A 1,007,362-nucleotide genomic window follows, 5' to 3' on the forward strand; every position below is an offset into this window, starting at 1 on the left:
GTATATATGTATATAAGAACAAGGAGTATATACAGGGTATTTTAGACAACTAAAATTATATACAGGGTATTTTAGACAACTAAATTAATAAAAAATATCTTAAAGAGAAAAATTATGATGGAGGGGTCATAATGCTAGCACAACAATAACCTTAAACTATACAACATTGTCGTGCGAGAGAGAGTAAACAGCCGTATGGAGCTGAGAAAGTCAGAGATCCTAAAGAGGATGGGTCGGCGAAGATAACGGTATAACGAAAGGTATAAGAGGGTGTGGGAGAGAGAAACCAAGGAGGGCATACAAGGGGATGTTACACGGAAAACTTGCAGGACCCCTCTAGAGTTCATGGAGAAATGATGCCTCGCTCTCACACACCTTGGTGCTTCAAGCTACAGCTGGTAACATGGGCAAACTAGATTCCCTGGCGTCTCCCAAACCTCTCACCCATCACAAAATAAGACAGACAATAGCAGAAATGGAGTTAAATATGGCCACAGTTTATTGATAATCAGGCCGATACAGTACAGTGTGCTCCGGCAGAACGCACTGTTAACCCACATTTGGATGCGCATTTTCAACACGCAATAGCGTGAGGGGTAAAGCTAGCGTGAGGGGTAAAGGGTAAGGGGTAAAGCTAGCGTGATGGGTAATAGCTAGTGTAAGGGGTAATAATAGCGTAAGGGGTAATAATAGCTTGAGGGGTAATAGTGTAAGGGGTAAAGCTAGCGTGAGGGGTAATAGCTAGCATAAGGGGTAATAGCGTGACAAAAGCGCGCTTCCAACCCCCCCGAACCTAATAGCACCCGCAACATGCAAATGCATGTTGATGGCCCTATTAGTTATTCCCATGTGATTCAGTAAGTAAAATGTGCAGCCAAGCCACACATTTTACTTTCAGAAATTAGCGCCTACCCAAAGGTAGGTGTTAATTTTTGCCGGCACCAGGAAAGTGTACAGAAAAGCAGTAAAAACTTCTTTTCTATACACCCTCCGACTTAATATCATGGCGATATTAATATCATGGCGATATTAAGTCGGAGGTCCCAAAAGTAAAAAATAATCCAAAATTAAAAAAAAAAAAATTTAAAATCAGCCCGCGGCTCGCAGGTTGAAAACCGGACGCTCAATTTTGCCGGCGTCCGGTTTCCGAACCCGTGGCTGTCAGCGGGTTTGAGAACCGATGCCGGCAAAATTGAGCGTCAGCTGTCAAACCCGCTGACAGACGCCGCTCCTGTCAAAAATGAGGCGCTAGGGGCGCGCTAGTGTCCCTAGCGCCTCTTTATACCGTGGGCCCTCATTTAAATACTGAATCGCGCGCGCGCACAGGAGAGTGGCCTGTTCTCGCGCCGGGAGAGCGGGCACTCGCCTGCTCTCCCGCGACTTTTACTGTTTCAGCCTGAATGTGCATATAAACCCCGGAGCCCAATCCAATTATCAGAACATTAACACCTCTTCAGTCATAACGATTGCCCCACCAGGCCAAGCTTTGGGGTGATCCACCAACAGCCTAAACTGGCTTCTAAAGTGGCCCATGCTTTTCAAAATTCCCCTCTGCCTTCTCGGTCCCTCCCAGCCATGACCTAGCAGGGAAATACCTCTGACATGGCCGGAGAGCCTGCCAACATGTTAGATCCAGGGTTTTATTAACCCCGCCCCCATTTCCAAAAATACTCAGGACAAACCAACACAACAGAAAATTATAATCAGAACCCAACACAGAACCAGCAACTGGGTGGGAGGGAGGGTAAAGAGAAAAAAAATGTGAACACCAGCAAAAGCTTAAAAAATATAATGGGGGAGGGGGGATGAAGGCGTCCTAGATATATACATCCCCCAGAACTTAGCAGGAAGGGATCCACGTGCAGGCCCTGCCAATCAGAGCCAGAGGTGCCCCTGGATTGATACAAAAATAGCATGTGGACCTTAAAAAAAAACAACAAAAAACCCCACACAGGAAGTTCATCCCGTAATGCCACCCTGCAAATGTATCTATGCTCCCATGATCCCGAGCGACAGGTAGGACGAGGGTTTAATTTGAAAAATGCCCACAGGAATATTACCACCAAAGAAGGGGGTGGCCAGGACCTCTATCTACCATGTTACCCTCGGCAGGCATAGCCTGCCTTCCAAATGTCGGAGGACCCGCACCCAGGAAGTCCTGATGCACGGCCACAGCACTGCTGGTTCCAGAGAAGAAGCAAGTGACTTTCCTCCTTGTTTCCTTCTATCCCCAAGACATTTGGAATGAGCATCTCCAATTCCATTGTTAATTCGCTGCAGCAGCCCACAAATATGCCCCAAAATATCGGCATGCCTGTTTTTTGACTCCTTTATAAACTGTTGTTAGGCTTATTCCAAATTCTTCTTGCTTTTATTGCCAAAAGTTGTGCATTTGTTTAAAATAAAAAGGTGGAGTAACCATAACCATTTGGATACTCCATGCTTCACAAAATCTCTTCCCATCGGGTTACTTTTTCTGTTTTTGGTATATTCGGGTGGATGGATGCCTTGGTAAATTGCTAACCTAGGTTTCTGAAGATGACTAATACTGTACCACCTTCACCTCCACTTCTAAAGGACAGAGAGGCTAAATAAAAATACATAAAATGGCCTTCAGAAAGTGCCAGCCCATCTTGTGCTTTCAACACTGAATTCAAAATTAGAAAAAAAAGGAATGAAATAACTTCCCTAGAACTATGAGACCATACTGCTGCTTTCAGGGGACCTCTGCCTCTACTGAATTATTTTATTTATCATTTATGAACAGAAGATTTATTCATCAGAGGCTGGTCCACATCCAATCCAGTCCTCGGGCTGTCCTCTGGGTTTTTCCTGCATCCCCAGTCTGCCACTGCCAGTCGCTTTGAAGTGCACTATTTATAATCTGGGTGGATCTATAGCCGCTGATCACTTTACTATGCTTTTGCAGGTATAAATTATTTCTTTTAACTCATGTAAATAAATAGAAGTGGTGTTTATCTTTGACATTGTACTTGAAACAAAGAAAAACGTGTAAACAAGCTTTAAAAGCAGAACTCATCCGTGTTCTGTAGTAATAACAGGCCTGCACTGCCTGGTAAGTTTTTTATGTTAGGCAGATGTGTTCCTTCTGTAGAAGAGAGAGCATTGCTAGGTTCAGCGAGCCTTCCACCAATAGAAAATAAGAGTCATTCCAGGGAGAGTTGGGTCAGTGCTGGTAACTATGGCATTTGGAGTTCAATCCTAAGTGAGAAGTTCACCTTAGTTTCTCCAGGTTGTTTGAGTCACGACTTGGAATACAACCAGGGATTGGTAAGACTATTAGTGACATTATGGAGCAATGGGGATATATATGACTTTAAAAAGCCATGTGACTAAGACAACACTTTGACACAGGAACCCAAGAGATTATATAAGGATATGCAATTGATAGTCACAGATTGCCTAAGCAGCGGCAGATGGTAACTTCAAACGACCCAGGAGGAAATCTGGTTTGATGGACGGTGATACTATGAAAACAGTAATCTTGTGATTCTGTTGGTTAGATTCAGGCCTAGATTTCTCAATAGGCACATTAGGCCTGTGCCTAGGGTGGCAAAAGTCTGGAGGCAGCGGCCTGGCTGAAGATTTGTTGCCTTCCAGCTGTGCTGAATCTCACTCAGTACAGAACAGCCCTCTGCTTCCTGATCCAGCATCGGAGAACAGGAGAGGAGGTGTGAACCCGGAAGAGTCGGAGCAAAGAGGACAGGATGGGGAAGGTGAGCTCCAGGCTGGCCGATCTCCCCCAGGCCCTGCACCCCCTGGAGAGTCAGTTCTGCTGCCTTTTCAGCCCCATTTAACCCCAAGAAATCCAGTTTCCGGGAAGGAGGGGCCTCTGCTCATGTAAGCCACAGTCTCTCTTCGAATTTCCACGCCTGGCTTTATATTAACATCAACTTTGTGACAAGCCAGGACCCCACCCAGCTCACATCACAATGGATTCTCTGGGGACGGCTTTTATTCAGCCAGCAGGCTTCCTGAATTCTGTTTGACCTGGTATTTCTCTTAGCAAGCTTTTAACAGAAAAAAAATATCTCAAAATAAAAGCGAGCTCTAACCAATCACTAACTGGTTTCCAAGGAGCCTACAGCCAGGAATAGAAACATATTTAGAAAACTTAGGCACCAGTTACATTTTTAGGACCTGGAGAACATATTTTCTTTACTTTGTTCTTGCTTTTTTTCTCTCTCTCTTTAATTTATTTATTTATTTATTTAACAATTTTATATACCGACCTTCATAGTAGATTACCATATCGGATCGGTTTACAGTTTAACAGAGGGAAAAAACTAGAGTAACAAATTCACGTAAACGAAAGATAACCAAAGCAGGAATAAGTCAAAGTTACAATCAACAGGGGGCGGGAACTTGGAAGCTTGCAACAAGCTGGAAAGAAGAAAAGGCCAGTAAAGTAATTTTACCGTAGAGTACAAGTTACAAACTTAAGAACGGTGCTTTAATCTGAAGTCGTTCTTCTATTTTTCTCATTCAGGGCCTCATTTATTAAACATTTTTCCCATAGCAACGCAATGGAAGAAAAGCCTCATTAACGCAGACCCTTAGTTTGACCTTTTTCTTACTTTGCTCTTTTTTTTTTAGGTTTTTTTTTTTTTTTCTTTCTTTTCCTGTATTTTCCTTTTTTGCTTTTCTGAATATTAGGCACTAGATGCTGAATTTTGGGTGCCCAGATGATTTGGCTGCCAGGATTTTTCTATCCTTGCCCGTAGCCAGCCTCAAACCCTTCCTGCCTGTAGGTTTCAGGACAGTCCATGTGTCCTGGAAGGGCCTAGCCCTTCTCGAAGAGCCTTCCCCGGGATCCAGACTCCCAGCTTTCTGCACAGCTTATCCATCTTGGGTTTAAAACACTACGGCCCACACAGCTCATTTTTCTGATCTGCCATCCTCTGCCTTCTCGCTGCAGGATCCAGCCCACAGAGGACCTTCTTGTGGTTTGTTTGTTTGTTTTCTTCACACACACGGTGTAGGTGGCAGCAGAAAGGCTGGTGGGGTCTCCAGATCAGTATACGTGGGGACACCGAAGGCAGGCGGAGCTTCCCAGGCCAGCCAGTGGAAGAGGAGCCAAGTAACCTGCACCGCTAAACTGAGTCATTGACGGGGGGGGGGGGGGAAGACAGACCCCCATCACCTGAAGATTGAGAAGATGCATTCAGCAAGTGGGAACTGAGGGAGGTGGAAAGGAGGGAGAGGAAGGGGGAGTGAGGGATGGGAGCAGAGTGAATGAGAGAGTAGGAAGGGAGCATGAATGAGTGAGAGGAAATGGAGGAGAAGGTGGTGAGAGAGGGGAGGGAAGCAGATGACAGAGGTATGGGAGGGAAGGGACGGGTGAGAGAGGGAGTAGGGGAGGGGTGAAAATGAGAAAGGAAGGGGTAAGAGGGGGAGGAAGGAGTGTGCCATACAAATGCACACATGCACAACCCCCCCCCCCCCCCCCCCACACACACACACATCTTGGAAAGGGAGAACAGGAGGCAGGATTCTCAGAATTGGCAACTTGTGAGAAGTCTACATACGAGTTTATTGACATTCTTACTGTCTGCAACACCTGTCGCTCCCCTTTCCCAGAATGTCCTTTGTGTCCCTTCCCATGAAAAGTTTGGGGACATTTCCAGCTACTCCAAATCCCCTCTTCCTTCCTTCCTTCCTTCCTTCCTCCTTTGTCTGAAAAGATTTTTTCTACAAAAACAAAAAGGTGTGGTTGGTGACTCAGCAGGGATCTCTGCTGTCTGTCTGTCTGGCTGTTAACTCTTTCCTGCAGGCACGTTCCTGCGGGTGCTGGCTCCTTTTCTGTTCTTAGGGATATTCACTCCCTCAAATACCCTCCCTTTAGCTCAAAGCTCTCTCATCATTAACGTCGCGACCGCCGGTGCTCCGTTCGCTCGCGCAATCAGTAATTCAGAGAGACACTACAGACAATACGAGACAAACGCTTCTTGTGTGGTAATAAAGGCCGCAGCTTTCTTATATAGTTAATAATAACCTTGAGATGCACGAGTCTCCCATCATCTCACGTCTGTAGCAAACTTGCAATCCAGGGCGCCACCGCCGTGTCTCCTAGCAAGGCGGCCCCTTCCACCGGCCCCCCCCCCCCCCCCCCCCCCCGCCGTGCTCCTCCTAGCAAGGGGAGCCCCTCTCTGGCCTACTAAATTTGGCCATGACTCGTGCACCCGCATAAAGCTGCAACATATGTTCGTACACTTGTACACTGTAATAATTAACAGAGAACTAAACAACATTGAAAGGCAAACTAACAGCCATTTTAAATATTACAATATAAATAATCACTCTAGAAACTCTTTAACTATCATTTGTTATTCGTGTTATATGCATATAAACAATTGAGATGGGGTGGGTGGGTGGAGTTTCGCCTGGCCTCGCCACCGCAGGAAAAAGGACGATGCCGACGAGGCAGGCTTATATCGGTGCTGCGATGCACCGCCGGAGCACGTCGCAGCCCAGTGACGTCGCCCCGCCCCCAACGTGCCCAGAAAGACCGACGCTGCGCTGGAGGACGGCAAGTTTACAGTCCCGGAGGCGCACCGTTAAGGGCGGGCACGTTCAGGTACGCTAGCCCTTCTATTTCTCTTGAAAAGAAGGTTTGCATTGAGGTTTTCCGTTCCAGGCCTGTGTTCTATTGTATAAGCAAATAGTTGGAAGGTTAAGAATCACCTCATTAATCTTGAATTGGATTCTTTGAGGCCAAATTCAAAAGGTTTGTCTGGCTAAGTTTGGGATTTAGCCAGAAAAACCATGGGATTCAAAATCCCACTGGGCTGACTGCTTCTGATTTATCCGAGTAAGTGTTCAGAAAGTTACAAATTACCTGGGTGAATCAGAGGCATTTCAGGATGGGGCTAAGTTACCCCAGTATTCAGTGCTATCCAGCTTATCAGTTATCAGACAACTTTAGTCATACTGAAGGGCTGTCCTAAAGGTAGCTGGATAAACTTACCTTGCTAGCTTTGGATTTTGCTGGGTATATTCATTGGCATGGCTTTGCCACTGTATATCCATTTTAAGTTAACTGAATAAGTTTATCTGGTTTACCTATCCAGACAGCCTGCAGCTCTTTGGTTTTATAAATTAATTTTAAGGATTTGTAATCAGTTATAAGGATAAGCCATTGCTCCAACAGATAATATTTTAAGAATTCTAAGGCTTGCTTGATCACTAGTGCCTTCTTCTCAGTTGCTGAGCATCTGGACTCTTGTGGAAAGAATTTCCTACCACTTTATATGATGGGTATTCTACCTCTTCTCGTGAAAGTACAGCTTCTGTTCCCACATTTATTTTCACCTTTACAATGGAAGCTCAAGGCAAAGTACAATAATAGTAATAATTAACATTAAAATATTGGAAGCATCTGTTTGAACAATAATATGTTTTTAAATCAAGGATAGTGAGGATGAATTTGGAGCAGATCATTGTATGGAGATTTTGGAGTGCTTGCTTGGCTTTGGTTGTCCACTTTAGGTTCCTCAGAAATCGAGTTAATGGTTCAGCTCAAGTAGAAATGTTAGGAATGAACCATCAGTAATAGCCAACTAGCTCTAAAAAGAATTGTGTATATTTCTTTGTCTGTGGATAGGATATTTTTAGGATGGCATCCACTTTTCCTATTTGACTTTTAACTTGCTTTTGACTCAGTGAAAAGCTTAGATAAGGGTTGGCCAACTTTGTTCCTCATGAGTCACAAACAGACCTGTTTGTTGGGATATCCAAAATGAATATGCATGAGATAGCTTTACATACAATTGAAGCAGGGCATATAAATATATCTCATACATATTCATTATGGATATCCTGAAAACAGATCTGTTTTGGGCTCTTAAGGACCGGAGTTGGCCACCCATGGCCTAGATATTGGATCTCCATTTTCTCTCCAGAACAGTTTTTTTGGGTTTGTGATGAGGCCTGTTTTATTGAGGGTGTCTAAAACACCCTGAAGAACTTTCAGATGGGTATTCCAGTCAAGACTATATATAACTATATTGTCCAAATAGGTAGCTGCATGCCCCTGATGTGGCCATAGTGGGTGGTCCATTAACCACAAGAAAATAGCAGGCTCTCCAAGGAAGCCAAATGGCAGCAGTGACCTGAAAGATCCCGTCTGGATTATTGAGCTTGACCTTTTCTTTTACTTTTTGGGACAGGGGTTACCTGCTAATACTCCTCGATCAAGTCTAAGGTAGACATAAATTGAATGCTATCCAATCAATCAGCTCCTCTACCCAGGGTATGGGAAAGGCATTGGATATCTTTTTTTTATTTACCTGAAATCAATACAAAATCTTTCTGGGCCATCAGAATTAGGTACCGTGAAAACTGGTGAACACCAACTGCTTTTGAATTCTTCAATGATTTTCATTTGAAGCATTTTATGTACCTCCAGAATTATGGCCTCTTTGACAGCTTTGGAAATCTGGTATGGCTTCTGCTTTATAATGACCTGAGTTGGTGTGGATTTCATGTTGGGCCAATTCAGATACATCAATTCCATCCCTGGAGCTGCTATAGATCCTTCTTTTGTTGGGCAGAAAACCCAGCTCCAATTTCAAAGGGCATGTTTTCCTCCGTGAATATGGGTTCTGATCCAACGTCATCCTTGCTTGAGAATTAACCCACAACTGGATAGGAATCTACTTTTTCAGAACATTTATGTGGAGGATTTGTATCCTCTTTTGTCTATTAGGCCAAACAATGTTATTTCACCAGGTTTCTTTTCTTTATAACCTCATGCCACTGGACCTATAATTTATTCTCTAGAGAGGGGAGCAGCTCAAGGACCTGGTCCCGTATTTCAAAGGATCGATCTATAATGGCCCAATTATGGTGGGTGGCCTGTTCAGCTTGAGCTTTTAGAAATTGTTCCTTTATTACTCTGTTTACTCTCTCTAGCCGCTGCTGCATGTTAAGGACATAGACTAGGTATTCTCCTTCTCCTTCTGGGGGTTGCTTCTCCCAGATCTCTTGGGCCACATTTAAAAAATCTTTGGGCTCATTGCTTGTACTGGAGTTTGAATGGAGTGAAGTTGATAGAATATTGGGTACCTTGCAGATTGCCATGAGGAGGTGCAAAAGCAAACTATCCCAGTCTATTCGAGTTTCAGCTACAAATGTGCATAACATCTGCTTTACGATTTTGTTAAAATACTCTATAAACCTATTGGTAAACAAAGTGCAGCCCTCTGTCAGCGTACAGAAAATGATGGAGGGGGTTTCCCCATTGTTTAAGGGTCATCCCTTCCTAATTTGTTTGGTTGGTTCTAAAGTTTGGTCATGTAGATGGTGAAGTGGACACTAATGGTAACAGCAAGAGTAGTAGATGACTCCATTCTCTTCTTTGACTGACTGGACAGGGAGGATACCCCTCAAGTCCCCTCCATGAATTCTGAGCCCATGCTGCACCCCAGTGATGGCTAAATAAATGTAGCAACACCAAGTTTCAAACTTCCAAACCATTAACTTTATTTTCTGGATGAACCAACCAACAACTATTTACATGGATGTGATGCAGGTTACAAGGTTACTCACTGAATACATCAGAAATTCATGGGCTTCCAACAGTCATAATCACATATAACATAACTGACTTCTGGGAAACGTAATAGTACATTCCTTCCTCTTAGCTCTTTTCTCTCATAACTGCTTTTACCATGTACCAACCTTAAGGGTCAGTCTGAACTCTACATTTACTCTTACATCAAACCCCATTCCCAACCTGTTTAAGGAATGAGGTTCACTTTGTAGCATACCCATAATCAACATTCACATCCAATGGGGACCAAATGCAAACTTCTCATTTACATGATCTACTCACATTCCTACAGTCTTTGACTTTCCCTCCAGATTTCACATCGTTTTTCTCCCAGTGCATGTTCCCAGACTACTGCATGCCAGGAACACTCTTCACTTCTTCGGCATTATTCCCTCAGAAAGAGGGATGGCCTCTTCTGCATTTCACCCCCTAGTCTATTCTTACTTTCACCTCCTGGTTAGTTCCTTGGGAGGAGTAAAAAATCCCACTTCCTCAGGGCCTCAGGCCTAAACCCTTGAGGGGAAGAGCCCCTACAGGGTTCCACTCCCACTAGGAGGGTCCCTGGGCCTACCAGCCTGCAGGCTACTCCAGCTTGTTACATCTCTGGAGGTTCCTACTTCCCACCCTACTCTGGAAAGGGTAAAAACCCACCAAAAGTTCCAACTACTTTGATCACCCAATCATAAAGCCCAAATCTTTAAGGGAACATAGCCACTGTCTTCACAACATCACATTAGATTGCAATGCTCACTCATATATAAAATGCCATTGAGTGTTCTTTTAGTAGTGCCCCAACTACTGATCTATACAACATTTTCCAGACTTGGTTAACATGGTTCTCCCTCACCCAGAGCCTCTTGTACGGTTACTCAAAAAGAGTGTACGATACTTGGAGGTCTCCCTACATTCTCCCCACCCATACGTAGTTCTGATCTCCCAGATCACCAAGTCAGGGCCATCAAGATCAGCTTTTTCTCAGCCATTTCTCTCTTCTCTCCAGGAACTCAAAAGAACTTGAAAGCACCATAAACACTTCCTCCTTTGCTTCCTCATTATTAGCAGCAAGTTTAAGAGCACAAATACTCTCCCACATTAGGAAGGAATATTACCCTCCATTCTGGTAAACTTTAAAGAGCAAAAGTTTCTGACTAAATGCAGTGGCAAAAGGGATGTCTCCACACTGGTTATAGCTCAGTTCAAGTCATACTGCAGCAGATCAGATAATCTTGGCCTACAGTGTCCTTGTTCTTCCTTCTGCAAGTACAAAGGAATGGGGCAATCTTCAAAACCATGTACTCAAGTAAATACTGAGTTATCTGAGTAAATTGGCATTCTGAAAACTGCCCATCCATTCGTGTGGCTAAAAACTTCCGCAGGGCATCCACAATGTATGTGCCTTTAACTGTACTACCAAAGAGTGTTTCTGTGGGCATGTTTAGATCAGGGGAGCAGGCAACACCCATTAGTCGTCCCCCCCACACACACACACACACAAACGGCAGGTGCAAAGTGCACGCCTTTGATGCATGTAGATTATGCCTTAAACTATTGAAAATGTACTCTGAAATTTAAGTCACTGCCTCCTTGACTGTGCTTTGGAAAGGTGCAGTGCAGTAGTCAGGAACTCTCTGCCAATGGTCTAAAGTTTGGGTTAAGTGTGGGCTGGATCACCGAGCTAGTAATAAGTATTACTCTGTATAGATTTGGAAGAAAAAAAAAACACTTTGCTAGGAGAAAAGGCAAACACACTAAAATTAGAAAGAGGTGTTGAGTGGAGGAGTATCTGTGTATTAACATTTTTTTTTAATGAATTTACCAGTAGGTTTGCTTATTCAGTGAGTGTGCAAGCACAGAGTGCTTGTTTGGGGACAGCGTATCATTAAGCAAAAATCACCCAGCTTGTCCCACGTAAGCTGAGTTATGTCTCTTTGTGTGGATCTGCTTGCGCTAAGCTGCAAGTTCAGGTTTCCTGGGGTACGTCTCAAGATTTTGCGGTCACAATAGCTGTGTTACTGGATCCCTTTCAGCTGCACAGCCTTTGTAATTGCATGGAAAAAGTGCATGAACCCCCCTTACATTAATTTGTCAAAATGTAAAGTAATGACAGCTAGGAACAAACAGATAAGGCATTAGTAATATATCTGAACATTTAAATAAGGCTCTTGAAAGATTGTTCCAGGCAAATGAGCTGCTGATTCTGCAGTGTTATAATCGTATGTACGTGTCCCCTGAGCTGACCTACTCTGTAGCCACTGCTGCTCTCGGCTCCTGCTGCAGAGAAGGTGTAATTAATGTCTGTGACGGCTTGAGCTCCTTCCTATTCAGTTTATTCAGACCAGGGGGTTCCCAACTTTTCAGGGAGCATGAACCCCTTTTCAATGTCGAAAAGATCAATGTACCCCCAACACACTTCTCTCTGATGTTTACATACCACAGCAAACGAAATAACAAGAAACACTTCAGCATCATTCATAGAGCCTGAAATTAAAAAGTATTTACTCGCTTAAAACCGGGTTTTACAAGTGTAAATGCATTTTACCTGTGTAAGCGGGCTTTTGAAAATCCCTACAATATATGCCACTGAATTGTTTATAGGATATTCACATGTAAGTGTACTTTACACATGTAGATTGCTATGATAGTGTCTTACATTTACATGCGTAACTCCTTTTAAAATTACCTTCATAACGTATAAAACTTTGATCTAAACTGAAGGCTTAGAGAGGATAATTTCTAAGCTATTAAAAAAAAATTACCCTCATAATTGAAGGTTGAGACCTTTCCGCCTTCCAGTCTAGCTGCAATGGGGAGAAGGAAGCTCAGGTTGGCAACTTGGTAGAGCCCGGCAGAAAATCAGCCCTGGGACCCGCAGACCTGCAATCTCATTTTCAAAGGGAAACTGCCCTTTTGTAAACGGGCCGGGGGGGACGGACGGACGGGACCAGTACTTTTGTTCCTGCGTACTTTTCATCTGCTTTGAAGCAGCTGCAAAATACACGCATGAAAGTCTACACGAGGATTTCAAAAGCAAATCCCCAACCTCGTCCTGCTCCTTTCTTGTTCCCGCAGGTGGCAGTAAATTTCAAACGGCCTTTCCACAAGGCCAGACAGGGGTTTACCCACATAAAAAGTTTTGAAACTTACTCTCACTGGAAATTGACTCCCCTTTTAGCCTGCTTGTCTTTTATGCTTTATTTTATGATTCTTGCAAGTACATGCAGAAATTGATAGTCACAACACAAGTCAGATTTTGGAAAAAGCAAAACTATAGTCTGCTTTTCAGAGGGAAGAAGGCTTATGAGATCTCCATGTCTGTCTGTGTGTCCCCCTACATAACGTATGTATTTAAACTCACATCCACACCTGGCTGTTGCCTTTTCCTCCCTCCTTGTTCTCTAGTGGTCACCTCTCCCTTCTTCCTTCTCGGACCATGGCGGTCCTCTATCCCACACTCTTGATCCTTTTCTTCCTGCCTCTGGTCCAGCGTGATTCCTGGGGTCCTCGTCTTCTTTCCTTCAGTCTCTGATGGTCCTCTTTCCCCCGATATGCTGCCCTCTACTCTTTCTCCCCTTAACCAGATCAATCAAGGATTCCTTTCTCCCGCTTCATTCTTTTCTTCCTTCATTCCTGTCTCATTCCTGCTCCCCTCTCTTTCCCCTCGTACTCTCAACACCAATTCCATTTCCTCCTTTCTTCCTTTGAACCATTCTACTCCCTTTTTTGGTGCAGCTCTCTCCTCTCCTCTCCTCTCTCTCTCTCAAGCCAGTGGTAGGATGTGGCAGTAGTGGGAAATGCTTCTCACCGTTGTACTCGCCCAGTTTTCTCCTGCTTTCCTCGGGGTGCCTCAGAGGCTGCAAAGCTTCTGACAGTTGCAATTCAGCCCTCTCTTCGCCACATCCTCATGAAGTGCAGCAGTGGGGTGTCTGATTCTTGAGGGCTGCAATGGGTCCATCTCTTCCCCACCAGCGCTGGACACGTGGCAGTGGGGTTTGAGGCTTCCAAGAAATGCGAACGTCCCCTTTCTGTCCCTCCTCCTCCTCCTGCTCTGCAGCAAAGTGGGGCTGAGGTTTTCAGGGTAATCAATAGGCCACGCTCTCACTATCCTGGCCTGAGGCAAACAGCTCAATGTATCGTAAGTGGCAGCAGCCCACTCTTTTTCTCCCTAGCTAAACTTTCTTGCATCCCTTCTGGAGGACCCCCTGAGATGGTCTCATGGACCCCACGTTGGGAACCACTGATTTAGACAAATTCAGGGGATTGTAAAGTTGATGGGATGACTATGTCATGCAAAAACTCTGAGACTTTCCAATCGAGGCAGCTGTAAGTTTGCTTTGAAAATGACCCCACCAAAAGTACCCACCCGCCATTATACCCGCTAATTTGTAAATAGATTCTTTTTTTCTGGGAACCTTTGTACGGATACTTTTGAAAATGCAAAAGCGTACACATGAGTGCAGAGCCCTCTCCAGCTCCATCCCTGGGCACGCCTCTACTTACCGTAGGTAAAGACAGACACATAACGGGCATGTGTGCATTAGTTTCCCCGCATAGCGGGTGGACGGCATTGTAACAGGTTGTGCCTGTGGGTAATGTGCTGATCTTTGCACTGAATGGCTTTGACCTTGACCCTCCTTAAGTGTAATTAGGTGATAAACTGCTAATAAAAGTGATCATAACTTTTACTCAGAAACCCTGAGCCTCAGTTTTAAAAACTTCCCTACATGGGGTTTGAAACTGAATTTGGTTAAGTCGGAGGCTCTTTCAATTGGGACCTTCAACCCTTCCAAATGGAGAGGGGTCTTTCTGCTCAACTGGGAGGATGACTCCTTCACATACTTGGGGTTTCTGATTGGCAAAACTACCCCAAGCTATTGCTGATCTTAACCTTTCCTGGCTCTTGGAGATTACTAAAAACACCTTACGTAATTGGGTTTCTTTTCCTTTATCAATCTTGGGGAACATTCATCAGTTTAAAATGCTTTTACTTCCCAAGTGGACTTGTGGGTTTTTTTTATGCTGCCAATTTATTTCTCCCGTGCTTTTGGGGAATCTACAGATAAATGATGGCAGAAATTTCTATGGCATGGAAAGAGACCTCGCCAGTCTTTACAATTAATGATGCAACCTTGGTCGCAAGGAGGTCTGGTTTTACCTAACGTACTTCTTTATAATCGTGCAGCTAACGGGCCCCACATTGGTGATTGGCTGATGAGAACTGGCCACTACACTCCTGTATCTGTGGAAGTCTCTTCAATGCAACCCGTCAGTTTACGTTTTTGCCCTGCACTCTCCTTCTTTCTACTAGACTCCCAAGCGCTTTTAGAGCTAGCATATTAGTTCAGCCTTTATTAAAATCCTGGAGATGGTTCAGTGCGCATCTACATCTCTCTTAGAAATACTCACCCTTTTTGCCAGTGCTGGGGAGTCCCTCCTTTTCACTGGGTTTACCTCAGAAAGAATTTCGGGACCGGTATCAGAAAGGATTGCTGGTAACCTCACAGTTTGTAGGTTCCCAAAGGGGTTAATTGTTACTTTACAAGAATTACACAACACTTTTTTTTGCTTTGACCCAGAAACGTTTCTTTGGTTATTTTCAAATGCGTCGTCTTATTCAGAGTTGGACGTTTCCCGGTTCCCAAAGGGGTTAATTGTTACTTTACAAGAATTACACAACACTTTTTTTTGCTTTGACCCAGAAACGTTTCTTTGGTTATTTGCAAATGCGTCGTCTTATTCAGAGTTGGACGTTTCCCGGTTCCCAGTTCCCAAAGGGGTTAATTGTTACTTTACAAGAATTATACAACACTTTTTTTTGCTTTGACCCAGAAACGTTTCTTTGGTTATTTGCAAATGCGTCGTCTTATTCAGAGTTGGACGTTTCCTGGTTCCCAAAGGGGTTAATTGTTACTTTACAAGAATTACACAACACTTTTTTTTGCTTTGACCCAGAAACGTTTCTTTGGTTATTTGCAAATGCGTCTTCTTATTCAGTGTTGGATGTTTCCCTTTTGTATTCTCAGAAAAGGTCAGTAGTTTCAGAAATTATTGATGTATTGGAACCAAAGCACCCCTCTTTATCAGTTGTACCTAAATTATTGAAACAAAAGGGGACACTGGCAAAGTTTCAAACTTTATTCAATAAACAGCAGCAGGACTTACATTTTTTCATTAACATGTAGCAATGTATTTATTCTTTTCCAGTAATTAATAAAATTTCCAGTACTATGTTAAGGGATATGAAGTACAAAATTTTAACTTGTTTCATACTTCTCAGCATAGAGCCTTTCTGGCTAATCTGAGATTTGCTTGAAATGTCAAGACACAGTGGGCACTCTAGATCATGCATTTTGATCTTGCAATGTTGTTCAAAGATTTTGGCAATTTCTGCCTGTTATATACAGAAGGTAATGGGTGTTGCTGTTCTATGTATCCCTGAGCTTATTCTTTCTGATGATTTCTCTCTCTTCTTGTGGATGACAAATATCTTAAATTATGGTTAAGTAAAGGTTTCTTTTCTGATAAGAAAGCCATCTTGCACACTGAGAGAATCTTCCCCTCCCGCTGTACCTATTGGAGGAATGGGCTTCACAATCTACCTCATAATGGAGAAGAGGAGTATCAACCAATCGACGTTTTTATGCAGAAGGCCATTTTTTTAAAGATTCACTTCCTGTTAGAGCTTACAGTTTAATTCTAAATGATCTTGCCTGATTAATTTTGGAATGAATGGTCGTTTATTGTTTATAGACAGATTTTGTGTTTCTCTATGAGTCTATATGATGGGACAGTAAGGATAGGTTTGGGAGGGAAATCTACAGAACTGTTTGTATTTTTCTTACGTGGGCATGGCATAATAAGAATCCGCTTGGCTACGTGAAATTGTTATATTTTGTTTATGACTATAATAATAAACAAATTATTTACTAAAACTTCCTTTCAGATATGATAGCAGGTCTGTGCTAATAACCAATGTAAAGTCTTAAAAAAAAAAGAGACAGAAATTTACTGAAATACGTTTTGGTTGAAATGTGCCTTTGTGGGTAGATGGCACTATAACCTCCAAAAGAAAATAACATATAAGTTAAAAATTAAAATATAATTCAATTCTTTCTTGCACTTGTGAAGAAATCTGCTCCCCTCTAACCTCTTTCCTAAACTTATTGGGGTGCTGCAGCAGATACCTGGAGTTCCCAGGTAGACTCAGTAGAAGAATGAATAACCCAGAGAGAGAGAGAGAGAGAGAACCAGAACTGTACAGGCATGCACTGAGAGATAATTCTTGGATTTTATTATTCAAAGGTTTGTGTCCTGAAGCTGGCATATAGCGCTACCCAAGAACAGGGAGTATTACAGCATATTCAGCTGCTGAGTCATTGATTAATGCAGTGCTATGCACTCAGTCAACCATTACAAGTTCAGTACATCACAGTGCCTTCTAGATGTTGAAGTTGTTGATTTCAGATTGCCATCAGTTTCAGAACCCTCAGCAAGTTTCGTTGTACAGCTTGTCCTGACCTTTTCATCCACAACAGGTTTTGTGGCTAGGAATTTCGAACATGCTAATGTAGGAGTTTGGCTTCATTGCAAGTAATTATTTATCCAAGCCGGTTACTCTTGCTGTTTAGCCAAATGATGCAGGGCCTGCAAGAGGTCCTCGTGGTATGCTGAAGATGCTCTGATACTATGTGGTTTGTCAGACTTGTTTCAGAGAAGGTTTTCTGTGGTGAATTGCATGGAGGTGGAAAACATTACAAAGTTAAGCCATTCAGCCTCTAATCACTTTTAGCACTGGCAAATCTAGCCTTCAAGAATTACAGTGAATGATTAAACACTGGTGGTGAGAAGTGAGAAAAATTCTATCATATCTGATAAAGCCAAGGACACAAATTGCAGTACAAAAAAGATGCAAAGGAATATAGAATAATAAACATTGTGATTTCACCGCACTTTCTGCACTGTGCATCTACACTATCTAGTTCAAAGTGAAGAAGTTGTCAAAAAAGCTTCCCATTTAGATATGAAACAGAAATACATTAGTGGCTGATGTAGAATTAGGCAGATTCCTTCAGCACTAACTGAGGGGTAGTTGTGCACTCCAAATAAACACAACTATTAAAGTTTGGATTTTGTGGAGAACACTCATGCAGAACCTAACAATGGCTGCAAACACACATATGCACGAGGGGGCATTACCCCCAGGCAGGAAAATGCTCGCAGCTGGTATAGAATTGGACTCCTTGGCCCTGCGGCCACGCAAATTCTATATTCCAAAAGCCCACCTGGAGAAAGAGGTGGTAAAACTGTCTTATCCCGGTCCGTTTCTATGACAAGCCAAATTTTCTCTCCATGCCTTTAATTTTAAAACAAATGAAAGGAGAATAAAAGGACGCCTTGTATCCTCGGTGTATCTGGGACTCTCCACCTCTCCAGCAGATTCACCAGTGTGCTGAAGCCCACAGAGCTTTCAGGCTTGGGGCCTGAGCCTTTTGTCCCCATAGGACAAAAGAACAGAAAGAAAGTTGATGAATTTGTCACCTTGCTCTTTAGTATGAAAACTTCGTCCTGATGATCATCACCTGGCTCTGGAGTAATAATAATAGCTTCTGGAGCAACAGGAAGGAGGAGGAACAAGAACACAGAACACAGCAGTAACATAAGGTTAACAATGGGTTGGCTGTTTCCTGGCCAGCAGCAATGGGTTTGTACTAATGGCAGAGCTGAGCATCAGCTGACTGTACCTCACCGATGCACATTTGTCACAAATGGCCATCACGGAAAATCCCACTGACTTGTTCAACTGGCTTTGGAGCATATAGCCCAGATTGCATGACTTGTCCTCACGCTGTGTGTCTAGTTCTGATGAGTTCAGATCCTCAAAAACCACTTCAGGTTACAAGGGTTGCATATAGAAGTGTGCATTGAAAACAGTCTTGATTCATTTTGTTTTCTATGTATTTTATTTGTTTTTGTTTCATTTGTCAATTTACTGCAGGCTAAAATGACAGAAACAAAGCAAATGAAATGCAGTTTTTTGTGTGTCATTTCAGTTGAGAAATGATGGAAAACAAAACAACAAATGTCATTATTTCCTTGCCATTTTAAAAAGACTCAGAACATCTCTAGTGGCTATAGAGCTGCATCTGAGCTATGCAAATAAAGAAAACATCCAACAAAATTTAAAAAAGAGAAATAAAGAAAGGCCTGAATTACTAAGGTTTTTCTTCCACTCTGCATCTAGGGGGAAAAAAAACCTTACTGAAAGGGTTCCTAAATGTCACAATACCTGAATAGCATGGATAGCAGAGAAAAGTGGCTGATAAAATGTAGTGATTCTTATTTAATATCAGACCATGGTCTTGCTTTGATTTTTTTTTTTTTTGCCTAACCAATAAAAAAACCACAGTTTCATATCATATGTTTTGTCAGTGACCTGGGTAAAAATAGGAGGCGCGGATAGAAAGGAAAAGAAAAAAAAAACAAACAAACGCCCAGCTGTCGAGGTTATTGAACTATGGATGGAGAGTGAGACCTCATCAGTGAAGTGAGGAAAAGCAATAGGGGCCTTGTTCAAAAAGACCTTTTTCCCACTCTGTGCTTATGGAAAAAGTGCTCTTGTTGAATAAGCCTCAAAGAGGGGTGTGGTGCGCGGCAAACAATGCCTGCAAGGGGAGGTACCTGCAGTGAATGGGCTAACCCTATTGACATGCAGGAGTCCTCCCCACTGAAAGGCAGCTCTGCTTACAAAGCTCACTGTCCCCCCTCTGTTTGCCTGTCAAACATCTCCCGCTCACTTCCAAGCAGAGCAAATGCAGCTGGCTCCCCAAACATCAGCTCTGTATCCCTTTATTGTTTAACCTGTACCTTGCTCTCTGGAAACCAGGTAGTTTACATTTATTCTTCTTTTTGATCCAGCATAATTTGCATTTATTTTTGAGGATTTCAATAGGTGTGAAATACATGAGACTGAAAGAAAAAAAATGAAATTTAAAGGATTGTAAAACATTAAATATCACTAGCTAGATTTAGAGCATTTAACATGCGCTAATGACTTTTTAAGCATTTGTGCGCACTACCAGTGGTTTTAATGTGTGCTATCTAGTGTACATTCATCCCTACATGGGGAGAAACCCTTGGTAAATAGGTCCCCAAGTTTGTACCTGAGGTAAGAACTGACTTGCTCAAGGCTACAAGGAACATTAGTGGGATATGAACCCTGGCTTGCAACCTACAACTCTAAGCTCTAGGCTACTCCTCTGCTATGAGCAAAATTGTTTTAGAAAGACAAGTAACAAAAATGTATAAATAAATTTAAAAAACCCCAATATAAATAGTTCATCACCCATTAGTATATTGAAAAATAACATGCATTAAAATAACATGCATTAAAGTGTACAAATGAGAACACAGACACGTTATACAGTAAGGGGTAATAGCACGTCAAAAACGCATGTCCAACCCCCCCGAAACTAACAACGCCCGCAACATGCAAATGCATGTTATTCCCGCACGATACAGAAAGTAAAATGTGCAGCCAAGCCACACATTTTACTTTCAGAAATTAACGCCTGCCCAAAGGTAGGCGTTAATTTCTGCTGGCGCCGGGGAAGTGCCCAGAAAAGCAGTAAAAACTGCTTTTCTGTGCACCCACTGACTTAATATCATAGCGATATTAAGTCGGAGGCCCCAAAAGTAAAAAAAAAAATTAAAAATCGGGCTGCGGTTCCGAAGACGGACGCTCAATTATGCCGGCGTCCGTTTTCCGAGCCCGTGGCTGTCAGCAGGCTCGAGAGCCGACGCCGGCAAAATTGAGCGTTGGCTGTCAAACCCACTGACAGCCACCGCCCCTGTCAAAAAGGAGGCGCTAGGAACGCGCTACTGTCCCTAGCACCTCCTTTTACCGCAGGCCCTAATTTGCATAGGCCACCCTCCTGAATCGCGCGCCCAGGAGAGTGGCCTATGCGCTCGCCCGCTCTCCTGTACATTTTTCTGAATCGGCCTGATAGTAATGACGGCAGAAAGCTTCTGATAGTAACGTAGAAGTGATGGCAGCAAGCTTCTGATGGTAGAATCTGCCGCACTGTGCAGATTACCCCCAAGTTTCTCTTAAGGGTAGCAACTGCTGCTCCGTGTAGTTATCCCCAAGCCTTAATGATAACCCATAAAAAATGTACTGCTAGCAACATTTTTACTGGGCGATGAGCCACAGGGTCAGCATACATATTATGCTCATGGCTTCTGATCCTCAGGGTTTATAAGTTGCATATTTAAAGATTTATTTTTCAGACAATTAGGGATTTTTGGTGCGTACCAAAAACAGGTGTGTGTGTGTTGGTGTTTTCATGGCAAGTTTTTATTTTTGGCACAGTTTTAGGTGGATTCCATTTAATAAGGCATAAATCAATTTCTTGCAAAAATGTACTTCACAAATGGTTTATACCAAATCATTTACATAACATACATTAATTTGTGTTTCCTTTCTTAAAACAGTTAAAATGAGATAGTAAGGAATTATGGGGTGGCTGTACAAAGCTGGGGGTAGCAGGGTGTGTGTGGCTGGAGGGTACTGGCAGTGGAGTGTGTGTGACTGAGGGAGGTGGCTATAAGGCTGTAGCGGCTCCCTCCCCCTCCTCACTCTTCCCCATTGCACACTCCATCTCCCCTTCCCCTCTTTACTATCCCTCCTTCCCATTGCACTCTCCCTTCCTTCTTACACTTTCTCTCTCGCATTGTGCACTCTCTTCCCTCCCCTTCACTTCTTCAAACAGATGTTCCTGGGCTGGCAGGGCTTCGGCTCCTGGACCTCTTCTTGGGCCGAAAGGGCTTGGGTTTCCTGCCGATTCGCTGCCTTACATGGTACCTCTCTCTCTCTTTTTTTTTTTTTTATTGCATCAGCAGGGCTTAGACTCCCTGCCGGCCTGTTTCTACATTTTCCTGTAACCTGCCTAGCACAGTGTATAGAGTGGGATATAAATAAATAAATGTCATCCAGCTCCTGCTTGCATGCACCTTGACTCGTAGCAGCTGGACGGTATTATCAGAGCTCTTCGAGGTTAGGCCTAGTTTTCTTTTTGTTTTTTTGCTTAAAACTGAAAAAAAATTCTGCATCAGGGGTGTTTTATCTAGGTTTTTCTTGTTTTTTTTCATCTAAAACTAGAAACCCTAGTTATATTCTAGCGCAGTGGCTCTCAACCTTTTTTCTGTTGGGACACCCTTGATAGACGGTTCTCACATTCGTGACACACTAAATACATGATCGTCACGGGGCTATATGTAAAAGTACACTTTGCATCCACAGGAACTCCCTGCCCTGCCCCTCAGCAATGGGTATAAAGCAAAACTAGAACATTCCCCGTACAACTCACCATATAAAAAAAGATATTCTGGTGTTATCTCAATAGCAGCAACACAAACTCCCTTTACTACCAGGCGCAACAGCCCTACTTATAAAAAGACATCAGTTCACCACCAATGCATGCCCTATTGAGAAAACGCAACAAATAAAGGGGGGGTCATTCATGTAATCGCGTTAGAACTTTATTGCGGGCGTTTTAAATATTGCAAATCCCATTTCGGGCAGGGAGAGGGGAGGAGAAGGAGAGGGAAAGAGAGGGAGAGAGCACCTCTGGGGAGGCATACATATTAGGCAACTTTTTATACCGCTGTAAGAGGGGACATTCTGAACTTGGGGTGAGGTTTTGGTGGTGGCCTAGGTTTTGAGGGGCAGTTTTACATGCACAGTCAGAGGTACGAACAGCACAGTAGACAGTGAAGATTTTATGTGATTTGGAATGATGAAAGGTATAAAAAGATGAGATTTGTACAATGTACCCTCGACCTAGCATGATGCACTCTCTACCTAGCTGCTATCAAGCTAGGTTGAGAGTACAATGTACAAGTCTCATCTTTGTGTACCTTTTATCTCTCCAAATCACATCAAATCTTCACTGATGTCTACTGTGCTGTTCGTACCCCTGACTGTGCATGTAAAACTGCCCCCCAAAACCTAGGTCACCACCAAAACCTCACCCCAAGTTACTAGTTGCCCCTCTTATAGCAGCCTGAAACAGAAAAGATCACGGGAGGTCGGGTGCTCTGTGTTGAGCGCCTGCTCTCCCAACGCGCGCCCAGCCACCTCTCCTGGGCGTGCAATCCTATATTTAAATGAGGGATCGTGCTAAAAGGAGGTAGTAGGGATGATTATGCACTTCTAGCGCCTCCTTGGCCCAGGAGAGGTGGCTCTGTGAGCGGGTTCAGGAAACCGACGCTCAATTTTACGAGCATCGGTTTTCCGAACCTGATGGCGATCGGTTAGGAAAACGGACACCGGTAAAAAAACGTTCTCCTAACCGGACCAGCTTATACGTTTTTCTTTTCTTTTTTTACATTTTTGGTTCCTCTGACTTAAATTAATGCCTGCCCAAGGCAGAGATATTATAAACATAAAATGTGTGGATTGGCTCATATTTTACTTTCTGAATCCCAGGTGACTGACTAATAGCCTCATCAGCATGCATTTGCATGTGATGAGCGCTATTAGTTTTCAGGGGGATAAGGCACTAAACCCTTTATACTGTAAGGGGTAATAGATGCCCGTTGAAATCACGCAGCCAAACCCGTGTTGAACAGTGTGCAAGGCTGAGCGCACTTTACAGAATTGGCCCGTTCCAATGGTATAAATAGTTTACTTATATGAGAGCCTTATAAAGAGTCTCTCTCTCTCTCTCAGACCACCTTCTGTCTCTCTCACACACCAATCACCTCCTCAACCAGTCTCTCTTACTTACACACAGGCTTTCAGTCGTACACATGTTCTCTCTATCTCACTTCACACAAGCTCTCAAACAATAACTGCTGCTGCAGCAGCCTCCTCCAAGCCCCCACAGCCCAAGAAAGAGGAATCCCATTGACTGTGGGGGCTAACACTGCTGTCTTCCTTGCTGATCACCAGCTGCTTCTGATTTTGCTCTAGGCCTGGGCGGCAAACTGCTGTTTTGTTTTGTTTTTTCAATGCAGCATGGCCTTTTCTTCCCACGCACCCCGCTACACATCACTTCCTCCTTCAGGCCGTGGGGGTGGGAAGAAGAAAAGGCCATGCTGCAGTTGCCGGCTTCAACGAACACTGCTGCCGTTCCCGGCTGGCCGGGTTTGAACATTCTGATAGCCCAGGCGGCAATGGCAGCAGTGGAAGAATGTCTGTCTGCCTTTTGCTCGGTGGAGGAAGGGGAGAGAAGAGCAATGAGAGACTGGGTAGCACGCGACACACCTGCCGGTGCTTGGTGACACACTGGTTGAGAATTGCTAGCGCTCTTCCCCCACAGTTACTCAGGCAGCTGCTTGGCTCTGCTCAGTTGGTGCTTCTATCATTGGATTGATATAGTCCACTTTGAAAAACACTTTTATTTATTTTCTGCAGTATATTGCTATTAAACAAGAAATGCAATTATTTCTTTTTCATTTGAATATGACCCAAAAAAAAAGGAGGAGGAATGAAAAGTTGAAACATGATGTCAGAAAAAGGCCATACAGCAGGGCTTCCCAAACTGTGGCCCCCAAATGGGAGTCGGAAAGCCTTCAGCTGGGGTCGGAAGTGCCTCAAACAGCAGTGCTCTTCAGGTGCTAGCAGCAGTAGCAGTATAGGTAGAGGAAGCCAGCGTGTAGCCTCTGAGCCAGCACACCCGGGCCCTGCAGTGGCACTGACCTTGCACGAGCTTCTGTCAAACCCTGTACGAGGAGAGAATGGGGCTTCTGCGGGGCCTGCCCACATGCACTAGTTCACTTGTCCAGTGTTGACATTCACTACTGATGCTGTTGCCACTTGCAGATCACTGTCAGGCTCACGAGTCTGCCTGTGAGGGAACGGAGGCCTGAAGGTGCACAGGCTGGTGGAGTTTGCCGCTGCTCCTTCCTTCTCACCACCACTGAACCTGCCCAAAAGAAAAATGGGCCCCTGTCTTCTGTTTGCCTTCCCTTCCTATCCATTGTCATCCACATTTGGCCCAGGGCCCAAAGAAAAATGTTGCCACTGACCCTGGCCATGGGAATGCTTGGAGGAGGGGCTGTCTGAAGGGAGGGATGAGATGAGGGCTGGATCAAGTGGAGAGGAAATGGCTGTGAAGGGAGAGAGAAGGGGAATGACAGAAGATCACATAAGGGATGTAAGAGAAGAGCTGAGGGATTAGTTGAGATGGGAGATGACAATAAAGAGGGAATGGGGGATGGGGTGAGAGGGAGGGAGGGAATACCATAGGATCAGTTAGGGGTTAAAAGAAGGGCTTGGGAGTGGGAGAGGATCAGCTGGGTAGACGTGGGAAGGGCTGGAGGGGGTAGAAATTGAGAGAAAGGAAAAGATAGACTTAAGAGGGTGGAAGTTGAGAGAGGGGATCAGCTGGAGTGCAGGGAAGTTGCCCGTAGAATGATTGTTGGAGGGGGACTGGAATCATGAATTTTCAAGTGCTAAAATGGGATCCCATTGGCTAAAAATTAGGGTGCCCTGCCATACGGTCCTGTCTAGTCTGCTCATCCACACAACTGCTCAGCTCTACAATCCCCACCACTCCCAGAGAGGTCGCCTGGGCTTGTCCCAGGTTTTCTTGAATTCAGAGTTTGTCCTGAGCTCCACCACTTCCACTGGGAGGCTGTTTCATGAATCCTCCACCCTTTCTGTAAAGAAATATTTGCTTAAATTATTCCTGAGTCTACCCCCTTTCACCCGCATCCCATGACCTCCTTGTTGCAGAGCCTCCTTTCCATAGAGACCCACCTCCCGTGCATTGATACATCTGAGGTATTTATGAGTTTTGTCAACATTAAAATTCAAAATGGTGTAGAAAAATGGAGCCATGTGACTGGCTCCATTCAACAAATGGTTCTGAACCCAATTTCCCTTATAAAACTCAGCAGAACATTTCAGAAAAATGACAGAAGGTTTCAGAATGTGCAGTAAACAGTTACAAAACGTCATATCTGCTAATATCTGGCAGCCAAGCAGTAATAATATGCAGTGACATATTTTACTAAATCTCAATGTTATACTGCATACTTTGGATTCAGAAAGTGGATGTATGGGTAGAAACGATGTAAGATAATATTTCATACCACCAGTGAAAGAGACATCACTTGCAGAAGCTATTTCATGAATATATCACATGTATGAGTATTCTGTAAAAAGCTGTAAATAAAGTGTCAGCTTCAGTACAGTGAAACTGTCTGATGCTCTTGAGATGCAAATCCAATGTGCAGAGCATAAGAGGGCGTGGAGTGTCCAACCAGTCTGAGAAGCTAAGTAGCTGAACACCTTTTATAAAGGGCTTTCTAGATCAAAGCTGCAAGGATAGTATTATATTCAGCAGCGCCCTGTAAACTGCTTGTAGTGGTGTGAAGTAATGTGTGCCCACAGGTTGTGTTTTTGTCTATCAGGAAGGGCTGTGCAAGTCTAGCCTTGCAAACACCAAGCTTCATCTGTCTGCGGCTTTTAAGATTAAGAAATAGTGCTGCTAGTCCAGCCAGTCTAACGTGATTAACACAGACAATAATTGATTGCATTGGGTATTAGCCTGAACCTAATTGTCAGACTCAAGCTTTGTTCAGGATCTGTGAATGAATGTTTGTTGCTTTCTGAGAATAGGTTGGACAAAGCAGTGTAGTTGCCACTTGAAAATGTGGCAATAAAGGTGATTAAAGAGAAAACTAGAAGGCGATACTTTTTTATTGGATTGGCTAAATATATTTTTTTATGAGACACAATGAGAAGATTATGTTCCAAGCAAGGAACAGTACAAAGAAGACCAGCAGTGATACCTGATCACCCAAAAATATAACGAGTGCTGGTATCATAAAAAGTACTTATCTGCCATTAGATTGGCTTACTAGCCAAATAATTTAAACCAATGGCAACTTGAGTAGTCTGTGTTAACACAATTTTTTAAAATATTTTTCGTGTAAATAGAAACACTAAAACTTTTTTTAACGTACAAAATTATCTTATATCCTTCAAGATGTAAGAGCCTGTTGGAAGGCCTACAGATGCAATGGAAAAAATCCGGCTGACTTCTTACAGTCTGCAAGGTGTTTGGATCCTGTTATAGTCAAGGGAAGTCTGGTGAATGAATTTTTACCATTACATCTGTAGGCCTTCCAACAGGCTCTTACATCTTGAAGGCTATAAGATATGTTTTTTTGACTTGTACAAAGTTGTGTTTTTATTTGCACAAAAAATATTTTAAAAATTGTTTGTTAACATAGACTATTCAAGATGTCATTGGTTTAAGTTAATTGGCTGGTAGGTGGTTATAATCCATTGCTAGTAAGCTAGTCTAATGGCAGATAACCACTTTTATAAGCACTTTTATACCTTAAATTTTTGGATGATCAGGTACTACTGCTAGTCCCTTTTACATTGCTGTTAATATATTTCTTGACGAGCTTTCCCTTCCTCAGGCCAAAACAACAAAAAAAAGTATACGTTGGAAATATTCGTAAGTGGTATGTGCAATGCAGTGGCCCTGTACCTGTGAGGCCTTGACGCATAATCCCTCAGCTTCTCTCCTGCTAACTTGCTCTGCGATTCCCATATGGTAATGGGGGCAATTAGTCCTGTGTAAAATCCTGTTAAATATTTATGGTAATGAAAGAGCTTTGTACTTAAAAGCAGTAACATATGCACTACGCCCTGATAGAGGAGGGCTGTTATTTGTCATTGTAGTCATTTGGGTAATGCCTTCAGCACTGTTCAAGTGCCTCAGGAGTCCTAGAAAGGTTAAGCCCTGCTCGCTTCTTTTCTGCGAAAGTGGTTATAGCTCTTTGTAGACTAGAGCATCGAGTATGTCTTTTGTTGGTCAGCATCTAGAGCAGACATTTTAGGCTCACATTGAAATAATCTGTGCTTTGGTATGAAGTGACATTTTAAAATGGAAGCACATTCCAGTTTTGTTTGAAAAGCAGAACATATACGTAGGTGCCATTGCGATCTTGGTCTCGCATGAAGTAACTGTTTCTTATGGTGCCAGGAATATTGATTGTTTTTGTAGCCTAAACTGGGAGTGGCCTATGCAGCATTCTCAATTGGACTCAGTTTGGATTGAACAATCTTTTTATCTAACTTGAGCATGTTCTGCCATGACATAATTGAGTACAATCAGAGCACGTGTGGTGGCTTGAACTATTATTATTGCCATTATTATTCCCTGGGTACTTGTGAACATCCTTGGACAACAGTTGCAGCCTTTGCTTTCAAATGCAGTCATTGTGTAGCGTGTTTAAAAAGAGACACACACAACCATGACGCTTTAACATAATGCACTGTACTGTGGTTTTGTCCTGCAAAGGTGACGTGACGAGCATCCTCCCTATACCATGAAGCATCTATCAATTTCCAGCTGGCTGACCAAGTTGGGTCTCTCAGAATACACCAGACTCTTTGATGAGAAATATGATGGCGTAGAGGTAAGAGGTAGAAAAGTTTTTAGGAAAGTCTCATGAACCCTCTCCATCACCCCTTCCTCGACACAAATTCTAATGATTCAGTTGTTCAACTACACTGCCTCCATACTAACAAAAATATGTGGCCATATCTGTTAACTGCACCTTTAGAACATTAGCTGTGAAAATATTTCTGGCTTCACTGTTCTATTACACTAACAGTGCTGGCAGCACAGATTCTGTAGCATGAAAAGCACTGAAATGCGTTTGTCTTTAAAATTTGTCTGGCGACTTTTATAGGCTAGCTCATGTTTAGGTTACGGCTGTAGAACAGCAACGTCTTGTTAAGAGGCTGACATATTTCAGTGGGTATTTTTAGGAAATGATATATCCACATATCGTAGGTTTCACCATACAGTGCCAAGGCAGTTTAGTGCTTTAGGAATTTTCCTGTACATCTTGGAGAAAATTCTCCAAGTCATTTACGCACATAACACATATGCGCGTAAACGGCTTGTTATAAAATTTCCCAGAGTTTACGTGTATAAAAGTTTGGATGTAACTGGATTTCGATCCTTTGTATGTGTAGAAAAGACAAGCGTTCCAGTGGGCCAAGTTTGGATTTGCACGCTCGCACATTTGATTTTTAAAAATCATGCATGTAAATTAACCCACCCAAGTTTGGCCCTGCAAAGAACAGGAGTAACTTTGTGCGGCTAAGCTTTTGATCTTCACAATAGTTTCACCTATTTTTCCCGGCACTAAAATCAGGCTCACTGGTCTATAGTTACCCGGATTGCCCCTGGAGTTTTTTTTAAATATTGGGGTTACATTGGCCACCCTCCAATCTTCAGGTACAATGGATGATTTTAATGATAGGTTACAAATTTTAACTAATAGATCAGAAATTTCATTTTTCAGTTCCTTCAGTACCCTGGGATGCATACCATCCGGTCCAGGTGATTTGCTACTCTTTAGTTTGTCAATCTGGCCTTCTACATCTTCCAGGTTCACAGTGATTTCGTTCAGTTCGTCTGACTCATCACCCCTGAAAACCATCTCTGGAACTGGTATCTGCCCAATATCCTCATTAGCAAACACGGAAGCAAAGAATTCATTTAGTCTTTCTGCAACGGCCTTATCTTCCCTAAGAGCCCCTTTAACCCCTCGGTCATCTAATGGTCCAACCGACTCCCTCACAGGTTTCTTGCTTTGGATATATTTTTTAAAAATTTTATTATGAGTTTTTGCCTCTACGGCCAACTTCATTTCAAATTCTCTCGTAGCCCGTCTTATCAATGTTTTACACTTCACAATGCTTATGCCTTTTCCTATTTTCTTCAGATGGATCCTTCTTCAAATTTTTGAAGGATTTTTTTTGGCTAAAATAGCCTCTTTTTATGAGCATTATTAATAAACTTTGCTGTGTTCATGCCATTGTCACTTAACTTTATGCTTTATTTAATGTGTCATCATCTATAGTTTCTAGGTCAGCTAATGTGTGAAGGATACTATCTTCCATATTTTCATGCTATACAATTGTGGTTGGCAAATCCACGAATGGTTATTATGCTTTCATACATGGTGTTTCTTTTCTGCCGTGTAAGGGCTGATTCACACTGACGGCTGTCTCCTGATATTTGCCCTCTTCCTGGTTTCTGGAAAACAAAGGCCTGCAACTCTCAGAATAATGAAGAATTAATGTCAAATTTCAGGTTGTTAGAAAAATTCTATCTGCCCAGTTTCTTTGTACTCCAGATCAAGTGAATTGAAAACTTTCCAATCAGATGCTGCGCTGACTGGATTAAAAGCCCATACAAAATTCATGAATCCAAGCCCAAGCCTGAAAGAATGAAATGTGAGGACATTTACTAGCAGCTCTTAGACATATTATTCACCAGACAAAAAAAACATAATGACACCATGTGTGATCCTATACTGGTAGTTTGCTTGGATTGAGAGCCCTCTTCATATAACACTTCCATGATGTGAGCTATGTTTTACGGCACTGGAAAATATGAGGGTTGAGAGGACTTCCATCAACAAAGCAGTGCAAGGTATGCCGATGCATCACAGACAAGTAAACGCAATCAGTGTATTGTGTGTAGGTTGCAACTACTTGGAAAGATATGTTAACATCAAAGCTTTTTCGATTTGGCAGTCAGATAACATCATAGTATAACATAGTAATGACAGCTGAGACAGACAAGTGGCCCATCCAGTCTGCCCAGCAAGTTGCTCATGGTAATAACTGCTGCTCCATGCAGGTTACGCCCATGCACCCCTTTCTTCATTTCCAACCTCTAGGGAACCGCAGCGTTTATCCTATGCCCTTTTGAATTTTTTATTGTTTCTATCCTCACCACCTCTTCCAGGAGGGCATTTTAGGCATCCATCACTCTTTCTGTGAAGAAATATTTCCTAAAGTTGGGTCTGAGTCATCCCCCCTTGAGTTTTCTTTCTAACAGAAAAGGTTCGAGGATCTTGCATCATTAAAACCTTTCAGGTATATGAAGGTCTGTATCATATCTCCCCCACACCTACTCTCTTCCAGGGTGTACATATCCTATCTCTATCCTTTTTGAGATACAGTCTCCAGAACTGAACACAGTACTCCAGGTGAGGCCCCACCAAGCACCTGTACAAGGGCATTATCACCACCTTTTTCTTACTGATTATTTCTCTCGCAATCCTTTTGGCTTTAGCTATTGTCTTGTCACATTGCTTTGCCGTCTTCAGATCTCCAGACACTATCACCCCAAGATCTCTTTCCCAGTCCATGTACATTAGTCTTTCACACCTACCCGTTCTTTTGGATTATTGCACTCCAGATGCTTGATTCTGCACTCCTTGGCATTGAATCTCAGGTTCCAAACCTTCGACCATTCTTCAAGCTTTCAAACATTAGATTTACATTAGTTTAATACCCAAAGTAATCTAGCAAAATATGGGCAAGGTTGTGAGATTTTTGCTGGAAATGTGCATGCCACTGAGGCATAAGTATTATAAGTGGCTAGCACAGATTGTTACACTTCCATAAAGGGTCCTCCTCAACTTTCTGGGGTAAGACTGACGTGGTGCTATGGCCCATGACTATCTAGTTAAAAATGAGACATAGGCCCTAAACACATCCCAACTGTTTTGGTACAAAAAAGTCTTGGTTAGTTGGTGTGTGTACATATACACTATGGGGTCAATTTTCAAAGGATGTAGGCTTCAAACTTTTTCAGTTAGGCTCCTAATTTGGCCAGTTTGAAAATTTACTAGGGCTAATTCCCTAAATTTAGGGTCCTATAAAGTAGGTGGCTACAAGGGTGGAGTTAGGGCAAGGGAAATAAAGTTAAGAGCTTAGCACTGATTTTCAGAACTAGGCACCTAACTTAGGAGTCTAAATATAGGCAAATGAATAGCAGGCTTACATTTATATTTCTGTGAATTTCCAGCTGACAACTTCGGATCCTAAGTTTGGCTGAAAATAGGCACCTAACAAGCAACTATAATAACAGTACACCATGCACGAGAGAGAGAGAAAGAGAGAGAGACTATTTATATCTCATTTGGAGTGAAGAAAGTCTCACAAAGATGAGATTTATACAATGTTCTCTCGCCCTAGCTTGAAGGACTCTAACAAGGTACTAGCAAACTAGGATGAGAGAATATTGTAGAAATCTCAACTTTGTGAGACTTTTCCTCATTCCAAATGACATCAAATCTTCATCGAGGTGTACTGTGCTGTTCGTACGTCTCACTCTGCATGTAAAATTGTTCCTAATCCCTAAACCACCACCAAGTCCTCACCTCAAACTATTAGCTGGCCCTCCTATAGAGGTATAAATAGTTGAGTGCTATGAAGGCCTTATAAGTAGCGTCTCCTCCCTATCTCTCTCACACTCTCTCTCTCTCTCTCCATTTGATGAATGATCCTATTAGGATCCTAAGCTTAAGAGTTCAGCCTTTTTAAAATATCAGCCTCTATATTGTCAGCTGAAATGCAAATATATGTATTTCTTTTCTTGTTGCTCCAATTTATTGCATTATACAGTGTACTCAATTTTAATATTTTTCTTGCAACTGACAAGGTCCTCTGTCTATTCCAAGTACTGTTGTAGCTGCAGTATGAGGTCATGGCTGTGATACTAGATCATGTATGTAACAATCAGGCTTTTTAACCTGTTAAAAAAAATCAAATGTCATAAGCATTTAATTAATTAAAAAAGCACTCAGTATAAATAGCATTTATGTGAGAGTGAAAACTGAAGCATGGGCATGATTTGTAAAGTGCATTCTCCCATTTTAATGGATATATGGGGAAAATGTTTGCATATTGCATAAGGCCTACATTAGTAACATTTATTTTAAACAAAACTTTATTCTCAATGTAAATACATAATTTTGCTTGAATGAGGAGAAAAATGTGACACACAATGAAATCTTCGTGCGTCTTGTTTCATTATTGGCCCAATCTGCTTGTCTGGATAAGTAAATTACTAGTGCTGTAAAATCAGCAGTGATTCACTAATTGATTGGCCTTTTCTCTCTGTCTCAGGACCTGCAGCACCTAACCGAACCTGATCTGAGGCAACTGGGAATTCAGAACCAGGTTCACCGAACATATCTCATCTCTCATATCCTACTTCTTCAGAAGACTGAGAAGAAACGAGGTAACGTCTAGTCTGACCCTTTACAAGCTAATTCGTAAGACAGAGTCAAGCAGCAAATACCTTCATGGAAGGGATATGTGCTGAACAGTCTTGGGGCAGTAACTCCAGATGGGCATTAAGAGATTCCAGTCCTGGGACCATAATAAGAAATTGGTACATTGTTATAATGGGTTAGATTTCCAAAGGGATCTAGGCTCCTAACTATGGAGCTAGGTGGCTAGAAACCTCAAGATAAAAACTAACCTTACCCTCTACCTCTTAATGAACAGCTAAATATTTTTAGCTATTGAATTTGTGGACATTCTAGGGGTTGGAGCAAGATCGGGTGGGGGGGTGCAAACCTGGCCAACTGGCCCTCATTTTCAACTCTAGCCAGGAAACATAGGGGGCTGTCCTTCTGTACAGAGAGACCTGACTTAAAATCTATCCCTCTGTATTTCTGCCGGCTAGATTTTAGATGAATTTGCAGCTGCAAATTAGCCAGCTAAAACGTAGCCAGCTATGTTGGGTACTCCTGACCAATTTTCAAAATTGTATTTATTTATTTATTTAACAGTTTAAAATGGTCCCAATATGGCCTCCTTGCTGATCTGAAGTGTTGTAACATAGTACTAAGTGTTGCTGCCTTCAAAATGAGCCTCTCTGTTCTGGTATCTGAAGCATTCCTGTTCTTAATATAGGTCCCCCGGTCGATTTTAGCATAAGCAGCAAAGGGAGCCAGACCGTGCCCATGAAGTGCAATTGAAAGCATTTCTAACTCCAACTCTGCTGGAAGGCGAGAGCTGTGGGGCACAGGGTTGACCCTGTTGCATGCTGGGCTGATCTGCTACAGTAGCACCAGAGGCGGACCTAGAGTATTTGGCACCTGGGGCGGATACTTCTTTGTCACCCTCCCCCCCCCCCCCCCAATATATAAATTTTAAAATTTCCTAAACATCGATAAAATATTTCAAAACAGCAGACACATCAAATAACACCCAATAATTAAAAGTAATAAGGATTTAAAAAATCTCCTGCTCTCCATATCTGTCATCCTAAAATTGTTGTATACTGGGGACACACACACACACACAATCACAGAATGCTCCCTGTCTCTCATACATACACATACATGCTTGGTGAGAGACAGAGGGAGCATGTGTGTGTGTGAGAGAGATGCACACATACTTCCTCTGTATCTCTCGTTCTCTCACACACACTTCCTGTATCTCTTTCTCTATTTCTCACACACACACATGAAGACAAAAACTGAACTGAAAACCACAAGCCAGATTCTGTATACAGTACAACAATGGAAAAGCAGAAAATCACTATTCCTCAAAGCAATAAAATCAAGAAATATAAATCAATCAGAATAGTAAAGCCATACTAAAAAATATACATTTCAAAACAGCTGATGAACAGAATAATATTCAATAATTAGAAGCTCCTATACAAATTTTTACAAATTTCCTAAACTTCAATAAAATATTTCAAAACAGCCGACATCAAATATCATCCAGTAATTAAAACTAATGAGGATTTTAAAAATCCCCTACTCGCCATACCTGTTACACTGAGATTGTTGTGAACTAGGGGTACACACACAGAGACACAAAATATACTCCCTCTGTCTCTCACACACATACATGCTTGGTGAGAGACAGAGGGAGCTTGAGTGTGTGTGTGTGTGTGTGTGTGTGTGTGTGTGTGAAAGAGATAGGCACACACGTTTCTCTGTCTCTCACACATAATTCCTGTCTCACCCCCTCACACACACACATACACATGCTTCCTCTCTCTCATCCCCACCCCCACACACAAGCACCCTTTCATACACTCCTACAGGCACCCTCTCATACACACACACATAGGCACCCTCTCATATATATATACACAGGCGCACATACACACTCACCGTCTCATATACACACGCATCTCATATACACAGGCATCCCCTGTCAAAACGGGGCCTCCTTTAGTTGGGCTGCTGGGCAGGACGCGATCCCCCGGCAGCCATGGTACCTCCTGGCTGGGAATGTTTCTTCTTTTCTTCGGCAGGGCTTGGGCTCCCTGCCGGCCCACTACTCCTGACTGGAACGTTTCTTCTTCCCGGGTGACATCAAGAAGTTGATTGGTCGCACAGTCGCTAGCACCCCCACACCTTAGCACTCCTCTAGGTAGCACATGGATTGTGAGCAGGAAGTGTTATAGACTCCCAGGGAGGGTAATTTAATAACAGCCCACACATGGGTTGAGTTCACTCTCTGAAAATCCTCAGATAACTTGGCTGACTATATGCGCACAAAGGGCCGGCTCTAGGTAGCACATGGATTGTGAGCGGGAAGTGTTATAGACTCCCAGGGTTTTAGGGAGAAGTCATTTTGAATCCAAAGTTTTGGTTAAGTCTTTTTTTTTTTTTAAAATTAATAAATGAGTGCATCTCACTTCCCATGTTTTTCTTATCTGCATGTGCTCATCATATGTAAACTCCATGTAGATGAGGCTATTAGCTATTACCCCCTGATGCAGTAAACCCCCAGGCATCCAACGCATGCTTTTTAATGCGGCAAATTAAATGCCAGCCCCAGAGCTGGCGTTAACGTTGTCATTCCATAAGTCATGGGTATATGAAAAAGTCTAGAATACTCTTCTCTGTGGATCCTCGACCGAGGAGTAACCACAGAGAACAGCAGATCTACTGCTTTTGGTGATTAACAATAAAGAATTAATGAAATGGTGAGACCGCAACTTGAATACTGTGTACAATTCTGGTCGCCGCATCTCAAAAAAGATATAATTGAGATGGAGAAGGTACAGAGAAGGGCAACCAAAATGATAAGGGGAATGGAACAACTCCCCTATGAGGAAAGACTAAAGAGGTTAGGACTTTTCAGCTTGGAGAAGAGACGACTGAGGGGGGATATGATAGAGGTCTTTAAAATCATGAGAGGTCTAGAACGGGTAGATGTGAATCGGTTATTTACTCTTTCGGATAATATAAGAACATAAGAACATAAGAAAATGCCATACTGGGTCAGACCAAGGGTCCATCAAGCCCAGCATCCTGTTTCCAACAGTGGCCAATCCAGGCCATAAGAACCTGGCAAGTACCCAAAAACTAAGTCTATTCTATGTAACCATTGCTAATAATAGAAAGACTAGGGGGCACTCCATGAAGTTAGCATGGGGCACATTTAAAACTAATCGGAGAAAGTTCTTTTTTACTCAACGCACAATTAAACTCTGGAATTTGTTGCCAGAGGATGTGGTTAGTGCAGTTAGTATAGCTGTGTTTAAAAAAGGATTGGAGAAGTTCTTGGAGGAGAAGTCCATTACCTGCTATTAAGTTCACTTAGAGAAAAGCCACTGCCATTAGCAATGGTAACATGGAATAGACTTAGTTTTTGGGTACTTGCCAGGTTCTTGTGGCCTGGTTTGACCTCTGTTGGAAACAGGATGCTGGGCTTGATGGACCCTTGGTCTGACCCAGTATGGCATGTTCTTATGTTCTTATGTACAAAAAAACCCTTTTCTGGACTACAATATACACGCACAATCGCAAGGGACAAAATCAGTCTGGAGCGTGTATATTGTGCGTTTAGAAAAGTGTTTTTTTTTTAATCTATTCCATTACATTAATTCTTTCTTGAGCGCCTGTAGCAATTGTATTGAGCGCCTGTAAGCACACAGCCATGTCCCCCTGGGCACTCAATGCATTTGAGCGCTAGGGGCACACAATTTCACACTAGCAGATCCTTTTTAATACACCAGCTTATTTAAATATAGCATTGGGCACCCAAGAGAGGTGGCTGGCTGCGCATGAAAATGGATGCCCATTTTGGACGCACGTTTTTACGTGCATCTTATTTCATCAGCCTGCTAGTTAGGTTAGAAATGTATTTAGGAACTGCCTTCTGCCAGAGATACAGGGCCTTCTAATCCCAGCTGGGCTCTGACTTATATCGCCCACAGGCATCTAGCCTGGTCCCGCACAAATTAAGGGGAGGGGTGGTAAGCCAACTTCTTCACATACCCTCCACCTCAGCTCAACCCCTCACCCTCTATTCCATCCAGGAAATTGACTCAACTCCCCAATACCCTCCTTCTGGCCTCTTGCCAGATGACTTCAGGGTAACGGCTACAGGGTCATAATCTCCCCCTCTCTTTCGGGTTAACTTTAACCACTCTCTATTTACCACAACCACTCACTGGGCCCTTTGCCCAGTGTCCACCCACAGTCTATCACATGAGTCCGTTTTCAGCTCCGAGTTCCAATCCTCCTCCGGCAGGACTCTCTGGACTTCACTTGGGCTTTCCTGTGGTGGCTTCTCTTCCACTCACTCTTTAACTTGTCCGCTTTCAGACTTCTTTTCTCCTCCAACTGTTTCCATGGCTTCTTCCGACTCCTCTGTGCCATCTCCACCTGCAGCACCTCCCTCTAGTCCTTTGTGGCCTGATCCACTGAACCATGCAGTGAACATCCAAACCCAGTGCCACTATGGTTTTCCGCTCCCATGCCTAGTTCTGGCAGTGCTGCCCGCTTACATTAACCATCAGGGGCTTCAGAAGGATCTTTGGGGATCCCAAGGAGAAAAAAACTAAGCGGCTAAAGCAAGGGCAGCCATTGGAAGGGGCCCCAAAAGCCAATTCCCGAGGCTTGGGAGAGAGAGCCAGGGTGGTCCTGCCAAACTAAGTACAGCAGGGCAAAGTCACGTTGATGGTTAATGTAAGCGGGCAGCACTGCCAGAACTAGGTATGGGGGTGGAAAACCGTAGTGGCACTGGGTTTGAGTGTTCACTGCGTGGTTCAGTGGATCAGGCCACATAGGCCTGCCCATATGCAAGTGCGGAGGCAGGAACATGGCGGTTTGGTTGTCTCCCCTGTCTGATCTGTGGTAAGAGGGCCTCGTCCTAAGGACCCACGGGAAGCTCTGTACAGGAAGTGGGGAAAAGGAAGTGGCGGAGGTATCTGCCCCAGTAAGTGGCGAGGCCACAGAAAAGAGTGTGGGGCTATGGGAGGAAACCAGGGGGCACCTGACAGAATTAGGCCTCATAGTTACTGAACCTAGGGATAGCAACAGAGGAGAGACACTAGAAAGTGAAGAGAGTGGGGGAAGAGAAAAAAGGAGGGCCTGGATTTAAAGAGGTAGAAGAAAAAGAAGTCCGAGCTTGCTGAAGGGACAGAGGAAAGGGAATATCCTCAGCTGTAAGGCAGGACCTAAGGGATTTCTGCAGGTTTCTTTGTACCATGGAGTCTTCTACCAGGCACCCTGGTGTAGGCTGCACTGTATGGTTTTACTCAGGGTCTTTGCTCCAAATGTTTCTCCATCTGCTGTACTGGGCTCCATAGTCTTCCCTCTGGGCATTGAGCTAGGGGAAGAGAAGAAACACTCCGTGTCCTGACTGATAGGAAAAACCTGCCATGCAACAGAGCAATTCCTCTACTTCCAGCTCTTAGGAGTTAGGTACCCTATCCAAAAGTAAGGCATATTAGTGCCTTTCAGGGTTCCGCTTGTCATTATTACACAACGGCCAACTACCTGCCCCAGGTACGCTTACCAGAGCAAAGAAAAACTTGGGCTTTTTGAGCTTTCCACAGCTCATACGATTTGGACTGCCCTCGCTGCTTTCCAGGCCTCCCTCCAGCTCTCCCTGGTCTGGTCTGGTTGCTGGCTTCCTTACATCTTGCTCCTGCAAGGTATTCATTGGCTCCACTCCAGGTTTTCTATACCCCTGCCGCAGGCTTCAGGCCTTCTAGCTTTTCTTCAGTCACCTGTTCCTGCAGAGCACTCACTGGCTCCACTCCAGATTTTCTGTACCACTACCCAGGCTTTCCCTGGTAGCTGCACTCCTCAAGCCCTGGTAGAGAGCAACTTATTTGTTGCTGGAGGGCCATGCCTGCTCAAGACAGTCTTTCTGCACAACTATTTCTCCATCTCTTTTTTTTGTCTTTGAAAAGGTAAAAAAAAAAAAGAACAAAAAACCTCCTTCACCAGCAATAATTCACTTATAGCTCTGCCTAGGCAAGTGGAGCTGACCCCCTTACTTGCAATGGTACATTTAAATCTACTTTTGCTTTCAAGCCCAGGTCACTCTTCCCTGCATTAAAACACAGGCTTTCAGTGGTTAAATTATGTTTCCCCTGAGCTACAGTCTTTTAGTGCTCTCTATATGGCTAGTAGCACTGCTTCTCTGGGGCAGGAAACACATCTTCAGAGTTTGGCTTCTGTGTTCCCCTGAGCCACAGGCTTTTAGTCTTAAGTGCTCTGTGCACGCCTGTGCTCTGTACCCTGTTTACAGCTACAGGTCCTCTTGCTCAATTCTCAATTCTCTGTGTTCCAACAGAAAAATTTCCAACAGCTTTACAACTATGTGCTCCCTGAATCACACCCTTTTAAAACTATTCACAGTGCTCTGTATACAAGCTTAGCAGCACTGCTTGTAACACCAAAACTGCTTCTTTGGCAGGCCACGTACACAACAAGCTTTCTTTTCTTCGATCTGTTCCTCCCAATGGATACATTAATTTCTCTCTGTGCTCAATGTAGAAGGAAATCCCCCTCTGACACTATATATGGGGAGACAGAGCAATTTTCTTAGGCTGGAGGCAGAAACCCTGCTGACTCCAGCCTTTTCTTAACAGATTATAGCTTTATTCACACTTCTCAGCATTCAATCAAAGTAGAGTGCCTACCTTCTAGCAGCAACACTCACAGGTTTAGTCAGGACAGAAATGTATATAGGAGCTGCCTTCTTCTAGAGACACTGCTTACCTCCAGTAGGATTACTTACACTCTTAGACAGGTCAGAAATGTATTTAGTTGCTGCCTTCACCTATAGACACATGGCCTGCAGATCACAGCTGGGCTCTGACTCTTATTGTCCCCAGCAGGGTCCTGCCCTCAGAACTCTTCCTGCCGAGCTGGGTCCCGTCCACAGAGTTCTCTCCCTCAGTGGGGATTTAAGGTGTACCTGGTCTCACACAGGTTAAGGAAGGGTAGTAAGGCCACGCCTTCACTCCCGGCTTGATGGGCCTCTTTGGCTTCTTTACATAAGAACACAAAAAGTTGCCACACTGACAGGCCGATACAGTACAGTGCGCTCCGTGAGTAAGGGACGGAAAACGCGCATCCAACCCGCGTTTTCCCTTACCCCTTATTCAGTAAGGAGCGGAAAACGCTCGTCCAACCCGCCGAACCTAATAGCGCCCTCAACATGCAAATGCATGTTGATGGCCCTATTAGGTATGCCCACGCGATTCAGTAAGTAAAATGTGCAGCCAAGCCGCACATTTTACTTTCAGAAATTAGCGCCTACCCAAAGGTAGGCGTTAATTTCTTCGGGCACCGGGAAAGTGCACAGAAAAGCAGTAAAAACTGCTTTTCTGAGCACCCTCCGACTTAATATCATGGCAATATTAAGTCGGAGGTCTTGAAGGGTAAAAAAAGTAAAAAAAAAAAAAAAAGAAAAAAATTTGAAGTCGGCTGGCGGCTGTCAGGTTGAAAACTGGATACTCAATTTTGCCGGCGTCCGGTTTCCGAGCCCGTAGCTGTCAGCGGGCTCGAGAACCGACACCGGCAAAATTGAGCGTCGGCTGTCAAACCCGCTGACAGCCGCCCCTCTGGGGCAAAAGGAGGCGCTAGGGACGCGCTAGAGTCCCTAGTGCCTCCTTTTGCCCGTTTCTACCGCCGGACCTAATTTAAATACTGCATCGCGCACACAGGCGAGTGGCCTATGCGCGTGCCGGGAGAGCGGGCATTTGCCCGCTCTCCTGCAGACTTTACTGAATCGGCCTGTGAGTTAGATTGAGGGGCCATCAAGCCCAGCATCCTATTTTCAACAGTGACCAATCCATGATACAAGTACCTGGCAAGTACCCAAACATTAAATATATAATGCCGGTAATAAGCAGTGGCTATTCCCTAAGCCAACTTGACTCATAGCAATTTATGGACTTTTCTTCCAGGAACTTATCCAAACCTTTTTTAAAATCAGCAAAGCTAACTGACTTAACCACATCCTTTGGCAACAAATTCCAGAGTTTGTATGTTGAGTAAAAAAGAATTTTCTCTGATTTGTTTTAAATGTTCTACTTGCTAACTTCTATTATCTGAAAGAGTAATCAACTGATTCACATTTACCTGTTCTAGTTATCTCATAATTTTGTAGACCTCCATCATATCCTCCCTCAGCCATCTCTTCTTCAAGCTGAACAGCCCTAACCTCTTGGCGTTCCATCCCCTCTATCATTTTTTAGTCACCCTTCTCTGTACCTTATCCACTGCATCTATATCTTTTTTGCGATATGGCAACCAGACCTGAACACAGTATTCAAGGTGCGGTCTCACCAGGAAATGCAGAGACATTATGACATTCTCCGTTTTACTCCCTATTTCCTTCCTAATAATTCCTAACATTCAGGCTGATACAATACAGTGCGCTCTGGCAGAGTGCACAGTTAACCCGCGATTGGACGCACGTTTTTGACACGCTAGCGTTACCCCTTATTCAGTAAGGGGTCGAAAACGCGCATCCAACCTCCCCGAACCTAATAGCGCCCGCAACATGCAAATGCATGTTGATGGCCCTATTAGGAATTCCCTCGCGATTCAGAAAGGAAAATGTGCAGCCAAGCCGCACATTTTACTTTCAGAAATTAGCGCCTACCCAAAGGTAGGCGCTAATTTCTCCAGGCACCAGGAAAGTGCCCAGAAAAGCAGTAAAGACTGCTTTTCTGTACACCCTCCGATTTAATATCATGGCGATATTAAGTCAGAGGTCCCGAAAGTTACAAAAAGTTAAAAAAAAAAATGTTGAAGTCGGCCCGCAGCTCGCAGGTTGAAAACTGGACGCCCAATTTTGCCAGCATCCGGTTTCCGAACCTGTGGCTGTCAGTGGGTTTGAGAACCGACGCCGGCAAAATTGAGCGTCGGCTGTCAAACCCGCTGACAAAAAGAGGCGCTAGGGACACGCTAGTGTCCCTAGCTCCTCTTTTTACCTGTTTTTACCGCCAGGCCTAATTTGAATACTGAATCGCGTGCACAGGAGGAGCGTTTGCCCACTCTCCCTCGGACTTTACTGTATTGGCCCGATTGTTTGCTTTTTTGACTGCCGCACACACTGAGCCAACTAGTTCAATGTACTATCCACTATGTACTATCCACTATAATGCCTAGATCTTTTTCCTGGGTGGTAATTCCTAACATGAAACCTAATATCATGTAACTACAGTGTGGGTTAACTTTCCTTATATGCATCACTTTACACTTGTCCAGATTAAATTTAATCTGCCATGTGGATGCCCAGTCTTCCAGCCTCACAAAATCCTCCTGCAATATCACTATTCACGTGTGATTTAACTACTCCGAATAATTTTGTGTCATCTGCAAATTGATCATCTCATTCAATATTCCCCTTTCCAGATCATTTATAAATATATTAAAAAGCACCTATCCAAATACAGATCCCTGAGGCACTCCACTGTTTACCTCTCTCCATTGAGAAAACTGACCATTTAATCCTACTCTCTGTTTCTGTCTTTTAACCAGTTTGCAATCCACAAAAAGACATCACCTGCTATCCTATGACTTTTTACTTTCCTTAGGCCTTTCATGAGGGCTTTGTCAAAAGCCTTCTGAAAATTCAAATATACTTCATCCAACTCTTTCAAAAAAAATGTAGTTTTGTGAGGCAAGACTTCTCTTGGGTAAATCCATGCTGGCTGTCTCCCATTAAACCATGTCTATCAATATGTTCTGTGATTTTGTTCTTTAGAATAGTTTTCATGATTTTTCCCAGCACTGAAGTCAGGCTCACCAGTCTATAGTTTCCTGGATCATCCCTGGAGCCTGTTTTATCAGAGTTACATTGGCCACCTTCCAGTCTTCAGATACAATGAACGATTTTAATGATAGGTTACAAATTACTAGTAATAGATCTGAAATTTTATTTTTTGGTTCTTTCAGAATCCTGGGGTGTATATTATCTGGTCTGGATGACTTGCTACTCTTCACTTTGTCAATCAGGTCTACTATATCTTCCAGGTTCACAGTGATTTGGTTCAGTTCATCTGAATCATCACCTTTGAAAACCATCTCTGGAGTGGTATCTCCCCAACATCTTCATTTGTAAACACCAAAGCAAAGAATTAATTTAGGCTTTCTGCTATGGCCTTATTTTCCCTAAGTGCTCCTTTAACCCCTCAGTCATCTAATGGTCCACATGACTCCCTCACAGGCTTCCTACTTTGCATATATTGTTAAAAGTTTTTATTAGGAGTTTTTGCCTTTACTGTCAGCTTCTTTTCAAATTCTCTCTTAGCCTGTCTTATCATTGTTATACATTAAACTTGCCAATGCTTATGCGTTTTCCTATTTTCTTCAGATGGATCCTTCATCCAATTTTTAAAGGAAGTTTTTTTTGTTAAAATAGCCTCTTTCTCTTTGCCTTTTAACAAAGCTGGCAGTCATTTGGCCTTCCTTCCAGCTTTTTTAATGCATGGAATACATCTGGACAGCACTTCTAAGATGGCCCATAACGTTTACCTCTCTCACCAAATCTTGCATTCCACTAAGAATTAGATCGAAAAAGGTTCCCTCCCTTGTTGGTTCCTGAACCAATTGCTCCATGAGTATGTCTTACACTGGCTTTGTTATACAACATTGATAGTTTTGCAGGTAAACAAACAAGTAATTTTATGGATATGGGTAAAAAATAAAATCACATCTCTTTAAATTTGCTTTACCTGATGTTTAAATTCCTTCCGTTGCATTTTTTTCTATCTGGCTAATGATTGATTTTGTACTTTTATTTTCCTAGATATATATGGTAAAACCTCCTGAAGTAGGACTAAATTATGACCAACTTTCCTGGAGCCACTCTCCCTGGTTAAGTCACATCTCTGGGGAGGTGTCTTCCGCATACTCAAGCTACCTCGGAGAGCCCTTGGCACAATTCTGCCACTGTATATCCCCATTCCCATCTGCATTATACTGGCACTGTGAGTGAGCATTGTCGAAGTTGGCGAGCTGGTCATGTTGGTTTGGTTGCATTATATGAGCAGCGCAGCGAGCCTGCAGAGTTTGAAAATGCTGGCTTCCAGTGCCAGTATTGAAGCCCATGTAATGAGGTGGGCTCAGCAGAATGCACTATTTTACCTGCAGTTGTGTGCACATTTTTGTATACAAACTCTACTGTCCATGCAGTAAGGAGTTTTGTGCTCAAAAAAAGGTGCATGTAAAACTGTCTGCTTTTGGTTAGTGCCCTTGAAGGTAAATCCCATGCTAATGAAGCCATTAGCTAGTAGTAATCCTCCCCTCCCACCCCCAACATACAGAGAGGTGCATAGGCTGAATGCATGTTTTCAGAGGTGATGTTTCCAGGGCTATTGTTAGTCTATGGACAGAAGTTGGAGCTTTGGTGCTGGGATGTGTAGTTTTATTTATTTATTTAAAAGTATTTAAATACTGTTTTTAAAAATAGAATTTTGTCAAAACGGTTTACAAAGGAGGTAAAACCAACAAAATTAAAATAAATTGGAGAAAAAATACATAAAATGGTATAAAGCTGCCTAGGTAGCTCAATTAAACAAAAGTGCTTTTATCTTATAACAAGAAAGGAAATTTATGCCTTGAGGGAAAAGCAGGGGAGGGGGAAGGAAAAAATGGGCCAGGGGTATGCAATATGGGTGAAAAGATATCACTTAGTGGAGCAAGTTGGAATAAATTGAACTTAAATATCATGAAGATATAGAAGGGATAAGTGGAGGGTGAGTAGTGGAAGTTGAATGAGTTGGTGGCATGTTAAAGGCAAGTTGAAATAGATATGTTTTGAGAGATTTTTTTGAAATGAAGTGGATTTGATATTAGGCAGAAAATATGCTTTGCATACACAGAGTACTTATTTTGTGCATAAAATATGATTCATGTTCACAAAGCATGCTTTCTGCACATAAACCCAGGAGGGGAAGGTGGTTTTTCCTCTGCCCTTGTGCTTTTCTTTTCCTGTGGTGCTGGAGGCCAGATCTTGTTTGCGTGCACATAAACTCCTTCCCTATCCCCTACCCCCACTCCCCAACCTCGAGTTAAAATGTGCACTCAACCTGTGCAAAAGGCTGAGTGCACATTTTTGCTGGAGTCTGTGCACTTTTTAATTTTCTGATGCATTAGCATACCATTTGCTTACTGCATCAAGAATTCATTTTATTTTTTACTGTGTGGATTAAAAAAGCTGTGCTCTGAATTTCAATGCAGTTTTTCCATGCGTCTTCTTACGTCAGGCCCACTGTTAATGAAAATATTTACGGAAGCCAAGCCCCAAACAGCGCCAGCTGAATTTAAGCCCTTAATTAAAATAATAATAATAGCAATTATAATCTCCCAAAGGTTCAGGAAAAAAATGCTTCTTGGGTGCCTTGTTCAAATGAAGATTTTTCTCTGCGTGCTGCCCAGGCTAGTGCAGACAAGGCCTGACAGTAAATCATTTAAATGCTTTAATTCTGAGAAGACCAGAAAACTAATAAGTTCTGTTTGGATAAAGCCATATTTTCACACTAATGGTTGCTGTTTTGTCTGCTAGGTTGTTTTGCTTGCCTGTCCGTCTCTGACATAGCGCTGCGTCTAAAGTCAGGAATACCTAATCAGTAAACGGGAACATCTGTTTTTTAGCACTGAGCCATGTCAGCATGAAATTGGGAGCTCTGCAGAGTTCATCTGATTCTGTTTCAGGTTAATCTTCCTTTAACACAGCAAATTGCGCCACTGTACTTTGCAGTCAAGTGGCCTGGCTCTTGGTTCATACATGAAAACAATAATTAAAATTCTTTTGTTCTAGCTAAGAATTTTTTTTTCTAGAAGGAGGCTCTGTAAATCTAAAAACTCAAGAGCTGCTTCACTTTAAGGTTGATGACAATATTCTTTATTTTTTTGGCAGCCGTTTTTTATTATTGAGATCAGAATTTAAAACCTCCCAATAATAACCACATCTTGCCGACTTCCTCATACACCTCAGGGTTTTTTCGCGAGCAAGTTATATATTTTTTTCACTCGTATAATATACATGCAGATGTTTATAACAGCACGCAGACTTTCAGGTAAGGAATTCCAAAACTTTGGCCCCCCCCCCCCCCCCCTCATTAAAAATGTTCTTGTCTGTGTTTCATTCAGTCTTACTGCCTTTTCTGTTGGAATTGCCAGCAAATTCTTGTTACTGGAGCACATCGAGATTGGCCACTCCGTCGCTAGAGAAATCTTGCACAAGTCCATACGTGGGCTTTCTGGTAATATTAAGCAGCTTAGGAATTCTGTGGGGTTTTTTGAACTTGCACTTATCTAGCTTTGTGACTACTTATGTCTTCTAAGCCAGTCTACAATCTGACACACCTGTTGGTCATGATCTGCTGGATTGTCTGAGAATATCAGAATACCATCTAAATAGACAATTGCGTACTCATCTAAAATATCTCAGAACAACTGATTTGCAGAGTTTTGGAATAAGCTGGCGCATTCCTTAATCCCAATGACATTACTGGATGCTCCAAGTGTCCATATCAGGTATGGAGTGATGTTTCCCATTCATCCTCTCCTCGAATGCAAAATAGGTCATAGGCAAGATCTAATTCAGAGAAGATCTGACCAGACTGGAGATGCTACAGGAGCTCATTAATGAGAGGGAGAAGGGTACCTGTCAGGGGCAGTTCTGTCATGAGGCAAGGTGAGGCGGCCGCTTCAGGTGGCAGAATTTTGAAGTGGCAAAAAGTGCCCCTTCAAAGCACCTGTACCGCAGCCGCCGCCTCACCCTGCCTCCAGAGTCAAACCCCTGCCTGATCCGCTCAGTAGCCACACTCGTCCCTAACCCCAGGCAGCAGGAGATGCATTTATCCCCAACGTCATCTCCTGCTGCCGAGAGCCAGTCTAGGATAAACGCGACTCCTACTGCTGCCATGAGGCCAAAGAAGGGAGCCGAGGGCCGCCACCGGAGCCGAAGAAAGAATCAGGCCATCGCTGAAGAAGGGAGCCGCGGGCCGCTGCCAGAGCTCAGGCCGGCGGAACTGAAGAAGGGAGCCTTGGGTTGCCGCCAGAGCTCAGGCTAGCAGTGCCAAAGAAGAATTAGGCCATCGCAGGAGCCAATGAAGAGAACTGCAAGCCGCCACTGCAGCTTAGCCTGGTGGGGCCAAAGAAAAAGGAGGGGGACAATTATGCATGTGAGCTCTGCTTCTGTGTGTGTGACAGAGAAGGAGGGTGCTTCTGTCTGTGGGTATGCATGTGTGTGAGAGAAGGAGGGTGCTTCTGTCTGTGGGTATGCATGTGTGTGAGAGAAGGAGAGTGATTCTCTCTGTGGGTATGTGTGTGTGTGTGTGAGAGAGAAGGAGGGTGCTTCTGTCTGTGGGTATGCATGTGTGTGAGAGAAGGAGAGTGATTCTCTCTGTGGGTATGTGTGTGTGTGTGTGTGTGTGTGAGAGAGAGAAGGAGGGTGCTTCTGTCTGTGGGTATGCATGTGTGTGAGAGAAGGAGAGTGATTCTCTCTGTGGGTATGTGTGTGTGTGTGTGAGAGAGAAGGAGGGTGCTTCTGTCTGTGGGTATGCATGTGTGTGAGAGAAGGAGAGTGATTCTCTCTGTGGGTATGTGTGTGTGTGTGTGTGAGAGAGAAGGAGGGTGCTTCTGTCTGTGGGTATGCATGTGTGTGAGAGAAGGAGAGTGATTCTCTCTGTGGGTATGTGTGTGTGTGTGTGAGAGAGAAGGAGGGTGCTTCTGTCTGTGGGTATGCATGTGTGTGAGAGAAGGAGAGTGATTCTCTCTGTGGGTATGTGTGTGTGTGTGTGAGAAAAGGAGGGTGGTTCTGTGTATGTGTTACGCCTGCTTCCAGCAGGCGTAACACATACACAGAAAGTTACACCTGCTTCCAGCAGGCGTAACTTTCTGTGTATGCAGGCGTAACTTTCGGGATAGAGGTAGGGGGGAGGTTTAGATAGGGCCGGGGGGGTGGGTTACGTAGGGAAGGGAGGGGAAGGTGGGGGGAGGGCGAAGGAAAGTTCCCTCCGAGGCCGCTCCGATTTCGGAGGTGCCTCGGAGGGAACGGAGGCAGGCTGCATGGCTCGGCGCACGCAGGCTGCCGATTTTGGGCAGCCTTGCGCGCGCCGACCCCAGATTTTAATGGATACGCGCGTATCTATTGAAATCCTGCGTACTCTTGTTCGCGCCTGGTGCGCGAACAAAAGTACACGTGTGCGCAGATTTATAAAATCTGCCTCCCCAAGCTTTTACCTCTCATTTGGTCAAGAAGTAAATTCTTCTGAACGGAAACTCTGCTGCTGATTGCAGGTCTTTTGGGTGATCATAAAGTCTGTGAGGGGTAGTATGTCTACAGTCACTTTATCAAACACATCCTAAATTCTGAGTGTTTCTCATGTAACTCTTCTACCTCTGCATTGATTTCCATATAACACATGATTACCTGCATGCTCTGTTCTGGCTCATTCTCCTTCTGGGAAAATGATTCTGTTGGCAGAAAGTGGAGGTGAAGGTTAGCTGGGGCATCTTCCATTGAACATGCGGATCATAATTTTCCAGCCATGGTAATCCCAGTATAATTGCAAAATGTAGGGTATGGATGAGATCAAAACGTATTACCTGCTGGTAGTCATGAATAATTGTCATTATCAATAGCTCAGGTTCTTAAATCACTGGATGTGATGATAAGAAGGAGCCATCAATAATCTCCATTGCTATGCTCATTTCATTGCCTTGTAATGGAACCTTGTGTTGCTTGGAATATATGTGGTTCATGAAACACACTGACCATGACAAGAGTTTGTAGTTACTCCTCCTAAGACAACCAGATTGGAAGTGACATGTAGGAAGTCTGATTTTTCAATAATGAGTTTGATCCATGAGGACTTATCAAAGCTTTTCCACCTTCCTACCCTCTACTGGCATTAGGACTGCCATTTCCCCCCTCAGGTGCTCTGACGAGTTTCTGGCCTACTGGGACAACTGAGATCCATGTCCCACAAGCCCGCAATAGAGGAGAAGCCTTCTGAAAGGGGTATCTTCTTTTCCACTACTGATAGCCAATGCCTTGTGCCATCAGTGATCATGGGCTCAACCAGATGTCATTGCCTACCAGAGGATAATACACTTCTCTTGGAATCAAGGTTTTCTTCTCCTGGTTCCATTCTGTCAGGTATCTATCAATTCAGGTACAAAGAGTGATCACTGCCTCCAAACTCCCTTTAGGGTCCAGCTGTGCCAGCCCATCTTAAGACCCCTCTAAAATGAGCCCAAAGCATTGGTTTCTTCCACTCCAGATCAGCGGCCCAGCAACAAAACTCTATGCCATACTTTACCACCATCCATTCATCTTAGAGAAGAACCATAAGACTATTTTCTACTAGCTGCCCCCAAAGAACAACTATGAATTGGTCTACAAGGTCAAGGATCAAACTATCTCACTCTAGCAGTGGAGTGGCCCAGGCCTTTTTTGAAAGTAGGTTGATAATTAAGCCCATTTTAAGAGAGTCCATCTTATAATTATGTAGATGTAGTCAGAACCAGAATTTACACTGATTGAGGAATCCAAGGAACTCCTTATTTGTTCCATCAAAGTTTCCTGTAGGTGACATTTGAAGCTTTGCAAGTAGGTGGAAGGATGGGGGATGATTATATGTTTTGGACTGGGTATTAACCTTCTGCTGGACGCTGTGGAGCTGGGACTACATCATTTGAATGGCATTGATTAAGTCCTTCAAAGAGTCAGGCTTCCCAGCCAAGTGTTCCATCCCAGCTTAGTCTCAGGGTACGCAACTAGCAAACGGTACCTGAAGAAGTTGGATGAAGGATGAGCCCCAGCCAGTAAAACCAGGCCTAGCTCGGGAGGCATCTACACATGCAGCTGTGACACTGGGAGAGGCTCAGGATCAGAAGCACAGGTGAAAGTCATGGAGGAGAATTGCAGAGCTGGATATAGAAGAGGAACAAGACCAATTGAGCAGAGGTTCTGGAGGATGTATTCTAGAAGTATAGACTGTTCTTCTTTCTGTTTCTTATTTCAACATGTTCCTTTTCTTATATATGTAGCCCCCTGTACACCCTCCGACTTAATATCACAGCGATATAAAGTCGGAGGCCCCAAAAATAAAAAATAAATTGTAATTAAAAAAAAAATGTAAAATCTGCCCACGACCCGTGGGTTGGAAGACGGACACTCAATTTTGCCGGTGTCCATTTTCTGAACCTGTGGCTGTCAGCGGGCTCGAGAACTGACGCCTGCGAACCAAAGCGGCGGCTGTCAAACCCGCTGACAGCCGCCGCTTCTGTCAAAAAGGAGGCATTAAGGATGCGCTAGTGTCCCTAGCACCTCCTTTTACCATGGACCCTCATTTGCATATTTTTTCTTTTTGAATCGCTTGCCAGGAGAGTGGCCTGGGGGCTCGCTGGCTCTCCCGCAGGTTTTTCTGTATCGGCCCGTAAGTTAGACCACCTCAATAGCAGGGCTAACGTTATCCAAATATAACTTATCCGGTTAACTAGCACTTATCCGCTTATGTTCAGCAGCATGGCCATGAATGTAAGAATGATGTTTTAAGAGGAAACTTAGATGCAGTGGCGAACCAAGGGGGCGGTGCCAAGACCCTCATGCGCCATGCTGTAGAGGACGCCTGGGGGCAGGGGATCCCATCCCGCCCAGCCAAGAAAAGGTCCCACCACCATCGGGGGATCCCTTCCTGCCTGGCGGCAGAGGTGGAAGAGGCCCATGGCCAGCCCTGGCGCTATCGAGTGTGCACACCCAGAGGGGGTGACAGCAGCTGAGGAAGAGGGCCATGAGGCCGCTGATAGAGCCCATCCCACTGGTGGGTGAGAAGTAGAGAATACTCGTGAGGAAGGAGCCCATTCTGCTCCTCTGTACCGGCATTTGTTATCCAAACCACATGCAGCTAGCACTGCTCTGTTGATCTCGTGATGCAATAGATCCGCATAGAACATGTACTAGCCCCGTGAAATTTGACTAGTGCGGAGGCCAGCAAACAAGGAGCTGCAGCAGAATGGGGTTTCCTATCTGCTCCCGATTGTGTGTGTGTGTGTCTGTGTGTATTGAATGGGAGCCTGACTCTGTGTGTGTGTCTGAATGGGAACCTGTCTGAAGTGTGTGTGTGTATGTGAGTCTTTCTGTCTGTGTGAAGAAAGTTTGTGCTTCCCCACTAATCCACGACATGCTCAGGGTAACTGGAAATTACATTTTCAGGTAAGTAGTGGAGTGAATTTTCCATCCTTATTAGTATTAATTATTGAGTGTCTGTGTCTGCCATTTTGAAATATTTTATTGCTGTTTGGAAATGTTTTTCTAATTTTGTATGAGCTCTTATTTATCAGATGTTATTCTATTCCTTAGCTCATTGGAAATATTCTTTTTGATTACTATGGTTTTACTAATAGGATTGCTTTATATTCCCTGCTTTTATTGTTTGATGAATAATTTCATTTGAGGACTGGTGATGTTTCTTTTTCTCCATTGCTGCATTGCATGCAGAGTCTGGCTTGTTGCGGTTTCCAATTCAGTTTCTGTTTATAGTTTATAGTCTCTCTATTCTGTATTTGGTGAGGGTAAGTCAGTGTTCTGCATGTTTAACCTAGGTGGGGTATTCTGTGTTTAAAAAAAAAAAGAGGAGGGGACAGAACAGTAACAGTTTGCGCAGGGCAGCAAAAATGCTAGCACTACCATGCCCGTGGCACTGGGGGATCCCATCCTGACCAGCAACAGAGGTGGGTGAGTGACTGAAAGGGAAGAGAAGGGATGAGAGGAAGGAAAGAGGGAGTGGAGGGTGAGTGACTGAGGGAAGGTGAGTGGGAGGGAGAGGGTGAGTGACTGGGAGGGAAGGGAAGAGGGCTTAGTGAGTGAGCCTGAAGGGGAAGGGAGAGCAAGAAGAAAGGGTAGAAAGGTTTTGTGTGTATGACAGAGAGAGGAGAAGGTTTGTGTATTGCCCCCTCCCCCCCCCCCCCAACTTCCTTTCCACTATTCCATGACAATCTCAGGATGTTTGAAATTCAAAAGCTCCCAGGTATGGAGAGGGTGAAAGTTTTTATCTTTATTAGTTTTATTGTATTGAAATATTATATAGATTTTTTAGAAATGTTTAACATTTTTTTATTTTATCTCTAGTCTTATTTATTAGAAACTCTGACATTTGGTTTTGTTTTGTATGATTTAGTATTATGATTGATTTATATTTCTTGACTTTGTTTTATGAGGAATGGTGATGTTTCTATTTTTTCATTATTGCACTGCATATGAGTCTGGCTGGGAGGTGGGAGGGAAGAGGAGGCTTGGAAGCAAGACTGCTGGGGACTGAGAGAGGAGAGGGAGCAAGACTGTGGTGGACTGAAAGGGTAGAGAGAGGAAGACTGCTGGGGACTGAGAGGGAGACGGAGCAAGACTGCTGGGGTCTGAGAGGGAGAGGGAGTAAGACTGCTGGGGACTGAGAGGGAGAGGGAGTAAGACTGCTGGGGACAGAGGGAGAGGGAGCAAGACTGCTGGGGACTGAGAGGGAGAGGGAGCAAGACTGCTGGGGACTGAGAGGGAGACAGCAAGACTGCTGGGGACTGAGAGGGAGAGGGAGTAAGACTGCTGGGGATTGAGAGGGAGACGGAGCAAGACTGATGGGGACTGAGAGGGGAGAGGGAGCAAGACTGCTGGGGACTGAGAGGGAGACAGAGCAAGACTGCAGGGGACTGAGAGGGGAGAGGGAGAAAGACTGCTGGGGATTGAGAGGGAGACAGAGCAAGACTGCAGGGGACTGAGAGGGGAGAGGGAGAAAGACTGCTGGGGATTGAGAGGGAGACAGAGCAAGACTGCAGGGGACTGAGAGGGGAGAGGGAGAAAGACTGCTGGGGATTGAGAGGGAGACAGAGCAAGACTGATGGGGACTGAGAGGGGAGAGGGAGCAGGACTGCAGGGGACTGAGAGTGAGAGGGAGTAAGACTGATGGGGACTAAGAGGGGAGAGGGAGCAGGACTGTGGGGGACTGAGAGGGGAGAGGGAGCAGGACTGTGGGGGACTGAGAGGGAGACAGAGCAAGACTGCTGGGGACTGGGAGAGGTGAGGGAGTAAGAATGTCCTGTGCCTTATAATTGCTGTCCGTGTAGATAATGAGTGCCCGGGTCGTAAAAACCAAAACAGTTCTTCATTTACACCCGGCTCAGCTTGCACATACACTATTTTATGAGGGCTTGCCCCCTCAGATATGGGTATAGAAGGCACTTAGAAGTTTACTGTTGCGCCCTTTCCAGCCTGCTCGAACTTAAACAGTTGGTCCAGGGACACAAATTTTCTGCAGTTCAGAACGATGCCCGCTCTTGTTGGCCTTCCCCGTGTATCCGTCTTCTTGAATCTCTGCACAGGCAAGCCTGCCGCCACTGCTAAATAACGACGCCTTTTAGTAAAGCCATTAAGAGCTGTTACTGATGTTCAGCAATGTTCAAGAACACTCTTGATGAATCACAGCTGTTAAATCTGGTAATTAATTTATATCCAGCAAATCTATGTGCACAGAAAAAGCAAATTGTATGAGCCTCCTGCAGCTATGTACTGAGGCAGGAGGGTATGCGGGGAATATTCTCCCATCTTGAATTTGTTGAGAGCCGGAAGACACAAGAAGGCCAAGGGTACTAAAGTGCGCTAATGCTTTCGTAAGCGTGAACACACGTTCATAGTGCTGATACCCTGTGCAATTTCATTTGCGCACGTTAACAGTGCTTTTAACATATGTTAATTAGTTAATGAGGCGATGACATACATCAACGTGCAAAACAGCTTATTACCGAAAAAATATGCATTAAACCGCGCAAAAGTGAACGCCGACCTGTTAACGCAAAAGAAACGAACTACAGCTTGGAGATACAGTTATGCTTTGTGGTAACATCTGTGTTAATGTGCTAACTTTAACATTAGTAAATTAATAGAAAACTCATTGGCATGTCGTTATGGGCTGGTAACCCAAGCTAATTAATGCGTGTTAACTGTTGACTTGAACTCACTTTAATACTCTGGCCAAAGGCTGACTTCGGCCGTTTGAGATTTTGGAGTATTCATATCAAAGCCTTACTGTAAGGGCTTCTTAATAAGAAATATTCATACCATTTATAAATACTCTTAATAGTTACAGGAACTAGATTATAATTATAGAGTAAGATGCATTGCAGAAGCAGTAAGTACAGCTACAGGAGGTAATTTTCAAAGACCTTATGCGTGCACATGTAACATACTATCGGAGCAATTTTCAAAAGCCATCTACTCGTAAAGTGCACGTACACGAGTAAATCCTACGGACAATGCAATGGCATACGTTGTAGCAATTTTCAAAAGCCCGCTTACACGGGTAAAGTGCATTTACTCAAGTAAAACCCAGTTTTTCTCGAGTAAATGCCTTTCAAAATCAGGCCCAAAGTAGTTATCACAGAAAAATGGATAACTAATGTAGTTATTTTTGTATTTAATAGAGTAAAAGAAGAATTCATCTTAGCTGACTCTACACATAGTTTCTCAAATGTCGTGCCCTAAAAAGAACTATTTACTTTGTAATTTTAGGTTTAGCATTTACTTATTTCCCCCCGGTTACTTTGTCATTTAGTCCCTGATTTCCTTGGTTCTTATTATCCAGGTTGATGACAGTGACCAATGAGCCCTGCCACAGGTGCGCAGATGATAGTGACCTGCCACAGGTGCGCAGATGACAGTGACCAATGAGCCCTGCCACAGGTGCGCAGATGACAGTGACCTGCCACAGGTGCGCAGATGACAGTGACCAATGAGCCCTGCCACAGGTGCGCAGAATTCTCTTCTTGGGCACTTCACTCAGGCTGAGAGCGGGAGAGGGCCCAGTCTATAAGAAGGTGCAAAAGCAGTGACTGACCCAGCCCTGGAGCTGACGGGGAGCCCCATGCAGTCCTACAGATGGCCCTGCATCATGGGTCCACAGCAGGAGAAGGGAAGTGTCAAATGCACAGGCCCCACCCAGGGCTGGTGCATGCTTATTAAGCACCTTAGATGAACCCAAGCTCAACCCCCCCCCCCCCCCCCCCAGACCTTCCCTACACATTAAAAATTATGCATTTATATTAGCTGATTTTACACAACAAAAAGGACATTCTGAGATAAACAAAAAATTACTTACAACATGTATATAGTATTTTCATGCACTGTTATGGTGCCAACCAGAAAACCCAGCAAAAAGACACATGGAACCCATATGGTTATAAGCCTATATAAGACACGTTAGGTATGGACTTCACCTGAGGAAGCTATGAGTAAACTGAATTACAATTACAGTATAGTAAACCACCCCATGCCAAAACAGCACTTACTGCCAGCACTCAAACAGTAACAATCCCACCTATGAAAACAAAACACTGCAAATATTACACCAGGCCCTTAAACACCAGTGCAACTCCTATTAGGAAAACAGAAGACGCTGAACTGCTATAGATCCCTATACAAATACTATACACTAGCACAAGGGTGGACAACTCTGGTCCTCAAGAGCCACTAACAGGCTTGGTTTTCAGCACAGCCATAATGAGTATGCATAAGATTTGCATGCAAATGTATCCATTGCATTGCAGATCTATTTCCTGCATATTCATTATGGAAATCCTGGTTATCAGACCTGTTTATGGCTCTTGAGGACTAGAGTTGGTTACCCCTGTACTAGCAGAGTACCTCACCTCAGTCACACATGCAGAATACAGACAGACCTTCACCAAATACAGAATAGAGAACATAAAGGATAAATAGAAACAAGCAGACAAAAACTAAACTGGAAATTGCAGCAAGCCAGACACTATGTGCAGTGTAACAAAGGAAAAACAATAGCATTACCATTCCTCATAAAACATCAAGCATTACCATTCCTCATAAAACATCAATTAAATCAAGAAATATACATCAATTATGGTAAAACTAACTAAAAAATACATATTTCAAAAGAGCTGACAAATATAACAACATCCAATAATTAAAAACTCAGAGAAAGTTTAATCTTTTACAAACAATAATAAAATATTTCAAAACAGCAGACACATCAAATAGCACTCAATAATTAAAACTAACAGGGATAAAAAAAAAATTCCTTGCTCTCTATACCTGAAAACTTTTGATTTCCAGATGCTCTGAGATTGTCATGGATTAGCAGGGGAAAGGAGGGCTGGTGCACACAAATTTCCTATCCTCTCTCTCTCTCATATGTACACTCACACATACACACTCACGCATACACCCTCCCTTATTCACACACATTCTCATAGACTGCCTCTTACTAATCCACAAACTGTCTCACTCATACAGACCCTCCCTCACGTATTACATACTCCCTCTCAACGTCTGTCTGTCTATCTCTCTCTCTCTCTCTCTCATACATACACACATAGACACAGACACTCACACACATTCTCTCTCTTACTCACACATATTAAGTCACATACGCATACCCACACACGGACTCACGTACACATGCATACATACTCTCTCACATAGTCACTCGCTATCTCTCTCTCCCTCTCTTATACATATACTCACACATACACACTCATGCTCAATCACACACTCTCTCTTACTCACATATGTTCAGTCACATGCGCATACTCACACACGGACTCATGTACACATGCATACATGCTCTCTCACTTATAGTCACTCGCTATCTCTCTCTCCCTCTCTTATACATACACTCACACATACACACACTCATGCTCAATCACACACTCTCTCTTACTCACACATGTTCAGTCACATGCACATACTCTCACACGGACTCATGTACACATGCATTCATGCTCTCTCACTTATAGTCACTCGCTATCTCTCTCTCCCTCTCTTATACATACACTCACACATACACACACTCATGCTCAATCACACACTCTCTCTTACTCACACATGTTCAGTCACATGTGCATACTCACACACTGACTCACGTACACATACATACATGCTCTCTCACTTATAGTCACTCGCTGTCTCACTCTCCCTCTCTTATACATACACTCACACATACACACACTCATGCTCAATCACACACTCTCTCTTACTCACACATGTTCAGTCACATGCACATACTCACACACGGACTCACGTACACATGCATACATGCTCTCTCACTTATAGTCACTCGCTGTCTCACTCTCTCTCTCTTATACATACACTCACACATACACACACTCATGCTCAATCACACACTCTCTCTTACTCACACATGTTCAGTCACATGCGCATACTCACACACGGACTCACGTACACATGCATACATGCTCTCTCACTGTCGCTCTCACTCTTCTCTTCCACTGGAAGCATAAACGGGAGCCTCCTCCTTTTAAGCTACACAGCCGACGGGACTTTTCCTCTTTCTTCAGGCCATGCTGACAGATGGCGCTCCTTCTCTTCTCTCTCCGAGGCTGCTCCACCTCTTGTTCCTTCTTTGTTCAGCCATGTCGGCCGACCCTTCTGCACACCACCTGCTTTTTCAGACTATGCAGGCTGATGCTACAGCCTGCAACTGCTGCGGCGATTGCATCTCCCTCATCCCGTCTATGTGGGTTCGCAGACAATACTTCCTCTTCCACGCAGGCAGGCAGGAAGAAGACACAATTGCTCTGCCACTCCCAAAACCGTGGCACTTGAGGCAGCCATCTAGACCACCTGGACTTGGCCCCCATCTCTACACCAGCTCTCTCCTGAAGTGGGGGAAACTGGTGGGGCCATTCATGTGGCCTGACTTTAAGAAGAGCTCAGTGATGGCATGCTATCAGGCCGATGCAATTTGGATGTGCTAAAACCGCGTGTCCAAACTGAGCGCAGGTTTTTTTTAATGTGCGCACAATCACATGTCCTGGGCGCCCGCTGCAAAAAGCAAATGAGCTGCCGTGCTAAAAAGGACAAGCTAGGGATAAATTGAACGTCCCTAACGCATGCATGGCATCTGCCACCCACCCAGGAGACGTGGCTGTGTGTGAGTTAGGAAAATGTTTTGTTCTGTGGCAGCTGATTTACCGGCACAATACACACACACACAATATGCATGGCCCGGAGCGTGTATACTGTGCGCCCTGAATTTTTTTTTTTTTTTTTTTACGTCAAGACTTTTTTTTTTTTTTTGCATGGTGGTGATTTCTGTGGTTCTTCCTACTTAGTATTACGATGATTCTAAGGAGGAGCAACCACAGAAAAACTGTTGTTTTTTTTTTGTTTTTAAGTTGAGCTCTTGATGTGTGGGAAGACTTTACGCCTGCACCAGGTTAGTGTTAAATTTTATGGGTTAAAAATTGCGCCTCGGGCCCAGGGGGATTTTTTTGCATCGCGGGCTAATAGCTGATAGCCTCATCTAGACGGTATTTACAAATGACGCGCGCTATTAGCTACGCGAGCGTTTGGACGCGCTGATCCCCCTTATCGCAGCGGGGGTTATGGACGCGCGTCCAAAAACGCACATTAACCTGTGCGCTGGGCTGGGCGCACATTATTGCATCGGCCCAGTGAGGGCAGTGCCTATGAAGAGCCCCACATTTCATTACTGCTCCAGGCCCCTCTCCTGCCGAAAGATGACACTGAACCTAGGCATGGTTTACTAGGCCAATTTTTGTACAGTTTGTTCATGCCCCTAGGTTTTCAGTGCATTACAGGAGATACCGCAGTTTGCTGTAGCTGTAATGGTAGCACAGGGTGAAGCGAGAGGCAGCATCATGAGATGGAGGACAGCAGGGTAGGAAAGGGAGAGATCATTGTAGGGAGGGGAGGGATATTAGCGTGTGGCGAGAGGTAGGGAATAAAATGCATGATTATTTTTACAGGAAGAGAGTTGGGTGGAATGAGGGCAGCCCAAAGCAAAGGATTCCTCCCATGTGAGAGATTTCTGATGTCACTCGGTGGCCAATCACAATGCAGCGATTCTTCCTACTGTTTTACAACATACAGAGTACAAAGCCTCAGGGTCTTAGTGCTAGCCAGGCTTCAGGACGTCCGGATCTAAACAGGCAAAGAGAGAGAGAGTCGGGGAGGGAGAGGTTTGAAACATTCAAATAGGTATAATAATAGTAACAAGAAGCAAGCATTTATTCAGTGAAAAGGATCTTCTAGAGCAGAAGGTCATGGTCCATGGTTCAGAGAGGAAAGGCTGGAGAGCAACATTAGAAAATATTCACAGAGAGGGTGGTGAATGTATGGAACAATCAAAAAAACAAAGCCCAGATCTATTCGAAATCTGAGGACTATTATATAAACAATCACACAAAAATCTATCCTCAGTAGAACATAATTTTTCTTTTTAACAGGTAAAGGGCCCTTTATGACTTCAGTTTGCAATCATCACAAACTGTACAGACCTCTGGTCCACTTTATTCTTTAATATTTTCCAGACCCACTTCAAAATAATTTTTTATGCAAGATTTTTTGATTTTTTCTAAAAAGTCATAAAAGTCCTCGGGGGCAAATAGATCTTTTCCTATTTAATTCATACAGGAAGAAAGCTTTCACTATCAAACACTTAGCTTCAATGTCCGATCTGTACATGATTGTAAGCAATTCTAATTTGGATGTGAAGACCCCCTGAGGCAGAGAACCATCCAAACATGGCCATGTCGGGGTGATGTACAGATCGGACATTGAAGCTAAGTGTTTGATAGTGAAAGCTTTCTTCCTGTATGAATTAAATAGGAAAAGATCTATTTGCCCCCGAGGACTTTTATGACTTTTTAGAAAAAATCAAAAAATCTTGCATAAAAAATTATTTTGAAGTGGGTCTGGAAAATATTAAAGAATAAAGTGGACCAGAGGTCTGTACAGTTTGTGATGATTGCAAACTGAAGTCATAAAGGGCCCTTTACCTGTTTAAAAGAAAAATTATGTTCTACTGAAGATAGATTTTTGTGTGATTGAATGTATGGAACAGCCAGACCAGGCTGAGGTGGTGCGGGCAAAAACAGGAACAGAAATTTTAGAAAACTTGCGATGAGCGCAGAGGATCCTTGGCCATGATGAAGACGTGAAGAGGGCCTGTGAGATCTATAGCTCTGAGCAGAATAAGTGGGCCTTGCACTCCTTATCTTGCATGATATTCTGCAGTATATTCTGCGGCAGGGCATATGGAATTCTGCGGTCAAAATGTCAACTGTGAATAGTAATTCCACCCCATGTCTGGAATGTATGTCGTCATAGCTATTTAACTGTAGGTATGTGCTGATGCTGGCTGGGGGAAAAATGTGTAACATACTATTTAAATGCAAATTCCCGAGAAGATCAAACTGATTTGACTTGTCTGCTTTCATTCCGTGTTTAATTGTTCAGTACTCTGGTGGAATACACATATTAAACACTGCTTAACTGTAATTCCTGCTTTCCCTTTGCCTACTTCCTTTCAGGCATGTATATGTCCTAGTATTGTTAGAAGCCAATGTAATAAAGTGTTCTATGCTATGCGCACATGTTAGCAAGTGGCTGTGTGAGCAGTTTTTTTTTGCATGAATTTTACTCCCAATGTAACAAATAGTTTTGTGCACAGAAAACGTGTGCACAGCTACGTGTGTGCAGGTTAGCACCCTGGCACACAGGTTTAATGCTACTGAAGTGACTAGGCACTAGCTGTTAGCTTCCAGATGCAGGGAGGTGCGTAAAAGCCCTGAAGGCTTAAGGCAAGTTTTTTTACCCTGGAAATTTCTCTCCTGGTCTTTAGAGGTGGAGTAAAATTAGCTCACTCCATTTCTAACCCAGGAGTTAATTTCCAAACTGTGAACTGTAATTTGCAAATGATGTCCTGTGTGCATAAAACATCTCTCTTTCTTTTTTTTTAAGCACAAAACATGATTTGTGCACACATTCCTGCTCTTAATGAACTCGGACAATCTCAGCCCATCTCACCGGTATTTTAAGTTTGAATTCTGCATGCCTGGTCCTCTTGGATGGCACCGCTTTCCCATAGTCCATTAAGGCTGCACCTGTAAGACACAGAGTCCCAGTCGTGCAAAGCTAAGCCTGTTCAGGGCTTTCCCCCAGCCTCAGCGATGGGGTGGGAGCTGTCAGTATGCACCCTTAGCCGGTTCCTCCCCCCATCCCACCCTGCCTCTTTCAGCCTCTTTCCCTAATTCTCACCCACAGCCAGCCCGAGAGTACAGGGGGCTGGGGGTCGACCATTGCCCCCTGAAAACTAACATGGAATCAGAAGAAGCAAGAAAACTCGCCTTTCCCTGAGTTAAAAGATGCACTCAGCCTATCCAAAAGGCTAATAGCACATTTTAACTCTGTTTTGTGCCTATATTTTGAAATCAACACAGATTTTTAAACTCTGGATTTGTTAACAAGCCATTAGCTCTGTTGGAAAATTTGCCTGCTTGGAAGTGATAAAGAAGTGTTATGTATTTATTTATTTATTTAGACATTTTGTCGTTCCATGTAAATGATCACAATGGTTTACAATAATGACATTCATACGTATAAATCAGCAAATAATGACAGATTACATAGGAAGAATTCATTATTAGGCATTAACATCTATCAATTGAATTGTTCAAATACATATTAATTAAAGATCAAAGACGTAAGACGTGAAGACAAAATAAAATAACAAAATAACAAATTTCACATATAATTCTGTATTTTGCATTGCGATTCTTACAATCTCTCGTTAATTTGTTTCTCAATCATCAGTTAGTATCTTTTGTCCTTCTTTTTATTGAAGATGTTTTAAGTTAGGTTGTATACGTTTTTGAATAGCCATGCTTTTAGTTCACATGTAAATCTCTTTCTATCTGGTATCAAACGCAGCATTTCAGGTAAAGAGTTCCAAAGTTGTGGGTCTGCTATGGAAGCACACGTTCTCTTACCTGCAGCAGGTGTGTTGGAACAGTCAGTAGTCCTTTATCTTGGGATCTTACTGTTCTCTGCAGTGTGTATGGTTGTAATGTCACACCTATCATACCGGTGTTACTAGACTGAATTATTTTGAATATTAGCATTAATACCAGTCCAGATTTGGACATTTCAATTACCAACAATCATATTTTTGGGCAAAAGTCAAATCTGTTGCTTTTGCTTAACTTTCTGCTGTTGACCTTTCTGGCCTGTTTTTGTTCTTAATGTGTTGTCTTGAATGAGTGTGAGTGTTGGTGTAAGTGGTATGTGTGTGTGTCAGGCTCTGTTTCTGGGGAGGAAATCTAATGGAAAACGATGGTCGTTTTGTTTTCTGTGGTTTCATTCTTTTCTGAATATTGTTTTTTTAATTTTCTTTAAAAGCTGTTACTTTATTTGTACTTGCTCATATTGTTCTGACCAAATAAGCAATTTTTTTTAAAGGATTAAACATAGCAGTTTTTATTTGAAAGGTAAAAAAAACCCCAAAAAACATATTGTTGGCTCATTGAATCGCATGTTGAAAATTTTTCAGCACAAGCATGAAAAAACTGTGTGCTGACTTAAGAACATCAAGCCCAGCAACCCGTTTCCAACAATGGCCAGTCCAGGTTACAAGTGCCTGGCAAGTACCCAAACATTAAGTAGATCCCATGCTACTAATGCCAGTAATAGCAGTGGATATTCCCTAAGTCAACTTGGTTAATAACAGTTTATGGATTTCTCCAGGAACTTGTCCAAACCATTTTTAAACCCAGCTATGCTAACTGCCTTAACCACATCCTCTGGCAATGAATTCCAGAGCTTAATTGTGCATTGAGTGAAAAGCATTTTGTCCGATTTTTTTTTTTCAAATCTCTTTATTTACCAAAAACTCAGGCACACTTTTTATACATAAGGGGGGATGTCAAGACAGTACATAAGAACAAATACATCAAACACGTCACCCACCAATAGCTAAAGCAAGAGGAAGTCCAACACATCTCATCATTCTCGTAAACAGTTACTACCCAGATAGAGTTCCCATATCCAACCACCCATCCTTTGTCTAGACAACCCATTCAGGCCACAGTACTCCCAATAGCACTTCCAAACTTGCTGATACAGAAAACTTTTCCCTATGAGTGCATAATGCAGCTTTTCAATGTCTGCAATGTCCCTGACCTGCCTTCGCCAATAATCCAAATTAGGATTCATTTTCCAGAATTTTGCTTTGGTGAATCTTGCAGCTGACCTACTATTTGTCGGTGTTTAACAGAGACCAGAGAATCCTGCCATAACCCAATAAGCCTAACTTTGTCAGTAGGCATATTGGCATACCAATAACATTTGATATTTCTTGAGCAACCTCATTCCAAAACCAGGACACGGCAGGACAGTACCACCACTGATTTGTTTTAAACGTGCTACTTGCTAACTTCATGGAGTGCCCTCTAGTCCTTGTATTATCTGAAAGAGTGAATAACCAATTCACATTTACCTGTTCTAGACCTCACATGATTTTATAGACTTCTATCATATCCCCCCATAGCAGTTTCTTCTCCAAACTGAACAGTCCTAACCTCTTTATGGGAGCCGTTCCATCTTCTTTATCATTTTGGTTGCCCTTCTCTGTACCTTTTCCAGTGCAATTAGAGCTTTTTGAGATGCAGCAATCAGAATTGCACACAGTACTCAAGGTGTGGTCTCACCATATGCCACAGAGATTGAGCCCTTGGCTGTGGCATAGTTGATGCAGCCTAGCAGGTGAACTTGCTAGGCCCATGCCAACAGCAGGTGGACACACTTGAACTGGGACAAGGTCTGGCCTTCACCTATACCATCCGGGGCCAGCAGGACTTAGGGAAAGGTTCCACAGAGAACAGACTTCACCCAAAAATCAGGCCATGGTCTGGGCAGGCAGCAGACAGGTTCAGTCAAGGTCCAGGCTAGGGTCAAGGCACAAGAGATCAGTCCAAGGAGAAGCAAGGGTCAAGACAAGGAAAAGAGGCAGGCAGGAGCAGGAGACAGACAGAATCAGGAACACCAGAGTAGCAACAGACACTGTAGAGAAGGAAACCTGTTGCTGAGGCACTGACTGGTTGCAAGAGACTTCTTATATACTCATGCAGGATGTGATGTCATCAACTAGCACCACAGGAAGTCCAGGCTGGACAACTTATAAAAGAAGTCCAGGGCTACAGGAAGTCAGCCATGTTTTTTGGATGCAGCATGGTACCAGAGTCGCTTCAGGTTAGAGGTGAGGGGTGTTATACCATGGAGCAGTATAAAGATATTATGACATTCTCCATTTATTCACCATTCCTTTTCTAATAATTCCTATCATTCTGTTTGATTTGTTGACCATCACCACACACTGAGCTGAGGATTTCAATGTATTGTCCACTAAGATGCCTAGATCTCTTTCCTGTGAGGTAACTCCTAACATGGTGCTTAACATTGTGTAACTAGAGCATGGGTTACTTTTCCCTATATGCATCACCTTGCGCTTATCCACATTAAATTTCATCTGTCATTTGGATACCCACTCTTCCGGTCTCACAAGATTCTCTGGTTATTTATCACAAGCCGCTTGTGATTTAATAATTCTGCATAATTTTGTGTCATCTGCAAATTTGATCACCTCACTCGTCGTACCCCTTTCCAGATCATTTATAAATATGTTAAAAAGCCCAGGTCCTGAGGCTATTCCAACTTGCCTTCACTGCGGTGAGTTCGGAGCTGTTCCTGACCTGCGGGCTGAGGGAGGAAAGGACGCCGGCTTGACCGACGTCAGAGGGCAGCGCCGGAAGACCTGTGAAAAGGCGCCTCCCGAGAGAGTTCCCCTGAGGCTATTCCAACTTGCCTTCACTGCGGTGAGTTCGGAGCTGTTCCTGACCTGCGGGCTGAGGGAGGAAAGGACGCCGGCTTGACTGACGTCAGAGGGCGGCGCCGGAAGACCTGTGAAAAGGCGCCTCCCGAGAGAGTTTCCCTGAGGCTATTCCAACTTGCCTTCACTGCGGTGAGTTCGGAGCTGTTCCTGACCTGCGGGCTGAGGGAGGAAAGGACGCCGGCTTGACCGACGTCAGAGGGCGGCGCCGGAAGACCTGTGAAAAGGCGCCTCCCGAGAGAGTTCCCCTGAGGCTATTCCAACTTGCCTTCACTGCGGTGAGTTCGGAGCTGTTCCTGACCTGCGGGCTGAGGGAGGAAAGGACGCCGGCTTGACCGACGTCAGAGGGCGGCGCCGGAAGACCTGTGAAAAGGCACCTCCCTCTCGGCGCGTCGTCGAATCGGCGCGTCGTCGAAGCCGCGCGCGTCCAAGGGGCGCGCGCGACTTTGCCCGACAAAGCCCGACAAAGCCCGGGCCATACCTTTTTGGGGTTTAACTTTGTTACATTGGATAGAGGAAAGTGCTACATAAGCAAGAATTGATTTTTGCAGTTGAATTAATTTAAACCTATGCCGGCGAAGAGGAAGGGTAGGGTGCGGATCTTCCCTCCGGAACCAACCGTATCCACCTCCACGCAGCTAGAAATACAACAATTCTTGACCCAGCTGAGTAAGCAAGGAGCTGATGAAGCCGTTGGAAATCCCCAAGGAGGAGAAATGGGGATTTCCCGTGAAGAGGCGTCCTTAAGTCCGGATGCCAGAACACCACCGGTACAACGTGCATACGAGGATCAGGCTGCTCATCTGCCTACCCCAACTGGGGAAAGAACAAATGAGCAAGAGGGAGCCTCGTCTTCAATTTTGATGCAAGAAATTGTCAGGCCAGAAAAGGTGACTCTTGAGGCGATTTGGGATGCTGTAAAAAGTTTAAATGGAGCTGTAAACAGATTGGAAACAAAGATGGACTCATTGACTCTTGAAAATCAGGGTAAGATACAACAAATGAATATTAATATATCAGAGGTATCTAAAAAAGTTAACAAAAATGAGGAAGAATTAAAAATGATACATAAGTTGAATGTCATGGTAGTAAAAGAACAAACTGGTATTTCACATCGTTTAGAAATGATAGAGAATAAGGCTAGGCATTTAAACATACGTATCACTAACTTTCCTCAGGTATTAGGGGAATTGCCTTATATTTCGTTAAAGAAGTATTTAAAGGAAGTTTTATTATTTTCTGAGAATGATTTGCCATCCATTAACACATGTTACTTTGTGTCCTCAAGATCCCCAGTACCTTCAAATTTATCAAACTTTTTGGAGGATTCTTCCTTAGAAGTAATGCATAGAAATACCCTGATAGTTTCTTTTGTTCTAAAGAAAGATATCAGTACCCTAATGAAAAAATATTTCCAAAAATTTCCAACCAGTTTTCACGGCCAAATAGTAAAAATATACCCTGACTTGGCTCCTATCACGAGGTTGAAACGGAAAGAATTTTTGAAATTGCGTCAGAAAGCTATTACCTTGGGTTTTTCCTTCTTTCTAAGATACCCGTGTAAATGTGAGTTAAAGAAAGGGGAAGCTGAATATGTGTTTTTCCAGTTAGAACAATTACATAGTTTTCTTGAAGCTCAACAACAGCCTATAGCATCTACACCATTGCCCAATGAGACACCAAATCTGGGGGTACAATTAAGTGTGTGAAATGGCATGAGTAATAACTAAATCAGCTGGTAAATATGAATAGCTATCGATAATGTCTTTTTGTTTCTTATTAATCTCCTCAATTATTTTAGATTCCTCATATAGCCTCAATGTTTTTTCCTCTAACAGAGAAAGATTAGAGGATACTTTTTTTGTCCCTTTTCCTTTCTATATTTGAATATGCAAAAATTTTAAGTTTAAATATGTCAGCTATGACAATTTATGGATCAGTTATTTCCGTATAGAAATTGTATATCGAATGTGATTTCAGAAATTGTAAATGTAAATTGGAAGTTAATATTTTTGATTGTGTATCTAATATTGGAAAATTGAAAATAAAGATTTAAAAAAAAAAAAAAAAAAAAAAAGCCCAGGTTCCAGTACAGATTCCTGTGGCCCTCCACTGTTTACCTTTCTCCACTGAGAAAAAAGACCATTTAATCCTACTTTGTTTTCTATCCTTTAACCAGTTTGCAGTCCAGAAAAGGACATTGACTCCTATCCCTTGGCTTTTTAATTTTTTTTAGGAGTCTCTCATAGGGGACTTTGTCAAATGCCGTCTGAAAATCCAACTACACAAAATCTACTGGCTCACCTTTGCTACAGGTTTTTTGAAGGAGTTAATTAACATGTGAGGCAAGACTTCCCTTGTATAAATCCATGCTGGTTATTGCCCATTAAACCATCTATCTATTAAGTTCTGGGATTTTGTTCTTCAGAATACCGTAGTTTACATGATTTTTCCTAGCACTGAAGTCAGGCTCACTAGTTTATATGGTAGTTTCCTAGATCACCCCTGGAGCCCTTTCTAAACATCTAGATTATATTGGCCACCCTGCAGTTTTCAGTACAATGGATGATTTTAACGATAGGTTACAAATTACTAGTAATTGATCTGAAATTTCATTTTTCAGGGTACAGTTTTAACATAATGGCTTATTACATTGGACCCTTAGGTTGTAATCCTTATAAAGAAGACAAACTTAATTTGTATCTTGTTAAGATGTTTATGGTTGGTTTGTCTTTGTATAAATGCTAAACTTGTTTGTCACCCTGTAAAATTGTGGAATTACTTTCTCAGGGAGAATGCTCTTGATTTTTATTTGTTTCAATTATATTCTTTCTCTGTACTGAATTGATAATGTAAACATTGGCTTGGAGCAGACATTGCTCTCATTTCTCCGAACAATAAGCTCCCGGCATGGAGGGCATGTGATGGGAAAGCTCTATCAGCTGCAGCACAGGCTGAAAGTTTGAGTGCCGACCATATTGAGCGAGGCTTTAGCTCCTGTCTGGCAATTCCTGGAATCATAGTGGAAGAGGGAATGGAGGTTCATGGAAGTCTAGAGGAAAAGGAGAGGGCTTTGGAGTTTGGCATTGTCTAGCTTCCTCCCACCACTGACAAAATTGCTGGGTGGTGACCCTAGACTCCATCTGGGAAGTCTTGGTAAGATTGGATTCCTCAAATCAGAAATCTTCTGTGGGCATTAATTCATTGACAAAAAGAGTGGACAGTTTAACCCTAGGTAGAATCTTGAACTTAAGGGGAGAACAGAAGTTCTGGAAAAAGAGATTAAAGAACCAAAATTGGTGATTGCCAAGTTGATTCAGGATAAGTTAATCCTTCTTCAGAACACGGAACAGTTTTTTGAATTTTTCAAGGCATTTAAACTTGGCTCATTAAATTTTCCTAAAGTTTATTGCTCTTCTAAGGATCTTTTCAAGAAATATTTGCTGGAAAATTGGGGCCTATCTCTTGAAACAGTTCTTCCTGTGGCTAAAATATGTTCTTCTCCAGAAGCAAATGGAGCTAGTGAAAGAGAACATCTCCTGGGACCTGGCTTGGCCACTGTCGGAAAGATGATCCTGGCCTTAATGGACCTTTGATCTGACCCAGTTTGGCAAGTCTTATGTTCTTTCTGTAGGAAATGATCTATCCTTTTTGTACTATGCCTTTTCTAGCTTTTTGTATCATTTTCTTAAGTTGTTAGAGCAGAGGGCTGTGAACCAGGGAAACCAGGGTTCAAATCCCACTGCTGCTCCTTGTGACCTTGGGCAAGTCACTTTACCTCTAGTACCTGAATGTAATCTGCCTTGAAGCGTCAAAAAGCAAAATATAAATTTTTAAAAAAACTTGTTTCCTTTTATTGTATCTTCCTTGTATTTTCCTCTATCTTGGCTACCCTATGTTTAAGACAAGTTGTACTTGTTTGATATTATTTAAAGATTATAAATAATTAGAAAGAATGTAAAAATTGTGTTTTGAAAATGCTAAGAAAATGCCCAAGGTGTTGAGTATAAGCACAGCCTTCAGTTTCCTGAGATGGCTCAGGGGCTGATTCTGCATCAAAGCTGCTGAACTTCTGTGGCAATTCTAATGCCCATTTGTATAAATTGTAATTGTTTTGCATACTAATGCAAATCTGTTTTTGTGTAATTAAAATGAAATAGTTTTCCAACTATCCTTTGCGTCTGAAAAAATGTAGTTTTGCTCTCATGGGAGTTTTCTGGGTGGAAATGCTGGAGTAGAGAACATTCAGAGCAGCAGTCAGGCCCTGTGCAGCGCAGGAGAAAGACATGTTCTGAGCTGCCGGCACGTTCCTTCTCCTCCTCCTGCTGGCCTGATCAGTGCAGGAGCAGGGAATCAGCCTGCCGCTGGTCAGATTTTAGCTCCCGACTCAGGCCAGCCCCCCACTCTCCAGTGGCTATACGGTGGGCATGGGCACATCGTGTGAGAAGGGTTTGGAGTCTGCGGCTCTTCCCGTGGTTATGGAATTGTGGGAGACTAGAAGGCCCTGCCTATAAAGCATATTCTGCATCACATTCCACTTATGAGAACCACAAAAGGACTTGGCAGCTTGACAATATATGTTCTGCTGTACTAGAACAAGCCTGAAGAATTCAGTTTAATTTGAAATAGAACCCCAATAAGAACAATTAGAAACAGAGAAGATGTTGGCAGATAATGGCTGCTGGATTTTACCCAGTCTGTCTATCGGTACCCGCCGTCTGTGCTAGCGCAAACTCTCCTTGATCACTAGTCTCCTTCCTCCCTTGCCCTGCCACCAAGATCCCAATCTTGCTTGAGTTCTGCCGCTCTTTTGGATCCTGCCACCTGCTCTCCCCGTTGATTAAAATGATTTTTCTCACTCCTTTTGGGCTTCCCTCTAGCTTCGTATGATGACCTCCTTGCCCTTGTGTGTCCCATTTTATGGAAGATGCCTTCTGGTACCTAATTGAAGCCTGCTAGGTACTTGAATATCTCTGTCATATCTCCTTTTCCCCTTCACTCATCTAGAGATTGCCCACCGCTAAGCTCGTGTGCACAATTATTGCAAGCTGCCGCTAACTTCATATCACGCTGCCAACACAATCCTAATGCCATTCCTTGACCTTACTCATAACTATGTGACCAGAAAAAAGGGTCACGTGGTGAGACGATGCCATAGCTTGTGTGCGCTGGAAATTCTTAGGGCACTCAACTTGAAAGCTGGCAAACTGCACCTTCTGAACCTTTACTGGAATTTGTGACACAATTTCAGCTTTTCCGTGAGAGAATGAACGGAGACAGAATGGCGAGAAATTCCCCGCAGAGCTGTGGGAAATGATGGCTAAGGTCTACTGTACCAGTTTCTCCCTGCTCACTGCTGACTTTGGAGCCAGAACCAATTGCAGGAGAATATTTATCTTTCCTCGCTGATGAATTTACTGTTCTAAGCTATTTAGATTTTAGTTTTAAGTGTATCAGGGTTCTGTTTGCATGGCTGTGTGCATCAAGGGTGTCCCAGGAACACGCGGCTAATTCAGCCATGTGTTGAGTGTCTCGTATGGACAGCAGACCAGGCAGTACCACAGAGTGGTACTGCCTGGTCTGTGGTCGTTCTGTGTTCTGCCACAGTATATTTGGGCTTAGAATCTCTCAGAGCTGAAGAGAGCAGGTGGTAGCTGAGAAAAAAAAGTCAGTTATTGAATTTGTTTTTTAACATGCTTTTAAAATTGTGCTTTCAGGGGGGTACATTTTTAACAGCCCGGGCCACTGCAAGGGTATTAAGTGTCCTAAATGAATCTTACAGCTTTGCCACCCCTACCCTCTCACTCCCCTCTCCACTGGGTCACACCCTCCCCATACACAATTTAAAATTATGCATTTATAATGAGATTCTACTTTTTTTTTTTAATATTCTGATTTTTAGCACTTCATAGTGGATTGCATTCAGTTACTGTAGGTATTTCCCTATCTCTTTCCCTATCTATTTTTACTGTTACTGTATTTTATAGTTACTATTTTATATGTTATCTATTTTATAGTTACTGTAGGTATTTCCCTATCTATTTTTTCAATCAGAAATTTACACATGCTGACTTCAATGTAAAAACTTGTTACTTAGTTTTTGTTCAATGTAAAACTTCTTTTATTCTGTTCTATGTAAACCGCTATTTGTAGCGATAGTTACTGTTCTTTGTGAACCGGGGTGATATGTATATTATACAGGAACCTCCGGTATATAAATTATTTTAAATAAATAAATCTCCACAGGGCTTGCAATCTAAGGGGGGAAATGCTTAGTAAATAGAGCCTTAACAGGCCGATGCAATACCATGCGCACAGGCTAGCGCGCAGCTTAACCTGCGGTTGGATAAACGTCCATAACCCCTTATGCAATAAGGGGATTAGTGCATCAAACGCGCGTCCAAACCAGCATGTAGCTAATAGCGCTCCTCACATGTAAATGCCATGCTGATGAGGCTGTTAGCTATCAGCCGCTTAGGTAAAAAATAAATGTGCACCCAATGCCCACATTTTTACCCTCAAAATTTAACACCAGTCCCGGAACTGACGTCAAGTCTTGAGGAGCCCCAAAAGTTAACAGAAAAGCAGAAAATACTGCTTTTCTGTAGTTCCTCCGACTTAATATCGTGGCAGTATTAAGTCAGAGGAACCAAAAAAAGGAGTAACGTAAAAAAAAAAAAAAAGGTCTTGCCGGCAGTCGGGTTAGGAAAACAGACGCTCAGTTAACAGGTGTCCATTTTCCTGACCCATGGCTGTGCACAGGTTAGGAAAATGGATGGACGTAAAAGTGAGCGTCCTTTTCCAAAATATGCAGCCACTTCACCTGGGTGCCCGATGCCATGGGCACACTAGGGACGCGATTTATCCCTAGCATTTCCTTCTTAGTGTGGTGGCTCATTTGCCTATTGCATCGAGTGCCCAGGAGAGGTGATTGTGCATGTGTTAAAAAAAAAAAAATGCTTCCATTTTGGACACATGTTTTTAGTGTGTCTGTAGCACATTGGCCTGTAAGTTTGTACCTGAGGTAATGTGACTTGTCTAAGGTTGCATGTTGCATGTTATAAAATCCGTGGTCGGCGCGCACAAGGGGGCGCACAATTGTGCACATTGCGCGTGCCGAGCCCGCTCTGAGATGCACTGCCTTCTCCCGTTCCCATTTCGGACCGGTCTCGGAGGGAACTTCCCTACCCCCCGCCCCCCACCTTCACTTCCCCTACCTCCCCTGCCCTCTTCCCCTACCTGTTTTTTCTTCTTTTTTTTTGTTTCTAAACTTACTTAAGCCCTGGGGCACAAGTAAGTTGCGCACGCCGGCTGACTGCCAGCGCGTGATCCCAAGCATAGCAGCAAATGGCCGCTGTGCTTGGAGCCTCTGGCCCCGCCCCGCCCTCGCATAACCTTTTCAAAATCCAGCCCTATGTGTGCAGTGTAATAAAAGAAAAACAGAAACATTACCATTCCTCATAAAACATCAAATAATACAATCAAGACATATAAATCATCAATAGCAGTAAAACTATATTTATAAAAAGAATGAATGTTTCAAAACAACTGACAAATAGAATAACATCCAATAATTAGAAACTTGTATAGAAATGTGTCAAACACCTATAAAATATTTCAAAACATCAGATATATCAAGCACCCAATAATTAAAGCTAATAAGGATTTGTAAAAAAATCCCCAGCTCTTTAAACCTAGGAACGTTTGATTTCAAGATGCCTTGAGATTGTCATCTATTAGCAGGAGAGAGAGGGGGGGATTGTTGCTCACAAACTTTCTTTTTCTGATACACACACACATGTTCTCTCATTCACATTCCCTAATACACACACATACACACTCTGATTCTCACAAACACCCACACATGCCCTCTCATACACATACTCTCAAACACACACACACATATACATGCTCTCTTAAACATACACACATGCTATCTCTCGATCACTCCCCCCTCCCCCAGAGTACAAGTTGCAACAGCAGCCTCCTCCTTTAGGCCCCCACAGCTATCCAGACTCTTCCTCTTTCTTTGGGCTTCAGTGGCTGTTGTTGGTCTGCCTCTTGCTTCTGAGGGCCTGTGTCTGATAGGGCTTCTCCTGCTCCTGCCCTCCTCATGGCTCGCTCCTTCTCCTCCTACTTTTTGCCTGAAGCCAATACGCCTCATTTTCTTCTGGCCCCACGCCGCTCCTATTCCTTTTTCTGAGCACTGTGCAGGCCGAGGCCCAGGGCTGATGCTGCTTCTCTTGCTTCTTCTGGCCCCAAACCATACTGCTGCTCCTGCGCACCCTGGCTCCTGAGGCCAAGGCTGCTTCTTATTGTGGTTCGGGCCGTGCTGCTGCTGCTCCTGCTCCTCAGCGCCCTGGCTCCTGAGGCCAAGGCTGCTTCTTAGTGTGCCTCGGACCGTGCTGCTGCTCCTCTTGCTTATGACGGCAGCAGCATGGCCTCTCCTTCTCCCCAGTCATGCAGACCCCACATCTCACCATTTCCTCTTCTGGGCCCTGTGGGTGGGAAGAAGGAAGAGGCCATGCTGCTCCCAGACCAGGTGGCAGCCTAGTCTGCCTAGTTGCTTCTACCAGCCCTGTATCAGCCCACATGAGAAAGTCGTCAAAACGCGCATAAATGACACCGATTTTCTAAGTGAAGTTACTCGTGTATGTTCACATTGAAAACTACCCCTTCCAAAACTACCCGCACACAATTGCACCTGTTAAAATGCATGGAGAAAATGTATGTGCATTATTTTCAAAATCCAACAGTGTGCGTACAAGACCAAACCCCCCAGGGACGCCACTCCGCCTGGATAAGCTTGCATGTGTACGGAGTATCCACGTGTAAGTTTACCTGCATATCCGGTGGCCAAAGCCATTTCCATGGGTAAGGCACTGTTCTGCCTGCAGAACCAACTCTGAGTATCAAAGGTAACGGGTTTCTAATCTAGCAAATATCGCCATCTGCTTCTGTCTGTAAAATAAGTTCCCTTCCCCTAGTATAGGTAATGGTTGCAGACGAGTTCTTGCTTTTATCAGTTTTAAAAGGGAACCAGGCACCGTGTGCGTCAATGCAACAATAAAGTGCTCAGTTTGATTACCTTAGAGTGGTGTGGCAACCGTGTTAGTCCACTTGAATGCATGGAAATAGAGGTTAACAAACAACACCAAAAAAAATGGTTTAAAGTGACACCTGCTTATTGGACTAATGTATTTAGTCCAATAAAAGGGCATTGCCTTATTTATTTTATTCTTTTGCTTGTTAACTTTTATTTCCCTTCATTGTCTTAGGAAAGTATTTGGTTAATTATTTTATAATCTTAGATGCAGGGCTGTCGTAAAGGATGGGAAACAAGAGCGACCACCCTGAGTGCCAAGCTGGGGTGTGAGGGGGGGAGGCACCAGTCCAGTCTGTGAGCTCAGGAGCCTGAAAGGGGAGGGGAGTACCAAACGCAACCTTTGCCCGGGATACCGTTATGTCCAGCAGCCGCCCTGCGTGGATGATTAGCATGGGGGCTACCAAAGCCCGTTCAGAGGACCCCCACAGCCGGGCGGGATTTCAAGATGGCCTCAAGGAATATTCTAGATTTCTTTCTCCAGTCTAGTTTGTTATTTCAGGGTGCAAAAAAGATCTTGACCGCTTATCCGTTCATAGATTTAGGAGTTATTCTTGACTCAACTTTGTCTTTTCGTCTACAGGTAAAAGAACTGTTGACGTTATCTTTTATAAACTATGCATGCTATGACAATTGAAGCCTGCGTTATCGGAATTTGATTTGAAGAGCGTGATGCATGCTTTGATAATGACTTTGCTAGACTATTGCAATGTTTTGCTTGTTGGCTTAACTTACTCCACCATACGGGCTTTACCAATCTTGCAAAATTCTTCCACACAGATCATCATAAGTGGCACTCGGTTAAGAGATCACATTACTCCTAGCTTGTTTTAAGTTACTTTGGCTTCCTATCCCCCTGGAGAATAAAGTTTTTAAAGTTATTTATGTTCGTTTAAAAGGCTTTGCATGGATTGGCGCCAAACTGCTTTAATGCTGTTTTGAAAATCCTACTAGCCAGTATGTACTTTATGATCTGCTAACATCTTTTAGAAATTCCAATAAGACATCCATTTGGCAGAGTCACGTGATAGGCTATTTTGCGTGGTCGGTCCTTCTATGTGGAATACCTTATTTGATGATTTAAAATCTTAAAGTGACATTTGCAGGTTTCATAAGCTGTAAAATCTTACTTAGTTGCTCAGGCCTTTGATGAGCTAAGCTGATGAGTTATTTTGTGGCATCTGATATTGCAGATTTTATTTTATGTTCTGTTTATGATTTTCTTTTTATTTTTATCATATGTTTTGTTTTCTGTTGTATTTTGTAAGATTTTTATCTTTGAGTATCAGCCATGTAGATTTGTAGACAGGTGGGCTATACATTTTTAAATAAACAAAGTTATCTGGCTACCTTTAGCCAGATTACTTTATACTTAACCAGCAATATTCAAAAGAAGGCAGGTTAGGTTTAGCGTTCTCGCTAAGGTAAGCTGGATAACTTTATTCCAGGATATTCAGTGGGATGTTTATCCAGCTAAATACCCAGAATAATGTTTCTAGTTAAATTTAACCAGATAAGTTAGCTGATCAATATTTTTTTGAATATTGGCCTCCTCATTATTAAAACACAAATCCCCAGTAAGGGCAGCCTACATTCATTCCTTATTTAAATGCTTAATTTGAAATCCTATTTTATCTTCATCTCTGTCCTTCCTGGCACTTAAGTATGCTAATGTTCTCAGACTTTAGCTCTTTCAGAGACAACAAAGGGATTGTTTTACATCTCATTAGGCTGATTGTGACTGGTCTGTCAGCAAAGTGTGATTATATCCCTCCTAACCTTGGTGGAAGCAGTCTCTAAGAATACTGAGTTTGTTTGATTCTGTATCATTCTTTATCACTTTTTCTAATCATTTAGGGGGGTAATTTTAAAACTGCAAAGTCATGTACCCATGGAATTTATGCCAGCTTTCAAAGGTAACTTCACTGAAAATTACCTCAGGAAAACTACCCACACACTGCTAATTTGTGTAGGGAAGGGGTGAGGGGAAATACATGTGCACTTCTGAAAATTTAAACAACACCATAGGTGCTTAAGTAAAAATCCCTCCTCGGCCCTGTCCTGGGAATGCCTCTGCTCACTGCAGGTAAACCCCTGCCCTTAAAGGCCCTAGGAATGCAAGTTTACCTGTATATATTGGGGCAAATTGAAAAGGCCACTTCCATGAATAAAGCCCTGTTTCTCCCCCGAAAATGACCCTTCCCGTTCTCAGGGAACAATTTTCACACTGCCCGCTTTGGTACCAGGTCCATAGGTGCTTTTTACCCGCGGACTTTGTGCCAAATTAAAAATGAAATAAATAAATACCTGCGCGCTTTCTCTTAGTATATTACATGCCCGGAGACTCTGCAACATGGCTTTCCGTATGGGTAGACCTTTTACAGAAAATAACGTGTGTACATTTGAAAATCCAATCTATGCACATTATTCTCCGATTCCGCCCAAAACCAGCCCCCAGAAAGCCTCGTGCAACTTTAGCTGGATTTTCAGACCATTTACCCCGAGTAACTTGCCACTCCCTCAAGTCAATGGCTTTGAAATTTGTCCTTAATGTATAAACCGTGCTTTTCTTAGGGCCCGAAGGAATTGGACCAGAGTGAAAAGTGTCCACTGTTTCAATGCAAATCTCCATATTATCCTCACCCAAAACAAAGTTAACACCTGATGCAGTGTGCAAATACATTAGGAGTTAAAAATCTAAAAATGTGCGTATAAAATCAAGGTAAATGTACACAAACCTTGGTTTATGAGAATAAATAGGGAAACCTTCACTTTCAATTTTCTTTTTCCTGGGAACTTCAGTGTCACAGCAACAATCCCACAGATATTTCTCCTGTATGTTTACAACAAAGTCATATTTTCACTGGGTTTTTTTTTTGTTGTTATAACATTGAAATTTACAGGAAAAATAAAATAAAAAATGAAAATGAAGGTGTTCTGCTGATAAACCATGATTTAGGGGCACAAATCATGCTTTATAAGCATAACCATGGCAATGTGCACATTGTGTGCGGGAAAACATGATAAAACATGTTAAGAGCATAAAATCTGCACTCATAGGTTGTGTGTGCAAAACCCGCACAAATTGTGTTTTATGCACAAAAAATCCCAAGTACAGGACCCCCTGCAACACTAACTCCAGGTTCAGCCCCTTAGACTAACGCTAGCCCTAGAAACTCTACTCCACCTTTAACCAGAAGTGAAATTTCCAGCATTAAGGAAAGAGGAGTTAGCCTACACACCCCTCTGCACTGGGGCGCAATTGTTAATGCCTTGTGTAATGTGAGATTTGCTTGGAGGAGCGCTAAGCTGCACATAAAGGGACCGATGCAATACCATGCACTGCGACTAGTGCACGGCTTAACATGTGATTGAACGTGCGTTTTGGACATGTCCATAACCCCCGATGCAATACGGGGATTAGCACGTCCAAACCACCGCCAAGCTAATAGCGCTCATCACATGTAAATTCCATATAGATGAGGCTATTAGCTATTACCCGTGATGCAAAAAATTTCCCGTGCAGCCAACGCGCCCATCGCAATGAAACAAATTTTACACCAGCCTGGGGCTGACATAAAGGTATCCCACAGTCAAGGGCTCATTAAAACAAAAAAATCCTGCTTTCTTTGAGGAGGAACCACAGAAAGCAGATTCAGGTTAAAAAAAAAAGTCTCAGGTAAAAAAGAAATAATTTTGGGCGCTCAATATAAACGCACAAGATACACGGTCCGGTCCCGATGCCGAGGAGGCACTAGGGACGCACAGTATTCCCTAGCGCCTCCTTTTTAGCGTGACCCCTCATTTAAATATTGCATCACGTGCCCAGGAGAGGTGGCTGGGCGCACGTTAAGAAAACAGGCGCGCAACATTGAACACCTGTTTTCCACGCACAAATATTGCACCGGCCCCAAAATTTTGCTCAGGTTTTTGTGCGCAGTTTTTGTATGTAAAACCCCTTGCTACATCGGGAGTAGAATTCTGCGCACTAAAATGTGCAGACAACCACGCGCCGACTCGCATGCACGGTCTGCTGCACGTTAATCCGTCGAGCTCTTAAGCTAGGGGAGACTCTGTGATGTTTGCAGAATTGCAGAAAACTGGGGAACCTCGGCACAAACAGAAAGTCCAACTAAAAAGCCTTTTCAAAGCTGTGTAATTGTGCTTCAGTGGTTTGGGACGCGGTGGAGGCACTGATGATTGCAAGCCTGGCTTAACCAGCGCAGAAAGGGCAGATGTAATAGAGGAGAGTAGATCTGCAACACCAGTCGCCCGGTTCCCTAAGCTTGTGCCCCACCCCCCATAGACACAGAGAGGAAGAAAAGCCTTTCTGAATCAGGCTCCTAGTACTAATTGTAGATGGAGTAATGATAGGAGGGCCTGAAAGCCCCTGCAGAAGGGCAGTGAGAGGTCATCAGATGTAAATGTCTGGTGCACACACAAGGGTCCAGTCACTTGCAGTTTCGCTCTGCTCAGGGGTGTGGCTGGGAAGCAGTAAATCAGCTCCTGGGAGCTGCCAGTGCGCGGGGCTGCCTGCAGCAGCTCAGAGCAAGGCTGAGGGGATTCCGATGAAGAAGCCCGGCACAGCCCCCGGGCGCACCTTTCCCGTACGGAGCCCGCCGGGTGCAAGCTGCGCTGAGGTAGGTGGGACCTTCCTTTCTTCTTCCACGGGCGTGATTCCCCCCCACGTAACTGTACAAGGAGTGGATCGGGATGCTCTCTGCCTGCAACCTCTCGCTTGTAGGACAGAGAGGTTTGCTTTTGTCCTTTATACGCAGTGCAATGACCGCTGAATGCGTCTGAAAGTTTGCTAGGGTGGGGAGGACCGCCAAGCAGTCGGCTCGAAGCCACTTTCTTCAAGGCGCTGCCACTTGCTCCTTAATATGCAAATTCATGCCCAGAAGGCTTTGTGGAAGATACGCTCAAGGACTCTTTTGTGCTGGGAAAGATTCCGTCCTTATAATTATCTGCTCTGCTCTTCCCTGTTTACTAAGCTGTGCCCTGATTATCTTGTCAAATGTGGCTCAGCAGCTTTGGGGAGCCAGTCTGAAAAGGACTCAGCTGGACGCGGGGGGGGGGGGGACCTTTCAGGCAGAAAACTTTTAACCAACTTTTTCTGCAACCCCCCCACAAGGTTAGAGAAAGAAACCCCAGGCTGCCATGTGATAGCAGAGACAACATTGTTCCTTTTCATTGTAGAAGGAAGAATGAATAGCTGGTTGTGTTGTGTGTGGGTTGGAAAACTTGAGGTTTCTCACGAAAGTGTGTGTGGGGAGGGGGGATGCAGCTTGTGTCTGTGGTCTTCCTGTCTTTGGCCAAGGGAGGGGATGTGCGGCTTCCTGCATTTAGGTGTAACTAAACAATTGAACTGAAGTGCATTGTGCTGCAAGTCCTTAAAGGCCAAAGTTGGATTCAGGATACCACCATCAAGCAGGTTGTGGGGGTGGAAGGCCAGGAGAGAACATGCCGGGTGACTCAGGGATTTCATCTGGGCTCTGATCCGACCCTTGCTCTGATGGGATCAGAGAGGGGGAGATAAGGCGTGAAGCAGGCTGAGCAGCTCCTTACTGAACCTAGAGGAAATTTGTCAGAAACTAAGAGCCACCCCTCCAAAAAAAAAAAATCAACCCTTAGAAGGGTTTTGTGAATGTCTCTTTTACATATCAAAACCTGAGTATTTTAAAGTTGAGAGATCTTGTCAAGGAGGTGCATGATAAGGAGAGATATAAAAGGGAGGGGAAAGAGAGAGAGAGAGAGGAAGAAAGTGATTTTTAATAAAAGCTGAGAGTGAGAAATGCTCCCAGGTGGAGGATATACTACAGCATAAGCAGACCCCAACCAGAACTACTTTGCCTGCATGCTGGGCCCATCTAAGCTTCTGATCAGGAGTATGAAGTTGGATTTAAAAGGATGGCGCCCATAGGCAGAGAGTAGTGGGGGAGTCCACGTTTTCGGGCACCTTCAGCGTTTGGTGCCCGTGTATGCCTGTGCCTAAATCCAGCCCTTCTATTTACTTTCACCACACAGACAATACTGATTTTTTTTTTTCTATTTATACAACTTGGAGTGTTCTAACATAAAAATGGAATACCTGTCTTATCCAGCAAATACTTTTGTGCTCAGGCAACTGTTATGTTCCTAAATAGTGCGGTAAATGATACAATCCTCACAACAAATACAGAGTATGTACCCAGCAGAGAGTCAGGAATTGGGTATCTTCCTTGTGGGGATCCAAACATCCAGCTGTGACCAGCAGCAGAATTTTATGTTTGAACCTGTTCTCGAGTATATGATTTGGTACACAGAGGTGGGTTTTTTGGGGGGGGGGGTTTGCTGTTGGTTTTTCTTCTCCCAGTGTGAGCTGCTGAAGTGAATGCCTCTTGAAGAAAGATGTAACACATCACCTGGAGGTCAATATTCAGCGCTGGCCATTTAAGTAACTTACAGGCTGATACAGTACAGTGAGGAGCGCACAGTTAACCCACGATTGGACGCGCGTTTTTGACGCGCTAGCTTTACCCCTTATACAGTAAGGGGCAATAGCGTGTCGAAAACGCGCGTCCAACCTCCCCCCCCAAACCTAATAGCGCCCACAACATGCAAATGCATGTTGTGGGCGCTATTAGGTATTCCCGCGCGATTCAGAAAGCAAAATGTGCAGCCAAGCCGCACATTTTACTTTCAGAAATTAGCGCCTATCCAAAGGTAGGCGTTAATTTCTCCGGGCACCGGGAAAGTACATAGAAAAGCAGTAAAAACTGCTTTTCTGTGCACCCTACGACTTAATATCATGGCGATATTAAGTCGGAGATCCCGAAAGTTAAAAAAAAGTTTTAAAAGAAAATTGGAAATCGTCCTGCGGCTCGCGGGTTGAAAAGTGGACGCTTAATTTTGCCGGCGTCCGGTTTCCGGAACCCATGGCTGTCAGCGGGTTTGAGAACCGATGCCGGCGAAATTGAGCGTCGGCTGTCAAACCTGCTGACAGCCACCGCTCCTGTCCAAAAAGAGGCGCTAGGGATGCGCTAGTGTCCCTAGCGCCTCTTTTTGCCGCGGGCCCTCATTTGAATACAGAATCGCGCGCACAGGAGAGCGGGCGTTCGCCCGCTTTCCTGCAACTTTTACTGTATCGGCCCGTTAGCAGGATGTAATTTATCTGACCAAGTTACAATGCATATTCGGGCAAAGCTGCTGAATATACACATATATGTGCATGCTTCATCAGTTAAGCCTACCCAGCTAAGCTTAGACCCGCTCTATGGGGGCGTCTAAACTTAGATATACACTTATATGCCTAACTTCCAGTATCAGTAGTTAGGCATCTAAGTTATATGTCTAACTCGCTCCGCCCCCCCAATCCATCCAAGCACATCCACCCCCTCAGTTTTATAAGGGACATATTCAGCAGCCACTGCTTAGCCACATAAGTCCTGTTTATCAGGCTAAAGAGCGCTGAACGTGCTTTGAATATTGACCTCCTGGAGCTTTTTGTTGTGCTCCTCACAGATGCACTGGTTTTCTATGGCTTGTGAGACTAATCTAACGCTCTGGAGTTAGGTTTAATGTGAGTTGAGGCATCAATAGACAGTGTATACTGACCCATAGCATAGAAAGTAGTTCAAAACAGCAGAGATAAAGGTGTCACCTTGTACTTTTTTTTTTTTTTTGTTTACTGACCTTTGTTTCCGTGCACTCAGGTGGACTAACATGGTAACCACACCACATTTATTTATTTATCCTCTTCACAGCAAATAATAATTATAACTGCTGAGAGTAGGAGGTCAGGCCTTACCTATAAAATGGGTCCATTTAAGAAAGAAAAGTTATCCACAGTCTTCCTCTTCCTTCTCTTTTTATCATGTCCCAGACCACTAAGGAGGTGCCACTTGAAAACCAGTCAGTCTGTCGTCCAGGGCATGACAAAAGGTTGAGAAAAGGCAGGGCCATAGCTCGCTGATCATTTTCTTGGTTCTTCGTTAATTCAATATGAGCTGGGGGGGGGGGGGGGGTTTCCCCCAGAATGGGACCTTTTCAGTCAAAGCCACCCTACTAGTTCTGCCATGGTTTTCCAGTAAAGGCCACAAGCAAGTGTCGTTGTTGCTTTAAAGACACACTTGAAATACACTGTCATCTTCCCAAAGCACAGGACTGGGATTCCTTGCTACAGCTCTATTGACTATATCCTTAACGGGGAAATGCATTTTATAGTCGGATTTTGTAAGCATGTAAAATGAGTAAGCAATGTTAATTTCGGTGTTTTCCTTGTTGCTTTTTTTTGCGTGTGGGGGGGAATACCATGAAATTAGGCTTGTTTTGAGAAATTGCCGAGAAATATGCTTTTCATCACAGGATGCGCTTGTTTACCACAGATTGCATCTTTTTATCACCAAATGTACTCTCTTAACATGGAATGCAGTCTTTTCACCACAGAATCTTTCTCCCCATGGAATATATCTTTCACTATGGAATATTTTTCTCACCATGGCTTGTGTCCTTCTTCCATAGAAAGTAATAGGAAAGCATGCTCTTTTCTCGTTGAGGTATTTGTGTTCCTAAGGATTTGGAACTTGTTTCCAAGCTGCATAAAAGTACATTGATTAGTTTATAGCTTAGCTTACTGCAGATATTTTGACAGTGCAACCTATGCTACTTATTAGATTGATATTAAAACTGTTTTCTTTATACATGTCTATTTATACCAGTCTAATACAGTGTAGTTAAGCCCTAATTATCATTAACTATCAGATCATTTTACAGTAAATTCTAATGTGTGTTACAGTGACAATTGTATACATTTTGGCATGAGTGGCTACAAATAGCCTGTGAGCAATAGTAATTTTACCTGTTACTAGCCTATTATTTTTTTTTCTATAATCTAAATTTCCTTTGTCGCCTTTCCTCCCACCCAGATGGTATGCCCAGTGCCCATGTGAAAAACGTACCCTTGCTGGTCTTGAGTGCTGGAAAGAACTCTCTTTTGACACTCATCCTAAGTTAATGCAATAGTAACATCCATCTTGCCTCCCTTCCTAGGCTCCTGTGTGTCACCTCCATGCTGCTGCTGAGCCCTGCTGGCCCCAGTGGAGAGGAGACTCATAAGAATATAAGAAGTGCCATGTTGGGTCAAACCAACAGGACCATTGAGCCCAGCCCTTCCATCTCCAAGAGTTACCATTCCAGGTCTCTAGGAAGTACCTGGCAGGTCTCAAAGGGTGGGAAAAGCAGTGTCTCTCCCAAGTCTTCCTGGCTAATAATTCTATATGGATTTTTCCTCTGGAAATTTCTCCAAAATCCTTTTAAACTCAGCTAAACTAGCTACCTTGACCACATTCTTTAAGAACAGATTCCAAAGCTTGAGTATGCATTAAGTAAAAAAAGACTTCCTCCGTTTTTGTTTAAAATCTGCTACCTGTTAGTTTCATGGAGTGCTCCCTAGTCTTAGTAGTATTTGAAATGGCAATTAACCGATCCCTATTTACCTTTTCCACCCAACTCATGATTTTGTAAACATCTATCTCGTTCATCTCTTCTTGAAGCTGAGGAGCTCTCTAACCAGTTTAACCTTCCCTCATAGAGGATCCATTTCATCTGCTTAATAATTTGTTGTTGTCCTTCTCTGTACCTCTTCTAGTTCTACTATATCTTAAGAAGGGGACGACCAGAGCCCCACACAATACTCAAGGTGCGGTTGCACCATAGCTTGATACGGACGCAGGGTTGATGTTCCACACCGCAGCTCCAGGGCCAATCTACAAGATGGCTTACCAGCCAAGCAATTTATCATCACTCTGTGTTTTCATGTGTTATATTTTGTGGCTTAAGTTGTCAATACATAGGTTTAGACTCTCTGAAATCCTTGCAGTCCTCTCTAGAATCCTGGCAGGCATAAAATGTCCAGTTTCCAGCTCACCACTGGGGACCAGAAATTCAAAGCAGGTGAGTGGGCCAAGGAGGTCAGGAAGCAGGGAGCGCTTCGCTCTAGTGCTGCTCGCCCTGCCTCGTCCCACAGCCCATTGGTTATCAACACCGAGAAAGTCCTTGCGAGTGAAATACACATTGAGCTTTGTTTACACTTCATTGTGTACGCGGAGCAGTGTGCTCTTTGCACTGCTGAAGACAACTGAAAAAGAAAGATGGGGACTTGTGGGATTCACTGTAGGCCTGGATGGTGATTGGAGGTTGCATGTGGGAAGCTGAGCCTGTTTTTTCTCAGCAGGTGCTCCCATTCTTTTTTGTTTGCATCCCGTGTGCTGATAATGTTGGCCATGTCAAGGAGTTTATGTGTTGACTTCTGTTCTTATCTCAGGTAGTAATTGTGCTTGTGCTATTTTTGCCATCCAGACTTATTCTAGATAACTCTTTAAATCAACAGCGGGAACATCAAATGGTCATGACCACATCCTTGAAACTAGATTCAGGATTCTTCTGGTGACAGCTATTTTGACACCTGCATTTTAGTCATTTTTTTGTGTTCCCCCTAAAAAGCTTATGTCATTATCATCCATCAGGCACTGCTCGGGATAAGTTATTTCAAGATCCACAAAGCCTGATTACAAATAATAGCTTCTCATTAATTAGGGGAACTATGGGAGGTTATAGAACATATCCCAACAGAAATAAAATGACCTCAGAATATGCAGTTTTCCAGTATAGACCATCCATTTAAATATAGATTCCACTTAAACGCATTCAGCTGACACTGTTCATATAAGAGACATTGATAGGGCAAAAGAAAAAGCCACTGCATTTGATAGCGAGTCCCTAAGGGCCAACAGAGACAGCAAGAAGACTCTGAATGGCAAGTAATCCAGGAGAGTTCTAGTCCATGGCAGCTGGTGGGCACTGCCCTCCCCCATCAATCTGCACTCCTCCCTATCCTTTCCTCTCCAGTATCCTTTTCCATTTTTGCATCTCTGCATCTCTGCTCTCTGAATTTATTTTTGGTGTTTAAATTGCTCTACCACAACTACACATGATGTGCCCCTGCTTCCAGTGTGGAGAGGCGTGCGGGAGTTCAGCTTTAGCTAGCAGAAAAGTGCAGGTCCTTCACTTTTGTTTCTTATTGAAATGAAGGCTTGATTGTTAGATTTTGGGGTTTTTTTTCCCTACTGACTGTCCTCAGTTCCTGAGCCAAATCTGGTCAGTCTTCTGTCAGGTAGGACATGAGGGGGTGGGAGGAGAACAGGGACAGGACTCTTCAGTTACAGAGTGACTGGGGTGGACTTTTATTCAAGCTGCTCATGGTAAATTCATTTCAGTGTGCGTTTTAGAAAGTCGTACAACAAAATGTTGGCAGTGGATTACAGGACTGTGCACACAGGTCCTGTAATCCTTTTTTTCCTTCTCCCAGTTAAGGCATCCTTGTTATAATGTAACTTTATGCTCCTCTAAATTGGCACTTGTTAATCGGTTGGTTATAGTTATGCTTAGTTCGATGTAAACTGAGTTGATTTGATTTGTATCAAGAAAGTCGGTATATAAAAGCCTTAAATAAATAAATAAATAAACAGGTCAAAACAAAACCCTGCACTGTTCCTCCAAAACACAGGTTCACATGCTTGCTTGCATTCTCTCTTCCCACCATGCCTCTGAACCTCTGGGCAGTCTCATCTTAGTTTCAGAGGCTCTTGGAAACATTGACCCAGTATTTTATACTTGGTTGCATGCTTTTCCATGTCATTCGGCAGTAACTGGTCGTGGTTCTTATCTGGTACATTCTGGAGGCAATCCTCCCAGCAGTGCTGCTATAACAGGGCAAGTCTTTGTTAAGCACACCTGGAAATTGGTAAATTGCTGCTATATTGCTTATATATACCCAAAGCCATTAACAGGTATTTGTTTAATGTGGACAAATGCAAGGTGATGCACATAGGGAAAAATAACCCTTGATTATAGTTACACGATGTTAGGCTCCATATTAGGAATTATCACCCAGGAAAGAGATCTAGGCATCACAGTGGATAATACATTGAAATCGTCGGCTCAGTGTGCTGCAGCAGTCAAAAAAGCAAACAGAATGTTAGGAATTATTAGGAAGGGAATGGTGAATAACATGGTGGATGGCATAATGCCTCTGTATCACTCCATAGTGAGACTGCACCTTGAATACTGTGTGCAGTTCTGGTCGCCACATCGCAAAAAAAGATATAGTTGCACTGGAGAAAGTACAGAGAAGGGCGACCAAAATGACAAGGGGCATGGAACAGCTCCTCTATGAGGAAAGGCTAAAGAGGTTTGAGCTGTTCAGTTTGGAGATGAGATGACTGAGGGGGACTTGAATAGGTTAAAGTAAATTGGTTATTTACTCTCTCAGATAATAGAAGAACTAGAGGGCACTCCATGAAGTTAGCAAGTAGCTCATTTAAAACAAGTTGAGTGAAAATTCTTTTTCACTCAACACATTAGTAAGCTCTGGAATTCATTTCCAGAGGATGTGGTTACGGCAGTTAGTGTAACTGGGTTTAAAAAAGGTTTGTATAAGTTCCTAGAGGAGAAGACCATATACTGCTATTAATCAATAAGGAATAATAGCTTGGGATCTATTTAATGTTTGGGAACTTGCCAAGTACTTATGACTTGGATTGGCCACTGTTGGAAACAGGATGCTAGGCTTGGTCTGACCCAGTGTGGCATGTCTCATGTTCTTCTGTTCAGTGTATTGACATTCGTTTTCAGCTTTTATTTTATTTTCCGTAAGAATTTGTCACTGTTTATTATAACCAACAAAAACAAGAGAGAATCATTGGAGTCCTTTTTGTTTTTTCACTGATTTTCTGCCATTTGGTTAGTTATAATAAACACTGAAAAATTCCCAGGGAAAATAAAATAAAAACTGAAAACAAAAGTTGTATGTATTGAACATAACTATTAAGGGCCATATTTTAAGTTCCCATGGAGCATATAGGCCCTCATTTACTAAGCATTTTTCCCATAGACTCAGAATGGGAGACAAGCCTTAATAAATCAGGCCCATAGAGAGCAGATGCTAGCTAATAGCAGGCACATATACTGCATAATAATTCCTATAATCTCCTCCCTTATCTTTTGGGTGGTATCCCCTTGCCCACCAGGTCTTCTACAAGAGATAAAATAGCATCACTTGTCAAAAGTGTTTATAGAGATTTCACAATGCTTTCTCATTCAATGGGTTTGTGTTTTCAACAATGTCCATCACTGAGGTTAGCTGAGCAGTCCTTTTTAACAGAGGGTCCATCTGCACAAGTTCCCTGTGACAGCTTGACCTTCCTTAATGCCTCCAGACTGCTGCTTTTCATTCACATGCAGAGCCCACCCGGCCATTAGGAGAAATCAAAGTGAAACAGAAAAACAGATACAGTGGATAATAAGCAACCACTTTATTGAATCCACTTAGCTGCTTTTTAAACTAATGAATTATCTGAGTTCTTCAGAGGGGCTTTTTCTTCTTCTGTTCCTTTGGAGAAAAGCTTGACACAAAAATGTAATTAAAATCTATTCAAGGGTAGTTGTTCTTTCATATATTATACAAGGCATGACTTATACAGTGTGACCTCTAGAATGAAGTTATTCATGATGTCTTACTGGGATGATTTACAGGTGGTGGGTTTTTTTTCTTGTCTTTATTTTAGAGCTGAGAATGATTGCTGCTGGGAAATTTACCGCTCTCCCTGGAAATATGCAAATGAGCCATCAGTTCCCACTGGCATCGTCCATGGACCTTCTGAGCACCAAAGCCCCTCTTCCCGCGCATCATTCAGATGCCTATCAAGATGTCTCCATCCACGGCACTCTTCCAAGAAAAAAGAAGGGGCCTGTGCCCATCAGCCACATGGGAACCCTTCCTTATTCCAAAACACACAGGCTACCCGCACCGCTAATTCGAGACGTGATTGAAGAGTGTCCACCACATGGCGGGACAAGTGAAAAGCTCTCCTTCAGGTACTCTAGAAACAGACCTTATACCAAGTATTGTTGTGTATGTGTCTAGTACTCAGACCGTGCTACACCACGGCCTTTTTTATCCCATAATTTCCAAGGGCCTGACGTGCAAATGCACTTTTCCCCCTTTTTTTATAAAGTTAGTTTCATCAGCATTGAGTTACTTGTACATTTGTTTTTTAATGAATCAACCAAAAGAGCCCAAGAGTTCCACGGATATCAGTAAACACCATGCAAAGGAAATCTACAACAAACTTAAAAACATAGTTTTTAAGTTTGTTGTAGATTTCCTTTGCATTACCTTTTTTTTTTTTAATGACAGTGAATACATTTCTGCATCCCATATTTGGGTGAATCAAACCCAGGGCTGTCATATTTATGCCCCAGGACACTGCTCTGTGTAAGTTAAGTCACATGGATACATTGTCTCTGGCCATAAAATTAATTTACTGGATTGACAGTTCCACTTATTTTATTTATCATAAAGGGATAGGCAAGATACAGTGATATTTTCTATTTATAAAATGAAGTCAGGGTCCCCAGGACTATAGATCATTGAACATATGGACAAACTGATCAAATCAAGTCACTTGACCCAAAATGCTTATAACTGTGTGGTATTTCTTACATAAAGCACCAAAAGATATAGAAAATTGATCAGACTCACACAGGGGCTGGGATAGTGCTGGGAGTAGAATCCGTGGCGTCTCCCAGGGTCTGGGATGGCATTGGGAGTAGAATCTGTGGCATTTCCCAGGGTCTGGGATGGCATTGGGAGTAGAATCCATGGCGTCTCCCAGGGTCTGTGATAGCACTGTGAGTACATAAGAACATAAGTTATGCCATGCTGGGTCAGACCAAGGGTCCATCAAGCCCAGTATCCCGTTTCCAACAGTGGCCAATCCAAGTCACAAGTACCTGGCAAGTACCCAAACATTAAAAAAAATCTCAAGCTACTATTGCTTATTAATTAATAGCAATTTATGGATTTTTCCTCTAGGAACTTATCCAAACCTTTTTTTAAACCCAGTTACACTAACTGCTGTAACCACATCCTCTGGCAATGAATTCCAGAGCTGAACTTTGCGCTGAGTGAAAAAGAATTTTCTTTGATTAATTTTAAATGAACGATTTACTAACTTCATGGAGTGCCCCCTAGTCCTTCTATTATTTGAGAGAGTAAATAATCGATTTACATTAACTTGTTCAAGTCCTTTCATGATTTTGTAGACTTCTATCGTATCCCCCCTCAGTCGTCTCTTCTCCAAATTGAACCACCCTAACCTCTTCAGCCTTTCCTCATAGGGGAGCTGTTCCATGTCCCTTATCATTTTGGTTCCCCTTCTCTGCACTTACTCCAGTGCAACTATATCTTTTTTGAGATGCGGCAACCAGAATTACACACAGTATTCAAGGTGCGGTCTCACCATGGAGCGATACAGAAGCATTATGACATCCATTGTTTTATTTGCCATTCCCTTCCTAATAATTCCTAACATTCTGTTTGCTTTATTGATTGCCATAGCACACTGAGCCAATTTCAATGTATTATCCACTATGATGCCTAGATCTCTTTCCTGGATGGTAACCCCTAAGATACAACCTAACATTGTGTAACTAGAGCAAGGGTTATTTTTCCCTATATGCATCACTTTGCACTTGTCCACATTAAATTTCATCTCCCATTTGGAAGCCCAATCTTTCAGTTTTGCAAGGTCCTCCTGCAATTTTCACAGTCCGCTTGAGATTTAACTATGCATAATTTTGTGTCATCTGCAAATTTGATCACCTCACTCATCATACCCCTTTCCAGATCATTTATAAATATATTAAAAAGCACCGGTCCAAGTACAGATCCCTGAGGCACTCTACTGTTTACTTTTTTCCATTCTGAAAACAGACCATTTAATCCTACTATCTGTTTCCTGACTTTTAACCAACTTGCAATCCACAAAAGGACATCGCCTCCTATCCCATGACTTTTTAGTTTTTTTAGCAGCCTCTCATGTGGGACTTTGTTGAAAACCTTCTGAAAATCCAAATATACCACATCTACCAGTTCACCTTTGTCCACATGTTTATTCATCCCTTCAAAAAAAAATGTAGGAGATTTGTGAGGCAAGACTTCCCTTGGGTAAATTCATGCTGGCTGTGTCCCATTAAATCATGTCTATCTGAATGTTTTGTGATTTTATTCTTTATAACAGTTTCCACAATTTTTCCTGGCATTGAAGTCAGGCTCACCAGTCTATAGTTTCCTAGATCACCCCTGGAGCCTTTTTAAATAACGGGGTTACATTGGCCATCTTCCAATCTTCAGATAGAATGGATGGTTTTAATGTTAGGTTATGCAGAGTCTGGGATAGCGCTGGGAGCAGAATCTGTGGAATCAGACAGGATCTGTGATAGCACTGGGAGTAGACTTTGCGGAGACACACAGGGTCTGGGATAGTGCTGGGAGTAGAATCCTCGGAGACATAAAGGGGCTGGGATAGCACTGGGAGTAGAATCCGTGGAGTCATACAGGGGCTGGGATAGTGCTGGGAGTACAGCCTGTGGAGTCACACAAGGTCTTCAATAGCGCTGGGAGTAGAAATTGTGGAGTCATACAGGGGCTGGGATAGTGCTGGGAGTACAGCCTGTGGAGTCACACAGGGTCTTCAATAGCGCTGGGAGTAGAATCCGTGGAGTCAGGGCTGGGAGTAGTATCCGTGGAATCACACAGGGGCTGGGATACCGCTGGGAGTAGAATCCATGGAGTCACACAGGGGCTGAGATAGCGCTGGGAGTAGAATCCATGGATTCACACAGGGTCTGCGATAGCGCTGGGAGTAAATCCATGGAGTCACATAGGGGCTGAGATAGCGCCGGGTGTAGAATCCGTGGAGTCACACAGGGGCTGGGATACCGCTGGGAGTAGAATCCATGGAGTCACACAGGGGCTGAGATAGCGCTGGGAGTAGAATCCATGGAGTCACACAGGGGCTGGGATAGTGCTGGGAGTAAAATCCATGGATTCACACAGGGTCTGCGATAGCGCTGGGAGTAGAATCCATGGAGTCACACAGGGGCTGGGATAGTGCTGGGAGTAAATCCATGGAGTCACATAGGGGCTGAGATAGCGCCGGGTGTAGAATCCGTGGAGTCACACAGGGGCTGGGATAGCGCTGGGAGTAGAATCCATGGAGTCACACAGGGGCTGGGATAGTGCTGGGAGTAAAATCCATGGATTCACACAGGGTCTGCGATAGCGCTGGGAGTAAATCCATGGAGTCACATAGGGGCTGAGATAGCGCTGGGAGTAGAATCCGTGGAGTCACACGGGGGCTGGGATAGCGCTGGGAGTAGAATCCGTGGAGTCACACGGGGGCTGGGATAGCGCTGGGAGTAGAATCCGTGGAGTCACACGGGGGCTGGGATAGCGCTGGGAGTAGAATCCGTGGAGTCACACGGGGGCTGGGATAGCACTGGGAGTAGAATCCGTGGAGTCACATCGGGGCTGGGATAGCACTGGGAGTAGAATCCTTGGAGTCACACGGGGGCTGGGATAGCGCTGGGAGTAGAATCCGTGGAGTCACATAGGGGCTGGGATAGTACTGGGAGTAGAATCCGTGGAATCAACGGGCTGGGATAGTGCTGGGAGTAGAATCCGTGGAGTCACACAGGGGCTGGGATAGTGTTGGGAGTAGAATCCGTGGAGTCACATAGGGGTTGGGATAGCACTGGGAGTAGAATCTTTGGAGACACACAGGGGCTGGGTTAGTGCTGGGAGTAGAATCCGTGGAGTCACACAGGGGCTGGGTTAGTGCTGGGAGTAGAATCCATGTAAGCTGTCCCAGTTCCTTTGCTCTTGCCACCATGTGTTCTCCAACATGTGCTTAATGAGAGTAATTTTATCCTTGTTCAGGGACAAGTCTGTATGTCTCTTTTACATGCAGACTTTACTCTAAATTTTCAAAGTGAATTTATGCAGATATATTGTCTTTGAAAATTTGCGTGTATTTGGCCCGGTACATGCACAGATTAACTCGTTGAAAGGTACATGTTTCCTTCATAGGGCATAACTTGTTTGGATTAATTTATGGGCGTGCTTTTTAAAATCAAAACGTTTGCATGCAAATTCCACCCCCGCCCTCCAGAACGCCTCTGCTCAGTTTGTGTAAATGTTGGTGCATATGACTAGGTCACATGCGTGCTTTTACGCTCACTGAGCCCCCTCGTGCTATTTTCTATCAGCATTTACACACGCGAAATTGTGTTCAGCCCGAACTACATAGAAGACGAATTTCAGTCCTTAGAACTGTGACTTTAGTTTAGCTCTAATTACTTGCATATCACCGTTAGTATAAAGTGCAATTACTGAACCGGAACAATATAGAAACGTTAGGGTGGGAAGCCAAAGATGTGTTAGAATCTGAAAATGCAGCTCTGGGGAGAGTCGGATGAAGCACAATGAGCTCCAAGGGCAATTTTTCATGGGGAAAATGTGTTTGTCTGAAAACTGCAACACCTTCGCTATGGGCACAAGTACCCGTCTGGATGACAGAGCAGGAACGTTTACCCATGGCAAAAATCAAAGGAGAGCGCGCAGGGAGATTCCCTTTTGAAAGGCCGGCATGAGCTTTCCGGTGTGGAAGTGTAAAAGTGCTTTCCCACAGCTGCCCGAATTATCAAGGGGAAACTCTGGGGGAGAGGGGGGGTGTTGTCCTTTCACTATTGCCCTCCATTCAGGCAGCAGGAATCTGAATTTTGACAGGGCAGAAGGGGAAAAGTGTGGCGTGTGTCTGGGCGGCAGGAGCTGAGCTCTCACTCCAGAACTATTTTACTTCTCAAGTTACAGAAACGTATTTGAAATCCAAGGAAAAATACAGGCACCTTGTCATAAAAGAGAGACTGTTTTGATATAGCATGTGAAAGCAGGGGTGGGATAAGTCTTACACGGTCATAAAGCATCTGTTTATTCAGAAACCCTGAGCTTTACAGACCCAGAGTAAATTAAAAAAATAAATAAATAAATATATATATATATATATATATATAACCAGGGATAGATTAATGGTAAAAGGTGACTAGGTCTCTGCCAGGAAACAGCAGGCTCTGGTCCTTCTTTGGAAAATGCTCTGCAGGATGTTGGCACACTGGGGGATGCTTTAGTTTTTGGAGAGCTATAAGGAAAGCATAATTAATCAGTGATGAGAGAGATCATCGTAAGCCATGGTGTCTGTGAGATGTGGTGTTTTTCTGGCCGCCCAAACTGCACAGATCGACTTTATTATACAATACGAGACGTCTCTCGATAGTACCTGCAGCACTAATATATCAAAAGAAACCCAGCGGGCCTAAGAAGATAAAGCCTTAAGAAGAGATTGAGTTAGGTTTAAACAGCTCCCTCTGCCTACGTTTTAAAAGCCAGATAATTTACAACAGTCCAAAGACTGTAGAGATGAAGAATGCGGGGGAGAGCGTTTTATGCTCAAGATGGCAGGTTCTCAAAAGACAAGACGAATTAGAAAAACTGCAGTGACTGGCTGATTTCTTGAACGTGATTTACAGTGATTCACTACTGTTTCTGTTTAGCAGAAGTTAATCAGCTGGGGTAAATGATTGCATGGAGTATAAAGCTCTTATTCCCTCCCTCCCACATATCCCTGTTGCATAAAGTGGTCAGTGGGGTGCAATTGGTTCCTGCTTGTCTGAACTGGTTTGTGGATTTATTACGGTGCAGTTTCCCTGGCGTGTCCTTCACTGAGTGCCAGTAGCTGGCGATCCTATCAGCTGTTATCAGAAAAAAAGAATGTGGGAGCTGGTAAGGGTATGCACCAGTGCTCTTCCTGACAGATTACCCTGCAGGCATGCAAGGGATGTGCCTGTCTGCCCTCCCTTAGGGCATACGAAACTTCAAAACACTGCAGCCCACACCACTGAAAGCTGTCAGCCTTTCAGAGATGCACAGTGTACCATGCAGCTGGACAGCAGCTTGTGCTTATCAGGGAGCATTAGCCACCCACAAGCACTGCGACGTTCTGTAATACTCTGTTGGATGAGAGGCTTGGGACAAAAAGCAGCGAGCCTTTAATGAAATCCAGCGATTTCGGGTTTGCACCTTTTGTTCCACGTGGCTGTAAAAAGTTACCGATTCATACCTAGTCCACTGCAACAAGCAAATAGCAATGAGATCCAAACACAGGTTTCCTTTCAAGTACACTTTTAAATGTTCTCCATTTATCTCATTATCTGGCATGAGCCATACTCATTTGCAAAGAATCTCACACATTTCAAAATAATTTTTGCAAAATTAGTAATTTTCACATTCCTTTGTTGGCATAAACCTCCCCTCTCTTCTCCCTTACACTAAGTTATTTTGACTGTTGAACCATGATGATTATCTGCAGTCTTTAACTCTTTCACTGGTGGGTGTCGTGATCTCTCTGTGGGTTCCCCTAAATTGTTTCCAAATTGGCCGAGGTCTCTGCGCAGCCGTTCACCATCGGTACGGGTCAGGCAGATCACCCAGATTGCAACCTGTATCTCCTCCCTGATTTTTCTTTTTCTCTGAGCATGCTGTAATAACTAACACACAATCGCTAAAACTGCCAACCGTTGTGATAGAAATCTTTTGTGATGATGTGTAGCTAGCTCTCTTTTCTAATTACTGTAAACCGTTCTGATGGCGCAACCGAATGACGGTATACAAAACCACAATAAATAAATACAAATTGCAGCTCTTACTGTGATCCACCCTATCTAAACTGGAGGGAGGCCTTCGGGAGCTCTCCTTAGCTGCCGATAAGGCTGTTGTTTGGCTTGCTGATGATGCACATGCTAAGCAAATACAGAAAATCTGTGATTAAGGTAGCAAGACTACTGATCGGTTGGCATGTCCTGTGCCCTCAGAGTCTGCTTTCTGCCAGCATGCCCCCCAGTGGAGGACTAGCCGAGTGGTTAGAAAATCGGGGAGACTAGGGTTCAGGTCCCACTGTCGCTCATTGTGATGTTGGGGCAAGTCACTTTACTCTCCATTGCCGCGGGTACAAACTTAGATTAAAACCCTCTGGGGACAGGGAGATGCCTACAGTACCAGAATTGAATCTGCTGAAAAGTGGAATATAAAAATCCAAATTAAAGAAACACTTTAAATTCAGTAAGACATTGAAACTGAAAAAGAAGCTGATGTAGAATATTCTATAACTGCCGCAGAGATAAACGGTGAGATAGTGACCTTGGCGATGGTGTGTACCCTGCTCGTGTATCTCACCAGTGGTCATTATCTCTTCAGACCATGTCTGCCAAGTGGCGTGTTTATTGTTCGTTTTTATTGGGTTTAGTTATTTACAGTACAGTATATCAGTGCATGCAAAAAGGAAACTGAAGGTAGTTTTGTTCCATAAACCTATTAAAAAAAAAAAAAAAAGCTATGACAAACATCATAGGGGGTTTCCATTCTATTGTTTGCTGTTCCTTATGCAGGAAAAGTCTCATCCCATCCTGTGACATGAACAGGCTCCAGAATGATTCACAGTCCACAGTCTGTTGCTTGGTGCTCACAGTGGTGATGTCAACCTCCATAACTCAACCAAGTTTCAGATTAACACGTTATGTCCCAAATATAAGAAGCTGGCCTCTTAATTGGAGACTGGGACATAATGGGTTAAGGGCCTATGGGGAAAAAAAGTAAATCACTCTCTAAGATTCATTGTTCGAGGTATCTGACATATTTCAAACTTCTGTACGGTTTCTATTGGGATTTTCTGTTGAACCCTTAACAGGTGCAACTGCAGAGAGCAAACTACAGAAGGATGACAAGGACCTCTGTATAACTGTTTCCTAGCTCCCTCTAGTGGCCGGGCATGTTTAATTTACATCTTTATGCTAATGGTGGAAGACCTGCTGCACATTTATTGTCTTGCCTCAAGTTCACACGCTGCTTTCTGCTGTGCCGGGAACTAAATTTCACGCACTATTTTGGTACCCAGCACATTTGCATGGGTAGCAAAACTGTATGCATACAGGGCCCCTATCCCATGGGAATTCCTGCTGATCAGTACATTGGCCTCAAGCTTTTCTATTAGAACTATCACCGCAGGCCCTTAAATGTGTGGATGCGTGTGTTTTAACAGAAAAAAACTATATAGAATCAAAAATTAAAATCAAGCAAAATCTTGTATGTTCTGTCTCACCCCCCCACTCCCTCCACTCCTCGCCTGACCTGCTCTTTCCTACCCCTCCAAATATGACGTTAACCCAGGAGAGCACAGAAGAGTGGGTGTTAATCGGCTGAGATACACCAAAGTAAGAGATTCTGAGGGAGAGAGAATACGGGGGAAATGGTGCAGAGAAGAAGCGATGCTCTAAAGGGGGACTTGGGAACTCCATGAGCTGGAAATAGGTAACCCTGCCTTAGGTATTCCGGAAAACTGCCCTTCTTAGGATTCAACAGGGTTTTCCGCAGTTCGCTTATAAAGGGGCTCTGGTGTGGTTTCCGTGTTCATTTGGGTACACCCCAGGTGGGCGGGCTGTCACCCTGGAGCTAACCAAACAGTTGGAGACAGGCAGACTCTCCTCGGGTGTGCCCAAGCAGGGCAGGGCAAAGAACGGCAGAGCAGCAGGTGGCAGGAGGAGGTGCCACAGCCTGAGCAGGCACAAATCCTAAGGGGATGAAATAAGATTTGCAGAACACTCTGAAAGCAGCCTTCAGACTTCTGTGCAGTTATTTTAAAATATTTCAGTTTCTTTAAAGAAGCATTTCAACATAATTCAGTCAAGGTAATGCATGCTCACTCTTGTACAGTCAGGCAAATATTCTAAGGGAAAATGTTGGGTTACATTTTCCATTCTTTCCTTGGAGCAATGTGTGATACCAGTGAGGTTTTGTGGCTCCAGAATGAATCTTTGCCCCCTGAAGAAGAGACCCAGAATGCTGTAGGAATCTAAACAACTCCACAGATATTCCATAAAAACCACACTACTTTTTTTTTTCTGCAAGGATTAAGAAAAGTTTCCACAGATTTCCAGTGTTCCAGGAGACAAGGCAGGAATTTGACAGGGCATGTAACCAATAAGGAAAAATAGAGCTAAAATGTGGATACACATGGCAGATAGGCTAAAACTCCCCAAGTAAGGCAGCAATGCAAAGACAGAATTGTAAAGCTCAGCGTTTCCTCAGTAAAAGGAAAACATGTTATATATGTACAGTCCATAAGCAGTGTTTCGTTTTGTAAAATAATTTGCAGCAAGGAATAACTGATTACCCTCGTCTTACTTGCTGCCTGGGGTTTTCTTATAGAATCCCAAGCAAGCTCCGCCCCCCCCCCTCTGATGTCACACAATGACCCATGAGTTCCTTAAAAGCTGCATCCTGATTGGTCCTTTGCCTTGTTCTGCCACCTTGGAGATAGCTAAGGGTGGGGAAGTGAGTTGCTGTCTCCTCTAGTATAATCAGCAATGACTCTGCCTCCTTTGAAAGCAGAATTCTGAGACAGTTTTTCTGCTCCGCAGTATGCAATACAATTGTTCAAGGTGGATAACAAATGTAAAATATTAAACAATAAAATGACCCTAGCAAAACTGCAAAACAGTGAGAACAGAAGTCCAACAAGGAGAAGCGATATATCTAAAGGAAAGCAAAACGCTTCTCTCTGTGTTTTAACGCCACAATTTTAATATCAACAGAATACATTAGGACTTGAATGTTATCAATCAGACACCGTAATCCAGAATTTAATAGATGTTAAGGGCCTTCATAAAAACAGGCTGGTCACATGGCTGCGAGCTCTGAGTGTAACTAAGCTGCTGGCCCTTGTGTGTAACTATTGGTCCCACCACAAGGCACATTCTTTAACTGTTGCAATTTTTTTTGTATTTTTTTTTTTTACTACACACACTGCCAGTTAGCTTCTCAGCAAGCCTCCATCCTGTACGCTGACCATGTGCAGGCAGGCTGGTTAAACCTTTGCCCCCCTGAGGCAGGCTCCTGGCGGGGACACTTACGAAGAACAAACATGAGAGGACATTTAAATTACGATTGACTCTGCTACAAGTTGTTCAGTATCCTCACTGCGGCTTTATGTTTATGGACATTTTTCATTGTGCATTTGCAACATTTATGAGGCACGCATATGGTTTCAGAGTTTGAGCCTCATGAATATGCTGACTTTATTTTTTAATTGCATAGTGAAAAGTACAAAAAAAATGGGACAGTTAAAGAATGCCCATTGTAGTGGGACAGGGATTACACACAAGGGCCAGTAACTATCAAGTGCACTCAGAGCTCGCAGCCACGTGACCAGCCCATTTTTGCAAAGGCCCCTTAACAACTATTAAGTTCTGGATCACGGTGCGTGACTGATATCATTCAAGTCTTAACATATATTGTTGTTATTAAAGAGAGGAGTGGGTTTTTTTTGTGTTTTTTTTTCCTTTTGATACTAACAATAAATATTCTAAACTAAAACTAGATAATAAATACATCAGAATAAAAACAAATGTAACACGAAGTTCAGGTACCAGTGGCAGGAAGGTCCATGAAAAGAAACGTTTCCAGCTTCTTTCGGAACCACAGGTGTCAGAATGGGGTGAGCCACCCGGTTTTGCGGTCCAAGCAAACTTCAGGCCCCCACTGTCCTGAAAGTACTCCTGCAGGCCGCGGCAGGTCACAGCTCTCTGTACGTTTAAGCCATGTGGGTTGCCTGTAACCTCACGCTGGGTCTTGCCAGAACAGTGTGAGAAATCAGGCATCATCCGCATGGCTCAGACTTGCAGAGAGCCATGTGGGGCCTGCAGAAAAGTGCAAAGTGACTGCCTTGCTAGGGTGGGGGTGGGTTAGAGGCTTGAGGTTGGCTGGAGGCTGAGGGGATGTGAGGATGGCTGAGAGGGGGGCGGGTGGCCGGATGGCTGGGGAGGAGACGGGTTGAAGCTCCTGTGGGGGAGGTTTAGCATGGGTTGAGGCTTGCTTTGGGGGAAATTGAGACTGGCTGGCTGACTGGAGGGGGAGGTTTGAAGGGTGGTCAAAGCTGACCAACGGAAGGTCAAAGCTGGTTGGCTGACAGGGATTGAGGCTGGCTGGGGGGGCGGGGGAGGGGTTGGCGGGACTTGAGGCTGGCCAGAGGTGGGGTTGAGGCTGTCTAGGGGGGAGGTCAAAGCTGGCTGGCTGACTGTGTGTGTGTTGGGGGGGGGGGAGGTTTGAGGCTGGTAGCGGGGTTGCATTGGAGTTTAGTTAATTTGCTTGGCCCCAACCAAAATGTTTCACTACCACTGTTCAGAACTGCAGTTATGTCAGGTTTTTCCCATAATGCTATTGCTAAAGTGCTCCGCATTTCTTTGACCTGTACTGGAGATTACATAGCTTTGAGTTTCCGGAAATTGATAATTTTTGAATGAGTGAATGGTTTTTGTGAGCAGAGCACAAAGCTCGGGTTGAGACAAAGTGAAAATCATGATTTCAAGTAACTGGGCCCCCTTCTTGTGTGCTAGGGTGAGAAATTTCTATTTACCACATGAAGCAGTTGGTAGCCAATGCAGGTCCTGCAATTTAGAGGTCATACTTTGGCTCTTTCCCAGTAATAAAATGTGCTGCAGAATTCGGAATGACTTGTAGAACTTTCAGTTGTTTTCTTTGGTAAATAATATCACAATAATCAAAAGTGGATAAAATGAGAGCTTGGCAACCGTTCTATAGTCATCAGCATGAAACATAGTCGCCTGACTAAATCCAGCCAGTGTAGCTTCTCTGCATAGTTTCTCTGAATGCTTCTGTACCTACAGTACATCTTGTCAGCATGCAGAATATTTGTACTTTCTGTTAAAAACACATCTAATGCCACCACCCAGTATCAGCTCCATGTTGTTCACAAGTTGAAACATGGTCACAGAAGCTGTCTGAAAATCCAGCATACAAAGACTGATATCCGGTCTGCATAAGCTTGTAAAGAAATCCATTTTGCAAACCTCTTAGTTATTTAAATATCAACAACCATCTCTCTCTCTCTGAAATAGAGATAGATATCTGTGTATATCTATATATATATATCTATATATCTATATCTCTATATCTATCTATATCTATATCTATCTATATCTATATTAATTAATTAATTATTGGTTTTTATATACCGTTGTTCGGCATAGCCATCACAATGGTTGACAAAGCAGTGCGTCAGAATACATTCATAAATTAAGTAAATAATAAAGAAGTAAAACAATAAAATATTAAAAATTGCACTTTAGAATGAAAAATACAGTATAAATTTAAAATACAAGTACACATGTTATTTGTAATAAGATCACATTAAACTCTGGAATTTGTTGCCAGAGGATGAGGTTAGTGCAGTTAGTATACGGTGTTTAAAAAAGGATTGGATAAGTTCTTGGAGGAGAAGTCCATTACCGGCTATTAATTAAGTTGACTTAGAAAATAGCCACTGCCATTAGCAATGGTAACATGGAATAGACTTAGTTTTTGGGTACTTGCCAGGTTCTTATGGCCTGGATTGACCACTGTTGGAAACAGGATGCTGGGCTTGATGGACCCTTGGTCTGACCCAGTATGGCATTTTCTTATGTTCTTATGTTTAAAATTACTAGAGCATAAATATTAGATAAAAGGCAGGATTAAAAGTAACGATAGTAGGGGCATCTAGGGCATATTTAAAAGTAGAGAGAGTATTATGTTAGGTATCTGGATAAGCTTTTGAGAAGAGCCAGGTCTTCAAGTCCTTTTTAAAAGTTTTGAGATTCATTTGTAATCTAAAATAAGAGGGGAGTGCGTTCCATCTCTCTCTCTCTCTCTCTCTCTCTCTATATATATATATAAACAAGAGGAGTAGTGTGGCTGTCCTGGCTTGGCTCCTGGCCTGATATCATAAAGTCTCCCTCTGAACAACCAACTTTTGAACCGGTTGCCAAGCAGCCAGGCAACCACACTGCCAACCAGTGGCTAAAAGTCCAGTTCTGTTTGGCTTTGAGTTCCTGAAAGAAGCTTTCCCTCTTCACTCTCACACAGGCAAACACAGACATAAAAATGCACACACATACATATAAGCATACGTACCAAATACCACACACACACATACAAACACCACACACACGCACACACATACATATAAGCATACGTACCAAATACCACACACACACATACAAACACCACACACACGCACACACATACATATAAGCATACGTACCAAATACCACACACACACATACAAACACCACACACACATACATATAAACATACGTACCAAATACCACACACACACATACAATCACCACACACCCATACATATATATGTACCAAATATAATACACACATACATACATACGTACCAAATACCATACACACGTACCAAACACCACACACATGCATACATACATAGATACGTACCAAATTCCACACACATACATTCAAACACTACTCATACATACATATGTACCAAATACCACATATACATACATACATATGTACCAAATACCATGCACACGTACCAAACCACACACATGCATACATACATACCAAATACCACTCACCCGCATACATACACATTCGTACCAAATTCCACACACACATATACATACATACAAACACCACAGATACATACATATGTACCAAATACCACACATACATACATGCGTACCAAACACCACACACATACATACATATGCACCAAATAGCATACACACACGTACCAACCACACACATACATACGTACCAAACACCACACACATACACACACACATACCAACCACACACACGCATACATACATACATTCCAAACACCACACACACACATACATACCAAATAGCATACACACACAAATGTACCAAACACCACACACACATACATACTAAATCCCATACACATACACACACATACACCAAACACCACACACATGCATGCATGCATATATACATACCAAATACCACACACAAGTATTCATGTATATATACGTACCAAACACAACACACATGCATACATATATATACGTACCAAACTCCATACACACACCAAACACAGCACACATATACATACATACCAACCACACACGCACATACATACCAAACACCACACGCATATACATAACAAATATACACACACAATGTACCAAACACCACACACACGCACATACATACATACATACGTAACAAACACCACACACATAACATACATACTTACCAAACACCACACATGTGCACATACATACATTCATACGTACCCAAACACAACTCATGCACATACAAACATACATACATACGTACATATGGAAACACCACATACAGGTAATTCTGCTAGTAAGAAACTAAAATAATAAGGCATTCAGATATAAATTCCTAGTGTTTATTACCATAAATAAACAGGCATAATTTTAGAGATGGTTCCTATCCATGGTGCAGTATAAACTCTAAGAAAGGAAATGAGAATATTGCAAAACCAAAACTGAAAAAAATCACATGCAGCAGAAGGGAGGGGGATGCAGATAACAAGTTAAAAAAAAAAAAAGGAAAAATAAAATTATACAAGAAACTGATAAAGATGATTAATGATGGAATACTCAGACAGTCCATCCAATTAAGAGTAGAGAAGGAATAAGGAAGATATAAAATAGCAGGCAACCAGAGAATGCCCTAGATGAATTGTCTCTTAAAAATAAGAAGTCCAATTCACTTTCTGCCAGCATCTTCACAAATATGATTCAGCTTTTAAAATGAGTATAAACATGAATGAACTTATACTTGTTTATAAATTCTACTTTACTTTATCTTGATTAATAGAATATCACTTCTGTTGGTGACACATGCAAGGCTGTTCAAGGAACCTAAGTGGTCTTGAATGCTCATGTACACCATCTTTTTTTGGATAATTCTTATTTTGAACCAAAAACATCCTACAAAGACACCAGTTTTTCCTGGATCAATATAGTAAGTGCTATTTGATGCCTAAGAAATGCAGGTGCAGAACCAAGATGACCTTGACAAATGGATGCCATTAAGCTAGGTTTTGACCTGTGTCCGAATAATACTACATTTCTTCCTGGCTGTCAGTCTCTTTTAACAACCATCTCTATGGGGAAATGGATAGACAGAGTAAGAACGTATTCTCCCATTTCCCCATTGCCTGTTTCAGATACAGTGGAGGCTTTTGTTCAACAGGCAGTGAGTGTTGCTGGCTCCAGGTCATTCTTGGAGGTAAAGATAAATTAGATCTTAAGAACATAAGAAATTGCCATGCTGGGTCAGACCAAGGGTCCATCAAGCCCAGCATCCTGTGTCCAACAGAGGCCAAACCAGGCCACAAGAACCTGGCAATTACCAAAACACCAAGAAGATCCCATGCTATTGATGCCAGTAATAGCAGTGGCTATTCCCTAAGTAAACTTGATTAATAGCTGTTAATGGACTTCTCCTCCAAGAACTTATCCAAACCTTTTTGAACCCAGCTACACTAACTGCACCAACCACATCCTCTGGCAACACATTCCAGAGCTCTACTGTGTGTTGAGTGAAAAATAATTTTCTCCGATTAGTCTTAAATGTGCTACTTGCTAACTTCATGGAATGCCCCCTAGTCCTTCTATTATTCGAAAGTGTAAATAACCGAGTCACACCTACTCGTTCAAGACCTCTCATGATCTTAAAGACCTCTATGATATCCCCCCTCAGCCGTCTCTTCTCCAAGCTAAACAGCCCTAACCTCTTCAGCCTTTCCTCATAGGGGAGCTGTTCCAGCCCCTTTATCATTTTGGTTGCCCTTCTCTGTACCTTCTCCATCGCAACTATATCTTTTTTGAGATGCGGCGACCAGAATTGTACACAGTATTCAAGGTGTGGTCTCACCATGGAGTGATATAGAGGCATTATGACATTTTCCGTTCTATTAACCATTCCCTTCCTAATAATTCCTAACATTCTATTTGCTTTTTTGACTGCTGCAGCACACTGAGCCGATGATTTTAAAGTATTATCCACTATGATGCCTAGATCTTTTTCCTGGGTGGTAGCTCCTAATATGGAACCTAACATTGTGTAATTATAGCATGGGTTATTTTTCCCTATGTGCAACACCTTGCACTTGTCCACATTAAATTTCATCTGCCATTTGGATGCCCAATCTTCCAGTCTTGCAAGGTCCTCCTGTAATGTATCACAGTCTGCTTGTGATTTAACTACTCTGAATAATTTTGTATCATCCGCAAATTCGATAACCTCACTCGTCGTATTACTTTCCAGATCATTTATAAATATATTGAAAAGCACCGGTCCAAGTACAGATTCCTTGTTAATTGTCTTTCCTCAAGGCCTGCCAGACGAGTCTTCACAGTCTGTTTTGTCCCCCTACCAGCAGATGGAGGCAGAGTTTCAGACCTCTGCCCTGAGGCCCTCTTCCATATAGGCTGGTTCAGCAGGGAAGGAGGCAGTAGGTTCTTTACCCAAGCTGGTGCCATCTATCATGAATCTCGTAATCCTTGCCGCTTCCCATACCCCCTAGGAAACGTCTTTAAACCATACCTAGAAAATAAAGTGAAGAAAAAAAATTATATGCCGGGCACTACTACTCAAAGGGGTCTTGTCTGGGGAGGCTGAATCTCCTGGTTGCCACCCCCCCCCTTCCCCCCAACTTCTCTTTTTATATTATATTATATAATCTTTTTTCCTTTTTTTTACCCCATCTACCTGGAGGAGCCTTAACCCAATTGGAAACTTAAAACATGGCCTGTCCATGGCCAAAGACTAGTTCGCCACAATAAGGTCCACAATAGGGCTTGTCTCTCTGATATTCTTCGTGCCGAGCATATGGCCACCAGGAAAGCTATCTTCCAGGTGAAGTCCTTTACCTGGACATTTTTGAGTGGCTCGTAAGGAGCTTTAGCCTTCACTCTCAGCACCAAGTTCAGATCCCATGCTGGCACTATGAGTTTGTAGAAAGGCTGTATGTGGTTGCCCCCCCCCCCCCCCCCCAGGAAGCAGGCCATGTCCAGCAGAGATGCCACTTTGATCCGCCCTCTGTAGTAGGTGATAGCCGCCACCTGGACTGTAAGAGAGCTTTCCGCCAGCCCCTTATCCAGGCCATCCTGTAGAAACTGCAATATTGCTGCTATGTTCATCTTGTGATCGGCAATGTTTCTCCGAGAGCACCACCACTCACAAAGCCTCCAGGTCCTCGCATATGCCACCGAAGTTGATTTTTTTTCCATGTTGTCAAGAGCGTGGCTATTACCTCCAATTCTGAAGAGAACTCCTCCCCCTCCCTCGGAAAATTCCTCTTCTGAGGCTTCCGGGGAGGGAGCAGGGAGCCATTCAGCAGTGACCTCCGATAGCAGCACAGAAACCGGGACTGCCTCCCTGCCCTCTGCTGTGCCGCTGCCTCCCCCCCCCCCCCCCCCCCCCGACTACTTCCGAGCCAGTGGCTGCTGCGCCATCGCAATTGTGGCAGAAAGAGCCAGTGATAGTCAGAAGATGCTGTGCCCCGCATGCTAGGAACTTCCTGCCCCTCTCCATACCTTGTCACTGCGAGGGGTTCGGGGGACTTCGGGCCGGATCCCGTAGATCTTTAAGTGCTGGGCTTACTGCCACCACTGCTTGAGCTTCCTGTGTGTGGAAAATGCTAGGCCACAAGGCCTTATTGCCCAACCTAGGGGAGAGAAAAGCGACCCTAGGAGGGCTGTTGTCCCAAGGAGGGCCCCTGACCCAGCCCAGGCACTTCCCCAGGGAAAGCGACCTCAGGGATGCCGCCGCCCCTGCCTATTCCTCCTACCAAACCAGCTCCACCTACCATCTGCTGGAGGTGGAGAACCACTGACTCCTTCCCTGCTGAACCAGCCTATATAGAAGTGGGCCTCAGGGAAGAGGTCTGGAACTCTGCCTCCGGGGGGGGAGTAGGGGACAAAACCCACTGTAAAGGTTGGTCTGGCAGGACAAAGAGGAAGAGGTCTATGTTTTCCTACTTCTTCCTTCCTGGACTGCAGCAATTAGGTATGCTGGATCTCTGAATACGCCCTAGATCACTGGGAGTGGTGGCATCCAATGATGTGACTGGTGAATTGATCACTGAAGTGCACAGGACTGGTCTGGAGATAGGAAAAACACTTGCCTCAGTGCTGTTGGTGAATCTCTTTCGCCCTCCCCTACTCAACCTCTTGGAAAATAGTTGTGGGCCTTGCATGAAGCTCAGGTATGAAGAGTATGGATGAAGCTCCTGCGGTAGGGTCCAGTGGCTGGAATAGCTAAGATGATCCACAGAAGTCTAGACCTGAGGCATTTGAAACTGTTGGTGTGAAGAAGGCTTTGTCTGTACCTCAGCCAAAGCATACCACCTTGCAGGAGACTTGGAAAATGCCAACAAGACCGGAGTTATTCATGGCAGACCTTATTTACTCTGTTGATAAATCTATGATAGAATTTAAAGCTCAAGAATGTACTCTAAATTATACATATTGTTACATGACTATCTTGGAAAATTAAGTTTAGGCAATTCAGGACTTAAATTGAAGTGTTCATTAAAAACTATGTAGCCCATGTTGGGTACATAACATTACAGAGGATCTGATGCCTGCCTGTGAGCTGAGCTGAGCTGTGGGTTTAAAAAGAAACATGGTCTAGCAGAGGATGTAGCGGATCTGGCTCAGAGGCAAGGCTTGTATTAAACTGTGCTGGACAGAGAAGGCTCCATCAAACCCTTCTCCTTTCTATGACCCCCTTTGATTGCTCTCCAACTTTCTTCTACAGCTGATAACAGCCTCTGTCAAACTCTCACCTTGGGATAAAAGAGTGACTACATCAAATAAAAATCACTGATTTCTCAGGGTTCACAGGTTTCTTACAGCATTAACAGCAGCAACAGCAAGAAAACACACTTCCTCCAAGAATCTACTTTATCATAACATCATCTCCTATTTCTTCTTCACCTTTAACATAAGGACTGACCCTTCAGTTCATCCTTTTCAGACAAAAGTAGCTTTCATTACGTCTTCTTCCCTGGCACAGGAATGCCGTTCTCCTCTTGAAAATCCACGATTCCTCCCAGGTGATTCAGTATCACTGCCCAGGAATATATTCTGCATCTCTGGAACTATGGCCCTGCTGGAAACCAGCCACTACCTGTACGGAAGGAGAGAGAAACTCCCCACCCTAGCTTCCTACCAAACTCTCCTGTACTGTCTCAAATTCCAGTGAGCACCAACTTTCACATTAAGCTTGAGTACAGTCCCCCTAGTGGTTTTCTCTCAAACTCCCTTAAAGAGCTATACAAATCCCCATGATAAACCTCTGCAATAGTGCACACCACTAAAACCCAAAGGTAAAGTCTAGGTGCATTCCTCCCTCAAACTCCCCTCCCCCCCAAAAAAAAAATTCTCCAAGGTCCCATCTAGTGACCAGGCCTTGTTTTAGGGGCCCCATCACAATAACATTTATTTTTTATATTAAAAAAAAAAAAGTGGAAAATGTATGGAAAAACCTGAGACTAATTAATTTTCTTTATGTGTCCATTATTGCAATTTTGATGATGCTTAAGTGATATTTATGTGAGGTTTTGAGAATTCCAGATGAAATTGTCTTCTATGGTTAAAGCATTTTACCTTTCCACTTTTAGATGGGTGGACAGGCAGCATGAGCAAGTAGGAGATAAGCCACGCTGCCTCGATTGTTTGCCACGTAGCCTTTGTGAGCTCAAAACGGCTTACAAATATAAAAAAGAAAAAAAAACAACAAACACAAAAATGCAAAAGAGATCAAGATTACGTAGACAATCTTCCAAGAACAACAATCCACCTGGAAACAGCCAGTGACACTGTCAAAACTGTTCTATCATACGCTGATTTGAAATGCAGAAAAAAAATAGAAGTCCCATGCTAACTATGCAAACGCTTGTTGAAACAAGTAGGGCTTCCAAAATGTCTTTGTGATTGTAATGAGATGGAGATGCTCAGATAGAAAATTCCACAGGCTTGGCCCTACAACCAAAAATGCTCTTTCACGGGTGAGTCTCTGCTAGGCGAGCCTGATGGAGAGAGGGAACATCCAATAGACCTCTAATTGAGGACCTGAGTGTACGTGAGGGGTTATAAATGTGTAACATTACATGGGAAGACATTTTTGCTGAACATTTACAAGGAGATGTGGTTATTCTAGCTACTTTAATGGGAACTGTTAGCGATTTGTAGCACAAAGGAGTTTGTTTAGATCAGAGAATACATGTTATGTTTCTTGGCTCATGGGGTGCCCCGCAAGCCAGTTCACTCACCCCAAATGCTGGGCCCAGCAAGATGCAGGATACCGCTGCTCCTGCTCATCAGTGCTGTGCCTCTAGGTGCATGTGTGCTAAACGTGGGCCCATTTAAAGGGCCCACAGCAGGAAAAGGCCCTTGGTGCCTCGATGGCATTACAAGTCTAGTCCTATAAAGGGCCTTCTTTGCCTCTTCCTCACTGCCTCAGCAACAGGTCGATTTCCATCCAGGTAGTGTGAGTTGCTGCTTCGGAGCCTTGCCTTGCCTCTTCATCTTCAGCCTCGTGCAGCCTCGCCTTGCCCAGCCTTGCCTTGCCTTCTCATCTCCAGTCTTACCCTGCCGACTGCAGCTCCAGTCTTGCCGTGCCCTCTTGGACTGAGCCTCAGTATTGAGCATTGCTTCAGACCCGGCAATCCTTGTGTGCCGCCTGCCTGGACCACTCTCTGACTATAGAACCTCTCTTCACCCTTAACAGAGACATTCACCTAAGACCTGCCGGCCCCCAGAACAAAAGGGCCCAACCCGCGGGGAAAGGGGCTGTATAGGCAAAGCTCCAGTCCAGTCTCTGCAACGCCTTCTGCCTGTTGGTAGTGAGGACCTACTGGGCCTTCTCAATAGGTGGTGTCAACCTCACTTCAACACAAGAGTCCTCAACTCTGACAATCCCTTCTAAAGGAAAACAAACAAGCCAGGGAGGTTTCTTATTTACAAGAGCTGTAAAACAGTATTGCATTGATTAATAAAGTAAAATGGAGCTGTTAGCATCCAGGAAGTCAACTTGCACAGAAACAGGAAGCAAGTAAAAAAGCATACAAAGTGGTATGGAAGTCTTAGTACAAAACAGTTCAGTCATAACTAACTCAATATGTTTCAGCATGGTGATACGCATCTGAATTTGACAAAGAGGCTATTCTGTGATGTTTCTTTAGAAATAAAGATGTGGGCCAGCTCAATGGTAACTACTTTCCTCTTCCATGCAGACGTTGGCTGGGGCTTGGCCTGCTGTGAAGGCGGCGTTCACATCCTCTGGAAGGGGCGGTGGGAGGTTGTGATCATCATTGTTACAGGTGACACCTGGTAGCTGGATGTAGAGTCCATGATGCAGGGTTCCGGAAAAAACCCTTAGTGCAGGGGTGGGCAAACTTTTTAGTGCTGGGGCCACATTACAAGCTATCAACTGCAACAAGGGCCAGACTGAGGTTGGGGGAGATCTGGAGCTTCTCAGCACCAGAATTAAATCCCCAGCACTTGCTGCAGGCATTTCAGTACCCAGAACCCCTTTAGTCATGGATCCCAGCCTCCACCAAAATCAGCAAAACCTTCAACCCAAGAGGTACAAGGCATTTTTCTAGCTAGGGTTTATAAGATGGTACGGGAGCGAGTAGTCCCCCCCTTGCTTCTTCTTTATGAACATCTACTGGAACAGCAGTCCTTCCTGCCTCACTATAATAAAACTCTCATTACATTAATTCCTAAAAAAGATAAGGATCCTCTGGACCCCAGTTCCTACAGGCCAATCTCATTGCTGAATTTTGATATTAATTTACTGGCTAAGATTTTTGCCGATCTGCTGGCAGGTGTTCAGCGAACATCAGGTGGGGTGTGTGCGAGGGCGGCATCCTGTTTTTAACGTGTGACGAGCTTTGGCTTCTTTGGCGTGGATCACTTCACATGGAATACCGTCATTGTTGGTCAGATTTGATGCCGAAAAGGCTTTTGATCGTGAGGTCTGGGATTACCTTTTTTTTGTTCTGGAGCGGTTTGGGTTTCGTGGTGCCTGGCTGCGGGTGGATCATCTGGTTTATTTGCTACCTAGTGCTCAAATTTTGATAAATGGCTCTCTTGCTGCTGAGTTTTCTTTGCAGTGTGGTACCAGGCAAGGGGGCCCCCCTGTCACTGCTATTATTTATTTTTTTCGCTCGAACCATTATTGGTGGCCATTCAACAAAATGCAAATATTTCTGGTGTTACGGTTGGTGCCAGAGTGTTCAAAGTTGCAGCCTTTGCGGACGACCTACTGGTTCATCTTAGCAAACCGGAGGAGCCTCTGGCTGCTTTACAAGAGGAATTTGCCCTTTGGGACTTTAAATTAAATATGAGCAAGTCTGAGGCAATTGCTGTCAGGTGGAATGGGAGAAAAAATTTCCCTTGCACTGGGCAGTGGACTCTTTTCGTTATCTAGGCATTCAGCTGTCCGCCTCTCTAGCCAGAATCTATGATTTAAACATACTCCCACTATTAAGGTCCCTAAATAATACATTTTTGAAATGGAAGGATTTACCTCTGTCGGCAACAGGGAGAGTGAACCTATTTAAAATGCTTATTTGGCCCAAATGGTTATATTTCTTGCAAACTGTACCCCTGTTAATTCAGAAGAGAGACATTAAATTAGTTTATGCAATGCTTTCTTGTTTTCTTTGGCGTGGAAACGGGCCAGGGTTTCTCTCACATCTCTGGTGGGCCCCTGGGGTCAGGGAGGGCTGGGGGTTCCTGACTTAGAGGAGTATAACATGGCCTCTTTATTGTGATATGTGAAAGACTGGCCTTTCGATTCTTTGTACTTCACACCTTTGAACCTGGAAAAGGAATCGATCAAGCCTTTGCAGACCTCTTATGTGCTTCGTGCTTGGACAGCCCGTTTACCTGCCACTATTCATAGCAACTTTCCTTTGGTTTCATTATGTAAGGCATGGGCATTTCTCTGCACTGATGGGCCGATTCAGTAAAATGCGCGGGAGAGCCGGCGCTCTGAGGCGAGCGCCCGCTCTCCCGACGCGCGCCCAGGCCACTCTCCTGGGCGCGTGATTCTGTATGCAAATGAGGGCCCACACTAATAAGGAGGCGCTAGGGACACTAGCGCGTCCCTAGCGCCTCCTTATTGGCAGAAGTGGCGGCTGTCAGTGGGTTTGACAGCCGACGCTCAATTTTATTGGTGTTGGTTGTCGAAACCGCTGACAGCCACGGGTTCAGAAAACGGATGCCAGCAAAATTGAGCGTCCGTTTTCCAACCTGTGGGTCGCAGGCAGATTTTTTTTTTTATTTGTGGGGCCTCCGACTTAATATCGCTATGATATTTAGTCGGAGGGTGTACAGAAAAGCAGTTTTAAAAATTTATTTATTTATTTAAAAACTTTTCTATACCATCGCTAATTTATATACCATCGCAACGGTTTACAAATAGGCACATAGACTAAGGTAAGTAAATGTAGGATATCGTACATTCTAACAGGTGCCAATAAAGTTCGGTTACAATTTCATAAATAAAATCATTATTTGAGTAATGTTGGTCAAGCCCAGTTATGTTATTGAGTTACTATCTCTTTGCGATATTACTTCTTAAATGTAGGATTGAGTAAATTCATTCTCATCTGCATTACCCTGTACTTTCATTCTCTACCCTCCACACTCTTTAGTGAAGGCTTTTTTAAAGAGCCATGTTTTTAAATTTTTCTTAAAAGTTTTGAGATTATTCTGTAATCTGAGTTCAGGGGTCATCGTGTTCCATAGTATGGACCCAGCCAATGATAAAGCCTTTTCTGTACACTTTCCTGGTGCCGGCCAAAATTAATGCCTGCCTTTGGGCAGGCGTTAATTTCTAAGAGTAAAATGTGCGACTTGGCTGCACATTTTACTTTCTGTATCGCGCGGGAATAACTAATAGGCTCATCAACATGCATTTGCATGTTGAGGGCGCTATTAGGTTTGGGGGGGTTGGACGCGCGTTTTCCACACGCTACTACCCCTTACTGTATAAGGGGTAATAATAGCGCATGGAAAACATGCGTCCAAACGGGGGCTAACGGTGCGCACGCTAAACGGAAGGTAGAAATTCGACCTTTATCTGATTTTTCTCTCTCCTCCATGTCATCAAGCGCATACCTGAGTTGACGGAGGATGCAACTTTACATTGGATGCAATATACATTTTTACGCAGGGCATATTTACCTCCCGCCTGGCTGCATAGAGCTAGAGAGTGCACCGTACAAAGCAACTCCTCTTGTACCTTTCATCGATTCAAGCAGCAGCCAAACCCCACACCAAGTTAAAAGTGCCCCCTCTTACAGTCTTTCTTTCAGCTCTCCTGGAGAAACTCATGAAGTGGCATTCTGGAGGAGAGGTCAAGGTCGATCCAGTGTAAAACTTAATCTAGTGACCATAGAACTGAAGGGAGAAATAACAGCCCTGCATTCTGCATACATTTGAAGTGTGAGAAATATTCAGTCTATCAGTACACTTGGCACCCAGATTTGACGTTAAACAAAGTAAGAAAGCCACAGTGAAAACTCACAATTTCCCTAGAAGCTGAACTAAGATGACCTTGAACCTGGAATGTCTTTCAGCTTCTGCTCCATTGTCCCTCTTCGCACAGAGGACAGTTGTGTTCCAGCAGCTTAGAAAGCTTGGCAACAGCGAGAAGTACACAGACAGAGTGCCTTTCTCTGATCCTTTTATCACAGCCACTTTATTGTACGCTATTCTCTGTGGACCCAAGAAAAACCGTACGAACCTACAGGAAAAGAGACTGAAAACTCTGTTACTTTAGGCGTAGGCATACATGGATAGGAGCCGGCTTGAGAGGTTGAAGTATTGCAAACAACCCCTCCCGTTATGCCTGCAAAAGCAGAGGTGATAAGGAAAAAACCCAAGATGCGGAGAAAGGAAATACGATCTAGCGACACTGCAGGCCCCAGGGGGGTGGGAGGAACCAGTACTGTGACAGAATTCAAGCAAATGTGGAGACCCCTTGCATTCTCCACTAAGTGGCCTAGCTCAAGCCCTGGAGTGTAGGCCCTAGGGTTTTGGGTTTAGGCAGAGGAGGGAGGGGCCCCACCAATCCTGATCATCACCTCCAGTGAGGCTGCTGGTTTGGTCAAGCCCTGCCTGTATAAAAGCAGACAGAGGGGGAGAGGTTTTGCCTTGGTCTTCAGTGGAGTAAGCATTTTTTATTTTCTCTGTTACAGGAACCAGGCCATAAGGCTTTTCTTTCCCAGGGTAGGTGAGAGACTTACTCCCATCCCAGTACACACAGCTGTCTGGCTAGGCTGCCTGCGGTTTTGGTTCTCCCAGCGAATTTTATCTTTGGGAGGTCTTTCTTGTGAGATTCCTAGGCCTGTTTTGGGTTGGGGGACATTGAGGAAATCCCTTTCCCGAGAGGGCCGGGAGTAGACACGACCCTCCTGCTCCATCTCATGACTTGTGATTGGGTACCTTGTGGTGACTTGCTGCAAGAGATTTCTCGTTTTCCCAAGTCTGATATTTTATTTATTTTTTTTGAAGCTGGGAGGAAGTTTTCACACTCTTCCTACCCAGAGTGTGGGGGAATGTGAAGATCTGACAGTCCTGCTGCTGCCTGCAGCAAATGGGAGTAAGATCTGAAGCTACAGCCAAAGAGGAGAATAAGGAATAAGAATGGGGTGGTCGGATGCCAGGCATTGCCACGAGGTGGTGGCTTCCCCCTGTATAAATTTTGACCTTGGTACTGCACTGCACAAATTGTGGAGTCCCGGCTTCTGTGAAAGAATTTTAACTTTTTTTGGAGCATACAGCAGGTATGAGCCAGGCAAACTGTTTGACACGCATGGGAGGTCTTGTTGTATCTCTGGGGTGGTGAACTGTAGGACGACGGAGACTGGATTTATTAGTAGTAGTCTTGCTTTTTTTCAGTATTACTATTTCTATTTTTATCCAAAGCAGTTCTTCGTGCTCCTTCGCTAGCACCCGTGGCATCACCAGACTTCATTCACAGCCACCTGGAGATTTTTCCCTGATTTGTTGTTTTTCATGCTCCTCCTTCAAACAGTCCTCAGTAGAGGGCCACAGATTGCTACTCCCTGGTACCCAAGCATCATGCAGTCCACCTGTAGGTCTCACTGTTGTGTGTATTCACTCCCTTCTCTCCTTCCCTCCCTTCACTCTCCACAGCATCCCAAGCCTCTTCCAGTCCAATGAGCAGAAATCAGGTCTGGGGACTGAATGATTGAATGTTGTGGACAAAGGGCCTGTGCTATATAGAGATTATTTCATCACCTCTTTCTGCGTCATGTCAGCATATTGCTGCCTGTTGTATGGACTGGCAGTATACTGTAGTAGTGGAAACTTAAAGACCCCTGTTGGATTCTCATACCCACCACATGCTGTGTGACCTTGAGCTCATCACTTAACCTCCCTGTGATCAAGCTAACATTATGACCACTGAATTATCTTGTACAGCACTGTGTATATTGATGTCTCAGGAATAACAAGTAGCTCTATCCAGAACTAAAGGAGCCTAGTTTTTGGGTGGCATACTGGCCACGGATATGCATAGATCTGGGAAAAAAAAAACCCACTGTCAGTCTTCACCCCCCCCCTAACAAATCCTGAAAATCTGGTGTGGACAGGACACCAGACCAAAATGTTATTACTGACAAACACATACACAATGATCTCATAAGGTTTTTTCCCCCTTTCAGAATGGCTAATGACAATATCATCCCAACAGTAACACCATCTGGCTAGAGCAATAAATAAATAAAACACAGTCTTGTTTGTTTGATTACCAAAAAAACCCTCTTAAGGTTTAAAAACATGCTCTAAATATATACAGTCAGCATATCTTCAAATATAATTGTAGGCTTCAGAATTAGAGCTAGTGCAACACATTTTCTTTGTAATGAATGTTTCCTATAATTTCACTTTCTCCTTACATAATGTATGCGCTTCCTACTTTGGATAGTCTGCCATTTCCTTTTCGTATTAAGAACCCATGCATTCATTCTGTGCACGCGCAATAAAATGTGTTAGCGTTAAAATGCGTAAAGCTTAAGGTGTTTACCGCAATGCCAAGGAAAAGACGGGGACAGGAAGTGCTCGGGTGTGATGTCAACATTGCAGGAATCATTTTTCTTGATAACCACTGCTACTACTGGCATCAGTAGCCTGGGATCTACTTAGTGTTTGGACACTTGCCGGGTACCTGTAGCTTGGATTGGTCACTGTTGGAGACAGGATGCTGGGCTTGATGGACCCGCAGTCTGACCCAGTATGGCAACTTCCTATGTTCTTATGAAGAATAAAGTTCTCCCTGCTTTTGAAAAAGGCGATCTGAGGCTGTTTCTAATATAGAAACGAGAAGATCTATTTCTATGATCCAATTATAAAAATAAGAAAAAAAGAGCAAGCTCTGGAAAGCTGAGTACACTAATGCTCATAGTATGCTAAATAAAGTCCTGGATCTAGAGGCACTCGTGGCTGTCTTGGAGACGTGGTGCAGCAGACAGAAGAAATGGACAGAGATTCAGTGAAGGATATTTACGGAAGTGCTACTGGTAGGGGATTTCAGTCTGCCAGATGTTGATTGGGACATCCCAGATGCAGTGTCTTCTAGAAGCAGGGAGAACTGTTCCATCAAATGGTAACAGAGCCCACACGGGTAGGGAGATACTGGACCTGTTGCTTACTGATGGGGACAGTGTTCCTGATGCAGTGGATGATTATCTGGGATCCAGTGATCACCGGATAGTGTGATTCTTAGAAACATATAGAAACATAGAAATGACGGCAGAAGAAGACCAAACGGCCCATCCAGTCTGCCCAGCAAGCTTCACACATTTTTTCTCTCATACTTATCTGTTTCTTTTAGCTCTTGGTTCTATTTCCCTTCCTCCCCCACCATTAATGTAGAGAGCAGTGATGGAGCTGCATCCAAGTGAAATATCTAGCTTGATTAGTTAGGGGGTAGTAGGGGTAGTAACCGCCGCAATAAGCAAGCTACACCCATGCTTATTTGTTTTAACCCAGACTATGTTATACAGCCCTTATTGGTTGTTTTTCTTCTCCCCTGCCGTTGAAGCAGAGAGCTATGCTGGATATGCATCTAAAGTGAAGTATCAGGCACATTTGGTTTGGGGTAGTAACCGCCGTAACAAGCCAGCTACTCCCCGCTTTGTGAGTGTGAATCCTTTTTTCTTCTCCCCTGCCGTTGAAGCTATGCTGGGTATGCGTGAAGTATCAGTTTTTCTTCTCCCCTGCCGTTGGAGCAGAGAGCTATGCTGGATGTGCATCGAAAGTGAAGTATCAGGCACATTTGGTTTGGGGTAGTAACCGCCGTAACAAGCCAGCTACTCCCGGCTTTGTGAGTGCAAATCCTTTTTTCCACATTTCCTCTTGCTGTTGAAGCTTAGAGTGATGTTGGAGTCACAGTAACCATGTGTATGTTTATTGAATAAGGGTATTGTGTCCAGGCAGTAGCCATCATTCTGGCGAGTCACCCACTCTTCATTGGCGGCCTCTTGACTTTATGGATCCACAGTGTTTATCCCACGCCCCTTTGAAGTCCTTCACAGTTCTGGTCTTCACCACTTCCTCCGGAAGGGCATTCCAGGCATCCACCACCCTCTCCGTGAAGAAATACTTCCTGACATTGGTTCTGAATCTTCCTCCCTGGAGCTTCAAATCGTGACCCCTGGTTCTGCTGATTTTTTTCTTATGGTAAAGGTTGTCGTTGCCTTTGGATCATTAAAACCTTTCAAGTATCTGAAAGTCTGTATCATATCTCCTCTGCTCCTCCTTTCCTCCAGGGTGTACATATTTAGATTCTTCAATCTCTCCTCGTACGTCATCCGATGAAGATCCTCCACCTTCCTGGTCGCCCTTCTCTGTACCGCTTCCATCTTGTCTTTGTCTTTTTGTAGATACGGTCTCCAGAACTGAACACAGTACTCCAGGTGAGGCCTCACCAAGGACCTGTACAAGGGAATAATCACTTCCCTTTTCTTACTCGATATTCCTCTCTCTATGCAGCCCAGCATTCTTCTGGCTTTTGCTATCGCCTTGTCGCATTGTTTCGCAGACTTCATATCATTAGACACTATCACCCCAAGGTCCCTCTCCTGCTCCGTGCACATCAGCCTTTCCCCCCCCATCGAATACAGTTCATTCGGATTTCCACTCCCCATATGCATGACTTTGCACTTCTTGGCATTGAATCTCAGCTGCCATATCTTCGACCACTCTTCCAGTTTCCTTAGATCCCGTCTCATTCTCTCCACTCCTTCCGGCGTGTCCACTCTGTTGCAGATCTTAGTGTCATCCGCAAAAAGACAAACCTTACCTTTCTATCCCGTCCGCAATGTCGCTCACAAAGATATTGAACAGGACCGGTCCCAACACCGATCCTTGCGGTACACCACTTAAAACCGCTCTCTCTTCAGAGAAGGTTCCATTTACCATCACACATTGTCTTCTGTCCGTCAACCAATTTGCAATCCAGGTCACCACCTCGGCACTCACTCCCAAGCTTCTCGTTTTATTGACCAGTCTCCTGTGCGGAACCGTATCAAAAGCTTTGCTGAAATCTAAGTATATGATATCGAGTGCTCTTCCTCGATCCAATTCCTTGGTTACCCAGTCAAAAAAGTCAATCAGATTTGTTTGACAGGATCTTCCCCTGGTGAATCCATGTTGCCTCTGGTCCATCAATTCTCCAGACTGTAGATAGTTCACTATTCTCTCTTTCAGCAGTGACTCCATTACTTTTCCCACCACCGAAGTGAGGCTAACCGGTCTGTAGTTGCCAGCCTCCTCCCTGTTCCCACTCTTGTGAAGCGGGACCACCACCGCTCTTCTCCAATCACTCGGCACCACTCCCGTTTCAAGGGATCTATTGAACAGGTCACACAGCGGACCTGCCAGAACATCTCTGAGCTCCCTCAATATCCTTGGATGAATCCCATCAGGCCCCATGGCTTTGTCCACTTTCAGGTTCTTTAGCTCTTCCCACACATTTTCTACTGTAAAAGGATTTTCATCTATTCCATTTCCTTCCAGTTTCTTGTTGTGTAGAGATGGTCCTTCTCCAGGGTCTTCTTTAGTGAACACAGAGCTGAAGTATTCGTTTAATATTTCTGCCATTTCTTCGTCTCTCTCCACACATTGATCATTATCACCTTTCAATTTCACTATACCACTTTGGACCTTTCTCTTTTCGCTGATGTATCTGAAAAATGTTTTGTCACCATTTTTATCTCCTTGGCAATCCTCTCTCTCCGCTTGACTTTTTGCCAACTTGATTAATTTCTTTGTCTCCCTCAGTTGAATCAAATATTCTTCTTTGTGTTCCTCCCTTTGGGATCTTTTATATTTCTTGAATGCTGTTCTTTTAGCTTTAATTTTGTCAGCCACCTCCTTTGAGAACCAGATAGGTTTCAATTTTCTTTTGCTTTTCTTTACATTTCTAACATATAGAGTAGTTGCCTTGGTGATTGCTCGTTTTAGATTGGTCCACTGCTGCTCCACATCTCTCTCATTCTCCCATCCTTTTAGTTCTTCCTCCAGGTACTTACCCATTTCCTCAAAGTCCGTGTTTTTGAACTGTAAAACTCGGGTCTTTGTGGTTCTTTTCCCTATTCTTTTAGTGATATTAAACCATACCGTTTGATGATCACTGGTGCTGAGGTGGGTGCCCACCTGGACATCGGAGACATTATCTCCATTAGTGAGCACTAAGTCGAGTATAGTTCCTTCTCTCGTGGGTTCCAACACCATTTGTTTGAACAAAGATACTTGCATGGCATCCACTATTGCTCTACTATTTTTAGTTTCTGCAGATGGGATTTTCCAGTCTACATCTGGCATATTAAAGTCACCCACGATCACCACTTCTCCCTTCTTACCTATCTTATGGATGTCTTCAACCAGATCTCTGTCCAGCTCTTCCTTTTGGTTTGGAGGCCTGTAAACCACTCCAATATAAATGGATGCTCCGTCATCTTTTTTTAGGTCGACCCATATTGCTTCTTCCTTGCCCCAACTTCCTTGCAGCTCAGATGCTTGGATGTTGTTTCTGATATAAAGAGCCACACCTCCCCCTTTTCTATCCTCTCTGTCCTTCCTTAACAAGTTATAGCCTGGTATTGTTGTATCCCAATCATGAGATTCTGTGAACCATGTCTCTGTGATAGCAACAATGTCCAATTCTGCCTCAGCCATTAGGGCCTGCAGATCTGGGATTTTATTTCCCAAACTATGAGCATTTGTGGTCATAGCCTTCCAGGTACTCTCTTTAAGGTTATTGCTTTTCCTGGACTCCTTATGAGATTTTATTTGAGATTTGTTATTCACTTCACTCTTTCCTTTTGCAGTTGTGCCACTGTTGACAGAGTTATCCATCTCAATTAGATTTTTCTTTTGGTTATGGATCTTGAAATTCTGCATGCATTGTGTTTGTTTTCTCTTTTCTGGTAACACTTCAATGTTTTTCTCAAGAACTTCTTCAGTTTCTAATATAGAGAAGGCTTTTTGTTCTTTTTGCATTTGGTACATTGTGTGTCTCATCACAGGTCTAATTCTACCAGAGCCCACTGTATTCCTGGATTTTAAATAATTTCTTAATGACCTGTTTGAGTGGGAGGGTGTACCTGTTGGCTGTCCATCTGTCAAGAATGGTTGACTGTGGGTCCTACCTGAGCCTAATGAATCTCTTTTTCTTGACTTCTGGTTTCTCTGTGATGTTGGGGAATTATTTTCTGAGTAATGCAATGTGGGTGTAATTCTTGTAATTGAAGCTAATTGAGCTTTAACCTCAGTCAGCTCCTTTTTCAAGGAAGATAGTTGTGCACAAATTGGGCAAGCTCTAAGTTTCCAGATGCTTTCCCTCAGAATAAAGGCTCCACAGCAGTTACATTGGATAATCCTCATTTTGGTAAGTTTTGACATTTGATGAATAGCAATTATGGAAATACTAATTTACCTTGTTGCCATTTATGAATCTAGGCAGGTTATATAAGAAACACAAACCTAGGGGTGGGTGGGTAGGTGTTAAACAGGTAAAGCAGACTAACAGCCCTCCCAAATATCTATTTCAGTTGTGCTTTTTTTTTTTTTTTTTTTAAAGACAGTGCACAGACAACAACAGATAACAACCAAAATGGACTTAACTTTAGCAGGAAAGGTTCTGGTTCGTTTGAGATCCCAGCTCCAAAGTGTAAATGGTGATGGTTCATTTTAAGGCAAGGGTCCTAGACTTCAGGAAAACTAACTTTGTTAAAATGGGGGAGTACCTCAAAAAGTCGTTAGTTGGATGGTAAAATCTAAAGGAAGTTGACGCGTAGTGGGCAAAATGTGCACATGTAATAAAATAGCCTAGGTGCATGTATATGTGAGCTTAATTTTAAGCATGTGCCCAGCCAGCAGCATAAGTCAGCTTATGGATGCGCAAGTGAGAGTATTTTATAACACAAATGTGTCCTGTCAATGATCAGTTTCACCAGTTAGACCACTGTTCAGCTAGGCCCTCCAAACCCCCCTGGTTCATTAGCCTGCACTCTCCCCGTTAACCCAGAACCCTCAAACTCTTGCTAGATGCCTCAGACACCTCCATAGCAGAAGTAAAGTAATGCGGCACTGAACCTGGACACACGCCCAGGCACGTAGCTACTTGGGCGCACATCTCTTGGCCGTGCCCCGAAATCTCCACACCCTGCCCCTTTTTTGGCTGATGGGAGATATTTGCGCATTGGCACTTGGGCGCACATCTGGCCGCCTTATAAAATCAGGTGGACAGGTGGAAGTGCCAGATGGGTGCGCATCTCCTGATTTCGGCACGCGACTAGCTTTTAAAATTCACCTTATGCTTTTCGATTTTTAGAAGTATGCTTGTGAGTTTTCATGTCGAAGTTCCACCATTCAAAGAGGGAGCGTGTGTGGGCATGTGTGTTTTGTGTTTCCATGCACTGATGAGATTGGTAGAGTCTGCATGCCCAGTGCATATCCAGACTTTATCCCACTGTGCGGGCTGTTTAAAAATTACCCTCCTCATGTTGATAAGAAATGGATAAATGGCCTTGTTCTTTTTTTTTCATTCACAGAGATCAGAGCTTCCTGAGTCCCACTATGGAATATGTTAAGGTAGGATATGACTTTGTAACTCATATATATATATGATCAATAATGAATCTGGAGCTGTTACATTTTCCAACATCCAGGCTTTGATTTTACTTGTAAGTCTACATGTTAAGGATTCATCCGAAGCAGCTGCCTGCTTTGAACATTAGTATTCTGTTCTGAATAAATGGGACCTGTAGGCCCTAGATTCCTAAGTATGACACTCATTTAAGTTGCTAGATAGTATATGTAGAGTATTCATGGTACATGCAGCTTGAGTCCTGTAAAGGCCTGTTAGACTGACTCTGAATTTACTGCCAGTGGTTGTGCCCTCCAATCAACCTGCCTGCAGGGAAAAGTATTTTTAGCCATTGTGCAAGGCCTACATCCATAGATACATAGGGAGAATTATTTTATAACAACCCACACATAGAAAGCAAATGCAGACTTAAGCCTGAATTTTCAAACTGGAATGACGTGTGTAAGTCCCCTTTGAAAATGAGCAGATATGTGCACAGATCTATGCCTGCTTGGGTGGAGATGTACATGTGTATGCATGCGTTTACGCATATACTTTGAAAAAAATTGGAAGCATGCACGTAAATGGTTTCACCACCGCGACTCTGCACCCTGGCAAAATCACTTCCATGTGCACTTTTCATGCACGGCCCCCAGGGCAATTTTCTAAGAGACCATTTAGGTGCCGAAAATCACGTTTTGTGTGTGGAGATGCTTTTGAAAATCAGGCCCATCGTGATTATTTGTTTGCCTGCAGGGCCTTCAGCAGGGAGCGAAGGAAAGAAAAGCCGTTTACCGCCAAATTCTAGCATGCGATGTGACTCAGGAAAGGTTTGTTCCTGCTGTGATGAAGAGATCTGGAGTCTCTCTCCAGTCTGTTTGTCTGAAGTGTTCCTTTAATGCCAGACTAAATTAAGAAACAAAATCAGAGAGATGACCCTGTGTATTATTCGGAGCGCGCCTTTCTTAGCTCATCATATTCTTGAACTTTTCCCTTCCAAATTGTCTTCATTTTCTTGCCAAGAAAATATGAAACTGAACGGAAAATCTTTTCTCCTTACCAAAGATCATTTTAGGGTAAGTTCAGCAGCATGACTAGACATTAAACCAAATCCGTGTTGAACCATCAATCCTTTTGCTCGATGCGTAAGTGAAAAGATTGATTAATGCAACATGGATAATTTAAAACAGTTGTTTTGCTACAGGGTATGGGCATATTAGTTTGGATAAAAATCTACACTAAACCTCCAAACTGTTTGATGCACCTTTAAGAGTGATGTATTAGGTCATGGAGTGCCCTGCCCTGCTGGGTGTTAAAAGGCTGCAGCCACATGGCCTGAGCCTGTCCTTTGTGCCCAGGCTACAGATGAAACCACAGGCGCAGTAAAATGGCCCTTTCAGAATCCGCCTTCATTACCGACGCGGAAAGCAGTTCAGCCGGCTTTGAATCGGGGCTGCTAGGAAGTCATGAAAGAGATTTACAAAAAACAATGGCACGTTGTCCAGTCTTTGGGCTTTCTGCAAGCAGTGTGGGGGCGAATAATGGAGCTATTGCTTGGCTGCAGAGGGTTTTGCCCGAGTCTGCACATCTTTAGAAGAAGCTCCACTCCTCCCTCCCCCCGTGGGACCAGGGAGATCAAACTCTGCCAGCTGGGAATGCTTTTCGGCTGACCAAGATACCTTAGCATTAGACGTTATATTATCTGACTACAGAAAACAGATGAGCAATAAAGAACAGCAGAACAGTTCAAACACAACCACTAGATACTTTATAGATGCTCTAATGTTCATGAGAGTATGGGAAACAGAAGGAAAGAGAAACAAAGTGAAGATGTAGTTGGCCCTGCAGTGTGTCGTAAATGAAAATATACATGCATTTGATGTGGCCGGGTATTTTGTTCTAGCTTTTTATTCTGGGATGGCAGGATTGCACAATGGTTGATGAGAAAAAGCCTGTAGTGAGGAGCAAAGATCACATTCACAAATGGTATCCTTCACCGTGCTCACCAGCGTCATTCTCACTGTTATCTATGTTACAGTTTCATAAAGTTTTTGGAAACCTACACCAAGACTGAGCTTGCATATATCCCTGAAAGAAGGTCAGCATTAAAAAAAACCCCGCATTTCCAGCTCCATGAAGTGTCGCCATGATGCTTACTTGTTGCTAGGAAGTAGGTTTTTTCATTGAGGTTTCTAAATGGCAAGCTCCTGGCAGACTTTTCTGGTAAGATCACGAGCTGGGCTCTTCCGATGAGCTCTTGGACTCCTCTGCAAGAACATAAATTAAAGCAGCTGAAAACCTGGTGGCAAGCCAGCAAAATACACTTTAAAGCTGAGAGGGCTGCAAAGGTGAACAAGGAACAAAACTACCGTGAAGGAAAAGGGAAAATACCCAGGAAATGCACGAGGGTTGGCAGGGAGCAGATGCGCAGGCATTTTGTACTTTGGAGGGTGGCGCAGGTAGAGTAGAGGGATACGCATAATTTCACCATGTATACTTACATTTGTTAAACCTGCAGCTTTTAATCACAGGCATAGGAGCCAATTCTTCAAAACAATCGAGGGGTGCTAAACTCAACACAAATTCCCCTTTCCCGGCCATAATGAAGGAATTGGCTCAATACTGGAGCAGGGTGGGGTGGGCAGTGCTCAGGCACTACTCATCCACAGAGACTTCACCTTTGATCATAAGTCTCCAGATTGAAAATCTTTTGCATAAATTACCTGGAAATGTAAATAATGAGGGAGGTGATCAAATCTGCCAATGACCCAAAATTATTCAAAGTTGTTAAATCACAAGAGGATTGTGAGAAATTTGCAAGAAGACCTTGCAAAACTGGGAGACTCTACATGCAAACGGCAAATGAAATTTAATGTGGACAAGTGCAAAGTGATGCACTTGGAGAAGAGTAACCCAAACTGTAGCTACATAATGCTATATGGTTATATGGTTATGTTCAGTTAACCCCTAAGTTTGATGTAAACCAGCCTGATATAAAGCTTGTCATGAAGTTCGGTATAGAAAAATGTTAAATAAAATAAATAAATAATGCAAGGCTCCACATTAGGAGTCACCACTCAGGAAAAGGATCTAGGTGTCATTGTTGAAAATACATTGAAATCCTCTGCTCAGTGTGCAGCAGCAGCCAAGAAAGCAAATGGAATGCTAGGGATTATTAGGAAAGGAATGGAGAATAAAACAGAGAATATCATAATGCCTCTGATTTGCTCCATGGTGCGACCTCATCTTGAATATTGTGTGCAGTTCTGGTCACCACATCTCAAAAAAGATAAAGCAGAAATAGAAAAGGCACAGAGAAGGACAAACTAAATGATAAAGGGGATGGAACAATTCCCCAATGAAGAAAGGCTGAAGAGGTTAGGAGACTCAACTTGGAGAAGACTGAGAGGAGATATGATAGAAGTCTATAAAGCAATGAGTGGAAATGGAATGAATAAATGTGAATCAGTTGTTTGCTGTTTAAAAAAGTACAAAGATTAGGGGGACACACAATTAAGTTACTAAGTTGTATATTTAAAACGAATAAGAGAAAAACATTTTTTTACTGGACGAATAATTAAGCTCTGGAATTTGTTGCCACAGGATGTGGTGAAAGCTGTTAGTGTAGCTGCTTTTAAAAAAAGGTTTGGACAGGTTCCTGGAAGAAAAGTCCATAAACCATTATTAAGGTGATGTTGCAGAAATCTACTTCTTATCCCTAGGATAAGCAGCATGGAATCTATTTTGCCCTTTGGGATCCTGCCAGATATTTGTGACTTGGATTGGCCACTGTTAGAAACAGGATACTGGGCTTGATGGACCTTTGGTCTGACCCAATCTTATGTTCTTAAAGTTTTTTAGGTTGCATACATGTGGTTAAAATCAACCACAATTATCAAATATTTAAAATATGCAAAAAGATACCAGTTTACAGTCTGAAAGTAGAAGAGGGATTTCACCCAGTAGAGATCCTCAAAAAGGTACAAGTCAAGAGGTCAAATTTATAGATGATCTAGCCCAAGTCCACTAGATAAAAATCTGCAGAGCAGCCTCAGAGGGTCTGAAGAACCAATGAAGACCTGTGAATGGTCTGACCCGACATGGCCCATATTTCAATTGCTCGTCTACAGTAGGGGAGAGATGTCCTTCTATAGAAAAATCATGCAAACATTTAGTGGCCTGAACATCCTATACCAACTCAAATGTAATATACAACACAGGATTATTCAAAAGTCATGATGACTAAGCATTGTCGAGCTCTTACTCCACATCATCAGGAGGTGGACTTCTTTAATGTTCACTTCTATTTAGAATCAACTACTGATTATTCCTCCTAAATACAACAACTCATTCACAAAATAATGAATTGGAAGTTCTTATAGATGTAAGATGTTCAAGGCTGTAATTCAGTTAAATGCCAATTATTCCGCATCCCATGCTCTGATGATAGCTAGCAATTTTAAGCATATTATTACAAACATGAAAAAGCATTTTAACATAGACCAACAGAGAAAAGCACATAAGCACATAAGCCGAATCTGTATTTATACTTCAAAAAACTATCCAATGGAGGAGATTTCCACAGATATATTCCTGATTATGAAAATGAAGGAAAGGTCATTGCTTCCATTATAGATATAGAAAAATAGAAGCGTGTCACTATGGATCTGCAACAATACAGCAGAAAGCCTCGCCATTCCATTTGATAGTCAAAAGATCCATTACTGCTGAAGAAGGGTAAACTGTCTACTCCTGCCACCTCCCCTCCAGTCCAAGCAAGCCTAGTCCATCACAAAAAGTGTAAGATCTTCAAAGATGTGGCCTAGTGACAAACCAGATCCACCAAGGGAGCTGTGAAGACAGCTCTGATGGGTCTTAACCATTCTTTGAGTTTTTCCCATATATATATTATGTATGCAATGATTTGTCCTTGTCAGCTAACATATGAAGATTCACAGTTTGTCATATATCATAAGTGTTAGCTTTTGCCTGAAAGTGGATGTTGAAAACTTTTTATTTGCTCACTGAGTGGATGAACTGAACAATAGCCACTGTTGATGTGGCCATGAGGTTCTTGATGTGTGGAATGGTCCGAAGGCACAGGATACCATCTTTCTTTGATATTCTGACCATATGAAAAGGCAATGAATCTCAAGCAGTGTTTTCTAATGCTTGTAGTGCTATGTGAGAAAGTGGGGATCTCTCAGAGTGCAAGTCAGATGGTGATCCAGCATCTGTCACGTTTGCAAATGACACCCATTTATATGTAGTGTGCAGGGGCGGCTCAAGGCAATCTGCAGCCTGAGGTGAAGGATGAAATGGTGTCGCCCCCCCCTCAAATTCCCGGTGCAGGTGAAATCACCAAGGGCAAGGGAAGGCAATGGAGGGTGAAGTGACTTGCCCAGGGTCACAAGGAATGGCAATAGGATTTGAATCTTGGCTTCCCTTGTTTGTAGCTCACTGCTCTAAACATTCAGTTTTTGGGCCTGTTATTTTTTTGTTCAGTCTTCAGCATCCGCAATAGGGGGCACCGGAGAAGTGTTTAATGGGGTGGGGTGACCAAAGGCCGCCCCAGCTCCTGGGACTGAAATAGGATTCCTCCATTCCCTGCCTCCCACCCTTCTCCAGGATCTGCCCCCTGGGGGTGGGAGAGGTTGATGAATGGTGGGAGTCTGTGTGTGTGTGTGTGACACTCTCTCTCTTAGGGCTGATACAAGGGTATTAGATGCCCTAGACAAACCTTACAGCCTTTCATTCCCCCTTCCCTCGCCTCCCTACATAATTAAAACTTGTGTATTCTTTTCCATTTTTTAATTTATTAGCTTCCCCAACCTAAAAAAGGCAGACTGCATATGGAAAATAGACATTCAAAGTACAATCTTCTGAAGTAAAAATATCACTTACAACACATATTATATTGGCATACACTGCAAAAATCACATGTTCAAAATAGTTTAATAGACTTAATAAAATATCTTTCTTATAGTAATCAAGGCGGTTTACTAGATCCCATATGGTATTAGACTTATGGTAAAGTGCACTGGGAGTGGACTTGGCCCACAGAAAGCCAGGAATAAACTGAACTACATCCCACTATAGTAAGCCTTCCAATTCATAACTGCCAGCACTCGACCGATGAAAAATCCATACTGCAAATATTACATCAGGCCCTAAACACCAATACACCTCCTATTAGGAAAACAGATTAAAGCCAGGTGTTGTAAATCTGTTATGTTTGAGGCATTGTGGACCCTTTGTCACAATGGAGATGACTCCGCCCACAGGGAGGAGCCCCATGGGGAACCACTGCGATTGGCTGACATAGTTAACAGACACAGTATGGATAGAGTCTTTATTGTACTGCTGTAGATAGATGGTGAAAGCAGGAAGGTAAGGCACTGATCCACGAGGTGCCGGTACGTTCAACAGGCTCAGTAGTGTAGTCTCACCCAGATGTTCATGATAGGCAGGAGCCCACAGTGCGGGTAATGCCGCAGCTGGTGGGTGGAGTTGGAGCGCTGGATCGTAGAGGTACTCACAGAGTGAAGGCGTCTTCCTGGTGGTAGAATGGTGGTGTAATCAGATCAGGTGGGACCGAAGGTCCATGGTGCAGGATATAAATGTAGATAGGTCCTCGAGGAGCAGTACCCAATGGTCCAATATCCTGAAATGAGAATAGAGAGGAGTGGTAGTCTTAGTTAGTGAGGAACCCTGAAGGGAAGTTGGAAGCGAGAGACCCCGAGGAGCAGGTGTCTAGAGCTTCTTACTGGAGCGAGGCCCTTAGAGTGAAAGCGGCATCTAAGCGTACAGCTTAGAGCAGTCAGAGTAGCGAAGCGAAGTCTTTGCTAACTCAAGGTGGTAGCGGAGGCGGAGGCTAGATATACCTAGGAGCTCTAGGAGACCACGGGAGGTGAGCATGGCGGCATGGGCCACGCTTATGCTGGTCTGGAAACACCGAGGCACTCGGCACCCGGCACCGGAGGCAGCCATCTTGCCCAAAGAGAGCGACTGACGGACGCAATAAAATCCCTACACAGAAACTACATGCTAGCAGAATACCTAAAGCCTCAGACTCACAAGCAGAACACAGATACTCTCACCAAATACAGACTAAAGAGATCATAAAATATAATTTGAAACGTGCAGACAAAAACTGACCTGGAAATCACAAGAAGGCAAACTCTGTAAGCAATGCAAACACAATCAAGAAACATAAAACATTAAACATACAAAAAAGAGAATGTCACATCTGCGGATAAATTCAGCTAATTAAAAACATGTATAAAATGTTTAAAATATTACGAAACAATAAAATATTTCAAAACAGCAGATACATCACATCCAATAATTAAAATTAACAAGGATAAAAAAACCCCTCCCACTCTCCATAGATTATTGTAGATTGAAGGAGGATGCATAAACGTTAACCTCTCTCACACACATATACAGGTATTCTCTCATACACACACACCTCAAAACCCTCTCATACACACACACATCACCGTCACCACCCTCTCATACACACACACCCCCCCCCCCCCACCAATCTCTCATAAATTCACCACCCCCACCACCCTCTTACACAAACCACCCCCTCCATCCTCTCATACACACATTCACACACCACCCTCTCATATACATACACACACCCACTACCCTCTCATATACATACCATCCCCACTACCCTCTCATACATGCACACACACCACCTCCACCACCCTCTTATACACACGCACACACACCACCTACACCCACCCTCTTATACACACATACATACACCACCTACACCACCCTCTTATACACACACCATCTCCACCACCCTCTCATACACACACCACCCCACCACCCTCTCATACACACACCACCTCCACCACCCTCTTATACACACCCACAAAGATCACACACACATACACCACCCCCACCACCCTCTCACACACACACATCCCACCCCCACCACTCTCTCTCACACACACACATCCCACCCCACCACCCTCACACACACACACACAACCCACCCCACTGTCTCATAAACACACACACACATCACACACACCATCCTCTCATACACACACACCACCCCCACCACCCCTCACACACACACACACATGCACACCACCCTATCACCTCTCATAATCACACATACACACACCACGCTCTCATACCTACACACACCATCCCCACCACTCTCTCATACACATTCCGCCCCCACTACCCTCTCATACACGCACACACACGCACACACACACACACACACACAGACCCCACCTCGATCCCGGGACTCTGGGCTGCAGCCACCGCACTGCTCTGCTCTCTCTCTCTGCCATTTTGCACTCTTTCACCTGTGCTGGCACTGCCACATGACCTTTCTTAGCAGGGTTTCTCCATGCCATGCAATCATGTCACAATGCTGTGCCACCGCTGGATGCCGAGACCTATCTTTTGCTGGCAGGGAGTGGAAACCATGCCAGCAAATCCAAATGCTGCACCACCGTGGGATGTAGGGGGGGGGGGGGGTGGAGTTGCAGCTGAGAGATAAGGCCATTAATGTTGGAAAACTGATTGCAGCCGACATCCAGAAGAAACTGAGCTCCTAAATTTAGACCCCTAAATTTGGTGCCTATTTTCATCCAAACTTAGGGGCCTAAGTTTTCAGCTGAAAAGTCATGTAAATTTAGAAGTCTAAAAATAGTGAGGTCCACATTCAAAAGCATTTAGCTGGATCACTCAAAAGTCATCCGGCTAAATGAAGATTTGGGAACTTGTTCAGCTAAATTCTAGCTAACTCTGGTCATCCCGTAGACTTGTCCTAAAGGTAGCCGGAGAAGCGTATTCAACTAACTTTGAGATATCTGGCTAACTTAGTCCATGTATACAGCTAAGTTTATCTGGCTAACTAGCCAAGCCACACAGTGGCTAAATATGGACCTCTAGGCTGCTAAATGTAGGTCTGTTATTTCTTTGTCCAGATTTAGGCTCCTGTTAGGTGTCTAGTACTGAAAATCAGTGCTAAACTCTTAAGTTTTTTGCCCCATCCTAACTCCACCCCTATAGCCACCCACTTTTTAGGACCCTAAATTTAAAGGCCTAGCAGTACTAGGAGCTGAAACTTAGGGACTGAGCCTTAGTAAATTTTCAGAAGGGTCAATTGAGGACCCTAAACCCTTTAAGAATTTGCCCATTTGTGGTTAATTTAGTTTAAAACCATTTGAGAGGTGTCTGAGGAAAAAGAAGTGAATAATCTTTTGTGGTGAATTTATTGAGTGCAGCATTAGTTATTAGAGAAGATAAAACTTTTTAACAAAGACAGGAATGTCGCCATGGGCAATAGTTCTCAGAAGTTTGGACTATTAGGACAAAGAGCTTGCACAGGAAGCCCTCTTGGTTCGAGGGTCTTCCAGATAGTAATTATGAGTACTCAGTAGATCGTCAAGCTGCAGAAACATTTCAGCATGGTAAGGAAGCAACTAAAGGAGAGTGGAATCTATTTGTCAACCCTACATGCTGCACAATTAAAATTGCCATGTTGCCATGGGGGGAGAGGGAGCGAGAACCTATATTTTATATATATATATATATATATATATATATAATATTTTATTTTACCTCAGTTTTTTACAGATTATTTTATATTTTATAATTTTATATTTTATTGATTTATTAACTGTATTTATGATTATGAATTTTGTATTCTATTTTATGTTTCTTTATCTTGTTTTATGATTACATTTCATTTTATGTTTAGATATATTTTATTGGATGTTATTTATTTTTGAAACGTTGTAAACCATTGTGACGGCTAGTCAAAACGACGGTATATAAAAATCTAATAAATAAATAAATATAGATAGATACTTGACCGAGGCTCTTCCCATTTTGTCGAAAATGGGAATAGAAATCTAGAAAGAGAAAGAGCTACAATTATAGAGACATGTGAAGTCTGGACTAAAGGAAGAGAAAAGGGAGAGGTGGCAGAAGTTAGTGTAGCTCACAGACTGGGACATTTTAGAGGAAAAACGAAATATTAAGGAGTAGTGGAAACTGTCCTAAATCATAATCCCAGAAAAGTATCAAAGGAAACTGTTCTAGATAAAACAGAAGTGGGTGCTTCAGCAATGGCACATCCTAGAACTTGAGCAAGAATGGCATCAAGAATGGACCTGTGGAGACAGCCTGTGCACAGCCATGTGGATGGTCAGAGAGCCCAGTGTCTGTTTCTTGGGCTGACCAGGACTGGAGATACTTAAGAGGAGAGAGTTTTTGTTGCCCAGCAGCAGCATCTCATGGCCAAGGTCAGCATGCAGGCATATTGGTTTTGATCTATGGTCTATGGCCAAGCACAATCGCTGTGCTTGGCCATGGACATAACTAACTATTAGGACCTTGAACTAACTATTAGGGAGACGCATCAAGCTGCGGTAGTGCTCTAACATGTCTTATACCGTGTATATCATGCAATATACTTGATATTTTGCATCTCCCTGCCCAGGTTCCCTCCACTACTATAATGACCTTTTTTTGCATGTGATTTACATGCATAAATAATGCAAATGTATGCAAATTAGATCATGCATAGGCAACCCTATGCAAATATTTTATTGCGGCCAACTGAGAAGGTGGTCAGCCCCGTTAAAATAGCTACACCTCTTGGAAAAACGGTAAATGTGAGTCAGGAGGCCTGGGACATTAAGGAGGGTCCTGAGGCTCCTGCCTCACATTTAAAGCAGTAGTAAACAAAACCAAAAAAAAAATGCAGCAAAGAGGGGAGGTTGATTGGGGTCAGGACTGATCCCCTGCTCAACCCTGGTATTACGATTTGTGGACCCTTGGGCTGGCCAGCGGATGATGAGGAAGTGCTAAGGAGAAGTCCGCCGAAGATGTAATGGCTGGGAGGTGGAACGGAGCCAGGAGACCAAGCGGGGCTTCACCACTGGAAGCTCGAGGTCCCCCTGGGAGGAGCCCTTAGGGACCAGAGTCGCTTGGACTTAGGAGTGGTCTCCCGGAGAGGAAGTCCAAAGAGGAATCCGGAAGTCAAAGTAGAGGCAGAGAAGTAGAATGTAAGGATGGTCTGAGAGTCGGAGCTGGAAGCAGACAGGAAAACCAAGGACGTACCGGAGTCAGGAATCAGGAAGACAAGCTGAGAGGATCAGGAACAAGGCTGGATCAGGAACAGCAAGTAGACGACTCCTGGGAGTGAACCTCGTTGCAAGTCAATGATCTGAAGCAGCAGCTGGGTTTAAATACCCTGCTGGTGTCTGACATCATCCAGGGGGCCGGCCAAAGTTTCCAAGAGACACAGATTTAAAGGGCCAAGGTCCCTTTAAATCTGTGTCTCTTGCGTGCGTGCGCGCCTAAGGGGCGGGGCAAGCGAGAGGAGCTCGGCGGCATCTCCCTCATGGGGACGCCGCCGCGGAGAAGGCCTGCCAAGGCCCGGGGACGTCAGGGAACGCCGCAGCCTGCCGAGAGGCCTGGAGACGGTAAGGGCCCGCGACCGGATTCGCAACACCTGGGCCACCACTTGAGGGAGCCCCAACTCCCCAGAAAGTGTAAAAATGAAAAAAAGAGCCTAAGCAGTGATGCTCCCCCTCCAAAATTCACAAAATAACCAAGTCCTGGCCCTGGAGCCCCCCCCCCCCCCCCACAAGTTCACAAAATAACCAAGTCCCAGCCCGCCAATCCTCACCCCCGCCCCCCCCCCCCCCCACCAGTCCATGCAAAAGAAATCTATGGCAGGCCTTGCCCTCCCTTCCCACACCCACCCCCTCCCCAAAAGATTAAACTGAAAAACAGGGTCCTGGGCCCTGCCACCCCCTCTTCAGCTTCCCAGTTCTGGCACTAGGATTTCAGCCCTTCATTTCCCAGCTGTTGCCAGTTCACATCCCTGACAAAACTATGAAAGTTTATGACCATGAGGAGAGTTTTGAATCTAAAAGCTTATCCAAGAGAGTTGAGAGCATTTTCAGTATCTGAAATAATTGATCTTTTGTCCCTAGATTAAGATTGGAAATAAGAAATAATGTCGCACTTTATAGAAGTAATAGTGCAACACACATAGTAAAAACATCTAAAAATAAAATAAGATGTCTAGATTTAAATCAGTTCTTTATAACTCACAATTCAATCCATAGTTTGAAAGAGAATTATTGAAGAGATGGTAACAAAGAAATTGTAATGAGTTGGCACTAGACTAAGAAATATTGATAGCCTTTGGCAGATCATTCTAGGGATCAGTCTAGATCTATGACAGCTCATAGAAACATGATGGGAGAAAAAGACCATATGGCTCATCTAGCCTGCCCATCCATCCAATGTATGTAGCCCTTACAATTCCATCGCTCCCTCAGAGATTCCCTGTATTTATCCCTTATTTTCTTGAATTCAGACACTATTTTTGTCTCCACCACCTCCACTGGGAGGCCATTCTATACATCTACTACTCTCTCTGTAAAAAAATATTTCCTAAGATTACTCCTGAGCCCACCCCCTTTCATCTTCACCTTGTGATTACTAGAGCTGCCATTAGACGCTGTCCCATGGTAGCGCACGGCGGCAGTCAGCTAGCGCGCGGAGTTTACTTCTGCTCCAGAGGAGCAGTAAGTATAAAAACAAAAAAATTGGGGATAGCTAGGGTAGGTTTAAGGGTCGGGGAGGAGAGGGGAAGAGGGAGGAAGGATAGGGTTAAGGTTAGGGAAGTTCCCTCCCAGTTTGCTCCTTTATTGGAGTGGACTGGGAGGGAACTGGGCAAAGGCCCGATTGCGGCACATGTGCACATGGGAATCATATTTTATAACATGCACATGCTAACACGCGCATGTCATAAAATACCTGCGTCTGTGTGCTTGTGTCGGGAACCGTGCGCACATGGACGCGCGTGCGTGCCTTTTAAAATCAACCCCTAAGTGTAGGAAATGGAGCACTGGTGGAGCAGAGACTTGCTAACCGATCTGCAGTGTCTGGCACCCTTTGCAGAAACGTATTCCTGACCGTTGCACAATGCAGTTAACCAACGTGCCCAAATGATGAAAAAGCATGCATAGGGGTAAAACCTAGCTCTAACAGGAAGCAGACCATGCAGATCATCAGTTACCAATTACTGGGTTAATTTTGTAACATTTTACAGAAGTCAGCTGGCAGATTTGCACACAAGTTACAGTAATTTTCAAAGTGGGCTTACATGCAGAAATCTGCTTTGAAAATTGTTCCGGTGAAACTACATGCACATCTGCTATCTGATGCACGCAGTTTTGCTGACTGAACTTATTCGCGTATTTTTAAAATCAAAAAGTACGTGTGTAAGTCCCAGCCCCACCGAGACTCCACACCCTGGAACATCTCTTCCTTATATGTATAACAGCATTCTCATACAGTGCTTGCACGTCTAAGTTTGCACGCATAGCAGTCGCGCAGTTTTCTGAGGGGCCATTTCCGTGAGTGAAGCACTATTTTACTTGCAGAAATTCTTTTCAACATTACCCTTCCTGTGAAACAAATTTAGCATAAGATTGACAGCATTATATTGATTGACAGCATTATATTAGGGAACAGAATGATTCATATAATAATATAATAATGTTCAATTACTTAATTCTGTCCTATCTTCCGACATCCATGTTTTTACTCTCCCTGTTTTAATGTAACTTCTCTTTTCCACTTATACGTTAATTGATTTTTCCCCTTGTTCTAATGTAAACCGGTACGATAAGACCTGGTCTTGAGTGTCGGTATAGTAAAAGAAGTTAAATAAATAAATAAATAAAATAACCCTGAACAAATTTAAAACATTTTATCAGCTTGACTGTTTGCCAGAAATTCCTACTATGAAATGAATGAGATTTTCTGTTCACAAGGGACATTTGAATTGTAGCCTACAATTCTAAATCTGGCTCCATAGAACATTTCCTGTCTCATAAGTTTGCCAAACACAGAAAGTAGTTATCAAATAAAACTAGCTTCATGATAAATGATTAATATATGTCTGTTCTTTGTTCAGATTTCATTTCGCATTAGAACCTCAGTACAGTCTTCTGAGATAAAATATTACTTACCACAACATGCATATTATATTTACATGCACTCCTGTGATGCCAATCAGAAAACCGGCAAAAAAGATACCTGTCCCCATATGATAGGGGTGGCCAACTTTGGTCCTCAAGCACCACAAATAGGGCAGGTTTTGTGGATATTTACAATGAATATGCATGAGATAGATTTGCATTCAGTGGAGGCAGTGCGTGCAAATCTATTTCACGCATATTCATTATGGATATTCTGAAAACCTGGCCTGTTTGTGGCTCTTGAGGACTGGAGTTGGCCACCCCTGCCATATGTTATTAGATCTATTGTGATGTGTTTGATGAAGGCATGGCCCTTAGAAAGCCACGAGTAAACTAAATTACAATTACAATATAGTAAATCTCTCAGATCAAAGCAGCACTAACTGCCAGCATTCAGACAGTACTAATAACCCTACCTATGAAAAGGCAAAACTGCAAAAATTACACCAGGCCCTAAAACACTAATACACCTCCTATTAGGAAAATAAAACAAGCCAAGCTGCTACAGATCCCTACACAAAAACTGCATGCTAGCAGAAAAATTCACGTCAATCACACATGCACAGGCAGACCCTCAACAAAAACAGAATAAAGAGACCATAAAGTGTAAATAGAAATGTGCAGACAAAAACCGAACTGGAAGTTGCAGCAAACCAGATTTTGTATGTAGTGCAAAAATGGAAGACCAAAAACATCAGCATTCCTCATAAAACATCAAAGATGAAAGCTTTTCCTGAACTAAACTGAACTTATTACATTATCAACCAGTCGCCCAGACTTTGCCTTAATCATGGTAATTAACATCCCTACCTCATAAGGGCAATTCATCAATGCTATAAGCACATTGACTGGCATATATATTCTGTTAATTTAAACCCCTGCATTCTTTTCTCAGATCCAAGTTATTTTATTCCCTTGTTTTATTGTAACTGCATTCCTTAGCCTTCTCTTGATCTATGTTTTTTACTACTATTATTATTATTATTATTTATTACTAAATGTTATTTTTTGATTTTGTTCCTATCCACTTGTTAATTGTGAACCGACATGATGCGATATTTATCGCGAATGCCGGTATAGAAAAACTTAAAATAAATAAATAAATAAGAAATATGAAACAATCATAATAGCAAAACCATATTAATAAAAATAAGAAATATTTCAAAATAGCTGATGAATAGAATAACATCCAATAATTGAAAACTCATAACAATTTTTATTTGTTTGCCAAACACCAATAAAATATTTCAAAATAGAAAACATATCAAATAACATTCAATAATTAAAACTAATAAGAATAAAAAATACGCTGCTCTCTTGAAATTGTTGTGGATTAGCAAGGAGAGAGGAGGGATTGCTGCAGACAAACTTTCTTCTCTTCACATAAGAACTGCCATACTGAGTAAGACTGAGGGTCCTTCAAGCCCGGCATCCTGTTTCTAACAGTGGCCAATCCAGGTTACAAGTACCTGGCAGCACCTCATATAGTAGATACAGCAGATGCTATGTTGTTTACACACAAGAATAAGCAGTGGCTTTCCTCAAGTCTACCTGGTTAATGGTTTATGGTCTTTTTATTTCAGGAACTTATTCCAAACCTTTTTTAAACCCAGCTATGTTAACTGCCTTTACACATCCTCCAGCAATGAATGCGAGAGCTTAATAGTGTGTTGAGTGAAAAAGTATTTTCTTTGATTTGCTTTAATTGTGCTATCGTAACTTCAGGGAGTGTTCCCTAGTCTTTTTGAAGTCCATATTCACTATCCAGATAGCAAAGTTAGCCAGATAAACTGTTGATTATAGCCAGCTATCTTAAATTTAGCTGGCTAACTTTAGCCAGTTAACTTTAGGACACGTCTTTGGCCAGACCAGACTTAGCTGGATAAGTTATATGGCCAACTCTAAATATCGGAGTTAGCCATCTAACCTATCTGGCTAACTCATCCCCACCTAGTTATTCTGCCAGAACACCCCTAATTTATAGAGCTAAATTCTACCGGATAACTTATTAGCCAGATAAGTGCCCAAATCTTCATTGAGCCAAATAACTTCTGAGTAGCCTGGCTAAAGGCTTTTGAATTTGGGCTTCCATATTTTTTCATAGAGTAAGCAACTGATTCGCAATTACCTGTTCCATTCCACTCATTATTTTATAGCCTTGAAGCCACTTTCACACCCTAATGATTTTAGAACAATTTTACAGTCATTCATTTTTATAGGAACTGACCACTGCTACTCTCTCCTGTTAGGCTTACCCAAATCTACTATCTGACCTTTACAGATTCTCCAGAACTCTGCTGCTAGAATATTAACAGGTTGCAAAAAAAAAAAAAAGGAACACATCACCCCCATATTAAAATCGCTACACTGGCTTCCTGTCGAAAAACGTATTGATTATAAGCCACTTTGTATTTTGCACAAAGCAGTCTATGGCAATTGAGTAGAATGGTTAAGTGCAGTGGTCCGGCTTCATACACCTCAGCGGTCATCCAACAAAGGTCTATTATCAATACCGTCAGTCTCTACAGCATGACTCACTACAGCTAGAGAGAGCCATTTCGTTAGCAGGACCCAGATTATGGAATTCTCTTCCAGTGGACCTGAGGTTACAGAGCGATCTAAAGTTTTATAGAAAACATCTCAAAACTTGGCTTTTCGAGCAAGCATATAAGGATGGCATTGGCTAATTCATTTCCACCTACATTGTATAATTTAGAATGTTTTTATTTTGATTATTTTAGACCACCTTTTATTTAATAATAGTTTTAGCCACTTAGTCAAGTATTTAGAAATTCTAATTTTATCCTAGTAGTTATTTATAGTTTTTACGATTACTGAAGGCTTGTATTTAATTAATTCTCAACATTTTATTAACGATTATTATATTAGAAATGTTTTATCTTGTTGTTTTTTATGTACATTTTAATTAACCTTTTAGATTTAATCTTGTTTTGTTGAGTTCATGGACCCTTGGGCCGGCTAGAGTGAGAGATGTAACTACTCTAATTCTTTATTTTCTGACTGCCACTGCGACCCTCTCTCTCTTCTAGCCTGCTCCCCTGCCCCCCTCCCTGTTCATTGTAATTTTCCATTCTTTATAGTTGCTTGTAAACCGGCGTGATGTTCCTAAGAATGTCGGTATATAAAAGTTTATAAATAAATAAATAAAATAAAATACTGTAGGAAGGCCTGCAATGATGCTCATAACACGGAGGTGGATCAAGACCAGGATACCTGACAGGGCCTTCACCTATACCAGGCCTTGTTCCCCGCAGGTTGAGCCCTTAGGTACTGAGAGGGCTGGCAGGACTTAGGAGATCTCTTGGAGACGAGAGAAGTAGTGAGCAGTCCAAGTCGTGACAGGCGGAAGACAGGAAGAGTCAATGACAGTCCAGAGGTTCAAGGCAGGCGGCAGACAAGAAGGAAGTTGGGAGATGAAGCTGAGGTCAAACAGAGGAATCAAGCCAAGGATCGGATACAGGATCAGGAGCAGGAACAAGGCACGGAGCAGGAACAAGGCACAGAGCAGGAACAGCAATTGAACCTTCAGGAGAGGCAACCTGTTAAGGCAGCTCTCCACAGCAGCTACCAGGTCTAAATACTCCCTCCTTTATGAGATCATCCTCTTGTTGCATCACTGCCCCGTAAAGGGGCGGAGTTTCCCCGCGCGTGTCAAGGAGGAGCCCTTGCTGAGGGAAGCAGGACAGTGTCGGCGGCCATGCGGCAGGCTCTGGGAGGCCTGCCGCAGTGCGGAGCATGAAGAGGAGCGTCGGAGCCAGTAGGGGGGGGGTCCCATCGGGGTCTGCCGCCACGGGTGTGGTTCGTGAGCGCTGTGCCCACGAACTATAACAGTACACCCCCCCTCTTAGCCCCCTCCGAGAAGGGCCAGGCTTGCCAGGGTGTGTCTGGTGAAAGTGCTGGAGCAATGCCTTGTCAAGAATGTTGGAGGATGGTTCCCATGAGTTCTCTTCAGCACCAAAGCCTTCCCACGCAATCAGATATTCCCAGCATCTATGGTGCCGGCGGACATCAAGAATTTCCCGAACCTGATAAGCAGAGTCATCATCAGACACCACGGCAGACAGTTCAGATGGGGCTGCATGGAAGGGAGAGAGTGCTAACGGTTTTAAAAGGGATACATGGAAGGAATTATGTATCCGGAGGCTTGTGGGAACAGCAATTGAACCTTCAGGAGAGGCAACCTGTTGCTAAGGCAGCTCTCCACAGCAGCTACCAGGTCTAAATACTCCCTCCTTTATGAGATCATCCTCTGTCGCGTCACTGCCCCTTAAAGGGGCGGAGTTTCCCACGCGTGTCGAGGAGGAGCCCTTGCTGAGGGAAGTAGGACAGTGTCGGCGGCCATACAGCAGGCTCTGGGAGGCCTGCCGCGGTGCGGAGCATGAAGAGGAGCATCAGAGTCGGTAGGGGGGTCCCATCGGGGTCTGCCGCCACGGGCATGTTTATTATTTTACAGTTCACTAATTTCCTTGCTTTTTTGTTTTTGTTTGTAGACCTTGTTCCAAACATCGGTATATAAAAGTTTTATAAATAAATACATAAATAGATCTATTTCATATCCCCTCAGCTGTCTCTTCTCCAAGCTGAAGACCCTTTACTTCTATAGTCTTTCCTCATAGGGGAGCCGTTCCATCCTCTCTCTCATTTTGGTTGCCCTTCTCTTTACCTTTTCTAGTTTGGCTATATCTTTGAGATGTGGCAAACAGAATTTTACACAGTACTCAAGGTGTAGTCACACCATGGAGTGATAAAGAGGCATTATGACATTCTCCATTTTATTCTCCATACCTTTCCTAATAATTCTCTTTCTCATATATACACTCACACTTACTCTCCCACTCACTCACATCCTCCCTCACTCATACCCTCATGCATGCTGTTACTCTCACACACCCTCCCTCCACTCATACTTGATGTCTTTCATTCACACACATTCTTTCGCTCTCCATCACCGTTCATCATAGAACATCAAACAATAAAATCAAGAAATATAAATCATCATAATAGTAAAAATCATACTAATAAATATTTTAAAACAGCTGACAAATGGAACATCCAATAATTTAAAACAGATAAATATTTTTTTAATTTCCTAAACACCAATAAAATATACAATATACATCAAATAACATCCCCAATAATGAAAACAAATAAGGATTAAAAAATCCTTCACCCTCCACGCCTGGGAATGTTTGATTTCCAGTCACGATGAGATTGTGAATTAGAGGTGGCGAGACACACAAACTTTCCCCTTCTCTCTCTCATGTACATACACATGTTCATTCCCTCAAAGCTATACCTGCTCACACACTCCCTCTCTCTCACTCACACATATGCACAGCTTTTCTTCTCTCACACATGCCCTCACTGTGGGCCTCTTCCCTATGGTTACTGACGTGATGGGCTTCCCTAGCAGCCCCACCAGTCTCTTTCCTCTTTTCTTCGGCTGTCAGCAGGATGAGCTCTGCCCACAGCCCACAAGACCTCTCCCCTCTCTTCTTGAGCCACTGATGGAATGGGCCAGAGGACGGATACTCAAACTGACAATTTTGCTGCCCCCAAGAGTTGATGCTGTAGGCAACTGCCTCGTTCACCTAATAGAAGCACCATACTTGAAAAGGAAACCGATGTACAGAGTATTACAGTAGACCAGATGAGACACCAGTACAAAGTGAACTACCATCTTAAATGATTTGAGATCTAACAAGGATTGTATTCGATGGACCAATGGTAGCTTACAAAATGCCGTGTACACTACCTGAGCCACATGTACTTCTAAATCCAAGTTCGAGTCCAGCAGAACTCCCAAAGATTTCACCATATCTATAGGCAAGGCAGGTTGAGCCAGTTCTGGTTTTACCCCATTGCATGCAGGGCCTTAGAATTCTGATTTCCTTAAGGAGGAAAACAGGACTGGAATAATCTGTCCAGAAAAAAAAATGGAGCAAGTTGCTCATCCTAACCTTTTAACATGAGTTGTCATCAGACACCACCTTTGTAACCACTCATTGTTTCTTTGTTGAGTTATAACTATGAATGTTATTTTGTGATGGTGCTTGCTGTCTGCTGAATAAATTTAATTCCATTTGTAAACATTTAAAATGTATTTCTTCCTGTTATCAAGATTCAGGTAAGTGAATGAATGAAAAGAAATTTAGACAAACTGGGGACAAATTCCCTGAAGGTTTAACCCTGATACCTATTCCAGGGTTGTGAGTAGACAGGAGGGGCTAAACAACTTTATAAACTGTTGTGATCCTTATATGGAAAGATGGTATATAAAATGTTTAAATAAATAAAATAAATACATTATTATGCACATCGCATGGGAAGCTGCTGTAGTGCCCATTTCCTCTATCACTCAGCACACGGGCAGTAAAGTGACAAGTATTAATTCACATAGGAACAAGAAATGCTACGTGCCATTGTGTGTCCTATCAAAATTAACTTGAGTTAAGGGGTCACTATTGCACTTTTAGCCACATTAAATCATCTTATACTATATCAGCAACCTTGTGGCAAAACATCACAGCAAACCTGGGGTCATATGGCTGCCATATGGAATTTTCTGTGACACAGTGCATGACTAATTCATACTGAGTCATATCAAGTCAACATGAAAACCCTGACACTGGTTTCCATTGCATACAGAATTAATGTTTAAAGACCATATTTTGTGTGTCAATACATGACTTTTTATCAACTACAATTGAATTTGGGTTCATATTTCTGTAACTCAATGCCTAAATGTACATGATGGTAGGTGTGGTAGTTCCCCCTTGTGATTTACATTCAGCTTGTACAAGACAGAGTTTCTGGCTTTTGGAGGAAACCAACTAGGCCCATCGCTGAGCCACTAGAGAGTCTAGGCTGCCCAGGCAGTTTGGCCAGCCAGAGGAGGTAGTTCCTCTTTGCCAGGAAAGGATTCTCTTCAATGATAAAACTGCAAGTGCTCAGAAGAGCTCCTGCCACTGATGTAAACATGAAGATAAGGCACATTAGTGCCGCCTAGGCCTGGTGTCTCAAGTGGCCATCCTGCCCCTTCTGATGATCCTGTAATCAATATAAAGAGCATGCAAGATGTGAAGAGGTGTAGATAGTGAGATGGCAGCTTACCTAGCAATATGCCTCCACACCCTGTAAACTCTGTCAAATATGGTGACTTTGACTATTCCCAGCACCAGTGCAATATTTACTGTTTATTTAAAGGTGAATTTTCAAAGCTGGATGTGCACTAAAATCAGGAGATGGGCATGCATGTGACACTTGTGCATGTCCACCCAATTTTATAAGGCAGCTAGATGTGCGCTTAAGTGCCGATGTGCGAATATCTCCCATAGGAGAAAAAAGGGGCAGGGCATGGGTGTTTTGGGGCATGGCCAAGAGATGTGCACCCAAGTAGCTTCGTGCCTGGACACACCTCCAGGGATAGTGCTGCTTAACTTTACTTCTGCTGTGTATGAGGTGTTTGAGGGGTATGGAGTAACTGGGGGAAGTGTAGGCTAAAGAAACAGGAGGGGTTTGGCGGACCTAGCTGAATAATGGGCAAACTGGGACAAACTGGTGAAACTGTTCAACAGTTGGACATGTATCTGTTATAAAATACCCTCACTTGCGTGACCGTAAGCTGACTTATGCTGCTGAGCGTGCAAAAGCTTAAAATTAGGCGCATATACATGCCGCATGTTATAAAATTGCACTGTATCTGGTGGGGGCACACACACATATGTATATGTGTGCCCATGTGCCCATTTGAAAGTTACTGTCTTATATTTTAGTACCAACACTACAATTTCCAAATGGTTCCACCACAGTATGCATCTTTGGTTTTCCAGTTTTTGTGAGCACTGAGTAGCATCATGGTGTGTCGTCATGAATTGTTAATGATGCCTTGCTATTGGTTAAATCTGGTACATACTGTTGTCTAAGCCACCAGATATCGTGTTTTGGGAAATTATGCAAACTGCAGGTATTTACACTATGATGATCAATACTACCCCTCTTTACCCTGAACGTTTAGCACCAATCGGGTCTTCTTAGTTTAGGGAAATAATTTCATTTGTTGGTATTAGTGCAAGTGGTTATGATCTCCAAATTATCAAATCACTGGATGGAGTTCAGTCAATACAATTTCAGAATTAGCCGAGACTGTGATTTTAGCTGTGATTTTGTTCTTTACAATAGTTCCTACCATTTTTCCTGGCACTGAAGTCAGACTCACCAGTCTATGGTTTCTTGATCACCTCTGGTGCCCTTTTTAAATATCGGTATTACATAGGCAACCCTCCATTCTTCCTACACAGAAGTCAATTTTAATGGGTTACAAATTACTAGTAATAAATCTGCAATTTCATTTGTTAGTTCTTTCAGAACTCTGAGGTGATTTGCTGCTCTTTAGTTCACCGTAATTTGTTTCAGTTTCTCTGAATCATCAATATTAAATATCATGTCCGGCACAGGTATCTCCCCACATCCTCCTCAATAAACACCAAAGCAAAGATTCATTTTGTTTTTATGCTATGGTCTTGTTTTCCGTAAGAGCCCCTACAATCCCTTGATCATCTAACGGACCAACCGACTACTCATAGGCTTCCTGCTTCAGATGTATTTGAAAAAGTTTATATTTTGAGTTTTTTTGCCTATACGGCAAACTTATTTTCAAATTCTCTTTTTGTCCATCTTATCAATGTTTTGCATCTAACTTGCCAGTGCTTGTGTTTCATCCTGTTTTCATCAGTTGGATCCTCATTCCAGTTTTTCAAAGAACGTTCATTTGGCTAAAATAGTCTCTTTTACCTCACACTTTAACTATGCTGGCAGTTGTTTCGTCTTTCTTCCGCCTTTTTTAATGCATGGAATACATCTGCTCTGGGCCTCTGAGATGGTAGCATTTGACCTTTGTCTGAAAGGTGCTACAGGGTGTGCAAATATGCTGGAGTTTGTGCATTATGGACTGGAGTACCAAGCGTGTTTTAAAGAAACTGTTGAAATATGATGTACTCTATCTATGAATTTCTAAACAACATCATATGAAGCCAACTAACTTTGCCAGTGCCAAAGTAGTATTGTACATTAATGAGACCTCATATGTGTGGCGGGCTATTCAAACACAAGCCCTGCTGCCACTGTTAGAAATAAATGCGGTGATCGGGATAACTTGTGCACCGTCTTAGTGTTATAATCATTGGTCTCACAATAGAAAGAATATGTAACCGTGAACTTGTAACAGTTTACAAAGCAGTGGGTTATTGGTAGTAAGTTATTTTTGCACTTATCGTAGCGCGGTGTTGCAGGTGGGGCCAGTGTTTTACCCCACCTGCAACACCGCGCTACGATAAGTGCAAAAATAACTTACTACCAATAACCCACTGCTTTGTAAACTGTTACAAGTTCACGGTTACATATTCTTTCTATTGTGAGACCAATGATTATAACACTAAGACGGTGCACAAGTTATCCCGATCACCGCATTTATTTCTAACAGTGGCAGCAGGGCTTGTGTTTGAATAGCCCGCCACACATATGAGGTCTCATTAATGTACAATACTACTTTGGCACTGGCAAAGTTAGTTGGCTTCATATGATGTTGTTTAGAAATTCTGGAGTACCAAGCGACATCCTTCAAGAAGTGAAAAGCAAATGTTAATGCTACTATATTTCAGTCTAACAAGTTATAATTAAAATAGAAACTGATCTAATCAACCAGAGTCAGCTATGTTTAAATGCACATTTTACTAGCGTGCAGCTGCTGGTGCAAACAAACAAAAATAATCTTAGTAGCCCCATCAGTTCTTAGCAGATATTCAATTACCATTCATCTCTATTAAAAGGAAGAGATCTGTTAGGACAGTGTTTCGGTCTAAAGCATATGGGGATAGACTTAAAGATTTATGGGGATAGAGGAAAGGCAAGATAGGGGAGATATTGTTAGAGACATTCAAATATCGTAAAGGTCTCCATGCACAGGAGGTGAGCCTTTTTCAATGGAAAGGAGGCTCTAGAATGAGGGGTCATGAGATGAGGTTGAAAGGAGGTAGACTATGCAGTAATCTTAGGAAATATTTCTTTATAGAGAGGGTGGTGGATGTGTGGAAAAGTCTCCCAGTGGAAGTGATGGAGACAAAAATAGTATGTGAATTCAAGAAAGCATGGGATAAATTCAGGGGATCTCTAAGGAAGTGTTGAGAATTATAATGCTAATTAATTGGACAGATGGACAGACTGGATGGGCCATACAGTCTTTTTCTGCTGTTATGTTTCTATGTTAATGCCCTTGTGCAGGTCCTTGGTATGGCCTTACCTGGAGTACTGTGTTCAGATCCGGAGTCTGTATCTCAAAAAGGATAGAATCAGGATGAAGGCGGGCCAGAGAAGGGCGACCAAAATGGTGTGGGATCTGTATTGGAAGACTTATGAGGAGAGGCTGAAGGTCCTGAATATCTCTACCTTGGAAGAGAGGAAGTGCAGGGGACATGACCTTCACATACCTAAATGGTTTTAATGATGCATGTCCTCAAACATTTTCTGGAGGAAAGCAAACAGTAGAACTAGGGGTCACAATATGAAACTTCAGGGTGGGGGGGAACTCAGAACCAACATCAGAAAATATTTCTTCATGGAGAGGGTGGTGGATGCCTGGAATGCCCTTTCGGAAGAGGTGGTGAAGACGAAAATAGTAAATGAATTCTAAAAGGTATGGGATAAATACTATGGATCCCTAAAGGCTAGCGTTGGATATTTATGAAAAGGGTGCATGGGAGGTAACCAGCATGGAGTGGCAACTGCCATCCCTAACAGAAGGCATAGGGATTACAACCCTTAACCAATTAGCTTACATGATTTTCACACAACTACAGCATCGCTCTCTGCTTTGGGGGGGGGGGGGGGGGGGGGAGGGGAATTGGATTCAGAGACAACCAATGCTGGGCTCTGACTTTTACGGTCCGGGGTGCTGATATGCAGACATTAGGGAAAAAGCACAGGACTGCTTCTATGGCCAAGTCCAAAAGCAAAGGACGTTCAAGCAGCAGCATTGTATGGATTATCAGGAAGGCCGCTCACCCTGTAAAAATGTTGCCAGCAGTAATTTTGTTATGGGTTTGACTGTTGCTTGGTTTTGATTTTTAATATCACTGCCCTTAACATAAGGCTTGGGGGTAACCTGCACAGAGCAGAAGTTACTACCATAAGAAGCTTGCCGGGCAGACTGGATGGAGCATTTGGTTTTTTTCTGCTGTCATTACTATGTTACTATGTTCTGCTGGGAAACACTGTGTTAGAAAAGTCCCTTCTGCAGCAGGAAGGCAATACCCCACACAGCATGAGAATGCTGTACTTGCACAGCTTTGATCTAACTGTTTACTTTTATCACTAACAGAAGAGCAGCAAAGAGCATCAATTTTCTGTAACTCCATCCGGGATATTTATCTAATTACCCAAGTTTCAAATCAATGGTTCCTAAAAATTAACAGCAGAAAGGGGACTACAGAGCAGTTTTCATGAAATTGGTCATTTTGTGGGTTTTAATGGTTTTAAGAGATGAGCAAAGAGAACTTAAGACTCTCACAGGCTCTATTATAGGCCACTCCCAGACTCAGCAGAGCCTCTGAAGAGCCATGCTAAATCTCTCTCTCCTTTTTTATCCAAGAATTTTACCATTTTCATGAGCAGGACCCCAGAGACAGGCCAAGCTCCAGAGTCTCAATGCATCAATGAGACGATGGTGCAGGAAAGAGGGGGTTAGGTTTGCTTAGGAACTGGGGCACGTTCTGAGGAAGGGAGAGCCTGTTCCAATGGGAAGGGCTCCACTTTACCAGAATGGAAGCAGGCTGCTGGCACTAACCCTGAAAAAGGAAAGAGAGCAGCTTTAAAACTAGATGATGGGGGGGAAAGCTGTGTAAGGAACGGTGTGAGCGTGAGCCCTTCTCGCTGCAGCACAGTTGACGCCGCCTCACGGGCAGACCCATGAGGCCTGTACCAACAGCTGGACAATGCTCTTTGGTATCAGCCAGGCTAAGGCTTCAGGGAACTATCAGAGACAGTCCAGGAGTCAGGGAAGCGGATAAAGCATGGTCAAAGTTCAAGACTACGGTTAGGTCCAGGCTTCAGGCAAGGGATATGTCAAAGTCCAAGGCTGAGGTCAGAACCGAAGAGGCTGGCCAGGACAGACAAGATATAGAGGAACAAAGAGGACAAAGACCAAGAGACAAAGCATTGCAAGACTCTGAGGACAAGGGTAAGACGGACAGACAGGGTAAGGCAGAAAGGCAAGCTAGGCGAGGCAAGGCTGATGCAGGCCGGGCAAGGCTAAAGCGAGGAGACCCGCTGCTGAGATGTTGGTCAGTAGCATGTTGGTGATTTAAATACCCATCCGTATGATGTCATCTGCCGATGTCTGCTCCAGGGATTCCTGCCATGGGGCCTACAAAGGTGGGCGCATACCAGGGTGGGGAGCCCCAGAAGAGGATGTGCCCCCAGCAGGTCTGGGCATTGGCGGCGTCAGGTGAGTGAGGCTGCTTGCAGAGCCATCTCATGTGCATCGAAAGTTACAAGCTTATGTCACTCAGAAGCACATGGTTTGGATGATGTATCTTAGAAGGAAACTAACAAAACAGGGAAGTTAAGGCATCCTGATAAAGAGGTTGCAATGAATCCTAAAGTAGCCCAGGTGACTTTAAGTAAAGAGCTGACAGAGCAGAAAGATTCCAAATTACCCTTGTCACCTGTTAAGCATGTTATTAATATAAACAAAAAACATACTTTCAAATGTCTGCATACAAATGCTAGAAGTCTAAAAAATAAGATGAGAGTTGGAATGTATAGCATTAATGAAGAGGTAGATATACTTGGTATCTCAGAAACCTATTGGAAGGAAATATATTTTTCACCCCGGACCAGTTAAATAATTTCTTAGAACCATTGAGAGTACCTTCATCAACCCCAGTGTCAACTTAGAAATGGAAATGGCATATATGCATGCTAGATATTTCTTGAAAAATATTGTTTCTCTTTTTTATAATACTCTGCCAGTATCTGATGAAACTAAAATATTCCTCCATGTTGATTGATGTTTAAAATAGTAGTAGTTTAATTTAAAGAATATGGAAATATATTGCTTAATTGGAAATCTCAAACTAAACTATTGTATTTCATATGCAATATTTGATTTATTGTATTGATTTGAAAATTGAGAAATAAAGAATTAAAAAAAAAAAAAGAAACCTATTGGAAGGAGGATAATGGTACACTATGATAGCAGGGTACAAATTATATCGCAAAAATAGGATGGATCAAATTGGTAGACGGGTGGCTCAATATGTTAAATAGGGCATAGAGTTAAACAGAATAACATTTTCTGCAGGAAGCAAAATGCAATGTAGAATCTTAATGAATAGAATAGCAGTGGGGGTATACTTCCATCTTTGTGGCCAGAATGAACAGACAGACAATGAAGTGCTAACATTAATTAGGGAAGCTAACAAAATAATGAGTGCTTTCAATTATCCTAATATTGACTAGGTAAATGTCACATCTGGACATGCTAAGGAGGTAAAGTTTTTAGATGAACTAAAAGACTGCTTCATGGAGCAGCTGGTACAAGAACTGCTTGTACCAGCTATTTTAGACGTAATCCTTAGTGAAAAACATGGTTTGGCGTGAAAGGTAAAAATGTTGGGGCCACCTGGCAATAGTGATCATAACATGATCAAATTTGATTTGATAGCTGGAAGGAAGACATTAAGGAAATCTATTGAGATAGCATTTAACTTTCAAAAGGAAGACTATGATAAAATGAGGAAAATGGTTAGAAAAAACCGGATAGGAGAAACTGCAAAGGTAATGAGTTTACATTCAGCATAGACGTTGTTTAATAATACATCCTGGAAGCCCAGACTAGATGTATTCCAAGCATTAAAAAAGGTGGAAGGAAGGCCAAATGACTGCTGGCATGGTTAAAAGGTGAGGTGAGAGAGGTTATTCTGGCCAAAAGAACATCTTTGAAAAAATGGAAAAGGGATATGAATGAAAAAAACAGGAAAAGCATAAGCACTGACATGTTAGATGCAAAGCACTGATAAGAAAAGCAAAGACAGAATTTGAACAGAAACTTTCTGTGAAAGCAAAAACTCATAATAAAAACTTTTTCAGATACATTGGAAGCAAAAAGTCTGTGAGGGAATCAGTTGGACCATTAGATGATCAAGTTTTGAACCAGTTTTGAACCAGTTCTACCCAAACTGTCCAAATTCACTAATGTAATGCCCCGACAGCACCGTGGAGCAACCTGCCTGGCACTTATCAGATTTATTAGGGGGTGGGGGGAGTTGTCCTCACTTTGCTACTTAGTGAAGCATTTCGGCCAGGTCAACGTTAGTCAGCTAGACCAAATTGTTCTTTAAGACATTGGCATTGGTCTGCAGAGGGATAGACATTCGGTTAGGTGTGAGTCCTTTTCCACGACAGGGGATAATTCCTCGATATTCTGTCGTGGTAACTCCTTTCTCCTCCTCTCATCCATTGCTTCTGAATTCTTTCCAGCGCTTGCCTCCTTTCAAATTCTCTGACCCGCCATGCACTCCCGTGCCCTGCTGTCCCCACGCTTCATCTCTGAAACCCCTCCAGTAAATTAATTTATGAGGAATGCCTGGGTGAAAAATCAGCAGACGCTCCTTTTGTTGATATCTAATGACGAATAAAGTGAGATGGAAATGATAGAAGGGGCTGAATTGATTCTTTATCCCAGACACACTGCATCTGGTATGCTTTCCTCATCTTGTAGATGAGGATCACTGATGGAAGTGCTCTCTTCTTTCCTGCTACAAGGACCTTTTTTTGACCTTTTTTTCTTGGAAAAGAGGAGTCTGATGTGAGAGGCTTTCCACTGTATTTAGAAATACCTTCTGGAATCACTGCAGTAAGAAGATGCCAATAAATTCAAAACCTTTTCTTCTGCCTGAATGAAAAGATTAACGTTCCTTTAACTTCTGTGGCGAGGATTCTTAAAAGCAGGACGCGAGAGCAGCCAAATCCTCCTTGCTATACTAACTATAATACAACTGTAGCTCTACACCTGTATGCAAAGCTAATACAGAGGTCCATATTCAAAAGCCATTTAGATGGTTAACTGTTACATTATCCGTCTAAATGGCTTACCCGGCTATAGATGTGTCGCTTCTTTTGACAAAGGGGGTCATTTCCCAAGCGGATCGCATGCGATAAGGGATGTAAATCCAGCCCAAAGTACCTCATGAAAGACTCTGAGGAAATTAGAATATTGCCTCCTATCCCATTACTTTTTAATCTGGATTGAAAACTGGTTAAAAGAGAGAAAGCAGAGTAGGGTGGAATGGTCAGTTTTCTCAGTGGAAGTGCCCAGGGATCTGTACTGGGACCGCTGCTTTTTAACATATTTATACATTACCTAGAGATGGGAACAGTGAGTGAAGTGATCAGATTTGCTGATGACACAAAATTATTCAAAGTTTTTAAATCACAAGAGGATCTCGTGAGACTGGGAGACTGAGCATTGAAATAGCAGATGGCATTTAATGCGGACAAGTGCAAAGTGGAGAGCAACCCAAATTAAAGCTGCACAAAGCAAGGTTCCACAATGGGAGTCGCCACCCCGGAAAAGGATCTAGGAGTTATTGTGGTTAATATGTTGAAATCCTCTGCTCAGTGTGAGGCAGTGGATAAGAAAGCAAATAGAATGCCAGGAATTATTAGGAAAGGAATGGAGAATAAAACAGAGACTGTCATAATGCTTCTGTATTGCTCGATGGTGAAACCACACCTTAAGTTTTGAGTGCAGTTCTGGTTACTACATCTCAAAAAAGATAATGCAGAATTAGAAAAGATACAGAGAAGGGCGACCAAAACGATAAAGGGGATGGAATGATTCTTCTATGAGGAAATACTAAAGAGGTTAGGGCTCTTCAACTTGGAGAATAGATAGCTTAAAGGTGATAAGATAGAGGTCTATAAAAAGTGAGTGGGACAGGTAAACACAAATTGGTTGTTACTTTCTCAAAAAGTACAAAGACTAGGAGATACACGATGAAGTTACTATATAACACATTTAAGACAAAAAGAGGGAAAATGCTACAACTTTCTACTCGTTTATGTATACTCTGGTATGCTGGATTTCTAAATAAAGATATTTTTAAAAAAAGACAAATAGGAGAAAATAGTTTTCGCTCTGTACCAAGAGGTTCTCATTTTCAGAGAAGGCTCTGCAATGTGCAGTTTCCTGGAAGTTTCCAAATTAACACAAGCTTCCCTCATCCCCTGCGAGCGTGGCAGCATTTTCTGGTCACTATTTGCAGACTCTACTGCTGATTGCACACTGACACAGCTTCATTCAGCTTTGCAAATAATGATAATATGTAAACAATATTGAATGCTCTTTATCTGTTGCCGTGATTGCCTTTTTCTTCCCTGTTTTCTGGGAGACTTGCTGTCAGAAGCTTTCTAATTAAAAACAAACACGCTTGAGGTTTCTTCTTGGTTCTGCAAACTTTAGAAATCCACCGTCTGCTCTGTTTGAGAATATCAACACAACCATGCCAGGTCTACACAGAGTTCCCCTCTCTCAGATATAAATGAGGCAGAGATGCTGGCACAAGGTGCACTGTGAGTGCCTAATCTCAAAGTGTAACCACTCTGGAGGAAGAAGCGGCTCCAGTTACTGTCGATCGATAAAAGGGGAAAGTTCTAGGAAGGCCCATAGTGCATTTCAGGTATGTGGTTAAAGGGGGCCGAACTTCCTCTGACTGCCGCCTAATGATTTGTATGTGGAAGCTCAAATCCTTGGAGAGATCAAACCCTGAGCCTTCTCAGAGGATAGAATTTCATTGGATCACATGAGGATTCTAGCACTCTATACATGGTCGGCTGTGAGCAAAGCATGCCAGAGCGCGAGGAGTCCATAGCATTAGCTCCTTCTGAGCAAACAGTCCCAGACCCCGACAGATGTGTGAGTGCAGAGGGGACTGCCGCAGCCCCCAGTGAAGGGCAAGGAATTGGCGCTGTGCTAATTAGTAGTGTCACCAAAAAAAAGAATATTGCAGTGGGTGATAATTTCTCTTCTAAAGGCACTTCTTGTCCACGGAGGGGCAGAGGGCTGAAAATGGCTAAGGACTGTAATGTCTTTAAAACTCTCACTGCAGCTCTTTGCTGTTTCTACCATCGGAAGTCTGTTATCCGGGTTAAGGTAGGTGCTCTTTTGAAATCTATGTCAGCAAATGTGCATTGCTTAATTTTAGAATTTCTTTTAGTACGTTTGTTCATCAAACCACTTCTTTTGCATGGATTTCTCTGAGAGTGGTCAGAATCTTAGTAAACAGACACTGGAAATGTATTATGTGAATTTACAAATATCAGCATAAAGGGACATGTAGAACTATGTTTACTGTTGTGTTTTTTTTGTTTTTTTCAAAATTTGCGGTAGCAAGATCAGTACTTTCACTATTGTCACACTGTTTTAATGCTTTTCTTTTTACTGGATAGATGTATCTGTAGGACTGCTGTGGACTCTTATTGCCCAGTAACTTTTATTAGCTTCATCTGAGGACATTTCAGCTTCGGTTAACTTTGCCAGGTGCTTATAGAATTACAAGTTGAGTCTCATTGTCTGATGGTCAATTAGTTGATGTGATAGCACAAGGATAATTCCAGACTGTACACATTGCTTGACTTGGCATGGATATTTAAGACCTAAAATAGCTCTCCAGTTGTCATGGCAACTTTCCATTTGGCCTAATCCATCAATTCTCTGAAGAAAAGGAGAGTACTGCTGATGTACACTGCATGGGAAAAGAGCTACAAAAAAATGCCTCTTACATACCATAGAAAGTCTGAGAACAGAGTCTTAAGGATCCAATTATAATTGAATTTGGAGTCTGTTGTAGCTCTCACTGCACTGGGAGATTTGGTTCCTGGGAAAGGAGTTGTGGTCCTCCTCATTTGCTGTCTGTGTATGTTATTTACATCAGTGCTACATACAGATTTCAAAAGGAACAAACAGGAGTCAGACGAAATAGCCAAAGCTGTCTAAAAGTGCTTTCTTTTTGATGGATGCTCTTCTGAGCTGGGAGTAGCATCTGAACACGAGTACATGTTGCCTACTGAATACACATTTTTTTTGTAGAAAGACTTTTTGATAGTAAAATATTGAGTGGAGCAAAATCAATCCCTTCCTTTATTGGAAGGAATATGCCCTGTTATCGTCTGTGGCGTGCCTCTGGTTACCCGCTTTCTGTGGGCTGCAGCAGGATCAAGGGGGCATTTCAGGAATTCATTCAGTAAACTTCAGAGCAATTGGAAATTACAAGTCTGATAAATGAGATTATTACTTTTAATCACTGTGTCAAATGGAAAACTGGGCAACATTAGGAAATGCAACATCACGATATAGCATGACAAGAATATTGGCATTTTGATGGTCTATATTTTAAACATCCAAAGGAAATGGAGCCCATCCTTTTGACATTTGCCCCAGGCAATGTTAAACTGAAGGATTTTTTTTTGTTTTGTTTCTGCTCACTAACTGGTCGGTGCCTATAAATGTGAATGAGTTTAGCCTAAGCCACTTACTGGAGCGGCAGACTTTTCACCAGTTTCATAATGAAATTCATGATTGCCTTTCCCAAAAACGCTGATAGACAGGTGCAGAAATAAACAGCTGGGCCGCATCGCGGGCCTCCAATTGGCCAGTTGCAAAAGCGGGTGAAAGCCGGGACATCGATTCTGAAATTAGCTGAGATTGTGGAAACGTCAAACCATGTCACATTATAAATACTTGCAAGTTATTAAAGCTTCCAGTCTGTAGACATAGCCTGCTACTTCTCCTGCACTTCAAATGCAAGTTTAAATCATGAGCAAGGCAGACTCAGTGCTTGCTATTCAATTTCTGAATACAGGAGTTACGGGGAAAAGCTGTTTACAGTGGTAGGTCATCTCTAGTTAATAAGAGATAAGTCTGTGCTGATCTAAATATGCTTCACTGACATCACTGGGCTTTAGAGATGCAGTTAGAGCATGCATGGGAAGGACACGCTGACAGATAGCGTGCACAGGCAGTAAACAGCTAGGCCAATGCAGTTCACTTCCTGACCTTCCTGTTGTTTTAGTTGGAGAGGCACAGCTGGGATGGATTGACCTGCCAGACTGCTGGGAAGATTCTGAATACTTTCTCAGAATCTCATCCCCCCCCCCCCCCCCCACACTAAAAAGATTCTGTAATAATTATCCTTTCCCAGGGCTGGGGCACAGCTTTCAGGGATTTTTGGGTTTTGTTTTTTTTTTAATGTCTTATACAACAATGCACAGACCATCAGCACAAACTCAAGAGGTGAAATGAGGCGACGTTCCCCGGGCCGTCTCTAGACATGGGCCATCGGGACCCCAACAAGATTTCTTTCCCTGTCCTCACCTTGCTTCTGCTGCCGCATACTTGTAGGCCTCAAAACAGAACCCCTGATTGCTTCCATGTCTCTTCTCAGAGAGCCGCGTGATGCGCGAACCCCCGTGTTGTCCGGCGGCGGCGCACCGGTCTCTCCACGCTTCAGCCGGCGGCGGCGCATGCAGCGTCTCTCCATTCTTCGGCCCCACCCCTGGGGAGAAGGGAAGCACAAGCGGGGCAGTGGGGCACCGGGAGCCACCACACACCAGCCGGTGCTTGGCGAATCACTGGTGTGTCGCGACACACCGGTTGAGAACCGCTGCTTTATATTATTAAGTTCTCCTCGGAGAGCCATTGTAAGCTTCTTGTATTTCTCCAATACTTCCCTCTCATATCAAGCATTAGGTTTGCAAAAAACTGCAATTGCGAGGTAGTTAAAAGATTCTTCCTCCTCTTTTCCCTCCCCTATACAGTCTTCTCCCTTGTGCATGATCCTGTCTCTAAAAATCCCCCGATTGTTGGCACGATTCTCTCCCACAGGATGATGTCTCCAAATGGGTTAATTTTGCGCTTACCTTGAGAGGAATGAACCTCACTCATTAAACCAGGATGTGATCTCAGTCTCTCAAATTCACTACCAATACCCTTCTTAATACTTGTGTTGCGCCAAGGAGAGCTTCTTTCTGTAGCTCATGTAAGATGTTATATGCACAGGCAATATGTTAGAAGATGTGCCTGGAAATTCTTTTTATTCACCCAATACAATCCCTTCCCTCTAGGAGCTGTAAACAAGAAGAGCTTTCTACCTGAAGACTATAGAGATGAGCCAGACTCTGGCAGTAGTCCAATGGGCTAGTCTGTTCCTTTTGTTACTTATTTCTCTATCCCCATCTCTTCTTACTACCTCTGCAGGCCAACTCCTCAAAATACTGAGCAAAGGAATCTATTGAGATTGATGTCCAGTATTATCATCGCTTCAAAGTTGTGAGCCCTCCACCTAGTATTTCAACAGCCTCCTAGTTACTTGTCTATACTTGAATGGACCCTAATCTTAATCTGTTCTGAAATTATTTATCTTCTTCTTTTAAATGCTCCTTTATTTTTTTTAAATGTTCCTTGTATATCGCTCCCATGCGACTGTTTTACTATGTTCCTTGTATCGCACCCAAGCAACTGTTCGGTTTCAGTGTAAACTGGTGTGATCTGTATTTCTATACAGGAATGTCGGTATATAAGAATTTAAAAAAAAGTAAATAAATATTAAACTTTCTTATTCAGAAAGTGCAGGATAGCTACAAATTGTACATCAGAACATAAGAATTGCCATACTGGGTCAGACCAAGAGTCCATCAAGCCCAGCATCCTGTTTCCAACAGTGGCCAATCCAGGCCATAAGAACCTGGCAAGTATCCAAACATTAAATACATCTCAAGCTACTATTGCTTTATTAATTAATAGCAGTTTATAGATTTTCCTCTAGAAACTTTTACTACTGTAACCACATCCTCTGGCAATGAATTCCAGAGCTTAATTATGCACTGAGTGAAAAAGAATTGTCTTTTTTTTTTTTTTTTTTTTTTTAATGAGCTACTTGCTAACTTCAAGGAATGCCGCCTAGACCTTCTATTATCTGAAAGAGTAAATAACAGATTTACATTAACTTTTTCAAGTCCTTTCATGATTTTGTAGACCTCCATCATTACCCCCCTTAGTCCTCTCTTCTCCAAACTGAACAGCACTAACTTCCTTAGCCTTTCCTCATAGGGCAGCGATTTAGTTGCTAAAGTTTTAAAAGCTGATTAAGTATGTCCTTCTCTCAATTTAAGGGTTTTTAAATTATTTACTTGGTGTCAAAGTTTTTTTAAAAATAACTAGGTGACTTTTTTTTAAAGATTTTCCTCCTACCTGGGGAGGGGGTAGTTAACTTTTATTAAAAATAAAATGACTGGGGTGGGTGGGAGATGTGAAGGGGAGGTGGATGGGAATCAAACTAGTGACTAATTGCCCAGGAACCATTAATCTCACATTTTCAGATCAAGTAAGTGACCTTTGCAAACTCACAAAATTAACCCAAAGGCTATTCTCCCTATTCTTAAAACTTGCAAAACAAATACTCGCCTTAAAAAAACTTGCAAAGAAAGATATCACTCTCCATTAATATATACATATCCTGCAATTGACTTAGGAAAAACTACTATAGTCCATAAAAGTTTTAAGTTCTGAATTTTTCTATTTCTAACCAGACATGCCCATTCTTGTCAGGCACACTGACATCAACATCTGCCCAGTGCTCCCTTTAGTAATATAAACTAAGATAAATGGAGTCTTGTTAGATATTGAGATTGGCCAAGTACAAACATCCTTGATTGCTCTTCCCTCCTTAATACTAAAGGTTTTGGCCAAGAAAACAAAATGCAAAACAATTGAGTTGGGCCTTTAGTAGAATTTGTTTTAAAATGAACTCCTTAACCTAGGGGGTCCAACCCACTCAAAAATTTGTTTTAATTTAACTTATTCATTTTTATATCATATGTGGGTTAAAAGTGGCTGACATCACAACCAGTTGCCAATGCTAATAGTTGTGATCCAAGTGTTCCTCTCTCTTCTATCTATGCAAACATTCTTCATAAAAGCTGCCCTTTTCCTCCTCGTAGAATTTTTCATAAAATCCAAATATAGGATCTCTTTGATGTTAATATAATTTATTTTCCTTTCTTTGTACAAACTCTTTCTTTAGTATAACTAATTTTAACTCTACACTCCATGACTCGATCCATAGCGAATGACAACACTTCTCACCAAACTGATGCTCTTTAATATGACCAATGCAAGATCCACAGCTTTCTGATGTGTTGCACTAATGAGAATGTTGTATATTAATGATTAAATAAAATATTCTAGAATTATAAAAGTCACGTTATGTGGTCATCTGGGGTAGATGCTCTGCTGCTGGATCCAGGTGTCATCCCCCGAATTCGGTTAATACTATTGGCATCTGCATCAATATTACTAAGGCAAACATCAATTTGGAAAACTCACATGAACATCGACCGCCACACGCAGAAATCTCCCTCGGGCATACCTACTAAACCGGTAAGAAAAGAGAAAGAAAAACCCAAAGTGGGAGACGAGAAAATGGCCGTCATAGCAGAAAAAAATGATTCACTGCGCCATAGATGAATCTGCGATGCTTGTAGTAACAGAAGCAGTAAAAGCAGCGATCGCTGGAAAGTTAGACACAATTGCAGAGCAAATTGCGGATATAAAATACGCTCTAGCTGAATTTAGCCCACGGGTTGATGCCCTGGAAAGGCCACATGACAGTTGTAGAAGACAATACTTCGAACACCGCGCAAAAGCTGGAAAAATTGGTTAACAAGCATGAGGAAAAAATCAGCACGCTGGAAAACCGGTCATGGAGAAATAATTAACATTTTGTGGGCTTTGTGGAGTCCATAGAAGAACATAAATTAGCCAGCATTCTTGCAGAATGGCTGCCTGCAGCACTGGATGTTTCAGATCAAGTGGAGCCCTTGATTGTGGAACACGCTCACAGATTAAGGAATAGAAGAGAAGGTGACCAAAACAAGCGATATGGCAAGCGTACCTCAAGACATCAGTGCTACAATATAATAATGGTTCTATAAAGAGTTTTCAAGATTTGTCCTATAAGGTAGCCACAAAGCACAAGGAATTTGGACCCTTGTGTCTACAACTTGCAGCCAAGCAAATCAAGTTCACCTTGCAATTCCCAGCCAGGCTGAAGGTGTGGCGAGACAGTAACCTACACATATTTGATTCCATGCCTGAAGCCAAGCAGTTTGTGGAGAGTTTGATTGTTGGGAGCCCCTCATGTTTGAATTGCAGCTTACTATATTTTCTGAGTTCTGTAGGGTGTGGCACCACTATTCAAGGGGAACAGCCAGGCTGTGTAGACCTTCTACACTGTTTTCTTTTTTGTGTTTCGCAAGCAGTTAAGACATTTCATGCAGTTACATGTACAAGGTTGTTCAAGTGGATTTACCTGATCGCAACCGTTTTCCACTGTTTTGCACCGCTTCCTTTGCTTTGCTGAGAATACATTTGAGGACCCACCTGACAGTGAGGAACTCATAAATGCCCTGCAATTGTCCTACTCCTGGAACATATTCAGGAGGAAATATTAATATGAAGGATCTTTCCATGAGGGACTCCCGTTTCTCTGGTTCTGAAGGCATCGAACAGCAATGGCAGGGCTTTCCCGTAGCCATTACAGCTTTCTGTGCTGCGGCACTCTGGGAAAAGCTGAAGTATAATCCCTAAACAAAGGGATTAATTTCATTTCTTGATAATTACATTCTGGTTTGAATTTTTTCGAGAATGTTTTACCTACGTTGCCTATTCAAATGCTTCAGATGATTGCCTTATATAAAGTTTTCTTTTGGGTTCATTGGGGGGATAGCACCTGAACACTCACAGTATTGTTTCTAGCTCTCTGGGAAGAGAGTTTACTGTTGGTAATGGTTGCTACCAAAATGATAAAGGGAATGGAACAGTTCCCCTATGAGGAAAGACTAAAGCGATTAGGAATTTTCAGCTTGGAGAAGAGACGGCTGTCGGGGGATATGATAGAGGTCTTTAAAATCATGAGAGGTCTAGAATGGGTTAATGTGAATGAGTTATTTACTCTTTCGGATAATAGAAAGACTAGGGGGCACTCCATGAAGTTAGCATGTGGCACATTTAAAACTAATCGGAGAAAGTTCTTTTTCACTCAGCTCACAATTAAACTCTGGAATTTGTTGCCAGGGGATGTGGTTAGTGCAGTTAGTATAGCTGAGTTTAAAAAAGGATTGAATAAATTCTTGGAGGAGAAGTCCATTATCTGCTATTAATTAAGTTGACTTAGAGAATAGCCACTGCTATTACTAGCAACTGTAACATGGAATAGACTTAGTTTTTGGGTACTTGCCAGGTTCTTATGGCCTGGATTGGCCACTGTTGGAAACAGGATGCTGGGCTTGATGGACCCTTGGTCTGACCCAGTGTGGCATGTTCTTATGTTCTTACTAGGGGTGGAGGGGAGGGGAGGGGGAAGGGAAGAAATTGGGGGGTATTCAGGGGGGAGAATTAGGAGAGGACGGCAGGAAAGAAATATCTATGTGAGTCATGAGAGAGGCTATTGATATGATTTATGCCCTAATTGAGGCTAAGGTTGCAGGTAATCTACTGGAATTACATAAAGTTAGCAACATTCAGCGGGGCAGCGATGGTTATGAGTACATATCTGGGTTTTTCCATAGGGGAACTCAGAGTAGCTTACAACAGTGGAACAGATATGATTAATACCTATATGATGATTAACAGAGCAGGGTTCAAGCAGATTACACAGACAGAATAATGGGACCACAAGTGACATATTTAACATGGAATGTAGCAGGTATGGGTTCACCCATAAAAACAGAAAAAGTGTTATCTCATATTCACAGGTTGAAAGGAGAGATTGTCTTCCTACAAGAATCCCATATGACCGACAAGGAGCATAACAAACTAACGGGCCGATACAGTAAAGTGCGCTCCAGCGGAGCGCACAGTTAGCCCGCATTTGGCCTCGCGTTTTCAATGTGCTATTTTTACCCCTTATACAGTAAGGGGTAATAGCGCGTTGAAAACACACGGCCAACCCCCCCAAAACTAATAGCACAGGCAACATGCAAATGCATGTTGATGGGCTTATTAGTCATTCCTGCGCGATACAGAAAGCAAAATGTGCAGCCAAGCCGCACATTTTACTTTCAGAAATTAACTCCTGCCCAAAGGCTGGCGTTTATTTCAGCCAGCACCAGGAAAGTGTATAGAAAAGCAGAAAAAACTGCTTTTCTGTACACCCTCCGACATAATATCATAGCGATATTAAGTTGGAGGCCCCCAAAATAAAAAAAAAAAATCAAAAATTAAAAAAAAAATGTTTAAATCAATTTAGCCGACATCCGTTTTCCAAACCCGTGGCTGTCAGCGGGTTTGAGAACCGACGCCGATAAAGTTGAATGTCGGCTGTCAAACCCACTGACAGCCGCCGCTTCTGTCAAAAAGGAGGCGCTAGGGACGCGCTCGTGTCCCTAGCGCCTCCTTTTACCGTGGGCCCTAATTTGCATATGGGCCGATACTGAATCGCACGCTCAGGACACTGGCCTGTGCGCGCGTCGGGAGAGCGGGTGCTCGCCGGCTCTCCCACGCTTCTTTCTGTATCTGCCCTTAAGGAATAAAAGGGGTTTTAACCAACTTTATTTCTCCTCAGGAACCCCCAAAAATGTAATGGTATGGCAATTTTAATTCACAAAAGGGTATTCTTTGTGTTAGAATTCTATTGGTCCAAGGTATATTTGGCAAAACTGTAATCCTGGCTTCTGTGTATGCTCCAAACAGGTATGAGCACCACTTCTTTTACCAAACTGATTACCCATATCTCAGCATTAGGAAATGCCCCCATTATTGTTGGGGGGATTTCATTTGCGTGAATGACCCTTTGCTGGACAAATGCTCAGCTTCCAATATTGCTAAATTGGGGAATGGGAAAGGCATTAAGTTCCTTTGTAAAACTCTCTCTCTTATGGGCATGTGGAGAACACTCCATCCAGAGGAACGAGACTTCACCCATTATGCAAGGGCCCATCCTACCAAATCTAGGAGGTAGACAAAGTGGAAATGAGGAACCTGGTGATCTCAGACCATTCTCCTGTGATCTGCATTACTGGGGGAAATATTGGTTTTGACTCTTTTTTTTTTTTTTTAAATGGAAAACGCCAGAATGGTTATGTAAGGAACAGGAATTTAAAAAGTTTTTGTTGCAAAAGTGGCAGTTCTTTATAGAGGCTAACCAACAACGTAGAGATAACTCGATCCTGCTCTGGAAAACAGCAAAAGCTGTAATGAGGGGAGAGATCATGCAATTTGCAATTTACAAGAGAAAGCAAAGAAATAAATGCTGGAGCTGGGAAAAAGAATGGCGTACTACAAAAATCAATGGAATAAAGATAATTTGGCTTAGAAATGCTCAAGCTATTATCAAAGATCTACTACACCAAAAGGCTTCAGGTGCTAACTTTATATACAAACACAAACTGTTTCAGCATGGGAACAAACCGGAGCGATTGATAGCCAATCTGACGAAATCTCTTTTTCACTTTAAATTTATTAGTAATATTAAGAAACCAGAAGGCTCTTTTGCCAACTCCACACTCGAGATAGAAAGTTTTAAACAATTCCCCTATCAAACTTTATACAGTAAGGAGGATCCCAACTTAGATCATCAACGGGAATTTTTTGCAGATTTAAAACTACCAAATTTATTGGCTGCACATTTAGCTGCTTTAAACAACCCAATATCCATACAGGAAATTTTACCAGTTATCAAAGAGCTAAAATTGCATAAATCACCAGGGCCAGATGGCTTGAACTTTTTACTTTATAAATTGCTTCAAGATCCAGTAGCCCCGGTCCTAAGTGAATTATTTAATTATATGATACAGAATCAAGAGATGCCAGAATCCATGAAAATAGCAGCTATTATGATCTTACCTAAACCTAGTAGATATTTAACTGATCCCAGTACATACAGACCAATGTCTTTATTGAGCCAGGACATTAAAATAAATGCAAACGTTTTGGCTAACAGACTAAAATATATCATGCCAGACTTGATCTCCCCAGAACAGACAGGTTTCGTCTTGGGCAGAAAGCCCACAGCTAACATAAGTTGTCTCTTAACCGCATTGGAAATGTGTTATTCACAGGGGATAGTAGACCCTTTAATGGTCAGTTTTGACACAGAAAAAGCCTTTGAAAGGGTGGCAAGGGATCTTTTATTTACCTCTCTAAAGAAGTTTGGATTTTTATCTGCCATCCAAATTCTGTACAAAGACGCTAAACCATTTAATTACGTCAATGGGACTATATCACAGTTGTTTGGCTTAGGGAGAGGTACCAGGCAGGGTTGCCCGCTATCCCCGCTCCTATTTATTTTGTCCCTGGAGCCTTTAGTATGTAAAATCATGCAAGATATAAACATTAAAGGAGTACCAGTAGGGAGTCGGGAATTTAAATTAATGTTACTCACAGATGAAACGTTGATGGGGTTGACTAATGCTCACATAACTCTCCCTCTTATTTTGAGCCATGTCTATGATTTCTGATCCTTTTCAGGGTTATAGCTAAATCTGTCCAAATCCGAAGCTGGTCACTTGCAGGGAGAATGACAAAACTTCCCACCTTCATGGGCAAAAGATACTATTATATATTTGGGGATTAAGGTGCATCGGGACCCCAGTAGGTGGTACCCGTATAATATTTTACTTCTTATCCAAGAATTTAAAAAAAAATTACTCAGCTGGAAACATTTCCCCCTATCTTTACATGATCGCATAGTGTTAGTTAAGATGATACTAATCCCTAAGTTATTATAACTGCTTCGGATGGTACCATTTTTCTTATTGAAAAAAGATATATGTCACATTCAACCAGCTTGCTCTCAATTTTTTGGAATTTTAAACGAGCCAGGCTTAAATTTACTACATTAGCAGCCCCGAAAGAGGAAGGAGGCTTGGGTTTCATAAACATTAGGTTTTATAATATAGGATGCCTTTTACAAATTCTCAAGGAGTGGTTGGGGAGTCCATTTAATAACCTTATGGTGAAACTAGAATGGGAATTTGTGAAACCTTACAGTTTAGCGTACTTTTTTACACTCCCTTAATGAAACTTTGCCGTCTCATGTCACAAAGTCCCTATTAATTGGTTCAGTGGGGAAATGTTGGCGTGCTATCAGACAACACTTGAGTCTGACATGGCAAATGTCCTACTGTGTACCATTGCGGGGAAACCCTAGATTTTTACTAGGTTTGGACAATGAAAAATTTGAAATACTTTGTAAACAAGGAATTGATCGTTAATTTCCTTTTATTAATTTACAGGAGAACAAAATGCATATCGTGCATTACTGTTGTCAGTATTTACATTTCAATAGTACATGCACAACATTCCAACAGTCGGGCTGCAGGCGCACTCATATACAGCTGTGCAAACATTCAAAAACCCTATTACATTCGTTGCTTGGCTAACAGTTGACCTCTGGAAATTGCAGAACACCCTAGGATCTGCAACTCTGTTTCAGATAAGGAGCAAAGTGTTAGTAGCTTCCTTATTGTCCTGAAAAATAAAAAAAGTGAAAGCATGTCACTTTACCTACAAGCACAATTTATGCATACTTAGCTCACATTACCCCTGCACCTCTAGGTCTACATAATCAATGCTAAGTTGCACAGTATGGGACACATTGGTCATATGCACATCCCCCACCGCTAGGAATTTCAAAGTCCAAAGCCAGTATAAATGTACAAAGTACTCAGTGTGAAAGGAAGGAATGGAAGATTTGCTATGGTACTTCCTGGATGTCTCAGCATATACACAGCGTAGACAGCATCTGCACAGTGCATGAATCGTGTCTTGCCTTGTGGCTGCCCATTTCTTCTGTCATTCGTGCAGTGAGGGGGAATCGTGACAGCAGCATCTTGAGATCCTTGTATGCAACAACAGTGGCACAGCAGAGAAATTTAAAGGACTGCTTAATACAATAAGGACAATAATGGGCCTAGCTCAAACATCCATTAGCCCACTACACAGCAGCCCCAGGAAGTGAGAGAAATCCCATCACGAGACCCGCAGACACCAGGGAATTACTGGAATACGATCAGTTGATGGTGGATCGCAGGGAATTCTCAGCAGGGCTTCAGTTTACGTCTGTCAGAAAGGATGAGGATCCTGGTTCCATGTGTCCAGAAAAAAACGTTAATCATTGTCAAGGGAATGAGTTTCTAGAGACAGAGCGGCTCTTCCTAAAGCATGCTAGCTCCCGAGTGAAAATTCTATGCTCTGCTAAAGAGAGTGAGCAGTGTTTAGATTTCTCCTTCTCTGTTAGGTAAGCTATTGTTTTTCCATTCTACATTTCTTGAAATTGCAAGGAGAAGGCTTGACCAGAAGTTGGCGTTCCGGCATAGCTGTGGAACTTTCCTCAATTCAGTGAAGACCCAGTGTTCCCGGTGCTCGTCTGTAGAGCCAGCATGGGTAGAGGTAGAAAGGAGAATCGGGACATGTTGAGGAACATCCATTTTTTTTTTTAAATTTAAAATATTTATAGGCCACCCTTGGCAAAATTCTATGTGGCTTCCAAAGTTACATTCATCAAAATCAGATATATCAGACATACGAAATTCTCAGTGGAAACATTATAAAATAACGTATTAGGGATAAGGAAATAAATTAACAAAACATGACTAATTGCAGATGTCATACAAGCTCGTTACTAAAAAGCAATCCTGAATAGATGAGTTTTTAGTTACGAGGTTCATATTCAGCCACTAAGCAGCTCGGTTAGTTGGCTAGATCAACCTATCCAGCTAGCTAGCAGCGCCACTGAATATACCCGGCAACCTTAAAGTTAGCCGGATAAGTATATACGGTCAGCCCTATGATGCGACCAGAGTTAAGTTAAGCAGCTAACTCTGCTCCTCACTGGAACTCCTACTTCCCGCAGCAGGAATGCTCCCATCTTATGCAGCTAAATATAGCCGTGTAAGCCATTTAGACGGATACTGTAACAGTTAACCATCTAAATGGCTTTTGAATATGGACCTCTGTATTAGTTTTGCATACAGGTGTAGAGCTACAGTTGTATTATAGTTAGTATAGCAAGGAGGATTTGGCTGCTCTCGCATCCTGCTTTTAAGAATCCTCGCCACAGAAGTTAAAGGAGCGTTAATCTTTTCATTCAGGCAGAGGAAAATGTTTTTAATTTATTGGCATCTTCTTACTGCAGTGATTCCAGAAGGTATTTGTAAATACAGTGGAAAGCCTCTCATATCAGACTCCTCTTTTCCATGAAAAAAAGGTCAAAAAAAGGTCCTTGTAGCAGGAAAGAAGAGAGCACTTTCATCAGTGATCCTCATCTACAAGATGAGGAAAGCATACCAGATGCAGTGTGTCTGGGATAAAGAATCAATTCAGCCCCTTCTATCATTTCCATCTCACTTTATTCGTCATTAGATATCAACAAAAGGAGCGTCTGCTGATTTTTCACCCAGGCATTCCTCGTAAATTAATTTACTGGAGGGGTTTCAGAGATGAAGCGTGGGGACAGCAGGGCACGGGAGTGCATGGCGGGTCAGAGAATTTGAAAGGAGGCAAGCGCTGGAAAGAATTCAGAAGCAATGGAGGAGAGGAGGAGAAAGGAGTTACCACGACAGAATATCGAGGAATTATCCCTGTCGTGGAAAAGGACTCACACCTAACCGAATGCCTATCCCTCTGCAGACCAATGCCAATGTCTTAAAGAACAATTTGGTGTAGCTGACTAACGTTGACCTGGCCGAAATGCTTCTCTAAGTAGCAAAGTGAGGACAACTCCCCCCACCCCCTAATAAATCTGATAAGTGCCAGGCAGGTTGCTCCATGGTGCTGTCGGGGCATTACATTAGTGAATTTGGACAGTTTGGGTAGAACTGGTTCAAAACTGAGAAGCAAAGCATAGTTCCCTGTCTCCTCCTCAGTTTGTGCACAGGGGATAGTGTTCCTGTGTCTCGTGTGACCGTTTATTGCTGCGGTGCATGAAATAGTCACTGCTAGGCAAATATTGAGACCAGCTTGGGAAAATAATCATTTTCCCAGTGGCGTGTAATTCCCTTCAGTAACTACGTTAAAGAAAGAGAAGCAAACAGTATTTTCTAGTTTTCAGCTACAGCCTACAAGCTTCAATCCAACTCTTGAGGCTGGAATGAAAGTAAAATCTGAAACTTTCCCATGCTTACTGACAAATCTAAATACAATTAAACAGTTCTTTCCATGAATGCCTCTGGGCTGTGCTGCTGAAACATAACGATCTGATCTAATAAATCCTGAGCCTTTTCTGATTAATGGACATGGCCTTTCTCTTATCAGTGAGGGGCCCGTGTGTTTGGAAGCAAAGGTTGTGAACCTGAGCTAGACAAACCCGTAATATTTATTATTTATAGACATCCGGTATACCACCTTTTACAAAGAATGGCCTCACGGCACAGTACAACCAAGTTAAATCAACAGCTGCAATTGAAATAAACTTACAGCAGGGTAGATAACTTCAAGATCGGGGGAATGGGGACTGTCAGGGAAGATGTACCTGAAAAGCCGTGCCTTAGCTTTTTTTCCCTGAAGGGAAGGTAGCAAGGTTCAAGTTGTTGGGGGAGTGTTAATTTGTTCCAGATGTTTGGTGCACAACAGCTGAAAGCATGAAGTCTAGTGCAGGACAATCTGGCAGTGCTCAGAGGAGGAGATGAGAGAAGGGCCATTTGGAGGGACCAGAGATCTCGGGTGGTTGCGTAGGAGGAGAGAAGCTCGAGAGATACTCCAGAGCTTGCCTATTTGTCCACTTGCAAGTGAAGCAGAGGTATTTTTTTTAGCGTTATCCTACTTTTGACTGGGAGCCACTGCAGCTGATGGAGGATTGGTTTTATGTGGTCAGAACCAATCAAAGTCCTAGCAGCATTACTTTGAAGGAGCTGGAGATATTTCATACTATATTGCATGAATCCATTAAACAGGGAGTTGCACTGCTCAGTTCAGCTGATGATTATTGCATGGATTACAATGGCAAGGTTGTGTTTGTCTAGGTAGTTGCATAGCTGGCAAATCTGGCACAGGTACCTAAAGGAAATTCCTACCACCTTTGTCATGGTGAGATGTTAGTTGATCTAAACCCCTAGGCTTCAAACTGACTCCTTGGGCTGTAAAAGGGTACCTGACAGGAAAGGTGATTTAGTGCAGGGGGTGATCCTGACACTCAGGCCGATGCAGTATCAGTGCGCGTTAAACGGGCATTCATTATTATTGAGCGCCCGCTCCCTTAACGCACGCTGATCTACCTCTCCCGGGCACCTGATTTAATATTTAAATCGGGTGCCGAGGTAAAAAGGAGGCACTAGGGGGAAATTGCGCGCCCCTAGCGCCGCCTTGACAGCGGGCGCCCGGGAGAGGTGGCTGTCAGCCGGTTAGGAAAACAGAGGCTCAGTTTTAGAGCGTCCATTTTCCTGACCTTTGCACAGCTACCAGGTTAGGAAAACAAACACTCGTTAATTGAGCATCCCTTTTCCTAAACTGACCGCCAGCACCTTTTTTTTTTTTTCCCCTGGACATTCTAATTTTTTTTAGTTCCTCTGATTTAATATCGCTACGATATTAAGTCAGAGGAAGTACAGAAAAGCAATATTTTCTGCTTTGCCTCAGAGGTTATGGACACGAGTCCAATCACGGGTTGAGCTATGCGCTGCAACCAGCACTCAGTATTGCATCGGCCTGACTAAGCCAGAGGAGCTCCTATTTAGAAGGGTCAGCATGAGTTTGTGGTTGCTAAGCCCATTGGGCTACTGCTGTAAGAGAATCATGGAGGTTTGCAATGCTTGCAGTTTGGTCAGACCCCATTTTGATGACATCTAGCTGTGCATCAGCAAATAGATTGCAATCAATGTTGAGCAACTAAATGAGGTCACAGATAGGACAGATGTAAATATTGAGAAGGATCGGGGATCCCCAATCCCCAGGTGAGATCTCTGGGTTTCGATGCTTTATTGGCCCATCTGACAGATTGTGTTCTGTTAGATAGGAATTATTCAAACCATTTCAGTGCCCATGTCCCTTAAGCATCATATCAGGAGTTGGTGATCGGTATCAAAGGCAGCCAAAATATCTAGGAGGACAAGGAGGGTATTGCCACCTTGGTCTACATGTAGGCGAATACTGTTAGTGATGGCAAGGAGAACAGATTCCGTACCATGGCCTTTTCTGAAGCCAGATTGGTGGAGATATAGGGTGTTGTATTTTTCTAGGAAGTCTAGGAGTTGGAGGTAAACCACTTTTACCACTGTAATGGACAAGAAATGAAGGTTAGAGACTGGATGATAATTGCTGATTATTTTTGGATTGGAGTCAGGCTTCTTTAGGATAGGTTTGATATTGCTTTTTTAAGTGAGGAAGGTAGAGAATCTTGGGATAAGATGGCGTTTATTATGTTGGTTAGCCAAGGGGTCATATCTTGCTTGAAGGTACAGATGAATCTGGGGAGCATAGGATCTAATGGGCTCACATATTGGTTGATTCTCTGTAGAATCTTCTCTATATCCTAGAAGGAGACTGTCCTGAGGTCAGATAGAGAGATATAGTTTGGAGGGAGCAGGAATGAATTTGCCAAGGTAGGCAGTGTGATGATTGTATTCTTGGGGTGGTTTGTGACCAGGATATGTGAAGCGGAGGTGGAAGTGGAGGTGCAGAAGAAGAAACAAATAGATTGAACTTTTTCCATGAAAAAGTGAGCAGAGTCTTTGGCTATGTGATCTCCTGGTTAAGGGGTAAGAGTTGTGAGGGGCTCAGGCTTGGAGAGTTTTGTACCAGTTCAAAGAGTTTGCCTGGGTGATTCATGGATAGATTTAGTTGTTTAGTGATGTAGTCTTTCTTTGCTTGTTGATTGGCTGCTTAGAGGGAACATTGACCCTAAATCTAGCCAGTAGGTGTCACCATTATGCAATGACTGAGATTCTCCTCCTCTCCAATGCATCTGCAGCATCCCCAGCCCGTCAGCCTGCAGAGTAAAGGCCAGGACCAGAAATCAATCAAACCTTGGTCTTCCACATGGTGGTGCATACCATTGCCATTGAGCCATCAAGCTGGCCCTAATATTTTTTCATTCTTAAGGTTGAGGTCAGTTTTAAGCCCCATACACTGTCTGTCTATGAGTAATGATTCCTCTTTATCAATTATAGCTCCTTAGAATGTCAACTATTTATGATTCTCCCAAATTAACTCCTCTAGAAACTGTAGGCAGGTTTACTCTGAATCTGAATATAATGTATTAGAGCTAACATGCACATGGGGCTAATGGTTCAAGCTGTTTGTCAGACTTGAAGATCGCCAAGGTGTTTGCAGACAGTATAAATCAGTTGCATGATGACATAAAGCTCATTCGTCAGAGGAGTCTCAGTTAATGAGGGCCTCTTCAGACAGAGCATATTGGAAAGAGTCTGCAACATATGATTGCAAGCAGTATTTGGATAAAGTTCAAGTGAAAGCAAATAGATTCTGACACCAGAGAAATACATCTATTGTACAGTAAGGGGAGCTGAAGGCTTCTGCAGCAGGGACTATGAGCAAAGGCTGAAAGTTAGTGTTTGCTTTCTAACACCAAAGTCCGTGCTCAGGAAGATTTGAATGCCAGGTACTCATTTTTAATTTTACCAGATTTTATATGTTATTAACTAACTAAGCAACAAAAGTCTTGTTGCTAGTGCATAAGAGAATAAATTACCCATAGAGCAGAGGGCCGGGTAACCGCACTCCAAGGTATAGAGATGCTTCAAAGATTGCTGTGTGTTTTACATTTAGCAGTTCATGTCATGACCAGGATGTTGCATATATATATATATATATATATATATATATATATATATTTACATGCATTCATCTGTGTTGTGACGTAAGAGAAAATCAGTTTACAAATAGCTCAGTGGTCTAGGCTGTAGCGCTATGTGCAGTGATTCAGCAGATCCAGGTAAAGACTTTCCTATCCACACACTCAGGCCCAAAAGTGCTGCGAAAAGGTGTGGCCTTGGAGGAGGTGCCCCTTCAGCCCTCGGATTGGCAAAGGTGCCCACCCCACAGCTTTCTGAGCATGCTGCCTGGAGAAACATAATAATAAGGAGGATAATAATCACAGAATTCAGTATCAAACCTCTGAAGTGTTTCACGACAAGGACTCAAGTCTTATTTGCCTACACCTTGCAGCCCAAAGCTGCCCACGTGTTGATCTTCAGTAAAGGCAATTCATTCATTCTGACTTGCTGTAAGTTTTTTGGGAGTTTCTCAGTGAGTTTTATAGCTGGGCAGACCGGTCTTTATTTGTTGCTGGGTTTGATGTTACTATGGGGTGTATTTTTAAAAGAAAACTTTGCCCTCCTATTAGTGGCTAAATGTAGCCACTCGAAACATGGGCAACCCCGGGGGGAATGGGTCGGGGAGAGGAGGTTAGGCAGCCAAGCCTAGGCCCAGCTGTTTCAGGCTCACATCTAGCTGGCTACATTTAGCTATTTGAATTTAAACCTCTTTTCAAGCGCAGCCTAGCCAACTAGGTTGTGACTATCAGCTGTGTTTTAGTACGACGGTTTTCTACACTCTCCTCCGAGCTGAATGTTGGTCTCTCTCTCTAATCCCGAAACCTTACCAGTAGAAAATCGAGACATTTCCTTCTATAATTTAAGAGAACATTTTTATTGTCCCTTTTTATTAAAAAGAAAAAGAAAAAAGGTTTAAGCAGCTTCTTTGCAATTTCCCCGATGCTCCAAGGAGCAGCCATTTTCATAAGAAAGTCACACTCCCTGAATCTGATTGGTCCACCCTTGGCCATGACAGGAACCAATTGTATTCCATGCCAGGTGGGGTGCGGCTGTTCCCAGGTGCTTGGGTTAAAGAATTTCAGGAATGGTGGTTTAGCAGGACTGCTGGCTCTGCTGTTATTCCAAGCTGACCATGTTCAAGACATCAGCTGTGGCTCCTCTGTCACTGGTAACATGTGTGCATGACTGATGGAGGAACCCTGCAAGGACTCACACTGCTCTGATGGCCTCACAGTCAATGCTCGTACTTTCCCTTGCATTTATACCATCAGGGCAGTGTAACGCAGCTGTAAAAACCCTGCGCGATTCTCCATAGCTTGCTCATCCTTTCCCTTGCATTTATACTATCTTGCATGGACCGAATGGTGCCTGTTAGAAATGTTCTTGCTCCTTCAAAGTGTGTTCTGTGCTTAGATTACCAGGGAACAGGAGAACATAGGAAAACAGTAGGCAGTCAGTAGATGAGGACCATTTCTGGCTCTCTGCCTGTCTAGTTGCCCCTGCCTACCTTTGCAGTAGCTAAAGATATCTCCCAGCTGTGAGCTTTTCAAGCTTTACTACCCAGGAAATTGCTGTCTCACCTTTTTTGCCCTTAGGTGAGAAGTGCAGCCAAATTGGCCTGTAGGAAACTCCCTCTAATTATGATGTACTGAATCCAATTATGATGTACTGAATCCAGCCGCTGCTGCTTGTTGAGTGGTGTTTGACACAGCTGCTCTGTGCAAATCGGCTTTGTCATCTCCCCTCTATTATTCTGAGCAGATAAGCATAGAAGTTTTCATACCTAGTCCAACACGCAGCCTCCTCTCCCAGTTTGTTCATCCTGCCACTCCCCACCAGCGGAAAAATTATCTAGAATCTGATGATGCATTTGCTACATTGCAAACAGATAGTAACCCGCACCCACTCTTCCCCACACATGCATTATGTGTTTTAGGTCTGTTACAGGAAGCTACATGAAAGAGTGCCCAGTCCAAACATCTGGGCACGTAATAATACTATGGATTATTGTTACAGCATTACAAGGCATAGGCAGCACTCTGTTCAAATAGGATGAGTCCCTGCCCCAAAGAGCTTACAATCTGAGTACCTAAGGCAACAAGAGATAAAGTGACCAGAACAAGGATTTGGTTTCCCACCCATTACTCTAACCACTAGCTCAAATATTCCAAGGACCATTTTTATAGTGACTCTCTCTTTTTTTTTGCCCCAGAAATGGAAGTCACCCGGTTTTCATCTTCAGGTTAAAAAAAATATTTTTGCATTGATCATGAACAGACTGAAAATAAAAGCCGATGCTCCACTGCAGTTTTTGATTGCCCATCGCCAAGGTCGAACCAGTCCTGCTCTGGCTCTGATGACTTTGAACATTATCTGTCCTTTACTGCTTCGCAGGCCGATGCAATAATCTGAGCGTCAAGAAACTGCGTGCTGGTTTTCAGGGCAGTTTTAATGCTCAGATTAAACATTTCTTTTTAACTCCTGATGCAATCACTGCCAAAATGTGCGTTCAGCAGAGGCCGAATCCATATTTTAACTTGGGAAGGAGGGGGGGAGGGGCGTGCACCTCTGACAGGCCCATGGAAATCACGGCTACTGACTTCGGTCATGATTAGCCACCGCAGCCAGCTAAGTCAGTACTTATCTGGCAAGTGATCCTGACATCTTTTTTCCCCCTTCCCCCTCCCCCCCCTATTTTCAGGTTTTAAGTAGCAGTGCAGTAGTGCTGGAAAGTTAACTCCACCTCTGACCTGGAGTCAAGCTTCCAGCATTAAAAAAAAAATCCGGGCTGGACCAACGCATCTCTCTCTGCTTCAGAGAATACTACTTAATGCCTTCATTTGCATGGGATTTCCATGCGAGGGCGCTATGCAGTACTCCCATTTAAAAGCGCACATTTTCTGCACGCAAAACTCCTTGCTGTGTAGGCATTAAGTCTTGCGCACAGCAAATGTATGTTGAAGTGCAGGCAGAAAGGTGCATTTTGCTGAAGGGCAGCCTGTCAGGGATAAATGAAAAACCACAGCTTGAACGAATGCCGCTCAGAGCCTCGCCAAAAGCAGTGCGGTACATGCAGTCTGCTCCTTGCAGTCACCTGTTGTCCCAGTTCCCTTGTCAGTTCGAGTCTATTTGTATACACACTAATTATCTTGAAAAACCTAAATGGCAGTGGTAACCCTGCCATGCATGCAACCATGAACCTCGTGCCGGGAGCAGAGGAGAGGAGCTGGTTGTAAGGCACTTTCTGTGTGCGTCTGGGTGTAATGGTAACCTGCCTCCCCGCCTGGCACCGTATCAGGCCCTTTACAGGCATTGGTTAGAGATCAAAGAGGGAGGTCAGTGAGTGAAATGCAACTCCCACACCCAAATGATTAATGCAGAGCATGTGACAAGAAAATGAAAGTTTCTCTTGGCAGGTAGAGCCCTTGGACACTGATCCAGGTGAGGTTACTGCTTTTCATCTAGGGGAGGTGGAGAAAAGTCATCCTCCTGTTTTTCTTCCAGTTTTCTAAGGGCAAGTATACCATGGAGACCGGGACACCAGAAAAGCTCAGGAAGGAGTTGGAAGACGAGCTGAAGTTAAGCAGTGAGGATCTGCGAAGTCATGCCTGGTATCATGGCTGCATTCCTCGACAGGTACAGCTGCTGCTTCTGCAACCTCCGCCCTTTTCCCCAGAGGAGTTGGGCTCGTGGGAATGGCAGACAGCACTGCGGGCTGGGCTACAGACTGTGCGGGGGCAGCCTGGGAGCCACACTGCATCCACACTGCTGCGTGCTAACTTAAAAACACAGCTTTTGGTTGTTTTGTACAACTTTCTAAGGCTGAGAAAAGGAGAGAGATTTCCAGATCGTAAAAAAAAAAAAAAGATGCTGGCCAAGCATTTCTGCACAATTGGGTATAGCAGTTGAAGCCAGTGTGCTTGGAGAGGGCAGGGAAACCCGTGTGATGTTACGGTTCAGCTCCAGAAAAGCCAGGGTCTCTGTGAGCACTAAGAAGGTGCATGTGACAGTCTGCACATTTATAATAAGCTACAGCAAACCTGAGAGTGAGGAGGCACCGGGCGGCTTGCAATGTCCAAGGTGAAGGTAATAAACGGGAAGGGAGAGCTTGCACCTTGAAGGTGCCCTTCTAGTTATCCTACTATGGGGTTTCATTGCTATGTCCGTGAATGTTACTGGTGCTGAATGTATCATTTCTCAATATAAATTTCAAAATACCTGGGATTGGAGAATTTTGCAGGAAAGTTTTTGAAATTCTGCTACATGTTTGCATATACTTCCATATTAAATAATGTACATATTAGTTTGCTTTATAAAAATAAAGTTGAAAAAAGGAAAAGGAAAAAAGGTGAATCTATAAGAGGCAGCCTCATGACACTGCAGCGCCCACCCCGCCAAGCACAGTTCAGTTCAGATCAACTGCAGTCTGGTAGCCAGAAAGCACTGTCCTTTTTCTCTTTATGTAAGCAGGCTGAACTACTTCTTATACAGGTGCCCTCAGTGTGCAAAGTGCTGGTAATAATAATTCGTGTTGGTTACATTAATCCCCCTCCAAAGAGCATGAGGGCCCAGACTGAGCACAGGGAGGGAACCAAGCCAGGGGCCTCTAGATTTGAAGCTCTAAGCTCACCTCACTATCCCATGCTGCCGGCCCAGTCATTTGGGGGCAGCCTGCAGCCTTGAGCAGCAAGTAATGCCAACACAAAATCTGTTTGTAATCACATAACATATACTTTAAATTAAATATTGGTGGTAACTAAAGTGAAGAGCAAGCAAACAGGAAATGTAACTAATGCTTATTAAACAGAATTATGCTTAGCAGCAAAACACAACATTAGAAGGTGAAACCCACTTTTACTGTGGTATTTCTTAGGCAAGAGCAATAGAGATTTTCATAAATGCCCCCTCCCCAACCCTAAAATCTTGGCTTACTGGAAAAGGTTAACCAGAGATTTTTTTTTTTTTTTTTTTAAAGAAGTTTTATTTGACGGTAACCAAGAATGTAAAGTGTTCAGGTTAAAAAGTTCAGCAAGATTATGCCAAGTTAGTTTTCAAATAATTAGTGAAATTAAAATTAAATCATACTGTATCGGCCCGAGGGCTTCTGATCCGTGCTGTGTGTTTTCTCTTGAAGGTCTCTGAGAGCCTGCTACAGAGAGATGGAGATTTCCTGATCAGGGATTCGCTCTCGAGCCCGGGAAACTTTGTCCTCACCTGCCAGTGGAAGAACACACCTCATCATTTCAGAATCCATAAAGTCGCCGTCAGACTCAACGAGGCCTGCTGCCGGGTCCAGTATCAGTTTGAACGGGAGAGTTTTGACACCGTCCCTGCCCTGGTGAGGTACTATGTGGGGAACCGAAAGCCGGTGTCAGAGCAGAGCGGAGCTGTGGTTTTCCAGCCAATCAACCGAAGCGTCCCCCTGAGGTGCACAGAGGAGCGCTACATAACCTCCCCTATGGGACACAAGGAAGGCAGCGATGGGAAAATGGACACCCTGAAAAGGCACAGCCTCGGTATCTGCAAGGGGCAGGCTCAGGAGCAGAGTTTGAGCAGAGGCAATCTTTTAAGGTGAATGCGGACACACTTTTCAGAAACCCTGCCCTGTAACAGGGGTTTTGATTGGTTCCTGGAAGTTGGCATGGCTAAGATCAGGGCAGGCTAATTCCCTCCAAGAGCGCAGTGGGCCACCCAGCAGACAGTAATCCTGTACTTTTAAAGACCTTCTCATAAAATAAGTGTATATTGCACTCCTGCAGGAGGGCACAGGCCTGCAGTGTCAGTAGTGTCCAAGGTTGAAATGATGAGGTTTGTCACTGTTGTGCTGTAACCCAGAGTGAGCAGAGCCTAAGGTTGGACAGCTTTAAGTGGGAGCTCCCGGCCAGCGAATGCTGCTGACAGACACACATCCCAGAAGAGCCTGCGGCAGATGCTGGTACAGACAGATACCGTATGTTCTCAATTATAGCACATTGGGCTGCCACCTAGCGAATGGAGCTAAGATTTAAATGCAAGAATGAACACAACAGCCCCAATGCCATCCTTTGATCATTGATTAGTATCAGTGTTCTCTTGGATTGACCGAACATATTTATTTATGGTAACAAGTTCTTATGTAGCCCCTTTTCTGGATAGTCCGAGAAGGCAGGGGTTCACACTCGATCCCAGGGCTAAGTCCTCTTGCAGTCCCAGCAGCTGCGGGATGAGACCTCCAGAGCCAAAGGTGTAAGGGGTGATTCTTTTTGTAGGTGTTGTCTCAGTAGGTTTAACCTGGATGAGCACAGGTACCAGAATAAACAGGCTGCATGCTCTGGATGGGTGTTCCAAAATTAAACTTTATTACACATCTTCTAAGATAATTAACTGGATTCTGGTTATATCCATGTTCCAAAGATATTCTCAGACTTCTCCTCTATCTGTGAAAGTGTCCCTTGGTTTTGTGGTTGTGAAATGGTCTCACCCTCCAGGGCATGGAATGGTAAATCTCTCAGGTAAGCCAGGGGTCTCCTAGACGAAGGGAAACCCCTTACCTGAGGTTCAGATGTACTTCATATTCTTTACACACCCAAATCTTCTCCGAGGCCAGAAACTACAGATGAAAAAAAACAGCTCTTACTCTCACTTCTCCTCTCCAAATTGTAACTTGGGATCTTTCAGAAGGAAAGGTTGAGGCAGCAGGGAAAAACAGCATTTCTTTTCTCTCCACTCTTGGGCAGGAAGGGTGACCACAAACTTCCTCTCAAAACAAAAGACAAAATTCTCCACAAAAATGTGACTCTGGGAGAGAGGACAGAAAATGGTAAGGTAGGGGGGCTTATTCCAGAGTGAGGACTTTAAGTTTCAGTAGGGGTTATTTCATTCCCTCTGGTCTATAAAGAGAGCATCTTTAGTGGATGTAAAAAATACGCTCTGTTCTACAAAAATAAAAAGCAGACATGTCTGAACTGAACAGAGGGTAGCAGAGGGGGAAAATGGCTGAATCAGCATGAGTTGGACCCTTGCGAGCAGCGGCGCCATTTGTCCAGGATTCTGCGCTAGCGTTTATGCTAGGACTGGTGCCGCTGCTCACAACATCTTCTGATTCAGCCATGTTCCCCCGTCTGCTGTCCTCTGGCTGCTTTTCAAAATTACAAAAAACAGGACCGTGGACCTCCCCACACACATCCAGTAACTCCCCGGCATAGGCGCTGTTGGGTAGGTTTTCATTGGGATGCCTAACTGGCAAGGTCCGCGCTTCTCTCCCGTCCCGAGGTAACCGTGTGCGGTGTGCCAGAATTATCCACTTGTTATGCAGCTACACGGACGTGCGTGCCTTGCTCGGATTTGAATGATGCTGTGCAAAGTGTGCGCGTTGGCGACATGCTGACTGTTCATGTCCAGTTTGAAGAAGGACATTTATGCCCACAGTTTCCAGCCAACCCTCCGAAATGCCCACCACCCCCCTCCCCCATTCCTCGCTTGTCCCAAAAGGGCTTCTTTTCTATGTGGCCAGAAGTGCGAGCCTTATAAAAACCCACTTCTTTATTTAATTAGACGCATTGCTCTCCAGTACAAATAGTCACTCCCAGCGAGTATCAATGGAGAAAAAAATGGCAATTACGATACAATTGCTCAGATACGATACCCAGGACGTGACAGATTTAGGCAGGTGAATTCTATTTTAAACCTTTGAAAATGTACTCCTGCAGTTGATAGTCGAAAATGTTGGCCAAACGAGATAGCAATCAAAGGATTATTTTTGAGAAAAGGGAGCATGTCGGGGCAGGGATCATGATGCTCCCAACTTATCCGGTGAGGTCTGATCAGAAGCTTAAAATACATCTGAAATGGAAACTGCCCTGCACTGTACCGATGGTGCTCACTGACGCCGCTGATGAACTTTGAGAGAAAATTGCTTATTAGTTCAAGACATCGTTTGCCCCGGGTCTGTGAGGGGTCTTGGTCTATGTTAAAAATGATTTTAACTGAACAGTTTTTCCATATGCAAAAGGAAAAAAAAACATAAGAAAAAGCATAGCTGGAGTAGGAAAATGCTTGCCCGGTGCAGTCAAATACGAATCTGATGCGCTACCAGTGCAGTGGTTTTCAGAAAGAAGCTGCCTTTCAAAACTGAGAACTAGATGAATTGAAACATGACCTTTTTTTTCAGTGAGTAGGAGGGTAAGGAGGACGTGAAGAGCGTCTGTTCGGTATTTCTGTGTGTTAGTGGATAATCTCGGCTCCAGAAGCTGCGTCTCCTACTGCCGCTCCTCTTCCTCCTCTGGAGCAACTCATGCTCCGTACTGCCAGCCGGGTGCTTCTGGAGCACTGGCCAGGGAGCAGCGGGCCAGAGTTAGGCTTGCCAGCTGGCTCCAGGTTTTCAGGACATGTAGATTCAGTCCTGTTTTTACCCCACTGCATGCAGGGACTTGTAGTCTTACCTTTCTTAGGGATCTATTTGAAGGCAAAAAATAACTTGAGCATGGGAGGCTGCTGAAGGTGGCCTTACCTTTCTTAAAGAATGCAGTAGGGAAATCGAAACGCCAAGTCCCTGCATGCCATGGGGTAAAACCAGGACTGGATCAACCTGCCCTGAAAATCTGCAGCCAGTTGGCAACTCCAGCCACAGTCCCTCGAGCTCAGACAGATCTGGAACCGAAGCTTTTTCTTCAGGCTTTGTGGCATTGCATACTAAAGGCTACCACGGCAAAGCCCTGTCTGTATGACCCCTCACGGCACATGTACTTATTAATAATGACACTTAGCATTATTATGGCTCTGCAGCTCATATGTGGTGCTGAATGATAAGTCCTTGCCCAAAGCAGCTTGTAATCTAAGTTAGAGGTAGGCGATTCCGGTCCTTGACTGCAACAAACAGGTCTGGTTTTCAGGATACCCACAACGAATAGGCATGAGATATATTTGCATATAATGGAGGCAGTTCATGCAAATCTCTCTCATGCCTATTCGTTGTGGGTATCCTGAAAATACGACCTGTTTCTGGCACTTGAGGACCAGAGTTGCCTAAGTGGTTAATGGAGGTAAAGTGACTCGGCCAGAGTCACTGGGGGACGTGGGATTTTGAACCCTTGTTTCCAGCCCACTTCTTCTCCCTGCTGGTTTACGCTTTTATAATAATCTGTTTCTCTCTTCTCTTGCCTGTCTCCAGAAACAAAGAAAAAAGTGGCAGCCAGCCGGCTAGCCTGGATCACGTGCAGGACAGGAGACGTCCTTTAAAGGCTCATCAGTCGGAGAGTTATCTTCCCATCGGTATGTCTGAAAGGCGTTTTAGGACTGTGTGTTATATCATTACGCAGGCTGGGATTAACTAGAGTTATTTATGCATGTTCTCACACAGCGGACATCACAAGACAAATTCAAGTCATATTCTCATCTCTCCCTCCCCCTCCCCACCCCACAGTGCCATAAAGGTAGAGTAAAATGGTCTTTCGCCTGTGCGTAGCAGCGACTGCCCATCTGGGAGAGGCATCGTGGTGACGCTAACCACCATCCAGCCCACCAAGGCTTTAGCTGAGGCTGGTGTACCTCCTGCTGGCCCCTGAGGGCCACGCTATCATGCAGTCCCTTAAGATTATAAAAATACCAGGAGTGAATCAGTATGTAGTCATTCGTTTCCTACACTGACAGTTTAATTTAAAAATGCTAAAGATATTTTGCAGGACTCATCCTGACACTGTAGTTGATGCATGACTCATCCTGGCCCAAGGGAGGGGTGAATTTAAGAATAGCTTAAAAATAGCATGCACCATTAATGACTTCACATTTAACTGTGGCACTGAAATGTTTCTGATTAAGAATCATTTTTTTCTTCTGTAAAGTTGCAGTTGATGACATCCATGGTTTCCCCATCGCATTCTTCCCGCTTCTTAGTAATCATACATATCTTGTGTACATGCGTGTTCTGCTTAGGCTACAAGAACTAGCATGTCATGCTTAGAAAGGGTCCCTGAAGCCCCTAGAACTTTCCGAGGCGTGCCCAGGCGTTTCCCAAGCTGGCCAGTAGTGGCCCTGCTTACCCCAGCATGGAAAGTCAGGCCGCACGCCAAGAAAAAGGAAGCCACCCGCAGGCCTACCTGAGCCTGTCCCCGGCTCCCCATAGTCGTGGTGGCACATGTTAGACTGGTAAAGGATTAAACGGTAAGACTTTACTTTCCACGTCCTCCTCGCCATCTTCCAACGCCCCCCAATACCTGGTGATCCTGGTTCCAGTTTGATTCTCATGCCACTAGCTGCAGTCACGGCTCTCTTCTTTTTCTACCGCTCTTATTGGATGGGTACTTTTGAAAGTTTGTCATAGATTTCCTAGCGTGTAGCAGATGGACTCAGGACCACTGGGTATAGTGTACTCGTGCCAGCAGTTGGAGACGGATCAGATTTCAATCTGACGGCAGCACCTAGTACATATAGCCCTGCAGGAAGTGCAGCAGATCAGTATTTTCCGTCTCCAAAGCAGTTAGGAGCTATCTCACGCTCGCTGAGCGTTCTACCAAACAAATTAAGAAATATCCTACCTGAAGACGAGTCCCGCACTCCTGCGGTGATACCCTCGGGTCCCTCCCCCAGTCGAGTTTCCCGAGGTGATTTCCGTGGTCCCTCGGAGGTAAGAGCCTCGGTCCGGTGGCCGATTCGCGGCAGGGACTTAGCCCCCGAGTGAGAAGGGCTCGATAGATTAATCAAGCTCTCCTGTCCCCCTTCTCCTTGTTGTACGCAGCGAGCTGCTGCATGGGATCCCAGACAGCGTGCTGAGGCCCTCTCTCTCCCCATTCCTCCTGTGAAAACGGAAGATTTCTGTTTCTCTGGGAGGGGAGCTCCTGCTGTCCCCTCCTCACTGGAGATCTTTCTGCTGGAGCTGCCTCAGAGTCTAATTCTTCTTCTGGAATTCTCTAGAAACTCACTAAGGATCGTTATATCCCCTGGTTAAGAGCACTCCGCAGTAATCTCAGAACAAAGAGTGGCTTTAAAGATGGGAGCAACTTTCATAGTTTCTGCATTAAGGACACAGATTTAGTGGGGAACACAATGGAGTCCTTAGAAAAATAAGAACAAGGACTAATTCAAAAAGAGCATGTACTGAGCTTTTCTGTACCATAAAAGCAGGGACCGATGTCGCCATACTGTGGCAAGAGGGACCGAGCTCCTTACATGATGAGCGTAGCTGGCTTTTGGGGCGTGTGACCCATGCAGTCGCACAGGGCACCATGATTGAGGGGGCACCGTGGACCTGTGGTACTAATGCATGATGCCGTCCCCTTTCCATTGAGTGCCTTTTCTGATCTCTCGCTACCAACGCTTTGGCTCCGACCTGATAATTAGGCTGTAACCGGCCGCCTATCAAGTACTGCCCCTGCATAAGTCAGGCCTGCCTCTGAACCTCACGCTGCAGCTTCTCCCTCCCTCCTGCCAAGGCAGCAAAGGAACGAGTGCATTGGAGTCTGGAGACCACCGATTCAGAATCATCCTGGTATTAGAACATAAGAACATGCCATACTGGGTCAGACCAAGGGTCCATCAAGCCCAGCATCCTGTTTCCAACAGTGGCCAATCCAGGCCACAAGAACCTGGCAAGTACCCCAAAACTAAGTCTATTCCATGTTACCATTGCTAATGGCAGTGGCTATTCTCTAAGTGAACTTAATAGCAGGTAATGGACTTCTCCTCCAAGAACTTATCCAATCCTTTTTTAAACACAGCTATACTAACTGCACTAACCACATCCTCTGGCAACAAATTCCAGAGTTTAATTGTGCATTGAGTAAAAAAAGAACTTTCTCCGATTAGTTTTAAATGTGCCCCATGCTAACTTCATGGAGTGCCCCCTAGTCTTTCTACTATCCGAAAGAGTAAATAACCGATTCACATTTACCCGTTCTAGACCTCTCATGATTTTAAACACCTCTATCATATCCCCCCTCAGTCGTCTCTTCTCCAAGCTGAAAAGTCCTAACCTCTTTAGTCTTTCCTCATAGGGGAGCTGTTCCATTCCCCTTATCATTTTGGTAGCCCTTCTCTGTACCTTCTCCATCGCAATTATATCTTTTTTGAGATGCGGCAACCAGAATTGTACACAGTATTTAAGTTGCGGTCTCACCATGGAGCGATACAGAGGCATTATGACATTTTCCATTTTATTCATCATTCCCTTCCTAATAATTCCCAACATTCTGTTTGCTTTTTTGACTGCTGCAGCACACTGAGCCGACGATTTCAATGTGTTATCCACTATGATGCCTAGATCTCTTTCTTGGGTTGTAGCACCTAATATGGAACCCAACATTGTGTAATTATAGCATGGGTTATTTTTCCCTATATGCATCACCTTGCACTTATCCACATTAAATTTCACCTGCCATTTGATGCCCAATTTTCCAGTCTCACAAGATCTTCCTGCAATTTATCACAATCTGCTTGTGATTTAACTACTCTGAACAATTTTGTGTCATCCGCAAATTTGATTATCTCACTCGTCGTATTTCTTTCCAGATCATTTATAAATATATTGAAAAGTAAGGGTCCCAATACAGATCCCTGAGGCACTCCACTGTCCACTCCCTTCCACTGAGAAAATTGTCCATTTAATCCTACTCTCTGTTAATTTGAGGTAATTTGTCTGTGTCCTGCTGACCCCGCTACTCCACCCCTCAATAGAAAAATGGGCCCGTGGAGTCGGTGTTGGTCGCAGCAGCCCCGTGACTGCAGAGTTACTGCACCCAACACCAGGCCCCTCAGCAGCTTATTCCTTGCTCCCCCCGAGGCTCTCCTTCCTAATGCTTCAGCCTTTATTTTTCCCATGCAGCGACGGCAGTGGTAGCAGCGGCTCCATGGATCTTTTCCACATCTCTCCTCCCGTCGCTGCTGCGTCAGTGGGAAGTACTCCCGCTGCCTCTCCTCACACCAGCCCTGCCTCTGCCTGGGCTGATGGGAGGCAGTACAGGGACCTTTTGCCTCTGCCTCGCCGCCGCTCTCAGCTGCTGGCTGGAGCCGTGGCAAAATGTAATAATAAAAACCAGCATCAGGGCCTTCCAGCCCCTCCCCCTTTCACACACGAAGGGACACAGACCACTTTGGGTCAGGAGCAGCAGCAGGGAGGTGACCCAGATCTATTTCTTTGGGACCATGCTGAATCCCCCCTGACCACTAATGTAAGTAAAAATGTTTTTTGTTTTACTTATACAGAGATGGAGCGGGAGAAGAGTAAGAGAGCACATGTGTGACTCAGGAAGCATGTGAAACAGCATCTGAGAACATGTGTATTAATGTATGCATGCAAGAGTGAGTCAGTGAGCGTCTGTGACAGACCATGTGTGTGAGTGAGCAAGTATGCATGTGTGTTACTGAGAGTGTGTGTGTGTGTGTGTGTGTGTGTGTGAAAGTGCATGTGTGTGAGCATATGAGAGTGTAAGTATGCACTTGTGAATGAGCATATGAGAGTGGGTATTTGAGAGAGAATGTGTGCGTGAGAGTGTATATATAAGAGAGAGGAGAAAGTTTGTGCACACCCCACTCCCTTCACCCCACCCCTGACTAATCCACGACAATCTTAGGGTCAAATATTCCCAGGAATGGAGAATGGGGGAGGCCCTGAGAGTGTGTGTGTGTGAGAGCCTGTATGCATGTGTGTGTTAAAGAGAAAGCCTGTATATATATCTGTGTCTGTGTGAGCGAGGGACAGAGATGGAATGTGTGTGTGAGAGCATGGATGTATATATGAGAGAGGAACTCTGTGAGAGAATGAACCTGGGTGTGAGAGAAAGCTCTCTCATATTCACACAGACTTACACAAACAGTTGTATGTGAGAACCTGTGTGTGTATGAGGGCTAGATAGAGCCTGTGTATGTGAAAGAGATGGAGTGTGTGTGAGAGCATGGGTATGTGTATGAGAGAGGGATTGTGTGAGAGAATGATCGTGAAAGTTTGCGTGTGTGACAGGGAAGATAAAGTTTGTGTGGCACCACCTCCCCCAGTCCAAGACAATCTCAGGGTGACTGAAAATCAAAATAGCCCAGGTATAGAGAACAGGAGATTATTTAATCCTTATTAGTTTTAATTATTGGGTGTTATTTGATGATCCTGCTATTTTGAAATATGTTATTGTTTTGTGAAATTTATAAAAAAAAATTTAAATTACTGGATGTTTTATTCATCAGATATTTTGAAATATTTATTATTTTTATTATTATGGTTTTACTATTATGATTCATGAATTATATTTCTTAATTTTATTTGATGTTTTATGAAAAATGGTAATATTGCATTGCATACAGCAGCTGGCTTGTTGCATATTTGTATTTATGCTTTAAGGTCTCTTTATTCTGTATTTATTCTTTATTCTATATTTATTCTGTATTTATCTCCAACAACTGACATCTATTGGTATATTTTGTGTACTCAATGAGGTGTTAAATATCATCTGAATAAGATCTTGTATTCATTTTCTAAAATTATTGATGCAACGCTGTGAAATTATTTAAAAAAATAGTTTTGCTGGGTGGCTAGAAGTGGCCAGGGTTTTTGGTTTTTTTATTGCATAGAGGGCCCTTAGGAGTTTTTCTTGTAATGACTTGTAGCCAAATTGCCAGATACAATTATTGCAAGCCAATTAATGGTATGCATAGTCTAGGGGTGTGCTAGTGATGTGTGATTCAGGATCCATGATTAGGGATGTGAATCGTATTTCTGATGATTGAAAATATTGTACGATATTTTCAAAATCGTCAGAAATCGGGGGCTCCCCAAAACCGATAGGAAAACCCCACAAAATTGTTCGTGGGGTTCTCTTATCGTTTTGGGAGGAGGGCGGGAAACATGGCACATTAAAACCACCCCTAAACCCACCCTGACCCTTTAAAACCGCCCCTTAGCTTCCCCCATCCTCCCGATCCCCCTCAAAACGTTTTAAAATTACTTGGTGGTCCTTACCATGTGACAGGGTATCCGTGCCATTGGCCGGCCCCTGTCACATGGTAGGAGCACTGGATGGCCGGCGCCATCGGGCACAGCCGATAAAAAAAAAATCCAGTGCTCCTACCATGTGACAGGGGCCGGCCAATGGCACGGATACCCTGTCACATGGTAAGGGCAAAGGGCCATCGGCGCCATTTTTATTAGTGGCAGCCGACAGCGGGAGATTGCTCCCGGGACCACCACTGGACCACCAAGTAATTTTAAAACGTTTTGGGGGGGATCGGGAGGGTGGGGGAAGCTAAGGGGCGGTTTTAAAGGGTCGGGGTGGGTTTTTTGTTTATCGGCTCGGGCGCAGCCGATAAAAAAAAACAAAAAACCGATGGGATCGAATGAAAAAAAATCCACGATGTGAGTCGGAACCGGAATCAGAACAGATTCCGGTTCCAATTCACATCTCTATACATGATTGATAGAAAATGAAAAATCTGCCTTTTTATTCTGTAGCTGCAACATTTCTGTATCTAGAGAATGTGCATTTCTATATCTCTGCCCCTGGCCTCAGCACTCACCCCATTCCCCCCACCCCCCACCCCCCACTCCAGTGCTGGCCTTAGAAATAGTGTGCCCATCCCCCGCTAATCCATATCAATCTGAAGGGGGAGGGGTTTCCTCCTGCCTCCTCCCAGTCTGACTTCCTTAACCCATGCTCGGAGGAGCAGGGATCAGTTAGGGGGGTGGAGGGGGTCACCATTTGCCCTAGAGCGGGCCCTGCGGGAAGTGAACTGCCCTGTACCATCAAAGCAGGTGCTGATTCCTCAGCATAAGGAAAGAACTGTGCTCCAACGTAAATAATACTGAAGTCAGACCATCTTCAATATACTGTCTGGTACTTCATCACTAAAAGGTGTATTAATAAAATAAATATAAACTCATAGAAAATATGCCTTTGATTTCAAAAGGAATTAAGAAAATAAAAGGATTTTCCAGAATAGGTTTCACATTCCATAAAAGCCCTCTCACGTTTTGTACATTTTACAAGCAAATTTCAAGGTATGACTGTTGAAAAGTATAAAAAAGAAACGACAGTCCTTAAATTGTGAAAGAGCCTGTAAGGTGAAGCTGAAAAGGAAACATTTCGGCAGAGCACCTCTCAGTGACGCTAAGGGGCGAGGAGGCGCTGTGCCTTTAATGCGTCTTTTATCTGCCATGCTCAGCACCGCGGTTTCCTCTCCGTCTAGAGCAGCAGCGCAGCCGAGAATGCACCCAGAGCATGGTTGCCCCAAACAGGAGGGGGACCTGCTCGGAGGACTCTGACGCATGGGAGCATTCATTTGTTTGCAGTTTGTTGATCTCTGACCAGCCACAGAAAGAATGAGCTTTATTAAGAGCACCAGATGGTGAGGGATAACGGGACAGGGCTGCTCTATTTATAAAACTTGTTCTCTGGAAAGTTAATTAAAGAGTGATATATATATATATATATATATATATATATATATATATATATATATAAAGAAATCCAGAATAGAAGTCATGGTTACCAGATTTAATGATTTTATTCTTCACCTACAGGCTCTAGACACTCATCTCAGATATCGGGAACAGAAGCAAAGTTGTGCCCAAGGTCCCCAGTGTTTAGAACAGGCAGCGAACCAACTCTAAGCCCGACCACGGGCCGGAGATTCACCTACGAGGCTCCTGTCGGGGAAGCTCTGCGCGGATCAGACAGCCAGCTGTGCCCTAAGCCACCGCCCAAACCTAGCAAAGTGCCCTCGATGAAGACGACGCCACCATCTCCCGCAAGCTGGCACAGCCCAGAAACAAACTACTGTGAACTGAACCCTGCCGACCCGATAGACTGGGAAGGAACGAGGCCGTCCTTCTGTCTGCAGGGCAGCCCGGTGGAGCACCAGACGGCGAGTGAAAAGACGGGGCGGGCCTCACTCAGAAACTCCGACATGAGCTACTTAAACCTGGACTCGGAGGACAGTGCTTCCCAGAGCTCGGGGGACGCGTCCTCGGAGCAGGATGAGCACGTGTTTGCCAAGCCGGTGTACGAGACGGAGTCTTCCTTTAGACCCAATGAATTTGAATCCCCTCTCCTCCTCCCTGAAAACAAACCTCTAGAAATGCTGATGTTAAGAAGAGCGAAGGAGCTTTTCACCAACAACCATCCAAGGATTATTGCCAAACACATACTTAAAGTGGACTGTAAGGTAAATTGGTTTGCGTTTTATCAGAATGTGTAAAAAGAGGTGACATGGCTTTGCTACACACAGTAAGGAAGGATGGGAGGAGAAATCCATTATTGGTGCAAGCGTTAAAAGGCAGGGGGTGTTTTGAGGCCAGAATCGTTTAAAATGACCAGCAGAAGGAGAGTAATTGGACTGACACATTCAGCTCATTTTAGCATCAACTTTATTCGTGGGCAGAGATAATGAAGAAATTGATGCTGGGTGTGCTCAGCATAAGCAAACTGCTCCCTCTAGTGGTGCTATAGGAGTAATGCTTTACTAAAACAAATTCTGAACCGCAGCTCTGGCATTGAACGTAAATAGTGTAAGGAGGTTTCATGCTAGCTGCAGGACTCCGTAGTTCAGAACAGGCCCTAGATGGGTGCAGGGCAAGGGGCAAGTCAGCACGGAGCATCTAATCAGGGTGGCCGGAGTTGCTGGAGTGAATTGCTGACGAGGGTTGGCGGTGCATAACAGCTGATCCCTTCGTGCACAGGGCCAGGGGCAGTCACCCTATTAACCAGCGATTCCCAAACCTGTCCTTGTGACCTAGGGTTATCAGCTGGCTCTGTATTTTCAGGACAGGCTGATTCAAATCCTGGTTTTATCCTGATGCTTGCATAGTCTAATACTACTGCTGTTCCTACTGATTTCCCTAAGTAAAGCAGGACAGCTAGGTCCAAGCAGGCAGTGGGGTAAAACCAGGACTGGATCAGCTTGTCCTGAATAGATGAAGCTAGTTGGCAAGCCTATCCTGACCCCACAAGCAGCTGGGTTTACAGGATATCCACACTCAATAGGCATGAGAGAGATTTGCCTACATTGCAGACCCAGTATATGCAAATCTCTCAAACGCATACTCACTGCGGATATCCTGAAAAACCCAACTGGCTGCGAGGTCACAAGGACAACAGCCTATTTTTTAAAGGTTCGAACCTGCACAGAGGTTCAGCGTCAGCACTGCGTCCTGCCGGCAGAGGACACAGATTCTGTCCCCAGGCTGGTGATGCTGCAGAGGCGGGGGGGAGGGGGGGGCTCGGCTACCATTCAGAGGTGTCACCTACCAGTTGGACTTAGTGTACACGTGTGTCAGGTTCAGGAAGGTGGGGGGGGGGGGGGGGGGAAGCATGGCCCCCGGCCAAGGACTGGCACTGCAGTGACTGGGCTCGTGTTTTCACCGACCCAAGATTATCACTTTTTTTTTAGAGGGCCCAGTTTTCGGAGCATGGCTGCAAAATCCGTGGCTACTTTTACCTGCGGACGTGGCAGCCGTTCTCCAATGACAGTTGCCCAAGGAGAAAGGACCGGTACAGATTTGGGCCTGCAGCTGCAGCAGTTACTTGTTTTCCTCCAAAACAACAGGTGGAGTTTGGAAAATGCCCAGCCATGTGCTTTATTGCTTCCCCTGACCTAACCTCACCTTCGAGCCTACCTGCTTTTTCCATGGGCAGTTTGGAGACGGGCCGGACTGCCTAGGGAAATCACTTCTGAAAACGGCCCTCTTAAAAAAAAATATATATATATATATATATATATTTAAAGCTTTGCCTTGTTAAAAGGTAGATTGTAAAAAAACGCACGTGTGCGTCCGTGTGCACATGGTTATCGGCGCACACGTGTTATAAAATCCGACGGCCGTGCGCACATGCGCGCCAGGTTTTAAAACCTGCACACGCACGTGCGGGTGACTCGCGACTCACATGTGGGAGAGGGGGGGGAGTTACGGCGACGCGATTGGCCAGTCCCCAGTTCCCTCCCAGTCCGATCCAATTAAGGAGCGGACTGGGAGGGAATTTCCCTTACCCTAATCCTATCCTTCCTCCCTCTTCCCCTCTCCTCCCCACCCCCTAAACCTACCCTAACTATCCCCAAATTTTTTATTTTCGTACTTACTGATCCTCTGAAGCAGAAGTAATCTCCGTGTGCCGGCCGGCTGCCGGCGGGCGCTTCCCCGGGACAGCGTCGAATGGCGTTGTCCCGGCTCGACCCCGCCCCACTCCTCCCCACCCCCCCGGCCCATCCCTTTCTTTGGGCCTGGCACTTTGGCGCGTAACAGGGTTAAGCACGTGGGTAGGCCCTTTGTAAAATGCACGCGGCGCACACAAGGCCCTGGCCACGCGTGTAAACCCCCAATCTTACGCACGCAGGTCTTTTAAAATGTCCTTGTTAGGTTTTAAACAAGACGTGATGAGACGCTGCTGTTTCCTTTGATCTTTTATTTATTTATTTATTTATTTATTTCGAGTTTTTCTATACCGGCATTCGTGATTAAAAATCACATCATGCCGGTTTACATATAACAAGGGGGGTGTGAACACAGAAACGGAACATTAACAAGTGCAAAGAGTTCGTAAAGTTACATTACAACAAGGTTCATATAACTGGGGAGAGAATTAGAGTAAGATGTCTCACTCGTCTCAGTCACTCATTGGCGCTGCTTGGGCAAAATCACAATTTCATTTTGCAATATTAGGCAGACAGTCTACTTATGTTTTTGCTAAACAGTCCACATTTCAAACAGTGGGAATGATAATATGGCCAGTGAACCCTCGACTCCCTCTTCTGCCACTGACCGCCACTTGGAAGTAGAAAATAAATAGATTTCAGAAGCGTGCAGCTGCTGATGAAGAAAAGGAGAGAGAGACTTTTTTTTTTCATTTGTTTGGCTTTTCTTGAATTTATTAGATGTGAACTGCAGTTTAGATAAAAATGAGCCCGAGACAAATTCTCTTTCTTAACTGCAGTAAGAATTCCTCTTCCTGTTTTGGCCTAGGAGGCTGTATTGCTTTAGGTAATTCATTTCTAAGTGATAATTACAAGATTTTTCACTTGGAGTAGTAATCCAGCCAGTCAGCAGCTGGAAATGCCAGTTGATACATTCATAATAAATGTCACATTGCTAGAATAACCATAGGGTTGCCAAATCAGCTCTTTCTTCCCTCCCCCTCTCCCCCTGCCCCCCCAAAAAATGAAGGCACTGAAGGCCTACCCCCTTCCAGTCCTGCACTACTCTCCTCCTCCCTCCGCTGGATCTCCCCTCTACCCACTGTTGGATTTCCACTCCTCTACTGCTGGCCCTCTGCTCCACTGCTGGGCCTCCCACTTCCATCTCATCTCATCCTCAGCTAGGGGCCGGCTGGCTGGCTGCTAGGAGAGCGTTGGCAGCAGGTATTAGGCCAGAAGAAGCAGGACACTGCCCTTCCATGATGATGTGAAGGTTTTGGCACTTGGAGTAAAATCATTGCCGCCTCTGGCTCTGCAGAATTTCCCAGCAGGAGTTAATAAAAAGTGGTCACACTTGCCCCGTGTGGCCTGTTACCCTTTATAGCATTTTGACTTGGCCAATATGTTGAGTCCACTAAGGTGGAAAAGTTCATTGAACTGATGGTTTATACTTCAGTGGCAGAACTTTGTGTATGCAAAATGTATAAATCAGCTTTCTACACCTAGCAGAATTATTTAGTTTTTGCCTCTAAGGAAGACAATGCCTCACACTGTCCAGAGAAGCTTAACTAAATTGTCTTCCCATTTTTAACTTCATGCCAATATAATAATGTTTTATAAGCTTTATCGAACTGCGTATACAACTTTTTTTTTCTTTTACAACTTCTCATGCATACACATAAAAAGAAAATCCTGGGATTCATTCCAGCCCCTTGTCGGCTTCTATTTCATTTATTTGTTGTGGGGTAAAAGGTTTTCCCATCTCGCATGGCCGAAGTCAGTCGGATCCAACTTCCTGAATGTGTGCCTGTGAACTTTTGTGCTCTGTGCAGGTTGCCAGGATACTGGAGGTCTCTGCGGAGATGAGGAAGCGCATGGGAGTCAGCTCGGGGCTGGAACTTATCACTTTGCCTTACGGACACCAACTGCGCCTGGACATTATCGAAAGGTAAAAGGGGCCCAGCCCCACGCATGCTGGGGTCCGATCTATTGAGAGAAAGTATTTGCCAATGCAGAATTTTGTGGGAAAACATCATCTGTGTGTATTAAATCGTGCTTAGCTGTGACTGGGGCTTCATTTACTAAGCATTTTTCCCATAGACTCAGAATGGGAGAAAAGCCTCAGTAAATCAGGCCCATGGCTTCCAATCTGTGCAACCAGCAGAGGATAAGCAGGAGCCGGCCGCCATGAGATAAAGAGTGTCGACTCGCTCGCGTAAGAGGGGGAAATTTTACAAGATGCGCGCAACAACGCGATAGACCCTTTCCCCAGTTTTCTGGGAGCGGATCGGGAGGGAACTTCCTAAACCCCCTAGCTAACCTGCCTCTCTTTTCCGCTATCCGCCCCGGCCCCTAAAACCCCGCTAACTAAATTTTTTTTTTGTTTGTTTTCAAACTTTCCTGCTCTCCTGAGCAGCAGCAGGTTGCACGCGCCAGTCGGCTGTCGTGCGCTTCAGCGGGACAGTGCCTAATGGCGCTCTCCTGGCCTACCCCAGCTCGCCCCTTTTTTTCGAACCCGTTCTTTTGCGCATATGGGCAGATACGAGTGTGACCATGGGATTTTAAAATCCCCATGGGGTGCGCGCAGCCCGGCCCAGCCATGCACATAGCTGCCCATTTCAGTTCGCACCAGGCTTTTAAAATCGGGCCTTAAGAGCATAAGAAATGTCATCCTGGATGAGACCAAAGCTTCAGCAAGCCCAGCATCCCATCTCTGACAATGATCAATCCAGATCACAAGTACCTGGCAGGATCCCAAAGAATAGATCCAATGTTTCTTCCTCATATCCAAGAATAAGCCATGACTTTCCCAAGTCTACATGGCTCACAAGAATGTTAATACAAAAATGCAAATTGGTTCAACCAGTTTCACTTTTATATCATTTCATCGCCACACATTCAATCACTTAAACTTTTATAGTTTGATTTGTAGGACCCATACGCAAGGAGTTTGTATATCAGTCAAACTCACAATTGGTCATAGGTCACATTACTTTATTTATAACTCCAATATTTTTTGGTATTTACTTGCAATTAAAGTACTGCCAAGTCTTAGGGAACTTCACTGTTAACAATACATCTCTCATGGAAAGGTCCAGAATGATCCAAAGTATCAATGTCACACAATCCTTTCTTCCATATATTTTCCAGGTGTAATGATACTTATCTTATTGAAAACAATGTTCAACTTTAAAGGCCCGACGCGATCGCGTTTCGAACCCGAAGGTCCTGCTTAAGGGGAATTGTCTACTCCAAGCTTTGTATCACCAAATCAAATCTTCCCTTCATGGCACGAACATGGCTTCTGTAAATCTTATTTTCTCGGTCTGAACTCAGACTGGAACATTGGTTCCAGTACAGATTCCCGGGCAGTCCACTCTTCATGTATCTCCACTGCAAAAACTAACAATTTAGACCTATTCTTTGTTTCCTATCGTTTAACCAGTTACCAGTCTACCAGTCTCCTATCCAATGACTTTTTTGGAATTAAAATATCACAATCAATAATATATACTAACTTGATACAAAACAATGCTACTATACACACACACACATATATGTATATATATGTGTGGGGTTTTTTCTTCTACCTAATTGTCATACAAGGCAAATTGTTTCATTTCATTTATTTAAAACAAAAAATATTAAACAAAATAAAAAAAAAAAAAGAAGAAAAAACAAAAGGAAACAAAACGTTGGCTCCATTCTGATCCTTCTACCTCTCCTAACCTTTTTATTTTTTTTATTTTTCTTCATGGGGCATGTCCGATCGCTGGTGGCGCTCGCCTCGCTGCTGGTATACATGGAAATGACACCAGAAGACCAAGGTTGGTGCCACTGTTAATTTCTTTTGTACAACATTGGCATCAGCCAGGCCCAGATTGGCACCATTTTGTGTGGAAGAAACGAAACCACGTCTCAGGCCTCAGTCTGCCGGTGCCATTTCTAAGCAATACCACAGGTTGCTCCTGCCCCCACGAAGAAAAAGAAAACTGTGGTAAGAGTTTAGTAGGCGAGGGAGGTTGGAGGGGGGAGGGCCTGGGAGGTTGTTGGCAGTGGCAGCAGTGACCATGTGTTTGAAAAGGAAGTAAAGGTAAATAAACAAAATTTTGTTTTTCTTTGATTTTGCTTTAAAACCAAAGGGAAACAAAATGGGAAATTCTATTGAAATTTCCTGCTTCGTTTCAAAAGAATACACATGCCTAATAAATAGTAGTGGTCCTTTGCTAGACTTTTTCTGCCTACATCAGATAATTTATTTATTTAATAAATAAATTAATTAATTTATTCAAAAAAATTTATTTAATAAAAAAATAAATTTATTTAGTGAATAAATAAATAAATAAATACATCAGATAAAAATACATGAAAACTAAGCTGCTCGTCCATACATTTTCCGAGAGGATATCAAATCAAATGTCAGTTCTTGCTGAGTGATATATTTATGTTGGGTTTCTACTTGCTGTAACTCAGGGCTAGAAAAACCTCAGGTGCCGGGTCACCTGGGTACCTAAAACTCAGCACCTGGAGCCTGATGCCAGCCTGGACAGAAGAGTTAATGCAGCCAGACTAACGTAAGATTAGAAAGAGACTGGAGGGAAAAGCGAATGAGGCTGGGTAGAGCAGCGGAAGGAAAGGAAGGAAAGAAAAAGAGGACCAACAGGAAAGCAAAGCATTCAAAGTCAGAAAAAGGTCAAATAAGCCAATGCCAAACCCAAAATAGACCCAAATAAGTTTTTAACAGGACGAGGACAAAAGCATAATTTTTCCCACCTCTGCTGTAACTTTCGAGTTCCCAGGTTATCATTCACTCTCCACTGTGTGCATTTTCCCCCAGACACAGTACCATGGCAATAGGTATAGCCGTGGATATTCTGGGCTGCACTGGAAATCTGGAGGAGAGGGTTGCGACATTAAATAAAATCATTCAGGTGGCGGTGGAATTGAAAGACTCGATGGGAGACCTGTATGCATTTTCTGCTATCATGAAAGCACTGGATATGCACCAGGTAAGTGTGTTGTTTGTTTTTTTAGAATGCTACAATAAATGATCTGTTAACAAAATAAGTGGATTTATATTTATTTGTGGCTTCCAGGTACTTGAGTCATAGAAACAATTTGATATTTTGAGGTAGATATTAAAAAATGAGTGTCTAAGTAAGTTAGCTGAATAAGACTTTACTGGCTAACTTACAAGAGAGATTCAGCAGCACAGCTATGCTGAAAAAAATCACCAGTTAGTCAGATAAATCTTATTCAACTAACTTTAGACCTGCTATTGAGCAGATGTAGTTTATTCAGTTAACTTAATTGGATAAATAATACTGGCATTTATCCAGCCAAGTTAACTAAATAAGTAGCTCCTCCTCAAAACACCCATTTTCTGCTCAGCACTTAGATAATTACTTATCTGGATAAGCAACAGCCACTAAATGCAGCCAGATATTCAGCCGCTGCCACTTAACTAGATTTTTATGATTTGTGCTCGTAGTGGGAGATATGCGCGTACTCACGTGGGTTTTAAAATCCATGCGGCATGCACCATACCGAGTCATGCATTTATCTCCCGGCTTTGGCACGCGTAGGGATTTTTAAATCAACCAAATAACGAATAAGGCAATCCTTTGACTCTAGATATGGATGGACTGTATCTAAAGCGCGGGAGGAAATAAAGTCTGAATTTTTTCTTGGGCCATGCTTCTGCCGTCTAAGGGGTAGATTTTTAAAAAGAACAGGAGTTACGCACGCAAGGCCCAGCCGCACGCATCACCCCTGTGTTTTATGCACGCAGGCCAATAAAAATCCGGCCTTAAGTGTGCTGCATTCTTCTTCCATCAGTGCTTGTCCAGTAAGATTGTTTTGGTATCTGAGTTCTTTCGTTTCTTTTCAAGTAGACCAAAATGGACACCCACGCAAGAGATCAAATGCAACTGCTCCAGAGACAATCTCATTGATATTCAAAGCCATTTTATACTGTAAATCCAAAAACAATTTTAAAGGGGTCTGAATTTGTTCAGAAGCTGACTTGAAGTATGTGAAATATCATATTTGATCAAATATCATGGCAGATAAGTTGAATCCACTATTCAGATTGGGTGATTTCACTTTTTTTGGTGAATAAATATCTATTTCATGCTTTGCTGCTTGCATATTAGCTGCATAAATAATTTGCATTGGATCCCGATGCTCTTAAAACAGGGAAAGGTGTGATTCAGCTCTCGGAGCCTGGAATGGGAGTTAATGTCCTTAGCATGTGTGTCTCTGTCTGCCTGTGTAGGGCTTGTTGCAGACAGTCTGGCTGTAAGGTTCAGAAGTGTGAGCAGTTCTGAGGGTGCAAGAGTTGGGGGCCACCAGGGTGTTTTAACTTTTGCATTTTTCATGAATTCTATCCTGTAGATGTCACTTCTTCTAGCATGTGCTCCTTAATATCCTGCTTAAAACCAAGCAATCGCAGTTGTGTGCAGGCTGAATCTTTTGTACAGTAAGTCCAGAAGTACTAAAGAGTTTTGTGCCTATGGCAGATATGCTTAGCCCATCAGAGAACAATATCATTAAGATATCTAACATGCATCTTCAGTTTAAGAAGAGCAAAAATTAGCACCTGGCTTTATTTCTAGAAACATGGAAATAATGGTCACTCTTCTTCTGGCCGGTCTTTGATGTCACAGTTTTACAAGTGAAACTTTTTCAAAGAAATAAAAGATGCTCTCATGCAGTTGAGTCCAATTATCTCACTGACTTGAAACAAGCATGTCTTACAATACTCTGTACATAGAGAGCTCGAAAACTACTCAATTGTTAAGCTAATCATAAAACAATAGCCCAGCTTTCAGCTCTTTAAATAAATTAGCTGCCATGTACTTAAAATTGTGTCTTGGTACAATTATACATTGTTTATTTGGCAAAGCAGTGAAAGCACTTTTTTTTTTTTTTTTTAAATTAGTAGCATTCAAAATCCAACAAACCTCCTCCACCCAGGGGCATAGCTAGGCACTGGCACCTAGGGCCCCTGCCACAATTAAGTGCCACCCTAGTGCAGGGCGAATAAGAGTGATTCTCCTGGGACTCATGCATCCACATCACATGGGCAAGTGCTTTCTGCCCAGTCCCCTTCTCCCTGCCTCCGGCCAGAGAAAGGACAGCAGCACTTCTTACGTGTGTCGCCTGCCTCCTCTGCCAGCTCAGGCTGACGTTTGGTGCCAGCAGGTCCTGCAAGAGTATGGGGGGCCCTGCACAGAGGAGGTGCTCGTGCAGGTGCTGCTCTCCTTCTCTCAGCAGGAGGGAGGGAGAAGAGGGATGGGGATTCGGTGGAGGAGGGAGAGGAGCACTACTTTTTTTTTTTAAAGTACCTAGTGATGCCTCTGGTTATTAAACAGGTTTCTTACCAGATACCCAGTACAAAAACACAGATGGACTTATTTTCAAAAGAGCCTTGCAAGCGTGGCACAGAATTGCAGAAACTTTGCTGCGGGAACTGGAGCACGTGGCTATAGTATATCCATAGAGGGAGAGATGGAGAGGAGGTAAAAGCTGAAGGTGATCAGTAGTCGTGTTTTCGGGAGAGACTGTTCCTGAAGTAAGGAGCAGTGAAAGAAAACCTCCAGAATCAAGCCGAGGGAGAAATGGGGGCAAAGGGCAATGCATCAGAGGGAGATAAAAGCAGAAAGGATGAATGGGAGTAGACGTGGAAATAATTAATTGCTAACCTGGGCATACCAAGACGCACTTTTGTAAAAATTTGATTAAACAATTGGGTGGCGTGAGCAAATATTGGAGCCTGGCAGACTAATTGAGCAGCTGAGTTTTGGATGAATTGGAAGACAAGTGGGAGATAGCCAAGTTGGTGTGAGTAGAAAGTAAAATTATCAATGTGTTGATTTTAGAGATCGTGAACGGGTAAGTTTGGTGGAAAACATGCAAATGCAGTAAATATTTTTTAACAGGGGAGAACAACATGAAATAGTTACGGAGGAGCTCATGCATGGTTTGAAGGAGGAATTACTCAAATGACTCTTTCCTCATTGCACTGAGGAATTGTAGGAGCAAATTGCACAACGCCGTTTATGATGGTTTAATAGCGCAGGTGCCGCTCATCCATGACACAGCCCTTTGCCTCTCTGAAGCAAAGTCTGCAGCGCGGAGTCTAGAAATCTTTTCTGTATTGCAGATCACGAGGTTAGAGCAAACCTGGACCAGTCTGAGGCATCAGTACACCCAGACGGCAATTATATATGAAAAGCAGTTAAAACCATTTAGCAAAGCTTTACATGAAGGAAGGGGTAAGTGCAAAGGGAACCAGCTGCAGTCATTTCTGTTCTTCTTTCATTCATAAGCTTGCAATGAAATTTGGAGCTCTTCTCTCTCGCTTTCCAAAGGGGATGGAGGAAATGACTGTAATTTAATACACACACGGCAGGTGAGGCATTAAATTCAGTCCTAGTGTGTAAATAGATTTGGAGAAGAGTAATTATCTAGGATTTCTCCAGGTGTCTGGATTCCGTGGGGGGGGGGGGGGCATGCAATCAAACATTCTTACGTCTGAGAACGCCAGGAGAAATGTATACCAAAGAGTTCACTTTAGGATTCTGTGAGATGAATTTCTGCTGAGGCTCTGTGGAAAATTAAAAGAGCCTCAAATCTATAGGTCCACTGGGACCTTCGTGTGTATAAAACAAGCATTAACTGCCCTGACGGCAGCTTGCAAAGCTTCACGAGAAGCTGCTATTTAAAATGATGCTTTCCAGGGAACCGAGGCATCGGTGTGCAGACGTCTCTCTGCAGAATTGTTTAAGATGTGTGGTTACTGACAGGCGAACTACGGCAGCTAGCTAATGTGAGGAAGCGCGCTATAATAAACGTGAGCCGGGGTAATAAATTCTTGCTTATGTATCAGCTGCAGAAGGAATATGTGCTCCCCAGACTAACGTAACGGTGCCACTGCTCATGCCTCTGGTAACCCTCCTGGAGCGCCAGACAGTCATCTTTGAAGGACTGGACATGTGGGAAAACAATGACCGGGGCTGTGAAATCATGTTAAATCACCTGGAGGCCTCCCGTCTCATAGCCCAGAACGCTGACAGATACAGAACGAATGCAGAGAGGATCCTGGAAGGTACGTGGAGACTGGACAAGCAAACATTCTGTGCAGGGTAGTAAACATGGAAAAGATGTGAAAACAACATTTACATCTTTGTTCTTGCACTTTTAAACATCTTTGTAATATTCAGAATGAAATCTGTCCTTCATATCATTTGGTTGTAACAACATCAAGAACATGTCGCAGTAAAGTACTGTTATTTTAGCTGCTTTGTGAACTTGCAGCCCCTGTGAATTCTGGATTAAGAGCAGGAACCACTGAATCGAACCTGATCCTGGTTTATGTCATTTGACTTGCAAAAAAGTTGATCTGCTTTCCCATCTCAGTGGTAGGTGCCTCCATTGGATAAGAACTGAATCTAAACTCAGTATAACAAAACATTAGTAAAAAAAAAAAAAAAAAAAAAAGTGTCAACATTTAATGCAGAATTTTTTTCTCAGATTGCTAAAAAAAAAAAAAAATTACATTAATGTCTGCTGTAGTAAGCAAATTGTATGCAAATACAGTTTAATAAAAAAAAAAAAGCATGCTAAGCTTAGCCAAGTGCGCTAAAAATAGCAGTACAGTAGTAAGTAGACTGACCTTATTACCGTTTTTCACTTAAAAAACTGAGACTTTGTGGTCCAGTCTGGGACCCCCGACTCAGCGAGAGGCTGCCCAGGGACTCTCACGCGGGCATCTCTGGCTGTGGGGCCCTGGCCATAGTTACCCCTCACTGCTTAGCCTGGTTTTTTCAGGCTTGGTAATGTAGCTCCTATTTCCAAGATTGAGTAAAGTTAACTCGTGTTTCTGGCGCTAGAGTTAGCCTATGATGCGGTGCCAGCAAGGTCCCAGACCTAGGGATCCTGGGTGCAGGAGTCCGCTCCAGACCAGGGAGACCTGAATCCAGGACCCCTGCGTGCCCAGGAACTCCAGGTCTTGGACCATGCTTGCATAGCACCATGGACTAACACTAGCCCCTGAAATGTAAGTAGACTTTGCACCATCTCTGACCCAGGAGTTACATTTGCAGCGTTAAAAACACCTGTTTTTTAAGCCTTCAGGGCTTTCACGCACCTCCCTGCCTTTGGGAATAATGGCTAATGCCTCCATTTAATCAGCACTGGCATACAGGTGTGCTAGATTTAGTGCACATTTTGACTTGTTAGTGCACATTTTTTGAGTGCTAGAAACTTTATTAAATCTTGAGCAAAGGTTTAGTGCACAAAAATGTGTGCTAAAACACAACAAGGTGCGGTAAGTTTAGCACACTTCATTGCATCAGCCTCCCTGCTCCTTCTTGCGTTAATTGACCCGCTACTTAAGACAATGGAAGTGAGATCAACTGGAAATATAGAACACGCTGGCAAATAAGGAGCATGCGGCCCGCCCAGTAGTTTCTGGCTGCCGTGCAGCTGCAGACCACCAGCCTCCCTCCCTCTCTTGCCCCCTCCGCTAAGGTCTCAAGCATGCTGGAACTGAATCGCTGCCCCACTCAAAACTGTCACTGGAACGTGCTGGAACGTCTCTTCTCCAAAGCAGCCTCATGGTTTTTTCTACATTTCTGTTTCCCTCTCTACTACATGTATTACCAAATTTTTTTGTTAAATTGTAGTTTTGGCCTGGCAGTTGTATTTTTCTCTTACTCCTTTGGGCTTCCAGATCAATCAGAACCAGCTTTTGTTGGGCTGCAGGGCTTTAAGCCTTCATTCACACATACCCAGGGCGCTCTTGTCAAGGCCCAGCCCCTGTGGTAAGTGTGCTTGGCTGAGTGCCATAGACCAAGATTCCCCCAGAACCTGCTACACATGCATCCTAGTGCCAACTGGTAGATGACACTACTCCTTCTGGCCCCTCCCCCCCAGGTAAGGTTACTGAGCCCAGCTTTTCCAGACAGGCTGATCAGGTTCTGGTTATGCTCCACTGCATGCAGGGATTTGTAGTCTTTCCTTTCTTAGGGAATGCAATAGGGAATTGAAAACCTCAAGTGGCTGGAAAACGCTCACCTCAGTAGTCAGGTCTGGTTTTATACTTTCAGGTATAAAGTACATGCATGATGGCAACTAAGGGGAAAAGACGGAAGGCTATAAGGGCCTGTGCAACTCACAATAGCAAAGCAAATGTGTGATAGCTTGCAGTAGCTGCTCTTCCTCAGAATCATGCCAGCTCTTCCAAAACAGTGGCTCGTTCACAAATCAGGGCTTGCATTTGGTGCCACGGCATGCTGAGATAAATTCCCCCAGCATGACAAGGATAGCCTCTAATTCTCAGGTGTTTAGCCTTTACAAGTGGTTCCTGGAGCTCTTTCTGATGATAGGAACTTCTCTTGAGCAGAGAGGGATTCTGTCCGATAGCCCATGCTATAATCCTTCCCCAGACCATTCACTATCATTACTCCAGAGGGGGAAACTAGGGAAAGAATCATTGTACACAAACTTTTATTTCCAAAAAAACCCAAATATAATTGTTTCAGGTCTGAGAAATCATAAAACAAGTAAACAAAATCACTTTTTCTTCAGCCTGGCAGTTTTCCTATGCTCCATTTTGGTTTCCAGTTCAGTCAGAACCAGCCTCTGTTGACGGATGGAGCCATAAACCTTCATTTTGCAACGATGCAGAATTTTTCCTTAGTTTTGTAACGCCAGTCCAGCCCAGCCCTTGCCGCGATAGTCCTCGAGTAAGGGCCACAAGCCGCACCGCACGTTGGCACTCGGTAGCGGTACAACTTAAGTTCAGCCAGGTGTCACGAGGGTACAAGTGGCTGGTTCTCCCCTGCAAACGCGGCCTCCGCAGCATCCCCCTCCCTAGCCGAGCTGGGGAACAGAAGGCCTGAGAATGGTCCTCCGCTGGGCAGTACACAGCAATGTCACTGAGGCACCAGGCCCAGCAAAAACTCACTTTCATCTCTAGAGAAAGGAACACAATTTAACTTGGATTTTTTGTTGTTGTTGTTGTTTTTCTCTATTAGGTTTCAGCCCAGATGATGAGATGAGTGATGTTTTTAAGACAGAATTTCAGATGAGATTGCTGTGGGGGAGTAAAGGAGCCCAAGTCAATCAACCTGAGAGATATCAGAAATTCAACCAGATTTTAACAGCTTTGTCACGAAAATTAGAACCACCTCAAACTTAAACATACAGACTTGCTAACAGCTTAAAAGTAATTAAGCAAAATGACTGTGTTTGTCCCGTAATGAATGCAGATACATACAAATTACATAGAAAATGTCGCATTGTTAATTATGTCAGCCTTCAGCGATGAATTTCTAAACCTGTAAGATGCTGTAAATTTTTAGCACAGTGTATATTTATTAAAGGATGATGATGTTTTTTAAAATTGTACTAAAAGATTACTTATTTTGTTAGTCATTACAGTACTGGGCCATATTTCATCACATTCAAGACAACCCTACCATGTAAAATCTCCTTAGCCTTTTTTTTCGTTTGGGCAGATTTGTTTAGTGCGCGTGTCCAGGAGAGAAGGTGCTTATTTTGAAAGAGAGGGTCGCAGGCAGAATCACAGTTAAACTGACCATGAACATAAGAGGTGGGATTGGTTACATGACATCTGTCCAAGGAATAGGGACGAGGTTCTAAATGCAGCTGCTGGGGAACACTTTCAGTATAGCGCCTGAGGGCAAAGGTACGTCTGGGTGCAAAAGCCTGCAGAAGGCACCTGGGGTCAGGGAGTTTAAAATCAGGGTGTCAGATGAGTAAATGGACAAGCACACGCCCAAATAAAGGAAAATGGGGCCACAGCACGAAGCCCGTTGGCGTCCACGTGCATCAGACCTTTTCAACATGGAAGATGGCTATGTCGTCTATGGAGCCTCCAGACTGCCTTTTTTTTTTTTTTAATGCAGACATGTTTGTGTAGATCAGGAAAGTATTTTAGGCAACTGGAAATCCACTTAACCTGCATAATTCAGCTGTACACGGGTAACTATTTTTTTTTTTTGTCTAAACAAACACAGCTACTGGAAAACACAAGTAAAACCAGCATTCAAAAATGGGGACTAATATCTAAAGAGTTTATTTGTTGTACGTTTTTTTGCCCTGGTAGAAGACGGAACATAGAAACATGACAGCAGAAAAAGACTGTCTTCCCATCCATCCAATTTAGCATTATAATTCTCCCCACTTCCTTAGAGATCCCCTGTATTTAATCCTACGCTTTCCTGAATTCAGAAACTGTTTTTGTCTCCACCACATCCATCATCCTCTCGGTAAAGAAATATTTCCTAAGATTACTCCTGAGTCTACTCCCTTTCAGCCTCATCTCATGACCTCTTGTTCTAGAGCCTCCTTTCCTATGCATGGAAAACTTGTGTTACTGAATGTCTCTATCTCCTCAGCTTGCCTCTCCTCTCGAGTCTACATGTTTAGATCTTAAGTCTGTCTCCATATGCTTTAGAACAAAGACCTCTGACTATTTTAGTAGCCACCCTCTGGGCTGATTCTATCCTGTTCATATCTTTTGAAGGTGCAGGGTCTAGAGTTGTTCACAGTATCCCACGTGAGCTATACAGGGGCAATATCACCACCCTTTTTCTGCTGATCATTACCCAACAATTGTTTTTGCATTTCTGCTTCCTTAAAAGGAATCCAACAAATCCAGTGGTCAGGCTCACTACCACATATTTATGGAAATCTACTGGGTCTCATCATCCTTTATTCATCTGGTACAGAACAAATAAATGTGCAAGATTTAACCAAAATATACATCTGTACTGGAAAATATCTAAAGAAATGTTTCTGACAACTAAGCCAGCACCACTTTCTCTCATATTATATCAGTTACAGTATGCCAGGCAATGTAGCAGAAGTCTAGTGGCCAGAGAGCTAACCATGACTAAAATAAAGAACATAAGAACATAAGAAAATGCCATACTGGGTCAGACCAAGGGTCCATCAAGCCCAGCATCCTGTTTCCAACAGTGGCCAATCCAGGCCATAAGAACCTGGCAAGTACCCAAAAACTAAGTCTATTCCATGTAACCACTGCTAATGGCAGTGGCTATTCTCTAAGTGAACTTAATAGCAGGTAATGGACTTCTCCTCCAAGAACTTATCCAATCCTTTTTTAAACACAGCTATACTAACTGCACTAACCACATCCTCTGGCAACAAATTCCAGAGTTTAATTGTGCGTTGAGTAAAAAAGAACTTTCTCCGATTAGTTTTAAATGTGCCCCATGCTAACTTCATGGAGTGCCCCCTAGTCTTTCTATTATCCAAAAGAGTAAATAACTGATTCACATCTACCCGTTCTAGACCTCTCATGATTTTAAACACCTCTATCATATCCCCCCTCAGTCGTCTCTTCTCCAAGCTGAAAAGTCCTAACCTCTTTAGTCTTTCCTCATAGGGGAGTTGTTCCATTCCCCTTATCATTTTGGTAGCCCTTCTCTGTACCTTCTCCATCGCAATTATATCTTTTTTGAGATGCGGCGACCAGAATTGTACACAGTATTCAAGGTGCGGTCTCACCATGGAGCGCTACAAAGGCATTATAACATTTTCCGTTTTATTCATCATTCCTTTTCTAATAATTCCCAACATTCTGTTGTTACCATTCTCCAGCAGTAGAGGCCAAACAACCCCCATGCTAAAAAGGGATTTCTGTTACTGTGGTACCATAGTGATACCCTACCAGGACCCTACTTTTTCAGCGCCCCCTAGACACAGGAGCAGGGAAGGGAGGAGAATCCTCCAGCAGGAGGGGGAGAGGAGGCCGCTCCAGCCCAGTGGGTGGCAGCACTTTCTTACATGCAGTGAGCAGCAGCACCCCATCAAACCTGCCCCCTCAAAAGGTGCAGCGGGAGGGCCAGCAACGATCCTGCTTTACAGAGCTCCAAATCCTGTGCCTTTAAGGGGGTGGATTTGTCGGTACTAGTGAGAGAGTGCTGCTGGGACAGAGGAGACAGAGCCCCTTTCAGCCAGGATTACCAATTGGCTCTGTATTTTCAGGACTGCCCCCCCCACTTGTATTCTGGCTTTTCTTAGGGAAATCAGTGGGCCCAACAAGGACTGGATCAGCCAGATGACAACCATATTTACATTTATTAATATCTGTTAATCGCTTAATACTACAATAGGTCTAAGCGATATACAATAAAACATAGATAGTAAAATAAACTAAAAACATACAAAATGAAAATTAATAGCATAATACATTAAATAATTAAAATGAACAAACAGGCGCTAAAAAAAATATTAGATACACAAAATTAAAATGTCACATGTATGCCAGCTTAAATAAAAAGGTTTTAAAAGTTCTCTGAATGTTTTTGAGTGCATAATCGTAGTTCTGTTGAAAAAGAGTGCCAAAGAACTGGGCCTGTGACAGAAAAGGTACATTCTCGGGTAATATAGACACTTGCTGATTTTGATGAAGGGATGTCTAAAAGGCCTCTTTGGAAGGAGCACAAATGTCTGGATGTTTGGTATATTTTTAAGACGGCATTGGACCATGGGGATGAGTTATTGTTAATCAATTTGAATACTATCATGCCTATTTTATATTTGATCTGCTCATTAATTGAAAGCCAGTGTAAGTCAATCAGAACTGGGGTGATATGGTCATGGCATTTTATGCCTGCGATTAAACGGGCCAGTTCATTTATAAGCATTTGTAGTGGTTGTAATGTAGAGCTGAGAAGCCTATGTATAGGCTATTACAGTAATCGATGATTGGAAAAATGGAAGCTTGTACAACAGTATGAAATTCTGAGGCATGCAGCAACTTTGAGACCAAATAGGACACATAATTTGAAAAACCTTGTCTGATTACCATTGTGATATGTGGATGAAAGGATAATGTACTGTCTAGTAAAACTCCAAGACTTTTGACTTGATTTTGAATTGGAAAAGACAAAATTTCTAAGTGAATGGTATTGCCTGAAAAGGTGATATATGGACTATGAACAGAAAGGAACTCTTTTAGACATGTTCAATTAAAGTTTATTGTGTTGTTCAACAGTATTTTGCCAAATGGAATGTAGGCGCAGCACAAACTGAATATCATCTGTGTAGACTTTATACAATCAGAAAGATTTGAAAGAATTTTGCAAATCGGAGCCAGATGTTAAATAGAACAGATGAAAGGGAAGATCCTTGTGGTATGCCTGTTCTAGTAGATGAAGCGAAAGAATCTTCACGTTTTGTTTTGATGTATTGTGAACTATTTGTGAGATAAGAAAGGAACCACTTAAGGACACCTCCTGCCAAGCCAATTTCCTGAAGACGAAAGAGAAGAATGTCATGATCAACCATATCAAAGCTGATGAAATGTCAAGAGAGATGAGTAAATATCAATGGCTGCTGTCTATTCCTCGCCTCAATTTGTCAGTTAGAGATAACAGAGAAGATTCGATGTTCATGGCATGTCTAAAGCCATATTGATGTGGATCAAGCAACTCATGCTTTTCTAGATGATCAGTCAGTTATTTTAAGACTGCAATCTCAAGGACTTTTGCTAAAAAAAAGCAGTGAAGAGATGGATGTAAAATTGTTTGGATTAGAATTATCTAAGTTGCACTTTTTTAATCAGGAACAGAACTTTCTTCCAGAGAAATATTAATAATATAAGTAAGAGTGGGAGATAGTCTCTGGAAACTTTAAAGCAGCTGGACGTCTGCTGGAAGGACACATGACATCATTCAAGTTAGCAATAATTTGGCTAACCTCATTAATGGAGACCTGAGTGAAGGAATCCCATAGATGTAGAGTAGTAGTAGGATTAGTGTACCAAACAGGAGCCTTTACATTAAAAAGAATAAGAAATGACTTGGCAGAGGATAAGCCAGCTGAAGAAGAGTTGAGAAATGTGCAATTTGTTAACTTTTTAGCTAACGAAAAAAGAGCCTTAGGATTGTAACCAATGTCACGTATCTGTTTTGAAAACAAATCCTTTTTAGCTTCGGCGGTTTGGGATTGGTAAGAATTTAATAAAGGTCTGAATGAAGATGCTGATTCAGGAATGCGGTATTTCCGCCATTTGCATTTTCTCAAAGATTGTTGCATCAATTTGAGTATAGGTGCTCTGGTTTTCCTGATTCCGATGAGTTCTAATGGGGCTAATTTGTCTAAAATTGAACCTAGAGTGGAATCCCATTTAGATACAGATGCTGAGATGTTAGCCATTAAAATGTTGGGTAATAGGGGTGAAATGCAGGAAGAGAAAAGTGTAGCATCAATACTAAAATGTCAAAGAGAATTAATCCATGGATTGGAAACAAGTGTTGGAGCTGTGTTGATGTGAAATTGAAAATTGATCAGGGAATGATCAGACCACGGAACCTCAGTAATAGAGATTTAAAGCAGACATTAAAAAGGGACTAACAAAAACTAGATCTAAAGTATGACCTAATTTGTGGGACTCAGTTTGGACTAGTTGATGCCAACCAAGAGATTTCAGGATATCAAGAAATGTGTGGAGAGAGGAATAGCATCAACATGTATATTGAAATCACCTAAAAATATCATGTTTAAATTAAATTTAGATAACAATAGTTGTTCAAAAAATGGAGAGGAATTGGCTTGTAGAAGTTTTGGAGGACAATAAACTAGACATTTTGAGAAACAATGCATAGATACTGCAAGCATTTTGTAGAGGGAGTCACCATTAAGGTTTTCAATTTTTAGTTTCCAAATATCTTTATAAATAATTAAGTAAACCACCACCTTGCCCTTTTCTGCAGGGTTGGGAAACACAGGAAAAGCCTGCTGGACAGATCTGAATTAAAATAATAAATTCAGAGTCTAAAAGCCAAGATTCAGTGAAACAACAAAAGCCTATTTGTTTCTCAAGGATTAAATCATGAATCAGCTGATATTGTCTCCTGATAGTATGTTGATAAGAATAAAAGGAATGACGGTAGCTGATGACTCAGGAAAATTTGCTTGAATTGGAATTCATGTGAGGTAAGATGGCCGACGAAACACTGAACAGGACTTGATAAAGAAAGGGTCACCATACCTTCCTTCTTTGGTAATTGTTGAAATTGGTAAGGGTGAGTATAGTGTTGCAAACATCCTTTCCTGCCTTGACGGCCCTTGGTGCACAGGAAGGAGGGCACTTCATTAGATGCATCTGACTTTTGCCCTTGAAAGTTCATGCCTCAAGAAATCTGTTATAGGCTAGTGGCACCTTATAGACGATGTCATTTTTGATATTTCACACTAACATGGCTATCTCTGTGGAAGTTGTAGCACTAATAAAAGCATACTTCAATGAATGACAAAGCCCCAAGTGATTGTCCTAGCTTTAAGGAGGAATAGACTGTAATGGAGATGAAAAGAAATAGCTTTTTTTTATCTTAGAGCAGAAATAAAATTCAAAGGCATGTTGGACGTGTTAAGCAGGATGGTTGAGGGGCAACAGGCAGATTACAAAACAAGTTTTAACCAACAGTTACAGTACATTGATCAAAGGTAATTTACAATCACAGCTGAATCAAATCTACAGTGGTCAGCATTGAGAGGCCAAGGTGTACAACTATAGAGTCCTTACTTGACGGTTCAGGTAGATGGGTCAGAAAGACTGTATGTCTTTGCTGAGAGGGCTGTAAGGGAAGGTGTGGCCAAAGAGCCATTCTTTAGCTTTATTCCTGAAAGTGAGGTAACACAACTAGAGCCATAAGGGTAGGTGTACCTTGGTTCCAGATTTTTGGAGCATAACAAGTGAAGGCACAAAGTCTCAAACAAGACAGTGTAGCTGAAACTATAAGTGGGGGAGTGAGAAGAGCCATTTGAGAGGATCAGATTTCTCTATTGGGAGAGCGGGTGAAAAGAAATTGAGAGAGATGCTCACAGGCATTTTTTTGTCACACACTTGTAGACAAAGCAGAGGGTTTTGAATTGTATCCTGCTTTAGACTGGGAACCAGATCAGCTAGTGTAGTGTGGATGCTGTGGTCAGTTGTTTTGACTGCTATCAAGATTCTAGTGGCTGTATTCTTTGTGTATCTGTCTGCCCCCAGGATGGAAGCTTCTGAAATTCAGGCTAATCAAGCTGGATAGAATTCAGGGATTTCCTCAACCTGATGCCTTCAAGGACTCTAACAACAAGGTGCATATGTAGTACACTGAGGTTGGGAAGGATGGGAGTTGAGTCACAGGTGCACTGCTCCGCGTAAGGTTCTACTGCAAAACTCTAACATGGCCTCATTACCAAGAGAATATCCAAGAAAGCATAGGGGAAATAATGTAGAAAGGGAGAGAGACCTCAATGATGATTTTAAAGCAGGAAGAAACTATGTATGGTTGGAGATTGAACTAGTGTATATGAAAATGACGAGGAGGATAAGAACATGGGCACAAAGATATAGAGAAAAGTGTCAACAGGGAAGAAGCAAGTTCTTTAAGACCATTTACCCAAATGCTTACAGATCCAAGATCTGGAGGCCCTAATGGCAGAGCTGACCTTGTCATTGTTGCTATTGGAGAGATAGTACATGGACAGAGTAGACAAAGAAAGATGAGTGTCATTTCATATGAACAATAACATAAAAGCAGCAGAAATGCAGGAATGGAAGCAAGCAAGATGGGTTACCTTGCTGTGGGAAATTATTTTTAGCAGCTAGTTAGATTACGTGAAGAATTTTGTACAGCGATAGAAAGTAATGAAGCAGAGAATCACTGATATCATTAGTGTAATTATTTGATATAAGGTCTATAAGTTCTGAGAATAAAAATGCCATTTTTCTTAACCTGCTTGTAACAAAAAACAAGTCATGAGATCAGATATATTAAAGAGCAATTACTCAGGAGGCTAACTGTGCAGATATCAGAAGAAAACAGGACAGTAGCCACTTGGCCACACCTGTTTGTTGATATGATAAGAACAGTCATTTGGGGCCTCAAGAACATATGGGAGTAGCCCAGAGAAGAAACTAGAACAAAGGTCAGAAGAATTAACTTAAAAAGAGCAACATGAGACAAACTGTTTGAAATCAGAGAAAGAATAGCTCAGAAGAAAAGCTTTTGGACATTACCAGTGGTTAATGAAGTGCCTGATGAGCTGTTGCTAGTTTCCCGGCGCTGTATTCCCATCCTTACAAAGATATATCAGACTCACATTGGGAACTGTGAGGGGAAGTATTTTTGAGTATATATTCTTTAATGCAAACTCTAATCTTGTATGCTTTTATTGCTTATTCTCAGATTTATAAGTAAACTTCTATACTTGTAAATAAATGTGTTGAATATTCTGTGACATATAACCTACAAGTCAGCCACCTTTTACACTTGCAGACAGAAAATGACCTGCTATTCACAGTGGTGTGATGTACAGAACTCCAGTTCAGTGAGACGTTAGATAGAAATTTAGTGAAGGTATCCGTAGAATAGCAACTAAAGGGGAGGTGCACTTGGTGAAATGTTTCAATCTACCATGATCAATTAGGATCATCCTAGCTGTAACTATAGCATCGAAATTCAGGACCCCTTTCAAGGGCACTTGTAGGCAACTACAAACAAACCCCACGACTCCACAAAAAAGGGAAAGTAGTTAATGTCATAGTGAAGAGCTTCCTAAACTTGTTCTGGTGACCTTAGAGCTAGTTGATTTTCAAGATATCCATGAACATGCATGAGATAAACAGAGTAGAACTGAATAGTCATTTCTCTCAATGAAGAAAGGTAACTAGAGGAGTGCCCCAGGGATCTGTACTGGTACCGGTGCTTTTTAATATATTTATAAATGAGATGGAATATCACTCACTCCTTTAGAAATCATCCAAGGACTCTGCTGTTTGTCAGATCTGAAACCCTTTTTGAATACTTTGCCTGAAGAGAATCAAAAACTGATGAAGCGATAAAGAATTCCTCACGTTTGAACATGGTCACTGCATTGAATTTTTTTTCTTGATTGTAACTAACTTATTGTTTTGTTATGTTTTTAATTTTTGTTAAACAGGTGCTTGTTTTGGAGCTAAAAAGGGGGAACTCTGATTGTACATGTCTTTAGGTCAACAAATAATAAAGTTGAACAGTAATTATATGTTTTCTGGAAAAGGTAGTGATGAGTAAGGTGTTCAGATTTGCAGGTACTATAAAATTAAAGTTCATAAGCTAATTGTGAAACAAGCAAGAGGACCGTGAGATACTAGGGGACTGGGTATCTAAATGTCAGATTAAATTTAATATGGACAAGGGCATAATGATATATATAGAGAAGAATAAACTATAGACACACGGTGCTGGATTCCCTATTAGGAATCACCACCCAGGAAAAGGATCTTGGAATCATTGTGGACAACACTTTGAAATCCTCAATGCAGAGCACAGTGGCAATCAAAAAAGCAAATAAAATGTTAAGTATTATGAGGAAAGGAAATAAAAACAGATGATATTGTAATGATTTTGTATCAATCTATAGTACTAACTTACCTTGAATATTGTGTGCAATTCTAGTCATCCCATCTCAAAAAGATAAAGTGGAACTAGAAAACGTGCAGAGAAGGGTAACCAAAATGATGAAGGGGGTGGCATGAGTCCTCTATGAGGAAAAGCTAAACAAGTTAAGGCTCTTATCTGGAGAAGAGATGGCTGAGAGATATAATAGAGGTCTATAAAATCTTGAAGGGTGGGGAATGAGCAAACACAGAATAGTTATGTATTCTTTCAAATAGTATTAGGACTAGAGGACAGTCCATGAAGCAAAGAGGTAGCACATTTAAAACATCTGAGAAAGTATTTTATTTTAGTGTACTTTTTTTGCCAGAGGATATGGTGAAAGAGTTAACATAGTTGGGTTTAAAACGGTTGACACATTTTTGGAGAAAAGTTCATAAACCACTATTAGCCACACAGACTTGGGAAAGTTACTGTTTTATCCCTGGTTATGAGCATGGCCTGGATCTATTCTTTGTGATGCTACTAGGTACTTCTGCCAGATAAATACTGTGGATCCATCAAGTCTAGAGGACGTGAATGAAGAGGGGGTGGCTCGCGGGAATGAAGGCTACTACCTGGAGATAATACCCTTATTCAATATACATACACACGGTTAATGTGACTCCAACATTGCTCTAAGCTTCAACGGTAAGAGGAAATGTGGAAAAAAAAAAGGATTTGCATTCACAAAAAAGCGGGGTGTAGCTTGCTTATTACGGCGGTTAATACCCCCAAACCAAATAAGCCTGATACTTTACTTTCAATGCATATCTAGCATAGCTCTCTGCTTCAACGGCAGGGGAGAAAGTCTGACACTTCACTTTCAACTCACATCCAGCATAGCTCTGCTTCAACGGCAGGGGAGAAAGTCTGTTACTTCACTTTCAACTCACATCCAGCATAGCTCTGCTTCAATGGCAGGGGAGAAAGTCTGTTACTTCACGTTCAACGCATATCCAGCATAGCTCTCTGCTTCAACAGCAGGGGAGAAAGTCTGACACTTATTTATTTATTTATTTTATTATTTTCTATACCGGCTTTCACGACCAGAGGTTGCATCAAGTCGGTTTACATTTAACAAGTTGTGCATTGAACATAGAACTAGAGGTATTGAACTGGTGCGGAAAATAATAGTTACAATGAACGGGGAAGTTCACAACTGGGATAGGAGGAAAAAGAGAGAGGGACAGGAATATTTACATAGTAAAAACGCATTTACAGTTAATATTTACATAGTATGCTATAATGGATCTGTGTCTCGAGGACGTCGCATATCCAGCATAGCTCTCTGCTTCAACGGCAGGGGCAATGTAGAAAAGAGGATCTATATATAGACAACAACCAACGAGGACTGAATTACATAGTCGAGTAAACAAAAGCATGGGTGTAGCTTGCTTATTGAGGCGGTTACTACCCCTAACTAAGCTACATATTCAGTTAGATGCAGTTCCAACACTGCTCTCTACATGAATGGTGGGGTGGAAGGGAAATAGAACTAAAAGGTACTAAGAGCCAAGCGTAACAAGTAAGAGGAAACAAAAAAGTGCATAGCTTGCTGGGCAGACTGGATGGGCCATTTGGTCTTCTTCTGCCATCATTTCTATGTTTCTATGATCTGCCACGGGAATTCATGGAACTTTGGTTGGACACAGGTTGGCATTTCTTATGTTTCTTAAATTTATATATACAGTGTCTCTAGTTTAGAAAGCCCTATCACAGTGGGTAGTCACTTAAAGCCCAGTGATTACTGGACAGTGTGGATCAATATAAGCAAGGTCCCCAGCTAGTGGTGATTCTGAGCTAACTACCACAAAATTTGCCTCAGCCCGTGGAATTGAGCAAACTCTACTCACTGCAATTGCTCATGCTGTCCAGGGAGAGGTGCTATCTTTGCACAGCTGCTGCTCAGGAATTTCTGAGAACTGCTCATCTTCTCCTAAGCCATTCCATCTTTTTTTTTTCCTGTTGCTGACATGCAACGGGGAGTTCTCATGACCTGCTTTTTGACTATTGCCACTACTGCACAGTTCACGACAGAATGGTGGGGTGCTGGAGATAGGCATGTGCTAGAGCAGCAGGAACGAATAAGGGGGGTGGAAGGGTGTTAGTAATGGTGATTCTGATGGTGGAGGGAGAAATGGGAAGTTGGAGTGAACTGAAAGCTATGAGAATCTAGAGGGAGTGAAGACTGTAGGAGGGATCAAACAGAGGAGATGTGGGGGAAGGCTATAACACTGTCTTTTTGAAGGTCTCACAGATATGCAACACAAGTGCTATTTCATAAAGTGTGGATAAAATGAGGTGTTCAAGAAAACTTTTGCAGAAGTATAGAGTGTGTCAGTTACGATTTAAAAGAAAGCCAGAGCCATGTTTTTGGAATACAGAGGTGCACTATAGAATGGCAGGCACAATACCAACTACTACTAAACAGGGTAAGAAGCTGTGGCCTGATCATTTTTCATGTTTTTGGGGTTGCTAATATTTTATTTGAAATATCTTATATTCCGCCCTTCTACACCATATACAGGGCAGATTACAGCAAAACATCCATAAATATGACGGGGAGGGGTTGGCAGTCAAATGCTAGAATGCACTGGGAGACACAAACAGAACAAGGAGGGAGTGATAGCTGTACAAATCACTGGCGAGACCAAATCTGGACTGTATTCAGTTCTGGAGGGTCAATCTTAAGAGCATAAGACAGTGAAAGGCTACCAACATGCTGCATACATCCAGAGTCTGCACCATCAGCACTACGAGGTAAGACTTAAGGACTTCATTACCTATCTTCTCTCTCTACACCTTTCCTCGTGAACTCTGTTCATAGGGCAAGTTGCTCATATCTGTGCCCTTCTCCTCCACTGCCAACTCCTAACGTCATGCTTTCCAGTTTGCTGTGCGTAGGGGAAGTAATTTTCAAAAGGTCTTACGCATAAAAAACTGGGTTTGCACACATAAGTGGGCTTCTGAAAATTGCTACGATAATATGTTATATTCACACATGCAACTCCTTTGAAAACTACCTCCTATGCCTGGAACAGACTTCCAGACTTGGTGGGTCATGCTTCCTCTCTGACCCTATTGAAATCCAGTTTAAAAACTCACCGTTTTGAAATGGCTTTTAGATTTCCCAGTACTTCTCTACAATAAATACGCTCACCCCAGGTTCTTCATTGTCACGTATGTCTTGACTACATTGTAAGCTTCGTTCGGCAGGGACTGTCCTGTGTGTGTCTGGACAGCGTTGTGCGTGCCTATAGAGCTTTAGAAGTGATAAATAGCAGTAGTAGTAGCACCTAAGTATATTTTAGAGAAGAAGACATTAAGTTAGCTAAAAGAATAAACAGAAGATGGCAAGCACTGTTCAGTGGAAAGACAGTTCTAGAAGAAAGGGCGGCACTAAGTGACTGGAAAGACGAGACTTAGGGGTAATGTCAGAGGTTTTTGTTTTGTTTTTTTACAGTCAGTTTTATTCTGCCTTTGCCAGGGTGCGGGTAGAGGCAGGGGAAATCACAGCCACAATGTCCCACAATTGGCAATGGGGCGTAGCTTAGTGGTTAGAACAGGCTGCGAACTGGGGAAGCCAGGGTACAATTCCCACCGATGCTCCTTGTGACCTTGGCCAGGTCACTTCAACCTCCATTGCGTCAGCCATGAAGGCCCTCTGGAGACAGGGAAATAGCTATGGGACCTAAATGCAATGCGCCTTAGCTACCAAGGAAAGTCATGAACTAAATCTAAATAAAATTTGTAAGCAGTATGCTTAAGGAGTGGTATGAACTATGATGTTACAACCGACAGCAAAGAGGGACAGACTAGAAGGGCCTGGTAAGCTTCGTATGATGGCAGTTTCTATGTTTCAATAGCTAAGGATGGTTTGAATCAAAACCGAACACAATTTGCTTAACAGCTGCAAATTAACCATTTGTTATTTCTTTTAATCATCAGCTGTTAATGACAGAAATCCAGATGTTGTGAAATATTTGAATGGAACAAAACAAAAGAATTTGACCATGAAGCTTTTTTTTTTTTTTTTTTTAATATCATGAAAATATTCTCAACAGAACAAGATTTTAGACAAAGCATTAACTGTTAAGAAAATCGACGTGTGCACAAAAAGATTAAAAATGTACTGAAATTTTTAAGATTAACACAACCCACATGTTCAAATTTCCAAAACAATGATTTCTTACTAACTGTGCAAGTACAAATGAGGTTTTTTTTTCTCTCTCCTATGGTTAATTCCGCTCCTACAGACTGCTCTGTTCCTTCACAGGAAAGCACCTCGCCTCCAGAGGAAGCAAAGCTCTGCGCCTTGACACAAAACGACAGCTTGAAAGAACAGTTAGTCCTGTACAAGGAGGTCTTCTCTGACCTAGATGGCCGGTAGCCCAGAAACAAGACAGCCTGGATCGCTTTTCATCCTCACCGTGAAATTTAAAATTAAACAGCATTAGATTTAAAAAACTACACTCTGTTTGTCAGTAATGAGTAAAGTCACATTATATAAATAACCCTCGTATACACTACTCAAAAGTCTAAACTGGATAGCTCTTATTATTCCCCCGTCCCAAATGTAACACACCAACATCAGTCTAATAGTGGTACACTTTTATTTCTAAATGAGGAACAAACTTCCACAAGGTATTACTCTTGGTTTTAGTTTAACTTGCAGTACAATTTCAATAACACTGAAAAATTACTTTGAAGAATATTGTTTCGAGATATTGCTCCATTTCCAGTGAAAAGAGGTGGTGCTCTGGGTATCCACATGAAAGCAGGAAATGGTGGCGCCAACGACACCCTAATGAAAACATTTCCCTCGCTCATTACACATCGTCTATTTTCTTTGATAAAAATCACAAATAGGCAACATGGGCACTGCAGACACCTATATTTACATGTATAAAACACATCCCAGTTTCAACTGTTTTACAAAGAAAAGTGCACAAAGATACTTACACTCAGCGTTCAACAAGTTCATAGAATAAAACCTGGCCGGGCGACAGACAGTCATCGGAGTAAACAGGCTGCAGCTTTGTAGCCCAAGTGGGAAAGACCGTCAAGAGTGCATTCTCCATAAAATGTCCATTAAAAACATTCAGCATTCCATCCAGAAACGTACAATGCGTCACGCGTGACACAAGGCACTCCCCCTCGGCAGCTGCAGCACTGTTTGATGCGTTCCAGGAGCTCCTACTGAGCTGACACTACAGCAAGCCCTCGTGGGATACTGTACTGGTAGTATTGGCAATCGACAGTTTAGGCACACTAGTTTAAGGCAGTGTCTCATGGCAAGTCCGGGACTTGAAACTAGTCTTTTCTTCTGAAGACGATGGAGATCTTCGGGGTTATTCCATGCATTCGGTGCTTGCTGCTGCACTCAGGTGGCTGAAGGTGAACCATAGCTCTAATAGGTCCAGGTCAGAGCAGAAATGTATCATGTAATGTCAATAGGAACAGCCTTGGTTTTCATCATCTTATTGATAACGTCAAAAATGGAATGTAAGCAGCTGTTACCACAGATAGAACAGATATAGCAGCAAAAAAAAAAAAAATGACAGGCACGGACACAGGAGTGAAAACAGTGCTAAAAAGTAAAGTGGTTTTGCTACAAATGCAAAATAAAGACAAAAGACCATGAAAAGTAGAAGAGGTTATGTAGACATGCCTGACACAATCTAGGGTGATCATGCTAGACATGCAACAGGATGTTAGGGCGAGCATGTAGGTGGCACAGGCAGAGACATTCACAGGTCACAAACTTCTGAATTGAGAGCCAATTAAAAGAGTTTGGATGAACAGAGTTCACTGGACACTTGAGAAATGTTGAATAGTTTTCAATTTTAGGAACACCTTTTAGTGTCCTTTTTCGGCATGGTTGCCGTTTTTCCATTTTTTTTGTTACTGTATAGCGCGCGTACGTACGCTACAGAAACTGCAGCACTGGCAAGAGTGTCCATGTTAGGAATATGGAGATGTTAATGACAGCGTGAACAATGGATACCTGCATGCATTCATGCAACTTGCTGCTCTCTTTCTCTGGGCCTCCCACGCTAAATCCCCCTCCCCTAAAAAGCAGCTGCGTGTAACCTCCTTCAACAGCTCGCCCATTTCCTCAGAAACCCTCTTCAGGAACCTGCAGTCCGAGAGGAAAGAGAAAAGAGGGACATCATCAGAGAGCTTTGGCACAACAGAGACTCTTCAGATTTGTCTCCATTGGTGTTACTCAGACTGAAGAGCGGCGCTTGACTCTTCATTAACATGGACTCTTCTGCACCACCACATGTTTCAAATCATGCTGCTATTATGTTAATGCTGTCAATTTTAATCCTAAACTACAACGTGTGGCTGGGGTTCTGGGAGACCTAGCACATAGCTACAGTGATTTTCTGAGCGACTACCATTGAGTATCACTGCTCTAGATTAGCTTAAAATCTCACTAGTGGTGCAGCTATTAAAAAAATAATAATAATAAAAAAGAGAGTAATGTTGGTAGCATGGAAGGATCCCTTGGTCTGGTCACCAAGTAGCTGCTGCAACCTATCCACTAGTAATTTGAAAAACTGTCATGTTCATGGCCTTGCGAGGTCATGAAATAAGGGAACTGCACGTTCCCATATCCAAAATCTTGATCACTCTTAAAACAAGTAGTAGCAAGTCTAAATTATAGTTACTGTAATTTTAGATTCATTTTTATAGGAACAAGGAGTAATTCTCTCTCTTAATCTCACTTGTCATGTACTTCCCAGCGACACTGTGCTTCCTCATCTTATTGAGAAATCAGGACATGCTCTTTCCTTTCGGTAAAAGTCAGGCTGCCTACGTATTTCCATAGCACATAAAAATTCCCATGCCAATCTTTTTCTGCAAAAGACCTCCTCGATGAGCTGTCGGGAACTGCCCTTGCACTGGGAGTAATAAAGCTAGAGTAGGATGCACTTAATGCTTTCAGTCTGAAGGCTGACAGATGCTTTGTTTTTGGAACTGGGAAGCTTAACTGTGAATATTAGGTATATGCAGATGCTGTAAATGTTTACTTAAAAAAAAAAAAGTTCAAAACCAAACAGGAAAACTTATAAAAGTCACTATGGAAATATATGGAACTCTTACCAAAAGATCCGATTCAATGATTTGTAAAATAAAACTCCCCCACCCAAGTCCCTAATATAGAAAACAAGCTGAATATCTGAGCCAACTGCAATTGGTCGACATTACGAACAATTCCCTAAGATTCTCCAATGTGCTCATGAGGGTTTTTCTTCTAGTGATAAAATTCACATCTGTAAAAAATGAACCCTTTAGCTGCGCTCACACGGTGAACAAGAAACGCCATCTAAACAAGACCTCTGCACCCTTAGAGTTCTTAGCACATGTTCACATTGTTAATCTGCTGATCCTTTTCTGTGGAATGCACTCTACTGCCAGCTGAATGTTAGATATAAGTCACTGCACCTTTACTGTTTTTCTCTAGCGTTATTTCTATGTACGACGTTGGGACGTAGCCTTCCTCTCCGCTCTGTCTTCGTGCTCGGGTCCAGCCGTCTCCTTTGTCCTCTTCAATAATGTACAGAACCTCAGCTTCCTGCATGGCAAGAGTGCCCTCGTTATGGCCTGCGGGAAAACGGAAGACAAATTTATGTCACGTTTAAGTTCAAAAACGAATTTTGTATACACGTTCCACGAAAGGGGGAAAAGGCAAGAAGCAGCTAAACAAAATGCTTAAAACCACAGAAAACAGAAAAATCATTTATATACTTCTATTCAGGCTGCAGGTCTGGCTTTCTAATCTAGGCATAATCTCTGCCTCCTGATTATTACCTAAAACTGTCATTTAACTGCATCTGTAAACCACGGCATTCATCAAGGATATTGATATTCACACTAGTAAGTCAATGTCAGGAGTGAGGGATGCTTTTGAAATTTGCCTGTTAAATATATCTCTACATCCTCATGTGCAGATAAGATAAAATTACATGGTTACAGTGCAAAAAGCTGTGAGTGGGACAGAAAGCTCAAACATACGGAGGAGCACTGTGCATCTAGCAGAGGATATGCACCCGAGCGTGCAAGCTTTAAAACCCTCCGCAGTAAGGGGGAGAGGCAACAGAGAATGTGTGGTCAGGAACATCTTTTCTGCTAACAGACATCTATCCAGGCAGCTCTGCAAGCTAAAGAAGCATCTGGTTCAAGGCCATGAAGGTTCAAGTGCACGAATTTCCATATAGCATTGAAAAATGGATACATATGGTAAAAACAGTGAACTAAAAAAGCAGCTTCAGCTAAACTAAGGGATCATTTATCCACAGTAGCTATAATCTAATTTACTTGTATTGCTGCTTGGTCAACAGAAGTCTATTGACGCTGTTGGAGTGGACACCCAACACAGCAAAGCCATGCAATCTTACAATAACACTATCCAATATGAAAAGGTTTAGTAATATCCCTAATTGAATCGGGGGATCGTGTCACTTGCAGTCGCTTCAGTGCAATCAATCATCCTATTCCAGAAATGAAGTAGAATTGAAGAGGACAGTGTAAATTTTCATAAATTAGACATTCATGCAGTTCCTTACATTGCTGAATTCTATGGAGTTTGGCAAGAGTCAACTTTTCAATAGCAGCTAAGTTCAAGTGCTCCCTAGGAGTGTATAGCATCACAACAGAGCACGATTTAATTTTGAGTGATGTTCTTCATGATTCAGGACTGCAATCAGAAAACTGCACACTCCTGTACTGGCTCCAAGAGCCTCTGCAGGGGTTCAGAGGATAACTGGATACACTCCACCCAGAAGTCTCAAATTTGTATAAAATAACTTTCAAATGTTCTGCTTTTCAGCAAGCATACCACTGTCAGGATGCACTACAATCTTATTGGCTTTTGGAGTCAGCCAGGCTGGAATGTGCACTTTCATGATCATATTCTGCATCTACACGAGCAACACTAGCTAGATTCAATCTGTCAGTAAAATGACCGGTCACCAAAATCCAGGCCGACCAATCCACAAGCACTGCACCCAAGTTCTGAAATTAGATGACAAAAGCAATTTCTGAGATGCAACCAGTTGCTAAGGCATTCACCACACCAGAGCGTTATGATGAGTAACGAAATTTTAATTGTACCATCAAATGGATAAATGGCTTTGCAATGTCCAATGACCGGAAGAGGATCGTCATCTTCAAAGTCATCCTCAAACTCATGGTGGCCATGTGACTGTGGCTGGACTCGACCTTCCTGATTTGCATCTTCCGTGTAGCTTCCCTCGGGACTGAAACACAAGAAATACAGGAACGAGTCCATAAACACACATTAAACAGAAGTCAAGAGTCATTTTCAAAAACTCCATGCAGAATGTATTTGTTCTTTGTGTTCAAGAACTGCCATGCATAAAGACAGATTCTTACTTCAAAGACTGCGCATCTAGTCCTTAACCTTGCATTCTGAACATATTTTGCTGTTAATGCCAACGGATACATCTAAGTCCATTTCTAAGATTTTTCAAGTACAAAATTAACAGTTTTGCTCTAGAAACAAGTAAGTTCACTGAGAGGCCTACATGTAGATTGCTTTTCATATAAACTAGTACAGAAGATTTCTTACAAATGGTCTGGGCCATGGCAAACATGTAAGAACAAAAGATCATTTCATTCCTGGGCTAGTCTGATCTATTCGGACCAAGAATTATATATGAGCAAACTTTTAAAAAGGATTCACAAAATAGCTTACTCAACCTGTATAAAATCAGCGGGTTCATCAAATTGTTTCAAACACCTTATTTACAGGCCGATACAGTACAGTGCGCTCCGATGGAGTGCACTGCTAGCCGGCATTTGGATGCGCGTTTTCATCGCGCTAGCTTATTCAGTAAGGGGTAATAGCGCGTCCAAAACGCGCTTCCAACCCTCCCAAACCTAATAGCACCCGCAAATGCATGTTGATGGCCCTATTAGGTATGCCCGGACAAATTAGCGCCTACCCAAAGGTAGGCGCTAATTTGTCCGGGCACTGGGAAAGTGCACAGAAAAGCAGTAAAACCTGCTTTTCTGTGCACCCTCCGACTTAATATCATGGCGATATAAAGTCGGAGGTCCCGAAAGCTTAAAAAAGTAAAAAAAAAATAATTTTGAAATAGATCCGCGGCTTGAAAACCGGACGCTCAATTTTGCCGGCGTCCGGTTTCCGAACCCGTGGCTGTGTCCCTAGCGCCTCTTTTTACCGCCGGGCCTAATTTAAATACATTTTTTTACTGTATCGCGCGCACAGAAAAGTGTCCTGGGCGCTCGCCCGCTCTCCCGCGTTTTTTACTGTATCGGCCCGACAATAAATGGGGAGTTACCAGCAAGAATCTTCTTTGGATCTGTACAAAACCCACCAAGGACTTTTATGCACCTGCAGTGGATTTTCAAAGATTGTGCCAAAGTTCTCCTGGGAAAACCCCCCAATTCTTTGCCCAGACCAGATTTTACGGAGATCAAACCAGGCTGACACCCACTGATTCAAGTTTGACTCAGACTAGTTTTGCATATCCTGACCACAATCTCAGCTCTATCCCCTCCTAGATAGGGCTGAATTGGTGAAGCAGAAAATGGCTTGGAAGATGGAAGGAGCAGATTCAAACTGTGTATCTTGGAAAATGCTAAACCAATCAATCAAATTCAATTTGGTCTTTTCCAGCAAATAAAACTGATGCACACAAAACCAGCCTAAGTCGGCAAATAAGGACAGCATGACTCATCTAGTCAGCCCGGCTTGCTTTTCAGTCCCATTTGATTTCCGGCTTTACCTTCACTTTCTCACAAGGATCCTTTGTGCTTATCCATGCTTTCTTATGTTCTAGTACTTTTCTGTCTCCACTACCTGCACTGGGAGGCCATTCCATGAATCCATCGTCATTTCTGGAAGGAACTATCTCCTATCTACTCCCTTCAAGTCTCACATCATGACTCTTTGTTCTAGAAAATCCTTTCTACTGAATGATGCTCACTTCTTGTGCATTCATACCATTGAGGTATCTGAGTGTAGGTTTATATATATATATATTTTTATTTTTTTTTTCTTCCTCTCTCTCTCTCTCTTGGGTATCCATAATTAGGTCTTTAAGCTTATGGTGTAGGACAGGGGTAGGCAACCCTGGTTCTCGAGTGCGGCAAGCTGGTTGGGTTTTCAAGCTATCCACACTGAAAATGTTACATTTGCATGCCCTGTCTCCATGGGCATGCAAATGCGTCTCTTGCATATTCATTGTGAATATCCTGAAAACCCAACTGGCTTACGGCACTCAAGGACTGGAGTTGCCTACCCCCGGTGTGGAATCTGCACCATTTTGGTGGCCATTCCCTGGGCTGCTTCTACTCTTGTCTATACTATGTTGGAAGCAAGGTTTCGCCAATGATTTATACAGAGACCTTATCTCTTTTTTTCCTACTGGTGATACCTCTCCCCATGCACTTTGGTTTTTCTGTGGCTCTGGCCACTGTCTTTTCACAAAGTTTCGCTAACTTGAGATCACCAGATATAACCAGCAGGAGATTTCTCTCTCACTCTTCCAACCCTTCCCCCAGTCCTAATCCACAAATTGTGTTCTCATCCTCTAGCTTTCTGTACCTCAAATACACGACTCTACGTTTTCCTTTTGCAGTAATTGTCACTTGCAGTGATACTGAGGGGGGGGGCACAAGAGGGCGACCTGTCCCAGGTGACAGCCAGGAAAGGGCCCGACCTGAGGCCACCGGCAAAGCCCAACATGAGTTGGCCAAAAAGTGAAGAGCCCCCTGATCAGGTGGAAAAGAAATTGCGAGGACATTCAGTGGGCTGTGAGCGGAGCCCATCCTGCTTGCAGCCGAAGGGCAGCGAGAGAAGGAGCCGGGCTGCACGCATGCAAGAACAGGAAGCAGAGCAACGGAGGCCCATGAGACTCCTCTTTTTTTCCAGGCTACGGGGGGCTAAAGGAGGAGGTTGTTAATGCCTTAATGAGCTTCCCGGGAAACGGGGGGGGGGGGGGGGGTTTGAGTGAGTGAAAAAATGTGTTTGTGATTGAGAGCATGTGTGCGAAACCATATGTGGAGAGGCTCTATATGTGTGTGTGTGTGTGTGTGTGTGTGTGACAAGAGGATATGTGTGGTGCGTGTGACCGCATCTATCTGTGAGTGTGTGATTGAGAGCATGTGCGTGCTTGAGTGTGTGACAGAGCATGTGTGTGCATGCAACCGAGAGGGAACCTGTGTGTCTGAGACAGACGGCATGCGAGTGTGAGAACGAGCCAGTGTGTGTATGCGTGCGTGTGAGAGAGAACGTCTGTGTGCAACACCGCACAACCTCCCCCCAATCCCTCCTCCCCACTAATCTATGCCAATCTCAGGGCATCTGGAAATCAAAAGTTCCCAGGTATGGAGACTGGGTGATTTTTTAATCCTTATTCATTTTAATTATTAGGTGTTATTTGATGTGCCTGCTGTTTTGAAATATTCTATTGGTGTTTGGGAAATTTTAACATTTTTATATGTTTTTTCATTATTGGATGTTCTATTTGTCATCTGTTTTAAAATATTTATTCTTTTTATTAGTATGGCTTTACTATTATGATTGATGCTTTATATTTCTTAAATTTGTTTGATGTTTTATGAGGGATGATGTTTCAGGTTTTTTTTTTAATGTTGCACTGGATAGTCTCTGGCTTGTAGCAGTTTCCAGTTCAATTTTTCTCTGCATGTTTCTATTTATACTTTGTGATATTTTTATTCTGTATTTGGTAAAGGTCTGTGTGTGTGAACAAAGTGAGATAATATGCTAGCATGTAGTTTCTTTATAGGGATCTATAGCAGTCTGGTTTATTCTGTTTTCCTACTAGGAGGTGTACTGGTGTTTTAGGGCCCAGTGTAATATCTGCAGCATTGCATTTTCATAAGTAGGGTTGTTGCTGTATGAGTGCTGGCAATTAGTGCACACCAGCATCCCTCCTCTCTCCCCCTGGGTTGTGTGTGTGTGTCTGTGTGTGAAGAAAGTTTGTGCTGCCCCACTAATCCACAAGCAGCTCGGCAAGACTGGAAATCAAATGTTCCCAGATATGGAGCGAGGAATGTTTCCCTCCTTATTGGTTTTAATTATTTGGTGTCTGATTTGTTTGTCATTTTGAAATATTTTCTTTCTGTTTGGAAAAATTGTTAAATTTTGTATGAGCTCTTAATTATTAGATGTCATTGTATTCGTCAGCTTGTTGGAAATATTCTTATTATTTGAATGGTTTTACTAGTTTTGAAGTGAGAGGAGCAGTGAATGAGAGGATGTAGAGCAGGCAGGGAGGGAGTGAACCGGAGATCGCTGGGGGGGGTGCCAAAGGAAATATCCACCCCCAGGTACCAAACACTTTAAGGTACGCCACTACTTACTTGCCCAACTCTTCACCAGTTAGACAAACCTTTTCTTCTAATCCTTCTTCATGATTACTTGTGGCTCTAGGCACTAGTAGTATGAACCAGACAGAAACCCATGTTCTTTCATACAATCAAGGAGCAGCTGCACGCTGTTTTCTCTCTGTCCTTTGGTTTTTGGAATAGTACAGTAGTTAAGCTGTTCCTGAACTGCTAACATAGCTTCAAGGAACAAATCAGCAGAAACTCCCTAAATGTCATGCTAGATTAAGATCTACACCATGAGCCCAATTTTTTAAAAGTCCACGCAGGGCTGAAGTCTATGCGTACGAAGTGCCCTAATTTTAAAGCGAAGTTACACATTTAAGTCTGCTTTGAAAATTCGCACAGCACCACACGCACCTCGGTGCGGAAGAGGAGGCAGGTAATTTCCCCATCTCACCCCCACCCTCTGGTAATGCTTCCGAGTATGCATAACGCATGTGCCGCTACGCGTACAGCCCCCAGGATAAATTTCAAGAAGCCATTTTACGCACGTAAATGCGTTTGAAAATTACCCCCTATGTGTACTGCCCTGGCAAGGTGTCGCCTGTGCCGAGGATTCCCCACTGCTGACTCGGCAATCTGCCACTGCAAAGGGTTTCTGATTTCCCAGACTCAATGATTCCTAGTACAATTCAGTAGAACTGAACTGCTATGCTAGGAAACAAGGGAGAAACAGCGAAATAAGATTAGTGGGGCAGCCTGGTGATGCAGTGAGCGTTACGCTGGCAGGGACTGAAAAATAAGACGTTTACCAGCAGCAAGTTTATTTTCACTGCCAAGGAGAAATGGCAAACACCAACAGAAAGTGGCAAAGCGGGGAACATCTCCCTGGCAAGTCGGTTCACGAGGAACACCTCCATCTCCAAAGGGGACCAGGAGGAGTGCCAGGGAGCCAAGCTGCGGCACCCCCAACATCCCTGCTGTCAAACAGCAGGAGGTGCGGGGCCAGGAAACACCTTCCCCCTCCCACCAGAGTAGAGGAGCAGCAGGAAGTGTCTTGGGGCCTGGGAGGACAGAGATGGGGAGGGGGAGAATAGAGAGAGTGGGAGGTAGGCCTGTACCTTGATGAGGTGGGAAGAGAAAGAGAGAGAGCTGTATGGGGCTGGTTTGGTGGGGGTGGAAGGAGGAAGGATGCAGTCTCCAAGAAAGGAATGCACTCACCTTCCCACGCCTGCCACATCTCCGGCCTCCCCAAAAAATATGTTGGCTGGGGAGGGTGGCGGAGCAAAGTAGATGGAGAGTAAACCTTCAAACCTTATGCATTAGGAAGGGCAGAAGGTAAGCTGCCCTTGATCAAGCCGGCATGCTTCCACTTCTAGCGCTCTCATGTGCTTCACTCTTTGTCAGACTTTGATCTAACTCTATTTTGATTTGCTGTATCTCAGATCAGAGGATGTATCCCTCCATACAACAGCTTTCTTGGTTCTGATTTCTACTGAAGCAGAGGGGGGGAAATGCAACATCCCAGCCAACAAACATCAAACTTTGTAAAATTCCATACGATTTCATGAACTCCGATAATGTCGTTTGGTCGTGGCATGGCAAATTTTGACCGTTTACACTTGTACACGTCATCACGAATTCCTCTGTGGAGAAATATGAATCCAAAAAAGGCAGGCTTAAAGTGGAGGTGGCAGCTGTTGGATTTAACCTGCCCTGGGGTGCTCGTGCCTGGCATGCCATGGTTTTTGTACTTTCTAGAAAACATTGCTGAATGATGAAATCAAGTGATCAGAAGCCCACATTTTGAGGACTGGAAATTAAGCTGAAATAAAGAGCACTAAGGCTATTAAAAGTAATGACCTCTCTCTTCCTTGTGCTACAAGATGATTCACATCAGAGCTGTGCCTTCTCTCTCCTCTCAAACTTCCTTTTCCCTCTACTTCAGACAGCCAGGCCTGTGTAAAAGAAAAACAAACCAATGTATGTTGGTTATTGCACATCTGCACCACATTAAGGGGGATATATATGTGCATGAGAGGAGCATTTGTCATAGCAATTTTCAAAAGCCTATTTACGTGCTTAAAGTGCACTTCTGCAGGTAAACGTATTGACAATTCAATACCATATATTGTAGAAGTTTTCAAAAGCCCACTTACACGCTTACAGTGCATTTATGTGAGTAAAAACCCAGTTTTAAGTGTGTAAATCCTTTTGAAAATTAACCTCTAAGTAAGCAAGGTCATGTTACATATTAAAAATCCTCAGATCATCTTGCATGTTCCCTAAATGGCATTGTACCTTTGATGAATGAGATAATCTTTCATGCCACATTAATGAAGACAGCACTCACACTTAGAGAAATTCTGTAGTGTTCTCTCTTAAACATGAACAGACACTATGAGGTCCATATTCAGCAGCGCAGCGATTGGACAGTTTATCTGGCTAAAGTTAGATATTCAGGGGTGCGCTGTCGATTAGGGGCTCCACTGAATATAGCCGGATAAACTTACTTCAGGACTGCTCTCAGACTTAGCCAGATAAGTTATCTGGATAACTCTGAAGATCCAGCTAACTAACTCGACCCCAGAACTCCCCTGGAATGTTTCCAAGTTAACTGGATACGTTTTATCTGGCGAACAACTTAGAAAGATAAATTGAAAGTGGTCAGAGTATGGGAATTTAAAAAACCTGTAGTTTATCAGGCTAAGTCCCAAGCGTAGCCGGACAAACCATTTCAATATTGAACCTTGAGTATTTTGCTGAAGACGGAGGGCTAAGGGATGGACTAATTTCACAACATGCTTGTTGGCTATGTGTTAAATCCATGCAGTTTCTCAAAGATTTAGCACGTAGCTGGCTAAACAAGTCCATGTTTCGCCTGTTTCTAGATACATTTTTATATTATCACAGTGATGACATATTTCTTAGGGAGAAAGACAAATCTTTCTAAAAGTTAACATACAGTCATAACTTTTTGTTTTATCCCAGCTTTGAATAATTTTGTCTAATGAACCTAAACATCTAGAAGGGAATTCTCAGCAGCCCGCGTATGGCTAGTCCGCGGGGTACAAAGCGGCCACACATTTTAAGCCAGCATTTCAAAGCGGACTAAGGCGCATACATCCGGGTTGTGTTAGTGCGCATGCTCACACGCACGTGTTCAAAAATCAAAACAGTATGCACGGAGATCCTTTCCCCGCCCCCTCCTCAGAAACCCTACTGCCAGTGCTGGAAAAAGTACACAGAAAACTGCGTTTCATGCAGACGCTTCCCCACCCCCTCCCTCCACCATCACTTGATTTTCAGAAAGGCGATTTAGGTGCATAAACCAGAGTTTATGCACAGAAATCCTTAAAAAAAAAAAAAAAAAAAAAGTACCCCCTTAATGTCAGATTCAACCATCTGCCCTAAGCACATCTGCAGAAAGGAAGTCTGTATGTTGGCAATCCGCAAGGTAAATCCTTTTATGCAGGTAGGGATGGAGATGCCTCGTGTGTGTGTGTGGGGAGGGCCTAAAAATTGTGACTTGGGCCATTGCTACTCCTCGTTATGGCTTTATTAAACCAATCATGAGGTATTTAATAAGGAGCAACCACAACATTTAGGGAAAGCAATACATCTTACAATAAGATAGCACTCCCAGACCTGCAGTATTAAGTTAGTAACAAATCCCAATCGCAATAATCCTAATATTATTTGTTCATTCAGTTCCTTGTTCCCCGTAAAGCCTGTTGCTAATTTTGTTCTTTGTAAACCGATGAGATGTTCCCAACGTACGTCGGTATATAAAAGCTAGTAAATAAATAATAGTTAAAGCGTTTCCAAGGAACAATCTGATATTTTAACCTCGTTCTTGTGAATTTCCATTCGGAGGCGATCAATGTTGCCCATAGTCTCAGCTAATTTGGGCTGCAAACTGCCTGGATCTCCCATCTGTGGATTTTTCTCATACACATCTTTCATTTTATTCAGTGCATCTCTGTAATAAAGATAAAGCTGTGAATATTTAGAACTAGAAATAGGAAACAAACTGTCACATCAACATAATTATATTAATTTCCCTTCTGCATCATTCTAGGGCATTTATGAAATGTAAAGCTCAGCAGCACTGAATATTAGTGCACAAGTAGCATTTTGCAGCTTTCATACCTCTCTCAAAGGTTTACAAGCAACTGTAAGGAAGCAAAAAAAAAAATAGACAGCCTTCTCCAGTCTCTCACAGAGAGACTCAAATGTATTTAGAGGATTAAAGAGAAAACCTTGAATTCTTATAATGTGCAGAACGGGTTCACCCAGCTAAAACAAACTGTCACGACCCCTGCGTTCAGTTTCCACCAGTAATGTTCCAACCCCATGCGCCAACCTAGTGCTGTGGCTCCAGCGGAAGGTGCCCCGTGCGACTTTCCTGCATGGCCCAGTGATGCGCAATCTAACCCAGGGCGCACAAGCTGGTAGACCTTTCTTACCAGCACCATACGAGATATTCAACTGCTCGGATTTCCTGAAGAGATTATAGTTTATCTCAGGTAACACTTTTTAGGGGGACAATTTGCAAAGGGAATTCTCATGGGTGAACTCTAGAAGGCAATGTCTAGGATTCAGAAGAACTACAATGGATTCTCCTCAGACTAGGAGGTAGCTCTGCAACGTCACTCCTGAACTAAACAGGGTCATTTTCAAAGGGAACTCTAAATGTAACATACCATTGCAGCAATTTTCAAAAGCCCATTAAGCCTACTGACAATTCAATAGCATATATTGTAGCAATTTTCAAAGGCCACAGCTTTTGCGAGAGAGAGGGGGGGGGGGGAAGTTGTACACTGCATCTGCCAAGAACCTTGTCAACATACCCATGGCTAATAGGGATAGGGGTAGGTTGGCTATATCCATTCCAGGTTTACTAATGGTCTCCATTCTGAGAACAGGGCCCTAGACACACACATCTTCCAAATACAGAGCAGACTGCATTAAAAGTTCAGAAATTTTACAGATCCTTTTCAGGACAGTCTTCATTCCCTTTTCAGTGAAATCCTTTAGAACAGGGGTGCTCAAACCGGTCCTACAGGTCCCGTCCCGTTCCACCCCCCCCCCCCCCCCAAGCCAGTCAGATTTTCAGGATATCCCTAATGAATATGCATGAGATTTATTTGCAAGCACTACCTCCCCCTGTGTATGCAAAATATTTCTCATGCATATTCATTAGGGATATTCTGAAAACCTGACTGGTTAGGGGAGCCTGTAGGACCAGTTTGAGCACCCCTGCTTTAGAAACTCCTCCAGGAACAGAGACATGATGGCAGAAAAAGCTCATATGGCTATCTAGTCTGCCCATCTGTCCAATTAATATAGCATTATAATTCCCATCACATCCTTAGAGATCCCCTGTATCTATCCCATGCTTTCTTGAATTCAGATACTGTTTTTGTCTCCACCACCTCTACTGGGAAGCTGTTCCATGTATCCACCACCTTCTCTGTAAAGAAATATTTCCTAACATTACTCCTGGGTCTACCCCTTTCAACCTCATCACATGACCTCTTGTTCTAGTCTCCTTTAGATAGAGGCCTTTTAAGATATTTGAATGTCTCTTTCATATCTCCCCTATCTTGCCTTTTCTTCAGGATCTACATGGTTAAATCTTTAAGTCTATACCATATGCTTTAGAACAAAGACTGGACCGAATCCATCCTGTTTATATCCTTTTGAAGGTGCGGTCTCCAGAATTGTACACAGTATTCCAAGTGAGGTCTAACCAAGGGCCTAGACAGGGGCAATATCACCTCCCTTTTTCTGCTGGCCATTCCTCTCCCTATATAGCCAAGCATCTTTCTATCTTTTACCATCGCTTTATCCACCTGTTTGGCCACCTTATCATCATCAGATACAAATCATTCCCAGATCCCGTGCTTCCTTGTGCTTAGAAGAATTTCACCTCCAATACTGTAACTTTCCCTTGGGATTTTGCATCCTAAATGCATTACTCTGCATTTTTTTGAGTACTATTCCAACAATAGCATGTGTCATATTTGGGGCTTTGATCCACAATTCCACCTTATCCTTGAGTAAGTGTCCAGCATTGACTGCGTGGGGGAAGGTCAGCAGAATTCTATTCAAATGACCACACAGGGCCTGACTTTTACGGTCTGGGGAACTGATAAGCAGACATAAGGGAAAAAACACAGGACTGCTTCTACGGCCAAGTCCATAAGCAAAGCACTTCAAGCAGCATTGTCTGAATTTTGAGGAAGGTTCATCACCCAGTAAAAATGTTGCTAGCAGTTCATTTTTTATGGGTTATCATAAGGCTTGGGGATAATGGCATGGAGCAGCAGTTGCTACCCTTAAGAGAAACATGGGGGTAACCTGCACGGCATAGCAGATACTACTATAAGAAGCTTGAGGGGTAGACTGGATGGACCATTTGGTCCTTTTCTGCCATCATTACTATCTTCTGAGAATAGCAGCAATCCTAGCTGGCCTTCTATAGCTGGGTGTATTAGCAAGATCTTATCACTATTATCCTCTGTGCTAGGCAGAAGATCTTTTGGCTTGTCTCCAGGCTGTACAGTCTCGATGACGAGAGTCACAGCAATTTTCTTGGAAAGAGAATTCATGTGGGACTTGCTTAAGAGGACAGACCTCTCTTTAGATGACTGCATTGTTTACTCAGACAGATGATTCAAGGAAAATAAGGAATGCTTCAGACCTCTAAGTGCCTCTGATGTCGCAACTAAAGGAAGACCTACTAGAATTTCTCATTCTCTTCGGATGTTTGTCTGCTTTGCTACAGAAAGCCTTGAAAATCTTAAGCTAGTTCTTTTTGTTTTTTTATATTTGTTGCTGATCCAGCTGAATTGAAACTGATCTTTACTAAGGCAATGGCGCCATCAGCTTTCATTTGCAACTACTCCATTTTTTTTTCCAGTTTTAACCCTCTCTCCATTCATCTGGTCCACCCATCACAGTGAGAATCTTCGAGCTGGGGCCCAAAGACCATAGCTCCCTCCACAACTTGGTATACAGTTATCCTACGGCTGGCCAATAGATGCTGCTCTTATGCAAAGTCTGGGTCTCCGGTTGCTTCTGCAGCAGACCTAGTCTTATCCAGCCCAGGACAGAAGCTGGGCTTATGAATCAAACCTAAATCTCCCACACAACAGTGCACAGCATTTACCATCAAGATGACCCAGAATGTTATGATCGTTCTGATACATCAGATTAAGCCAATACCCCATTCTCCTGGTTCAGATCCCAAAATTACAGGCTTGGTTTATTCCTCAAGTTTCAGAAGCTGTCTAGAATCCTCACAGTCAACAAGAAGCAATCTGTAAGGTCATTACTACTGCGTCAAAGGTCTGTTTAAAGATGGACTCCAACTGTCTAGTGTGCACATCCTTTAAGGCCGCTCCTCCCTCCACTAGGATAGTTGTTCGCTAAGAGACCAGCGCATCCACTTTAGGGAAAGCAAATGCTCTCTCACTGCCGGATCCACTGGGTACAGAGCTTCTAACACTCGTCCACCTTTAAAAGTTGCTTCTGGGGCATCCCATTCCAGGTCAATCAACTCCTGGGTGGCTTCCAGTACTGGAAAGTAGCAAGAAGTTTTCTGTAGTGAAATCAGAATGGGATTCTTCTTTGGTTCCATCATAGAGTCCGCCCCAGGAACTCCCAGCATCTTCAGGGTCTAGAAAACCATGGCCGGCAATTTGCATCTATGGAAAAACCCTAACATGGTGCGATATGGTTCTAATTTCCCCATCTTCCAAGGAATCTATATCCTCCTCTTTGTCTGTGCCATCCAAGTCCCTGCCAGGGATAGCCTTGGTGAGGTGAGGCATGCCTCGAGGTCTGTTGATAGGAGGGAGGGCTTACCGGCTGAGGTTCTGTCCGGACAGGGGCAAGTGAGGTAGCAGACTGTGCCCGTTAGAAGGCTTGAAGGCCTTGGAAAAATTCCACCCAAGAGAAAGCAGCCGGGTCCATGCCTAGCCCAGGAGGTTCTGGGATAGGTGTCGCTGAATTTCCCTCTCCCATGGACAACCCAGTCCCGGGGGTACTCAGATCCAGGATACTTCCAGTTAAGGCTGTGACTAACCCAACCTCAGAATGAAAGGCGCTGGGCTTAGCAAAATCTGGGGAGGCAAACTCTCCCAGGGCTTTCTCACATTGCTGACATAAATTGGAATCCTGGTCAGACTGTGAAGCCCTAATATGACAAGAAGCGCAGAGAGAAAGGCACTTCTGTTTCTTGGCTGTCGGAGCCACTGGAAACGATAACCGTGTATTCTGTCGACTCGCACTTAAAATTTTATGTGCACAGATTTTGGGCACCTAGGCGGGACACAGCGAGGCGCACCCACAGCCTGGTGCACCCAACTTTACCTGTATTCTGCACTTAGTAGGTTGTACGCATATGTACGTGCGCGACATTATCACACAGCGCCGTCCGACTTTCTATGGAGGGCAATACGGCATACACAAAGACGCGCACAAGATGGCGCCGCCACGGCCTACCACACAGTGTGCCGACCAAGCCTAAAGCGAGGCCTAGTCCACTGGGGGGAGCCGCTCAACCCACTCAGAAGCCCAATGGGATCAGGAACGACATTGGTACGGCGCACCAAGCAAGGAGACGGAGGAAGTCTTACCGAAACGCCTCCAAATGTCTCTGAGTCTGGAGGTAAATCTTCTTCTCTCTCTTTTTTTTTTTTTCTTACCTGGGCTCAGCGCTTATCGACTGAGTACAGATATGGTCCCTGGCTGCGGGAGGGAGAGGGCTTTGGCTGTCACCGCCACGCTCGGCTTCCTGCACCTGCTGCCTTTCAGCTGCTTAAGCAGCAATGTCCATGCTGGGACTGAAGAATCTCGGAAATCGCCTCAGGAATTCTCAACTGGGGGAGGGACCTTTAGTATCACCACATGAGAGAAGGGCTCAATTTTTTTCTCCAATTTAAATGTAGAATTTCTCCTTCCAAAAAGTACAGCAATCCCCATAGGGAGAGGTACATCCACTATCTGCTGGAGACTGAGAAATACTGAAGGGCTGAGGTCACTGCAGGGGTGTATCTAGGGTGACATCAGCTTTGAAACCTGACTCCATCTCCATCTGGCTACACAGTAGGAAAATGTGAAATAAAAATAACTCAAATGTTGGCACTGTGGACTGATAGCAACTGGCCAACAGGAAAGCTGCACCTGGGAACTGCAGACAATTTACTATGTAGATTTGGAGGCTTTCACATGCACTTAAGTCAGTACCACTGCCTTGCACATTGGCATAGAATGTGACATACAAGAAGGGAGTCAAAAATATGAATGCACTTAATGAAAATAAAACAATATTGAGCATTCAAAAAATATATATGAATTTCTTGTTAGACAGACATCATAAGGCATAATAACAAAGGCTGTTTTTCATTGAAATGGCGCAACTCTAGCACTCATCTCCAAGGGAAGTGACGGTTTTATTTGCATTTTAAAATTAAAAAAAAAAATGATCTGGACTATAATTGTTTTGCAGACTGACCTATCTCATACGTCGAAGCTGAAATACTCGCTCCACTACTTCGGGTGTTATGATGGTCTTTGTTTTCATGCCTTATGATGTCTCTTTAACAAGAAATTCATATATATTTTTTGAATGCTCAATATACAATGTGACACGGCAGGCAGGCAGGCAAAGAATTTTTCTCAAGGACAGAGCCCAGAAAAACAAACAAATATGGAGGAAAAAGCAGATAAACATTTGGCACGTTGAAAGTGGACAATTAAGTACGTACCTTTGGTCCATCTCCTTTTGTAGTTCTCTGTTAAGTTCATCAATTCTCTGCTGCAATTTCTTCCGTCTCTGTTCTGGTGGCAGGTGGCTGAAGTCTTCCAGTGCAGGACCCTACAATAGGGACACGAGCAAAGTGAACGTCCGTCCCTTGCTGATGCTTCACCAGTCTCATGTCACAATGCATTGTGTTACACGCCAGCTAATGTGAAAAGCAAAGCCGATGGTGGTAGACAGAGCATACACAGCACTCTTGGAAGGCGAGGGTTTAATCACAAAAACAAAAAAAAGAAGCTGCTGCCAAAGTATCTGAATATCTATGGCAAATGTGAAAACTCAGCATCAGTAATGGATACATCCTATTAGATGGGAATAAAGGCGACACATGAATGATGCCGAAACTATTACAAATGGAAGGTAAATGAGAACTGCGGCCACTGACATCACGGTGTGTAGAAACAGGACAGCTAATAGCGATACGAAGCACAACGTGTACTGAGAGGGTAACCTGAATCGGGGTGGAAAAATATTTAGCAGACGTGGGTGCCAGTCAAAATTTTTAGGAGCCCATATGTTCTTGCATATAATTAGTTTTTGCTTTCGGTTTTTTTTTGCTCTGCTTTTTTTGAGGTAATTTTTGCTTATTTTGCTCTTTTTTGGGGGGGTGGAGGGGGGTGCAGGGGAGGTTGGTCTTTTGCTTTCATTTCCTCACCAGCCTTTTCCTCCTCTTCCTCAGCCTGACCCTATCTCCTAACTTCTACAGGCCGCATGACAGATGGCCCGCAGGCCACAGTGGCCTCGCCTGCTCTGTATGGACCAATGGGGCTGTGGATGCCAGTAAGTGAATCTGGGCTGCCCAGATTCTCCATATTCTTCCATCTCTGACCTGTATGGCATGCCAGACTTCCAAACCCGACTAGTGTTTCTGTCCAGATACAATGTTGGTATTGCAAACCTGCTTTGTTAAACTGTTAAATAGTTGCCAGAAGTAAATAGCCAACTGGAAAGACATATATATATTTTTTAATATGAATCTTAAAACTAAATTTTAAAAGGCGCTCACACATGGGCGCGCTGATTTTATAACAGCACACATCGCTGTGCACATGTTATAAAATACAATACCTGCATGCACATGCGTGCCCGATTTTGTATTGGCGTACACAGGGGAGGTGATTTAAAAAAAAAAAAAAAATACGCACTGCGACACGATCGGCCTATTCCCAGTTCCCTATCACCCTACCTACTCCGCCTCCCTTGTCCCTCTCCTCCCCGACCCCTAAACCTATCCTACCTATCCTTTTTTTTTTTGTTGTTGCAGTACTTAATTCCTCTTCGGAGAAGTAAGTTCTGCACACCAGCTGGCGCGCTGTCCCAGCCCGCCCCCTTTTGGCTCCACTGGCACTTCTGCGCGTACCGGCAGATACGCGCGTGGCCGGGCCATTTCTAGAATGCGCTCGGCAAGCGCACGGCCTGGCCACACGCGTATCTGCCTGGATTTTGCGTGCGCCGGCGATTAAAAATTTATCCATAAGCGTTTTAAATATCAAAAGCGTTGTCGATTAGCAACTGGGGCTCAGAGATGACTTGTACGACCTTGACTGAGTTGAGCAAATTGTAGGTCTATGGGGAATACATCATCAGCGTAAGGGAAAGCCTGGAAGATGGATGTCCACGCGTGACTTCCACCGGTTGGGGCAGGAACGGCAGTTTTGCAGATGGAAGACGGCAGAAATCTCTCCCAGCAGCAGGATCAGATCTTGCTGGATGGAAGACGACGGCTGGGAGAATAGCTAAGAAAGCCCACAGTAAGGCTCTGCTCCTCCATACAGTCCCCAACTTCCAACTTGGCCCCACCAAAAAGGGCAAGTCATGGTCAACCACGTGACAACGGGGGTTAGGGAGGCCACTGCGTCGCTGAATATAGTAATAAACTACATTGGGGTTTGCTTTGGTTTTTTTTAGTGCTTTACTATTATTCAGTTATTTACCTTACAGAGGCAACTAGCCTAACCAACAGAAACAGGTAAAAAGCTGAAGACACTGCAGTCCAACGAATTCCATGAATTACCGTAATTAGTAAAAGAACAGGCTGGCAATGAAATACTAAACCCAGAAGGAAACCTCTATGTATAGTTAGTTTCCCCGCTGAGTAGGTGCTCATTCACTCCGCTATTGTTGCGGTTCTGGCAGCGGGCACCGCGGCCAGGCCCTTACCTCTGGGCTCCCGGACCTGCTCCCGCTTCCAGAGGGCTGGTTTGCGGCCTGTTTGGCAGCTGCGCGGTGTCTCATGGACGCCCGGCTCCTAGGCGCATGCGCGCGCCACTTGGGCGCTTTTCTAGGCCGTTTCCCGCCAGTGGTGACTCCGCCCAACTCCTGACATCAGACGCCGCGGCCTTGATAAGCCGGCCGCGGCCATCCAGTCTTTGCCTTGCAACAGGTTAGCCTCCCGGTTTCCTGTTGCGCTGTGCCCCGGAGTGACTCACTTTGCTTCGTTGCTCCGTTCCTGCTACAGTACCTGCCTGGTTCCTGCCTGCCTGCTACAGTTCCTGCCTGGTTCCAGTACCCGAGCCCACTTACAGTATTTCTACTGTCCTAGTCTGGTTCCAGTTACCTGTCCTGATCCACAACCCGCCTAAGTCCCAGCGGCCGGGCCCCTACGGGCTCCTCCCGGGGGGGCTTCGGCTTCCAAGGGTGAAGCCACCTAAGTCCCAGCGGCTGGGCTCCTATGGGCTTCTCCCGGGGGAGTACCAGCTTCCAGGGTGAAGAGCACCTCTACATCTTGCCTGAACATCTGCCTCCCGGCCTGCTATTCATTAGGGACAGTGACCACCTTTCCCAGTCTCTAGCAGGTCGGCCTAAGGGTCCACTAAACAGAGACTCACATAACAGCTATAGCAGCAGTAAAAAAAATAAAAAGCAATATACGGGCAGCTATTCACTGGTAGCAACTATTTATTTAGTTTAAAAATATTTGTAGTAGTTGTGCTGACAACAGGAACGTAGTAAATTAGATATTCTAGGCTGGAGACCCAGGTCCAAGCTTAGGTGGTCGCAAATGAAATAAGCCGGTTAAATTAATGCTCGTACCCTCTGAGAACATAAGAAACGCCAGACTGGGTCAAACCAAAATGTCCATGAAGCCCAGCATCTTCTCTCCGACAGTGGCCAATCCAGGTCACAAGTATCTGGCAGGATCCTTAAGAACAGGTCCAAACCTTCTTGCTCGTAACTGAGGATAAGCAGAGACTTTTCCCAAATCTACCTGGTTAGTAATGGCTTAGGAACTTTTCTTCCAGGAACTTGTCTAAACCCTTTTTAAACGCAGCTACGCTAACTGCTTTCAACATGTCCTTTGATATCAACTTCCAGAGCTTTATTGTGCGCCAAATGAAAAATCACAACACTTCCCACAAATTGTTTTAAAAGCTATTAGCTTCACGGAGTTCCCCTAGTCCTAGTATTATTTGAAAGGGTAAATAATCACTCCCTGTTTGCTCGTTCTATCCCATTCAAGATTTTTTAGACATCACAATTCCTCTCAGCCATCTCTTCCCCAGATTGAAGAGCCCTAATCTCTTTAGCCTTTCCTCATAGAGGCGCCATTCCCTCCCCTTCATCAGGTTGGTCACCCTTCTCTCTACTTTTTCTAGTTCCGCTATATCTTTTTAATATGGGGCAACCAGAACCGCACACAATACTCAACATGCGGTCACACCATGGATCCATACAGAGGTATTATGATATCCTCCGTTTTATTCTCCATTCCTTTTCTAATACCACCTAACATTTTATTTGCTTTTTTGATCGCCACCGTACACTTGGCAGAGGATTTCAAAGTATTGTCTACAATGACTCCAAGATCCTCTTCCTGGGTGGTGATGGCTAATGTAGAACCCCGCATCGTGTTCCTATAGATTTGATTATACTTCTCTACATGCAACTCTTTGCACTTGTCCACATTAAGTTTCATCTATCATTTAGACATCCAATCACCCAATCTTGGAAGGTCCTCTTGCAATTTGTCATAACAGACTCATGATCGAACATCTGAATAATTCTGTGTCATCAACAAATTTGATTATCTCATTCCTCAATCCCTTTACCAGATTATTTATAAAGATATGTAGAGTACACATCCCTGTGGCACTCCACTATTTACAGCATTGATAGAAAAGACCATTTAGTCCTACTCTCAGTTTCCTACCTTTTAGTCAATTACCAATCTGTAATAGGACATTGCCTCCTATCCCATGACTTAAATTTTCTGATGAGTCTCTCATAAGGGACTTTATCAAATATCTTCTGAAAATCTACATACATTATATTAACTGATTCACCCTTGTCAGCATGCTTGTTAACCCCGCCGAAAAAAACAGATTTATAAGGCAAGATTTCCCTTTGCTAAATCCATGTTGACTCTTCCTGATGGTCATTAATTTTGTTCTCCAGAATAGCTTCTACCATTTTGCTCGGCACCAACGTCAGGCTCACTAGTCTGTAGTTTCCTGGATCACCCCTGTAGCCCTTTTAAAAAATGGCCATTACGTTGGCCACTCTCCAGTCTTTGCATGAGAAAAGTCTGCAATTTCCACCACAGAGTCTGGCAGTCTGGGACAGCACTTGGTGTCACTGGCCAACACAGAAGGTGGGGAAGTTGTAATAGCACCTACCCACTCAACCAGCCCAGGTGGAACCAGTGCTACCCGTCCCTCACTTTTATGAGCACTGAAATTCACACACAAGTCACCAAACGTTGATAACATGAAAGACAAACAGATTTCAAGCAAATGTTTCCATGCTGTTTTTTTTTTTTTCGTTTTTAAACATAAGTAGACTGATTAGCACACAGTGCTTACCATCTTCAAAGACCACTGAACAGTTTATTTGAAACAGAAAGAAATGATAAATTACTCAGAAGTAACCATAGTGGAAGGGAAAGCATTTTCCTCAACAGAAATACTTCTGGTATACTATATTATTTTTTTTAATAGCATTCCAGTTAGCAGAAAAGGGCATTAAACAAAATATATTTTGTGAATAAGCAATGTGGCTACAATTGTGGACAAATATCCATTTAGTGCAAGTGGAAAACTCATTGGTGGTCGGCACATTCACATCTCCTCCACAGGCACAATGTCATTGGTAATTTATGGATCTCATAATTAATGAAAAAAACAACAAATCTATATTCCTACTAATTTTAGCTCAGATATTGCTGACAAGTAATTTATTCAGATAAACTCAAGCGTACAGCAACTGGAATTTATCATCTGCTGTGCTTTTAGTTTGAGACATCTGTGATCTGTAATGAAGAGCAAAGCAGAGAAAGAAAAACAATGTGATCTTAACAACTCTTGATCCAAATAAAAATTTCAAGATTTCCTAAAGAGTATTAAACCAAATGGCAACCTCAGCTTTGCTCCCACTTAAGTGTCATTTTCTTTCTTACAAAATCAATTAAATAACCCAAAATTTTGTTTATCTTATGTTAAAAACTTACAATTAAAAAATTGTTAAAAACATACAAATTAAAAAAAGAATAGAGACCGGAGCAGTCCAGTAGCAAGTTCTGTGCACTGCCCTATGGAGGACCTGGGTTTGATTTCTAGGCCCAGCATCTGTTTCCAGAACCGGGCAGAGATGCTGCAGAGGCAGCGTTCACAGTCCCTGGAGACAGGGAATCTCAGCCACTGCTCAACAGCGCCACTTAGTGGCCAGACTTAGAGAGCACAGGCCCCAGGTCCTGGAGGGAGCTGCGGTGTGTGGCCCCTAACTGAAGACTGACCACAATGGCTGGGCTGGGTGAGCCGGGAAGGGATATAAAAAGAGAGAGAGCGAGAGAGCACAAAGGCTCATGGCACCAGAGGCCAACAGAGGCCAGAGCCAACTGAACTGGAAGGAGAAAACTGCTGGGCTAAAAAAGTAAGACAGGCAAACTGTCGTACATGGGACAATACAAGATTTCAAAGAACTTTATAATGTGACCTGTTTTCATACAGAGGGTAATTTTCAGCACATACACGTTTAACTATGTGCAAACAAAGTTTGCCTGTATTTTATAAACTGTGAGGCAGAAGGTGCACAGTTTGTAAAATACAGGATCTCTCTGGCCCCATATTATGCAGGTACGTGTCATTGTGCGCACATTTTATTTTAATGGAGAGCGCATAATACTTGCAATTCGTATTTTACAAAAGTACATGCACATATTTTGCGCAAAAAATAATTGCACCATGTGCATTTGCACCATGTGTATTTACTGCAGTTTCCGTGCAAAGGCAGCTATTTTATAAAATACGCATATACTCCACCAATTCACCTAGATCCTCAACCCCCTACTCCCACCCTAAAAATTCAGAAATTAATATTTATTACTCGCATTGTCCTACATTCAAAGCGACTTACAAAGAGAACATCCATAACTAAAATCAACATCACAAGATATCAGCCATAGCAGCAACCAAGATCATACCAACAGTGACAACTTTCATTTTTATCCTAAAGAATTTCTGTACAGCTATCTCATGAGAGCCTCTTTGAAAAAATATGTTTTTAGATACTTCTTAAAAAGCTTGTAGCATGATGTATAACAAAACTGTGTGGGTGGTGTATGCCATAAACTGAGACCAGCCAGCGAGGATGCCTTCTCTCTTGCCTCTAATAGTTTCTATTTGCTATTTGATCGAAGAGTACGTACTACAGGTTGATAACATCTTGAAGACTGAATTAAGGCACAACGGTGCTTTATGTACAATCATCACAACCTTAAATTTTATCCTCAACAAAACCGGGCCGGAAGGCAAGCACAAAAGACCAATTTTTGTTTTATTTTTATTTTATTTATTTTTTATTTCTTTGGTTTTTGGTTATTTTAATTATACTCTTATGTTATGTCATTATTGTAAACCGCTTTGAACAGTAATATGGCTAATAAAACGGTATAGAAATGTCTTAAATAAATAAATAAATAAGTGTGATTCCACCTCTGCAACTTAATTTGTAATTTATAATGCCTCAATATAAAGACAGTATGACCTGTAATCACACCATCTCACTAAATTTCTTGTAAACCGATGTGATACTCTCGGGTGAATGTCGGTATATAAAAACAAACAAACAAATAAATAAATAAATAAATAAATAAATAAAAAATAAGTCTGAAAGCGTGCGTATACGTTCAGTAATGAATGTGAATCTACCGCTTAAAAAAATACGAACTTGGACACTAAATATTAAACCCTGCCTCTAAACTGCCCCTTTTAGGTTTACATTTACACACAGCACTGCCAGTACGCGCACACTTCAGGCTTTTAGAAAATACTACTTGTGGACATACGTGCTACTTACATGTGTAACTTCCAACTACACGCGGAAACCTTCTGAACAGTCCCCCCATAAAGTAACTCAGTTGCTATTGCTTGATTAGAAGTGCGCATCAATGCTGTCAGATAAGGCAGAACTAAGAATTATAAACATTTTAAAGTAATAATGAAATAGGGATGTGCAGGGTCTAAAAAATCATTTTGGTTTGTTAATTTGTTTTGTAAGTCAACGTCATTTATCAATTTCATCTGAAATGAAAAGATGTTTTTTTCATTGCATTCACTTTTTCATTTTACATTAAAGTCAATAGGGGAAGGCCCCATTGACTTTAATGTCTTTTACTCCTTTAATCACTCCATAACTAGAAATATGTGTAGTGTGTGTCATGCATGAATTTATGTGTATATATTTTTTATTTTATATGTGTGTATATGTATATATATATATATATATATGTATATATATATATATATATACATATATATATATTTATGTGTTATCATATATTACATTACTAAGTAATTCAAACTGTTTTTATGGGTCAGTTAAACCTATAAATAAGTTGACCAGTTTATTATACTGTATGTTCTTGGTTCCATGTATCGCCCTACAGGCAGTTTATTTGTTCCATGTAAACCGGTTTGATTTGTATCTAATGCAGGAAGATCGGTATATAAAAACTAAAAATAAATAAATAAATGTAAAAGAAAAAAAGGGGCCACGGCCTAGGCCAGACAGCAGGACATAGCCTGAGGGTACATCGCTAAGGCTTTGCCAAGGCCCAGTCCAATGCCTACGCATAAGGCCAGGTCCCAGCCACCTAGGCCCAGGTCCTAGACCCGATGCTATGGCCGGGTCCCATTAGTCAAGGACCAGGCCTTCCGGCGTCTTCTTTCTTGATCCGGTGACTGACAATGACACTTTCTACATGGAGAATGTCATTTTTAGTTGCTGAATCAAGAAAGAAGACACCAGAAGGCCTGCTCCTGGGCCTAGCCTAAGCCTGGGTTCTGGCAACAGGACCCAGCATTGGGCCTGGGCATTGGTGACGAGACCCTGGCCTAGGCCCTGGCCTCCACAACAAGACTCAGCCTCAGCCAGACCCCCTGCATTGGACCTGGCCCAGGGGACGAAACTAAGCTGAGGCCAGGTCCTGCCAGAGGCCCCCTAAGAACATAAGAAATTGCCATGCTGGGTCAGACCAAGGGTCCATCAAGCCCAGCATCCTGTTTCCAACAGAGGCCAAACCAGGCCACAAGAACCTAGCAAGTACCCAAACACCGAGAAGATCCCATGCTACTGATGCAATTAATAGCAGTGGCCATTCCCTAAGTAAACTTGAGTAATAGCAGCTAATGGACTTCTCCTCCAAGAACTTATCCAAACCTTTTTTGAACCCAGCTACACTAACTGCACTAACCACATCCTCTGGCAACAAATTCCAGAGCTTTATTGTGCGTTTAGTGAAAAATAATTTTTCCGATTAGTCTTAAATGTGCTACTTGCTAACTTCATGGAATGCCCCCTAGTCCTTCTATTTTTCGAAAGTGTAAATAACCAAGTCACATCTACTCGTTCAAGACCTCTCATGATCTTAAAGATCTCTATCATATCCTCCCTCAGCCGTCTCTTCTCCAAGCAGAACAGCCCTAACCTCTTCAGCCTTTCCTCATAGAGGAGCTGTTCCATTCTCTTTATCATTTTGATTGCCCTTCTCTATACCTTCTCCATCGCAACTATATCTTTTTTGAGATGCGAGAGTTGTACACAGTATTCAAGGTGCTGTCTCACCATGGAGCGATACAGAGGCATTATGACATTTTCTGTTTTATTAACCATTCCCTTCCTAATAATTCCTAACATTTTGTTTGCTTTTTTGACTGCTGCAGCACACTGAGCCGATGATTTTAAAGTATTATCCACTATGATGCCTAGATCTTTTCCTGGGGTGGTAGGCTCCTAATATGGAACCTAACATCGTGTAACTACAGCAAGGGTTATTTTTCCCTATGTGCAACACCTTGCACTTGTCCAAGTGCAAGGTGTTGTTATTTATTTATTTTTTAAATATGAAAATACCCTAATATTTTTTTTTAAATATGAAAATACCCTAATATTTTCAGGTATGTTCATCTGAGGCTAATTTTCAATTTGGATCATTCGTACAAACCGAAAATGGACTCATTTGTTCTATTTGGCACATCTGTTTAAAATGAATGCACATCCCTATAATGCAACAAAGCAAAAGAGAAAGAGTCTGCACAATAACACCGCACAGCAGTTATAACTACCAAAGATGAATGTTTGTGTTTTACCTAACACATCTGGAAAAACAGCAAGAACGCCAATGATTTAAATTAAATTTTGCTGATCAAATGCCATGTTTGACCAAGTTTAATAACTGCAAGTGACAGAAAACAACTGGTTTACAAGCTGGGGTTTAATTTAAAAATATATTAAAGTGTTAACTCTGTGTAAAGTACCAACTTTCATCCTTACCAATGGTTGGGACAATGAAGAAATGGGAGCAGAGAGAAAGCAAAGGATGGAAACTTAACCAGCCCTCCATCTTACGGTGGTTGAGGATTCTCAGGACATGACCTTGATCCAATTCTGATGATTCTCACACAAAGATACTAGATGCAACGAGAGGGGGGGCCTGTGTGCTAGCCCTTTTTCCAATAGACCCAAGATGGAAGAGAATTCTTTAGTACACAGCCCCTAAGTTTGAATAAGGAGGCGTGGTCTAGTGATTGGAGCAATGGGCCGAGAGCCGGGAAAACCAGGGTTCAGATCCCCCTTCCCTCACCGATGACTCTTTGCGATCCCAGGCAAGAGACTATCTCCTGCGGCCTGAAGGACCCACTCAGATTGTGCTGGATAACTTGTGAGACAGCAGTGACGGCTGCATAATTCTAGTAGTGCCACAAAAATGATAAGTGCTGTCGTTGTGTTACACAAAATCCCTGCTGAAGCCCCTTGACGACATGCTTCAAAGTGTTCTTTGAAACAATGGCAGAAAGGGACTGCATTTTCTTGAAAAATTGTTTGGCGCTTAAAATAAACTTTGCTTTTCGAAGATTTAATTACTTCTACTTAAGATTATTTGGAGCAGCTTAAAGTTTTGGTTTCACACCTTACTATCCGGAGTGACCCTGTTTACTCCACACTAACTGTTTGGCAGAAAGCGTATTTGCCCATTATTATAAATCATATTGCTGAATAGTTTAAACTGACTGTCCTACAAACAACTTGCAGTTACACAGACCGTGGCACAATGAACACATATCTGATGAATACAGGAAGAAAACAGCATGTATTCCCTAACGTTTAATTATTGTAAAGGCCACAGTTCCCAAAAACTCCCCACAGGGGAGACGAAACTGAAGTGATATATTGTCCACTTCCATTACGAAAATTAAAATAATTTACAGGAAATCAATAATGGCATGAAACATCTGTGAACAGAGCTTATTACAGGAGCAGGTCCATTTTTCCCTTTTTAAATTAAAAAGAAAAATGTCAGTACTGCCAAAGCAAGGTCCTTTGCTACAATGCTATGAAGAGGCATCGTTTCCAGTTTAAGGGGGAGCCAGGAACTATGCTCGCTCTGTCCTGCCACAGCATTCCCGAAACCATTAAAAAAAAAAAAAAGGACATAATATTGCACTCTCTGTACCACCACACAGCAGCAATCAGGTCATTTATCTTATTTATTCATTTAAAATACTTCTGGCCCGCCTATATTATTAGCATTCTCATGCTAGGCGGGTCACAGAGAATACATCTAAACCTTATATGAAACAACAACTTACATACAGACATAATGTAAACATTACAGAGAGGGCAGGGGCTGCCTGGTAAGGCAGCTGGACATCACGGCTGAGAAACCTCAAGCACGACTCGAAAGAAAGTAGTATAACTATAGACTTCACAAACAAGAACGGACTGCACCAAGCAAATCCACAGCCCCTGCAGGCGCGGGATTCACCCAGCATGCATTTCTCCAACCTGCGTTTAGAAACTCACCCCCTCTTTTGCTGGCTCTAACGAGGGGGATCCGGGGGCGTCCCACACTTTCCCCTCACTCGGGAGAGAATGCAGCAACTCGCTGCAGGGTGCGGGTGACTGGGACCCACAGGGAATACTGCATGCACAGGAGGAAGAAGAGGAGAGGGGCGGGGAACGGCGGCTAATATTGAAATAAAGTGAAAAGGATGCATGTGAGCCAGAAGCTGGGAATGGGGTTGTTTTTTTTTTAACAGCATCAGTCTGAGCTCTCAGAAAGCCCAGCATAAAGCTCCGTGCGAGAAGTCGGGGCAATAAGCAAGCCAGAGAACGGTTTCACGGCAAGAGTGGCACAGAAGTCACAACTGAGGATTACTGATTTTAAGACATTGCTATTGTTTTTTGCCTCTTAGATGCACATACAGGCCGATTCAGTAAAAGTCGCGGGAGAGCACACAGGCCACTCTCCTGTGTGCGCGATTCAGGGGGGAAAAAGATGCAAATGAGGGCCCATGGTAAAAAGAGGCGCTAGGGACACTAGCGCGTCCCTAGCGCCTTCATTTTGACAGGAGCGGCGGCTGTCAGCGGGTTTGACAGCCGATGCTCAATTTTTCCGGCGGCGGTTCTCGAGCCCGCTGACAGCCACGGGTTCGGAAGACGGACGCCTGCATAATTAAGCGTCCGTCTTCCGACCCGCGGGCCGCAGGCACATTTACAACTTTTTTTTTTTTTATTTTACATTTTTTTTTAATTTTTGGGTGAACAGAAAAGCATTTTTTTCTGCTTTCCAATGGCAAAAGTTCAAAGTTCATGCATCATTAAAACATTTCAGGTTATTTGAAGGTCTGTATCTTTTCTGCACCTCCTTTCTTCCAGGGTGTACATATTCAGATCCTTCAGCTTATCCTCATAAGTCTTCCCGAACAGACCCCACACCATTTTGGTGGCCCTTCTCTGGACCGCCTCCAACCTGTCTCTATCCCTTTTGAGATACGGGCTCCAGTACTGAACACAGTACTCCAGGTGAGGCCTCACCAAGGACCTGTACAAAGGCATCACCACCTCCATTTTCTTATTGGTTATTCCTCTCTCAGTGCAGCCCAGCATTCTTCTGCTTTAGCTATCGTTCGTCACATTGCTTCACCACCTTCAGATTGCCAGACACGATCAACCCTAGGTCCCTCTCCCAGTCCCTGCATATTCAACTTTCACCCCCCATCACATACAGCTCTTTTGAATTACTGCACCCCAGATGCATGCTCTGCACTTCTTGGCGTTAAATCCCAGCTGCCAAGTCTTCGACCAGTGTTCAAGCTTTCTTAAATCACTTTTCATTCTCTCTACTCCTTCAGGCAAATACCAAGATCTGCAACAGAGTGGATGTCATCCAAAAATAGATAAACTTTACCTTCTATCCCTTCCGCAATGTCACTCACAAAGATATCGAACAGAACCAGTCCCAAAACCGATCCCAGTGGCACGCCACTTAACACGGCTCTCTCTTCAGAGTAGGCTCCATTTACCATTACACACGGTCTCCTGCACGTAACGTGCAGAGTTCAGTTTGAAAAAAGGCCTGTGTCATCCAGATCTTCGCATCACTCTTTTTTAATCTCTCAAGTTCTGTCTCATGCCTCTATAATACACTTAGATATTTATCCACATTAGTTTTACAGGTTGACTTATATCAATGGATAGATCAGCTTTTTTTCCCCCTATATATTAATCACCTTTCATTATGACCAACACTCACTGTTCGTAAGATGTCCATTCTTCACACAGTCATGCTGTAAGCATGCTTTGTATGTACCAACTGATCCAAAGCCTTCCTGGACATTTGATACAGATCAACACAGCAGTGCCCCAGTTTCCTTACACTCAGAATGGTGAGAACGACTCCGAAAAATAGTATCTGGCCAAGAATTTAAAAAATATCCCCAACAAAAGGATAGCAGTCAGTCTCTTTGCTAGTGGTGCTGCTTTGTTTCACTTTGGTCCAAAACAAAAATGAAAAGTTAGAGAAAGTCATTAAAAAACTAAAAACTGTCTGCAGTATTGAAAAAGTAATAGGGGCTCCCAGCCACCAAGAGCCACAGCTGCAGGCCTGCCTGGCTCCGCCTCACTTCTCTGCCAGAAGACAAAGGAGCAGACGCACTGCACTGCACAGGCCTGGCTGGCTCGCTGGCGTGGGTGCAGTGTTATGTATTTTATTCTTAGCAGGCAAAACTAAAGTTCTGTATTTGCCTATATGTTTTGCACTGCTGTTCTCATCTCTATTTGATCTACTGTTTGTAAGCTTTACAATCTACTGGATAATAAAAAATTTTAAATAAAAGGAAAAAAAAACAAAAAACCCTGCTGTTTCCACATCTTTCATTATTTTAAGGACAAGACAAAGAAACAGTTGCTTAAATTTCAGGAGCTTTAATAAGACAACCAAAGCAATTTTCTACATGGTGTGCCTCTTTAAGGAGAGCTAAAGCCATCTTTACGTGCAGTCTCTCTCTCACATTTCATCTCATCGTCCTCCATTTTTTTTAAAATTTCATTATCAAGACACTGGTGGTGTTTGCAGTATTCGTGGGCACTTCTGGCCCCGTCTGCACCATCTGCGTTGTTTCCCTTTGGGAAATGGGGCAGCCGTAAGCCACATGCATGCTCACAGCGCTCGTGTGCGATGCATCTGCTGTTAGCGGGCACAGGAGAGCACGTGTACTTCTGAAAATCAAAATGCATGCGGACTGTTTGACTTCCCCCGAGCTAAAAGCATGTGTGCCGTGCAAGCCCACGTGGACCATCAGCCAAGCAGAGGAGAGCACCCTTCAGACAGCCCCGAGTAAATTGTGCTGAAGGCTGCCCACCCCCCCCCCTAAATTATGGAAACTCTGGTGCTGCTGTGCTGAAGGTCATCCAAACCCCCAAGCAGGAAACCTGTTGATCTGAGTAAAACAGGAATACGTCAAAAGCCACTGAAGATCTTTCCTTAGCAGGTGGTGCAGCTATCATGAAACGCATATCCCTCCCACCCCCCGAAAAAACATGTGCACATAAAATAAAATACTGGATAGAAGACAAAGATAAGGAAAAGCAGCAGCACAGCTAGGAATCAAGCAAGACGACGACAAGCAAAATCTAGAAATTGCTGCTGCAGTAAAACCCCCCTCGGACGTCATTGTGGTCGATGCACTTTGCGAGCTGCTCTCTCTGCTGAGTCTTAGCATGGGGTAGCAGGGTAAAAGCAGCCGAGAGATGCACGGAAAAGAAAGGGACAAAGGGTGGGTAACCGCCAAGGGAACACAGCGCTGTATAACAGTGCCACCAACCGTCTGGATTAATCCCAGGCTAGAGGACTCTACTGCAGCACTGCTTTAATCCACTTCCTCTAAATCAATTTTTCAGTCACCTGCTTCTTAATTCCAACCCCTCCCTCCACATCAACCTCATAAGGTGCTGGTTCTTCTCAAGGAGTATTTAAAGTTCCTTTCATATTTCCCAAAAAGAATTTGGTAAAGAGATGTGAAAGCAAAGGGAAAAGAGAACAGGAGCCTGGCCTGACACATTAATACTCGCACAGACTCTGCACGTGCAAAGCCAATGTCTAACCTTTGAAAATAATGCTTAACATTTTTATAGGAACTGTTGGCTGCAAGGTCTACTAGCACAACCAGTAAGAAGACTAGGGAACGGTTTCCCGAAAGGCTGTGAGGTAATTTTAATAAGAAATAGAAAACAGTTCCTTCAGCTTCACTTCAGATGACTCAGTATAAAAGCCTCAGGTTCTTAAGACCAGATTCCTGATCTATGACCTGTTCTCCGGTTGCTAAAAAGGCAAATTAATCCCAAACAGCAAATGTTACTTACAAGGAACGGAGAGTAAATGTAACCTGACCTATACTACGTATATAATACAAGCACATAATTAGTAAATTAAAATAGAAGGTACCTAGGGATTTACCAAGTCCCTTAGCAATAACCCATTGCTCCTCCCTGTCCTCCCCTCCCCCAGTTACTACAGTACAAACAGGGTCCTTTCTTTTCAGTTTAAACTGATTTTTACCCATCAATTTCCAGATTTCTCCAAAGGTGACAACCAGTTTAAATCAACGTTCACCCTGATTTTAGGCTGATTCAAAAGCCGCTCCAGAGCTGCAAATGCGGTGATTTAGGGTCTCCAGCCACTGCTGGAAGCCAGTGCGGGCCAATGCGCATGCCGTGTTTCAAGGCCCACCTCCTCACCCCCTGATCCGCCAAAGCGCCTGCCGTGTAGTGCCATGAAATGCATTTGAAGCAGGCCCTGTCCTGGAAAACTCCCTGGGCTGTGGACAAAAGCAGAGGGGCAGAGCTGCAGAGCGCAGGAGTCTCAGGAAGCTGCTGCCGTGGGAGAGAGGACACGCCTGGAGCCACCACCAGTAAGGACAGAAGCTGGTGCAGTGCGGAGGGTGGGGGGGAGGAGAGGGAGATTCTCAGCAGGGAGGGAGGGACATGCTAGGCAGGGAAGGGGAAAAGAAATGGGGATGCTGCTTCATATTTTATTGTCCTGGCTTTTGTCCAACAAAATGAACTCAGATATTTACCCGGAAAAAGGAGTCATTTTTTTTCCCCAACTGATTTTCTCCAGTTTTTGTTCTTATTATAATAAACCCTGATAAATTCCCGGGAAAAGTAATGAACAATAAAAAATGAAAATGAAGGTCTCTACAGTACAAAGCTCTCTTGGCATTGTTTCTTCAAACCATTTTATGGAAGTTTATCATTGGTTTCATCAAGTCAAGTCTCTTTTTAAAATACTAGATATTGTGTTTAATGTTTCCAGTCTTAATGATTTAATTATTCATCCTAGTGGTCAGTAATAACATTAGTAACCTCTTCAAAAAAATGATTGTGCACAAAATGTCTGGAAAAAGAATGCCAATTAGAGTGAAAAGTCTAGGACAGGACAGAATGCGATCACTCGCAGGGAAATCGACAGCAATTCTGAAACCATCTGTCCGTGCTGTATTCAGACAAATGGATTTCCTCATATTTCATTATGTCGTTTTACTATTTACTCAAATCAAAGTCAGAACAATTTAAATGTAATATCAATTAATCCTGCAGAACTTAATGATTTCTGAAAGCATCTGTTATCAGCTGGCACTGTACAGGAACAATGTCTGTTAAACGAGTTTCTGACAGAGTGCATCACTTAAGAGCCTTAAGTACGCTGTAAGTGGTAGGGCAGAGACGTCAATAAGCTTTACCTTTGGTTTCTTCCCAAAAAGCCAGAGCTTGCCTTTGGCCTTGCCCACAGTGGTTTTGGGGTCGCCTCTCACGCCTTCCTGTTTTGGGGTACTGATGGTTCCATCCGATACCGCTCGGTAGATGTGCTGGCTGTAATCTTCAAAGGGAAAGTCTCCAGGGGGCTCGAAGCCGGATTTAAACGAGTCCACCACTATTTGGGAGTCCTGGTTACAGAAGAGAAAGTCATACGCTTAAAAGGAGGGTGTGTTCCCAGAAGAGTTTTCTAGGCTTCCCCAGTGAGCTGTGAAAACGCGCTGCGGCAACGTTGTCGAATGACTTCACCCCCTTGTGTTGCTCATCATCCCTGCCTGTCCCTTGGAATGTGCTCCCTCGCCACCCCCCGGGATAAAAGCAGGTACCCTGTGAAACTGCCTGTGCACTTTCATCAGCACGGAGGCAAGGTCATTTTCAGACGCTATGAGAATTTCCCTCCAAATCTTTTCCACAGCTCAGAATGTGCACAGGATGTCCCCACGAGCTGTAGCAAGGGTCCAGGGATCCTGAAAGGTGGCCGACACAAGCTGCAGCTCCCCAGGGAAGCCAACAAGAGTACGTTTAAAATGAAGACAAGCCTCCTTTCAATTCATGTGTTGTCTTTCGTGAGAACACAAGATTTGCCATACTGGCTCAGACCAAAGGTCCATCAAGCCCAGTATCCTTTACCCAACAGTGGCCAATCCAGGACACAAGTACGTGGTAGGATCCCAAAAGGTAAATAGATTCCATACTGCTTATCCCTGGGATAATCCGTGGAATTTCCCCAAGTCCACCTTAGTAATCGTTTATGGACTTTTCCTCCAGAACGTGTCCTTTTCAGGAACTGGGACTATCCACTTCCTGACATCCAATTGAGATGATGAGCAGGGATGACAAATAGATCCACACCATAGATGGTAAAGAATCCCATATCCCTCCCCCCAGACTAACCAACAAGAAAAACACAGCATGGATTGTGCAGGGCATCTTCTTCCATGTGTCATTACTGCTTTGTATCATTTCAAATAAGGATGTATTCTTAAGATCTGTTCATGTTCCTGCTCACCTTTGTGCATTGTGATGTGCTGTAGAGGAACCCTGGCAGAAAACATACAAAGCACTCCTAGACAGAGCAGTCTGTTAGACTGCAAATACAGTAACAACTAGAAGTCCTAGCAGAAATCCAGGTGTTCATGTAGTCAGGCAGGCTACACACAGAGAAATTACTACTTACCTGATAATTTCCTTTCCTTTAATGAAAACAGGTTAATCCACACCAGTGGGTTATGCACCTCTACCAGCAGATTGAGACAGAACAAAGCTGACATCACGGTATATATATACCCCTGCACGGACATCAGCCTGACAGTATTCTCAGCACCCAGCACCCCTAGCATCTTCAGTGCCTGGGAGATCCGAGCCGGCAACTCATCTCTATGAAAGAAACACAACATTGTTCTATACGGCTCCAACCCCGGAGAAATTTCCCATCCTCCAGGGAGTATGGGTCGCCTTCATCATCCGTGCCATCTGTGTCCCCAACAGCATGACCCACAGCAGGTGTAGAAATACTCCGATGCTTACTTGCAGCACCAGGCTTGCGGGGATCTGCAGTTTGCGATCCTGACCTCTTAGGCCTACCACGCGGCAACTGAGTAAAACCTGTGAGCAGTTTTGAGGCTGCTCAACCTACCAAGCTGTTTCGTGGCAGACTTGCTCGTAGAAAAGCATGCGAACGCCGCAGCAGTCCATACCAAAACCAGGGGGCATCAGTCCTGTGCCCACTGAAAAGCTTTCCCCTGTTGACGAACCAATCAAAGGAGCCCCAAAACCAGGCGAAACCTCTGACAGGTCCCCCCTCCAGTCCCATTCCCGCATCATGCTGGGAAGGGTAGGAGCAGTAAAAGCAGCCGGATCTAACTCTCCCTGAGCCTCCAAGCAGCGCTGACACAAGTTAGGGGGAATGGCAAGCTGAGATGCCCGAATATGGCAAGCTGCCCAAGGGCAAACACCCGCTAGCAGCACACTCCCAAAGCGCCTGACAATTGTGCGCCCAGCAGCACTGCTGCACAAGTGAGCGCCCAAAAACAAGGTCTATCCAATATGACACTACGGATGCCAAACAATATAGGTGCCCAATGCACGGTCCAAAAAGGCACCCACCTGATCGCCCAGCTAAGCACACACCTGGGTGAGCAAGTGTGAACTGATGTCAGAGACTGTTTCATGGCAGACTTGGGCGCAGAAAAGTGTGCAAACGCCATGGCGGCCTACCACACAGCGTCTAAGCAAAGCCTGAGAGGGGGCCTAGCTGCGCTTGGCTTCCTGCACCCACTAGCCTCCCAGCTGATTCTCTTCTGGCAGCTAAGTCCATGCCAGAAAACAGACTACCGGACCAAGATATTCGACCGAGGGACCATAAGGTATCACCACAGGAGAGTGGGGCAAATTAATTTCCTCCTTTTCTCCTTTTATTCTTTTCCTTTTCTTTAAAGCATTCCCCAATAGGTAGATGCACGTCCACCATCTGCTGGAAACAGAGAATACTGGCGGGCTGATGTAGGTGCAGGGGTATATATATATTATATATATATATATATATATATATATATATATATATATATATATATGGTGACGTCAACTTTGCTCCATCTCCATCTGCTGGTAGACATGCATAACCCACTGGTGTAGATTAATCCGCACGTCAACTGGGTTGGTGCAGCAGATCGATAGTGGTGGTGGGATATGGTTTGAAAAGGCCACAGGGACCTAGAAGGCTGCATGTTTGGGCAAAAGTCATGCTAGCATTGGTGACTATTTAGATTATTACTAGGATTTGCAGTTTGACGTGAAGGGAAGGATGCTGGGCATGAACTAGTAAGGGATCTTGAACACTTATCTACCCAAAAAGATAGAGAACAAAGGAGGAAGACCACAAAAACAGCCTTGGATAAGGAATGATATCCTGCAAGTGATCCTGTTCTCTGGCTGGCAGCTGGGATATATCCTTGGCAGGGTGGAAAGAAATAACTGCAGAACGGATGGGTTATAGTTGGACTTTTTCTACCATCATCTATTAAGTTACTATGTTAGATTATAAAAGATTTATCAAGTCAGTTGGCTGAGCTTATCACCATTCCAAAGAATTAAGTGAGAGCGTGGGCAACAACAAAACAAATTGGTGTGTTTATAGTTTCCTCGTTTATTTTAATTTATAAATGATTTCGTTTTGTAAACATAGCACTGGACAAAATATACAGGAAGCTTAAATAGAACAAACAAAAGTCCCCGCTATATCAGCTGCACTTACTCTGCGTTCATCAACTGATTTTGCTGCGTGTACCATGCCTTCTAAACATTTGGAAACTATTGGAATAACTTTGCGCTCTGCATCTGCAAACCCTTTATAGCATTCACTAAGCTTGATGGTCCTTCGTTCATCCATTTCTTGTAGATGCTGTAAACAAGAAAAGAATTACATAAGAGAAAATAAGTAAACTTGCGATATGCATGCATAATGGCTCTTCTTCAGACTAACAATTGCCCATCTGTTCTTTTAACTGTATGACTGCATTAGCCATGATCACATGAAACCAGGCATCATGCTGTAAAACTGCCCAAGGTACATGTTTGCTGGACTAGGAGAAAGACTCCATCAGTTTCTTTGGTGTAGCTTCCCTAAACCAGTGCTCAGCGTGGGGAGTTATGTCTGGGGATGAGTCTCAAGTGCCTCTGGCTGGCTAAGACTGTGTGTTGCATTGAGAGAGGACTAGGATTCCCCCAGGCCTCAAACTCAAGGATTCAGGGGTGCGCCTGCACTAAAAAGGATGATCAACAGACTTTATTTATTACATGCTATCATGCCAAAACATTCTAAGCATTCAGGGCCATTTTGGTCTTTGTCATCCATCATTTACCATTGTACTATGTTGCAACTCAGTCAGAGCAGGCCGTTTCTATTTGTTTTATAGTTTTTCTTGCAATTTTTAAAACATTTTGAAATAAGCAGCATTACAGCTAGCTTACAGGTAGCAGATTTTCAGTGTAACCAAAGTATCCTTTTTGAACATGTCACAAAGAACCACTTTACATTTCTCCTCTCCCAAGTTCCCTCAACGGTTGTTTGCATTAGGGATGTCAATTGGCTGCACTTTTCAGGACAGATGATCCAATTCTGGCCTTACCCCATAGCAGGTAAACACTATGGGTGGAATTATCTACCACTCTCATACATTATTACTACAATCATGCAATTGAATGAGTACACACAATCTTTATTATCAAATATTACACGGCATTAACAACAAATAACATTAAATCGCTCACACTCATCCACATTCATTCACCTATTAAAATACTGTAACAGAATGACAAAACACCTATAATTAAGCAATGGCTTACAGTACAGCAAATAAATTGACCTGATGTATGTTATATAACAGCAAATAAAATGATTATATTACTTCAGTACACACTTATGACAATTGTACCATTCACAAATCTCAATGAAATAAACTCATGGTCACAATAATCTCTTCAACAGCTTCATCCATCAATTAGCTGCCATATTCACTGTGAATGTTGATCTTCTTTTTAATGATTTAGGCCAATACTCGCGTTGTGCTGCCTTTACCAGTGCTGAAACCTCCCTTACTTTTCCAAACGGCCGATGTTTCACGAAATCACCCTGTCGAATATTCACAAATCACCCTACAAGAGGCCCTTGTTTCTCCAATGTGGCTTCTTCAGGGGAAATACAACTTCCTGCTGTAACCATCACTAGCAATATCACCTATAAGCATTTATCAATTGGTCCGAACATTATTCCATGATCTGTTACCCAACCGGGTCGATAGCCGCAATCTTATTAACTTTCCACCTTATCCACTCGGGACTAAATTCTTCTCCACCATAAATGAAAATCTGTTAGACAGGGTGATTCGTGAAACATCGGCCGTTTGGAAAACTAAGGGAAGTTTCAGCACTGGTAAAGGCAGCACAACGCGAGTATTGGCCTAAATCATTAAAAAGAAGATCAACATTCACAGTGAATATGGCAGCTAATTGATGGATGAAGCTGTTGAAGAGATTATTGTGACCATGAATTTATTTCATTGGGATTTGTGAATGGTACAATTGTCATAAGTGTGTGCTGAAGTAATATAATCATTTTATTTGCTGTTATATAACATACATCAGGTCAATTTATTTGCTGTACTGTAAACCATTGCTTAATTATAGGTGTTTCGTCATTCTGTTACAGTATTTTAATAGGTGAATGAATGAGGATGAGTGTGAGCGATTTAATGTTATTTGTTGTTAATGCTGTGGAATATTTGATAATAAAAATTGTGCACTCTCATTCAATTGCATGATTACCCCATAGCATCCATGAACTTGTAGTCCCTGCTTTTCTTAGAGAAATCAGAACCCATGCATACAATGGGACAGAACCAGGATTGATCAAGCTGTTCTGAAAACATGAAGCCTGCTGATAACTCATTTTGCCCTGTGCACATTTTATCCTGTTTTGATTTATGATGTAAAATATATGGATTCCTGTAGATTGGATGCCTTTTACATGATGGAGAGCACATCTATGGTGATGTGAGAGTTAAATGCTCATAATGCCATTCCTTCCCTTTAATGGAGTCTCTCCCAGCTGTACTGCCTGCTCTTGCTTCTTTTGCATACCACCAGGACAAAATAATACTTTTCAACAGGCGATGCAGCAGAGGACAACTAATGGGGAAACAAAGAGTTAATCAGGACTCTGCTGATGATCAACTGGTGGCCAATATCCAGGTTTCATGTCACACTGTATTACTGATCACCACGCCCTAGTACTGTGTATGAGATTTATGCATTAGCCAACTCTTTGTCAAAATATAAATTGATCAGCAAGGAACTTATTTTTATTGTGTTTTAAGTAATCCTGTACTAATCAGCTTGGCAGAGGAAAAAATGTCTGCAAACTGTGGCTTGGTGATCATTAGTGGAACTCCATTAGCTGTATGGAAAATGAATGTACTCAAAATGGATCCATGGTTGAGATACTAAAACCCAAAACTCAATTACTGACCTACTCACAAAAATGAATACAATCCCATTAAGGCCCAGCTTAGGAAAGCTAACAAATACCTTATAATCGAGTGTGTGCTTTTCAGAGGCCAGAATTTAGAGAAACATATCCAGAAAGAGAGACTCACACAAAACAGAGCTAATGTACTACTCCAGGGTATTAATCTTGCTGTAATACAAGAAAAGCAGAAGACGACTGGATTTGTTTCCTCCATGAGATGGGTAAGGGAGAAGAGCTCTTAGGAAGTCATTAAAAACAATGCTGGTGTGTATGGATGACTGCTTCGTGCTGTTCTGGGTGGGAGGGTACAGGAAGCAGGGAGAGTGTTGGGAGAAGGTGGTAGGCAGTTAAAACTGTTTGCTCTCAGAGCTCGGAGGTGTTTATTAGAAAAAAAAAAAAAAGACATGAGGTGTAACATTTGTTCTTTAACTTTAAGCTGATACGGATATCTTATGTATTGCTTTCTTTAGTGTAATTAATCTGCTGAGTTCTTTCTAATTATGGGTGTATGGGTTTTCTTGCATTATGCTATTTTCTTTGATTCCGTTGTATTCACCATTATACAAAAAAAGTATTTAAATAAAAAAAAAAACCCCAAAACTTAGGGCCGCACCTGAGCAACGTGGATTTTAAAAGCTAATTATCTGTGTATGTGCGCACGTGCGAGCTAAAAACGGGACCGGAAAAGGGGCGGAGCATGGGCATTCCGGGGCGGGGCCCAACAGTTATGCGAGTAACTCGTATTTTAAAACCGGGGTCCGCAGCACGTGGAGGCTTGTTGGCCACCTAACTTTACTGCTGCTCCTGAGGAGGAGTAAGTCTGCAGAAATCGCTTAGTAAGCCTAACACGACAGGGTGAGGGGTCCGGGTCAACTGGGAGGGAGTGCAGGCTGAAGAACCAGAGGGGTCTGGATGACCTTGAAATAGACTGGACAAATGGTGGGCTACTTGGTAAAACTGGGAACGAACTTCGTGCAAGAATGTTTTAAAACCCTTAATCTGCACGCGTTAAAGCTAAGTCTAAAGGAAGATATGCGAAGTACACTTACTCGAGTAATGGGTTAAAATAAGGGGCACATATATGCGCAGTAGGCGTATTTTAAATCATACGTGTGCACCTGCAGCGCATGTATGGGCACCCGTGAGCTTCTATTAATGATCGAAGACAAGATTTTAATTAACATTACCTCCCGTACATTAATCATTTGAAAAGACAGACAGTTTTGGAGTTAGCATAGGAGTTTAATGTTTAAACTTATTCTGAGCTGCTTTTCTAATATGAATCAAACCAAAGAGACAGAAAGTGCATGAAGGATTAGGCTCTAAGCCAGCGAGCCTGAAATAGTACAACGTTTGAACATTCCTGGCTGAAATTTCTTGAATGCTCCTCAAAGAATCTGGTATCTTCATTATAATAAGTGTGTGCTCACTCTGCAATGTCAGCTGTTAAAAACTGTGGTAAGCAGTCTTGCATCTTTTATGCAGGGAAACAAATTGGTGCAGCATGTTTTCAGATATTGGAATCAGTGACTCGTATAGTTATCAATTAAACTTCTTGTTATTTCTTACAGAAATTCAAATCACAACAGGGGGGGAGGGGAGCAAGATGGCAGCAGGTGCAGATCATTGGGAAGCCGCTAAGCGTTTCTTCCCTTGGATAATGCTTCTAGCACAAAAGGAAAAGTCCTGGCTTTCCCCTCCAAGCCCACCTCATTTCAGCAGACCTGTGATCCTATTTCTGAGGGGGATGACCCAGCAGAGAACGCATCTGGCGGTTCTGGGGAAACCTCTCTCCCACTCCGAGACAGCCGCTGGTGTTCAGAGGAAGTGGCGTTATGTGTGGAGTCAGTGACGTCGCCGGCTGATGAGCTTGGCCCTGGTTTTGCTGTGAAGGGGGCTGCTGCACACACTGAGACACCGGAAGCGGCACCAGGGGTGAAGGTGATGAAAGCAGTCTCAGTGGAGGGGAGTCGTTAAAGATGGAGGAAAAGCTGTCGATCCCCAGAACGGAGAGAATGCCTGGAGAAACAGCTGCTTCTCCCCCTCAGTGCTGAAGAAGCCACCCAGTGGTGACCCTGGGAACTATTTGACAGGTGCTGGTAAGATTAGAGACCTCTATTACCAAATCTATGTCAGAAATAAACTTCTTGCATGTAAAGGTTGAGGCCATAACTCAGGAACACAAGACTAGCTCAAATGAATTTAGGGAACATATTGAGGCCTTGGAACAGGAGACTAAAAACCTTAAGGAAGTTAATGCTACGTTGATTCAAGACAAGATCATGATGTATAGAAAAATGGAACAATTTGAATATTGTTCAAGACGGCTGGATCTTTGTTTATTGAACTTCCCTAAGGTGCTTGGATCGTCAACTAGAGACTTAGTCAAGATATATAAGATGGAGGTATTGGGTATACCTGCAGAGTCAGTCTCCCAATGAATAAGGCCTTCTAAATACCATCTAGGAGTCAGTGGGAGGCCTTGGGGGAAACTGAGTTGAAGCTCAGATTATGGAAGATAATTTGGATATCTCAGCTATTTTGGAGAATACAATATCAGCTGAGCAGAAGAGGGCTTTGCTCCCAGTCTCCTTTGTTTTTGAGCAAGATTTGAGCTCAGCTATGCGCTTCTAAGGTCAAAAGCTATCGCTCTTCCTTGATGTGGCTCAGTCCACACAGGAAAGAAGAAAATTATTTCTAGGGATGCGACAAGAGACTCATTCTCTTGGGAGCCTCCTATTGTTTACATTATCCCTGTAAATGTGTAGTGCGGTATTTCTAATGTGAAATGTGTCTATTTTTTATAGCTGAGCAACTTAGATTCGTTTTGCAAAGAGGATCCAGGAGTTCTTTCTGGCTAGGCCTATTGCATTAGTCCAGCAAAGTCTCTTAAATATTTATGGTAGGATATTCAGTATTGCGTTACTTTTAATTATTTCCTTAATATTCTCTCTATATTCTGATCCCCTTCCTCCAAAACAGATTGGGATTTAATTAGACACATTTTATGTAAAAGTTTAATATTGATCTAATAATTTTATTTGCATTTTCTCTTCCCACCTCCTTCTGGCCTTTCAGCCCCTTTTGTTCTTTCCCCAACCCCACCCCCCTCCTCTTTCTCTCTCTTCTGACCTCATTCTCCTCCCGCTCCCACCCCCTACTCCCCAGGTCTCCTCATTATTCTCTACACAACATCCAGCTCATCTCAATGTCTGCTGTCTGGAGCAGGGGAAGAGCGGAGTGGCAGCATTAGCAGCAAAACCGGTCAGGTCCCACAGCAGCAAACATCTGCACAATCCCACGACAGCCGCAGCAAGTCTCAGCAGGTCCCAGAGAGGCGACAGCAGCAGCAGCAAAGCTGAAGATGACCTGCACGTGACAAACCTCCCCTTTCTGTGCAGCTTGCTCACGATGGAAGTTACTCTGCACAGAAAGGGGAGGATCATAGTGAGGCACAGAGCACATGGACCGGGAGCAGCGAGAAGCCCATGCGGCTGCCAGTGGATCCCATCTCATTAACGGCGAAAAAGAGAGGTCCACACTCCAGCTGAAGAAGAGGGAGCTCATTTTGCGGCTCCTCCTTGTATGCTGGATGGCCCCATGATAAAGATTTGCAGTGCTAGCACTTCCTGAATGCTCATCTTGTGCATCGTGAGATAGGCATACAGGAAGTGCTAAAACCGCCAGTGTAGAGTACCATGGGGCCAGCCGGCACACGAGGAGCCGCCGCAGGAAGAACTTCTGTGGCACTGCAAGGAATCCTGTCTTCGCCCAAGAAGCAAGGCACTGGGTGCTGGCAGCAGCAGCAGAAGAGGAATAAGAGACCCATGAACCCTGCCTAGGTAGAGGTTGCTTGTGTGTGCATGGGAGCCTGCCTGGGATGGATGAATAAATGGGAGTCTGCCTTGGGAGGGGATGTGTGTGTGTGTGTGTGTGTGTGTGTGTGTGTGTGTGTATGCATGAGTGAATGGGAGCCTGCCATGGGAGGGGATCAGGGTGTGTGTGTGAGTGAATGGGAGCCTGTCTTGGAAGGGGATGGGTGTGTGTATATGTGTGAATGAATGGGAGCCTGCCTTGAAATAGGATGGCTGTGTGTATGTGTGTGAAAGTGAATAGGAGCCTGCCTTGGGAGGGGATGGTGTGTGTGTGTTGTGTGTGCATATGTGTGTATGAGAGAGAGTGAATGAGAGTCTGCCTTGGGAGGCAATGGGTGTGTATTAGTGAATGGGAGCCTGCCTTGGGAGGGGATGTGTGTGAGTGTGTGTATGTGTATGTGTGTGTGTATGTGTGTGAGTGAATGGGAGCCTGCCTTGGGAGGGTGTGTGTGTGTGTGTGTGTGTGTGTGTGTGCATGTGTGAATGGGAGTCTGCCATGGGAGGGGATCGGGGTGAGTGTGTGAGTGAATGGGAGCCTGCCTTGGAAGGGGATGGGTATGTGATTATGTGTGAATGAATGGGAGCCTGCCTTGGGAGGGATGGGGGTTTGTGTGAGTGAATGGGAGCCTGCCTTGAGATGGGATGGCTGTGTGTATGTGTATGTATGTGAGAGTGAATAGGAGCCTGCCTTGGGAAAGGATGGGGGGGTGTGTGTGAGTGAGTGAGCGAGTGAATGGGAGCCTGCCTTAGAAGGGGATGGGTTTGTCTGTGTGTGTGTGTGTGTGTGTGTGTGTGTGTGTGTTTGTGTGAGTGAATGGAAGCCTCTCTTGGAAGGGAATGGGTGTGTGTGAGTGAATGGGAGCCTGCCTTGAGATGGGATGGCTGTGTGCATGAGAGAGAGTTAATGAGAGCCTGCCTTGGGAGGGGATGGGTGTGTGAGAGAGAGAAAAAGAACAGCTGTCTGGGGAGGGATAGATGTGTGGATATGTGAGAGAATGTGTGGGGGTGTGTGTGTGTGAGGGCAGTGAACACTGGATCTCTGTTATGTTTCTATGTTAGCACAAAGAACAATATTTACTTCAAATTTAGGGAAACTCTGAAGACCTGGCTCTTTGCCCATACCATCTGCTGAGCGGAGGGCTGTTTTAGTACTGAGCTTTGAGCTGGGGTTTATGGTTATTAGAATACTTTATGCTGTGATGATACTGAGGTTTATTATTGAATTTTACTGTACTGAAGCATTGCTGAGGTGAGATGAGGGAGAAAAGGCTTTAGAAATTTGAGGCTCAATTTTAAAAGCATTGCTCATGCTAAAAGGCCCATACACGTGAGTATCTGGGCTGTGTGTGAGCAATGCATATTTTAAAAGCCGCAAATTACACACATAACTAATGCATGCTCAAGCAAAACTAAAGGGGTGGAGTTGAGGGCAGGGCAAGGGAACTGCAGGGAAAGGCGAACAGTTACGCGCGGAGCTCTGTATTTTAAATCTGGCGGCCTGTTGGCCACTTCTGTTTACTTCTGATGAGGTGTAAGTCTTTATACATCTCTATTGAGGCCTAAATTGACTGGATGAGGGATGTGGGTCAACGGGGGGGGGGTGTAGGATGAAGAACCAGACTAATGGCCTCCAGACGGACTGGCCAAACTGGTGGACTAACTGGTAAAACTGAGAATGGCCTTCACGTGAGCATGTTTTTAAAATCACCTTCCCTATGTGCGTTAAAGCCGACAAATTCTTAAGGAAGGTACGCGCTATGGGGCGGATTTTCAGAGCCCTGCTCGCCGGGAAGCCTATTTTACATAGGCCTCCCGGCGCGCGCAGAGCCCCGGGACTCGCGTACGTCCCGGGGTTCTCGGAGGGGGGCGTGTCGGGGGGCGGGGCCGGAGCGCGCGGCGTTGCGGGGGCGTGTCGGCAGCGTTTTGGGGGCGGGTACGGGGCGTGGCTACGGCCCGGGGGCGTGGCCGCGCCCTCCGTACCCGCCCCCAGGTCGCGGCCCGGCGCGCAGCAGGCCCGCTGGCGCGCGGGGATTTACGTCTCCCTCCGGGAGGCGTAAATCCCCCGACAAAGGTAAGGGGGGGGTGTAGACAGGGCCGGGTGGGTGGGTTAGGTAGGGGAAGGGAGGGTAAGGTGAGGGGAGGGCAAAGGAAAGTTCCCTCCGAGGCCGCTCCGATTTCGGAGCGGCCTTGGAGGGAACGGGGGGAGGCAGCGCGGCTCGGCGCGCGCAGGCTATACAAAATCGATAGCCTTGCGCGCGCCGATCCAGGATTTTAGTGGATACGCGCGGCTCCGCGCGTATCTACTAAAATCCAGCGTACTTTTGCTTGAGTCTGATGCGCAAGCAAAAGTAGGCTGATCGCGCTTCTTTTAAAATCTACCCCTTTATGTTTGCTCGAGTAACCGCTTAAAATTAAGCACACACACAGGCACGGTAAGCGTACTTTAAATCATACATGCGAAATGCGCGCACGATTTAAAATTCCAGCGTATGTTTGTTCATGCACTTCTTTTAAAGCTGCCGTCCCTCTATATTAGGTGTGGGGATGGCGATGCAGTTGGGGAGGGAATGTTTAGTTTGCACTGTACCACGCTTCGTTGTCTGATCAATCAATTGCAGACACTGCATATGGATCAATATGAAGAAAACCCAGCAAGGAAGGGATACACTGAGGTATGCGCCGACACAAAAAAGGCAACCTGTATTATTTTAAAATGTCTCCAGTGCCTATGACTATCGTTTTCAGAAAGGGGTGCAGTGTATTTATCTTGAGGTCACAGACAGGCACGAGTCCCTAGATGACTTTAGTTTCTCCCTAGAATTTACTGAAATCCTCTGCCACTGTCATGCTGTCCTTAGCTGACAAAGCGTGACTGCAGATGAACCCTGCGGCTTGAAATTCAGTTTTCTTTTCCATTCGGAAGTGTCCCGTTTTCCACCTGGTACCCCGTCTGAAAATAAATGACCTACACTTCAACCTCGGCTGTCTACCAGATGAGCCACTCCCCTTTCAATGGTGGGATGCAGCAGACTGAAAGTCATGGCAGCATCCTCCAAAGGGGAGCAGACTGGATGAATTAGCCATGAAAAGCAATGTCAGAGCACTGTAACAGCAATGAGACAGCTTGGGCCACACAGGAGGGAAGCCTTTGATAGCCAGGCTTCATCAAACTTGAAAAGCAATGTTATCTCAGCATGCCACTCTCAAGTGCCTTTCTGGTATCACATAAGACTACATTCTAAAACCAACAGATACATTATAAAGGCATCTGATTCTAATACTATAATATGAAATTATAAGGTGTTTAACAGTTAATTATTGAATTTACTTTAACAGACACCAAACTAAAGGGCCAACGTACTAACCAGTTTATTTAAATAATATTGGGATTTTTGTTACAATATATATATAAATACCACCTACCAAAAAATGTTAAACATATCAATCATACACATTCCAAGAACAGACAATACAAAAATGCTTTTCAAAAAGATACAATATAAATATCAAAGCTTATGTATAAAGAGCACACACATTCAATTCAACTGACAACAATATAAATGCAAGAGATCATGTCACATCAAAGAATCAGTTATATATCAGTCTATATGGTTCATTAATATTGTGACATTCATTGCTCATATTAATTCAAATTGAATTGTCAGCTGAATTGAATTTAGTGTGTGCACTTTATATATAAAATTCTGATACTTAAATTGTTATATGCACTTTGTAGACTTCCCTGTATTTGCTGAAGGAAAGTAAGCGTTGCCCTGTGAGAAGTCTATTTCCACTTTTTATATGCAATTAATATAAAAAATCTACAAAAAAGAATAACTTGGACAATTATGGACCAATGATTAAACAGGACCCATTTGCGCTGAAAGCTGAAAAATGTATTAAGTAATCTCGACATGAGTGTTATGAAGGTCCTTATATAAAAAGCAATGAGTTTTTGCTTGATTATGGTACAGTAAGGATTTAAAACATAATAGATTTTCAGGTGATAAACACTTGAAATTTTTTTTTTTTTAAATATATGGGTATTCTCCTATTTTTGTTTTCCATATTTATACAAATTGAGGGTTCTCTCTTTTGAGATCATTTTTTTCCATGCACAATTTTGCTACTGTGAAATCACTAAAGGGGATGATTTGCATGATTATTCAACACATTAGCTATTTTGCAAACTTTTTGCAAATAGCTTTGCAAACACAAAACTACACACAGAAAAATAGCAATGAGCACGTGTAAAAATTTGCAAATGCAATTATGCACACTCTACTATTTTTTCACGTGTTTTCTTGTTCAAGGCCATTTGCATTCTAGTACATTGGGTCCCAAGGAACTTGTTTAACAAATGTATATTAAAGCAACAGTGCTAGTATGTTTTAGGTTACACTGAGCAGTTATTGTCATTAAGATACCCTCCTTTTATTTCCAGTGACAAAGAAATGCTTCAAGTTTCTGAGAGCTCCTCAGTCTCTCCCATCACTATGTACCTACAAACTGAGGTTCTGTTGTGTTGATTCGGACACCTGTCGGCTGCACAGTGATCTGCGCTCCATTTATGCTAGACTCAGGAAAAGGAATTAAACGCAAAATAAAACAGGGCTGAAGCAATAATAAAAGCAGGGCATCTTTTATGGAAAAAAATGAGGGAAAACACAGATTCAGACCTTGGCCAGCTAGGAAAGTTAGCCAGAGAAGTTATCAAGCTAACTTAGTGTGGACATTCAGTGATGAGGGTGCGCTATCTTAACATTAGCCAGATTAAGTATCCTGTTACTCTAGTTACACAGCTACTTAGCCAGATAATGCTGAAAACTGGCTTTTGTCCAGAAAACTGAGTCAGATAACCAGCTCCGCCCTGTCTCGAGCTAGCTGGAGGATGATATGCAGCTATCTTGGGGCGGGGGGGGGGGGGGGGGGGGGGCGGCTGGTTGATCTGGCAAGATTTTCAAATACTCCCATTTACCCAGCTAAGTTCCCATTCAGCTGGACAAACAGTGCTGAATATCGACTTCATGAGAAATACACAGCCCAGGGAGTGGATAAATCCGGCTACAACACTTTTCTGAGATATTCAACAGAGCACAACCAATTACGCTCCGTTGAATATAGGCAGACAAAGTCCTACTTAGCTAACTAAATGTATCCGGCTAACTTCAGCACTGCTCTCACAAGAGGGGTCCCACTATCGATCCCCGGACCTTACCCCAGTCACATGGCTGGGGCAAGGTCAGGTCGGTGCCATTTTGGCAGGATGCTAGGGGCACCCCAGCCTCGACACGGGAGCTTCATCTTAAGGTTCGGGGGGGGGGGGGGGTGAAAGGTGGGGCCGGGACCCTATATTATTTATTTTTATTTGGAGGGTGGGGATGGATATGGAAAGGGGGCCAGGACACTATTGCTGTCTTGCGGGGGAGGGGGTGGGTATCAGAAAGAGGCTGAGACCCTATTTTATTTTTGTTTTAAGCTCTCGGGGGGGAGGAGGGGGGGCAGGGTCATGATGGTCTAGAGATGAGGGAAGGGGAGGCCATCGCTGCATGCCTACATTTTTACATTTTTTTACATTTTGGGTGTATCGGGGCCGCTTCAACTGGCAGCCCCGGGCTGAGAAGGGGTTCAGCACTGTCCCCTGCTCAACCTCACCGTTTGCTGTGATTTTTTTTTTTCCCTGCCGCTTTAAATGTGCAGCGGGAGCCTCAGGACCTGCGTTAAGGTCCCGGGCCTCTTGCCGTTCATTTAACACATTTCAAATAGACATAGTTATTTTATTACGTCTGATCACCTTCTCTCGGTCAGCTACAATAAAATATTTACATGGAATTGACTAGTAATGACCTTTTTTTGCATTTATTTGCATTATTCATGCATGCACATCGCTTGCAAAGAAGGTCATTGTAATAGGGGAGGCAATCTGGGTGGGAAAGAGGCCAAATAATGCGGCAATGTCACGCGATATAACATCCATTATAGCTCTACTGCAGCTTGATGCATCACCTAGTTAGTCGGGTAAATTATTCAGCTAATTCCAAATATTGGAATTATCTGGCTAACTTAACTCTACCCCAGAACACCTCCAAGTTATCCACATGTTTTATCCAGCTAACTGCATAGCCAGATTACTCGGAAGCGATCGATGTGTGAGAATTTTAAAAGCCCTCTGTTGATCCAGCTAAGTCCTGAACTTCGCTGGTCAGACTATTTGAATATTGAGCCCACAATATGGGGTAGATTTTAAAAGGGTTACGTGCATATGTTATACGTGTAACCCTTTCAAAACCCCCCTGCACGCGCCGAGCCTATTTTGCATAGACTCAGCGGTGTGCGCAAGCCCCGGGACGCACGTAAGTCCCGGGGCTTTCCTGGGGGCGTTTCTCGGCGGCGCATCATTCGGGGGCATGGCTCCGGCCCGGGGGCGTGGCCGAGGCCTCCAAAATCGCTCCCGGGCCGGGGAATCGCACGGTGGCGACCGGCCAGGGCAGGCGTAACTTTCGCGATAAAAGTAGGGGGGCAGTGTAGATAGGGCTGGGGGGGGGGGTTTAGGTAGGGGAAGGGAGGGGAAGGTGGGGGGAAGGAGAAGGAAAGTAACGGGTAACGGGCAGCGCGCGCAGGGCTCAGTGCACGCAAGGTGCACAAATGTGCATCCCCTTGCGCACGCCGACCCCGGATTTTATAAGATACGCGCGGCTACTAGCGTATCTTATAAAATCTGGCGTACTTTTGTTTGCGCCTGGTGCGCGAACAAAAGTACGCACGGGCGTAGTTTTATAAAATCTACCCCTATGTTAGGAAAAAGAAAAAAGCAGGGATAAGTAAAGGAGAAGCAATAGAACCAAGAAACAGGCAAGATGGTCTTGTAAAGAACCTGCATAAAGTCAGTAATCCTGTCAAATGAAGAAATATTTAGAAAAAAAAGAATTACTTTCTTTTTTTTTTATGGTGGCTCTTACAAGAAGTCAGCCAAGCCTAAAAATAAGGCCTCTTAAAATGCAGCAGAAAAATCTGTATTTAAGCAGAAACTACCACGGAACTTGGAATCTAGCATTTGTAAGATGTCGTCTCAGTTCAGCACCCAAAATAACTGGAAACCTCTCAGAAGAAATAGCTCAGTGCAGAAATGAATGCAAAACACACCCGCATCTTCTGGAGCTCCATGATGAATATTTATGTGATGTATTTGCATACATTGAATCCACTTCATGGCAAATTCCATATTGTGCTTGCTTATTCAAAAAATGAGGCCCGTGTGCAGAGCTTGAGGACTGGAACTAACTACCCCGTCCCTCCACGGGATATTGACTCGTCAATCCACAGCTCGCTCTCTTCTATTTCAACAATTTATTTATAGTGAAGACGGTTGTTTAAAGCAAGCCTTTTGGTTCACTTTTTAACCTTTTAAACATAGCTGCTGAGTTACCTTGGGTGCAATATTTTAATTACTTATTTTAAATAATGCTTTTTTTTTTTTTTTTTAATTCTTCACCTCACAAATGAATGTCGGTTGCCACTGACCAGCTAAAAGTCAGTGTTTCTCAAAGGTCCCTGAACATGGGCCTCAAGAGGCATCATGGTTTCGACCCTGTTAACATTTATTTTCTTCCAGAGACTTCATGGTTAAAGGGATTCAGTTTCTCAGTCTTTTGGTTAAGCTCAAAGACCCGGTTAGAGCCATAGGCTGGAGAGGGTCCCCTTCTTGGCTTTTTAGTCGAGACTGAGAACCAGTATAATATGGGGGAGTAGCACTCTCCCCCTCAACCCCTTTTAGAGGCATGGAACCCGTCTGGATCCTGGCCAAACCGGGAGAATGAAATCTCTCGTTACAAAAAGAAAAAAAAAAAACAAAAACGTATAGGCTGGAGGGGAGAGGGGAGTGGGTATCAGCACAATGTCCTGGCTTGAATGACATGCACACTTTTCTTCTCCAATACAAAAACAAACCACAGCAAAACTGTGGAACATAAAACCCAGCAGAACAGTCTTCCGTGCTGAAAAGACGTTTCACTCTTCCCAGCCCCGGAGGAGTTGACAGCCTCCTCTGAAGAGCACAGATAGGCGAGCTTGGGGCCGGTTTGGGTGACAAGCCATTGGCAAGAGCAGGCCGAAGCTCTGAATGCATTCATCCCCGGACAACTCAGATTTACCTTGTACACCTGAGGGATGACTATGTAGTAATGTTTCTGCTGCTCTCCGTTGAAGCTCTGAAGCTGCGCGGCATATTCATTCTTGCTGTCATCGGCCATGTGGGTTCGCAAATTTAACTGCTGCTTAGCCTGAAAACACAAATCACCATGCCATTATTCGGTAGATTCATGGTTTTTTCCTCTTATAAAACTACCTCCCTGCAACATATAATAACTCAGAATAACTGCCCTCCCCCTTTCCCCAACCAACTATCGAGAATCTTGCTTTTTATACTGATTGTGCAAAACAATTATTTTAAACGACTGCCCACCCGGCCTCTCCCCCCCATCTCTCGAATGCCAGGAAGTAAACATGGCTAGAGGCGTGTCCTGAACGTTCAAAGAGATCTGCCCAGTCCCTGACAGCGTGTGGGGTGCTTCCCCGTCGATTAAGAAAGCGAAATCTGCAGCTTTTGCAGATATGGCCACTCCCAGAAGTTCAGAATTGTGGAAGGGCAGGGTAAACCATTTCAAAAATGGTAGCCAGTCTGTACATTAAGTTGGAACTCATAAAGAGCAGAGCGTTATTACTTTTCACGTGCAGCCACAGCATTCAGAGTACAGCCATCTTTTTGGCTCCTTTGGATTCACGTCCCGGAGTAAAGCAACAGGTTGGGCTCTGAACCCGGGCTGGCCCAAAGCTCACACTCAGCAGTTACTCCAGAAAGCAATTTCATATTTTTGTCCATGAAACACGAGGAGGACTGGTAGGATGTTTATCTGGTTGGCAGAACGCCGCTCTCACTGACTCCAGAGGATTGTGGAACGTTTAGGAAGAGGAAGTGAGACGGAGGTGTTCTGTACTCCAGGAGCCCCTGGAGAGAAGCACTCTGCCAAGAGGCCTCCTAATGACCATATGCACTTATTATTATCCAATAACAAAAAGGATATCAACACAGCACTCGTAAAAACTCAAAGGAGAAATCCAAAGTTCTTTGGAAGCTTTGCTTTAACACAAGGGTCCCCGAATTATTTATTTACGATTTTTTTTTTAATATTCTGCTTTTCACACTTTTTTCGGCGCTTCAAAGCAGATTACATTCAGGTACTGTAGGTATTTCCCTATTCCCAGAGGGCTTACAATCTAAGGGGTAGATTTTATAAATCTGCGCCCGTGCGTACTTTTGTTCGCGCACCAGGCGTAGCCGCGCGTATCCATTAAAATCCAGGGTCGGCGCACGCAAGGCTGCCCAAAATCGGCAGCCCCTTCTGCCCAGGACCTGATCAAGGATCTCTGCTTGTAACTTTCTCTTACAAATAAAATTGAAATCTATGCCTTACCTTCTCCACATCGGACTTGGTTGCGTTGGTGTCGTTGTCCAGTCGTTCATAGGTTTGTTGAGCCTTTTCTGCCTCCCTGCATTCTCTTTCAAATTTCTTTTTACTCTGCAGATATCATGAAGGCAGGCAGTATTAACACCAGCAATGTATACGAGATATTCGTTCAGTGTCAGAGAGAAAAATGTCCTTTACTCAGGGTGTCCTGGTAATCCAGGCTGAGGTAAGTAGCATTGCCTCCTTTTAGCCAGCGGAAATCTTTTTGCTAAGCAGGTGGTTTTTCTCTTTGGCTATATGTTGGATGGTTTTCTTTTAATTACCTACTGCTTGAAATATCTGAACGCTTATGCATCTTTCTTCTTCCAGCCGCATAATGGCTGCAGATTTGCTTGCATGTCTCTCTTGAAAGCAGTGCTTCTCAAAGACCGTCCTTGAGAAGCCCCAGCAGGTCTGGTGTACAGCAAATTATGCATACTAAACTGGTTCTTAGATCAAATTACACAAACGCAGCTCAGAAAACCAGACCTGTTGGGGGCTTCTTCAAGGCCCAGACCTGAGCTCTACTGCAATGGAAGCTTTTGCCACCTCTCGTCTGAGCCATCAAGCAGCCCTTAGTGACAGATTTCGGTGAAGTGAATGTCCTTTATTCTGTCCCTCTACAGCAGCTGCAACTTCCAAACCACATCCCATCACATGCACTTTCACATCCCTGCAACCAATGCAAACATACTTCACTGTTCAAATCCAATGTGAAACAGAGACTATTAGTGAATCATCTTTCTTCAAACTGACCTCAAGAAACCAGGTGAAAGGTGTGCCAGGAGCTCTCAGAAAAGGCTACATTTACATTTCTGTAAAAGCTACATATAGTCATCTACCTTTTATTGGTGCCTGCCTTTGCCTTTGCTGTTTAAGGGGTTGGAGTAGAAATGTGGGGGGATCTGATCTGAATAAAAAGATGCTTTAGTGCAGTACTTCCCACACTCAGCCTTGGGGACTCTTTTAGGGGGTAAGCAAAGCAGCCAAGTTAAATGAAATCCATGCAATTATAGCCCTTGATCATTCACGTTTCAGTTGGAAAGGAAACTGCATAACTAGGGAGTCACGAAATGAAACTCCAGGGGTGACAACTCAGAACCAACATCAGGAAATATTTCTTCATAGAGAGGGTGGTGGATGCCTGGAATGCCCTTCCAGAAGAGGGGCACAAAAACAGTCAAAGAATTCAAAGGGGCACGGGATTAACATCGTGGATGCCTAAAGGCTGGAAATAAAGAAAAGGGGGCATGGAGTAACCTGCTCCGTGGCAGTTACCTCCCTTAACAGTATGCAGAGGGATTACTAACCTTAACCAATAAGCCTTGATGCTTAACTTTGACAGCACGGTTGGGGGAATTTGGATTCACACACAAGCAACACAGGCCCCGACTTTTAGAGTCTGTGGTACTGATACGCAGACATAAGGGAGAAAGCACAGGACTGCTTCTACAGCTAAGTCCAAAAGCAAAGCACATCAAGCAGCTTTGTCTGACTTTTCAAGGCGGCTCTTTACCCAGTAGAAATGGTGCTTTGTTAATATATAAGGCTTGAGGGGTAACTTGCACAGAGCAGCAGTTGCTGCCATGGGAGACTTGCTGGGCAGACTGGATGGACCATTTGGTCTTTTTCTGCCGTCAACACTTATGTTACTATGTTATGTATAAAATAGGAAAGAGCGCACGGCAACACAAACACGAAACAGATTCAGAGGCCAAAGGGCAAAACAAGAAATCCCCGTGTGGCCGCAGAAGCCTACAGAACTCACGCTATCCATCTGCTTCCAGCACATGTCCAGATACTGCTGGGCTTTTCTCCCTTCCTGAAGATGCTGTGATACAGGAAAAACAAAAACACTTTATTATGTTATATTTTCATCCAACCAAAGTATGACTTCATCAAGTTCCATAACAAAAATCCAGATTTTATCTGTTCACATGGGGTCAAGTTTCAAAAAAAACTGCTCAGTACTCAAATTAGGTGTCTAAGTTTTAGGTCCCTAAATTTAAAGATTTTCAGCCAAATTTAGAGCTCTAAGTTTTCAGTTGAAAAGTCACCTAAATGTAGACATCTAAATCCTAGGCCTTCATTTCCTTAGATTTAGGTGCCAAAGGGTCCTATTTACTAATCATTACATAAGAACATGCCATACTGGGTCAGGTCCATCAAGCCCAGCATCCTGTTTCCAACAGAGGCCAAACCAGGGTACAAGAACCTGGCAAGTACCGAAACACTATGTCTATTCCATGTTACCGTTGCTTGTCATAGCAATGGCTATTTTCTAAGTCAACTTGATTAAGAGCAGGTAATGGACTTCTCCTCCAAGAACTTATCCAATCCTTTTTTAAACACAGCTATTCTAACTGCACTAACCACATCCTCTGGCAAAAAATTCCAGAGCTTTATTGTGCGTTGAGTGAAAAAGAACTTTCTATGATTAGTTTTAAATGTGCCCCATGCTAACTTCATGGAGTGCCCCCTAGTCTTTCTATTATCTAAAAGAGTAAATAACCGATTCACATCTACCCATTCGCCCCCTAGTCTTTCTATTATCTGAAAGAGTAAATAACAGATTCACATCTACCCATTCTAGACCTCTCATGAATTTAAACACCTCTATCATATCCCCCCTCAGCAATCTCTTCTCTAAGCTGAACAGCCCTAACCTCTTCAGCCTTTCCTCATAGGGGAGCTGTTCCATTCCCTTTATCATTTTGGTCGCCCTTCTCTGTACCTTCTCCATCGCAACTATATCTTTTTTGAGATGCAGCGACCAGAATTGTACACAGTATTCAAGGTGTGGTCTCACCATTGAGCGATATAGAGGCATTATGACATTTTCCATTTTATTTACCATTCCCTTTCTAATAATTCCCAACATTGTTTGCTTTTTGGACTGCTGCAGCACATTTTCCCAGATACACAAAATGGGAAAAAACCTTTCTAGTAAATTAGTACTTAAATTAGGTGCTTAGCGTGGAAAATCACCTAAAGGTGCTAATTTTTGTTCCTGGAATACCACGGATCAGTCCAGATTCCTGGGATTATGCCTCCCTTCCAGCAGATGGAGACAGAGAAAGTTTCACTGATACTGATATATAACCTGGAGTGCCACCTGCAGTCCCTCAGAATTGACCTGTACCCAAGCCAAGATTGTACCTATAACAACCTTAATGCAAATAACTTTCCACAAACAAGCAAGGGCAAAAAAGTTAAAAACCCCAAAAGAAAACTGTTTGCTTTAACACTCCAAACCAGGAGAACAAACTTGAATTTTAAGCAGCTCTGCAGCTTATATACAACAGAACCATGTCAGACATGAGTGGACTCTCCCCCCACTCCAGGGTGGGACTCTGGACTGAACGGTGGTATTCCAGGAATGAAAATAATAGGTAAGAACCAATTTTCCTTTCCTGTTCATACCCAGATCAGTCCAGACTCCTGGGATGTACCCAAGTTTCCCTAATTAGGGTGGGGCTGCGAGAGTCCCACTCGAAGAACACTCTCACCAAAACCCCTGGTCTCAGCAGCTTGGACATCCAAACGATAATGTCTGGCAAAAGTGTGCAACAACTTCCAAGGAGCCGCCCGACAAATTTCTTGTGGCAACACCAGCTGGTACTCAGCCCAAGAAGGCGCCTGAGACCGAACTGAGTGAGCCTTCAATCCCTCCGGAACCGGATGCCCCTTACAGATATAAGCCGAGATTATTGCCTCTTTCAACCATCTTGCTTTCGTGGACTTTGAAGCCTTCTGCCTTTTCCTAGGACCACTCCAAAGCACAAAGAAATGGTCAGAAACCCTGAAGCTATTGTTGACCTTGAGGTAACGCAATAAAGCCTGCTTCACATCCAAACAACGTAATTCTCTACCATGTGCGGCTGCTGCATCCAAATCCGAAAAGGCCGGCAGTTCCATTGTCTGGTTCAAATGGAACGCTGATACAATCTTCAGGAGAAAAGAGGGCACCATCCTCAAGGAAATCCCGGTATCCGAGATATTCAGAAAAGGTTTCAACACTTGAAATTTACAAAATCCTTCAGGCAAAACAAATGACTACCAGAAACACCATTTTCAAAGTGAGATTTTTTTAACCTTGCCCTTTTTAAAGGTTCAAAAGGCACCACACACATGCCCTCTAAAGACTAGATTAAGGTTCCATGAAGGACATATTTTCCGCAAGGAGGCTGCAGATGTTTTGCCCCTCCGAAGGAAGCGAACCACATCTGGATGGATAGCTAATGACCCTCCATGCATCTTACCTCGAAGACAGCCCAAGGCCACCACCTGAACCTTCAGAGAGTTAAATGCCAAGCCTTTCACCAATCCTTTCTGCAAAAAAGCCAAGATGTAAGGTATCGAGGCCTGAGTCGAGACTATTCCTTGACCCGTGCACCAGGACTCAAACACTTTCCAGACCCTTACATATGACAAAGAAGTGAAAGTCTTTCTAGCCTGCAAAAAAGTAGTAATGACATCCTCCGGATATCCTTTTGCTCTCAAACGCCTCCTCTCAAAAGCCAAGCCGTGAGCCAAAAGCGATCTGCCCAATCTGAAAATACTGGACCCTGACGAAGCAGCTTTGGCAAATGGGTGAGCCGTAGTGGACTGTCTTCTGTCATGTTGACCAGATCCGCGAAACACGGGCAACCTGGCCACTCTGGTGCCACCAGAATCACTTCTCCAGGGTAATTTTCTATTCGTCATATCAGTTTTCCTCCCAGAGGCCACGGAGGAAACACAAAGTAAGATCCCTCGGGGCCAAAACAGAACTAGAGCATCCATGCCTTCCACTCCGTGCTCTCTTCTGCGACTGAAGAACTGGGGAGCTTAGCATTCTTTCATGACACCATCAAGTACAGGTGGAGAGTACCCCACTAGAGACATATCTAAGTCATCGCTTCATCTAACAGCTCCCAACTCCCCAGGATCCAGTCTCTGGCGACTGAGAAAATACACTTGCACATTGTCCACCCCAGCAATATGAGATACCACTAAACACCACCAGATTCTGCTCTGCCCAGAGAAACAAGTCCTGAGCTTCCTGGTCTACGGCCCAACTCCAGGTACCCCCTTGTCAGTTGATATAAGCCGTGGTTGCATTGTCCAACAAGATGCACACCGCACGGCAGCTTAACAGAGGCAGAAATGCCAGCAATGCGTACCACACTGTCCTCGTCTCCAAACGATTGATAGACAAGGATTTCTCTTCCTCAGACCATTGCCCCTGGGCAGACTGACTCTGGCATACTGCTCCCCAGCTGGAGAGATTGGCATCCATGGTAACCACCACCCAGTTTGGCACTTCCAAGTCCACTCTGCGCCTTAAATACTCAATACTTAAAACAGAAGAAGCATAAAAATACTTCCCTGAATGAAAAGCTGCTGTAGATCAACTGTTTTCCAGGGGGAGGAGGAAACTGGCCCCACTGGTTTTAAGCCCCCACAGCGAACATCCAAGACAGACAAGGGTCCCCAACTCCCTGTTCGTTTCCTTCAACACCTGGATGGATAGCCCCAACAGGGCCTAGCAACCTCCTGGGAGGATAAATTAAAAGAATGTTGTATCTCTCTCTCCTCTTTTTTCTTTTTTTTAGACTGCAGGAATTGCACCTCTATCCATCTGCAGAAGACAGAAAAATACTGAAGGACTGCAGGTGGCACCCCTGGTTATATACCAGTATTAGTGAAACTTTGTCTCCATCTGCTGGAAGGGAGGCATAATCCCAGGAGTCTGGACTGATCCGGGTATGAACAGGAACTCTATTCTTCATCCTAACTTTGCCCCCATGCCTTTTGCCTACTTTTGAGGGACCTAAACTTAGGTATCCAGTGAAATTAGGGGCGTACATGTAGACACTCAACCCTAGTCCATTTTCAAAGGGGCTGATTTAGGCTTCTAACTTCCAAAATTAAAGCATCTATTATCTCTTTGAAAAGTCACTCCATGGTGTTTAAATCCTTAGATTGTGAGCCCGCTGGGGCAGGGAAATACCCACAGTACCTGAATGTTATCCACTTTCAAGAGGCTGAAAAGTGGAATGTAAGTAAATAAGAGAGTTTTACTCTTGAAATCATGTGGGTCCACTTTTCAAAGACCATGGTCCTTAGAGAACAGGGCAGCTGCATAAAATCTACACTGCTTGGATTTATTAGTGGCCGTGAAGACCAAGATGACCTACAAAGCACACTTGACTTTCACTCATAGAAATGCACTGAATCTCTGCAGCTTTTTCAGCTTGTTTCATAGACACAGCCACTGAATTTTATTTTTTTTTAAGATAAGTTGCAAGTGTTGTTAATTAAGTTTATAGAGACTTTGTATGCACACACTTTCATCCCCATCCCCACTCCCTACAACACCTTTATCCACCCAGAACATCCGTTTCAGCTTATTCTAACAACAAACAGCAGAGGAACTGTGGAAAACGGCTGGAAAATTAGCAAACTAAAATCAGCACCTACTTCTTGCCTGTGATAATTTTAATTTCAGAAATGAACATTTCTTATTCCAAATCCCTTAATAAGTAGAACATTTTTAAACAGGCTTCGTGATTTTGTTGATGAAGGAAGAGATGGTATTAACTGGAATACAGCACTCAAGAAAAAAACAAACTTAATTATACTGAAAGCATTCAGATACAGTCACTGATACATAACTATTCCATTTCAGAGAGAAAATAAAAAGCAAGACAATGAGAGCAGAGCAATTACCACTTTTCTTTCTGTTTTTAATTCATGGGAATATCTCATCAATTCTCCATAAACTCTGTGTCCCACTTCTTCTGCCACAACTTCACGTTGTCCGGCATAGTCATTTAACTCGTTAAGGATGCTATAAAAGGCTAGACATGACGTAAACCTGACAAAACAAAGATTAAGAGACATAACAGGTGATTACTGGGTTTCTGGTTTGCACGTGCGGTTGATGTTTTCCTTAAAAGGCCTCGGAATATTAGTAGGTTAAACATTGACAATCCTGCCCGCTTGCCCATCATACACAACCTTGGTTGAACTAAAACGTAAATTGGGTTTTAGAGGTAGAAGGGTTATAAACAAGTTAAGATCTATGCAAAAGCCTTTTAGTGACAAGGAGGGATTGGGAAGGAGCAAAACAAAAAGAATAGCAACAACCTTTGTTGGAAAGGTGTTGAGGTACAGTAGTCTCCTAAACTGATGGCTTGACCCTGGGAATAAACCAGGGTTACTAGGGTGAGGCTAAATCCACTGCAGAGATGAGATGCTAAGTCTTGAAGGTAGACAATGCCCAGCACACCTCTAAGGAGCCCAATGACAGATTTATAGAGCAGGTTTAATAGTGGACCTGGAGACTGCTGCTTACTTGCTTCTGGTCAGAGGTAAAGTACTGCTATGGATGACAGGGGCATATCAAAAGTAAGACTACTCGGGGGCAGGGTGGGAACAAACACCACCACAAAAACATGCATCCGCTGTTTTACAGCAATCTGTGACTGTGGACCACTGCCAACTGCCTGAATCCCTTTCCAGCACGCCTCTAGAACTGCACTGTGCAGAGCGACGTAGTGCCGAAGGAAATCCCGGTTCCCAATGCCAACAATAATTGGCCCCCTCGCTTGAAAATTATAAGGTCTGATATATTTCATAAACAGTGCGAGATAAATAAATGGATTAGTTATACTACCTTCTACCACTTGGAAAACAGTGAAACTTCACCATACTATGTGCTAATGAAAGCTAAGGGGTCAATATTCAAAGGCATTTAGCCGGATAGCCTGAGAGCATCTTTGGTTGCCCACATTTGGTTCCCACTTTTGAATACTGGAGGCACTTACCCGGCTAATTTTTGACCAGATAATCTTATTATCCAGCTACAATTTAACCGGATAAAAAGGCGTTCTGGGGTAGATTAAAGCTACCCAGCTACCCTAGCAGATTTTCAGCTGTATCTGGCTAAGTTAGCTGGATAAAGTTAGACCTGTCTCAGAGTAGTCCTAAAATTATCCAGTCTCATGTGAGAACATAACTTTGACTTAAACAGCTATATTCAAAAGAATATAGTTGGTTAAGTGGGCATACTGTGAGAAAAAAAATATATACTGCGTGCGGCCGTCAGCCCAAATCACAGCTCCTCCAGTCCGGTAGCACTTTCAGACCAGCCCTGCTCCCAAGCTCCCCAATCTCCTTCATGTACTCAATTTAAAAAATAAAATCCAGGACCATATACATACAAACATATAAATGATGACAGAAAAGGACCTAATGGTCCATCCAGTCTGCCCAGCAAGCTTATGGTAGCATCTGCTGTGCCATACAAGTCTCCCTCCTACTTCTCAGTTTCCCAGACCATCAAAGTCAGGGCCCTTGTTGGTTGCTGTTTGAGTCCAATTCTCTGTCACTTCTTGCCGCTGAAGAAGAGAGCCATGCTGGAGTTGAATCAAAAGTTTCAGGCTTATTGGTTAAGAATAGTAACAGCCACTTTAGCAAGTTACCCCCATGCTTGTTTTCCCAGACTGTAAAATTTAATGTCCTTGTTGGTTGCTGTCTGAATCTAATTCCCCTTTTCCCCCTGCCATTAAAGCAGAGAGCAATAATGAGTTGCATCAACAATATGAAGGCTTGTTGGTTAAGGATAGTAACTGCCATACCAGCAAGTTATCTCCATGTGCTCTTTTCTTCATTTCTGTCCGCTAGCCTTTAGGGGTCCTCAGTGTTTATCCCATGCTCTTTAAATTCTTCCACTGTTTGTCTTCACCGCCTCCTCTGGAAGGGCATTCCAGGCATCCACCACTCTCTCCATGAAGAAATATTTCCTGACATTGATTCTGAGTCTTTCTCCCTGGAGTTTCATTTCGTGACCCCTAGTTCTACTGATTTCTTTCCAACAGAAAGAGTTTTGTTGTTGATCTCCCCTGCACCTCCTTTCCTCCAGGGTATACATATTTAGGTCCCTCAACCTCTCCTCATAAGTCATTTGATGGAGTCCACCCACCCACTTCCATCCTGTCTCTGTCCTTTCTGAGATACGGTCTCCAGAACTGAACATAGTATTCCACATGAGGCCTCAGCAAGGACCTGTACAAGGGGATTATCATCTCCTCCTTCTTACTGGTAATTTCTCTCTCTTATGCAGCCCAGTATTCTTCTGGCTTTAGCTATCGCTTTGTCACATTGCTTCGCCATCTTCAGATCATTAGACACTACTACCCCAAGGTCCCTCTCATGCTCCGTGCACATCAGCCCTTCACCCCCCATCACATACAGCTCTTTTGGATTACCGCACCCCAGATGCATGACTCTGCACTTCTTGGTATTGAATCCCAGCTGCCATGTCTTTGACCACTGTTCAAGCTTCCTTAAATCATGTCTCATTCTCTCTACTCTTTCTGACATGTCCAATCTGTTGCAGATCTTAGTATTATCCACAAATAGACAAATATCTATCCCTTATGCAATGTTGCTCACAAAAATATTGAACAGAACAGGTCCCAACACCAATCCTTGGGACACTCCGCTTAGCACCGTTCTCGCTTCAGAGATGGTTCCATTTACCATCACACATTGTCTTCTATCAGTCAACCAGTTTGTGATCCACGTCATCACCTTGGCACTCACTCCCAAGCTTCTTATTTTATTCACAAGCCTCCAATGCGGGACTGTATCAAAAGCTTTGCTGAAATCCAAGTAGATCACATCGAGCACTCTTCCTCGTTTCAATTCTTTATTTATTTATTTTATTTATCAGGTTTTATACCCCGACATTCGTGTGGGACATCATGCCGGTTTACAATTAACAATAAAGATGGAGAAATTACAATGAACAGGGAGGGGGGAAGGGGAGAGGCTAGAAAGAGAGAGGGAGAGTAACAGAGGGAAAAAGAGCTAGCGATGGAGTTTCAGAGGAACAATAATATGTTAAGGAGAGGAGAACATAGCTTCTATAAGTGATTACAAAAAAACAGAAATGAGTATAAGCAAATAAAAACTTACAATTTATACAATCTTATGATTACAGAATAGAAAGGATAAGTAAAAGCAATCTTACATTATATACTGTCTTAAGTGGACGTTGTGTTGGAATACTTGCGGGAAGGAAAGCAGAGGGGGCTGGGGAGGGATAACGGGGGTAAGGGGAGAAAATGGCTGGCTGGGGGTGAGAAAGGGGGGGTTGAGCTAGGTTTGGTTCGAATCAGGGTAGGCTTGCTTGAACAGCCATGTTTTGATTCCTTTTTTGAAGTTACAAAGGGAAGGCTCTAGTTTAAAAATCTGGCCGCACATGGTGGAAAGGCAAGTACAAGCGTTATCAGTGCAAATTTCCTCGCTGATGGATTGGATAGATGATCAAGAGAATAGGAACCGGCACAACAATCTTAAAATAATAGGCCTTCCTGAACCTGTACCAGAACAAGAACTGGCTGCCCAGTCATTTGGGTCTGAATTTAACCTCTGGTTGCTTGCGCTGAGAAAGGATGCACAGAATGGGGCCGCCCAAGGAAGATGCTAGTAGCAGACCACGGCCTGTGATGGCCAGAATTTTAAACTGGTCACACAAAATTCAGCTTATGCGAGCCTTTCGGCAGCACTCTGGTGTGGAGTACCAGGGGCACAAGATCATGCTGTTCCACAATTTCTCCACAGCAGTTTCAGCACAACGTAAAGCCCTGTCTCCTGCCTGTATGGAGTTACACAAAAGGGGGATACCGTGTGCGCTACTTTTGCCTGCTAAGCTGCGAGTTCAACATAACGGTACTGTCCTCTTCTTCTGCAAAAAGGAGGAAGCCAATTCCTTCATATCCTCGCTGGAGCCAGGAAATGTTACTTGAAGGGCAATGGCATGCTGGATTTGAATTCGCCAGAGCTTCAGTTTTCATTCCAACAACACTACTAAATGACTGATCTCTGTCCCCTACAGAGGGGTGAACCCGCGTCTCTTCATCGCTTTTATTACCTTAGTTATTCTTGTTGACAGAGGGATGGTTCAGCTGTTCATTAAGTTTCCCGAGTTCTGTTTAGTTTACTATCAACAACAGCAGATATATGCCTATGGAGGGGAGGTGGATAGGGGAGAGGCTACCTGGGAGGGGGGGGGGGGGCAGAGGGAAGCCCATGGACCTGTGGGGAAGATGGGTACTTCGTGCAAGGAGTTCTGGGTTTGGATGTATTCAGTATGTGTGGGGTATGGATGCAGCTTGTGTGTGTATGTGAGAAGCAGGTTGGGGGGGCGGGGGGGGGGGGGAAATCAGGAAAATGCCCAGGAGCCCTTATATTTTCCAAACATGCATGTAATGATTCTGAAATGTGTTCTGGGGCGGGGGACGGAAGGCTCAGGCTGGGAGGTGTTTGGCCTGACCACTGTCAATGCTTTTTCTCTGACACAATCTGTACTTTTTGTTCCTTTAGCCAGCTGTCATGGTATCGGTTAAGATAACATCCCTGAACGTGGATGGTATTCATTCTCCGATTAAACGCAAAAAACTGCTATCTTTATTCCAGCGTTTAAAAGCACAGGTGGCCTTTTTACAGGTGGCTCACTTGGCGGAGGTGGAACATACCAAATTGAAGCGGGAGTGGGTGGAGAGCTGTTACTCATCGTCTTATTCTTCGCGGCAGAGAAGTGGAGCAATACTTATACATAAACAGGTACCATTTCAGCTGGATAGAGTTCTGCAGGACGTGGAAGGTCACTATGTTGTGATGGTGGGGACACTCTACCAACAGCGAATAGCTTTCTGCAATGGATATGCTCCAAATGTCTATTCTCATGACTATTTTGTCAACCTGGTGGGTATTCTAGCTAAATTACCAGATTGTGACCTCATCATGGGAGGCGACTTTAATAGTGTTATGAACAAGCAAACTGATTGTAAACCCCCGAGGCCCGTGAGCAGTAATGACCTGCATTTAGTTGTCAATTTCCTTTGCCATGAGTTAAATTTAATAGATGTTTGGAGACTCTTACACCCAGGGGACCAAGATTTCACCTTTTTCTCTCACCCTCGGCTGGACTATATTTTGGTACCAGAAAACTTTTTCCCCCGCGTCACTGAAGCCACTATAGGGACTATTTCAATTTCCGATCACGCTCCTGTATCTGTCACTTTACAAATGGGTAAGTCCCCTCCTTCAGCTTTTTCCTGGCAAATGCCTCCAGATCTGGATTCTGATGTTTGCTTTCAGGAGTACATTAAAGAGGGCTGGGAAGAATATATCAAATTTAATAATACGCCCGATATTGCCCCACATACGCTCTGGCTAGTTGGAAAAGCAGTAATGAGAGGTAAAATTATAGCTTACGTTGCCATACGAAATAAACAGCGGAATGCAGAAATTCTGAGTCTAACCGCAGAGTTAAAAAAAGCGCAGGTTAAATTTGTAAGGGACTCCACCGCAGCGAACAAGCAGGAGGCAGACCGCATAAGTCAAGTCCTAAATACTGTTTTGCATCAAAATCATTAAGATATTTTAAATATAAGTTGTTCAAACAAGGGAATGTACCGGGTAAACTCCTTGTAAATTTAGTTCGACCTAGAAGAACAAAATCCTTTATCACCGGGGTTAAGGGTAGCAATGGCGTTTATCATACTCATCAGAATGATATCGAAGCCAGTTTTGTAGCTTATTATAAGAAATTATATGATTCCAAACCTCACCTTCGGTCAATGTTGGAGGAGTTTTTTCAAAACTTTAATCGGCCTCAACTGCTTGGCGACAAGCTCCAAGTACTAAACGCCCGCATCGTGGACTCTGAAATTTTTGCCATCATATAGAAATTGAAAAAGGGTAAGGCGGCTGGTCCTGAAGGGCTTAGCAATGAGTTTTATAAAGCCCTAAAATTTCCCTTATTGCCTAGTCTCGTATCTTATTATAATTCTTTAATCCAAAATAAACACCTCCCGCCGGAAGAAAATTGCTCGACTATCATTCTGTTGCCAAAGAAGGGGAGGGATCCACCAGATGTGGGATCTTACAGGTCCATCTCCCTCATTAATGTTGACATAAAAATCCTTGCAGCAGTCCTGGCGGCCCGGCTCAACAATATCCTGCCTGCTTTGGACACTCAGATCAGACCGGCTTTGTCCCACATCGACAGAGGGTACAAAATGTGAGACGTTTCATTGCAGCCCTTAGTTACCACTCGTAGGAGGCGGCCCTAATTCTCAGTTTAGATGCTGAAAAGGCTTTTGATTCCGTCCTGGGATTATATGTTTTGGATACTCCAACAATATGGGATAGCAGGGGATTTTGTCTCATGGTTACAAGTTTTATACAAAAACCCTAGAGCTTGAATTGTTATTAACGGGGGCCTGTCGGTCCCATTCCCCCTACAATGTGGAGTACGTCATTGATGTCTGCTTTCCCCTCTGCTATTTGTATTGGCAATTGAACCCCTAGCTGAAAAGCTCCGGCGCGAAAAATGATTTTGGGGGCTTAGTCTGGAAGGGCACCCCATTAAACTCGCTATGTTCGCAGACGACATCCTGTTATTCGTAGGCCGGCCTCGGCAGAGTATGCCGGTTATACTCATGATCTTCACACAGTTCCGGGACATAGCGGGCCTTTGCATACATTTTTCCAAGTCAGAGGCATTGGCCTTAAATTCCCAACTCCCTACGTCGTGGCCTGGTTCCTTCCCTTTTATGTGGGCACCTGGGAAGCTGAAATATTTAGGGGTTTGGGTCCCTAGAGAGTTGGATAAGCTCTATGAGTTAAATATACGTGAAACCTTGGCTAATCTGGGGCAGCAGTTACAGGTTTGGCAGTCTCTTCCCCTCACTTTCTCTGGGCGCTGTGCTTTAATAAAAATGATGATTGTTCCCAAACTGTATGTAAACTACATATGCTCCCCCTTTGGCTCAAAATTCTTGATCTTAAAAAATTACAGGGGGGCTGATCAAATTTTTATGGGCAGGTAAGCGAGCCAGGATTAAATACGAAACTTTGGTGTACCCTAAAACACAGGGAGGGCTGGGACTGCCTGACTTCCAAGCCTACAACGTCGCCTGTCAGCTGCGCTTTATTGGGGAATGGATTATTGATGCCTGTACTTACTGCGAGGAAGGGATGTTAACACGTATGACTTTTCCCTGGTCTCCTTTATATTTAGTTCAGGCCCCAGCAGCTACAGTACAAACATTGGACATCCCTCAATGTTTATTCCACCCATGTCGAAAGGCCTGGAAATGGCTACGTCATCTTTACCGTCTGCAAGGTCCTTTCTCGCTGTTAACTCCATTAGTGGGCAACTGTGATTTTCAGCCTGGTGTAAGTGCAAGTGGGGTATTCAAGACTTGGGCTCGTCATGGCCTCATGTATGCCTTTCATTATTTCGAAGAAGACACCCCTCAAGTGTTACAATACGCGACTATGGTTGAAAATTATCAGCTACCACCTAAGTTTTTCTTTGCTTACTTTCAAGCGCGACACTACCTGCAGGCCTTTCACTGGCAGCCACAGGAGTTTTTAAGAGAAACCACTTTCGCTAAAACTCTGTTTGAATTTGCATACTCACACAATTCCATAAAAGGATGGAGTGGATTGATTAAAAGCGTGTTGCCAGCTTCTCACCTTGATCTTCTGGCCAACTATTGGATGCCGTTTTGTGCAAAGGACATACCTATTACCTTCATAACTTCTTGCTTCACCTCTCTCCATAAACGACTGAAAGATAGTGGTTTGCGAGACTTACACTTTCAGATTATACATCATACAATCTGTGACGATGTGCGACGTTTTCATATGGGCTGCCTTCCTTCTTCCTTATGCATTAAATGCTCCAAAGTAGAAGGCACCATGCTACACTGGTTAATTCTCTGTCCGTCCTTAGAGACTTTCTGGACCCAGATAATGGCTTGTGTTACTAAATGAATTCAGATCCCTCTCCAAATGTCCACTGCACTCCTTCTGGCTGGACCGCGGGTGATGTCTGAAAAGTGCACCGGGGCCCAGGATCGCTTCGGCAGGATTGCGGTTTTGTTAGCATGCCGTACTATACTTGCTGACTGGACCGATCCCTTAACTACGCCGTCACTTACGGCCTGGCATTATCGTATGATGGACATGGTACTGCTGGAGCGAATGGATTATACAAAATCACCTAAGACAACGGACAAGAAATATGCAGATTGCTGGACTCAATACTACTCTCTCCCCAGATTTTCAAGGTCATTTGATCACAGCAGGCTACCGCATCAATGGGTATTCCACTGCTTCCTCTGCAACTAAACCTTGAGTGGGACTATAATGCACATCTTTTCTCTTTTTTTTTTTCTGTTTTTCTCTTCCATCCAGAATCCTATTTCTGTATATGGGACTTGGGGCTTCTGGGTAGGTGGTTTTGTTTTTTTTTGGGAGGGAGGGGCTGCGTTTGTTAGTTGGAGAGGTTGGTTGTATGGGTGGGACACGTGTGGTGTGACTGGTATGCATGGTTGAATGAGAGTGTTGATTAGTTTGGGATGTTCAGTTTGAATATAGGGGTGGAAGATGTTCTTTAAATGAAGATTTGCGCAACCACTGTATTGATTGTTACCTTGTTGGTATCGCTTTCTGTATACCTTTCTGTGATTGTGGAATTGCATGTCTTCACAATAAAAATGATTTTGCAAAAAAAAAATTGTCTGACAAGACCTTCCCCATGTGAATCCATGCTGCCTCGGAGTCCAGCAATCCTCTCGACTGTAGATAGTTCACTATCCTTTCCTTTAGCAGAGTCTCCATTACTTTTCCCACCACCGAGGTGAGGCTAACCGGCCTGTAGTTTCCAGCCTCCTCTCTGCTCCCGCTCTTGTGAAGCGGGACCACCGTCGCTCTTCTCCAATCACTCGGCACCACTCCCTTTTCCAGGGAGCTATTGAACAGGTCGCGCAGCGGAGCCGCCAGCACATCTCTGAGCTCTCTCAGTATCCTGGGATGAACACAATCTGGCCCCATGGCCTTTTCCACTTTCAGTTTTTCTAGCTCTGCCCATATATTCTCTTCTGTAAACGGAGTTGTGTCTAGCCCATTCCCTTCTACGGCCCTTCTCCAGGGTTTTTAGTGAAGAATTTGTTTAATATTTCTGCCACTTCCCTGTCAGTCTTGGCACATTGCTCCTCGTCACCTTTCAACCTCACTACACCACTTCAGGCTTTCCTTCTTTCTCTTATATATCTGAAAAATGTTTTGTCACCTCTCTGTCTCCTGGGCAATCTTTTCTTCCGCTTGACCTTTTGCTTCATCTCCCTCACTTCTACCAGTTATTGATCCCTGTGTTCCTCTTTTTGGGATCCTTTATACTTTCTGAACACTGATCTTTTTGCCTTTATTTTTGCAGCTACCTCCTTTGAGAACCAAATAGGTTTCTTTTTCCTTGAACTTTTTTTTTATTTTCTAACATAGATTTGTAGCCTTTGTAATAGTTCCTTTTAATTTACCCCACTGTTGTCCCATTTTCTCCCAGTCCTGTAGTTTATTCTCAAGGTACATCCCCATTTTGTCAAAGTCCATATATTTGAAATTCAAAACTTGGATCTTCGGGTGACTTCTTGGTATCTTATTTGCAATGTCAAACCATAAGGTCTGATGACCACTTGTACTCAAGGTGGGCACCTTTCTGGACATTATAGGTCCAGGATTACACTGTCCCTCGTGGGATCCATTACCATTTGTTTGAGCATTGCCCCTTGGAGAGCATCCAGTATCTCTCTACTTCTCGCACATTCTGCCGAAGGGATTCTCCAGTCTACATCCGGCAGGTTAAAATCTCCAACGAGCAGCACTTCTCCCTTCTTTCCAATCTTTTTGATGTCTTTGATCAGAGCTCTCTCCAGCTCTTCTGTCTGAATTGGAGGCCTACTGGCCACACCGATGTAAATGGAATCCTCATCTTTTTTCCCCATGTCTCCTGCATTTCAATTGCTTGGATATTGCTTCTGACATAAAGCGCTACTCCTCTCTCTTTCATGCCCTCTCTGTCCTTCCTTACAGCCGATACAGAACGGTGCACTCGGCCACGCGTTTTAGACACACTATTATTACCCCTTATACTGTAAGGGGTAATAGCGCGTGGAAAACGCGCGGCCAACCACCCCGAAACTAATAACACTCATCACATGAAAATGCATGTTGATGAGCCTATTAGTTATTACCCCGGAATACTGAAAGTAAAGCCTGCCTGGAAAGTGTACAGAAAAGCAGAAAAAACTGCTTTTCTGTACACCCTCTGACTTAATATCATAGCGATATTAAGTCAGAGGCACCAAAAATTTAAAAAAAAATCCAAAAAATAAAAATCTGCCCGTCAATTTAAATAGAGAATCGCGCACCCAGGAGAAGAACCTGGGCGTGCGTCGGGAGAGCGGGTGCTCAACTCGGAGCACCGGCTCTCCCGCATGTCTTACTGAATCATCCTGTTAGTAAGTTATAGCCAGGGGTGGCTATATTCCAGTCATGTGACTCTGTAAACCATGTTTCTGTAAAGGCAATGATGTCTAGACCTGCTTCCTCCATTAGAGCCTGCTGGTCTGGGATTTTATTGTCCAGACTAAGAGCATTTGTGCTCATAGCTTTCCAGCTTCTCTCCTTCAGGTTACTGCTCTTCTTGGACTTCGTTTGTGCCTTATTCAGCTGACTTTTGTTATCTCCTCCACTCATTTCTTTGAGATTTCTGCCATCCCCATCCTCTAGTTGAAATGCCGTCTGGCATAGGATTTGAATTTATCACTTAGGATCTTTTTTCCTGCCACTGGGCAAACCCCGTCTTCCTCGGTTAGCTAAATATTGCACAATAGCCCCGACCTCTCTTCCTCCCTCCACAACTCTTACCCTCCCATCCAGCTGATACCTTACCCAAGGCCCTTCTGGCCCCATAATCGCTGTACATTTTGTAAGATATCCTGGCAGCTTTCAGCATAGCTATGACAGTAATACTGGAAACGGTCAGGATCGCCGTACAAGCATATAACAATCCTGGAGACAGAAGGGCCTTAGCTTAGGTACCCAGTGGGTGGGTAGGGAAGAGTTGGTGTGAGGAGGGGAAAGGAAAGGAGAGGAAGGGAGGAGACATTGGGAGACATTTTCCTAACTGGGCAGGGGGTGGGGCAATCCAACTCTAGGGGGGTTTTTTTGAGTACATGGACGGATCAGCTGGGCCCATTTGTGGCACTTTGGTTAAGGGGCTGTGATTTGGGTTGCAAAGCCCGCGCAGGACTTTTTTCTCTCTCATATCATGACCACTTAACCAGCTATATTCTGGAATGCCGCTAATTAAGACTAAAGTTATCCAGCTTCACAAGGCCAGATAACTTTAAACCTAACTGGCGATATTCAAAGCTAGCTGGTTAGTTTAATAATTATCTGGCTAAAGTTAGCCGGATAACTTTAATCCTCAATATTCAGCGGGATGTTTATCCCACTGAATACCTCAGATTACTGATTCAGCTAACGTTAACTGTATAAGTTGTCCGTTTTACCATTTTTTGATGATTGGCCTCTTAAGTAAATATAATGGACATAAAACAGGGACCCTGTAGATTTACACAGGAAAAGCTGCATCCATGATTCATGGGTCATGTGCAAACTATCAAAGATAACAAAAATTATAGGAAAAATAATATTTGGGCTGGCCCAGTGGATCAGTGGTAGCACTGCACACTGCCACATGGAAGGTCTGGTCTTGACTCCCAATGCTGGCTGGGGATGCTGCAGAAGCAACATTCACCGTCTCCGAGGGAGGGAGTCCCAGCGTCATTTAGAGCCCATGGCTGCCGGGTTCCAGAGGAAGTTCTGACGTACGGCCTCCAGCAAAGGTCTGCCATTGAAACCATTAGACTTCATGTGCTGGGAGGGAAAAAGCCCTGGGTAGTTGGTGAATGAAGGTTCAAGGCATCATAGACCAGTACAGGCCATTTCCAACTGAGGAAACTGCTAGGCAAAAAAAAATAAATAAATACCCCCCACCCCCCAAACGAAATACAACCACCACCACACCATCACCAAAAACAAAGATGCTTGTGATTTAGAACATACAAAGTACATCTTACCTGGGTTCATCATCTTTGGACGAACGCTTGGGGCAGTACTTCTTAACCAGATTTCTAGGGGGAAAACACATAAATCATGGTGAAACAGGTTTCAAGCCTTTTATTAACACAACTTATATCAAAAAGATTCTCAAATGTAAGATTAAAACATTCCACTTAAAAGCATATGCTTTAAAATATCATCTGAGAAGAAACAGGAAATTGCAACAAATGTATTTGCTCTTCCATCTTTTCATGTAAGGGGAAGGTTGTACATTTGCTGAGAAAAGAGGCACAAAAACCATGATTCACCAATGGAGGAATTACCCAAAAACGATGCTGTATACAAACTTTCAAAATCATCTAAGTCCCTTTGTCAGGAATGGCAAATAAAACGAAAGATGTCATAATGCCTCTATCGCTCCATGGTGAGACCGCACCTTGAATACTGTGTGTAATTCTGGTTGCCACATCTCAAAAAAGATATAATTGTGATAGAGAAGGTACAGAGAAGGGCGAACAAAAGGATAAAGGGCATGGAGTGACTCCTCTATGAAGAAAGGCTAAAGAGGTCCGGGCTGTTCAGTTTGGAGAAGAGACGGCTGAGGAGGGATATGATAGAGGTCTACAAAATCATGAAAGGACTTGAATGGGGTAATGTGAAACGGTTATTTACTCTTAGATAATACAAGAACTAGGGGGGCACTCCATGAAGTTAAGTAGTAGTACATTTAAAATGAATCGGAGAAATTCCTTTTTCACTCAACGCACAATTAAGCTCTGAAATTTGTTGCCAGGGGATGTAGTGCAGTTAGTGTAGCTGGGTTTAAAAATGGTTTGGATAAGTTCCTGGAGGAGAAGTCCATAAACTGCTTTTAATCAATAGAGAATAGCCACTTTTTGTTGTAGGCATTAGTAGCATATTTATTGTTTGGGTGCTTACCAGATACTTGCGACTTGGATTGGCCACTGTTGGAGACAGGATTATTGGGCTTGATGGACCCTTGGTTTGACCAAGTATGGCAACTTTTTATGTTATGTTCTTATGAACATGCTTTTTTTCATCTAGTCACATTTCTGAGCTACTATAATGGTCCAGACAGCGTACATCTGTATTTCAGAATTTAGTGCAAAAGATGAAGTTTGGCACTATATGCATTAAACAGCCTTTTAAAAGCACCTTCTCCCAATGGTTTGCATCTGATAATCTTGCGTTAGATGGCAAGCAGGATAATGATAGAAATTAGCTAATTTGTTAGACATTAATTGCACATAGCAGTTGTCAAGATGAAAAACACACACTTAGTAATGGTTCCTATAAATATAACACACATCATTAGTAAGAAAAGTCTTTGTGGAGGGATTTGGTAACGTGAACAGAAATCAGTATTGAAACCATTCATAAAGTATGAGGTTTAAACACACTGTCATCTTTGGCAATCTATGCTGGCAAAGAGCAAACGAGCTTTGCATCATGGATGCGTCCAATATTCAAGGCAGTCCTTTGCATTTTGCTGCCAAATCATTGGCTCGTAGGGAGGCTAATAATTTTCAATACCTAGCTCTCCTAACACTTTTGTAACCCGCACATCATCCACTGCTGTAATGTACATTAAAACAGTCATATAGGGGGAGCCTGAGTTGGAGGTGAGACAGGCCTCCAGGGTAATACCGCTACCTCGTTAAGACCCAGGTCATCAAGGGTCGTATTCCCCGGAACACCTGAAAGGATTTCGATCCAGGGAGCGAGAGCGAGGCTGAGTGACGTCACCGGAGCGTCCGCTCCTATAAAGTGGGCAGTGGACGCTGTTCTTACCTGGGGAGCCTGAGTTGGAGGTGAGACAGGCCTCCAGGGTAATACCGCTACCTCGTTAAGACCCAGGTCATCAAGGGTCGTATTCCCCGGAACACCTGAAAGGATTTCGATCCACGGAGCGAGAGCGAGGCTGAGTGACGTCACCGGAGCGTCCGCTCCTATAAAGTGGGCAGTGGACGCTGTTCTTACCTGGGGAGCCTGAGTTGGAGGTGAGACAGGCCTCCAGGGTAATACCGCTACCTCGTTAAGACCCAGGTCATCAAGGGTCGTATTCCCCGGAACACCTGAAAGGATTTCGATCCACGGAGCGAGAGCGAGGCTGAGTGACGTCACCGGAGCGTCCGCTCCTATAAAGTGGGCAGTGGACGCTGTTCTTACCTGGGGAGCCTGAGTTGGAGGTGAGACAGGCCTCCAGGGTAATACCGCTACCTCGTTAAGACCCAGGTCATCAAGGGTCGTATTCCCCGGAACACCTGAAAGGATTTCGATCCACGGAGCGAGAGCGAGGCTGAGTGACGTCACCGGAGCGTCCGCTCCTATAAAGTGGGCAGTGGTCGGCGCACCGCCGCCGTCGGCGCGCTGCCGAAGCCGCGCGCTCCAAAGGGGCGCGCGGCTTGGTCCGGCTTAGGCCGGCGAAGGCTGGAAGGCTGCCACCAAACTTGGTAGCGGAACTGGATTCCTAAAACGCCTCCTATACCTTGATGTTAAATACAGAAGTGTGAGTAGAACTCTTTAAACTGTTATCTTGCTTATGTTACAAACTATGCCGCATACTAAAAGAAAAGGCAGAGTCAGGCAGGATGCCTCTACCCCTGCCAGGCCGGGCCCTATTCAAACAACTTTAACGGGTTTTTACACACCTGCAGCAGTAAATACCCCGGAGAGTCCCATTACAATGGTGGTTAGTGAGCAATTATCACCATTGTTGGGAGAAATAAGTCTCAGTCCCGGGGTACCAACAACTCCCTTACAACCAGCATGCATAGCAGACACTATTGGTCTAGGTTTGCCACTATTGCGGACAGGGCATATTGTGGTAAACCCGTCGGAGGAAGACCAAGAAGGGAAATCTGCGGTGCCTAAGGAAATGGAGGGTACACCTCCACTTTCTCAATTGTTGGATCAGAGAACTGGAATGCCCAATGGAAGATCTTTGGCAATTGGAGGAGCCAGTCCTGCCCCCATGTTGGGGAATGCTTTAGACCAGGAATCACTACATCTCTCAATGAAACCGCCCACTTCTGGTACTAGGCCTGGAGAGGTTAAACAAATATCTTTAGAAATGTTATGGTCTGCAATAATGTCTCTGCAAAAGAATATTGAAATTATGAATGTGAATATTAAGGATGTACAAAATACATTGTTGAATCTGAGTCCAATGGTAGTAAATAATGGGATGACTCTCAAGAAGGTGGAAACAGAAATTGTTAATATAAAGGATGTGCAGACATCTTTAATAAAAAGTGAAAATATTTTATCGAGAAAGATTGAAAATTTGGAGAACGTAGTTCGTTATCCGAATCTTCGATTTGTAAACTTTCCTAAGTGCAAAATGATGTCTCCAGTAGAACAGTTAAAAAATTATTTTATGGAAGTTTTGTCAATTACTTCTGACAATCTTCCAATGATAAAAAGCGCATACTTTTTGAATGAAAGAAATTCAAATCCTAATCCACCTTCACAAGAGTCAACATTAAACATTACCGATCTGATAGAGACATCATTCAGTGCACAAATAGAGAAAAGGGGAACTTTAATAGTTAAATTTGTCCTATCTTCGGATAGGGATAAAGTATTGAATCATTTTATGCAAAAAAGAACCCTTCCCTATCTTGGCCAGAAATTGTGGGTCTATCCAGATGTGGCAAAAGATACCCAAGCCAGAAGGAAAAGATTCATTGCTTTGGCTAGTACAGCCAGAACATATGGGATACAGATAATTATTCGCTTTCCTTGCAAATGTACTATGAAAGTGGATGGGTTAAAATATGTTTATTATGAACCTACAGATTTAGAAAGATTTCTGGAAGAACGCAGAACTCACAGGGGGGAGGCAAGCTCCGCAAGTTCATAGAATTGAATTTGATTATTGTTGGTAATTAATGAAAATGTCTGCATCACTTTTGTTAAATTTTAGTAAAATTTTTGTTTTTCTTTCTTAGAATATAGGATTGCTCGTCAAGCTCCCCATTATATATAGTAACTGGAAACTAGGTGAATTATGAATAATTTCATTTCTTTATAAATATATATGGAACCTAATGGTTTCCCAAAAAAATTCAATGTAACAATTGAATACAAACCAATGTTATTTACTTTGTAAATTGAAACAAGAAATAAAGAATTAAAAAAAAAAACAGTCATGTAATTCAGAAACAAAAACAATAAATCAATTTTACATACCTTAACTGCTTGAACACAGAGATATTACATTATTTGCTTCTTGTGAGACTGTCATTCACATCTTTCACAAGCTAGCCAATTAGCTAAAGAAGAAAGCTGCGAGCACTTTAATTGTTAAATATGCTGGCTCCAGGAAATGCACATGAAAATGTGTTTTTAGGCTCTTGCGAAAGGTCTTAGTAACATGTGTGGGATTATATATACTCAACATGGCATTAATCCATAGGAATGTGTTATTACACAAAAGTCTGTGAGGTAACATGGCCATTTTATATTTGATTCACCCTTCAACTGGCAACCAATGGAGATCATACAAAATCTGTATGTGGAAGCATATTTAGGTGGTAATGTGAGATCCTGGCAAAACATCCAAAGGTAAAAGCATTATGAGTTCTCTTTCCATGTCTACACATCATTCTTCAAGACCAAGAGAATGAGGACACTAGACTTCAGAGACAGATAACGGCCTGATTAAGACCTCAATAGAAACATCTTCTCTTATCAGATGAAGAGTTTTGTCAAGGATGGTGACGAGAGTGTGCTAACATGTTAGCCGCCTTACTAGCCTTCCCATCTCTATCTACCAGTGCTTTGTGGCTATGACCTTGTACAACATAATGAGCAGCAAGTGAGTAGGTGCCTGAGTAACTCAGCTGATCAGTATAGATTCTGTCAACATACTTTTGTATCTTCAAACCCAGCAATAACTCCTACTTATTTCAAAAGCAACAAAAGTAAAGGAAGGCCATAAGCCATCAAGAAATCAAGATGCACATGCAGTCCTCCAGCAATCAATCAAAATGTTTAACGCACACCGCTAACAACTGGGCAATCTGATAACTTTACTAAAGACTTATCCAGACTGGGAAACAACTCTGCATGTTTGGCACCTAAACAAAGGTCAGATTATTATTAAATCAGCCCGACAGACATCAGGAATGTGCCTTCCTCGCAAAGAAATTGTTGCCAGCCCCATAGCTCAGTAGCACAGACATGCGCTGCTAGGCGCAAGGTCTGCATTCAGTTTCTGGGCCTGGCTTTTCCTCCTTGGACCAGCTGAGGCGGCAGTGCTTCCAGCCCCAAAGGGAAGGAGTCCCAGCTACTGCACACATCTAGTGGGCAGACACTGGCTCTGGAGGACGGCTAAGCATGTCCTGGCTGAGGACTGTCGCTGCAATGGCTGGGCTGGATGGAAGCCCGGAAAGGTTTTTAAAGCAATGGGGAAAAGACCTAGGTAGCTACCAGTGAAAGCTCCTGGTGCTGTAGCTCAGTAGGGCCACTTCTGATTCAGCTGCAAGCCCAAAGGAGCAAAAGACACCTTGATCAAATCGGCCCCTTAGCCAGTGCCAGCACTGCTGCTATTGCTGCACAATCAGTTTTAAAGACAGCTGAACTATCAGTTTGTTCGCCACAAGAATAGACTAATTTAATACTAATTTAAGTTTCTGAGGACAACTTTGTATTAACCTAACATTAATTTAAGAGACAGCCAGTAAATTGTTAGTGTGACCTGTCCACAGTAAATTACTTTCTTGTAGTATTGTTAATATCTCATTTCATAAGCTCAAAAGCAAACAGGAATGTGCCACATCTACAAGAGTTACAACAAACTTGCTAGAAAATGCATGAAAGGGCTGGGAAGTAAGAGAAACCATTAAGGGGAACAGTTTGAGTAGCAAGACTAGTTTGCTAGATTCATCTTTTATATCATCATCAGGAAATACCAGGAGGAGGCTGACGCTAAGGGCCAGATGCACTATATGAAGCTTTATCTCCTCGTATACACAATGAGCCCAGTTTTCAACAGTCTGCACAAGTCAAAATCTGCATGCGTGAAGCTGCCAAGTGTAAAGTTACAGCAGTATTTTATAAACTGTGCATCAGGAGCCTAAAGTGCATGCATTCATTTCAATATGTGTGCACGTCCGTAATGCAGGGAAACACATATGTGCACATATTTCATGCATGTAATATCTGTAACGTATGTGTGTAATAACCATCGCATACACGCGGAAGCAGATACTTTAGAAAGTGTGCACGAAGTCCATTTCAGAAAAAAAATAACTTGCAATCACCAGTTTGCCCGTTATCACCAGTTCATTCAGACCCTTCCCATCCAAAATACTACAGGCAAGACAAGTGCGATTTCACTTGTTTGAGTCCCTTCAGCAGGTACACAAGCACACGGACAAGCTCAGTAGTCTGCGCATATACAGCTTACAAAACAGCAATTTGGGTGCCTACTTCTGAACCCCACCCCTGGAACACCCATAAACCACGCCCCCTTTTCTATTTTTTATTTTTTTTTGCTTTTAACGCATAAAGCAGGACACTGCTAGCATGTGAATACTTCAGGCTTTTGCAAAATACTATTTACACGTATACATACATCTTACACACGGAACTTCCAATTTTACACAAAGTAAACCTTTTCAAAATTCATCCCAATAAATGGGGAAAACCCTTTCGTACACCTGGTCCTACATCCTGCTTAGAATTCTATAGAAATAACACTGGAAAGCACATTTATCAGACTACAGCCAAAATCTCCTAGAAACAGATGTCAACCCGATGTGTGGCTTCACCAAGAGAGGGCAACCAAGGCAGGTGAGAGAACATGAGGTAGGCTCATGAAGACAACCTGTTCAGTTTGCCTAATGGCTCAGGAAGTTCACACAGTATGTCACGTTCTCATTTAAACAACCGGAAACAGCAATTTTACCATTATCAAGAACTGCAAAGACCCTCATGAGAGGCTCCTCAGGAAAGTGGGAGGTCATGGGATCACAGGCTGTGTTCTGTAGTGCATTAGTAACTGGATACCTGTCAGCAAACAGAGGGGAGGACTAAATGGTCAGTTTTGTTAGTGGAGTTCCCCAGGGACCTGTGCCACTTAGCATATTCTTTAAAGATCTGGAGAAGGGACAAGATGGCCATGAGTCAGTAGATGCGGCTCTGCTGAACTCTGTTTCCTCTTCAATTGTTTTGCTATCTAGGGGTAACAATGAAAATAAGTTACCCATATTTACATTTGGATATAACAGTCTACATATCTGGATATGATATTTTTGTTTCTCTTGTATTTAATCTTTATTTCTTCTTTACCAACCTGTTACTGTAACAAAGTTGTATTGCTTTGTTAATTTAAAATTGCATAAATAAAAAGTGGAAAAAAATGATCTGGAGAAAGGAAGACGTGAAGTGACCAAATCTGCAGAAGACACAAAATTGTTTTGCATCATTCAAACAGCAGCAGATTGTGAGAAAAAGTAGGACAACATTGGTGAGACTAGAAGAATGAGCATCTAAATAGCAGATGCAATTTAACGTGGAGACGTGCAAATTAATGCACGAGAAAATAATCCTAACAGGAGGTGCCCAATGCTACATTCTGTGTTAGGAATGACCACCCAGGTAAAGGACCTCCGAGTCTCTGCAGACAATACCTTGAAATCTTTGGCTCAATATTCAACAACAGTCAAAAAGGCAAACAGAATGTGAGGAATTATTTGGAAAGGAATATTATATTTATGTATGTAATACTATGCAAGCCGCTGTGAAATGCTACATGGAACAAGCGGGTTACAAGAATTTTAAATAAACTGAGAATATCATAATGCCGTTATACAGATCTATGGTGCAACCACATCTTGAGTATTGCGTGCAGTTCTGGTCGCCCCATGTCAAAAAAGGCATAGGGGACATAGAAAAGTATGGATGAAGGCTTGACAGATCAGGACCTCTTTTGCTTGGAGAAGAAACAACTAACGGCTCGATCCAGTAAGGCCGCGGTAAAAACAGTGAGGTAGTGTCAGGCGCACCCTTCCTCCCCGCACGCACAGTTCTCTTCACTAACTCCCCGATACTCTCCTCTAATCGCATGCAAATGCATGCCGCGGCTGTGAAGCGTTCGGGAAGGGTTATGCCCGCGCAACCCATTTTACTGTATAGGCGCTGTAACAGCGCCTATACAGTAACCTGGGTGCGCTGGTACCTGTCATTTCAAATGACATTTGAAATGACAGGCACCAGGAAGTGTAAAAAAGTTTAAAAAGTGTAAAAAACAAAAAACCTGTGTGTTATATAAAAAAATAAAACAATTTTAAATACCTGTCGGAGGGCCGTGGGTCCAGGCGGCCGGTGGGCGGCGGGCAGCCATCAGCGGCATCCGGTAGTCCCTTCTCCCTTCCTCCCTCCCTCCCCTGCCTGGATGAGCGCCAAAATCGCACGGGCGGGTCGGCAGCGGGGGGGGGGGGCGGGGCGGCAGCAGGATCCGGGAGCGGCGGGTAGGCAGCAGCGGGGTCCGGGGGGGCAGGGGCAGCGGCAGCGGGGGGGGGGGGGCGGCAGCAGGATCCGGGAGCGGCGGGTAGGCAGCAGCGGGGTCCGGGGGTGGCAGCGAGATCCGGGGAGCCAGCAGCGGCAGCATGTTCGATCGCGCAGGCAGGTAGGTGGCAAAGTAAAGATGGCCGCCAGCACGGGAAAATCTGTGCAATTGGCCGCTGAAGACGTGACGTCACACCCCGTGACGCCAAACGTCGTGACGTCACGTCTTCAGCGGCCAATTGCACGATTTTCCCGTGCTGGCGGCCATCTTTACTTTGCCACCTACCTGCCTGCGCGATCGAACATGCTGCCGCTGCTGGCTCCCCGGATCTCGCTGCCACCCCCGGACCCCGCTGCTGCCTACCCGCCGCTCCCGGATCCTGCTGCCGCCCCCCCGCTGCCGCTGCCGCTGCCCCGGACCCCCCGGACCCCGCTGCTGCCTACCCGCCGCTCCCGGATCCTGCTGCCGCCCCCCCCCCCCCCCCCCGCTGCCGACCCGCCCGTGCGATTTTGGCGCTCATCCAGGCAGGGGAGGAAGGAGGAAGGGAGAAGGGACTACCGGATGCCGCTGATGGCTGCCCGCCGCCCACCGGCCGCCTGGACCCACGGCCCTCCGACAGGTATTTAAAATTGTTTTATTTTTTTATATAACACACAGGTTTTTTGTTTTTTACACTTTTTACACTTACCATAGCAGGCCCGAGCCTTGCTACTTTTTCGTTTGTTTTTTTTTGCCCTGGTCCCGTCCGGTCTCCTGCAGCCCCGTCCGGTCCGGACGGGGCTGCAGGAGACCGGACGGGACCAGGGCGGGTAAGCAATGTTTTTACCCTACACTATACTACACTAACTCCTACTAGGGGGAGGCGGTAAACTAGCAGGTTAAGGCCGCGGCAGAACAGCGGGTTACGGAGGAGATAATATCAGCGCCCGTTACAGTATCGCAGGGGAATAGCTAATTCCTTCATTATACAGCTTTTTCGTTCATTTACATGCCGGGTGCGGAAAGGGTTATGCGTCTGTTTTCAGAAGCGATACGGACGCGTGAAACTGGACACTGTATCGCCGAACTGCCTTGCGCGCCCGAATTGTGCGCTACGAGCACGTTACAGACGGGCAATCCTCGAGCGGACGATACTGGATCGAGCTGTAAGAGGGGATATGATTGAGATTCATAAATCATGAGTGGGGTGGAACAGATAAACAGGGAATGGTTATTTACTCTTTCAAACAAGACTAGGACTAGTGGACACGCCATGAAATTAGCAACTGGCAAATGTAAAACAAATCGTGGCAGTATTTTTTCATTCAGTGCAGAATGAAGCTATGGATTCGGTTGTCAGAGGACGTGACATAGTGGGGTTCAGAAGAGAATTGTACAGGTTCCTGAAGGAAAAGTCCATAAAGGGTTTTAGCCAGGAAGACATGGGAAAGTTAGTGCTTATCTGGGAGTGAGATACAAGAAATAGATCAACTACTGACAGGAAGGAGGTTTGGGCTCTGACTTGAGAGAGTTTAAAAAAAAAAAAAGAGTCAGTATTTCTCAGTTTTTCTATAAGGTCCTGGTACAACCCAAGAAGTCGCCAGGAGGTCCGGCACACATGGCCTTTCTTGCATTTTGTTGATATAAGATCCAACGCAGTCTTGATTAAAAATTGGAGTCCCTAATGAAATTAGACAGTAGGAAGTCAATAGTTCATAAATATTACTACTCTGCTCTGAAAATAATTTTTCCACTCATGTTTCTCCTGTGTGTTATAACAAAGTCATTTTTCCACTGATTGTTTTTTTGTTATAACATTGACATTCACAGGAAAAGTAAAATAAAAACTGAAAACGAAGGTCTCTCACTATTGGGGAATCTGCTGGGTACTGGAGCCAGGATGCTGGGCTCGATGGTCTGAATCAGCAGGGCACTTCTTATGTTCTTGCACTGCTATCTTCTAAAAGCCGTATACAGAACTCCCTTCGGTCGCCAACTCTTCAAACGTGTGCATTTCTCCTAAAGTCCTACTGCCAAGGGATACAGGAGAAATGCACTAAAAAGCGGGTTCCCTCATGCTCCCATGTGTGCTCACCTCAGGAATCTTGCTGTTGACCTTGTAAAGCAACCCACTAAAGTCATTTCTATGATGTGCTCTGCGTCATGAATTTCTGCTAGAATAGCCATTTACAGCATTGTAACAAAAAGATGTGGTGTCTCCCAAAGCCATTTTGGACAGTTATTTGCAACTGCAATCAAATTCTGCTCTAAGCAAAGGTCCCCATTTCCTGCGGCAGTTCAGAGATTGATTCTGCAGCAACAGCTAGAAAATTTGGCAGAAATTCTGCGGCCCAGTTGCATGAAAACACACGCCGCCTGTATTTAACAAGGTAAAACATTTCCTTCTGAAAAAAGTAAACTAGTTTTTCGATCTTTCGTGCATGTCTGAATAGTTCATTTTGTTCTTTTTTCTCTTTCCTTTTCCGCTTATTCTCCTTCCCCCATTTCCTAAGGCTCCTCTCTCATTTGACCCTTTTTCTCCCCAAATTGCCTTTTAATCACCCTCCTCCGCATCCCCAGTCTTTTTTCTCCCTCCCTGGCTCCCTCTTTCCCTCCTGTTTGATCCCTTCTGCCCTCTTACCTCCCCCCTCCAGCTTCTTCCTCCTGCCTCTACCCTGGCCCAGTCATCATCCTCCCAAATCCTTACAGCGCTCTCCATCACCACCCTCTGCTGCCACTGCTCTAATCCACTACCGCCTGCCCTCCTGTCTCCGACACTGCAGGACTCAATTTACTGCTAACCAAGCAGTGGAGAGAGGGATGCAGGGGCAGAATCAGAGGGCTGGCAAGGCATAGCTATAGCAATGGAAGGGGAAAAATAGCATTGGAGGCCACCGAAAGAGAATAGTAGCCCACACCGCGGGCCTCAGCAGCAGGGGTGGAAGAGGAGGGTAGCGAAAAGAAGAGACAGACCAGCAGCAGGCTGATGGGGCTTTAGCAGGGATCGGTGGTAGCAACGGCGGGACGGAAGGAGCAGTAGGCCGGACGGAGGTTAGCGGCAATTGTGTGACGATTGCCAAGATTGCAGCCTCACAGAAAAGGATGGGACCTGGCCATAACAAACACGTACTGGCGGCTCCCAATCTCTTTGATATAAGGGATCACTATTTCCAGGTCCATCAGACTTTTTGCTCTGTCCTCTTTTGCCTCTTTCTGGCAAGATCTTTCTGCCCCAAGACTGGAAAACAATGCACTCAGCTTTTCAAGCTTAGTACTGAGCGATTCCCCTTCATTGCATGGCTATGAAGATTAAATACTTTCACCACTAAGATCTAAACAAATGATCTCAACGGCTCCACATTAGGAAAGTTACAGAACTCCACACTGGAAACGCGACATGCACAACTTCAAATTATACAGCCAGTTTTGCAAGAAGCTGAGTACCTATTTTTAAACAAAAGTGGATACTGAGCTCTGAATACTAAGCTGGATTTTATTTTCAAAAAAAAGTATCTTTTTCTTGAACTGTCTACTTGTACTTTAACTGTGAAACTGTTTAAAAAAAAAAACAAAACCTCTCATTATTATTCATAAGGTGGAAGACATAACAGTACGGTAACTAAGCAACAGGGTGAGGGTCTTTCCAACAAAGGAGTTTCTGGCGTTTGCAGATAACGGAAAGGAAACCACTGTATAAAGAATATCAGATTTGATAAAAGGTGATCCCTTCTCAGGGCCCTTTGATAATAATTGGCAAGGCACAGATACCTGCTTGTGCATGGTTTCCATTTTATGCCCACAGCAAAATTAAAATGAAGCATTTCTGAAGTGCAAAAAGCTGAGATTCTACTCTTTTTGGTAGCTCAGCCTCTGGATTACCACTAAAACAGGTTGACTTCTGCAAAACAGGGCTCTCAGCCTCCCGCACCAGCGCATGCAATCCTCCCGATCAGAATACAGACACGGCCACGAGCTGCCACTTCTCTTGGAAGCAAAGACCTCAAGACATCGTCAACTCCCTTAACACGGCCCTTCCAACAAGAGGACAATGCGCCAAGTCTACATTCTGAATATTCATCATCAGCCAAACATGGAGAGTCTAATTAAAGCAAAAACAGACATGAGAAATGAAATAAAACACATGTGGTGATTGTGCTTCCAAGATCCCGGCTCCAATTTAAAAAAACAAACAAACAAACAAAGAAAAAGAAAACCCCAACCAACTCATTTTGAAAAGCGTAAAACCAAAACAAAACAAATCTTTACTATTTGGGCACCCGTTTCTTGGTCTGAACGTTTACGTCACAGTGTCCCACGTTTTAAAGCAGGCAAAGATTCAACAATGTACCAAATGTTTATGCACAATGCACAGGACTGAAAAAAAATAATTTAAAAACCTGGAAGGTTGTCGGCCACTCCAATTATTTTTTATTTGATAGAGAAGAAATAAACCAAATCAACCTCTTCTCTTTCAACCTGCAATAACTCTCACAAGGTCCACAGAAGAGAATTCAATTACCAAGCATCCAAGGGAGCCCTCTCGACTGGGGAGGGAAATTAATTTTCTTTAGGAAAGAAGGACAAAAGCTAACATAAGTCTAATGGCGCAGGCCTTAAATAAAAACACTGATATGAATCACTGCTGCTTGAGGCTTGCTTCATGCTTTCACCACACTGCATTCGTTACTGGTTTTTATTAGAGATTCCGCTATCAATCATCAGACTAAATGGTCAGTTTTCTCACTGGAGAAGGGTTAATAGTAGAGTGCCTCAGGGATCTGTACTGGGGTCGGTGCTTTTTAATATATATACATAAATGATCTGTAAAGAGGAAAAACAAATGAGATGATGACATTTGCAGACGACACAAAATTATTCCAAGTTGTTAAATCACAATCACCTCTTGCAAGCGGATATTTTTGTATTGCAGGCCTGCTCTCTAGAATTGCCTTCCTGCAGCTATTAGAGCAGAGAGTGATCTTTCTCAGTTTAGGAAGAACTTAAAGATATATCTTTTCTCTAGCCTTCCCAGACTATTACTTGATCTTGTTAAGCTATGGGTTTTTTTCTCAAGAGATGTATAGCAATGTTGCTTTTTAGTTGTTTTGGCATGTTTATGTTTTTGTGTTGCGTAAAGTTTTGTTATGCTTTACTGTATATGATGACTGTAATCCGCAGAGATTTGTGGATCAGAAGAATATAAATTGTGGAAATAAATAAACAACAAGCAGATTATGAAAAACTACAGGAGGACCCTGCAAGACTAAGACTGGGCATTCAAATGACAGATGAAATTTAATGTGGTTAAGTGCAGTGATGAACATACAGAAAGGTAACCCACACTGTAATTACACAATGTTAGGTTTCATATTAGGAGTTATCACCCAGGAAAAGGATCTGGGCATCATAGTGGCAGCGGTTAAAAAAGCAAACAAAATGTTAGGAATGATTAAGAAAGGAATGGAGAATAAAACACCAAATGTCATAATGTCCCTGTATTGGTCCATGGTGAAGCTGCACCTGGAGTACTGTGTGCAAATTCTGGTCGCTGCATCTCAAAAAATATATAGTTACATTGGAAAAGGTACATAGAAGGGCAATCAAAATGATAAAGGGGATGAAATGGCTCCCCTCTGAGAAAAGACTAAAGTGGTTAGGGCTGTTCAGCTTGCAGAAGGTATGACTGAGGGGGGGGATATGATAAAAGTTTATAAAATCATGAGTGGATCAGAACAGGTAAATGTGAATCTTATTTACTCTTTCAAAAAAAAAGTACAAAGACTAGGAGATACTGCATGAAGTTACTAAGTAGCACATTCAAAACAAATTGGCAAAAATTATTTTTCACTTAAAGCACAATTAAGCTCTGGAATTCATTACCGGAGGATGTGGTTAAGGCAGTTAGCATAGCTGAGTTTAAAAACGGTTTGGACAATTTCCTGGAGAAGTCCATAAACTGTTCTTAACCAAGTAGATAGGGAACAGATACTACTTATCACTGCAAAACAGCAACATGGGATCTATTTACTGTTTGGGATCTTGCCAAGTATTTGTGACCTGGATTGGCCACTGTTGGAAACAGGATACTGGGCTTGATGGACCCTTGGTCTGACCCAGGATGGCGGTTCTTATGATCCACATGCTGTCCTCCCATGAAATGCTATAGGAGAGGAATTGGTTTCTGATACTACTTTCCTATTGTAGTCTCTGCAGTATAGCTTAGGTCAGTTCTTCCTTGGGACTCACCCAGCCAGTTTAATTTTCAGGATACCTACAGTGAATATGCATGACCTAGATATGCATACGATGGAGGTGGTACATACAAATTTCTTTTAAGCATATTCATTGTGATATCCTAAAAACTCAACTGGCTAGATGTATCGCAAGGAACCATGAGACTGTGTATATTTTGAGACCCCTAGGGGTATAACCCAGAATGGGTCTGGGTACAGTCTGGATAATAAAAGCAGAGGACAAAGGAGGAGGAGCTGCAAAACAGAAGTTGAGAAGGAAATACAACCAGCAAGGGGTAGGACAATAGAGTCAAGCTACCAGGCAGGGCCGATTATAGCTCCTATGAGAGACATGTAGCTAAATTCTGTGAACCTTCCACGCTAAAGGATCCATCTGAATCCTAGACTCAGATATGTGAGTGCCATAGGATTTCTTTCAGTAAAGTCAAGGCATGAGACAAGATACCATCTAAGCAGCAATGCTAGTACAAGGCCACATAAATGTAGAAGATACTGGCATAGAGTTGGCCATAGTGCATGGATGATATAATCCAACAGCACTGACACAGACGTAGCTCTCAGAGAACAGTACAGACTTTGCTGTGCAGTGTGGGCACTGCCTCAAGAGCCCCTCATTCTCTTCCAGAACTTAAGCTATAGCAAGGTAGCTGACTATCAAGGGAGATGGGTGGGCATTAAGTATGGCTAATTCATCCTGCTGTCTATGGCAGGCAAGCAAACTTGCTATCTCCGCATCAAACTGTGCTAGCATCTTCTACATTTAAGCAAACTTGCTTTCTCTGTCAAGAAGCGCGCGTGAATTAGCCATCATGCGTGGAGAGTCCCAGGCTGAAGGCTGCATTGTGGAGCAACTAATAAAAATAGCAACCTGGACCCTACCAATGGAAAGAGTGTACCACTAGGTGGATTGAGCTGCGCAAACTGCTTTTCCCAAGTTACTGTCCCTCTGAGAAAATATTTTGCTACATATGGAATTTCAGGCCAGCAAGGGTGGCACGGGCTGCTCGTTTTCAGAACTAACAAAATATTTGGGGGCTTAGGGGTTCCTTATTTGGCCTGTCAGCTTTGTGTATTATTAGACTGGCAAGCAGTACCATGTGTTAAACAATGAGTTTTAAATTGAGCACGAAGTATCAGGAGATGTCCCTCTGTGACATTATATTTGGCTGCCTAAGCAGAGCAGGCTGCCCAGAAATGAAATGAATTCATTTCTGGATCTTACTATTCAATTATAGGCTTTCTCTGGGAGGGAAATTTTCACCTCTCACACCCATACAATAAGGACTTCCAGGAGGTGGGAGGAAAAGGAACTTAGTGATTTTGGCCCAGATGACGGATCAAGCGAAAGTTAATAGTTATGAGATTTTATAGGAGAAATTATCAATTAAGGGAGAGTGAGAGGTTTAATTATTTACAGCTTAGGTCTTTTCTAGAGAATGAGGAAGTCGAGCAAGAGCCGCTCAGAGAGAAAACCCTATTAGAAATAAGGAGCTCTAAAAGGCAGTACAAGAGGGTCTTATCGCAAGGCTTTCTGAATCCTCCCGAATCAAGACAAGTCATGTTGTATCTTGGGATTAGGATCTAGGAGTGGTTATTGATGAAAAACAATGGTTAACGAGCTTTGAGAGATCTGCTAGGTCTTCGGTTTCATTCAGTATTTCTGAGAATGGTTACAAGCTTTTATATAGGGGGTACCTCATCCCTAATTACATAAGATCTATCCAAGTTGTTGGAGGGGGATGTGGACAGATGAAGATCCCCCATTCTATATCTGGCAATGTCCAATGTCTGTTGGAAGTGATCCAATTAGTTTACAAAAAAAAAAAAGTAAAAATAAATAAGGATCTTGTGTTATTCATTTTGAGTACCACAATAGATGCTATCCCAGCTAAGATAGATAAAACTAGTACTTCAATGTATGTTGGCAGCTTGGTGTGGCATAGCAGCAGCTTGGAAAAGTCTGAACTTCCTTCCAAAGGATCCTTGGCTGAGCATATCTGGAATGGCTACTTCTGGGAGAAAGTAACAGAATACAAAATGAAAGGTTAAGCTCTTTTCTCTTGATCTGGAAACCTTATGAGGAGGGGTGTGGAGCAAATGTTTAATATGATACTAGGGATTATGCATAATGGTTAACAGAGAGTTGCCCTGCTGTTCCAGATAAAAGTGTATATGGCGGTGGGGGGATATAGGGCAGCTGAGAAAAGAGACTGTGTTGAATTGGGGGACCTGATATTAATAGGACAATTTTGAACCAAGGCATTGATATGTGTACTTGTTGTTTGTGTGCTATCAGCCTGCTGTTTGTACTTTCATGCCTTTGTATTTTTATTGTATTGGCCCAATAACATTTAAATAAAAAAGAAATGGAACAGGAGTTTGAAATTTAGGAAGAGGGATTGCTGCTGTTTTCCACACGAAGTAAATGAACTGAATATTACAAGGCCTGAAACTGCAAGGACTATGAAGCAGTGGTGCCAGCTACTAGATCAGGGGTGGCCAACGCCGGCCCTCGAGAGCCACAAGCAGGCCAGGTTTTCAGGATATCCACAATGAATATGCATGAGATACATTTCCATATAATAGAGGCAGTGCATGAAAATCTACCTCATACATACTCATACCCTGAAAACCTGGCCTGTTGGTAGCTCTCGAAGACGGGAATTGGCCGCCCCGTGCTAGAGCCTCAGAGTATGAATGTGTGCATTTCCTGCCACCATTGCTTCCTGTGTTGATTTCACTCTTAGGATAGTCTCTCTTTTCTGCCTACTTTATTCTTTTCGTTTGATACTCCTTTTCATTACATTAAAAGAAATGTATGCATCTTTTATTTTGGCCATGCCCCAATCTTTAAAGCTCTCCTTCCCTAGATCTGTTCTTGAGTTAATTACATGTATTTGTGCGCTACAGAGACGGAAGCACCCGGAAGTGCACAGCATCTCCCCAATTTCTCTCAGAATGCAGGGAATAGCTAAGTAGGACGAGGCGTCAAAAGATTTCAACCTTCCTGTCTCTTCGACATAGACATAAAAATCAGAACAAATAGGATCGTAAAGATTTTTTGTACCTGCTAATTGAGTTATCTAGAAAGATTCTTTGCCAGCATTGTCGCTTCCCACCTGCATGGGAGAAGGCGATGCTCAGCTTCTCTTCAAACATCTGGAACCTCATTTTCTTCATAATTTAACAGCAAGAGGCACATGCAGTATATTTGGGGACCTTCAATTTCAGTCATTTTACTTTATTTTTCTGGGTATTTGTCAGTGTTTATGGCAACAAACAAAATTGGGAGGAAATCACTGAATAAAAAACGGAGTCTTTTTTCCACTGATTTTCTCCCACTTTTGTTCAGTCTTTTGCATCCTTGCTTCAAACATACCGGCCAATGCGTCCACTGCGGTCAGCAGCTAGAAAGCTTCTTGAGAAACCACCCCCTAAGTTTCTAAAACTTGTCATGTCCAGGAATAGGATGTTTAGCAGGGCCACAGTGCTACTGTGCAATGTACTGAACGATGAGGTTAGAGCAGAGAGCGAGCTGCTCCGTTCTCGGAGACCAATAAAACACCACCTGCTCTCACTGGCATTCAATAGTTAGGGGCCCCTAGGCGGCAGGGAATTGTCCCAAAAGGGTGGGTATAAATCTCATTTGTTAGATTATTCTTTAGACATATGTATGAAATTGCTCTTACGTGATGGCTCCTGTTTTATTTTTGGATTATTTTTCTATATTAACTGTATGCATGTTTATCTTCAAATCCTGATTTCCTACTATGATATAATCCGCTGAGATTTGTGGATCGGTGGAAAACAAATGTTTTAAATAAATAATCAAGCCCAGGATGCTGGGCTTGATTAGATTCTGAGCCCTCTGGGGATCAAGAAATACTTAAAGTACCTGAATGTAATCCACTTTGAAGGGCCTGAAAGAGAGCAATATAAATCAAATAAATAAAGATTACTATAATCACTGATAAATTCCCAGAAAAATAAAATTAAATCAGAAATTGAAGGTCCATAAGTGTTTTGCGTACTAGGTGGAAAAGTGTTTGCATAGGTGGAAAAATTAGACGAAGAGAGCAGCATAGAATTATTTTTCACATTAACATCTGCATTTTCTCTACTTCAAATGGAGTAGTGCCAGGCGTCCTCAACTCTCCGCCTCCCACGTACAGCCCAACAGTCCTACACAGTCATCCAATTAGTTATAAAGAACAGTTTTCTTTACATCGGGGTCAAAAGCATTTTTAAACACATTCTCCAAGATACTTTAAAGCTGCAGCATATTCTGGCTGTGGTTAAAATGATGAGATAGTTTCTTCACTTTACTTTCTCTCATTATTTTTAAAAGTTTTCATTAAAAAAAAACCCACTCTACAGACATCACAACTTACTCTACAAACAAGAAGATATGTGGCTCATCTTACGGTATAATCTTTCTCTCCACGTTATTACATACGCATGATCCTCTGCTCCAAATGTCATGCTCAGGGGCTCCTTGCCAAGGCCAAGAGCTATCAAAGTCTTCTTGGAGAACACCCTTCAGCACTGCTGAAGGGCAGATAGAGGTCGCCACAGTAAACAGCCACTGCCTTTCCTGCATCCCTCCATGGCTCACCCAACCCCAAACCAGACTCAGCTGCACCACAGGGTCCAGTCCACGAGAGACTGGTTTATAGCCACTTTGTAAGTGACTTTCCTTTTTAGAACAAGAATGACACCTTAGCAGAATCTGTGCCTTATTAAAAATGAATTACAATAGCCTTCTTGTCACTAAAGTAGCTGTCCCAGATATTTGTGGCAAAATTCAAGACTGCAACAATTAGGACAGTGCATTAAGGCAGCACTAACTCCTGCTTGGCATAAAAATGTAAATCTCCACCAGCAAGCAAGGGGCTGAGAAAGCAGAGGAGATTAAAATATTTTCCCCTGGATATCATTATGAAAAAAAACAGATAGGACAGTTAAAAACATGATTCTTGTCAATAAATGAGTGGACTCTGAGAAAACAACGGCTGATCAGTCTCGCACCAAGCCACTAACCCAGAGGCCCATGACGAAACCCAGAGGAGAAGGAAAGCGTGTGTGTGTGTGCATGCGTGGCAGCTAACATGTCCTCAGAAATTAGGTGGACTCATTGGGGGGAGGGGGGTGTTTACATTTTTTTAAACTCTTTATTTATTCAAACTTTCAGACAAGCAATAAAGCAATTATAAGCAAAGTAATAAACTTCCAGCAATCTCAGAGAGTGCAGGTACACAAACAGGTATCTGTAAAGAAGTACAGGCCAGAACAGCCAGCAGCATAGGATCAGGTCCACCCTAATGGTCGTATGCTACATTGACCTCAGGCGGACATCAGCGAGCCACATACTCCCAATATCCGTTCCACAATTTTTCATACATGGACATTATTTTGCAAAGTAAAAATTAGCTTTTCAAATAATGCAATTTCATGGATTTTCCATTTCCAATGAAACATTAAAGGTATAGATTTCCAATGGGTGGCGAAAGTAAATCGAGCAGCATAGATTAAATGACAGCCCAGTTTTCTCTGATACAACTGAAAAGCAGGTTGTTAAAAAGAACAAAAACCACACTTTGAAATGTCTGTATGCCAATGCCAGAAGTCTAAGAAGTAAGATGGGAGAGTTCGAGTGTATAGCAGCAAATGATGAGATAAGACATAATTGGCATCACAGAGACTTAGTGGAAGGAGGATAACCAATGGGACAGTGCTATATCAGGGTACAAATTATATCGCAATGATAGGGAGGATCAACTTGGTGGGGGTGTGGCACTTTATGTCTGGGAGGGTATAGAGTCTAACAGGATAAAGATCATACAAGAGACTAAATGCTCAGTAGAATCTATATGAGTAGAACATAAGAACATGCCAAACTGGGTCAGACCAAGGGTCCATCAAGCCCAACATCCTGTTTACAACAGTGGCCAATCCAGGCCATAAGAACCTGGCAAGTACCCAAAAACTAAGCCTATTCCATGTTACCGTTGCTAGTAATAGCGGTGGTTATTAAGTTACCGTTGCTAGTAATAGCGGTGGTTATTAAGTTGACTTAGATATCTAAGTCAACTTAATTAATAGCAGGTAATGGACTTCTCCTCCAAGAACTTATCCAATCCTTTTTTAAACACAGCTATACTAACTGCACTAACCACATCTTCTGGCAACAAATTCCGGAGTTTAATTGTGCATTGAGTGAAAAAGAACTTTCTCCAATTAGTTTTAAATGTGCCACATGCTAACTTCACGGAGTGCCCCCTAGTCTTTCTATTATCTGAAAAGGTAAATAACCGATTCACATCTACCCGTTCTAGACCTCTCATAATTTTAAACACCTCTATCATATCCCCCTCAGCCGTCTCTTCTCCAAGCTGAAAAGTCCTAACTTCTTTAGTCTTTCCTCATAGGGGAGCTGTTCCACCCCCTTTATCATTTTGGTTGCCCTTCTCTGTACCTTCTCCATCGCAACTATATCTTTTTTGAGATGCGGCGATCAGAATTGTACACAGTATTCAAGGTGCATTCTCACCATGGAGTGATACAGAGGCATTATGACATTTTCTGTTTTATTAACCATTCCCTTCCTAATAATTCCTAATATTCTGTTTGCTTTTTTGACTGCTGCAGCACACTGAGCCGATGATTTTAAAGTATTATCCACTATGATGCCTAGATCTTTTTCCTGGGTGGTAGCTCCTAATATGGAAGCTAACATCGTGAAACTACAGCATGGGTTATTTTTCCCTATATGCACCACCTTGCACTTATCCACATTAAATTTCATCTGCCATTTCGATGCCCAATCTTCCAGTCTTGCAAGGTCCTCCTGTAATGTATCACAGTCTGCTTGTGATTTAACTACTCTGAATAATTTTGTATCATCCGCAAATTTGATAACCTCACTCGTCGTCTTCCTTTCCAGATCATTTCTATATATATTGAAAAGCACCGGTCCAAGTACAGATCCCTGAGGCACTCCACTGTTTACCCTTTTCCACTGAGAATATTGACCATTTAATCCTACTCTCTGTTTCCTATCTTTTAACCAGTTTATAATCCTGCGCCGACATCAGTGCCCGTTCAACCTGAGTAACAGGCCTCCTAATCACCATACCTCCCTCCGCCCTACACAATTTAGCATGTATAGTATTAAAGTTAGCCCCATCCAGCTCAATCTCCCATTTAAGATCTTCAAAGGAAATCCACCCTTTGTTATCCCATAGTGGACCCAAAAAACATAACCTGTATTCCCACCATACACCCACTGTTTCATGAAGGGTCACAATAGCAGTGTTGGGATTATCTTTGTTATGTGATAACACCAAGAGTGAGGTCTCAAGAATCCCCATTTTCTTTTTAAATATTTTCTAGGTTTTAACTGTGTGTGCTAGGATGGGATTAGACCTCAACACTCGTCTCTCTAGAGCAGAAGTCAATAGCATAAACAACAGGTTGACCCCTTCAGCCAATCCCTCCTCCAAGGACACCCAAGCAATAGAGTATTCGCTGTTAAGCCAATGTTTCAGACAAGCCAGACATGAAGCCCAACAGATGGGGAATGGCCATTCCCTCCCCCCCCCCCCAACTTCATCCTCCAACGGGGCCCCTTAACATCAATCGGGTAGTACACCCATTGCCAATAAACCGGGACAATGACCCATTGAGATTAGCAAAAATTTTATCGGCAAGGTGACTAGAAGGTGTTGAAACAAAGAATTAAGTTTAGGAAGAACATTCATTTTTAGCACCCCAATTCTTCCTTGTCCACAATAACAGAATGGCATCCCATCTAGCCAAGTCTTCCAATATTTTAATGGCTACAGGAACATAACGCATAGCGCATATCTCCCCCACCCTAAAGGACCTCCACTGGCTCCCAGTAAATTTCAGGATCCTTCATAAATCACTGACAATTATCCACAAAAATATTCACCATCAGACTCCTGTAGATCTTTTACACCCTCTCAAACTACACTCGACGACCAGACCCTTAAGAGATGCATACAAGGGATCCTTACATGTTCCCCCAATCAAATTTGTACAACACGCTAACATCAGAGACAGGACATTCTCTACCGCAGGACCCTCCATCTGGAACGCTATACCCCCGGACCTCAGACAGGAAACCTGTCTACTAACTTTTAAAAAGAAACTGAAGACATGGCTATTCTGCCAAGCCTTCCCTGCCAATAGCCCAACAGCCTGATTTAGAATTATCATGCCTCCCTCCCATTCCCCATTGTAAATAGTATTTTATTTATTGTATATAGTAATCTATCTTCGTTCTCCCCCTCTTTTTTTCCTTCTCCCAGTTAAGGCAACCTTGTTAGAATGTAACTTTTATGCTCCTTCAAATTGTCACTTGTTATATGGTTGGTTATAGTTCTGCTTTGTTCGATGTAAACCGAGTTGATTTGATCTGTATCAAGAAAGTCGATATATAAAAGCCTTAAATAAATAAATAAATAACTGGTCTTATACAGGTTTGCCCAGTCTTTGGAGAAGTAGATTCCTAAATATTTAAATCCTGCCATAGCCTGCTGAAACTGGGTCAGATAGAGTGGGACATACCCACCTATCCCCCCCCATACAGAACAATTCGGACTTCTGATAATCTTATATCCTGACATGCTGCTATATTGTTCCAAGACCTGTAGAAGCCTAGGAGCTGACCTCTTCAAACTTGTAAGGAATAAGAGAATGTTGTCAACATAAAGAGATATCTTATGGGCTACACCGTTGTATCTAAAACTGACAACATCCTCATCTGAATGCACAGCCTCTGCCAGGATCTCAACAGATAGATCAAACAATAGAGGCGACAGAGGATACCCCTGCCTTGCATCCTGTCGTATGTCTATTAACTTTGATAAAAACCCATTTGTCAATACAAAAGCCGTCAAGTGAGAGTACAAGACAAGAATACAATCCAAAAACCCATTATTCATATTATATACCCGAAGTGCCACAAACATAAAAGGCCATTGTCTATTGAATGTCTTTTCTGCATTGAGCGCCACCACAGCCCCCGAGATTTTATGTCGTGCAAGGGAAATAATATTAAGCACTCTCCTAGTGTTCTTCGTTGAAAGATGACCCTTGATAAACCCCTTCTGATCACTCTGCACCAATGATTCCATCACTGAGCTAGGCAAAGCTGCAGGACCTTTGCAAAGATCTTCACATCCATGTTCAACAACGAAATGGGATGATACAAGCCAGAAACCAGCACAACCCTATCCTTTTACATATCAGAACTATAGTAGCCTCTGTAGGCCTGTAAGGAAAGGACAAGTTCATCCTCAAGAACTCGAAAGTAGCCACAAGTGGCCCACCCAGCTCCATCAAGAATTTCTTGTAGAAGTCTAAATGGTAACCATCAGGCCCTGGGCATATGTCATTCGACAACTGTTGCAACATCTTCTGCAATTCTATCAGGGAAACTGGTGCATGCAATCTTTCAGACTGTCCGAAAGCTTAGGTAGATTAACCTTATTTAGATAGGCCTCAATCATCTCCCGCATACAGTGGGCTTCAACCACATAAATTTAGCATAAAAGGACTTAAATGTTTCATTAATATCCTGTAAAGAATATGAGATCTGGCCACTAGTGTGTATGCTAGTAATTAGATTGGTTCTTGTTTTTCCACTAAGCATACTCACCAGCAGCTTACCCCCCTTGTTCATAGAATCTCTGCCTAGAAAACCTCAGCGACCTTTCAATGAGATCCATCTGCAAGGCTTTCAGTTCCCTGAGGCACTCTGCAATATAAGCAACTTAGCTTATATTTAGCCTCCAACTCCCCTATCCTCCTCGCCAGCGATTTCTCTTAGTAGGCGTGTTGCCTTCAAGTTGCTTGAATAGCTGATTTCTGTTTACTTTTAATATTACCAATCCCTTTAAAAATAAAATCAAATCAGAAGTAGTATTAATGGGCAGTCTCACCAAAGCCTCCTACTTGAGAGCAAATGTCAGCCCTGCAGCAAGAAGCTCTGTTGCTCTATCACTGGGCTTCTTCTCAGCACACCGATGAAATGGCAGCAGACATTCTAGACCATTGTACACTATATGAGTCTGCTCCTGGAGGCATTCTGGGCACAAGATTCTGCAAATTTCTGCATATCAAATTTATCAAAACAATGTAATCACAGTCTTTAAGTGTTAATTTAAATTTCAAAACAGAAAAAGGTTCTTACTCAAAGATGCAAACATTTGAAGTTTTTGGTGCAAAATTGTCCCAGGAGTATCGCAATACTACACCGTAGCTAGGGCTTCTGGTTTCTGAGGCTTTTACTTTAAGCAATGCACAGTCCAAGGCAAGCTCTGAGCTTCAGGCAGTGCTGCCATTTCTGCCTGTGGTTGTAGCTAAAAATGTCAGCAGCTGAAAGCCAGAAACCAAAGGAAAATCCCTGAAATCTAAGGCAGCAGACCACACTCCCGCTAAACACGCTCTCCTCCCTCCAAAATTCTCTCCCCCTCTACCCCAGTTCATTCCCTCAAATGCTCTCTCCCCAAGCTTGTCCCCACCCCAACAGGCCCTCTCCCTTAACTCATCTCCCAGTTTCTTTCACATCAAGCCCATCTTCCCAGTCTCTCTTGTCAGCTTCGTCTAGCTGTCAGTCTCCAGCAGCCACCCTGCCAAAGCTATTTTCCTGCACCAGTGCAGTGCTTCCTACACTGCAAGAGTCCTGCGGTGCAGGAAGACAACGGTGCCCTCCACTCCTCCTCCCGAGAACACCCCACTGGCTCTTCCTTCTCTCGCCCACTCGCGGAATGGACAAATCCTGTGCTGAAAAAAATAAATCCTGCATGCCAGTGGGAGTTCAGCACTGTGCACGTGCGCAGAATACCCCCACGGAGTTAACGCCAAGGATAGAGCTCAAGCAGCCTGCACGGACAAACGTCCGCTGGTGCTTCTTACCTGCAGATTTTAGCCCGAGTTTTCAGAACGGACTTACGTGCAGAAATCTGCTTTCAGAATTTACAGGTGTGTGCCAAACCCGGCATGGCAGAGATGCACAGAGTTATACCTCTGCTCGAGAGCAGGTGTAACGCTGAGTGTGTGGATTTGCACACGTGCTTTTGAAAATCAAAAAGAATGGGGTAGATTTTCATACTCCGCGAATAGGCCTACTTTTGTTGGCGCTCCAGGCGCAAACAAAAGTACGCTGGATTTTAGTAGATACGCGCGGAGCCGTGCGTATCTGCTAAAAACCTGGATCGGCGCGCGCAAGGCTATTGATTTTGTATAGCCGGCGCGCGCTGAGCCGCACAGCCTACCCCCGTTCCCTCCGAGGCCGCTCCGAAATCGGAGCGGCCTCGGAGGGAACTTCCTTTTGCCCTCCCCTCACCTTCCCCTCCCTTCCCCTACCTAACCCACCCACCCGGCCCTGTCTAAGCCCCCTTACCTTTGTCGGGGGATTTACGCCTCCCAGAGGGAGGCGTAAATCCCCGCGCGCCAGCGGGCCTCTTGCGCGCCGGGCCGCGACCTGGGGGTGGGTACGGAGGGCGCGGCCACGCCCCCGGACTGCCCCGGGCCGTAGCCACGCTACCCGTACCCACCCCAAAACGCTGCCGACACGCCCCGAAAACACTGCTGCGCTCGTCCCGCCCCCGACACGCCCCCCTCCGAAAACCTCAGGACTTACGCGAGTCCCGGGGCTCTGCGTGCGCCGGTAGGCCTATGTAAAATAGGCTCACCGGCGCGGATTTAGGCGAGCAGGGCTCTTAAAATCCGCCCCAATGTGTATAAATTCTGACCGCCCCGAATTATGCTCCCTGTGAAATCGTGTTCCAGGTCTGCTTTTACATGCAGGCCCACTGGTGCTCATCTCAAAGAATCATTTAAAATGTGCATAAAGCTGGGTTTTAGGTGTGTAAATACCTTTGAAAATTAGCCCCCGTACAATACAAATAAGGAAACCTACATCTTGGGCTCTCTTCCCTCATGTAATCCCATCCACTGAGAAAGTACAGCCCACACTGGCACCTGCGGAAACTCCCTGCCTTTAAAAAAAATTGTATCAATCTTCCTCTTTTAGTGACAAAGAGCAAGTAGGTTATAGAATGATTTATAGAAGGAAAAAAAAAGTCACTACTCTCTGCCCAATTTTAATATGATGCAACAAGGACCCTGATCAAAATGAGACATCAGTCCACTAAGCCATCACTATCATCATCATCTGTCGCCTTTCACAAATGTAAATTACACGCATCCAGTTTTGTGCATGACGATAACAGCTGACCTAGCTTTAGAAACAGGCTTTAATGTATGCTAATGTATTCCATCTTTAAGTGGCTTTTCAATTTCTTCCATGTTTTATGGAGTATCTGCAGTTTAGCACTAGGTCATTTACCTAATTTACATGCAGTATATTTTACATGTCATTACCTTTCTGTACTACACTGCAGAGTTATGAATGCTTTCAATTAGAGCCTTTTCCCATTCAACGGGTTAGGCTGGGCATCCAGGGTACGTTCCTTAATTACACCAGGGAACCCTTCAGCACTGCAGACTGCCCAGTACCGTTACCTGCCTCTTCCACGGCTGACTACACGTGCGGCCCATTTCCTAGCTGATGCTGGGTGCAGCCAATCCGAGTATCTGCCTTGACTAAATTTCATTTCACGGTATTTATTTTGAACAATTTGCACCACTGCGCACAGAGCCTGTCCTGGAAAGGAAGCGTCTGCTGCTGACTGCACTTAGTCTCTGCACTGTGCAGTCCTACTCACGTCCATGGTCCATACAGTTGCAGTCCAAGGAGTCTTAATTCGGCACAGTTGATAAAACCCATCAGCGAGAGAAAGCTTTTGCTATGAATTGGGGGGAAGGGGATTTAGCTACTGCATATGATTTTATACCATGCAATATTCATGTATTAATTATGCTACGTAATGGTTATTTTTATTAAACAATTCTGGTCAATAGGAATGTGCTTTGATGTGTTTTTAATTTAATTGTATGCCAATTATTTGTGCTCCAATTTGAATGTTATTTTATTGTTCCTCACCTTGAGCACCTTGATGGAAATAGATTATAAACTGGAAAAAATAATTGACATACAGCCCACAGACTGAACAGGTCACATTAGGCATGTTTTGAGTACATCCCGCAGAAAAATAACACTTCTACTTCCTCACAAACTTATTCCCCTTTCATCTGAAGGCTGTCAATGCTCCCTGCCTCTTTCATTTACCTACACTAAGCCCCTACTACTCACAAATGTTAATCCCAAAACTATGCAAGACAGTTTTAAAATCACAAAATGAATATTTATTACAACAGAACAATAACACATTAGGAACGTGAAGGGAAGATGGAAGAGTTTGTTTAGATTTAAGGGCATGGCCTGTAAAACAGGAACAGGAATCCTACCTTGGAAACAAGAAAAATCTCTGCCTCTAGCAAAGCTGCCTACATGTGTGGAAAGATGGGATCCGCTGCAATGGTAAGATTCAGTGCCCCATGGCTGCACAGCCCCTTGCTGAGAACTCCTCCTGCAATGACTGGGCTATAGGAAGCTGGGAGGGGATATAAAATAAAGGATAATGCCATGTCCCTGCCCAGGATTTGAGGGAGCTGGGAATCAAAGCAGCAGGAGAAAACTGCCAGGCTGCACTTTCCCCTCCCAACAAAAAGGGAATATTGTACCTCAATGTGCACTGCACGTTTTCATTTCCCTTTGTCTGATTGCTCTCTGTGCCATTAATATTGCTGCCTGATCTCTTGGGTGATCTGTCCTTTCTAATCTATTAAGATTAGGGACTTGATGTGGTTTTGTTTACTCTTGTATTAAACTAGATCTTGTGGAATGATGTTCTCTTCTGTATAAAGTGGGGGTTTTCTACTAATTTATGCAATAAATATCAAAACCAAAAAAAGAGGGCACTCGTGAGATTTTATTTGAATCTGTATCTATATATTCTTGGCTCATCAAACAATTCTTTAGGTTCGCCATACGGTAACAGTAATACTGTACAAGAAGAAGTTTGACTGAGCATTAACATTAAATAGTTATAAGGAGGGCACCGTGCTTCCTCTAATTTAAAAGGAAGTCTACTTCACTAAACCCTAGGGGACTGCAGGGCGTGGGGTGAATTTGCCCAAGCAGGGTCTCCCTTTGGAGGTTGAACAGTTAGGAGCAAAGGGGCCATCCACCATCCCCTCCTTGGAGGCTGAAAAATGGGAGAACCCCCTCCCCAAGAGGTTAAGGAACAAGGGGGGAAGGGCTACCCACACATCGCTTTGGGCAAATACTAATTTGGTTTGGAAAGTGATTTATAAATGCTATTAAATAAACTGGTGCCTTAGACATTGCTCCTTTAAGGGATATGAATGCTTTGGCAGCCCTGAAGGTTGCAACACTAGCCTAAGAACATAAGAAATTGCCATACTGGGTCAGACCAAGGGTCCATCAAGCCCAGCATCCTGTTTCCAACAGTGGCCAATCCAGGCCATAAGAACCTGGCAAGTACCCAAAAACTAAGTCTATTTGTTATTTGTTATTACCTGTTTTGCTGAGGGTTATTTGTTATTACCTGTTTTGCTGAGGGTTGTGTCCCTCTGAGCCAGCAGCCTGCTGGCCTGAAGTTACTTCACAGCCGGCAGAGACCAGTAAGATGTGCAGGAACAGTGAAGTCAATGGGGGCCAATAGCAGCTGAAAACCTGGTTCCTGGGTTGTGGAATCACAAAGAACAGTCCCAGGGAAAAGCACAGTAGCAACCCTGTAAGTGGCGGCAGGAGCAGGTTGTACAGCTCTCTGGACGTGATGTCAAGGGTGGGGCTACTGTTCCAGCATGGGGGGGGGGGGGTCTTTGAAAGTATAGGGCCCCTACTAAGGATGGCTCTGCCAGCAGCAATCAGCTAAGGAACATTACAGTCTTTGCTGAACAGTAGTTTAAAAAAGAAGTTTGCCTGTACATCAGCTTTCAACGCAAGACTCTTTGAATTGCTGGGGGCTTTGCTTAGTGACCAGCACCTGGAGCAGCGTGTAACGTAGGCTTGTTCCCCAGTCATCCGAAAGAGAAAGATGCTACGTAGTAATGGAATGGATGTCAGGAGATAATCATTTAGCTCATGTAGTCTGTGCACTTGCCCCTGCCTCCCTGACTCCAGCAAAGGATATCTCCCAGCTGTGAGCTGTACCAGCTTGATTGCCTACAAGGCTCCAGGCTGTAGCCATCTCCCTTCCTTACTTCTACCCACTGTGCTAAGGATATCTGCCATCTATCTATCAGCCGTATACAGTTGCGCTCATACCCCTGGCAGAATTTGTAAGATGTGTGGCATTTTAAGGAAATGAGTGATCAGACTGCCTCCGACTGCTGAGCACAATTAATGACCTGGTTGCTCCGACGCCAATTTACCTGCAAACTTATCACTGTTAACATTTGGCTGGTCATGGGGCAGACCCACAACTGGCTGCACTCACCAACAAGATCACGAATGCAGACGCCTGGCCTCCGGACCCCCCCATGCCCTCCTTAGGTGAGCATGTGCACAGCTGTGCGCACTTTAAAGGCCCCACAGCTGGAAAGCCCTCTGCTGGCACACACTGATGACATCAGTGGCTCCTCTGCCTAAGCATCTAGCCGGCGCGTCAACAATGCCTCAGCAATAAGTCTCCTGCCTTCAGCAGTACATGTTGCTCTTGCGATCCTGTGCTCCAGTCTTGCCCTATCCTGCCTGCCTCGTCTAGTGCCTCATGTGCCTTCGTCCATCTTTGGCCTGATCTCCTGGTACTGACCACTTTTCTTTGGACCTGACCATGATTGCCTGTTGCCCGGATCCGACCTCTTCCCTTACATCGGACTCTGCTTGCTTACCGCCTGCCTCGTCCATTGGCCTGTTTCTGGTATCTCTCTCCAGTCTGCTGCCTGTCCTGACCCCGGCGCGCCCTTAGACCTTGCTCTCTCCACCACCCTGGGGACCCGCCTAAGTCCTGCCGGCCGCCAGCTGTCACCGAAGGCGAACCTACGAGGCTGTGTTAACCACGCCACAGCAACGAGGGCTCAAACTCGTGCCACTCATCACAACCACTCTTTAGCCAGGAAGCTAACCTCTCCTGGTTGAATGCTAGAGCTGCAGGTTTTACAGGGCAGTAGACCTCCATTTTAGATGACAAGTACCATGAAGGCTTCAGTTATATATTCTTTAAATGTTCAGTCTTTAAAGACTCTGGCACTGTGAGTTTCACTACCTTAAGGAGTGACTCAAAAGAGGTTGTTCAAACCCATGTTCCTTAAACACTGCAGGTCACATCCCCTTTTTGTAATAATTTTAGATCTCTCACCCTCCCCTACCCCCAAAAGAAAATAGCAAAATTAGCTCCTTTTCCTCTTAAGTAAGTTGTACTGCAATTAAAGTTATGTCAAAACCCAACATCTACCACCCCCCACTCCAGTCCTCTCCTCCCCCCACTCCGAGCCATTCTGACCACCTCCCCCGCCGCTCAGTTTGAGACCCATGGACAAACTATAAACAGAATTCTCTTTCCGACACCAAGGTGGATGAGCTGGATGGAAGCCATGGTCAGAGGAGGTCAACCCTCCCTGGAGAATGAAACACTGGTCTGGAAGGAGGGAGAAAGGCATGGGCGCATTGTGGACATCAAAAACCGAACTTTGAACCAACGTTTAGTTATGTTTTAAAAAGGATATCATTGGCGGGGAACGACTTACCTCAGTTGTTTTGCATAATTCTGCTCAATCTCTATTCTCTCTTTCACAAATTTGGCATATCTTTCCAAGAAGTCAATCCCCCACTGCGTATGTTTCTCCAAATTATCGAACTGATCCTAAGGGGGAGAAAGAAAAAATTAAAAGCCGGAAAGATGTTCACCTGAAAGGTACTTCAGCATTATACGACAGATTTAAAATGCACTATTTGTATACAAGAAGATAGTCTGGATTCGGAATATTACATAGCAATTAATCGATAACAGCCAGGCAGCTGGACAAAAAAAAAAAAATTAAGAAAAGGTGTCGAAAGCATTATTAGAATGAGACTATATAGAAACAGTCCAGTTTTACAGGTTTATGTTACTCTTTAAAATATTGTTTTTAATTTTAATTGTGTTTAACATACAGGTTCTGACACACTAAGATTTTTCTACCCCTCTGTCTCAATCAGGCCCATAAATGTTGGCCTTTCCAAGGTCCATATTCAAAAGCATTTAGCCGGCTAGTTGACTATTTGGGCACATAAATTCTAGCCAGCTAATAAGTTAGGAAGTTAGAATTTAGCCAGATAAGTTAGGGGCGTTCTGGGGATGTAACTGGAAGGGGTTGAATTTGCCAACTACGGTAAGTTAAACGGCTAACTCAGATATTCCAAAGAGCTATCCTTAAGTTAGCCAGCTACAGTTAGCCAGTTAAACTTTAAGGTAGCTGGCTATATTCAATAGTGCGGCTATACTATTAAAATATATTGAAAGGTTAAACTCTTAACCTTTGCAGTTCATCCTTTCAGTTTTTTCCTAACCATTTTCCTCATTTTATCATAGTCTCCTGTTTTAAAATTAAATGCTATCACAATAGATCCCTCCATTTATCAAGTTATATTTGATTATGTTCTGATTGCTGTTGTCAAGTGGCCCCAAAACTGTTACCTCTCACACCAAATCATGTGCTCTAGTAAGGATTAGATCTAAAATAGCTCCCCTTCTTGTTGGTTCTTGTACCAGCTGCTCCACAAAGCAATCATTTATTTCATCTAGAAACTTTACCTCCTTAGCATGTCCTTAAGTGACATTTACCCTGTCATTGCTGTTAAGGGTAGAAACTGCCGCTCCGTGCAGGTTACCCCCATGATTCTGTTAAGGGTAGAAACTGTCACTCCGTGCAGGTTATCCCCAAAATTCTGTTAAAAGAGTAGAAATTGCCACTCCAGGCAAGTTACCCCCATGATTCTGTTAAGGGTAGAAACTGCCGCTCTGTGCAGGTTTCACCCATGATTCTGTTAAGGGCAGTAACTGCCGCTCCGTGCAGGTTACCCCCATGATTCTGTTAAGGGTAGAAACTGTCACTCCGTGCAGGTTATCCCCAAAATTCTGTTAAAAGAGTAGAAATTGCCACTCCAGGCAAGTTACCCCCATGATTCTGTTAAGGGCAGTAACTGCCGCTCCGTGCAGGTTACCCCCATGATTCTGTTAAGGGCAGTAACTGCCGCTCCGTGCAGGTTACCCCCATGATTCTGTTAAGGGCAGTAACTGCCACTCCGTGCAGGTTACCCTCATGATTCTGTTAAGAGAGGAAACTGCCGCTCCATGCAGTTTACCCTCATAATTCTGTTAAGGGCAGTAACTGCCGCTCCGTGCAGGTTACCCCCATGATTCTGTTAAGGGCAGTAACTGCCGCTCTGTGCAGGTTACCCCCATGATTCTGTTAAGGGCAGTAACTGCCACTCCGTGCAGGTTACCCTCATGATTCTGTTAAGAGAGGAAACTGCCGCTCCGTGCAGGTTACCCCCATGATTCTGTAAAGCATAGTAACTGCAGCACTGTGCAGGTTAGCCCCATGCGGTTTGTTAAGGGACTAATTGCCGCTCTGTATAGTTAATCCATATTTCCATTAAGGTAAGGGACTGCCACTCCGTGCAGGTTACACCCCCCCCAAGCCTTATGTTAAGGATAGTACTGCTGCTCGGTGCCGGTTAGCTCTAAGCCTTATATTAAGGGTAGTAATATTTAAAACCTTTATTTCATCACCCGTCTGTTCATTCTGGCCAGATATTCAGATACTGTCATTGTCTCCATTGAGAGGCTGTTTCAAGCATCCACCACACTTTCTGTAAAGAAATACTTCCTTAAATTACTACTATATCCTTTTTGAAAGTGCAGTCTCCAGAACTATTCACCTGGCCAGGGAATTATACAGGGGCAACATCACCTCTTTTCTTTTGGTGAGCATGCCTCTTCTCTATGCATACCAGCATCCTTCTGGCTTTAGCCATTGCATTATCCACCTGCTGGGCCACCCTGACATCAGATACAATCACCCCCAAGATCCACCACAAAGTTCTAGTTTTAACATTACTCTCGCCTTAACTGGTGCCAGGAGAAACACAGTTCAGAATTCATACAATGCGAACCCTTCAAATCGGTGTAAGCTTCTCTGCCAACATCATCAAACTGTTAATTACCCGGAAAAACCGTGTGCGAAGAAATTTTGGGAGTTGTATTGATAGAATGTTCATTTCATATTCTCTCAGTGCAACTATCTAGCGGAATAAATATATAAAACATACTCCAAATATTAAAAAAACATAGCTGGATCAACTTTGGCAGCTCAGGGACAAGGCCGTGCACTGCCATGTAGAGGGACCTGGGTTTGATCCTTGGCTCAGGTCTTGCACTGCTGTGTCAGCTGGGGCTGGAGATGCTGTGGAGACAGCGTTCACAGCCCTGGGGACGGAGTGTGACAGTCACGGCATAATGACAGACAACTTCTGGTCTTTTATGTCCATCACAGCAAGCTCGCCTCCATGTTTCCCCCCTCCATCACAGGTGAAACTGGAAATCACTCATAATTTGTCTACATTACCCCTAAGGTGTGAAACACGGTACCTTTTGAGATTTGTGGCGAGTCCTCCTATTTGAGTTTCTGAAAAAGAGTTAAAACTTGACTATTCGCTCAGGCTTTCCTGAGTGAAGCATAACTGGCAGCTTTACATCAGTTAGAGTTGCGGCATTTGATGATAAGGCTAGGTCTACCGGGAGTCCGGAGTGGAGGAGCCGCCTAGTGCTTAGAGCAGGGAGACCAGGGTTCAAATTCCACTGCTGCTCCATGTGACCTTGGGCAAGTCACTTTACCCACTGTTACCTCCGGTACAAACTTAAGATTGTGAGCCCCCTGGGGACAGAGAAATAACGTTGAAGAGCTGAAAAGCGGACTATAAATAAATAAATAAGTTGGTGGCTCAAAGAAGTGAAAGAGGGAGACCGGGTTGGATGGTTCAGTAGTAGAGAGCCAGGATTTAGTGAGGGTTTGGTGAGTTTGGGGTCATGGGTCAAGATTGTTTAGGTTTTATAATTTTGTAGCTGCAGGGTTGGGTGAGTAGATTTTTTTTTTTTTTTTATAACCGCTTTGAGTCATCTGATGAAAGCAGATAATCAAATTAAAATAAATAAATGAATTACAGCCTAGAAAGCTTTGCTTGCCAGTGTATGTCACATGTTTTTACAAGCAATCATAACAGCAAAGGAAGAAAGCAAATAATGCAACTAAGATTACTCAAGCATACTACTAACTATCTAGTATAGGGCCTGCTCTATGAACACACACATTAAAAGAAAGATATTCACTTAAGGCTGGGTATCTCCTAATTGTGAAACAGCCTTTAGTATAGAGATTCCATAATCAATCTTAGACTCTTGTGAACACTTTCCCATGAACCCATTGTGAGATAAAGTTAAAAATTAACTAAAATCACTACTTTTGAAAGGTTACCCTGAAACAGAAAAAGCCAGATGCCAACTCCTCACTCTGTTGCTCTGCAAGTTACATTAGCATTGCCTGATAAGCGCTGCTCCAGTCTCCCTTGCTATGTCTGTTAAATCATTAGACACTGGAACAATGGATCAGTCAACCTCAAGCAGACTTTACTAGATTAAAGCGCCTGCTGCACGGGGGAATTTCACCACACGTCTTCTTTCTGAATCTATGAAAACGTCCATGCTCAATAAAACAAAGTTCTACCTGTGGAGCAAATCGACAATATTCATCCAAGATTATTATTGTGGTGCAGCTTTCTCCAAAGTCTTATTGTTTTTAAATTCAGCTGTTAGGGGGGGGTGGGAGGTTGGTAACTGCATTTCAATGTCAGCCTTGCATCCCGATGAAGTCCTATTAAGATGCTTTTGATCAGAAGCCAAGGGTCAAAGTCAATGAAGAGAGAGTTCCTTGGTGAAGAATAAAATAATGAATGCTTTTGCTGTCCCTACCGCTGTGGTCTACTGCCAACAAAGTTCTGGATTCCGAACACTGAAATCCTGCAAACGCTTCAAGGTAGTTAGGCCATAAAAGAACTGCCCTGCCCCCTCCCCACCTAGCTAGTAAAAACTCAAAGCAACAAATCATGTATTCACTAAAAAAAAAGATCAATATTTGTTAATTTCAAAATCCATGTGACACAAAATGCCATAGAAGATGATGGATTTGGTGCATTTGCATGTTTTCAGCAAAGCATGCGGTACCTCTAGAAAAACAGGTCCAGTGAAATCTGTATCTGCAAATAGCAGAACAGAGAGGGGGAATTCAGAAGGCGGAGGATAGCAAAGTTCACTCTCCAATGGCCCACCCAACTAACCTCACAAAAGCCCATTAAACTCAGAAGGGGGGAGTTTAGGAGCAGAAATCATACTTGAACACACAGTCATGCACATGGGCAGGATTTGCATCAGATCAGAACAAACGGCAAACCAGCACTAAGTAAACCTCAAAGGCTTGAAATCATCCCAGGGGCTGCTAACCATTTCCCCTACAGTCAGGCTTGATTCAGTTCCTTTCTCAGCATCATGGGTAAGCCAGCGAAAGTATCTGGCAAGCCATGCTCTGTGTGAGTGGCACGTATTACGCAACCATTTTAATATAAGGTCCAACCTCTCAAATATCAAGTCATTTAACAGACGAGCTCACAAAGGCTACTGCTCGGGCTCGCCTGCCTAAACCTGCATTCTGCTTTTACAAGTGTAAGACTATGCAATGCCACAGGAAGAAATCAGACAGGGATGGATGGATCTCAAAAGCTATGCAGAAAATCTTCTATAGCTGTATAAAAATTAAAAAAAATACATTTACCTCCAAAAGTGGTATCCGTGTGTTAACCACTGGTGGGGTGTGCATATATTCACTCGCGAGCCTACGTGTATAGCATGGAACTTACGCACATATTCGCCAAGCTAAGCTATTAACGTACACTCTGCAGAAAGACTCCGATGGACATGAGGGCTGTCGACAGGGATGCAGAGAATCAGACTTGCGGGACCCGGAGGAGCCAGAGTCATGTTTAGGCTGGAAAAGAGGGGCTGCGGGATTGGAGGGAGGCAGTCAGAGGGGTAGGAGCGGGGAAAAAGAGCAATACTGCTTGGATTGGGTTGGGCGGGGGGGGGGAGAGGAGAGTGCAGGGTTCAGGCTGAGGTGGTAGCAGATTTCTGGGATGGCACATGCTGAGGAGGGGGAAAGAGTGCAGGGATTGGGCTGGGGAAGGGGGTCAGGGTGTGATGGGATCAGGTTGGGGAGGGAAAGACACTGAGAAGGAGAAGGGGTTTTTTGGAATAGAGAGGGGGGTCAGAGTGTGTTGGGGGGGAGTGGCAGGAAATATCCTGGACAGCATGTGCTAGGGATGAAGAGGAAGATAATGCTGAGGTCAGGCTGGAAGAGAGTGCTGAGGAGGGGGTTTGTGAATGGGGGACTGAAGTTTATTAGGGTCAGATTGGAGGGGGGGTAGAAGAGCGTGCTGGGGCCGGCCTGGGGAGAGAGTGCTAAACACCTCCAGTCCTACTGTACATATCCTTCGCTGAATTTTTAAGGGTTTCAGTTTGTTCTAATTATAATAAAACTCAGACATTCCAATCACTGTCATTTTATTTCTTCAGCTGCAAAATTAATACTACTGCTAAGCCAGGTTTCCTAAATACTTTTAAATCTGCTGATCAATTGTTATGGGCTCAGTCCAACTGCTTTATGCCAGAATAAATGTAAATGCTTGACTCCTGATGCTGGTTGGCATTAATATTCCTTCTCGTGGTATCCTGACTCTGCTGGTACTCTCACAGATGGTATGCTTACCAATCACAAGTGCCAACAATTCTTCAGATGTAATTCAGTGTGCTTCCAAGTTTAAGTACTTTATATGAGGCACTAATACAAAACGTATAAATAGCTGTGACAAAACCTTGAAATAGCACATTTAATACCATCTATATGAAGACAACCCTTCCAGAATTTCAGAAAAGTCTTATTTTTATAAAATTATACTCAAAGTTTGAGTATTGCTGAAGCTAAGGAGATTGGCCTAATGCCACAATGAAAACCATGCAATGAAAAAAATGGAAGAATGCTTTGAAAGAATTCTCTATGAAGCCAGATTAGTTTGGTGGCAGTGAAGAAACAGAAAGATAACAGCAGCAAAATCAGAGCATAATGAGACTGCATTGATCAGACTTGTAAAAAGTCAAATCTGTTGAAATGCTAAAGAATGTTAAAGGTTAGCACTGAGTTTAACTTCTGCCTTGGGAGCTCAGTTTACAAGAAATCATATGGCTAATCAGAAGTCAGCCTTGTTAGCATATATGAGATAAAATTATAATGCTAACCAGCTGGAAAATGTTATGCAAACAAACTAACCCATTGGTATGTAACATATTTAACTAACAGCTCAGAAGAGCTGGTGTTTACTCTATGCTGCTTGGTGAGCTGCACTGCTCCTATTATGAAATATCTTATAATAAAAAAAAGATCAAAGATTTATCTCTTACTGACATGGTATTTAGTGTTTCCTCACACACCCCCCCCCCAAAAAAAAAAAACATTGTAAATAGCGGCCAGAAGGTAGGGTTTGAACAGGGCACTCTGAGGCATCATGAACTACAGGTTCAGGCCTAGATTTATACCAGCCCCAGAAACTTTACTTCACCTCTGCCTGCATGAATTATCTGCTATCTAGAGCTAGCTCACCTGTGTTCTATGTTTAGAGATTTGTGCGATGACGTCCACTTTCTTATTGCTCCTATTTCCTGTCCCAATTGGTTTGGTGGGTGCCCAGCTCTAATTACTGAGGCCCTGATGTAGTAAGACGTGAGGATGTACACTTAAATACAACACACCATTTCTTTACTCAGAAAGAGTTAATTCCCGATGCAGTAAATGAATGCTACGCTAATTATCAGGAGTTTAGGGTAAAAAGCACAATAACCTGAAAATGTGTGCAGAAAGACATGCTTAGTATGCTTAAAACATGAGTTATGCACATACACCAATATTTTCCATATACAAATTGTGCTTTGAAGGCAGGAAACATGATTTGTACATAAATCCCGTTTTATGTCCATAAATCTTACCACGAACTCTAGGTTCAGTATCATAAACTTACACCAGCCCCAGAAACTTTATTCCACCTCTGGCCAAGAGTTCAGTTCCCAGAGTTAAGCCTATGCACCCCTCTGCACTGGAGAGTCATAACTAATAGCTTGATTAAGGTAAGACTTTGCATGAAGGCGTGTTAATTTGTGTGCACAGTTTAACTCACATCTCTGCTTGGTCCTTATTAAATCGTGAGTCAAGTTGTACACACAAAAATGTGCACCTGCTCGAGTACATCATATTACATCGGGGCCCTAGATAGTGCCTTGTTCCTTCCTGCATCTTATTTATTTGATTTATATTCTGCTTTCCAGTCACTTCAAAGTGGATTACATTCAGGTACGGCTCCAGGTACCTAAGGCAATGGAGGGTGAAGAGAGATTTGAACCTTGGCTTCCTTGGTTCCTAGCCTGCTGCTCTAACTACAAGACTGCTCCATCCTTTCTTGTCTGGCTTCTGACCTTGGCCCAGTCTGGATCTTGCTTTATGGACTTGTCTTGTTTGCTAACTTACTGTGATAGTTTGTCTAGCAACAAACAGCTTTTGAACATTTCCTTGGATTTCTCCTCAGTCCCTATCAGCCATGAAATCCCCCAGAGTTCCCCATTCTTCAGCTACCTACGTTGCAGCCTTGAGTCCTGACAACTGGAACAGGTGAGTAACAGGGATATACTGTAGTAGCAAAAACCATGAGAACAAACTGTTATGAGCAATTTATAGTGCAGGAAATTTATGTGAATCTCACCGATCAACAGCAGTTACATTACAACAAAAAATATCTCAACAAGCAAAAAAATGAATGAGGAATAACTGATCTGCGGGGGGCTGACCGGATGGCTTTGGCCAGAAATATAAAACACAACAGACAGTGATGCGAGTCTGCTGTTCCTCAGGGCCAGCTGGGGGTGGGCACGCTATGAAGGTGATGCATTTGATCCTGGGGAGAGAAAGAGGGAAAATGTCTGCCATTACTGTGAAAGACCCTGCCGGTCAAAGAATACTGCTAAGGAACTGAAATCCCTCTGGCCCTCAGGCATGCCAACTGGAGGGGAGGGGAGAATTTAAAGAGGAGAAAGAAGGGCAGGAGGAGAAACTTGATTTACAGCAACATCTTTAACTGTAAGCCCACCAGAGCTGACACGCGATGTCAGAAGATTTAGTATTTTACTTCTTAACATAAGAACACAGACCCAGTTAATGCCGGCTAATCAATTACTGCATTACTCCTAAAATACAACTGGAGAGTCATTGTGTGTTTTTTTAATGTGCTAGATTTAATTACACATATGTTTAGAGCAGAACCTCCCCCACGGTTCAGAAGGAGGTCACAGTTGTGGCTATGCCATTCAATCTGGCCTTGTATGAAGAGAAAGAGGTCAGAAGCTGTGTTGCTAAAACTCCCATATGAGAATATTTCTTACCCTCCAATCCTGTTATATGAAATGAATGGGTAGACAGACGTATGCATGCATCATATTTTTCTCTATTAAATGTCATCACTGTTTAGTTTATCAAGTCCTTTTAATCCATAAGAATATTTATTTTGCTTACAGCAAGAAGAGCCGTGCCAATAGAAAGAAAACGATTCTTGCTTGGTTGTTCCGATCTCGCCTTTGTTGGGTCTGCAATGTAAGACTGATCACCAACCCTAGGCAGCTCAAAGGCAGGTTAGCACAATTCTCGCGTTCAACTCTACCTTTTCCAGTGGTTAGGTTGCTCTTAGTTTTAAGAGTCAACAATTTTTTTATATTTAAAAATTAAATAAATTCTTATGACTTGATTTTTTTTGCCTTTGCGTATTCAGAGATGATTAGGAGTGGTTCAAGGGAAAAATCAAGTAACTTATCTGTAAAAGGATTAAAATTCATGTCCCCAGTTTTGAAGTACCCGTATATTCAAAAACAAAACCAAACAATCAAATCTTTGACTTTCAACGCATTCCTGTCCTAGTGTTTGTAATGTTAGTGGTTTCCCTGGGTCTTTGCTTGATGTGGCAAGAAAAGGAAGATTCTAGCTTTGCTTCCATCACTAGAAAGAAAACCTCTTTCATTACTTGTCTGTGCACCGTGGTCTTTGATGGCTTGGCTGAACCCAGCCTTTGTGAAAGCGACTGTATTCTGCAGGGAAGCCTACACAGCAAGAATCCAAGCAGCCAGGAACAGCTGAGCTAAAGGGAAACTGTATATTGATTATACCCTGGGAGCACATCGCAGCATGCACTGGACATACTGTGGATGCTGGGGCTCAGAAGGTAACAGGTGCTAGGATGGAATAGACTTGATCCAACTGGCCTGCTCCATTCCCATACTTGATTTGATCCTTATGTCTCTGCTCCATGTTTTACTGTGTGTGTGTGCCACTGCAGGCCTCAGTATTAGCGGCCCCTAAATGTAATATATAAATTAAATCTGACACTCCCTGAGGACAATTAAAATTCATCCCTCAGCTAGAATGAAGCACAACTAGTGGGATGTCATTTGGGATCGGATTTTAGAAGCTAAGTGATATTTTCCCCTGACTAGTAACCCTCTGGTTCATTTTCTAAGCCCAGGAAGGAGAGTCTAGTAAGGGAGACAGTTCGGAAAGTAGAGGCCACTATCACATATCTGGAAAAAGAGGGATAGCTGGTCTCAGGAAAGGGTTGGACTGGTAGTGCATGGTACTATCCTTGGTTTTAATCCCCCTAGTCTGAGAAAGATACAAGAGTACTGAAATACAAAATACAGCAGCTTGGTAAACAGGGAGACCTGTGAAAAGCAGAACAAGCGTCTGGGCCCAAAGCTATCCTGAATTGGCTAACTCCCCAACTCCCAGGGACTACCTAGGTTACTTTCATGATTCCATAACCAAGTTACCATGTCAATGGTGTTTTAGTTTTGCTTATATTTATTTCTTTTTTTCTTCATCTAACTTTCATATACTGTCTTAAGGTAAATATAATCAGGTGTAGTAAACCATTTGAGTCTGAACCGGTCTTGTTATTTAGTCATCTCTGATGTGCGCAGGTTATCATAGCTTTTGATTGTGATCAACAATGCGTGTGGGTTATGTTCTGGAAGCGGATGATCCCTGCCTTGCAAAGACAAGAGTGAATGGGTACTGGCTTCAGAACTGCTGGCACGTGGTGAGGTGTCATGGCTTCCTTAACTGACTGACGACAGCAAAAGAAAGATCCAGTTTTATATTAAAAAAAATAAATTATCCTTGTCCATGGTGAGCCTGTGCAGTGTAGCAGGGAACTGAACGCTGGCCATTGTGACACTGTCAGATTCTTAAGTTATCGTGTTAAAAAAAAAACAAAACACACAGATATGCAATTTTGTCCATTTCAATTAGGGGGGGGGGAAAGAAAAAAAACCCTGAAAATTTTGGGACCCATTCTTCTCCTAAAAATCAACAATTTTTCGGTTAGTTCCGGTACTTGAATCACTAGTTCGTAAAGATTCAGCTTCTTACCTGTCCTAGACATTGATTAGAATTGATACAGACCCTATAATCTAGAAACACACACAAATATTATGTAACTACATGAAAGAGGAACCTTGCTCTGCACCTCCATTGCCAGTATGCAGATTGAGCTCGGTCCCTCTCCCTTCCTGTACTCTCCAGTTTCACCCCTCTCTTTCCGTATGGAAATTGAGCTCCACCCCTTCCTCTCCAGCTCCACCTCTTTCACTTTCTGTACTGGTCAATGCACTGTCTACTACCACGTACTCTTCAGCTTTGCCCCTCTGTCTCTCTGAATGTAATCCGCTTTGAAGTGCTGAAAAGCGAGATATAAAAATCAAATCAAATTTTAAAAACTTAAATTAAATTTTGTTTAAAACTGTCCCTCTCTATTACCACACGTTACACCTGGGCTCAGCCTGCACTCTTCTCCTGCCACACATCTCAATTACGCGCTTTCTACACTTCACTGTACTTCCCGCCCTTGGATGGGCTTTTTCTACCAGTATATAATGATATATACATACACATCCTCTAAAACTTCTTTCAAGGTTTTCACATGGAGCTGCAAAATCTAATAATCTAAACACAGCATCAGGTATTGTACCTCTAAGTGGACACACGAGTGAGTCCTGAGAGTCTCCTCCCTACTAAAACATTTAAGAATAAAATGTAAGTCAATCCGAGCAGCGTGCAGATGTTCTTTAAACTTAAAGCAAGTGTCCCACAGCAAGGGTTCTGATATCATTAAAAACTCTTTACATTTGGGGCCGGCTCAGTGGCAGCGTGCAGAGGAACCGGGGTTCAATGCCCAGCTTAGGGGTTCCGCATCCTGGGTCAGATGGGGATGCCATGGAGGCGGCAGTCACAGCCCCTGGGAGGGAAGGAGTCAGTCGTCGCCCAACAGCGATGCCTAGTGACCGGATGTAGGGCCCATGCCTGCAGGGCTCCAGGTGCTGCTCAGATGCATGGCTTCCAGCCGAGGCCTTTCACTAAAATGACTGAAGTGGGAAAGGGATATAAAGTAGTAGGGGGGGTGGGGGATTTTGGTTAGCTGCGAAGAAAGGTTCATGGTGCCAAATTCCAAACTGGTTCCGACCGAGCTGGAGACCCAAAGGAGCAAGAGGAAGCTACTGGGTCGAAAGGGCAATCAATGTGTGCAGTTGGAGGAAGGGCACAGTGCAGGGGGAAACATGTTCATAAAATTGTGATTGTTTTTTTAAATAATCACAGTTCTTGAGCAAATCCCAAACTGAAAAAGGTTGGAAGCTTTTCAAGAGCCGTTTTAGATGGCCGTGTTATCTAGACAACAAACCAGGAAGGAATATACTGCATGAATATTCAGCAAATAATTCAAGAGTTAAAATACCGTCCTCTTATGACAGAGTTTTCTCCTCTGCTCATGCATGAAACAGACTTCCCATGAATCACACACCAATGCAACCAGTCTGCTATTTCCATAGATTTCATGGAAAACCAAGGTATGCACTGCCTTGGTGCTAAGGAAATGAAAAATCTTTATTAAGAAATCTAAATTACACACACATCTGCCCACTAGTAACTGATAAAGAGCTGCTATCTCGCCAACACTCCCCCTTAACACCGATAACCTTACTGCTTCTACACTCCCACTATCCCCCTGCCCACAAACAGGTCCAGAGAAGGAGCGACTGGAGGGAGATGAACAAAACAGGGTAAAGATAGGCAAGAGAATGGCAGTAATGAGTGTAAGAGATGGAAATATAGGAGATTCAGAGGGAGCTCACAATATAAAGAGAAAAAGAAGGGGATTCGTAAAGTTCTGGAAGCCAATCAAATAGTAAAAATGTAAAAGGAAAAAAACTCTTAAAATATGATTAAAGATATTTCCTGGAAATATTAAAGGTTTCTGAACAAGCTCTGCCTCCAATTTCTAAGGCTTACTATTTACCTCCTTTTAAACATGACACCGGTGTTATCTGTTGGGGGTCCTTTGACTCCTGCGATTGAACTGGCCAAGATTCCGGCTATACTGGATGCCTCAGAAGGTAAAGGGGTAACTCCTGTAACTCTAATAGTCTTGTTTGTGCTAGAGCTTGTTTGTGCACCATTCAAACATTTGTGCACCATTCAAACATCAGAGACCGGACATTCTCTAACACAGGTCCCACCATCTAGAACGCCATGCCTCCGGACCTCAGACAGGAAACTTGTCTACTAACTTTTAAAAAGAAACTAAAGACATGGCTGTTCTGCGGAGCCTTCCCCGCCACTAGTCCAACAGCCTGACTTAGAAATGCTCCAGCAATTATGTAAATAAATAAACACTAAATCATGCTTACAAGTTATCATGAGGACGGCTCCTTGCCTTCCTCCCATACTCTCTTGTATATAGTACTCTATCTTCGTTCTCCCTTTCTTATTTCCTACTCCCAGTTAAGGCACCCTTGTTATAATGTAACTTTATACTCCTTCAAATTGTCTCTTGTTGATTGGTTAGTTATAGTTACTGCTTAGTTCGATGTAAACCGAGTTGATTTGATTTGTATCAAGAAAGTCGGTATATAAAAGCCTTTAATAAATAAATAAATAAATAGAGCCCGATAGAGACTGGATATTGAAGTTGATTTTTATACCGTGCAGAAACCTTTTTCAATTGTAAAAGTTAAAGTTTTTCTGGCTGTGACTAAACAAACTCAGAAAAAGAGACAGCAGTTTCTTGTTATGAGACCTAGAGCACTTCAGATAGGAGTTTTTTTCTTTCTAAAATATCCTTAAATATAGAGATACATCTTACGTGTTTTTTCAACCTGCCCAATTATCTCAGTTTCTAAGTGATAAGACGCCCTATGGTGATATTCTTCCTCAGGCCGCAACTGTTTTGAGTTTCTTTTTGGTTGGTAGATGAAGAGTCCTTATTATTATAGAGAGCCCCTGTTTTGAAAGCTGCTTATTTCTTCTTTACCTTATTTTCCTGAAATTGTGTCTGGATTCCTTAACTTGTGGCCATGGATGGAAAAGACATATTACTTCCTGATTTACTGCCTGTTTTCAACGTCAAGAAACTTTCTTGGATATTGTAATAATAAATATGCATAAATAAAAAGTTAAAAAATAAAATACAAAACAATTATATATCCATATATACTTAAACATAAAACACAGTTTACACATGCAAAAATATACATCTTTCCAGAATTTTTAATTATGTGCAAATCTTTTGATATTTCCCTCACTTGTTGTTTCGCCAGATGCAGCTTCTTCAGGGGGAAAAAAATGAACCACTCCCCTGCTACAATGTGGCCAAATGATCCAAAAGACACCTCACAGCAAAGCTGCAATCCAAACTAATGCAGTTCAACTCAGCGTGGTGCCCCTTAATACAGGCAATCACTGTTCATAAAGAATCCCACCGTTGTTCCTAAAAATATAAACTGGAGAGCAGTTCCATGCTTGAGTGAATGGCCAACAGGGACTGGAAGTGTGGAAAAACGGATGGTCCTTAAAAGTTCATAATAATTGAATTATTATAATATTATGTCCATTTTCCTTTTAGTGTATGAACTCCAGTTTTTCGTCCCTCCCGACGCAGCCTTCATGGCGAAACACAGCGTCCGAGTCAAGGGACTGTTCATACTGGATTACTTTTAAGCTTTGGGAGTTGCTTAAGAATAAAGAATTAAATTATTATGAACTTGTAAGGACCATCAATTTTTCCACACTTCCAGGCCCCTGTTGCCTAAAAATAAAAACCCACAATTTTAACTTATTCTTAAATCCAATTAAACTACACCCATAACTGCTCGTGCTGTGGCTTACTGGATAACATCATGCTGTCATCCATTGTCAAATTGCTGGCTTTATATTATTTGTACTCTCTCTCATCACAATAACACCGGACCTATTCAAAGTCCTAAAATCAAAATCAATACACACTTACAAATACTGAGATATACCCCTCATGGACGGAATCAACAAATAAGACACCATAACTGCACACCAACTATGATAACTCCATCACAACGAATGCCATGCCTGCGCACCATCGCAAAACTGTCAGAATTTAAACCCACCAATAGATTTGGGCCACATCAGCTGTTTTGATGTATAAAAATGACACCCATTCTACTTCACGGTTTAACCACTTCAGTTCCTAAGTGTCCCAATTACAAATGAATCACTGTTCTTTATGTATCGATAGTTGAGGGATGTCACCTCCCTGTCTAACATTCACCTGATAAATAACAAATTTTAAATCATCCACCTAATGTTGAGCAGCTATCCAATGTTTCTCCCATTGGTGCTTGTTCCTTACCAGTGTGGATGCAGCTAAGGTGCTCTCTAATTTGCATATTTAATCACACATTTTGTTTGACAGACATGTTTCCCTAAGCCAAACAGTCTCACTTTTTTTTTAGCATCTAAGAAACATTATAATTGAGAACTGAAAAACCACATATCGAATGTTATCAATTTTAAGTAAATATTTACACGGAAATCTGATCAGGAAAATGGCACCAAGCAGGAAAGACCCCTCCTTTATAGCAATAAATCTTTCTCTCTTCATGACTAGTTCTACAAAAGTCCAGATAAATCATATATTTTGTGGTCCAAGTATAAATGATTATGAAAAACCAGCGAAGAGCAGTATCTTGGTCCTGAATAAAACCAATGGATAACCATTAGCTTAGCTCTCTGGATTCCCAGAGACTTCTCCAATACTCTGGAGGAATCCAAGCTCTTTTCTGATAAGTTCTGTACCTTAAGCTCATTCTACCTGAGAAGCTGCTCTCTTACCAGGAACTCCCAAAATCTGCAGATATTTCTTTAAAAGCTCCCGCAAAGAAGTGAAAGGAACTTTGGGAAAGTTCAAAGCCTGGAGGTTAAAGTTGTCAGGAGATAAAAAATTGTAGTAACAGAGCTGCAGTTACTACCCTTACCAGAAGGCATAGGATTACTACTCTTAACTATTAAGCCTTGATGCGACTGCAACATCACCCTCTGCTTCAAAGGGGGGGAGGGGAGGGGGATGAAAGAAAGGAGAAATTTGGATTCAGAGACAAGACTGAAGAGGGACCCCGCGTGGATAGGGGCATGCTGGGCATGCTGGGTGCCTAGTCAAAGATCTAGAAACTTTGCAGAGGTTTTCCGTGCCGGGCTCCATCTGATGATGTCACCCCCATATGTGAGGACTACCATCCTACTTGTCCCAGGAGAACTGATGCTCAGATATTAAACACAGGACTGTTTCTGCAGCCAAGTCCATAAGCAAAGCAAGTCAAGCAAAAGTGACCAATTCTTGGGGGTAAACTGCATGGCACGGCAGATACTACCATGGGAAGCTTGCTGGGCAGACTGGATGGACGATTGCTTCTTTCCAGCTGTCATTTCTATGTTTAGTAGGCATACCCTTCCTTGCCCCACACCACCATCCCAAGGAAGCACTTTTGAGAAATACTAAACAGGGCTTTGTTCACAAGTATAGGTTTGATACTTGATTTACATCGAAAACATTTTAAACAAGCCTTGGATGTGCTGACAATCCATTTCTGGATCAGTCTCTTTGGTATTCCCTTGCCTAAGACAGATGTACTCCGTGTGAACTTTTCCTAAAAATGGACAATTCTCTTCAATTTACTTCAAGCAGCAGTTCAAAATTCACTGCTGTTCATCACTGAAGGGGGGGAAAGGCCTTAAAAGTAAAAAAAAAAAAAAAAAGTTGCTTCAAACTGCAAACAGCTTCAACGTGCTTCTAATACCATCTGAGCAGCAACTCAAAGAAGCGGTAGATATGGGAGGAAAGGGTTAGAGATTCAATGAAGCCATAGAACTAAAGCCGCAGAGTCACAGAATTGCACAAAGGCCATTTCATGTGCTAAAAGGGTTAGTAGAATGTGTTAATTTGCGACAATGTGCACTTTCTGACCTTGCTTTGTAAATAGCTATTTTTATGCATAATTTTAAGCTTTCAAAACATTATTTCAATTCACAGACGAATGACTGCAGAATCAGGTAAAGCAGCTCATTAATTACAATAGCACAGTGAACCTACATGGGGAAAAACAGCTTTGCAAACTGGCTTTTGTAAAAGGTTTGCAGCAAAGCTAAGCGCTATTCTTCTACCAGGCTTATTTGCATGGAAACTCTAGAAGAAAAACAGTGCACACAACTGGGTGCTCTTTAGTACATCAGCTGCAAAGTCAATTCATGAGCGTGATAACCTTTATTTTACTGTTTGGTCCCCTACCGAATTTTAGAGTTAGTACGCTCTACACTTTACTGAAACAAAGTTCAATGGCTGCCCTCACTCTTCGGACTCCAAGCCTTGTAATTTACATGTCTGATGCCAAGTTTGCCTGCACAGAGCTGAGAGTGGGAGATAAGCAGGCTTCCTGTTTGATAGGTCTTTTTCCTAACACAGGGAATGAGTGGTGATGGGCAAGCTTCCAGGGTCCCAGTAGTAGCAGCATCTATGAAGGTTCCATATGACGTCATGGCTGCTGGGGGTGATCAAGGTGTAGGTGGGGCAACAACCGAGCCTACAGCAAGTATTCCTACTTGTATAAAGTTCCATTTCCACTGTCCCGCTTTTGAGGTGCTACAGGGTGTAGTAATTTCTTAGGTCATGGTGGCACAGCAGGAGTTGTCTTTGTAAGTGAAATGTGTTTTGCCACAATATGAAGAAAATAATTATGGTTTTCTTATGACTTTCCGTATCTTCAGCTGTCATTATATATTTAACAAGCCGTTAAGCCCGTTAAAACGGGCTACATCCCTCTGTCTCTCACCTCCCCCTCTTTCTCTCTCCCCTCACTCTTCACCACCCCCCTCCCTCACCCACTCCTCCCCACCCTCCCTCTCCTATCACTCAGTCCCTCCCTCCCACTCAGTCTCACTCACTCCCTCCCCCCTCTCTCCCTCCCTCTCACTCAGTCCCACTCACTCTCACTCAGTCCCCACTCCCTCCGTCCTCTCCCTCAGTCCCACTCCCTCCCTCAGTCCCTCCCCCTCACTCAATCCCTCCCTCCCACTCAGTCACTCCCTCCCCCCTCCCTCTCACTCACTCAGTCCCACTCACTCTCCCTCAGTCCCACTCCCTCCCTCTCTCTCCCAGTCCCACTCCCTCCCTCCCTCAGTCCCCCCTCTCCCTCTCACTCAGTCCCACTCCCTCCCTCTCACTCAGTCCCTCCCCCTCACTCAATCCCTCCTCCTCACTCAATCCCTCCCTCTCACTCAGTCACTCCCTCCCACTCTCTCTCTCCGTCCCTCCCTCCCACTCAGTCCGTCCCTCCCTCTCTCTCTCTTCTCCCTCCCTCGCTACCACCCGCTACCGCCGTCGCCGCCCGCTGCCGGTACCGCCGCTGCTGCCACTGGACGCCGCCATTTTTTTTTCTTTCTGAAGCTGCCTCAGAGCGACGTGCTCGCCCGCACATGCGCGGTAGAGCTGGTCTCTACTGCGCATTTGCGGGCCGTCGGTCACAGGCCATTTATAAGGTAGATATACATATATATATACACACGCACACGTATACATATATAGCTGCTGTTTCTCTCTTTCTTTCCCTATGATATCCTATGGAGCCAGGCAGAATAAGTATTTTGGAAAGTATTTAAATGTGGTGATTGCGGTATCTGAAAGTATTTTGGGCCTCTTGCCCGGAGATCATGCAACCATCAAGCCTGCCCCATTCATAGGCTCCACCTTTTCCTAGAGAGAACAGCGGAAAAGACCACATTGAAGTGACTTTGCATCTCCTCAAAAGGGACAGTGGGATTTATGTCTGTCTTTTAATGACGTCGATAATGCATTCCATGGCTCAAAACCAGGTTGTGGCTGGCGACTGGGATGTATGCTTAGCAGTGAGGACAGAATAACTGGGCAAGCTGGATGGGCCAGATGGTCTTTTTCTGCCATCATTTACTAGGTAACTATGACACCCCCGCCCCCCGCCCCCAATGCCTCATTATGTGCTCATTAACTATTTGCTACTGTTGAAGCTCCTGCCCCAGAATTTTTATAGTTTCAGGATAGTTTTGTTTTTTTTTTAATTTAACTTCTTTTACAAATTACAAACAAAGATTCCTTTGCTTACAAACAATAGAGTTACATAAAAGAAATACTTTAAATTAATACATTCATAATGCAAATATACTCTCTTACTATTTGCGGTAACCCTTGGGGGGGGGGGGGAATAGAGGAAATACAAAATACAAAAGGGGGTTTATACAAAGTAAATAACTTCCATTTATGCCACCCTGATAAACCATATTATTCTCAATATGCACGGTTTTTAGCTGGTGGGGGCCTGCTCTTTCCAGCTCAAAAACTGCCTCAGCTGTCCAGGATTATAAAACACACAGGTACTGCCAGAGAGTTTTAATGACACATTTTGCAGGATAATGTAACAAATAAATTTGCACCCTTTGCAATAGCTTCTTGGCGCATTACTAGAAACGCTTTTCGATGTAATTGTGTCGCTCTGGCCGAGTCGGGAAAAATTCGGATTAAGCCTCCAAGATAAGCAACATTCATATTTTTAAAGAAATTCTTCATTATTTGACCTCTATCATATTCAGAAAAAAAAGAAATGAAAAGAACAGTTCTTTCTGCCGCTTCACACCCTGAACTCTCCAGGTAATCAGATAAATTGTTAAAATTCCCCAGATCACCTATTGGGGAAATCTGTATTTGAGACTGTCTCTGTTGAAGATATAGTATTTTCTTCGCCGCTGGTATCTGATCTTCTGGTATCTTCAGTATTTCTTTTAAATCCCTTTCAAAGGTTATCAGTGGGATCACTCCCACTACCCGTGGGAAATTCAACTGTCTCAAATAGTTTTCGACTGACTCCAGTCTGCGCATTACTGATGTTTGTTCTCGCATAGCCGTAACTTTTGAATCAGTGACAACCTTTAAATTATCTTTTATCTCCATTATAGCCTGATTTTGTTCTTCGTGCCTTATTTTATATTCTGTTTCTAGAGAGTCAATTTTCTTGGTGGCCATCTCCATACGCTGGGCCTGTTTGCTGTGCCCGGCGGCAAGCCCCCACAATTAAATCCCATATGGACTCCAACGTTATCACAGCCGGTTTTTTGTTGGTTTTTTTTTATTTCTAGGGGCTTTAAAACAAGGCTTCTATTTACCTCCAATCCTCCCGCTCTCGATGTTTTCTGCTGTGAAACCAATTCTCCATTCACTCCACCGTCCCCTGCTTCTTCTGGGTGGATGGTGGCTAACACGAGACCTCTCCCGGACCTCAGCAACGCCGAACAGCCCACCTGCTGGAGTCTGCTCGGTGGATTCACTCCCCTGCAACTCCGCCCGCTCTTCGCTGCAGGGAGGAAACATTTCCGGCGGCAACCGCAGCTCTGGAGGACTTAACAATATCTCCCCAGGCGGCATCAGGGCTCCCTCCCCCTCCCGCCAGCGGGGCTCGGCGTCCTCACATCGAATATGGGGGGACGCAAACTGCGGTATCGTTCGCTGTCCAGCGGGGGATCTGGGGCTCAGATGGGAAAACCCTTATTATTAACAAGGTAAGTTTTTCAAAGAGGAAATCTTTGAGAAAGCTGGAGCATCCTTTCCGGGAGCCATCTTGTTTCCCCCCCCCCCCCCACCCACACACTCAGGATAGTATTTAAAAATATTCGCCTCACCCCCCCGAATAGCTATTCACCACAGCCTGCTTTCTAACCTCAAATCTAATGAATCAACCCCTCTGTGCATGTGATTGTTGTCCAGACTGTATACCAAAGGTTCCTCTGTCAGTATGTAAGCCCCTTACTGAGCTCATTAGCTATTAACAGCAGGCCCCCACATCCAGCCCACAAGGGGTTGGAAAGGCGTGAACCTGCACTTCCTGGTGTGCACCACTGTCCAAGTACAAAGATCAAACATGAATAAAAATACTTCTGCTTCCAAAGGGTGTACAATACCAGACTTCCAAGAGAACCTTTGATTTAGCAATGCTGAAGTGCTGCTTCTACTCTCTGAACATGGTTTACCAATATCACTCAGAACAACTAGGGATTTTTCATTATTGCAAATAAAATGTGCAAATACATCTACAGAAAAAGGAAAAATCCCCAGAGTTTGCCTCTCCTGCAAAAATTCACAACCTCGTATGTTCTTCAGCCCAGGAGTTTGGCCATCTTGAATATTAGTTTACAACATACAGCAAAGAAATATGAAACCAGGAAGCAGATTCATCTACCATCTCTGCTTCCTCTCGTTATCTGACTCTGAAGAAATAACAGAACCTTCTTGTTTTCCCAATTAGACTGTAAAACTGCTCGAGACCAGATTCTGTGATCATGCTATAGATTTTTCTTTCATTGTACAACAAACCTGATGTATTATACAAATGATATTTAGTAGTACCCTGTCTTTTTTGGAAGTTAGTATTAGCATCAGCTTCAGTTTGTATTCCACTGATGAAAATCTATGGTCTGCCAACAGCCAAAGTGACAAAACCACAACAGTCAGCACTTGCAGTGGAATTTACTGGTGAAACTTCAGTCTGAAAAGTGATGTGCAAAACAGAGAAGAATGCCATTCAGTTTCAGAAACTTCCTAAACCCATGCCAATTAGAATAAAAGCATCTTTAGACATGTAAAAACTAGGGCAATGTTTAAAAAGGCATGAATATTTACAGCACTGCAAACATGTATGTTGGGAATGTAGAAAGAGCTGAAAATCTTGTTTTATTTAACTCAGATGATGACAAGCTAATAGAAGAAACTGAAAGCAGGCAAAGAAAAATATAGGATCCTAAACCCAAGAAAGATTACAATCTAAGAGTAAAACCTAAAACTCCTCTACAAAATGGGATAGAACACCCAGCGGTTACAGTAATAAGCTGGGAACAAGGAAACCAAATCCTGCTGCTGACACTGTTACTAGCTGTCACCTCTTCTCCCCATGCCTCAGGTGCCCAATCAGATCGCAGTAAGTTCCTTGCAAAAGGGATTTAAATGTACCTTTATCTATTTAAAGTGCACTTTCTGAAAGGAGGAAGGCTTATGCAGACTGCCCTGTCCATGTGTCCTATCCACAGCAAATTTTCAGTACGGCAGTGCGTCCAATCGTGTCCAGACAAGGGGTATTTTGGGGGGGTTTTTATTTATGTATATGCACACGCATGCTTAGCTCTGCATGGAGCTTCTTGTGTTCTGATGTGCCCTGGTTTAAGGCACTATATACAAATAATAAAAGAAAACATAAAAAGGACGGTCTCAGTTCTGTCAATCAATGCCTGTCTCCTTACCTCCTCTCATCACACTCTGCCAAGCCGGGAACCACCAGACAAGTCTGTGGAACATGTCAGCTCGTAAACAGGCCGATTCAGTAAAGTCCGCGGGAGAGCGGGCAAACGCCCACTCGCCTGTGTGCGCGATTCTGTATTTAAATGAGGCCCGGCGGTAGAAACGGACAAAGGAGGCGCTAGAGACACTAGCACATCCCTAGCGCCTCCTTTTTGACAGGAGCGGCGGCTGTCAGCGGGTTTGACAGCCGACGCTCAATTTTGCCGGCGTCGGTTCTCGAGCCCGCTGACAGCCACTGGCTCGGAAACCGGATGCCGGCAAAATTGAGCATCCGGTTTTCAACCCGACAGCCGCCGGCCGACTTCCAATTTTTTTTTTTAACTTTTTTTACCCTTCGGGATCTCCAACTTAATATCGCCATGATATTAAGTCGGAGGGTGCACAGAAAAGCAGTTTTTACTGCTTTTCTGTGCACTTTCCCAGTGCCAGAAGAAATTAGCGTCTACCTTTGGGTACTCGCTAATTTCTTAAAGTAAAATGTGAGGCTTGGCTGCACATTTTACTTTCTGTATCCCGCGCGCATACCTAATAGAGCCATCAACATGCATTTGCATATTGAGGGCGCTATTAGGTTCGGCAGGTTGGATGCGCATTTTCCGCCCCTTACGGAATAAGGGGTAAGGGAAAACGCTCGTCCAATTGTGGGTGGAGCGCACTGTACTGTATCGGCCTGAAAGTTAGCAGCCCAACTCCAAGAAGTAAGAAACAGCTTTAGTCCTAAATCCTGCATGAAGCAGTGTACACAGGTGTGAAAAGTTCTCCAAACAGAAGCAAAATTCAATCTAAGCTCAGAAATTTGATTCTTGAAATTAATTTTTGTTAGTGATTCACTGAGTGAAGATTGAACATCACTGGTTTACGGTGGCAAGCATAAATTTTTTTAAGTTAATTTATATTCCACCTTTTGAGACGCTTCTAAACCTATGTGCCAAATCTAGGTTAGTAATGTCATTACTACAGTCTAGACTAGAGCAACTACAATTTTACCTACAAACTACCACCTACTTGAGACCTATGTCTATCAGGGAAGAAATGGCTATTAAGATGGCTGCAGATGCATGCTCCATGACCTTTAACTGGATATTGTTAATGTAAATTATACCATGATCCAATAGTAAGAACATAAGAACATAAGAAATTGCCATGCTGGGTCAGACCAAGGGTCCATCAAGCCCAACATCCTGTTTTCCAACAGAGGCCAAACCAGGCCAGAAGAACCTGGCAATTATCCAAACACTAAGAAGATCCCATTCTACTGATGAAATTAATAGCAGTGGCTATTCCCTAAGTAAACTTGATTAATAGCAGTTAATGGACTTCTTCCACCAAGAACTTATCCAAACCTTTTTTGAACCCAGCTACACTAACTGCACTAACCACTTCCTCTGGCAACAAATTCCAGAGCTTAATTGTGCGTTGAGTGAAAAAGAATTTTCTCAGATTAATCTTAAATGTGCTACTTGCTAACTTCATGGAATGCCCCCTAGTCCTTCTATTATCCGAAAGTGTAAATAACCGATTCACATCTACTCGTTCAAGACCTCTCATGATCTTAAAGACCTCTATCATATCCACTGAATAGTTTGCATCTACTGTAAAATAACTTCAGATTATTTAGGTAAATTAAATGTACACAAAAAAATATAAAAAATTGAAGTATATCATCAATTTTCTTGAGCAGAGACTGTTTTCCTTAGGGAAGAAAAGCCATGTAAGAGTATCTGAAGAGTCACATAGAAATGTTGAATATGATGGTGGATACGGGCCATTTTATTCCCTGGGACAATGCCATAAGCACAGGACTCCTCTTGATTTCTGGTTTTCCCTTCACTTTGTGCAACTAGGGATCCTCTATACTTTGACCATGGCATTTTGAATTCCATTACCACAAAAGTCCTAAAAGTAGCACGAGAACCAAAAGTTTCTAATTAAAATTAAAGGAAAAAGGCTGTAGCCCAGATAGAATTAATTATGTTGAGAGTGGTTAAAAGGTTGGAGTATGCTACCAACTGTGTATAATCAACTGTTATAGACCAGAGCTGCCAATGAATATGCAGGAGGTAATATACAATGTATGCAAGTTTATCTTATGCATATTCATTGTGGATGCCCTGAAAACTCAATTGGCTATGGGTCACCAGGCCAGATTTAGGAAGCTCTGTTGTAAACACTTTGCAAGGGTGCTATAAGAAGATTTTTCTATGAATCCAGACTAGTTTGGTGTTGATGAAGAAATAAAGATAATTACAGCAATGAGAGTGCACCAATCAGGAATAGCTAAGACTGTTGAAATTCTAAAAGGTATGTTAAAGGTCAAAATGTATGTTAAGGGTCAGCACTGAGTTTTGTTCTGCTTTCTGGGCTCAATATACAAGTAATCATATGACTTATAAGAATCCATTCTTAATAGCATACATGAGATAAAATGCCAACCAACAAGCAAAATGTTATGCAAACAAACTAACTCACTGGTGTGTAAGTTAGAGACAGTGATGTATTTAACTGACTGGAATGGCTTGGGAACTCTGAGCTAAAGGTATATTCTACACTGTTTAGTAAGCACTGCACCTATTATAAGGTATCATAATAAAAGGCTAAAGGTTTTTCTCTTACTGACAGTTGGTATTTAGTATTATCAGCATTCACAACAACTTATGTGAACATTTTTAAATGTATCTGGATGAGCTCCTGGGTATTCAGATTTGAGAGATTCTAAATGTACAGATGCTGCTGATCCTAGGAACTGCACTAAATGTCCTTTTTGAAGTCCAGAACTGTATTTTTTAATTAGGGAGAACATGAGTGGTTGAAGTTCTACAGGGTTTTCCCTTCTTCTGAATCACAAGAAACAAGTAATTTTATAAAATTATACTGACAAGCACACAGCTATAAAATATGAATCTAAATTAAAAGTCACTGCTAACACTTGCTCCTTAATAACAAAATCTTTATCAGCAGCCTAAACCACAGGAAATGTTCAGGCCCAATGGCCCTTATCAAGGTTTGTTTTTCTTACATGCAACTTTCCTCTTAAACAGTTTGTTTTTTCTTTAAAAATTATGTTCTATTGTTTCCACTGTCCTCCCATGGGGCTCCTGTTAGTTTTACGGTTATACTTTGTGTACTAGTCATGCTTTTAGCATTTCTGTGTTCCTGCATGGTGCTTGACCTTCACACTATGCCAATTTTGGCACAGATTTAGTGCTTTTCCTGGAGCCACCCAAGTTTCACTTGCAATTTTGTAAATAGAAATCGATGTACTAGGGTTGTCAAAAACACACAGAGCTACATGGAATATATTCACAAAAAATCCCACTTAATTACTGCTTTGTTCCCTAGATGAGTGTGTAGACGTAGTGCTGCAGAAAAAGGCCTCCACCTTCATGGCTCGGCCCACAGGCTGCAGCCAACCAGAAGCCTCTCTCATCTATCATCCCTGCAGGACTGGGAGGAGAAACCCTGCAGGCCCCACTGGTTAACTCCACGCGATCAAAGCAAACCTGGAAGATAAAAGGGAGCTAGCAGAGCCCCAGGGAATCTCCTCATATAGGCTCCCTCTCTCTGGCACCCACACTCAAGCATCCCCCCCCCCCCGCTCTCTCATTTCCCAAGCTGTCTCTCATACCCTCCTGCTCACCCCCCTGCTCTCTCATCCCCCCCCCTCTCCTCTAACACACACAGACATTCACTCTCACAGAGGCCTTCATCTTCGCCACGAGTGGCACACACTCCGTTCATGGCACACGGGGGCCTTCCATCTTCTCCGCAAACGGTGACCAGGGCCCCTTCATCTTCGCCACGAGCGAAGTGCGTCCCGTGGTCCACGCAGGCCCTCATCTTCGCACGCTCCATTCGCAGCATGTCGGGGTCTCATTTGGCAATTCTGTGCAGGGGGGGGAATTCTTTTATTTTAGTTGTCACACCACCTACTTTGTAAGCCACAGTCCCAGGTACAACTAGGGTGTGGTTATGAGGGCTATAACCATCCCAGCATCAGATATAAAGAAATATCAAGTGAAATCTCGCCCTGAATTCATTATTCTCCCATTTAATGCTGTCCAGATGCACCCTCCCCTCATTGCTTGGATTTGTTTTTCAAACACTATTTAGGTGTTGGGACCTTCTGACACTCCCTCATGGTAAAACAGCCTGATCATATGTAAAGGACATCTTCTAGAGTACTAATCCGTTTTCTGTTCTTGACACATTTTGGGGCCAATTTATTAAACCACATTAAACATGCAATACTGCAGCGCATTTAGCAAGCTATTCACTGAAGGCTTTATGCCCTCTGAACAGCACATTAAAGAGCTGCAATCATGCGCACTTTTAATGCAAATGTATTATCTCTCTAGAAGCGTTTGCTGCATTAATAGCGGGATTAACATATTTTTGTGCTAATGTAATTTGAGTTAAATTTAAGTAAAGCAATTAGCATAAGTTTACATATTAATCTGCTCATTTAAATTTCAATTTAAAAACAATCTGTGTTAATGGAGGGGCGGGGGAAGTATGATAAGTGGCAAGACATGCATTTAACGTGTATTTGCTTGTATAAGCGATAACACTGTTTGATAAAGAGGCTCTTACGTGAAATGCTGTGCAGACAGCTAAGCCAAGATCATCATCTTTCTGCAGACTTCCTTTGGGACGCTCTTAAATAGAGAAAAGGGGGCAAGCCAGAACCTGTACTTCAGTGATAACTGCTATCCTGCTTGGATGAAACACGTACAAAATATATCCAAAAATATAACCAAACTCCTGCTAACCAGCAGCCTGAGAATTTGTAAGGTACTGGGCTTCAGAAAATGCTGCCTTTAAAATAGCAAGAGCCACTGGTAGGTACAGAAACTCTGGATGGCAAGGAGAGCTTGGACTGATTTGGTGCGGGAGATGGAAAAACTAGAAACTGGAACGAGTGAATGAACGAACGAACGCAAAACAACGTTTGGAGACTCATTACTGAATGCTATGAGCCAAAAGGAAACAAAAACTGATCCTATCAAATGAGTTCATTAGAGCTTCACTGCATTTAATGTCACCGCTAACCACACAAGGGTAGAAAAATATTTAGAAAACTTGGGAGCTAGCCACAAATTTGTTCCCCTTAACTCTGATATTGCTGTCTAGTTTAATACTTTTTGTGCTTTTTTTGTTGTTGTTGTTGTTCCTTTTTTAGTTGTTTATTTTGCTTTTGATTTTTTTTCTTCTATTTCAAGTACAGATTCTTTTCTCTTTCCTTCTTCCAGCTGCGCTGTCCTTGCAGTTGCCCCCGCCGCCTTCTTTCACCCTACGCCCCTTCACGTTTATTCCCGCCCTTCAGCTTCCACCTGCAACGGCACGGCTCTTCTGGGCCCAGACCCAAAGTGGGGTGCTGTGGCTCCGCACCCTAATGGTGGCTCTTCTGCCTTCAGCCAGGCCTTGCTGCACCAGTGGTAGCTCTTCCCTCTGGGCAGGCGGCAGGTACCAAGCGTTAGGCACCCGGTAGCGCACCCTTGTTTGGGTAGGGAGGCGTTGGATAGTAAGGGAAAGATAAAATACATCAACATTTAGAAAGACTACATATTCTGTGTGATAGACTGGCTTACTGATCTTACGAGCTCCATGGTGTCTGTAAGGTAATTATTTTGTAATTTGCCACTTTCCTATAATAAAATTATATTAAATAAAGAATATTAAGTGATCCTCACAACTTGGTCCAGATTTTGCCTTGTGAACGCCGCACCATTTTTTTACACTAGTAACCAAACACTGCCTAAATATACAGCTCTTTAAATCTCTATAATTTACCAAGACTTTTGTTCTATAGATTAGAAATCATCTCTAAAATTCAATAAGGAAAACCAGGCGCAGCCCAGCTCTTTGGGACTCTCACTAATGTAAAGCTTAGTCATGCAGAGGCAGAATGAATAGGTCATCAAGTGGAAGGTTGAAGTGTGAAGATTTGTATCTTGCTGACTATACGTATGTTATTGGCAGACGAACTTCTTGGGAGTTTTTGGTTTGGCGTGGATGACTAATTCAAAAATAATTTTTTGGTCTTTTGCAACCAATTCTGACAACTTTCAGTTAGCAGATGCAACCACCATAAGGAAAGTACCTTACCATACATACAACATGGTTCTTTAGGAATGTAAAATAACCAGCTTCCTGCAGAAACATACTTGTTTGCAAAAGTAACTTTTTTGAATTAGGCTGGAGGATCCTGGAGTCAAGAATGTAAATACTTATGTAGAGACATTCCCATTAATATCTAAAGTATATTACATAGCATCCTTCAGGAAGGTTAAAGTAGATACAGATGGGCTGCAAACTCTCTCTCCTGTTGAAAAGTCGCCGTTAGATTTATCAGCAGTATTGGAAACTTCCCAGAAGGATTTGATAAAACCATCTACTTTGATTGTCTCATTCCTTCTTGACTCTGACAGAGATTGGATTTTGAGGTTATTTTTCCGTCACAGAACAGAACTCTTTCTTAATTTGAAAGTGTATGCTTGCCCTGATCTAGCATGACAGACACAGAAGAGGAGACAGCAATTTTTACTACTAAGGCCTAAAGTGCTGGAAATGGGGGCTTTATTTATTTTAAAGTTCCCATGTAAATGTATAATTAAATTCCTGAACGTGTCCTATATTTTCTTTCAACCCTCGCAATCGGCCTCCTTTATAAGTAATAAAGGCCTGGATTCACCATTCTAACGCAGAATGGTGAATCCAGCGAAAATGGGGGGCAGGGGGCAAAGGGGGGGTGGGCCTGCGAAAGCCGGCAGCCATCGCACCGAATAGCGACACCATAAAAGGTGTAGTTATTCGGCACGCTACTGGCGACAATAACGAGTCTTACCTTATCGTCGCCAACGAAGTCATCGCGGAGTCCGCCCCGACGCCACCCCGACTTTTCGCACGCGATAAGCAATAGAAAATGACCCGCAAAGTTACTTGTTTCCTCCTCCTCTCCTATGCCTAGTTAGGATACATTTGTCTGAGTTGGTCGTTCAATTTAGTAATAGCCTCCTTTGCTAGTTACCTTAGTACCTCTTAGAAAGGGAAGATACCTAAAGATGTGTATTGGAACCTTAGCATATAGAGGTCTGGGATTTGTGAGAATTTCAAAAATTTCATACAATTGTTGTATTATTTTCCTATTAATATTATTTTTGTTTTTCACATGATTGCAACTTCAAGTATGTTTTATTGAAATGTATCTTTAAAAATTGCAAAAAACAAACAAAAAAAACTTTATGTTAACATCAGCAGAGACTAGGAACCATGGATATCTGAATATCTGGTTTTAACTGGCTACATAGGAGTTAAGAACTGGTACTGAGCACTGTTGGTTACCTTAATGTTTAGGTAGTTTTCTATACTGTATTGCATGAAGAAACTTGGGTTTCCCCACATAAAATTTATATTCCGACTTTCCCAAAATACAATCGTCCAAAGTGGATTACAATAAACATTTTTTTCATATAAAACCACTCACATAACATTTTCAACACTTATTTATTTATTTATTTATTTATTTATTGGTTTTATATACCGGAAGTTCCTGTATACAATACATATCACTCCGGTTCACATTTAACAGATATAGCTATCGCCGGGTAGGCGGTTTACATGGAACATATTAAATATAATATAATGAACAGAAGAACTATAATACAGTGTAATATATTATATTAAGAAACAACTAAGATCAACTTAGGTAACAACTTGGAACAAAAAACTGACTCAATGTGAGCATTACATTATTGTGGTAAGACAAGGCTGGATGTTTGTTCTTCCTGCTTTAGCTCTCTGGGAAAGCTTGAAGGAAGAGCCAAGTCATACATACTCATACATCACTGATCCTACTTTTGTTCAATATCCATCAACCACAGCTTCACCTACCCCAATCGTTCCTCCAAAAACTTGCCTAAATAGTTCTGCTTTAAGAACTTAAGGAAATCTCACTGCATCTTTCTCCTGTCTAAGCTGGATCGGTAAAGTATTCCGATAACTGAAAAGGTCCTCTTCTCTGTACACTTTAATTTGTAAGGTTCTACTGAGCAAACAGTAAGAAGCCTCTAATGCTTTGATCTCAATGAGCAACAAGGCTCATATGGGCACCAATAATTGGCACAAATATTCAGGCCCATCTTTCTACAATGCCTTAAACATTATAATCTTAAATTTAGATCTAACTCCGATAGGCAACCAATGCAACCTTTTCAGGACAGGGGTTATATGTTCCTTCTTACTCAACCCAGTAATTAGACTAGCGGCCACATTTTATAATAACTGGAGAGCTTGCAGATGTTTATTTGTGAGACCTACATAAACCATGTTGCAATAATCAATAGTCGATAGCACTAACCCTTGTACCACCGACTTGAAATCACTTTAGCAAAGCAGTAACCTTAATCGCCTAACCAACCACAGCTTAAAAAATCCTGATTTCACTGCCTTTTTAATCTGAGCTTTGAGAGTCAGATTAATATCTAAAATAATGTCCAAGTCCCTAACCTCTGATTAATGCCAAAAATCATCTCCCTCCATTGTAAAAACTGGTACATTCTCTATAGGTACTGTTCAACTTGCCCATAATAATTCTGTCTTGGGCAAATTTTAAAAAATGAATTCCCTGTCAGCCGATCTTTGACGCTTTGTATACAATCATTCAATCGTGTATAAACTGAGTCAACCACAGGAACAATAAACTGGATATCATCTGCCTAAAATTTAAACTTATCCCACATGATCTAAGTAAGGCACCTAATGGAAGCAAATACAGATTGAACCGTGTTGCCTATAGTGAAGGCATTAGGGAGACCCCAGTTACCAATGCCTTACTCTCCAACTCCATCTCATTCACCTTGACTTCAAAAGATTGCAATGTTAAAGAGAGACTTAAATCAGTAAAACACAATCCCCTCTATCCCTATAGTTGAGCGCGTCCCGCGTCACACGGAGGCCTTCATCTTCTCCACGAACGGCATGCTGGGATCTCCTCTGCCATTTTCTGCGCAGGGGGGGGGGATTCTGCGCAAATTCTGTGCTCCGCAGTAACGCAAAATTCCCCCAGGACTAATATACCATCCTTCGATCATCGCACTTTACATTTCTTGACAAGAAAGCACCTCGTCTTGAGTGACTTGGCTAGGATCTATGATTAAGGGAAGCTAGGGGGACAGTTTGAATGGTTATGGACTTCCTAACGTAGGCCAAAAACTGTTCAAGTTTCTCATAATAAGATTAACCTTCAGTATTAAATACATCATCCAACATAAACTTAAAATATGATTTCTCAGCTGGTACAACATCCAGGTATAAATTTCTTTGATTTGATTTGTTATTCAAATGCATTTTTTCTCAATACAAAATGGCTATTCTTGTTCATCACTTGAAAAAGTAACTGTGCTTGGAAATCATTATCTGCCACACCTTTTACACGATATTAGAATATTTTCAAATATAGTTATCTTCTAAATCGGGGTGCCAAATACCAGTCCTTGAGGTCCGAAAACCTGGCCTGTTTGGGTCCTCTAGGATCCCAGTTCTATACTCGAGCCACAACAAAGTAAAGTATATTCTAAAACCATTCTGCAAAGCTTTTACTGACATCAGTGACAAATAGTCACAGATATGTTGTTAGTATATAATATAACGTAACAATATCTGCTTATAACAAATATACCCTTTGTACTAAGAATACAAGCAAACTGAAAGGGAAGAAGTTTCACCAGAATCTGAATCTGAAAGATATGGTGCAATCTAAAAAGTAGACCGGTAAAGTGAAATAAATTCCATGTAATGTAGTTTTCCCACAACAGTAGCTCAGTTGAGTCACATATAAGGAGTCACATGACCTTTGTCAGAAAAACACATGGCAAACTTCCAAGAAAAAGCTCTTTACAGAAGGCCCCAACTCCTGTAATCCAGTTCACGAAGTAGAAGGTAGAGGGAGTCAGAAAGGAGTCCTTCACCTTGTTCCAAAAACATTCTTTCCTTTACACAACAATTCAAATCTATCCTGCATGCCTTCTCTAAGTCAGACATTCTTAGCCAAACAGTTCTGCCAAAAGGATCCTGACACCATCTCAAATCCATCACAGACAGACTATATACATTGGACATAATGGAGTAAAATTCCTTCTGTTTGTCCTGAAGAAGATACCAAGCAAAGCTCTGCACTTTAGTGCACAGGGTTCATAAACTGAACAGTATACTCTAAGAGATGAGCATAGCATGCTGGCAAAACCTCTTTCTGAGAAGGTTAAGCCTCTTAAGATTTCTGGCCTGATGGGGCAAATGTGTGATCCTGAGGGTTCATGGCCTTCTTGACAGCAAACTCAACCACCACACACTGTGTAGAGTAGACTATTATATGCCTTCTTACTGACTTGCTCCAATGGGCAGGGGTGTTACTCACTGCCTCTCACTATATCTGAGAGGAGAGAGTGGACGACAACTGCAACCATCTCCTTAAAGGCATCCTAGAAGTAGGTCCTTAGGTTCTTCTGTTGTTGGCATATCAAAAAGGGACAACGTGAAGAAAAAAGACAAAAGGGAAAATGTCATGAGAAATCATGAGAGGTCTAGAACGGGTAGATGTGAATCGGTTATTTACTCTTTCGGATAGTAGAAGGACTAGGGGACACTCCATGAAGTTAGCATGGGGCACATTTAAAACTAATCGGAGAAAGTTCTTTTTTACTCAACGCACAATTAAACTCTGGAATTTGTTGCCAGAGAATGTGGTTCGTGCAGTTAGTATAGCTGTGTTTAAAAAAGGATTGGATAAGTTCTTGGAGGAGAAGTCCATTACCTGCTATTAAGTTCACTTAGAGAATAGCCACTGCCATTAGCAATGGTTACATGGAATAGACTTAGTTTTTGGGTACTTGCCAGGTTCTTATGGCCTGGATTGGCCACTGTTGGAAACAGGATGCTGGGCTTGATGGACCCTTGGTCTGACCCAGTGTGGCATTTTCTTATGTTCTTATGTTCTTATGTCCTCCGGTGGCAAATGATTCCGATTTGGCACAGGAGACAGCTTTGAAGGGAGGCCTGGAACAGAACTCAAATTCAGACCAACAAGGTAAAAAAGCATTCTGATCCCTCTGAATTCTTCATCTCAAATGGAGGAAGAAATCACACCACCAAGGGAATCTAACGCTGGCTAGAGTGCAAAACCTGTCTGCAAACAAGCCTATGGTGGACTAGTGGCCCACTGAACTTGCTGTTGCTGACTCAGGCCTTGAAAAGATCTGCATCCATCACAGTCACAGTAGATGCTGGGACTGTAAGGCTCAGATGGTGCTTTGTGACAGATGACAACACTGCTCTTCATGCCCTGGCACTGGCACAATTATAGCAAAGTCCCAAACAGAACATGGTAGAAGAGTCTTGCTGCATTCTCATAAATAACTCAGGAGAGTGAAAATAATCTTATTTTATTCAGTGAAAATGCCAAAGCTGCATATGGTGAAAAAATACCCAGGTTCCCAAAGAAATAGAAGTAGCAAACTCATTGAGTTTAGTTTCACAACAGAACCTTTAGCAAAGATCAAAAACAGACATCAACTAATAGAATCCATTCAGAAAACCCTCCCATAGTAAAAAAAAAAAAGGTGCCCCCTCCAAAATAAAAACCTCTTCCCAGATATTGTGATGTCTTAGAATTTACAGCAAGATCAAAGAAATGTAAAAACATGCATTCTACATACAAACATGCAGCTTAAAAGAAAATTACATAAGGCAACATACGGAGTACCTCTTAGATTGTTATGGAGAATACTGCATGAACACAGAACCGATTGTAAGTCCATTACAGGTTCTGTTGCTACTCCACAGCCAATGGAATTGGCCCATCCTCCCATCAGTGCTCCTCCCCTGAGCTCATAGAATGTTGGGCCTACAAAGAACCACCCAAATGGGAGGAGCCTATCATAGGAGTGGAGGAGTAGCCTAGTGGTTGGAGCAGCGGGCTATGAACTATATGACCAGGGTTCAGGTCCCACTGTCGCTCCTTGTGACCTTGGACAAGTCACTTTACCCTCCATTGCCTCAGGTACAAACTTAGATTGTAAGCCCAGTGGGGATAGGGAAATACTAAAGTACCTGAATATAATCTGCTTTGAAGTGCTTTAAAAAAAAAAACAAACTATGAAAAGCGGAATATAAAAAATCTAAATAAATATGATTCCTCCCATCTAACATAAATGAAGATCTTACAAAAATGAGCAGAAGCTGTTTGCGCAGCATAAATATAGATTTTAGGGAAAGGAGGAAAACCCACTAAACTTAAAACATCATTAATGATGTGATGGGGATTATCAGATCTGCACACTCTGTTGACAAAGGATTGTATTTATCCTTGAAAAAAGTTTTATTATAAACTAAAACTGCAGATTAATTCATCTCTAACTTTTTGAAGAGCTTGCGCTTATCCCTGTTTAGTTTTAATTATAACAAAGACTACCTTGAAAACTAGGTCCAGGAAGCAAAAGGTATCATCCATGGTAGTTTACAATGGCTTGAGTCCAACAGAAGAGAATTGGCGAAACTTTGGACCTGACCTCTTCAGAGAGCTACAGGGGTATGTCAAGATGTCAAAGCTTCCACTTGAGCTTCCACTTGCATCTCCTGCTGGGCCTGCTGACAGATGTGTTCAACGAACGTACAATTTTATCAGCTGTTGTGCATGCATTTTCTACAGGTAAACCTTACTGCCAATGCAACAAGGAGTTTTACCTGCAAAAAATGTGCAGGTAAAAAACTGTGATTTGGTCTCAGCGCTCTCGCATGGAGATCCATGCAAATGTCAGCATTGGCTATTCCCTCCCAATGCAGGGAGAGGCGCTGGAAACTTAACTCCAGATCAGAGATTGTAGAAACCACAGCGTGGTCTGTGAACCCTTAGCTTGAGTTGGGGTTGATGCTACCTGAGAGGGTAAACCCCCACAGGTCTGCAATGTCAGGAGGCGAGGCCAGGGGACGACAGGGGCCAGCTGGAGCTTCGCCAATACTAGTCCACGTTCCCCGCGGGTTGAGTCCTTGGGTGCCAGGACCGGCTGGACTTAGGTGGGCCCCTGAGGCGTGGTATAGGTGCTGGGTCTGGAACTGGAGCGGGGCGCGGGTGGAGTCAGATGGCTGACAGGCAAGATAAGGCAGGCAGAGTTCATGAGCCAGCAGCAGGAGAAGGAGGTGGGCATCTGCCTAGAGTCAGAGGTCAGGCAGGTCAAGGATGGCCAAGAGCCCCGATCCCGCCGCAGGATAGTCGAGCAAAGTGAGGTCCAGTCCAAGGTTCCGAGGCAGGCGGCAGACGAGCAGAGTGAGGTCCAGTCCGAGGTTCAGAGGCAGGTGGCAGACGAGCAGAGTGAGGTCCAGTCCGAGGTTCAGAGGCAGGCGGCAGACGAGCAGAGTGAGGTCTGGTCCAAGGTTCAGAACCAGGAGATCCGTCCAATGAGACTCCAGAAAGAAGGGCACAAGGCCTGGTCCTGGAGCACGAGCCAGGCACTGGAACAGGAGTCAGGTACTGGAACAGAAGTCCTTCAAGGAGAAGCGCAGGATCCCAAGAGAAGCAACGCAGGAGACTCATTGCCAAGCCATCTGGGTAAGGCTCGAGGGAGCCTTATATAGTCCTGCGCTGATGATTTATTTTTATTTATTTATTTATTTAACAGTTTTTTATACCGACCTTCATAGTAAATAACCATATCGGATCGGTTTACAATATAACAAGGGAATAACTGGAGTAGCAATTCAAGTAAAATGACAGATAACAATGGTAGGAATAAGTCAAAGTTACAATCAACAGGGAGAGAGAACTTGGAAGCTTACAACAAGCTGGAAGGAAGAAAGGCCGGTAATAAATAAGTAGTGTTACCATAGAACGTACGAGTTAACAGCTTAAACGGTGCTTTGACCTGAAAGTCTCAGAGTCCATTTCGTGCAAATGATTGCCAGACCGGGTAGGAGTGAAGGGCAACTAGTAATTGTCTGGAGGATCAGGAAAGGCTTGGTGAAATAGCCAGGTTTTAAGTCTTTTTCTGAAAGTTAAAAGGCAAGGCTCCAGTCTGAGATTTGATGGGATGCTATTCCAAATAGATGGGCCTGCTATCGAAAAAGCTCTGTCTTTGGTCGTAGCGAGGAGTGTGGCTTTAGTGGGGGGAAAATTCAGAGTGCCTTTGTGAACATCTCTAATTGGTCTGTTAGAGGAGTAGAGTTTGAATGGTATTTCCAGGTCAAGTTGAAGTTGATGATGGATGGTTTTGTGGATTAAGGTGATTGATTTGTATAGAATTCTGAAATTCACAGGTAACCAATGTAGGTTCCTGAGTATGGGTGAGATGTGTTCGCCGCGGTTGGTACTGGTCAACAATCTCGCTGCCGCATTTTGTATCATCTGTATAGGTTTGGTGGTAGATTTGGGGAGTCCTAGGAAAAGGGCACTGCAGTAGTCTATTTTGGCAAACAGTAGTGCTTGTAGGACTGTCCTGAAGTCATGGAAGAATAAGAGTGGTTTAAGTCGTTTTAGAACCTGTAATCTGTAGAAGCAGTCTTTAGTGTTGTCATCCTCCGGGGCGGTCCCAAGTTTCCCGCCAAAGGCCCTTTAAATAGCTGCCACTGCCGCGCATGCGCACCTAGGGGAAACCCCGGATGGGGCCGGTAGCTGGCAGCATCTCATGCGTTGGCAAGGCCGAGGAGGCCCTGGCGAGTGCGAGCGGAGAAGTATCAAAGAGGCAGGCCAAGGCGGCCGATGATCCAGGCATGGCCTGGAGGTGTAGCTGAGTGGAAGGAGCCGGCATGGGGATTTCACGGGCGGTGAATGCAACAGAGATGGAATTAAGTTTCCAGCGCTACTGCACTGCTACTTAAAAAGAGATGAAAAAAAAAAGAGACAGGAACACTTAGCCAGATAAGTGGCAGTGGTGACTAACCACAGCCGCAGTGATCTCCACCGGTTTATCAGGGACACCCTCCCTGACTCCTTAAGTTAAAATTTGTGTTTGGCCTGGACGGAACACACATTTTGCAGTGAACGTGGGGTTTGTTGTTTGGGGGGGGAGGGGGAGTTAAATCCCCAATGCATTTGCATAGTATTAGCTTACTGCATCGAGCATTAAAACAAATGGTAACCTGTGCTGAAATCCAGTGCCTCAACATACAGATTATTGCATTGTAGTCCATTTATAATGAGAACATGCTAAGCAGAGTACGAGTCTTAACATAAAACAATTGAATTAGAACAAGACATTAACAAACAGACATTCCCTTTTCTACCATTAAAAGTTGTTAAAATCAATCAGGGTCAATAGCAAAAGACTCTTGAAATAATATTGCCTTCAGATTTTTTCAAAAAACTTTCAAATCAGTTACTATTTTTAGATCTTCCACAATTTGGGACCAACCAATAGAAATGGAGTAGTTACAAGTCTCGTGAAAAAGTGCCTCTTTAATATTAGGAGTTTCAAGAAGATGTTGCAAGGCAGGCCGTAGTGATTGAGAAGGAACACATTTTCTAAATAGCTTAGACAGATATTCTGGTGCATCTCTTGTCATTAAATATCAGCAATATCATTTTCAATTTTGCACGCTAAATCACAGGCAGCCAATGTAGACTTTGCAGAACTAGGGTGATATGTTCATATTTTGGCATCTTTGTAATTAGCCATGCAACAGAGACTGCAATGCTCACGGCAGGTTTTGGGCAATCCTATGAATAAGGAATTACAATAATCCATTGTTAGTATAAAAGCTTCCTGATAATCACCATACAAAATACAAACAATACCCCAGTGTATCAAAACTATCAATGGCTAAAAAAATGACCTTAATCTTTTCGCTTTTTTTTTTCTTCTAAATGCTCCATTTATGCAATTCAAATTACAATATGGAAATTTATAATATTTTTATTTTTATAATTTTATCTACTAACAAGACTGCACACACTGCAATTTGTTTGAAAGGGAAAACCTCAGACAGCACTAACACCAGGATCTTTATGCTTTCTCTTGGTGCTTCTCGTGTAATCACGTCACAGCCATCACTAGTGAAAAACCCTTTCAGTGTGAACAATACTCATGTTTTAATATATTTTGCCAAATAATTTCTTTAAAAAAAAGAGTACGCTAATCTTGGCTTTACCACCATTTCGCTCTCCTTTGAGTTGCTTCAGGGCGTTTACACTGGCCACCTGCAAATGAATAGATGAGATGTTTGCTGCAAATGAATAGACAGAGTCCACATCAAATGTTGGTGCTAACACCTTGAACTGATAGTTCTGCAAAGTCTAATGGTCTTGGCTTTCTTGATATCCAAAGGATCTCAGTTTTAGCCAAGTTTAACACCAAGGCATTAGAAGACATGCAGTCAATGACTTCTGGTAAACAGGAAGAGATCACTTGCCTAGTAACTAGAAAGTCACAATAACTGGGAAATACAACTGAACATCGTCAGAACAAAACATAAATGGATATTAAAAGAATCCAATACCAGGCACAAAGGTTGAACATAAATATCAACATCAGCAATCAACTTGAGTAAGTATAAGGAGTAAATAAACCAACCTTTCAAGACCCTTCTTTTAAACAAAGGGCCTTATCTGGTATAAAAGACACAAAAAATAAAAACAGGAATGACCATTAGAAGAAATGTGGTCATTCACTGTTAACTTACAATCAAGCTTATTGCCCAATACTGAGACCAAGGGCCGGATTTGCAAAGATTTACGTGCATAGAGGGGGTTACGCGCGCAGGACCTATTTAAAAAAGGGTCGGTCAAGGAGCGGGGCCAGAGGCCTCCAACATAGCGGCCATTGCCGCTGTGTTGGAGGATTGCGTGCTGGCAGGCTGCCGGCGTATGCAACTTGCACCTGCCTGAAGGTAAGACAAAGGTCAGGGGGGGGTTAGAGTAGGGCTGGGAGGGGGGGCTGGGGGGGGAAGGCAGCGCGGCTCGGTGCACAATTGTGCACCCCGTTGCACGCGCAAGTTATAAAATTGGGTGTACATGTGTGCGCGCCAGATAGCGTGCGCACCCTTTTAAAATCTACCCCCAATTTTTAGCTTGAATTACCACCCCAGATAAGATAGGAAATTATTTAAATGGCTACTAGATTTGTTGACCCGTAAAGCCTCTGTCTTAGTAGGGTTAAGTTTTACTTTGTGTTCGTTTAGCCATTTGGCAATTCTAGTGACGTACAGCTTTAGGGAAGACCAATCAAAGTAGCGGAAAAAGCAATAAACCGGATGGCGTCTGCATGGAACTAAAAGCTTGGTCATGATTTAGTCATTAAATATAAATTAAATTGCTGCTAATTTAAAACCTTGGGGAACACCATAAATCAGGGGGCATGAAGCAGATATAAGATCTTTCCAAGTAACCATTAATCAAATAGAAATGAAAGCGTCTTATGTCCATTACCCAAAGCCCAAGACATGCAAGTGCCGTAGCAGTAAACTATGGGTAATGGAAAGAAACGCTGCACTCCTATCAAGCGAGAGGAGAGCATCATATCAGATCTCGGCCCAACCAATATTTATATTTCACAGTATTTTCAAATTTTATAATTTGAAACTAAATAACCTGGTTCCAGCACATTTACATAAACTGGAAGGATACAGAGAAATGTACTTGTACTGACCAAAAACAAACTCATTCTACACAAAAGTCACAATCATTCACACACATTTTGACTTAATCCAATTCCTTTCCAACTGAGAAAAAGTAAAACCAAACTAAGCACATAGATTTAAACTGAAATACTTTGCTCCTACGCTATTTCCAGAACAGAACTTTAAACATAAAACAACAAAGTAAAAATAGCAGAAAATGTGGTTCAGCTATTTTGAGATACGGGACATATGGCTGACATCTCAATTTTAACCACAAACAGAGAAATAATGTCCAGAAAAAAAAATCAGAGGAAGAATAAATCTCTCTCATGTTACGATATACCTGCTGTTTCTCCTTTAAATAGATATCAAAGCTTTGCAGTTTAAAACACAAAGTCAAGGAAAGAGCACTAATTTTAATCTCCTTGTAATGTCTGTAGGATTTAAGGCTAGCAGACATTGCGGCCTTTCCACCACCATAGCATCGATTGCTGTCAAGCTCCCAACTGGAGTTACCTGCAGAAGTTCAGACCTCTCCCCAAAGGTAGGGTGTCCTGCAAAGGTTTCTGGGATTCAGGGCTAGCACAGGTGTCAGTCAGTCTGGAAGGAGCAACAGGATTCAAAGGGGTCAGGTATCCAAGGTAAGTCAAAGTTTGAGTTCAGGCAGAGTAAATCTGTTTGTTAAGCAAAGTTGGGATTCCGTCAGGTGGCCCGATCTAGTTCTCTGGAAGTATGATTTTGGCCCTGGTACCAGAACCAACACCTCAGGTTTTTTTGTGGCCCAGTGGTTAGCGTACCACAGACAAGTCTTTGGTCACTGTGGAATCTTAGTGGTAACAAAAGACAGAATGTGACAACAAATAATGACAATATCCATCTCATCTGCCCATTTTCCATTCCAATTGTATTCCATATCCCACGAGACTTCCCCATCATTAAGGATACTCTGAGCTTGTCCCAGGTTAATTTGAATTCTGCTACGGTTCATGCACAGCCCTTCCTTCAGGAGACAAGTTTCATGTATCCATGTATCTTTTTTGTGAATCTATCCCACTCCCTCTGTTCTAGAATTTGCTTTCCATAAAAAGAATGCTGACATCTTGGGCGGTATTTATAACTTTGAGGTATCTGAATGTCCATCGTATTTCTGTTTTCCACTAAAGGATAAAAATACTTAGTTCCATGAGTGTCTCCTTAAAGAAATGTGATGCACTAATCTTGACCTCATGAAGGTACAGCGACTGTAAGTGCACATAATACACCACATGAACATCTCAACAATAATTTCAACATGGATATTACGACCGCCTTTCTTCTACTGGTTAGACCTCTCGCCACAGCTGGAAAAAGCCCAAATGCTTAAAATTCAGCACCTGGCACCCACCACAGGGCAAAAGAGCTGAATCCAGGAGCAGCAGCAGCCCAGGGTCATAAAGACCACCACCAGCCAGTGGGGCTGGAAAGATGAGCGACTGCCACCAAAGATGGAAGGAGGGGCTGAGGACGGGTGGAACAGCGACGGCAGCTGTGGCTGGGAGAAACAGCCAGCGCACTGCAGAAGAAGGGAGGAAGTGGGGGAGAAGTAAAACAGAAGTGGGAGAGGACGGGAAGAGCAAAATATATCAGAAAACCAAGAAGCCCAGAATTAACCCAGTTAGATAAAGAACAAAAAGCCAGAGAGAATTTTCCCCCGGCTCCTACGTTTTCAGAAAAATGTTTCCAACCCCACCTCTCACTACGCTTCCTAGTACTGGACTGTTGGCTCCACAGTCTGCTAAGCTTACGTTCATCAGAGAGTACCAGCTCCCAGAAACATCCCCACTTTCTCAGTATCATACCCTTGTAGCATGCACTGCTCCCCCGGGCTTCAGCGTCCTACATGGGGACTCTACCCCTTTTGTCCTTTTAATCCCAGCTGCAAACTCTCAATTGCTCCTCAAGCCTTTTTCTCCACTCCCTCTGGAATATTAACCTCCTGCATCATTAGTGACATGCAAAACGAGACAAACCTTCTCCAATTATCCCATAAGATCCTTCTGCATTAGCTGAGAGGCAGATTCTGCAGCAAGCATTAGAAATTTCTGTGGCATTTATGCAAGCATTTAATTATAGTTTATTTTCTTTGTTTAAGATGAAAAAAATATTTCCCTTATTAAAAAAGCACAACCAATCCTTCTTGTATGTGCAGATCATTTCTTTTCTCCTTCTCCATGTCAGCTTTTCCCCCACTTTTAAATTTTTGGCCCATTTCTACTCGTCTCCTCCCTGTTTTCTCACTCACTCACCACAACCTATCACTCCTGAAAGGTATTCAGAATTTCCGTGAACCCTAAAAAAGGAGCATTTCTCATTTTTTATGACAAAAATACTTTGGGCCTCATTCAAAATGCTGGGAGTGACAAGTGTCCTCTACAAAGGACGGGTTTTGTCAGCTGGAAACTGCTGAATCAGTTGAGAAGATTGCTTGAGCTTTTTCCGGTCCATAAATCCTCATTTATATTGGCTATAAGAAGCAGGTCAAATGGTTTGAACTGGGTCCTAAGTGAAGAGAATTGTGTGGCTCTTCCAGTCATGAGAGCATGCCAAACCAAGGAATTTAACTATGTTTCAAGGCCTTACACCAGCGAGCCAAAATGTACTTACTATTTTGCACGGAACCTGGACAAAATCCAAACAGTCGCAGTGATCTCATAGTAACCTAAAGAAGATGAATTTCCTACTCTCCAAATTCTGGATTTCCCTTCTGATCTTTAGCATGCATATTTATTACTTTCCACTTCTTCTTCCTTGGACCCTGGCCCATCAATTGTAAAAAGGGCTCCACTGTCCTGTATCATAATATTGTGGTGCACCAGCCCACTGTTCATATAAGCCAGTATTATGCTTTGTAAGGAAACTAACCGATGCCATGCCCTTTATTGTAGCAGTTCTAAAAACAAACCTTTCGTTATCCCTTTGTGTTTCGTCTTGGGCTTGGTATTATTCACTAAGCTCGGAAACATTTTAACCTACTGCAGGTCCAGTGTCACTCCTCACTACTGCGATATTTACTCGTGCAAGAAGGAATCATGGGGCAGTGTTAGAACCAACATTTTTTTCTTTAGCTAGTCAAATCCCAAATCCTAACGAGATAAGCTCTGGAAGAACAACAATAAACTCTAGGAACAGTAAGACTACGTGGGTATACACTGGTTCTCAAATATAATAAATACAGTGAAATCTGCAGTCTCTGACTGCTGCCTTGCTTGATCTCTCTTGTCGGCATTTTTTCTCTCCAGTCTTCCATATGACTGGCTATTGTCCTGTGCGTTGGTCACTCTGTGTGTTGCATGCCAAAAAAAACACATTTGCACTGCATTTTGGAGAGATTATATTGATTGATTTTGTTGCCTTCTCAGTACCCAGCAAAAATTGTCCTTTAACAGTCTTAAATAAATACAAGATGCAAGTAAGAAGTGTTTCCCGGGGGGGGAAAGAACTTAAAGAAGCCATTTTTCAACGCATTTCTTGCAGGCGAGCATGCACACTCACACTAAAGCAGGCTTCAGATAACAGCCTGACAGCACAGGGGTTTACCTGCTGTGCAAAGTATGTGCGTTTTCTAGCCACAGCTGGGAAACGGGACGTTTCCCTTTGGTGGGGAAATGCCCAGGTGTGCCCTCTACTCTACTATCATTTTTGATGGCATTTTGTTTTAATTTTTCTGTCTAAATTTGATTTACTCATCCTTCAGGTAACCATCAAGGCAAGGTACAACAGCCCTAAAAAAAGTCACAACACACAATAAAAGGAAAAGCCCTATTTTATCACTGTTATATCCCCAAATTTAAAAAAAAAAAAACCCACTCCAGCTGCTTATGCTGACTACATACTTTTAACATCATTTCTTAATCGCTGTGCAAATGAAAGCTGCCCAAAGCGATCACAGGTATCAGGAAGTCTGACAAGCACCCTGATGTACTTAGATTCATAACAGCCAAGCAGAAACAACTTTCAAAGTTTTTCTCAGCATCTTCTCAGGGACGAAACAAAATCGGAATGGATAGAAGGAGGACCTTACTAGTTTTCATGCTTTAAGTCCCAGCTGAAAGTTATTACAATGTTATTTTCCTAGTACTGCTACTTTAAAATGTATTGTAATGTAAAAAATTGCTCAGAACTACAAGGGAAAAAATTATTCCAAACAACTTGCAGTGACGCACCGTTAAGTGCACGGTTTTAACAGCAAATGTTTCTAGCAGTTTCAGAATGAAGCATCCACATTAAAAACAGATGGTCAAACCGGCATTTTCCAAATTGTGGAAATTCTTAGTAAGCTGTGATTCAGATTAAACAACATTAAAATGAACCAGGACTCTGCCAAGTTGTTTTATCTTAGAATTTTAATTTTAAATAATAATCGTAGGGCATTCACTTTATCAAAAGCAGACGGTTGGCTAAGTGTGATTCTTCAGTCAACAGCGTGTTAATTCTGCCGTATTACCTCCATCACTGGAACTCATAAAATACAGTACAGAATGCCTCGAACATACGCCGTGATGGCTCATCTGTTCTGGCAGATGAAAACAACAGTAATACATGAAATCAATTAAGTTCAATATATATTTCCTTGGTCGTTTCCATGGTTCTGTTTTAGGGTAAGTGGAGGAACACATAGCTGAGTGAATTGTTTTGCGAGTGCGCCCTGAGACAGCCTGGACTCAGCAGAGTTAAAGGGGAAGTATTGTCTACGCAGATTTTACATACTGTGCCTCCTCACCCTAGCAGAAGTTGCCAAGGGCAAAAGATTTTTCCTGCTGGGCTTTTTATTTTTAAACTTCCTTGTTTCTAAGCACCGAGATCAGCATGCTTGCAGTCACCCTGGCTTCTCTCTGCCTCGTGGGATTAACATTGCATATCTACTTTGGAGGATTTAGACACCGACCCCTGAAGCAGGACCCATTGGGTCCGAAACGTGATCACGTCGGGACTATATTTCTACCGCTAAAGCTAAGTATAGCTATCATTTTTGGTGACTAGATTTTTACTGCTTAACCTAAGCGATTAAAGCCCGGTGTGGCTTCTTTATTCCCCAAGGCAATATTTTTCGTAAAATGAAAAAAAACTACAAAATATATTAAATAAATTAATGTGACTTTGCCGAATGTGGGTCTGACTGATTAGCAGATCCAGACGGCAGCTGTCCAACATATAAAAAAATTTTTTCAATAGATGTGGCGTACATGAATTATATTATTGTTCTGGACACCTTGATTTTTGGTCTGTATTTCTCTCTGCCTGTGCCAGGATGTATCCGAGATTGCATCTTCGAGTGACGTCAGAGCGCGGTTTACCGGGCGGCCTGCGTGCTGCAGTGCTCCTCAGAAAGCAGTGTGCTGCTACTATCATCCCAGTCTGTATGCAGTACTCTCTGTTCCTTATTATCTGGTGAGAAGCTCACATCAGTCCCATTCAGACTGAATCCCCAGGGAAAATGCCCACAAAGAGACTGTAGAAATGAGAAAAGCTTTTACCGATCACTCATAAAATAACCAATACAGGGAAGAACAGCTGCAAGAAAGGCGATTTCTTCACATAAAATCTCCACATGCTCTCTCTCTCTCTGTCAGCCTACTTCTCTGTCTCGCTTCCTGTACCTCTCAGCTCCCTGAAAAATAATTCAGCAGCAGCTCACAGACTCACTAATGGTGTCATTATTACATGTCATTATTACATGCCACTACTTTTGCAGTTTTACATTTACAAGTACATTTTTAAAAGCCCTGCATGCATGAATTATAGGGGTTACGCACCGAAATGCCAGGCCTTTCAAAAAGGGATTGGCCGGGATAGCACCATTCGACGCCGTCCCAGGGAAGCGCGCGCTGGCACCCAGCCGGCGCACGGAGATCACTTCTGCGCCAAGGAGCAGCAAGTAACCGAACAGAAAAAACGTAAGTGGCTAGGAAGGGGTTAGGGGTCGGGGAGGAAGGTTAGGTAAGGATATAGGGAACTGGAGAAGACCCGTCGCTGCACGTGGCCTTTTGAAATCCACCCCGCGCGCGGATACTGTATTTTATAGCACACGTGTTATAAAACAGCCACATCCATGCGCGCGAGTCTTAAAATCTACCCCTAGTTATACTAGCAAATGCCTCTAGCCACTGTTCATCCACTCCTGCATTTCCCCTCCACTCCCACACACCCTCCAGCTAATTCCTTATCCCCCCCCCCCCATGCACCTCCAGCCACTATTCTTTGGGTCCTCCTATACCTCCCCCTCACTTAATGCCACTACTCGTGCCACACCCCCTGCCCCCCATCTCACAACTGCCACTTTTCAAGGCCCCCTACTGGGCGCCCTCTCATCTGCTGCCACCCAAAAAACAAACCCAGCACTTTTTCCACTTCCGAGCCTCTCCCATGAGATGGCCCCTGCAGCCTCCCTGGCATATATATATATCACGGTCTGCTGACAGCAGCCCGAGCTTCCACCCGATGCCTTCCTCCTGCTGAGACCGGACCTCTTTACCTACAGTGAAGTCAGAATGAATCTGTACCATTTCCCAACAATACTGTGACAACAGGAGAAACAAAACAATCCAGGACGCCGAGTTCCACTGAAGAGAGGATGTGCCTGCAAAGACATTTCTACCAACCATCCAGCAAAAAGGCACAATTCAAGTAAGAGTACTGCACCTTGAAGTGGACAACCGGCTGTAAGTTTATAATGCTTTCACCCAATATGAATTCAAATACAGGCTAAAATCCTGAAAAGTGGCCATTGTACTACTCATATATAATTCAGCCTTAACTCTAAAAATTCATATATGCCTGAACAAGCAACCCTGAGACAGTTAAATGAATGCTTATGCATATGCTTATTCCATGCAGATTTTGAGAGTAGCCTTAAAAGGATAAAATAAAACAAACATGTGCAAGGCCCAAGCAGTTAATGCACAGACTAATTACTAGTTATCCAAATAGTAAACCATGCTCAGTCTATTTTTCAAACAGGCACCACAGTAACCCAACATTTACAATATTCTATTACATATTTACTATTAAGATAGTAACCTTAATCACAATTAGTTGCTTTCCACAAACTGCTAAAAGTTCATGTTAATACTGTCATGGTTTTAGTTACCTAACCAAAACATGGAGGGTCTACAAAAAAAACCCATACATACACTAAAAGAATAATAAATTGTAACCTCTCTTACTAAAAGTCCCTGAAAATCATTAAGATACCAACTTCCCCTTCTGGTTAATTTTAAAAACTCTAGCAAGGTTTATAATAAAGAGCTTTTCTTTGAGAATAAGATGCTATCAAAACAATGCAATTTAGAATTGATTAATTGTCCTCCAAAGAATAAAGGGCACAATCCTATGCTTTTTTTCCTGTTTTATCTCACCACCCTCCTTCCCCCCTCCCAACCCAAACGTGCCCGGGTAGCTCTGGCAACTCTCATGGGCCTAAGAGCTAGAAGGGTCCCTCCTGAAAGGCACCCCCTGGGTGTGGTTCTTCAGCTGGCAAAGACTACCAGAGGAACACAGTAGCCAGCTTTTCTCCCTTACCAGGAGCATGCGCATCACTGTGGCATATAAGTAAACCTTTACTGAATATTTTATATACCTTCACAATAAATTGGTATTCCAGCTACTTGCAACCAGTGAAGAAATTGGTGCTTCTTGGCAGATATAGTTGCGATGGAGAAGGTACAGAGAAGGGCAACCAAACGATAAAGGGGATGGAACAGCTCCCCTATGAGGAAAGGCTGAAGAGGTTAGGGCTGTTCAGCTTGGAGAAGAGACGGCTGAGGGGGGATATGATAGAGGTCTTTAAGATCATGAGAGGTCTTGAACGAGTAGATGTGACTCGGTTATTTACACTTTCGAATAATAGAAGGACTAGGGGGCATTCCATGAAGTTAGCAAGTAGCACATTTAAGACTAAATTCTTTTTCACTCAATGCACAATAAAGCTCTGGAATTTGTTGCCAGAGGATGTGGTTAGTGCAGTTAGTGTAGCTGGGTTCACAAAAGGTTTGGATAAGTTCTGAGAGGAGAAGTCCATTAATGGCCATTAATCAAGTTTACTTAGGGAATAGCCACTGCTATTAATTGCACCAGTAGCATGGGATCTTCTTAGTGTCTGGGTAATTGCCAGGTTCTTGTGGTCTGGTTTGGCCTCTGTTGGAAACAGGATGCTGGGCTTGATGGACCCTTGGTCTGACCCAGCATGGCAATTTCTTATGTTCTTATATTCTTGTGATGTAGTGGATGCCGAATATTAGCATTCAAGTGAATGAACAGAAACTAAAATTGTAATCACACAAACACTGTGATATAAGAAAACAAAAATATATTCAATCTATTAAACAATTCTAGCAGCTTAGAAACCTCTAAATAATTCAAAATGTAGGGATCTCACAGAAAACATCACAAAGGAATTTCTCAAAAAATTCATATGCCACAAGAAGCCTAACTTTATTACAATCACTATAAAATTGTGAATAAGCACAAAATAAAACACTTTAAAAACTTCAAAAATGTAATAAACAATAACAAAAGTATACCTCACAATGAACAGTTTCAGCATCACCCTACTTGCTTCAGAGGGGGTATCATAAATGCTAAAGAAATAAGCCGCTGCACATTAAAACATTTTACTGAACTTTGGTTTTCATACTGTCGGCAGTTGATGGAGAGATTCCTTAGCATTTTGATATTTTTCATATCATCCCTACTATTTTTCATTTACATTTTTAGAGTTCTCACAGTTCTTTGGTGCATTTTATATTTGTTTGTGGCTCTTTTTTTTATTTTATTTTCACACTGCATGAGATTGCACAAGTCCCTTCCTCAGAGGTGGTCTCAGCAGCTCATGTGAAGCAATACTGGATCAGTCTTACACAGAAGTAATAAACGCAAGCGTTTCACAGATTTTCAAAGATTCCAGTTTTTTTAACATGGCCAATATAGAAAATAGAACCCTGCACGTCATCAAATAGATATCATTAGGCAGGTTAGTATCTGTCATTTTGTTTTGCCCTGTTTTGGCGATCTGAAGATTTTGATATCTTTTTCAACAGCTCAATCTCCTTTTTGGTAACGCCAAACATGAACAGACCAATGTACTGTTAACTGTTAGTTAAAACTTGTTTTGTAATCCACCTGGAGGCCACTCGTGGAAAAAGGGGGAATATCAAATGTCTATACACAAAAATCTGCCTATCACTAAGTTACAAGCTTTTCTAATGCAGATTCAATTACTATCTTAACTAGTTATGGCCTTGAAAAAAATATGCTTATTTCATAAACTCTAAAGAACTAGTATGAAAAACAGACACCATGGAACTAGAAGCTGAAAGCAGGATTAATAATGTTGTGTAGAAAAAAAATTGAAGGTTTATATAAAAAAAAAAATTGCTCACAATTGCTCCAAGTATAGTACTGACTGGAGAGATTTCTTTCCTGTAAGCCAGTCAGCTTTAAGGCTTAAAAAGAAGCAAAGTATTGCACAAAGAAACAACCCTTGATACAGACCCAGGTCTTGCACATAAAAAATACCCAATAAAAATGCAGCTGCATCAAAAAGTCTATTCAAAACTTATATGCCATAGTGGAAAAAGTGAACAGCACGGATACCTCCTTGTTCATCTAAAAGCCTTCACCCACAGTAGACAAGACCCCAATTAGAAGTTTCCCACAGGATTAAGCGAGCCTACTTTCCAGAACTTGTATACCTATATGCGTCTGGAAATAAATATCCATGTCTGACTCCTTCTGGCCTTCCGTAATGCCCTGAAAATTTGGTGTCGACAGGACACCGAATGCCCACGTTATTGCTGGGAGGGGCATCCACGTACACACAGCCAGTGATTGCATGTCTGCCTCCCATCAGAAAATAAGCTGAAAAGCTCTCTCTCATATTTAAATATCCTCTTCCTGAATAGCACTGTCAGAAAGGGAATATCTTTTGTATCTTGCCTGCTGTTCGTTGAGGGATTAGCTGAATAGGAAAGTGAATTTCTTTTTTTTTATTGTGGCATGATCAGTTGTAGCAAAGCTTTTCTCCTTCCATCTCCACTGGCCCTCCACTGCTTTGCCCTGCACCTTCAGCTGTCTCCAGGACCCTTGGTGAGGAGGTGGGACCATATGACTACTTAAGTATGCAAGAGAGAGAAGCAGGACTCTAGTGAAAGACTGGGCGGAAAAGAGGGTAAAATGCCCGAGAAAACAATTGTCTGGAACGAACAGAAGCCAGGGCATGCAAAATGCTAGTCAGGATCCAGCCACTGAAACATGAAAACCGAGTAAGCAGCTCTTCTTAGACATTAGTAGGAAAATCCAAAAGCAAAGAGAGAAAGGGCAGACCATACATAACTTAATAGATTGTAATTATTTTATTAGAATATGGAAAAATATTCTCCGTCATAGTGAAATTTGAAATGGTCATACTTTGGTGCCTAGAAACCACAAATCTATTCTTTGTTAGTGTTTAGGGCTGGAAGCTGCCCGGGACGAAACATACCGGTGCTCTGACCACTAGCCTTAACCTTCAGCACAGGGAAAGCCGAGGTGCTGAAGGGAACGTCTGATACAGTGGCCAATTATCCATGGCCCCCACCCCGAGGAATCTGACTGGGCTTTGGCCTTGAAAAGGGGTAGCTAGGAACCAGGAAACTCTTCCTGGCAACTTTTACCTGGCCCTACACCTGGAACCCAGACCCTGCCTCTGCACAGAGGTGGCTTATTCTGAAATCGGAGCAGCACCTTTAACTACAGCCACCTTGATTTGGGCTGGACCAGTGGCTGGTAAATTCAGGCCCCACTCCCTAATACTGCTAGACCAGCCCTAGGCCTAGAACTCTCTCTGGTCCCCGCATCCAGAGGGAGGCCTCTGGGCCTCTAACCTGGCACCTCACATTTTCATAATACAGACTAAAGAGACCTCAGATTGCAATCCCAGGGGAAGTCATTGCAGATATCCTGAAAATCGGATTGGTTTGCAGACCTCCAGGATTGCTGTCCAACACCCTAGACAATATGCAATTATGTCAGTCTTTTTTGTTGGGCACCGAGGACCTGTGATGTTGTGAAAGCGGAAAAAAAAAAAAAGGGGCAGTAAAGGAAGTAAAAGAATGAACCTGTCCTAGGTCAAACATTTCACAACTAACCTACTGCACCCTCCCAGGTTTGCTTTGCAATTGCTGGCCGTGGCTCTGCCTTCACTTGCTTAGTGTCTTGCCTTATCTCAGTTATTTTCTCTTTTCTTTCTTTGAACTTCCAGCTCAATCAGAAGTGTCCTCCATTGGTTATGAGTCATGAGTCCTCGCAACCACCAGGGAATTTTCCTATTACTTCCCATCTCGCTCTACCATTGCCGTGGCAATTCTCATCGGGGAGCCACACAATCCTGCCCTCACGGCCCTGAAATCGAGCCACTGGACGCGACGCCCAGCACTTTCTCCTTCCCAACAGGATCCCCGGCCTGGAGTGACCCAGCCAGCGGAGCCCCTGGCCTTGGAAATGAACCCAGCTCCTTTCACCTGGCAATGCATGGCCCTGTGCCACCAAACAAGCCCGATAAATTGGTTCTTAAGTCACTTTCCTACACCCTGTCCGGTTTCCTATGCATTCACCAGCCAGGGTCTAAAGCAGGTGGGCCCAGACCACACCGCTAAACCAGGCCCTGCGCTTCTGCTCACCTTAGAATTTCCACCTAATCACTTCCACTTAACATTCAGCTTAATCTGTTTACTGGACATAGTAAATACTAGTTTTACAGCAGCTTAACTAATTGATGTTCATTTCACATCTACACGAGACCAATGAACTGACTGCATGAAGAGCACAGTACAGGTCTGTGGTTACTCCAGAAAAATGTTGCTTTTCTTGTGTTTGCTGAGAAACGTTTTGTGCTCACCAGCAGTCGCGCACGTAAATCCAGTAACGAGCCACAGTTGCTGCCCCAGGAGGTAAATCCCAAACCGGGAAGAGCATTGTTCTTTCTGGCTCTGCTGCTGGCATGCGAGCTAGGAAGAGGATGGGCAGCCGCCCAGCGCTTAAGATAAATACATGCGTCGCTGTATTCCAGTGGCCCTTCCAAAGTTCAAGAAATGTCCAGCGTTTCGTCCGTGGTTGGCAGATGCCCTCTGCGCTCTCTTCTTTGGCCAGAGGTTGACTAGGCTGAACAATGCCATTGTAAACCAGTAAAAAAAAAAAAATCTAAAAACTAGTGTTGTGAACTGGCTCAAAAATCTGTCAACCTACATATTCTTCTCTGCAAGACTGAATTGAAGCAGATGCTCTTACTGCCTTTCTCAGCACTAGAAACCATTTTCTACAACTCCTACTGCTTTCTACAGCATTTTAATGTAAATTTTTATTGCAGAAACTAAAATTAAAAATACAAACAGTAAATGCAGTCACCCCAACACAAATACCAGCAGCAGCAGCACCTTGTGAAGGCAGCAAAGATTAGTCATTTCCCTGTGAGTGCTCTAAGACCCCTTGCAGAACAAGGAGGCTCACATATACCTAGTACATCCAAGCACAGACACAGGCTGGTACTGAGCTTAATTGTGCAACCAAGCAGAGCGTCTGGGCTATGAGCAGGGGAAGCAAGAGGCTGCCCCCTTAGTATGGCTTGACCACTTTGACTGGCACAAGGGAAAGGTATTTGGCACTTGCCCACCCTAAAACTCACTATGTCCATGTCTATGCCCCCCCATACAGAAATTTCTGGAGCCACTGCTGGCTATGAGCTGAAGATAATCCTTTCTTGGGCTTTTGGCTTAAATTGAGAACCTGTACAACATGGCAGAGGTTTTTAGCATCTTGTCCCTTGACCCCAATGGAGACAGGAAGACGTTACAACCATCACACTAAAGCAGGATTAAGCCTCCTACTTAAAATACAGAGGCCGATGCAAAAAAAAAAAAAAAGCGCTGAAAGCGGGCACTGAGTGTTTAGTGCCCGCTTTTCTAACACACCCCTAGGCGCCTCTCCTGGGAGCGCCAGCAGTATTTAAATTAGGGGTCGCGCTGTCAAGGAGGGGCTAGGGTCGATTGCGTGCTCCTAGTGCCTCCTTGACAGCAGGCGCCCAGGAGAAGTCGACTGTCCGCCAGTTAAGAAGATAGACACTGAATTTATCGGTATCTGTTTTCCTAATCGGCGCATTGCCGTGGGTTTGGAAAACGTGCACTGGTTAACTCAGCATCCGTTTCCTGAATCTGACCGCCGGCACTTTAAAAAAACATTTTTTTAAATCTTTCAATCCTCCGACTTAATATCGCCACTGTCTTATAATCACTTTTATACTTATTAAGTCGGAGGATGTACAGAAAAGCAATATTTTCAGCCCAACAATTTGGGGGTGCTCAGAAATTAATGCCTGCTCTGGGCATTTGGGGTGACTAATAACCTCAGAAAATACATTTGCATGTGATGAGCGCTATTAGTTTTGCGGTGCATTGGATGCACATTGTGGAGGCGCATAAGGGACAGTGAACGCGCCTACACAACCTGCATCCAACTGTGGATTAACAGTGCGCTCAGCTTGCAGCAGCCCCAAAGTGTGTGTGTGTTACATACAGTGCCTATAGAAAGTCAACACTACCTTGAACACTTTTCGTATTTTGTCATGTCAGTGTGTGAGAATTGCATGCATTTAAATGAGGATTTTATTTCTATTCAAAATACACCATATACCACACCTTTTAGGGCCAAAAAATGTGTAATTGGAGGATAAAGAAAATATGTATAATGTAAAATGAAATCCCATAATTGGAGAAGTCCCCACCTCTGTGTCAATACTCAGTGGAAGCACTTTTGGTTGCAATTGCAGCTGTGAATCTGTTGGGATAGATCTCCATCAGCTATACACCTAGATTTGTTGATATGAAACTTTTCTTCTTTACAAAGCTGTTCAAGATCTGTCAAGTTCTTTGGGGAGCAGTACCAGACAGCATGCCACATATTTTAAATAGGCTTAATGTCAGGGCCACTCCAGAACATTTACTCTTCTGTTCCTTTAGCTGGGCGCTTCAGCTCATTGTCATACGAAAAGGAACGTTGAGCCTGGTTTCAGCTTCCTCAAGCACTTTTCTCCATTTGCTGTCCCTTCTCTCCTGACAATGAAAAATCATCCGCATAACCTGAGGTTGCCACCACCATGCCTCACAGTAGGGATGGTTTTCTCTGGGTATGGTGCTGGTTGTATATAGCACTTTGCATTCTGGCCAATGGAAACTTTGAAAGAGCTACAAGCTTCCATGGGCAAGACTGGTTAAAGGATTCATGTGACAATTTCCCAAGCACGTCACAAATCTGGCCTATATGGTAGGGTGGCAATTAAAGTATGCATACTTCAAATGGAATTCAAGATACACTGAGGAACACTCAAGGGATACTACAGCCGTGTGACAAAACGTTTTGTGGTCTCACGAAACAAATAGAACTCGGCAGCCACCCTGCTCAGTCTCCTTCTTGTTCAGTCATCCAGTTTAGAGGTGTAGTCGGGGCCAAGCGCACGTCCCAATAGGCGAACTAGGCGGTCACCTAGGGCACCAGCCAATAGGGAGCAGCAAAGTGCAGCCATGTGGGGCCTTGAGCGGAGCCCATCCCACCCATGGCTGAGAGGAGTAGAGACTCAGCCGGCCGCGAGCAGCACCCATCCTGCTCGCGGCCGAGAGCAGAGTCTCGGCGGGCCAGGAGCAGCACCTATTTGTGTGTGAGTGAGAGGTGCTGTGTTTGTAAGAGAGCAATGGTGTTAGTGAGAGAGAGGGAGGGAGTCTGTGTAATGGAGAGTGTGTGAATGAGGATCCTAAGTGCTTGTAAGAGAGGATGCCTGTCTGAGTGAATGAGGTCGGGGCCTGGAACGGGTGCAAGGCAGAAGGTTCACCTAGGGTGCCTAATAACCTTGCTCCAGGCCCTGGGTGTACTCTGATCTAGGCAGTGTTATATAACTTACATTTCTTAATAAACATCTTGACCGTGCTCTGAGGGATATTCAGGGACTTTGTAATTCTTGTATACCCATCCCCCAGATATGAGTCTTTCTATAACACTGACCCAGAGTTCTTTTGCCAGCCATGAGCACTAAATACATTCAGATATTGTACGCAATTGGTGCTCATAGCTAGGTCTTTGCTTTGAAACGCAATTCTCAGCAGAGAACTGCTGAATTTATCTTGTCATCAGGTGAATCAGTACAATTTAACACAGGTAGGGCCAAGTCACTTGGCGTGCACTTTTGAAAAACTGGTTACATTAGAAATTTAAACATTTAGGGATTGCTACAGAGGTACAAGGAGGGGTAGATACTTATCCAACTAAGCTATTCCATGTTTTTATTTCTGCTTCATTTTCAAAGGAATTTTGGAATATAATCTTCATTTGGCAGATGTGGGGTAGGATGGGTTGATACATGGAGGAAGCACTGGATCAATGCTTTTTCCTTCAAAGGTAACAAGGCAACAAAAGGTGAACGTTTTGGAAAGGGTATAGCCTTTCAACAGCCACTGTTATCTATGGGGGGGAAAAAAAACCTGGGTGCCAGGTTGCTTGGGCACCTAAAAGATGGCATGCGACTCCCTGAAACAGCCCAAGCCCGGGAGGAACTGCAGCTGCTGGAGGCCCAGGCCTGAGCTACTCCTGGCCCAGAAGAGAAGGCGGAGCGAAGGAGAGAGGAGGGGACACAAAGGAGGCAGCAGGAATAGAAGAGGGAAGAGAGGCTGGACAGAAGGTAAAGACATAAAAATACAAAATCCGAGGCAAAAAGGCAAAACAAAGAATATAAAGATTAGAAAAAACATTTTTGCCCTGGACCCTACAAAACTGCTCCTCCAGCTACCGATGCCTCTCCCGCTCACCCAGTTCATAGTCTCCGAGCAGCTGAGCATCCATGAAACACCACGCGAGCCGAGACTGGGACCTGCACAGGAGGGAGCTGTGTCGGCGGAAAGAGAGTCAGACCTTCTGGAAGTTTCTGAATATGGGGAATCTGGATAAAGGGTGAGAGAGAGAGAGAGAGACACTATCTATGCACACAGATGGGAGGCACCGTGTGTGTTTGTTAGAAAACTTTACACCAGACGATTTTACAGAGCAGACGGGAAGTGCTCCTGTCAGAAACACTGAGGCTTTCAAGCACTGGCTGGCAATGAGGTTGCCTGCTTGCTTGGCAACTGATTCAAAAGTCAATTACTCAGCAAGACTCTAGAACCACAGAACAGGAACTCAACCAAAATAACCATGCTAACCCTAATATGTATATGTATATATATATGATAGATACACACACGCAGAATGCCCATTATATAAGTAACAGGATTTGAAAATTCAAACATGGCAAGGAGTGCAAGGGTGGCCAACCTGTGGCTCTTGCCCTCCTGACCCCATGACCACACACAGCACAGGACAGGAGCTGGAGCAGGAAGCACACACAATTGAGCAGAGCAGAGCAGAGAAGAGCCATTCTGCTCCAGCCTCCCCTCCCCCTCCTGACCTGACAGTGCTGCTGGTTGCTGGAGGCTGGGACAGGGATCAGAGGCTTTTCGCTGCTCATTTCTGTTCTGTTCCTCCCCCCGTCTGCAGCCAGCAGCAGTGGCGGAGGGGTGAAGCAGCTCCTGGTTCCAGCACTGCCCCTGATCCAGCCTGCTGCTTGGGGTACAGGGATCTGCTCAGGTCCGCTGCCTGGAGGGGAGGGGGAATTTACACTGCCCCAGGCTCAGGGTGCTCCCAAGACTTGGGATTCCTCAGAGGGGAGGAGGGAGACACCCGGAACTGCAGTCTGGGCAAGAATGATTTGTTATAAGGAAAAAGAAGTGAATGCAATAAGGGAGAGTGGGGAGGAGTGCATGCAGTGAATGCTTGAAGGAGATGTGGTGCACGGACACGAATGCGTCTAGAGACAGAATGAAGGCTTCAAGCATTGGGGGGAACAGAACAGCACAAGGAGGGGCTTGTGCTGGAGCCAGGGGGTGAATATCATTCCCCGCCCAGCTCTCTGAAGTCAGTAAAGCACACGGGATGTCTGGCACCTTATTCCTGCCCAAGGTGCAAGGGAACCAGGACTCGGGTGAGGGGAAATAAGAGTGAGAGGGGGCTGGGATACGATGTTACACGAGACTCAGTACCAGGGTAAGTGGATGGGGGGGTAAAATGGGTTCAGAAGAATGGGGAAAGCTTCTCAGTGACTCTGGTCTCTGCTCTTTTTATAAGAGAGGGGTTTCCTCTCCTTCAGGTCTTGATTTTTGAGTTGAGGGGAGGCAAAGGTTATGTAATGTTACATATTATATTGATAGGTCTGAGCCCCTGCTTGTCTTCAATTGCTTGCTTCTTGAATGTACGTTATGACTGGGCTCTCAATAAAAAATGGACAATTATAACATAAAAAGGAATGGAGAAAAACAGTAGAGAGGGGGGAGAGAAAGCTGGTGGGGGAGGGGGAAGGGATGTAGGCAAGAAAGGCAGCGGTGGTGACTGGGAGGGAGTCAGAAATGGTGTCAGGGGAGGCAGAAGGGGTGATAAGGGGATGTGTATGTGAGAGAGCCAGAAAGGGTGAAGTATAGGAAGAATGAGCAATAAAAAGCCAGAGATAGGAAAGGTGGAAGGGAGGGAGAGAGCCTGCTACCTCTGACGCAACTCCGACATATCTCTTGCCTTTGAAGCAAAAAGCAAACAGGAAATGGTCTCAGACAGCAATAAAGATGGGCCCTTCATTTTTACAGTCCGAGACACTGCTAAGTCTGGGAGTGACACGTACGGCAGGGCGGGGGCTGCGGTGGGCTCACTGGGCAGACTGGATGGACCCTTTGGTCTCTTTCTGCCATCATTTCTCTGTTTCTGTGAAAGGGCAGAGGAAGGGTAACAGAGCCAGAAGGGATGACAGGAGTAAGGGAGACTGGAGACCAGAGGTGAGATGGGGGTGGAGAGAGCCTGAGATGGTAACTGGGCGGAGGAAAGAGAGAGAGGGGTGCACTGCGAGAGAGAGTGAATGGTGTGCGAGTGCTAGAAGGGGTGATGGAGGAGGATGTATGCAAGAGAGCCGGGAAGGGCACTGGGAGAGTGAGGGGATGGAGGCAGGAGAGATAATGATGGGAGGCAGAGGATGTGGAGGGAGGTGTAAACGTTGGAAACGCCAAGAGCAAGACAGGAAGGGCCTGGGTGAGGGATTGAGAAAGAGACTGATGGGGACAAGAAAGACATTGAGCAGACCAGTGAGGGGTGGAGAGAGAGAAAGATGCTGGGCAGAGACGAGTGAGGACAGTGGGAGGTCTGAGAGAGAGACTGGTGGGGAAGAGTGAGATTGTGGGGACAGGGTAGGGGAATTAAGAGACTGGAAGGGACAGGCTGGGGGAATTGAAAGAGACTTGGGGGCTAGGGTAAGGGGACTGAAAACTCTTGAGCAGGGGCGAGGCATTGTGAGCAAACTGCTGCGCGCAGGGAAGGTGGATTGAGAGAGAGAGATGCCTTTGGAGGTGGGGGACAGACTCCCCCCTCCCTCCCCCACACCCCTAGGCTTCCTGGTATTGTGCATTCTGCTTTCTCGGCTCTTGGTGCATGAAAAAGTTGGCCACCTCTGGTGTAGTGCATACAAAGTCCATCCCTTCAGGACTGGAAAGGTGTGCACCATACAGTACGGAGAATTTCAAAACGTCATTCTTTGCAGTATATCTGCTCAGTCCTAGTCCTCTCGATCCCTAAACCCTTCCCCTCAGTACCCACCTTACCATGCCTCAAGCACATGGCTTCAGAACGCCACCCACCCTCAGTAACATTTCCTTAACTTAAAATGGGTTAACAGCCCCTCCTCAAATTCCTCCCCTTCCCTGCCCCAGCTTCACTCCCCCCTTCATCCTCTTCTCTCCTCAATGGCTGCCACTGCTGCCTTCCCAGGCCCGACTGATCCAGGGAGTGTGGAAGATCTGAGCCAGGCATCTAACCCTCCAGGCTGGCCACCCCTGCTATAATGCATTGCCTGAAATTGTGTGCTCTTCCACAATATTTTACTAGAACAAAATACCTGTTTATAGAGGAAAGATGGGTAGGTGGAACACATTTTAAAAAATGCAGAAAGAACATGATGCACAGTTCTCTCCTATCAACATGAGAGAGAAATGACAAAGTACTGTATTGCCTTTTATTCAACAGAGCTGGTACTTCTCTCTCTAAAACAGATTAGCAAGGAATGTGCTGGCTGCAGCCAGACTGATGCTTCTAATTTAGTGAAGTTAATTTTATTAGGTGTTTGCTGTAAGAGGATTCCACAGTAGGCATGAATGACACCAGTCATTATCTTGATTTATTAAAACTGGCTTGGCCTTCTCCCTTGGTCAACAGTATCTTCTTAGGTAAATACATGGTTATGACCTTCACCAAAAGTCATTTTCTGGCTCTTAAGCAGCACTTTGCTTAAATCACTCCCATTACAGAAGAAGATGTGCGACCACCTACTGAATCTTTTTTTTTTTTTGGGATCCAGTTTCCTCTTCTTTCTTTATATTTTCAGCTTCCGCAGGCTGAGGCGCTGTGAACGTTGCCTCTGCAGGAGCCTGGGCTCTGGCTGACCCGAGGAGTGGAACCCAGGTCCCTCTACTCAGGCACCAGCCTGGCATTCAGCATCTACCAGTTTCAGATGAGACAACTACAGCAAAATGCTATTTTTTTTTTATTTTATTTTCCTCTAATTCAGTCCCTCACAAGATTCAAAGGCACCTGCTTGTAAGGTTTCCTAATCACAAAGGGACATTACAAAAATAAGCAAAACAATTACTAAAATTGGCTGAGAAAGACCAAAGTACATACAAAATAAACTGTACTCCTAACTTTTTTGACAGAGCTATCTTTAGGCCTGTTTAGAACACCGGAATATAAAATCTAATGTAAAACATTATTGTGCCTTTTAATGCAAATAACATAGTAATGGGGAAAGAGAATGCAATAAATGCTTTGGAACAATTCTGATGCACAAATAGCCCGTGTTCCCTCACATTAGAAAGAAGAGACCCAATAAGTGACTCCCGCCCTTTCTGGATGGCAGGCTGCGATTAAATGCCATGGAAGAGGGGTGTATGAATACCCCCTGCTAGCCCAGGCACTGCTGGCTCTGGCTCCTGTGCAACCCACATTTTGTGACCTGGCCCAGCCGGACCCTTGCCATCCCTCCATAAACTCAGTTAGGATATTTAGCTGCTGAAGAATGGGGAAGGAACAAGCCCTGCATCACAAAAAAGACTTAACATTTCTCCGGCATACATCCTTAAAACTAAGCTTACCTCTACCGTATTTCAAACGATCAATGTTCACCAATAAGCCCCTGCATCCCAATGTATCTCTCGTCGCATTCTCTGCCAGAGCTGCACAAAGATTATAGGGGCAACCACACCCTCTTAAATGAAATGATGAAGCAGTTTCTCTGACTAATAAACCACATATGCCACATGGTTATCCTATTTAGTGCACATCATTAATAAATCAGTCTGCGAGACAGTTGAGCACAATCTAAAAAAAAAAATAGCACATGAAGGTACCATGTGCTGTGCTGACCACATTCACAACTCCGTTCTTGCCACAGTCCCAGGCTCTCAGCATCCAGGGAAAAGGGAGAATGGGGGGGGGGGGCACAGCGCAGATCTACCTTCCAGGGGCTGCAAAGCTTAGGGAAAGGCCGCAGACTCTTTCAGCTGCCACAAGAGACTGCTTTGAACAGAGGAGGGATTGTCATGGCTTTTCATGAAAGCTCAGAACCATCCCTGCCACCTCTGCCCTGCCAGTTATCTTCCCTCCTGGGCAGGCTCTTGGCTAGCGTTCCCTTCTCTAAAGGACTAATTCACAGTCGGGGCGGCGGCAGCTGTGTAAGAAAAAGAGGGAAGGAAGGGGTTCTTACACATCGTTCCCCTTTTTTTTTTTTTTTTATTTTGCAGAAAGAAAGCAAAATGTGTTTAACCAGACTGCTAACATCCTTCCCCAAGGAGTATTAGTAAAACTTGTATAAAACAGCAGATTCGTAATCAGCAACACAGGAGAGTGAGTCACCAAACTCTCCCCCAGCTCGGGGCTATGATCACAGAACACCGTGCGGAAAATCTGGAAGCTGTAAGATACCAATGTGGACTTTGGACCCCCGGGATTCCAGGGGCAGCAAGCAAAGAGGCTGACAGTTTGGGGGGGTTTTGTTTGTTGTTGTTTTTTAGACAAAGAAGTTTCCACTGCATCATGGACTTTTCTCTGCTTCTCAAAATAGCAGCTGTGGGGCAAGTTTGGAGCCAGGTAAATAAGTGTCCAGTTCTAGCAGCCTGAGGTTTTTTTCCAAGGCCCAAAATGGAGCCTTGGATAGAAAGAGAAACCGCCTCTGCAGTTCCGCGATTGTAATCAGTTTAGACATCCAAAGCCCTGACCGGGACACAGCCTGCTAAACAAGCAGATCTGATGATAAACCGAAAAAAGATTTGCAATTGTGTGTGTGTCACCACATGGCCATTACATCAGCATGGTTACTCTCCCGGCAAAGAACAGTTTATATTTATGGGAAGGAACTGCATTCTGCAAGCAACTTCAGTGTCAAGAGAGTAAGCTTACTAACAAAACCAGAAGGCTTTTATTATTTGCAAATGCTATTGTCCCCTTTTTCCTCGTTCAGCACAGCTGGAAGTACTGACATGTACCAGACTTCTGCCAAGAGTGCAGTAAGATTCAAATGCGTAACCTCACTAGGGGAACTTGAGGAAAGCAGATCGGAATTTCAGCCTGGCCCCAACCGTTATTTCCTGAAAAATAAACCAAAAAAAAAAAAAAAAAAAAGAGACCCCCACACATTTGGCTCCTAACCCAACTTTTCCTCCCAGAAATGCAATTGTATCAGCCAAATAAAATGTTATCCTGTAACATTGCTCATCCTACTGTACTCACCTGTAGGATTACTGCTCTGGTAATCCGCTGCCTGCATGCAAACAGAAGCTGATTTATGATCAAACAGCAACAATTCCACATGTAGGCCCCCTTGGGATTGTTGTATACCGCCGGAAGGGAAAGAGGCATTTATCAGAATATGAGCAACAAGTCGAGTTCAAAAGATCCCCAAGGATATTTCAACGTTAGGCCCCTAATGCTGAATGACTGTGGAATTTGACGGCAGGGGAAGGAATGGAGCGGCCAACTAGTCTGGCCACATCACTTCCTGGTGCAGTGTCCTAGATCAAGTGTCCTGCATCTGATCTAGGATCCTCTCTGCTTCTTCGCCCAGGCTTACCCACATTCCCATACTGATTTTGTCTTGTCCGCCCTATACATCTACCAACCTGTGAAAAGATATTCTCTGTAATGTATTAGTCCACTCCCCTTGTCTACTGTACTGTTACATATTTTTCATCCATTTTCAAGTCAGGAGGACCCACATTCACATTTTAGTTTTATCAGCTCACTGCAGCTGAACAAGTCAGATAGGGAATGGAAGACTAGAACAGTCAGAAAACACTATGGGACAGATCTATTAAAAAGGATTTTAATACAGATAAGACGACCCTTTAGTATGCCAGGCCCTATACAGTAAATTCCCAGTGTGCACTGCAAGAACCAATGTTCATCAGGCAGCAGCTCCTGCACTGATTGCACTTCTGTGAACTACAAAAAAAAAAATGTATATCTGAAAAAATGTCATATCCCAAAAACCTGGAGATCTAAGGTAACAAACCTAATCAGTGCTTGGTCTTTAAATTATAGATTCTCAACTTCCCTTTGCTTTTTTAATGTGTTCTCTCACAGTGTTACCACTGTCCCATAAAGAAACACCAATAATTCTGAAAAAATAAACTTGATTTTAAGACATGAAAGAAGACTTCCCAACTTTGCTGTGACGTAAATGAAGAAAAACAGCCAAAACATGAAATAACTTTGGCAGGCTTTGATTCTGAAAGATCAGCATAGTCCGGCACTTTCATAATTGCCTGTGCTAAGGCCCTCAATGGCTACATCTTATTCCATACACCCAATAAGTGTAACCACCGCACAACACTCAAGCAAGCAGTACGAGTTGCGAGGGGTGGCTGGGCGGCAGTGATGCACATTGCCATATGGAGGGACCTGGCTTTGAGTCCCAGGTAACATCTTCCACTCCCCTTGCTGACCAGGCTGCAGAGGCAGCATTCACAGCCGGGAGGGGCGGGGTACCATCGTCATGGAATGGCAGCACTGGCTGCTGAATGTAGGGCCTATGATTGCAGGTTTCCAGCTTGAGCTCTGGTACATGGCCCCTGGCTGAAAACTATTTCAGTACTAATTGCACACAGAGATTGCGCCAAGAGATTTAAAATGGCACAGGGGACTCCCTAGGTAGATGCAAATGAAGGCAAACAGGAAAGCCACAGCACACCTGCTGGCCTAAACTCTCCACGTATTCCTCTGCTCAGTTCCAAGAGCTAGTTGGCCAGTATTCGCAAAGCGAAAGGGCTCTGGCCTGAGAGGGTTTTCATTCGGATGAAGTGAACCAAATCACCGTGAACCTGGAAGATATAGTGGGCCAGATTGACAAACTAAAGAGTAGCAAATCACCTGAATTGGATGGTTTACACCCCAGGGTTCTGAAAGAACTAAAAAATAAAATTTCAGACCTATTAGTAAAAATTTGTAAACTATAGTTAAAATCGCCCATTGTAACTAAAGACTAGACTAGAGGGTGGCCACTGTAACCCCAATATTTAAAAAAGGCTCCATAAATGATCCAGGAAACTATAGACCAGTGAGCCTGACTTCAGTGCCCAGATGAAAAAAAAAAAAAAAAGAGGAAACTATTCTAAAGAACAAAATCACAGACATGGTTTAATGTGACACATACAGCATGGATTTATCCAATCTGCTACAATAAACAAGTGGATAAAGGTGAACCGGTATTTATTTTAAAGTATTTTTTTCCCGCACCCTCCAAAGTTCAGGGCAGGTTACAAACTAAAAACATACATAATATAATAAGAACAAGAAACTAAAACAAACGAAAACATATTAAAAAATAATTAAGAAAAAATAAAAATCAGTTATGAAACACCAGCATATGGAGACAGTAAGGGAGAAATAGAGGAGGGGTTATGGTATATAAAGGTCTGGGAAGGCTTGTAAGAAAAGAATGTTTTAAGGCTTTTTTGAAATTCTTTTTACTGGCAGTTAGTCTTAGCTCAGGAGGTAGAGTGTTCCAATGGATAGGGCCTGCAATTGAAAATGCTCGCTCTCTGGTAACAGTCTTGTTGATTTTGGGGATGGAATCTGCAGGAAGAGCTGATTCTTTGATCTGAGATTTTTACAACGGGTGTATACGGGACGAGATACAGATAGTCCAGGTAGAGTTATTACTGTAGATCAAGCTTTGACTGAGTTTTATAAAGGATGCGCCATTTTATAGGAAGCCAGTGTAATTGGAGTATAGGCAATATACATTCGTATGACCTGCTGTTGGTAAGGAGACGTGCCGCTGAATTTTGTAACAATTGTAAGTGGGAGGATAGTAGATTGGGGAAGGCCTAGGTAAAGCGAGATGCCGCAGTCTAGGCCAGTGATGTTTGAGGAGGCGAAGTTTGTAAAAAGATGTTTTGAGCACTGCTTTGATGTGTTTGGATAGATCTAATTTTGGATCAAGGATGATGCCAAGGTTACGGACTTGTTTTGTGATGTTGATGTTAGAGTTGCTAATAGAAATGTATTCTGGGATGTTATTGAAACGAGAATTTCCTCGAATCAGAAGATGTAGTGTATTTGGAGTTTCAGAAGGCATTTGACAGTCTCTCATGAGAGGCTTCTAACAAAACTAAAAATTCATGGGATAGGAAGCGATGTCCTTTTGTGGATTGCAAACTGGTTAAAAGACAAGAAACAGGGGGGTGCTGTTGGCATCTGATGCGAGAGGACACATAACGGGTCGGCTCCCCACAAGCCCTAAACCCCGCCAAATCGCCGAATTATACCCGCATTTAAGGCAAACACCCAAACAACAAAGCTAATACATTTAGGAAATCCGGATGTCTTCTAAGCGGAAAACGACAGACTTACCTCAGTTCTCTGATGGGAAAACTTCTTTGGAGTCTGGCCAAGATGGTGCCGAGCCTCCGGGCCCGGATAAAGACGAAACAGCAACGGCGGAAAGCACGCATGAATCGGAAGGCCTCAATGTGCCAACTTTGGCAACCCTGCTTACTCGGGAGAAGGCCAGGCAATGGTTTATCGATTTAAGGGCAGATTTAAAGCAATACAAATCAGATATAATGGCATCGGTGGTGGATTTAAAAGACGACCTGGCGGCCCTTGGGAACCGTGTGGACGACGCGGAGATCCACATAGATGGAGACGCACTCAATACTCTGGCCACTCGCCAGGAATCTTCGGCCTCCGAAATAAAAGCTCTTCAGGCCAAGATGGAAGACCTGGAGAACCGGAGCAGAAGGAACAACTAATGCATCAGGGGGGTCCCGGAAGTCCCTGAGTTTGCGGCTGTGTCGGAAGTAACGGTCCAAATCTGCTCACACATCTTATCACAAGGGGGGAGCGGGCCTCACGGAGGGCGTAGAGGCCCCCCTTAAGTGCGATTTGAGCGAGCGCATTGCGCTCTAGGCCCCCGAAGAGATCAGAGACCCAGGGACATTGTCTTATGCTTCACCAGCTTCCTTATAAAAGAGCGAATATATGTTCTGTCTCGACAAATGAAGGACATCACATGGCGTAATCACCAATTATCGCTATACCAGGACTTGCCGACTACGCTCAAGAAACACTACGACTTAAGGGAAGTCACTGCTGTCTTACGGGAGAAAGAAATCAAATATCGCTGGATCTATCCTTTTGGCTTGTCTTTCCAGGTTCAAGGGGTCTCATATAAGTTCGCGACCATTAAGGAGGCTGAGGCGGCCTTTCATAAAGCTCAGCTACCGGTTTCTTTTCAAGCACCCAAAATGGCGGACCCCGCACAACCATGAGATGCAGCCTCCCGTTGGCAAAGAGCCGGGAAAGGGGGTAAGCAGCTCCGATGCCAACCCGAGGAGAGCCGCTCACAAACACCGGATCAATGCTGAGGGGGTACCTAACTTCTTGAAAACCCTATTACTCAATGAGATGTGAAGGTGCATTTACGCCTGGCGGAGGTTTGCCAGGCAGACAGGTTCAGACATGAGGCAGGTTGTTCATTGCTGATGTTTCTGCAAAGCTATATGGTTATTATTGGGTTTTGCAATATGTTATGTTTATATTGTTGGGGGTTAACATTTTTCTGATTGATATACCTGCTTGCTCACGGGGCTCATGGGGGGGGGGGGGAGGAATGAGTGCGTCCGGCTCTGTATCGGACGTTACAGGCCTTCTGGAGAACTGTATCCCACAGGAGGTATTGGGATACTATAGGATGTAAGGGGGACACGACGAAATATATAGCTTTTCTCACTTTTGTTGTGGAAGGGAGAGATGGGAACTTCTTACGAAAGGGAGGGGATCAATGGGCAAGGACTTTCTGGTGGAGGGGTGTATGTAACATTAGCGGGCAACTGGATGAGGGAAAGTTAGTCTTGCGAGGCTAATTGGCGACTAAATTATTTTCTCTGAATGTTAAGGGGCTAAATACGCCTCGGAATCGCCTGTTATTTAAGAGGGAACTTCACCGGCAAGCAGCCGGGATTGTGTTTGTCCAGGAGATGCATGTACAGAAGCATCATGAGCGTCTTTTGGTCTTTTTGCAATTCCCTACTTCTTTTTGGGCTGCCAGCACAAAGGATAATAGGTATGCTGGAGTGGGAATACTATTCTCTTCATCCTTTGTACACGAACAGCTTTCTTATGTGAGTGACCCCAATGGCAGGTATATCCTTGTCAAAATTAAAATAGGTAAATGAATTGTCACACTTCTCAATGTGTATTTTCCAAATACACATCAAGCATCCTTTATTAGCCAGCTCCATAGGCTGTTACAACAACATCTGGAGGGGGAACTTTAATTTTGTGCTGGATCCTTCCAAGGACTCTAGCTCTGGCACTAACAAACCCAGCAGGAAGGAGAACCTGGCGAGATTTCATGGATAAATGGTGTTTAGTGGATATTTGGAGGACTAGGCATACTCACTCTCACTCCTACACGTTTTACTCCTGTCCCCACACCATGTATTCGAGGATTGACTATATTTTTATATCCTCCACTATGCAGCCCAGGGTCCACACAGCAGACATTGATAATATCACATGGTTTGTTAACACTCCCGTGTGGGTGATCTGTAGCCTCGGAAGTGAGATGTCGGACCTGGAGGCTCAATGACAGCCTTTTTAAGGACACCTCTTTTACCAATAAGGTAGAGAACCAACTGAGGGAATTTTTTTAGGAATAATCAGACGGATGGTATGTTCCCCCTTAACAATTTGGGAATGTTCAAAGGCAGTGATACGGGGATCCTGCATAGCGCGAGCAGCGCATTGTAATAAGGAAAGGGACGCCCAAAGAACATGCTTACTGCTGGAACTCACAACCCTAACACAATGCCACAGCAGTACTAAATCCGAGGCGCTTTACCGGAAAATACTAGCAGTCAGGGATCAGTTGAGATTTTTAGAGGATACTGCTATTAGCCATTACCTTACCATACTCAAACAGCAGCATTTTGAAGGGGGTAACAAGGCGGGGAGGTACCTGGCAAGGCAACTGAGGGCGGCCCAAGCACAAACAGTTGTAGCTAGGTGTTTAACCATCATGGGCAGTGGGTTACCACGTCAGAGGAGATACATCAGTCTTTTACTGATTTTTACTCCCAACTTTATTCTCAGGACACCTCTAACTCACAGGGGGCCATCCAAGACTATTTACGGGAGACCCAGTTGCCCCAAATCACACCAATTTAAAAAGAGTTTTTAGATAAGCCCATTGAACCTCAGGAGGTGCTTGCGGCTATTAAAAAATTAAAATCTGGAAAAGCGCCAGGAATGGATGGGTTTACCGGCATTTATTATCGTAAATTTGCCACGATTCTTGTGGATCCTCTAACCCAGGGGTCAGGAACCTTTTTGGCTGAGAGAGCCATAAACGCCACATATTTTAAAATGTAATTCCATGAGAGCCATACAATATGTTTAAAACTAAATACAAGTAAATGTGTGCATTTTATGTAAGATCACACTTTTAAAGTACAATAAGTCTCTGAAAATATTACACCAGGCCTTAAGACACCAATACATCTCCTATTAGGAAAACGGACCAAGTCAGGCTGCTATAGAGTCCTACACAGAAACTATACGCCAGCAGAAAACCTCACCTGAATCACGTGCTGTCCCTCACCTAACATAGAATAAAGAGACCAAAACGCATAACAAGAAGCATGCAGACAAAAACTGAATTGGAAACTGCAACAAGCCAGAGTCTCTGTATGCAGTGTAACAAAGGAAAAAAGAAACATCACACATCCTTATAAAACAAATCAAGAAATATAAAATCATCAGCAGTAAAACTGTACTAACAAAAAGAACATATTTCGAAACAGCTGATGAGTGGAATATCCAATAATTAAAAACTCATATAAAACATTTCCAGATACCAACAAAATATTTCAAAATAGCAGACACAAAGATCCAGTAATGAAAAATAAGGATACAAAAATTTTTTTGCTCTGCATACCTGGGAACGTTTGATATCCAGGTGTCCTGAGATTGTTCTGAATTAGCAGGAGGTGGGGTGGTTTGCTTGGAACTTTCTCCTCTCTCAGTCACATACCAGCGCTCTCTCTCACACTGGCTCTCAATGACACACCTATACACACATGCTCTCAGTCACTCACATATACAAATGTTTTTTCTCTCTCACTTATATAGGCTCTTAATTACACATTTACACACATGCTGTCTATCTTTTCACGCTTACACACACACAGGCTTTCAATCACATAAATACATGCTGTCTTTTTCTCTCACACACAGACTCTCATTCACATGCTTACAAACATGTCCTCTCTTTCTCTCATTTACACACAGGCTCTCAATCACATACTCACATGCTCCCTCACCTAAATCAGCTCTCAATCACACACAGACACACATGATCTCTCTCTTACTTATACACACAGGCTCTTAATCATACATACACATGATCTCTCTCACACACAAAGGATCTCAATCATACACACATACTCTTTCAAACAAACAGGTTTTCAATTACAAACTTACACATACAGGTTCCCAATGGTAAACTTACATTCATGCTCTCTCTCTCACAGGCAGGATCTCAATCACAGACATACTCTCTTTCACATATACAGGCTCTCAATCAATCATTCACATACATGCAATCTCTCACTCACACACACAGGATCTCAAACACACATGCTTGCTCGCTCATTCACTCTCTCTCTCCCCCCCCCCCGGGAACTCGCAGCAGCAGCAGCCACCTCCCAACGCTAACCTTCTTCATTTTCAGCCCTCGCGGAGGCGAAGGCGGAGTCCCATCGGCCGCGGTTGAAGATTTTCATTTTCCTCCGAGCCGCGCTGCAGTCTTCTTCCCGTCGGACACTAGCGTGCCTGCGCGGGTCTTCCCGCGCAGGCACCCGGTGCTCTCCACTTCCTCTTCCGGGCCGCGGGAAGAAGAGAGCACCGGCGTGCTCTCTTCTTCCCGCGGCCCGGAAGAGGAAGTGGAGAGCATCGGGTGCCTGCGCGATGACTCCAGCGCTGGCACCCGGCTGACACCCGATGACTCCCGCGCAGGCACCCGGATGACTCCAGTCGGCGTGCTCTCTTCTCCTCCCCCCCCGCGGCCCGGAAGAGGAAGTGGTGAGCATCGGGTGCCTGCGCGGAAGAAGAGACCACGCTAGTGTGGTCTCTTCTTCCCGCGCAGGCACCCGATGCTCTCCACTTCCTCTTCCGGGCCGCGGGGGGGGGGGGGGGGGGGGGGGAGGAGAAGAGAGCACGCCGGTGCCGCTGACTCCAGCTGTCCTGCCGCGTTCCGCCCGGGCTGACAGCATTTTAAACCCGGGCGGCGGAGGACCGGGGAGCAGCTGGGTCAGCGGGGAACCGCGAAGTATGGCGACACTTATCTGCGAGCCAGATGCAGCCCTCAAAAGAGCCATATCTGGCTCGCGAGCCATGGGTTCCCGACCCCTGCTCTAACCCATGCCTTTAACTCACTATTGGGGGGCTCCTCTTTCACTAACGACACCAATACCACGGGTATCACCATACTGGCTAAACCAGGAAGAGATCCCACCAGATGCAGCTCTTACAGGCCAATTTCCTTAATTAACCTTGATCTAAAAATTATGGCCAGGGTACTGGCTGCTCAGCTAAATGGGGTTCTGCCAGGTCTGGTTCACAATGACCAACTGGGATTTGTCCCGGGCCGCTTGGCGGCTAACGTCCACCGAATAGTAAACATCATAGATCTCGTGCACCAAGACAGCATCCCTGCTGTTCTTCTAGCCTTGGATGCCGAAAAGGCATTCGACCAAGTCCACTGGGAGTTTCTGTTTCAGACTCTACAACACATGGGGTTCGGGGCACCTTTTGTCTCCAGGATCGGTAAGCTGTATGAGCAGCCATCAGTTAGGGTAAAGGAAGCTATGGGACGATCTTTACCATCCAGAGAGGGACTAGGCAGGGCTGCCCACTCTCCCCTTTGCTGTTTGCTTTATTTCTTGAGCCTTTTGCAATCAGAATAAGGGGAGCAGCGGATATCCAGGGGGTGGTTAGGGGAAATGATCATTTCAAAATATCCCTATTCGCCGATGACGTTATGTTTACTCTCACCGAACCAGAGTGTTCGTTGCAGGGCGTTATGGATGAATGGCGATATCAGGAATGAAAATTAACTTTGAGAAGTCGGAACTTCTCAACTTGACTTTGCTCCCCCAGGTAACCAATGAGCTATAATGATTCCCCTTTAAGTGGGCTACCACTTCTCTTAAATATTTAGGGGTGCACTTGGGCCCGCACACCAATCAATTGTTTGACCTAAACTACCGGCCTTTAATAAACTACTATTCGAGCTAATTTAGACAAATGGCTAGAATACACCCACTCCTGGCTAGGGAGACTGGCCATTATTAAGATGACATTCTCCCACAATTCTTATATTTGTTTTTACTACAATACCTAGCCATGTTCCCTCCCTTTTACTTAAACAGTGGCAACAAATGCTGTGTGGATTTATTTGGCGTCTGAGGCCTCCAAGGGTTGCAAGGGCTACGTTACATCAGCCTAAAATTAGGGGGGGCTTACAGTTACCCAACTTGGCATGGTATTACTGCGCAGCGCAATTGCGAGCCTTAATAGCGCTTCACCGCACACATGACATTCCACAATGGGTGAGGGTGGAGCAGGCGCAATTGGGGCGCTTTCCAATTGATGCGCTCCTCTGGCAGCCCCAGACAACGTGGAGTGAGATTCACTATCTCCCTTTTGCATTACAGAACACTCTACGGGTTTGGCGACTTTAGAAACCAATACTGGTTGGGCCAGAGCAATATTCTTTGATGACACATATTTACCAACTCAATAGTGCCAATCTCTGACCGTTCCAAAGTTCATCAACAATGGGAATACTGGCATACAGAGGCTGGGGCACGTTTATCAGCAAAACGCTCTGCTGACTAAAGATCAGTTGTGCACTAACTACTCCCTTGAGGATACCAATTTCCTTATGTATGCTAAGGTTTACCATTTCACTCTCAAGGGGCTTAGGGAAGGTACTCTAAGAACGAAGGGCACCCTCTTTGAAACTTTTTGTAAGAATGCCTCCTTAATTAGGGGAGTTATTTCTAAAATCTATGCTTTTATTAACAGTCGACGCTTAGGGGTACAGAGGCATAGGATGTTATGGGAAGCTGATTTTCAGGCACCCTGGAAGACATAGAATGGGAAAGGATTTATACAGTGGCACACATAGGGCGCGAACAAAAGTACGCTGGATTTTATAAGATACGTGCATAGCCGCTCGTATCTTATAAAATCCGGGGTTGGCGCACGCAAGGGGGTGCACATTTGTGCAACCTGCGCGCACCGCCTGTTCCCTCGGAGCAGCCTCGGAGGGAACTTTCCTTCGCCCTCCCCCCACCTTCCCCTACCTAAACCCCCCCCCCCCCCCACCTTTGTTGCAAGATTTACGCCTGTTGAAAGCTAGCCTCGACCACGCCCCCGGGCCAGCACCACACCCCCATCCCGCCCCAAACCACCCCTGACCCCAAACACGCCCCCTCCACGCAGCCCTGGGACTTATGCGCGTCCCAGCGGCCTATGCAAAATAGGCACGCCGGCCATTTAAAATCCAGCCCATAGGTTCTATCTTTTTAGGGCTTCAAGAAAACTGTTACAAATTGATATATCAATGGCATTATTCACCCATTGCCCTCCATAAGTTTGTTTCTACTATACCCGATACTTGTTGGAGGGGCTGGGGGGCCTTGGGCACATACTATCATATATGGTGGGAGTGTCCTAAGATCACTGAGTGCTGGCAGAGGGTATTTTGATGGGTGGCTCCTTGGCTTCCCGCTTACAGAACATAGATACGCAGAAGCTGATTTTACAAGTTTTTATTGCAACAAGAGAGGAGATTGCACTACATTGGAAAAGAGCCAACACACCACCTCTGGCCAACATTCAACATCGATTACACTCATACTACCAACTGGGCAAAATTACAGCTCTGCATCAGGATCAAACGGATACCTTCCAGAAGGTATGGTATCCTTATCGACATTGGATTGATGGACAAGGAGCTGGAGCGTTATAAATGACTTCTAACATTGTTGAAAGAAACCAACTTGCCCTGTTGGACCCTGTATAGTCTTCACAGGCTCACATAACTATCATCCTCTGCTGATCCTCTGCTGGAGATCGTAAAACTTTATTTGACAAGGGGTTATGACATCCCACTCCACTACATCCTTTTCCTGTCTTATCCATTAACATCACTGTAGTTTTTGCGGTTGTTCCTTCTCCACTGTGTCCTACTATAACAGTTTGTGCTCCCACTTCCAAATGTACTACTATTATAGTCGGTGGGGGGGGGGGGGGGAAGGAACAGACTACTACATATAGGTCATACACAATTGGTGATTATGGCTGATATTAATGCTTTCTGGATAACATATCTCAAGTATGGCATACTATTAGATATATATTTATTTGATCAGATATGTATTTTTCTTGGTTGCCAATAAAAATTGTTAAAACAAAAAAAAAAAAAAAGACAAGAAACAGTAGGATAAAAACGGTCAGTTTTCTCAATGGAAGAAGTTAGTTTCTCAGATCCATTCTTGGACCAGTGCTTTTCAATATATTTATAAATGATCTGGAAAGGAATACAAGTGAAGTGATCAAATTTATAGATGACAAAATTCACAGTAGTTAAATCCCAAGCAAACTGTGATAAACTGCAAGAGGATCTTGCGAGACTTGAAGACTGGGCAACCAAATGGCAGATGAAATTTAACATGGACAAGTGCAAGGTGTTGCATATAGGGAAAAATAACCCTTACTGTACTTACACAATGTTAGGTTCCATTTTAGGAGTTACCACCCAGGGAAAAGATCTAGGCATCATAGTGGATAATACATTGAAATCATCTGCTCAGTGTGCTAGTGGTCAAAAAAGCAAACAATGTTAAAAGTTATTAGGAAGAGAATGATGAATAAGTTGGAGAATATCAAAATGCCTCTGTATTGCTCATGCAGAGACTGCACACAGTATTCAAGGTGCGATTTTGGTCACCCCATCTCAAAGATATAGTTGTACTGGAGAAGGTACAGAGAAGGGTGATCTAAAAGATAAAGGGAATGGAATGGCTCTCCTATGAGGAAAGGCTAAAGAGGTTAGGATTGTTTAGCTTGGAGAAGAGGGGAGGGGGAATGTGATAGAGGTCGATAAAATCAAGAGAGGACTAGAACAGGTAAGTTTATTATCTGAAAGATTAAATAACCAATTCACAAGGAATAGTTGGCATTCCATGAAGTTAGCAAGTAGCACATTCTCACACAACGCACAATTAAGCTCTGAAATTCATTGCCAGAGGATGTGGTTAGAACAGTAATTGTAGCTGGGTTTAAAAAAAATTTGGATAAGTTGCTGGAGAAGTCCATTAACTGCTGTTAATCAGGTTGGCTTAGGGAATAGCCACCGATATTACTGGCATTCGTAGCATGGAATCTATTTAATGATTGGGTACTTGCCAAGTACTTGTAACCTTGATTGGCCACTGTTGGAAACAAGATACTGGGCTTGATGGAGCCTCAGTCTGACCCTATATGGCAACTTCTTATGTTCTTAAGCTCTGTAATAATTACAGGTCCTAGCAGAAAAGCAGGTACTCATGGAGCCGGAGCTGTCTGGCAGGCTACGCAGGAGATCTATGAGGCCTATTGTTTGCTCAATGGCCACATTGGTATTGCATCTATTTAGCTTTGTGGTTAGGTATGAGAAGGATGGGCACTGGTGGGAACTAAATGGGGATCTTGTAGGCTAGTCTAACCAGGATGGAGTACAGAGGAGAATGAAGAAAGCCTGGCTGACAGCTGGGATGTATCCTTTAGCAACAGGGACAGAATAACTGAATGGCCTCGCTCTCTCCTATCATTTACTATACCACTATGAACTTCTCATCCTTACTTACATAACAGAAACCACTGCTTACAATGAAAACTTTATGGTGTTCCTACTCTATTTTGGAGGGGGGGGGGGGGGGGGAACGGTTCCAACAACTTGCTGGGTTTGGTACATGCTTAACCATCCTCTTCTCCCAAGTTGAAATTTTGTCTCTGCCTCCGTTGCTGCCACACCAATTTTGACACAAGGGCATTCATCTTATCTTCAGCCAAGAATATTATTTCTATATCAAAACACTGTAGTCATTAGACTTTACCTGAAATCCTTACCAGATTCATTTTATACTGGCAATCTCAAAGAAGCCACTGATGGAGTTCCTGAATATAACACAGACATCAAATCTCAAGGATATAAATAATGTACAAGAGCCAAGAATTTTTCAGTGGAAAAGGAAGTGCTATGTTATGTACTGTTCATTTTTCTTTTATATATTGTAAGATGCCCTGGTGAATGTTTTTATATGTAAAACTGAAATGTGACATGGAATAAGTTGTTATGATATGAGGCTGGAGGAATTAAAGGACAGGCAATAAGAAGTAGGCCTAAATGGTCAATTTTCCCTTACGCAGAGAGATGAATGGTGGAGGGCCCTGCCCACAGATCTGTACTGCACTGGTGTGGTTTTAATGTATTCATTAATGATCTGGACAAGGGAACAATAAGTGAGGTGATCAAATTTGCAGAGGATACAAATATCCAAAGCGGTTGAAAACCATGCAGAATTGAGAGGCTGGGGAACTGAAAACCTAAATGCATTAATGGATTTACATTGTTAGAGCTATAGCCGGTCAAACCTTTTGAAGATTGACCTCAAAACCACGCTTGTGTCTGTATAATCAGATTTTATTAGATGAGGAAAACGTATCTCAAGGGTCAGCATAGAGAGAGGATCTTGGGGACAGGGAGGAGAAGATAAGAATCGAGATGGAGCAGAAAGAGGTAGAGAACCAGCAATGGGAAAGAAGGAAAGGGAAGAAAGGGGGAGAACCCAAAATTGGGATGAGGGAAAAGGAGAGAACTTCTATGATTAAGGGGAGAAAATAGTAAAATAGGATCAGAGGAGGGAGAATCTTAAACATAGAAACAACAGCAGAAAAAGACCACTCTGCCCATCCAGTCTGCCCAGCAAGCTCCCACACTTATTTTCCCATACTTAGCTGTTTCACCAAACACCAACTTCAGGGCCCTTGTTGGTAACTGTTTGATTCAAATTTCCTGCCATCACCTGCCATTGTTGCAGAGAGTAATGTTGGAGTTGCATCAAAAGTGAGCATAAGGCTTAATGGTTGAGGGTAGTAACCGCCGCATCAAGCAAATTACCCCGATTGCACAGATCAATGTTTTGTTGTCTGAATGTAAATCCTCTTGTCCACATTTCCCCCTGCCATTGAAGCAGAGAGCAACAGCGTATATGAATTCAAAATGATGGATCAGGCTTAATTGGTTTAGGGTAGTAACCGCCGTAATAAGCAAGCTACTCAGATTGTGAAGTTCAGTCCTTGTTGGTTGTTGTCTGAATGCAAATCCTCTTTTCCACATTTCCCCTTACCGTAGAAGCAGAGAGCAATGTTGGAGTTGCATTAATCATGCGAAGGCTTATTGAGTAAAGGTAGTAATCACCATGTAGTAGCCTCCACTCCAGTACTCCACCCCCATGGCTCTTCACTTCATTCCCATCCTCTAGCCTTTATGGATTCACAGTGTTTATCCCACGCCCCTTTGAAATCCTCCGGCAGGGCATTCCAGGCATCTACCACCCTCTCCATGAAGAAATACTTCCTGACATTGGTTCTGAGTCTTCCTCCCTGGAGTTTCAAATTGTGACCCCTAGTTCTGATTTTTTTCCAACGGAAAAGGTTTGTTGTTGACCATGGACCATTAAAACCTTTCAAGTATCTGAAAGTCTGTATCATATCACCTCTGCTCCTCCTTTCCTCTAGGGTATACATATTTAGGTTCTTTAATCTCTCCTCATAAGTCATTTTATGAAGACCATCCACCTTTTTGGTCACCCTTCTCTGGACCGCCTCCATCCTGTCTCTGTCCCTTTGGAGATACGGTCTCCAGAACTGAGCACAGTACTCCAGGTGAGGCCTCACCAAAAGGCCCTGTACAAGGGGATCATAACTTCCTTTCTCTTACTAGATATTCCTCTCTCTATGCAGCCCAGCATTCGTCTGGCTTTAGCTATCTCCTTGTCACATTGTTTCACCGACTTTAGATCGTTAGACACTATCACTCCAAGGTCTCTCTCCTGCTTAGATCAGAGTCTGGGGAATTGGGAAGCAGAGGGAGAGAGAGGAGAGGAGGAAAGAATAAAGATTCCAGGATGTGAGGGAGCCCCCATCTCACACACCTATACACAAGCACAGATCCCTTCTCTCACACACTGCCCTTCTCCCAGTCCCCTTTAGCACACACACTGACACCACCCTTCTCGCAGTCCCTACTCACACACAGGAACCCCCCTCCTCAGCCGATCCCCTTGCTCCTCTCAGCCTAACCTCCCCCAAAACTGTTTCCTGCAATTGTTGATTGGTCTCTCCTATTACCCGTAAGCAATCCAAAATGTGAAATCTCTTCTTCAGCCATTCTGTAGCAGATTTGCTTCAAAATCCAGTGTTGTGGACTTGTTGCATGACCCATTTTCAGCTCAGCTTCAGCTCACAGATAGATAACTTGATATTCCCCTCTAGAATTTGCTAACAAAACCGACTCATGGTTCCATCAATGATGGCAATCCATCCAGCTCTTGATGCAACAAGGCAGCCCCACATTATGATACCACCACCACCACCACCACCATGCTTGATAGTCAAGTCGAGGTTCTTACTTCAGAAGGCACATTTGTTATTGTGACCAGAAAGTTCAATTTTTGACTTATCTGTCCAGAGGATATTATTCCAGAAGTCTGGTGGGTCATCCAGGTGCTCTTTGGTGAACCTGAGGTAGGAGCAATATTCTTTCCAGAGAGTAGTGGTTTCTTCCACGCTATCCTATTGTCCTTCCATTTTTTTCCTAAGGGCTGACACATGAACCCTCACATCAGCCACAGCCGATGTTAAGCTGGGGTTCTTTGTGACTTCATGGAGGATTTTCCTGCTTACTCTTAGGGTGATCATCCCTGAGTAGAGTCACTGCAGTCTTTAACCACTGCATTTTTTAGACCGACAGTGGATAGATAGAGCCCCAAATGTTTAGAAATGGTCTTGTAACCCAGTATAGGCATGAATATCATCTACCCGGTTTCAGAGATGCTCTGAAATTTCTTTTCATTGTGACCTCCGATGTCACTAACTTTGATAGTAAACACCAAACTCAAAATCTATTGGATCTTTATTTAGAATAGGTGCCTAAACTCAGTCATACAGGTTTAAATTGTTAATTATGTAAACCTCTGATTCTTAATTTTGCTAAGGAAACTAGGGGTTCACTTATTTTAATTAATTTAAAATTTTGTAAAGCCTGCAGAGGCAGACGTTTTGTTCTAAGTGTGGTATAGCATGCTAAAATAAAAACTTTAGAATACAACAAAATACCTCACAAACACAAATACATAAGAAATAGATTAAACACACACTAATCAAATGTTCTTATAAAGTTTAAACAATGAAAAATGAAAACACCTGTTCAAACAAGAAAGCTCACTTTCTTTTCAGAAGTCAAATAACATTCCTTGAAATGAAGTTTAGCAGGAAGGGTATTCCATGGGAGAGGGACAGCCACCGCAAATCCACTTCTGCGATTCTCTATTAACCAAACTATTTTTATAGATGGTATTGCCAAGAGCACTGCTCCTTGTGATCTTAGAGTGCATGGAAGGGAGTAGACAATGGCAGCAGTGCAAATATATTCTGAACAGCATTATGCAGTGTTTAAAAACTGTTAAGAACCTTAAAACGTACTATTTCAAACACACATATTTTGAATTAGTGTTTTGATTCCTATTTCATATAGTATTGTCTCAAGAAACACAAAATTGTTTCATTTATAGCTTTTTTTATTGCATAAGATTGATTTCAATTAAACAAGGGTAGCATGGTAAGAACTTGTAATTATATTTTGGATTCACAAACTTTCACTTAGCACTGTACATGAAATCTGCAGGCATGGATGTTCCGTGCTTCCACTCAGAAGAGCAATAATTACTAAACCACGAGGTCATCTTTCTTTGTACAGTCAGAAACTGGAGGTTCCACACTATTTTGCAGATACAGGTATTTATCACCACCAAAATCCACAATCTGACCTGCCTAAGTAGAAATAAATGGCAAGTGATGGCTTGCACCCTGCCTTTCCACCAACTTGGTGGCTGTGTTAACTGTGACGCAGGAAAACAAGTAATATTCACGACGTCTGGCCTTCTGCGAGGATTAAAAGCCATGAATGGAGAACGGAGACTGGGCAAGTTCACCAAGTCTAACAGCAGCAGAGATTCAACAAGCTCACGATTACTCTCTAGTTACATACCCAGGCTGTGGTCAAGCAGATTCAGATTGCTTTCTTCCAGATACACACACACACACACTTACACACAGTGTTTTAACTCATCTGAAATCAGCAAAGGGTTTCCAAACTAATCCAACAAAATCAGCAGAATAAGAGAGTACAATTTGTCCTTCCGCTCGAGCCACCAGAAAGGAGAGCTCCCAACCAGGCAATGGGTTCCAATGCATTTAACATTGCACTACACATTTCAACTTGCTTAGTATACATAGTGGGCTTACTTCTGCATTTTTATGAAACCCCTACCTCCATCACACATTTCTAGTTTATGCACATTAAACACTTGCGATAACATTACACTGGTCCCTTAGAAAAATGTGTGTCAAAAATACATCGCAACACAACTCCATATTTTCTAAGGCCAACTTCTCACAAACATTCCCTCAAGTTGTCACTCAGTTTCTCACGCTCTAGTCCTCAAGGCTAGGTTTTCAGGACATCCACAAGGAATATGCATGAGATGGTTCTGCATATTCATTGTAGATCTCCTGAAAACGAGACTTGTTTGTGGCTCTTAAGGACCAGAGCTGGCCACCTCTGCCTTGATACAAGGATCCAGATCGTAAACCAGGGCTTCCCAAACTTGTCCTGGAGACCCCAGAGCCAGTCAGGTTTTCAGGATATCCACAATGAATATGCAACTGATCCCCAGGACAGGTTCAGAAAGCCATATTTTAAAACAATCATACCTTGCAAAAATTAAATGTAATACAGCAGAAGTAAATCTCCACCAACCATAACCACAGTATCTAAAATATATATTTTACAACCCCCCCCCCAAAAAAAATAAAATAAAACCCAGCATTGTGCCATTTATAAAACTCAGTTTTTTCAGAATTAGCTCGATTAGGTCTCTACACCGTAATGTTTTATAAAAACAAATCCTTCGGTTAACATTGAAATTAAAATTGTGGGAGATCAATGCACCAAATAAAACAACTAATACTCCATTTTCCTCGGCTCATGACCATCAAGGATCTGTAGACTCATCTACTGTGCTAAGCAATGCAAACATACTACAGTATCACGGATTTAGATCATGGAGGGAATTCAAAGAGTGACCACTGATGCAATTATGCAGAGCAGGCATTAAGAACATTGAGACTCTTCTCACAGGAAATGAGTATCATTACCAAATTATTTTGTTTTACTTGGTTTAAAATCACAAAACATATCCACATACTGACCTAGCAATCCTGTCAAGGGTATTTCCCTTTCTTGTGATTTGAATTCCCCCTTTCATGGTTCTTTATATAATCATGCGCACATGTTATTTATATTCACTACTGTATTCCACTATGCAGAAACATCACTTGCCTTGCATATCTTCTCTTTTTCTTTCTATAGTTAAGAAAAACCTCAGATTCAATTTGCAATACACAAGGGTCAGTCTTAACATAAAACTATCCTCTGGTTTAGAAGCAACTGGAGGTTGAGCTAAGAAGACCCACTTACCAAGAATGCCATAAACATAAGCTCCTTTATATAAAAAAAAAAAAAATACCTTGCTGCTATCTTTCCCAACAAGTAATTTAATTGTAATTTCCATGAATTCTAAGTAAATGTCCACTGGACTGAAACTGATAAGTGCAGAAGGATAGCCTAAGACTTGAATTAAGCAGCACCAGAACCTACAGGGGTGCAATTTACTTGGCCAAACATGCTTTGAATTTTCCTGAAGTAAGGAGGACACTGCTTCCATTGTATGCAAATCTCTCTAATGCATATTCATTGTGGATATCCTGAAAACCTGGCCTGTTTGTGGCACTCGAGGACTGGAGTTCATCACTGGTCTATAAAAAGGTGGACAGTTGGAATAGAAAGCAATGGAGAGTGACCAAAGAAAGTTCAAAGAGTAGCTCTGTTCAAGAGAGATGGATTTGGCAGCTAAAATTCGATGCAAAAGTGTATATCGTCAAGCATTGTATGAGGACTGAGGTAATGATATGCACTAATCCTGCCTACAAACAAGAACTCAGGGTTATAATGGCTGTCTCAAGGTAAAAAAAGAAATCTGAAAAGGCAGTGGCCAGAATCAGATGAATGCTAGGGTTCATAGGGGGAGAAGCTAGTCACCCTAAACAAAGATGTGCCCAAGTGAACTCGAGCCTGCAGCCTCGCACACAGACTGAGGCAGGCCTAAGCAATACAAAGATGGAGTCTTCAGCCATGTGATCCTGGCAACTTTATATGGGACTGTGAAATCACAAGGAGGAGAAGAGACTGCAGTTCTTCTGTATCAGACATCTGTCTACACCTCTCCTTGTATTAGTCCACTTCAGACACAAACTGATGAGCATGTCTTTGGTAGAAACTCTATATCTAGCCATGAAGCCAGCTATGAAGTGGGTACTGCTCAGCGAATGCCCACTAATAAACTTCACTACCAACAGTGAGAACATTCACATACATCTGGACTCTAAAGATGTCATCAGTATCCCACCAATCCTGTGTCTATAGATGATGGTGATATACAATCAAGATCAACACCGGGATCTTATGGAACTGAATAGGCAATGAAGTTCTGAGCAGAGAAAGACTCTGAACTACAGATTTGCAGCTGCCTTGCCAACAGAAATTGTAGTTGTTGCAGTGTACTACATCTGATAGCCCTGGGGGGAATTCTGCGCTACTGCGGAGGGTAGAATCCCCCCGCACGGAAATTTGGCGCAGAAAATGGCAGGAGACCCCGGCATGCTGCGTACAGAGCATGCGCCGTTCGCAGCAAAGATGAAGGCCCCGGTGCACCATTTACAGCGATGATGAAGGCCCCGGCGCACCACAGAGCGTGCGCCATTTAGGGCAAAGATGAAGACCCCCACGTACCGCGGTACGTGCTCGCTCACGGCATAGAAGGCGGCACCGGTGAGATTGAATGTGTGTCGAGAGGGGTGTGTGCGTGTGAGAGGGGAGGGGGAGCTTGAGTGTGGGTGCCAGAGAGAGGGGGCCCTATATGAGGTGTTTGGGAAGAAGTATGTGAGTATGAAAAAGGGATTGTGTGTATGTGAGGGTGCTAGCCTGTGTGAAGAGATTGTGTATGTGTGAGAGAGAGCCTGTGTGAAGGGATGCATGAGAGAGTCATAGGTAGCCTGTGTGAGGATGTATGCATGAGAAAGGGAGCTTATGTGGGTGTATGCAAGAGAGGGCCCCTGTATGAGAGGATGTGTGCGTGCGAAAGAGTGAGGGAGCCTGTATGAGGGGATGTGTGTGTGCGAGAGAGAGGGACCCTGTATGAGGGGATGTATGTGTGAGAGAGAAAGGGAGCTTGTGTGGGTGTGTATGCAAGAGTGGGACCCTGTATGAGGGGATGTGTGCGTGCGAAAGAGTGAGGGAACCTGTATATGTACTAGAGAGGGGGAGCATGTGTGTGAGAGAGGGAGGGACAGAGAGAGCCTGTGTGAGGGGCAGAGATACTGGCAGGTAGAGGAGTTGGGGGCCTGAGAGGGCAAAGTGGCCAGAGGAATAGGGAAAGCGAGTGGAAGGGACACTTACAGTGAATTTCTAGGGAAATTCTGCTCAAAATATTTAAAAATTCTGCATCTTTAAGTAATTACATTTTAAATTAATACAGAAAAAAGTTATTATTTAGCAATGCATGTAAATTGTGTTATTTTGACCAATATAAAATATGCAGAATTAAGTTATTGGGCGCAGAATTCCCCCAGGAGTAATCTATGAACTAGCAAACTTAAGACCGAGTGCCTTGCCCAGCACAGCCTGCGCCATTAACCACACTTGCCAACTATTCTCTTGCTGGAACTGTGGCAAGCCAAAGTCCTTCATTACCCTGTTCCTGCCAACACACCTCACAGAGACATCTGTGACACCTCTGGGTTCTAGCTTCCTTGAGATTGTGATAACCTGGTCATTTGCCTGCCAGGGTGTTGCTGGATTCCCTCATGCCATGCGACAGGTCCTGGATCTCTACACGACTGTGAACCGCTAAGGGTGAGGTGAACTGGCTCAGTCTTCCAGCTGGGTTAATTAGTTTGGTATTGCATATTTGTCAAGTGCAGGTTGTCTTGGAGATAACACGAGTTTTGCTCATTTTCCACACCAGTGCTTTGTACAGAAAATGCACTGTAGAACAAAAAAAAAAAAAACTATACATGATTTAATATGATAAATAGTTTTACTTTAGCAGCGTAAGTATGATTGATCACTTCACAAAAGGTGTGAGCTTCTTTTCCCTTAAAAACCATTGAATTCATAAAGCAGGTTATCAGTTCAATCACATAACTATCTGTAGTCATAATTCACCCTACAGCTATTACCACTTGGAAAAAAAAGAGGGAAGTTACAATGCTTCCATATAAAAGTCATTAATAAGACTTCATGAGAACAAAGTAATGTCCAGCTGCATTCCCAGGCAGGGCTCCAAAATGTAAATATTGGTGGCCAGCAACATTTTCTAGTCACCATTTTTCTCTCACATCTCCACTCATCCCCCTCCCACACCATTCCCAGGCCTAATTTCCCTGACCCTCTCAAGCTTCTCACCCTTTCCCCACCCCATTCCCAGTCTCCTTTCTTCTTCACTCCATCCTCCCCTCTCTCCTCCCTCTCCCCCACCTCCATTTCATCCTCTCCCCTTTCTTCCCCGACCCGACTCCATTCCCAGGTCTCTCTACCCCTTCCCCACATTGATGCTCAGATCTCTCCTTTCATCCCCCTCTCTGATCCCTAGACCTCTCTCCCTTCCCCACTCCACTGTCCTTTCTACCCCTTCCCCCTCTGCCAAACAATCCCCAGCCCCCCTTCCCAGAACTATTTGATAAGCAGTCCCTCTTTCCCTTCCTAAACAACCCCAAGCCCCCAACCTGCCAGTGAACTTTCCTCCAACTGCCACTACACACCCCTCCCCCCCCCAAAAAAAAGCCTTTATCTAGGTCCCCATCAAGTTCTTACCACCAACTCCACTTTCCTCTGTCGCTTGTTCTGTGTGCCCTTCCCTCAACTCATCAGTGAGAGGAAGAGAGAGTGCCTCCAGCCTTCCTGTGGGTCTATGGGGAAGGAGACCTTCCTTTGGTGCCTCAATCATCCATTGATTATTATTGTCCCTGCTGCAGCAGAGTATAAGGCAAAAACAAGGATGGCTCATCTGCAGCAGTGGGAGCTGCTTCCTGCCCTGGCGCCACCTCGAGGTGCAATCGGGTGACCATAAGTTGGAAGCCTTGCTCCCAGGTCTGGGCCGGCCCTCAGTTCACAGGTCTCTAGCTCAGCAATACAAAAAAAAACATTACATTAGACAAGGGGGTGTTCAACCCTCCAGCCCACGTGACCATCCACCATCTTATGCAGCCTGTGCACAAAATCTAATGGCAATCCAAGGAGCCAGCAGCAGCAGCTCCATATCTGCTGGGGAGGACAGAAAGCTCTTTCCTCCCCCTGTGCTGCCGCTCTCATCCCTTTCTGCATCTTGAAGGCAGCGGAAGTAGGAGGGAACAGCAGCACAAGAGAGATGCACTTCCTGTTTGTGCTTAATGCTTGAAACACAGGAACAGCACAGCCCTGTTTTCAAACTGGCCAGAGGGGAGAGGAGAAAAGAACAAAGGGAAGAAGAACTAGGAAGCAGGGTTTCTAGCATATTAGTTTCTCTCATTTCAGGTAACTAGAACAGTGATTCTAAGGAAACTAGGGGCCAGGTGTGCTAAAGGATTTCTCCCATTGTGAGCCTGATTTAATAAGAAAAATTCTGCCATGGAGTCTATGGAATAAAGGGTTATAAGCCAGGCTCTTTGTGTTACAGGGAAAATGATTAGTGCAGCAATCCCTTGTTAAACAGCAAATCACTTAAAATTTTGCTAGAAAGAGAATGTATATTTTGGGACCTGAATTCAATATACAGCCTGTTAAAACTCATTATAGAAATTTCCTCTTAACGGTGAATCTTTATTTAAAAAATTATTTAAAAAAAAATGTAAACAAGGTGATACAAATCACAAGCAAAGTGTGATAGAAAGAAAAAAAAATGAAGACATAAAAACAATAAGGGGCAAAGCAAAGATGCCAGGGAAGCGGATTCCCCAGTGAGGGTAAGCAAGAAAAACGCTGAAGTAACAAAACATGAAAAGAAGCAAAAACTCAGGTGTGACTAGTAAAACAAAAACCTGTTCTAATCTAATTTATATCCTGTAGGAGGTACTTTTTATTATACAGGAGCATTACAGCTGTTCCTCACTGGATGGCCATAGGAACATATCGCCAGGTTTATAAACGGAAGTCAATGGGAAGAGAGAAACTGATTGACAGAATTTCAATATACTGAAAAAATGACAGGAATGTCTCTCTTCTGTATATCAAAAGATTGCTGTACATAGAAGGTCCTTAGTCCTCTGAATGTCTACCCCAGCCTGTGGCCCTTTTGCTGCTCAGCTTGGTCTTGGAAGATGACGTAACTGTAGAAGGAGGAGAATCTGTTTTGGAATTCATTCCTTCAATATGAACAAACATGCACTTACTTTTCGTTTACTTCTTTCCATACGTGGGTTGAATCCCACGTAATCCACTGCTAAAAGGGTGACTGCCAATGCCAGAGCATGAGCTGAAATCTTTCAACATCAAGAGCATTTTCAGCAGGAGGAAGAGCTGCCCAGCAGCTAACAGTAGAGTGACCATGGAAGGTCAGGGGTGAGCTTAAGTGATACAATCTCTATTGCAAATTCACTGACCAAAAAGGTTTGTGTGGGTGTCAACTTTAAATTTAAAATGCTCAAAATGTACGCACATTCTAAATTCTTCAATAATTGGGAGTATAAGTAAATTATCAAGAAATAAAATCATGCTAAAAAATGTTTCACATTTTATTTATAATCTACATTTATCATTGCTACCAGAGGCCAGTTGCAGTTTACAAAAAACAAAAAAATGAAGTTATTCAAACTACAGTTAAAATAAACCCAAATTAAAAATCATTGTTCTACTACATAATATTATCTCCTCAACCACACACACACTCAAAACTATCTGCCATATGTCTTAAGCGATATGCATCAACCTGCTGAAACAGCCAGGCTTTCACAGCTTTATACAAGATCAAATCACTTTGAAGCCAGATCTTACACGGCAAACCATTCCACAATGGAAAATGCCCTACCAAGTGTATACTGCAGCGGGGCCACTTGTTTGGTAGGAAGGACCAAAGTACATATTTATCCTAAATTTACAATCCTAAATTATAATCTCCAAAACACTGAGCAGCTAGACTAATACACAGAAAACTCTTATGAATCACAATGATTAATGGCAAAATACACATCAGTGGCTTGTAACTAAATATTCATCTTTAACATCCTATATAAAAATATTCCGAAGGAATGTTACAGAATTTCAAGACAACTTAAAACATATTACCAAGGAAACTGAAGTATTAATTCAAAAAAGATATTTCTTTTCCTTGGTTTATAAAGGTCTAATTCAAACTTTTCTGCCAGGTGCATAATTCTAGCACAGCAGGGTTTTTCCAGTGCACAGAGCATCTTGACGTGTGCAATCTGACACATAAGTGGAAGTGGGAATTTGACTAAACAGTATAGGCATATTTTAAAAGTGCAATTTTTAAAAATATCAAAATATTTGGAATACATTTTCCTGATAACTATTATACAAAAATAAAAATCATTCCAATGAATACTGCTGCTTGTAATGTAACATCTCCCAACAAATAGCTGCAACAAAATATTCCCCCCAAAACTCTTCTCTCTGAATATGGCCTATAAAGTTTTCATACCATTACCTGGACTAATAGAAGACTTATCCAAAAATTGTATGACATGAGCTTTGGGGACCCTAAATGTCATCTAAAAAGTGAACTATATGATCTGGAAAATGCATGTTTGTTCAATAAAAAGGTACCATGACTTTCCTCAGAACCAACACTTGTACATGATGAGAAATGCCATGCTGGGTCAGTCCAATGTCCACTGAGCCCAGCATCCTGCCTGGAGAATCAATAAACCTATGTTGTCCTAATAAGAATACTAAATCCTAAGTACAAAGTAAAAATACTACTGTACCTGAACCTGAGTTACCAATGAAAAGGCGTGAGCTAAATACACAAAACAAAGCTTTGAACATTTGCTTTTCTACTTAGACCTAAAACCACTCACTGAAATGTAGCAGACCACGTCTGCGATCATGTGGCTCAAACAGGTCTGCCCATCCATACCTGTTTTACTATGCTGCCAGACTATTTATCTCTGGGTTCCTCCTGCCTTTCCCTTTCTGTTTGTCCCAAGCAAGTTGACCAGTCATTGTTTTAGCTCCTACCACCTCTGTGGGAAATCTCAGAAATATCCTGGTAGATCACCCATCAGGGAAGTAACCAGTTAGATTTGCACCGATGTTCAAAGGTATGACAGCAGCACTTATTTTCCTAGGAAGGAAGACTAGAAAAGTTATTCTATTCTGCTTGAGGAGCAAGTAAAGTAGCCAGGATTTTCGGGAACAGTTCAAAATATTTCTGCCCCCTTAGAAAAACAATTGTCAGTAGGCAGAGGAAGATTTCCCTTCAAAATACACCACTCCAGCATTAAAATGAAACACCACAAACGGCCATAGCTGAATATCCCGATTTACAGATTGGAATTTGAAAAGATAGATACCCCGTGGAAAGTAAAAGCTTTTTACAAATAAAGTGATTTTTATTTTTCGCAAATACATAAAAATCAAGCATCAGATAGCATAATGCAACCCTGCAGCGTAGCCAACTAACCAATGGCAAGGTAACTAGCAATGGCCAATGACGTCACAATGTGCTCCCGATTCAAAGTATGGATTTCTATTTTAAAAGCAAAAAATGTGGATGGGATTGTTTTTTGCTTCGCTAACTCGGAGCAGTGTGTAGAAATCATTCCGCACACACCCTGCTGTGCATAATTGCCTTCACATCTTATGCATCTGAGCTTCTTGCCATTATATAAGCTCAAGTGATTTTTCAAGTACTAGCCCATTCTGAAAGCACATATGTTCTGTTTAACAGGCTCCACCCATCTACCTTTTCCATAGCCAAGGTGTACAATAAAAGAAAAGTGTCACAGTACACGACCTTACCTTGCAAACTATAAATAATATTTCAAAGATTTATTCTACCAGAGACCGCTGCCACTTTTTATAATTACTAACTTGCAACCAAAACAGGGACAAACGACAAGCATACACGAAAGAGAGCACAAGGGAGGAGACAGGCCAGAAATAGGGCAGGTTCTGGAAGACAACAGGCAAGAGCAACTGGGCTAAGAGATCCTTATCGTCCCACAACGACGTTGCTTTTAGGTGAAAAATATGCCTTCCGCGATATTCCCTGAAGTGATCCTGTGTGTGTAAATGTGTATGAACATACAATCACACCCCCGCCGAAAGCTTCGATTCATTCAGAAATACGGTAAGAGCAAGGAGCGCCTGGTGGCCGATGGCGTTGCCTAACTTTAGTTTCCGGATTGTGGCTAGGGTTCCTCCTCCCCGAGAGTCGGGGCTGCGCCGAGCTCTTTGCACATCCTCCCCCCGGCTTGGCATTGTTCGAGCCGGAGACATAAGACCGAATCACCTCCGACAGGCTAAGGGGAGCAGCGCTGATCGCCGGGAGGGTGACGGGGCTCCCGCACCTCTGATCCACCTTAGGAAAAAAAAAAAAAAAAAAAAAGCCCAACACAGAGCGCACAGGCGGCCGCAAAATGGGTGTGAACGGCCTCGCCGACCACAGCCTGAACCTAACAAAAGCCTTCCCCGCCACCACACCTGCAGCCTTCCCCGGGGGTCAACGCGCACGGAAGCGGGCTCCGATCTCCCGGCAGGTCCCCCACCACCTCCCCTCTGCCAACGCCAGAGGCAGCAGCGGAGCCGCCCCACGGCCGAGAAGGGCGAGCGGCGCTATTCATTTACCCAGGCAACGAGGCACAATGCCCACAACAAGCGGGAGGGAGGGTCACCGAGCAGCACTCACCCACAGCTCCGATCCCCAGTTCATGGCTGCCCGAAGCTCCCGCCGGGGAGGGGGCTACTGCTAACTAGCGGCGGTGAGAGCGACAAAATCCCGCTGGGCTGCACGCACGACCGGACTCTGAGCTTCCCTTTCGGCTCCTTCCTCGTCCGCTCCTATGCCGCCCAACTCCTGCTCGCTCCCTCTCTCGCGCAGCTCCTCCCCCTTCCCTCCCCTGTTGCCCAGCTCCAGCTCCTCCCGCCCAACTTCTCTACCGCCCTAACTGCTCCCAGAGTCTGTGCCCGGGCTGCCGAGGAGGAGCTTGGGATATTGGAGGATTGGAGAGGGGGGAGGGGGCGTCGCGGTTCTAGGGCGGTGCTGGGGGGGGGGGGAGGAGGGGTCAGTGGCGCCCCCGTGAGGAGCTGACGCGTTACTACGGCAACCTTGAGAGAAGGAGTCGGAGGGGGCGGGGCCGCGCTGCGGATGCTTCTGAAGTAGCTGCCTTGCATTTCTCATCGCAGCGTCTTGGGGAAGTAAACGCGATGCTGGACTATAACTCCGCCCCCCCCCCCCCCCCACTAAGCACTTCGTTGTTACCTTCCAGGTCACCGTTGGTGTTGTGGATGCCATGTACAGGGCAAGGCGTCATGAGCCCTAACTGTTTTATCATGGGCAGTCTGCGATATTTATATTTATTGTGCAGGTTTTTTTTTTCCCTGTGACCTATTCTGTGTAATATTAATCGGGGGTTAAGCACCTTTGGGTTGCGAATAAAGCCAAGGAAATGGAAACAGCAGGACGTTCTGAACAATTGTATTATGAACGAGTGAAAACGTACTTAGAGGTCTAAATGTTTTCTGTTATTTATGTTTATATGAAAAATGCTTACTTCATAAGCAATTTAGGATTTTGGCGCCCCTAGGTACTGTTGATGTTGATGTTGTGGGCCCCTGTCATCTCCCTCTTCCCTCCTCCCCCAAGGTTGGAAAATAGGGGGCAGAAGGTCTAAGGCTCAGTTCCCTCTAGTGTCCTGTGGCACCTCAGGATAGATCCTATGGCAACATTTTCAAGATTCTGAAGCAAATTGGCAAACATTTTCATCTTTTATATTACATTATGAAACTAAAGTAGTTTTACACTATATTTATTAGTATAATTTATATTATTTTTATTGGAAGGCAGCAAATCTTCAGCCAGCCTCCTGCTCCCCCCTTTCTCGGTTTCTGCTGCTAGTCATACCTGGGAACTTTTGATTTTTGGTCACTCTAATCAGCAGCAGATTCCCAATGAAGACCGGCCCGGGGATTCGCTGCCCAGGCCAGCCCAGGAGATACCACGTGACTAGCGAGACCGGCCCACCAGGGGATGCCCGATCCCCCGATAGGCCAATCCGCCCCTGCCCTGAGATTACTGTGGATTGGGGGGGGGGGGGGAAAGCAGGAGATCTTTCTCCTTCTTTGCTCTCACACAAGTTCTTTCATGCTCAGAAATGCACTTATGTACTCATAGATGCTCTCATACTTGCTCTCTCATACAGACATATGTTCTCACCCACACACCTGCACCCATACTTGCTCTTTCACACACACAACAAATGCTCTCTCCTACATACACATTTTCTCAGCTACCCGCATAGATGCTCTCTCTCACATACACACATATGCTGTCTCGTACATATACATTTTCTCAGGCACACACATAGATGCGCTCACACATACACAGCTGCTCTGCTTGCCTTTGCTGCTGGAGGGATGGGATCCACCAGCGGTACTCGAGGCCTGCTTTCTTCCTTTTCACCCGGAGTTTTCAGGTGTTGACCCGGAGACCCGGCAATTCGTTCAGAATTCCAGAGTTTCCAGGCCAAATCCGGAGAGTTCTCAAGATAATGGTTATAGTGAATACGTATTTTGCTATATAGAAAATTGTGTAGGCTTAATATCTGTATAAAGCTTTCAAAGCTTTATGAAACAACAGCAAATTGTTCTTAAGGTGGAGCTTGGAAAGGAAGACCATAAAAATGGGGCCGCACAGGTAAAAGCCTGAGGGCTAGGACAAACCCATTCATAAATCTTTTGGAGAGGGTATATACAAATTAACACTTTTTTAAATTTCAAACTATGAACAGGAATGTAGGAAAATAGTCTATCCTGCAAATAACTAGGACCCACACCCTGCAAGTTTTTTAGACAATGGGAAACAAGCGAAGATTGACCAAGCATGCTGCAGATTTTGTACTTACTGCAGAGAAGAAAGATTACTAGCAGGAAGACCCAGCTCCAAAAAGTTGCAGTAATTCTCCTTTGATAAACCATCAACTACACAACTAAATGTAGTTGAGAACCTGTAAGAAAACGAAGGGTGCCCCATGCATTCCTCAACAATATAATAATATGCACTTCAAGAATCAGTTTGGGATCTAAAATAACTTCCAAACTTCTAACAGATGACTTTATTGACAGGAGAGCTCTGTCCAAAAAAAGATAAGCACTTAAAGATGGGGGTGAGAAATAAACAAAAATAACACCTCTGTCTTCTCAGTGTTAAGAGAGAGCCTATTCGATTGCTATCAGCAATCAATTTCTGAAAGGCAGTTATTCACATTTACAATGAAATGATAATTATCACCAGAACAAGAAAAATACAATTGTAAGTCTTTAGCGTAACAGCAAAAACTTAAGACCAAACAATCTGGTAATTTTCAAAAGCAGAGACAAAATAGCTCTTTGGGGATATCGAAAATGAAATCATAAGGATCAGATGTCAAATTATTCCAGATGATGGACTAAGAGAGCCCTGCCAAACAGAAAGGAGCAAAACTATTACACTGCACTGCCTCAGACACCAGTGTCATGCAATTTAGATAACATACTATCAAGATCAGTGGTGTTGGAAGAGGCTGAATGATCCAAAAGAATCAACAGAGATTCACCCCAGTCTAGGCTCAGACTCAAATCATCCACCAAGGCCAAAAAAACAGTTTCAGTGCTGAGCTCTCCCTGAAATCCCAATTGAAAAGAATCAAGGCAATCGTTATCATATTTAAAAAAAAGTTTCCAGTTGCCCCAAAATAGCCCGCTCAATTCATTTTGACAAGAAAGACAAATTGGCTACAGACTGTTAGTTTCCCTCCACAGAGGGGTCCAAAGAGAATATTTGTAATAATAGCTTCACCAATGCATACTTACAAACATAGAAATGACTGCAGAAAAGGACCAAATGTTCCATCCAGTCTTCCCAGTAAGCTTATTGTGGTATCTGCTGTGTCGTGTAGGTTACCCCATGCTTATCAGTTTCCCACACAAAAAAATCAGGGCCCTTGTTGATTGCTGTTTTAATCCAGTTCCCCTTATGCCTTGCTGTTGAAACAGAGAGCTATGTTTGAGTTGCATCAAAATATCAGTCTAATTGGTTAAGAGTAGTAACAGCCAAATCAACAAGTTACCCTATACTTGTTTCAGGGCCCTTGTTGGTTGCAGTACAAATCCAATTCCCCTTTTCACCCTGCCGTTGAAGCAGAGAGCAATGATGGAGTTACATCACCAGTATGAAGGCTTATTTGTTAAGGGTAGTAACCGCCGCACCAGCAAGTTACTTCATGCACTCTTTTCTTCATTTCCATCCTTTAGCCTTTAGGGATCCACGGTATTTATCCCATGCCCTTTTGAATTCTTTCCCTGTTTTGCTTTTCACCACCTCCTCCAGTAGGGCATTCCAGGCATCCACCACCCTCTCCATGAAGAAATATTTTCTGATGGCTCTGAGACGTCCTCCCTGATGTTTCATTTCGTGACCCCCTAGTTCTACTGAATTCTTTACAACGGAAAAGGTTTGATGTTTGTAGATCATTAAAACCTTTCAGGTATCTGAAGGACTGTATCATATCACCCCTGCTCCTCCTTTCTCCAGGGTGTACATATTTAGATTCTTCAGTCTCTCCTCATAAGTCATTCGATGAAGACATCCACCTTTTTGGTCGCCCTTCTCTGGACCGCCTCCATCCTGTCTCTATCCCTTTTGAGATGAGGGCTCCAGAACTGAACACAGTACTCCAGGTGAGGCCTCACCAAGGACTTGTCCAAGGACATCACCACCTCCATTTTCTTACTGGTTATTCCTCTTTCTGTACAGCCCAACGTTCTTCTGGCTTTAGCTATCGCCTTGTCACATTGCTTCGCCATCTTCAGATTGCCAGAGACTATCACCCCAAGATCCAGCTTTTGGTCTGTGCACATCAGCCTTTCCTGCCCCCCCCCCCCCCCCCCCCCCAATCTCATACAGATCTTTGGATTACTGCATCCCAAATGCATGACTCTACACTTCTTCATATTGAACCCCAGCCACCAAATCTTCGACCATTCTTCAAACTTTCGTAAATCACTTTTCATTCTTTCTACTTCTTCAGGTGTGTCCACTCTGTTGCAGATCTTGGTATCATCCACAAATAGACAAATTTTACCTTTTATCCCTTCCAAAATGTCACTCACAAAGATATTGAACGGAACCGGCCCCAATACCGATCCCTGTGGCACTCCACTTAACATGGCTCTGTCTTCAGAGTAGGTTCCATTTACCATTACACACTGTCTCCTATCAGTCAACCAGTTTGCAGTCCACTCCACCACCATGGCACTCATTCCGAAGCTTCTCATTTTGTTCACAAGCCTCCTATGTGGGATGGTATCAAAGCTTTGCTGAAATCCAAATAGATTATGTATCCCAGCCAAACTATATTAGACAAACAAGCCCTGGGGTGGGTGGGTAGAGGGGTAGGGTAGGAGGGATTTAAAGAGTTGATATTAGCTACTATAATTTTAGCTTACATGGAGTTATAGGGATTTTGTCAGATCCTCTGATTACTTAAGTGAGAACTGCCGATCACAACATAAAGAGTGAGAAGCCTAGAACAAACAATATAAATAATAATTCACACTTTCTCCCCTTCAGTGCTGCAGTCTGAGCAATCTTCTCAAAGATACACCAACAATGCAAATGTACAAAACATTTTTGCTATATTTCAGAAATTTAAGGCAGTAATATATACTTAGCTTGGATCCCTTCTGGACAGGAAATAACCTGAAAAGAGACTGGCACTTGCCCCTGCTATTTACAAGACTATCTGGCTGCTATTGATTAGGATCAGCCTCACCCCAAGAAAAGCAGCCTACTGTTAGGGGAGGAGTTTTATTTTTTTGCCTCTTTTCCGCTGCTAACAATCAATGTCAATAATTCAGCAGACTAAGATTTATGATGGAGGTTAACAATGGCACCAAGTATTCTTGAGAAGCCTCAACCAAAGCTGAAGGACAAGAGTCACGTGAGTAAGTAGTTGGGCAAAAGGCCCTCAACAACCCCAAAACATCTATCACAAGCTGTTTAAAATTAAGCCAACACCCAGGAGAGGTAATAGTCACATCTAACTTACCACCAGAAAAAGAGCTGTTAGTGTCCAGATCTTTACGATTCTATCATTAAAATAATGTTCAAAATCCTTCACAGGATATGTGGAAAGAGAGGGAAACCTGCTTGACCCATTAGCCAGCATTCTGTCAGCTACAAAAAGTTCCTTGGATTGATTTGTAGCAAAATCAATCTTGGCTTGAAAATAAACCAACTTTTCTTTCAACATGCTGCTTTCCAAATCCCACTGTGAGAGGCAAAATTAAGCTTATCCACCTCAGACTTGTGAAGATCTATGGGCAGTTCTTGTCTCCTGCCAGCAGGGGCCCTCAGTGGGTCTTTCATCCTTGATGCTTAGTCATCAGCTCTATGGCTTGGAAGTCTTGCTGGTGGTTATGTTTGATGCTGCCTCACAGTTATAAGCTAGTGGGTACCTTGCCTTAACTTTGAACAGTAGTGGCCAGCTATGGTCTTTGAGAGCCATAAACAGGCCAGGTTTTCATATCATCCACAATGAATATGCATAAGATAGATTTGCATGCACTGTCTCCATTATTTGCAAATCTATCTCATGCATCTTCATCTTGGATATCCTGAAAACCTGGCCTATTCATGGCTCTTGAGACTGGAGTTGGCCAACTTAGAACATAAGAGTTGCCATACTGGGTCAGACCGAGGGTCCATCAAGCCTAGTATCCTGTTTCCAACAGTGGCCAATTCAGGTCACAAGTACCTGGCAAGATCTCAAAACAGTAGATAAAGCTCATGCTCCTAATACCTAGGGATAAATAGTGGCTTTTCCTAAGTCCACCTCGTTAATAACAGTTTATGGACTTCTCCAGGAACTTGTACAAACCTTTTTTTTAATCTCAGCTATGCTAACTGCCATTACCACATCCTCCAACAATTAATTCCAAAGATTAATTGTGCATTGAATGAAAAATAATTTTTCTATGATTTGTTTTAAATGTGCTACTTACTAACTTCATGGAGTATCCCCTATTCTTTGTATTTAAAAAAAAAAAAAAACCAGTTCTATTCCATGTATGATTTTATAGACCTCTATCATATCTCCGCCCCCCCCCCCCCCGCCCCAACCATCTCTTCTCCAAGCTGAACAGCCCTAACCTCTTTAGCCTTTCCTTGTAGGGTGTTGTTTCATCCCCTTTATCATTTTGGTAACCCTTCTGTACCTTTTCTAATTCTGCTATATCTTTTTTGAGATACAGTGACCAGAACTGCATACAAGATGTATCGCACCATGGAGCGATATAGAGGCAATAGGATATTCTCTGTTTTATTCTCCATTCCTGTCCTAATAATTCATATCATTCTGTTTGCTTTCTTGGCTGCTGCCGCAGAGGATTGCAACATATCCACAATGACACATAGATCCTTTTCCTGGGTGCTGACTCCCAATTTGGAATATGACATTTTATAGCTATAATTTAGATTTCTCTTCCCTAAGTGCATCACTTTGCACTTATTCACATTAAATGTCATCTGCTATTTGTGTGCTCTGTCTCCCAGTCTTGCAAGGTCCTCCTGCAATTTCTCACAATCCACTTGTGCTTTCACTATTTGGAATTATGAAGTGCCATCTGCAAATTTGTTCACCTCACTCCTCTTTCTCTTTACAAGATTATTTATAAATATGTTAAAAAGCATCAGTCCCAGTATAGATCCCTGAGGCACTCCACTGTTTACCTTTCTCCACTGAGAAAACTGACCATTTAGTCCTAATTTCTGTTTCCTATATTTTAACCTGTTTGCAGTCCACAATAGGACATTGTCTCCTATCCAATGTTTGCTCTAATTTTTTAAAGGTACATGTGCAAAATGTTCTTTTGCACAACTTTTTTTATAAGTTTTTATAAGACAAATTCAGACTTGGGCACTATGAACTAGTATAATACAAATAATAATTGGGATTTCTTGTGCACACTATGTTTTGTTGTGTGCACAAGGTTCACAATCTGTTTGCAAGCACAAACACGCATAGCTTGGAGGAAGCAGTGCTCCTATCCTGTGACATTTTAATTTTCTCAGGAGTCTCTCCTCAGGGACACTGTCAAATGCCTTGTAAAAATTAAAATACACTACATCCACTGGTTCAGCATTATCCAAATGTTTATTAATCCCTTAAAAAATGTGGCAGATTGGTGAGGCATGACTTTCCTTGTGTTCCATTAAAACATGTCTTTCTAAATATTCTGTGATTTTGTTCTACAGAAAAATTTCTACAATTATTCCTGGCACGGAAGTCAGACTCACCAGTCTATAGTTTCCTGGATCACTCCTAGAGCTATTTTTAAAGATCGACTTTACATTGGCCACCCTCCAATCGTCAATACAATAGATGATTTTAATGATAGGTTGCAAAATGCTAGTAATAGATGTCCTGCTCCAGCCAGTCTCACCAACTTCCAGCTCCACCCTGGTTCCAGGTATCAGAACATTGTCAGTACACCGTGACAGCAAGCTAAGAGCTCAGATTAAGGCCAGAAACAAACAAAGAAGAATAAGACTGAACAAACTAATAATGAAAGATTTCAGATTAGGGCCATAAGCAAAGAACAGACAGAAACATGTCAGAATGGGTACTAGAAGGCTTCAGATTAGGGCTGCAAGGCTAGAACTAGAGCGTATGTAGGGCCAAGGTAAAGCAAGGTTTTTCCGGTGAGGCTGGCTTATAACGTTGAGGCAGCACCAAACATGGCCGCCAGCAGGACCTCCAAACCATAGCGCTTAAAAGACTAAGCAGCTAGAATTCAAGCTTCACTGAGGGCGCTTGCGGGCAAAGGCAAGAACTGCCCACAGACTTTCACAAGACTGGGATTAAGACAAATCTTTTCTAAACAGTGATTTACACTTTTCATTTCTCAAAGACTATCATTATTCCAAAACACTACCTTATAATAGCTAATTTTATAACATTTTACAGGAGCTAACTAGTCATAAACCAGAGACAAATTAGAATTTCAATAATCAACAAGATCAAATGACAGACTTGGTGGAACTAAACTTTTAGTACAAGGGTAGGCAACTCTGGTCTGGGAGTGCCCCAAACAGGTCTGGTTTTAGGATATCCACAAGGAATATGCGTGAAATATACTTGCAGACATTGGAGGTAATACATACTTATACTTCACGCATATTCCTTGTGGATATCCTGAAAACCAGACCAGTTTGTGACACTTCAGGACTGGAATTGCCTATCCCTGTTTTAAAATTAAGTAAGACTAGAAAATCTTCTGCTTCAACCTTCTTCCTGAACTTGCAATAAGAAGAAACTTTTAACCCCTTCAATTAAAAAAGGGGAGCCACACAGGACAAAATTAAATAAAAACTGGTCAGACTATATAACTGGAGAAATGGATAAGCAAGAAATTGATTTTAATAAAAAAGAATCTACACTAAGATAAAAGACATAAGGACTAATTTTAAAAGCCCTGTGCATGGGAAATTCAGGAGATACTCATGTGACCAGGACGCGCAGTTGCGCCACATAGATCTTAAGAGGTCCACAGCTACTCACATATCTCCCGGTACATGAATGAAGGTTTGGGGGAAAAGGGCCGGGCTGGGGTCAGGGTCTGGGCGGGCATGGGTGGACTGGGAGAGCATCAGCAAGTCTGTTTCGGGAAGAAGCGTGTGCCGGGATTGGACAACTGCATAACCTGCTGCTGCTACGGACCACAGGTAAGCATTAAAACAAAAGAATCTAGGGTTGTCAGAGGTGTTTTAGGGTTCAGGGCTGGTAGGGTAAAAGGGAGGCAGGTTAGGTAGAGGGTTTAGGAAGGTCACTCCGTTATAGGGGGAAACTGGGAGGGAACAGTCAACCCTAATCAAATACTTTTTCAGCATCATAACAAAAGCAAGTTGTGATTTTATTTGTTTGAGATTTATATATTCCATTCAGTAATATTCTTATATTACCATGTGTTTGTCTTCCTGCCACAAATTTAAGTATCATATGTGGTATAATGCTGAGAAATACATTTGTGAACCCCCTAGGATGGTCTTATTTTAGCACAGCTTATACTCACAACATGATTAGAGACTAACCTAAACCCTGATAACAGTGAAAGATTCATCCCATTGAATAAATAACTCAGGCATAAAGAATATATTTTGATTATTTATTCAACAAAAAGATTCAACAATAAGTATCCTTCTGTGAAAAAGTATGTGAACCCTCCATTCAGTAACTGGTGGCACCTCCTTAAGCAGGCATCACTTCAACAAAACCAGGGGTGGCAAACTCCAGTTCTCAAAAGCCACAAACAGGCTTGGTTTTCAGATATAGAGTACATTGTATGCATGAGATATACAGTATATTGTATGCATGAGATTTACTTTTATGCAATGGAAGCAGTGCCTGCAAATCTTCTGTCTTGATCCTTGTTCCAATAGATATTTCTACGGGGACAATCATCATTAACGGATTACCCGTTAGAAGTTACTCTTCTGGCATTAGAAACATCATGTCACATAAGTTAACACATTAGAGCTCCTAAGAGTTAATGCATTTATTGAGCTCAATTAATTATTATGAAATCAGAATCACTTATATATATATATATATATATATATATATATATATATACATACACACACACACACACTCAGTCAGAGACATATTCTCTAAAGAAGAATATATTTTTATTTTACATAAGAAAAATATACAATTAAATTCAATTGATAATTGTAATTGATTAGGTCAGATCAATTCAGACTAAGGGCGGGGGGCCGAAACGGGGGGGCGGTCCTGTGCTAGCCAGCAGCGATCGCACCGCTGCGGTGTGATCGCTGCCGGTTTCGCACCTAATAGCGCCACCATAGAAGGTGTAGCTATTGGCCGCGAACTCGGACGCGAAAAGGGCCTTACCTTTTCGTTGTCCGCGGCATCTTTGCGGAGTCGGCCCCGGTGACGCCCCGACTCCTCCTCTTCCGGAGCCGACTCCGCCCCCATTTTGGTATCGCATGCGATCCGTTTGGAAAATAAGGCCCTAAGTCTGTTTAAATCAAATTAATTTAGATCAGGTCGGTTGATAAAGTGATGCTTACCAAGAGTTAAAATTCTTTGCCAAAGCCTCGGGCATGCTGTGATCAGAATAGGACAGCTGCAGCCCCAAATATCTTGAACGTATGGTATATATATATATATATATATATATATATATATATATATATATATATGGTATATATATATATATATATATATATATATATATATCTTTTTCTTTTGTATATTTTTAACAATTTACAATTAGCATGTAACTGACTAACATAGAAACATAGAAATGACGGCAGAAGAAGACCAAATGGCCCATCAAGTCTGCCCAGCAAGCTACGCACTTTATCCATTTTTTTTCCCTTTTTCTCTCTCCCACCTGTTACTATTGGCTTCCAGTACCCTCCAGCCCTAATTCCCCTCCACCCAATTTAGAGAGCAGCTATGAATCTGCATCCAAGTGACATCCAGCTCAATTGGGGGTAGCAACCGCTGTAACAAGCAGGCCACCCCCTTGCCCCATACTCTTACCCACCCCTGTTTTTATTTTTTTGTTTTATTTATTTATTTTTTTTTTAAATAGCAGCCCTCCATCCTTCCGCTCTGTGAAGGTGGAACACCAACTACTGGCCACTGGCATCCCGCTCCGTGAATGACTCTGTGGCTACTGCCGCTCCGTGCAGTGTTTGAATGCCTCTGTGGCTACTGCCGCTCCGTGCAGTGTTTGAATGCCGCTGTGGCTACTGCCGCTCTGTGCAGTGTTTGAATGCCTCCACTTTATTCACGCCCTCTAGACTTGATGGATCCACAGTGTAGCAATCCTTTATTCTTGTGAGATACTAACTAATAAATGTGCAGAAAAATATTACTTATAAATTTAAGTACACTAAGTCAAAACATCTGTGTGCTTTGATCTAGTACAGAAATTCCATCTAATCGACAAAAGAAACACTTGCTTTTACTTTTCTAATTTTTAATTTATATATTTATATGTGTGAAGCTTCTAATACTCCTAATGTTTAAATATAATGTAATAAATGCAATACTAAGATACAGCGTCTTTCTTCTTAAGTGCAAAAGGTTATAAGGAATTATTTATTTATCTAGGTCCGGTGTTAATTGTAAAGCAGTGTCTGGAAACTCTGCCATGCCTGGGACATAAATCACTCCTAAAGCACTGGCTGGCTTCCCAGACCTGACAATTGAAGAAAAAAAATGTCGCCTTTTAAATTAGACCCTGCTTCACATTTAGATACAACTCATGCAGTGGTCATTTCTAGATTAAAAAAAAATTATTCAAAACAATTTAAAATAATTCTGAATGGAACAGAGTTTATTGGTTTTCATTTTTTTAAAGGTAAAGGGGACAGATACCATGTCACTACTTCATGCATATTCATTGTGGATATCCTGAAAACCAGACTTGTTTGTGGTTTTCGAGGCCTGGAGATGGATATCCCTGAACTAAACATTTCCTGTCACTGTTGATCAGTCTCTCACTTTGCCCTTTAGGAGTTCTGGCTCATTCTTCTGCACAGAACAATTTTAATTCTGTGACATTTGAAGGATTCCTTGCATGAACAGCTCACTTCAGGTCTTGCCACAACATTTCAATAGGGTTTAGCTCAGGGCTTTGACTTGGCCAATCAAAATCAAAATCTTTTCTTCTACAGCCATTCTGTAGCTTATTTTCTTAATGTTTAAGGCCATTGTCATGCTGCGTGACCCACTTTCAGCTTCAGTTCACAGATGGATGGTCTGACATTCTCCTCTAGAATTTTCTGATTGTTGAGGGAGTGCTAGGGAGCGATCCCACTTCCGGGGAGAGTGGTGTGTCCTTGGACCATGACGCAACTGCAGAGAGGAGCTCCTTAGAAGCGCCAAGGCAGGTGAGATGTATCCCAGCATAGGTGGACAGGCAGAAGACCAGGGACTCGCACCTCCACCGAACCTGATGAATCAGTAGAGACCCAATAACGCAATGCTGACCTCTGGGGTAGCCCTCCCGCCACTCGATAGCCCTTTTGGACCTGCTGTATGGGAACAGCAAATGCACTAGGATGGACAGAGGTCGAGGGCAGACGATGGAACTGGAACAAGACAAGACTTGAAGACTGAAGACGATCAGATGATACTTGAAGTCGAGGATCAGACGATACTTGAAGATGAGGATCAGACGAGGACTGGATAAGGATGAGGCAAGGCTGAAGAGAAGAACATCAGGGACACCGATGAAGACACTTGCTAGGTGGAAAGACGACAGAAGAGTTAAAACTCAGTATGAAGGTATCTGGCCATGACTCGTAGCAGCATTCATCCTGAACTGAACCTCGGGGACCAGGCGTGATCGACACACCTGACAGGTCAATCGAAGTTGAACTGAGGATGGCCCACTAGGAGGTAAAATCCAGAACCAGGATATCCGAGAGGAAGGCTACCCTGACGAGGGCGCCAAAAGAGTCAGCAGGCTTCCTTGACAAAGGAGCCCAAAGGTTCCAAACGCTTGACAGTGAAAAGGACTGAAGACAGAGACGTCAACAAGATTCTAAAGACAAAGACAACTTGACATGAAGACGTTTGGCATGTCAGGACATCTGAACTTTAACCCCCAGGGCACTCAGTCAAGAGCATCGCAGAGGTGTCAAGTGAACTGGAGAATGAGACATCTGGACTTCGGATCCCCAGATCACCCAACAAAGAGCATCGAGGAGGCTCTGAGAGGCAGAACAATAGGGTGACGGATTTCAGGAAGGACAGGACAACAGAAGATGAGGACTTCAGGAAGATCTGAAGGAGAAGACATCAGGAGGGTCGGACGACGAAAACATCTGAAGACAAGGTCTTAGGATCCATCGAGAGACCAAACATGGAACAAAGATGCAGATGAGGGAACAGGAACCACAAAGGAAGACAAGGGAATTCCCACGAAGAACAGAGTGCCTTGAAGAAGCGGAGGAGAACATCGTCGGAGACTCCTGGACCGAAGAGCTAGAACAGAGGATCCAGGAGCAGTCCAACTCCAGAAGTGACTCCTTGTAAAGACGAAGAGGAACTGAAGGCTGAGCCCTTTTGTAGGGCTGAAGAGGAACACCCAGGATGACATCATGAGGAGGAGCCAGGAGGACTGGCCCTTTAAATCTGGAGAAGAGGCGTGGCCTCGCGCCTAAGGAGGTAGGAAGCAGGTCCCTGGAGAGTGGCCATGCTGCAAGGAAAGAGAAAGCAGGCCCAAGGCATCAGAGGCAGCTCCTGCCTCTAAAGGGAAGCTGGGGGTGGCTCCAGCCACTGAAGAATACCGGTGACGGCCTCTGACCATGAAGAGGAGCTCCAGAAGAGGAGGATGGAAATGGCTCCATGCCGCGCTGGAAAGAAGGCTTCAGGGCAGCCTCCAGGCCACAAGGAACAGCGACGGTGGCCTCCTGGCCACAAGGGAGCATGGTGGTGGTGGTTCCAGGCCACGACAGTGACATCGGCGTCTCCTGCTGCGACGGCAGGAGGCTTCGGAGCGGCCTCCAGGCCGCATGGAAACGGCATCTGTGGTCTCCAGGCCGCAAGATGGATAGGCGACGGTGGCGGGCCTGCCACAGAGCACGGCGGCAATTCCAGGCCACATAGGCAAGATGATGGCGGTGGCTCCAGGCCACGAAGAAGCAGCATCGAAGCGGATGGCAGGCAGAAAAGGTGAGAGGCTGCTTGTGGGCTTGTCCCACAAGCAGAATCGTAACACTGATTTAAAGCAGAATTCATGGTTCCATCAATGATGGCAAGCCATCAAGGTCCTGATGCAGCACAGAAGCCCCACACCATGCTACCTTCACCACCATGCTTGACAGCTGGGATGGGGGTTTTTTAAAGGCAGTGTTTGTTTTATGCCAAACAAAATGCTTGCTATTGTGACTAAAAAGTTTAATATTTGATTCATCTGTCTAGAGCAGTGGTTCTCAACCGGTGTGTCGCGACACATTAGTGTGTCGCCAAGCACCGGCAGGTGTGTCGCGGCTCCCGGTGTTCCACTGCCCCGCTTCTGCTTCCCTTCTCCCCAGGAGCGGGGCTGAAGAATGGAGAGACACTGCGCGCCACCGCTGGAGGCCAGGCCAGCGGGGCCGAAGAAAGAAGAGACACTGCGTACCGCTGCCGGCGGCTGAAGAGCGGAGAGACCTGCGCCCCGACGCCAGCGAGGCCGAAAAATGAAGAGACCTGCGCGCCGCCGGCAACAGGGCTAAAGAATGAAGAGAGGAGAGACCTGCGCGCTGACGCCAGCGGGGCTGAAGAATGAAGAGAGGAGAGACCTGCGCGCTGACGCCAGCGGGGACGAAGAACAAAGAGACGCTGCGCATCGCCGGCGGCAGCTGAAGAGCAGAGAGACCTGCGCGCTGACGCCAGCGGGGCCGAAGAACGTAGAGATGCTGCGCGCCGACGCCAACGGGGCCGAAGAATGAAGAGACTTGCGTGCCGCTGGCGGCTGAAGAGCAGAGAGACCCTGCGCACCGCGGGAGGCGGCTGGAGAGACGTTGTGCACTGCGGGAGGTCAGGCCAGAGGCGGCTGAGAAGTGGAGGCCAGGCTTATTGGGCCAAACAATGAGAAGAGGCTCCATGTGAGCTTGTGTGCCTGTGGTAGAATGGGTGCATGAGTGAGAGCTTGTGTGGGAGTGTGGTAGAATGGGTGCCTGGGTGCATGAGTGAGAGCTTGTGTGCCTGTGGTAGAATGGGTGCCTGGGTGCATGAGTGAGAGCTTGTGTGCCTGTGGTAGAATGGGTGCCTGGGTGCGTGAGTGAGAGCTTGTGTGCCTGTGGTAGAATGGGTGCCTGGGTGCGTGAGTGAGAGCTTGTGTGCCTGTGGTAGAATGGGTGCCTGGGTGCGTGAGTGAGAGCTTGTGTGCCTGTGGTAGAATGGGTGCCTGGGTGCGTGAGTGAGAGCTTGTGTGCCTGTGGTAGAATGGGTGCCTGGGTGCGTGAGTGAGAGCTTGTGTGCCTGTGGTAGAATGGGTGCTTGGGTGCGTGAGTGAGAGCTTGTGTGCCTGTGGTAGAATGGGTGCCTGGGTGTGTGAATGAGAGCTTGTGTGCCTGTGGTAGAATGGGTGCCTGGGTGCGTGAGTGGCAGCTTTGTGTGTGTGTGTGTGTGTGTGTGTTAGAATGAGTGCTTGGATGCGTGAGTGGCAGCTTTGTGTGTGTGTTAAAATGGGTGCCTGGGTGCGTGAGTGGCAACTTTGTGTGTGTGTGTGTTGGAATGCATGCCTGGTTGCATGAGTGAGAGCTTGTGTGCCTGTGGTAGAATGGGTGCCTGGGTGGTGAGTGGCAGTGTGTGGTAGAATGGGTGCATGAGTGAGAGCTTGTGTGTGTGTGTGGTACAATGGTGCATGAGTGGCAGTGTGTGTGATTGTAAGTGACAGAGTATGTGTGAGATTGTATATAAGTGACAGAGCATGTGTGTGATTGAGAGAGACTGGTCAGGGAAGTGACTGGTGTGTGTGTGTGAGACAAAGACTGGTCAGGGAGGTGACCGGTGTGTGTGTGTGAGGAAGAGATACTAGTTAGGGAAGTTACTAGTCTGTGTGAGACAGAGACTAGTTATGACTGGTTGTGGGCCTTAAGGAAGAGGACTGTGAGGACATAGCTTCAGCAGCCACTGCTGCTTCTGGTGAGTGCTATTGGTCTGCAAGGGAAAGGAGTAGGAGAGTTGCTGGAGAGGGTAAGTAAAGGCAGCTTTTTAAGTTTATTTTTCTTGATTGACTGCCATTTTAATTATTGGGTATTATGTGATGTGTCTGCTGTTTTGAAATATTTTGATATTTAGACAATTTTTATTAATTTTTATGAGTTTTTAGTTGTTGGATGTTATTCTGTTCATCAGCTGTTTTGTAACATTTATTAGTATAGTTTTACAATTATTTCTAAGTGGGTATCTATAGCAGCTTGGCTTGCTCTGTTTTCCCAATAGGAGGTGTATTAGTGTTTAGGGCCTGGTTAAATATTTGTAGTGGTAAATTACTGTCTTTTCATAAGGAGGGGTATTGTGCCTGTCAGTAAAGAGAGTTTGTTTTGCTTTTACTGAGATGTCATCAGATCCAGAATATCTTTTTTTGTATGGTGAGCTGTACGGGTAATGCCCTAGTTCTGCTCTGCACCAATTTTGGGGGTTGACGTGGTTTCTGAGGATGCAGAATGTATATTTACATTTTGTCCCGTGACGGTCACATATTCAGTGTGTCACGCACTTGAGAACCATCTGTCAGGTGTGTCCTGGCCGAAAAAAGGTTGAGAACCACTGGTCTAGAGAACATTATTCCAGAAGTCTTCTGGGTCATCCAAATGCTTTTGGGTAAAGCTAAGGCAAGCAGCAATGTTCTTTTTAGAGAGTAGTGTTTTTTTCTAGCTATCCCCCCCCATGAACACCATTCCTACTCTTTCTTTTCTTGGTGGGTGATGCATGAACCCTCACAGCAGCCGCAGTAAGAGAGGCCTGCAAATCTTTGGCTGCTAGTCAGGAGTTTTTTGTGATGATTTCCAGTTTGGGGTTATCTTGGCAGGATGACCCTTCCTGAGTAGGAACATTGAAGTCTTTAGCCTTTTCAATTTGTAGACTATCTGTGTGACAGTGGATGGATGGATGGATGGATGGATGGATGGAACGCCAAATGTTTAAAAGCCTGGCCAATTAGATGAGCATCAACTACTCTTTTACATAGGTCCTCTGAAATGTCTTTTGATGGTGGCAGGATGAGTTCCCACTAACCTGCTTGAAGCTGGCATAAAGGCAGGGGCACGCAGGATTCTTGGGGTCCTATGTCACTCTTCACCACTCCCATTCAGTTCTCTTGGACCCCTGAACAGGATTAATTTCTGGCGGGGAGTTGGGAGAAATCTGTTCTCCAAGGCCCTGGGTGGCAAGGTTGGCACAGTCTCTCTAACCTGGGAAAAGTATAGTTCAATTTCACTGTTAAAAGATGCGAGTACCAACAAAAACTCTGGAGATTTCAAATTGAGAGTCTAAAAGTAATCCTCACTGTAAGAGTTCTTGCACATCAATTCTTGGTATATAAATGGAATGTATAGGTCTTACTTTTTTCTACATTTGTGCAAGGGTCTCTCAATGCCAAGGCAAGGGAAACTCTCAGCCTCTATGTCTTTGAAAAAGTAAGGTTCCCAGGTGGACAGAGGTATCCTTGTTTTGGGAAGAAAAAAAAAATTCCAAAATTTAGTAGAAAATGTAAAAACTCAGTCTTTGCAAGTCTCCTCACAATCTCTTTCTCTCCCAGGGTGAAGATTCCTGCTAGGGGCCCTCACAGCAGTTCTCTTCTTCAGATGTATTAACAGGATTTCTCTTTGTAAAAGTCTAGCGTGATACGCAAAACTAATGATCCTGAGAAGACTAAAACCTCTACTAACAATTAACAATTTTCGCACAGTTCTACAAGCAATGATATTCGCTAGCACAGATTATTGTAACTCCCTGCTTTTAGGACTACCTCAATCTACAATTCGGCCTCTGCAAATATTGCAAAACTCCAGTGCCAGAGTTTTGACAGGCAAAAAAAAGAGTGACCATATTACAGGAACACTTGCTGAACTCAACTGGCTTCAATTGAACAAAGAATACAATATAAAGCATTTTGTATAATCCATAAACTAATCCACGATGAAAAAGCCGACTGGCTTAACATGGCACTGCGCGTGCACGTACCACAAAGAAACCTGAGATCTGCAAATAAAGCTCTACTAACTGTCCCCTCTGTCAAATCAGTACATCTCACGCAAGTAAGGGAAAGAGCACTGTCACTGGCTGGCCCTGTACTCTGGAATACCATGCCACTCGAAATAAGACTACAGACAAATCTGAAATTATTCAAAACTAATCTGAAAACCTGGCTTTTTAAACAAGCATTTTATAAAGATAAAGAAAAGGAGAAAAATAGTTGATAGATAAGGATGCACCAAGCTAGAAGTTATTAGTAACCTACATAAGCATATTAATGTTAAAATCAAACTGCCTAATTTGTTCCTAACAATAAGGTTTAGCTTACACACTTAGTTTATTATTTTAAATTGTTACCATACTATGATGGCACATGAGTAATTTGTAATCTATATCACCCATATTTCTCTTTATCGTGCCCTTCTGTAAACCGTTGTGATGGTTACTTAACGACGGTATAGAAAATGTTTTAAATAAATAAAATAAATAAACTCCGTAGCTCTCCAGATGTTCCACCTTCAGAGCAAGAAGGGTGGCAGAAAAAAACCTTCCGCCCAGATCTTCTCAAAACCAAACTCTGCTTGAACTAAATCTAAACCCAGACAAATTCTTCCCTATCCTGACTTTCCTAGGAAAAAGGCTTCCCATAATCTCCTCCTAGGCCCAAAACCAGAGGTCTCATTTAAAACATCAAAAAATGGAACGAAAATCCCAAAACATATTTTGGAGGATACCCAGCCAGACAGGGAGTAACTGGAAGGGTGAAGTTTATTTTATTTATTGATTGATTTTATATACCATCATTCTGTGACCAATTATAATGGTTTACAAAAAGTAATATCATAAAATAATTCCTCTCACCCCCTTCAGGGATTGAAGACAGGGTTGCCTGGTACGTAAATAGGCCCAAAACTGAACCAAGGGAAAAATCTCTTGCTTTCTCTAACTTCAAAACTAAAACGGCACTGTCCACTCTTACACAGCTGGAAGCTGCTTTTATACTCTCAGGAACCGGCCGTTCCAGCAGCCTCTAGGGAGGATCTGTTAAGAATGGTGCCTTCCCTTTCCCTACTGCTCGACTCCTGTCCTAGCTGAAAAAGGGTAAGAACTAGGGTCACATTTATGATGAAGACCAAACTCAACACCTTTAGGAACTTTATGTAAGACAGGATACTCAAACTTAGCCATTAGGGATGTGCATTCATTTTAAACGAATGGCACATCCAAACCGAAAATGGCTTTGCTTAAGAATACCTGAAAATGTTCAGACGGCTATTCAAAGAAATGGTGCCAGCTGGACCTGACACCAGTGCCATTTTAGTGTCACTTCAGCATTGGTTTCAGGGCTGGTCTTTGCCATTTTTTTAAAGGATTGTGGTGGGGGAAATAGCAAATAAGCATCACTCCTGTCCTGTTCTTGCTCCAGGATCCTCATGGAAGAGGTAAATGGGGACTGGGAGGTCACTAACCCTGTCAGATTTCTCAGGGGGAAGGCAGAAGCACCCAGGGAAGCCCCAGCTGGGCTTGGCTCAGCCCAGCCAGGTGCACCCAGGCCCTACAGGTTTCTTAGTGGGCAGGAAGGGAATTGGAGGGAGTGAGGGAAGTTGCTGTTTGTTTGTTTTGGTACGTTTATTTCAGTTTGGCAGATGAACTGAACCAAAATAAACATTAAACAAAATGAAAAACAAAATAATTTTTTTGGCATGCACATCCCTATCAGTTATGCATTTTTACTTTGCAGGGTGGTTTACTTGTTACCTAATTATGTAAGCAACCGATTCTAATTAGCCAATTAACTGTGATAAGGAAACTAGGGGTTCACCACTATATCACACACACTGATTTTGAATGTCTTATTGTTCCTACTTTATACATTTTTGTGTCTCAAAAAAGCATGGAATTATTTAAAACTATACCCTTTCTTATTGCATAAGAAAAGATAAGTTTCAGTTAAACATTCATATTAAGAGTTGCCACCCAGGAAAAAGATCTTTGCGTCATAGTGAATAATACATTGAAATCATCAGCACAGTGTGCTGCGGCAGTCAAAAAAGCAAACAAAATGTTAGGAATTATTAGGAAGGGAATGGTGAATAAAATGGAAAATGTCATAATGCCTCTGTGTCGCTCCATGGTGAGACTGCACCTTGAATACTGTGTTCAATTCTGGATGCTGCATCTCAAAAAAGATATAGTTGCACTGGAGAAAGTACAGAGAAAGACAACCAAAATAATAAAGGGCCTGGGATGGCTCCCCTATGAGGAAAGGCTAAGGAGGTTAGGGCTATTCAGCTTGGGAAAAGAAACGGCTGAGTGGAGATATGATATAGGTCTATAAAATAATGAGAGGACTAGAATGGGTAAATGTGAATTGGTTATTTACTCTTTCAGATAATAGAACTAGGGGGGAACTCTATGAAGTTAACGAGTAAAAAATTTAAAACAAATCAGAGAAAATTTATTTTTCACTGAACACACAATTAAGCTCTGGAATTTGTTGCCAGAAGATGTGGTTAGGGCAGTTAGTCTAGCTGGCTTTAAAAAAGGGTTGGATAAGTTAATGGGGGAGAAGTCTATAAACTGCTATTAATCAAGTTGACTTAGGGAATAGCCACTGTTATTACTGGCATCAGTAGCATGGGATCTATTTACCCTTTGGGTACTTGCCAGGCACTTGTAACCCGGATTGGCCACTATTGGAAACAGGATGCTGGGCTTGATGGACCCTCAGTCTAACTCAGTATGTCAACTTATCTTCTCTACCCCCTTCTCTACCCCTAACTAAATTAAGCTATTTCACTTAGATGCAGTTCCAACACTGCTCTCTACATTAATGGTGGGGGTGGAAGGGAAATAGAATAAAAAAGGTTACTAAGAGCCAAGAGAAACAGATAAGTATGTGAGAGAAAAGAAAAAGTGCAAAAGCTTGCTGGGCAGACTGGATGGGCCATTTGGTCTTCTTCTGCTGTCATTTCTATGTTTCTATGTTTCAAGGGTAAGCACTTGTAATTCTCATTCCCTGAATGTACCCAGATCAGTCCAGACACCTGGAGTTTGCTCCCTGTCAGCAGAGGAACAAAGACAGGCATACACTCTAGCAATTAGCACTGCTGAACAAGCAAGAGACCTGCTGCAGAGGCACAGTGGTTCTGAGCTTCCTTTATACCAGGCAGGATGTGATGTCAGCAGTGTGTCACAGGAGGTCCAGGCAGCAGGACCTATAAAAGGGCTTAGGAGATGCAGGAAGTTCAGCCAAGGTTCTTGGATGCAGCATGATGCCAGAGACACTTAAGCCTAGAAACGATGGGCAATACAGTATCTCTCTGAATATTTTATTCAAAAAGCAGCCTGACTTTTTTCACCTCCACCATCATCATTTGGTCCAATTTTAAAAGGGCCATGCACGTAAAAAATGGGGGTTGCGTGCATGGCCCAGCCACATGCATAACCCCCCTTTCACACCGAAGTGCCGGGCCCTACAAAAGGGGCAGGGCAGGGGGTGGGTCTGGACAGCACCATTGGCTGCTGTTCCGGGAAGTGTGCACCGGCAGAGATTATTTCTGCTCCCGGGGAGCAGTAAGTATTAAAATAACAAAATTAGGTAATAGTAGGGTTATGTAGGGGTCAGGGAGGAGAGGGGAAGAGGTAGGAAGGTTAGGGTAAGGAATAGGTAGGGTTATGTTAGCGGACTGGGAGAGAACTAGGGGAGGCCTGATTGCGTTGCTGGCTTATTTTGCTAAAATCCCCCCCACGTGCATGCATCAGATTTTATAACGGGTGCACGCCATCACGCACGTTATAAAATCGGCACGGCCATGTGTGTGCGCTGGGAACCACACGCACATGGACGTGTGGGTCTTAAAATTGACCCCCTTGTGAACAGGGAGAAAAGGCAGCACAACTCAAACAAAGCAACTTTATTTCAAGCTTAACAAATTATCAAAACCTTTTACACTACATTGCACAAATCACAAGGTCCACTGAATATACAGATTACTTCAGAAGGTTTTGAAAATTGAAAAGCTTAGGTAAGACATTTCAAGAAAATCTAGATTAGGCTGATAAAAGAAACAAATAAACAGCAATTTTTGCTTTACCCAGTGGGAAACCAGCAGGAGATTCTTTTCTAATAGAAGTTTTCTCTTGACCGGCAGTTTCCTCCTGTTACTTTCAGTGCAATTCGAATCAGGGCTGTGAACTTGCACTGTGAGCCCACTGAAATGATAAACTTCCCTCAGTTATGGAAGGTTCCTGGCAGGTGTGAACTTGAATGATAATGAAATGGAGATCCTTCCCCCAGAGGGGGTAGAAAGGGTGCTTCCATGAGTACTAGGGAGAACATTTTGCAGGAGGATTTCTGAGCCTAAGAGTTGCAGCCTTGGAGGAATTCAGGTCTAGAGGTTTGCTGAGTGAGTTTGCTGGAAGAGTAGAAGGAGCTATCTCAGTATGAACCAAGGGCCAGCTAGGAAGTTAAGGCCTCCTCAGTCAATGAGGACACTCATCTGCCTGTGGAAACCCACGACTGGAAGTATGATTACAGGAGAAGAGATTCTTCTGGGTTCTTCAGTGGGACCTGGAGGAAGAGAGGGGTCATAGTGGGAACCTGGGAGACAGGGCCGGTGCAAGGGTATTGAGCGTCCTAGGCGACCCTTGCGCTGCCGCCTCTCTCCTCCCCCCCGGTCACGCCCCCTCCCTGGTCACACCCCCCCTACCTGTTTCGGTGCCGACTGTGTGCTTCTCAGGGCACCGAGCCGCAGGGGGCGTCGAAGAGCAGCCACGTGGTGCCGCAAGTGGGGCCTTCCCGCTCGCGGCAAACAGAAATAGAAACAGTCGGCGCCGAAACAGGTAGGGGGTGCGCTACCCTGTGTGGGATAGGCGAGTGGGATAGGCCCTGCTTGCGGCACCACGTGGCTGCTCTTCAGCACCCTAGGCGACCGCCGAAGTTCGCCCAATGGACGCGCCAGCCCTGCTGGGAGGGAGAAAAAGTTTGGTGTGCTCATGTATTGTATGAATAAGTGTGAATTAATGGTTGCGAGGTTTGCTTGGTATTGAGAAAATATTTCTGGTTCCAATCACTGGACTGTGTTATTTTAAATTTTCATCTTTTTCTGACTTTCTGGACTTTGAAATTTGGACTCTAGAATAAATTACTTTTCTATTTTTGGAACAATCCTGGTGTGGACTCCTGTTTTGTTTTTTTTTGGTGTGTGATTCCCTTGGGCCTTACAGCAATAGCTATCTTCCAGTGGATGTAACCCTGATCTGGGGCTGCAGCCATTTTTTTTCCATCCCTGTAGTGCCCAAAGGTGACCCCAGGTGAAGGAAGGGGGGAGGGGGGCTTAGATGTGTAAATCTCAAAATATATTTTCAGAGAATTTCAAGGATTTTCAAACTTTTCTTGGAGGCAAATTGCAACTACTCGTACCTCCTTGCCGTCTTTAAGCATTTACAGAGTGCAGTCACCATTTGCCTAACATGGCATTGCAGTACCTGGCCTCCTCCTTGAATTCCCTTTGCACATACATGCATAAGCAGCAGTGGGGGGCCTCAGGAGTTTCCACTGAAAATGGTGGCAGCCTAGGGGCCAAAACTCATATACTTCGATGTAAAAAGTGAATGCCTTGCACAATTCTATACTTTGCCAGAACAAATTTATGTGGCTTTCTCTATATAAAATTGCCAGAAAACTTTCTACGATATTAACTAGTACAGTCATCAGGCTGGATTCTGAAATAAAGATCAGACGCAAACCTTGCCTTTGGAGGACATGGGAGAGATATGGTATAACCCAGTCTAAGCTAGCTGCTCTCTGAAGCCAGTTGGAAAATGTATACAAGATTAGTTGTCCAGAACAATGCATTAATCAGTTGACAGGGAAAGTTCTGAAATCAAAGTTATGCATCAATATTTTTTCTACAAGGTGTCATTACAATTCTCTTTTATGTTGTGCAAATAACTAATTAAAAAAAACATAAAATTAAAAGATATACTCTGACTAATTTGTTTTATTTATTTATTTGAACCATATTATATACTGCTATTCCCATAGGGGCAGATTTTCAAAGGGTTACGTGTGTATATTACGCTTGTAACCCCGAAAACCCACTATTTTGCATAGGCTCGGTGATGCGCGCAAGCCCCGGGATGCGCATTTGTCCCGGGGCTTGAAAAAGCGGGCGGGGCAGGAGCCTCCAGGCACAGCGGCCATTTGCGGCTGTGCGTGCATGTTATAAAATTGGGCGCAGATTTGTGCACGCCGGGTTGCGCGCACAAATCTATGCCCGCGCATTATTCTTAAAATCCGGCCCGTACTGTTTAATGCAAATTACAATAAAAACCTATATAACAAAATGTGATGCAATCATACAAAAACATAAAACAATACACTTAAAACATCATATAAAATAAAAGAAATGAAACATAAAACATATTGTACTGCACAGGCCAACGCATGGCTGACTAATCCTAAATTTGAAATGCCTGAATAAAGAAAAACATCTTAAATCTCTTCTAAATTTAAAATAATAACTTTCACTCAGAATATCACAACAGAACAGCTGCGACAGACTTCTTTCTGCTGAGTAATCTGCAATATAAACTCTGAAATAGCAGTTTTAGTCATGTTGTTAAATCAGGAGGTATCTGGGAATCAACGGCTCTTCTGTGATGTTGAGATCCTTAGTATGCATGGTATAACAATGACTTATAGTGGAAAGAAAATGTGTTACACTACCAAAAATCAAATTAAGAAAAAACCAATAAAGTCGTTGGGTAGAAATTATATCATTGCAAAGCTAACACTTTTTTTTGTCCAGGAGTTTCTTCCTACTCTTTTGAGCTTCCAGTTCAGCCGAAAACAGATTTTATTAGGCTAGAGGGCCTTAAACCTTTATTTACAAATACCCAGCATTTTTTCCCCTAGTGTATATCTTCTTCCCAACTTGCTTACCCCAGTCATTGCAGAGACCGTCTTTGCCAGGGGTTGGGGGTTCCTTTGGGAACCCTGCAATCCTGAACCCTATTTCTGGCCACTAGGAACCATGGTTATGCAATGACCGGGATTCCCTAGCCCATGGGTGGCCTCCACAGCATCGCTGATGTACAAGGTACACGTGGCTGTGCACTCATTAACTCCCGATTTAACAGCATCACTAAAACCGTGCACACAAATTAGCACAGCTCCATGCAAATTCCATGCTAATCAAGGCATTAGCTATTACTCCCCATAGGGTTAATCCATATTTTTTTAGCACTGAAAATTTAACAGAGTGCAGTTTCTGGGGTTAGTGGTAGTCTATGGCGATGAACCTGATGTACGTGGTGTGGGGACCCTGGCTTTGGGGTTTAGGCACATAAAACTCGATGTATGCATTTTCTGTGCAGAAAACATGTTTTATGCATGCTAAGCATATTTCTTTGTCTGCATATTTTCAGATTAACTCATTTTTTTTAAACTCCCAATGAATTAGTATGCCATTAGCTTACTGCATTGGGAGTTATCTTTTTTTTAGTGTGTGAGTAAAGAAAATGTGCACTGAAGTTCAGTGCACATTTTGGGGCAGATTTTCAAAGGCTACGTGCGTAACCCGAGAAAAGTTTGCATAGGCTCGGCGGCGCGCACAAGCCCCGGGACGCGCGTATGTCCCAGGGCTTGCAAAAAGGGACGGTCCAGGGGTGTGGTGGCGGGCCGTGGGCGGGGTCGAGTGCTCCGGTACAGCGGCCTGTGCTGGGGCATGGCGCCTTGGGCAGGCGTAACTTTTTCAACAAAGGCATGGGGGGATTTAGTTAGGGCTGGGGGGTGGGTTAGATAGGGGAAGGGAGGGGAAGGTGGGGGGGGGGGCAGAGAAAAAGTTCCCTCCAAGGCCGCTCCCCCTTGCGCGCGCCAACCCTGGATTTTATAACACGCGCACAGCAGCACGCGCATGTTATAAAATCAGGCGTAGATTTGTTCGCGCCGGGTTGCGCAAAGAAATCTGCACCCGTGCCTACGTTTTAAAACCTGGCCCACTATTTCAGACATTTACAGCCCACCTAGAACACTGCTCTAGGCATCTTACAAAATCAACAGTTCCTAAAAATGAAAACAGCAAACATCAAAGACAAGAAACCAGGGCTTCCCAAACCTGTCCTGGGGACCCCCCAGCCAGTCGGGTTTTTAGGCTATCCACAATGAATATGCATGAGATAAATTTGCATATAGCACAAATAGCCTGAAAACCCGACTGGCTGGGGGGTCCCCAGGACAGGTTTGGGAAGCCCTGCAATAAACAATATACAAGAGATGACTAATCAGCAGATCATCAGATGTTTATGCTCACTCATTAAATACCTGTTGATATAAGAACGTTTATAACATTTTCTTAAAAGGTTTTTGTGCAAGGCATAAGGCACAATGGGACCAGGGATCGAGAACACTCTTTTGCAGGACTCAGCCAAGGAAACCAAACGAATTGTAGGGATGTCACAAAGTCCTCTCTGTGAAAATCTCAAAGACCTGGGCAGCACAGAACCTGACCCAGGAATCAAACTCCAGGTTCTCTACATAGCACTGCTACCAAGCCAGTCCCTAACCAGTATTTGAAGATGTGGACTTTTGTGATGACTAACATCTGGGCATTACGTAAAGTCGCTTTCTTCCTGGTCCCAAATGCTTGGATCTCTACCCATCTGTTAGCTTTATAATGATTAATCTTTCCCCAAATACTTCATTGGTTTTCTTCTAGCTAATATTAAATAGTAGTGCCTGTGTCTGCATTGATAGTGACAGCCATCTAGTGGTAAGGAAAGGCTGCCTTACACTTAACACTGAAGTACTGAAAAAAAAAAAAAGAAAATTATATGTAAAGAGTTACAATACATTGTGGCACAATATATATTAACTTCATATATGATGGCCTTTGGCTGTACCATAATGCAAGTCAGTGTTAAGACATTAGATCAGATGTTTGACTAAAAATGTTCTCTTCATGAGAGAAAAAAAAATACTTCAGGAATCTGTGACTGTACATTTTCAGTTAATTAAATTAAGAGAAAATGTTATTGAAACATGGCTTACTCAAACTGAACTATGCTAAAACTACCTCAGGCCAGGCACCCTAGGAAGAATACAAAAAGTACTCCCTTCTTCCCCCGATGTTATTTGAGGTTTGATTCACACCAAGAGCTCACTTCCCTGCCCAGTATAGCTCTGGCAACCCATGGAGCCCATCAGAGAGTTGTGACGCTTCAGCATGGGGTGAAGGGAGATTTAATGAGAAGTCAAGATCCATATGCCCAAAGCAAATCTTCAAATTATAGAGAAAAAAAAAAAGTTAAGAGTTCTCTATTTGAAATTTACTGTATAGTTTTAGCGCTATCCAACAAGAAAAGACATTTATTGAGTTGGCCATGTTGAGATGTTTCATCAAACTGTTTCAAGCTGAAAGTAGCTATTCTTTGTCAAAAACCAGCCATTAAATTTTGGCTAATATTTGATGTATTTTTCCCCTTGCCCCCCTTCTTTGCCAGCATCTGTCCTTTTATTTAATACTCGTAGATACCGTTTACCGTTGTGATTCAGTTTTAAGTTATATTCTAGCATATGTTATTCTATCATCTTATTCTATACTCTCCTACCTCTATATTTTTCGATAGAAATATGACATTAAATATTTTGTATTATATTATATACTTTCAATACTTTAATATTAATCTATAACATTTATTCACTCGATGTTCCTTAAGGCTTTAATTTGTTACTTTTATGCATTCCGTGTAAAGGTTGAGCCTATTTCCTGTGTCCTTCCTCCTGTTCTTTGTAAACCCGTACAATGTGCAAACGGCTATCGGTATATAAAAATGTTAAAATAAATAAATAAATGTTACTTCTGTTACAGAACTACTTTAATCTACTGCTAACCACCAAATAATACTTATCAGTCCCAAAATCATATTATAATTTCTCTCAAATGCTGCAAGCAGGTGACAAACACCACAGATCCTAAATGGTTTTGCATATCAATAAGCGCATTGTTAACGCTTACAGACTCCCCTGACTGCATTCAGCACCACGACTGGTGGATGTGTGGTAATTTAATTCTTCCCTATAGATAGCTATTGTTATGTTGAAAAAGATAGTACTTTCCCTGCTCCTGCACTAGTGAGAAAGGCACCTGTTCTTGATTAGCACTCACCGGTTCCTCTGAAAGTCAGATCTTTGCATATTATCTATGCAAAGAGAGCTTGAATTGCCCACATTTGGTCTAGTTGCTGGAGGGCATATAGTGAAGAGAAAAAAACCCACCACACCAATCAACTGTCATAAAAGAAGATATGAAAAAAATAAAATAAAACAACATATTTGTTATGGCCTGAAAATCGATTCAGGGTGGGAAAGAGCCATAATAGACAATATTAATACCTGCTGCTTTCCTTACAGACGTGCCCACAAACACTTATTTACCCCAACAATACACACCTTTTATTTGCCTCCAAGACTGGTAACAGCTCAGTCTATTAACTTCTCAAAGTTGGCGTAACTGGAGCCAGAGAGCTGTCACAGTCATACAGCTTTCATTACATTTTAAGTGTGATTTTGACACAGCTTTAGTTCTATTCCCCTTGCAAAAGCTGCCTTTAAAGAGCGAATGCTGAATTTTCTGCTGTCAACCACCGTTCTCACCTTCTATAAAACTGCTTTGATTTACCCTCATGCCAACTATAAAGCACCTAAAGGAATTAGAGCCATCTGGGGGAGGGGGCCAATTTCTCCCCTTGACTGTGTGCTGAAATTAAAATGGGAAGTTCCACACAGCCAATTTATTGGAGATGGAAAAGCTGGTGATGAATCCATTTACCTAGGTTAGGAATGATGGCAATTCTTATTCATTTCAACTAACAGCTTTCTGTAGTATTTCAGACACTGAAACAAAAGTGAATTTTTGAACATTTTATTTCTCAGGAATGCCTTGAGATATTCTATAACGCACTTGTTCTCAACCCAGTCCTCAGGACACCTTTAGTCAATCAGGTTTTCAAGATATCTACAATGAACATGCATGAGATAGATTTGTATACCTTGGGGCCAATGCAGTAAATCTGTGCGAAAATGGGTGCTCGGTGTTGCGTGCCCACTTTCCTAACGCCGCTCAGCCACATCTCCTGGGCCCGCAATTAAATATTTAAATGAGGGGTCGTGCTGCCAAGAAGACGCTAAGGACAAATGTGCAGCCCTAGTGCTTCCTTGGCAGTGGGCACCCAGGAAAGGTGGCTGCCAGTGGGTAAGGAAAACAGATGCTCAATTTTACAAGCATCCATTTGCCTGTCCTGTGCAGCATTAAGAAAATGGACGCTTAAAATCTTTTGGTCCCTCCAACTTAATATCACTATGATATTAAGTTGGTAGAAGTACAGAAAAGCAGTATTTTCTGCTTTTCTGTACACTCTTTTGGGCAGCTCAGAAATAATTTGAGCCTAAAAATGTGCTGGTCAGACACTTTTTTTTTTTTTTTTAAATCTGGGAGAATAGCATTTGCATGTGATGAGCGCTATTAGTTTCACGGACGGGGGGGGGGGGGGGGGGGGGGGTAGGAGGCACATTTTGGATGCGCTAATCCCTTCATAGAATAAGGGGTTGTGGACACATTTACAAGACCCGTGTCCAACCATGGGTTAAACAGGGCACTCAGCCCCAATGGAAACAGAGCCTGCAAATCTATCTCATGTATATTCACTGTGAATATCCTGAAAACCTGCCTGGTTAGGTATGGCTCAAGGATGGGGTTGAGAAACCCCTGCTGTAAAGATATAAAGAACATTATAACTTGTCACAGTTAAGTGCACTTTCATGTACTATAAAAGGATTCATAGCAATAAGATTTATTTATTTAGGCATTTCATACACTGTCATTCCAAGATAAGAGCACAATGGTTTACAAAGTCATCGTTCGGTTTCTGGGTCAACATTCCCATTTTAGGTCAACATTCATATTCTAGGTTAATACAAACAGCTAGTACATAGTCAAGGTCATATTCATGCATTATCTAGTTTCCTTCAATTCTAAATACTTAGGCTAGGTCAACACAACATCAAGTATCTGTAAATTAAGGTATTTCATTATCTAATGTACTTACTCATAATGTAGTCTTTTTACATTTTGTATCATTCAATTCTTTTTACTCAACTTACTAATATTGTTTAGAGATCTGATAGTGATGTTGCCAGTTTATTGGCCTTCATGTTAGATCAGGGGTGGGCAATTCCGGTCCTCGAGGGCCACAAACCAGTCTGGTTTTCAGGATATCCCTAATGAATATGCATGAGAGAGATTTGCATGCACTCTGCCTCAGTTGTTTACAAATCTGTGTCATGCATATCCATTAGGATATCCTAAAACCTTGACAGGTTTGTGGCCCTCAAGGACTGGAATTGCTCACCCCTGAGCAAGAGTGTTTAGTTTTAATTTAAATATAGTTGATAGTGCAGTGATTCTCAATCCAGTAAGCGGGACCTACCTGGTCAGGTTTTCAGGATATCCATAATGAATATTCATGAGATTTGCATATGCTGCCTCCAATATATGCAAATCTCTTCATTGTTGATATCCTGAAAACCTGACTGGCTAGGTGTGACCTAAGGATAAGGTTCAGAACCAATGTGATAGTGCCTACAGAAAGCAGGTAATTACAGCATGTGTAATTCTGAAAGAAAATTTGGGCCTAAGGGAGTAGCTAGGGTTTTCTTTAATTTTCTTAGTATTCCTGCCAGCATAGAAAGTATAGTTCTGATCAGAATTATAAAAAAGAGCAAAGTAGTTAATTTAAGGCATGATTTACTAAGCCAGGGGTGGTCAACTCTAGTCTGAGAGCCACAAACAGGCCTGGTTTTAAGGATATCCACAATGAATATGCAATAGATTGTTTCCACTGTAGGAAAAACTATGCATGCATAATCTATTGCATATTCCAGGCCTGTTTATGGCTTTCAAGGACCAAAGTTGGCCACCCCTGTACTAAGTTTATTTTACCATAAACACAATGAGAAAAAAGCCTTAGTATAGAGGTAGTCATTCCAGTTCTCAAGTGCAATAAATAGATCTAATTTTCAGGATATCTACAGTAAATATGCATGAAATTTTATTTATTTATTTAAAAATGTTTATATACTGCTTTTACAATTCAAGGAATTAATCAAAACTGTTCACAACAAACATGCACTGAAGACAGTGCATGCAAATATCCTTCATGCATATTCATTGTGGATAGCCTGAAAACCAAACCCGTTTATGGCACTTGAGGACCGGAGTTGCCAACCCCTGGCTTAGTAAATCAGGCCTTTACTTCAGGGCTTCCCAAACCTGACCTGGGGACCCTACAGCCGGTCAGGTTTTCAGGCTATCCACAATGAATATGCATGAGAAATCTGCATACTTCTCGATATGCAAATGTATCTCATGCATATTCATTGTGGATAACCTGAAAACCTGACTGGCTATAGGGTCCCCAGGACAGGTTTGGGAAGCCCTACCTTACTTGGTTCAGGAACCTTGATGCACCCCTGCTGGGTTTATTATAACTGTAATGCAGTGCTCAACCCAGTCCTTCAAGCACACCTAGCCAGCCAGGTTTTTAGGATATTTACACTAAGTATTCATGAGATAATGGAAGCAGTGCATGCAAATCTATCTTATGGATATCCTGAAATCTGATGAGCTAAGCATGTCTCAGGACTGAGTTGAGAAAACACTGCTGTAATGTGTGAAACTTGTAAAAGACAAGAATTGGTATTAAAAAAAAAAAAAAAGGAACAAAAGTTCTAAGATTTGCAAGTCAAAGGACTGCTCAAAATGCCAACACCACACAGTACACACTTAACACAAATAAGAGACCGCATGTTTTTCATAGCGGGCCCCAAGTTCTAGAACGTTCTCCCAGAGTCACTAAGTCTGATAGAATTTCAAACGAGAACTGAAAACATGGCTCTTTAGAAAAGCCTATAATCAGATGAGACAAGCAGTGCCACCTAGTTCCAACCAGCATCAATACTGTTTTGGCAATCAATGAAATCACTTCACTTAGATGGCACACAAAACTCTTATACCATGTCATTGTTTTTCTTTTTCATTATTGCTCTCAGTTCTTTGTCTCCTTCCTTTGTACCACAGCAAGCTTGTAACTCACCCTCCAAGATGTGCCTCTTCTCTCACCACACTTTCAAGCTATCCTCTTCTCTTCTATCCCTCTTGATAACTTCTGCAATCTTCCATCCCCCTGCCAACCTGTCCTCCTCCCTTCTTCCCGGCCTAACCTTTTCAACTGCTACCCATATATCCCTCCTCCAGCCACAGCCTTATCCCAGTCCTAAACTGAGAGAAGAGCAATGATAATCACCAGGCCACCCTGACAGGAAAGCTAAGTAACTGCAGACATTGGACCCACTCAATAGGGGGACTTGAGGTGATAAGAAGAAGGGATTCCTTGGCTAGAGTCAAATTGTGCAAGTGTAGGTATGGCACTGTAGAAAACTGGTGGTCCTGCTTCTAGCCCTACTACTTACAATCAGCTCAAGCACATTGGAGAAATTACTTACCTGATAATTTCGTTTTCCTTAGTGTAGACAGATGGACTCAGGACCAATGGGTATAGTGTACTCCTGATAGCAGTTGGAGACTGATCAAATTTCAATTTGACGTGAGTCCTAGTACATATATCCCTGCAGAAAGTACAGCTCTTCAGTATTCTCCTCGAAAAGCATTGTGGATATATGTATGACTGAATAATTTGAACAACATGATTTTTATAACTTGGTTAACTTGATTAATTTGAACTGGTTGAATTGGCTATAGCTAGAGACCACCAGTGCCCTCAACCGAGAAACGTCGACACGCGGTAGGTGGGTGTCCTAGATGGAGGAAAGCATGACCCGTGAATCACTCGCTCCTGGGGATGTCCCCTGAGAATTCCATGAGTGGGATGCCGAGTCCATCTGTCTACACTAAGGAAAATGAAATTATCAGGTAAGTAATTTCTCCATTTCCTAGCGTGTAGCAGATGGACTCAGGCCCAATGGGATGTATAAAAGCTATTCCCGAACCGGGTGGGAGGCTGCCCGTGACTCACTTAGTACTGCCCTTGCAAATGCTGTGTCTCCCGCGCTTGAACATCCAGGCGGTAAGACCTGGAGAAGTGTGGATGGAGGACCATGTCGCCGCCCTGCAGATCTCGGCGGGTGACAGCATCTTGGTTTCCGCCCAGGACACTGCCTGGGCTCTAGTAGAATGGGCCTTGACTTGTAAAGGCGGTGGTTTGCCTGCTTCTACATAGGCTGCCTTGATGACTTCTTTGATCCAGCGGGCTATGGTTGCTCGCGAGGCCACTTCCCCTTGCTTCCTCCCGCTGTGAAAGACTAATAGATGGTCTGTCTTTCATATGGATTCTGACCTTTCCAGGTATTGGACTAGGAGTCTGCAGACGTTGAGATGGCACAGACTTCGAGCCTCTTCCGAATTCTTATGCTCATCTGGCGATGGTAGCGAGATGATTTGGTTGAGATGGAAGTGAGACACCACTTTGGGGAGGAACGACGGAACTGTGTGTAACTGGATGGCTCCCGGCAGGACAGTGCGTGTAGCTCGGATGTACGACTGGCCAAACAGACTGCCAGAGGAAGGCTGTCTTCAATGTTAATAGTCGGAGAGACAGGCCTCGGAGAGGTCTGAAGGAGGTTCCTGCTAAAATATCTAGGATTAAGTTGAAGTTTCAAAGAGGCACCGGCCACTTTAGGGGTGGTTGGATGTGCTTGACTCCTTTCAGGAAGCGGGAGACATCCGGGTGAGAGGCTATGCTGCCGCTCTCGCTCTTGGTTCTGTAGCATGACAATGCAGCCACCTGTACCTTGATGGAGTTGAGGGACAATCCCTTCTGTAGGTCGTTCTGTAGGAATTCCAAAATCGCAGGAATTTTGACTGAGCATGGTATGATGGCGTGGTCCTCACACCAGGCTTCGAATACTCTCCAAATCTTTATTATGTTAGGGATGTGGAGAACTTACGTGCTCTGAGTAGGGTGTCAATTACTGCTCCCAAGTATCCTCTCCTCCTTAGGAAAGTCCTCTCAATGGCCAGACCGTAAGAGAGAATCAAGCTGGATCCTCATGGAGGATCGGTCCCTGTTGGAGCAGGTCTCTGTGTGGAGGTAGTGGCAGGGGGTTCCCTGCCAGCAGTCGTCGCATGTCTGCGTACCACGGTCTTCTTGGCCAGTCTGGGGCCATTAGAAGTACTGGTCCCCTGTGATGTTCTCTCTTGTGGATGATCGCGCCCAATAGGGGTCACGGCGGGAAGGCGTATAACAAAGTCTCCTGTGGCCAGGTCTGTACCAGGGTATCGATTCCCTGGGACTGGGGTTCCAGCCTGCGGCTGAAGAATCTGGGTACTTGGGTGTTGGACTGGTTTGCCAGGAGGTCCATGGTTGGTGTTCCCCAAAGGTTTACTATCAATTGGAATGCTGTGGTTGACAGTTTCCATTCTCCTGATCTAGACTTTCTCTGATGAGGTAGTCTGCCGCGACATTGTCTTTCCCAGCAATGTGGATGGCTGAGATCTCTTGAAGATTCACTTCCGCCCATGACATTAGGTGGTCTATTTTCAGAGACACCTGTTGGCTTCTGGTTCCTCCCTGACGGTTGATGTAGGCCACTGTTGTGGCGTTGTCAGACATTACTCTGACCGCTTTACCTCTGAGTCTGTGACCGAACCTTAGGCAGGCTAGTCTCTTCCCGGACTTCTAGGCAACTGATGTTCCATCCCGACTCTTCTGCGTTCCATTGCCCTTGGGTGGTTAGCTCCTGGCAGTGTGCTCCCCAGCCTCGTAGGCTGGCATTCGTGGTGAGTAGGATCCAGGTTGGGAGGATAGTCTCGTTCCCTGGCTCAGATGGGCTTCTTGTAGCCACCATCGTAGTTGGGCCTGAACTCTGTACAGGAGCTGAAGCCGTACGGTGTAGTTCTGGGACAGTGGATTCCATCGTGATAGTAGTGAGCGTGGTAGGGGTCTATTGTTAGCTCGTGCCCATGGGACTATTTCCAGTGTGGATGCCATGAGGCAGAGAACTTGTAGGTAATCCCATGCTGTGGGGCGAAGTTCGCACAACAGGGTTCGTAACTGGGTCATCAGTTTTGATCTCCTTGTCGATGTCAGGATGACCTTGTGTTGTTTGGTGTCAAACCGGACTCCCATGTATTCTAGAGATTGGGAAGGCTGCAGGCAGCTCTTGTTTGTGTTGATCACCCACCCGAGGCTCTCCAGTAGAGTTTTGACTCTGTTGGTTGCCTGGTGGCTTTCCTCTGGGGATTTCGCTCTGATCAGCCAATCGTCTAGATAAGGGTGCACGCGGATTCCTTCCTTCCTCAGTGTTGCTGCCACTACCACTATGATCTTGGTGAACGTCCGGGAGTGCAGTGGCTAACCCGAAAGGTAGTGCCCGGAACTGGTAGTGACGGTCCAGGATCGAGAAGCGTAGAAAACGCTGATGCTGTTGATGGATCGGAATGTGTAGGTAGGCTTCCGACAGATCCAGGGAGGTGAGAAACTCTCCCGGTTGTATCGCCCTTATTACCGAGCGTAGGGTTTCCATGTGGAAGCAAGGAATCTTCAGGTGATGGTTGACCGCCTTGAGGTCCAGGATAGGTCTGAACGTTCCTGCCTTCTTTGGAACGATAAAATAGATGGAATAATGGCCAGTATTTATTTGTTGTGGAGGCACCGGTGTTATAGCCTCTAAGGCTAGTAATCTGGTCAGTGTAGCTTCCACTGCCATTCTCTTGGAAGGGTCGTGGCAGGGAGATTCCACAAACTTGTCCGGAGGGAGGTGGTGGAAATCCAGGTAATATCCCTCTCAATTGATGGATAGGACCCACTTGTCCGAAGTTCTCTCGACCCATCTTTGGTAGAATAGGACCAGTCTGCCCTCTATGGATGGGTTGACTGATTTTCATTGTAGGGTGCGGCTGGGGCCTGGGCCCGAGCTAGTTCCCCTTTTATTGTGTTTATTCCGAAAGGACTGGCTCCGGCCTGCTGGGGAAGGCAGCTTGATATGAGCTTCTATATGGGTTGAAGCGCTGTGATCCTCTGCCCCGGAGGTCCGGGGAAAGGATCGCTGGTTTCTCTTATTCCTGTCCTCCGGTAGCCGCAGCAGTGGGGACTTGCCCCATTTGTTGGCTAGTTTCTCTAGTTCGCTTCCGAACAGGAGAGTTCTCTTAAAAGGCATCCTTGTGAGTCTCTTTTGGGAGGATGCGTTGGCTGACCAGTTTCGGAGTCAGATTTGTCTTCTGGCTGCCACAGCGGATGAGACTCCTCTAGCTGCTGTACGTACCAGATCCGAAGTGGTGTCCGCGAGGAATGATACAGCTGGTTCCAAGGCTTCTCCAGGAATGTTGTTCCTGGTCTGTGCTAAGCAGGCGCATGTCACCACAGCACAGCAGGCTGCGATCTGTAAAGACATAGCGGAGACGTCAAAGGACTGTTTGAGGATAGATTCCAGATGTCTGTCTTGAGCATCCTTGAGTGCTGCTCCTCCCTCCACCGGGATAGTAGTGTGCTTCGAGACCGCGCAGACCATGGCATCCACTTTCAGACATGCCAGGAGATCTTTGGCGGCTGGGTCCAGAGGGTACATGGCTGTCAGAGCCCGTCCCCGTTTGAACGTGGTTTCTGGGGCATTCCACTCCAGGTCAATTAGTTGCATGACAGCTTGTAATAGTGGGAAATGGTGGGAGGTCTGACGGAGTCCTTCCAATAGTGGATTCGTCTTAGGTTCCCCCGAGGCACTTGTGCCGGGATGGCAAGTTCTTTTAAGATATGTGACCAGGTCTGGAAGCTCGTCCTTGGTGAAGAAGCATCTCATGGTTCGGTGGAGGTTCTGTCCCCGGAGGGAGATCCCTTTCCTCCAGGGGTTCTGACTCCTCATCTGAGATGTCAGAGTCCCCGAAGGTGGGATCGCTTCCCTGGGCATAGAGGGTCTTGGCCTGTTGAGGTCCTCTGGTGGAGCCTGAGGCCGCATTATAGGAGGCCCCGGTTGCATGTGGACGAAGGTATGCAGACCTTTGAAGAATTCCACCCAGGAGATAAAAGCTGGGTCTAGAATAGGGGGGCGCTGTGTACCTGGGGAGCCCCGTTTGAGGGGGGGGTCCTGCTATGTAATGCTAGGTCTGGCATACTGCTCGAGAGGCTGGGGTCCGGTACCGGCTGGGGAGGGCCATGGATCGGGTCTCCTAGGGCCTCTTCGCCTCCTCATGCTGTGCAGCTCTAATGTGGCATGCTGTGAAAGACCCTGAGCTTTGAGTTTATTTTCCAGTGGTGCCATGGCTTGTGCACTTACCATACAGTTGTGCGCTCCGGTGTGCGAAGTTGCACGCGTAGGTTTGGTGCAAGCGTGCAGGGTGATGTGCGCACAGGTCGAAATTATGCGCCCGGTACTTGTGCATGCGACATTATGCGCACAAGGTATTTGTGCGCATGGTTCTCCTGTGGGCACAGATCGAAACAGCGGCGAACAGAGCCAAAATGGTGATGGCAATACGTGGACAATATGGCAACCACCTCGGAGGGTCTCCATGTGGGAGGGCCCTTGGATCAGACCGGGGTCTAGCCCTGCTAGGGCCGATCAACCCAGGGGCACTGGGTTGATCGGCTGGTGACCTGTGCGTCTCCTCAAGCTTAGGAGAGCGGAGACTTTTAAATAGATTTCTACCTTACCTTGTCTCAGTGCTTCCCGGTTTCGTTCCGGGCGGTCTCTGGCTGCGGGGGGGAAAGAGGGAAAATACCTTCACCACTGCGCTCGAGGTTGCACCCGCTGCCTCTCAGCCTCACCCGATGTCGGGGCTAGGTCCCCGTTGAGGGTCAGCCGCCAGACCGAGGCTTACCTCCAAGGGATTGCAGAAATCACCTTGGGAAATCTCAACTGGGGGAGGGACCCAACGGGTGTCACCGCAGGAGAGCGGGGCTCGTCTGTAGAGGTAAGATTTTCTTAATTTGGTTTTCTTTGGTAAAATTACTCTAACACTGTGCCAGCGTGCATAGAGTCCCTAACTGCTATGGAGACGGAAAATACTGAAGAGCTGCACTTCCTGCAGGGGTATATGTACTAGGGCTGACGTCAGACTGAAATCTGATCCGTCTCCAACTCCTATCAGGAGTACACTATACCCATTGGTCCTGAGTCCATCTGCTACACGCTAGGAAAACAATGATACACAGGCTCACATCTGTCTGTCACACACAGCACGTCTCCACTCATATTTTCTGTCATTTCCAATACATAACAAAAAAAAATTTCATTCACAAAAGAAAAATACAAGATAATTTATTTACATGAACAAAAATCATTTAAACAAAACTCTAGGTTGCTTAGCTACAGACTCTCCTCCAAGGTCATGAGGCGCAGTATGCATGTGTTGTAGTAGTTTACTGTATTATATGTCTATTCCATTTTGTTGTGGTCTTGAAGGCTGGGGATGTCTTTGCTGTGTGAGATAGATGAGCAACCCTTTCCATATTCCTGTACCCATACAAGTTGCTCTGTATTGTTAGGAAGCTGTCTAGTCATCCTATCTTGTAACAGACAGAGACTAAACCTTCAGGGTAATAAAACATTTATTCCTTGCACTCTCCATATTTCTAAAGCAAGGTACATCTTTGCATATATAATTTTAAAAACATCATAAAGCAAAACCAAACATACAAAATGTTAACTGATTGGTCAACAAGCTGCTGCTCTCAAACCTGTATTCATTAACAGATATTTATGGCTTCATATGCCTACTTAAAAAGGTATGTTTTTAGTTTAGTAAATGTCTGAAGGCATAAGACAGACCATAGTTGTAAAAAGGTAGCATATTCCAAAGGCCAGGACTTGCACTGAAAAGATTCTCTCATGGGCCTCAGCCAGGTACACAAGCTTAGGAGATGGAATATCTATAGACCTAGCCCTACTGGATCTAAGCTTCTAGGCAGGTCGATAGGTTTTCATTGTTGCAGAAATACACAAAAGGTACATGCTCATAAAAGGCCTCATAGATAATTGCAATTATATTAAATCTTATCCCATCAGCCGACTGAAAGCCAATGCAAGGATTGCAAGACTAATGTTATATGGTCATAAAACCATACCCCAGCAATCATCTGCGCAGCTATGTTCTACACACGCTGTTAAAAAGCAAGCATGTGTTTGTAAAGGAACTGTTCCTTCTTAATATGCAGCACTCATTTAAAAAATACAAAAGGGATGGGATTTGTATTTATGAATAGAAACCTTCTTGAATTCCTGTATATTATTCTCTTTAAACTTTCTTCTAATTATGACTATTTCACCTAGATTTCTTATTTTATGTAAGTGGTTTAGAATATATTTAAATGAGGCAGTGTGGCAAGTAAAGTGTACACATTCTCTTTTTGTTGGCCTTAGTTCAAGCTGTCATCACATTCAGAGCATGCGCAATACAATTCCTCTGCCAAATTCTAGAGGCTGGTAATGCCACAAGAGTGAATGCTTCTCTCTAAAGGCAGAATGACAGTCATACATATTGTGATGCAGCAAATTAGTGTATGTGCTTGTAACAAATTTCACATACAAGGAGGGGAGGTTACCTGGTTTTCTCAATAGATGAAAGGCCTCAACAATGATTTTTTTTTGTTTTGCCAAAATCTATGAATACTTTTCTGCTAGAAATGTTTACACGTGCTGAATTTGAGTCAGAGGGTGCTACAGCCTGTTCTCTAGCACTTACTGCCAAAATTCTGCTAATTCTGGAATCATACAGTAAAACAGCAGGCCAAGAAATGGGGAGCTTTATTTACCCAGGCTTGAATGTGTGCTAACCTTTTATTTATCAAAAAGCAGGACACAGCAAAGGCTAAAGTTCTAGAAAATTTGAAAGTTAAAACAGTTACCTACATGAAATATGCTTAAGTTATAAGGCATAATTAAGAACTAGCCAAGATATTTCCCTCTACAACACTTTTGCCTACTGCAGTTTATCTGGGTATTATGCAATCTGAAAAGGCACTTCAACCTTGTTGCCTCACATAGTACAATGGGCTGAAATGCTATCAAGTATCATATTATGCTCTCTATAGATTTAATTTTCTTTGTAAGCGAAGGAGTGATGGGCATCAAGAGAACACCTGGTCCCTCTCCAGCAGTGCTCCATCCTTCTGTAGGGATTTATGGGGGCCTGTAGGTACAGCGGACAGCTAGGCAATGAGCACCTAGAAAAAAAAATCTCAAAATTACAGACAAATTAACTTCTAAAATAATTATTTTCTCCAGAGATGTAAAGAGTGGAGAAATTACTACTTACCTGATAATTTCGTTTCCTTATTGTAGACAGATGGACGCAGGACCAATGGGTTATGGTCCCCTGCCAGCAGATGGAGACAGAGCAAGTTGACGTCACAGTATATATACTCCTGCAGTGACTCCAGCCTGCCAGTATTCTCTTCAAAAGCAACTGTGGATAGACTAGATCCTCACACATTCTCTAAACCCGCATGATAGGTCAAGGAAGTGGAGAACTTCCGAGCATGGAGCAAGGTAGCAATCACCGCCGAAGAATATCCCTGCTTCAACAAGTGAGCCCTCTCAAGGGCCAAACCGTAAGACAAAATAGAGTCGGATCTTCGTGAAGGACAGGTCCCTGCTGCAACAGATTCATGCATGGCAGAAGACGAAGGGGGATCTCCACCACTAGTCTTCAGAGATCTGCATACCAAGAATATCTTCCTCTTGTGGCCTTTGATCCTGCAAACTATCCTGTCCAACAAGGGCCAAGGAGGAAAAGCATAAAGCAACTTGTTTTCCAGTCAGGCCTGCACGAGGGTATCTATGCCCAAGGACCACGAATCTCTCCTATGACTGAAGAATTGAGGAACATTTGCATTGCGAGAAGTCACCAGCAGGTCTAAGAATGGAAGGCCCCAGCGATTCACTATCAGCTGAAATGCCTTGTCTGACAACAACCATTCTCCTGGGTCCAGACTCTTCCTGCTGAGAAAGTCTGCTCTTATGTTGTCTCTTCCTGCAATGTGAGCGTCAAAGATCTGTAGATGTCCTTTCGCCCATTTCATAAGTTGGTCTATTTCCTGCAACACTTGCTGGTTCTTGGTTCCTCCCTCTCGACTGATGTAGGCTACTGTCGTAGCGTCATCAGACATCACTCGGACCGCTTGATCCTGCAGTTTGTGGTTGAACTGCAAGCATGCCAACCGGACCACTTGGGCTTCCAGGCAATTGATGTTCCAGAGGGACTCTTCAGCATTCCAATGTCCTTGGGCTGTCAGCTCCTTAAACCGAGCTCCCCAACCCTGAGACTTGCATCTTTCATGAGTATCAACCAATTCGTGGAGGTCAAGGAAATACTCTCTCTCAGATAAGCCTCCTGCAACAACCACTGGAGGCAAGAGCAGATTTTCATCAGTAAGTGGAGCTGAACCAAATAGTCCTGAGACTGTGGGTTCCAATAAAACAGTAAAGCATGCTGAAGGAGGATGCATATGCACCCTCGTCCATGGCATCACTTCCAAGGTTGCTGCCGTCAAGCCAAGCACCTGTAGAGAGGACCATACTGTTGGGCAAATAGTACCCACCAACTGACTTACCTGTGATATCAATTTCTGAATCCGAATTTCTGGCAGGAAAACCTTGTTCTGCCTCGTGTTGAATCGAACACCCAGATATTCTGACTGAGATGGTTGAAGATTGCTCTTGGCCAGGTTTACCACCTAACTGAGCTCCTGCAACAAGGAGGCAGATCACCAGGTGGCTCTCTTTCTGAGACTTGGCTCGAATCATCCAGTTGTCCAAATACGAGTTTACCAGGATCCCATCTCTTCTCAACGTCACCGTTACAACCATGACCTTGGAAAATGTTCTAGGTGCAGTGGCTAGACCAAAAGGCAGCACCCAGAACTGATAATGGCAACCCAGCACTGCAAAATGCAGAAAAAATGTTGGTGCTCCAAACGTATGGGAATATGAAGGTAGCCCTCAGACAGATCCAGGGAGGTCAGAAATTCCCCCATCTGCACGGCCATCATCACCGAGCGTAAGGTTTCTACATGAAATGTCCTCAAATGACAATTGACACTTTTAATATCCAGGATGGGATGAAAGGAGGCCTCCTCCTTGGGCACAACAAAATAAATACATTATTGCCCCATACTTTAAGACGTAGGCACTGGAACCACAGCTCTCAGCCGGAGCCTTAGAAATGTAGATTCCACTGCCTGCTTCTCCTGCAGAAAGTGGCAAGAAAACACCATGAACATGTCCCAAGGAATACTATGAAATTCCAGCACATATCCTTTTCATATTACCTCCAGGACCCACTGATCTGATCTGATCTGGGCCCAACTCTGATACGAGAGAGAGAGAGAGAGAGAGAGAGAGAGAGAGAGAGGCATCCTATCTATTTTTCCTCTGAAGGTGGGTCGGCAAACCTTCCAAGGGAAGATCGGGAGGATCCATCTCCCGAGCCCGCTCCTATCTTGGGCTGTCTAGGATCAAAGAACTGAGACCTACCGAAAAGCTGAGTCCTCTGAAAGGTCAACCCTCTGTAGGGATGAAAACGCTTGGAACCCGGAGACAAACCCTCATACCAGAGGGGAGCAGCAACTATTTCTTATCCTCCAGCAACTGAGGTACCGAAGATTTGCCACACTTACTGGCCAATTTCTCCAACTCGCTTCCAAACAAGAGAGCCTTTAAAGGGCATTTGAGTAAGATTAGCCTTGGAGGCCGCATCAGCTGACTAATGTCACAACCATAGTTGATGCCTGGTCGCTACCACCAAAGCTATTCCTTTGGCAGAGGTATGGACCAAACTGCAGCCCGCATCATCTAAAAAGGCAGCAGTGGATTCCATAACCACTTTGGAATTCACTCCAGAATAATCAACTTCCTGAGAAAGACGCAAACACGATCGTGCCACTAGGGTGCATGAAGGTATCTGTAAAGTCATTGCCACTGCTTCAAAGGCTTACTTAAGGATAGCCTCAATCTGCCTATCATGCACATCCTTCAGGGCTGCTCCTCCCTCCATGGGGATAGTCATCCGCTTAGAGTAGTTACAGACCAATGAATTCTCTTTGGGATAACGTAAATGCTCCCTCACCGCTGGATCCAGAAGGTACAGGCCTTCCAATGTCCTATCCTCTTTGAAACTTGCTTCTGGAGCTCCCTATTCAAGATCAATCAATTCCTGAATGGCATCCATAACAGGGAAAAAAACCCAAGAGGCTTTATGCAAGGAAACCAAAATGGGATTCTTCCTGGTGCAGATCCCATATCTGAACCAAAGAACACCCTGCACCTTTAAGGTCTGGGAATCCAGGGCTGGCAGTTCATCTCTATGAAAGAACCGCAACATGGTCTGATACCGTTCCAATCCCAAAGGAATTTCCTCATCTTCCAGAGGATCAGGATCTGTCTCATCAGTGCCATCCCGTTTCCTGTCAGGATTACCTGCAGTGAACAGAGGCATGCTCTGGCACCTAAATATAGGACTGGAAGAGGGAAGGGCCATCGGCTGAGGGTCTAACCTGACAGGAGTGGGCGAAGCTGAGGACTGTGCCTGAAGAAAGGATTGCAAACCTTGAAAAAACTCCACCAAGAAAAAGCAGCCAGATCCAGGCCAAATCCAGAAGGAACTGGAGTGGGGCCTACTGAACTACCATCCCCTGCTGAGGAACCAGTCAAGGAAGTTCCAAGATGCAGCATACCTCCAGACAGATCCTTAACCAGACCATCATCAGGCTGGGAGGATCCAGGCTTAGTTAAGTCAGAGGAAGACAACTCTCCCTGAGCCTCTATGTTTAGACACAGGTTAGAGGACGCGTCAGGCTGAGATGCCCAAATATGACAGGCAACAGAGAGAAAGGCGCTTAGGTTTCTTGCTCATTGGTGCCATTAGTGCACAGGTGATGGAGAATGTGTGTCCACCTGCTAGTGCTGAAAAAATTTCAAGCACACAAAAATTAGGCACCCCAAAAGCAAGTGCCACAAAAAACACATACACAAACTGTGCATCACAACCTGGGCGCACTACCAGTGCTTAGAAATTTGTGCGTGCAAAAGGCGTGCCTAAAACTGAATGCACAATGCGTGCGCACAACCTGTGCAATCAACGTCCTGTAGAAGGCAGTAAGACATTCACAGAAGCGTGCAAAGACACTGCTGCGGCCTACCATGTGGTGCGCAGGCAAAAGGCTTTATGGGGCCTAGCCCACCAGGGTTGCTCAACCCACCAGGCTGCCCAGTTTCCCTAACCCCCACGGGAGCGGGAATGAATGTCGGAACAGTGCACAGAGCATGGAGACCGGAGGAAGTCCTGCAAACCTCCTAAACTGTCTTTACAAACTTTTTTTTTTAAGCTTACCCAAGCTCAGCCCTCACTGGCTGAGTACAGAGACAATCTCCAGCCTGTGGGTGGGGTGGGTGGGGGAGGGCATGTGCTGTCACCGCCACGCTTGGCCTCCTGCACCTGCTACCTTAAAGCTGTACAAATCAGCTAAGTCAATGCCGGGAAACCCAGCTACTGGACCAATGCACACATCTGAGGGACCATGGAAATCACCTCAGGAATTCTCAACTGGGGGAGGGACCATTTGGTATCACCTCAGGAGAGCGGGACTTTTCTGTTAAATTCTCCTTCCAAAATCTGAAGCAATCCCCACAGGGAGATGAACGTCCACCATCCGCTGGATACAGAGAATACTGGCAGGCTGGTGTCACTGTAGGAATATATATACTGTGCAGAATCATGGAGTAACCTGCACAAAGCGGCATTTTCTACCATGGGAAACTTGCTGGGCAAACTGGATGGACTATTTGGTCTTTTTCTGCCGTCATTACTATGTTACGTGTTACTATGTGTCATCAGCTTGCTCCGTCTCCATCTGCTAGTAGGGGTGCATAATCCACTGGTCCCGAGTCCATCTGTCTACATGCTAGGAAATTATATCTTAAGCATTAACTAGACATGCACAACATTTCATCAGAATTAACTATTCAACAAGGCTGAAGTGTCCTAACAGTGCATTGCTTAGTAATGTTTATCTAAATGCATAACATGCTACACTATATTCCGTGTAGGCAGTCAAACCTTGGGTTACTCACCTATTGATACTGCCATGCAGCTCTGGTTTTCAGGATATCGATAATGAATATGCATGGGGTATATCTGCATACAATGGAGGCAGTGCAAGCAAATAAACCTCATGCATATTCACTATGGATGTCCTGAAAACCAGATCTGTTTGTGGCACACATGGGCTGGAGTTGCCTACGCCTGAAATAGAGGAAGCAGCAGAAATCTTCAGCATTCCTTATGTGTAGGTGGTAAAATATAATATTACCCATGTGCACCAGTCCTCTTAAGTGCCAAAGTTTCTCAGAGCCTCTCTTTCTTTTTCAATAAAGCCAACTTAACATATAAGCAAGTCTAGAGAAGGCCAGAATAACAGTTATTTCTACAGATGAAATGCACTAGTGCTGTACTAATTGCACATGCTCCAATGCTCAGTTCACTTGAAGATTTCTTTTAAATGTTCAGAAATAAGTACTGAAAGCCAGCAATGGAAGTTTAACTTTTCCCCCAGATGAAGACCCAGACACATATTGGGAACAAACACTCAAATATCATGGTTTCTAATGGATGGGTATTTTATCACTCAATATAAAACTCAAGATTGGAGGTAAAAAGACCAAACAACCAAACCCCCCCCCCCCTCCCCCCCCAAGGTCTTATTTTTGCAAAACTGAACATCTGTCCGCAGACTCTGTAAAACATAGCTGTGTTAATTTTAGTGAATACATTCGGCAGTTAATACACTGCATTGTAATACGTCCAGAAAAGCAGGTAGCTGAACGAGGCAGGATATAAAAAAAACAAAACATGAAAGCGAGGAACAGGCTAAGAACAAAGTGGTTGCTTCTGTTGATGCAAACATGCTCAGCAGTGATTAGAGGGCAGTTATCAAACTGCTTTTATTTCATAGCTACTTCACCGTAGTGTCAACGACTTGCGGCCCGAGTTACTAACGCTTTACTCCTGTCTATATGAGAAAAAGCAGCTTAGTAAAAAATCAACGCCTTTGGTGAGGAAAGTTTGTCAAATACACAATGACAAATTGCTAAACGTTTTCATAAACTGACCCATTTCAAAACATGAATGTTATATTTCAAGCTCAATATTAAAAATTAACTATAAAAATATATAAAACACTTGAGAATTTTATTGCTTGAAGAATACAGCATGTGAAAAAAAGCACAAGAACTTCCAAAGAAACAGTCACAAGAATGCAATCAACACAATATACCATACACACTGGATGGAGTAATGTTAGTCTTAATGCTGCATCAGAAATCCCATAGCTAGTGAAAAAGAATATCCATTTTTATTTTCACTTGAAAGTAAAGACCGACATATCAAATTGAACATGTAAGGGTGTTACAGTACAAGTTAAAAAGCCAGCACTGCACAAAGTGAAATTCTGCATTAGATTTTCCTAATTTTGGTACTTAAACTTTTACAGAAACATTTTTTTTAAATCCGATCTTGTCCTGCAAATTTCCAGCAGTGTCCATTAAAAAAAAAAAAAAAAAAAAGAAGAAAAAGAATCTTATACATTCAATAAACTAAATCCTTATTTTTCTTGGCAGGCATTGCATGAGGTGAATTTAATAAAGGTTCATGTTGCCTTTTCATTGGTAATAACTTCTCTAAAACTGTATCAAAAACCACAGTATGATCAAAAGAGATCAAATGTGTTACTTGTATCTTATCCAGGTCATTACTTAAAATGGCTACTTAATTTCCTGTCTGCATCACTAAATCAGACTGCTGCAGCTGAAGGCATTGATAAAATAGATCTCAGATCAACTTATTTTATTGTGTTAAGATGGTTTATGAATACGGGCTCTGAGTCCAAGTAAGTTTCCCCCTTTGTGTGCTAATGGCAAAAATCTTAGAAAAAAAGGACCTGTCAGATGGCCTGGTAGATCAAGTGCATGATGGGTGACATTATTCAGAGGACAGCAATGAGAGCTCATTCCTTGGAGCGTTATGACAGAGATGGTTTAAGCATCCTGCTAGTAGCTACTTAAATGCAACACTGGGAGAAGAGTATCTGTCCTCACCAGCTGCAAACTGAAAACAATACATAGGAAGCAGAACGGAGTATAACAGGGGCGGGAGGGACGGAGGAACTCTGCATCCTTATGACTTTATTCTATCAAACACAATCCGTTGTGCACAGCAGATGCAGCAATGGTAACACAATGAAGGAGTGGCTGAATGCTGCATCAAGACTGGCTAATCCAGTGTAACTGCACTGCCTTCAGAGTCCAGGAGGGCGCTCCTAGCATCTAGCCTGCCACAGATTGACAATGCAGAAGGAAAAATATAGCATTCGCATGTCTCCGGCACCTCCACTACTGAAAACAAAACAAAAACAAAAAAACCCCATCCCCCTATACACATATATTTTGCTTGACACAGGTAACTACTACTTTTGGTCCATTTATATTAATGATAATAAATGAGAGGGATTTTTGTTTAACCTAAATAATAATAAAAAAAAGAGAATGGCAAATGAGAAAATATTTCTTTAAGTAACCATTAGATATCTAAATTCTAACATTATTGTGCTTTACTTCAACACAGGTCATTTTCTCAATTGTCATACGCCAGTGGTACACTCTAGTTACTCAGGATGCTTTCATAATCAACTAAAACTAGACAGTATTTCCTTTTAATTCACAGACTGTCAACTAATGCTAAAGAACATAACTGCCATTTTACATCATTTTCATAATCAATTGGTAGTATATTCAGGATAATAGAGCTATGGTGGCAAGCTGCAACATGTCTTCCATTAAATTAAAAAGAAACGGAAAAAAGGTGTCTTACCTTTAATATATCATTGCTATTTACTGGGAAAATGCTTAGAATACTAGTTATTCCCAGGTAAATCAATTTTGTCTCATCAAATATCAGCTGCATATTTGAAAAACATGAACATGGTTGGAGTACGTAACACCGTCAACACTGTTAGCATTAAATTGGACTGAACAAATGTGTGTCAGTCTTCCCAGCTGCTCTCTTCTGGAAACGCTTTTCTTCCTTTGTTTTAGCTCAAGACTAACAGACCCATAATAAAACCGCTCTCACCCAGAAACAAAGAATGAATGATTTTGTATAGCTTCTACTCAATATAGTCGTTTGCTAATTTGGTGTAAATTTCTGCTTTTCAAATTCTCAAAAAGTGAGGTAGCCAAGTACACCACACTCATTGTAAAACTGAGAATTTTGCTATGCAGAAGTTCTAGTTTTTAATTAACATAATCAAATGTCTACCAACCACTCCCCTCCCCCCCCCAAAAAAAAAATAATTAAAATTCTGTATGTAAGATTTTATATTTTAGTTAAAAGTGAAGAGAAATGCAAATATGCTTGTTTAGATTTTCTGTATAAATCTCACTATACTTTATAAAGTTGTAGGTTATTGTAACACTGTTTATTAATCAAATAAATGACTTACTTGCTATCTAAAATTTCCATAAAGACCATTAAAATTTCTCTAGTCATATGACACTGAACCTTAAATCTTCAACAGTTCATAAAGGACCAGTTTTGACATGAACAGCACATAACAGCTGAGACTTAACGGCAGACATTCCTAGAATACCAATAGCCAGTCCACCAAGATGCATAAAAAAATGAAAGGTAAGCATTCATTTCACTTTTTCCATTGTGCAGAGGTGGTAGAAAGTTGGCTGGTAAATGTCAGATATCATCATCATCATCTTCATCCTGAGAAGACCCTGCCTGGTTGGATGCACTGGCAGAGGCAGCTGCAAGCTGGGCTTGCTGGGCTGCTTGCTGCATCTGTAGCCACTCCTGCTGGGCTAATTCTGCTTGCTGCTGTTTAGCCTGAAAGGACATGAAAATACAAAGTCAGCAATCCTGATTTATTAAAAACTATCCAGGTTGCATTTGTGTAAGGTAGCCAAAGTTTTTCTAGTGATACATGGGGTAGAAGCTACAGATACAAAACATGGGAATCAAAAAGGATGAGCTGGACAGGTAAAAAGACTGTGTCCCTTTGTTAAAAGGTGCTAATGGTTTTGCATTTCACTGTTTTAATAACAAACCAGAAACCGAGCCAATGTTGCAAGTAGCGACCAGATGAAGAAGAGAATCAGTAAACACCAAGGAATTTATTAATATATCTCGTAATAAAAAGCCTGACTCAGGCCGAGTTTCGCTCTATTTTGAGCTGCTTCAGGGGCTACATAGAAACAAATAGAATAAATATACAAACATGTATAGACACATAAAACCATGCATGACATAAAAAATATTTTTAAAAAAGTATAAACAATATTAAGACTGAACAATGACAGAAAACAAATATTAACCCATCGTTTTAGTAGGTGTAGTGAGACATACAGAACTGATTCAAACTTTGCCTATGATTGAAAGACTAAGTGTGCAGTTTTCAACTAGTGATCATATTAAACAAAACAAACAGCTGTGTATCAAAACAGGGGTTGGTATTTCTTAACCAATCAAGTTAACAGGCATAGTGAAAAAATGGTACTGAACTGATTCTAACTATGTCCTATGATTGACAAACTAATATAAAGTGGTCAATTGGTAATGATATAATTAGAGACCAACTTACTGTATGTCAATGAGCTATTAAAATGTAAAACAGGGGTTGGTATGTTAGTGTTAAGAAGTGAACTCCCATTGTTCAACATTATTTAAAAAATGTTAAACGTTATCCTCCCGTTTAAAAAAATAAAACCTTTGTCTACAAAGGTACCCATCTAAAATCTACAAAAAAATACAAAATAATGAATAATAAAAAATGAAAATAAAAATAAGGACAATGACAATTTCTATAACTACCTTTTGAAAAATGATAGCAGCGTTTGCCTGTATGCAGTACCTCATGCGGATACAATTTTGCCAGCGCCGGTTTCCGAACGCTGGCAAAAGCTCTTAAAAAACCAAAGATAGAAATACAAGCATAAAAAAAATATTATTAAAAACCAAGGATAGAACCACACTTATAAATAAAAAGAATGTTAAAAGGAAGAGAAGACCATTATTTAGTGTCTTTCTAAAACCTAACCCAGTTTATGTCTTAAACTATGTAAAAAAATGCCTGTGATCCCTCTAAAATCTGTTCTGGATTAAAACCAGTAACAATAGATACAGAATTAGCTGAATGGATGTAAGAAGACTAAGCAAAAAGTTTGAATTAGGGCCTGGGGAAATTTTTCGTTTTCTTCAGACCAAACATTTCTTGGTCTCAGAAAAAGTGAGGTTAGATTTGTCATTAGGGAAAACTCAATTTGAGCATTGGTGCTAACAGGCAGATTCTATGAAAGGGATAATTTCACACCTTTATAGATTTCTTACGGGCCGATACAGTAAAAATCACGGGAGAGCGGGCAAGCACCCACTCTCCTGTGCGCGCGATTCAGTAAATTAATTTATTTAAATTAGGGCCCACGGTAAAAAGAGGCACTAGGGAAACTAGCACGTCCCTAGCGCCTCTTTTTGGACAGGAGCGGCGGCTGTCAGCGAGTTTGACAGCCGACACTCAATTTTGCCAGCGTCTGTTCTCAAACCCATTGACAGCCACGGGTTTGGAAACCGGACGCTGGCAAAATTGAGCGTCCGGTTTTCAACCCGCGAGCCGCGGGCCCATTTAAAATTTTTTTTTTTAATTAACTTTTTTTTTTCAACTTTTGGGACCTCCGACTTAATATCGCTATGATATTAAGTCGGAGGGTGCACAGAAAAGCAGTTTTTACTACTTTTCTGTGCACGTCCCCGGCGCCAGCAGAAATTAACACCTACCTTTGGGTAGACGCTAATTTCTTAAAGTAAAATGTGCGGCTTGGCTGCACATTTTACTTACTGTATCGTGCGGGAATGACTAATAGCACCCGCAACATGCATTTGCATGTTGCGGGTGCTATTAGTCTCGGGGGGGGGGGGGGGGGGGTTTTGGACGTGCGTTTTCGGTTGGAGCGCACTGTACTGTATCGGCCTGATAATCAGGATCCTACTCGAAAAAAGCAAAATTGCTTACCTTGTAATAGGTGTTATCCCAGGACAGCAGGATGTAATCCTCACATGGGTGACGTCACTGACGGAGCCCTAGTGCAGGAAAACTGTCAAAGTTTCTAGAAACATTTGACTGGCCCTGTGAGGCCACTGAGCATGCCCTGCATGCCATGATATTCTCTGCCACAGGGGTCTCTCTTCAGTCTCGTATGTAGCAATAAGCTTTAGCAAAAATAAAATAATAAAAGGTAACATACCCAACTCCGCGGGGTGGCGGGTGGGTTTCGTGAGGACTACATCCTGCTGTCCTGGGATAACACCTATTACAAGGTAAGCAATTTTGCTTTACCCAGGACAAGCAGGATGCTAGTCCTCATATATGGGTGATTAGCAAGCTAGAGGCTGAATCATTCTGAATGGAGGCAACATTGAGTCAGTCGAAGATCACAGCAGATTGGATGTAGAAGGAGTTGGGATTAAACTGGAAACAAGTTCTTTAAGACAGATTGTCCATAGGCTGAATCTTGTCGTCCTTCTTTGTCCAAACAGTAATGAGCTGCAAAGGTGTGAAGAGAACTCCATGTTGCTGCTTTACATATGTCAAGGATTGGCACTGAATGATAGTGTGCTACTGAGGTTGACATTGCTCTTACCCAGTGTGCCTTTACTCGCCCTTGGAGAGGAAGGCCTGCTTTTTCATAGCAAAACTGTATGCAATCTGCTAGCCAACTGGATAGAGTATGTTTACCTACTGCTTTACCCGGTTTGTTTGGATCATAAGATACAAAGAGTTGAGTGGATTTCCTGTGGACTGCAGTGCGGTTTATGTAAAATGCTAATGCACGCTTACAGTCCAAGATACGCAAAGCTGTTTCTCCTTGGTGAGAATGAGGCCTTGGAAAGAATGTGGGTAAAACTATGTATTGGTTTAAGTGGAATTCCGTAACTACTCTGGGAAGGAATTTTGGATGTGTATGGAGAACCACTCTGTCATGTAGGAATTTTGTATAGGGTGAGTATGTGACAAGTGCTTGTAACTCACTAACCCTTCTAGCTGATGTAATGGCTATGAGGAAGACAGTCTTCCATGTGAGAAATTTAAAATCACAGGAATCTATGGTTCAAAAGGAGAACGCATGAGCCTTGTTAAAACCAGATTCAGGTCCCATTCTATGACTGGTGGTCGAATTGGTGGTTTTAGATGCGTTAAACCTCTCATAAATCTAGTGACGAGAGGTTGCATGGATATTGGTGCATCCCATCTTGTTATAAGCTGAGATTGCACTTAAATGGACTCTTACAGATGAAGTCTGGAGACCAGAGTCTGAAAGATGGTATAAGTAATCTAGTAGAGAAGTTGTGGAGCAGGAGAAAGGATCAATACTCTTTTTGCCTGCACCACAAAGTAAACCTTTTCCATTTTGAAGAATAGTTCTTACGTGTTGAAGGTTTACATGAAGCTAGAAGCACTTGAGATACATTGGTGGAAAGATTGAGTGGTTGTAAAATCAAGCTTTCAACATCCATGCTGTCAGGGATAGGGATTGAAGGTTGGGGTGGCGCAACCGACCCTGATCCTGAGTTATGAGAGTGGGAGCTACTCCCAGGCGAATGGGATCCCTGATCGAGAGGTCTAGAAGTGTGGGAAACCATACTTGTCGAGGCCAATATGGGGCTATGAGTATCATGGACCCCTTGTCCTGTTGTAGCTTCACTAGAGTTTTGGTTATCAGCGGTATCGGAGGATATGCGTATAGTAGGCCTGAGTTCCAAGGCCGAGCAAAGGCGTCCTTGGCTGGCTGGTTTTTCTGTTTGTGTAGAGAACAGAAGATGTCCACTTTGTGATTCAGGTGTGACGCAAAGAGGTCTATTGTTGGTTGACCCCACCGTTGAAATATTCTGGTCGCTACTGAGGGATCCAGGGACCATTTGTGTGGGTGGAATTGACAACCGAGTCGATCCGCTAGTGCATTTTGAATGCCTGCTAGATAAGTGGCCCGGAGAAACACTGAGTGTGTTAGGGCCCGGGTCCAAATCCGTGCAGCTTCTTGACAAAGGAGATACGAGCCCGTTCCTCCTTGTTTGTTGATGTACCACATAGCTACTGTGTTGTCCGTTTGGATGAGAACAGTCTTGTGTGAAAGGCAGTCCTTGAACGCATGCAGCGCATAACATATAGCTCGAAGCTCTAGGAAATTTATTTGAAAAGTTGCTTCGAGCTTTGTCCAAGTACCCTGGGTTTGGAGATTGTCTATGTGAGCTCCCCAACCCAAGGTGGATGCATCTGTAGTTAGAGTGATCTGTGGAACTGGTTGCTGAAAAGGTAGGTCTTTGCGCAAGTTGTGTATGTTCGCCCACCAAAGTAGAGATAATCTTAGTTGGTGGGTCACTTGAATTGGATAATGAAGCGGTTGAATGGCTTGGATCCATTGTGATCTTAGAGTCCATTGGGTAATTCTCATGGCAAGCCGTGCCATAGGAGTGACGAACTGTGGAGGCCATGTGGCCTAGTAAGGTTAGAATCTGATGAGCTGTCGCTTGTTTCTTGTGAGTAAAGTGTCTTTGCCAGATCTATGGGTAGAAAGGCTCTTGAAAGGATAGTATTCAAGTCTGCACCTATGAATTGAAGTAGGTGAGATGGAGTGAGATGGGATTTTTGATAGTTGATGAGAAAACCCATGGAGTGAAGTAGAGAAATCGTTCGACTGAGAGAAGTGAGAGCTCCTTGTTGAGATTGACTTCTGATGAGCCAGTCGTCTAGATATGGAAAAACATGGACACTTTGTTTGTGCAAGTGTCTTGCTATTACTGCCAGACATTTTGTGAATACTCTGGGGGCAGAGGCTAGGCCGAATGGCAGAACTCTGTACTGGAAATGTTGATGGCCCACCATGAAGCGCAGGTACTTGCGATGAGGGGGGAATATTGGAATGTGAGTGTAAGCATCTTGAAGATCCAGAGAACAAAGCCAGTCTCCTGTTTGAAGAAGTGGAAGCATGGTGCCTAGAGGAACCATCCTGAACTTTTCTTTCTTCAGAAATTTGTTGAGATTTCTGAGGTCTAGGATGGGACGTAGACCTCCAGTTTTCTTTGGAATGAGGAAATAACAGGAGTAGAATCTTCTGCACTGATGAGTCCGGGGCACTAACTGTACAGCCCTGGCTCTCAGAAGGATGGATAATTCTGTTTGCAGATGAATTATTTGAGATTCTTGTTGTGGGAAGAAACTTGGTGGAGATTCTGGTGGAATTGTGAGGAAATTGAATTTGTAACATCGAGAAATTATGGAGAGTACCCATTGGTCTGATGTAATTCTTAGCCAGTGTGTGTGAAAGTAGGATACTCTTCCTCCTAATGGCAGGTCTGGTCGAGGATTCAGGAGATGGACTTGTTCTCTGGCCTGTATTTCAAAAACCCGCAGCTAGGCCCGTCTGTTGAGGAGGTTGCGGGTGAGTCGTTCTTGGCTGTCTAGCTTGGGAACGCTGTTGTGGTCTAGTTGACCTACCCCTAGAGGCTTGGTGGTAGTACCTCCTTGGCCTGTAGTATGGGCGGCTGGTTTCCCTCCTAGGTTGTCGACGAGGAGGCTGTGTAGAGGGTTTTTGTGGAACTTGAGACAACTGTCGTAAGGTTTCTGTATGGTCCTTAAGCTGTTGTACTGCCTCTTGGACCTTTTCGCCAAACAAGTTGTCCCCCACACACGGCAAGTCAACAAGTTTATCTTGGACCTCAGGTCTGAGGTCCGAGGCCTTGAGCCATGCCCATCTACGAGCGGTGATTCCAACAGCTGCTGTCCTGGAAGCCGTCTCATAACTGTCGTAGGCCGCCCTCACCTCATGTTTCCCGGCTTCTAGGCCTTTATGGACTATGGCCTGTGCTTCTTCTTGAAATTGTGTTGGCAAAGAAGTGACAAATTCTTCCATCTGCTTCCAGAGATTTCTCTGATACTGTGTCATATACAGTTGATAGGAAGAGATTCTGGAATTTTGGATGGCCCCCTGATACACCTTTCTTCCCAGGGAATCGAGAAATCGGTGCTCTTTACCTGGTGGGGTTGATAAGTGTGGGCGGACACGCTTAGATTTTTTCTGGGCAGATTCCACTACCACAGATTGATGTGGTAGTTGGTTTTGGTATCCTGGAGCTGCCTGTACTAAATATGTAGTGTCTACACGTTTGTTTACTGCTGAGACAGAACATGGGTGTTACCAGATGCGGTGTTGGAGATCCAGGAGTACTTCATGTATTGGAATAGCCAATACTTGCTTTGGTGGGTCAACAAACTGAAGGACTTCTAAAGTTTGTTGCCTTGTATCTTGTTCTACAGTCAGCTTAAAGGGAATGGTGTCTGCCATGTCCTGTATGAAGTTAGAAAAAGACAAATCTTCTGGTGGGTACTTTTCTCTCTGGTCTGGAGGTGAAGGCTCAGACATGAAGTCCTCAGAAGATGTATCAGTCTGCTGATCATCCCAGGAGTCATCTGGATCATCTCTATATGGAGATCTTGGGGAAGACCTGGGTGGGTGATGAAGGCCTGAAGGGCCTGGCTGTGGATCATCAGAGGGGAGTAATGGAGAACTGTCTCCAGCGTTTTTGGAGTAGTTGGTATTGATGCAGGCTGTTAGAAGTGTCCGTAACGGTGTCGAAGACGTCAACTGTGCTGGCATCGAGATCGGCCTCGAGGAGGTCAATGGTATTTGCGCATAGATGGATGTCTATGCCGTGATGAATCTCGGTGCAGGGATCGATTCTATAGTTGTCGGTGTCGATATCGACACCGGCATCGGTGGGCCCACCGGCATCAGCTTAGTTACCGGCATCGATGCTATGTGCATCGGTGTTGATCCTTTAAAGCCTGTACGACCACTTGTCTGATTAGATCAGACAATTCCAGCGTTACAACTGATGGAACCAGAGCTAGTTGTAAGCGGTGGCGGAGGCTGAGAGATCAGATCCTGCACAAAATCCTGTGGAGGATCAGGCATCGATGATGGTGGAGGAAGAGGCCCAGGAGCTGAAGGGACAGATGTTTCTTGAGTCCGTGGCTGCTTCACCATCGATGGTGATATTTCATTTTAGGTTGCTCGGCAGACTTCGTTGATGCCGTGGACGACGGTGGGAACGAATGATCCCCCGATCCTTCCGGGCGAGGTTTTTTAAGCAAGATGTGCTCAGTAGCTCCGGCCAGAGACGACTTCGATGACGTTGAGGGAGATGGTATCAGTTGTAGGTGGAACAAATGTTCCATTTTCTCTTGCCTCGCTTTCCTACCCTTCGCCGTCATCTCAGCACATTTTGGACAAGTATTAACAACATGCTTCTCACAGAGACACATGACACACTAAGTGTGGGTCGGTGATAGACATTGTTCTGTTGCATACAGGGCATTTTTTGAATCCCGTAGCCATTTTTAAGTCAACGGCCGATGAAAATGAGAGATCGTGAGAAAAAATTATTTTACTTAAAGAGCAAAATATGAGACCAGCTGGTGGAAAAACCCGAGAGAGACTCCAATGAGAGAGAATATAAAGAAAATGTTTGTGACTTTTCAGTCAGAAATTGTTGTGAAATTCACAACGGCTCCTGTCCTGCGATGCCTATAGCAGCGCGGAAAAACAAAGACTGAAGAGAGACCCCTGTGGCAGAGAATATCATGACATGCTGGGCATTCTCAGTGGCCTCACAGGGACAGTCCAAAGTTTCTAGAAACTTTGACAAAGTTTTCCCGTACTAGGGCTCCGTCAGTGACGTCACCCATATGTGAGGACTAGCATCCTGCTTGTCCTGGGATAACAGTAATTGTGGTGGTCTGGGAGCAGGATTTGGGACAGGAATTATCAGAAGAGGTCTGGGATCAAATTTATTTAGGCAGAAAGCGCAGCTCTATCTCCATGTATTTACAGGAAAATAGTTATAAGGTTTTATATGGTTTTGCTACAGTGGTATATTATCCCAGTACATTTACATAAGTCATTTCCAGAACCGCTGGATCTCTGTTGGAAAGGGTGCGGAGGAAAGGGGTCCTTTTATCACTTATGGTGGCAGTGTCCTCTGGTAATGCGATTTTGGGTGATGGTTTTTTCTTTTGCCCATAAGCTGTGGGGACTCTTATAAACCCTTATCCTGAAAATGTTTTGTTAAATTTGCCCCTTGACATAGATGTGCATAAGAGGATCCTATTTCATCAAATTATGCTCTCTGCCCATTGTGCCCTGCTTTTCAGATGGAAATCTGATTTGGTTCCTACTATGGAAGATGTCAAGCGAAGACTAGACAAGATGTGTTTCTTATCTAAATTAACATCTGTTAAAAATCAGACTAAGTATTTCAAAATTTGGACCCCTGGTTAACGAAAAGTCTGCCACTTATGTAAGTTTTATCTGTTTTGATGGTCTTTTGGATCCTTTTTGGTATGTTTATTTAGTTGGATATAGATGCTTTGAGATGACGTGCCCAAACATACATTATGCTTGTTTTCAAACCATGTGAGACCCTTAGATACCAATGTCGAAAAGAAAATAAAGACTGTCCTGCTGGAAAACATGTATTGTGATTTATGGCAGAATTAAAAAAAACCCAAAACCAACTTAAGCTTCCATTTCTGCCATTCCTTTAGGTTAGTACAGGTAGTTGGGGATAAACATTGCAATGACTGCCAGGTAGAACATGTCTGCCAAACCAAAATCTCTAAAAAGGTATGCCACCCCCCATAACTATCTCTAACCATACCCACTGTTTTCCCTCTTTTGTTCTATGCCAGTCTAGAATGGCCCGGAGCTGCACTGCCGCAAAATACCAATGAATATTAGGAACCCCCAACCCACCTTGAAGTTTACAATGAAACATGACTGTACAATTAATGTGGGGGAGCTTGTGTTTCCAAATAAATGCGAACATTGCAATAGGGATATGAATAGGAAGAGACTGAAAAAGATAACCCAACATTCCCAAGCCAGGACAGGGCACAGCCAACCCATGTTTATCTACTCTAAATTATTGTAAAGCCTGTTGCTACATTATCTATGTTTATCTACTCTAAATTATTGTAAAGCCCGTTGCTACGTTACGTTACACTGTGAACCGGGGTGATGTTTTTAACGTGCCCCGGTATATAAAAAACTCTTAAATAAATAAATAAATAAGTATCCAAATTATTTGACCATAGCTCTGCTGTCAATTGTCTTTTCCAATTTCTGCTTAACAGAAGCCACCCTGGAGATCAACCTGCCCCTAAGAACTGCTTTTAAGCTGTCCCAAAGAAATGCAGGGTCTATATTATCCAAATCATTAAGGATCATGAAGTCCTGGATGTCCCGATGCAGTTGAATGCAAAAAGGTTTGTCAGCCAAAAGGGTATCATTCACCTTCCAAAACCACAAAGTAAACCACACTGGAGTGTGATCCAACCAAGTAATAGTGTCAATTCCTGCTTGGGAAAGTCACCTCAGTAATAATTTATCAAGGAGAAAAAAAATCTATCCTGGGTAGAATAAAAAGAGTTTCAGGACTTTGGGTAAAGATGACGCCAAGCATCCACTAAATCCCATTCCTTCATTAACATTTTAATAGATGCCCTAGCTTTCCTAGACCCTATTACACCTCTCCCCCCCCCCCCCCCCCAAGTTATCCAGCTTGGGGAACAGAGTTATGTTAAAATCCCCTGCTACAAACAATTCTGCTCCCTCAGACTGCAAAAAACTTAAGAGCTGAGGAAAAAAAAAATCCTCTGACCACTCAGAGGGGGCATATACATTCAAAGAGTAAAGCACCCCTTCTAAGTAAAACTGAACCAATAAAAATGTACCTGAGGGGTCAGCAAAAAACTTTTAACGATTGAGCCTTTAAAGTCTTTATGGAATAATATCCCCAGTCCAGCATACTTAATGGATACAGGGGCAGCAGCAAAAAAATGGGTAAGAAAAACATGACAGTGTAACAATTTTCATAGCGCTTTAAGTGGGGCTATTGTAGCAATACAATGGAAGCCCCCCACTTAATAAATCTGCTTTGAGGAGCTGATACTTGCAGGGAATATTTAGCCCCTTTACATTTAGGGGTATAATTCTAAAATCTACCTTCTAAAAAGAAAACAAAAACAAAGAGATAACTAGGATCCCACTAAACGATACTCTTTCACCCCACAATTGTCCCAACCCCCCAACGCAAGAAAAGGCTACCATAAAGACCCACGACATCCTTCAGACAACAAATATCCAAGCCCAAAACTTAACTCAAATATACATACTGATTTTCCTCAATAACCCATTTCCCACCATCTCCCTCCCCGTAACTACTATTGGTGCACCAGAGAAATAAAGAGCAGCACATGGAAAACACAGAGAAATTATAAAGAAAATAAAACGGAGCTTGAGTGGCTAGTCCCCAGAACCACCCTCATGTGATAAAATAAAAATAACTAGCTTAAAAAGCTAGCAAAGCAAATCCTTGCATCTTGCTTCACCAGGGATCATCCAAGAACATTAATAGAATGGAATCAAACATATCCATCAACAGCAGAACCTGCTACAAAAAGAGAAGGGTCAGCATTGCTTTGGGCCTACCCATCAGCCTTTCCCACTGTCTTAAGAGGATAGAACGTCACCAGAGTTTCTCCTCAGCCTGCGTCTACTCTTCTCCACTCTCTGCCAGAGGGACTTCATCTTTAGAGGAGGAAGCAGTTATTTTCTGCTTGGACGACGATTTTACCACCACTCCAGCCGCAGCCAAGATGGCCTCCACTTCCATCTTAACTTTAGACATAGTTCTGTATATTGTTATAGCCAGGCCCATTGAAAATAGCCACCAATAGAGATATCCCTCTTTACGCAATGCAGAGGTTACTTCTCTAAAATCCATCCTCTTCTTTATGGTAATCAGTGCGATTACCATAACCATGATTGTTGTTTCCTGGCTACCGCCAGGATTTGTTCTTTAATGGGGAATGAAAGGAAGCAGGCCACAATATCCCGCGGCCTATTCCCCATTTCGGAACCCAAAGACCGGTGAGCTCGCTCGACTTCCACCAATGCTATAGAGGGAGGAGAGACTGATCCATTAGTTTAGCTCACGAAAAAAGCACTTAGTTTTTTCACCACCTCATGGCAATCTTTATATTCCTTTGTCTCTGGTACACCTCGAAATCGTAGACTGCAACGGCGATTTCTATTTTCAAGGTCTTCCAGTTTTGCATGGAGGTCAGCGGAGTCTAAAGTTAAATGTTCATAGTTATTTTGCAAGTTTTTCAGTTTATCCGCGTGTGCCTCCAAGCGCATGTCATATTCATCCACCCTGTGGACGAAATTTGCCATTTCCTCCTTCAGGTCTAACATCAAGGCCATAAGATCTTGTTTGGAATCGTGCATATCTTTCCTTAGTTCGCAAAACCATTGACTGAATTCATCCCGAGTCAGGAGATCTGAATGTTGTACCTCCATGTCGCCTGAATTGGTAAGATCCTCCATAATCAGGGGACACGATTCTGCAGGCTCATTGGAGCCTGCAGGCTCCTGCGACTCTGATGTCGCATTTACATAAGAGAATTGTCTGAAATCCGGGTCCTTTTTGCAGCAATCTGTTTCCAAAAATCACCTAATTAATAAGGGATGGACAGGGATTGCAGCGATATGGTTCTGGGTTTGCCAGAGCTCAGAGTCCAGCAGCCATCTTACGCTAAGGCCACACCTCCTCCCTCAGTATGATCTTCTGACATATCAAAAATTTGATATGGATCGGATGCAAAAACCACAAGCTATTGGGTAGTTTAATTGTACACGCATATTCCTGAAATACAGGGATTTAAAAAAAAAAAATAAATTCCATACTCTTATCAGAATCTTCATGTCCACCCCCCAACTTGACATGTCTGCAAAATCTGGTGTGGAATGGTTGGAAAACAAAAAAGTTAAGGATGGCATAATTGACATGGTAAACGTTTGCTGTGCACTGGATGCAGAACAGATTCAAAACAAAATTTGTGAGGGAACGATAATTACACACGCATATTTGTAGAATACATGGATCTGGAAAATATAAACACCTGAGTCCATATCAGACATGTCCTGAAAGTTTAGTATTGATATCACATCAAATAGGGAAGAGTGGTCGTATAAGCCTCCCTCCATTTGGAATGTAGGCTAATAAAAACATATGGTATGCAAGTACAAAATTTTGCAGTGAAATGACTTAGCTAAGCATATCTAGGTACCCTGTATTACATTACTTACTTGTGCAATTAACTCCTGCTGCTGTCTTAGCAATTCCTCCTCAGGAATACCAAGGTTTTCCAGGCGGGAACTCGCTTTTCTTCTTTTTAGTGCCACGGTTTTGCATTCTTGTAAGACTTCTTTTACCTCACTGATATAGGAACCAAATCCCAAACTCTCTAGTGCTAGAAAAACAAATGCACTGATTAAACTTCAATTTTCAGGAGAGTCTTTAAGCTTGCTATAAATTTAAATGCACTATAAGTCTTTATGAATGATCTATCTTATTTAAAACAGCAGAAGATGTTTTCATTGAATCGAAGCGTGAACTGTGCTAAATGCTACTTACTTACTTGTAACTGTTTGCTGACAGAAGCAAGTTTGCTTACCGTAAACTGTTTTCCCTATATAGCAGGATGAATTAGTCATTACATGTGAGTCATCCAGCAGTACCGAACGGACTTCTCTCTAAGCTGTAAAAAACTTTGTGCTCTACTGAGCATGTGTGGGAATTCCCGTGCGGGTGTTGCCTCGTGAGTCTTTAATATAGCTAAAAAGCATGAAAGTAGTCTGTTCTCCAGGGAGGCAGGTGGGTGTTCCATGGCTAATTCATTCTGCTATTTATTTGATTTATATTCCACTCTTTGTCTTTTCAAAGTGGATTACATTCATCTACGGTAAGCAGATGAATGAAAGCTCTACTACAACCTTCAACAGAACCACTGCTTTAGGCAGCCACAGGCCGCCTCCTCTTCTGCTGCTGCACGGGATGGGTTCCCCCAGCAGCTGCAGGCCTCTTCTTCTGCCGCCAGGTGGGATGGGTTCCCCCAGTGGCTGTGGGCCTCCACCACCTCTTCTTTTGCCACCGGGCGGGGATGGGATCCTCTGCTACTGAGCGCCCCCTGCAGCCTGGTGCCCAGGAGGCCTTGGGCCGCCTGGCCCCCTCCTCTAATGCCACTGCCTCCCAATATTATTTGATAGTGGCTCAAATTGCACAGTTTATAGGCTAAGTTTACAAAACATGTATGGCTATAAATATTGGGAGCAGAGACGTTGCACAAAATATACAACAATGATAAAGTACTAGCAAATAAGATATTCAGACCTTCTGTATCCACTATTTTCCTCTCCACCTCAAATGAGAAGTCTTTAGGTATTAAAATAAATGTTCCACAATGTTTGCTAGAATAGGAAGAAAACTCACCTACTCAATCTTTTTTTTTTTTTTTGTACTCCATCTGTAAGATGCGTTTTCTGCAAGTGTACAACAGAAGCATGATCTCATTTAAACATAGTTAAAAGTTTCTCTCTTAACAGGGGAATGTATGCCATCAACATTAAATAAAACCAAAACACTTTTATGTCAGCCATCAATATAACTTAGTTGGTATGCATTAGCTACAGAAATGCCTAAGAGTACCCAGATGACCCCCAGCCTACACATTCATAGTAAATGCATAGTGAAAATAATATAATTAGCATCCCTACTTGGCAAACACTTCACAGTTTCCCTAGAAAAGACCTTAATACACACCTGTCCAATCCAGTCACTACCACACATTCCAAACAAATGAAACATTACACTGTGCCACTCTTCCAAAGTTCCATGCACAAAATATTCAAACTGCTCTCTACCAACTTACAAATGCCACAAGGTACAATACATTGAAAAAAAAAATGTCTAAAATAATAATGCTCTTGGGAAAAGCACCACCTGAGGTTCTCTCTGCATTCTTCTCCAAGTCACTTAACTGGCACCCCTTTTGGGATCAATATATAATAGGCCTCTAAGCCCCTATGTCAGTTTCTAGAAATTCCAATATGCGCTATCATAAATTCCAATCACCAGGGCAATGGGATAGCCCCAAAGAATGAAAACATTACCACCATGAGTCAAAATCAGAAATTAACAGCTCAATACCATATTACCTATACCAAAATCTGGTATATTATTGTACAAAAACAAAAATGTGAAAATATATTCATAGAGACTTTACATATTCTTTTCAAAGTCGGTAGTTAGAAGCTCTCTAACTCAATGTCCTCTGATTAAAAATACAAGAATAAAATAAGAAGGCAGTGGGTCATCTAGTTCAACAATTGAAGAAACAGAAAACAATTATCTATGAATTGCATATAGTATTCCCATCTGTACACACAGGCTAAAGCTCTGAAAATGATGGAAACGATGGTACTTCCAGTGTCATAAAGCAAATAAATATGAAAAAGTCAATAACCTCTTGGCTATTTTCTGAAACTGGTGAGCCTAATGACGAAAGTAGAAAAGTCATTAGTTAGAAACTTTTATGAAGACACTGCCTATTTGTTCTAAGGCACACAAAACAATGGCTTTTCCTTCCTATAGTACATATCAGTGAGCTGGAAAAAAGAGGAGAAATTTATGCCTTTTCAATAACACTCAGTACCTACTGGGACTAAAGCCTTCCAAAGCTGTTGTGTAATCATTAAACAATAAGATTTTAGTACAGTTGTATTCCAAAACTTTAATTTTCCTATAAGCAGTCATGATCTTTAGTTTTACTGCATAGTTCAATTCATGAGCTATCCCAGGTCAAGACTTGGCGGCACATTCTTGAAAAATACCCACTCTGTGCACCCTTTCCACCACTACAGGTTCTGTCTTCGATAGACCCAAAGCCTCCGGAAGCCATACCTCTAACAACTGGTAGAGTTCAGAGGTTTTTACAGTTTCAGGAATACTGATCTCATGCAGATTATTGTGTCTGCCACGATTCACTTGGTCGACATTTTGAGCCAATTCTTTATTTTCTTTTTCTTAAAGCTTCCAGTTGAATTGGTTAGATGCCACTTCCCGCACGAGGATTTGGCCTTCCAATTCGGTTAGACAAGTTGTATGTTTTACCAAACTATCCCACATTTCTTCCATCAAGGGTTGTAATTTACTCATTCCATCTGCTAAAGTCAGTGGTACATTTTAAAAAATCTTTCGAATGAGTTCTTTCAGTCCCATTATCACCGCTTCCCTGTCAGCCGCCATTTTAGGGCTGTGGATCTGCTTTTTTCTTTTGCAGATCACAATAATTTACTGAAATACAAAGAAACAGTGAACGCAAGTTCAGAAAAGCAAAAATATCAAAATTTGGAGCTTGAGGCCAGTGTTAAGTCTGCAGATTATATGAGATCCACATAGAGCCCAGAGAAGTGCAACTCCTCAGCTAGCCACCTCGCTAGAAATCCCCAGAAATACATTTTAAGGGAAAGAGGTAGGAGTTTTTTTTCCTTATAGATACAAAATGGGAAGCACCTTTAAGTACATCTGGACCTAGAAATTAGAACAAAAAAGTAAAAAAAAAAAAATATATATTTTCAAAGTCTCATACAAATTTCAAACTTGGAGAAAATACAACTGTAAAGAAAAAAAAAAAAGAGGGAGGAAAACATCTCAGAACTCAGCCAATCCTGAAGGCTGCACAAATGGCTTTAATCAATCATAGGTTAAAAAAAAAATACTCCACAAAATTTTTTACTATAATCTTTAAACCACCTTCAGGCAAACATGTCAAAATATTATCTGTCTGCGCTTATTATAGATGAAAAGAAGATTTCAAAGCAGAAAATCAGCCATAGGAGTTCAACATGGACCAAAAGGGTAATAAAGTAAGCCAATAGGACCAGCATTTGGCCATTTTGGTGAATTCATTGTAGACCAGCTAGTTATAGTTGAGTGTTTTTGCATTTGGAGAATTTAAGCCCTAGGTGTTTTTTTTTCAGGTGGCAGGGGAAGGGAAGAGGGTGTGAGGGATCTGACGAGTTGCAGGGAGAGAGTATGAGTGAGAGGTGCAGGGGGAGGAATGTGAGAAGATCTGAAGGGTTGCAGGAAGACAGCACATGAGTGAGGGGTGATTGGGAAGACTGGAGAGATTGTACTCTATGAATGAGGAGATTGGAGGGGGTGTTTGAACAGACAGTAATTGAAAGGGCTGGAGGGGATGTGGGATATGAATGAGAGAATCAATGTCTGGGGGAAGGGTTGAGTGGATCATTCCTTCTCCTAAATCTAGATCTCCCTCCCCCTCCCTGCTCACTTATCCCTCTTACATCACCTTCTCTCATTCCCTTTCCATCTCCTCCCTCGAATCCACCTAAATGAAACGTGAAGGTGAGGAGTCACCCCCCCCCAAAAAAAAAACCCAAAACAAAACTCATGTGCCTACTATGGTGAAGCAGCCCTCAACTGTTATTTTTGCTGTCCAGACCTCTGACTCCAAGACATCTATTCATTATTGGGTCCAATGAAGTTACAGTCCACTTGGACTTGGATTTGTCTCTTAGCCCAGATGAGAAAGACGAAATCAGGGCCTCAGGGGTTGTCAAGTGCAGCTGCGCCAGAGCGACTGAGGACTTATAGCCGCTTATGTCCGTCACGGGTCGGGGGTATGCCAACTGCTGAGCCTAAGCGACAGCATGCTGAATCAATTGATTAAATCTATGGTGCAGAGACAGATCAATCAGGCCCAGCTTCAGGCAGGCCTGGTAATGGAAGGAGGCAATTGTGGAGGGTAGAAAAGAACAATGCATGCTAAGGCTGTCTCCCCCTTTCCATGGAGATGAAAAGAAGTCCAACTCTGGTAAGGCCACTAGTTGCTATCTGGAGAGTCCTAACAAAACCGGAGGGAGCTATATCCAAGTGTACTTTGGACATTAATGGTGTGGTTTCCATGATAAAGTTCCAGTACTCTGCTCAAGGGAAAATTGCGGAAAATCTAGCTAAGAAAATGGGGGGCGTTAGAACAATCAATTAAGAAACCGGCATACATCAAATTGGAAGTACTTGGGGAAAGAAAAAAAAAGACTCCAGCTGACTCAATCTAAGGTTTGTAAACATCCCCAAAGCGGCTTTTGAAGCACCACTTATAAAACTTAAGCACTATTTTTCTAAAATACTTAAAATCCCACCTTTGGGCAAAGTTTAATTAAATTTAGCATCAAACTAACAGATGACGGTGCAAAGAGATACGGGCCTCTCAGACAATAACTACTCCTCTGAATTGTCCAATCCAAGGTATTTGAGATACAGATGGCTCGAGTTACTCTTTTGGCAACTTTTGTCTTTGAACGGAACAATGAGTTTTAGTCTTTTTTTTTTTTTTTTTTAAGACCTTTATTTTTGGGTCAACTGATATGGGTTTAGCAAGATTTATGTAAAGCAATACAGGTTAGGCATTAAAAAAAATTATTGGCAATGCGAACAAAAACACAAGCTGTTGAAGCAGAGATTTTTGTGAGATGTCCTTGTAAAAATCTCCTGGCAGTGGATTCTTTTGTTGTTCCAAATGAAATTTTTTCTAAATACTAAAATTATTTCTGTCTCTGGTGCTGGTTAAGAACATTAAATTTGCCATGCTAGGTCAGACCAAAAGGTCCATCAAACCCAGTATCCTGTATCCAACAGTGACCATTCTAAATCACAAGTATCTGGTAGGATTTCACAGAGTAAATATATAACATGCTGTTTATCCCAGGAATAAGCAATGGATTTCCCTAAGTCCACTTTAATAATGGTTTATGGAATTTTCCTCTAGGAAAATGTCCAACTTTTTTTTTAAATATAGCTACACTAAGCTTCTACCACATCCTCTAGTAATGAATTCCAGAGCTTAATTATGCATTGAGTGAAAAAATATTTTCAACTATTTGTTTTAAATGTACTACTTTGTAACTTCATGGCATGTCCCTTAGTCTTGGTACTTTTTGAGAGAACAAACTGATGTGTGCTTACCCATTCCACTCCACTCTTTTAATACATCTGTATCATATCACCCCTCAGCCTTCTCTTCAAGATGAAGAGATTATCATTTTGGTCCCCCCCTTCTCTGTACCTTTCCTAATTCTGCTATATCTTTTATAATATGCGATGAACAGAACTGACAATATTCAAGATACAGTTGCAATATGGAGCAATACAACAGCATTAATTCCTTTCCTAATAATTCCTAGAATTGTATTTGCTTTCTTGGCTGCTGCCGCACACCGAGCAGAGGATTTCAACATATTGTCCATGACTATGCCTACATCCTTTTCCCCGAGTGGTTTAAATATGGAAATATATTGTGTAGGGTATTCTTCCCTAAGTGCATCAGTTTGCACTTGTCCATATTAAATTTCATCTGCCATTTGAATGCCCAGGCTCCCAGTCTTGCAAGGTCCTCTTGCAATTTCTGACAATCCTCTTTACTTAACCACTTTGGATACTTGTGTGCCATCTGCAATCCTGATCACCACATTCGCTGCTCCCATTTCCAGGCCATTTATAAATGTGTTAAAAAAAAATAATGATGCTAGAACAGATCCCTGGGGAAGCGCATGACGTCACGGCGTGCGCTTCGCTGTGAGCGAAGCGTACGCTGTGACGTCATGCGCTTCGCTGGCTAGAGCGCCCAAATTGACGGGCGCTCAAGCCAATGGAAGCACATGAACGCGCATGAGTGACGTCACGGCGTACGTCACACATGCCCGTCCATGTGCTTTCATTGGCTTGAGCGCCCGTGCACTACGGGCGTGCATGTGTTCGTCCGTCTTCGCCGGCGGGGGTGCTGAAAAGGCTGGGAAGGACGGCAGGGAAGGCTGAAAGGGCTGAAAAAGAAACAAAAAGTAAGTTGATTACACTTATTTACATATTTTACATGTCGAGTCGCTTCGGGAGGAGGGGATTTTAGGTTTTACATGTCCAGTTGCTTCGGGAGGAGGGGATTTTAGGTTTTCTTTTGGGGGAAAGTTTGCCGTCTACCCTTACCCCTGCCTCTAACGCAGGGGTAGGGGTAGGCGGTAAATTAGCAGGTTAAATGCGCGGCTAAACTGCAGGTTAAAAAGGCGATAGTCGGGGCGCGCGTTACTGAATGGGGGGGGGGGGGGATTGCTAATCCGATCGTTTACATCTAATATACATGCCGTGGACGGAAGGGGTTACTCGTTGATTTAAAGAGGCGGTAAGAATGGGTTAAAGGAGATAGTGAATCGCGGATTGGACTAACACGGCCAAATTGTGAGTAGAAGGCGGGTTAGAAGAAGGGTAACCGCGGCCGCACTTTACTGTATTGACCCGACAGTGGTTCCCAACGCTGTCCTGGTGACCTCCCAGCCACGCATATCCACAATAAATATGCATGAGAAAATTTGCATGCATTACCTCCATAACATGCAAATTCTCTCTCATGCATATTCATTGTGGATATCCTGAAACTCCAACTGGCTGGGGGATCCCCAGGACAGGGTTGGGAACCACTGTTCTAACATTACAGTATCAGGTATAAATCAGGGTAGATTTCCAAGTGTGGGCAAGGTTCTCTCAACCTAGCTTGATGTTACCCAGGTAGAGAGTCCATCAAGCTAGGTTGAGAGAACCTTGCCCAAATCTCATCTTGGAGTGAGTTTCCTCACTCCGAAGGCCAGCATATCTTCACAAGAGACCACTGTTCTGTTCGTAGGTGTCACGTAGCATGTCAAAGTGGCCCCTAACCCCCTACACTCTTACCTAATCCCCACCTCGAGTTACTAGGTGGGCCTACCATAGGGATTCAAATACCTGCCTATGGGCCATGATATTATGGCCAGTCTCTCTCTCTCTCTCTCTCTCCTGGGATCATTAAAAATGGTCCCCCAGTGGTTGAATGCAGGAAATACAACAGGTCTGGCACTTATCACAATTTGTGATAACTTAGCTCTTCGCACAGGTAATTAGCGCAAATTGCGATAAATGCTATATTAGCATAAAACACGCCCCTTTTGCTATCGCATGCGGTACTTACCGCATTTTGATAAATCCAGGCCTTAGATTGAAACTTGTGAGCAGTAATACTAACCTTGTGCTAATTCAACCCCTTTTGTATCTCACTCCTCTGAAAACAAATCCCCTCCCACAACTTTTATAGTTTTGCAAACCACCACCACTGTAATGTAACTTTTTTTTTAATTTACTTGGATATTCTGAGCAATATCACGATTAGCTCATTTCACACACACTTGACAAAGGGAGAGCAGCACTTGAAAGATAGTCACAAATGTATCAAGCTAAGTCAATACAATTTAGACAAAGGAGAATAAAGGTAGCATATGCTGCTTTGTCTGGAGACTGTACAATTTCTAGGTCAAACTCAGAAGACTGTCACTATTCCTCTGTTATGAAACTTGAAATTTTTATGATGATTTTACTGCCATAAATGTACAATCCAATAACAGAAACAGCAGATTGAGCCATAATCTGCACAAAAAAATATGGCGATCAAAGCTGAATGGTAGCTTGTGATCTGCAATGTCGAAAGCTCATTATTTAGTGTCTAAGTTTTGATCACTTGGGTATATAAAAATAAAGAACAAGAGTTGTAGTCAATGCCTACCTATTCACAAACCTTTTCCTGGCTCGCTATACAGCAAGACTGATCCAGTTTTTCTTAGGCCAGCCTTGATCTCTTTTCTATACGCCAACATTAAAAAGCTCCCTTGAGCAATCTTCCGTTTCATTCTTTCTACAGTTTGTTTCCATTGTTCTTGATATCTCTCATTTGCAGAATGCTTAGTTTTTTTTCTTGTATCTTCATTCCTAAGCCTTCAGTGTCTATTACATCCTTTAACCAATCAATTTCTGCCACCTGCATTGGGTTAACATCTTTATTATGTATATTCCATGTTTCAGATCCATAGAAAATTGTTGGTGCTGCTATAAATTTGTAAAATTTAAAAAAACTCATCCAGCTATGTAGCACTCTTATTTGCTCATACTCAATAATGGCTTAAGAACTACAGTTACTTAGTGTTAGTATTATAGTAGTGCTCTCAAACTTGAGAATTAGTTTATACTCTGGGTGCTTTTCTGAAAAAAATAAAAAAATTGGGTACATGATATAGAGGGAGTATTGGGGGGAGGGGGGGGGGAGGGAGAGTGAGAGAACAACATTAGACATGCCATACTGGGTCAGACCAAGGGTCCACCAATCCTAGCATCCTGTTTCCAACCGTGGCCAATCCAAGACACAAGTACCTGGCATGTACCCAAACATTAAATAGATCTCAAGCTACTATTCCTTATTGATTAATAGTAATTTATAGATTTTCCTCTAGGAAAATATCCAAACCTTTTTTAAACCCAGTTACACTAACTGCCGTAACCACATCCTCTGACAATGAATTCCAGAGCTTAACCATGTGCTGAGTGAAAAAGAATTTTCTTTAGGTTTTAAATGAGATACTTGCTAACTTCATGGAGTGCCTCCTAGTCCTATTATCTGAGAGTGTAAATAATCGATTCACATTAACTGTTCAAGTCCTTTCATGATTCTGTAGACCTCTATCATATCCCCCCTCAGAAGTCTCTTCATAACTTCTTTAGCCATTCCTCATAGGGCAGCTGTTACATGCCCCTTATTTTGGTCACCCTTCTCTGCACTTTCTCCAGTGCAACTTATCTTTCTTGAGATGTGGTGACCAGAACTGCACACAGTGCTCAAGGTGCAGTCTCACTATGGAGCAATATCGAGCTATTATAACCATCTACTGTTTTATTTGCTATTCCCTTCCTAATAATTCCTAACATTGTTTGCTTTTTTTTGACCGCCACAGCACACTGAGCTAACGATTTCAATGTATTATTCACTATGATGCCTAGATCTCTTTCCTGGGTGGTACCTAATGTGTAACTATAGCAAGGGTTATTTTTCCCTATATGCATCACTGGTCTAAAGGATGGTAATGCCTCTACAATATTAAGATATTAAGATGTTACCTATTTAAAATCATGAGAGGTCTAGAATGGGTAGATGTGAATCGGTAATTTACTCTTTCGGATAGTAGAAAGACTAGGGGGCACTCCATGAAGTTAGCATGGGGCACATTTAAAACTAATCAGAGAAAGTTATTTTTCACTCAACGCACAATTAAACTCTGGAATTTGTTGCCAGAGGATGTGGTTAGTGCAGTTAGTATAGCTGTGTTTAAAAAAGGATTGGATAAGTTCTTGGAGGAGAAGTCCATTACCTGCTATTACGTTCAATTAGAGAATAGCTACTGCCATTAGCAATGGTAACATGGAATAGACTTAGTTTTTGGGTACTTGCCAGGTTCTTATGGCCTGGATCGGCCACTGTTGGAGACAGGATGCTGGGCTTGATGGACCCTTGGTCTGACCCAGTATGGCATTTTCTTATGTTCTTCTTATGTTCTCACCTTGCACTTGTCCACATTAAATTTCATCTGCCATTTGGAAACAATCTTCCAGTCTCACAAGTCCTCCTGCAATTTATCACAATCTGCTTGAGATTGAACTACTCTGAATAAGTTTGTCTCATCTGCAAATCTGATCTAACTTGTTGTACCCCTTTCCAGATCATTTATAAATACATTAAAAAGCACCAGTCCAAGTACAGATCCCTGAGGTACTCCACCGTTTACTTTCTTCCACTGAGAAAATTGACCATTTAATCCTACTTTGTTTCCTGTCTTTTAACCAGTTTGCAATCCACTAAAGGACATCGCCTCCTATCTCATGACCATTTAGATTTCTTAGAAGCCTCTCATGAGGGACTTTGTCAAACACCTTCTGAAAATCCAAATTCTCCACATCTACTGGCTCATCTCTGTCCACATGTTTATTCATCCCTTCAAAAAAATGTAGATTTGTGAGGCAAGACTTCCCTTGGGTAAATCCATGCTGGCTGGGTCCCATTAAACCATGTCGATGTAATTTACATGGATTTTAGTAAAGCTTTTGATATGGTCCCACATAGAAGACTCAACAAAATGAGAAGCTTGGGAGTGAGCTCCAAGGTGGTGTTATGAATTACAAACTGGTTGATGGATAGAAGACAACGTGTGATGGTAAATGGAACCTACTCTGAAGACAAAATGGTGTTAAGTGGAGTGCCACAAGGATCAGTGTTGGGACCGGTTCAGTTCAACATCTGTGAGAGCAACATTGAGGAAGGGATAGAAGGTAAAGTTTGTCTATTTGCGGATGATACTAAGATCTGCAACAGAGTGGACACACTGAAAGGAGTAGAGAGAATGAGACGAGGATTTAAGGAATCTGGAAGAGTAGTCAAAAATATGGCAGCTGGGATTCAATGCCAAGAAGTGCAGAGTCATGCATCTGGGGTATGGTAATCTGAAAGAACTGTATATGCTGGGGGGTGAAGGACTGATGTGCATAGAGCAGGAGAGACACCTTGGGGTAAAAGTGTCTAACAACCTGAAGTCAGCTAAACAATGTGACAGAGCAATAGCTAAAGCCAAAAGAATGCTGGGCTGGGGAGAGCGAGAGAGCGAGATATCTAGTAAGAAAAGGGAAGTGAAAATCCCCTTGTACAGGTCCTGGGTGAGGACTCACCTGGAGTACTGTGTTTAGTTCTGGAGACCGTATCTACAAAGGGACAGAGACAGGATGGAGGCGATCCAAAGAAGGGTGACCAAAATGGTGGGTGGTCTCCATCAAATGAAGGTTGAAGAACCTGAATATGTATACCCTGGAGGAGCAGGGGGTGATATAATACAGACCTTCAGTCGCTTGAAAGGTTTTAATGAAACAAATCTTTTCCATTGGAAAGAATTTAGTAAAACTAGGGGTCACGATTTGAAATGCCAGGAAGGAAAACTTAGAACCAATGTCAGGAAATATTTCTTCATGGAGAGGGTGGTGGATGCCTGGAATGCCCTTCTGGAGGAAGTGGTGAAGGCAAACTGTGAAGGATTTCAATGGGGCATGGGATAACACTGTAGATCCCTAAAGGCTACAGGATGGGATTGAATGAAAAGAAGCATGGGGGTAGCTTGCTGGAATGGTGGTTACTACCCTTATCAAATAAACCTTCTTACAGTTAATGCAAAACCAACACTGTTCCCTGTTTCAACAGCAAGGGGAAATGTGGAAAAGAGGAGTTACATTCAGACAACCAACAAGGACATTGAACTGTACAGTCTGGGAAAACAAATAAGGGGGTAACTTGCATGATGCAGCAGTTACTACCCTTAACCAATAAGCCTGATACTTCACTTTTGATGCAACTCCAACATTACTCTCCGCTTCAACGGCAGGGGCTGGCAGGAAATTGGAATCAAACAGTAACCAACAAGGGCCCTGACCTTGACGGTTTGTGAAACTGATAAGTATGGGAGCTTGCTGGGCAGACTAGATGGGCCAGTTGGTCTTTTTCTATCGTCCTTTCTACGTTTCAGTTTGTCAATCTGTCCTACCACATCTTCCAGATTCACCACGCTTTGGTTCAGTTCATCTGAATTGTCACCCCTCTTCAGTAAACACCGAAGCAAAGAATTTGTTTAGTCTTTTTGCGATAGCCTTATCTTCCCTAAGTGCTCCTTTAACCCCTTGATCATCTAATGGTCCAACAGACTCCCTCGCAGACTTTCTGCTTCAGACATTTAAAAAAGGTTTTTTTATTATGAGTTTTTTGCCTCTATGGCCAACTTATTTTCAAATTCTCTCTTAGCCTGTCTTGCCAATGCTTAATCCTATTTCTTCAGATGGATCCTTCTTCCAATTTTTGAATGAAGATCTTTTGGCTAAAATAGCCCTTCACCTCACTTTTTAGCCAGGTCGGCAAATGTTTAACTTTCCTTCTACTTTTCTTAATGCGTGGAATACATCTGGACTGTGCTTCTAAGACTGTTAAAAAAAAAAAAAAAAAAGTCTACGTCTGTCAACTTTTGTAGCTGTGCCTTTCAGGGTTTGTTTTGTTTTTTTTTAACTATTTTTCTCATTTTATTAAAGTTTCCTTTTTGAAAGTTTAGTGCTAGAGTCATGGATTTACTTACTGTCTTCCTTCCCTTCCAGTCATTAATTCAAATTTGATCATATTAGGATCACCACTGCCAAACAGCTCCACCACTTTTACTTCTCTCACCAAATCATGTGCTCCACTGAGAATTATATCTAGAATTGCTTCTTGAACCAATTGCTCCATAAAACTGTCATTTATTCCATCCAGGACCTTTCTCGCGCTAGCATGTTCTGATGTTACACTTACTCAGTCAATATTGGGGTAATTGAAATCTCCATTACCACACTACCAATTTGGTTAGCTTCCCTAATTTCTCTTAGCTTTTCACTGTCCATCTCATCATTTTGGCCAGTATCGCTATACTTTTCCTCAACATACAAGAGATTTCTACCCATAAAGATTCAATTGTGCATTTAGTCTCTTGCAGGATCTTTAATCCTGTTGGACTCTATGCCATCCCAGACAAAGCACAACCCAGCCACCAAGTTGCTCTTCTCTATCATTACGATATAATTTGTAACCTGGTATAGCACTATCCCATTGGTTACCCTCTTTCCACCATGTTTCTGAGATGCCAATTAAGTCTATGTCATCATTCATTGCTACACTAACTCTCCCATCTTTTTTTTTTTTTAATTCTTTATTTATTGATTAGATTTTCATTTACAAATCAAGAAAAAGATCATATTAATAACATATGGTGCAAGTTACATATAGATATACCATAATGTAATATACATCATTCAGTCTAAACATCACCCTCATATTAATACATTATTAATTGCACTTTAACTAAAGCATTTTATATAGAAACTTTAAAGTAGGAGGCAGGTGAAAGCTTAGAAGAGAATTCCTAAGAAAATAACTATACGTTCAAATAGGGCATTTACATAGCTTTATACTCCAGCATTTCTAAATTCAACCCTCTATTCATTAGGAGATATTGGAGAAGAAGTGGTAGGTTGTCTGGCTTCCACAAATTTTTTTAACTGATCAAACTGAAAAAATATGAATACTTCAGTGCCTTTTTTCAAAATACATTTACAAGGGTAACGTAAGACAAAAGTAAAACCTAATTCTATAACTTTCTGTCGAAAGGTAAGAAATTCTTTTCTCCTGATTTGGGTGGCCTGAGCCACATCAGGAAATAACTTCACCGGCTGGTCATAATAATTCAAAGGAAACTTCCTAAAATATGCTTTCATAATGGAGTTCACATCCTGTTTATAGATAAAGGATGCCAAGAGGGTACCCCTCTCTATAACATCCTTACTGGAATTTTCCAAGAAACTTGTTAACTGGAACATTAACTTGATTTGTTCCTCCTGCTGAGGCTCTTTTATTCACAAAGTAACAACTATTTATGGATGGCATATTCTCAGGCAAAAAAGAGAGAGCTTCGGTGAGGAATCTTTTTAGTGTAGTAAAGGGGATTTCTCCCACTATTTTTGGGAAATTTAAAATTCTTATAGTCAAATATTTTGAGCTGTTTTCAATAGCTTCCAGACGTCTTAGACAGGATATTTGGTCTCTAAGAATTGTCCCATTGAAGTCCTGTATTGCTTTAATCTTATTTTCTGCCACGCCGACCTTGTTTGAAATTTGTGTTAACTGTTCCTGAATTCGTCTATTCTCTGCTGAGAGTTGTGGGCAACTGAATCCATTTTTCTTTCTAGTCTGTTCATGGAAGCCCCGAGTCCATTACCGAGTCCATTACCATTACCTCCCATATAGTCTCCAAATTTATAGTTTCCGGTCTAGGTGGAATGACCGTGGACTCACCCCCAGCATCTGATGTCCTCTGGGCTCGATTTCCATCTGCAGGCACCCCCTCTCTCGCAATTCCTCCGGTGCTCTGCGGCTCATTCTCCTCTTCTCTTTCGCTGGGGCCGATTCCTTCTGCGGCGTTCGGAGAGTTTTCAGCGCACACTGCTTCCGAGGCAATTCCCTCTCCTGCTCTGTCGGCTCTACCGCGTCATCTGGGAGCGTCAGAATAGGTTCGCCTCCGGGGTCACACTGAGCTGGTGGTTGGTGCTGGTCAGGGCTCAGGGAAGCGTCCTCCAAGGAACTCCCTGCTCTCTTCCACAGGGATTCCCACCGGGCTCCTCAGTTCCCTGAACTTCTGGAGCGGACAGAAAATGTTCAATATCGAGCTGGGTCAGTGGTGGTAAGGTTTCGGAAGGGTAAATACTTACTTTACCTTTCCTTTTCGCAGGCATATCGCCGTATTTTCAGGTAATAGTTACAAAGTTGCAGCTCGAGCGTTCCCTGCCACATGCTATGCCGCCATCTTGCCTCCCTGGCTTGTCTAACTCTCCCATCTTAAGACTTCTGGTATACCAACATTTCAAAGTATGTTTTTTGTTTGTATTAACATTCTGCTTTTCAGTTGATAGGGATAAATTGGAATCTTTTAGTTCAGGTGAGTCTAATTATAGGCACATGGACTACTTTTCTTATTATTGGAACCTCTATTAGGATGCCCCAACTCTAATGCTTAATTAGTATCCTTCTAAGATACTTCTCTCTGAACTATGTACTGCTGAGTGACTGTCTGCTTTCTCCTTTGATTTAGTTTAAAAGCTGCTCTCTTTTTTTTTTTTTTAAAGGTTAGCGCCAGCAGCCTGGTTCCACCTGGTTGAGGTGTTTCTTACTGTTTAATACAAAACACACAAACTCCTAGTTTATGCCTACCTTCTGACTAGCTATTTAATACAAATACACCCCAACAGTTTACTTATCTCCAAAATTTTTAAGATCTAAAATTTCCCCAAGCAGTACTTAATTATCTTCAGCCACCAGCAAGGTGATCCTCTCCTCTTAGTGCTGCCACTGAATTTGTGGTGGTGGTGGGAGGAAGGCTGTGATGAACCCCTCTCCCTGCAATCCCCCCCACCACCAGAACCTTGTTTTTCCTCCCCATCCCTAGTAGATCAGTGGCATGGGCCTCTCTCTTCACTTTGATGTACAGAGCTACAAGCTTGTTTTCTCACTTCAGCAGCTGGTGGGATTAACTCCACTAGCTGCGATGGCTTTTCCCCTCACTTTGGTGGCTGGTGGGATAAACTCTGCCAGCATCTCTAATCCTGTGCTGTTCACAAGCATTTTTAAAACTCATAGCGAGATCCAAGATGGTAGGCTTGAAGCTCTTCAGAGTCTATTGGCTGCCTTTTCATTATTGGTTTTTCCTGTTTATAACATGGTTAAGAGGAAAAGGGGTGGGGGTGGTCCTCAATCTCCTCAGGAGGGAATCTTATCCAGCAGAGGATCAAAGGCTTCCTAGCACATGCGGTGTTGGAAGTGCCTACAAGACTTGACTGTTGGAGAATGAGCAATCCCACAGTCAGAATTAGAGACCTCCTTGAACCTGGGTGTGGTAGGGGTGGTTCCTGCTCTTTCCTTCCTTCCCAGAGATGTTAAAAGGGGATTTTCCATTACTCTTGGTGACTCCAAGGGAGGTGACACAGGTAGTGATGTTTGATGGTAGGTGGAGAGGGGTGCGGGGAGCTCCCAGCTTCTCTTGTGGGAGCTCGAAGTGAAGCGAGGCCAAGCAGGAAGAATGAGTTTGAGGAGCAATAATGGAAGATCTCAGTGGCCCAAGAGATGTCAGAAAGGACAGAAGGGGAGAGTCCTTCAGCAGTGGAAATCATCGGCGATGCTTATTAGCCACATGGCTAGATCTTCCCTGGTTAAGCCCAACATTATCACGATGGATTCTTTGAAGAATGTGATGGCAACATGAGAACATACAAGGTCTTCCCTTGTTACACTAACTGTGGACATTCATAAGAAATTACAGTTCAATGGAGTGTCCCTTAATGCCCAGTTGGAGAGAGTTTTACATCTTGAGCAATGAGTGGATCAAATTTCCAATGTTCAGACTCAGATAATACAAAGCAATTCAATAATTACTCGCAAGATTGAGAATTTGGAGAATTTTTCTAGACACTTAAATATACATGCTTTAAATTTTCCTAGAATTACTACTAACACTCTTATTAGCATTTTTAGGGAATACTCGGAAATATTACATGTCCCCCCCTAAGGCAATCCTGCCTATAAGCAAAGCCTTTTTTTCTTACCACTATCTGGTGAAACTATTAGGGGACAGGGTCAAGACGATTCTCAGGAACAAGGTCACCTTACAGCTAATAGTTTGATTACTACTCATAACGGAGAGATCTAGTATTGAAGGAGAGATATCTAGAGCTATACTTCTTGTAGCGTGTCTTCCTTCAGAACAAGGACTCTTTTATGAAACTTTTCTTTCGAAACAGTTCATTATTTCATGGTCAAAAATGAAGAAATTTCTTACCTGATAATTTCGTTTTCCTTAGTGTAGACAGATGGACTCAGGACCAATGGGTATAGTGTACTCTTGATAGCAGTTGGAGACAGATCAGATTTCAATTTGACATCAGCCCTAGTACATATACCCCTGCAGGAAGTGCAGCTCTTCAGTATTTTCCGTCTCCATAGCAGTTAGGGACTACCTGCACGCTCTCACAGCGTTAGAACAAATTCAACAGAGAAAACCCAAATTCAGAAGAAAACTTATCTCTACAGACGAGCCCCGCTCTCCTGCGGTGATACCCTCGGGTCTCTCCCCATTTGAGAATTCCCGAGGTGATTTCCGTGGTCCCTCGGAGGTAAGCCTCAGTCCGGCAGCTGATCCTCGGCGGGGACTTAACCCCCGATTTCGGGCGCGGCTGAGAGGCAGCGGGTGCATCCTCGAGCATGGCGGTGAAGGTATTTGCCCTCTCCCCCTGCAGCCGGAGACCGCCCGGAACGAAACCGGGAAGTGCTGAAGACAAGGTAAGGTAGAAATCTTCTTCATAGACTCCGGTCTCCGAGGTGTCGCACAGGTCGCAGGCCGGGACCAGTGCCGCCGGGTTGATCTGCCCTAGCAGGGCTAGGCCCCGGTTAGATCCAAGGGTCCTCCCAAGTGGAGGCCCCCCGAGGTGGTTGCCATATTGCCTGCGTGGTCGCCGTCGCAATTTTGGCCCTATTCGCCACTCTGTCCGCCATCTTGATCCGGGTGCACAAGGCTAGCTAGGCGCACAAAATACATGTGTGCATAAAGTTACACACACAAGTGCCGTGCGCATAAGATACACGTGCATCACGCGCGTACTGGGCTGGGCGCCTACCTGCGACTTGGGCGCACACCTGCGTGCACACAACCCATGCGCACATCTTAGATGCACCGGAGCGCAAAAGGATTTATGCGCCTATATCCATGGCACCACCGGAAACGGAGATCAAGGCTCAAGGCGTCTGCCCAGTTGCCACATCAGAGCCGCACAAAACGAAGAGGCCAACGCCCTGTGCGTCCAGCGTGAGGAGGCTCTGGGAGATCCAGTCCAGGGCCAGTCCCATCCAGGGCCAAGTACTAACTCCTCAATGAGTACCCTGCACCTAGCAAATTCCAGTGGGACACCCCCTCAAACGGGGACCCCCAGGGACACAGCACTCCCTAGCTTGGACCCAGTGTCTCTCTCATGGGTGGAATTCTTCAAAGGCCTACACACCTTCGTTCACATGCAGACGGAGCTTCCAGCAAAACAGCCACAGCCTCCACCAGAAGACCTTTATGCCCAGGCCCCTCTAGGCCCAGACAAATGTTTCCACCGCCCAGAAGTCTCAACTACAGGGACACGGAAAACTCTGAAGAGGAATCAGAGCCCCTAGAAGAGGGGCAACTCCCCCTGGGAATAGAGCCTCACCGAACCATGAGACTCTTCTTTACCAAGGACGAGCTCCCAGACCTGGTCACTCACAGCATGAAGGAGCTTGCTATCCCGGGCACAAGTGCTTCGGGGGAGCCTAAGACAAATCCCCTGCTAGAGGGACTCTGCCAGACCTCCCGCCATTTCCCTCTGTTACAAGCCATCCAGCAGCGAATTGACCTAGAATGGAGTGCTCCAGAGTCCACATTCAAAGGGGGATGGGCTATGGCAGCCATGGACCCTCTGGACCCGGCGGCCAAAGACCTTCTGACATGCCCAAAAGTGGATGCCATGGTCTGCGCGGTCTCGAAGCACACTATCATCCCAGTGGAGGGAAGTGCAGCGCTCAAAGATGTTCATGACCGACGTCTGGAATCCATCCTTAAACAGTCCTTTGATGTCGCCACTATGTCCCTACAAATAGCGGCCTGCTGCACCGTGGTGACACGTGCCTGCCTATCACAGACCAGGAGCAACATCCCTGGGGAAGCCATGGAACCAGCAGCATCATTCCTTGCGGATGCTGCTTCCGATCTGGTGTGCACAGCGGCCAGGAGTGTCATTCAGCTGTGGCAGCCAGGAGGCAACTCTGGCTCCAAAGCTGGTCGGCCGACGCATCTTCCAAAACACGACTCACAAGGATGCCCTTCAAAGGATCCCTCCTGTTCGGCAGCGAACTAGAGAAACTGGCTAACAAATGGGGCGAGTCCCCATTGCCGCAACTACCGGAGGACAGGAATAAGAAAAACCAGCGACCCTTCCCTCGATCTTCCAGGGGCAGAAATTCACAGTGCTTCAATCCATACAGAAACACTTATCAAGCGCCTCACCCTACAGGCAGGAACCAGTCCTTTCGGAACAAGCACAACAAAAGGGGAACCAGCTCGGGCCCCGGTCCCAACCACACCCCACAATGAGATTTGGCTGACCCATCCAAAGGAAGAAGCCATAGGGGGCAGACTTGCCCCATTCTACCAAAGATGGGTCGAGATAACTTCGGACAAGTGGGTCCTAACCATCATTCGAGAGGGATACTACCTGGACTTCCTCCAAACCCCTCAGGACAAGTTCATGGAATCCCCCCCTGCCACGACCTCTCCAAGAGGATGGCAGTGGAGGCTACTCTGACCAGATTACTGGCCCTAGAGGTCATAACTCCAGAGCCTCCACAACAAATAAATACTGGACACTATTCCATTTATTTTATCGTCCCCAAGAAAGAGGGAACGTTCAGGCCCATCCTAGACCTCAAGTCGGTCAACCGCCACCTGAGGATCCCCTGCTTCCACATGGAAACCCTACGCTCTGTAAAAAAGGCGATACAACTGGGAGAGTTCCTCACATCCCTAGATCTGTCGGAAGCCTACCTACACATTCCGATCCATCAGGAACATCAGCGCTTCCTTCGCTTCAAAATCCTGGACCGTCACTACCAGTTCCGGGCATTACCCTTCGGGTTAGCCACAGCACCCCGGACGTTCACCAAGATCATAGTGGTGGTGGCGGCAACACTGAGGAAGGAAGGAATCCTCATACACCCTTACCTAGACGACTGGTTGATCAGGGCGAAATCCCCAGAGGAAAGTTGCCAGGCAACCAGCAGAGTCAAGACTCTACTGGAGAGCCTAGGATGGGTGGTCAACACAAACAAAAGCTGATTGCAGTTCTCACAGACTCTAGAATACTTAGGAGCCCGATTCGACACCAAGGAAGACAAGGTCATCCTGACACCGACGAGGAGATTAAAACTGATGAACCAGTTACGAATCCTGCTGAGCGAACCTCGCCCCACAGCATGGGATTACCTACAAGACCTCAGTCTCATGGCATCCACACGAAGTAGTACCATGGGCACGAGCTCATATGAGGCCCCTGCAACGCTCACTCCTATCGCGATGGAGCCCACTGTCTCAGAACTAGACTGTATGCCTACCGCTCCCGAGCAAAGTTCGAACCCAACTACGTTGGTGGCTACAAGACGGCCACCTGAGCCAGGAAAAGACTATCCTCACCGACCTGGATCCTGCTCACCACAGACGCCAGCCTACGAGGATAGGGAGCACACTGCGAAGAGCTAACCGCCCAAGGGCAGTGGAACATCAATCGCCTAGAAGCCCGGGCAGTCAGACTAGCCTGCCTACGGTTCGGTCACAGACTCAGAGACAAAGCGGTCAGGGTAATGTTGGACAATGCCACAACAGTAGCCTACATCAACTGTCAGGGAGGAACCAGAAGCCAACAGGTATCTCTGGAAATAGACCCCCTAATGTTGTGGGCAGAAGGGAACCTCCAGGAGATCTCGGCCGTCCACATCGCCGAGAAAGACAACATCACGACAGATTACCTCAGCAGAGAAAGTCTATACCTGGGAGAATGGAAGCTGTCGACCGCAGTGTTCCAACTGATAGTGAACCGTTGGGGAACACCAACCATGGACTTTCTGGCAAACAGGTCCAACGCCCAAGTACCCAGTTACTTCAGCCGCAGACGGGAACCTCAATCCCAGGGCATCGATACCCTGGTACATTCATGGCCACAGGAGACTCTGCTATACGCCTTCCCACCGTGGCCCCTACTAGGCGCGATCATTCACAAGATAAGTCTACGCAGGGGACCGGTATTTCTTGTGGCCCCGGACTGGCCAAGAAGACCATGGAACGCAAACATGCGAAGATTACTGACAGGGAACCCCCTGCCACTACCTCTACACAGAGACCTGCTCCAACAAGGACCGATCCTCCACGAAGACCCAACTCGATTCTCTCTTACAATCTGGCCATTGAGAGGGCTCGCCTGATAAAGAGCGGATACTCGGGGGCTGTAATCGACACCCTACTCCGAGCACGCAAGTTCTCCACATCTCTCACATACATAAGGGTGTGGAGAGTGTTCGAAGCCTGGTGCGAGGACCACAACATCATTCCTCACTCAGTCAAAATTCCTGCGGTCTTGGAATTCCTACAGAATGGCCTACAGAAGGGTTTGTCCCTCAACTCCATCAAGGTACAGGTGGCTGCACTGTCATGCTACGGCTCCAAGAACGAGGGCGGTAGCATAGCCTCTCACCCGGATGTCTCCCGCTTCCTGAAAGGAGTTAAGCACATTCGACCACCCCTAAAAGTGGCCGGTACCTCTTTGGAACCTCAACCTGGTCCTGGATTTCTTAGCAGGAGCCTCATTCAGACTTCTCCGTGGCCTGTCTCTGACTACTAACATTGAAAACAGCCTTCCTGCTGGCAGTCTGTTCAGCCCGTCGCATACCCGAGCTGCAAGCACTGTCCTGTCGTGAGCCATTTCTCAGACTCACCCCTGGAACCATCCAGTTATGCACGGTTCCCTCATTCTTCCCCAAAGTGGTGTCTCAATTCCACCTTAACCAAACCATCTCGCTACCATCGCCAGATGAACATAAGAATTCAGAAGAGGCCAAAAGTCTACGCCACCTCAGCATCGGCAGACTCTTGGCTAGATATCTGGAAATGTCAGAATCCGTACAAAGACAGACCACCTGTTCGTCCTTCACAGTGGGAAGAAGCAAGGGGAAGCGGCTTCACGAGCAACCATAGCCCGCTGGATCAAGGAAGTCATCAAGGCAGCCTACGTAGAAGCAGGCAAGCCGCCGCCTCTACAAATCAAGGCCCATTCTACTAGGACCCAGGCTGTGTCCTGGGCAGAAACCAAGATGCTGTCACCTGCCAAGATCTGCAAGGCGGCGACATGGTCCTCCATCCACACCTTTTCCAGGTTTTTCCGCCTGGTTGTTCAGGCCCGGGAGGACACAGCATTTGCAAGGGCAGTACTAAGTGGGTCACGGACAGCCTCCCACCTGGTTCGGGAGTAGTTTTTATACATCCCATTGGTCCTGAGTCCATCTGCTACACGCTAGGAAATGGAGAAATTACTTACCTGATAATTTTATTTTCCTTAGTGTAGACAGACTCAGCATCCCACCTACGGCTGCTGTTACTCATGGAAGCCTAGGTGGACAGCTCCGAGAGCGAGGGATTCAAGGGTAAGCCATGCTTTCCTTCATCTAGAACACCCACCCTACTGGGTGTCAACTTTTCCTGGTTGAGGGCACTGGCGATCTCCAGCTATAGCCAATTCAAGTTAATCAAGTTATAAAGTTATGCAAGTTACTCAAATTAGTCAGTCATACATATATCCACAATGCTTTTCGAGGTGAATACTGAAGAGCTGCACTTCCTGCAGGGGTATATGTACTAGGGCTGACGTTAGATTGAAATCTGATCCGTCTCCAACTGCTATCAGGAGTACACTATACCCATTGGTCCTGAATCCATCTGCTACACGCTAGGAAAGAGTTATTTCCAGGCATCTATTCTATGTTGTGGTTTCATAGGGCACGTTATTTAGTTATTTTATATACTGTCGTTCCAAGTGACAATCATAACAGTTTACAAAAGTAACATATGTCCTTTATGTTCTTACATTATGGTGTAAGTCCATAAGCCACCTAGCACAGCAGAGCACTCTAAATCTAATTCCACACCCAGGTGAGTGCTGAGATCCGGTTGTACAGTCCCAATAAACTCAAAACGATTTGTAAGTCAAAGGTAATATTTATTCAAAACGGCAACTCCACTGTATATATAAGATCATGCTTTAAGCAAAGGGGTCCCCCGACACGGACCCGTGTTTCGCCAGGGGCTGCATCGGGGGGGACGCACAAGGAGATTCAAAACAATCTGTAAATAAGGTAGAAAACACAGGACTGTAACTAAATGTCGCTGTCAGTGCCATATATACAATCAAACAGTATATTCACTTACCAAGTTGAAGGGTATACACACGTAACAGGGAGCGCATTTAATTGTCATTCAACATGGAGTTTTAAACACGTAAAAGGCGCCAAAAGCCTTCACAGACCAATCAGCTGAGCCACACAACCCACCAATCAGAGCAACGTATTGCTACCCAATGAGCTATCAGAGAAAATGCACCCATTCAATCTCTTTATTGAGACCTACGGGGGTAACAGTGCTTAGCCGGTAAATCCAACGCTGTTCGCATCGAATCAGGTGGGCATCAAAGTCTCCCCCTCTAGGAAGGGGAGATAGTACTTCCAAAACAAAAAAGAAGATATCAGAAATTGAATGAGATAAAGCCACCCAGTGATCAACCAAGGGAGCTAATAGACGTGAATGTTTGATATTGGATCGATGTTCTATTATACGAGTCCGGATTTGTCTATTGGTCTTGCCAATGTAAAGTTTGTTACAGGGACAACGGATGACATAAATTACACCTGTGGAACTGCAATCAGTAAAATTAAACAGGGTAAAGATTCTGCCTGAAGTAGGGTCAGTAAAGTCAGACATCGTAGCAGTATGTTTACAGACTGAACAATTTCCACATGGGGCATGTGCACCTCGTGTGTGTGCCGATCTGTTATGGGAAAAGTCAGAATGAGTAAGGATGTCTCTTAAATTCCTACCCCTCCGATACGTAAATCGCAGTGGGCTCTGAAAAAGTTGTGAAAAAGACAGAGCTAACCAGTGTTTCCGGACAATTGAAGCAAAGGCTTTTGGCGCCTTTTACGTGTTTAAAACTCCATGTTGAATGACAATTAAATGCGCTCCCTGTTACGTGTGTATACCCTTCAACTTGGTAAGTGAATATACTGTTTGATTGTATATATGGCACTGACAGCGACATTTAGTTACAGTCCTGTGTTTTCTACCTTATTTACAGATTGTTTTGAATCTCCTTGTGCGTCCCCCCCGATGCAGCCCCTGGCGAAACACGGGTCCGTGTCGGGGGACCCCTTTGCTTAAAGCATGATCTTATATATACAGTGGAGTTGCCGTTTTGAATAAATATTACCTTTGACTTACAAATCGTTTTGAGTTTATTGGGACTGTACAACCGGATCTCAGCACTCACCTGGGTGTGGACTTACATTATGGTGTAACATATTGGTCTAACATTTTATAGTAAAATACATTTTGGTATTACATATACTTTGTAAGGGACATTTTTTGGTGAGAGATTAATTGGAAGAACTTTATAGGGTCCTATGAATCTGGGGTGATGTTTTTATATGTCTCAAAAGGTTAGTATTAGATATTGTTAAAGTTTTTCTTATTACATTATAACCATGTCATCTGACTTTTTAAAGCAAGTATGTACGTACTTGTATTAAAATTAAAATCTATTTTAAAAAAGCCACAATCTCATAGCTGGCCCTTCCTAGCAACCAAAGATTTTCCCATGTCTCTGAAACCTCAAACTGTGGCAAATTCATGAAAGAAAATTTACCACAGTTGAAGAAGGCTCTGAGTCAGTTACCCAGTATGATCTGGCACAAAATCATCAAGACAGAAAGGGGGAAACTTGTACAGAGCACAGGTGAGAACACTGTTGGGCAGACTGGATGGTCCACTTGGTCTTTATCTGTCATCATTTACCATGTTAATATGTTATTATGTTTATGCTGATATGCCAGTAATATATTCATGTAAAGGAAGGGATTAATTTTAAACTTCAATGAGATTTCCCTCATCTTCACTGTCACTAAAATATTCACACCTTTGACCCAAGACTGGTTTGATACGCTGCGTTTCCAGTCTCCTTGCTTTTCACAAAGCTAATTTAAAACAGCTTTATATACACACACACTTACAGCAACACCATTGTGGTAAAGGATATTAATTTTAATATGCATAGACTTTGAAATGTTTCAATTTTGTATATGATCTCTGTGGATAAATACAATATAGCAAGTTTTCTTAGTTTATAAATTACTACATTTGGACTTCAATAATCACAGTTTGATACAGACTTCACAAAAAAAGAATAGATATCCTTGCAGAATAAAATGCTTTTAATATTCACTACTTGAGGTACTCAGCACAATGTGGCTAGCTTATTTCACAATACACCAAGTATGCAGAAGAACAGTCAGTACTCCAAAAATTATCCACACAAGAGGGAGATGTAGAGCAAATACACAGTCCAAAAATTTAATGATTATTAGAATCCTTCTTTTATTTTTTCAATATTTTCAAAGCGGCTCATCCAAAGCTCATCGCAGTATAAAAAGTTGTTTACAGGGTCCCCCGACACGGACCCGTGTTTCGCCCAGAGCTGCATCGGGAGGGACTAACAGTGTATAATTTCAACCACTTAGCGTATAGTCCATATCTGAGATAAGACGCAGCTCTGGGCGAAACATGGGTCCGTGTCGGGGGACCCTGTAAACAACTGTTTATACTGTGATGAGCCGCTTTGAAAATATTGAAAAAATAAAGAAGAACTATTCTAATAATCATTAATTTTTTGGACTGTGTATTTGCTCTGCATCTCCCTCTTATTTCACAATACATCTGCATAACTAAATTTCTATTAAAAATGGCAGTAATAACTGATAAATTCAAATCCTAATTTCCAACATCTATTTTTTTTTTTTAAATCTTAAGTATCACAAAACCAAAATGATCACTACTAGGAAATTAGCCTATCATAGCAGTTTGTCTCTCCCAGTTTGCCTAGTTGTTGCAGCCTACACTTTAGTTAAGAATCTCTCACCCATAGAACTCTAACCACCAAGTCAGTTTTTCCATCTACCTTTCTAAATGGATGAGCCTAGATTTCCCTATCTATACTACAATATAAAAGCCCTCCCTTCTGCCTTTTACCCAGATTCTCCTACGTTTTTACTATTCTCTGTATTTGTCTCAAGTGTGGTGTTCCTGGCATCTACCACCCTTTCAGCAACTAATTTTTTCTTCATTTCCTCTTTGCATCCCCTCCATTGTCCTTGAATTTCTTCAGTGAAAAAATTGCACTCTTGTACTTTTAAGGCCTTACTCAGTATTTTTAGATTTTATATATAAAAACTAATTATAATATTTATAATATATAAGATACAGAAATAAACTTCAAATACTGCATTTTAGAAGAGAACATTTTCTGGAGATGTATTTGCATATAAAAACTATAACACAAAATGTTTGTCTTTAAACATATGAATCTAGTTTTTAAAACGTGTACAGTATATATGAATTGCTTTGAAATTGTTTCAAGACAATTCTTTAAGCCTCCGAGTCTTTGTTTACACTTGGAAGGGGTACTGTGGTAGTAGAATACATTGCATTTTTTTGTAAATTCTACAGGCTGTACTTAAGCATCTTTAATTTATCCTTACTGTACATTTAGTACTAGAGTTAATGAATATGCAGACAGAGAAAAGAAATTATTTTTCCTTTTAGGTTAAAAAAGGCCTATCCTAAAAACCTAACTTTGACACATCAGTTCAGCTGTAATAGGTTCTGACAAAGACTATAGTTGGGTAACAAGGTTACATTAAAATCCCAGGAATGCAAAGGCGGAAGGGGCAATTAAAAGTGCATTCAGGCACCTAAACACCCCATCAACACCCTCAGCCCCTCGTCTCATCACACTTCAAAAGGGTAATTTTATCTTGAGACCAGTGCAAACGGAAACAATCAATGTCGAGGAAATAACAAGGCGCTCACCCTGAATGACGTGTTCTGGGGAGATGGTTTTCTTCTGAGACTTGTTACAGATTTCATTTGCTTCTGATGAGATGAGGTGGATAAACTCAGTACAACAATTTACCACCAGCTCTCTGGCGTCATTCGCCACCCGTACATTGGGCAGAGTTTCTTTTATCATCTTATTGATGGCAGCCCGGGGGATGGTAAGATCGTCGTCGTTTCCGGACGATGAAGCCATAGCTCTGAAGACCTTAAAAACCCCACTGGTTTGGACAAAGGGAAATGCAACCTGGGCAGGCCGGGATCTGAAGGGGCGAAGAACTGCCGCCGTGAGCCCTCAGTCTGAACCTGAGGACCCGAGCGTGGCGGCTACGAACAGCATAAAGACTAAAAATCACCGGGGCTTGGGTGGCCTGTGAAAAAAAAAGACAAGAGAAGGGGAGGGGGGCGAGCCGGGCGCTGTGCGCGGCGAACGGAAAAGCAGACTTCTCCCGTTTCCTAAGCAGGCGGCACCGGCCTACAAAACCCTTTTCCGGGAAGGCGCTGCAGCCGCCAGCATGTCCGGCCTTCCCCACCTCCCCGCTGAAAGGTGAGAAACATAAAACAAGCAGAGAAGCGGCAGCCGCCGTTGTTGTTGTTTTTCCCTACTTCATCTGCACATGTCCGTGGCTTCGGCTCACGGCCCAAGCTCGAGCTTTTCTGCCAGCTCCTGACCTCACCGGAAGTCGTCTGTCAGCGCCGCCAGCGGAGTGGACTTTCCACTTCCGGTAATGAGTCCCGCGCACCCTGCCTTAGCTCGGGGTTACCATGGTTGTGCGCGGTCCTGGCGTCTCGGGAACTGCTGCGCGCTGTCGTTCATTGGTCGAGTTACTCGAGGATGCTGCGTTGTGTACTGCCGCGTCTGTGCACCCAGAGATGCGTTCTAGGAGAGTCTTTAGATTTCATTCGAAGCCTTTCATTTTTTTCTAGAGTATTGTGTAGGGTTGGCGTTTTTTTAATTTAAATGTGCAGACAGGCTAAGTTTGCAATACCGAATTTAGGGTGATCAGAGGCGGGCAGAAAGCTTGAGCAGTAACCCCACCCACCGAAACTATATACAGGTCGGAAAGAGTATTTGTAAATATTGAGTGCAGAGTATATAGGAAAGAAAGCAAAGCTACACATATTAATTCTTACTTGTCGAATTGTTTTAATTACAAAAAATGCAATATTGTGCTTGCCATGTTAGTACGCTTACATAAATAGAAATTAAAGGCAACAAAGTAGTAGTAAGTGATAGAGGACACAGATTTGAACTCGGTTGCAATAATGCAGAGGCAAAGAGAAAGTGGTAAAGAGAAAACAAAGTTCATCTAAAAGAAGCAGGCAGGAGCTACACTGCAAGCCTCGGGGGAGCTGGATTGGAACCAGTAGGCTACAAGCTTCCCAGAAACCAACTGGATCAATTCTAGCAGCTTGATGGTGGTAGAATACAATCCAGCATGGGCATGGGGACCTAGACACCTGGATGTTAGGGCAAGAGCCTTTCCGGGTTCTATAAAACTTAATGGTAAGATATGGGAAGTGTGGGTAGGTGCTGCACTAAGTATGAGATCTTATATGCCCATCTACTGTATCCCAAGATGGTAGAGAACCAAACCAAAGCAAACTTTGATATGGCATAATGTCCAAAAACAGAAAAGCTTCTACAGCTAGGATTTATTCTTGCAGTGTAGAGCAAAAAACTGCAGAATTGATGGGCCAAATATTCTTTATCTGCCTTCATCTACTATGTAACTGTATGTTACTATGTGATACCTTTTTATTGTAAAAAAAAAAAAGAAAAAGTATTTACTCAGGATACCCTAAAGTATTAATAATCTAAAAATGTCTAGAGACTCAATTACACCATCTGCTGCACATTGAGCTGAGAATTTCAAGGTATTGTCCACAGTAAGTCCAAGAGTAATAGCCAGAACAGAACAGGCTCTACAAGCTGGCAGGGGTCAATAGGAGGTTCATACCATATAAGGCATTTTACTATACCTTCAGAATGGGAATGGCTGCTGGTCTGGCCATGCTTATGGTACCAGCAAGAGAGCAGGATTCCATCACAGCAGCTATGGGGCATGTTTATACTGGTATCAGTTCACTGAAGCTGGCAGCCCTAGTCCCAGCTGGAATGATAACCAATCTGACTGCAATTACAAAGTATGAATTTGTGCCAAAATTTGCCAGCAGGTCTGGATTAAGACATGTTGAGGCCCTAAGCTAGGTCAAGTCTGAGGTCCTGTGGCATTACCATTCAAAAATGTAAAACTTGAAATGCAATTTTTTTGTACTTAGAGGCCTCCTCATAATCCAAGGTGCTAACCTGTAGTTTAGGTAGTTTGTGCCTCTGTCTGCCAGGGAGCTTCACCAGGAGGCATCAGTTAGCAAGGTCCATGAGTTTAGGAGGAGAGGTGAAGGGTAAGGGATTCCCTGGAGTTGCTGCTCCAAAGATGGTGGATTTCTGGTGGAAGGTTTGCAGTTTCTCTTTGAGAAGCTCCTAAGGAGTTTACACAGGAACTTTTGTGGCAAGCAATACCATGAAACTGTTGTGGGTAAAATGGATTTTCAGCAATCCTCCATTCTTAAACTTCAGGTCAGACTCAGTACTCAAGAGGCAATGACTCTTGTAACGTCCAAGATGCTATCAGAACAGAGTCTAACCTTTTGTCTTTACAGATACTGTTATTCCTACAATATATCCTTTTCTTTTTATCCTTTTTTAGGAGAGATTTTTTTTTTCCTTTTGGAATAATCCCCTCTGTTATTGAGGCATTACAAAAATAAATGCCAGTTGATGTGTTAACTATTTGTAATAGACAACTATTTCTGTATTGTATATATTATTTCTTATTTTCTTTTTTTTGTTAGTACATTGCAGAAAGTATGAAAATATAATGTTGATAAAATAAAAGAAAATTTACTTCCAAATATATTTAGGAAATTGAGATGAACCTTTGCCAGTTTGGAGCACTCATTCTTTCATTACAAATCCATGTACCTTTTCCCATAGCTTTTGGCAAAAATAGACTCTTTTCCTTGGATGTGATGGTGTAATGTGACCAATAAATGTATGCAAAGTACAAATATTTCAAAACTACACAGTGAAAACAGATCAACCACATTTTACCAAAATATACCACATGACTTCTAACAAACAAGAATGTGCACTTTTAGCTTTTACAGTGTTTTATGCTTTTCAACACAGGATGCCAAAGAGCTACAGCAGTGATTCGATCTGTACCTATCCATCCAGCAGCATAATAACTTTTGCTAAACCGTACTGATGGGCTCCAAACCTGGGGGTAGGGGTGAGAAAGGTCCTGCAAGTTACCCTATGGAAAATGACCGGAACTGGAGGCAGAGGTAATTTTTAATGGGTTCAACTGAAAATTGCAGGAAAATCCATGCAAAGGCTTGTTTTCCACTTCCACCTTTGTTTAGATGCCAGGTCAGTGCTCATCCTAACCTTGCCATACTGTAATAAAAAGAACTCTGAAAGCCAGAAGATTGCCCGCAGGATACCTGGCATCTCCTCCAGTTTAGGATATTAATGTGCCCCATAGGGCACATTTCATAGCTCTCTTCACCTTGTCAGTGCTGTACACCGAGTGCTTAAGTACTGAGGCCTTGGGTAACTGCAGCAGATGTTCTCTATTTGTTGTTTTAAGTGAAACGAATGAAAACGACCTCCTGCACATTCTTTCTTTTCTAGCCTTCTGCAAGCACGGTACATGTTTTCAGAAATTCAATTAATTAGTAGGTTAAAGGTCTAACATGCAAACCACCCACGCAGCCAATGCCGTAAATCTTGTAAGTGGTGACTTTTGTACTGCTCTGTCTGCAGAGTTAGGAACTCTCAGGGTTTAACCCTTAGTGACACGGTTTTCAACCCTAACCGTGGATCTCTGGGACAGCTGTCAGCATCACTTAAGGGACTAACACACTGGTTGTTTACTTTCATTTATTTTACTACTTAATATACTGCAATTCATAAAAACATCACAGCGATATATATTAGAAACAAAATAGATACAATAAAATACATAATACAATCTAAAGCTGGTAAATAACTTAGTCAAAAACTCAAAACGTTCAATAAGCAAAAAGAACAAAATAGATCTCCTTAAATTATAAAAGACAATACAGCTTAGCCAATGACAAAATAGATGCCGATTTAAAAAACTGAACACACACAAAGCAGTCTCTGCATGGCAGCTCCCTGCGAAGTACATCCACAGAAAAGAGGAACCTCTTCTTGCTGTGTGCACATGCATCCTGCCACAGACATGGCTGCTGTGTGGAGAGGAAAGACTTTCAGACATACAATCAAAAACTGTTTGTTTGGTTTGTTTTATAGCTGGCAGTTTCCTCCTCCTTGCTTGCATTTGCAGCTAAGTTGGAACAAGGACTGGTATCTGGAGGTGCAATACATCTTCATTTGTATCTGCCCCAGGCTTTTTCTCCTATATTATTTATAGCCCCTCCCGATGTTAGTCCAGTGATTGCTGTGGCAGTCCTCGGCCAGGAGCCATGCAGCAGAGCTTCTAGGATTTTGCAATCCACGGCCCTACATTCAGCCACTGGATGTTGCTGTTACACGATGAGTGTGGGTACCTCCCCAGGAGCTGTGAGGGCTACCTCTGCAGCAGCTCCAGCCCATCCAGGGAATCTAGCTCAGATCCGTCCTCCTGGCTGTGCATGGCACTGCCACTGAATCACTGGGCAAGACCTCAAAACCTTATTTTGAAATGAGTCAGAGGCACTTACTGATGTTTAAACTTCAGCGCTTGGATATCCAAACTTTCACAAAATCCTTCAACAGCAAACTTAGATGAAGCATAAACATCATTAAATATATCTGAAGACAAAAGGATAGATCCTTAATAAGCAGCAGACTCTTTAAACCACTTAGCATAAGATAGATAATCTAATAAATTAATAATAATAGGACATTTCTGTTTGAAAAGAATAAGCAATGTGGCTCTTTAAGGTTTTGCTGATATACTGTATGTTAACAACATTTACTCATAAATCAAACATTTCATCTTGGCTAATAGTGCAGAGATTGTTGAGGCTTTTCTTTTTTTTATTGGGTTTGTTTATTGGGTTTTCCCTTAAGCAGACTTAGAGAGTCTACAATATTTTTCTTTACCTTATACACAACATTTACAGATTGGTGCAGTCCAGACCAGTACCTCATGCATATCTCTGTAGATATTCTTATTCCATATGGTCTAGAGGTTTGACTCTTGCTCTGGAACATTAATTGTGGTGATCTGTCTGAGGGAGCTCCTGGAAACTGCTTGTTAAATTATCTTATGAAAGCAGAGAATGTCTCACTGTTCGGGCTGAACTAAATAAGTCACTAGTGGGATTTGTACACTAAGTAGTGCCCTATAGGATGGTCTCTAATCCTGATTATAATTAGTATCACTGGGTGCTTTGGTCACAGTGCATTTTGTATCTAGCTATATTTTTACGGGCCGATACAGTAAAAGTCGCGGGAGAGTCGGCGAGCGCCCGCTCTCCTGATGCGCGCACAGGCCAGTGTCCTGAGCGTGCGATTCAGTATCGGCCCGTATGCAAATTAGGGGCCGCCGTAAAAGGAGGCGCTAGGGACACTAGTGGGTCCCTAGCGCCTCCTTTTTGACAGAAGCGGCGGCTGTCAGCGGGTTTGACAGCCGATGCTCAATTTTACCGGTGTTGGTTCTCGAACCCGCTGACAGCCACGGGTTCGGAAAACTGACACTGGCAAAATTGAGCATCCGTTTTCCAACCCGCGAGCTGATTTTTTTTTTTGGGGGGGGGGCCTCCAACTTAATATTGCTATGATATTAAGTCGGAGGGTGTACAGAAAAGCAGTTTTTTCTGCTTTTCTGTACACTTTCCTGGTCCTGGCTGAAATTAACGCCTGCCTTTGGCAGGCGTTAATTTCTGAAAGTAAATTGTGCGGCTTCGCTGCACATTTTACTTTCTGTATCGCGCGGGAATGACTAATAGGCCCATCAACATGCATTTGCATGTTGCGGGTGCTATTAGTTTTGGGGGGGGGCGTTTGGCATCACGTTTTCCACACGCTATTACCCCTTACTGTATAAGGGGTAAAAATAGCGCATCGAAAATGCGCGACCAAACGGGGGCTAACAGTGCGCTCAGCCTGAGCGCAATTTACTGCATCGGCCCATATGTCTGTAGTCACCCAGGTCATCCCTGACAAGCTGACCCAGTTCTGGTTTTGCCCCATTGTATTTATTTTGAGATTTTTATCAATTTGAATAAGCCATCTTTGGGAATGTGCATTTCTTATATTTTTGTATGCTGCTCTTTCTTCAGTATTCCACTGTTCAGAGTCTAGTTTCTCAGGCTTTCTATTTTGGTTTTGTCTGCATGTTTCTGTTTCTAATTTGTAGTCTATTTCAATATTAGATAAGGGTCGGTCTCTGTTTTGCCTGTGTGTGACTAGCATGTAGTTTCTCTATAGCAGTCCAGTTTGTTCTGTTACTCTAGCAGGTGATATATTAATGTTCTAGAGCCTGGTGTAGTATTTGCATTGCTGCTTTTTCGTAAGTTTGCTGTTATTTGAATCCTGAGAATCAGTGCTGTGACTGTATGGTATGACAAGGTTCTAGACATCTCAGTGGAGGGATATTTTTTGCTGAGATGACACCAGAATTTGAAAACGTTTTTTTCATGTTAGTTGTAATGTGAATTGTCCTAGCCATGCTCTGCACCTGTTCTGATGATTAATGCTATTTTATTGTAGTAATGATGATTTCTGACTTTCTGCAGAGCATTTATGAAAGAATAGATTAATTTTTGTTTTATTACATGGTTGATTGGATCTGTTTGTTTTCTTTGCTTTTTACATGATATACTTGTGCATTTATAAACTGCAATAAATATAAAATAAATTAATACAGATTAATAAGGAATTTTTAATTCAGGTAAGTGCTTGAAATAATTGAAGTAAAATGTTTTAAAGTTTCACGCATGGCTGTTGCAAACTAGTTAGAAAGCCACTGTAGGGTGCAGTAGATGGCATTATTTATTAATAAGAATACAATTAGTACGGTAGGTCTCAGACCTGCATGCCTACAGCCCACCCATGTTAAACTTGTGCCCACCCAAAAAATCAGTTTTGGCTACGTCACTGGTGGTTCACACAAAAATGGAATAGTTTTTCATTAATGACTTTATCGTGTAAACCAGCTTGACAGATGTTATAAATTCGCTTCTGGATATCCTGTGTTGGATCTTCTTGTACAGTTCGGTAAAAAGTATTGTCATTAAGCTGGCAAAGAGCTTCTTCTATGTATTGTTGTCTGTCTAAGACAACCACCCCTTTCTGTTCTTTAATCTTTTTCTTCTTTTTGTTCTCTTCTTTTTTTCTCCCTTTTTTGCTTCCAGTTTTCCATTGGGGATGATCTATGTCATGGCTTGCACTATGTGAAGTTAAAACCTTATGCAGTCTCATTCCGGTACAGCTGTATAATTAATTCTTATTGAAATGTGAATCTTACATGTCTTGAGGATTGTATTTGAATTTTGTGGGATGTCACAATAGCTATTGGGTCTTTTATTAATTCATTTAAGGTGTTAAAAATCCCCCTGAAGAAGCTATTTTATAATGAAACAGTGGTCTCGGTTGGGGTTTTTCTGTGTACATTCATTCTTTTTATGTATTTGGTTTGTATGGGAATATAGGTTGAGTGTCATGTGAGTATGCTTGCTGGTTGAATTATTAGGTGAATGTAATAGGTTTTAAATGACAAATGAGCAAGGGTGGTGACCCTAAACTATTGTGAACTTGGGTAAAATGTCTTCATTATTATAAAATATGTATTAAAAGAAGTGTTCAAAATTGTATTCTTAATAAAATTGTGAAGTATATTTTTTCCTTCTTTCTACACTTTATTTTTGTTCATCTACTTAGCAACTTCACAGAGTGTCCCCTAGTCTTTGTATTTTTTAAAGCGTAAATAACCGATTCACATTTACCCATTCTGTTCCATTCTTTGCCGTCTCTTCTCCAAGCTGAACAGCCCTAACATCTTTAGCCCTTCCTCATTGGGGAGATGTTTCATCCCCTTTATCATTTTGGTTGCCCTTCTCTGTACTTTTTCCATTTAATCTATATATTTTTTTGAGATGCGGGGACCAGAATTGCACACTTACTCTAGGTGTGGACTTGCCATGGATTGATATAGAAGTATTATGACATTCTCTGTTTTATTCTCCATTTCTTTCCTAATAATTGCTATCATTCTATTTGCTTTTTTGACTGCCACTGCACACTGATATGAGAATTTCAAAGTATTGTCCATGATGATGCCCAGCTCCTTTTTCCAGGTGGAATCTAGAAATTGAGTAACTACTGTGTCGGTACTTTTCCCTATGTGCATCACTATGCACTTGTCCACATTAAATTTCATCTGCCATTTATTTGGAACCCCAGTCTCCCAATCTCACAAAGTCCTCCTGCAATTTCTCACAACCTGTGAGTGATTTAACAACTTGGAATATTTTTGTGTCATCTGCAGATGTGATCAGCTCACTCGTCATTCCCTTTTCGAGATCATTTAAAATATATTAAAAAAACACCTGTCCTAGTACAGATTCTGAGGTACTCCATGGTTTACCTTTCTCCACTGAAAAAACTGCTCATTTAGTCCTACTCTCTGTTTTTTTAATCAGTTTGCAATCCACAATAAAACATTGCCTCCTAGCAGTGACTTTTTAATTTTCTCAAGAGTCTCTCATGGGGCACTTTGTCAAATGTCTTCTGAAAATCCAAATACACTGCCTCCACCGGCTCACCATTAGCCACATGTTTATTAACCTCCTTCAAAAAATACAGCAGGGTGGTGAGGCAAGCTTTCTATGTTGGCTGTGTCCCATTAAACCATGTCTTTCTATATTGTATATTCTGTGATTTTTGTTCTTTAGAATAGTTTCCATTTCCTGGCTCTGAAATCAGATTCACTGGTTTATAGTTTCCCAGATTACCACTGGAGCCCTTTTTAAAGATCGGTGTTATATTAGCCACCCTCCAATCTTCAAGTACAATGGATGATTTTAATGATAGATTACAAATTACTAGTAATAGATCCACAGTTTCATTTTTTTAGTTCATTCAAAACTCTTTCAGAAGTCTGACTGGGCCAAATAAAATTGGTATCCATTACGGATTTCATGTCTTCTTTGGTTTGGCATTCAATAGGTCCACCAAGCCCCATTCCAGCATGGCTCACTGTAACACAGTAAATCTATCAGGTAGTAGAAATCAACAGAAGGAATTTCTCTCTAGCTTGCATAAAACATTTTAATGGTGTCCTCGTTGTCTGAAAATGGATCTTCTTATTAAAATATAATTTGATTCTCAAACAGATGGCACTTAAGCACTGTGGCTCCTTTGATTAATATGTGTTTTCTGTGCTAAACTGAACTGTGAGAGTCTTGCATTTTTAAGCTTTTCAAACAAAACAAGTTGTGCTTTGCCTCAAGGTATCAAAACAAGAAGCACATGTAATTAAGTGCATTTGTTTTTAAAATGTTATAGTAAAGTTGACTGATTTTCTCTGACTCTCTTTGCTGTGTCAAATCCAGTTTCCAACATTGCTTCTGCACTTTGGGGCCGATGCAATAAAATGCGCTCACACCAGCACACTGTTTAAACCGCTGTCGGACATGGGTTAAATAGGCGCTAATCCACCCCCTAATGCAATAGGGGGATTAGCGCCTATTTAACCCACATCTAACACTGAGTGAATGAGGTAGCACTCATCACATGCAAATGTATGTGAATGAGGCTATTACTCATTTACTCCGCATTCAAAAAAATAAATGTGCATCTCAGGCGTACATTTATCACTCAGATATTAATGCCTGCCTGGAGCAAGCGTTAATAGCTGAGCACATGTAAAAGAAGTACAGAAAAGCAGAAAAAACTTCTTTTCTGTACTTCTTCAGTAAAACAACAAAACAAAAAAAAGCTCGGTAGACTGCCGAGTTATGAAGACTGACGCCGGTAAACTCGGCATCGGTTTTCATAACCGGCCGTCTGCCAGTAATGAAAACAGATTCATTACTGGCAGATGGCCGGTTATGAAAACCGATGCCGAGTTTACTGGTGTTGGTCTTTATAACCAGCAGCCGCCGTGGGGTCGCATTAGCAAAGAGGCGTTACTGAATTTTGCAGTGACCAAATAAAGGCTAGCACTCAAATGCAAATGCACTCTGCCCCATCTTGATTAATAGTGAGGGAGCAGCAGTGCTCTCCTTCTAGGGGAAAAAAAGTGCCAGGCAGGGTACATGTATTTTTTTAAGGGACCACAGGGCAAATCAAGCAGGTGGAGGAAAAATGTGCCAGTACTCAGTATCAGCAAGTACCCCCTGAAACAAAAGCCTCTGTGTAGTAAAATCATTGACATTACTTCAATGTACTCTGCATGAAATGTGAAATGCAAGACGCTTTGTTTTTCCTTATGCTCTTGCATTCAGGAAATGATGCAAATATTCCCCAAGAATGCATCACCCTGTTTCTGAAATATATGTTACTCCAGTGTATACACAGAACTATTTTTTAAATATACACTATAACTATTGCCATAATCTTACAAAAAGCTGAGCAAAACTGCAGCTTGTTAGAGAGAGTAGCCTTCAATGGATTGATTATATGCTGCTTCTGGGTTACAGTGTCAGTTCTGAAGGTGCTTCACTCATTCTTTGCTTTTAGCTGCTAGACTGGTAAAAGCATCTCGCTGCAAATGCATCAGACTTCCTCTCTGATTGATATCCTAAATTGTGACGCATTCTTGAAATGGACAGACTGTGTGCTTTACATCAAATGGATTTATTGTCCTATGAACTAATATGGACACCTTCTTTAGAATATAGTGAACACCTAGCTAGCAGTGTGAGCTGAACTTTCTTTGTGAACATCAGTCTTATTAAGTTGTGTATGTGTGCAAAACTAGCAACTCGTTTTTAATCTGTTTAATCAGTACAGACAAAATATGAAAGAACAAAGTATCTTTGAATCTTTGCTGTTTGTCGTTGGCCAGTTTCACAGCTATGGCCAAACCTATTCCCGAGGAGCAGCCCGTGATGAGAGCCGTCTTCTGAGGCATCCTGTTCTCTGACTTAAGACAATAGAATTCTGCCTCCCAAAACAACTTGTGTGATGCTCCTCATCCTGGTATGCAACATTTTAAATGTTACAATTGCTTAATACTTGAATCGCATAGCTTCCCTGAGCCGGTAAATCTACAAACACCCAGCTGCACATGATATAATTAGAAGGATAATCCCCATTTTGACCCTAATGCATTGCAGCAGTTGCCCTTGCAGAATACTGTAATCTAGAGAGTCAGGGTGGGTTTAATTAGGGAGGAAGAGTAGGGGGGATGGCCATTAAAATGAGGATGGAGGAGGTTAACCCGGGTATGGATTATCACAGATTCCAGGATATTAGTTTAATGGAACTAATTTTTCCCTCGTTCTTGCTAGGCTTTGCCTTTCCAAGGGAGGTGTGATGATCTCCCTTTTTCTTTGCGTTCCTTTTATAACCTCTTCCGTCTGCTCCTTTGGGCTCCCAGTTCAATTGGCACCGTCTCCCTTGTCTAGCCAAGCTACCACAGCACCAGGCCTCTGGCCGAGAGGCATGGAACTCAGTAGCTCCCAGGGAGCAGTAGCACTAGATATGTGCTCTGGATAACTATCACAATGCCTCTGCATTGTCAAGGGTACAGATCTGCTTGCTGCTGCATGATAGCTGGGACGCCTTCCCCTGGAGGCCATGATTACTGTCTTGGAAGAATTCCCAACTCCTGCTAGCCCAAAGGGCAGACGTCGAGTCCAAGAACTGAGCATGGGCTTACTGTGGGCTGCTGCTGTGCATCAGTGGTGCTGTTCTGCCAGGTCACTGCCTTGAACCTTTCTGAAATTGCTTCCCCTACACCTACCCCTCCCCCCCCCCCATGTTGTAGCTGAAATGGAATACGGAGTCCGACCCTGGCCTTGACCTGGTAGCTTTTTCTTTTTTTTTTACAAAATAACCATTACCCAACACCTACTCCTTTATTCTTTTGCAAGAGACTCACTTTACAGAGGAAGAGTATCAGCCATGTAACTACTTGGGATTGGGTGTGACAGGTGTTTTATGTCAGTCACAGTTCACAAGGGAGAGGGGAGGCAATCTTGATACACAAAAGAATCACCTTTCTAGTACGGGAATGTATGGATTTAGAAGGCTGCTAGATGTGAATTGCTGGCTGTAGGATTGAGAAAATATTGAAGAATTTAAATGCACCTATGCTCCACCCTATTTTTACCATATTTTCAGTTTATGGCCATGGATTGGTTGCAGTGGATTGCCACTCCATATGGGACAGAACATGGGCTGTAAGTGACCCAGCTGCCCCATTCTGATCAGTTCATGTCAATCATTTAGCACTGCTTATAATAAGGAAGAAGAACTTCTAGATGTCTGGCCAAACCTATCACCCAATGGAAAGAGATTTCACCAACTTCTCAAATGTTCAAAAACTGTATTCTTAAACTGGCATGGTTTTCATGCTACAGTGTCAGCTATTATATGTAATACAGGCCTTGACAAAACCTGGGCACCAGGTCACCAGAAATTGAGGTGTGGTGCCTATGACTCCCAAAGCTGAAGAGCACCATCCGTGGGATCAAACAGTGGCAGCAGTCCACCAGGGCCAAAGAAGAGGTAGCATTAGTGATAATGCAGGCCCAGGTGAGAAGGAAGACGCAATATCAGCCTGTGTGGGCCAAAAAGAGGAGGAGGTAGGCAAGCCATTGGGTGGGAGGGGGTGGTGACAGTGGCCCACACAGGCAAAAGGAAAGAACACTGGGCCCACATGGACCAAAGAAGAGGCGAATGTCAACAGGCTCACACAAGCCAAAGAGGCAGTGGTGGCAGACAGGCCAGCCAATAGAAGCAGTGATATCAGCAGCCTTTGCAGACAAAGGTAGCACTTTCAGGCTGGAGGAGGAAGAGTACTGCTGTCTATTGAAGTTGGAGCATAGAGTTTGAGAGAGAATATACTTGGGTGGGGTTGAGAGGGAGACGGCGGGTGTGCTGAATGGGGGGGTGGTGTTTTGATAGACAAGTGAAGGAGGCTGAGAGGTGGAGACAGGATACGGGATTGAGTGAGGGGGAAAGAGTGGCAGCAGGGTTTGGCATGGGAAACCCGAAGCTGCAGGAGCGTCCTGCCCCCAGTCTGGGTCACCTGGAAGTACCAAGCAAAGCCAATATGAAAGTCTGTTTCATTTTGCTCTCTCCCAAGAATTCAGAGGTGGAGAAACCAAAGTCTAGCTGGCTAATGATTATTTATGGCCCTATCTTCCAGAAACCTGTCCAAATCTTTTTTAAACTGTTATACCAGTAGCCTTAACCACATTTTCTGGCAACAAGTTCCCTAGCTTAATTGTGCATTGACTGAAAAAAAGTACTTTCTTAAATCTGCTACCTGTTAGTTTCATGAGGTATAAGCAAGTCCTAATATTATTTCCTAGTGTGACTAACCGCTCCGTATCTCACTGTTTATACATTTATATCACAGGCATGGCCAACTCCAGTTTTCAAGGGCCACAAACAGATCTATTTTGCAAGAGGTCCACAATTAATATGTAGGAAGTATATTTGTATACCTTGGAGGCAGTGCATGCAACTATATCTCATGCATATTTGTTTTGCATATTGTTACGGCTATGGCTGCTGTGCAACCGCCTCACCACCAGGGGTCCCTCTAGAGCTGGATCTCCTGACAGGCCCAGTCCATCTCCCTTCTCCTCTCTATGTTCTGGGCTGTCCCTTATAACCCTGCCTGACAGTTCCCTCAGTGCTTCGGCATCGAGCTCGCCTGGGCTCCCTGCTCTAGCCTTCCTTGCTTGCTGTGCATTTGGTCCCTGGACCTTCCCTTCCCTTGCGCGGCCTTCGGGCCTTATTCCTTGCCTTGCGCGGCCTTCGGGCCTTATTCCTTGCCTTGCGCGGCCTTCGGGCCTTATTCTCTGCCTTGCCTTGTGCGGCCTTCGAGCCTTATTCTCTGCCTTGCCTTGCTTACGGTGTGTGGCCTACGGGCCTTCTCTGCCTTGCCCTGCTTACGGTGTGTGGCCTACGGGCCTTCTGTGTGTGTGTGGCCTACGGGCCTTCTCTGCCTTGCCTTGCTTACGGTGTGTGGCCTACGGGCCTTCTGTGTGTGTGTGTGGCCTACGTGCCTTCTCTGCCTTGCCCTGCTTACGGTGTGTGGCCTACGGGCCTTCTGTGTGTGTGTGGCCTACGGGCCTTCTGACCTGCCTTGCCCTGCTTACTGTGTGTGGCCTACCGGCCTTCTGTGTGTGTGTGGCCTACGGGCCTTCTGACCTGCCTTGCCCTGCTTACTGTGTGTGGCCTACGGGCCTTCTGACCTGCCTTGCCCTGACCCAGCCTGAACCCAGACACTACTTGCCACCTGCCCTGACCCAGCCTGAACCCAGACACTGCTACTTGCTGCCTGCCCTGACCCAGCCTGGAACCAGACACTGTTTCTAGCCATTCCTGTCTCTCTCCACCTGGAGCCACCCTGCTGGGTGGTGTTCACGACTCCTGACCGGAGCCCAAGCGTAACACATATCCTGAAAACCAAGTCCATATGTGGCTCTTGAGGACTGGAATTGATCACCTCTACTCTATGAAGTCATCTCTTCTCCAAGCCAAACTTTTTTAGCCTTTCTTCATAAGCGAACGGATCCATCCTGGTAATCATTTTTGTTGCCCTTCTCATTATTTTCTAGTTCTGCTAGATCCTTTTTGAAGTCCAGCAAACAGAATTACACACAAAACTCAAAGGGTGGCCACACCATAGGTCGATACAGACGCATTATTATATTCTCAGTTTTGTTTTCTATGCCTTTCAAATAAGTTCTAAAATTCTATTTGCCTTTTTTGGCTGCTGCTATCTCACATTAAACTGAAAATTTCCACAGTGATCCCAAGGTCCTTTTCCTGGGTGGTTGTTTATTTATATTTGTTTATTCAGACTTGATATATGCCTATATAAAGATCTAGGCAGTTTACAAAGAAAAATAATACATAATTTGATTAAATAAGCATACAAACTAAAATAAACATTCAGGACAGACAAGTTAATAATATCACTTAGCAATATACATTACAAATACCATAATACCCCCCCCCCCCCCCGTTTTATTATTCCCACAAAAAATTATGGGATCATCATTTGATTTGCGTTCTGGGGCAGAGTCTAGTTAGCCAGATAAGTTATATAACCAACTAGTTACTCCTAATATGGAACCCGGCATTGTGTATACATAGGATTATTTTCTTTACTCTGTACATCACTTTGCACTTAGCCACACTAAATTTCATTTGCTATTTAGATGCCCAGTTCTCCAGTCTCACAATGTCCTGTGATTCCTCAGCATCAGCTCATATTTTAACTACTTTGAATAATTTTGTGTCATTTGCAGATTTGATCATCTCACTCATGTTCCTTTTTCTAGATCATTTAGGGTCGATTTTAAGACCCGCACGCACATGGCCGTGGCTATTTTATAACATGCGTGTGTTGGTGTGTTCATGTTATAAAATGTGATATCCATGCACGTGTAAGGTGGGTGGGCTCTTCCGCATGCGCAGGGGGGAATTTTATAAATTACATGTGGCAACGTGATTGGCCTTTTTCCCAGTTCCCTCCCAGTCCACTCCAATTAAGACACGCACTGGGAGGGAACTTCCCTACCTAACCCTCATCTTTCCCCTCTCCACCCCGACTCCTAACCCCTACCTATCTACCCCCAATTTTTTTTTTTCAATACTTACAGCTCCTCCGGTGCAGAAGTATCTTCCACGTGCTGGCAGCTGGCTGGCGCGTACTTCCCCGGGACAGGGCCTAATGGCTGCTGTCCTGGCTTGCCCCTGGCCCGCCCCTTTTGAAAGGCCTGGTACTTCTGCACATACCGGGGGTTATATGCTTGGCTGGGACCATTCTGAAATGCACGTAACCCCTGGATTTTATGCTCACGCAGGTTTTAAAATCAGGCTGTATATGATAACAGCATGGGGATCTATTTACTATTTGGGGTATTGCCACGTACTTGTGACCTGGATTGGTCACTGTTGGAATAGGATACTGGGCTTGATGGACCCTCAGTCTGACCCAATATGGCAAGTTCTTACTTCTTATGAATATATTAAATACTGTTCTCAGACTATTTAGATTTACTATTTCCTATCTCTTAACCAGTTTCAAATCCACAAGAGTTGTAGGGTAAATGCCAGTGACCCTAAATAGAATGTGCATCATGAACCCGAGGCCTTTTGCTATGCACACAGACTGAGTAAAAGGTGCAGGCCTAAAGCAATGCAGATATGGAGTTTGCAGCCTTGTGATATTTTTGGCAACTTTATATGAGACTGTTTTTTACACAGCGGAGAAAGGACTGGTTTTTTTTATATTAGAGAGTTGTCATCACCTTCAAAAATCAGAGGAGAACCTTGGACCAGAACTGAGAACATGTTCTTAGTAAAACTTTGTATCCAGCCTGAGACCAGCTATGAAATGGATATTGTTCTAACACCTCTTTTGCTGATGGACTCTAGTGAGCATATGAGAATATTTCTATGCATCGGGACCTCGCTGACATCATTTGCATCCCACCAATCCTGTGTCTGTAGGCAATATCCAGTCCTTATGGAACTAAATAGTCAATGAGGTTTGACTCTGAGAAAAGGACTGAGTTACACAGATGGACATTTTGATTTGGATGTTGGACATTATCCAAGAGCCTTTGCTAAGGGCTTTTCCCCATGGCTTTCCTTCATAGACTACCCAAAATCTCAGTTTGAGAGTCATGCTGCCAGAACAGACTCTGCAGGTTACTACAACTGTGACTGAGTTCTTACTCAGCACAGTTGATCATTAATGTGAATGCAACTGTTTGCCAAATATTCCTTTGAAAGACTTTTGATCAGTTAGTGAATTTTACCCCTTTTCTGCTGTCATAGCTCACAGAGACGTGAGACACTGGCTTTTCTCTGTTTTCCACTAAAGGGATTCCGTTGGACTAATAATCCCTTGGGGTCGAGACAGTGTTCTGCTACAGGAATGACCTTGGACTTGGGCAGTACTACAGAGGGTGAGAACACTGGCTTAAATTACCTTTCAGCTGGACTAAATCTGTTTGGCAATTGTGTAATTTCTAAGTGCATAGTTGAGCTTAGATATCACTTATAAATTCTGATTGTGTTACATGACAGTGCTTGCGCTGCAAAACTGTAACAAAACTAAACCTGAAACATAACCAAAGTTACAAAAGAACTAATTGTACCGTATTACTCATTTCACATATGCTGCTAATAAAGATACTTATATGAATTGATAATTAGTTTATCTGCTCCCTAAATCTAATGAATTCGTACCATAAGGTTATTGGTTAAATCTGATAATCTACTGTAAGGTTATCCACACCAGCTCTTCCTACAGAATACAATGCCTGTTTTCCCAAGTTATTTGTAATTTCCTGAGGAGTCTCATATGGGACTTGATCAAATGCTCACTTTTATCCACACATTTAATTTACAACTTCAAAGAATTCTAGTATATTAGTAAGGTATGATTTTCCTTTGCTAAAACCATGTTGGCTCTTTCCCATTAAGCCATGCCTATCTATATGCTCATTCAGGCCGATTAAAAAAAAAACAGCGGGAGAGCTGGCGCTCTGAGGCAAGCACCCGCTCTCCCGATGCCCACCCAGGCACCTCTCCTGGGCGCGTGATTCTTTATTTAAATTAGTGCCAGCGCTAATAAGGAGGCGCTAGGGACACTAGCGTGTCCCTAGCGCCTCCTTATTGGCAGAAGCGGCAGCTGTCAGCAGGTCTGACAACAGATGCTTAATTTTACCGGCGTTGGTTGTCGAACCTGCTGACAGCCACGGATTCGGAAAACAAACACCCGCAAAACTGAGCGTCCGTTTTCCAACCCGCGGGCAGATTATTTTTTTTTTTTTTACTTTTGGGGCCTCCGACTTAATATCGCTATGATATTAAGTCGGAGGGTGTACAGAAAAGCAGTTTTTTTCTGCTTTTCTGTACACTTGTCCGGTGCTGTCTGAAATTAACACCTGCCTTTGTCAGGCGTTAATTTCTGAGAGTAAAATGTGCGGCTTGGCAGCATATTGTACTTTCTGTATTGTGGGTGTCTAACTAATAGGCTCATCAACATGCATTTGGATGTGATGAGTGCTATTAGTTTCCGGGGGGGGGGGGGGGGGTGGGGGTGTTTGGCCATGCGTTTTCCACGCATTATTACCCCTTACAGTATAAGGGGTAATAATAGCATGTCAAAAACACGTGGCCAAAGGGGGGGCTAAATGGTGAGCTCGGCCAAGCACACCGTTCTGTATCGGTCTGATTGGGAGGTTGAAAAGAGCTCTCAGCTATTAACTTCTAAGTTTTTGCACTGGCTCCTAGATGAAAGAAATTTGTACAGGCCTGGTGTAATAGACTGTAAAATGAGGGTTATTATAATTTCAGACCATATTCCTATTTCTACAACTCTGAATATGAGGGGGGGGGGGGGGGGGGGGAGTCATAGTACTTCCTGGCATATTTCTCTCTCTCTCTGCTTAGACCCCATTTTCAAAATGTCAAACAAATTCAGATATTTATAGACTAATTTCTGAAATGAACTGTATAATCAAGTATATGGGATGCAATTAAAGCCTATTAATGCAGGCAATGTTTTAATAGCAAAAAAAAAACAAACTAATAGTGAATCACAAAACAATTGGCTTATGAACTCTCAAGGCTAGACTACTGAAAAAATATCCCCCTGCTATGGAGTCCCTTGCTTAGTTCACTACGTAGGCAGCCTTAAATGGACTTCTCGATTAGCAAGGCAGGCATAAAATCATTGAAGGTGCTAACAAGTTGGGAAAATTGTTCTTTTTTTGTTAGATTCCAAAACAGTAAGTTAACTTTTAAACTAGTGCACGGGTGCGCATTTGTCAGCCCGGGCCCAGGGACACAGCTATTTTATAACATTCGAACATATATGCGCACATGCTATAATAGCCTGGCTGTGCGTACGCATGTGCTAAGTCTTAAGTGGGTGCACACCTGGGCGTGCAAATCCTGCTTCTACTGCACAAATGGGATTTTAAAAGGTACAACGCATTTGCCAGTTTTACTAGTTGGTTCCCAGTTCAGTTAACAGATAGGACTTCCAGCTCACCCTGGTTTGATAGCCTGTACACACTCTAGTTACCCCGGACCCTTTAAACTTCTCCAAAATGGTTACACTGCATGGACCTCGACGTGCACTGGATCTTGTAAGTATTTATGTGCAGATTTCTGGTTCAAGTCTCGAAATGCCCATGTGCTGCCCACACCCTGCCTCTTTTGGGAAACTTTGGAGATGTGCGCGTCAGCAGCATTTACACACGTTTGTGGGTGGCTTATAAAATCTACTCGGCTGACGCAAGCCAGACATATTCGCGTATCCCCTAATTAATGTGGATGTCAGGATTTTAAAATCCACCGTTAAGACTTTTGACACTCAGTTACTCTTAGAGGACCATAGCAAAATCAGCACAAGACTGGATATGACAAAAACGTTGAATTTCCTATGTTTCAGAAGCTCCATGTTTTACCAATCAGATCAAGGTCCTTCTGAAACCTATGCTTAGCCTAGTCAAATTACAAATTGATGAACAGCAGTTATGATAGGCCTGATTTGAAAGGGATGCGTGTGTAAAAACCGGGGGTTACGTGTGTGGCTGGGGCTTGCGCATGGTGCATGCATTTTAGAACAGACCTGGCCATGCGGATAACCCCCAATTACGCGTAGAAGTGCCGGGCCCTGCAAAAGGGGCAGGCCGGGGGCATGATCTGGGTGGGGCAGGGGGTGGGCCAGGACAGCACCATTAGCCGCTGTCCCGGGGAAGCGCCCACTGGCAGTGGGCCGGCATGCAGAGTTTACTTCTGCTCCCAAGGAGCAGTAAGTATCAAAATAAAAAAATTGGGGCTAGCTAGGCTAGATTTAGGGGTCAGGGTGGAGAGGGAAAAGGGAGGAAGGTTAGGTAGGCGAGTAGGGAACTGGGAAGAAGCCCGATCGCATCGCTGCATGTAATTTTAAAACTCTCCCCACTCCGCGCATGGAGGCCACCTGCCCATACATTCATGCACAGACATTCCAGTCCGGTGTGCATGTACGCAGGGACATCGTATTTTATAACATGTGTGTGGCGTCGCGGAAACCGCATGCACATGGATGCGCGCATGTGGGTCTTAAAATCGCCCCCTATGAGAACAAAGAAGGTAGGCAAAGCGTGCTGGCATAATAGTAGTCATTTAACACTCTTAATTTATGGAGTTCTATTTTAAGGTTAACTGTTATTCTAGGCTGCCAGACTGCAATCCCAGTATACAGGTATCTTAACACCACTGGCTCCCCCTCTTTCATTTCTAATAGCTGTGGGCTAGTGAGGGGAAAGCCAGAGACTGTAGTTTGTAGCTTTGCACTAAGAAGTAAATTGGGCAGACTAGATAGGCCTCACAGACCTTAGCTGCTGTCATTATATAAGGACTTCTCTCAATCAATGAGGTGTCTCTCTTGCTTATTCTTAATAAGGGGAAGCCCTCACCTACGTGCTTTCTACAGTACAACATTACTACTTCACTATGATGTTAAAACCTTTTCTAAGTTGATGATGCTCCGACAAACAAGGCTGGTCCTAAAGTAGTACACATGGACCAAACTGGATATGTATAAGGTGGTAAGTCTGATGAATGCCAAACTTTCTTGGCATCATTCAGAAGGCAAAGTGTTCGCTTACTATTTTGTCTCTAATTGTTGAGAAAGCATGTGAGAAACTGGATTGATTTATTGGCCTCACATCAACAGGATTGCATGGAAGGCATTAACTGGAGACAGCATAAAGGAGGAAAGGTGGCTGCTAACATTTAAACTATCACCAGGTTCTATTAAAGATTGGTTTCATGAAAATGATGATTGTAGATTTCAAAATGTTTGGGAGTTCTGATTCTAGTTAGCTTGAAAAACCAATAGGGAAAAATATGGATTTTTGGTGCAAGTCTATGTAAATCATAATGAAATGTGGACAAGTGAGTAAAACAAAAATCAACAAGAAAATGAGTGTGACAAAAATACCAAATATATTTTAGAAAAAAACCCCCAAGATACAAGAATCAAATAGCAGAAAACATGTGATGTAGCATGTCATAATAATGTGGAGATTAAACTTTTATTATATATAAAAAGCAGCAAAATTCACTATTGTGCAGATGTCACAGTAACAATCATAATATTAATTTGACTTTAAATATTTATACATCCAATGTACAAAATTTATAATTATGTCCTTGTCTTGTTGCCAACAATCTCCATTCAAACTGGTTGCTTGGTAAGCACTTGTATTCCACAGCCTTGCAAGGGTTTCACTGAAATACACATAGAAAACACATTCAAGTATTTATAAATGCAACTTTTTTCATCAATTATCATATCAAAATCTACAAAGCCAGATAATCCTGTGCAAGAGCTATTTTTTTTAAAACCCTTTTTGTTTTGTTTTGTTGTTTTATTGAAAGTAAACAAATAGTTTCACAATCTGTTATATATAATCCAACCTGTAATTTACAACAGGAAAAATGACATTATTTTCTTTGTAACAGCCCAATATCCTTCCTTCCCTGAAGGAAACTATACATGCATTCCACTGAAACAAATTGAAACTGATCTTTCAGAAATCAGCTCTCTCTAATTTTCCTAAGCTTTCTGGACTGCATCTATTTCTAATTTTTCTCTTTATATGTTGCTGTGATAGATAAAGAAATATAATGAGTGGATGGAATTATTACAAGGCTTTATTATTCGCTGTCCTGCCATGGTACTCAGAGCGAGGTACAGAATTATCAAGTGAGTGTACAGTATGATCAGGGTTACATTTCATACAATATGCAACAATCACACACAAAAAAGAACCACATATATTGGGGCAGATTTTAAAACCTCTGCGTGCGGGGTACATTTGTGTGCGCTACCCGGCGCGCACAAATGTATGCCCAATTTTATAACATGCGCGTGCAGCCGCACGCATGTTATAAAATCCAAGGTCGGCGCGCACAAGGGGGTGCACACTAGTGCATCTTGCGCACGCCGAGCCCTAGGGGAGCCCCAATGGCTTTCCCCGTTCCCTCCGAGGCCGCTCCAAAATCGGAGGGAACTTTCCTTCAGCCCCCCCACCTTCCCCTATCTAACCTGCCCCCCAGCCCTACCTAAGTCCCCCTCCACCTTTATTTTTTCAGTTACGCCTACCTCTGGCAGGCGTAACTTGCGCGCGATCCCCCGGCTTTGCTGCTGTGCCGGAGGCCTCTGCCCCTTTTTTCAAGCCCCAGGACATACACGCGTCCCGAGGCTTTAGGCCTGGCGCACGTAATCCCCCCTACGTGCGTGGGCTTTTAAAATCTGCCCCACTGATTTAAAAAAGTGATTGCTTTCCATTTTTAATAATTGTTTAGTTTTGGGCTAGTTTTGAAGTGATTTTGGACTATAAATTTAGCTGATACCTGGCAACAATGAAAGCCAGGAAAGATGGGCATCCAGCCAGGTCATCAATTGGTCTGCCAGATGTTGGGTAAAAGATTCAAAGCTAATGTACATTTTTAAGTGATTTTATTTAGTGTATTAAGATTTGTAAATGTTTGTAACCTGACTATGTATGTTAAACTACAATCAGCAGTGAAAAAACTTGATTGGAAAATGTGAAATATAAGGTTTTTTTAAATAAATTAAATGCAAATGTCACACTGCACTACAGTTAAACAGGACAATTATATATAATACAGAATATCCTTATGAATTGTTTTCCAATTCCTTAGAAAACCTTATTGCTAGTAACAAGTCTAATCCATTATTTCCCACAGTCCCTCTTTGGTGTCTTTTCTCCCAGCACGATCTACCTGGATTCCTAGGGATTTAAAAACCTGTTACTCTTAAAGTCTAAAACTTTCTGCTAGAATCCCTGTATTGGTAGTCGTCGTCAGATTGTGTGAAAATAAGGCTGCCTTTGATCACAATCCCTCCAACTCAATCAAGAATCATTTTCTATGAATTTTACTAAGGTGCACTGGTTACGAATACACTTTGTGAACAAATGTATAAGATGTTGTATAGTGTCAGTCCTTCCCCGAGTTTATACAAAAATGATCTAATTCTCTGTTTCCTCATCTTATGGAATATCCATCTCTCTCTCCTCTCTCTCTTTTTCTTTACTGGGAAAGCATCTTGCAAAACAGCATATTTTTCAAAGATTTAACCAATGAAATGCTTAAATAAAAATACAAATTATTTGTCCCAGTCTTGTTCCAAAAATCTGTCTTCAAATATCCCTTCTAAAAGCAATCTGTGATCTGTAACTATTTCCAAAAATAATTTCTGTGCAGGCCAAATTCCATTTGTAGTTATTAAAACTACTTCAGAATACTCCGATGAAAAAGTTACTGTATATCATGTACTTACATAGCTAATAAAGCTAATCCCATTGGGGTTTTTTTATTTAATTGGCAAGATCTCTTTGAAATAGCTAAAACTAAGTCCATACATGCTTTTACACTGTTGGAAATAGCTGTACTTAATATGCAAGCTTTAAACAAAATTACAATATTAGCAGTAACAAATTTTAGCACCGCACAGTCGTTACACATAGCAATAATCTTTTTCCAGCTTTAAATTATACTTCCCATATTTCTTGATGACATGCTGCTTGGTCCTAATATTCCAGATTTCTACACTTATTGCACCAGCACCAAGGGAACAAACAGGACCTGTTTGTACCTGTTATTGTGTTTGCTATTAGCCTGGCCACTAGACCATAAAATTAGCCACTCAAATGGATTCTTTTAGTTACTGGTATAGTGGTATTTAAATTGGAGCCAAATGATGACTATTTGGGAAAAAGCAGAGTTGCTTACCTGTAACAGGTGTTCTCGCAGGACAGCAGGATGTTAGTCCTCACATGTGGGTGACATCATCTGATGGAGCCAATCACAGAATACTTTTGACAAAGTTTCTAGAACTTTGACTGGCACCTTCTGGGCATGCCAGCATGGCAATAACCCTGCATCCAGCAGGGGTCTCCCTTTAGTCTTTTGTATAGCAAAAAAAGAAAAGAGCGTGCGAAAAATAACATAAATCGCAAGCGTACCCAACTCCGTGGGGTGGCGGGTGGATTTCGTGAGGACTAACATCCTGCTGTCCTGTGAGAACACCTGTTACAGGTAAGCAACTCTGCTTTCTCACAGGACAAGCAGAAATGTGGTCCTCACATATGGGTGAATGACAAGCTGAGGATGCCCCGCGCATGTACCGAAAACACCCAAAGATGTGTAACAGGCACAACAACAGGGGTGCTTCTTTGGTGGATGGGCAGCCTGAATATCCCAGCGGGTGTAGAAGGAAGTTGGATATTACGCTGAGAATAGATTGCGTAGAACAGACTGTCCAAAGATAGAATCTTGTGTACCAGCCTTGTCTATGCAATAGTGAGCTGCAAAGGTATGAAGAGCTCGGTCCCTGGGTGCAGCTTTACAGATATCAATGAGAGGTACAGAATGAAGGTGTGCAACAGACGTTGCCATAGCCCTAATGGAGTGCTCTTTAACTTGGTCCTGAAGCGGAAGGCCTGCTTGCTGATAGCAGAAGGAAATGCAATCCGCCAACCAGGAGGACAGGGTCTGCTTTCCAACTGGGGTTCCCAGCTTAAGTTTATCAAAGGAAAAAAAGAGCTGGGTGGATTTCCTATGGCCTGCAGTGTGTTCCAAATAAAAGGCAAGTGCACGTTTACAGTCCAAGGAATGGAGAGCCCGCTCAGCAGGAAGTGAGTGGGGCTTTGGATAGAAAGTAAGCAGCACTATGGATTGATTTAAATGAAACTCAGATACCACTTTCGGTAGAAATTTAGGATGAGTGCAAAGGACCACCCGATCATGAAGAAATTTCGTGTAAGGAGGGTATGTAACCAGCGCCTGCAGTTCACTGATCCTGCGAGTAGACATTAACGCCAGAAGGAAAAGGACCTTCCAAGTGATATGCCGCAACTCGCAGGAATGCAGAGGCTCAAACGGAGGTTTCATGAGCTGCGTCAAAACCACATTAAGGTCCCAAGACGGGGCCGGTGGATGGAAAGGAGGCTTAAGGTGAAGCAACCCCTTCATAAAGCGCATCACCAGGGGCTGGGTTGAGATATCCCCTGTACCTTTATGGAAGGCGGCCACCGCACTGACATGCACTCTGATAGAGGAGGTTTGTAAACCAGAATCCGAGAGATGCCAGAGGTAGTCTAAAAACTGATTCGTGGGGCAGGTAAAAGGATCTAACCCTTTTAAAATGCACCAAAATGAGAATCTTTTCCATTTTGAATGATAAGACTTTCTCGTAGAAGGCTTTCGTGAAGCTACAAGGACCTGAGATACAGATTCTGAAAGATTGAAAGGCTGAAGGATCAACCTTTCAACATCCAAGCTGTCAGTGACAGGGCCTGAAGTTTGGGGTGGCGCAATTGGACATTCCTCTGAGATATCAGGGACGGGTCCGAGCCTAGAGGAATCTGTGGACACAGGGAGAGATCCCGAAGGATTGGAAACCAAGCTTGACATGGCCAGTAGGGGGCTATGAGAATCATTAGACCCTTGTCCATGCGTAGCTTCACAAGAGTTTTGCTGATGAGAGGAAGTGGTGGATAGGCATAAAGGAGACCTTCCCTCCAGGACAGGGCGAACGCATCCCGAGGTGGAACATTGTGACTGCGATGTAGAGAGCAGAAGTTGTCCACCTTGCGATTCTGCGGAGACGCTAATAGGTCGATGGTTGGACGCCCCCACTTCTGGAATAAACTGTCCGCCACTACAGGGTTGAGGGACCACTCGGGCTGAAAATCCCGACTGAGATTGTCCGCTACAACATTGTCCACACCTGTCAGGTAGGTCGCTCTGAGAAGCATAGCCTGGGATAGAACAAAAGCCCAAATCTGTACCGCTTCCTTGCAAAGGGGGTAGGATCTGGTTCCTCCTTGTTTGTTGATGTACCACATTGCTACCTGGTTGTCCGTCTGCATCAGGATTGTTTTGTTCGACAAACAGTCCCGAAATGCAGAGAGAGCCTATTTGATTGCTCGGAGCTCCAGAAAATGTATTTGATATTGCGACTCCTCTGCTGACCAGGTTCCCTGAGTCTGCAGGTTGTTGACATGTGCTCCCCCAACCTAGATTGGAAGCATCGGTCGTCAAGATTATTTGAGGTTTTGGAGCTTGAAAGGCAGACCTTGAAGTAGATGGGATTCCAGGATCCACCATGCCAGTGAGAGACGAAGTCACCTGGTGATGTGGACAATGTTGGACACTGGATGATGTGCCTGTGACCACTGGGACTTTAATGTCCATTGAGTTACTCGCATGGCTAGATGAGCCATTGGGGTTACATGGACTGAGGATTCCATATGCCCCAGCAAGACTAGTAGACGACGAGCTGTTGTGGTTTGACGAGATCTTATGTTCTGCATCAATGACGCCAGTGTGTGAACTCGGTCCCTGGGAAGAAAAGCTTTTGCTTGGATCGTGTTGAGATCTGCTCCGATAAAGGAGAGGAACTGAGATGGAGTCAGGTGAGATTTCTGATAATTGATTAGAAATCCCAATGAGAGTAGTAGTTGCACTGTAAGGTGGAGGGAGTGAAGAACTCCTTCCGATTACTGAGCTCTCAGCAACCAGTCATCCAGGTAAGGATAGGCATGAATGCCCAGTCGCTTAAGTATGCAGCTACTACTGCTAGGCACTTCGTGAAAACCCGAGGGGCTGACACTAAGCGGAATGGGAGGACCTTGTATTGGAAATGTTGGTTCCCTACAAGGAAGCAGAGGTATTTTCTGTGAGACGGGGTAATTGCAATGTGCATGTAAGCATCTTTTAGGTCGAGAGAGCAAAGCCAATCCCCCTGCTGGAGAAGTGGAAGCAAAGAGCCCAAGGTTACCATTCCGAATTTCTCTTTTTGAAGATGTTTGTTTAAGGCCCTTAGGTCTAATATTGGGCAAATTCCTCCCGTCTTTTTTGGGATTAAAAAGTATCGGGAGTAGAATCCGTGTCCTCTTTGGGCAAGAGGAACGGGTTCTTTAGCATTCACTTGCAGCAGAGAGGATATCTCTTGCTGTAGTTGAAGATAGTGGTCGGAAGAGGTCCACCCCAGCCGAGGTGGAGTATCTGATGGAATGGAGAGGAAATTTAGATGGTAGCCTTGAGCGACGACTGCTTGCACCCAGCGGTCGGTGGTGATGGTTAGCCACTTGGTGGAGAAGTGGCATAAGCGGCCGCCCACAGGTAGATTGGGCAATGGAGGATGCCCTTTGCTCTGAAGTCAAGAGTCAAAATCCCGTTGTAGGAGCAGGTTGGGAAGGAGCTTGAGCTTTCTGAACTCGAGGCTGGTGTTGCATTCGTGCTTGTTCTCGCCCTCGTTCCACCCTCTCTATACCTTAGTGGCGATTCCCTTCGGATCTGACGGACAGATGCTGCCACGGCTTCTCCTCGCCGTACTTCCTGGAATCCCCAGGCTGGCCTGACGCTGCAGATCTGCCATGTTCCTGATGACGTAAAGGCACGCGCGCTCCAGAGTTTGTACCGGCAAGGGCACGAACCTCGGGTGCGTCCCCCCGGAGTGACGTCATCTGCTTCCACTTTAAAAGGTCTTTGCTCGCAACTATGAATCGAGTTAGCAAGGGGAATTCTTTCTCCGCTCCTCTGCCTCCACCACCTTACCAGGGCTACCCGCTCCTCGGGAGCCCCACTGTCTCTTCTTGATTTCAGATTGCTAAGACGGGATCCGGTACTCGCTCCTCGAGGGCCTACGTCCCTGAATGCTCAGAAGACTCCTGACTACCTGGAAGCGATTGCAGACGTGAACACAGTGAGTTCTATTACAGATAGGAACCGGTACTCGCTCCAAGAGGGCCTATGTTCTTAATCTCCAAGACTCCCTTCTGTCTAAGACGTTATCGCAGGTACGGTGATCATGAGTCATTATTGTGGATTGCAGATAGGAACCGGTATTCGCTCCACGAGGGCCTATGTTCCTAAAACCCTCCAAAGACTTCTCTTCCATAAGCCATCTCATACACAGATATTGTGAGTTCTCATTTCAGACTGCTTATAGGAACCAGCACTTGCCTACGGCTCCTGTTCCTGAATATACTGAAGACTCTGTTGCAGAGAAGCCATTGCAGATTTCTACAATTGTGAGTGTATCATCTATTACTGGTTATGTATCCAGCATACCCTGTCTACTCACTACCTATAGTCTCTCTCTACAGCTCAGCAACCCAGAGACCGCAATTCCAGTATCTGAGGGACTTCAGCCCTGCCGGGCACATCAGCTCACTACTGCCACCTCTAGTGGTTCTACTTCCTATCTAAATAAAGAACTATCTGTGTTTGTCTCCATACTCCAGCCTAACCGGTGGTCCCTCTCAGGATTTCCTCCTGGGGGCGCTGTCATCTGCCATCGGCCCTGGGATTCACCAATTTACCTCAAGTGTTCATTCCTTACACCTCTACAGCGGTATTATATGACTGCCACTCTGTGGGAAGCCAACCCACCACAGATCATTAACTCCGCCTACGGAGTATTACAATTGTTAGCTCTTCCCCTTGGCAGGGTGATCCATAATCGATTGCTAACTCCTTGGCGGATTTATAACAGATTGCTATCCATAGCAGCAGAGACTGATAACAGATTGTTAACTCCTCTCTCTCTAGGAGGAGATCCATATCAGACTGCTAACTACTCCCCCTACAGGAGGAGCTCGATAATAGATAGCAATCTATTATAATTCTGCTGCTTGGAGTTAGCTAACTCTTCCTCTCTGGAGGAGCAGATCTACAATAGATTGCTAACGCTGCAGTCTAATCCACAACAGAGTGCTAACTCCTCCCTTCTTGAGGAGCCAAGCCTAACAGCGTGTTGTTGACTTCTGGAAAGGCTGGGACGAGCGACCTCGAGACACCGGTGGATAATATTTACGGGTCCTGTAAGTAGTCCGTTCATTGTCGCGCCAGAAGGATCATTTGGATGGAGTGGAAAGATCCGTCTGAGCTGCCGAAGCATTTCACTATGGTCCTTCAGCTGGGCCACCATCTCTTGGATTTTATCGCCGAACAGGTTATCCCCTGTGCAGGGGAGGTCGGGCAAACGATCCTGCACTTCAGGACGGAAATTAGAGGATTTTAACCAGGCCCAGCGGCGGATGCTGATACCAGCTGCAGATAAACAGGAGGCCGTGTCAAAGACATCGTATGCCGAGCGGACCTCTTGTTTTCCCGCGAAGCCCTTCTTTATGATGGAATTCAGCTGGTCTTGAAGCTGGTCTGGAAGGGACTCTTCAAACTCCTGTAGCTGTTTAAACAGATTACGGGTATACTGGGTCATATATAATTGATATGACGCAATGCGCGAGATAAGCATGGCCCTGTGAAATATCCTGCATCCCAAAGCGTCAAGGAATTTCTACTCCTTCCCAGGTGGCGCTGAAGAATGGGGTTTTGGACGCTTGGCTTTCTTTTGGGCGGACTCCACCACCACTGACTGATGAGCTAGCTGTGTCTTCTGAAACCCAGGGAAAGGCTGGACTAGGTAAATAGCATCCGTCTTCCGGTTTACAGGAGGAACCGACCCAGGATGCTCCCAGTTGCGCTGCATCAGGTCCTGCAGCACCTCATGAACTGGGACAGACATGATTTCCTTAAGGGGATCCAGGAATTGCAGGACTTCCAGCATTTTATGCCTGGAATCTTCCTCCGTCTGCAGTTGGAAGGGGATAGTCTCCGCCATCTCCTTTATAAAATTAATAAAGGAGAGGTCTTCCGGCAGAGACTTGCGTCTTTCTTCTGGAGGAGACGGCTCCGACGGAACTTCTGTTGAGTCCTGGGTATCCAGGGATCACAGGGCTGATCCCCTGCATCCCTCGGTGGTCCAAGTGGAAAACTTGGAACTTCTCCAGCCGGAGGTCGAGGTTGGACAGGTATTGGTGCTGGCATCGAGGGACCTGGTCTTGGCATCGAGAACTCTAGATCCGGCATAGATACCGGATGTTCAGGAACCGATGGCATCGGGGATTTCATCGGTGGCCTCGATGGTGGTACTCCCGACAGCCCCGGAACTGGCTCCGGCGATGTATCCTCCTCTCCTGATGAAAGCGGGATGGGCGTCAATGGAATCATCGGTAATGGTGATTTTCTCTGTACCCCTGGTAGGGCACCAATGAGCAGATCCAGTTTATCCAGGAGAGGCAGCAGCACCGGGGGCATCGGTGCCAGTTCCGGCAGAGGCACCGGTGCTGGCGTTGGTAGTCGCAGAAGGCTTTGGGATCGACTGGACCACAGCCTCTTGCACCATTCGGTGCAATTCCTCTCAGAGCGCTGGGATGGTGAATCCCAGGTCCGGAGTGGGAGGCACTATTGGCAGTACCGGAGAGTCCACCAATCCCGGTGGAGTTTCGGTAGCCCCTTCCACCGAAGGCGCAGGACGCCTCAGTGCATCTGGCTTCGATGGCCCTGGACGCTCCTCAGCTCGGGTCCTTTTCATCGGTGGTTCCATCGACGGCTCCACCAATGTAGCGGATGGCACCGGCCGTCGATGCTTATGTCGGTGCTTTTCACGACTGTCCGCTTTCCCCGATTCCAGCATTGATGATGTAGACGCTGAGGACTGGGACAGCGATCGGGTGTCTTCAGCCTCGGAGCGATGTCGATGCTTCGGCAAGGATTGAGTCAATGGTACCTGCGGAGACTGGCGATGGAATAAAAGTGCCATCTTTTCCAACTGTGCCTTACGGCCCTTCAGGGTCATTTGGGCACAATCAGTACACGTCTCCACGTCCTGCAACGGTCCGAGGCATGAAACACAGACTAAATGAGGGTCCGTGATTGACATAGTCCTTGGACAGTCAGGGCACCGACGAAAACCCATCACCATCGTGGCCATCAAATTTAAGCCGGCCACGGTTGACGCCAACAAGGCCTAGAGAGGTCCCCGCCGGGAACCGACCGAAAAACAGTGGTAAACTTACTGCACGACCCGGTATTCGACGGCGAAGAAGGGAGACCCCTAGGGGGTGTAAACTTTTACAAGTTTTGAAAATAATTTCCTGAGGAAATTTTTCAGTCAGGAACTGTGAAGAGCTCCAAAAATCTGCGTGGCTGTTAGCTGAGCAGAAAAAAAGAGACTGAAGGGAGACCCCTGCTGGATGCAGGGTTATTGCCATGCTGGGCATGCCCAGTAGGTGCCAATCAAAGTTCTAGAAACTTTTACAAAAGTATTCCGTGATTGGCTCAATCAGATGATGTCACCCACATGCGAGGACTACCATCCTGCTTGTCCTGTGAGAATGTTTGAAACTTGTTACAGCACTGATAAAAAAACCAAATAAAAGATTTGTAATTGTGCTAGTCTTACGTGCTTTGTTGGTTTTCCTTGTTTATGCTTTATTAATAATTCAGGTGGCAATTACAATCCTACATAAGAATCTGAATGGAAGAGAACACTTAATTCCTGAGGTAACAGAAGTGTATAAGTTTTGGAAATTACTTCTAGTTAGTGACTCCCATTATTATGAGTCAAAATGGGGGTGCTGCTGTGCTGATCTTAATCAGAACCCCATGAGATCGCAATAGAATACAAAAAGCATGATCAGTGGACTCGGGAGTAGTTTAAAAAGTAGAAATCAGAGGATCCCCAGTCTAATTCCTGACTTAGGTCTTTACTCCCTGGGTCAGCTGCAAAGGCAGAGCTCACAGCCCCTGGGGTGGGGGGCGAGCAATGTTCCCTTTGATTTTTTTGTACACTAAATCAGTGGTTTGCAACCTTCTTTCTGTCGGGACACACCTGACAGATGGTTCTCACATGTGTGACACGCTGAACACATAACTGTCACGGGGCTAAATGTAAACATATACTCTGTATCTACAGGATCCACCCTGACCCCCCAACAATGGCTACAGAACAGAACTAGGACATTCCCCGTTCAATTTACCATACAAAAGAGAAATTTCTGGTGTCATCTCAGTAACAGCAACATAAACACCCTCTTCTCCTACCAGGTGCAATAGCCCTCCTTATGAAAAAACAGTAATTTACCACCAATGCATGTTCTATTGAGAAAATAATATTGATACAAATGCCTACATGCTGGAAAAATACTTCACCTCGGTCACACACATAGAATCGACCTTCACCAAGTACAGAAAGACCACAAATTACAAATATGGAAACAGAAACTGGAATGGAAAGCCAAAAAGCCACTCTGCATTCTGTGCAAAACAGAAATATAGCACCTAACAGACTTCCAGGATCTGCAATAATGTACACAAACTAATGTGCACAAAGTTACACCTGCATTATGGAACTCAAACAGTAACAACCCTACCTATGAAAAGGCAGCACTGCAAAAATTACACCAGGCCCTAAACACCAATACACCTCCTATTTGGAAAACAGAACAAGCCAAGCTGCTATAGATCCCTACCAAGAAACCATAAGCTCGCAGAACACCCTTAGCTGGGTCACACACGCAGAAAACAGACAGACCCTCACCAAATACAGAATAAAGTGACCATAAAGCTAATGTTTTTGTTTTTGCGTTGTTTTACTGCATACAGAGTTGGCTTCTTGCTGTTTCCAGTTCAGTTTTTGTCTCCACATTTCTATTTATACATCCCTCGAGAAACATAAAATAATTCTAAAACTAGAATATAATAAATGTTTCAAAACTGATAAATGGAATAACATCCAATCATTAAAAATTTTCAAAATTCTCCAAACACCAATAAAATATTTCTAAAAGCAGACACATCACATAATACCCAATAATTAAAATGGCAGTCAATCAAGAAAGATAAACTTAAGCCACCTTTACTTACCCTCTCCAGTAACTCCTACTCCTTTCCCTTGTAGGCCAATAGCACATACCAGAAGCAGGAAGAGCTGCTGAAGCTCTGTCCTCACGCTCTTCTTCCTTAGGGCCCATTACTAGTCTATTTCACTCACTCACTCACACACTTTCTCTCTCACACACCAGTCACCTCCTTGACCAATCTCTCTTTCTCTCTCCTACACACACACCAGTCACCTCCCTGACCAATGTCTCTTTCTCTCTCCTACACACACACCAGTCACCTCCCTGACCAAAGTCTCTTTCTCTCTCCTACATACACACCAGTCACCTCCCTGACCAAAGTCTCTTTCTCTCTCACACCAGTCACGTCCCTGACCAATCTTTCTCTCACTCACACACACGTCACCTCCTTGACTAGTCTATTTCTCTCTCACACACACACACAAACACACACGTCATCTCCCTGACAAATATCTTTCTCTCCCTCAAACACACACACCAGTCACCTCCCTGACCAATGTCTCTTTCTCTCACACACACCAGTGACTTTCCTGAGCAGTATCTTGTTCTCAGACGTTTTCTCTCTTACTTACATTCACACATTCTCTCGTACACTTACACACATGCTGGCTCACTCTCTCTATCTCACTCACTCACCCCCACCACATATGGCAGCTACAGCACAAGGTAGCCGGTATGCTGCTATTAAAAGCAGAGTCCCGAGAGGCTAGAAACTGCAGCAGGAATGACCTCCCTGCCCTGCAGTGGTAAGAAGACAGCACTAAGCTGATTGCTTATGCTGCTATCACGGCACAGAGCAGTCAGCCTAGTATGCAATTTTATGTTTTTTCTTCTCCCCACCCAGCCTTTTATGTTTTTTGCAGTTTGATTATTATTTTTTTAAATGTTTTCTTGCTGATGTTGCGCTGGTGAGAGAAGGGGAGGTCAGAGCCGGAGGGGGGGGGGGGGGGGGGGCAGCGGCACCGTACTCCTGAAGTCCCTAGCAAAATGGCCAGCCAGCACCGATATTCAGGTCCGGGCAGCTGATGGATGACTTTCCCCAACAGCCGCATGGCAGGAAATCCCGGCGGCCACATTCTCAGCTGACTGCTCTGGGCCGCGAAGATCGCAGCACAGGCAAACTGCTGAGTGTAGCGGGGCCGGGGAGAGACTTGGGATGTGATTGCTGCTGCATGGCCTTTTCTTCTTCCCGCGTGCCCGGTAAACATCACTTCCTCTTCTGGGCCACAGGGGCGGGAAGAAGAAAAAGTCATGTTCCTGTTGCCGGTTTTCACCAACACTGCTGCTGTTCCCCCTCGGGGCTTGAATGTGCTGATAGCCCGAGCAGGAATGGCAGCAGTGCTTGTCTCGCTGAGGTGAAAAGGGGGGGGGGGGGGGGGGGGGGGGAAAGAGCAGCAAGTGCGCGACACACCTGCCGGTACTTCGCGACACACTAGTGTGCCGCGACACACCGGTTGAAAACCACTGCACTAAACTAAGATTCCCGCGTGCACATGCATGCCCGATTTTTATATCGTCGCGTGCATATGCAGATGGGTGGCGTCTCACGCACGCAAGGGGGGGGATTTTAAAAAGATAAGTGCGGTGACACGAATGGGCCTACACCAGCTCCCTCCCAGTCCATTCCAATTAAGGAGTGGACTGGGATGGAACTTTCCTATCCCCCTTCCTACTCTACCTCCCTTTTCCCCTCTACTCCCTGACCCCTAAAACCCCTTTTCCTACCTTTTTTAAAATTTTATTTTGGAACTTACTTCATCTGAATAGATGAAGTCAGTTCCGTGCGCCAGCCGGCTGCTGGTGCGCGCTTCCCTGGGACAGGGCCTAATGGCTGCTGTCCCTGTCGGCCCTGCCCCCTTCAAGGAGCCCGGTACATCTGCGAGTACTGGGGGATATGTGCACGGCCGGGTCATTTTCAAAATGTGCTTGGCCTGGCCACCGGCGTATCCCCCCGATTTTTACGTGTGCCAGGCTTTTAAAATTTGCACTTAAATGTGCAAAATAGTTCTTAAGTGCAACATAGTATACACATTTGTGCACAGTGTTCTTTGAATCAGCATTCTATCTTCCTTTAATTGTGTGCACTAGTTTCCTTTATTGGAAATATCAGTTTGCAATTTTTTTTGTGCAAATTAGATTAAAAAAAAAAAAAAAAAGAGGATTTAGGGATAAATGAGCCATGACAGAAACTCCTGATATTTTGAAAACTAGCTAACCCTATAGCTTGTTGCCTAAGTAAACTGGCAATTAATGCTCTGAGAACTACTGTATTCATACATACCCAGAAGTTAATGGACTTTAGTAGACACAATTACTCTATCTAAAGAGGGGACACAGATGTACACACCTGGTATTCCTTTGGCATGCTCTCAATATCAGTTGCTTGTATTTCCCAAAGAGATATTTCAGATATTTTCATTTCTTTATTGATATAATTTAGCATTCCACTGAGAGTTTGTAAGTCACTACAGTCAGAATTCACATCTATGGCCCCTTCATCTTCAGTATATGTCAAAGGATTGAACTGGGATTCATCTAAACTGGATGTCAATACAGAGGAACAACTATTTTCATGGTTCTGTATTGCTGCAGGCCCCAGTAGAAGCATGTGGTTTAGATCAGTCAGCATGTCTTCAGGCAGATCCAGAGACGATGGGTCAGCATAATCCTTCAGACTTATGTCACTAGCACTTCTAGATCGATGCAGCTTCCTGCTCTTGATAGGTAGGGAATCTTGTATTTCAAGATTAGGATGTTTTTGATAAGCTTGTAAAAGAACATTCTGTGGGTGTTGGGTTTCCGTTCTTTCAAACCAAGAAATTCTGGCTTGTAATCTTGTTACTTCAGATTCCTGCAGTAAAATAAAACAAGTCACTGCATGTATGTATTCAGGGCTGTTCACATTCAGGAAGATAACTTTTAAAAAATATGAATTATATTTACTGAGGTCCATATTCAAAAGCATTTAACTGGCTGAGAAGTTAGCCAGCTAAATGAAAATTTAGCTGGATAAGTTAGGGCGTTCCGCGGGCCTAACAGAGAAGTTGAGTTAGCTGGATAAATTATCTAGCTAACTCTGGTCAGCCAGTAGAGCTGTCCCAAAGTTAGCTGGATAAGCTTATCAGGCTATCTTTAAGATAGCTGGGTATATTCAGCTGCATGGCTGCACCACTGAATATACAGTGCTAGTTAGCCAGATAAGTTTATCTGGCTAACTAACAGAGTGGCTGAATATGGACCTCTTAATATATAATCTGCCGCCCCTCTCGGTAGGACCGAGGACCCGCCCACTTTAACATCACTTCCTGGGCTCCAGGCTTAAGGGGCATGCGACGATGCTGTAGGTGTTACAGCATTTCATCTCTCTGCCTGAATTATACCTGGGGCTTTCTGGCTTACCATCCTGCTAGTACTGACATCTACTGTTGCCTCCCGGACCATCTGCCACCCCTGCTCAGCAGGACCGAGGACCCGCCCACTTTAACATCACTTCCTGGGCTCCGGGCTTAAGGGGCATGCGATGATGCCATAGGCGCCTCACATCGAAGGAGCACGCACAAGGAGCAGGCCCATTTGTGCGCCCCTTCGTGCAGCCCCGATGTGCTTATTATGAATGAGACTTGGTTTTCTTTTTTCTTTTTGATTCTCATATATCTTGGACCGTGGATGTTGTACTGAACCTTTTTTAGGCCGTGGTTTGTATGGAGATTTAAGGGCTACTTTTAGAAAGTCCCAAAGAAGGAATATAAATTTGGTCTATCCAGTTATTAATAGTAATACTTCTATTATACCTTCTTTTTAATGTTTATTTTGCTCTTACTGAATGCTCAATCGTTGACTAAAAAAATCCCTTTGATTAATCCTTTGATTAATGATCTTTTAGAGGATTTGAATCCTTCCATTTTTTGCATCACTGAAACTTGGCTTAATGCCAATGATAAGGTTCTCATAAACCAATTTTCTCATTCTAGTTTTGATGTATTTCATATTCTCAGACTCAAGACGGAAAAGGTGGGGGTTTATTAATAATTAGCAAGAAAGAATTGAAATTAGTACCTTATAAAGTTGAGATTAGTCCTCCATATGAAGTGGCATTTTTGAAATCTCCTCAATTAAATCTTGGACTTGTTTATTGTCCTCCTGGGCTCCTCCACCAGGATTGTTCATCATTGATTGAGTTATTTTTGAATTGTTTTCCTTCATTGGATTTTACTTTTAATTGTAGGAGATTGCAATCTTCATGTGAACAAGCTACGCAGAATTCCATCCTGTGAAACATTTCTTGAAGCTATGCTTGCTTTGAGAAGGAACCAGTTAATATCTAAAGCTACCCAATAGCGGGGCATACTTTACATTTAGTATTTGCTAATATTAACAATTGGTTGATTAATACTTCTCATACTATTTTGCCCTGGTCTGATCATCGATTAATGAAGGCTGGTATAACTTTTCTTAATCTTTCCCTTATAAGTGTTAATAAAAACTGTATTTTTTCTTTTAGAAAAAAAGATTGATAAGAAGGTACTTTCAGAAACATTGGGAAATAAGCTCAATGAATTAAATTTAGAAAGCGTTTCTCTTGCATTTGATTCCTGGGAACAGATTATTAATGATATAGCTGATAATCTCAGTCCAGTTCTAATTAAATCTATTAATAATAGAATATTGCCAATTGTAAGAATCCCTGGTTTAATGAAAATTTAAATTGTACTAAACAGACCCTTAGGAAATATGAGAAGTATTGGCGGAAATGTCGGTCTCCTGATTCTTTAGGAAAATATAGATCTCTTTTAACTAAATATTGTGCATTAATTAAGCTAAAATGGATTATTATGCTAAACAAATTCATGGAGTAATTTTTAATCCGAAATTACTCTATGATGTAGTTAAACTAATTAAGGGTCCATCAACTTCCACTTTGATAAATTCTAGCTTCCCAAAGGATGCTTGCAATGAATATGCCATTTCCTTTTTGGATAAAATTAAGATGTTGAAAAATCATTTTCTGGGCTGTACTCTTACAAGAGATCCAGAACACTGTTATGGTTTGGTTAAGTGGACAACTTTTGATAGATTAACTGATCTTGAAATTGGCCAAATTATTGCTAAAATTAACCCCGCTATTCATCCTTGTGATCTGATTTCAGATAGTTCTTTGAAGGAAGTACAGTATATTATTACTGCTAAAATTACTAATTTAATTAATCTTTCCTTATCAGAGAGAACTGTTCCATCTAGCTTAAAACAGGCTGTGATAAAACCCTTTTTGAAAAGTAAAACTGGAAAAATTGATGATTGGGATAATTATCGTCCTATATCTAATTTGTCTTTTCTCTCAAAAGTACTTGAAAAAGCTGTATTATCTCAATTAGTAAATCATTTGGAAGATCAAGATATTCTCTTTCCAAATCAATTTGGATTTAGGAAACATCATTCTACTGAGACTCTTCTATTCTCTTTAATGGATTCTGTTTTACACAGAATGGCATATTGTGGTGAATCTTATTTACTTGTTTTAATTGACCTAACAGCAGCTTTTGATAAGGTGGATCATACTTTGTTACTTCATCAGCTGATTAATATTGGGACTGATGGCAGTGTTCTCAAATGGTTTTCTTCTTTCTTATCTGCTAGGTCTTTTCAGGTTAAATTCGGTAATCATTTATCTGATACATTTTATATTTATACTGGTGTTCCTCAGGGTTCATCTCTTTTGGCTACCTTATTCAACATTTACATGCTTCCTTTATGTAAATTACTGGCAGGTTTAGGGATTTCTATTTTTTGTATGCTGATGATATACAGTTTTATATCTCATTTGCTAAATCAATGGAACATACAATTTTGCTGATTTCAATTTATATAAAGGCTATTCAGCAAGTTTTGTCTCATCTTAAATTTACATCAAATCCTAACAAGACTGAAATTATTTGGTTAAGTATTCTTTCTGTGGCTAAACCACTGGTTTTCGATTTGGGTATATTTACAGTCCCTCACTTTGATCAAGTGTGCAATCTTGGTATACAAAGATGAAAATCTCATTATGAAAAGCATATTAGTAAGCTAGCTAATTTAGGTTATGCTAAATTGTGCATATTATATTGCTTGAAGCTTTTATTGTCTTTTGTGGATTTTTGCACAGTATTGTGGACTCTCATTTTTTCAAACTTAGACTATTGTAACTCTTTACTACTTGGTCTTCCTGCAAATATATTAAAACCTTTGAAATTATTAAAAAATGCCTCATCTAGACTGTTATGATCAAATTTCTTAGTTTGTAATATCACACCCTAATTGATCTCAATGCACTGGTTACCAGTGCAATTTAGAATTTACTATAAAGTATTAACTTTAATATTCAAAATTATTCACTTAAGCGATACTGGTTTGATTGGAATTGCTTACATCGATATACTCCTCAACAAGTACTAAGATCTCAAAATAAAGGGCTTTTAGTTATTACAACAATACGGAGTGCATATCTGACACAAGTGAGATCGTGTGTTTTCCATAGCTGGATCTAAGCTCTAGAACTCACTACCTGAGATGTTGCATTTGATAACATACAGAAAGAGATTTAAAGGTGAGCTAAAAACATAGCTGTTTAAAAATGCATATGATCCTGTTTAAAGGTGAGAGAGTGAGATATGTATTGAACTAGGAATGATGAGCGATAATTTTGGATTAGAAGCATGAAGGATAAAATGTAATGAAATGTGATGATTTTTTAAATCATTATGTATTAGTTGATTTTATTTTATGTTTTAATTTTGACTTACTATTATCAATGTTATTTTGTAAACCATTGTGATCTTGACATGAAATGACAGAATATAAAATATTTAAATAATAAATAAATAAATATAATATATTTGGTGAGTAGACCAATGGTCCTTCTTGGTCAGTATCTCTTGTTTCTATAACAAGTCATTGTATTTCTACAATGCTAGCTAACCACATATAAAATTACTTAATAGATGTGCATCAAGTGGTAGAAGGATCAAACAGCATGAGAAAGCAGTGGTGAGAGAAAAGAATGCTAGGGTGCACAGGAAGAGAGAAAACCAGCAGAAACAAAAGGAAATGCTGCTGCCTCTCTATAAGTCACTGGAGAGATCTCATCTATTTATTTATTTATTTAACTTCTTTTACTATACCGATACTCAAGACCAGGTCTTATCGTACCGGTTTACAATAGAACAGGGGGAAAACCAAATTAACATCTTGGTAGAAATGAAAAGTTACATTAAAACAGGGAGCGTAAAACATGGAAGATAGGGCAGAATTAAACTGTAACAATAAATAAGGAGTGATAAATATAATCAACAAAAAACAATAAATTAGTAATACATAGGCTACTTTGTTCAGTTTGGGAGGCTGTATCTCCAAAAAAGGCAGAGTAGAAGCTGTCAGAGGAGGGCTACCAAATAGTGCAGAATCTGTACCTTAAGACTGGAGGATAGATTGAAGGACATAAACATGTAGGCCCTAGAGCTGTGGTTCCCAAACCTGTCCTGGGGACCCCCAGCTAGTCAGATTTTCAGGATATTCATGATATATATATACATGAGATAGATTTGCATCCACTGCCTCCATTGCACACACATTTATTTCATGCACATTTGTTTGTGAATATTCTGAAAACATGTCTGGCTGGGGATCCCTCAGGACAGATTTCAGAACCATGGACAAAAGGGAAGAAGGAGAGGAGAATATGATGGAGACACTCAAATACTCAGATGTATAAATAATAAACAAGAAGCAAACAATTTGTTAGAAGAAAGACAATTATAGAATAAGTGAGTTAGATTCATGAATAATCAGAATATATTTCTTCACAGAAAGAGTGCTGGATGTCTAGAATACTCTCCCATTGACAGCAAAAACACTATCAGATTTCAAGAAAGTATGGAATAAGCACAAAGAATTAGGGGGGAAGTGAGAGAGAGAGATGATCAGAGGTCAAGGGATCTGCAGTATTGCAGCAGGAGGGGGAAATAGGCAGATTAAAATGGCCTTGTGGTCAGTAATGGCCATATTCTATGTTTCTATGAAGATCAATGAAGTAATTAGATAGGCACTACACCTTTATACAGTTAAACATTTAAAGAAGCAATTCTTGGAACTACTGAAGTTACATCCTTAGACAATGTAGTGCAAATAAAACTGAAGAGTGCTGGCTGAGACTACCTGATATAGAACCTAGCATTTAAAGACTACAATTAAATAAATCCATACTTGCACATTTGATGGTCATAGGTATAATCTAAATTATTGCAAACTCACTTTCACAAGAAGTGCATCATTTGCAGCTTGAATCATATCGTTTCTTGTCTGCAGATTTCTCTGCAGACTGCTGACAGTTTCTTGGGCTTCTCTGAGTTCCTGCTTCCTCTGCTTCAATTTCTCATTCAGATACATATTACTGGATTTCTGACTGTTGGCAGACAACATGACTTCCGCATGGCTTCTCTGGAGTACAGCAATCTAAACATTTTAAGAAGAAAAACTGTAGCTGTTTTTATTTTATAACTACTTCCCTTCTCTTATAAAACATCAAACTGGGTAGGTGGTGCAAATCTCTCTCTTCATCTGATACCAATAGTGCCCAGGCCATAATATAATGGCAAAAAAGCAGAGATGCTTACCTGCCATAGGTGTTCTCCAAGGACAGCAGGATGTCGGTCCTCACATGTGGGTCATATTAAATGGAGCCCAGCACAGACGTTTTGCTTCAAAGCTTTGGATATGTCCAATTGAACATGTGCAGCTCAATACACAGCACCATATCCCACCATGGACTCCTTTATACAGAGCTAAAGACTTTGAGAATCAACTCCAAAGGAAGGCAGGAGAGTTTTGTGGGGATTCACATCCTGCTGCCCTTTGATAATACCTGTTATAGGTAAACAATTCTGCTTTCACCAAGTGCAAGCAGGATGGTAGTCTTCACAATGGCAAATCCCTAGCTATAGACTGCCCCCAATTTAAAAACGGGGAAAACCCAAGTGTGGCGAGATAGGGGTTTTGCATACTCTGTAGTTTATCATTCTGCCTGGGACACTTTTCCCCAGAGGGCTTGTTTCCTCTGTGCTGGACTGCTGTTGGTGTTTTGAGACTTCTGCACTGTAGTTCAAGCAGAGACTTTGGATGCTGCCCTTGATTCAGCAAGAAGCTTGAACTGCATACACATCCCAGCATCCCTGAGGACATGTAAGACTGAAACACTCTGCAGTGCCATTGGCCAAAAATCTATTACTAGTCAGAAGGCCATTGGTGAGAAACCTAAATCTTAGTATTTTGTGCCTTTATTTGCCCTGCAGACAAAGAACCAGCCCTGAAGGTTCTGGAACTTTCTAGTCTCAGCCAGGAGTACAGAGGGAGAGCTTTGTGCTGAGGCCCTGCTCAGCTTCTGTGAACAGCCTTTTTTCCTGAGCTCCCCAGACACTAATAAGTAGTGTAAAGTATTTAGTTATCTTTTACTGTTTAATCCTTGTTGCTTTACCTGCTCCTGTTTGCAAATTTAATATTTTTACGTTCACTGTTCCCATTTTTTGTTAATAAACTTATTAGTTTGTTAGCTCTGCTTGCCTTGCTAACTACTAACGATGCTGGTATTATATGAATTTGGTCTGTGGGTGTTTTTCTAGAAACTCTGTGACTCTTGGGTTGTGTGGGGTTCCAGTGTCCCTAGAACCACCAGGGTATAGCTTGTGTGCAGGGAACTTGCCCAGAAGCCAGCAGGAACCCAGTTGGCGGATGGGAAGTTGCCAATATAGAAGCACGTGTGTCACAAAATTGGAAAAGGAGAGAGCCACGAGAGGAGATCACCTTCTTTCCTGTGGGGGAGAATGGTTGGAAGGGAGAACTGATTGGAGAAGTCCTCAGATCCATAGTTATATCCCCAGGTATACTCTGAGTCCGGATATGTTGGGGGCATGGATTGGGATCTCATTTGACTTACAGACAAGGCCTCAGAAACAGCAGCACTTGTCTGTTAGGGCCTAGACCCTGATGAACTCCTGTGCCCCTGTGTAGCCTCCTTTGGCAGTGTGCTAGAAATTTGAATTAATGCTGCAGTTCCCAATGTCAATTCCCCTCCAGGAACCAGCATCAGGTTCCTTTGGCTGAGTGTTGAGAAGACTCCATCAAGAGCTGGTCACCAATGCCATAGATGCTACTGTACAAATGCTTTGCATACTATATCCCAGGCCTCCTGGATATTTCTGTCCATCTCTTCTTCAAACACTGCTGATGCCAGAACAGACTGGGAAGCAGGAAGGGAGGCCATATCTTCCTGGAATACCAGAGATATTTCGGTGGCTGACATTTGGACCTTCTGGAGACTGTTGAGATGAGTTTTCCTCCCTAATGGAGTGCTTTGGAGTATTCAAGGTAGCTGCCAGAATGCCCCCATTCTTGGCCATGTGCATTGATAGAGACAGATATTGATGCTTCTTAGCCTTCGCCCGAAGCAAGTCATTGGATTTCGGTGATGCTGGTATCGAAGAAACAGAACCTATGGGGTTTGTTTTGGGTGTGAGGAGGTAGACAATGGTCCTTCCTGGTGATTGATGTTGAGGGAGGTTTAATGCTTCCCCAATGTCGATGCATTGCCAGCGGTCTGTGCAGTACCTGGGTCCATCAATGTTGATGCTTCAGATGCTAATGGGCTGGACTTAAGTCTCCCAAAAAGCTTGTCATGAGCTCCAGCCAGGAAGGACGTTCTTTAGAATTCAGGGAGCAGGCTTGACATGTTGTAGTTATCCCCCAGAATCGTGGGGATCTGTGATGGGATACAACTGTGACAAGTGCAACTTGCCTCCTCCCTGAAGTCCATCTATTTGCTCACATCCCCCCACCAACCTCACCCCCTGTTTTATCCATCGTACCTGTAAAAGAAAATTTACATCATACAAAATTTCAAAAGAAGGATCTTTAATGGATATATGGCAGCAGTATACATTAATTGCATACAACCTTTCAATCATTAAATACAAACAATTACTCCAACCAAACTTCTCAAATCCCCATATGGTGACCATACCCTTGCTTGTGGAGTTTTAATTTGCAAAGGCTCAATAAATATCATACTACTGCAACATTCTGCTATTGGGGATGCTAGGCTGTTGAAGTTATCCTGCAAGTCACATTTTTGAATAACAGGTAAAATCTTCTCTGCAGTGAGCAGACCAATCCTGGTTGTCAAAGCCCAAGATTGACAGGCAACTTGTCTCTGTTCTCACCCACCCATGAGAACGAAGAATGTAGGAGCAGAAATACCTGCGCCACTTGGTATTCTCTGCCTGACCAGTTTTAAACATAGCACTTGCTGTACGCCCTTGGATGTGGTCAACTCTGCCACTAGGCTGCGACCATTTGGTACTCTCCCACATCCCATCACAGCATCAAGAGCATATATAAGCTGTACATGACGGACAGAAAAATCACTGAAAGAAGAGGCTGGTGGGTAGGCCAGCCTGCACTTAAATTGTGCTTGCAGGCCCACCCACCAGCCCTGCCCCTTCTCTCTGAACTGTCCCTTCAAGTTCCAGAGGCAGAGCACTGCCCCACCTATATGTGGGGATGGTTGGCTTCTCAATGCGTTCACATAGAGGGCACTTGTTGAAGCGCTGGTCATCTTTTGAGTAACTGGGCAAAAAATCAATGAGATGAAATCAAACGACTATTATGAAGCAAAAATCCCAACTGATGCCACCTCAATCTATTGATATGGATGTACCACACAGCAGATGAAAAAGTAAAAAAAACAAACACATATGAAGGAGCTACCTAAAAGAACTAGGAGGGTGAAAACAACCGCAAGGTCCCGCAAGAAGCAGCTCCTTCAAATTTCATAGGAAAAACTCAACCGCAGCAGCAGAGAGAAAAAAAAACAACTGACCTGTTGACTCCTTGGGAAATATGAAACTGAAAGGGCTCGCCTGGGATGTGGTGGCATAGATCAGGCTGTATATGCCCAGTTGGGCATATCCAAAAGCTTCTATAAGTTTGAAGTAAAACTTCTATGCCAATGCCTGATGATGTCACCACGTCTAAGGACGGACATCCTGCTTGCCCTTGCAGAAAGGCAAGTTTAAAAAAAAAAATCCAAAAGAAAAAATGTTATCTTGTTCACCAGAATAAATGGAGACATTACTCCTTTAGTGAAAGGTTTTCATGGGTAATGATTCAGATGGACTGAATCAAATCACAGTGAACCTAGACGATGTGGTAGACCTGATTGACAAACTGAAGAGTAGTAAATCACCTGGACCGGATGGTATATACCCCAGAGTTCTGAAGGAACTAAAAATGAAATTTCAGACCTATTAGTCTATCATTAAAATCATCCATTGTACCTGAAGACTGGAGGATAGCTAATGTAACCCCAATATTTAAAAAGGGCTCCAGGGGCGATCCGGGAAACTACAGACCGGTTAGCCTGACTTCAGTGCCAGGAAAAATAGTGGAAAGTGTTCTAAACATCAAAATCACAGAACATATAGAAAGACATGGTTTAATGGAACAAGGTCAGCATGGCTTTACCCAAGGCAAGTATTGCTTCACTTTTTTGAAGGAGTTAATAAACATGTGGATAAAGGTGAAACGGTAGATGTAGTGTACTTGGATTTTCAGAAGGCGTTTGACAAAGTTCCTCATGAGAGGCTTCTAGGAAAAGTAAATAGTCATGGGATAGGTGGCGATGTCCTTTCGTGGATTGCAAACTGGCTAAAAGACAGGAAACGGAGAGTAGGATTAAATGGACAATTTTGTCAGTGGAAGGGAGTGGGCAGTGGAGTGCCTCAGGGATCTGTATTGGGACCCTTACTTTTCAGTATATTTATAAATGATCTGGAAAGAAATACGACAAGTGAGATAATCAAATTTGCATATGATACAAAATTGTTCAGAGTAGTTAAATCACAAGCAGATTGTGATAAATTGCAGGAAGACCTTGTGAGACTGGAAAATTGGGCATCAAAATGGCAGATGAAATTTAATGTGGATAATTGCAAGGTGATGTATATAGAGAAAAATAACCCATGCTATAGTTACACAATGTTAGGTTCCATATTAGGTGCTACAACCCAAGAAAGATCTAGGCGTCATAGTGGATAAAACATTGAAATCGTCTGTTCAGTGTGCTGCGGCAGTCAAAAAAGCAAACAGAATGTTGGGAATTATTAGAAAGGGAATGGTGAATAAAATGGAAAATATCATAATGCCTCTGTATCGCTCCATGGTGAGACCGCACCTTAAATACTGTGTACAATTCTGGTTGCTGCATCTCAAAAAGAATATAATTGCAATAGAGAAAGTACAGAGAAGGGCTACCAAAATGATAAGGGGAATGGAACAGCTCCCCTATGAGGAAAGACTAAAGAGGTTAGGACTTTTCAGCTTGGAGAAGAGACGGCTGAGGGGGGGGGATATGATAGAGGTGTTTAAAATCATGAGAGGTCTAGAACGGGTAGATGTGAATCAGTTATTTACTCTTTTAGATTGAAACTTGAACTCCGTAAAATTGAAAAGAAATGGCGCAAAAACCAAACACATATGTTACTTCAGAAATTTAAGTCACTCCTACATGAATACAGGAAAAGACAGATGAATCTAAAAAAAAACTATTACGCCTTGAAGATCCACCAATACCAATTCAATCCGCGAGCACTTTTCCAATATGTTGCTTCCATCATCACTCCCTCAGCTAACTTTAACTCAGATAATGAGGACAGAAACAGATGTGAAACACTTGCAACCTTCTTTCAGGACAAAATCAATGCTATTATGAACCGCATCTCTACCTCACCCCTGTCTAACCTCTCTATAAACGATACCACACCACCTATTAATACTACACATAAACTACCCACACATAATACAAATCTAAACAGTCCCTGCCATGCTGCACTTACAAAATTTGAACCTACAACGATATTAGAAATTGAAGGGATTCTTAGAAAAACTAAACCAGCAACACACCCATTTGACATCATGCCTACAAAAACCCTCCTTGCCATCCCTTCTAGAATCTCAAAACCCATAACTAAGATTCTCAACAAATCCATTACCTCTGGAATTGTACCTGTACAACTCAAACACGCCATAATCAAACCAACATTAAAGAAACATGATTTAAACCCAACTGAAGCAGCAAATTTTCGCCCTGTATCGAATCTACCTTTTCTGTCAAAAATATTAGAGAAAGTGATCAACAAACAACTCACTGATTTCCTTGATGAAAATCATCTACTCTCCTCATTCCAATATGGATTCCGAAAGCACCATAGTACTGAAACGCTTCTTCTAACACTCTCAGATACTATTCTGAAAGCTTTGGACACTGGTCATTCATATATACTCGCCCTTCTGGATATTTCTTCGGCATTTGACACAGTCAACCACAGTATCCTTTTAACCCGCCTCTCTCAAATTGGCATCACCGGCACTGCTCTATGTTGGCTCAAATCTTTTCTTAACGACAGAAAATACAGTGTAAAAATTGGACATTATGAATCCAAACCCAAAAATGTATTGCAGGGAGTACCACAAGGCTCCTCTCTTTCTTCCACGCTTTTTAATATCTATCTCACTCCCCTCTGCCAACTGTTGATGAAACTGGGTCTACCGCACTTCATTTATGCAGATGATGTGCAGATCCTTATACCTATCAAGGACTCTCTTCCCAACGCACTCAAAACTTGGAAGTCTGCACTGATGGAAATTGAGAATCTTCTAACGGAAAACTCATTGGCAATTAATACCAACAAAACTGAACTTCTCATCATATCGCCACAAAACAACAACTTTACCAACCCTACGCAACAACCTCTATCTGACTCACACTCTATACAACAAGTACGCTGCCTAGGTGTTATAATTGACAATAATTTTACACTGAAAAAATTTATCACCTCCACCATAAAAAATGGTTTCTATAAGTTTCATACATTGAAAAGGATAAAACCACTTCTACACCCAAATGACTTCCAGACTGTACTACAAGCTACTATATTAGCTAAACTAGACTACTGTAACTCTATTTTACTAGGTTTACCGAAAAATGCAATACAGCCACTGCAGATGCTACAGAATGCAGCTGCGCGACTCCTCACGAATACAACACCGCCACGAACACATTACTCCAGCTCTTCAATTCCTACATTGGCTTCCAATCGGATTTAGAATAATATTCAAAGTCCTCACCCTTATACATAAATCATATACAATCCAGATATGAATTGGTCTCTGAATGTTTTATATTCCATACTTCAGTCAGACCTATTAGAAAAATGCACCTGGCAAAACTAACTACACCTAAACATAAACAAATAAAACATGTCGCAACGAGAGAACGAGCATTTTCGATTGCAGGAAATTAATCACTGGAATAAACTACCTACAGATCTACGCCAAGAACCATGCCACAAGAAATTTAAACAGAACTTAAAAACATGGCTCTTCAAAAAAGCATAACAATTTGTGAATTCTATCATTTTGTTTCTTATTTCATATCATGACATTGTATAGAATAATGTCCATTCCTTCATTCAGCTTATTTGCCAACAATTCTTAACACTCATTTTGGTAACATTTATTTCAAATATACTTACTATAATAGTAATAATCAGTCTATTAATCTTGATTTTCAAGAAATCACTAATTAGTATGAGTTTACTCTCACGTTCTGTCATAATTGAAACTGCTATTTCTGTACTGATATCCTTGATCCTCCGTACACTACACCTCCTTGGAAGTATTGTTGAGTTTTATTGTGTATTAACCTAATGTATTAGTTACATTATTATTGGTTTATAAACTTGTTTCGCTATAATTTAATTTTGATTATAAAGCCTGTTGCCTAATTTAATGGTTCTCTGTAAACCGAGGTGATGTTTGCTAATGAACCGCGGTATATAAAAATCCTTAAATAAAATAAATAAAATAAAAAATTAGATAATAGAAAGACTAGGGGGCACTCCATGAAGTCAGCATGTGGCACATGTAAAACTAATCGGAGAAAGTTCTTTTTACTCAAAGCACAATTAAACTCTGAATTGTTGCCAGAGGATTGTGGTTAGTGCAGTTAGTATAGCTTGTGTTTAAAAAAGGACTGGATAAGTTCTTGGAGGAGAAGTCCATTACCTGCTATTAATTAAGTTGACTTAGAAAATAGCCACTGCTATTACTAGCAACAGTAACATGGAATAGACTTAGTTTTTGGGGTACTTGCCAGGTTCTTATGGCCTGGATGGCCACTGTTGGAAAACAGGATGCTGGGCTTGATGGACCCTTGGTCTGACCCAGTATGGCATGTTCTTATGTTCTTAAAGGTAGTTCAATCCCAATGAGTGGTTATATGCCATTCTGCCAGCAGATGGAGACCGAGCAAAAGCTAACGAATGGCTATATAGTGCAGTCATCAGCCTGCCAGTATTTCTCTGGAAAAAAACAAACTGTAGACAAAACTGGTTATACTTGAACATTATTAGCAACAGGCACCATTCATATTTCTCAACCAACAGGAACACTGAGCTCAGCCCAAAAGAAGGAACATATCTAGCAAACTAAAAGCTAGAGAAGGCACTTACCAGTTGCCATTGAAGAGCAAGAATCATATTCTGCATAGCTCACCCTGCATAGCTAACCACAAATTCAATAACCGGCAATGACCTAACCCTTCACAAGGAAAGAAAATTATCAGGTAAGTATGTAATTTCTCCTTCCTATCGTTCAGGTAGGTCAATCTAATGAGTGGGATGTATCAAAGCTAATCTCTAAAAGGGCTGCCAGTGATTCAGTCAATACTATGCGGCGTCCTCCCTAGCCCTAATATCCTAAGCAGTGGTCCCCAAACCTGTCCTGGAGGGCCACCAGCCAGTCGGGTTTTTGGGATATCCTCAATGAATATGCATGAGAGAAAATTTGCATGCACTGCCTCCATAACATGTAAATTTTCTCTCATGCATATTAATTGAGGATATCCCAAAAACTCGACTGGCTGGTGGCCCTCCAGGACAGGTTTGGGGACCACTGATCTAAGCAGTAATGCTTGGAGAAGGAGGAAAAGATGACCATGCTGCTGCTTGGCAAATTTCAGCAGGCAACAACAAATGAAGTTCCGCCCACAATACCACCTGAGCCCTCGTAGAATGCAGTCTAATCTGTTTTGGTAAGGCAATCTCAGCAGCCACATAGGCTGCCATAATGACTTCCTTAATCCAGTGGGTAATCGGTGCCTGCGTTGCCAGCGCTCCCTGTTTACCTTCACCATAGAGCACAAACAGGTGATCAGACTTCCGAACAATCTTAATCATGTCCAAGAACCGCAGCAAATGACGCTTGTTGTCCAAGGAACACAAAAGGCAGTACTCAGCTTAATTTCTGTTCCTGTTCAAGGCAGGCAGAGAAATAGACTGATTCAAATTAAAGTTCGAAAACACTTTGGACAAAAAGGAGGACACAGTCCGAAGTTGAACCGCACCCAGGGTCATATGGAGAAAAGGCTCACGGCAGGAAAGAGCCTGCAGTTCAGGGATCTGACATGCCAAACAGACTGCTACCAGAAAAGCTGTCTTCAAGGTAGGCAGCTGCAAGGAAAGAGTACGCAGCAGTCAAAAGGTCGGAGTTGTCAATAACTCGAGAATGAAGTTAAGGTCCCACATAGTCACCGGAAGTCACAAAGAGGGGGCAAAGATGCTTAACTCCCTGCAGAAAATGGGACACATCCTAAGGGGAAGACAAAGGCCCTCCATTGTCTCTTCCTCTATAACAAGCCAGGGCTGCAACTTGAACCTTCAAGGTGTTAAGTGCTAAACCCTTAAACAAGTCGTCTTGTAAAAATTCCAAAATCAATGGAATATCCACCTTGAGCTGTTGAGTACCTCGCTCAGAACACCAGGACTCAAAGATCCTCCAAATTTTAACATAGGCTAGAGAAGTAGAACATTTCTGGGCCCAAAGAAGAGTGGAAATTATTGGAGGTAAAAAACCCCACTTCAACAACTGAACCCTTTCAATGGCCAAGCTGTAAGACAGAATCGACCCGGATCCTCATGGAGTATGGGCCCCTGACGTAATAGATCCATCCGATATGGTAGCTTGAGGGTACTGCCCACCAGAAGTCTCTGGAGATTGGCATACCATGGCCTTCAAGCCCAATCCAGAGCTACTAAAAGGACGGTGTTGGCTTGACTTGCAATGTTCTGGATCAGCTTGCCTATCAGAGGCTAGGGTGGAAATGCATAGTGAAGGGCGCCAGGTGGCCACTCCTGAACAAGAGTGACAATGCCCATCGCTTTTGGGTCCCACCTGTGACTGAAGAAGTGTGGAACCTTTGCTTTAATGAAGGTTGCCAACAGGTCTAGATCCGGTAAGCCCCAGCAGTTCACCAGAAGCAGAAAGGTCTCGTCCGCCAGCTCCCATTCTCCTGGGTCTAAGTTTCTCCTGCTGAGGAAACTGGCTCTGATATTGTCCTGTCCAGGCAATGTGAGAGGTGGATATGTTTAGGAGATGCTGCTCTGCTAACACCATGAGCGCATCTATATCCTCTGACACCTGTTGACTCTTGGTTCCACCCTGATGATTGATGTAAGCCACTGTTGTCACATTGTTGGATATTATCCAGACCGACCGAGCCACTAGCCACTCTGTGAATCGCAGGCATGCCAACCAAACCGCTCGTGCCTCCAGTCTGTTGATGCATTCCAGCGCCCTTGCACCACCAACTCCTGACAGTAAGCCCCCCCCGGAGGCTCGCATCTTCGTGAGTACCAACCAATCTGGCATCGTCAGAGAAATTCCCTTCCTGAGATGGTCCATGTGTAGCCACCAGTCCAACTGGGATCTCATCTCTAATGGAAGGAACAGCCTCACTGCATAGTTCTGTGACTGCGGATTCCATCGGGAAAGCAAGGGACGCTGAAGAGGGCACATATATACCCTAGGGAACCACTTCTAATGCGGCATCCATCAACCCCAGTACCTGTAGATAAGATCACATGGTCAGATGAACAGAGTTCCTCAGGGATTTAACTCGCAGCATCAACATGTGGATCTGAGACTCTGGCAGAAACACTCTGCCCTGCCGTGTATCGAACCGAACCCTGGCTGCAAATTGCTCTTAGCCAGATTTACTACGTAGCCTAGTTCCTGTAGTAAGGATACCACCCTGCGGGAAGCACAAAGACTCTCTTCAAATGTCTTGGCTCAAATCAACCAGTTGTCCAGATATGGATGAATTAGAATGTCCTCCTTGCAAAGGGCAGCTGAAACCACCACCATGACCTTGGAAAAGGTCCTGGGTGCCATGGTTAGTCTGAAAGGCAAAGCCTGAAACTGGTAATGACGATCCAGGATAGCAAATCGAAGGAACTGATTATGTTCCTGCCATGATGGGAATATGCAGATATGCCTCCGTCAGATCCAGAGACATGAGCCATTATGACAGAGCGCACAGTTTCATCCTGAAATATGTGACTCGTAGATAACAGTTGATGCCTTTGAGATCCAGTATGGGCTGAAATGACCCTTCCTTCTTAGGCACAAGAAAATAAATGGAATTTCAGTCTGTATTTTGGTGCGATTTGGGAATGGGAATTGCTGCTTTCAGATTCAACAGCCGTTGTAATGTGACTTCCACTTCTACCCTCTTCTGAGGGGAGTTGCATGGCGAGACCATGAAGGCATCCAGAGGAATGCGAAGAAATTCTAGAGCATACCCGTTCTAAATCACTTCAAGAACCCATTGACACACCTATGATAAAACCAGGATAGGTGACCACCTATCTCCTGAATGAGCAGGTGAGCCCGTAAACCTTCATTGGGAAGACCGAGGAGTTCCACCTCTGGAGCCTGTATCCTTTCGAGGATTTCGAGAGTGAAAGGACTAAGACTTGTGGAAGGGATAGGATCTCTGGGAAGAACCTCCCCTATAAGGCCAAAAACACTGGTAGTCTCGAGAGCGGTCAATCACCCAAAAAGACCAGGCAATGGGTTTCTTGTCCTTTGGCAAACGAGGGACCTGGGTCTCTTCCCATTTACTTGCCATTTTTTCCAATTCACTGCCAAACAAAAATGAGCCTTTGAAAGGCAACTTAGTAAGGCTGGACTTTGAAATAGTATCTGTGGACCAGTTGAGCAGCCACAACTGCTGCTTGGCCACAATAATTGAAGCACCTCCTCTGGTGCTGTGTGTACAAAGTCAGAGCCCACACCAGACAAGAAGGCAGCCCCCTGTTCTATCATAGGTCCAAGATCGGACCCAGCGCCACTGGATTCTTGACAAAGCTGCAAGGTAGCCAAGCTACCAAGGTGCAACAAGAAGCAATTTTCAAGTTCATTGTCACTGCCTCAAAGGCTCGCTTCTTGATAGCATCAATCCTCCTATCCTGAGCATCCTTCAATGCCGCATCTTCCTCTACAGGATGGTGGTACGTTTTGTGACAGAACACACTAAAGCATCCATCCTAGGGAATTGCTCTCTGACCTGTGGGTCCAAGGGGTTTAAACCCGCCAAGATGCAGCCCCCTTTAAAGGATACCTCTGGCGCACTCCATTCCAGATCAATCAACTCCTGGATTGCATCCAAGATTGGAAAGAAACAAGAAGCCTTGCACAGGATGACCAAAATAGGATCCTTTTTCTGCGTCCCCAAGGAGTCAGGCCCATCCACTCTGAGGGTATTTAAGGTCTGAGATATCAAACCCAGCAACTCATCTCTCTAAAAGAAACGGAGAAGAGATCTATATGGCTACAAATCTGAGGGAATGTCCCCTTCCTCACCAGGAGAGCCACCCCCGTCATCAGTATCATCCTGATCCACCTGCATTTGAGCTCTGTTTGACCACCCTGTGCCATGACGCTTGACCGTGGAGACAGGTGGAGGAGCACTCAGAGCGCACAGAGCTTAGTAGCTATTGCCACTTCAGAAGGCTGGCTCTGTAGAAATGTTTGCAGTCCATGGAAGAATTCTACCCAGGAAAAGGAGGACTGGTACATTCCAGGCACCAAAGGCCCGAACCTGACATCCTGCGAGCCAATGTTCCCTGAGGACTTGACCCATGGATCAATCAAGAGAGGGGACACTCCTGCTGTGTCTCCGTCAGCACCTCAGATTGAGGAGAAGGACGATTGCTGGCAAAATCAGCAGGAGCAAATCTCCCTGAGCATCCAGGCAGCGCTGACCCAGGCTTAAACAAAGTGGTTGAATGGCCCTGATGTGGCATGCAGCACAGAGAGGAGATTAGGCTTCTTTGCCACAGGTCCCATGCTGTAAGCATGCAGACCGATGAAGGTTCGCGCCTATCTTAACCACGTGTATAAGCGTGCCCAAAATGGACGCACAAAAAATGTGCATCCAAGCCCAGGCCGCTTGTCCAACCAGACACCCAGTATAGATGCCTCAACTGTATGCACAGACTAGAACGGATGCCCATAAGGACTCACAAGCACGCGCCAATGGCCTGCAGCAAAAACAATAACTGGGAGAGGCAAGATTCACTTTCCTTCCCCCCCCCCCCCCCCCACCACATTCCCCCTTTTCCTTGCTTCACTGAAAAATGACAAACATCTTTATTTGGTCAAATAAAGGCCGCAGTTTATTTACATCAGACCCGAGCCCCATAACTTTATAACAAAGCTAAAACATGACCCCCCCCCTTGTAATATCCTTCTTAACCTGCCCCCCCACCTCGTCCGAGTGGTAGAGCTCCACCTGTATCCTCCAGACCTCTTACCCCACCTCGTCCGAGCGTGGGTAAGTGATATCGCCTCGGAGCATCAGCCCCCCTCTTGCTCATTGGCCATCTCGTGCAGCAGCCCCCCCGCGCTGCACAAGATTCTCCCCCTCCTTTTGCATACCTTTTAACAATACAATAAATCAACAACATTGGGCTCGGGTTTACTGCCACCACTGCGACAAATACATATAACCATACACTTTAACAATACCCCAATGACCCCCTCTGGGCGGGAGGGAGGGAAAGCTTCTTGCCTGCTGCCTCGGCCGTTTCCCTGCCAACTGAGGCTCAGTAACGGCTGCTCCCACTGACTCACTTTCCTCGTCCAATCCCTGGTCCGCCTTTAAAATTCCTATACCCTATTGGCTCCCTACCTAGCCCCCCCCCTTCCTTTCTAATTCCTCCCCTTTGTTTTTCTTCCTCACTAGGGCCTTGCTCTCTTGCCGCCCGTTATTTTCGCAGTGTGAGACAAGCTCACCCTGCTTTAACTAAGAAATCACCCCATGGCCTACCACACGCCAAAATAGGAGAAGCCTGGGAACGGGGCCTGTACTCTTTCCTCATCTCACAGACCTCTCCAGAGACATGAGCGGGACAGCTGAACACCGAGAAAATAGACCCTTCTCCTGTCTTCCTTTCGCTGTCTTTTTTCTTTCTTTTTTTTTTTTTAAAGTAAAAACTTTTTTTTTTACCTGAGCTAAGTCCTCCCTGGCTGAGAGCAGAAACAGGTCCCGACTACAGGGGGAAAGGGCTAAAGCCTTCACCACCGAGCCTCTGTTGGCCTGCAACCATTTATTGGAATTTAGGTCCATGCCAGCCAATGTTACTGAACTGAAGGCACTCTACTGAGGGAGGGATCGCATGGTATCACCTCAGGAGGCAAGCGGTGTTACACAGACATCTCATCTTTCTGATATCTCCTTTCCAACTTTTGTTTTTTTATTCACAGGCAATCCCCTGAAGGAAAATGCATATCCACCATCTGCTGGAGGCAGAGAATATAGGTGGGCTGATGTTGGGGTGGGATTACATAGTTATGACATCAGCTTTTGCTCAATCTTCATCTGCTAAGGTACATAACCCACTCACTGGGACTATCCTACCCGAACGATAAGGAATGTTTTAATTTCACATTACTACAGCTTCATTCTATGGTTAAAATATATAACTTTATGCATGGGAACAAGAAAATTCTTGATACCTAAATATAATCTGCCTTGAAGTATCTGAAAGGCAGAATATAAATCAAATAAATAAATGCATATCAGAAATAAAGACCCAGATTCTGGTACTAATCCACTTGGAAGTAAGAAGGAGGTAAAAGGAACGAGGGATGAAAAATTGCCAAAACAATGACATCATAGCCGAGTCCACAACACTGACTAGTGCTCACTGTTATACTAGTATATATTTTAAAAATGGATTCCATTATTCACAAAAAATCAGAAATGCCTATAAAAAAAAAGTCATTTTAAGATCTACTGTTGTCTTACTTCTTTTTTATAAAAATCCTTCAATGCTTCTATTTCTGCTTTCAGCAACTTTATTTCAGCTTGCATCCTTGCTTCTAACTTGTTTTCATGCACATTAACAGCAGTCAGCTCTTCTGCTAAGTGGCTTGCTCGTGCTTCCTGTAAAATAATTTATAATAAGTTATTTTGTTTTATGCTAACAAGTTATTTTTTTCACTATTCTCTATGCACAAAAAAAGCAGCAAAAACCTGACATCCATTATCATCCTGTTAAATATGACAGCAGACAGGACTATAAAAGGTTCACCTAGTCTGCTTCCTTTATATACCAAAGAGCACAGACCCCATTATTGGATGTTTTTGCTTCATTTCTTGACCCCCGAGGATCCTCTGTTTTCTTGATGTACTAGTACTGTTTTGGCCTTCAGCACCTCCTCTGGAATGCTGTTCTTTTTTTTTTTTTCTTTTCATTTGCTCCCTCACCCTTCCAGCTCAAGCAGAACTGGCATTTACTGAGCTATGGTGCCAGTACCTGGGGATTTTTCTTCTATTTTATATCCCATCCCCCTCAGTCAGGGTCCTTCTGGAATGTGGATCCTAAGTTCAGCCACTAGGTGTCACCGTAGAGCAATCAATGACAGACTCCTTTCCCCGCTTTCACAGCATACCCAAGCTAGCCCAAGAAGCAGAAGATGACACTTGGGAATCAAACCCATGTTCTCTGCATGGCAATACGCAGCACTTTAAATGAGCCACCAGGCTAGCCCAGAAGAAATATTTTCTAATGCCTTTTTAACCTTGTGCAGGTAACATTTATAGGTGCTAACAGAAACTAATAAGAAAGAAAGAGAGAAATTACAGTTCAATAAGATACAAAATTTGGCAACCAAAACACAACACATACCAAGTTACAGGAGGCATATTTTCAAGGAGAAATAAAGGCAACCAAAATAACAGGAAAAGGTGTAACCTGAGTCAAACTGCTGAAAAATATTTATCTCAACTTGACTAACTAGAAGATTGCTTGACCTGCGGCAGAGGTCTACCATCCAAAAAGGCTCTTAATGGTTCAGAGGCAAAAAAATATGAGCCTCCCCTCTTTGAGTTTGATATCATAGCTTTTTGTTTTTTCCTTTTCGCTGAATATATATTTGTTTCTTATGCATTTATAACTTTGAGATATTTAAGTCTCTCTGTTGTATCTCCCCTCTCGGTTTACATATTTAGGTCCCGAAGATCTATATTTACTAAATGTAGTAATGCACATTGTTGATGAATAGACCCCACTGAGATTAATGTGTGTTAGGGCACATCACATTTTAGTAAATATGGTCCTGTGTATGTCATGTCACAGGATATTTGATGCCCAATGAGGTCAATTAAGGAGGAAAAGTCCCTGAGATTTAGATTCCATTTGCTCTGTTCAGTATTGGAATGTGTAAAAAGTGTAATTCCAAGGTCCTGAACTAACCCTTTAAACCCTTTCCACTAGGAAAAATAATGTTAATTTAAACTAGCGATTCTCAAATAATACCAACCATAGATTGTGTGTGGTCCTAGCAGGAGGAAAAGCACTACTGAAAGAGCTGATTCCCTATTTGCCACCAGAACAGTTAGGTACTACAGAAGGGTGAGAGGGAAAAGGAATGAAGGGAGAATGAGAAAGCAGGGGGTAGAGGAGTAGGGGGATAATGAAGAGATAAGAAGGGGCTGGGGAGATACAGGGAGGATATGAGAGGGAATATTTTAGGAAAATTTGTGAATGCACCCACCAGCTATTGGTGGCTTCACTGTGAAGTCATAAAAACATTTGTTGTGAGAAAGCCCATTTAAGCAAATTAAATGTTACCTTTTCCTTCAAAAGATGATTGGTTTCTTCTAGTTGTTGCTTAAGTCTTTCTGTTTCTCTACGAGTTTGTGACAGCTGATGTCGTGTCTCTAACAATTCGAGGTGAGTGTGCTGTTGCTGCTCTTGGAGTAGCCTCACCTGCTGACCGACATCCAGCCCTTCTTGGTACTGGTCCGTAATGCACTGCTCCTGTTCCTTCATAGTCTATAAGAGTTCATTTATTTTAGCTTTTCAAACTTCTCAGATACATTTTAAAAGGACAAAATGTATATTGGCATTAAAGTCTCATATCAATACTTCTAAACGACTTAAGAGCCAGAGAAGTAAGGACTTTGTTACTGCCACACCCTCTTCCTCAGAGACTCCCTACTCCCCACTTTGAAGTCCGGTTACTTCAGATGTATAGAAACATAGAAACATAGAAATGACGGCAGAAGAAGACCAATCGGCCCATCCAGTCTGCCCAGCAAGCTTCACACTTTTTTTCTCATACTTATCTGTTTCTCTTGGCTCCTGGTATGATGTAATCTATAGCTGAAGTCATACAATATAGTGCTAGTTCTGGATAAAATGTCCTCATTGAGTGAGACACGGGATAGCCCATGGAACTGACTGGGGAAAGTTTCATGCATATATCCTGATTTATTTATTTGGATTTATTACCAGCTTTTTTGAATACATGATTCACCCAAGCGGTTTAAAATACATTAGAATAGCAGTAAATGGAGAAAAAGTCATTTGCAGTTTTACCATATTGTGTATGTATCAATTTCAATAGCAGCAATCACATTTTACTTTTCAGTTTAAAGGTGCACTTAAGAATCACTAAATAAAATACAACGGCATAGGAGAAATTATTATTTACCCGATAATTTCCTTTTCTTTAAGGAGGAAAGGTGGATCTGCGAACAGTGCGTTATGCACCTCTACCAGCAGATGGAGATGGAGCAAAACTGACATCACGATACATATACCCCTGCACTGACATCAGCCTGCCAGTATTCTCTGCAAAAGCCAACCGTGGTCAAACTGTCAGAAACTTGATTATTAAAAGACAACCTCTCCAGCACTCAGCTAACAGGAAACCACTGAGCTCAGAGGAGGAGTGTAATAACACTAGCCTAGGGACTGTATTGACATTTATCAGTAACCCTTGGAACACGCAGCCACATAGGACAATAGCACCAACATCTCGCAGCTAAGGGCAGGAAGGTGGATCCACCTATTCTCCTTAATTTCCTTTTCTTCATCAGGTAAGTAGTAATTTCTCCTTCATTAGCATTCGGATAGGTGGATCCACAACCAGGAGACAGCAGTCTAATCTCTGTCCATGACACTGGCTGAACCCTAATGGAATGAGCCCTAACCTGACTAGGCAACGGCTGCTCAGCATCCACATACGTGGCTGTGACTACCTCCTTAAGCCAGTGGGCTATTGTAGCCTGCGACGCTGGCTCACCCTGTTTACTCCCATAATTGAGTATAAACAGCTGGTCCCGTCTTCCTGAGAGGTTCAGAAATCTAAATATCTCAAGATATGCCTCTTGACATCCAAGGGCTGTAACAGGTGATATTCCTCTGCATCTCTTGCCCTGTCCAGAGACGGCAAGGAAATAGACTGATTCAAATGAAACTCCGAAACCACTTTTGGTAAACGGAAGGAACAGTACGTAGCTGTAATGCCCCCAGAGTCATTTGAAGGAACGGTTCCTGGTAAGACAAGGCCTGAAGTTCGGATACTCTACATGCTGAACAAATTGCCACAAGAAAAACCGTTTTGAAGGTCAGTAACCACAAGAAGGTTTAAGGTTTATTGCTTTTCTATACTGTCACATCGGGGGACCTTCACAACGGTTTACAATCAGTTACAAAGAAATACAATAATATATGAAAAGAATTAACAGCTAAAAATTAAAAAGATAAAAAGTATAGAAAACACATAATTTAGCTGTTAATAGCATTAAAAATTAAAAAGAAGAGGTTAAGAAGAGGTTATATATATCGGTCAATAGGTAGGGCCTGCTAGAAAATCCAGAACCAGATTAAGATTCCACAAGGACACCGGCAACCACATGGGATGATGAAGATGTTTCACTCCTCTCAAGAAATGGGCCACATCTAGATGAGCCAACAAGGGTCCACCTGAGCCCTGAAACAGGCAAGAGCCACTACCTGAATCTTTAAGAAATTAAGGGCTAACCCTTTACTCAATCCATCCTGCAAAAATTACAAAATGAGCGGGATCTTGTCCAAATGAGAAACAACCCCTCAGATCTTCACACCAAGCCTCAAACACTCACCAAACCCGCATGTAAGCTAAGGAAGTGGAAAACGTTCTCGCTCACAGCAAGGTAGCAATCACCGCAGTAGAATATCCATGCTTCAGTAAGCGAGCCCTCTCAAGGGCCATACCGTAAGACAAAATTGAGTCGGATCTTCGTGAAGAACAGGCCCCTGCCATAGCAGATCCCTGTGCACCAGAAGCCGGAGGGGAGAGTCCACCAGGAGCCTTTGCAGATCTGCATACAATGGTCTCCTGGGCCAATCTGGTGCCACCAGAAGCACTATCCCCATTTGACTCTCGATTCTCCGAATCATTCTGCCAAACATGGGCCACGGGGAAAAGCATACAGGAGCTTGCCCTCTGGCCATTCCTGCATGAGGGCATCAATTCCCAAGGAATTTGGATCTCTCCTGTGACTGAAGAAGCAAGGAACCTTTGCATTGTGAGAGGTCACCAGCAGGTCTTGAAACGGGAGATCCCAGTGGTCTACTATGTGCTGGAACGCCTTGTTTGACAATTGCCATTCTCCTGCATCCAGACCCTGTCTGCTGAGAAAGTGGGCTCTTACATTGTTTTTTCCTGCAATGTGGGAGGCTGAGATCTCCTGAAGATGCATTTCTGCCCATTCCATGAGTGACACTTGCTGGCTCTTGGTTCCTTACTGACGATTGATGTAAGCCACTTTCATTGCATTGTCTGACATTTATCCTAACCGCTTGACCCTGCAATTGGTCGACGAATCGTAAGCATGCCAACCGGATGGCCTGGGCTTCCAGCTGATTGGTGCTCTAGAGAGACTCTTCTGTACTCCAGCGCCCTTGCGCCGTCAACTCCTGACAGTGGGCCTCTCAACTCTGGAGGCTCCCATCTGTCAAGAGTACTAGCCAGTCCGGTGATCGTAGGGAAAGACCCTTCCTTAGATGGGCTGCTTGAACCACCACTGCAGCTGTATGCTGATCTCTACCGGCAGGTGAAGCCAAATTGAATAGTCTATAGACTGAAGACTCCAACAAGCCAGTAAGATGTGCTGAAGAGGGCGCATAAGCGCCTTTGCCCACGGAACCACCTCTAGGGTGTCCGCCATCAACCCGAGCACTTGTAGATAAGACCACACCATCGGGTGTATTGCTTCTGTCAATAATCACATCTGCGCCATCAGCTTCTGAATGTGGTCTTCCGGCAGGAACACCCTACCTTGCTTCATGTTGAACCGAACACTGAGATAGTCCAGTGTCTGGGATGGCTGTAATTTGCTCTTGGCCAAGTTCTCCACCCAACTTAGTTCCTGTACCAAGGAGATCACCTTGCATGAGACCTGAAGGCTCTCTTCCAGACTCTTGGGCCGAATTGGCCAATTGTCTAAGTACAGGTGAACCAGAATGCCATCCTTTCTCAACACTGCCGCAACCACCACCATAACTTTGGAAAAGGTTCTGGGCATGGTGGCCAACCCAAAGAGCAGCACTCAAAACTGATAATGTCGCCCCAAAACAGCAAAACATAGAAACCGTTGATGCTCCAGGTGCATGGGAATATGAAGGTATGCCTCTGAAATATCCAGGGATGTCAGAAACTCTGACTGTACTGCCATTATCACTGAGAGTAAGGTTTTCATGCGGGAGTCACCCGCAAATGACAGTTGTCTCCCTTGAGATCTAGGATTGGGCAAAAGGAGCCCTCCTTTTGGGCACAGCAAAATAAATGGAATATCGATTCATATTTTCTTGAGACCTGGGCACTGGAACTAAAGCCTGCAGGCTGAGAAGCCTTGACAACGTACACTCCACTGCTAGTCTCTTCTGCAGAGAATTGCAGGGAGACACCATGAAGACATCCCGAGGAACACAGAGAAACTCCAGAGCATAACCATCTCTTATTACCTCCTGAACCCACTGGTCTGATATGATCTCGACCTACCTCCGATAAAAAAAGAATGAGGCGACCTCCTTCTCTCCTGTTCCCAGGGGTGGGTTGGCACACCTTCACTGAGAGGCTCGGGGGGCACCACTACCCGAGCCTGCACCTCTTCTGGGCTGCCTGGGACAAAAGGCCAAGTCCTCTGGGAAGGTGCTCCTTTGTAGAGTCGAAAGCGCCTGAAACACGCTGAAGGAGCATGGCGTCTGGTAACTAAGGAACCTGTGCCTCACCCAACTTATTGGCCATTTTTTCCAGTTCACTCCCAAACAAGAGTGATCCTTTAAAAGCCAATTTCAAAAGATTAGACTTTGAAATTGTATTGGACGACCAATTCCTGAGCCATAGCTGATGTCTGGCCACTATTACCAAACCTACCCCTCTGGCCGAAGTGTGGACTGGGTCGCAGCCCGCATCTGCCAAAAAGGCAGCTGCCAGTTCCTTCACTGCTCTGGAATTCACACCAGATTTATCGACTTCTGATAGAGAAGTAAACAAGAGCGAGCCGCCAGGGAGCAACAGGAAGCTATCTGCAAATTCATTGCCAGCGCTTCAAAGGCCGGCTTAAGGATGGCCTCAGTTCTTCTCTCTTGTGCAACCTTCATTGCCACTCTCCCATTTACGGGCATAGTTGTCCTCTTGGTGACAGCACACACCAGCGCATCCACTTTCAGAAAGCGCAATTGCTCTCTTGCAGCTGGATCCAGGGGTACAGCCCTTCCAAGGTTCATCCCCCTTAAAATTAGCTTCTGGAGTGCCCCATTCAAGATCAATCAATTCTTGAATAGCCTCCATAATAGGGGAGAAACAGGAGGCTTTACGCAAAGAAATCAAAATGGGATCTTTCTTTGACTCAGACATGGAATCAGTCCCTGGTACCCCCAAGCATCTTCAATGTCTGGGAAATCAGAGCCGGTAACTCATATCTATTAAAGAAACTCAACATAATTCTATACGGCTCCAGCCCTGGAGGAATTTCCCCATGCTCAAAGGACTAAGGTCAGGCTTCACCACCCATGCCATCCCGGTCTCTATCAGCGTGACTTGCAGCAGGACTTGACGTACTCCGATGCTTTCCTGCTGTACCAGGCACGCGGGCAGCCTGCGATCCTGAATTGCTAAGATTGGCCGGGGCCAAGGACTGCACCTGAAGAAAGGACTGAAGCCCTTGAAAAAATTCCACTCAAGAAAAGGCAGAGGGGGTCCATGCCAAAAGCAGGGGGAGTCAGTCCTGCGCCCACTGAACTACTTTCCCCCACTGACAATCCAGTTAGGGGAGCCCCAATTCCAGGCAAAACTTCTGGCAACTCTTTTTCCATTCCCACAGAATTCTGGGAAGGACCAGGCTTAGCAAAATCAGATGGAGACAAGTTTCCCCGAGCCTCCGAACAGTGCTGACACAAGTTAGAGGGGATGCCCGGTTAAGATGCCCGAATATGGCAAGCAGCACAAAGGTAAGGCGCTTAGGCTTCTTTGCTATTGGCGCCACAGTTAACAGCATACTCTAAACAAGCGTCTGAGAACTGTGCATCCAGCTATGCTCACAATAGGCACTTGTACCAAAAAAAAATAGGCACCCAAAACTTAGGCGCCCAATGCACTTATTCAGATAGATACCCAACTTGATTGCCCATCTAGGTGCCCTGAAGCACACCATTATGCGTCCAACTAGATACCCTTAGGGGCACAACTGAGCGCCCAGGTATGCGTCCCTATGCACCCAACTGAGTATCCAGCTACGTTCCCAAGACACACAGCCAGGTGTGTAAGCATGAACTGACGTACCTGAAGAGGGCAGCCTTATGCAAAGTGAAAATGTGCGTGAATGCCGCTGCGGCCTACCACACGGTGAAATAATCTGACCCTGAGAGTGGGGCCTAGCCCAGAAGGCTGCTCAGGCTGCCCAAGTCTCCCAAGCTCCCCCGGAGGCAGGAATGGACGTTGGATTGGCGCACCGAGCACAGATACTGAAGGGGAAAGGAATCCCTAAATCAACTCCCCCCCCGGCTGAGTACAGAGTCGGATTCCTGCTGCTTGGGGAGAGGGCATATACCTTCACCACCGCGTTCAGCTTCCTTTCAGCTATTTTTTTTTTTGTTTGTTTTTACAGCTAAGTCCACGCCGGCAAAAATCAGCTACCAGACAGACCAAGGAACTCATCTGAGGGAAGGATCCGAAGAAACCACCTCAGGAACTCGACTAATGGAGGGACCATAAAGTATCACCATAGGAAAGCGAGGCAATAAACATCCTTCTTTTCTCCTTCTCTAAAAAAAACCATTTAACGCAATCCCCAGTAGGGAGATGCACATCCACCATCTGTTGGAGACGGAGAATACTGGCGGGCTGATGTCAGTGCAGGGGTATACTTTAAAATAAAGTATGTGCTTAAGTCCCAACCCCATGAGACTCCAGCCCCAGAACACTTCTCCCTTATGTGCATAATTTTATGCAATCATTGGTTCTGCAGTTTTCTAAAAGGGCTTTTCGGTGAGTAAAGCATTATTTCACTCACTGAAGTCACTTTGAAATTACTCTCCCTATGTTAAGTAATCAGTGATAAGAAACAGATTGAGGCTGTACAAGTTCTGAGAAAGAACAATTAAAATCAGGGAATCAATGACCAGAAAAGGTTAGGGACAAAAAATCCACAAAGCACACAGCTACAAGAGGCTGCAGCCAGATTTACGTATTCCAATTTGATTGTTATATTTCTGACTTGACTTAATCTATAACGAGAAACCCCTTGATTCTGCAAACCAACTTACTTTTTCAATGTCAGCTATTTTCAGTTGTTTTCTTTCAATTTCCTTTCTGAACTGATTTAATTCCTGATCCTTTTGGAGCAATTCAAAATCTTTGTCATGGAGCTGATCTTTGGTGTGCTGAAGCTTTTCATCTAAGCTGTCTAGCTGTATGTGAAGGAAAAATAAAGTGTATTATGAATGTGAAAGTTTCCTGACCTGTTCTGACATATCTGGAAAAATGTTTCCAGTAAAGTGATTGTTTTTAGTTATCATTTCACACTTCACATCACTGTTTCATTTCAGACAGAACTTAATAACTTACCCAATAGCAAATATTTAAAAAATTAAATTTCAAAATTTCCTTTTGAAATTTCCACTTTTGATATATTTAACTTGACTAGTATCTTTTTTTAAAACTAATATTTATCAAAGCTGTAAGCTCTGAATTCTCATTAGATTTCATTTGTTTTTCTCTAGCCTTTTAAGAAACTATTAAATCCAACCAGCTTAATGTCAAAACTACATCGCAATGTTCTATATTACTTTTGATTGCAACCTTGCAGCCCATGATGATGATATGGATATTATTCAACCATCATCTAATATAAATACGAAAAACAATTGTTTGCTTTGTCTCTGTTTAAAAAGTTTCATTATATCCATTGGACAGAACACGGAGTAATTTACATTGGAGGTCATTTTTAAAACGATTTACAAGTGGAAATGGCCTTTATGCATGTAAATGTTCTTTTATAAATTGCTATATTTTACGTGCATAGAGTCCATTTACACGCATAAAACCTTTGAAAATTCAGTGATATTTCAAAGGAGTTATATACATAAAAATAGCAATTTTCAAAAGCTCACATATATATTTATTTTAGATTTTTATATTCTGCTTTTTGGCACTTCAAAGCAGATTACATTCAGGTACTATCTCCAGAGGGCTTACAAATCTAATTTTGTACCTGAGGCAACAGAGTGTAAAGTGACTTGCCCAAGGTCACAAGAAAAAACAGTGGGATTTGAACGCTGGTTTCCCTGGTTTGTAGTCCTCTGCTGTAATCCCTAGGCTACTCCTCCACTTTTGAAAATTACCTCCTTTGCATTTTGGTGTGCACAATATTTAGGCTTATCCAAGTTAAACAGAAGCAATAATTTCTTCTTTTATGCTTGTGTCTGTCTATGGTTGGCAGTTCATCAGAAACACAGAAACATGACAGAAGATAACCATATGGCCCATCTGTCCAATTAATTTAGAGATCCCTTGTATTTATCCCATGAGTTCCTGAATTCAGATATTGTTTTTGTCTTCACCACCTCTACTGAAAGGCTATTCCATGTATCCACCATCCTCTCTGTAAAGAAATATTTCCTAAGATTACTCCTGAATCTATCCCCTTTCACCCTCCTCTCATGATCCCCTCATTCTAGAGCCTCCTTTCTATTGAAAAACGCTCACCTTTGAGATATTTGAATGTCTCTATTTCCCCTATCCTAGTCTAGGGTATACATGTTTAGATCTTAAGTCTATCCCCATATTCTTTAGAACAAAAACCACTGACCTTTTTAATAGCCTCCTTCTGGACAGACTCCATCCTGTTTATATCCATTTGAAGGTGCGGTCTTCAGAATTGTACACAGTATTCCAAGTGAGATCTTACCAGTAGTAACATTGCCCTCCTCAGAGAAAACTCCATTTACTACTACCTTTTGTCACCTCCCTCTCAGTCAGTTTCTAACCCAGTCAGTCACTCTAGGATCTATACCAAGAGTGCACAATTTATTTATAAGTTGTCGGTGTGGAACTGTGTGTCAAAGGCCTTGCTGAAATCCAAGGACACTACCATCTAGTGCTCTTCCTTGATCCAGCTCTCTAGTTACCCAATCAAAGAAATTGATCAGAGATTCATCTGACAAGATTTCCCTCTGATAAAACCATGCTGCCTCGGATCTTGCAAGCCATTGGATTCCAAAGATTGCACTATCCTCTCTGTTTTAAAGGTGATTCCATTAGTTCTCTCACCACAAAGGTCAGACTTAACTGGCCTGTAGTTCTCAGCCTCCTACTTCCACTGTTATGAACAGGAACCACATCTGCCCTTTTTCAGTCCTAAGGACAGGGGCGGCTCAAGGGAATCTACTGCCTAAGGCGAGAGATGAGATGAGATGGTGCCCTCCCCTCCCGAAACACGGTACAGGTCAAATCATCAAGAGGGGCAAGGGGGGTGGGGGTCTCTTTATAATCTGGTCTTTTCCGTGATTTGAAATGCTGGAGGAGGAAAGCAGGGGCCAGAGTTCCCAGAGGAGTAGCAGAGTGTCTGAGATGATTCAGTATTTCTAGGAAGCTGGCAACCCTGCCACACTTCCAGGAGCCCTGCCATCTGTCCCCCAATCTGCAAGCAAAGCCGAAGAACTTGCTATCTTCTTCAAGGAGAAAATATCCAACCTACTTAAACCTCTCCTGGATCTGAAAAAAACTTCCCCCCAACCTCCTCTCTCAACTTCCAATCCTCTTCAGACTTCAAGCCTCGAAGCCTTCGAGCCAGCATCCACTATAGAGATTGAAAACATTCTAAAAAAAATTAAACCTGCATCCCACCCGCTTGACTCGATTCCTGCTAATATGCTCATTGCTGGTGCCAAAGCTATTGCGAAGCCCATTGCTCAAATCATCAATGCCTCCCTTACGCAGGGCTTAGTGCCAACCCCACTCAAACTCGCTATACTAAAACCCCTTCTAAAAAAGCCTAACCTCTCTCCGGAAATTCCAGCCAACTTTCGACCAATAGCCAATCTCCCATTTATAGCTAAAAATCCTAGAAAGATTAGTCAACCATCAACTCTGCGAATTCCTGGACGATAACAACATTCTCGCCACAACTCAATTTGGATTCCGCAAATCCCGAAGCACTGAATCCCTTCTCATTTCTCTAACCGACAATATTCTATTAAACCTAGAGAAAAAACACCCTTGCTTATTGATCCTCCTTGATCTCTCAGCGGCTTTTGATACTGTAAACCACAAGATCCTCTTAGACAGACTAACAGAGATAGGTATCAAAAACACAGCACTCAACTGGTTTAAATCCTTCCTACAAGACAGGTTCTATAAAGTTAAGATAAACAACTATGTATCTCAACCGATCAGTTCTAACCTTGGCGTCCCTCAAGGATCCTCTTTATCCCCGACCTTATTCAACATTTACCTGCTCCCACTCTGTAACCTACTTTCTAAGCTAAATCTAACCCACTACCTTTATGCGGATGATGTCCAAATACTTATTCCTATCACCAAATCCTTGCAAGAAACTCTTCACTTTTGGAATTCATGCTTCCTCTCCATATCCAATCTCCTTGCTGATCTCTGTCTAGTTCTGAATACCAACAAAACAGAATACCTCCTAATCACCCAAGAAGGCAACTATCAACTCTCCAACACTTATCCTTCGGCACCACCTCCTCTATCTACCCAGGTCAGAAACCTAGGAGTCACTATGGATAACCTACTGAATTACAAAAGTTTTATCAGTAACACAGTGAAAGAATGCTTCTTCAAACTCCAGGTTCTAAAAAGACTCAGACCTTTATTGTACCCCCAGGATTTCAGATCAGTTCTGCAAGCAATCATATTTTCTAAAATTGATTACTGCAACTCCCTTTTACTTGGACTCCCAGATATCTCGCTAAAACCGCTACAAATGCTCCAAAATGCCACTGCCAGGATCTTAACTAAAGCAAAAAAAAGGGACCACATAACACCAATATTAAAAAATCTACATTGGCTCCCTATAAAATACAGAATCACCTACAAAACCCTTTCATCCATCCATAAATCCATTTACAAAGCCTCATGCCTAGACCTCAGGATCCCATTCCAGTTACATACTTCCTCCCGTCCACTGAGAACTGCGCAAAAAGGTTCTCTGAAAACCCCTCCACTCAAAATTTCGTCAAACAAAAGAGCCTTCTCCACTGCAGGTCCGATCCACTGGAACTCTCTACCATCGGATCTCAGGCTTGAACAATGCCCCCTCACTTTTAAAAAAAGACTTAAAATTTGGCTGTTCTCTCAAGCCTACGATTGAGTTCTATTCTCAAATCGCTCCTCCAGGTCCATGCCGTATAATACCTCTTGCTCGACATCTAAACAATTAATTTTCCAATCCCTCCTATCTATTTTGCAGATACCTTATTCATAATTGATTTTAATCGCCTGTATATAACATTTCTATTACTACTGTTGTTTTTAATGTTATTTGTTATTAGTATTTATTCAATTTTCTCCAAGTTCATGTTCCTGTTCCATGTAAGACACACATGTTAAGTCACCCCAATGTTATATGTAAACCGAAATGATTAGCAACATTGTTGCTAGAACTTCGGTATATAAAAAATGTTAAATAAATAAATAAATAAATAAATAAATGTTTCCCTAGCATTTGCCCCTGGAGAAGTGGGGGATGGGTGAATGATAGGGGTCTGTGTGTGGCAAATTCTCTACCAGCTTAATACAAGGGTATCAGGTGCTCTAGGTGAGCCTTAGAGCCTTGTGCACCCCTCCTTCCCAGCCCTCACCACACACAATAAAAAAGTTTGCATTTATAACCACCAATATTACAATGAAAAGACATTGAAAGTATAGTTTTCTGAGATAAAAATATTACAACATGCATATTATATTTACTTGCATTACTGTGGTGCCATCCAGAAAGCTCTACAAAAAAGCAAAATAAACACTTGGCATGCATATGATATTAGGCCTATGGTAATGTGGGCTTTGCCTCCAAAAAGCCATAAGTAAACTGAATTACAATTACAGTGGTATACCTCTCATACTAAGAAAGAACACTAACTGCCACACTGAAATAGTAAAAACCTTATCTATGAAAAGGCAAAACTGAAGATATTACACCGGGTCCTAAAAACCAATACACCTCCTATTAGGAAAATGGAAAAAGCCAGCCTGCTATAGATCCTAAATAGAAACTTCACACTAGCAGGATACTTCAGCTCAGTTACTCATGTAGACCCTCACCAAATACAAAATAAAGAGACAAATCAGTATAAACAAACATGTAGACAAAAACTGAACTGAAACTGCAACAAGCCACACTATATACAGTGCAACAATGGAAAAACAGAAATGCCATTTCTCAAAACAATAAAACCAAGAAATATGAAAATCATAATAGTAAAACCATACTAATAAAAAGAAAAAATTTCAAAAATTGATGAATAGCATAACAACCAAAAATTATAAAAATTTTCACAAACACTACTAAAATATTTCCAAATAGCAGACACATGAAATAGTACCCAGTAATTATCCTAGTAAGAAAAAAACAATCCATACCTGGGAACCTTTGATTTCCAGTCATCCTGGAATTTCTGTGGATTAGTGGGAGAGGGGGATGCGATGGCAGGAATGGGGAACTTTCTTATCCCTCTCTCTCTCTCACACACACATTTAATTCACTCATGTGCACAGATGCTTTCACACAAACACAGGTTCTCACTCTCCACACATGCTCACACACACAGATGCTCTCGCTTGTTCATACACCCACACACACACACAAATGCTTTCACACACACATTCATATACACATGTGCTCTTCAAAACGCATACCTGCTTCTTCTACCTCACTCACACACTGTCAGGCTGTCGCAGATGAGCTCAGCAGTCAGCTGTAGCCTCATATTTTATTCTGCAGCTGCTAAACCTAGTCTCTTTTTTGGACACTGGCAGGTCCTTTCCTATTTCTCTGCTTGGGAGGTCCTTCATTGTTTTTCTGCCACCATCTAGTTGAGCTCCACTGGAGGCCCGCGGGTCCATTTGTTGTTTTTTGGCTGCCCGCAGGTTAGGCTCTGCTAGCGACACAAGGCCTTTGCTTGTTCTTTGGCTGCTGGAGGGTTAGATTCCACCAGCGGCTGCTGGGCTATTTCTTTTCTTTGCTACTGGTCAGGTTGGGCTCTGCCAGTGGCCTGCTTATTCTTCGGCCACCAGCAAGTTGAGTTTCGCCGGCAGCCACGGAATCTCTTCTTATCTTTGCTGCCAGGCAGGTTGGGATCTGCTGGCGACCCGCGGGGCCTTTGCTTATTTTTCAGCCATCGACAGGTTGAGTTCTGCAGGTGGCTGCTGAGCCTGTTCTTTTCTTCACTACTGGGCAGACTGGGTTCCACTGGCAGCCCAAGGGTCATTTGTTGTTTTGGCAGCAGGATGAGGTGGTCGCTAGAGGAGGTTCACCCTGCCTCATTATAGAACCACCCCTGTCTAAGGAAGCACTGAAAAGTCAGCCAGCGGAGCTGCCAGGACATCTCTATGTTCCCTTCGTACCTTTGGATGTATCCTATCCAGTCCTATCAATTTATCTATTTTACGTTTAGTTAGCTCCTGAGGAACACACTGTTCTGAAAATTGATTGAGGTTTACCTCACTTCCAATCTATTGTGTTTGCTTTATGTGGTCCTGCTCCAGGTCCTTCTACAGTGAACATTCATAGTTTGACTTGACTGAGCCACTGGAAATTGTGTATACAGCTACATCTTTTGGGGACTTGCACTTTTTACACATCTAAGAGAATAGATTTCTCACGTGTCTGGAAATGTTTCCAGATAGAGAATAGTACTTGGACAAATATAGATGATAATACATCACTTTTATTTCTTTTCAAAAACTGTTTTGGCACTTGTTTTTGTTCTAGTGGGTGTCTTTTCATGACAGGAGATTATTCACATTTTCCTTGTTTATCCACAGAGGTCATCCAAGATTTTTGTGCAAGCTAATCAACCCCATACCCACTGTCTAGGCCAGTGGAATATACCAACATGGCTAATATCAGACAGCAATTCTGAATGTATTTCACTGCTTTAAGTAGGATCAATAAGGCTTTTATCCACCTTTTCAGATCCAAACCCAAATTTCCACATGAGCTTTGTTGTCATTAATGTTTTTAGTTTTAGTGTATAATTTATTTGTGTATATTAATTTGTAATCAGCCTAGTACAGCCAAGTTGATATAGGCAGAATAGAAGTATTTTAAATAAAGGGGCCACATGGTACGATGTGAGTGCTAAAACATGTTTTTGGTTGCTCAAAAGACCTCCTTCTCCCCAGTTTAAAATAATTGATTATTTTTGTGACACACCCTCCCTGCTCATTTCACCTGTTTTGTCAGTGATTTCCTTTCAGTTTTTTTTTACATTGGTGAGGAAGGACAAGAATCCACTGCAGAAGTAGAATTTTGACAGCTTTTGGAAAACTGTCTTTTCAAAACACTGTATCTGATAAACAAGGTCCCTTGAGGCTTGAAATAGCCAATAGTCTTGGAATGTATTCTTCTGCTGTCAGTCGCAAGTAGCGATACCTAACTGTATAACTTTGTACTCAAGATCAAGATACTTCCAGCTTATAGGCAAGCATCAGGACTCTCATATGAAGGTCAAAAAATTGTAAATTTTCAAGATTACTCAGCGGTGATTTCAGCAAAGAAGAGGGATTTGCCCCTGACTGTACACAGCTGGTAAAGAAGAAACTATGTATCATATTTCAATACCCTCCATAACTCAGTAGTTCATGAAGAGAAACTGCTGTCATTTGATAGTCAATACTGCCATTCTCTTTTTGCAAACTCCGGATTCCTCGTGAAATAATGATGGCAGTGCATTTGAAACAAATTTGAGACACTGGACTACTGCTTACTGCAAGTTTAACTTGTTGCCATTATAATTTTATGCTGACCAACTGTCTCCATTTACCATAGGCTCATGGAGAGTAAATCTGCATTTTTCTAAGCAGTCAGCTCTGGATTTGTGACTTCCCTATTTATGCTCATTGCTATAATTTTTGTGTGGAAGGCTGAGCTGCCACGATGACATTTTTGTTCTGTTAGTTTCATATGAGCATTTGCTGAAAAGAATCTTTGCTTGGCATCAGCTGACAATTAGTTAGGACTGTTATTTTTCAGTATCTACTCAGACTTGCCAACTTATTGTGGATTTGTTTTCCTCTTTTTTTCTTCAGTCGAATGAGGAAATTACAAGTCTTTTAGACAGAGGATTTTTTCTTTTTCCTTGATACTTAGAATGACTAAAATGGGTCTGGTGCCTTTTTTCTTTTTCTATAGATTAACCTCAGTCTTTTTTTTTTTTCAGCAGTCTGCGAATTGGGTCATGGTTTAGGGTCTGTGCTAGACCTAAATTTGTTGCTATATTTGCATATTTATATTTTATTACAAGATGATAATTTTAATTACTTTATGGCCAATATGAGGGTTATCTCTTGTTTTGATTCCACATGGGGAGGGGAGGCCCCACTAGTGCATGGATAGATAACACTGCTGCTGTTGGTGGCAGAGTTTTGGGATAGAATGGACATGGATGGAGTTATATGGGTTTGTGGGGATGGGTGGGAATCAAATGATGGAAGCCTATTTAGGAATATGACTTGGCATTGGGGGAATAAATGGGTTCTACTTCAGCAAAAAACTGTTAGTCTTTATCATGTTCTTATATCCTACCTTCATATTTTTAGGAAAAAAGCTGGAGGTTTAGGATGGGAGGCCTCCAAGATATTTCTCTTATTATAATCAACTAAATCATTTGCATTATGTGTACTGCAATGAAATGTGCCACATGGAATGTTTTAAGAATCGGCTTAGTGATGAAAATATTTAAAATTCTCCCGTATTTAAGTTGACATGGTGTAATGTTTGGCTGACTTTAGGATGATCCTGCGACTGGCCACACTCACCCTGGACACTGAGGAGCAGCTTTGCAGCTTTTATGCTACCCCAGCATGCCTATCAGGCTCTTTGCAACCTCCATGCTGCCATCACAATGCTGCTGCAAACTCCCTTAGGCATACGTGCATTCATGACTTATCTAGGCTCCATGGCGGGAACCCAGTCTCGGCGCCTCCTGACATCACCCTGCTGGGCTTTTTAAGCTGCCTTAATCCAAATTCAAGGTAGCTCACAGAAATACATGCATAACAAAATAAGACAGACATATAAATACATACATTCATAAAATTATCATACACATTAAAACCTAAAGTTCAGAGGATTACCAGTTCTAAAAACAACAATATTAAAACTTAAAAGCCTCAGAAAAATAAAGGCCTTTGTTTCCTGAATGCTTTTGGACAAGGTTCCTTTCTTAAGGCTTCCAGAAGCTGATTCCACAGGTTGCTATAGTAACAAACATTCTTGCCTTGGTTCACTCAGCTGAGTGAGCTTAAGGTTTGGTACATCTAAAAAACCATTTTGCCTGCAGATCCAAAGGCTCTACTAGGATGGTAAATTTTCAGTAGTGAGCTGATACAAAGAAGAGTGTCGTTGTTCAGAACTTTATGAACCATAACAACCTTAAATTGGATCTTCCAGGCAGTCAGTGCAGTGAATATAGACTGGTGATATATGGTCGAAGTGTGAGGTCCTGGTAAGGATTCTAGCTTCTGAATTCATTACTACCTGAAGCTTTAATGGTAAAGGGGTGAATTTTAAAAGGTACGTGCGCCCGATGTGTGTGTGGTTCCTAGTGCACGCACATGGACGTGCGGATTTTATAACATGTGTGCGTCACCGCACGCATATTATAACATTTGATATCTGCGTGTGCATGTGCGGTCGGCCTGCGACTCGCGTGCACGGGGGGGGGCATTTTTTTTTTTTTTTTAACTTTACACATGACGATGCAAATTTGTTTTTCCCAGTTCCCTCCCAGTCCGCTCCAATTAAGGAGTGGACTGGGAAGGAACTTCCCTAACCTTAATCCTTCCTACTTTTTCCCCTCTCCTCTCCTCTCCTCCCCCTAACCCCTACCTATCTACCCTATTTTTTTTGTTTGTTAACTTACCTGCTGTTTGTTACCTTCGGAGCAAAAGTAAATTACGCGCATCAGCTGGCTGCCGGTGCACCTTCCCCGGGACAGGGCCTAATGGTGCTGTCGCGGCCCACCCCAAGACCCCGCTCCACAGCCCGGCACTTCGGCACATACTGGGGTTACGTGCATGGCCAGGTCCCTTCGAAAATGCACACAGTGTATGCAGGGCCCGGCCATGGGCGTTAGCCCCGGTATTTGCGCATGTGCATTTTAAAATCGGGCCGATAGTGAGGAGGCCAAAATAGATAGAATTGGAATAGTCAAGGCCAGAGATAAAAAAGCTTGAAGAATTGTCCTGAAATCTTATGCACTGACATAAGGTTTAACTATTCTCAAAATCCACAGTTTGAAGAAAGCAGAGTTGCTTATCTGTAACAGGTGTTCCCCTAGGACAGCAGGATGTTAGTCCTCACAAGTGGGTGACATCATTGGATGCAGCCCGGCAGGGTCCCTCTTCAGTCTTGTAATATAAAATCATGAAAAAAAAAAAAACCAAACTAGGAGAAAACCCAACTTGCATGAAGCGCCCCATGATAGAGTACACCGAGACGGGTGCACCATCCACCTCCTGGTGGTAAGCCCCAATAGAACTAAGATGCACCCTGATTGAGTTGTTTTTTAGGCTAGACTCCGAGACGTGTAGCAGGTAGTCTAGCAGCTTAGGAGTGGAGCAAGAGAACGGGTCTAAACTGTGACTCTCACACAAAGTGGAGAACTCTTCTACTTTAGGCCGTAAGACTTCCTAGTAGACGGCCTCTTGGACTCCATCAAGACTCAGGACACCGCATTCAAGAGGTCCAAGGTCTATAAGATCAGCCTTTCAATATCCACACTGTGAGGGATAAGGCTCGGGGGTTGGGATGACGTAGCCTGCCCTGATCCTGATCAGCTCCATCAGGGTGAGATCTTGCAGTAGTAGGAACTAGATCTGCTGTGGCCAATATGAAGCAACGAGGATCATGGTCTCCTGGTCCTGCTGGAGTTTCAGGAGGGTCTTCGACACTAGTGGAAGTGGAGGATACGCAGGAGGCCCCTGCCCCAATGGTGTGCAAAGGCATCTGATGCTGGCTCGCCGTTCTCCATAATCAGGGAGCAGAACCGAGCTACCTTCTTGTTGCAGGGGGAGGCAAACAGATCCACGTCCGGGGTTCCCTAAAGACGGAAGATCCAACCCGCAACCTCCTGCTTCAGAGACCATTCATGGGGGTGGAATGAGCGATTCATGCTGTCCGCCACTACGTTCTCCATCCTTGGAAGATAAATGGCAAGGAGCAGGATGCCTTGGGACAGAGCCCACGACCTGATCTGGACCACCTCCTGGCATAGGAGGAAGATCTCGTGCCTCTGTTTGTTGAGGTGCCACATTGCTACCTTGTTGTCGGTCTGGATGAGGACCACCTTGTTGGCTAGGTGATTCTGAAATGTCCCAAGTGCATATCAGATTGCCCAGAGCTCCAGAAAGTTTATATGATGTTGCGTTCCTTGAGCAGACCACTGACCTTGGGTGCGGAGACCCCTTACATGGGCACCCCACCCGAGGTGGGAGGCATCCATGGTGAGCACAACTTAAGCAGAGGAGGTCTGGAAGGATACCACTGTCTCCAAGTTGGATAGGGACTTCCACCATGATGAGGAGACCAGGAGTGGTTGAGTAACCCGGACGAACACTCAAAGGTCCTGGGTGGCCTGGTGCTACTGGGATCGGAGCCATGTGCATGTGCAAACGAGCAAAGGGAGTGACATGGACATCATCGCCATGTGTCCCAACAGCCACAGCATACGGTGTGCTGAGACTTGGTGACTCCGAGAGATTGTTCCCGCCAAGGCCACTATGGTGAGCATGGCCTCGGGGTAAAAACGCCCGAGCCTGTACTGTGTCGAACCTGGCCACAATGAAGTCCAACTGCGATGACAGGACCAGTTGAGACTTCAGGTAGTTGACCAGAAAACCCAAGGCCTTCACTACCCAAATGATGGAGTGCAAAGACCACAGCGCTCCCTCCTGGGTGGCACTCTTGATGAGCCAGTCATCCAGGTAGGGAATAACCTGTGCCCGCAGCCTTCACAAGTAAGCACTCACCACCACTAGACACCTGGTGAAAATGTGGGGTGCAGACGCCAGACCGAATACCAACACGCAGGTACTTCCTGTGGGTGTGGGAAATTTCGATGTGGGCATAGGCGTCCTTTAGATCGAGGGAGCGCACCCAGTCCCCTTTCCGCAGGAGAAGTATTAGGGAGCCGAGAGACATGATTTCGAACTTTTCCTGTTTTAGGAATTTGTTCAAGGTCCGCAAGTCCAGAATATGATATAGGTCCCTGTTCTCTTTGGAATTAGGAAATATCTGGAGTAGAAGCCGCTCCCTCTTTGCCCTGGGGAGACGGGTTCGACTGTCCTGGCCATTACAAGGGCGGAGAACTCCTTCAAAACTATTTCCTGATCCGCCGAGGGGCACGGGGGAGAATCTGGTGGGACATCCTGGAAATTTAACCTGTACCCCCCAAAGAACGATGGAAAGGACCCACTAATTTCAGGTGATGGACAGCCAACAGTCCGCAAAGAACCGTAGCTGACCTCCAATCGGAGGGGCCGCCATCAAGGGTATTGGCTTATACTCCCTCGCAGCCAGTCAAAACCCCAATATGGCAGGGCTTTTCTGGGGTACCAGCTGAGGCCTAGAACTGTTGAGGGTGAGCTATAGGACTGGCCTGTTGAGACCTCACTCTGGCCGCCAGAGGATAGTCCTTCCTCGGATGGTAAAAAGGGTGCCTTGGCCCTTGCCATGAGGGCTTCTTGCCCGAGGAGTGTTGGTCCAAGGTGCTGGCCAAGAGATGCTGGAATGTCTCATGATGATCCTTCAGCTGCGCTACTGCCTCCTTAATCTGGTCTCTGAAGAGATTCTCTCCGGTGCAGGGCAGATCTGCAAGCCATTCCTGAACCTCTGAACAAGGTCAGAGGCATGGAGCCAAGCCATACAGCAGGCACCAATGCTGGTTGCCACCACTCTCGCCGCTGTCTCAAAGACATCATAGGCAGCGCTGACCTCATGCTTGTTGTACTCCAAACCCTGCTGAACCACTTTCAGAAAGTCTTCCAGCAGCTGCTGAACAAGAGCTCAACCAGATCCTGGACTTGTTTGAGATTCCTGGAATATTGGTTCATATACAGCTGACAGCAGGCAATATGAGGCGCCAGCATGGAGTCCTGGAAGACTTTCTTCCCTAGGGCATCCAGGGCCCTGTGTTCTCGGCCCAGGGGAGCCGAGGCATGTGTTCGAGAACACTTTGCTTTTTTGTGGGTAGACTCCACCACTACAGACTAGTGTGGGAGCTGGTGACTCTCAAACCCCTTTGGTGGGCTGAACCAGATATACCGCATCGGTCTTCCTGTTCACCGGGGGTACTGAGATGGGTGTTCCCAGAGCCGGACAAACAAGTCTTTAAAAATATCATGAACTGACATTTGCATCCACAAACTGGGGAGTCTCCACTATTTTGTGCCAGGAGACCTCCTCCGTTAGGAGCTGGAACGGGACAGACACTGCCATGACCTGTACAAATCATGCAAATGTCAGGTCCTCGGAAGGGGATCGACGCCTCCCCTCTGGAGGAGACTAATCAGAGGGCAGGTCCTTTGAGTCCTCGGATGCGTTATCCCCCCCATGGGTTGTACGGGGCGTCCTCCTCACTCAAGTCATCTGGGGGCACCGGTTGAGGAGCCCGGACCATGCCCTTGGCCCCAGGCACTGGGAAGCCCTGGGGGCTTCGAGGGACCCGGTAGGGGCTCAGGTAACACTGACTGCGGGGTTGGCTGCAAAAGCAGAACCATCGGTCCCGACGGCCCACCCTCGTCCGAGGAATCGGCAATGGGAATGGACTCTGTAGAGGACAGTATCAGTACTCCCTGGGCCATCAAGGTTGCCCGGGGCACCGGCATCAGCTGCGTCGCCAGCACACCGAGGAGCAAGTCCAAGTGCTTCAGCAATGGTGACAGCCCTGGAGCATAAAACCTGAGGGCAGAGACAGCCTAGTGGAGCCTTTGGGAGGAAAGCAGGAGTTTCCATACGCCTGGACCTGTTACCTGTGAAGTGGGTGAACTTATGGAAAAACTATTTGGACTTGAGCGTATATCTTTCTTGAAAAGAGAACTATTCAGTCTTGTGTTTACCTTAAAGTGCACTGTTATACTGAAGTGAAGGCTGGACACCATTTTGTATTGAACATCACTTTTCACATTGTAAATAAAAGTCACTATTGCACAGCCAGAAGCTTCCCGGTGTTTTCTTCTGGCTGTGGACTGGCAACTGCCCGCTCAGCTACACCACATATGGTGTTAGAAGTAGGATCACTTGACTAAAGCGGAAAGCACAGCCAAAGACCTACTGTGGCAGCAACAGAGCAAAGAAGAAAAGAAAAACACTTCAAAGTTGTTTTTTTTCTTCTGGGGCTCTCCCAGCTCTGATCCAGTGTCAGTGTGGGCCAAGGGGGCTTAACCCCGCCCAGTTTAGTGAGGGTTCAAGTAGTGAATTAAGAGCCAGAGAGGCCAGCAGGGTTTTTGTTTTCTGGCTCTTCTATCCCCAGAGAAGTACAAGATGGAGCAGGTGATCCAAGCCCTGCTTGCTGGCCAGCAGCAGCTACAGGATGCTATGCAGGCGTTGCACACACAAGTGGTACAAACCACTGTGACCTGCCCCACTCCGGTAGCACAGACACTCCAGAGGGGTTTATGACAAACTTTGAGTGCACTGCAAGATTAGCAGGCTGGCCCAGAAGACCAGTGGGCCCTCTACTTAGGAAACTTACTTACAGGGCCTTGTCAAGAAGCTTATCAAAGAGCCAACCCAGAGGGAATGACCCCGTACTTGGAGGTCAAGGTAGCAGATTTCAAGAGGGATCTTTTTGGGTTGGAGAGAATCCTTGGGACCTGTTCCACCACCTTAAAAAGGTGGCCTGGAAATGGCTACTTCCAGAAGAGGAAACCGGGGAGGTGGTGAAAACAATTTTGCTGGAGCAGTTCCAGGACAATCTCGGTCCACCTATGCGGCAGTGGGTTTGCAGGCATCCGGACCTGATCTTGGAAAAGGCCCTGGAAGTAGCAGAGGCGTAACACCAGGCCCAGACTATGCCTTCACCATTATCCTGCTGAGGAAAAGCCCTCAACATGGAAAAGGAACAATGGAACTGGAAGAATCCAGAACAGGCCCAACTGGATCAGGCACCACATCAGCTACCTGCAGCGGACTTGACATGCCTCCATTGTGGTGAGCGAGGACAATTTGTGAGAGACTGTTCCCATGGGGAGCCAGAAGTTATGGCACTAAGCTGGTAACTGACTATGGTTGCAATTTAGTAAATGTCCCCAGCCAGAGGGCTCTTAAATACATGATACCAGTGGAGCTGAATGGCATTCTCACCCAAGCATTACTGGACACTGGTAGTGTAAGAATGCTGGTGTGAAGCGACTTGCTGGGGAGGCCCTGAATCAAGGGAGGGAAAATAAATAGTGACAGTGACATGTGTTCACCGGGACCATCAACAGTGTCCCACTACCTGCATATACCTAAAGACACTGACCAGTCAAGGAATGATGGAGGTCGGAGAATTGCACAGCTTGTCCTATCCCTTGATCATTGGGCAGGATTGCCCAAATTTCAAAGACATTTTGGGTCCATATGCAATGAAGCCATCGAGACACGACCCTGGGGCATCGGTGATTTGGGATCCTATTTCATTTGAGGACCTAGACCTCTTCTGGAAGGGTGCAAAGCCTCATAAGCTCCACTGGCAATGCTGTCAGGACAGCTAAACTATGGCATGGGATAAGGTCAGTTCACAGAATCGGAAAGCTGAGGTGGTTACCAATGTGCCACTCCCTCAGAGGAAAGCAGAACCACGCACACAGCTACAGTAAAAGAAGCACCAGAGAAGGCCGGTAAAGCCCGTGAGGAGGCAAGCAACTCTGAATTGCTCCAGTCTGGACAAAAACATCTGGAGGAGAGGTCCATTGATTGCTATTGATTGGGTTGGATGATTGGGTTGATTGGGTTGACTTGGGGAATAGCCATTGCTATTGCTGGCAGCGGTAGCATGGGATCTACTTAGTGTTTGGGTATTTGCCAGATACTTGAAGCCTGGATTGGTCACTGTTGGAAACAGGTTACTGGGCTTGATGGACCCTTGGTCTGACCCAGTATGGCAATTTCATATGTTGTTATGAGCTAAGGCCTCAGAAAGGACAATAATCCAAGAGGGGTGTCCCTTGGACAGAGGAACGCTCAGTGAAGCTGAGGGGGAGGGTTTGTGAGTGAGTGTGTAGACAATTCCCTCAATCTTTATTTTATTTATTTATTTAAAAATGTTTCTGCAACATCGTTAAGTTAAATACCATCACAACGGTTTACAGAAGGGCACGATAAAGAGAAATATGGGTGGTATAAATTACAAATTACTCGTGTGCCATCATAGTACGGTAACAATTTAAAATAATAAACTAGGTGTGCAAATTAAACCTGATTGTTAGGATCAGATCAGGCTCAGGTAACCCGTCTGGTCCTCCTTAAGCTGGGGCGCTCTGAGATATTATGGGAGGAGGGAGGAACCCAGCCCTGGAGCATAAAACCTGAGGGCAGAGTTAGCCTAGTGGAACCTCTGGGAGGAGAGCAGGAGTTTCCCTACGCCTGGACCTATTAACCTGTGAGGTGGGTGAACTTATGTAAGGACTATTTGGACTTGAGTGTATATCTTTCTTGAACTGAGAACTACTTTAAAGTGCACTGGTATACTGAAGTGAAGGCTGGATGCCATTTTGTGTTGAATGTCACTTTTCACACTGTAAATAAAAGTTACTATTGCACAGCCAGAAGCTTCCTGATGTCTTCTTCTGGCTGTGAACCGGCCACTGGCCACTTGGCCACACCACACATGGATTTCCTTATTTATCATCAGACCTAATCCTGCTCTCATTGTCAGTCTTCTTATCATTCTGCTTCACTTTACAGCACCATTGTAATGCAATCTATGATTTATTTCTAATTCTGGCAATATCATCCTTTGCATTAGCCTGCTCATTTTTCTTTCACCTGAAGGAAGGAGCATAGCACTTCATTCCATGAAGTTAGCAAGTAGCTAATTCAAAACAAATCGAAGAAAATTATTTTTCACTCGGTGCATAGTTAAGCTCTGGAATTCATTGCCAGAGGATGTGGTTACAGCAGTTAGCGTAACTGGGTTTAAAAAAGGTTTGGATAAGTTCCTAGAGGAAAAATCCATAAACTACTATTAATTAAGAAGCAATAGTAGCTCATGATTTATTTAATGTTTGGGAACTTGCCAGGTACTTGTGACTTGGATTGGCCACTGTTGGAAATAGGACCCTTGGTCTGACCCACTATGGCATATCTTATGTTTTTACTTATTTAGATTTTTATATTCCGCTTATAGGCACTTCAAAGTGTATATATTTGGTTCAAAAAAAGGTATCACCCAAGCTGACCCAGTGACATTGCTGTGCACTGAAATGCAGAAGGATCTGGGTTCAATTCCTGACTCAGGTCATCTGCTCCCCAGATTGGCAGGACTGGGGATGCTACGGAGGAAGCATTCACAGCTCCCAGGTGGGGGACGTAGTCTGTCATCATGCAATAGTGACAGTAGCCTGATTTAGGATCCATCATTGCAGGGTTCCAGAAGAAACCCTGGTGCATGGCCCCTGCTGAAGACTGTTGCTGCAATGATTAGACAAAGTTTGGAAAGGAAATAAAACAGGGAGAAAAATCCCCAGGTAAGTACAAATGCAAGTTTAACGGTGCCAGATCTCTGCTCTTTTTCTGATTGAGCTAGAAGCCCCAAGGGGAAGAAGAGGAAACTGACAAAAAAAAAAAAAAGGTATCACCTACAACATTTCTGTTGACCTTTATACTTCTATGCGCTGAATATAATAAAGCAACAAGGAACGCTAACAGTGTAAACATAGCATCAAGAGAGAAAAAGATGACTATAAAGAGTAGATTTCCCTGTATAGTACCCCCCCCAAGCAGCCGAAAGCGCATCTCTTATGAAAGGAGGAGTTACATGTTGCAATCTCCCATTACAAACTCCAAAGCAGAGACATTTTTGGGAAACAATTTCCTTGATCAAGAAGTGTCTCTCCCTCCTTAGGAGGAAGAGGTAGCAATTCTGTAGTCAAATAATGAAAATGAATATGAACAAGCTACTAACGTTTGTTAATGTAAATACCAAAATCAATTTACCTAGGCAGTACAGAATAAGGAGATATGAATGTAAATATTTCTCTTAAAGGATAATCAATCTGGATGCTTACTAAAGACTGAATACATATATTATTTTGCATGTAATTGAGTCAGTTAAATATCTTCACTTCTATTTTAAACATAAAAGTTATTGACAAGCTTTTTCTTATATCTTCTTTGCCAGTACTACTGCTTACTTCATTACTGTGCACTGTAGAAAATTTCCTGTGTAATCAACTTTCTCTTTGGGCCCACTCCTAGATTGTCATAGTTCAATAGATGAAACTGGATGTAGAATTTATTGTCGTTGACCTCTGAAGAGCTGAACAAGCCTTGTTTACTTGTAATATGGTGATTTGCAGATAACCAGAAGCTAACAAGGGTTTCATTTTTACCGCAACAATAATTGTTTTTCAGAAGAAATCAGGTAAGCAGCAGTTAAATCTCAGTACTATAAGTGCACATTATTTAGATGTTAACTCACCTGCCTTTTATGATCATTTACGTCTAATTCAGATGTCTCCAATGCACCTTCCAATCTAATTATTTTTTGTTCCAGTTCTCCTCTGTGTTCCCGAATAGTCATGTCCAGTTGTGTCACCTTTGAAGGACAGCAAGAAGAGAAAGTTCCTTTCTTATCTGTGATACCAATGTAGAGAATATCTTTGCTGCCCCCCTTAGGCCTTACCAACTCGAGAAATATAACAGTATACCCGTTTCAGTAGTCCTCACATTTGTTTCTTCTCAGTAATCAGTATAATTGGTGTTTGGGGGGTTTAATATATTATTCTGTCTTAGAAATTTTACGGCTTACGCCGACACCAGTAATGTAAGTCCTTAATACATTACAGCAAAGACAGCTTGCAGATACATAATGTCCTTAGAGTACTCAGTGCCATCGGAGAGGTTCACTACCATTTTAGGTACCACGTAGAAATCACCGTAGGTATATCCATGTATACAAACACTATTTCATGCAGGGCAGGTATACTATGAGTCTCAATTAGGGATCTAACATCTAAAAAGGTAAGCTCTGAGGAATTACTCTGGGGGCTTGGAGTGTTCTTGAAGACAGCAATGCCCCATACTAGCTTTCGAGGAGCTGTATCCTATTTTATCCACTATATATAGCTACTCTACCTAGCCTAAAATGGATAGGAGGGGAAAGAAATTTGGAACATTTTGGAGGATATGTATGATAGTACAGCAATGCTAGATGTGAACAAAACAAAGAAAAAAGCTTTTTGGAGAAGCATAAAGAGAGAAAGAGAGAAAAGTTAATTAAACTAAGACAATACCCTAACCTTGATGCCACTTTATCAGAGCCTAGAGAAGATAATTAAAAATGAGGCACCTCTATGAACTGTGAAATATTTCAAACGAGACCATATTTTTCCTTTTACATTTCTTAATTTGTTCTATAATTCCTCTGAAAACCTGTAAGCAGTAAAGTTTGAATTCTTAAAAAATTCACATTTATTCATGCCACACAACTCTACAGAGGATAAGGTAGATTGTGACTCGCTAATATGCCTGCTCTCATAAATTCAGGATTGTGGAGCAGCTTTTTATAGAACTGGGAAAATGATTTAGTAGCACTGGTGTGCATTGCCTCTTGCCTGTGTACTACTTCTGAAGTACTGCACAATACACAGAGGACACATTTCTTCTACAGAGCAGAGTATTATATAATTTTAACTCCCCCCATATCATTTAGTTGAAATAGGACTGATAACAAAACACTTGGAAGAGCAAGTTACTAAACTGGGCAAACTTGATGGGAAAGCAAAATTGCTTACCTTGTAATAGGTGTTATCCCAAGACAGCAGGATGTAGTCCTCACATATGGGTGACATCATCAGATGGAGCCCTGATATGGAAAACTTCTGTCAATGTTTCTAGAAACGTTTGACTGGAACAGTGAAGCCACTGAGCATGCCCAGCATGCCATGATATTCTCAGCCACAGGGGTCTCCCTTCAGTCTCGTTTGTAGCAGTAAGCGGGAGCAAAAAAATAAAATAATAAAACGCATCGGACCCAACTCCACTGGGTGGCGGGTGGGTTTCGTGAGGACTACATCCTGCTGTCCTGGGATAACACCTATTACAAGGTAAGCAATTTTGCTTTATCCCAGGACAAGCAGGATGATAGTCCTCACATATGGGTGATTAGCGAGCTACAGGCTGAGTCATTCTTGTATCGGACCAACAGCATACAACTTGTGCAACAAGCACAACAACTTGTGTACTGTTGGAAAAAATGAGGCAGCCTGAAATCAAAGTAGGATGGATGTAGAAGGAGTTGGTATTATATTGGAAATAAGTTCTTTAAGACAAATTGTCCAAAAGCTGAATCTTGTCGTCCTTCCTTGTCCAAACAGTAATGTGCTGCAAAGGTGTGAAGTGAACTCCAAGTTGCAGCTTTACAGATATCGGCAATAGGCACAGAACGGTAGTCTGCTACTGATGTTGACATAGCCCTTACTGAGTGCGCTTTTACTCACCCCTGGAGAGGAATGCCTGCTTTTTTTATAGCAGAATTCGATACAGTCTGCTAGCCAGTTGGAAAGAGTTTGTTTTCCCACTGCAACTCCTGGTTTATTTTTGTCAAAAGAAACAAAGAATTGGGTGGATTTTCTATGGACTGCCGTGCGGTTCAGGTAAAAAGCTAGTGCACGTTTACAATCTAAGGTGTATAAAACGCTCTCTCTCTGGTGAGAGTGTGGCCTTGGAAAGAAAGTAGGCAAGACTATGGATTGATTGAGGTGAAAATCCGTTACCACTTTTGGTAGGAATTTGGGGTGAGTGCGAAGGACTACCCGGTTATGTAAGAACCTTGTAAAGGGTGAGTATGTGACAAGAGCTTGCAACTCACTGACCCTCCTAGCAGATGTAATGGCTACTAGAAAAAATACTTTCCATGTAAGAAATTTATCATCGCAGGAGTGCAGAGGCTCAAACGGGGATTGCATGAGTCTCGTTAGCACTAAATTAAGATTCCATTCAGTAACCAGTGGTCTAATGGGATGTTTAAGGTGGAGTAAGCCTCTCATAAACCGACTCACTAGGGGTTGCACTGTTATTGGCGCAACCCCTATTCCCTTGTGGTATGCCACTATGGCACTTAGGTGTACCCTTACAGAGGATGTCTGTAGACCAGAATCCGAAAGGTGGCACAGGTAATCCAATAAAGGAGTGGGGCAAGAGAAAGGGTCAAAACCTTTTTGTGTGCACCACTTGGTAAATCTTGTCCACTTAAAGTGGTAAGATTTGTGTGTGGAAGGCTTTCGTGAAGCTACGAGAACTTTAGAGACTTGAGTTGAAAGATTAAGAGGTTGCAGAATTAAGCTTTCAACATCCAAGCTGTCAGGGCAAGAGTTGGCAGGTTGCGATGATGCAACTTGCCCTGATTCTGATTTATGAGAGTGGGCGTTGTGCCCAGGCGAATTGGTTCTCTGATCGAGAGGTCGAGGAGTATGGGAAACCATACTTGTCAAGGCCAGTACGGGGCTATGAGGATCATTGATCCTCTGTCCTGTTGTAGCTTCACGAGAGTTTTGGATATGAGCGGAATCGGAGGATACGCATATAGAAGTCCTGTGTTCTAGGGGCGAGCAAAGGCGTCCCTGGGGAACATTTGTCGACGGCTGTGGAAGGAGCAGAATCTTCCCACTTTGTGATTCAGTTTGGATGCAAAGAGGTCTCTGGTTGGGCAACCCCAGCGTTGAAAGAATTTGCTCACAACACCGGGATCCAGAGACCATTTGTGGGGATGGAAATGCTGACTGAGATCATCTGCTAGGACGTTTTGTATGCCTGCCAGATAAGTTGCTCGGAGATGCATAGAGTGTTGGAGAGCCCAGGCCCAAATCTGCACTGCTTCTTGACAGTGTAGATAAGAGCCCGTGCCTCCCTGTTTATGTACCACATTGCTACTGTGTTGTCCATTTGTATCAGCACAGTCTTGTTGGAGAGGCAGTCTTTGAAGGCATACAGGGCATAACACATTGCTCGAAGTTCCAAGAAGTTTATCTGACACTTCATTTCGAGCGTAGTCCACGTCCCTTGTGTTTGAAGGTTGTTGACGTGTGCTCCCCATCCCAAATTGAAGGCATCTGTCGTTAAGATGACTTGTGGAATTAATTGCTGGAAAGGGAGGCCTGCTTTTAAGGCAGCTTGATTTGTCCACCAATGGAGCGAAAGGCGTAATTGGTGGGTGATTTGAACTGTGTATGACAGTGGTTGGAAAGCTTGGAACCACTGAGATTTCAAAGTCCATTGAGCTCTTCTCATGGCTAACTTCGCCATAGGGGTAACATGCACTGTATAGGCCATGTGTCCTAGTAGTATTAGAAGTTGATGGACAGAGGCGAACTGGCAGTGGATTATTGAGTTCGCCAAGCGTGCTAGATTGTTGGCACGGTCGTTTGGAAGAAAAGCTTTCGCCACTGTGGTGTCGAGGTCTACTCCGATGAAAATGAGGAGCTGAGATGGCTCGATGTGGGATTTTTGATAGTTGATTAGAAATCCCAGGTACTGCAACAGTCTTATTGTGCTTTTTAAGGCAGACAGAGCTCCCTGCCTGGATGGACTTCTGATTAACCAGTTGTCTAGGTAGGGAAAAACATGAATGCTGTTTTTTCTTAGATGTGCAGCAGCTACGGCTAGACATTTTGTGACTACTCGAGGCGTAGAGGCGAGTCCTAATGGCAGGACTCGATATTGGTAATGATGTTTCCTCACGACAAATCTAAGGTACTTGCGATGTTGTCTGGAAATTGGTATGTGTGCTTAAGCGGCTTGAAGATCTAGAGAACAGAGCCAATCTTCCCGTTGAAGCAATGGAAGGATGGTTCCCAGGGATACCATCCGAAAATTTTCTTTTTGAAGAAATTTGTTGAGATTGTGGAGGTCTAAGATAGGGCGGAGGCCGCCTGTTTTCTCTGGAATTAGGAAATAGCGGGAATAGAACCCTTTGCCTTGCTGAGACCAGGGAACTGGTTCGATAGCCCCGGTGGTCAGCAGAGTTGAGAGCTCTACTTGAAGTTGAGATGTAATGACAGTTCTTGTCCAAAATGTGTTGGGTGGCGACTGCGGGGGTATTGTTTTGAATTTGAGACGGTATCCCCGATTCAGTATGGCTAATACCCATTGATCTTTGGTAATGATACTCCATTGGTGTTTGAAATGATGGAGTCAACCTCCTACTGGTAAGTGGGGCATAGGATTGGTGGAGAGGCTTCTGTTCTCTTGATGTATTTCAAAAGCCAGCTGCTGAACCAGTTTGTGGAGATGGGTGGGTTTTTGTTTGCTTTGGTTGGCATGTATGTCCTCTTTGCGGTGGACGGTAAGAACGTGCTGAAGTAGCAGATGGATAGTACTTTCTAGGTCTTAGAAAGGCCTTCTGGTATCTCTTCTATTAGGTTTTCGAATGGAGGAAGGCTGATCAGATGGTAACTTGGAGAGTTGACGGAGTGTCTCATGATGGTCTTTGAGTTGTGACACAGCATCCTGAATTTTTGCTCCAAAGAGATTGTCTCAAGTACATGGGAGATCTGCCAGTCTCTCTTGGACTTCTAATCTGAGGTCCAAAGCCTTGAGCCAAGCCTACCTATGTGCATTGATTCCAGCTGCTGATAGACGGGCGGATGTCTCAAATGAGTCATAAGCTGCCCGTACCTCGTGTTTGCCAGATTCCAGGCCTTTGGCAATAAGAGTATTTAGTGCCTGTTGTTGTTGTTGAGGAAGGTTATCAGCAACATCCTGAACTTGTCTCCACAAGTTTCTTTGATATTGCGTCATGTAAAGCTGGTATGCTGCAATTCTAGATACCAGCATGGATCCTTGAAAAACCTTTTTTCCTAGGCCATCTAAAAACTTCTGTTCTTTTCCTGGTGGGGTAGAAGAGTGTGGTTTTTGTTTTCTGGCTTTTTTCTGAGCTGATTCGACAACCACTGAGTGGTCTGGCAATTGCGGTTTTTGGAAACCTGGGGTATGTTGTACCAGGTATGTTGCGTCTGTTTTTCTGTTTACAGCCGGTAGAGAGCAAGGATGTTCCCATAATCGATGCTGTAGCTCTAGAAGCACTTCATGAATGGGTATTGCCATCACCTCCTGTGGTGCATCCACAAACTGCAACACTTCAAGAGTCTTGTATCTTCTTCGGTAAGCAATTCAAAAGGAATTGTATCTGCCATTTCCTTTATGAAATTTGCAAATAACAAATCCTCAGGAGGGGACTTCCTCCTCTCTTCTGGTGGGGAAGGCTTTGACTGTAAATCATGTGTATTAGTGTCAGTGTCTACATCCTCCCAAGGACTGTATTGAGGTTGATAATGTTCCTCAGAAGGACTTGGTTTGTGCTTTTGTTGGTGATGTTTTGTCTTAGAAGCAGACTTCGATGGTTGAGTTGGAATCTGCTTTGGTATTAGAGGACTATAAATGTGACTCGAAGGTGGCTGAAAACAAGAATCAATCACAATAATAAAGATTCAGCTGTAAAAAGAAGAACTCAATGTGAAGTGGTATCTAGCAACCGTCATATATTGCCACAGTGAACTATATGGCTTATATTGTCAAGCCTGTGGAACACTGGGCTTGTCTAATCATAGGTTGCAAAGAAGATAGAATAAACTCCTAATCCACAAGTTAATCCACATCTCAAATTCAGCATCGTGTATAATCAAAATCAGCTTTCTTTTCTGGATATTCAAATTACGAAGAATCATTTGGGCATTAGTACAACTTTATTCAGAAAGCCCACTGATCGGAACAATTACCTCCGTTTTGAGAGCCATCATCCCAGAAAATTTAAAGAAGGATTACCGGTGGGCCAATTTTTTCGGCTCCACAGGCTTTGTTCGGATACCAGTGAGTTTCATGTGCAAGCTGATCAATTGCACAACAGATTCTTAGAAAGAGGTTACCCTGCTCGCGTCATTCGCAGAGCACACAAGAGGGCAACATTTTCAGATAGGACACAACTTTAAAAAACAAACAACGCAATGAAACTCCAGGTTTAATTTGTGTTCTTCAATACACAGAGCTTACATCACACATCAAACAAGCCATTATGAAAAACTGGCATGTACTCAGTCCACATTCATTTTTTCGAGATCCTCCCATGTTCGCATATACTCGTGGCTTGAACATCAAGCAAAGGGTAGTTAGAGCAGTTCCGCAAGTTCGCTCTGACTCACAACATGCTGGACAAACTGTATGTGGCAAATGTTCTTTTTGCGCTTCAGCAATTGTAGGCACCCGGTGGAAAGATCCTCAAACAGGCATTCAAATTACAAACAAACATGCAGTTAATTGCAACACCGATTTTGTTATTTACGCGTTACAATGTCCGTGTGACAAAATCTATGTAGGACACACATGGCGCAAAATTTGCACCAGACTCACCAAGCATCGAAGCAGAATCAACAATAGAGATATCAAAGCTCCCTTGGTACAACACAGTATTTCACATGGACATTCATTCGATGATTACAAATGGACCATCCTTGAACACATTCCCCTGCATTGGAGAGGAGGGGATAGATCGTCGCAGTTGAATTTCAAAGAAAATCGTTGGATCTTTCGTTTACGTTCCACTGAACCACTAGGGCTCAATGAAAAAGTTGAATGGTTCACTCTTATATGGATCAGACTACCCCCGACAATCATTCTTCAAAATGGCCACCATCATGATATCATTGCCCTTTTATGGATTTCAATCAGTGCAAGAATACCCCCTGAAACGTCATTTTCCATATATGGTCACCACCATATTTGGGGTGACAGACGTCATTTCCTGCCGGCTCCGTTTTCAGTCGGAGGATTTTCCTTTAAATCCGGTGTCTTTGCCCGCATTCCTCCTGTCAGTTAGCGGCATAAATCGCTGTGAGGCTGCACTTTCATCCATCAGGTAACCATCTTTTGTGCCTGCACTTTTTGGATAAGTAATAAGAAGGTTTGGCATTTATTATGACTCTTGTTGCACTGTTTCAGCGATCTAATACAAGCGGTTACCAGCTCATAGACTGACCGCATTCAACCTTTCAGTAAGCTTTACACTTCCAGTCTGGAGTTATTTGTTGGTTTATTAGCCACCAAGGCATTTTTTAAGAACTCTTCTTTATTTCCACACAGACTTATCAAGTCAGTTTGTCACTACCTGGAGTTCCCTGAGGAAGGAGTCATACACTCCGAAACACTGCTGTGTCGGAGCATGCACTTCAGGACTGAATATACTATCCTGTCATTGGTGGAATAAGATAAGTGCAAGCATTAGTAGAATTTTCGCAGTGCCTGCACCTGTCATACAGCCTTGTTTAGGAGTTTATTCTATCATCTTTGCAACCTATGATTAGACAAGCCCAGTGTTCCACGGGCTTGACAATATAAGCCATATTGTTCACTGTGGCAATATATGACGGTTGCTAGATACCACTTCACATTGAGTTCTTCTTTTTACAGCTGAATCTTTATTATTGTGATTGGTATTAGAGGAGGCAGCAAAGGCATCGTTGGGGAATTGAACGGTCTCGATGGCCAGCGTCGCCTGATGGACCGGGTCGCGAGGGCATCGAAGGATCAGCGAGAGGCATTGAAGGTAATGTCGGTGCCTGGAAGTGTTGAAGGCTCGATGGCCCCGGGATGGAATCAGAGTCTCTCCCATCTTCCTCCGATGAGCCTGGGATTGGAATCGAAGGAATCATCAGTGGATGTTTTGGCATCGATGGTGTCGATGGCCGCATCGGGGGAGCTGTCGGCGTCAATCGGGGTCTGTGCTGAAAAAACTCAGAGTAATGCGTCGATTTTATTCAGTAGGGGTTGAAAAATCAATGGCTCTGGTGTCGATATCTGTACCGGTGCTGGCATGGAAGGAAGTTGGAATTTTTGGAACGCCTCAATGATGGCCTGATGGACCATGGAAGTCACTTCTTCCCTGGAGACTGGGACCACTGTCACAGGAGAAGGTAAGACTGGCGCTACTGGCTCTTCCATGACTGGACGTGGTGGCACAGTCTCTAACACCGATCCCGGTGGAGAGCACCTCGCTATCTCGGGTACAGAGGGACGTGTTGGCTCTAGTACCCAGACTCGCTTCGGCATCGGTTTGATGTCCTTCGGTGACGATGTGGATGTCATTCCCTCCGATGGATTGGATACAGAATGGTGCCGATGGCGTCTTTTTTCATGATGTTCTTTAAATGTCGATGAAGATGCCATGGAAGTGTTATTATTTGTGATAGTTGTGGGTGGATCATTGGGCCGGTGGCAATGACCACGCCCATGGGGGAAGATCCCGAGAGGGACCACCGGTCAGGCTCAGAGTTGGGAGACAGACACACACAAGTTCTTTTATTAAACTGTTTTTGAGAACCACCAGAGGTGGCAGTAGTGAGCTGGAGAAGCCCAGCTGGGCTGTAGTCCCTCAGGCACTGGAACAGTGATCCCAGGAAGGCTGAGCTGTAGAGAAACTGAGATAAGTGAGTAGGCAGAATATGCAGAGTTCAGGAACAGAACCTTGATGGTACACTCACACGATATCCTCTTAGAACAGCCCAGGAGCTGGAATGAAGTAGGCCCTCAAGGAGCGAGTACCTGGTTCCAGGGAAAGCTCTGAGAGAGAGATGGTAACTCACTGGTGTTGTAGGCAGCAGCAACTTCCTGGCAGAAGTTATATTCAGTAGCAGGTCCGGGAACGTGGGCCCTCGAGGAGCGAGTACCGGTTCCAGACTGCGACCTGAAAAGCAATAGAGAGAGCGAGGCCCCTGAGGACCGGGTACTCCTGGTAAAGTCCGAGGAGGCAGAGTAGCAAGGTAAGCGGAGAGCGAATCCCATCCGCAGCGATACCTGGAGGCAGCTAGGTAGAAAACCCTTTGCTAACTCGATTAGCTAGCAAAACAAGAGACCTTAAATATCTGGCGATGATGACGTCATCTCAGGGGTACACCCCTGAGGTTCGCGCCACAGCTGGTACTTGAGTCGGGGCCGCGCCGCGCATGCGCCCTTAGCCCTCAGGAGAACATGGCGGAAAGGCAGCGTCGAGCCGGTCCGGGGATGCCGGAGAAGGTTGGCAAGATGATGCCGCGGCAGCCAAACTTCCATCAAGCAAAGAGAGAGTCGCCAAAGAGGTAAGGTGGGCGGAGTGGAGACGTCTAGCAGCGACGGTCGCAACAGGAAGATCCGGATGGGGGTCGGTGATGGATGGTCATTGGCCCTTTTCTTACCTCGATGTTTTTCAACAGCAGGTGATAATTTCTTCGGTGATGATGTCAAAGATGATGGAGTGAGCTTTTGAAACAGCTCCTCCATTTTATCCAACCGGGCACGCCTGCCCTTAGGTGTCATCTGGGCGCAAGTTGTACAAGCCCGGACATCGTGGCCTGATCCCAGGCATAAAACACAAACATTGTGCGGGTCGATGATAGACATACTTCGGTTACAATTTGGACATTTTTTGAATCCGGAAGCCATGTTGAAAAATAGGCTGGATAACAGTCGATGGCCTGCAGGTACCGAGTGAAGGTGACAGGAATAGACTGAAAAATGATTAAAAAAAAAAGTACTCACCGATTACTATGTCGAAGGGAGACCAGAGTGATAAAGTTTGTGACTAAAAAGTTATGTTTTCCATGAGGAAAAAGTGAGGGAAAATCTCTCAGAGCTCCTATTACGCGATGCTTATAGCACCGTGGAAAAAAAGAGACTGAAGGGAGACCCCTATGGCTGAGAATATCATGGTATGCTGGGCATGCTCAGTGGCTTCACTGTGCAAGTTTCTAGAAACTTTGACAGAAGCTTTCCGTATCAGGGCTCTATCTGATGATGTCACCCAAATGTGAGGACTATCATCCTGCTTGTCCTGGGATAAAGACCAATATGACATTTTATTGTGGGAAAATAAAACAGAAATAGCATGGGGCTACATATTCAGAAGACAAACAAGGCGAGTCATTTATAATGCTGCTGGATAGTACAACAATCTACTTCCTATAAACGAGGAACGCTCAAACATTTTTCTGGAACAAATCCCATTTTTATAGGATTTATTCCATGAAATTTGATCATCCCTCATTCATAGGAAATAGATTTTGTACTATCCAGCAGCATTGTAGATAACTTGCCTTTTAGCTTCTCTACTATAATAGCTGTTTTTTTCTGCCTCGTTTTTATCTTTGCATTTATATTTTCTTGTTCTGCATCCTTTTTATCTTTGATGGTTCCAGAAGTACGTTTATGTAAATGAAAGCTACCAGGTCAAGGGCTTTTACGTATGTGGCTCTGGCTATTTGGAATGCCTTATCCCTTGACCTTCGAATACTATCAGACGTCAAGCTCTACAGGAAACAGGTAAAGGCATTCTATTTTACTATTGACAAATTAATAATCTAGGCACTATTTTAGAATATTTTAAGTAGTGACTGTATTGTTGTATTTTTGAATGTATTATGAATGTAAAATTTGTTACCCGCACCGAAATAATTAAACAAACAAACAAATAGTGTGTTTCCTTCTCTCTCTGCTCGAATGGCCAACCTGAGCAGCTCTTTGCTTCAGCTCCCAATTCCTCTCTTGTAGTGCCTGGTTCATATCAGCAAGTCTTTGGTCTCTGTCCTCAAGTTCAGTCTTGTATCGTCTGCAATTTAAAAAATAGTTTTTCTCTCTCCTTGAACAAGGTAAATAATGGATATTGAAAATTCAGGATGCTTTTAAAGACCATTGTTTATCATTTTCTCTGGTTGCACCCATTACAAGATTTTCAGGCTAAATTTTTTTGTTCACTGCAGAAAAACAATGGATTATGTTTACTTGGTGTTTTTATATTCTGCAAAATCCATATCTATGTTTGATTATGGATTACAATAATACACTCATAATAACAGAATGGAAAAATTAGGTTTCTTACCTGCTAATTTTCTTTCCAGTCCAATATGCCTGTGTTTTGCTCCCTTGTCAGCAGATAAAGACAGAGAAGGTTCTGATTTGCTGACACTATCCCTATGTGCTGCAGACTTCACTGTAGCCTTTCAGTATTACTGTATCAAAGCAATAAACATATTAAACTCATTCCCCATGAGCAGAGGGATTGAGACTTGGATCCATACTTTAGTCAGGACTCAACATCACGCACGGAAACAACAGAGTAAAACTATGCAAACATAGCAGATTAGCAGCAAGCGCTGGGTGGGATCTTGGACTGGTCTGAAAAGACTCAAGGAAAGAACATTGGCAGGTAAGAAACCTATTTTTTTCTACCTTATCTCTCCAGACCAGTCAGGTATGCCTGGGCTGTATCAAAGCCGCCTTCAGTTAGAGAAGGAGCTGGCCAAGCCTGCTTTCGAAACACCAGACCCAAAGAAGGCTGCTTCCCTACCCTGCACATCCAATCTATAATGCCTAGAGAAAGTGTGCAAGGACAACCACGTGACTTCCCTCAAATCTCCACAGGCGAAACGGAATCACATTCTGCCTGTGAAACCACATGACTCCTGGTAGAATGGGCTCGGAGCCACTAGAAATATAAGCCAAGCCAATAGCTTCTTTAATCCAACTGGCAATCATAGACAGAAGCTGGATTCCCCTTCTTCCAACTGCTGAATAGAACAAATAGTCTGGTTCCTACACCCTCTTTACATCCAAAACATTCAAGTCTCTATTCTCACTAAGTAAATGATGCTTACTGAAGGTGAGGTGGTCTACTGACTGGTTTAAGTGAAATAAGGAAACCAACTTTGGAAAAAAATGATGGTACTGGCTGTATGGATACCTGTTCTTCAGAAAAGCACCGATATGGGTTTCTACAAGAGTACCTGCAACTCTGAAATACACCGTGCCAAACAAAGAGCTAGCAGACACCCCACCTTTAACATTAGATCCTTCAGAGTTGCTCTTCTAATTTGTTCAAATGGCACCTCTTATGTGTGCAGGACCAGATTCCAATCTCACTGTCAAAGTGGATGTTTTGCTCCTCGTAAAAAATGAGAAACATCCAGATGAACTGCTATAGATACACCTTGGAGTTTCCTTCTGTAAAAGACTATTACTGATACCTGTACCTTCAGAGAATTCGTGGCCAGACCCTTTTGAAGACTAATTTGTAAGAAGGAGAGGACCTCTGGAATATCAGCTTTACAGAGAAAAACACTTGCACTGGCACACCAAATCTCAAATATATATTTAAGAGTTGTATGTACGCTAAAGAGGTGAACCTTTTTCTTGCTTACAGCAAGGTAGCTACCACCTCAGAAGAATAACCTCTTTTCAGCTGCTTCTGCTCAATAGTCAAAAAACAGGATAAAAGGGATCTAGATTTTCCAAAACCACTAGTCCCTGATGCAGTAGATCTGGGATATGATCCAATTTCAGTGGGCCTTCCAACTGAAGTCTGACAAAATTGGCATACCATGGACATCTCGGTCAAACCAGTGCCACAAAAATCACTCTCCCCAATCAGGGGCCATAAGGGATAGGGGGAATACATAAAGAAGACACTGAGATGGCCACAAATGTGATAATACATCCACTCCAGCCAAAGCCACTTCCTTCTGACAACTGAAAAATTGTGCCACTTGGGAATTTTTCCCCATTGTCATGAGGTCCTAAACTGGCTCTCTTCAGTGCCAAACAACTAGGTTGAAAGCTGCATTCACTAAATCCCATTCCCCCAGATCTTTGGTGTGATGACTTAAGTAGTACAGCTGAAGCTTGAAGATGGCGTTCTGCTTACCAGAATAGCTTTCTGGCCTCTAGTCACTAGTCAACTTCTTGTGCCTCCTTGACAATAAACATACACTACTCTTGTCACATTGTCTGAGAACATCCTCACTGACTTGCCTTGAAGTAGGGAAGCAAACGACTGCAAGGTCTTCCTTATGGCTCATGTTTCCAAATGACTAATGAACCACAATGCCTCCATCTGGTTCCAGAAAGCGAGAGCCAATGTACCTTGATAGAGAGCTCCCCAATCTTTTAGGCTTGCATCTGTCATTACTACTATCCAATCCGGGGGCTCCAAAGGTACACCCCTGCTCAGATTCTGAGGTGACAGCCACCAAAGACTCCTTCTTACATCTGGAAATAACTCTGGCCTCACCCTGAAGTCTTGAGATTGAGTATTCCAATGTGTGAGGAGAGCCCTCTGCAATGGCCTCAAATGATATCTCGCCCATGGAACTAAATCCAAGGCAGCTACCATGTAGCTCAAAACCAGTAGATAATCCCAGTCTCTGGCAACATGTCACTTTAGCAGCTCCTGGATCTGTGCCATGAGTCTGTTGATTCTGTCCACTGTTGTGTTTGAGGCATAGTGGACCCTTAGTCACAGTGGAGATGACTCCACCCACGGGGAGGAGCCCCGAGAGGAACCACTGTGATAGGCTGAGCAGATAGTAGACACAGTATGGAATAAGTCTTTATTATACTGCTGTAGAGATAAGGTAGGAAGGTATTGCACCAATCCACAAGGTGCCAATACGCTCAACAGGCTCAGTAGTGTGGGCTCACCCAGATGTTCACGATAGGCAGGAGTCCGCAGAGCAGGCAATGCCATGGCTGGTGGGTGGAGTTGGAGCGCTGGTTCAAAGAGATACTCACGGAGAGCAGGCATCTTCCTGAATGTAGAATGGTGGGACCAAAGGTCCATGGTACAGGATAGTAGAGGAATAGGCCCTCGGGGAGCGAGTACCCGGAAGTCCGATCCTGTAATGAGAGAAGAGAGTCAAGACCCCTGAGGAGCGTTTGTCTAGGTAGTGAAGCCCCGGAGGGTGGTAGAAGCAAAAGACCCCCGTGGAGCGGGTATCCAAAGCTTCAGTAGGAGCGAGGCCCTTAGCGAGAGATAGCATCTAAGCTGGCAGCATAGAGCAGGCAGAGTAGCGAAGAGAAGACTTTGCTAACTTGCTGGTGTAGCGGAAGCGGAGGCTTGATATACCTGGAGGTAATGACGTCATGCAGTGGGGCCGCCCCTGAGGTTCCAGTCATGACGTGTACTTGAGCGTCAGATGTGCACGCTCGCACTCTAGGAGGCCACGGGAGTGAGCATGGCGGATGGGGACGCCCATGCTCGTCTGAGAACGCTGAGGCCTATGGCACTCGGCACCGGAGACAGCAGTCTTGCCCAGAGAGGGAGAAAGGGGAGAGAAAAAGATAAGGCAGAGCGGTCGCAGCCTTCTGCGACCGACGGACACAACATTAAGAATACTCTGGCCTGTAGAATATCAAAGCATGCCCCTAACTACTTTATCTGAGAGGGTTCCAACCTGCTCTTAGAAAAGTTTATCATCTGTCACAGCTTCTGTAACTGAATCACTCTGAAAGTTGATCTTATGGCTTCCTCCTCAGACTCTGCTCTTATTAGCCAGTTGTTCAGGTACAGTTAAACCATCCATCACCCCTTCCTTGCGCAGAGCCATTGCAACTACTACCATTACCTTGGAAAAGTTTCTTGGCACTGTTGCTAGGCCACAGGACAATGCTCAAAACTGACAATGGTTTCTAGAATCACAAACCTGAAATATTTTTGATATAAAGGATGAATCAGAAAATGTAAATACACTTTGGAAAGATCTAATGATGTCAGAAATTCTCCTCTGCACTGGAGCAAAGAGTTTCCATTTGAAAATGTGGAACCTTTAAAGCCTAGACCCTGCTGAAAATTCAGAATGGTTCTGAATATGCCTTCCTTTTTTGGGACCACAAATGGAATATCTCCCTTGACCCCTTTCCTCTTCTAGGACTGGGATTGCCACTTTGAACTGCTGCAGTCTCTCCAAAGTAGACTGGACTGCTAGAACCTTTTCCTGAGAGGCGCAAAGATAAACTACAAAGTTGCTCTTTAAGGGATGCATAAATTCTAACATATAGCTGTCTCTTATCACTGACAGAACCCATGGATCGAATGTAATATGGACCTACTCTCCCACAAACTTTGCTAGAACCCCCCTCTCCATTGGGGGAGCAGGAGCACGAGTCAACTGTATTTTACTGCGAGCTCTTGAAACATTCTACACCCAAAGTGTGGCTGTTCCTGGAGGATCTCTTACTGGAACGAAAAGACTGCAGCTTAGAACCATTGCGGCCTTAACTTGATTTCCTGGTCTATATGGTCTCAATTCCCTAAATTTGGGTCTACCAAAACCTGCTTTCTGGGAACCCTTAGGCTTGTCCTCTGGAAATTTTAAAAACTTAGCTTTTGGGTACTTGCCAGGTTCTTATGGCCTGGATTGGCCACTGTTGGAAACAGGATGCTGGGTTTGATGGACCCTTGGTCTGACCCAGTATGGCATTTTCTTATGTTCTTATGTTCAGTAATGCTTAACTAATCTTTCCACAAATGCCCCAAATAGCAATTTCCCTTTGAAGGGAAGTTTGCTCAGCATCATCTTGGAAGATGTATCTGCCAAATAATTATGCAACCATAGTAATCTTAAACATAGAAACATAGAAACATAGAAATGACGGCAGAAGAAGACCAAACGGCCCATCCAGTCTGCCCAGCAAGCTTCACATTTTTTTCTCATACTTATTTGTTTCTCTTAGCTCTTTGGTTCTATTTCCCTTCCACCCCCACCATTAATGTAGAGAGCAGTGATGGAGCTGCAACCAAGTGAAATATCAAGCTTGATTAGTTACGGGTAGTAGGGGAAGTAACCGCCGCAATAAGCAAGCTACATCCATGCTTATTTGTTTTACCCAGACTGTGTTATTCAGCCCTTATTGGTTGTTTTTCTTCTCCCCTGCTGTTGAAGCAGGGAGCTATGCTGGATATGCGTGTAGTATCAGTTTTTCTTCTCCCCTGCCGTTGAAGCAGAGAGCTATGCTGGATATGCGTGAAGTATGTTTTTCTTCTCCCCTGCCGTTGAAGCAGGATATGCATTGAAAGTGAAGTATCAGGCTTATTTGGTTTGGGGTAGTAACCGCCGTAACAAGCCAGCTACTCCCCGCTTTGTGAGTGCGAATCCTTTTTTCTTCTCCCCTGCCGTTGAAGCAGAGAGCTATGCTGGATATGCGTGAAGTATCAGTTTTTCTTCTCCCCTGCCGTTGAAGCAGAGAGCTATGCTGGATATGCATTGAAAGTGAAGTATCAGGCTTATTTGGTTTGGGGTAGTAACCGCCGTAACAAGCCAGCTACTCCCCACTTTGTGAGTGCGAATCCTTTTTTCCACATTTCCTCTTGCTGTTGTAGCTTAGAGCGATGTTGGAGTCACAGTAACCATGTGTATGTTTATTGAATAAGGTTATTATCTCCAGGCAGTAGCCGTCATTCTGGTGAGCCACCCACTCTTTATTGATGGCCTCTTGATTTTATGGATCCACAGTGTTTATCCCACGCCCCTTTGAAGTCCTTCACAGTTCTGGTCTTCACCACTTCCTTCGGAAGGGCATTCCAGGCATCCATCACCCTCTCCGTGAAGAAATACTTCCTGACATTGGTTCTGAATCTTCCTCCCTGGAGCTTCAAATCGTGACCCCTGGTTCTGCTGATTTTTTTCCTACGGAAAAGGTTTGTCGTTGTCTTTGGATCATTAAAACCTTTCAAGTATCTGAAAGTCTGTATCAAATCACCTCTGCTTCTCCTTTCCTCCAGGGTGTACATATTTAGATTCTTCAATCTCTCCTCATAAGTCATTTGATGAAGACCTTCCACCTTTTTGGTCACCCTTCTCTGGACCGCCTCCATCTTGTCTCTGTCTCTTCGGAGATACGGTCTCCAGAACTGAACACAATACTCCAGGTGAGGTCTCACCAAGGACCTGTACAAGGGGATAATCACTTCCCTTTTCTTACTCGATATTCCTCTCTCTATGCAGCCCAGCATTCTTCTGGCTTTAGCTATCGCCTTGTCACATTGTTTCGCCGACTTCAGATCTTTAGACACCATCACCCCAAGGTCTCTCTCCTGCTCCGTGCACATCAGCCTTTCTCCCCCCATCGAATACAGTTCATTCGGATTTCCACTCCCCATATGCATGACTTTGCACTTCTTGGCATTGAATGTCAGCTGCCATGTCTTCGACCACTCTTCCATCTTCCTTAAATCCCGTCTCATTCTCTCCACTCCTTCCGGCGTGTCCACTCTGTTGCAGATCTTAGTGTCATCCGCAAAAAGACATACCTTACCTTCTATCCCTTCCGCAATGTCGCTCACAAAGATATTGAAAAGGACCGGTCCCAACACCAATCCCTGCGGTACACCGCTTAAAACCGCTCTCTCTTCAGAGAGAGTTCCATTTACCATCACACATTGTCTTCTGTCCGTCAACCAGTTTGCAATCCAGGCCACCAACTCGGCACTCACTCCTAAGCTTCTCATTTTATTCACCAGTCTCCTGTGCGGGACAGTGTCAAAAGCTTTGCTGAAATCCAAGTAGATGACATCGAGTGCTCTTCCTCGATCCAATTCCTTGGTTACCCAATCTTCTAGCAGCTACTGAAGATTTCATGACCCTGAGTGAGGTACAATCAAATAAGGCATCAACTACAAAAGTCACCTCAGACTCTAATCATTCTGCCTCACTCCCTGTGGACTCGCTCACAAGCCCGTGACATGAAACTACCACATATTCAGCCTGGAATGCCAGAGTAGCCACTTCAGAACTCTGATTCAGAATAATTTAAAACGTTCAATGCTGTGCTACCTTGAACTTGAATGGTAGTCTTCCTTGTAACTGCAGAAACTAAGGCATCCACCTTAGGATATTTAACTCCAGAACCTCCTCTAGCAGTGGATACAGTTTAGATATAGTGCTTTGCACATGAAGACCACTCTCTGAATCCCATTCCCTATTAACCAGAGCTCCTGCTGTCTTATGGAAAGGGAAGGTTCTAACTGAACCTCAAAGACCCTCTAAAATAGAATCCCCTCCTTCCCTTTCCAGCTGCAGAGTCATCTCTTTGATACCTAGGTCTGCAAAAGCTTGGAATAGCAATGTGAGCAGCTCTTTTTTCTTGAACAACCTGACCATAGAGTAGTCCATCCCCTCCGCTTGGGGAAATTCCCCCTCCTCTAAGGCCCCCCCCCCCCACTGGCCGAGTCACTATGCCCATCAGGAAGATCACCAAAGTACTCTAGGATCTTTATTAACGTCCTCCTCCCATTCCAACCTGGGTTTCTTAGATACAATGTGACCCAAAGCTTCTTTCTCCAAGGGGCTGAGTATTGAAAGAGGTTTCCCCAGAAATGTTTCTCTCCATAGGGAAAAAGCCTCATACATTAACAACTCAAAATCTGCAGTGAAACCTGAAGACAAGGCAGAATCCCCCTTAAATCACTGTCCATACTGTCTGAGGCCTGTAAACTCTCTCCCCTCACTGGGGACATAGTCGGAGGATTCTTCCTCACTGACTGCTGCACCGGATGTTGGAGAAGATAACATGGCATCCACCCGTTGTGCTGCCTGCATTCCTCCCATAGAAGCACAGCAATCAGGCCCAAATAATATTGTGCTGGGCCTCACAGCTCCATCCCCCAATGCTGATCCTAGCCTGGGAGATTCTCCAGCTATGGACTTTGACGACTGCGATTCTAAGCAATTGTAGCACACACCTGCTGCTGCTGAGCTGACGAAGCAACTCCTGCAGCTACTGCAGTGCTTCCCATGCTCTGCGGGAGTCGCCATAACTGCAACCCACCAAAATCTAAATGCTGCGGTGCTAGTCTGCTGATTATTCCCCACCCCAACCCCGGGGAAGGAGCACTGCAGAGAGCAGAGCCTCTGATCCTTACCAGGTCCAAAAGCAAAGCTGCAAGCACCTTATTTTTCTTTTCTTATCTTTAATAAGAAAGTATATTTGGAGCTTTTTGTTGACAGGAGATGGAAGGGTGCCAGCCACTGGAACCAGAATCCAGATGCCCCCACCAGGACTTAACTGCCTAAACGAGGGAGGAGGAGGAGTCAGATTCCACTCTGCCATACGAGGGAAGGTGGGAACCAGCACCACTGGCTCTCTTTTCCATCCTGAACTCCAAACTAAGTCAAAGAAGGGCCTTTGACCCATCTGCTCATTCCTACTCAAACAGGACACTAAAGACGAAACAGAGCAATTTTTCTCCAAAATCCACACTGCAGGATTCAGCACTTCTACCATCAGCTGGAGACAGAGAAATTATGAAGTGTTGCAGGCTTCACTGTACTGTATAAGATTAGCATTACAAATCAGAATCTCCTCTGTCTCCATCTGCTGACAGGGGTGCTTAAGCCAGGTGTACTGGACTGGTCTGGAGAGAAGATAAGGAAACAAATATACACAAGTTAAAACAAAACTTAAACATAGTGATTCCCCTTAACATAATACAAAATCAAAATGGTCTAAAACATATTGTCAAATGCTTTCCTAAAAAGCACAACTTGTATTGACTTTCAGAATGTCAAATCATTCTGCTTGCGAATATTCCCCAGTAATGTATTCCATAAAACAGGGCAGCAATTAAAAAAAGCCCTTAAATGAGTCAATTGCAGCTTTACAACTTGCACCAAAGGAACAGAAATCAAATTTGCAGCAACAGATCATGAGGATTTGGTAGGAGCATACAGGGTCAATAAAATGGAAGACAATGATTGTCTTCTATATATATATCTTACCTTGTGGACCAAAGTATAGACTTTAAACAATATTCACTGAGAAATCAGCAGCCAATGTAAATCCTTAAGCTGTGGGGGAAATACTTCTTTCTCTTACATTGAACCCATTTATAATCCTAGCTGCTGCATTTTGGATTAACTAAAATATTAATAGATTTTTTTCGATTCCCCCAGATATAAATTATTATAATAATCTAAAATTGATAAAACCAAGGCCTGTACCATAGTTCTAAAATCAGTTTTTGGAATTAAATTCTTTAAAAATCACATTATCTTCAATTTATAGGAGGCAAATTTAGCAACAACTTTGATTTCAGCCCTAGATGTTAATCTAGAATCCAAACCAAAACCCAGATCTCATACTTCTATCTTAAGTAACTACTGAACCTTTTCTGATACAATTTCTACCACCTCAACTGCAGGCAAATCATTCTCTAATCACAACACATCTGTTTTTTGTTAATTTAAAACAAAATCATTATATTTATTTATTTATTTAAAATTTTTATATACCGACATTCATCCAGGATATCACATCGGTTTACAGTGTAACACAAACAAATGCCAAGCATGGCACTTTACATTGAACAAACCATCTATTCCTAGATGGAACTAAAGCACCTTGACAATTTTACCACTGGGATACTTCCTTCTCTCAGATATGGTAAAATAAAATGTATATCATCGGTGTATATGTAAAATTTCATTCCAAGATTTGCTAAAAGCTTGACATAACAGTTGCAAATACATATTAAAAAGAGCAGTCAATAAAGTTGAATACTATGGAATCCCAGAAAAAAAAGTTTCTTCCAATCTGAACTCTGGTTACCTTGTCTAACCTGCTGAAATCTATTTGTTCCTATCCTCAGCTCTTGCAATCTAATAATATATCATGCAAGATGGTATCAAATGCCACACTGATAAAGCATTAACAATAATGCACATTTTCCTTGATCCAGTAGAAAACAAATGTCATTTGTTATGAAGATCAACAAGGTTTCTGTACCTCTAGTTTTTCTAAACCATTTTAATAATCTTCTTTCTTCTAAAAACTCCTCCAATTGTAACACTTCCCACTTCTCTAAGATCCTGCTGACAGTTGGCAAGTTAGAAATAGGACAATAGTTTGTTGTATCCAGGAGAGACCCTTTCACATTCTTTATAATAGGGTCTTCCTCTAAGGATGCATTCACTATTCTTACTATAAGATCACACAACTTCATTTCCTGTTTAATTTAAAACGAACATGGGTCTAAAGAACAAAAATGGAGGATACTTGCGAATGAAGCTCTGAAAAGGTAGAATTAATAATAAATCTAAACTGGGACCATGGCACATCTGACTTCTCCCTTTTTCTTAAATAGGTCAGGTTTCCTAATGTTCCTATCTTACTTTCAAAGTAAAATACCAAGGTTTCACAATCCATCGTTTCTGCTCTAGACATTTTAGGCATTTCAAACTGAAGATCTAACATGAAGTAATTCCCATGGTTGAGACAGGGAATTTTTGTCTCAGAACAATATTTCTTTGTTGCTAATTGAACATTTTCTTTATAGCTATCTAATGCTTTTATAAAACAATTCTGTTGCTACTTATTTTTAAATTTATTCCAGCTTCTCTATAATCTCTCAAGCTCTATTTTTTCTTTTTTCAAGCCCTCAGAAAACCAAGACATTTTCCCTCTAACTGAACTTTTAGTAATTATCTTTACTGGTGCCAATTTATCATAAATGTTCCTTAAAGAAGAAACCCACCAATCAGTGATTTCCACAGATGATTTATAGGAAACCTCCTCATTTTTCAGAGTTCCAAGCTGCCTGACATTTATCAAATAACCTGCTGCTGTTCCACATTAAAACAATTATCAGGGTTTCTTTTTAGGGAAATATCAAATAATGATCAGGACAATCTAAAGAATGTACTTCAAGCACAGACAATAAATGTTCACCCTCCTGGCAGAAAAGCAAGTCTAAGGTGTCCAAATTTAAGAGAAGAACCGTGTATTATTTGTTTCATTCCTATAGCTGACACTGAAAACAAAATTCATCAACACGCAGAGCATTTGTATTATCCACATGTAAATAAAAATCCCCTACTAAAATCAAATTGGCATGTTTAGTCTGGAGAGAGGAAAATACTTCTATAATCTGATACACAGTGGTCTTAACAACATGTGGCAGACAATATAGGAGATAAAACATCCTAACTGCTGTTTGCAATACTAAACTTTCCACCTCAAGAACAAGTGAGCAATTCAAATGCGTACATTTTGGGGTAGATTTTAAAACATTACGTGCGCGCTACCCGGCGTGCACACATGGACGCACAATTTTATAGCATGTGTGTGCTGGCGCACGCATGTGTTATAAAAAGCCAGGTCGGCGCGTGCAAGGGTGGGGCAGAGACGTGCAAATACATGTGGCGATGCATCGGGGCCTTCCTCAGTTCCCTCCCAGTCCGCTCCAATTAAGAAGCGGACTGGGAGGGAAGTTCCCAACCCCTTAGCCTGACCTCACTTCCCCTTCCCCTATCCTGCCCTCCCCCATCCCCTATCCTAAATTCCCCCAAATTCATTGTCCTACCTTTTGCTCCTGCTTCTGAGCAGGAGCAAGTTGCACTAGCGCATGATCCCCCGGCACAGCAGCAAATGGCCGCTGTGCAGGATGACTCTAGCTCTGCCCCGCCCCCAGACTGCCCCTTTCGCTTACCCTGGGGCTTACACGCGTCCCGGGGTTTATGCGCGTGGCCGGGCCCTTTGGAAATTGGCCTGGGATTTACGTGCGTAACCTTTGAAAATCTGGTCCTTTAATTCTAAGCTAAAAAATACCAAAATCCCACCTCCTTTTTTAATCTACTGTTCAGTTGCCTAAATATGTAAAACCTGGAGGATAAACTTGGTTCAACAAAATATTATCAGAATCAAAGTGGCAGGATTCAGTAACAAAACATCTAATAAGAGATTGATTTTGAGGTAAAAATTATGAACCCCCTATTTTTTTTCCTTACAGAACAGGCATTAACATACCCCATCCTAAAATCTTGTTATTAATATCTATCTCCATGGTATCAATCATTTTTAACCTCCCCATACTCTGTCATTTCTTGACCTCTTACCTTGTTCACTTAACCCATTATAATTCTGCCCCATAACTCGTAACCTATCAGGCTATCTGATCATATTTGCATGTGATCAGGTAGCTGATATGTTACAGAAAAAATACAGATTGTTTTTGATGAGAGAGGTTAAGCTGCTACTAGCACCTTTTCAACCAAGTAACAATTACTGGTGAACATGGGTTCCAGAGATCAGCTGGGGTCTATAGCATTGCATCATAAAGGAATCTAGACAGACTGGATGGGCCTGCTGTTGTATTCTATGTTTACAATTAAATGTGGATTAATTTCAAAATTTAGAAGAGGGAAGTCAGCACTGGTCAATACTTTAGTGCTGGATACATTCATTTCACTTTCCACAGACTTTCATGTACAGATTAAAAACAGAATAAAAATGAAATTATAGAAATTGTCTGAATTCAGATTAGTTGACTTGTAGGAAATATGTGTAGTTCTGTAGCTTTCCCTTTTGAATGACATGCTGTAAATCCACATGATTATTCCCCTGAATGCAAGATACCAGGGGGATTATAAGGAATGGAGAGCAAATTTTCATATGCTGCAGGGTACCAACTCTGAGCTTTGGCTCTTCAGTTCCTGTCTCCTTACACTGCAGTCTGTTGCTAGTTTTCACAACTGCAGCTTTTTCTTCTATAAATTAGAATAATTGCAGAACAGCCTTCTAAATATCTTCTACAATTGTGCTGGACAGTACTCTAAAGGATGATACTGATTTGACAGTATTCATATTTCTCTTGTAAGGTAACACTTTGGAAAGACGAATAGTAAGAGCAAATATAAGTAATTTATAATATTAGTTTTTTGTCTCTTATAGAAACTCTGAGAGCTCATGTGTTTGATAAACACATGCACAATCTTGTTGAAAATGCTAGTGCATTATGAATGCATGCATTCACAATGTTGATATTGTATTGGAGTGATACTCTTCAAAGATCTAAAATAAAACCAGGACTTTTTGAGTTGTCCTGATTTCTCAAAATATATTCCATGCTTTCTACAGAAACCAGAATTATTATTCCCCTCTCCCTCCACAGTTCTTCCTTTTTTTTGATGAACGTGTAAAACTGTAAAGTTTCAATGGGGTTTCAGGGGGGAGTTATTTTCTTCATGACTAGGTGGTTGGAAATAAGATGTATCATAACTCTTCTGAAGTTTCTCTCTTTCAGACTAAGGCATACTCAAGTAGACTTGCAAGTGGTTTGCTGTGAGCAGTAGATAGAGGCTGAAAAGCAAAATTGCTTACCTTGTAATAGGTGTTATCCCAGGACAGCAGGATGTAGTCCTCACATATGGGTGACGTCACTGACGGAGCCCTATTGCGGGAAAACTTCTGTCAAAGTTTCTAGAAAGTTTTGACTGGCACTGTGAGGCCATTGAGCATGCCCAGCATGCCATGATATTCTCTGCCACAGGGATCTCTCTTCAGTCTCGTGTATAGCAATAAGCTTTAGCAAAAATAAAATAATAAATGGAACATACCCAACTCCGCGGGGTGGCGGGAGGGTTTCGTGAGGACTACATCCTGCTGTCTTGGGATAACACCTATTACAAGGTAACCGATTTTGCTTTATCCCAGGACAAGCAGGATGCTAGTCCTCACATATGGGTGATTAGCAAGCTAGAGGCTGAGTCATTGTGTATTGAAGCAACAGTAAAGTATTGTTGTTGGAAATGAGTCAGCCGGAAATCACAGCAGTTTGGTTGTAGAAGGAGTTGGGATTAAACTGGAAACAAGTTCTTTAAGACAGATTGTCCATAGGCTGAATCCTGTCGTCCTTCTTTGTCCAAACAGTAATGAGCTGCAAAGGTGTGAAGAGAACTCCACGTTGCTGCTTTACATATGTCAAGGATTGGCACTGAACGATAGTGTGCTACTGAAGTTGACATTGCTCTTACTGAATGTGCCTTTGCTCGCCCTTGGAGAGGAAGGCCTGCTTTTTCATAGCAAAACTGTATGCAATCTGCTAGCCAATTGGATAGAGTATGTTTACCCACTGCTTTACCCGGATTGTTTGGATCATAGGAAACAAAAAGCTGATTGGATTTCCTGTGGACTGCAGTGCGATCTAAATAAAAAGATAGTGTACGCTTACAGTCCAAAGTATGTAAGGCTCGTTCTCCCTGGTGAGAATGAGGCCGTGGAAAGAATGTGGGTAAAACTATGGATTGATTCAAGTGGAATTCCGTAACTACCTTAGGAAGGAATTTTGGATGTGTACGGAGAACCACTCTGTCATGTAGGAACTTTGTGTAGGGTGCATACGTGACAAGTGCTTGTAACTCACTAACCCTTCTAGCTGATGTAATGGCAATGAGGAAGAAAGTCTTCCATGTGAGAAATTTAAGATCACAGGAATCTATGGGTTCGAATGGAGAACACATTAGTCTTGTTAAAACCAGATTCAGGTCCCATTCTGTGAAAGGTGGCCGAATTGGTGGTTTAAGTTGAGTTAAGCCTCTCATAAACCTAGTAACAAGAGGTCGTGAGGATATAGGTGCATCTCCCATCTTATTATGGTAAACTGAGATTGCACTTAAATGTACTCTTACAGATGAAGTCTGGAGACCAGAATCTGAAAGGTGGTATAAGTAGTCTAGTAGAGAAGTAGTGGGGCAAGTGAAAGGATCAATATTGTTTTGCCTGCACCACAAAGTGAATCTCTTCCATTTCAAAGAATAGTTCTTTCGTGTGAAGGCTTACGTGAAGCTATAAGCACTTGAGATACACTGGCAGAAAGATTGAGTGGTTGTAAAATCAAGCTTTCAACATCCATGCTGTCAGGGTTAGGGATTGAAGATTGGGATGGCGCAACCGACCCCGATCCTGAGTTATGAGAGTGGGAGCTATTCCCAGACAAATTGGATCCCTGACTGAGAGGTCTAGGAATGTGGGAAACCATACTTGTCGAGGCCAATACGGGGCTATGAGTATCATGGACCCCTTGTCCTGTTGTAGTTTCACTAGAGTTTTGGTTATGAGCGGTATTGGAGGATACGCGTATAGTAGGCCTGAGTTCCAAGGGCAAGCAAAGGCGTCCTTGGCTGGCTGGTTTTTCTGTTTGAGAAGAGAGCAGAATCTGTCCACTTTGTGATTCAGATGTGATGCAAAGAGGTCTATTGTCCCCAACGTTGGAATATCTTGGTTGCTACTGAGGGATCCAGGGACCACTCGTGTGGTTGGAACTGACGACAGAGTCGATCTGCCACTACATTGTGTATGCCTGCCAGATAAGTGGCCCGGAGGAAGATTGAGTGGTTCAGGGCCCAGCCCCAAATCTGCGCCGCTTCTTGGCAAAGGAGATACGAACCCGTACCGCCTTGTTTGTTGATGTACCACATGGCTACTGTGTTGTCCGTTTGGATCAGAACAGTCTTGTGTGAAAGGCAGTCCTTGAACGCATGCAGTGCATAACTTATAGCGCGAAGCTCCAGGAAATTGATTTGGAATGTTGCTTCGAGTTTTGTCCAAGTACCCTGGGTTCGGAGACTGTCTATGTGTGCTCCCCAACCCAAGGTGGATGCATCTGTAGTTAACGTTATCTGTGGGACTGGTTGTTGGAATGGCAGGCCCTTGCGCAAATTGTCCTTGTTCACCCATCAAAGTAGAGAAGAACATAACTAGTGGGTTACTTGAATTGGAGAATGCAGTGGTTGAATGGCTTGGATCCATTGAGATCGTAAAGTCCATTGAGTTACCCGCATGGCTAGTCTTGCCATAGGAGTGACATGAACTGTGGAGGCCATGTGGCCTAGTAAGGTTAGAAACTGATGAGCTGTTGCTTGCTTCTTTGAGTGAATCGAGTTTGCCAACAGGGACAGTGTTTCTGCTCGATCCTCGGGTAGAAAGGCTCTTGATAGGATAGTGTTCAAGTCTGCACCTATGAATTGAAGTAGATGAGATGGAGTAAGGTGGGATTTTTGATAATTGATGAGAAAACCCATGGAGTGAAGTAGGGAAATTGTGCGACAGAGAGGTGAGAGCTCCCTCTTGAGAGTGACTTCTGAAGAGCCAGTCGTCTAGATATGGAAAGACATGGACACTTTGCTTGTGCAAATGTGCTGCTATTACTCCCAGACATTTGGTGAATACTCTGGGAGCAGAAGCAAGGCCGAATGGCAGGACTCTGTATTGGAAATGTTGATGACCCACCATGAAGCGCAGGTACTTGCGATGAGGAGGGAATATTGGAATGTGAGCATAAGCGTCTTGTAGATCCAGAGAACAAAGCCAGTGTCCTGTTTGAAGAAGTGGAAGCATGGTGCCTAGAGAAACCATCCTGAACTTTTCTTTTTTCAGAAATTTGTTGAGATTTCTGAGGTCTAGGATGGGACGTAGGCCTCCAGTTTTCTTTGGAATGAGGAAATAACGTGAATAGAATCCTCTTCCTTTCTGAGACCTGGGTACCAGCTCTACTGCCCTGGCTGTCAGAAGGGTGGATAATTCTATTTGTAGTTGAAGCATGTGATTTTCGCTGAGATGAGATTGACTCGGTGGAAAATCTTGGGGAATTGAAATAAAATTGAGTTGATAACCTCGATCTATTATTGATAGGACCCATTGGTCCGATGTTATTGATATCCAATTGTAAAACTTGGATAATCGGCCTCCCACTGGTAGTCCTGGCTGAGGATTTGAGTAAAGGATCAGTTCTCTGGATGTAATTTCAAAAGCCAGCAGCAGGTCCTGTTTGCGGAGCAGGTGGGGCCTAGCTGCTCTCTATTGCCGTGGTTGTGGCCTTTGCTGGGTTCTGGAAGGCCTGGGTCTGGATGCAGGAGGGTAATCTCCGTTGTCTGTAGAAAGGCCGTCTGGTGTCTTTCCGTGGAGGTCTGTGGCTAGTATGTGTGGAGGAATCATGTGGGAGGGAAGATAGCTGTCGTAATGTTTCTGTGTGCTCTTTTAATTGAGACACAGCATCCTGTACCTTCGATCCAAATAAGTTGTCTCCTAGGCAAGGGAGATCTACTAGCTTATCCTGCACCTCTGGCCTAATATCTGAGGCTTTGAGCCAGGCCCACCTTCTGGCACTGATGCCTGATGCAGCCACTCTTGAAGCCGTCTCAAAGCATTCATAGGCAGCTCGGACTTCATGCTTACCCGCATCTAAACCTTTGTTTATGTTAGCCTGTGCAGCCTCTTGGTATTGTGTAGGAAGAGATGGAACAAATTCCTCTATTTGTTTCCAGAGATTTCTTTGGTACTGGGTCATATATAGGTGATATGATGAAATTCTGGAATTCAGCATTGCACCTTGAAAAACCTTACGGCCCAGTGAATCCAGGAATCTATGGTCTTTACCTGGGGGAGTGGACCCTTGTTACCTGGGGGAGTGGACTCTTGTTCTTCTAGACCTCTTCTGTGCCGATTCTACGACCACTGAGTGGTGGGGAAGTTGTGGCTTTTGATATCCAGGTGTGGATTGTACAAGATAGGTACTATCCACTCTTATTCACCGCAGGAACAGAGCAGGGATGTTCCCAGAGGCGTTGTTGTAGTTGCAATAGAACATCATGGATAGGAATTGCAACAATTTGCTTTGAAGGGTCGACAAACTGGAGTACCTCCAAAGTCTATTGTCTGGTGTCCTGCTCTGCTTGTAACTTGAAGGGGATGGAATCTGCCATCTCCTGTACAAAGGTGGTAAAAGAAAAATCCTCCGGAGGGGACTGTTTCCTAGCATGAGGTGGTGATGGGTCACACATAAATGTCTCCAAGGAGGTATTTGAGGCTGTGTCAGACCAAGTGTCATAGTCTGGAGTTTGATGATGAGTAGGTGTAGTCCTATGAGGAGGAGGAACACCAGAAGGTCCTGGCAAAGGGCCGTCAAGTGTGTTGTCTTCTGTATCCTCTTCTACAGGATTAGATGGCAAGGAGGCTAACAAATCTTGCTATCGCTTGGTAAGGATACCATGCAGCGCTGCTTCGGTAGAACCTGAAACCTCAGGGAAATATGGTGCTGTTGGTGGATGTTTTGGCATCAAAGGTTTTGATTTAGTCGATGCCTTTTTTGTAGATACCGATGCTTTCTTACTAGGATGTAAGGTGGGTGTCGTAGTGTAAATGGATATTGGCTGTGGAATCGATGAAACAGTCGACATCGATGTGGATAAAAAGGAGAACATCGATGTGGGGATAGTCATCGATGGTATCGATGTCACTGGCATCAAGAGAATTCTGGATGATGTCACCGGCATCGAAGGAGGCATAGTCACAGATGTTACTGGCATCGATGACGTAAGCGTAGAAAACGGTACCGGCATCGGGGCGCTTACCGGTATCGGCATTATCGCCGGCATCGGCGAGGTCGCCGGAACTTGTGCCTGCAAGGCTTCTATCACTACTTGCCTGATGAGCACAGTTAAATCTTGCGTAGTCGGTGGAAGAATCGATGTCAATGAAGGTGTCGATATCGATGATTTTGAAGGTGGTATCGTAGGCGCGGATGTTAGCGGTGCATCCCCATCCTTATGCCGCTTCGCGCTCTGTTCCCCGGGGGGGGGTGGGGGAAGCAACGGTGACGCCGAGGATAGACGATGTCGATGTTTGTGTTTAGGCCTTGGTTCTGTGACTGACCTTGTTGATGACGTCAACGGGGTTGGCGATGCTGCATCTCTGGATCCTTCCAGTCGACATTTTTTAAGAAGGAGTTTCTTTGTAACTCCTGTTGGAGATGATTTGGTCAAAGTAGAAGGTGAGGGAACTAGTTGGAGGTGGAAAAGATGTGTCATCTTTTCTTGTCGAAGTTTCCTACCTTTCGGGGTCATCTCCTAACATTGTTGGCATCATGAAATATCATGCTTTTCACCCAAACAGATCACACATTCTAAATGTGGGTCTGTTACAGATCGGGCATTTTTTGAAACCCGAAGGCAAGTCACTATCGACGACCGTCGATGAAAAGGTTTGTGAGAAAAAACTCAGTGTTAAAGCACAAAAACGCTGATAGTTTTGTCACCGTCCGGTGACAAAAGGGAAGTGAGACCCCAAATGAGAAAAAATATGAGAAAATTAGTTGACTTTTCAGTCAGAACTGTGAGTAAACTCACAGGGCTTCTATCTCCGCGATGCTCACTGCAGAGCGGAAAAACGAAGACTGAAGAGAGACCCCTGTGGCAGAGAATATCATGGCATGCTCAGTGGCCTCACAGTGCCAGTCAAAACTTTCTAGAAACTTTGACATAAGTTTTCCCGCAATAGGGCTCCGTCAGTGACGTCACCCATATGTGAGGACTAGCAACCTGCTTGTCCTGGGATAAGAACTAATTATTGAAATACAAGAATCATGTTTCTGAAAGTTCTTTTCCATTAAAAAAATTTTTTTTTTGTAAATTATCTTTACTTTTGGCGATTGCTGTTCCTAATGAAGAAGAAATTTAGATGATGACAACAAATCAGTGTTACAATAATTTCCAGTTTCTCAGTCTTCAGGATCTGAATGGTGGGCTTTTTATTTCTTCATGTGTTTTTGGTTGCTAAAACCCAGATTCTGCACTATGGGGTGGATTTTAAGAGAAGCACGAGCGGGGTACATTTGTGCGCGCTACCCGGTGCGCACAAAAGTACACTCAATTTTATAACACGCGCGCGCAAGTTATAAAATCTGGGGTCGGCGCATGCAAGGGGGTGCACACTTGTGCACCTTGCGCGTGCTGAGCCCTAGGGAAGGCCCGAATGCTTTCCCCGTTCCCCCCACCTTCCCCTCCCTTCCCCTATCTAAACCACCCCCCAGCCCTACTTAAATCCCCCCCACCTTGTTAAACTTTTTACGCCTGCCTCTGTCAGGCGTATCGTGTGCGTGCTGGGGCGCCATCCCCTGGCACAGCCGCTGTGCTGGAGGCCTAGGTCCCGCCCCCAGTTCGGTGCCATGCCCATGACCCTGCCCCCTTCCCGCCCCTTTTTCAAAGCCCCGGGACATACGCCCGTCCCGGGGCTTGCGCGTGCAGGGGCAGGTTTTCGGGATTAAGCACGTAACCCTTTGAAGATCTACCCCATAGTGTAATAGTTACATTTGTAGGTTCAAACCTTACCAACTGAAATACTCAACACATTTTTCTTATAAAATCATAACCCAAATTAAGTTTCAATTAATAGGGTAAATACATTGACTGAAAATGCCCACCTTGCATGTGGATAAAAGTGCATGCTTTGAGCTGAAGTGTTTCTACTCCATGAATTGTTTTTCTCAGAAAAGCAAGTGCAAAATGTCTAAGGAGTACATTTTTCTGAGATAGTTTGTTCCTACTTTCTCTTAGAAAACTGGTGCAAAGCCTGCAAGTTTGAAAGTTGCCCCATTACAGTATTCATGGAGGCTCCTCAAAGAACAGTAAGTTATATCAAGCCAAATGTTCAACTCCCATCTGAATTAAAAAGTGTGAACATACACACTACTAGAACCCCAAAATTCATCTGTATCACAATGTAGTGCATTTTTATCCTTGTAATTCACAGTTATGATTTTCCTCCGTCTACTGAATTACATGACATTAACCAGGACACAGTCAAATGGTTTGTGGCGTCAGAAGACTTGCAAAATGAAAACTACATTGCCAGTGAAGGTTTTCAAATTAATGGTGATATCATTATGTAATAAGTTTGTGAGTGATTTTTTTTTTGGGAATGTGAGACCCATACCAAATCAGAGATAGATGAAATGAAGACTGGTTCTACTTTTCGAGTTTCAACTCAAATTAATAGTTTCTTCTTTTTCTTGTAGTAGCACATCTTGAATTTGTGAGTTACGTATTTTTATTTCCTCTCTGGTACAAATATCTGGGGCTCTCGCCCCACTCCTCATGCAGGGTTCAAAGACAATATTTTGCACTGCCTCTAGACTATTAATTATGAAAAACAAAGCAAATTCTACCATAAACATCTAGAGAAGTATATAAAACAGTTTTATAGCAGGGATCATTTTACTGTTATTTTATTTGAGCTTTTATTTTGACAGCTTTGAAATGTGATTAGCCGTTAGCAGCTTTCTACCACTCATGAAAATAATCCAGAATAGGAGCACTTTAAGATTAGTATTAATACTCATTGTAAAAAAGAAAAGCATAAAGACATACACGAGAGGTTGCACTATTACAGATGTACACGCACTACACACCCATCGGCTTATGGAAGGCAAATGAGCAGAGAAAGGGTGATCCAAAAACAGGCAGCAGATCTTCTGGCCAGCTTTACCCCTATGCACGATGCTGTTCAGTCTTCAGCTCCTGAACATCATTCACTCACCTAAGTTCACCAGCAAGGTCTTTTATGGTTGTTTTCTTTTCTTCTAGAGATAACTGGGTATTCTGTAGTACAGACTGCAGCTCCTGAAGTCTTTTTGCAGTGTCTTTTAGTTCGTTTTGCACACTTTGCAAGTCATGCTCAAGCTCTTCTCGCTGTTGCAAGAAATCCTCTTTGTGTGCCTCACTATTCTGCAGCTTGCTTTCCAAATCAGTCACTGTATGAATACACACAGAAGATTTACTTGCATATGAGGCACTGTTTTTATAACTCACTGAACAACCAGGCTAGCCTACGATTAATCAGTTACTTGTATTCTAGTCTCTTATGTCAACTTATTTCTAAAGCTCCCCCTCACAGTAGATAGTTCTAATATTTAATACAGACCCAGTTTAAATATGGTCAAAAGTTCTTCAGCTAGGTGAGTTTGTTGCTGTGTATACTTATTAACAGTAATGGTGAAAATACTTTGCATATGATAATTTCCTTTCTCTGAGGACAAGCGGGATGGTAGTCCTTACACATGGGTGACATCATTGGATGGAGCCCGGCATGGAAAACTTATGTCAAAGTTTCTAGAACTTTGACTGAGCCTCACTGAGCTTGCTCAGCATGCATTATATCAAGCGTCCATGCGGAGGTCTCCTTCAGTCTTTTCCGCAGAGCCTGTCATTTTGCAATCAGGTGAGAGCCTCACTTTCTACCTTTCTGGCCTACTTGGACTGTTTTTGGAAAAGTTTGTTTTCACGGTTTTTAAATTTGCTGCTTTGCGCAGTCGACGTGGGTTGCTCCCCCCTCCCCCCAAGTTCTCTTATTAGTGTCTTAGGTAGGTATTTCAATGTTTATCGGCAAGTTTCTTTTCATACTTGAAATCCCCAGTGTAGTGGTGCACTTGGTGCCCACCGCCATCAATTTTGATCTCGCTTCCCTTTTATTTCGTGACAACATATCCAGTTCGGGATTTAAGCGATGCCCCAGTGCATGAGGACCATGTCTATCATGGATCCCCATGATAGATGTGTCCTCTGCCTTGGGCATCGAACATCTGGGGTTGCAGCAAATGTGCCAAGATGACCCCGAAAAGACATAAGATATAGCTCGTTAAGATGGAATGCCTCTTTGGGCCAGAGTAGACCGATCCATCAAGTGACCTCTGAGCCGCAGTGATGGACATCGAGCCATCGACATTGGCGGGACTGTTGGTTCTGTCGAGTTCATCGGCTGAAAGGGATGCCGGAGACTGGCCATTGTCTGGCTCCCCGAGGTTGAGGATGTCGGGCTCCTCATCATTGATCTTGGACTGGGAATGGACAGTGCCGAACATCAAGGGAAGCCAAAGAAGGACTGGCTTCTGACCCAATCGATGCATGAGGATGTGCCAGCTCATGCTGTGATGCCTTTGAAACGACCCCGCAAAAAGGAGAGACAGTCCTCTGTCAATGCCGGAGTTGCACCACGGATTCCGTTGGTCCCAATGCCAGCCAAAGATCCTCCTCTCAGTTCCGAAAAGGATCTGGTCTCACCTCCTTTGTCTCAGCCTTTCTTGGCATCGGCAATGTTCGAGGAGGAACTTTAGAGGCATGTGCAGTTGGCCATCAAGAAGGCGATGTGTGGCACTGGTGCCAGCACAGTCGCTCCTCAACGCACTGCTGGAATCCCTGCATGCGCTCATTGGTGTGTTACCAACCCAGCCAATGTCAGTTCCCAGGATGGCTTCCCAGGATGGCATAGATCCCTACGGGGCACTGTCTCCTCCTCCTGCCACTCCGGTTGTCATTGCCAGTTCCTCTGAAGAGGAAACTCCCCAGGACCTGTGGCCCCACGTCCAATTCTATCTGTGCCTGTACCACTGGGCGAAGGCCAAGTGCCTGGGCCTCTTCCCCAGTTGATAACAGTGAGGATGAGGGCATCTATGACCCCTGGGAGGATGACTCATCTGTGGTCTCCAATGATGCTTCTGATGATCTCCCCACAGATCCATCTCTTCCAAAGGAGCAGAGAAATTCCCCACCAGAGGACCTCTCCTTTGCAGGATTTGATAGGTTGATGGTGGAAGTCATCCCCTTTCAGTTAATGACTGAAGAGTATACCAGGCACAAAATACAGATATCCTCCAATTCCTGGAGCATCTCAAGAAGATAATGGCATTCCCAGTGCACAAGATCCTTGTGGAGTTGCTTTTGAGGATAGGCAGACGCAGGGGCGGTTCTATAATAAGGCAGAGTAAGGCGGCTGTTTCAGGTGGCAAAATTTGGAGTGGCAAAAACTGCTCCACCAAACTCCTCAAGTGGCCACCTCACCCTGCCGCCAAAACAACAAAGGACACATGGGCTGACAGTGGAATCCAATCTGCCTAGCAGCGAAGAAAAGAAGAGGCTCAGCGGCCACCGTTGGAACTCAACCTGCAGATGGCTAAAAAATAAGCAAAGGCCCCGCGGGCCACTGGCAGAGCCCAACCTGACCAGCAGCAAAGAAAAGGCCCAGCAGCTGCCGATGGAACCTAACCCTCCAGCAGCCAAAGAACAAGCAAAGGTCTCATGTGCCAACAGAGCCCCAACCTGTTGGTGGCCGAAAAACAAATGGACCTGCAGGCCTCCGGTGAACTCAACTAGCTGGTGACAGAGAAGCAATGAAGGACCTGCCGGTGCTGAAAAAGAGACTAGGTTTAGCAGTGGCAGAGGAAAATATGAGGCTACAGCTAATTGCTGAGCTCATCTGCCAATAGCATGTGAGTGAGGTAGAGGGAGTGGGGTATGCATTTGAAGAGTACTGATGAGTGTGCCTGAACAGAAAACCAACATGGAGAAGGAAATCCCCAGAATCCTCTGCTTTTCTTTAGCCTGCCTGGGCTGAATGAACTCTAAGTGACTTTCTGAGCATGACTTGCAGAATTTCCTTGGATATCTACACAAAGGGCAGACAAGCTGGCACCAGAAAGGTGATGCCTATTCATAGGGTCACAAAGAAGAAACCAATGGCGGGAGTTTCAGGCACTATTCTCAGGAGTTTTTATCAACACAAGCTACAGATGTGTTAATTATCTTGACCAGTAAGATTTTAACAGAACAAAGGACTATCGCGAGAGTGAGGGCAAATGGGCCCCATTAATCAGGGGTAGCTAGGGATGATCTTATCATGCAGTTGACATGACAACCTATGTAAATGATTCTTTGGGCAGTCACGCAAGTCTAGAAGCTTCCACAATATTGTATGTTATCTATAAAAGAAGGATCACTTCCTGTATACGATGAGATGCTGGTCAGTTTGTCAGAGAAATGGCATCCATTACCCAGCATCTCCCAGGAATAATTATATTAATTAATAAAAAGAAATTATACTTTCTACTGAGTCTAAGTGTTCTTGTATCCCTGGCCATAAGCGTAGAGGGTGCTTAACAGTATGTATGTATGTGAATGTATGTGAAAAAGCAAATGTGTATGTGTGTGTGAAAGCATTTGTGTGTGTATGTATATATGAGCAAGCAAGAGCATCTGTGTGTGTGTACATGTGGGGAGAGTGAGAACCTGTGCTTGTGTGAAAGCATCTGTGTATATGAGTGTGAATAAGTGAGAGAGAGGGGGAAAAGAAAGTTCCCCCTTCCTGCCACCGCATCCCCCTCTCTCACTAATCCACAGAAATCCCAGGATGACTGGAAATCAAAAGTTCCCAGGTATGTGTTTTTTAAAATCTTACTATGATAATTATTGGGTAGTATTTCATGTGCCTGCTATTTGGAAATATTTTATTAATGTTTAGGAAACATTTTTTAATTTTAATATGAGATTTTAATTTTGGGTTGTTATGCTACTCATCTGCTGTTTTGAGATATTTTTTCTTTTTAATAGTATGGTCTTACTATTATGATTGTTTCATATTTCTTGATTTTACTGTTTTGAAGAATGGCATTTCTGTCTTTCTATTGTTGCACTCATTATAGTGTGGCTTGTGGTGGTTTTCAGTTCAGTTTTTGTCTACATGTTTCTGTTTATACTGTATGATTTCTTTATTTTGTATTTGGTGAGGGTCTATATATGGTCTGCATGTGTAACTGAGGTGAAGTAACTGCATGTGTAACAGGTGAAGTAACTGAGGTGAAGTATGCTCTTGGGAGAAAGGTGTTCCAGGGGCTATGCTCTACATAGCTGCCTATCAACTCTACATGAGCCATAGAAACATAGAAATGACAGCAGAAGAAGACCAAACGGCCCATCCAGTCTGCCCAGCAAGCTTTCACTCTTTTTTTTTCCTCATACTTATCTGTTACTCTTGGCCCTTATTAGTAACTTTTTGGTTCTAGTTACCTTCCACCCCGCCAATATGTGTGCGACATCTGGAAGCAGGTGCAAGATATTGCCGAGCAACTGCCTCAGCAGCAGCAAGATACACTCTTGTCACTGGTGTATAAGGGCCTGGAGTGCGGAAAACACGAGGTCCACTTGACATATATTGTTTTCGAAACTGCATCAAGGGTCTCTGAGGTGGGAATCAGTGCCCACAGACTTACATGGCTGCGGGTTTCTGATCTCAGACCAGAAGTGCAAGAGTGACTCGCTGATGTGCCTTGCAGTCTCTTCAGAGATAAGGTCAAGGACACGGTGACCCAAATCCAAGACTACTATGTGACCTTTCAGAAGCTCTCCACCAGCACTCTGGACCCGTCCTGCTCAACTAGGTCTGTGAGGTCAGGGCCAAGGAAGTCCTTCTTTTGACTGAGGAGGTACTATCCTCTGCCCTCTTGCTTCTGTCAAGAACACCAGGGCTCTCGTGGCCGTCCCAGGCCACAGAGAGCCCCAAAGCCCCAGCTGGCACCTCAGTCAACTCCAGGGATGGGGTTTTGACTGGATCATAGGGAGCACAGCCCTGTCACCCATACTTAGGGTGATGGCTCTGCCAGACAGAGGAAGGCTGCGATTCTTTGCAAACTGGTGGCCCAGTGTAACCTTAGACCAGGGGTGGGCAGTTCCGGTCCTCGAGGGCCACAAACCAGTCTGGTTTTCAGGATATCCCTAATGAATATGCATGACATAGATTTGCATACAACTGAGGCAGGGTGCATGCAAATCTCTCTCATGCATATTCATTAGGGATATCCTGAAAACCAGACTGGTTTGTGGCCCTCGAGGACTGGAACTGCCCACCCCTGCCTTAGACCAATGGGTTCTTTCCGCCGTCCGTCAAAGTTACTGATTGAACTTAATGGATGACCCACCAAATTGCCCAAAGTCAATTTTGGGGCCTGGTAGTGCATCAGGAGGTGCTAGCAGGGTTCTCTTCCTTCTTAATGGCCAGAGTGGTTGAACCCGTTCGACCAGGGCAAAGAAGGTGAGGATTTTACTCCCAGTACTTCCTGATACCAAAGAAAACAGGAGGACTCCGTCCCATCCTAGATTTAAGGGCCTTGAAAAATTTATCAAAAAAGAAAAGTTCAAGATGGTTTCCCTGGGCATCTTGATCCCTTTCTTGCAAGAAGGGGACTGGCTATGCTCCCTAGATCTGAAAAACACGTACACACATATTGAGAACTTACCAAATCACTGGAAGTATCTCAGATTCATGGTGGGAAAACAAAACTTCCAATAACGCATGGTGCCATTTGGGCTCACATCAGCCCCATGTGTCTTTATAACATGCCTGGCCGTGGTGTTGGCGCACGTTCGCAGAATGGGAGTTCATGTTTTCCTGTATCTGGATGATTGGCTGGTGTAATGAGGTACAACCCTCCAGGGGGCAGGAAAGGCAGAGTTTTAAAGAAGAAAAACAACCTCAGGGTTGGATAGCAGGGGGGCATCGAAGGACAGGAGAAAGACTACAACACCCAGGTTCCCAGACAATAGGTTAGACCCATGAGACCAGGAAGAGGTGGATCAGGCAACTGAATTGAGTACTGGTGAATCTGACTCAGCTGAATCCATGGTAATCGAGGAAGACGGTGTGACTGAGTGGGGTAGTGAGTATGAGAAGGCCTGTTCTTCAGAGACGGGGGAGGAGATGGACGTGGATCCCCTAACAGAGGTGTCCTTCAGAAGCCAGCATGGAAATAGAGTGAGTGACATTGTTGGGGGAAGGGCTGATTTAAAGTGCAAGAAAGAATGTTTTTCTTTAGTGCGGCAACACTGTGTTTTCTGTTTGTTTGGCATGGGAAGGCCACATCCTGCTGCACAACCAGAGGGGAGGGTTGTGCAAACTCCCAAGCAGAGCTGTTATTTAGGCTGAGAAGGCCTGGTGATGTAGCTTTGTATAAAAGGGAGTTTTTCTGACCTACCAGAGACTACCAGTGAGAACTTTTATAAAAGAGACTGACATGTTCTGGCATTGAGCTGTTTTGTGTTTGTACCTGGGGGAACTTGGTGGGACTCTGAGCCAAGTAGTTCCTCGGTTTAAGGCCAGGCCATACAGAGGCTCTGGGGCGCCTCAGGTGAGGCCAGACAGAATTCAAAGGCTACTAGGACCGTGGCAGTGGCGACCAGAACCGAGTGAGCTGGAGTAGACTGTTTTTCGACGGTAGACTACCCATTTGGGAGGGGCCTCGGAGGTGACCCGTGACATAAATGGTGGCAGCAGTGGGATGCACGAAGTTCGCTTACCGGAGAAGCTGATGCGTGGGAATTGTGTGCAAACGCTCTTCCAAACCTTTATAAGGTAAAAGTGTAGTGGGAGAGCGCAGCAGGATTCCAGAAGAGGGCATATTATGTAATGCAGAGCCGTCCTGAGAGGAAAATAGCCCTATAGAAAAAAAAAAAAGAAAGCGTTACCCAGAGGGAGTGTCTGGTAAGAAGCGGTGTGGGTGCATGGAGGAGGATCGGGACAGAGTTAGAAGGGGTCTGTTGTCGCACGACTGCACTTGGGTCCTCTCTTGTTTCCTTTTCTTTTAGGAATGGCTTCCGAAGAAGTCCTGAAGTGGCTGGCAAGCCAAATGCAGAAACAACTGGAGGGGATGCAGCAGCTGGTGCGCCAACTTATGGAACATCAACAACAGCAGCATCCCCCTGCTACAGCTGTTAAGAGGAACAGCAGAAGGCTTTTCAGCTCTGGAGGGTGCAGCAAAGCAAAGGACTAACAGCTACTACACAACCTGTTATGACTGCTGCTGGACTGGGCAGGGCAGACTTGGTGCCTAACATTCACCTGGAAAAGATGGGGCCAGGGGATGACCCGGAGGCCTTCATGATAACTTTTGAGAGGGTGGCCAGTGTGGCAGGCTGGCCCAGAGACCACTGGACCACAAGGCTGGCCCCGTGCCTGGCAGGGGAGGTGCAGGCAGCCTATACAGCTTTGGTCCTGGAGCAGGCCATGAACTATGCCGTGGTTAAGGCAGCTATTTTGGACCGCTTAGGGATAACTCAAGACTCCTACCGGAGACTATTTAGAGAAACCCATTTTAAACCAAATGATTGCCCCAGGGCCTTGGCTCAGCGCCTTAAAGATTTGGCCTACCGCTGGCTTGAGCCCGAGGGCAAAACAGTGGCCCAGATAATCGAAATGGTGGTGTTAGAAAGATATGTAGATGCCTTACCTCCACCAATGAGGAATTGGGTAGTGAGGCAAGGGGCCAGTGGGCTGGAGAGAGTGATACTTAATACCAAGAGGTATCTCGAGGCCGAGGCCGCTATGAGGACCTCCTCGACTCCAGCAGGGGTGAGGGAACAAAAAAGAGCAGGGCACCCCAGGGATAAGCCCTCCGGTGCAGGGAGAGATGGCCCACCACATAGTGAGATGGGAATGAGCCAAATGCCGGGTAGAATGCAAGGTCAATTTGAAGTGCTACCACTGTGGAGCATCAAGAGGCAGGGCACTTTCGTAGGGAGTGTCCCCAATATACTGCTGCCTACACCCAACCCTCAAAGCAAGGGGGAGGGGAGCTGACCCATTTGCACAACCCCTATTTCCAGTGGGTACAAGTCAATGGGCATCCGGTGCAGTCTTTACTGGACACGGGGACTAATCAATCCTTGATCTCCATCCAGACAGCACAAGCTATAGGCCTGGACACCCAGAAAACTTTAGGGGAGACTGTGACGGTTAGATGCATTCACGGGCATGCTGTCAAGCACACCTTGCAAGAAGTATGGGTACAGTGGGGTGTATACAGGGATTCAGTGGAAGCAGCCCTAGTGAAGGGGTTACCTGTGCCACTAATATTAGGGCACGAGTGGGAACACCTGAAGAAGGTGTTGCAGAATAGGCAGACCTTTGTGACCACACGGGCTCAGGAGCAAGCAGAAAAGAATACGGAACCGACCCTAGGGGAGGTCTTTCCTTTTGAGGGGGAGGGCGTGGTAGTGCCCCCGGGGGAGAGCCACAAGACGAGAGCCCAACGGAAGAGGGAAAAATGGGGGCGTACTGACCTGAGAGAAAGAGGTCTTGAGGAGGGATGTACACAAGAGATAGTGGGAACAGTTCTGGCACGCTTTCCAAGGTTCAGGGAAGAGCAGCGGAAGGATCCTGCATTAAAGGTAGCCTGGGAGAAAGCCAGGATACTGGGATCGGATACAACTAATAAAGAAGCAAGAAGTTATCCATACTTCCTGGTGCAGCTGGGTTTATTATGTAGAGTAGAGGAAGGGCTCACTAGTCAAGAGCCCTGCCTACAGCTGTTAGTACCCACTATTTTTCAAAAAGATGTATTGTCCCTGGCTCATGATTATCCAATGGCCGGGCATTTAGGGATGCACAGCACTTTGGCTCGAGTCAAGCATAGGTTTTTTTGGCCAGGTATATACGAGGCAGTGAAGAGGTTTTGTAAGTCGTGTCTTAGTTGCCAGCTAGTGTCGCCACGGGGGCCACCAAAAGCACTTCTAGTACCCCTCCCAGTGGTGCAAGAGCCAATGGATAGGCTGGCTATGGACATAATAGGTCCCTTAGAAAAGAGCAAGAGGGGGCACCAGTATATATTGGTTGTGATAGATTATGCCACCCGCTTTCCCTGGGCGATTCCCTTAAGGTCCACTGGGTCCAAAATTATAGCGCAAGAGCTCATTAAAATTTTCTGCCAGTTTGGGTTTCCGAGAGCTGTTTTAACAGATAGAGGATCAAATTTCATGTCGCGGGAGCTGGCACGTATGTGGGAGCAATTTGGCATTAAGCCCCATCCTATGGAACAAACTCCCCACAGAACTAAGAACAGATCCATCCACCCAATCCTTCAAGAAAAATCTTAAAACATAGTTATTCCGCAAAGCCTTTCCAACATCACACACGAACCAACCCTCAACCAGACCCTAACCCTGCACTCAGAGCAAACCCCCCTCCCCACCACCACACCAATAAATTCACCCCTGTCACTCTAAAGCTACTTACTGTCATTATAATACTATTTATGCTACCCATCCCTATTACTGTCTCTGATACAAAATATACCTAATAACTATTGTTACCCTGTTACTCTAATATTTACCACTATTTATGCTATCTATTCCTTTCTGCGATACTATTATTATTTATGCTATCTTTTTTGGCACTGTTTTTTACCCATGTTGCTGCTATAACATCCTATGACATTTCTCTAATCATTTACTGTACCTGTCAAAAGGAAAGGACTTCCTTCCTGCACCTTTCAAATTATTTGTAAACCAATGTGATATGTAAATCGAACACCGGTATATAAAAAACAAACAAATAAATAAATAAAAATATGGGCCAGAATGGAGGACAAAAGGAGTTTTTGCTTCCGAGAATTCTCTATCCCTTAGCCCTGAAGGGCATGTTGTGGATTCTGCAGTGCTGGGGGATTTGGTCCTCCTCCCATAGTTGTGAGGAGCAGGATTTGTTTGTTTCCACAGTGGTCTTTTGGCCACCCTGGCTGCTGTGGTGCTGGAGTGTTTGTTCCTGCATTCCTTAATTTGAGGGACATGTTTTGGATCTTGCAGTCCTCCTTTGGTCACTGCGGCGGCAGTGACTGTAGTGTAGGATTCCTCTATGAAGGATAATTCCTTCTGGCTCTACACTGTATTTCAAAAGGTTTTTTTTCCCCCAAAGGTCTACAAGTATTTTATAAGGGGCAGGGTACAGTTTTAGGAACACCTTGCATCTCCTCAGTTGGAGCTTAGGGTGGCAAAGGCTAAGCAAAGTGGCACGGGTATTTTCAGAGGATTCCGGAGGTCTTAACAGACTGACACACGGGATAAGTGAAGAGGGCCCAGAAGAGAGAGTGCCCTCCTGAGGATGAGTGGGATGTCTGTTCCATGGAGGAGAGCTGGTCTTCTGTTTGCCCAGTGCCTGTGCTATTTCAGTGTTGCAGAGGAATGGAAGGAAGAATCTCCAACACCACAAATGTCTTTGTCATAGCCATTCCAAATGCTAAAAGGGTCAATAATAACGGTCCCTGATGTACCTGTCTGCACAGAATAACACCCTATAAACTGCAGTCCCTATTTCTGGATCAGATCCATCCCTGGCAAATGTTCTCAAGCTTTTCGGATTGGTTTCAGCAGATTCCCAGAAATGGGAAAGGATATTCCCAGAAAGGGGTAGATATTGCTGTCATGGTCTCTGTGGGAAAGGCTTAGTGCCTTTAATTTTCAGCTGTTGCGTGCTTGTTTAGGTCTGCTAGTAGGTGGCAAAACGTCCATTGATCCTGGTAGACTCCATTAAGTTTGTTAAAGACCTGCTTGGATCCACACGAGAACAAGGAATTTTGTTTTCCTAGGGTGTATGTCATGTAAAACAAACAAACAAACAAAAAAAAAAAAATCAGCCTTTAGGGCTGTGTGCATGGTTTTCCGATCATGGTGTGCGGCTTTATTGTGTCAGATCTGAAATACACCTGACATAAAATGTCCAAGAAGACTTGGAGCAGGATTTCTCACCGTTAGAGCCAGGGACTGTGCTTCTAGCTGGGGTCCGATATGCTCTGGTGTGCTCCTCAGTCAGAGGGGTAGCGTCCATTATAACAGTTCAGCAGTTTCTCTGGAGGTGCTTCTGTTCAGCAGTCTCTGTCTTAATGACTGGCTAGGCAGCCCTTTCAGTGTCAGCTCTTCTTCAGTAAAGAGCTGGAGAGGTTAGCAAAGGCATGGGGCAACTCTTAAGGTTCTGCCAAAGAGTCATTTTCCTTTCCATCTATGAAAGGAGATAAGAGTGGTAAGGCAGACTCTGGCTCCTCTGGAGCCACACAATGTATCCTTGGGGGATCCTGTCTCAGGTTACAGAGAGAGATGGCCGTTTTGTCTCTGTTCTTTTAGAGGTGCACTCAAATTATGGTAGACCAATGGGTCCAGGCATGAATTTTTTAAAAAATGGTTATATTCTACAATTTGCTCATTCTGATTCCATCGCCTTTGTGGTTTCCCTTGTCGTTTGACTGTGGGAGGACAGGCGGTAAAGTTATTCTGCAGCGGCTCCTCAAATTGAAGGTTCTACTTCCCATTCCAGGAGGCCAGGAAGAGCGAGGACGCTTTTCCATTTATTTCCAGGATGGTCCTAAAGAGGCGGCGGCCTACTATTAGCCGCCAAAAAAGATCTAAGACTAATTCCTCAGACTGCAAAGACCACCTCTAAATTTGAAATCGGCCTCTTCAAATCTAATCAATTACAAATCTGTCTAGTCTACACCCCCCCCCCAGGGTTACTAGACACCGATGCCTCCCCCCTCGTAGAATTCATTGCCAAACACATTAACACTGATGCCCCAGCTATTATCATGGGGGACTTTAACCTCCATGTCGACGCGACTCTGCTATCCCCCCAACTGCGAAGCCATACTGGCTTCTTTCAAGGCCATGGGATTTAAGCAAATCATTAACAGCCCTACCCATAAAGCAGGCCATACCTTAGATCTTATTTTCATAAACTCCTGCCTCACACACATTACTCCTCCCACCTGTACCCCAGTCCCTTGGTCAGACCACTCGATGATTACCACCAACCTCACGGTAAAAGAAAAACTGACCCTCCCCCTCCCCAAGACCACCCTCCACTTTAGAAAACCCTGCTCCATGGATGACCTCAGTTCCCACCTCTCCAATGAACTACATAACCTAGACTTTTCAAACACAGACTCAGCCCTCTCCTCCTGGTTCAACATCACAAACTTTGTAGCCAACAAAATATGCTCCTTAACAGCTAAAGAAATAAATCCCGCCCTTAAGAACAAAAAACCCTGGTTTTCGCCTGAACTAAAGAAACATAAGTGGCATAATGACCCCTCCCCCAACTTGCTGCACAGCTACAGGACTTCCACGCCCGCAAAATCCACAATTTTCACTATGACGCGAAGACCCTGTTCTCATATGTTTCAGAACTTACAAAATCCTCCTCTCCCTCCATCCGACAACCAAGCCCAAACAAAGTCCAACGAACTCGCAACCTTCTTCCAGAAAAAAATCTCCAATCTCTTAGCCCTTCTCATTTCTACTAATACCTCGTCCCTACCCCCTTACACCACCACCATCAACCCGAGAGCCAACTTCGATTCATTCAAACTCGCTTCATCCCTCGAAATTGAATCCATCCTCAAGAACATGAAACCCTCCTCCCATCCCGACAAAATTACTGCTCACCATTCCAAACACATCTCCAAACCCCTGGCCGAAATTATAAACTGCTCCCTGTCTCAAGGAATAGTCCCTGACGCACTGAAACTCGCCAACTAGACAACTGACTGAACTTAAAAAAATGTGTTAACAACACAACAAAAGACTGCTTCTACAAACTACAAATTCTGAAAAAACTTAGTCCCCTCCTCCACTTCTATGACTTCCGGACGATCCTCCAAGCTACCCTTTTCTCTAAAATAGACTACTGCAACTCCCTCCTTCTAGGCCTCCCCGCAACTACCACAAAACCCTTGCAGATGGCTCCAGAATGCTGCCGCCAGAATCCTAACCAACTCCAGCCGAGGGGACCACATCACGCCTATCCTCAGGAATCTCCATTGGCTCCCTATCAGCTTCAGAATCCTTCATAAGTCTCTCACTATTATTCACAAGACCATCCACAATGGAGAGATTACTTACCTGATAATCTCGTTTTCCTTAGTGTAGGCAGATGGACTCATTACAAGTGGGTATAGTGTGCTCATGCTAGCAGTTGGAGACGGATCTGACGTCAGCACGTGGTACATATTCCCCTGCATGTGGTACATATACCCCTGCAGGAAGTGCAGCAGCTCAGTAATCTTCCTTGCAAAAGCTTCATGGATATATGTGTGACTGACCGATTGATTAACCAAACATGATTAACCTGACCGATTGATAGTAGCTGGAGACTGCCAGTGTTCTCAACCGGAAGGCGTCAACACCCGGCAGGGTGGATGCCCTATGTAAGAAAACATGGCTTACCTTGAATCGGTGAAACCCTATGTATATCGGCAGCCGGGCGGGATGCTGAGTCCATCTGCCTACACTAAGGAAAACGAGATTATCAGGTAAGTAATCTCTCCATTTCCTAGCGTGTAGCAGATGTACAAAAGCTACTCCCGGACTGGGTGGGAGGCTGCCCGAGGTCCGTTTAGGATTGCCCTTGCAAATGCTGTATCCTCCCTGGCCTGGACGTCCAGACGGTAGAATCTGGAGAAGGTATGGAGGGAGGACCACGTTGCCGCTTTACATATCTCTGCAGGCGACAGCATCCTAGTTTCTGCCCAGGAGGCCGCTTGAGCTCTGGTAGAGTGAGCCTTGACCCGTAGAGGTGGTGGTTTTCCCACTTCTACATAGGCCGCCTTGATAACTTCTTTGATCCAGCGAGCAATAGTCGCCCGTGAGGCCGCTTCTCCTTGCCTCTTCCCGCTGTGAAGGATGAACAGGTGGTCCGTCTTTCGTACTGCTTCCGACATTTCCAGGTATCTGGACAGCAGCCTGCCGATGTCGAGATGGCGCAGTATTCGACCTTCTTGAGCAGTGCTGATTTCCTAGCGTGTAGCAGATGGACTCATTACAAGTGGGTATAGTGTGCTCGTGCTAGCAGTTGGAGACGGATCTGACGTCAGCACGTGGTACATATACCCCTGCACGTGGTACATATACCCCTGCAGGAAGTGCAGCAGCTCAGTAATTTCCATCTCCAAAGCAGTTTGGAGCTACCTCACGCTCGCTGAGCATGTTTCCAAATTCTAACGACTAAATTCAAAGTAGTCTCACACTTCCACCTCAACCAAACCATATCCTTGCCAACCATGGAAGGTTTGAAGAAGTTGTTATAACATATCATTCAACTGTTCCTCTTACCGCTATTATCCTATATATATACTATTACTCAATTGTCCCTCTCTCCTTACTCTCTTCCATCCTCCAAGTTCCAGTAACCCTCGTTCATTGTAACTTACCTCTTCTCTTAACTATCAGTAGCATCCTAGCTACGATTAAGTTAATGTTAAATACCCATGTTCAATGTGAACCGATGTGATATGACATGCGTCATGAATGTCGGCATAGAAAAGAATTAAATAAATAATTAAATAAAGGGAGTGGAGTCCTTTTGTCCCTCCCTGGATCTGATGTGGCTCCCGACTTCTTGAAGGTAGCCTGCTTCAGAATGGAAATCTTAAGATCAGTACTCAGGGTGGTTCACTAAGAGGGGTGTCTGACTACTTTGAGTCTCGCAGATGTTTATTTTCATTTTTTAAACTGGAAGGATCACCAGCATTTCCTCAGATTTGTGGTGTTAGGTCACCATTTTCAGTTTCAGGTATTACCCTTTGGTCAAGTGTCAGAACAGAAAACCTTCTCCAAGATGATAGTGGTATTGGTTGTAATTCCGCACGAAAAAAATGTTTTTGCTATACCCTTCTTTGGACAATTGGCTGATTAGAGCAAAGTCCTTTCAGGAGAGCTTTCAGCTTCTCAGCAAGCAGTTCAGTTGTTGCTGGGTTTGGAACAGATTGTCATTTCCTCACACACTAGTTTTCCAGGGAGGTATGCAAGTCTACTGGGCTTTCACCTCTCAAGATGTTCTTGTGTCAGGGTCTGATATTTTTCTAGTATCTGGATCAATTTGTCTTAAGGTTTGGCCATTTAAAGGGCACGTTTTAGTGAGGAATGGCTATTCTTAGGCCGTGGTGACAACACTTGACTACTAGACAATTTTCCAAAGGAAGTGCACACAATAACTTACCAAGTTCTGTCTTCTTATTCAGCTCGGCCTGCATCTGCTGAAGTCTCATTTCTAAATGGTTACGCTGGCCGGACTTCGTTTCACTGTCATACCTTAAGAGCTTTATCTCCTTTTCCATTCCCACCAGCTCATTCCTGGCATGATCCAGCTCGTGTGTTAGTTGTCTAAAATTGTAAAGGGGGAAATGACAAATGTGAGCAGAATATCCAAACAAACAGGAATATGATCCAAATATGTATAAAGACATCATATAATCTCCAAAAAGTCAGGCAAGCAAGTGGAGGGCAAATCTTATGAGCAAATACTTATCTTTATCTTATGTCATAAGATTACATGGAGTTCAGATGATAGCATGACTATGCCTATATGTCAGCATAAATTAAATTACAATTCTCTATTTAAGGTAACTAGGACCCTTCTATTGGATACCATTACATTAATAACTGTACCCTGTTCGTGTGAGGCTAAAGTTCTACACTGAAACCTTTTACTAAACATTTTTCCTCTAGGCGAATAATGGGAAAGCCTCAACTTTAAAATATGCAATGAAGGGAGCCTTTAGGCCTTCTGACTGCATGCCCCTACTATGAACCTAGCCAGAGAAAAAAACAAAACAATAGGACATAGAAGCAGAAGAGCAAAAACAAGATGTCCTTTTTCATCTCTAAAAGTATTTGCAGGCTACTTCTAAAATATAAGAACAACTGCTTTTCAGAAAGCAGTCATGCTACACAACCAGCTCTCCAGCCCCTGAAGCAGATGCAGCACGGCAAAACACTGGCAGTGTCGGGTGGGCATGCAGCCCCACTCTTTAAAAGGATTTCCGCGATTTAGATTCCTGGAGATAGATTATTACCAAGGGTAAGATAAGTCGAAAAGCAGTTGTTCGATTATATTAGTTGGGTTGTGCTGTTAAGGAGAGTTTTGGGACAGTGACTATTGATCATTTCATTTTCATCATTTAAAAGGAAAAAGTTGTTCTCACAATGAAAAAAATGTTGAAAACTGATAAAAATTGAACACAACATCACGGGCTATATGTTTAGAGCAAAAACGGTATCTGTCCCTGCTGGAGTTTTAACCAATGAATGGTTATTACCCTGTCAAGGAATACCAGACACCAGAGTTTGTTTAGCAACATACAATATCCCCGAATCTTACAATTTGTTCTTCTATAGTAATGGGGGTTTACACAGAGGCTGTTTGTATTGGTGAGTACTTCAAAAAATATACCAAAAGTATTTCTTCAAAACTAATTGTATACTGGTCACTATGAACACCATTAACTTGTTTCAACTGCAAATTTTAAAATTATTTTGGACATAAAAAGAAAATTGTGTGCCCTCTGCACACAATAAATTAATGGCCAGATACATTTCAGTCAAGGCACAAAATACCTGGTCACCAGCTCACCACTGCTAACTGGAAATTCAGATCGGGTAACTGACTGACTAGTGTCAACACCACTGCTATAGAGCAAGTAGGCCCCAGGTGTTGAGAAGCAGGAAGCACATCTGTCTAGTACTGCTGCCAATAACCAACAGACTGCAGAAGGCAGCATGAGTAACAGTTCCCATTTCTAGACTTCTACAGCTTACTCGCATTGCAGTGGTGATGTACAGAGGTACCAACTCTCAACAGAATTTACTAACAGTAAAAAAAACAAAACAACAAACCACAGAACAAAATAAGCCTTAACATCATGACCAATGGGCCTGTGTGTCTAGTGCTGTGAGATCTGGTATTTTGGATGCTGTACAGTTGGAGAGAGAGGGAATGTCTATGTGCAATGGGCATAGTTCCTTTCAGTTACCGATTCGGTTTCCATTTCAGAAGTTTATTCATTGTCCATTGCAGAAAAAGTATTTTGTGTGCATATGGTTCAGAGACAAAGTGCTCGGTGTCACGGGTTCCTACCCTTCCAAATCTACTGAATAAAGGTGTAAATCTCAGCATAGTGTTGTGTCTGTCGGTCTCAGATGGCTTCAACCTTTGTGCCTCACCTCTTTCTCTGCTTTCTCCGTTAGCCTTGGGAAGATGGCTACCGCCGTGTCTGCAAGCCGCGCTTTCCGGCGTCCCGGAATGGCTATGGCAAAGCCTCCCGCCATGTTTCTCCTAAGGGCCTCCTAGGGTGCGTGTGCGCACGCCACCCACGTTTTTATCCACATCTGGGCGGGAACCTCCGGGCGTCCCCCTCGAGTGACGTCACGCCATCCGGGTATTTAGCCTGTGCTTGTTTGCTAGCTCACTGAGTTAGCAAGGATTGGATTGTCCGGTCTAAGCTACTCTGCCGCTTCCGTGCAGCCGCTGGAAGCTCTCTCTGCCCTTTGGGGTATTCTCTAACCTGGGTACCTGCTCCTCGGGGGCCCTTTGCTTTCTTTCAGGTGCCTTACTGGGATCAGGTAATCGCTCCTCGAGGGCCTGCTCTCCCTGCCTCGGTGCCTGTAACCATCTACTTCTATCTTTTGGAATCGCTACCACACAGCTACCATCTAGTGAGTAATCTATCAGTCTGTCTCATCTACAGCTCTGCTGCACTGGGAACCTGCAACCGGACTTCCCTAACCATCTCTGTGAGACGGGTCTCTTCTGCCGAGGATCCCTGGACTGCTATCTCTGGATTGTCTCACTACTGCCACCTCTGGTGGAACTCATCAGCTGTTCAATAAAAGATAATCTCTGTGTTTGTGTGTCCTGAGTCTAGCCTGGTACTGTGGCTCCCCACAGGGCTCCTCCCTGTGGGCGTGGTCACCTCCACAGTACCCCAAGAATCCACTCAAACACCTCTAACCATAACACATAGCAAGTTGAGCTATGCACAACACTGCAATGGTAAAACATCTGTCAGTAAAATACTTAGTTTGTTAGTAAAAAACAAACAAACAAACAAAAACAAACCATTTTCATTTATTGGCAACTCTGGTGGTGCAGTACCACACTCAAAACAAATATATAGTCCTAGGGCACATGAACAAGATTAATTAAACTTGAGTGATACAAACAGTACTTAGAAACTCCTTACAGGATGGCAAAAGTTCAAGAAGAAAAGATCACCAAAGAGGCAAAGCAAGGTGACAAAAATTTCAGATATATCAGATTAAGGAGGAATGCAGTGGTGGTACTGTAAGACTGAAAGGAGATGAGAAGCAATATGTGAAGACCGACAAGGAAGTAGCAGAAATATTAAACAAATACTTCCATTTGGTGTTCACTAAAGACTATCATGGAAAATGACTATTGCTGTTTGGCAAGTGTAGAACTAGCAAAGCTGAAAGTGAAGAAGGTCATGAGGCTAGATGAGATGCAAGAAAGGTGCTGGTGGGTCCACTGAAAGACTTGTTCAACAGATCTTTTGAGACAGGAGTTGTGCCGTTTGACTAGAGAAGGGTAGTTGTGGTCCTGCTTCACAAACGTGGTAGGAGAGAGGAGACTGGAAACTACAGGGCGGCTAGCCTTACCTCGGTTATGGGAAAATTAAGGAGGCTCAGCTAAGGAAAGGATATTGAACTATCTACAATCCAATGGGTTGCAAGATCAGAGGCAACATATTTTTACCAGAAGAACATTGTTTTAAACAACTGCAATGTGATAAGGCAGGCAGGCTAAGGCCTGGTTATGCCTCTCTCTATACTGGGCTGCACAGAGAGCGACATAACCAGCAGAAAAAGGGAAATAATAATGCCCCTTACAAGTATTTGAAAAAGCCTCACCTGGAGTACCATATTCAGTTCTGGAGACCGTATCTCAAAAAGGAGAGACAGACAGGATGGTAGAAGTTGAGAGAGAGGCAACTAAAGAGGAGATATGATACATTTTAAATACCTTAAAGGAATAAATGATGCTTATGAATCAAACTTTTTCCAATAGAAAGGAAATTGTAGAACCAAGGGTCATGATCTGAAACACCAAGGGTGTAGACTCAGGGACAATGTCAGGAAATATTTCTTCACAGAAAGGTTGGTGGGTGCATGGAATGCCCGCCCTGAAGAGTTGGTGAAGACAAAATCAGTAATAAAATTCAAAAGGGCATGGGATAAACATAGAAGATCTCTAATCGCTAGAGGATGGAAATTAAGTCAAGCGGTAATATATGCACCCCCCAGCCTCCTCGAAAACAACCCTCCCCCCCTGATTGAATACATTACCAAACACCTAGACTTAAATGCGCCCACCATCATCCTTGGTGATCTTAATCTCCATGTTGATACCACACCCTTATCATCCTGCGACTCCCTTATGGCATCCCTTAATGCCCTAGGCCTCGAGCAAATAATCTCCATCCCCACACACAAGGCAGGACACACCCTTGACCTTATCTTTACCAACCACTTGATTCAATCTGACCCCCCCCCCCCTCCTGCAATCCCATCCCCTGGTCCGAACATTTCCGCATTGATACCACCTGCTTCATCAAAAGCACTCCCACTCACCCTTCCACCAAAAAAACCATTCACTTCCACAAACCATGCAAAACAGATGACCTCATCACCGCCCTCTCCTGCAAGCTCAGCAAACTAGACCTTACCGACGCGGATTCTGCCCTTTCCTCGTGGTCTCAAATCACCAACAACGTTGCCAATAAGGTCAGCCCTACTAAATCTCGTTTAATCAACCATGCCAGCATCAAAAGAAACCTTGGTACACCCCTGAGCTTAAAACCCTAAAAAACAACCTCGGTAAACTAGAAAAAAAATGGCACAAAGACAAATCCCCTGCCCTACAGTCAAAATTCCGATCCTACCTCCACACCTACCGAGAGGCCATTGACAAAGCAAAAAGGGACTTCTATGCCCTGCGAATACACCAACATCAATTTAATGCTCGAGCCCTCTGAGTTTGTATCCACCCTAACCAAATCCACCCTCGCCCCCCCTCCCGACACTGATGACGCAGTCAGATGCGAGGAATTCGCCCTATACTTCCACAACAAAATAGAAAAAATCTTGGCTCGCTTCCCCCACTCCCCATCGCTCACAAACACCCCTATAACAAACTTCACCACCTCTACGTCCTTGCCCACCACACCCCAATCACCACCACAGTTCTAAACTCATTTGAGACCATCACACCCTTGGAGACAGAATCCATCTTCAGGAAGATCAACCCTGCAGTGCACCCTGCAGATACCACTTCTCTTGATTCCCAACATCATCTCCCACCCTAGAGCCAACATCATCAACTGCTCCATATCGCATGGCACTGACCCCAACCAACTTAAACAAGCCATAATAAAACCTATCTTAAAAAAACCCTCCCTTGACCCAACTGATCCTGCCAACTATCGCCCAATCTCCAACCTTCCCTTTATTTCAAAAATCTTAGAAAAAACAATCAATCGGCAACTCACTGACTTTCTAAATGATTATCAAATCCTTTTCCCTTCACAATACGGATTCCGCAGGCACCACAGCACCGAAACCCTCCTTGTTTCCCTTGCTGACCATATTCTGAAATCTCTTGACAAAGGCCAAGCATACATCCTAGCCCTCCTTGACATCTCTGCTGCATTCGGCACGGTCAACCACTATATCTTATTAAAACGCCTCAAGGAGATCGGCATATCTGGCTCCTTCTTCCGATGGCTTCAATCATATCTAACCAACAGGCAATTCAGAGTAAAAACTGGACAATGTGAATCCAAACCAATTAGCCTGACGCAAGGTGTACCTCAAGGTTCCTCCCTATCCTCTATCCTCTTCAATATATACCTCCTTCCCCTCTGCCACCTCCTATCTAAACTCGGTCTTCCGCACTTCATCTATGCAGACAACGTCCAGATCCTCATACCTATAACAGTCACCCTACCCAGTGCCATGAAAACCTGGGAATCCGCCCTCACCACCATAAATACCCTGCTATCAAACAACTACCTTGCGCTCAACACCTCAAAAACTGAACTCCTTCTCATCTCGCCTCTTCACAACAACATCAACCTACTCCCACCCAATACCCTACCCCCCACTACCACCTTTTCCCAAAACGTCCGTAGCCTAGGAGTCACACTGGACAACCACTTCAACCTAAAAAAAGTTCATAAACGCCACACTAAAAGACGGCTTCTTCAAGCTCCACATGCTAAAAAAACTGAAACCTCTCCTACACCTTAACCATTTTCGCACAGTCCTCCAAGCCATCATCCTATCCAAACTCGATTACTGTAATGCCATCCTCCTAGGCCTTCCAAAGAACGCCATCCAATCCCTGCAAATGCTCCAGAATGCCGCCGCCTGCATCCTCACCAATACCCACCGACATGATCACATCACCCCTGTCCTCAAACACTTGCATTGGCTACCTATCCCATCCGTATAATATTCAAATCACTCACCATCATCCACAAATCCCTCCACAACCAAGACATGTATTGGTTCAATGAGCACCTCCGCTTCCGCACCACTGACAGACCGACAAGAAAGCAATACCTTGCAATGCTGCACACTCCTTCACCCAAGCTCACTAAACTGGTGACCACCAGAGAACGTGCCCTCTCCCTCACAGGGCCTACTCTCTGGAACAACATGCCCCTCAGCCTCCGCCAGGAACCGTGTCCAAGAAAATTCAAACAGAATCTCAAGACATGGCTTTTTAAACAAGCATTCACCTGAACCTTGCAACCTACTCTTCCACCCCCCAGTGTTCGCATACCATCTGTCCACCGAAAAATTTACCTCTGCCAATTTCTCCTTCCTAATTTTAGCTTAGAACATTTACCTCCTGTAATTCTTCTCCCCCTTGATTTCTTCCCTCCCCCTTACCCTGTTAATATCAACCCCAGCCGTCTCCCTCTAAATCCTTCCTGCCACTGCCGCTTTTCCCTGCATTCCATGTTAAGCCCCCAATATTTTCCTCTTGAACGTTTAACAACCATTATATATTCCCCTTAGAAAACCCCTTATGATTCTGTTAATTTCTCCCCTTTACTCTAACTGATACAATGATACAATTGCACCCCTTATGACTCTGCTAATATCTCCACACTCTCATGATCTGGTAAAGCATTGCTATTACTGCCATTTCTTTCTGTACATATTTCCATTGTTAATCAGTTCCTGTTATTATATGTGTTTCCTGCGTAAAGCCTGTTGCTATATTATTTCCCTTATGTGTTCCTTGTAAAGCCTGTTGCTGCATTTTGTTACTTGTAAACCGAGGTGATGTTCCGAACGTGCCACGGTATATAAAAATACATAAATAAATACATAATCTTTGTTAACTTTAGGTGTAACATTTCTGAATGGGATAAACTGCATAGAGGAGCAGTTATTACTCTTAACAGAAGGCATGGGGTAACTACCAGACAACAGTAGTTACTACCCTAAACAACTTGCTGGGCAGACTGGATGGACCTTTGGGTCTTTATCTGCCATCATATGCTATGTTACTATGTGAGAGAAAAAGGTGAGTGATGACAGAGCTACAGTATGAAAGGAACAGGGAGACATAGGGAAAAGGAGGAGGATGCATTACTTCCTGGGACTTTTGTGTTTTCGTCACCCTCAAAATAGTGCGAGGAAGGAGGGAACATAAGAATTGCCTTGCTGGGTCAGACCAAGGTCTATTGAGCCCAGCATCCTTTCTCCAACAGTGGCGAATCCGGTCACAAGTACCTGGCAGATCCCAAAAAGTAGTCTAATTCCTCTTACTCACCATCAGGGATAGCTGGCTATCATTCCTAACATAGCTGGCATCATTCCTAACATTCTATTGTTTGTTTTTGAGGATTTCAACATATTGCTCACAAGGACTCCAAGGTCCTTTTCCTGGGTAGTGACTCCCAGTACAGTGAACCTAGTATTGTATATCTGTAGTTGGGATTAATTTACCCTATATGCATCACTTTGTACTTTTCCACATTAAATTTCATCTGCCATTCAGTTGCCCAGTCTCCTGGTTCACAAGGTCCTTCTGCAGTTCCCTGCAATCAGCTGCCGTTTTAACAACTTTGAACAATTGTGTCATTTACAAATCTGATCATCTCTTCGTTCCCTTTTCCAGATCATTGAATATGTTAAAACAGCACAGGTCCCAGTACTGTGGTACTCCATTAGTAATCTTTCTACAGTCCTACCCTCTGTTCCTGGCCTTTCAACAGTTATCAATCCACAAAAGAACACTGCCTCCTATCCCATAACTTTGTAATTTCCTGAGGAATCTCTCATAGAGCACTTTATCAAATGTCTTCTGAAAATCCAAATACACTATATCAACCAGCTCACCTTTACTTAAATGTTTATTTACACCTTGAAAAAATTCTAAAAGAATGGTAAGACAAGACTTACTCTTGCTAAAACCATGTTCATTCATCTATCTAGATGGGCAGTGATTTTGCTGGGCACTGATGTCAGGCTCACCAGTCTATAGTTTCCTTGATCACCACTGGAGCCCTTTTTAAAAACTGGCATCTCACTAGCCACCTTCCAGTCTTTAGGAATCATGGCTGTTTTAAACAGTAGGTTACAGATTACTAAGAGGTAGTGATTTTGAGGTCAATATTCAAACACCATTTAGATGGATAATATTATAATTATCTGTTTACATAGCTGTCTGTAAATTATTTATTTGTTTTTTCTATACCAATGTCATCGGACATATTACACGTAAGTTAAGTAAGCCCTGCAAAATGCAGGTGTAGCTTTGTGCAGGTGAGTTTTTACACTTTATTTTGAATTATTTTCAAAGCAGACTTATGTTTATACATCCACTTTGAAAATCGATGTAATTTATATGCATTTTTGTTGATTTCCTTATGTGGGTTTTATCTTTATTGAGATTTACTCAGTGGCAATTCACATCTTAAAAACATTCATAATATTCAATACAAACTTACAAAAAAAAAATAGAAGTGGATACCAATAAAATACTAAAAATTGTCAGAGTACATCTAATAATTAAAAAAGCTTCATAAAGTTAAAACAGCAGTGCCTAAAATAAAAGAATAAATAAAAAATGGGCATCATCCAAATACAGAATTAAATAAGTTTTTAACATTTTCTTAAACATTTAGAGCATGGCACCAAACACAGTTCATAAGGAAGAGAATTCCAAAATGATGGAGTGGCAACTGAAAAAGAGCATTCAAAGGTCTTGGTCAACTGAGCAGTGTGAACTGATGGAACTTCAAGCAATCTACGGTCTCAAGATCGTAAATCATGGCTGTTTGAAAATTACCCTCCCTATGTGCACCTAAGAGGGAGACATAAGTCTCTGAACAAAGAAACCAATGGAGTAACAACCCTACTCCATTTTGTTCTCCCCATCTTTTTGTTCTTTTCTTTTCTCTGCCTTCCTTCTCCTTAGCTTTGCACCCCTTTTGCCTTCCCCCTTTATTTTTGCTCACTCTTTGCCCTTCTTCCTTAGCTGTGCTTCTCATGTTCTTAGCTCTCTCTTTCTCTATCCTTCACTTCGCCCTAGTGGTTTCTTTCCTATTTGCTTTGTTCTCTTCTCCTTTTTCTCTGTCCTCCTTCCCTCCCTCTGCTTTTTTCTTCTGCAGCAGTTGCTATGGTATTAACACTACAGTGAGATCAGGAAGCACTTCAACGTTCAGAACTGCTGCTCCTACCTTCTCCCACAGCCTCTCTATTCCTAAGATATGCCCTTGACCAACAGGCCATGGAAACTGGTGGGGGCAGCAGCACAGGAAGCTTAAATGCTTCTTGCCTGTTTGCCCCCATATCTACTTTACTGTTAGTGGCCTAGAATTCTAAGAACTCTCCCAAAAACCTAGAATGGGGTCAAAGTTACCCTCAGATATTTATGGGTCCTGAGCACTGCACCACTGCTGGGAGGAAAAGCTGGGAATGATGCAGAGAAGGGAGAAAAAGAACAAGCAGAATTGAGGTATGTAAGAGAAGCTACAGAGCAGAAGGAATGGTATGAGAAAAGAGTTCTCACACATGGGGTGACATTATCAGATGGAGCCCGATGTAGAAAACTTATGTTGAAGTTTCTAGAAACTTTGACTAAGCACACTGAGCATGCCCAGCATGCCCTATACCACAAGTCCACTCAGGGTTCTTCTTCAGTCTTGTAACATAGAATTACGATAAAATAAAAAAATAGTAGAAACCCAACTCCACAGGATGGTGGGCAGGTTTCGTGAGAACTAACATCCTGCTGTCCTCAGAAAACACCTGTTATAGGTAAGCAACTCTGCTTTCTCTGAGGACAAGCAGGATGATAGTCCTCACACATGGTTGAATCCCTAACAGAAAAAGGGAACCAACAACACCTAACCAGGTGCCAACAGGCACAACACCACCAGTGCTGTTAGTAACAGAGGGGGAGACAGCGTGAACCCAAACAACGAGGCTTAGGTTGGGAGAATTGGGTTCTACATCTCAAACAGTTCTGGAGGACAGACTGGCCAAACCTACTGTCACATCGGCCATCCCTTCCAGACAGTAATGTGATATGAATGTGTGGTGAGGACTCCACATCGCAGCTTTGCAGATCTCTTCCATGGGAACTGTTCGCAAGTGACCACCGATGCTGCCATGGCTTTGATAGAATAAGCCTTGACATGACCCCCGAAGATGCAGTCCCACCTGGGCATAACAAGAAGATGCAATTTGCTAACCAATTGGATAATGTCTATTTGGCAACGGCAACACCCAGCCTATTAATATCAAAAGAAACAAAAAGCTGGGTGGACTGTCTTATGGGCTTCTGTCCACTCCAGATAGAAGGCTAATGCTTGCTTGCAGTCCAAACTGTGCAGTGCTCATTCATCTTGGTGCAAATGGGGCCTGGGAAAGAAAATTAGCAGGACAGTTGACTGGTTAAGATGGAAATCAGTCACCACCTTAGGCAGGAATTTAGGGTGCATATGCAAGACCACCATGTCATGACAAAACAGTGTAAAGTGGATAAGTCACTAAGGCCTGGAGCTTGTTGAATCCTGTGTGCTGAAGTGACTGCCACCAAAAATATGACCTTCCAGGTCAGGTACTTCAAGTCACAGGTGCACAGCTGCTCAAAAGGAACTTTCATCAACTGAGCTAACACCACGTTGAGGTCCCAAGACACAGTGGGAGGCCTTAGGGGAGGCTTCAATTGAAGCAGGCCCTGCCTGAATCATACAGCTATAAGCTGTAGAGATAGGCATACCATCTACATTGTGGTGGTATGTGCCAACTGAACTAAGATGAACTCTGACAGAGTTGGTTTTAAGCTAGCCTCTGAAAGGTGTGGAAAGTAATCAAGCAGTTTTTGTGTGGGGCAGGAAAACTGATCTAGGGCCTTCTGTTCACACCACATGGAAAACCTCCTCCACTTCAGTCCATAGGACTTTCTAGTGGAAGGCTTTCTAAAATACACCAGGACCCAAGACACATCCTCAAAAGATCAAGCAGCTGCAGAATTAACCATTCAACATCCAGGCTGTGAGCGACAGGGCCCGGAGGTTGGGATGCTACAGCCTGTGCTGATCTTGTGTGATGAGATCTGGGGAAGCCCCCAGACTGATCTGTTTCTGGATAGACAACTCCCATAGTAGTGGAAATCAGACCGGTTTCCGATAATTAAGGGCTATGAGGATCATAGTCCCTCTTTCCTCGTGAAGCTTCAAGGGTCGTTCCTGTACCTCTGGTCAGAGATCTGAGGCCCGCAGCCATGCCATTCTGTGGGCACCGATTCCACTACAGAGACCCTTAATGCCATTTTGAAAACAATGTAGATTGCATGGACCTCGTGTTTTCCGCACTCAAGACCCTTGTGCACCAGCAACATAAGGGTGTCTTGCTGCTGTTGAGGCAGCTGCTCAGCCATCTCCTGCACCTGCTTCCAAATGTCCCGCGAGTTCTAGCCCATGTAGAGCTGGTAAGCAGTGAAGTGGGCAATAAGCATGGCGCCTTGGACCACCTTCCTCCCAAGAGTGTCCACTGCTCTATGGTCCTTCCCCAGGGGTGCTGTGGAATGGGTCAGAGCGCTTGGCCCTCTTGAGGACAGATTCGACCACCACTGACTGGTGACGCAGCTGACGCTTTTCAAATCTGGCAGCCTTCTGAACAATGTAAACCCTGGCCACCTTCTTGTTAATGGGAGGCACTGTGAGGGAATGTTCCCAAATCCTCAGCAGGAACTCCTTAAGGATCAAGTGCACCGGGACCACCACAATCTCTTTAAGAGACTCCATAAACTGAAGGATCTCAAGCATTTTGTGCCTAGCATCCTCCTCTGTCAAAAGCTGGAATGGGATGGTCTCTGCCACCACCCTCACAAACCCTGCGAAAGAAGTCTTCAGGCAGAGACTTCCTTCGCTCATCTGGAGGACACCATCCAAGTCCTCCATCTGATCATTCCCCATGGGTCATAGGGACCCTCATCCTCATTGTATGCCACAGGAGATGGGGCCCTGGGTACTTGGCCTTTGTCCAGAGGTGAAGACACCGATGGAACTAGATTGGGGAAAATCAGCCTCAGCATCTCCGCTGGCCTTGGCGGAGCTTCCTCCTTGGATGAACCGGCGACGACCACCATATTGGTAGGGGGAGACCTCGGTGCCCCGCCAATGCCATCCTGGGAACCGATATCAGCTGGGTCAGTATTGCACCATTGAGCACATTGTGCTTCTCCAGAAGTGGTATAAGGATGGGCGGCACCGGCTCTGTCGTCGGAGCCATAGAACTGAAGCCCTGCAGCTCCCACCTCCACCACGATTTGATGCTACAGCTCCTCGAATGTTGCCGATGCTAACACTGACTTGGAGGAAAGAGGGGTGGCCAAATCTTCCTCGGATCCGTGAGGGGGATCGGCAACTGGCACCAGGACCAGTGGAGACCTTCAAGGACCCCAGTTATCAATGGAGGATGAACGCTCCTCGCCATGAAGTTGCTTCGGGGGTAGCGTGGCAAAAGCTGGTGCATCGCTGTGCCCGGCACCATGCATCAACCAGGACTGGTGCCAATGCTTCTTAGGCTTCCCTTGATGCTCAGCCTGGTCCTTCCCCAGTGCCGAGGTCAAGGATGTCGAACCAGAGGAGACAGACAGCGGTCGGTCTCTGGCACCCCTATCCACCGGCTACCTTAACGAAACCAATGGTCCTGCGAATGTCAATGGCATAGTGTCCATCGGTGCGACTCCGAGATCCTTCAATGTCAATGGCTCGGACTTCTTCGACTTGAATTGCTGATCCATCTTGTCGAGTCAAAGTTGTCGCCCCTTCGGTGTCATCTTGGCACACAAGCAGCAACCCCAGACGTCATGCGATGCCCTCAGACAGAAGATGTAAACATGAGGAGCACTGATCAACATGATCCTGGGGCACTGGGGGCATCGGCAGAAACCAGACGTGGCCATGACTGGGCAAAACAAAATGGTAGAAGGATGGAATTATGGCAGCGGGCAGCAAGGGCTGGCGGGCACCAAGGCACAACCATCATCGGGGGAACTGACCAGGCAGGCACTGAGAGGAATCCGGCGACACACTCGAAGAAAAAGATCGTGAAAAAACGCAAAAAAACTGAAGTTTTCCACAAGGCAAAAGCCAAGATTTTTAGAGCTTAATAAAACCACGAGGCTTACAGTTCTGCTGAAAAAAGGGCCTGAAGAGGGACCCCGCATGGAAGTGTGGTATAGGGCATGCTCAGTGTGCCTAGTCAAAGTTTCTAGAAAGTTTGATATAGGTTTTCCATATTGGGCTCCATCTGATGATGTCACCCCATGTGTGAGGACTCATGTGTGAGGACTACAATCCTGCTTGTCTTCGGAGAATAGGGTATTACACCGCATTTTCTGAGATCGAGGAGAGTGCCTTAAATCACATTTTTGCACCATGTGCTTTATGTGCAAGTAGGTTTTACCAACAGGGTGCATCTCTTGCCATTTTTTTCATCTTGGTAGCACCTACCTGCACAAAGGAGAAATTACTACTTACCTGATAATTTGATTTTCCTTAATCCAAACAGATGGATTCAGGATCAGTGGGTTATGCACCTCTACTAGCAGATGGAGATGGAGCAAAGCTGACATCACAGTATATATACTCCTGCAGTGACATCAGTCTGCCAGTTTTCTCTTCAAATGCAACTGTGGCAGACTAGCAAAAAACTTTATTAAAAACAATCATTTCAATAAGCCAACAGGAAACGCTGAACTCAGAGAATATATTAATACTAGTCTAGGGACTGGATTAATACTTACCAGTAAACCCTGGAACACGAAGTCATTCAGGAGGACCATAACACAGCCATTCGACAGCCAAGGGCGAGAAGCTGAATCCATCTGTCTGGATTAAGGAAAATCAAATTATCAGTTAAGCAATAATTTATCCTTTCCTAGCACCCAGACAGATGGATTCAGGACCAGTGGAATGTACCTAAGCTACTCCCGCAGTCCAGTCAAAACCACACGTGCAAAGGCTGTGACCTCCTTGGCCTGCACATCCAGATGATAATACCTGGAAAAGGTGTGTAAGGAGGACCATGGGGACAACAGTCTAACCTCCGCCCATGACACTGCCTGAGCCCTAGTGGAATGAACTCTAACCTGAGTAGGCAACGGTTTTTTTAGCAGCCACATACGTGGCCATGACCACCTCCTTAATCCAGTGAACTATCTTAGCCCGTGAAGCGGGCTTGCCCTGTTTACCTCCACCATGAAGGACAAACAAGCGATCTGTCTTTCGAAAAGGTTTAGCAAACTCAAATACTTCACAACATGTCTCTTGACATCCAAGTGCTGCAGCAGGCGATATTCCTCTGCATCTCTTTCCCTATCCAGAGGCGGCAGGGAAACGGACTGATTCAAGTGAAAATCTGAGACCACTTTTGGCAAAAAGGAAGGAACAGTATGCAACTGTAATGCCCCTGGAGTCACCTGAAGGAACAGCTCCCGGCAAGACAATGCCTGCAGCTCGAAAACTCGACACACACAACATAACACCGTTTCCAAGGTCAGTAACCATAAAGTAAAGCTACGCATTGGACGAAACATAGGGCCGCCAAGAAATCCAGAACCAGATTAAGACTCCACAAAGGTATTATTATTATTGTTTATTTATATACCGTCAATCTGGGATACAAACTTGGCAGGTACTGGTAACAGCAAGGTAGGAAAAAGATACTTCACTCCTCTCAATAAGCGGGCCACATCTGGATGAGTCGATAAGGATTCACCAATTACCTGACTCCTGAAACAAGCAAGAGCCGCTACTTGTACCTTCAAGGAATTAAGGGCCAACCTTTTATTCAATCCATCCTGCAAAAATTCCAAAATGAGTGGGATCTTAACTGAACGAGGAAGCACTCCTCGATCTTCACACCAAGCCTCAAACACTTTCCAAACCTGCATATATGCTAAGGAAGTGGAGAACTTTCTTGCTCGTAGAATTTGGAAATTACTGCAGAAGATTATCCATACTTCAGCAAGCAAGCCCTCTCAAGGGCCATACCATAAGATAAAATTGAGTCAGATCTTTGTGAAGAACAGGTCCTTGCCGCAACAGATTCCTGTGCTCTGGCAGTTGGAGAGAGGAGTCCACCAGGAGCTGTTGCAGATCTGCATACCATGATCTCCTGAACCAATCTGATGCCATGAGAAATACCATCCCTTGGTGACACTCGACCCTCCGATTCACTCTGCCCAGCATGAGCCATGAAGGAAAGACAGACATCAAATTGTCTTCTGGCCATGCCTGCAGGAGAACATCGATGAACAATGATTTCAGATCTCTCCTGCGACTGAAGAATCGAGGAACCTTCGCATTGCGAGAAGTCACCAGCCAATCCCCCTCATGGATCCGAGGAAGACTGGCCACCCCTCTTTCTTCCCAGTCAGTGTTAGCATCTGCAACATTCGAGGAGGAGTTGTAGCATCAAATCGTGGTGGAGGTGGGAGCTGCAGGTCTTGAAATGGAAGAACCCAGTAATCTACAATTAGCTGAAATGCCTTGTCTGACAATACCCACTCTCACATTGTCTTTTTCTGCTATGTGTGAGGCTGAGATCATCTAAAGATGCACTTCCGCCCATTCCATAAGTTGATTTGTCTTCTACAACACTTGCTGGCTCTTGGTTCATCCCTGCTGACTGATATAAGCCACTGTCGTCGCATTGTCTGATATTATCTGGAGCGCTAGACCCTGCAGTCTGCCTTTGAACTGCAAACATGCCAACTGGACTGCCCTGGCCTCCAGTCGATTGATATTACAGAGAGACTCTTCTGCACTCCAGTGCCCATGCGCTGTCAGTTCCTGACAGTGAGCTCCCCAAATGTGGAGGCTTGTATGTCGTGAGTACTAGCCAGTCTGGTGAAGTTAGGGAAACTCCCTTCCTTAGATGATCCATTAGTAGCCACCACTGCAGTAGGGAGGAGACTTCCATTGGCAGGTGGAGCTGAATCGCGTAATCCTGAGACTGTGGATTCCTCCGAGTCAGCAGGGAACATTGGAGAGGATGCATATGCACCCTTGCCCACAGCACCACTTCCAGGACTGCCACCATTAAACCAAACACTTGTAGATATGACCACACAGTCGGATGAAGTGTGTCCATCAACAGTCGCAGCTGTGTCATCAACTTCTGAATACAAATTTCCGGCAGAATATCCTTGTCCTATGTTGTGTCGAATCGAACTCAGATACTTCAGCGACTGAACAGGCTGAAGACCTTTCTTGGCCAGGTTCACCATCCAGCTGAGTTCCTTCAACAGGGAGATCACCTTGCGGGTCACAGACAGCTCTCTTCCAGCCTTGGTATGAATCAGCCAATTGTCCAGATACAGGTGTACTAGGATCCCATCCTTTCTCAACTCTGCCGCAACCACCACCATTACCTTGGAAAAGGTTCTGGGAGCGGTGGCCAGGCCAAAAGGCAGCACCCAAAACTGATAATGTGTCCCAAAACCGCCAATTGTAGAAAACATTGGTGCTCTAGTCAGATGGGAATATGTAGATATACCTTGGATAGATCCAGGAAGGTCAAAAATTCCCCTGACTGTACAGCCATTATCATGGAGCGGAATGTTTTCATGCAAAAATGAGTCACCCGCAAAAGACTGTTAAACCCTTTGAGATCCAGGATAGGACGAAAGGAGCCCTCCTTCTTGGGCATAATGAAATAGAAGGAATATCGAAATGTATTTTCTTGAAATGTGGTCATTGGAACCACAACCCTCAGACTGAGGAGCCTTGATAACGTACACTCCACCACCTGTTTTTTTTGTGGGGAGTGGCAGGGAGACACCAAGAATATGTCCCGAGGAACACTGCGAAACTCCAGTGTATATCCTTTTCAAATTACTTCCAGGACCCACTGATCCATTGTGAATTTGACCCAACTCTGATTTAAAAAAAAGAGAAAGGCGTCCCTCTGTCTCCTGTTCCCGGGGTAGGTCGGTACACCTTCATTGGGAGGCTCGGGAGGTTCCACTAACCGAGTCCACGTTCCGTCTGGGCTGTCTGGGACAAAAGGACTGAGAGCTACCGAAAGGCTGAGTCCTCTATAGGGTCGAAAACGTTTGGATCCTGTAGCACGACCTCTCATGCTAAAGGAGCACTGCGTCTGCTTCTTATCTTCTGGCAACCAAGGAACCAGTGATTTGCCCCACTTATTGGCCGGTTTCTCCAACTCATTTCCAAAACAAGAGCAATCCTGTAAAGGGCAATTTTGTAAGGTTAGCTTTAGAGGTCGAATTGGCCAACCAATTTTTCAGCCATAACTGAAGCCTGGCCACTATTATCAAAGCCACCAAATTGTGGACCAAATTGCAGCCTGCATCTGCCAAAAAGGCAGCTGCTGGTTCCATCACTGTCCTGGAATTCACTCCAGAGTCATGATCTTCTAAAGAGAAATAAACAAGAGCAATCCACCAGGGAACAACAAGAAGCTATCTGCAAAGTCATTGCCACTGCTTCAAATGCTTGTTTAAGGATGGTCTCAATCCTTCTATCATGTATATCTTTCAAGGCTGCTTCTCCCTCCACGGGGATAGTAATCCACTTGGAGACTGCACAGACCAGCGCATCCACCTTCAGAAAATACAGACCCTCTCTCTCACCATTGGATCCAAAGGGTAGAGGCCTTCCAACACTCGACCCCCTTTGAAATTAGCCTCCAGGATGTCCCACTCAAGATCAATCAATTCTTGAATGGCCTCCATCACAGGGAAAAAACAAGAGGCTTTACGCAAGGAAACCAAAATGGGATTTTATTTTGGTCCAGAATTGGAATCCGCCCCAGGTACTCCCAGCATTTTCAAAGTCTGGAAAATCAGAGCCAGCAGCTCATCTCTATGAAAGAACTGCAACATTGTCCTATATGGTTCTAGTCCTGAAGGAATTTCCCCATCCTTCAGGGAGTTAGGATTGGCCTAGTCATTCGTGCCATTCAGATTCTTATCGGGAAGGCCTACTGCTGATCTAGGTATGCTTCGGCGCTTAACAGCAGTACCGGGCTGCGGCTCTGCCCTGGCAGGATTGGACTGGGCTGAGGACTGCGCCTGAAGAAAAGATTACAATCTTTTAAAAAAATTCCACCCAAAAAAAGGTAGAAGGATCCATGCCAAAACCAGGAGGCACCTGTGCTGTGCCCACTGAGCTACCTTTCCCCGCTGATGAACCAGTTAAAGGGGCTCCAATATCGGGTGTCCCTCCTGTCACATCTTTACAGAGACGCTCATCAGACTGGGAAGAACCAGGCTTAGTAAAATTAGAGGACGATAATTCTCCCTGAGCCTTCAAACAGTCTGGCACAAGTTAGAGGGCACTTGAGGCTGAGATGCTCGAATAGGACAGGCAGCGCCCAGGGAAAGGTGCTTAGGTTTCTTAGCTAGAAGCTCCATTATTATTATTTTTTATTATGCACCCAAAATTTGGGCATCCCAAAACTAGGTGCCGTAAGGCTAGGAATCCCAAACTTAAACACACAACCAATGCGCCTAACGCGCCTAACCTGTGCACACAGGTAAATGCACATACAACCTGGATGCCAATAACCAAGGTACTCAAACCAACGCCTAAGTGTCCAAAAAACTGGATGCCCAACCTGGACACAGCCAGATGCACAGACCGAATTGACGGTCCTGTAGAAGGCAGCCAAAAGCGAAGGCAAAAACACCTCCATGGCCTACCACACAGCACGCAATAAAAAAGTCTCCGAGTGGAGCCTAGCCGATAGAGGCTGCTCGCATCCCTGAACCTCCCTTGGGGCAGGACAAACATCAGAACAGCTTGCCAAGCACAGAGACCGGGGAAGGAGGAAACCCTAACAAAACCGTCCTTCTCTGAATCTTTTTTTTTTTTTTTTTAAACTTACCTGAGCTCAGCCCTTCTCGGATGAGTACAGAGACGGTCCCTGGCTGCAGGGGGAGAGGGCATATGCCGACACTGCCACACCCGTTGCCTTTCAACTTACAAACAGCTAAGTCTATGCTGGCTGAAAAAAAAAACAGCTATCGGACTAAGGCACTTGTCTGAGGGACCACAGAAATCACTTCAGGAATTCTCAACTGGTGAGGAAGGACCATTTTGTATCACTGCAGGAGAGCGGGGTGATTAATTTTCCTTTTATGTTCTCCTTCTAAAATCTGAAGCATCCTCAGGAGGGAGATGCATGTCCACCATCTACTGGAGATCGGAGAATACTGGCAGGCTGATGTTATTGCAGGAGTATATATACTGTGATGTCAGCTTTGCTCTGTCTCCATCTGCTGGTAGAAGTGCATAACCCACTAACCCTGAATCCATCTGTCTGGGTGCTAGGAAAAGGAGTGTCAGTATTCATACGGTAATTTGTGACTATCACATGGACCAGAAAATACCAAATGAATCCCTTTCACAGGATAAGGAAGTCTGGCATTTTTTTGCCCAGTATAAATGAATAGGAAATCACAATCCACTTCAACCTTAGTGCAATGTAAAACTTGACTGCCAGTATCAGAGAAGCAAGTCACACTTATTTCAATTATATATAACTAGCCGTTAAGCCCGTAACAACGGGCTCGGTCCGTTTCCTTCCCACTCCTTCCCCCTCATTCTCCCTCCTCCCTCACTCTCACCCCCCTCCCTCTCACACCCCTCCCCCTCCTCTCATCCCCCTCTCACCTCCTCTCTCCCTCCCCCTCTCACCCCCTCTCTCCCTCCCCCTCTCTCACCTCCCTCTCTCTCACACCTCCCTCCCTCTCTCTCTCTCTCACCTTCCCTCTCACCACCTTCTCCTCCCGCTCCTGCCGGCAGATCTCGGAGGGGGGGGGGGGTGTCACTCCCCCGCGCGCGGCGCTGCTTCTCCTGCCGGCAGATCTCGGGGGGGGGGGGGGGTGTCACTCGCGCACGGTGCTGCTGCTTTCCGCTCGCGGTGCTGCTTCCCCTGCCGACAGATCTCCGGGGGGGGGGGGGGGTGTCACTCGCGACTCGCGTGCGGCGCCTCTGCTCCTCCTCCCGCTCCTGCTTCGCGGCCGCCGCCGCTCCTGCGGCCCCACCGCCATGTTTTTTGTTTCGGGCACGCACGGCTCTGACCAACGTGCTGGCCCGCACATGCGCGGTAGAGCTGCTCTCTACTGCGCATTTGCGGGCCGTCGGTCAGAGCCCATTTATAAGGTAGATGTTATGATAGCATCATCTTGCAAATAAGAACTCAGTTTTAAAATAAATGTTAGTATACTTCGGAGGCTTTTCAAAGGTTTTACCTTTTGTGTTCTCGAAGAAAACATACTTTGTCAGGATTGTACACATTTTTACACTCTTTTGAATCTTATGAGTTCCTAACCTCTTTAGCTAGTGTCTGGAGCACAGACCTTCGGCCTGAAATTGATGATGATGATATTTTTGTATGTGTTAATTAATGCTTTATATTGAAATTCTGAAGGGGGTTCTGCTTCGAGAGTTACAATTTAGAATTATGCATAGAATGATTTACTCATCGATTTGTGCCTTTAAGGATGGTAATTGTCTTAAAATGTGGCCATACAGCAGCTACTTTGTGTCCCGGGCTGTGGGGAGTGTCCTCAAATTCAGTTGTTTTGGGAGGGTATTTTTGAAGCTGTTGGACAATGGTGGGGAACTTTGATAGTTTGCTCAGCAAAAATCTGTTTGTTGGGGATGGAACTGGAAAATGTGCAACTGGGTAAATCTGGGATTATATTTCTTTATAAAAGTTGCCTAGTGGCACAACAAATGAATTGAGTTATGTTTGGAATCTCACTCCATTCCGGTGAAAGCGGTGTCTTATATACACCGTTTCTCTTAAATTTGGACTCCTTTTACAGAGTCACTGCTGGATCCTGTTTGCTCTGTTATTATTGGACGTATATGTAAGACCTGAAGAGCTGTTTTTCGATATGGCATAATCTGTTCATTACCATATTCTTCATTTTTCTTTTTATAAGTGCCGTTCTGCCTATGCGGCTAGTGAATGCCAGTATATTACCTTTTATCTGTATGTTTAATACCAGGGTTGGGAGTGGAGGGTGTGGGTATATTGGCGTTCATTGATTTGTAAAAGACGTGTCTATTGTATTTATTGTTGAAACTTAATAAAAACTTTATGCAAAAAAAAAAGCAATTCAAATGGATTTGTAATAATACATAGTCTTAGTTAAAAAGTACTTTGACTTATACACAGCTAAAGTTCTCAGGAAACTACCTCATCCCAATAGTGTCTATGTCTATAAAAGAGACTGATAAACTTACTTGAGAGCACTAGTAAGCTGAAGGACTTGCTGACTTTTTAAATCTGCATCTTCACAAGCTACACAGAGTTTCTCTTCCATCTTTTTTATCTCTTCTCTTGAATTTGCCTTCTCTCTTTGAAGATCTTTTTCAAGTTTGGATATCTACAAATATGAACAAAATATTAGGCATGATTTTCAGCACTATCTACTAGAGTCACCGTGCAGATCACAGAAAACTTGATGTTTGAAGACTCGTCATGTACACAGTCCATAGACTGTCACTGTAGTCCATTGCTGTGTACACTCTGAACTTTAACAGGTAAAGGAAATGGTAAGGTAACAGTTGTAAAAAGTAATGGAGTTCTATGTCTGAGCACACTTTGCTGAATCCAGTTAATGCACATAAAATTTTTGCTGTGTTCGCACAATGCATGGGATTGGCCAGTAATAAATTCCTACAAAATGGTGTGCGATGTTGTAACCAGTTCATGTTTTTTAAACTTGAAGTGAAATGTCAAATTTTAGCACTTTCTGATCCAAATCAGCATTAATATAGCGAATAATACTTCTAATAATACTTCATATATGAAAACTCAGTATAGTGGCTTTGGAGTAGCTTGAAAACACTCCAAGATTAGCTTGTTAGAGATACAGAAGGTAGTCATCTAAAGCAATATCAAACTTATTAATTTATTGTTCTTAAGATTTATCATTGTATTTTGTGAATAGAAAACTAAGTTGCTTAGTGTGTTCTCCGTAGAAAGCAGAATGAATCGCACAAGTGAATGACATCATGCAATGGTACCAACTCAGCAAAGCTCAGAAAGGTCCAGATGGCTTTTCTGAGCATGTATTAATATTTCTGTGCAGCTACTGTCATGTGAGCTCCCTCAGCATTGTATCTAATCTAAACCAACTCCTAAAGGCAAGGGGGGACTGGGAGGGAATGTGTGTCGGGCTACCCTGTTATCTATGGAGAGCACCAGTTACAGATAAGCAACTTAGTTTCCTCCATCAATAAGCAGCATGATCAGAAACACCATATACACAAGAGGGAATTCCTAGCTAAGGGTTGCTTTCCAACATAAAATAGGATAACCAAATTGACAATGGGTGAGACAATATATTTTTGTGGGGCAAAGCCCCTTTCCAGTATTCTCCTTTAAAAACAACTATAGAGGACGGGGTTATATTCTAACCATAAAAGAGACCCTGAAGGACAGACTGGCCAAAACCACTGTCACATCAGGAATCAAGTGGCATAAGGCTTGCCACTTATGTGAACTTATGGGGAAAAAATGTAGTTTTTTCCACTTTGCTATTTGATCATTATTGCAGAAGAATTAGAAATCATAAGTCTCAGGTCAGATTGATGTTGTCTAGCCACCAAGAAAGAGTTTCTGAGCCGACTGGTGATAAGAGATGCACTCATTTAGTCCTATGTGACCTGATTCTTTTGGGATTTCAGGGTCCATTGGTATGTCTCTATATGAGACACAAGCAAGGGTGTGACATGAACTATTGATGCCAAATGGCCCAACATCCTCAACATGTTCCTGGCTAATGTCTGCTGACTTTGCATGACTCCCAACACTTTGTAAGTCAACATAATTACTCTGTTTGCCAAGAGAAATACTTTTGCCAGAGTCATACCTTGCAGAGCCCCTTTGAATTCCAATTACAGTGAAAGTTAAACTTATGTTTATTTATTTTATTTTACTTAAAATCTTTTCTATACCGTCATTAAGCGGGTGCCATCACAACGGTTCACAATAGGGCACATAACTATATGTTGTATAAAGTGTCTAGAATTCTAACAAACAGGTGCCATCAAAATACTGTAACAGTTTCATAATAAATATTATTTGGTGGGTGTTATAAGTCATGTCCAGTTTTCTCTGTCTCAGCTATAAGATAAAGTACTACACTCTAGTTCTTTGTTGTTTAAAAAATAAAAAAGGAAAGGAATTAGAATATAAAAAAGAGAAACACACGCATTAAGAAAAAAAAGTGTGTGTGTGTGGGAGTTTGACTGACTGCTACCAACATTTCCCTGGGTTCTCCTCTCAATTCTCTTTGTGGTATGCTTGTTTAAATAGCTGTGTTTTTAAACTTTTTCTGAAGGTTTTGATGTTTCTTTGCAATCTGATTTCTAAAGGCATATTCCTTATTGGGGGTCCTGCTAGGGATAGGGCCCTATCCCTTACTTGAGTTAGTCTGGCCGTCTTAACTGAGGGAATAGTTAGCAGTGCTTTGTTTGCTGATCTCAGGTTTCTGTGGGGGGTATGTATGCGGAGGGCTGTGTTTAGCCACTCTGCTTTTTCATCGTGTATTAATTTATATATGGTGCATAAAGTCTTGTATTGTATTCTTTGTTCAATGGGTAAGCAGTGTAGTTCTATTAAAGTTTCGGTGATATGTTCTCTTTTACTTTTACCAGTTAAAATTCTTGCAGCTGTGTTTTGTAGTATCTGTAGTGGTCTTATTGTGGTGTATGGTAGGCCCAGTAGGAGGGCATTACAGTAGTCAGTACTGGAAAAAATTAAGGCTTGTAATACTGAGCGGAAGTTGGTAGGCGTTAGTAGTGGTTTTAGTCTTCTAAGAATCATAAGTTTGGCGTATCCTTCTCTTACTTTTTGAGATATGTGTTTCATATTTTTATTAAAATTTGTTAATTGCCTATATGCCAAGCCCTAGATGATGTACAAAACATAAAACATACATAATTCAATTGCTACAAAACAATGATGTCGACATCAAAATAAAACATATGATGCACATGCATTAATAATGCATAACAATTAGGATAAACTCTAGCAAGCTCAAATTCTTAATGGCAATGCACATTGATTTGTTTGCCCCTGCCTGAAAGGTAAATCTGTAGACTGCAGTATACAAGATTTTAAAAATAAATATAGTTACTCTTGCTCAGCCAGTTGGCCAAGTAGGGAAACACAAAGTTCTCCAGTTTGTACAGATATGCTGTAACAACTGCTAGACATTTCATGAAGAAACGAGGGGCTGCTGACTGGGCAAATGGCAATATGCAATACTGGAGATGGGTGCCTATGAGAAATCTGAGCTACTTCCTATGACCTGGATGCATCCTTTAGGTCCAGAGAGCATAGCTAGTCTCCTTTGTCCAACAAGAGAATCATGGTGCCCAGGAAAATCATCTTGAATTTTTCTTTGGCTAGAAATTTGATCAGGTTCCTTAGTCTAGGCTGGGATAGTATCCCCCTGTTTTACTGGGCATCAAGAAGTAATTGGAGTAAAAATCCAAAATGGACCCCTTTCCTGTAAAAGAACATGATTAACTGCATTGGCCTGTAAGAGGAAGAGCTTCCTTTGCTGTATTCCTAGTACAAAGGGGGAATTTGGTAAGATTTCCCAAACCTCAATCTATAGCTGTCAGCCTTTTAAGTACTTACAGAGCTCAGCGGAGCCCAGTGCAGGTAAGGGAAAGTCCAAAATTTGGAAGTCATACTTGGTAGACAGGGACTTTGCCTGGAACTTTCAGGAAACAGTGGCTGTAGGCCAACTGAAATCAGCAAGAAGTTACAAGACTGGATCAGGTACTGGTTTCAGATTAGTGCTCTGGATCTAAATTGGGGTTAGTGAATAAGTTGCAGAGTTGGAATAGGGGCTACAAACAAGGTGGAACTGCAGGCCAGGAACCAGAGCCAGGGTCACTAGCAGAAGTAGAACTAATAAAGGCTAGAATTGATAGATAGATTGAAGATTAGGAATAAGGAACTTAAAGAATTTGGGCAGTCAAGATTCTGTATGTAGAAAGTGAGCAAGATGGTGAATGAGCTTCAGGTTGCTGTGACAACTTCCTGTTCCTACACAAACCTCTGACTGAGCCTGAGCCAATTCTTGATGCTTAGGAGTGTGCCCTCATGGCCTATTTGAAGCAGGTGTTTTTGCTATCTCTGCTTGCTTCAGGATCCCAGCTGGTCTGGAGGTCAGGATACTGGGTCCTGAGTCCCAGAGGCTGACTCCAGTTCGAGTCCCCTTTGGGGTTTTGCCCTATTACCTCTCTGGGGCCTGGTTTGTAGGGGGAATTTCCGGTGAAACTCAGTTTTGTTGGGTCATTCTTCAGGGTCTCCCAAGTTTACTAGATAAATTAATTTGTTTTGGGTTCTTCTGGAGACAGAATCATTTTCACAGTGTGTGCCTGATGCCGCTGGGCTTGGAATGAGGCAACTGGTTCTGGCATGATGCAGGATTACCTGAGAACTGTTTCACTGAAATATTAGTGTCATCTCTGGGCTCATCTTCGGGACTCAAGAAATAGTGGGAGAACAAACCACTAGTCTGGACTGGTGTAGCAGGGTGATAAGGAAACATCCATTCTAAATGGGATGAAGAACTTCAGATGACTGATTTTTCATGGCCTAGCAATTTTAAAGAATAAGCTAAGTACTCTAAAAAATTAAATAAAGATTGTTAGAATGATTGGAGTGCCTAACATTCTTTTTCAGATATTGAGGTTCGTGGCAACTGCTATAGCTGGATGCACCTGACAATAAGGTACTGTTGTTCATTTGGATTGGATGCTCTCTCTTTAAAGATGTGTTTTTTTTCCCCAAACTATTTTCAAGATGCACAAAAACCAAAATTAATTATGATACAAACTTAGGTGAAATAAGTTGAAAATGGTAGTTTAAAGATATCTCTAACCCTTATTGTTATTAGCAACATAAAGACATGCCAAATTCAATAAATTCACTATACTTGTTCATATCCATCCAATCTGTCTCTAAGCAAATGGGTAATCATTCCATAGAGCTAGTTTCTGTCACAACCCCTGTCTAGTAATCCAGCTGCGGCATTCTCTATCAGAAATGAGAGTAAATGAAAAACCAATTGCTTCGTTCTGGTAGGAATTGTCTGCAAATATCCCACCTCCCTAGAAAAACACAGTTGTGCAGAGTAAATGCATGCCTTATTGACTGTATATCTTTCTATACTTCTGACCAGAACTTGCCTACTACTGCATAATCCCACCACATATGAACATATGAAGCATGTACCCCACAGCTTCTCCAACACAGCAGACCTGAGTTGCTACTTTTAGAGAAATATAATTGGTACCTGTACATTCTTTGTAAAAATTTGTACATTTAACACTTTACTTTTATTATACATTGTGCTATTGACGTGGTCATTACTTGTATCTGATGCGCCTTTATTGTGCATGGTAACTCTAAATCCATGGTTGCTTAGCACTGAGAAATATACTGTCATTGGTCTTGATAATGTGTTTGTTGACAACCTTTTTTTAGCTGTATCATAGGATACGAACAATTGTGTTGACCTCCTGAGTGTTTATGTTCTGTCCAAATAGGACAAAAGGGCTCTTCCGCAGGCCAGGTTATGCAATGCCTGCTCAGCAGTTATGGCTTAGCAGGTCTTAATTTGAAAACAAAAAGGCAGTGGAACTGTGGAGAGGAGGGGGTGAGATGGGTGGTGCCAGGTCTAGGTATGAACTGTGCAAAGAAACAGAGGGACCATGGCTGGTTGTGAACTCTCTAACACCCACACAGCCAAACATTCTTCACAAGCTCGATGAGCACTGGTTAAAAAAAGATGACTGGGGTTTGGAAATGCAGGTTCACTGGGGTAAGGAAGAGAAGGCATATAGAGAGAATGGGGCTCTCTCTCTAACCCCTTCCCCCTCTCTACTCTGATGATCCTGATCCTCTATTCCTAGCCCCCCCCATAAATTCCTTACTGATCTTGTTTCTCCTCCCCAAAGCCCTTTAGCCCCCTATCCCTAGTGATCCTCAACCCTCCTCCCCCTGCTTTTTCCTGGAAAATCACCCTCTTCAGCAACTCTTCTCCTCCCCCTTCTCAGCCAGTTAAGTACAGCCTTCTTCAAGCCAGAATCAGTTGGCTCACTTCTGCTTTGGGGGCAGGAACAGACTGTGTGCATGGTCTGCTGTCCTCAATCTCCTTGGACAGGGGTGTGGGACTTGGAATTCAAAAACATGGCCTGCTCTTTGCCTGCTTGAGGATGAAAAGAAGGCAGCAACTCCTCATTCACTCTTCCCCCTCAACCACACCCAATCCTTTCTCCACTGCCTCCATGCAATTACTGGCTCTATTTTGTGCTCTCATGACAGCCAGAACCGATATACACTGCCAGCTCTGCTTCACTTTCTTGGGTCCCAGAAAACAGGTGGTGGAATGTGGATCTGGTTTGTTCTGCCAGAAATTAAGCCTTCGGTAATAGACACAGAAGAGGTTGAATTAGCACAAGTCTGAAAGCTGTGAACAGTAGTGCCATTTATCAAGGCCAGGGTTGAAGCTTGAACAACTGACACTATTGCTCACAAGTCTGAAACCCTTTTTTTTTGTCTTTGCTTTGTTTCTGCTTTAGTATTATCACTTCCCCTTATGTTCCCTGCAAGAGGAGAGATGGAGGGGAGGGGAAACAATAGGGGAGGGACTAGATTAAGGATCAGAATGGCTGTTCCCTTCTGTGTGCTCACCCCTCCCCTTAACCTGTAGGCTGACTGGAGGGGAGGGCTGGAGAAGAATACACCTGCTCCTCTGCTTCTTAAGCCTGAAAAGAAGTGCTGGAACCGATTTCTTGGCTGTTTCCCCACAAAGCCCTATGGCTTAGGAAAAAAAATTGGTTGATTAAGGTGGAATTGTGATACCACTTTTGGAAGGACTTTGGGTAAGTTCTAAGTAGTACTTTGTTATTGAATATCTGTATACTGGGTACATAGGTTACTAATGTCTGCTACTCACTAACTCTTATGGCTAATGTGACTGCTATCAAAAATAAAAAGTTTTCCATGCCAGGAGCTTCATTTGGTAGTAGCCATTAGCTCATATGGTGGCTTCATAAACCATTCAACACAGTATTTAAATCCCATTGAGGTGCTGGTTCCTTTAGTAGAGGTTTAAGGTTGGACAGACTTTTTATAAATCTAGCTACTATTGGTTGCTGAGAAATTGGATTTCCCTCAACTGTGATGTGATAAACTGCAATTACACTCAAATTTACTCTCAAGGAGTTTGTTTTTAGACCAGAGTCCATGAGAGAAGTATTGGATGTTCTTATTTATAGTGAATCTTCTCCATTTGAAATTATAGGACTTTTAATGGTGCTTTGAGGGGGTTCTCTGAAGACAAACCAATTGGAGGTGAAAAAGCAGAAAAGACAATAACACTATAATAAGAAGGAACTGATTTGACTTCTGGAAATAGTCAAGTATGCAGGAACGTTAAAGTATATTAAGGGTTAGTCAGAACGCTAAAGTATGTCAAAGGTCCATTTTAAATTTTCTTTCTGCCTTCTGGGCTCAACTTACAAGAAATCATGTGGCTTACAAGAATGCTACCAGATAAAATAATAGTACCAAACAAATTAACCCATTGGTGTGAAAGTTTGGGAGAGGTGATGTATTTAACTGACTAACTCTCAGGAACTTTGAGCTGAGCATTTACTCTACAATGCTTGGTAATCTACACTTCTAAGATATCTCACTCATAATAAAGATTTTTCTCTTACTGGCTGTTGGCATTCAGTGATTACTAGCATCCCAATAGATTTCCTTGTGGAAGATTTTCTGGATGTTAGCAGCATCTCATTTACTCTTTGCGGGAAATGAAATTGTTTGATTATGTTATTTTCAATATCCATGCAGTTAATGCTAGAGATTGGAGATTTGGATGCAGGACTGTTCCATTGTATTTTATTAGGTTCAGAATTGTTAGTAACTTTAAACATGTATCTGCTGCTAGTCTGATTAATCACAGAAACCAATGTTGTCATGGCCAACAGGGGGCTATCAGGATCATTTTTCCCTTGTCCTGTCTCCATTTTAGAATAGTTTCCTTTATTAGTTGAGTCAGTGGGAAAGCATATACTTTCTTTTCATTCCAAAGAATTAGAAAATGAACTTTGCTATTGCATCTTGTCAAAGCCTTTTTGAACAGCAGCATAGCAGTTTATGTTTGAATGGACATGCAAATAGGTCTATTCCTGGTGTGCTCCAAGTTCAAAAACTTCCTGCAGTATGAGATCATTGAGAGACAACTCAGTTGTAATTGACAGCTTAATCTGTTGGCTATTATATTGTTCTTCCCTGGAAGATCGATTGCTGAGATATGTATTTTTTCATTTGGTTGCCCAGTTCCATATCACTATATGGACTCTTTACAGAGCTGGTAAAAATCTGTTCCTCCCTGTCTATGTAGAATATGGCTACTTGTCTGTTTGTATCTGTAACATTTTGTTTTTCAGCCATGGTTCAAACGCCTTTAGAGTGTTATGACCATCAGTCGCAGATGGCTGCGACTGATGAAACTCACTTCATGTACTGCTCCGCTCTAATCTCCAGGCCTACTCGAGGCTGAGGCCAGCCCCTGCTGCCGCATTCCTCCAGGGTTCTCAGGACCTCTCATGGCGTCCGGGACGCTGCCACCAAACACTCCGGCTTCGGGCCTTCCTAGGCACCTGTGCCACCAGTCCCTCTTTTGAAGACCCAAGGGCGGGAACCTCAGGGGTGTCCCTGGCGGATGACGTCACCAGGCCGGGATTCTTAAGCACCGCCTTCGCCCCTTGCTAGCTGACATGGCAACGAGTTCCATCGCTACTGATACCTGCTCCTGACTTCTCAGATCATGGTTCCAGTACCGGCTCTACCTGCTCTGGACTCTGCTCGGGTATCCGCTCCTCAGGGGCCCTACCATGCTCTGTGCGAAACTCTGTCTCCTGGCTTCCCCCGCTGCTCAGGCTAGCCCTGCACCTCCCAGAGCTCCTGCCTTCCAGCCTCCCTGCTCCCCAGGGTCGCCTCTGGAAACCACCTTCAGCTTGGAGTGAGTACATGCGCTTCCTTGCTCCTCGGGGCAGCGCCTACGTCCACTACAGAGACTGTACCTGCTCTTCCCTGCTCCTCGGGGCAGCGCCTACGTTCCACTACAGAGACTGTACCTGCACTCTCCCTGCTCCTCGGGACAATGCCTACATGCTACAGCAGAGACAGTGCCTGCACTTCCCCGCTCCTCGGGGCAGCGCTTCAGTGCTATTTCAGTGACTCTACGCAACCCCCCCCCCCCCCCCCCACTCTTTGGGGTAGTGCTCTCGTTTCTCTGCCAGAGATTCCATCATGCGCAGCCCCGCTCCTCGGTGCTGCTTTTGTCACTACTGCAGGGATTCACCTGTGCTTCCCTGCTCTGCAGGTGGGCCTATGTCACCATGCCAGAGTCTTCTTGCTGCGCAGCACCACCCCTCGGGTCACTCTCCGCTGCGGACCTCCAGAAGTTCCTGTCTTGCACTCCCCGCTCCTCGGGGCGTACCAGCGCTTCTCTCTCTCTGAGGCCTACTCTGGTACGTGTCTCTCCAGCTCAGCGAGTATACTGTGCGTTCCCCAGAACTGTGTCTCTCACCCCGCTCCTCGGGATCCATCACAGTACTACCTTCTCTACACCTACGATCACGTGACAGTGACGCAGGGCACTCCATTCCTCTACACTACTGAATCGCCTGCCACAGCTGACCTCACATCCCGACGGTGGGGACCTGTGGGGCTCCTCCCCACAGCTGGTACCAAGACTGATGTGAAGCATGGATTCTTCTTGCAACCATTCTATTGCATACAAATATTGTTGAGATGTATTCTCTATCCATGATGTGATGCAAGTGTTACTACTGTCTATAAAGCTGGTAAGTGAAAGTTTTGAAAATGATGCAAAGGAAGCATGAGGAAAATATAAGGCCGAAGATGAAATCATGAAAGATTCTCTTAGCTCCAAACAGTACATTTATTTATAAATGTTTGTAAATGCACAAATTCAGGAAAAACAAAATCCAGCAATAGGGTACATCAATAAGTCATAAATGTGAGGCATTTCGGAGAAAGGGAATGTAAATCTAGGATAGACATTGTGTGTCCACACTGTTTTCATGTTTTGAATGGGCTTTTCCATTTCTTCTCCATAGACATCCTGAAATTTCATGGTGATGCTGAGAGTGAGATGAAATCCAACTATTTGCTGTAATGGACAAATATAGACTGAGGAGATTCGCATGAGGGGAAGCTAGCACAGGAAGGCCCGCACATGCTCAAAAAGCAAAGTCAAACTTTCCAGGCTTTGAGAGAAAATGACCCGATTTGGCGCCAGATGACATCACCAATCTTGTGTGCCAGTTTGTTATGCTTGTCCTTGGAGATAAAATTATAAATCATGGATATCTAGGCCCCCTCAATCCCTGTAAAGTGGAATATGTACCACATGGAGTTCTTCCATTCCATATAAAAGATGAAATAATGCCTCAGTTGAAACAAATATGAGATATGTTGCAAAGTAAATGTTGGAACAAATATAAAAGGCATGGCAGTGCCATCAATTTCACTAAGTAAGTTCTTCCTAGCAAAGACAGATCTGATTTTAATTTTTGATGGCCTCTGGGAAACTCAACATATACAGCTCTGCTATAATGGCAGGCGTTTCCCAAGAATTTAAATCCAGATCTGGCTACAGTGAACTCCCTCAGACAACAGGAATTTTTGTTCTTTGGTTCTATTTCCATTCTGCATAATTTACTGAATATTCAGAAAGTCTGCCATAAGTGTCTAATTTAACAAGAGCTGGTACAGATTTAACTACATTAGTATTAAACAAGATATTTACTGCCTCTCTAATCACTGGGCCAAAGTTTCTAGGGCCAAAATAAAAAGTAGGGAAGATAAGGGGACTTCATGTCTGGTACTTCTTTGTATAATGAAAGGACTTGAAAGCCATGGCAAGTCTTATGCTCTTATGTAAAACCAAGTACTGGCCATGATCTGAACCCTGGGATTCCTATCAAGACCCTTAATCCAGTCTAAAAATTCTACAGGTAAATGAAATCATTTGAGAATGAAACATATAATCCCAAGAGATCCTGTCAAATGCTTTATCAGCATCCAACAATAAAATTAAACCAGAGATCTTATGCTGCTTTGTTATGCAATATATTAAAATGTCTTCTTGTACAGTCTACAGATGTTCTCCCCTTGACAAATCCTGTTTGAACCTCATCTACTAATATAATAATATTGAGCTCAAGTCTAGGTTGGATAGTGTCTTGATATCTGCATTGATTAAAGATATGAGTCTGTATGCACCACATGCTAAGCAGCCATTCCTTTTTTGATATATTAATGTTGTTAATGCATCTAATAAGTTACCTGGTGATGAGGATGGCCTTCCTAAAAAAACCGAATAGCTCATGTAATATAGGGGCAATCTCAAACTGAAAAAGTTTATCAAAGTCTAATTAGTACCGGTCTGGGCTCTGCCCCTGAAAAATCTCCAGTTCAGTAACTGGGGTTATTAAGGTTTCTCAAGCTTCAGTTGTTAATTTGAGTAAGTCTGAATCTAAAAACTTTTAATTTTTTCATTAGTTGCTGTCCTGGAAATGCTTTACTGTTTCTGAAGGAAAGTGTCTTAATGTGCCTGGATAGTCTTTAATGCTGCTTAAATCCCAAGCATAAATTTAACCACATCCGCCAACAGTGAACTGGGCTTATTCCCTTTTTCACAAAATATTTGGCTTTGTACTGCACTGATTTGGTCATTTTGCAGGGTTTTTAATTAGTCCTTTACGAATATTAGTGCTCTATATTTTTTACCAGAGCAATCCTGCTTATATTTAATATCTAACTCTTGTATCTGTTGTAAGAGTATGTTTTTGAAACCTTTGCATATTCAAGTGACCGGAAAAGAGAGTATACATAGCCTTGTATAACGGCCTTCAGCATTTCCCATCAAAATAATGGATTATATTCAACTGAAGGTTGATGATTCCAAAAGTCGACAGATCTACTTGAATCAGTGCATCAAATTCTCAAAATGTTTTATTTTTCAGCTTGTAGTTTTAAAAATATTTCTATAAATTCTTCATATTTAAGATGTATATTGAACAGAAAATTGTATTCACATCTTTCTAGGCTCTCTTACCAATCTACCAGTGAATGAAAATTTGGAGAGAATTAGCATCTTCATGTGTCACCAGATCTCCTACACAGTATTAGTTATTAACTATAAAAATCTCACAAATTTAACAGTATACCATAAAAAAACAAGGATATGGCTGGTTGTAGAAAAATCAATCTTCAGGCACTACACATTTTGACAGAAGCCTATTTTGTAAGAATGGTTGGCAAACTTCAGTGAACAGGTTTTATGGGAGAGAATTTCCTTAATAAGGAAAACTGCTGATTCAAGGAACAAAGCTGCTATCTTATCTGAGCTCAAGATAGAACTTTTTTCAACACTACAGAGTTGAATAGACATGCAGTGTTTATTTATTTATTTTTTTAATCTTCTTCCCACTAGCTGTTAGGATTTATGGTCTTTGAAACAATTATGCAAATTGAACGTATTTACTGCTCATCTTATTTTTCTTGAATTAATATGACTGAATGCAATGCTATACTTATTTTGTACATGTATCTAGTCATCCATGGATCATCAACTAAATATAAAGTCTGTAGTGATATTTATTAAAATGTGATTACCTTCTTCTCATCAGAAAACATCTAATTCCTCTGTAGTCTTTTTAGATCAAGTTTTGGTACAATAGTTTAACATTTCTAGCATAAATGGATTTTCTTCTCAGAATGTTGCTATAATGTTTGTATTACTGTTTTAAGTCAATTGATTTAAAACATAACCCCTACACAAAGTGCAGCCAAATTAAAAAGTCCTGGGAAGATAAATATCCTTACAGTTACTAGGTGTGAAACACTTTATTTTAAAGGGCAAGACAACCATTATCTAAACTAAACTAGTGTAGTATGTACGCCACCTGTTTTTCAAGTTCTCCCTGGCTCTCTTCTAGTTCTCCAATTCTGACTGTCCCCTGATGGAGCATGTGTTGCTGTTGCTGAACTGTTAGCTCTAGATGGACATTTTCTTCAGTGATCTCCTGAAGACTATGAGTTCTTAATGTCAGTTCTTTCTGCAGATGTTGCATCTGAATGAAAACAAAGTATGTGAATTACTAAATTTACATTAGGTTTGACAGAAGACTACTGAATAAACTGAAAATAAACTTCTAAGGTGTTTTTGGAAAAAGTGGTTAATATATATATGTATAATACATATTAAACATAATAGCAGATAAAGACAATGAGGCAAATATTTAAAAGACATAGCCACTTATACCCTTTTAAATTTAAAAATTTTCATAACATAAAATAGTAACATAGTAATGACAGCAGATAAAGATCAAATGGTCCATCCAGCCTGCCCAGCTATTTGCTTATGGGAGTAACTGCAGGGAAATGAATTTAAGGGCTCAAAGCTGATATTTTTCTGGCTTTTGCGAGACAGAGAAATATCAGATGATGTTAAGATGGCCAAGCAGGTAAATAAGGCAATGGCTAAAGCCAGAAAGATGTTTGGGTGCATAGGGAGAGGACTAACCAATAGCAAAAGGAGGTGATATTACCTTCGTACAGGTTTCTGTTGAGACCTCATTTAGAATACTGTGTACAATTCCAGAGAGCACACTTTTAAATGGATACAAACCAGATGGAGTTAGTCCAGAGGGCAGCTACCAAAACGTCACATGGAATTTCCTTATTAAAAATTGGATTGCAGGCTCAAGGGCTCTCTGAAAATTACTCTGCAATGGGGAAAAATTATCTGGGGGGGAAAAGTGTGTATGGGGGGAGCTGGGTGCTGCACATGAATATAGTGTTAACTAGTTCTGTAATCATGAACCTATATATCTAAGTCTGAAAAAGAAAACCTCTGAAAAAATCATTAAAAAACAGTAAGCCCATAGAAAAGGAAGTGGTAGAGACTTATCAATGTTTAAGGAATATTTGAGGTATTTTCGAGGTTTTTTTTGTTTAGACAAAGATATAGGGGTAGATTACAAAAATAGTTAGCACTGCTGTTATGCATGTCATCTGACTCCTATATGATCTCCCCTTCTTTTCAGCGAAGTTTTCTCCTTTAGTTTATGTTTCTGAAGGTTCTATTTATTTATTTTATATATACATATTTATATTCCACTTAACAAAAATGTGCTAAGCAGATAAAGTAAAACAATTATATAAATTACATGACAATAAGCATAATACATACAATCTACAATAAAACAAAAATATAGGATAAAATATATAAGCTGAAATGTACACCGTCACAGAATCAGAATATTAGGGGCTGGCATATGTCGTTTGATATAGCAAACTCTTCAACTTCTTGCGAAAAAAGACAATATCTATAGCTCCCTATTTTATGGAATAAAATAGGGCCCTTAACTGAGAAAGCTCGATTTATTTATTGATTTATTTATTTATTGATTTCTTAATTTTTCTATACTGATGTTGGTGTATACCTTCACACCGGTTTACAATATTCCTTAAAATAAAAAAAATATAAAATACAATATTTCATAAAAAACAAAATGCGCTGAAAATTCAGACCATTCATAAAAAATAAATAAAATTTCAATCATAAAAATACTAAAATTATATAAAATTATATATGTCTCAGTTAATTGGCCTACTTTGACAGAAGGAATCTCAATAAAAGACTTATTTTGAGAACACAGGCTACAAGTGGGCTCATAACTAGTAAGTAGATTGGCAAAATAGGATGGTCCATTGCATTTTAAAAATTATTTTAAGGACCTTAAATTCCTCTCGCTGTTTTATTGGGAGCCAAAGTAGCTCACGTAACAATGGAGATATATGATCCCATTGATGGCCTCCCATTAAGCAAGCAGCTGAATTCTGTAAAACCTATAATGATTTAACTGAAGAAGCTGATAATCCAATGAACAATGAGTTATAATAATCCATAGCTGTAAGAAGAAACTAGTCAAGAACAAATTTCAGAGGTTGAAGCATTCACAATTTATAAAAGCCCACTCTAAGAATTTGCTGAAGTTGGAACTTAAACAAAAGTCTTGAGTCAAACAGAAAACCCAAATTCTTTACTGTATCTTTGAAATCGATAGACTTTCCCATTATTGAAAAGGAAAATGTTTCATTTGACTACAAATTCCCAATCCCTTGAAAAGCAACACCTCAGTTTTATCAACATTCAACGATAACAGTACATCCAATCATTAACTAGTAACAAAGCTTTTTTTTTAACAATATAATCAACACTGAGAAGAGAATACAACTATATCAGCGTAGATTCTAAAAGTAATGGAATATTGATCTTGTAAAGTACATAAAGAGGATAAATATAAATTAAAAAGGGCAGCAGATAATACTGATCCCTGTGTTACCCCTGATGGCATAACAAACCAGTCAGATGCAACATCAGCAATACAAACTTGCTGCTCTTGTTGATCAAGGTAGGATTTAAACCAGGAATAAACAGTCGTTCTCATTCCAAAGTTTTTTAAATGATCAAGAAGTATGGGATGCTTATATACACATTATGGGGTAGATTTTAAAAGGTGTGCGCGGGAGTAGATTTGTTCGTGCAACACAGCACGAACAAATCTACTCCCGATTTTATAACATGCATGCGCATGTTATAAAATAAAGGGTCGGCGTGCGCAAGGCTGCACAAAATCGGCAGCCTGCGCGCGCCGAGCTGCGCAGCCATCCTCCGTTCCCTCCGAGGCCGCTCCGAAATCGGAGCGGCCTCGGAGGGAGCTTTCCTTCCAGCCCCCCCCACCTTCCCCTACCTTATCTAACCCACCCCCCAGCCCTAACTAATTCCCCCCTACCTTTATTTTACAAGTTACGCCTGCCCGAGGCAGGTGTAACTTGCGCGTGCAGGCCGGCTGCCGGCGCGCCATGTTCCGGTCTGGGGGCTGGTCCGGAGGCCGCTGCCACGCCCCCGGAATGCCCCTGGGCCTGAGCCATGCCCGCAGCCCCACCCCCAGAACGCCCCCAATGACGCGCCGGCTGCAACATGCCCCCGACACGCCTCCCCAGGACTTACGCTCGTCCCGGGGCTTGTGCGCGCCACCGAGCCTATGCAAGATAGGCTTGGTGCGCGCAGGGGGTGGAAAGAGCAGCTTTTCGGGGGTTACGTGTGTAACCCTTTGAAAATCTGCTCCTATATATAATTTTTCAGATAATCTGTTTATATATACAGTTGTGCTCATAAGTTTACATACCCCTGGCAGAATTTGTAAGATGCGTAGCATTTTAAGAAAACATGAGTGATCGCACAAAATACATCTTATTTTTTTTTCCGGTTTAGTAATTAACAGGATATTTTTTCAGAACTTACAGCTTGACATAACATCTCAAGTGTTTCCACAAAAATATAGTATTTCAATGTAATACTTCTTGAGAAAGATTAGCACTAATATATTAAAAAAAATTTAAAATTAAAATTCTGGATTTGTATGTATCCCTGTCCCTCCTATTCCCTTCGTCTCCCAGTTCCCCACTGTACCATCTTTCCACTATTCAGTTCTACCAATATAATCTGATGCAGATTGACTACTACTTTATATTTACTAGATGGCTGAGCCCCTACTAGTCAACTGGGTCTTCTTCCATCTAATGCAAGGACCCCACAATTTTTCATACTTTGGAATAGAATTATGTAAACAAGCTGTTAATTTATACATGAAAACTCTTGCCACCTGCTTAATCGCATCCACTTTCTATGGCATCTCTACTTTACAGCATGCTTCCACAATGATATGAAGTATCAACTGCATGAACTGCTCACTCATCCCATCCACTTCCATGGTGATCAAAAATATTTGGGATTCCTTGGGACCCTACACCCAGTAATACCAACAATTAACTCAATAAATCATCTTCCAAAAGAGTCCCCCTCTCTCAAAACTGGCACCAACAACAATCCGATACCCCATTAAATATTCTAGCTAGTCTGGTCAGCGTGAGATACCATCTATATCAGGGGTCAGGAACCTTTTTGGCTGAGAGAGCCATAAACGCCACATATTTTAAAATGTAATTCCATGAGAGCCATACAATATGTTTAAAACTAAATACAAGTAAATGTGTGCATTTTATGTAAGATCACACTTTTAAAGTACAATAAGTCTCTGAAAATATTACACCAGGCCTTAAGACACCAATACATCTCCTATTAGGAAAACGGACCAAGTCAGGCTGCTATAGAGTCCTACACAGAAACAACACGCCAGCAGAAAACCTCACCTGAATCACGTGCTGTCCCTCACCTAACATAGAATAAAGAGACCAAAATGCATAACAAGAAGCATGCAGACAAAAACTGAATTGGAAACTGCAACAAGCCAGAGTCTCTGTATGCAGTGTAACAAAGGAAAAAAGAAACATCACCCAACCTTATAAAACAAATCAAGAAATATAAAATCATCAGCAGTAAAACTGTACTAACAAAAAGAACATATTTCGAAACAGCTGATGAGTGGAATATCCAATAATTAAAAACGCATATAAAACATTTCCAGATACCAACAAAATATTTCAAAATAGCAGACACAAAGACCCAGTAATGAAAAATAATAAGGATACAAAAATTTTTTTGCTCTGCATACCTGGGAACGTTTGATATCCAGGTGTCCTGAGATTGTTCTGAATTAGCAGGAGGCGGGGTGGTTTGCTTGGAACTTTCTCCTCTCTCAGTCACATACCAGCGCTCTCTCTCACACTGGCTCTCAATGACACACCTATACACACATGCTCTCAGTACTCACATATACACATGGGTTTTCTCTCTCACTTATATAGGCTCTTAATTACACATTTACACACATGCTGTCTATCTTTTCACGCTTACACACACACACAGGCTTTCAATCACATAAATACATGCTGTCTTTTTCTCTCACACACAGACTCTCATTCACATGCTTACAAACATGTCCTCTCTTTCTCTCATTTACACACAGGCTCTCAATCACATACTCACATGCTCCCTCACCTAAATCAGCTCTCAATCACACACAGACACACATGATCTCTCTCTTACTTATACACACAGGCTCTTAATCATACATACACATGATTTCTCTCACACACAAAGGATCTCAATCATACACACATACTCTTTCATACAAACAGGTTTTCAATCACAAACTTACACATACAGGTTCCCAATGGTAAACTTACATTCATGCTCTCTCTCTCACAGGCAGGCTCTCAATCACAGACATACTCTCTTGCACATGTACAGGCTCTCAATCATTCACATACATGCAATCTCTCTCACACACACACACACACACACACACACAGCCCCCCCCCCGCGGCCCGGAAGAGGAAGTGGAGAGTATCGGGTGCCTGCGCGGCAAGAAGAGGCCACGCTGGTGCGCTCGGCATCGGCCCGAAGAAAAGAAGACTGCAGCGCGGCTCGGAGGAAAATGAAGAGGTTCAGCCGCGGCCGATGGGACTCCGCCTCCGCGAGGGCTGAAAATTAAGAAGTTAGCGTCGGGAGGAGGCTGCTGCTGCCGCGAGTTCCTGGGGTGGGGGAGAGAGAGTGAATGAGCGAGCAAGCACGCATGCTTGCTCGCTCATTCACTCTCTCTCCCCCACCCCCAACCCGACGCTAACCTCTTCATTTTCAGCCCTCGCGGAGGCGGAGTCCCATCGGCCGCGGCTGAACCTCTTCATTTTCCTCCGAGCCGCGCTGCAGTCTTCTTTTCTTCGGGCCGATGCCGAGCGCACCAGCGTGGCCTCTTCTTGCCGCGCAGGCACCCGATACTCTCCACTTCCTCTTCCGGGCCGCGGGGGGGGGGGGGGAGAAGAAGAGAGCACGCCGGTGCCGCTGACTCCAGCTGTCCTGCCGCGTTCCGCCCGGGCTGACAGCATTTTAAGCCCGGGCGGAGGAGGACCGGGGAGCAGCTGGGTCAGCGGGAAAGAGTGGCGACTGTCTGCGAGCCAGATGCAGCCCTCAAAAGAGCCATATCTGGCTCGCGAGCCATGGGTTCCCGACCCCTGATCTATATAGTAATTTTTACCCATTTTCTACTATTAATGAAGATATAGAACCCTTCCCTGTGAGCTAGAAACATAGATCCCAAGAAATGTCCTCAATATTAGTATTCAAGTCCCACTCCCTGGTCATCGTGGAAAGTTTAAACGATTTCTTTGCTTCAGTGTTTACTGAAGAGGATATTGGAGGGATACCTGTTCTGGAGAAGGTTTTCATGGGTGATGATTCAGATCAACTGAATCAAATCACGGTGAACCTGGAAGATGTGGTAGGCTTTATTGACAAACTGAAGAGTAATAAATCACCTGGACTGGATGGTAAACACCCCAGGGTTCCAAAAGAACTAAAAATGAAATTTCTGACCTATTAGTAAAAATGTGTAACCTGTCATTAAAATCATCCAAATGTACCTGAAGATTGGAAGATGGCCAATGTAACCCATATATTTAAAAAGGGATCCAGGGGTGATCCAGGAAAATATAGATCGGTGAGCCAGACTTCAGTGCTGGGAAAAATTGTGGAAACAGTTATAAAGAATAAAATCTCAAAACATTTAGATAGACATGATTTGATGGAACAGAGCCAGCATGGATTTACCCAAGGGAAGTTTTGCCTCACAAATCTCCCACATTTTTTTGAAGGGTTGAATAAACATGTGGACAAAGGTGAACTGGTAGATGTAGTGTATTTGGATTTTCAGAAGGCATTTGACAAAGTCCCTCATGAGAGGCTTCTAAGAAAACTAAAAAGTCATGGGATAGGAGGCGCTGTCCTTTCATGGATTACAAACTGGTTAAAAGACAGGAAATAGAGAGTAGGATTAAATGGTCAATTTTCTCAGTGGAAAAGGGTAAACAGTAGAGTGCCTCAGGGATCTGTACTTGGACCGGTGCTTTTCAATATATTTATAAATGATCTGGAAAAGAATACAACTAGGTTATCAAATTTGCAGATGATACAAAATTATTCAGAGTGGTTAAACCACAAGCAGATTGTGATAAATTGCAGGAGGACCTTGCGAGACTAAAAGATTGGGCATCCAAATGGCAGATGAAATTTAATGTGGACAAGTGCAAGGTGTTGCATATAGGGAAAAATAACCCATGCATAAGTTACATGATGTTAGATTCCATATTAGGAGCTAGCACCTAGGAAAAAGATCTAGGCATCATAGTGGATAATACATTGAAATTGTCAGCTCAGTGTGCTGCAGCAGTCAAAAAAGCAAACAGAATGTTAGGAATTATTAGGAAGAGAATGGTGAATAAAACGGAAAATGTCATAATGCCTCTGTATTGCTCCATGGTGAGACCGCACCTTGAGTACTGTGTACAGTTCTGGTCACCGCATCTCGAAAAAGATATAGTTGCACTGGAGAAGGTACAGAGAAGGGTGACCAAAATGATAAAGGGGATGATGGAACAGCTCCCCTATGAGGAAAGGCTAAAGAGGTTAGGGCTGTTCAGCTTGGAGAAGAGGGATACGATAGAGGTCTTTAAAATCATGAGAGGTCTAGAACAGTTAGATGTAAATCGGTTATTTACACTTTCGGATAATAGGAGGACTAGGGGGCACTCCATGAAGTTAGCAAGTAGCACATTTAAAATTAATCGGAGAAAATTCTTTCACTCATTGCAAAATTAAGCTCTGGAATTTGTTGCCAGAGGATGTGGTTAGTGCAGTTAGTGTGGCTGTGTTTAAAAAAGTTTGGAAAAGTTCTTGGAGAAGCCAATAACTGCTATTAATCAAATTGACTCAGGGAATGGCCTCTGCTATTACTGGCTTCAGTAGCATCGGATCTTCTTAGTGTTTGGGTACTTGCCAGGTTCTTGTAGCCTGGTTTGGCCACTATTGGAAAAAGAATCCTGGGCTTGATGGACCCTTGGTCTGACCCAGCATGGCAATTTCTTATGTTCTTATTTTCTTATGGTGTATTTGAATTTTCAGAAGGTGTTCAACAAAGTCCCGCATGAGAGGCTTCTATGAAAACTAAAAAGTCATGGGATAGGAGGCAATGTCCTTTTGTGGATTTGCAAGTTTGTTAAAAGGCAAGAAACAGAGAGTAGGATTAAATGGTCAGTTTTCACAGTGGAAAAAAGTAAACAATGGAGTGCCTCAGGGATCTGTACTTGGACTAGTGCTTTTTAATATATTTATAAATGATCTGGAAAGGGGTACAATGAGTGAAGTGATCAAATTTGCGGACACAAAATTATGCAGAGTAGTTAAATCTCAAGCGGATTGCGATGAATTGCAGGAGGATCTTCTGAGACTGGAAGATTGGGCTTCCAAATGACAGATGAAATTTAGGGGTAAATTTTCAAACGGCACACACACATGGACGTGCATATGTTAGAAAATCCGTGGGCCGTGCGCATATGCACGGTGGATTTTTATAATCCGTGTGTGTATGTGTGGGCGGCATGTGCAAGGGGGGAGGGGGGGGGGACTTTTGCAATTTCCGCACAGCGACGCATTCCAACCTTCCTCAGTTCCCTCCCAGTCCGCTCCAATTAAGGAGAGGACTGGGAGGGAACGTCTCTACCCACTAATCTTCTTTCCCCTTCCCCTCTCCGTCCCCTAAACCCTATCTATTCTGTTTTTTGTTTATTACTTTCTTCAGGGCCTGACCTGAAGTAAGTTGTGCATGCTGGCATCAGAGTCGTTGGAACAGCGATCAATAGAAATTTAATGGATAACATTTTGAACTGAATGTTGGTATAAAATAAATATACCTTGCTTTCAAATGGGTTCCTGACAAAAAAAATCCACTTTCACTCTCAGCTCCTTTCATTCCCTTTTAACGGGAGAATTCACACCTTTAGTATTTAAGGACATTATTTTATATCCACCATCTTACAACTTATTTATTTATTTTATTTATACTCCACTTTTCAGTGCTTCAAAGTGGATTACATTCAGGCACTGTAGTTATTTCTCTGTTCCCAGAGTTTGTACCTGTAAAGTGATTTGCCCAAAGTCACAAGAAGTGGCATTTGGATATGAACCCTGGTCTCCCTGGTTCAAAGCCTGCTGTTCTAACCACTAGACTATCCCTCCTACAACAGGTATCAAACTTCCCAACTGCTTGCTCAGCCACACTAACCACTTTCCACCACACCACACAACTCTGAGCACTTAAAGCCCCAACACAGCCATTTGGATATTGATACGCCACCCCACCGTTCTCTCTCACCCCTCCCATCCCCACCTACCCCTTCCTCCCTGGCTCATACCCCAAACCACACCAAACCAACTCTTACTCCATATCTCCCTGCTTGAGGAACAAGCTGCGGAACCTCCTGACGTCATCAAGGAGGTTCCGCAGCAGGACCAAGGTCCCTGAGATTGCAACTACAAGACTGCCTCACTACTGCCACCTCTGGTGGTTCACTTCAAGCTGTGTTTGTGTAGTACGAGTCTAGCCGAGTTCTGTGGCTCCTCATGGGGCTCCTCCCCGTGGATGTGGTCACCTCCACAGCACCCAAGGATCCACAAACACACATAATTACAACAGTACCCCACTGCTCCTAGTCACTTCAATCTGTCTCCCAGAGCATGCCTCTGCAGTAGCTGTTAGTAGTTGATAGTGGTAGCTTTCTCATCTCTCCTACTGCCAGCCCTTTTTGTTGTGATTAGGCTCACTTATGGCTTCGCAGCCAAACAGCAATGCTCCTGTTGCTCTGGCTTCATGTCTCCCTCTCAGGCCACTGTGGTTAGACTACTCAGCCACTCAGCTTGCAGCAACTTTTTATTTATTTATTTATTTTTAACAAAGGGCTTCCTTCCATGATGGCCCTGGAATGCATCTCTGCTCATGCCTTTTCAGTACATAACTAGCCACCACCACCAGTGCAGTGAGTACTTTTTTTTTTAACCCATTTACATTCCCCAGCAAGAGAAAAGAGGCTACCATTTGTTGTCCTGCTATATCCAGTCTTTCACTAGCAAGGTAAAGATGACATTAATCGTATAAGACATGGAGTTTGAGATCCTAGAAGACTGTTACTTAACCCAGATGACAGGCATCATGACAAAGCCTTTCTAAATAACTTTGAGTATTGCAAAATACACCAACAGTGACTAAACATCCTTTGTATGATAGTCAATATTTGGGAAAATCCTATATTCATTTTCTGCTTGCTTTCTGAAGGGCCAAATCTCTGGAAGGACAGGGAAAGGGAATCAACTCTATTTTCTTATCAGTATTGTCTAAACAAGAATTGACCAATAAATCTAGGGGTTTACTAAAACGGGTTTCTTGGGCAGTGGAAGTGATATAAAGGTTCTGGATACTTTCTTTTATGATAAATGATAGATATATATACACACATGCACGTGTATGTCTATTCATAGCTCAATAAGGGACATCTCACTGCTGTTCAGCACCAAAGAACAAATAGCTACTGTGACAGATATATGAACAGAAGCCTATATCAAAATTAATAGCACTTTTCAAATATTCAAAATATACCAAAACCCTCCACAAGGTGATAAAAGTTAAAAAAAAAAATTTTTTTCAAAAGGAACGTTTGACAACCATTTGACAAAATAAAAGGAAATAATTTACAGAGCTTAAGAGTTCAACCTATATGTCTACTAACATAAAACCTTAATTGAATGATTTTAACCCTGATATTATGATGGCTTTCTGTAACCATGAGAGAGAAATGGGTGGGCCCGCAGCACATCCAACGGAGCCCACCTTTAACGGCAGCGCGCCCAAAAACAGAGCGGGAGGAGGACGCAGGGGTTGAGGGAGGGGGAGAACCAGGCGACGGCCGACCACAACCCCCACCCCTTTTTACACAGGCATCACCTACCTAGGCGCTCCTATCATCAGACGAGGGGCAAGAATCCAGCCCAGCCCGGAGAGCGGGGTCCTAACGTCATCAAGGGCGTCGGCGGCGACATCCGATGACGTGCCTTGCCCCTTTAAATGGGCCGAACGCGCCGCAGGCAACCCTTTTGCCTGAAGACGCACGAGCGAGCAAGAGCTGCTGCAGTTCCGGAGTCTCTTTCGCGCTTGCCGGGTCACGAGAGCAGGTTTGTATTAGCAGCCCTGTGGTGGCTCAGGGAAAGTAGCAGGGATCTCTGTGTTGTAAAGCTGCAGGTTCGTCTCCTGCTTTCATCCAAAAAAAAAAAAAAAAAAGCAGGCACTAGTAGACTTTTACACGACGGGGTTCCCCCTCCGCCCGAGTCCCTCTCCCGTGGCCAGATCGTGCGCGAGGCTTGGGGCGCAGTCTGGCCTAGCAGGCGTTTGGCCTAACGAGGAGCGGCCACCCACTCACGCGGCGAGGTTCTCCTCCGCCTGAATGCGCTTCATCGTGCGCGAGGCTTTGGTATCAGGGGAAGTTGCGGCTTAATGCAGTAGAACCTGTCCTGCTCTAAGGCAAGCAAACCGGAGCTGGCTCTTTATAACGTGCTGGTGGCCTGGCCAGTAAGGGCTCGGTCCTCTGAGTGCCCGGGGCCGTGAGTTTGAATCCAGCTTAGGGAAAAAGGGAGTGAGGTGAAGTTTTTACTTGAGACTAGAGCAGCCGGCCTTGGGGGGTTCGAGTCGCGTGTCGCCACCCCCCACATGGCGGGGTTTCCTCTCCGCCCGGGTCCCTCCCCCGTGACTGATTTTTTTTTTTTCTCTCTCCTTCTGCCCCATGCAGGGATGCTGCGCAGCGAGATTTGGGCTCATATACATGCCCCATGCTGCTATATAATTCAGTTGCTGCACATAGTTCGCTAACAAACTGTTTACTATTATTCATCATCAATTAATAAATAATTTCCCCTCTCTTTCCTTTCCCTCCATTTCGGGACCTGCTATTCCTGGTCAGTGATAATTGTCATAAATAATTCATAAACAAGTGTTCACGCTAATTTTCTTTACATCTCCATCGCTAGCAGGTTACCTTACACGCCAGTTGCAACATGGAGACTCGCAGATCCGCCAGAAAGGGATCAGCAAAAGGGAAGAAAAACACTAAGCAGGGCAACACCAGCCCGGCGAAGAAAAACGAGTCCTCAAAAAATAGAGGAAGAAGTAGGACGCTCAGAGGGAAGAAGGGAAAGTCCGATACCGGACAGGCAACACCCACCGCGCCAACGCATGAAGCGGTGCCCGACGTGACCGTCGGCGTTCCAGCAGAAGGGCCAGTAGAGCATACTTCAGCCCCGCAGCTTACCCCAGAGGCAAGGATACCATTACCAGTCAGAAGTGGGGGCAACAGCTTGCCGCGCCAGGAGTACTACCCACCTCAAGGACTACAGCCCAGAGGCCCGCCCCAAGGATTCCAGACCAGATGGGACCCACAGATTCCTGGCTACGGATCAACAGGATACCAGGAAGAAGACAATTGTTGGTATTCAAGGCCTCCCTGGGAGGGCGATGCAAGGAACAATCGACTCCATTGGAATCTCGAAGGGGGACAGTATCAAGGAATGAACCGAAGTTATTATGACCAGCCACCGTGGTGGTATTGGCTACCACATCCGAGACCCGACGGCGATCAAGGAAGAGAACCGCCTCGACAGACGAGACCTGCAAACGATAACAATGGAAATACGGGTTCAGCCGAACCTGAGGCGGAACAGCCTTGTATGAACACCACAGACATCACGCCCGCGGCTGGGGAGGAAATACCAAGACATGACGAGACCACAGTAACTACAGACAATCGGGCCGATGACGACACACCGTCTACCAGCTCACAGGCCAAGAGAAGCCACGGCAGCCGAGAACACGAGATCGGTGAGTCCATTGTTAACATAAAACTCCCAGAGGCAGTGACTGATACGTCACGAAAAAGGTCAAAACACAGGCCCAAGCGCAGGCGCAGATCTACTTATAGCTCTAGTAGCGATTCATCTACCTCCTCCTCTGACTCATCCACAGACAGCGACCGGCAGGAGTCCAGGGGCCCACCAGCTCTCACCACTCTGTCCGAGTTGTGGGAGGGAGTGCCAAAACAATTAAGAAAAAAAATCAGAAAACGCAAATATATAGATATCTTCTCAATTCTTCACGGTCGACGAAAACCTGAAGAGCGGAAAAAAACGCAGGGCCACTTCAACAACATTGAGCAAGGAACCAAAAATACCAAAAACCATCGTTAACTGGGCCATGGCCTTCATGTACATGACAAGCGTGGTAGGCCACCATGACCCCACACAATACGGTCCAATGCTAAGTTACGCAGTCACCATCTTGAAGGCATATCAACAGCACGAAAATTGGGCTTGGCTCAATTATGATGAGCAATTCCGGGACAAGATGGAAGAAAACCGTTTCATGACATGGGGTACACAGGATGTGAGCCTATGGATCAACCAGATGACGCGAAAACCTTCCGACCTATCAACCAGGTCACGGTTTACTAGGAGGACATCCCCTCCTCCCCGATTCACGACAAAGCAACCGCGGTCCCAGGACAGCACATGCTGGAGGTTTAACAAGACAGGCTGTTCCTTTCCCGACTGCAAATATAAGCATCTTTGCACGGATTGCGCCCTCCCACACCCATTATCAAGATGTCCAAAAAAACAGGCTGCAGGGAGTAAGCCAAAAGTCAGCCAAAACAGCTCCATTTGAAAAAGCTAATTCCCCAGTAAGATTGGAAGCCATGCAACCATGGCTTAATATATACCCCAATCAGCAAAAAGCACATAAACTGGCCATGGGTTTTCTTCAAGGTTTCCCCATTCCATTCCAAGGAAATATAGCAGAGATCAACACGAGCAATGCGCCCTCGGCATCGCAGCACAAGGATATTGTACAAGACAAATTGAATTCAGAAATAAGACGCGGAAGAATTGCCGGCCCATTCCATGATCCACCCTTTCCATTCATGATTTGTTCACCTTTGGCGGTCATACCAAAAAAAAAGAAAAAGGAAAGTATCGCCTTATTCAAAATCTATCATACCCCCCAGGTCAATCGGTCAACGACCACATACCGCAAGAAGAGTGCTCAGTACAATATGCGTCCTTCGATTCGGCGGTGGCGCTGGTTCAAGCTTGCGGCCGCGGAGCCCTGATGGCGAAAGCAGACATCGAATCTGCATTCAGATTACTCCCGGTGCACCCGGAAAGCTTTCCCTTATTGGGCTTCAAATTCAATAACCAGTATTTCTTCGATAAATGCATGCCCATGGGATGCTCCGTCTCATGTGCTTATTTCGAGCTATTCAGCTCTTTCCTACACTGGGTAACAGAACAGCGCTCAGCTTCCCGCAACATAATCCATTACCTCGACGATTTCCTTTTCGTGGGGCCACGAGATTCCGACTCATGCTCAGAACACCTTACAGAATTTCAAAAAATTACGGCCGAATTCGGGATCCCCCTAGTGCACAATAAAACTGAAGGCCCCGCAACCATTATTTCCTTCCTCGGGATTGAGATCGATTCCAATCAAATGATTGTTAGACTCCCGGACGAAAAAGTCGGTAAGCTCAGATCTATCATCCAGCAAGTGGCCACATCAAAGAAGATTACGCTACGGGTAGCGCAATCGATCCTGGGCTCTCTAAACTTTGCCTGCAGAGTCATCCCCATGGGACGGGCATTCCTGAGGCGACTGGCAGCAGCAACTGCGGGGAATACAGCGACCCCACCACTTCCTGCGCTTATCTAAGCCCATCCGAGACGATTTTGCCATATGGAACTCATTCCTCACAAAGTATAATGGAATATCGGTGATACAAGGAGCCCCACTGTCCAACATAGATATAAATATCCACACCGACGCATCAGGAGCGTGGGGTTTTGGCACCATCTGCCAAAATTCCTGGTGTGCAGAGAAGTGGCCAGACGATTGGATAACCAGGGGTCTCACAAGGAACATCACATTCCTTGAATTATTTCCCATATGGGTAACGCTGGTCCTTTGGCGCGAAAGGCTACGAAATAAGTACATAGTTTTTCGATGCGATAATCAGGCAGTGGTGCAGGTACTGAACGCACAAATGGCTAAGTGTCCCATGGTGGTCACGTTACTAAGGGAAATCGTCTTGGAAGCATTGCATGCGAACACCACGCTGCGCGCGAAACATGTGCCAGGAATATCTAACGGCGCAGCGGATTCCCTTTCTCGGGCTAAATGGGCTCTTTTTCGCAAGCAGGTACCGGCGGCCGAAGAAACGGGAACAGAAATGCCAGCGAGGTTATGGAACATTGGTCGACCAACACACAAGAGCTAATACGCAGATCCCTGGCCCCTTCCACCTGGAATTCCTATTGCCGGGGATACGATTCCGTCGCCAAATTCCTAAGGAAGAACGGTTGGCAATCGGGCCCCATAAGCGACGACCTGATGGTAAAATTCATTATAGCCGCAAAAGAAGACGGCATCACACGGAATACCGTGGTCAAACATATGGCTGGCTTTGCATTCTTTACAAAAGCCAGGGGCTGGGGTGACCCCTCCAAGTCCTTCCTTATCAAAAAAGTAATGTCTGGATGGACGAGGCAAACGGGTCACGCAAAAGATTGCAGACATCCCATCACACACGATTTGCTCAGCGCGCTGTGGACACAGTTATCTTCCATCTGCTCATCTCGTTTTGAAGCCCTACTTTTTCGACTGGCATTTTCCCTGGCATTCTTCGGTGCATTCCGGGTAAGCGAACTTGTGGCAGAGAACAGACGGGATAAAGGACGGACTGGGTTACTAGCGAAGAATGTGGTATGGACCCCAAGGACAATAACCATTACCATACCCAAGTCTAAAACCGACCAGGAAGAGGCACCACGCTATCTCTCTCAAAAGTTTCCGCCTGTGACACATGCCCAATCGACAACATGAGGCAGTACATGGCAGTGCGGCCGAAGGGAGGAGAGCACCTGCTGATTCACGCGGACGCATCACCTCTTACGAGATTCCAATTCACTGCAATTTTAAAGGCATCAATCACAAAAATGAAGCTGGATCCAAAAAAGTTCACATCACATTCCTTCAGGATTGGTGCAGCCACAAGCGCGGCGCAAGCCGGCTTGCAATACGAGGCTATCAAGCGAATCGGGCGTTGGAAATCCAGCGCCTGCAACTCATACGTCCGGCTGGACAAGGCCTACTCGGCAAACAAACATTCTTAACCTTGCTTGAATAACAGCATGCTTACTTGTCATTCACAGATCGGTCGAAGCAACATAATATCGCATGGATCATTGGACATTCTTACGTCCGATGGGCAGCCAAGAGAGCTCGCGAACGACCTTACGGACTCCACTTGGGTTTGGCGCAAAAAGGCTGGAGTATCGAGTGGATGGGAAAACCAGGCATGCATTGGGATCAGCTACTACCCATGATGCATCAACTAAAGAAGGAGAGGGCACCACCAGATGTTATTATAACGCATTTGGGAGGCAATGATCTGAAATCTGTGACATGTAAGACTCTGATTCGTATGGCAAAATGTGACATAACTGAGATTATGCAGTTATACCCAGGAGTAGTCATATGTTGGTCTGATATCATTCCCAGACCAAAATGGAGTGAGTCGAAATTATGGGGCCGTGGGAGAAAGAAAGTGAACAGACAGATTGGTTCATGGGTACAAAAAATTGGGGGACAACAGATAAGGCACCAATGGGCAGACGATATGTCCCCAGGGCTGTTCCGCCCGGATGGGATACATCTATCCGACATTGGGTATGACATCTTCAATACCATGCTACAAGATGTCATTGAGGCACAACACAAGTAAAAAGGGCCACAGCTTTATTGAATGGGGGACACGGGGCAAGGGTCTCCCTACCCCGTGTTAAAGTGCACAGGTTAAAGAAAAGGATATATTTAGAGAACGGATCTGCTATGTCTGGCAGTACGACGGGCGCAAGAGTGTGTGGCAGCTGCTAACGTTAATGGGTGGGCCCGCAGCACATCCAACGGAGCCCACCTTTAACGGCAGCGCGCCCAAAAACAGAGCGGGAGGAGGACGCAGGGGTTGAGGGAGGGGGAGAACCAGGCGACGGCCGACCACAACCCCCACCCCTTTTTACACAGGCATCACCTACCTATCATCAGACGAGGGGCAAGAATCCAGCCCAGCCCGGAGAGCGGGGTCCTAACGTCATCAAGGGCGTCGGCGGCGACATCCGATGACGTGCCTTGCCCCTTTAAATGGGCCGAACGCGCGGCAGGCAACCCTTTTGCCTGAAGACGCACGAGCGAGCAAGACCCACCCACCCTCCCATAAGTTTCACAACGTCCTGCAGGGACGTGACTCAAGTTAGTTAAATCTAGAACATGTATTTATCTGTTATGTTTTGTCGCAGCTGATGGTTGGCCGGTACCCGGGCCGGTTGGAAAAATTACAAGCGGTGCTGGTGTCATCGCACAACAGTATGGTAGCCGATGGCGCCAGGAGGCGAAAAAGCCGACGGCCCCCTTGCTTGAAACGTGGCGGGGGGCCTACAGAGATGGGCTGCCTTGCTAGGAACAGGCGGCGGGCAGCGGAACACGAAAGCCCCCGGCTCGGGTAACCAGAAAAGTTAACATGTTATGTTTAAAATAAAGCTGCGGCCATTTTTACCCAGAAACAGTCTCAGCGTGATCAATAGTGCACAGGTTAAAGAAAAGGATATATTTAGAGAACGGATCTGCTATGTCTGGCAGTACGACGGGCGCAAGAGTGTGTGGCAGCTGCTAACGTTATAGGTGACCTCAGTTCATATTGTCATTTACATGGCTAAGCTGGGAAATGAATTCATGTATCTATTATGGCTGGAAAATGATGTAGCCATTTGACTGGGGAATGAGAAGTGATTTGCTCAGAGAGGACTGATCACTACCATCTCATCAGTACTTCCTGGTAGTATTATGTTATTGGGACCAGCCCTATTTATTCACCAGTGAACAAATAGACATCCAGAAAGAAGATAATAGCAAGAGGCTTAAAAAGTAGATGGAAACAGTTGAGAGATGGGATTAGTTAGTGGCCACCAACATACTTTGCATAAGTCAATAAAATTATCTGAAAGTAATGATTTTCAGTCTTCCGCTCCCAGGCTGTCGGCTGCCACTAATCAAAATGGCGCCGATGGCCCTTTGCCCTTACCATGTGACAGGGTATCCGTGCCATTGGCCGGCGCCTGTCACATGGAGGGAGCACTGGATGGCCGGCGCCATCTTTAAAAATGGCTCAGGACTGAACTCCGCTCTTGATTTACAAGTATTTCTGTAGAGTTCTTTGCATCTTTGTTAGTTTTTCTGTTTGTAAGACTCTTTTACAAGAGAGCAGCGCTGGATTCATATGCTTATTACAATGTTGCATCTTTGTTTACTGTGTTGCTATGACAAGTGACTTTATGACAATTCTAACTGCAGTTAGCGGTTTCTGTCCTTGTTTATACATAAGTTCTTTGTGAGACCTGGTGTCCAGTAATAAGGAGGTTAGCTCCTCTATATTTTTATTTGATTTGATTTAATTATATTGATAATTATTATAATTACCCATCTGTTAATTATTATTAATAATTATTATTGATTATATATATTGTTTGTTGTGATATCTTGTGTCCAGTATTAAGGAGTTTAGCTCCTCTACACCTATACTCTTATCTGATTTAATTACATAGATATTTGTTAATTATCTGCCTGTTAATTATATATATTTCTTGTAGTTTTTAAAGGTATACTTACCCCTGAAGAAGCTGCGAGGTTGCAGCGAAACATCGGCCGCTGTCGGGTATATTGACAGTGATATTACAACCATCGATACTGAATGTATATCATTTTTAGATTTTTTGTTAATCAATTTTGATGGATGTTATATGAACTGTTTAGACAGGATATAAGTCTAAACTATAAAATAACTATTGACATTTTGTGAAAGAAATATTGATTATTGTTTTGGAGCCTCCATCAATATATAATTATTAGTGAGTGGTGCCTTTTGCTGTTTTATTTTGATACATAGGACCCATTAAGTGCTCTTTTTGTGTTTTTATATCTTATGTTCAGACATACATACATACATACATAAGCTCTCACACAGACTCAGACACACACATACAGAGCCTCCTGTTCTCTTCGGGCCTGGTGGGATGAGCTCCATCACGGCTCCACAGGCTCTTCTCTTTGGGCCATGGTGGAATAAGCTCCACCATGGCCCTGCGGACTTCTCATCAGCCCCATCACGATCCACAGAAGTGGGAAAAGTTGCATGTGGGTGCACACGGAGCATATCACAGGGAACACTGCAGCAGCAGGCTATTTCCTCTTCAGCTGCCAGCGGGTTGAACTTTGCCGGCGTCTGGCAGCCACTCTTCTTCTTCAGCCGCCAGCAGGTTTAGCTCTGCTGGCGGCTCTGCAGCCTCATCTGTTGCTGCTGTCCCATGTCCCAATATTACATGCTTGACAGGTAGTAAGAGGGAGGGAATTATATATCAGGAAATCATTATACAGTTTACTGTAAGAAATTGTTTTACCTCTTCAGACTTCTTTGTAATCTGCTTGTCAAACTTCTCCTTGCTTTCTTCCAGTTGATGCAGATACAACAGAATTTCTTCCTTGCATATCCCCAGTGCAGAGTCTAGTTGTCTGACCTGATCATAAACATAATTACTTTTTTTACTTTTACTTATATTCTGCTTTTCGGCACTTTAAAGTGGTACTGCAAGTATTGCAGGTAAGAAAACTAATGCATTCATCTTTTGGGCTGCCCATCTCTAGTTAATTTTGAGATGGGCTTTTCCATACAGGGTTTAGAATGACCTACTACTTTCATTTAGCTCATTTCATCCCTCCTATCTCAGATAAAATCAGTGTTTTTTAAATAAAAGGCTAGTTAAGAAACCTACTAAGGGTGATATAATCATTCCATAACCAACAAGAAAAAAAGAGCACTCAAAAGCACATTCACCATCATCCAAAGTGAACCTGATCCCACAATACCAGGGAGTAAAACAGTATGCCTAATTAAACTTGTTCCCGCATTCTTGGCAAAATACGACTGATAAAACCATTAAGGACAGTCAAAATAAATGTACTGAACTCATTTAAGGAAACTAATGTGCACATCAGGATACTTTATGGTGCCCATAATCCAAATTCCATACTCTTAATACATTTCATGATAAAATATTCTTCATACTTTCTGAAATCATGCACGACAGGTACTTAACGGCAGCATTGAACATTTTGCTTGCATACATATCTTCAACTAAGATGGACTTTATACACAAATACTAGCAGAATGCCTGTCATAAATGATAGGCCTTGAAAGTTTGAACATTTACGGTATAGTACACATGCAGTCTATTCTCTCTCATGTAATCCATGGAGTGCACAAAATGTCCAAAGGCATTCTTTATACCGTGTGAATGTCTACTCAGGTCTGCAGCCTTTTTCTCCCCTCTCTCCTGTTCAATACTCAGTCTTTTTTACCCTCACTGGCTCAATCCACCCTTCCCTCATTAATTTCCCCACTCCCTTCTGAGTGACCCCCCTCCCCCTCAATCTCCCCTCCTCCCCTGTTTAACCCATGGTTGGCTGAGGACTTTGTACACAATCCCTTATGCTATAAGGGGATTACTGTGTCCAAAACATGCATCCAACCCCCCCCGGTGAAGCTAATAGGGCTCATCACATGCATATGCATGTTGATGAGGCTATTAACTATTCTCCCACAATTCCAAAACAAAACAAAAAAAAAACCAAAACATTTTTACCCTCTGAAATTAATGCCTGCCCAGAGCAGGTGTTCATTTCTGAGCAGCCCAAAAAATGTACAAAAAAGCAGAAAATATTGGTTTTCTGTTCTTCCTCCAACTTAATATCATGATGATATTAAATCGGAGGAACCAAAAGGACCAGAATGTTAAAAAATAAATAAATAAATAAATTAAATAAAAAAAAAAAAAAAAAAGTGTGCTAGTGGTCAAGTTAGATAAAGGGATGCTCAGTTAATGTCCATTTTCCTAATGCATGGCTCGTAAAACTGGCATCCGTTTTCCTAACCCACTGACAGCCACCTCTCCTGGGTGCCCACTGCCAAGGAGGTGCTAGGGGCGCACATTTGTCTCTAGCGTCTCCGTGGCAGCACGACCCCTCATTTAAATATTTGTTTGCACGCCCAGGAGATGTGGCTGCTCGTGTTAGGAAAGCAGGCACTCAACACTGATCGCTTGTTTTCTGCACAAATTTATTGCATCGGCCCCAATATAGCGACCTAATAACTAAATGCAGCTGTTCATCCTCCTCCTCATTCACTTCTCCAAGCAGGAAATATGTGAAAAGGGAGGAGTGAGGAGCAGCTGTGGGCTGAAAGCACGTTTTCCTTGCGTTCCTGCATCACTTCCTTCTCTGCCATTGCCATTAGTGGGGAGGGAGTAGAGTATGGCTACAAACTCTGCCAAACCCAGCCATTGTCAAAGCTTGCTACATTCGTTCCTTTTGTTAAAACATTGCCATGTTAAACCTTGTTATGTCAAACTTTGTTATATTAATCTTATTCTTTTTGCTCTCAACTCTCCCACTCTGTAAATCCCTGTTCATTGTAACTTTATCTTTCTAGTTAATTGGTTACCCTTTGTTTCGCTGTAAACCGGTACGATAAGACCCTAGTCTTGAGTATCGGTATATCAAAAGAATTTAAATAAATAAATAAAACAAGTAGGGACAGAAAGCAGGAAGAACAGAATCACAACCACTGCTGCCGGGAGAAGAAGATTTAAGCTCTCTTCCCTCACAGCTGATCTTCCTTCTCAAATCCTTGAATGGACTGGAAGGATGCAGCAGCGCATGCTATCCTAGTCAAGAGTCCTGTATCTAACTGTACTACGAGGCAACAATGCTGCAGTAGCAGTTAGACTCCTCAAAGTATCACCATGTTTCTTACCTTTATTGCTTTATCTTTGAATCTTATTGTTAAATCTATTTTCCTAATTCATTTAATTTCTTGTGTTTTATATATTTCTTTGGAATAAGCATACACCTTTCACAACAGCCATTACCATTTCAAAAATATTCTTAAGGGCACTCTAGACTGTGCATATTAAATTCATGTTTCACTTGCATTAATGTGATGTCTGGATGAGACTGTCAAGAGAATCTGCACTGCTGCACCCTCATTAACTTAGATTCACAGCACATTCCGAAAACACTACTGTAAACAGTAAAAGTCATATTTGTATTACTTGTGTGCTCTGTGTTTTTTGGGGTGATTATATAGCATGGTTTTAATGTAACTACCGTGTATTAGTTGGATGATCATATGTTTTGTGCTGCATTTTATAAGGAAATTTGTAAATCACCTAGAATATTTTTTGACAGGTGATCAAAAAAAAAAAAATATATATATATATGGTGGTGTTGTCTAGTATTGCTTTTTTAGACATAGTTACCACTTATTCATCAGGCTTGGGAGGTAAGAAAATATGGTGCTACAAAATGTCTCCAAGGAAAAGAGTACAGAAAGTACATTAACCTTGTTCATTTCATCAGTAACTTGGTTTTGCAGTTTCTTCATAGCTTCATCTTTTTTGGCATCTTGCTTTTCAAATTTCTATCAAAAAATGTACCAAAATAGAGATTTAAATACAGCATTAAATATTAAGGTTGAACCAACTATTTTTTAACATTATCACATGGAAGGGACCCTAATTACAGTTAAACACATTTCACTTTTAACAGGCCACTTTAAAGCTTTCTTCTCTTGCATCTTGGCTCCCCCCTGCCCTATCTTGAAAAGGAAAGACAAGGGCTGCACAGGGATCACAGCCCCAGGATTTTCCATTTTTAATTATTTCATATTTTAAAGAGCTACTTTGCTCTTTTTTTTCTTACACTTTGTTTATACAGACTGGAAACTAGAGACAACCAGTTGCATTGCTGTATTTCCACAGGCTTCCTAGAGCACTGCAGGCTGACTGTGGTGTGCATCACCATCTCAGCATTCATAAATGAACTGCCCAGCTCTTTAAAGCTTAACAAAACCCAAACACTTAAAACTCAAGTTCTAGATTTTGGTTCTCTGAGCCCTTTGTCTAGTTTATTGAAAGCAAAGAGAATCCAATTTTCAGCTTCAACAGCTCTCAAGACATCCAATTTAAAAAAAAAAAAAAAGTTAAATACTAATTTTACCTCTTTGGTTTCGGTTAATACTTGGTCCAGAGATACAAGCTGATGCTGCTTGGACAGAATATCTTGTTGCAAAACTGATATGGTTGACTCTTGCATTTTAAGCTGGTGATACTCCTTATCCAGCTGGTCCTGAAGCTAGACAATTTAGTAAGTCGAAAATTTAAGAAAGTTTATTACATTTGTAAAGGAAACACTACAATATTACTTAAACATAGAGAAATTACTACTTACCTGATAATTTCCTTTCCTCCAAGGAAGGCAGGCCAATCCACACAAGTGGGTTATGCACTCCTATCAGCATATGAAGATGGAGTAAAGCTGACTCACTGATGTCACTGATATATAGCCCTGCTCTGACATCAGCTCGCCAATATCTCTAGAAAAGTCAAACTGTGGACAAATGATTATACTTGGATGTGACTATTAACAGACATCCACTCATGCTTCCAACCAACTGGGAAACACTGAACTCGGCAAAAAAGTTATCAACTAATCTTAGGGGCTGGTTATGTCACTTACCAGTCCTTCAAATGAATTAACAGAAATAACGCTCTTCATCATTCTCATATAAAGGATGAACTAAAAGCAAGGAGGCAGCCCCGGGTGGGCTGTGGATTGGCCTGCCTTCCTTAGAGGAAAGGAAATTATCAGGTAAGTAGTAATTTCTCCTTCCTCTACACTCAGACAGTCCCGTCAACACTGCATGCACAAAAGCCGTGTCCTCCTAAACCCTAACATCCAAAAAGGACCATGTGTGAGACAACGGGAGACAACAACCGAAGCTCCTCCCATGAAACCACCTGAGCTCTAGTGGAATGCGCTCTGACCTGTCTAGGTAATGGGACATATGCATCCACACAGGCGGCCATGATAACTTCTTTCACCCAACGGGTTATAGTTGCCCGCATCATCAGTTCTCCTTGTTTACCTCCATGCTGGAGGGCAAGCAGTCGATCATACTTCCTGAAAAAGCGAATAATCGTCAAGTACAGCAACAGATGCCGTTTGATATCCAAGGCATGCATCAAACAATAATCATGCTCATCTCTATCCCTGTCTACATGGCCAGGGAAATAGACTGATTCAAATGAAATTCCGAAACCACTTTTGGCAAAAAGGAAGATACAGTCCTAAGCTGTACTGCCCCCACAGTCATTCATAGAAATGGCTCATGGTAAGAAAAAGCTTGCAGCTCAGAGACCCATCGTGCTGAACAGATTGCTACCAGAAAAACTATTTTCAAGGTGAGACTCCGCAAGAGAGACCATGCTGTGGCTGAAACATAGGACCCACCAAAAAAACAGAAGACCAAATTAAGGTCCCAAAGAGGCACCAATAGCTGCAAGGGAGGAAGTAGATGCTTAACTCCCTTCAAAAACCTGGACACCTCTGGATGGGAAGACAAGGGTCCATCATTGACTCACCCCTTATAGCAAGCAAGAGCTGCTACCTGCACATTCAGAGTGTTTAAGGCCAAGCTTTTAACCAAACCTTTCTGCAAAAATTCCAATATCAGTAGAATTTCGACTTAAAGAGGGTAAGAAATTCACTCCTCACACCAGCTCTCGAACACTCTTCAAACCCTAGCATAAACTAGAGATGTAGAAAATTTCCTGGTCCGGAGCAAAGCGGAAATCACTGCAGAAGAATAACCATGCTTATGCAACTGAGCCCTTTCAAGGGCCAAACCATAAGACAAAACCAATCCGGATCATCGTTCAGTATGAGCCCCTGTTGCAACAGATCCTTCCTGAGTGGTAGTCTGAGAGGACTGTCCACCAGTAGCCTTTGAAGATCAGTATATCACGGCCTCTGGAGCCAATCTGCAGCCACCAGAAGTACAGTTGCAAACTTCTGAATGATCCTTCCTATTATTGGCTATGGTGGGAAGGCATATAACACCCCACTCCGCGGGTAAACCTGAATGAGAGCATCGATGCCCAGCACTCTTGTATCCCTTCTGCGACTGAAGAATCGTGTTACCTTTGTGTTATTGAAGCTCCAATAAATCCAGGCATGGGCAAACCCCAGTGCATCACTATGAGTCGAAAGGCCTCATCTGCCCACTCCCACTCTCCTTTTTCCAATACCTGCCTGCTGAGGAAGATGGCTCTTACATTGTCCTTCCTGGAAATGTGGGAGGTGGAGATGAACTGGAGATGGTGTTCTGCCCACATCATGAGCACATCAACTTCCACCACACCTGCTGGCTTCTGGTTCCACCTTGATGACTGATGTAAACCACTGTTATGGCACTGTTCGACATTATCCTTACCCACTTGAGCTTCCAGTCGCTCAGCAAACTGCAAGCATGCCAGTTGAACTGCACATGCTTCCAACTATTTGATGGTCCACTGCCACTCCCCGGCATTCCACTGACCTTGCGCCACCAACTGGACAGTGAGCCCCTCAACCCACCTGTGACATCACTACATTGCCTGGAGAGGATAAAGGGGAGGCTCATAGGCACTGTGAATCCCTGAATGAGATGGTGATTACTTTTAGACTGCTGCTATTGTCCTTGTGTTTGCTGCTGTTGAGAAATCTTGTTGTTTTTCATATGTGTGTTTTTTTCTGTCTCATCTCTCTCTTGTTGTTCTACCGCTGGCCTGCATGAGGTCCCGCTCACCTGTGATGTCACTATGTTGCCTGGACAGTACAAGGGGGAGGCCCATAGGCAGGCCACTACAGGTGGGCCTTTGCTGAAGGGCCTGCCCCTTTGTGGGCCCCTTCATGGGACCATGAGAGAGACCATGTTAATGTTTTATTTGATTTTATGGTTGCTTTTATTTGTAAGATTGTTTGGTCTATTTAGTGGATTGTGTGTTTTCAGTTCTTTTAGTTTGTATAATTGCGTTAACATGACTAATAAGGAGTTTAACCAGATTCCGGTAATTTTGGGGCATAAGAACATAAGAAATTGCCATACTGCGTCTGACCAAGGGACCATCAAGCCCAGCATCCTGTGTCCAACAGAGGCCAAACCAGGCCACAAGAACCTGGCAATTACCCAAACACTAAGAATCCCATGCTACTGATGCAATTAATAGCAGTGGCTATTCCCTAAGTAAACTTGATTAATAGCCGTTAATGGACTTCTCCTCCAAGAACTTATCCAAACCTTTTTTAAACCCAGCTACATTAACTGCACTAACCACATCCTCTGGCAACAAATTCCAGAGCTTTATTGTGCGTTGAGTGAAAAAGAATTTTCTCTGCTTAGTCTTAAATATGCTACTTGCTAACTTCATGGAATGCCCCCTAGTCCTTTTATTATTCGAAAGTGTAAATAACTGATTCACATCTACTCGTTCAAGACCTTTATCATATCCCCCCTCAGCTATCTCTTCTCCAAGCTGAACAGCTGTAACCTCTTCAGCCTTTCCTCATAGGGGAGCTGTTCCAGAGCTGTTCCATTCCCTTTATCATTTTGGTTGCCCTTCTCTGTACCTTCTCCATCGCAACTATATCTTTTTTGAGATGCGGCGACCAGAATTGTACACAGTATTCAAGGTGCAGTCTCACCATGGAGCGATAGAGGCATTATGACATTTTCCGTTTTATTAACCATTCCTTCATTCATTTTGCAATTTGGTGGGACAGCCCATCAATTCAACTGGTACCCTTGACAGACGATGGACAGAACCCACTGTTCAGAGGTTATAATGGGCCACTGGTTGGCAAAGAATTGCAGCCTGCTCCCAACCGAAGGGTCCAACGTCCTGGGTACAGGCAGCTGGCATACACTCTTGACGACCCACTCAGAACCCCATCCCTGGAGTTCACTGAGGTGCCAGCTGGAGCTTGGGGGGCTCTCTGCTGCCTGGGTTGGGCGCTGGAGCCCTGATGGTATTGATGGGAGCAAGGGGGCAGAGGATAGTACTTCCTTCAAGGAAAACAAATACTACCTCTGTCCATGTCTTGATGGCCTCCTAGAAGAGGAAGGGTCCAGCGTGTTGGCGGAGAGTAGCTGGAGGGTTTGGTGGTTCCTAAGCTTGGCCACTGCGTCCCTCACTCTATCTCTGAAGAGATTCTACCGAGTACACAGCACATCAGTGAGTCGTTCCTGTGCCTCTGGTCGCAGATCTGAGGCCCGCAGCCATGAAATTCTGCGGGCACAGATTCCCGCTGAAGATATCCTTGATGCAGTGTCAAAATCATCGTAGGTAGCTCAGACCTCATGTTTTCCGCACTCCAGGCCCTTATGCATGAGCGTGTCCTGCTACTGTTGAGGCAACTGCTCGGCCACCTCCTGTACCTGCTTCCAGATGTCCCACAAGTACTGGCAAATATAGAACTGGTTGGAAGAAATGCAGGCAATAAGCATAGTCCCTTGAAAGACTTTCCTCCCAAGAGCATCCATCGCTCTGTGGTCCTTCCCTGGGGGTGGAGAGGAATGGGTCCGAGACTACTTGGCTCTCTTGCTAGCGGATTCGACCACCACCGATTGGTGGGGCCGCTGCCGCTTATCGAATCCGGGAGCCTTCTGGACAAGGTAAACCCCATCAGCCTTATTAATGGGAGGCACTGTGAGGGGGTGTTAGCATATCCTCAGCAGCAGCTCCTTAAGGATCTTGTGTACCAGGATCGCCACGATCTCATTAGGAGGCTCCACGAACTGGAGGATCTCAAGCATTTTGTGCCTGGCATCCTCCTCAATCAACAGCTGAAACGGGTTGACTTCTGCCATCACCCTCACAAACCCTGCGAAAGTTAAGCCCTTAGGCGGGGACTTCCTTCGCTCTTCAGAAGTGTCTAAGGGGACCCTCATCCTCACTGTAAGTCACAGGGGATGGGGACATAGGCGCTCAGCCTTCATCCAGAGGTGCAGGCACCAGCAAAGCTGGATGGGCAGCTACAGGCCTTGGTGCCTCCGCCAGCTTAGTGGAGAAACAGACAACCACCACCAAATCAGTAGGGCGAGGCCTCTGTGCCCCGCCAGACTGATGCCTTGTAGCGCCCTTTTCACTGCCAACTAGACTTGGCACGCCAGCTCCTCCTCGAACATCAATGGAGAGGAAGGAGGGGTGGCCAGATCTTTTTTGGACTCATGAGGTGGATCAGGTGCCCAATGGAGGACTGGCACTCCTCGCTACAGGGCTGCTTCACAAGCATCGCAACATGAGCTGGTGCTTCCCCGTGACCGGTACCGTGCATCGACGTAGACCGGTGCCAATGCTTCTTTGGCTTCCCTCGATGTTGCAAAATGCCAAAAAAATAATAATAATTCTGGGGAGAAATCCCCTAGAGAGAAAGGGAAGGGGCCTGGCAAGGCTCCAGCACAGGTTTCCCCCACACAGGAGAACACCATGGGTCCCCTCTTCCAATGATGTAAGACCTCAGTTTGGGAGGAGAAACTGACAGGAATGATCTACAGATTACATATAAAATGGTGGTCGTTTCTGCCAAAAAGGCTGCCTCTGTGGAGAAAATAAAAATGGACTCCAGCACTGGACTCAACTACTGCTATGCCTGGATCAGAAGGCCTGACAGAAAGCACTGCCGAATTTGTGCTGCTGGACTGGGAGGGAGCAGGCAATGCAAACAGGACAGTAGGAACTGGCACCACAGCAGACACACTAGCTCACAAAAAAAAAAACACTTAAGTGCTGACTAGGCTCCATTACAACACAGAATCTGTGCAGAAATACTGCAGACCCAAAGATGAGAAAACTCATGGCTCTAAGCTCTACCAAACTCTCCCTGGGGCTGGGAGCCTTACGTAGGGCATGCTTAACTAAGAAGCACCAGAAGTCTAGCCTGCAATTCACTGTCAATAAATCAGAAAAGAATGACAAACACAAAATGCCCAAATATTCTCTACCAAACCAGGTAAAGGCTGAAGCCTGGAAGTCAATTTCCTGCTGCATCAAACAAGTATGTCCGGTCAACTGCTGGAGACAGAATATTAACTTTTTGCAGGAGCTCCATCTGCTAATAGCTCCATCTGCTAATAGGGGGAGATAACCCACACATCTGGACTGGCATAGGAGGATGAAAAGGGTGAAAAAAGTGGTTAAAGGTACACCAAGAGGAATGGAACTCAGTTTGAAAGTGATTCCTTAACACTATGTGTTAACACTATGTGCATTTTAATGACATAACCAACACCTGTCCATCAGAGCCAAAAAAGAGCCTGCATTTTTTAATACGATAACAAGTACTCATTCTCATGCACTCATGTCCATTATCACAGGCAACAGTAATCATGCTACAAATATTGTTTTTTTCACACTATAAATCTTTCCAAAACAAAAACAGATAAATCACACAGTGTTAGGGTTTTGCATATGCAGGGAACAATATTTAGAAAGCCCAAAGACTTTGAGGCTAATTTTCAAAGCGAAACAATGCATGTAGCTTCCCTTTGAAAACTACCTAGAAGGGTGTACATTTGGACTTTGCCACTGCAATTTGTGCAAGCAGAAAATAGCTGGAAACCAATGTGCCTTGACTTGAAAATCCAATCTATATGGGTTGTTTCCATAGACCTCTTGCCCTCTCTGACCATGGGAACACCTCCCCTCAATCCAGCTGAAAATACACATGCTTTGGAAGCCCACATGTACTTTTAGTCAAGCTGAGGAAGGCAGTTTTCAGACATGTTAATTTACCTGGCTAAATAGTTTTGAAAATTGCCCTCAGAGAGACTGCTAGAAATGCTGCAAAGATAAAGCAGAGTTCCCAGTATCAAGGTCATCATACTAAACCACTTCCCTGTATGCTAATGTCAGGTTTAAAAAGCAAGATGGGAGAGACAGAATGTATAGCACTGAATGAAGTAGACGACATAATTGGCATCTCAGAGACCTGATAGAAAGAATATCCAATGGGACACTGCTATACCAGCATACAAATTATATTGCAATGAAAGTGGATCATCCTAGTGAGGGAGTGGTCCTTTATGTTAGGGATGAAGAGTCCAACAGGATAAAGATCCTACATGAGACTAAATTCACAATGGAGTCCTTATGGGTGGAAATTCCATGTGTGATAGGGAACAGTATAGTGGTGGAGATATACTACTGTCCACCTGGCCAAAATGAACAGACGGGTGATGAAATGCAAATGGAGATTAGGGAAGCTAATAAATTTGTCAAAACAGTAATAATGGGAGATTTCAATTACCCCAATACTGACTAGCTAAATGTATCATCAGGACATGCTAGGGAGAAAGAAGTACAAACTTGGGCCCTGATTTAATAAGGCTTTTTCTCCCATTCTGTATTTATAGGAAAAATGCTTAGTGAATGAGGCCCTTAGATTGCAAACCCTCTGGGATAAGGAAATACCTAGAGTACCAGAGTGTAATAACTTTGAATTGACAAAAAAGCAGAATATAAATAAAGAAAATAAAATAAAGAAATAAAGAAAGGTAAAGTTTCTGGATTACATAAATGACTGTTAGATTGAGCAGTTGGTCTGGGAATCAACAAGATGGTATTTTAGAACTAATTCTTACTGGAATGCATGATTGGGTATGAAAAGTAACAGCGATCATAATGCGATCAAATTTGACTTAATGACTGACAGGACATTAAGTAAATCTATAACTTCTAGCATTAAACATTCAAAAGGGAGACTTTGATAAAATGAGGAAAATAGAAAAAAAACCTGAAAGGAACAGTTACAAAGATTAAGCGTTACATCAGGCTTGGTCAGTGTTTAAAAATACCATCTTAGAAGCCCAGTCCAGAGGTATTCCATGCATTTAAAAAAGTGTAAAGAAAACCAAACAACTGCTGGCATAGTTAAAAGGTAAAGTGAAAGAGGATATTTTAGCCAAAAGAACTTCTTTCAAAAATTGGAAAAAGGATCCAACTGAAGAAAATAAAAAGTATAAGCTATGGCAAGTTAGATTGGTCATAGAATGACAGTATATATATAAATAAATAAATAAGCCAAACAAACCAACAAATAATTAAACAAACATTGATAATACTTTGAAATCCTTGGTTCAGTCTGTGGCGGTGGTGAATAAAGCAAACAGAATGTTAGGAATTATTAGGAAATGAATGGAGAACAAAAGGGCAAATTTCATAATGCCCTGTGGGAGACTGAGCGGTGTTTCCCAAGCTGGAGGCACAAAGCCACACTTACTCCAGCCTTTTCAAAACACAACTTTATTTTACAGCTTCAACAAAATCATTAGTAGACTGCCTTTAGCTCAGGACAGTGTATTCTCAATATTCACATCTTCTTTGCAGCTTCAATGTTTGGACAGCAATATCCCACAGGAGCTACCTTCCTCCTGGAGACCTGGGCCTGGTGTCACTATCTCACTAGTGGGTCCCATCCCTTATTCCTCCCTTATTGGGGCCCGCCCATAGAGCTCTCTCTCTCTCTCAAGGGGAATTAAGTTGGACCAGGCATCTAGCCTGGTCCTGCACAAGTTTAAGGGGAAAAATAGGGACACTCCACCATATACCCCTCCACCCTCAGCATGGACCAATTGGTTCAAGCGTTTTCACTCTCCCTGGATCCCATCCAGGGAATTGCTTCACATCCCCACTCCCTCTTATCTGGCCTCCTGCCAGTTAGGCTTGAGGTCAGGGTTCTAGAGTCATGCTCACCCCTACCTATTAGGGTTACTCTAGACATCACTATGGTCACTAACCATAGTGAATTATGAACTCAGTCCTTTCACAGAGTCCCTTGCTGGCTCCGGGTTCAAATTCTACCTCAGCGGACCTTTCTGGACTGGCTGTGGGCCCTCCAGTGGTGGTTTCTTTGGTATCAACTGTAGGTGCTTTCCGGCAACTGGTGCCTCCTCTCTGGCATTCCTCTCAGCGTTCTCTGACCACTATCTCGTGCTGGTAGCTGATTCCTCTGCAGCCCCTTTCTCTAGAGTCTCCACAGTACCACTCCCTGGGATCTCCATGGTTCCTCCTGCTGAGTTCTCTGCGGCGCCTCTGTGGCGTCTTCATAGCGCTTCTCACTTAGCTCACCAGGGCACCTCCCACTGAGTACTCCTTGGCATCTCTCCCCTGACTTTTCATGGCCTCTCTCTCTGGACCCATCACAGTTCCTTTCTCTGGGCATTCTGTGGCAGCACCTCCAACTACCTTTTCTGTAGGAGTTGCCTTTGTGCTCCCAACGGTACCAGTCTCTGGACTCTCTGTGGCATCAACTGGACTTTTTGTGATACCCCTTTCTGGGCTCTTTGTGGCACCTTATTTTGGGCTCACCACAGCCTCTCCCTTCAGGTTCCTGCTCGCTGGCTCCTTCCACAGTGCTTCTCAATGGATTCTCTGCAGCACCTTTCTCTGGGCTTCTCGCAGCATGTTCCTCTAGGGCGCATTGCTAGAGCTCGCTCAGCACTTGGTCCATCTCTGCTTTAATCACCTGTATCACAGCCACTGTCTATAGCCACTCACTTCCCTGCAGAGCCATGGCATCCAGGAGCGGGTTCTCTGGTTCCATAGCCTTGGCTTGCTTTTCAAGCATCCATACTTCCAAACTCAGGTTCTCTTTTCTCTCTGGCTCTGGAGAGAGCTGGGAACTCTACCAGACAGAACATGGCTGTTCCCTTCCTACCAGCCCTCCAGCTGGATTTGCTTCAGCTATTACTGCAGTATCCTGACTGCTCCACTACAAGTTTTTTCTTGTGGCTGTACTCCTTGAACCGCAGAGTAGCTTGCTTACTGGCAGAGGGTGACACCCTGTTCAGTACAGCCTTGCTCCCCAACTGTTTCACTCTCTTTCCTTTTCCAAAGGCAAAAAGGAAAAAAGCCTACATAACCAGCATTAACTTACCCACTTTTTCTCCTAGTTATCTCTGGCAGAGCTTCTCTCTTTAGCCGGTTTAATTCCTACCACTCTCTAATAGCTGGTTCTATAGCCAGGCCCATTCAAACATTTCTCTATTCTTAAAATTTTTAAACAATTTGGTTTTACGTGCTCCTTGAGCCACACTGCTTTGTGCATCCCTGTGCTCTGTACTTTGTTTTAGAGCCACAGGACCTCTTCAAAACTTCCTGTATTTTAAACAGACACTCTTTCTTTTGGAGGCTGGGTTTTCTTCTGTGCTCTACTTAAGAGGAAAAAAAATCCCACCATATGTGGGAGACTGTGCGATTGTTTCCCAGACTGAAGGCACAAAGTCACACTGACTCCAGCCTTTTCAGAACTCTTAACTTTATTTTAAACCTTCAACAAATATACATTAGTAGACTGCTTTTAACTCAGAACAGTGTATTCTCAATATTCACAGCTTCTTTACAACTTCAGAGTTTGGACAGCAATGTTCCACAGGAGCTGACTTCCTCCAGGATACCTGGGCCTGGTCTCGATATCCCACCTGGGTCCCAATTCTTATTCCTCCCCTGCTGGGCCCGACCCACAGAGCTCTCTCTCAAGGGGAATTAAGGGGGACTAGGCATCTAGCCTGGTCCTGCACATGTTTAAGGGAGGAAATAGGTGCAAGCCATCACATGCCCCTGTATTGCTCCATGGTGAGGCCACACTTAAGTCTAACTTATCCAGCTAAGCAGCAGCTAGTGAATATGCGCCTATGTTCAGCGGCCGCTATTAGCCACATAAGTCACCTATACAACTAACAAGTTAGCCACAAATGTTATATCTGGCTAAATTACTAAAATGGCCAGCTTTGAATATTAAAAATATTAATAGCACCGTATAATCTAGAGGTATTATCAAATATGAACACTAAAAATGCAAAAACGATTACCTCTTGTACTTGAAATTTTTCCAAAAGGAATTATCAGATTTTATTCCCCTCACAGGGTGACCGCATTCAATATATTGAAGAAATATTTAATAAAGAACGATTGCTCCAAAAACTTTTTTTTATGGAGGGAAGGAAGGTTTCATATAATTGTATTGTGAACCCCCACCGGGTGATCTCAAGGTGTTATAATCATAAACGATCCTCCTCCATCCACATTCTATTTTTGATTTTGTGTATAACATGCATCAATAGTGAAAAACATCTCTTTCTTTTTTTTTTTTTTTAAAGACAAGCTTGTTACCAACAACAGTAAAAATGTATATTGTCCCGACTTATCTGATATCAGATGATGACCCGACGTGGCCACGTTTCAGATCCAATGCCGGATCTTTCCTCAGGGGGTGTTTCCTTATAAATTCATCGTCGGTATATCAATTTTCCAGAAGTTTGCATAAAACAGTTGTTAGTCCAAATTTAAATTGGCTCGCAGCCTTCTATGCGAGTCAAAAGACTCTGTCCAACTGAACGCTGATCTATACTGGCTAGCTTTAAACCTTGATGCAGAATTGCTGTGCTTCCAATCCAAAACCACATTGCTGTGAACGTCAATACTTATTCCTCAAATCAACAAACCCCAATCGTTCACCCGTTGGGGGTTCACAATACAATTATATGAAACCTTCCTTCCCTCCATAAAAAAATGTTTTTGAAAAGAATTTTTGGAGCAATCGTTCTTTATTAAATATTTCTTGAATACATTGAATATGGTCACCCTGTGAGTGGAATAAAACCTGATAATTCCTTTTGGAAAAATTTCTTCAAGTACAAGAGGTGATCGTTCTTGCATTTTTAGTGTTCAGCTTTGAATATTGACATCTGTGAAGCTGGAAGATATAAGGCAGCAGATTGACAAAGTAAAGAGTGGCAAATCACATGGGCCAGATGATATACACACCATTGTTCTGCAAGAACTCAAAAATGAAATTGCAGACTTGTTACTGGTAATTTATAAAATTATCGTTGGGATCATCCGCCATGCCTGAAGACTAGAAGGTGGACAATATAACCCCAATCTTTAAAAGGGCTCCAGGGCTGATCCGGGAAACTATGCCAGGAAAAGTCATGGAAACAATTCTAAAGAATAAAATTACAGAATATATAGAAAGACATGGTTTAATGGGACACAGCCAGCATGGATTTACACAATGAAAATTTTACCTCACCAATCTGCTTTATGTTTATTAACCCCTTAAAAAATGTAGCAGATTGGTGAGGTAAGATTTTTTGAAGGGGGTTAATAAAAATATCTGGATAATGGTGACCCAGTGGATGTAGTGTATTTGCATTTTCAGAAGGCGTTTGTCAAAGTGCCCCATAAGAGACTCCTGAGAAAATTAAAAAGTCACGGGATAGGAGGCAATGTCCTTTAGTGGATTGCAAACTGATTAAAAGATAAGAAGCAGAGAGTAGAATTAAATGGTCAGTTTTCTCAGTGGAGAAGGGTAAACAGAGTGCCTCGAGGATCTGTACTTGGACTGTTGATTTTTAATACATTTATAAATGATCTTGAAAAGGGAACCGTGAGTGAAGTTTTCAGATTTGCAGACAATACAAAATTATTCCGAGTTGTTAAATCATAAGTGGATTGTGAAAACTTCCAGGAAGATCTTGCGAGACTGGAAGACTGGCATTTAAATGGCAGATGAAATTTATTGTGGACAAGTGCAAGATGATGCACAGGAGGAAAAGTAATCCACAATGTAGTTACATGATGTTAGGTTCCATATCAGGAATTACTGCCCAGGAAAAGGACCTGGGCATCATAAGGACCTGGGCATCATAATGGACAATATTTTGAAATTCTCCGTTGTGTGCAGCAGCAGTCAATAAAGCAAACAGAATATTAGAAATTATTGGAAAAGGAATGGAGAATAAAATGGCAAAATTTCTTCATTCCCCTCTATGGCTCCAAGGTGAGGCCGCAATTAAGATTACTGTGTGCATTTCTGGTCGCCGCATCTCAAGAAAGATATAATTGCATTGTAAAAGGTACAGAAAAAAGTAACCAAAATGTTAGAGAGGATAGAATGGTTCTCTGAAGAGAAAAGGCTACAGAGGTTCGGTCTGCTCAGTTTGGAGAAGAGATATCTGAGGGGGGATATAATAGAAGTCTATAAAATATTGAGTGGAACAAAAGGGGTAATTTTAAATTGGTTATTTACTCTTTCAAAAAGAGGGATCACTCCATGAAGTTAATATCTAGCACATTCAAAACAAATCAGAGAAAATTCTCTCTCACTCAACACACAATTAAGCTCTGGAATTCATTACTGGAGGATGTGGTTAAGGCAGTTAGCATAGCTGGGTTTAAAACAGTTTTGGGCAAATTCATGGAAAAGTCAATAAACTGTTATTAACCAAGCAGACTTAAGAAATAGCCACTACTTATCACTCTGCAATAGCAGCATGGGATCTAGCCAAGTACTTGTGATCTAGATTGGCCACTGGACCCTCAGTCTGATCCAGTATGGCAAGTTCTTATGTTCTTGATCTTACAATGTGAACTCTAGTTTCAAGAGTTCTCTGTACCTGTTTTAAGAGCTATGTATGCAAATAAATATTCTGTCAATAATTTACAAACATGCTTTTTCTTGTACAGAAGTTTTCAAGTCTGAAGATTATATTCATCAGCAAAGAAGGAGTTTAAAAAAATCAGTACCTATAGGATATGTATTAAATAATATAGTAGCTTACTAGCTCAAGCTGTTCCTCCAGTGCTTTCTGTTGTTCTAAGTGGATTTTCTTGGCCTTCTCAAATGTTAAAGTAACTTCTTCATGCTTTTTATTGAGATTCTGTTCCAAGCAGAATATTTTGTTATTATGACCCTATTAATAAAAAAGTCCCATATTTTGCATAACTACATGGCTTGTTCATAAGGATACTGTATATTTCATGCAGATGAAAATGTGGCAATGCAGTGGTAGCAAGCATTAGTGCAAGAAATGATTTTATGGAGCAGCAGCTAAAGCTACATCTCTTTCCAGAAAAAAATGAAATTATCAATGATTTAACAAATATATATACATTGCAAAATATACACACCCATATTTATCAACATGCATTATAGTACATGCATTTCATATGCAAACTGAAGCTCTGTGCTAGAACTAACTAGTCTGATGCAGAATAACCCAGTGTGTTGTGCCACCAAAAGCTCTTCCTGGTACACAGATGTGTCAAGATTTCTTTCCAGTGTGTAGGCCACTAAATGTATGTATGTGAATCCTGTATTCTGTTATGTACTCAAGGAGGCCAATGTAATAAAGTGTGATCAGCAGCGCGCACTCTAACCTACAGTTGAGTGCAAAATTTACTGCTGATGCAACAGGGAATTTTGTGCCCCAAAAAAATATGCAATGTGCATACAGGTTAGCACCCATTTATGCAAATTCCATGCTAATGATAGTTAGCCATCATCCCCCAAAGCAGAGAGGTGCACTGGCTTAACATGTTTTCTTTGCACTAGAAAGTTAACTTCTAGTCTAAGGTTGAGTAAAGTTTCCACGGCTAATGTCAGTCTATGGGCGGAAGCTGTAGTACTGGTGCTGGGACCAGCAGGCGGGAATTTTTTTTAGCAGAGAACATGCTTTGCATGCAGAAAATACATTTTTACGCATGTTAAGTCTTTTCTTTTTGCACACCTTTGGGTTTGTATGCATTTAACTCCTGATGCAGTAGCATACCATTAGCTTACTGAATCATGAGTTAAAATGTTTTAGTGTATGCCTTAAACTGTGCCTTGAATTTCAGCGCACAGTTTTAACACTCAGCTTATTACATCAGCTTCATGGTTGAATAATCCACTGATGTTTGTAATCGGATTCTGCATGTAGTATATAAGGATGTTCAAATAAAGCAGATTTCTTTACCTGTAACAGGTGTTCTCAGAGGACAGCACGAGGTTAGTCCTCACACATGGGTGACATCATCAGATGGAACCAGATGTGGAAAACTTATGCCCAGCATGCCCTATACCATGTGTCAACATGGGATCCCCTCTTCAGTCTCGTAACATAGAATTACGATTAAAAATAAAAAAATAGGAGAAACCCAACTCTGTGGGGTGGCGGGAAGGTTTTGTGAGGACTAATATCCTGCTGTCCTCGGAGAGTACCTGTTACAGGTAAGCAACTCTGCTTTCTCAGAGGACAAGCAGGATGGTAGTCCTACACGTGGGTGAACCTCTAGTTACAAGCTGCTCCCCAAACACTAAAAGGACCATCATACACTAAACCAGGTGCCAACAGGAACCACAACACAGGTGCAGCTGGTAACAGAGGGGCAGACAGCCTGAACCCAAATAACGAGCCCTAGGTTGGGAGAGTTGGGTTCTACACCTGAAACAGGTTCTGGAGAATAGACTGGCCGAACCTACTGTCGCAACGGCCATCCCTATCCAGATATTAGTGGGATATGAATGTGTGGAGAGAAATCCACATTGCAGCCTTGCAGATTTCCTCCGCAGGAGGCTCTGACAGAATGAGCCTTGACATGGCTCTGACAGAATGAGCCTTGACATGGCCCCCAAGATGCAGTCCCACCTGGACATAAGAGAATCTCAGCTGCCATATCTTCGACCACTCTTCCAGCTTCCTTATAGCCCGTCTCATTCTCTCCACTCCTTCCGGCGTGTCCACTCTGTTGCAGATCTTAGTTTCATCCGCAAACAGAGAAACCTTACCTTCTATCCTGTCCATGATGTCACTCACGAAGATATTGAACAGGACCTGTCCCAACACTGACCTTTGCGGCACTCCGCTCATCACCGCTCTCTCTTCCGAGTAAGTTCCATTTACTATCACACATTGTCTTCTGGCAGACAACAGAAGGTAAGGTTTGTCTATTTGCGGATGATACTAAGATCTGCAACAGAGTGGACCCGCCGGAAGGAATGGAGAGAATGAGACGGGATATAAGGAAGCTGGAAGACTAGTCGAAGATATGGCAGCTGAGATTCAATGCCAAGAAGTGCAGAGTCATGCATATGGGCTGTGGAAATCCAAAAGAAATGTATTCTATGGGGGTGAAGGGCTGATGTGCAAAGAGCAGGAGAGAGACCTTGGGGTGATAGTGTAACGATCTGAAGTCGGCGAAATAATGCGACAAGGCGATAGCTAATACCAGAAGAATGCTGGGCTGCATAGAGAGAGGAATAACGAGTAAGAAAAGGGAAGTGATTATCCCCTTGTACAGGTCTTGGTGAGGTCTCACCTGGAGTACTGTGTTCAGTTCTGGAGACCGTATCTCAGAAGGGAAAGAGGATGGAGGCGGTCCAGAGAAGGGCGACCAAAAAGGTGGAGGGTCTTCATCAAATGACTTATGAGGAGAGATTGAAGAATCTAAATATGTATACCCTGGAGGAAAGGAGGAGCAGGGGTGATATGATACAGACTTTCATATACTTGCAAGGTTTTAATGATCCAAAGTCAATGACAAACATTTTCCATTGGGAGGAAAACAATGACAAACATTTTCCATTGGGAGGAAACAATGACAAACATTTTCCATTGGGAGGAAAACTCAGAACCAATGTCAGGAAGTATTTCTTCACGGAGAAGGTTGTGGATGCCTGGAATGCCCTTCTGGAGGAAGTGGTGAGGACCAAATCTGTGAAGGATTTCAAAACAGTGTGGGATAAACGCTGTGGATCCATAAAGTCTTAAGGATGTGAATGGAATGAAATGAAGAAAAGAGGCATGGGAGTGGCTTGCTACCCTTATTCAATAAACATACACAAGGTTAATGCGACTCCAACATTGCTCTATGCTTCAACGGCAAGAGGAAATGTGGGAAAAAAGATCTGCAGTCACAAATAAGTGTGGGAGTAGCTTGCTTGTTGCGGCGGTTACTACCCCAAAACAAATTAACCTGATGCTTCACTTTAATTACATATCCAAGCAGCTCTCTGCTTCAATGGCAGAGGGGGGACGAAGAAGAGGATTTATATTCAAACAACCAACAAAGACTAAATCGCACAGGCTGGGTGTTATTATTTGTAAGGTTTTGGGTGGACCCTTGGACACTGTGGCTGCTGACTACGCCCATGGGGGGAAGTCCCGTGAGGGGCCACAGGTCAGGCTCAGCTTAGGACACAAAATACAAATAGATCTTTTATTAACAGTATTGAGGAGCCACCAGAGGTGGCAGTAGTGAGCAGAGATGAAGCCCGGCTGGGCTTGTAGTCCCTCAGGGCTCTGAAACAGCGATCCCTCAATGGCTGTGCTGTAGTGAAGAGAAACTGAGATAGTGAGTACAATGCAATATATGCAGGGTTCTGGAATAGAGCCTCGTTGGTTGAGTACTCACACCGCGGTTTCTCTCAGTAGGAAACACAGGAGCTGTAGAAGCAGGCCCTCGAGGAGCGAGTACCTGGTTCCAGGGAACAGCTCTGGGAGAAGTAGTAACTCACTGATGGTGTAGGCAGCGGTATCTTCCAGGCAGAAGTGAAGTCCAGGCAGTGAGTCCGGGAACATGGGCCCTCGAGGAGCGAGTACCTGTTCCAGACAGCGACCTGAAAGAGAAGAGAGAGGCCCCCCGAGAAGCGGGTATGGAGAGCGAATCCCATCCGAAAGGAGTTCCAGTACGAATACCTGACCTTGCTAACTCGATTAGCTAGCAGTAGTGTAGGCTTTTTGTATCCGGGATGCGTGACGTCATCACAGGGGGACGCCTCTGAGGTTCGCGCCAAAGAAAGTATTTGAAGCAGGGCCGCGCGCGCCCTAAGGCAGCTGGACAGCATGGTGGGAGGCAGCGCCCAAGCCGGACCGGGGACGACGACAGGCAGACGCCGCGGCAGCCAAACGTCCGTCAACTGCAGGAGGAGTCACCAGAGAGGTAAGGAGGGCGGAGTGGAAACATCGGGCAGCGACAGTCCTAACACTGGGTAAAACAAATAGACGTGGGAGTAGCTTGCTTATTGCGGCGGTTACTACCCCTAACCATTTAGGCTTGATACTTCACATTGATGCAGCTCCAGCACTGCTCTCTACATCAATGGCGAGGATGGAAGGAAATTAGAACCAAAAGGTTACCAATAAGGGCCCTGACCTCAGCAGTCAGAATAACACATAAGTATGAGAAAAATAAGTACGAAAGCTTGCTGGGCAGACTGGATGGGCCATTTGGTCTTCTTCTGCCGTCATTTCTATATGAGATGCAATCTGCTAGGCAATTGGATATTGTCTGTTTGGGAACGGCAACACCCAACCTATTCCTATCAAAAGAAATAAAAAATTGGGTGGCCTGTCTATGAGTTTCTGTCTGCTCCAAGTAGAAGGCTAAGGTTCGCTTGCAGTCCAAACTATGCAGTGCTCATTCCCCTTGGTGCGAATGGAACCTAGGAAAGAAAATTAGCAGGACGATTGACGGGTTAAGATGGAAATCTGACACAGGAATTTAGGGTGTCTAAGTTTTAAAATGACCATGATGGTCTTGCATAGTAGCTAAGAATTGGAGCTCGCTGACCCTGTGCATTGAAGTGACTGCTACGAAAAATATGACCTCCAGGTCAGTTACTTCAAGTCACAGGTGTACAGCAGCTCAAAAGGAGCCTTCATCAGCTAAGCCAACACCACGTTGAGGTCCCAAGACACAGGAAGAAAGGCTTCAATTGAAGCAGGCCCCACACTAAACACACACCTATAGCTGTACCATCTACATCGTGGTGGTATGTGCCAGTCACACTAAGATGAACTCTGACGGAATTCATTTTTAAACCAGCCTCCGATATGTGTAGAAGATAGTCAAGAAGGTTTTGTGTGGGGCAGGAGAACAGATCTAGGGCCTTCTGCTCACACCACACAGAAAACCTCCTTCACTTCAGTCCATAGGACTTTCTAGTGGAAGGTTTTCTGGAAGACACCAGGACCCAAGACACATCCTCGGAAAAATCAAGGGGCTGCAGGATAGACCTCTCAACATCCAAGCTGTGAGCTACAGGGCCTGGAGGTTGAGCTGCTGCAGCCTGCTTGATCTTGCGTGATGAGATCTGGGGAAATCCCCAGATTGATCGGTTTCCAGATAGACAACACCCGCAGCAGTGGAAACCAGACCTGTCTCGGTCCCTATGTCCTCACGACGTTTCAAGAGAGTCTTCGCCACTAAGGGAATTGGAGGACATGCATACAGAAGACCCTTGCCCCAATGACAGGCAAGGGCATCCGAGGCTGACCTGGACAGAGAGCAAAACCAAGGCACCTTCTGATTGCAGGGGGATGTGAACAGATCTACGCCCGTGCTCCCTCAGAAGCAGAATACCCGATTAGCCACCCCCTGGTCCAGGCACCACTTGTGGGATCTGAAGGCTCGACTCAGCCTGTCCGCTACCATGTTGTTTGTCCCAACTAGGTACATGGCATTAAGCACCATCCTATGGGACAGGGCCCAGGACTTTACCTGGACCACTTCTTGACACAGGAGGTACGATCCTGTACCTCCCTGCTTGTTGACATACCACTTAGTTGTCAGTATGGATCAGGAGAGTCCATTGTCCCAGGTATGGGCAATTGGCTTACGCTCCTTACGGCCCAGTCAAAACCCCATCCCCGTTGCTGACTGAATAGTTGGCTGGGGTTTGGGAACTCTCTGCTGCCTGGAGCAGCTGCAGGAGCTCTGATGATATGTATGGGATTGAGGAGGTGGAAAATAGTACTTCCTTTGGCAAAAGAAAGACTTCCTGGGACCTGGCCTCGATGGCCTCCTGGATGAGGAGAATGGGTCCGGAGTGCTAGCAGAGAATTGTTGAAGGGTTTCATCATGGTCCCGGAGTTGTGCCACAGCATCCTTCACCTATCTCCGAAGAGATTCTCTCCACTGTATGGCACGTCAGCGAGTCATTCCTGTACCTCCGGTCTGAGATCCAAGGCGTGCAGTTATGCCAGTCTGTGGGTGCCAATTCCCGCTGCAGAGACCCTCAATGCCATTTAGAAAACATCATGTCACATAGACCTCATGTTTTCTACACTCCAAACCAAGGTGTACCAGTGACATGAGAGTGTCTTGCTGCTGTTGAAGTAGCTGCTGAGCCACCTCCTGCACCTGCTTCCAGATCTCCCACGAGTATTGGCTCATGTAGAGCTGGTAGGCAGTGATGAGGGCAATAAGGATGGCGCCTTGGAACACCTTCTTCCCAAGAGTGTCCAACGCTCTGTGGTTCTTCACCGGGGACGCCGAGGAGTGGGTCCGAGAGCGCCTGGTCCTCTTGAGGGCGGATGCGACCACCACCAATTGGTGGGGCAGCTGACGCTTATCGAATCCGGCTGCCTTTTGACGAGGTAAACTCCTTCTGCCTTTTTATTCATGGGAGGCATTGTGAAGGGCTGTTCCCAAATCCTCAGCAACTCCATGTACCAGGACTGCCATGATCTCCTTAGGAGGCTCCACGAACTGAAGAGCCTCAAGCATTTTGTGCTTGGCATCTTCTTCAGTCAAGAGTTGGAATGGGATGGCCTCTGCCATTACCCTGACAAAACCTGCAAAGGTTAAGTCCTTGGCAGAGACCTCCATTGCTCCTCTGGAGGACAAAGGGTTCTGATGGGAGACCATCTGAATCCTCTGAAGAGGATTCAGTCTGATCATCCCCCCAGAGGTTATAGGGACCTTCATCCTCACTGTATACCAGAGGGGATGGGGCCCTAGGTGCAAGCATTGATGGAACTGGATGGGGGACTACCAGCCTTGGCATCTCAGCAGTGCTTCCTCCTTGAAGGAACCGGTGACAACCACCATATTGGTAGGGGGGGGCCTCGGTGCCCCACTGGGAACTGGTGCCAACCTGAGAACTGATGCCAGCTGGGTTGGTAAGGCACTGATGAGCAAAGTGAGCTTCTCCAGAAGTGGTAAAAGCACAGGCAGTACTGGCTCTAGTGCCATCTGTGCCACGGGACCAAAGCCTTGTAATGGCCGCTCCTCCACTAGCTGGACTCTATGCTCCAGCTCCTCTTCAATACTGAGTGGGGAGGAAAGAGGGGTGGCTAGACTTTCCTCAGACCCAAGAGGGGGATTGGTGACTGACACTAGAACTAGAGACTGTTGCGGACCCTGTGCATCGATGGAGGTTGAGTGTCCCTCACCATGGGGTCGCTTCAGAGGCATCGCGGCAAAAGTCAGTGCTTCCCCGTGCATCGACAGGGACAGGTGCCGATGATTCTTGGTCTTCTCACGATGCTCGGTCCGGTCTTTACCCAGTGCCGAGGAGGACGATGAATCAGACATCCTCGGCTTGGAGGAGATTGACAACAGTCAGTCTCTGGAGCCCCTAACCACTGGCGACCTTGATGGAACCAACAGTCCCACAGATGTCGATGGTGTGGTGTTCATCAGTGTGGATCCAAGGTCCTCTGATGCTAATGGCTCAGACTTCTTTGACCAGAAGAGGCTGTCAATTTTTTGAAGTCGAAGTAGACATCCCTTTGGGGTCAGCTGGGCACACAAGAGCAACCCCTGAAGTCATGAGATGCCCCCAGGCAGAGGATGCAAATCTCATGAGGATCAGTGATCGACATGGTCCTTGGGAACTAGGAGTATTGGCGGAAACCAGATGCGGCCATGACGGAGCGAAACAAATTAGGAAAAACATGGAACAATGGCGTTGAGCTTCAATGGAAGATGGGCACTGAAGCACCACCACCATGGTGAGAACGGACTGTGAAAGGAAACTTACCCCAATGCCGAAAACCCTGACTGGGGGCACTACGAGGAGGCACCGAGAGGGACCTGGCGATGGATTGAAGGAAAAGATAGTGAAAAACCACAAAAACAAAGTATTCTACAAGGCAAAAAGCCAATAATTTGAGAGCTCAATTAAACTGCGAGGCTCACAGTTCCGTGGAAATAAAGACTGAAGAGAGACCCCATGCAGACATGTGGTATAGGACATGCTCAGTGTGCCTAGTCAAAGTTTCTAGAAACATTGACATAAGTTTTCCGCATCGGACTCTGATGTCATCCATGTGTGAGGACTACCATCCTGCTTGTCCTCTGAGAAATTAGACACTTTCCATATTAATGAAGAACTGCTCCAGAATGATCCAATTCACAGAGAAAGTACTGCTATATCTTATGTGAATTTTCCATAGACACAATCATTTTCCATTAGTTAGGCATTATATATACTTAGAAATTACATCTGGATTAATTACGTCTGTATTAAAACTAAAATTCTAAAATACCTAGCACAAGTTCTTTGCCTTAAAGAAGAAATTCATTTTAAGAATACTTTTTAACCAAATATGGTTCATAAGATCAAGTTAGAGCAGGTATCAAATGATTGTTAATGATGGTTGGTCCAAAGGCTTCAGGTCAGAAGATTATTTAAAACACTGAACACCTAGGCATTGAGATACTAAACTGTGCTGTGATTCACAAGTGTATTTTTGCACAAACATTTTAAGTGTTTGCAAAAGAATAGTTCAACTTGCTTGTTTTTAAAGCAAAATTTAGCTTGTGCAAACCATGGTGTAAAATCTATACTAAATAGCTTAATGAGCTGCATAATTATGCAAAGCAGTCTATTAGCATATATACATTTTTTGTACAAAATTTCATGAGTCAAATATTTTTTTTGAAAAAATTTACCATCATCTTGGGCAGATGTAGTTAAGTGTTTTTGCAAGAAAATCTGATTTTATGCAAACTTTATTGGAAGAAAGATTTTGCGAAATTGACTTGCTAATTATTTTAATGGGCCAGTTTTGCAAGAAAAATAATGCACAAAACAGCCCATTTCTGCAAAATAAATAAAATACCCAACGGTCAGCACTTTGATCTAATGTTATAGAATATTTCCTTAAGAAACGGATGAAAACAGATAATCAGCCACACGTACACACATACATACGTAAAAGGGCCAACGGTCCCTTCACTAAGATCTCTGCTCTCTCCGCCAGAGGACATACTGAGGTTGTCAGAGCATTGAGTGGACTGAACCATTTGTTATGGCGCTCTCTTCTAGGAGTGGCCACAATGGAGTAGTCCAGCGATTTTGATCAGAGAAGCCCAATAATATTTTAGTCAAAGTGTGAAAGTTTGGAGCTTGGGAAGTCCAGTCTCCCATCTCTTAAACCAAGAAGAAGCTGAAGCTTGGAGGGGGCAGAATCAAGCCAACTGTCTTAGGTCCAAAGGTAACTATAAAGAGCTATAGAATAAACTCCCTGAGATAGTGCCTCTGTTACTTCAGAGGAGCCATTCCTGAGGGACCTAGCCATGGCTTGAAGAGTAAATCTCTCACTGTAGGTCTGTTTCTCTATGGAGGAGAGAAGCCCTGACCCGAGTTCCAGAGATCAACAAAGATCTATGCAGTAGCATAGGGGGAGGAAAGAGGGGTGGCAGATTTTCCTCAAACCTAAGAGGGGGATTGGCCTGTCCTGGGGCCAGCAGTGTGGCTGCCTATTTGGAGTTCTGATTAAGGTGAAAAAAAAGATTCAAGCACTGAAGTACAAGTTACCAAAAATGATCCTCGGGGGAAATCAGGGAGCCCAGCATGCATGCAAGGGAGTCTACACCCAACGAATGGGAATGAAGGAAACCCTGGAGGGTATAACAGCCAGGATTAGAAACCCCCTTGTGCAATTTTAATACATGCTTTTGATTTTCAGATTGAAATGCTGTAATTACTACCATTTGTGACTTTGAAGGACTCTTTATTAAAGATTTATTTTTCAAACACCAAAACACTGCATGCAGTGTCTCCTTGGAGCAGTTTACTGTTAAAACCTCTTGGGTCTTAAAGGTTAAATCTTCCTTCCCACCCTGAAGACTCTATGCCAGGGTTGATAAATTAAGTCAGAGAATCTGTCCTGATATCGAGTGGTGCCCTTCCAGCAATGGGATGTGTACTGGCCTCTTAGGTCCCAAAGAACCATTGCATCCTTCCAAAGAGGCAGCAAAGGTTGCATATTCAGAGCTGCATTAAAGGAAAAAGGGACTCTTCAACCGTAACTAATGTCCACTAACAAGAGTATCTTCTCCTCAGAGTCACATTGATTATGGGGAGATAATTCATTTGGCATGCAAAAGATCCTATAAAAGGAGAAACATGTTCTATTTCTCATTCAAACTATAACATTAAAAGGAGGATATTAAAATGTATAGGGAATTAAAAAACCTACATTTCTTGATAAATTTTACTTTCGAGTAATGAAAAAGCAGCTTTTACCATGAGTTCCAACTCTAGTTCAGAATTCTTTGCAGCAAGAGATGAAATCTCAACAGACTTTTCTTTCAACTGCTTTTCTATGGTAGAAAGCTGAGAACGCTTCTTTGTCAACTGAAAAGAAATATGCAAATCTTCAGTCAAGAACATAATTGTATATGTTTTGAATTGTACTTTATTTTGCTAATCATGTTTTGAATTGCATTCCACTGGTTCGCTGTAAGTTTCAGTTTCAACCTTGTTCCAATGTATCCGCCCCTGAGGCGACAGTTCAGTTCTCTGTAAACCGGTGCGATATGTATTCTATACAGGAACATCGGTATATAAAAATGAAAAATAAATAAATAATGACAAAAAAGTTCTAAAACTAATAGTAGCAAATAATGAGGCTTTTCCCCCCATACCGTGTACAAAAAAAAAGTTTAGTAAACAAAATGCAACAACAGGTCCAATCTTCTTGCTCATCACCAGGATAAGCAAAGGCTTCCCAAAGTCTACATGCCTAATAGTGATTTATGGACTTTTCCTTCAGGAACTTGTCCAAACCCTTTTTAAACCCAGCTACGCTAACTGCTTTCACAACATCCTCTCGCAACAAATTCCAGAGTTTAATTATATGCCAAGAGAAATTACTTTCTCAGATTTGTTTTTAAAAAGCTACCCATTAGCTTAATGGAGTGTCCCCAGTTCTAGTAATATAGGAAAGGGTAAAATAACCATTCCCTATTTACCCCACTCATGATTTTATTGACTTCTATCATATTTCCTCTCTTCTCCATGCTGAAGAGCCCTAACCTGTTTAGTCTTTCCTCATAGGACAGCCATCTCCTTTATCATTTTAGTCGCCCTTCTCTGTACTTTTCCAAGTTTTGCTAGATCTTTTTTGAGATGGGGTGACCAGAACTGCACAGAGTACTCAAGATATGGCACCGTGAATTGATATAGAGGCATTATGATAAATTCCATTTTATTTTCCATTCCTTTCCTTATAACACCTAACATTCAATTTGCTTTTTCGACCACTGCCACAGACTGAGCTGAGGACTTCAAAGTATTGTCCACTATGTCTTCAAGATTCTTTCCTGGGTGGCGATGCCTTATTCAGAAGCCAGCATCATGTTCCTACAGTTTGGATGATTCTTCTCTACATGAATCATTTTGCACTTGCCTACATTAAGTTTTATCTGCCATTTAGATGCCCAATCCCCCAGTCTTGCAAGGTCATTTTGCAATTTCTCACAATCACCCTGTGATTTAAGTACATTAACAATTTTGTGTCATCTGCATATTTGATGATCTGGAAAAAGGAGTGATGAGTGAGATTATTTATAAATATATCTCGAGTGCCCTGTGGCACTCCACTATTTACCTTTCTCCACTGAGAAAGGACTTCAGTTCTACTCTCCATTTCTGATCTTTTAACCAGTTACTAATCCACAATAGGAAATTGCCTCCTGTTCCATGACTATAATGTCCTGATAAGTCTCTCATGAGGAACCTTGTCAAACTTTTGAAAATCCAGTTATGTTATAATCAACCAACTATGCATGCACCCATGCCCACAAGGTATTCCCATGGTGCAATGGCTGGGATTCCCTCCCTCTGCCGCATCAGCAGTCTCAGCTAGCCAAAGAAACAGAGCCAAGCCAAGCTTGAGAATTAAATTCAGGCCACCTGCATAAGCCATCAGGACAGCCCTAGGTCTGTCATTTTCCAAGTTCTTGAACACTCACTTCATGTTCCAAGCTGCTGCTATTTGCTGCTTTTTCTAGCAGTTCCTTCTGTATCCCTTGAAACTGAGTGGTTCTCTGATCCATGCTGACCTTTAAGGAAAAAATGTCATCTTCTGCTTTTGTTAGCTTAGTACTCAACTCTTCTACTTGCTCAATGAGTTTTTGCTTATCCTTTTCCAGTTCTTTAACAATCATCTCTTGTTGCTGGAATTTTTCATCTCCTTCAAAATGAAACAAGTTTTAAATATCCTATTTAGAACCCATAACACTTTGTAGTAATAAAAATAAATAAATAAATAAAAACAAAGGACAATATCTTGGAAACTAATAGATACAAACATTTTGTGCTGCTACTTAGGACAAAGTTCACAAGCAGCATCTGCGTTGCAGCTCCTGCACAAATCATTGTGATATTTTACTTTAAAGCAGCCTATGTCATTACTTGTTGTTCAATATAAGCACTCATGCCCAAAGGCTTTGAGCAACTCATATGCTTTAACTACACATGATTATGGGGATATTTGGAATAGTTTCTGTTATTTGCAACATATACAGGAACTCTAAACCTGCTTAAGACTGCAGCAACTTTTCACAGGCAAACTATGCATGTTTCCCTTTGAAAATTAGCAGTCGCCAAAGCATGTGCCCTAAAAGTGGCTGTGCATTTTCCCCCTGCTATTTGTGAAGAGGAAGGGCAAAATAGTGTGCGTACTTTTGAAAATGCTAAGTACACACATGGTTATTCCTCTCCCATCTTAAGCATGCCCTCGGATACACTTCTTTATAACTCAACTAACAGCATGTGTGCAATAGAAGCCTGAATGTCCTGCTAGCCAGACAGAGGGTGGCAATTCTTAGACAAGTTATATACCTGGGCTTTGATAAGCATCCTCTTTATATACTTAATCTCATACGGGCCGATACAGTAAAATACAGCAAGTGCCCGCTCTCCTGTGCGCGCGATACAGTATTTTATTTTAATTAGGGCCGGCAGTAAAAAGAGGTGCTAGGGACACTAGCGCATCCCTAGCGCCTCCTTTTTGACAGGAGTGGCGGCTGTCAGCGGGTTTGACAGAAGACGCTCAATTTTGCTAGTGTCGGTTCTCGAGCCTGCTGACAGCCATGGGTTCGGAAACCGGACGCCAGCAAAATTGAGTGTCCGGTTTTTGGCCCATAAGCCGCGGGCCCATTTTAATTTTTTTTTTTTTTTTTTTTAACTTTTGGGGCCTCCGACTTAATATCGCCAAGATATTAAGTCGGAGGGTGCACAGAAAAGCAGTTTTTACTGCTTTTCTGTGCACTTCCCCGGCGCCAGCAGAAATTAACGCCTACCTTTGGGTAGGCGCTAATTTCTTAAAGTAAAATGTGCGGCTTGGCTGCACATTTTACTTTCTGTATTGCGTGGGAATACCTGATAGGGCCATCAACATGCATTTACATGTTGCGGGCGCTATTAGGTTTGGGGGGGTTGGACGCGCATTTGGGACGCGCTATTACCCCTTACTGAATAAGGGGTAAAGCTAGCGCGTCCAAAACATGCGTCCAAATGCCGGCTAACAGTGCGCTCCATCAGAGCGCACTGTACTGTATCGGCCCGATAGGAAGCAAAGAAAAGGAAGGCCCTAATCCAGCGTCATGTAGTTACATAGAAACAGAGAGCATGAAGGCAGCTAGAGACCACGTGATTCATCCAGTCTCCCCGTTTTTACAGTTGAAAAAATAGCCAAAGAATTTTCTAAAAAATGACTTACTTTACAGTAATACTTTAACAAGTGCCAATAGCTTTATTATTATTAAATTTTCATGTCCTGCATAAAAGGCATTTAACAAATAGGAAAAGCCCACTGTTGAGAGCAGTACAGATATTAATTTAAAAAAAAAAAAAAGAGTGGATTTTTTTTTGTTTTAAACCATTCTAGCAGTAACAAGATACAGCATGCTTCTATTGTTGAGTAATATCCACTGCTTCTCATCACTGATTGCCCAATGGAAATGTTCCATTTTCTCAGTTTATATTAATTCAGCTAGTCCATTCTTGCTAACAGCAAAGCCAATTGTTATCAAAACATGGATCAGCAGGCTATGAATTTTATACATAAATAAACAGAAAACAGGTAAGAAATTCAAAAGTGAGTATGTCAGGCTCCATATTTTCAATATATCGATGTAAAAATACATTTTTAAACGCAAAGAATCTGTTTCAAGCATATGAACAGTTATTTGCATTCTCACCTAACTGTTTTCCATTTAATTTCACAGGTTCTGCTTCTAGGTCATAACATTCAGCCTGATCTTTACGCGCAATATTAAAAAGATAAGGAGCTGCCCCACAGCTTGTCAGGCTTGCTTGAAGCTTCTGAATTTCTGCATCTCTCATGGACAGTTTACGTCTAGGACAAAAAAAAAGGGAGAAAGGTTATGGGAATGTGCTCTTTGAAAGAAAAAAATTAGAGTGGAAAGTGCCTAAGAAAAAATGTTTTGTAATCTAATTGCTATTAATAACACCTAATAATTAGCATTAGAAAATGCCAGCCAATAGTTAGTAATCTGAAAATTATACCTTAGGTCTGCAATCAGTAAGCTGTTATGTTCCCAGCTGGAGGCACAGACATCTTTTGTTGAGGAACTTCCCATCAGATGCTTGGAACTCAGTGCACCTCTCTCCCGAATTAACTTACAATAATCAGAATGCAAAATTTAAAATGGAAACCATTACTTTCTAATCAAACTCGCATGACTTGTACAATAAAGCCAGTACAAAATAATGTTTTCAATTCCAGCTGTCCTAAAGTTTGTGAACTTCTTGATATTTTTTTCTTCAGTCTCTTGACTTTTGTATAATTGTGTGTACAATTATGTACAATTTGTGTGTAAAGTGGGAAGGTTGGACTATATAGAATGAGCCCTCTCACAGACCTCTTTAGAATTAACATTTTTATCATGTTCATGAACTATTTAGAGTTAACATTTTCTATAAATGCCTTCATAAAACAAAGAAACATATTTTTGCACACCTTGTTCGAATGTAAACCGGCATGATGTGATTTTATCATGAATGCCAGTATATAAAAAACCTAAATAAAATAAATAAATAAATAAATAATATTGACTATATTAATGAAGACAGTGTAATGGCAGCTTTATAACTGTCTGAATTGACTAGTCAGCTTAAATATCATATTCAAAATATTTACCACTCATTAAGAAACATTAAGCAAGTAAAATGCTCAAAAATGATTCTGAAGTTAAGTTTTAAAAACAAGAAATAAGTAATCAGACAGTTTCAATGGATAGAAAAATATTAAACATTTTATTGTGTATCTAGAGCACATTTTAGATTAATGGGAACAATTCTGGGTAAAGATTGGCCCGGGGATTTTCTGCCCAGGCTGGCCCAGGAGATACCCCGTGGTCTGCCGAGTGTGGCTCTGTTGCGGCCACACTCAGCAGACCACGTGACTAGAGCGACCGGCCCACCGGGGGATGCCCGATCCCCCGATAGGCCAATCCGCCCCTGCTTCTGGTTGAGCTGAAACCCTTGATGGAAACTATTGAGAAAAGGTTCAGTAGTGAGGTCAGAGGGTCCGTAGAGGAAAGATCAAACATTGCCAACTTACACTGCACCAACAAATAACTGAAGCACTCTGCTTCAAAGGCAGGGAGGAATGAAGAAAGGTGGATCTATATTCAGGCAACAACCAACAAGGACTGAATTACATAATCTGGATAAACAGATAAGCATGAGTGTAGCTTGCTTATTGCTGTGGTTAATACGCCTAACTAATTAAGCTATTTCACTTAGATGCAGTTCCAACACTGCTCTCTACATTAATGGCGGGGGTGGAAGGGAAATAGAATAAAAACGGTTACTAAGAGCCAAGAGAAACAGATAAGTATATGAGAAAAAAAAAAGTGCGAAAGTTTGCTGGGCAGACTGGATGGGCCATTTGGTCTTCTTCTGCCGTCATTTCTATGTTTCTATATAAATAGCTGTTTGCTGTCATCAGCTATTAATTTGCTTGGATTGTTGCCACAACTAGTGATTGATTTTTCTATTTCCACATTAAAACTTGACATTTTCACCTGAGCTTATGGATCGCAAAATTTGTTTGTGCAGCACACTTTTGTTTTTGTTATTTCAGGGGCAGCCAACCCTGATCCACCAGCTAACACCCACAATTGTTAAGATCTTCACAATGAATATGGTAAGGGATAGATTTGTATATAGTGGAGACAGTGCCTGCAGATTTATCTCACGCATATTCATTGGAGATATTCTGGAAACCAGGTGTGTGTGTGGATCTAGAGGACCAGAGTTGGCCACCCCTGACCTATTTCAGTACATGCCCAGTGCCTGTGGGTGCTTTAGTGCATGGCAGACTTACACCAATTGTTTCCTCTCTGTATCTGACTAATCAATGCAGAGTGGATGCTTCATGTAACCATAAGAAGAGGAACCTTTAGTCTTCTTTTCATTTGTTCAATTGCTTTTTTTTTTTTTTTTTTTTTAAGGCTTTCTCATCCTTCCACTTCCCAGTCTTTTCTTTTAAAGTCAAAGGGGACTCATTTGTGAAGATGCTTTGACCAAGTCATTTAACTCCTCCTGCAACCATATATTACCATTTACAGCCCTCTGTATAAAAAAGAATAATTACTTGTACATTATTTTCATACCATAATATTCTGCTCTGGTACCTACAATTTCATCTTGATAGATCTGTAGTTTCTCATTCTGCTGTGCAATATAAACTTGTAATTCTTTGTTCTGATGCATCAGGTCATTCTTTTCTTTAAGAATATATTCTGTGTCAACAAGTTTATTCTCAAGTTCAAAGATCCTTTCATTAGCTTGCGCCAGGATTGAATCCAACTCAGCATTTTTAGCTTCTATTGTATATTTCTCTTTTGCCTTGCAATGCTCTGTCTTCACCTGTCTAATATAAATATCAAGTCATGTATCCTGGATGTTTCAGCTACAAAAATTACAAATGAGGTCATCATTTGCTTTCAAAACACACATTTTGGGCTTCTTAATAAAAAAAAAAAAAAGACAAGAAAAACAAAATTTCTGATTTTATCAACATATCTGCAAATAAGCTAAATAAAAATATTTATTTCATTTTCTTTCCTCCATCTTGGAAGCCATGAATGCTGCAGCAAGCTTCTATGGAGCTCTGAAAGTTACTCTTAAGGTGTTAAGCAGTAAGAAGCTCCACAAGAAAGCAAGTTTGCTTGCAGTAAACCAGGTTCTCCATAGACAGCATGAATTAGCTATGAAATGGCGATGTCATCTGACTGTGCCGAATGGACCCTTCTCTACTAGCTCAGAGCTATTGCTCTACTAATCATGCATAGGAGTTCCCATATACACTGCCTCATGAGCCCCTCAGTTGATTACAAAGCTCAGCTTTAGCTAGGCAGACAATTCTCCAGAAAAGAGAGTGGTTATTAAGCATTTGCTAATTCTTCTTACTGTCTATAGAAATCCCCGTTTACGGTAGGCGAACTCACTTTCTCTGTTGACAAGCAGGACTGAATTAGCCACAATACATGAGGAGTTTCAAAATGAAGGCTGCAGCAGAGCACTTAATGAAAAGCAATCCAGCCCCCCCCCCCCCCCCACCCAAGTGGGGAGAAGTGGAGAGTGGATTACTGGGTAAAAAGGCTGCACAAAACTAAGAACATAAGAACTTGCCATGCTGGGTCAGACCAAGGGTCCATCAAGCCCAGCATCCTGTTTCCAACAGAGGCCAAACCAGGCCACAAGAACCTGGCAATTACTCAAACACTAATAAGATCCCATGCTACTGATGCAATTAATAGCAGTGGCTATTCCCTAAGTAAACTTGATTAATAGCCGTTAATGGACTTCTCCTCTTGCCTGAAGTTACTGTCAGTTTTTGATAGATTGTCCAGATAATAACAGGACATGAAGGTGTAAACAGATGACCAAGTTGCAGCTTTGCAAACGTCTTTGATGGACATGGGTCACAGATGAGCCACTGAGGTAGCCATGGCTCTTACTTGATGAGCCTTGTGATCTGGAGGCAAGCCAGAGCATAGAAATGTGTACCAGAGTCTGCCAGTCACTTGGACAACGTGTACTTGGAAACTGCTATTCCTAGTCTGTTAGGATCATAAGATGAAAAGTTCAGAATGCTGTGGTTGGGTTCTCTTCAGATAAGCCAGGGCCCTTTTGCAGTCTAGGGAATGGCAAATCTTCTCATCATTTACATGAGGTCTTGGAAAGGACGTAGGCAAAACAATGGTTTGATTCAGATGAAAAGCCAAAACTAATTTTGGAAGAAACTTGGGGGCGAGCGTGGAGCACCACTGTTGTGGAAAAATTGCTTGTTATGGAGAGTAAAGAATCAATGACTGAAGCTCACTGGCTCTTCTAGTCAACATAAGGGTGACTGTTTTCTAGGTGAGGAAGTTTAAGGGAGTTGACTAATGGTTCGTAAGGCAAGTTCATTAGTTGTATTAATACAACATTGAGATTTTATTTCTATTTTATATTCTCTGTTTTTAATACTTGACAGTTGAAAGTTATATTAACTGGTTGCTGTAAATCGCTGTGACTGAAAATAACAGAACAATGGTATATATCCCATGGCTTGGCAACTGGAGGACTTGTATGCCACAAGTCTTTAATGAACTTCAACACCGGATGAATAATATCTGTTTGTCATCAACTTGGAACATTATAAGCCGCAATGGCTCAGAAAGGCACTTTAACTGATGATGTACTGAGATCTGAGGAGGAGAGGGAAAATAAGTACTAGTACAACTCATTTGGTTCACAGGCAAATGGATCCAGGGAGGTTGCTTGACACCAAGATGAAAATCTTTTCCATTTAAAACTGTAAGCATTTCTAGTTGAAGACTTCCTGGCAGAAGTCATAATATCCTCAACTTCTTTGGACAGTGACAGCAATGAGACTAATATGTGCTCAACATCCATGCCATCAAGTTGAGAGTGGGATGGTTAGGGTGACAGATGACTGTCCTTTTGAGTTAGCAAAGTCAAATTAGATCCCAGAGAGAACAGATGACTGATTGATAACCTGATGAGGTAAGAGACTACACTTGTCTGGGTCATGCTGGTGCAATAAAGATAAGGTGCACCCCTGTCCTTGAGTGCCTTCTGCACTGTTCTCGCCACCAACTGAAGTGGTAGAAAACGGAACAGCAGATCTGCATCTCATATGAACAAAAGCATCCGCTTTGAAAAATAGAGAATTTCTACTTTTCTGCTGTCCTCTGATGTGAATAAATTGATAGATGGGCAACCCTGGGGATCAAACAACTTGTCTGCCACTGTTTGATCTAGAAACCACTTCTGGGGATGAAATACCCTGCCGAGGTGATCCGCCAACATGTTACAGATCCCAGGAAGATAGGTTGCTTATATGAAGGCTCTGTGGCTGCAAGTCCACTCCCAAATTCTTAGAAATTCCTGCCAGAGGGTCCACAACCTTATGCCCTTTTGCTTATTGATGTAGAACATTGTTACTTGGTTGTCAGTTTGGATCAGAATTCTCTTTCCCCAAAGGAGATGTGAAAAAAAATCTCTCTCAATGCATGTCTGATTACTCGTAGCTCCAGAAAATTAATCTGAAAGAGATAGACATTCTGTTGCTGACTAGACTCCTTGGGTTTGGAAGGAGCTTGTGTGTGCACCTCTTCCCCTGATGAGTGTACTCATTTCTAGGGTTACTTAATGAGGAAAGGGTGATCCCATCTCCAGGTCTTTTGGGCCTAGTCACCACTAAAGAGACTCCCTCATATCTGCAGTGACCCTCACAAGAAATAATAATGGCAGAAACAACTGATTCCATTGAGCACAGAGGCCCCACTGAAGAATTTGCATGTTGAGGTGAGTCATGGGAACCATATGCACCACTGCCATCGTATGTCCCAGGATAATCACAGTTTCTCAAGCTGAGACTTGACCCCACTGTAGTAGGGCCTAGATCAAGGCTCAAAGGCAAATTGCCCACTCCAAAAGGAGGCACAGTCTCTCCCTCCTGAGAGTCTATACAAGCTCTGATGAACTTGATTATTTGGGTAGGAACGCGGTTACACTTGATAAAGTCAATTATGAACCATAGCGACTGAAGGAGCTGGATCATCTTCTACAGGAAGTCCAACAGCTCTGCTTGGGAAGGCCCAGTCACTAACCAGTAATCCAGGTAAGGAAAGACAATTCTCTGGCAATAAAGATGTGCCACTGCCACTATCACTCGGCATTTTGTGAACACCCTTGGGGCCGTCAAGAACCTGAAAGGGAGAACCTTGTACTGATAGTGAGAGGAATCCGCTCACGAAACTGAAGTATTTCCAATGGATGTGACAGACAGGTATGTGCGCATAGGCATCTTTCAGACCCAGGGTGCACATCCAATCTCCTGCTTGAATAAAAGATAGGATGATGGGACTGGAGTTCATTTTGAACTTCTCCAGTTTCAGATTCTTGTTTAATCTATGTAAATCTATGATGGGTGTCAATTTCCATGACTACTTGGGAATAAGGAAATAGTGGGCACAGAACCTGCTCAGCTTGGAATGGAGTGAGTCTGAAGCTCTACTCCAAGAGGCTTTTCAACAACCTGCAAAGTTCTTCCATCTTCCAGACCCTGCTTCTCTGGAATCTCAGGGACATCTGTCTACAGCCATAGTAGTTAGCTGTGCTGTGGTCTGGCCGCAGACATTTGTAACAAAAATTGTGACCATGAGTGATGTCCTTGAAGCCGTACATTCTTTACACTTTTTTTTTTTTTTTTGTAACTATCTTTTTTTTTTTTTGGTAGTACTGAAAAGTTCTGTTGAGGGACTGCCGAGGCAGCAAGACAACTCAGAGTGAATTAGAGACTAAAAGAAACTATAAAAGTACCAACAGATATGAGAGAGAGAAAGAGCTTGGACAAAAAAAAGACTGAAGAGCTCATGAGGCAGCATGTGTGCAAACCTCCATGCATGCTCAGTAAAGCAAAATTTCTGAGCTACGACAGTGCCAGTTGTCAGCCCTTGTCATGGCTAATTCAGTGTCGCTTGTAGACAGAGAACTGTATTTTGATAAGGCCAGGCTGGCCCTCCATCTCCCACCTCAAAAATGTCATCGTACCAACAAGGGATTAAATCCCCTTACACAGAACAATATAAAGAAACATACAATTTATTGAGAGAGTAATCTGACAGAAAATCAGTAACTTTTTAGTGTGCCCAACTAACGTTTTTATAATCAGTAACTCTAAAGAATAGACCTTTATAGGCTGTGTGTAGTCAAAGTATTTACTTAACAGAGTCACCTTTACCTAAAAGTAGGGAAATGATTTATAATTCAAGTTCATAGAAGATAGGCTCGTTGGCTGCCACAGTTTGGTCCCACGGGAGATGGCTATGGTATGAATAGTGATACCAATTCAGTTAGGCTATGCACCACTCTTTTTATAGCCTTAAGCATGTCACTTAATCTCTCCTGTGCACAAAAAGATTATAAACTTGCTGGAATAGGGACATACATCATGTGTACAATGCTTATTCTGCTTGAATAATAAATCTGAACTTGGGTCTCAGAATTTTATTTTAAATTTTCATTCATCTATCAAATCCACATTAAATTTTTGGATTTAATATGGAACTGCTTTTGTTTCTAGTCATAAAAATGGTAACATACTATAGATTTACATCAAGAATGTCAGTAAACTTCAAGAACATTAAATTAGGATAAATCTAGTTAAATTGTTTATTTGCCTCTCATGTAAACAAGTACAAAGCTCACTCCAACTACAGAACTGTCATAGGAGTCTTAAAACCCCTGGGAGGCTGGGGACCAACCATTTTTCTTCAGACTGGTTAGACAAACATTGCTGAAGCCCTCCATATATCTTTGAAAGGCATTACCAACAGCAGGTTGGGATGGTTTTCTGCCCTGCTTCTATTATATAAGTCACAACATGATAGTGAAAAGGAAGTATATAAAAATAAAATAATAAACACCAAAACCATATCAAAATGATCTACCTTAATTGTTCTTCAACTTCTTTAAATTTAATCTCAAATTCATTACATTTTTTTTGCAATATTTCTCGTTCTTTTTCACAGTTCATCAAATTTTTCTGTACGGTTTCTTCTTCTGCTTGAACCTAAAACAACAATTTAAAAGCTTTACTTTTAGCTGTGTTTCAGCGCAATCAAGTAATTCACTCTATTACCTATTCAAATAATCAAACACCTGCTGAGTTGGCATCTTGAAAATTATACGTTGCTACTTCTCTATGGAAAGGGGGTGAGAGAAGATTATTAACAGCTCTATCTTAAGGAAGAATAAAAATGCACAAAAACAAAAATATCTAGTAGAAGACTGCTGAGGTGCACATGCATTTTATGAAGGAAACTCATCCCCCAATAGTACATCAGCTTAAACCTGTTGTATAACTTATACAAAACCTGTTGTGTAACTTAGAACCGAAAATTACACACTGTATACCAGAGTGACGACCATGAGAAGCAACACTTTCCAGGTGAGAAACCAAGTCCAACTAGAGCGATTTGAAAAGAGGTTTCATGAGTTGAACTAGGCCTATAAATGACGTCCCAAGGAGGCACTAGAGATTTAGTGACTGAAGGTCTTAAATGTCAGTCTTTTTTTTTTTTTTTAAAGAATTTAAAGTTTGTCAAAATACAAACTTATTCACATTCAACAGAGAAACAGGAATAAAATCATACAAATCTCAATGCTTATTACTACCTTCCTCACCACCCCAGCAAGCGACAGGTCTCATAGTATAACCCAGCAGGTTATACTATGAGTAATAAAGATAAAAGAAGCAGGGCCATACCAAGGGGAACCAAACTGCAACCATAATAGATAGGGCTTCCAGATATTAGTAAACTTCTCAAGAGCATCTTATCAGAGCGCAGTTAATGTGCCCATATAAAAAAATTCTATGTAAGCGCTGACGAACAGATGCAAAGAAAAGGTACTCCAAATTCTTCTAATGAGTTGCAAATGCCACCATGCAGACATAATTATTTGCAAAATCAAAATTTGCATAGCAGTAGATGCATTAGGTGTAGGAAAACTCAAAAGAAAACAATGATCCTTGAAATCCAATACACCAGTAATGTTGTGAATCAAAACAATAATCACATCCCAGAACTTATGTATCTGAAGGCACTCCTACCATACATGAAACAGAGTATCCATCCCCTCACATACAAACACTAGCAATCCAGTTTGGTTTCTGGGTATATTTTATGAGATACCATCGAAACATTACCTCACCCCCATTCTTAACCAACAAAGTGGAAACAGATTTTTTTCCCCACCAATAGTGAACAGATCCCACAAAAATTCATCTAAGCATTCCTCTATATCCGATTCCCAAGCAATCAGATGACAGGACTTAGATGGTAGGTCACCAGTTAACTCCACATACAACTTCGATATTAATCCCTTAGCATTCCCTAATTTGGTACAATAACCCTCCAATAGAGATTTACCCCTAGCAAGATCAGCCACAATCGATTTAGAATGCAAATAATTACATGATTGCATGTAAGTCAAGTGCTACTGCCTTCCAAGTTCATAAAAACTCAGCACCTTAAAGTTCACCCAAATCTGGCCCATACAATATATTTCCAGGTCTTCTCATCTCCAAAATTCCTGAGACTCCAGTCCAGCAGGAAAGTCCCTGTTATATCACAATGGAGAACTGAAAAAGAACCCACTAGATCCTCTTTTCACACACACCCCATAACCTCAAAATTAACAAAGTGAAGGGACAGAGGTCTCTGAGAACACCTGCAATGAAATGTCACAGTCCTTTCATGAACATGGATACTAAAGGGTGGAAAGAGATTGGAGCCCTTCCACTATCTGGTGATACATCACAATGGTGCTGAGATGAGCTTTGACAGAAAAGATACTAAGGCCCGAAGACGAGAGGAAGAATAGCTAGTGAAGCATGTCCCTCGGGCCATAGGAGAAGGGATCCAGCTAGCTGATCCCACATCAAGTCGAGAACCTCTTCCACTTGAAACTGCAGGATCTTCAGACTGAGAGCTTTTCTAAATGAAAAACAGCTTGTCCTCTATCTTCTTGGAAGGACCAAGGAAGAAACTACTGCACATTCAACATCCACATCATGAAGGCTAGGGATAACTGGGGTGCCTACCATTTTTTGTTTGATGAGATTCTAAGATATCCCCAATGGCACTGGAGACTGAACAGATAGATGGATGAGATATGGAAACTACACTTGCTATTGTCAGGCTGGTATAGTGAGAATTATCCTCTCCATATCCTGAAGGACCTTAAGGACAGTCTTGGCGATTAGTGGAATTCACATAGCATGTACAGACATTCCAGTTCAGCAGAAACGTGTCAGAAGTTGATCTATAGCTGCACAGATGCATGGAACACAGCAGAAATTTTGACTTTCCAGTTGATTTCTGAGGCACACAAGCTGATCATTGGTATTCCCCAGAGACTGAACAAGTCGTCTGTGATTCTCTGAGGTAGTCCAACATACTATGGATTCCCAGAAGGTAGATTGCCTAGGAGTTAAGAATGTCCTGCTCACAACCAGATTCAGATGGCCTCCTCAGAGGGCGTAAGAGCCTATACCTCCTTGTTTGTTTACACACTTGGTTGTCTGTCTGGATTAAGATTCCCTTTCCCAAGAGAAGGTGAGAGAACGCTCTCAGAGCACAGTGAATGTCTCTTCTGAGAAGAGACAGAAGTCAGATAATATAGACTTTTCACCACTTTCACTTGAATAGACAAGCTGTGAGTAATCTATATCAGAATTTCTCAACTGAGTCACATTTAACCAGTCAGGTTTTCAGGATATCCACAATGAATATGTCTGAAAGAGATTTGCATCATTATGTAAGCACTGGTCTATATTTATTTATTTATTTATTTAAAATTCTTATATGCCGCTACTTTCAAGGATCTGTTCAATGCGGATTATTTTATTATAATCATAAAATCAATATGGTACAATAAAACATAACATATGCAGCAGAATTGACAGAACAGAAGCTCATGCACCTTATTACACAGATGGAAGGTGACAGCTCTGAGCAACCTGAATCTACTCAGGCACGCTTTGTCAGCCAGCTTCTCTAAACCTGCTAGAAGATGAGTCTACTACAGGTGGCCCTCTCTCTCCAATAATGGTCATAAAAGAATAAAGGCACTTTTAAAGCCAATGAAGTATAGCTGAAATACATATCCATCTTAGCTAGGCCATGTCCTCATTCGTTCCTGTTTCTAAAAGGTTGCTGTTAAGTTTAAGAAATAAGTACAAGATACCTTTCATCTGTGACAAGCGAGAAACGAGAGACAGTTCCTTTAAACGCTTTTTGAAGTGATACTGCACATCATAAAAAACTGCAAGGATTACATGAAACTGTTTATTGCAAGGGTGGCCAACCTGTGGCTCATGTACAAAATGTGGCTCTTGCCCTCTGGCAACTGAGTAGCAGGGCAGAGGGGGAAGGGACTGGAATAGGAAGCACACCCGATAGAACAACCATTTTGTTCCAGTCTCCCCTCTCCTTCCTGACTGTGTTGCTGGTTGCTGAAGAGACAGAAGGGAAGGGCTGGAGCAGGGATCAAAGGATTTTCTCTGCTTATTCCTGCTCTGCTATTCACCTGCTTCTTCTCGCCCCCCCCCCCATCTGCAATAGTAAAGGACAGGAGGAGAATGAGGATAGCAAAGACGAGCTAGTCAGCTCCCTGCTCCAGCCCTCACCACTGCTCCCCTGACTTGGGGATTCAGCTGACAGAAGAGAGGAGGGAATCATTCAAAACTCCAGTCAGGCCAGAATAATTTGTGGCAAGACAAAGGGAGTGAATGCTGAAAGGGGGTGAGGAGAGAGGAGTGTGAATGCAGTTGATGAATACTTGGGGAAAAACAGTCATCAAGTGGATACTTAAAGAAGAAGTGGTGCAAAAGGGGGTGAAAGCTTCCGAGGACAGTGACATACAATGGGATGAATGCTGTAAGAGATGGGGAGAACAGCACAAGGAAGAGCTTATTCTGTGGGGAAGATGGGGGTTGAATATTATTTCCCTCCCCATCTCCTCGAAGTCAGCAAAAAAAATTGAACTATCTGGCACCTTATTCCTCCCCAAAGCCAATGCTGCCAAATGTTCTACAACAGGTGTGAGGATCAGGGCTTGATAAGGGAAATGGAGAAAGAGATAGGGCCAGGATAAGGTGTTGTATGAGAGCCATGAGGAAGGAGTGAAGGTGGCATGAGAAAGCCAAGGATCTGAGTAGAAGGACGTTTTAAAGAAATGGGAACGGCAACAGAAGCAGGCTCGGTGCCAGCAGGTGTGCAAACCGTGCAATTGCACGGGGCTGCGTTGGGAGCAGATAGAGGCCTGTGCTACCGCTGGTGGACCCCCATCCCACGGGGGGTGGAAGCAGGAAGCCCGTGGGGGCCACCGGTGGACCCAATCCCAATGGCGGCAGAAGAAACAGAAGGCCCATGTGGCTACCGCTGGGCTCTATCCCTCTGGTGGCGGAAGAAGCCTGTCCTGCAGCTTCTCCTCGGGTGCTGGCCCCATGGTAATTCGCAGTGCTAGCATCGTGAGTGTTGAATTACCGTGGAGGACAAACAGGCGATCTGTCTTCCTGAGAGGTTTAGAAACCTCCAGATACCTCACAATAGGTCTCTTAACATCCAAGGGTCACAACAGGTGACATTCCTCCTCATCTCTCTCTCTATCCAGAGACGGCAGAGAAATGGACTGATTCAGATCACATTAATTAATGCCTATTATTTTCCAAAATTATCTGACTGACCACATGTTGGACATAATGCTGGCAGCACAGAGATACCTTGTGCAATTGTAAATGAAATACTTTAGCACAATACTGAATTGCAACAAGCTAAATACTAGTATAAAATCATCTAGAAGCCTGTCTTACCTTTTCCAGTTTTTTAGCCAGCTTCTCTTTATATAGTTGGAAAGCTTTAGTTAGTTCTTCGGCATCATTCAGGGCCTCATTTCTTTGCTGTTCCGCTCTTTAAAAAAAAAAAAAAAATTTTAAAAATACCTTTTTAAAGAAAAAATTGGACAAATAAAAATGTGTGAAACGCATGCAGACATGTTTCATACGTAACCCCCCACTCTGTCAGGGATCACTTTCAGCAGCTGCTCAGGTGGTGGGTGACCCTTCTGCAGCCCTGGAACAAACACCAGGGTTCAGTCCAATAGGGTCCGAAAAACACTGGGAGGCCCAAGGGAAGACTTGCACTTAACCAGGGGAAAAAAAACAGAGGTCCACACCCAATGATTGTTTCAAAGCCTAACATATTCAAAATTCCTGGACACAGTAAAAAAGCAGCACACAGTCCAAGCAGGGAAAAGGTAAACAAAAGACAAAAAATAAAAAATGACAGTCTCTAACCCACCTGAACTCTTAGAATTTCTAGGCATCAGTTTTCTCACTCTTTTCTGGTTGAATTAGAACTCATAGCTCCCCAGATATTTATTTATTGACAGTCTTCAGTGGTGGGCTTCCCCAGACAGGAGAGGTTCCCCCCTTTTTCTTGGAGTCCTGTCCCTTTGGCTGGCTCTCAGTTACTGCTATCAGGAACCACTCTAGCACCTCCACACATTTTGTCACCACCTTCTAGCCCTTTGCAGGATTGAACAGCAACCCTTTCAGCTTTTCTACTCAAAGCTTCACTCTCCACACTCTGGAATCTTTAGCTAGTAATCTGTACAACTCACTTCTGTCTCCTGCTTCTCTTCTCTCCCCTCTAGTACCTCACAGAAGCACTAACATCCCCCCCCCAAAAAAAAAAAGCCCATCTCCCTTCCCCCCCATTTAACTTCTCCTAACCTTCCTATGAAGGAAAATTCAATAGTTAGACAAACTTCTTCCTAATGAACCCAAGGCAGGGTCATGCCTATTTTTAATCATTTGTATCTAGCCTGCAATAGGATGTTGTTTTTAAATTGTTGAGTTGAATATCCAGCATGCCCAAGACTTGATCAATTGTTTCCCCTCCTCCCAGGGTCTCCATCAGAAGTAAGGGCTGTGTTTGGCCAAATTTTACTGATCTGAAAGGGTTTTTGACACAGAGAAAAGAATATCAGACCACTCAAGAGATGGTCTTTTGGGGCCCAGACTATTTAAATTTTATAATTTTCAATTAAGGTAGATGAAATGTCTTCAGTTCATCCTTTGTAAGGCCATAGCGAGTGCTGGAAGTTATGTAACAGCTACAATATAATCATTACAAGCCAATCAAATTCTATTTCTTACTATTTATTTTGTCATGGAAATTACTATTAAACTACAAATTTGTTGTTTTAGTCTAAAAATAAAAGCCCCAAACTTCTTGCAGTATCAATGAAAAATTGTAGTCACCTCTTTCCTCGCTTTCTTTGTTCCAGCAATTCGGCTCTCAGCTTTTTATATTCATCTTTAAATATGTGTAAAAAGTGTTCTTTTGAAGATACCAGTTTTTGACTTTCTTCTAAGTGAACTTCTGCATCTCTGTGAAAAGAAATTAGTATGTTCAGGTTTGAAGTAACATTTACGAAAAGGCAGAAAAGCTATAGGGAAGAAGAAGATTAGACACCTGGCAAAGACTATTGACTTTTTAGAAGTATTACCTATTCATGGAAAAGGAAAGGAAAGGCTGAGCCATATAGTTAATTTCAATTCCTGGCTCAAAACTTGGGGTACAGAAAGTGGTTTTGGATACATTGGAGGCTGGGGTCGTGTATGGCGCAGTAAAAGGCTATATTTAAGGATGGCCCTACATTTGTTGGTGGCAGGAAAGAGGATGCCAAGTGAGAAAGAAACAGATCATACCTTATCAGGCATGTAAATCAGAGGGCAGGGTGGCAGCAGGTGGCCAATGAAATTGGATTGTTACTCCCAAGTAATACAAGAAGCGGGAGGAGAAAACAACAAATTCAATCAGCTCAAAAAAGCAGAAAAAATGACTAGAAAAGTAGCATAGCAAAGAAGACCACAAATGCTTGTAGAATGGGCAATAAAATTCCAGACCTGCAGGTCCTAATGGTGGAGGCAAACTTCGACATTGCTGCTGAAATAGAGATATGATTCAGTAAGTCTCATGACTGGGATATGGACAAATCTGATTGACTTTTTTTTTTTTTGACTGAGTGACTAGAGAACTGGATCAAGCAAGAACGCTCGAAGTGATTTACTTGGATTTCAGCAAAGCTTTCAATATGGTCCCACATAAGAAGCTCAAGAATAAAATGAGAAGCTTGGTTGTGGGCACCAAAGTGATAGTCAACCAGTTAGTAATCTGTTCTGAAAGGAAACAATGTGTAAAGGTAAATGGAACCTGCTCTGATGAGAGAACAGTGTTAAATGGAGTGCCTCAAGGATCGGTATTATTCAGTATCTTCGTGAGGGACATTGCAGAGGGGTTATAAAGAAAAGTTTGCCTTTTTGTGGATGATACTAAGATCTGCAACAGAGTGGACACACCTGAAGGAGTAGAGAAAATGAAAAGTGATTTAAGAAAACCTGAAGAGTGGTTGAAGAGTTGGCAGCTTCAATTCAACGCCAAGAACCGCAGAGTCATGAACCTGGGGTGTGGTAATCCAAAAGAGCTGTATGTGATGGGGCAAAAGACTATCGTGCATGGACCAGGAGAGGGACCTTGGGGTGATTGTCTCTGGTGATCTGAAGGTAGTGAAGCAATGTGACAAGGCAGTAGCTAAATCTAGAAAAATGCTAGGCTGCATAGCGAGGTATAACCAGCAGGAAAAGGGAAGTAATAGTGCTTTTGAACAGGACCTTGGTGAGGCCTCACCTGGAGTGCTCTGTTCAGTTCTAAAGACTATCTCAGAAAGGATAGAGACAGGATAGAAACAGTCCAGAGGAAGGTGATCTAAATGGTGTGGGGTCTGTTTCAGGAGACCTATGAGAAGAGGTTTAAGGATCTAAATATTTATATCCTGGAGGAGAGGAGGTGCTGGGGAGATATGATACAGACCTCAGATACCTGAGAATTAACAATGCACAAATTTCAAACCTTTTCTGTTGGAAAGGAAACAGTAGAATTAGGGTCATGATATGAAACTCCAGAGGGGACAACTCCAAACCAATACCAGGAAATATTTCTTCATGGAGATGGTGGTGGATGCCTAGAATGCCATACCAGAAGCAGCAATGAAAAGAAGGGCATGGGACAAACACTGTGGATCCCTAAAGCTTGAATAAATGGATGGTGTAACATTTCTGTATGGGGTAATCTGCATGGAGAGGCAGTTACTACCCTTAACAGAACGCATGGGGGTAACTTGCATGGAGTGGCAGTTATTACCATAAGCAAACTGCTGGGCAGATTAGATGGACCATTTGTTCTTTATCTGCCATCATTACTATGTATCTATGCACAGGAAAAGCAGAGTTGCTTACCTGTAATAGGTGTTCTCCTAGGACAGCAGGATGTTAGTCCTCACACATGGGTGACATCATCAGATGGAGCCCAGCATGGAAAACTTCTGTCAGAGTTTCTAGAACTTTGACTGGCACACGGAGCATGCCCAGCATGCCACTATCTGCCCGCCCAGCCACGATAGTCTCTTTACAGAGAATTTCAAAAAAATAAAACAAACATACATAGGAGAAACCCAACTCTGCGGGGTGGCGGGAGGGTTTCTTGAAGACTAACATCCCCTTGGCACCCCTTCAACAAAATTTTAAAAATAAAACACAAAACTTTTACAGATCTCATTGCTATCCAATAACAAAAGATAGAGTGGTTCCTAATATAATCTTACTGTAAATAATGGTATGACTTAACATTTTCAATGGATTGCTGCAATAAGTCCTGCTACATATGAAAAAGAGTTATCATGAAACAAGGCTCATTAACAAAGTGCAAAACACTGACAAAGGGCATTAAAACAGCCCTTGACCACGGATAAAGGCCTCCAAATCCATCTCCTCTAACCATTTCCCCCCAGCTACTATAATATTCTATTTAAAGTTTACTCTCACTTTCTTACTGCTAAGGATATCGTGTTTGTCCCATAGCTGAATTCTCAAAGTTTTAGCCTCTGTCATTTCCACTGAGACACTGTTTCATGTATCTATCACTCTTTCTGAGAACAAATACTCCCTTACTCACCTCACCCCTCTAGCCTAGCACAACCACTTGTCCTAAAACTTCCTTTCCACTCAGCAAGTATTGTGGTTGCCATGTTAGTCCATTTGAATATGTAGGAAAAACAAAAGATCAAAAAAAAGTTATAGGCAATACATTTTTATTGGACTAAATCAAGACATGTGTATCTAATTTTCAAGAGCGGCAAAATGCTCCCTTCCTGAGGTCTATAAGGTACCTTTCCACTGAAAGATGCTCACTTCATGTACATTATTCATATCTTGAAGTATTTGAATGTGTTTATAATATTCCTTTTTTTTTCCTCATGTTTATTGGACGGGAAACAGACCATGAAACAGGATATGCAAATAAGAAATTATTTTGAATTTCAATGTTCTCTTGTGTACACTACTCAAAGAAATGTAAAAGAGATGAAAAGAAAGAATTTAGTCCTAACATACTTTACCTACCTCAAAGCATTATCCTGAGCATCAACTTTTGCTTCCAAGTTTATAATCTGTTCTTCCAACTGGGGTACATTGGATATGTGTGTGCCTAAAGCAGACTCATAAAAGCAAACCTAAAAAAGAAAACAAAAACATTTTAACCTACATGTACCACATGGTATCTCTCAGAGAGAGGGAACCCCTGTATTTTAAACCTTCGTGGCAGTGCCCCAAGAGATACCGTGAGCATGCTTTAGGAGTGTATCAGACTTGAACTGGAGTTTGGTATGTGCTGCGGTGTGTGAAAGACTGACGTGAGTGGAGATGAAAGACTGACTCCAGAGGAGGACCTGCTGGAGAGAGAATGCCAGTCTGTTAATGAAACCCTGAACTTCTGGCAGGAGTATAGAACCTTACCAGAGGACACTTGAACAGAGTAAAAGGGGATCCTCCCAGCACACACACATTAGAAGTCCAATTTTCAATAGTCTGCCTAAGTCACCAAATATACATAAGCAGGCCTGTAGAAGTTTAAGCTAGTATTTTGTAAACCGTGTGGCAGGAGCCGCAAAGTTTATATACGACCATGTATTTGTCCCAAAAGTACACATGTATGTTTCAGTATGTGCATATAGTTGTAATACCGGAACACACATACTTTATACATTTTATAAAAGTTACACACATTTTACACATGCAATCATAACATATGCGTGAAATACCAGAGTTACGCATGGAGGATTGTATTTTATAAAGAATGCATGTATTTCACTTACTTGCAATCATCAGTTTGCCAACACCTCCACCAGTTCAGAGTGACCTTCCAGCACTTCACCCTGAACCCCTATCACTTAACCCAGACCTCCCATCCAAAACCGCAGACAATAGGGAAGATTCATTTCACTTTTCAACTTAATTAGCAGGTGTAAAAGTGTAAGGACAAGGCTGGGAATGTATACGTGTATACCATTTACAAAACAGCAACTTGTCTATATCCAAACCATGCCCAGAATGTTACTAAACTGCCCCTTTTTCTATCAACATTTACACAGGACACTCACTACAAGTAGGCATATACTTGTGATATTTCCAAAATGGCACTTACTCATGTACACATTACTTACATGCCAATTTTATGCATGTAACTCTTTGACAATTCCCCCTTAAATGATGACAAACTCCCACTTTTCACCTCCTCAATCCTCACACAGGCTGCGAGCACTGCCTGCGCTACATCCTCTACCCCAACCAGACTGAGAAACAGAAGCCAGACCCAGGAATCAAACCCAGGTCCTCTGCATAGCAATATCAGGTACTGCTACTGAAACATCAGGCTCGCCCAAAATATCTAATTATTATTAAAAAAATGTAAACTACTTGCATCTAAGTTCATATGTACAAGTAGTAAGGTACACTGTTTCTACAGAATTCCATCATCTGTATCAGGGCCTGTGAGCCAGATGCAGCCTTTGGCTGAATGTCATCTGACCCCCAGCAGAAATGGTAAAAGGACCTTGATCTACCTGCAGCAATGACTGCAGAAGCTCGACCTGGCCTGCAGTAGCAGGAGTACATCCCACTGCTGCCACCAGCTCCGATACTTGAATCGGAAGTGAAAAGGAATGGGACATATTAGTGCAAAGCCACCACTGATTGGCTGTGTTATGCATTGCCACCATTAAAGCTACTCACGCAGGCAGAGCTGCTTGGGCTAAAGACAGGGAGAGAGGCTGCAGCACAGCCATGAGGAGTTTCCAGCCACTGTGCAGGGTGGTGCAGGCAATGGGGAGGAAGGGTGGTACTGAGCTGTGGACTCTGCGGGGCTGCTGGGGACAGCCAGGTATCTATGATTGTTCCTGGAGTTCCTGACCATGCTGCCATCTATTCAGAGCTGTGGAGAAGGAAACATGGACATTGGTCCCTAAGAATGCAGGCTTCGGAAGCACAGAATGCCAAAATCCTCATTACAACAACACAGATACTGAGTCCAAGTATCTCTCCCTGGGTTAGAGTTTCCAGCTCATACCTTTCTTAAGTCGTTTTTATATATTTATGTATGTGGTGTTGTAAACTGCATTGAAAAATAGATTTTTGGATTTTGCGGTATATAAGATTTTAAAATAAATACCTTGAACCTGGCATTTTAAAACAGGACAGGGAAAGGAAGGGAGTGCGAGAAGGGTGAGGGAAAGAGATGAGAAAGCAGAAGGAAGTAAAGAAGGAGCAAGTGTACATGACATGGTATATGTACCACGAACATAGAATTATGAAATCAACAACACTCTGACCCATTCAGAATTATTTTAAATTGCTCTTAATTATTCTTTATGCTTAAGATGACCACTGCGATAGCAGTCTCTCTATAGTTTTAAACTTCTTTTTCTGTTTTACTGCTCAAGAATTGAACAACACAGTTGTTAAATCCTAGCCAGTCCTCCGCTATCTCTGTGATTAATGTCCTAAACTTGGCAGAATTCCTAGAAATTATCTCTTTCAAGGTAATGCAAGACCTGAATAAAATAAATAATTCATTATATTCTTCTAAACTTAAAAATAAATATTTTTACTGTATTTTAGTACTGCATTTAAACAGAAGTTTTTAAGAAGTTTACAGATTAAGAGACAGGATGAGTACAATGTTATGCTTTAGTATATGAAATTAAATGTCTTTTTGTCAGTTAGAGACTGATGAACTATGATCAAGGGACCCAGATATTTTGCCCTAGATTTGATGGAAGATCAAAGAATTTCTCCTTTATAGTCAAATGTTCTTGTATATTTAGCTTGACTAATGCATGTAGCAATCAGAGTTTCTGGGTTAGTATTCTAATGTATAAGACATAATCCGTAACCTAGACTGACGGTATTAAAAACAGTGAAGTCCAGTCACTCGAGGCTGATATGCTGATTTCAGAGTAACACGCCAGAGGCCTGGCTCTTCTGACTCATATTGGTAAACCACCATCCAATTCATCTTTTTTATCGTATAATGACTTGATCTGATTTAAATTAATTGATGTGACTTAAAATTACTTTATCTGATAATTTGATCAATTACATTTATCAGTTGCAGTTAACTGTATATGTCTCATGCAAAATAAAAATTATATTCTTTTGAGAACATCTCTGACTGAGTATTATCAGTAGTTGTGATTTCATAAATAATCAACTGAGTTCAATATAATGCATCATCCTTAGTGGCACTGATGTGTTAATTTATGTGATATGGGTTTCTAATGCCATTTTTTAGTTCTTTCAGAACCCTGGGTCCAGGTGATTTGCTACTCTTTATTTGTCAATCTGGCCTACTACATCTTCCAGGTTCACAGTGATTTGGTTCAGTTCATCTGACTCATCACCCTTGAAAACCATCTCCAGAACCGGTATCTCCCCATCATCCTCATTAGTAAACACAGAAGCAAAGAATTAATTTAGTCTTTCTGCAATAGCCTTATCTTCCCTAAGAGCCCCTTTAGCCCCTCATCTAACAGTCCAACCGATTCTCTCACAGGTTTCCTGCTTTGGATATTCTTCTGCCATCATTTCTATGTTTATGTTTAAAAAGTTTTTATTGTGAGTTTTTTGCCTCTATCGCCAACTTCATTTCAAATTCTCTCTTAGCCTGTCTTATCAATGTTTTACACTTAAACTTGACACCTAATGACTTCTGGTGCCGTCCTGATGATTGATGTAGGTCACCGTTGTCGCATTGTACAACATTATCCGGACTTCCTGAGCCTCTAGACCAGTGGTCTACAACCCTGTCCTGGGGGCCCACCAGCCAGTCGGGTTTTCAGGATATCCAAAATTTGCATGCATATTTTCTCTCATGCATATTCATTGTGGATATCCTGAAAACCCGACTGGCTGATGGGCCCCCAGGACAGGGTTGGGGACCACTGCTCTAGACATTCAGTGAAATGCAAGCACACCAGCTTGCAATCAGTTGATGCTCCACTGCCTTTCCTTGGCATTCCAGCAACCTTGCACCATCAACCCCTGACAGTGAGCCCACCAAACCAGGAGGCTCGCATTCGTTGTGAGCACTAACCAATCCAGCGTCTCTAAGGAAACACCCTTCTGGAAATGATCCACCTTCAATCACCTCTGCAAATGGACGCTCACCTCCAATGGTAAGAGAAGCCTCACTGCTTAGTCCTGCGACCGTGGACTCCAGCGGGAAAGCAATGTGCGCTGAAGAGGCCACATATGCTCCCTCACCCAGAGAACTTCCAACAATGCTGCCAACAAACCCAGAACCTGAAAATATGACCACATGGGCGGGCAAATAGTTCTCAGGGTTTGAACTTGAGAAATTAACTTTTGAATTTGACTCTCTGGCATAAACATTCTGCCCTGCTTCATACGGAAATGAACGCTGACATACTCCAGCATCTGAGATGGCTGTAAGTTGCTCTTGGACAAGTTCACTACCCAGCCTAGATCCTGCAGCAAGGAGACCATCTTGCGAGATGCCTGGTGACTTTCTTCCACGCTCTTGGCTCGAATCCACCAGCTGTCCAGATATGGGTGAACTAGGATACCATCCTCGATCAAGACTGCCGCTACTACCACCTTGACCTTGGAGGAGGTCTTGGGCACAGTGGCTAGCCTGAAATGCAAGGCCTGAAATTGATAAATGACGTCCCAAAATGGCAAATATTAGGAATCATTGATGTTCCTGAAGAATGGGAATATGCAGATATGCCTTCGTCAGATCCAGAGACATGAGATATTCCCCTGATTGTACTGTCATTATGCAGCATACAGTCTTCATTTGGAATTGAGTGACTCGCAAATGACAAGTGACTCCTTTGAGATCCGGGATGGGTCGAAAGGAGTACTTGGGTACAACAAAATAGATGGAATAGCGGCCCATATTTTGTTGCAATTCAGGAACAGGAATTACAGCCTTCAGGTCCAATAGTCTTCACAATCTAGTTTCCACTGCTTCCCTCTTCTGAGGAGAGTTGCACGGAGAGATCATGAAGGCATCCAGGGAATGCAAAGAAATTCTATAGCATAGCCATCCTGTATCAAATCACTTTTAGGACCCATTGGTCCGATGTGATGTGGACCTACCTCTGATAAAAGCAAGATAGGCGGCTGCCTATCTCCTGCACCAGCAGGTGAGTCTGCAAACCTTCATTGGAAAGATTGAGAGGCTCCACTTCTGAAGCCCACATCCTTCCGAGGCCTTCTGGGGCAAAAGGACTGAGACGTACTGAAGGAATGGGGTCTTTGAGAGGAAGCTCCCCTATAAGGATGAATTCACCTAAAAAATCTAGAGAGGGCAGCAGACTAAAAAGGCCATGAAGCCAGCTTCTTATCCTGCAGTAAGCGAGACCTGAGCATCCTCCATTTATTTGCCATCTTCTCCTACTCACTGACAAACAAGAGTGAACTCTTGTTTGGCAGTTTGGTGAGACTGGACTTAGAAACAGTGTCCACCAACAAATTGCGCAGTCACAGGTGATGTCTAGTTGCTACTACAGAAGCAACCCCTCTGGCAGCAATGCGAACAAGGTCGCAGCCTTCATCAGCTATGACGGCTGCCACCGGTTCTATTACCGCTTTGCCTCTGCAACCGTTCTCCCAGAAACCTGAGAGAGATTCAGAGTAGCTCGAGCCACCAGGGAACAAGCAGCATCCTTCTATCCTGAGCATCCTTTAGAGCTGCATCTCCTTCAACAGGTATGGTGGTTCGTTTAGTAACAGAACACACCAAGGCATCCACCTTCGGGAAATGCAACTGCTCTCTTGCCTGTGGATCTAAGGGATATAAACCCAAGGCACGTCCTCCTTTAAAACTCGCCTCTGACACACTCCATTCAAGAGTGCTAACTAGAAAAACAATAATCCCAAATGATCCTCTACCAGTAAACCTGTACCACATACCAAAAGCAATAAGAAATCTAAAGTATTCAGTTGGCTTAAGTTTGTTCGGTGGGAAGTACCCGGTGAGAGTAATTTTAGATTTACTCGCTGAAATGTCTTCTCCCCTGTTTTTATTCTTTAATCAATTTGCTTTTTATTCTCTGTAAATCTGTCCTTTTGTTATGTTTGAACTTAGTTAGTGGGCCCTTGGGTCGTGGAGAGAGCAGACTCCACCCACAGGGAGGAGCCCTGTGGGGACTCTCCACGACAGGCTGGGTCTCAGCAGCGATGGACACAGGAAGCAGAGAAAATATTTATTATACAGCAAAGGGAAACCCGAGCAGCGGGTCTGTAAATTCAGTCCTGGAGTAGAAAGACCTGGGATGGATTCTCCGGTAGTGGTCCACATAGTGGGGTAACCCGGGGAATACTTGCTTTGTGGTAAACCATGTGTGTAGTGGCTCTGGTAGTGGTCCGCAGCGCGGGGTAGGCCGGAGGTAGATGATGGCAGTTGGCACAAGACAGCGTGGATCCGGTAGTGGTCCGAAGAGCGGAGTAATCAGAGGATCCATACTCCGAGATGTAGCGGTAGTGAATTCGTAGCAGCAGTGGAGACCCGAGGCAGGAACGCAGAAGGGTCGTCCGAGAAGGCAGCAAGAGGAATCCATTAGCTGGAGATGGTGAGACAGGCAGAAGGAGCGGATAGCCCTGAGTGCAGCAAGGCCCCCGAGGAGCGGGTACCTGAGTTACTCAGCAGGAACACAGGAACAGCGAGGTGAAGCATCTCACGGAAGGAATTGAGCAAGATAGAATCCTTGCTAACTCATAGGTAGGAAAGTCCAGTAGGTTTAAATACACGTAGGCAGTGATGTCATGCAGAGGGGACACCCCCGAGGTTCCGGCCATGACGTGCATAAGAAGGAGGCAGGGGTGCGCATGTGTGCCCTAGGTCACACCAGATTCAAGATGGCGACCGGGATCGCCCACGCCGTCCCGGGAATGCCAGGGAGGTCGGCGTGTGGAGGCAGAGGCGGCCATCTTGGCCAGAATCGGAACTACTGGGCAAACTGAGGTGAGCAGCAGAGGTCGCAGCCACCTGCATCCGACAGGCGCAACACCTTTATTTCACTTATCACCTCTAGTGCTTCTTTTTGAGGAATATTTGTGTATAAAAGACACTGTCAATTGTAACCATGTATAGGGCTTGAAACGGGCCTTGATATTGTTCTAAAAGAGAAATGAAATGGGAGGAATCCCTAATGTATGATGGTGAAATTGGAATATACTTGCGAAAAAAAAGTCCACAAATTTGAATACTGGTTCCAACAACAACCCTCTCAAAGAGACAATGGGATGCCCTGGAGGATTCACCAACAATTTGTGAGTTTTGGGCACTGTATATATTACTGGGCAAATGCTGGCAGCGTCAGGCACCAGAGGAACCGCAGATTCAATTTTAAAAAACAAACTGTGATCGATTAAAGAAAAATGCACTGCGTTCACTCTATTAGTTCAAGAGTCACTACATAGGAGAGCTCAAAAGATTAGCTTATAGACTGTTCTATAGATGTGATAAAGGTTGGTCTGGAGCCATCAAAGGACAGATTCACAAAAAATAATTTTACACACGTGTCAAAGGCTTAGTTATGAGCCACTAAAGGATAGATTTACAGAGAATAAAAATAAAAAAAACAAAAAGCAAATTTGAATAAAGAATAAAAATGGGGTGAAGACATTTCAGTGAGTAAGTATAAAGTTACTCTCGCCAGGTACAAACAAACTTAAGCCAACTGAGCACTTTAGGGTCCTCATTGCACCCCATTCAAGGGCAATCAACTCTTCAATCGCATCCAGGAGGAGAAAGAAACATGAAGCTTTGTATAGGGTGACTAATATAGGGTCCTTCTTCTGCACACCCAAAGAGTCACTCCCAGTGTCTTCAGGGTCTGAGTAATCAGCCCCAGCAACTCATCTCTATGAAAGAAACTGAGAAGAGTTCTATGTGGATCTAAACCTGGGGGAATTTCCCCTTCCTCCAGAGGGGATCAACCCAAATCATCATCACTGTCATCCTGATCTACATCCACTCGGACATCATCAGGGATTGTTGTGTCATGGTGTTTGCACGCGGTGGCAGACACAGGGGCCCTCGAGCATGCGACCCTGATATAGGAGTCATTGCTGTCTCTGCAGGACGCCCCTGCAGAAAAGTCTGTAGTCCCTGAAAAAATTCCACCCAGGCAAAGGAGAATGGTTCCATACCAGACCCCACAAATCCAAACCTGACGTCCTGGGAGTGAGACTCTATGGAGGACATCTCTGCCAGTGAATCAACCAAAGAAGGGGACACCCTTGTTATGTTGCCTCCAGCCCAACTCCCCTCAGACTGAGGGGATAGACCAGCGTTGGCAAAATCAGTGGGAGGCAAATCACCTCGAGCATCCAGGCAACCCTGACACAGGCTTGCAGAAAGCTCCAGCGATATTGCCTTATATGGCATAGCGCACAGATAGTTAAACACTTAGCCTTCTTTGGCACCAGCCCCATGACATGTTGGTTAACTTAGTAAGAGACGCACCGCATACACACTCAACGGTCAACTACTTAGCCAGATAGATGTATACCTACGCGCACAGCTACGCACTTAGCTATCTGCTAAATACACGCACAATGTCCTAAAAAAAGATGACGGAGTGTCCATTTATATTGGAGTGGTTTACAGGCCTCCAAACCAAAAAGAAGAGCTGGACAGAGACCTGATTGAAGACATCCTTAAGATAGGAAAGAAGGGAGAAGTGGTGATCGTTGGTGACTTTAATATGCCAGATGTAGACTGGAAAATCCCATCTGCAGAATCTAAAAATAGTAGAGCGATAGTGGATGCCATGCAAGTAACTTTGTTAAAACAAATGGTAAATGAACCCACTAGAGAAGGAACTATACTTGACTTAGTGCTCACTAATGGAGATAATGTCTCTGATGTCCAGGTGGGTGCCCACCTCAGCACCAGTGATCAAACGGTATGGTTTAATATCACTAAAAAAATATGGAAAAGAAGCACAAAGACCCGAGTTTTACAGTTCAAAAACACAGACTTTGAAGAAATGGGGAAGTACCTAGAGGAAGAACTAAAAGGCTGGGAGAACGAGAGAGATGTGGATCAGCAGTGGACCAATCTAAAAGGAGCAATTACCAAGGCAACTACTCTATATGTTAGAAATGTAAAGAAAAGCAAAAGAAAAATGAAACCTATCTGGTTCTCAAAGGAGGTGGCTGACAAAATTAAGGCTAAAAGAACAGCGTTCAAGAAGTATAAAAGATCCCAAAGGGATGAGCACAAACAACAATATTTAAGTCAACTGAGGAAGACGAAGAAATTAATAAAGTCGGCAAAAAGTCAAGCGGAAGAGATGTTTGCCAAGGAGATAAAGAATGGTAACAAAACATTTTTCAGATACATCAGTGAAAAGAGAAAAGTTCAAAGTGGTATAGTGAAATTGAAAGGTGGAAATGATCAATGCGTGGAGAGTGACAAAGAAATGGCAGAAATATTAAACGAATAGTTCAGTTCTGTGTTCACTAAAGAAGACCCTGGAGAAGGACCATCTCTACACAACAAGAAACTGGAAGGAAGTGGAATAGAAGAAAACCCTTTTACAGTAGAAAATGTATGGGAAGAGCTAAAGAAGCTGAAAGTGGACAAAGCCATGGGACCTGATGGGATTCATCCAAGGATACTGATGGAGCTCAGAGATGTGCTGGCGGGTCCGCTGTGTGACCTGTTCAATAGATCCCTAGAAACGGGAGTGGTGCCGAGTGATTGGAGAAGAGCGGTGGTGGTCCCGCTTCACAAGAGTGGGAATAGAGAGGAGGCTGGTAACCACAGACCGGTTAGCCTCACTTCGGTGGTGGGAAAAGTAATGGAGTCGCTGTTGAAAGAGAGAATAGTTCACTATCTACAGTCCGGAGAATTGCTGGACCAGAGGCAGCATGGATTCACCAGGGGAAGATCCTGTCAGACAAATCTGATTGACTTTTTTGACTGGGTAACCAAGGAATTGGATCGAGGAAGAGCGCTTGATGTCATCTACTTAGATTTCAGCAAAGCTTTTGATACAGTTCCGCACAGGAGACTGGTGAATAAAACGAGAAGCTTAGGAGTGAGTGCTGAGATGGTGACCTGGATTGCAAACTGGTTGACGGACAGAAGACAATGTGTGCTGGTAAATGGAACTCTCTCTGAAGAGAGAGCGGTTTTAAGTGGGGTACCGCAAGGATCGGTGTTGGGACCGGTCCTGTTCAATATCTTTGTGAGCGACATTGCGGACGGGATAGAAGGTAAGATTTGTCTTTTTGCGGACGACACTAAGATCTGCAACAGAGTGGACACGCCGGAAGGAGTGGAGAGGATGAGACGGGATTTAAGGAAACTGGAAGAGTGGTCGAAGATATGGCAGCTGAGATTCAATGCCAAGAAGTGCAAAGTCATGCATATGGGGAGTGGAAATCCGAATGAACTGTATTCGATGGGGGGGGGGGGGGGGGGGGGAAGGCTGATGTGCACGGAGCAGGAGAGGGACCTAGGGGTTATAGTGTCTAATGATATGAAGTCTGCAAAACAATGCGACAAGGCGATAGCAAAAGCCAGAAGAATGCTGGTCTGCATAGAGAGAGGAATATCGAGTAAGAAAAGGGAAGTGATTATCCCCTTATACAGGTCCTTGGTGAGGCCTCACCTGGAGTACTGTGCTCAGTTCTGGAGACCGTATCTACAAAGAGACAGAGACAAGATGGAAGCAGTACAGAGAAGAGCGACCAAAAAGGTGGAGGGTCTTCATCGGATGTCATACGAAGAGAGATTGAAGAATCTAAATATGTACACCCTGGAGGAAAGGAGGAACAGGGGTGATATGATTCAGACCTTCAGATACTTGAAAAACTTTAACGATCCAAAGACAACAACAAACCTTTTCCGTCAGAAAAAAATCAGCAGAACCAGAGGTCACGAGCTGAGGCTCCAGGGAGGAAGACTAAGAACCAATGTCAGGAAATATTTCTTCAAGGAGAGAGTGGTGGATGCCTGGAATGCCCTTCAGGAGGAAGTGGTGAAGTCCAAAACTGTGAAGGACTTCAAAGGGGCGTGGGATAAACACTGTGGATCCATCAGGTCTAGAGGAAGTGTATAAAGAGGAGGCAGCAAAACACTGCACGGAGCGGCAGTAGCCACAGAGGCATTCACGGAGCGAGATGCCAGTGGTTGGTGTTCCACCTTCACGGAGCGGAAGGATGGAGGCCTGCCATCTCCATATTTAAAAAAAAAAAACCAAAAAAAAAAACCAGGGGTGAGCAAGAGTCTGTATAATTAATGAAGAGTTCATAAGCTATAGGTACTACCAATTATTAGGCTTATTCAATATTTGTTGATAGATAATGTGGCTTTCAATGTATATTTCACTTTCAATACATATCCAGCATAGCTCTCTGCTTCAATGGCAGGGGAGAAGTAAAACTAATAGTACACGCATATCCAGCATAGCTCCCTGCTACAATGGCAGGGGAGAAGAAAAACAACCAATAAGGGCTGAATAACATAGTCTGGGTAAAACAAATAAGCATGGGTGTAGCTTGCTTATTGCAGCGGTTACTACCCCTAACTAATCAAGCTTGATATTTCTCTTGGATGCAGCTCCATCAATGCTCTCTGCATTAATGGTGGGTGTGAAAGGGAAATAGAACCAAAGGTTACTAGGAGCCAAGAGAAACAGATAAGTATGAGAAAAAAAGAAGTGTGAGGCTTGCTGGGCAGACTGGATGGGCCGATTGGTCTTCTTCTGCCGTCATTTCTATGTTTCTATGTTAATGCACGTATAGGCCCATGCACACAATACACGCTCTTCAAGACAACCATTCTGATAGACCGCCTAAGCACGTACACAACAGGCGACGTGGAACTAGGTGCAGAAATAGGTGCGCACGCTGACATCACACACAAAAATGTGCGAAGGACCATTGAGGCCTACTACGCAGCCAGAGAAAAAGGAAGCATGGAAGCAGGGCCTAGCCAATAGGCTGCTCAACTCGCCGAGCCTACACTGCCTCCACATCTCACTAAACTCCCCAGAGATGTGAATAAGGGACACCGAATACCAATGCTGAGAAGGAAGACCTGGTAGGAAAGAGGAGAGTCTCAATTGCCCTGTTACTGCGTTTATGTTTCATTCTGTTCCTTGTAAAGGCTTTGCCTATATACTCTTGGTTGTAAGTTATCTGTAAACCGGCACGATGTGCAAACGGTTGTCGGTATATAAAATAAAATAAATAAATAAATAATTCTTCTCTTGAAATTAAATTTTTTGTTTTACCTGAGCTCAGCCCTCCCTGGGTCTCCGGCAATGGGGGAAGAGGGTGAAAGCCTTCACCGCCGAGCCTCTCTTGTCCTATAGCTGCTTTTAAAAAAAACAAACCAGGTAATCCCCAGTAGGGAAATACATGCTACCATCTGCTGGAGACAGAGAATATTGGTGGGCTGATGTCAGGGTAGGGCTATGTATCCATGACATCAGCTTTTAGTATGTTTCCATCAGCTGGTAGAGGTGCATAACCCACTCTCAGGGATTGGCCTGCATGCGTGCAGAGGAATTGTGTTATTTGTATGTTGGTCACTCTATCCGTCATACTCCAAAATGATGGATAGGCACAGCCTTTACAGGTAATTTGGTGCTCGACTCTGATTCCTTAACCTGTCTTCTAGATGTCCCACCCAAAATTGTTCCTTAAGAATAAACAGTAATTAAGAGCCTTATTTATTAAGCTTTGTTCCCAACAGACCAGGGGTTTTCAACTCCAGCCCTCAAGAGCCACAAAGAGGCCTGATTTTCAAGATACCCAAAATGAATAGGCATGAGATAGATTTTCATACAATGGAGACAGTGCATGCAAATCTCTCTCTTGCTGTTGGCCATAAATATAGAAAAGGGAAAGGACCTTATATGTCCTAAAGGAGAAATACAATCAAAATCTGTATGCCTTTCGGTATGGGCATGAGTACATGTATAAACCACATTTTGGAACAGAGTTTGGCCTCACTGAGGGTAAAAGTGCACACACTAAGTAACAGCATGTGCAATGTTTTTTTCTTTTGACTTTGAAGATTCCTCCTAATCCTTATATACTTCTAGCTCAGCTGGAAAAGGCTGGGATCTAGCACCATGAGCCCTCATTCGCAACTATCCCAGGATTTTGTTCCTATTTTATATTCACCCCATCCCCAACATAACTCCTCTGGCTATTGCAGTGACAGTCCTGGGTCAGGGGCTATCTACCAAGGCTCCTTCCAAAACTTTGCAATTATGGGCCTGAATCTGGCCACCAGGTGTAACCACTAATCTTCTATCCCCCGCCCCCCCCCAATCACCTGCACAGCATCCCTAGCCCCAGCTGAATTGGGTAGTAGAAGGCCTGAGTTGGGAACTGATCAGAGGATCTTCCACATGATACGATACAGCACTTGCCACCTGAGCCACTGGGCTGGCAGCACTTGTAATTTCACTCACTGCAAAAAGTGCACGCACTCAGCAAAAGCTCATGAACTTTTCGCTGCTAGGAAAAGCATAAGTACATTCAAGCATGAGTGACAGTGCAGTACTTTTTTTGTGCATCATTCTTGATGGCACCTTCCATTAGGCCAATAATAAAAAAAAATCTTGCTTAAGTTATGCAAAATGAAATTTGTTCTAGCTCTAAGACTGAGCATTAACATTATAAAGCTATGCCACTTTTATAGGTGTTAAACTCTTTACAAAAATAAATAAATAAAAAAGAGAGACAAACTTCAATCTAAAGACATCAGCCCCATGACTACAATGCATATTAAAAAGCATACTTAGAAAGATACATACTCTTGCTTTTGACCGTGTGAGTTCAGCTTGGGAAGACTCAAATTCATTCATTAAGTGGTGGTTCTTAGAAACCAAGGAGGCATTTTGTTCCCGAAGTGAATTCAATTTCTCCCGAAGTTTTTTATTTTCCTGCTCAATATGCCTGTATGAGACAGCAGACACTGGAAAAGACTAAAAAAAAAACCCAAATAGAATATTGAGTCAAAATATAAACTACTCAGAGTCTTGTTTGAGAAGAGTGAAGGTCTAAATGTGAAATGTAATGTAATATTTACCCTTCTAAAATTTTAAACATATTTATATTCCACATATGTGCACAGTCTGTGATGGATCACATCATAAAAACATCCATAATATAAAAACAAAACAGCACAGAAAAACTTATCGATGAATTCCCCAAAAAAAACACAACCAAAAAAGAAAATTACTGAACCAGAACTAGGAACATCACAAGTCAAAGGCTTGCTAAAAAGAAAAGATTTTAAAATGTTTGCATACTCATAAAAATAAAATTAAAAAATGTTTGCATACAGGATATCATTCACAAATGCTCAGGAAGTATATTCTAGAAGAATAGGCTTGTCACTGAAAAAGCTTGAGCACGTGATTCAGACAAGTGAACAAGCTGAGATACTGGTATTTCCAAAAGGCCTTAATGGGCTAATGGCAAGGCCCAAGTGGCGATACATAATCAGTGTGATTTGTTTTTAAAACAGCTGGAACAGCTAGGAAATCTGTATGAGGTTGCCAGTTGTGATCACTGCTTCTCCCCGGTTTGTCAAGTATTTAGAAGATTCTAAAAACTGCCAAATAATGCCCAAGAATGCTGCATGTTAGGGAGAGAGGGAGAAATTGAACAGAGTGTGTTTGAGAACACATGTGGGAAGAAAGTGGGATGCAAGTGGAAGAAGACTGGAGCCACATCAGTTGGGCTATGGATACTGCTGAGGGAGTGCCCATAGCCTATAAGCAAGTGAAAAATCAGTAAATGCACAATGATGACACCTAGAAACCGGATGCAGGGCTCATGATTGCAGGGTTCCAAGTGCTGATCTGGTGCATGGCATCCAGCTGAGGGTTGCTACTGCAAAACCCACTAAAGAAAGTTGGGAGAGAATATTTGATTTATATTCCACCTTTCGTGACACTTCAAAGTGGATTGCATTCAGGTTCTGTAGGTATTTCCTTATTCTCAGAGGGTTTAGAATCTACATTTGTGTCAGAGGAAACAGAGGGTGAAGTGACTTGCCCAAAGTCACAAGGAATATCAGCAGGATTTAACCCTAGTTTCCCTGGTTCACAGCCTGCTGCTCTAACCACTAAGCTACTCCTCTCCACATAGTTGCAAATGAAAACTCATGGTGCCTATTCCCAACCTTGCAAGTGCAAAGGAGTGTAGGAAATATGGTAACAAGGACAAGCAACTAAGATGGAACCTCTGATGTCAGTAAAAATGGACATTGGCCTATTTGGGTTATGCACAGCAAAATGCAGAGAAAATAGACAGGGCCTGTTCTACCATGGGCAGCCAAATGCAATACTCTGTATGTGATAAACCGAAGGATTTATTAGCCTTTCTAGCTGAGCTGGCAACAAAATGGGCCAAAAGAAACATCAGCATAGATGGTCCAGTGTGGGAATCAGAAATGCAATAATATTGAGACCTCTTTTTATGGCTCCTAATGTCCATCCAGGCTGCTATATAATTTTTAGGATTATCACCTACAACTTGTTGACTTTTTATTTAAGGACTGTGAGTGGGGAGTTGTAGAAATATAGTTTACAGATGAGGACATGGCTAATTTTAAGGTTGTAATGGTGTGATGGGATTGATCAATAAACAAGACTCAGTTTACCTAAATGTCTCTACTACTACCCTGTCATTTCATGAAACCTGAACAAGCCAATCGGCGATTCCACACATCTTATTATTATATCTTCACCTTTGCCACCCTTCATTGCTGGAACCAGTTAGCACTATTAACATGCTATCCTGACACATGACTCCATATAATGTTGCAGCTAGAAGATTTGGACATAGTGCAGTTTTACTAGCGTGCAGAACAATATTAACTTTATGGATACCGTACAACCCACAGTGCGGACCTGGTACTACCAACTTGCATCAGCTATGCAGATGGAACGAATGGCTGCTCATCCTCTTGACACACAATATTGTACCTATTGGACTGTTTTGTTCTTCTGCCTCAGGATATACAGACTCACTTATTGGCTACTGGCTATACTACCAAATGGCAGTAAATATGTTGCACAACCTTTTACCCAAAACCACTGTATTCCAGTTTTACCCTAATGTGTAACCACAAATCCAAAACAATGGTACAACCGGTCAGTCTTAACTAATGTAAGTCTTTAGCCAAATCTATATGTGGGCCCCTTACTCTAAGGGTCTGTATTTTAACACAGACTCTGATATGGTATAGGGTCACCTTACTTTAATTACAACATCATTTTTTTGTTTAGTTTTTGGTTTTCTATGTTAAAAATATTGTTGCTTTCAATAGATTATTAATTCTCACTTCTAGCACAATATTCAAAGATACAGGAGGAACAATGATACTCATCCAGTCCAATCTTGGTTGGTCTCCCGACACGATCGTGTTTCGGAAGAAGTCCTGCTTCAGGGGGTTTCCTTCAGTATCTACATCTAAGAGCACCGTCCAATGTTGAGTGTTGCAAATCTTGACCTTCTTATATTCTTGGCTTTCAAGTTCTTCTTCATCATGCGTCAGCCCATCTGAGCCGCATCTACTCTTAAAATGGCATCCCGCACAGAGTGATCCTTTTATACCCCGAAACCGGAAATTGCGTCATCGGGAGCAGAAGTTTCCTTTTACGTCGGGTTGTCTCTCTTAGTTCACAGAATCGCCACTTCTTCATCTTTCAAACCAGACCATTCCGATAATGTTGCGGGCCTATGCCTTTTAATCTCTCACACAAATTATTTAAAATCGAAAAGTTCACATTCTATAGCATACCATAATCGTCAACAGTCTTCCTTCACGTCGACTTATGTTAATAGCTCCTCCACGTCATTGATCACATGGACTTCTTTCATAATATGAACCACCATCATCTCGTCGTTTCCCATTTTTCGGGTTCTCTATCACATCCTGGTATTTCAGAGGGTATTATCTCTAAAGTCCCCCATCACGTCGTCACTTCTAATTACGACCGCATTAGTCACATAATCCATAAATCTACGGACTCGGGGTTTATCTTAGTGGATAGATAAATGTCCTTAATCACAAAGGTCTCTTATGCCTCTTGAACAGCACAGAATGGTCTGCCCATCTCACAGTTTTTGAGACTGCTGGCCATTGTGATGAGGGACCCTGTGCTGTGAAATCTCCAAACGTTGATGATGAGCACTGAGCAAGATATTTTAGTAAGAGCTATCCATAAACGAGGGATTCGTTTGAGACAATAAAGTAAAGTAAGGTTGTATATGTGAAAGATTACAGGGACATATCACTGAAGTGTGGATATTAGAGATACACTTGAAATTAGTAGCCATTATGTGATGAAGGACACAATACGAAACTGCTACCTGGAACACAAGGAATGCGATATGGATTTGGCGTAATTACAATAGATGACGAAATGGAGGATAAGCTACGCGATCTTCTGTGCTGTTCAAGAGGCGTAAGAGACCTTTGTGATTAAGGACATTATCTATCCACTAAGATAAACCCCGAGTCTGTAGATTTATGGATTATGTGACTAATGCGGTCGTAATTAGAAGTGACGACGTGATGGGGGACTTTAGAGATAATACCCTCTGAAATACCAGGATGTGATAGAGAACCCGAAAAATGGGAAACGACGAGATGATGGTGGTTCATATTATGAACGAAGTCCATGTGATCAAATACGTGGTGGAGCTATTAACATAAGTCGACGTGAAGGAAGACTGTTGATGATTATGGTATGCTATAGAACGTGAACTTTTCGATTTTAAATAATTTGTGTGAGAGATTAAAGGGCATAGGCCCGCAACATTATCGGAATGGTCTGGTTTGAAAGATGAAGAAGCGGCGATTCTGTGAACTAAGAGAGACAACCCGACGTAAAAGGAGACTTCTGCTCCCGATGACGCAATTTCCGGTTTCGGGGTATAAAAGGATCACTCTGTGCAGGATGCCATTTTAAGAGCAGATGTGGCTCAGATGGGCTGACGCATGATGAAGAAGAACTTGAAAGTCAAGAATATAAGACGGTCAAGATTTGCAACACTCAACATTGGACGGTGCTCTTAGATGTAGATACTGAAGGAAACCCCCTGAGGCAGGACTTCTGTCCGAAACACGATCGTGTCGGGAGACCAACCAAGATTGGACTGGATGAGTATCATTGTTCCTCCTGTATCTTTGAATATTGTGCTAGAAGTGAGAATTAATAATAATCTATTGAAAGCAACAATATTTTTAACATAGAAAAACAAAAACTAAACAAAAAAATGATGTTGTTATTAAAGTAAGGTGACCCTATACCATATCAGAGTCTGTGTTAAAATACAGACCCTTAGAGTAAGGGGCCCACATATAGATTTGGCTAAAGACTTACATTAGTTAAGACTGACTGGTTGTACCATTGTTTTGGATTTGTAGTAAATATTTTGCTCCATCTTGCTTAGCTTTCAATCGCCCGCCAGGACACTGGTGAATCTCTGGACTGGTTACTGTAAGATATGATTAGCCACAAGCTAGACATGGACGGTATATAAAAAATATTTTGCATGATCTGGATAAAGCACTGTGTAATACTTTGACCCGGGGGGGGGGGGGGGGGGGTGAGGGGAGGATATGGGAGTTGAGTGAATGTTTGGGTATGAGTGTGGTATGAATGACAAAATGGCCATAGTGCCCCTGCAGCTAGGGGTAAAGTAGCTCAGAAAACGGAAAAAGGAGACATGCTTGTAGAGGCAATTGATGTAGAGAGACGTCTTCCAGTTCTGTTTATCTGGATTTCCATACAGTTGGTTCTTGGTTGACACTAGCGATCTCCCTTGGGGAGTGTTGTATATGTACAAGCATGTTACCAATAATAAAAATGATTTTGACAAAAAAAAAAACCCACACATGCTATCCTTCTTCTGTTCACCTTTAAAATCCCTCAAACTTCACCTTTCTTCCAAAGCTAGCATCATTCACTAATACTGATAAACAAACATCCCCTCAATTTTTCCTTTCCAACAGATAAATGTGTTATAAATGTAGTCTATGGAATCTCAGTCACGTACTGACTAGGTTTTTTTGACAGTGACTCTCTAGCAGATTGTATAAATGTAGCAGAAATATGATCAGGTACAAAGGAGTAAAGCGGGAGAAGAATAATCACCTTGTCTCGGGATCTTCGAGGAGAAGCATGGGGGAGGGACATTTCTCCACTGCAAAGGATTTCACTCTTTTGAAATTCAGTTTGGGGTTGCTCAAGATCTTTCAAAGTTAATCCTGCAGGAGCCCTGTCAGGGGAACCATTGTCAGAATTTTCATTTGACCTTTCACTGAAAACCATGAAAAGGCACAAAATAGAAGGTACATAGTTAACTCAAAAAGCTACTATGAAAAAAATACTTATTAGTTGGCATTTATATATCACCTATTTGCTATACAAAGTAGTTCATAGATGTTACATAGTAACCATTAGGTACAATGAATAAAAATCACAAAAATAAAAAAATGTTTCTATAATCATAACTAACAATACATAGTTAAAACAGTAATTCATCTTCCAATTAAAAGTATTTGTTTCTGTAATTGCAATTTGTGGTCTAGTTCTGTACCTTGTTTAGAAAGAGTTCTGAAGTGACTCGATGGCCCTTTATTATCCAAAGTATCCTCAGGTTCCCTTGAGAAGCAGTTTATGTATCCTTTGCAACTAAACTCAAGACCCACCCAAAATTCAGCTTTTAAAACACACCGTTAGCTACTGACCAGAGAATGGCCTCAAAGGGGTTCATATATGTTCTAAGCCTGCCTTCCCAAGTCACATAAGTGACCACCAGTTACTTCAGTCTACCCATCATAACTGGAGGAGTGCCAGGGGGGGTTACAATCTTAGTATGAGCCTGAGGCAATGGAGGGTGAAGGACAAGGAGCAGCAGTGGGATTTGAACTCTGGCATCCGTGGTTCTTAGCCTGCTGCTCTAACCACTAGGCTATTTCTCATCCATGATGAGGAGTAACGACATAAAAACAAAAATCATTTCAGTACTATAGACAATTGTGAAAACTCATTTATATAATACCAGTGCCCAGAGAAATGGAAACTGTATGAGGCTTCTTAAAAACAAGTTTGAGAAGTGTACTGCTACCACTATTACTCTAAAAGACTCAAGTAGCACAGTCAACCCACACAGAGACTACAATCCAGTCAAGGGGCATGAAGGACAAATGAACACACTTGCAGCATAATCCAAGGTAGGCATAATTCATAATATGCAGTATTTCAATATATTTATTGATTCTCTAGCAAACTCAAAGTGCAGCACTTGGTGTGGGCGGCTTCATGGTTGAGTAGGAGAGGCTAGCATTATGACAACAGCATGGTTTAAACTCAAAGAATTGCTCTCTGTCCAATGAGGTATAAATTGTTTAATGAATTACACTTTTTAGTGCATTTTATGAAAGTAAAAGCACAGTTTTCGCTTTTGTGCATCCATTCATGCTGTCTGTGATACTGACAGAGATATCATCACAGAGGGATTAGTTGGTGGGCAGACAAAAGTGAAAAACAGAAGCGCTAGGGCCACTGCTGTCAGATTGAACAGCAGGGTTGGCAGAGAACCCAGGTCCCAGATGAAGCGCGCCCAGACCCGGAGAAATGAATGGCAGGGAGCTCAGGCACCACCAGCTGAAAGGAGGCCTGGGAGAAGGTAGGGGTGAAAGATAGGTATGGAAGGGAGGGCAGAGAATCTGAAGGGTGCAAGGGGGAAAGAGTGCCACCACCCTCCCACATTCCCTGCACAAGCATCATATATATTACCTCCCATACACTTCACCATCTCCAATATTCACCCCCACCCACACCTCTGGCACTTTTGTAATACACATCCAGGTCATGAAGTCATAACAAAAAATAAAATTTAGAAAAAAGACCCTCTTTAAAGTTGCCATGCAATTTTAATAAAAACTTACATTTACATTTATCTATTGAATGATTGGGACCCTGAAAAAAATTGCACCTGTGGAAAAACATTATTTATAGCATTGTATGGCACCCTGCCCAGGGCCTTTCCAATAGCTAAGACATTACAAAAGATATAATTGCGATGGAGAAGGTACAGAGAAGGGCTACCAAAATGATAAGGGGAATGGAACTGCTCCCCTATGAGGAAAGACTAAAGAGGTTAGGACTTTTCAGCTTGGAGAAGAGACGACTGAGGGGGGATATGATAGAGGTGTTTAAAATTATGAGAGGTCTAGAACGGGTAGATGTGAATCGGTTATTTACTCTTTCGGATAGTAGAAAGACTAGGGGGCACTCCATGAAGTTAGCATGGGGCACATTTAAAACTAATCGGAGAAAGTTCTTTTTTACTCAACGCACAATTAAACTCTGGAATTTGTTGCCAGAGGATGTGGTTAGTGCAGTTAGTATAACTGTGTTTAAAAAAGGATTGGATAAGTTCTTGGAGGAGAAGTCCATTACCTGCTATTAAGTTTACTTAGAGAATAGCCACTGCCATTAGCAATGGTAACATGGAATAGACTTAGTTTTTGGGTACTGGCCAGGTTCTTATGGCCTGGATTGGCCACTGTTGGAAACAGATGCTGGGCTTGATGAACCCTTGGTCTGACCCAATATGGCATTTTCTTATGTTCTTACATTTAGTTTGAAAAAAAAAAAAAGTTGGAACAAAAACTGCACTTCACGCCAAGAACCAGACTTAAAGATTCAGTGCCTCCTACTCATGGCAACAATTCACATTTGCAGCAAGGAGAAGACAAGATTTATTCTATGAAAGAGGAGGAACTGCAAGATTTTGTTTTTAATTAAAGCAATTCTGACTTAAAGAGGTACAAAAATAGGTTTTATGACCCAAGTGAAAATTGAGAAAATGGCAAGCAGGATCTTGCAGTTTCTCTTCCTTCAGTACTTCTGTTTATGGTTCAGATGGTTACTTCCTTCTGAAGTAGCTCCTTGACTGAGGTCCAGAGCTTGAAGAGCAAGAGCAGCCCCAGCTCCTGTTGTGGCAGGTAGGGGGCAATGCACCTTTACATTTTTTTTCTGCTAAGCTATTCATTCTCAAACAAAAGAATACAGAATAACTGAACGTGACAAACTAAGAAAAGAAACACAGTGGTTCAGAATGTGCACACTATCAATAAATCCAAGCAATCTCAAATGTGATGTGCTCAATCTCCCAACACATTTAAGTGTACTTTCATAAATATGCATAAATTGATTACAAATGTTTAAAACATATTGCTTTGCAATATATATTCCATACAATAACAAACATTTAAGAATTCTTATTCAAAATAATACAATCATAAACTCCCTCCCCATTTAAAAAGCCAAACTCCTACACAAACCCATGTCTCCAAAATCATACCAACCTTATCAAGTCCAATCATATCTAATAAAATCAAAACCTTTTCAAGCCACACCACAGATGAGCCTCAGAGCCAAAGAGCATCTAGTGGTTTCAAAACCAAGAGTTATTTGAACAACGAAGGTGAAATATTCAAAGGACTTCTGGCAATGAGATGGTGCTGAGTGGTCATCATCCATCCATGCTCCTGGGGAATCCACAGCATGAGAGGTCATACTAGAAGTACTAAGGGTTTCAGACACTTTAGACCCAGAGGACTCGGCCTTTGGGTAGGTCTCAGTTCTTTCATTCCAGGCAGCCCAGGCGGGGTGAAGGCTCAGGTAGTGGTGTGCCCCGACCCTCAATGAAGATGTGCTGACCCACCCCTGGGGGTGGGTCAGCACATCTTTTTTTTTTAAATAGGAGGTAGGTTGATATCACGTCAGACCCCAGTGGGTTCTGGAGGTGATAAGAGATGGTTACACTCTTGAGTTTCTCAGTGTTCCTTGGGACGTCTTCATGGTGTCTCCTTGCAACTCTCCACAGAACAGATAAGCAGTAGAATGTATGTTGTCAAGGTTCCTCAGCCTAAAAGCTGTAGTTCCAGTGCCCAGGTCTCAAGAAAATATGGGCCAATATTCCATTTATTTCATTGTGCCCAAGAAAGAGAGCTCCTTTTGCCCCATTCTAGATCTCAAGGTTCTTTTGGTCTTCTATGTAATCGAGTAGGCGAGCACTCTCTTTGTTCAGATCAAGGATTCTGTCTTCTTGCACTGCTAGCCTCTGTTCTGCAGCACCAATCTTTGAGAATTGGGACTCAAACTTTTCTCTAATTTCATCCATGGCAAACAGCTTACTAAGCTGGTCCTCCAATGTAGTGGACATGCTTTTAGAAATGTTCATAATCACTTACTCTGAGAATACAATGACTTTGTCATTAGCCTCCTTACTGTTCTCAGGCACCATCTTGATCTCCTGTACCTTAGCCTTGTCACATGTCTGGTGGGCTGTTTTAACACTCATATCCTCTTCTCTGAGGAACACAAATCTGTCAGATGATCCTAAGTAAGATACCCAAAAAAGTTGACCTTGAAAAATGGACAGAGTGGCATGATGATTGAGAGGGATCTCCCGGAGCAAATCTCATTACACATCCAGCTAGGTGCACATCATCACAGAAAGTCCAATCAGCTCTTTATTTAATGGCACCTAAACTACTTTTGCTTTTATTAAAATATCTATTGGGATGCTCTAACTTCCCTGTTTGGTTAATATATTTCAAAGACACTTCCCTCTGAACCATGTGTTGCTGAGTGACTGGCAGCCGTCTCTCATGCTCTAGTTTAAAAGCTACTGTATCTATGTTTTACAAGTTAGCACCAGCAGCCAGGTTCCACTCTCATCATTCCTTCCTCATCCTCAAAATGTTGCCCAGGTCCTAACAAATCTGGTCCTCTTCCCTGCACCATTATATCACATTGAGACTCCAGAGCTCTCCCTGCCTCTGGGGTCATGTGCGTGGAATGAGGAACATTTCTAAGAATGCTACCCTAGAAGTTCTGAATTTCAACTTTCCTCCTAAAATCTGGCTTCCAGAACCACCATCCCACACTCTCTTATGTCGTTGGTACCCATATGAACCATAACTGCTGGATCCTCCCAAGTACTGTCTAAAATCCTATGTAGGTGATGCTTCATGTCTGCCACCTTCACATCAGGCAGGGAAGTTAGCCTCATGTCCACCAACTACCAAGTGTAATCACCAACTATGATGGCTATCCTAACCCTTCCCTTCCTGGGCACAAGCCCTTGGAAACCCATTCTCAGTGCAATGGGATACTGCATTGCCTAGAAAGCAGGTCCTAGCTATTCTGTGTAGAAGCTCATTCTTTTCTGTTCAGATCTATTAGACAAATTGCTTCTTAATCTTGTGAAGTCTGATTTAGTTACAGTGGTCCAGATGATGATCATATCTCACCTGGACTATCACAACAGTTTATTAGCTTTTCTTCCAGCTAAAACTAGCCACAAAATTCAGATGATCCAAAATACTACTGCCAAGATACCGTAAGGTACAGGAAGTGGAAAGCATTCTATTCCAATATTGTTTACTTTTCACTGGTTGCCACTTACTGGCACATCCAGTTTATCTGTTTATGACTTTCAAAGCCTTGTATTCAGACAATCTACCTTATTTCCAGAAGCTTTTAACACCCTATATTCCAGACAGTAAAGATCATCACAGGCTGCTTACAATGCCATCTTTTAAAAGTACTGCAATTCATAAGAACATGGGTCAAGCATACAAGTACATACAGAACATCACAGCAGATAAAGTCCATGCCTTTCTCATACAAGAATCCAAGCCTTTTCAATTTTTCTACCTTCTTTGAATCCAGACTTGCAAACGATACTGCTCAATTTAAATTATCAAGATCTGATTATTTAAATAAGCCTTTGGGATTTAGCTGTGCTCTTGAATTTACTGTATATTAATTTAACTGTATTCTTATTTATCTTTACTTGTATAAAGCTTAAGACAGCTGGGCTGTTTCAGTTTTTTATTTTTGTATATCATGTTTGTGTTTTATAATTTTGATTTTTTTTGTCTGCATTTAATATTCATTTTATGCTGTATATTTGATTTAGATTGATGCTAATATTTTGACTGATGTAATTCTGATTCATTTCTGTACTGTGCTTGAAGATAGTAATTTAAACTAAATAGATCTCACTGTTTACAGTTTATTTTGTGGAAAAAAAATATAAACAAATGAGACATTTGCAGAATTGGAAAGGAGTCAATTTGCCTCTTTGGTTCATATTTATTTTGCAAGCCCATTGAAAAAGCACCTTTATTTACACCAAAATCGGGAAAAGATACCTGTATAACTGTTCTCCTAAACTCTGCAAACTCCTCTCTGTTTTCTTCAGCTGATTTCTTAATGTTAGTACACTTATAATTAATCTTCCTTCTTCTACATCTTCTTTGTGTACTGGCAAGTCATATTCCATTAGTGCAATACCTTTGTCTAGAAGAGAAGATAAGGATTTTTCAATTGTTAATTGTAAATACTCAAATGCAATTCAGAAAGAGAGACTTTGAAAAAAAAATGGAATAAAAACAGAACAAATATCTTACAGATGAAAGAAATGTTTTGGATAATATTTTTTTCAAAGTAACTTGACTATTTTCTTTGCAGACACAAGGGGCAAACAAGACATAATTTGGCATGGTACCACATGAATGCCTATTTCATAAAATATGGAGAAACAAGGCTTGGAAACTAAATTTGCAAACAGATAAAGAACTGATTAGACAAATATTTTCAGAATGTAATAATCAATGATACTACATGAAGCATTCAAAATTAGTTAGAAAAATTTGACTTTAAATCACAAAGGTTGAGAAACATCAATTACAACCAAAAGAGAGAGAAATGGCACAGCACAGATTCCAGTGACATAAGAAATTGTCGTACTGGGTCAGACTAAGGATCATCAAGCCCAGCATCCTGTTTCCAACAGAGGCCAATCCAGGCAAGTAGCCAAACACCAAGGGGCAGATTTTCAAAGCGTTATGCACGTAAATCCCAGGGATTTACACGCGTGACCGGTCTTACACGCGCCAGGCCAATTTTCAAAGGCCCAGTCACGTGTGTAAGTCCTGGGGCCTGGGGAGGGGGCGGGACTAGAGGCCCCCGGCACAGCGGCCATTTGCCGCTGTGCTGGGGGATTGCGTGCCGGCACGCGCATCCAGGCACAAAAGGTAAAATAAAGATGGGGGGGGGGGGGGGAAGTTCCCTCCCAGTCCACTCAAACTGTAGTGGACTGGGAGGGAACTGAGGAAGGCCACAGGCATCAGCATGCACAAGATGCACATGTGCACACCCCCTTGCATGCCGACCCCCCAATTTTATTTTGGGCGTCCATATTAATGGACTTATAATATGGAAGATAAATGGAATGAGAGGTAAGAAAGGAAAAGTCAGAAGAATCAGTTCGGCAAACATTTTTCAACATTGTTCTCCTTGTGAGTAACACATTATAGTTGGGCAGGAAATACAGGACCGGGTGAAGGGCGACAATCCCCTGCGAAATTACTAGACAGGGGTCTCTGCAGGACAAGGCCTGCAGCTCTGAGATATGCCTAACTGAGCATATTACTAAGAGGAAGTTTTTAGTTACAAATCCTTAAATGGAAACCTGCTTAACTGGCTTAAAAGGTGGTTTGATCAAGGCGCTTAGTACCAGATTGCGATAGCACTGGCATACAACAAGGCAGAATGGTGGCTTGATGCGTTTTACCCCTGTCAGAAAACCTTCAATGTCCGGATGCGCAGCTACTGGGGTGACTTTCATTTTACTCCTATAGCACACAATAGTTGATACTGGGACTTCAAGGAACCAAGTGCCAACCCTTTGTCCACACCAATTTGCAGGATGTCTGCTTTCCAAGAAGAAAAGTCCTGCTCTCCAAACTAACGAAGCCTAAGCAAATATAGAATTCCTGTGTCTTCAACATGGTCAAAATTACTGAGGCAGCGTAATCTCTCTTACACAAGTGCACCACCTCAAGGGCCATGCCATAAGAAAGAATGGAGTCCAGATGGTATACATTCCAGGGTTCTGAAAGAACTCAAAAATGAAATTTCAGACCTATGGCAAGTAATTTGTAACTTATCATTAAAATAATCCATTGTACCTGAAGACTGGAAGGTGGCCAATGTAACACCAATATTTAAAAAGGGCTCAAGAGGTGATCTGAGAAATTATAAACTAGTAAGCCTGACTTCAGTGCTGGGAAAAATCATGTAAACTGTTATAAAGAATAAAATCACAGAATATATAGATAGACATGATTTATGGGACCCAGCCAGCATGGATGTACCCAAGGGAAGTCTTGCCTCATAAATCTAGTACATTTTTTTAAGGGGTGAATAAACATGTGGATAAAGATGAACAGGTAGATGTGGCGTATTTGGATTTTGAGAAGGCATTTGACAAAGTCCCGCATGAGAGGCTTCTAAGAAAACTAAAAAAAGTCATGGGAAAGGAGGAGATGTCCTTTTGTGGATTACAAACTGGTTAAAAGACAGGAAACAGAGAGAAGGATTAAATGGTCTGTTTTCACAGTGAAAAAAAAAGGTAAACAGTGGAGTACCTCGGGGATCTGTACTTGGACCAGTGCTTTCTAATAAATTTATAAATGATCTGGAAAGAGGTACGAAGAGTGAGATGATCATATTTGCAGATGACACAAAATTATTCAGAATAGTTAAACAAGCGGATTGTGATAAATTGCAGGACGACCTTAAAAGACTGGGCATCCATATGGCAGATGAAATATAATGTGGACAAATGCAAGGTGATGCATATAGGGAAAAATAACCCATGATGTACCTACACAATGATAGGTTGCATTTTAGGAGTTACCACCCAGGACAAAGATCTGGGCATCATAGTTGATATTACATTGAAATAGTTGGCTCAATTTGCTGTAGCGATCAAAAAAACGCAAACAGAATGATAGGAATTATTAGGAAGGGAATGGCAAATAAAAACGGAGGATGTCATAATGCCTTTGTATTGCTTAATGGTGCGACTGCTCCTTGAACACTGTGTGCAATTCTGGTTGCCATTTCTCAAAAAAGAAAGTACAGAGAAGGACAACCAAAATGATAAAGGGCATGGAACAGCTCTTTATCATCCATCCTTTAAGTGGCTACAGTGGAAGGCATTCAGTGGGCTGAATCTTGGCCACAGGCACAAAAGAATATCTATGCCCCAGGAGCCTGGCTCCATGATTGAAAAATATGTCAGTTTTGGCATTTGCACATGTTGCCATTAAGTCTACCCTGTTGGGCACCCCACTGTCTCACTATCATCTGAAAGGCTTTTGGACCCAGCCAGTTCCTGCTGAGGTAATCTGCTTGCAAACTCTTCTTTCCTACTTTATAGGTTGCTGAGAAGCAGAGATGTTTTTCTTTCACCCATTCAAGCATCCAGGCTGCTTTCTGCCCCAGTGAGCAACTGTGGGTGCCCCCTTATCTGTTGACATATGCCAGTACTGTGGCGTTATCCAAGAGAATTCTGACTACTTTCTCTCTTACTAGCTGGAGGAAGTATTGTAGAGCCAGACTGATGGCTCGTTTCTAGCCTGTTTATCAAATAAAATGCCTCCTCTCCTAACCATATCCTTGGGCCACCTGGCCCTAATAATGTGCACCCCACCCCTTCAGGCTGGCATTCAGTGTGAGAACCACTCAATCAGCGGAGTTTTGGGTCATGCCTTTCTGGATGTTTGAGGGTTGGGCCCACCAATTCAGGCTACTTCTTACCCTTGATGTAACCGGAAATTGGCACTTATAGTCCAGAGAAACGGACGACCAGCATGACAGCAGAGCTTGTCGAAGGAGCCATATGTGAACTTTTGCCCATGGGACCAGGTCCAGTGTTGAAGTCATAAGACCTAGAAGCACCTCCTGAGCCTGAAAACACTAGCGCCTGGTCTATTAATTTGGACATCTGGATCAATGTCAAACACATCTACCCCTGTCTTTTGTTGAAATGGGCTCCTATGAATTCCAGTGAATGGGAAGTTCTAAACTGCTTTTTGAGAAATTTACTACCCATCCTAACTGCTGAAGGAGGTAGAGTACTGTTTCGGAGTCTTGACTCTTTGCTGCACCAACTTGGATCTTATAAAAGCCAGTCAGCTAGATATGGCTGCACCTTTGTGAAGGTCCTGGGGACTGTTGCAAGGATGAAGGGAAAAACTCTCCCAATATGCAGAACCTTAATTTGGTTAGACAACTGAATAAAGTATTTTAAATATTTGGTCAATTTTATTGTTTGCTTGCTTCTTGGCTTTAACTAACCAATTTCCGTGTTGTTTTTTGGGGGAGGTTTGTGCTTCCCCACCATCTCTTCCTGCGTTGAGCTTGCTCTGCTTCGACACCTGCATTGGTCCGTGGGTCTTGACACTGCTGATGGCTGTCAACCCTGTTTTTGGGACAGGTCTTACTAGTACATCCCCCAATGCCTGGTATTTTCTTAGGGTGTTGGGGAGTTTGAGCACTATGGTAGATTGTCCCACCAGGCTCTGCCCCATTTTTCTGCTTGGTGGGCCCAAGGAGGAGGCTCTCCTTGACTTTTCCAGACAATTAGTCTTCAGCCCTGGGGATGAATGTGAAAACAGCCATTCCAATGCCGGGGAATAAGAGCTTGCCCCCTCCTCCCTTAGTCTTGCAATCTTCTGGGCCCTCTGTCTCTGGGTGACATCCGACCACAGTCCCTGCAGGTGGGCTGGTTGTGTTCAGGGCCTAGGCAGATATAGCAATAGTTATGCCAACTGTGATGGACATAACCTTGCCACTTTGGCAGTATTTAAATCCAGGAGGCTTGGGCGCCATGGTAGGACTTAAAAGTGCTGTTTGGGTGATTCACTTCCATGAAAAAGTTTTCTGAGGAGACGAGAGAAGAGCTCTGCGTGCAGCTAGCAGCATGGAAGAAAAAAGACCGAAGACAAATGGCAATTGCGTAGTAAGACCCGCACAGGCGCAAAGAGTCAAAGCACTGAGATCTTGGAGAGAAGCTCTGCCCCAGAGCCACCGGAGCACGTCCCAGACAACATGGCTAATTCAACCTGCTAATTGACAGGAAAAGACACTTTTTTATTCTTAATTATTTTTAGAATATTTCTATAACTGTTCTTTCATGGTGAAAGTGTAGAATATGTGGGATGGATCAGTGAAACAAACTAATTTAAGGTATTTTGCTTTGGAGGTTAGGCAACAGAATGGGACAATATATTCAAGAGTGTGAAGATTTTTACATTGTATTATATTTAACCTGTCTTCAGAAGGAAAGCATTCCATCTTCTATCATTTTTGTTCTTCTTCTATACCTTTTCTAGTTCCACTTTATCATACCTAACGCTATATTAGTCTGTTTACACTTGTGATCCTTTTAACTTAAAAGAACAGATTTTAATATTGAGAAAAGCTTCTTCAGAAAAAAGTCCTTCATTTTCTCCAACAGAACGTAAAAGCAAGTTTGCTTACCGTAAACGGTGTTTCCATAGATAGCAGATGATTTAGCCATACTGTATGGGAGCGCGTCACGACCTTCGCAGGCGGAGCTTCCCTCAGTGAGTTACAGAGCTTGAACTATGTGCATCTGCACGGTGTGTTCCCACGCGAATCAGCCATCTCTCCCTCAGTTTCTTTATAGCCAAGATAGAATGAAGTCAAGTCCTTTTTCTTCTCTTTCTTTTTTTTTTTTGACTGTCTAGGGAGGAGGGCGGGAACACATGGCTAAATCATCTGCTATCTATGGAAACACTGTTTACAGTAAGCAAACTTGCCTTTTCCTGTCGATAGCAGGCTGATTTAGCCATGCTGTATGGGAGTCCCAAGCTATTGATGGTGTCCTGCTAGTGTTTTTTGGAAAGTTCAGGACATCCATCGGTATGAGAGTAGACAATCTTATCAGTGTTGGAGGTTTGACAAGACTGCTGAACCTAGTGCAGCATCCAAAGCAGATTGTTGTTGTAAACAGTAATGTAACGTGAAGATGTGTAAAGAAGACCAAGTTGCTGCTTTGCAAACGTCCAATAGTGGTACCTTGTTGAGGTGCGCCACAGACATAGCTGTGGCTCTAATCTGATGCGCTTTAGGTTTTGTATCTAGTTTTAAGAAACGTTTGGAGTAACAAAACTGAATGCATTGTGATAACCAGGTGGCTATTGTTCTTTTTGAAACTGGTTGATCCGGCGTATTAGGATTAAAGGAAAGGAAAAGTTGAGAAGGTCTAGTCTTAGAATCTGTTCTCCGTTTTTAATAAGCTAGGGCCCGCTTGCAATCCAGTGAGTGCAATTGACGGTCCCTGTCTAACTGATGTGGTTTTGGTTTGAAGATAGGTAGGGTGATTGTCTGATTCAGATGGAACGCCGATACCACCTTGGGCAAGAAGGTTGGATGAGGGCGAAGAGTTACTTTGTCATGGAAGAATTTAAGGTATGGAGGGTAGTGAACCAATGCTTGAAGTTCGCTAACTCTGCGTGCCGACATAATCGCCACTAGGAAGACTGTTTTCCAGGTCATGTATTTTATATGGGAAGTGTCCAGGGGTTCAAACGGTGATAACATTAATTGCTCTAAAATGACATTCAAGTCCCAAGGAATTGGTGGTTTGAGCGTTGGTGTCGCAAGTGGAGCAACCCACGCATGAATCTTGAGATTAAAGGGTGCTGCGAAATTGGAACCCCATTGTTCGTGTGATGGAAAGCCACAATAGCACTGATGTGGACACGAACAGATAACGTAGCTAGACCCGACTGGTAGAGGTGATGTAAATAGTGAAGAATGTCCATCGCTTCTGATGAAAAGGGGTTAAGCTTTCTGTGGTGGCACCACTGAGAATACCTGTGCCACTTCCCCTTGTAATTACGTCTGGTGGAAGGCTTTCTGGAAGAAATAAGTACATCCTCTATGTGGGTTGGAAGTGCAAGATGACTTAATATTTGCCTCTCAATCTCCACGCCATTAGGTGAAGGGAATGATGCATCGGGTGGAGTAGAGCTCCTTCTTCCTGCGTTAGGAGATCTGGGTCGGTTCCCAGAGGTGTTAGGGCGGCTATGGATAAACAGAGGAGATAGGCATACCATGGCTGTTGTGGCCACACTGGAGCTATAAGAATCATATCTGCTACATCTTGTATACACTTGTGAATTGTCCTTGAGATAAGAGGAATGGGAGGTTATGCGTATAGTAGCCCTTCCGTCCATGGAATGAGAAAAGCATCTGGAGCGTATCAAAGTTTGCTGGGATAAATGGAGCAAAAGCAAAGGACTTGTCGATTGTCCTCTGTTGTAAAGAGGTCTATGTGTGGATAGCCCCATTTGTTGAAGACAGCTGTCGCTACTTGCGGATTGAGCATCCATTCGTGTGGATGATAGATTCTGCTGAGGCGATCCGCCTTGGTATTATCCAGGCCTGGTAAATAGGTAGCCTGGAGAGATATATTTCTCGCTTCTGTCCAATGAAGAATGTGAAGGGCTTCCCAACAGAGAGTCCACAAACTGGACCCGCCTTCTTTGTTTATGTAGAACATGGTGACTGTTGTCCGTGTAAATCATTAATCGGTTCCCTGCCACGTGAGTGGAGAAGGTTTGGAGCGCATTCCAGATCGCCCGAAGTTAGAGTAGATTTATGTGGAGTTTTGATTCCTCAGGGGGACCATAGACCCCGAGTTATCAAATCAGTCAGATGTGCTCCCAACCTTTCCTGGAAGAGTCTGTGGTGAGTATCATCTGATAAGGAGGCAGTCTGAAAGGGCTCCCGTGGAGAGATTGGATCAGGAGAGCCACCATCGAATATCCTGTTTCATTACTGTGGTAATTCGAACCCTTGTTGATAAAGGTTGTTTGTACTGGCACCACTGGCTCTTGAGGCCCCACTGTAGTTGTTGCATGTGGAGTCTTGTATGAGGGACCAAATGAATGGCTGCTGCCATGAGACCTAGCAGTTTTAAGCCATGTCGTGCCGAGGAACTTGTTTGACTGTGCATGCGTTGTGCTAGACTCAAAAGGGTATAAGACCTGTCCTGGGGCAGGTAAGCTCTGTTGTGTATGGTGTGTATTACTGCTCCAATGAACTGCAGTAGTTGAGTGGGCTGGAGATGCGATTTTTCATAATTGATTATAGATCCCAGCTTGTGGAGACATGGTAGAGTCGTAGTCGGGTGCAGCTTGAGTGTGATCGGGTCTGAGGCTACAAATCAGCCAATCATCTAGGTAAGGAAAGATTTGGATTGATTGTTGTCTGAGATGGAGCACCACTACCGCTAGACACTTGGTGAATACTCTGGGCGCCGAGGAGAGGCCAAATGGCAGTACTTTGTATTGGTAGTGAGTGTTCTGAACTCGAAAACACCAGGAAGATTGGTGCATGGGAATGTGAGAGTACACATCCTTCAGGTCGATGGAACACATCCAATCGTTCTGTTGCAGGAGAGGAAGAATGTTTTTTTAGAGATGTCATTTTGAATTTCTCCTTCTGGATGTGTTTGTTGAGGTCCCGAAGATCTAGAATGGGTCGAAAACCACCTGACTTCTTGGGAATGAGGAAGTATGGGGAGTAGAATCCTTGATCTTTCTGAGGATTCGGCAGTAGTTGTATTGATCCATTCAGAAGTTCGGAGACTTCAGTTTTTAAGGATGTAATCTGATGTTCGAATCCCTGAAGAAGAGACGTTTGAGATAGAGGGGGGCGGGGGTTAATGAAGTTTAATTGGTAATCTTCCCTCATTATTTGTAGGACTCATTGATCCGAAGTGATGGATTCCCAATTGTTTTGATAGTATTGCAGGCGTCCTCCAATCTGTAGCGGTGATGGTGGCTGGACCGACTTCAAAAAGCCGGGGGCTGTTTTTGCTGGGGTGTTGAGCCCTGCCTGGCTGGTCGTTGCCGACGGGAACATTGTCGAGGAAGCGAAGATTGCGAAGAAGATGACCTCGGTTGTGCAAATGGTTGTGGTTGGAAAGAGGAATAAGGGCGAAATTGACCTCATGAGTATGATTTCCTTCGATAAGTTGGGTTGTACCTTTTGGAGTTAGAGTGGTACTCTGTAGGTGTTGTGAGAGACAGTACTGCTAAGTTTTATTCTTTCAACTTAGAAACAGTCTCTGCGAATTGATCAACGAAAAGGTTCTGAGCTTTGCAGGGAATATCAGCCAACTTTTCATGGACATCGTCCTGTATAGCGCTTGCACGCAACCAAGCTATGCGACGAGCCGCGATTGCTGCTCAGGAGTTTCTTGCAGAAGTTTCAAAATTCTCATAGATGGAATGCAATAAATGCCGCAATCCTTCCTCTACATCGGTAAAGGATTGCGGTAAAGAATTGTCGTCTGCAAGGCAGAGAGGCCGTAAATTTTGTAAGGATTCAAAAAGATATTTATTTTATTTATTTAAAAGATTTTGTATACCGTCATTCGTAGTTACATCACAACGGTTCACAATATTGTATCTAAAACACAGCAATATCGTATCTAAAACACAGTAATTTCAAACATCATAAACTAAAAATACAATCATAATAAATACTCTAAGAAACCAATAAAAATAATTAAAACCTACAATTATGTGTTGGATACATAGGCTTGCTCAAAGAGCCATGTCTTTAGACCTTTCTTAAATCTCTTACAGTCACTTTCGAGCCGTAATGCCATTGGCAAACTGTTCCATGAAGTAGGGCCTGCTATTGAGATAGTGTTATATAACATTGATGAGTACTAACTTTGGGGGACAACATTGCTGAATGGTAAGATTTCCGGCCAAATTCGTCCAAATACCTTTTGTCTTTACCCAGCAGCGTATTAGCGTGAAGTTTTGGTCACTTTGCTTTAGACATTGCGGATTCCACAACTATTGAATTGTGAGGAAGCTGGGCTGAGTTGTATGTAGGCAAGTTCCTCATGCGGAATTTCAAATCCGTTTTCCTAGAGGTGGAAGCTTTTCCCACATTTTTTGAAGAACATTCTCTAGAACTGCATGTGGAGGTAAAGCAGTAGGTTCATGAGGCATGTCAAATATCTTCAAAATTCCAAGCGTTTCAGAGCGCGGGTCTGACACTTTTCCAGTTTCCACATTAAGGAGTGCCCCTACTTTCTCAATAAATTTTGAATATGTAAGGTCCTCCGGTGGGGAGTAGGGTTCTGGCAGGATGTCTGGTGGGTCCGAGGGTAGGACCGTTGAGGAACTGGGTGACGAGACCGATGTGATTGGCGATTCCGGCATAGGTATTGTAGGAACCTGGTTATCTACAGGAGAGGTTTCCTGAAGCGAAGATGGTGGTGGAATATTATTATTTCCTTGCAAGGTTTCTAGGTCATCAAAAAACATAGACAATGCTTGAGAGATTTTTTATTTATTTATTTTTATTTAACAGTTTTTTTATACCGACCTTCATAGTAAATTACCATATCGGATCGGTTTACAGTTTAACAAAGGGAAAAAAGAAAACTAGAGTAACAAATTCACGTAAACGAAAGATAACAATAAGTAGGATTAAGTCAAAGTTACAATCAACAGGGGGCGAGAACTTGGAAGCTTGCAACAAGCTGGAAAGAAGAAAGGCCAGTAAAAGTAATTTTACCATAGCGTGTACAAGTTAATAAACTTAAGAACGGTACTTTAACCTGAATGTCTCAGAGTCCATTTATTTTTTCTTTGAGAAACGGAGAGCCAGACCAGGTAGGAAAGAAGGCCAACTAGTGATTGTCTGGTGGTTCAGGGAAGGCTTGGTGAAAGATTTGAGACATTGCCTTTGATGCCAAAGCTCCGCTTGGCATGACAGTATGTCCTGCTGTGGAAGGTGGGCGAGTAGGTGCTGCTGTTAGCAAAATGTCTTCAGTAGATACGACTTTTAAGGGTGGAAAATCATGAGAAGTTTTGTGTTTCTTAGGTAATGGTTCTTGTAAAAATCAGGGAACGATTCCTCCATTTAGAAACCAATGACATATCAGAATATATGGAGCTCGCCTTTGAGGACAGAGAAGGTGAATCAGAGATACTCCACATCCACATCTGAAAGGGTTACTCTGGAATGCGAAGAGTGACCCGAGTGTACTGAAGCTGACGTTGACTTTTGCGTATGCCCACGGTGACTGTGTGAACTACATGGTTTCTGCAGATGTGTGTGATAATGCCTCTTTTCCTTATGTTTTAATGAAGGTGGTGGCACTAAAGGCGTCATAGGAGCTCCCTGCGTCAATGGCTTCATGGGAGGCACTGTATGCGTCGATGATTTCTTAGACGGCGCATGATGGGTTGATGATTTCTTGGGTTGCGCATGATGGGTCGATGGTGCCGTAGACAGCTCAACATGCATCGATGGCGTCATGGACGGGGCACGCGTCGAGTGCTTCGCATGTCGATTATGTGCCATATTATCCAACGGCGACGGTTTTGGACGGTGCGAAGAGCCGGAAAGTGATCCCTGTTATCCGGACGACGCAGCCGGTCTTTGTTTTTCGATAGGGGGAACTAAAGTCGACCCCTTTTTCGATTGTTTGGGCAGTGTAGGTGCATAATACCTGGGCCCCGACTGTGCCATGTCTCGAGGCTTCTCCCGTGGTCCCAGGGAGGAGGCCCACTTATGGTGCGTCGTCAGTTTCTTCACCCGGCCGGGCGAAGACTGCATCGACGTAGCTGGGGCATACGAGCCCAATGCCCTGAGCCGGTCCAAGAGTTCCGCTCATTGTCGGCGCGCTCGGGGGGGCACATCCATCCACAATCATGACAGGATCCCTGGTCGTGATCGGACCCAAGGCAGATATAACAATAATTATGTCCATCTGTGATGGACATAATTTTTCCACATTGGCAATATTTGAAACCGGAAGGTTTCGGTGCCATGTTGGTGAGAAAAACGCTGAAAAATCGCAAAAAAAAAAAAAAAAAAAAAAAGACGGTTGAGAAAAAATATTTTTCACTGAGAGAAAAAGCCCGCACGCGCTCGGCCCGCAGAAAAAAAGAAAACTGAAGGAGAGATGGCTGATTCGCACGGGAACACACCGCGCAGATGCACAGAGGTCAAGCTCTGTGACTCACTGAGGGAAGCTCTGCCTACGAAGGTCACGACGCGCTCCCATACAGCATGGCTAAATTAGCCTGCTATCGACGGGAAATACTTGATGCAGTTTTCTTCAAAGACACAGGCAAAGGACTTCTGCAATACAACTGCACAGCTTTTCCCACTCACCTGCAGGCTTTATATGAAAGTTGAACAAACTGGATCCTCCTCAGACTGGGCATGGATGTCTTCTCTTTCACTGGAAATTGCAAAATTTGAACTCTCTTGTGCTAAGACAAGTTACTTATTTGACTGCCACTGCGCACAGAGTTGAAATCCTCTGCTCGGTGTATAGTGGTCATCAAAATAGCAATTCTACTGTAAAACAGTTTTCCCTGCCATGTTCATCAAGTAAGGCTGTTTGGGAGCACACTGTGTGTCCCATGTCTTGATTTCATCTGTGAAAAACAGTAGTTTAAAAGATCCTATAATTCAAAGGATCTTGGAGATTAATTTCTACTCCACCTCTCACACCACCAAGAACCCCATTTATTTATTTTTCTGACCACCTACAGCTGGAAAATTCTAAAGACCTCTAGAATTTGAGAAGACAAGGCAAACCAGAATCAAGTAAACATATTTAGCTTTGAATCTGTATACCTTTTGGGCTTTATCTATTTTCAAAATACAGGAAAGGTTTTGTGAGAACTCCAAAAAGATCACATCCTCTGCTACTGAAGCTGTTGAAGAAAATATATTCAGATCCAACAACGTATGTAGTTGTATTGCTAAGCTAGCATATCTTACAAAAATAGCAGCATACCTCCTTGATTCTCAAGCTCAACAGTTTCCACTGTAAAATATCGATCCAATTTGGACTTCCTGCCTTACCATTTGTTAAGCAGAATCATCATTTCAATTTTTGAATGGGGAGAATACTGCTAATCACATTTGTGCACAGTACTTAGCTCTTGGTTTCCTCTTCATCTTCTGCTACACACTTGCTTGGCTCAGCATTCAGTTTTTTTATTCAGGTATATGGGTAGTGCTGTATTGTCAGTTAGCTTGCGTTTGTGATGCAACTACAACACTACCCCTACCTGTGTCATAACAGCAATGACTTTAAAAAAATCTGGAGGATGCAGTGGGAAAGCAGGAAATGTAAAAAAAAAAAAAGACATGCAAATTTAAACAAGAGCAGATAAAGAATAAGTAAACTGCTGGTCTGAGTAGAATAAATACAGAAGAAAATAGGATTTGGGATTTTTTTTTAATACTTTTAATAGAATATTTTAAATATTAATTATGTAAGTCTTGTCTTTTTCCTTGCCCCAAACCACTCTGCTTTTCATGGTGGGTGATACTGGCCAGCATCAGGCACAGGGCAGCTGAAGGGAAGTGCCACATCCCAGTGTACATTATTCAATAAAGATGTGTTCAATTTTTCCCTCTGTACAAAATGTGTGTAAAGCCAACAAGACTTCAATATGCCTTATCATTCATATTTTTCCAGCAGAGGGAGGTTCAGCAAGTGGCAGTGTAAGGCAAATTATTTCCAAAAAGAGGATTTATTTGCAATAATTGATACTCTCCCTACTGCCAGATCTCTGTTCTAGGTGGATGGGCAATATGGGGTGGTATAAAGGGTGACTCTCTGAATCAGAGGGAAAAATAACAGGAGTCGTAACCTGAAGTTACAAGGTTTCTGGGTTCTAGTAATCCGTTGGAGAAAGCAGTTTCCATCTAGCAAGGGAACAAGCCATCTGGAAGGATAACGATCCCTAACCCTTAGGGACACCATTCTAACTGGGGAATTACGAAGCCAGTGATTTTCAGAGAAAGAAGAAATTTTCTATCTGCCATTGAATCCTGAAGAAGAAAGAGGTCTTAGTGGTAATCTTTGAGAAAAATCTAATGGACTGTTGCTAATTTTTTTTCCCCTTTTTTGGACTTTGATTCTGGGACTTTATATAAATGCTTTTCTCTTGCTTTGGAACACAAATGGTGTGTGGACTGGACCAGGCAGATGAATCTTGCTTCCCAAAGCAAAATGGTAAAATATTGGGGGGGGGGGGGGGGGGGCACGACAAGACAGCATTAATCCGAGTAGATGTTGAGGAATAAGCTCCACTCTCCCATTAAAAAATGACCTGTTGTAAATGCTTAAGAAAAAGAAAGCAAGTCTGCATATCTGTAAAGAGGGTTCTCTGTAGACAGCAGGATGGATTAGCCATGATTCAAGAGTTCATGAAAGTATTACTCAGCATCCACAGGAGACCCCATACGTGCACACTGCCTCATGAACCCCTTGGTTCTTCCAGATCTTAAGCAAGGTAGTTGATTCTCCAGAGAGGCGACAGGGTAGTAAGTATAGCTAATTCATCCTGCTAAGGAGAACCCTGCTTACAAGTAAGCAAGCTTGTTTTCTTTTTTGTCAAGAATAAATTAGTCATTGCACATGGGGACTGCACAGTGGAAGCACTTACTTAAGACAACCCATCCACAACAAGTGAAGAGCCAACTACTGGGAGAAGAGGCTGTGCAGAATGACTTGTCCAAAGTTAGTCACTACAGGACAGGTTGTCCAGACTGTGGTAGGATGTGAAGGTATGCAGAGATGACCAAGTATCAGCTTTGCAAATGTTTTCAATGGAGGTGGCTCGGAGATGAGACTCTGAAGTCACCATGCTCCCACTTGATGAGCCTTAATAGAGTCTAATATGTAAGCCAGAGAGCATGTACAGTACACTAGCCAATTGGACAGAGTTTGTTTGGGAACTGCCATTCCCAATCTACTGGGATCAAAGGATCCAAAACGTTGAGAACCTTGATGGTGAGGTTGAGTGCTCTTTAAGAGAGCCCTGGAGTATTACCTAAAGTCTAAAAAGAGTGAAAAACCTGTTCTCTTTTGCTAAAAGCTGAAAATGTTTAAAAGGGAATACAGTACCCCAAACAAAGAAAAATAGGAAGGGCTCACAAAGCAATGCACATGCGTGGGAACTCCTGCATATGCTCAGTAAAGTCCTTATTGAGCTCTGAGAGTCGGCACTGCCGGAGGACACCACCCATACCTAACAGATAATTCATGCCTGCTTGTCAACAGAAAATAGGAGATCCAAGGTTGATGAAATGGAGACTGACAGCTGTTTCTGGACCCCAAGATGTTTGGGTTCAATCCTTGGCTGGTCACCTACTCAGGGCAGCTCGAGAACAGATGCCAGGATTTGATACGATACTGCCTACTCAGAGTAGTGATGTTTTCTTTAGCCCCAAGGAATGATCCTGCCACCTCTGCCAGAAGGCTTCCTTTGTCTTGGGGAGCCAGTCCTCTTGATGGTGGCGAGGTTGGCTCAGATAGAGAACTGGTAACCATGAATTAGGCTAGGAAATTTGGAGAAGGGCTTCCTGCTATTGAGTAAGTGAAGGTACCAGCTCTGCCACAGGTGGTTAAGAGGGAGGAGAGGAGCAGAGTGATGGAAGCAGTAATTCAAAAGGAAGAGGATCACCTGAAGTGTCCAGTTAAACCTCCTACTGTATCGAAGGGAATCTGAGCACTGGCGGTTAAGCCCCTTTCTTTAATGGATCTTGCTGTAACTTTGACTCAACTGAAAGGAATTCTCAACTTTGGAAATTTTCATTGAATACTACAGGAAAACTGGAATTGCACGATTCTCATTCTAAAGGAATTCACAACTCAGATAAGTGTTCTAATGTCTCAGATTTCCAAATTACAAGCTTCTAATGTTGCTGTGGTCAAAGAAAATATATTTTTGCAGACTAAGTTAGAGCTGTTGGAAAAAAAATTCTAGATTAAAAAAAAAAACAAAAAAAACTTACTTTTTAAAATGTTTTTCTGTAGGGAAGCTTATTTCTCCTTATGAGATGGTTAAATATTTTATAATGTTTTGAAGATTCCAGCTAGACAAATGCTCTCTCTTGTAAGGTTTATCATGTACCTATAAAGAAAAAGTTAACTGCGACTCAGGAGAGGCAGGTCAAGCCCCTCAAATCCATAAAACAGGTTTTGAAATGACTCAATATAACTGATATATCTAAAGGACATAACAGCAAGAGAAACTTTATTTATGACTTTTGTCCTGGAGATGGACAGAGATTTGGTCTTTAAAACCTCTTATAAACATTGTATTTCTTTATTCTTAGACCAAAAAATTAGTATTTTTCCTGATTTGTCAAAGTCTACTTTGGCTACTAGGAAAGCCTATTTGGTTCTCAGAGTGCAAGTATTGGAGCTACTTTTTTCTTAAAATTCCCATGCAAATAAATATGTTATTTGTTATAATAAGGATTAATATATTTGTATTAGATATATTTAGGAGAAGAGAGAGAGAGAGGGAAGGTGATGATGTGAGGTGGGGAAAAGGTGGTGATGATGCCTGAGGAAAGGGAAGATGATTATGATGCCAGAGGGTGGGGGAGAGGGGTGGTGATATAGAAACATAGAAACATAGAAATGACGGCAGAAGAAGACCAAACGGCCCATCCAGTCTGCCCAGCAAGCTTCACACATTTTTTCTCATACTTATCTGTTTCTCTTAGCTCTTTGGTTCTATTTCCCTTCCACCCCACCATTAATGTAGAGAGCAGTGATGGAGCTGCATCCAAGTGAAATATCAAGCTTGATTAGTTAGGGGTAGTAGGGGAAGTAACCGCTGCAATAAGCAAGCTACACCCATGCTTATTTGTTTTACCCAGACTATGTTATTCAGACCTTATTGGTTGTTTTTCTTCTCCCCTGCCGTTGAAGCAGGGAGCTATGCTGGAAATGCATTGAAAGTGAAGTATCAGGCTTATTTGGTTTGGGGTAGTAACCGCCGTAACAAGCCAGCTACTCCCCGCTTTGTGAGTGCGAATCCTTTTTTCTTCTCCCCTGCCGTTGAAGCAGAGAGCTATGCTGGATATGCGTGAAGTATCAGTTTTTCTTCTCCCCTGTCGTTGAAGCAGGGAGCTATGCTGGATATGCGTGAAGTATCAGTTTTTCTTCTCCCCTGTCGTTGAAGCAGGGAGCTATGCTGGATGTGCGTGAAGTATCAGTTTTTCTTCTCCCCTGCCGTTGAAGCAGAGCACTATGCTGGATATGCGTTGAAAGTGAAGTATCAGGCTTATTTGGTTTGGGTTAGTAACCGCCGTAACAAGCCAGCTACTCCCCGCTTTGTGAGTGCGAATCCTTTTTTCCACATTTCCTCTTGCTGTTGTAGCTTAGAGCGATGTTGGAGTCACAGTAACCATGTGTATGTTTATTGAATAAGGGTATTATCTCCAGGCAGAATGTGGGTGGCTCGCCAGAATGTTGTCATTCTGGCGAGCCACCCACTCTTTATTGACGGCCTCTTGATTTTATGGATCCACAGTGTTTATCCCACGCCCCTTTGAAGTCCTTCACAGTTCTGGTCTTCACCACTTCCTCCGGAAGGGCATTCCAGGCATCCACCACCCTCTCCGTGAAGAAATACTTCCTGACATTGGTTCTGAATCTTCCTCCCTGGAGCTTCAAATCGTGACCCCTGGTTCTGCTGATTTTTTTCCTACGGAAAAGGTTTGTCGTTGTCTTTGGATCATTAAAACCTTTCAAGTATCTGAAAGTCTGTATCATATCACCTCTGCTCCTCCTTTCCTCCAGGGTGTACATATTTAGATTCTTCAATCTCTCCTCATAAGTCATTTGATGAAGACCTTCCACCTTTTTGGTCGCCCTTCTCTGGACCGCCTCCATCTTGTCTCTGTCTCTTCGGAGATACGGTCTCCAGAACTGAACACAATACTCCAGGTGAGGTCTCACCAAGGACCTGACCAAGGGGATAATCACTTCCCTTTTCTTACTCGATATTCCTCTCTCTATGCAGCCCAGCATTCTTCTGGCTTTAGCTATCGCCTTGTCACATTGTTTCGCCGACTTCAGATCATTAGACACCATCACCCCAAGGTCTCTTCTCCTGCTCCGTGCACATCAGCCTTTCTCCCCCCATCGAATACAGTTCATTCGGATTTCCACTCCCCATATGCATGACTCTGCACTTCTTGGCATTGAATGTCAGCTGCCATATCTTCGACCACTCTTCCATCTTCCTTAAATCCCGTCTCATTCTCTCCACTCCTTCCGGCGTGTCCACTCTGTTGCAGATCTTAGTGTCATCCGCAAAAAGACATACCTTACCTTCTATCCCTTCCGCAATGTCGCTCACAAAGATATTGAAAAGGACCGGTCCCAACACCGATCCCTGCGGCACACCGCTTAAAACCGCTCTCTCTTCAGAGAGAGTTCCATTTACCATCACACATTGTCTTCTGTCCATCAACCAGTTTGCAATCCAGGCCACCACCTCGGCACTCACTCCTAAGCTTCTCATTTTATTCACCAGTCTCCTGTGCGGTACACTGTCAAAAGCTTTGCTGTAGTCCAAGTAGATGACATCGAGTGCTCTTCCTTGATCCAATTCCTTGGTTACCCAGTCAAAAAAGTCAATCAGATTTGTCTGACAGGATCTTCCAATGGTGAATCCATGCTGCCTCTGGACCAGCAATTCTCCCGACTGTAGATAGTTCACTATTCTCTCTTTCAACAGTGACTCAAGTTCTTGGCAAGTTCTTTCGGCCCTTTTCCAACCTTTCACAGTTTTATTGTAAACCGGCGTGATGTTCCCACGAATGTCGGTATAAAAAAGTTAATAAATAAAATAAATAAATAAATGTTGTCTGAATGTAAATGATAATGAGGAGGAGGGAGAGAGCTGATGATGATGCTAGGGAGAGGGGGAGGGGTAGAAGGAAAGGGAAGATAGTGATGATGATGCAAGGGTGGGGAAAGAGGTAGTAAAAGAGGGAAGGTGATGATGATGGTGATGAGAAAGTAATGGTGCCAGGGAGTGGGGGAGAGACGAGAAGAGAAGGAAAGGGAAGGTGGTGATGATGATGCCAGGGGTGAGGAAGTGGAGAGATGGTGATGTTGATGCCAGGGAGTGATAGAGAGGGAAGGTGATGATAATATGAGGGAGGGGGAAGAGGGAAGGGGATGATGATTATGTCAGGGGGGTGGGGGATAGGGAAGAAGATGATGATGCCAGGAGAGAAGCATGATTATGACTTGAAGCTCCAGGGAGGAAGACTCAGAACCAATGTCAGGAAGTATTTCTTCACGGAGAGGGTGGTGGATGCTTGAAACGCCCTTCCAGAGGAAGTGGTGAAGACTAAAACTGTGAAGGATTTCAAAGGGGCATGAGATAAACACTGTGGGTCCATAAAGGCTAGAGGATGGGAATGATGAGAAGAGCCATGGGGGTGGATTACTGGAGTGGAGGCTACTACCTGGTGATTACTACCCTTACTCAATAAGCCTTGCAAGGTTAATGCAACTCCAACATTGCTCTCTGCTTCAATGACAAGGGTAAATGTGGAAAAAATGATTTACATTCAGACAACAACCAACAAGGACTGAACTTCACAATCGGGGTAAACAAATAAGCGTGGGGGTAGCTTGCTTATTATGGCAGTTACTACCCTAAACCAATTAAGCCTGATACATTACTTTGAATGCATATATAGCATTGCTCTCTGCTTCAAAGGCAGGGGGAAATGTGGAAAACAGGATTTACATTCAGACAACATTTATTTATTTATTTTAATTTATTAACTTTTTTATACCGACATTCGTGGGAACATCACGCCGGTTTACAATAAAACTGTGAAAGGTTGGAAAATACAATGAAACAGGGAAAAGGGGAAGTGGAGCAGACAAGAAAAGAGAAGAAGGTGAGGCAGCATGGAAATAAATCAGTAAGGAGAAGTCAAAAATAGGAACAGTACCATGGGTAGGTACAGGCGGTGTCTAACATTATTATGTAAACCATATGAGACAAGATATATATACAATATATATGTACAATAAAAACAATTTTCTATAAACTGTACACTCTAGGGAAACTAAGGTATCGCAGGCAGAGGGGAAAAAATCAGAGGAATATGGGGCAACAGGTTATGTTTGGTCTGGGTAAGCCATTTTGAAGAACCAGGTCTTAATTCCTTTTTTTGAACTTGGTAAGACATGGTTCTAATCGGAGTTCAGTGGGTAGGGTGTTCCAGAGGGAGGGGCCGGCAATAGAAAAGGCTCTATCTCTGGTGAAGGCATGGTGTGCAGTTTTGAGGGAGGCAATGATCTGTGCAATCTGGGTAAACAAGCATCAGGATAACTTGCTTGATGCGGCAGTTACTACCCTTAACCATTAAGCCTTATGCTCACCTTTGATGCAACATTACTCTCTACATCAATGGCAGGGGATGGCAGGAAACTTGAATCAAACAGTTACCAACAAGGGCTCTGAAACTGGTGCTTGGTGAAACAGATACGTATGGGAAAATAAGTGTGGGAGCTTGCTGGGCAGACTGGATGGGCTGATTGGTCTTTTTCTGCCATCATTTATTTCTATGATATTGGGGGAAGGGGGAAGAGAGAAGGGAGAAGGTGATGATGCCAAAGGGTAGGGGGAAGAGGGAAGAGAAGAGAAAGTGATGATGGGGAAGTAGGTGGTGTGACAAAACAAAGTGACCTCTGTCAGGTGTGCCACGAAACAAAAGAGGTTGGAAGCCACTGGTCTAGTCAAATGTAACTGTCACAGAGATAGAAGCTTTCCCCAATAGCCAATGATATCACATTCAGACATCTTCAGTTAACCAAACCACTATCCCAAGAAGTATTGGATGTTAACATGCTTAGGAAAAAATGATATAAACCATGGCTAAAATGGCTGTTGAACACTGGATTTATTCTCACTTCACTTAAGGGGAGGGGACTCCATAACAAACTTGTGGCCTAGCTATAGAAACACTCTCCCCTCCCCCCAGTCAATGAAACTAAAGCTATTAATGGATAAATCATTAAGCACAACTTCCATTTCTGGTCTGGTAACCTAATGTCGATCACAAGATGGACTGCAAATATTTTGGATGCTGATGAACAGTTAAAGATGCAGCGCCTCCACACATTACAAAAGAACTAAAGCAAAGAATTACACCATCAAACCTGGCTACTCTACATCAATCATTCTTATAAAAGAAATGACATACAAAATTAACCTAGGAGTTAAAGAAATTTCCTTTGCTTAGCAACCCTCCAAAAATTAACTTGCTCCCTTCCCTGGCTAAATAAGTTTGGAGTCTCAGACCTAAGAAGCATGTGCCTATCAAATAGCATCTTTGCAACACAAAGGACAACATGCTGCTGCTTCCCCGTTACCGTATTTTTCGGGAGCATTTTACCTTTCTCGGAGCCAAAACTTTCTTCCCCTCGGTAAGCATTCAACCTTTCTCCTCCCCTCCCCGAGGAACCTAACTGAAGGAGCCAGACTGCAGCGGATCGTTGCCTGGCAACCAAAGCGTCCTCGGGAGACAGCGGGGAACAATCTCCGCAGCAGCGGCGGAGCCCCCAACACAGCCCCTGCAGAGGAACGAAACAGATCCCGACCCGACCTGCTCGGCACAGGAGGGAGCACCCTACATACATTCCACATGCAGAATCAGGCCAGATGACTGCAACGTAAAATAAACACCTGCCGAAGAGAATTACAATACAACAACACAGCACAATACCACAAACGCTGTCCATCGGGAACGTTTTACCTCTCCCGTTCTTATTTGTGGGAAAAATCCTTATGAATTAGACCCCTTTGGGGCGGGACTTGTTCCCCATAAGATTCTTAAATCCTCTCAACTTTTGCAATCATAAACAAAGACACAAACGTCAAGTCACCGGAGACTCTACGACAGAAAAAAAAGCGAATTAAAAAGAACAGCGAACGACTGATCACAACCCTCACCAGCACGCTCTGCTCTGCTTCGCCATGGCGCCACCAATACGTCTACGGCAATTGAAACAGTCTCGGGACTCTACTCTGTCTGCGCCATGTCCGCCGCCAGAGACTCAAAACCGGGACTAGCATCCCGTCATGCTTTGCTGCCTGCACGCGCTCCTACTCTAGCCAATAGCTGGAGCAGCCGTTAAGATGGAAGTCGTGTCAATTCCGCCCCCTCGGCCTCGTATTTTTTTTAGGGGGTCACTGGTCCACGCGAGCCTACTAATACGCATGCGTGTTTAACATCTTTCGCAATAGACCAGGTTAGTGTGACACTGGAAATGTACTAAACCAAGGTTCATCCCAAAGAAAAGAAAAGGCGCATGATAAAAAAACACCTGATCGAAAGAGAAAGACTAGTGATGGATCAAAAACAACAAGTACTATGCTGACTCAGAACATGGCCCATCGAACCTAGCATTCTATCTTAACTGTGGCCAGTTCAGGTCACAAGTACCAGTCAGAATAGATCTCGTTACTAGGGGTAAGTGTTGGCTTTCTCAAGTCTACCAGGCTACATTGCCTGAATTTTCAAGAAGGCTTCTCACCCAGTAAAAATATTGCTAGCAGTAATTTGTTATGGGTTTGATAGTTGCTTGATTTTTTTATTGTAAATATTACAGCCCTTTTCATAAGACTTGAGGGTAACTGCATGGACTACTCTTAAGAGAAACTTAGGGATAACCTGCATGGTGTAGCAGATATTACCATAAGATGCTTGCTGGGCAGACTGGATGGACCTTTTCTGCTGTCATTACTATGTTACATCTGCTGGCAAAGATTCCATAGCTTGATCCTATTTTCAAGGTTAGGCCAGCGGGCAGGGTGGCTGAAGGGCATCCTTCCTTAGCTTGATTGTGCTCTGGGTGGAAAAATACTTCCTATGATTTGTTTTAAATCTGTTGTTTGCTAGTCCTAGTGTAGTTTGAAAGGGTAAATAACCATTCCCTATTTATCTGTTCCACCCCCACTCATGATTTTATAAATTTTAATCATATCTCCTCTCTGGAAAAAGATCTTGACATAAATTCAAGGCTCCCGTCTGCCACTGCGGTCTATAGCAGTGATCTTCCCTATTTTTCTAGCTAAGGCCACTGGGGGGGGGGGGGGGGTGGAAGCCTTCAATGTGAGAGCCAGAATTATCACTGAATAAAATGGCTGGTGCCTTGGATAAAATGGGGGAGGGGGGGTTCTTTAATGATGCAGCCTGCCCAACTGCTCAGGTGCACTTCGTGTAACTTGTGTAACTAAAATAAATCCTTCTCCCAGCCATCTGTCTCTATCCCCGCCACACACTCTGTTTCAGGGCCAGTGCTAGCTTTCTTGCTGCCCTGTGCGAAAAATTACTGTGCTGCCTCCCCCCCCAGTGTTTGTCCTGGGCTCATCAAATAAAGCCCAGCTCCGTCCTGCAATCTATATTTTTAAAAACTGACATGACCCCCCACCCCAGAAGCCATGGATAGGGAAGGGTATGAGGTACCCTAGGCAAACCTTATAACCTTGCACACATGCCACCTCCCCACACAAACACACAAAAATTATGTATTTATAAAAACTTGTACATGAAAAAGAACATTCAAAAGTAAAGTCTTCTAGGCATTAATAACACAACATGCATATTATATTTACATGCACTTCTGTAGTATGAACTAGAAAACTCTGCAAGAAAGACACTTGGAACTCTTATGGAATTAGACTTTTTGTAATGCGAATTGGGTGTGAGCTTGGCCCTCAGAAAGCCATGAACAAATAGAACTACCATTACAATATAGTAAAACAACCCTAACAACCTTATCTATGAAAAGTAAATACTGCACATATTACACCAGGATCCTAGAACACCAGTAAACTCTTATTAGGAAACCAGGCTGCTATAGATCCCTACACAGAAATTACTTGCCAGCAAAATACCTCATCTCAGTCACAAATGCAGAAAACAGACAGACCCTCACCAAATACAGAATAAAGAGATCAGAAAATATAAACAGAAATGTGCTGAGAACTGAACTGGAACCCACAAAAAGCCAGTCTCTATATGCAAAGCAACAATGGAAAACCAGAAGCATTATTCTTCATATAATATTAAATAATAAAATTAAGAAATATAAAACAATCATAATAGTAAAATCATATTCATAAAAAGAATAAATATTTCAAACCAGTTAATGAATAGAATATCCAAAATTTCCCAAACACCAATAAAATATTTCAAAACATCAGATGAATAAAAAACCCAATAACTGAAACTTGTTCTATTCCCCCCCAAATAAATATTTCGAAAGAGCAGAATCATCAAATTACACTCAATAATTAGAACTAATAAGGATTAAAAAATCTGTTCTCCTTACCTGTGATCTTCTGATTTCCAGTCACCCTGAGATTCTCGTAAATTTGGGGAGGTAGGTCTGTACAAATTTTATCTTCTCTCTCTCTCAAAAACACACACACATTAACACATTCGTTCTCTCACACATTCCCTCTCTCTAACATACACAGGCTCCCTCAGATACATTGTGTGTGTGTTCGTGCGTGCCTGTAAGAGCCTATGTGTGACACGCGGGCTCTGACAGGGACACAAACATACACAAACACACAGACTCTCACACAGACACATTCAGAGGAAGACACACACAAAAACACAAGCTCTCACACACATACACGTGGCTTTCTGTTGTTATCAGGCCGTGGTGGGATGAGCTCCACTCATGGCCCCCTGAGCCTCTTGTTGTCTTCGGGCCATAGCGGGATGAGCTCCACCACAGCCTACTGACCTTCCTGCTTTGTGGGGGGTGGGGAGCGGAAGCTGTGCGTGAGTGCGTGCTCAACAGAAGACCCGGCCAGTCCTCTCACTTTCAGCCGTCAGTGGGTTGAGCGCCGGCGGCCTGCAGTGTTTTTCTTTCTTTGGCCACTGGTGGGTTAGGCTCCACCAGCGTCCCTGCGGCCTCTCTTGCTACTGCTGGCCCGCCACCTCCCCAGGTGTGCCACCTCGTGCAACTGCATGGTATGTACACCCGGTCACGCAGGGCCTGCTCTCTTTCTTTCAGCCCATCTCCACTCCACTGTCTCTCCCTCTTCTCTAGCTCCTCTCTCCTGAAACATTCTTCCCCTCAGTTTCTCTCCCCCACACCCTTTCTTTGCCCAATACACTCTTCCTTAACCCCAACCTAGCCAGTCTCAACCCCCACCCACCTCTCCTACCAGTCAGCCTCCATCACCCAGCCCCCACCCCATCCCCTCCAAGCGAGCTGTGCCCCCCAGTTTGTTAATCCCCTCTTCACCTCCAGCAGCTGGCGCCATCTCCAAAACAGTTGTTCTGTTTTCTCCTGTCACAACACAGTTCTCAGCAGGTTTGAGCCACACAGTGCCTGAACTCCCATACCATTCTCACAGTCTTACGAGAATAGCATGGGAGTTATGAAACTGCATGGCTCAAACTCACTAAGAGCTGTGTGGTGCCGGAAGAAAACAGCAGAGCTGTTTTGGTGGCAGCACCATCCGCAAGCCTCTGGAGAAGGTGGGGAGAGTCATTATTGGGCAAACCGAGTTGGGGAGCCACATGTAGAGCTGCCACTAGCTTCCGGGCCTTACAATGAAGAACACAGGTCTACAACAAATCATGTTATCATCTTGTGCCTTTCGGCCCATTAAAAATCTTGCCATCTGAATCAAACTGATTTTGATAAATAAAATTAAGCAAGACTGTAGGCGGATTATGATTCTGGAAAAAGATCTGGGACATAAATTCAAAACATCTGTCTGCCACTATGGTTTATAGCAAGTCATGTTATCTTCTTGTGCCTTCCAACCCATTAAAAATCATGGCATTTGCATCAATGTGGCTTGGATAATTAAATAAGCAAAAATCATTTTCTAAGAACTCCATAGCCCTAAAGTTTTATGTTTTTAGGGAGCTTCTGCCTCTGGCTGCACAATGATCTGCACAGTTGTAGTCTCTTACATCATGAGTGCTAGCTGCAAAACACAATACTGTACAGAACTACATTTACCAGGCAGTGAAAAAGAACTTAGATACTTATTAAAAAAACAACAAAAAAACCTCTATTTAAGCCTTATCAGTCCAACCTTGAAATCAGAGGCTTTGTTAGGGCCTTAAAAGACCCAGGGATCGGGCCCATAAGTCCTTCTTCCATCCCACCCCAAGAATTTGTTCCTCGCTTTGGGCATTAGAAGAATAAGGAAAGTAACAAGTTTCTAAAATAAGCAATCACAATAAGCTTTCTTCCCCTCCCCCAAGAACAATTCTGTAATAACACATAACTGAACCCCACGTTTTAAATATTAAAGTTATTATTCCCAATACAAAAATAATATTCAGATTCTAACTCACATCAGTAATAGCAACACAAACTCCCTGTGCTATCAGATATACCGTGAAGTAACACAAAACCCTACACAAAATGTATTCAGAACCTATAGAGCAGGGGTAGGCAACTTGTCCTCGAGTAAAGCAAGATGGATTTTCAAGACGCTGCCTCCATTGCATACAAATACATCTCCTGCATATTCATTGTAGAAATTTAAAAAGATTGCTGTTTCATATTTGCAGTTGCACCTTTATGTGAATGCAAGCAAGTTAATTTATCCTCAAAGTATAAATGCGTGGACTTTTGTGTCTACTCGGTGAAGCACAGTTACCTTTGAAAATGCCATACGGGTGAAGAGTATCCCCTGAAGATGCCCTTAGGCAGTGCCAGCAAGGTGCCTCCCCTCCCAGACCAGGCTACTGACGTTAGCCCTCCTGTCCCCTCCTTGGGTGGGGTTTTTGCTGAATGTGCTGGGCTTCTTCCCTCTCCTCAGGCTTTTTTAGCAGAGCCAGCCCTTCTTTTCTCCTCCCTTGGGCTGGAAGATCAGGCAAGTGTGTGGAGAAAGAGAGGCTGCGCACAGCAGTTTACTAAGAACAGAACCAGGACTCGGGGCACAGGCCCCAAGTGCCCATAGTTTACAACAGCGGTTCTCAGCAGGTGTGTCGCCACATTTCCCGGTCCCCTGCTGGCCCAGCGAAACTAAGAACTTACCTTCCACTGGGGCTTAAAATGATGATAGCCTGGGCGGAACGCGACAGGAGAGCCATGGTCTTTTCTTCCCACCCCCTGCAGCCGGGAAGTGTATGCAGCGGCCGCGCATGCGGGAAGAAGAGACCATGTTAGTGCGGGCAGCATCGGCCCGAAAAAGAGAGGCGCGACCTGAAGAATGAGCAGCGCGGCGCGGAGCAAAAGAGGAGCAACATTAGCTCCCGCAGCTGATAACATAACAAATTGCCATACTGGGTCAGACCAAGGGTCCAGCAAATCCAGCTTCCTGTTTCCAACAGTGGCCAATCCAGATTACAATTACCTGGCAAGTACCCAAAAACTAAGAATATCCCATGCTACTGATGCCAGTAATAGCAGTGGCTATTTTCTAAATCACCTTAATAGCAGGTAATGGACTTCTCCAAGAATTTATCCAATCCTTTTTTAAACCCAGCTACATTAACTGCACTAACCACTTCCTCTGGCAACAAATTCCAGAGTTTAATTGTGATGGGATTCCCTTCTCAAGGCCGCAAAGGTTGTAAGTGGAGGAGGCTGCTGCTTCCGCTAGTTCAGTGGGGGGAGAGAGTGAGTAAGCGAGAAAGCATGTGTTTGAGATCCTGTGTGTGAGAGAGAGAGAGATAGCATGTATGTGAGTGATTGAGAACCTGTATGTTTGTGTGATTGAAAACCTGTTTGTGTGAGAGTATGTATGTGTGATTGAGAGCCTGTGTGTTTGAGATCCTTTGTGGGTGAGATAGTATGAATGAAGTGTATGATTGAGAACCTGTATGTGTGAAAGAGATCATGTGTATGTATAATTAAGAGCCTGTGTGTATAAGTAAGAGAGAGAGCATGTGTGTCTATATGTGATTGAGAGCCTGTGTGTGAAAGAGAGAGCATGTATGTAAGTGTGGAAATGAGTCTGTGTGTGAAAGAGACAGCATGTATGTAAGTGTGTGATTGAAAGAGAGTGTGTGTGTGTGTGAAATGACAGACAGCATATGTATAAATGTGTGATTAAGAGCCTATATAATTGAGAGATAAAAAGCAGGTGTATACGTGTGTGACTGAGAGCCAATGTGAGTGAGCATGTGTGTGGCTGCAAAGAGGAGAAAGTTGCAAGCAACAACCCCTCTCTCCCCCCACTAATTCAAAACAATCTCAGGGCACCTGAATATCAAACATTCCTAGATATGGAGAGCAAAGCATTTTTATCTCATTTTTAATTATTTGGCTTTTGTGTCTGCTGTTTTGAAATATTTTATTGGTGTCTGGAAATTTTTGAGTTTTTAATTATTGGATATTTCACTCATAAGAACATAAGAAATTGCCATGCTGGGTCAGACCAAGGGTCCATCAAGCCCAGCATCCTGTTTTCCAACAGAGGCCAAAACCAGGCCACAAGAACCTGGCGATTACCCAAACACTAAGAAGATCCCATGCTACTGATGCAATTAATAGCAGTGGCTATTCCCTAAGTAAACTTGATTAATAGCCGTTAATGGACTTCTCCTCCAAGAACTTATCCAAACCTTTTTTTGAACCCAGCTACACTAACTGCACTAACCACATCCTCTGGCAACAAATTCCAGAGCTTTATTGTGTGTTGAGTGAAAAATAATTTTCTCCGATTAGTCTTAAATGTGCTACTTGCTAACTTATTTATTTATTATTTAACTTCATGGAATGCCCCCTAGTCTTTCTATTATTCGAAAGTGTTCAGCTATTTTGAAATAATCTGTTCTTTTTATTAGCATGGTGTTACTGATATTGATTTTAAATTTCTTGATTTGTTTTGAGGACTGGTGAAGTTTCTCTTTTTCGAGGTGAGGTATTCTGCTGGCGTGTAGTTTCTGTATATGGCTCTATAGTAGCCTGGCTTGTTCCATTTTCCTAATAGGTGTATTGATGTCTTTAGGCCTGGTGTAATATTTTCAGTGTTGCCTTTTTTTAGGTAAGATGGTTACTGTTTGAGTGCTGGAAATTGGTGCTGTTTTTTTAGTAAGGGATGTTTACTATTTATGGAATTTCTGTTCATACAGAGTACTTATTTTTCCCTTGTGTCATTCTTAACTAACAGGTCAATACAGTAAGGAGTGGTAGGAAGAGCTGCGTTAGTGCCGGGCGCACCCGCAGTTGCCGCACGCACAGTCCGGCTCACCTACCGCTCGATACCATATTGAAATGTCATGCAAATGCAAGCTGCGTCCAAGAAGCGTCCATGAAGCGTTAGGCCCGCGCAACCCATTTTACTGTATAGAGCGCTATACAGTATCCTGGGTGCGTGGGTCTAACGCTTCACGGACACGCTGGTATCTGTCATTTCAAATGACATTTGAAATGACAGGTACCAGGAAGTAGACGGTTCTCCTACGCTCAGGATTGCCAGTCCTCTCTCCCCTCCTCCCGAAGCAAGGCGCAGGGAGGGGGGGGGAGAGAGGACTGGTGAAACGACATGTAAAATGTAAAGCAACGAAGCGACTTACTTTTCTTGCAGCCCTCCTCCGGAGATGGACCGCGGCTCTCCTGCCTCCCGGGGGGCAGCCGGCGGCGAAAGCGGCCCCGCCGGCGAAGATGGAAGCCTGCACGGGCGAAAGTGGCCCCTGTGCGTGCAATTTGGCCGCTCAAGATGTGACGTCACATGCCGTGACGTCAAAAGTCGTGACGTCACACCTTGAGCAGCCAAATTGCACGCACAGGGGCCGCTTTCGCCCGTGCAGGCATCCATCTTCGCCGGCAGCTGCCTCCGGGAGGCAGGGGAGCCGCGGTCCGTCTCCGGAGGAGGGCTGCAAGAAAAGTAAGTCGCTTCGTTGCTACTTTTTTTTTTTTCGATTTTTCCGCTTTCGTTGCTTCGGGAGGAGGGGAGAGAGGACTGGGGCTGCCCCGGAGACCAGCACCCATGGACGCGGCCAGGGCAGGTGAGCGGGGGCTGGGGGAAAGTTTGCCGCCTACCCTTACCCCTGCCTCTAACGCAGGGGTAAGGGTAGGCGGTAAGTTAGCAGGTTAAACGCGCGGCAAAACTGCAGGTTAAAAAAGCAATAGTCGGGGCGCGCGTTACTGTATGGGAGGGAATAGCTAATTCGATCGTTTACATCTAATATACATGCCGCGGGCGGAAGGGGTTACCCAGTGATTTAAAGAGGCGGTAAGAATGGGTTAAAGGGGATAGTGTATCGCGGGTTGGACTAACACGGCCGAAAAGTGAGTAGAAAGCGGGTTAGAAACAGGGTAACCGCGGCCGCACTTTACTGTATTGACCTGAATAAAAGTAATACTGGGCCGTTATTTTATATTTCCACCATGAATTGTAATGAGCAGTGTCACACATGTGAGCGTGGTCAGGTGTGTCACGATGGGAAAAAGGTTGAGAACCACTGGTTTACCAACACTCCTTGCAAACAAACTTCATTTCCTAGATAATACCTGGGGTGGTAACATGTTTGGTGTGAGGAAACACACAGGTAGTCTAATCTCTGTGGCTGCCAGTGTTGACCCTTCATGAAGTCACTAGATTCACTTGAAAGTCTCCAGATTAAGTAAAAAGTAGCTAGAACCATGTTGCAATGTGGTGGCACCAGTACAGCTGAGAACATTTTGAGTTCTAGGTTGCCCCAAGATTGGTATAACAGAAATAATGGCAGAAAAAGGCCGTATGGCCAATCTAGTCCGCCCATCAACCCAACAAATTTGGCTTTACAATTCCCATCACTCCCTGTGTTCATCCCATGCTTTCTTAAATTCAGATACTGTTTTTGCCTCCACCACCTCCACTGGGAGGCTGTTCCATGCATCCACTACCCTCTCTGTGAAGAAATATTTCCCAAGATTACCGCCATTCCCCCTCATTCCATAGTTTCCTTTCTTTTGAAAGAGGCTTCCTTCCTATACATGGAAACCTTAATAGATATTTATCTCTGTCATATCTCCCCAGCTCACCTTTCCTCTAGGGCAGGGGTCGGGAACCCATGGCTCACGAGCCAGATATGGCTCTTTTGAGGGCTGCATCTGGCTCGCAGACAAGTGTCGCCATACTTCGCGGTTCCCCGCTGACCCAGCTGCTCCCCGGTCCTCCGCCGCCCGGGCTTAAAATGCTGTCAGCCCGGGCGGAACGCGGCAGGACAGCTGGAGTCAGCGGCACAGGCGTGCTCTCTTCTCCTCCCCCCCCGCGGCCCGGAAGAGGAAGTGGAGAGCATCGGGTGCCTGCGCGGGAAGAAGAGACCACACTAGCGTGGTCTCTTCTTCCGCGCAGGCACCCGATGCTCACCACTTCCTCTTCCGGGCCGCGGGGGGGAGGAGAAGAGAGCACGCCGACTGGAGTCATCCGGGTGCCTGCGCGGGAGTCATCGGGTGTCAGCCGGGTGCCAGCGCTGGAGTCATCGGGTGCCTGCGCGGGTCTTCCCGCGCAGGCACCCGATGCTCTCCACTTCCTCTTCCGGGCCGCGGGAAGAAGAGAGCACGCCGGTGCTCTCTTCTTCCCGCGGCCCGGAAGAGGAAGTGGAGAGTATCGGGTGCCTGCGCGGGAAGACCCGCGCAGGCACGCTAGTGTCCGACGGGAAGAAGACTGCAGCGCAGCTCGGAGGAAAATGAAAATCTTCAACCGCGGCCGATGGGACTCCGCCTTCGCCTCCGCGAGGGCTGAAAATGAAGGAGGTTAGCGTTGGGAGGTGGCTGCTGCTGCCGCGAGTTCCCGGGGGGGGGGAAGGGGGAGAGAGAGAGTGAATGAGCGAGCAAGCATGTGTGTTTGAGATCCTGTGTGTGTGAGTGAGAGATTGCATGTATGTGAATGATTGAGAGCCTGTATATGTGAAAGAGAGTATGTCTGTGATTGAGATCCTGCCTGTGAGAGAGAGAGCATGAATGTAAGTTTACCATTGGGAACCTGTATGTGTAAGTTTGTAATTGAAAACCTGTTTGTTTGAAAGAGTATGTGTGTATGATTGAGATCCTTTGTGTGTGAGAGAGATCATGTGTATGTATGATTAAGAGCCTGTGTGTATAAGTAAGAGAGAGATCATGTGTGTCTGTGTCTGATTGACAGCTGGTTTAGGTGATGGAGCATGTGAGTATGTGATTGAGAGCCTGTGTTTAAATGAGAGAGAGAGATCATGTGTGTCTGTGTGATTGAGAGCTGATTTAGGTGAGGGAGCATGTGAGTATGTGATTGAGAGCCTGTGTTTAAATGAGAGAGAGAGACCATGTGTGTCTGTGTGTGATTGAGAGCTGATTTAGGTGAGGGAGCCTGTGTGTAAATGAGAGAAAGAGAGGACATGTTTGTAAGCATGTGAATGAGAGTCTGTGTGTGAGAGAAAAAGACAGCATGTATTTATGTGATTGAAAGCCTGTGTGTGTGTAAGCGTGAAAAGATAGACAGCATGTGTGTAAATGTGTAATTAAGAGCCTATATAAGTGAGTGAGTAAAAACATGTGTATATGTGAGTACTGAGAGCATGTGTGTATAGGTGTGTCATTGAGAGCCAGTGTGAGAGAGGAGAAAGTTCCAAGCAAACCACCCCACCTCCTGCTAATTCAGAACAATCTCAGGACACCTGGATATCAAACGTTCCCAGGTATGCAGAGCAAAACAATTTTTGTATCCTTATTATTTTTCATTACTGGATCTTTGTGTCTGCTATTTTGAAATATTTTGTTGGTATCTGGAAATGTTTTATATGAGTTTTTAATTATTGGATATTCCACTCATCAGCTGTTTCGAAATATGTTCTTTTTGTTAGTACAGTTTTACTGCTGATGATTTTATATTTCTTGATTTGTTTTATAAGGATGTGTGATGTTTCTTTTTTCCTTTGTTACACTGCATACAGAGACTCTGGCTTGTTGCAGTTTCCAATTCAGTTTTTGTCTGCATGCTTCTTGTTATGCGTTTTGGTCTCTTTATTCTATGTTAGGTGAGGGACAGCACGTGATTCAGGTGAGGTTTTCTGCTGGCGTGTAGTTTCTGTGTAGGACTCTATAGCAGCCTGACTTGGTCCGTTTTCCTAATAGGAGATGTATTGGTGTCTTAAGGCCTGGTGTAATATTTTCAGAGACTTATTGTACTTTAAAAGTGTGATCTTACATAAAATGCACACATTTACTTGTATTTAGTTTTAAACATATTGTATGGCTCTCATGGAATTACATTTTAAAATATGTGGCGTTTATGGCTCTCTCAGCCAAAAAGGTTCCTGACCCCTGCTCTAGGGTATATATGTTTAGATCATTCTGTCTCCATATGCTTTTAAACAAAGACTACTGACTATTTTACTAGCCTTCCTCTAGCCTGATTCCTGATTCCAACCAGTTTATATCCTTTTGAAAGTGTAGTTTCCAGAATTGTACACAGTATTCTAAATGAATTCTCAGCAGTACAGCAGTAATATCACCTCTCTTTTTCTGCTGTTCCTCCCCCTATGTAGCCCAGCACCTTTCTGGCTTTTGCTATGGCTTTAACCACCTATTTGGCCATCTTAAGATCATCAGATATAATCACCCCCAGATCCCGTTTTTCTTTCATGCTTAAAAGAATTTCAACCCCCCAAACTATACTTTTCCCTTGGGTTTTTGCATCCTAAATGCAAAACTTTACATTTTTTAGAATTAAATCTTAGCTGGCAGGACCTTTAATATTTAATATTGCTTTAATATTTTTTTTATATGGTGCCAGGCTTCCTCCCTTCCTTCCTATCCAGTCCCTTCCTGAATAGATTGTAGCCCATTATAACTATGTCAATAATGGTTTTTCTATGTAAATTTCCATGACAGCCTTTACATACAAATCAGCTTCTTCCATAACTGCCTCTATATCTGGATCTTTATTTCCCATATTATGAGTATTAGTGTACATAGCTTTCCAGATGGTGCCTAGAGAGTGCCTCCGACTCACTCACTCTCACACACATACATTTATTTATTTATTGATTGATTGATTGATTTCCAAAACTTATATTCCGCTGATCCTCCTGCCTCAGTGGATTACAGCAGTCATACCTATTAATAACATAATCCACTAACAACATATCTACAAAATTACTGTATATTTTACATAAAAACGACAACCCTGGAAAAGGAAATGGAAAAAAGAAAGAAAAAGAAAAATCCAGGCGAGACTAGGCTACATACCCACATACGCTGAAACATATACACTTTCTCTGACATACACTTAATCACACACACTCTTTTGCTGTGAACGCTTCCATCTGCTCAGCAGGCCATGCAGCATCACGGCATAAAGTTCCTGCACCACTGGCAAGCCTCGGCCTGCAGCAGCCTTCCAGCCATCTTTAGGATTCCTGCTGTCCCGGACGCTCACTTGCTGCACTGGCTTTGTCCAGGGCGCTTCAGCTCCTAGACAAACCTTCAAATCCTAGGCTGGCTACTGCTTGTCATGCACGCCCCTCTCTGCCCTCAGCCTCCCTTCCAGTGCATTAAGCTTGCTGTTAGGGTCACTGTCCACAGCATTTTCCCATTGGCTGAATCGCACTATTTTGAGGCGGACTTCTGCCCTTCCCACTTATGATTGGTAGGTAGGAATGGCTACATCTTTAGGGGCAAGCAAAAAGGGGCGTGGTCCTGCCAAAAAGCAAACTTGCATGCAGACGTTATCATGCTTCCAGTTGTAACCGTCCACGATAGAAATATAAGAGCTATAGGAAAGTCGCCCGATTCACGGCTAAACAGTTTAAAAAACAGCTAAACTCGCTCCTTTTCTGACATCTCCATCGGGATCCTAAAGTCGCTAGATTGGCGCCACTGGTTGCTCTGCCCCCGCCCGGATGTTGCAGGGTCAGCTGATTGGCTCGGGGTTCGAGCTTCCGCATCCAGCCCCCAGCAGAGCACGCTGCTGGACGCGGGGCAGGGACGGTTCCTCATGCTCGCTGTTAGGCTTCCTCCTCGGTCGCCATGGCTCAAGAGCTTCTCTTGCTGGTTCTCTGTCTCGCAGGTCGCCTGCTGCAGGGTTGCTGCGCTTTCTCGCAGTCCGTAGATAGTGACTTCACATTTACCCTAGCCGCCGGCCACAAGGAGTGCTTCTACCAGCCCGTGAGGAAGGATGCCTCCCTGGAGATAGAGTACCAGGTGCCTCGCCAAAAGCCTTTATGTGGCAGCAAAGGGGAGGAGGGGGGATCTTTGAAATGTTTCCTTGCGAAAGCTGCTGTAACATTTGTGGTGTGGCCCATGCTTTGACTACCAAAATAGTTTTTCTTTTCTTTCATATTGCTGCAGTTCTACGTACAAACTTCCTAATCCTGTTGACCCACAATTACATTGTTAACTTAACAAAATTGTATGTTTATTTAAAGCAAATTAACAAGTTATATGTGATACTTTATATTGAACTAAATGCATGTTAGAAAGCTATACTTAATTTATTTTAAATATTTTTATCCTGCATATTAAAAACTCCTGAGCACTTTTGACCAAGAACCACCCACCACAAGAAGCGTTTTTGGTTTGTTTTTTTTGCTTTTACAGCTTTTGAATGATCTGTATGTGGCAGGTTCACATTCGCTCTGAGTGTTTGTTGGTTTACATGGCTTCTATGTAAGGGTGATACCGTTTGTTGGCGTAATAATGACAGAAGCAGGTGGCACCTTTATAGATTAACCAGTTGATTGCATGAATTTTCGAGGACTAGAGGCTACTCCATCTGATGCATGAAGTGGGTAAATCTGCATTTTCCCATCTTCATGTATAACAGAGAGAAGGAACAGAATTGGAGTAATTCACAAGTATGTTTTCTGCACATAAATTCCTGACTATAGGTGCTAGTATTGGATTTCTAGCTTCTGCCTGTAGGCTAATAGGCCTAGAAACTTAACTCCTAATCTGAAGTGGAGTAAAGTTTCCAGTGCTAAGAAAATGAGTTAAGTGTTGAGGGATAATAGTTAATGCCATCATTAGTATGGGATTTGTATGAGAGGGTGTTAACCTATAAGCACATTTTTTTTTACACAAAACCCCTTGGATCAGTCATAAAGTTTGCACACACAAACTGTGCACTGTACCAAGTGCACCTTATTACATCATCATCCCCGTTTGTAAGAGCAGGTTTTCATATCACTGACAGTAAACAATATTTTCTAGTGCTCTGTTTCAGATAACTATGAATGTGCTATATAATAGCATCGTGACCCATTTTGCGGGGAATAGGCTTGCAAAGAGGAGTTCTGTCCTCGTTAATGATTGAAAATACTATTGGCCTTTCACTCTTTTGGCCTGGTACAATCCCCAGAAAAAAGTGGGAGTTACAAGCAAAAATATCAAATTGGCCAGATCATGTTTAGATTTTACAGTATGCAAAGCTTTAAAGGAAGCCCCTGTGTACACAAGTGCAGTTTTGGAAGTTTACGTCTTACAACTGTTTGGAAGTTTATTTTGTAATTTAATTTAAATTAAAAAAAAAAAATTTCTCCACTGTAGTTCTAATGGAACATTTACCTTGTGCTCCAGAGCTGTTTTATCTCATGGAGCACTGTGGTACAGATTGCTGTTGGGTCATCTTGCTTAATACCGGAACATGTAGAACATGATGGCAGGCAAAGACAAGCAGGCCTGTCTAGTCTGCTCATTATTCTTCCTTCTTGCGGTATCACAGAGCCTGCTTGATCTTAGGCTTTACCTTTTTAGTGCCTTGCATTTAAGGGTGGTGGTGTTTATCCTAGGCTGTCTTGCATTTCTGTAACTTTTTGTCTCCACTAGGAGGCTATTTATTGTCCACCCTCTCTCTGAAGAAACATTTTTCTTATGTTAGTATTTCCCAATCTTTGCACACCTACATTAACAAAAATGTTTTGACACACCATCCTCCATGGAGCAGACAGTGTAGACATGGAGAGGCTATAATGAGTTGGGAAAACACTGAAAGGGTCACCTGTCTTTCTTTGAAATTTTAAAACAAAGGGAGAGGGAGGAAAACACACATGAATATGTCATGATAGATCAGCTCCCTCTCTATACAAGTGCAGGAAAAAGGAGAAGTCTTAGAGGAAATAGCTCACCTGGAAGGAGAGCATCAGTTTGATAAGCAATTCAAGCCCTCAAGGTGATGTCATATCCTCTCACACTGAGTGTGTGTTTCCAGGGGTACATGCCCAGAAGTTAGGATGGCAGGTTGTAGTTGGTGATTCAGTCATAGGAACATTGCTTGGTAATTTGTCTGGTGCCAAGGTGGCAGACCTCATGTGGCACCTAGATAGGATTTTATACAGTGTTGGAGAAAAGTTGGCTGTCTTGGTACATGTGGGTTCCAATGACATATAAAGGTGTAGGAGGCTGGAAGCCAAATCTAGGATTCTAGGTAGAAAGTTAAAATCCAGAACCTCCAGGGTAGAATTCTCGGAAATCCTTTGCATTCAATGTGTAAGACTCCAGAAGCAGGCAAAGCTCCGGAGCCTCAATGCGTGAATGAGATGATAGTGAAGGGAAGAGGCTTTAGGTTTGTTAGGACCTGGGCACCATTTTGGAGAAGGGGAGGGGGGAGATCTTTTCCAAAAGGATGGGCCGTATCTTAACCAGAGTGGAACCAGGCTGCTGGCGCTAACCTTTAAAAAGGAAACAGAGCAGCTTTGGGGGAAAGTCAACAGTTGCTCAGGAGCATATATTTTCCTGCACTTGTATAGAGAGGGAGCTGATCGATCATGATATGTTCATGTGTGTTTTCCTGCACTTGTATAGAGAGGGGGCTGATCGATCATGACATGTTCATGTGTGTTTTCCTGCACTTGTATAGAGAGGGAGCTGATCGATCATGTCATGTTCATGGGTGTTTTCCTACAGTTGTACATCTTTAAAGGATACTAACAAAACAGGGAAGTTAATGCATCCCGATAGTAAGGTTGTAATTAATGCTAAATTAGCTCAGGTGCCTTTTAAATAATGAGTAGACAGTTGAAAGATTCCCAGTTACCCCAGATAACTGATAGGTTAATACAAACAAAACACATACTTTGAAATGTGTATATACAAATGCTAGAAGTCTGAAAAATAAGATGGGAGAGTTAGAGTGTACAGCATTGAATGGTAGATGTAATTGGCATCTCCGAGACCTGGAGGAAGGATAACCAGTGGGACACTGTGGTGATACCAGGTTACAAATTATATCACAGTGATAAGATGGATCAAATTGGTGGGAGGGGAGATGGTATATGTTAAAGAGGGCATAGAGTTAACCAAGATAAAATTCTACAAGAAACAAAATGCACTGTAGAATCTTTATCGATTAAAAAAAAAAATCATGAGAAGGGGAATAGAATAGCAGTAGGGGTATACTACTGTCCACCTGGCCACGTTGGTAACAGAAATTAGGGAAGCTAACACAATATGCAACACAGTAATAGCTGATTTCAATTACCCCAGTATTGACTGGGTGAATGTCACATCAGGACATGTTAGAGAGACAATTTCTAGATAAAATAAATGACTGCTTCTCGGAGCAGTTGGTACAGGAATCGACAAGAAGGAAGCTGTTTTAGACCTGGTCCTTAGTGGAATATAGAATTTGGTGCAAGAGGTAACACTATTGGGACCTCTTGGCAATAGTGATCATAATGTATTCAGATCTGACTAGATAACTGAGGGGAGGATACTAAGGAAATTTACTGCAATACCATTTTAACGTTCAAAAGGGAGACTGATAAAATGGTTAGGAAAATTGAAAGAGCTGCAAAGGTCAAGAATTTTACATGAGGCATGGACTTTATTTAAACATATCATCTCGGAAGCCCAGACCAGATGTATTCCATGCATTAAAAAACGTGGAAGAAAGGCCCAGTGACTGCTGGCATGATTAAACGATGAGATGAGAGAGGCTATTACATCCAAAAGAACATTCTTTAAAAAAGAGAAAAGGGATCTGAATGATGATGAAATGGCATAAGCACTGGCAAGTTAGGTGAAAGCATTGATGAAGAAGGCAAAGAGATAATTTGAAAATAAGCTTGCTGTGGAAATAAAAACTTTTTCAGGTACATTCAATGCAGAAAGCTTGTGAGGGCATCAGTTGGACCATTACATGCTTGGGCTTGATGGACCTTTGGTCTGACCCAGTGTGACAAAGCTTATGGAATGCTACGGACAACAGTTTGAAGGCTGGAGATGTGTACAAATTTAGAAAGAAATTAAAACCAGAAATTTTTAAGCAGGCCTATGGGATTTAATTTTTAATATATTTTTATGTATGTTGGTGAATATGAATGTATATTGTAATCCGCCCTGATTGGAAGTTGCAGAATATAAATGCCAAAATAAATGTCTGTGTGATGTTGGCAGTCGGCTCAGTTAATTGCCTCTGCTGCATGCAGCTGCCAGAGCTCCTCCACTGCTGCTCCCATCACTCAAATAGCTGATGTGATAACCTGGGCATTAAGAGCCTGTGGGCTGAAAATCAGTGCATAGTTTTAACACAGTAAGCTAATGCTATGCTAATGTATTGGGAGTTAGAATGTGCAAATAGTTAAAATGTGCAGTCAGCACAGGCTAAACCATACATTTAAACTTGGTAGAGGAGGGGCTGATACAGTATAGGTGTATATTTTTTATTGACCTCCTAATTTAGGTGCATATCTCTTGTTGTACATCTAATTTAGGAGGATAACTTGGCCATGGTTAAACTTAAAATTATCAAGCCTCTGCCGCTTATCCTCCCAAATATGGGGGAACCCTGGCCGCAGATCCACTGTTAGAAACTTTACTCCACCTCTGACCAGGAGTAAAGCTTCTGGCATTAAGAAAATATGCGCTCAGCCAGTACACTTCTCTGTATTGGGAGGGTATGCTTAATGCCCTCATGCCCTCATTTGCATGGAATTTTCATGCAAGGGTGATGAGCTGAGTGCATATTTTTAAACACACATTTTGTGCAGGTAAAACTCATTCCTGCATCAGGAGTTGGGCATTTTAAATGTGGGTAAAACTGTGCATTCAGCTGGACGTACTTTATTGCATTGGCCTGAAAGTGAGTGACGCTCCGTGCATGCTCTCCCTGTCACATTCAGCCTGGAAATAACAGCGAATGGAAAGACTGAAAGAGGAGGAAAAGGAGGAGGTGCTGTGCGCAATATGTGTACTGCACAAGGCCGGTCCTAGCTATCCGTGCCCTGCTTGCTGTCTGTTAATTATCGTACTCTGAGGCTCATGCTACAACGAGGAGGAAGAGGCATGCATGATGGCACATGTTCTCAGAAAGGAGCTCCTACATATTTAAGGCCACTGCTGGTTTCTGGGATGTGCTGAGAGCAGAGCCCAGGTGTTGGCCTGGATCTGAGCATCAGGCAGTGGTGACTTTCTCATCGAGTTGAAACACAGGTGCTCAAACCTGTCCGAAGAGCTCCCCTGACCCACCAGTCAGGTTTTCAAGATATCTTGTTTTGAATATGCATGAGAAACATTTGCAGACATAGGTAATGCATGCAAATGAATGTCATGCATATTCAATAGAGAGATCCTGAAAAACCTGACTGGCTAGCAGTGTTGCCAACTCCATCTTTAAGAAAATCACCAGATCCACTGTGAAGAGGGGAAGGAGTGCTTTCTAAAATGATTCACCCTTCATTATTTTAAAATCTACCAGTTTCCTAGATCTGCCTTGTCCCATCAGTTAACCACTTGCAAGAACAATACAAAAAATGTATAACAATCTGGATAATCTGCTGCCACAGGTTCCACTCTCCCTTGGAGGCGTCCTGAGAAAACGTAGCTCTCTCCTGCTCGTGGGTTCTTCCTTCTGCTGCTGTCAGTATGTGATAGCAGTGGATGATAAATTTTAACTTTTTTTTCTTAAATTTTGCTTGTTGTAATTGGTTCTTTCTCCTTGGATTCCCCAGTGTGTCCAGGTGGAGGGAGAGATCGAACAAGCAGCTGAACCGGCCTGCCTGTGCTGAGGAGGGTGCATGGAGACTTAGCCAGCCACTCTAGCCTGAGGAGAGTTCATTTTCTGGCCAGAGCTCACTCTTGTGCTCTGCTTCCAGTCAGACATGTTCCATAAGTGGGGAACCTGATACAAATCTAGCACCTCACAGCTCTAAAATGTAACTAAATTGTTCAAAAATCCCTAAATTAGCTGCCTGTGGCATTCACAGTTCTAAAATCTCCATCAACATCAAGAAGGCACCAGAATTAGTGACAAAATTGCTAAACTGGCAGACTGCTGGCTAGGAGGAACCCTAAGGACTGGTTTGAGCACCCCTAAGTTGAAGGCTCACTAATGTGCCATGGGAAACATTGCCTTTTGTTACCCCCTTAGTTTCTCCTTTAAGTTTATACGATGATCTCTTGGTCTAGAGCTTGCTTTCCATTTAAACATGCTTGCTTGTGCATTATTGACTCCCCTGAGGTATTTAAATGTCTCTCTTCTATCTCCTTCTCTCTCGACCACAGCCTTGGCCAATGCTTAACAATTACAACTACCAACTAATTTACAAGCACATGTGTAGAAGCCTAAAAAACAGGTGATAATTCGCCTTTGAATGAAGTCATTCTAGCTCCTTTTGTATCCTGCAGGTCTTAGATGGGGCAGGTTTGGATATTAACTTTCATCTGGTATCTCCAAAAGATGAAATCTTAATTTATGAAGAGAGGCGATCTGATGGTGTCCACACGTAAGTCTGCTATGTTAACAGTGATGCAATAACTAACCCATTTCAAGCAATGTTTCTTTTTCTTTTTTTTTCTTTTTAATATTTATATCCTGCATGCTCCAAAGTTTACTTCTGGGGGAATTGTGCACACAAAAACTTAAAATTCTGCAAACTTTATATTGGTTAAAATAACACAATTTACATGACAGTCTTAAGTAATTACATTTTACATGAATAGAGAAAAAAAGTTGTTACTTAGAGATGCAGAATTTCCCTAGAAATTCACTGTAAGAGTGTCCCTTCCACACACTCTCTCCCTACTCCCCTGGCCACTTGCCCTCTCAGGCCCCAACTCCTCCACCTGCCAGTATCTCTCCCTTCCACCTCTAGGCCCAACCCTTTCCATTCTATCGTCACTCCCAGAGTTTGACCCCCATTCTCAGTACTGCCCCTCTGTCCTTCCCTCTCTCACACATGCTCCCTCTCTCTGGTACACATACACACACCCTCATACAGGCTCCCTCACTCTCTCGCATACACACATCCCCTCATACAGGGTCCCTCTCTCTTGTATACACACCCACTCAAGCTCCCTTTCTCTCTCACACATACATCCTCACACAGGCTACCTATGTCTCTCACACATACACAATCCCTTCACACAGGCTAGCATCCTCACATACACGCGATCCCTTTTTCATGTACACGAGCTTCCAATCTCTCACACACACTCCTTCACAATCTCCTCATATAAGCTCCCTCTCTCTGGCACCCACACTTAAGCATCCCCCCCCCCCCCCCCGCTCATTCCACTGCTCTCTCACCCTCCCCTCCCACACACATTCACTCTCACAGAGGCCTTCATCTTCGGCCGCAAGCGGTGCGCACTCCGCGGCACATGGGGGCCTTCATCTTCACGCACTCCGTTCGCGGCATGCAGGGGTCTCCTGTGCCATTTTCTGCGCGGAATTTGGCAATTCTGCGCTCTGCAGTAGCACAGAATTTCACCAGGAGTAAACGTTTGCAGCATGTTACAATGAGAACATATATCTCATTAAGAGCTGCATAACAAAATTGGTGTGCTTAGTTTCTCCTAGCCTGGCATTCACAGAAAGCCTAAAATTATTATATAACCAGATGTTACTGTTACATGGTGTCAGAACACTAGCCAGACATGGAAGAATTACATTTACAACCAGTGTGTGGTAGGTGGATTCTTAGGGAGAATCGTCCACTCCGCGGCTGGGCAAAATTCACCCATAGGTAGCTGGCTTCTTCAGACAAGTACAGAGTCATACAATACTTCCACCTCAGTCAAACCCAAACCTTGGAAATGTGTTCAGTCTCGTGCAGGTAGTGGTGCTTCCATTTTGTCAGTTTATTCAAGAACACAAGCGCCCTGTGTCTTTCTGCTCCCCCAGTCTTGAACACGCCCTTCTACTATATATGCGCTGTGCAGGAGCAGTTAAGCCCAGCATTCTCTGCCTCCAGCCGTTGGAAGGCCATCTGTTAATGGAGAACAATTTTATTATTATTATTTTAAACCGATCTTTATTCTTAACACTTTTTTAAATCTTTTGCAGATTTAGAGAGACTACAACTTCAGTTGTAGGCCATGCGCCTGCCTGCAGGACAGGAGCTCTTTCTTTCGTATGCTGCTTACCTCACAGTAGAGAATGCAGTAGAGCCTGCTGTTGTAAATTCCAACATATCTCGTTTAAAAAAAAAAAAAATCTCTGCGCTTTCTTTGGTTCTGTAGCTGAGCTACTATTTGTGCTGAAGAAAGCTTCTCTTAAAAAAAAGATTCAGAATGAGACTGTGTTTTTTAAGATACAAAATAGTAAGGTTTTGAAAGTGATAAATTTGGCAAAACAACCCACTAGGGACTGTAAGTGATCTTTGACCAAGAAGCCTTGCAGCCGCACTGTCAGAAAAATCTTGACACTGTACAGAAACAGCAACTCAGGCTGCTCAGTCTGTCACAGTGGCCCACAGGGGATTGCATGAGCTCTTCAAAGCTCTCTCTAATCTGAAGCAAGCAGCAAAAGCCACTTGTACACGCATTAAGAGGCAGATTTCCACTGATTCTACTATTAAAGGGGTCTCAGATTTAACCGTTGAGCCAGCCACAGCTGCCATTTTAAAACTGTACGCACTGAGCAAGCTTCAGCCCAGAACATTTGCATGTTCCCTCGTTTGTGCAGGTCCAAGCATCCATTCTCGCCCTCTTATTCACCTGGAGTTTTCAAATTTTAAATCAGTGCACATACAAAATGAGTTTGAGGAAACTTCATTTTCTGAATCCCAGTGGCAGTCTAATTACCATCTTCTTCCTTCAGTGAAGCAGTCTAAAGAGAACAAGATTTAGAAAGTGTCTCTCACCTCTTAGATCTTTTTAATGAGGACCTTCGAGATTATAATTCCCTGAAAGAAGGGGAAGATGAAGCAGAATTTGATCTTTTCCATAAGGACAAGATTTCTGCACTGCTAACATTGGTCACTTATGTATTGACAGAAACTCTGGACTTGGTCGCTATGTAATTAAGGGTAGCCAAAAATCTTCCACATCTTTCCCTCTCCGTTCCAAAACTCAGAACACTGTTTTATGTGAATGGGTAGCACCAGACTCTGGTTTAAAACACATAACATTTTTCAAAGTTATACCCACTTTCAATTGATTTGCAAAAGCACTTATTCCAAATACGAAAAGTGGATGCAATGGTTTCAGCTGTGTCCAGGAAACTACCATTCCAAGGGAGAGAGAGGGGCTTCTTTGCAAGACCATCAAGATAAAAAAAAAAAAAAAAGTAAATCATGCTTTTTCTTCTAATAGTTCCACTATTCAAGGAGCGATCTGTTTAAGCTATGTTTCCAGATCTTTTTTACACTGGATTCAACACCTCCCACAGGGGGCAGATAGGGTTAGTCTAGAGCAGCGCTTCTCAACCGGTGTGTCGCGACACACTAGTGTGTCGCCAAACACCGCCAGGTGTGTCGCGTCTCCCGGTGTCCCACTGCCCCATTGTACTTTCCTTCTCCCTTTTTCCAGCCCCCGCGGTCCAATTGAAAGCTTCCTTTCTTCCTACCCCCACTGCCCAATGGGAAGCCTCCTTCATTTTGCCTTCCCCCGCGCAGGCCAATCGGAAGCCTCCTCCCTGCCACCTGCCAGTGGTAGTAGGAAGAAGGGAGGAAGCCTTTGATTGGCCAGTGAGGCAGGCATGGCACTGTCCGGGAGTGGGGTGGGAGGAATAGCAGTGTAGGACCCAGACGGTGCAAGGCCGCTACGGGAGCCCAGCCCCGTAGCAGTGAAGAGGAAAACCCGACCCCTAGCGACGAAGAGGAAACCCGACCTCTGACTGAGGCGCCCATCCCCGTGTAGCCGAAAAAAGAAGGCCCGCCGGATTAAAGCCACGGCGGAACCGGAGCCTATCCCTGCAATGAAGGAAGAAGTTATTTTTGGTGAGAGCTGGTGTGTCTGTGTGTGAATGGGGGCCTGGGTGAGAGCTTGTGTGTGAATGGGGGCCTGGGTGAGAGCTTGTGTCTGAGGGTGTGAATGAATGCCTGGGTGAGAGCTTGTGTCTGAGGGTGTGAATGAATGCCTGGGTGAGAGCTTGTGTCTATGGGTGTGATTGGATGCCTGGGTGAAAGCTTGTGTCTGTGGGTGTGAATGGATGCCTGGGTGAGAGCTTGTGTCTGAGGGTGTGAATGAATGCCTGGGTGAGAGCTTGTGTCTGTGGGTGTGAATGGGTGCCTGGGTGAGAGCTTGTGTCTGTGGGTGTGAATGGATGTCTGGGTGAGAGCTTGTGTCTATGGGTGTGATTTAATGCCTGGGTGAAAGCTTGTGTCTGAGGGTGTGAATGAATGCCTGGGTGAGAGCTTGTGTCTGAGGGTGTGAATGAATGCCTGGGTGAGAGCTTGTGTCTATGGGTGTGATTGGATGCCTGGGTGAAAGCTTGTGTCTGAGGGTGTGAATGAATGCCTGGGTGAGAGCTTGTGTCTGAGGGTGTGAATGGATGTCTGGGTGAGAGCTTGTGTCTGTGGGTGTGAATGGGTGCCTGGGTGAAAGCTTGTGTCTGTGGGTGTGAATGGATGTCTGGGTGAGAGCTTGTGTCTGAGGGTGTGAATGAATGCCTGGGTGAAAGCTTGTGTCTGTGGGTGTGAATGGATGTCTGGGTGAGAGCTTGTGTCTGTGGGTGTGAATGGATGTCTGGGTGAGAGCTTGTGTCTGTGGGTGTGAATGGATGCCTGGGTGAGAGCTTGTGTCTGTGGGTGTGAATGGATGCCTGGGTGAGAGCTTGTGTCTGTGGGTGTGAATGGATGCCTGGGTGAGAGCTTGTGTCTGTGGGTGTGAATGGGTGCCTGGGTGAGAGCTTGTGTCTGTGGGTGTGAATGGATGTCTGGGTGAGAGCTTGTGTCTGTGGGTGTGAATGGATGTCTGGGTGAGAGCTTGTGTCTGTGGGTGTGAATGGATGTCTGGGTGAGAGCTTGTGTCTGAGGGTGTGAATGGATGCCTGGGTGAGAGCTTGTGTCTGAGGGTGTGAATGGATGTCTGGGTGAGAGCTTGTGTCTGTGGGTGTGAATGGGTGCCTGGGTGAAGCTTGTGTCTGTGGGTGTGAATGGATGTCTGGGTGAGAGCTTGTGTCTGAGGGTGTGAATGAATGCCTGGGTGAGAGCTTGTGTCTGTGGGTGTGAATGGATGTCTGGGTGAGAGCTTGTGTGTGAATGGGGGCCTGGGTGAGAGCTTGTGTGTGAATGGGGGCCTGGGTGAGAGCTTGTGTCTATGGGTGTGAATGAATGCCTGGGTGAGAGCTTGTGTCTGTGGGTGTGAATGGGTGCCTGGGTGAGAGCTTGTGTCTGAGGGTGTGAATGGGTGCCTGGGGGAGAGCTTGTGTCTGAGGGTGTGAATGGGTGCCTGGGGGAGAGCTTGTGTCTGTGGGTGTCAATGGGTACCTGGGTGAGAGCTTGTGTCATTGGGTGTGAATGGGTGCTTGGGTGAGAGCTTGTGTGTAGGGGTGTGAATGGAAGCCTGGGTGAGAGCTGGTGTGAATGGGTGTAAGCTTTTGTGTGTGATTGAGAGCTTGTATATAAGAGAACATGAGTGTGATTGAGAGAGCGAGACTGGTCAGGGAGGTGATGTGTTTCTGTGTGAGAGAGAGAAACTGGTCAGGAAGATGACTGGTGTGAAAGAGACCGAGACTGGTCGTGGGGTCTATTTGGGGGTGTGTGTGTTGTGAGTGACTGGTTGTGGGTGCTAAGGAAGAAGATTGAGGACAGAGCTTCAGCAGCCCTTGCTGCTTCTGGTTAGTGCTATTGGCCTGGAAGAGAAAGGAGTAGGAGAGTTGCTGGAGAAGGTAAGTAAAGGTGGCTTTTTAAATTTACTTTTCTTGATTGACTGCCATTTTAATTATTGGGTATTATGCGATGTCTGCTGTTTTGAAATATTTTATTGATATTTGGACATGTTTTAATAATTTTTATGAGTATTTAATTGAATATTATTCTGTTCAGCAGCTGCTTTGTAACATTTTTGGTATAACTTTACAATGATTTCTGTGTGGGGCTCTGTAGCAGCTTGGCTTATTCTGTTTTCCCAATAGGAAATGTTTTAGTGTTTAGGGCCTGGTTTAATAGTTGTATTTCTTAGATAGGGTTGTTACTGTTTGCGTGTGTTCCGTAATACAGGTGTAACTTTGTGCAGGTTAGTTTGTGTGCATTATTGCAAATCCTGAGTCTGTTAGGTGCTATATTTCTCTTTCCATTTCTCCAGGTTCGCACTGTATGCAGAGTGGCTTTTTTGGTTTTCCGTTCCAGTTTCTGTCTCCATATTTATAATTTGTGTTTTTTCTGTACTTGGTGAAGGTCAGTTCTGGGTGTGTGACCAAAGTGAGGTGTTTTACTAGCATGTAGGCATTTGTATCAATCTTATTTGATGTGTTTTCTCAATAGTATATGCATTAGTGGTAAATTACTCTCTTTTCATAAGGAAGGCTATTGTGCCTGGTAGTAAAGGGAGTTTGTTTTGCTTTTACTGAGATGTCATCAGAACCAGAATATCTTTTTTTTGTATGGTGAGTTGTACGGGTTATGCCCTAGATCTGCTCTGCACTCATTGCTGAGGGGAGTCCTGTGGATGCAGAGTGCATGTTTACACTTAGCCCCGTGATGGTCACATGTTCAGTGTGTCACGCATATGAGAACCATTTGTCAGGTGTGTCCCGGCCAAAAAAAGGTTGAGAACCACTGGTCTAGAGTCATCAGCGACTTATCTGGCAGATGGTCTATATGATCTCCAAAGGCTCGGCTCACAGGATCTAGCTTTATCAGTAGGTGCAAGACATCAGTTATGGATTAGACAATAGTTAGCAGATTATTGGTCAAAAGTTCACCTCTGTAAATTACTCTTTAAGGGGTGGATGTTTGAAGAACTAGAGAAGCTAGTATAAAATCTCGGAGAGACAAAATCTCAGCAACTATCAGAATCGGGACATCTTTTAGACTCTTTATCACAAGGTCAATACCAAGACTTCAGAAGATCCCACCCTGGTAGGCAATATGCTCCACAGCCTCTCTGGGCAAGGGGCAAAATGCAGCCCTTTCATGGAATTAGAAGAGCAAGGTCCAATTTGACAAGGCCATCAATCTCAGTTACCAGTCATCAATGAAGGTTTTTGGATCCATTCTTTACTCTATAGGAGGTGGACTGCAGAACTAGTTCAAAGAGCAGATCCAAATAATGACAGACCAGTGGGTCTTGGACATAATTCTAATGACCAGCGGTTGTGTACTAACAAGTCTTGTAAGACAGACATTCACGGTGTCACCTTGCACCACTCCAGCAAAGTTTGCCATACAAGCCATCCTCAACAAATTACTTCAGCTTCATGCCATATGCCCAGGTCCTCCTGAAGAAAAGAATTGCGGCTGTTACCCCATATATTTCGTCATTCCAAAGAACGTAGGGTTAAACTTAGTCTAGTGTACTGTTGCATTACCTGAAAATCACAAATCCCTTCCAGAAATTGGACATTTGTACTCTTCAATGACTCTCAAAGGGGAAGCAGTGTTCAACATATCCATTGCTAGATGGATTGAGAAAGCAATTGCCTTAGCCTATATGAGGGAAGGCTCCAAGTTCCAGAAGAAGTGAGGGCTGTTAGTGCACAGACCTCTTTGTGGTTAGACTGCACACTAGTTCCATCAGAAGAGATTCTGCAAGGCAATGAGACTTGGGCCTCATTACATGTGTTTGTTAAACATTATAGGTTGGCTGTTCAAGCCAGAGAAGCTGCTTCTTTTTTGTGCTGGTGTACACAAAGTGGTCTTGGCTTCTGCATGCCTAGTCTAGTCATAGCTTGGGTATGTCCCATTTATTTGGACTTATCTGGCAGAACCATAAGGAAGGTGAAATTTGAACTTACCTGTTAATTTCTTTTCTTGAGTCCTGCCCAGCCAGTGCAGAGTTGTTTGAGGATACAGATGTTTGAGAGGCTAAGATGGAAGGATTCCAGTGCTCTGGTGTAGTCTGTCTTGCTCTGGTTCTTTTTGCTTTTTGTTGCTTTAAAAGAAAAAAAAGTGGTTTTTGGCTGGATAGTGTTAAGGATAGGAGGATTTTTGCATTAAAAATGGTTAAATATGTAAGCATTTTATTTTTATTAGCTTTGACAAGAGTATGCTGAAAGTTATCTCTAATGCACTAGACTATATAGCAAAGTCAATGTGGCAGGGAAGCATATCCCATTTGTCTGAACTGGTCTGGCAGGACTTAAAAAAAAGAGATTAACAGGTAAAGTTTTAAATTTCACTATGCCTTGCAAAGGGGAATGTCAACCACATACCACTTCTACTCTATCATCACTCCCTGCATATAAGGTCTGTTGAGACACTGATACACTTTAGTAAGGGGCAGATTTACTAGAGTAGATTGCCTACAAGAAGTCCATTAACATGAATTACAGTTAATAATTATTTTTATTAAAAATGCTAAACTAAGGAGATTATGAGATCCGATGAGTGGGTAGGATGTGTTAAGCTTGCTCCGGGTGCCCTCCCTACTTAAAAGGAAACTTCTTGGAAATACACAGATTTGCCATCGTTAAAACATACCTTCTGGGGAGTTGCGGAGGGATATGGACAATTTTGAGCAGGGATGGTGGCAAAATGTCTACAAAACCACAAAGAAAAGAAAAAATTGTTGGGTGACAAGTGGAGACCAAAATGGCCATGGGCTGCCGAGTCCGTGCTCACCAACAGAAAACGGAGCTCTCGTTGCAGAGGTTACAAAGGTTGGTAGTATCAGCGTTGGAAGCCAAGTTTGAAGCAATTTTACAACAGATTGTGACTGGCAACGAAACCTTAAGTGACATTAAAGAGCAGGTGGACGACACACAACGCGGAGGTTGAAACAGACATGCAGCACTGATGCAGTTGCAGAGAGCACTGAAAAAGCAAGGATTGTTACGCCTTGAGCGATTTTCTCAAGTTCAGATTTGTGGGCTTCCCAGAAATACCAGATTATAAAGTCCACAAATTACTGCAGGGGTAGCTGGCTAAAGAGCTAGGCCTGCTAAATTTGGAGGGCAGGTGCCATGTGAAAGGCGCACACAGATTCAGGTTACGCACCCCTCGATCGTCAAGGCCTAGAGTAATTATTGCGAGGTTTTTAACTTTTGAATGAACGATGGAACTCCTGCAAGCTTACAGGAAAAGAGGGGAGTAAATTATGAAGGACAGCAGATCTTAATATTTCAAGCTTACTCTGCTGGGGTGTCCTAAAAAAGGAAGGAATTATCCCCCATTTGTGCTGAACTGTTCAAGGCAGATCAAATTCACCCTCCAATACCTGGTACAGTTAAGTGGTAGAGAATGGGTCCTGGCGCCACACTGGATTCCGTGATGGAAGCAAAACATTTCTTGGCAAAACAAACTAAGAAATGAGAACGCAATGTGGAGACTAATATATAACCTTTGCTAATGTTAAAGTACCATAAGGTTCCAGGAGGAATAATTATTAACTTTTGGATAGTGTTAAATAGCATAAAGGCACAGTTCTACCAGAATTTCAAGAAGATATAAAGGATTAACCTCTGAATATTCTGTCTGAGTGTGTCATTGTTTTCCCCAAAAAACCCAAACCCTAGTTCTATAGTCTAAATGTGGGAGTTGATTTGATTAAAAATTACAAAGGGTGGAGGCTGCCCGCACAGATAAATAAGTGGTCTTTAATGCTGGTTTTAGGGGTGGGGGGAGGAAAATGGTTTTGGGAGGGGGCATAATCTAGATGAGCTAAAGCCATTGAGATGGCAGTGCTTACACGAGGAAAAATTCTCACTAATAAATGGCCCGGTGGAGTCTTGTGCTGGGGAGAACTAGTACAGATTATAAATTTTGGAACGTGTCTTATGCAATGGGTTTATTTTTCTGGATTAAGTATGGGTGAAAATGTGTTATTTCATGGAACATGTCTAGGTTCACCAATAAAGAGAACAAAGATGTTAGTCACTACGTAGGCAGGAGGCCAAAATAGTCTTTTTGCAGGAAACTCATTTAACAGCCATCAAGAGTGAAAAACTGGGTAAGGATTGGGTGGGACAAAATTTTTATTCGCTAGCTCTTAATATAAAAAAAATAGCAATTTTGATATCAAAACAGATCAGTTTTGAAAAATCCTTCACCTTTAAAGATGTGGAAGGGAGATATGTCATGGTAGTGGGGAAATTATATGGCCAGGAAATCACACTTTGCAGTGTTTTATGCACCAAATGTATATTCCCAAACATTTTTTGAGGAGCTAGTTAATCTCTTAGGGTATATGCAAGGCCCTTTGATACTGGCAGGGGACTTAAATTGTGTAAGTGATCCTGACATTGATAAATCATCATCATCATCCCAGACATCTAGACTGAGGAAAAAGAAGGGTATCCCCTTTTTATGTAGAGCCTTACAGTTCTTAGAGCCTGAAGAAAAGAATTTTACTTGTGTCTAGAGCTCATATGACCATGTCATGCATTGATTAAATATTGGTAACCACCACGTGCGTTACATGAGTGGTAAAAGCAGAAATCGGGACGGGAATTCTCTGAGCATGCAAAAATCTGATTAGATTTGAAAATGGGAATGGGAGAAGTCAGGGTCACATCGTTGGTGTTTTCCCCAGGTATTTAGCAGAATATTTAAAGACAAAGTGGCAGGAGTTTGAACTTACTGCCCAGCATCAGGAAAATCCTGTATTATTTTGGGAGACCAGTGATGCAGGGAGAGATTACTGTCTAATTAGAAAGTTGAAGATTGTAAATAGACAAATTGTTGATTTGGAGGGTAAGCTGAGAGGCAAAAACCAGATTGGTATCCCATCCTTCCAAACAAAATAAAAAGATATATAGAGAAACCATATGTTCTTTAAATACTTACCTACATCAAAGAATGCAAAACAGTTTAATGTGATCCTCACATAAATTGTTCAAATATGGTAACAAGGGGGGAAAAGCTGATGGTGAAAATATGGAAAGGGAAAACATATTGAGGCACTCAAAATGAGCATGGGGTGCGGAAAACCACAGCATTAGAGATATGTCAAATATTTTGTGCATTCTACGAAAAACTAAATAAAGCTGACCCAGTGGATAAAGGGGGAAAGGAAGATGCTTTTTTTTTTTTTGTGAAGTATTAGAGCTACAAAAGCTAGATGAACACAAATTACTGTTTAAATAAACCCATGCAGATTCAAGAAATCGTAGAAGGTATAAAAACTAGCCAGCTTCAGGCCTGGCCGGGCTAAATGTGGACTATTATAAAATTTTGCTACCAGACTTGGGGAAGATGCTAGGACGCTATTTTGAGACAGCGATTACTAGTGAGGTTTTTCCAGACTAGGCAAAAAGAGCCTATATCACAGTTATACCCAAAGAAGGGAAAAACCCCAATAACCCGGCATCTTATAGGCCTACCTCGCTCCTTGATTTTGATTTAAAATTGTTTGCCAAAGTGATAGGCAATAGACAATTATATTTTTTCCATCCTTAAATACCTGGCAATCAAGTGGGATTTGTTAAAGGGAGAACAGCAGGTAGGCATATAGTATGCCTGATTACTGCAATGACACACTGTAAACGTCAGAATATTAAGTCATTAGTGGTTGGGTTCAATGCCAAAAAAGCTTTTGAGCGGGTGGAGTCATCCTCCATCTTCTCAGTACTATCAAGATATGTTTTTTCAGGGAATATATTGAAACATATCTATATTATATCAACATCCCAGCTCCATCATTTTGGCAAATAGTCATATGTCAAACAAATTCAAGTTGCAGAGGGGTACTAGGCAAGGGTGCCCGTTGTCGCCCTTATTGTATATTAACAATGGCTCCACTATTGTGTAAAGTTGATCAATGCAAAGAGATCTCTGGCTTTATAGTGGGGAAGGAAGTATTTAAAATTGCAGCATGTGCGGATGACATTTTAGTATTTCTTACAGATTTACATAAATTTATGGAATTACAGAAAGATTGTGGTGGTTTTTTCTGGATTAAAGATAAATTGGAAGCTCTGGATGTCTTGGGTATGTTGAGACAAAAGTGGGGACCAAGGTTCCCATTGAAATGGGTGGGGTCAAAGATGAAACATTTGCAGGTAAAAATCCCAATGGATCTTGAAAATCTTTATAAAAGCAATATTGAAACAAGGCAAAAGACCCCAGCTACAAATAATTAGAAAAAATATTTTTATACAATATGTACACAATTCATTGATATAATGTCCATATATATGATGATCAAAAGGTGCCATCATGAACAGGATGGACTTTCCCTGAAACAGCCTACTCGGGCGAAACACTAAGTGTTGGAACAGAACTAGGAGTGAATGCAGAGTTCATGCTGATTGCCAGATTTAGTTAAGTACACTTATTTTTTTTAATTTCAAAGGACTATTTTTCAAATCTTAAAGGACTTTTTTAAGACTCAAGTTTTGTCCGTTCACATTTATTATCAATTCAGTAAAGAAATATAAAAATTGGCTCCCTTCCTGTGGCATGGGTTCTAAATCCAGCCACCATGACTTCCTCTGCCCAGGGCCTGTGAATGCTGCCTCTGTAGTATCATCTCCATCCCATCCATGGTGTGGAAGATCTGTCTCGGGGATTGAAGCAGGGACCTTCTGCATGGCAGACGAAGACCACTGAGCCAAGGGGTTGGCTCCTCTGACGTTAATTCTTGAAAGAATGCTGAATGCAAGTATATGAAGTTTGCTACAGGATTTCATTATTAGATTTGACCAAATATTTAAATCCATGCCAGAACTCCCTAAATGATAACTAAACTCAAGGGCAAATGCCTCTCAAATGTAGAAACATAAGAAACAGGTGAAAAAAAACAATGAAGGATACAAAATATATTCTCACACTCAAACCAAATAATAGAGAATGTTTGTAATCAAACCGTTCAGAATAATTTTAATCCATTCTTATCAATTTACATAAGCATAAATTTAAATAATTTACAAAAATGATGCACAGTGTCTCATTTAACCCATAAAAATCATATCATATAGCACACACTAACTCAAAAATCACCATATTCACATTTCTACTCCATATCACATTTAATGACAATAAAAACAGTAGGTTTACAAGCATGTGCAATATTGCCTACTCCTGGACAGTGTATGAAGAACAGACTTTCCTCCGTCGAATGTCAAATCTTCAGTGTCTATAAATACATTGTGATTTCTTCTCGCTCAAAACCATTGCTTTCTACAAAGCCCAACAAAAGGTTAAGAAGCAATCGTTTTGCCCTACAAACCAAGTGCTTCCTCAGGGGGGAATTTTCAAAATATTGTACTAATGAGATTTTAATTCCAAAATGTTAATGCACTATTTCATTAATCCTCTCCCGGATACACCTCAATGGACATACTTGCTTGCATCTCAATAAAGTAATGGTTATAACATCCAGCCGTGTGGCCATAAAATTGTAATCATCAGAAACTAGCAGTGAAGACTCTTTAGTACAATTTATATTTTGAAAATTCCCCTGAGGAAGCCCTCTGTTTGTACTTTGGACTTTGTAGAAAGCAATCACAATATATTTATAGACACTGAAGATTTGACATTCTACGGAGGAAAGTCTGTTGTTCTTCATACACTGTCCAGGAATAATCAAAATTGTACATGCTTGTTTGTGTGACATGGAGTGGAAGGGTGAATGTGGTGATTTTGAGTGAGTTAGAGTGAGCATTTTGTTATGATTTTTATGGATTAAATAATACATCTAGCACTGTTTAGAATTTAAATGTTTTGACATTTTGTGAATCATTTTTTTTTGTATATTACTTAAATTTATGCTTATATAAATTGATAGGAATGGAACATAATAAATGCCACGCAGAGTTGGACGATAGGATGTTGGACTCGGACTATCTCCAGCCGTGGCCAGTTCGGGTCAAAAATACTTGGCAGATGTATTTCTTGTTACTCAGTCCCAAGGATAAACATTGATTTTCCCAAGTCCACCTGGCTAATATTTATGGACCTTTCCACCAGAAACTTGTCTAAACCTCTTTTGAATCCTGTCATGTTAATTGACTTGACCATGTCATCTGGCAATTCTATAACTTTATTTGTAACCAGAAAATGAAGCACATGAGCAATCTAGTCAGAAGATGTTAACTAAGAATAATAGCCTGCTGATTTAATTGTTGTAGTTTTTTTCTTAAAAATTAGAATTCCATTTCCTAATAGCTATAAAAGTTTTGCCAATTTATATTATCAGATGCTTGCCTTTTCCTTGTGCTTAGCACATCAAACTAGTTGCCTGAATGAACAATGTATTTTTTATGATGGTGCTAGGACTAGTGAACATTATCGCTTGATTATGAAAGTGTGCTGTGGCCTGTTTGTTACAGAGTTTCCACTTGTAAAGCAGCTGTTAGGTGAAACAGTTCATGGATTTTTTTCTTTGTGTAGGGTGGAAACAGAAGATGGGGATTATATGTTCTGCTTTGACAACACATTCAGCACCATTTCTGAGAAGGTGATATTCTTTGAGCTGATCCTGGATCATATTGGGGAAGATGAGCAAGAGGACTGGAGACAGTATCTCACAGGCACAGATATCTTAGATATAAAGCTGGAAGATATTCTAGTAAGCTTTTTTTAAATTAAATTTTTTTAGGCTGGATTTCCTGTCAAGATAAGGTTGGGGGTTTGTTTGGTTTTTTTAACTAATTCAGTAGGATTAGAAAACTTTGTTTTCCCTGAATGTGTGTTTGTTTACTACATAAACTAAAAATGTTACATATTTATATATCTCTGTAAGAACAGTATGTTCATGATATTCTAAGTTCCATAATTGACTTTTACTTCTCTTCCAGGAAACTGTGAATAGTGTTAAGGCCCGGCTAAGCAAAAGTGTCCAGATACAAACACTACTGAAAGCATTTGAAGCACGGGACAGAAATATACAAGAGATCAACTACGAGAGAGTGAATTTCTGGTCTGCTGTCAACTTGGTAGTAATGGTGGTTGTGTCTGCAGGGCAGGTTTACATGCTGAGGAGTCTTTTTGAAGATAAGCGGAAAAGCAGGCCTTAGTAGCCACTAGGATCAAAATACCCCATCATAGAAAAAAAAATCAACTTCAAGAGAGACTGGTGGTGTCTTTCTGGTTATGCTGCCCTAGGAACTGGCTTTGGCAAGCTTAATTTTTTTTTTAATGTGAATTTGTAAGAAATAAACATTTTCTCCTACATAAGCTTATTTTATAATTCTCCAAAAACTCATACCTTTTCTGATGGCTTTATTTTACAAGTGTGCTTGGCTTTAAAATGTTTCTAGTTTTAGATTTTTTTTTTACTAGAGATTCTTACTTTGAAACAAATTATTTAGAGTAAAACCACCAGTACCTTCTGCCCCAGAGCTGAGTCATGAGCTAGTCTGCCTGACAAACATTTTGCTGCTGCTTGCTTGCATTTCATTTTATGTAGGGTTGCTGTTTTTGTGAAAAAAAAAAAAGTTCCCTTTTAGCTGTGACCCTCCTTTCCCCTCACCACCATTCTGGTACAGCTCTTGGAATTCTTGCCGGCATGGTTTGGCCACAGTCCAAAAAGCTGCCTCCATATTTTAGGCTAGCAGGGGCGCTGCATTGTCATCTTATTCAGATATCGTCTTCAGAATAGCTACAGGCCTGGCATCAGTCTTAACTTCCTTTCTACTTCATTATATTTTTGCATTTTCATTTTTCTTGCTTTATTGGATTGTTAATAGGTTTGGGTTGTGATTGTACCCTTATCTTCGTCCCTGAGGTCTTCTTTCTGCTTTGTTAATTCTGGACACATCTAACAGCCTAATGGATGCCTGCACAGGATTCTAGCACATCCGTATACTCAAGCCATGGTGGATGGGGCCTAAGAAAAGGAAGTTCCACGTCTCAGGAACAAAAGAACAGATTTAAAACTACTGTGCCAACTACTGCTGTTTTACAAATGACTGTGAAATTTTTCTTTAAAAGCTGGTTACAGTGCAAATTGTGGAAGGATAAGTGACTTCATGATGGAAAAAGTGCTGCCGGTGAAAAACTAAATCATGGCACGTCCTGGCTTTAGGTTTGTTATATAGTAAATTACACTATTTGGGGAAAAAAAAAGTGCTCTTGCTTTAACAACCTTGGACCCATGTAAGCTTGATGGGATAAATGAGGATTTTGAAAAGTGAAGAGAGAGGCAGAGCTTAAGCAAGGGCTGTGGCATGCACAGGAAGTAAATGGGCACAATGGTTTCCTGTTGCCATGGTCTGCAACTATGGTACAGACATTTTGATTTTTAATTAAAGTTAAAAAAAAAAAGGTTGTTTTAAAGTGATATGAAATACAAATGGCTTTGGAGCAATGCCACCCTGTTTTTCAGTTTGAGGGCAATAAGTGACAGAGCTGGTTCTGTGAGAATTCACATCCATTCCACCCATACAGTGATGTGGCATGTGAGGCTAACATGGACACAATTATGAAATGTCTAATCCAGAATATTTTACACTAAAACAGGAACAATCTGTTTTTAGTACAAGGGCTTCAAGTATACAGCTTTCTTCATTTTTTTTAAAAATAGTTATCTTGTTTAGTCCAAGGTTCAAATCCCACTGCTGCTCTTTGTGAACGTGGGCAAGTCACTTCCCTCACCATGGCTCAGATCCAACTTTAGGAATGTGAGCCCTCTGCAGCTAGGGAAATACCTGCAATGCAGAATATAAATCAAATAAATAAATCCCACATTTTTGCTGAGTAATCAGCCTTATGTTTATACTACACCTTGAATAGGGTTTGTGAAAACCTCATTAGTCGCTGCTTACCATTCCTCCCTCTGCTGCAGTTGGCAAATGTCAAAAGCACCTCAACTAAAAATCCTCTAACCTTGCCCCTTAGCTCTATCAGAGTTAAATGTTAGCACTGAATGGGTTCCATCTCCATAGTATAATACAGACTAAAGAATTTCTATTGCACCTTCTTTGGCACTTGGGGATTAAAGAAGGTGCAATCTCAAGCCAGTAAACATTCAACTGCTTTTAACCTGCAACAAGATTTACATGGCATGCTTTTGGAAATCTGACACATTGTAGATATTGCTATAATTGAAAAACTGACTTGTGCACTGAAAGGTGACCTGGAAGCTTATACCAAGATATGGAGCCTGTACTGAACATAGCATAAGTGTGCAAATTTTAGATAATTTGTTTTCACTGTTTTTCTTGAGGAGACTTTAAACTTAGGCTGGTACCTCATGTTATCATATGATGTCCTTGTATAACAAACATCAAACCTATTGTAACCTTGTCTGCATCAAGTTAAAAAAAAAAAAAAGTTATACACCAAGTTGGCTGTTCCTGCTACCAGTGGATATGCATTTACACTTGTTCAATTAGCTAGGATCCCACCTCCAAATTCTGCTGTTCTGGTGAAGTCAAAGCCCATCTGTTGTGTTTAGAGTTCAGCCAAGTCACAGCTATGGTACAGACTTATTAGAAGACGCAGCAGTACCTTTTATTAAAAATGAAATGATTTTATAAGATAATAGCTATTTAAAAAAAGACTTTCACATTATCTGTTATCCATGGATGTGCAGTTGTGTTGCTAGGTCTGAGAAAGTGAGAAGATGGCTGCATGGAGAATTTCTAATTAAGGAAAGCAGAAGCAATATTTTCTATTTAAGAACATAAGAAATTGCCATGCTGGGTCAGACCAAGGGTCCATCAAGCCCAGCATCCTGTTTCCAACAGAGGTCAAAACCAGGCCACAAGGACCTGGCAATTACCCAAACACTAAGAAGATCCCATGCTACTGATGCAATTAATAGCAGTGGCTATTCCCTAAGTAAAATTGATTAATAGCCATTAATGGACTTCTCCTCCAAGAACTTATCCAAACCTTTTTTGAACCCAGCTACACTAACCACATCCTCTGGCAACAAATTCCAGAGCTTTATTGTGCATTGAGTGAAAAATAATTTTCTCCATTTAGTCTTAAATGTGCTATTTGCTAACTGCACGGAATGCCCCCCTTGTCCTTCTATTATTCGAAAGTGTAAATAACCGAGTCACATCTACTTGTTCAAGACCTCTCATGATCTTAAAGACCTCTATCATATCCCCCCTCAGCCGTCTCTTCTCCAAGCTGAACAGCCCTAACCTCTTCAGCCTTTCCTCATAGGGGAGCTGTTCCATCCCCTTTATCATTTTGGTTGCCCTTCTCAGCAACAGCTGAAACTAAATTGAAGTATTTAACTCCTCTAAAACTCAAGATTCCAGTTAGATGACTTTAAATTAAAAAAAAAAGGCAGGACATAGCACTCTGCTTGGTTTTAGATGGTGTGCGTTATTAGCATGGCTAATGACTAAAAATATTACAGAGCTGGCAAGGGCCTCAGTTTCTGAAAGAGGATGTTTTGCCACTCTTAGGTTTTGACTTTGCAATGATGTATGTGTTCCATTTGAAATCACCGTGACAGGAAGGCACCCAGTATGCAGCAATTCATGTCACATCTCCTGCAACCTTTACTTTGTGCTCTAATTGTAAGAAACTGTTCTGAGGCTATAGCCTATGTCTGCTGCCACTGATCCTTGCCTTAGCTACCTATTATTACCACCACCCTCAAAAGTTCTCTTCCTGGTTGCCACATGGCCATGGGCACCATAAACCCTGACATAACCGCATGGTTTACTCTGATGCATACATCAGAATGTTTTAAAACCTTCCCTTTCTCCTCAGCCCGTGCAGCCCTCCCCACCCCCAAAACACACCACATTCATTGTAGCTTTTATACAAAGATTTTGTATATGGCATGGCTCCAAGGCTGATGCAAGCATATGTGGCAGCTTAGATAAACCTTTGGTCATTCACGCTCTCCCCCAACTTAACTGCTGCCAACAGTGGCTGCAGCACAGTACTCTCCTGTTGGAGGGTGGTGACTGTGGTTCAACACTGCTGTAGTCTTCACACGGGCAGGATTTTGCTGCCCTCAAAATCTCAGTGCTCTTGGCAACCACCAAGTTTGCCTACTGGCTGCACCAGTTGTGTATGGCTCAATGGGAGGTTGGGAGAGACAGCAGCAAGCACGAGAGGAAGCTTTGGAAAGGGGAGAGACAGGCTCTAGTGAAAGAAAAGGAAATGGGGAAAATAGTAAACAAGAATAATGAAAGGACAAAAGATTATGCAGATGTACAAGGCAGACTTTTTAAAGAAAACAAAACATGAAAGATTTTCAATAAAATAGATCTGTACAGAACTGTGCACAACAGCTATCTACAACTGTGCAGCCTAATTACCTTAATTGGTGACATAAGAACAATTTACCATGGTATTTACCATTATTCTGCAGCTTTTTTGTGAGATCCTGCTCTTGATGCATATATTACCTGTAATCACAGCTTCTGTTTTATTTTTTTGTTGGGGGGGGGGGGGGGGGAAGAGAGCAGGAAGAGGATGGCAGCTACTCAAAGGCAGATTTGATGGTAATGATTAGAAAATGCTATGACAATTTGAAACTAATGGAATAGGGAGCTGAGATCTGCCTGGCTCAGTTTCTAAGAGCCCTAAACACCCTTGCTAATGTCACAGGGCAGAGTCGGCATCCATGAATGCTGAGCATTGGTGACAATTGTTTTCTTGGGATAATTACTATAGATATATTAATTTGGATGGGGATGCATAGAGCCAGCTGCAGAGAAACAAATACTCTGCAAAGCTAGGAAAGGTGGTGTTATTGCAAAGAATTGCTCCAAGCTGCTGTATGTGATAGAAATTAATGTTTTGGGGGGCTTTCCCACAACACGTCATAAGTGCAACGACCTCAGCAGTGGCACCAATTGCCATCAATGCTGAAGACAATGAACTACAGCAATGTGAGATAAAAACAGCAAAATACAGTGAAGAGCAGGAAAAAGAGAAGCCTTTCCAGATGTTATCTAATGTGTATAAAATGAGAAAAAAAACAAACTATGTGAGACTTCCTTTTAAAGGCCCAATTCAAACTATAACTCCTCAGCAAATGCCTTCTTCAGAATCAGCTAAAAGTTTTGATGTGGTAGTGTTCCAAATTATTCCATTTGTTCCATTTCATTATGACTCCAAGACTAGTGTTAAAAAGGAATGTGAAATTCTGAACATAAAATGGAGCAATTATTGTGCAACGCTAGGCATGTATTTTATGTTAAGAAATCTAAGCAGAAGGGCATGGTTACTGTGACAATCGGGCAGCTCAAGGCAGTCTGTTGCCTGAGCATATCATAAGTCAGAAAAGCAAGGGGAAAGGGGTCCTCCTTGGAATCTGGCCTTTTTGTTGATTTGAAATGCTAGGAAAGGGGAGTAGGTGGAGTCAGAGGTCCCAGAGGAGTGGCAGAGAGCATGTCCGTAATATTTCTAGGAAGCTGGCCACTCTGCTTTACTGCCAGGAACCTTATCACCTTCCTCCCACCCTTCCCCAATATCTGCACCATGGGGAAGTAGGAGATGGGTGAATGGGGAGGGTCTGTATGTGGTGCACTCTCTCAGGGCCAGTGCAAGGGTATTAGGTGCCTTAGCAAACCTTACAGCTTCATTCCCTTGCCCCAGACCTTCCTGCACACAAAAGTTATGCATCAATAAGAGTTCAGATGAAAAAACATTCAAAGTATAGTCTTCTGAGGTAAAAATAGGACAAGTATATTATATTTACATGCATTACTGTAGTTGCAATCAGAAAACCCTGCAAAAAAAGACACTTGAAGCCCATATGATACTAGGCCTATTTTAATAAATGTTGGGTGTGGCTTGACTCTCAAAGTCATGAATAAATTGAACTACAATTACAATATAGTAAATATCCCATACCAAAACAACACGGTAACAACCCTATCTATGAAAAGGCAAATATTACATCATTACCCTAAAATACCAATATACCTCCTATTAGGCAAACAGAGCAAGCCAACTGGCTATAGATCTCTACACAGAAACTACACACCAGCAAAATACCTCACCTCAAGCTTAAATTCAGAACAGAGGGACCCTTACCAAATAAGAATAGAGAGACCATAAAGTATAAATAGAAACATGCAGACAAAAACTGATCTGGAAATCGTAACCAGCAAGACTCTGTACACAGAGCAACAATGGAAAAATTAACATAACCATTCTCATAAAATAAAATATAAAAATCATAATAAATAAATATTTCAAACCAAGTGCTGGATGATTTATTCACTCTTTCACTGCTGACACGGAAAGGACCAATCCTGTCAGAAAAGTTTTCTGAAAGGTGATTAGTTGAGGGACCAATCAACTGTCAGTAGTGAGCAGCAGCCCTTTCAAGGAGGTAAGGTCTCTCCACCGGGGGATGAGAGGGATTTTGAATAGCTATAGCAGTGAAAATGGACAGGAGGGGGTTCTGGAAAAGTCAAATATTTTTTTAAGATGAGAGTGGGGATTTGTGAAAGGATGGAGGTCTCCATCGTCCGGACATGAACCCAACCCAACTTTGTTTCCTGCCCTCCTGTCTACTATGGGAATTTTAATGTTTTCTTCCAACCAAGAGTTCAATTTCCAGCAGTAAATAGAGGTGCACTAGGAAGCCTCCTGACTAGTGTGCCTTCTTGCACTGCAGGGTAATAGCTAATAAGGCTTATTACCCTGCAATTTGCATCAGACATACTAATCTTGCCACATGTTTTTGTTAGTGTGGGATTTTTCAGTGTTAAAAGCCCATGTTGCATACCTGGGCAAGGTTAGTGCTAAACAAACCTATGGTAGGCTCAGCCCAGCTTATTACATTGGCTGTATTGCAAGAGGAGATCTGTCAGGAAAATTTAGAGAGACTTTTGATTTACAGGAGATAGGTGGTTAATAATGGAGAAATTACTTACCTGATAATTTTGTTTTCCTTAGTGTAGACAGATGGACTGAAGACCAGTGGGTTATGTGCTCCCCTGCTAGCAGATGGAGCGGAGTCAAGTTTCAAAGCTGACGTCACCTTAGATATACCCCTGCAGTGACCTTAGCCATTCAGTATTCTCTTCAAAAGCCATTGTGGACATACTATTGAAAAACTTGATTACAATTTGGAAACAATTTTTTAAAATGGTTAAAAACTCGATTTAAAAACTTTGATTAAAAGCTGGAGACCGCCACTGTACTCAACCAAACGTAAGCGCTGGATACCAGCAATACTATAGATGCCCTGAACTAGGGATAGGGCGATGGCTTACCTGTAACCTCAAGGAATCAAGATTCATCTCCTGGGCAATTCCTTGGTACCATTCATGGGCAGCCATAGGCAGGATGCTGAGCCCATCTGTCTACACTAAGGAAAATGAAATTATCAGGTAAGTAATTTCTCCATTTCCTAGCGGGTAGCCAGATGGACTCAGGACCAGTGGGATGTACAAAAGCTACTCCCGAATGGGGTGGGAGGCTGCCCGTGGTCTGGTTAACACCGCCCTCGCAAAGGCTGCGTCCTCTTGGGCCTGGATGTTCAGGCGATAGGTCCTGGAGTTTGCTTCGAGACAACACAGACGAGGGCGTCCACTTTCGGGAAACGCAGGTGTTCCTTGACCACTGGGGTCCAGAGAGTACAAGGCCTCCAGGTCCCAACCTCCTTTAAAACTTGCCTCCCGGGCATTCCATTCCAGGTCAATCAACTCCTGGATGGCATCCAGCATCAGGAAATAGCAAGAGGCTTTTCGTAGACACACCAGGATGGGGTTCTTCTTTGGCTCCGACATAGCGACCATGCCCGTAATTCCCAGAGACTTCAGGGTGTGAGTCAAGGACCAGTAATTCATCTCTGTGGAAAAATTGAAGCATGGTTCCAGGCCTGGAGGGATTTCCCCGTCCTCCAATGAATTCCTGTCGTTGCCTGTGGTGTCTGGATTCCTGCCAGGGATACCCTTGGTGAGGCGAGGCATGTCCTAAGGCCTGCTGACAGGACTGGGAGGGTGAGGCCTTCCTAACTGTGGCTCAGCAGGGTCAAGGGCTGACTGCACCTGAACAAAGGCTTGAAGGCCCTGAAAAATTTCCAACCAAGAGAAGGCCACTGAGTCCATATTTGGCCCAGGAGGAACCGGGGTAAGGGCCACTGAACTGCACTCTCCTGGGGAGGACACAGCCCTGGAATTGCTCAGGTCCGGGGTGCTGCCCGATATGGATGTGGCTGACCTGTCCTCAGACTGTGATGGGCCGGTCTTGGTAAAGGTCTGAGAATCCAGCCCTCCCTGGGCCTCCTCACAGTGCTGTCACAGGATTCCAGGTTAGACTGTGCTGCCCTAATATGGCAGGCAGGGCAAAGGGAGTGTCATCTGAGCTTCTTTGCTGCCGGGGCCATAACCTCTATAGCTTATCCGTTTCACCAGCAAATGCCTCTCTAGCACACACAGATTTGCCTCAGCGCACGTAGATCTAAGCGGCCGGTTATATGCTAAGGAGTGCGTGTGCTCGCAGCTATGCATGTACTTGCATGCACATTAAGCGCACAGTCGGGCCTACACCATGCATAACGATGAAGGGGGGAAAATGGCACTACACCAAACCACATGCAAGATGGTGCCACCATAGATCGCCACATGGAGAGTCCACTGAGCTTGAAGCGGGGCCTAGCTCATGGGGGGGGGGGGGCACTTAACCAGCTCGGAAACCCCCTTCCCTCACCCAAACGGGATCGGGAACGATGTCGGTACAGCACGCAAAGCAAGGAGACTGGAGGAAAGACTTACCGAAGCCCTTCCATGTCTTTGGATCAGAGGAGTTCTTCTCTACTTGCCTGGTCTCAGTGCTTACTAGCTGAGTACAGAGACGGTCTCCGGCTGCAGGGGGGGGGGGGAAGAGGGCTTAAGCCTTCACCGCTGTGCTCGGCTTCTGCACCTGCTGCCTTTCAGCAGAAAAGTCCACGCCCAGAGCCAGCTACCAGACCAAGGAACACCTCTGAGGAATCTTGGAAATTGCCTCAGGAATTCTCAACTGGGGGAGGGACCCTTAGGTATCACCGCAGGAGACTGGGGCTCGATCTTCCTTTCAATTTGAAGGTAAAATTTTCTCCTTTGGATTAGTGCTGACATCACGCTAAACACCGCTGCTGTGTGGGGATAGTGTCCACATCTGCTAGGAAATGGAGAGATACTGAATGGCTGAGGTCACTGTAGGGGTATATCTAGGGTGACTTCAGCTTTGAAACCTGACTCCTTCTCTATCTGCTAGCAGGGGAGCACATAATCCACTGGTCCTGAGCCCATCTGGCTACACGCTAGGAAATAAACTGTTTAAATCCTTTTAAAACTGAGATACCTTGATTTCATAAGTCTTCTGTGGTATTCCCTAGTCCATGACTTAGCGCTAATTCTGAAAAATGAGATTATAGTTGTGGGAGTTATTGTAGACTTATTAAGAGTTTGCATTCTCATATTGGCAATATTATAGTGATTTGTCTTTTCAATTTGAGGAATATAAATAAACACTATCCTTTCCTAGAGAAAATTCTTATTATAGTGTTCCATGCATGTATTACATTTCACTTGTACTACTTACTGCAAGTCTCTTTTCTGTACCAAAAAAGCAATTGGGAAGACCAATTGATACAAAATATGGTGGCTCACCTTGTATCTGGAATTAGTTCATATGTTTAAGGCTTTACATTGCTTTTCTGTTGTTCAAAGAAATTTGTCTTCTAGTTTTTAATCTTTTATATGGTTCAGCTCCTCCTGGTCTTATTTCTCATTTGTAAAGATATGAGCCACCTTCTGAACATTTATCATCATCAATTCTGGGAAGGAGGAAGCTCAGCTGTCCAAAACTAAGAAGAAATCTTTTTCCTGAATGCAGAATTGCCATCCTCTTGGAGCTAAAGACAGTACATTTGAAAACTCTATAAGGCCGTTACTAGAGGCGGCTTTTAGCTGAGCTCAGACCATCCTCTGAATTGTAATTTGTGGTCAGCTGGAATTTTATTTGTATTATTGGTCTTTATGTTATGGATGTGTTGATTATAACAGCTCTGTAATTTTTTTACATTGCTCTGTAGCACAATGGGGAAGGGCAGTTTATAAAAATCAATAAACTGGAGTGATTCAACTGTTCAAAATAAAAATTTAAATGTACTTGTTAATTTCCTTTCATCTTGCTGGACCTGGGTTATGTCCTCCTGCCAGCAGACAAAGAGGTTAAAAAAAAAAAAAAGGAAAAAAAACCCGTTCAAAACTGACTTCACTCTCCACATGGGGGTCTTGTGCTACCTTCAGCTCTTCAGTATCCTATGTCAGAGCTAAAGCAACTGATCATAATTGATTTGGTTTCCAAATTCCACAAAAATAATCATGGGGGTTAAAAAAAATAGATCTATGAAGTTTTGAAAATATGGTGTCATATATAGTGCAATATTATTGCTATGACCAAACCAATAGTGGAAACAAACGCTTAATATAATCATCCTGAGAGCAACAGGCAAGCCCCCCCCCCCCAATGTCCAAGATAGATGGATAGAACACAGAAGCTTGCAACAAAGAAGCCCTCACACCAGCCTACTCCATTGTCCTGGACTTCCTCCCTGAGTGGATTGCTTGTAGCCTCTGAAACAGAGTCCCTATCAGGACTGGTACTACGGAGACGAAGAGCTGCTTCTGTTAAGCATCTCTAGCTGGCTTCTGAACTTAAACGGCTAGGATTATGAAAGACAGTTATTCCTTACAGAGGGTAAAACTGTACAGCAAAGCCAAGACTGCAATGGCCATTGCTCTATGGTGGAGCTCCTGAGAATCATGGTTGTAAACACTGTGGCCACATCTTGAACTAGGGGATTGGACCAAAGTACATCCTAACTTACCTCTATCAGGGAGCTGCAAGGGCCACATAGGAAGGTTTGAGACTCTCTCCTCCCCCCCCCCCCCCCCAGCACTCTCCTACATGAGGGGAGGTCACCATGAACTCCTGGACCCAATACAGGATTGGAGTCACAAAGCCAATGCTATAGGAAAAAAAAAAAAAGATTATTTAAGCCAGTGGTATACACTCCTGGTCTTTGAGGGCCACAAACAGGTCAGATTTTCAGGATATACCTATTGAATATGTTTGAGAGAGATTTGCATACATACTGCCTTCACTGTATGCAAATTCATCTGATGCATGTTCATTAGCAATATCTGAAAACCCGACCTGTTTGCGGCCTTCAAGGACTGGGAGTGAATACACTGGTTTAAAGCAGAGACAATATTTCTATTATAGGGTCCCTGAATGTTATGTTTCCATCCATCAATTTTGGTCTTAAAAGATGAGAACGCCACCAATTGATGATCCAACACACCTTTCTTTTTCCTTGGAAGGCAATATAGATCCCTTATCATCTTGGCCACCTTAAGGCTGGAATTAGGTCTCTCACACTAAAGAGATTCCATCTCCTAGGCAGCTTTAACAGGAGGGTGGTCTATAAGCACCCAGGAACATGGGATCACCCTAATAGATTACTACCTCATTACTCACCCAAGAGCTACAAGAGGTCATGCCCAAGAATTGTCACCCACTCATCCCTCCTGAACAGCCTCCACATTGAGGAATTATCCTCTTCTGAAAAGGAAATTCCTCTCTCTCTACCAGATTGGCTATCTCCTCCTTTTGTCCAGTCTATTCCTTAGGACTGACCCAGCCACTAGCGTGCTCTAGCACCCCATATGTTGCCAAGGCTAACCTAAGGTTTTTTCATGCAGGGATATAGGGGAGGGCTGGGAAGGGACGAAGGAGGAATCCAAAGGCACTGCCCAAGCAGAACTACCCTGGGAATTATTTATTTTAATAGGCTGCAGCATCATAAACCTAATTTGGTCTTAAAAGACCCTCTGGAAAACAATTTATGTAGAGGGGGAAAGAGCTGTTTCTGCAGCTGCTCTCTCCATTGCTCTTGCTAGCAGGGGGAGAGGAGGTTGAAATTATCTGTGAGATTACCAGCTGAAATAACTCAGTAGAGAACTAAGCTGCGAAGGCTCTACCATGGTTGTAGGAAAATATATAGCCCCCACAGCAATTCCCCATTCAAGAGGGAAGTGGGAGGTAAAGAGCCTGGCATGCTTGACTTTTTTTTTTTTTTGGGGGGGGGGGGGGGGGGGGGGGAATAGTAAAACAGCTGCTAATCCTGCCAAAGTGGGAGTACAGACCAAGCTCTGGTCCCTGTGCACTACAGTGCTGCATTCCATTGTAGGGGAAAGAGCTCAATTTGAGGAACCAACCCAGTTTTGTCTTTTGGCAAGGTGCCAACCCTCCATAGACCACACCTGCTGACCCAAGTATTTGCCTACTCATAGCCAGGAAGAATGCATCAGCTGATACACTGAGCTTCCATGACTTAGCTACAGTGCCATGCCTCCCTTTTTTCATGGACATACCAGAAGCGGGGAGAGAGATCACCTTAGATCCCCTAAGCAAGACTAAATCTGAGAGACTGTCTGGGGCAAATGCTGTGCTGCAAGTTTTTTTTTTTTAAAGCTTTACTGACTCCCTGTTGCTCTCAGATTAGAGGGAGAGTGTGCTGTCACAGTAGCTTCAGCTGCCATACCCTCCAAGGGAATAAAGTCATATGATGCTTGACCCATCGGCATAGGTACTCAGACTCCAACTGAGTTTGTTCCCAATGGGGAATGAAGAATCAGTTTCAATAGGACCATCACCCAGTGCACTTCAAGGAAGCTGAAGCTATAGACTTGCTGATAGCAGCTAACTCCTAGCTGCAGCACCAGTCCACATGTCTGTATCATCTGTTGAAGACAGAGGAATACTGAAGAGTGAAGGCAGCACCAGACCCCTGTAAGGGGAGTGAAGTCAGTTTTGAGCTTTATTTTCTGTTTCCATCTGCTGTCAGGATGACATAACCCACTGGTCTGGCATGGATAATAAGGAAGCCTAATTGGATAAATACATTAGATATCAGGCATACCACCATCAATTTTTTTTACATTTCTTATTCATACAACAGCTCTAACTTGTGCATGCAGAAAATATTGAAAAACACATTTACAAAACATGCAATTCACATTCCTTCAGGGAGTTCACGCAAACACACTATACCTTTTATGAATGAATTAGCTATCTATTAAATAGTAACTACCTTAAGAGGTGGGAAGCTCATAACTTTCTAGGGTTATTTAACATTTTGCTTAAAAATATTTTGCAAACACATAGAATTAATAAATCAAATATTGTAAAATAATCAATTTATATTTTCAGAAACACTCATCAGAGTTGTGTACATTTAGTAGCGCTACAGAAATAATAAATAGTAGTAATTGTGAACCACTAGGATAAAATGAAAGAAAAACATTCACCATAAATAATTTAAAAGTCTAGGTGGATGTTTCTTCCAAATTTATTCCTACAGCGAAAACATTAAGAATACTGTTCAGTGAGAGCTAGGAAAATATCGGAAAATGCAACAATATGAAAAAACGTGTGGCTTGAGTTATAGTATATAGGATTTACATTTTCCATTACTCCCTAAAACAAAAAATCTCCAAAAATAAGATGTTGACAATATTGAAACTACACAAAAATCAATTTTAAATTTACAGCAATATATATAGAAAGATAGTTGAATTAGCTTTGAAATTTAAGAGCAGTAGCATCAACTACTGACCATTTGTGCATCTTTCATAAACATTCATAATTCAACTTAAAAGAAATTGTATGCATCTGGCTCATGTTTACAACAAAGGCTTGGGCTGCTTAAAGAGGTCAGGGAATGTCAGCTCTGGGCTTTTAAAAACTACAACAGGCAATTTAAATAGCAGTAAGGAAGGGGAGTTTAGAGGGGAAGGTGATATGATGAATTGGAAGAATGATGGAAAAACACATTAACCGAAAACATACTTGGGCAGAGGGGGGCTACTGCTTCCAAGTTGCTGGGTAAACAGTTGGTAACTACAGTTGAAGTCTTGATTGGTACTATTGCTCACAATTTTCTATCTTTATTTAGATTTATTTAGCATTTCTAACTCACCTTTATCAGCAAAAAGCTCAAAGCAGAATACAACAAAAATATTCAACCATCTTTCTGGATGTATTCCCATGTGTCTGTTATATCTGCATGTACTCTTCTGTATAAATTTAAATCAAGTAAACAACCTTCCAGCAGAGGCAAATAAAAGTGGTGGCATTTTTAATTAGCCCTTTAAGGCTCATTCTGAAACCATATGCACAGGTGGTTCAAGTACAATGCTGTGCACTGCTATGCAGAGGACCTGAGTTTAACTCCTGGGTCAGACCCTCTGCTCCCTGGGCTGTTCGCAGTCCTAGGAAGAAAGGAATCCCAGACATTCACAATAGCAACTCCTAGTGGTCAGATTCAGGGCTTAGGAGTACAGGGATCCGGAGAGGAGGCCTGGTGCATGGTCCTCAGCCGAGAAGAATCTCGGAAATGAATGTGTTAGGATATAAAATCTCCAGGTAGTTGCAAATGAAAGCTTGTGGTGCCAGACTCCAGCCCTGGTTCTGACTGATTTGGAAACTCAAAGGATGAAAAGGAAACTGCCCCACCCCAAAAATGTTTTGGCTGTCAAGTGATACGGAAACAAATTAGTGAATGCTGAAAGTAGTGGCTTGAAAATAAAAACATCAAGCCAATATTATAAACTTGGCAGCAAGCAGCAGCCTTTTCTGGTCTCCAATCCAAAGGTATGAAGGGGGAATAATCCCACCTAACTGCAAGTAGCCCTGATAGACTCATCTTGTAAAAAGCTTCCCATCTCAGCTGGTTTGAAAATAAAGGTGGTAGGGAAGGGGAAGAAACTATGTTAAAGTATGCACGTTCGGGAAAACATATCTGCCATTGCAGTTCATAATGAATCCAATGTTTTTTGGTGAGAGGTTTGAGTTTTCTTAACAAAACAAGACAGTACAAAAAAGGGTTAAATTAATTATTGATATAAAAGATTTTTCTTCTGTTTACTCTTTGGCTAATTAAGGTCACATTAAAAAAACAACAAAAACAGAAAAGAAAATGTTCCTTTGCACACCCAATATCATTCAATGCAATACTTTGCCAATGTTATAAAAGTGAAGAGGTAACGTTACAAAAAACAGTCTAGTGATATACTGTTGGTTCACCCTGTGCAATAAAGTACATTGTTCACACTATATTTATTAAACATGACAAAATAGCTAACAGTTACATAGACCATAGGAAAGATTCCTACAGAAAGAAGAAGCTTACAATTACAGGGCTCTATTAAGCAATGCGATATGTACCAGTTACATTGCCCTACACAAAATAGGAGGCAAGAGGCCACTGAGCCAGCACATAACAATTGCTCAACAGAGATCAGAAAGTGTTAAAATAAAATTTTAAACACACTTTCTAGTGAAACTAGTGGTCATTTTTTTCCCACTCAGTTATTTGGGAAGAGATGAATTACATAGTCAGGAACTGAAAAAGAGTATATGAATCCAGCCTTTGCCAGAACACACCTATGGCTTGATGCATCTCTCTCGGCAAGCAACAGCACCAATAAAACCCGAGAAGAAATGCAGCTGTGGAAATACTGCAACTATTCCTGATAAACAAAAACCCTGGGAATCGCATCAGAAAGCCCTTCATTCCCATACTTTGTTTTACATCTTGAATTGCATAGGTCACATATTAAAGACACTGAAGTCTAGTCAGAAAAAATTTACAGGCGCAACAAGTTTTGCACATTTACTCAAAAGAACATTTACGGGTTTTTTTTCTTTAATTTACAGTCTTTAGCACTGCACGTCATGAAATCTATAGGGCTCTAAAAAATAATTTTAGCAAAACCAGATGGTTAGAAATATTCCTGTAAACCAGTCCATTTATCCATAAATTTGTATTACAGCTACAAATTTTCTAGATGAGAATTTTTACTGTGAAAGACAGTATCTAAGTTAAATCTGCACTCCAGTGCCATCGAATCTAAGGATAGCAATGGCAAAATGCTTCCTATTTTAAAAGCAATAATAATCTTTAGGAGGTAAAAATACATTTTAAAAATAATAGTTTCCTCTATATTTTGGGACTCGTTTCAGATTATCAAACTTCCAACTGCCCTTCAACATCCTTATCAGGGAGAAGTTCATGTAATTCAGGCTATCCTGACAGGGAAGTTACAGTACTGCTAGGATGGGAACTTAGTTCCTGGAAAAGTACTCCCAAAATACAAAAAAAAAAAGAAAACATTTTAAAAGCTATTTTTACTTCCTAAAGATTATATCATCATAAAATAGTACTGTGCACCAGAAGAAAACATTTCAACACAGCTGAAATGTAATTCTTTAAAATAATTTAAATGTCCTCCAAAAAGCAGTAAATTTCTTAGTACTTATTGCAAATTGTTTCAGCCCAACCACAATCAAGTATTCATTTTTATATATGATCTTGGATGCAAGTTTATATGACAGAAGACATATAACATTTATAAAGATGGTGGCAAGATTTTGGTTTCCTTCAAGGTAGCTAGCTATACCTACAGACAATGACAGTGCAGTGAATATAATGTTCAATACAAGAGTCAGGATGCAGTTGCGCCCTCCCATTCCACAAGATACTGCACTTTTCCATCAAGAGTAACTCTGCGGGCTAGAACACGGTATTTTTCCCCACATGCTATTCTACCTGCAGCCCCAAAATAGTTAGTGATTGAATTCTTCAGATGATGCAACTGTAATTCCTGATCTGCCAAGTTATTAAGGACCTCCGTATTGAGTCCATCAAACTGAGCATCTTCCTTGCCTTCAGTCTCTTTCACAATGTCTGAATTCTGAATCTGAAGTGTTTTTCTTGGAAGGCGGCCTCTTCTCCTCCTCAAGTGGGGTCCTGATGTTGGCCAAGGTCTTCCTGTTCGTGTCATTCTTCTTGAGTCAGACAAGCTACTAAACATTACAAATCTTTTATGTAATATTTTACAAACATTGATAATCAGTTGCAAGTTAAATAGAGTAATTTAATCCTCTTCTAAGCAAGAGAATTAATCTGGAACACAGTCTTGAGAACTGCTGTTTTCTAACTAACATTGTTTGAAATGTAAGGTCTCAGCCTATATTTTAAATTATAACTCGCAATCCTTGCTTAAACAGCTATTTTCTGAGTTTCATAAAAAGATCCATGGTGAGTTTTCAAGAGAATTAACAGCCTGTAAAATGACTTGTCAATCAGGGACTATTGTTTATTGTTGAATTGGAGAAATTACTTACCTGATAATTTCGTTTTCCTTAGTTTAGACAGATGGACTCAGGACCAGTGGGTATAGTGTGCTCCTGATAGCAGTTGGAGACGGATCAGATTTCAATCTGATGTCAGCCCTAGTACATATACCCCTGCAGGACGCCATGCTCTTCAGTGTTCTCCTCGAAAAGCAATTATGGATATATGTGTGACTGAATAACTTGATTAACTTGGTTAACTTTGACTAACTTGCATAACTTAGTTAACTTGAACTAGTTGATATGGATATAGCTGGAGACAGCCAGTGCACTCAACCGAGAAACGCCGACACCCGGTAGGTATGGGTGTCCTAATTAGAGGGGAGCTTGGCTTACCAGTGTTAGTCTTGCTCCCGGGGATTGTCCCCCGAGGTTTCCGTGATTGTTGGCAGCCGTGGGTGGGATGCTGAGTCCATCTGTCTACACTAAGGAAAACGAAATTATCAGGTAAGTAATTTCTCCATTTCCTAGCGTGTAGCAAATGGACTCAGGACCAACGGGATGTACAAAAGCTACTCCCGAATCGGGTGGGAGGCTGCCCGTGGCCCACTTAGTACTGCCCTTTTGAATGCTGTGTCCTCCCGAGCCTGAACATCCAGGTGATAGAACCTAGAGAAGGTATGAATGGAGGACTATGTTGCCGCCTGACAGATCTCGGCAAGTGACAGCATCTTGGTTTCCGCCCAGGACACTGCCTGGGCTCTAGTGGAATGGGCCTCGACTTGTAGAGGTGGAGGTTTGCCTGCCTCTATGTAGGCCGCCTTGAAAACTTCTTTGATCCAGCGGCCTCTTTACCTCCCACTTCCCTCTTGAATGGGGAATTTCTGTGGGGGCTATATATTTTCCTACAACCATGGTAGGGCCGTGAGGCCGCTTCCCCTTGTTTCTTCCCACTGTGAAGGACGAAGAGGTGGTCGGTCTTTCATACGGATTCCGACCTTTCCAGATATTGGAGTAGGAGTCTGCCGATGTTAAGATGGCGAAGGCGGCGAGATTCTTCAGAGTCCTTATGCTCGTCTGGCGATGGCAGCGAGATGGTTTGGTTTAGATGGAAGTGAGAAACCACTTTTGGGAGGAAGGAGGGGACCATGCATAGCTGTATGGATCCTGGTGTGAACCTGAGGAAGGGTTTTCGACAGGACAGTGCTTGAAGCTCGGAGATGCGACGGGCCGAGCAGACTGCCAACTAGGAATGCAGTCTTCAGTGTTAGTAGTCGGAGGGACAGACCGCAGGTGGGTCTGAAGGAGGCTCCTGATAGGAAGTCTAGGACTAGATTGAGATTCCATAAAGGTACCGGCCACTTCAGGGGTGGTCGGATCTGCTTGACCCCTTTTCAGGAAGTGGGAGACATCCGGATGAGAGGCTACGCTGCCGCCCCCCACCTTAGCTCTGTAGCAGGCCAACGCAGCCACCTGCACCTTGATGGAGTTGAGAGACCACCCCCTTCTGTAAGCCGTTCTGCAGGAATTCCAGAATCGTGGGAATTTTGACTGACCGCGTGAGGATGTCGCGGTCTTCACACCAGGCTGCATACCACGGCCTTCTTGGCCAGTCCGGGGCCACTAGAAGTACCGGTCCCCTGTGGTGTTCTATCTTGCAGATGATTCCACCCAGTAGCGGCCACGGTGGGAAGGCGTATAGCAAGATTTCCTGTGGTCAGATCTGGACGAGAGCATCAATCCCTTGGGACTGTGGTTCCCGTCTGTGACTGAAGAAGTTGGGAACTTGGGCGTTTGACCGCTGGTGTTCCCCAGCGGTTTACTATCAACTGGAAGGCTGTGTTCGACAGCCTCCATTCCCCTGGGTCTAGACTTTCTCTGCTGAGGTAATCCGCAGTGACGTTGTCTTTTTCCGCGATGTGGGAGGCTGAGATCTCTTCTAGGTTTGATTCCGCCCATGCCATTAGGGGGTCTATTTCCAGGAACACCTGTTGGCTTCTGGTTCTTCCCTGGCGATTGATGTAGGCCACTGTTGTAGCGTTGTCCGACGTGACTCTGACCGATTCGCCCAGGAGTCTGTGACTGAACCGTAGGCAAGCTAGCCTGACTGCCCGTGCTTCCAGTCGGTTGATGTTCCATCCCGACTCTTCCTTGTCCCATTGCCCCTGGGCGGTCAGTTCCTGGCAGTGGGCTCTCCACCCTCGTAGACTCGCATCTGTGGTGAGCAGGATCCAGATCAACGGGGATAGCCTTACTCCCTTGCTCAGATGGTCTTCTTGTAGCCACCATTGTAGCTGGGTTCGAACTTCCTCTGGGAGCTGGAGGCGATCGGAGTAATTCTGGGACATCGGATTCCATCGTAACAGTAGGGAACGCTGTAGGGGTCGCATGTGAGCTCTTGCCCATCCAGTGTGGATGTCATGAGACCGAGGACTTGGAGGTTTTCCCACACCTTGGGGCGAAGACTGCTTAACAGGTTTCGCAATTGGTTCATTAGCTTTGTTTTCCTTGTAGGAGTCAGAATGACCTTGTCTTGTCTGGTGTCGAACCGGACTCCCAGGGACTCCAGAGATTGGGAGGGCTGCAGACAGCTCTTGTTTGTGTTGACCACCCACCCGAGGTTCTCCAGTAGAGTTTTGACTCTGGTGGTCGCCTGATGACTTTCCTCTAGGGATTTTGCCCTGATCAGCCAATCGTTCAGATGTGGGTGTACGAGGATTCCTTCTTTCCTCAGTGTCGCCGCCACTACAACCATGATTTTGGTGAACGCTCGGGGCGCTGTGGCTAGCCCGAAGGGTAGTGCCCGGCACTGGTAGTGGTGGTCCAGGATCGTGAAGCGTAGAGAACGCTGATGCTTGTGGTGGACCGAGATGTGCAGGTAAGCTTCTGACAGATCCAGGGATGTGAGGAATTCTCCCGGCTGTATCGCTCTTATGACCGAGCGTAGGGTTTCCATGCGGAAGCGAGGGACCTTCAGGCGACGGTTGACGGACTTAAGGTCCAGGATGGTTCGGAACGTACCCTCTTTCTTGGGAACGATAAAATAGATGGAATCGTGCCCAGTATTTTGTTGTTGCGTTGGCACCAGCGTTATGGCTTTTAAAATGAGCAATTTGGTCAGCGTGGTTTCCACTGCCATCCTCTTGGAGAGGTCGTGGCAGAGAGATTTCACAAATTTGTCCGGAGGAATGTTGTGGAAGTCCAGATAATATCCTTCTCGAATGATGGTTAGGATCCACTTGTCCGAAGTTATCTCGACCCATCTTTGGTAGAATAAGGCAAGTCTGCCCCCTATGACTTCTTCCTGTGGATGGGCTGGCTGATTTTCATTGCAGGGTGCAGCCGGGGGCTGGGCCGGCTCCCCTTTTGTTGTGCTTGTTCAGAAAGGACTGGCCCCTGCCTGCGGGGCGAGACGTTTGATATGTACTTTTGTACGGTTTGAAGTGCTGTGATCCCCTGCCCTTAGGTGTTCAAGGCGAGGGGCGCTGGCTTCTCTTCTTCTTGTCCTCCGGTAGCCACGGCAGTGGATTCGCCCCATTTGTCAGATAACTTCTCCAGTTCGCTTCCGAATAGGAGGGTTCCCTTAAAAGGCATTCTCGTGAGTCTTGTCTTGGATGTCGCGTTGGCCAACCAGCTTCGGAGCCAGAGTTGTCTTCTGGCTGCCACGACGGACGAAACACCTCTGGCTGCGGTGCGTACCAGGTCGGAGGTAGCATCCGTGAGGAATGATACTGCTGGTTCTAGTGCTTCAACGGGCATGGTGGTGTTCCTGGTCTTAGATAACCTGGCGTGCGTCACCATGGCACAGCAAGCAGCGATCTGTAGTGACATAGCTGAAACGTCAAATGACTGTTTGAGGATGGATTCCAGACGTCTGTCCTGGGCATCCTTGAGTGCCGCTCCTCCCTCGACTGGGATGGTAGTGCGCTTAGCGACCGCACAGACCATGGCATCCACTTTGGGGAATGCCAGGAGATCTTTGGCGGCAGGGTCCAGGGAGTACATGGCTACCAGGGGCCGACCCCCTTTGAACGTGACCTCCGGAGACTCCCATTCCAGGTCAATCAGGTGTTGGATGGCTTGCAGCAAAGGAAAATGGCGGGAGGCCTGAAGGAGCCCCTCGAGGAGGGGGTTCTTCTTCGGTTCCCCTGTGGCACCTGTGCCTGGGGATAGCGAGCTCTTTCAAGCTGTGCGCTACGAGGTCTGAAAGCTCATCTTTGGCAAAGAACTGCCTCATGGTTCAATAAGGTTCCGTTTCTGGAGGGATTTCTCCTTCCTCCAGGGAGTCTTGATCCTCGTCCGAGGTGTCCGTGTCCCCTATGTTGGGGCTTTGAGGAGGGAGGGGCACTTCTCTGGGTTTAGAGGGCCCCGGGATGTTAGGGTCCTCTGGGGAAGGCTGTGTCATAGAGGGCGCCAGTTGCATGTGGACAAAGGTATGTAGGCCTTTGAAGAATTCTACCCAGGAGAAAGATGCTGGGTCTAAATTGAGCAGCGCTGCGTCCCCGGAGAGCCCCGTTTGAGGGAGGATCCCGCTGGGGGTAGCCAGATCCGGTGTACTGTCAGTGGATCCGGATCCCAGTGCCCGCTGGAGAGGACCTTGGCCTGGTTCACCCAGAGCCTCTTCGCACTGTAGACACAGGGCTGTGGCCTCTTCGTGTTGCGCAGCTCTAATTGGCATGCTGGGCAGAGGCCCTGAGCTTCTTGTCCGGTGGTGCCATAGTTTGGTGCGCAGAAAAACTCCGGTTTGTGCGTTCAAGCGTATGCCGGGAGGCTGAGTTATGCGCTCCGGGTGTGCCGAAGTTTTGCGTGTAGGTGGGATGCACGCGCCACTGTGCGCACAGGGTTTACTTATGCGGCCAGCACGGTTGAGCGTGTAGCTGCACGCCCGGTGCCCTTGTGCGCGTCGCTGTGCGCACGGCCCTTATGCGCACCGGTGTGCGCATGGCTCGCCTCTGTGCGCACAGATCAAATCGGCAGACAGGGCAGTGATCAAATGGAAATGGCGACGGCAACCACGAGAGCAATATGGCAACCATGTGGGAGGGGCCCTCGTATCGAACTGGGGTCTAGCCCGGATAGGGCTGATCAACCCAGTAGCAATGATGCCGGCTTACGATCTGTGCGGCTATTCAAGCCCAAGAGACCAGAGACTTTTAAGAAGTTTTCTACCTTACCTTGTCTCGGCGTTTCCCGGTCTCGTTCCGGGCGATCTCCGGCTGCAGGGGGAGAGGGAAAAGTACCTTCACCGCCGCGCTCCAATTTGCACCCGATGCCTCTCAGCTGCACCTGATACTGGGGGCTAAGTCCACGCCGGGGGCCGGCTGCAGGACAGAGGCCTACCTCTGAGGGATCACGGAAATCACCTCAGGAATCTCGACTGGGGGAGGGACCCATAAGTATCACCGCAGGAGAGTGGGGCTCATCTGTAGAGGTAAGATTTCTTCTTTGATTTGGATTTCTTTGGTTAGAATACTCTAATGCTGTGCAAGCGTGCATAGAGTCCTGAACTGCTATGGAGACGGAAAATACTGAAGAGCATGGCATTCTGCAAGGGTATATGGTACTAGGGCTGACATCAGATTGAAATCTGATCCGTCTCCAACTGCTATCAGGAGCACACTATACCCAGTGGTCCTGAGTCCATCTGCTACACGCTAGGAAAATCAATGTTCAACAACGGTAACATACTGGCATGGAAGAAAAAATTAAACTTACCTGATAATTTTCTTTCCTTTATTTCTGCTATACCAGTGCAGAATGATTGGGTTTGTCACTTCTTGCCTCTGGAGGAAGAGGTTGGGGTTTTTTTTTGGGGGGGGGGGGGGGTTTAATATGGCATCACCTCTCCTATTAATGATTGGGATATACCAAAGCTCAACTATCCTGGGTGGGAGGTTGACAGATCTGCCACTAAGGCATTTGCTCCATAATCCACTTTTTTGGCGGATATGTTCAACTCACAGTATTTAATGAATATGTGCAATAACTATCAAGAAACTGTTGTTTAACTTTCTGCAGGATTTATAGCACTCAGTTCCACCCATGAGGTCAGTTGTGCTCTTATAGAGTGTGACTGAATCTATGTTCCTTTCAACAAGATTATGGCTGAAATAGGCTCTTTAAAGCTTCTTGCAATTATCACTTTAGATGCTGCTTCTCCTTTGCATTGAGCCCCAACAAGTCAATTAATTTCTCTGTAATTTGAAAGGTATTTGAAACCTCCAAGTATGGTATTAGAATGAGCTGAACTTCTAAGAATATCAATGTTAATGATTATCTCGCTCCTTTGACAAACACTTTTCAAAATGCCAGAAAGACAATGGAATTTTGAAAACTGAAGTTTGGATGAAACTTATAGAAAGGGACTCTAAACACTTGAATTTTAGAAATTAATCTTGTAGTTGAGATAGAAACATAGAAATACTATCTTTAGCCTAAGATCTTGAAAATCATGGGCATTGAGACATCACCTTTGTAAATGATTAACAGAAGAAGACTTAAAACTACTTCTGTAACCCATCAATGTTGAATACATTTTGAAATTGTGACTTTGTTGTTTCCCAAAGGACTGCAATCTCCCCTTGACCTATGAGTTTGAGATGTCTTGAAGGACTGAATCCTATTTTATAGTCTTGGTTAGTAGTAAAGGCTAATTCACCTTTATCTTCTGCCCTGCAATAATAAATGCAGAAATTCGAAGCAGACTGATTTCTGCCCATGATAAAAGAACCAGTCCCATAGGTTGTTTATGTAAAGGCACTACAATTGAATTGTCGCTCAGTATTCTAACAGCTTTTCTCTATTGAATACCTTTTTAAGAGTGCTCCTATCTCATGAACCTTGCAACTGTTTTTACTAGTAGCCATGGATTAGCTTCTAAGGTGTATTTTTGTGTTTTTTTTTTTTCAATCGTGAGCAAAGAAGATAGCTGATAACATTTATTTTGGTGCTAAAGGGTCCGATGAGATAGCAGAGAACAGTGTAGGGATCTCATATGTGCTCCTGTCCAGGGATTTAACCTATGGACATTTCCTTTGTCCAAAGTAGATGAAAAGAGATCCCATGCGCTTCTGACACAATGAGTGTCTTTATTCAACCCAGAATTTTGTCTGTTCTCTTATTTGTTTGATAAACTCTCCCTTTCATGGTACTGAAAGTCCTTCCATAACATTTTGATGCACTGGGAAGATTCTTGATTGTCCTTTTCATAAATGTCTATCCATAGTTGTCTCTAGAAAACGACCACTATGTTGGAAAATACCATGATCACATTCAGAAAATAATTACCTTCGATTAAGCAAAAATGTTCAGTTATAAGAATACTATGACCATTCCCTCTTTAAGAAGGCTGTTACTAACACCATTACCTTGATAATGGTGCTCAATGTAAATCTATGTCTGATTGACTTTCTGATTTAAAACTCAACTGTAAACTAACAGAAGTATGCTGGGAACCTGACTTGCTATATAGGATTTAAAATGTATAAAATTAGAAATAACTGGTGGCACTATTTGTTAAGGATATTATGGTGGCAAATAAATTGTGTTACCAGGGAAATGCAGAATGGAGTATGACCTTGTGGTCTATTTTAATTTCACAGAGACCCCTTTAGGGACTATGACAACTTCTTGCCAATATCTGAACATTATATTTATTTATTTAGACATTTTATATGCCATTGTTCCATGTATAGATCACAACAGTTTACAAGGTGACATTCATAGTTATACATTCAGCAAACAAAAAAAAACTATTGGTTACATGTTGGTATACGTATATTGTCTATACTTCTAGAAATGTAGTGCCTCCTATACATAGGATTTATTATTATTATATCTGTCACCTTTTCATAAGGTTAGACCAAATGCTGCTGGCATTGTTGTTGGATTGTCAGCCTTGGATTCTTTGGTAATATCAATAAAGTTTGACTGGGAGCTGGTTTCAAAATTAAACACTGATCTTCGTCTTGGAAATAACTACTGAATTGTTATGTAAGATTTTCCTGCAACATAGGGATCAGTTGCTCCTTATTTCAAAAGTTGGATCATTCCCAGAATGCAATCCTCTGATATACAGATATATAAAACTAGAGTGATAAAATTTTACCTTATGCTTTAATTATCCTTCATGCATATAAATATTTATCAGGGAGCTAGGTATATTTTCTAATAATACTTTCAGTTCTCTCTCATATGGCTAAAAGTTGAGCTTCTTTCAGATGCCTGCAATAGCTCACTGCTATGAAGTTTAGTGGGGGCTTTTTGGGTTTTTTTTTAATATTTATACAGATGTGGCATACCAGTGACTGTCTAACTATGGGGCCGATGCAATACAGTGCGCTCAGTATAACCTGCAGTTGGACACGGGTTGTAGAGGTGCTAACTAATCCCCTTAATCCAATATAATTGTTTCCTCTGCACCTTTTTGCTTATGCCACAAACAGCCCCGTCCGGAATTGGTAAGGGAAGTTTCCATTTGAAAATAAAGGTTTAATTTTACATAAATTTACTGGTCTGTGAGAATTGATCCTTACAAAGGTGGATCTTTTAAAAAAGGATACTGTACTGCAGAGTGATGTGCAGTTTTCAAAACTACAGCTGCAGCCATTTCAACTATCAAGAAAATGTATATAATTTTTATTATGTGTTTTTATGTTACTTTTGTCTGATTATAATTGTTTTTATTATGATGTATCTTCTATTGTTATGTATGTTTTATTGTTCATCACCCAGGCCTTTTTGTGTTGGTCAATCCATAAATCCAATAAATGTAAATGTAAGAACATGTCTTCTCAATTGTAGGGGTAAGTGGCAAAACAAAATTAAACACTTGTACCAGAGTCTTTGCACATTGCCTCAGTTTGCACAGATTTAAATGCTGACACAATCGATTTTTCCCATGGAATCAGGCTAAGCAGATGGCCACTTGCAGCACACCACTGAGAATAGTTCAATACAGCTGTTTAGGGAATTGTGTTCTTTCACACTTAAGTGAAAACTCTAAAGAGGAAAGATTTTTGTCACTCCTAAGGAGCCTTACTTGAATGACACTGCTGAATCTGGCATTAAAGCTATTATTATTTTTAAATGAGCAAAGCTTTCTTCATTCTGAGCAGAAAAAAACTGTAAAAGAGTGAGAAAAGCTCAGATTTTTTTTCCTTACTTTGATATAGCTGAATTCTTATCATAATGCTCTACCAAAAACTCCTGCTACGTGGTAGGGAGCATAACTTGAAAAGGGTTCACAGCCAGTGAAAACTCAGATTACCTTCATCTTGTATCACTAAAATTCTTTTCAGAAAGCTCTACCATTATCCTCTACTATGAGGAAGGGAGAATAGCTTGAAAAGTGATTAATTGCAAGAATTCAAATTTTAATTTATCTTACTTAGAGAAAGTCATTCTCTTAGCTGTAAGCTCCTCCGAAACCTCTGCTGTGAGGTAGGGAGCATAACTTGGAAAAGGGCTCACATCTCTCTCCTGCAGGCAGAGAACATTTCTAGGCACTTTCAGGCCGATACAGCCCGCGTTTGGCCTGTGCGTTTTCAACGCGCTATTTTTACCCCTTATAGAGTAAGGGGTAATAGCGCATCGAAAACGCGCTGCCAACCCACCCCCCCCCCCCGAAACTAATAGCGCCCGCAACATGCAAATGCATGGTGATGGGCCTATTAGTCATTCCCATGCGATCCAGAAAGTAAAATGTGCAGCCAAGCCACACATTTTACTTTCAGAAATTAACACCTGCCCAAAGGCAAAAGTGTACAGAAAAGCAGAAAGAACTGCTTTTCTGTACACCCTCCGACTTAATATTATAGCGATATTAAGTCAGAGGCCCCAAAAGTAAAAAAAAATTTAAAATAAAAAAATTTTTTTAATCAGCCGACGGGTTGGAAGACGGACACTCGATTTAGCCAGCGTCCATTTTCCGAACCCGTGGCCGTCAGCGGGTTCGAGAACAGACGCCGGTAAAATTGAGCGTCGGCTGTCAAACCCGCTGATAGCCGCCGCTTCTGTCAAAAAGGAGGCGTTAGGGACGCACTAGTGTCCCTAGCGCCTCTTTTTACCGCAGACCCTAGTTAGCATACCTGGGCTTCCTGAATCACGTGCCTAGGAGAGTGGCCTGTGTGCATGTCGGGAGAGCGGGCGCACAGGCCCACTAGAAAAATAATCCACTTTTTATTTACCTGATTTCAGATATCCACTGAAATCATGACCAGGCTGGTGGCCACGGGGAAAGAGGGCACAAGTCTTCTCCACTGAACTCCCCCATTCCTTTTCTTACTTTGAGCCTAAATCTGACCAATGGTACAGAGGCTCAAATGCTCAACTAAGGGAGAACCCCAGATTGGGTTCACCACAGGAGCCCAAATCTGTTTCTTCCTTCTACTACTTTTTATTTTTTTTTCTCAATAAGCCATCTCCACTAGGGAGATGCATGTCCACCATCTGCTGGAAATGGAGAATACTGGCAGACTGGAGAAGTGCCCTCTTGAATCAGCTCCTTTAAAACATAACTTTCTACAACTTAAATGCAGTAGTTTGCAAGGTAAGGTCTCAGAAAACATCACCTTGTTTGACTAGAAATTAAATCACAACAGGCTCAACCAAAACCTCTGCTATGAAGAAAGGAGCTCACTTCACTGACCCACAAAAGTAAGAGCATGGCCCAAGCACCTTGCCTCTTTATCTGTTCTCTTTTCAAAATTCAGATCATTCTTAAAATATATCCTTCTGCTAAAGAAATTCTGCTGGAGGCAGGGAATACTGGCTTTTCAGGTTCTGTTCATAGAATAAATAGTAGAGGTGATGTCATAATATATTAAAAAAAAAAAAAAAAAGTAACAACCTCTATCTCCATCAAGAAGTGGAAGTGGAGACAAACCTGGACTGGTGTAGCAGAAAGACAAGGAATGCTTTACTCATTTGTTTTCTTTACCTATTATACCTCTTTACATTTGACAAATAAAATACCACCTATGAACTTTGACGCACTGAATTCACAGATAAGCTGGAAAGAACACCACAGAATTTGTTCTTCCAATAAATGCTTTAGTGATTACTATTTTAATTCTTTAGAGATTTTTTTTAATCAGAAGCAAATGTAAGTCATTTTGAAAATCACAATAAATCAAAGGTCACACCAATAAAGCAATGCTGCTTCTAGTATAATAAAAAGTACTAGATACTTGATGCCCTTCTCATCACATTCCTTTCATGGAAGCAACGTTTAAGTTGCAGTTTTCATGTTCAAAGTTCTCATCCGGCCACTTGGCTCTGTAACGAACTCTGACATTCATTACATAGCAGCCATTCCCACTGGGGATGAGGCGCACTGATGACAAAACATGACTGAATGAAGTCTAAGAAAATTGGTCATTAACATAGAGAAAATAACTATTACTTTAAATTTTAAAGGTTTATCAATTATACCTAGAATTGCTGGATGAGGTAGTTTCTTTTGTGCTGGCAGCACTAGTGGATTCCACATCTGAGGTATTTGTTGACTGTGCAATTTTATCAGCTTTCCTAATGCAAAAGATTTAAGAAGAACCATAATAATTTAAATGCAGTGTCAATCATTTGAATTTAAATGAACAAAGAATATTTGAAATATTATTATAAAGAACTTTCTTACCCTCTGGAACATGGATCTAAAGGTGGGACTAAGCTGGACTTCTCCATCTCTGGAACTTGCTCTTTCTCCTGTGAAGGAGGAAATCATTCCATACATTATTTGAATATTATATACTCAATGTTTACAAACCAAAATTTGATCTCTGGTTTAGTGCCTGGCACTGGAAAGAAAGAGCACTATGTTTTATTCCTGGCTCTGTAGTTGGGAGTGCTGCTGAAGTAGCACTCACCACATTGTGGAGAATTAAGGAGCAATGGAAGAGTTATGAGCTGCTCTTTTGGCAATGCTTGGTGTTTGAACACTAGAAGTAGATCTTAAGATCTCTCTCAGTCACATGAAGCTGCTGTTGTACTTGACCCACATATAACAGTAAAGACTGTGAGGAAAATGTGAAAATTGTGCAGGATGATTCCCTACCAAGAGCAAGATACAAAGTCACAAGACTGAGATAAGGACTGAAAGAAAATCACACTCCTCTTGACACTGCTTTTTGCTGGTTTGAATTTCTTGAGCACAGAATAATCCGTTGTATTCAAATACTTACCAAAGGCGGTACTGGCTCAGAATCTCTTTCAATCATCTTTCTTGTATGTGGTCCTGGAGGACGACCTACTGGCTTCCTCTTCTCCTGTCTTACTATACCATTACTTATCTCCCTAAAGAGATAACCAATTTGAAAAACTATTAGTGCTGAAGAATGGGGAAATGACTCAGCCACATCTGATAAAATGACAGAAAATGGTTTGTTACCAAAGAGAAAACAGAAATAAAAAAAAACAAAACAAAAACAGATTTTTAGAGAATGCAGTTTAGCTTAATCTAAAGCAGTCTAAGCTGAAATGCTCCCCCCAACACACTTTGGGTATCTAGAGTTCTCTTGGCATGTGCAAACCCTACATTATGTAAATATTACAATTTTATTGAAAAGTTATTTTCTCTCGATTGTGTACTGTGATATATTTTGGGTATGTGTGTGTATGTATACACACACATATATATCATGCATATACACAAAGAAATATAAATATATACATACCGAGAAAACAAACAAATCAGGCAATATGTAAAATAACCAGTGCTTAATTTATGTAAAGACAAAACACACTCTAAACAGTGGGGTATAAAAGCACCTTTACTATAACCCAATGAAAAAATTTTAATCCCTAAATCAAAAAACTTTTTCCAAAAATGTTTATTACAAAAGATATTACTTTAATCATATAGCTATATTAAGTAATATTTTTATACATCGTACGATGTTATATGATGTATAGTTATATGATTAAAGTAATGTCTTTTGTAATAAACATTTTTGGAAAAACGTTTTTTGATTTAGTGATTAAAATCTTTTTCGTTGGGTTATAGTGAAAGTGCTTTTACCCCACTCTGTTTAGAGTATGTTTTATCTATCTATCTATCTATATCTATATACACACACACACTCATGCACAATAGATTCATATATACCCCCACCCATCCAAGGAGAAAAAGCATTTTCAACTTATTACATTCTTTTGTAGAACAGTCAATACATAAACTTATAATTAGGCACTGTTGACCCTTAATAGAATTTATTTTAGATAATACCTGGAAGATTTGAACAATTTCCAAAAACTATATAAAGTATTGTGCTTATAACAAGTGAATTCTCCCTTAGATTTGTCTTTCACCAATAGGCAACACTTGATCCTTTACATGTAATCGAAAAACTAAAATACTCTTGCACTCACATTTAGTCATGTGAAGGCATTGTTTCCCTTCATTTCTTTTTCAGATAGCCAGTTAAAGTGAGTGTTCGCTGTCAAACCCGCTGACAGCCACCGCTTCCGTCAAGAAAGAGATGCTAGGGACGCGGTAGTGTCCCTAGCGGGCCTAATTTTAATAAATTAAAATACTGAATCAAGCGCACAGGAGAGTTTTTACTGTATCGGCCCGCTAGAAAGCTCTGGAAAAGTCTGATCAGCACTGAGCAACAATGACTTCTGTATGACTGGCGATTCACCTGGTCTTCAGAGAATTTTATTCTCTGGTATCTGTTTCGTTAATTTAATCCTAACAGCAGTAGTGGTAATTTTATTAGTGTTACTGAAGTGTATGTTAAGAAAATGCAGAGTATTTTGGCCTGCATTTCTTTCCTGCAATCCCTTGAATTGCTGTAGCCTGAGTCTAGGACAGGGGTTGGTAACTCTGGTCCTGGAGTGCCAGAAACCAGTCTGGTTTTCAGGATATCCAAAATGAATATGTGAGGTATATTTGCATGCTCTACTTCCATTGCATACAAATGTATTTCATGCACATGCATTATGATCATCATGAAAACCAGACCAGTTTGTGGCACGCCAGGACCGGAGATGCCTATCCCTGGTCTGATAGTACATGCAAATCAATCTCATGCATGTTTATTAGAGACATCCTGAAAACCCAACTGCATGGGGGATGCCCCAAGGACTGGTTTAAGCACACCTGCCCTAATCAGTGCATGCTCTTCTTGTCTGATGAAAAGTTGGTCTCTTGTTCCTAATTTTAATGTAACTTCTCTGTGATTATTCCTTTATTTTAAGAGACAAACTGAAACAGAAGTTCTGTAAAACAGAAATGGCTGTATTATTTCTGGTTTCACTCCTCAATGCATGAAACTATAAATGAAGATCCACTCAAAACAGCAGCTTATATCCAGTGAGGATGTAAGGCAGTAGAACAAAATTAGCTAAATCATTTGCAGCTAAAATATAACAGTGGTTATTTCTGGGAAGGGTGTGCATTCCTCAATACCACATACATAATTTTGGTATTAACTCTCCTTGAAAGCTACATAGGACTTTTGTTAAATGCATGCCAATATTTTTTGTAATTAAAATTCACAGCTAAAATATATATCTACATAATTACAGTCTATAACATGATAAAGCTGTTCCAATTGTAACAGTAATGAATTTTAAATTGAGAAGAGATTTATCCATTGAGTTCAGCCTTCTTCTAAATGCTCTACACCTATTTTGATTCTGTGCTCATACTTCCATGAACTCATTTATGGTTTCAGCAGTTCTGAACATGTCCAAATTATTCTAAAATATCTTCTTTGAAGTAGCTTTAGGTCTAATGATATTGTACTCCAGGGGTAACCAATTCAGTCCTTGGGAACCACAAACAGACCTGATTTTCAAGATATCCACAATGAACATGCATGAGAGATTTCTGCTGAAACCATAAATGAGTTCATGGTTTATGAGCACAGAATCAAAATAGGTGCATACAAGAGAGGCAGTGCATGCAAAATCTCTCATGCAAGTTCATTGTGGATATCCTAAAAACCAGGTTTGTTTGCGGCTCTTGAAGACCCACTATACACTATAGTATTATTACCATGATTAAGGCAGGACAATGGGTACAGCAAATAAAGCAATAAAATGAAAATAAAAACTTAATCCTCTGCCCTACTTAGAGATTTGATGATCCTATTAAAACAAGATACTCTAGACCATGGAATCTGTCTTTTGGCTGCAAGAATCTTCTACAAGGGTCACATACTTCTGGTGCTAGATGTGATGACATTGATAGCAAAATTGTAGTAACCTTGATTTGTGCACAAATATTTCAAGTCCTGCCAAAAGTGTAAAGTTTTACACTAGAGTGACAGATTGTCTTCAAATCCTGGGAGTCCAATAGCATGACTTATGTTAGAGATTTTCTTCTAAAATGATACATGAATTCCTACCTGACTGGAAGTGGCTCATAGCTCAGACCCTTCATAAAACTCACTGAATTGCAGTACAAGTGAGAAAACACTGCAACTTGAAGGAAAAGGCTCGGTCTAATCTAGCAAAAAGATTTCTCTCTCAATTGCTTTCTAGAGCCTAAAAAAGAAAACTACAAGTCTCTTTACAGAAGATGGGTTCCAAGTTGTAGAATTCAGCTTAGTAATGAGGAGCTGAAGAAAACTGTTCAGTTAATCTTGTATATATTTACCATTTTGTTTTTGAAAATATTCCTGATACGAAATACCACAAGTCTGCTTACCATAAACAGGGCTCTCCATATACAGCAGAATGAATTAGAGGGGGTAATGTCATCCAATGGTACCAAATGGACCCATTTCGCTGAGCTCATTAGAGCTTTTACTTTACTGAGCATGCATATGAGTTCCTGCACATGCACTGCCTCATGAGCCCTCAATAGATTACAGAGCTTAGCATTACCTAGGTAGTCAAATCTCCAGGTAGGCAGGCAGGTATTAAGCATTGCTAATTCATTCTGCTGTCTTCAGAGAACCCCGTTTACAGTAAGCAATCTTGCCTTCACTGTAAATTAGCTATGACATGTAGTCTCAAGGTGAAGGTTGCATAGTGGAGCACTTCCTGAAAAAGCAATCTGTACAGGCTGCGTAAAACAGCTTGCCTAAAGTTACTGTAGCTTCTGAAGAGATTGTCTAGACAATAATGGGACATGAAGATGTGAACTGATGACCAAGCTGCAGCTTTGCAGATGTCTTCAATGGATATAGCTCTAAGATGAGCCAGAGGTAGCCATGGCTCTTACTTGAACCTTGACAGAATTTGGTATCTGGAGGCCATCTAGATAACTATTCCCAGTCTGCTAGGAACATAAGAGACAAAAAGCTGAGAAACTTGATATGGTTGCGTTCTCTAGATAATATTCCAAGGCCTTTTTTTTGTCCTGTGAATGGAAGGCCTTCTCCCTGTTATGCGCATGAGGTCTTTGAAAGACAATGGCTTGATTCAGTTGAAAGACCAAAACTATTTACGCCAGAAACATGGGAAGAGCGTAAAGCAAGACTCTGCATAGGAAGAACTGCAGGTATGGAGAGTAATGAACCAATGCTTATGGTCTGCTGACTCTTCTAGCTGAAGCAATGATGACAGGAAACACCACTTTCCAGGTGAAGAACTCTAAGGAAGTTAACACTTCATAGGGTGGCTTCATCAGTTGTGCCAAGACAATACTGAGATCCCATGGCACTCGTGGCTCCTACCATGTGACAGGGGCTGACCAATGGCACTGGTTACCCCTGTGACATAGTAGGTCAAAGGCTATCGGCGCCATTTTGAATACCGGCAGCCGGTAGTGTGAGTGTAGGAGATGGCTCCCGGACCCCCTGCTGGACCACCCGGGAGTTTTGGTAAGTCTTGGGGGGGGGGTCAGGAGGGGGGGTTTGTTTAAATTGGCTCCTTTAGACTGCCGAATAATTCGGCGAAGATTCGTTGTATTCGTGGGGAATCGCGATATGTTTCGCTTCCCCACGAATACAACGAATATGGCCCTATATGTTGCAGATTACAAATATGTAGGAAACGAATGCACACTCCTAGTGACTTTCTTTCCCTTCCACCCACCCTAATCTCCTCCTTTGATTTATAAAATTGTATCCCATTTAAGAGGGCAAGAGACATTTTCACATCAAAAATCAATCAGGCATTTATCTAAAACAAGGGAGTGAACTAGCCCTTATTAATTAGATTAACTGTCCCCTTGCAGGTCATTGCCAAATTAATAAGCCACATACATTTAAAGAACTCTGATTTACACATCCCTACTCCCATAGGAAACTAAATTATCTAAGAAAACAATTTTAAGATGTAGACAACAGTACAGTAGCAAGATCAGGTCCTTTCAGTCTTTTGTACCCAGTACCACATGTAGGATTATCTTCTAGTTGGTGAGAGATGGTATGTGCATGCCTGATGCAAAGAGCTCCTGGCTCTCAGAGAACAAGTCTGATCTCTAGAAGCTAGAGTGGCAGCCCTGGAGGAGCTGAGGCAGACAAAGAAGTATATAGAGGAGACCTTCAGGGACATAGTAGCCAAGTCCCAACCCCAGTCCAGTAGCCCTTGTGCTGCTTTGTAGGAGCAAGATCACCAGGTCGGAGAGCACCATCATAGTATAGCAGAAAGTGATCCTGTAGCAAGGACCTGCTCTCCAGGTGATGCTCTATCCTCTCCCACTGAAGATGAGTCTCCAATGGCTAATGCCCAGGAGGGAAGGGTTAGGTCAGTCATCATAGTGTAACATACCTCTAGGGACTAGGGCAGAGAAATGTTGAATCATCACTGTGACATGAAAAGACTGACAATAGAGTGCTGTCTCTTTAAGAGCTGGGGGGGAAAGGTGAGCAGCCCTCTATAATTGTATTCATGTGTAATGTATTTATGTTAGTTAACATTGTTTTGAGATGTATTGAAGTTGTTTTTACTTTACCTAAAGAGATTCAAAATTGGATTGTATTGAGCATGTGCAAACAGATCACTGCTACAGTCTGCACAGTTTCTGCCCTGCTCTGAACTAATAAATATTATCTGTGCTGATTAAGGTTCTCTTTTCTGGAACCCTGCTGTGGACGACTTGGGAGTAATTGAACTGTGCCCTGTCTGGACTACCAGTTACTGACCTGTTGGTGCTGCAGGAGGCAGAAATTTCTTGCATTATCAAAGGCGAAGGTGGCTTGGAGATCATTAGAGAAAGGCAATAACATAAGCTGAATGTCAGGCTCTAAATGATAGCTATCCAATATGGCGAGTAATCAAATGTGATTAAAATAATATATATTTATAGAGAGAATAGACAAGGACAGTGACATCAAAAGTATCACTCTGGGCACTGATGTTGACGCCACTGACCTTGATGCTAGTGGTATGGAAGTAGACTTGGACACTAAGAACTTTGAGGCAAGCAGTCTCAATGTCAATAAAAACCTCTCTTGATCAGATTTCTGTTTTCAAAAGTAATCCAACCTGACCAGTGTTTCGCTTTAATGGCTGCATCAAGGAGTAATTCTTCTGCTTCCACACTTCCTATTCATGTAATCACAACATACAGTCATACAAAATAATAAATAAAACATCTTTTTCTCAAATCCTCTTGTACTCAAAGTGACAATGTGTTTTACAAGACAAATGGAGCTTATTTGTAGCCAATGCCTATGGACAACTTAAGTAAATGAAAGCCAGCAGCTACAATTTAAATGGAGAAACATCTTTGAAAAACAGGAGCTGTTCAACCATACAAAAGCTAAGTATTTGGAAAATGCTGGACAATTCTTAAGTATTAGAGTTGGAAGTTCAATGGAAATATTTTAGTTGTTTCCAGAGACACTTCTTTTTTTTTTTTAGAAATATAAAAAAAAAGAAAATTAAAAACACATTGATATAATAAATGGACATGTAGTAAAGGTAGATGCAAGCCTCAAAAAACAGGTTTTTCTGACTTGTGATCTTTCCCTCTACCAAATCAGTGAGTATTCAACTTGAATTTGGCATCTGAAGTCTTTTCCTCCTAAAAATAAAGTATTTTTGTATAATGTGCTTTAAAAATTTGGGATGCAATTTAGATTACAATTCCTTACAGTTTCAAATTACACCACAAATGATAGTTGTCAGGTCCCAAAAGATACTCAAACATGAGAATCTCAAGACAAAAAGATAATCCCCCAAACCTTCTTCACTTATTAACAAATTGCTCACACAAAAATATCCATCATTAAGTTGTGCAGGAGTAAGGCAAAACTGAAGACAAAATGGGGATCTATGGTACTGCAATAGGAAAGGAAACTGGGGAGTCTAAAAGGGCCCTGAGGTCATCATCTGCCTTCCCATTTTATGTTTTGAAATTTCCAACAATGCTGCTAAAAGTAAAAAATGAAAATGTTTTCATTTATAAAATATTTATCATGTATGATAAAACATACAACAGTGTGTGCTCAAGGGGAAGGAGTTAAGATGATGGCATGACTCCAGGCAGCGTTCATTCTTCTATAATTTTAGTTTCCTGGTGCTCAAGAAAAGCTAAACTGAGATTGCCACTGCGACCTCAACACTTTTGTTACAGCAATAAATGGATGCTTTCCTGGAGAGAGATCTGGAGAATGTGGGGGGAAGCCTCCAATGAAGTCTCAAGTAAAGGAGGGCCAAATTTGGCTGGAGGTGAGGTTTCTCTCCCTCCCCCATCTCCATCCTGCCAACATCTCACCTTCAACATCCGGTCTCTGAGCCTGATCTGTCATGCCAAGATAATGCTGGAAGTCAAGCTGCCACAGAAGTTGAAAGAAGGAGAGAAAGTATGGGAAACAGGCTGCTTTTCAAGGTGTTTTACAGAATCTGGATAACATTTCTTAAGGTACTGATGCTGGCTTTTCAGCTCTTTGTCCCTCTTGCCATCAGACGATCACTTGCCACAATACCCATTTCTCAAGCCTCCAGTGGTTATACTGAACTTTATGATCAATTCTAGTCAGATTGGATTTCTCCATTTCTGTTGCCTCTGTATTAGTGTGAATTCTGTGAAGGCCTTAGCTAAGAAACAGGAAAATGACTAAGCAGAAACATTGGACCTTAAAGATGAGATTCCAAATATACAGACTTAATTCTTCCTTGAACCATAAGTCATTGGTGCATAGATGTTTGGAGTATTTAGAATATCCAGCTAAGCAGCTGAACTTGCATTTTGTCTATTTTCCCAGATTACCTCAATTTGCTCCAATTTATATTCTTAAAAATATTTTCCTGAGGTACTTTCTATACCAGATTAAGCAACTCCACCTCTCAATAAAGTTTATTTTTTGCCTTTTAAGAAGAAAGTTGCACATTCTGGAACTACTACTATATCCAGGGATAGGATGTACTGAATGTTTTGCAAGGATTTGGTCATGAATAATCTATTTCGAGCTTCCTTGATTGCTTATTTTGTATTCAAGGTTGATTTGAATTGCATCTGAAACATTTATGGGTCAACAGGTTTGGGTCCTCCCAGATGTCACTAGAATTACACAGGAGAGAAAGAAATCCTTCTTTTCTATGCATCAAGAGACTAGAGCTTTGGGTGCTTCTTTTTTCCTGTCGATAGCAGGGCTGAATTAGCCATGCTGTCATTGGGATCTGTCAATCAGGTCCGGGAGGCGGAGCTTTACAAAGCAGAGATTTAGATTTTAGCTCTCTGCGGCTGCTTGTGTGTTCCCGCTCAGGAAAGTAACAGTTTCTCCTCAGTCTGTTTTTCCGTGAGCGGGATCGCATGCGGGGCTCACTTCTCCTCAGCGTTTCTTATTTTTCTTGAAATGTCAAAAAAGCCGGGGTTTAAACCCTGCGTCTGTGGCAAGGTAATGTCGGTCATGGATGACCATGACCGATGTTACCGATGCCTGGGACCAGAGCATAAATTACAAAATTGTGATTTTTGTGCTCGAATGTCCCCAAGAACCCAAAAACAACGGGCCTACAGAATGCTTGAACTTTTTACTTTTTCCGAGCCATCGGAGGCTCATTTTTCCCCGGGTCCCTCGTCAACGGCGGCTCCGTCACAAAAAAGAGCATCGTCGTGGGATCCTCAAGCCTCCAGGCTTGGAGGTAAGGACTTACCGAGCCGACATAGGCCTTCGGATCCGAGAGGACCGAAAGAGCCTCGGCGATCGGCGCAGGAAACAACGGCGCCTAAAACTTTGGCATCGACGACTTATGCACCTGAAGCACCTTCTGCGCCAAAATCACCACTGGCGCATAACACTTCTGCATCCGAATCGACATCGGCACACAAGATACCAGCGCGCACAATGCAGGAAACATATGCGCATAAGGCGCCAAAGACCTCTGCGCGCACAGCGCCGGAGCCGTCTGAACGCATGACTGAGACATCTGCGCGCTCGGCGCCAAAAACAACGGCGCCGACACCATCTGTGCGCACGTAGTCAATGACTTATGTGCACAAGTCTGTATATGCGCACAACTTACAACAGACATCGGCGCACATGGTGCCAAAGACATTGGCGCACTCGACAGCACACAGATCGACGCACAGTGGACTACAAAAATCCAAACGAACATATCATTCAATACCACATGGGGTAAAATGAAGACATCAGTCTCCAGATGTACCTCATTCCACCTCTTCAGACTCTAATCCTACAGAGGTGAAGTCAAGACGAATCAGACGATCACTGTTGGGAGATAGAACCCACACAGGATCATCGTCACACCATCACCATAGACAATCACGTCACTCACATCAAAAAGCGATGAAGACGAGAGATACATGGACAGTGAGCCCTTCCTCTTCTAGGTCATCTCACCCACAAAGTGTAGATTCCTTATCTCGTAGACAATTAATACAAATCACTTCCTCTGCTGCATCTACGTCCTCAGATAATTCTGTTAAGACCACAGAGGACAAGATGAGGAACAAGTATGATTTACCAACTGCTTCCCCTAAAATTCCTATGGTACCACCTAAGACAGGTGAACTACCAAAACAATCTGGTCGTTCAGCAATGCCTCCTCAAACGAAAGAGGCATTTTTTCAATTATCCCAATCATTGGCGGGGTTTTATGAAACTCTTCAATCATCCTTTAAGTTGTCCAACGAACTATCAGTGAGTTCCCCGGAACACAGTATACATACTTCCAGAGAACCGTCGGTGGAGCCTCCAGCATCCCCAATGACAAAACGACCAATTTCACCAATTAAACAGCAAGCTACCCCTATAGATTCTCTGTCTCCACAAACGTCCCCATTGTCATCTACTGGATTCCCATCGGATCCACATGAACAACCACAGGAACTATATTCTCCTCCAGAGGACCCGATATACCCAAAAATTTTAGAAAAATTGGGCATGATACTACAACTAGAGGTCCAAAAGGAGACAGACCCTAGATCAGAAACCTCTGGTCTTCTAAAGATTTTCGATGCTCCAGGAGAACCAACATCTCTCCCACCACACGAGTTATTACATATTGTCTTACAGAAGTCGTGGGAAATGCCTTATTCTCTATCAGCGGTTTCCAAGAAAACGGATATAAAATTCCGTATGCGAAAAACATCGCCTTACTCTATACCACAACTACCACATGCTTCAATTGTGGTAGAGTCAGCAATGCAAAGATTCAAAAAAGCAAAGTCATATGCCTCATATCCACCGGGCATAGACAACCGGTGTTTAGATGACTTTGGCAGGAAGATGTATTACAACTCAATGTCGAATGCCCGCATTATGCACCATCAATTCTATATGGTACAATACCTATATGAGTGCATACAAGCCACGAAAGGTATGCTTTCCTCTACAGCGGATTCAGTACCACCGCCTCTTCATGATATGGAGGAGTGTTCTCGACACCTTCTGCGATCGATATGAAGCATTTGAAACATCTTCTAGGGCATCTGCGACAGCCATCACAGCTCATAGGATGGCATGGTTACGCTCTAGTACGATACGAGAAGATTTACAAGAGAAACTGACTAACCTTCCGTGTACAGGAGACAACCTGTTCGGAGAACGGTTTCAAGAAACAGTTGGAAAATTAAAGGAGGAAGCTTTAGCAGTCCAATCCTTAACGTCACAATCTCACTACTCGACCACGCGTCGTTATGTGGGATCTACCATAGGCCTTACAGGTCTTATCAATCCTTTCGTACACAGACGTATCCATCTTACCAGCGTCCTCCGCCGCAACAAAACACCACGACTCAACGTAGGGGTAAGCCACGTAACCAGAGGCAGCAAACACAGCAACCGGCTACTGCAGTGAAATCAATGTCGTCTTTTTAATAACCCAGCCACCACCACTACATCAAGCACCACCTGGCAGAATTCATTCTTGCCTGGCAGCCTAGGAGAAAATAACAACCTATCAATAGATTTTAGAGATAATACGACATGGCTATCAACTCCAATTTACCACAAAACCCATACTACCTCACTTTTCCACTCTGAAGAGTCAAAGCTTCCAACCACAACTGGGGGAAGAGATTGCTCTGCTTCGCAAACAGCAGGCCATTCGACGGCTTTTCCCGAAAACCCAAAAAGCAGGGTTTTATTCCCCATACTTCCTCATACCCAAAAAGTCGGGTGGCCTTCGCCCCACATTAGATCTACAGGAGTTGAACAAATTCCTGACCAAAAAGAAATTCAAGATGGTATCGTTAAAATTGATCTTACCTCTGATTCAACCCAACGACTGGATGTGTTCCATCGATCTGAAGGATGTGTGTACACATATTCCAAGCCATCCGTCCTCTTGGCGTTACCTATGCTTTCGCTATGGCCATCAACACTACCAGTACAAGGTTCTTCCTTTTGGACTATCGGCTGCACCCAGGGTTTTCACCACATGCATGGTTGTGGTGGTGGCTCATCTCAGACAACAGGGTATGACCATCTTTCCATATCTGGATGATTGGCTAATAATAGCCTCGACCCCAGACATCTTACTCAATCACCTTCAACAAGTGATACAGTGTTTACAGGAATTGGGGCTAGTGATCAACTTTCAAAAATCACATCTCCAACCAACACAGAGACTACAGTTTATAGGAGCAGGCCTGGACACTGTTCGCAACTGGGCATATCTCCCAACAGAACGAATAATACAAATACGTCAACTTCTCTACTCGTTGAACAACACTGAAAGACCGTCGGCAAGACAAATTTTGGTAGTCCTCGGCCACATGGCGGTGGCTATCTTCACAGTGCCAAACACCAGGCTACACATGAGACGCCTGCAATGAGGACTAAAACGTCAATGGAAACAACACTCACAACTGTTGACACAGAAGCTATCGTTGACTTCCGAGATAAAACAGGACATAACATGGTGGTTCCTACACTCCACCCTGTCCAAAGGAGCAGTATTCAGTCCTCCTCCTCACAACGCAGTCTTAACCACAGATGCGTCTCGCGAGGGATGGGGAGCACATCTCGAGATTTACGAAACACAAGGGTTATGGACAATCTCCGAGCAGACCCTGCAGATAAATTTATTAGAGCTCAGAGCAATTCAAAATGCGTTACAAGTGTTTCAAGATCACTTAAAGGGCCGCAGAGTCATGATCTACACAGACAATCAAGTGGCAATGTTTTATATCAACAAGCAAGGAGGTCCGGTTCATGGTCCCTTTGCAAGGAGACCCTGACAATCTTCAAACATGCTCACCAACATTGCATACATCTGCAAGCACCTTATCTACCAGGAGTAGCAAATACAAGAGCGGACAGGCTAAGTCGCATCTTTCATCCTCACGAATGTACACTCAATTCGGAGATAGCCCAAAGCATCTTCATGCAATGGGGGACACCCGAGATAGATCTCTTTGCAACAGAGATCAATGCTCAGGTTCTCAAATTCTGCTCCCTATGACCAAGTCAGTTCAGGATCGCCCAGGATGCCTTCCTCATTCCCTGGACGACAGGCCTCCTTGTATGCCTTTCTTCCCATACCACTCATAACAAGAACAATTCAAAAGTGCATAACAGACAAGGCTCAACTGATACTGATAGCTCCAGCCTGGCCAAGACAACCGTGGTACAGTTTCCTTCTCCGACTGTCCATCATGGATCCCATTCAATTACCGAATCGCCCAGATCTCTTCCAAGATCAAGGAACGCTTCTACACCCACTACACTCATCTCTCCATTTAACAGCATGGAGATTGAGAGGCTCCTTTTAACAGAACAGGGAGTTTCCACTTCGGCACAATCCATTTTGTTAGAATCCAGGAAACTCTCAACAAGGAAAAACTATGGTTATAAATGGAAACGATACTCGACCTGGTGCACTTCTAATGGTGTACCATGGATGTACCATGGATTATCTACATACACTGTAAACAGCTGGTCTTGCAACCTCATCCATTAGAGTTCATCTGAGTGCCATAGCGGCATATCACAGACCATTTAACAATATTCCTATTTCCAATCACCCCTTACTATCTCGTTTCATCACGGGTTAACTCACCTTCGCCCTCCGATCTCCAATTCCGTGGAACCTCAACATAGTTCTTGAACAGCTTATGCTTTGCCCATTTGAGCCCATGGACTCAGCACATATTAAATACCTCACATGGAAGGTGGTGTTACTGGTTGCAGTAACATCAGCACGAGGAGTCAGTGAATTACAGGCCTTGGTCCATTATTCTCCATATTTACAGTTTCATCACCAAAAAGTGGTTTTCCAAACTCACCCATCCTTCCTACCAAAAGTGGTTTCTCAATTCCATCTCAAGCAGACCATAGAACTGCCCATCTTTTTCCCTAAACCTCATGCAAATGAAAGGGAAAAATTACTACATACACTAGATTGCAAAAGGGCTTTAGCATACTACAAAGAAAGAACAAACTCGGACTCCCGTGTTTCTCAACTCTTTTGACCCAAAAGCGCCTGGACTACCAGTGGCTAAATGCACCATCTCCAGCTGGATAGCACAGTGCATCAAGTTCTGCTACGACAAACAGAACCTAAAGCTACATTCTGTTCCCAAAGCTCACCAAGTTAAGAGCAGTGGCGGTCTCCTTGGCACACCTTAAACATGTACAACCCATTGACATTTGTAAGGCAGCTACATGGTCATCGCTCCATACCTTTACATCACACTACTACCTTGATCAACAAGCAGCCACTGATGCGAAGATAGGGCACGCAATCCTGCAATCTCTATCCTCTTCTACACGGTGAATGCCACACTGTTCATGATCACGTACAAACAAATATACCATAAACAACGTGATCGGGAGCTTGGGGCTCCCATGACAGCATAGCTAATTCAGCCCTGCTATCGACGGGAAAAAGCAAGTTTGCTTACTGTAAACGGTGTTTCCGTAGATAGCAGGATGAATTAGCCATGCTGATCCACCCTCCTCCCTGGCAGTCACCGTCTTTCCGAACTACAGCTTAATCACAGACTGAGGAGAATCTGTTACTTTCCTGCGTGGGAACACACACGCAGCCACAGAGAGCTAAAATCTAAATCTCTGCTTTGTAAAGCTCCGCCTCCCGGACCTGATTGACAGATTCCATGACAGCGTGGCTAATTCATCCTATCTACGGAAACACCGTTTACGGTAAGCAAACTTGCTTTTACAGTATCTGCGCAAATGTCTAGTTTCTTATGCACAGGTGGGCTATGTCTTCTTTGCACCAGAAAAGTTATGTACTTTTCTTGAATTGAAGAAGCTTTCTGGTGCAAATGCTACTGGGTAGGGCAAGAGTTATGGATTCAGTAGATATATATATATATATATAGTAGTGAACAAAAATAATGGCAAAAAATAATTTATAAAGTGTTCAATACATTAACAAATATCAAATACCAGCAAACGAACATTAATGAAACATTAGAGAACATCCAATAAAAAAAAAAAATTATTATTTATACTAAAGAATTCTTTTTTTTTTTAAACTGGTTACTACTCATTATACATGAAGAAACTGTTCCAATGCAATAAAGACAAAAGTAATCACAAAAAATAGTTCTACAACAAAATGTTTCAAAGTTTCATATATGTCATTTTGAGGTCTGAATTAAAACCCCTAATTCAAGAACACAAACCACTAAGTGGCTAAGCTTGCAGAAAATCAAACAAAGTAAATCCAATGTTGTAAGTCTGACAAACATAAGCAATACACTAGAAAAACGTGAGAGTCTGGTTTAAAAAGCTGCGCTGATTCACAGCTTCAAATTAACAATTCTTCAAAGGAAGCCCATAAACATAATGAATTAGAACAAAATGGCAGTCTGGTTTGAAAAGCACCACTGGCGCAAAACTTCAAAATAACGAATCTTCAGCAAAAACCCCGACAAAAGCCTTTATTGTTTCGCCCTAGAAGGCATCATCAGGGGGCAAACTTTCAGTCAGATTATTCTAGCATCAGTATGAAAAATGCATTCACTTTCACTATTACAGCAACCTCGGTTTGGGTTCCCAAGTTGTTTTCACATACAGGGTGATCCAGTACCGAGCGGTAGGAAGAGCTGCGTTAGTGCCTACGGCACCCGCGGTTACCGCCCGCACAGTGCAGCTCACCTACCGCTCGATCCTGAAGCCTAATTATATGTAAATGTAAGCCGCGTCCGAAATGCCTTAGTCCCGCGCAACCCAGGATACTGGATAGAGCGCCTATACAGGATCCTGGGTGCGCGGGCCTAAGGCTTCACGCCACGCTGGTATCTGTCATTTCAAATGTCATTTGAAATGACAGATACCAGGAAGTCTGGTCCGATCGGGTGCAAAAGTAAGTTGCTTCGCCGCTGTCAGTGTCCCCCCCCCCCCCCTCGGAGCAGGGAGCGAAAAGCAGCCTTGCTCCGGGAAGGGGGGGGGACACTGACGGCGGCGAAGCAACGCAGAAAGCAACGGCGAAACGACTTTTCAGTGTGTCCCCCCCCCCCTCTCGGACCAGGGCGCGAAAAGCAGCCTTGCTCCGGGAGGAGGGGGGACACTGACAGCGGCGAAGCAACGCAGAAGCAACGGCGAAACGACTTTTCAGTGTCCCCCCCCCCCCTCTCGGAGCAGGGCGCGAAAAGCAGCCTTGCTCCGGGAGGGGGGGGACACTGACAGCGGCGAAGCTTTCCCCCAGCCCAGACACCGGCAAAACTTGCTGTTTTGCAGCCATGAGCCACAAGCAGGAACGCGAAGATCTGGCTCCGATAGCTCCTCCCGACAAGATGGCCGCCTGCACGGGGAAAGAGTACAATTGGCCGCTGAAGACGTGACATCACGACATCACGTCTTGAGCGGCCAATTGTACTTTCCCCGTGCAGGCGGCCATCTTGTCGGGAGGAGCTATCGGAGCCAGATCTTCGCGTTCCTGCTCGTGGCTCATGGCTGCAAAACAGCAAGTTTTGCCGGTGTCCGGGCTGGGGGAAAGCTTCGCCGCTGTCAGTGTCCCCCCCCCTCCCGGAGCAAGGCTGCTTTTCGCGCCCTGCTCCGAGAGGGGGGGGGGGACACTGAAAAGTCGTTTCGCCGTTGCTTCTGCGTTGCTTCGCCGCTGTCAGTGTCCCCCCTCCTCCCGGAGCAAGGCGGCTTTTCGCGCCCTGCTCCGAGAGGAGGGGGGACACTGAAAACTCGCTTTGCCGTTGCAGTCTCCGTGGCAGCCCCAGTCCGGACATCGGAGGGGGGCTGCAACGTTTTTTTCGCTTTTTTTTTTTTGGCTTCTGGAGGAGGGGAGAGGACTGGGGCTGCCACGGAGACCGGCACCCATGATCGCGGCCGGGGCAGGTGAGCGGGGGCTGGGGGAAAGCTTGCCACCTACCCTTACCCATGCCTCTACCGCCTGGGTCAGGGTAGGCGGTAAATTTGCAGGTTAAACGCGCGACAAAACGGCAGGGAAAGGTAGCGTTAGTCGGGGCGCGGGTTACGGGATGCTAGGGGAATAGCTAATTGGCTCGTTTGCATGCAATATCGCGCTAATTCGCTCGTTTGCATGCAATATGCATGCCGCGGGCGGAAGGGGTTACCCGGGGAATTTAGGACGCGGTAGGAGTAGGTTAAAGGGGATTCGGGATCGCAGGAAGGGCTAACGCGGCCGAAACGTGAGTTAGAAGCGGCTTAGGAGCAGGGTAAACACGGCCGCACTTTACAGGATAGGCCTGAATGGGAGGAAGGCTCTGATATAGATTTAAGTAAACCCATGCTAAAATTGTACAAATACCTGCTGTAATAGTGGAAGTGCATGCATTTTTCATACTGACGCTAGAATAATCTGACTGAAAGTTTGCCCCCTGATGATGCCTTCTCAGGCGAAACAATAAAGGCCTTTGTCGGGATTTTTGCTGAAGTTACTTTGAAGTTTTGCGCCAGCAGTGCTTTTCAAACCGGACTGCCATTTTGTTCTAATTCATTATGTACTGAATATATATTTCTCCAAATCATCTGTTAAGACTGTTTGTTGCATTATCTGCATTCTTTTATCCTCTATTATCCTTTGTTTTTGCTTTCTCCTTGCTTCTTTATGCTTGGGGGCTGGCATCTTCAGACTTTTGTTTATTTGAACATGGTACATCATTCATAATGGTTTTGCTGGACATCTCTGCAGCCTTCGATACAACTGACCATGGCATTTTACTATCTCAATTGAGGGCACTAGGACTATCTGGACATGACCTAGCATGGCTCATTTCATTTCTTTCAAATCGCTCTATATAAGTTAAGGTAGAATCCCATGTCTCAAAACATGGCTGTTCTTAAAAGCGTTCCCTCCTGAACCCCACCATACTAAAATACATGTTCTTGAAAGCCTACCCACTTGACTACCACACTGCACTAACGCTTAACACCCCATTCCCCCTTCACCACCCCCCCCCACCTTTCCCTCCCTCCCTCCCTTTCCTCCCATATCCTTGTCCCCTCTCTACCCGTACCCAAGACATATTGTACATTTTGTAAATAGGCTATATGCCACAACTCTATACTCACATTTATATATACAACTGTTGCAATGTTTCTTATGGTATATTATTTTATTGTTTAAATTAATTTAATTGTTATCTTGTTACAATGTAAAAATAGGGCAGTTCTCGCCCTATTCAACCTGTTATCTGGAAACCGATGTGATATCTCGATCGAATGTCGGTATACAAAAGAAATAAATAAAAATAAATAAAATGTCTCGTCCTGGCAGGCAGTAACTTCTGGAGTACCTCAGGGCTCTGCCTTATCTGCAGTGTTGTTCAAATCTATATGACACCTTTATGCAGAATACTGGCGAGTCTGGGATTATACTATAAACCATATGCAGATGACACACAATTAAATCGACTTGGGTGCAAACTGAACATGCTTTGACCAATTATCTTATCCAAAAATGGCTAAGCCAAAACAAATTAGCATTAAACATTCAGAAAACTGAAATAATACATCTAACAAGATTTCCTCTATGTAACGCTCCATCCAAACTCTCTCAATGGCCAATGTATTCCAATGACTGAAACTGTACTAAATCTTGGCATCCAAATTGACCAGTCATTGAGCATGAATGCTCACGTCAAAAGTTTAATACAGATGATATATCACAAACTGAATTTAGTACGACAAACTATTTCTCAACACCACAAATTTCCATACCATTTTGCAGTATGGACTATTGCAATTCATTACTCATTGGTCTGCCTAATTACATTATTCATCCTTTACAAATTATTCAGAACTCTGCTGCCCATTTATTAACTAGCACACTAATCCATGAACACATTACTCCAGTATTACATCAACTTCACTGGTTGCCAATAGTGTTCTGAATTCAGTATAAATTGGCTACGATTATCCACTCCCTCATTAACGATGTACATGCCCCATGGAAAAGTGCAATTATGAAAATACACACTCCGGTAAGATCACTCCATTCAGCAAATTAAAATCTGCTGGATATTCCCTCCCCTAAAATAGCACATCTCAATGAAACCAAGGAAAAAGCTCTCTCGATAGCGGGTCCGATTCTTTGGACTTCATTGCCCAACGAAATTAGAAACCTGAAAGATCCTAGGTTCTTTAAAAAAGCACTGAAAACTTTCTTATTTAAACAAGCATTTAAAGATTGATATTATGTTTTAAGCTTTTGAACTATGCGATGTACGTTTTATAATTGTTTGTAATTTTTTGGTGCCTTGTTTTATTAACTATGAATGTTATATTGTATCCCGCCCTGAACATGTACACTTTGAAGTGCCAAAAAGCAGAATATAAAAAAATCTAAATAAAATATATTTTGTATTTCCTTATTGTATTTCTTAGTCTCAATATTTGTGTAGCAAGTTTATTTTGTCAAAATGTGTAATATTATATAACGAGTTTTAAAAATAACAAAAATAAAGCATTATAACATTACAATAAAAGATCTTGCACATGTGGCTAAACTGTTACAGCTTTTACTCTTCACAATATTTTTATTCTTAGTTTTTTTGATCAACATGACAGCCTTGCTGCAGAGTCACATGACATCCTGTCTTCAGGACTACTCTTCAAATGAACTCTGAAGCTGAGATCAGAAAATAAGCCCAAAGGTAAAGGAGATAAACCACAGCCAGATGGTATTTTACTATATTTGTATTACTAAAGTATATAAACAGATTATAAATCCACCTCACCATTTTTTGCTTGACAACTTTCTTCTGTTTCTTTGGACTTCCAGTTCAAACAGACATTGCAGTCCTGACCACAACACCTTAAACTTTCATGCACAGCTATCTAGGTTCTCCCTTCTCTATTTAACTACCTCCCATTTGGACCATCCATCACAGCAACAGTTAAACAGTCAACCAATTGAGAGGTACCAACCACAATTCCCTCTAGCACTCTGCACAAGTACCAACAAGTAGGTTTTCTATGGTGTGGTAAGCAGGTCTCCTTGCCCCTTAGGAGCTGTAAATGCTGCCATGACAACATCCTCACCTCTGACTGGCCTGAGCGGAAACCGGGATTAGGAATCAAATCCAAGTCCTTCCACTAGGTATAACAACATTGCTACTAAGCCATTAAGCTGGTCCATCTCCCTTCCCCACCACAAAAATATTTACATTTTTTCAAGTGCTGAACACTACCAAAATACACTGGGACACAAAGACTTTTACTGAACAGCTTTTGGTTAGGAGAAACTGGAACATTTTAGCTTCTATGGTGGAACTGAAGTGCAGACTGCATGTACTGATACATCTTAATTATAGAACAACAAATCTAAGATATATTAGTTGTTACCTTGTAACAGGTATAGATTTTGATGAATTTCTGCCCTTGATTTTAAACTCATGAGAAGTTCCTTCTGGTTCTTTCTCTGTTTTAATGGCAGCATTAGGTGGTATTGGAGGAACACGAATTCTTAAGCCAAACAAATGCTTTTTTTTCTTTATTTCTTTTCCAGACATAAACCTAAGAGATTGACATATTAACAATTTCATAAACAGAACTAGAATAATTGTATATTTTGACAGTGAAGAATTTAATACATTTTTACAGCTTGTAGTTGTAACACCCCAAGCTAAGCTGGCCCTCTAGGTGGACTATCATAGTATACACTGCAATGGACTTCTGTGATCCTGTGATTAAATCTTCAGTCTGTCAGAACTGGTAGAGTTCAGGCACATGGTGAGAATGATGTGCCTGGGCCTTAGGGGAATGCCTGCCACTGCAGGAGCTGTACCTGCTCCGCAGTGAGTGGTTCATAGTCTCAGACTTCCCTCCCAGCCCTACTGCTCAGTCAGTCATGCGGGGAGGTGAAGAAAAAAAGGGAAATGGAAGAAAAAGATTAGTGAGGTGTTGAGAGTTATTACACCTCAGCTGAATAAAAGCAAGTTTGCTTACCGTAAACGGTGTTTCCATAGATAGCAGGATGAATTAGCCATGCTGTCATGGGAACTGTCATTCAGGACCCGGGAGGCGGAGCTTTCCAAGCAGAGGTTAGAGTTTTGGTCTCTGCAGCTGTGCATGTATTCCCGCGCAGGAAAACAATCTCCTCAGTCTGTAATTAAGCTTACGTGTAGCAGAATAGAAGGTCGACTAACCAGGGAGGAGGGAGGGTCAGCATGGCTAATTCATCCTATTTTCGGAAACACCGTTTACAGTAAGCAAACTTGCTTTTTCCCTACTGATAGCAGGGCTGAATTAGCCATTTATTTATTTATTTATGCATTTCTTATATACCGTGAGTCAGAACACATGATTCTATCTTTACGGTTTACAATGTAGCTAAAACAAGTAAGAAATATGAAATACAATAATATTAATAAAACAATAAGAATAATTAGTTAAGTTAAACATCATATTAAAAGCTTAAAAACTAAAAAAGGGGAACTCAATAGATAAGAAAAATAGGAAAAATTTCGTGTGGAGTCCGGCTTTCAATGATCTTTTAAATCTCGGTTCCATAAGCTTCTTGAAAGCACCAGGTTTTCAGGTCTTTCTTAAATCGTTTTAAATCCTCCTCCATTCTCAACTCTGGAGGCAAGCTGTTCCAAAGTTTCGGTCCTGCGACCAAAATTGCCCTGTCTCTAACCTCACTCAGGCGTGCTGATTTTATATTTGGTATTGATAATAATCCTTTATTATAGGATCTGAGATCCCTTTGAGGCACATGTAGCTTGAGGGTAGAGTTCAGCCATTTGTTTTTGTCTTCATATATTATCTTATGTATCATACATAATGCTTTATGTTTGATTCTATACTCTAATGGCAACCAGTGTAATGATTTCAATACTGGAGTAATGTGGTCTCTTTTCTTCGTGTTTGTTAATATAGCCTTGCTGCAACATTCTGTATGACCTGAAGAGGCCGCAGGGTAGATTTAGGGAGTCCCAGCATGGTTGAATTGCAATAGTCCAGTCCTGTAAACACTAATGTTTGTAAAACATACCTAAAATTGTTAAATGACAGCAAAGGTTTAAGGCGTTTCAATAGCCTCAATTTATTAAAACCTTCTTTGACTTTTGTAGATACGTGTGCCTTAAAATTTAGTTCATAATCAATAATTAATCCTAGATTCCTGGATATATCTGTCAAATTAAAACTAGTTTGATCATCAAGAGTTATCTTTTTTTCTAAATTAAAATTTTTCCTGTCTAAAACCATAAAAACGGATTTGTCCATATTTAGTACTAATTTCATCTGAGTAAGGAGTTGACTTATAATTTTTAAGTACATATTAATCATTCTAAAAGTAGATTCAATATCACCGTCTATGTTAAATATTAACTGTATGTCGTCTGCGTAAATATAATTCAGGCTCATTCCGGTTAGCAAATGGCAAAGAGGTAAAAGATACACGTTAAAAAGAGTTGCCGACAGTGCTGAACCCTGCGGAACTCCAGTAGCTAATCTTATCTTCTCTGACGAACTATTTTTTATCTTCACAGTAAATGTTCTATTTTCTAAAAACGATTTAAACCATTTTAATGTAGTGTTTGCTAACCCTATGTCATGCAACCTGTTAAGAAGAATTTCGTGGTCTACCGTATCAAACGCAGCTGACAAATCTAACATAACTAGTACAAAACTTTGACCTCCGTCAAAGCCTCTGAGAATGAAATCTGAGAAAGACAATAATAATGTCTCTGTGCTAAATAGCTTACGAAAACCATGTTGCGTAGTATATAAAATGTTATTATTCTCTAGATGTTCGTTCAGTTGATTATTTACTACTTTTTCAATCAGCTTTGCCAAGAAGCATAAATTTGAAACTGGTCTGAGATTGTTTAATACTGTAACATCTAGATCAGGTTTTTTCAAGTGTGGTTTTACAACTGCATTTTTCAATATTGTTGGCATCAGTCCTTCTGACAGAGATTGGTTAATGACGGTTTGTAAGAACGTGCTTATTGAGTCAATACATTGTTTTAGTGTTGCTGTATTAAATTACATCTAAAGGATGGTTTGCTGTATTAATTTTCCGAATCAGGCATTCAATTTTGATTTTTGTTATATATTCAAAATCCGTCCATTGAATTATTTCTCTTTTAGGCAATTTAATTGTCTGAGCTGGGATCTTATTTAGAGCCTCAGTTAGCTTATCAATTTTTGTTTTAAAGAATGACGCTATCTCATTACATCGTGATTCAGGAATGGGTTCCTGTTTAGAAGGGTCATTTATCAATTTGGTCACAATGTCAAAAAGGGTTCTTGGATTATTCGCAAATCTTTGGATTTTTGTGTTGTAATAAGAATTTTTTGTATTATTAATCATTTTCTTATAGTAAGCAAATGTACTCTATAATTAGTTAGGTCCACGATATTGTGAATTTTTTTCCATTTTCTTTCTTTGTTTCTTAATGTGACTTTGATTTGTCTTAAAATCATTGTTATACCACGGGTTTTGTTTTTTGCAGTCTTTTACTACTTTTGTTTTTATGGGATTAATTTTATTTGCTACTTCTTGTATAGTAGAATACCATGCAGTTGTTATATTCTCACAGCTAGTCATTTCAGTTTTGTCAAAAACGTCCATTAGTTCAGCAGATAGGCAGTCTATATCATAGGGTTTTCTGTATTCAAAAGTGGTTTTAGCCATCGATTCATTTCTCTCCGTTTTGTGGAAGGATATATTTGCTTTTATTAAAAAATGATCTGACCAGGGCACTGGGGATATAATTAACCTTTGATTGTCTAACATCTTAGAGTTGGTAAAAATTAAATCTAAGGCATGTCCTTTTTTATGAGTGATATTGCAGGAGGCTAGATTAAGGCCTAATGCTTGTAAGGTTTCAGCTAATGTGTTGCAGGCTAATGATCTGGGCATACAGTTCATGTGCAAATTAAAATCACCGAGCAAAATTACAGATTTTTCTGGATTTAAATAAACGTTAAAAATTCTATTATTGGAGAAATATCAGCTTCAAGTATACCTGGTGGACAATACACTAGACAAATCTGTAGGCTGACTCAAATAGGGCAATTTCATGATTATCTGGACAATCTAATACTCGTTTTTTCAGATTTAGACTTTTTTTTACTAATCAGTAATAAACCCCCACCTTTACGACTTGGCCTAGGTACAGAAAATACATTATATTTCTCATGCGCAATTTCATTAAGTATAACAGTATCTGTTTTCTTTAGCCATGACTCTGTTATGGCTAGGAAATCTAAAGTTGAATCATTTAACATATCGTCTATAATTGGTGTTTTTTTAAGAATGGATTGAATATTTATCAGTATGAATGATAAAAATAAACAATTGTTCAGAGTTGTTGACTTGCTCGTTTCTATTTTTATTAAATTTGAGCTTTGTTTTCTTTTTCCTCTTATTTTCATTGTTTGCATGTTGTGATTATATGATTCATAATTTCGTCGACTGATCATGACTGGAATCTTATTTGATTGAAGGTACTGATCTATAAAACGGGCTGGATTCCATGTTGGGCTTTATCGTGAGAGGACTAACAGATGGGCCTCACCAAGGGGCCTCACGAAGGGCCTCACAAAGGGGCGTTCCCTTTTGTCGAGCCCCTTCGGCGCCTGTGGTTCCCTGCGCCGCTCAAATAACCCCCTCGATGCCCTGGTGATGATGTTTATGGGCGGAGTCCGTCTCGTGGGGGGAAACCGAGCGGCGCGGTGTACCTGGGAACCGGAGGGACAGCTGGAGCAGCAGGTAATCCACACGAAAAGGCCTCGATGTTCTGGAGGCAAGCTGGCAAGGTGAGCACCAAGAGAAAGGAGTCCCAAGCTCCCGATCACACACTCTGATAAATACTTATTGTCCCCACGTGATGGTGGTAGTCGACATGGTTACTTTGATAGATACTGCAGGACTGCTAGCCCTAATTTGGCATTGTCAGCTGTCCACATAGCCGCTTTGCAAATGTCCACGGATTGTACGTGTTTCAGATGTGCTATTGATGCAGCTACTGCCCTGACGAGCATTCAGAAAGGACGGTAGAGGCAACCTTTGCTTCTCATAGCAGAATTGGATACACTGCACAATCCAGCTTGAGATTGTTCGCTTGGCTACCGGCAGTCCCGGTGCATTTGGGTTGAACGAGACAAATAATTGAGAGGCACGGGAGTCTGAGTGTGTCCTTTCCTTGTAGTATGTCAACGCTCGTTTACAGTCCAGTGTGTACAACAAGCATTCTCTATTGTTGAGATGAGGTTTAGGGAAGAATGTTGGTAGTTCTATTGATTGGTTCAAGTGGAATTGTGACACTACTTTTGGGAGAAAGGCTGGATGAGTTCTGAGAACTGCCTTGTGGTGCTAAAATTGTAGATATGGAGCATAGTGAACCAAGGCCTGTAGTTCGCTAACTCTTCGAGTGGATGTTACTGCCACAAGGAAGACTACTTTCCACATGAGGTATTTTATGTGGGCTGAGTTCATTGGTTCGAATGGGAATAGCATGAGATGTTCCAAGACAATGTTCAGGTTCTATGGAACCGGTGGTTTCAAGGTTGGTGGCCAAAGGTGCAATAAACCCCTGAGAAAACGAGATAGCAATGGGTGAATGGAAATTGGTTGACCGCTATGTGGTCTATGATATGCTGCTATGGCACTAAGGTGAACTCTGATTGAGGATGTTGCCAAACCAGATGGGATACAAGGTATGGAGGTAATCTAGAAGCGATTCCAGTGAACAGTCTAAAGGTTGAATTCCCTTGGATATGCACCAGGTGGAGTAATGCTTCCATTTGAAACTGTAATTCCGCCTAGTTGATTGCTTCCTAGATTCCGAAAGGACATCTTGGGCTGCAGTGGATATACCCTGTTCCGTCAGGAGAAAACGTTCAACCTCCACGCTGTTAAATGAAAGGACGAGCGGAGTGGGTGGAGAAGGGTTTCCCCTGTCTTGTACTAGAAGATTCGGTTGATTTGGTAATTGAATTGGGTCCTCGATGGAGAGTTGTAAGAGGTAGTTGTCCCACGGTTGTCTGGGCCAAGCGGGGCTATTAGTATTAGTTGAGCTGCATCCACTATGTATTGCTGTATTGTCCTTGTAATGAGAGGTATGGGTGGAAAGGCGTACATTAGTCTCTCCGTCCAAAGAATGAGAAAGGCGTCCTGCGCAGTCCTTTTCTGACTGGGCCATACCGAGCAGAAACGAGGAACTTGTGCATTCATCTCTGTAGCGAAGAAGTCCATCGTTGGAACTCCCCATTGGTTGAATATTCCTTGAGCCACTCACTGATTGAGTGATCATTCGTGAGGATGGAATATTCGGCTCAATCTGTCTGCTCTGGTATTGACAACTCCCAGAAGGCATGTTGTTTGTAATTGGATCGAATGCTGATGTGCTTGCTCGAAGATTAGAAGCGCTTCTCTGCATAGGGACCATGAACCGGACCCTCGTTGCTTGTTTATGTAAAACATTGCTACTTGGTTGTCCATGTAGACCATGACTCTGTGGCCTTGCAGATGGCAGCAAAATGCTTGCAAGGCGTTCCGAATTGCTCTGAGTTCTAGCAAGTTTATCTGTAAGTTTCTTTCCTGTGGCGACCACAGTCCTTGTGTTTCTAAGAGATCCAGATGTGCTCCCCAACCCTCTCAAGAAGCATCGGTGGTAAGCACTGCATTGGGTGGGAGAAGTCTGAACAACGCCTCTTTGGACAGTGTTGACTTGATGAGCCACCAGTCTATATCCCTTGTCATTTCGGAAGTGAGCACTAGATTTTTCATCAACGATTGCAAGTGTTGTCTCCATTGACGTTTCAATCCCCATTGCAGACAACGCATATGTAGTCTGGTGTTGGGCACCGTGAAAATGGCTGCCACCGTGTGACCCAAGATTGTCAGGATGTGTCGTGCTGAAGGCTTGTGTGTCATTTTGAGAGAGCGCAGGAGTCATCGCATCTCCTGTTTCCTGTCCTCCGTGCAGGAACGCTCTGCTGCGTGTGGTATCCAATAGAGCTCCAATGAACTGTAGTTGACTACAAGTCCTAACCCGTCCAAGCAATTGATCACTTGTCGAAGATGTTCGATTAGTGTGTCCGGAGTCGAGGCTACTAGAAGCCAATCGTCCAGGTATGAAAAGATTCTCATACCTCGTTGCTGGAGGTGTGCCGCCACCACCACCACCATACATTTGGTGAAAACTCTGGGAGCTTCTGATAGGCCAAATGGAGGAACTCTGTATTGGTAGTGTTGATTCCTGTATCGGAAGCACAGGTAGCACCACGAGGATGGTGAGGTATTTAATATGTGCTGAGTCCATGGACTCAAACGGGAAAAGCATAAGCTGTTCAAGAACTATGTTGAGGTTCCACGGAACTGGAGGTTTGCCTCTTCTATTTTGTGGTTGGTGTTGCTGTTGTGGCCGTTGATACGTTTGGTATGACGAGGGCCTATACGGTTGATAAGACCTATAGGGCCGGCGGGAAAACTGCTGATGACGAGAAGCCCCAAAGTAGCGTCGAGAGGACGAGTAGTTGGACAGAGCAGTCAGGGATTGTACGGCTATTCCTTGATCTTTTAGTTTAATAACAGTCTCCTGGAAGCGGTCTCCGAATACATTATCTCCCGTGCATGGTAGATTGGCCAGTTTATCATGCAGGTCTTCCCTGATTGCACTAGCTCGGAACCATGCCATTCTGCGAGCTGAGGCCCTGGACGAGGTTTCAAACCCCTCGTACACAGCTTGAAGCAGGTGCCTGGAACACTCTTCCAATCCTTGGAGTGGTTGTGGAATTGGCTCCACAGTGGAGGTGAGCATCCCTTTTGTTGCCTGAATACATTCATACATGTATTGCACCATGTAGAACTGGTGATGCTTATACGAGCGGCTAGCATGGCATTCTGATATGTTCGTTTTGCAAATTCATCCAAATAACAATTATCACGTCCAGGTGGGTTAGAGGCATGCAGTTTAGATTTTTTAGAACGCTGCATAGCACACTCAACCACTATGGACGCATGTGGTAACTGTGGCAAAGTATATTGAGACGACTTACGTATATGGAATTTTAAATCAGTTTTCCTTGAGACAGCGGGAAGCGAGAAAGAAGTTTCCCAGGATTTCTCAAGCATTTTGTCAAGCACTTCCTGCGGAGGAAAAGAGGTTGGTTCACCCGGGACATCAAAAATTTTTAAGAGCCCTAGTGTCTCCATTCTCAGATCAGGGAGTTTCTGGATGTCTAAGTGCAATATAGCTCCCATTTTGTCTAGAAATTTCGGATAGGACAAATCCTCGGGTGGTGAATATGGTTCCTGTGGTTGTTCTGGCGGGTCTGACGGATACCCGGTGGAAGAACTTGGTGAGGATTGAGGGGAATCTAAGTCCCAGGGTGAAAGAGGCCTGGGAGCCGGTGATGAAGGCAGGAACGTCTGTGGTGACTTTGTGGGCTCTGGTGATGGTTCTCTCGAGGCCTGTGGTGTTTCCAGAGAACTCAAGGAGAATGCACGATGTAATTTGAATGTGGTTTGAAGAGACTCAGAGAAACCGGACAATGCTTCAGACAAATGGGAGAATGCTTGTTGTGTTTGCAAAGGCATTTGTGGGCGAACAGGTTTTGACGGAGGCGCTGTTAAGCCTAATATGTCAGAATCTGGATGTAAAGACCCTGTCTTCACTGGAAGGGTATGTCTCGTGTCTTTCTTCTTTTTAGGCAGTGGTTGTGACACATCATCACGCAAGGGACATGAACGTGATTGTGATTTCTCAGAGATCCGGTGTGAAGAGGAGGAAGAGGGTACATGCACCCATTCTGCTTCAGAGGCAGAAGTAGCCCTTGATGTTAATTCACGGTGTGACGAACTGGAGTCTGAGAGATGTGGGCTAGCCATTTGTTACGCTCTGTCCCCATCTCCATGTCTATGTTCTTTATGTTGGTGTTGGCGTCCGCTAGAATTCGTAGCATGCTTCCTCGGACGGCTGGTCCCAGCCTCCAGTGATAGTTGTCAATGTTTTCGTGACCTATCAGTGTCTTGCGACGCTGGTGATGGTGATCAATGAGTATGAGCCGACGTTGACTAGTGTGAGGTGGAATGCATTGAGTGGGACTTGCTGTGTGACGAATGCCTTCTCTTCTGCGTCGTGCGTCGGTTTCGGCACCGGGTGCGCCAAGTGCTTCGATTTTGGCGTCAAATGTTTGAGCTTCGGCGTTGGATGTGTTGTTGCCTTCGGAGTTGTGGGGGTTCACAGACCAGGTACATGGTCTCCGCTATGGGTCGCATGTTCTGGCTGTGATTCCCGTCCCATATCCAACACCTTCTCATGGGCCTGCTTAGACCTATGAGGGTCTCTGTTCTTCCCTTTACCTACGGGTTCCAAGTTGTCTCCAGGCCTGGAGATCTTGGGATCCAACGATGAGGCCCTCTTGACTGTTGGGGCTTGATGTTTGGATGGACCCGAAGAAGAATGCGCCTCTGATGGCGGGGCATAGGATCCCCCAATGCCGCTCTTTAGATCTTTAAATTTGTGGGCGCTGCTTCTGGGCCCTCGGTGACACGCGGCCACAATGCTCGCATTCGCCTTGATTATGGTCAGGTCCGAGGCAGCAATAGCACCCATCATGTCTATCGGTAATGGATATGATCTTTCCACAAGAACAGGGTTTAAACCCAGACGGCCTGCTCTGTTTTTTCGACATTTCTCTTCAAAAAATAAAAAATCGCTGAGGAGAATGAAGCTCCGCGTGCGATCCTGTGCGCAGAAAAAACAGACCGAGGAGATTCTATTTTCCTGCGCGGGAACACATGCGCAGCCGCAGAGACCAAAACTCTAACCTCTGCTTGGAAAGCTCTGCCTCCCAGGTCCTGAATGACAGTTTCCATGACAGCATGGCTAATTCTGCCCTGCTATCAATGGGAAAAAGATGTTATCCAACCAATTCACACATTGTGAACTGCACATTATTTTCATTACCACACAAAAGTCAACACTGAAGACCTTAGCTTTAAAAAAAAAAAAACAAACAAAAAAAACCATCAAAAGCAAACAATATTTGGGATAAGTTTAAAAAGAGTTTGGAAAGTACTAGAATAATTAGTACAACAAATGGAAAATCATATAATGTATTATTAACAAAACTTACATGGTCTTGTTTTCATTTAGTGCTTCCAGAATATGTTCATATCTTTCAGATTTTGGTGTCTCTCCCAGCTGCACAAAGTATAGCAAATTATTTATTATTCATCTCTTAAATAAATTTTTATACCCTAGACTTTTTATACCCTAGATTTTTATACCCTAGATTTTTTAAATCTAATTCAGGTTCCTACATGCTCTTGGTCTTCCAACTGGGCATACTTTTTCATGACTCTGCTGTACATTCCTGTCATACTTTGCTGCTTATCAAAGGCTGTTTAGTAGCTTTGCGATTGATTCTACAATGCTGGCTGAGGCTTTTAGGGCTCTCTCTGGAGAGGTAGAAAATTGCATTCATAGATGTTTACCAGTTAGAGTCCAATCTAGTTAGGGGAGAGTAGGCGAAGTCCCAAGGTATGTGTCAGGCAATTTGGTGTGCACGCAACAATTATCTTTCTCTACATAAGAAGTGTTTAAGTGTTTAAAGGGGTAACCTTCTAGTATGTGGGAGATATTTGTGCTCTTTATGTCGTGTTTTTATATTTCTTTTGCTCTCTTGCTCTTTGAGACAATTTTACCTCTGTGTATTCATTGTATGCAGTTATACCACTCACCATGGTTGTTTCATTTCTTTTATTTGGTTGAACAAATAAACACTTGGGGGGTAGGGTGGGGGGTGGCAGGGAGATGGGGTCAATTATGAACCTCCTACAATTTGTATGTGTCAGTATTGATTTGTGGGTTAAATTGTTGGTTGTATTTTGAAATTTGTACTATCCTTTTTACTATTCTAATAAACATATTTCAAACAAATTTCAAACACAAAATACAAAATGCCTTTAAATTAGTTTGCTGGTATACTTTGGAAGAGCTGATCTTTGGCTCAATTATTTGCTCTGGAAAGGAAAAATATCCATAGAAAATTGTGCAAGCAAAAATTTCTGTAAAAACATCTTTGGGATTTTGTCCACAGTTGCCAAATTTAAGAACTGGACAGAAACCTGTAGCTTACAGTAATACAAGATTTGCCAAGAACAGGATAGTGTCCCCAGGCTCTTGCAATTCTGCAGCTGTGGGGCAGGGGCAGTACCATATAATTAGCCTGTTGCTGCACAAACAACAAATTACAGGCCAATACAATAAGAAGCGTGGGAGAACAGGCAATCCATGTTGAGTGCCCGCTCTTCCAATGCGCATGATCCTGTATTTAGCGCCCCCTCATTAGCGGAAACCCAAGTGAGGTGACTGTCATCGGGTTCAGGAAACAGACACTCAATTTTACATACATCTGTTTTCTGAACCCACTGACAGCCACAGGTTAGGAAAACGGACTCAGGTAAAATTGAGCATCCGTTTACCTAACCTGACCGGCTGGCACAATTTTTTTTTTTTTTTTTTTTTAATCTTTAAAAAAAAAAAATTTTTTAAACATTTTTGGTTCCTCCAACTTAGTATCACTAGGATATTAAGTTGGAGGGTGTACAGAAAAGCAGTATTTTCTGCTTTTCTGTATACTTTCGGGCTGCTCAGAAACTGATGCAGGCCTTGGGCAGGCAATTTCTGAGCCTAAAATGTGCGGCTTGGCCACACATTTTTTTTCAGTATCCTGGGTGCATTACTAATAGCCTCATCAACATGCATTTGCATATGATGAGCATTATTAGTTTGAAGGGGGGGGTGGACATGCATTTTCAACATGCTAAACCCCTTATAGTATAAGGGATAGTGGGTGCACTTCAAAAATGTGCGTCCAACCGCATGTTAAACAGTGTGCTCAGCTGAGCACACTTTACTGTATCAACCTGCTAAAGCTTTCCCAACTCCTAATTTAGTCCTCTGAAGAAAGTTACAAGATGCCTGCCTTCAATCTCAGCTCCTCTCTCTCTACTTCCTGCTCCAGCCCCCTCGCCTTGCAATCAGCCTGCAGGGAACCAGAGGAGGGGCTGAAGCTGAAGTAGAGAAGGAGAAAGAAGTAGTACATTGTTCCACGATCTAGCCCCTCCTATCCTGTTGTCCCCTCCTCTCCACATCCTGATGGGAACAGAAAGGAAGTGAAGTTGCAGTGAACACAGAAAGCAGTCAGAATATCTGATCCCTCAAAGAGCTCATAAACCAAACCAAACATGATTTTGATATAACTCCTGGATGGAGTAATAACCCTTTAAAAAGAATTTCATTTTTATATAAAGGTACTTGAACTTGTATATGTGACCAACCATACTTCTATACGTTTGTAGCTGTTTTTTGGAAGTCTGCAACAGTGAACAGATAGGGTGTTAATTTCAATTCATAGAAACCATGACTGGAGCTACTGCTGACAAGTTTCAAACTTCTACCAAATCAACCCCTTTTTGTGTTTTTTACTGTGTCCAATATAAGTTCACATTTTTTTTGGTGTAATTAACAGCATGACAAACTGCTGTTGCTGAAGGCATTTTCTACTCCTGGGGGAATATGGCACACAAAAATGTTAAATTATGTGCACAAACATTTTAAATTCTGCAAAATTCTGCACATTTTCTATTAGTTAAAATAAAATATATATGACAGTCTTTAAGTAATTAATTTAAAATGTAATATAGAAAAAAATTATTTAAAGATGCACAGTTTTAAATATTTTGAGCAGAATTTCTCTAGAAGTACACTGTAAGAGAGCCCTTTCCACTCTCTCTTCCTACTCCACTGGCCAGCTCGTTTCACTTTTCCCACTCAGGCCCCAACTCCTCCACCTTCCACTCTCTTCCCTCCCCTCAACTTCCACTGTAACTGCATTCCCAGAGTTTGATCCCTCTCTTAGTACTGCCCCTCACGCTGGCTCCCTCAGCCCCTCTCTCACACACACAAGCTCTCATGAACATATACACCCCATCATACAGGCTCCCTCTCTCTCACACACACACTACCTTATACAGGTTCCCTCTCTCTTGCATACACCCACACATGCTACTTATCTCTCTCAAACACTCACCCCCTACACATAGGTTCCCCCTCTCACACACACACCTTCAACAGGCTCCCTCTCTCACAAGCAAGCTAGCACCCTCACTCCCTCACATACACACAATCTCTTTTTCAAACATACCAGCTCCCAGTCTCTCACACATATACACACTCCTTCACAATCTCCTCACATAGCCTCCCTCTCTCTGGCACACACACCCAGGCAATTTCAAAATATGCTCTCTCATACACACACACACACACAACACATCCTTGCACACAAGTTCTCACACATCCCCACTCCTACACAAAGCCTTGCAGTATTTATTTATTTATTTATTTTGGTTTTTTATATACCGGTCTTCTTGCATTAGATGCAAATCAAATCGGTTTACATTGAACAATTAAACTTGCTTGAAAAGCATTAGATGTAACAAAGAACATCCAAACATGAAAAACCTGTAGGAACAATAATAAAATATGGAGTTTGAATTATTCATCTTAACCAGATGCCTTACAGAAAAACCAAAGAGGGATTAAAAAAATTAAAAATAAAAAAAAAAACATATGGAAGTATCGAGGGAGAACTGAGAGGATAAATTATGAGAGAGATGAGGGGATGAGAGGGAAGGTGGAAAAAGAAGAACAGAGGGACCAGAAAAAGGAAGGATTAGAGGGAGGAAATAATACAAAAGAACAAACAAATCAAATTTGTCATGGTAAGTCTACAGTAAGAAATCAGGGAAATGCTAGATTAAATAGCCAAGTTTTCAGTTTTTTCTTGAAGGACTGATGGCAGGGATCCTGTCTAAGGTCTGGTGGAAGTGAGTTCCAATGAGAAGGACCTGCCGTGGAAAGAGCTCTATTTCTTAGTGGAGTTTTGGCTTGAGGGACACAAGACTCTACACACAGACTCACTCTAACCAGGACTGGCTCCGCTTGTGGCCTGCTCTGTATTCAATACAAGTGGGATGGGCTCTGCTCACAGCTGCTAGGGCCTGCTCCATATTCACCGCGAATGAGATGGGCTCTGCTCAGGCGGCCGGAGCTTGCTCCATTTTTTCCACAAACGGGATGGACTTTGCTCGCAGCCACCAGAGCCACCTCCATTTTTGTTGCAAACGGGATGGGCTCTGCTCATTGCCGCTGGAGCCTGCTCCATCTTCGCTGTGAATGAGATGGGCTCTGCTCGAGGTTGTTGGGCCCTTTATCGTATTTGCCGCAAGCAGGATGGCTCTGCTTGCAGCCACCAGGGACTGCTCCATCTTCGCCACAAGCAAGATGGGCTCCACTTGCAGCCACTGGGGCCTGCTCTGTCTTTGCCGCAAACCAAATGGTCTCCCCTCGTGGTCACTGGGGCCCACTCCAGATTCTGTTGCAGAAACTGGAAATTCTGCACAAGGGGAATTCTGCACTCCACAGTAGTAATTTTCAGCATGCATAAGCTTATACTCTCAGAAAGACAAGGACTTTCTCAAGAAAATATAAAAAGGATGGTTACACTATTTCAATTCAAAACAAAAGTGGCGTTTCACAGTTAAAAGTTTGTAACTAAGATGTCTTTGCTTGATAAAACATTTTGTATTTGTACATACTTTAAATATTGTTTAAAACAATGTGAAAGGTTTTCAATAAAAAATTTTTGCATACTGAGAGTTGTGAATCTTTATGCAAAATTTGTTACATAATTACTGCAGAATTTTTAAAAACCTGCCACATAATTTGCTAACTCTTGCTACAGAATCTTGAAAAATCTACCACAGGAAACCAGAAAGGCTCTGAGCACAGTAAGCAGTCATTTGATATCAGGCCTAGGTTTTTACATCAGTATCTTGTATTTAGTCTATTCTCTGCAAAAATCAACACTGTAATGAGAAAATAGGTTAATGGGTATTTCTCAAGGGATAAGTATTTGTCCTTTGACAATGCAAAAACTGATCAAGCAGTTACAAAATTGGTTAATGACATTTTTCATCAATGTCACTGGCTCATATTCAAGAAAGGTGATGATGAATATTCAGTCAATAACTAGGCAAACAACTTATGCACTGATAGCTAGAGGGAGCTCCTGTTAAATTATTTTATGAAGAGAGCTATTTTACCAAGTGGAATAGAGCTGGCAAGAGCCCCTGGATAACAACTGGCAGAACATCACTGACAGGGGTGGTGCTTGCCTCTTCCAGATGGAGGGATGACAAGATGGGCTAAAAAGATCTCCATTACTCTCTTGTTCCTCCCAACTCCCCACCCCCTGCCATTCCATGATCTCATCCTCCTCCCCCTCCCCTCAAGGCAAAGAGTGAAACTTCATACCCGCCTTCCGTGGAACTAGGAATAAGCTGGTAGATGTAGCCGCTGGCATAGATACATATATTGCACCAGAGGAGAACCATTAGAGCCATCTAATTTTATTTCTGGTGCAATGCTATGGATCTCAGTTGATCTATGGTTTTCCTTTGATTGTTCGCCAACTATAGCTCCTCTGTGCTTATTGCATGCCTTCTTGAATTCAGTTACTGTTTTTGTTCCACCAATTCTACTGGGCAGCCATTCCAGATTTCTGATGTTGCTCTTGAGTCTTCCCCGATGAAGCTTATTATTGTAAATGTGTTTTAGGGCATTCTTTCCTCTGAAAAACGTTTGCCTGATGTATACCTCTGGGGTATTTGAAAGTTTCTATCATTTGAGTGATATATATTGGAGAATTTACTTACCTGATAATTTAGTTTTCCTTAGTGTAGACAGATGGACTCAGGACTAATAGGTTATGTGCTCCCCTGCTAGCAGATGGAGACAGTCAGATTTCAAAGCTGATGTCACCCTAGATATACCCCTGCAGTGACCTCAGCCATTCAGTACTCTCTTCAAAATCATTGTGGACATGCTATTGAAAAACTTGATTAGAATTTGGATACAACCTAATAACTTGATTAAAAACTGGAGACAACAACTGTACTCAAACATAAGCGCTGAATCCCAGCAATACTATAGATGCACTCATCTAGGGATAGGGCGACGGCTTACCCATAAATCATGGAATAGAGATTCACATCATGGGCGATTCATTGGTACTGTTCATGGGCAGCCGTGGGCGGGATGCTGAGTCCATCGGTCTACACTAAAGAAAATGAAATTATCAGGTATGTAATTTCTCCACTTCCTAGCGTGTAGCCAAATGGACTCAGGACCAATGGGATGTACAAAAGCTACTTCCGAATGGGGCGGGAGGCTGCCCGCGGTCCGGTTAGCACTGCCCTTGCAAAAGCTGTGTCCTCTCAGGCCTAGACATCCAGGCGATAGAACCTGGAGAAGGTGTGTAGGGAGGACCACGTCGCCCTCGACAGATGTCGATGGGAGGGAGTAGCTTAGCTTCCGCCCAGGATACTGCCTGGGCCCTAGTGGAATGAGCTTTAACCTGAAGGGGTAAAGGCTTCCCTGCCTCTACATAAGCTCCTGTGATCACTTCCTTGATCCAGCAAGCTATGGTAACTCGCAAAATCACTTCACCTTGTTTTCTTCCCCCATGAAGAACAAACAAGCGGTCTGTCTTGCGCACTGATTCTGAATGTTCCAGATACTGTACTAAAAACCTACCGACATTTAAGTGGCATAGGAGGTGGTAGCCACTTAAACGTCAGTCCCCTTGTGTCTATCAGGGGATGGTAAAGAAATGGACTTGTTCAGGTGAAACTCTGAGACTACCTTTGGTAAGAAGGAGGGGATGGTGCGAAGCTGTACTGTTCCTGGAGTAAAGTGAAGGAAAGGCCCCCGACATGACAGCGCCTGTAGTTCAGAGATGCGACGAGCAAAGCATATCGCCACCAAAAATACAGTTTTCAGCATTAATAGGCATAGAGAAAGACTGCGCAGGGGCCAAAAGGAAGGTCCTGATAAAAAAATCCAATACTAGATTGAGGTTCCATAGGGGGACTGGCCACTTTAAGGGAGGTCAGAGGTGTTTAACCCATTTTAGGAAATGGGCCAAATCTGGTTGCATCGACAGGCAGGTTCCGTTTACCTCACCCTGAAACAGGAGAGAGCCACCACCTGGACCTTCAAGGAGTCGAGGGACAATCCTTTGTCCAGGCCATCCTGTAAAAATTCCAGAATCATGGGGATCTTGGTTGTTCACGGGGCACTCCGCATTTCTTGCACCAGGCCTCAGATATTCTCCAGATCCGTACGTACACCAGGGACATTGAGAACTTCCGCACAAGGAGCAAGGTGGAGATTACAGCTGCTGAATATCCACGCTTCATCAGGCGAGCCCTCTCAAGGGCTAGACCCTAAGATAAAAATCGAGTTGGGTTCTCCTGAAGAATCGGACCCTGTTGGAGAAGGTCCCTGTGCGGGAGAAGCATAGGGGGCTCTCCATGAGGAGCCTCCGCATGTCTGCATACCACAGGCATTTGGACCAATCCGGGGCCACCAGAAGGACTAATCCTCACTGGTGTTAGATCTTGCCTCCTCTGGCCAGGTCTGGACAAGGGAGTCAATCCCTTGGGAGCGCTGATCTTGTCTGCGACTGAAGAAATGAGGATCTTCACATTGTGAGATGTAGCCAGAAAGTCGATGGATGGATGGATAGCCCCAGCGATCTACTAGGAGCTGGAAGGATCTGGTCAACAGTGCCCATTCCCCTGGATCCAGATAAACCCTGTTGAGAAAGTGTGCTCTGATGCTGTCTTTTCCCATGATGTGAGAGACCAAGATTCCTTGTATATTTTAACTCCACCCATTCCATAAGGGGGTCTATCTCCAGCGACACTTGGTGACTTTTGGTTTCTCCCTGGTGGTTGATGTAGGCTACCATTGGTGCATTGTCTGACATCACGTGGACTGGCTGTCCCCGGAGCCTGTTGCTGAACTGCAGACATGCTAATCTGAGCGCTCATGCTTTCAAGCGGTTTATGTTCCAGCGCCTCTTCCTGGATCCATTGCCCCTGGGTTGTCAATTCCTGACAGTTTGCTCCCCACCCTCAGAGACTCACGTCCATGGTGAGGACTATCCAGTTTGGTGGGGACAGGCTTACACCCTTGCTTATGTGAATTTCCTGTAGCCACCACTGGAGCAGAGAACATACTTCCATCAGTAGGTGGAGGTAAATCAAGTAGTCTTGAGACAGTGGGCTCCAATGTGACAGCAGGGAGCGTTGGAGTGGCAGCATGTGTGCCCTCACCCACGGTACTACTTCCAGGGTCGACACCATCAGGCCGAGGACCTGGAGATCGTTCCACAATCTGGGGCGCATTGTGTTAGTCAACCGACACACTTGGTAAATCAGCTTCCTTATCCTTGAGGGAGGGAGGGAGGAAGACCTTGTCCTGCTTGGTGTCGAACAAGACTCCCAGGTACTCTAAGGACTAGGAGGACTTGAGGTTGCTCTTGTCCATGTTCACAACCCAACCGAGTTCCTGTAGGAGGGACCTGACCCTGCTGGTCACCTGGAGGCTCTCTTCCAAAGACTTCACCCGGATCAGCCAGTCGTCTAAGTAAGGGTGCATCAGAATCCCTTCTTTCCTCAAAGCCACCACCATGACCACCATAATTTTGGAGAATGTTCGGAGGGCGGTTGCCAGGCCGAAGGGCAACTCCCAGAACTGATAATGGCGGCCTAGTACCACAAAGTGTAGGAAACGCTGGTGGTCTTGACTGATTGGAAAATGAAGGTAGGCCTCCAAGAAGTCCAGGGAGGTTAAGAACTCTCCTGGTTGTACGGCCATTATGACGGAGCAAAGATTTTCCATGCGGAAGTTAATTATCCGCAGATGACTATTGACACTCGAGATCCAGGATGGGTCGGAATGAACCCTCCTTCTTGGGTACAATGAAATAGATGGAATAACGCCCTGTATTTACTTGGGGTATAGGTATCGGGGTTATAGCCCTCAGACTGAGGAGCCTTAACGTGGATTCCACTGCCAGTTTTTTGTGCTGGGAGTGGCAAGATGACATCAAGAACCTGTCCCGAGGAATGCTGTGATATTCCAGAGCGTATCCTTCTTGTATGATGTCCAGTACCCATTTGTCAGACGTGATCTTGACCCACCGCTGAGAGAAGAGGGATAGTCGGCCCCCTATCTCCTCGTCCCATGGATGGGTCGGCCAAACTTCACTGGGAATTTTGGGTCGAACCTGAGCCAAACCCGCCCCTCTTTTTGGTTGTCGACTCCGAAAGGACTCAGACTTTCCCGAGGGCCAAGATGTCTGAAATTACAAGTTTCTGTAGGGCCGGAAGTGCTGGGAGCCCCTGGCCCAACCCCTCATGGGTGAGGGGTGCTGTGACCTCTTTTTCTTATCTTCCAGTAGTCGAGGCATTCAAGATTCACCCCACTTACTGGCTAGCTTTTCCAATTCACTTCTGAATAGGAGGGATCCCCCCTTAAAGGGCATCTTTGTGAGGTTTGCCTTAGAGGTCACATCCACTGACCAATTTCGCAACCATAGCTGTCTTCTGGCCACCACCACTGAAGCTACTCCTCTGGCCAAGGTATGCACTAGGTCCAAGCTTGCATCTGCTAGGAAAGCCATGGCGGGCTTGATCGCCTCTCTGGTATGTGCACCCTGAGCTATCTGCCTCTTTTGAGAGAAGCAGACATGAACGAGCCACCAGGGCACAACAGGAAATGATCTACAGTGTCATTGCTGTCATGTCGAAATGTTGCTTAAGGATGGATTCCAACCGCCTATCGAGAGCATCCTTCAAGGCCATTCCTCCCTATACTGGGATAGTTGTACGCTTAGAGATGGCACAGACCAGGGCGTCCACTTTTGGGAAATGCAGGCGTTCTTTGGCCTCCGGGTCCAGAGGGTACAAGGCCTCCAAGGCCTGACCTCCTTTAAAACTGGCTTCCGGGGCATCCCATTCCAGGTCAATCAACTTCTGGATGGCTTCCAGCATCGGGAAATAGCAAGAGGCTTTCCGTAGAGACACCAGGATGGGATTCTTCTTTGGTTCCGACATAAGGTCCGTTCCAAGAACTCTAGAGTCTTCAGGTTCTGGGAGACTAGGGCCGGTAATTCATCCTTGTGGAAAAATCGAAGCATGGTCTGGTATGGCTCCAGGCCTGGAGCGAGTTCCCTGTCCTCCAGCGAGTCCTCCTTCGTCGTCCGTGGTGTATGGATACCTGTCAGGGATACCATTGGTGAGGCAATGCATGTCCCGATGCATACTGATAGGGCTGAATGAGGCCTTCCCAGCTGGGGGCTCAGACCAGGCAGGTGCAGCATCTGACTGCGCCTGAACAAAAACCTGTAGGCTCTGAAAGAACTCCAACTAAGAAAAGGCTGCCGGATCCATATTTACCCCAGGAGGAACTGAGGTAGGGGCCATTGAACTGCCCTCTCCCGGGAAGGATGCAGCCTCAGAATTGCATAGGTCCAGAGTGCTACCAGATAAGGTTGTGGCTGACCCATCCTCCAACTGGGAGGGGCCAGACTTGGAAAGGTAGCACAAAGGGAGTGTCGCTTGTGCTTCTTTGCTGCTGGGGCCATAGAACTCTGCAGCTTGTGCGTTCAGCTGGTTAGCACCTCTGGAGCATGTTCAAACCCGCCTTGGTGCGTGAAAGCCGAGCAAGACGACCGGAGGAAAGACTTATCAAAACCCTTCCACGTCTCTTTCTTCTCTACTTACCTGGGCTCAGCACTTACTGGCTGAGTACAGATACTGTCTCCGGCTGCGGAGGGAGAGGGCTTGGGCCATCACCGCCATGCTCGGCTTCCTGCACCTGCTGCCTTTCAGCAGCTTCAGCAGCAAAGTCCATGCCAAGAACCGGCTACCAGCTACCTGAGGGATCTTGGAAATCACCTCAGGTATTCTCAATTGGGGGAAGGACCCCTTAGGTATCACTGCAGAAGAGCGGGGCTCAATCTTTTTCCCAATTTAGAGGTAAGTTTAAATTTCTTCTTCAAACTAGTGCTGCAATCCTGCTAAACACTGCTGCTGGTGTGGGGATAGTGTGTCCACATCTGCTAGGAGATGGAGAGATACTGAATGGCTGAGGTCACTGCAGGGATATACCTAGGGTGATGTCAGCTTTGAAACCTGACTCCGTCTCCATCTGCTAGCAGGGGAGCACATAAGTTATTGGTCCTGAGTCCATCTGGCTACACGCTAGGAAGCATTTGAGATTCTATATATACCCAATGGAAGAGTAGCCTAGTGGTTTAGAGCAGTGGGCTATGAACCAGGGAAACCAGGAATCAAATCCCACTGCTGATCCTTGTGACCTTGGGCAAGTAACTTTACAAATTTACATCTAGATTAATCATTTTGCTATAAATTTTGCATAAATAGCGCCCATGATAAAAAAAAAAAAAAAGGGGCCTGGACCACAACGCTCGTGAAATTTATCACACCCACGATATTTTCACTTATCAAGCTGCAAAGTGCCCAGACAGGCATTTCCATGTTTTTGGCTGCTCCTGGAGAGGGAGAGAGACTCTTTATAAGGCTCTCAGATTAGTCAATTATTTATACCACTGTAGGAGGATCAACTAGAAACTCGAGGTGAGGTTTTGGTGGTGGTCTAGGGTTTGGAGGGGGCGCAGTTTTACATGCACAGACAGAGGTACGAACAGCACAGCACACATCAGTGAAGCTTTGATGTGATTTGGAGTGAGGAAAGGTACACAAAGATGAGATTTGTACAATATACTCTCGCCCTAGCTTGACAACAACTAGGTAAAGAATACATCAAGCTAGGGCGAGAGTATACCCCGTTCTGTGTAAACCGATCTGATATGGTTATTTAACCATGAAGGTCGGTATAGAAAAGAGTTAAATAAATAAATAAATAAATATATATATTGTAAAAATCTCATCTTTGCTGTTCGTACCTCTGACTGTGCATGTAAAACTGCCCCCCAAACCCTAGACCACCACCAAAACCTCACCTTGAGTTCCTAATTGACCCTCCTCCTCGCAAATGCCTGTTCGGTCATTTCATACAGCATAAACGCCAGTGAAAAAAGGTAGTTATTTCCGGTGTTAAAACGTGTGATAACATGCATTAACGCTATCACACACAACATTCAACACCCCTCATTTTCATCAACTCCATCCAAACTCCTCCCCTTCAACTAAATTTTCAAAATCTGCATACCCATCTCATAATGCAAAAAATAATGCATGCGTTATGGCATTATCACGGACGTTGGGGCCTTAACATCCTAATGCGATTTGAAAAATGACCCTGTTAAGACTAAGTCCTCTAGGGAGGGATAGGAAAATACTTACAATACCTGAAGTGCCAAAAAGAGGAATGTACATTTTTTTTTTAAATTAAAAAAATATATCCCCCCCTGGCTATATAACATACTTTCTTTCCCTTTCCACTTCAGAGATAATGGTTCAGTATTCCTGTTATGAAAATTATCTGCAATGACAATTACCTCCAAGGTGCTTGGATGTGTTCTTGAAGGTACGAGTGTAAAATGCATTGAGAACCCTATAGGATTGTAAAGCACTATATAAAAATATTCTGAATTCTTCCCCTCACTGAAAGAGGAAGTAAAAACTTACAGGCTATATCCTCCACCTCTGAATTACATAAGATATGCCATGCTGGATCAGACCAAGTTTCCTTTGAGTCCATCATCCTATCTTCATCAGTGGACAATTCAGATAACAAGAACCAGGCAGATCTCAAGTACCCAGCAAATCTTGCTCACAATTCACATTCCTAAGTAGCATAGTATTGTGATAAACGTTTTATTTTGAATTCTTCCCTCTGCCATATAGACTGATACAACTATGTTAAACACATTAAGGTTTAAAGTAAAAGTTCAGCACGCAAAGCATTTGAAAAGGAGAGGCTATTAAAAGAGTAAAGCCTGTGTAGGCAGTAACGAAATACATGGGCAGTAAGTAGTACAGTGCTGAAAAAATATTGGCTAGAAGAATGGCATATTTATTCAGCGGTGGAAATATATTTAGAAAATTTAGGGACTAGTCAAAAAATTTTAGGAGCCAGGAAAAATGTTTTCCTTACTATTTTCTGGTTTTTTTTGTAGCTATTTTGCTTATTTTCTTTGCCTTTAATCCCAGTTTGCTCTATTTTGTCTAGTTTGGGTTTTTTTTATTTTTAGCTGAAGTTAATATATATGTTTTGCTTTCTTTCCTTTATCTTTTGCTTTTTTGAATTTCAGATTCCAAGCGCCATGATTTAGGCATTCGGATGACCTGATTCCCAGGAAGTTTCCAGCCTTGTCTTTACTAACAGGCCGATTCAGTAAAGTCCGCAGGAGAGCGGGCGAATGCCCGCTCTCCCGGCGCGCACACAGGCCACTCACCTGTGCGCGCGATACAGTATTCAAATGAGGCCCGGCGGTAGAAACGGGCAAAAGGAGGTGCTAGGGACACTAGCGCGTCCCTAGCGCCTTTTTGACAGGAGCGGCGGCTGTCAGCGGGTTTGACATCTGACGCTCAATTTTGCCGGCGTCAGTTCTCGAGCCCGCTGACAGCCACGGGCTCGAAAACCGGACGCCGGCAAAATTGAGCGTCCGGTTTTCGACCCGACAGCCACCTTCCAATTTATTTATTTATTTTTAACTTTTTTTACTCTTCGGGACCTCCGACTTAATATCGCCATGATATTACGTCGGAGGGTGCACAGAAAAGCAGTTTTTACTGCTTTTCTGTGCACTTTCTCGGTGTCGGAAGAAATTAGCGCCTACCTTTGGGTAGGCGCTAATTTCTGAAAGTAAAATGTGCGGCTTGGCTGCACATTTTACTTTCCGAATCGCGCGCGAATACTTAATAGGGCCATCAACATGCATTTGCATGTTGAGGGCGCTATTAGGTTTGGCGGGTTGGACGCGCGTTTTCCGCTCCTTACTGAATAAGGGGTAAGGGAAAACGCACGTCCAATGGCAGGTAAACAGTGCGCTCCGTTAGCGCGCACTGTACTTTATCGGCCTGTAAGTGATATGTGCTTTTAAGTAGAAAAGAGAAAAAAAAACTTTGAGAAGTGCTGCTATATGTTCTATCAGATATTTCCTCTTGTCTCTCTGTGTTCACGGGGTTTCTCATAACTCATTTCCCCTCATAAATATATTCAATTGATCCTTCAAAAATACTAATATAGAGGCTGAAGTTTGGATCCCCACTGTGAACTTGATACACCCAGTCCCAGACAGAACACATCTTCTATTATTGTGATGGCCCATGCTGGCCAATGAGCAGTGCTGAGGGTGCACCTTGGAGGAGTTGCCCCTCCAACCTTTGGGCTGGCAAGAATTCCAAGAAACACACAAGCATGCCATTCATGAAGGAGGAATCAAAGGAGAGGGGCTATAAATAGGAAAAAAAAAGGACAAAAACAACTCAAAACACATACTGCTACAGAAGACAGCTTTATAACTGACCAATCATAGACAATTATTTGTAGCCCTGGAGGAACACAGATAAGAATCTGGTCTTAAAATCGACTATCATCTACTATTTCCTCAGTACTCTTGCTCAGTTAGTTTCTCAGTACTACATTACAAACTGTATTCTAACAGCACATAAAGTTCCTATGTGAATGTGATCCATGGGCACTTCCTGTTGCTCTAGACCACAGGTTCCCAAATTGTTCAAGCAAAAGGCCACATATGACATTTCAAAGCACCGGTGAGACCGCACCTTGAATACTGTGTACAATTCTGGTCGCCGCATCTCAAAAAAGATATAATTGCGATGGAGAAGGTACAGAGAAGGGCTACCAAAATGATAAGGGGAATGGAACAGCTCCCCTATGAGGAAAGACTAAAGAGGTTAGGACTTTTCAGCTTGGAGAAGAGACAGCTGAGGGGGGATATGATAGAGATGTTTAAAATCATGAGAGGTCTAGAACAGGTAGATGTGAATCGGTTATTTACTCTTTTGGATAATAGAAAGACTAGGGGGCACTCCATGAAGTTAGCATGGGGCACATTTAAAACTAATCGGAGAAAGTTCTTTTTTACTCAACGCACAATTAAACTCTGGAATTTGTTGCCAGAGGATGTGGTTAGTGCAGTTAGTATAGCTGTGTTTAAAAAAGGATTGGATAAGTTCTTGGAGGAGAAGTCCATTACCTGCTATTAAGTTCACTTAGAGAATAGCCACTGCCATTAGCAATGGTAACATGGAATAGACTTAGTTTTTGGGTTCTTGCCAGGTTCTTATGGCCTGGATTGGCCACTGTTGGAAACAGGATGCTGGGCTTGATGGACCCTTGGTCTGACCCAGTATGGCATTTTCTTATGTTCTTATGTTCCTTTCTGAGTTTTGCTGAGTGGTTGGGGAGGGGAAAGTCCCTTGAAGTCTGGCCACTTCATAATCTGAAAGCTGGGGGAAGGAGGCAGGGTAGCGGACAGGTTTCCCCAGAGGTATGGCCGATAGTGTGACAATAATATTTGTAGAAGTTGGCAACCCTGCCACATGCACCCCCTCCAAGCATTGTATATCCATAGAGAATCTCTAGTTGCAAAGAAGTGAGGGGAAAGCCAGAGGTCAACTGGTGTCTGTGGCATGCACCAGAAAAAAAATGGGGGAGACTAAATGGGCCTTAGTGTCCGTATTCACCATCATAGCTGGTGTTTCTCTCTAGGCCAGTGATGGCAACGCCAGTTCTCGAGTGCCACAAACAGGCCAGGTTTTCAGGACATCTACAATGAATATGCATGAAATACATTTGTATACAATGGAGGCAGTGCATGCAAATCTTTCTCATGCATATTCATTGGAGATATCCTGAAAATCTGACCTGTTCGGGGCACTCGAGGACCAGAGCTCGCCATAATTGCTCTTGGCCCTAAGGCGGGTATTTCTGGCCATTGCAGGAAGACATCACTGATTGCTGAGCTCTCTTTTTGTGAGAAGAGGAGAAAGCATCACTACCTGCCAGGGATCCCCTCCCCCAGGCCCAAAAGAGAAAGCAGTCATGGTCGACTGGAGGCCCAGTGATGAGAGGAGAGCACAGTTGCAGAAATATATGCCACAAACCTGGGCTTCCTTCTATGAATATTCATGAGTTGCCATTTGTACTGTTTTACCGTCTAATATTCTACATACCTATGAGAACAATCATTTGACCCAAAAGATCAAGAATATATCTGGATAGTCCCTACATACAGGCTCTGGTTAATATGGTTTTAAATTTAGTCTAATTATCAGAATTTACATAATGCCCTTCAACCTGAAAAGTTTCCAACATGGACCATGTTTGGTCTCTATCTGCTAACATTTACTATGCTTTATAATTATAGCACTGCTTACTTCAGTCATCTTAGTATAGAAAAATTAAAAAAAATATTTGACAACTCAAAAGTATAATAGGAGAAAAAACAACACACATTAGTAAATTGAATCAAAGAATGAATGTGACTTGTCCACGATCAGCATAGCACAACAGGGATCTGAATTCATCTGCAAGCTTTCATGCTGGCTAGCTCTAACCACAGATCATACTTCTTCCTCATAATGAAAACAGAGAACAGGAAAACTGACAGAGAGAAAACAGAAAGCAGAATGCTCAAGTTCAGCTTTCTGGAACCAAAGAGCAAAGCACCAATTGCTCAGCATCTCATTAGTTCCTTGTAGGTCCCCTTCTCTCCGATCTATCTAATGGCAGAAAGAGACATTCAGAAAATGCCACTTTTTGACCTGATAATTTGTACTTTAGCTCAATCAGATCCAGGTCTGAGCTCTGGTGTCATGAACCTTCATTCACAACTATTTCCTCTGTTTTAAATCTGCATCCCAAAACATACCTAGTCTAGTCATTGCAGTGTCATCCTGGGCTGAAGCCCAAGCACCAGGGTTCCTTTTACAACCCTCCAAACACAGGCCCTGAATTCAGCCACTATGCGTCACCATGAATCAAAGATTACAACTTTCTCCCCCCTTCCCACCCTTATGGGGGGCTGTGAATGCTGTCTCTAAACCAGGGAGAAAAGACCTGACTCGGGGATATAACTAGGATCTTTCATGAAGACTGCATTTCTTTCAAAAATGACTTCTTGCTTTCAAATGGCACTGGAAGAAAAAGACACAGAATGGAAGTAGAAGCCCCTCATGCCTTAATGCATTATACAATCTGCTGGTTGTGAGAGCCGATGGAGTAACCTGGGGCCTTCATGCATGGCTCCCAGTTTCCAAGCAACTTGTTCAGTTTACTTGGGGGCTTCACAAGTAGTGTCAATGAGAGGAGCAAAGAAAGACAAAATGGGGAAGAAGGAATAACAGCCAAAGAGCCAGGAAAATAAGCAAAGAGGAAAAAGCACAAAAGGGGTGGGGGGGAAGAAGACACGAAGGAGAAAGTCAAGAGGGAGTAAGAAAAGGCAAAAGGGTGAGGTTTGTGGGAAGTCTGAGGGTTAAGCAAAGACAGGAAACTATAAAATTTGAAAATTAAATTTGGATTTGGATTTTAGATTTAATTACTCACCTTTCCAAACCCAATCTCAGGGCAAGTTACATTCAGGTACTAATCACTAGGCTACTCCTAGTTACAAAGAGAAGTTTAAGAGAATGAATAAAAAGAGAGAAAAATTAGAGAGATAGAGCTTAGATGGAGAAGAGAAAAAAGTCAAATTAAGAAAGGCAGGAAAATGTTTATTTAATCACCATCAGTTTAAAGTGGATAAACAATTTTCATCTGCTGCTAATCAAAAATGTTCTTATGTAGCAGTCACAGCCATACAAACTATAGACTAAAATGCTCCCTGGCAAAGGCTCATTACAAGTGTGAATAATAAAGCCAAAACAGTATTCTATGAAATGGTTAAGAGAGGAAAGGGAAAAGAGAGATAAAAGGGAAAAGTTTACTTTAAATTACCGTATTTCACAATCTTAGATCTCCTAAGCACCTGTTTGTGTAAAAGGCATCTTAATTTTCTGGTTATTGAGTGCTCTGTATTTATAATAATGTAATTCTATTATCTAAAGGACCATAAATGTTTGTGTATGTCATGACAACAGAATAAAAAAACATGGAATCTGTATTCACATCAAGTACCTACCTCTCCTGGATGCAGTCTATCCCAATTTTCATTAACATATGTTATAAGTTCAAGTTCAGAATCAAAATATTTCTTCTTATGAATAACACTTAGGTTGTAAAGGCATAGATGTGCTATATCTACCCTGGGATTTAAACACATTGAAAGAAATGTTATATTAAAACAATGTTATTTCCCATTTAAGAAAAAATTTAGTCTTACCTTATAATGCCCTTTCCTTGAATCCTGTATCATCAGTCCAGATGTGGGGGGTTTTACTACTCCCTTACAGCAGATGAAGACAGAGGACACGTCGTTTCCTAAGATATCACTACTGGTACTTTTGCTCATGCAAAAGCCAGTATTCTATATCCAACAGATAGTAGGATGCACTAATCTGGTGCAGCAGGATCGTGCTCCCAATGTTCTGAGAGTGCACACCCATTTTTAGTCCTGTTAAGGCATACATTCCCATACAGGAACCCCCTCAGCCTTAGAACCTGACAGTCTGAGAGATGTGATCACTTGATATAAAAGAAACAATCTCACCTTTTAGAACAAGTGAATAACAGTCATCCTCATCCTCAGATGACAACTCTCCTTCCTCGAAGGACCCACAACTGTCTGCATCAATGTTTTCCTCCAAGTCCTATATTGGGAACACTCTCACAGAAGTCTCCCCTGCACCAAACATCATTGAGGATAATTTTGCTTTCTTTGCCACTGAATGTCCAGAGGCTGAAGGGCCTAGGGCAGAACATAGGGGAGAATACTGGGGATCCCCCCTAGGGTTCAAGACATCAGCTCAGGAGGATGTATGAGTCACAATGAACCATGAGAGAAATTTAAAATGGTGGCCTTTCCTGAAGAAATGACTGCCTCTGAAGAAACTACAGCACAAGCTTCAGCATTACATTCAACTGCTATCATTGCACCCGGAGTCGATGGCCCAGTTGCAACATCCGCCGATTCCATGCTGCCAGACTTTGGGGGGGGGGGGTCACCTTTGAAGGAATCATTGTTTCTGTCACAAATGGGGCAATAGGAGCTGGCTGTGCTGCAGGTGAGCTGGCTCCCGCAGACCCTACAAAACAGACTATGGTCTGACATTACAACACAGTCTGGCACAAGCAGGCCTGAAGACCTAAGGTAAAAAGGTGATTGAACAGGCCCGACCTTAACTGGTCCAAAGCCATTCCCTGACCCCAGCAGTCTTACCAGCTCCAGTGCCTTGAACCTCCTAGGTGCCAGTGATTTCCTAACCTTAATTATTTTTTTAAACTTTAATGACAAGGAGAGCAATTGGAATGGTGGGGAAGGGGAGACAGTTTCACTCAGAGGATCCTCTTGAGATAAAAACAAGCTTCCACCCCCCCTTAGCTCTACCAAGCTCCCTCTAGGGTTGGGTGTCTCCTTCCAGGGCTTGTTTAGTCGCAGAATCAGAAGCCTGGCCCACAGTTTGCTTCACTTCCAAGTGCTGAATCACCCAAACATATGGCACCAGGCAGTGTAAAGGCTGAAACCTGACAGCCAAGATCCTGCTGCACCAGACCATTACATCCTATTAGTTGCTGGTGACAAGAGAATACTGGCTTCTGCCTGGGCTTTACCACTAAGTGCCCGTGATGATGTCACATGAAAAGTTGTTTCTTCGGTTGCCATCTACAGGTAGAGGGCATAAACCCCACACATGTGAACTGGTGTAGCAGGATGAAAAGTAATACACAGTTATCATAATTACTTTGAATAAGCCTAGAATATGTTTCTCTCCTATTGCACAGGATTAGCGAATCAATAGAGCTGTGCATATCTAAGATGAGTCATGGCACTATCCTCAAAACAGATTATTTTAGTGTTCAAATATTGAGCTGGTCTTGTGGCTACATTGCAACAAAATCATAAGATTTAGCTTAACTCGCTGAGAATTTTAGAAGAGGTCTTACAATATGCATCCATATCATATAATCGTTTCCTCTCACGTATGAAGAAATTCAGTTTTTCTTTGGTTTTGCTTACCATCGTAAAGGTAGACGTTTGAGGTATTCTGGTCCAGAATTGCAAACGGAACAACTAAATGTATAAAACCTAAAACAAATCATTAAAGAAAGACTGATCTAATTATAAACAGTAATGATCAAAGTTAACACTTTCCAACTATACATTAGCATTTAAATATTTACAAATTCAAAATAAACTTAAGGATTCGGCATTCATTCATGCAATATACTGCCATACCATTTTAGTCATACTACAGAAATGTAACTACCACAACAAGCCAGCAGCAATCTAAACTATTCAAAATTAACATATCTGAGAATTAAACATTATGAAAGTAAAATTTCTTCTAAGGAGGAACATATGAAAAATCATTTTTTTTTTATAAAGTGTTCAAATGTTGGGCTGGTTTTGTGGCTCAGGCTGCAGAGCTTTGTACTGCAACATAGGGGATTCAGGCTCAGACACACTGCTTGACAGGGCTGGCTGAACTTGTGTGTTCGACTGGTGGCATACTCAGGCCTGAGGCATCTGCTGCTACAGTGGTAGCTCCTGCTGGCCAACCAGTATTAGGAAAAGTTAGGTTTCACCTTCCCATTCAGGCAGACCATCTGGGGAACAATAGAGGCAACAGAGACCACAGATGGTTTAAGGGGGGAAAAGAAAAAAAAAAGTGTTTAAATGTTCAGGTAACTTTTGACAATGAGACGCATACTTGAATACAATATTATAAGGAATTGGCGGAAGGGAGATCACATTGCATATGCAATGTTTATCCCATGTTACTCTTAAAAGAGTTTAAAAAAATAGGTGTTCAAAAGGTCCCACCTGTCTCCATAAAGCATTGGTTTTTGTAGGCACTGTACACAAGCCTCGTGAAACCACTGCTTGCACTTGCAGCACTGCAGCATCTTTAAATACCAGCTTCATCAGAAAAAAAAGAGAAGTGTTAAAAGTGGGTCAGATATATTTTGCTATGTCACAGTTAGAAAGATGGCTCCAGATACATTTTGATTGCCTACCTCAACTTAGTACTCTAATATGGCTATACTGGCATTCAAACCTATTACCATTAATATCAAACCAATTCTTGCACAGTGAAGCTCTATCGGGACAGGTATAATGATGCAAGCCAGTTTGAAAGTAGGTCTCATTTTTCACCCACAATTATTCTCTATTGTAATTAGACAGAAAATAATCAGTGCTTCCTGCTCACTATAAAATCTGATTTGCAGGGAGTAGAAACTCAAGATTTTTTTTTTTAAACTATTTCTTACTTCAGATACCCAAATGCAAAAAGGAATGAGATCATTGGTATGTATAAAGAACAAATTGTATCAACTAAAACAAGTAACAGAACTTAAATAAAGCAAGTACACTGATAAAAAATTAGAAAAACTCAAAACATATCCTAGTTCATATGCCAAGACCAGTACAACTACCAAATCAAATTGTACTTTTAATACAAAGATTGCCTATTCAATTACAGGTTAGGTTAAAACTCTAACCACAAAATTTTAAGTGGAGATATCCTGTTATACTTAAGCAGCATAGTAAGAACTTATAAACCATCTCGTTCTTTCAGGTCCTCAGGTCAGAATCTTATGGATGGTCCACTCATTTGTATGGTTCACTCCGTAAAATCCCATGAAAGGATGTTAGCAGTTGCCGGCACTGTGGCCTGGAATTTGCTTCCTATCACTCTGAAGCAAAAACCTTCTCTCAAGTCTTTTTGGTAACATCTAAAATCTATACTGTTTAAACAGACCTTTGAGGGGCTGGGTCAGAGGTAATTGGGAGGTTGTGTCTCAGAAAGTTAGCAAATCCAGCAAGTACTCTGGACAACAATACCGGGAAAAGAAATAACAACTTAAGCTGCATTAATAGAAGGTCAATGTATGTTGGTTGAGTTTATATTATTAGTTTTGTGTATTTTATGGATATTTTCATTGTGATCCACTTAGAACTAAGGATAATGCAGAATATAAATGTTTGAAATACATAAATAAAAAAGATGAAATTTTCTATATTGGGATATGGTTGTGGTTAGTGCAGTTAGTGTAGCTGGGTTCAAAAAAGGTTTGGATAAGTTCTTGGAAGAGAAGTCCATTAACTGCTATTAATCAAGTTTACTTAGGGAATAGCCACTGCTATGAATTGCATCAGTAGCATGGGATCTTCTAGGTGTTTGGGTAATTGCCAGGTTCTTGTGTCCTGGTTTGGCCTCTGTTGGAAACAGGATGCTGGGCTTGATGGACCCTTGGTCTGACCCAGCATGGCAATTTCTTATGTTCTTATGTTCTTATGATATAGCAATGTGATGTTCTCAGATATCAGACTGGAGTGTAGTCTTCAGAAAATAGGCAATGATAAATCTTGCAGCATAAACAATATGAGATAGTTTCTTATGGTTAGACAGCAGGGTCAGTAAACCCCAGGATCCTGACAGACAGAGGTGGAGTGATGGAGATTATAACTACTAATAGGTGCAATTTCTTCTTCTAAAAATGCATCCAAAAATCTTGTACAAACTTACACTGCCACCATATATGCATATGGCTGCAGTCTCTCCAGCACAAGGGGCTTGACTGACTAAATTTAGAAAAGAATAAAGGATACCTATACCTCTCCATTTATAACATATCTTACATGGGTAGCTGCACATATGCCACCAGTCTCCTTACCCAAACAGAAAGCTCATCATTCCACTTCTGTATAACAGCCAGCTACAGATAACACCGGAAGTAGAAAAGCAAAGCCAAACCAGATACAGGAAACACCACACCGCTGCTGCTAAGAAAAATAGCGAAGCATAGAGATACACTCCAAATGGAGCCCAAGAGGCAGCAAAACCCATCTTTGTCCTCGACTGGGATAGAGGAGATAAGAAGAGCGGGAAAATGCATCTTCCACCCCAACTAGGGAAAGAGCAGCAGGGCCACAAGGAAGACAGAAGGCTGCAACAGGAGTGAGGAGTAGAGGTGTAGGCTGACAGGAGAATGAGAAAACAGAGGAAGAGAGAAGAAGAATGGAGAAATTTACATTTGCCTAATAATTTCCTTTCCTTCAGTCCAGCCAGATGATTGGGTTATGCCCCCTGACCAGCAGATGGAGAAAGAGAATAACAGGCTTGCTGATATCACCATACATAGGGGCCAATGTAATAAGCAGCAGTAATGTTGCCGCAGGTTTCAGTGTGTACTGTGCGCACGTTTATATGCGCAATTTCCCACGCAAACCCTAGATGGGTATGTAATAAGGCTTTGTGCGTGGGAAAAAACTAGTGTATAAACCCGATAGCTTGTTCTGTACAAGTGCATGCTAATGGCATGCAAATGGAGAAACTACTTACCTGATAATTTGGTTTTCCTTAGTGTAGACAGATGGACTTAGGACCAGTGGGTTATGCTCCCCTGCCAGCAGATGGAGACTGAGCAAGCTGACGTCACAGTATATATTAACCCTGCAGTGACCTCAGCCTGCCAGTATTCTCTTCAAAGCAACTGTGGACAGACTAGAAAAAAAACTTGATTAAGAACAGCCAACCAGAAATGTACTCGACCAACAATAAGAACATAAGAAAATGCCATACTGGGTCAGACCAAGGGTCCATCAAGCCCAGCATCCTGTTTCCAACAGTGGCCAATCCAGGCCATAAGAACCTGGCAAGTACCCAAAAACTAAGTCTATTCCATGTTACCATTGCTAACGGCAGTGGCTATTCTCTAAGTGAACTTAATAGCAGGTAATGGACTTCTCCTCCAAGAACTTATCCAATCCTTTTTTAAACACAGCTATACTAACTGCACTAACCACATCCTCTGGCAACAAATTCCAGAGTTTAATTGTGTGTTGAGTAAAAAAGAACTCTCTCTGATTAGTTTTAAATGTGCCCTATGCTAACTTCATGAAGTGCCTCCTAGTCTTTCTACTATCCGAAAGAGTAAATAACCAATTCACATCTACCCGTTCTAGACCTCTCATAATTTTAAACATCTCTGTCATATCCCCCCTCAGCCGTCTCTTCTCCAAGCTGAAAAGTCCTAACTTCTTTAGTCTTTCCTCATAGGGGAGCTGTTCCATTCCCCTTATTTTGGTAGCCCTTCTCTGTACCTTCTCCATCGCAAAACACTGAACTCAAGTAAGAACATAGGTACCCCAATCTAGGGGCTGGATGAACACTTACCAATAATCCCTTGGGATCCATAGCCCTACAGGAGGACTGTTGACACAATCATTTGGCAGCCAAGGGTGAGAGACTGAGTCTGTTTACACTAAGGAAAACGAAATTATCATGTAAGTAATTTCTCCATTTCCTAGCGTGTAGACAGATGGACTCAGGACCAGTGGGATGTATCAAAGCTACTCCTGAACAGGGTGGGAGGCTGCCTGTGGTCCAGTCAATACTGCACGTGCAAAGGCTGCATCCTCCCAGGTCTGCACATCCAGACAATAAAATCTGGAAAAGGTATGTAGGAAGGAACATGCAACAGTTCGGCAAATATCAACAGGAGACAACAAACTAACCTTTGCCCATGACACTGCCTAAGCTCTAGAGGAATGGGCCCTAACCTGAGTAGGCAACAACCTTTCAGCATCTGCATAGGCAGTCGAGACCACCTACTTAATCCAGCGAGCTATTGTAGCCCATGAAGCTAGATTATCCTGCTTCCTTCCACCATGAAAAACAAACAGGTGATCCGTCTTTCTGAAAGGTATAAAAACCTCCAGATATCACACAAGTCTCTTGACATCCAAGGAATCCAGGAGGCAAAACTCTTCTGAGTCTCTGACCTTCTCCAGGGACGGCAAGAAAACGGGCTAATTCAAATGAAACTCCGAAACCACCTTAGGCAAGAAGGATGGAACAGTTTGCAACTGTAATGTCCCTGGAGTCACCTAAAGGAACGGCTTCTGGCAAGACAAAGTCTACAGCTTGGAAATTAGACTCGCAGACGAAAGGACTGAGACCTACTAAAAGGGTGAGTCCTCTGAAATATCGAGTTTTTGTAGGGATGGAAATGCTTGGAACCCCTTGAGATGACTACTCATAGAAAAGGGGCACTGCAATTGCTTCTTATCCTCTGGTAACTGGGGAACTGGCGATTCGCCCCACTTACTGGCCAGCTTTTCCAACTCGCTCCCAATCAAAAGTGAGCCTTTAAAGGGCATTTTCCTTCAATTAGCTTTGGAGATAGTGTCAGCAGACCAATTCCGCAACCATAGCTGGCTTCTGGCTACCACCAAAGCCACTCCTCTGGCTGAGGTACAGACCAAATCACAGCCCGTGTCTGCTAAAAAGGCGGCTGCGGGTTCCATAACAGATCTGGAATTCACCCCAGAATCATTCACCTCCTAAGACAGAAGCAGACAAGAACACACCACCAGAGCGCAACAGAAGCAACCTGCAAGGTCATCGCCACTGCATCTAAGGCCTACATAAGAATAGATTCAATCCGCCTATCATGCACATCCTTCAAGGCTGCTCCTCCCTCCATGGGGATAGTCGCCTGCTTAGAGATGGCACAGACCAGAGCATTCACTTTGGAAAAACAAACGCTCTCTCACACCTAGATCCAGAGGGTATAGGCCTTCCAATGTATGACCCCCTTTGAAATTTGCCTCCGGGACATCCCATTCAAGATCAGTCAACTCTTGAATGGCGTCCATAACAGGAAAAAAGCAAGAGGTTTTACACAAGGAAATCAAAATGGGATTCTTCTTCGGCTATGACATGGAATCTGCCCCAGGCACTCCCAGCATCTTCAAGGTCTGGGAAATCAGGGCCGGCAACTCATCTCTATGAAAATATTGTAACATGGTCCAATACAGCTCCAAACCAAGAGGAATTTCCCCATCTTCCAAGGAATCATGATCCGCCTCATCATCCATGCCATCCGGGTCCCTATCAGGGATAACCATAGCGAACAGAGGCGTGCCTCAACACTTAACCATAGGAGTGGAAGTGGAAGAGGCCACCGGCTGAGGGTCCTGACAAGAGTGAGAGAAGTGGAGTACTGCGCCTGAATAAAGGCCTGCAGACCCTGAAAAAATCCACCCATTTACATTTATTAGAATTTATGAATCACTTAACACTAAAAAAAAAAAAAAATAGGTCTAAGTGATCAAGAATACAATCATAAAATACAAACATCTATACAATATAAAGTAAATACATAATAAAATGATAAAATATATGCACATTCATAAAACATTGATCAATACAAATAAAATGAATACAAAAAGTCATGTTTAGTAAAACAGACAGATAAAAACAAAAGAAACCTAAAATTCAAAAATAAGCCAATTTAAACAAAAATCTTGTTTCCTGAAATTCTTTACCAAACCACACTTTAATTTCAATCGGAAAGGAATTCCAGAGAGTGGGACCAACAACAGAGAAAGCACATTCTCGTGTCATATGTAGACGTGCGACTCTAGGTAAAGGAATCTCAAGCAATCCACACTGTGACGAGCACAGGGCTCTGGTAAGTTGATAACATTTTAGTATAGTGTTGGCCCAAGGACAGGTTTCATTATTAAATAATTTAAAAAATGAAAACCCAAGAAAAAGCAGCCGGATCCAGGCCAAGCCCAGAAGATACTAGAGCAGGCCAAACTGAACTGCCGTCCCCTGCGGAGGAGCCAGTCAAGGGTGTACCAAGATCTGGCATACTTCCAGCCAAAACCATAACCAGACCATCATCAGAATGGGAGGATCCATGCTTAACAAAATCCGAGGAAGACAACTCTCCCTGAGCACCTGAACAGCGCAGATACATGCTGGAAGACAGGTCAGGCTGAAAAGCCCTAATATGACAGGCAGCGCAAAGACAATGGCGCTTAGGATTCTTGTTTACCAGCACCATTAGTGGCGATAACTGTGCATCCAAATGGCTTGCACGTAAAAAAAGTTACATGCACAAAACATAGGCACCTTGTAAATAAGCTCGGTAAGGCGCACACACAACCTGTGCGGCAAGCTGGAGTATATCACCACGCTTAAAGTTGTGCACACAAAGTGCATGCCTAATGCTGAGCACACAAAGCATGCGCAGAGCCGATGCACCACACACACAGATGTCCTGAAGAGGGGAGAAGAGCAGGCACAAAAGTGTGCAAAAATGCCACCGCAGCCTACCACGCAGTTCACAGACAAAAAGCCTAACTGTAGGGCCTCGACCACTGGGGTCGCTCAACCCGCCAGGCTGCCCAAATCTCCTAACCCAAACAGGAGTAGGAACGACATCGGGACGGCACACTGAGCATGGAAACCGAAATCCTAAAAACCCCTCTGTTTCTGAAGGTAAAACTTCCTTTTTTTTTTTTAATTTAAACTTACCCAAGTTCAGCGCTTACCGGCTGAATACAGAGACGGTCTTCAGTTGCGGGGGAAAAGGGTATCTGCTGTCACCGTTGCGCTCGGCCTCCTGCACCCGTTGTCTTTCAGCTGTACAATCAGTTAAGCCCACGCCGGGAACTGGCTACTGGACCAAGGCACACAACTGAGGGACCATGGAAATCACCTCAGTAATTCTCAACAGGGGGAAGGACCTTTAGGTATCACCGCAGGAGAGTGGGACTTTCGTTTCCTCAACTGAAAATTCTCCTTCCAAAACATACAGCAATCCCCATAGGGAGATGCAAGGCCACCATCTGCTGGAGACAGAATACTGGCGAGCTGGGGTCATTGCTAGAGTATATATATAATTTGTTTGCTCCGTCTTCATCTGCTGGAAGGGGAGCATAATCTACTGGCCCCGAGTCCATCTGTCTACACGCTAGGAAAGGAGGTGATTATCTAATCAAGGGCAATGTAGGGAGCTGCACTAGCAGGGAGATCGGGTTAGTGCAGGTTTTTAGTGCCTGGGTCAGGGCAGTAGTTAAGTGAAAGTGCCGGTGCGGAGACAATTTTTGCAATTCAGCCAAGTGGCGGACGGAACTGGTAGAGGGAAGGCAGATTCACAATGAGGCAGAGTCGCCGATCTGATTTCATGTTCTTGCCGGCGGTCGGAGTCCAATCATGAAGGGGTTAGATATTGCTCTATCCTTCACATCAACTTCTGGACCACTAATTTATTCATTTTTTTCAAAAAAGAAAGGCTTTCTCCCTGAAAATCATCGCAGGTGTTCACACGGGTTTCTGCGCGGATGTCTGCGTAATTTACTACACGTTACTACATGTTTTATGGCACATATGCTTGCTGTACATGGATTTTATGCGCGTACCTAATTCGTATACATGGCCATTACATCCCATGCTGCCATTGGTTTTGCCACACGCTCCAATAAAATTCACACAGAAAAATCAGCGCAGATTTCTGTGCAGGTCTTATTACATTGGCCCCATAGGATCCTGTGCTACTCAGCCTGCCAGTATCTTGTAACAAGCTAAGAGGCAGATTTTAAAAACTCCACGCGTGTTCATGTGTGCGCGGTTCCTGGCGCATGCACATGGACGCAGTTATTTTATAATATGCGCGCGTCGGCACACACATGGACGTTACTATTTTACAACATGTGCGCATGGGGGGGGGGGGGGGGAAGGATTTCAAAAAGCAACACGTGGCGACGTGAGTAGGGCTTCCCTATACCCATACCTAACCTTTCTACCTTTTCCCCGACCCCTACCCCCTCCCCCCCAACTATTTTTTGGGTTAGGGTTTTTTTGTTTTAAAACTTACTTCAACTTTCGAGCTGAAGTAACTTCATGCACCATCCAGCTGCCAGCACGTGTTTGCCCAGGACAGCGTCTAATGGCGCTGTCCCGGCCACCCCCCGCCCAGACCATGCCCCTGACCTGCTCCTTTCCGATGGCCTGGCACTTCTGCGTGTACCAGGAGTAATGCACATGACTGGGCCCCTTCGAAAATGCGAGTGGTGTGTTCAGGGTCTGGCCACACATGCAACCCCCACTATTTGCATGCCCAGGCCATCGAAAAATCTGCCATAAGAATATTACATTAACTACTCATTTTCTTTTTTTCCTATTGTATATATCATTGTGAGGGAGTATACAGAAGACAACCCCAAGACATCTTAAAGGACTGGATCCAGAGATCTTGCCAGTCCACCTTAAGCCTAAAACAGCAGGGATTCCTGGTCCAGGCAGAGGTCCCTGGAAAAGTGTATAACTAGCTAGGCCCAGGAGAGAGAAGGAAGCGTCATAGGAGCATGTCTGGTCTGCTCAACTCATATGACCTACCTGCAAATCTACTTTTTTAAAATGGATTTGGAAAAGTTAAAGATGAAGCTCCAGCTACACAACGATTGATTGATACCACTGGTTGCCCTTAGGCACATGGACAGCCAACTGCTTCCCCTCACCCCCTCCCAACATGGTGTGGCTCTACAGCTGATGTGAAAAAAAAAAAGTAACTCACAGCAGTGTTCCTGCCTCACTGGAGCGGATGCCCATAGGCACTTGCCTATTCTGCCTATTAGTATATCCATCCCTGTAGTGGCAGAAAAAGTTGGGTCGGAGAAAATACCAAGAGACTGCATCATTCATATCTTGACTCCTAGCTACTTCTCAGCAACTAGTCAAAGTCAAGTCGTTAATTAGGAGCTGCTTCAGAGCTATCATTGGGTCACTGAGAAAGTAGGACCTAATATAGTTGAATGCCTTGCTTTTTGCTTGAGCCTAACATTCTCCAATTCATTTTTTTCTTAAAAAATGAAACAAAAAAAACCCTGGGGAGATTTCATTATCCCTGCTACTCTCCTTGACCTTTTACTCCTTGAAAATTTTGCTTTTGCAGCAACAGAAAGCACGGCTACTTTAATTCCTGGTACAAACTACTAATCATTTTAGGCTTAGCATGAAAGAAAATAAGATAAACATATAGTGGTATCATAAATGTCAGTTTACTTACTCTCCAGGACCTCCACAGTAGCAGTAACATTGTTGGACATTTGTTTTATGACCCGCATCCCATTCAAGGTCTGCCACATTGTAGGGTAAAGTCTGTTTCATGACTTGCAGTGCTTTGGCATTAGGCCCTTTCTTAAGTGCACCACCTCGCTAAAATAAAACAAAAATAAAAAATATTACACATGGGAAAACTACAAAAGCACTATTTGTTTTGTAAAATGTTACAATACTATTTTGCATTTTTATTTTATAAAAAACCACTGGCAGTTTATTAAACTTTTTTTTGACATACAGATGCCTTATCCAGCATTCCCTTTTTATTTTCATTAACTCCCAACATGAGTATCAGTACCTGAAAGCAAAAGTTGCTTACCTGTAATAGATGTTGTTGAAGACAACAGGATGTAAGTCCTCAAATATGGATGGCGGTGACTGACTGCCTAGTGTGGGAAGATTACTTAAAAACTTCTCAAAACTTTTAGCACAGTCGACTAAGCATATGCAGCACTACCCGCATCATCTCGTCACCTAGCCCACTCAATTCTTAGCATAGCTATTTATAAAGTAACAAAGAACAGACTCCAAGGGGAGGCACATGTGTTCTATAAGGACTTACATCCTGCTGTCTTCAGAGAACACCTGTAAGCAACTTTTCCTCTCTCTTAGGACAAGCAAGATGTGAAGTCCTCACATATGGGGAATCCCTAGCTACAGACTGCCCCAAACAAAAAAAAAGTAGAAAATAAAACAGAAAATACTTCCAAAAGGCAAAAGTATTTTTGGTGGCAACCAGACATTTTCTCTCTCTTTTTGTTTGTTTTAATAGGAGCAATCCGGAAAACAATGAAAATGGACTCTGAGGAGGGGGAATGGAATTGGATTCTAAACATCAAACTCCGCAGGATAGATTGACTAAACATACTGTTTTGTTAGGAGTCCCTATCCAAACAATAATGAGATGTGAATGCTGGAAAGAACCTCATGTCGCAGCCTTGCAGATCTCTCCATGGAGGCTCATCTCAGGTGAGCTACCAATGCCATCATGGCTCTAACACTATGATCCTTGACATACCATTCCAGATTCAGGTCTGCCTGGGCAAAACAGAGAAAAGCACCTGCTATCCAATTAGAAAGGATGTGCTTGACAATGGCAGCTCAAAGTTTATTAGAGTTAAAAGAAACAAAAAGCTGGTAAGACATTTTAAGGACTTCAGTCTGCTCCAAATAGAAGGTGAAGTATCTTTTGCAATAAAAAACTGTATAAGGCTTGTCCACTCTTGTGGATATTTAGCCTGGGGAAAAAATATTGGAAGGCCAACTGACTGGTTAAGATAGAAGTCAGACACTACCTTAGGCAGGAATTTAGTATAAGTTGGATAAGTTACTAGGGCCTAGAGCTCACTAACTCTGCAAACCAAAGTGACTTTCTCTAAAATTATGACTTTACTGGTCAGATATTTCAGCTCACAGGAGTCCAATGGCTCATCAGCTGGGTCAATACTACACTGAGATCCCATGACACAGCAGGAGACTAGATGGGATGCTTCAATTGAAGCCAGTCACGATAAACAAAACAACTAAAGACCAGTGTTTCTCAACTACTGGTCCCTGGCAGCATTTCTGCCAGTCCTTGGAGTGATGGTGATTACAGGAAGGTGAGGAAAAAGCAAGACCTGCCCTGCAGCTGCACCATACCCTGCAGCAAAATCAGCAGACCTTCTCTAATCCTCTCCCTGTCCTGCAGACTTTTTTTTTCCAGTTGGGGGCCTGTCCTCAAGCCCCTTCTCTGAGAAGGGAGCAGCTACAACTAAATGTTAATGAACTGCCATGAGACTAAATCAGAGCCTGCTCTGCTCTCAGGCCCCAGCTTCCATATAGAAGCCAGGAGGGGACAGGACCATTATTGAGCCTGAGTGGAGCAGATGCTGACTCAGACTCAGTCTCACTAATGTTCAGCTGCAGTCACTCCCTTTCTAGAGATGGGACCCTGGGATTGGCCCCAACTGGAAAAGGTCCATGGAGCAAGGGCATTAGTAGTGTTGCTGGCTGGTAACAGGGAGTGAGAGAGATCGAGCAATTTCTCATTTAATTATTTGTTTGAATGAAGAGCTGGTGACTGACTGGTGGGAGAGGGAAAGACAGGGATTTCTTTTAAAATTTCTTTATTAATTTCATATATAACATTCAAGAAAATAGGGTACACAGAAAACATAGCTATGATTCAAAAGAAAAAGCAAGTTTGCTTACCGTAAATGGTGTTTCCGTAGATAGGATGAATTAGCCATGCTGTCATGGGAACTGTCTATCAGGGCCTGGGAAGCGGAGCTTCTTAAGCAGAGGTTAAAGTTTTGTTTCCTCTGCAGCTGCGCGTGTGTTCCCGCGCAGGAAAGTAACAGATTCTCCTCAGTCTGTAATTAAGCTTAGGCGTAGGCAAAGAAGACAAGCTGGTCGACTAACAGGGAGGAGGGTGGGTCAGCATGGCTAATTCATCCTATCTACGGAAACACCGTTTACGGTAAGCAAACTTGCTTTTTCCTGTCGATAGCAGGGCTGAATTAGCCATGCTGTCATGGGAGTCCAAAGCTCCCATCACGCTGTCTTACATGAGTCATTCTTGTGCATGATCCAAAGAAGTGGTAGTCGACCCCTTGTTTTACTGTGTAAGTAAGTCTTTTTTTTTTTTTTTTTTTTTTTTTTTTAAGAGGATAAGGACTGCAGTACAGCTCGACCTAACCTCGCATCAGTTATTGATTGTTGGTTTAAGCAATAATGAGAAGTGAATGTGTGAAGAGATGACCATGTAGCCGCTTTGCAGATGTCTACTGGTGAAATGTGGCGGAGATGTGCTATGGATGTTGCCATAGCTGTAATTTAATAAGCGTTTTGAAAAGAAGGTAGATTTAGATTTTGTTTGTCATAACAAAATTGTATACATTGCGCTATCCAACTAGATATGGTTAATTTGGTCACCGGAAGTCCTGGTGCTTTAGGGTTAAAGGAAACAAAAAGCTGAGAAGCCCGTTTAGCAGATTGCGTTCTTTCTTTGTAGTACGCTAATGCACGTTTGCAATCAAGTGTGTGAAGCATACGCTCTCTGTCGTTCGAATGAGGCTTGGGAAAGAATGCGATACTACCTTTGGAAGGAAAGTTGGATGAGTTCGAAGAACTGCTTTTTGGTGGAAAAATTGTAGATATGGAGCATAGTGAACTATGGCTTGCAATTCACTGACTCTTCTTGCAGAAGTAACTGCTGTTAAGAATACCACTTTCCAAGTTAAGTATTTTATGTGAGCAGAGTCCATGGGTTCAAATGGTGGCAACATTAGCTATTCTAACACTACGTTCAGGTTCCACAGCACTGGTGGTTTAGCGATTGGTGGGTGAAGATGCATCAGGCCTCTGATGAAATGAGACACCAAGGATGAGTGGAGATAGGCTGATTTTGGTATGGCCTGTGGTAAGCCGCAATTGCACTAAGATGAACGCTAATCGAGGAGATCACGAGGCCCGAAGCATATAACGTATAAAAGTAGTCCAGGAATAGCTCCGGGGAAGAATCCAAGTGGGGGATGTTATTAGATGTGCACCACTTGGCATAGCGTTTCCATTTAAACCTGTAACTGCACCTAGTTGATTGTTTTCTCGATTCTAACAACACTTGTTGGGCTGTTGCAGAAATGCCTTGTTCATTTAATAGGACCCGCTCAATCTCCAGTCCGTCAAGTGAAGAGAGGCATGAAGTGGATGAAGAAGTGTACCTTGTTGCTGGATCAGAAGATCTGGCCAATTCGGCAGACAAATCGGGTCTGTGGTGGAAAGACGAAGTACATAACTGTACCATGGCTGTCTGGGCCACATGGGTGCTATGAGGATCAATTGTGCCCGGTCCGATATACATTTTTCAATAGTCCTCGTGATGAGCAGAATCGGAGGAAAAGCATACATCAGGCTCTCTTGCCAAGGGATTAGGAATGCGTCCTGCGCTACTCTGTTGAGAGTTGGCCATAGTGAACAGAAACGAGGAAGCTGAGCATTCACTTCTGTCGCAAACAGATCTATTGTTGGGATCCCCCAATGATGAAATAGATCTTGAGCCACTTTTGGGTTGAGAGTCCATTCATGAGGGTAAAACACTCGACTTAATCTGCCCGCTCTGGGCCCTAATTTGAATATTCTTTTTTACTGAATCGCGCGCACAGGAGAGCGGGCACTCAACTGCTCTCCCGCGAATTTTACTGTATTGGCCTGTTATTTGGATAAGTAGGACTTATCCAGCTAAGTAGTGGCTGCTGAATATCAGTCTATGTTCAACGAATGCCACTTAGATGGATAAGTCACTTACCCAGGTAAGTATTTAGTCAGATAACTCGTGGGCGGGCAATGAGCATAATGGGGCAGTGTTACTTAGCCAGATAAGTTATACAGCTAAATATTGATATTCAGACTTACCTGGATAAGTTATCCAGGTAAGTTGTCTATTGTTTAATGTACTCCCTTTACCTTTACCATGTTTAATGTATTGGATAAGTTGTCTATTGTTTAATGTACTCCCTTTACCTTTACCATGTTTAATGTAACGCCTTACCGGCGACAGTTTTGTTATATGGAAACCGACTTGATTTGATATGTATATCGAGAATGTCGGTATATAAAAACCCTAAATAAATAAATAAATAAATCCATCTAAGAGGGTCATTTAGCAAAATGCGTTAAGGCGTTATTGCATGCATTAGGGCCCTAACACCCAAGATAACAGCATAATGCATGCAATACTGCATTATGAAATGCGTATGCAAATTTAAAATTAGTAGTCAAGTGGGAAGAGTTTGGGCAGAGTAAACGGAAATTAGCTGGTTAATGTTGCATGCAATATCGTAACGCACAGAAAATAGCACCTTTTTTCTGTGCATTATGCCTGCGATAGCTGTGTGTTACGGGATTTATCACAAATCCCAGTTGGGGAGAAGGGACAGCCTCTGCAGAGGCTCACTTGTATTTAAACTTTTTATACCATTGTAAGAGGGGGCAGCTTTACATGCACAGCCATATGTACGAACAGAACAGTTACCACCAGTGAAGGTTTAATGTGATTTTGAGTGATGAAAGGTAAAAGAAAAGTAGATTTGTACCATGTTCTCTCTACCTAGCTTAATGTTCTTTCTACCTAGTTGCAATCAAAATAGGTAGAGAATAAAGTGTACAAATCTCCTCTTTTTACCTTTCATCCCTCCAAATCACATTAAATCTTCATTGATGGTAACTGTTCTGTTCGTATGAATGACTATCCATGTAAAACTGCCCTCCCAGAACCCACTCCACAAACCTCACCCTGAGTTATTTGTGGTCCCTCTTACAGTGGTATAAATAGTTAACATTTTGTGAGCCTCTACAGAGTCTCCTTCTCTCTAGCCAGCAGCTCAAACTGCCAATTGCAATAAAACCCTTTATGGTCGGTAACACAGCGTGCGATGGACTTCTCAGTTTGCAATGTGAAAACACAGGCATGATAAATTTAACTCATGTTGTGAAAAAATACCTATGCACTATAGTGCCAGGAAAATTAGCCTAACCACACTCTTTTTATTTATTGCAGGTGCTATTTTTGCTATATTTATAGCAAAATGATGAATCTAGGCCTAAGTTAGACTTGCTTAACAGCCGGTCTAACTTAGACAGATAAGACTTATCTAGCTAACTTAGATTTTTAAATTTTCCAAGATGTCCCATTACCACTACTTATGACATGCTAAATAAGACTTTTCTTGAACACTGAAATATTCCTAATGAATCCTTACCTTCTATTTCTAACGTATATTATTTACCTGACTGGAAGAAAATAGCAGCTTTAGAAAATATATCTAAGACTAATTTGCCATCTAACAGTTGATTTCATTGGATTTTTGGAGCAGTCACAATCTGGTGCTTTTGATAGAACTACATTAGCAGCCACTTTTGTACAAGAAGCTGATAGAGTAAATATTCAAAACAAAGCCAGATATCTACGTTAGGCTAGATAGACTTACACGGCATATTCAGCTGCATGGCTATGCAACTGAATATTCCTGGATGAATCACTACATTCAATCTCCTAGAATAATTTCTTGTTTTCCAATTTTTAATGCAATATCTGATTGTCCTTCATAATAACCACATTAGATTCATGCAAAGTTGAACATTTAACTCCCAATTACACTATTTTTTATCTAAGCTCCTTAACCAACTGAGAATGTTCATTAACAGGAGAAGAAAAAACCCCCTAAAGAAACCAATACAGAATCAAATCTAGCAGAGATAACTTTTTCTAAATTGGAGATAGCTGTCCATAGAGACCTTAAGGATGGAAATGATACACTCACTTCAGACACTGTGGGGTAAAGGGAAATCTCCCAATCCCACTTGCAACAGACCATCCATCTCGAACACTAATGGAAGTAGATACTTTGGTCTCCCCAGCTGAGTTCCCAAGTCTGGCTGGGGTCATTGAGCCAGTCTATGATGGATGAGGATCTCCAGGACTCAATGAGACTGAAGTCTCAGATAAAGCAAGAGCAGAACCCCCGAGCTCCCCTTCTCCTGGAACCATTCTCTGAAATTTATAGGTTGAGATAAAGAAAAGGGTCCCATTGGCATAAATGGGAGAGACTTAACATTCCCCTTCCACTTCAAGGAATCTTTTTTCTTTAAAATGACCAACTGAATCATAGGAGAGAAAGAGAAAGAGAAAAGGGGACTACCCCCCCAATGATCAACTGGTGGCTAGCTGGGAGGGAGAGGGAAGTTTTATTTTTCTTTTCTAAGGACAATACTGTTGGCTGGCTGGGAGAGAGAAGGAAGAGGAGAGAAGTTTTTTGTTTTTTAATAAAATTGACTTTTTTTAGGAAACAATTTTCTTAAAATGCACAAGTTACCTTGTTAAAAGAACACAGATGAGCTGCAGTGCTGACCCATGAGATTAAACCAAGTTGGGGAGAGAGTATATCTCCCCCACACTAATTTTCTGGAGAACCTCTCCCCCCCTACTCATCAGCACTGCAACTAGTCCATGTAATTTAAGGTAACTAGCTAGCCAGTCCCTGGCATACACAAAAGGTTGAGAAACATTGCTAAAGACTGTACAGAGATGGGTTTACCTTCTGCATGGTGGTGATAAGTACCAAATGCACCTAAATAAACCCTAACAGCATTAGTCATTAGACCAGAGTCTGGAAGATGTAGAAGGAATTCCTGCAGTTTTTGTGTGGGACAGGAGAAAGGTCTAGTGCAGGGGTAGGCAGCCTTTCTAACATGGTGTGCCAAGATTAAATCCTGGGTAAGCAACTCAGGTATTTGAGTGCCTCAAGATGGAAGGAGAAGACTGGCATGTGCGAGAAATTATACTATCACACATGCAAAGAAAATGAGTAGTTAAAGTACATCTTAGCATTGTATTGTAATCTCCATAAGTATACTGTTTGGTTACCATCAGTGGTGCAGTCCAGAACGTTTTTTTGGGGGGTTTTTTAAGCAGGGTTAACATCTCCAGCAATCTCTCTCTGGTCTCAACCCCTCTAACCCTCCTCACCATAGAAAAATATTCAAATTCTAGTGTCACCTCTTTAAAAGTTATATAAACTCCTATCACCAGAAATATTGGGTACTAAATCAAAACACAAAACAAGTATTCTGAAGCTATAGCAAAACCTGCCATATCATAACACAAACTGCCAGACTAAAAAAGTAATATCTATCTATAAAAAGGCAAGACTGCAAATATTACACCAAGCCCTAACACACCAACATACCTCTGATTAGAAAAACAGAACAAATCAGGTTGCTCTAGATCCCTTCACAGAAACTACACAGTAGGAGAATACTTCACCTCACTCATATATGCAGAATACAGACAAACCCTCACTAAATACAGAATAAAGAGACCATAATGCAGAAATACAAATGTGCAGACAAAAACTAAACTGAAAAATGCAACAATCCAGACTCTGTATGCAGTGCAACAATAGAAAAGCAAACATCACCATTCCTTATAAAACAAAATCAAGAAATATAAAATAGTTAAAACATACTGATAATAAGATTTAAAAAACACTAACAGAATGTCCAATAATTTCAAGCTTACACCCAATAATTAAAACTAATAAGTACAAAAAGAAATCTGCTCTCCATACCTGGGAACTTTTGGATTTCCAGTTACCCTAAGATTGGCATGGATTAGTGAAGAGGGAGCACAAACTTTATCCTCTTTGTCATTATACACAACATACTTTTGCTCTCTCACACATACACTCACACACATGCGCGCGCTGCCTGCCACAGGATGGCATCTGCAGCGGTCCTGCTGGGTCAATAAAAAATCATCTTGCGTGCCATAGGCTGTCGACACCTAGCGTGCCTTACCCTCACACCAGAATGCAAACTTCTTTCATTTAAGAACATATTTCCTTGTGGAATCCTTCCTAAAAGCCAGAAAAATATGAAAATCCTCCTCAGATGCATCATAGGATGCATACCAACCTCTCAACATCTAGGCCGTGAGGGCTAGGTACCTGATGTTGGGGTGATGCAGCATTCCTCACTTCTGAGAGATGCGGAATTCCCCAACTTGGCTGGATTCCTGATAGATATCTCCCATAAGATCAGAAACCATAGCTGTTGCTTCTTTAAGCAGGGCTTTGCCACCAGAAGAATTGGAAGATAAGCATACAAAAGACCCTATCCCCAATCTAGGGAGAAGGCATCTGAGTTGTTTTTCTATGACAGTCTTAACATAAGAACTTGCCAATATCCAGGATTCACTCATACAATAAACTTTAAACCCAATCTTTCAAACTTGCCAGCAATAAAATAAATTATAACCTTTTGCTTTTGTTCTGATTGCTTCTGCTAGCATTAAAGACCAAATGTTTATCAGACGCCCTGCATAAACAAGCTAGATAAGTGCAGAAATAAAATAAATGAGCAGAATTCTTGTATCTCCATCATACTGAACCTTTGTGGTTGTTGCAAAGACACACTGCCGACATAGCCATTTTTCATCCGAGTCAATCACACTGGAATCAATATTTGGGGTATGGCATGACTGATGATAACCTGCAAGGAAAAAAGATTTTTTGTTTCAATGAAAATATCTTTACTCCTCTGTAGACAAACCAGATTAATCACGACTAAAGAAAACCAATATTAAGTACTTTGATGATTATTATTCTTCCTGTAATTCTAAAACCATCATATTTGCATCATTAATGAATGCAAAAATAACTAAATTCAGAAAACTACTAGTATCAGCCAAAAGTAAAAATGTTCCTCTTTATGCTCTGCAACAGTAGCCTTAATTGCTAGGCTCTTAACATTCTTTTGTAATTACTGCCTGGCAATGAACAGACTACTTTTTCACTAGGTTTTCAATCAATAAGAATTTTTTTCTTTTTTTTTTTTAATTCATCAAACTCTTGACACTCTCTTCCACTCATGTCATATCTTTATATATATCTGTATATTGCTCTTTGGCCTAGCAACATTTCAAGCCTAATATACCAGTAAAATTCTATACATTTTACTGGTATATTAGCACTGTAATAGAGGAAATCAGAGCTCAAATTCACTATCCATCAGGGCCATTAGAGCCTGAGCAGTCATGGAAGTAGTGCACTAAAGACTGTCAGGCCGATACAGTACAGAGCGCACTGTTAACCCGCGTATGGACACGCATTTTCGACGCGCTAGCTTTACCCCATATTCAGTAAGGGGTAATAGCACGTCGAAAACGCGCGACCAACCCCCTGAAACTAATAGCGCCCGCAACATGCAAATGTATGTCAATGGCCCTATTAGTTATTCCCGTGTGATTCAGTAAGTAAAATGAGCAGCCAAGGCGCACATTTTACTTTCAGAAATTAGCGCCTACCCAAAAGGTAGGCATTAATTTCTGCCGGCACCGGGAAAGTGTACAGAAAAGCAGTAAAAACTGCTTTTCTGTACACCTTCCGACTTAATATCATGGCGATATTAAGTCATAGGTCCCAAAAGTAAAAAATAATTAAAACAAAAAAATTTTAAATCAGCCCGCGGCTCGCGGGTTGAAAACTGGACGCTCAATTTTGCCAGTGTCCGGTTTCCGAACCCATGGTTGTCAGCAGGTTTGAGAACCGACACCGGCAAAATTGAGCGTCGGCTGTCAAACTCGCTGACAGCTGCCGCTCCTGTCAAAAAAGAGGTGCTAGGGATGCACTAGTGTCCCTAGCGCCTCTTTTTACCGCGGGCCCTCATTTGAATACTGAATCGCACGCACAGGAGAGTGGCCTGTGCGTTCGCCCGTTCGCCCGCTCTCCCGCAACTTTTACTGTATCGGCCTGTGTGAACAAAAGAGGAAAACAGAAGCTATTACAGTGGCAGTCTCTGTTAGCCAAACAGTAGTACTGAAGGTGCACCTCAGAAAAGGATTCACAATGCTCTAGCTTTCAAACTACCAAGGGTTCCTTGAATTGTCTGGGGTCAAAGGATGTTTAAGTTGGAGGAAGTTCAAAAGAGAAAGAGCAAAAAAAAATTTTTTTCTGATCTTTCTCCTACAAAGTGGATTATAAAGGTGTGAGAAAAACACAAACTGCTGTTCACAGTTAAGCCTGCAGTTTGAAAAAATCCAGGCAGTCAAAGAAAAGGTTCTACCTCTATTAGTAGTCCATTTGTCCACAGTCCAAGACTTGGAAAATGGCACAAGAAACTTGCCCAACACTGTTTTGCACATGACTGGGTTGGGGCAAGTATCTTGTGGTACTTTCCTGTTTAATGACAGAGACTAACACAAATAGAAATGTTTGTCATGTGAATGCCTCAATCTGTCCATTCTGCTGGTTTGAGAACTACATGTATTTTTATGGTTTAGCAACACATTTGCTTTCAAAGCTTTACACTACTGGCATCTCATTATGTTCATTTTGTATGTCACCCTACAAAGATGGCATGAACATCTTTCCTTGGATTAGGTAAAATATCTAAAAATTGCTAGTTACAGGTTACTGTACCTTGGCCACACTTATCACAAATAACCATTTCATTTGGTGCTTCTGAATACTCTTCCTGACATATTGTACAGACCATTTCCCCACTTTCAGTGGCCCCTGTAAACAAATACATAGAAACTTTATGATGTAATAACTAAAATTACAAATCACATGAATAACGTTAATTACATTTTAATAGTAAGGCAACATTTGCGCTTAGCCTTGAGAATTAAACTTTAGTTCTAGTACTCCTAATTTTATGACTTTCAAATTAATTTAACTTCTAATGCCTCAGTTTACTTAACTATAATAGACAGTTATAAAATTATCCAGCCAGTATGCAGATAAACATATGCATATAGCCTGTATGCACATAAGTTTATCTGCAGTAAGCAGTGATGTTCCTGGGGTCAGGGCAGGAGAGAGGTTTTTACTTATGCACACTTTTGCATTTTCAAAAATATCCACGTTAATTTTGCTGAAAAACCTCTGCGCACTATTTAGCAGGTGTAAATGTGTGCAAGGCGGTTTTGGCGGGATAATTTTCAAAAAGTATGCACTTTTCATTTAAAAATTGGTGTAACTTATGCTCATGTAATACAAAATATGTGCAGGCTGTTACACAGATACCCCCTAAATGTGGCTGTCTGAAATGATACAATTGTAAACTACATTGGGATCCTACTTGAAAGAAAGGCACCATATAAACAAGTGATCATCTTCAGGGCCACTATGAGCAAAGGGGGTAGATGCCCTGTGCCTTGAATAGCAGGGGGCCCATGGTTTGAGCACTTATGGCTCTGCCTCAATTAGTGGTCAGTACCCCAAATCTCAAATGGCAGAGAACAGCCCTCTGCTTCCTGTTCCACCACTTATTTATTAGAAATTTGTATACCAAAAAAATCAATATTTTTAAGTGCTTCACAAAATTACATTAATAAAATCATAAAATAAAAACATAAAACAGTAAAACAAGGCATGAATAAAAATAACATAGGTAAAACAAAACACTCATAACACAGTGAGCTTGCACATTCTGCCATACTGCAATTATACACCATATCTTCACGACCAAAATTTTTCTTAGATGATTAGTAAAGACCATTTTAAAACCAGCTTCAATCCAATAAATAAATACCATTGTCCATCAAAGAAAACCTAACAGAGCTTAAAAACAGAACCATATATACAATAGTATAAAGGGAACAGGAAGAGGAGAGATGGGGGGTAGGGGGGAGAGCCTGAGCAGAGAGGAACATGAAACACAGCAAAGAGGAGCACGATCTTCTCAAATTTAAAAGAAAAATTTGAACATAAATTTTGCTCATCTAAAGAGTACTGTGATACCGATAGGAGACAATCCACATCTACTAGGAGACAGAGAAATACTGAATGGCTGAGGTCATTGCAGGGGTATATCTAGGGTGATGTCATCTTTGAAACCTGACTCCATCTCCATTTGCTAGCAGGGGAGAACATAACCCATTGGTCCTGAGTCCATCTGGCTACATGCTAGGAAATGAGGGATTTGGAGGAAGAGGATCTCAGAAGAGGAAACTGGAGAAGGGTTGGAGGGAAGATGGGGAAATAAGGGGAGAAGGGAGATCCTGGATCAGAGGGGTGGGGGGGAAGCAGGATCCACATACACCTCTTCTCCAGATGCCAATCCCTTCCTCTTGCTCATTCACATGCTTCAGTCCCCCCTCATTCACTCTCCTCCTCCCTGCATCTCCTCAATCACTTTCTCCTGCATACCCTCCAATTTCCTCACTCATCTTCCCATCTCAACTTGGGAGTTTGGCGACTTGGTATTCCACAATGTTCAAAGCACAACAAATCAACTCCAGTAGTAGAAGAAGATGTGGCCCAAGATGCTGCATTGCCTCCTCCTAGCCCCAAGTCATGATCATGGAGAGTGATGAGAGGAGAGATGGTCAACCACTGATGCTTCTCCTTTCTCTTCAACATGGCTCTCAGTTTCCTGTAGTGATTCCATGGCAGCCAGCCAATTCCAATGCAGGGGTCAGATTTTATGACCCTTACCATACCATCACAAGAGGCTGGGGGCCTTGCTCATAACTATATACCAGCTGATTAACTGCTTCACAATCATTAGCCATTTCCTATACATTCATTACATTCCTGAACAGGCCAGTTAAATTACTACCTTCAAACTGCTGTCACATTCAATGAGAAAAAAATTTGAGACACGAAGAGAGTCAATTATTCATTGCCCAAATCAATAATGATTTTACAATAGAAAATAAGAGAAATTTTTTGGAACCCAATTAAATGTTATGGCCAAGCACAAATCCCAAGGATTTACATACTAGGAAATGGCTAAATTAATCAAATCAGTCTGTTCCCTATTTGTGAAAGAAACACACCATGTCAAAAATTTTCAGTCAGGTCCTTAACATACAGACAGGCCGATGCAATATTGGCATGCGTTAAATGGGCGCTCATAATTGAGTGCCCACTCTCAACGCACACCAATCCTGCTCTCCCGGCTGCTCAATTAATATTTAAATGGGCTGCCATGGTAAAAAGGAGGCGCTAGGGAAAATTGTACACTCCTACCACCTCGTCGGCATCGGGCACCCAGGAGAGGCGGCTGTCAGCAGTTTAGAAAAACGGACACTCAATTTTACGAACATCCATTTTCCTAACCCATGCACAGACATGGGTTAGGAAAATGGACGCTCGTCAATTGAGCATCCGTTTTCCTAACCTGACCACCAGCGACATTTTTTAATTTTCTTTCCCCGGTTCCTCCAACTTAATATCCCCACAATATTAAGCCTCCGGGGCAGGCGTTAATTTTTGAAAATAAAAATGTTCACTTCGGGTGCATATTTTTTTTTTTGCATTGGGGAGTAATAGCTAATAGCCTCATCAACATGAATTTATATGTGATGAGCTCTATTAGCTTCGTGCTGGTTTGGACACGCGTTTTGGATGCGCTAATCCCCTTATTGCATGAGGGGTTTAGTTCACGGGTCCAAGCGCCTGTAAAGCCGTGCGCTCAGCCAAGTGCACTATATTGCATCAGCCTAAGTCTGCTCATTCCCTCGCTGCAACAAGATAGTAAAGAACACAAAAGATGGCTGGGAAACCTAGCCTCCACCCATATATACTACACTTTACTTACCTGCCTATCTTTGTGCAGTGATGGGGTTCCAAACTGAAGCTGGTGTTTTGAGTCCCCAGCAAACTTGGTTTACCCCTTCTGACAAGATGAGTATTATCCCAAAGAAGGAAATCAAAGGAAAGAGAGAAAAAGAGAGAGAAAACAAGAGGCTGAGGGAGAAGAGAAAAAGTATATATTTTCACAGAAATATTTATTCAGGCGCTTTTTAAAAGCAAATGTTGCTTACCTGTAACAGGTGTTCTCACAGGACAGCAGGATGTTAGTCCTCACATATGGGTGACATCCCAGGATGGAGTCCAATCACAGAACACTTCTGTCAAAGTTTCCAGAACTTTGACTGGTCCCTACTGGGCATGCCCAGCATGGCACCAACCCTGCAGGAAGTGCCGAAAAATAAAATAAGAAACGTAACAAACCCAACACCGTGGGGTGGCGGGCGGGTTTAGTGAAGACTAACATCCTGCTGTCCTGTGAGAACACCTGTTACAGGTAAGCAACATTTGTTTTCTCACAGGACAAGCAGGATGGTAGTCCTCACATATGGGTGAGTACCGAGCTGAGGATGTCCGAGCATGCACCAAATGTACACAAGCGTGCAAGGCACTAGGCCTGGGAAGAAATTTGGCCGAGCGCATCCTGAACCCCACCGAGCAGGCAGAAGGATGTTGGTACATCACACATTGTAAATAGGTTGCGCAAGACAGACTGGAAGAAGACGGAATCTTGTCTTCCGGCTTTGTCTAAGCAATAATGGGCTGTAAAAGTATGGAGAGAACTCCAGGTAGCAGCCCTGCAAATGTCAGGAAGCAGCACTAAGCGTAGATGTGCTACTGAAGTCGCCATGGCACTCACAGAGTGTGCTTTAACACGGTCTTGAAGGGGAATGCCTGCTTGTTGATAGCAAAAGGATATGCAGTCCGCCAACCAGGAGGAGAGAGTCTGCTTACCCGCAGGCTGCTCCAATTTGGTGGAATGAACGAGACAAACAATTGAGTGCTTTTCCTGTGGGCAGCTCTACGGTCTAGGTAGAACGCTAGAGCCCGTTTGCAGTCAAGGGTATGCAGAGCCTGCTCTCCTGGATTGGAATGGGGCCTGGGAAAAAAGGTAGGTAGAATAATGGATTGATTGAGATGAAACTCCGAAACTTCCTTAGGTAAGAACTTAGGGTGAGTGCGGAGTACTGCCCGGTCCTGCAGAAGTTTAGTGTAAGGCGGATAGGTAACTAGAGCCTGCAATTCACTAACTCTGCGAGCGGAAGTGATTGCCAGAAGGAAAATCACTTTCCAAGTGAGATATTGAAGGTCACAGGATTGAAGAGGCTCAAATGGTGATTTCATGAGCCGACCCAAAACCAGGTTGAGGTTCCAAGAAGGGGCTGGAGGACGCAAAGGAGGCTTGAGGTGAAGCAAGCCCTTCAAGAAACATGTTACAAGGGGTTGTACTGATATGGGAACATCCCCGACACCTCTATGGAAGGCAGCTACCGCACTAACATGCATTCTGATGGAGGAAGTTTTTAGACCTGACTCTGACAAGTGCCAGAGATAGTCCAGAAACTTCATGATTGGACAGGTAAAGGGGTCAAGGGACTGAGAAAAGCACCATGATGTAAACCTGGTCCATTTGTAAGAATAAGATTTTCTCGTGGAAGGCTTCCATGAAGCAATCAGGACACGGGAAACTGGTTCAGAAAGGTTAAGTGGCTAAAGGATTAACCTTTCAACATCCATGCCGTCAGGGACAAGGCTTGAAGGTTGGGGTGGCGTAGGCACCTATCATTTTGAGTGATTAGAAGCGGGTTCTTTCCCAAGGGAATGTGCCTGCGAATGAAGAGATTCTGAAGTACTGGAAACCACACTTGGCGCGGCCAGTGAGGTGCTATCAGGATCATGGTTCCCTTGTCCCGACGTAACTTCACGAGAGTCTTTGCAAGAAGTGGAAGTGGAGGGAATGCATATAGGAGACCGGATGCCCATGATAGGGAGAATGCGTCTCTTGGTTGATGGTGTTGGCTGCACGTGAGAGAGCAGAAATTGTCTACTTTGTGATTTTGAGGTGACGCAAAGAGGTTTATTTAAGGATAACCCATTGTTGGAAGATCGAGTTTGCTACTGAGGGGTTGAGAGACCATTCGTGCGGTTGAAAGGTGCGACTCAGCTTGTCTGCCAACACATTGTCCACTCTGAAGTACATCGAGTGGGAGAGGGCCTCCGCCCATATCTGTGCAGTTTCTTGACACAGAAGGTAGGAGCCCGTGCCTCCCTGCTTGTTGATGTACCACATGGCCACCTGGTTGTCCGTCTGGATCAGGATGACTTGATTGGAGAGGTGAACCTGAAAGACCCTGAGAGCATATCTGATTGCTCGAAGCTCCAGGAAATTTATTTGGTGTTTGGCTTCCTCTGGAGACTAAGATCCTTGTGTCTGCAGGTCGGCCACATGGGCTCCCCAACCGAGGTTGGAAGCATCAGTGGTGAGAGTTATTTGAGGGTCTGGAGCCTGGAAGGGTAAGCCTTGGAGGAGATTGACCTGATTTCTCCACCAGGCAAGAAACTGACTGAGTGAGTCGGTTACATGGACAATGGTCGACAGGGGCTGAATGGATTGAGTCCATTGTGACCTTAGGGTCCACTGCATGACTCTCATGGCCAAGCGGGCCACTGGGGTGACCTGAACTGAGGACGTCATGTGTTCCAGGAGGATGAGAAAGTGGCGTGCAGTCGTGGAGTGCTGAGACTGCAGCTGGTGTGCAAGAGACAAGAGAGTGAGAGCTCGCTGTTGAGGCAGAAAAGCCTTTGCCTGCAAGGTGTCCAAGTCTGCCCCAATCAACGATAAGTTTTGAGATAGGACTAAGTAGGATTTGTCGTAGTTGACGAGAAATCCTAGCGAAATTAGTGTGTGTAAGCTAAGATGTAGGGACGACAGAGCAGCTTGCTGAGTGGGAGCCCTGATTAACCAATCGTCTAGAGCAGAGCTTTCCAAACTGTGTGTCGGGACACGTTAGTGTGTCGCCTGCAGTGTGCAGGTGTGTCGCGCAAGCCTGGTCAACTCTGATGCGAGTTTGGGCTTTTTTTTTTCCTAGAGATTCACTTTTTTTTTTCAGTTTATGGGTTGCTTATTATTGGGTGATTTTTGCTGTCAATCGCGTTTTTTGGGGGGGCTTGGTGGGTGGAACGAGCCCAGCCATCCTTGCATTGGCTGCTGCTGCCGATGAGGCCTGGCCATGAAGAGTACTGACTGCAAGCAGCAGTGTCTGGTGATCATGGAAGGGAGTGAAGCACTTAACTGGCAACAATCAAAAAGACGAGGTACATGAGTGTGGGGGCCAGACATGTGCTGGGGGGAGAGAGATGAGTGAGTGGTGGGCAAACGTGCTGGGGGGACAGACATGTGCTTGAGGGGGAGAGATATGAGTGTGTGGGGTACAGACGTGCTGGGGGGAGGAGAAAGATGAGTGTGTGGGGGACAGACAATTTGTTTTATTATTGTTTCTCATAAATTATAACAATAACATGAATCTTGGAATATATATTTTTAATATAAATTTAAGGTTTTCATGAGATAGGTTGTGTCGTGAAACATTTTATTTATGTATATATTTAAGGAAACATACATAAATTGTCGAAATATGTTTCGTTCGTTTAACCTTTAACCTCTGGTTTACTAGTAGACTGAATTACCATGTCCCGAAATTATGTTTGTCTAAAAAGTGTGTCACCAACATGAAAAGTTTGGAAAGCTCTGGTCTAGAGGAAGGCTGCAACTACGACGAGGCATTTTGTGAAGACTCGTGGTGCAGACGCGAGGACGAATGGAAGCACTCGGTACTGATAGGGCTTGGGGCCTAGCAGAAATCTCAGGAATTTGCGATGAGATGGAGTTATCGCAATATGAGTGTATGCGTCCTGGAGTACTAGAAAGCAGAGCCAATCTCCTCTTTGCAGAAGAGGAAGAAGAGAACCCAAGGTTACCATTTTGAACTTCTCTCGCTGGAGGTACTTATTGAGGGCACGTAGGTCCAGAACTGGACGCATGCCTCCCGATTTTTTGGGGATTAGAAAGTACCGGAAATAGAACCCTAGGCCACGCTGAGAGTAGGGCACTGGTTCTATTGCCTTGGACTGGAGGAGGAGGGAGACTTCCTGTTCCAGAAGGATGGAGTGATCAGATGTTCTCCACATCAGTCGAGGTGGGGAGTCCAGTGGAATGGAAAGAAAGTTCAGATAGATGATAACCCTGAGCAATTATCGCCAGGACCCACTGGTCTGAGGTGATTGAGTGCTACCTGTTGTTGAAATGGCACAATCGACCTCCTACTGGTATGTGGGGTAATGGAAGCTGGATGCAGGAGTTAAAAACCGGAAGCAGGGCCCGGCTCAGGAGCTGATTGCAGTTTTTGTTTTCGTGTCTGACGAGACTGGGCTTTTTGAAATGGTCTCATAGAACGGGTTCTAGTTGGTGGCGGGTAGGATTTCTTTGGACGGAAGAATGACTTCTTAGAGTCCTTCCGGAAGGGCTGTTTTGAAGAGTACTCAGAAGGCATCAGAGAGAGCGGTCTTAGGGTCTCATGATGGTCCTTGAGTTCAGCCACTGTTCGCCAAACAGATTATCTCCTACACTAGGCAGGTCGGATAATCTGTCTTGTACTTCAGGGCGAAGGTCGGAAGACTTGAGCCAGGGCCATCGTCTTCCAGAGATAGCAGCTGCAGATACCCTGGTAGCAGTGTCAAAGATATCGTAAGATGATCTGATCTCATGCTTGCCTGCCTCAAAACCCTTATTTACTAGGGTTTGGAGTTGATCTTGAAATTGCTGAGGCAGGGAGTCTGTCAAGGCTTGTATTTGCTTAAATAACACCCTATTATATTGGGTCATATAGAGCTGATAAGCGGCAATTCTGGAGATGAGCACTGATCCCTGGAAGACACGGCGACCAACGGCATCTAGAAATTTCTGTTCCTTGCCTGGGGGAAAGGAAGTGTGAGGTTTTGATCTCCTTGCTCTTTTCTGGGCAGATTCTACAACCACAGATTGGTGATCCAATTGAGGTTTGTGAAATCCTGGAGCTGACTGAACAAGATAGGTGGTGTCAGCTTTCCTGTGCACTGGAGCAACAGAGCCAGGATGTTCCCAGTTCTTTTTGAGGAGGTCCAGAAGAACCTGGTGGATAGGGATGGAGATTGTTTCCTTGGGAGCATCCAGGAATTGTAGTAACTCCATCATTTGATACCTATCATTCTGTTCCATCTGTAATTGGAAGGGAACCAATTCAGACATCTCCTTCACAAAATTTATAAGGGAAAGGTCTTCTGGAGGAGAATGCTTTCTACTTTCAGTAGGTGAAGGTGGAGAAGGCAAGTCATCGGTGTCTGGTGAAGAATCATCAGTCCAGGAATCATAGGGATCAGCAACTGCTCCTCTAGGGGCTAGAGGAGGACGAGGCGGTGGGATCCCTGAAGGTCCATGTCTAGGCTCCGAAGGACTCAAAGGAATAACTGGAGGCACCGATGACGGCATTGAAGGATGGCTCGGTGGGGCCAATGGACGTATTGGCACCGATGGGTGCATCGGACTTGTCGGCATCGCTGGCTGAGGCTTCGGCAAAACTCCCGATGGAGGGATGCGGAACGGTGTTTCTCCTCCCGATGACAAAGCAAGCGGGGAGGGCACCGGAGCCATCGGTGACCCGGGATCCATTGGAGGAAAAGCGGCTATAAGCGCTTCCATCCTCAAGAGCAGCGGTGCCAATGCTGTTGGAATCGGGTCGGTGGTCGGTTCCGCAATCGGTACTGGTGTCGAAGGAACCTGGAGTCAATGCATCGCCTTGTCGATGGCCTCCTGAACCATCCGGTCCAGTTCTTCTTGGAGACCTGGAGCAAGCAGCCCCGGCTCCGGAACAGAAGAAGGAGGGACCATCGTTAAAGGCGGAGTCGCAGCTACCGATACCCTGTTGGGTGAGGGTTGCCTCGGTGACCCGGTCACCGAAAAGGTCAGTGCCTTTTCTGGATGGGGTTTCTTTGACGGCAGCTCGGATGATGGCGAGGTCGATGATCCGAGACTTTCAATGCCGGTGGCGATGTTTATCCCTACGATCCCCACAATCCTGAGAGGGAGTAGAGGGTGTTAAAGGCTGAGAAGACGTCGATGCCAGATGGTCACCGGCCGGAGGTCGATGCTGGCGCGAAGATGATGGTGCTGGTTCTGGCGATGTCAATGCAATAGACGGCATCGGGGTTTGAGCACAGAAGAGAAGTTCCATCTTCTCCATTCTAGCCTTGCGACCTTTTGGTGTCATTAGGGCACATTTGGTGCAGGTTAGGACATCGTGCTCACATCAGAGGCACATTACACAGATTTTGTGAGGGTCTGTGATGGACATGGTGCGATTACAGTCCGGGCACCGGCGGAACCCCGACGCCATGGCAAAAATTGAGCCGCGGTACAGTCGACAGCCAGTAGGCCGCGAGGGCCAAACTAGACGGTAATCGACGGAAAACAGGTAAAAAACTTACCAGAGTGCCGCCGCTTGAAAAGTTGAAGGAGGGACCCCTGTGGGGTAAATTAAATTCTAGTAATTCTGTGAGGAAAATTCCTGTCAGGAATCTCTACAGAGCTCCTTAACCGCATGGCTACTACTGTGCGGAAAAGAGAAGACTGAAGGGGGACCCCTGCTGGCTGCAGGGTTAGTGCCATGCTGGGCATGCCCAATAGGGGCCAGTCAAAGTTCTGGAAACTTTGACAGAAGTGTTCCGTGATTGGGCTCCATCCTGTGATGTCACCCATATGTGAGGACTACCATCCTGCTTGTCCTGTGAGAATGTCCTTTACATTGCAAAATGTGTTAGTAAACAAGAAAGAGAGAATTTGACACTTGAAACTAAAAATGTAAGTGTTAAACTAGAATATTTTCATTTGAACTTGCCTGTTTGTATATCCTTCCAGAGAACCCAGGATTTAGAGTTGTCTTCAAATATGATGAAGCAGCTCTGCTTAAATGTGTTTATCTGAAGAAAAAGTACATCATTTTAAAATAGTGATCAATATTTCAAATTATGTTAATACTTATTTTAAGCATGTTTTCTAGAAGTTATGAACTCAGTGAAAAATATATCCAATTACTGGTAAGATATAGACAAAAAAAACCCTGCCTGCAATGAATAAATGGTTTTATAGTTGATACACCATTTACTACCTGACATTAGAACGGATGATGCTGTGGATTGATTACAGGTACAAATACCTGTAATCAATATCGAAAAGAGGAGAATAGTAATTTAAAGTCAAGGCTATTTTAGGGCTATTTAGTGGGACTTTTTTAACCTGTCAATGTAAATCAGATGTCCATAAATCATCTCTATAAATCGAACCTTATCTGGCAGCCTCAAAAGAGAAATCAAAAGATTGGATGAGAAAATAAAACTAATACCCTCTCAAAGAGAAAGGTCATGTTTCCAAAACAGAAGTGAGAGACAATTAAGACTTTCTAACCGTACTTAACATAACCAGAAGATTTCAGATTCCACTATTGACAAGCTGTGAGTTTCATGAACACAAAATTATTACTCCTTTAAATTTTCAACCAAACTAAGAATTGCATTTCTTTTCTTAGCTGATATCAGTTTTGAATTTATGTAACACTAGGGTTTTACACTTGTATATCAAAAATGCTAGTGTCAAATAAGTAAACTTGGTTTGGAAACAGATAAATGAGTACCACAACCAATCACTTTAGTTCATAAAGCATTTGCAATATTTAGTGCAATAGCAGGCAGTAACTCAGATTTGCATTGTTGGATATGAATTACCTTTTTGATAGTTCCAAGATAAAACAAGCCATCTGACCATCTAGCTAGGACATCCTGACCTTCTTCAAATTTACATGCTGGTCTTTTGATTTTCTGTCCATGTCGTGAAGACAGCTTGGTCAGGGACACCAGGGTCTTTTGATTTCGACGGAAGGGAGACCGCTTCTGGACCAGTAAATTACCCAACCCTGTAGAGTCTCTGTGGAAAAAAAAAAAAATATATATAGCAAGTTTGCTTACCATAAACAGTGTTTTCCATAGATAACAGGATGAATTAGCCATAACACATGGGTGATGTCATCTGGTGGCACCAAACACACTAGTTAGTAGAACTTTTAGCTCTACTGAGCATGTGTGGGAATTCCCACATGGGTGTTGCCTCACAAGCCTCCTTAGTCGAGTGTGCAGCTGAATTTAGCTAGGTAGTCAACCCTCCACTTCAGGGAGGTAGGTGGGTATTTAGCATGGCTAATTGATCCTGCTACCTACGGAAAACAGTTTACGGTAAGCAAATTTGCTTTTCCTTCAATAAGCAGGGCTAAGTTAGCCATGTCATGATGGGATTACCAAAGCTGAGGGTTGCAGTAGAACCTTTAGTGAATAAGCAACCTGGACCTTAATGTAGAGAGTAGGGGATGCATAAGCTATACAAAAATGCTTTTATGAATTTACCATCACTTTTTGAGAGGTTGTCCAGACAGCAATTGGACATAAAGGTGTGTACTGATGACCAGTTTGCAGTTTTGCACATATTTTTGAGAAGTACTGCTCGCAGATGAGCAATGGATGAACTTTAACAGAGTCTGTAATTTGTAGGCCTGCAGCTGTGTAGCAATGCTGGATGCAGTCCAATATCCAGCTGGACAATGCACGTTTGGTGAATGCTATGTCAAGTTTGCTAGGATGGTAAAATATGAACAGCAGCAAAGCTTGACAATGTAGCAGGATTCTTCTCTTGTAGAAGGCCAAAGCTCTTTTACAATTCAAATTATGAAGGGCTTTCTCCCTTTCATGTGCAGTACAATGCACCGATTAATATGGAAAGCCAATATGACTTTTAGTAGAAACTTCAGGTGGGTGCACAGCACCACCCAATTGTGGAAGAATTGCATATATGGCGGATAACGAACTAATACTTGAAGTTCTCTATTTTGACTGATGGTACCACAAGAAATGTTACTTTTCATGTCAAAAACTTGAGAAGCAGAGTCTAACGGTTTGAAAGGGTGGCTTCATTAATTGAGATGAAACATTCAGTTCCCATGGCACTGGAGGTTTCTGTACTGGAGGTTTAATTTTTTCCTAATCCTTTCATAAATCTCAATACCAATGGAGCTGAGATAGTGACTTATATTCAAGTTGACAGAAAACCTATCATGCCAAGATGTATGCTTACTGAGGAAGGCGAGGCTTGATTCAGAAAGCAAGCACAAATAGATTACCAAATGTTTGAAAAAACGGACCAAGGCATTATGTTGACACCATATAGAGAATCTGTTTCAGTCAAAGCCATAGGCTCTCCAGCTGATGGCTTCAGATACTATCACTATGGATAAAACAAGATCTGAAATTACTGAGTGTTCAACATCCAAGTTGTTAGGCTGTGGGATAAGCGATTTGGATGGAATAGATTTCTTTCCTCGAGTGAATGTTGGATTTGTTTGTCCGTCCGTCCGTACCCCCCCCCCACCCAGATGGATTGGAGGACTGCTGGAAAACTGTACAAGATAGTAGATGGTAGATAACTTAGCGACGGTATAGAAAAGATTTTAAATAAATAAATAAATAAATAGATAAAATGCTAACCAAATCTGCTTGGGCCATGGCCTTAGCACTTTTTGCACTATTCTGGGGATAAATGGAATTTGTGAAAAATCTTACATGAGATCTGCATCTCAATTGTGCAGGAAAGCGTTCTGAGCTATCCTGAGTTTGTTAGGTAGAAAAGAACAAAATTTCTCCAGATGCAAATAGGTTGTTCGCTGGAAGACCCCATAAGTCAAACAGTGCATTGGCTGTTGACTGTTGCAGACTATGCATGCAGATGGGAAACTCTGCTCAAACAATCCACTAGCATGGAGGAGATCCCTGGAAGATAGGTGGCATGCAGGACAGCTTGAAATTTGCATGCCAATTCCCATATATTTATCTTTTCCTGGCATAAAGTACATGACCCTGTGCCACCCTGTTTGTTCACTTAAACATGGCCACTTGATTGTTGGTTTGAAGGACATTTCCTTTTAACACTCACCACAGAAAAATATTCAAATTCTAATGTCACCTCAGTAAAAGCTATACAAATACCCTCTGCTATCAGAAATAGTGTAATAATGCAAAACCATGCCAAAAAAAAAAAAAAAAAAAAAAAGTACTCTGAACCTATATGGGGGATGTTCGGTAAAAGACTATCTTTAACAAGGAGTTGCCGCAATAAAAATTTCATAAATGATTAATCATAAAGTACACCAGGAACTCACTCATTTCTTGCACTTGTGTGGATGCTTACTATTGTGAGTGCAAGTGGTACTCCGGTGTGTTGTTGGATTTACTTCCCCTATAGCAAATCTGCCATATCATAACACACAAACTGCCAGACTAAAAATGTAACATCTATCTTAAAAACACAACACCGCAAATATTACACCAGGCGCAAAAACACCAACATACCTCTCATTAGAAAAACTGAACAAATCAGACCGCTCTAGATCAAAGGACTAAACCAAGAACCATTTTGGGAGTTTGTCTATGTTTTTGGTTGCTCTACGTCTATCACAATTTTTATTTGCAATTAAACAAAAAAAAATAAACCACCACAATAATATGAACTGTTTATACTTGCACTCTATAGGTTAATGCAATTAGACAGCATGACTAACGGTCCTACAAATTTTAAATGATTCATTTTATAATTTGATCCGGAGAATCTTATTTTTCACTGTATAATTTTCCTGGTGCTATTCAGTATATTTGCGCTTGCGTGTGAGAGAGATACCCATGCCAGAAATGATATTCAAAGGTGATGATTCCGCACAACTGAAATAAATTTCAGTGAACCTGGAAGATGTACTAGGGTAAATTGACAAATTAAAGAGTAGCAAATTACCTGAACCAGGTGATATATATCCCAGAGTGCTGAAAGAACTGAAAAATGAAAACTGCGGACTTGCTATTAGTAATTTGTAAACTATCATTAAAATCATCTATGGTACCTGAAGACTGGAGGATTGCCAATGTAATGCCAATTTTAAAAAAGGGCTCAAGGGGTGATCCAGGAAACTATAGACCAGTGAGACTGACATCTGTGCCAGGCAAAATGGTAGAAACTATCAAAGAACAAAACTGAACATTTAGACAGGCATAGTTTAATGGGACAAAGCCAACAGATTTTTTAAGGAAGTAAACTAACATGTAGATAAAGATGAGCCAGTAGATATAGTGTATCTCGATTACCAGAAAGCATTTGACTAAGTCCCTCATGAGAGGCTTCTTAGGAAATTAAAAAGTTATGGTACAGGGGACAGTGTCCTATTGTGGATTGCGAACTGGTAAAAAAATAAATAAATAATAGAAAAAGTAGGGCTAAATGGTAAATTATCCCAATGGAGAAAGATGAATAGTGGCGTGCCCCAGGAATCTGTTCTGGGACCACTGCTTTTTAATATATTTATAAATAATCTGGAAATGGGGACAAGGAGTGAGGTGATCAAATTTGCTGATGACCCCAAATTATTCAAAATTGTTAAATCACGAGAGGATTGTGAGAAATTACAAAAGAACCTTGCAAAGCTAATATGCAAATAGCAAATGAATTTTAATGTGGAGAAGTGCAAATAATGCACTTAAGAGGAACCCAAATTATAAGTACACGATGCAAGGTTCCACATTAGGAGTCATTCACGAAAATAATCTAGGCTTCATTATTGATAAGACATTGAAATCTTCTGATCAGTGTGCAGTAGCAGCCAAGAAAGCAAATAGAATGCTAGGAATTATTAGGAAAGGAATGGAGAATAAAACAGAATATCATAATGGCTCTGTATTGCTCCATGGTGCTTCCTCATCTTGAATATTATGTGTAGTTCTGGTCACATCATCTCAAAAAAGATATAGCAGAATTAGAAAAGGTACAGAGAAGGGCAACCAAAATGATAAAGGGGATGTAATGATTCTCCTATGAGAAAAGGCTAAAGAGGTTAGGACTCTTCAGTTTGAAGAAGAGACGGCTGACAGGAGATATAAGAGGTCTATAAAATGAGTGGAGTGGAACAAGTAAAGGTTAATTAGTTGTTTAATCTTTCAAACAGTACAAAGACTAGGGGACACAATGAAATTACTAGGTGATAGATTTAAAATTAATAGGAGAAAATATCTTTTTTTCTTTTTTTTTTTACACTTAACTCATAATTAAGCTCTGGAATTTGTTGTCAGAGGATGTGGTGAAAGCTGTTAGTATAGCTGCATTTAAAAAAGGTTTGGACAAGTTTCTGGAGGAAAGTCCATAAATTAAGGTGGATTTGGGGAAATCCACTGCATATCCCTGGGATAAGCAGCATGGAATCTTTCTACCCCTTGGGATCCTGCCAGGTACTTGTGACCTGAATTGGCCACAGTTGGAAACAGGATACTGGGCTTGATGGACCTTTGGTCTGAACCAGTATGGCATGTCTTATTTTCTTATGAGGAACCAGTGAAGTGGAGCTCTTTCCTTACGAATGCGAGGGTTTAGCTACCAGTGTAATTCCCATTTCATATTTCTTTATACTTGTACTTTAGTTGTCAAGGGTTGAGTTCGCTGTTCCCACTCACAGCATAGTCTTTACTGCAATCGATGGAGGTGGATTAGTGGAACTACATGAACACCGCCTTATGACCTAAAACAACCAGGACTTCTCTGGCTATCAAACGCTGCAAGTTTAATAGCTTGTGAATGAGTAATCTCAATGTTTGCCCGTCCAACAAAAGAAAAGCTCTTTCCTGCAGTGAAACTATCCATTACCCAATACATTTTATTTCTGGGTCAGCACTAGATTTTATTTCTTTAAATTCACCAGAAATCCCAATTTCTGTAGAAGCTGAATTGACATTTGTTGGGATTTGGCCATTATTAACCAATCACCCAGATAGGGGAAGACTTGGATTCCCTGCCACCTTAAGTGTGATGCTACTACAGCCACGCATTTGGTGAAAACAACACCTGGAGCTGCTGACCTGTATTGATAATGGAAAGAATCCACTTTGAAGTGGTGGGATGAATGGGTATGTGGGCATATGCATCCTTCAGTTTGAAAGTGCACATCCATTTTCCTTTTGGACGTAGGGAAGAATTATGTTGCGGGAATTAATTTTGAATTTCTCTTGGTGCAGATACTTAAGGTTTATCAGATCCAGAATGGGTCTCAGTCCCAGAGAAGTTTGGGGGATGAGAAAGTACCAGGAGTAGAATCCCTGTTAATGTTGGAACTTCAGCTCTATTGCTCATCTCTGAAAAAGCAATTCCATTTCCAGATGCAGTTGCATCAAGTGACAAAAGTCCGGCTTGACGACAACTGTGAGGAAGATATGGTAGCCGGGAGAAACACAAACAATATCCAGATTCTATAATCCTGAGAACCCAGTGGTCTTTGGTCATCTTGCACCACTCCTCCAAGAAGGCCTAGATTCTCCCTGCTAAGGGAGCGGGTGGTTATTGAATATTTGAAGTGATAAAAAATATGATAAACATATTTGGGCTGGACTTGTTGCATCATTTCAGTTTGATAGCATTCGCATTGAAAAGCACAAGCTGGAACCTGTTGCTGAGCAGAAAGAGATGGGAGCCAGTATCTTTGCAAAGACCGGAAACAATGTCTCTGGAAATGTGGCCTCTTAAAAACATAAAAGGATAGTCTTCAGAAGATAGTTGTTCTGGTCCTGTCGAGGGATTGGATCTCTGCATTCTGCTCATCAGTGCAACCATTTCTCTGAACTTCTCTCCAAAAAAGTGTTCCCCCTGATAAGGCACATCTGCCAACTTCTCATGATCACCACCACATATGCAGCTGGCTCTCCACCAGGTCATTCACCAAACTCAGATTAAAGAAGTTGAGGTACGCAATATAGTATTCAAATACTTCCCGAAATTGTCAAGCAACTTTGGATTCTTCCCTGGAGGTGTATTGGAATAATTTCTTGCTTTGCTTTTATTCAGGGTGGATTCTGGGATAACAGATTGATAAGATATTTGAACTAGTCCAAATCCTGGTGATTTCTGAGCCCTGTATTTGAGGTCTAACTTTCTTGCCATATGGGTATGAGATGGGGTTTTCCTACATTCTCATTTGCAGCTGTTGCAGATTATTCTGAACTGGAATAGGTTTTGGTTCTGCTGGACTGTCTAAAATTTGAAGGAACCAAAGACCTCTGTCCAAGGATTTTTATCCTTATGCACATTCACTCTAAGTGTTTTTCCCAATTTATCTAAAACTTTGAATAAGCAAGGTCTTTCGGAGAGGAATGCTTTGGAGGTTCCCGTAGCGGGTTAGAGGGTATCCCTGCTAATCCCTACTCGGATTTTGAAGGTGTGGGAACACTTATCCAGGATCCCAATGATGAAGATGGTGAATTGGGGGGAGGGGGGGTTGCCTTAGAGCACAATAGCCCTGGTGGACAAACGCTGAATGGCTAAACCCCACTGCAAGTGAATGAGACAAAGAAGAACCTCCTAGAAGGGGTTATGATGGCATATTTCCCTGAATTGGGGATACTGGGACTCCATCCTGTAGGAGTGCGTTAGCAAAACTGGAGAGAAGATGAGCAAGATGAGATACAATATGAAGAAACTGTCCAGGAAGGCGGGAGGGTTAGCATGGCTAATTCATCTGCTATCTACGGAAAATACCATTTACGATAAGCAAACTTGCTCTTTTCCTGTAGATAAGAATTATGAATTAACCATGCTGTCTGAGATTCCCAGCAGAAGTATTGCGCGCACATTGTGCTAATCATATGTCCATGATACAGTGAAATAACGTGCTCAAGACAGAGGAAAGATGCGAACAGTTCTTATGTGTTGCCTGCGAAGCATTCAAGTAGTTCCTGACGTGAGAATTGTCTTTCCCATATGTGCGTCCTCCGTGGTCAGCTTGTTTAAACAGTAGTGGGATATGAACTTATGTAGTGAGGACCATGTGGCCGCTTTAAAAATGTCCAGAAGAGGCACTTCGTGGAGATGAGCTATTGACGCAGCTAAAGCGCGGACCTGGTATGCCTTGGGGGTGGCGGACAGGGTTTCCAAGCGCTTCTGATAGCAGAACTGAATGCATTTCGAGATTCAGGATGAGAGTGTCCTCTTGGAGACTGGAAGTCCTGGGGCATTTGGGTTAAAGGAGAAGAAGAACTGGGAGGCTCTGCGGTCAGAATGAGTGCGGCGTTTATAGTAGGCGAGTGTTCGTTTACAATCCAGCGTGTGGAGTCTGCGTTCGCCCTCATTGGCATGAGGTAAAATGTCGAGAGGGCGATGGATTGGTTGATGTGGAAAGCAGATACCACTTTCGGGAGGAAGGTGGGATGTGTGCGCAGCATAACCTTGTCATGATAAAACTCCAGGTAGGGCGGGTAGTGTACTAGGGCTTGTAGCTCGCTGACCCGCCTAGCAGAGGTGAGGGCAACCATGAAGAGTATTTTCCAAGACAGGAACCTGGAATGACAAGTGTCCATGGTTCGAAGGGTGGTAGCATTAATTGCTCTAGCACTACATTTATATCCCATGGGACTGGAGGTTTTCAGACCGGGGGCCGGAGACATAGAACCCCCTTCATGAATCTGGAGTTGAGTTGGTGACAAGAGATTGGCGCCTCATTGAGAGGGGAGTGGTAGGCGGCTATGGCACTGAGGTGAACTCGAACCGAAGCTGTGGCCAATCCTGACCAGTAGAGCAGATGGAAGAAAGTCCAGGAGACGTTCCGGTGGGCAGGTGAGCGGATCTGTGCCATTAATCGAGCACCAAAAGGCATAGCGTGCCCATTTCCGTTGATAGCTGAGTCTTGTAGAGGGTTTCCTGGATGAGACTATAATATTCTGAAGCGGAGGAGAAAGGTTTAGGTGGTGGAATACCAACCTTTCAATCGCCACGCAGTGAGATTCAGAGATGAATATAGCGGATGAAGCAGAGAGCCCTCTTCTTGGGTGAGGCAGTGTGAACTGTTGCCCAGGGGGATTGGTTGGGCCACCGATAACTGAACTAAGTAGATGTACCACAGTTGCCTGGCCCATGCTGGAGTGATGAGAATCAGGTCCGCGTTGTCTGCGATGCACTTCTGGACTGTGCGAGAGATGAGAGGTATCGGAGGGAAAGTGTAGAAAAGACCCTCTGTCCAGTCTATGAGGAATGTGTCCTGCGATAGTCTGTGGTAACTGGGATACACAGAGCAAAAGATCTTGACCTTTCTGTTCTGTTGCAAAGAGGTCGATTCAAGGAAGACCTCAAGTGTGAAATATGTGAATTGCCACTTCCTGATGAAGCTCCCCACTCGTGGGGGTGAAATATCCTGCTCAGTCTGTTGGCTCTGGAATTGTTGATTCCAGGCAGGTAAGTGGCTTGAAGGGAGATGGACCTGCTCTCTGCCCATTCCAGGATCCAGACAGCTTCTCTGCAAAGGTTCCAGGAACCTGACCCTCCTTTCTTGATGTAGAACATGGCAATTTGATTGTCCCTGTGGACCATGACAGTCTTTCCGCGGAAGGTATGGTCGAAGTCCCAAAGAGCGTTCCAAATGGCCCTGAGTTCCAGGAGGTTTATTTGTTGTGACCGTTCCCAGGTGGACCATAGGCCCTGAGCCTGTAGGTGGGTGAGATGGGCACCCCACCCCTTGGTGGAAGTGTCCGTGGTGAGGACTCTGTGAATTGGCGGGGGCCAGAGGCGAGCCCAATGTGAGCGTCAATGGTGTTAGCCACCAGTCCAAATCCCTTTTCATACTGGACATGATGGTGACAGGAGTGGAAAGAGGATTGAGGAACTGGCTCCATTGAGACTTCAGGCCCTATTGCATAAAGAAATTTTATTAAAAAGAAACAAGTTTAAAAAAACACTTAAAAGTCGAGTGCAGGAAACGGATGCTCAACTTACAAGCGTCCGTTTCCTGAACCCCCGGAGTCTGTTTTCCTAACCGACAGATGGCCGAGTTAGGAAAACCGATCGGGGTTGCGTTAGCAAGGAGGCGCTAGGGGCGCGCAGGTGACCCTAGCGCCTCCTTGCTAACGCAACCCCCTAATTTAAATATTGCATGGTGCCCCCCCTTGGGGGTGCCTGGGGCACGTTAAAGTGGGCGCTGGCTGTTCAGCGCCCGCTTTCCACGCAAATTTATTGCATTGGCCCCTCTGTTAGGTACTAATTAACCCATGCAGATTGTCACACTTTTGTTGGGTAATGTTTAGCCTTGCAGTATTGTTTGCAGGCCTTACCCAGCCTACTTGGAAAACTCATAGGAGTTTCACAGATTAGTACTTAACGCTATAGAAAAGACCAGAACAGTTTAACCTTGGGGAGTTACCCATTCCCCTGAGGTAAGTGCATATGCTCAGCTGCAGTCCTCTCTCCAGCACATGTACATCCACAAAAAAAAAAAAATCTCAGCCACTACTTACCTGCTGGTAGCTGGCAAGGCTTCTACTTACTTCTGCTGCTCTTTCACCTGCGAAAGAGGGAAGCAAGGGTGGAGAGAGCGAGAGTGCCTTACAAGCCTCTTGAGAATCCGGGAATCACTCTCTGCAGCTAAGTGATCACTGTTATGCTACAGCGCCCACAAGGCACTGGGACAGGCACTGTTCTCTGGAGGTTTCGCAGGCCCACATACAAGAAGGGACCTTCCAGGAACTCAACCAGGCTCAGGGCCTGGGAAATGCTGCCACTGGAATGACCCAGGAACTCAACCAGGGCAGAGCCTAGGAGACTGCTCCCACTGGGAGAATTAACACCTAGGAGTAGTTGTCCCAGAGCCATAGGGACTCAACTAGGCCAGGGTACACACCCCGACTCTGGGAGCTGCATCCTCTTCATATGTCTGCCTTTGCAGAAGACAGGGAACTACTAGTTTTGGTCAGGGCCACACATCCTCCACATCTCCTTTATAGCCCTAAGTGAGGTCATGAAAAAGATATGTCCTCCGTCTTTCAAGCTGAGGAGGAGGAAAATCCAAATTGTAATGTCTGATCTAGAATATGATAAGGAAAGTGACAATGTTGACTTAAAATGGAAAGAAAATCAAAGAACATTCAAGAATGTATAGTTGAGCATCCTTAAAATAACATTTCAATATAATTAGTTAAGTCAGCTATATTAAAATGTACAGCCAGTAGCAAATAAATATTATATATTAAAGACCAGCAGGACACAAAAGTAACTTACTTAAACCATCATAACTTTAATAATTTTAGGCCAAATTCCTGTATTTGCTTGAGCAAATCAAGAAGTGTAAGTTCCCCAAATAAACATGGCAACTCAATCACTAATAGGCTCTAAAAGGAAAGACAGGAACCTAAACACTCACTAGGCAAAACGTTTTTATACATATTTTTGTCACCACAGAACATAAGTACTGTTTGGTAGCATCAAAGCAGTTCAGCCATTAACATATTAGTTAAAAATCAAGTGAAACTAGCAATTTTTTTTTAAACAAATCATGATCCAAAACAGCCCATAAAAAATGAACAGGTCAATACAGTAAAGTGCGGCCGCGGTTACCCTGCTTCTAACCCGCTTTCTACTCACTTTTCGGCCGCGTTAGTCCAACCCGCGATACACTATCCCCTTTAACCCATTCTTACCGCCTCTTTAAATCACCGGGTAACCCCTTCCGCCCATGACATGTATATTAGATGTAAACGATCGAATTAGCTATTCCCTCCCATACAGTAACGCGCCCCCCCAACTATCGCTTTTTTAACCTGCAGTTTTGCCGCGCGTTTAACCTGCTAACTTACCGCCTACCCTTACCCCTGCGTTAGAGGCAGGGGTAAGGGTAGGCGGCAAACTTTCCCCCAGCCCCCGCTCACCTGCCCTGGCCGCGTCCATGGGTGCTGGTCTCCGGGGCAGCCCCAGTCCTCTCTCCCCTCCTCCCGAAGCAACGAAAGCAGAAAAAGCGAAAAAATAAAAAATCAACGAGTCTCCAGCAATCACGGATCCTCCGGAGACTTCCTTTTCTTGCAGCCCTCCTCCGGAGACGGACCGTGGCTCCCCTGCCTCCCGGGGGCAGCCGGCGGCAAAAGCGGCCCCGCCGGCGAAAAGTCGAAAAAGCGAAAAAAAAAAAAATCGACGAGTCTCCCCGCCGGCGGAAAAACAATGACAGCAATGTCAGTAATGAGGAAGCATCCTTTCCGAAGAGGCCCTTGGCTGGCTCACGATTTCCGGCAGAGATGTTTTGTGCTTAGAGCTAGTGGCAGGTCCCTTCCTACGGCACACAGACTTGCCCATCTTTTAAATGATCTGACATGACCAGATCAGGCCGTGTCCATTTCCACCAGGCCTCCCTTAACACCCAGTCAACCAAAACATAACCCCACCCCCCTCTCCCGCCCCAGAATGTGCACACTTCCAGAACTGTATGCTTCACCATCGGGCCAGACTTGACCTTGGATCCTTTCCCATGTCTTAGGCTGAAGCACCGTCCATGGGAGCCTTGTTCTTAACCATTAACACCCTTTTAAACTTAACCACTGGAACCAGATTCAAAACAAGGTTGCACCATGCCTTTCAGTCTGGAAGAGAGTTCTGAGTACCCTGGGCGAAACGGTGACAGGACCCGACAGGCCCTTGCCCTGGTTTTAAACGTAGGCCGCTCCCCTTCCAAGCTTTGAAAGTCTTTTTTTTGTGTGTGTGTGTGTTTTTGTCGCTTCCTTGCTGCCATTTCCCAGCATCGGCCTGAATGGAAAAGCTCGCCTCTTGAGCCACGGTTCGGAAAGAGCCACACAAGCGCGGGCTATTGAAGGGGAAACGGCTGGGGAGCAGGGGAGGGAAGGCAGAAATGCAGTGGGGCCCAGGTGGCCCGTGCAGGACAGACCTGGGCCTAGCTTTTCATTGAGCAGGTGGCCGCAGGACCTTCCACCACCCTCCATCCTCGTGCCAAGAAGCAAGATTCTGACAGCCAGCGCAAAACCAAAACCACGGGTTTTCCCGGGAGTTGTTTCGTTTCCACCACTGAAGTGGCTGCATTCTAGTTCCTGATGCACCACAAGCACAGGAGGGGAAAAAAAAAAGTGCATTAGAATCCAGCGTAGGAAAGGACTGTGAATGAATTATTGCTGCTCAGGCAGATGTGAACCCTACAGCGCCTTGTCCCCTACCTGAGGGGTTTTCCAGAAAAAGGGGGATAAGTAGGCAATGCCCGCATAGTTTGGAGGATGCCAGATGGTAGCAATCAGTTCCTGCCCTACCAAGCGGGAAAAATCGAAAAAAAAAAAGTAGCAACAAAGTGACTTACTTTTCTTGCAGCCCTCCTCCGGAGACGGACATCGGCGGAGACGGACCGCAGCTCCCCTGCCTCCCGGAGGCAGCTGCCGGCAAAGATGGATGCCTGCATGGGCGAAAGCGGCCCCTCTGCGTGCAATTGGGCCGCTCAAGGCATGACGTCACGACGTTTGGCGTCACAGCATGTGACGTCACATCTTGAGCGGCCCAATTGCACGCACAGGGGCCGCTTTCGCCCGTGCAGGCATCCATCTTCGCCGGCGGCCCCCCAGGAGGCAGGGGAGCTGCGGTCCATCTCTGGAGGAGGGCTGCAAGAAAAGTAAGTTGCTTCGTTGCTTTATACTTTACATGTCGTTTCACCAGTCCTCTCTCCCCCACTCCCTGCGCCTTGCTTCGGGAGGAGGGGAGAGAGGGACTGGCAATCCCGAGCGTAGGAGAACCGTCCACTTCCTGGTACCTGTCATTTCAAATGTCATTTGAAATGACATTTGAAATGACAGATACCAGCGTGTCCGCGAAGCGTTAGGCCAGCGCACCCAGGATACTGTATAGCGCTCTATACAGTAAAATGGGTTGCGCGGGCCTAACGCTTCACGGACGCTTCTTGGACGCGGCTTGCATTTGCAAGCTATTTACATACAGTATCGAGCAGTAGGTGAGCCGGACTGTGCGTGCGGCAACCGTGGGTGCGCCCGGCACTAACGCAGCTCTTCCTACCGCTCCTTACTGTATCGGCCTGGAAGTGACTGCCAGGATATATGCTTTAGACCAAGCACATCACTGATCTATTTAAGCACCACTGCTTCTGCCTTATCCTGCAGCTTATACTCTTCCCTGATAGCCAATAGGCCACATAAGACATAAAAGCAGCACTGCAGCGTGCACTTCCTTCTTTCCTATGCTTTTCTCAAGAACTTCTTCAGTTTTTAATTTAGAGAAGGCTTGTTCTTTTTGCATTTGGTACATTGTGGGTCTCCTCATCACAGGTCTAATTCTACCAGAGCCCACTGTATTCCTGGTTTTTAAAGAATTTCTTAATGACCTGTTTGAGTGGGGGGGTATACCTGTTGGCTGCTCTTCTGTCAAGAATGGGTGACTGTGGGTCCTACCTGAGCCTAATGAATCTTAAAAACTTTTAGGAGCAGAGAAATTTTTTCCTTACATCTTTCTGTTTATTTTGCTTATTAAGTTGCATTTTTTCTTTTGTCATTTTTAATGAGAAATTACTACTTACTTGATAATTTCCTTTTCTTTAGGACACTCAGATGAATCCAGAACAAATGGATTATGAACTCCTACCATCAGATGGAAACGGAGCAAGCTGACATCACAGTACATATATCCCTGCAGTGACCTCAGTCCGCCAGTATTCACTTCAAAAGAAACTGGATAGATTAGTTAAAAATCTTGATTAAAAACAATTATGTCAAAACTCAGCCAACAAGCAACACTGAGCTCCAATAAGATCATAACAGCACTAGTCTAGGAACTGGAGTAACATTTACCAATAAACCCTGTAACATGTAGGCACACAGGAGGAACAATATGCAACTACATGGCAGCCAAGGGAGGGAAGCTGGATTCATTGGACTGTCCTAAAGTAAAGAAAATTATCAGGTAAATAGTAATTTCTCATTTCCTAGTGTCCAGTCAAACGAATCCAGAATAAGTGGGATGTACCCAAGTTACTCTCGAATAGGGTGGGAGGCTGCCCGCGATGCAGACAAAACCGCACGCACAAATGCCGCATCCTCCTGGGCCTGAACATCCAGGCAATAAATACCTGGAAAAGGTGTGTTAGGAGGACCACATCACAGCTCGGCAAATGTCGATGGGAGTCAACAATTTAACTTCTGCCCATGATACTGCCTGAGCTCAAGTGGAATGAACCTGAACCTGACTAGGCAATGGCTTGCCAGCATGCACATATGCAGCTGTGACTGCCTCCTTAATCCAGCAAGCTATAGTAGCCCACGAGGCTGGCTGGCTCTCCTTGTCTAGTACTGCCATGAAGGACAAACAGGAGATCAGACTTCCACAAAGGTTCAGTAACCTCCAGATACTTGATAATGTCTCTCTTTACATCCAAGGGTCACAACAGACAATACTCCTCTGCAAATCTTGCTTTATCCAGAGACAGCAGGGAGATGGTCCGAATTTAAGTAAAACCCAGTGACTTCCTTCAGTAAAAAGAAAGGAACAGTACACAGCTGTACCACCCCTGGTGTCACCTAGAGAAATGGCTCCTGGCAAGAAAAGGACTGCAATTCAGAAACCCTACGCACAAAACAAATTGTCACAAGAAACACAGTTTTCAGAGTCAGCAACCACAAGGACAGAGTACGCAGTGGTCTAAACATAGGGCCTGCCAAAAATTCCAAGACCAAAGTAAGACTCCACAGGGGCACCGGAAACTAAAGGAGGACAAAGATGTTTCACTCCTTTCAGAAAACGGGCCACATCAGGATGAGTCAACAAGGATCCACCATTTACCTGACCCCTGAAACAGGCAAGAGCCACTATTTGTACCTTTAGGGAATTAAGAGCCAAGCCATCTTGCAAAAATTCCAAAATAAGCGGAATCTTGTCCAAGGAAGGAAGAGCAACTCTATCCTTACACCAGGCCTAAACACCCTCCAAACTCGCATATAGGCCAAGGAAGTGGAGAACTTCCTAGCTCTTAGCAAGGTAGAAATCACTGTGGCAGAGTATCCATGTTTTAGCAAGCGAGCCCTTTCAAGGACCATACTGTAAGACAAAATTTAATTGGACCTTTGTGAAGAACAGGTCCCTGACACAACAGGTTATCTTGGAAAAGGTCCTGGGAGCAGTGGCCAGACCAAAGGGCAGTGCCCGAAACTGAAAGTGGCATCCCAAAATTGTGAACCGTATGAAGCACTGATGCTCTTAGTCGAATGGGAATGTGAAGATAAACCTCAGACAGATCCAAGGAGGTCAGGAATTCTCCCGAATGCACAGGCATTATTACAGAGTGCAATGTTACCATGCAAAAATTCTTCACTCGCAGATGATGGCTGATGCCTTTGAGGTCCAGGATGGAACAAAAGGAGCCCTCCTTCTTTGGCCCATTGAAATAAATGGAACATCGCTCTGTATTTTCTTGAGACATGGGCACTGGGACCACAGCCCTCAGACTGAGGTGCCTTGTCAACATAACCGCTACTGCCTGCTGCTTCTGTGGAGAGTGGCAGAGAGATGCCATGAACATGTCCCGAGGAATACTGCAAAACTCCATTGATAGCTGTCTCATATCACCTCCAGGACCCACTTATCTGATGTGATCTCGACCCACTTCTGATAAAAGAGAGAGAGAGATGACCACCTATCTCCTGTTCCCGGAAGTGGGTCAGCAAACTTTCATTGGGAGGGTCGGGAAGGTCCGCCAGCCAAGCCTGTGCCTCATCTGAGCTGTCGAGGATGAAAGGACAGACCTAATGAAGGGCCGAGTCCTCTGAAAGGTCACTCCTCTATAGGGCCGAAAATGCTGGGATCCTCTAGCACGACCTCTCATGATAAGGGAGTGCTGCACCTTTCTTATCTTCCGGCAAATGAGGAACTGGAGATTAACCCCACTTACTGGCTAGTTTCTCCAACTCGCTGCCAAAGAAGAGCGAGCCGTGAAATGGCAATTTGGTGATATTAGCCTTGGAGGTTGCATCGGCCAGCCTTGGAGGATGCATCGGCCAACCAATTCCTCAGCCATAACTGGCGCCACAAATCGAAGCCACCCCTCTGGCTGAAGTGCGGACCAAATCACAACCTCCATCAGCCAAAAAGGCAGCAGCCAGTTCCATAACTGACCTGGAATTTACCTCAGAGTCATCTCTCCTGGGAGAGAAGCAAACAAGAGCGAGCCACCACGGAACAACAAGAAGCGATCTGCAAGGACATTGCCACAGCTTCAAATGCCTCAATCTTTCTATCATGAGTATCCTTTAAGGATGCTCCTCCTTCTACGGGAATAGTGGTCTCCTTGGAGACTGCACATATTAGTGCATCTACCTTCAGAAAACGTAAGCGCTCTCTCATCACCAGGTCCAGAGAGTATAGGCCTTCCAAAATCCAACCCCCTTTGAAATTAGCCACTGGGGCACCCCACACAAGATCAATCAATTATTGAATCGCTTCCATCACAGGAAAAAAACAAGAGGCTTTATGCAAGGAAAACAAAATAGGATTTTTCTTTGGCTCAGAAACAGGATCAGCCCCAGGAACTCCAAGCTTAGTCGCAGTCTGGGAAATCAAGGCTGGCAGTTCACCTCTGTGAAAGAACCACAACATAGTTCTATATGGTTCCAATCCAGGGGGGGGGGGGGGGGGAGATTTCCCCATCCTCCAGAGAGGCAGGATCAGCATCATCATCCGTGGCATCCAAATCGCCAGCCAGAGGACCTGCTGTCGCTCGGGGGTTACTCTGGCGTGGAGCCCACCTGTACCTCTGCACTAGGAGCATGGGACAGAACAGAGGACTGGGACAGAGCAAAGGACTGCGCCTGAAGAAAAGATTGCAACCCCTGGAAAAATTCTACCCACAAAAAAGTAAAAACATCCAGACCAGGAGGTACCTGAGGAGTACATACTGAGCTACCATCCCCTGCTGAGGAGCCAGTTAGGGGAGTTCAAAATTCAGGTGCCCCACTTGAGACATCTTTACCCAGACCCATCTCCGGCTGGGAAGAACCAGGCTTAGCGAAATCAGAGAAAGACAAGTCACTCTGAGCCTCCAAACAGCACTGGCACTCCTGGCTGAGATGCCCAAATGTGACAAGCAGTTCAAAGAGAGGGGCTTAGGCTTTAGGCACAGGTACCATAAAGGCCAACAAGGTGCTGAGTGGCGGCCAGAGGTGTGCATCCAGCTTTTTTTTTTTTTTTTTAAATAGGCGCTTAATCAGGTGCCCAAAAAGATACGTGTCCAATAGTTATGTGCACCCACCTAGGCGCTCAACTTGGCGCCCAAAAGGTTATGCATCCAATATTTATGCGCACACACCTAGGCGGTCATCCAGGTGGCCAACAGGAAAGTGCACAGTGCTAGAAGTGTGCTGATGTAAGCACATGGCCACTAGGCAGCACTTAATGTGGGCGTTCAAAGGTAAGGCATAACCGTGCGCCCACAAACTGGACACACAGCGAGATGCACATGCCGAACCAAAAAGCCTGTAGAGGGCAGCCTAATAAAGCGCGTGAAAAGCCATTGCAGCCTAGCATACAGTGAGCAGCCAAAGCCTAGGAGTGGCGCCTAGCCTAGATTGGCTGCTCAACCCGCCAAGCTGCCCATGTCCCTTGACCTCCCATAGAGCGGGATGAAAGTCTGAATGGCACGCCAAGCTCAGAGACTGGAGGAAACCCTGAAAGTAAAACTTCCCGCTAAGTCTCTGTGGACTTTTTTTTTTTTTTTAACTCACCAGAACTCAGCCTTACCTGGCTGAGCACAGAGATGGTCTCTGGCTGTGGGGGGAGAGGGCAATTGCCGTCACCGCCACGTTCAGCACTCACTGCCTCAGCTGCTCAAACAGCTATGCCCACACCAGAAAACCAGCTACCGGGCCAAGGCACACCTCCGAGGGACCACGGAAATCACCTCAGGAAATCTCAACTGGGGGAGGGACCATTTGGTATCCCCGCAGGAGAGCAGGGCAGTCATTTTCTTCCTTAATTCTCTTTCTTAAAACTGAAGCAATCCCATAGGGAAATGCATGTCTACCATCTGCTGGAGACAGAGAATACTGACGGGCTGAGGTCACTGCAAGGTTATATGTACTGTGACATCAGCTTGCTCCGTCTCCATCTGCTGGAAGGAGGGCATAACCCACTTGTTCTGGATTCATCTGAGGGGACACTAAGAATTTTTTTATTTTTAGCTTCTCTGCCTTTATCTTTAGTTTTTGCTTTTCTGAATTTTAAGCACCAGGTAACCTGGCTCCTGGGATTTTTCCAGCTCTGAGTAAAAATGCAAGAAATAGAGCCTTTGGTTTCTTAAAAATCTATATAAAGAAAAACAGGAAGTGGAGTTGGCAGAACTCCATCGCATCAATTAGCCTTCCAAGGCAGTACACAAAACTCCCTTTGATCCCTCTCTCCCCAAACAAATGTTAGAGAAAATGTTTAAAGCTCAAAACTCACCTTATAACCAAAAAACATTGGCCCCTATTCAAGACTTTCAATTAAAGTGCCATCTTTGACAAAGAGGTGAACAACTATGTGGCCATCCACCTCTTGTTAGTTCTCTCTTTGCTCAATTTTCCTCTTTTTTTTTTTTTTGCCCAGGTTTTCAGATCTTCACCATTCCTTAATGTGGCTTTTCACTTCCAATCCAGGGACATAGAACAGGAAATTGAGCAACCAGAACAGCTATTTTGAACTCCATAAGGTGTTTTTAATGCCCACAACATTCTAAGTCTTACTGCAATCCCCAAAAGAAGATAGATACTAATGATTAGAGCACTATATTATCTACCAGTAGAATTTCTTGGGAGCAAACTCAAATTCCTTCTAACACAAGAACTTGGACAAGTCACCACCCCATTTTTGCCTCAGTTTACCAAAATGGTGTATTACCCCTTCAGAAGCTTTTATGCAAACCAAGTGCCAGAAATAGGATGACAGGCCATTCATCCTAGGGATGGTTTTATTTTGATTTATAAAGTACTAACCCATAAAACAAATTCAAAACTTGTTTAGAATTAAATTGGTACATATATTTATATACCTTAACTACATCTGTTTCCCCAGTCATTTTATTTATTTACATTTATATACCACAGGTAGGTGATACAAAAAGTGGCTGAATTAACAGGTTTGAAACATTCAAGCAACAGCACCAGTCATCAAGGCTTCAACCCTAGTAAGCCTCTGACGGAGCCAGGGAAAGCACTACAGTGCATGAATGTAACTTGCTTGAAGCTACCAAAGAGAATGCATAAGATAAATTGAAATAAATCCTTAGATTTCCAGGTGTACATAATATACATCAAAGCGTACATATCTAAAAACTGCAAAAACAATTTAAAAATAATCCAAAACATTGTCTCAACAAACATATGCTGAATGGTAATAAAATCGAATACTCTTCACTGTTTCATTACAATGGAAATATAAAAATATCTTCTTTAGGGTAAGAGCTATTGTTATGAAAATATTATATCAAACAAGTACATCCTTGTAAAACAGTATTTACAAATTGAGTAAATACTACCGTTTAACATAAACAAAAACTGCCCCAGCACCTCATGCCGGGATAAGTTTATGTTTTGTGTCTAAACTCATCAGTTAATACTTTATAACACTACCAGGCAGCAAAATCGTGTATTTTGGGTTCGACTCCCATGGTACTAACCTAAATTTGCACAAATGAGATATTTTCTTTTGTAATAATGAAAAAGTATGGATATATTACTTTATGATAAAGTTTTTCGCACAAAGGTATAGATGTTTCTTAATTAAACAGTAGAAAAGACAAAACACCACACTACGTTATTGTGAAACAGGAAATAGTTATTTTCCTAAAATTTTACATAATCGTGTTTCCCCTTCCTTCCAACCAGCTGGTTTCTTCCAAAAACACATCCCCAGTCTGAAACCAGAATATGTTAAGAAATCTCTTTGTTTTGATGCCCTTTCCCTAATTTTTTTTATACACACCAGCTTCCCTCTTCAGTTGCTAAATTGTATCGCCATATCATTAAATTTTGATACAAATAATGGTTACTCGGTTATCTGCTACCCTAATGCGAAAGTACAGAAATAAAAATCTAGAGCGGAAAAATGTAATTTAATTTCAGTTTTACAACAAAGTGCTCACCTCATTCGGTCACTCCAGTCGCGCAAACCGCTTCATACAGTAAAAAAAAAAAAAAAAAAGAAAGAAAGAAAGAAAACCGCCACACGCCTTCCCTTGCACCAAGGCTCGAAGAAAGCCCACTCTCGCCAGTAATCTTTTCTGGTAAGATTCATACATAAACTCGGGGGAAAAATTATATTTTTGGTCAAAATGAATTCATAAATTGTCCTGCTCGGTCGCTACCCTTCGCCATTTTGGTTTCCCGCGGCGCGCGCAGTGCATTGTGGGACATAGAAGGCGCAAGCGAAATCTGCCTGCTCGCGCGCCGCCGCGGTTCCCCCGAGAAGGGGGGGTGGGGCAGGAGGTAGGATGTTAGGGATCGGGAGAGAACAAGGCTTAGCACAGGCGACCCCCCCAGGGTGAGCTGGGGAAGGTGGTACAGGAAGAGGCCTATCGCCCTCCCTTGCTGACCTGTGTACTGCTTTGGAACAGTACTGTAATACAGGAAGAGAGGGTTAGCATACCCATGCTTTTAAGCATCATGGGCGCCGCCAACTTTTGAACGTTAGCTTTGGAGAGAAAACAAAATATCTGTAATAGCTATTTTCCATAAGAATTTTTTTTCATTGAACACTTTTGGAAATACTTGTAATATTTTGGAGTAGTATATCGAATTCCATCTGTCACTTCTCACTTTTCCGAGTTGCTTTAGTCCATGATTACTATTATTTTACATAGTACTGATAATGCATGCAGCTCTGTATAATGTAAACACAGAAGATGACTCGGTATTGGTGTACAATACAATTGTAAACTGGAATCTGTGCTCACTATGAAATGTCAAGCTTCCCCACTGTATTTGTGTATGCCACAATTAGAACGTAATGAAATAAGATTTGGCGTTTCAATTAGAGCAGAGTACAAGACACCCCCAAAATATCAGAGGCAGCCTTAGGGGGTGGCAAATCAGGTCACTAACCAAGGCACCCCAATTTAAGGAGGCTATAAAATCTTGCAGCACATATTAGGGTAGATTTTCAAAGGCCCACAGGGTTTACACGCGCGGCCGGGCCTTGAGCATGCCGAGTGAATTTTCGAAGGGGTCCAGTCGCGCACGTAAACCCCGGTACGCACATAAGTGCCGGTCCTCTTCAAAGGGGCAGGCCGGACAGCGCCATTGATCGCTGTCCCAAAGACTTGCGCACCAGCAGCTGGCTGGCGTGCGCAACATCAGCTTGGGAGCGGAAGTAAGTTGCAAAACAAAAAAAATAGGGTTTAGGGGGTGGGGAGGAGAGGGGAAGAAGGAGGAAATTTAGGTAACGGAGTAGGGAAGTTCCCTCCCAGTCCGCTCCTTAATTGGAGCGGACTGGGAGGAAACTAGGGAAGGCCCAAATGCGCAGAAATTGCAAAAGTCTCCCCCCCCCCCCCCCCCCGCACGCATCACCCACAGCACGCGCATGTTAGAAAATTGGCACGTCCATGTGTGCACATTGGGAAATGTGCACACATGGATGCATGCGCGCATGTTCGAAAATCTACCTCTTATTTTGTAGTGAACATTTTTGCAAGGAATGGGTTCTGTTTGTATTTTTAACCCATTACATATCTAATTCCCCCAAAAATATAAAAAAAGATGCATGGTAGAACTTTCATTGCAATTTCATGGATAGGACAAATTGAAATTGGAAATGTCTCAACTTGCTTTTAAGTCATCAAAATAAGCCCCTAAGGCAGGGCTTCCCAAACTTGTCCTGGGGACCCTACAGCCAGTCAGGTTTTTAAGATATCCACAATGAATATGCATGAGATAAATTTGCATATCATGGAGACTCCATATATGCAAATTTGTCTCATGAATATACATTGTGATTATCCTTAAAACCCAACTAGCTGTGGGGTGCCCAGGGACAGGATTGGGAAACCCTGCCCTTAGGCGACCCAAATTACTTTTTTACTTAGGGCACCAACAACTCTAAAGCCATCAGTGGAAACATCTTCAATAAAAAAAAAATGAAAATGCAAACAAAAGTTTGAATTAGCATAAATTGCAAACTTGTGAGCAGTACTGCCAACAGAGCTGGATTTACAATTTTGGCGCCCATAGGCAGAGTGCCATAGCAGCAGCACCCCTTTGAAGCTGTGCTAGCACTTGGCCCTAAAACAAGGCTTCAGAGGGAGTTATGTATCCAATATATTTGTGTACATTTTGCTGTGTAAAAATTAGAATTAAATGTGAAATAAGCCTTCTATATTTATATATAAAATACAATTGTGATAGTACACTCTCAATCAAGATAAAATATAGGTGATATTATGTTGCAACACTTCTTTAGTACTCCATTTGTACCTGCCTACTGTGTTATCACAGGTCTTACTTGAACTGTGGTCTCTGTCTCTCCACCACTTTTCTGTCTGCCCAGGCATACTTGTATCCTGTCACTGTTTTGGCTCATTTTTGGCTCCTACCATATTCACTAGAAATCTGTTCCAGGTACCCATTGCCCTCTCAGTGCCAAAGTATTTTCTCAAATTCTTTGTGAGCTTCCCTCTCTTCAGTTTCATATGATGATTGATCTCATGCCCCTGAGCTTTTCATTCTTTGGAGAATGTTTCCTTCTGGTACTATATCAAATATTTAATGCTACTACAGTTCTTTCTTCACTACTCTACCTCTACAAACAAAACTGAATTTGTTTACATTGTGTACAGTTAAACAAGTATCACAGTGTTTCAATCAGTACTTGATTTCTTTCTTTCAAACTTAATTCATATTGTAATTATCTTGCATCACTCAGTTGTAAATATTCTGTACTCATAATTTAAATATAGTGTGACTTGTTCAAGTAAATTATTTACAATATCTGAACTAACTGGGGATTGGGTCTATTTTAATAATTAATAGTTCCAATAATTTAACACATGAAAGGAAGCACATAGACAAGTTAACACAGGAAGACACCTGCTTTACTTTTTCCATATAGTTTAATATGCATTGTTAAATCTTCCTAGTCAAGACATTTTTTTCATACAGTAAACCACGATCACAATGACTATTTAAGCACAATTTTTTTTTTCAATTTATAGTGGGAAACATCTTTGGCTGAAAAGTCACGCCTCTTTCTTATAGCAGGACTTGTGTTGGATTGTATTCCTCTTGGTTTTGTTTTTTTTAACCAAATTAAAGCCATTTTAAATACTGAAAACAAATCTTCCACATGTGAAGGTCCATATCCTTCAATTTCTTCATTTCTAATTCTTCCCCTTCTGGCTCTTCCATTTTCCATATCCTAAACTAGTGACCCAATTTCAACATTATTTCTTTGCCACTCTCAAGCAATGGAAACATCCTTGAATATGGTTCAGAAAAGCCATTAACTCAGGAACATCCATTTCTTATTATGGGCTTCATTTCCTTTCTTGTCTTCTATACATAGTCAGATCTTCCTCTTGTGTTTTTGAGGTTTACTTCTGTAACTGAATTCCATGTTTCAGCTACCATATAGCAGTGTCTTTCAAATTTTGGGGGAGGCTAAATCAATCTTCATTTTCATCCTCAAGAAATAAGCACTGAAGGACCGGTTTTCATTACATTTTTTACAATTTTCCAATACCTCCCTAGTCCATGAATTTCAATAGTGATGTAACATATGATGAAATAAACCACCTATTCTATTCTTGCATTTACATACCACCTTTCTTCAATACTAGACCAAAGTAGTTCACAGCAGATACAAAATATATAGTTTCATATACAATAAAATCAACAAAAAAATTAGAATACAGAAAAAAATTACAAAAACATAATATATCAAAGCATCAAAATGAAAGCATCCTGCATAAATGACTTTGTAATTAATGTAATTAAATGTAATTAAAAAAATAAAGTTCTCATCTACAGTATTCAATGACTCACAGGATGGATGAGGAGCACTATCCAATGAAATCAAGATTTTGTTTCAATTTTTCCTGGTTTTTTTTTTTAAGTAGGAGGCTTAATTCTCCTGCTTTGGCAATGGTCCTAATAGAGGAACATAGTGCATGATGGCAGATATGAGTGAACGGACCTATGCAATATGCCCAACTGAGATTTGTTTTCTTGGGCTTTCTACTTCTTTGCATAGATGAGCATATAACTTCCCCATGCACAGACCAACACCAGTTCCCCCATTCTCAATAGAATTGAGTGGAAGTGCATTAACCCTACATAGTGTACAAGTTTTCAATGTCAGTTCTTATGTCAAACCATACACTTGGTCTGAACCAACAGGCTGAGAAGCATTTAGTGCAAAGTCTTCCATATACTAAGTCACAAGGCTGTTGGAAGGGAAGACCAAGATTGTTGGCCAACCCAGGACCCTGGCTAGGTCAAGTCTAGGGGAAGGGGGGTCCAATGTGCCTTGCTACCACTGTTAAGCTGATGGCGGAGGTAAACTTCCATGGCAGCCATTTTCATTGCCTGTGGCCCAGGCTACATCTTCGTGGAGGAGGACAACTCACTGGAGGTGGAAACCCCCTCCTCCCACTTCACAGCTGTTTGTGTCATCCATGGTAAATCTCTCCCAGATGAGCAAGTCCTGCTAAACTATCAAATATTTAGAATCCATTCTTTTTTTTTTCTGTGCCTTATGTAACATGGAGACAAGTTACATATTAAAAACCACCTAGTTTATTGGATTTTTTCCCATCAGTGGTATGTTTAGCTGATGACTACCATTAATACATGTACAGACCATGAGTTATTTGTTATCTGGTAACACTGAAACCAGAGCTGCAGCTTCATGAGGAAATGCTAGAAATTTGCATGGTATAGACTTCCAGTATAGGCCTGTCTTATCTGCATTGTGCACATTCTCTTCTGAGTAGCTCTATTCCTCCAAGTATTCTTGGAATGTGGTTTAAAAGAGGTTGCTGCTGGGGCATTACCACATCTTTTCTCCTTCAATATACAGCTCTCACATTCCTTGCCAACATTTGACATTTTTTAGCCATTCACTGGCAATCTTAAAGTCCATTGCCCAACCCACCCCCCCCCACCAATAACCTCTCAAACATTGCCATAGAGGAAGAGTTTAGAAATAGGTTTGTCCATGCTTTCTTGTTGTTTATTTTTAAGATACCTTTATATTGCTGTTGGCTATTACTGATATTATTTGACATTAATAAACAAATTACTGTTTCTGTACCAATCACATATACATTGCTTTTTCAAGTTTTGTGTTTCCAGCATTTCTTGTGATCGCTGGCATTGCATCTTTACAGTTCAGAAATAAACTCCAGTAGCGTTACACCTGTGATTGGTTTGTTTTTTTAATTTATTTTTTGGCCCAGTAGTTTTTGTTCTGCAGAACTGCATAAGTGCATCATTGAGCAAGTTCAGATAACATACATTTGGATAATCCCATCATAGTAATTTTTTGGGCTTCCAGCCTTTATTTTCATCTACCTAGAGATTTTTTTCCCTGTTTTATATCCTCTCCCAATTTACTTTATTCATTGCAACTATAGTTGTTGGCCAAGGGCCATGCACCAGGGCGCCTAGAAACCTAAATCCAGCCACTGAGTGTCACTATTGCATACTAATTACGGCTCCCTACCGCCTAGAGCAGCAGCTCTCAACAGGTGTGTTGGGATGTATATGCTGGGGTCAGCAGAAGGCTACTTTCTCCTTACCAGCCTGGGTGGTAGCTGGTGACTTCTTTATCGGGCATGACAGGAGGCTGCTCTTGCTTCTTTCTCCTCTTCCTGGCCCAGTGCGAGGCTTTCCCCGCCTCTTTCACCCAGATTCGAGTGAGAGATCATCAACTCCTGCTCTTCTGGGCCCTTTAGGACATCAACTTTATCTTCCCCAGCTGGGCCCAACAGTGGTGCTGCTGATGTTGTCTTCACCCATGGAGCCCAGATGTGACAGCCAGCAAGAGCATGAAGGAGAGAGCTGTGTGCTCTACATGCATAGATCCACTGTCATTGTTGCTGCCTCCTCTCCCCAGTGCTTCTTGCCCTCATCTGCTGCTGGTAAGAAGGGAAGGAGATTCTGGACTGACTGGAGACTTTTCTACTGGCTGGAAGGCTGGAGAAGAGGAAAAAATGGTTGCTACTAGCAGGGAGGGTTGGGGGAGAGGATGCAGGTGCTGTTAGGCAAGGAGGGTTGGGGAGAAATTGGATCAAGACATTTGTAGAGGGCGGTGGGAAAAGAGGGGAGTGTGGGTGCTGATAGGCAGAGGAGAGCAAGGAAGAGAGAGAGAGATGTGGAGAAACAGGGGTTCAGGAGTTTGCTGTACAAGAAAGAATAGAGGAAAGGAGATCAGGGCTGCAGGGCAGGGAAAGGTGGAGAATGCAGGGAGTGTAGGGGCTGTTAGGGGGGAGAGGTGAGATCAGGGGAATGCTGGGAAGGGAGGGGGAAAAGAAACAAAGGGGTAAGAAGAGTTGAACAAGAGGGAGAGAAGAAGCACGAGGAGGTGGGTTGGGATTGCTGTGCAGAGATTTGATTGTGTGAGGGAATGACTGAAAGACAGTAGTCAGGAGAAGTGAGGAATGATGGAAGCATGGAGCGGGAGTGATGAGTGCAAGAGCCATAATATGTCAGTTCTGAGAATGCATATGTCTTCTATATTCATACTTTGATTAGTGTAGGAGGAAATGTATTTCTGTTTCTAGTTCTTCCGATGTGCACTGCATGCAGAGGGGCTTCATGGGGTTTCCATTTCAGTTTTTATCTCCACATTTGTAATTTGTGCTTTTTTATTCTGTATTTGGTAAAGGACTTTGAGGTAGATCTTCAAACTATACGCGAGCGCGTACTTTTGTTCGCGCAGCAGGCGCGAACAAAATTATGCTGGATTTTATAAGATACGTGCGTAGCCGCGCATATCTTATAAAATCTGGGGTCAGCGCGCGCAAGGCTGCGCAAAATCGGCAGCCTGCGCGCGCTGAGCCGCGCAGCCTGCCTCCGTTCCCTCCGAGGCCGCTCCGATTTCGGAGCGGCCTCGGAGGGAACTTTCCTTCGCCCTCCCCCCACCTTCCCCTCCCTTCCCCTACCTAACCCACCCCCCCGGCCCTATCTAAACCCCCCCTTACCTTTGTCGGCAAAGTTACGCCTGCTTTCAGCAGGCGTAACTTTGCGCGCGGCGGCCCCGCTCCGTCCTCTGGTCCCGGGGGCTGGTCCAGAGGCCTCAACCATGCCCCCGGGCTGGCGCCACGCCCCTGGGCCCGCCCCCAAAACTCCGCGGCACGCCCCCGAAACACCGCGTCGTTTCGGGAAGGCCCCCGGACACACACCCTCCCGCCCCTTTTCGAAAGCCCCAGGACTTACGTGCGTCCCGGGGCTTTACACGCGCCGGCGGCCTATGCAAAATAGGAGCGCCGGCGTGCGAGGGCCCTGCGCGCGTAAATCCGGAAGGATTTACACGCGCAGGCCTTTTAAAATCTGCCCCAGTGTGTCTATATTCTGTGCGTATGCCAAAGTGAAATATTTTGCTAGCTTGTAAGGATTTGTATCATTCTTATTTTGCTGTGGCTTCTCAGTAGGATATGCATTTTCATATGCATCCTGTGTTTTCATAGGTAGGACTATTGCTGTTTCAGTCCTTGAGTTAGTGCTGCTATGGTATGGCAGATTTGCTACACATGCAGAGTGGGGTTGGTTTTTTTTTTTCAGGTTACACCACAACCATTTTGTATGGTGAGCTGTATAGGGAAAAGGTTTGTGTCAGTCACACTGTTGTGTCTGTCTGTGGCCATCAAAGGCAATATGCTCTGTCTGCAAATTCCTGTCTCTCAGGCACGCACACACGCGCGTGCACACACACACACACACTCTCTTCTTTTACTGTGTAAATACATTAAAACAATATTTATCTTTTCCACTCTTGTTTGGTTTTGAAAATTGACATCAGTTGTGAATCAGACAATCTGAGCAATGCCAAGTACTTTTCACTAATATGAAAGCCCTATCTCTCAGGCTGTCATACATAGGCATGCATATCCAGAGGCACACACACACACACAAGGCATCTACTTCAGGCACCGCCAGACCCCTTCTTCAACTACCTTGGGATGGAGTGTGCAGCAGCCTTCTACTTCTTTGGCTGCCAAGGGATGGAAACCACAGCAGTCATCCTGCAAGCCTCTTCTGCTGGTGTCAGGCAGGCCTGATTGCATGAGCCCGAGCCCTGAGGGGTTAGTTTTAAGACCTGCGTACACACATCCATATGTGTGCGGTTCCCGGCCCGCGCATATGGATGCGCCGATTTTATAATATGCGCGCCTTACAAAATATGATGTCCACGTGCACATGCATGCCAGATTTTAACATCCGCACGCGCATGTGCAGGCACTCTGTGACTTGCACGCGCGGGGAGGGGGATTTTCCAATTATGCGCTGTGATCGGCCTTTTTCCCAGTTCCCTCCCAGTCCGCTCCAATTAAGGAGTGGACCGGGAGGGAACTTCACTACCCTTACCTAACTTTCTTCCTTTTTCCTCTCTCCACCCCAACCTATAACCCCTACCTAGGTACCCTGAATTTTTTTTATTTCTATACTTACTGCTTCTCAGGAGCAGAAGTAAACTCCACACAATGGCCGGCTGCCAGCTTGCGCTTCCCGGGACAGCGTCTAATGGCGCAGTCTCAGCCCGCCCCCGGTTCACCCCTTTTACTTGGCACAGCACTTCTGCGCATAACCACCATTTTTTACACGTGCGGGCCTTTTAAAATCGGACCGTGTGTGAGTAGGCCATAGCCCATCCAGGTCCCCCAGTGGCTATGCCACTGTTGTGGATTGTGAACTGATAACATAAGAACATAAGAAATTGCCATGCTGGGTCAGACCAAGGGTCCATCAGGAAACAGAAAATAAGATTAACTGGTCAGTTCTCGCAATGGAGAACAGTAAATAGTGCAGTGCCCCAGGAATCTGTATTGGAACCAATCTTCTAATATAACAATCACCATTTAGCACTCTTTAGAGTTGAGCAACAAAAGACGTTTCATATACTGTCAATTACAGGCTCCCTAATTTCTGTATGCTGTTAATTACTTAACAAACTTAGGGGGTCATTTTTCAAAGTGATTGCACGCGAAAAGGGATCACTAAAAAGGGGCGGCGTCAAGACCGGAACAGGAGGAGTCGGGGTGGCACTGGGGCGGATGCCACGAAGACAGCGTGGACGGCGAAACACTAAGGAGCCTTGTCGCTTCCAATTTCGCGCCCAATAGCACCACCTTTTACGATGGCGCTATTGGGTGCGAAAGCTATCGCAGGCCCGCCCCCGCCCCCTGTACCGTGCGATTCACGACGCTGCGGTGTCTTAGAAAATCTAGGCCTAAGGGACTTATTTACTAAAGATTATCTCCCATTTTGTGTCTATGGGAAAAATGCTTAGTAAATAGGGCCCTAAAACATTTATAATTTTCATGTTTATTCAGTTTTAAAATTTATAGCTGTTATGGACCAGACAACTCGAGTAATGCTGGACTGCTTTCACTAGTTTGCATATATTTGATTTTATTTTGAATTTTTTCCTTTTGGATATTTGTCTTTTGCTTATTACAAGTTATCCTGGTATTATTCGTGCATAATTTTTATTATAACTTATTTTTTATTCACATTTTCAAATCAAATATAAGTCAATACTCACAATACACTAAGTATATGTAGCAACAAATGATACATAGCAGAAAAAACATCCTCTCGTGTATAGTTTTTAATGCTAAAATGTCTTGCCTGCTCCTATTTTGTTTCCCGTCTCTTTGTTGCCTTTCTTTGCCTTGTCCTCCTCCCATTTGGCCCTTGTTCCCTGTTCCTGCCTGTGCCCTGCCTTGCTTGTCTTGTTTGCCTTGTCTGTCCTGTTCATCTTGGATTGATTCCCTGGATTCTGACCTTGGCCTGGCTCCCGACTCCTCCTGTCTGCTGCCTGCCCTGACCTCTGGCTCAGTAGCCATTCTGCTGTTTGCTGCCTGCCACGATCCTTGCTTGGGTTGGATAATCGATCTGAATAGTCCTAGGGACCCACCTAAGACTTGCTGGCCGCCAGAACCTAAGGGCTCAGAATGCAAGGGAGGTGGCTGCTATAGGCAAAGCTCCAGCCAGTCCCGCCCATGGGCTTCTCCGCCAGCTACTGGTGTGAGCCTAGCAGGTTCTCTCATTAGTCAGCTCCAATCGTACCATACCCAGAAGAGACCACTTTCTCTATCGGTGTTACAAATAAGCTTTGGAGTGTTTCAAAACATACCATTTATCCCCTTAATATTTGGCTGTCATTTATCTCATGGAGGCCCAAACCTCTGGGGTTTTAGTCTCTAAAGTGTGCCCTGAAATAAACAGGATGTGGTTTCAGGTAAGTTATTATGGGCTTAAATTTGTCTAACTGGTTAAGCTTCAGCTGAAGCAGTTTGGAAGGCAAGAGTTCCAGATTTTTTACTTGGGATCCAAGTGCCTCCTGGGAGGTAGTTTTAGGCTTTATTTTATGTTCAGAGAGGCTGCCTCTATTATGCAAATGAAGGGTCTGACTTCATAGTCCCACCCCCCCTGTTTCTCTTATATAGAAGCTTAGAGACTTTACTCTGATAAAAAGTCCCTTTCCTCAATTAAATCCTACCAAACCTTCAGGCCGATTCAGTAAAGTCCGCGGGAGAGCGGACGAATGCCCGCTCTCCAGGCGTGCGCACCAGCCCCTCGCCGTGCGCGCGATGCAGTATTCAAATTAGGTGGCGCGGTAGAAACGGAGAAAAGGAGGCGCTAGAGACACTGGCGCGTCCCTAGCGTCTCCTTTTGCCCCTGGAGCGGCGGCTGTCAGCGGGTTTGACAGCCGATGCTCAATTTTGCCGGCGTCGGTTCTCAAGCCCGCTGACAGCCACGGGCTCGGAAACCGGAACGCTGGCAAAATTGAGCGTCCGGTTTTCGGCCCGACAGCCGCGGGCCGAATTCAAATTTTTTTTTTTTACTTTTTTTACTCTTCGGGACCTCCGACTTAATATCGCCATGATATTAAGTCGGAGGGTGCACAGAAAAGCAGTTTTTACTGCTTTTCTGTGCACTTTCCCGGTGCTGGAAGAAATTAGCGTGACCTTTGGGTAGGCGCTAATTTCTGAAAGTAAAATGTGCGGCTTGGCTGCACATTTTGCTTTCTGAATCACGCGAGCATACCTAATAGGGCCATCAACATGCATTTGCATGTTGAGGGCGCTATTAGGTGCCGCGGGTTGGACGCATGTTTTCCTCCCCTTACTGAATAAGGGGTAAGGGAAAATGCGCGTCCAATAGCAGGCTAACAGTGCGCTCCACAGGCTGATACAGTACAGTGCGCTCCATTGGAGTGCACTGTACTGTATCAGCCTGCTTGTTGGTTTCAAACCAAGCCTCTTATTTGTTTCTTTGTGTGTCTACAGCAGTGACTGTCTCGTAGGAGCTTCTGTGTAGCACTGCATACATCTGGCAGTGCTATATAAATTACTAGTAGTAGTAGTAGTAGTGGATTGGCCTGGGGAGAGAAATAATTAAAGCCATTTCCATGGCTAACAATGGGAAATGGGCAGTTTGAAAATTGCCCAACCTCAATGCAGAAAAAATGATGCGCATTGTTCGATAACATGCGTAATTTTACCCATGTTGTTTAGCAGCGTTCCCAAGGGTATGTTTAAAACAGGGGAGAGTAATAATGCATGTAGATGACATTTTCAAATCTACACACGATATTTCCAAGGGAAAAGTACCCACAAAACAAGCAGATACAAATCTCTGCAGGACTTTTTCCTGGGGCAATAATTAATGCATAAATAATATGTGTGGACTTTTGCTTTACCTCTACAAAGCCTGCACATACTCACCTGATAACCTATGTTCATGCCACTTACATGAAGAATGGAATTGAAAAGGCGAGGAATAACCTAGGAACCCAGCAGTTTGAAAATGGTCTCCCTCTTTAAATTCACTTACATTTGAATTATTAAGGTACTGTAATTGTACCCCTTTCCACAGATCACATCTTCTTTCACATTTTTTTTATTTACCCATACTTTGGGTCTTAAAGATCTGAGATCACAGGTATCATACCAATACCGTAGGGATATAATTAGTTTATATTGTGGGCTGATTGATTGCACCTGCCTCACAAGAGAGAAAGGGATTGTTTTAGTTTGTAATAAAGTACATTTCATTTTCAGAGTTCATTCCACATCTTTTTATTACTGTTACCCAGTGAAGTGGAATAAAGGGATAAATCTGAGAACGAGGGAAGATGCTGTGGGGTGAAATACGATCTCCTTTCTACTAAGGTAATTGTAGGCTAGTATCACAAAAGATTTTTTTTTGGTTTTGGTGTTCAATCACCAGAAACAATATGGTCCTTTTTAGTTAATGAAGTGTTTGTAACAGGTGGCAGATTGACAGCATTGAAAATTGAAGTCCTCTGTTAAAAGGTACAATACAATATGGGCAAATGCAATGCGAGCTTCCACACACTGCCCTGGAAATATGCTCCAGAACTGTTTATGACTTGAGCAATAGTGCAATTTATAGGCTCATGAAGGCTTTGCTCTTTCAGTTGAGATTGTCAACTGGGGTATCAATTAGTGTTAATTATAATGGTATTTCAGTGATGCTATCTGTCCAGTTGAAAATGGACCGAAACCACAATGGAAGTTTCAAACATATGTCCTTGATAAAAAAGACAGCTATATTCAAAAAGTTGATAATACGCATACCTAGGATCTCTCCAGATTTGCCCTGGAGACTCTGGAATTCTAAAGGAATTGCTGGGTCTCTGGACCAACACTGGAAAACTGGGTGCTGCGGCAAAAGCAGTCCCACACAAGCCTGGAAGAAAGAAAAGCTTCTGTCACATTGGAAGAAAATGCAGCATTGAGCCCGCTTAGCTAAAGGAGCAGCGGTGGGCCCATGCAGCTGGAGGAGTACTGGACCTCCAGAAGAAGAAAAGGGCAGCATCTGCTCCCACAGCAGAGGAGGAGGAGGAAAACAGTCGGCTACCTTGGCCTAAAGGCAGAGGCTTCTGCTGCTGTAAGGGCTCAAGGAGGAGGCTGCTGTCCCTGGTGGGTTCCAGGGGAGGGGGAAGAAAACGAGTGAGCATATCTGTGAGTGTATGTGTGTTTATGTAGGAGGAAGAGAAGTGAAAGTATGAATGAGCATATGTGTATGGAAGAGGAAGAGGCATGTGTTTCAGAGTGTGTATATGTGGGAGAATAATAAAGGTTTAAATAAGGACTAAGAATGTATGAGAGAATGAGGAGTAAGGAGTGAGCGTGAGCATGCAAGAATGAGCACGTATGTGTGTGAGAGTGAACACATGAGTGGGTTAGCTTGTGTGTATGAAAGCTAAGAGTAAGTTTGTGCATGTGGTCCTGCCCTCCCCCCCCCCAGTAATCTCAGGGTGACTGGAAATCAAAAGTTTCCAAGAATGATAACACTCAAATTTATTTTGGAACCTCCTAAGAATAATCTGGATTTATTCGACAATGTTTCATTTAAACAAGATACACCTCTCTCTATTATAATTAAGTTTTACGGTTACTAGCAGGTTAACACAAATCATGTGATTTGCACTATTTTGTTTTAATATTGAGTTGTTTTTGCATGGGTTTCCTTACAATGCATTGAAACTTTTTTTTTTTTTTTGCTTTAGTCCACATTAGTGTTTACACAGACCTAATACTGACTAACATTCTAAAATATGTTCACGAACCACCGGGAGGAGGCTATCTCTACCGGAGTTCAGGTGATCTTATTGTCGGCTTGCGGTTCATACAGGAGCCTGCTCTTTTTCTGTGATAGTCACGAACCGTTTCTCTCTTCGGGAAGCGCAGCTCCTTTTAAAGTTGAAACTCACTGGTTCTCACTCGTACACCCATGAGGTTACGGGGAAGCCGTAGAGACAGGCGGGGGAGCTGTTTGCATTTTTCAATGTTGAAGGACAGGAGGTGGGAATTATAGGCAATTTAAGGAGATTTACGGATAGGTCCTATTTAAATTTTTTTTTTTTTTTAATGAGCAGCCGACCAATTTACATACGTTTGGCAACCCCGATCCAAATAGTTATTTTTACAGCAAAAACAGTTGCAATGGTAGGTAACCCAGCATGATGCCTACCTGGTGCTTTGAGGATTAGCACAGCAGCCGTATTAATCCACTAAAGCAACTCCGTTATTAACAGAAGTAGGCAAGCTAACTCCAGTGACCATCGGCCGGCTCCGACACCTGTTGTCTGGCTGCCTTTGTTTACCTTGCGTGCAGGAATAGTACTACAGATATCGGTGCTGTCCTTATGCACTTTAATGGGGGCAGCAATAAAACAAAAACAGTACACAAACTAGTAACCAGAACAGAAAGCTTAGGTCACATTCAGTTTCCCTCTGCTTACCGGGTACTCTCTGACTGGCTGACATCAGTGCATAAATTAGCGAGGTAACCAATAGCACGACGTTACGGATCAACGTCGGCAACCAATCCACATGCCGCTTTTATCGCAACTTTAAAGAACAGCGTAACCCAAGTAGGCCGGGCTGGTGATTGGCCGGAGCGTTTTAGTGCTTGCGAGCTGAGCTGGAGGGTTGCATCCACGCCGGAAGACAGGAGGTGGGGATTACGGGCAGTTGAGGTAATTACAGCTTCAGGCCAAGAGCTTTTTATTTTTCCTCCACAGGCAGCCCATATGTTATGGGCAGTTGGCAACCTTGGAGAGGGGTGACCTTCATTGGGTGCTTCTGGTATGGAGGTTAATCCTGGCTAACGCAGGACCACCTGTAACCTCCCGTCTTTCTACTTGGCCATGAGTTTCTTCATCTGCCTACGGTGTCCTGGTTCCCTCGGAGCCGTAGGTAATAGGAGGCTGTTATATGAGCCATCCCTCGGATGACAATTGGCCTTGTGGCTTCTCGTCCTTTCTGGGCTTGGTTCGCTGCTTGTCAGTGGCCGGTGGTCCGTAGACTCCGAGGGTTGCATGGGAAAGGATACTAAGGACTCGGGCATCTTATTAATGAAGCTGAGTGCAGCTCTATGATTTGGTGTGGGAGATGGCTTTAAAACGCCATGTCTGGGCTGCGTATGTTGTTTTCCCCGGTGCACGGTCTCGGAGACACTTTGTTTTATTAACATAGCATGTGCCTGTTTTTAATTACTGACGTTGTTAGAAAAAAAAATTTATTTAGTCCTGAGTTTAGATGACTATATCCCACTGTACTTTGGGTATTTGACCAAGGAGGCAAACCCAGTTTCCAATTCTCACAGAAACAAAACTGATCTGTGGAGGTACTACCTCTGGGCCTCATGTAATAAAACGTCTAAAATTTAGCTCACATTTTTCTTTACTTATACCTTAAAAGTCGACTTAACTGCCAGTAATCTAATAGTATGCTATTGCATTGGAGTAAAAAAAAAACAGTACACCATCCTGAAAATGTGCACAGAAAACGTGCTTAACTTGCCAAAAAAATTTATGTGCATAAGACATGTTCTCTGCAAACAGTCTTATGTACATAAATCTTGTTTTATGTACACAACACACCTTGTGCATATAAAATAAATGTGTATGCTGCATATTCTCTGCACAGAAAACTTGCTTGGTACATTGTCTTATGCACATAAATTCTGAGTATAGGACCTTTGCACCTCAAACTTTGGTTAAGTAATTTCACTTCTGATCTGACCAGTAGCTAAATTTCCATTATTAAGAAAACCACAAGTTAAGCCTGTGTATCTCTCTGCATTAAGTAGCAAATGCCTTTATAACATGGAATTAAAATGGAGGTATACTGGTTTGTGCACACGGTTTGTATGCAGAATTCCTTGCTGCATTGAGAATAAAGTCTACCACAAAAAAAGTGTGCATAGTCTAGCACATCTTATTACAAGTGATGCCTCTGTTAGGTTTTCTATGGGGCTTTAAAAAAAAATTCAGAGCATAATGTATTTGCTAAATCCAAGGTCTCTTGGACAAAGAAATAGAACACATTTTCTGTTTTTTTTTCTAAAGAAAAATATAATTCACTGATATCTTAAGTAATGTATAATAGTTATGTGATTGAAAATCCATTTGGATGATGGCCTGGTATCATCCAGAGTAAAGATAGAGCTGCTAATATCATCAGCAGGGCCCCTGGTCTGCTGCAACATAGCAGAAAAAGGAAACTAAAATAGCAGCTGACCAAGCGCATGGGAACATTCTGCTAATTCTCCTACTATCCCCACCTCCAGTCTGGCATGTGGAGGTGACCAGCTGCACTTCGTGACATGTCTCCTCTGAGGCCCAACTGGTGCTTTGAACTATGCCGGACTTACGTGGTCAACAGGAGGAAGTAGATGCGGCATGAAGCAATGCTCCCTTCCTGCCAGTTGTGGGAGAGGTTGAGTCTGGAGGAAATGGAGGGAAACAGAAACTCAGAGAGAGAGAGAAGATGAGAAGTGAGGGGATAGCTAGGAGAATGGTTTGAGAGTGGTGAGGCAGTATGTGACGGAAGGCAGAGGTGGAACAGGGAGACAGAGGGATGAGAGACCAGGAAACTGAAACCACAAGACAGATCAAATGGGAGAGGTGAATAGTAGAAGGATAAAGGTTAAGGCAAGCTAGAGAAAAGGCACTTTTTAGGAGGGAAAAGAGGTTGCAATGACAAGGTGTGAGGAGAAAGAAAACAGTGAAACTGAAATTGAGAAAAGAATGAAAAAAGTAAACAAAAATAAAATATCCAGACACAAAACAGACTGCATAACTGCTTTGTTTATAATGTAAAGTGGTGTTGCCTATTTAATAATGTAACTTGTATGTCAGATCTTGGAAACATATCGCAGAATTGCCAAGAATTTAAAAGTCTTTGCTGCAGAATTTTCAAACTCCTGCTGTAGAATGTATCTCTCAGCTGCCTCAGGAAACTGGGGCTTTGATTCTAAGTAGCAAAAATAGATTAACTCCAAGTAAGTGAATATTTTTTGCATTCGATCTATTGCAGTATTACTGTATATTGTGTAGAGAGAGTGATGGATGCTAACATTAACTGGAAAAAAAAAATCCAGTGGAGAATGTTCAAGTTATATTAAACTAATAATATAAGGTCTGGAAAAGACTGATTCAGTTTTTGCTTTTACTAGTGATTTAAAGATTTTCTGCGGAAGCAGCCAAGTGTTTTCACCAGTTACCAGTTTCTTGACGACTGCTGTGTCTGCTAAGAAATTTGCAGTGCATCTGTTCTGCAAAATACTTTTTTTTTTTTTTAATTCTCCCATCTTACCCCCCCCCCCCTTACTAGTTGTTGGAAATATCCTTTTCTGTTGTCTTACTGCAAGACACATGTAATCTCAAAATTAACCCATTGTGCTAAGATCTTAGTAAAAATGATCTATATACAGACTGACAGCCAACATAGGAGCTTTTACATTGTACCTTTTAACAAAAGCATCATGAAATAAGTCTGTATTCTCATTGTGAGTCACACATTTCTGGCAAATATTCTTTATGCAAGTAAATAGTTCTGGTGAGCAAAGCCTGTTTCTGGAAAACTTTCATGTTACTTGATTTGTCTTGATTATGGTAATATGAGACATCAATTCTCATAATTAAGGGTTTTAGATGAGCCTAAGCCTCCATCTGCTGTCAACAGGATTTAAGACCACTCCCACCCATTCAGAATACCCAGCTTATTTCAAGACAAAGAAATGCCATTGCATGTGTATAAAAGCCCATCCTGTTTCCTATGGATGTGTACATATATTCTTTGTGAGTGAGTCTGTGTAATTTATATTCTGCCTTTCAGGCACTTCAAAGTAGATTAAATTCAGATACTGTAGGTTCTTTTTTTGTTTTTCTACTGTAGTAGTTTTATTTGTATTCCCTATTTTCTGCTGTGCTTAATCAGTGTGATTTTTATCCTTTGAGGTTTTTCTAAAATGCATACTTTTTTTTTTTTTTTTTTTTTTTTACTTTTATGTCCTGCTTTTCAGTACTTCAGAAGAGATTAAGAACATAAGAAATTGCCATACTGGGTCAGACCAAGGGTCCATCAAGCCCAGCATCCTGTTTCCAACAGTGGCCAATCTAGGCTACAAGTTCCTGGCAAGTACTCAAACACTAAGTAGATCCCATGCTACTTATGCCAGAATAGCAGTTAATGGACTTATCCATGAACTTACCTAAACCTTTTTTTTAAACCCAGCTACATTAACTGCACTAACCACATCCCCTGGCGGCAAATTCCAAAGCTTAATTGTGCGTTGAGTGTGAAAGAACTTTCTCTGATTACTTTTAAATGTGCTACTTGCTAACTTCATGGAGTGCCCCCTAATCCTTCTATTATCTGAAAGAGTAAATAACCGATTCACATTTACCCGTTCTAGACCGCTCATGATTTTAAAGACCTCTATCATATCCCCCCTCAGCTGTCTCTTCTCCAAGCTGAAAAGCCCTAACCTCTTTAGCTTTTCCTCATACGGGAGCTATTCCATCCCCTTTATCATTTTGGTCGCCCTTCTCTGTACCTTCTCTATCACAACTAGAGCTTTTTCAATCGCCGGCCCAACTCTTTGGAACTCCCTGCCAGAAGAGATCAGACTTGTATCATACACTAAAGAATTTAAAAAATCTTTAAAAACTCATCTTTGCTCTGCCGCTTACAATATTGCTTAACTTTTAATCATGCCCTCTATTAATTTATTAATGAAATGTTTTATGTTCAAATAGTTGTCCTTTAATATCGTATTATTTATATTTTATCTTGTATCCACTCCGGTCATATTGTGTTTAGTTTTATCATTATGTGTGTATCATTGTGAACCACCTAGATGGATTGTTACTAATTTTATTAGCGGTATATAAAAACTTTTAAATAAAATAAATTATATCTTTTTTTAAGATGTGATGCCCAGAATTGTACATAGTACTGAAGGTGCAGTCTCACCATGGAGCAATACAGAGGCATTATGACATTTTCCATTTTATTCACCATTCTCTTCCTAATAATTCCTAACATTGTTTTGCTTTTTTGACTGCTGCAGCACCCTCAGCTGACTATTTCAATGTATTATTCACTATGATGCCTAGATCTTTTTCCTTGGTGGTAGGTTCTATATTAAGCGCTAACATTGTGTAACTACAGCATGGATTATTTTTCCCTATATGCATCACCTTGAACTTGTCCACATTAAATTTCATCTGCCTTTTGGATGTCCAGTCTTGCGAGGTCCTCCTGCAGTTTATCACAATCTGCTTGTGATTTAATTACTCTGAATAATTTTGTATCATCTGCAAATTTAATTACCTCACTTGTATTCCTTTCCAGATCATTTATAAATATATTGAAAAGAACCAGTCCAAGTACAGATCCCTGAGGCACTCCACTGTTTACCCTTTTCCACTGAGAAAATTGACCATTTAATTCTACTTTGTTTCCTGGCCTTTAACCAGTTTGTAATCCATGAAAGGATACAGTCTCCTATCCCATGCCTTTTAATTTCCTTAGAAGCCTCTCATGAAGGGACTTTGTCAAACGCCTTCTGAAAATCCAAATACCCTACATCTACTGACTCACCTTTATCCACATGTTTATTAACCCCTTCAAAAAAATGAAGCAGATTTGTGAGGCAAGACTTCCCTTGGGTAAATCTATGCTGACTGTGTTCCATTAAACTGTCTTTCTATATGCTCTGTGATTTTGATCTTTAGAATAGTTTCCACTATTTTTCCCGGCACTGAAGTCAGGCTTTAGGTCTATAACTTCCCGAATTGCCCCTGGAGCCCTTTTAAATATTGGGGTTACATTGGCCACCCTCCTGCGTTCAGGTATAATGGATGATTTTAATGATAGGTTACAACTTTTAACTAATAGATCTGAAATTTCATTTTTTAGTTCCTTCAGAATTCTGGGGTGCATACCATCCGGTCCAGGTGATTTGCTACTCTTTAGCTTGTTGATCTGGCCTACTACATTTTCCAGGTTCACAATGATTTGGTTCAGTTCATCTGAATCGTCACCCTTGAAAACCATCTCTGGAACCTGTATCTCCCTAACATCCTCATTGGTAAACACAGAAGCAAAAAATTCATTTAGTCTTTCTGCAATAGCCTTCTTTCCTAAAAGCCCTTTTAACCCCTTGGTTATCTAATGGTCCATCCGACTCCCCCACAGATTTCTTGCTTCAGGTATGTTTTAAAAGGTTTGTATTATGAGTTTTAGCCTCTAGGCCTGGGCCAACTCCATTTCAAATTCTCTCTTCGCCTGTCTTATCAATGTTTTACACTTAGCTTGACAATGCTTATGTTTTATCCTATTTTCTTCACATGGATCCCTCTTCCAATTTTTGAAGGATTTTTTTTGGCTAAAATAGCCTTTTTCACCTGACCTTTTAACCATGCCAGTAATTGTTTTGCTGCCTTCCCATCTTTTTTAATGCATGAAATACATCTGGACTGTGCTTCTAAGGCTGTATTTTTAAACAATGTCCATGCAGCTGCACCTTTCGGGTTTTTTCTATTTTTCTTTTATCAATGTTTCCCTTTTGAAAATTTAGTGTTAGAGCTGTAGATTTGCATATTGTCCCCCTTCCAATCATTAGTTCAAATTTGATAGTTATGATCACTATTGCCAAGTGGCCCCACCACTGTTAACTTCCTCACCAAATCCTGCATTCCACTGAGAATTAAATCTAAAATAGCTCCCTCTCTAGTTGCTTCATGAAGCAGCAGTTTTTATTCCATCCAGGAACTTTGTCTCTAACATGTTATATTTACCCAGTCAATATAGAGGTAACTGAAATCCCCTGTTATTACTACACTGCCAAATTGGTTAGCTTCCCTAATGTCTTAGCATTTCATCTGATCATTTTGGCCAAGGGGACGATAGTATACTCTCTATCACTACACTCTTACCCAGCACACATGGGATTTCTACCCATATAGATTCTACTGAGCATTTAGTCTCTTGTATGATCTTTATCCTATTGAATTCTATACCCTCCTGGACATAAAATGCTACACCTCCACCAAGTTGATCCTCCCTATCATTGTGGTATAATTTGTACCCTGATATAGCACTGTCCCATTGGTTATCCTCTTTCCACCAGGTCTCTGAGATGCCAGTTATCTTATCTCATCATTCACTACTATACATTCTAACTGCCCTATCTTACATCTTAGACTTCTGGCATTGAGATACAGACATTTCAAAGTGTGCTTTTTTTTTTTTGTTTGTTTGTATTAACAAACTATTTTTCTGGTGATGTGGATAATTTGGAATTCTTTAGCTCAGGTGATTCTTTACTTATAGGCACATGGGCTACTTTGCATTTATTGAAATCTCTGAGATGCCCTAACTCTCCTTTTTCATTAGTATCCTTCAAAGATACATTCCTCCGAACCATGTGCTGCTGAGTGACTGTCTGCTTTCCCCTTGTTCTAGTTTAAAAAGCTGTTCTATCTCCTTTTTGAAAGTTAGCTCCAGCAGCCTGGTTCCATTCTGGTTAAGGTGGAGCCCATCCCTTTGGAAAAGACACACACTAGAATTAACTCCCTCTGGCTTGCTTATTATCTCACACACAAACTCTAAAGAATGTATCCTACTATTAAACCTCTATCTAAACTTCAAGTCTGAGAATTTCCAAAACTATACTTACCAGTCCTCATCAGTTGATCTTCACTCAAAGGATTGAGAGGTTTGAGATTCATGCTCTGCTAGATGCGTGCTTCCGGTCCTGTTCTACAGCAAAGGGTATGGAGCCTCTGGAAGCTGGGGCTGTGGAGTTTGAAACCTGGATCGCTCGCTGTGACCTCGGGAGTCCTGGGAGCAGATGCTGGGAGCAGTATGCAGATGAGCCTTCTGATCCTCTACTGCAAAGGGTACAGGCCCTCTGGAAGCTGGGGCTATGGAGTTTGAAACCTTACAGTATATTTAGGTACTGTAGGTGTTTTTAAGAAATGCATATGGGCTACTCTATTGCTGGTCAAGCTAATTCATTTCACATCAAACTAGCATTTAAGCAAGCTGCAGCTTCCAGATAACCAAGAGAGGTCATGATTTTCAGAGGTGGAAAACTAGTGGAAAACCTGTAGTAAACCAATTCTTTAGTTATGTCAGGGGAGTAGATTGGCAGCATTTCCTGAAAGCCTAGCACTATTGGTGAGGTGAAGGCAAGTCTGGCACATGGTGTTGGTCACGTATCTGGCATTTATTTGGAATGGAACACAAGCTATATAAGCTTTTAGTGTTCAGCTATGTAGGGATATGGGTGCCAATTTGGCTTCTGAGGGGAGAAAAAAAGCAGGATCACTTCAAAGTGCCTCAAGTATTTAGCACAGATTTATCTGTTGTCTCCAGTGAAGTATGTAATCATTATTACGGTATTTTATATACTTTCTTGCATATGTTTGATTTTGTTTTACTTTTTTTAATTTTATCTTTATGTTTTAAAATTCCTGTACTCAATTGATACCCAAATATAATTTAAGTGGTGAATTTGCCCTTGTCTTCGGCCTCTATTTGGTGACTAGCAGCTGATATTTGGGGTTTGCCAAATACCCCCTTTTACTATAGTTGCTCTTCTGGGGAATGTGAGCATCTGTTTAGCAAAAGTAATGTGGGGCATTGTAGATGCTCCATTAATATCATTCACGCTGCCCCAGAACTGGCTCACCAGGGTTTAGTAAACCCCTCACTTATGTCACATTTATTTGCTTTCTGGAGTCCTCTAACAAGTCCACCTGGAATATATTTACTCCAGGTCTGAGAAGTAACTTTTTGGGCCTCCTTTTTTTCCACGAAGCTCCTGTTATCTTCTACAAGAGCAAAAAGCTGACTTTTTTTTCTTTTCCTCTATCATATTTCATTCACACAGAAAATGGAAAAAACAAGTGTCAGAACAGAGACCTAAGAGAAGACCATTTTGGGAGTCTTTTGTTTGTTGCTCTTAAACCATGAGGACCATCTTGGGGGGGGAATTCAGTAGTGGTGCTGGCTGTTTCCTGTTGTGCTTTTTTTTTTTTTTTTTGTCTGTCAGGCCAATTCAATACCATGTGCTGTGGCCAGTGCATGGTTCAACACATGATTTGGACACGGTCCATAACCTCCGATGCAAAATGGGTGGGGGTTAGCACGTCCAAAATGTTTGACCAATCGAGCATGTAGGTAATAGTGCTCATCACATGTAAATTAATGTTGATGAGGCTATTACCCATTTCCCTAGATGCAAAAAAAAGTGTGCCAGACGTACATTTTAACCCACAAAAATTAACGCCTGCCCAGAGCAGGTGTTAATTCTTGAAGAACCCCAAAAAACTACAGAAAAGCAGAAAATACTGCTCTTTTGTTCCCTTTTTTCGGTTCATGTGACTTAGTATCGTTGCAATATTAAGTCGGAGTAACCAAAATAGAATTGAAAAAAAAAAAGTGTGCTAGTGGTCAGCTTAGGAAAAGGGACGCTCAAAAAAAATAAATAAATAAATAAATAAAAATTGAGCATCCCTCTTCCTAACTGCCTGACAGCCATGGGTGCCTGCTACCGAGGAGGCACTAGGGGTGCACAGTTTCCCCTAACACCTCCTTTTTACCACAGCACCATGGAGAGGTCGATGAGCACGCATTGGTAGAGCAGGCGCTCAATCATGATTGCCCGTTTAACGCGTGCCGATATTGCATTGGCCTGAGCAGAAGCAGGTAATTCCAGTAGTTTTTATAACAAGCACCACCAGTGGTGATTCACGTCACAAAGATGACACATTAGAACTAATTAAACGGGCCAGGTATATTTGATCATTTTGAAGCAGCTGAAATAGCTATCGTGTTATTTTTTTTTAGTTAGCCTTTATAAAGGAAGAAGTAGGCTGTGCTTTTGTTTCTATTTTGGTGGTGCTAAAAATGCATCTACTTTTCATGTACAGTGCAGGAGATGCTGAGCCTCCAGTAGTAGAAGATACATATTTTTATCCTAGGACAGATATGCAGGAATTCATTTAGAGCACCTGAATAGATTTAGGCTTAACAAGCTGCTTATCTTCAGACTCTAATAAGCTGCATGTTTTGCCTGGCCTCCCATATCCACTATCCTTGCAGCTTTTCTGATTAGTTTTGTGTTTCTCTGCTGATTCCTTCCAGAAAGGGAGCACAGCTGGCATCAGTCAGTCCTCCATCCCCAAATGTCATTTCCTTCTTGGAGGCCCGGTTGTGCAAGTGGACAAACACAGAGTATCCTTGCTCTGAGCAGGAGAGGAGGGAAGTGCGGATAGTCTTCTGCACAAGAGCCCCTGTTGCCCTGGGGAAATGACCTATGGATTAGGTTCTTCTAAGAAGCCAGAAAGCCGTTCATTGTTCGCTTCTGGTTTACTTCCTTCCTTTCTAATCCATTTTTTTCCAAGTGGTCATTGGGGATTCTTCTTCCAAATCATACCACTTGAGCACAGGTATTCCCCCAGGGATCCTCCCTTTCCCCTACTCTCTTCATAGAAACATAGAAATGACGGCAGAAGAAGACCGAATGGCCCATCCAGTCTGCCCAGCAAGCTTCCCTCATTTTTTCTCTCATACTTATCTGTTTCTCTTAGCTCTTGGTTCTATTTCCCTTCCACCCCAACCATTAATGTAGAGAGCGGTGATGGAGCTGCATCCAAGTGAAATATCTAGCTTGATTAGTTAGAGGTAGTAGGGGTAGTAACCGCCGCAATAAGCAAGCTACACCTTGTACCCCTCTGCCCAGTTCTATCCGATCTAGGTTTGTCTTAGTTTGTATGCAGATGAGGTTGGGTGTTTTTTTTGTTTTTTTTTTGTTTGTTTTGGGTTGGTTTTTTTTAATTCTCATTCTTCCAACAGTCACATCGGTGATGGATAATCTAGCCTCCTGCATGACAAAAATCGAGTGGATGCCCTTAACATCAGGAAAATAGAAATCATACTCCTTTCCCGACCCTCCCTGTCCCCCTATTTTTTTTTTTTTAATTCCCCTATATTATCCCTATTTTATTGAAGGCATGAAACTTGGGGGTTCTCATCAATTCCTCCTTGTCTCCACAGCCTCATGTTGGACCCCTATTTCAGTCGCCTTATTATAAGCTTCACCTGCTGTGCCCTTTGAAACCGCTTCGCTGTTCTGATTTTTTGCATTCAGTCCCTAATCTTGTCGCCCCTGGTTTACAGTAATGGTCTATTCTTGGATCTACCCAATTCTCATCTTCATGCCCTTCAAGTAATCCAAAATTCTGCTGCTCGTCAATTTCTGGTGCCTCTCTATGTAGTCACATTTCTCCGGTTCTTGCTGAGTTGCACTGGTTGCCCATCATATGGCGCACACAACTCTCTCACCTGGATCTTAAGGCGCTTTATGGGTTAGTCCCACTTTGTTTTATCTTCCTCTATTTGGATGTGCCAGCCAGCCTATAGTCTCCACTCCTACCTCCCAGCATTTACTAGACAATCTTTCAGACAAGCACGGCTTTCAGAGTCTGGCAAGCATGGGTTGTTTTTTTTTTCTATTTTAGGCCCAGCCATATGGAATAGTCTGCTGCTAGAAATCAGAGCAGAAAAAGACCTGCTTGGTTTAAGGAAATTGCTAAAGTCTTATTTGTTTATGCTGACTGATTCCCTTCCGCCTCTCGCCTTGCAGGTTTCCGGTAGTTATTGCTCCTTAATTGCTAATGCTGCTTAATATTGGTTATTGTTTGTCCAATTTTATTTTGTATGTTTTTTGTACTCTGCTGAGATTTGTGGATCAGCAGAGTAGAAGTTTATTTATTTATTAGGTTTTTATATATCATAGTTTAGACTAGCCATCACAGTTTACAAACATTTCAAACACAGAAAACATCCAATAAAAATATAAATAAACAAGATGAAATATAATCATAAAACAAGGTAATGAGACATAAAAAATAAAAATTATACATAGCTTCATAGTCATAAATATAGTTAAATCAATAAAAATATGGCAATATAAAATCTGTAAACTTTGGTAGTCATCTACTGGAACCATAAATGTTAATACAGTCTGACTATTCAGGTGTTACATGACTATGGCTTGCTGGTGGTGATGTAGTGACCAAGTCTCCTGGTCCCTCTAAGCTCATACATTTAAATGTGAGCCTCTTGTAGGAGTACCTGTGTGGTCTAAATCCAAGGGGCCACCTTCTACTACGAAAGTGCTGGAAGCAATGAACTGTTCAGTAGTGTTAATGTTTTTTTGTAGTCTTTAGAATTTCACAAGTGGCACTATGTTTCTGAGCTTTTACTTGCAAATGTTTATTCCCTGTTGATTTGGGTCCTCTATCCATATTCTGCCTCCGAGAAGTAAAACCATGCCCACCACTCCTTCAGGGCCCATATTGGGTGCACCTTTGGCTGCCAAAAAGCTGAGTCTACTCACTAGCCACATGAAAAGCTTTCTACCCCTTACTCTTGCCACAATCGGTAAGCTTTTTGTTTTATGTTGAATAATGTGTTCATTGCCATCTTCCTTGGCCAAAGGAAGTAGCTATAGAGGCAGAAGAGAGGGATTGAGGATAAGAGAACCTGAGGATGAGGGATCTGGCCCCAGAGTAGCACCAAAGAGCTTGCATAATATGTCAGTGCTTCACCTGAGAACTTTCTAGGAGTAATCTAAAGAAATATTTCTTTATAGTGAGGGTAGGGGATGCATGGAACGGCCTCCCTATATAGATGGTGCAGACTAGAACAGCAAATGAATTAAAAAAAAAAAAAAAAAAAAAACACAAACATGGGATAAATGTAGGGGATCTTTAAGAGAGTGATAGGGATTGTAAAGCTGAATTAGCTGATGTGGATGGGCAGACTCAACAGGCTGTATGGCATTTTTTCTGCCATCAGTTTCTATGTAGCAGGCATGAATGTGTGTGGTGTGCAAGCGGTGCAGTGACATGCTGAGTATTTATTTGTATTCGTGGCCCGATAGGATTGTGCTTTCTTTTCCTCTCTTGTAGGTATTGCTCTGTTAAAGATACCCTATACAAGAACTAGTATGGGCAGATAGGAGCACTGTGAACAATTGCCCTATGCTTCCAGTGCTGCTTTAAGCTTATGTGAACTTTTCAGACCATCCTAACATTCAGATTGAGAGAAGTGTGCTTTGACATCTGAGGAGTCAGTATTTCACCTTTATATGGGCAGGAAACTTGGTCATCCATCATGGAGAAGACAGATTGTATTCTGAAGTTTTATTCTGTGGCCTTTGTAGAGTTTTCAATTAAAGATTGCATTTATCATACACTGAACCTTGTTAAGCATTTGTGGTCGTGTTTTTAGACTGTAACAAAGTATTTTCTATGTGTATCTTGCTGCTGTTTCTTTTCCTATTATATCCTATGGACTTGGGGCATACAGATGTTTGACAATTGTTTAAATTAAGCATTGCGGTGACAAGTACGGGGAATCTATTTTGGCTTCTCATTCTTAGTTTACAACAATATAATTCATTGAGCATGCTTCTTACACATCCTCCAGTCATTGTCATCAGAGTGATTTTGCATATATTAAAGGGTAGTAAAGCTTATGCATGTTTTAATGGAGCCAAGTCAGCCCCAAATGCTTCACCATAAGTTTGTTGCTGTTCTGTTCCAAGGCCAAATGTCTCAGGAAGCGTTCAACATATTTGATAGGCCACTTGATCCCAAGAAGACCACTGCTGATCTCAGTGGGGCCAAAGGTCTGGGAAAACTGGGGACCCTTATTTTCAGTCTTTACTGAGTATAGATGGGATGCAATTCGGGGATACACCATTGGCTTTGAGTCGGATAACTCACACCAAGTATTCTGGCATTTTTGGGGGGCTTGCATTTTCCTTTTGGGTTCCAGTTAATCTGAATTGTGGCTGAGATCTGGTGCAAGGAGCCTTATTTGCAACTATCTGGGGTTTTCCCCCCTATTTTATTTTCCTGATTAACTTAGCCCAGTCATTGCATCAAATAGTGCTCTAGCTAGGGAGCTATGCACCTTCCAGAACCATGCGCTCCCAGGCCTTAACCTGGCCACTAGGTGTCACTGTGGTATGATTTGGTTTTCCCTTTCCCAAGAACTGTAGATATTTGTCTCTGCAGCATCTCTACCCCTTGAAAGCACAGAGAATGGAAGATCTCACAAGGGAGTCAAACCCAGGACCTCTGCATGGCAGTATACAGCACTGCCACTGGGCCAGTCCCGGCTGACCTCCAGGGTGTCATCTTTGCTTCATTTAGCTGAGTTTTTATGGAAGTAGTGGTGAGCACCTTTGCTCTTGGTTCTCAGACTGCTGCTTCCAATCCTTCGATAGTTCATCTGAAGTCATTTGAAAATGGTATTTATTTAAAGGTTCATATACCACTTATATTGAAATAACCATGCTAAACACTGTACATTAAGATACACAATATAAATAAAAACTTTTCTCAAGCAATGCAGTCTCCAGTGTTTGTGTGAAGAGGTAGTTCCCAAAGGTTAGGTTGCTATTTCAGCCATTTTATTTTAATCTCCAGAGGTAAATGTGCAAATCCTCTAGTTTTCTATTCAAGGGCTACAAAAAAAAAAGCATTAATAGTCTTGATCAGATTTAACTATAAATTTCAGACTTTTTTTTTTTTTTTTTTTTTACTTGAACTTGATGTCTCTATGATGTGAAAATTTTGCAACTAGAAATTGTTAAAATTAATACTGGATCCAAATCTAATCAAGCAGTAATTAGATCTTTAATAAAGGAATAGGTGCTGTTTAAGATCTATTGTAAAAAGTCACTTGATTGACTTGCCAGAAAAGGTGGTATATGATTAACTTGGGACTTTGAGGGAGAATGTTTTTTTTGTTTTCCTTATTACTAAAGGTTTTGGACTTTGTTTGCTCATAAGAACATAAGATATGCCATACTGGGGCTCCTTTTTGCGGACTGACTAGGGGGAATCCAAGATGGCTGACTGACCTAGCTGTGCTGAGTATCTCCTTTTTTCTACTTGTGGATAGTTTCCCCAGGATTTCATGCCGCATTTGGGCCGAAAGCGACAGGCGCGGGAGAGGCTAGCGTTGGAAGCCTCCCCTTCAAGTCAAGTAAGCAGTCCGATGGACGCCCATGTCGTATATAGAATTGCTTACCCGGGTGGAACGCAGTTGCTGGAGGGAGGTTAAAAAGAAGGTGAAACATTGGATCCCCTCCTTGACTCCATAACATCTTTATCCCTGGTTCAAAGAACTCTTCCGGAGAACACCACAGCAATTAGAAATATTGTTTTGGTTACCCACATGTCGCTCACCAATGACGTCGGCGACACAGGAGGAGCCATTGACTGAGTCTGCAGTGGAGACCGTTGTGGATGGTGTCTCCGGAGGGATCTCAACAGGAGGATCGTCACAGCCTCCAGCTGACCTCTGCACCACGATACCTGAGTCTCCGGAGCATGGAATGAAAACAATATCTATGGTAAGGCCTCGGGTCATTTCTTTGGAGACCATATGGGAGACCCTGGTCATTCTAAATGAAAATGTATCTTTACAGTTGAAGCCATTGATTAAGAAAATGGTGGAAATTTAAAAATCTACAGGATGAGAATATTAAAAGGGATCAGGCTGTGGACTCTGTTAGACTAAATGTAGAAAAAATGAATGATCAACAAATAACTTTGATAAAGGAAAATCCAATTTCTAACCAGAAAAACTGAAAATCTTAAATTTTGATTCAAAGGAAAAATCTGAGACTGATTAATTTTCCTAAAGTGCCTCTAGTTCCAGCTAGAGATGTGGAATAGGTATGCCTTGGAAATCTTGAAGATCCCACAGCAGACACTACCACCTTTATCGAAGATTTACTATTCACCTTCATTGAGGATAAATTCAAATGAGGGACAGGATTTTCAATTAACACCTTTGAACATTTCAGAGATTTTGGAATCCTCAGATACAGTAGTTGCCCAACCTGCTACATTAATCATTTCCTTTCTATTAGATTCAGATAGAGAATGGGTACTAAAATTCGATTTCAGGAATCGAAAAGAAAAATTTCTCCAGATGAATGTTCAAATATTTCCAGATGTGGCCAGAGATACCCAGAAGAGAAGAAAGCAATTTCTGATTGAGACCTAAATTGCTGCAAATGGGAGCCTCATTTACACTGAGGTTCCCATGTAAGTGTTTCATTAGGTATCGTGATGCTAAATATGTATTATGTCATCCATCCCAACTTAATAAATTTTATATCTATCTGATAGAATTTCCTCTGATATTGTGAATGATCGGCTTGATTCTGTAACACCTCCGTAGTTGTGATGTTCTAAGCTAGGGTCAGTCAGAATTCTTCTTAAGTTTTTAAGATACTCCCAATAGAGGACTTAGAGTACACTGGCATATATTACTTTTGTATATTTAAATATTGGAGTTTCTTCGTTTTTGACTGTATTATGTCAATCTTTAATTTCTATTCTTTCAAGATTGTATACTTGATTGTATAAAAGTAAAATTGCAATAATTTAAAAAAAAAAAATATATATATATATATGCCATACTGGATCAGACCAATGGTCCATCAAGCTCAATTACCTGTGTCCAATAGTGGCCAACCAAAGTCGCAAGTACCCAAACATTAAATTAATAGATCCCAAACTACTAATTCTTATTGATTAATAGCAGTTTATGGACATCTGCTCTAGGAACTTATCCAGTTACACTAACTGCTGTAACCACATCCTGTGGCAATGAATTCCAGAGCTTAATTATGTGTTGAGTGAAATAATTTTCTTCGATTTGTTTTAAATGAGCTACTTGCTAACTTCATGGAGTGCCCCCAGTCCTTGTATTATCCAAAAGAGTAAATAACAGATTCACATTTACCTGTTCTAGACCTCTATCATATCCCCCCTCAGCCAACTCTTCTCCAAGCTGAACAGCCCTAACCTCTTTAGCCTTTCCTCATAGGGGAACTGTTCTATGCATGCCCTTTATCATTTTGGTCACCCTTCTCTGCACTTTCCCCAGTGCAACTTTACCTCTTTGAGCTGTGGTGACCAGAACTGCACAGTATTCAAGGTGCAGTCTCACCATGGAGCGATTATAGAGGCATTGACATCCATTTTATTTGCCATTGCCTTCCTAATAATTCCTAACTTTGTTTTTGTTCTTTTGGGTTTTTTTTTAGACATTTTTATTACATGGCCAAAAAGGAGCAAATGAAAACTGTCTTCTTTAATAATAAGATACAACTCGGATCCCTTAACGAAAGGGATATTTTGTGATCCTATTTTAAAGGACCAGGACATTGCTATTTCTTAAAAACAAATATACAAATTGTATGTCATGTAAAAACATGCTTCACATAGAGCAAACAGTGTGAGCTACAGAGAGACTGGGTTAGATATTAATTTAATTCTAAAAATGGAGGTATATGTATGTTAATACACAACTTTTTTTTTTTTTCCTCATTATTTTCCAGTCTTTTTGAGATCTTCAAGGATGCTATGTAATTCTGGAATGTTACTTATTTACTAAGGAGTTTACATTTTTAAATGTATATGGCCCAAAGCATGATTTTATTTTCCCCCAAAGCTGATGCAAATTATTAGTTCCTTTTATACAACAAAGTTAATTGTTGGAAGCAACTGGAATGTGTGCCTGAATTTGTCCACTGACAAATCTAGAGGCACTGAACCTTACCACAGGGCTTGTTTAATTTAATTTAGTCCTTCTGATGTTCTTATAGCCCTCAGCTCGAGGCACAACGCCGTATAGCAGAACTGACTGTTCTGTGTACAGCGCGGATAATCGTGTTAGTCTTTTCTGGGACGGATGTTCTAGCCCTGTTTCTGACCACATCCCCATTTCTTTAAATCTGAAATGGCATGATGTGGATAGCTCGTACGGAAGATGGAGGCTTAATTTGTTAATGCTTGGAAATATTGATTTTCATACAGTTTCACCAAAGCCTTATCTGATTTATACACACTGTGACCACCTCGGGAGTACAAGCGTTTACTCAAGTGGGAGGCTTTTAAAACCGAACTGGAGGGTTGGATTTTCATATGAGAGTCACTTAAAGACCAGACTTTAGAAGCAAGAGGCTTTGCTTAAACAAATTAAGGAGCTAGAAATTAAACATAAGCAAGAAGACTGAGCATTTAAATGGCAGATGAAATTTATGTAGATAAGTGCAACATGATGCACATGGGGTGGGGGGGGGAGAGTAGGAGTTACCACCCAGGAAAATGACCTGGTATTATAGTGGATACTGTGTGGCAGTGGTCAAAAAAGCAAATGCATTGTTAAAAAAGGAAGAGAGAATAAAGTGGCAAATGTTATGATACCTCTGTATTGCTGCACCTGTTGTGTGCAATTCTGGTTGCTGTATCTCAAAAAAAGATATAGTTGCATTGGAAAATGTACAGAGAAGGGCAACTAAAGCAATAAAGAGGATGGAACAGCTCCCCTATGAGGAAAAGCTAGAGAGGTTAGGGCTGTTCAGCTTGAAGCAGACACAGCTGAGGGGGGAATATGATAGAGGTCTATAAAATCATCAGTGCAATAGAGCGGGTAAATGTAAATTGGTTATTTACTTTAAAAAAAAATACAAAGATTAGGGGACATTTTATGACATTAGAAAGTAGCATACTCAAAACAAAATGAAGAACATTCTTTTTCACTCTTTAACCAGTTGGCAATCCACGATAGGACACTTCCCCCACCCCCTAAATCCATGACATTTTAATTTCCTAAGAAGTCTCTCCTGGGGGACTTTTATCAAACGCTTCCTGGAAATTCTGTTCTTAAGATTGCTCCATTTCAGAGCTGTATGAGATAAGCTGAGAACATTTCACCTGCCAACAACAGAAAAATCTATGATATTTATGAAAACAAATACTATGACCATGGTAATAAATCTGGCTCTTCTATGAGTTAAGCTCTACTATGTGGGATTCAAAATGACTACTTCCTCTGGTAAACTTACTTTAATGAATTTGTATGGTCCCAACTCAGATCATAAGCTCTTTTCAGATATTCAGGACTTTTTAATAAGGTTAAGGGTAAGAGGTGACTTTAATATTAGCTTAAACCAACAGTTAGACAACTCACAAGGTCATAGTTCAGTTTCTCAAAAAAACCTCTCTGGGGTTAAAATGATGGAGGTAGTGGCTGTATGGAGATTACTATGTCCTTCATCCAGTGACTATACATTTTTCTCTATTCCTCACAAGTCTTATTCTAGAACAGATATATTTTTGCTGGATAAAACCTTATCTAGTGTAAATTCCATCTGTCGATTCTATTACATGGTCAGATCATGCTCCTGTTATGGTAAATATATCTTTACAATACCAGCAGGTTAATGAAACATCATTGTCATTAATACTAAGTGTCTACTGTAGTCTTGTGGGACTGCTTCAAGGCGGTGATCTGGGGACCCTTGATATCCTGGGCCAGCTTTAAAAAGAAAAGAGATTTTAAGATGTAGAATGTTACTAGAACAAAAAAGACTTGGATTAGGTATATAAATATCAGTTGGATGAGAAGAGTCTCTAGCACTTAGATAAAGTTAGGCAAGATCTTCAAATGCTTAATATAAATGAGATCTTTTCACTTAGATCTTTGTAAACAAAAATACTTTGAAATACGATCATATGGTTGGACGGTTGTTACACAAACCCTTAGAGTAAAAACGGTACAGGGTCTAATTCTTAAGACAAAACCGGAAATTATATTCATGATACTACACATTAGGTCTAAGTTTATGCAATTTTATGACGATTCTATTTAGTCATCAGAGATAAATAATTATTTGGAGGGGGGGTAAAACTTTCATCCCTCAATGATACCAAACAAGTGTTGTTTTTTTAATAGAGAAATCATCATGGGAGCAAAAATGTCTTTGGCTATTAAGGAATCAAAAATGGGTAAGGCCCCCCTGGTCTTGACTACCCTGCCCAATTTTATAGACTTTTGCTCCAGTATTTATCTCATATGTATAATTCTTGATTATCAGAGGATACATTGGCTCCTTTTGCTAATATGGCAGGGATTAGGATTTTGATTAAGCTGAGAAGAGATGTCACATTGTGTGGATCATATTGCCCCATTTCCTTAATCAATATAGATTTAAAGATTCTGGCAAAAATATAGCTAGAAGACTTGGGCCTTTGCTGCCATTATTAGTTCATAAAGAGCAGCCAGTGTTCTGGATAGAATGGCAGCTGATAATATTAGAAGGATGCTGGGCTAAATATAAATGTATGCCTTTTTTCTTTTGTTAGCAATAGATGCTGAAAAGGCATTTGATAGAGTTCACTGGGATTTTTTTGTTTAGGGTCTTTGAAAAGATGGGAATGGGACTTAATTTTATGCGTTGGATAAGGAAACTTTTTATATGAGATCAGAAACATGCATAAAAATTATTGGCGGTTACTCTGCCAATTTCTCAGTAGGTAGAGGAACCAGACAAGGATGTCCTTTTTGTCTCCTTTGTTTGCTTTGGTGATGGAACCTGTTGCAAGAAGAATTGGACATGGGGAAATAATTAGTATTCATATAAAGTTTCACTTCTTGCAGATCTTTTTACTCTGAGTTCTCTTACACTCTATGGAGTTTCTGCTTCAGAGATGGAATATTATGGGAAGGTATCTGGCTTCAAAATTTAATTTAGATAAAATTTCCAAAATCCCACTTATCTGATGTCAAATTTCAGTTGAGTTAAAAAATTTAATTTAGATGGGCTAAGCATACATTTAATATCTAATGAACCCAAAGATTTATTCCTGCTTAATTATTCTCCTTTACTCTCCAATATTACTGAAGATTTGGTGATTTGGGAGAGAGATACTTTATCTTGGTTAGGAAGAATGGCCATGATGAAAATGTACTTCCTAGATTATTTTTCTTTTCCAAACTTTGCCTATATATGTTGATACCTTTTCTGAAAAAAGCTGTAGATTGACATTTTTAGTTTTATCTGAGAAGACCTTCAAGAAGAGAAGACCACCAAAGGTGGCTTGTTCTGTTTGCAGACTGTTTAGGTTGATATCAGGGTTTGGAAGTTCCTAACCTTAAATATATTTTGTAGCAGCACAGTTATGGTCAGTGGTAGACTGGCACTTGATTAAAGATTATAAACAATGGGCTGTAAGAGAACAAGCCTTAGTGGGAAACACTCCAATTCATATAAAGTTTTACAGTTAATTTGTTTATGGGACATGTGGCAGAAACATTTTTACCCATAATACACCTATTGGGCACAAAAGAGACTTTGCCCAGGTTATCGTCCTAAACTTTGAAAGATATGGGTCTGCTGTGGGTGGTTAAATTCTCAGATCTGTGTGAAGTATAATTTAACTTCAAATGATTTTTTTTTTTTATTGTACTTACAAATCTCATTATATGCAATCTTGTATTAAAAAGGATTTAGCTTGTGGTTTAACGTTGTTTTGAAGGTATATATGCTAATCCCATTTGACAGAAGAAAGTGATTTCTAAACGATACCTTCAATTATGGGAGAATACACCCAAACCCTTGTTGGCTTGGGAAAAGGATTTACATATCCACTTTGAGGATATGGATTCGGATCTCTCTGTTTTATTGCAATAAGCCATAGCTCAGTTTCCTCTCTATTAACAGGAAATGGATATAAGCTTTTATACATGCGGTATCTTATACCAGAAAAGTTACATAAAATATATCCTCATCCTGGAGAGGATGTGGTGAAATTGGAACTCTGAATCATATATATGGTATGATTCAATCAGTAAATTTTGGCATTTGGTTCTTAAATTTCTTCGCTTTAATGGTGTGCACTATACCTAAGGATCCAAGATTTTTTTTCTTATTAAATCTGCCTGCAACATTATACCTAAAGTTGTACAGATTCTGATAATTCAGTTGGATATAGTGGCTCGGATTGCTATTGCATCTTACTAGAAGAAAAAGGAACGTCCTTCAATGGAAATGATTGCACGGAACATGCATGTTATATATTTTATGGGGAAATTAAAGGCAATAAAACAAAATACTGTGGATTTATGAGAATTTGGTAGCCTTATGTTTCTTGTGTACAAAAAAGCAATGTTGAGTTTTTCTGAGTTATGCAGACAGATAGCAAAATCAATATTGCTCATAGGGCTGGGGAACAAGAGGATGGGAAAATATGGATATATGGAGGTACATATCTGCATTGTTTCTGGGAATGTAAAGAGAACCAACTTTTGGAAACAATTGCGTACTACCTGTCAAATAATTTTAAAAAGGAAGTTGCCACCAGATCCCAACCTCTGGTTTTTTGGTATGGACAACTCACTGTCTGTCCCGTTATCTCAATCGGAACGGTTTTTTATTTTAAGGGCGGGACTGTTAGGCAAACAAGTAATCCTGTCTCAGTGGATAGCCACCCCCCCCCAAATCATGAATACTGGTTTAAGAAGATGGTCCGATTATGTTCTATGGAACATGCCATTTTGACTAAGATGGAGCCAAAGAGATCTGTACGCACATCATTAACCTGGAAGGCGTTTACGACATATTTAAGTCCTAGGGTTCGATATAGAGACGATCCGTGGGCTTCAGGGCCAGTATCAACTGCACCTACAGGTAGCTGTGGAACAATGCCAGGAGTGTGAGGTCAGCGCTTTGATGGCAGAGACATTCCGCGACCCTCATAGTGATTCACCTGCCAACCCTTATGGCCAAATGATGAAAGAGACTGCAACTACTTTTCAGGGGATTGGGAGGGGAGAGGAGGGGGGGAAGGGAAGGGGTGGAAGGTGGGGTTTTATGTACCAGTAAAGTGTTCAAATGATTGAATGTTGTTGAAAAATCTTTAATAAAAATAAATTACAAAAACTATGACTGTAAACTGTATTTTAGAGTAGAGTTCCAGCACCCACAGCAAACGTGGTCATATGAGATGAATCGTAAGGACCTAAATTTGTATATCCTAGAGCAGGGTGGATATGATGGAGACAGTCATGTATCTCAAGATGCAAATTATGACGAGAAGCAAACTTTTTTTTCAATGGGGAGTAAGTTCCAGCAGAGGTCGCAGTAGGAGGCTTAGAGGGGGTAGGCTTAATATTTCATCATGGAAAGGATGGGGTTTGCATCCAGGGGGAGATGGAGGCAAAAACAGTAGCAGACCTTAGGAAAGAAGCACATTCCTATTTATAAACCTATATTGACTTGATATGTTTATCTTTTGCAGCTCAGTATGAGGGGTAAAATATTAAGGGCATGTAGCTACATAGCATTGCATGCTTTTTAAGTGTTCTTTTTTTGTGTTTTTACTAGGACATTATTTCCTGTCAATTGGGGCTTGGCAGTTCTCTTGGCTAGCACGCCAACCTTTTGCTGAGTATGTTGTGAGACTTTGTGCTTCCCAGTAAGCCTTGGGCTCAGAGGGTAGCCACATGCACAGCAACTTGGAACAAAGAGCATGAAAAAAAAGCATTGTGTGCTATTTGAGCACTGTACACCCTTGAGGAAACTTATCATAGCCAATATTTGAGTGAGACGCAAGTAAACCATGAAGAGGCGCCCAGGTTTATGGGTTACTACAGGGAGGGTTTTAAAGAGAACAGGCAAGACCGGAGGAGAGCTGTGTCTAGTAGAATGGGAGCTAGAAGCAGAAAGCTAGGCTTTGAAGTGGCATATGACAGAAAATGGGGTCATGTGTGGGCTGCCTGTTTAGGAACAGGTCCATATTTTAGGCTCTTTATTTTTAAATGTCTTGCAGCAGCTTATAATTACACCTGATGTGTGGTGGTGGAAACCGGACGTGATGGGTGCAAGGTTAGAAAAATCCACCTGAACTTCGGAACCTGTTGCTGGAGGCTGAGCCCTTGCCTGGATAGAGATGCTGCTGTTGGGGTGTGGGGGGGCGGGGGGAAGCTGAGAGCTGCCCCCTGGAAGAGAAGGATGGAGAGGGGAGAGTGCTTGGAAGGAGGGGATAGAGCAAAGAGAAATAAAAGGTAATGGAGCAAAAAAATTAAACTAAAACTGGAACAAAATAGTTATACCCCCCCTTCAAAATATCAAACAAAATAACCTCCTGCCAAAAAAAAAAAAAGTGGAAAGGTAAAAAAGAGAGAATTTCCCTGGCTCCTATCTTTTTAAAGGTTGGCACCTAACTTTTTTCTAAATATTTTTCCACTCCGGATGCATGCAGAGCTAACAAGTTACCTGTTCCAGAAGGATAAATCTTTTTGGCCAGTCCTGCTTTTGGACTTCAGTTCCAAAACAGAGTCGTATTTATAGTCCCTGATTCTAACCATAAGAAATGGGTGCTGCAGGTCCCATAATGCATTAAGACAGAGTTGTCAAATTTTCCTTCCTGTAAGTGTTCTGTGCATGGATGAACTGCAGCCATGTTTTTCAACTTTTTAAAAGGGTCCACACCACTAGTGAGCAATTACAAAGAGTCCCTGTGATGGAGACAAGGAGCCAACTGCCAGACTGGAGTCAACCCTGGCCTAGTTGAACTCTTCCTTCCATACGCTACCAAGAACTAGGATCCTTTATCCATACCACTTTGGATATTAACTAAAGAATATACGGCAAATATTGTATGTGTCTCCCCCAGCAATAAATGTTCCTCTCTTTTATGTGATACTTGTCTTGATCCCTTTTTATATTATATATTTTTATGTATTATATGTATCAGATCTACAATCATGTTTGTTCTTGGAGAAAGAAAATACAAGTGACAATTTTGCAGGGGTTTTTTTTGTACCTTTTACATATAAAAAAAAGTGTCTGTAAAAATAAAACAATTTGAGCTGTCAACACTGAGTTCAGAAGATGGCAATTCTGACTAGGAAGGAGGAATCGGGGGGCAACACACAAGCTTTACACCTCTTCCCTTTGTTGCACAGTGTAGGAGCAGCTCATGAAGCCCTGGGGAGTGGAGAACTTGTCTCTTTGAAGTACAATGAGAAGAGCTTGAATTTTATTTCACAGTGAGATAGTGGCCTGATAACTGGGACAAGGAAGGGGTAAAGTGTGAGGTTTGACTGACCAGGAGGCTCTTAGTAAGGCTGGAATGACAGGAAACGGAGAACTGCCCTTCCTGTCCAGTGGTGGTGATGCTTACTTGGCTGGTTCGTGACTAGTAAGGAAGTGATTACCCTGTAAACTGACCTCTTCTCTTTGTTCTCAGGTCAGATATGGTGCATGTAGTCGCACGTTGAACCTTACCACACTGGCCCGTCGCCGGCCTCTGCCCCAAGCGAGAGGGACCACCTTCTTTAATGGTAAGATCATAACTTGGTCCTGGAGCCGCATGGACCTCCTGAGCTTGTCCTCTTTACCTTCACACTAGCAAATGATGGGCTTTTATAATGCGGACATGTTTGCTAAGAAATTACGTAAAAGTCTCCATGCCTTTATTTAAAAATAACAATAGTCTGGTTTTAGATTTGAGCACCTGCGTTGGCCTTCTCTGTGCTGCAGTCATCTTTATGAACAGTTTGGCTTTATATTTTAACACTGCACTGCCTGGCAGCCCATTTTTGGGGTGGCTGCATTCAGACAATGTGCTTCAGTCCGGTTACCAGCGGTCTCTGGAATGGGAATCGCCCCCCTCGTCTTTCGGTTTGGGCCTGGCTGGACCCCTGTTTCTCTACAGCAGAGGGGCAAGTAAAGTGTGCTCCCTGTAAAAGTGCTTTTAGTGTACAGCACGGTCCCATGCTAAAACAGATACCGGTAGTTAAGTAAATGTTTAATTGTAAGGAATAATGGTTTGAAAGTACAGAGTTAGAGGAAGCTGACCCCCCCCCCCCCCCCCCCCCCTCATAACAGGGCTTCCCAAACCTGTCCTGGGGACCCTACAGCCAGTCTGGTTTTCAGGACATCCACAATGAATATGCATGAGATACATTTGCATGCCATGGAGACTCAGTATATGCAAATGGATCTCATGCATATTCATTGTGGCTATCCTGAAAACCCGGCTGGCTGTGGGGTCCCCAGGACAGGTTTGGGAAGCCCTGCCTTATAATAAAGGTGGAAAGCGTTCTGTCGCCAGCACACCGCTGGTGACTTTTTTTTTTATTTTCTGCTGGACGCATCTGTGTTGGTAGCGCCACTATAGTGCAAGCAGACCACGGATGTGAGGTGCTTCTCTTCAGAGCTGCTCTTCCTGCTATCTCCTGTAACTTAATCTAGGAGCACTGTTCCCAAACTTCCTGTGCTGCTGCAGCAATGCTCAGATACAGAATCATGGCAAATGGCCTCTTTCCACCCCCAGCTTTCCTCACTGTTTTCTTTGGCACTGCAGGTATCTGCTTCTTGTGAGGCACATGGTGTTAGTGCCAGCAAACTCTAGCAAGATCTGAAGGAGATGTCAACCTCACTGTAATAGGGAAGGACAGGGTTGAGGGCTGGAGTTGTAGGAGAGGTGTGGAAGGCTGCATAAATGGGGTGATGGATGGAGGTGTGGAGGAATGGGAGAAACGAAGTGAAAGGCGCAAGGAGAGGGAGGAGGAGAGAGACGGGGTGAAAAAAAGTCAGAGTAGAGCAACTGAGAGGAAAAGACACCTTATGAGGGGTTGAAACAGGCTGAGAACATGGGATAAAAGGAGATGGAAAGGAGAAAGGAAAGTGAGAAGCAAACTGGAAAAGAAAAAGAAATGATGTGCACAACATATTGGAGAAATTTTTAAAGGAACATTTTAAAACCTATCTCAAACATTATAAACAAGTCTATTGAACTTGGCAGTATCCCTAAAAACCTCAAGCATGCTATTGTGAAACCTATACTGAAGAAGCCATCCCTTGACCCCTCTGATCTCACCAATTTCCGTCCTATTTCCAACCTCCCACTTATCACAAAAGTTCTTGAGAAAGCTATAAACAAACAGCTATCAGACTACTTGGATGAAAACAATATTCTCGCCCCCTCACAGTTTGGCTTTCGCAAACATCATAGCACAGAGACCTTACTCATTTCATTCTCCGACCAAATATTGAAAGGTCTTGACAAAGGTCATTCACACATACTCATTCTCCTAGACATATCCGCTGCATTTGACACCATAAAGCATCAAATCCTATTAGAACGTCTCAGCAGCATTGGTATCTCAGGCCTGGCTCTACAATGGTTCCACTCATATCTAGCTGAAAGACAATTTAGCGTACAAATGGGAAACTCCACCTCCAAGCCCCACAACCTCTCTCAAGGAGTACCACAAGGTTCATCGCTATCGTCCACACTTTTCAATATATATCTCCTCCCCCTCTGCCATCTCCTTGCTAAACTTGACCTTCCGCACTTCATATATGCCGATGACGTGCAGATACTTATTCCGATTAAAGACTCAATACACAAAGCCATTGAAACCTGGAAATCCGCCCTCTCTGATATTAGCAGCCTCTTATCTAACAACTTTCTCGCCCTCAACACTACTAAAACAGAACTTATCCTAATATCACCCCCCAACATATCCCCCACCCTCCTTATGACCCCCACACAAACACACAACAATGGCCCTGCCACTGACCACACCTTCCCCACCCATGTACGAAGCCTTGGCGTACTCATTGACTGTCATCTTAACTACAAGAAATTCATTAATAACACCCTTAAAGACTGCTTCTACAAACTGCACACCCTAAAAAGACTCAAACCTCTCTTACATCTCAGCGACTTCCGCACCATATTACAAGCCCTCATATTATCGAAAATAGATTACTGCAACTCCTTGCTACTAGGTTTGCCTAAAAACACCATCCAACCTTTACAACTACTCCAAAATGCAGCTGCCAGGATTCTCACCAACACTCACAAATATGATCACATAACCCCTGTACTCAAACATCTACATTGGTTACCCGTCGCATCTAGAATTACCTTCAAAGCCCTCACCCTAATACACAAATCCCTTCATAACAACAACATGCACTGGTTCAAAGAACACTTCTCCTTTCACAACAGTAGTAGACCCACCAGAAAACAATATCTAGCCACACTACACACCCCCTCACCTAAGCTTACTAAACTCCGCACCACTAACGAAAGAGCCCTCTCCCTAGCAGGACCGATAATTTGGAATAAACTACCCACTTCCCTCCGCCAAGAAACCTGCCCAAAAATATTCAGGCAAAACCTGAAGACTTGGTTCTTTAGACACTCATACACCTAACATTCACACATTCACTAGCCCCCCCGCTCCCTAACTCCTAACCTCCCTCCTCCCTTCTCCCCCCCCCACCCCTTTTTCCTTCCCACCCCCTAACCACCCCTTTCCATCTTGCCTAACAATTAGCTTTCTACTATGCTTCCCGGAAAGCAAATTTATCAAGACAGCTTACTGTAAATAAGAACATTTTTACTCACAAACGTGTATATATTCCTCGACAACCATTGTATATACAAATTTATTCCTCCTACAAATGTTGATATCAATCATATCTAGCAGAATCTCCCTGCCCCTCTTCTGACTAACCACTATCATGTATCCCACTTAGTTAATTATTACTTGTATAACTTCCATATTATTCGTATGTTATTGTTTTTGTTATTGTTATTTCTACTATTCCTATTATAATCATGTGACAAATGTAAAGCCTGTTGCTAAGTTCTGTTCTCTGTAAACCGATGAGATGTTCCCAACGTTCGTCGGTATATAAAAGATATTAAATAAATAAATAAATAAATAAAACACACCTTGATTAAAATGTGGGTTTATGTAAATGAGCTGCAGGTTCTACCCCCGAGCTTCCTTTGGTAGAAGCGCCTCCTAGCTTCCGACTCTTACAGTACGGTGCCAAATTGTTAGGGGGGGGGGGGGTTCTAGGATGATGCCCTGCCATGGAAAAAAAAAACATTGGAGCATGGTAGAAGAGCAATATGAGGTGCCCAAGCAGACCTGAGGTAGGTAAGAGAAGCTACACAGGGAGATGGCGCTGAGGAAGTGAATTAAGAAGGGGAGAAGCTAATCTTGTGGAGTAGAGGAAGCAGGCCATCACCCAAACGTTGTTTGCTACATGTGAGTGTGCCAGAAAATTGCTGCTTTTGCTCTGTGCCCCATGTGCAGATAGGTGTCACCAAGGTAGATCTCTTCCTGTTTCTTTCATCTCCCCTTAGTGGTGGTACCAGCACAAAAAAAAAAGCATGGGTGCCTTCTGGCACTGTCCTGTGTACTAGGAAACAGTGATTTACACTTCTCCCCCCTTGCTAATATGCTGATCTCAGGGTGATCAAGGCTGGTAAATGTGCTTTAAAAAAAAAGATTTTGGCTAGTGCTGTTGGAACTTGAAAATTCTTGCAGTTGTTAAAACTATTTAGCATCTGATTTTGGAACCCCCTACTGCTCAAACTCTGTATCTAGTAACATGTTTAATATTGGCCATGAATAAAATTTTAGTGCAAAACCATCCAAGAAACAGCAAACTATTATGGAGCTACTATTTCAGCATTTATATATATTTTGTTTCCCTCACAGGCTCGCTTGTCATATATGCGAATAAAGTATCTTTTCTTCTCATGGCTGGTGGTATTTATCGGCAGCTGGATTGTATACGTTCAGTACTCAACTTACACAGAGCTGTGCAGAGGACATGATTGTAAGAAAAGCATAGTAAGCAATTTCTATCTTTGTGTCTCAGTTCACAATAAATAAAGCACTTTCAGAAGAAATGGGTAAGCCTTAGAGTCTCTTGATTGGCATACTTCAGAGTTACAGCAGAGAAGGCTGTGGGGTCAACATTATACTTTTTTCCATTATAATGCCGCTGCATGGTTCTGATGGTGGTACCGCATTTCTTGAAACAAACCTGCCAGAAACCTTTGTAAAGGTAAAATCAGGATTGCCGTGATCCACTCCAAAGGAAATTTTTTTTTTTTTTTTGAAAGATAAAACTGGGGTCAACTTGATGACTAGTATTGTGTGCTGCCACACAAAGGGCCTGGGAATTTAAATCCTAGCTTTTACTCTCTGGCAGGCCTATCCTGTAAAGTGCGGCCGCGTTTACCCTGCTCCTAAGCCGCTTTTTACTCACGTTCCGGCCGCGTTAGCCCTTCCTGCGATCCCGAATCCCCTTTAACCTACTCCTACCACGTCCTAAATTCCCCGGGCAACCCCTTCCGCCCGCGGCATGTATATTGCATGCAAACAAGCGAATTAGCTCGATATTGCATGCAAACGAGCGAATTAGCTATTCCCTAGCATCCCGTAACCTGCGCCCCGACTATCGCTAGTTTTCCCTGCCGTTTTGTCACGCGTTTAACCTGCAAACTTACCGCCTACCCTGACCCCTGCGGTAGAGGCAGGGGTAAGGGTAGATGGCAAGCTTTCCCCCAGCCCCCGCTCACCTGCCCCGGCCGCGATCATGGGTGCCGGTCTCCGTGGCAGCCCCAGTCCTCTCCCCTGCTCCCGAAGCCAAAAAAAAAAAAAAAGCGAAAAAAACGTTGCAGCCCCCCTCCGATGTCCGGACTGGGGCTGCCACGGAGACTGCAACGGCAAAGCGACTTTTCGGTTTTTTTTTTTTTGCTTCGCCGCTGTCAGTGTGCCCCCTCCTCTCGGAGCAGGGCGCGAAAAGCAGCCTTGCTCCGGGAGGATTTGACTATTTCTGATCATTCCTTGGTTTTGGGTAGCCTTAGGGTGGGATCCTCTAGTGGTGTAGAGGATTCCCGCCTTTTTGATGAAGGATCCTGAATTTTCGGCTTATTTATGACATGAATGGCAGGAACATATCTAAATTAATAAACAACATTTAGATAACCGTATCCTATTTTGGGAGACTGCCAAGGTTGTCATTTGGGGTGACATAATTATATTAGCTATGTGAGGGAAAAAATGCAATTCAGATATTATTCAATTAGAGAAAAAGTTGCTCGATTTAGCAAATACAAAATGCTTCATACTTCTGTTGATGACTTGGTGGCTGAATTCAAAGGTTCACAGAGAGCCTTAAATAATTGTATACATGCCAGGACTTTTTGCACTATAAGAAATATCAGTTCTTCCACTTTGGAAATAAATCAGGTTGGCTATTGGCCAACCTATTAAAGAGTCAGGACCCTCCTAAATTTATTCCCACCATTCGACCAAAGAATGTTGAAGTGTTGACCACTACAGCTGAGAGAGCACAGGTATTTCATGATTTTTACCAGCATTTATATGCAGCTGAGCCATCTGACCCTGAGGAAATTACTAAATTTCCAGAAGGCTTGCAATGCCCCCAAATTCTGACAGAGGCTTTATTACAGCTAAATCATCCCATAGAGGTGGACGAGATTAAAAAGGCTATTGGCGCTCTCCCAGCTATGAAGGCACCTGGACCTGATGGTCTGTGTGCCTTCTCTTATAAATTGTTAATCGTAAATCAGTCTTTATGCAGTTGGTTTGAGGCAATGAGGGAAGCTATCATTGTGGTTTTGTCTAAGCTGGGATGGGATGCACAATTGCCCTTGTCATACTGCTCCATCTCACACCTTAATTTAGATATAAAGATTTTAGCTAATCTGTGAAAATATTTGAGGCCTAAATTGATTTGCCCCACCAACTGGGATTTGTTCATGATCTGCACTCTACAGTCAATATCCATAAGGTGTATGCAGCTTTAGAAGGTTCCATTTATAATCCAATATTGGACCCTGTCTTAGACAGCTGTGATGCATAAAAGACCTTTGACAAGGTGGCCTGGCCCTTCTTGCATAAGGTTTTGAGTATATTTGGATTTGAGGGATGCATCTGTCAATATATTTTTACTCTATACCAATCCTTCGGCCAAAATATTAGTCAATGGCCAATTGTCTGAGGCTTTCTCTTTACAGAGAGGGACCAGACAAGGCTGTCCTCCTGTCCCAGTTATTGTTTATTTTGACAGTAGAGCTTCTCATTACCAAATTGCATCAGAACAGAGAACTGGTATATCTCTGGGCGCATTTCACCTCAAAACCCTGCTGTTTGCAGATGATATCCTCCTATTATCTAATGCTAGGACTATCCTACCTGCAGCACTGTTTTTCAAGCTTTTTCTAGGTTTAAGCTAAATTTTGATAAAACGGAAGCTTTAGACATATTAGAAACTTTACAGCATAATTGGGCACAATTCTTGGTTAAGTGGGTGGGGGATACTATTAAATATCTGGAGATTAGGATTCCTGGAATACCGAATTTGTGGTGTTCTATCAAAATCCCACCACTAGTAGAGAAACTGTGTCAAAAATTGGGGAGCTGGCAGGTGCTTCCCCTCTCTTTGCAGGGGCACATTGCAGTAATAAAAATGATTATTGCCCCCAAATTATCTTTTATTTATGCTCCCCTGCTATTTACATGCTAAGGACTAGCGTGCAATACAAAAACATCTTGAGATGGTTTGTTTGGCAGGGTAAGAGAGCACGCTTGTCTTATACTACTTTCATAGCCCTGAGGGTGAAAGGTGGCCTGGGGGTCCCAGATTTTAAACTTTATAATTGGGCAGTCCACCTTTGTTTCTTGGGAGACTGGAATTATGCTAAGTCTGAATATAAAGGTTATCAAATGATTTCAGCTCTTTGTGTCCCCTTACTTCCTAAAGTTGTTTTTATATGCCATTAGATGACTTGAGGGGTTTTCTTATCTTCTCTGATCTGGTAAGGGTTGCCAGGGCTTATGTTATGCTTTTGTAAAGTTTTATCCCTGGCATCCCACGTTTCACTTCTGTTGCCTTTACGAGCAATTCCGCGGTTTCCCTCATTGGCGTTACCTAAGACACAATTTGCAGGTATCCCCTGAATGGGGCCCTACATGATTTCTTGGACCCTAGCTCAAGAGAAGTGTACTTATTTGAGGAGTGTAGCGAGAAACTGGGATTTCAATTTGGCCAATTTTTATTGGACTGTCAAATTAGAGCGCACTTCCAGGAGCTTAAATCTGATGTTCTTTCAGAATGGGATAACTCTCCCTACTCTGCATTAAGCAAGGCTCTCTATCACAGCTTTATCTTTTTCTTAACACTAAAGCATATCCAATCTATGGGAAGTTAGTCCTGAAGTGGCAGGCTGACTTTGAGGGGGAATTGGATGTTCTTATGTTACGAGAGCGTTATACATCAATCCCCAAAATTTCCATTAATGTGGTCCTTTGAGACCTACAGACCAGAATCTTAGAACTCTGCTCTCCCTGTTGCACGCCTGAAAAATGGGACTCATAGCAGAGGATAAATGTATTAAATGTGGTTGTTCTCCAGTCTCCCTGACATATATTGCCTTTTGGCGTCATCAGACCATACAAGCCTTTTGGAAGTCGATTCGTGAACACCTTAACAATATCATGCAGATTGATATTCAATGGTCTTGTTCTTAATGATACTGGGAATGTGAGGATTAATGTAGACAGTATCAATTTGTTAAGGTCTGATTGCTAAGAAGTGTATTCTGTTGCAATGGATTAAGTCTGATCCTCCCACTATAGTCATGTGGTGTTCTCTTATAATTGAGCTATTTCAAATGGAATCTGGATCACAATATTGATGCTTCACCTTGAAGAAAGTGTTCTTTAAAGAGACCTGGTATTTGGGTTGGTTTTTGTTTTTTGTGGGGTTTGGTTTTTTCCCAATCTGACTCTTTACGAATATTATGTCCCTTGGACTTTTAGGAATTCTTTTCGAAGCAGTTGGCTTCCATAATTTAGTGTTCTGGACTATGGTGTTGCCACTTTTAGGAAAGAGCAATCCCCTATTCTGTGACTTTTGAAGATATTTATGTATACATGAGGGGGTGGGGAAAATGTAAGTCTACAACAGTTTGGTTGTATTTCCTTGTTTGACTTGTATGTTTTTGTTGTATTCCTCAAAGATATATTGAAAAAAAATCATTTTATTGCAAAGTCTTGCATGATCCAATATTTGCAAACAGACCTGAAATATGATCTTGTCCAAGGACTTTGTTTAAAATGTGTTTAAAGACCTAATAAAAATGGGTTCTCTCTGCTGAATCATTCATTCCTTGTAAGCACCAGAAAAAAATAAATGCTAATTGGTAAATAAAATAGAAATGCAGCATAAAGAGCTGAGATTTGTCTGTAATCTGGGTATGTCCTTCAGGGTGGTGGTTTGGGATTGTGATCCAAGACAGTCTGTCTGCAGCAGGCATGTCGGTATGTGCATCTGGAAACTGTTATGGGGGACGATTGCAGCAGTCTCTGAAAGAAGCAGTGCTCTTCCGGGCCTACTGTTTCACATTTTAATGAATCCCTTCAGCGTACTGTAACAAAAATGAGGTCCAGAAAAAAGTCTTAAAAACTTGCTTGACAATTGGGAAGGATCACGTTACATTCTTGGCAGGCCAAGGGAAGAGGATGCAAGAGAGCTGCTTTTCTAGTGCTTCTGTCCCTGCCTTCCCTCACAGCTGAGGGCCAGGCTTCAGCCAAGAAGCAGAAGAAACCGCATGGCCTGTCCTTGTCTGCTCCCTCTCATTCTGTTCCTTGTGCTGTGAAGGCTGGGCATAAGGCTGAGTACTTGGATGATTCATGCTCATCAAGAAGCAAATTTTAGCCCAGGCCTTCCCACTGCTGTGTGACCAAAAAACACAATGATGCCAAATCACCACCTAGGTTTTATTATTTAAGTATATTTTTCTTTGCATTTTAGAGAGAATTTAAGAGTACCCACTTATATAAAATAATAAATTATCTAAAGTATATTTGTTAAAATGTTAAGATACTCAAGTTTGTAATTATTCTTCAAAAGTTAAATATCTCTTTTTATGGATTCATGTTGATGTGAGTCCATAGAAATTCCGAATTTGGTGATCACATACAGGTAACTAATCCCACTTTCCTAAAATCTGAAGACTTCATAACCTTACTAGTATAGATAAAGCTGCATATTGAGTTTTGCTGTCCCAGATGAAGTTCCACCTAAATGATCAAGAACCTCTTGGTCTCCTCTTGCAGTGTGATAAATATAAGAAGGGGATTATTGATGGATCAGCATGTGAAGGGCTCTGCACCAAGGAAACACTTTATTTTGGGAAATGCTTGTCTACAAAACCCAACAACCAGGTAAGCATGGCATTAATATTAAAGAGAAGTCTTAGTACTTTATTACGTTAGAAGCGCAAGGTGAGGACCTTTTTTTTTTTTTTGTGTATTTATCAAACTGTAATCCTACTGAACATCAGGAGTAAATCATGTGATCTGAATAGCTACCAATCCAGAAATAATCAGATATGTGTTTATATCCTTCTAAACCAGAAATATATGCATTATGCTAAACACTTGTGGCCCAGGTCCTAAATTCTAATCCTGTGTCCTTTTACCAGGGTCCAACATGTTTACATACATTACAAGCAAAAGTTATGAAATTTTGGTAGTACAAAAGAGGATGGCACTATTTTGCTTCTCTCTTTAAGGAGACATTCTAGGGGAAGTATGCCCTGGATAAATATAAGCTTAAACTCAAAGGGCCGGATTTTAAAAGGGTTTCGCGCATAAGGTACGCGCGTAACCCTTTTAAAACCCCCCCTGCGTGCGCCGAGCCTATTTTGCATAGGCTGGGCGGCGCGCGTATCTTATAAAATCCCGTGTACTTTTGTTCGCATGCGAGTAGATTTGTAAAATCTACCCTAAAGTGTGGAGCTGTGTGATTCTGATGTAACTTTCTCCTTAAGGTGATTTCAGAGGGTAATACATAAATGGGTTTGGGGATCTGGTTGGGCCTGCTAGTTATTTCCATCTAGCAGGGCCCTCTCTTACCATGGATGTTCGTATGCCAAGGGGAGGCCTGGGAGGCAATATGGACTAACTACATTATGGGAGTTCCTGTGGCCTTTTCTAGAAATGTCCTTTGTGAAGAATTCAGAGACCTGATGTGAGTACTGATGAGCTAAGGTAGAAAGAATGATTAAATACATCAGAAAGCTAGTCGGAGGGATGGACTTTTAAAGACCATGGTAAAGGAAGAGTAAAGTGTGTGTTTTGTTGCTGTTATCTTGGTTGTAGAATTCTGTGATTCATTCTTTTAAGATTTTGACTTACTGACTGTTTATTTTTCTGAGGTACCATTTGTGTAATTTTGAAATATAAGTTGTGTGAGACTCTGATTAAGAAGTCCCAGGGTTGTAGGTTTAAGGTTTTGGGTAGACTAAGGAGTGATAAGTTTGTTTGTGGTTTGTTTTTTTTTTTTTTGTTGTTTTTGTGGAGTCTGGTCACTAAGGAGGAAAAGGTTGGGAGGTTTTTTTTGTTTTGTTTTTTTTCCCCCTTGTCCAGCAGAAGAAATATTGCCCTAAAGCCTCTGAGCCAAGTCTAAACAACCATCTACCTGACCATTGCATTTTTTAACTCCGAGTTGGTGCCAGAACCACAGAAGCCCAGCATCTGATCATTTTATGTACCCCAAGCTGGGTTACACAGTGTACAATACTAATTATTTTAAAAGGTGTCATTGGTGTGGTAGACAAGCTTTCACATAGTTTGTGTTGTAGCATAAAGAATTCATAATCTGAGAAGAAGAAACAGATTAAATAACTGGCATATACAAGGAAAACATTCACGGTACACTTTTTTTTTTTTCTTCTTTAATACAACTGGCAACTATATTTCAAATCAAGGCCCTTCATAGATGACTGTACTTGAATCTGCTGTGCACAATTATAATCATTGGTCCGTAACAACTCTCATAATACTTTCAGCATTTAAAATATTTTGAGAGATGTAATTCCCTTTGCCTGATCCTTTTTCTTCAAAGTGCTAACCCCAACAGCACCATGTTTCGAGATCAAATAGACTTCGCATCAGGGGATTCACTCAAACCATTCTCCTTATGTTTGTGTTTCTTTAAAATAATGCTGAGATGAGAGATTTATAAGAAAAAGCCGTGGCAGCCGATTGAGTGACTCTCCTGATGCAGAGATGATTAGATCTCAAAACATGGTGCTGTATTGGGTTGAGTGCTTTGAAAAAAAGAATCTGCAAAAGGGGGAAGCACATTATCTTTAAACATATATTTTAAATGCTGAAAAACTTATAAAGGTAGGGTTACTAGATTATAATTGTGCACAATGGATGTTAGTGTCTTTGGGCTCATACAGCCATCTATGAAGATCCTTGATTTGAAATAGAGCTGCCAGTTGTAGTAAAAAGAAAAAAAGTACTGTGACTATTTTCTAGTTTAGGTGTCGGGTACGTTCACCAGAGGACTCCATTTCTTTTTTTTTTTTTTTTTTTCATTGCAGTTGTCTTAAACAAGGACCATTCTTCTCAGTGAGTACTGTAAAGATGTAGGAGGATTTCAGAACCTACAGTGGTTTAAATACAAAAAAAAGGAATTTTCATTAATTTGCTGCTGTAGTACATGGAAGTTGTCTGTTGCTGCCATGAAGTGAGAGGAGAAGCCCAGTTCCCACTATTGCATGTGTTAGTATGAGTGACAAGTAGCACATTATTAAAATGAATTTTTTTTTTTTTTTTAAATATGCCGTTTTTTGAAATTGATCTGTTTAGTTACAGTAGTAATAAAAATGCAGATGCAGAATGCCTCTTGCCACTTTAAGGTTGTTATAGTAAGCGGTGAATAAGGGAATCGTTCCCAGCTGTCCAGGATGGCAGCTCTGGGTTCTCGCTGCTTTACTGCTCTGCCCCAAACAAAATACTTTTTTTGTTTTGGTTTCTGATAAGCAGTAACATTAGACATGAGTGTTATGCACAACCTCAGACTTGGCTCTTCCAGATATTAAAATTCCAGAGAATATTTGTTCAGTGATTTTTCTTACGTCCTACTTCAAGAATGTGTAAAAGAGAAATTCTTAGTCTATTCCCAAGACAAAACAGATACATGGTAAGTTGTGTGTGATATTCTACACATCTGAAAAGATTTTTCTCTTTTCCCCCCCCTATTTAGATGTATTTAGGGATCTGGGGAAATCTACAAGGCATGATAAAGTGCCAGATGGAGGAAGCTGTTCATCTTGAACTGGAACCAAGAAAAGAAGTTATTCCATTTGATAAACCCACCAAGGGGACCACAGTGCAAAAATTTAAAGAAATGGTGTACAGTCTCTTTAAAGTAAGCACACACTGGATTCCATAAACTTAAACCTGGACTGTAGCGTCCCTGGTGCTTTCCAGTCCTGGGCACATTGTGGGGGTATAGTGGGGCAGATACGTTCCACTGAGTCTCCTAAACCTTCTCTGAGGGTTCGGGCAGGCCAAGCCCCCTGTCATGTTTCTCATTTAATAAACGCCGCGCACGTCTTATATTCAAGGAACAATTTGATAACATTTGAAAAAAAAAAAGACATAACTATTTAGGGAAAGTTTCACACTATTTAGATTTGAGAATGTGATGGATCTTTTTGAGGCTTTGTACCATAAAAAAAAAAAAAAGCATACCCTGAGGAATACAGTAGCAGGTATACCTTAACTACTTTGTAGTAATAGCTGATTTTTCTGGGCTGATCAAATCTATTTTCAGAATGGAGTACACTCAAAAAATGTTCTTCCTGTTCACCAAGAGCTATTTCTAAATGCAGAGTAAGTTACTTTCATGCCTAGTGTTCACGCATCTTTTCTCCGATATCGAGAGGGTGCCAGCCTTTTAATCCAGGAAACAAACATGTTACAATCCTGCACGTTTTGCCTCTTGCCCCTGAAAAATAAATGTAGTCCAGTGCATTTTAATGTTTTAAGGGATATCTTTTTGGCCTGCCACCACCTACTGTTCAGTAGCTCTCAGATATTGCTATAGAGGTATTTCCTCCTCCCCTTCACATCCATTCTAGGTTGCCACTGAGTAAGTGCTGTTCTCCCCCTTCCTCAGGGCCACATTCGCTTTTACCACTGAGCACTAATGGGTGACCAACCCCGGTGGAGGTCTGCTATAGGTTTGCTTTTGATTGTTTTATGATCACTGCTTTGATTTACCACAAGAGAGGCAGTTAAATCAAAACTAAAATAAATGCAACTGCTGCAAAACTGCCAGCCGAGGTCCCTGAGCACTAGAAATGTACAGCGGTTTGTTTTGTTTCAGTTAGAGCGCACCATTTTGATTTAGTACATGCTGCTTGGAAATTAGCGTGCACTATCCATTAATGGGGGAAAAATGACATGAAATGATAAAATACTTGGGCTGCACATCCCTACTAGGCACTTATTCAGGATGTACTGTGTTTTCATGCACATGCTAAAAGTATACATGGAGGCTGCCAGCAGCAGTTCTGCCCCTTTTGGAAATAAGGATGAAATGCACTGCTCTGTAATTTCAAAGGATGGAGGTGTTAGAGAATGCTTGGACTTCCATGTGCATTTAAATGATATGGCAACAATTCTAAGTCCTCTGTGTTCAAATGATCTTTCCCAGATACAGTCACTGAAATCCCAGGGCAAAATATCGAGCAGCCTTCGTCTCAGCCCTGGTACTTCAGGTTTTATATGTAAATATTTGATAGTCCACATTTACCAAGTTGGTTTCAAAGTGAATTACAATTTCTAGATCTCCATTATTAATTTTTTTAATCCCAATGCTTCCTTTTCCCCTGTTTGAAATAAAATATGTGCAGCTCTTCTTATGGCCACAGCCTGCTTTCTAAACAAGACTTTCTTCATATTGCATTCATAGTTGACCTATATCACAGCGATGTCTCCCTGGAGCTCTGAGGCATTGGGAGTTAGGTACTATCATAGTGATAGGCACAGCTAAGTACAAATGGCAGTGGGACACACTTCAAAGTTGTTAGCAACAGTGTAAAAAACAATCACCATAAAGCTGAATAATACCTTGCAAAGTTGCATGTCTTAACCTAACTCAAAACAACGTGGGATCCAAGGTCCTTCTAAAAAAAAAAAAAAAAACCCAAAAACTTCTTATTTCCTGTTATCCCAAACCAGGTGGTTTTTTGTGGATTTATTTTCTGCTTTTGAGCACTTCACAGTGGACCTCATTCAAGTGTTTCCCTATCCCCAGAGGACTCTGAATCTAAGTTTGTACCTGAGGCAATGTAGGATGAAGTGACTTGCCCAAGGTCACAAGGAGATGCAATGGGATTTGACCCCTGGTTCATAGCCCGCTGCTCAAACCACTGGGCTACTCCTTCAATTTGTCTTTATTTTATTTATTTTTTTAATTTGCATTTTTTGTTCCTTTTCTAGCTGTCTTTTAAAAATAAGAAAATTATTGCACAGGTGCAGATAGCCTGGTGGCTCAGTAGGTGAGCTATGCCCTGCCATGTGGAGGGACCTGGATTTGCTTTCTGGCTTAGGTCTGACCCCCCCCCCCCCCCCCCCAGGTTGGCTTGGACCAAGTATCCTATGGAAGCAGCAGACACTGTGCGATGGCAACACCTAGTGCTGGATGTTTGGCCCGTGATTGTAACGTTCCAAAAAGAGCTCTGGTTCATGGCTCCTTCACTCCCCCACCCAACCTCAAACTGTCACTGCAATATTAAGTGAGTCAGGGAGGGAGGGAGGGAATATAAAATAAGAGATTTGTAAATAAAGACTCATGGTCCCAGATCCCTTTCTTTTTCCAATTGAGCTGGAAGCCCAGAGGAAACCTCTGGGTTAAAAAAAAAAAAAAACAAAAAAAAAAAAACCCTCCCCCAAAAAACAAATCCTGAACTGGCTGCACAAATAATGGGGGAAAAATGAGCATTTCATCCTGTGGGGAGAGAAGACTTGAGTATTCAATGGGGAACAAGTGAAATAAAGCATTTTCTTTTGCTTCTAGGCAAAGTTGGGTGATCAAGGCAACCTGTCCGAGCTAGTCAGTCTCATCCTTTCAGTTGCTGATGGAAATAGAGATGGCCACGTTTCCCTGCCAGAAGCAAAGTCTGCCTGGGCCCTGCTGCAGCTCAACGAGTTCCTGCTCATGGTGATCCTTCAAGATAAAGAACACACTCCAAAGCTTCTGGGATTCTGTGGGGATCTGTATGTTATGGAGAGAGTGCAATATACCTCACTGTATGGAATAAGCATCCCCTGGATCATTGAATGGTTTATTCCTTCTGGTCTCAGAAGAAGTATGGACCAGTGGTTCACCCCATCCTGGCCTAGGAAGGCTAAGATAGCAATAGGACTTCTAGAATTTGTGGAAGATATTTTTCATGGACCTTATGGTAATTTTCTTATGTGTGATATGAGTGCCAAAAATTTGGGGTACAATGAGAAATATGACTTGAAAATGGTAGATATGAGAAAAATTGTGCCAGAAATGAATTTGAAGCAGCTAATTAAAGATCGTCACTGTGAGTCTGATTTGGACTGTGTGTTTGGCACAGACTGTAGAACTTTCTGTGACCAAAGTCGAATGAAGTGCACGGTGGATGTAATTCAGCCAAACTTGGCAAAAGTGTGCCAATTGCTTAAGGACTACCTGCTGCGCGGTGTACCCTCGGAAATCCGAGAAGAACTGGAGAAGCAACTATATTCCTGCATTGCCCTTAAAGTTGCCACAGAGCAGATGGAAATGGAGCATTCCTTAATACTAAATAGTTTAAAAACATTGTTGTGGAAGAAAATTTCTCACACTACTGATTCTTAGTTCTCTTCACCATAGAAGGCAGGCTGAGCTCTGCTCTACCACTCTAGGAAGTTTACCACTTTTTTTCTGAGACACATCTGTAACATTTTGTATGGGGTTTTTTTTGTGTATGTGTTTGGGTTTTTTTTTTATTTCAGACTTTATAAACTTGTTCTTTAAACAAATAAAAAAAAAAAAAGAGCATTTTCCATTTTGGGAGAATTAACTGTTCTCTTCAAGCCAGCTGTGCCACTTTGTGAATCTGCTGGTAAGATGCAGCCTTCCTGGCATATTCCACCATGGAGTCCAAGAGCATCAACGCCGCAGTGCAGTGTGGTAGCTGCGACCTTCGCCATGAGATACTGACTCTTCTCTCCAATGCTGGTGTCTAGTTAACACCATTCACTGTGTTGCCAACTTGATTACAATGCTGTGAAACTGCCTTGTTCATTTGTGAGTATCTGTGTAATGTGGGGGTTTATTTTTTTTTGTTTTTTTTGCTGGTAGTTTTACAAATGTTAGCCAAAAGACCATCACTGGAAGTGAGTTGGTTGTGTTCAAGCTGCTATTTCTAAAATTTTCATTGGGAACACTTTTATGAAAACGAAGTTTACTAATTTCCGCATGGCAAAATTTGCACATTATTGAAAAATCTGAATTGCTAACTACAAAAAGTGAGAATTAAAATTGTATTTTGTAAACAAATTTGGGATGTTAGTATGATCCTTCTCTCATTTAACAATTGATTTGTAATTTTGACTTTGAGTAGATACAGTTTGAGTATTGCTCAGTTATTAACTCTAAATTTCCATTTGCTTGTCATTTCTCATTCCTATCTTGAATGAAGATTTTATTTTCAGCTGTTGCAACAAAATAGCAGGAGTCTAAGGCACATTGAATGTGAAAACCAACTTGTGATTGGCATAAAATATTTTGGCAGTAATGCCACCGATGACTGCCCAATCCAAGCAGTGCATAAAGATATGGCAATACTTCACAAAAAGTATACAGAAACATTTCCACTCTCAGTTTTATAATTTAAGACCAGGAGAGCCTGCATTGAAGGGAGCTTTCAGATAAGCGTCTGTGATGTGGAAGCTGAATGTAATGTATTCTAACAAGTTCCAGTTTGCAGTCTTTCATACCAACTAAATTTTATGAAATAGGTAGGCTCCTGGCTTAAAACAGGTCCCGGGGGGGGGGGAGGGGGGAAGCTGTAATAAGTTAGCAGGAGCTTTGTGGATATTAATATGGAGTTTTTGGAGTGCTGTAAAACGGTGTATATGCCTCTGTGTAGACAGATTCCAAGCATTAGTTAAAAACTGCAAATTCCCATAGATTGGCAGAGTAGCTCCTGTAACATTTAAGTGCACCCATTTTACCTGAGGAGGTAGAAACAATCATCTAAGCATTACCTAGTTTTAAGTGGGGAAAGAGGCCACCTGCGCACAGTGTTATAAACTCTCTTTAAAATTTAAATTATTCTTTCCTTGCTAACAATATAAAAGGCAGAGTTTTTCAGAAGGCATTTTTACTTAAATTCGGGTATCAAATCAATAGTGAAGAGTGAGCTGGCAAACATGTGCTAAAGAATGAAAGAAAACAAACCCATGAGTAAGTGGTCTGGACTCATTGAAATCCAATAGATTAACCAAAAAAAAAAAAAAGCGCCAAATAATTTCTCAATAGAAACATTACTGTGCCTGACTAAAGAGAGAAGTTCCGTGTTCAGAGAAATGCAAGTTGGAAAAGTGTGTGCTCTAAACGTAGCACAAATTAGGTGTACTGCTTCATCTCAGCCCTGGCCTTTTGGTGGATACCTGCTTCAACGCCACATGGGGGCAGTGCTAATGCTTGGACTCCAGCACCTCTGTCTTGTCTTGGGTATAGACACAAGGATTACTGTAGTTTCCTTGCTGTTGGTGTGAAACATGTCTACAAACACCCCATCGATGTGTGTAAAGTGCTATAAAAATGGTGAAAATCTTGACCTACTTAGCTTTCAACCTGCTGAAACTGTTTGTTTGTGTTAAGGAGGAAAAACCCTTTATAAACTCAGGCACTGCTCATGTGATGCATGCAAGTAATTTGTCTATTGCTGCAGCACAAGGCTTCTGTGTGTTGAAATATTACCTGAGTTGGGTACGTCACAGTCTCATGGATAGTATTTAAATTGGCTTCCTGTTGTGTTGAAGGTAGGAAATATTTTCAATAACTGTTTCTTTTCCCACCTCATTTGAGATCATTTGTCAATTCTAGACACATTAAAAACTTACGGTTTTATTGAAGTTCATTGCATTAGATTTGCCACCATTTTATTTGCTTTAACCCGGTTTTGTGTTGGCTTTTTGGCCAGCCCATGTGCATTTGAAACTTTTGAGACTGGGTACTAAGATGGTTGAATATATAAGGAAATGCGACTCTACCAGTGAAATAAAAACATATAGCTGCCCACTAAAACTCAGGAATTGCAAACCCCAAGGAGCTCATTATAGAAACTTCAATAATCATATAATTTAAAAACACAAGAGAATAAACCTCTAGAACTGAGCTTAAAGTGCCAAAGATAGAATAAACTCAACTAATTCACTGTCTAAAAAAAAACCTCCTCCCATAAAAAAAATTGTATTTTTAAATGTAATATCTAGCAAATAGTCAATTTTGGAAGAGTGAACCAGCTTCTGTTTTGCTTGTAATATTTCTATAATACAAAAGATAAAGGTTTCTTTAAAACCTATGCTCAAATTGTAAAAGATAATGAAAACTGTAAAAAGGTGTTTACCTGCTTAAAATGTATCAAAGCTGGAAAACATTCTTGTTAGAGTATGTGGTACTTCACTAAAAAAGCATTCAATTAGATGGAGTCAGAATACTGTTGGTTGGCAGCAGGGTATGAAAATATTTTTAAAAACTTGAGCTACAGCCAAACCTTTTAGGAGCCAGGAAATTTTTATTTTATTTTTTTTTTGGGGGGGGGGGGGTGTCTCTTCTTTCCAGCCCCTCTTCTAAGAGGGTTGGGAGCAGCTGTACCTTTGTTTAGACCTAGCCTAGCCATAGCAGCTCTCTGCAGGCCAGGTATCTATTTTTAAGTGCCTGGGAATTTTCCACCTCTGAGCATTCTCATTTTAGGATGCAGAAGACATTTAGGGATTCAATTCAAAATGTTCAGATATGACACTAGGCAATTATTACCACTGTTAACTCATGTTATAAGAAGCAAGGGTGTCTTCTGTCACAACTTCTAGATTCCTTGGCTATTTCACTAAGGAAAATACCAGAGATTAAAGGTACTGGGGAATGTAAGCTTTTGTGGGATTGTAATGATCTTTGCTTAACCTTCAAAATGTTATTGAATCATTGAAAGCAGAGGTGTGCTACATATTTAAAAGACTTGAGACACAGGCACACATGATCTCTCCCCTCTCTAACTCATGGGATTCTAGATAGATTCTGAAATGTATTAGGTAAGTATATAAATTATCTAAAAACTCTGATCTCTTGAAACCATAGATTTCCCATCTTCCGCTGTCACCTTAGATTCACATATTCTGTATATTTTTGGATATACTATATTGATCTAATAAGATGATATAGCATGCAGAGAATTCAGTTTTCTCCAGCAGTCACACACCTATTCAATTGCTGTTGCATATTCCAATCACTAAAGTGAATTTTTTTGTACCTTTTGATCTAGGTGGCGTTTTTTGCCTTGCTCTTTATCTCGTCTGTCTTCTAACCCTTTTTCAAGGCTCTTCTTTCCATTTTGCTTTTTTCTTTCCTGTCTTCATTTTCTCTCCAACCTTATCCTTCTCTCTTCCCTGTCCCTAACTCTCTACATCACCATCCTCTGTTCTTATACCTAGATTTCCCTCCTCTTCTGTCCTTCACCATCTCACCTTCTAGTACTCCTACAAATTCTGCCCTCTATTGCTCTTCTCACCTTTCATCTTTCCTGCACTGGGTTGCTCCTGCTATCTAGGTCTCATCCCCCATCCTCTCTCTCCCCCTCTCTACCATATTGATTCACTCATCTCCTCTCACATACTCCTTTTGTTTAGCCCTCCTTTCCAGTTCAAACAAGGACCAGAGTGGAGGGCTGGGAGCAGAGCTAATCTAAGCAGCTCATAAAACACTTGTTTTGTTCCCTTTCTCCTCCCATACTGTCTTACTCCAGGGTCAACCGTGCCTCCTGTAGAGATAGAAGGGGGGGAGGAAGTGAAGCTGGAGCACACTCATCAGTAGAAAATAAGTGATCTGCTCTTTTACAGCCCCTGTTCGGTGTAGGCCACGGGCAGGAGCAGAGCTGGAAACAGAATGGTTGATTGTGATTGGGACTATGAGCCACGTCTACCCATTGCTAATGAGGCCTCTGAGTGAAGGTGATCGTAGAAATAATCATTAAAGCTAGAGAAAGTATAAAATAGTCACCATCAGAAACATTTTGCACTAGATGAATAATCACATGACCTAGATTTTTAAATAAGCTAAGTATTTTTACATTTATTAATCACTTACCATAAGGTGACCTTAGCAATGTACAATACAAATAGACAATAAAAGCAACTGTTAAAAGTGAGTGCCTGACACTTAATTAGCCTTCTACTAAATATGTAATAGGTTAGGAATGAGCGGTGTTGGGGTGGATCCTTGGCTACAGTGGCAGATGACCATGCCTATGAGGAGCCACAGTACAGGACTAGACTTAAGCCACACAAACACAGTCAGTCTTTATTAAACAGCTTGAAGATTGACACCAGAGGTGGCAGTAGTGAGGCAGTATGGTAGTTGCAGTCTCAGGAAGCCGGCCTCACCCTGTTGGTTTTGGGAGGTTCTGAAGCAGGTTTCCCAGCAAGGAAGTACTGTGGATGAGATAAGAGTTAGAGTACTCACTACGTGTTTGCTGTAGATAGGTGATTCCATCAGGTTGTAGAAGAAAGTGCAGGCAGGGAGAGCAGGCCCTCTAGGAGCGAGTACCTGTTCCCTGTACAGCACCTGAAATAAAACAGAGGGCCCCTGAGGAGCGGGTACCCAGGTTAGCAGTTACCCTGAAGGGCAAAAAGCTTCCAGCGGCAGCACGGAAGCAGCAGAGTAGCATAGACAGGAACAGAACGTAGCCGGAGTCAAGTCCTTGCTAACTCAACAAGCTAGCAAAACAGAAGATGTTATATACCCAGATGGCGTGATATCAGTAAGGGGGAATGCCCCTGAGGTTCACGGCAAGGGTTGCAGAAAGACAGTGGTGCATGTATCCTAGTAGGTAACTGGGAGGAGCATGGTGGGAGGCAGCCCCATAGCTGTTCTGGGGACGCTGGAGAGGTCAGCTTGTAGATGTGGCGGTAGCCATCTTTCCTAGGTAAGCGGAAGGAGCTGTGAATAAGGTGAGGCAAACGGGGCAAAGCCATCGAGCACCGGACACAACACAGTAGTTGTGGGATTCCTTCCTGTCTATTTCTCATGCCTGAATTGTCCTTCAAGGCCATTTATAAGCTAAAGAGTGTGAAATTTCAAATGTCTGCCTATATAAAAAGGTCTTTAACAACCCTCTGAATGTCTTCAAGCAATTGCATAACCATAGGTCTAGTGAAAAGGAGTTCCACAAGGTCAAATACATCTCATATCTAGGTAAATAACATAAGAGGACCCTTAGATGTCTTCATCTACTATGAGCTACTGCTGAGAAAAGCTGGAGCAGGTATTGTGAGGGGAACAACATGATATGCTTTAGCATAGGCAGCATGAACACAGGCCTCTCAGCTCATATTCTTAACTTTTAAGCTAGAAAAATAGATTTGGATTTTAATTTGTGCAAAAAAAAAAAAAGTGGCTGAAAAGGCAAATGCTTTCAAAATAAAGGAGCTGTAACTGTACTGAGCACTCAACATTATTAGATTTTCAACCCAATGCAAGCTACCCACTTTGCTGTTGAAGATATTTAAGTGGGCTAGCAACAGAGGTTGGGATACTAATGCCTTTCCATATATTAAATGCTCCAAGATAGAGAAAAAATGGAAACCATTAAAGAAAACGCTATCAGCCTGACTTCCTGTTTAACATGGAAACTAACTTTAAAAAATGGCTGTTTTACTGAAAATTCATTATTAGATGTCTATAATCACAAAATTCCTCCTCTCCACAAAATAAGACTTTATATAAGCAGAAGCCAATGAATTAGTTGACCATCATACTAGGCATCATCGTCATGTGTAACCACTTATTGCTCAGCCTTATATATAATCATTGGTAAATAGTGCGATCAATTCATAAAGATGAAAGTGGCAACTTTATGAGTGATTTTTTTTTTTAAACAAATAAGGTACCCATTCATAACTAAAACGCATGTGAATAAAGCTAGTGTTTTCTCCATAAAGGAAATACTACATTCTTGAATAGTTTCCATTTTTCCCCCATGATGGAGCATTTAAGATATGGAAAGGCATTAGTATCCCAACTTTTGTTGCTATCCCAATTAAATATAGATTTCTTCCACAGCAAAGTGGGTATATTGCATTGTGTATTAGCTCCTTGCAGCAGTCAGGCTGGCTGGTACATACACTATACAATACTGCATTAAAGAATGGTATAGAACAGTCTGGAAGGAGTCTATGAATTAAACTGAATTTTGTATTGGATTTCCACTGGACTGGCATAAAGTACAGGGATCATAAAATAGGAGTTACATGATCTCACCATCCTGCACCTGGTAATAGGTAAGCAGCAGCATTTTGAACAATTTGCGCAGCTCTAATGGCATTTGTTGGTAGACCAAGATATAAGACAGTGGTTCAACCTGGTCTCACTTACTCTATCTGTAAAACTTTTCAAAAGGCCTGTGAATTTAATAATGGCTGAAGGAGTTTAAAGAAAGATAAATGTGTAGTTTCATGGATAAACTGGTGTGTCTGCTAACACCACCATTTATGGCATGTGATAGAAATAGAGCGACTACCAAAAACAATGACTAAAACAGATGATCTTTAAGTGCAGTAAGAATAAAAGGTTTTTGGTTTTTTTTTCAATGTTTAACAACAATTTGTTGTGGAAAAAACCTCTCTTAATGGCATGTAAACAGGGAGTGATGAGTCCAATGGTGTTAGCAGGAAGATGTGAAGGGTTCAAAAACCTAAATATCATCTGTGCAAATTCTGTAATTTACACCAAAGTATGCCAGCAGTTTGCAGAAGGATGTGAGGTATATGTAAAAAAAAAATTGCTTGCAGTATTCTGGTGCTCATTCATGCAGTCAGATACTGAATTTCCTAGTGGGATTTGCTGCTACCCTGAGACACGAGATGAAAACCAGATTCATACACTCCCTACTATACCCACAGTCATGTGAGCACTATGTTGTGGGTATCAAACACTACAGCTAGAGTGAGTACCACTACAATGTAAATGGTGCCTTTTCTCAAAACCTCTCAGCAGAGTGTCAACACTGCACCCTTCACAGCGTCTCCTTAAAACAGTGTCTGACTCCAAACTGAAACTGATCTATAAGAGAATTATCCTGCAAGAAAGAGTTTGGTGGGGAGAATACAGCAGCGTGAAGTAGCTTAGCCAAAAATGATAGAGAGGAGAGTGGTATGAAATTGATTACTGTAGGCTCAGTATTAGATTTTTTTATTTTTTTTTTTTATGTCCAGGAAAGATTGCCTCAGGTATTAACTTACTGGGTCACTTATTTCACATTTAGGCCCTTGAAAAGATTTTTTTTTTTTTTTATCACAACTGCAGTTGAGAGAGAAGCTGCAAATGGATTGTCATAATATTAGTCAAATATGAGGTTTTTGTCAACTCTAAGGGGAAAGCAGAAGAAAATCTGCATTGACTTTATCATAAAATCATTTAAGAATGATAAAACTATAATACCATTTATTATTTTTAGAATATGTTCAACAGCTGTAAAAAGGACTAATTCACTATAGTTAAATATCACTCACAAGGACCATTTTTTTCCTTAGCTTAAATTAGGTTGTGGCTGCAGGGGGAATTTCAGCAGCAAGATCTGATAACCCTTTCCAACATTAGCCACCTTGCTACTAAACTGGGAGTAAATCCCATTCATTCTTGCCTGTGGCATTAAGAAATGTTCTGTTTCTTAACATGTCAATTTAGCCAGCATCCATTTTTGAGATGTATAACACTGCAGTATCAATCATAAAGCTAGTACGGTGGATAGGATTATGTTCCCTCCTGCACATATTTATAAACAAGGTGAAGAGCTTTGATAAATCCAAGAACAGGGGTCTAACTTTTATCCCAAAATGTAAAAGCTTTATTTTGTATTTATTGCCATGGTTCACCAATGTGAGCAGGCACAACTCAAATTACATTAAGGATCAGCCATAAAGGATATGAGAAACTGAGGCAGCAGTACCACCTAGTGATTAGATTTAATTTCACTGCAGCATTTTAAGAAGTCTAGCAAGCTTATTCATAATCATGTGTACTCTTGACTTCTTAAATTGCTTTTTAGATAGTCAAGCTAAGATGGGAGACAGGATGAAAGCAGGCCAGAGAGAGGCAATCAAAAGTGGTGTGATATGCACAGAGACTTATGTCTCTGGAGGACCTAAAATATCTATATTTTGGAGGATAGGGGAGATATAATACAGACTTTTAAATATTGTAAAAGCTATAACTGATGCAAAAGACGCTTTTTCAATGAAAAGGAATTTCTAGAACCCGTTGGCATGATGTGAAACCCCAAGGGGGTAGACTCATATTTCTTGAATAGAATGCCCTTGTGGAAGAGATGGTAATAGAATTAAAAAAAAGAGTATGAAATAAACATAGAGGATGCCTAGTGGCTAAAGGATGTAAATGAAGAAACAGGGTAATCTGTGTTAACATTAGGTATAACATTTCTGCATGGAGGGGTAGTTACTACCTTAAACAACTTGCTGGGCAGACTACATGGACTAGCTGGTCCTTTCTCTGCAGTCATAGAAAGTGTAATTAGGCAAGTTATCTTCCATCACCACTAATCATATGCATTTTATTTATTTATTTTTTTAAAGAAAACTTAGTTTCTGCAGCATTCTAGAAGAGACTGCTGCCCACTTGTACTAAAGCAGTAAAAGGACTTTTTAAAACAAATATTCTTTATTGGGGCCAGAAGTTTCCTCTTGACCTGTTAAGCTTCCAGATCAATTAGAATTAGAATGAGCCTGCTCATGTGTAGGGCAGCTAAAGCCTTTATTTCCTGGGCTTTTCCCCCCCTCATTTTTAGAAGCCAGCTAGTGAAGTGCAAGTCTTTGGCTGGATCCACAGCCACATGATATAGATGCACCCTAAGTCTGGCCAACAGAGGCTGCCACTGAGCAATGGCTAAGACACCGCCCCAGTGACCCGCCTTCACAACAGCCTCAGCCTGGGGACAAACCTAGCCTAGAAACTGGACTTTGTCTTCCTCGGGCTTTCGTGCTACTCCGCTCCTCCTGTACTTCAGCACAGCTGTGCACCTCCAGCAAATGTAATTCTACTTCAGCCCATCACTAAGAGCCTGTGTAAAAGATGCAGAGTA

At 43.2% G+C, this 1,007,362-nt stretch overlaps 7 protein-coding genes and 1 pseudogene across 31 annotated transcripts; 3 read left to right on the top strand and 5 right to left on the bottom strand.

The window, feature by feature from the left end:
• Positions 1-27,889: 27,889 nt before the first annotated feature.
• BCAR3 (BCAR3 adaptor protein, NSP family member) lies at positions 27,890-200,899 on the top strand. Of its 4 annotated transcripts, XM_029617983.1 has the most exons (13): positions 27,890-28,015; positions 32,538-32,652; positions 87,088-87,397; positions 120,454-120,493; positions 172,907-173,038; positions 174,537-174,973; positions 178,551-178,651; positions 185,877-186,520; positions 190,315-190,430; positions 193,320-193,491; positions 196,650-196,761; positions 197,376-197,594; positions 200,527-200,899. In XM_029617983.1, exons 1-13 carry the CDS (start codon positions 27,926-27,928, stop codon positions 200,688-200,690), a joined length of 2,652 nt encoding a protein of 883 aa, XP_029473843.1. In that variant the 5' UTR covers positions 27,890-27,925; the 3' UTR covers positions 200,691-200,899. The 4 variants fall into 4 exon arrangements, with proteins under 4 accessions (XP_029473843.1, XP_029473844.1, XP_029473846.1 ...); XM_029617984.1 differs by lacking the exons at positions 27,890-28,015; positions 32,538-32,652 and adding an exon at positions 77,986-78,123; XM_029617986.1 differs by lacking the exons at positions 27,890-28,015; positions 32,538-32,652; positions 87,088-87,397; positions 120,454-120,493 and adding an exon at positions 151,469-151,769.
• Positions 200,900-214,522: 13,623 nt separating this feature from the next.
• Positions 214,523-408,598, bottom strand: FNBP1L (formin binding protein 1 like). Of its 2 annotated transcripts, XM_029618045.1 has the most exons (15): positions 408,376-408,598; positions 319,591-319,706; positions 288,129-288,182; positions 275,848-275,995; positions 270,902-270,964; positions 269,101-269,205; positions 267,781-267,909; positions 252,984-253,130; positions 249,658-249,861; positions 233,088-233,197; positions 227,158-227,290; positions 225,172-225,266; positions 219,079-219,224; positions 217,411-217,569; positions 214,523-216,094 (listed from the first exon to the last, which is right to left on the bottom strand). In XM_029618045.1, the coding sequence occupies exons 1-15, from the start codon at positions 408,397-408,399 to the stop codon at positions 216,087-216,089; spliced, it is 1,641 nt and encodes a 546-aa protein (XP_029473905.1). In that variant the 5' UTR covers positions 408,400-408,598; the 3' UTR covers positions 214,523-216,086. The 2 variants fall into 2 exon arrangements, with proteins under 2 accessions (XP_029473905.1, XP_029473904.1); XM_029618044.1 differs by having other exon boundaries at positions 214,523-217,569.
• Positions 408,599-454,694: 46,096 nt separating this feature from the next.
• Positions 454,695-497,528, bottom strand: DR1 (down-regulator of transcription 1). Its single transcript, XM_029617748.1, has 3 exons — positions 496,761-497,528; positions 469,788-469,951; positions 454,695-457,413 (listed from the first exon to the last, which is right to left on the bottom strand). The coding sequence occupies exons 1-3, from the start codon at positions 496,978-496,980 to the stop codon at positions 457,267-457,269; spliced, it is 531 nt and encodes a 176-aa protein (XP_029473608.1). The 5' UTR covers positions 496,981-497,528; the 3' UTR covers positions 454,695-457,266.
• Positions 497,529-501,535: 4,007 nt separating this feature from the next.
• Positions 501,536-507,901, bottom strand: LOC115099803 (annotated as a pseudogene).
• Positions 507,902-518,026: 10,125 nt separating this feature from the next.
• CCDC18 (coiled-coil domain containing 18) lies at positions 518,027-777,587 on the bottom strand. 7 transcript variants are annotated; one of them, XM_029618292.1, is made up of 30 exons: positions 777,421-777,587; positions 771,434-771,552; positions 755,902-756,049; positions 749,819-749,984; positions 744,458-744,628; positions 730,707-730,816; positions 727,509-727,637; positions 726,057-726,153; positions 721,129-721,250; positions 715,802-716,036; positions 713,663-713,775; positions 713,335-713,492; positions 711,103-711,323; positions 709,373-709,483; positions 698,913-699,044; positions 685,469-685,603; positions 684,813-684,890; positions 681,814-681,930; positions 662,318-662,485; positions 649,520-649,662; positions 627,898-628,061; positions 612,856-613,069; positions 591,448-591,547; positions 580,400-580,516; positions 561,800-561,943; positions 554,834-555,037; positions 553,006-553,143; positions 538,056-538,256; positions 532,117-532,620; positions 518,027-518,256 (listed from the first exon to the last, which is right to left on the bottom strand). In XM_029618292.1, exons 3-30 carry the CDS (start codon positions 756,030-756,032, stop codon positions 518,254-518,256), a joined length of 4,326 nt encoding a protein of 1,441 aa, XP_029474152.1. In that variant the 5' UTR covers positions 756,033-756,049; positions 771,434-771,552; positions 777,421-777,587; the 3' UTR covers positions 518,027-518,253. The 7 variants fall into 7 exon arrangements, with proteins under 7 accessions (XP_029474152.1, XP_029474156.1, XP_029474151.1 ...); XM_029618296.1 differs by lacking the exon at positions 771,434-771,552 and having other exon boundaries at positions 749,819-749,942; XM_029618291.1 differs by lacking the exon at positions 771,434-771,552.
• A 12,502-nt stretch (positions 777,588-790,089) lies between these two features.
• On the top strand, positions 790,090-812,647 carry TMED5 (transmembrane p24 trafficking protein 5). Its single transcript, XM_029618306.1, has 4 exons — positions 790,090-790,565; positions 796,986-797,083; positions 811,016-811,193; positions 811,423-812,647. The coding sequence occupies exons 1-4, from the start codon at positions 790,392-790,394 to the stop codon at positions 811,639-811,641; spliced, it is 669 nt and encodes a 222-aa protein (XP_029474166.1). The 5' UTR covers positions 790,090-790,391; the 3' UTR covers positions 811,642-812,647.
• Positions 797,899-942,806, bottom strand: MTF2 (metal response element binding transcription factor 2). 8 transcript variants are annotated; one of them, XR_003858958.1, is made up of 16 exons: positions 942,519-942,801; positions 922,258-922,456; positions 921,375-921,456; positions 911,323-911,418; positions 909,294-909,394; positions 900,312-900,460; positions 891,265-891,360; positions 890,458-890,526; positions 888,463-888,586; positions 870,544-870,611; positions 860,791-860,961; positions 840,874-840,985; positions 840,330-840,397; positions 840,125-840,220; positions 804,481-804,617; positions 797,899-798,568 (listed from the first exon to the last, which is right to left on the bottom strand). XR_003858958.1 is itself a non-coding variant. In XM_029618303.1 (15 exons), the coding sequence occupies exons 1-15, from the start codon at positions 942,521-942,523 to the stop codon at positions 813,171-813,173; spliced, it is 1,539 nt and encodes a 512-aa protein (XP_029474163.1). In that variant the 5' UTR covers positions 942,524-942,802; the 3' UTR covers positions 812,796-813,170. The 8 variants fall into 8 exon arrangements, 7 of the variants coding, with proteins under 7 accessions (XP_029474163.1, XP_029474161.1, XP_029474160.1 ...); XM_029618303.1 differs by lacking the exons at positions 797,899-798,568; positions 804,481-804,617 and adding an exon at positions 812,796-813,273 and having other exon boundaries at positions 942,519-942,802; XM_029618301.1 differs by lacking the exons at positions 797,899-798,568; positions 804,481-804,617 and adding an exon at positions 823,690-824,440 and having other exon boundaries at positions 942,519-942,806.
• Positions 942,807-956,950: 14,144 nt separating this feature from the next.
• Positions 956,951-998,544, top strand: DIPK1A (divergent protein kinase domain 1A). Of its 8 annotated transcripts, XM_029618453.1 has the most exons (7): positions 956,951-957,103; positions 981,560-981,653; positions 985,845-985,979; positions 991,281-991,388; positions 993,560-993,587; positions 994,225-994,389; positions 997,048-998,544. In XM_029618453.1, the coding sequence occupies exons 3-7, from the start codon at positions 985,960-985,962 to the stop codon at positions 997,858-997,860; spliced, it is 1,134 nt and encodes a 377-aa protein (XP_029474313.1). In that variant the 5' UTR covers positions 956,951-957,103; positions 981,560-981,653; positions 985,845-985,959; the 3' UTR covers positions 997,861-998,544. The 8 variants fall into 8 exon arrangements, with proteins under 8 accessions (XP_029474313.1, XP_029474317.1, XP_029474311.1 ...); XM_029618457.1 differs by lacking the exon at positions 985,845-985,979; XM_029618451.1 differs by lacking the exon at positions 993,560-993,587 and having other exon boundaries at positions 956,952-957,103.
• The last annotated feature ends 8,818 nt before the right edge of the window (positions 998,545-1,007,362 follow it).

Source organism: Rhinatrema bivittatum, chromosome 10, assembly GCF_901001135.1.
Source record: "Rhinatrema bivittatum chromosome 10, aRhiBiv1.1, whole genome shotgun sequence".
Lineage (NCBI taxonomy): Eukaryota > Metazoa > Chordata > Amphibia > Gymnophiona > Rhinatrematidae > Rhinatrema > Rhinatrema bivittatum.

Coding starts and splice junctions, on each gene's coding strand:
- DIPK1A (XM_029618451.1), top strand. Junction 985,980..991,280: donor ATGATTGTAAGAAAAGCATA/GTAAGCAATTTC, acceptor CTCCTCTTGCAG/TGTGATAAATATAAGAAGGG. Junction 991,389..994,224: donor CTACAAAACCCAACAACCAG/GTAAGCATGGCA, acceptor CCCCCTATTTAG/ATGTATTTAGGGATCTGGGG.
- CCDC18 (XM_029618291.1), bottom strand. CDS start 756,032: ATGGAATATGACTTGCCAGTACACAAAGAAGATGTAGAAGAAGGAAGA. Junction 684,891..685,468: donor TATTAACCGAAACCAAAGAG/GTAAAATTAGTA, acceptor ATTTTTTGATAG/AAATTTGAAAAGCAAGATGC. Junction 555,038..561,799: donor AAATAGCTGACATTGAAAAA/GTAAGTTGGTTT, acceptor GAACTCTTATAG/ACTATGAAGGAACAGGAGCA.
- TMED5 (XM_029618306.1), top strand. CDS start 790,392: ATGGCTCAAGAGCTTCTCTTGCTGGTTCTCTGTCTCGCAGGTCGCCTG. Junction 790,566..796,985: donor CCCTGGAGATAGAGTACCAG/GTGCCTCGCCAA, acceptor TGTATCCTGCAG/GTCTTAGATGGGGCAGGTTT. Junction 811,194..811,422: donor TAAAGCTGGAAGATATTCTA/GTAAGCTTTTTT, acceptor CTTCTCTTCCAG/GAAACTGTGAATAGTGTTAA.
- FNBP1L (XM_029618044.1), bottom strand. CDS start 408,399: ATGAACTGGGGATCGGAGCTGTGG. Junction 270,965..275,847: donor TAAAAACAGAAAGAAAAGTG/GTAATTGCTCTG, acceptor CCTGTATCACAG/CATCTTCAGGAAGGGAGAAA. Junction 249,862..252,983: donor AATCAGTTGATGAACGCAGA/GTAAGTGCAGCT, acceptor TTCTGTAACCAG/GACTCCCAAATAGTGGTGGA.
- DR1 (XM_029617748.1), bottom strand. CDS start 496,980: ATGGCTTCATCGTCCGGAAACGACGACGATCTTACCATCCCCCGGGCT. Junction 469,952..496,760: donor CCCAGAACACGTCATTCAGG/GTGAGCGCCTTG, acceptor TTGTTTTTCTAG/CACTAGAGAGTTTGGGATTT. Junction 457,414..469,787: donor AGCAGGAGTTAATTGCACAA/GTAAGTAATGTA, acceptor ATGTCCTTTCAG/GCTAAACAGCAGCAAGCAGA.
- MTF2 (XM_029618298.1), bottom strand. Junction 860,962..870,543: donor CTAAATGAAAACAAGACCAT/GTAAGTTTTGTT, acceptor TCAATCTCTTAG/GTTTATGTCTGGAAAAGAAA. Junction 840,398..840,873: donor CTGAGCCAGTACCGCCTTTG/GTAAGTATTTGA, acceptor CCTCCTTCACAG/GAGAAAGAGCAAGTTCCAGA.
- BCAR3 (XM_029617983.1), top strand. CDS start 27,926: ATGAAGCATCTATCAATTTCCAGCTGGCTGACCAAGTTGGGTCTCTCA. Junction 28,016..32,537: donor AGAAATATGATGGCGTAGAG/GTAAGAGGTAGA, acceptor TCTCTGTCTCAG/GACCTGCAGCACCTAACCGA. Junction 197,595..200,526: donor TGCAGAGAGGATCCTGGAAG/GTACGTGGAGAC, acceptor TTTCTCTATTAG/GTTTCAGCCCAGATGATGAG.